Source organism: Stegostoma tigrinum, chromosome 12 (assembly GCF_030684315.1).
Source record: "Stegostoma tigrinum isolate sSteTig4 chromosome 12, sSteTig4.hap1, whole genome shotgun sequence".
Lineage (NCBI taxonomy): Eukaryota > Metazoa > Chordata > Chondrichthyes > Orectolobiformes > Stegostomatidae > Stegostoma > Stegostoma tigrinum.
The window spans coordinates 64,863,397-65,858,620 of record NC_081365.1 but is presented as its reverse complement, the minus strand read 5'-3'; the positions used below and the strand labels follow the sequence as shown (position 1 = coordinate 65,858,620).

The following is a 995,224-nucleotide window of genomic DNA, read 5'->3' as shown; positions in this document are numbered from 1 at the left end:
ATACCTTGCTTAGACACACTACCTTCTCACTGTTTCTTGAAGATTCCTGACTCTCTGGGCTTGCCGAGAGCTAGAACAATCTCCTTGCACCAACTGAATATTCAATATAATCACTGTGAATCATTAACCATTCGAAATCAGAGACAATTAAGAGCAAACAGAATGCTGTTTCAGTTGATTCAACTGTATGTATTACACCAATTACAGATATTTAGAAATGATCAAAAATAGCTTTCATTTTGAAACCTTACATGATGGCTGTAAAATTCTTATGCTTCATTCTCAATGTTGTGATACAGGAATGGTTCAAAATTTCCTATCAGGTTTTGGAACAACAATGCTATCAAAGCTATAGAGCAGGCTGTAACCTTTACTTCTGAAGTTTGCTGGCAAGTTGCCTGCTTTGTCCTTTGCTGCCTTTTTCCTCTGGGACGTGAACTATCTACACATCTTGACATTCCTACCTCTTCTATAAACTCCTCTGGCCGATTACCACTTGCTTTGGCCTTACACTGGGAGCCATTTGGGTCAAGTTTTCATGCCCGCTGCCTGATCAGAGATCTACGCTTTTACTCTTTCTCGCCATCTCCCAACATTCAATTGCTAAAACAAACATTTTGCATTTCTCACTTTTCCCATCTTGACAAAAGATCACAAACCTGACTGGAAGCAAACCAAGATAACAAAGTGTGGAGCTGGATGAACACAGCAGGCCAAGCAGCATCAGAGGAGCACAAAAGCTGACACTTCGGGCCTAGATGAAGGGTCTAGGCCCGAAACGTCAGCTTTTGTGCTCCTGAGATGCTGCTTGGCCTGCTGTGTTCATCCAGCCCCACACTTTGTTATCTTGGATTCTCCAGCATCTGCAGTTCCCATTATCTCTGATCGCAAACCAACTCCTTGACTGACTGTGGTGGTATGCTCTGTCTAACTGTAGCCCCCTTTCTCCTGCATAAGGAGAGCTCCCACTTAACTTTCACACAAGGTCACTACTGGTGCTACTGCTCATTGGGTCAGCATAGTAGAAATCAGATGCTGTCAAATCCTCTGAGCATTTCCAGCACTTCCATTTTCATTTTATTGTATCATACATCTGTCAGTACATTATGAAATCAGGATCCATCAAAAAGAGAAAAAACTTCTGATAGCCATATTTTCTTAATCAAGCTGCAGTTTTTAATCATGCCCAAATGTTGGATTGTTAACTTCCAAATAACTTCCATAATTTCAGCAAATTATACTGTGATTCAATGTGATTTATATATATTTCAATATCATTTATTTTAGGTTTGGACTTTGAACTCGTGACGTGGGATTTGGTCTCTGTACATGTAAAAGTGTTTAATGTTGAACTTAAGGCTTTCTGAAACTATTGCTGAAACTATTAAGAAGTGTAAGAGGTATAATAGGAGGTTAATTGGAGTTTGTCTACATTGGAAAAGTTTTTAGAGCCATCAGAATAAACTGTGCAGTACATCAGGCTTTAGTTGAAAGGAGCCAGAGGATATTTTTGACTACAGGGAAACACACATAGCTTGAAGAAAGATTTTTGATTTCAGTTTGCAGATGCTGTAGAAGAAACTATACACATAAAACAGTTTATCCTGAAGAAATCTTAGAACTGTTAAGAAATAGGTTTCCTCACCATAAGGAGGTCAAATCAAAAGTCCCAGTGTTTGGTTAAAACCCTGAAGGAATTATCTGAAACTGAGAAGGTCTAAGCTCAGTGTCTGAAAATGTTTTGAAGGTAGTTTCAGATTCTCGAGCCCAAAAACTGAAGCACCAGTTACATGATAGAAAACAGAATTCTCTCTGATGTGAATATTAGAAAAGGGTTTAATGGGATTGTATTTTACTGTGTATTTCAAATTTTAAATTTATGTTATACTTAAATAGTTTGGTTTATTCTGTTTTATCTTAATTTCCATAATAAACTTCCATTTTATTAATAAAACCAATTCTGCAGCACAGCGCATTTGTTGTTTCACCCTATCAAAAACAGGAAGGCAGATTTTCATCTGAATGCCAACAAATTGGGAAAGGGGAGATGCAACGAGACCTCTGAACCCTTGTAGATCAGTCACTGAAAGCAAGCATGCAGGTGCTGCAGGCAGTGAGGAAGGCAAATAACACATTAGCCTTCATAACAAGAAGATTCAAGTCCAGGAGCAGGAATGTCTTTCTGCAATTGTACAAGGCCCAGGCAACCAGGCCTGGAGTAGTGCGCGCAGTTTTGGTTTCCTTATCTGATGAACAATGTTCTAGCTATGGAGGGAATTCAATAAAGGAATACCAGACTGATTCCTAGGATAGCAGGACTGATGTATGTAGAGAGATATCAGTTAGGACTATATTCGCTGCAGTTCAGAAGAATAGGAGAATCTCAGAGAAACCTATAAAATTCAAACAGGATTGTAAAAGGTGAGCACAGAAGGAAATTTCGGATGACCAGAAGTCCAAAACCGGGGTGTCACAAGCTAAGAAGTTCGGATAGGCCATTTAGGACTGAAGTGATGAGTAATTTCCTCTATAGGGAGAAACACTATAGGGAGAAAGCAGGATCAGGCTATTGAGCTGGATAATCATATTGAATGGCAGGGCAGACTCAAAACGGCCAAATGACTTACCCATATTCCTATTTAATACGTTTCTACGAAAGGCGACCTCATTAAAACAAACAAAATCGATCAAACCACATTTCAGCCTGGCTTCTGACTTGTCCTGTCAGAACTTTAGCTGGTACGATAACAATTTTAATGCTATTTATCTATAAAACACAGTGAGTACAATGAAACAAACATTATGACGGCCTGTAAACCACAATATTAATTAACATTTTTAGTGAAAGACATAAACGTTGCCTTTCACTAACCTTTGTTCAGCACTGACAATCTCTTGGAAATGTTCGTGTGCTCTGATCTTAAGCAATATATTTAAAGTGAAGCTACAGCTTCCTGCTAATTAGTCTCTGGGTATTCATTAGTCCATTATAGAGGAAAGGTCAGGAGTGAATTCAATGGATTCTGCCACATGGGTCAGGTTACCACTTGTGCCATTTTTGTAACACATCAGCTCCTCTACATGGAAAATTATTAATAGAGCAGCACGTAAAGACAGACTCATCTTGTTTTGCAGTACAATTAATCCTTGTGTGAATGAGCACAGTTTCTGAGCCAAGTACGACACCCCAATACATAGCAGCCATCATCACGTACTCACTCTGCGTGTGTGGGCTAAAATTGATTATTAATTTTGGTGGACTACTTCTGAACTGAGATCTCATTTTTGGACTGCCAGGTTTACGTAGGCTGTGTTTTTATTTTACTTGTACTTTGCACTTGGGATAAAACAATATGGAGACACAACTTAATCCAAATTGTGTTATTTTGAGGTAGGGCTAGTGGTTTTGAGGTGTTGGAGCAATGCTGGGCTGCCAACATGCATTGCATTTCTCTAACTGCCCTTCAGAAAGTAGCGGTGAGCCTTCTCAACCACAGTGACTCATGTGATGTAAGGGCATCCAAAATGCTATTACGGAAGTGTTCAACCTAGTGACAATAAAAGAACAGTGATATATTTCCCAACCGGGATTGTGAGTCGCTTAGAGGATGACTTGCAAGTGGAAGTGTTCCAATGTTCCCACTGTTTGTGCACTTCTAGGTGGGAAAGTTGCTGCATTCTTAACTATCCTTGTAAAGTGGAAGGGGTAGCTGGTAGCGCAGTTAAGAAATTGTTCTTGACCTAGTAACTTACGGCAATGACCACAAAGTCAAGCTGATTACACTAAATATTTGAAAATATATGGTTAGTTCAGCTAGGGGATTGTGTTCAGTTCTGGGCACCACACTTTAACAAGTATGCTGAGGCTCTGGAACGGCTGCAGAGAAGGTTTATTCAGAAATGGGATGGGTGTGTATTTGTTCGATATGTGGATAAATTGGGGTTATTTGCCGAGGTGCAGAAAAGGTTAAGGAGAAACCAAATAGAGACATTCATATTTTGACGGGCTTTGATAGAGCAAGTTGGAAAAGACTTTGGCACTAATCTAACTAGGAAAAGAAATAAAGGGGAAAATCAGCAGGAATTTCTTCACACAGAGAGTATTAAGATTTGAAAGATGTGGCTAAAAATACAGAGGATCAGGTTCCATGGAGGCCGCGAAAAAGCAGTTTATGTTTTATTTGGCATCAAATGGGTTTGTCAATTGCTGGCATTGTGGGAGAACAGGCAGGACCAGGATTGCCAAAGAGAATATTGCATTCACCTGTCTATATTAAAGATGCTGCATTGGAAGTACACCAGAGGCAAGGAAAGGCAATATGGCTCACAGAAAGGTAGAACCGTGGGAATGAGCAGGGAAAAGGTGAGAGGGCGGGGCGAGACAGACAGACAGACATTGGAGGGAGGCAGTGGTGGTGTACTGAGTGTCAGGGTTAGAGAGAGACAGTGTGAGAGAGGCAGAGGCAGACAGGGACACACACACATACACGGACAGACAGACAGGGACAGAGACACAGAAAGAGAGAGACAAACAGACACAGGGAGGGGGGCATTGGAGAAGATAGAGAGGGTGTAAGAGGGTGAGAGGGACAGAGGCAGAGACCATGCGTGAGTCAGAGAGGGAGAGGCAGAGAGACAGCGAGAGCGAGGGACGGGCAGAGAGAGAGAGAGGGGGGGTAGGGGCGGAGAGAGGGGGGGTAGGGGCGGAGAGAGGGGGGGAGGGGCGGAGAGAGGGGGGGGAGGGGCGGAGAGAGGGGGGGGAGGGGCGGAGAGAGGGGGGGGAGGGGCGGAGAGAGGGGGGGGAGGGGCGGAGAGAGGGGGGGAGGGGCGGAGAGAGGGGGGGAGGGGCGGAGAGAGGGGGGGAGGGGCGGAGAGAGGGGGGGAGGGGCGGAGAGAGGGGGGGAGGGGCGGAGGAGAGGGGGGGAGGGGCGGAGAGAGGGGGGAGGGGCGGAGAGAGGGGGGAGGGGCGGAGAGAGGGGGGAGGGCGGAGAGAGGGGGGGAGGGGCGGAGAGAGGGGGGAGGGGCGGAGAGAGGGGGAGGGGCGGAGAGAGGGGGGAGGGGCGGAGAGAGGGGGGAGGGGCGGAGAGAGGGGGGGAGGGGCGGAGAGAGGGGGGAGGGGCGGAGAGAGGGGGGGAGGGGCGGAGAGAGGGGGGAGGGGCGGAGAGAGGGGGGGAGGGGCGGAGAGAGGGGGAGGAGGGGCGGAGAGAGGGGGGGAGGGCGGAGAGAGGGGGGGAGGGGCGGAGAGAGGGGGGGAGGGGCGGAGAGAGGGGGGAGGGGCGGAGAGAGGGGGGGAGGGGCGGAGAGAGGGGGGGAGGGGCGGAGAGAGGGGGGAGGGGCGGAGAGAGGGGGGAGGGGCGGAGAGAGGGGGGAGGGGCGGAGAGAGGGGGGGAGGGGCGGAGAGAGGGGGGGAGGGGCGGAGAGAGGGGGGGAGGGGCGGAGAGAGGGGGGAGGGCGCGGAGAGAGGGGGGGAGGGCGCGGAGAGAGGGGGGGGGCGCGGAGAGAGGGGGGGGCGCGGAGAGAGGGGGGGGCGCGGAGAGAGGGGGGGGGGCGCGGAGAGAGGGGGGGCGCGGAGAGAGGGGGGGGCGCGGAGAGAGGGGGGGGCGCGGAGAGAGGGGGGGGCGCGGAGAGAGGGGGGGCGCGGAGAGAGGGGGGGGCGCGGAGAGAGGGGGGGCGCGGAGAGAGGGGGGGGCGCGGAGAGAGGGGGGGGCGCGGAGAGAGGGGGGGGGCGCGGAGAGAGGGGGAGGGCGGAGAGAGGGGGAGGGGCGGAGAGAGGGGGAGGGGCGGAGAGAGGGGGAGGGGCGGAGAGAGGGGGAGGGCGGAGAGAGGGGGAGGGGCGGAGAGAGGGGGAGGGGCGGAGAGAGGGGGAGGGGCGGAGAGAGGGGGAGGGGCGGAGAGAGGGGGAGGGGCGGAGAGAGGGGGAGGGGCGGAGAGAGGGGAGGGCGGAGAGAGGGGGAGGGGCGGAGAGAGGGGAGGGGCGGAGAGAGGGGGAGGGGCGGAGAGAGGGGGAGGGGCGGAGAGAGGGGAGGGCGGAGAGGGGGAGGGCGGAGAGAGGGGGAGGGCGGAGAGAGGGGGAGGGGCGGAGAGAGGGGAGGGGCGGAGAGAGGGGGAGGGGCGAGAGAGGGGGAGGGGCGGAGAGAGGGGGAGGGCGGAGAGAGGGGGAGGGGCGGAGAGAGGGGAGGGGCGGAGAGAGGGGAGGGGCGGAGAGAGGGGGAGGGGCGGAGAGAGGGGGAGGGGCGGAGAGAGGGGGAGGGGCGGAGAGAGGGGGAGGGGCGGAGAGAGGGGGAGGGGCGGAGAGAGGGGGGAGGGGCGGAGGAGAGGGGGGGAGGGGCGGAGAGAGGGGGGAGGGGCGGAGAGAGGGGGAGGGGCGGAGAGAGGGGGGAGGGGCGGAGAGAGGGGGGAGGGGCGGAGAGAGGGGGGAGGGGCGGAGAGAGGGGGGAGGGGCAGGGGCTGGAGGGGCGGATGGGAGGGGCAGCAGGGCACAGGCAGCAGGGGATGGGAGGGGCGGAGGGGGGAGGGGCAGCAGGGGTAGGGGGAGGGGGGAGGGGCAGAGAGAGTCGGGAGGGGCAGAGCTCAAGAGAGACAGAGGCAGAGGCGCAGAGCGAGAGTGGGCGAGGCGCAGAGCGAGGGGGGGGCGAGGCTCAGAGCGAGGGGGGGGCGAGGCGCAGAGCGAGGGGGGGGCGAGGCGCAGAGCGAGGGGGGGCGAGACGCAGACCGAGGGGGGGTGAGGCGCAGAGCGAGGGGGGGGCGAGGCGCAGAGCGAGGCGGAGGGGGAGAGCGAGAGAGAGCGCGAGACCGAGGCAGACAGAGAGACAGAGCGCGCGAGGCGGGGGGAGAGAGAGAGCGCGCGAGGCGGAGGGGAGAGAGAGAGCGCACGAGGCGGAGGGGGAGAGAGAGAGAGAGAGAGAGAGAGAGAGAGAGAGAGAGGGGAGGGGGAGGGGGGAGAGAGAGAGAGGAGGGGGAGGGGGGAGAGAGAGAGAGAGAGAGAGAGAGAGAGAGAGAGAGAGAGAGAGAGAGAGAGAGAGAGAGAGAGAGAGAGAGAGAGAGAGAGAGAGGAGGGGGAGGGGGGAGAGAGAGAGAGAGAGAGAGAGAGAGAAGAGAGAGAGAGAGAGAGAGAGAGAGAGAGAGAGACAGACAGACAGCGCGGGGGGGAGAGAGAGCGCGCGCGCGAGGCGGGGGGGGAAGAGAGCGCGCGCGCGAGGCGGGGGGGGAAGAGAGCGCGCGCGCGAGGCGGGGGGGGAAGAGAGCGCGCGCGCGAGGCGGAGGGGAAGAGAGCGCGCGTGCGAGGCGGGGGGGGGGGAAGAGAGCGCGCGCGCGAGGCGGGGGGGGAAGAGAGCGCGCGCGCGCGAGGCGGGGGGGGGAGAGAGCCGCGCGCGCGCGAGGCGGGGGGGGGAGAGAGCGCGCGCGCGCGAGGCGGGGGGGGGGAGAGAGCGCGCGCGCGCGAGGCGGGGGGGGGAGAGAGCGCGCGCGCTGCGCGAGGCGGGGGGGGAGAGAGCGCGCGCGCGAGGCGGGGGGGGGAGAGAGCGCGCGCGCGAGGCGGGGGGGGGAGAGAGCGCGCGCGCGAGGCGGGGGGGGGGAGAGAGCGCGCGCGCGAGGCGGGGGGGAGAGAGCGCTGCGCGCGAGGCGGGGGGGGAGAGAGCGCGCGCGCGAGGCGGGGGGGGAGAGAGCGCGCGCGCGAGGCGGGGGGGGAGAGAGCGCGCGCGCGAGGCGGGGGGGGAAGAGAGCGCGCGCGCGAGGCGGGGGGGGAAGAGAGCGCGCGCGCGAGGCGGGGGGGGGAAGAGAGCGCGCGCGCGAGGCGGGGGGGGGAAGAGAGCGCGCGCGCGAGGCGGGGGGGGAAGAGAGCGCGCGCGCGAGGCGGGGGGGGAGAGAGAGCGCGCGCGCGCGAGGCGGGGGGGGAGAGAGAGCGCGCGCGCGAGGCGGGGGGGGAGAGAGAGCGCGCGCGCGCGAGGCGGGGGGGAGAGAGAGCGCGCGCGCGCGAGGCGGGGGGGGAGAGAGAGCGCTGCGCCGCGCGAGGCGGGGGGGGGAGAGAGAGCGCGCCGCGCGCGAGGCGGGGGGGGGGAGAGAGAGCGCGCCGCGCGCCGAGGCGGGGGGGGAGAGAGAGCGCGCGCGGAGCGCGAGGCGGGGGGGGAGAGAGAGCGCGCGCGCGCGCGAGGCGGGGGGGGAGAGAGAGCGCGCGCGTGCGCGAGGCGGGGGGGGAGAGATGGAGCGCGCTGCGTGCGCGAGGCGGGGGGGGGAGAGAGAGCGCGCGCGTGCGCGAGGCGGGGGGGGAGAGAGAGAGCGCGCGCGCGCGAGGCGGGGGGGGAGAGAGAGCGCGCGCGCGCGCGAGGCGGGGGGGAGAGAGAGCGCGCGCGCGCGAGGCGGGGGGGGGGAAGAGAGCGCGCGCGCGAGGCGGGGGGGGGGGAAGAGAGCGCGCGCGCGAGGCGGGGGGGGAAGAGAGCGCTGCGCGCGAGGCGGGGGGGGAAGAGAGCTGCGCGCGCGAGGCGGGGGGGGGGAAGAGAGCGCGCGCGCGAGGCGGGGGGGGAGAGAGAGCGCTGCGCGCGAGGCGGGGGGGAGAGAGAGCGCGCGCGCGAGGCGGGGGGGGAGAGAGAGCGCGCGCGCGAGGCGGGGGGGAGAGAGAGCGCTGCGCGCGAGGCGGGGGGGCGAGAGAGAGAGAGAGAGAGGGAGGGAGGGAGAGAGAGAGGGAGGGAGGGAGAGAGAGAGAGGGAGGGAGGGAGAGAGAGAGCGAAGTGAGAGAGAGCCAGCACGAGGCAGAGAGGCAGACCAGAGAGACAGAGAGAGAGAGCATGAGGGGAGAGAGAGCGAGGGAGAGAGAGAGAGGGAGGGAGAGAGAGAGAGAGCGAAGCGGAGGGAGAGAGTGCGAGGCAGAGAGAGAGCGCGAGGCAGAGAGGCAGGCAGACAGAGAGAGAGAGAGAGAGAGACAGACAGACAGACACAGAGGCAGAGCAGGGGGGGGGAAGAGAGAGAGAGAGACACAGACAGACAGACATACAGAGGGACAGCAGCAGTGACAGGAAGCTATGCTTTTAACAGTGTCATCAACCACAGATGAATGAGCTAAAAGGAGTCCCTAAGACCCTGTGCCACAGGGCACTGCAATTCTCCATGCAGACAGTCCCTACAGTTGCTGTGGACACTGTACCTTGCAGTACTGGCTGTCGTGGTGACCGTGGGCTTCAACACCTTCATTTCTGGTTCCTACCAATGATCAATAGCAGAGCTTGGTGGTGCCTAGATTCCAGTTCCTCACACCAGTCACTGACAGCCTCCTTGCCAGAGTTAAAGCAGTACATCAGTTAAAGCAGAGAGACAAACTCACAGAGACTGAAACCATCCGGTTTCACTTCCGTCGCTGAATTCAGATGCAGGGCATCACTGACCACTCCTCATGGCCAGCCAGGTAAACAGGGACTGTCAACTAAGATCTATCCACAGGAAGGAGCTCCACTACGTTAACATTCTATTGGTTTACAACTGCAATACATTGCAAGTTTCTTCAGTATAATGTATGGCCACTTTCCCAGAAACTACCCTGACTCCTTCGTCCTTTTCCAGATGGGCTGCAACTGATCTTCACTCCAACTACTCCAGTACATGAGTCGATCATAAGTGACCAGTTGCATAGGCTACTGTGGGAGCCCCATACACAGACACAGCATGATATTCAATGCCACCTACTCAGGAGGGTGGTGATTGAGCAGCTCAACGTTCTCCCGCAGAGATTACCCAGTGCTTGGACCATGAGGTAGTGTACTCCAATATCCCCTGGCAAGGGTCTCATACATTGTGGAGGTCAGCTGTATCTTCATTACATGGTCTTCCTGAGAAATCTTTTTGAATGTTGTCAGAGGGGTCCCTCAAAGACAACGATGACTCACCACTTCCACTCCCAGGCCGAGTCCGTGGTCGATTGTACAGATAGATACAGCTTCCACAGGCTCTGTTGCACTTGGGGCAGACGGTGGTCATGGATGGGGCATTGGCATGGCAGCATGCTCCTTTTACTGTTTACACCTGGCTTACGTTTTTTCCTGATGGCAGGTCTCAAGGTGTTTGGCACCTTCCCAGATGTCCCTCCTCCATTTTGGACAGTCTTGGGCCAGTGATTCCCAGGTGTCCGTGGGAATTCCGCACTTTGCCAGGTGAAGTCTTAACAGCATCACTGAAGCGCTTTCTCCATCCACCCAGCGCTGGCCTGCCGTTTCAAAGCTGGGAGTAGAGCATTTGCTTGGGATTCTCATGTCAGTCGTGTAGATGTGCCCAGCCCATTGTAACTGATCAACAGTGGTCACTGCCTCACTGCTGCGGATGTTGGCCTGGTCAAGGACGCAGGTGTTTGTGTCTTACAGGCACCATCGGTGGAACTGCTCTCATGCCTTGAGGTGTCCACTGTAGACAGTCCACGTCTCAGAGCTATATAGGAGGGCGGGAAGCACCACAGTTTTCTAAACCATGACCTTGGTATCACATCTGATGTTGTTGTTCTCGTACACCCTTTTCCTCAGGTGGCCGAAGACTGTGCTAGCACACTGGAGGCAGTGCTGGATCTCTTCATCAATATCTTCTTTGGCTGACAGGGCACTTCCAAGGTATTGGAGGTGGCCAGTGTTCTCTAAGGCCTCCTCATGGCCCTTGATGATCAGGGGTTTGTTCCACAATGGTAGGCCAGGTTGATGAAGAAACTTGGTCTTGCAGATTGTGGGTGAGACCCACGCTCTCTCACGTCTCTTAAAAGGTGCTCACGATGGTCTGGACTATGTCTGAGGAGATTGAACATACGCAAGCATCATGTGCGTACTGCAGCTTGCTAACCCTGGTTGGGTTTACTTTGGTTTTGGCTTGAAGGCTGCAGAGATGGAATAATTTTGAAGATAATGAATGCCTGGAAAGAGACAGGACATCCGAGGTTATGAGAGGGGAAGAGGATCAGGAGGTGGAGGGAGATGATGTCAAACAGATAGCTGCACAATGAGGTGACTTCCCCCTGTCCTTGGTTCGACAGATGCTCTTCTGTGGCATCTGGGTTTTATCTGGTGAAATGAAAGGCTTTGGCACAATCAACTGATCTCTCCCTCCAGAAAACCAGCAGCCTCAGTAATGGAGAGAGAGAGGGTAATGGGTTACTTAAATATTTAACGCTTACTTCAGTTAGGACACAGGACCCCTCCCCCTCCCTTCTTAAAAGAATGAATGTAATTGATGAGAATCTGTCTTCATACCTAGTGTGGACTTGCCCCTGTGAAAGTCTTAAGTTTTTTAAGAATGCTTTTTCCCCTAAAGCAGTGGGGGGTTCTCACTGTGGGAGAATCCAATAGTAAGTGATGAAGACAAAGGCTACAATGTAGAGGCTCTTCCAATCTTAATGGTAGAAACACATTTAAATCAATACAGTGCTCTTCCTGCAATGGAAGACAACCAGGCTGCAGCACCAAATGGGCATACAGCAGAAACCTAAAGAACTGCGGATGGTGTAAATCAGCAAACAAAACAGAAATTGCTGGAAAAGCTCAGCAGGTCTGGTGGCATCTGTGGAGAAAAAAAAACATCCACAGTTAACGTTTCAGGTCCAGTTACCATTCTTCAGAACTGATAGTGGCTGGAAAAACACATGCAGAAAATAGGGAGGGGGATGGAGTAGGGATTAAACAATAGGATAGAGCCTGAAGAGAGAGGAGAACAGTTAAATACGCAAATGAATTGACAACTATCTGGCGAGGGTGATTAGCTGTTAATGGGGACTGTTAGTGACTAACAATAGGTAGTGTGTAATGGCAGACTATATGATTACAAGGCCTGGTGTGCGAGGTAGGGGGCTAGGATTTGGGACAGTTTAGGCCCTCAAATTATTGAACACTATATTGAATCCAGAGGGCTGCAGGCTCCCCAAGTGGAAAATGAGATGCTGTTCTTCCAGTTTATATTGAGCTTCGCTGGGGCCCTGCAGCAAGCCAGAGACAGAGATTTTGGCCAGGAAATGGGGTGGTGCATTAAAGTGGCAGACAACAGGTAGCTCAGGGTCTTTTCTGCGAGCAACCTGGAGACTTACACACAAATACTGCAGATACTGGAAATCTGAAACAAAGGTGGGCAACATTGGAGAAACTCAGCAGATCTGGCAGCATCTGTGGAGAGAGAAAACCTTATTGTTTCTGTCTGGTATGACTTCTGTCTGGAGTATTGAACAACAGTCATTCCAGATTCTGCTTCTCTCTCCACAGATGCTGCCAGACCTGCTGAGTTTCTCCAGCATTCTCTGTGCTTATTTTTTTGGAGGCTGCAGCTGAATGCGCAAATGAACAGTTTACCCTCATGCTGACTGCTGGAAGAGATTCTGGTCAAGAGTTGGAGGTCAAAAGATAGGGCAAACCTTTGGAGGGTAGCCTAAAGTTTCCTTTCAAGATGAATTCCTCCTCTCTCACAGCTACATGAAATTCTAAACTAAAACACAGCATTTTATCACTGGGCCAGAATTCAGCTCCTGACAATGAAGCTGCTGCTGTATTGGGAGAGAGGGGTTAGGTCAGGAAAGCTGAGATTACCCAAAAATTTGCATATCCACTCCAGATGTCATCATCAAATCTAAATGGTTTTTTATTTAAAAGAGAGTCCTGCTCAAGGCAACAAATTAATTTCAGGATGCAGTGGGGCATGGAGCAGGCTCGGCATGCGACTAAGATTATTTTAGGTGCTCTCTCATTCAGTTTCAGTCAGGTGGGAAGAGTAGAAACAAGGCCCCAGATTTTTTTTTAGTGGCAGCATTATCAGGGAATAGCATTTCCACAAAGCAATCCTATCTTACCATAGCAATACAGTCAATGTTGAAACAGAGCCTAAAGACTGAGTGTAGGTCTATGGGAGCCAATGACAATGGCACAAAAGCTTCGGGAGTTAAACTTGTTAACCATGTGGAGTCGGCTCCCAGCAAGGATACTGTGGGCTCTGCTAAGATTCCCAGCAACAGCCATATAAATGGAGATAGACACCTAAGGTGTGAATATGGTGTGTGCCAAACATTTCTGGTGATCAAAATAACGAGGATAGGGGAAGAACAACTGCTTCTCATCAAGATATGGACCCTGACCAATGGAAAGTAACTATGCATGAAGTTTCTGCAGGGATGGTAGTCATAAGATAAATCCTGATCACTGCTGATTGTATTGTACAATACAGTCTGGCAGGTTTTCTGCCACCATCACCTTTCCTGATCGGGATCTAACAGGACCACCTGGTCTAGGGTGCTTGATGTAAACCACTTGATAGTCTAACAAGAGACCCTTAAACAAGATGGAGTTTCCTACATGACAGCAACTAGGTTCCAGTTATACCTTTGTGATAGACATTGTTGCAGAGACTGCGAGGAGGATCTAGATGGCAGGTCTTACTCCTTTGCAATCATAATTTGTTCTCCCACCAAGCCTGTGCAACAAGGTCATAGTGGGTGCTGCTTAAGGCATTAACCCTTTCAGACCTTTATACCCATTAACAATAAAAGGGGTTTGTAGACTAACCTGGATGTCAAAGGGGAGACTGTTGTTAATGTTGTTAATAGTGCTCCACAAGGTGCAAATCAATCCAGAACAAAATGGCAAATCCTAGAGAACGTATCAAGGCTAAAGGTGTTGTGTGCCAGGTAGCAGATTTACACAAAACATTGCCTTTCAAGCTGTTTCACATTCACTGCAGATGCTGCCAACTCATGTTTATTTTAACCATCTAGGCTCCAATATGGCATACATTCAATCAGTCGTTTGCACAGGTTTTTCACACAGCACCTTACTGTAGTGAAAACAGGCCTAATTCCCTACACACGGTGGTCTGCAAACTCAGCACAGGTGTGATTCTACATGCATCTCCTCTACTTTTGCATAGTCACAATCCTTTTGTCAGGTAAAAGCGTCAGAGGTATTGAGAAAAGGTAGCAATTAAGAGTCAACCTAAATTCATTCATGATCTATAAAGGGTTAACAGACCCAAGGGGTCAATTGGCCTATTGCTGTCCCTATATTTTTAATCTAGGAAAAGAATGTCAAGTTTACTTCTCTGCTGGTGGGACAAAATGGTACAAAATACTCACAGCAGATGCAAATAGAAGAAAGTGAGCATATTGGTCAATTTTAACTGTCCATGGTGGACTTAGGAGAAAGAAAAAACCAGGGGACCCACCCAAAGCTAGGCTTACTAATGTCTTGCTAGGAGTCATTTCTGTTTGGAAGGGAGTGAAAGTAGGTGGGACTCCATCAGACACCCTGCCTGAGTTTCAACTCCAGAGTAACCAATTCCCTGCTCAGACCAGCTTTACCTCTCTGGTGTCTTTTCCTCTTCTTATGGGTCCACACAAGGGCAGGAGTAAAGGCCACTACCATTTTACACGGTCTTTTCCTGTTGAGACTGTTAATAATTCATTGCAGTAAAGAAAAAGGCTCATTGGTTACAGTTATGTAGTTATAAATGTGAAAAACATTTTACTTCCTTGGAATACCATATCTGGATCAACACCTTATTCCATTTTTTTTAAAAACAACAAAATTTTGAGGCTGAATGTTCTAACGTAATTAACCTAAAATTCATCTAATTCATCCAAATTTGGGGACAGCACGGTGGCTCAGCGGTTACTACTGCTGCCTCACAGCACCAGGGGCACAGGCTCAATTCCAGCCTCAAGCAGCTGTCTGTGAGGAGTTTGCACATTCTCCCCATGTCTGCATGGTTTTCCTCTGGGTGCTCCTGTTTCTTCCCACAGTCCAAACATGTGCAGGTTAGGAGGATTGGTAATCCGTAATTGTCCATAGTGCCCAGGGATGTGCAAGCTAGGTGGGGTAGCCATGGGAAATGCAGGGTTACAGGGATGGGGTGGGATGCATTTCAGATGGCTGGGGTAAACTCAATGGGCCAAATGGCCTGTTTTTACACTGTCAGAATTTTATGATTCTTTCTGCTGTCCCTTGTTCTGACGCTCATAGAATGAAAAATTTCAAATGGAAAAGCAAAGCTACCTGGGTTCATTTGAGAATTTAAACCATTTGGAAAATGATGCAAAGTTTTCAAGTGTCATAGCTGAAGATGCAAATGTCTCATTTTCTCAGGAACTCATGCACTAGGTGGTTCATTTTTTTAACCATTCCAATCAAATGATTTACAGCATTCGGTTAGTGTTGTGCCCACTCCCTCAAAGGAAATGGTTTGACTACAAGCAGAGGAAAAGTAACTCTGGAGAGAGAAACTCTCTCATTGCTCTGGGAAAGGAAATGCTTGTGACCTTGAGAAAGGGTGGCTGTGCCTTTATAAAAGAAAGCAAAGGAATCCCTGGAGGCAGCAATGCAAGCAGCTCTGAAAACTTAGAAGGTGTTTTCACCACTATGGAAAAACCCTGAAAGACAGTCGCTTTCGACAAGGCAGATCTGGTCTGAGAGTGGAACATATTCGCAATGATATTTGAAATGACACAAAAACAGTAAACACACATATAACACAAACACCCCAATTGTGTTGTTAAGCAACTGCAGTCAACAAATGAAGAAGCAATATGAAGCTAAAAGGAAAAGCTTACACTAGTGAGTCAGGAAGAGCTAGTCCAGTGGACTGGAAAATCTGTGAAAAGTAACGAAGAATCACAAAGAAAATAGTTAAGAATTCTAATAAGGATTATGAACAAAAAATACCTGTAAAGTTAAGAGAAAATATTTTCTTACTATAGTAAGAAAATAATGGAGAAAGTAGGGCGATCAAAGACATATGCAAACAAGGGTATATTGGATTATAAGAAAATGACAGACTTATTAATTGAATATGGTGCCTTCTCAGTTTACAGAAAGGAAACAACACCAGGGAACTCAAAAAATAAGTCAAAGGAGGGACAAAGCAATTTAATACAGGTTTTACACAATTGCAAGAGGGCAATAGGGCTTATAATAGTCAAATCTCTAAGGTCTGATGGTTTTCATTCAAAAATAATAAATTATAGGTATGTTAGCAACATAAGAATGTGCTATGAAACAGTCATTTGGACTCAAAATGTTATCTTGGCATCTCTCTCCAAAGATGCTGCCTAACCTGCTGAGTCTCTCCAGTATTTTCTGTTCTTCCTTTACATTTCCAATATTTTCAACAAGTTTTACATTAAATAAATTTTGCCATCATTCTCAATCCCTGTATCCCTTGATTTGCTTGGTTCATAAAACAATCTATTGACTTTACTACCAAATATACCACTCAATTGAGCACTTTCATGTCTCTTGTGTAGACAATTCTAAGGATTCATAACACTGATTGAAGAAATTTCATCTCACCTCATTTCTCAACGGCCAACCATTTATACAATAATTGCAGCCTCATGCTGTAGACTCTCCAACCAAGGGGAAATAATCTCTCAGCATTAAGCCTGTCAACTCTTCTAAAAATATTACATTTTCCACTGAGACCACCTTTCATTCTGCTAAGCTCTGAACGTAAAACATAGTCAACTCAATATCTCCTCAGAGGATTGCCCTGAGAGAACATTTATTGCATCCCCTCCAAGTTATCCTTCCTTGGGTAAAAAGTGACAAACACCTATTAGGATGTCAACAATGCACTACATAATTGTCATAAGACTTCCTTACTTTACCCTGAAACTTCCTTGGAATAAAGGCCTGCACATTATTTGTCTTTCTAATTGTTTGCTGTATTTGCAAGGTAGCTTTTGGTGGTTCAGGGACAAGGACACTGATTCCCTCAGAGTTGAAACATTTAATATGCAGACACATTTTAGCAGTACCTGTCACATGATCCAAGCAAAGCAGTTTCCAAGAACCTTTTGGGTCTCATTTTCCCATTGAGCCCGAAGCAAAAAAAAATCCTGCTGTACATACAGATTTCCACCTGATATTTGAGGTTCCATACAATGGTTAATTATTACTGAAAACAGAAACACGCTGCTAAATCTTTTTGTCTTGCACTCATTAGGACAAACTCAAGAATGCCAAATTTACAACTTAGAATACTAGATGTAGGATGCTAATTGATTGGATGTCAACTCCAATTGGCTGAGGCAATGAAAAAGCAATGAGGTAATGAAAAAGCAAATAGGAACATATACCCAAGCTTCCTGGTTGTTCAAAAAAAGGTACATGGCCCGAACATATTCCTTATGTTTGCAGAGAAGGTCCTTGTGTACGAATGAGGTTCCCAAATTGGACAGCACCTGCTTAACAAACCCGAATTCAACAGTCAGTTGAACTCATAAGATAATAAAATGTGAGGCTGGATGAACACAGCAGGCCCAGCAGCATCTCAGGAGCACAAAAGCTGACGTTTCGGGCCTAGACCCTTCATCCTCTCTGATGAAGGGTCTAGGCCCGAAACGTCAGCTTTTGTGCTCCTGAGATGCTGCTGGGCCTGCTGTGTTCATCCAGCCTCACATTTTATGATCTTGGATTCTCCAGCATCTGCAGTTCCCATTATCACTGAGCTCGTAAGATGGTCATTTGTACTTGTCGGAAGCAACAACCACTCTCACATAGAAAACTCGAAGACAGGTAGTCCTGCCACTACATGTGTTTCATCGCTGTGAATTGGCTATAACGTGATTGACAAATTAGTAAGCACTATTTGGCGAATGCAAGCTTTCTGCTGTACAGGTATAGCGATCTTCTGTAGTGAGATTTTCTATAGCACGATTGCACAGGAATGCAAGTATCGCATTATACTAGAACTACCTGTACTTTCTTTATAGTGAGAACCTAACCATTTGATGAAGGAAAGGGAATTAAGTGTCTATGTACAGATTATTAACTATGAGCGAGCAGTGCAAAGCAACAATTGGAAAACGTAACAAAACATTGACTTTCATCTCAAGGTCATATCAGTACAAAAGTAAGACTGTAATATTTCAATTGTACGTAGTCTTAATCAAACCTCATCTGCAAGCAGTTTTTGGACTCAGCACCTCAGTAAAGATGCTCTGGGTTTGGTGGTGGTACAACTGACAATCACCAGAGTTAATTTAATCCTTTAAAAGATGATATTTAAGTGTTTAGAAGGTTGAGGGCAACTCAATTGTCATATTTAAAATCATAAAGGACTCTCAGGGATTGACAATCCAATTTTATGATAGAGAAAATCCAGAGCAAAGAATCACAGGATGTAATGTTTGGCTCCATAGCACCTGTACTCTCACTGCCACAAGTGCAGTTTTGGTCTGATAATGGCACATACACCATGCACACATGCTTCTGGTGTAGTGGGGACATTAGTGAGAGATTTAGGAGTGTGTGCTGGAAGTATGCAGGTCATTTCAGTGAACGTTTAATGCTGACTTGAACACTCCTACCAATTCCCTCACTTAATTTAGCACAACTGAACAAGAATTCAGCAACAGGAAAGGTCCCCCAACAATGCTATTTAAAATGTACTGTCAATTGTTATGATTTACACCAGTTTTGTCTGAACTTTAAAAAAAATTCATTCAACGGACGTGGGTATCACTGGCTAGGTGGTCATTTATTGCCCAACCTTCATGGGTTGAGGGTAGTTAACTGTCAGCCATGTTGTCATTGGTCTGGAGTCACATGCAAGCCAGACCAGATAATGAGGGTAGTTTCCTTCCTTAAGGGACAGTAACGAACCAGATTGATTGTCAGGAAAAATCTTCGACATGGATTCTTGATTCCAGACATTCCATGAATTCAAATTTCACCTGTTACAGCAGGATCTGAATCCAGGATCTCAGAACATCACCCGGATCTTTGGATTAACAGCATGTTGCTAACACCACTGGGCCATCACTTCACTATAAATTGGTGAAAGTATTGAGTTTTCTAGGGATTTTGCAAATGAAAACATTAAGGAGCAGGGTAGCATGGAGTGAAGGCCTTAAGTCTAACAGTTCTGTTAAGACCACTTACTCCCAAAAATAATGCAACAATTTCTACTCGCCACCGCCCCCCCCCCCCCCCACCCCCAGTAACTGCAACATGAAAGGGGGAAAATCAGCAACAGCAACATGAAGTTCCAGCTGCTTATGGTTGGTGGGGGGGGGCACTCCATGGGATCTTTTATCCACCCAGAGTCATCACTAACTTTCTCTAATTTCAGTCTTACCAAAGAGCAAGGTATGTGATGTTTGCATTTTTAGAATTTAATGAAATCTGCCATGTCTTGTAGGCAGACCTGGAACTTCAGAGCTGGGCAAGGATGACAGTAATTGTATGATGGTCATGAATATTTCGACGGAGAGATCCTTCCAGGATACAGCTGCTGACTACTTGATAATTTCACAGTTTTCTGTCCACTGCTATATTTGAAAGATGACAGATGTTCTTCAGATGGTAAATACGTTGTGATAGCGCTGGTTAGAGAGAAGCAGTAGTGTGTGCTGGTGTCCCCTGGTGCACGGCATCTCTGGCACCACACTTGCAAATGCTGCATGTAAATTCAGAGATAAGTCAGAGTGACTTTAAAAATAAAGGTCAGGAATAGGCCATGTGAACCCTTCCTGGCTTCAATTTCATTTTACAGCCTGTTCCCCACAACCTTAGATTCCCCAATGGTTCAAAATGCTGTAAATCTCAGCTTTGACTTACTACAACAAAATATTCCACTGAAGAAGTTTGTGCCCTGCCTGCACTGAAAGGAATTGATGTGGGTTACTTATGTATTTGTGTTTACTGACACACATTTTCTGAAGATAACAAAGTGTGAAGCTGGATGAACACAGCAGGCCAAGCAGCATCTCAGGAGCACAAAAGCTGACGTTTCGGGCCTAGACCCTTCATCAGAGAGGGGGATGGGGGAGAGGGAACTGGAATAAATAGGGAGAGAGGGGGAGGCGGACCGAAGATGGAGAGAAAAGAAGATAGGTGGAGAGGAGAGTATGGGTGGGGAGGTAGGGAGGGGATAGGTCAGTCCAGGGAAGACGGACAGGTCAAGGAGGTGGGATGAGGTTAGTAGGTAGGAGATGGAGGTGTGGCTTGGGGTGGGAGGAAGGGATGGGTGAGAGGAAGAACAGGTTAGGGAGGCAGAGACAGGCTGGACTGGTTTTGGGATGCAGTGGGTGGAGGGGAAGAGCTGGGCTGGTTGTGTGGTGCAGTGGGGGGGGGGGGGGCGGTCGAACTGGGCTAGTTTTGGGATGCGGTGGGGGAAGGGGAGATTTTCTCCAAAGTAAAAACGGGCCATTTCACAGCAAAAGTAAGAAACACTGTTTCACACATGTTTTATGATCACAGCAAACCTTCTCTAACAGAGATAATGGGAACTGCAGATGCTGGAGATTCCAAGATAATAAAATGTGAGGCTGGATGAACACAGCAGGCCAAGCAGCATCTCAGGAGCACAAAAGCTGACGTTTCGGGCCTAGACCCTTCATCAGAGAGGGGGATGGGGGGAGGGAACTGGAATAAATAGGGAGAGAGGGGGAGGCGGACCGAAGATGGAGAGTAAAGAAGATAGGTGGAGAGGGTGTAGGTGGGGAGGTAGGGAGGGGATAGGTCAGTCCAGGGAAGACGGACAGGTCAAGGAGGTGGGATGAGGTTAGTAGGTAGCTGGGGGTGCGGCTTGGGGTGGGAGGAAGGGATGGGTGAGAGGAAGAACCGGTTAGGGAGGCAGAGACAGGTTGGACTGGTTTTGGGATGCAGTGGGTGGGGGGGAAGAGCTGGGCTGGTTGTGTGGTGCAGTGGGGGGAGGGGATGAACTGGGCTGGTTTAGGGATGCAGTAGGGGAAGGGGAGATTTTGAAACTGGTGAAGTCCACATTGATACCATATGGCTGCAGGGTTCCCAGGCGGAATATGAGTTGCTGTTCCTGCAACCTTCGGGTGGCATCATTGTGGCAGTGCAGGAGGCCCATGATGGACATGTCATCAAGAGAATGGGAGGGGGAGTGGAAATGGTTTGTGACTGGGAGGTGCAGTTGTTTGTTGCGAACTGAGCGGAGGTGTTCTGCAAAGCGGTCCCCAAGCTTCCGCTTGGTTTCCCCAATGTAGAGGAAGCCGCACCGGGTACAGTGGATGCAGTATACCACATTGGCAGATGTGCAGGTGAACCTCTGCTTAATGTGGAACGTCATCTTGGGGCCTGGGATGGGGGTGAGGGAGGAGGTGTGGGGACAAGTGTAGCATTTCCTGCGGTTGCAGGGGAAGGTGCCGGGTGTGGTGGGGTTGGAGGGCAGTGTGGAGCGAACAAGGGAGTCACGGAGAGAGTGGTCTCTCCGGAAAGCAGACAGGGGAGGGGATGGAAAAATGTCTTGGGTGGTGGGGTCGGATTGTAAATGGCGGAAGTCTCGGAGGATAATGCGTTGTATCCGGAGGTTGGTAGGGTGGTGTGTGAGAACGAGGGGGATCCTCTTGGGGCGGTTGTGGCGGGGGCGGGGTGTGAGGGATGTGTCGCGGGAAATGCGGGAGACGCGGTCAAGGGCGTTCTCAATCACCGTGGGGGGAAAGTTGCGGTCCTTAAAGAACTTGGACATCTGGGATGTGCGGGAGTGGAATGTCTTATCGTGGGAGCAGATGCGGCGGAGGCGGAGGAATTGGGAATAGGGGATGGAATTTTTGCAGGAGGGTGGGTGGGAGGAGGTGTATTCTAGGTAGCTGTGGGAGTCGGTGGGCTTGAAATGGACATCAGTTACAAGCTGGTTGCCTGAGATGGAGACTGAGGGGTCCAGGAAGGTGAGGGATGTGCTGGAGATGGCCCAGGTGAACTGAAGGTTGGGGTGGAAGGTGTTGGTGAAGTGGATGAACTGTTCGAGCTCCTCTGGGGAGCAAGAGGCGGCGCCGATACAGTCATCAATGTACCGGAGGAAGAGGTGGGGTTTGGGGCCTGTGTAGGTGCGGAAGAGGGACTGTTCCACGTAACCTACAAAGAGGCAGGCATAGCTGGGGCCCATGCGGGTGCCCATGGCCACCCCCTTAGTCTGTAGGAAGTGAGAGGAGTCAAAAGAGAAGTTGTTGAGTGTGAGGACGAGTTCAGCTAGGCGGATGAGAGTGTCGGTGGAGGGGGCCTGGTCGGGCCTGCGGGACAGGAAGAAGCGGAGGGCCTTGAGGCCATCTCCATGCGGAATGCAGGTGTACAGGGACTGGACATCCATGGTGAATATGAGGTGTTGGGGGCCAGGGAATTGGAAGTCCTGGAGGAGGTGGAGGGCGTGGGTGGTGTCACGGACATAGGTGGGGAGTTCCTGGACCAAAGGGGAGAAAATGGAGTCCAGATAGGTGGAGATGAGTTCGGTGGGGCAGGAGCAGGCTGAGACGATGGGTCGACCAGGGCAGGCAGGTTTGTGGATTTTGGGAAGGATATAGAAACGGGCCGTGCGGGGTTGGGGAACAATGAGGTTGGAGGCTGTGGGTGGGAGGTCCCCTGAGGTGATGAGGTCATGAAAGGTGTTGGAGATGATGGTTTGGTGCTCGGGTGTGGGGTCATGATCGAGGAGGCGGTAGGTGGTGGTGTCGGAGAGTTGGCGTCTGGCCTCGGCGATGTAGAGGTCAGTGCGCCATACTACCACTGCGCCACCCTTGTCTGCGGGTTTGATGGTGAGGTTGGGGTTGGAGCGGAGGGAGCGGAGGGCTGCCCGTTCTGCGGGGGAGAGGTTGGAGTGGGTGAGAGGGGTGGAGTAACAGTGTGTAAAATAACACTGACAGGACATAAAAGCAAAAGATAGAAGATTATCACACTCACTTTCAATTCTCTCTGACGCACTTACAAAAGTAGCTTCCAAGGTGGAGGTCACTAAATAGCGATTAGGTGCTGGAACACAGGCTGATTTTTCCTTGCCCAAACCAAAACTAAGTGGCATGCCTGTTCACCAGAATGAAATTAACTATCTCAGCAAAGGGCCAGTGCTTGTGAGAATTACAAACACTTGTCGATACAATCTGGTTATGAGAGACGTTATGGATATGAAGCTTGCATTTTTTAGTGATCTCTGTATAATACAAAACTAAGTTTTTGCAGATCATTTTTGGTTCAGTGACAATATTCCTCAACATTACATCCAGACGAACAAGATGAAGGCAACAATTGATTAGAAATTAAATTGATGAATCTGCTTAAAAATTGGGAATACAACTACATTTTGAGAAGTTACTATTGAACTGTTTTAAGCACTGTCATATCAGTCTTAATTAAAAGTACTTAACTATGTAATATAATAATAATGTGATATAGCTCATATAAGCTGAGATGACTTCAGGTCATGCTCTTCAGTCTGTGCTAATAATGCCTACTGTATTTCTTGATAATCAGAATGGGACACAACATTCATGGTGCAACTGAACCATAACAAAATGCTTCAACGTTCCTCTGCATTGCAACTTTGTATTGGTTGGAAATATTATGTACTGTGTCTGAGCTCTCTTTTGACTTCATCTGCAGCTAGTTTGACAGCATTCATGTGTTACACTTTATTGCTTCTTCTGGGCAATAATTCATACCAGTCAATGCTAAATTTACCTGCACGTTCTTCACTTCCAACGTACTTTTTCCAATATGAGACACAGGACCAGTGAAGGAGCATCAATAACTTTGAGTCAAGGTGGTGCAGTACTTAGAGAAGAATGCGCAGGCGGTGGTGCCCTGTTTATCTATTGCCCTCGTCCTTCCAGGTGGAGGTCTTAGTTTCGGAAATGCCTTAGTGAATTGATGGAGAAGGAGTGAGTGAATTTTTAAGGTGGTGGATGAGGTGTTGGTCAAATGGGCTATTTTGTCTTGGATGGTATCGAGCTTTTTGGATCATCCAAGCAAATATTGAATATTCCATTAGATTTACATATTGATGATTGATAGGGCCTGGGAGCTGAGGGTCAAGAGGTAAAATTACTAGCCACGGAATTCCAACTTCTGACTTGGTCTCATAGCCACAGTATTTATATGAATTCAGTACGGGTGGTGCAGTTACATTGATGATGAAAGATGATCCTTAAGGATGTTGATGGTTGGGGATTTAATGATTGTAATGTCTTTCAATGTCAAAAGGAGACGGTTAGATTTTCTCATGTCGGCATTGAAGCAAATATTACGTGTCACTTCACATCCCATTTGGTAATTGCTGAGTTGACTTCAATTCTAATTAGACTCCTAACCTGCTATGATATGTAGATGTATTCTTCAGATTACATCTGTATTCAGTACAGTCACAGGTTATTTGCTTTGTCTTACTATGTTGTTCCACTATCAATCAACATGCCTTTATAATCAAGAAGATAGGGGTGAGGTATTGTGAAAGAGGCAGGTAAAAAATACAGCTTTCAAAACTAAAAATAGAAAGAACAATGCTCTCAGCATATGTTCTGTACTTAGAAATTTTGTTAAAAACTTTTCAAATGATGCTGTGCAAAATGAGCTAAGATGATGCAAAACCAGCGGTAGCTCATCTTTATTACATGCAAACATAAGGACATATGTATGTATAAATTTTATAACCCAACAAAAGCCATAGTGAAACAAGCAAATAAATTTAGGATAGGGAGTTTCACACAGCAACTTAATTTTCCTCCTTCATATTAGCCACTCAAAATACCATCAGGCAAATGACTGTCAATCTTTCTATCCAGATTGGCAAAGTTAAAGCTGCAGAATTTGGCTCTGTAGCCCTATATTTCAATGCAAGGAACACCATTTTTGGTGCAAAGCTACGTCCATAACACACACATGCATATCTAATGTAGCTCATACTAGATTACATTTAAGGTGGAGTATGTCAGAGGTATGCTTAGTAAGTAACTTGTGGCACCTGTGACGTCAAGAGCAACCACAACACTCCAGTTAATACTGTCTCTTAAAACAGGCATAGCCAAAGGTACATTCAGCAGCAGGAAAAACATCCCACTGTGCTACTTACAAGAATTTTTGGAGAATCTTACATTACAGAAGGAGGCTATTTGATCCCATCCTGTCTGTTCCAGCTTCCAAAAGTGCTACCCAATTAGTCCCACTCTCCAGCCCTATCTCTATCACTCTCTAACTTCAGCTCTTTCAATTGTATATTTAGCTCTTTTTAGAAACCTCCTATGGAATCCACTGCCACCACCACTCTCCCAGGCAGCGCATTCCAAATCCTAACAATGCTCTGAGTAACAAAGTTTCTCCTCATTTCATGCCTCGCTCTCTTACTGTCAATCTTAAAATTGTTACCCTAGTTACTGACGAATCAACTTGCGGAAACAGAATATCCCTGTCAAAATTGCTCATAATATCATACACCTCAATATACGTTACTTCAATCTTCTCGGCACCAAGGAGAATATCCCGATTCTCTCACCTTTTCTTGTATCTAAAATCCTGCTTTCCTAGATTCGTGTTCATAAATCTCCTTTGCACTGTCTCCAGGACTTTTAACATCCTTCCTCAAATAAGGTGCCTAGAACTGAACACAACATTCCATATGTGGTCAGACCAATGATTTGTAGAGGTGTAGCATCACTTTCCTGCTTTTATACTTGGTGTCTCTATTTATAAATCCAAGATTCCTAGAAGCTTCTTAACAACTATTTCAACTTGCCTGGCCACCTTCAGAGAATTATGCCAATGAACCTAGAGGTCCCTCTGCTCCTGTATGTAACTCAAATTTATACCATTGTCTGTGTTTCTTCTACCACAATGCATTACTTCACACTTCTCTGCATTGAACCTCATCTGCAAGGTGTCTGCCCACTGGCCAACTTGGTAATGTCACCCTCACAATTCGCTATTCTCTCTAGCTTAGTGTCATCTGCAAATTGTTCACATGAAGCAGAAAAAAAACAATTGTCCCCCTGGGGAACACTACTTTCAATGTGCCTCCAGTTTGCAAAATACCATCTGGACCTATCTTCTGTTTGCTACCTTTTAGCCAACTTCTAATCCATGCTGCCATGGACCCATCATTCCCAAACATATCTAACTTGTGAACGAACCTGCCATGTGGCACGGTCTCTAATGCTTATGGGCATCTCAAAATACAACATGGACAGCACTACCCTCATCCACTGCCTGTGTCATCTTGTAAAACCTCAATCAAATTTGTCAGACATGACATGGAGATTCATCGAGTCATCACAGGGCTCATATAGGCCCTTTGGTCTAACCAGTCCGTGCCAAACATAATCACAAACTAAACTGGTCCCACCTGCCTTCCCTTCGCCTATATCCCTCCAAACCTTTCGTAAATCCATCCAAATGTCTTCTAAATATTTTAATTGTACCCACATCCACCACTTCATCAGGAAGTTTATTTCATGTACAACATGCCCTCGACATAGCCATATTCACTGTCTAGTATTAACATATATTTTTCTCAAAATGTCTATTTATCTTATCCCGTATTGTCAGGCTTTCCACTATTGATGTCAAGCTGGCAGGTCCGTCGTTTCTTGTGTTGTAATTTTCCCTTTCCCTAAACAACTGCGTCACATTTCCAATCAGTAGGACAACTCCTGTGTTCAGAGAAGACTGGAAAATATCTGTCAATAGCTCCAAAATTTGTCCCTTAAGCCTTTTCAGCAATCTAGAATACATTTACCTGGAGTGGTGCCAGCCTGTTTAGTACCTCTTCTTTACCCATCACTACACTGCTCAGATGGCCCAGTGGTATTATCACTGGACTGTTAATCCAGTAACCCAGAGAATGTTCTGAGGACCTAGGTGCAAAGCTTGTCACAGCAGATGGTGAAACTTGAATTCAGTAAAACTGTGGTGTTAAGAGTCTCATGATGGCCATGAATCCGAGGTCAATTGTCAAGGGAAAACCCATCTGGTTCACTAATGTCCTTTAGGGAAGGAAACTGCCATCCTTACCTTGTCTGGCCTACATGCGACTCTAGGCCTACAGCAATGTGGTTGACTCTGAACTGCTCTCTGGGCAATTAGGGATGGGCAATAAATGCTGCCTGGCCAGCGATGCCCTCATCCCGTGAATGAATAAAACAATAAATTGCTCAACACTCACATTTTCAACCAGGTCATTGCCAAATTAGAAAATGACAAAAACAAAAGAAAATATTCATTTATTACATCTGCCATACCTTTTGCTTCAGTAAACTGCCTACCCTGCTTGATACTCATAAGTCCCATCCTTCACTAGTCTTCAGTATTAATGTGTGTGAAGGGCATTTTATTATTTGTTTCAGCACAGCCTGCCATCCTTTCCTCATGCTTCTTCTTAACGTTCCTTAGCCTAGTCTTAGCCTCTCTCCTGCATTTGAGATACTCTTCCCAATTTCTACTGTCATTATTATTCTGATACGCATCATATGCCTTCTCTCTCATTCTTAATTTTCTCAACAATATCCTTAGACATTCAGAGCAGTCGAACTCTACATCCCTGTATTTATTTCTCATGAATATGTACCTAGATTACATCCTATTCATTTCTCTTTTGAAACTTTCCCATTGTTAAATCCAGTGTTTTATCCACCAAATTGAGTTTCCGATCAACCAGTCCAATTTTTAGATGCCCTCTTCCACTCTGAAATCAGAATCCTTGACTGGTATTCTTTTTTTTCCAATTTAATGTTGAACTTTATTGTATTTTGGTCCTTATTTTCCAAATGCTCCCTTATTCCAACATTCTCTACTTAGTCTGTCTCATCTCCTAGGATAGACCCAATGCAGCTGCCTCCCTGTTAGAACTGGAAATGTTCTGTTCCAGAAAATTCTCCTGCACATATTGGAGGAATTTCTCCCTTACCCTGCACCACACTTGACCTTTCTCATCAGTCTATCCCAGGGTAACTGAAATCACCAATTATCATAATCCGACTTGTCCTGCAGACTTCCATAATCTGGCAATGAACGCTTCCTGCTACTTCCTCCCAATATTTGAAGATCCAAAATAAATACACATGTTGACTGCTCCCATCTTGTTTCTCACCTCCAATATTACAAACTTTAATTCAGGAACGGCATCTCATTCAAGTGCTATAATACCATCTTCAAACAAGATTGCTGCATCTCCTCGATTTTTAACCACCTTGTTTCTACTAAAAGCCTTATAACCCAACATGGTAAATATCATATCCTGTTCTGGCTTCAGCCACATTTCCATCAGTGCTACTATATCATATCCTCCTAGAGCAATTTCAGCTTCTCGTTCCCCAATTTTGTTCACTGTACTCCATGTGCTTTGATATATTCAATTTAACCATTCTCTCTCTCTCTCGCCCATTGGAAGGCAACCACTTCTTTGTTCACTATCCACATCCAAGGGTTCCCTCACTTCCTTTTTCCTGTTCCCCATCTTCTCATTTTAGCCCCCAATAATACTTCCAAAACTAGGCTTATTGGTCAACCCACTTCCCTACCCTACCCTACAAGTTTAAATCCCCCTCAACTATACTATTTAATCTCTCAGCCAGGAGATTAGTTCTATTGCTGTTTGGATGAAGCCCATCTCTTCTGAACAGCTTTCTCCTTTATTAATTCATTAATTAAATGAACAAAATTAAGTAAATTAATTAAAATTAAGTAAATGAATTTGAAGAAGTCTAAAGGGAGTGATAAGGCATGTGTGGAAGATCTTGCCTCTGGCTTCAATAGTTCTGCTCAGACCATTTGCTTGTAGTCTTGGGTGCCACAGTTTTCATATCCTTTGAGCGGTTAGCATGAGAGAGTGAATAAATTGAGGCTATGTAGGAGGGCAAGAGGAGGGAGCTCTCAGTAGGGGGCCGTATTCAACCAAGTTCTTCAAGCAGAATTGTTCTTATTCCAATCTCAACAAAGGAACAATTATTAAACGAGTTACCGACTGCAATTTCCTATCAATTGCAGGCACACTGCAGCCTCAGAGCAATGGGTGAGTGCGGCACTGCTAGTGAACATCGTATGAACATCTTGGTAACATGATCCTGACAGGTTGGACCAGGTGATACATCCAACATTGCAAATATCTCCCATGTGCAATTGTTACAACTCACTAGGGTAATATGCGTTCTCCAAGTGCAGGCATTCTTATGCCTTTGCTTGTTCTGGAGTATTTCAGATTGACTGCAAGCAGTCTGGACTGGCAACTTGACAGGCATTAACAAGGACACTAGTATAGCAGCAGTGATAGGAGCATAAATGTTGTCTTCCTGACAGAATATTCTTTATCGTTGAGTGGCGTGGATTAACTTTAACTGATGTTAGCATCACAAAACTTTGGATGTTTTACGACCACGTACAACCACTCATCAGGTCGATTAGTGTTGGTTTCATACACCTATCTTACATGTCTGCAAGCAGGACTAAGTTTGCATGCTGTTTATTTCAGAAGCAACAGCTATGGGTTATTCAAACATTGGAATACATGCACCCAGGTTCCAGTCCTTTCCACCTTAATCGCCGAAACGTTGTTAAATCAAAGCATCCATGAGAATAAAGGATAACGCGACTAATATTTGGACCTGGGTTTTTCATTGATCTGTTCCAACTCAACATTTGGTGTTCAGAGTAGATAGAGATGGCACAGTGGCCCAGTGGTTAGCACTGCTGCCTCACAGCACCAGGGACCCAGGTTCGATTCCACCCTTAGGCGACTGTTTGCACATTCTCTCTGTCTGCGTGAGGTTTCCTCCGTGTGCTCTGGTTTCCTCCCACAGTCCAAAGATGTGCAGGCTAGGTGGATTAGCCATGCTAAATTGCCCGTTGTGTTCACGTTGTGTACATTAGTTGGGTGATAGGAGGCTGGGTCGGGGGTGGGGAATGCTCTGTTGGTCAGTGTGGATTTGTTGGCCGAAGGGCCTGTTTCCACACTGAAGGGACTCTATGAGATGGTGGTAAGGTGATGAGCCGAGCTGCCTTCCAAGTTGACCGGCATTCAATTTCCAGCCAACCAAATGGCTATTTGTTTAGTGCTCTGCACAGATCAGATGTGAATTCAGTCACTTTCAACATAGTCAGGATGTAAGGTTATAAAGAAACAAAATGCAGAGGTTGGAGCAAAAAAGACAGAAGTACACAACAGTTATGTTATCAATCTGAGAATTAACAACTTCCTATTTAACTGCTTGTGACTGACAAATATATAGTGGCTCCAGGCACCTAATGCCATCAAATGATCTTCTTCATTCTAATGCCATAGTACACATTGTATCAATCTCCTGACACTTTACTCTGTAAATAGGGAGGTAGGAATCCTGTGGCTAACAATTCATCCATTGCACAATTAAGACACCCACAGCAAATCATACCGTTTGTCATCTGCACAAATCCATAATTTCTGTATCTTGACAGACATTAGTTCCTGCTAAGAGTGTTTGAAAAATTTATGAATAGGTTTAGTTTTATGCAAAATTGAAACAAGTTGACAAAACATCAGTCTAGATTTTCACTATCAGCTTATGGATGCAAGACTTCTGTCAATGGAAGTGCCTACTAGAACCTCTGCACCTCCCTCTTACAATTTCTTTCCATTAGGTCCAATTCCATTGTAATTTGATTCATGTACTGGACCAGTTTGTATATTAGATGAGCTCTTCGGCCACTTCAGACCAGCTCAAAGCCCAGACCCAAATGCCAACTCTCGCTGAAACAAAAGGAGCATTTTGAACTACAATCACTTCTTAGTATGTCACTTGAGTAATTTGGAAGTAAAGAGGCCCAACCTATTGAGGTCTTGCTGGATGGAAAATAATTTTGCAAGCTAAAGTCTAACAATGTTGACATATTTCCTTTGGATCTATGTTTGAATAGCAAGTGCACAGAATTCAACATCTAACGGAGCTTTTCAAGTTTTATACAAACATATACATAAATGTTTGAATTTGGAGCAAGAGTGGACCATTTTCCCTCTTGAGCCTTCTGTCATTTGGAAAGATCACAGCTTGATATGTAAGATGTAGGCTGTGGTGTGTACTTTCCAGTCAATCCCTTATAGAGTTGAGTCTTTTGTCATTCAAGAAGCTAGCTAACGTAGCCTTAAAAATATGACCCTCAGAGAAACAAATTCTCATCTTCATCTTAATTGGGTAATCCTTTATAGCTGCAGGTGGCAGGGGACATGTAACAGGAATTGCAAAATCACAAGTTCAATTACACTTCTTTAAGAAGAACCTCGAGTACGTATGGAAATTCATTACCAAAGTAGCTTGCACCCAAGAAAGACCCAGGATGGGCACAATGTGCAGAGAGAGCATTCCAAGCTTCTCTGAACCTCTGCAGTCTGTAGTGCAAGAGATGGATAGAAAAGGGTGAGATTTAACCAGGGGAGACCAGAAAAGCCTTCATTTAGGCAACTTCTTTCAGAAGGCAACTGGACCAGGTATCCATGCGATGTGCAGGGTAGTGTCAAGGACATGGATACAGTGCTGGAAGAGATTTAATGATGTTACAAGAATGGTCAAGGTGAGTGAATGCATCTTCAATTAGCAGCTGCACTGAGTGTATTACTAATATTGCACATTATTCACATTACATACCTACCAACAATCTCCATCAACAACAGTCAAGATCACACATTCACAGCTCTGTGTCAGCTCCTCCCCACACACGGTAATGTTCGCAGCCACACAGTGTGTTTAGGCCCCCAGTTAATCAACCATGTCTCCTACACAGATTGCGCCGAGTGCACTGGCATACTTCAATTTCACTGACACATAATCTGAGATCACCTCAGCGAGGACGAGGGGCTGTCACGTGGGGAGGGGCACGGTCTCACACCAATGTAGGAGATGGTACCCACCATCACTCAAGGGACCTCAAATTAGGCCACACAGTCAGTGATGGGACCAAATGTGTTCAAAGCATTGGTTTGCTCATCTCCTTCTCACATCCTGAAGCATATCGTATGAGAATTAACCGTTGGACAGAATTCTCAGAATAAAGGACATTTCCATCATCACCACCAACCCCCACCATCCAGCACTAAGAGATTTCTTGTCAGGCAGGGTCTTGGTTTAACATCCCAAGTTCAATAGGGCACTAGAGGGCATGCTGCACTCCCTTAGCACTGCACTGCTGCATCAGAAGAGATTTTTGAATTCAAGGGTCTGGAGTGAACCTTGAACGGACAACTTCAAGTGCAAACATTCCTGTGGGGTTTTGTAGTAAAAATATGTAACAATAATTGCATATTCGCTTTTAACAAAAAAAAGTTTTCCAAAATAAAATTTGTTCAGTAGCTTGGATGGGTTTTCAGTGTAAGAGTAATGAAGAAATCTTACTTTTATAAAAAAAATGCAATCACCATCCCGTCCCAGACACACATACATACTTGCATTGTAAAAGGAGTCAAGAACTGGGGTCTCCCCGAAGTCCAACTTGCCGAAAGGGAGGTTCAGCAGCTCGGTATCCCGGCTCCTGCAGGCTCTGGCCAGGCATTGCAGTGCTCCCCACTCGGGGCTATTCGGCTTGGCGGTCTCATTGAGCACACAGACAGCCCTGGGGCACCGCTGTGACGAGGGCACCGCCGAGAGTACAGAGCACTCTTCCGAGACGCTGGCAGCCCACTGCGGCTGCCTCCACCGCTGGCCCAGTCTGCTGCCAACGTGCTGCTCCCCCCAGCCGGACGGTGACCCCTGGCCCAGCTCAGCACACAGGGACCGGGACGAACAGCTCTTCTTCATCCCTTCCCCTCCGGAACTCGGACACTGGTTTGTCCCACTCTACTCACTGTACACGAAACTCTACCCTTCGGTGTGGGGGGCGGCGGGGGGTGGTGTTGGAGAGGGAGAGAGAGAGAGAGAGGGAGGAACAAAAGGGTTGGGTGAGCACTCGCTTCTTCTTCGAAGTGACCCAGTCACATTGACAGAGCTCCGGCAGTTTGAACAGTCTATGTGACGAGAAGCATTAAGAACAGAAGTGAGCTCAGCTGTCAGTCCCCTTCAGGGAGGAGGTTGGGTTCAGCACACCCCGTCACTAGGATAAACACCATTTAACAGAGGAGGTGCGGTTGAGGTATTAAATAGCCAAATATTCAGACTCTACAAACTAAAATATAGCAAGTATTTGCTTCTAAGTCGACCTCCCAGATGCGATCTTCACATTAAAAACAAATTTGCAAAGTATCTAGAGAGGAAAAGGTCGAGAAATGGTTGTTACTGCAACTAATCACATGGACCGCAATCTGTAAACCTCTCGTTTCGTCCAGGGATTCTACAGGTTGCCTGCGATCAGGAGAGATTACGGACACGTCTCCTGCTCCACCGTGACAAACACGGCAGAGTGCAATCCTGCCAGCCCATGCCCCAAGCCGAAGACCCCCAGCCCCATTCCGAATCTTGGAGGGTGGAATCAGTGATGCTGCACTCTCCTGTTGGAATTCCCAAAAATCTTCAGTGCCATCCTACAAAGGATAAAGGCCTCAGGAAGCCTACAAGAAAGAACTTAAGTCACAAATGGTATTTGTAGACACCCCCCGCACCCCGTTACTGAAACTTTACTTGTCCATAACGGATGAATTTTCCAAAAGGACACGAAATCTCTCCCTTGACACGGGGTGGAGTCTGCTCCTGTACCAGCCACTGCCCCTATCGGTAATTTAAAGGAACAGCCAAATAGAGGTGAACCCCAATAAACAACAACTTCTATTTATAGAGCACCTTTGACATCATAAAACATTCTGAATCATATCACAAGGGCACTATAAAGTCAAAAGTATGAGTACCTCATTTTCTTTTTACAATGCTCTTGTATCTCCTTATGTCATATGTCAGATAACCAAAAGCTTGGTCAGAAAAAAGAGGGGAGGTGGAAACAGGAGGGATGGAACTCCAGAGCTTTGGGTTTAGTCAACTGAAGGCATAGCCACCAATAATGAGTTAACTTTAAATGTGCATCTTGCCGATTCCCAGGAAGTTAAGACAAACACAAAACCCAGAGGGCTGTGGCTTTGACGATTAAAGAGGTATGGACAAGGATTGATAAAGTGGGAAGTGAATTTTAAATTAATATGTTGCATGATTGCCCATGAGCACAGGGTAAGAGGAGATCCGGACTTGCTGTGAGTTCAGACACTGTCAGAAGAGTTTTGGGGGGTAGAAAATGCAGGTGACCAGCTAGGAGTGCAATGGAATAATTATGTCCAGAGTTAATGAAACAATGGACGAGGGTCTCAATGCTGATGAAATGAGCAGTCAAAGTCTGCTGTAACGGAGCAGAAATAGCAGATCATAGAGATGGCAGGGTTATGAAAGTGAAAGTCAAGCCTTCATTCTGGCTTTCCTTGTGGAAGATTTACACTCTTTTCAAAGCATGAAATTACAGTTAACGTTTGACTTTTGTAGTAAAGAAAGGACACACATTTTCTCACAATCTCAAAGCATTCTAAAATGCATCTCAATTAAGAAATCATATTTGAAGCACTTTTGTCACATTGGAAAATGTGCTAGCCAATTTGTGTGCACTGAGAGCTTGCAAGCACCAAATGAATGAATGGTGACCATGAACAGGACTGTTAACTGGCATGATAAGAGAAATAGTGTGTTAATTCAGGGAGGTTGGAGCAGCTTGCTATCACAAAATAATCAGCCTGTACTGCTATCTGGTAGCATTACTTCTGGAACAATACAACTAGGTTGCCACAGTTGTAGGAAGACCTACTAGAATGTTTTTGGTTCTAAAGTATACAAGATTAAGCTAGATCTGGGACGCTTTCTCATTACTGTGAAGAATAATGTCAGTGAAGTTGACAAATGTACATAGTTATACAGGGTTGGTTGATTTAGTGAAAAAATAGCAAAGTAAGTGAACATAACCAAGCTGAAAGGGCAAGGATTCATCTGGGTCACTGTTTAAAAATAAGGAATTAGCCAAATAAAAGAGAAAGTGAATTTATCTTTTCTCAAGTCACAAATCTTCTGAAAAGGAGGTGGAAGCAGAGTCTTTGAACAGTTTTAAAGTAAGTGCAGATAAATCCTGGGTAAGCACAACAGTAAAACATCACCAGGATGGATAGGAATGGGGATTGGAGGTTAGAATCAGATCAACCTTTGTCTTACTCAAAATGAAGAAGCATGCTCGAGGAGTTAAGTAAACAATTCCAGCTCCTTGTTCTTTTTTTTGAATGTGTGAAATAACAAAATATAAATTTGCCCAAGAGGGTGACTTTTAGCTTAGATGTTCTACAGAAACTGTTCAGGCTAAACAATGAATTTACTTTAAAGCCACATTTGGATCTGTGCCATAAAGAGAAAAACATTGGTAATTGCTGCAAAAAAACTATAGGCTTTAAGGGTCTCTACAATTCCATGAAAAATGTTATTTTAACATGTTCTCTGAATATGGCAGCTCACATACTATTTGAGCTACTGTTACTGAAGGTAACTGCCACCATACTCTAAATGTAGGAAAATACAGGACATGCTTGGTGTAACGTGGTAGAGGAAAACCATTTACTGATCTAACCACAAGAATCACTTATAGTTAACATGTCAATCATTAGTCACACAGACTAATTATTTTTATATATGGAAGGCCATTGTATAGGTGTTCATATCGTCTGCATTCTGATTATCTATTAATGTGTTCATTGACTGAAATTTTACCATTCTTTTGGAGATGGTTGAGAGGCAGGAGGGATGGTTAAATAGCATGAAAAGCAACAAAGAAGCTTAATGAGATAACGAGGTATAGCGCTGGATGAACACAGGAGGCCAAGCAGCAGAGGAGCAAGAAGGCTGACGTTTCAGACCCAGACCCTTCCTCAGAAATGGGGTTTCTGAAGAAGTGTCTAGGCCTGAAACGTCAGCCTTCCTGCACCTCTGATGCTGCTTGGCCTGCTGTGTTCATCCAGCTTTACACCTTGTTATCTCAGTTTCTCCAGCATCTGCAGTTCCTATTATCAGAGCAGATTAATGATTTTTTTTTCCTTTATTTGTTCACAGGATGAGGACATCACTGGCTAGGCAGCATTTGATACTTTGACCTACCTTAGTTAATGTTAGGGCACCTTTTTTTTCCCCCTAATTGCCCAGAGGGCAGTTAAGAATCAACCACATTGCTGTGGGTCGAGTCACATATAGGCCTGACTAGGTGAGGAAGAAAACCCCAAAAAAGGATAATAGTGAGCCAGGTGGGAGTCCCACTGCCACCTCCACCCCCCAACACAAATCAACAATGGATTCTTTATTCTGGATAATTATGGAATGCAAATTCAAGCGTCTGCTATGGTGAGATTCGAAACCAGCTCCCAAGAACGTTACCTGGGTCTTCAGATTAATACCATTAGGCCGTTGCCTCCCCTTCAGAATATTGTTGCCATGAGTATTCTTAGAAAAAAAAAGAGGGCAGCAGCTCAAGAAGTCACTGATCAGAACTAAAGAGACAATTATTCTAAGCAGTTGGTCCATCAATAGCCATTTTTCAGCTCTGCCAGCATTTGCTGCATGGAAGGCCTGTCAGCTTCTTCAATACCAGACATTAATTTTTATTTATTCATTTGTGGGATGTGGGCATCGCTGGCTGGCCAGCATTTATTGCCCATCACTAGCTGCCCTTGAAAAGGTAGTGGTGAACTGCCTTCTTGACTTGCTGCACTCTACCTGCTGTGGGTTAACCCATAATGCCACTAGGGAGTGAATCCCAGGATTTTGATCCAGTTAAACTGAAGGAACGGAGATATACTTCCAAATCAGGTTGGTGAGTGGCTCGGAGGGGAGCTTACAGCTGTTGGTGTTCCCATGTAGCTGCTGCCCTCGTCCTTCTAGATGGAAGTGGTTGTGGAATTGGGAGGTGCTACCTAAAGATCTTTGCTATAGTTCACCCAGGATCCCATTGGCAGCTACAACCACCTCTGCAGCTGCAACAGCATCAATAGAGGGTGCACCCTTAGACCATAAGTTATAGTAGCAGAAATTAGGCCATTCTGCCCATCAAGTCTGTTCCGCCACTGAACCATGGCTGATAGGTTTCTCAATCCCGTTCTCCAATCTTCTCCCATAACCTTCGATCCCCTGAACAATCAAGAACCTGTGTCTTAAATATATTCTATGACCTAGCCTCCATAGCTCTGAAGCAATGAATTCCATAGATTCACCATTCTCTGGCTGACGAAGTTTCTCCTTATCTCTGTTTTAAAAGGTCTTCCCTCTAATCTAAGGCTGTGCCCTCAGGTCCTAGTCTCTCCTGGTAATGGAAACAGCTTTCCAACATCCAATTTATCCAGGCCTTTCAGTATTCTAAGTTTTAATTAGATCCCTCCTTCTCAACCCCATTGGAGTATAAAACCAGAGCCCTCAAATGTTAAGCCTTTCAATTCCTGGGATCATTCTCATGAACTTCCCCTGGACCCACTCCAGGGCCAATACATCCTTCCTAAGAAACAGGGCCTAAGATTGCTCACAATATTCTAAATATTGCCTAACCAGAGCTTTACAAAACTGCAGAAATACATCCCTGTTTTTATATTCTTATCCTCTCAAAATATATGCCAACATTACAATTTGCCTTCCAAACTACAGACTCAACCTGCAATTTAACCTTATGAGAATCCTGGACTAGGACTGCCATGTCCCTTTGCACTTCAGATTTCTGAATTTTCTCCCCATTTAGAAAATAGGCCATGCATCTCTTCATCCTACCAAAGCGCATGACCTCACACGCTCTTTTTATGAAGGGACCTACAAGCCTGCCTTCTCCTTGTACAAATACAGAAGTTGTCAGCTGCCTCTGAGAGCACCTTATAACAGAACAATTCCTTCACTGTTCCTACACAGAACCTAAGTCCCAGTCTTCATTAACAAGAAAAAAAGTGCACTCATTTGAACTCTGCAATTTCAAAAATGGAATAAAGTTCCCACTTGTCACTGTGACATTGACAGCCATTGTAGTCTAGTACAATTTAAAATATGAATGGAATGAGCCGATAGGGGAAAGAGAAAAATCTCAGAATCTGAAGAGGAAAGCCTGCAAGGGGTTACATCAGATTGAATATAAAAGGCAAGAGCAAAAGAGAGAAATCGGCGTAGAGGAAGAGAAAGGAGCTGCAGAGAGGCAGAACTATACATCTTTAAATCTTGACATTACCCAATATGGGCATATGAAAAAGAAACAAGTATGCCACTTGGTCCTTTGAGCCTTCTCCAACATTTGATAAGATCATGGCTGATATGATTTTAACCCTATCTCTACAGTCCAGCATATCCCCGATAATCTTTCAGCCCCTTGGTTATCAAAAACCTGTCTACCTCAATCTCCGTAGTCTTAAAGATTCTGCATCTACTGCCTTTTGAAGAAGGGAATCCTCCAAGAGAGGATGCTTTTCCTCAGCCCTGCCTGAAATGAGTGACCCCCTGTTTTTAAACAATGACCCCATACTACCAGGTTCTTCTACAACAGGAAACATCTTTTCCACATCCACCCTGTCAAACCCCCTCAGGATCTTATGTGTTTCAATTAAGTAATCTCTGATTCTTCTGAGCCACAAAGGACACAGGCTTCATCTATCTACTTTTCCTCATAAATAACTCTGCTCATTCCAGGTTGGAGTTTATTATACCTTCTCTGTACGATTTCCAATACTTTAACAATGCATTTGGGTTACTGTATTTACAGACAGTCTCACCAATTCTCTGTATAAATGAATCATAACAACTCTACTCTTGCATTCAATTCCCTTCACAATTTTTTCTATATTTTTCTGTTTTTTTTCTATTCTTTATGTAATGAACAATTTCACATTTCCCACATTATACTCTCATTTTCCAGATCTTGGCCACTCACTTATCTGTATTCCTTTCTGTGCTCCTTATATCCTTTTTACAACTCACTTTCTGACCTATCGATGTGTTATCTGCAAAAGTATTACCGTACCTTGAATCCCTTCATTCAAATGCTTGATATAAATTGGAAAGAATCGAAACTCCAGCACTGACCCAGCTGTCACAACTCTCATGACATGCTACCAACCTGAAAGAGACCCATTTATTCCTGTTTCTTATTGGCCAGCCAATCTTCTATCCATGACAATAAATTACCCCCAACATCATGAGCTATGATTTTCCAGAACAATCTCTGATGTGGCATCTTATTAATTGCCTTCTGGATTTGTTTTTCCTCTTTTGGCTGTCTCTGTACTCTAAATTTCCCTCCTAATTGATCTTTTTGCACTTCTTTGCTTTTTAAAATGTTGTGTCCAATCTTTTGACTTTTCACCTCTTTGCAAAATTATGTTTTTTCTTTCAGTCTGATTTTAACTAAAATAAAACACAAAGAAGTTATGGATGGCAGATCATCCCTTAGATTTTTCTTATATGTTGGGCTGTATCTATTCTGCTGTGTCTGAAATATCTAAATATTTGCTACTGCATCTGCTTGCCTATCCCTTAGCTTAAATTGAAAGTTCACTTTCAATAGTTCTGCCTTCATAGCCTCATAATTGCCCTTGTTTAAGTTCAAAACATTTATTTCTTGATACCTTGACCTACCATCGGATAATGTTAAGGGACCTACATTTTTTTTCCTTCATTCATTCACAGGATGAGGGCTAAGCAACATTTATTGCCCATCCCTAATTGCCCAGAGGGCAGTTAAGAGTCAACCACGTTGCAGTGGGTCTGGAGTCACATGGAGGCCAGACCAGGTAAGGATGACAGTTTCCTTTCCTAAAGGGCATTAGTGAACCAGATGGGTTTTTCCAATAATTAGACTCTTAATTCCAGATATTTTATCAAATTCAAATTCCACCATCTGCAGTGACTGGGTTTGAACGCAGGTCCCCAGAACATTATCTGGGTCTCTGGATTAACAGTCCAGTGATAATACCACTAGACCATCGCGTTCCTCTTTACAATTCTCACCAGGGACTTCCTGTCTTCATCATTCCTTAGCTCTATTTAGACTGTTACGTACATGCTCCCAGAATTTAGATCATTCCTCTCTCATGTGCTAATATTATCTTTAATTAACAGCGCCAATCTTTTACCCTTTCCTAGCATCTTGTCCTTCCTAAATGTCACTTACCCTCTAACATTCTGGTCCTAATCAGAGGTTATCCTGCAGTCATGTCTCAGTTAAAAATCATTGGAACATACCTGCTCATTTCATTTTGTACTAATACTTTGAATTCATGCAGCAATAAAAAAAAACAAAGATAGTAACTTAACTTCTGTCCTTTGATTATTTTTGTAACCTCTAGTCTTATCTGCTTTGCTCATAGGTCTGTATTCTCTGCCCCTTCTGACATTGGCTGATTTTCATTTCCCACGTTATCATCTTCCTCTGTTGCCCTCTCCCAACTTTTATTGGCCACAACCTCCAACATTTGGTCTCTTTCCTCTTCCCCCACCCAGAGCTGTCTGTCTTTGCTACCTGAAAATGAATAAAGATCCCAAGCCTCACCATCTTCACCCAATGTCTAATTATGTCTGCTCCCAGTCTCCCTTTCTCAGTACATCCTACCATGCCTGGAATGACAGCCCCGGCAAAGTGAAGAACAAAATGCAATAGAAAATCAGCCCGAAACTGTGATGTAGCCAGAGAGGACCAGTGAACACGCAAGCATAGCTCAGTGACAGAGATGCAACTGCATATTAGAGAAATAGGATTGAAGTGGATCTGTGACATAGAGTGGAAGGAAAAGACAGACGTAAAACAAATGTCCAAAGCAAGCTTTTCCATAGTTTGTTGATAATCCTGTGATAAAGCTTGGAATTGTTGCCATTTGATCAGGCATTAACTATTTGAATCTTGGAGACCATTGGATTAAAAAGAAAGGAGTCCAAAACTTGAACCCAAGAGTATTAGGAAGGAGGACATTTATATGCATATAAATTTGGAAAATGTACTAGTTTACGGAACCAGATCACAGTGCAGCAAGTTTCTTCAATTTAGTTTGCAGAAGTTAATTCAGAAGCAGAGGCATGCAACGACCCAAAGCTTAGAATATGACCTTACTGTTCCGCTTCTTATTATCAATCTGTATTCCAAAGCTACTCTAAATCTATATAAGCAGCCGAAGATGACAAGGGGTCTTCATTTAGTGGTGGTCAGGATCCTTTTACTTACATTTCTATGGGCTGCTGTTAGACTTTTCCCACTGTAAATCTTTATGGACTTGAGGAACATATCGGTTGCTGGCATATACTCATGTTACAAAACTGTTTTAAAATAGTTTCAAGTCCTAGCTTAAGTATTTCAATTGCTTAACATAGTTAAAATCAATGTACACAGAATCATTACAGAAATGGCCATTCATCATGTGGGCCATGTGGGTGAATATACTCCATACAAAAATCCCTGCACACCTCTTGGAAGTAAGCATGGAAAATAGGACTAAATGGAAGGCATTCAGCCCCTCAAACCTGTTCTAACATTCAAATAAATTTGAACTGATCTTTGTTTATTAAATACCACAATAATATTTGATTCCCTGGCCCAACAAAAATCTACCAACCTCCACCTTAAAAAAAAATTCGGCAATCCCCTTTCCATTCCCTTCTGGAGATGGGCAACTCAAAAGACTCAATTCCTGGAGGAAAAAAAAATCTGATTACTGTTCTAAAAGGATAATCAATATTCTTAAAACTTCGGCCCCTTGTTCTGGACCCTCCAACAAGAAACAGGCTTTCCATATTCACCTTGTGGCCATTGACGATCTTATACACTTCAGTCGTCACCTCCACACACTTCTCAACTCCAGCAAAAGCCAGCCTACTCTACCCAACCAATTCTCATAAGACAACCTGCTTAAACTGGGTATTAATCTAGCAATCCCCCTCAGAATCCTTTCCATTGCATTTGCATCATCCCTTAAATGAGATGACTAAAATTCCACACAGAATTCTAAGTGTGGTCTTGACAATGCTCTGTTGACTGAAGTATAACACGTTTATGGTTATATTCTATTCTCTTCATAACAGGGTACCATCCTCTGAACACCGAGATCTCTGACAATTCAGAATTCTCCCACAGCTGTTACAGAATATACTGCTTTCTCATTATTTTTGCCAAAGTGAACTGGTTTTCTAGAAGGCACCTGCCAGATGTTTGCCTATTCGCTCATCCTATTTACATTTATTCGCAACTGCACTATGTCTTCTTCACAGCATACTTTCCTAGATTTTTATGCTGTCTGCACATTTAGTTGCCATGTCTTTGCTCCTGTCAAATGAATCATTAAAATTAACTGTAAAAAGTTGAGGCCCTCGTATAGACCTTCTTTGAAATTCCACTTATTATACCTCACAAATCAGATAAAGACTCATTTTATAAGTGACTCCCAGCCTGCCAATATTCTATCCATGCTAATATGTTACTTTCTGTAATAATTTTTGATGCGGCACCTTACGAAATGCTTTCTGGAAGTCAAATTGCAGTATGTTTACAGGATACCCTTTATCCTTAATGTGTGCATATTACTCCTCCAAAGATGTCCAACTTTAGTTTAAAATGATTTTCCTCTCACAAAACCATGTTGACTCACGCCTCTTCATCTAACGTATGGCACAGCTAGATGTTTGTCCAACTGTCCTATTAATGATTCTGTACCATTTTCTACAACGGCTTCTTGAAATATTGAATTTCATGTTCCATCCACTCTATAAAAGGAAGCTCAAGAACTTTCTATTGAATTTATTGATGACTATATTGTCCTTAATTCTCAACTGTTAAACATTCTAAAAAAAATTTTGTCTTTGGTGGTCCCTAAGGGGTTGAGGATGACTTGGGCTGTTCTCTCATTAGAGTGCTGACTGGTGATGGTTTAACCTGAGTCACTATGCGTCGGGCGAGGGACAAGGTGGGACCTTCATAGTAACTTCAGCTAGTGGAGGAAATAAAACCAAATTGTTGGTGACACTCTGCATTGCAAACCAATCAACTGAGCTAATTGAGATAACAAGGTGTAGAGCTGGATGAACACAGCAGATCAAGCAGCATCAGATGAGCAGGAAAGCTGACGCTTCAGGTCTGGGCCCTTCTTTAGAAATTTCTGAAGGGTCCAGACCCGAAACGTCAGCTTTCCTGCTCCTCTGATGCTGCTTGGCCTGCTGTGTTCATCCAGCTCTACACCGTATTATCTCAGATTCTCCAGCATCTGCAGTTCCCACTATCAATTGTATTTGGTCTCCTTCATAAGTGGAAATATGCCTTCTGATATCAAATCCTTTCACACTTTAAAATCTGCGAAATGGTCAATCCTCAGCCTTCTCTTTTCTTGAGAAAGAAAAGAAGTCCACCCTATTCAATCATTCCTGATAGTTGTAAGTTCTCAGTTGCACTACCAAATTGGTCAATCCAGGCTGACCCCTTTACATCCTTTCCATAAAATGGAGACCAGAAATTTGTAAATTACTCTAAGTGTAGCCTAACTAATATTCTATACAAATTTAACGTGAGTTCTCTGCTTTAATTCTATCACTGTACTGCAATCTACTTCTTAAAAGCTTCAATGAAGCATATTAAAAATATCTATACATTCCTTTGTCACTCTTTCACTTAGCTAGCTTCCCATAAAAGGCGTCTAGAAAATGCTAGAAATGCATCCATTGCTTTGGGATATAACCTTTCTGAAATGTTACGTCAGACTCATTAACCTAATTTGTATTTAACTTACATTGGTGATAATTTTTACCTACAACTCAATTCAAACCTTATAAAGGACAACCATTTCTATTCACAATCCCACATCAAATACTTTATAATTACGTCTGGCTGTCAAGCAAATCTTGAACTGACAACTACCCCACTATGATGATGGTAAATTATAAAATCAGTCAGGCAGTCCAAATCCAATAGTGACAACTCTTGAGTTATGACAACTGACGGAGTGCAAAACACAAGCTTTTTTTTCAAAAAAAAAAACAGGTCAATTAGCTCAGTTGATAGTGGGAACCGCTGTTGCTGGAGAATTTGAGATAACAAGGTGTAGAGCTGGGTGAACACAGAAGGCCAAGCAGCAGACGAGTAGGAAAGCTGATGTTTCGGGTTTGGAGCCTTCTTCAGAAATTTCTTATGTGTTCATCCAGCTCTACACTTTCTTGTCTCAATTAGCTCCGTTGACGTTTGCAATGCAGAGTGTCACCAACAATTGGTTTCATTTCCTCCACTAGCTGAGGTTACTATGAAGGTCCCACCTTGTCCTTCATAGTGACTCAGGTGAAACCACCACCAGACAGCTCTCTGTAATGAAAGAACAGCCCACCCCCTGAGGGACCACCAAAGAAACATTTTAAAAAATGATTTAGCAGTTGAGACTTAAATAACTTGATTGTAACTGATAAGTACTATCAGTTTATTCTCTTTTTAGCAATGTGGAAGGGCGCATTACTTTTCTGAAAGTCAGAAGTGTACCTGATCTCTCTATATTTTCCTTGGGCCTATCCGAAACAGGACCCTCCTTCTCCAAAGATGCTGCAGATTTAGACTTTCCAGAACTGAATCTCCAACACCATTTTAGCTGAACTGTTTCCATTTTTACAAAATTCCAGGCCTGACTTGTCTGATTTGCTTACTATCATTAATGCGTTAAAGTTGCCTCTGACTTAAAACAGTCTCAGAATACTCAGAAACCCATAACATCAAAAACAAATATTTGTGCATGTTGAATTTTAAATGCTTCAGATACATAAGCAAATGGAAAGTTACTACAACTATAAAATTACAACTGGTATTATCATGCAATGATAAGGAAACCACTAGATGGTGGCGTTGCCATTCAAGGCTGTGCACCAGAGAATTAGGAGGTACATAGCCCAGTATGAAAGTTTCTGTCAAGCGCTGTGTGTTATATAGATATTGTCAAAATGTGCTATTAAAACAGACAAGTATCTCCAAAAACATACAACTGTAGTGGTTGGGAAGTTAAAGTTAAATGATTGACTTCAGTTCAAAACAAAAGGAATGATTTCTATTCCAGATAATCTACAATCCAGTTCTGTGCATGGACTAAATTGCGAGCATTTTTTCAATTCTGCTACAAATTTGCCGTACAGTCACACTTGTATATTATGTTTCTGTAACAAGTATGAAGATAACATTCCTCAACAAAAATATTGCCTACACCTGTAGCCACTTTTTGGACCTGCAATCAATACCACAGTTAACCAAATAAAATTAAGTACTTCAATTTTCTACCTTTTGTATTCATCCTATCCTTTATCATGGGAATCATGAATGCAAAATCCAGTCTGACGGCTCAGCACAATATTGAACCAAGTGTGATATTGTTGGAGTTAGTAGGTCCTTCTCGAAGATATTAAATCCATTTGCTAACCAGAGGGATGCAAAATATTCTAAACTGTTGTTATATTAAGATATGAGGAAATTTCATACATTTCATTAAAATTAAGTAAAAAAACAAGTCATTTGGCCATTATTTAATTCTTGTTTGAGGAAACTCATTGGCTTCTGCACTTATTGTTTTACAATCGTGACTATTTAAATTGACTGTAAAGGGCTTTGGAGTGTCCTTGGGTCAGGAAATCTATTACACATTGTGCAGTTCTTTCTTTTTATGTAAAAATGTGTTTGATTTGGTCACATTGGTTGAATTTAGATTAGATTCCCTACAGGGTGGAAAGGGGCCCTTTGGCCCAACAAGTCCACACCGCCCTTTGAAGCATCCCACCCCAGACCCAACCCCCTATAACCCACACACCCCTGAACACTACAGGTAATATAGCATGGCCAATCCACCTAGCCTGCACATCTTTGGATTGTGGGAGGAAACCGGAGGAAACCCACACAGACACGGGGAGAATGCGCAAACTCCACACAGATAGTCGCCCGAGGCGGGAATCGAACCTGGGTGCCTGGCGCTGTGAGGCTGCAGTGCTAACCACTGAGCCACCGTGCCGCCCCTGGAAAGGCAGCCAACAAGGACCCATCGCACCCTGTTAATGACCTCCTACAACCTTTTCCATCAGGCAGAAGATAGAGAAGCCTAAACACATGCAAGATCAGGTTCAAGAACAGGTTCTTTCCGACTGTTATCAGGCTTTTGAATGGACTCTAGCCACAAATAACATAACCTGCAATGTACGCCTCTAAGATTTTTTGATCTGTACACCCTATGATTGCTGTGATCTGCTCGTAAACAAAGCTTTTCACAGTATTTCTGTACGTGATAATAAAAAAAATCAAATTATCTGGAAATTATTTGTTACACAGATCACTCCTCTGTGCAAATCAGTTTGTGCATGAACAGCAAACAGCCGCCAGTATTCGCTGTACAAGGATGTATCTTTGATAGAACTGGTCCAAGTGGAATTGAAGCTTGGCTCATGCAAATGTACATGGAGATCAAATTTAGAGCAGGCCCCTATATTGTTAAATGTGGATAATATAAGCACGCACAGATCAACGAGGTGTAGCCTTTGCTGTGCATGACAGAATAAGAGTCATGATGTGTCCTATCACACTTGATGTAACAGTTGTTTAAATAATTTATCAAACTTTTAAAGCAGAAATAATAATCTGAAATCGGTGAGTGCTGGAAATTCTCCCTTAAGCAATACCTCTTGAACGCACTGCATTTGAAAATTTCGACTGTTCCAATCATCATCAATACTCCCGTTACCCAGTCTCGTAAAGAACTTCTTTATCTATACAAAGAAAGATCAGGAGTTTGGTTACAAGATCATGTCGTATCTAATATAATATTCTACAAAGTGCTGGGGAGCAAGTGGCAAAAGAACAATTGTAGTACACAGTGACCTTTGACTTAGAGGTATGCAACGGTCCAAATGAGTTAAAGAGACCCATATTGTTGCAAATGGACACCTCATTCAGATTACAAGTCTGATCATGTGGCTGTATAAAAGCCTCAGACTTGTGCTGCTCCTAAGTTTAAGTGTGATAGGCAAGTGGCAAGTCAACTGGAGTCATTTATTGGTACCTGGATCTTTAGCACGCTGTCAATTTTTCATATTGCCATGGCCAATTAAAGGCAGCATGGGCCTCTGGGAATTGTATCTTGGATAGACGACTGCCAGTGAAGATTTTGTCCAATAGCAGCACAACATGAGCTCCAAAGAAATCCCCTCCTCCCCCAAAGCTTTGGATGTAACATTTGAAAACTGGGCTTGGGGGACAGAAAGTCAACAGGAACAGTCAATGCTTGATCCCCAGATGGTATAGAGATGCCCAGGCAAACAGCCTCAAACCAAAAGGACAGAAGTAGCAGAGCACACAAGTGTCAGCAAGATTGGATAGGACATGGCTACAATGACATGGAAGAACCAATGACTTAGCAGCTAGCTAAGGCAAGCCTGGATTCCTATTCCTGGTCACTACATCATGGAAATGTAGACACCGTCCGGAAACAGGGTCAGCTATGCACGTAAAATGAAAAAAGGGTGAGAATATAAAGTGGCTGGAAAAATACAACAAAATTGAACAAAATTCAAACAAACAATCACAAATAGTGTTCTATGAGAATGCAGAAAACCATTGAATGCAGTGACTAACATTGGAATATTTTATCCAAGGTTTATTATTACTTCTTTTATGTATTCCATAGCGTGAATAAATTCAGAAACAATAAAATATAAATAACAAAATATAAATGACAGTACTTTGGTTTTGAGATGAAACATTGTCAAAACACTGATGGGAACAAAGAATTCTTGACAAGTGTGTTCTGATGATGAAGCTACTGAAGATTGAATGCATCTCCGGAATCACTCACTCAATCCAATCTAGAGATTGACTACTGGATCAAAGCATCGAATTGAATCAAATGCTTTTCAGAAGTCACAATCTCTTTACATGCTACTACTGCCTGTCTTCAAAGTGTTCAACACAAAAATCATGCACGAGTCAGAGAGAGAAAGTAATAGAATGGCACGTTGATAGAGTTAGAGGAATTAAGGATAACAAAGAAGTTTGTGTGGAACTTAAACACTGCCGCAATCTGTCGGGCTGAATGGCCTGTTTCAGTCCAGTAAAATTTTATGTATCTCTGGTTTACTTGTGTCTGTTGACACATGCAATAACACAAAGTGGATCTGTCAGCAAGCACCAACCCAGTAAAGACTACATTCTGTCAGTTCACTTAGGAATCTCTCTGGAATCTGTTTGGTTTTAAATTCTGCTGATGTTTTAAAAGCATCTTATCTGACCAGTTCGTTGACTGAATCCTTGATGAACAAGGTTTAAAATTCATTTGTCGGACCTACTTGAAAATTTTGATTTTGCTGTTGGTTGTCATAACACATTTCATAAATTAATCTACTTAAGAATGAACATTAAAGAAAACCTCTGCTGATGCTAGAAATCGATAATAAAAACAGAAAATACTGGAGAGACACAACAGATCAGTGTTGCACAGTGAAGTGAACAGATAAGTTAGCATTTTGGCATGACAGAAAGATTATGGTGCAGACAGAGTACATATATCCCATCATGTCAGCACTGCCTCAGATCCTTTTCATTTAGTGCAAATCTCTTTCCTTTTCCCCCTAACCCTGCTCATTTTTTCTATTTAAACAATCATCAAATACCCTCATTAATGTCTCAGTGGAACCTGCCTCCACCATAAGTCCAAGCAGTACATTAGAGACTCTAACTATTCGCTGTGTTAAAGAAAAATCTCACATTTGCCACTTTTTTTTCAGTGGGAATGGGAGATAATAGGAACTGCAGATGCTGCAGAATCCAAGATAACAAGGTGTAGAGCTGGATTGAACACAGCAGGCCAAGCAGCATCTTAGGAGCAAAAAAGAAATTTCTGATGAAGGGTCTAGGCCCGAAACATCAGCTTTTGTGCTCTTAAGTTGCTGCTTGGCCTGCTGTGCTCATCCAGCTCTACACCTTGTTATCTCTTGAGTAGGAACGGGTTCTGTTTCTCACTATCTACTCTGCTCAGTTTTGCAACATTCTTAGTTGTTACTTGAGAATAAATGTTTTGTTCTCGCTGATTTTTTTTAAAAAAAACTGATCATCTAGGGAATTTAATTTGCAAAGCTGGAAATGTGTTTCCTTTTCATGTTGGGATGTAATTTCAGCATTGACAATGCAAAGGCTTTTGATTTTGAAAACCTCCATCAAATCTCTCCTCAGCCTTCCTCTGTCCCAAAAAACAGTTTCAGTTTCTCCAATCATAATGTGAAGTTTTTCACCCTTGGAACTCTCCTTGAACCAAGGAAAAGGAACATCAACATGCACTCTTGCCAATGCATTCGTCCTGAAGTGTGTTACACAGAACTGTAAGCAGCGCCCAACAGTTCGTGTCATCGATGCTGACTGGCCCATTGTGTATCTCTAGAATTTATCTGTTCAGCAGTTCTGGCTTGTTAGAATAAAAGAATTTACCATGGCTGCTGCGGAGAGACCGTGTGACAATAAAGTTCATCATTCGCACACAGATCAGGTTGTGCATAAAATCACACTTGGGTTTATTAGCAACATGAGACTGCTTCTGAGCACAGACTGATCACACACTGGAGATGAGGAGAAAAATGACCAGAGCAAATCCAATAATAACATTAGATGCTAATTACATCAAAAGCCTCCTCTGCATTGTCACTCTCAAAATTACATCCCAACATGAAATGAAAATATATTTCCAGCTTTTCACATTAAAAACCCCAGATGAAGATCAGTGAGAAAATCAGCTGTAACAAAACATTTATCATGCTTATTTAAAAAGAAACTGTTCAGAATTTTGCAAAACCACAGTGAGGCATTTTATATTAGCAGCAATTTGAGCAAAACAGATTACTCCCCTAAGGATTTATTTAGGCTCTTTGACACTCACACCCCAACTGTCTTACACTATTGTTTACAAAAATGACTTGATGCATATTAAATTTTTTATTTTTTTTCCTCTGTTGCTTGAGAAGGCTAACCTAGTGTTAGGTTAACTAACACTGCTTGGAGCTGTGTAGGAAAACAGGAATCCTTTCAATGGATGGCAAATTAAACTAGGAGGAATGCCAATATCACTTGCACCTCCATCCCAAAAGTTGTTTTCCTGTAGACAAAAAAAATACTGGGCGCCTCAACTGAGATGTTATACTGTGCATGTCTAAATGAAGAATTTAAGTGTAAGACAGAAAGGAGTTTCTGACTGATGTACCTTTTAACCCATAGGTCTTTGTGTAAAACTAGTTGTCGCTTTAAGACCCATACAGATGACAGATTTATGCTCTGTCTCACAAATGTCAATTTACCCTCAAAAGGTATGCTCACGAGATCCTCACTATATTGTAGTATGTGACTGAGGATAAAAGGACCTCATACTCCATCTTACTGCAGGTTCACTTGAAGTGTGACATGCTATTGGACCTTTCTCAACTGCTCAATTGTAATCTGAAGTTAGCCCAGGCACATATGTATCTTTAGAATGTAATGCTTGCACATAATAGCTGTAATAAAAGCCTTCTTCAAAATAAAGGATTCTTCAAAAATCAAGATATTCATGCCTAGTATCATATATTGCAGGGCAAACTCACACAAAGAACACATCTTAGATTTACTCTAGTTTGGTGTACTGACATGAAATGGCACCTTTCTTTATCTTATTTGAAAACAGTATAATTGATAAATTGAGCACCTTCAGCATTTGTCTGAATACTTTAAATTGACACAGTGGGCAAAAAAACAATTGGTAAGAGAAATTTTAACCTCTGGTCCCACCAATTGTGGAAACATTTAACTCGATTGAACCATTGCTGTGCACTGAAAATTCCTATTTAATATTGCAATACATAAATGTTATGGACAAACATATATAGCTGACACTATAACTGAACAATCTTACAGGTTTTCTGAGAATTAAATTAATCTCAACTTTCTAAAAACTTGCCAAAAGGTTATGACAAATATCTTCCCCAACCTTCAATACTTCTGCTGCTATAATTGAACGTTACCTCAGAACAAGAAGTGAACCTGAGTAAAACATTTCAAAAGGAATTAATTAAATCAGAACGGACACATTGACTAAAAAGTTTAAGAATATAATTATATAGATACAGTGTGTACTCAGCCTCCAGGTCAAAGAGAAAATAAAAACATAAATACAATTTATTTGCATTTCACTGTATCATGCAAACGTTGCAAAAATTGTATCCACATTTGCTTATTCGCAGAATCTTTAATGTAATTGGCAACAATGCCAAAAAGAATAAATCTTTTCTTCCTTTGCATAGATAGGCAGATAAGCCACATAAAACTTAACAATCTGTCCCAATGATATATTTATCCATAGGATACTAAATACACAAATGTTGCATTAGGTAAGCTTGTTTTTGTTTTAAACTTTATTGTCTTGTTCTTATTGTATAATTTCAGTCTTTTTAGCTGGGTGATATCAATGCTCATTCAATCCATTTGACAGCACAAAGACTTTACTCAAGTCTACAAATTGTCAATAGTCCAGATGTGGAAGGAAATTAGATTAACATTTTGGTCAGTTCAGTATGAGATATGTAGTTACCTCATATGAAAATGACTTTGTTGAAAGAGACAAAGAGAAGGGTTTATTTTTGAAGAGGAGAGATTCTTTGTTCAATTTTATTCAAGATGTGGGTCTAAGCATCTATGAGTCAATCTGAATGAAGTCGAGAAGGACCATTCCTACCTAGGGAACTATAAAAGGGATGGGGAAGAGGAAAACAATCTTGTCCAACAGAAAGCCTTTGAACAGTTAATTTTGCACACACTTCTAAATAAAGATGACTCCTATTCTTAGATAACAAGGTGTAGAGCTAGATGAACACAGCAGGCCAAGCAGCATCAGAGGAGCAGGAAGGCTGATGTTTCAGGCCTAGACTCTTCTTCAGAAATTTCTGAAGAAGGGTCTAGGCCCAAAACTTCATCTTTCCTGCTCCTTTGATGCTGCTTGGCCTGCTGTGTTCATCCAGCTCTATACTTTGTTATCTGGGATTCTCCAGCACCTGCAGTTCCTACTATCTCTGACTCCTATTCTTGTTCACTTTCATGGAAACTTTTACAGATCAAGTTTTAACTAGCACTTCAACATTAATGTAATTTAGTGAGGTACAATGGCATTGACTTGATGACAGATTGAAATTAATATGTTACAAATGTGAAGGTTCAGAAGATGGCTATATTTCAATTGTCTTTTTATTTAAAATAAAACAGAAAGCCTTAGAAAAGAGATTTAAGAGATGTCTCAAATCTCTCCAAATAGTACCACTAGCGATTATTTTCCATCCCACAAACATCTCCAAACCATCTGCTTTAATGTTCATTAGTTATATGGCCCCTTGCAGTGCCTAAGTGAGATGTGGAAGTTCTGGTGATAGATCACTTGTCCAATTTGAAACCCACACCAAGCACATTCGGAATAACTCACACGTGATGCTGTATTTCTTTACTCATCCATTGTCCTTCAGATGAACACATTATCCTAGCCTGGAGATAAGCATTACATCAATGTGGTATTTGATCATTGGGATAGAGTATACTTCAATCTAGCAATTAATATTTCCAGGTTAATTTCAAAAGATAACGTAGGACAATCATTGGCTTTCACGCAATTAGTCTTAGCTGGGGTTAAAGCAAGCCCCTAAAAATGCAAGAGCAATAAAGTTGATTTTCATCTCCAACTCTCAGTAAACTGAAATGAACTGAGCCACATTGTGCAATGTTATCCATTTGTATTTTCTTTAAAATCAGTGAGAATGAGAGTATTTTAATTTCTATGATCGTGTGGTAGCAATAATGGCAAAACAATCAAAATTTTTCATCACTACCTCTATGAAACTGATGGCATCTGCTGCAGTTAATTATAGAAATCCAGAGGCTTCTGTCAGTAATTCTCCAGAGGGTATGCTGTTAAGGTCCCTACAGACTGCAATCAATTAGAAATCACCGAACAAATGAGGACTTTTACTCTAAGACTTTATTCACAGTAAAAAGTTTAGTAATGAAAATGTTGAATGAGGCTTAAAGCTCATAATTACTGTTAACAACTTCATTGACCCCAAGTAATTTTATCTCATTTTATGAGTGACTTCTCCACTATGACAAAATAATGTTGTTTCTTTTAAAATGTTGTGATAAAAATAAAGTTTAGATTCTAATGTACATCTTAATCCTATATGTATACCTCGGGGGCGGGGTTGGGGGGGGTGCGGTGTTGGGGGTCCAGGATACGTGATGCTGAAATTAATGTTTAACACAAATACTAGAAAGCGAGAGTGTATGTATGTTTGCTAGTGAAGATTCACTGTCTCAGAGGGCGGCGGCAGGGGGCGGTTGAAAGTGGGACACACACTTGCTGTGTTGAGCAGAAGGGAAAACAAAAGTCTACTTTTGACATTGAGTGACAGACAAACATCCCGGCACAGTAGAGCGAGCAATGCTGCTGGAGGTCAATTTGGAGATCCTCAGAAGATGGGGGGAAAGCATCTTTGATGGTTTCCGGATGTTATGAAAATCAGTGAAGTGGAAGGAAGCGAGCCCACTAGAAGCTAAAAGTGATATTGGGCTGTTTCCTGTAAAAACTACAATATTGCAGGGACTGTATGCAGCGTGGGGTTTTTAAGTCATGTGAGGCCATCAAAAAGGTTATCCTTTCTGTGTTTTAGAATGTTAGTCGCTGAAGTAACATTTAGCGATGTTATTGTAGTTGTTTGTTATGGTCAACATCTTAAAAACTGTAAGTCACACAAATGAGTGAATGGGTGATGAACCATTAAGGCATGTCACCCACTGGTTACTGACCCTAAAGCTGGTTAACAGGAAATCAAACTTTTTTTGAGGATATCAATCACTACAAGGTCATAAACAAAAATTCTCAAGAGGGAGATTACTAGATTTTCATGGGTAGGTTCCTCAAGAGCAGCGGGGAACTATGCTGCTTCTTTACTGACTGGATTCTGGGCCTTAAACAATGCTGAGTTTTCTATAAGCACTGACGGATTCTCCCCACCCGAGTAGCGAGAATGAAAAAGGCCTCAGTGTCCTCGAAGATAATTGGAACTGCAGATGCTGGAGAATCCGAGATAACAAGGTGTGGAGCTGGATGAACGCAGCAGGCCAAGCAGGATCTTTGGAGCACAAAAGCTGATGTTTCGGGCCTAGACCCTTCATCAGAGAGGGGGATGGGGAGAGGGTTCTGGAATAAATAGGGAGAGAGGGGGAGGTGGATCGAAGGTGGATAGAGGAGAAGATAGGTGGAGAGGAGACAGACAAGTTAAAGAGGCGGGGATGGAGCCAGTAAAGGTGAGTGTGGGTGGGGAGGTAGGGAGAGATAGGTCAGCCTGGGGAGGACAGACAGGTCAAGGGGGCGGGATGAGGTTAGTGCGTAGGAAATGGGGGTGCAGCTTGAGGTGGGAGGAGGGGATAGGTGAGAGGAAGAACAGGGTAGGGAGGCGTGGACAAGCTGGGCTAGTTTTGGGATGCGGTGGGGAGAGGGGAGATTTTGAAGCTTGTGAACTCCACATTGATACCATTGGGCTGCAGGGTTCCCAAGTGGAATAGGAGTTGCTGTTCTTTGCAACCTTTGGGTGGCACCATTATGGCACTGCAGGAGGCCCAGGATGGACATGTCATCTAAGGAATGGGAGGGGGAGTTGAAATGGTTTGCGACTGGTTTATTATGAACCGAGCGTAGTGTTCTGCAAAGTGGTCCCTAAGCCACCGCTTGGTTTCCCCAGTGTAGAGGGGGCCTCACCGGGTACAGTGGATGCAGTATACCACATTGGCAGATGTGGTGAACATCTGCTTGATGTGGAAAGTCTTCTTGGGGCCTGGGATGTGGGTGAAGGAGGAGGTGTGGGGGCAGGTGTAGCACTTCCTGCGGTTGCAGGGAAAAGTGTCGGGTGTGGTGGAGTTGCGGGACATCTCATTGCTATTGAGATGAGCATTTTCCTTTTCACCATTTACACTTAAATTGGCTGAGTAAATTGCCCAACCATTACAGAAACTGTCTGATTTAAATTTCAATTGATTTGAAGAGTATCTGGAACTAGTGGGTCACCTACCTCACTGGTTTATCACCCTTTCACTCATCTCATTTATTTTCTCTGGCTGTTCTGTAAAGTGCTTTTGATTCTATCTTTGGAGCTTTACATAAATTCATGTTTTAGTAAGGGTATTATCCAGGCTTATAGCCATGCATAAAGACATGCAACAGAATTACATGATATTGTCATGGTAACTGTGCAATGCAGTCGTGATAAGCAGATGGCAATGTTTGCAAACCTTTGACAAGCCTGTTCCTGTGAGTTTGCAGCAAATCACTCTTCAATTTGAAACTCTTAATTTCACACAATGAATTATTACAGTGATCCTGTGACAAGGTTAGAATAAAATGTGGGCTTGGCAAGACGGAGGAGCAGATATATGATTCTCTTTCTTCTTTATACAGTGTAACCATGGTACAGTGGTCATCATCTTACTCAAGTTTTATATTCAAGTTGAGGAAGCCTCTTACAGATGGAATGGTAAAGCCAAAAAGTCTCATCATCCCCAGCTGGTGGATGGAAAAGATCCACACTCTGTTTTGAAGAAGAGTGTTGCACCAGTGTCTAAATCTTCACCCGTTTTGGTGCACTTACACAGCATTTCCACATGGATCCACAATGGGCGCAACCAACTGACATCAAAGCAGCATTCGACTGAGTTTGGCATCAAGGACCCCTAGCAAAACAGGAATCAATGGGTATCGGGGGCAAACTCTAAGCAGGTTGGAATCATACTTTGCACATCAGAAGATAGTTATGGTTGTGATCATGTCAGCTCCAGGACATCTCTGAAGGAGTTCCTCAGGGTAGTATCTTAGGTCCAACCATCTTCAGCTGCTTCATCAATACTGCATCTATCTTACCTCCATAAAGGTCAGAAGTGGTGGTGTTCCCTGATCATTGTGCAACGTTCAGCACCATTCACTACTCCTCCCATAATGAAGCAGTCCATGTTCAAATGCAACTGAATCTGGGAAATATCAAGGTTTGGACAGACAAGTGGCAAGCAACATTCATGCCATACAAATACTAGGCATTGTCTCTTGTTGTTGATGGTCAATCTAATCAATGCACCGTGCCATTCAGTGTTATTGTCACTGAATCTCCCACTAATCAACACCCTTCAGGTTACCATTGATCAGAACCTCAACTGGACTCAACACATAAAACACAAGAGCTAGAAGAGAGGTCCTAGGCTAAGAAACCTACAGCAAGTAATGCACCTCCTGATTCCCAAAACCTCTGTATCATCTACAAGACACAAGTCAGGAGTGTGATGGGATATTCCTGACTTGATTGGATAAGTGGAGTTTCAAGAACACTCAATCTTGACACCATCCACGACAAAGCAGCTCACTACTTTGGCACCACATCCACAAAAGTTCATTGTAGTATGAACTGACATCTGTAGACCTGAACCCACTAAAGCTACACTGGTGACATGTATACAACCTCAGTTGGTGACTTTTGGCCAGAACTCCAATACAATTGCGTCTTTTGACATTAAGCTTTGTAATCATACCCCAATAAGATACATCAGTCATCCTGAACATCAGTAAAGCCGCATCTGTATCCTTGTACTCAATAAGTCAAGCTACATCTCTGTGGCTCCACTTGCTAATAATGACACATAAACCCAACCCCAATAAAGACACTGTGGACCTAAGCTCCGTACAATCACACCTGTGGATCCCATACACGAATAGAATCACACCAGTAGTACAGCATCCAGAGGTAGTCACATCTGTAGGCTACGTGCAATAGAGTGAGCACTTCTGGACAGGTACTCCTATGCAGTTATACCTGCAGTCTTACCCCCAGCCTTATAAACACAATGCAGCCAAACCTGTGAAACTGTGTGCTAATATGGACACAGTGGTGAGCCTGTCCTCCAACACTGTTCAGCCTGTTTCCTACTCCCCAATACCATCACACCTGTAAGTCCTGAACCTTAACATAATTAATCACGTTGTGCTCCACCCTAGCACAATTACACTCCCAACAGGCTCACACTTCAATATCCTAATACAGTCACATGCCTTAATACATATGTACCTACGACCCTAACTATAATATGGTCCATCAGGACAGAAGCAGAGAAAGTTAGATAAACAAAAATATTAAAGTTTGAAATTAAACAATGGAAAAAAAGTTAACCTGAAATTCTATCATTTCCAGTAGAAATTTACTGCTTCACAATAGTTTCTTGTTGAAATAATATTCTGCACTCAATTAAAACAACTGACCCCGAATTGATGCTGATTTGTTAAGAGGAAAATCTAGGGCCACCATGCCACTCCTCTGATTAGGCCAATGTAGGAAACAATTCAAATTGAAGGATGGCTCAAAGTTTCATTTTATTTCAACGATGTACATACAGCACATTGATCTTCTTATTCAGGGAAGAGAAATGCGCTTCTGGAAATCAATCTGGGATCGTAGCCTCAGACTACATTCAAGCAAGTGACCCCAGCTCCCATAGAAAATTTAACAGTTTGTTTTTATTCAACATGGGCAATTTGGACTGAATGGTCTCTCTCTGTACCATAAATCTTAACATGTTTCCAAAATGTAAGGGCAATGCAATTATTTGTATTTTTATTTTTAAATTTTGTATCCATCAAGATGCCAGTGGTTTAGACTGAAATTCTCATCTTGGTTAGCTTTGGGAACAATTTGATAAATGTTGCACAGTTGAAATTGAAATCCACAGGTGACATTGGGTGTCAGAAAATCATTTCTTCAGCACAAGAAACAAAAATAACAAACATCCAAAACAAAACACTAATTTGACATCAAAGGTAGAGTTGTCTATTTTGCCACAACATGAGAGTTTAGCAACAAGAGCAGAGGAGTGGTTGCTATTGAACCATTAAGAATTACTTTTGTTGTAACCCCATCTTTCCACCCTTCTACTTAATGCTAGAACTAGGAACTGAAAAAGATGGTATTAACCTTATTGTACCCATGTAATTGTTTACTGGTAGAGAACTTAAACATTGCTAAAACAACACAAGAATTTGAAACTTTCAATTAGTATTCAGAGCTAGGACACAAGAAACTGACAACAAAGGGACATCAACTTATAGAGCAAAGAGGAGGCTGGGCTATCGTCAACATGGTGGCATGGTGGCTCAGTGGTTAGCACTGCAGCCTCACTTCACCAGGGACCCGGGTTCAATTCCATCCTTGGGTGACTGTCTATGTGGAGTTTGCACATTCTCCCCGTGTTTATGGGTTCCCTCGGGTTCTCCGGTTTCTTCCCACAGTCCAAAGATGTGCAGGTGAGGTGGATTGGCCATAGTGTTGCCCATAGTATTCAGGAATGTATAGATTAGGTGAGTTATAGGGGGATGCATCTGGGTGGGATGCTCTGAGTGTCAGTGTGGACTTGTTGGGCCGAAGGACCTGTTTCCACACTGTAGGGGTTCTATGGAGCCAAAGCAAGAACAGTTAACTATCAATTATCATTCTCAGATCTGAAAGACTGATTGCCAATCTTTGGTCAGGATGTTGCCGTGGAAATGCAGTCTCCATGATCCCATTTTGATTCCAAAACGGAAAAAGACTTTGTTCTAGCACTGATCCCCACAGATTTCCCTCCCCCATCATAGAATCTCGTATTTAGGTTTGGTTTGATTAATCACTAACACTTTGTCAACTGACATTTAGCTTATTTAGTTCTAGCTGTGCTTTATTTTATACTGTTAATTCTAGGTATCATCAGGAACATGCATTTTCTTTTTATTTAAAAAATAAGAGAGAATTTGCAGCAAATGGTTCAATGGGGAGTGCGGCTCATAGTCCAGGATCTCCCAATTCAATGTAGGATCGATATAGGTTAATACTGCCACATCAAGGAGTTCTTCAGAAAATACATTCCTCCAGCAGAAAGAAAAGATCATGAAAAGATACTGGATCTGTGCCAAGACATTTCAAAATAACTGGTCAATTTAGAAGAATTGGTTTGATAAGCCAATGCATTCCTACCTTCTCAAGGGCAATTAGATATTGGAAGCAAATGTGACTTTTCCAGCCTGCGCTGTTTTGCTAAAAGAATTTTAAAAGATTGTAAGTTAAGCAACAGAAATGGAATTATAGTCAGTTTTATTTTATAACCAAAATACTAATTCTTTAACAGAAGGAGAGACTACTATTTGTAGTTCTTGCAGATTTCTGGAAATAGCAACTTACGCGTATCTAGTGCCTGCAAAATAATCAAATTTCATAGGGTGCTTCAAAAGGTGCATCACAAAATAAAGTACGGCAGTGAAAGCTAAAATTGCCACAGTCCTACTGGGCCATATGGGCTGCTTTCAGATTAGAGATGGACGACTGGTGATGGTTTCACCAGAGGGCCACCGTGCCTCAGGCGAGGGGAGAGGTTGAGAAGGTGAGTCTTTCTTGGCAACATCTGCCAGTGTAGGAATTAAACCCATCACTCTCCAATGCAAACCAGCTATCCAACGAACTAAAGGCTAACTGACTGAGCCAAATAAGGAGGTTAAAAATCAGGAGACTAAGTTTGGACAAAGCAGCAACTCCCAAGGAGGGTCTGAAAAGATAAAAAGAAGTGTTAGGAGGGTGGAGTGGAGTAGGGAAGTTCACCTGGAGTTTGTGTCCTTGGTAAGTGAAGGCACAATGATTTTAATCAGTCTCACATTGGTCAAAGATATTCAAGAGCCCAGAATTTAGGTCAGTGCATATATCTCAGAGTTTGGGGCTGCAATAGATTGCAGAAGTGGGGATCTTTGAAACTATGGAGGGATTTGAAAAATTTAAAATCAAAACATTCCCATTGCCTTGATTGGCAGCCAGTGTCAGACAGTGAGCATGGTGTGGGGGGTGGGGGGGGGGGGTGGTGGGGAAGAGATGGGGAACAAGACTTGCTGCAACTTAGGATGCGTCTTAGCAAGGATTTGCTAATCCACACACACAGTGTATGGAGGGCCAACTGCTGCAGTACTTAGAAGTAATCAAATCTAGAGGTAACAAAAGAATGACGTCTTTAGCAGATGATTTGAGATGGGGGCCCAAGTCAAGAGGGACTGGGATAGCAGGTGTACCAGGACCCAGTTTCTTGTTGGACCTCGATACCAAAGAGGGAGCTAAGCTACTTTCGGACTGGGGGTCAAGCAACTGTGCACAGGTTAGGACCAAGGTGTGAGCAGCAGGGACGCTGTGCCTGTGTTGTGTTGGGGCCGCTGTACCCACACTGGGAGCTGGAATGGCAGTGGCCATTCTGCAGTTGGGGATGGGGCCCATGTGCTCAGATCAGGGATAAAATTGGGGCTGCTGTGCTCAAAGTTTACAGTGGGACCACCACACTGGGTTCAGGGCAAAAGGGGGAATGTCAGGGGCAGGAGGTGGAGGTGGGATAACTATCCTCAGGTGGGGCGGGAGTGTGGCAGTTGAGGGATGTCATGAGGACTCGGGCCAGGAGCAGGTCCAGGCCCCGCAATTACCATCCTCCCTCCTGTTGGGTTTCATGGACTAAAAAGGAGCTGAGAGAGGGCATAGGATGGCACAGGTGGGAATGGAGATAGACAAAGAAGCAGATTGAGGGCCAAGGCAAGGGAGATCATTATAGGGGCTGTGTCTAGTTGGGCTACTGGAAAGAAGAGACATGGCAGAGACACTAAAATTAAGGAAATGTGGAGTAAAATGCTGTATTGGATATTTTCTTGATAAACTGATATTCATCCCTTCAACTCATCTTATTTTCAACATAAATCTCCACGCTCCTTTTCTATTTGCTTTAAAAATAAACAAACAAACATTCTCTCAGGCAATTGGAAGCACTGAGGTAAGTAAAGAGCTGACTGTATAGGATGACAAGGAAATGTCATCTTTTCAAACAGATCCAGTGTCATTCCTGGATGAAATCCAGCTCACTTGGGCATTGTAATTGAGGCAAACCAAATGGAATCTTCAAAATTCATAAGCAAAATTCAAGAGACAATGAACTTTCCAACTCTTGATTCAGAAATCAGCAAGGGCGGAGTAGCTTACTTGATTTGGGAGGGGGGCTGGTGGGAGGGGGGGTTGGGGGTGGAGGTGCTGTTGCAGGATTCCACGTTCACTCTTCTTCCAGTGGAACATGCTGCTATCTCCAGTTTGAAGATGCACTGCCGAAACTTATTGAGCTCCCTTGTGAACTCTACCACCAAGATTAGCTAGAACAGCAAAGTCATCCAGGTCTTTCCCATCCCAGCACCACACCACCACCACCCACCACCCCACCCCCCCAACACACACAAACACACGCGCGCACACACAGACACACACACACACACACACACACATACAATGCATGTATAACCATATTTACTGAGTCAGAAAGCTTTAAATTCCTGCCTAACACCATTGTGGGTGCTTCATTCACACAAACTGTACGGGGACATATAAAAAGGCTAAGTATCACCTCCACAGAAAACGAGAGATAGAATATAAATAGTGCCTTGCTAGCATCTCATCCACATCCTGAAGATGTTTTCATTTAAATTACCTTGCTCGTACTTTGTGTCAGAACAGAAAAAAAATCTAAATCCAGAATCATTTATTAAATTCACATTTTACATTTTGAACAAGGTTCTAGTAAAGAGGCTTAATTATACCTGACTGTTAATTTAGTTGGTCACATCTTGTGATACCAGTTGAATCAGCAAGAAAGCAGTGCAAGGGCGATTATGATTCAATCTGTGCATTGGCACAAGAATCAAATAAACCATTGTACTGTTTTCACACCTGTTGGCCGCTGTATCTCTGTCCCATCTTATTAGGGTTGAGATGAAGATCTTTCATCGTCAGTACCCAATCTATGAGCTTGGCATCAAATATTTTTTTCTTGTTCAGTTCATTCTAGCAGTAACATTTGATTCTCATTGTCGTCTGGAATGGCTCCTTCCATCCCGTCTCCACATCTATGAACTGGAAAACCATCCACAATCACTTCCACTCCAGGAAGATTACTGACAATGTCATGCCATAAGATCATAAGAAATAGGAACAGGAGTAGGCTGCTTCGCACCTCAAGCCTGCTCTGCCATTCAATAAAATCATGGCTTATCCAATTGTTCAGGAGCAGTAGAAATGCCAAGTGGCACAGGCGATCATTTGTATTTCCAAAATGGCATCCAGAATCTAGTCAGAACACTAACACTTTCATTCAAATTCATTTGCCAATCACCATCCTTTGCAAGGAGGTTAAGACCTTTGCCTTGGCAGACTAGTGCAAAATATTTAAATTGTTTGTATGGAATTGTGACGTCTCTTCACTTGCTTTGGATCTATGCACACAGATTTCCAAGGTTTCTTCCTTTCCTCTGGTACCATGCTGATCATCATGTCTGTGGGGTATCGCTTTCTTAATTACAGGCATTTCTGCTATAATGAGTGATCTGTTAACATGCTGTAACGTGACTGATGAATGGGACACTGTTTGGATGATGCAAACTTTCTACTGTACAGATGTAGCAACTTCCTTATGATGCTATTTTCTATTGCACAATTTTCTATAGCGGGAGGTCATACAAGATGCTACTATCACGTTATAGGAGAAATACCTCTATTCTATGATTTTTTTAGCTCCTCTATCTTATCTTTCAGTCCGGATATGAAGGCAAGTGGAAGTCTCCTTGGCAGATGATATTGTTGGTCTTACTCTCTTGTCCACTGCAAGATAATATTCACCAGGAAAACATCCAAAACCTGTAAAAATATCTTTCTAAACTTTTAGCAGCTCTCCAGTAGTCAATGGCTTAGTAGCCTGCAAAACATTGCAAACCTCTTCTACAAGTTAAAAAGTACCTGTCCAAGCTTTCAACATGCTTCAACTGAGACACAGAATTTGTTTTAGATTATATGGAACTTAAGGTCTTCAGGGTTTTCCATTAAGATGTTCTCTCTACTTCATTTGTGTTTTTGGGATCTGTATCTTTCTATCATAGAACCACAATTTTACCTTTGAGGTCTTTCATTTTAAATCACCATCTTGAGTCACTTCATACAGCTGTGAAGCTCAATGTTGCACAAAATACCAGTATCTACCCGACATGTTACATACACTTAATGTTCTCCTTTTCCAGTTGTCATTCGACCATTCACAAGCCATTTATCGCCCTCAGACCTGACCATACCACGCCATTATATGGCATAAAGTGATCCATCAGAACCAGTGGACAACATCTCTCCAGGAGCCATCTTCATAGGCTCGCTTCACCTCTTTCTAACTAAACACTTGTTTGCAAAGTGATATTGCTTCTTAATGTTAGAGCTCTGCTTTCTCCCTTGCTGGACATGCTTCCTTTTCCTTTCTGGGATGTCCTCCACAAGATGTACATTTTGTAAATCTGGCACTAATCTTTCTGATGAGTATGCTGTAAATATTTCATCCATTCTACAATACATTGTTCCTATTTGGCCTGTAATGTGTCTCATCATAATTGGTTTTCCTGTCAATATGATCCAATAATGGTTGACAACCTCAGAGCTTCAGTATACGTCAATAGCTTTCTTGAAAATAAGTTCTCTTCTCTCAATAGATTTGCTGTCATAGTTGGATGTCTTTTGGCTGAAGAAAATTTTCTTGGATAAGATCATCTTTCAGCTGCCCACAATCATAGTCATTAGACGGATATATCAGCCCTATCACAAGCTAATCAATATTATCCCTCTCCTCTTGAGCTCTGATGTTGAACCTATATTATAATTAATTAGTGGTAACAGAAGGTTCAAAATGTATCTTTAATGCTTTCAAAATTTCTCTAGTCTGTTTTTTTTCTGGTCCTGAGTGAGATCTAGCATGCAATAGTGACACTTTATCCTCAGTTTTGATAATAGAGTTTCTACTCTTATTTGATGGCGCTTCTTATTCACATTTGTAACTACCTTTTCCATGATGACTGGAAGAAATTCCAATCCCATCTTGTATTATCTTTCATTTCCAAAGCACTAACCTTTGGAAAATTCAGTCATTCTGACTCACCTAGCAATTCAAGGTTGTAGAATGCCATTGTAATTCTTCCTTGCTGTTTTTACAGGAGCTGATTTTCTTATAGCTCTGAAAATCCACATAATTTAAGTTGGATACTCTGACACCGTGAGCTGAGAAATCAGCTAAGTGTCAATTTTGGCAAGTTTCATGGAAGGTTTCTGTCTACAAGGTCTAATGAGTATTTTTCTTGCTGTTTTCCAAAACTTGCTCATTACCTGTACACCACACTCCTATGGTGCCCTAGGAATATTTCGATTTCCTACAGTGTGGAAACAGGCCTTTCAGCCCAACAAGTCCACACCAACCCTTGAAACATCCCACCCAGAACCATTCCCCTATAACCCACACACCCCTGAACACTACGGGCAATTTAGCATGGCCGATCCACCTAGCCTGCACATCTTTGGACTGTGGGAGGAAACCGGAGCACCCGGAGGAATCCCACGCAGACACGGGGAGAATGTGGAAACTCCGCAAAGGCAGTTACCCAAGGCTGGAATCGAATCCAGGTCCCTAGCGCTGTGAGGCTGCAGTGTTAACCACTGAGCCACCGTGCCGCCATTTCCCCCACTTGCAAAACACAGAAGCACTTTTCATTGCCAGGCATCCCAGGATTCCTGGCACCAGGTCAAGCATTGACAGTCTGGAGTTGCCTTGCATGGTTCATATTGGACAAAGGAAAATTGATGTCTCATTTGAAGACAGTGCCCTGGATGGTTGGGGCGGTTCAAAAACAGCTGACTTCCTCCTCTATTACTAACAGATGAGACAACAACTCCTGGGCCCAAGTTGATAGACACCCAGGACTGACCATGGCCTACTTCCTTCACTGACTTGGATGGGTAGCCTTGACTGATGACTGACCAGATCTCTGACTGATCGGGGTACAGCTTCCTAACTAACATCCTCGGATTGTCTGCAGTGGACCCATACAACAAAACAGCACAGGAATAAGCCCTTCAGCCTTCCAAACCTGTGCTGACACATTTTGTCCTTTCATACAAAAACTGTCTTTACTCACAGGAAATATATTTTTCTATTCCCTTACTAATCACATACTCTTCCAGGTGGTTCCTGAATGCTGCTATTGTGCCTGATTCCACATCCTCCCTCTAGCAACGTGTTCCAGGCACTCACCATCCTTTGTGTGAAAACGGTGCCTCTCACATCTCGTAAAAACTACCCCCTTCCCACCACTGCCACACCTGGAACATGTGTCCCCTTGTAATTGACCTCTCCTCCCTATGAAAAAGCCTCATACTTTTCTCTCTAGCCACACCATTCATAATCTTATAAACTTCTATTAAACCTCAACCTCCTGTGTTTCAGTGAAAATAAATCTCAGCTATGAGAAAGGTTGGATAGACAAGATTTCCCCATACCAGACAACATCCTGGTAAATCTTTTCTGTACCCTCTCCAAAGCCTTCATATCCTTCCAGCAGAGTGGTGACCAGAGCTGTAGCAATATTCCAAAAGCATCCTAATTCAAGTTCTGTAAAGCTGCAGAGTAACTTATTTATCCTTACACTCAATGTCCCTTCCAACGAAGGCAAGCATGCCAGGAAACCTTTTTTGAATTACCTTACCTGCCTGAGCTGCCACCTTTAGTGATCTGTGCATCTTCACACCCAGATCCCTCTGCATGTCAATACTTCTAAAGTGTTCTGCCATTTACTGTATAATTTTCACCTGTACTTGACCTTCTAAAATGCATCACCTCACATTTGTCTGGATTAAACTCCATCTGCCATTTTTCTGCCCATGCCTCCAACTGATCTATATCTTGCTGTAACTTCTGTCAATCTCCCTCACTGCCTGCAACTCAAATCTTTCTATCTCCCACAAGCTTACTAATTAGACCAGCCGCATTTTCCTGAAAATCATTTATTTAGATTACAAACAGATGTCCTCACACTGATCCCTGTGGAAAACCACTAGTCATAACCTTCCATTCCAGAAAGCATCCTTCAACCGCGTACCCTATGACTCCCATGACTAAGTCATTTCTGTACCCATCTTGCCAGCTCACCCCAATACCATGTGACTTCACCTTTTATACCAGTCTACCATGATAGGCCTTGTCAAAGGCTTCACTGAAGTCCACATTGACAAGACCAACCACTTTTCCCCACAATAATTTTTGTCACCTCCTCAAAAAATGTTGGTCAAGTTAGTGAGGCATGACCTTCCACACAAAACCATGCTGTCTTTTACTTGTAAGCCCATTTTCTTCTAAATGCGTATAGAATCTTGTCCCTGAGCATCTTTCCCAATAATTTCCCTACCACCGATGTAAATGTTACAAGCCTATAATTTCCTGAATTACCCCAGCTACCCTGCTTAAACCCAGGGACAACATTGGCTGTTCTCCATTTGTCTGGGACCTCATGAGGCCAAAAAGAGGATACAAAGATATCCGTCAATGCTGCAACAATTTATTCTTTTGTCTCCCTCAATATTCTGGGATAATTCCTAAGGTCCTGATGGGATCTATATACCTTAATACTTACTTATCTACCTTAATGCACAACGCTTCTTCCTTTTCAATTGCAATTTGGATTAGAAATTCAACACTCCCTTCCCTGAGATCATCCTCCACCAATTTCTTCTCTTCGGCAAATATCAGCACAAAGCATTTGTCTAGGGCCTAAACTATCTCTTGTGGTTCCAAACATAGATTCCTCCTCTGTCCTTGAATGGGCCAACTCTTTCCCTGGCTCCCCTTGAGCTTTTTAAAGAACGTTTACCATGACCTTCTGCCCATACTGTAAAAGGTACTGCACCCCGATCATGCAAAATGTCTGATTGATTGTGCCTAATCTCCTGTACCAATATTGGAGGCTGCCTTTAACATAGTGCACCAGAGCCCCCGACTGAAGGGTATCTCCCTTGATTTGACTGAGGATTAGTCCCTTTTGACAGTGACAAAGCTATTTCGATGAAGCACACTCAATGTGCTGCCACGTGATGCAAGTGTGAGATTTGAAGTTACCCTAATTGGAGAGAAACATTTTCACCCCCTGCATTGATCACTGCTGACAGCCAGGACAAGCTTGTCTGGCTTGTATCTGTACTAAAATGGGAGTCAAGACATACGGTGAATACTTAAACACTGGCTGAGGGGGCAGAGTGCAGAAAGACAAGGAACATGAAGTCAGGGATAAGCATCCAAGCAGGAGCAAAGGGAACACAAAGAGAGTAAGCAAGGCAGCCTCAGATGTAGTCCAGTCCAATCCATGTGATGGAGGCCAGCCTCTGCAAATAAAGCATCCATACAGCAGCAATGAAAGGTGCCTGTGTCCTCAAAGGGGAAGTGCAAAACCATCTTACCAGCAGGTTGAAAGTGTGCCATGAGAACGTGGTAAGATTGGGCTGGTCAGAACACAATATCGATGAATGGCTGGGGTATGTGCAGTCCTTTCCACGGAGTGTGCATTGAGATGTTGGTGACTGATGGCCAAGATGAAGCCCCCAGAGGAACGCGCTGCACTTGTTAGGTAACTGCCATAACTCTCATGTGAGAAATTGTTGCAGCCTATTATTGATTTGGAAAGTAGTAGGATGAGAAAGTGAACATAAATGTGGCAAGGTGAACAAATAGAGATGCTGATAAATCCCAATAGACCTCTTCCCACTCAAACCCGAACCCATCTCACTGTTCAATACTTGGTTGAAAAATGCAACATTTTAATCTCAATGTTGAGAAGTATCTCAGTACAGATCTCATGATTTTCCCAACTGCCTTGCCAATGCCCAACTCATTCAGTGCCTGGAAAAATTCCACCCGATGTTTTATGTTTCCTATTTTAATGCCTGCTATTTCTAAAGTCAAAAGAAAGTTATAGCAGAGATCGCATGGCCACAGCAAGCCACATTTGTACAATTTCTGTCCATTGTGTTAATAACAGCATTGGACTTTTTAATCTTGATTTCTACATTAAATCATTTTCCTGCTGCACTTGACACAATTAAAGCATCAGCTTTCAAAGTCCCACTGTTCATTCGCTGTGAGGCATCAGTGAAGGAACTGAAGTGCTGAGATATTGGAGCAATTTAGTCGGAAAGAGTCATACCCAAATTATATTAGTCTCTAATCAAGCTACACTAAGTGTTTCTATTACTGGGACACGAGGGAGACAAGTCAAGCTTTGGAAGCATTTTTGAAAAAAAGATGCCATGGAACAGTTTGCTAGCACCAAGAAACTGAGTTAAGTTAAAATAGAGCATTATTTTTTAAACCCATGGAAAGAGGTTGCCTTCAAACTAACAAAAGAATTTGGGCAAGGAGGTTTAGCTTCAAACTTCTACCTCTTTACACACTTAACCACTAGTAAAAGCTAAGATCAAAATTTTTTTGGCATAAAATGGGAAACACCAGATAGTGGAGGTGGAAGCCCAAGAATCAGCAGGAGTCACTGGGATGTAAGACAGGGTGAATTGTAATGGGCTATCCAGCATTATCCCTCAGTCTGTGGCTAAATGTCTCCAAGGTTCTTTATCATCAGAGATATTCCAGATCACTCAGTATCTGCATAGGCTGATGGTAATCCTCGTGGGATTGTAGGCTAGAGCTCCAGGGAATTCTTTTTCCATTGATGATATCTTGCTGCTTCAAACACAACCGATAAGACGGCAACAGGCCACAGGGTACCGCTTTCTACTATTCAAAGGTCACACCCAGCCCGACATTCAGTTCCTCCTGGGTGCCACCCCAAAGACCACCCACCTCCCCAAACCTTCCTGCTCTGCAGAAGATCTGGTTGGATCCTCTCCCATCAGTACCTGTTTATTGGATTGGGAAAGTCAGTCGGAGCCAACCTGCAAGGAATTTTACAATCGGGGAGAGTTGACAGATAACTATCTTTTTCACAGCTCTTGGCTGATCACAACGAGTGTTTTAACCCATTGTGTGCTGTATTCTTTTTAAATCAGATGACACAAGACAAAGGCAACTAGGGACAGACAATAAAAAAACTGGCCATCCAGTGATGCCCACAAGAGAATCAAAATTAACAGGCTCTCTCATAGACTTCAATTAAAACAAGGAATAAATCTTTATAGTCTCAGTATTTGAAACATAAATCCAGCATGACTCGCTCTCTATTGCGCACAAGACACAAACAGGTGAAAGAAGAGTTCTAAAGGTGAGGCATGCATTTATACGATGTAAAGAATAAAACATAACGGTCCTACAAGGAGTCCTAGAAATGGTACTTGGAATTATTGCGGACCTGGTGTTTCTCATCTCATAGAAAGCAATTCAGTTTGGAAGTGCCTGGAGGTGAAGTCACAACAGTATACCTCAAGTTATAATTATTCACTTTATTTTGCCTGTGGTGAGTTTTCCAGGTTGGGTCCTTCTATCTTCTGAGCATGATGCTCTCCCTCTGTGGCTTTTGCCCCCAACTCTCTGTCCCATGCTATCCCTGTGCAGAAATAAAGTATTTGTAGCTTCTTGTGATAAAGTAGTCTTCTTCATTCTCAACTGTTGAGTTTCAATATGCAAAGATCAAACCTGGGTGCCTGCTGTACCTCTGTTTCTGTAACACACGCCCACACATGGTAAACACAGAATGGATGCTCCCGACGGCTTCAGAGTCCAGACACAAAAAGATTGGGGTGGGTTGGGGGAGGCCATTTAGGACTACCTTGAAGGGAACTTGTTCAAAGGCTCCCTTATGCAGACTGCTGTTTAATGATATCTCTGAGGTGCTCAGAATCATGATATTATGAACCTGTCCCAACTCCCAAAAAAAAATTGTGGAGGACAGGCCACGTGTATTCCAACAAAATAAGCCTGTAAGTTGGGAGGGCCAATTTTGGGCTTGTGACTCATACCAGCCCAAATTATATTCTTGATCAATAGAGGAATCCAGAGTAAGGGGGAGGGTAGGAAAATGGACATTAGGAATGTCGGATCAGGTATGATCCTACTGAATGACCTACTTCTGCTCCTATTTCTTATGGTCTCATGAACTTACCCTTAAAAAGGACGCTCCTAAAGATCAGAAATCCCATGAATGGATTTAGGAATCCAAAGAATCCAGAGCTGTCACTCTTAAAGAGTTCGAGCCATACAGCACAGAAACAGGCTCTTCAATCCAACTAGTTCATGCCAACCAGGTTTCCTAAATTGAACTAGCCCCATTTGCCTGAATTTGGTTCATATCTCTCTAAATCTTTCCTATCCATGTATCTCTCCAAATGTCTTTTAAATGTTGTGATTGTACCCACCTCTACCACTTCCTCTGGCAGTTCATGCCATACATGCACTACCCTCAGCGTGGAAAAAAGTCACCTCTCATGTGCCTTTTAAATACCTCCACTCATTGTAAATATATGCCCTAAGGTTTTGGACTCCTCTACCCTGGGGGAAAGGCATTGGCTATTCACCTTATCTATGCCCCTCAGGTTTTCATAAATCTCTGTAAGGTCATCTCTCAGCCTAAGTTCCAAGAGGAAAGTCCCAGCCTATCCAATGTCTCCTTATAACTCAAACCTTCCAGTCTTGGTCACATCCTTGTAAATCTCCTTTGCACCTTTTCCAGTTTAATAACATCCTTCCTCTAGCAGCGCAACCAATACTGTGTGGGGTACTCCAAATGTGGCCTTCCTAAAGGCTCCTGGTGTCATCACAGCTTGCCAAAATCCAGACTCAACTGCAGGTCTTCAGCCTGTATGAGCCAATTTCAGGACAATGCCAGCAATTTTATTGGTAGCAACCAAACCATCACTTCCTCTGAGACCATTGCCTTGTTAAGGATTGTGGCCTGTGTCTCCAAGTCGTCAGCCCAATCAGAGAGCTAATAGCTTTGCAATAGCTCTGCTGAGGCTGCAAATGAAAGGAGGGGGCAAGTCCACATTAAGGGTTAGTGTTAGGTGTTATGGAGGCAGCCCTGGTGATTAGAGAACACAGTTTTAACATTTGCAGGTGACTGCAAAATTAAAAGCAACATGAATTGGTAGGACATCATTTGGAACTTCAAAAATATAGATTTAAGTTCATGGAATTGGGCAGACAGGAGGCAGATGAAGATCAATGTGAAGAAATATAAAGTGATTGATTTAGATGGGAAGATGAGTTCAGTTGAGGCCTTCAAAAGGAAATTAGGCTGATATCTGAAGAGGGCACTAAAGAAAGCATCCTATGTAGATCCATCACAGCTTGGTGTGGCAATTTCTTTGCTCAAGCCTGCAAGAAATTAGAGACCAGTCAATCACGCAAACTAGCCTTCCATCCATTAACTCAATCTCCTCTTCCTGCTGTCTCAGCAAAGCGGCCAACACTGTCAAAGAATCCTCCCATCCCAATTACATTCTCTTCCACCCTGTTCTATCCAGAAGATAAAAGAAAGCTTGAAAAACTTACCAACCGATTCAAGAACATCTTCATCCCCAATGTTATCAGACTTAGGAACTGACGTCTCACATGAGAAAGTTGATCTTTCTCTGCAGCTTCTCTGTAGCAGTAACACTATATTCAGCACTCTGTTCTATCACGCTGATGTACTTCTGTAAGATATGATTTGCAAGGATAGTACACCAAACAATACTTTTCACTGTACCCCAGCACGTGAAAGTAATAAATCAAAGTAAATTGCAAATTCAGAGACACAGATTGCAGTTTAAAGACAAAGTTCTAAGTCAAGAACAGGTTATAATTCTGAACAAAAGAGTTGTTGTACTTAACAGATTAACTATTTCCCCATACAGATGCTGGCAGACCTACTGAGTTCCTCCAGCAATTTGTTTTTATTTCAGTTCTCCAGCACCATTGTATTTTGCCTGAATTATAAGTCTGACTGTTTCTTAACTTCCCTTTTTGATGTTTAATTTAAGCCATTATTTTTGCTGATTTCAGTATGGAAATGATAACTAACTGTCAGCTATGATGTGAGATGTTTTATGCAGCACTCAGCTATTACTGCCCTGTAATTGAGCATGTTTTATTCTGTTTCCCATTTTTGTGATATCTGAATAATAGTATTATTTCACAGGCTTGATTCCAAGTGAATTGAGAACACATCCAGTATGTGAAATGAAAAGTCTAATGCAATGGTTTAAAAATCGACTCGATGAAGAACGACAAGATGAATACTAGCAGAGCATGAATAACTTACATAAAGAGTATTGATGTCTCAGAGTTGGATATATAGTGCTCGACAAGAATTGATGCCTTACTGTAAAAGATTCATTTTTCTGAAAGGTTCTTGGACAAGATTTATCTTCTTCTCGCATTAAAATGAGAAGGCTGAAAATTTCTTTGGTGCACTAATTGTAATGAGATTATAAATTTATGTATAAAAGAAGCATTAACAACTGACTCTGAGGAAACTTGTCTTAGACATGCGCTCAGTAAAGCTCTGATAAAGGCAAAGCTTGTAAATTAAGGCAGTTCAGGAGAAATTATGCCATCTATCAATTTATTTCCATTTCAGCAAATTCACAATAATGACTGAGATGTAATTTTTTACTTGATGTAAACAAAGAAACAAACAAACAAGACTGGGAATAAAATGATTCCTTCACAGACCATATCTTCATTCAACTTGAATTTGCACAAACATCTACCAATGAAAAGTACAACAAATTTCTGTGGCTCGGTTCAAGTTCAATGAGTTTCAAGCATGCCGCAGGGAAAGAGCTTGAAAGACCACAATAGTAGCAACTACTTTACAACATCCATAACTCCATTAATGTAGAAAAGTGCACTAAGAGACTTCACAGGAGTGATGTCATAAAGCAAAGCCTGGCACTGAATTGTACAAGAAGCCATCAGTGCAAGTGTCCGGACTTTTTACCAGAGAGTAAGGTTTGGAGGAATATTTTCAAGTAAAATGAGGTAAGGAGGCAGAAAGCTAAACGGGGGAATTTCTAGAACTCAGGGCCTTGGCAGATGAAGGCAGAGCTATCAATAGAGGAATAATCAAACTCTAATGTGCAAATGGTCAGAAGTCAAGGAAAGCAAACAGCTCAGAATGTTGGAGGAGACAAAGATGGACAAGGCCATGAATGAATTTGAAAACAACAGGGATTTTAAAATCATGGTATTGTCAACCAGGAGACAATGTAGTTCATTGGCAAAAAAAAGGGAATGACTGGATGGTACAGGCAGAACCTTGGCTTGGGCCCTTCGTCATTCTCACAATGCATGCATTGAAGCTTGGGATTTTTCCAATCTGACATTTGAACTGAGTTTGTTGCAGTCATTTCTGCCATAGCACGAGGGGAGTTAGCCTTACACAATACGTACACTTTCACCCTACTATTTATGCATGTCAGATGTTGGGCATGAATCAGAAGACAAGTGAGAGGTCAGTCTTACTGCCACTAAGATCCTCCAGCTTCCGAGTCTCTGGTGCCATATTTAAAGTCCAGCTGAACACTACTTCAGATGCTGTAAGCAAGGAACGTTCCACCACAGTACAGTATTTGACTCTAAAGTTTGACAAAATGGCACAGAAGAACAATAAACTACCTACCTGCTTTATAGCAAAAGGACTAGAGGTACTAGTGGACATGGTGGCAGAGAGAAAGTCAGTCCACTTCCCAGCTGATTGCAACAGGAGATTACTCCACCAGGCATATCCTGTATGGGCACAGAAGCATGGGTCCATGCTGTCTTTGCTGTCAAAAAGGACAGCCAGCAGTGCTACAACAGAATGGCAACAAAAATCTGTGACACAAAAATGACACCATCTTCTCTAATGACAACCATCGCTCACTAGCTTTAGCATTTCACACACTCAGCAAGGCTCATTGGCTGAAACTCTTACATCATATCCACTCACGTAAGGAGGTCTCCCACTGCAGCCTTAACTACTAACCCTTTCCACCCGCTCGCCAGAAGACAGAATAATGTTCGAGAGAGACTAGAAACAAACTTTTAGCCACCCATTTCTAGGATCACCCGAGTTGGGGTCAGAAATTGTTTCTTGGCTTACACAAAGTTGCACATCTGGCAGTCATCCCCGTTTCATCATCTGTCGACCAGTCCCTCATGAAAACCCAGGTTTTCAGAAGTCCCGAAGAAGTTCCTTCAGCCTTCATCTGTATCTCACCAAAGTTACAGTGCACAGAAAGGCTGTAACATTGCCTCGATGTACTTGAACATCCTCTGTGTCAGTGATAAGGGGCATCTTTGTCCAGCTCTTCCCTGCAGCCAGCTAGATCATGGGGGATAGTGGTCATGGGGCCATCTCCCAGCCTTGACTGTCACAGTATTCCCACATAAAGCTCAAAGATAGGATCAACATTCCCGATGTAGATGTGTGGATTCAGTGATTTTGCTCTCTGATCTGTAAAGTGCGTATATACACACAAAGAAAGTGTGCAGGCCAGGCCCATTTTCCACAAAGGTTGCTTTTAGCCTCAAAATCCTCCACTTTAACAAACAACCCCTTGGTTGCAGCATCCAAACTTCAGGGACAATATCGCTCACATTTGAGACCATTTTGCAGTCAAAGACTTTGTTGCTTGAAAAGGATGAGCAACACTTGGCCATTGCAACTTGTGGCATCCTGGGGAATGTTTGAAGAGACTCCATATCTCTCTCACTGGTGCGAATTAACCAGGTCACACAGCGAAAATCATACAACAGCAAATGAAGATTGTTACAGTGTAAGTGGAAAATTGACAACAGTGATAGTTCGTTTACAACAGTTTAACACCCATGTCACTTTAGAAACCCTCAATATGATTTCTTCTGCCTGTTTCCCATAAGGGTCAAGGTGCAGTGTCAACTTCCAGAGCTGGGATGGAGGCAGCCTGCTGTGTTGGCTTGAAAGACTTGGGTGATCCTTCCCTGGTGTCTTTCAGCCTAGGCTTGTGCAGAGTCTCCTGCTGAGGTGCAGGTTAACCCTCCTCGGTTGAGGATGAGGAGATTGTGAACCTGCTGGTTTATCAATACCAAAGTTGCATGGCTGAAGGATCCAGGAAGATTGTGGTCACTGGCTATGCAGGTACTTTGTGCAGAAGAAATCGTTCAATGTAGGGAGAAATGCTGAATGGTTATCACAGCAATTTTTCCATAAATTTCCAAAGATATTGCTGGGGGAAGCCACCTTGTGCTCACTTGTTTAACCTGTTGAACGTCTTTGCAGTTGGACTTTGCCCAAGTATGGAAAGGAAGATCATAACAGTGATGTTAATGTGACAGGTTGGGCTAATAATGAGATGCCAGTGCTTGGAAATTATACTTTAAACTTTTCATCTAATGCCTAAGTACTTAATTGTGGAAGGAGGTCTCAACGTCAACATTCTGATTTTTTAGACTCTTACCAGATTAAATCATTTCCCTCTATATTCCACCACAGTATCCATTTGGTTAGTGTGTTCAATTCCTCATTGGACAACAATGTTCTTAAATAAGAGGAGGAGAGTGCTAGAAACAGGAAAAGCTGACAAAACACCCAGTATGCATGCTAATCTAATTGCAACCTGATTTTCAAGCACTTTAGTGATGGAAAGAATTTCTTCACTCATACAATTATTTACTAAAAAGCAGAAGACAAACAAGAGTATTAAATCCTTTTTTCTTAAAACTATACAGAACAACCCAAGCATATTTATTGAAGTGAAAAATGTCACGTTGTTATTTAGAGACAACAGAAAATTACAAAAGTTTACACCTCTTCTCCAATCCCTACCAACTTCAATGATTCAATGCATTGTCATTTTGACATAATTAACTGGTAGTTAAAAAGTAACTGAGCACAGCTAGTAATTTTCTATTCACAGTAATTAAACAAAAGTCCATCACACTGGATCTTAACAGTCTCTGTTTGACTAAAAGTAAAGTAATAATAAAAATTGCAGCAATACGTTTTTAATCCTATGTTCTCAGAATATCACATGTGAAATCAGGTTTAACCGAAAAACCTGTCTTCTATATTATCAATCTTACGGCTTTCCTGTTACAATTCTTTATATCTGCTTGGACTGGTAGGCCTGAGCTCTACTTGACCTCTTCAATGTTCTCTTACCACACCTAAAATGACAGAGTCTAGTTTGGGCGCACTAAATTGCTAAGTGGGTCTTCACTGAGAGAGGAGTGTGCTGGAAACCAGAAAAAGCTAACAAAACAACTCATCAGAAGTTAGAGATAATGGGAACTGCAGATGCTGGAGATTCCAAGATAATAAAATGTGAGGCTGGATGAACACAGCAGGCCAAGCAGCATCTCAGGAGCACAAAAGCTGACGTTTCGGGTTAACCTTGACCAGTTAGGCAGCTCTTCATTCTGAAAGGAGTTTGATACTTCTGGAAGTAAATGTATTTCCAATAGCATTTCGTTCAGATTTACAACAGAAGCTACGTTCAGAAGTTCTGCAAGTTTATTGAACTGGAAGTTTGGGACAAGGTTGTTATACACTGTAACCTTGCTAAAGCCTGTGGAGAAATGTTTTTACAAAGTATTGAATCAATACCAGCTGTGACTTGGGGAAACTGCCAATGTCCACAGTTTCTCCTCTAGGTACTCTGTTGCCACATATTCTCTGATTGCTACATTCTCCAGGGTGTCCTGAATGATAGGGAAAACCTGCTGAGAGATCCCTGCCTTTCTGTGTGCAATGACAATTTGTGTTCATTAAGATCTTAGGCACAGAGCACATAAATGTGACATGCTAAGTCTCCTACCAGTCATTGCTAGCTATGTTTTGAAGTGAAATCTGTGCTACGTATGTTGAAGGACAATAGCAGTTACTTTTACTTCAACCAATGGACCTGACTTCAATATTCAATGGCCTTATCGAAAACACACTAACCCTGCGATATATTGTCCTAACTCCGTGTCAGGTCATGAAGTCAAATTTCAAAAATAATGTTTTTTGATTTTTTTTAGAAAACAGAACTGCATACACACATGCTTGTTAGCAAACTAAGGAAATTTCGATGCCAAAGTACCCCCCTGCACCTAATCCTAAATGAAATGCCAGAGTGACTGAAATGGAAGGTATGGCATTAAGTGTATATGACATGTACAGTCCCCATGACAGATTATAACTGGCAGATTTGATAAAACTACATCAGTTTTGAAAACATACAACTGATCTCTCTGGACTTTCCCAGTTTGAGGTAAGACAAAGAACGGAGGATTATTGAAAGCTTTACTCACAAACATTTAGGAAATTCAACAAATGTAAAGATTGTGCATTTTTGTGTTTTTTTTAATTTGTGGACTGAAATGGAAAAGAACTGTTTTAAAATGGATTGCTACAAGTTTTGAAAAAAGACCTGGCTGACATGCATGTGTGATTGATATTTAGACAATTGAACAGCTTTGGGACTGGGAATAAAATACAGAAGTGATCAGATCTCCATTAGTTTGGGAGCTGTCCCTGATCTTGCCAGTCAAAAGCTATTTTAAACCTAAAGAAAGCCAGTTTCTCTCTTCTTCAGCAGTTGCTGAAGGCTGACACATTTAATTAATATGTCAATGGATAACCTTTTATAAGTGAACCACCCTGTGCCTCTCACAAATCAGTTCAAGCATTCAGAAAATGAAGGTCAAGAAACGACTTCACCAGATCTTCTGGGCTGTTTTTCTAGTTTTTCCTCCATCCACGCACATTTCCCTGTGTATTTGACATGATCTTCGCACTATGCCAACTTCAGGAGAAATGCTGTGAGCAGGACATTGGACAATACGCGGCATTCATTGACCTCACCAAAGCCTTCGATACTGTCAGCCACGACGGTCTATGGAAAATCCTGGGGAAGCTCGGATGCCCTCCTAAGTTATTAACCATCCAACAGCAACTTCATGAAGGTCAGAGCGGCAAGGTGAAATACAACGGTGACTTATCACACCCGCTCCCCATCAGCAATGGCATGAAGCAGGGCTGCGTCTTGGCACCAACACTCTCCGCCATCTTCTTCAGCATGATGCTGCAGGAAGTGAAGGAGGGCATCACGAACAGCATCTACATTCACTTCTGCCTGGACGGCAATATCTTCAATCTGCGCCGCTTCCTCGCTCGCACGAAGACAACACGGGGGCCCATCGTGGAGCTGCTGTATGCGGACGACTGCGCCCTACTCACACACACAGAAGATGCACTACAGACTGCAGTGAGGTGCTTCTCCGAAGCTGCAAAGGCTTTCAGGCTAACGATCAGTCTGAAGAAGACGGAGATCCTGTACCAGAAGCCACCATGCAGCGCTTCCAACCCAACTCGAATCTCGATCGACGGCCACCACCTCAACACGGTCGAACGCTTCACGTACCTAGGAAGCGTAATCTCCAATGGTGCTACAGTCGCAGGAGACGTCGACAATCACCTTGCAAAAGCAAGTAGCGCCTTCGGGTGACTGCGGAAGCATGTATGGGGAAACCATTCGACGAATATCCAGGTTTACAAGGCCGTGGTCATCACCACACTGCTCTACGGCTCCGAGGCCTGGGTTCTGTATCGGAAACAGATGTGGCTGCTGGAACGCTTCCACCAACGTTGCCTGCGCTCTATATTGGGCATCACCTGGCAGGACCGCGTCTCTAACAACGAAGTGCTGGAAAAGGCCCGGCTCCCCAGCATCGAAGCGACCCTTCTCCTGAAGCAACTTTGATGGTCGGGTCACGTATCACGGATGGACAACACCAGAATACCCAAGACAGTGTTGTTCGGGGAACTCTGCACTGGCAGAAGAAACCGCAGTGCCCCGCGCAAGTGCTACAAGGATCAACTGAAGCAACAGCTGTCTCAGGCCGGTATCACCTCAACGGAATGGCAAAAGCTGGCCTCTGACAGGGATGCATGGCGGAAGAAAACTACGATGGCGACGGAGCAGTTCAAATGTTTGAGGAGAGCAGCTGCAGAGGACAGACGGAAACGCAGGAAGGAGCCCTCATCTCAAGCCCTGCTGTCCGGAGCATTCCACTGCCTGCACTGCCCCAGGATCTTCAGGTCCAGGATAGGACTCCACAGCCACCAACGGGTGTGCCAATGAAATCGCTGACAAATCTCTTCCCAACTGATCTTCACAAGTGAAGAATCTGCCTGACTGACTGGCTGTGTCTGTAAGGGAGAGTTTAAGGGGACTAGAGTTTGAATCTGTGGTGTCATATGCTGACAGATTAAATTGGTCATCTGAAGCTAGAGTCTAAATTACTTGTAATAACTAACAATCCTTGAGAAATGCAGAAACCTGGTCTATGATTTCAAGGAAAGAGCTGCCAGATGAAGTGGTGGATGTGGGTATAATTGCAACATGTAAAAATTGTCTGAATGGGTACATGATTGGAAGAGTTTAGGAGGATAGGAGTTAAATTCTGGCAAATGGGATTAAATCAGATTGAGACATGGTGGTCAGCATGAGCAAGTTAGATTGAATGGTCTATTTTGGTGCTGTATGACTCTGATTCTATCATTCTGGGTCTAAAAATCAGGTAAATTGAGGAAGTTTGCATACTTTTCGAAAGCTTTAACTTTTGTGACAACTCTGGGAATAATGTTTTTTGATTGCTACCCCAATGATTCATGACAGAAATGAACCAAAGTGTTTCACTCATCTGTGAAAAAGAAAATAGAGAAGGAATTTCTCTTTTTTGTAAAGGAGAGAACTTAAAGAACATAAAAATCAAGTTCTTTTCCTCGAAAGAGATAATGAAGGCTTGCAAAATATGGCAAGATTAAGACTCGACAAGTAATTGAGCATTCAATGTCCCTTAGTGGATTTAGTTTGCAAAATAAAAACTTTGGACAAAGGGGTCCTTTTAAAACAAACACTAAACCCACTGCACTTACCTCACCATGTATTGCATTCATATTGAATTTTCTTCTCACTCATTTGACTATGTATATTCCAATCTTGTCTGTTTTGCCATTGATCAATGGAACTACTTTGCACTGAAAGTATTATTCCCAACATCGCTAATGAACAGGATTAAAAACAGGAAGTTGTGATGAGAGAAACTGCCACTTGAGGACAGCAATGTGCTATTAAAGAGTGCCCATTCATCCAACTTTGAAAATAATGGAAGGAAATACTATATTTGAAAAACCTACACAATGCAGGGAGTAAGACCTGAACAGAGATAACCGATGGTAGGCTCTTCACTTCTGTACTGTCATCGTGCAGTTGTGATACAGATTAGCAGGAGCTGAATGACAGATCTTTAAAAAGGGGCTCTTCAAAAGAATTGAATTTTATCCCGAAGATGAGCTTGCCATCTTTCCAGGCTCCCTAAATATCCCGCAATTTATAACCGCAAGACTCTTCTAAACCTATTTTCTGCCCTTAGGCAGTCTGATTAATAGACTGGGGCTTTCTGAGCTATTAGACTGTAATGCCACAGATGAAATGCGCATGTAGCTGCAGTGGGAGTTGAGTGATGAGCATTGGAGAGCTCCTGTTTGGCATGTGTTTAAATGTGGGATGGCTAACAATGGTAGCTGGATAACTGGCAATGCCAAAAAGGGACAAAGAGACAACTTGGAGGTGGAAGGGAAGGGAAGGGTTCACTGGATGGCCTGCGAGACCTGAAGGATACACTCCTACTCCTCTTGGCCTGCAGACACTGCTGTGTTATTCAGCTCTTCTGGTCTCCTTGAAACTGGTTTCCTATGGCCTCGGAAACTCACAGTCTTGTGGTTAGAAATAGAATTGCTGTTTAAATGACAGCACAGAGCTTCACCACATTATTTAAGTGAACAACAGACTTTACAGTAGTAGGTTGACCACCCTCATTTCACCCCTGGTAAAACCAGAAGTACACAGGCTCGAATAGGATGGGGTTTGTGTTTCAGAATGTTTCTGCATTTTTATCTCTACCAGTGTAATAAATCTCTAACTCATACCCCTTCTGCGACCCATTAGGCATCTCTGGTATTTGAGCTCTCAATGCAGAAACAATTCAATTTAAAAATTCATCTTCACTTTCAAAATCTTAAACCTTTGACCCAGTTTTTGGTTACCTGCCCTAATAACCCCTTCTGTGGCTTGTTGATAAATGTTGCAGGAGGTTCCTCAAACAAAGGATCTTGGGACATTTTGATCTGTTAAAGGCACTATACAAACTGAAATTTTTGTTGCTTAACCCAAAATATAATCAATAACCATTTGCAATGTATACATGTGTTGTATAATGCCCAAAGATCTTTTACAATTAAGTCATCATATGACACTAAACACTAAGCCACATGAGCAAATATCAGACAGATATTTGAGTGTTTAGTGAAGCAGGTGGATTTCACAAAGTAACTCAAAGAATGAAAAGAAGACAGCAACGAGGCAGAGGGGATTACCAAGGGAATTCCTGAGCATAATACACCACTGTCAAAATACTTACAATTGGGGATGTGCAAAATGCCAGAAAAAGGAAAATCACAGATTACAAAGCCTTATCAGGATGAACAAATTAGAGATTAGGGAGGACCTGTCTAGGGAATTGGAAGCCACGTCAAGAAATTTGAAACAAATAAGCCACACAAAGCGGCTATTTAAGTCAGCAAGTACAGGAGTAAGTGAAGACATGTGTTATATATGGTTATAATGTTCTAAAAGGGTAAATGCTCCACCCATTCTACAGATGTCAGTCAGTGGGTGGAGACAAACAGTTCAACTCTAGCTTTCAGAGAGAGCAGATGTATCTGTATCAGCTTCCTCAGATCCTAGTGATTATACCTGATCAAAAGGAGTTGTAGATATTGCCATCATGTAGTAATCCTCTTTTGTAAATATTCTGTAGTGGAGTATCCTCTCCAATTAAATCACCAGATAGGCCCAAGGCAAACAAAAGACAAAGGAGGGTTGTAGGCAGCAACTGATCTCAAACCCTTCATCCAGTAGCACAAACTGCTAGCGGTTCAAATACCACAAGATGCCAGTAGTGGTCATCTGAGGATACCACAAGGTGTGAATTAGGATTTTATATATAGTGTAAAATTAGGAGTACTACCAGGAGAGTGAATAGTCAAGTTTTGAGGCAACAAAAGCATCAATGAAGGTTTCAGCAATGAGTTGTTCAGTTAGGGTCAGTTATGAAAGCAGAAGTAGATGGAATAATGTACAATCAAGACCATCAGAAAGCTTATCCTGGTGTTGACGTGCACGAGAGGTTTGAATGGTTTGACTCAGCTTCAGTTAGTTGCTAGAGGATTGGGAACAGAGATTATGGTTCTGGTGGAAATCAAAGACAATGACTTTGCTCTTCACAAGATACAATTGAAAGAAATGTCTACTCATCTAAGAATGCATGTCAGTAGAAAACTGCGCTGTGCTGTGAGACAGAGCTGGGAACAGTAAAACTGACAGTAGCAGCATGGATATAAAATTAGCTGAGAGTGATTGGAAACAGTGTAATGGTCAATGGATACTTTTCAAGCTGAAGGAACATTTGTAAAGGACGCTTTAAAGGTCAGTATTGGGACCCTTACTTTTTTCTGATATATTTTAATTGATTGATGTGCTGGTGTGCAGCAGAAAATTTCAAAATTTGTGGATTACATGAAATTTGGAACTATGAGGAAGACAGCACAGAACTTCTGAAGGATGTGGACTGAACAGAGGTGTAGCGGATGAATTTGAATGCGGAGAAGAGAGTGTTCATGTGTTTTGGCAAGAACACTGAAAGGAAATATGAATTAGTATCAATATGAAATATGTATCAGTCTAAAAAGGGTGTAGGAGAGTGAAGATCTCGGTGAATCAGATCATTAAATGTGGCAGGACAGTGGAGAGAGAGCAGCTAATAAAACATATAGCAGTCTGGGCTTTATTATTAAGGGCATTGAGTACAAAAGCAAGGAGGTGATACTGAACTTGTATAATTCACCCTTTAGATTTTAGCCAAAATATTCTATACAGCCTTGAGTGCCCACTGTAGGAAGGATGTTTACAGCTTTGAGATTGCAGGAATGGTCCAGGGATGATTTGAAGAGGGGCCACTTGACCCATAATGTTAACTGACTGCTCTCCACAGATGCTGCCAGACCTGCTGAGCTTTTCTGACAATTTTTACTTTTTTGCCAGAGGATGAGAAACTTCTGTGATTAAGAGAGGTTGGATAGGTTGGGACTGTTCGTCTTGGAGAGAAAGAGATCCAGTGGAAATTTTACAAATCATGAAGGGACTGGATAGCATAGACAGGGAAAAGATGTTAGCACTCAAAAAAAGGTTAAGAACAAGATAATGCAGATTTGAAATAGTTTTCAAAAGAAGCAAACGTGATGTACCCAAAAGTATGGTCGGGACAGGATCAATTAAGGAATTTAAGAGGAAATAGATGATTATTTCAGAAGGATCATGTACAAAGAATGTGAAAAATGTCAGAGAGTGGAACTAAGTTATATCATACTCATTTGAAGAGCTGGCACAGATAAGCTGGGCTGAATGGCCTCTACACCATAACAATTCTGTGATCAGCACAGTGATTCTGAAGTTGTGCCCTCAGATAATGATGTCAACAGGCATCATGTAGATGAGAAATAGATCCTTGTGGAACTTCAGAGCTAATAGTGCAGGGATTGGAAGAAAAGCCATTGCAAGTGATTCAGTGGTACGATTCTTTAAGTACAAAGTTAATTTTTGGAAGGGAAATTCACTCCAGGTGGATGTCACACAAATGGTGTTTAGAGAGGATATTGTAATCAACAGGATTGTAGGCTGCAGATAGTTCCAGTAGGTTGAGGATGGACGGTCTACTCTGGTCACTGTTACTCAGGATGAGCATGCACATTGAAGAGCAGCCATTGTTCTACCACGAATGTGGCTGTAGTTCATACAGTGCTCGTGCAGAGCAATGACAAAACATTCTCGAATTTACCTAGCCGCAAAGAACTGGAACTTTTTTTCAGTTTGACATTTTCTTCTGTCATTTCTGATATCTATCAGTGGGATTATGTCACACGAAGCATACACATCGCTCTCTGCTAGAAACTGGGCATCTGTGATTGACAACATGCTTCTGTGTTAAAATGCCACAGCTGTCAAAACAGATGAGGACCATTCCTGCTATCTTGTCATTAGGGAGATTCATTGAATAATTTAGAAGGCTACACTCTTCTTTTATCCTCTCCTGCTAACTTTATCAGTCACACATCCAACACCCACAGCACGCCTGTTGTTAAATAAATTGATGTCTTAAAGTTTCCTTCAGTTTATTTTGCATTTGACTTTCATTGATGCATGAAGTTCAATAAAAGGTCAAAACAACATAGTATTGATATTACACCTTGTCATTTTGTACTGTAATTTTTAGTTTTGTTGAATTTCATATGCATCAATATACTCAGTGAAAGAGTATATACACAGATAGGGAGAGCACAGAGAGCTGATACTACAGTGTATTACATTAATTCCTTTAGGGTTGTTAGGCAGACAATCATCAAAGTAGTCCAGTAATGAACTGCTGTGTCCATCTGTGGCAGGACTTCTGAATAGAGAGAAAAATCAGACTGCAAGTTTAAAGTGGTAATTGTCATGTTAAAGGAATGGCTGTGAAGCAAGCACGGGGTTTTTTCATTTCGTAAAATCCTTTCTCATTCTTCAGTGGAAAAGTTAATGGATGTTTAGTGGCAGCGAATGTCAAAGGGAACTAATTCAATCAAAATCTAATTTCATGGCAACAAGCTGACACAGATAGATCTAGACATCATAACCCAACATCTCAAATTATTCTGTACTCATTTTGATACATCCAAGCCCAACATCAATCCGCAGGAATCATTTCCATGACTTCCATTTCATTGCATTCATGGTACAGACATCCTTATACTCTATACTCCTGACCTAATCAGAATCAGTTCTCTACCCTCTTTGTTCCTATGCTGAATATTCTGAATGATGTGCTTTTATCTTCTAGTCCATGGCTCTTGCTGATCAGTGAAGTATCTGTGACACTGATTGAAACGTGACCAGACTTTAGCCAAGCTCTCTACAAATTACTATGTAAACAACCAGACATCCAACTGTAAGAATACAGGGTCCAGCCGCACAATATTCACATTTATCTTTAGCTCTATTCACTTGATGGGATGTGCCAGATTTGGCTGGTTTTACTCATGGTAAACATGCAATCACTTTGAATGGGGAGAACTTTTGGTCATGTGTATGAATGGGCCAGGGTCACCCTACACCTATTCTAATGCCATTGGAGATCTAGGACCATCTTACAGGCATTGGATGCAAACAAATCAGCTGCACTATCTTTCTTCTGCTGCCATGCAGTGACTATGTGTTAAAGCTATCCAGGTTGTACCAAAACTGCCAAAGGCTAGTATCAGGCCAATCACTGTTTGAAACCTTTCAGTAAGGTGTATTCAATGAAGAACATTAAGTTGCTTCCTGTGAAATACATATTCTTACAAATAAAAATAAAATGATAATAGAAACATATAGGAAGAAAATTTATACCTGAAACTGAACAACATCTTAACATTTCAGCTGAAAGCCTCCATCTGTATTGCAGATGCTGATTTAAATCAAAATAGAGATCAAAATAAGAGACTGTCAATTAATTGTGGATCAAAGGTTTGCTTGATTTCATCTAAGTTTTGAATCTTCTTTTCCTGACATTTGCATTAAAACAGCCAGATTAGCTCGGAGACAGGCAATTGAAACAAATGCGGGGGAGTTGGAGGTGGAGGAGAATACTGATGCCTTAAGAAAAAAAGGAAAGTGAGTTGAAGGTTGGTGTATTGAAATGAAAAAGCTAAAAACAAAAGAAGCAGACACTGGAGATATTATGATAAAAGGTCAAAGGTTAGAAATCTGTTGGTTTCACCCCGCTTTTTCTAAAAACAGGATGCAAGGTTTAGTCCTTGCCCCTGAATTTGTACTGTTACTAAATTATTAATTAGTGTGGGGATTGTAAAAGACTAATTAACGATCAGTCAGAGAAGTCCTCAAGACAAGTTTTCATCAAGACTTTTACATGCAATGAAGAAATTAAAACCAACGCAGATCAAACATGTCTTAACAGCTGACTGATAATCCAAACTAAAGAAAAGGTACTTCCGCATCAACTAATTAATCAATGAGATTAATGTTTTCAACTCCTTTTACTGCATTCTGAATTCCAAACAAAATAATGCAAAAGTAAGTTCCAAAACACTAAAGCTTCCGACATCCTTCAGACATTGTTCTGCTTAGCTGAAATATCCCAGCACCGGCGTCTATCAACAACCTCCAACCTTAGGAATTCCTTCTTTCTTAAGCCTCAAAAACCATGACAGTTCTGTTTTCAGTCCCCACCCCCAATTATGAATAGGAAACCAAACTTCACAAAGAAAACTGCTTACTTGTTGACTATTTATCTATCAATTTAGAAGTCAGGAATTTTGATACATGATTTCTCTTGATTTTGGATCAAGTATTAGTGTATTACCTGACAATTTAGAATGGCTTCACACCACACATTTTTGAAAATCAACAAGTAAGGTCCAAGGCCACATCCTTGCTTTGAAACAACTTTTATACACAATACTTAATTACAATGGTGCTGGCGTAAACAGACATTCACTTCTTATAAAATCTGAAGAAATCTTTGTTGGCTTGCCAGGCAAATGTTTAAACATTTAATAACAAGTTAAATTCATTTAATTTCAATGTGTGAAAAATTAGCTCATTCTTTTAGGAATATGAGCCTTCGTGTAAAGAAGATTGGACAGAATTTGTGAAGACTTACCTTGCTTTCACCTCCTATTGAAGTGTCATGATGAGTAGATTGAATGACATTGTTAGCTTGCCCAAGCATTGTGATCCTTCTCCCATTGTGCTGCATTATGATGAACCTCCTTCATCTCCAAGGTTCCCAACGAAGAGACTCACCTATGGAATGAACATTTCAGTGTTGGCCAGGGGTTGCTCACACATAAAAACAGCAAGTTGTGAATTCACCCTAGCCCCGTTCACTGTCTCATGATAACTGGAATAGTTTGAACCAGGTCAGCTGAGAGGAATAGCACAAGGTATAAATCCTTATTTGGTGGAAGAGTAATGAGGAAACATTAACGGTCCTTGGAGAGAGTGTCTATAACAAAAAGACACCAGCTCACCACACAAGCCAGAACAAACAATGAGAAGGGAAGTGTTGCTTGGGAAATTGAGGCAAAAGGATAAAAATGAAAGATTTCAGGCGTACCAGCTGTGAAAACTCGGGAGATCAACTTTCCCCGAAGTTGAGGGCCATAGGCTTAGAAAGATTGAGATTACACAAGGTATCTGGGGTGGGTTGGGGGGGGGGGGGGGAGGAAGAGAGAGAGAGGAAAAAAAAACATCACCTGGCCACAGTGAGCTCCTATTCTCGGGTATATTAGCCTTTATTTTCTGTGGCTGTTCAGGGGAATCTCTGAGAAACCTAACAGGTGTGCACATAGATTGTATGAATTGCAATGCAGGCTTTTCACTTTTCTTGACCAAACGGTTTGCATCGTATGTCGGTTCTAACTAACCAATAAAGTTGGTTGGTTATCGATATAGGCTTGATCCTTTTCCTGTGCTGAGCCAATAGCTGTTGTCAAAGGGTGACCGGCAACAACCAGGCCCAATTCTTACATTCCAGGAATGTAACGTATGCATGTTATCAACAGGTAAATTACATTGACTGATTTGCCAAAATTATTGAAGACTACCCAGGAGCTAGAGGTGCTGTTTCTGTCTCTGTCAGGATCTCATGCAAGAGTGCCTGACTGTCCAACCAAAGGCTGTTTGGCATCAGACTGGACAGTGCTCAATGCAACTCCAACATTAATTCTTTCAGAGCCATCATCCCACGCAATATCTGTCTATTAAAAGCATGAAGTTCCAATGATTCCAACTTTGCAAAGTAGTCACAATGTGCTTTCACTTACTAGCATGCAGCGTGTACTTGATGGGTTTGTTCGAAAATACAGGGAGCAGGACATTGAGAAACTTTTCTTGCAATTTTGAAGCTTAAGAACTTTTGAACAAGATCCCATAAAATTTATGGATAATAAAATGTGAGGTTGGATGAACACAGCAGGCCAAGCAGCATCTCAGGAGCACAAAAGCTGACGTTTCGGGCCTAGACCCTTCATCAGAGAGGGGGATGGGGAGAGGGAACTGGAATAAATAGGGAGAGAGGGGGAGGCGGACCGAAGATGAAGAGTAAAGAAGATAGGTGGAGAGAGTATAGGTGGGGAGGTAGGGAGGGGATAGGTCAGTCCAGGGAAGACGGACAGGTCAAGGAGGTGGGATGAGGTTAGTAGGTAGCTGGGGGTGCGGCTTGGGGTGGGAGGAAGGGATGGGTGAGAGGAAGAACCGGTTAGGGTTCTTCTAAGAACCGGTTCTTCCTCTTACCCATCCCTTCCTCCCACCCCAAGCCGCACCCCTAGCTACCTACTAACCTCATCCCACCTCCTTGACCTGTCTGTCTTCCCTGGACTGACCTATCCCCTCCCTACCTCCCCACCTATCTTCTTTACTCTCCATCTTCGGTCCGCCTCCCCCTCTCTCCCTATTTATTCCAGTTCCCTCTCCCCATCTCCCTCTCTGATGAAGGGTCTAGGCCCGAAACGTCAGCTTTTGTGCTCCTGAGATGCTGCTTGGCCTGCTGTGTTCATCCAGCCTCACATTTTATTATCTTGGAATTCTCCAGCATCTGCAGTTCCCATTATCTCTCCCATAAAATTTATCTTCACTTAATGACCCAGACAGTGTCAGGTGTGACAGCAGCCAATGCTGACATTCCTCTGAACTCGTGCTTCATCAGGAATGTGATAATTTCAGATACAGTATCAGGTTCTGACTGTAAATCTTCTAGTGCATACAACAGCCTCTGGGCTGAATGTTGTTGATTATATACAATCCTTTTGAGAGTCTTTTGAATTAAATCTGGACTCTGCAGTCATCTCAATGAATGTCTCTTTTAAAATCTTCTCACTGTCTTAAATTTGAGAATCCAGCCCAAGATACCATTCTGCTGATGCTGTAATTTCAAATAGATTGGTGATGGCCTTATGGTATTATCACTAGACTATTGATTCAGTGGCCAGTAATGTCTTATGGATAGATGCTGGAATTTGAATTCAATAATAAAAAAGAAGTGGAAAACAAAAGTCCAATAATGACTATGTATCCATTGCCAGTTGTCAGGAAAAAACCCATCTGGTTCATTAGTGTCCTTTAAGGAACAAAATCTGTCATTTTACTTCCTTAATCTGATCTACATGTGACTCCACATCCACAGCAATGTGGTTAATTCTTAACTGCCCTCTGGGCAATTAGAGATGGACAATAAATGTCAGCCTAGCTGGTGGTGCTCTCATCCCATGAATTAATTTTTAAAAACTCTATAATGACAATGCAAACAAATCTTCCTGATATAGGTTACATATGCTGTCACAGTGATAGCCAGGGCCTGCCCATTTAATTATATCTTAGTCTGTTGAATGCCAGCTCTTTACCTGCACTAGGCACATTTGTGACAAGTGGTTGCTGTCTGTAATGAGTTTGTCTCCTGCTAGGCTGTATTGATTGGAAATTCAGGGTAGCTTCACTCACTATCAGCTCACAAGCCCTAGGTAAAACTAAAGATTACACTTTCACCATGAGACATATAAACACAAATAAATATGAACATATGTCTATGCAATAGGCTTTGTAATGATTAACCTAGGGATAAATTTCTGTCATTTGTGAACTATAATTCCTGAAGATGCATCTAAATTAATACATCAAGTCCCTTCTGTCACAGAGAAGATGACCTGAATCACAGGCAAGTGTTTAAGAATGCATAATGAGGATGTCCTGAGTCTGAAAACAGTGAAGGAGGCTGGGCGTCATTTTTATTTTGTCATGGGCTATGGGCAAAGCCAGTACTTGTTGTTCATCCCCAGTGTCCATTGAATTGAGAGTGTCTTGTAGTAAGTGCTGATAAATGAATGGCGTACACTAACCTCATAGCCATTAAAAGATACCTGGCTGCAGCTGTGCCATATTTATTTCTTCTCATGTAAGTGAAGTCTAAATGGCCATGTCATCACAGAAACGCTACAATGAAAACACCAAAAACACAAGAGTTGCATCCAATCGTAACATTTTAAACTTGACTACAGGGATAGTGATCTAGTTTGGCAGGAAGCAGGAGTGTTTATAACATTGCTTATGGAGAGTCTGAACAGTCAGAAGTGCTTCCCCATCTTGACCTCCAACTTCATTTCCCATCACACTCCACTTGTATGCAGTGGCTCAATGCCTTGCTTTTATTGGTTAGTGCATTGAGTATAGGAGTTGGGATGTCATGTTGCAGCTGCAGAGGACATTGGTTAGGCCGCTATTGCAATACTGCATTCAATTCTGGCCCCCATGCTATGGAAAAGATGTTGTTTAACTTGAAAGGGTGCAGAAAAGATTTACAAGAAAGTTGCCTGGGCTGGAGGGTTTGATCTAGAGGGAGAGGCTGAATAGTGTGGGGCTATTTTCCTTGGAATGATAGAGGCAGAGGAGTGACCTTATAGAGGTTTATAAAATTGTGAGGGGCATGGATAGGGTAAATAGACAAGGCCTTTTCTCCAGGGAAGGGGTATCCAATATTAGAGGTCATAAGTTTAAACTGCTCCGGAGCAATGTTTGCGTGCAGACAGTGGTGCTGGTATGCAATGAGCTGCCAGAAGAAGCAGAGGCTGGTACAATAGCAACATTTAAAAGTTACCTGCATGGGCACATGAATAGGAAGGGTTTAGAGGGATAATCGGTCAAATGCTGTCAAATAGGATTAGATTAATTTAGGATATCTCATCGGTATGGATGTGTTGGACTGAAGGCTCTGGTTCCGTGCTGTACAAATCTATGTCTCCCCCAAACTCATTCAACGTCAGCTTTGCAGATACAATTAGTGCCACTCTCACCTACGAGGAGCTTGAGAATTGTAGGTTCAAGTCCCACAGCAGGATTTTGACCGTAAGCACCAGCTTGAACACTTCAGTGCAGTGTCACACTGTCTGAGGTACCACCTTACACATGGGTTGTTAAACTGAAGCCCATGTCTTTTTCCTTCGGTCAATATAGCACTATTTCAAAGAAAAACAGGGGAATAATCCTTGGTAACCTGATCAATACCTAACCTACAATCGCCATCTCAATAAAACAAACAAACAATCATACCATCCCATTGTTAAATGTGGATACTTATTTGTGTAAACTGGTTGAATATTTTGCACATTACAGTGGTGATTATACTTCAAAAAAAAAGACGCTGCTGATTGACTGTAAAATGTTTGAGAAATCTAGTGAAAGGCACTGGGTAAATGCAAAGCTATCTGTTTCCAAGGAAAAAGGATTGGGCCCACCAGGGTGAGTCACCCAGGATCATGGAATGATGTGACAGAACATCATCACCCTTCCTAGAAGCTGCTTCCACCATCTGAGCGACATTCAAGGGGGAAAATGTGCCAAGGACAGCAGACACAAAATTGGTTATGTTTTGTTTTTGACCAAGTCCGAACTTTGCTGAGTTTTTTGGAAGAATTCTCATGGTGAGGTCTAATGAGATTTCAAACCATATTTTAACCAGTACACCTCATTAACTGTTCCTTACATCCCCACTAACATCCTTCATATTGAATTTTAGCACTGTCTTACCATTCTTTGTTCCCAGAATAACTTGCCACTCACCAGATAAGCAACGCAGACTGGCATCTCTTGAACCCACGCCAATCTTTGAAGGGCCATTGTGCACCCAGGCAAGTGTTGGCAAAGTTGCATTACCCTCAGCAGCAGTAAAGCAGCCAAACCGCTCCGGGCATTTCGCCAACATGGCTGACACTCCCCCACACAAGAGTCCATTCTCTCACCCCACTTGCTGTTTAACCAGGGAACCATAATGTCAGGAGATAGTAGGAAATGCCGATGCTGGAGTCGGAGATAACAAGGTGTGGAGCTGAATGGGCACAGCGGGCCAGGCATCGGTGGAGCAGGAAAGCTGACGCTTTGGGTCTGGACCCATCTTCAGAAATGGGGGAGGAGAGGTGTGGGTGGGGGCTCTGAAATAAATAGAGGGGGGAGGCGATGGTACAAGGTGGATGGAAGAGCAGACAGGCAGAGTGAAGACGGACAGGCCAAGGAGGTAGGGTTGAAGCCAGTACAGGTGAGTATAGGTAGGGAGTTGGGATGGGGTTGATCAGTGAGGGATGGAGGGGCAGGTAGGTGGGAGGGAAGTTGGACAAGTCTGGGGGGGGGGGGGGGGGAGGATGAGGCTAGTAGTTAGGAAGTGGGGGTGGGGGTTGGTCAGCGCTGTGAATTTACAATTTACAATCCATAACTGAACAAACCACTTCCATCCCCTAAGCTCAATTCATTAGTCTTTGAAGTTTGGTAAGCAAATTACTATCTACTTGTCCATTTTTTTTTCCAAAAAATGGGCTTTTTATCATATGGTTTGGCATCAATTCAGTGATTTTAAAGGACTCAACAGATATCTGGATTTAAAATGTAAAAATCAGGCCACTGTCAAGACGACATTAAAATCAGATTCTCAACACTTGAATGCAGAACAGCAGTTTATTCACTTGACTTGATTGTCACAAGTTATGGATAAAGAGTCATATTGTCAATTACAGCATGAAACCATACTTAAACCAGCACAACATTACACTAAGAGATAGTAAGAACTGCAGATGCTGGAGGCAGAGATAACAGTCTGGAGTTGGAGGAACACAGCAGGCCAGGCAGTAGAAATGCTGATGTTTCGGGTTGGGAACCTTCTTCAGGAATGGAGTGGGGGTGTGGGGATGGGAGCTCAGAAATAAAGAGAGATAGGGGTGGGGCTGGGGAAGGTAGGTGGGACGGTAATAGGTGAGTGCAGGTAGGCGGTGGTGGGGATTGGTCAGTGAGGTGAGAGAGTAGATAGGTAGGGAGAGAAGATTGACAGGTTGTGTCAGGTCAAGGGGGAGGGGATGAGAGGGAGAGTTGGTCATGGGATGAGACCAGGGCTGGGGAGATTTTGAAACTGGTAAAGTACACATTTAGACCATTGGGCTGTCGGGTCCCAAGGTGGAATATGAGGTGTTGTTCCTCTAGTTTATGGGTGGTGTCATTGTGACACTGGAGGAGACCCAGGATGGACATGTCACGCAGGGAGTGGGAGTTATAATGGCTCGCGACCAGATGGCGTTGCCATTTGTTGCAAACAAGCAGAGCACAGGTGTTCTGCAAAGCAGTCTCCAAGCCTCCGCTTGGTCTCACCGTCATAGAGGAGGCAACATCAAGAGCAGCAGATGCAATAGACCACATTGGTGTATGTGCAGGTGAACATCTGTCTAATGTGAAAAGTTTTTTTGGTTCCTTGGGTGCAGGCAAAGGGAGAAGGTATAGGGACAGGTATATCGCTTCCTGCAGGCTGCGGTGAAAGGTGCCGAGGGTGGAGGGGTTAGTGGGGTTAGTAGGGAGTGTGGAGCGGATTAGGGAAGTCGTGGAGGGACCAGTCCCTATGAAAGGCAGAAAGGGTGGGGAGGGAAATAGCTCTTTGGTTTGAAGTTGGATTGTAGGTGGCGGAAGTGGCAGAGAATGATACGTTGAATGCAGAGGTTGGAGGGGTGATATATGTGATGACAAGGGGGATTCTGTCTTTGTTTTTTTGGGGGGCAGGAGAGAGGGGAGAGGATGTGAGGTCAGAGTTGAGGGATACACAAGAGATGCGGTTGAGGGCACTTTCGACCATGGCCTTGAGGGGGGTGGGGGGGGGGGTGTTAGTTGCGGTCCTTGAAATAAGATGATGTCTGGGTTGTTCGGGGGTGGAATGCTCCATCTTGGGAGCAGATGCGGTGGAGGCAGAGGAGTTGGGAGTAGGGGGATCGCATTCTTGCAGGAAGGTGGGTGAGAAGTGTTGTGGTCTAGGTAGCTGTGGGAGTCGGTGGGCTTGAAATAGATTACACTATGATATTTGAAGGTGACAATAGCTTTTAAATTTTACTGTCAAAACGTTCCTGACTCTACAAGCTTCCCCGAAACATTATACATTGACAGACCTGGTATGTTCCACACAAGTTTCATGAGCCTACCTGCCTCACTGAAGTGTTGAAATATTCACAATTGTGCAGGCATTTAGAAGGCTAAACCTGACTACTTTAAGTGTTAGTTTGCAACTGGTCACATTCCCAGCAGTAACAAAAAGGGCAACCTACAGGAATCAGGGTGGAAACCGTAATTTCATTTTCAGCCACCTTCACCTTAGACTATCCAACATGGACTTGACCAGCATGAAAATGACAAGATCTGATCCATGAAGTAAAAGGTTAAAGAAGGATGACTTAAACTTTAGAGAATAGTTTTGAGATGGCACATGCCCAAATTTCGGCATTACAGTTTAAATAGGATGTGAAGACCCTAAAAAGGGTGCAGAGGACCTGTCCCAGAATAGTATCAGGGCTGATGGGCTTTGCTGTGTGGAGTGACTTGTTCTCTCTAGAGCAGAGGCAGCTCAGCAGGGATTTAATTGGGGTATTCAAAATTACAGGAAGTTTTCTAAGAAGCACCAGCACTAGCAGAAAAAGTTAGCAACCAGAGAACACAAATTTGAGATCATTGAGAATCAGAGGGAAGATGAGAATTTCTTTACACAGCAAGTTGCTTTGTCAACATAAATGGCAGAAATATGTTCGATAGTAACCTTCAAAAGAGAATTCAGTGCATATTTGTGATGTAAATATTTTTCGCAGCTATGGGGAAAGATCCAGGCAGTGGAATTAATTGGATAGCTTTTCCAACGTGTTGCATAGGTGTGACTGGCTTCCTTCCAGACTGACATTTCAGGGCACAGCAGTATTGAGATAGATGCCTGAGAAAATGATTACATGTCAAGAGGAGAATGTTTATATTAAAATCAGGGAGTACATAAACCTATGGAACTGGAAAAATAAAGTCTGAAAGAAAGCTATAGGTGAGTCGAATTATGCCAGATCATTAACTGAGAGATTAAAATCCAGCAATGGCAATGAACTGTAGATTAAAGCTAAGGATGTTAAAGGGTATCAGATAATTATCAGCTATTCTAAATCTGAAGAGTAAAAATAAACAAAGAGTATAGATCTGGAACCTCTAAGAGGCATGAACATTATCACAGATTCAGAACCCCTATGGTGGGAAAGGAGGCCATTCGTCCCATCAAGTCCATCCTGCCACCCCACAGATGATGGGATGCTTCGATTGCTCAAACTAGGAATTTGGAGAAATGCTGAAGAATACATGCTTCTTGTAGTGATTCAAGTTTGTCACTCAATTCATTAGATAGCCTAATGTTATCAGGCTGAACTACAATTCTTCTTTCAAATGTTTTAAGTAGGGCAGATAGATAAACATGAGACTTCTGGGTTTCTAGGGACTAATTGCCATTCTAGGGTTGAAATTGTTTAGTGCACTGTTATGAACTTATCCAATATGGGTACCTTAATTATTTCAGTCATCCTTAAACAATTTGAGCATACTTTAAAAGAGAGATAGTTCACACTGCCCTATTTCTACCCTGAATTAAAGCACAGCTTGTAACTGCATGATGTTGAATAATTAATAATAATGAACTCAACATGATATGCACGCCTTCTGTATGCATACTTTTTCAATCTCTGTGATGATAGTCAAATTATCTCTGACTGAAGCAAGGATTCATTTAAATTATTAATCTGCTTTATTGCACAGTAAGATGAATATGCAAAGCAACAGTTGAGATCACATCTGGTAGAACTTATCTTTGTGCAATAATAGAAAAAATAATGAGCCATGGAACACTTCCTCACTCACTCCATTACATTCACTTCTATAACATTCACTTCTTCAAAATAGGCCTTGTCACTTCAAAAAAAACACTCAAATTGCTGTAAGTACAAATCTGTCAAGATCACAGTGAAGGCAACCAAGCATCTGAAATGAGGCAAACACCCTTAAACTGACCACTCTCAGAAATTGTGAAATTAGAACTCAAGGACTGAGTTGCAAATGTAATTTGGAACATTTGAGTTCAACATCAAATTAAATACAGAAAGGGAAATAAAAAGAGTGAAGTAGTAAGAACAGGTTAAGAGAGGGATACAGAAGAGCATGCAAAAACCTCAACAATTCTAAGTTAGATTTCTACATCTCCAACAACTAAAACTTTTAGGAAAGAAACTTTACAACTGCAATATATCATCTTCAGCACCAGCAACATTGATTGGTGGTTACTAATCCAAATCACACACTAAAGAATATAATTGGAAAAGGCTTACATTTCACTGAAAAGTTTAGGTTGTACCTGTCACCAAAATACACAACTTCATTCCATCCAATGCAAGTTAGCAGTAAAGTTAGGTAACAGAACGCCCTGATCGGCAAACTAATGATTGTAGGGAACGACTTGAAATCCATTGTTTTGGATTTTCACAAATAACATTACGTGTCCCTTGCCTAAAGTTTTGACATTCCTGCTGTGGTCATTTGAATGCATGGCCTCCAGGAGAGTTACATAAATATTAACTTTTTCATGAGCGTGGATTATAACCTTGAAATGTAGAAGCCAAGTTTAAACCTAGCAGGACCCTGCAATTGGCAAACTGCGGAGCTGAAACAGACAGTATTCATGCAGCCAAACCTGGAACAATCTCTCAATTTCCTGTCAAAACCAGTGATAATGGGAACTGCAGATGCTGGAGAATCCAAGATAATAAAGTGTGAAGCTGCATGAACACTGCAGGCCAAGCAGCATCTCAGGAGCACAAAAGCTGACGTTTCGGGCCTAGACCCTTCATCAGAAAGGGGGCTGGGGTGAGGGTTCTGGAATAAATAGGGAGAGAGGGGGAGGTGGACCGAAGATGGAGACAAAAGAAGATAGGTGGAGAGGTAGGGAGGGGATAGGTCAGTCCAGGGAAGACGGACAGGTCAAGGAGGTGGGATGAGGTTAGTAGGTAGGAAATGGAGGTGCGGCTTGGGGTGGGAGGAAGGGATGGGTGAGAGGAAGAACAGGTTAGGGAGGCAGAGACAGGCTGGGCTGGTTTTGGGATGCAGTGGGGGGAGGGGAGAGCTGGGCTGGTTGTGTGGTGCAGTGGGGGGAGGGGACAAACTGGGCTGGTTTTGGGATGCGGTGGGGGAAGGGGAGATTTTGAAGCTGTTGAAGTCCACATTGATACCATTGGACTGCAGGGTTCCCAAGTGGAATATGAGTTGCTGTTCCTGCAACCTTCGGGTGGCATCATTGTGGCACTGCAGGAGGCCCATGATGGGCATGTCATCTAAAGAATGGGAGGGGGAGTTGAAATGGTTCGCGACTGGGAGGTGCAGTTGTTTGTTGCAAACCGAGCGGAGGTGTTCTGCAAAGCGGTCCCCAAGCCGCCGCTTGGTTTCCCCAATGTAGAGGAAGCCACACCGGGTACAATGGATACAGTATACCACATTGGCAGATGTGCAGGTGAACCACTGCTTAATATGGAAAGTCATCTTGGGGCCTGAGATAGGGGTGAGGGAAGAGGTGTGGGGGCAAGTGTAGCATTTCCTGCGGTTGCAGGGGAAGGTGCCGGGTGTGGTGGGGTTGGAGGGCAGTGTGGAGCGAACAAGGGAGTCACAGAGAGAGTGGTCTCTCCGGAAAGCAGACTAGGGTGGGGATGGAAAAATGTCTTGGGTAGTGGGGTCGGATTGTAGATGGCGGAAGTGTCTGAGGATGATGCGTTGTATACGGAGGTTGGTGGGGTAGTGTGAGAGAACGAGGGGGATCCTCTTTGGGCGGTTGTGGCGGGGGCGGGGTGTGAGGGATGTGTTGCGGGAAATGCGGTCAAAGGCGTTCTCGATCACTGTGGGTGGTAATGTTGCGGTCCTTGAAGAACGAGGACATCTGGGATGTACGGGAGTGGAATGCCTCATCGTGGGAGCAGATGCGGCGGAGGCGCAGGAATTGGGAATAGGGGATGGAATTTTCGCAGGAGGGTGGGTGGGAGGAGGTGTATTCTAGGTAGCTGTGGGAGTTGGTGGGCTTGAAATGGACATCAGTTACAAGCTGGTTGCCTGAGATGGAGACTGAGGTGTCCAGGAAGGTGAGGGATGTGCTGGAGATGGCCCAGGTGAACTGAAGGTTGGGGTGGAAGGTGTTGGTGAAGCGAATGAACTGTTCAAGCTCCTCTCGGGGAGCAAGAGGCGGCGCCAATACAGTCATCAATGTAACGGCGGAAGAGGTGGGGTTTGGGGCTTGTGTAGGTGCGGAAGAGGGACTGTTCCACGTAACCTACAAAGAGGCAGGCATAGCTGGGGCCCATGCGGGTGCCCATGGCCACCCCCTTTGTCTGTAGGAAGTGGGAGGAATTGAAAGAGAAGTTGTTGAGGGTGAGGACGAGTTCGGCTAGGTGGATGAGGGCGGTGGAGGGGGACTGGTCGGGCCTGTGGGACAGGAAGAAGCGGATGAAGGGTCTCGGCCCGAAACGTCAGCTTTTGTGCTCCCGAGATGCTGCTTGGCCTGCTGTGTTCATCCAGCTTCACACTTTATTATCCTGTCAAAACCAGACAGGCTTGGATCTGCCAATGTCAAGTGCTAACGGCCACATTGTTAACACCTCTGGAGAACCTGCTTTGTTAGATGAATGCTACGTAGACTTGAGGGCACCCAGCTCAGGAGGAAGCCAGAGGCACAGTGAGACAAGGACAGTGCTTGAAGCTAAAGGTTCAAAACCTTGTTCCACAACCTCTGAATAGGGAAAATAGTCCCTGCCTGATGCTAGTATTGGACACAGTCCACTGAATCTTGGTGAAGGTAATGAAGAGAGGGATAGAAGTGGCAACCTGAAGCCCCAGCATTCATTACTTTACCTTCAGTGGCATCGCCAGAGAGCACTTGGAGTGGCAGCCAAGCTGCACAGCATCTCCAGCTCCTTGTACCTAGTGGCGAGCATCAGACTGACCAGACCCATGATGTGGAAGTGCCGATGTTGGACTCAGGGTGCATAAAGTCAGAAGTCACACAACACCTAGTTATGACCCAACAGGCTTAATTGAAATCACATGCTTTCAAAACACTGCCCCTTTGTCAGGTGAAGTGAAGACATGACACACAGACATGGAATTTATAATCAGAGAGATCAAAAGATCATACAAATATTGAGTGGAGTGTCAGCAGGTCGAACAACAAGAGGCTGTAGGTGATCAAGTGTCAGACAGTGTGAATAAAATGTTAACAGCTGAATAACAAGTGAAGGGACGATCTATAATCTGATTAATAAAAGCAGAGAGATAATTACAAGCCTATACACAGGATCTGCTCAGATGGAGGAGGAACATGACAGACTCCTAAACTTGCTGAAAGACACACTCGTAAGAACAGAATATGATGTTCAACTCAATTGTCAGTTTCAACAAGCTACAGCGCAAAACTGCAACAACCTCCTCAGAAGGCAGACAAAAGACACCCCCACTACAGTACTCTTTGTTGTCCAGTACTTCGCCAGAGCAGAGAAACTACACCAAGTTCTTCACAGTCTTCAACAGGTCACCAATGACAACAAAGATCTTGCACAGATCATCCTTTCACCTACATTTCTCACCTTCAAAACAAATGGCAAACCTTAAACAGCCCATTGTTTGCAGTGAACTCATCCGGCCTTCAGGACAACATCGGCCACAACACCATACAGCCACAGCAGCCTCTGCAAGATGTGTCAGACTATCGAGGTGGATACTACCATCACACTTGGGAACACCACCCGCCACGTACTGATAGATACTCACGTGACTCAGCCAATGTTGTCTATCTAATGTGCTTCAGGCAAGGATGCCCAGAGGCACGGCATATTGGCAAGACCATGCAGATGATATGACAACAGATGAATGGACACCACGCAACAGTCGCCAAACAGGAACGTTCTCTCCCAGTGGAGGGGGGAAAACACTTCAGCATCCAAGGACATTCGGCCTCTCTCATCTTCGGAGAAGTGTCCTCCAAAGCAGCTTTTGAGACGCACAACAATGCAGAATCACCGAGCAGAAACTAATAGCAAAGTTCCATACTCATGAAGATGGCCTCAGCAGTGATTCATGTCATGCAACAGGTAAACCCAGCACACTGTTTTGTACCTGTAAAAGCTTCCTTTACTGGTGTTTTGACACCACCACCTGGATAATATATGATCTTTCTATCTTAATTAGTTTGTAGAGTTTTGTATTTCTGGTGACTTTGATTAGACCCTCAGTGTGCATCTCTTCTACATATCATGTTATTCCAGTCATTTGACTTGTCTCCAGCACCACATTCTTTTTTATGATCTTTCAATCTCTCCAATTATATGTTATGTGTCTGTGTGTCTTCTCCTCACTTCACCTGGCGAAGGGGCAGTGTTCAGAAAGCGTGTGATTGCAAATAAACCTGTTGGGCTGGAACCTGGTGTCATGTGACTTCTGATGACTTTGGCCAGATCCAGAGAAACAACCTAAGTGAGACAACCTGAAGACTAGAACCATCCCTAGTCAAAGCCCAAACTGACAGCTTCAGGTCCTGGCACATCAGCCAAACCGCAAAAGACCAAAGAACAACCTGTCCCAGCCTCGCTGAATGGATATGGCCAGTCTTTTCAGGCACAGTTCAGATACAGTGGTAGGGACCTGTGGATGGAGTCTAGCAAGTGCTTGGAAGCACATGTCAGAAGTAGATAACTAGAACAGATTTGAGACTGCTTACTTAGAGCAGTAAGACTGTTTACTGATGAGTCCTATGAAGAGTTTAATTAAATACTAACAAATCTATCAAAGTAGAACAGTAGAGTCTGATAAATGAAATTAACAAATACTGGTGATCACAGCAGCTCAGGCAGCATACACAAGCAAGCTAAATAAAAGCCCGAAAGAACCGCGAATGCTGTAAATCAGGAACAAAAACAAAGTTGCAGAGATAATGGGAACTGCAGATGCTGGAGAATTCCAAGATAATAAAATGTGAGGCTGGATGAACACAGCAGGCCAAGCAGCATCTCAGGATCAGCTCTCTGATGAAGGGTCTAGGCCCGAAACGTCAGCTTTTGTGCTCCTGAGATGCTGCTTGGCCTGCTGTGTTCATCCAGCCTCACATTTTATTATATTGCTGGAAAAGCTGTCAGGCCTGCTGAGCTTTACCAGCAATTTTGTTTTTGACTGCAAGCAATCTAACATTTCAAGTCTAGAGGAATTTTCAGAGCTGAAGTGAATTGTGAAGAGGGCAGCATTTGTGCAGTAGTGGGGGCAGGGGTTGGAATGTTTGGGTTCAAAGGATGTTGATAGTTCAAATTAAGGGTTCAGAATGTGAGAATGGCAGAACAGTGGTGTGTCTAACATTATTTCCTCCTACCTTGACTCCATCCTCTCTCCATTTGTCCAGACCCTGCCCACATTCATCTGCGACTCCTCTAATGCCCTTCACCATATTGACAATTTCCAGTTCCCTGGCCCTAACTACATACTTTTCACATTGGATGTCCAATTTCTATTCCCCGCCAGGACAATCAGAGCTCTTAGCTTGTTCCTTGACTAGAGGCGTGAACAATACCCATCTATCACTACTCTCCTCCACCTAGTGAACTGCTCTCACTGAACAATTTCTCCTTTAATTTGTCTCACTTCTGCCAAATCAAAGGAGTGTCTATGGGCACCACATGGGTCCCAGTTATGCCTGACTCTTTATGGGGAATGTGGAACGATCCTATACCAGGTCCCTCCCACAAATCTTTCTTCTGTACATTAACAACTATTTCAGTGCTGCTTAACACTCCTGCCTGCACTTTGAAAACATTATTCATTTTGCCTCCAATATCCATCCCTCTTACTTTCACATCATCCATTTCCGTCACTTCCTTTCCTTGACATTCCCATTTCGGGGAATAAACTAACCACTGCCATACAGTACAAAGCCTCTGACTTCCATAACCACCTTCACTGCAGCTGCTCACACCTCAAATCCTGCAAGGACTCCATCCATCCTCCCAGTTCCTTCCCCTATATCATATCTGTTTGGACGATGTCACCTTCCAAAACAGTGCTGCTGACATCTTCCTTTTACCTTGACAGGGCCCTCAAGCCCCTCTACTATCACCTGTGCTCCCTTGCCCCTTCATGCACAACAGTGTGCTCAGGTCTCCCTTGTTCTCACTTCTCATCCCACAGCCTCCACTATCGAACGATCATTCTCTACCATTTCAGATAACTCCAACAGGACACCAAACATATCTTCCCTTCACACGCCCGACTGCATTTCGCAGGGATCGTTCCCTGCAGAACACCTTGCTCCATTCCACAACCACCAACACCAGCCCCTCTCCACAGCATCTTCCCATGTAACCGCAGAAGGTGCAACACCTGCCCTTTCACCTCCTCCCTGCTCACCATCCAAAGGCCTAAACAGTCTTTCCAGGCAAAGCAGGTTTTCACCTGTACCTCCTCCAATACAGTGAATTATATTCACTGCACACAATGTGGCCCATTCTACGTTGGAGAAACCAAACAGACTGGGTGACCGCTTTGTGGAATACCTCTGGTCTGTGTGCAAGCAGGATCCCGGCCTCCCTGTAGCTGGTGATTTTAACACAGTGTCCCGCTTGCATGTCTGTCCTTGGCATGCTGCAGTGTTCCAGTGAATCACAGTGCAAACTGGGGGAACAACTTCTCATCTTCAGGCTAGGCAATTTACAGCCTTCAGGGCTCAATTCTGGGCCCTCTGAGTTCAAACACCTTCAAATTATGAACCCATTCCTTCCCTTTCTTTGTTTGTTACATTCTGCTGACACTAATTTGTGTCAATAACTCATGTACTTACAAGTGATGACTTAGCAGCACGTTTGCAGAGGATGGAAAACAAAATCAGAAGAAGTGTCAAATGCCAATGTTGTAGCTCCACCTCCAGCGCTGCTCCAAGGAACAGACTCTTACAAAATGGCCTCAAATGTCTTTTAAATTAATTCACTGCTTTAATCCCCTCTAAGATATTTAGTAATGAGTCTCTAATGGTCTCATTTAACTTGCTAGGAAATGTTATTTATTTACTCACTAGGTTGTCAGCCAGTTTTATAATATGCAATTACTACAGAAAAGATAATTAAGTGTCACGTCAGAGTATAAAAATCAATCCAAGGCAGAAGTGAATCAAATGCATGGATCCATTGTATGTATCAGATGTACCAATTTCAGCCAAAGGAAGATTATTCTTTGTTGTTACAAAATAGCAAAGATGACCAAACTTTTTAAAATATATGAATCATCAATGTCTGACATTGGTGTAAGTATAATCCAGGTCAAAGATAGGTACATTTATAATAATTAAGCTAAGTTATTTGATTAACCCATATTAATGATAAATAATGCCTTGCACATGTGGATTAATATTATGTAGCAGCTTGAATGCAAATTTTTACAATGGCACCATATTATGGCTCAAGGTCACAATAAAGTATATATAATGAAGACATGATATTTACATTTTCATTCCACATTCCTTACAACAGGAGATTTCATAATTTGATTATATGCAGACTTATAAAATATTAAGTGTTATTTGTGGCTTAATGTGAACTCTGAACAACATTGGCTTGCAGCTAAAGCATTGACATTCTTGAAGTCTACAAGGACATATATCTCTGGAGGGTCTTGGTCATGACAGAATTGAAGATGGACTTTTTGAAAGTATTCAAACCTTGTATCCCAACAAAAATGTTCAGATTTAAAAGGTCCTGCTCTGGTCACGAGGAAGAGAAAAATGTTTGCTCAACTAAAAGGTTTTAATGATTGAACCCCAACAGTTTAGAAAAAAATATTAACCACCAAGAGACTTTTGTTACAGGTGCAGAGAATGGAGCTTGTGTGGAAAGGAGGACACAAGTGAGTGGAGAGATTATCATTGAGCAAGTCTATAAATGGTCAAAAGGTTTACACTGTAGTGAAGTTTTGATTCTGAAGTAAAGTAAGGAAAGGAGAAAGGGGACCAATTTTCCTTTGGCACCCCTGGTATTGAAGAACCTTGGAGCTGGTCATGATTATTCTGAAATATTTTTGCTGTAGATCCGATCACCTGGAGAACGGGAATGTTAGGTCATTGGCAATCTGGGACTTCTTGTCGATCTGCAGCGAGAATAGCGGGAGACCATGAAATGTCTCAGAGCAGCATCAGATGCTACAGGGTAGAGAAACAAGAGGATAAGTCTACCCTGCTGGTATAAGACATCCCTCCTCCTCTTGACCTTAAGTGATGCATCCAAGATTCTGTGTGCTCTCACCCTTGACAATTCAGCCATCTGAAGCAGGTCACTTTGTACCTGCTTCGACAGAAGGTACATACACATAGCTCAAAATAGCTTCTGATGAATGCTTGAGTTGTAAGTCTCGAGTTCAGATTTCAGATCTCCAGTCAAATTCAAATGACCATAATCATCCATTTCGATCAAAATCGTAAGTGAATTTGTTTTAATGTAGGGCACTCATTTGGTTGGTCCCTTTTCATCAAAATAATTTCTTTTCTCTTTACTGATGAAGATCCGAATAAGAGCAGAGCATCCCTCTCCTCAAGAGGACTAACATTGTTGCCCCTCCCTTTCCTGAGAGCTCTGCATGACTGGCTCATATTTACAATTATTTTAAATTATTCAAAAATTCATAATCCAATCTTGGGATAGCATAGCTGGAGTGTTCATCATCCCTACTGGTTCCAAGCATTGAGAGGCCTAACTAGAAGTTCTTAAAATGAGCATTGTCAGATAACCCAAGGAGGTGGTTGTTGGGAGAAAGGGTGAGGTGGGGGTGGGGGAAGCAGCATTGCTGGCCTGCCTGTACATCCATCTCAAGCTCACTATTGCCCCTTACCACCAAGGAGAATATTTCTCATCCAATTGTGTGGAGAATCCATTCGACCCCAACTGTGTTTGCAGCCCTGCAAAAGGACTTTAGCTCTTGGCCTTACTCATTTTGGAATAAGCACCTTAATATGATAGATTGTGTAACTGTAATAACTTATTCATCTTCAGTTTTTGGCTGAATGGCTTTAGTGAATGTAAATTAGGTCACTTTGCCAGTCATTAGTCAAATATTGATTACCCATCTCATGCTGGTGTAACCGCCACATGATATAACTCATGTCTAGAGTCAAAGTGAATATAATTCAAGGGGGTTAATGTTGTACAATAATTGCTAGCTACAAAAATCCTTAACAAAGTGGAATGCTGCCTGTATACCACTTGTTATAATTCAGATGGCCAGTTGGCAAAAGATGGTACTGCAGCCAATTTTTACTTTGTCTTGCCTTTTAAAATAATTCACTCATGGGGCATGGGTATTGCTGGCAAGGCCATCAATTATTGACTTCCCCTAGGTGTCCTTAAGAAGGTGCAATGAACTGCCTTCTTGAACGACTGTCATTCTTGTGCTGAAGGTAGACCCAAGATGTCCTGAAAGGAGGGAATTTCAGGATTTTGACAATAAAGGAATGGTGATGATCTATTTCGAAGTCAGGATGGTGAGTGGGTGGGAGAGAAACTTGCATATTTCTGCTGCCCTCATCATTTGTGATGAGCATTAATAAGTTTCAGTAATCCAATCATGGGGATTATTAAAGACCCTCGGTCTTTGAATCCAGGTCTTTACTTTAAAGGAAATTTTCACTGATATGTTAGCTCAGAAAACCCTCACCTAATGTAGTGTGTAATTGCCTCTGAACATCCTCATGGATAAACTTGCCCATTTAATGAGCGTGTGATGGAGCTGGTAGAATTGTGGGGATTATCACCATAAATGTACAGTGAAAAAGTCTTCTAAATTGAATTCAAAAGGCACCTTTACAATGAAAGTCTGCTAATATAAGTGCACCCATACTATCACTCAATGACTCAACTTAGGATACAAGATCACCAAAATAAGTGAACATTTGAACAGGACAAATGTCAATAATTGGCTTAAGAATACTTATTCACTGTTGCACGCAGACATATGATTGAATTTATTTGCTATTTGGTCAGAGTAGCATGGATTGCTCATAGGACATTAATAATTGTTTGAAATTCAAGCAATGATATCTCCCATGGTAGGGCCAATAATCACAATGGAACCAGCAAATTAAAAACAGATAAAATAAGGTATTTATATTTTGTTTTGCTGTTGGCTTTCTTCAGGAGTCTTTTATATTCATCAGTAAGCAAAGGAATGGGATTACAAAATAAGTAATGTTGAATGGTTTTCATTTCAGTGATAATTATTACTTTTGTTTACTTTCCAACTAGCAGGGTTTTTGACTCTGGGCCTGAAGGGACAATTGACAGAAAGCTATACATATTTAAAAGCTTCAACATTAACATAGTCACAGCTAATGTTATATACAGGGTTTTTTTCTGCAAGACCTACAACAAGATAGTTTTTAACTAATGAGAGAAATGTTCATTTACATTCTAACTGCCAAACAGGGTAATTATACTATACAGGAAATAATGGCTTCCTCACAGAAGCTTAAATTTTTAAATTTTCATTAACTCTGATGGGAGCAATTAACTTCCTGTAAACAATAAGGTTCTTTCTCTAACAAGCTTTTCTCTCTTTTAGGTACAGTGAATCAAATGATCAATTTTTAAAAACATTATCAAACTTTGTGCATGGCTAGCAAGGCTGATATTTTTCATCCTTAGTCAACCTTGACAGTTAGTGGAGGAACTTTTTTTAAAAAATACAACTGAATAAACGTGTTAGGCATCTTCAGAGAAAAGTCGAGATTCATTAATTCACAAAACAGTTAGAGCACAAACAATCCATTTGCACATTGTGTCTCGGCTGGCTGTCAAGTAAAGTAGTTTAGCACAGTTCTCCCTTAAAATGACTTGCCTGTAATTGCTGATTTTATACTTAAATAATATTTGCAAACGTGCAATCCTTGGCTCCAACCCAGTACTTAAAGATTTAGAAGGATATGATCAGGTCCTCTGAATTCCACACTTTCTTCCTTTAGTATTTGACAGGTGCATCTGATCCAATCCTGGGCTTAACTGCCAGACTTTAAAATACCTTCCCAATCATTAAATCTGCTTATGCAAATTGGGAGGGAAACTCAGGAGTCAGATGCAAATAAATCAATATTATTAAAATACCAATAACCAATCCATCCCCACCACCAATCAATTCCCACACTCAGCCTCTTTTGAGTAGCAAAGTGTGATGATTGTTCCCTGGGTTGTTTTCAATTGCACTATTTAAAAGGACACTTCAAGGGTGACAGCTGATGGATTGCTGACTTGGGGAACTAGAGAAGCAACTGCTGTATGAAGTGGGCTATACCTTGTTACAATATATTGTGACGTCTGGCTACCTGCCATTTGTAACTAGGATAGGGTGCTCCTTCCTAGGCAAGGCTAGGGTGTTGCACCATAATCTGTGGTGGAGGAGAGGCCACAAACAAGTCTCAGCAAGAGAGATAACAAAGTGTAGAGCAGGATGAACAGCAGGCCAAACAGCTCAGTGATGCTGCTTGGTCTGCTGTGTTCATCCAGCTCTACATTGGTTATGTGGATCAATCCCTCTTCTGTACCTACACTGGCCCTAAACCCCACGTTTTCCTCCGTTACATTTATGACTGTATCGGCACTGCCTTGTGCTCCCACAAGGAGCTCGAACAGTTCATCCACTTCACCAACACTTTCCACCCCAACCTTAAGTTTGCCTGGACTATCTCTAACACCTCCCTCACCTTCCTGGACCTCTGATTCCATCTCAGGCAACCACTTAGAAACCGATATCCATTTCAAGCCCACCAACTCACAGCTACCTAGAATACACCTCCTCCCACCCACGTTCCTGTAAAAATGCCATCCTCTATTCCCAATTCCTTCACCTCTGCCGCATCTGCTCCCAGGATGAGGCATTCCACTCCTGTACATCTCAGATGTCCTCGTTTTTCAAGGACTGCAACTTCCCCCCAGCCCCCACCCCCTCAGTGGTCAAGAATGCCCTCGACCGTGTCTCCTGCATTTCCCGCAACTCATCCCTCACACCCTGTCCCTGCAATAACCACCAAAAGAGAACCCCCTCGTCCTCACATACCACTCCACCAACCTCCGGATCCAACACAACCACCAAAGACATTTTTCCCTCCTCACCCATGTTTACTTTTCGGAGGGACCACTTTCTCCGTGACTCCCTTGTCCGCTCCACACTCCCCTCCAATCCCACCACACCCAGAACACCTACGTTTGGTTCGCAATAAACAACTGCACCTCCCATTCGCGAACCATTTCAACTCCCCCTCCCATTCCTTAGACAACATATCCATCCTGGGCCTCCTGCAGTGCCACAATGATGCCACCCAAAGGTTGCAGGAACAGCAACTCATTCCACTTGGGTACCTTGCAGCCCAATGGTATGAAGGGTCTAGGCCCGAAATGTCAGCTTTTGTGCTCCTAAGATGCTGCTTGGCCTGCTGTGTCCATTCAACTCTACACTTTGTTATCTCAGATTCTCCAGCATCTGCATTTCCTAATATCTCTCAGCAAGAGCGATTCCTGTCTTAGATAAGATAATTCACTTTATCACATCTTTGTAATGATATATGCATTACACTAACTTTTTAGGAACACTGACCATTACTACATAGAGAGGGGTAATATCTCCATCAAAAGTCAATGCTGATTCTCCAACTGCTCAATGCTCCACATCATTGCTTAATGGAGCTTCAACTTAGCTCCTAGGCTAATCATTTCATATCCATTACCTTATACAACAGCAGGAAGTTTCCCTAGTTTTATTGATGTCAAAGTTCCTCCAGGAAAGGGTGAGATTAGGCGGGCGTGGGAGCACATATTCGCTTGTGAGGGTTGACCAAAACTAGGTGCCATAAAATATAAAGTTATCACCAATAAATTCAATGGGGAATTCAAGATCAATTTCTTTAAAAAGTCAGTTGGAAGAATGTGGATTTATGTAGTCGTGAAAGGAGTAGCACAGATGTGTTTGAGGTAGAGTGTTTGATCCCAAAATATGGGCATTTTAATGGGCACTGCCATTAAAAATGGTCACTGTGATCCATCTGCACTGCATCACACCACACATGAGTGAAACCCAGCTCTAGCTCTATTTTCTATACAGTCCTCTCATTAGCTAAGGAGTAATGTTCAGTAAACATCTTTGAATACCTTAGAGTGCACAGCAGTAAGTGTCTACTTGTTTTATCTCTAAGCAACAAAAGTGTTGTGTAGATTAGACTAAGAGCAGCCATAAGGTTTCTGACAAAAAATTCACTGAGGCTATGTGAAACTTGTGCTGATTAGTCACCGAGTATTGTGTTACTTAATAAATCTACAATGCTCTGCAAGAATTGAGTTTAAAAGCAACAGTCCAATATTATGTACATGTGCAGGGTTCCACCTAATGGTGGCATTGGCCACAAACATGCCTGTGATAGGCATTTAGCAGCGTGGGTAGGGCCTTCTTCCCACATGTGAACTTTTTTTATACCACTTTGAAGAACTTATAAAATAGCAGTTAGCTTTCTTCATTCATTCAGGAGATGAGGCTGTCATTGGCCAGGTAGCATTTATTGCCCAGAGGGCAATTAAGAGTCAACTACATTGCTGTGGGTCTGGTGTCACATCTAGGCCAGAATGGCATTCCCTAAATGACATTAGTGAACCAGGTGGGTTTTTCTGACAGTTGGCAATGGATTCACGGTCATCACTGGACTCTTAATTCCAGATTTTTATTAAATATTGAATTTGAATTCCACATCTGTCATGGCAGGATTTGAACCCAGCTTTCCAGAGCATTCTACATCTCTGGATTACCAGACCATTAATACGACTAAGCCATTGTCTCCCCGAATTCCGTAGTTTCCACTGTTATTACCTCAGTGCTGTTTTATTCCTGTGCCCTCCACAGCAACTCTACCCTTGCTTAGTCAGGCTGGGACCCTGTGTTATCCAAAGAGTTTTTAGGGGGTGAGGAGAGGATCAATCACATGCTTGAGTGGAAATTGGTCTTTGCAATGCTGCCTGATCTAGCAGACTGATCCATTGATTGTTGTGGTCTTAAAGTTCATTGCACATTGCACAGTATTCATCAGACTCCACTTCAGTATCTCTGTAGCACTTGTCTCTGATTCTGTGGGCCAGTCACTGTTACCACCACATTGCAAGCTCAGGTCTATGTTCTTTCGTGTTCAATTAAGTTTTTATATGGTCACATAACTACACACAAGGGAGAGGAGATCTCCTGGAATCCTGCAGGCTCAGGCTCCAGTTCCATTCAATAAAATGTGACTTCTCACATGAACTCAACAGCTTTATCTAAAGTAAATATAATTATGATTAAACCTTTGCTGCAAAATGTTCAGCTACAAAAATGATTGGCTCACAGAAGGAAATTGGTTGTGCATCTCACTTCTGCATTTTATCTTAATTGTCACTGTCTCTGGTCAGCAAATGTGCCACATATTTAAAAACAAATGTTGATCGAGTTCCGACCCACCAATATTAATGGACAGATGCTCAAAGCCATATGCTGCTACAAACACATTGATTGATTGTCAATCATTCTCTTTGGCAGCCTTGTCTTACAGTAATTCTTCTAAATTATGCAGTAATACAGCCCAGAAACAGACCCTTTGGTCCAACTCATGCATGCTGACCAGGTTTCCCCAAACTAAACTTGACATATTGGCCCATATCACTCTAAATCTTTCCTATTCATGTACCTGTCCAAACGCCCTTTAAATGTTGTAACTTCTGTATTTCCTCTGGCAGTTCATTCCATATTCTAGAGAATAAAGGTTTAATTTGTCTAATCTCTTCTCATAACCCCTGGAGTCTGCAAAATACTGTTCATAGGGTCTTCAGCTAAACTTGTATTGATAGTAATAAAATCTGTCACTGAGATTTATGCAAAAGGACACCTTCAAACATCACTTATAGGATATCAATATCATAACTCTCCTGATAACTGCAATGGAAAATTCTAATGTCCATCATTTTCTGTAATTTCCTACTAGTGCTTTAGTGGTAGGAAACTTGTACTCAAGGCAAACATTGTACACTCCATGAGTTTATGAGACTTGTAGTAGAGTAGCAGTAGAGTTCATTCATTCTATTATGAATGAATAGAATGATTCTATTCGAACCTAATCCACCATTCAATGAAATCATTGCTGACCCCTTAATCCTCAACTCTGCTCTCTTGCTTCACCTCCATAACCTGTGATTCCTTACTATTAGCTCCAAATAGCGTTGGCTATCATTGGGTGATATCCATAAGCTGGAATCAGGTCAAATTGGATTCTTTCCATCAAGAGTTTTCCACATACTTATTAAACACTGAACTAGGGATTTTCATTTCAAATGTTTTGAAGGAAGTGAGCTCCATCCCAAAATCACCATTATGTTTAAGTGGCCCCATGACAGCTGGGATTTGCAGTGACCTTTGCGACCCCAATATCAAGATCGAACGGAGATGCGCAGTCCATAATTAACAGCAGCAAAACCAGATTTGCAATATTCCAGGAGGCAGCCTCCAAATTGGCTGCCTTTGTGCTCACTTTCAACATCAGTGATGGATGGCTGGATAGTGAGATGAGGAGGGCCAAGATGAGGCATGCCTGCTGTGGCATCCCAGGCTGCACAGCAGTGCAGAAACATACAATATCCAAGACAGCAAGACAATAAGGATCAAGGGAATCTCTATAGCTGGAGAGGCTCAGCAATAAATTGCAGCCTTTTGTGCTCGATGAGGAATGGAACTTCCAACTCAGATGTGACTACAGCCACCTACAGGAAGGCTGTTGTCACTCAGATGGCACTCTTTACCCAGACCTGTTTTTGGTAGGCATGATGGCCTTTTCTCCCGGCAATATTTTTATTGCAGCATAGGGCATCCAATCCTGATTGTCCATTTAGTGCTCTGTATCTACAGAGATGGAAAGCTACTCAAATATTGAGGGATGGTAGACACTAAATTCCTGGAATATCTTTTCTTCACCAGAAAATGGTACATAATTGGGCCCACAAAGGTTCAATTGACTACCCTTCCTTTTGGAGTAAGTGGCCATCTTCCTCCTCCTCACTCTCTTGCAATAGGAAGCAAACCAAGTCCATGCTGCTTCTCTGTAGCTCAATCAAGTGGGTTCCATTTCCCTCCTCTATTACTGTACCCCTGTAAATGTATTTCCTTCAATTCTGCATCCAATTTCCTTTAAACTTCATTAATCAGCCATGATTGAATGGCGGAGCAAATTTAATGGGCCATTTGGCCTAATTCTGCTCCTATATCTGACAGTCTCAATCATCTCCTCCACTTCCAGCATCCTCAAGGACAGTGAGGCCTAGCCTAGTATCACTTGCTCCTCAAAATCTCAAAATCTCTCTCCTCCTGTCCTCGTCATCAGCAAATGGGAACAGCTTTCTGTTTACTCCTGTTCAAGGATGTTGCAATTTTGAAAAGCTTCATTGAATTTCCCCTCGATCTCCCTTGTTCCAAGGAGAATATCTCAAACTTAAGCCAAAATTCCTCAACCTTGTAACAATTTTGGTAAACCTCCTGGGATCCCTTTGACAGCCTTTGCATCCTTATTAGGTAACACACTACATAAAATTAAGTGTTTCAACTTCCACCCAGCTATTTTGCCAATTATTTGTCAACTAGATTGATTCTGGAGTTGAGAGACCTGGCTTATGAGGACAGATTGAATAGGCTGGGACTATATTCATTGGCATTTAGAAGAATAGTTGGGGAGGGGGGGTAGTGGAGGGGATCTTATAGAAACATAAGAAATTATGAAAGGAACAGATAAGATAGAAGCAGGGCAGAACCAGAACTTGGGGGTACAGCTTCAAAATAAGGGGCAGCAGATTTAGGGCTCATTGCAAGAGGAATTGCTTCTTCCAAAGGATTGTGAATTTGTGGAATTCCCCATCCAGAGAAGGCTGTTGAGGCTTCCTCATTGAATTTTAAGGCAAAAATGGATATTTTTTTGAATAATAAAGGAATTAAGGGTTATGAAGAGTGGGTTGGGAAGTGGAGCTGAGGCCATGAACACAGCCATGGTCTTGTTGAATGGCAGAGCAGGCTTGAGGGGCCGGATGGCCTACTCCTGCTCCTATGTTCTCATTTTAAAGCTGTGTCCCCTGCTTATCAGTGGCACAGTTCACCTCGTCTACTCTATCAGCACCCTCTTAATTCAGAATACCTTAAAAATATGTGCCTACTTTTGGTTACAGTCTAACCACAGTGATCAGCATTGCTGTTTCATAGCACCAGGGACCTGGGTTCGATTCCACCCTTGGGAGACCGTCTGTGTGGAGTTCGCACATTCTCCCCATGTCTACGTACGTTTCCTCCGGGTGCTTTGGTTTCCTCCCACAGTCCAAAAGATGTGCAGGCTAGGTGGGTTGGCCGTGCTAAAATTGCCCATACTGTCCAGGGGTGTGCAGATGAGGTGGGTTATAGGGGAATGGGCCTGAATGGGATGCTCTGAGGGCTGATGTGGACCTGTTGGGCTGAAGGGCCTGTTCCCACACTGTAAGGGTTCTATGATTCATTCCTTTAGACAGATTCAGTGTATCTTTATTTTTGTACTCAATGCCACTGTTCATGAATTCAAGATCACATATGCTTAGCTACCCATTCTCTCCGTACATCCTTCCAACTTCGAAGGTTTACGGAGATACAAACCTAGATTTGTTTATTCCTGCACACTCTTTAGAACTGATCTATTAGTTCTATATTTGCTCCTCCTTCACCCTTCTGCTAAAATGTGCCTGACAAAAAAACTCTGTAGAATTCTGTCCACCATTTGTCTGCCCATTCTGCCTTCCTTTCTATGCCCTATTGCTGTCAATTGGTATCATCCTCTCAGTTTCCCATGCTTTCAAAATTGATACCATCAGCAAATTGTGAAAGGTTTACGGAATGAAAGCCTCAAAAATTAAAGATAATAAAAGAGTCAGAAGAGAGAAGGACAGTTACAGGTCAATAATATTTTTGTCCATCTGGCAACCATTATAAAGGAAAAATGCTTATCCAGAACAGGTGCTTAATTCATAGCATAAGAATATTTCACCAATTTCAGATCCTTAATTCTATCTTATACCGTCTATAGGTCCTTATTTATCCATGCCCAAGGAAAATAAATAATGACAATGTCATCCTGGAAATACAATTTCCACAATTATCACCACGAGGCTATTAGTAAAAAATATTTCAGAATTCTCTTTCTTCAACATGTATACCAATGCATTATTTTCTAATACTTCATTTCATGTTGAAAGAAAAACCCGTTCTCTAATTCTATTGAGCTCTGAGTTTGCCTTCTATCTTTGTATTTTCGTCAGAATTCATCAGTTGACAAAACAAGGCATGCAGCTCAAACAGTGAATAATAGTCCAGAGTTTGAATATCTAACTATTCAGTCAGACATTGATGGTCGTGAAACAGTTTTAAAGAATTGTTAAATTACCTTTTTGTTAGAATATCATGCTGTAAATCCTAAATGCTTCAGTTGGAAGGGGAAATAAATGTAGACAATCATGGACTTTCTAAAGGAATTCACAAAGAACCAGTACAGTAGAACCAGTAGACACGTAAAAAATCACACAGCAGAGAAAGAGACTATTCTGCTTGTTGTGTTTGTATTAACACTGTAAAAGAGCTATTCAATTAGTTCCTTCGTGCTGCCCTTGATGGCCTGCAAATATTCCCTCTCGACCACCCAATCTGCTTTTAAAAGTTATGATTAAGTCTGATTTGATCAACTTTCTTGCCAGTATAATCCATTAGACATTTAAAAAAATCTTAACTCCCCTAGACGTATTGTCATTTAAAATTGATCTGATTGCCTGCAGAAACTATTCCTGTCTATCCACTCTACTGGTCATTGCAAGTATTCGATAAAACTTCTTTTTGCAAAACAATACTTATCAACTGAAGCTGCCATCTTCAATGACATGTGGTTGAGAATCTTCACATGTCTGCATGCCTTGTAAAATAGTGCTGCATAGTTCACATCATTTCTTGCCAAGTTTCCTTTCAAAATGCACTATTTCACACTGCTCAAAGACTATTTATTGTATACAATCTTTTGCATCATAATTATTAAACTTTTAATTCATCGCACATTGAAACCAAAATCGGTGGATGACAGTAGGGTTGTTCTCAAGTATTAAACAAGCCTGCAATGTATAAAGTAGTTACTCTCCTGACCGGTAACCATGGCAATAGCCATTGGGCAATTTCGTCTCGTGACGTGCGTTACACGACCCATGCTTGGGATGTTAGTAGATGTCATGATTGAGTTATTTACTGCTACCGCAGTATATTGTCCTCTCGCAGACCTAGTCCAGCAGCAATTATTGCTGAGATTGATTTTTCACTGCCTTCACCTTCCCTTTAATGGAGAGGCAGCAGCCTCATAATTAAGGTCCATAGCCTTACCACCCCATAACAACAGCAACGTGGCCTATCTCCATTTGAAAAAGGGTGCCAACTATTTGGTACTTGTGTCTAACTGTGACAAAAGTTAGGGCCTTTAAAATGGAACACAAAATCCTAGGGTGTAAACATCCTGGCTTTTAAAAATGTTTTCATTTCATGGTATGTAGGCAACGCTGGCAAGTCTAGCGTCTGCTGTTCATCTCTAATTGCCCTGGAATACAATGTAGCCATTTCAGAGGGCAGTTGAGAGTTAACCAACGTTGCCGTGAATCTGGAATGGTGTGTCAGCTGGACCAAGTGAGGTCGCCACAATGATACAGTCTGTGGAATTCTGACCAAAGTAAGTGTCAATTTGTTTCTGTGGATCCTGGCAAAGGAGAAGCCTGGGCTCTTTACTGCTCGAGACTCTCAAACTCCTAAACTCTCACCCATAACTACCTGGCAAGGGGTGCCAAGATCAATCTTGGCTCCTAAAACTAGCCAGTTGCATCTCACGCCACCAGAGATTGCCTGACAAAGTGAAATTGGGTTGGACCCTCATAATGGGCCTCTCCAGTGTCAGAACAAATAGCCACCCATTGCCTTCCACTAGCTGAACACCCAAAAGTCAACACTGGCCCTAGCAAACAATTACAAAATTTGGCCCCACACTCAAAAATCTGTACTAGCAAAAACAATTCCTGTTTACAGTATATTAACTTTTAACCATATTAACAACTATGTTGATGCAGCAAAACAAAAATATTAACACAAATCAATTAGCCAGAGCAATAAAAATAGTTCTGTTTTAAACATCTTTGAGCCATTTTCAAGTCCATTGGAAATGAACAAGTCACTTGACATTTGGGAGATTTGGAATAAAATATTCTCAGTCAATTTGCAAAGGTTAAAAAAAAACGATAAAAGAAGCTACACTTGATAATACCACAGAAAACTCAACTACGTGGAACATTAAGCTGCTTGGCAATGCATGGTGAAGTATTTACATTAGTTTGTAGCTATCTTGAGAAAATAAGGGTGTTAGATTCAGCATCACACTATGACTGTGCCAAGTGAAAACCTGACAAAAATATCTGACTGTGTAAAGCTGGAATTCTCCTGGACTTGGCAGAGATTTGAGGCCTAAACCATTTCTCAACACAGTTGATTAAAGATTCAAATTGAAGAGTTTGCTGCTGATCAGTGATTGTAACATGGAAGCACATATTCCAAACATTTTATACTAATTGTTAAATAAAACAAAAAGAATCATGGATGCAAGAAATGTGAAACAAAATCAGAAATTGCCGGAAAAAAATCAACAGGTCTGAAAGCATCAGTGACGAGAAAGCAAAGTTAATGTTTCAGGTCCAATGACCCTTCTTCAGAGTATATTCTGAAAGTCAGAGAGTCATATAGATATACAGTGTGGAAACAGCCCCTTCAGTCCAACTCATCCATGCCCACCAGATATCCTAAATAAAGCTAGTCCCATTTGCCAGCATTTGGCTTTTATCCCTCTAAACCCTTCCTAAACAGATGCCAATCCAGATGTCTTTTAAATTTTGCAATCATACCAGCCTCCTCCACTTTCTCTGGCATTTCATTCTGTACATGCACTGCCCTCTACATGAAAAAGTTACCCTTAGATCCCTTTTAAATCTTTCTCCTCTCACCAAAAGCCCATGCCCTCTAGTTTTGGGCTCCTCGGAAAAGACCTTGGCAATTCATCCTATCCATGCCCCTCATGATCTTATCAACCCCATAAGCCTTCAAAGCTACAGGGAAAATAGCTCCAGTCTATTCAGCATCTCCCTATAGCTCAGACCCTCCAAACCTGGCAACATCCTTGTCAATCTTTTCTGAACTCTTTCAAAGTTTCACAACATCCTTCATATAGCAGGGAGACCAGAATTGCATGTAGTACTCCAAAAGTGGCCTAACCAATGTCCTGTACAGCCACAATATGACCTCCCAACTCCTATACTCACTGCATTGGCCAATAAAGGCGAGCATACCAAACACCTTCTTCACTATCCTATCTACCTGCAACTCCACTTTCAAAGAACTATGAACCTGTACTCCAAGGTCTTACCTTACCATTAAGTGTATAAGTCCTGCCCTGGTTTGCTTTTCCAAAATCAGCACCTGACATTTATCTAAATTAAACACCATCGGCCACTCCTCAGTCCATTGGGTCCATCTGAACAAGATCCCATTGTACTCTGAGGTAACCTTCTTCGCTGTCTACTATGCCTCCAATTTTGGTGTCATCTGCAAACTTACTAACCATACCTCCTATGTACACATCCAAATCATTTACATAAATAAAGAAGAGCACTGGATCCAGCACCGATCCTCGTACCACACAAAGAGGCCTCCAGTCAGGAAAGCAACCTTCCACTATCACCCTCTGTCTTTGACCTACAAGCCAATTCTGTATCAAAATGGCCAGTACTCCCTGTATGAGATAACACAGTGTGGGGCTGGATGAACACAGCAGGCCAAGCAGCATCTTAGGAGCACAAAAGCTGATGTTTCTCGGCCTAGACCCTTCATCAGAAAAGGGGGATGGGGACAGGATTCCGAAATAAGTAGGGAGAGAGGGGGAGGCAGGCTGAAGATGGATAGAGGAGAAGATAGGTGGAGAGGAGAGTATGAGTGGGGAGGTAGGGACGGGATAGGTCAGTCCGGGGAGGACGGACAGGTCAAGGGGGCGGGATGAGGTTAGTGGGTAGGAAATGGGGGTGCGGCTTTAGGTGGGAGGAGGGGATGGGTGAGAGGAAGAACAGGTTAGGGAGGTGGAGACGAGTTGGGCTGGTTTTGGGATGCAGTGAGGGAAGGGGAGATTTTGAAGCTTGTGAAGTCCACATTGGTGCCATTAGGCTGCAGGTTTCCCAAGCAGAATATGAGTTGCTGTTCCTGCAACCTATGGGTGGCATCATTATGGCACTGCAGGAGGCCCAGGATGGACATGTTGTCTAAAGAATTGGAGGGGGAGTTGAAATGGTTCGCGACTGGGAAGTGCAGTTGTTTACTGCGAACCGAGCATAGGTTTCCCCAATGTAGAGGAAGCCACACCGGGTACAGTGGATGCAGTATACCACATTGGCAGATGTGCAGGTGAACCTCTGCTTAATGTGGAATGTCATCTTGGGGCCTGGGATGGGGGGTGAGGGAGGAGGTGTGGGGGCAAGTGTAGCACTTCCTGCGGTTGCAGGGGAAGGTGCCGGGTGTGGTGGTGTTGGAGGGGAGTGTAGAGCAGACAAGGGAGTCACGGAGAGAGTGGTCTCTCCAGAAGGCAAACAAGGGTGGGGTTGGAAAAATGTCTTCAGTGGTGGGGTTGGATTGTAGATGGCGGAAGTGTCGGAGGATGATGTATTGTATCTGGACGTTGGTAGGGTGGTATGAGAGGACGAGGGTGTTTCTCTTTTGGCAGTTATTGTGGGGGCGGGGTGTAAGGGATGAGGTGCGGGAAATGCGGGAGACACAGTTGAGGGCATTCTTGACCAGTGCGAGGGCGGGGGGGGGGGGGGGGGCGGGGGGGGGGGGGTGGTGCGGGTGGTAGCTGTGGTCCTAGAAGAACGAGGACATCTGGAATGTGTGGGAGTGGAATGCCTCATTCTGCGAGCAGAAGCGGCAGAGGTGAAGGAATTGGGAATAGGGGATGGAATTTTTGCAGGAAGGTGGGTGGGAGGTGGTGTATTCCTGGTAGCTGTGGGAGTCGGTGGGCTTGAAATGGACATTGGTTTGTAAGTGGTTGCCTGAGATGGAGGCAGAGAGGTCCAGGAAGGTGAAGGATGTGTTGCAGATGGTCCAGGTGAACTGAAGGTTGGGGTGGAATGTATTGGTGAAGTGGTTGAACTGTTCGAACTCCACTTGGGACCATGGGGTGGTGCCGATACAGTCATCAATGTAACAGAGGAAGAGGTGGGGTTTGGGGCCTGAGTAGGTGCAGAAGAGGGACTGTTCCACGTAACCTATAAAGAGGCAAGCATAGCTGGGGCCCCTGCGGGTACCCATGGCCACCCCGTTTGTCTGTAGGAAGTGGGAGGAATCAAAAGAGAAGCTGTTGAGGGTGAGGACAAGTTCAGCTGAGTGAATGAGGGTGTCGGTGGAGGGGAACTGGTTGGGTCTGCAGGACAGGAAGAAGCGGAGGGCCTGTAGGCCATCTGCATGGGGAAATGCAGGTGTATAGGGACTGGACATCCATGTTGAAAATGAGGTATTGTGGACTGGGGAATTGGAAGCTCTGGAGGAGGTGGAGGGCATGGGTGGTGTCACGGACATAGGTAGGGAGTTCCTGGATCAAGGGGGAGAAAATGGAGTCCAGATAGGTGGAGACGAGTTCGGTGGGGCGGGAGCAGGCAGAGACAATAGGTCGACCAGGGCAGGCGGGTTTGTGGATTTTGGGAAGGAGATAGAAGCGGGCAGTGTGGGGTTGGGGAGCTATGAGGTTGGAGGCTGTGGGTGGGACATCACCTGATGTGATGAGGTCATGGATGCTTTCTGTGCGATCTAACCTTGCTGAAAGGTCTACCATGTGAAAACTTGTTGAAAACCTTACTAAGGTCTATACTGTTGCACTTGCTATGTTGTGTTTAGCCTACAAAGGACTGTGAGTTAATAGTAATATGAAATGATCTTTATCAGTTATAACACTACTACTGTAATAACAATTATGCTACAAACTCACAATTAATATGATAGATCTGACAATTAACACAGTAAATCTTGTACTTTAAACTAACCCAGGATGATCAAACATCACCAGACAAGATCTTGACCCACATGGTGACGGTCGTCTGATCCTCCTCCTCCTCCTCCTCCTCCTCCTCCTCCTCCTCCGCCGCCGCCGCCGCCGCCGCCACCACCCCCCTTTGGGAGGATCCCGCCAATGGGTTGATAAGGAATTGATTACCCTCATTGATCAGACCCAATCAGACGGTGCCATACAAATGGTAGGGTACTCTTGGATCCTCCACTTCTGAAAGTGTCAGGGGCATGTAAGTCTGGGAAGCTTCCCATAAGAGTGTGACGTGTTGGTTTGTTCTGGAAACAGCTCCATGTTTCCTATTGTCCTGGTAAATAGGTTTAGCCAAGTGTGTATTGCGTTGTATGCAGCTACAGCCTGCCTGGCTGGGCCTGCAGCTTGTTTATTTCAATATCTTTGCACAGATACTTTGGCCAATACTTGGTTTGATTTCCCAGAATGCCTGGTGTATAATCCAATTCTGCCATCCTGAGTGGCCCATCTGGTCCACTTCCTCCTCTTGATCCTGAACTTGAAGTGTGATGGATCACAGACCAATTTCCTGGACTATATGGTCATTCAAGCTCAAGAAAGGACCACATAGACTCAAACACAACTAAACCCTTTCAGATAGCATCTTAGGGAATTGCACCTAACTGACATCAAACAACGTTAGACTTTACATTAATAGAATATCAAAATTCAAACATAGCCAATCAAGCAACTAAACTAGGAATAAATAAGACATCAGGAATTCCTAGTGATAATCAAATAAACATTACAAAATAAGGGTCATATACATCATAGGCGATCAAACAAAGTTCATACCCATGAACAAATAATCCATAGGATTGAGAAATTTTAGCCCTTTATATTGGAGAGTACTGGTGAAAGAAAAAAAACATTAGACTTACATGATTTAACTAAGTTGGGGATTATATATGTACTTAAAATCGTAGAGAGAGACAGAGTAGTAAACTGAGCGCCACAGCTGAGACTTGGGATTTCACTATTATCTCTCATTCATTCATTCATTCACTCAATTTTACCGAAGCGCCATTTGACAGCAGTGAAATGTCAAGACCACTGCTCTATGAATGGATGAATGGAACGTGATAGTAAGTATGGAGCGCTTGTGAATGGGCCAGTAAAAAGGACTTTTATGACATAAGGGTAAAGAAGCCCATAACACAATATCTCACAAAACCATAGAATAGGATGCTTTAAGACGATTGGTAGATATGTAATGCGTAGCGATTTGAAGCAATTGAAATGCCTGGCTAATTGAATTATAAATTTGGTGTACTTAATTTACAGATTTGATCAACTGCGTAGTAATACCTGTAGATTTAGGTAATTTCAATGTAAGAACACATAAAAATAGTGTTGCAATAGTGCGCCTTTTAATAGCTCGTAGAGGCCGTGAATTGAGTGAGGTCTCCACGCTCAGTCTTTGAGACAGTTCTCTTTTCCATTAGGTGAATTTGGCAGTGAGCCTTGTGTATTGCTTCTGGTGATGATGACCCCGATGAAGTAGATACTTGAATATGTTTCGTGTGGCTATCGTTGTCCTTGGGGGAAGGTGAAAGTCATTCCTGTAATTATCCTCGTTAAATATCTGAATAATTCATAACATATGGTAACACATACACTTTAACCCTTGTTTATAACGTGTAATGCACACCACTCTAACCCTCCCCAATTTTTTTGAATGAACACCTATATTAGATTCGGGCGTAAACAAGCAATTGTAGTTAATCCCATTAGAATTTACAAGAAAATAAAATGTGAGGCTGGATGAACACAGCAGGCCAAGCAGCATCTCAGGAGCACAAAAGCTGACGTTTCGGGCCTAGACCTGCTTGGCCTGCTGTGTTCATCCAGCCTCACATTTTATTATCTTGGAATTCTCCAGCATCTGCAGTTCCCATTATCTCTGATAGAATTTACAAGAATATGAGTTGGTCCCACAGGGCCTGTAGAGAAGTGTGAATTGCGTACAAGTGGCGACCATCGGAAATAGTCATACTTCACCTGTGGTGGTCGTCAGGAACCGTTTCATCTTCTGGGTCAATGACCTTCATTGAGAAGGCACCTAGCGGAGACTCATCGGTTTGTTCTGAATACTCTGTCTCTGTGAGCCTGCTAATGTTGTTTCCAGGTTCCCATGTTCGTGTGCTGTCATACCCCCTGGTGGTGATGCCGTTAACACTGAACGGTATCAGGGATAATGGGAACTGCAGATGCTGGAGAATCCAAGATAGCAAAGTGTGGGGCTGGATGAACACAGCAGGCCAAGCAGCATCTTAGGAGCGCAAAAGCTTTTGTGCTCTTATGATGCTGCTTTGCCTGCTGTGTTCATCCAACCCCACGCTGAAGGGTTCTACCTGACGGCCTGAGTCAGGCTGTTTTTCCTCTGTCCGCGCTAGTCTCTCAGCATTGTCTTGTATCCATGTTGTGGATACGCTGTTTGGGTCTGAGTGGTGAGAGCTTGGGCTCCTACGATTTCTTTGTCTTTCGGAGAATTATTGGGAAATTCCTGTCGTTTCTGGGCTGTCTGCCAAGTTGTTCCAATTGGTTGGGAAATCAAGTCCTACGGTAAGTCAAGATAATAAAATGTGAGGCTCGATGAACACAGCAGGCCAAGCAGCATCTCAGGAGCACAAAAGCTGACGTTTCGGGCCTAGACCCTTCTTCAGAGAGGGGGATGGGGGGAGGGAACTGGAATAAATAGGGAGAGAGGGGGAGGCGGACCGAAGATGGAGAGCAAAGAAGATAGGTGGAGAGGGTGTAGGTGGGGAGGTAGGGAGGGGATAGGTCAGTCCAGGGAAGACGGACAGGTCAAGGAGGTGGGATGAGGTTAGTAGGTAGCTGGGGGTGCGGCTGGGGGTGGGAGGAAGGGATGGGTGAGAGGAAGAACCGGTTAGGGAGGCAGAGACAGGTTGGACTGGTTTTGGGATGCAGTGGGTGGGGGGGGAAGAGCTGGGCTGGTTGTGTGGTGCAGTGGGGGGAGGGGATGAACTGGGCTGGTTTAGGGATGCAGTGGGGTAGGGGAGATTTTGAAACTGGTGAAGTCCACATTGATACCATATGGCTGCAGGGTTCCCAGGCGGAATATGAGTTGCTGTTCCTGCAACCTTCGGGTGGCATCATTGTGGCAGTGCAGGAGGCCCATGATGGACATGTCATCAAGAGAATGGGAGGGGGAGTGGAAATGGTTTGCGACTGGGAGGTGCAGTTGTTTGTTGCGAACTGAGCGGAGGTGTTCTGCAAAGCGGTCCCCAAGCCTCCGCTTGGTTTCCCCAATGTAGAGAAAGCCGCACCGGGTACAGTGGATGCAGTATACCACATTGGCAGATGTGCAGGTGAACCTCTGCTTAATGTGGAATGTCATCTTGGGGCCTGGGATGGGGGTGAGGGAGGAGGTGTGGGGACAAGTGTAGCATTTCCTGCGGTTGCAGGGGAAGGTGCCGGGTGTGGTGGGGTTGGAGGGCAGTGTGGAGCGAACAAGGGAGTCACGGAGAGAGTGGTCTCTCCGGAAAGCAGACAGGGGTGGGGATGGAAAAATGTCTTGGGTGGTGGGGTCGGATTGTAAATGGCGGAAGTGTCGGAGGATAATGCGTTGTATCCGGAGGTTGGTAGGGTGGTGTGTGAGAACGAGGGGGATCCTCTTGGGGCGGTTGTGGCGGGGGCGGGGTGTGAGGGATGTGTCGCGGGAAATGCGGGAGACGCGGTCAAGGGCGTTCTCAATCACCGTGGGGGGGAAGTTGCGGTCCTTAAAGAACTTGGACATCTGGGATGTGCGGGAGTGGAATGTCTTATCGTGGGAGCAGATGCGGCGGAGGCGGAGGAATTGGGAATAGGGGATGGAGTTTTTGCAGGAGGGTGGGTGGGAGGAGGTGTATTCTAGGTAGCTGTGGGAGTCGGTGGGCTTGAAATGGACATCAGTTACAAGCTGGTTGCCTGAGATGGAGACTGAGAGGTCCAGGAAGGTGAGGGATGTGCTGGAGATGGCCCAGGTGAACTGAAGGTTGGGGTGGAAGGTGTTGGTGAAGTGGATGAACTGTTCGAGCTCCTCTGGGGAGCAAGAGGCGACGCCGATACAGTTCCACCAACACCTTCCACCCCAACCTTCAGTTCACCTGGGCCATCTCCAGCACATCCCTCACCTTCCTGGACCTCTCAGTCTCCATCTCAGGCAACCAGCTTGTAACTGATGTCCATTTCAAGCCCACCGACTCCCACAGCTACCTAGAATACACCTCCTCCCACCCACCCTCCTGCAAAAACTCCATCCCCTATTCCCAATTCCTCCGCCTCCGCCGCATCTGCTCCCACGATAAGACATTCCACTCCCGCACATCCCAGATGTCCAAGTTCTTTAAGGACCGCAACTTCCCCCCCACGGTGATTGAGAACGCCCTTGACCGCGTCTCCCGCATTTCCCGCGACACATCCCTCACACCCCGCCCCCGCCACAACCGCCCCAAGAGGATCCCCCTCGTTCTCACACACCACCCTACCAACCTCCGGATACAACGCATTATCCTCCGACACTTCCGCCATTTACAATCCGACCCCACCACCCAAGACATTTTTCCATCCCCACCCCTGTCTGCTTTCCGGAGAGACCACTCTCTCCGTGACTCCCTTGTTCGCTCCACACTGCCCTCCAACCCCACCACACCCGGCACCTTCCCCTGCAACCGCAGGAAATGCTACACTTGTCCCCACACCTCCTCCCTCACCCCCATCCCAGGCCCCAAGATGACATTCCACATTAAGCAGAGGTTCACCTGCACATCTGCCAATGTGGTATACTGCATCCACTGTACCCGGTGCGGCTTTCTCTACATTGGGGAAACCAAGCGGAGGCTTGGGGACCGCTTTGCAGAACACCTCCGCTCAGTTCGCAACAAACAACTGCACCTCCCAGTCGCAAACCATTTCCACTCCCCCTCCCATTCTCTTGATGACATGTCCATCATGGGCCTCCTGCACTGCCACAATGATGCCACCCGAAGGTTGCAGGAACAGCAACTCATATTCCGCCTGGGAACCCTGCAGCCATATGGTATCAATGTGGACTTCACCAGTTTCAAAATCTCCCCTTCCCCCACTGCATCCCTAAACCAGCCCAGTTCATCCCCTCCCCCCACTGCACCACACAACCAGCCCAGCTCTTCCCCCCCACCCACTGCATCCCAAAACCAGTCCAACCTGTCTCTGCCTCCCTAACCGGTTCTTCCTCTCACCCATCCCTTCCTCCCACCCCCAGCCGCACCCCCAGCTACTTACTAACCTCATCCCACCTCCTTGACCTGTCCGTCTTCCCTGGACTGACCTATCCCCTCCCTACCTCCCCACCTACACCCTCTCCACCTATCTTCTTTGCTCTCCATCTTCGGTCCGCCTCCCCCTCTCTCCCTATTTATTCCAGTTCCCTCCCCCCATCCCCCTCTCTGAAGAAGGGTCTAGGCCCGAAACGTCAGCTTTTGTGCTCCTGAGATGCTGCTTGGCCTGCTGTGTTCATCCAGCCTCACATTTTATTATCTTGGAATCTCCAGCATCTGCAGTTCCCATTATCTCTCTCCCTACGGTAAGTCAGTGAGGTTGTCAGGGGCTCCGTTATTCATTGGGGCTTCAGTCGGTGGCAGTGATGGGAAGGGTAGAAACAGGGGTGTAGTCCAGCTGAGAGGATGTTACGGGGGCTGTCCTTTCGTCTTGTCACTTGCCCTAGGGCAGTGTTATCCGCCATGTATATTTTTTAAGGTGGTGAGAGTGGCTGTGTTGACTGCCACAGACCTTTAATTGGCATCCGTGGTACAGTCAGTCTCCTCCTGTGGCTGCCTGTATATCGAGGGACTCGCCAATATCGAATACAATTGTGGGGACCAAAGTATTTAGGGGAAGGAAAGGAACCAGGTTAGCTGTAGCATCACCTGCTATCCTAAAGGAAAAATTGACAGGGTTAACTTTACTGCCAAAGTAAGCTTGACTTAGTTTCCTTTTGGCTCCTAACCTGACAGCTGCTGTTAACTGCGTGGCTTTGTTATTTTCGGTGAGCTGCTACCCCGCTCTTTCGTGGGCAGGTTCTGTGAGGTCAAGCCCAAACAGGTAGGCGACTCCCTTTCACGGGTCGGCCCGTCATTAGGGTATGTGGGGTATACCCTGTGGCTCGAGAGATGGCGTTGCGTATCATACGAACAAATGGAAGTACTGTGTCCCAGATTTGTTTCGTTCGGCAACACTCTCTTCCGAAGCATCCCTTCCAGAGTGCGAATCATCCTTTCCACGATGCCACTAGATTGGGGGTGGTATGCAACGTGGAATTTCTGTTTGATACCAAGGACATTCTGTATGACTCAGCCAATGAATGACTTCCCTGATCTGACTTGATAGTGCCGGGTAAAGCTCCATCTCGTAAATACCTGCTGTGTTAGGATTTGTGCGATTGTTTTGGCTGTATTTGTCCTAATGGGAAAGCCTCAACCCCATGCGTTCCCTAGTTAGCCCTTTGTCCTTAAATATATTTATGGAATCTCTTTGGTTTCTCCTTGACATTATTTGCCAAAGCTATCTCCTATTCCCTTTTTGCCCTCCTGATTTCCTCCTTTAAGTATATTACCCTCTTATACTTGAGGGAATCACCCAATTTCTGTTGCCTGTAACTGACAAATCTTCCTCCTTTAGTGTTCTGAAGAAGGGTTGCTGGACCGAAAACACTAACTCTGCTTTCTCTCCACTAATGCTGCCAGACCAGCTGAGATTTTCCAACAACCTCCCACTTTCTTTTACGATAATGGTATCTGTGTGCTGGTTCCTTGAGAACAAGGATGATATTTGCTCAGAGCAAGGACCTGTGGGTAGAGTCTTTAAACAAGGGGAGTCTGTTGGCCTGGAGCTACTACATGATTCTGGTTGACCAAGAAGTTTTCTCACTTTTAGTATTAGCACATCAGGAAGATTGAGGTTGATTATCAACCCATTTATCTGTGCTGGGAGACGTTTACTCTGGTCATCATGGTGTGGAGTGGGACTGGAGCCTGGACTTTCTGGCTCAGGATTAGTAACATGATCTCTGTGCCATTAAACCATTAACTACTATCACCATCATCCCACCTACCTCACCTGGCCCAACACCCCTCCTCTATATTTCCCAGCTTGCTTCCCCTTCCCTGCTTCTGAAGAAGGGTCCTGACCCAAAACGTTAGCTTTCCTGCTCCTCTGATGCTGCCTAGCCTGCTGTGTTCCTCCAGCTCCATGCTGTCTTATGATATTAGAAGAGGTGGCTAAAAATTCAGTTAGAGTAATGGATTTTTAGGAAGGCTTTAAAGACAGTAATGGGTGGAAAGATGAAAGGGCTAGATAGCCAAGAGGAAAGAATAAAACTTTTTAAAAAAAATCAATGATGGGTTGTATTATTGGAGGATATTTCAGATGTAGAGAGGCAAGAGTACAGAGGAATTTAAGTATGAAATGCAGATACAACATGTGATTAGGGAAGCGAATGGGATGTAGCCATTTGTCACAGGTAGAATTGAATACAAAAGTATGCAGCTTATGCCTCAGTCATAGGGCAATTCTGAGACAACAGGAATACTGTGAACAGTATCTTTAAGAAAAGATGGAGGTGCAGGAGGAACAAGTCAGAGGTTTATTAGACTAATACCTGGAATTGTCTTCTGAGGAAACGTTTTGAGCTAACTTTGCATCTGCTGCTGTTTAGTAGAGTAAGAGAGGACTCCATTGCAACAAGTATGATCCTGAGGGGTCTTGATAGGGCAGATGTGGAAAGGAAAATTCCTCTGCTTGGAGAACCTGGAGAGATTACGGGCCTCACTATTGGGGAGGGGAGGGGGTGGAATCAATGACCATCCATTTAAATTGGACAAGGCAACTTTTTTTCCCCCCTCTGTTCTCTGGAATTGTCTTCCTGAATATGTGGTGGTAGCAGAACCCTTGAACACTTGTAATGCAGAAGTAAATGGATATTTGTTAATCAACAGGGAAAATCATTATTAGAGAAGACAGGAATGCAGATCTGAGGTTACAATCAGATTACCTAGATCTTATTAAACGTCTGACCAGGCTTGAGGGGCTAAATGGTTTTGAATTCATGTGTTCATCTGTGGTAATATTTTAAAATTCAGGTGTTGTGGATCAACATCTGATAAATGAGTGTGAAAAGTATGTGTGCTTATGTAGCAGAAACACTTTTTTTTGATAAATTGAAATATATCCCAAGGGGAGGTGAAAGTGTAATGGTGGTATTGACATTGCTCTAGCAAACTGGTACTCCAGCATAAAGACCCAAAGGCATGGGTTTGAATCCCACCATGGCAAATGGTGGAATTTTACTTCAAAAATATCAGGAATTCAAAGTCTAGTGATGACCACGAAACCATAGTAGATATTTGTAAAGAAAAACTATCTGGATCACTAATGACTTTTAGAGGGAGCATATCATAGCCCTTTTTTGGTCTAGCCTACATCTGACTGCAGACCCACAGAAACGTGATTGACTCCTGACAGCCTAGCAAGCCACTCAGATGTATCAAGCAGCTGAAAAATCTTAAGAATAAAATGAGATTGGATGAACAAGCTTATAATGATCAATCTAGGGACCAAATAACAACTGCAAAGTAAGCCCTGTTCACCTTGCAAAGTTTTCTTTATTAACACCTGAAGACCAGTGCCAACATGAGAAGAACTGTCTCTCAGATGACTCAAATAACAGCCTGACTTTAGTGTTCTCAAAGATTCCTATCATACAGGCAAGGTTCCAGACAACACCATCTTCCCTGGATATAACTATCCCAATGGCAGGACTCACTCCCCGCCCCAGTGGTAGTGGCACAGTGGTATATGGTTGTAAAGGAACTTGTCTGGGATTCATCAATATTGCCTTTGGACCCCCTGAAGTCTCATTGTATCAGGTCAAATATAGGCAGGAAAACTCCTGCTGATTACTAAGTAGTATTGCTCTCAACTGATGAATCTGTGCTCTACGTTGAGCAATGCTTGGAGAAAACACTGATTATACTCTAATGAGGGACTTCAACATCCACCACCTAGAGTGCCTCAGCAGCACCACTATTGGACAGGTTGTTTGACAACAATCTTCAGCTGGAAATGCTGAGTGGATGATCGACTTCATCCTCCTTCAGTGGTCCCCAGTGCCCCACATACCTGTTCAATTCAGTTTGCTCCATGTGATAAAGAGACAGCTAGAGGCACTGAATATTGCAAAGGCTATGGGTCCTGACAACGTTCCAACAACTGCACTGATGGCTTGTGCTCCAGAACTTACTTGCAGTCCTGGCCAAACTGTTCCAGTACAGCTACAGCACTGGTAACTAGCTGGTAGTGTGGAAAATTGCCCAGTTATGCCCTGTACATTAAAGGCAGGACAAATCTAACCTAACCAATTACTGGGTCTTGTGAACGTAGTCAGGAAACAGCTTTTTCAGACAGTTTATAACACTAATCTAGAATTCCTTTCCTTTAAAACATTGTAACTGTTAGGCCAATTGACTATTTCAAAACTGAGAATGCTAAATTTGTGTAAAATATGGGCATCAAGGAATATGGACCAAAAGCACCTAAATAGGGTTAGGATGCAGATGAGGGACTGAATAGACTGCTCTTATGTAAAATGCAACAATGACAAATCTAATAGCATTATTCCTTGTCCCAAACAATGAATATATTTTGGAAGATTAAATGGGCTGTTAACAAACAAAACAGAAGCTACAAATCTGAGCCAAAAGGAAAAAAAAAATGCTGGGAAGCAGACTGCTATGTTAGATAGTATCTATAAAGAGAGAAATTGTTAATTTTTTTTCAAATTGAAAATCTTTTTATGATAATTAGAAGAAATAAGGGAATTAATTGTCTCTAAGCAAATTCAGATACAGGAAGTCGGAAGCAGGAAACAATAAAAGGAAGAATTGTGATGAAGTCAAGGGTAAGGATGATTGAATGCCAGATAGAAAGTGTTTCAGCTTTTAATGGATTTATTGATAAAACCATTAAAAAGAGAAGGTCTAAGAGCTGTGGTAACAGGTATTTGAATTATTACCAAGATTTGCTGCTTTCCTCTCCCTCTGTCTGTCTTTTCAAGTTTTCGTGATGCTGTTTCGCATTCACTAAATACAATATTTTTACAAGACAAATACAATAATATGTTAAAGAATTACTACATTGGATTAGTTAACATTAGATTCTCAGTAATTCAGCACAACAACATTGATTATACTTGAATTTCCTTCAAGACAAATAACTTCTCTCCTTGAGGGGCTTAGGCTATTTGCTCAAACAATTTAACATAAGCATAATGGCTTGATTGTAGCCCATTAAGCCTTTCTCAAAGTTTTGCCTTGGTGAATATTAAAAACTTTAATCAGTGTAGGACTTGGTCACGTTTTTCAAGCTAAGCTTGGGAATTCCATGTCAAAATAACTACTACGTAGTCCGGGTTATAATGAGGAGAATAGGCAAAAATACCAAAGAAGTAGTTAATTGAGGATACCTCGGTAAACTAATATCATTTAAGGAAGGAAATCTGCTATCCGTACCTGGCCTGTATATCTAAAGTCTCATGTAGGCCAGAAATGTAGTTGCCTGTTAACCTCCCTCTGAAATGCCCTTGTAAGCCTTTCAGTTTAAGGACAACTGGGGGTGAGTGACAAATGTTGGACCTGCCAATAACACGCACATCTAATGAAAGGTTGCAGTTTTTAAAATTACTACAATAATGATTACACTTGCCTTCACGTCACAAAACACACAATCTAAACACAGATAGTGGGAACTGCAGATGCTGGAGAATTCAAGATAACAGTGTGAAGCTGGATGAACACAGCAGGCCAAGCAGCATCTCAGGAGCACAAAAGCTGATGTTTTGTGCATAGACCCTTCATCAGAGAGGTGATGCTATCTAAACACAAATGGTTTTTCTTTGCAAGAACCACCCCTTGTGTTGGCACATTCCCACAATTTTCTAAGTAAAAAGGTTTCTTTGAGTTTCTCATGTTCTCTTCTGATAGAAAGTTAAACTTTAGGATTTCTTAAGTTCACGAAAAGTGCTCTATAAAAACTTTTTCTAAGCAAGAGCACCTCCACCAGGATAATGAACTCTCATTGAGGAATAGTCACTGGACCCAAAATAGTAACTTTGATTTCTCTCCACAAATGCTGCCAGACCTGCTGAGCTTTTCCAGCATTTTCTGTCTTTGTGTCTCATTAAGGGCACAGTTTCCAGTATCTTCAGGCAAATGAGTGAAGAACTGCTTGGATATTCCTCACTGCGCTTTTACATTGCAAAGGCTGTTCTCCAGATCACTGAAATTCTGCAGCAATTTATATAAATCTCATCTCATTAAGGGCTTGAAATTGTTAGAAATTGATCAAATTATTCAGCCATTGAAATAGCTGATGCTGGTCTTCACTCCATCAGGATTGTGACTGTGCAAGAAACCTGGTGGTATTAACCTGCAGAAATCTAATTTATTCTCTCAATTCCTACTTGACTCCACTGTGTTGATTTGACTTTACGTGGTGAAGAGATAGGTTACTGCTCATGAAGATTGATGGTAGTGGTTTGATAGAGGAGAGATAGTTGTTCGTTGTGAGAAACTGCGATGATGTGCGGTAGTTGGGTGAAAGCAGAGACATGGAAATGCAACAGTGGGATTTTAATTAAAAAAATCTTTCTACAGCTGACTGCTTCAGGCTAATACAACAATTCAGCAGCATTTTAGTGTCATATCCTTGCCAGTTAACCTGAACTTTCAGTTACATACGATAAATACTATTTAATACCTGAAAGCTATGGTTCTACTCTATAAACCCTGGGCTCCTTAATCTTCATGATATTTGCATATTACACCATTTATAAAGTAAGTGTCCAGATTTTGATACCTTCAAGAGTCTAATTATGATCGTGGAGGAAATGGACTTTTCTGTTGCAATGTTATCAATGGTAATAAATTATTCACTGGCTTCACTATTTCATTCAGCCTTTCCCTGTCTCACTTGATCTTTTCTTTTACCTTTGAGTCTACAGAAGGTCCCCAGGTTACAAATAGGATTCCATTCCTGTGTATGTTCCTAAGTCGATTGTATGCAATTCAGAACATACAGTGTAATATAAAGTATTCATTTGTAACAACAAGTGAACACTTGCATATTACAATCAGTAGTAACATGAGATCGTGTTCATTTTAAAATAAAAGTGATCTTACAATCACTCATAGGCTTTCAAAGCCCAAGCTTTCATTATCTAACAAAGTCTGAGCCAGCTGAGGTTCTTTCTTTTAAGAAAAGAGAAGACATAATTGAAATTGCTAAAACTGAAGGGTTTTGGTGAGAGAGACAAGGAAATGATACTTCACCTGTGTAGTGATTACCACAAAATGATAATTTAAGATGGAAGAAATGACATTCATCTAATATGATAGTGAAATGCAGAAGGCATATAACCAACCTTCCTTTTTGCCTCAATTATCTTCACATACCCTGGTTTAAGAGACTGAGAAGGGGTATAAAACATGACTGAGAGAACTCCACTCCCAATTAATATTGAGTGCCGCATTTGGAATCGTACTTCTCAATATGCAATATACAAGACAGGGCATTATGGATCTAGTTGATTTTGCAAATGAGCATCTTTATAAACTGAAAACAGTGTATGCTCAAATTGTTACATGACAAATGTTGAATTGATTACCCACTAGACATCTCACTTGATTTCCATTCCCATAAAACTCCTTGAGACAATGCTGAAACTGCCCTGTGCTACAGCCTTTGCATACCTTTCAAAGACAGCATACCTCGCCATAATCTTTCAGTGGGATAAAAGGAGGGAGTGAAAATAGCTACACTAAGCAATTTTTGTGAATCGGAGTTTTGTAGACTAACTGTACAAGTATTTAGTGCCTTTTCTTTTGTGTCAAATACGCACAAACATGTTGTAAATTTTCTCATTGCCTTTCAGCATGTCCAACAAGTGTACACCGTGACATACCAGACTCTCTCATCAAATTGGGAAGTAAGACAAACATCCAAAATATGCTGATGCCGACCGTCTTTCATTCCCGAATTCTGACAACAGTAAAAATAAATCCTGAGGGTTGCAGTTTTTTTTTCCAAAAATAATAAACACATTTCAGAATTTACAATGCTATTTTCAAGTTTGGATGCCAGGACAAAGTTGAAATTGAGCTTAGCATGGGGGAGCAAATTGATAATATTGAGAAAGAGAAAGCTAGCATCTATAACTCCCATTAGAAGGTTTGCTCTAGTGACATGCTTTCCTGACATCCTTTATCTTTATTAAGATTTCATCACATCTCTCTGAATAGCCAACTCTTCTCTCAACTTATATCTCTAATTCAGGACTCCCAATTTTACACCCATTCCAATAAGAAATAATTATCCTCCTTTCATCTTAGTTCATCTAATTTAGCACTTAAGGTTCTTATTTTAATCCATCTAATTATACGAACACTCTCAGCATAGAGGTTATGCCGGGAATTCAGATTGCAAACTCAACACTTCAAGCTGAAAACTCAGATAATTCTCTGAACATTAAAAGTTAGGCTCTGCTATGAGATTCTCATTTCATATCTTGGCATTTACGTGTAAATCTCCAATTAATTGTGAACACCAGTTTATTGCATGTCTAATGTTCATTGCTGACTGGTCATAGGTAATTTAACCAACCAAGGTACATTTGTTGAAACTATGTTAATGTTATATGAATGAGGTTTCTGAGCTGCTTTCTAAAAATTGAAAAATGGAAAGGCAGCTGCAAAAGTAAAGAAAATGACAAGCGTGTTAAGGATGTCATGTTGATAGAAGAGAATTTCAAAGCACTTGTTGGAGTTAAACATTCAATATAGCCATGTGTTTCCTAAAAGAAGACTGCTACAGTGAAAAGATGAATGTAACTATAAATTCCGGGACAGTTTTCAGACTCCTATGTGGACCCATAGAATAATCACACCTGCAGACAGTCAGAACAACTTTAAAAGGTTAAATAGAAAATAGAAATAGAAAGGTTAAATAGGAAGACATGACAAAAGGCCAATAACCCTCAACCCCACCCTATAGCAAACCTCCTGAAAATAGGATTGCATTTTCACTTCCATGGTTTGTGTGTGTTAGTGACCTCACGTACTAGTGTTTGCTCAAGTGTGTTGTGAAGGTCACAATTTAGGAACAGCCAATAAATACCCCTGCACTGCAGATAAAAGAGGAATCTCCCACCTAGAGCTGCTAGTCAAAAGGAATCAGGAAAAACAGATTTCAGTAAAACTGCAAATCCAAAAAGAATCTCGAAAATCAACAATTCATTTACCCATGTCAATGTTCTTGGTGCCATGCAGTGTAATAGCTATAATATTCTAGTATTGACTCTTCATAAATAACTTAGAGAATGATCCATTTTTTTGTTGGCCGTTTTTTTGTTTTTCCATTCTTATTTCTAATCTGTGTGTCAATTTGTGTGTCTCATTATTATTTCTTTGCAGGCTTTGTACCTGATAACCTTACTCTTCTGTTAACTCAAGAAAGCCTGAGTGAATTAGCTCTTTGTAAAACACAAATCCATTTGAACTAATTACCTTTGAAAGGTGATGGGGAGATATTTTCATGAAACAGTGTAATCCATGTGCTGGAGCTAAACCCAACATAAAACCCTTTTCTGGGATTAAAGGTTCTGGTCCAGATAGCCATGGCACAACAACAACTTGCATACCATTCCACTTTAAAGTAGTACACATTTACTACATTACCAAGAATTAATATTTACTCTCAATGATGCTGGTTGCTTAAACATAGAACTGAGGAGCAGGAGTAGGCCATTCAGCCCTTTGAGCCTGGTTTGTCATTCAATATGATCATGGCTGATCCTATATCTCAACACCATCTTCACACTTTCTCTCCATACCCCTTGACTCCTTTAAAATCTGAAAAACAACTTTTTTTAATTGAATATATTCTGTTTCTTAGCCCCACAGCCTTTTTGGTAGAGAATTCCACAAGTTCACTACTTTTTGAATGAGAGATAATGGGAACTGCAGATGCTGGAGAACCCAAGATAACAAAGTGTGAGGCTGGATGAACACAGCAGGCCAAGCAGCATCTTGGGAGCACAAAAACTGATGTTTCGGGCCTAGACCCTTCATCTGATGAAGGGTCTAGGCCTGAAACATCGGCTTTTGTGCTCCTGAGATGCTGTTTGGCCTATTGTGTTCATCCAGCCTCACACTTTGTTACTCTTTGAATGAGGTAACTTTTCCTTTCATCAGTTCTAAATGATCTATCCCATATCTTGAGATGGTGACTCCTGCTTCTAGACTCCCAGCAAAAATATCCTTGCTGCAGCTACTCTGTCCAGCCTTGAAATGTATAAAATTCTAACAATCAGGGCTCCTTCATCCTTCTAAACTTTAGTAATTGTAGGCATAGTTGAACCAGTCTCTCCTCATAGGAACAAGATGTAATCCCAATATCAACCTAGTAATCTTCGACTGAACTCCCTCGAGGCCAAGTATATCTTTTCTTTAGGTAGAGAAGCCAAAACTATATTACAGATAACAAGGTTTCGAGCTGGATAAACTCAGCAGGCCAAGCAGTACCAGGGGAGCAGGAAAGCTGACGGTTCGGGTCTAGACCCCTCTTCTGAAAGTCATATTGCACTGCTTCTACCATGTGTTTGCCCACTTACTCAATTTGTATATATCACCTTGAATTCTTCTTGCATCCTCCTCACCACTCAATTGGCTGAGGGATAGAAATCAGAGTAACAGTATTTTTTAGCATAAGATGACTTTCCTCTCTATTGTCAGGTACACAAATTTGCTCAAAGAAGATGAAAGTTTTCTGTCATGAACAATTTTGGAAATATTGCATTAGCTTCTCCACCATGGAGATTTATATCTTGTGACTAGCTGGGGCCCAAGCCCCGATCCTCGTGGTATCCCACTAGTCGCTGCCTGCCTCTTATAAAAAAGACCCATTTATTCCCACTCTGTTTCTTGTCAACTAATGATAGTTCCATTCCAATACATTGCTCCTAGCTATTTTGCTTTAACTTTGTCCACTAGCCTCTTAATAAATGATCAGATCAAAATCATTTTAAAAATCAAAATATACCACATCCATTGGCTCTCCCTTTTTTTAATCTGAGTTACATTCTTTAAATTAAAACTCCAAGGAGATTTGCTCAGCTTCATTTGCTTTCCATAAACCCATGCTGGCTTTGTCCAATTCCTTTAATGTATTCCAAATGTCCTGTTAATACATATTTTACAATAAACTCTGGCATTTTCCCCACCATGGATGTTAAACTAATTCTCTAATGCTTTCATCTTTTTATCAAGAGGGCTACATATGTCATCATTCAATCTGAAGGAACCCTGATGGATAGTCAGGCTTAAAATCTAACCTTGTTAGATTTTCAGAAGAATGTGTTTATTGACTTAGATTTTAAAAAATAGAATTTCAAAACACATCTCCTCTTCTTCTTATGTTTTTGGTATACAAATATCTACCATCCAAATATTTATTAATGAGCAAAATTGACACATTCAATGCACATCTTGGCTTATTTGGAGATTTCCGGCTTTCATTCAGCTGCTAATTTGTCCTCAAGTTATGGTCTGCCACAGCTTTACAGCAGAATTTAATGTGCTGCATTCTTCTAGGCAATTGCAGAGGAAACCAATGTAATTTGAAAATTTTGTTTAAGACAGAAAATGAGATTTTTTTTAATATGTGATGGGAATGACGAATCACATCTCATATCTCTTTATAGAAAGTAATTTAGCTGAGATAGGACCTCATAAACAACTTTAACAATGAGTGAATCAAAAAGTTTCATTAATGGAACTAGTAGTGCATTGCCACTTATTTCACAGAGTAAGAGAAGGATATTTGTAAAGAGTTTAAAGTCAGCTAAACAATGACAATGCCACAAATCAAGACAGTTGGTATATGAAGGAATTGATAGTCACTTTAGATGCCAATAATAAAATTAATCGTCTAACAAAATTCAGACCAATTCAACATAATTTCTATTGGGCCTGTTATTTATAATGACGTTTCAAATTCTGTAACCACTCAAAACAATTCTAGAAGAGGTGTGAATTCATCTCCTTTGAACTAGAGGTACCTTCCAAAGGATTTTGAAATTTGTTAATTAATGCACAAAAGAAAATTGCATTCACTGCTAAGATTATAGTTATTTGGCAAGGCATGGTGCAGATTTTCTAATTTGTGTACCTGACAATAGGAAGGAAAGTCATCTTGTACTAAAAAATACCGTTACTCTGATTTCTATCCCTCAGCCAATTTTATGTCCACTGCTATCATTTCTTACAAACATCCATTGTGTGGTAGTGATGTACTGGTAATGTAGACACACACGCACTACAATTAATCCAACTATATTTTTGTTGGTTTTAGAGGGTGGAAAGTAACACTGGCTACATGCGTGCTGCACAGACCTGATTATTTGCTATTCTTTGAACCCAGATAATTGGACGGCGAGGCTAAACATCATGTTTCACACAGATGATCCCTGGAATGGTAGGTTTAATGTGTAATGAATGGCTAAGGATCCTGGATTGTACTCATTAGAGTTTAGAAGGTTGAGGGGAGATATAATAGAAACTTACAAGATAATGTTTGGCTTAGAAGGGGTGGACGCTAGGAAGTTGTTTCCATTAGGCAGGGAGACTAGGATCCGTGGGCACAGCCTTAAAGTTAGAGGGGGTAAATTTAAAACGGAAATGAGATGACATTTCTTCAGCCAGAGAGTGGTGGGCTTGTGGAATTCATTGCCACGGAATGCAGCGGAGGCCGGGACGTTAGATGCCTTCAAGGCAGAGATCAACAAATTCTTGATCTCAGAAGGAATCAAGGGCTACGGGGAGATTGCAGGGAAGTAGAGTTGAAATGCCCATCAGCCGTGATTTGAATGGTGGAGTGGACTTGATGGGCCGAATGGCCTTACTTCCACTCCTACGTCTTATGGTTTCATGTTCTGCCACCAATACCTGGTACTGTATAAATTTTTGCAGGGCCTGCCTGGTCTAGTGTGGATGAGTATAGCCAACATGTGATCTAGCTAGAGTCTTGGGTAAACATTATATTTTCTTGCATCTCTGGAACTATTTATCTGTTTCAAGGATAAAATACATGTTATTCAAGAGATTGTTGAGCGTAGTGGAGGCAATACTTTCCATAACCTAACTACTTGCTGTTTGAAAAGCTTTCATTCACCTTGCATTTGCTTCTTGTACAGAAGATTTTTAATCTGTGCTGTCTTGTTCTCAATCCTCACATGTGAGAACAATTTCTCCTTGCCCACTCTGTCCAGAAGTCTGATCATTTTTAAAACTTCAGACCTCCTTATAGTTTTCTTTAGAGAGAGGGATAAAGTTGCCTCAAGCTCTCCTATCTATCCTCCTAGCCGAGGTTCCTCATCCCTGGAACCATTCTTCTGAACCTCTTATCCATTCTCTCCAATACATTCGCATCCTTCAAAGAGGCTGGCACCCAGAACTGTACACAATGCTCCTGCTGAGGTCAGACTAGTTTTGTCTATGACTTTGGAATAACCTCCCTGATTTTGCACTCAATTCCTGTACTAAATAAAACCTAGAATACTGTATACTTTATTATCGGCTTTCTCTACCTGCACTGCAACTTGAATAAGTTATACACAAATACACACAGATCTTTTTTGCTCCTGCAGACTATGAAATAGTACTCTTTGCTTTTATACAAAATATGTCACCTCACAGTAAACTTCTTCTGCCACCAGTCCACCCACCCAACTAAGTTACCAATGTCCTCTTGGAGTTCATTATCCTCCTCGGTTTACAATACTCCCAAATTTTGCATTCCCTGCAAACTTTGAAATTGTCTCCTGGATAACAGTTAAAATCAATTGTATATGTCACAGGACTAAAATGGTCTCATCACTGATCCCTGGGGAACTCTGCCACAAACCATTTTTCAGTCTGAAAACACTATTAGTCTGTTTTCTAGCCATGCACGTTGGTTCTGTCCCTTTCTTTCCATGAGACATAATCTTTGTCACAAGCCTGTTGTGTGATATTGTACCAAATCTCTTTGGAAAGTTTATGCACACCACTTCAACTGCATTACCCTCATTAACCGTCTGTTACTTCTTCAAACCTTCAAGCACATGTCCCAATTTACCCTTTACAAATCTTCAACACATCATCCCAGTGTGGTACTTATAATACTTAACAGTATTAACGCTTTCAGCCATATGCATCATCCAATGAGAGGAATAAAATACAACTTGGGAGACATTCTTATACAAATACATTTATCACTACACTAACTCCCTCCATAATGTCATTTTCTGATTGATAATGTTAATCTGGCGCTTTCTCCATTCTAGTCAAATGTGTTCTCTGGAGCCTTGGAAGAACAGTTTTCTGTCTGGTAAAAGGTAGTTTCAGTAGATAGTCACCTTGATATTCTGAAGTATGTAGTTTTCAGTGAACTACTCTTTTCATTCCTTGGATTTCTTCCACAGAGGACAACATTCTGGCTACGGCATGCATTTTCTTTTCTTTGAAGCATCCTACACAACTGAACGTTCTCAGTGGTGCTTTCATCAAAGGGAGGCAATGGCCTGGTTGCGCTATTGCTAGACCTTGAACACAGAGATCCAGGTAACATTCTAGGTACCTTGGTTCAAATCCTGCCATGACAGATGGTGGAATTTAAATTTAACAAATATCTGGAATCAAGGGTCTAATGATGACCATGAATCCAGCGCCAATTGTTGGAAAATCTATCTCATTCATTAATGCCCTTTAGGGAATGAAACTGCCATACTTGCCTGGTCTGGCCAACAGCAATGTGATTGACTCTTAAATTACAGATGTGCAATAGATGTTAGCACAGTCAGCGAGACCTTCATCCCGTGAATGAATAAAAGAAGTTGTATGCATGATACCTTCAATCTGCATGAGCAAAGTTTGGTTCACAGTCTGACTGTAGATCTGTACTGAAATATGTAAAGCTTTTGTGTCAATTAGTCTAGACTTTAGTTTACTTTAATTATCTGAATTTTTAATGAAACCAACTTGTTCACTTCTTCAATTGTATTACCTGAAACTGCTTTTTGCTTGATGGAATATCATTGATGGTTGTCAAGGATTCTCCCAAAACAGATACTGAGTCAGATTTTCCATTCAAACCTGTCTCTCCCAAATCATCTCTATATCTAGGGCCCTATTTGCATCTGTCATTTATAGAGTGCCCATTTATAGAATCCCAACAGTGTGGAAACAGGCCATTTGGCCCAACAGGTCTATGCTGGTTCTCCAAAGAGCGTGCCACCCAGGCACTTGCCCGCCCACACCCTCCACATACTATAGGCAATCCACTTAACCTGCACATCTTTAGACTGTGGGAGGAAACCCATGCAGACTTGGGGAGGACATACAGACTCCACGCAGACTGACAGTCACCTGAGGCTGGAATCAAACAGGGGTCCCTGGTCCTGAAAGGCAGGAGTGCCAGCCACTGAGCTGTCTCCTTTAAGTTGTGTTGTGAGCCTAAGTCAATTCACTTCTGGATATTTCAATTGCTTTTGGTGATTTGTACTGTTGAGATGCTGTCAATTTGCTTGGGTTTCCTTGCAAACAGAGTTAGCTCTAGGATTCCGAACTCTCTCTAGTGTTAGTCACAGAGAAAGACATTTGCACCAACCAGAGGAGTGACAGAATAGTACATAATTTGTGAAAACTTCCAGTAGTTAGAAATCTACATTGGCTTCACAAAACTGAGATGTTAGACTTGCTCAGTTTTGAAAAGATTTAAGGAAAAGATCACCTCACTCTCAGAACAGTATCTGAAGAGAAAAGCAATTAAGTACCAGCCCAGCTCTTCCCCTCCCCCCACTGCATCCCAAAACCAGCCCAGCCTGTCTCCACCTCCCTAACCTGTTCTTCCTCTCACCCATCCCTTCCTCCCACCTCAAGCTGCACCTCCATTTCCTACCTACTAACCTCATCCCACCTCCTTGACCTGTCTGTCTTCCCTGGACTGACCTATCCCCTGCCTACCTCCCCACCTATACTCTCGTCTCCACCTATCTTCTTTTCTCTCCATCTTTGGTCCGCCTTCCCCTCTCTCCCTATTTATTCCAGAACCCACTCCCCATGCCCCTCTCTGATGAAGGGTCTGGGCCCGAAACATCAGCTTTTGTGCTCCTGAGATGCTGCTTGGCCTGCTGTGTTCATCCAGCTTCACACTTTGTTATCTAAGTTAAATCTCCTCCTGTTTTTGTCAGGAAGGAATCTCTCCAGATTTTGGTAACTTATAAATAGATAGTGCTGGGGAATAGATGGGATTTTATGTTTTGAAATCTTTCACACAGTGTTACATTTTTATGGCTTGGCTTATTTTATTTCAGTTCTCATTTCTTTTGGGTGACAAACTATTGTTTCATTGTTAAAAATCTATACTAAAATCAGGCATGCTGAAGCATTTTTTTTCACTGATGCCTAAATAAAATAAAACAAAATATGATCTCTCAAGATAAATTAATTCTGGGATCAGATTTGTCGAGTAATAACACCAGCTGGGATCCCAACAAGTGGTTATTGGACACAAGGAAATCAAGGCATTTTGGGAGACAGCATGGAAGTGCAGTCCCTGAGAAGATCAGCCAAAACCTTGGTTCGTGACAGTGAGCTGGAGGGATCATGCCGACGTTGCTCCTATTTCTGAAGCTCTAATATGTTTAAAGTACTTGTGAACTGTGGACTATTGTTCAGTAAATTTCCATAGTTATGGCCTGAGATGTAAAAATTGGAGTAATTCATGAACTAGCAACATCAAAGAATTTGCTTGTTACACGTCCTGATCAATTTACCTTTCCATGGATTGCAGTGTTGAACAGATTTCCAAGTAGAGAAGTAGAAGCAATCACTGTGCATTCATTTAAAGAACATGTGAACATAGAAAGAAAGGGGGGAAAGAGAAAATTTCCATATTTAGCAAATCAAGGTTGACTGAATGGCCTGACTTTTCTGTAACAGCCCTTTGACCATTTAAAACAAGCATTGATTCAACTTAAGATGATGAAATGTGAGGCTGGATGAACACAGCAGGCCAAGCAGCATCTCAGGAGCACAAAAGCTGACGTTTCGGGCCTAGACCCTTCATCAGAGAGGGGGATGGGGAGAGGGAACTGGAATAAATAGGGAGAGAGGGGGAGGCGGACCGAAGATGGAGAGAAAAGAAGATAGGTGGAGAGGGTGTAGGTGGGGAGGTGGGGAGGGGATAGGTCAGTCCAGGGAAGACGGACAGGTCAAGGAGGTGGGATGAGGTTAGTAGGTAGCTGGGGGTGCGGCTGGGGGTGGGAGGAAGGGATGGGTGAGAGGAAGAACCGGTTAGGGAGGCAGAGACAGGTTGGACTGGTTTTGGGATGCAGTGGGTGGGGGGGAAGAGCTGGGCTGGTTGTGTGGTGCAGTGGGGGGAGGGGATGAACTGGGCTGGTTTAGTGTGTGGACTTCACCAGTTTCAAAATCTCCCCTTCCCCCACTGCATCCCTAAACCAGCCCAGTTCATCCCCTCCCCCCACTGCACCACACAACCAGCCCAGCTCTTCCCCCCCACCCACTGCATCCCAAAACCAGTCCAACCTGTCTCTGCCTCCCTAACCGGTTCTTCCTCTCACCCATCCCTTCCTCCCACCCCCAGCCGCACCCCCAGCTACCTACTAACCTCATCCCACCTCCTTGACCTGTCCGTCTTCCCTGGACTGACCTATCCCCTCCCCACCTCCCCACCTACACCCTCTCCACCTATCTTCTTTTCTCTCCATCTTCGGTCCGCCTCCCCCTCTCTCCCTATTTATTCCAGTTCCCTCTCCCCATCCCCGTCTCTGATGAAGGGTCTAGGCCCGAAACGTCAGCTTTTGTGCTCCTGAGATGCTGCTTGGCCTGCTGTGTTCATCCAGCCTCACATTTCATCATCTTGGAATCTCCAGCATCTGCAGTTCCCATTATCATTGATTCAACTTACCTTTGCAGCACCAAAAAAAAGGCCTCAATGCCCTTTGGTAGGAGATAAAATTAGCTAATCTCCCTGCTCCTAATTGATATTCAGGAAACTCTTGTGAAACTACTTAGTTAAGTCTTTACAGTAAAATAATGTGATGCCATTCAATACAAAAGCTCACACTTGGGTACCTGGATAAAATATCAAAACAAGAATGGTGCCTTTGACACCAGGCCGAGCAAGGAGGCTGTGTAACAGCAAGAAAATAAATAAACTAGGCAACATATTATCTTGTGTACCACAATTGTAAAAAAATCTGCTTACTGATGACAGTGGTACTACTTCTCACTCAGGAACTGCAAACTCTTTAAAGTAAGGGGTAACATGACCTTTGTTCAGTCAAGAATATAGAGGAATGTCTAGTTCACATTGTTCCAACTCAATTCTATTTCTATGCATCCAACTTTCATTTTAGATTAGTGTCAAACTTGAAGCAGCTTGTATTGTTATAGATATAAATGTTGACTGACATACTGGAAAGCTCTGCATGATATTTAAGCTTATGTAATAATACACAGCATGTGGTGCTACAATCTGTATTATAATTACAAACAAACCTTGCTGCTGAATGTTTTAGAAGATTTAAAGTACAGTGCTTACTAATTTTCTTCATGAACATTTTATATTCAGTGTTGTTGAAGTTTTTTTTAGGTATCAAATCAAACAGGCACAGCTGCACATTAAACAATATACCCATAACATTTACATTTAACAATGAATTAAACACTTAATGCAAAGCAAACATGCTGAAGAGCATTTGATTCACCCGCAGTATAGTCCTCATTTCTCACCTGTTACAAAATACTCCAAATTATCTTTCTTAGGTTACTTCACATTTTCTCATAATGAATTCCATTTACCATGGTTTGCCTACTCACACTGATCTAACAGCGTCTCTTTGCAATACTCTATTCCCATTTGCCCTACTTATCATGTCATTTAACTTAGTGCCATTTGTAAATCTGAATATTTATCCTAACAGTGCCAATCTCTCCTGTCGTTCACTGAAGCTTCAGTGTGGCTGGCCCTCTGATTGGACCAACAGTATGCAGAGTCCACTAGCCATCTTAACCTGTCAATACAACCGCGGTAAAATTATTGAGGCAGCACTGCTACTTTGGTGCTGGCAAGAAGGTGAACATCTGCTTTTCAGCCAGTCAGACATTGTGCCCCTAAAGACCCTGCTAAAACTCAGCCCTTTATGCATATTCTGAGTCTTCTATGAGGTTGTTTCCAACCCTAATCTGATGGCTACCGTCAACTCTGCTTTTCTCATTTATGAGCATCTCTGATGTGGATCCTCTCAAATACTTTCTGGAAGTCCATACTGGTAACATCTGTAGCCATGAGAGCCATTCCATGAGTGCTCAGCCTGAAATTTGACTCTTGGCTTATTATCCGCTGATATCTTATCCAGAGTCATTGCTCTTGGCAGTTTTTTTTCCATTGGTGGCTCACCATAACCTTCTACTCTTACTGACAGGTCACAGAGGCAGGACCCAAGACTATATCAGCCAGAACAGGAATCATATCCATGCTGCTGGCATTACCCTGACCTACATACTGGCCATGATGTTAGTAATGTTAGTAATCTTCTTGAAAAATTGAGCTCAATTGGTTTGGCATATCATATCCATGATAAAACAATTTTGCTTACTTTTATCAGATTTTTTAATTACACAGAGAGGGTGGTTTGCTTGTGGAATGAGCTTCCTGAGGATATGGTGGATTTGGGCACAAAGTTTAAAAGACACTTGGATAGCACATGAGCGCAAAAGGTTTGGAAGGATATAGGCCAGGAGCAGGCAGGTTGGACTAGTTTAGTTTGGGATTATGTTCAGCATGGACTGGTTGGATTTGAGAGAGTGTTTCTGTGCTATATGACTCAATGGCTCTAAGTTTGCTCCATTGGTTTCATTTCATAGCATTGCCACAACTGACCAGGCCAGGTGTGTCAAATGAATATAGAAAGTTAAAACTGTCCCATGTGTACTGCCCTTTTAAGACACTCAGTCAAAATATAACCAGAAAAAAAGTGTTGTGGTTGTAAACTTTATGCTATATATGGTTTTCTTAGTGGAAATTTAAATCAAAATTTTAAAAAGAATTGCTATTTTGTATTATAAAAGTACTCCAAACTTTATCATTTCTTACAAATGTTTTCAAAAACAATAAGACATTCCAATCGTTTAATTAGTAGTTGCTAGACATTGTAATGTTAAATTTTTATTAAAGAAACTCAGCTTTCAAAGTTTTTTCTTTAAAAGAGAGTTCTGAGAGACCTGAATTCAACAGGTCACCGCAAGCTTCATTTCCAAAAGCAAACAGAAACTTTACTTAGAAAAAGCAAATTTATCATAGATTTTTGGAAGAAAATCTATTAGAGTTAAATTTTAAGATTTATACTACTCTTGATCAGATGATTTTAGACATGAATAAGATCATTGACCAATTGCTTGGAATTAGTGTTTGAGCAGGATCTTGAGTTCCCACCTTAAAGTGATTTCACTATGTTAAAAAAAATCTGTAAAAGCAGAGTAGACTGTGGATTCACAATGCAACAAGGTTTTAAATATAGTCTATACTCAGTCTGACTTGTGCAGGTGATGCACACATACACTGACACTTCATGTCACCGCTTTGCATTTTCACTTCAAGCCAGCCTTCAGACACATCAAAAAGATGACAGATGAATTTCAAAGCTTTGGATGTCATGTTTGTAATGATAGTTTGTGCCATACTCTGTGTGACAGCAAGAAGACTATTTTGTACAAGCCTGATATTTTTAAATCCATCCCAAACCAAAGACAAAAAGGCTAACGGATGTGATCCCTGATCATTTTGATCTTAACTGGCAGATCTCTCATGGTTCTGTTCATACTGAGTCAAAGGCGATGGTATTTTGTAAAGGACAGAATCAATACATCATGCAACACACAATATATTAATGAGTTGTGGATAAGATTCATCATGCAGTAAGACATCATTGCTCTAAGTACTTCCATGCTGAAGTCAATTAGGAATTTGTTGATTCTGAAACAAATCATCAGGTCAATTACAGGATTTTTCTAATGCTAAGGTATATTCTTTATTGATTACCAGTGACTTGTAAATTCCTGGCTCCATCTCAAGGTCAGATTAATCAAGCAGCGAACTATTGGATTTTTTAAAGTTTTCTTTCTACAAAGTGCAAAACAGTGGTTTGCATGCCTGACAATGTGAAGAAGCACACTAACCTTTAGTCATTGCTAATGCTTGGAGCATTCCTACCTTGCTTTGGCATGCCAAGCTCGGCCTTGCTTTTTTGTGCTTTGTACCCTCAATCAGAGCTGTTTAGCACTGACGCAAAGATAGGCATCTTATCAACTTGTTAGCAGTCGTTAATCAAGCAGCTAGGAGATGTTGATTCACATAGCTGTGCCTCATCAATCTCACAGCCACACCGTGTACCAGTAGTGCACATGGCAAACATGCTACATGTCCTTCATGCAAGTAGACAGCGTAATTCTCAGCCAAGACAAGCTTGATACTCATCAGTCAGATATTCCAGGCACAACAAAAACTGAAGAACTAGAAGCAGGATTAGGCAATTCAGCCCCTTCAGTCTGCTCCGTCATTCTATACCATCATAGCTGATCTTCTTTTGGTCTCAACTCCACTTTCCTGCCAACTCCCCATACCCTTTAAGCCTGTTATTAATTAAGATTCTCTTTCTTTCCTCAAATCTGTTCAATGTCCCAATGTCTACCACACTCTGGGGCAGTGAATTCTACAGATTCACAATGTTTTATGAAAAGTAATTCCCCCTCATCTCTATTTTAAATACCTAGCCTAAAACCTTGATTTCTCATTCAAGATTGTCCCACACAAGGGGAAATATCTATTCTGCGTGTACTTTGCCCCCAGTAGCATCTATTAGATCTCCTCTCATTCTTATAAACGCTACCAATTGAAGGCCTAAAATCTCTCCTCACAACCTAAGCCTTTCACTTCTGATGTTAATCTAGTGAAAATACATCCATCTTCCAGTGTGGCAATCTTATCTGTACGCAGATGCAGATGCGCACTCACATCTCAGTCTTGTACAGTTGCAATAACCCTTCACATTGAGAGTATAACAGAAGAGAACCAATAAGTGCCAAAGCTTCATTTGCCTTCCTTATAACCTGCCGTACCTGCCTACCAGCAGTCTTTGAGTCATGCATAATGATATCGAGATCCCTCTGTATTGAAGCATTTTGAATTATCCTTCCATTTAGATAGAAAAGTTTTTTTTTATTTTTCTGACCAAAGTAGATAACCCCATACTTAGCCACATCAAACTACACCTACTGAATTTTGGACCTTTCACCTTCTATTTGTAAATTTCTCATTTCTTCATTACAACATATTTTCCCATCAGATTTTGCATCATCTGCAAATTTGGCTTTAGTATATTCTATCCATGCATCAAAGCTATTAATATAGGCTGATTATTATTATGTTTAATATGGATAATATAGATGCATTAATATAGATTTATGGCACTGGTATCAGCTCAAGGTCTTGGGCATGTTCACTCAGTCACTTAGAGTGTCCAAGGGTAAACGATGGGGTGGGGAAGGTCATGGTCCGTACTCTGGTCCAATGAAACAAGTCCACAGAGTTGCAGGACATCATTTGGGGACCTGCAAAAATTAGTAAGAGATCTGGTCACTTCTTAGTCAGGGCTGAATTTGGGCTGTACTTCTCAGTCAATGTGCTGGGCTACAGTCAATCCCGGAATGTCCATCTAATAAAAGTCAAGGGAGGGTGGTGTGTTGGTGCTTCATCTGGGCCAGTGTTATTGGAGAGAAGTTGGGGAACTCAGTTGTGGGCATCGGAGACAGCAGGCTGGGATGCAGAGGCAAAAGTAATTGTGAAGTGGGACAACACAATGCATAAGGGAGGGAGATAGAAGAGCATCACAGAGGCAGGGTGACGGTGGCAGAAGGAGGATTAAGATACGAGAGCCAGGTTTTTGACAATCTGTAATACCCTGTCGTTGATGGAGGTGGTAGTGGGGGACCAGTACATGACTATGTCTGATGTGATGACTTGATATATCTGGGCTCAGGGCCCAGGCTGTGGAAATAAACAGTGAATAAAATGGATTTGGGGCAAACATGGAGAACAGAGGGTTAACAGGGAGAGCTACTAAGTAAGGCAATAAATAATGTTGGGGTGGAGGGTTGACCCAGGCTGAGATGCTATAACTCATTGCATGGAGTGTGGTCACTGTTCCTTTCCATCATGATGCAAATTCCAAATGCACAATAGGGTTGCAAATTCGTAACTACCATACCCTGAGTGAGGAGGATAAATGTTTCTTTGTGGGAGGGGAGATGCTCCAGCAGAGGTTATTAAAGTTTCCAGAACAAGCAATAGGCAGACAGTATGGACAGTGTCAGGATTCTGACTTCAGGCACAGTGGATAAGGGGACAGCTATGAAATGGGGGGCAGTGAATGCAAGACAGAGAATGTTGTACGTAAATGCACGGTAAGTGAGGCATGGAGAATTGCTCGAGCCACTTGGGGTTGGTGCAGTGGTTAGCACTGCAGCCTCACAGCACCAAGGACCCGGGTTCGATTCCCGCCTCAGGCGACTATCTGTGCGGAGTTTGCACATTCTCCCCGTGTCTGCATGGGTTTCCTCCGGGTGCTCCAGTTTTCTCCCACAGTCCAAAGATGTGCAGGTGAGGTGGATTTGACATGCTAAATTGCCCGTAGTGTTCAGGGTTATGGGGGGATGGGCCTGGATGGGATGCTTCAAAGGGCGGTGTGGACTTGTTGGGCCGAAGGGCCTGTTTCCACACTCTAGGGAATCTAATAAAAAAAAAGAAATTGGGATGTCGAGAAGGGACCATGAAATATCCTTAGCAAGTAGGATTAAGGAGAATCCCAATGCTGTTTATATATACATACATTAGGGCCAAGAAGGTGATTAGCAAAAGGGTAGGTCCACTCAAGGACAAAGGAGGGACTTTACCTTAAGACAGAGGAAGTGGGTGAGGTCCTTAATGACTACTTCACATCACTAATCACCAAGAAAAAGGACATGGATGACCGTAAGTTAGAGATAAGGTTTGTTGATACTCTAAGGCAGGTTGACATTAAGGAGGTGGTGACGTCTTGAAAACATCAAGATAGGTAAGTCCTCAGGGCCTGATGGGGCATATTCTAGTGTCCAGAAGGAGGCAGGGAGGAGATCTTTGTATCCTCTTTTGCCACAGGCAAGGTCTCAGAAAACTGGAGAGTAGCCAATGTTACTCCTTTGTTTAAGAGGGGCAACATGAATAATCCAGGAAATTACTGGCTGGTGAGCTTTATATCAGTGGGAGGAAATTATTGGAGAGGATTCTTAGGGACCGGATTTACTTGCATTTGGAGTAGAATGGACTTAAGGGTAAACATCATGGCTTAATGCAGGGGAAGTCTTGTGTCACAAATTGATTGAGTGTTTTGAGGAAGTAAGTAAGATTGCTGATGAGGACAGTGAATGTAGTCTATTCAGTACTGTGAACTTTGAAGTCTACTTCAAACATATGAGAAGATCCTTCATGGTAGGCTGGTATAGAAGACCAAATCGCATGGAACCCATGGTGAGTTGGCAAGTTGGATACAAACTGAGCTTGGCCATAGAGGCAGTGGGTAGTTGTGGAGGGGTGCTTTTGATTTGATTTATTATTGTCACATGTACCAAGATACAATGAAAAGTAATGTTTTCTGTGACAGCCAGATAAGTAACTTACATAAGTACATCAGGGTGATTGGACAGAATTCAGAATATAGTGTTACAGCTACAGAGAAGATGTAGATAAAAATCAACTTGAATTTATGACAGGTCTGTTCATAAGTCTGATAAGTGGGGAAGAAGCTGTTCTTAAAATCTGTTGGCAGACATTTTCAAACTCTTGAATCTTCCACTTGCAAGAGGGGAATGACTGAGATTATAACCAGGATGGAAGGGATCTTTAATTTTTTTATTATTATTTCAATTTTGATTATTTTATTTTAATTTTGTGATTTTTTTAACCCGAATGGAGGTCTGTGACCACTGATACTCTGCAAGTAGCAGTGCTGGGACCTCTGACGTTTACCTTATGTACATATATAAATGATTTGGATCAAAGGTGTCAGTGGACTGATTAGTAAGTTTGCAGATGACATGAAAATTGGTGAAGGTTCTCAACTGATGCAGCAGAATATTGATCAACTGGAAAATTGGGCAGACAAATGGCAGATTGAGTTTAATTCAGACAAGTGTGAGATGAACAAAAATCACAAGATGCTGGTAATTCTCAGCTGTGGAAAGGAAGCAGAATTAACATTTCAGGTCCATTGACTCTTTTTTGGAGCGGAAGGTGTGAGGTGATGCATTTTAGGAGGTCCAATGCAACATTGAAAGTATACAGTAAATGTTTGGACTCCTAAGAGCATTAATAATCAGAGGGATCTTGGGGTCCAAATCCATAGCTCCCTGTAGGCGACAGCACAAGTTTATGAGGTGGTCAAGCTTGCACACGGCATACTTGGCCTCATTGGTCAGGGCATTGAGTATAAAAATTGGCAAGTCTATTGCAACTGCATAAGACTTCGTTTGGAGGCCACATTTGGAGTATTGTACACAGTTCTGGTCACCACAATACATGACGGATGTGGAAACTTTGGAGCGAGTGCAAAAGATGTTTGCCAAGATCTTGCCTGAATTGCAGTGTATTAGCTACAAGGAGAGGTTAGACGAACTCGGAAACAAAAATAGAAATTGCTGGAAAAGCTTAGCAGGTCTGGCAGCATTTGTGGAGAGAAATCAGAGTTAACATTTCAGGTCTGATAGCTCTTCCTCAGAACTGATGGTAGACAAACTTGGATTGTTTCCACTAGAGTGACAGAGGCTGAGGGGCAACCTGATAGAAGTGTTTAAAGTGATGAGGGCCATAGATAGGGTGGATAGTCAGAGTCTCTTTCCCAGGGTGGAAATGTCAAATGCTAGGTTTAAAGTGAGAGAGGGAAAATTGAAAGGAGGTGTGTGAGGAAAATGTTTGACAAAGAGGATGGTTGGTGCTTGGAATGCACTACTGGGGAGGTGGTAGAAGTAGTTGTGACAGCAAAGTTTAGAGGCATTTAGACAAACATTAACAGATGAAGAATGGAGAAAAGAAAGAAACCATGTGCATGCTGACAGTATTATTTAGAACAGAATCATGTCAGCACAGACATGGCGGGTCAAAAGTACTGTCCCGTACTGTTCTATGTTCTCGTTCAATGGTTCTCAACTATCCCACAAGAGGGAATAATTTTGCAGCATCTACCCTGTCAAGCCCCCTAAGAACTGTACTTGTTTCAAGAAGATCACCCCTTTCTCCTAATGAGTACAAACACAGGCCAGAACTAGGGATTATAGTTTAAGAATAAGAAGTTGTTCAACAGATATAAGATGGGTTTTTTTTCCTTCTTAGAGGGTTGAGAGTTATAGCAATTCCCAGTCTCAAAAGGCAGTGTATGCAGAATCCTGGAATATTTTTAAAGCAGAGGTAAATAGATTCTTGATTATCCATAGAATGAAAGATTAAGGGGATGCAGAGGCATGTATGGTTGAGATTAAAACCAGATCAACCATAATTTCATTGAACATTGCAGCAGGACTAAGTGGCCTGCTCATGTTTTTTATTTGTATATTTGAATGACCAACCTACTCAACCTCACCTCATGAGAAACCCTATATACCCTGGAACAACAGTGTTGCGAAGTTGGGTAGAGTATTTGTGGATTAGGATATTAATTTTTTTGTTTGGGAAATGTTGATGATTGCAAAATGCAAGGGTTGTGGGGGGGAAAGCATTGCATGGTCTCTTTAAAAGTTCATGCTTTTTCTAAGCTCATAGACGTCTGTGAGCAGCTTGAAAAGGTTGCAAATACAGACAACACTGGAATTAAACATTTGTATCAAAAGGCCATACTGTTAGCAGGCCAAGCAGTATTTTTAATCAAGAGCACAGGTTTTTGAATGCATCCAATCAATTTGAACCAGGAACTTTTAGATGCCAAAACACCTATCACATTTGAATCTGATAGTTTTAACAACCTAGGACCAATCTGATAAGGAATTGATTATGCCATCAGAGGTATAAAAAGAAGAGGATAGTTGGAAACACAGCAAAACTAACTGCCATCAGCCAGCATTAACAGCTTTTAGCTCTCAAGAGAGAATTGTTGGTTCTCAGTCTCCTACAAGTCTTAGGGTAAGCACCATCTAAATATCCCAGCTCCATGTATCCATCCTGCTTGTTACTTCCTCAAAGAATTTGATTAACACTTTCAGTCATGATTTCTATTTCATGAAGCTCTGCTAATTCTTTGATTACACAATTCTACGTGTATCACTGATACATCTGTTATAACAGACACTAATATTTTCCCAATGACAGGTGGTATGCAGACTTGCCTGGAGTTAGCAGTTTTTGGTCTCTTGCCCTATTCATATAAGGGTGTCACATTGGCAATACTTTCCAGAATCTAAGATTCTTGTAAAATTATTACTAGGACTTCATTAATTCCAGTTTACCAGTTTATTCCATTTAAAATCCACGACGCAATCTATCAGGTTCAGGAGATGTTTTGATCATTAATCCCAATATTTTCTCGATTATTTTAATGTAGTGCTAGTTAGTGTGTTTGTCTCTTCTCTCCATTTAGCTGCTTGATTATTCAATGTTTTTGAAATGTAGTTTGTGCCTACAAGCTGTGAAGATTGATGCAAAGTGTTTATTCAACTCCTGACATTTCCAGGTTCTCTTGTATTATTTCTCCAGCTTTGTTCCCGAAAGGATCTGTTTGCTTTGGCCTGACTTCTTTTTACATAAAAAAGAAACTCTTATTGTTTGATTTCATATTACTTGCTAGTTTACTTTCAAAGTTTATTTTCTTCTTGTTTGGGGTTATCTCTCATTGGTGCTTATGTAAAGATGAGGTGTGAAGGCTCAGTTAGGTCACTTGAGAGTTACAAGTTAGCCAGGAAAGACCTAAATAGTTTCCAATCCACTGGCTTACTTCTGATCTTTGTGACTTTGATTTCTTTTTCCCTCGAATCCTTCTTCCTCACTGGAAAGTATCTTTGCTGAGAGTCATGACTTACTTTCTGTAAGATCTAACATTGTTCAATTGTTTTTTCAATTACTTTTTCCTATCTACTCCAGCCCACGCTGCACTCATTTCTTCCCACTTATCCTTAAAGTTTAGCACAGTTGTTTCTCAGGCTAAATGCTAAATTCTACCATGTTATGGTTATGTTTTCCTAGTAGATCTCTTATTTTGAGACCATTTATTAAACCTGCCTCGCTACATATTACCAAATCAAATATAGCCTGATTCCTGGTGGGATCTACATGACATATTTAGGACTGTTTCCTAGAACAATTTGAATCCTTGCTCATGTCTACCTCTGCCAATTTAGTTTTTTTAATCTACATGAAAATTAAAATGGCACCCATGATTAACATATCAGAGATGACAAGAACTGGTGGAGCTGGAGGAACACAACAGGCCAGGCAGCATCACAGGAGCAGGAAAGTTGACATTTTGGGTCGGGGCCCTTCTTCCTACCCGAAACGTCAACTTTCCTGCTCGTCTGATGCTGCCTGGCCCACTGTGTTTCTCCAGCTCCACATTATTATCTATGATTAATGTATCACCTTTTTTGGTTCTCTACCCAATATGCAATCAGGAGACAATGTACAGTTAATCTTAGGGGACTTATAGATTACTTTCACCATTGCCTTCTTCGTCTTATTATTCCTTAGCATCATTAACTTGGAACTTTGAGCACCTGGTTCCTTTCAAGTTGGTAAATGGAATATTCTAACAACTTCCAGTTTGCTCTCTACTGCTACATGAGGTGGTCACTGAGTTCCACTCTTCGAGACCCACCTGTCACCCTATTCACCTACCTCACCCACCCTAATACTCTACTCATTCATTAGTATTGACACCAGACATTGAAGCTTATTAAATAGAAACTGACACTGTAAGAAAAAAAAAGGCTGTGCTTCTCTATACCCTAAAATCCTCTAGCACTGCAATTGAGTTCCTCAAGGTTGACTGCCCTCTGTATTTCAAGAGAAGCTGATCTTGTAAGACTAGCTACAAACATGGGACATCATCAGTGCATGGGAAAATTAAAGCAGAACAGTAAACCAGTGAGGATTGCTGCTGCTTTAAAAATCTAGACTACCTTCAGGTAGCAAAAACACATTGGTGGAAGAATTGTTTCACAAATCAATTTCTTTATAAGAATTGTGTAAAGAAAATCATGATATGAAATATGCTGAAAGGAGAATGAAATATTGTGCAATACTATTACAAAGTAAAATGACATACATGGTGTCAACATTCTTCTACATTCATGCAAAGAGTGGAAAAATATCAATTTATCATTTGAGTAATGGACCTGTTACTAACAGAATTTTTGAAGTCTAATGTTAATAATTCAGCTTGGTAGTTTTGAAGAGTGGAATAAACTAGAATAACTTCATGCAGGTTGGAAACATGATTTTATGAAGAAATAGTGAGATAAACCAAAAGAAGGTTCCATGTTTTAATCAGAGATAATGGGAACTGCAGATGCTGGAGAATCCAAGATAATAAAGTGTGAAGCTGGATGAACACAGCAGGCCAAGCAGCATCTCAGGAGCACAAAAGCTGACGTTTCGGGCCTAGACCCTTCATCAGAGAGGTGATGAAGGGTCTAGGCCCGAAACGTCAGCTTTTGTGCTCCTGAGATGCTGCTTGGCCTGCTGAGTTCATCCAGCTTAACACTTTATTATCTTCCATGTTTTAATTCCATGTCGCCATGCAGCCGTTATAGGAATAATCAAATGCAATATTATAGAACGTCCCCTGATGATATTCATCTGTTGGCATATGTCTCCACCTCTTAAATAATACTGCTCTGTTTTATCATGGCAAAGGAATAAGGTACAAAGAAAATTTTAAGACAGGATTTGGGCCTTGGAACGAGTATAGTTTTGGAGCTGTACAGTGCAGAATTAGACCCTTCAGCCAACTCGCCCATGCTGACCAGATATCCAAAATTAATCTAGTACCATTGGCCAGCATTTAACCCATATCCCTCTAAACCCTTCCTAATCATATACTTATTGAGCTGCTTTTTATATTTTGTAATTGTACCGACCTCCATCACCTCTTCTGGCAGTTTATTCTATACACACACTTGATATTTTAGCAATGTTAGAATCTAGGCAGCTTACACATGCAAGAAAGGCAACTGGATCCTTTTCAGCTTGAATTTTCTCAGATAAGCAGGCAGGCAGGGTGGAAGGGCAGTGCATAGCGACTTCTGAAGAGTCCTCAGTGGAGATTTCTGGAGATCATGTATGTGACTCCTCAGTTACTTGGGTGCTTCCTGGCACCACAGTCTCCTCAAGAGTTGGGAGAAACCTGGACAGAGGTCAATATACCCATCACCATGTCTTCACAAGATCTATAATGTCTGGGGCGATGGAGTGCAGATGTATCTATGTTTCCAGCAGGCCATCAGGCTTGGCTCACGTGAAAAACTGCCAACCTGTCCATGCAAACAGCCAGAGTATCACATTCTTGATGCAATAGATCTGCACTCCGTCCGCCTCTGGGCCATGATGGCTGTTGTCTCCCACATAAGTGCCCACTGCTCCTGTTTCTCCCTGTACATGTGGGCAACCTCTCTGACTGTCAACATGTCAGACCCCTCCCTTGCCTCGAGCATTTCTTCCTCAGCAGGGCTGTTGCAGTGAGGTCTTCACCAGCGTGTGCTCCTAAATGTCCTACACCTGATTCTCTCACTCAGAAGCAATATCTGAGCTGGCAGTGGGTGTGTAGGAAGCAGATTTGCAATACTGCCTCTGAGGCCTGTGAACTCTCTTTCCGAGAAGAGGAGAGGCTTCCTTCTGGGTGGGCCAATCCAGTTCTCCACTGGTACCACGAAGATTGTGTTGGTGTCTGTGAGACCCAAGAGAAAGAAGGCGCTGTTGCCAGTAGCTAGAAGTAGTGTGCAGTGGATGGGACAGGCAACAGGGTCACTGAGAATGAAGAACAGTATTTGCTCACTGGGTAGGACATGGATGTTTCAGCATTCCTGCAGGAACTATGCTAGGACTTCTCCTGCGAGGATCAGGAGTCTCTCATCATAGGGCGAGGACCCTAATGCCAGGCACCCCTCTTCCCATCCCGGCTTTCTGTTATGGCCTGTTATTTATCCGACATTGAGGGAAGTGTGAGGGGTTGAATGGCTGGCACAGTAATTGGTGCTAATGCAGGTGGCGAATGGGGTGGATATGATGAAGCTTTCCGAGAGAGTAAGAAGACATCGGACAGGCCATGGGATGTGGACCCCCGGATCCCCGTTACAGAATTATAGGACTATTTTCCCTTGTCTGACACCTTCCAAATACCTGTCCTTTGCTGAGCAGGGCAGGTTTAGAATGCCAGTAGTCGCCAGAGAACACATCTGTCTTTTCAAAGGTGGCATTGGTATGTGGGCAATGGTCTGTGATTGGCAAGTTCTTGTGGGTACAGCATGTGGGGCAGCAAAGCATTGGGGTGGGTAGTTTAGGAGGCAAGTGAATCAGTGTGAAAGCCTATTAGGTCTCGGAGAATCCCTCCTTGAAAATTACATAACTGACAGCCAAGACAAAAAAGATTCAGCCTTTCATCTATTTGCCAATTGTCTCATGTTGGTCTGAACTTCTGGATGCAAACATATACAGTAAAGTGTTGGTAATGAACAGAGGCTTTTTTTTTAATTTCGGTGGTAGCTTGCAGGGTACATTTGTGGCTTTTTCAAAAAGTTCATTCAGGAGGGTGGCATGACTGGCTAGGCCTAGCATTTATTGCCCATCCCTAATTGCCCAAAAGACAGTTAAGAGTTGAGCATGATGCTGTGGGTCTGGAGTCACATGTAGGCCAGACCAGGTAAGGATGATAGTTTCCTTCCCAAAAACCTAAATTATTGAAACAGATGGGTTTTTCAACAATCAACAATAGATTCACAGTCATCATTAGAATCTTAGTTCCAGATTTAATTGAATTCAAGTTTCACCATCTGCCGTGGCAATTCAAATCCCGCTCCTCAGACATTAGCGGGGTCTCTGCATTAGCAGTCCAGCAATAATGCCACTAGGCTGTCGTCTCTCCATTAATGTTTCAGAGGAGACATGGTCTATGCTCTTCGAATTCCTGCTATAGGGAACAGAACAGAAGTAGATAGTCACAGCCTTATCAAGGCTCGACTTACCCATGAACGTTGGAATGGAAGTCACTTCATGTTCAACCAAAATCAGATGCTAACTCACCATGATCCTAATTGTTTAGGACTGACAAATACTGGTTGAATAGAAAGTGCCAATGATATATTTGTGTCCTGACTGCCAGTCAAGACAGAATCAAAAGAACTAGCAACCTGTTAGCATCCTCACCAAACACAATGAGAGTGGGTATTTAAAATCAACTGTTATGACACCACTGTAACAAGTCAGGCTCAAACCTGGACCTTCCAGTGATTGGCACATACTCCAAATCATCAAGTAACAGGTTAAATATTGTGAATTCCAGGTTAAATTAAGAAAGGATATGCTCCTTGCCAGAAGGCCCAGATGTAAAGGGCACTAAAACTGCGTCATAAGAAACCCCTGCAATGCTGGACAGTCACGGGCACGTGTGTTCAATGAAGATCAGGAGTGTCCGCAAATCATTAGTTGAGCCTACTCACTTGCTTCAACAGTCAATAGTTATAAATTAATCCCCACATTACAGAAGTAGTGAAAGGGCTGATTTAGATCAAAATAATTCCTTTTGGTGAATATCAAGGTCCCGTTTAAAAATTTTCCCTTATTCTTATTGGCTTAAGTATTTAACAGCTTTCGTAATTGTGCTACATTGCACCATTAGATGGCAGCAAATGCAGTTCAATTTCCAAATGTATCTGTATAGCACTATGAAAATACATTGATTTTTATCAACTGTACTTCACAGATCAACAAGAAATTATGAAGATTTTGCAAGAAAAATGAACTGCAGTGATAATGTGTGCACACTGTCAAGTAGTGTGACCTTAGCATCCCAAATTACCAGAACATGATGATGTATTGATAAGCCGCAACTGAGGAAGATTCACATTCAAAGAAAAACAAATCATGGTGGGATTTCAAGTTTAAAAGCAATTATCTTTCTCATTTATGAGAAACCTCAAAATCATTTATTGAAATTCTGCACAATTGTTTGAACTAGAGAGGCCATGAAAATTTAATAAGATTACTAAGGACATGCAAAATAGGCTGATTTTGTGTATGCAGACATGATAACAGTTATTAAATAAGGGCAAGTACTGTAATATTTCAAAAAAATGGGTGGCGCGTTTAATCTCGGAGAGATGTTGAATTAGATGATAGTGAAGTGAGGTGTTGGCAGATTTGGTGTTCAGCATCAGTAAGACTAACAAGCAAGAAAATACAAGACAATGCTGGGCTGAATTGCTCAAGCAAAGCAGGGAAGTAATATTTAAAATATACATCATGGTGCTGGGTCCAGATCTGATTATGCTTCCTGGTTTTAGTCACTAATACACAATGAGGCAGTCAAGCCTTGAGATTTTGCAAAGGGAGACAAAACAATTGAAAATCCCTAAGCATCAAAATCTGAGATGTATACTTCTGACTGACTCTTCCAAAACTCATGGGGTCAAAAGGAGTTCCTAAAGTTTAAATGTCCTCAGTGGGAAGATAATACATAAGGCACATATCTTTAGAAAATCCTGCAGAAGTGTCTTAGATGGAGTCTTGGTCAGTGAGTGTTTGAGGGTGGGGTAGGGACTTCCAAAACACCTCCCAGGAAATTTTAGTTGGCCTGAGATCTTCATACAAAGGGACTGCCTAAAATATACATTATTTTCAGGCATCAATTCTCTATTTTTATCCTGGATTCCAACTTGGACTCTCCTGTGTGCCAGTTATTCAACTGATGATTCAGGCTTCACAAGAGAATCACTATTGGCACACCATATCCTGATGTAAGTTTGATGCACAAGAGTTTCAATATTTGCAATCCTGAGACCACTCCAGAAGCCTTAGAAAGCCCAGTATAATATCCCACCTAGTTTCTATTCGGAACTTGCTGAAATTACGTGAATTTTCAGCCCCTTTGAAGCTTCACTCGTGGAGGACTGCATTATGTGGAAAGATGGAAGTTCAACCCCCTTGTCTCGAAAAGCAGGGAAAAAAGGGGACAATTTAAAAAGCTAGATAGTACAGTGAACTACCGAAAAACCACAATCAAAACCATTACTTAAGGCGTACTGTCACACGAGAACAAAACAAAGCTTGTTCAAATTGAAAAACAGCTAATATAAGATGAGGTTCTGAAACTTTCTCTGCAAATAGTCAACAACATGTGGAGTAAGGTTTTAGGGAAGGTTTTGAAAAGCAGCACATCATTTAATAGACCATATTACAATGGAGAAGTGTATGCACTTTGAGATGAATGATGTTCCTCCTATCTTTATATGCATCAAAAAGGTACAAACAGAATAAACAAAGTTGCAGAGGGTCAAAAGCAGCCAACATTTCTTAGAAGTTACTTTCATCAATGGAAACAATGGTAAAGAAAGTAATAGTTCTCACAACTTTTCAAACAAGCAGTTATTTACCATTTAGTAATTCACCAGATAGAGACTAACATCTTGAAGAGGAAGAATACACAGCACTATAGAATTTGTTCTGATGATGTAGAAGTTTTTTGTATTGATTAGGTTGTATTACAAAGACATGATATCTATGGGCTCAGAGATAATGGGAACTGCAGATGCTGGAGAATTCCAAGATAATAAAATGTGAGGCTGGATGAACACAGCAGGCCAAGCAGCATCTCAGGAGCACAAAAGCTGACGTTTCGGGCCTAGACCCTTCATCAGAGAGGGGAATGGGGAGAGGGAACTGGAATAAATAGGGAGAGAGGGGGAGGCGGACCGAAGATGGAGAGTAAAGAAGATAGGTGGAGAGAGTATAGGTGGGGAGGTAGGGAGGGGATAGGTTAGTCCAGGGAAGACGGACAGGTCAAGGAGGTGGGATGAGGTTAGTAGGCAGATGGGGGTGCGGCTTGGGGTGGGAGGAAGGGATGGGTGAGAGGAAGAACCGGTTAGGGAGGCAGAGACAGGTTGGACTGGTTTTGGGATGCAGTGGGTGGGGGTGGGGGGGGAAGAGCTGGGCTGGTTGTGTGGTGCAGTGGGGGGAGGGGACGAACTGGGCTGGTTTAGGGATGCAGTAGGGGAAGGGGAGATTTTGAAACTGGTGAAGTCCACATTGATACCATTAGGCTGCAGGATTCCCAGGCGGAATATGAGTTGCTGTTCCTGCAACCTTCGGGTGGCATCATTGTGGCAGTGCAGGAGGCCCATGATGGACATGTCATCTAGAGAATGGGAGGGGGAGTGGGAATGGTTTGCGACTGGGAGGTGCAGTTGTTTGTTGCGAACTGAGCGGAGGTGTTCTGCAAAGCGGTCTCCAAGCCTCCGCTTGGTTTCCCCAATGTAGAGGAAGCCACACCGGGTACAGTGGATGCAGTATACCACATTGGCAGATGTGCAGGTGAACCTCAGCTTAATGTGGAATGTCATCTTGGGGCCTGGGATAGGGGTGAGGGAGGAGGTGTGGGGGCAAGTGTAGCATTTCCTGCGGTTGCAGGGGAAGGTGCCGGGTATGGTGGGGTTGGAGGGCAGTGTGGAGCGAACAAGGGAGTCACGGAGAGAGTGGTCTCTCCGGAAATTCCACATTAAGCTGAGGTTCACCTGCACGTCTGCCAATGTGGTATACTGCATCCACTGTACCCGGTGTGGCTTCCTCTACGTTGGGGAAACCAAGCGGAGGCTTGGAGACCACTTTGCAGAACACCTCCGCTCAGTTCGCAACAAACAACTGCACCTCCCAGTCGCAAACCATTTCCACTCCCCCTCCCATTCTCTAGATGACATGTCCATCATGGGCCTCCTGCACTGCCACAATGATGCCACCCGAAGGTTGCAGGAACAGCAACTCATATTCCGCCTGGGAACCCTGCAGCCTAATGGTATCAATGTGGACTTCACCAGTTTCAAAATCTCCCCTCCCCCCACTGCACCACTCAACCAGCCCAGCTCTTCCCCCCCACCCACTGCATCCCAAAACCAGTCCAACCTGTCTCTGCCTCCCTAACCTGTTCTTCCTCTCACCCATCCCTTCCTCCCACCACAAGCCGCACCCCCATCTACCTACTAACCTCATCCCACCTTCTTGACCTGTCCGTCTTCCCTGGACTGACCTATCCCCTCCCTACCTCCCCACCTATACTCTCTCCACCTGTCTTCTTTACTCTCCATCTTCGGTCCGCCTACCCCTCTCTCCCTATTTATTCCAGTTCCCTCTCCCCATCCCCCTCTCTGATGAAGGGTCTAGGCCCGAAACGTCAGCTTTTGTGCTCCTGAGATGCTGCTTGGCCTGCTGTGTTCATCCAGCCTCACATTTTAATATCTATGGGCTCAGACGTTTGTTTGATGAAGAAGCTTTGTCAAAAATATATCTGTCTTTTGGCCCAAGTTAATTTATTCCAAGCTTACTCAAGGTCTTTATCAAACACCTGGGAATATCGACTGATCAATATTACATGAATAAGCTCTTACCTGGTTGTTTGCCAAAGAGCACATCAACACACATAAAACGCTATTGTTTTGACCTCAGTCAAATGATTAATATTCTGTAAGGCAGCAATCCACTAACATTTGCTTTCAACAAATTCTACAACTTTTGCTTTCATTCACATCTGAAAAGGGAATGAAGCAGCCGCTACAGAGCATGGGCAACATTCAGTTCTCGGCTTACATGGAAGATACCAGTCATGTTATCCAAGCAGTTTGTATTGATCCCTTTAACAAAAGGAATCCCAGCCATTGCCTGATGCCCATCATTGTCATTAGCAGTAGTGAATACATCAACATGCTGAGATTTATCATTGGCCCGAAATCCCACTGAACCAACCTTAGGAACAATATTTCCTCAACAGTTTCTCCACTCTCTGCAAGACACAAGTTAGTGTAATGATGGGCTACTCATCATCTGCTGGTGTTGGTGCACCTACAATAATACACAAAAAGATTGTGTTGTCCAAGATGGATTATTCTTGCGCCTGGACTTCATCCACTTATGTCAGGTATGACTAGGAGCACATTCAAATTCAATTGGGGCAAAAAAATGGGTAGTAGCAAACAGACCACCATTAAATGTTTTATCCTGGTTGAAATGATTTCAGAAGAAAATTTTGAATGCTATGATAGCCTGATGAAGTATGAATCAGTTCAGGGAGGAGGCAGCTTGTAACTCACATGGCAAGGCACCATATACAGTTAGTCAATAACATTTTGCTTTCAGTATCCATAGTAACAACTACTATCTGCCTTAAGGCAGCAGAAACACCATAAAAACCTGCGATAAAAAATTCAATAATGTGGAGAAAAAAACAATAACTTCAGTCAGTTAGTGAAACTGCCTAGTGATGTTTATAAAAGAGTATATAAAAAGCTACAAACTAAAATGCAATCACTAATTAAAGCCAAGTGCATGTGTCGGTCCAGCATTGATCCAAATGGCATTTTATTTCTGACCCTTCACCAATGTGACCAGTAGCCACTTTCTCTACCTCTGCGACCTATTACTATTGGCATTACTACACTGTGGATCCAGTGAGTCCCGTTGGAAAAATGTTTGGGTATTTACATGAAATAAAACGGCAGACCAACCTGGTGTGGAATTCAGCTGCAGCCAAATATCACTGACTAAATTCACATACAAGAATGTATGCAATTCCAGTGAAACCTTAGGTTCAATCTTCAAAACTCAAACACCCACTGCAGAATCCTGATTATCAAACATATATATCCTGAGTTCAACAAAGCAAAAATGCAGAAGGCTGCACAGACCTTTTACCTAATCCCTGCAAATCACCCCTGTTGTGCAATGTTTCACAAGAGACATGCTACTTCACAGAAGCTTTTCCAAACCTCACTGTAAAATCACAGGCTGCCAGGGACAAAGGTCAGAAACAAAATGAGCTGATGCACACTCCTGCACATCCCACCTTCAACCATCTGCTGCTTCTACAACATGGCCAGCATCATTTTGCTGAGTAGATACCTCATTAAAAGCCTGGCCTGCTTTCAAGTCCCAGGGAGGATTCAACACAGGTGAACAGATGCTAGTTAATTAATGTCGATGGGATCATGATCCTCATGGTGTAACCTAATAGATTTATCTAAGATAACAAGGTGTAGAGCTGGATGAACACAGCAGGCCAAGCAGCATCAGAGGAGCAGGAAAGCTGATGTTTCGGGCCTAGACCCTTCTTCAGAAAAATCTAAAATCAGAAAAATTTATCGAAGGCTTCCAGGTGACTGTCAATTTAATTCTCCACTTGGAACTAAGTCTTCAGATGTGCGCTATACTGCTTCAATTAAGCTCGAGACGGCATGTTTTGATTAAGCATTCCAAAAAACATAGGATTCACCAATTTTAGATCTTAGCTTCTGCCTTTTTGTTTGGATTGCAGCAATTTGGTTGTATTTCCCCCTCTGCATTTAGACTTCCTCCAGAAACATCTTTTGTTTCTCAGTGAGCATCACTGATTAGGCAGTATTTCTTGCACATCCTGAAGTGCCCTTGGGCAGCTGATGGTGTGTCACTTCTTGAACCACTGCAGTCTTTACAGTGATAGCTACAGAGCTGTGAGAAAGTGGGAGTGTGTTGTTTTTGACCCAGTGACAAGGAATGGACGGCTCAGAGGCGAACTTGCAATTGGTGGCGGTTGCATACATCTGTTGCCCTAAGTCTTTCTAAGGCCATGCATTTGGAAGGTGCTATTGAAGGATTGTGGCGTGTTGCTGCGTAAGCATCTTATAAATAGCACGCACATGAGCTGCTTTGCTCTGCAGGTGGAGGGAGTGAATGTTGAAGGTGGCGGCCACATGCCAGTCAAGTGGGCTGTTTCATCCTTGATGTTGTTAAGCTGTTTGAGCATTGTGGAGCTGCGCTTATCCAGGCAAGTGTGATGTATTCCATCACACCCCTGACTTGAGCTTTGTGAATTGTGGAAATCTAGGCACAGGATACTACCTTATCGGATAAATTATACGGGTTGATCAGACATTAATTTTCCTTCACCACAGAATTCCTACCTTCTAACTTCTGTTCTTATTTTGGCTATATTCTACTTTCTCAAAATAGACTGCTTCCAGAAGTTTTTCAGCATCAACATTACTCTTGAAAGGTGCATGCTATACCAAGATGTGTCTTTGCAGAAACAATGTAAAAAGCTCAGTGATCATTGATTCAATCATACCCTTGTTGTATAATTTGGTAGCAACTCTAGATGGGTTGGGTTTGTATGAAGAGTCATGAGTGATTCTAATTGTTCAAAAACTGCCACTTAGAGAAAGTGTTCACAGATATATACACAAGTTTATGTTCAAACCCAGAGATAGCAAGAGCTGCAGATGCTGGCATCAGAGATAACATATTGTGGAGCTGGAGGAACACAGCAGGTCAGGCAGCATCAGAGGTACACAGGAAAGTTGATGTTTCAGGTCAGGACCCTTCTTCAGAAATAGAAACATTTCTAGAAATATCTAGAAACAGAAATAGAAACACTCCAAAAGAAGGGTCCCAACCCAAACATTGTTCCTTCAGCTCCACACTGTGTTGTCTCTGATGCCAGCATCTGCAGTTCTTGCTATGTCTGAGTGAGTTATAACCCCACTGAGAAGCCTCTTGCAAGGATGCCCACCTGAAGAAGTTGTCCTCCTCCCTGATTTCTGAAAAAGGGTCCAGACCCAAAACATCAGTTTTCCTGTTCCTCTGATGCTGCCTGGCCTGCTGTGTTCCTCCAGCTCCACACTGTGTTAACTATGTTCAAACCCAGTTTTGATTTATGTTGCAATTGGTACTGTCAGGGTTAGTACCTTCTGTTTGAAAAGTATTGACAAGGCAGTCAGCCTTCTTACATAGATATTGAAAAGTAACTAAATGGTGGAAGCTAAGATGCTTGGGGGAAAAACAAGTCATGCTCACTAAAGCAAATATAATAATAAAGGGAGAACTTCAGAAATACTGCCAATGTGAAACGACGAGCTGAATTTTACCAGAAATTGACCAAGAATTAATTTCAGGACATTTCATGGAGTATTACTCTCTGTAAGTTCTAACCAGTTACCTCACACAATTCTTTGCTGCTCAACTCATTCTGTGCGTACTGTGCCTCTAGGACATCACTTTCATGCTACATTGCACACACCAACTGCGCAAGTACTCACCAGCTGCAAAGAACCTTTGGGATTTAGAACATAGAACATAGAACAGCACAGCACAGAACAGGCCCTTCAGCCCACAATGTTGTGCCGACCATTGATCCTCATGTATGCACCCTCAAATTTCTGTGACCATATACATGTCCAGCAGTCTCTTAAATGACCCCAATGACCTTGCTTCCACAACTGCTGCTGGCAACGCATTCCATGCTCTCACAACTCTCTACGTAAAGAACCTGCCTCTGACATCCCCTCTATACTTTCCATCAACCAGCTTAAAACTATGACCCCTCGTGCTAGCCATTTCTGCCCTGGGAAATAGTCTCTGGCTATCAACTATATCTATGCCTCTCATTATCTTGTATACCTCAATTAGGTCCCCTCTCCTCCTCCTTTTCTCCAATGAAAAGAGACCGAGCTCAGTCAACCTCTCTTCATAAGATAAGCCCTCCAGTCCAGGCAGCATCCTGGTAAACCTCCTCTGAACCCTCTCCAAAGCATCCACATCTTTCCTATAATAGGGCGCCCAGAACTGGACGCAGTATTCCCAGTGCGGTCTAACCAAAGTTTTATAGAGCTGCAACAAGATCTCACGACTCTTAAATTCAATACCCCGTTAATGAAAGCCAAAACACCATATGCTTTCTTAACAACCCTGTCCACTTGGGTGGCCATTTTAAGGGATCTATGTATCTGCACACCAAGATCCCTCTGTTCCTCCACGCTGCCAAGAATCCTATCCTTAATCCTGTACTCAGCTTTCAAATTCGACCTTCCAAAATGCATCACCTCGCATTTATCCAGGTTGAACTCCATCTGCCACCTCTCAGCCCATCTCTGCATCCTGTCAATGTCCCGCTGCAGCCTACAACAGCCCTCTACACTGCCAACGACACCTCCGACCTTTGTGTCATCTGCAAACTTGCTGACCCATCCTTCAATCCCCTCATCCAAGTCATTAATAAAAATTACAAACAGTAGAGGCCCAAGGACAGAGCCCTGTGGAACCCCACTCACCACTGACTTCCAGGCAGAATATTTTCCTTCTACTACCACTCGCTGTCTTCTGTTGGCCAGCCAATTCTGTATCCAAGCAGCTAAGTTCCCCTGTATCCCATTCCTCCTGACCTTCTGAATGAGCCTACCATGGGGAACCTTATCAAATGCCTTGCTGAAGTCCATATACACCACATCCACAGCTCGACCCTCATCAACTTTTCTAGTCACATCCTCAAAAAACTCGATAAGGTTTGTAAGGCATGACCTACCCCTCACAAAGCCGTGTTGACTGTATTTGATCAAGCCATGCTCTTCCAGATGGTCATAAATCTTATCCCTCAGAATCCTTTCTAAAACCTTGCAGGCGACAGACGTGAGACTTACTGGTCTGTAATTGCCGGGGATTTCCCTATTTCCTTTCTTGAAGAGAGGAATTACATTTGCCTCTCTCCAGTCCTCAGGTACGACTCCAGTGGAGAGCGAGGATGCAAAGATCTTCGCAAGTGGTGAAGCAATTGCATTTCTCGCTTCCCAAAGCAGCCGAGGACAAATCTGGTCCGGGCCTGGCGACTTGTCAATCTTAGTGTTTGACAAAATTTTCAGCACATAAGCTTCCTCTATTTCTATCCATTCCAGCATGCACACCTGCTCTTCAAAGGTTTCATTCACTACAAAGTTCGTTTCTTTCGGAAAGACAGAAGCAAAAAACTCATTCAGGGCTTCCCCTACCTCCTCAGGCTCCACACACAAGTTCCCTATGCTATCCCTGATCAGCCCTACTCTTTCTTTGATCATTCTCTTATTCCTCACGTAAGTGTAAAATGCCTTTGTGTTTTCCCGGATTCCTTCTGCCAAGCCTTTCTCGTGCCCCCTCCTGGCTCTCCTCAGACCATTTTTGAGCTCCTTCCTTGCCTGCATGTAATCCTCTCTAGCTGAACTTGACCCTAGCTTCCTCCACCTTATGTAAGCTACCTTCTTCCTTTTCACAAGAAGCTCCACCGCTCTCGTCATCCAAGGTTCCTTTATCTTACCCCTTCTTGCCTGTCTCAGAGGGACATATTTACTCATCACTCCCAACAACTGTTCCTTAAACAGTCTCCACATGTCTATAGTTCCCTTACCATGGAACAACTGCTCCCAGTCCATGCTTCCTAACTCATGTCTAATCGCATCATAGTTTCCTCTTCCCCAATTAAATATCCTCCCATTTTGCCTAATCCTCTCCTTCTCCATAGCTATGTAGAATGTGAGGCAGTTATGGTCACTATCACCAAAATGCTCTCCCACCACAAGATCTGATACCTGCCCCGGCTCGTTTCCGAGCACCAAGTCTAGAATGGCCTCTCCCCTCGTCGACCTGTCAATGTACTGCGTTAGGAAACCCTCCTGAACACACCTTACAAAAACAGCTCCATTCAAATCTTCTGCTCGAAGGAGGTTCCAATCAATATTAGGAAAGTTAAAGTCACCCATTACAACAACCCTACTGCGTGCACACTTTTCCAAAATCTGTCGACCTATGCTTTCTTCAATCTCCCTGCTGCTATTGGGGGGCCTGTAGTAAACCCCTAACGAGGTGACTACTCCCTTGCTGTTCCTAATTTCCACCCATACTGACTCAGTAGGCAGATCTTCCTCGACAATGGAAGCTTCTGTAGCTGTGATACCCTCTCTGATTAGTAGTGCTACACCCCCTCCTCTTTTTCCCCCCTCCCTATTCTTTTTAAATGTTCTAAACCCTGGAACATCCAGCAACCATTCCTGCCCATGAGAAACCCATGTCTCTGTTATGGCCACAACATCATAGCACCAGGTTTCTGCCATTGCCATGTTTAAAGTACTGTTGGGCATAGATCAATTGCTCCCAATCACAAACAGCCCATCACAGTATACAAGGTGGGAGGGAAGTGAAAGAGAAAAGCTTCTAAGACCACATTTTTGGCATGGGTAGAAATAGAAGCTCATGATCAAAAACTCATTGTCAATTTACATAACCAGCTGCCTGACCGGCTGTCATACTGACTGTAGTTACAAGATTCAAGGTACAAAGGCTACCTATCCTTAGTGTCATACCATGTTTAAATCTTGTGTAGGGGAACATTATTGTTTCCCAACTGCCCAGCATCGCATCTCATTTCCTCATTGATCAGGAAGGACTGTGGCCTGCCCATCGACCAAGCTTGAAGTATAGAACTGACGGGTAAGTGACTGATCTCTGTGAAGCTCCCAACTGACTTCCCATTGACAATCCCCATCTGGTTGCGCTTACCTGCAGGGCTGACAATGACCAACTCCCTGACACACATCCTGTGGCCCTGACTACCCCAAGTGCCTAAATGACAGCATGCAAGCACCTTGACTGGCCTTGGTCCTTTCCCTTGACTTACTGTGCCAGTATCACCTTACTGATGACAGTTCCCTTTAACTTGACTGAGGAATCCTCACCTTAGATTTACAAAACACAGTTACTGGGCTAAAACACACGCAGCATGTTTGTCGCATTAGCTGCTGATGTCCAGTCTGGTGTGAAATTTCATAGTCGTAAAGTAACTCATCTGATCCTTAACTGATCACTGCAGACAGACAATGCAAGCTACCTTGCTTTGTGTCTGGAAAGACAGGTTAGACATGCAGCAAGCCTGTACATCCTGATGATGTGCAACAAGGTCAGCAATGTGGGGACGCTTTGAGCATCCAGTTGGGTGTACAGCCAGTGAACATAATAAGAGAGCAAGGGAAGATCCCTTAGATGAACATTGCTCCAGTCCCGGAGATGTGCACCTGCCCCTGTATACAAAGCAGCTTACAGCAGAATTGCAATAAAAGGTGTCAGTGCAACCCAAAGTGCATTTTTGGCATGTAGGGCTGTAGTGGAAGTGAGTTGCTAGTCTGTCACAATGATGCAATGAGGTTGGTTCATGTCCAATGTCAACCTCCATGGACTGGGAGAGGAGGGATGGGTGATCAGGCAATCACTATCTGTAATACCCATGGAACTTGCCTTGAGATGTACGGCACTGCCAGCCAAGATGGAGGCCCAGAGGAACAAGCAGCTTGTTCTGATTTTCATGTTGGGAACTGTTGCCACCCAGTTTCCTCTGCCATGTGCAAACAGTATATAAACGAGGTAGGAGGGGATAATAATGAGATGTTACCGCATGTAGTTCAAATGTTGAGTGCAAAATCAGAGTCTTCCTTTTCAATGGCTCTCATTTTTCTAATCTCATCATATTTTCCCAACTGATGCACCATTGCCTACGTCATTTGGAGCTGGGAAATTTCAGCCCTTTAACTCTACTTCTTTATTCTAAGCTGTGGTTAGACCTACTCAGTAGCTCCACCATCATATGCTTTAACTATCAATTTCTAGCATCTGCAATATTTAACCTCCGCTTTGAGGTGATTGCAATATTCAAATCAGCTATCCTAATTATGCTAAATGATGTAAGCATTGTTTTTCTAACTAAGGCTGCAATGGTGAAGATTAGCCCATTTTTAATAGAATGATGCCCCATAATTTTGTGCTGAGGCATGGAAAAATCTATAAAGAATTATATTGGACCTTAAGTAATCATTAGACAAATTCAGGATAAGCTTCTACTTCAGCATATCTATCTTGTTCAATTATATTGTATATCAAATCAAGACAAAGAATCTCCAAATAATTCAGGAATAATTGTACCTGTTAAATATCCCAAGAGTCCAGTTAGTTTTGTTAGCTCCATTCATTAAATAACTATCTTTAATTATCAACTGGTCGTTGAGGTGAGTGCATCGATTGAAAATTGCAACAGCCCCGCCAGGTCTAGTCAGGATTTGTTCATAAATTTGACCCTAATTTTGGTAGATTGAAGATTGCCACAGGCAGTGCCATTGATTTGCTGTGGGTTATTTCTTAATATAAACAAGACTGCAGCCATGGACAGAGGCAAAAGCCTCAAAATGAATAGATTTTCAGTGATGAATATATTTAGAGGTTCAGGACAAAAATAGGGAGAGGTTTTTGAGGCATGAATAACCAATATAAGTGAAATGGGGCAAAGAGGGGACCATACAGAGACAGGGAAATACAGGCACTTTATCTTCACTCTCGTTCTGCATAAATGTTTGGAAACAGTTATCAGGAGTAAATTCAATTTTATGTACAATAATATCGTAGTGAATAGCCACTGTCATGAATTCAAAACAGCAGGTAGGTTTAACCAACCTATCAGACTTATCTGATAGAATAATATCCTCTGCCTAGATTTTCAAAAGACATTTCACAAACAGCTGCATAAAACACTATTCATTACCCTAAAAGTAGTGGAGATTCAGGCTACATTTTGGAAATGGCTGAGTAATTTGCTGATGGTAAAACACAATGAGCATTTGATGGAGGTGATTATGTTAGGATAGCTTTCTTGGCGTTGCCACCATTACACTTCCTATTTTTTGTTACTTAACCGGATTCGAGAACTACATGCAAAGTCGGACAAATTTATAAATAATATCACACTTCGAAGGGAAGTGGCATTGGAGGAGTTAGCTCAAAAATCACAGTGGGTTGGACAAAATACCTATCAGGGGGAAAACACGGCAGTTGCAATGCAACTAGACAAGCCTGAAGTCTTCACATTGAATGAACTACATGTCTTTCGTCAGTGATAGCAGTGTGAAAATGTACCCTTTATTTCTTAACTACAAATAAAAGGAGCTAGCAGACTATTTAATTCAAGAACATTTAGATTTTTCTTACTGAGTTTTTTTTGCATTGTATGGTTTTATTTCATCTCCATACATCTCTTGGCATGGCACATGGAGTCTCCTAATAAGCTCTATACTTCTACCTTGATGTATTACAAATGCAGTAGTATTCTCAGGATGATAGGATATTAGTAGATGAGGAAGATAGTTCATCAGTTCAGAAAGATCCTTATGACCCTATTGCAATATCTAATTGTTCCTTAAAGAGCTTTAGGCCTTTTGATCTCATTGTTCCATGTGAAAATCTATTCCAAATATTGAGGATGTTCTGTGTGGAGAACTTCCTGACATTTTCCTTAAACTTACTTTTCCCCAGTTTGTATCTGTTAATGTTTTTGTTCTAGTCATGCGATATACAGGAAAGGTACCATGGTTCCCCTAATCTAATAGATATATGCCAGCCTCTAAAGACTACAATGGAGAACAATGCGATATTTTTCTGAACAAAACAAGAAGTATTTTGTAGTCGGACAGGCCACTCAGAATGGCAGCATTGGATAACACACTAGGCATGCTGGGAAAACAAGCCAAGCATTGGCCAAAGTATCTGTGCAAAGGTATTGAAATAAACAAGTTCCAGGCCCAGCCAGGCAGGCTGTAGGGGCATACAACACAATACACACTTGGCTAAACCTATTTACCAGGACAATAGGAAACATGGAGCTGTTTCCAGAACAAACCAACACCTCACACTCTTATGGGAAGCTTCCCTGACTTACGTGCACCTGACACTTTCGGAAATGGAGGATCAAAGACCACCCCACCATCTGTATGGCACTGCTTGATTAGGGTAATCAATTCCTTATCAACCCATTGGTGCGAATCAAAGACCATCCCAAAGGGGTGTGGAAGTTTCCAAGGATAAGAATCACCACAACCGTACCCTCGGGAGCAGCAATTTGTGACCACGCACTGTAAGAAAAGGTGTGCCTGGGACCTCCGTGAGAGGAAGACCAGATGACCATCATCATGTGGATCAAGGTCAAGGTCTAGTGTGGTGATGTTTGATCATTCCAAGTTAAGTTAAAGTATAAGATACTGACTTAGATTTACTGTATTAATTGTCAGATTTACTGTAGTAATTGTTAGTTTGCAGCATAATAATTATTACAGTTTTTATTGTGGTATAACCAATAAAGATCATTTTATGTTACTATTAAGAATCGACTCACTATCCTTTGTGGGATATTAGGGCTGAATATCCTGTTTTGCGAGGGCAACAGTAATATAAGGAACAAACCAGGGCAAAAGAACCTGAGATAATAGGAACTGCAGATGCTGGAGAATCCGAGATAACAAGGTGTAGAGCTGGATGAACACAGTAGGCCAAGCAGCATCAGAGGAGCAGGAAGGCCTGCTGTGTTCATCCAGCTCTACATCTCATAAAGAACACGAGTCAGAAATTTGGTGAAAAAAGGCAGCTTTTCCAAAAAGATCCTTTAAAACTATTGTTTGGTAATATTTTTAAGCTCATGTTATGAGAACAATCTGAATTCATTCATAAATCCCATATCTGTCAAATCAAAAAGGCTTAAAAGGAACTCAGTGCCACACTTGTACCTGTCCCAAGTTGTCAAGAAGACGTATATTTGATTTTAATTTTGCTTGTCTCTCAAACCAGTCGATTTGAGGGGAGGTGGGATTATGGTCAGAATTTCCATAAGCAAAATGCTGCACTCAAAGTTGATTGTGAAAGCTATTGCATTCCTCAATCAGCCTCAAAATAATAGCACAGGAATTTCAGTCCAAGATCACAAAGTGAGGGCTTCGATGGAGGGTATAGAAACACGAGAAACACAGTGGAATTATTTCATGTATTTGAGACTGGTGAACGGTTTAAAAAGAAAGACAACCAACTAACTACAGAAATCCTAATGACTTTGATCAAGGCAGAAGCCAAATATAAGCAGTAATATTTTGGATGGACTGAGGCATATGCCTGTATACTGCATAGAGAGACCTATCATATGTTCACCCTGCTGAGAGACCCTAGGGTTGTATCTGATGAATGCATTACATTCCATCTGGTGTCTCAAAATGACCATCAGCAACAATCAGTGAATGAACTTTTAACATGTTTATATGTCCCAAACCACAGGTTTAGACAAGTTATAAACCCATTGAACATAAACAAGTTAATGCCTACACTAAAATAGTGAACACAACAATCACACAAAAATATGCTAAGGCTTATTTGTTGTTAAAAATTAGATAAAATATTTATTTCATTACAGGGCATTTTCACTGAATGCCGTGCACCTGCAGAACAATTTTAGATTTTCTGTGATGTGACATCCTTTGAGATATGGAACCCAGTGCGTGGATATCTGGAGCAGATAAGCTCACCAAGTTGGCTTTCGACCAAGTGTAGAACAACTGTACCATTGTATGTTTCAAATGTTGGAACTGAAGCTTAAAGATAGAAAATCTAGGTAGGTCATTCAGTTTCTTTAAGTTTTAAATATAAAGTGTTGACAGTCTAATAGCTAATAGAGAGTATCACAAATAGCCTATTGCCAGCGGTTAGTCCTCCATGTTTATAATAAATTAATTAATTATAAACATATAGGGTCTTTCTCATCCCTGTGTGAAAGCCCATGCTACTCTTACCAGGGAGCCCAGGCTCTGCTGCACAATTGAAACACTAATGTTAATGAGTAACCCACAAACTTACTGACTATATTTCTACTCATAATATCTTATTAACCCAGTTTCATCTGTCATTGTTCAATAAGTTCAAAGTATAACTTCCCATTGCCCACTGTAAACTTCTCCTTGCATGGATTTTCCACAAAGTCTGATCAGTTCTAAAGAAGGAAGACAGCTGTCTGTCTTTCAGAAGCTGAGTGACTTGTACATTTCAAACACAATGCTTTTACATCACATTTTCAGCAGTTGACCCATTAAAAGTTACACTTCTTCTGAATGAATGATGCTCCATTAACCTATCATACTCTGACAATGTGATATTACTAAATCTTCTTCTCCTAACTTTGTAACTGCTAGCTATGTTTGGCTGCTGTGCACAGTAAGAGTAATGATTAAGATGCTGTCCTTCACCTTTTGCGGTGAATGAAGATTCTCCACGAGATTGCTTCAATCTCATTGAAGAAAAAAATGTAAGAGTGATAAATGGCCATACTAATATTCTTTATCACAACCAGGAAAGAATAAATACTTATAAGAGTGTGAGTGGAGTAGATAACAGCATGTTTGAAAGAATAAAAGACGTTTGTAAGATAATCATTTTGTGCATGTACTATTTAGGACAAAGAAATTTAAATAAGTTTCGCAGTGCGACAGGGTGAGCCAGTAGTTCATGATTTTCTAAAGAAAAATTTCAAGGCCACCAAATGTGAATCACCAAGGTGACAAACGCAAAACTGTCATTTTCAGCCTGAGTTGTGCTGGGTCGGGGGAAACCAAGACATACCTCATGAACATTCAGATTTTATAACTGTGTAGTTTCAATGATATTTCCTTCCCTTAGCTGCCACCTTGAAATGCTTTAACAGTAAACATAAACAATGCATTATTAAATTAATACCCAAAGTCCATTGTCTGCAACAAACATTAGGTTCCCTCACCACTTTCCTGATCGTCTCTTAATACCCCAGCATTCACATAATGACTTGCTTTTCTTCTTCAGTGAACCCTGGTCTTGCTCCTATGATTGTAATCCCCTTCCTAGATTCAGTGACAACACTGCTGCATGTCATATCCCCTTAAAATGTCTCTTCCTGCTTCTGTTTCCCAATGAATGAGTGAGTGCATGATATGTAAATACTAACAATTTGCAAAACCCAACTAAAGTAAAAGCTCAATAAAAAGGCACCCATGAGTTTCAAGGAAGATCATGAAGTTTGGGTGAACTGAGGACTTCAGATATTTACTTAATCAACCTGCTTAGATATTCATACAGAATCCCTACAGTGTGGAAACAGGCCTTTCGGCCCAACAAATTTATATTGGCCCTCAGAGCATTCCACTCAGACCCATCCCCCTACAACCCACCTCATCTATACATTCCTAAACACTACAGGCAATTTAGCGTGGCCAATCCACCTAGCCTGCACATCTTTGGACTGTGGGAGGAAACCAGAGCACCTGGAGGAAACCCACACAGTCACAGGCAGGATATGTAAGCTCCACACAGACAGTCACCAAAGAGTGGAATCGAACCTGGGTCCCTGGTGCTGTGAGGCAGCAGTGCTAACCACTGAGCCACCGTGCTGCCCCGTAGATGGCACACCTATGGAGCAGGAGACATGAACCCATACATTCTGACTTAGATAACGAACACAACCACATCAGGACTCTGGGATTAGCCTTCACACTTAAACCAACTGTTCTTTGCTTCCTACGTTGTATTGTTTGGCACAGACACCATTGTGTTGATATGGTCCAATAACTATTAGCAAAAAGCTGTTCAAAGCTACTACTTTGTGCCATTATCTTTAATGAAGATACTCCAAGAACCTGCACAACCAATCTTGAAAATGAAACTTCTCTGCACAAATATCCATTGTTTAAAGCAGCACTCAAAAGAAACAGCAAATGATTTTTGAAAATAACTAAATTAGTTTCTCCACTTTGTATGTATAATCACGTTTTAGGAAAATGAGTTTGTTTAGCAATATTAACACAAACATACTATTTTCATTAAGGAAAAGCAGCCAGGAAAATTGAGGGACGTATTTACCACATGCAAATTATAATGGTCATTTGTAATGGTGTCAATGGAGCTTTGAGGAGGCAGGCTGCAAATAATTAACAAATTTTGTGTTGAGAGGAGGCTGTAACGTAAAAAAAAAAGGAAGAGAAATGGGATAAACCCCCTGAGATAATAAAATGTGAGGCTGGATGAACACAGCAGGCCAAGCAGCATCTCAGGAGCACAAAAGCTGATGTTTCGGGAAGGGTCTAGGCCCGAAACGTCAGCTTTTGTGCTCCTGAGATGCTGCTTGGCCTGCTGTGTTCATCCAGCCTCACATTTTATTATCTTGGAATTCTCCAGCATCTGCAGTTCCCATTATCTCTAAACCCCCTGAGTCTGCTTTGTTAGTCAAAAAGATTGAGATACAATGAAAAACCTGTGAAAACACCTAGAAGTGAAGGGTTTCGATTGTACTGGACTCCATTATGATGAATACACGATGAGTTGGATTTTGACTGAATAAAGACCTAATCTGTTTAAATGTTCTTGATAAATTAACCCTTTCAACCCAGGAATCAGCCCAGTGAAAGTCATTTGAACTGCCTCCAATGCCAGTGTGATAAGAGATAACAAGTGTATTCATTCTGAAAAACAGGGACTAAAGCTATACACAGTACTCTAGGGGATGCCTTACCAATCCTGTACAATTGTAACAAGCCTTCCCTATTTTTAATTTCTGACCCCCTTGATAAGATTTATGTGCTCTGGTTGCTGTCACCTTAGTCAAACTCAAGTGTACAGTTTTAATTGCTTCAGGGACTGCTGCATTTTGTCTGGTCTATATCAGGAGTTTTCTTTCTTATACATTTTTAAAAAATGTTTCTATCCTGAAACATTTTTAAAAGCATTCTTTTAATTATGAGGTTTCAGATCATTGTTTTTTTTCATGTCCTAATTACTGATCATTATCTTTTGTTCTTTCCTTTATCCCTGTAAATCAGATGTCAATCAAACCTACAAATTGATTTCAGTTTTGTGACCAGGACATATGTGCAACAGATACATAGGTCTTACTCTATTCCAGGGCAAACTGCTTCTCTTCATATTTCAATTGTCAAGGGACTCCATGAACATGCAATTCTAAAATTAATAAAGGGCTGCTACTAATCTGTTAAAAAATATTTGATTAATGAAGTTTTGTCATTTCACAAGAATATACGAATGGGAGAGAGATGAGTGAAAAAGAAAATCTGCCTTTAATATTTGGCTTATACCAGAAATACAACGCTATAAAAACAAGAGTTTGCAATTATGTAGCATTGGTAGCAGAGAAAAAGAATTCCAAGGTATTTTAAAAGAGGACAATCTGATAAAATCAATAATAAGTCCAAGAAGCTATTAGAAAGGTGATGAAGAGCTTGGTCAAAGACATAATTTTTAGGGAGGGTGTGATAGGAGCAGAGAGAAAGAGTTGGAGAAATTAGTTACAAACTTTAAATGTTAAAAGCTTGGTGCTCAATAGTGGGACAAAGGGAAGGGGATGCATGAGGCAAAATGATACAAAGTTTGTGATCAAGGTCAAAGATGTTTGTTTCACTCTTCTAACATTTACCTGGAGGAAATTACAGTCCTGCTAAGTTTGGATATCCAAAAGTTTGAAAACAGAGGTAGCGCAGGGGCAGACAGGTGGATTTGAGTGTCCATCTTGTGAAAAGTTAACCCCTTCATCCCAGGAATCAGCCTAGTGAACATTATTTGAACTGCCTCCAATGTCAGTATAATCATTCTTAAATACAGGGACTAAAGCTATACACAGTACTCCAGGGGATGCCTTACCAATCCTGTACAGTTGTAATAAGCCTTCCCTATTTTTAATTTCTGACCCCCTTGATAAGATTTATGTGCTCTACTCAATCAAACCCGAGTGTACAGTTTTAATCACTTCAGGGACTACTGCATTTGTCTAGTATATATCAGGAATTTTCCTTCTTAGACATTTTTTAAAGAATGTTTCTATTCACTAGGCCTGAAATGTTAACTCTGCTTTCTTTCTACAGATGCTGCCAGACTTGACTTTTCCCAGGCAATTTCTGTTAGTGTTATAGATTTGGGTGTCATTGATGTACATATATAATCCAAATCCACAGCTATGGATAATGTCTATGGATAATCTCTACCTTAAATGTAGATGAGGAAGAGGAGTGAATAAAGGATATTGCCTTGGGGCAACTTCAAACGTAATAATGCAGGGATAAGATGAGAAGCTATTACTGGAGATGTTCTGGCTCATCTGGATTGCTAAGAGTGGAACCAGCCTAGTACAGTTCCACTCAAGCTGGATAATGGAGGACAGGCATTGGACACAGATGGTGTGGTTGTCCATAAGGCAATTTGTGACTGATCAGAGCACGGTGGTTGTAATAAAAAGGCGTTTGGAAACTGTTGCAGAGGGCAATCCGACACAATAGAAGGTTAAGTAGATTCACAGGTTGCCAGGCCATATGCAATTTTTTGTGGCCCGTAGAAAATGGTTCAGGTTGAAATGTTTTTGTTTGCAGCATCAGTTTAGGCCTGCTTTTAACTTTGTCGATTGCACTACAGCCCCACGGTCCTAATCTATGGATTCCTGTGCAGAGAAGGTAGGCAGTTTAGACGGGGCTGGCTCCTGGGCCTGGCCAAAGTAGCCATTTAACAAGTCCAGGCCGAGGTCACAGAAAGGGATGTGATATGTGGCTTTGTCCCTCCCCCAGGCCCAGGTGTCCATTGACAGGATGCAGCAATAACTGCTGGTACAATGGAGACTTTTAGAGACTGGTGGGCATCACAGGGACTGCTCTGTATTATCACCCCAATGCTATGATTTATTTTTGATATATATTTTGTTACAGTTCTATAAGTTTCCATTGACTGTTTGATCTTGTTTTGATTACAGTTACATATGCTGTCGAAATTTTGTTTAAAAGAAACAAGAAAGGCACTTGGAAAGATTTTAATAACTTTGGCCTTGATCTTTCACATCCTTTACTAGTTGTGCCTCCTCAGTGATCTGAGCGGGGAACTTACAGTTTTTCACACATCTGCACTCATTGATGGATGAAAGCTCATTTTGTCTTTGCATGTGTGACAGCGCAACCACATTCTCACTCTTCAATTCAGCAGCTGCAGTGAAACTTGGGGAGAATGAATTGAGTGTAAAATTGCACAGATTCAAATTTAATTGGCACTCCCCACAATGGCACAACCAGCCGAGTAACAAGGTATCCAATGGAGAAGCAGCAGCAAATGACAGCACCATCAGCTACGCCAACCGCGCACCACAACCTTCAGTCTCACTACTGCTGGCTGCATAGCACACTCTTGTTTGATTTACCATGAAATAGCTGCTTGGAGTCGAGAAAGTGGGGCGTTAATTTTTCGAATAGCTACTTCTCCAGCTGGGCTAATACTGAAAGAGACAATAAGATTGTCACTGCAGTCTCACAAAATATGCACAGTCGAAAGAAGGTTACCTGATCTTTCTGTCACTCTCGCTGCAGAGTGCCTTTACCCGCTGAGTAGGACTATCTCTAGCTGAATTTCGACTTGTTTAGTTATGTCTGGAACATGATTTAATTTTGAAATGCTCATGTCTTTCACATGGTCTAGGATGGCATTAGACTGATTATTTATGAGAGTGCAATGGTACATTGTGCAGGGCTCCATTAATAGCCTTGTTGACACTTACCTGATTCAGCCCGAGATTTATGATTGTTAAGTCCCATAAACTCAATGCAAGAAGATTACCATACACTACTGGCTAGCCATGTGAAGGAATAGTCTCCTTGAATCTAAGAGCATTTCTGAAATTTACAACTTGTGGAATGACCTTGTGCTTACTGTGAGGGGCAGTTTATCAATTTTCACTGGGTTGTTTGTGATAGGGAAAATCTCACTAGGGAGGCATTGATTTTCTGCCCTTCCTGGTTGTTCAGCCAAATAAAAACACTGGGGCTATTCCTGAATATGCTTCTGTGAGTGGTAATCACCTTCCAGACAGCACAATATAGAGAAAAAAAATGTGACGTTATAGACATATCATTCATAAAAATAACTAAAAGAAATGGTTTTTCTTCAGTAAAATCATTTTTTCTCAAAAATGCAAATCATCTCTTTCTCACAATGAGCTCAAAACTGTTCATTAGAGAAAAGCACAGGTTTAAAAAGTTATGCCCACTGTTCAATTACATGAAATATTTCCCATGTTCCAAAACAGAAAGAAAAAGTATACATCTCTCACAAGTACAGAATATCCTAAATTGCGTTAATTTTGAATGTACTCCAGCTGTTATACTGAAGAAGGAGCATGCTGCCACACCACATCTCTCCACAGGTAATGCCAGACCTGCTGAGCTTTTCTAGCAATTTGTGTTTTTGTTTCTGATCTACAGCATCTGCAATTCGCTCAGACTTTAATTCCACATAGGCTGAGTTTGTTTTCCTTAAGGCAGTAAAGATTGAGGGTGGACTTGACTGAGATGCAAAATTATTAGGGGCATAGACAGTGTTGATAGGAAGAAAATCTACCGCTTGGTAATGGGGTCAATGATGCACAAAATTTAGAAGGGATTTAAGAAAGTTTTTTTTAAATCCAGAGGGTGATGGTTATTCATGCTTGAAGGACTGGTGGAGGCAGGAGCCATTACAATATGTAAGAATTATTTACATGTACTGCGGAGGCCAGAGAAATAGCACAGCTTACAGGAAAGGCTCATATTAGGTAAACTTCCACATTATACAATGTATCACCGATCTCTGGAGATTTAATGGGACAACTGATTCATTGTCAGTAATTCCTGATGGTTTTGAATACTGACCCTCTTAGCAAAGGCAAAATCACTCTAGTGAACATTTACCAAACCTATGTCAACCATAAACTGCAAGAAAAACTATAACATGTATCTTTATTTTACTATTTACTGCAATATTAGCAGAATCAAGGTGCTAGGTTTACATGGCTGCAAAAACTTTGAATTTAAGCATTAACAAATGATTGCAAATAACTGCGAAAAAAATTGAACATTTCGCTGTGGATTCTCCAAAGACTTTATCTCTAGGATGTTATTATAACAAAAACTAACATTTCAATCCAGATTGGCAGGAATATGGAATGGAATTCTGGGGAGAGTTTAGAGGTAAGTTTGTGGGGATCTCTATTAACACGTACACTCATTTTTTTGTAGTGGGAACAGTCAGTTTGAGTATTGACAGGAGGTCTGGAGCAGCAATTTGACTTAAGGAAGTTCAGTCTTAGACCATTAAGCTGCCAATTTCTGGCCCTTCCTCTAGCTTAATGCTTTCACTGACAATTCATTCATTGCAATGACGGCTTGTGTTCTCATGTTGTTACAAAGCTCCTCTGTCATTCCTTGATTAAACCTACTTCTTGCTGAGGTGGTGCAAGCTTTCGAAAAGTGATTTTTTTAAACAAATTGAGAAAGGTACAGAGCAATGTAATTGCTGCTGTTCCAGTCTCACTGCTGTAGCAAGCCCAAGTGTTTCATTTATCCTGATTTATTTGTTTCACTCTCCCTGCTGTAAACAAAAGCCTTGTTCTTTTTGTAACTGCAGTGAGCCTATTGCTGTCATCTCACTGGGGCCTTGTAGAAAGCAAACCAATAACATTAACATCTGAAGAAGCATTCAGGTTAAATGAGGGAGGAGGATGGTCTGAAAGAATACACAGAGAATGAAATGAGACAGGATAAGCAAAAGCAAAAAGAAGAGAGCAGAAAAACAGAAAGTAAAGTAAAACAAAATTGCAACCAACGCCTTGAATTTCTATAGTGTCTTTAATGGAGTAAAACCTCCTGAGATATTTCACAAGAATGTTATCAAACTACATTTGGCATTGAGCCACATAAGAAGATATTCATATCAATAGCCAAATGTTTGGTCAAACAGTCGGGTTTTAAGATGTATCGTAGGAAAAGTAGAAGTAGTGCAGCTCAGAGATTTCTAGGGGAAATTCCAGGGCCAAAGGACTTGGCAAATGATCGTAAAATCAACCAAAAATGGAGAGACTGAAGTGGTTAATTTCCAGAGATCCAAACCAGAGAATCACAAGATAACTTGGAAGGTTTTGGGGCTGGAAGAAATTACAATGAAATGCCTGGCCTAGGGGACACAGCCAATGATAGCTTCTCAGTAAAGAAGCCACCCCTTCTGGAGCTGGTACCAAATTATAAAGCAAACCTCAAATGTTATAATCCCTAGGATATTACTTACGTCACATCTTCTATCAATCACCACATCAAGAGAGCTATGTGAAGATGCCACTTAATGCAACGTCATTCCTTGGTCTGACTCCCCTCCCACTACTCTGGCACTGTATTCTCCTTTGAGAATCTCATTTTGTTCGACCATTCTTATCTGTCTTCAAAATCATCACTCAGTATGGCACATTGAAATTTTCCCAGTGATTATATTTCTGCTTTGTCCTCTTAACTTTTGTATTGAACTTCGCATGGTCAGTGATTTTAATCTCCAGATGAAAACATCATGTTCTCTCTCTTCAAAATTCACTACCCTCTCATCTCCCCTAAATCTCTCTCCTCGTGTAAATTCCCGAGACATATTCACTTCCACCCTCTTGACTTTACCATCTCACTTGATCTCACTGGTCCCATTATTTCAAAAACAAATATGGCATTTCTGTTCAGTTCCTTATAATGCTCATCACCCACCTTCTCTATTTCAAGCCCTGTCCCTATGTCCTTCTCAATCCAGTCTTGGAAAAACTTACTTAGAATTGCAAACTTCCAAATTCCAACTATTTCACCTTTAGCCCTTTGTTTGACACAACATCAGCTACTGATTCACTCAAACACCTGCACACTTTCACCTTTGATGCCCTAGTTTCCAATAAAACCAACAATTACACTTGCCTTGGCCAGATCCCTGTATGGTCCATGTCTTCACTCACTTCATTCCCAGGGATGCAGCTTTGAAATGATAATAGTGCACAGACAACTTAGACTTTAATCGCCAAACCATGATGGGCCATTAAAAATAGTACAGGATCCTTCTCCTGACTATTAGACCTGCTCACATTTCCAGAATCATACTGAAATATAAAGGTAGCTCTTTGCTTTCTTTCCCAGTTGCAGGCTGTTTTCTTAAACTCCACTTCCTTTAACTCCAACAACAAGAGTAAAGAACAGTCTCATGAACATTCCTTTTAAACTGCTTTGTCACGAAGGTTGAGACCATCCAATGATGAAGAATGACCTCTGCTACTTGCTTCCTTTTCACTAGCTGACTTAGCCAGAATACTTCTAATGTTCCACACTGCCCTAGCACAGCCCTTGCATCTTCCTCTAATTTTTCTTTTGTCACACCTCTTACTCAACTTGAGCTCATCTTGTTCACGAGACCCACCTCCTTTACCCTCAATCCTGTTCACAATAAACTGCTGGCCACGCAACCTCCTACTGGTTCCCATGTTAGTCACCTTTGTAAGTGTTTCCAGGAGCTGTTTTCTCTCTTCTGTTATGATCACTCTTTCCTCAATAACTCAACACTTGACCCCAACATCCTTTCCAACCACCATTCCATCTCTAACCATCTTCGCAGGTCTCCTTGAAGATGTTTTCACCTGCCAAATCCATTTCCATGTTTCCTAATCAAGTTTTAGATTGACAGAATATCATAAAAAGCTCGTCACACACTCACAATTTACATCCTGCATGACTGTTGCAAAAGTAAACTATTCCTCAACTCTTCTTCCAAAGAAGAACTATATCAAAACACGTTTATTCTGTGTCTCTCTCTTCTCAGTTGCTCCTAGACCTTCTCCAGCACTTTTTGTTTTTATTTCTCATCATTATATCCACAGCACTTTGCTTTAAATTAGGAAACTATCCATCTTCATCTTCTCGACTGTCTGAAGCCTTTGACATGTTGGACCAGATTATCCTCATGCAAAGCCCCTCCACTGTCATCTACTTGTGTATGACTCTCCATTCTTGTCTATCTAATTAAAGCCAGAGAATTACTCGCAATGGCTTCTCTTTCTGTTACCTCTGGTGTCCCCAGGTTCTATCCCGTTTCTCATCTACGTGCCTCCCCTTGGCAAGATCATCCATAGGCACCGCATTTCACATTTATGTTCACAATACCCAATTCTACTTTGCCACAGCTTCTCAAGCCCTCAGCTGTTGCTAAATGATCAGCAAGTTAATCAGGTATCCAGCACTGAATAAGTAGAACTGTTCTCCAATTAAATATGGGTTAGTCTGAAGCCATTGTTTTTAGGCACTGAAGCAAAGCACAATAATCCAGACAGTTGCATGCTAGGTGTTGGAATATCCAGTTAGGAGCTTGTAGTGGGGTGGGGTGGGGTGGATCCAGTGGTCCATGTAGGTACAAACAACATCAGTACAACTAGGGTCTTTTCTAGTTCTGCATAGAGAGTATGCACTAAAAAGACAAGTTAGGTACTAAATTAAAAAGTAAAACCACAAATCTTGTAACCTTTGGGTTATTTTCCTAGCCGTGTGCAAATTGGCACAGGGCACACAAAATCGAAGAGATGAATACATAATAGTTGTGGGAGAAGTGGCTTTAGCTTCATGGGCACTGGTACCAGTACTGGGGAAAGTGGAGGCTGTACTATTGGGATGAGCTGCATTTGACTCATGCTGGGTCAATGTTCTTGTGACTCATCATTATGGATATAGTCAGGGGTTTAAACTAAATTTTATGGTCAAGGGATCAAATACAGAAAGAAAAAATAGGGGAAACCATCCAAAATCAAAACTAGATGGTTCAATGACATGAATTGTGTCCTGAATATTGAGTGGTAGATGATATTAAAGAGGAATAAGAAACAAGTTAAAGGTGGAGGGGTTAATTAAAGATGGCACTGGTGCAATCTGACTTTAGTTCGGGAGCTCTGGATGTAGAACCAGTTTGAGTGGAGATGATGAAAATTAGGGGAAAGAAATCACTAGTGAGGGTGGTCTACAGATCTCCTACAATAACTATGCTGTAGGAATAAGCTTATTGTAAGAAATATTGAGTACTCGTGAGAAAAGAACAACAAAATTAATGGTAACTTTAATCTGCAAATGAACTGGAAAAATCAGATTGGCAGCAGTAGTGTAGATAAGGAGATCAAAGACTGCTTTTGAAGTAGTTTCTTTAAGCAGCATTTCTTGGAACTGGCCAAAGAGTAGATGATATTTGACTCTGGTATTAAGTACTACAGCTGAATAAATTCAGAGCATCTTCTTAAAGGCACCCCAACGTAGTAGTCATCATAATATGATTGAATTCTATATCCAGTTTGAAAGGGAGAAGATTGATTCAAGACTAGTATTTTTAAGCTAAAAAAGGGCAACTACATGGTCGTGAAAGCTAAGCTTGTTGGTGAACTTGCATATTAGGCTGGCAGACAGATTGATAGAGCAGCAGTGGCAGATATTTAAGGAAATGTTTCAGAATTCTTATAAGTATGTTTTTACAATTAAAAAGAATCTAAAGGGAGGACCTGCTATCTGTGATTAACCAATGAAGTTAGGGATCGTACAGATTTAAGGAAAATGCATACATCAGCGCAAAGATGAGTGGCAGGTCAATGATTGGTCAGAATGTAAAGAACAACATAGAACTCAGACATAGGTATCAGTAGACCAGTTAGCTTAAGGTCTGCTATTGCAAAAAATATTAACATCTATTATAATGGATGTTATAGCAGAACATTTTGAAATACATGATAGGATCAAGCAGAGTCAGCATTGCTTCACAAAGGGGAAATTATTCTTGACAATTAATTAAAGTTAACAAATAGGATAGACTGAGGGGAAGAATGTGATATCTTTGTATTTTTAGGTGTTTGATAAGGTTCCTACAATTTGACTACTTAATAAGGCAAGGGCTCTTGGAGTTGGAGGAGTGCACTAGTATGGATGGAGAATTAGCTAACTAATGAAAAACAGAGACTATAGGGGACGTTTTCAGGCTGGCAGCTTGTAACTAGTAGAATGCAAGAGGTGCCAGGGCTACACTTATTTACAGTATATGTTAATGACTTGGATGAGGATAGTGAATTTACTATTGCCAAGTTGGTGGGTGACACAGAAAGTAGGTGGGAAGGCAAATATTGCAGATGACACAAAGAGTCTGTAGAGAGATGAAGGCAGATTAAGCTAGTGGGTATAAAATTGACAAATGGAACATCATGCGGAAAAGCAGCGAAGACATGCACTTTGATGGGAAAATTAAAGGAACTGAATATTATTTAAATGAAGAAAGACCACAGAAAGTTACAACAAGAAGAGCGTGGGATTCTTTGTCCACAAATCAAAACAAGCTAACATTCAGGCTCAGCAGATAATAGGAAAGATAAATGGAATGGCAAATAAAAAGAGATAAGTCTTGTTAAAACAAAGCAAAGCATTAGTTAGACCTCAGTTAGAATACTGCAAATAATTTTGGACCCCTCATCTGAAGAACATATATTGGCATTGGATATATCGGCATTGGAGGCAGTTCAGAGAAGGTTCATTGGGCTAATCCAGAGTTTGGAGGAACTATCTTATGAGATGAGTAGTTTGTGCCTGTATCATTAGAATTTAGAAGAATGAAAGACAGTATTATTGAAATATACAAGATCTTAGGGGACTTGATGGGGCAGACGCAGAAAGATTATCTCCCCTTGTAGGAGTGCCTAAGAACCAGGCAGCATTTCAGAACAAAGGTTCACACATTTAATACAGGGACTAGTAGAAATTTCTTCTTTCAGAATGTAGTGAATTTGTAGAATTCTTTAGCACAGACCCTGTTGATGCTGAGTTGTTAAGGCTGAGGTAGATGGATTTTTAATCAGGAAGGCAGTCAAGGATTATGGGGAAAAGGCAGAAAATTGGAGTTTAGGATTATCAAATCAACTTTGATCATATTGAATGGCAGAATTGACTCAATGGGCTGAATGGCCTGATTATGTACCTACGTCTTATGATCTTGTGGTTTTGTCACAGGGAAACCATGTTTAGACAATTTATTATAGCTGTTTGAAGGAGAAACATACATTGTGTACAAAACAAGGGTATACTATGTCTCCAGATAATGTTTATTTAATTAAAGATTATAATGAAGAAGCTTTAGATATAAGGGGTAACATATTAGTATGCTAGAAGATTGGCTGGTTGGGAGAAAACAGAGAGTATGTATGAACAAATCTTTTGTCTGGTTTGCAGAATGTGACAAGTGAAGTCCCACAGGGATCTGTGCTGGGGCTTCAACGTTTCACAACTTACATTGATGGCTTACATGAGAGGAGTGAAAGTATAATAGCTAAATTCACAGATGACACCATGGTAAATTGGAAGTATGTTGTCATGAAGACATACAGAGGTTGCAGACAGACGTAGATAGTTTGAGAGAGTAGGAAAAAGTCTAAAAATGGAGTATAAAGTGACAAAATGTGCTGTTGTTCGCTTTGACAGGAAGAATGAAAAATCAGACTACTAACTAAATTGTGATTGACTGCAGAATTCCAAGGTGCAGAAGGATCTAGGTGTTCTAGTGCATTATGTACAAATCTTTAGTACGCAGGCGCAGCATTTAAGTACTCTTGAGGTTATTCAAAACTGTGCCTGAATCTTAACTCACAGCAAGTCGGGTTCCCCTATCTCCCCTCCACTCATTGGTCTACATTGGTTCCCAGTCAATAAATCATGCTTTTAAAATTCTTTTCTTTGTTTTCAACACCCTCCATATGTGAAACTTAGTTCTGAGTTTTGCTAGCATGGGCTTGTAGAGTATGGATAATGCTCTGTCTGTTACAAACAACCAGAGAGGCATTTTTTTTTCATACAGTCAGCCATAGGGATTTAAGGCCTTCGCATCTGACATTACACTGGGAATGGAAATTCATCACATTATTGATCTGTGATGTGGGAAGTATACCTTGTTTGTTTGACAACCGCACCCTGTTAGTGGAGAATGCTACTCACACTGCCACTGCACAGTAACTGCAAGAAAAGGGGAGATTCATTTTTACAGCTTTGCTTGAGTAACTCTTCTCTTCCCGTGTAATCTGAGGTATGCTGAGGACATTTCAGGACTGAAAGCTGTGGCTTTAGGCCCATTCCTGTGTTTCTGCAATACATAATGAGCAAAGATCTGATCACTGTTGTCATGATGCCACAGGGTAGGTTTGATGAACTTGATTTTGACATCAAACTGCTCAATGAGCGAATGGCTTGGTCTCTGTTTACTAGGTTGCAGGGCAAGCCAATTTTATGATCTATGGAATATTGTAACCCCATCGTGTATATCATAAAGGTAGACTTATTTTAGGCCAATCATAGAGAACACCATGGACAGATTGGAATGAGATGCCAGAGGAAGTGATAGAGGTTGGTACAATTACAAAATTTAAAAGGCATCTGGATGGGTATATGAACAAGAAAGGATTGGGGCATATGGGCCAAATGCCGTCAAATGCAACAAGATCTGTTTATGGTATGTAGTCAGCATGGGCAAGTTGGACCGAAAGGCCTGTTTCCATGCTGTACAGCCCCATGACTCCATATTTCCCAACTAGGTCATTGATGAAAGAGTAGTGAAATAAGCTCCGTATCTTAATGGTGCACGTTAGCACCCATTCAGAAGTTCTTTGCAAGCAGCTGCAGATTCATATATAGTGAATGTACCAGCCACATATCAAAAATACATAAGGAGTATTCTTTTATTTCCATTCTGATGAATACAATATGGAAAACTTTGCTAGAATGTTTCATTTTTCAACTATTCTCAAGTTCTGTACGACCAAATGGCCACATGTATACGTGGAAATGCATAAAATGTTTCGTTGTTTAATTTATTCAGTCAGAATGTGAGTAACATAAATGGATGTTAACAAACCTGATAGATCTGGCATGATTGAACTTCATCACATCAGTGAATAATTTGATAAAAACAAGATGTGAAGCATTTTTTTCCTGCATTATAAAAGTGACTATACAAAATTATTTATTGAATATGAAGTACATTGTGGTGTCCTGGCTCACGAAAGTTGCTCTATCAATGAGTGCTACTTACTTAATATGAAGAGCTGAAGTCACACAATGTCATTGACTCATAGCATGCCCTGCAGAGCTGCTGTTGTCAGTCTCATCAATATCAAACAGAGCACTTGACAGAATGAAGTCAAATTGCATCTGTGTGACAGCAGTATAAATTCATCAAATTGTTAATCTTCATGCAAATACCCTGTCAAGCTATCAACTAATTATTTTGGAAATTTTGACATATGATTTGAAAGACTGGAAATGGAAAAAGAACTAGAGAATCCTAAAATGTTAACATTTTCAGAACAGAATGCAGATATGGAATTTAAAGTAAATGAAATGAATATTATAGGGTTAGGGAAGCTACACATTATGTTAATCAATGAGAGAATGACTGATTAGCCAGGACATGCTCCAAAATAGGGGCGGCACAGTGGCTCAGTGGCTAGCACAGCTGTCTCACAGCACCAGGGACCTGGGTTTGATTCCACCCTTGGGTAAATGTCTACATGGCGTTTGCACGTTCTCCCTATGTCTGCATGGGTTTGCTCTGGTTTCCTGCCACAGCCCAAAGATGTGCAGGTTAGGCAGATTGGCCATGGTGTCCAGGGATGTGCAGGCTAGGTGGGATAGTCATAGGAAACGCACGGTTACAAGGATAGGGTAGAGGAGGGGAGTCTGGGTGGGATGCTTTCCAGAGGGTCGGCCAAAAGGTCTGCTTCCACACTGTAGGGATTCTAAAATTCCCTTTCTGTAATTGAAATTGTCCCAGTTTGGGTGGATGGGTTTAGTTGAACAGTTCAGAATGGAAAGTGCAGGAACAAAACCCCAGATTCGTGAATAGGTTTGAAGTTAAAAGACTGACTCTATTGCCAAATTAAACTATACCCCAGTCCTAATTTTAGAAAGTAAAAAAGAAACATAAATAGTGCAAAACCAAATATTGAAATAAAAGTAGTTAAAAAGCAGACATAACAAAGTGTGGAGCTGGATGAACACAGCAGGCCAAGCAGCATCGTAGGAGCACAAAAGCAGACATTTTGGGCCTAGACCCTTAATCAAAAAGCAGAGCAAGTTGATCAACATCTGTCTTGCTGGAGAGGCTAACATGTTTTTGTCTCTCTCATGTGCTGATTGATCTGTTTGCTTTATTCTACAGATTTGATGCCAAAATCCTTGAAGGAAATTTTAGATTAAAGATCTGAATCTGTTTTTCTTCAGCTTCTCAACTCTGAATGATGGACTCTCGAGTGCTGGAAATTGACCTGGATTTCCAAGGAGGCTGCTCTATTCCCTTGTCAGAATAGCTGGAATTTTGGCATCATGTTCTAACTATTACTCTATTTTTCATAATGATCACTGCTTTGTGACAGACCTTGAATCTGACACCTCCACTGTGAGTTTGAAAGCAGCCACCCTGAAGTCAGTTCCCTTGGATGTTAACTTTGAAGCTTATCTTCAAACAATTAATGCAAGTCGCACTCTATGGGTAGTGAATTCGACCGAAATCACACTGTATTGTAGTGTTTGCAGCAGGTAAAAGTGTGCACTGAGGATCTCCAATCATAGAGCCTGATCACAGTCTTTAGTATTTGGCATAGATTTCTTTCACAAAGTTGTATTGACTCAGGTTTTTTGTTGTCTTAGCCAACAATTTCTAGATTCTAACAACCGTAGGCTTTTAATAAAGTTTAATATCTGTAAAAGGCACTAATCAAACAGCGCAAGGGAAAAGTTTCAGCCATCATGCCTGTGCTAGCACTTGGAAAATGCTATATGATAAGTTACTCTTTTTCAACATAGCCCAATGCTATTTTCCTCCCTTTTAAATGTTGAATAAGGTTGAAGTTAACAGGAACTGATAAGCTGCTTTACAATGGGCTGTTATGTGAAAGGAATTATGCTGAGTCATTCAGGCCTGCTAAGAATAAAAACTGCAGGAAGTTAGTACCTGCCGTCTCCAGCAAATAAGGGATACAATTGGCCAAAATATTAAGGATTGGTCCCGTGTTCAGATAATTCCAAATAAAGCATATATTTGGCACCAAGACTTGAGTATAAAGAGCCTGAAGAAATCCCTTTGTTCAGCAGCACTTCAAAGATTCATGTTGTAAGAAGTATCCTGTGTCAGGAGACATGGTGAAGACCTCAAGCAGTGGTTCAGCCTGGCCAGCTGCCAACTCTCCCAGGTAATAACATTTGGGTTTAGTTACAGAAACCAGGGTAATAAAAGACAGTAATTGAGTTACTTCTAGAAATTTAAAGTGTGTGTTATTTGTTTAAGGACTGAATAAATTAGTTGTGTTTTATGGAGCTATAAGTGTCTCTGCCGTATTTGCGTCTACGTATGTACTGTTGTCTCTCAGAGACGGGTAACAATGCAAATCCAAGGCCCTTTTGAAAGTTACTATTGAACTTACTTCTATCAACATTTCAGACAGTGCATTCCCCAGACAACAATTCAGAAAAACAGATCTCTCCTCTGCTAACAACTATCACACAAAGTATTCAAGTATAAGCTCTCCTGTGCTTTTTTTTAAAAATAGAGCATAAGGGGTTTCTAGATATGAGGAAGCAATCTGACCACTCACTCTTACAGCTTCTGCTGACATTTATTTTAATTGTGGCAATTCATCATATCATAATTTATCTGTGGACCTCATGCCTACCTCTGCTGTTGGAATACCTGTCAGACATCAAATTGAGAGTCAGAAATTTTAATGCTGATTTAATTAAAACCAATCACTTTCAACTCCTCCTTGAAATTTTGTTACTACCTATTGGGAAGCAAGCCATTAATCAGGACCAGCTTTTCCTGGAATCTTACCAAAAGTTAAAGATTTCTTTAACATATGCATTGTAATCCAATTTAACTAATTTTCAGATCAAGATTGAGAGAAAGCATAAAACAAGAATTATTATTCATTATGAGTGATTAGACAATTGCTAACAGTAAACAGATAGATACCATTGCCTTATAACACTACTAACTGAAATTCTAATCCTCCCTTACACAAGCATACATAGACAAACAAATAGCTCATTGGTAGAAGTAGAGAAATAATGGAAAGTCAGTTCAGGAACTTTTGCTTCCTAATTCCAATGTTAAAAGAACCTCTGCAGCTAGCCAGACACATAGTGTTCAGATGACTTTCTTCTTGAATACGAAGTGACAGATTCACTCAAAAAGTGTCTTTGATTTATCAGCTCAACAGATACATCTCCCATCTACTGCTGCAGAAAAGGTAACTGGTTTTCTTCGAGTTTAAGCTAGACAAACAGGAGGCTGGAAGAACACAGTAAGCTAGATAGTCCTGAAGAAGGTTAACACACCCAAACGTTGACTGCTCCTTTCGTCCAGTTGCTGCCTGGCTTGCTGTGTTCTTCCATCTTCCTGCTTGTCTGTCTTGGATTCCAGGAGCTGCAATTTCCTTTGTCAAGCATAAATAAAATATTATTTACTGCAGCTTCTTAAGAGGAAAACAACTGCATGCTTCTGCGTTTTTGCAATTCCCACGACTCAGTTACTTGAGAACTATTCAGTTCTACTTGTAAACAACTCGTCAGCTCCTGATTGTCTACACCAGCAGGAAACAATAGCCTCAAAAATTAGAGTTCACAATAGGTAGCTACTTCTTGTTCAGAAATTATACAACAATCCTAGTAAATCCCAGTTTTCAATACAGCTTTTTTTCTTTGCAGTCATGGTTTTTAAAGACTCAAAAACATTAAAAGACATGGCTCTTACAATTTTAAACCTCAGCATCCACAAAAACCTACTTTCAAAACAAATTTATCAGTAGTCCAAGCTCCCCTGTAGATCCAAACAGACCATTGTGCTGTTAAGTTGACTGTTGCTGCAGCTGTTGAGGTTAAAAAAAGTGGGTTCAACAATGTTATGTTTTGACCACATAGTGCCTTGCATCATTTTGTGGTTTATGACAAAAATATGTTGTCTGATTCACTAATATAAAGAATGCAAGTGATATGGTCCACATCAAAACCACTTTCAACCCTGCTGTAGTTTACTGTAATCAAATGATGTTTTCACTTAGGTGAAAAATTACAGTATAAATGATTAAGGGTCACAGATTGAATTTAGGAATTAGGCCCAAAATAATAGTTAAAAGTTGAGGATCTTTCTGTCTATAGACTAGACTATTGAGACAGAAGCATAGAATTTATGTCAATCAACCTATAATCCCTAGGATCAATAAAGTAAGGAATGTAAATTCAGTTTCAGAAATACCCTGTACAAGTAAACCATTAGTTTGTCACAAAAACTCAACTGGCTTACTCATGTTTTGGCTCCGACTTACGAATGTAATTGTCTAAAATTTGTCAGGTTCAGGGATAGTCCCAGGAGATTGGAAAACTGCAAATGAAATGCCTGTATTCAAGAAAGAAGGGAGATTAAAAGAAAAGCGACAATAGCCCCACTCTTCTGTTACAGAGAGAAAACTGGTGGTAGTTTAACCTGAGGATTCACCACGCCTCAAGCAAGGGGCAAGGTTGAGTAGGTAGGGCGTATTCTTCAGCTGTGAAACAAGAGGACATATCAACTGAGCTATTTTAGGTGTTGCCGTGGAGATTTTCCACAAAATATCAAGCATTCCAACAGTGTTTTCACTGTGTTATTATCATATTCTTACAAAAAAATTTTTCCAAAAATATTCGGTAGTATTGCCATTGATCATGTCCCTGTTGCAAGATGAAACCTCACCACTGCTCCTCATGTTGGATGAGCTTTCCGGACTACTGGGCAGCATAAGATCCATATGCTGCAAACATCCTCTTTTTATTTTGGCATTGACAGAACTCACCCAGTTTAGTGTTGGTAGGAAAAGGTCACTTGATATTGCATTGGTATGACTGACTGGCAAAGATTATGAGAACAACCTCAAAGATAGGCCTGTGTCCTCTGTAATCCAAAGGTGTTCTTCTATTCAAATCCTTCTAACTTCATTATTTTAGGTAATAAAGGTAAGGTTTTGCACTTTGGAAAAAAGAATAAAGGCATGGACTATTTTCAAAATGGTGAGAAAATTTGCACTTCTATCCTTCGCACTAATCCTTACGGATCCTGACACCAATAACAACAGGCCCCTCCCCTTGATAGTGCCCACCACAACAGGCACCAGTTTTTGTCAATGCTGCTCCTATGTTGACTCTTCCATGCAATCTGGCACTCTTCATAATTTTCCTCCCCTACAGATGGAAACATTCTGCTTTGTCCTATTTCATCAAACCCCGACTGCAATTGAGAAGTCACCACATGCTTGATGTGGCCATGCATTGTCTCAGTGAATAAAACCAAACATTGTCACTTTGTAGCACCGTGAATTAAAATGTAGACTTACACTTTGAATAGATGTTGTTTCATTTTGGATGGTCACTTTTATCAAACAGGTAGACTTCATAAGCTAGAATAAAGTAAGAGCAGAAATAAATCAATGAACTCTTAAGGCCAAGATGAATAAAGAAAGGAGGCAGATCACCCAGGCAATCCATCCATTATATTCTTGCTGAGAACAAACCTTAATTAACATTGGCAGACACCAGCTGTACGTAATTCTTGGCAACTGAGCAGGTAATTTTCACCTTCGCTGCTTGAGCTATTGACTGGTAAAGACCATAAGACCATAAGACATAGGAGTGGAAGTAAGGGCATCTGGCCCATTGAGTCCACTCTGCCATTTAGTCATGGCTGATGGGCATTTCAACTCCACTTCCCTGCACTGTCCCTGTAGCCCTTGATTCCTTGTGAGATCAAGAATTTATCAATCTCGGCCTTGAAGGCATTTAATGTCCCGGCCTCCACTGCGCTCCGTGGCAATGAATTCCACAGGCCCACCACTCTCTGGCTGAAGAAATGTCTCCTCATTTCCATTTTACATTTACCCCCTCTAATTCTAAGGCTATGCCCACAGCTCCTAGTCTCCCCGCCTAATGGAAACAACTTTCCAGTGTCCACCCTTTCTAAGCCATGCATTATCTTGCAAGTTTCTTTTAGACCTCCCCTCAAACTTCTAAACTCTAATGAATACAATCCCAGGATCCTCAGCCGTTCATCATACGTTAAACCTACCATTCCAGGGATCATCCATGTGAATCTCTGCTGGACACACCCCAGTGCCAGTATGTTTTTCCCTGAGGTGTGGGGCCCAAAATTGTACTCCATATTCTAAATGGGGCCTAACTAGACCTTTATAAAGTCTCAGAAGCACATCATTGCTTTTACATTCCAACCCTCTTGAGATAAATGACAACATTACATTCGCTTTCTTAAACACGGACTCTACCTGCAAGTTAATCTTTAGAGAATCCTGGACAAAGACTCCCAGACCCCTTTGTACTTCTGCTTTGCAAATTTTCTCACCATTTTGAAAATAGTCCATGCCTTTATTCTTTTTTCCAAAGTGCAAAACCTCACATTTGCTCATGTTGAATTTCATCAGCCATTTCCTGGGCCACTCTCCTAAACTGTCTAAATCTTTCTGCAGCCTCCCCACCTCCTCAGTACTACCTGCCTGTCCACCTATCTTCGTATCATTGGCAAACTTCGCCAGAATGCCCCCAGTCCCTTCATCTAGATCATGAATATGTAAAGTGAACCGCTGCGGCCCCAACACTGAACCCTGCGGGATACCACTTGTCATTGGTTGCCATTCCAAAAAAGAGCCTTTCATCCTGACTCTCTGCCTTCTGTCAGACAGCCAATCCTCAATCCAAGCCAGTAGCTCACCGCGAACACCAGGGGCCCTCACCTTACTCAGCAGCCTCCCATTGAGACACCTTATCAAAGGCCTTTTGGTAGTCTAGATAGATAACATCCACTGGGTTTCCCTGGTCTAACCTACTTGTTACCTCTTCAAAGAATTCCAACAGGTTTATCAGGCACAACCTCCCCTAACTAAGTCCATGCTTGTGGTCCTGCTGCTGTGGAACCCAAGGTCAATTAAAATGAGAAGTTAGATCAGTTTCCAATAACAAACTATTGACCAGTTAGAACAAGTCGCTACCTAAGCAGTGAATGTGAAAAGCACACACTGTTTATGGTCAATACATCAATGCAATCATTTAATTTAGTTTTGTGGGTCAAGATGGGCTTTATTTGAAATCAGCACCAGGGCATGTTTGAGAGGTATTGAACAGAAATGGGAGTGCGCCAGAAAAAAACAGTGGTAGACTGTCACGTACAAAGTGCATGTTTCCAACATTAATAGTTGAGGTAAAGCAATTTCCCATGTGCATAATGTCTAGGCCTGAAACATCAGCTTTTGTGCTCCTAAGAGGCTGCTTGGCCTGCTGTGTTCATCCAGCTCTACTATTCTAAGGAAGGGTCACTCAACCTGAAATGTTAACTTTGATTTCTCTAAACAGATGCTGACAAATCCGCTGAGCTTTTCCAGCAATTTGAATTTTTGTTGCTGATTTACAGCATCCACAGTTCTTTCGGTTTTTGCCCCATATTAAGACATTAGTGCTTATATGATTCAATTTAAAAAAACACCGTAGGGTGGAGGAGCCATAATATTTATCAGTGCCACTCAATTCTATGATCAGCAAGATCCAGAGCAGCAGACTTGCTCTATGTTAACTGAGTTGATAATTTATGACAATATTCTGTATCTGTTACTTCAATAACACATTCAGTTATGGTTTACCAATGACATGCTACAAAGGCAGAGCCTTCATTATTTGCTCATGAAAGTCTATAAAAACAAGATAATTCAGATAGGTTAGTTAAAGACGAAGTTTAAAATTAATTTTGCATCAATGACTATGAGTGTCCTAATTACTTTGCCTGTAGTAATTATCTTTTCAATTAAAAAAGAATGAGTTACAAAAATTAATTCTGATCTTCAATAAAACTAGTCACCCATGTTCCACATATTTTGAGCACCTAAGTATAAAGGCTTCCACAGTTTTAATAATGATCAGACACTGAAAGTTTGAATTTTCTTGTTAGCCGTGAAGCCCAAGAATTTGTTGCTAAGCATTTGAGAGTTTCTTCCACGACAATGTGATGTCCTGTTAATTGAGTATCTCCTGAAGCATGTAAATTATAATTACCAAAGTGAATACCTGCCCAGAGGAAATGTACTGACAGAAATTGACTTTGTCAACAGAACTACAGTTACAACATTTAAAAAGCATTTGAATAAGTTCATGAATAGGAAATGTTTGGAGGGACATGGGCCAGGTGCAAGCAGCTGGGTCTAGTTTAGTTTAGGAACATGGTCAGCATGGACCGAAGGGTCTGTTTCTATGCTGCATGACTCAACGGCTCTATGGCTTTTCAAATACAGCTTTCATTCAGTTGCAGTAACAATTCTATTGGCAACATTTCTACAGAAAATATAAGGCTAATGGTTGAGATTATACATTTGTAATTTTTATCTGCTTTTGTTATATTATATAGTTTAAAATTAAAATGCCAACAATCCAAAAGATCTGGAATTAAGCACCATGTCAAATACAACTGTGGGTTTGCATCACTTAACAATGAATTGAATGTTATTGATCTAGTGTGGGGAACAGTAAGTTTTTTCATTACAAAGTTTCCGATCATTCAATCCTTTGCTGCTTGCAAATAGAAATAGTAGATGTGCGCACAATTTGGTGGTTCCTTGTGTTAGTGTGATAGCTTTAAATCCAAGTGTTTAATGATGACTTGAGTGACCAAATGACTGTGATGTCAGGAAGACCCAAGGCGCCAGTCTGGAATGAGCATGGGAAGAGAGAGGTCTTAGACACGACACTAGAAAGCTACATTTGATAAACTACGATGTACAGATGTGCGTAATGGAGTGTTAAAGGACATATAGATTAAAAGTCTTACTTAAAGATTAGGTAACAAGCAATCCCAGGGACAGTGTTTATGCAGTAACCCAGAGCCCACGATGTTCCAATTCTCTAACTTAAAGTGCTGGTAGAAATATTAACTTAAAACACAGGATGAAGATTGGTGGCAACTAGTGAAAAAGAAATATCTACAGCCAGGTTTTGAGTGTAAAACCGAGTCCAAGTGACACAACTGAAAATGGAAGATTCAACTCAGGACAGGACTTGGAAGATTTAAAAGGTCAACCTGAGTAAATAGCAGGAAGACTCCGAGGGCAGGCCAAGATCTCAGAAGACTTTGAGAGAAAAAGTGTAAAAGCAGAGGATGTCAGGGGAAAAGGCATCCTCTGGAGATTTCAATTACAGAAATTAAAGAGTGAGAAATGTCCAATAGAAGGAAAAAGGAATCTTCATAGGTTTATGGTAATACACTGGAGAGTGAAAATACAGAATGAGAATACCTCAACAGAAAGAAGGAAACTTCCAAAGTTTCAACCAACTCAGTCAGTCAGATATGATCATCTGTATTGGTAAGGACCTTGCTATAGCATCAGCCATTTGATAAGGCAGAAGGCCGGCAGTAAGGATGCTGGAAGCAGACGTTTCAACGCTATAAATCAGCTGCACACAAGTGAACCTATTTTGAACTGCTTTTAACCTCATCTCTACATTCCTGCACATCCCTGATAACCTTTCATCCGTTTGATCATCAAAAATATAAATCTGTTTTAAAAATAGTTTGAGATTCTGCATCCACTACCTTTTGAGGGAGGGAATTCCAACGACTCATGACCTGCCAAGAGAAAACACATGTTTATTCATCTCAGTTATAAATGGAAATCCCCATATTTTTAAACAGTGATCTTTAGTTCTGGATTCTCTCACTAGAGGAAACATCCCCTCAACTTTACCAGGTCAAGTTCCCTCATGATCCTATATGTTTCTGACACCTTATATATTTGTACATATATCCAGCAGACACGAAGTGTGCTAGACCTAGTTCTCCAATGGGAAATGCCAACCTATCCATGGAGTTAGTCGGCGCTCAAATGCCAGAGGAAATGGAATTTGTCGAGTTCTCCCACCTCGGAGTCAGTTTGTCCAATGTCAGACTGTTCCTGTGCCTGCCAGTGCATGTTATGCAGTTGTTAATGGCAGACACCATGTTGTCCTATTGTGCCTGATCTCTAGCAGTCATCCGAGTGACCGGGAGAACTTCTTTCTCAACCAACTGCTGATACAGTGGCGGTGGTGTGTCTGCCCACAGAATTAGGGCTAACCTAGATAAAATTCCTAATGAGGTGTCAGGATCTGAGTTGGTGGAGGCTGCAGGAGACACAGTCTTGCAGATGCTTCCTCTGAGCGATTTGTAGCTCCTTCCGCAGAGCTGGAGGACAGAACACATTGTGAGGCTGTTCTCTTCACAGTGAAAAATCTGCAGATGTCACTATTGCTGCAGACACATGAACAGGTAGGGAATAGAGGGCATGTGCTAGCAGATGGGATTAGTTCAAAATGGCACCATTGTTGGCACAGACATGGTGGGCCGAAGGGCCCCTTCCTGTGCTGTACTGCTCTATGTTCTATGTATAACAATCAGATCACTGAGATTTGTTTCCATGCAAAATAAAAGGCAAAAGAACTGCAGAGACTGTAAATCAGAAATAAGAACAGAAGTTGCTGGAAAAGCTCAGCAGGTCTGGCAGCATCTGTGAAGAGAAGTCAGATTTAACGCTTCAGGTCCAGCGGCCCTTCTGCCGTGGAAGGGTCACTTGACCCAAAACATTAACTATGGTTTTTTTTCTTTGCAGATACTGCTCGACCTGCTGAGCTTTTCCAACAACTTCTATTTTTGTTTTTGTTTCCGGGCAGATTTTTTAAGAGATTACGTCTCCCTCTCTAGATTATTCTATTTTACCTTGAATTGTAAGGGATAGTTTCAAGTATGCGGGTCTAATATCCAAAAGATGGAACTTCCACACAGATAGTGTCAGGAAAGGTGTTTAATATCAGTGCTCATCAAAGCATGAGTTAACTTTCTTCGTAGTCATGGGAAATTGTCCAATACCTCAATGCTGCAATGTGTTGCTTTTCCATTGTGCATTTACACACAATCATCCATATTACAAATCTTAACTCTAGAATTAGCGAAGGAGGTGAAATATTTGCTAGAGGGACAGAAATGAGGGCGAAAACTAAATAATGAGACACCATAGACCAGTGGCTTGGTACCAAGCCAAACTGATGGGCATCTCAAATGGAAAAAGGTACATAGACAACGGTAACTTGATGTAAGCAAATAAATATAAAAGTAATTTACCCCTCCTGTAGTATTCTTTCCTTTAATGTTACATGGTAAATCTTCACTGAATATATTTTGAGATTGTGCACTTTATAAATGAGATGCAATAAATGTGGGTTTAAATATATACAAGTTTGAATTTATGAATCCATACTGCATGCATCAGCAAGAGACAATCCGAAAATTGGGGTATGTATCGAGTATGATTTTCTTTCCATTAATTTTAAGATGCTACAAATGTTTCCCACATAATAGCACATGCCCAAAGCCACTCTCCTTTCACGGAGGTTATATAGAATGCGCAATGTGCAACTGACAGCAGAAAATTCTGAACTATGTCAGGTTTTATATGAGTCAGGCTGCCAGCTCAAACAGGGAGACTGATAAGGGCATTGGGGAACCTACTTCCCCGATTGCAAACTGCAGGGAAAAAATAGGCAGATGCCAGTGCCAATCTGTACCATTGCACATTGACTTGAGCATTAAGGGAGAAGCAAGAAAGTCCTCCTTATCCCACATTAATAACTAAGCCCACTACCAGTCAACGTAAAAGGATCATAGGATTTATATTTATTGCTTTGAATGGTCAGCAACTTAGTTTATAACACTATTTTGCAGGTTTCTTTAGCAAATTTATTTAGCAAATTTTTAAACTCCTCTGGATTTTAGATTTTGATAGATTGCGGTTCCTGATCATTGAGTTTCCTAACCTATAATGTTTAACAATAAGGATTACATTTCAAAGTCTATTCACTCTGTATTTTGAGAGGTTCTTAGGTTCTGTTTCCTCCAGGATATGACAATTAGCTGAATCTGTCATATTTTGCTCAGAATTAGTTCTTGTGGAATCTATGTTGTGCTCTATTTATTTTATAACTGATTACTTTCTCCATTTTGTTCATTAATGTAAGTTGTGTTCTTGACAAGACTGATCTGTTTTCATAAAATTAGCAAATTGGGTAAGATTTTTAAAATATAATTGATGGTAAATAAAAGCCTTTTCAAGCACTTTAGCTTTGTGTCAGGCAATTTATTCAATTACTGCCAAGTATTTGACTTGAATTAATCAAAAGGTTTTGTGTAGGGCATCATATTAGGAACATACATTAACTTATGAGGAAATAGTTGTACAACAGATATTTAGAGAGATCGTCTCATGCAAGGAGTAACCAATGCTTGTAACAATCTTTGCAAACAAGTAATAGCAGCAGAAATCAATTGGAAAATTTAAAGCTCAACTAGGTATTATAATGAAAGTTTGCCCTTTTTTATTTATGATCATTCTTGTCTGCTAATATCCTAAGTTACGTATTCAACAATTGAACAAAATTGTCAAATTTTTATTGAATAGGAAAACATTTCCAAGCTTCCAAAGTGTAGAAGCTTTGTTTTGCAGGGCAAATGCTTTATTTTTGTTTTGGCAGCGGGTAAGAAATACAGGTGGAGAAAGGTCATCAACTTGAATAATGTTAATGCTGCGGTCTAGAATCTTTGATGAGATAGTATCATCTGCCAATGCTGGAGTCGTAGACAACACAGTGTGGAGCTGGAGGAACTCAGCAGGCCAAGCAGCATCAGAGGAGCAGGAAAACTGATATTTCGGGTCAGGACCCTTCTTTCAGAAAATTTCCTGAAGAAAGATCCTGACCCGCACCATCAGCTTTCCTGTTCCTCTGATGCTGCCTGGCCTGCTGTGTTCCTTCAGCTCCACACTGGACTGGAATCTTTCCTCCTTTGTCTTCAGTAATACATTTACAGCTTAAGATCCAGAAGTCATCCAAAACGTTACTATTTGCATCCACCAAATCAAATGTATCCATCACTGCTCTCTATCTACACAGTCCAGCAGCACCAGCATTTGAAAATTCTCTTGCTTATGCCCAAGATCCCCCAAAAGCTCACCAATTCCTATCTCCAAAGCATTTTCCAATCCAATGATACTCGTGAACTCTGCATTCATCCCATTCTGGTCCCTTGTGCGTTCCTAAATTTCCTTCAAATCTACCATTGACAGCTGTACTCATCTCTCCAGTTATTTAGCTCTGGAATCCCATCCCGAAACCTCTCAGCTTCTTAATTCAAAAATTTCCTTTACAATGCTCTTAAAATAACTCATCTGATCATCTCTCCTTTTAGACTCTTACGTGTTTTGTTGTTAAATTTTGTCTCATAATGTCTCTATGAAGTACCGAAACACATTGGGATGTTTCACAATATTGAAATTGCTATTGTTGTTTAAGTTGTTTTGTTGTTCAGTAGCAAAAAGGATGTCCTATTTTTGGTTTTCATGAGCAGTTTGATGAGGAGTTTTGGGAGACATATATAAAGTTTCAATTCAGATTCACATCAATTGGCACAAATCTTGTGAATACTGTAATATCTCAATGTTTTGCTTCAGTGTTTTTGCATCACAAGGCAATAGCCATATTCAGTCCTTTCAAAGCCGCCAAACCCACAAAATTTTTACACGATAGAGCTACAAGTAAGAAATACAGCCGCAGGTAGCATTGAAGAGGATGAGCTCTGTGTTCAGATTGTAACAATGTAGAGAGAGATTTTAGCCCTAAAATTGCAGCTTTGAAGCCCCGGGATTATTTATGGATTAGATTCAGGATGAATCTTGATCTACTGTGTCTCCACTGCACAATACATTGCGCCCACACAAACCTAATGAGCAATAAACCAATTTCATGGGTTGTACACTTTTAGATGGATAGTCATTAAATTGAACTAGACCAGCCAAACTCACTTTCCTTAGGCTATTAAACAATTTTAGACATCTATTTTAACTTAAAGATTTGATCCAAATAATGAATGCCAAATGCAATGAAGACATTAAAGATGCATGATTCAGAATTCTATATTACTGAGGACTCAGTACTTCTATCATGTTACATTCTGTAGTTAATTATCAAATTTTCCATTGTCTAATTTTATTAGGTATTAAATATTTGCTTGAAATATTAGGTAACATTCAAAGCTATTTCATTTCCAAGGAATATTGAGCAAAACTTCCAAATTGCATTCAGAACAATAAAATGTTTCATATTCAACTCTGAGACAGCCTATTGATTCTGCCATTCAATGGGATCACAGCTGATCTGATCATCCTCAGCTCCACTTTCCAACTGTTTTTCCCTATAAGCCTTCATTGCATATCATTAGTTCTACTTGTATAAAATTAATCCACAACAGGAAGTACATGTCTGTAAACATCATGTGCATTCACCTGCTTAAACCTTTAGAAAATAATGAGATCAGTTTTGCAAGCTGAAGGTTGCTTCATGCAAACTCACAATGCAGCCATATTACTCAACACAGCTGCTTTTATTATCCATCTTACATTGCAGCTATTTTAGTTGTCTAATTTAATGGAGTTCAGCATATCGCTGGTGCAGAACTCCAAGGTTATGAATGGCTCAGGAAAGAGATGAATTCCTTCACCTCACAACAAAAGCACTCTGCTGTTTCTGTTGCTCATTGGGAGAATATATCTGTTCAGCTCGGTGGATAGTTAACAGCATATTCATTACAGTAACATAATTATGAAAAGTGAATTCAGATCCAAAATTTTACCATACATTTTAGTTAATCCTGTCAAGTATACTCAAACTGGAAAATATCATTTGAATAGCAACAACTTACATTGGAATGTAAATCTTAATTTCCATGTGAGGCCATTTTGACGTCTTATTTACATGAGTACTCCCAAATTATCATAATATTCTTCCAAATTCTCTCACCACCCTCGAATGGGATATAGGAATGGCTTGGTAATTGATCTTTCTCTCACATTTCTCCCTTTCTCAACTTCTCACACTCTCCCTCTGGTGCAATTTTTATAATTTGCTCATGGAAAATGGGTATTGTTGGCTGGCCAGCATTTACTCCCCATCCCTAGTTGCCTTTGAGAAAATGGTAGAGAGCTGCACCCTTGAACTGCTGCAGTCCATGTGCTGAATCAATATTGTTATGATCTTAAATGCACAGAACCAACTTCATTGTTACTTCAAAGTTCCAAATAATGAGCCCTACAGGCTCTTTCTCCCCATCACAACCACATCATCAAGATTCATACTAGTGTCAATTCTGATGTATTCCAAACACTATTTCTCTCCTTATGCCTTTGATATTGGTAACCAGGTCTCTACACTTCAGGCTTTTCAATCCAGCCAACTCTTATGTAATAAATTAAAACATTGCACGTTCTGTAAATTTTATGATAAGCTGGCAACAGTTTATTTTCTTCTTTAGGATTCAGTTCAGGACTGGAAATCAGTCTGGAGATCAGTTTTATAGGATAAAGACTAGCTTTATAAAGGAGTTAAAGGATGTCTGGTGTTAAAGTACATGAAGGAATTATTATGCCAGTCATGTGAACCAAAGGCTTCAAGTCAATAGCAGATGAAAAAGGTTTAAAGGCTTCAAGTCAATAGCAGATGAAAAAGGTTTAAGAAAGGAGAGCTTGCAGAGCAAATAACAAAAGAATGCTACAAACACAGATATCCAAAAGGGGAAAAGATGGATTTAGACAGATTATTTAACAATCAAAACTCAGCTTTAACAAACAAATTCCAAAAGGTTGAAGCAATATATACCAGAGGTGCTCATTTCTTGCGTAGAGACAGCTTGAGTAGAGTGAAACATGACTGACTTTAAACTGGGACCTATTTACATGAGGTTGTATTAAAATTGGAATTGTAATGAGTTTTAAAATGCTTATTGGTATTCTGTCTAAAGGGCAAAATTTTCCAGTATCGAACTTGCACATCATCAATTTGGCACTCAGTCTTATGTTAAATTATGTAAGACATGGCCCTAATATATTTGGCTATATGCAAAATGTTCAGTTATTGAATCGAATGCAGATACATCCACATTATCTGTGAGATACAGACAGAACTAAGGAGACTGAAAAATTAAGACAAAGAAAGAGAGGGGTTGAAAGAATGGTTTACAGGAGAAATTGTAGCCGAGTTAAGGAGAAATTAATTTGCTGTGTGAGTGCAATACAATAAATTCATAATGGCATTTCAGAAGGTCATTTAGTTCATCAAGTCCATTTCATCTCCCTGAAGAGTAATCCAATCAGTCCTCTTTCGTTGCTCCATTGCCTTACCCAAAAAAATCTATCCCCCTCAAATGCACATTCAAGTTTCTTTTCAAATCATTCATCATTTCTATTCCCACAGTTCTTGCAGAAAACGAGGTTGAGGTCAATGTCACAGGCTGCATAAAAATGTCCTCCCTCATATGTATCTCTTTCCCAAAACCCTAAATCTGTTTCCCCAGCACATATCCCATAAGTTAAAAGAAACAGATTATCTAAACCTGACATTGTGTTGCCAACCTTTATCAAATAACCCCTCTACTTTGTTTCCAAGTCACTACCCCTAGAATCATTCTGGTAAATGCCACGTGCACGGTCTCAGGAACGCTCATATCCTTTCCTAGAGTGTAATGAACAGTACTACTCTAATGGTGGCTTAACCCAAACTTCAACAGGTTCAGTATACTTTCAAAAAGTACTGAAGAAAGAAAATCCACCAGTCAAGCAGCATGTGTGGAGAGAAAGAAACAAAGTTAATGTTTTGAATGCAGTATGACTGTTCTTCAGAACTGGGTTTCTCACACTTTCCATTTTTACTTCAGAACTCCAGCATCTGTGGCACTTAAGTTTATTTCAGCACAATTTCGCAGCGAATATACTCAATGCCTCTGTTCATGAATTCCAAGCTGGCAGTGTTGGCCTTCAATGAGAAAATAAATCAGACGATGTGTAAAAGGTGCTGTCCGTTCACTTTCAATCAGTTTACAGCATTACCTGAGACCAATTTCACCACTGTTCTCATCAAGAAGTGAAGCATGGGAACAGAACCCTGGCCAGAGATGCAGTTACAGGAGACAGAGAATGGACCTTGTCCCTAAGAAATGCCGCTTAGGATGAATAGCATCATAAAAAACAGTTTGATTTACCATGAGCAATACCTCATAGTCTCTACAAGTGAAATATGAAACAATACTGATGAGTTAGTGTAAGGGCGTCACAACAAACGAAGCGTGAAAAGTAGGATGACAAAACATCAGTTAATTTTGTTTAGAACAAATTTAAAAAGGGATTATGAAGAATATTTAAATGTTTGGAATAATTCTCCAGCTCCATAAGTCGCCCTGGAAATCCACGCTGGTCCCTGCTGTTTCTGACATGGCAAGAAATCTTGTGGATTAAGGATGAGTACTACTATGTATGATGACTGGTATCCTTCAATGAGTTTTCTTTTCACCAGAGAGCCAGAATTTAGGCTCAGAAAGCACTTTGTCATGCTAGTAGGCTGAGAAGAATCAAATCATTTGGCCAAACTGAGTGAATAGATTTGACACGTAAGACAAACCTCTTAATTGCCATAATCTAAATGGCAACTAGTCCCTGTACAAATGAATTTTGTTGCAAAAACTGGTAATGTGGGACCTGCACTAGTGCATGATATTGGCAACTAAAATGTACATGATTCAGGAGGGGTGAAGGAGGTAAGGCTTTCTGCTGGGCGATTTCACCTTTTCAGTTCCACCTCAGTTTTTCATGTTTACTGTCCTCTCTCTCTCTCTAAGTCAGGATTTATCTATGGTGGAATAAGGTTTGTGGATGAATAGAATTGAATCCTGTTATATTTCTATTTTTCCCAGCCAAGATTTTTGATTTTAGGCACTACAGGAATGTACTTTGGTTGAACAAATGACCTTGCTTTTTCTTTCATTTTATTTTTATGTGTCTTGTTTAAATATTGAAATGATCACAGTTTACAAAGTGGCTGCAGTAAATTGGTTATGCAATAATTTCCAACTACTTCACAAACAGTTAAATCTCCAAAACAAAAGATGAAATCTTTGTAGCCAAAGACAAAGATGTACATTATTTATCCAAATATCTTTCCTGTGACTTCCGAACAGTAAAAATTTTCTTTTAACTAAGAAAATGATGAAAACTGAAAGTAATTTGTCATTAATAAATTGGTGAACAACCTTAGGTATAAAACAAGCCAATTGACTCAATAAAACAAGAATGAATATCTTTATAATCTCCACTCCAACAATAGTCTCCCAAGACACCCTGCCATCACTCAGTTTCCTCTGTCATTGTTGTAAGAAAATCTTTCCAAACCACAAAGAGCCAGAGTATGTTGAATTTGTGCTGATGTTGCTAGGCCCCTAAAGGAGGACTCAAGCCCATGTGTGTTTTATGCATTTTGTGAACTTGCGTCTTATCAATAGGTGAAATCCAACTAATGGTTACTGCAAATCCAACTATTTTGTTAGTCTGGTGATAAACAGTCTGATAGTTTCAATTGTTATTTTACAACCCTCTATCTGATGAGTTTAGATTGAAGGCCTGAAGAGTCATTCTGGATATAGGAAAATGGAAGTTTAAAATAATTCAGAAGCAAAAATAAATGAGAAGGGAGTTCGTTAACGCTCGGTATGTCTGGCTATAGATCACACTACAAAGTGCTCCATCCAAATTATTTTGATTTGTACTTGAATTTGGAGTGAATGTGCATTTATCCAGAACCTTTAAGATTTAAAGACATCCCAAAGTGCTTCACTGCTTTTTCCCCAGTTTGGTCACTGTCATGCATAGAAATTGTGAAGATTTAACGGATCAAATTAATCTGCCACCAGGAGAGTCAGTAACTAGAGGGCACATTTTTAAGAGAATTAGCAAAAGGCTGAGAGGAAAGAGAAGATGCTTCAATATAAAGGAAATTGTTATAATCTGGAAGTAATGTTCTTACCTGAAGTCACTGCTGTCACCAGTGTGTTAACACCAATCAATGTGCACAAAGCCTCAGAGCAGCTGTGTACTTGCGTAGTCATGTCACTTCAAGGGCACCTTGAGTGTCAATGGGTTATATCACACCAACTGTACCATGAGATTCCATGAAAAATGACAGTCAATATTTATAGACAAGTTTCCCTCAGACAGCAATGAGATAAGTGGCCTGTTAGTCAGTTGTGGTGGCATTTGGCAAGGTCTCCTGCGAAAATTTCCAAAACTTCCCTGAAATCCTACAAGTTTTGATGTTTAACTTTGATCAGTAGCACACAGTATGTGTCCCTCATTTCTGTCTTTAGAAATTGCATTAACTTCATTTCCACTTCCTATACCCTTTCAAATAAACTGTTTTCAGTATTAAGAACAAAAGATAGGTACAGCAAAAGAACAGGCCCTTCAGCCTCCAAGCCCCAACTAAACTAAAAAAACAAATTACTGCCCTTATTCAGTCAGTATCCCTCTATTCCCTCCCTGTCAATGTAACCATTCAGATGCCTCTTAAATATCACCAACATGACTGCTTCCACCACTACTTCTGACAGTGTGCACCAGGCTCCTACCACTCTTTGCTTGAAAAATGTCCCTAGCACATCTCCCTTAAACTTTCTCCTCTGACCTTGAATGTGTGACCCTTTTAACTGAAACTTTAACCCTGGGGAAAAAGCCTCTTACTATCCACCCTATCTATGCCTGTTATAATTTTGTAGGTTTCTATGAGGTCTCTCCTGTCAGCCACTGTCTTTCCGATGAAAATAATCCGAGTCTTTTTAATCTTTCCTCATAGCCAATGCCCTCTAAACTGGACAACATCCTGGTGAACCTTCTCTGCACTGTCTCCAAAGCTTCCACGTCCTTCTGGTAATGTGGTGACCAAAACTGCACACAAAACTCCAAATGCGGCCTAACAAGGGTTTTATATAGCTGCAATATGATTTGCCAACTCTTGTACTCCATTCCCCGGCTGTTGAAGGCAAGCATGTTACATGCCTCCTTAATCATCTTGGCCACTTATGTTGACACTTTCAAGGTGCTGTGGAACTGCATGCCAGATCTGTCCACATGTTAATGTTCCTAAGGGTTCTGCCAATTACAATATAGTTCACAACTAAATTTGATACTCCAAATGCATCATCTCACATTTGTTAAACTCCATCTACCATTTCTGTGGCCAACTCACCAATTTCACCTATATCCTGTTGTGTCATTTTACAATTGTCAGCACTATCAGCAACTCCACCAGTCTTCATGTCATCTGCAAAGTTACTAATCAGAACACCCATATTTTCCTCTGGATCATTTATATATATGGCAAACAACAGTGAACCTAAGACTGATCCTTGTCGAACACCATGAGTCTCCTGTTCCACCACTACCCTGTGCCTCTATGGCCAAGCCAGTTTTGTATCCATCTAGCCAGCCCACCCTGAATCCCATGTGATTATGGTTTTTGTACCAATTTGTCATGTGAGACTTTACCAAATTCCTTACTAAAGTCCATATAAACTATATCTACAGCCCTTCCCTCAACAGTTATCTTTGCCACCTGTTCAAAAAATTTATTTTGTTTGGTGAAACCTGATTTTCCCCGTACAAAACAATGCTGCCTGTCACTAATTGGTCCAATTTTTTTTCCAAATGTGCATATATTTTGTCCCTGAGTGTCTTCTCTGAGAACTTCCCTACCACAGACATCAGGCTCACCAGCCTATATTTTCCTGGATTATCCCTCCCTCCTTTCTTAAACAAGGGAACAACATTGGTTAATCTCCAGTCCTTTGGAACCTCCCCTGTGGTCAAAGAGGATGTAAAGATATCTGCTAATGCTCTAGCTATTTCTTCCCTTGCCTCTTGCTGAACCTGGGGTAGATTTCATCTGGCCCTGGGGACTTGTCTACCTTAATGCAATTTAGGATACCCAAAAATTCCTCCTTTGATAGATTGACATTCTCTAGAGTATTCACACGCTCATCCCTGACCTTGACATCTGCCATGTCCTTCTCCTTGGTGAATACCAATACAAAGTACTCGTTAAGGATAACTCCAACTTCCTGTGGCTCCACTCATAACTTACCTCCTTTGTCCTTGAGGGCCTGACTCTTTGCTACCCTCTTTCTTCTAATATATGCCTTAAAAACCTTGGGATTCTCCTTGACCCTGTTTGCTAAAGACATTTCATAGCCTGTTTTAGCCTTCCTAATCCGTGTTTAAGTTCCTTCCTAATTTCTCTATTAACCTGATCAGTTTGTAGCTGCCTTGACCTATTGATTGTGTCCTTTATCCTTTTGACTAAGCTTACAATTTCCCTTTTCATCCATGGTTCCCAAATCCTACCATGCCTATCCTTCAGTTTTGCAGGGATATGCATGTCCTGCCCTTTAATAAACTGGTCTTTAAAAGCCTCCTACATGTCAGATATAGATTTGCCCTCAAATAACTGCTCCCAATCCACATTCTCCAGTTCCTGTCTAATTTGGGTATAATTGACCCTTGCCCAATTAAACACCCTCACCCAAGGGCCACCCTTGTCCTTGTCCATGACTACTTGAAATCTTATGGAGTTATGGCCACTAAGCCCAAAATGTTCTACAACTGAAATATTGATCACCTGTCCTGGCTCATTCACTAGGACCATGGCCTCCTCTCTGGTTGGATTGTCAACATACTGTCTCAAAAAGCCCTCCTGGATACATCTAACAAATTGCTCTCCATCCGAGCCCCTGGGTCTAAGGGAGTCCTAGTCAATAAGAGGAAAGTTGAAGTCACCCACAACAACCACCCTGCTTTTTTCACACATTAAGTTAGAAAGAAATGTGGCATGTCGTAACAGTGATATGCTAGGTCTGACTCACATTACCAATTAGGTATAGAATAGCATAGGGATACAGAAACTAAATTAAGTTGTATAGAAAATCATTTGAAAAGAACATGTGGCAAAGTAAGAAATTGTCTGCTGGTTCACTTTAGTCCATTTCTCATCACTTCCAATGACAAGTGTATGCCCTGTGTGTTTTTGTGTATTTAAGTAGAAATTGAGAAAGGTTATTGTCCCGATTCACTGAGTGAATACACAAGTACCTTAAAAGGCTACCCAGAGACTGCCATTCACAAAGATAATTAATCACATATTTTGGAAATTTTCAATCTCAGTGGGATATTTTTTATAAATAACTGACAGGAAGCTTTAAAGATTAGAAGGTTGTGGAAAATGAGTTCAAACAATATCATTTAACGATACTTTGAATCATACCTATATCAAAACATCAGTCTATTTCAGCATGTCCTCATGATGTTTGCTTCTGTATTAGAACTATTAACATTCCAGAGTATGGCATTGCTTACGTATTTGGTAATTGTGTTCTAGATCACCCAAATCCATGCCACTAAAGTATACCAATTAGAATAGTGGTCCTACTAACAATCCACGAGGGTTGCCACTATATGAAACTCAACTATTTTCTACCTCTCTGCTTCAATTCAATAATGTTCTGTATATTATTAGGTGTTCATGATATGTATCTGTCTGCTGTCTACATTCCTACCAAATAATTTCAATGCAAGGCAATGACTTAGGTCCATATTTTCTATTATTTATTGAATAAACATTATTAATAACGCTTTCGACTCACTATTTATGAAACAAAGTGAAAGATTGAGTCACATTTTGCGAAGTGTTCAGCTGGGGTTTCCTTTGAGCATCTGGTGACACCAGGATCCCATAGAACATAGAACAATAGAACAATACAGCGCAGAACAGGCCCTCAATGTTGTGCTGACCTGTGAACTAAAAACTATCCATTGGTAAAACTAGTTGGAGTCAGTCAGTGCAAGATATTGCCTCAACTCCACATGCAGGTTATAAATTACTCATTCCAATTAGCAAGGGTCCCACAGTTGCCTTGTCTGCTTGCAAAATTATGAGTTGTCATATGGGTACCACACTTGGGGTTACATTTCCTCCCTCTATCATGGGTAAGTATCTGTAATAATCATCAGCGTTGAAATCAACAGTAACATTAAGACTATTATGACCAGCTCCCTCATTTTAAATTTCTTAGTTGCAACAAAGATTTAACTTAATTCTTTTTTTTAAATTCAGTCATACATGGGCAGCACCGACTGCCCAGTATTTATTTCAGTTATCCTGTAAGTTCTTTGTTTGCTGATGCTTCTATTCAGTCAGTGCTGTGAAACCAAACACTTTCATTTTGTGACAGGGTGAGAGGCTTGAACCTTCTAAGCTTATGTTCGGGCTGCACAGTGGCTCAGCAGTTAACACTGCTGCCCCAGAAACCCAGGTTTGATTCTAACCTCGGACGACTGTCTGTGTGGTGTTTGAACATTCTCCCCGTGTCTATGTGGGTTTCCCCTGGATGCTCCGGTTTCCGCCCACAGTCCAAAGACGTGCAGATTAGGTGGATTGACTATGCCAAATGTGGGGTTACAGGGATAGTGTAGGGGCTAGGTCTGAGTGGGATGCTCTTCGGAGGATGGGTGTGGACTCAATGGGCTGAATGGCCTGCTTCCATGCTCTAGGGATTCTATCATTCTGGTTTTGTATGTTCACCTCTTAGTCTGCCAAAAAGATCTCTTCAAGTAGCAATTGGTTTGTATATTCACGTCTTCTGGAGTTATGTTTTCCATGCTTGATAATGGCAGAGATATTTCATCTCCAACATATGTAGATTCTCATAATGATGTAAATCAAATAGTAATGAGAACCTTTTTGTGAATGGCTCATTTCAGTGGGAATAATGTCGATTCCTGTTCTGACTATCTTTGATCTAGTCCATGTTGCTTTCAAGACCTTGACACACCAATGTGGTTCAGGTCATTTTAAGTTAGTGTTTTGGTCTTTTTAAATTATTGGTAGTTCTATGGGAAGATGGGCTATACCTTACCCACCTCTGCAAAACGAGTGACAGGCTTGTGGTGGATGGAATGTCTGTGGCCTGGCCAGTTACTTCATTTGATGATTCCCTGCACTAACAACTTTCAAGTACACCAATAGTTTGCAGCAAAGTTCACCCCAAAGAGGCATAGCCTCAAAATCAGGGCATTGAGGATAGAAGTCAGAAACACTTCTTCATATAAAGCATCGTAGATGTGCAAAGCTCTCTCCCAAGTAATAGATGCAAGCTCAGTTCAAAATTTAAAATTTGAAATTGGTGCATTTCTGCTATCCACTGTATTCAGGGTTATGGAGCCAAGCCAGTTAAATATGTTGCTGAACATCGAGACTTTGGAATGCGGGCTCACAGTTACTTGAAAGAGGAGTTATAGGTAGACAGGATAGTGAAGAAGGCATTTGGTACGCTTGCCTTCATTGGACAGTGCATTGAGTATAGGGGTTGGGAGATTATGTTGTAGCTTTAAAGGACATCAGTTCAGCCACTTTTGGAATACTGAGTCCATTTCTGTTTTCCCTGCTATAGGAAAGATGTTGTTAAATTTGGAATGGCACAGAAAAGATTTACAAGGATGTTGCCAGGGTTGGAGGGTTTGAGCTACAGGTAGAAGCTGAATAAGCTCAGGTTATTTTCCCTGAAGCATTGGAGGCTGCGGGGGTGACCTTATAGAGGTTTAGAAAATCAAGAGGTGTATGGATAGGGTGAATTGTTAAGGTCAATTCCCCAGGGTGAAGGAGTCCAAAACTAGAGGACACTGGTTTACAGTGAGAGGGGAAAGATATAAAAAAGGACCTAAGGGGCAACGTTTTCACATGGAGGGTGGTGCGCTGTATGGAATGTGCTGTCAGAGGAAGTGGTGGAGGCTCGTACCATACAACATTTAAAAGGCATCTCAATGGATATAAGAATAGGAAGGGTTGAGAGGGATATGGACTAAATGTTAGCAAATGGGGCTAGATTAATTTAGGATATCTAGTTGGCATGGAAAGGTTGCCTCAAAAGGTCTGTTTCCCTGCTGCACAATTCTCTGACTCTAAAATAAAGTTAGGATGTGAACCAGCCATAATCTCCTCAAATGGTGGATTAGGTTTGAAGAGCTTAATAGCCTACATCCATGTTCCTGTGCTATGATACTTGAGTATACCCTGCAAGGCTGTTAATCTGGCTGCTATCACTGTGACAGCCCATAACAAGAGGCATAGTCCATGGGATAAACAACAAATGACATAATTTTGCTGATAACAAGGCTGAAGTGAACCTTTAAGACAATGTATAGTAATTTTAAATATTTATTCATAACTCTAATAGACACATGCGCTGTCAGTTATGCAAATACGACATGAGAGGAAGAGTAAACAGCTGTCATTTTCCATGTACCTCAGCCCTAAGCAGTGTCTTGCAATAACTAATTTTTTCCACTTTACGATCAGCAGAAATAATGAAAAGGGAAAACAAAATTTCCCTGTGCAAACACTGCATAAAGATAGAGCTGGAGAGTTCTCAAAAACGACGGCTGATTTATATCACTGCAATGCGTGAATAGGCAGTTTAAACATTTCGCAGTGAAGCACAGTCAAATCTCCCGTATCTCAGATGCAGCATTGTTCAAAGGACATGGTAGGTGATTTTGAAATTCATGATCTTTAGAAAATCGGGAATATTGGGAGTCATCATAAAGGAAAGTCAGAAGAGACATTTGTAATGACTTGCAACATATCTTCAGGATTTTGACAACCAATGTTTTGAAAGGGTGTCATCATTATCATGTTGCTGAATGCAGCAGCTATTTTATAGACAGCAGAACATTCCCCACACCCCCAAAAGTAAAACAGCAAGCAAGATGAGTCAATGTTTTCGTGATGGTCTTGATCAAGGGTGGAATATGGAACACAGTTTCTAGAAAGCCTCTTGGTCTTCAAATGACAGCACAGATTAGTAGAAACAGCTTAGCACACAGATAGGACAAGGATTTAGCATCTCACCTGAATGAAAGCACTCCTGAATGTTATCCTGTTTAGTTTGGAGGTAGGATGCAAATCCACAACTTGGAGGGACATTGTTATTCTTGAAAGATGGCAGTGGAGTAGGATGTTTCAGCCGGAGCTCATCAACTCCGCCACTCTTCTTTATCTTCTCTTTTTCTTCCTCTGAGTGCTTTTTCTTCTTCTTGTCCTTTTCTTCTCTTCGACTCCCATCCTCCAGCAACAACTCCTGGCCTGTCACAGTAGGCTACTGGCATTAGTGTGGCGATCTCTCATCCTCCAGCAGTGGCCTCCTTAGCAGCCTACATAGATTTAGGCTGCTAAGCCCCTCAAATTTGTTCTACCATTTGAGGAGATTATGGCTGGTTCACTTTATTAATTTAGAGTCATAGAGTTGTACAGTAGGTAAACAGACCCTTTGTGGCAACCTTTCTATGCCAACCAGATATCCTAAATTAATCTAGTCTCACTTACTTACACTTAGTCCATATCCCTCCAAACCCTTCTGATTCTAATTGGCATGGCAACCATCCAATGGGGCGCAAGAGGCCTCCAGTGTGATGTGACAACCTCCTAAACTGTTGCGGCGACTTCTCGGCCTGGCACAGTGGCCTCCTGACATGGTGTGGTGACCTTCCAGCCTCCTGCAACAACCTCCCAGTGTGGGGTCTTGGTGATATGGTGAGGAGCCAGAGCCCTGTGGTGACTGGAAGCTAGGTGCCAGTGTGGTCTGTTGTACTGAACATTTATTTCTATAATGGCAGGCATTTTATTTCTCTATTATGTAAGACCTTGTAACTAGCTGTGCATAGGTACTTTTGAATCTACTGTAATTGGTAATGTATAAACTTTTCATTATATTCATTGAGTATATGTGACAATGAATGCTATTCTGTTCTATTCTATTGAATCAAACTAACATGGAAGCCAGGACATAGCATAGAATCATTTCTGGCCGGATTAAATCCTGTGTTACCCTACAAGTTATTGTTTAGGAGACATTGACTTGTCTGGATTCTGTCAAAGATGATAAAATATTACATTCTTTTTGTAAAGGAGTGAATCAAAATATTTTTATAACTCCTGTCAAGCACTTCTATTTACTAAATTATTGTCAAACCAGCATCCTCAGGCACTAGATGCTGCATTTTGGGCTCCACTATGGTTGGGAATGGAGGCTGATGGGACCTGAAAATCTTAACATGGTTGCGCTGCTGGTTTCCCAACACCATTCCCGGCACAGGTCATTTCAGCAGAGGTTGCTTAATGACTGGTAGAGACCCCTTGTGGTGGATAGCCACATACGCTTGTTGTGCCTTGTTCAGTTAGACCAGTCAGTCAGTCTCCAGTTTCCCAAACCAGTGCAGCAACAGAGGTCAACATTCAGTGGTAGGCAGGGATGGGCTGTCTCTCCAGTAAGTCCTGGAAGTGTACCTCATGCCTACCTCAGGTGAGAGAACAGCCATGTGCTGTCCAGTAGAGGGTCCTTCCCAGTGCCAACCCAATAGTGATGACCCACCCAAAACAATCCATTCCTTACTCCAAGTTTTGAAAACATTGAGAGAAGATGCATCTGTGTTATTGAAATGTCCTCTTCCCTATCTATGCCTTCAGAACCTGTCAATTGGAAGATATTTTACTGGCTTTCCAGCTTGGAGGGCCCATGGGGCATTGTCAATTGAGGAAGACTCAGCCTCTTGGTCTGCCAATCTAAAAATCTTTCCTCAATTACTGTCTCACAACTCAAACACCCAGGCTACCAACGTGTGCCCTCTACCCACCATCACTTTCTCAAGGGCAGCCAAGGACTAACGATAAATGCTGGAGTAAAAGAATCAAAAACTCCATATCGGGGCAGCTCTGCGAATATCTCAGTAAGTGACAAGAACCCAAGTATCCCCAACCCAACCCCGATCCTTCAGGGAACTTCCAAAGCTGGTGAAGTAAACTAAATTGTCCCAACACTAATAGTTCCCATTATGAAGATAAACTCTTCAATGTCCTTAAACAATATCCTGCGAAGCCGAATTTCAAGAAATTTAAGTGCAGCTTGATGGATCTTTCGTGTTATCGTTTCAAAAAATTGAGAATGCTGTAATTTCTTATTTTTACTTCATCACATGAATCGGGTTGCAATCTTTGGTGGGCTAACATAATCCTTATGATAAATCTCTTGGGTCATTTCATGAATAGTTTCATATGCTTTCTCTGAATAGCCTATAGCTTCTTCCTATACAATATCTCCAAACCCACATCAGAGTCGATTAGTTCTCTGTATGCCAGTAACATTTCGCTCCTTACCCTGACATTACTGCAAGGATATTAGAAGTACTTGCAAGCCCTCTAGGTTTCTAATGAATGGCCAACACAATTCCCCTATTCACTATGAATATCCAGACCACAGTGACTACTGGCTGCCTTATAAGATGCAAGAATGTCAATTTATGAAAGATTGATTTAGTTTAAAACAACCTCCTCAGCTGCAGCTTGCAATATCTTTCAGTTTCTCCTACGATATATCCACTGGTGGCCCTCAGTGACCCTACAAAGACTGTATGGTTAGTGGAATTAATAGCCAACATTTAACAATGCTTAACCACAAAATTTTAACTCAACAGGTTGTACCAAATTTAAGGGTTCAGAACAACTGTTCTGAAACTGCACAATTTTCCATGGAAATTATTATTCTGCTGGGCACACGAGAGGATTACACGAAAGCAGTAACAAAAATGAAATGAGAAATGTCAATTTCTTCCAAGCCAATGTACCATTAAGGGTTTAATTTGTTGAGTAACATTGACAAACAATAGACAGAAATGTCCGAGGTGATGTTACTCTGTGAAAACTATCCCGGCACCAGAGTAAGATTGCAAAAACAAGATACCAGTCTCACAGTGTAGCCTCTTGTTGTTTGTCCAGTTGACATGGTTTTGACTATCCTGGCTTTTATAATTAAAAAAACTGGTATTATTTGACTGCGCTTTGTTTAGTTTAAACAGATTTCTAAATCTATGGTACCCTCTTGGCAAGTGGACTTCTGGTGTGTATTAAGTAGCACAGGGCTCCCAGTGTCAACTATAGGACTATTTAAAACAAGCCTGAAAACAGAGTCAAAATTGATGTCAAATCTGAAAATATCTTCTTCACAAAGTTGTTGAGGCATGGGATTTGTAAGAATATTAAAAACTAAAATTGACAAATTTTGGTTAGGCAAGGTTATTAAGAATTACAAACCTAGGGTGGCTAGCTGGTGTCAAGGAACAGATCAGCTTCAGGAGTAGAACAGGCTGAATGGCCTACTCTGATAGCTTTTATGGCTTGTCTTAAGAACAGGGCATGGCTTAATTGAAATCTCTTGTTTAAATGAAATCTCCTCTTCCTGCAGTAACTTTTGTGGTAATAGGTGCACAAATCTAGAGATACAAACATTTCATGGCAACAGGACATAATGATGCAGAAAGCCACTAAACCAGGGAGTGAATGGTTACTTAGCAAAATCCTGAACTCCCTGTTGTTTATTCTGATATCATCTGAGCCATTTTGAATCTAAGCACGGAAATGTGAAGGGGAGAAGAATGAGCAATCTGTTTGAAATTAAACTTCTCAACAGGTTTTTATAAACAAATGCATGGGAAACTGGGGAGTTGAACATAATTAAGTCTAAATTTGAGATATAATGGAAGTGTCAAGCACCCAGGATACAGCATGCAATTATGTAGCTTTACAAGCTTGTATTGAATCTTCACAATGTTGAAAACTCAAACAGCAAGCTATTTTAAAGAAAAACCTTGTGACCATTTATAAACCTCCATATTGAATCTCCTTTTGATTTAGGCATCCAGTATAATGTTGTCATGACACATGGTCAATGGCATGGGGAAAATCGCAAGTCAGTAACTGGCAAAATGACAGTGATTTAACCAGTCTAATTCAGAGGCTGCCACTTACAGCTTTTTATTTCTTTTTCTTTGGCCCGCCTCCAATTTAAGGCTCCTAGCGACAATGAACTGATCTTGGTGCCTCATCTAAATAGCCATTCTTTGGGTAATTTACACCTGAAGTTCGGAAAGGTTATATTGTCAGCTTCCAATTCTATCTTGTCCTGCTTCCGATTTGATATTGCATGCAATTTGACCCAGCCTGAGTTTACAATAATACATGTTCTTCACCAGCAGACAATGCACTTCCAGCTCTATAATATTAATCACCAACTTTACCTCAGTCTATCTGCTGCTGACACCCTAAACATTGTCTTTAGCATCTTTGGACTCAAATATTCTCTTGATTCCCTGGCAGGTCTCCAGCTGTCCTGTCTCGATGGCCTTCACTACTGGGGAGATGGTGGCGGAGTTGGAATGTCATTAGACTGGCAACCTGGAGGTCCAGGCTAATGCTTTGAGGATAAAGGCTTAAACCCGTCATGGTAATGGTGGAATTTATATTCAATTCATAAATTTGGATTATAAATGCTAGTCCCAGTTATAGAGACCATGACAACTATCATGCATAGAGGTGGCGATAGCCTAATGGTATTATCGCTGGACCATTAATCCAGAAATCCAAATAATATTCCCCGGACCTGAGTTCAAATCCCACCACAGCAGATAGTGGAACTCAATTTAAAATTGAAAAATGCCTCAATTGAAAAATTGAATTCAATAAATGTCTGGAATTAAGAATCCAATGATGGCTATGAATCCATTGTTGATTGTTGGAAAGAACCATTTGGTTCACTAATGCCCCTTCAGGAAGGAAACTGCCATCCCTACCAGGTCTGGCCTACAGGTGACTCTAGACCCACAGCACTGTGCTTGACTCTTAACTGCCCTCTGGGCAATTAGGGATGAGCAATAATACTGCCTAGCCAGTAATGCCCTTATCCCATGAATGAATAAAAAAAATTGTTGTAAAAACACATCAACAGCCCTTTAGTACGTGAAGTCTTTACTTAGATTGGCTTATATGTGACTCCAGACACAAAGTAACATGATTGACTCTTAACCACCCTCCAAAACATTCGGTTCAAGGGAATTAAGAATGGGCAATAAATGATGGCCTAAGTGATGCCCCATCCCATGAAAAATAAAGATAAAAAATCAGATATCAAGCAATCTTCTGCTTTTATCACACAACAAGTTCCATTCACCCTTTATCTCTGCATCACAGACATCTTAAATCGGATAATGCCTTAAAGTTAACATTTTCATCTTCAGGTTCAAATCTTTCCCTGGTCTCCATCCTTGCTATTTCTGTTACTTTTCCTCGCCCTACAAAGCTCCCAGAATTCATTGTTCTTCTGATTTTGAAAGGAGGCAAGATAGTGTTTAGTATAGAAATGGCTGAGCAGTTTAAAAGTGAGGGATATGAAAGATGGTAGGGATGAGATGGAGGATAGGAATGCCATATTCTGAATTCAGAGATGGAAATTATGTCCTAGAAGTTCAGGGGCCTAATTTAAAGTCAAATCTCAAATGGTGTTGAACAGGGTGTGCATGCTGCTTTAACCAGGAGCCCTAGAGTGGCACAGTCTTAAAGGGTCCTTGTGAGTTAGGTAGAGCACTGCTGTTCCTCACCGCCCTATTCTCTAGATCATAAACAATTTCTAAATCTCTCGTCCCTAACTTATTTTTCCAGAAGCTGTTTCCCTGGATCCAAAGAACAGCCTGGCCTCTTTTAAATTTCAACTCTTCTCCACTGCTGGCAACATCATTCCCCTCAACCTTGAGCAGGAGTCAGTACTCATGAAGTTATTATAGCCCAGGCATTTATTCTCTAGGGTTTCAATTTCTAGGGGTCAGTGTGGTTTCTGGTCCTTGCATGCCTCCTCCATTCATGACCCGATTTAACCACGAGCTTTGTCACCAAACATATACTGTCTTCACCAAACACACTTCTATTACATTTAACCAGATGTTAAACAGTGAATGGTGATAGGTATATCTTCCTGGCTCATGGACAATAAGATCAATGTCTTGGTGGCTGGGCTGGTATCAACCAACTCAGTTTATTAAAGCTCTAGGGGGAGTGGATTAGAAGTAGGAACAGGAATAAGCCAGTTGTCTCTCGATCTGACTGTACCATTCAATGGGATCATTCCTGGCTAATCTAAACAGCATCCCAGTTGGTAAAACGGATTTAGTCATTTACTTCCTACTGGTCAATTTTCTGACATCAGATAACGCTGGAAATCAAGCCCTCTCTTCTAATGGAAGGCTGAAGGCCTCTATTAGCTATTGAGGCTTTGCAATCAAATAATTTAACTTTCACAAGAAGATCATGCAAGTAGCTCCTTATAAAGTAGATTGACAGCAATGTGATACAGTCTTTGCTTGTCGCCAAAACGATCTTGCAAACTTCTCTGTCCAGACTGCTCTTCAGAAAGGGTATAACAGTTACCTGTACAAAGCCAATTTTAACTTTGCAGTTTACAGTTAGATGAGATGGCCTGTATGTAAGGTTCTGATGAACAAAAAAACACTTTGGGCATAAAAATGAAAATGGGTTTAAAGGGTTAATTTGTGAGAACAAGTTGCACAAATGTAACCTACTTTTCCTTGGGTATAAAAAATTGACAGGGGGTCTGATCAAGCTGATTGACTGTTAAAAAGGATTGAACAGGGTAGATACTGCAGTAAGAAATGAGCTCACCCTTGGCAGCTAACTTAGGGTAACACTGGAAAATCTCTGTCAGTTAGTATGGGATGAAAGGGATAAACACAAAAAATAAATGATTAGGAAAAGTGATCAAGTTAATAGTTTATATTTCACATCTATGACTTATTTGTTATTTCCTTTACGCTTACTGGCCAACTATTTAGCTATGTCAACTGCTGCATTGCCTGTGGATGTCACTTCTGAATCAACAAAAGGTATGATAATATTCAGTCTGTGTATATACAGCCCTGTATATAGATGATTTGTTAAAATTACATTTTATTTCTAAGGATACTACTTACAAAATTTCGCAACAAGAGAGACAAGGATTTGGAAATCATTCTGAAACATTTTTTCTAAAAGTTAATCCACCTGGAGTTGTTCTGAATTGAAGATGGGTGAGAAAGTCCAGAAGTTTAGTGAGTATGCATGGGCACACTGTGATATGAACATGCGAATATTTAAAACAACAAAAGGGATTCCATTATGCACCAATTTACTGGAGTATTAAGCTATTTAAAGCAGTTGTTAAAATAGAAAGCTGAAGAATTTCACATGCTACGTACAATTACACAATGCAATTTCACTGTGAAAGATAAAATAAGTAGAATGGTGAAAACTGCATCCAAGGGAGAGAATACCTAAGGTTCACACTACTTGAATGACATGCTCCTCATGTCTTATTCCGAGGCTGTATTCAATGGTTCAAAACCAACATCCCACCCATCCAAGAGAAGCATCCTTCATTGTTATCCATTGTTGAAATCTAAGAATTTTGAATGCTTCAATGAGATCACTTCTGATTCTACTACAAGCTAGAGAACCTAGGCTCAGTTTCCTCCTCTATCTCCCCTCACAGTGCAATCTCTCCTTTCCAAAAATAAGTCTGGTGAGCCTGTGAGGCTGGAGGAGATTACAGGCCTTGGAGGAATTTGAAAAGAAGGATGTGAATTTTAAAATCAAGACTTTGCTGGACTGGGAGACAATGTAGTTCAGAGAGCACTAGGGTGAAAGGGGAACAGGGCTTGCTGCCAGTAAAGATGCAGGATCTGATTTGTGGATGACTTCAAGCTTAAGGCAGCTAGTATATTGGAGAATAAAATAAAGTAATTCAGGAGAATCGACCTTCTGTTGTAAGGAGAAACTGAATGCATTTGATGTACTTGGGAAAGAGATTATATGGATAATTACCTTGAGGGTAGCATTTGGTTTCTTTCTCAGGCAGTGTGATTATGATAGATGTGACGTTTCTCTCTTACAAGGAAGCAAGGACAGTGGTAGGAGAGGCAAACAATTAGGCGGGTTAGCCCCGGGGAGACAGTATCCTGTTCTGCTACCTCAGCAGCAAAGTTCCAGGTGAGAAGGTCCATGGGTTTTTTCCACAATCACCAGTTAAGACTCAAAGGCCTCACATTGACCTGTTTACCTGCCTTCACAGCAGAGGGGAAATCTGCCAACAGAACCCAGATTGTCCTGCTTGCTGGTTTAGGACAGCGGATGGGTTCAATTTGCCCCAGTCTCGAGATGTCGGGTCAGGAATAGGGGTTGAGTTGGCTTACAAAAGCCACCCCCATTGCCTTGTTCCTGACACACCTGGCTCCTTCTCACTCAGAGCTCCAAGCCCATTATACAATTTTCTCAAAAGAAATTGTACGTGTTCTTCATGCCTGTTCTGCCTGGGATTCCGGTAATGTTTTCCACGTCTTCAAGATGCCACTCTTCAACTCACCAGCATCCCCCGATAAAGTGGAACGTCAGTAATGAGGCTGACAGACAGCACCTCAGTACCAACTGGTGCTCAATGTAATGAGTCTTCTTGATGGTGTGTGGGGATGATTTAATTAGCCCTGAAGTCATCAGCCCCCCACACAATGTACTGGGCACTAAATCCCATTTTATATCTGCGTGTTTCACAACTGGAAAGCAAAGCATAAGAAGCATTCACATTCTATTTGTTTTATAACTTTAATAAATGTCACTACAAATGGATTTAAATGACCCTATTTAAACAATAAATAATCCAAATTTCAAAAAAAGGTATTAATAGATACAACTAATATGCCTTTCATCTCAGATGGAATATCTGTTTGTAACGTGACTTGCTGGTGCTAATAAACAAACTGACTGAATGGGTTCTGTTTTCCACTCTCCATTGAGTGCCTTTAATACAACAATACTTCAAATCTATTTAAAACACCCATGCTTATGAACTAATTTCAACAGATAAAAATTCATGTATGATTTAGTATTTCAATACTTTGAAATTTATGCACAAGAATCAAGATTTTCTGCAATTATGTTCATTTTTCTTATAAATACTTTGATTTTTAAATTTTTTTTATAGTTTTGTGTGTTTTGTTGTTCAAGGATATTATCCAGTTTCAGCACCAGATTGGATCATGTTGCTCTAAGCTAAAGTAGGCTAATTGGTGGCCTGACACAGTAACAAATAAACCTGAAAAAAAAGAATTTAGGAAAACTTCTTTATTCACAGTTTAAGATTGTGAGACATAAAATCACAGAATGGCTGAGGCAAACAGCATTCATGCCTTTTAAAAGGATGATGGGCAAGTATGTGAGACAGGGGTATTCTAACTGGGTTAGATGAAGTAGGATAAGGACCAGCTCATGCAGATCTGAAACACCAGTCAGAAGGTTTGTAATCAACCCTGTCTGGAACTACACACGGTCAAGGAAATTTCAGATTTCCCTTTCTCAGCCAAGATATTTTAAATTCATTAAACTCTAGATTATTGTAGCCAATGGACAAAGACAGCATTGAATTGCATTAATCTGTGCTAGATTGAAGTCCAGCCTGAAAGGAGATGCATAAGGGTCTATTCTGATATGCTTCTGGGCCGTCCAAAAACAATCCAGTTTGTATATTGCTATACATGATATCATTGACAACCAAAGTATGTTTGACAGTAGAAGTTCTTCAACTTTGTAGCTATTCTTTATTTTTGGAAATTAAGGCCAAAGGAGGAAGGGTCTAGTTCTGAGGAAGAGTCAGCGGACTCGAAATGTTAACAGATTTTTTTCTTCACAGATCCTACAAGGCTTGCTGAGCTTTTCTAGCAACTTCTGTTTTTGTTTGTCAGGGAAAGCAATCAGGGTGGTTAGTATATCATCCATTATAGTTCTGCAAGTGCAGTGAATGAATGGAAAATATATTGTAAAAATTGAGTTATAAAATCAGCATGTCACTCACCAAGTCAGATGTTTAATGTGTCAAATTCTAAACTTACACAACTGTAAAAAATATTTACTTAACTCTTATCAATGAAACTGGCTTCAGAAGCCAGTTATTTGTATTCACAGAACAGGCTTTAAAATCTAAATGACTTTGCATGTTTAACTTGGGGTGATAAATACCATTGAAAATTGAAACTAAAATTGAAGTGACTTTCACAACATCGTACAATGATGGCATGAAACATTGATTAGCAGTGAAACCTTTGGGAAATTGTCTGGTGGTTTTCAGCAGCTCTTTTAAATTGTAATCGATTGCCTTTGCATTTTTAATTTTTAAAAAAAATCTCAAGATACCTAATGCATGATTGATTCATACTCAGTCTTACTTCTAAAATATACATTTTATTCTTTGCTGAGTCATTTAGTTTATGCATAACATACCTGACCATTAGTTAAGAGAAAAATCTTGTTTAATTTCTTCCTACTTCTAAAGGTGCTACAATTAGTTTCAGCACTTCAAGCCAAAGGGGTAAAAATCCATTAGTGCACTCACTGTTTGAAAAACTCAAGAAGTTAAAAGTAGAGATTGGATGCAAACAACACTCAGCAATGATATCAAGATTAACTCAGCTCATCCTCAGGTTTGAAAGTCCAAATTCATTACGAAGTGAAAAGTTGGATATCATTTATTTTTCATTGATTATTCAGAATCCCTAGCATGGAAACAGATCTTTTAGCCCATCAAGTCCACACCAATCCTCCGAAGAGCATCCTTCCCAGACCCACCCTTTACCCTATCCCTGTAACCCTGCACTTCCCACGGCTAATTCACCTAACCTGCACATCACTGGACACTAGGGGCAATTTACCATGGCCAGTTCAACTAACCACCACCTTTTGGACGTTGGGAGGAAACCAGAGGAAACTCACATGGACACGGGAAGAATGTGCAAACTTCACACAGGTTGGAATTGAACCCACATCCCTGGCACTGTCATGTTGTAGTGCTCACCACTGAGCCATTGTGCTGGCCTTATTTTACATGTTAGGCACCTTCAAAGATTTCACTTTTTTTTGGGATATGGATAGCATGGGCAATACGAACATTTGTTGCCCACCTCAATTGCCCTCAAGGCAGCTGAGTCATTTTTTTAATCATTGCAGCTTAATTTAAATAAAACCATAGTTTTGTTAAGGAGACAGTTCCAAGTTTTATTCCCACGAAACAACTTGAGTGATATATATTTGAGACAGTGTGACACTTAGAGGGAAACTTATCATGGTGACATTCCAAGTTGCTACGCTTGTCCTCTTAGGCAGTAGAAGCAATAGTTCAGTACGTCCTGTCAAAAAACCTTTGGTGAGTTCCTGTCGCACATCTTCTTGATGGCACATATTGCTGCCACTGTGCAGTAGGATGGATAAAATGAATGTTTGAGGTAGTAAATGATGTACTGATTAAGCAAGCTGCGATGTTGAGAGTCGAGCGCTACTCAAGATACTCTTCCCTTTCCTGGATGAGTTTAATATAATATTGTGAACTTGTGACCTATAGGCAGTGGAAAGGCTTTGGTGAGTGACACAGCATAAAAATGATCTGTTTGTGACCCACTTTTGTTGTTCTGCGTATTTGTATGGCTGATCAAATTGTTTTTAAGCCTATTCTGATCTGCAAGATGGTACTGCCAGGGTGCCACTTTACATCAAGAGAAGATGGTTAATCTCATGTTGCAGATGATTATTGCTCAGCAATAGTACGGCTTAGGTTTTTCATGCTATTTATCAGCCCAAACCCAAAGATTGATCAGGTTTTGCTTCATATAGGCATGGGCTGCATCAGCACAAGGAATCATGATTAGTAGTGAATGCCTTGTAATCATTAGCTTACATCATGGAGGCAAGGACTGCTCTGAGCAACTCCTGCAGCAAAGTCCTGAGGCCAAGATGTTCAGTCTCCATTTTCTTTGCCCTAGGTATGATTCTAGCCTGTGGATATTCCTTGTCAATTCCAAAGGCATCAATTTGTGCCTTGATGGCAAGGGATTTTTCATGTCACCACTGAAATTCAGCACTATCTATTTTTGGAGCACTGCTATAATGAGAGCTGGAGCTGAGTAGTCATGATGGAACAGAAATGAACCAATACACAAATACCACTTGATGACATGGTCAATAAAACCTTCCCTCACTTCGCTGTTGACTGATAGGGTGGTAGTTGGCTAATTTCAACTGCTGTAGCTACTGGCTAGAGGCGCAGCTAGCTCTGGAGCAGACATCTTCAGTATTATCGGCAGGATATATTGATCTCCGTGCTGACTGTGCCAATGCCTTCAGCCTTTTCTTGATACCACATGGTGACTACTGATTTGTCTGGAGACCAGTATCTGGGATAATAGATGCATCAGAGGAGGGAGAGATGATTCAATCACTCTGCACTTCTGTCTGAAGATAACTGCAAATTATTTTGCCTTCACTAACATGCTGGGCTCCATAATTATTCTCTGGTTAGCTGCTTAACTACATTCTTCACTGGACACGGAATGGTCCCCCAGCTGAATGATGGTGAAATGAGGGCTATATTAAATTATTAGGTCGGATTGTCATGTCTTGTTGCAGGTGACAACATGGTGCTTATGGAATCACAGTTGTGAGCTATGTCTGACATAACAAGGTGTAGAGCTGGATAAAGTGTAGAGCTAGATCTGTTATCTCAGATTCTCCAGCATCTGCGGTTCTTACTATCTCTGTGAGCTCTGTCTGTTCTGAATTCATCCTATTTCACAGAGTTAGTGGTACACAGCATGATTGAGGATCCACTATGTGAAGACAGATCTTAATTAACATTTAAAATCATCCATCAGACTAATATTTTTGCCTGGCAGCCCTCAGTTCTTTTTGTTCCCCATATGTCTTTGCCAACTTTAATTGCGGACATTAGCTAGCAGGCTACAGAGGACATAACAGCTCAGGCCAGTCCAGAAGTGGAGCTTTCTCTCCTCAATCACAGATACTGCAGCCAAGTCTTGTAAAAGAAGGGTGTAGGCCCGAAACGTCAGATTTCCTGCTCCTCTGATGCTGCTAGGCCTGCTGTGTTCATCCAGCTCTACACCCTGTTATCTCAATCCCTCAGCTGCTTGTTTTAAAACCTATCCGGAAGCTTGAATGGTGGCATGGTTCATGACCTCCAGGCAAATACAAACTTTCAGTATTTTATACATACAGCACAAAAGCAATTTTATGCATAACAAGCTAGCAGTGGAGACAAAAATCATAAACAATGTGTCTTCAATAGAAGTGACAAGATATTGCTTCCTTGTTTTCTAAGGATATCAAACTAAGATGTTGTTCACAATATTCGTGGGGGTGTGAGGAATGAGTGTGTGCTGTGGGGATATGTTGGTTTTTCCTCTTACAACATTTGTTTTTGTATTGCAAGGTCATATCTTGTACGTAACACAAGGAACCATACATTTAATGTACAAAACATATGGGGAAAATGATGCATTATACTTATGCTATTTGGCCAAGTATTTGAAATTTCCAAATTTTACTTACAAATGTATTTCTTTTCAATTTTAAAGCAGTACAATCAGTAACCTTGATTGTTCTTGAAATGTGATTACAAACAATATTTATTTTCAAACAATATAAAACATGAACAAACAATCGATTTGCAGTGATTGTCAATGGCAATATGATTAGCAATTTCATACCATAAAGTGCATTTTAATCTAAATTGCCAGATTATATTGATAATCAGTACACTAACATACTACAAATTATTGTACAATTCACTCTCGAAGTTTTAAATTTAGTACAGCATTAAAAGTGGTTTGACTTTTATATCTGTTGGCATTAAACTATGAACCCCAAATAATCAGCTGATTACTCACGATGGATGAGTTTCAGCTCCATTGCTACATAATATTTGGACTTGAAACAGAATATCTGGAAAAAAAGTAAAGTGAATACTGCCACATTGCTATCACTACAATTCAGTCAGGCTCTTGCTTGCTTACTGAAGTGATTAACTTCACATTTTATACATTAGTTAAAATATCTCCAGTGCAATGTTGTTTGAAACTTAAAAATACACTATTTTGATCTGCTATCCTTTGAAATTACATGTATATCAATGAAGCATTTGCAGTATTGCATTCATTAAGTAGATAGATATACCTGGTCGGATGTTTGCAGTATGCATTTACTAACATACAAGTATCCTTTACTGCACTTGGCACTAAATGGATTTCAAATGAAGTCTTTATGGCAAATACAACCTTCAGTTTTATCACTTTAACATTTGGTATTAAGTAATCTATTGCCACTACCTGACCAGTTCCATCAAGTAAAGGATTGTCCGTGGCACACAATTTTGAATAGAAACCAGGTAGCTCTATGAAACTAGACTGCAGGACATATTGTAATTAGGGCAATCAGTTAACCTTGTTGAGGCACATCACTTCTTCATAATGTTAGCAGAATCTAGAGTCTCGAGTCCGTGGGCACAAAACCACCAAACACTGGAAATCCAAATTCCAGATCAACAAAAATTCAAAGGAAAGGTGCACATTAAACACAAACAAGATGGCATTACTTGGAGCTTCAAAGGCTCCCTTGTATCAGTTTGGGCACACGTGGTTCTTCTTGTGCTTATTCCAAAAGGAAATAAGCTCAACTAAGTGAACTGATGAATTCAAATAAATGGCTCTGGGCACAGAATCTTTGATTTGGTGCACAGCATTAAACCTACATCAAGAAAAATTATCTTCCAAAATGGAAAACAAGAAAACGTGATAATTTACAACAGTTTAAAGTCATCCAGCATATTAAACTTTCATATGTTTACACAGATCAAAAATCTGTTGTTAGTGTACTAAATTAAATGCTGCTAGAATGTTGTTTGCTGAAACAATCTTGTAGTAAATCTGGGAGACTTCATTTGTTTGATAACTGTATTCACAGTGACAAAACTCATAAGGCTGCCAAACAGGCTCAATACCAATTATTAAGTTAATGACATTACTTCCTAATATCTTTTTGATTAAATAGATGCATCAATAGCCTTCACCATTTCATCTTAATAGGAACAACCACTGTTCTCTCCAGAATCTAAATTTACCAGAGGTCCAAAGTATTCTTACAAGTGCAGTATCTAGCGCATAAATGAAGGAACTACCAGAAATTTTTTCTTCATAACACGTTGCAAGTGTTTGCAGATATCAAAGGGCAATTTGACATGGAAGTTTGTTTATGGAACGAACATCAGAACCCTACCCAAATATTCTTAGGGTGAACAGTCAATTAATCATTTTGGTTAATGTCTATTAGTAGCACCAAGATATATTACAAACTGACTTCAAATTACACAATTATTCATGACTCTTCAAATGGTCATCATTACACAGGATCTTTCCTCGAGATGAAAATTAATGTACAAACTGTATCAAATTGTTTAAAAACAGCAGTTATAATAAACAAAAATTGTTCAGCAAGCCACCTTAAATATATGAAATATTGGCAACTTGGAAGCAAAACAAAAAGAAAATCAGTGACTTTGGTTTACAAAGGTCTTGTGGGGGTCAATAAATTTGATTAGTTACTGTATGTCCTTGTCTGGGGGACGGACATATAGGAATAGACTGATAACAGCCACCAACAATGTAATCAAGGCAGTTAATAGTTGCTGAAACCAGATGCAACGGTTAATTTGGTCCTCCAGTCGCCTATTGGATGCCATTAATTTAGTCATCTGTTAAAACAAAAATTCAGAATCAAAGTTAAAATACCAACATTTGACCAAATAGTGTAGATTATTACAATTTGAACAAAAAGCCACTAACAAGGTCACTCATAATGCATCAGCACAAAAGCTATAAGTTCACTCAATCAACCTCAGAATTTTCAAAGATAATGGGAACTGCAGATGCTGGAGAATCCAAGATAATAAAATGTGAGGCTGGATGAACACAGCAGGCCAAGCAGCATCTCAGGAGCACAAAAGCTGACGTTTCGGGCCTAGACCCTTCATCAGAGAATTTTCAATGAATCTGGTGCTTTCTCAAACAAAAGTCTGAATATTTTAATGAAACAATTGCAATAGGCTACATAACACCACTACACCAGGAATATGTGGTAAGCATTAAACTAGTTTATCAAGTCTAAACTTAGCTTCTCGTGCCTTGAGAACATGGCACCAAACAACCCTACATTGGCAATCTTTGTCAGTAGTGTTAGGAAAGTATACAATGTAGATAGGTGTTTTCTCGAGGTTAAGACAAAAACACATTACTAGAGTAGAAAGCAGTTTACCCTGAAATTGGCTGTTGAGTGTGTTTGAAGGTTACATTAAAAAAAAGCAAAACATATCCCTAAGTTTTGAAAGAATGCAAAATCATTTACACTTGCACAGCATTGTCAAAGGTAAAGAATGATCACAAGGCAAGTTCAATAAAGAAAAACATAGCACAAAGGGGAACTTGAGGTATAACTGAAGGTTTTGTCAAAAGTGCACCTTGTGTAACAGTTTCAAAATTTCAGAAGAGGGTCAACTAAGTTCAGTTGACTGGATGGTTGGTTTGTGGTGCAAAGTGATGCCAACTGCGTGGGTTCATTTACTGCAGCAGCTGAGGTTAGCATGAAGGTCCCTTGCAATCTCACCCTTTGCCCGAGGCGTGGTGACCCTCAGGTGAAACCACCATCAGTTATTCTCCAATGAGACAACAGCACTATGCTCCTCTGTGACTATGGTAACTTTATCATTACTTTATACATGGGATGACTTATCAACACTCCATTCTAATTATGATGTGGAGATGCTGGTGTTGGACTGGGGCAGACAAGGTCAGAAATCACATGACACCGGGTTATAGTCCAACAGGTTTATTTGAAAACACAAGCTTTTGAGCTTCACTCCTTCTAACACCTTAAGGAGGACTAAGGCTCCAAAAGCTTGTGCTTTCAATTAAATCTGTCGGACTATAACCTGGTGCCATGTGATTTCTGACCATTTTAATTATGACAAAATATCTATTTCCCTTTATGTTTCTACTGCTCAAAGAATCTGGAACTACATTGACAAGGTTCTGTGTAGAAAAAAGGATATTGGTATGTTTCTTCTACAAGATGGATAAATAGCTGATTAAGATCAATTTTTGTATGTCTTGATTCTGAAAACAATGTTTAAATTTATTCTCTACAGAGCTGGCATTCAAGTAAAGTGAGCAGATCACATTTGACATTGTTTGCTGCTGATCAGGGGTTTAAGACTGCAAAATCAGATTCAATCTATTCTACAGTGCTTGATGAACTGGGAAAGTTTGACACTGATTGATATTTTAGATTGGTCATCATGCTTGTTTAAGCTACAAGTACCAAAAACTACTGAGCAGTGACCTCAAGTTTAGTTGAATGGAACTTTTAAAGAAAGTATTAGACCAATCATTATAAACAAACACTTATACGTATCAGAACATTACTAATATGGCACTAGCAGGCACAGGCTGGGTTCCATCAGCACCCTCTCTTCAAACACCTGGCCTGCCCGTCTGGCCAAGCAAACCTAAACTCAAATCTCATTTTCCTTCCTAAAGTCCTTCACCCTGATGTCACCTTCCAAATCTGTGCCCATTTTCCCCATAACTCCACAGCACTGAAATAGTTTTCAAAGTCGCAGACTGGGGCAAATTATCTCTCCTTCTCCTCCTCAACAAATCCCCAGTCTTTGGAACAGGCGACAATTCTATTCCCCTGTAATACCTCACTTCATCTACCCTGGTGGGCTAGCACTTGCCTGGTTTTGTTTCTAACTGTGCATTTCTCGCCAGAAAAACTCTTCCTCATCTCACAGCATTACCTCCAAGACTGCCAAAGATCAATCCTTCGATCCTTACTTCTCAACATTATGAAGTTAATGCATATCGCATTTCCTTTGTATGATGACATCCAGCTCTACGTCTCGACCTTTCCACTCCCCCCAAATTGTCACATACAGACTTGCAACTTGCATTCTGACGAGCTCTTTCAAAAATCTCTGCTACCCTTATCTCAACTCTCGACAACCCCGTGCTCACTAATTTCCACTGGTCCAATAATAAGAATGAAAATGTTCTCATCAAGTTATTATCAAATCTTTCCATCTACTTGTCCAAGCCAATTTTTAAATGCCTCAGCCCTATCACCCTCCAAGGTGCTCCAATTCTAATCTTTTGCTTATTCTAGATTTCATCCCCTCAGCCACTGCTGAATGTCCCTTTAGCTTCCCAGGGCCCAAGTTATGAAATTCCGTCACCAATCTTCACAATTTCTCTCCTTACTTCATGGAGTCATCTTATGCTGAGCCATTCCCGATGTGGCCGTGTCAATTTTTATTTGGTAACACTCCTCGGAAACACATTGGTACTTTATGTTAAAGGTGCAATATCAACGTGACACGTTGACAAAAAAACCTCAAATTCTACACATACAATTATTAGAAAAGAATACATGGCATGTAGTCATTGGGCAAACAATATAATTGGTTAAAAGTTGATTAAATTTGCAGGTTTTAGCTTGGTAATGGTTTTTATGACAGTTTAGTCACAAGAGTCGAACCCTGAAACTCTGTAACGTGGGATACGAATAGAAGTAGTCTTGGTGAGAAATGAATCAGTTCAGGTAACAACTTTCTAGCCACCAATACTGACATACAAATGGGGGAATTATACAATTTTCATTACAGTTACATGTGACACATGGGATGGCACAGATTCTGTGGGGTTGGCCCTCTCAACGTCCATGGGGAGATGGTTAAAATGGGGATTTTAGCAATGTATACAAAACAAAATCACATCCCATTGTAGTACATTACTGGTCATAACATGGCTGACAGGTGCTAGGAAGTAGAGTAGCAATCCCACCAAGAAGTGGTCTGATTGAAGTCAGAGGCAGTGGCAGACCCCTAGTTTCTCGGTCTTCAGCCTACTACCTACTGCAAACAGAACTTTACATTTTTGGTAACAGGTGTATTAAAATTTATTTCAACTGGTATTTCATTTACTAATACAGGAATTTAATCATTTAAAGTACTATATTTCAACTTAGGCAAAATAGATATAATTTTCTTTCTGCTAAACAAATCCCCACCAGTTTTAACTCCAGTTTAAATGTTGACTCATATGGAAATTGCATTCTGTTTCTAACATTTTGTCGATTTATTGTTCTGCAGCTACAAAATTTTGAAATTAATCCAATAATTTCTTTCTACTGCTTTCCATATAAACTAAAACAATTAATCCCTACCCTTTGCACTGCAATGGTTAACCTGTTTACAGGTTATATTTATTCCTAACTTATCACAATATTGCAAAAGCAACTTTATAAAATCCTAAATTTCTATGAAAAGAACTGTAAAACAGTGGAAAAATAAAAACTACGATGATCAGAAGTTTAAAATTACAAGCAGGGAAAATGAATCTAAAAAGACAATTATGTTGACTAAGTTTCTTTCCTTGCACATATGGTTGAAAGGCAAAAATGTTCTCATAGCATGATTGGTCAACAGCTAATAAACACTGACAGATCAATTCACCTTAAATGCTTTGCTTCATCCTACAAAGAATAGAAGTAAATCTCTATTTAGAGAGCAAAAATATCATGTTTCATCCAAGCAGATCACGAAGTGTCTGCAACCACCTAAACTGTACAGAATTATGCATAGATGTATTCCAGTACTTAGTAAACTGTATTATAGACCAGTCCATGCATTGGATGAAACTGTACAATGGTTCACATTGGATTAGTCAGGTGGCATTATACTGTCCCCATTTGCCTTTTGGAAGCTCCAAGATAGCTGTGGCCAACATGGAGTTGTGCACATTTCCCTACCATTCCCCTGGTTCCAGCTCTGTTCTCACAGGTCTTCTCCCCTCCACCATTTTTTGCAGAGAGATTATGATAATTTTCAAGTGTTAAAATAGAATCAAAGTGGAGAAAAATTGGGAAGCAACTGTCTAGTATAAGAGATAAGAGCAGAATGTAACGTTGGTATTGGAGTGTTGAAGATCTGTCATTTCAAATCTTGATTCGCAATAACATATCTGGTAACAGCTTTCCCTGGCAGGGTCCCAGATGTTAAGCTTCAGGTATTCTACAATATCAGCTTCTTAACAACAGAACAGCACTGTAGCATAAATGTAAACATGACTGTTGTTATCCAGGGATCAAAACTGGTAAGATGATACCTAGCAGCTGGCAAAATATCTTTTAAAATGTTCACATGCACTCCTTTTGTTCAATTTTTTGCCTGTTTCATATTTGTGGGCCCAGTAAATTTTTCTTGAATTTACTTACTGTAAATAAATAAATAAAAAGATAGTGTACCAATATCACCCAGATAACAATTTAAAACAATATTTATACCTCAAGGCATATACACCTGTTTTAATTTTGCAATACAAACTATAGTAGCATTCTCTTGAAAATTAAAATCAAATTATTATGGTTCAATCATGAGAGGGGAAGGGTCAACGTTCAAACTACAGATCTGTATTCTCTCTTCAGATGTTGATCTGTGTCCTATTGTGCACTTTCAATATTGTTATTAGTACCCAATCACACCATCTGCAACATGCCCAGATACATATTAAATCAAATGTTTTATAGGACGATGAAAAAGAGGAGGAAGAGAATCAATGGGAATCTTTAATTACAAGATGGATGCAACTGGCTTTCTTTGGAAAAAAGGCCTGGATATTAAAGGTAGAAATTAGAACCAGGAATTAATTCTGTTAATATAAAGTGTAGACTGATCCAAGCTTTTATCAGAGATTAAAGTTCAGAAAGAATGATGTAAAATACATTAGTCCTTGGTCTGTGCCCCTGCACAAACTAAACAGAGTTTCGTCATAGATGGGAAAAAAGAGAAATGCTCTAAACAAACATTAGAAATATTCAGAAGCTTGTGCATTTCAGCTTTTTTAAATTCTTTCACAGAAAATGGAACCCCCTGGTCTGGCACACATTCGCTGCTCAGCCTAAGGTGCACTTAAGATGATGGTGCTGGTTTGCTTTAGAGAACAGCCACAATTATATCGAGCACGGAGACCCACCATTGTTAAGGAGAGAATTCCAGAATTTTGGTCCAGTGATGATGAGTGAATGGTATTATGCTTCTTAATCAGTATAGTGTGCAGTTTGAAGGGGAACTTGCAGGTGGTGATGCTTCCTTGTATCTGGTGCCCATGACATCCTCGGGGGGAGAGGTTCCAGGTCTAAAGGGTGCTGAGGAAGGGCCTTAGCGAGTTATAGAGTCATAGAGCTGTAGAGCATGGAAACATACCCTTTGGTCCAACTCACCCGTGCCAACCAGATATCTTAAATTAGTCTAGTCCCATTTACCAGCATTTGGCCTATATCTTTCCAAACTCTTCTGATTCATATATCCTTCTACCTGTCTTTTAAACGTTGTATTGTACCAGTGTCCACCAATTCTTCTGGCAGCCCATTCCATACATGCACCACCTTCCTCATGAAAACTGCCCCTTGGGTTCCTTTTAAATCTGCCCCTCTTACTGTAAACCTATGCCTTCTAATTTTGGACTCCCCCACACTGGGGAAAAGACCTTGTCTATTTACCCTATCCATTCCCCTCATGATTTTATAAACCTCTATAACGTCACCCTTCAGCCTCTGATGCTCCAGGGAAAACAGCACCAGCCTATTCAGCCTCTCCCTATAGCTCAAACCCTCCAATCCTGGCAAACATCCCCGTCGATCTTTTCTGCACCTTGTCAAATTTCACAACATCTTTCCCATAGCAGAGAGACCAGAACTGCATGCAGTATTCCAGAAATGGCCGAATCGATGTCCTGTACAGCTGCAACATGACCTCCCAACTCCTTTATTCAATGCACTGATCAATAAAAGCAAGCATACCAAATGCCTTCTTCACTACCCAGTCTACCTGTGACTCCACTTTCAAGGAACTATGAATCTGCACTCCAAGGTCTCTTTGTTCAGCAACACTCCCCAGGACCTTACCATGAAGTGTACAAGCCCTGCCCTGATGTGCCTTTCCAAAATACAGCATCTCACATTTATCTAAATTAAACGCCATCTGCCACTCTTCAGCCCAACGGCCCATCTGATCAACGTCCTGTTGTACCTTGGAGGTATCCTTCTTTGCTGTCCATTACACCTCAAATTTTGGTGTCATCTGTAACCGTATTAACCATATCCACTATTTTCACATCCAAATCACTTATTTAAGTGGCGAAAAGCAGTGGGCCCAGCACCAATCCTTGTGGCACACCACTGGTCACAGGCCTCCAATCTGAAAAGCAACCGTCCACCACCACCCTCTGTCTCCTACCTTTGAGCCAGAACTGTATCCAATTGGCCAGTTCTCCCTCTATTCCATTTGATCTAACCTCGCTAATCAGTCTACTATGAGGAAAGTTGTCAAATGCCTTTCTGAAGTCCATACGGATCATGTCCACCGCTCTGTGCTCATCCAACCTCTTCAATATTTCTTCAAAAAACTCAAGCACATTAATGAGACATGATATTCCTCATACAAAGAGCTACTGCACTGCATCTTACAGATGATACTATTGCTGCTAATGTGCTTCAGTGTGGAGGTGGTGAATGCTGAAGGCATATAGAATGACAATGCTTTGCGTTGGATGGTGTCAACCTTCTTGACTGTTGTTGGAGTTGCACCCATCCACACAAGTGAGGATTCTTCCATCACACTTCTGACTTGTGCCTTTAAGATGGTGGACAGGCTTTTAAGTCAGAAAGAAAGTTATGTGTCATAAAATTCCCAGTTTCTGATTTGCTCTGGCGGTTAGTGTCTACATAGGTGATCCAGTTTCTGAACAATGGTAGCCCCGGGATGCAGTATTAGTAATAGTAATGCAACTGACTGTTACAAGGAAAATGTTAGATTCTTTCTGCAACCCAAAGGATATTCACCACTTTATCTTTTGTCCAAGTCTGACCATTGCAAAGGCTTTGTTGCATAAGAACACAGACTGTTATGGTGTCAGAGCCATTGTGAATGGGATGAACATTACGCAATCAACAAACATCACCACTTCTCAACTTATGGTGGAGAGAAAGCCATTGATGAAATAATTGAAGATGGCTGGACAAAGGATTTGACCCTGATGAACTGCTGGAATGATTGACCTTCAAGTATAACTGTCTTACATTGTAAGATGTATGATTTCCACCACTAGAATGCTTCCGCTCCCATTACAATTCTCATTAGAATGATCAAAATTTGACCCAATTAGGCATACTGTATTCAGTTTTTAAGCATTAGGCCTTGAAAAGGATATGCTGGCTTCAGTGGGGACAACATATTCACCAGGTTGATACCAAGGCCAGAACAGTTAACTTATGAGATCAGTTTTTAAAGATTAGACTTGTACTTCCTTGAATTAAGAGGATTAAGGTCCAATTTAATTGGAGTGGTTGAGAGGTAATGCATTTGATTGGGTAGATAGTAAGAAATTGTCTCCTCTGGGACGCAGTCCAGAACAATGGGTGTAACTCTCAAATTCAAACTAGAATCTTCAAAATGATTTTAGGTAACACCCCATCAACCAGTGTTGTAGAAATCTGGAAAACGCTTTCAAAAAGTGTGGAGTATAGTTCAATTGAAAGTGTTAAAATTGAGATAGATAATTTCCTTCCTAAACAAAAATTTAAGAATTAGTCATAGCCAGAGAACTACACTACAGAAAAAAGCCCTTTGGCGCATCACATCCATGCCAGTTAGAAACAATCCAACTATTCTAATCCATTTTCCAGCACTTGCCCCAAAGCCCTGTATGCTTTGGCAAAAGTGCACATCTAAATACTACTTGAATGTTGAGGGTTTCTTATTGTACCACCCTCACAGCAGTGAGTTCCAGCTTCCTAACACCCTCTGGGTGGAAAAACTTCCTCCTCCTATCTCCTCTAAATCTCCTGCCCTTTACCTTAAATTACAGAATCAAAACAAGCCAATGGAGTTAAGATACAATTTAGTCATTACCTAACTGATAAGTAACCAAACATGAGGAGGAAAGACATACTGCAATTCCTACGCATGGTAGGATACGAACAACAGTGCAACTGGAAAAGCAAACATCAAGATCACAAATTGGTAAAGACTGAACCTTTGCAATTATATTAGCAGAAATGGATCATTTAAAAAAGTAAACACAGCTTGTGGTAGAAAATGTGAGAGTCTTAGATCAACTTCATATATACAGAATCAAGCATTAAGCTAACACTATTTTATGTAAAGGATTAGTTCAAAGCAATTGCTTACCTACCTTTGAATGCAAATCCTCTTGGCTGGAACTAACTGCAAATCCTTTAAAGGAATTGTCTTTGGGAATAGCCTTATGACTTTCTACAATATGGCACCTTAATCTGCAAAGTACAAAGAACTATCTGTAAACGAAAAGCGCTAATACCCAAAATGTCAATCTTACAAAATAAGTTCAAATAAGTCAGGATACTTTATGAACAGGTATACGAAAAGAAATTTATATTGAACACAATGTTGCAAAGTACTGAAAGCTACATTTAAAAAAAAGGTGCAGTCAAAACAATGCTTCTTTCATATTTCGCAAGAAGTGTGCAATGTATGCACAGACAAGCTAGAATTGCAAAATTCAGTAGAGCCAACCATTTGTACTACAAGCTAACAATAATTTTATCACCTACAACTTTTCCTACTTACAGGATGACAAAAGTTGATGGTGCTGTATGATTTAGTAGGAATCACACACATTAATTGATGGGATTAACTGAAATCCAAAAGTACCACCTACAGTTGAAAATCTACTCTGAGGGGTAGCCAAATGCCCAACGTATTAAACTGTCATCAAGGCAATAGTTATCCAACAAATAATTTGTAACAGATTTAAATGGCACATTGTCTGGATTAATATACTGTATGGCTAATGCCCATTCCTTATAAGCATTCAGTTCTACTTTAATATTAAATATTTATATAAAGATAAAATAAGAGATTTCCTCTGTTTTTGCTTAAGAATCATTTCATGGTTCAAATCATTTATACCATGAATAGAACTTTGTTTAGAAGAGGCTGAAGTTTTGATATTTGATCACTTAGACGTCTGGTCTACTGCCACTGTGATTTTACGTGCCCCTTTCAATCTCAAAAATTTCAGTACACCCATCTGAGAAAATCATGAACAACAACGCTCTTTGATCTAATGCAATTGTTTCCAGTTGACATTACTTTTTAAAAAAGGAAAGAAAATACAGTGCAGCTGAGAGATGAGTTAATCAGGACTCTTAAATACCTTCCTCATAATCTTTAAGTAATGCTAGCTAAATTTCAGGTGACTGGATTATCTTTAAACTGCAGGTTTAAACAGCATGGTTTTAATTCTTCTCCAATATTATAAACACATTTGCATGGCAAACAGCATGGCAAGAGACCCTTCAGGCCAACCTGTCCATATCAACCAAGTTTCCCAAACTAAACTAGTTTGCATTTGCCTGCATTTAGCCCATATTCCTCTAAACTTTCCCATTTATGAACCTATCCAAATGTTTGTTAAATGAGTAACCGTACCTGCATCTACCACTTCACCTGGCAGGTCATTCCACATGCAAACTATCCTGTGTGAGAAAAATGTGTCTCTCAGGTACCTTCTAAATCTTTCTCCTGTCACCTTAAAAATATGCCCCTCTAGTTTTGAACTCCCCCACCCTAGGGAAAAGACCTTTGCTATTCACCTCATTTATGCCCCTCACGATGTTATAAACCTCTATAAGGTCACCCCTCAACCTGTACGCTCCAGTGAAAAAAGTCCTGGAGTATCCATCCTACCCTTATAACTCAAACACTCCAGTTCCGGTTACATCCTGGTAAATCTTTTCTGAACTCTCTCCAATTTAATAATATCCTTCCTCAAGCAGGGCGACCAGAACTTTACACAGTACTCCGAAAATAAAAGCCTCAAAGTCCTGAACATCCCCAATATGACATCCCAATTCCACAACTCAACGGGCTGCGCAACGAACACAAGCATGCCAAATGCCTTCTTAACCACCCTGTCTACTTGAGATGCAACTTCCAAAGAAGTATGTAGCTGAATCCCTAGGTCTCTGAGTAGTGTGTTTTCAAACAGGGTCTTTCCATTAACTGCACAAATCCTGCCCTTCCTTGTTTAACCAAAATGCAATACTTTGCATTTATCCAAATTAAACTCCATCTCCCACTCCCTCAGCCCATTGGCCCAATTGTTCTTCCCTGTTGACCATACCACCATTAAATGTACAAGTGAAAGAGTGAATATCATAAAAATTACATAAACAGCTAGTACGATTGTGTATTAAGATACTCAGCAATAGAATATTAATGGGGTGAATTAGAGAAGGAGTCTTGTGATTTCTTGGTGTAATTTGAAAAACAGTGTGAATTGTCTTTATATAATTTTTATGGAGTTTCTGACACTGGGGCAGAAGATGGAAATGCGCACTGAAATCCCAGTTGAAGACTCTTTCTATTAAGTTAGTCAATGGCATTGAGGAGCTCAAATGATTTTGACTACTACAGAGTTTTTGCCAAACATACATTTTATCAATACAAGAGCAAAATACTGTAGATAGTGAACAATGAAATGGATCAAGATATATGGCATGTCAAATAACACCTGCAGAGAGGCAAGGGTTAGTGTTTCAAGTCCATGACTATTCATCAAAAAGTTTACTGACACGATCTGTCAATTATGGATGTGAGTTTGCTCGCTGAGCTGGAAGGTTCGTTTTCAGACGTTTCGTTACCATACTAGTTAACATCATCAGTGAGCCTCCGACGAAGCGCTGGTGTTATGTCCCGCTTTCTATTTATTTGGTTAGATTTCCTTGGGTTGGTGATGTCATTTCCTGTTCTTTTTCTCAGGGGATGGTAGATTGGCTCCAAATCAATGCGTTTGTTGAGGGAGTTCCGGTTGGAATGCCATGCTTCTAGGAATTCTCGTGCGTGTCTCTGTTTGGCTTGTCCTAGGATGGATGTGTTGTCCCAATCAAAGTGGTGTCCTTCCTCATCTGTATGTAAGGATACGAGTGATAGTGGGTCATGTCGTTTTGTGGCTAGTTGATGTTCATGTATCCTGGTGGCTAGCTTTCTGCCAGTTTGTCCAATGTAGTGTTTGTCACAGTTCTTGCAAGGTATTAACACATTGGCTCCAAATCAATGCGTTTGTTGATGGAGTTCCGGTTGGAATGCCATGCTTCTAGGAATTCTCGTGCGTGTCTCTGTTTGGCTTGTCCTAGGATGGATGTGTTGTCCCAATCAAAGTGGTGTCCTTCCTCATCTGTATGTAAGGATACGAGTGATAGTGGGTCATGTCGTTTTGTGGCTAGTTGATGTTCATGTATCCTGGTGGCTAGCTTTCTGCCAGTTTGTCCAATGTAGTGTTTGTCACAGTTCTTGCAAGGTATTAACACATTGGCTCCAAATCAATGCGTTTGTTGAGGGAGTTCCGGTTGGAATGCCATGCTTCTAGGAATTCTCGTGCGTGTCTCTGTTTGGCTTGTCCTAGGATGGATGTGTTGTCCCAATCAAAGTGGTGTCCTTCCTCATCTGTATGTAAGGATACGAGTGATAGTGGGTCATGTCGTTTTGTGGCTAGTTGATGTTCATGTATCCTGGTGGCTAGCTTTCTGCCAGTTTGTCCAATGTAGTGTTTGTCACAGTTCTTGCAAGGTATTAACACATTGATTTGGAGCCAATCTACCACCCCCTGAGAAAAAGAACAGGAAATGACATCACCAACCCAGGAAATGACATCACCAACCCAAGGAAATCTAACCAGATAAATAGAAAGCGGGACATAACACCAGCGCTTTGTTGGAGGCTCACTGATGATGTTACCTAGTATGGTGACGAAACATCTGAAAATGAACCTTCCAGCTCAGCAAGCAAACTCACATCCAGAACCTCAACCTGAGCTACAAATCTTCTCAAAACTCGCTATCTGTCAATTATTTCTAACTTTGTAAAACATACATTTTATTAATTTGTTTCCCATCCATGGCACAGGAACAGCTATTAATTGAAAAACAAAATTACATGGATTTAAGTTTCAATGTTATTAGCTACACACACAAAACGAGGTTCTATGCAAAACCCCGACTGTTCAGAAGTTTGTAAACTGTGATTATACCTGGAAAATAGAAGGTCATGCTTATTGTGAAATGACTACATTAAGTGGTGCAGCAGTTGCCCATCTGCACAAACAAACATTTTAGTAGTGGAATCGCAGCTGCCTGGAATAATATGGTGCTGTCTCTGTAATCACAGCTAAGGCCAGTCAAACCCGAATGCCAGCTCTCTGAAATGAGTAGACATTTCCTGCTCTAACAATAGGTAAAATATTTCAACACAAATCTCAGAACTATTAAAAAAAAGTTCTTATGAGGTTGATTTGTGTGATGAAATCTCTCATTGGGTTGGACTTGGACTGTTGAGACTGTTTCTTCTGTCCAAGTGCTCCAAATACTGACCAGGAAGGCCCTGAGTTCACACCATGGGCTGCTCGTGTGTGAGTAATCTGTCAGATTAATGCGTTTCTGCTGGGTGCTTTGTAAAGTAATTATTTCATTGCCTACAAAATGGTCCCTTTTTAACAGAAGGAAAACTAAGGCAAACAACTTAACAGACTAAACATAGTATCTGGACATGGGCAATGCACCCTGGTAATGAAGGCAGCATCATGATAATATGCATGTGTCAGTCATTTTACTGGCCAAATTTTGGAATTTTGAATAATCATTCTGTAATCAGAATAATACCACCTCATCAACAAGCTTTACAAATAAAGACATGACATATGCAAAGTTCCAAGCAGTTCAATAATGCCCTGATCTTAAAGTAATCTGAACAGCATCTCTTACCTACATTTCAAAATTGAGATCAGGTGTGACCAGTATGTACTGATTTTCCATCTATTAAGTTTCAATATATTTTAGGCCAGAATAAAAACTTCAAGTTACTGTAGGTGGTAACATATGGCCTTACACACATCAATTTGGATCTCAAAACCATGTGACTTGCATGATGGGCATCACAGACCATAGAATGCTGGAGTGCACTTGTCCCTCGAACAGACTGAGCAAATAGTTGCGTGCCACACAGCCTGAACGAGGAAGTATAAAATTAGAATATTGACTTTCACGTTAAATGAGGTACATACAGGAAACTAAGCAGAGGGAAAGAAACAAAGTAGAAGGAGAGAATATAAACAATTTTCTTTTCCATTTCTGACAGCTATTAAAATCTAAGGAATGACATTCAACAGTTGAAAATGTTATCTATCCATGCAGGAGGAGCTACTAGTAATAATTAAGACTAATCACACCATTAGGAATGATACAGTCTTTTTTACAACAATTTTCATCCAAACCAACAATTTAAATAGACTAGCATGACATTCATATTTGCACAAGGTAGCCAGATGAGTTGTCACATCTTGTGCATTTATGGAGCAGCATTATTTGTGAACAAAATGGAGAAATAATTTTGGATTTGAATAGAATTATGCAACCGTTTCATGCAGCAAGAGCTTAGGACTGGAGAACAATGAACAGCAGGAGCTTTCAGACAGAACCTGAATAAAAAGGAAATAATGCTGATGAAGGAGAACAATATTGCAGGGATATGGGGAAATGAAACTAAGTGAAAATAACTACACTGTACCTGTGTCTACAACTGAATGAAACAAATGGTTTCATTCTGTGCTGCACTATATCATAAACTCAATGAAAATCTGAGCTGGCATGAAATTGTTATCTGACTTGCACATCAACAGTAGTGAGTGGGTTTGCCTCTCCATTATTCTTACAATAAATGCAGCTCCACGGTTAACTTAAATTGAGATTCCACATTTCAACTGTGCTTTCGTTCCAATAGATTCAGTTTAGTCTCACTATTGTGACCTCCCACAGTACTGAATGTTACTATAATTTAAATACAAATTGCTGTTTTTAATTGCACTTTCCACCATGAAGTAGGTTTATATTGAAGCAAATGCCTCACATAATAAATCATTTATTTGAACAGTCACACACAAACACAATTTAGTAGAAGTGTTATGCCTTATGAGAGCATAAATTGATTGCGCTGAATGCTCAAGGTAAACTACAATTTGTTCCTGTTATTTTAAAGCTGGTTTTGAAGTGAAAAATGCCATAATGTCAAACTCTGAATTAATTATTTAAGAAATGCAGCAAAAATAATAATTTATGCCTTAGTCCTGAATGGTCAAATCAGTTAAATTAAAGACATATTGAATTTACTTGAGTAATAGAAGCTGTAGTTTTGACCAATTGATTAAATGTAATGAAAATCTTTTCACCTACTAAGTGACAAACATACTATTGTCAGTTCAGCCAGACTCAGTTGCAAATCGGATTTAGAATTAGAATTAGGTTTATTGTCACGTACTCACGAGTGCAATGAAAAGTTTACAAAGTTGCCACTTATGGCATCATCTTAGGTACAAAAGTATCCAAGTACAAAATCATAGAAATAAGTTAGAAAAATAAAGTAGTAAAATGCTGAACTTTTTATTTTCATCCAGACCGTGCTGGGGCTCGCTTCTAGACAGCACCGAACTCAACCTGGGGCTACCTGCTCTTGCCACTGACTTGGGACCTTACTCTCAGCCATATTGGGATCACTTGCCCCACGATAACAACTCCACTGTAGTGGGCTCACTCCTTCATGCTACACAAACTCGCAGTCCACTGAAGGCAAGTAGATTGAAGTAAGAAAAAATGTATAAGCAGACAGAGCTGATGAGCTCTGGACACGCTGTACTGCTACTCCATCACCATCTTGGGGACCAGACTATCAACTAAATATATACCACATTCAGGCTGGCTTCAACACTGATTTAACCAGCTACAGAAACATGCAGCTTATTAATTTCTTATACAGGTTTATTTATTGGCACCAACAATCAGGATAGCTGACAGTTAAATTAGTTTGAGGGCTGCTTTTGGAATCCTATTAACTTAGCAGTAATGTAGGAATTTATTTTGAAAAATAAAATCATCTGGGCAACGCATAAAAAGCTAATGACAATTTGCCTCAGCCCAGCCAGTGATATTATACCACTGAGCAGAAGGCCGTTTGTATTCCTTTTGTAAGTCATGGACATGGCTGGCTGGACAGTATTTATTGCTCATCTGTAGTTGCTCTGGAGAAAGTAGTGGTGAGCTGCCTTCTTGAATTGCTGCAGTCCACGTGCTGTGGGTAGATCAGCTTGGAGGGGTACTTGCAGGTCCTGGTATTTCCACATATCTGTTGCCCTTATCCTTCTAGATGGAAGTGGTGGTAGGTTGGAAGGTGCTGTCTGGGGATGTTTGATGAATTCCTGCAGTGCATCCTGTCGATAGTATACACTGCTGCCACTGAGCATCGGTGAAGGAGAGAGTGGACGGTTGTAGATGTAGTGACAATCAAGCGGGCTACTTTGTCTCAGATGGCATCAAGCTTCTTGATTAATGAGTTGCAGCTGCACTCAAGAAAAGGAGATGGGGGTATTCCATCAGGCTTCTGACTTGTGCTTTGTAGATGGTGGAAAGGATCTTGGGAGTCAGGAGGTTGCTACTTGCTGCAATATCCCTAGCTTCTAATCTGCTCCTGTAGCCACTGTGTTCACGTGCCAAGTCCTGTTGAGTTTCTGGTCCTTAACCCCAAGCTTGTTGATAGTGGGGAATTCAGTGATGGTAACACCATTGAATGTCAAGGGCCACTGGTTACGTTGTCACTTATTGGAGATGGTCATTGCCTAGCATTTATGTCAATTGCCACCTGTCTGTCCAAGTCTGGATATTGTCAAGATCTTGTTGCATTTGAACATGGACTGTTTCAGTATCTGAAGAGTCATGAGTGGCGCTGTACTTTGTGCAATCATCGGTGAACTGCTGACCTCATGATGTAGAGAAGATCATTTATGAAGCAGCTGGAGATGGTTGAGTGTAGGACACTACTCTGGTGGACTCCTGCAGAGATGTTCTGGAGCCGAGATGACTGACCTCCAACAAACACAACCATCTTCCGATGTGCCAGGTATAACTCCAACCAGACAGCTGGTCCCCTGATACCTACTAATTCCAGTTTTGCTCAGGTTCTTTGATGTCAAACATTGTCACACTTCTTATCCCTGGAGTTCAGCCCTTTTGTCCATGTTTGAAGCAAGGCTGTAATGAGGTCAGGAGCTGAGTGGCCCCGGCAGAACCTCAACTGGGCATCAGTGAGCTGGTTGTTGTTGAGCAGGTGTTGCTTGATAGCACTATCAATGACACCTTCTGTCAGTTTAATGATCATTGAGAGTAGACTGATAGGGTGTTAACTGGCTGGGCTGAATCTGTTTTTTTCCCCTGTATAGCATGCACCTAGGCAACTTTCCACATTGTACAGTAGATGCCAATGCTGTAGCTTTACTGGAACAGCTTGGCTAGTGATGGGAGAAGTTCTTCACTACTTTTACTGGAATGGTGGCAGGGCCCATAGCATTTGCAGTATCCAGTGTCTGCAGCCACTTCATGATATGAAATGGAGTGAGCTAAATTGAAGACTGGCATCTGTGATGCTGGGGGCTCATGAAGGAAGCTGAGATGGATCATCCACTCTGCACTACTGCTGAAGATTGTTGTGAATGCTTTAGCCTTAACTTTTGCATTGAGGTACTGGGCTCTTTCATCATTGAAGATGGGGATATTTCTAGAGCATCCTCCCACAGGCAGTTCTTTAATTGCCCAGCACCATTCCTGACTGGCTGTGGTACAGATAAGATCCGATCCATTAGCTGTGGGGTAGCTGTCCATCACTCGCTGCTTATGCATGCAATTAGTTCTGCTTGGTAGCTTCACCAGGTTGACACCTCATTTTCAGGTATGCCTGGTGCTGATCCTGGTACGTCCTTCTGCACTGTCCACTGAACCATGGTTCATCCCTGGATTTATTGTAATAGCTGACTGGAAGATATGCCAGGCCACGAGGTTGCAGAATGTGCTGGAGTATGACTCTGCTGCTGTTGACAGCCTGTAGTATCACATGGATGAACAGTTGAGTGGCTAGTTTGTCCTATTTAGCACAGTAACAGAGCTGTACACCACAATGGAGGGTATTCTTAATGTGAAGGTGGAACTTCATTTCAATGTCTGTGCAGTGATCACTCTTATTAATACTGTTAAGGGCAAATGATTTTACAGCAGTGAGAATGATGTCAAGTTCCTTTTCTCTCCTGTTGGTTCCCTCATCACTTGCCACAGAGTCATCTACAAGTTAAATCCTTTAGGACACAATCAACAGTACAATTATTAAGCCATGCTTGGTGGTGGATGTTGAAACCACCTACCTAGAGTACATTTTACACCTTTGCCACCCTCAGTGCTTCCTCCAAGTATAGTTCAACGTGGAAGAGGACTGACTTATCAGCTGAAGGAGGACAGTACATGGTAATCAGCAGGTTTCCATGCCCACATTTAACCTGAAGCTGTGAAACATCATGTGGGAGGGAGTGCAGCGTCGGTTCACAAGGTCAATTCCCGGAATGGTGGGACTACCATATGTTGAAAGATGGGAGCAACTGGGCTTGTATACACTTGAGTTTAGAAGGATGAGAGGGGATCTGATTGAGGCATATAAGATTATTAAGGGATTAGACACTGTGGAGGCAGGAAGCATGTTTCCGCTGATGGGTGAGTCCAGGACCAGAGGACACAGTTTAAAAATAAGGGGTAGGCCATTTAGAACAGAGTTGAGGAAAAACTTCTTCACCCAGAGAGTGGTGCATAAATGGAATGCTCTGCCCCAGAAGGAAGTGGAGGCCAACTCTCTGGACACCTTCAAGAAAGAGATAGACAGAGCTCTTAAACATAGTGGAATCAAGGGTTATGGGGATAAGGCAGGAACAGGATACTGATTGTGGATGATCAGCCATGATCATAATGAATGGTGGTGCTGGCTCGAAGGGATGAATGGCCTACTCCAGCACCTATTGTCTATTGTGTCTGGAGTCAATGTTGAGGACTCCCAAGGCAACACTCTTGACTGTGGACCATTGTGCCATTACCTCTGCTGGATCTGTCCTGCTGATGGGGCAGGACATATTCAGGGATGGTGCTGGGGGTGTCTGGGTCATTGGCTGTGAGGAGACAATGTCAGACTGTTGCTTGACTAGTCCGTGAGACAGCTCTCCCAATTCAGTCACTAGCTCCCTGATGTTAGTAATGAAGGCTTTGCAGTGTCATCAGGACTGTTTTGGCTATTGTTGTTTCAGTGCCTAGTTGATGCCAGGATGTCCATCCAGTTTCATTTCTCATGATTGATAAAACTGAGTGGCTTATTGGGCCATTTCAGAAAGCAATTCCATGTTCTGGAGAAAATGGGAACTACAGATGCTGGAGAATCCAAGATAACAGAGTGTGGAGCTGGATGAACACAGCAGGCCAAGCAGCATCTCAGGAGCACAAAAGCTGATGTTTCAGGCCTAGACCCTTCATCAGAAAAGGGCGATGGGGAGAGGATTCTGAAATAAATAGGGACAGAGGGGGAGGCGGACCGAAGATGGACAGAGGAGCAGATAGGTGCAGAGAAGGGTATGGGTGGGGAGATAGGGAGGGGAAAGGTCAGTCCAGGGAGGATGAACAGGTCAAGGGGGCGGGATGAGGTTAGTAGGTAGCAAATGGAGGTGCGGCTTGAGGTGGGAGGAAGATCAGGTTAGGGAGGCAGGGATGAGCTGGGCTGATTTTGGGATACTGTGGGGGGAGGGGAGATTTTGAAGCTTGTGAAATCCACATTGAAACCAAGTTCCCAAGTGGAATGAGGTGCTGTTCCTGTAACCTACCAGTGGCATCATTATGGCACTGCAGGAGCCCCAGGATGGACATGTCGTCTGAGGAATGGGACTCCCCTCCAACCCCACCACGCCCGCACTTTCCCCTGCAACCGCAGGAAGCACTACACTTGCCCCCAACACCACCTCCCTCACCCCCATCCCAGGCCTCAAGATGGTTTTCCACATCAAGCAGATATTCACCTGCACATCCGCCAATGTGGTATACTGCATCCACTGTACCCGGTGTGGCTTCCTCTACATTGGGGAAACCAAGCAGAGTCTTGGGGACCGCTTTGCAAAACACCTACACTTGGTTCGCAATAAACAACTGCACCTCCCAGTCGCAAACCATTTTAACTCCCCCTCCCATTCCTCAGACGACATGTCCATCCTGGGGCTCCTGCAGTGCCATAATGATGCCACTGGTAGGTTGCAGGAACAACACCTCATATTCCACTTGGGAACTTGGTTTCAATGTGGACTTCACAAGCTTCAAAATCTCCCCTCCCCCCACTGTATCTCAAAATCAACCCAGCTCGTCCCCGCCTCCCTAACCTGATCTTCCTCCCACCCCAAGCCACACCTCCATTTGCTACCTACTAACCTCATCCCGCCCCCTTGGCCTGTCCGTTCTCCCTGGACTGACCTTTCCTCTCCCTATCTCCCCACCCATACCCTTCTCTGCACCTATCTGCTCCTCTATCTATCTTCAATCCACCTCCCCCTCTCTCCCTATTTATTTCAGAATCTTCTCCCCATCGCCCTTTTCTGATGAAGGGTCTAGGCCCGAAACATCAGCTTTTGTGCTCCTAAGATGCTGCTTGGCCTGCTCTGTTCATCCAGCTCCACACATTGTTCTCTCCATTTTTTCTGGAGTCACATCAGGGGACAACAGGACAGGCTAGTTAGAGAACTAGATGGACGTTTTCCAACAATCAATTGGTGGTTTCAATATCATTAGATTCTTGACTCCAGGTATTTTATTGAATTCAGATTTTACTATCTGCCATGGCAGATGTGAAGATAATAAAATGTGAGGCTGGATGAACACAGCAGGCCAAGCAGCATCTCAGGAGCACAAAAGCTGACGTTTCGGGCCTGGACCCTTCATCAGAGAGGGGGATGGGGGGAGGGAACTGGAATAAATAGGGAGAGAGGGGGAGGCGGACCGAAGATGGAGAGTAAAGAAGATAGGTGGAGAGGGTGTAGGTGGGGAGGTAGGGAGGGGATAGGTCAGTCCAGGGAAGACGGACAGGTCAAGGAGGTGGGATGAGGTTAGTAGGTAGCTGGGGGTGCGGCTTGGGGTGGGAGGAAGGGATGGGTGAGAGGAAGAACCGGTTAGGGAGGCAGAGACAGGTTGGACTGGTTTTGGGATGCAGTGGGTGGGGGGGAAGGGCTGGGCTGGTTGTGTGGTGCAGTGGGGGGAGGGGATGAACTGGGCTGGTTTAGGGATGCAGTGGGGGAAGGGGAGATTTTGAAACTGGTGAAGCTGCAGCCATATGGTATCAATGTGGACTTCACCAGTTTCAAAATCTCCCCTTCCCCCACTGCATCCCTAAACCAGCCCAGTTCATCCCCTCCCCCCACTGCACCACACAACCAGCCCAGCCCTTCCCCCCCACCCACTGCATCCCAAAACCAGTCCAACCTGTCTCTGCCTCCCTAACCGGTTCTTCCTCTCACCCATCCCTTCCTCCCACCCCAAGCCGCACCCCCAGCTACCTACTAACCTCATCCCACCTCCTTGACCTGTCCGTCTTCCCTGGACTGACCTATCCCCTCCCTACCTCCCCACCTACACCCTCTCCACCTATCTTCTTTACTCTCCATCTTCGGTCCGCCTCCCCCTCTCTCCCTATTTATTCCAGTTCCCTCCCCCCATCCCCCTCTCTGATGAAGGGTCCAGGCCCGAAACGTCAGCTTTTGTGCTCCTGAGATGCTGCTTGGCCTGCTGTGTTCATCCAGCCTCACATTTTATTATCTTGGAATCTCCAGCATCTGCAGTTCCCATTATCTCTGGCAGATGTGAAGTCAGGTCTCCAGAAAATTAGGTGACATTCTGAATTAACAGTCCAGTGATAATACCACTAGATCATCACCTCCCCACTTGGGCTAAAAGTGTGTCGCCAACTTTCTGACTTCTCTACAGTTCCCCCAAGCTGGGATGGCAGCAATTGTCGTGCCTGAACAAGGACACAACAGGATACTGTTACAATGAATTCAAAAAAAAGGCAGTCACAGCTCAGTTTCAAGTTAAGAACTCGCAGCTTAAGACTGTAAACATTTACCAATTAGAAGAATAATCCACATTGTCTGGTTTGGAAAACAGGAATGGGAGAGTATACTTTCAACGTTTCTCTTACTGGGGCCAAAAGAGTCACAGCTTGCAGCCAGGTGTGTTTGTTCTCTCCACCCTTGCATTTGGGCACTACAGCATTCTAAATGTATTTCAGTTACCTCGGCAATAACAACAGTGAGCTTTGGTAATTCCAGTGCCTGGTGTAGAACTCTCAGGTTGGGAAGAACATTTCACATAACAGAAGTGGAGTTAGGATGAAGGATTTTTTTTTCTTTCATTTCAGCTTGGGTTTTAAATGAGCTAGCCAGAATATGTCCTGAATCAAACTGATGGCAGAGATGTATTGTGACAATAAATAGTTTTCTTGAAACAGGATCACTAACAGCAAGTACTGCCTTTCAAATAATTTTTGGATACCAATTTATCTAGCAAGTTGATTTTTGGATAAATATTGCTTCGAACACTGGAGAGAGTTCTTGTCTACCATCCCTTCTTCACAAAGTTCCGTGGAATCTATTAACAATTAACTAATACAATGCATAGTTTTATAGTTTAATATGTATTGTGATTATATAGTTTAATAGTTTAAATATCTCATCTTTACCAGACAAACAGCATTTCACTACATTGAAATAACAGCTTAAATTATATATTCAAGTTTCTGGAGTGTAACTTGAACCACATGCTTTAGGTTGCCCTGGGCCAAGGCTAACAGAATACCTACTTAAAAGAAGGAATATGGTGAAGGGAAAGTATGATATCAACCTTTTTAGCCTCTCTCTGAAGGTCCAACGCACAGCACTGTGACCACCACCACAGGGAGGATGAGGACTCATGTTCGGAATCCAATCCACTCAAAGGAAACAAACTCCATGCTGTTAGTATCAATGTGATCAGCTGTCCATCTAATTGACCAAACCACTGCCCCTGCTGGAGGCAGAGTTGCTCAGGTGACATGCTATCAACTTGGAGTTTATGCTAACATTTATGTACGTAGTAGTCCTGAACTACAAAGTGATACTGGAGGCTCAAATTTAATTTCTACGACATGGCGATCATGAATTTCCCTGTTCTTTACATTTGCCATTGACATATGGAATTATTTACAAGTTGATACTAAACCTGTTTGGCCCAGGAGTCAAATGCTTTTCCTTGGCCTTCAAGGAGCTAATGCCAATAAACGAGTGGAAAAGTTCAGAAAGCTCAGAAGGTCCTGTAAGCAATGCACAGATTTGAAGCAGGACAGGAAGGTTTCGGTGATATAGGCAGGGACTAAAGCTCAGCAAGGTCAAAGCAAAAAAGACACATGACAGTTTGTGCAGTTAAATGAAACTTTAAATGAAGGAGGATGTGGTATGATTATTTAATATTTTTCAAAGAGATAATGTCATAACTGTGGATCTAATGTGGCTGCAGCCGGAAAGAAATCCAAAATGATGTATTTCAAGAACATAAGTGATTAAAAGGAATAATAAAGTGGATTATGTGGTCTACAAAAGAGTTCCAATTTTTCAATACCTGTGCTCCATCACGAGATCCCTGGAAATTTCCTTCCAGAACTGACTCAAATCAGGAGGGCTGCCTCCTGTAGCTTGATTCATTTCAGCTGCCATCACCAGAAACCTGTCCTGAGGAGAGGCTTCAACACCTGAAAATACAAAGAGTTTTAAATCTTGGTAATTTGAGATTTCCATGGCAAATCTCAACACAGACTAATAGTATAAAATATCACATAGTCCCATATATGCATAGGAACTCTTAAACGCAAGACAGATTTTCATTTCTAACCACTTGTAAGATTTTAAATATTTTTTTAAAAAAGGACAGATAGAACTAACTTGGATTATATTTGAGGGGTAAAAACTGATAGCGATCCAGATCAGAATTTCAACTATTCATTCACTGATATTGCAGCGGTTGTAATTTTAACTAGCTTAATTTACAAAGTGAACCTTTGAGAAAGGAAAAGGCTTTAGATGAAAACTATTCCTCTTTGCTTTCCATATTATAAATGAAGTTCTTAGTTTTAAGTGCTACCTTAAAAAGTGATCAGGTGCACACAAAAACAAAACAATACATATTGCTCAATGCAGAGACTGCAACAGACCAGAAGAGTTCAGACTTTATACAAAGTTATTCTTTTATTAACAAAATGGTAGCATACGAAAAAAGCTTCAAATTTCATTTACATCAACAACTATTTTACTGTTAAAATTCTAACCAATTATTGATTAGATCATGACATGTATGCAAAATACATCAACAGCTGAAAAAACAGATCATACATGACATGAATTGGATCAAGCATGCTGGTGTGAAGACACTTCCACTTGGGTGAATTCAAGAAATTCCTAGCAGTGATTTACAAATGTAAGAAAAAAACACCAGAGAAACAGATGACATAATTATTTAGTTATGTAAAACTTGCAGGGGTTATTTTGAACGTGTGACAGTAAATGACAGCAGTGAAAAAGTTGAAGGTGACAACAGAATGTTATTTTAATGGCTAACAAATCCCATTCCAAGAACTGAGCACAAAAATCAGGGTTCATACAAAGGCAGCTAATATTTTGGAAGATATTTGACAAAGTTCCGAAAGGAAATTTATTAAAATGAAGGAAGCCCATGAAATAAAGGGAAAAGTATGGCATGGGTATCAAGTTGACTCAGTGACAGGTAGCTAAGATGGTATATGAAGGTTGTTGTGATGGGGTGGGAGTTGGGTTGCGGCGTGCAGTGGTGTTCTCCAAGGGTCAGTTTTAGGTCCATTTGTTTCAACTTTTATAAATGACTTAAAGTCAGATGTAGGGGCTGGCAAGAAGTATAGTTGCAGAGTTCAAGATGTCAGACATGACCGTGAAATAGGTTAAGCAAGGCAGAGTTACTGTTAAGTAACTAAATAATTTTAATAATTAAATATTTTTAGTTTTCAAAATAATTTAAAACAAACAGACTTTAGTGTCTACAGATAAAAATCCTTAAAATATGGCAGAACAAGTTAAGGTCAGGCCTCAGTTGGAATAAGCCAATTCAGGGCACCACACTTTAGCAAAGATGTGAATGCCTTAAAAACAAGTACCAAGGAAATTTACCCAATATGCTATGAAGAATGAAGCACTTAAGTTATAAGAAGACGGCAAAGGAATTATGACTTTTCCTTGGAATGAAGAGAGACAAGATATAACCCAAGAGAAGTTTTGACAAAGTGTCGAGAAAACTAATTTCTTCTAGATGAATTCAAAATCATTGGCAAAATGTCTTGAGGGACGCAAAGTTTCCACACAGTTGCCAAGATCTGTATCATGCGAAAAGGTTTTGTTGCAGTAGGATTCCATAAAACACTTGATGGGAGGGGTTTGAACAGGCAGTGGAGATGAGCCCGTTTAGAAGGCTAAGGACAAAGATAGGAACACAGAATTAAGCACAGTTTTGTTTCCAAGACCCAAAAAATACAATGGGTTGAATGAACTCTTCCTATGCTGTTACTTCCATGTTTCCATCTCTGCACTTTTGAACCTGAATCAGTAAGAAAAAAAGTCAAATGCTCTGAACCATTGTTGCATTGGATAGGCATTTATGCATTCAAAAGAAATGCAAAACTACCCCACACTGCACTAGCTAGCACAACTCATAACAATCCAATACACTGAACTGTAATAAATAATAGTAAATTAAACCCAATACAAAGCAGAAAACATGAACTGCACATTCACGAGTACACATTTGCTGTTTTTTTTAAAAAGTTGTCCTGGGCCTCCTACCTATTGGATTTATCATTGCAGATTTACTTTGCATTAATTTCACTAAAGCTCAAGGAGAAACAGACAGCTTGTGGAAAGTATTCACATGTTAATAAGCAGGAATTAGGTGCAGAGTTACTTGCTGTTGATGAAATATCCATAGCAACCAGTGTCAATATCATTGAAAAATTGCTACAAAATGTTGTACTAATGAGATCAGATACCCTTGTGCACAGAGCCCATGTCAGCCAAAATTTGATTTACCTCACAAGGTGCAGAAATGGAAGACTTTCAGTTTAACTTTCACTTTATATGGAAAACAGTCTATTTCTTTTGATGTACAGTCAACTTTAGCATCAATCAAATTTAATCAAAAGAAACAGCATTGGGTGATGTTTTTAAAAAAAAAATACAAGGGGCAATTCATTTATAAACGAGAGGACAAAAAAGCAGTCCTTACCGGAAATAATCAAGGTTGTTGACCGACGTAACAAAGTAGAATCTTTAGAACACTGAGTTGTTAAGCATTGTTCCAAACCAGTTGCTACTACCACCAAGAAAAACATGGACAACAGAAGAACAGGAACATCATAATCTCAAGTCACACCACCATTCTGACTTGAACAATATCACTATTGTGCTGGGATAAAATCCTGGAACTCATCCTCAAGAGCACTGTGGGAGTACCTATACCAAGTGGATTGCAGCAATTCACAAAGTGCTCAAAATGACTATAACAAATAGAACATGGGTAACATCCACATCTTATGAACAAATAGAGAAAAAAAGACTATCAACACACTAGGATGTAAATGTACAAGACTTTACCCTTTGGAATCACAAGCACCTCCCTCCTTCCACTTCTAAACACCAATTGGAATGGTTTAAGTTGAGTAATTGTCATTTACAGAGGTTCCATTGTGCAAGTATTGTGGATGGGAACCTCATTACAAGGCATTCTTGTGCATCAAATCATCTACGCAAGTCTCATTCAGCAGAATCACCGAAGCAAATAAATTTGCAAGAAAAGAAGAATCAGTTCTAAATGATGCATTCATCTTACATTCTTTAACTCTGTTGTATGAAGTGTGGAACTCCTATAAATATTACAAGCAACACAGCGGATAAATTAGACATTTAGAGCTTCTATGAAACTCACAGAGTAAGACAAGTGGATTTGAGAGATGACTAATTTGAAACTCATCGATAGTTAATTATTAGTGCCTCACAGAATAACATTTCTATTATAGTTCAGGATACCTGCTATTTCATGTGAGGGAAATGTGATAAAGAGGCGAAGTTTTGGAAACAAAATGAAAATTAATTTCAATGGTTCTCTAAAATATTTTCTTTTAAAATATTTGAAAAGTTAACTATCTGCTCGATGAAAAAGGCACAGGTACCCCTGCAAAATGTAGGGAAACCTGTGTGCAAGAATTTTTAAAACAGTTAACTATGGGAGTCATAGTTATTTATGAAATGATAGATTTGGTTTGCAAGCTGACAATCCTTCGAAAGCTGATAAACGGAAATGGTAATTCTTGTTTGTGCAACTCGCTGAAGGTGCACTTTGGGCGAGGAGGGAATGTCAGAGATTGTAGAAAAAAAAATATTGAGCTGAAGGTAGATAATTATGACACTGTAAAGTATTCATCCCAATTGGAATTCTTTATTCCTTAAGAGAATTATGCCAGTGAACTACAACTAAACTTAAAACAAAAGCTAAATATTGTGGTTCTAAAAAGGACAGATACCTGATGGTATCAGTGGAGAGAGAAACAGAGCTAATGCTTTAGAATTTTGACTGTTCATTAACAGGAAGGTTAGATGAATAGGAAAAAAACGCACTAAAGATTCAAATAAACAAATTCCTTAATGTTTTAGTTCTGGTAAAGCCCTTCAAGGTCAAGACTGTTGAGTATTATAACATAATTATGATCAATTTATAAAGCGAGACATTACTTGAGTTCAGAGGACTGTACATGCCACATTATAGGAAAGGCAACAATGCAAAGACCATATCTAGCAGAATTACCCCAGAATGGGAAACTGTAATTACTAAGCGAATTGGTGATTACAAAATGTATTTTTTCCATGGGATGAAAGCATCACTGAAAGGCCAACATCTGTTGCCTATGAACAAGTGGTAGCAAGCTTCGTAAATTACTGCAGTCTGCCTGTTGTAGGTATGCCTGAAGTTATGTTAGAAAGAGAGTTGGAAAGTGCAGAAAACAGTGATATACAAGAGCTCCAAGGCAGAATGGCATGTGGCCTGGAGGAAAAGGTTCAAGTGTTACTGTCCCCATGAGCCTGTCACCCTTGTTCTCCTAGGTGGTGTAAGTCCTAAGTTTAAAAGGAGTGATCAGAAAAGTCTTGGTGAGTTACTGGCAGACACACTCTTGTCCAGCATGGCAGCATCATTTCTGTTGCATATATCTGTATCATTTGGTCTGCCGCACTTGAAGGTTATGCAACAGTGTGGTTCACTTGAACAAATTACAGGGCATGTCAGAGGGCAGTTGAGAGTCAACCACCAGCGCTGTGGCTCTAGAATTACATGCTGCCCAGAGCATTTGATGATTGCAGATTTCCCTCCCTAATTAATTGATCTGGTGTCGACTAATTAACCTACATTCAAAACGTGCAGTGGTGGGATTTGAAGTGATCTGTATTCCACTTATACTCCCTCTCAACAGGAGACAAGATATGGTATACGTCTCGAGTCTTGAACTCGGGTTACAACGCAGTTAGTAAAAGAAAACAGGAAGAAGGAAAAAAATTCACAGCAAAATCATGAATTTTAAAGAATTTTAAATGAATAAGCCCTTTTTTCAGGAGGTATTTATTGAAAAACAATTAACAAATTATGAACTTAGATGTTTATTTTAGGTTTGTTACTCTAAGCATTAATTCTGTATACCATTCACTGAAAGCCATCTAAATCTATACCAAAGATAATGGGAACTGCAGTTGCTGGAGAATCCAAGATAACAAAGCGTGGGGCTGGATGAACACAGCAGGCCAAGCAACATCTTAGGAGTACCAAAGCTTTTTTGACATTTCAGGCCGAGACCCTTCATCAGAAAAGGGGGATGGGGAAAGGATTCTGAAGTAAATAGGGAGAGAGGGGGATGCGGACTGAAGATAGATAGAGGAGAAGATAAGTCAAGAGGAGAGTATGGGTGGGGAGGTAGGGAGGGGATAGCTGCTTGGCCTGCTGTGTTCATCCAGCTCCACACTTTGTTATCTTAAATCTATACCAATTTGTTTTGCATGGGCTATGTTGATTCAAATTAATTTCAGAGATCAAGAAATTCAAAGATTTGAGAACAATCTCTGCAGTAAATTTGAACAATTGTATCAATTGTTAGTGTACTGTTTCTACATTTTCCATGTGGAAGTTCCTTGTAGATATCAACGTTTTGCACTAACTTCTGAAAGACTGCTTCAGCTACCCTTGAACTCACTGTACGGCAACAGAATTAACAAGCTAGCATATCCAAAAAAAAAGTGAAGTGACTTTCTCTGAAAAACGTGCAAATGAGTGTATTTGTGTATTATTTAAAACAAGTCAATTGCAACTGCGCACAGAAAATACTTCCGAATTGCAGTTTTACCATGGACTTCAAGGGATGTACATAAACTCTAACTATCAGCTCTGAAATTCAGTACTTCATGTATGTGAGATTACATTCATTATTAAGGATAGAATATTTCATGTGCAATTGGAAATGGTATTTAAGTTTCAACTTTCAGATACACTTTATAAATGTCAGTTTTACCTGTCATCTCTACTCATGTATTTTAACCTGAATTTACGTGATAAAAACCACATCCAAATCTACAAACGGTTGCTCTTCTGGTGCACTAAGTGCTCCAATTGGAGCTCCTCCTGTTTCCTTCTTTTTTCTCCCCCCCTCCAGATGCAGAGTGGGCTAAAGGCCTGGAGACGAGCAGGGACAGCCAGCAGGCTGGAGGCCTGAACCAAGCGGGGCAGTTGTTGGACTGGGACCAGTGCAGGTGGTCAGCAGCTTGCAAGCCGTGTCAGACCATGTGTAGAAGCTTCCTGCACTGACCTACTGCAGGCCCTTTATAGAAAGGCTGTAATGCTTATCTTTTTGACTTGATTTCTCATTTTTCTACTTATACTATAACAATGTAACATAACATTTTTCTTTTTTCCTTTATTTCTCTATTTTGTATCTAAGACCCGTACCTAGGTACTTTGTACCCAAAATGGTGCCAATGGCGGCAACACTGCAAACATTTCACTGCACTCCTGTACTTCCATACTTGAGTACATGTGACAATAAGGGATATTCCATTCTATTCTAGATCACCAAATATACCAGGAGATCACTTCTCAAAAGTAGCAATAAAAATAGACATATGCACAAATATTGTAAGTTAGTTTTAAATAGTCTGATTGTTTTGAATAATTTGAATAATACAGGTCTGACAGGGCATTACAAAGAATCTAATGTCATGGACACAGGTATCTGTAGCATGGCATCTTGCAGTTATAAATGGAGCACACTAAGTTTTTCAAGAGGTCTCTAAATCAATGGTATTCAAACCAGACATTTTTTTTTGTATAACAATTGAACATACCAAATACACAAGTCATGTTTACTGCCATCTACTAATTTTATCTCCTGAAATCTGAAGCTTCGCAAATGTATAGATACATGAAATGGAAACCTTCACATTTATATAAAATTTCATGATGACATCATATCTTTGTGCTTATTCACTGAGAGCTGAGACATGGTTGATCAAATTTTGGTCCTCTATCATTATCAATTTAATTAATCTATAAACAGTAATTAAGAAGAATTTTTGACGCTCATGGAGCTAAACCCATGCTGACATTTACTGTTAGGAATCACGAAGTATTTTTTGGTGAATTACCAGCAGGTAACCTGAAGAACTACTTCCGATCATACAATCAATTTCACTTTCCCAGAGGTATGGGTGAGGAGTTGGGAGAGTTTATTGATTACTGTTAACTTCCAAATCTAGGAATGCAAATGATTAAAAGGTAAGATATTTTATTAAATGTGCATAAGGCTAAGCAGGTAAATATGTGGTAATTTTGTTGCATCTCATTTCTATTAATTGTCAATAACAGCTTCAGAACAAACATCTACTGCAGAACTTGATTTTCCTTTAAAAAAGTGTCTAAAGAGAACATTTCACAGAATATCTGCTCCCAGATAGACTTGTTTTTAAAGCGCAATGGGGACTAGGAGCCAAAAGGCATAAATAGATAATACAGAGATCATAGTCAACAATTAAGATCATGTAGCAATTCAGTAAAATCCAGCTTTCCTTAAAAATAAAACTTTTTTTTAATATGCCCTGCGTGGATTAGAGTGCCATTTGAACAATGTAGTCTAGTTGCAGTAAACATGAATTGTATATTTCCAATTACTTGAGCATGATGAGAATCATTGTATCAAAGGGAGTATAAAGTCTCAACAAAATGATCAAGTAGGACTGCCAAAGCAAAATATTGCTTGAAGTCAAACAGGAACAAAAAGATTCTTGGTAAACTCAGCAGACCTGAATCATTAACTTTTGAAAATATTTGTCATAGGACACGAGTATCGTTGGCTAGGTCTGAATTTATTATTCACACCTAATTTACTCAGATGGCAGTTAAAAGTCAACCACTTTTCTGACAGACTAGAGTCATGGAGGCGGCCAGCATAAGTAAGTGTCGTAGATTTCCTTCCCTATAGGACATCGGTGAATCAGACAGCATTTTGTGACAAATGATAGCAGTTACTTGATAGCTTTTAGGATAGATTTTTATTCCAGGTTTTTACTGAATTCAAAAATTTCACCAGCTGCCATGGTGGAATTTGAACATGTCCCCAAAACATTAGACTAGGAATCTGGATTTCTAGTCCAGTGGCAATGCTGCTAGGCCACCACCTCCCCCTAACTATATGACCTGTTGGACTTCAAAATAAGCTTATACTGATTATCCTGATTCCTTATCTTGTTAATTTTATTCAATTTTTGTTTTGCTTTACAATGAAGAAAAGAGCTTACGGATCACATTGAATCTTTTAATAAATACACTATTTACAGACAATAAGATGAGGATATGCCATACCTCCATGGAGTGACACTAGAATATCCAGTGAACTGCCTGGTTTGAAGCTGCCATTGCTTGGTTTCACCCTATATTTCTCTGGAGCTGTTGTTCTAACCTTGTTTGGGAGTGGGGGGAAAAGAACGGCAGACGGCTTGAACAGCACTTTCTCTTTATTCTCCATTAATCCTTGGCATTAGATTTTTCCAAACATGCTACATGCATCATTTTACGAAGAAATAATTGTCTAAAAGCATTGATGCAAAGATGATCTAATTTTTAAAAAAAGTACGTTAAGCACTTCACATTAATTGACATTTACATCTTCAAAAATTTAGAAAAATGTTTAGAAATATCATGTTACTAGGAATTTATTGAATGGCTGACTTGATTAATTTAAAAAGGGCCTCAGGCTCTAAATACTTATATAAAAGTATTAAATATAATGGGACTTTTCTTAAAGTATTCAAATTACATTTTGAAGGCATCAATAGCAAATTTCTATCGTTGAGGAGAGAATAATGAATGCATGTTTGGACAATCTATTCTGAACAGCAAACTGGTTGTTTCCACTCCACATATTCAAGCACAAATACTAGGCTGATACTTCAGCATAATTCTGATTCGAATGTTACAATACCAGTGATTTGTTAGATAAAAGGTTACTGCTGATAAAGATCTCCCCTACAACATCTAGAAAACAACAGAGGAATTCACAAAAATCATTATCTGACATTAAACAGATTACCTGTTATTATCAAATTGTTTTTGGTGCAATGTACTGTGACTAAATGGGCTTCTAAATCTTAGATTAGAAAAGATTTCTAAAAGCAGTTAACTACATCAGAAGATGAAGAAACTCAGCAGGTCTGGCAACATACTTGGAGACAGAAGCAGAGTTAATGTTTCAAATCCAAAGACCTTAAAAGTAGTTAACTGGCTATAGCCCACTTTGGGACATCAAATGGTGAAGAAAGTAGTAACACAAACCTAAGACCTTTCCCTAATTGTCACCTCCAGGATTTACATAACTGGGTAAATTGGGTCCACTTTTGCAAGTCAGTTCTGTAAAGATTTGGATAAGAATGTAGGAGGCATAGTAAGTAAGTTTTGTGACTGATACCAAAACTGGTAGGAAAGTGGACAGTGAAGAAGGTTATCTAAGATTAAAAAGAAATTTGTTCCATTGATTAAATATGCTGAGAAGTGGCAGATGGCATTGAATTTGGATAAATGCATGATATTGCATTTTGGTAAAACAAACAAGATTTATTCAATTAATGGTAGGGTAGCGCTGCAGAAAAGACAGACCTAGGCGTTCAAGTGAATAGTTCTTGGAAATTTGCAACACATATTGATCGTGGTTAAAAAGTTGTTTAGCACCTTTATTGGGAGGTTGCACAGAATGTTGGTATGGCCTCTCCCGAAGTACTGTGAGCAGTTGTGGTCACCCTGCTATAGGAAGGATATTATTAAATTGGAGAGGGTTCAGAGAATTTTTACCAGGCATTGTTAGGAATGAGAGGTTTGAGCTATAGAAATAGGCTGAGGCTTTTATCACAAGGAGGTTGAGGGGTGATCTTATGGAGCTTTGTAAAATCATGATGGGCACTTAAATGAATAGCACTCCCTAGGGGTGGTGGGGGTGGGGGGAGTTGTTCAAAACTACAGGACTTATTTTTAAGGTGAGACGACCAAGTTTCAAAAAGCATGTGTGGCATGAACTGCCAAAGGAAGTAATGGATGCAGGTACAGTTACATTATTTAAAGAACATTTGGGCAATTACATTTGAATGGAAAGATTTGGAGGGATACAGGCCAAATGCAGGCAGATGGGATTAGTTTAGTTTCGGAACGTGATTGGCATAGACTAATTAGACCAAAGGGTCTGTTTCCTCGCTGTATAACTCAATGACTCTGTAAATCATTGTAAATGTGCGACCAGATTGTATTCATCAAATTTATACAAAATAACTGAAGTATTTCAGGGAGAAAAGAGCTTTTTGTATTCATAACACCTTCACTTTCACAAAAGATAAAACCAATTAAGAGATAGAAGCAGTGCTAGCGATATGATCAGCATCTGCTCCACCATTCTAAAATTATAACATTAACAGCAAAAAAAAAGCTCATTTTCCACTTCTACTTCACTTGTCTATCCTATCACATTATCCTTCCACTTCCTAAGTATCCAAAAGAAAAAAGAATCAGCTTTGAATGTACTCAATTACTAGCCATCCTTATCTCCCTTGGGTAGGGAGCTTCAAGGAATAAAGGAATTCCTTCTCATCTCTGTGCTATATAACCTTCCCCTTATGACTAACTGATTGGACTCTCCAGCCAGGAGGAACAGTGACTCAATATCTGCCCCTTCAAGACCTCGCAGAATGTGTGAAGTTTCATTGGTTTGCCTTTAGAGTTCTTCTAAACCTTAGAGAATAAAGGTGTACTATGTTTAATTCTATAATTACACATTTAAAAATGCTTGTTTTTCTTGGGAATTAAACACAACAGTTTCTTAAAGGCTTAACACAAACGATCAAATCCAATTCTGCAATGATTGCTAACCCAAAGGGCTTACCTTAAATGCAACAGGGTTTTTTGTCACATTTGTCAGCACTATCAAACACTTAGTTTCTCTACTTTCTTTAGAGCCAAACTGAAGATCTTCAGCAGGACTATTTTTAAAACAAAAACAGATTTTATATGTAACTGGTCAGAAAAAAGAGAGGCTATGCATGAGAGCCAGTACGACAGAAGAAATTTCTCCACTACACAAGTTATATTTTGCTTGAGTTTCAATGTACCATACACAGAGCTCAGCATATATATCTGCCAAAATTTTAATCAAAAATCTAACATTCCAAATTTACATAAGACATAATTTACATAGATAGTAGGCAGTACAATTAATGTCTCAATTTGTTTTGGTGAATTAAAGCATCTATACTGTGATGTAAGATTTGAAAACGCAAAAACTAAATTGTACCAGTGCCACCATTTCAACACTTCAGTCTTACCTAATTTGCCACATAAAAGAATGGAGTAAAGAGCATAAATGGTTCCTAGCTCAAAAAGTAGTGCATAATAAAAAGCAACAATGGGGCTGAAGCTGCAATAATTTTAGATCGGAGGTCTGAAGTTGATTTTTCAAGCTTTATTCCCTCAATTCAGAACTATTGAGCTGATAGGCAGATTATAACAATTCTCAGATACTATAGTACATATACTTTGAAAGTCATTGTCCCCACTTTTTTCTAAGTGATCAATGTGGACGACTGCACACATCTCCAAAGTTACAAAGTTTGGTTGTAGAATTCAATAATGTCTGAATCCAGACTGGGATGAGGGCATTGCTGGCTAGAGAACATTTATTGCCCATCCCTAATTACCCAGATGGCAGGTAAGAGTCAACCACATTGCTGTGGATCTGGAGAATGACGTAGGGTAGACCAGGTAAGGATGGCAGTTTCCTTCCCTAAAGGACATTAGGGAATTAACTGGGTTTTTCCACCAATCAACAATAGATTCACGGTCATCATTAGATTCTTAATTCCAGATATTGAATTCAAATTCCACTAACCGCCATGGCGGTATTCACAGCTGGGTTTCTGGATTAACAGTCTGGCGACAAAATACCATTAGGCCATCGTCTGCCCTATGACTGTAATGGACGATTGTAATGCGCAATTAACTTGCACCTATTTCAACATGCAAAATTCAGACTAGTCAAAAGAACGTAGCTTACAAGCAGGATTAAATGTGCTACTGAGTGGCTGCAAGCCAAGCAGCAAATTTGTTGGACGCAATCAGGAGCTCAAATTAGTTTGAGCTATTTAAAGTCATTGGTCTCTAATGAAAGGTACATTATTGTTTAAGGATGTGCTGAAAGCAATCGTTAAGAGTTTTACCTGGGAGTGGGGGGTGGGGGAACCACATTGAGCCAAAATAGACTAAGATTTTCTAGAGTTGGAGAGCAAGAGAAATATCCACAAGAGTCTGTCGAGGCAAAATCTTGCACATTTCAATAAAATTATGTTGCATTCTCCAATTCCCAACTATTCAAACAACATAAATCTGTGCCTCTAATGACTTAATGCAAACAACATTAAAAACTAAAGAAGATCAGCTAGTATTCATCATAGAAATGTGATGAATCACCTAATGTGTAGCAACGATCCTCTGAATACTGTTTGTGGTTTTTTTGCCGATCTTGTCTTTAAATCCAACCGTTCAATATCATCGAAAGAAACCTAAATGCAAGAAATAAAAGAAATTCACATTCTGCCAATAACTAAGATTGTACATTACACTACAAACATCTCATTGAACTCTCATTCTACAAGTAATCTAATAAATGTAAAATTAAAGTGCAAAATCCAGTAATTAATATGATAGGTTACATCTCAAGAAAAAGTAATTAAAGCACACAATTAAATGTTTTTAACTTGAAAATTAAAATACATACTTCTCCAAGGGTAATTATATACTTGTTGCATTATGTGGCATCTCGCTTCATTGCGTGGCACCATACACATATACAGAAAGTGTTGGGCATGTAGGTGTAACAGTATGGAAATTTGGGTGAATGTTATAATCAAAACAAAACAGGAACAGGATACTAATTCTAATAGCAACTAATGAAAAGTTGTTGCTTTGGTATCAGCAATTCTCACACTGGCTTTTGGAAAACGAACTCCTAAACTTTTTTAGGAGCTATTCCACAAAAATTATAACTAATTTATGGTATCCAATTGTACAAGTGAAAAATAGATGACTGTGCCATACCACATTTATATTGCTGATCATAATTTATCAAAATAACCACAAGACTTGTTACAAAGAACCAGCTAGGAAGGAATTTTAAGGAACATTCATAAAAGCATAGTACTTTAAAAAAAAATACACTCACGGATTAAGGGCAACACTGGGAAGACCAGTGTTTATTGTCCAGCCTAAATGCCTTTGAGAAAATGGAGGTAAATTGCCTTCTTGAATGCAAATTGGAGGCCTGCTAGATGATTTCAGAGCAGTGCCAAGAGTGATTACATTGTGTAGATCTTGAGTTATATGTAGCCCAGATCAGCAAAGGACAAGAGGTTTCATCCTTTAAGAGCACTATTTAAACAACAACAAAAATCTTAAAGGTTCACTGTCACTATAATCCATAGTCAGTTTTTATGTCAGGGTTATTTCATTAACGGGATTTTGATTCTTCATCTAGAGTTGCTAGGATTTGACATGTCATTGGACCATTAGTCCAGATCTCTGGATTTCTAGCCCACACTACATTACACAATTCTACTGCAAGATTTGCAAGATCTTTAACTTGGGGTCATTAAACTATGGGTCACAGGAGTATAAAAGGAAAAGATGACTGCTCAATAATGCAAGAGAATGTAAAGAAGATCTAATCATTTATTACCCCATGTGATATAATGAAAATTAATGAAAATAGGAGGACAGATCTACTGAGGCAGACTGTTCCCTCAAGGCCAACATGTTAATGAGCCATTACTTTGTACAGGCATTTCTTCCTGTCTGAAAGTGCTGTCAATACAAGTAGCCTGAAGTAAATTACAAACTAATTGTTGCTGTTTGGGGAAGAACATACATTGCACATAAAAATAATGAAGAATGTTACAATTTTATGTTCTCTCACATACAGATGAAGGGACAAAGTAGTTAATCAGCCCCTCAAGACTGTGTTGCAACTTTATTATGTCATAGCTGGTCAGTACCACAGCTGAGACAATAAAATGTGAGGCTGGATGAACACAGCAGGCCAAGCAGCATCTCAGGAGCACAAAAGCTGACGTTTCGGGCCTAGACCCTTCATCAGAGAGGGGGATGGGGTGAGGGTTCTGGAATAAATAGGGAGAGAGGGGGAGGCGGATCGAAGATGGAGAGAAAAGAAGATAGGTGGAGAGGAGAGTATGGGTGGGGAGGTAGGGAGGGAATAGGTCAGTCCAGGGAAGACGGACAGGTCAAGGAGGTGGGATGAGGTTAGTAGGTAGGAGATGGGGGTGCGGCTTGGGGTGGGAGGAAGGGATGGGTGAGAGGAAGAACCGGTTAGGGAGGCAGAGACAGGTTGGACTGGTTTTGGGATGCAGTGGGTGGAGGGGAAGAGCTGGGCTGGTTGTGTGGTGCAGTGGGGGGAGGGGACGAACTGGGCTGGTTTAGGGATGCGGTGGGGGAAGGGGAGATTTTGAAGCTCGAGAAGTCTACATTGATACCATTAGGCTGCAGGGTTCCCAAGCGGAATATGAGTTGCTGTTCCTGCAACCTTCGGGTGGCATCATTGTGGCACTGCAGGAGGCCCATGATGGACATGTCATCTAAAGAATGGGAGGGGGGGTGGAAATGGTTTGCGACTGGGAGGTGCAGTTGTTTGTTGCGAACCAAGCGGAGGTGTTCTGCAAAGCGGTCCCCAAGCCTCCGCTTGGTTTCCCCAATGTAGGGGAGGCCACACCGGGTACAGTGGATGCAGTATACCACATTGGCAGATGTGCAGGTGAACAACTCCTTGATGTGCAAAGTCATCCTGGGACTTGGAATGGGGGTGAGGGAGGTGGTCTGGGGGCAAGTGTAGCACTTCCTGCAGTTGCAGGGAAAAGTGCCAGGTGTGGTGGGGTTGGAGGGAAGTGTGGAGCGGACAAGGGAGTCATGGAGAGGGTGGTCCCTCCGGAAGGAAGACAAAGGTGGGGATGGAAAAATGTCTTTGGTGATGGGGTCAGATTGTAGATGGAAGTGTCAGAGGATGATGCGTTGTATCCGGAGGTTGGTGGGGTGGTATGTGAGGGCCAGGGGTATTCTCTTTTGGCAGTTATTGTGGGGGTGGGGTGTGAGGGATGAGTTGTGGGAAATGTGGGAGACATGATTGAGGGTGTTCTCGACGACTGCAGTGGGGATTTTGTGGTCCTTGAAGAACAAGGACACCTGGGATGTACAGGAGTGGAATGCCTCATCCTGGGAACAGATGCGATGGAGGCGAAGGAATTGGGAATAGGGGATGAAATTTTTGCAGGAAGGTGGGTGGGAAGTCGTGTATTCTAGGTAGCTGTGGGAGTCGATGGGCTTGAAATAGACATCGATTTCACAAGCTTCAAAATCTCACCTCCCCCCACTGCATCCCAAAACCTGGCCAGTTCATCCCCGCCTCCCTCACCTGCTCTTCCTCTCACCTACCCCCTCCTCCCACCTCAAGCCGCACCTCCATTTCCTACCCACAACCTCACCCTGGCCCCCTGACTGTCTGTCCTCCCCCAGACTGACCTATCCCCTCCCTACCTGTACTCTCCTCTCCACCTATCTTCTCCTCTATCCATCTTCGGTCTTGGGGACCGCTTTGCAGAACACTGACGTTCGGTTTGCAACAAACAACTGCACCTCCCAGTCGCGAACCATTTCAACTCCCCCTCCCATTCCTTAGATGACATGTCCATCCTGGGTCCCCCTCACTCCCTATTTATTTCAGAACCCTCTCCCCATCCCCCATTCTGAAGAAGGTTCTAGGCCCAAAACATCAGCTTTTGTGCTCCTAAGATGCTGCTTGCCTGCTGTGTTCATCCAGCTCCACACTTTGGTTTTTGAACACGTGCACAAACTTTAACGATGCAGATTTAAATCTCTTTACTCCTCCAGACATCTGGCATATCTCCATTTGGAAAATAGTCCGATTGGTCTGTCTTGGGTTTAATTTGATGACTTCACACTTTGTCTCATCGAACACTATTTGCCATATTTTCATTCACTCTCATCTGTCCATGTCAGCTTGCAACTTCCAGTTTCTTCAATACAACTTGGTATGCCTCCTGTGGCATGTCTACTTCTCAAATAGAATTTTCTCTGTTGTTTGCTCCAAAACAGACAGTTTTTTTGTTGTTGTGAGAATCAGTTTAAACAATCTAATGGCTGGCCAAATCGCTGCTGCACTGTTAGCCTTCATCCACCTTCTTTTCATAAGCATTTGGCTGTTGTTTGCCTACTGTGGACAACCTACCTGACCAGTTGTTCTTAGAATCATACAGTACCAGAAGTAATCTGTGTTATCAATATACATGTGAGTCAATCACAGACATATGGATTGGAGGAAGGTTGTAATTAACAGCCAGGTGTGTAAAAATTTTAATGAAACGTGAACAAAAATTACTGGAACAGCAAGCTCAAATGATGAGGATATATTCCAAATGGCCTGATTTAACTTGACAACAACTAAGCAAATTTGATTAAGTCCTACCTTTTTTTGTTTCTGCAAGGGCTCTTCAACGGTGTTAGTGTCAACAGATTCCTTACTATCTCCATCTCCCTTTTCTTTTCCATCCAATTCATCTTCACCTGGGATTGGACCATTTTCACATATAGGTGTTTGAAAGTCATCATCGGGTAATGGAGGGTAGCTATATTTAAAAGGATCCTTAGAAGAGCGAATTACATTAAGATCAGTTTTATTTGGAGAGTCAAAACATGCAAGCGTTGTTGAAAACCCCAAAGCTTTTCAGTGTTAGATAACTGGTGGAAAATAAATTAATTTTCTCATTCATTCTATTATAGATAGTAGCACAAATGCTCACAGTTTAAAAGCTATAGAATGTGTGTTTTAATTTTCAGAGTAAAATGTGAATCGAAACAACAACTTTATGTATCAGCTGACTGCCAAACATCCAATACCTTATGTGGTCATCTATTTTTACTGCAGTCAACACTAGAGATGTATATATTGGAAAATAAACTTTTTTTCATGAAGGACAGCAACAGTTTAGGGAATCTTTTGCAGCCTTGGGAGAGCTCAAATGAAGGCAAGATCTCATAAGTGTTGGCAAAGACTAATAGCAGCTCAGGGATATGACTGGATGCAAGTTGAATCAATACTACAAGACTAGTCATCACAGCTTGAGAGGACATGACAAGAAACAACACAATCCAGTGAGACCGCTCTCCCAATTTTAGCACTAGCACCCAGGTGTTAGTGAGGAGACTTTGCAAAGTCAAAAAAGTTATTTCTATCATTGTCTTTTCTGATGCCTAGGTGGTCTGTCCAGTTTCATTTTTTTTGTTGAGACTGCAGCAATTGATACGGCTTGCTAGGCCATTTCGGAGGGAAGTTGAAAGTGAACCATATTATTGTGGCTGTGGAGGTCAGGCTTGGTGAGTATGGCAGATTTCCTTCACCGAAGGACATCAGTGATTATTCTACTACTGACACCCATATTGAAGTGGTGGACACAATTTGCTCTTTACAAGGATACAACTTACAATTCCTCCCATGTGTGCTGGCAAATATTCTGTATTTATATATTCTTGCACATCAGCCTTGTTGGTAAATTTCAACATATTCACAGCGTCTGGTCCCAGCCATGATTTTACAATCCTCCAAGCAGCTAAGAACAACAAACAACAACAATCACAAATTTCTTTTTGTTCATTTGGCCAAGAAACTCATGATCTAAAAGAGTTAATGTTCCTTACCATTCATTATCCATGGCATTTCATAGATGATCATTTTTGCTGCAACATGAAAAAATGTTTTCAAATGCAGAAACTACAAAATAATCCTTTCAAAAGGTTACATCATAAACCTTTAAGCAATCTGATCAATAAGCTCAATATATAACATTATTAATTAGTCTGCCAATATCAGCTTTATTTGAAACATAGTTGCTACCTTTTCAAAGCTTTACTGTCAAAAGCAGATCCATTATGAACTTTTCAACAAATCACTCAATCAAACAATGCAATTATGCATGGGTAATAAAGACAGCCCAGGATTTGGATCTGCACACGCAAAATGTACCATATATTGTGCCTTCATGTTTTGACAGATAATGCATTCCAAAGCAATCAGCCTATTCATGAAGTCAGGCTCTTGTTTTGGACCGAAAACAAAGTTGCTGTTAAACTAGAACTTGAAGGGTTTTACAGCATGCTTTCAAGGAGCACTATTTCAGTACAATTCAATAAGACACTCTGACAGTTTGATATATTTAGAGAGAGGAAAAAAAATGGAAGCCAACATGATATACTAGGTACATTTTTTCTATTTTGGTTTTGCACTGATGTTGTGGCCCTTTCCATCGAGGATAGAGATATTTGTGGAGCCTCCTACTCCAGTGAATTGTTTAACTGCCTACCACCATTCACGACTGGATGTAGCAGGCCTGCCGAGCTTAGATCTGATCCATTGATGGTGGGATCATTTAGCTCTGTCTATAACTTGCTGCTTTTGCCATTTGGTGTGCAGGTGACCCTGATCGGTGGCCTCGCGTTGACAGCACACCTTCAGGTATGCCCCCCTGCACTCCCCATCGAACCAGGGTGTTGAACCCCTGGCTGTATGGTATTGGTGTGTGTGTGTGTGTGTGTGTGTGTGTGTGTGTGTGTGTGTGTGTGTGTGTGTGTGTGTGTGTGTGTGTGTGTGTGTGTGTGTGTGTGTGGTATGCTGGGCCATGAGGTTACAGATTGTGCTGAACTACAATTCTGCTGCAGTTGACATTCCATAGTGCCTCTTGGACGCCCTGCATTGAGTTGCTAGATCTGTGCAAGGTCTGCCCCATTTAGCACAGTGATAGTGATACGCAACACAATGGAAGTTATTCTCAATGTGAAGGTGGGACTTCGTCTCTACGAGGACTGTCCAATGGTCACTCTTACCAATACTGTCATGGACAGATGCAACTGCAGCTGGCAGGTTGCTAAGGATGCCGTAAAGTATGCTTTTCCATCTTGTTGGTTCCCTCACTACCTGTCACAGACCTAGTCTAGCAGCTGTTTCCTTTATGGCCCAACCAGCTCAGTCTGCAGTACTGCTGCCCAGCTACTCATGGTGGTAGACAATAAAATGTCCCATCCAGAGTACATTTTGTGTCCTTACCATCCTCATTGCTTCCTCCAAGTGCTGTTCAACATGGAAGGGTACCGATTTATCAGCTGAGGGAGGACGGTATGTGGTTCCTTGCCCATGTTTAACCAGAAGCCATGAGACTTCATGGGGTCCTGAGTCAATGTTGAGGATTCCCACAGCAACTCCCCCCCTACTGTATCACCTCTGCTGGGTCTGTCCTGCCAGTGGGACAGGAAATATCGAGGGATAGTGATAATGGTGTCTGGGACATTGTCTGTAAGGTATGCTTCTGTGAGTATGATTGTGTCAGGCTATTGCTTGGCCAGTCTGAGAGACAGCTCTCCTAATTTTGGCACTAGCCCCTAGATGTTACCGAGGACGACTTTGCAGGGTCAACAGGGCTGTTTCCACCATTGTGTTTTCCAGGCCTAGGTCGATGCCAGGTGATCCATTTAGTTTCACTTCTGAGGCTTTGTAGCAATTGGAACAACCGAAGGGCTTGCTAGGCCATTTCAGAGGGCATTTGAGAGTCAACCACATTGCTGTGGGTCCAGAGTCACATGCAGGCCAGATCAGGTGAGGATGGCAGACTTCCTTCCCTGAAGGACATGAGTAAGCCAGGCACATTTTTCCAACAATCGACAATGATTTCATGGTGATCTGTAGGCTCTTCATTCTAGACTTATTTTTTAATTGAATTCAAATTCCACCATCTGCCATGATCATCAAACCTGGGTCCCCAGAACATTAGTCTAGCAATAATGACACTAGGCCATCGCCTCCTCCTGCCTATTAAATGCTCTAATAACCCTTTATAATGGACTAACATTTACACAATGACAGGTGATGTCAATTGACCTTGTTTTTCCATTTTACCATTTTCAATAAGGGTATTCCATGGGCCGTTCTCCAATTTTCTCAATCTAAGAATTATTTGACGATTACTATCAGTACATCCACTAGCTCTGTAAACACTTCCTTAAATATCTTGAGATGCAGCTCATCAAGACTAGTGACTTATCAGTCTTTAGCCCCATTAATTTCCCGAATGCTTTTCCTCCAATGATAATTATTCATAGAATGCCTAGGGAGTGGAAACAGGTCCTTCAGCCCAACAAGTCCACAATGACCCTTACAGCATCCCACCCAGTCTCATCTTGCATAATCCAATAAATCTACACACTCACTGAACACTAAGAGCAATTTAGCATGGCTAATTCATGTATTGTGATTGTGGGAGGAAACTGGAGCACCCGGAGGAAACCCACGCAGACACAGGGAGAATGTCTGTGTGGAGTTTGCACAATTACCTGCAGGTAGAATTGAACCCAGGTCCCTGATGCTGTGAGGCAGCTGTGCTAACCAGTGAGCCACAGTGCCATTATATTCCTTTGCTGTTACATATTGCTGTTATATTACATTCATTTCAAACTCCACACCCTTCCCCTTCCTCCTTTCGCTCCTTAGTTATTCATGCTTTTGAAATGCTCTCTGTGTCTTTTATCATGAAGAGTAATGCAAAGTATATACTTAACCCCTTGTAAACTACTGTACTACTAAATTGTGGTTAACATTGATATAAACAAGAGTACACATTTTGATATTCAATAATTTAAAGCAAACAGAACTGAGCTGATGACTGACAAATTCATCTCAAATTGTAAGTAAGGTAATACCAGATCAATAAATACATTAGCTACAAAGAAACAGGGAAAATGATGAACTGTACTTACAAAGGTACTTAGGGTAATAGATCTTAAAGCAGTTGATGATGAACTTCACAAAGTCCAGATCCTAGAATTTTTTATTTTTTTTTTAAAAGAAATATAAATAGACTACAGTTTGATTTTCTTTTTGAAAATGCCACATATTGTAACAATGGAAAAAAAACTTTCAAACTTGTTTGCATTTCTATTTGTAGGACATGAAACAAATTCATTGTCTACCCATCAACAAACTCCAATACCCACAACTGTTTAGTAAGTCTACTGAAATTTAAAATTAGCGACTTGAATTTCAACCCAATCTGTCAGTTGGTTGCTTAAAAAAAAACATGTTCTGGACGCATGATGACAAAAGAAATAAAACTTTGAGTGGTAAAACAACCTATAGGCAAAGTAATTAGCAACACCAAGCAAAGCAAGCATGGTTATAAGAAACTACTTGCAAAACCAAATCAAAAAATGCTGGAAATAACTACTCTGGGATGAATTAGGGAAAATAAAGCAAGCAAATTTTCCCCATTTTTTGGTACTATCCAGAGAGTTGGGAAGGTCAGGAGATATGATGGGAACCAAGATTTTTCCAAATAGTATGCCAGCTTCATACATCAAGCAATGTGCGTGGATGGTTAATTCTCTGATGTTATTAATCCATTTCTTTTTCTTATAAAGTGATGTTCAATACTAGATTAATAAAGCCATAGAAATATTTATTATAATGGGAATATTTGCACTCAAGGTTTGCTTTTTGCCAGGGTCATGCACATTGCAAAGTCTCTTGAACAGCCATCCGATGAAGACCAGTTTTGTTGACCAAGGGATAAATATTGGTCAGTAAACCAGAATTCCCCTGATCCTCAAAACAGTACGATAGGATTTTCACATTCAACAGAAAGGGCAGGTATGGTTTTAGTTTAATGTTTCGATCAAAAGAGGGGATTTACAACCATGCCACATATCCTCAGTACTCTGAGATAATGGATTACGGGTTTAAATTTTGGGAGAACAACCGTTAGCTCAAAAGGAAGTATGCTAACGTTGAACCAAGGCTGAAACATTAACTCAAAGAATTTATTCAGCTATTCGATGCTACAGGATATAAATTCCTCTGCCTTTTTATGTTTCTATACTAGTAAAAAGAATCAAACTGCCAAACAAGAATCAAATGTGCCTTGAATATAGCGACAGCATCCCTTCTCCTTGTAAGGGAGACACCTTCACTTGCCACCCCAGCAGGATTGCATTACATGACAGCCTTAAGTTTAATAGTATTTCAAGATGTAACGCAACATCAATAATAAATTTTCAACTTTTTAAGAACAAGCTAGAAACCAATAAGTGGTTTGAGTTCTTTCTCTAATAAAATGTTAGAACGTTTTAGTTCAAATTATCAATTTATAAATTCATAGCACAATTCAATTAATTGGTAATTAAATGGAATTGACACAGCTAAGATAGACATAACCCAAGAGGGGAAAAAAAATCTGTAAACACAGACTGTAAGCAATCCTTCTTAGATGCAGAAAGAGATGGAGAAACCTTACTATATTGCTTAATCCAGTCTCAGTCAGATCAAACACCACCGTCAGAGGTTTTCCTTGTTCTCTTTTTGCATAACGTTCTAACCAGAAGGCTACATACTTCTTTTTATCCAAAGCTGTCTTTGCATCCTTGACATGTAACTTTACTCGAAACCAAACTGCAAGACACAATAAAAAAAAATTATGAATTCTTAGTTGATTATAGCCGCATGAATCAAGTAAACATCAATGCTATCCTCTCTTGTATCATTGAACTTTGGGGGCAATATTGTTTGCTCTTCAAAGGAGTCTCACAAGTAACTCATAAGGAGTGGATGTAAAAATTCATCCCCTTCGGCATTTTGTTTGTTCATACATTCAATCCTGCATACCATCACCCAAAATAATTGCCTGGAAGGACATATCAGAGAAATGTTCGTCAACAAAAAGTCATTGGAAAAGAACGTATCTCCACCGATCCACTTAGATCAAAATTAGTTCAGTAGCCCAGCATGATGATGCTGAGTAACTGCTACAAGTTGTAATATTTAGTTTGACAGATAGAAAAGACAACAGAAGTCTGATTTTTGCCAGAGGAATAACTATGAAGTCATGCATGCTCACTGTTATTAATAACTTGAACAGCAAATTCCCACATCTTATATACAAGTAAATGGTGGATTCACTAATTTAATATTTAATTTAGGACCAGTGGTTAGTACTGGTGCTTCACAGCACCAGTGACCCAGGTCCGATTCCAGCCTCAGGTCACTGCCTGTGGAGTTTGCACATTCTCCCCGTGTTTGCATGGGTTTCCTCCCGCAGTTCAAAGATGTGCAGGTTAGGGTGGATTGGCCATGCTAAATTGCCCAGTGTCCAGAGATTTGTATGCTAAATGGATTAGCAGTAGAAAATTCAGGGTTGCAGTGATAGCGTAGTTGGTTGCTTCTGGGTAGGATGCTCTTCAGAAGGACTCGATAGGCTGAATGGCCTGCTCCCACACTGAATGGATACTATGATAATAACTGGTTTTCCTCTGCTCCATGAATACCAAACATTTCAGCTTTCAAAGACATGAAGGGCATAACAATACAGCGTACACAATAAATACACAAAAAAAGTAGCTGTATTCAAGCTGAGGTTAATTTTTAAAAATGAAATCAGTTATAATTACTGCCAAATAGCCTCGTTATTGAAAGTTTACTTCTAGGAGTCTAGTGGCTTATTCTTCATATTTGCATTATGGTTCAAGATTTTGAGAAAAAAAATTGTTTTGTTCTTTTCCTTTTGTCCCGTCTCTCAATTCTATCTTGCTTTATTTTGTTTTATTTTCTGTAAATATTACACAAATCACTTCCTGGTTTAGGGTCTGCACGTGTCACTGTAGATTCTTGAATTGTTTGCCCTCCTCATGGATGTCTCAGAGCTCCTGTACAGGGCACTGGACAGAAATCAATTAACTATCACAAAAGGCTGCGGGGGGTTGGGGGGGGGGGGGGGTGGTGGTGAAGAGTCTTTGACCACCTGTAGACATAAACAGCAAGCATAATTCCTTTGCCACGGACTGTAAAATCCAGCCACAGTGTATTGCATACATGACACCAAATTTCTTCTGGAAAAGCGCCTTAAAATAAAAATTGCAGGAATGAGACAAATTGAGCAATGTATCTATTGAAATTGAAATTAATGGGTGACTTTGGGCAAATTTATACCAAAATGTTTCCAGTATCAACATGCTCAGACCTGAGGGATTTAGTGTGCTTTGCCAGTAGGACATGCAAAGTTTCCTAATCACTAGCATTTGCCATTGAAATCTAGTCTGCAGATTGAGAAAGTCTCGTCACAAGACATGCTAGAAGTTAATTATGCTGACCCTCATTAAGTCAAAATAAATGAAGCATTTGCAGCAGACTGCTCAAAAGCACTGTAGGACATGACCTACAACCTAAGTTTGTTAACCTTTAAACAATGTGAGTCATCACTGAACTCCAAGCAGAAGTCAAATCATTTGAACAAAGCAGAAGTGGATTTGCAGCAACCATTCCCCAATATTACATTACCACTACAAAGAATTTAAAAACATTTTCTATTCACACATTCACAGTAAAATATTTTACTTCAAGGGTTGCACTTTTTGGTGAGAAAGGAGATAGTTTTGTCGAAGTTATTGCTCGTAATACCATGTTACCACACCCTGCATTGTCTCCTTTTAGCATCCAGGTGCCTTCATGCAGAGGTCTGCTCGTCACTTCTAAATATTAAATAATGTTGAGTGGTACAAAGAACCCAGTAGACTTGGCTTTAGACAATCATACAGCAGTCAGTGAAAATGACTTGCATTTCTATAGTTCCTCTCAATGAAGCACTTTTGAAGTGTACAATTATAGCAAGTGGCATCTAATTTAAACATAGCAACGTCCCCAAAAAAAACTACTAATGACTAGATAATCTACTTCAATGACGTTGATTGAGAGAAATTATTGACCATGCCAACAGTTCAAATTAGCGCCCTGGGATGATTCACAATGAGCTAAGAGGGCAAATAAGATCTTGGTTTTCCATCCAACCTAAAAGATGTCTTCTGCAAAATTGCAACACTCCCTCAGTACTGCACTGAATGTCAAACTAGATTTTTTAGATGTGAACCCACAATCATCTTAATCAAACAGTAAGCATGCCACAAAACTGAGCTAAGGCTAACACATGAATTGAAAAGAAATTCAAGGATAACAAAATTATTCACACCATCCGAAACAGTGCTGCTGATCATGGCTTCCTTCTTCTGTAACCATGGTTTCCCACCCACTGTGATTGACGGGCCCTCAAACGCACCTGATCGATCCCCTGTTCTTCTGCCTTTGCCTCTTCCTATCACTTACAACAGCATGATAAGGCACCCCTTGACCTTACTTTGCATCCCACACCAGCCACTGCATTCAAAGCATCATCCTCCACCATTTCAGGCAACTCCAGCAGAATAACACCAAACACATCTTCATCTCAATCCTCCAGCTGCATTTTGCAAGGATCATCTCCTCCAGGACACCAGAGTCTGTTCCTTGACTAGCAACACCTCACCCTGCCATTCTCACGTAGGTGTAGAAGGTGCAACACCTGTTCCTTCACCTCCTCCCTGCTCACCATCTATGGGCCTAAACAGTCTTTCCAGGTGAAGCAGCATTTCGCCTGTACCTTCTTCAATCTAGTCTGTTGCATTCGCTGCATCAAGTGTAGCCTACTCTACATTGGCGAAAACGAGTGCAGCTGAGGTGAGCACTTCGCGCAACACCTTCAATCCGTGCACAAGCAGGACCCTGACTTTCCCTTGACCAGTCATTTTAACACAGCTTTCAGCTCACATGCCCAGTTGTCAGTCCTCTGCATACTGCTGCATTCCAATGAAAACAGTGCAAAGAGGAGGAACATCCTCATCTTCAGATTAGGCATTTTGCAACTTTGTGGAATTAATCTTGTGAACCCATTCCCACACCTTCCCTTTCTTTTAGCTTTACTGCCTGTATTCTTTATCACCATGTCCTCTCTCCCTTCCCTTACCCCTGTAGGACTGACTTTCCCCCATCTGGCAGTTAGACACATCATTGGAATGTGAGAATGATAGTGCAGTTTGTGATTGTTCTATCTGTATTTTCTCACCCAGCACTCCACTCCACGCCTGTCAACTACTGCAAAAATGCTGTCCCCTCCACACTTCAGGTCAGCTCTGATGAAGAGTCATCTCGACTCAAAATGTGTTCTTTGGTCTGCCTGAAACTTGTCAGTCTTCCAGAATAAGGAGTTGACCCTAAATGAGTGTTGCAGACTGGCACATTCCAGGGGCTAGGACTACGTGTTGAGGAAGGAACCAAAGCTTGAGGCAGCTGTCACATAGTTGCAGTGGGGAAAGATCACTGTTTGAGCTCTTCCAGCTGAAGGTAAATGGGGTGTCCATTCATTTATGAGAACCTCCTCGTGCCTCAAATATATGTAAATATTAGTATTGAACGTGCAAGAGAGGTCCTTTCATGCAGTTAAATTTAAATTTAAATTTAGTCCTGTTTAATGCAGACAAGTGTGAGGTGATGCACTTTGGTAGGAGTAACCGGAAGGCAAAGTACTGGGCTAATGGTTAAGATTCTTAGTGTAGATGAGCAGAGATCTCGGCGTCCATGTACACAGAACATTGAAAGTTGCCAAACAGGTTGACAGGGCTGTTAAGAAGGCATACAAGTGTTTGAGCTTTTATTAATAGAGGGATCGAGTTCCGGAACCAAGATGTTATGCTGCAGCTGTACAAAACTCTGGTGCGGCCGCACTTGGAGTATTGCGTACAGTTCTGGTCACTGCATTATAAGGAGGATGTGGAAGGTTTGGAAAGAGTGCAGAGGAGATTTACTAGGATGCTGCCTGGTATGGAGGGAAGGTCTTACGAGGAAAGGCTGAGGGACTTGAGGCTGTTTTCATTAGTGAGAAGAAGGTTGAGAGGTGACTTAATTGAAACATATAAAATAATCAGAGGGTTAGATAGGGTGGATAGGGAGAGCCTTTTTCCTAGGATGGTGATGGCGAGCACGAGGGGGCATAGCTTTAAATTGAGCTTTAGTATTCCAACCCTCTTGAGATAAATGACAACATTACATTCACTTTCTTAATTATAGGCTCTACCTGCAAGTTAACCTTTAGAGAATCCTGGGCCAACACTCCCAGATCCCTTTGCACTTCTGATTTGCAAATTTTCTCACCGTTTAGAAAATAGTCCATGCCTGTATTCTTTTTTCCAAAGTGCAAAACCTCACATTTACTCACACTGAATTTCATCAGCCGTTTCCTGGACCACTCTCCTAAACTGTCTAAATCTGTCTGCAGCTTCCCCACCTCCTCAGTACCTGCCTGTCCACCTATCTTCGTATCATCGGCAAACTTCGCCGGAATGTCCCCAGTTCCTTCATCCAGATCATTAATGTACAAGGTGAACAGCTGTAGCCCCAACACTGAACCCTGCGGGTCACCGGTTGCCATTCCGAAAAAAAGCCTTTTATCCCAACTCTCTGCCTTCTATCAGACAGCCAATCCTCAATCCAAGCCAGTAGCTCACCTCGAACACCTCACCTTGCTCAGCAGCCTCCCATGAGGCACTGTATCAAAGGCCTTTTGGAAGTCTACATAGATAACATCTACTGGGTTTCCCTGGTCTAACATAGTTGTTACCTCTTCAAAGAATTCTAACAGGTTTGTCAGGCACAACCTCCCCTTACTAAAACCAAGCTGACTTGTTTTAATCTGACCCTGCACTTCCAGGAATTTAGAAATCTCATCCTTGACAAGGGATTCTAGAATTTTACCAACTACTGAGGTTAGGCTAATCGGCCTATAACTTTCCATCTTTTGCCTTGATCCTTTCTTAAACAAGGGGGTTACAACAGCAATTTTCTAATCATCTGGGACTTTCCCTGACTCCAGTGACTTTTGAAAGATCACGACCAAAGCCTCTGCTATTTCCTCAGTGACCTCCCTCAGAACTCCAGGATGTAGCCCATCGGGGCCAGGTGATTTATCAATTTTTAGACCTTTTAGCTTTTCTAGCACCTTCTCTTTTGTAATGCCTACCGTACTCAACTCTGCCCCCGGCTCTCCCTAATTGTTGGCATACTAATGTCTTCCACTGTGAAGACTGATGCAAAGTACTTATTAAGTTCTTCACTATTTCCTTATCTCCCATCACTAGCCTTCCAGCATCAATTTGAAGCGGCCCAATATCTACTTTTGCCTCTCGTTTGTTTCTTATGTATTGAAAGAAGCTTTTAATATCATTTCTAATATTACTAGCTAGCCTACCTTCATATTTGATCCTCTCCTTCCTTATTGCTCTCTTTGTTATCCTCTGTCTGTTTTTGTAGCCTGCCCAATCTTCTGATTTCCCAGTGCTCTTGGCCACTTTATAGGCTGTCTCTTTTTCTTCGATATATTTCCTGACTTCCTTTGCCAGCCATGGCTGTCTAATCCCACCCCGGATAATCTTTCTTTTCTTTGGGATGAACCTCTGTACTGTGTCCTCGATTACACCCAGAAACTCCTGCCATTGTTGGTCTACTGTCTTCCCCACTAGGCTCTGCTTCCAGTCGATTTTTGTCAGTTCCTCTCTCATGCCCCTGTAATTACCTTTATTTAACTGTAATACCATTACATCCGATTTTGCCTTCTCTCTTCCAAACTGCAGACTGAACTCTACCATATTATGATCGCTGCCTCCTAAGCGTTCCCTTACTTTAAGGTCTTTTATAAAGTCTGGCTCATTACATAGCACTAATTCCAGAATAGCCTGCTCCCTTGTGGGCTCCATCACAAGCTGTTCCAAAAAGCCATCCTGCAAGCATTCCATGAATTCCCTTTCTTTGGATCCACCAGCAACATTATTCACCCAATCCACCTGCATATTGAAGTCCCCCATGATCACCATGACCTTGCCTTTCTGACATGCCCTATTTATTTCTCGGTGCATCTTGCGCCCCTGGTCCTGATCACTGTTAGGAGGTCTGTACATAACTCCCATTATAGTTTTTTTGCCTTTGTGGTTCCTCAATTCCACCCACACAGACTCCACATCTTCTGACCCTATGTCAATCAGTGCCTTAGATTTAATTCCATTCTTAACTAACGAGGCAACCCCACCCCCTCTGCCCACCTCCCTGTCTTTTCGATATGTTGTGAATCCTTGGATGTTCCACTGCCTGTCCTGAGCTCCCTGCAGCCATGTCTCTGTGATGCCTACCACATCATAATCATTCAAGAGGATTTGTGCTGTTAATTCATCTACTTTGTTGCGAATACTACGAGCATTTAGATAAAGTGTCGTAATGTTAGCTTTCTTATCATTATTAGAGAGGTTGGAAATCCCAAGATGTCTTAAGCTATCCTTCCTTTTTGCTGTATTCTTAGTCTGCCTCGAGCTTAAATCCACCTGCACACATGCTACCCTGTTGCTTATCTTTCCATTTAACTTCATACTCCCTGTCTCTTTCACTTTCCCTTCCCCCCGACTCACTAGTTTAAAGTCCTACTGACCACTCTATTTATCCCTTTTGCTAGAACACTGGTTCCAGATCGGTTCAGGTGGAAGCCGTCCCAACGGTACAGATCCCCCCGGTTCCAAAACTGATGCCAATGCCCCATGAAATGGAATCCCTCTTTCCCACACCAATCCCTTAGCCACGTGTTTACTTCCCTAACTTTCTTTTCCCTATGCCAATTAGCACGTGGCTCGGGCAGTAATCCGGAGATTATGACCCTTGAGGGCCTGTACTTCAATTTCTTTCCTCGTACTTCGTAATCCCTGAACAGGTCCTCTACCCTAGCTTTGCCCATGTTGTTAGTCCCAACGTGGACCACAACAACTGGATCCTCCCCCTCCCGCTCCAATATCCTTTCAACCCGGTCAGAGATGTCCCACACCCTGGCACTGGGCAGGCAACACACCATTCGGCTAAGGATCCTGGGATTGTACTCATTAGAGTTTAGAAGGTTGAGGGGAGATCTAATAGAAACTTACAAGATAATGTATGGTTTAGAAGGGGTGGACGCTAGGAAGTTGTTTCTGATAGGCGGGGAGACTAGGACCCGTGGGCACAGCCTTAAAATTAGAGGGGATAAATTTAAAACTGAAATAAGACGACATTTCTTCAGCCAGACAGTGGTGGGCTTGTGGAATTCATTGCCGCAGAGTGCAGTGGAGGCCGGGACATTGGATGCCTTCAAGGCAGAGATCGACAAATTCTTGATCTCAAAAGGAATCAAGGGCTACGGGGAGAGTGCAGGGAAGTAGTGTTGAAATGCCCATCAGCCATGATTTAAACGGCAGAGTGTACTTGATGGGCCGAATGGCCTTACTTCCACTCCTATGTCTTATGTTCTTATGATTCCAACATCTGCAGTCATTTGCTACTGACTACAGATCTTGATCATCTGCTTGGTACCAAAGTGCCCTTTTCTCAAGGCAATCAGTTGAGTGTCTACTGTAGGTTTGAGTTTGTGACAAAAGGCAATTCATGTGCTTAGGAAAAGTTAATGCCCATTTTATGGATTGGATAACATCCTGGAATTAGTAAGACATGGACAAAGTTATTTTTCATGTTACTTGTACAGAGGTGAAGCAAAGAAAATCTACCAAAAACAAAATATGAGAAAAATATCATACCACAATTCATGAACACCAAAAAAGTAATGAATTCTCCATGACCCTAAATGTTACCAAGAACAATATTGCAATGCACTGATCTCTCATGCCTTTCATTTCAATGCAATAAATCAATTGCGAAGAGATATGCTGAGAGCAGACATCACGTGAAGTGAATGACAGTGGTGACAATCTAAATCTACACTGTCATAGGAAAGAGGAATTAAGGAACAATTCAGTGATCATTCACCATCTTTAATAGTTAGAAGGGCTATGTTTATCTTTTAAACAGACACAGGTCAAACATGCTGCATTAACACCGCTTAAAATCGGAACACATTGATCACAAAAGGCCACACATAGCAGGTTAAACAAAGAATTGTACATGGAGTGGAACCACTTTAGAAAGGTGTCACTGCCTGTATTTAAAGTCAAAAGGATGATATCAAAAGTTCATGGCACCACATATGCATTTTGAGGTAGTTCTGAATTCACAGCCATTTCATTTTAAAAGATGTAGAACTGTGGAGTTAATGATTGCTAAATTCTAGCACAGATATGGAGTGCAAAATGGCCATCTCATGCATTATAAATCTCTATTATCTTAGTCCGTGGTTTGAATCAGTCTGATAGACAAAAACTTTCATTACAATCATTCCTCCAATGTACTGCAAAGCTCAATATTGTATCAAAGCCAGGAATGGTAAATTTATTCATCAAGTCAGGGGCAGCACCGTGGCTCAGTGGTTAGCACTGCTGCCTCACAGCACCAGGGACCCAGGTTCGATTCCAGCCTCAGGACGACTGTCTGTGTGGAGTCTGCACATTCTCCCCGTGTCTGCATGGGTTTCCTCCTGGTGCCCTGGTTTCCTCCCACAGTCTGAAGGTGTGTGGGGTAGGTCGATTGGCCATGCTAAACTGCCCATAGTGCCCAGGTATGTTTAGGTTAGGTGGGTTAGACAAAGGAAATGAAGCGGTGGGGGAACTGGTCTGGGTGGGATGTTCTTCGGAGGGGCAGTGTGGACTTGTTGAACTGAATGGCCTGTTTCCAGAGTGTAGGCTTTCTGTGATTCTATGATTAAAGACTACTGTCTTAAGTTCAGGGGTATGTGACTCTTTGAAAGGACAGGCAGGAAAGAAAGGGTTATACAGTGAATACAATAGCGAGAAATAATCTTGGATTGGAAGCCACAGAATCTATTTGGGTGGAGGCAAGAAATAAAAAAGAAGACAACATTGGTAGGAATAGATGAAAACTCCCTAACAGTTGCTACATGGTGGGACATAATGAGAGATAAAGGGGAAAAACAAAACAGAACATTAAACCATGGGTGACTTTAATCTTCATGTTGATTGGGATAGTCAGATTGGCAGGAGAAGTCACAGGAAAAATTCAGGAATGTATACAGACAGTTTGCTAGAATAATATGTTGCAGATCAAATCAAAAATTGGGCTTTTTGGATTAATGTGTAATGAGATAGGCTTAAATTACATCAGAGTAGAAGTTCTCCTCGGGAATAGTGACCGTAACATGGTAGAATTTAGAACAAACATATAATGTGACGAAGATTAGTGGTGTGCCAGAGGATTGGAAAAGCTTTAAAACAAAACAGCAATATAAAGAGGGAGAAGATAAACTTTGACAGTAAACTTGCAAGTTTATCAAGATGGATAATGAACAAGAGGTTGTTTAAATATTTGAAAGGGAAGACAGTTGCATAAGTTAACAGATCCCTTAGAGAACAAGGCTGGAGAAATAATAACAGGGAGCCAAGAAAGTACAGTTCAATGAATATTTTCTATCAGTCTTTACTGTAGAAGACATTATTTATCAATTTTGGAATGCTATTAATCAAGATACAAGAGGAAGATACAAGTAGGAACAAAAACAGAAGTTGCTGCTCAGCAGGTCCCAGATCTGCTGAGCTTTTCCAGCAACTTCTGTTTTTGTTCCTAATTTACAGCATCTGCAGATCTTTTGACTTTTATTGAGGATACAGGTAGTTCTCGTATAATGTGTGTTTCATTAACATGAAATGGCTGTAATGCAATTGATGAATGGTGGATATTATTTAGGTAATGCAAATTTTCTGCTGTACAGGTATAGCGATTTTCTATAATCCGTTTCCATATAACAAACAGAGTGATCATCTCTGGTTTGTTACCTGTGCCACGTGATAGCGAGGCAAAGAACAGGGACAGATTTCAGCTGAACATGTGGCTGCAGGGATGGTGCAGGAGGGAGGGCTTCAGGTACATGGACAATTGAGGCTCATTCTGGGGAAGGTGGGGCTTCTACAAACAGGACAGTCTCCACTTGAACCAGAGGGGGACTAATATCCTGGGTGGGAAATTTGCTCGTGCTATTCTGGTGAATTTAAACTAGCAAGGGGGGTGGGAAACTGAGGTATAGTTCTATTACACAGGAGGATGAACATAGGGAGGACATGGACAGGACTTCACTGTCACAGGTGTGTGCTGGCAGACAGCAAGCTGGATTGAAGTGTGTCTACTTTAAGGCCAGGAGTATCCGAAATAAGGTAGGTGAGCTTGCAGCATGGATAGGTACCTGGGACTTCGATGTTGTGGCCATTTCGGAGACATGGATACAGCAGGGTCAGGAATGGATGTTGCAGGTTCCAGGGTTTAGATCTTTCATGAAGGTCAGGGAAGGTGGTAAAAGAGGGGGAGGTGTGGCTTTGTTAGTCAAGGACAGTATAACGGTGGCTGAAAGAACTTTTGATGAGGACTCGTCTAATGAGGTGGTATGGGCTGAGGTCAGAAACAGGAGAGGAGAGGTAACACTGCTGCGAGTTTTTTTATAGGCCCCCGCAAAGTTCCAGGGATGTGGAGGAGAGGATCGGCAAAACTATTCTGGGCAGGAGTGAAAGGAACGGGGTGGTCATTATGGGAGACTTTAACTTCCTAACATTGACTGGAAATGCTATAACTCTAGTACATCAGATGGATCAGTTTTTGTCCAAAGTGTGCAGGAGGGTTTCCTGACTCGGTATGTCGAAGGGCCAACAAGAGTGGAGGTCACACTGGATCTGGTACTTGGTAATGAACCAGGCCAGTGATAATAGGAACTGCAGATGCTGGCGAATCCAAGATAACAAAGTGTGGAGCTGGATGAACACAGCAGGCCAAGCAGCATCTCAGGAGAACAAAAGCTGACATTTCGGGCCTAGGCCCTTCATCAGATGAAGGGTCTAGGCCCGAAACGTCAGCTTTTGACCTCCTGAGATGCTGCTTGGCCTGCAATGAACCAGGCCAGGTGGCTGATTTAGCGGTAGGTGAGCACTTTGGAAAGTGACCATAATTCGGTTATGTTTCCTTTAGCAATAGAAAGGGATAGGAACATGCCACAGGGCAAGAGTTATAGATGGGGGAAGGGCAATTATAATGCGATTAGGCAAGATTTAGGAGGCATAGAATGGGTTAGCAAAATGCAGGGGATGGGGACAATCAAAATGTGGAGCTGGTTTAAGGAACAGATATTGCGTGTCCTTGATAGGTATGTCCCTGTCAGGCAGGGAGGAAGCGATAAGGTAAGGGAGCCGTGGTTTACTAAAGAAATTGTATCTCTTGTTAAGCAAAAGAGGGAGGCTTATGTGACGATGAGACGAGATAGTTCAGATGAGGCAATGGAGAGTTACAGATTAGCTAGGAAGGATTTAAAGAGAGAGTTAAGAAGAGCAAGGAGGGGACATGAGCAGACATTGGCAGGCAGAATAAAGGAGAACCCTAAAGCTTTCTATCGGTATGTGAGGCATAAGAGGATGACTAGGGTAGGAATAGGGCCAGTCAAAGACAGAAGTGGGAAGTTGTGTGTGGACCCTGTGGAGATTGGAGAGGTGCTAAATGATTATTTCTTATCTGTTTTCACCGAGGAACAGGAGAATATTGTAGAGGAGATGATTGAGTTACGGGCTACTAGAATTGAAAGGATTAAGGTTAGTAAGGAGGAGGTGTTATCAATTCTAGAAGGCGTGAACGTAGATAAATCCCCTGGGCCAGATGGAATTTTTCCAAGGATTGTCTGGGAAGCTAGGGAGGAGATGGCAGAGACTTTGGCCTTGATCTTTGAGTCCTCATTGTCTACAGGTTTAGTACCAGAGGACTGGAGGATTGCAAATGTTGTGCCCTTGTTCAAGAAGGGCAGTAGGGATGACCCAGGTAATTATAGACCTGCGAGCCGTGGCTCTATTGTAGGAAAGGTTTTGGAAAGGATTATAAGAGATAGGATTTATAATCATCTAGCAAGCAACAATTTTATTGAAGATAGCCAGCATGGATTCGTCAAGGGCAGGTCGTGTCTCACAAACCTCTGAGTTTTTTGAGAAGGTGACCAAACATATGGATAAGGGAAGGGCAGTTGATGTGGTGTACATGGACTTCAGAAAAACCTGTGATTAAGGTTCCACATGGTAGCTATTGGAGAAAATACAGAGGCACAGGGTTGAGGGAGATTTAGCAGTTTGGATTAGAAATTGGCTTTCTGTAAGAAAGCAATGAGTGGTCGTTGATGGAAAATATTCAGCCTAGAGTCAGATCACTAGTGGTGTGCCTCAAGGATCTGTTTTGGGACCACTGCTGTTTGTCATTTTTATAAATGACTTGGACGCAGGCATAAGTGGATGGGTTAGTAAGTTTACAGATGACACTAAAGTCGGTGGAGTGATGGGTAGTGTGGAAGATTGTTGCAGGATGCAGGGAGACTTGGATAAACTGCAGAATTGGGCCGAAAGGTGGCAAATGGAGTTTAATACGGATAAATGTGAGGTGATTCACTTTGGGAGAAATAATAGGAAGGCAGAATACCGGGTCAATGGCAAGATTCTTGGTAGTGTGGATGTGCAGAGGGATCTTGGTGTCCATGTACATAGACCCCTGAAAGTTGCCACCCATGTTGATAGTGCTGTTAAGGCGGCTTACGGCGTGTTAGGTTTTATTGGTAGAGGGATTAGGTTCCAGAGCCGTGATGTCATGCTGCAACTGTACAAAATGCCAGTGCGGCCTCATTTGGAATATTGTGTGCAGTTCTGGTCACCTCATTACAGGAAGGATGTGGAAGCATTGGAAAAGGTGCAGAGGAGATTTACCAGGGTGTCGCCTGGTCTGGAGCACAGGCCCTATGAAGAAACGCTGAGGGACTTGAGTCTGTTTTCACTGGAGAGAAGAATGCTAAGACGGGATTTAATAGAGACGTACAAGATGATCAGAGGATTAGATAGGGTGGACAGTGAGAGTCTTTTTCCGAGGATGATGACTTTAGCTTGTACAAGGGGGCATAGCTACAAATTGAGGGGTGATAGATTTAAGACAGACGTCAGAGGCAGGTTCTTTACTCAGAGTGGGAAGGGCGTGGAACGCCCTGCCTGCCAATGTAGCTAACTCAGCTACATTAGGGGCATTTAAACAGTCCTTGGATAAGCATATGGATAATTTTGGGATAGTGTAGGGGGAGGGGTTTAGATTAGTTCACAGGTCGGTGTAACATCAAGGGCGAAGGGCCTGTTCTGCGCTGTATTGTTCTATGTTCTATAACACTATTTTCCATCGCAATTTTCCACAGCGCAGGATCATACAAGAGCAGAACTAGTGTGTTATAGGAAAATTACCTGTAGGTATTGTTATATTAATAATTACGACAGATAAAATGCTAGGGCAAATGACTTATACATCGCATGGATCTAATGAGATGAACCCAAGGATATTAAAAGATGCGGCTACAGATATCACGGGTGGACTGGTAGTAACCTTCTCAGAATCCTTAGATTCTAGTGAAGTCCCATAGGATTTCTCACCTTGGCCACTCTTTTTATGAAGTTAAGGAGGCAAAAGACCAGTTAGCTTAACAACTTATTACAAAAATGTTAGAGTCTAATATAATGAATGTAATTGCAGAGCATTCAGCAATAAATACAAACAAAACCAACATGGCTTCACAAAGAGGAAATCATGCCTGAAAATTAATTAGATATCTTTGAAGTGGTAAAAAGCAGGACAGATAAAGGGGAAGCAGTAAACACAATGTATTTGAATTTACAGAAGACTTTTGATAAAGGTACCACATGTTAAGCTGCTTATGAGCCCTTGGTATTGGAGGACGTATATTAGCATGGATAGAAGATTATCTTCTACTAGTTAGTCAAAGAGTTGGGATAAGGAGGAATTTTCAAGATGGCAAGCTGTAAAAACTGGAATGCCACAAGATTAAATGCTGGGACCACATTATTTACAATACATTTCAATGAATTGAATGAGGCTGGAGAATGTAGCACGGCCATGCTTGCGGATGACGCAAAAATGGGTGGGAAGGCAAGTGGTGAGGATGACAGAGTCTGCAGAGGGGCCTAGGCAGGTTAAACAAGTGGGCAAAAACTTGGCAGAATAAACATGATATGGGACAACTGAAGCAGTCCAGACAAGGTTCACTCAGCTAATGTTGGGTATGGATGGACTGTCTTATGACGAGAGGTTAAGCTAGTTAGCTTAGCTTAGGCCCGTGCTCAGCAGTTTAGAAGAATGAGAGGCAACCTTATTAAAACACAAAAAAAGGTTTAGGGTACCTAATAGGGTAAATATGGAAAGGTTGTTTCCCCTTGTGCGAGAGTTCAGCACCAAAGGGCGTAACTCAGAATAAAGGGATAGCCCATTTAAGACAGAGATAAAGAGGGATTTCTTTTCTCAGAGTGAAGTAATCTATGCAATGCTTTACTGCGCAAAGGTGTCAAGTCTGGGTCAATAAGGTGGAGATAAACAGATTTTTTAAAATCAATGAATCCGAGGGTCGTGGAAAATACACAAAATTGGAGATATGGACTATCAGATCAGCTATGATCTCACTGAATGGTCTATATCTGTTTCTATGTCTTATGAACTTACTTTCTGATAATTTCAAATTAGGCCTAAATAGAGGACGGATTTTTCTGTGCTTCAAGAATTTGACTGAACAGAAGGATCAAAAAGCAGTTTGATCATTTTAGGATGCGTGAAAAAAAACTCATGTAACACAAAATGAAAAGTCAGTTGCACACAGTTTGTCCTTTGCCAAAGTCTAAAATAGCTGAGACAACTCATCCAATTGATTTGGCACAATTTAAATTCATGACTGCTTGTATACATTTCCCATACCTAGTTCACAGCCTTTAAAAGGTACAGAAGGAAAATAAATACAAAAATTGGTTTGATAAGAAAGATGATAGTAATGGTTAACTGGTGTTTTCCGGGCTGGGATAACATTTGTAATGAAGTTTCTCCAAAGTTGAGACCTTTGCTTTTCCTGAAATATATTAGTGATCTAGACCTTGGTGCAGAGGGCACAATTTCAAAATGTGCAGATGATGCAAAGCTTGCAAGCATTGTAAACTGTGACAAAGATAGCACTGAACTTCAAAAGGACAGAGATTTGGTGAACTGAATAGATAGACAGTAATTGAAGTTCAAGCTGGGGAAGTGTAAGCCACAAATCCTGTATGTTGTGTGGTCAGAAAACTCTGCACATAGTTATCCTCTACTGGATATCTTTTTCTTCTATTTAAACATCCAACTACAGAACTCAGAAGTCTGTGCAGATAGAACAAATTGTGGAAAACAGAGTGGTGAGATACATGCAGGTAGGAAAAAAAAACTGCCTCAGCTGGAGTACTGTGTGTAGTTCCGGAAAACTCTTGAGACACACAAACAAGATTTATGAGAATACCCTGGGAATGAGAAATTTCAGCTATGAAGATAACTTGAAGGAGGTGGTATTGCTATTCTTAGAAAAGGCTGGTGGAAATCTGATTGAAATATTCAAAATCATTAGTTTTGGATAGAGCAAATAGAAAGAAAATATTTCTACTCAAGAAGGGTCAAGTAGTAATTAGTGCAAATTTAAAGCATCAATAAAATAAATAAAAAAGTGATCAAAAAAAACTTCTGCTTCTCTCAGCAGTTAGCTGAATTATGAAATGCACTGTCTGAGACTATGTTGGAGGCAAGTCAATCAATGCCTTCAAAAGGAAAACGGATGCCAATTTGAAAAGGAAGAATAGACAAGGTTATACTGAGAAGGCAGCAGAATGGCACTAAGTGAGATGCTCAGTTAAAATCGAGGACAGATATAAGGGCCAAACAATCCAACACTTGATTCTGTGGCAGGATGAACCGGCAAGCTTTCTTCAATTAATCACTATAAAATCAAATGTTTATTTATATCAAAATTTAAGCATGTGTAATTATCCAGAAAACAATGTTAGGAAAAAAATGTCATATTTCAACCCGCTTCCATTTAAATCAGATGATACAGGATCATCAGAATAACACTCAAATCAACAAAAGATGCAGCCAATTTTCCTTAAAAAAACCCCCTCAGGTTGAGGGAAGTAAAACCTCCGGGTGAAGAATCAATTTTACAGACTTTACAGCCATGACATGGGGCCAGATAACAAGTCATTTCACACCAAGTATATACTAACAAGATCATGGGTCATCTGTATCTTAACTCCATTTACCTACCTAGTCGAAAAACTGTATTACAAAATAAACATGTTTTAACTCACACATTTTGTTGCCTTCTTTATCATATCCATGAAGATAAACAGCTCCGGTTTCAAAAGTCCATTGAGGAAGGCTGGACTCACTTAAATCTGTCATACAAGTAGAAACAATCATACAAAAGCTTGATTTAAATTTTCACAGAGCACGACACATATCCCACGTGCTGACATTTGCTGAATATTTTGACAAAACAGTGAAGCACATCTTTAAATTGAAAGCTCATGAAACTACTTTAGAAGAATATGATTCTTAAATGCAAACAATTTCATATTTATGCTGTTAGTTGGTGCCAACTTTACTACAATAACTGGAACTTTAATTTTTGCACTCAATAACTAACTTTGGTGGTGTCAGTTACTGTGGAAATATATTACCTGCATAAACTAAGTACTGACCTTCTACAAATCATTCACATTCGAAGTTGCAGATTTGTTTCATGTATTTCCTACGTGTTGATTTTTAGTCAATGTTATGAACAGGGAGAGGGTATCACGGTTTCCTCCTGACCTCACCTCACCCACAGCCAACCCTCCAACTTTGTGCTGCTTGTTGAGGGGTGAAACAAACAACAGTTTCACTGCTTATTTACCTTATTGCAGCTTCCAGGGTCTTGCTAAGTGCAGAATGGATAACATTTACCACAAAATAAATTTACTGCAGTATTACGTTATAAGATGTTTCCAAGGCATATAGCATGTTAGTCGGACGGTTAAAAATTGCAAGCCTTTGTCTTCTCGATAAGATGTAGTCAGAACAAATGTCAGTATTGACAATTGATCTTGCAGCCAGGTTTTCAAGATACACTGTGAAAAGAATGGAGTATTTGTTATCCTACATATATTTCCATATTGTTAGCAACTTACCATGAACTGAAAATTCTTTTCTCCATTGAAAGCTGTCATCGATCATTTTCAATGTGTCATCCACATTGTGATGTCTCCACTGCAGATAACTCTGAACCCAGCCATCATCTTGTTTTAGTCTTTCAACATCTCGGGAATCATATTTCTCAGTCTTGTCTGCAGAAAAAGACATTGCTATTAGAAGACTGGCGGAAACTTCCCAAAATACAATGATTGATTTTTGTTTGCTTTTCTCTGTATTTTTAACAAAGTGCAGTAACAATCAACAGGCATCCTCTATTCTGAAACATTGTAGCTAAGAACAAGCAACCCTCACTCATCTGTTATTCAAATTCATAATCTGCCCAGGTCAGAAAATTTGCCTGGAATTTCCTCTTTCCCCAATTTTATAGACAATCTCAGAGCGTTCAAGATACCAGATGCAGATAAAATCATGCATGTAAAAACAGATTAAAAACTATTCCTTAAAGTGCCAGTGGTTAAAATATATTAGGATTATTCAACGTTTGTGACAACGGTGCAGATGTCAAAGATGGCTGTTGAATACATCAAGCTCATTGGATACTTTAGCGGAGTTTTCACGGGAGTGAAGCAGAAACTAATACTGGGGCCAGTAGAAGAAAATTTCCAAAATAAAATGAGCTAGCAATATTTAAACTGTATGGATTAATCAAACTCAACAGAGTAAACAATATACAAGTTTCTTCAAAAGAAACATGTTTGATGTAGACTTCCAGTAAGATGGCAGCAAAGTAGGATGCTTCAGCTGAAGCTCTGCTCCGCCCGTTCTTTTCTTCTTCTTTTCCTCCTTTCTCTCGGCCTCGGACTCCTTTCTGTCCGCCAAAGCGTGGACGACAATCAGCTGCCCAAAGCAGAGACGCCAGCGACCAGCAGCCCTGTGAGGACTGGCAGCAGCAGTCTAGTACTGAGTGTGGTGGCAGACCTTTGGAGGCCCCCTGTGCTGGTCTGCTGCATAAGCTCTTGGAGTCTGGCTGTGACAGTTGTCTTTTTAACTTCTGGTTTCTATAACTTCTGACCTACAGTTTTACCATGTATTGATGTAATCAACTTTTTTGGTCATTTCTCTATTCTATAACAAAGGATTGTACATAGGTCACCACTTATAGTGTCATCCTAAGTACAAAGGTACCTATCAGCTTTTCACTGTACTCATTTGACAATAAAACCAATTCAATTTAAAATTTTGCAATCTCAATTCCAATTCAACAACCAGTGGTCACTGGTGCAAGAGACATCAAAATCACTAAGCAATTTTATAGTTAAATGGAGAGAGAACAGATGGGCAGCAGCAATGTTGGCCTGCTAAAGACTAGAAGTAGAACTATTGTCAATTATTATGAGGAAATGGTAGGCACACTGAATAATTACTTTGCCTCAGTATTCATAGTAGATTAGCTTGCCAGAGGTCTCAAGGAAATTAATAATGAGTCAGAAATAGAGGCTGCATAAGTAAAACATCAGTGATCAGGAACTTCATAAAATTAGAGAGTGACAAATCTCCAAGATCTCAAGGTTTCCATTTGATGGTGTTAAAGGAAGTAGCTAGCACATTGTAGACAACCTATCTATAATCTTTCAGAGTTCCCATGACACAGGGATTGTCCATCTGAATCAGAAAACTGCACGCCACCCCCATCTCCTGTCTCCTCACCTCATCCCACCCCCTTGACCTGTCCATCCTCCCTAGACTGACCTATCTTCTCCCCAATTCCCCACCTGCACTCACCATTACGGGCTCCATCCCCGCCTCCTTGACTTGTCTGTCTCCTCTCCACCTATCTTCTCCTCTATCCATCTTCTATCTGCCTCCCCCTCTCTCCCTATTTATTTGAGAACCCCCTTCCCCTTCCCCTCCCCCATTTTTGAAGGAGGGTCTAGGCCTGAAACATCAGCCTTCCTGCTCCTCTGATGCTGCCTGGCCTTTTGTGTTCATTGAGCTCTATACCTTGTTATCTCAAACTAAACCTGAAAGCTTTCTAACATACGCACCCTAAATATCCTTGGGTCTATTACTTTAACTGGGAAGCTGCACATAGTCTTAATTCGTATGCAAACAGCTTCCATTACATCTTAACACAAGGCAATCATTTAAAGTTGTTGGAATCAAGTACTGTTCTGAAAAGATTTTTTAAATATATATGTTGAGTGCAAAAAAATGCAAGATCTACAGTCTGGTTGAAGGTAGGAATAATGCCTCTTGACACAGATATCAAACATAACCAGTGTCTCAGCCTAATCTACTTGGTATTCTACCAGTCATTCTAATAAATCCTCTCAGAATGCAGATTTTTTTGTTTCATTGTTGCAACACAGGTATTGCTGGTTGGACCAACATTTATTTCCCATCCTCAGTTGCTCTCAAGAATTCCTCACTTCTGAGGAAGGGTCACTGGGCCCAAAACATTAACTGTTTTCTCCTCCGCACATGCTGCCAGACCTGCTGAGCTTTTCCAGCAACTTTGTTTTTGTTGAAGAAATTAATGTTTGTTTTTTTTTGCAATATCTCATATTTAACACTAGGTGATGCTCCAACAAAGCCTCGCTTGCTGTTATAGCACAAATTGAGGTTCCGAGTACAGTTTGTTCCTTTTAATTGAGTAATCTAGTGATAATTACCTGGTCATTCAATTTGTCTAACATTGTCAATTTTGCTGGGTTATTTAAGTTACTGTACTTCAAAGTATTAAATATTCCTTCTTTACACTCATCAGGAATACATGGCATCGACTGGATAGTTAAGCTTCGTGATTCAATAGCATTACTATCGTTGAATTTTCCCCCTCAAATTGCCTGGGATCATCAACGACCAGAAGGTTAATATGAAGTAACAAGGTTATAGAGCAGATCAAAGGCTAGGAATTTTGTGGCAGGTAACTCACCTCCTAACTAACCGAGGCACGTCGGTCAGGAATGTGATGGAATACTCTCAACCTGTCTGTACATGTGCAGCCATATGGTTCAAGAAGCCTGGCACCCATCCATAACCTTAAACTTTCTTTCCTTCCACCACCAGTGCTCATCACAAGTTGCTCTACAGCAATTCACCATGCCTCCTCGACAGCATCTCTAAGCCTGCAACCCCTATCACGAGGGCCGCAGGAGTGTGGAAACACCGCCGCCCTGCAGATGCACCTCCAAGCCACACATCATCCTGACTGAACTATATTCCATCGCCTTACTGTTGCTGAGATAAAGACCTGGAATTCCCAAACATCACAATGTGGATACATACATTATTTAGATGGGACAAATTTAAGTAGGCAGCTCACTACCACCTTCAAGAAAAATAAGGAATTATACACAGGAACCAGCCTTTAATACCAAACATTAGATAAATTTAAATCATTTAAAATCTCCCCACTAGTTTCAATGAGACATGGTGATGTTTTGAGAATATTACTTTTGAAAAAGGCCATCTGGTAAGAATGAAGTTTTAGCATAGTTAAAATCTCAAATATTTTTACATATTAGAACAAACTACCCTTGTAATAAATAAACTGGAAAGGTAGTTATAATCCCCCTTAAGGTTGGAGCTTGATGTTTTCAGCAACTGTCAAACTTCAAAGAGATACTGCACAACTGCCTACTCATATCAGTTTTCAATTTAAATGCGAAGCAGCTTGTCTCTTGAATCAAACATAGCCAGTAAAACATTGTAAGCCACACTTCAGCAGTGTGCCTGACACATTCTTTCACAAAAGATTGCGTTTGCAGACCTTCCCAACTGCCAACAGCAACAAAGATGTCACAAGCATTAATTTAAATGAACACATGCAGCTGTTTTATGGTATATTTACAATGCAACACTGTCTACAGGAGACAGGTCTGCAGAGACAATGGCCTCCTGGTATTATTACTAGACTATTAATGCAGAAACTCAGTTAATGCTCTGCGGGTCCAGGTTCAAATACCATGGCAGATGGTGGAATTTGAATCTGGAATTAAGGGTCTAACAATGGCTACGAAACCATTGTTGATTGCTGGAAAAACCCATCTGGTTCACTGACATTCTTTAAGGAAGGAAACTGTCATCCTTACCTGGCCTGGCCTTCATGTGATTCCCGATCCACAGCAATATGGTTGACTCCTAACTGCCCTCTGGGTAATTAGGGATGGGCAATAAATGCTGACCTGGTCAGTGACACCCTCATCCCATGAATAAATTTTAAAAATGTCACACTATCAGTTGAGGTTGGCCATTTCTCTAGAAGCAAGAGACAAGGCATCGGTAACGTTGATTGCCACTGATACTTCTTCAGATTGCAAAGAGAAATGATTTTCCACAACTAGATTGAAGTTAGAAAGAAAAGTACACAAATTTATACAAGGGGGAGTCAGTTGGCCATTTGTGTCTTCTTTATTAAAGCAACTCAAAACTAATCCACTACCCCATTCTTTCTGCTTCAAATATAGCTCCAGTTGTCCCTTTAAAGTTGACAACCTGCCACAAACTTAAATTTTCTCCTTTGGCTGTAAATTATTAAATATTTATCATTAATATTTTAATGACGCCAAATATTATAATCATAACAGACGTCACTATGGCATCCCAACAACATAAGCTAAACTACCAAGCAATTATTGATTGTAATCTTGTTGTACTTACATATGCAGCACACTACCACAGGAGAAAGAAAAGAATTACAGTACCCAGACTGAGTTCAAATCACAACATGGCAAGAAAGAGACAAACACTCTCATTTCACTTAGAATTCTACAAACTACAAAGTTAGGGAAGTTCAATCCAGACAAATGCAAGGTGATGCATTTTGGAAGATATAATTCACGAGCATACTATACTGTAAATGGAAAAGTCCTGGGGAAAATTGATGTTCAGAGAGATCTGGGTGTTCAGGTCCATTGTTCCCTGAAGATGGCAACACAGGTCAGTAGAGCGGTCAAGACGACATACAGCATGCTTTCCATCATCGAATGGGATATTGAGTACAAGAGTTGGCAGGTCATGTTATGTTGTATGAGACTTTGGTTTGGCACATTTAGAGTACTGTGTACAGTTCTGGTCACCATTACCAAAAGGATGTGAATGCGAATGCTTTGGAGAGGGTGTAGAGGAGGTTCATTAGGACGTTGCCTGGTACGGAGGGCGCTAGCTATGAAGAAAGGTTGAGTAGATTAGGATTATTTTCATTAGAAAGACGGAGATTAAGGGGCGACCTGACTGAGGTGTACAAAATCATGAGGGTACAGACAAGGTGGATAGCAAGAAGCTTTTTCCCCCCAGAGTGGGGGACTCAATTACTAGGGGTTATGAGTTCAAAGAGTTCAAAGTGAGAAGAGGAAAATTTATGGAAGATATGCGTGGAAAGTTCTTTATGCAGAGGGTGGTGGGTGCTCGGAATGCATTGCCAGCAGAGGTGGTAGACGCAGACCCAAGAATGTCTTTTAAGATGTATCTGGACAGGTACATGGATGGGCAGGGAGCAAAGGGATACAGACCCTTAGAAAATAGGTGACAGGTTTGGACAGAGGATCTCGATCAGCGCAGGTTTGGAGGGCTGAAGGGCCTGTTCCTGTGCAGTAATTTTCTTTGTTCTTTAACTTTCTATTCTAGAGCAGAGTTACCCACAAAATTAACAGTGCAGGATAAGCGTTATCAAGACACACTTTAACGCAATCATGTCCTGTTAATTACCAGGATGCAGTGATCATAATTCTTTGAAAAATGAAATGATTGTGTCAAAATGGAAGAGGCAACAATTGATAAACTACATTTGCTTCACTTCCGTGGTTCATGACATTAATTGAACTTTTTAAATGAACTTCAATATTTACCAATGTCTGCTCAATGAATTTTAAAAACACAAAAAAAACCCTTAAGGAGGAAATCTCTTTGCAGCACAATAACAGGGCTAAATTAAAAGAATAGGTTGCACTAACTTAGCCTGATTTTGAGGTTAGAAGGCTGGGAGGTGATCCTACAAGATCATTAGATGTAGCAACAGCATTAGGCCACTTGTTAGGTTCGTTTTTCAGAGAGAGCCTCATGGACTTGATGCAAGAGCAAGACACTGGCCCAGTTACAAAAACGCAATATTTTATTATTAAGCAAGTGCAAGCTGTGGAGGATCGCTTTACACAACCCGGCATAGAGTGCTGAGTATCATGAGCGATTCTCCCTGAACAGGGGATGGTCCCTGTTTTTATACCCTTGGAATTGGCAGATACTTAAAACAAGTACTACGTCTGAGAACTGGATATGCTTTGATCGTCATGAAGTGTATGATAACGACATGATGCGATTTCAAGTGGTGACAACTGCCTGGCTTAATCAGATATCACTGAGGTGGCCATCTCAGCAGGAACAGGGGTAGGCAGCAGTGTGGGTAGAGCCATAAAGATTACAGAGCTTAATGCCATTTGTTTTTAGAAATGTTTCACACCTCTACAGATGTTTCACACCTAATCCTATTCGGGCAAGAAGTTGAGACAGTGTTCACATACCCCTGCATGAGGAGCATAAAAATTCATGGTATATTAACCCATTAACATGTCACACTCAGTCAACTGAGTGCTCAATCATTCAATGAGATCATGGCTGAACTAATAATCCTCAACTCCATCTTCCTGATTTTCCTTTACAACCCTTTATTCCCTTAGTGATTAAGAAAAACTGTCCATCTGAGCTTTAACAACCCAGCCTAGACCGCACTCTGCAGGAAACAATTCCACAGAAGAAATTCCTTCTTGCCTGTTTCAAATGGGTCAACCCGACTCTGAGAATGCGCCTTCTGGTCTTAGACTCTCCCACAAAGGGAAAAAAGACTTTTACACATCTACTCTGGCAAGACCCTAAAATAACCTTCTTTGTTTCAACAGGTTTGTTTCTCATTCTTCTAAGTTCAAATGACTATAAGCCCAACTGACATTATCCTCACAGATAGGATCAGCGTAGTGAACTTTCTCTCAACTGCCCCACCCTTGCTAATATATCTAGTATATCATTTGCTTATCCTATTACATTTTGAACTTGGGTGCTAGCTTGTTGGTGACTAGTGCCCAAGTAACTCCAGATCCCTTTGTTCTGGTCTTTCTCGACTTAGTAATACGCAGCTCCTCTGTTCATCCTGTCAAAGTGCATAACCTCAGATTGTCCTTCCGTATTGATTGTCACATTTTTGCCCACTCATGAAACCTGTCTGTATCCTTCTGCAGACTCGGTCATTCTCATTGCTTGCCTTGTCATCTATTTCTGTGTCATCCACAAACTTGACTCTGGTACTTTAATGTTCCTCATGTACATTGTAAATAATTGTGGCCCCAACACTGATCCATGTGGTACTCTGCTAGTTACAGATGCCATACTGAAAATGCCTTCCTTTTCCTAAGTGTCTTCTGTCAATTAGCCAATCCTCTATCCATGCTAACATACTGCATCCAACACCATAGATTCTTATCTTATAAGCAGCCTGATGTTGAGATCTTCATTGTTTAAAATTTTTATTATTTTTGGTTTGGAGCTGTGAACTGTGACATTTGGACTGTGAGTAGCAGCTTGATGTTTTTTCTTTGATAAACAAACAAACAACTGATATTTGTTTATGAAACCAAGCCTGGAAGTTAATTGCAGGTTAATTCCTGTTCAAAGAACTCTATGGAGGCATCATATTCAAACAAGTAGTACAGGTTTCAATGTTATCTGGTCCTCACAGGAGACCAGTGTCAACCAGGCCAAACGGAAACCAAAGTTTGAACTGGTTTTGAAATGCGTTTAAGTCAGAAGTATTGTGTCTGCCAAAACTGCAAGGAGATCTGATTGCCCTCTGGTTACCTTCCCATTATGACTTTAGCAAAAGTTCAAAGAATAGAGTCTCAGTTTTAAGAATTAAATAAATGTTCCTTGGAGCCTAATCAAAGCTATTTGCATTTACTGATGTCTTCTGAAATCAAGTTAGATCTAATCCCACGTGCCAATGTTACGACCCTGCATGGAAACTGCTTAAATGAACTGGCTGGTTAGATTTTCTTAAATTTATCCCATAACTATGACTATCTATGAGAGTGTGGAGGGTAGAATCAAAGGAGATTGGGGTTAAATCAAAGACATTATCTAAATTACCTAGTTTAACTTCAATCTGTTAAAGATACTGAATTAATAAAGTATTAATTCTTTTGTGTAAGCTATAAACTCATTCTCTAGAATTGGTTATTCAAGAAGTCTGATTAGGAACCACTGGATTAATTTTGAGAGGTATTTTTAAATTCACTGTGTTGAGTATACAGGAGGTTGTTTCGATTTCGGGCTGCCTTTTTCAATCATAACACTAGCTTGGTACCTTATCAAACATGTTCTGAAAGTCCAAATAATTGTACCCACTGCTTTCCCCTTTATCAATCGCATTAGTTACCTCTACCAAAGATTGTAGAAAATGTGTTAGGCATAATTTCGCCTTTAAGGCATGCTTACTTTGCTTAATCATACTATTCATTTGTAAATGCACTACTATTCCATCCTTTAAAGCAGACTAACATATTCCTAACAACAGAAGTTAAGCCAAGTGACCTCTAGTTACCTGCTTTGTCTCCTTATGATCTCACCTGACAGTGTTGCATTGGGAGAGATCCAATTCTTTTGAACATTTTTTTAAATAATCTAACGGTTCTCGAAAGATTGCTACCAGTTCATTTACTTTCTCTGTAGCTACTTGCTTTAGTACTTCGAATACATTTCATCAGGTCCAGGGGACTTAGTGGCCTTTAGCCCCACTTGTTTCCTGAGCACTTTTTCTCTAGTCTAGTTGCATTTATTTCCCTTCCTCCTTTTGCCCCTTAATTATTTAAGCATTTGACATGATATTAGAGTCTTTCACTGTGAAGACTAATACGAAGTATTTATTTTGCTCCTTTGCCATTTCCTGTTTCCTGACTATTATCTCTCCTGCCTCATTCTCTAAACTGCTTCTGCTTACTTTGGCCTCTCTCTTCCTTATTCACTCCGTGCTGTTACTTGCACATTTACTGTTTAGTGTTTAAAAATATAAAGAGCTTCAATAGTGTAGATGTGAAGAAACTATTTCCTGGAGAGGGAATTTATAATTACTCAACTTTGCAAGGTCATAGGAATAGGGACAAGACTAAAGTCAGAGGTAGACCATTTCGGACTGATATCAGAACAACTTTTATCGACAAAAGATGATGGAAATCTGGAACGTTTCTGCTGAATTTTCTGGATGTTAGGTTAATTGAATCTTGAAAGAATGAGATTCAATACCTTTTTGATAGATAGGGAATACGGATCGAAAGTGAGTAAAGAGCGTCAAGATACAGGTGAGTCATTTTCTGGCTGAATAGCAGAACAAGTTCAAGGAACTGATTGGATACTCCTGTTAAGACACTCACCAACAACAATGGAATCAACAGTCAAAAACTATCACAATTATTGTTGGATTCTTTGGTATTTTTCAGCAAGTCCACATTTTTTCATTCAGTAACCAATGATGTATGAGTAGACAAAGTGGATGGTTGGAGAAATGGCTTCCAACTGGTGATCGGACAATCAAAACTAAATGAAAATGGAACTGTTTCTTAAAGGTTTATGTATCTTTTTCAGTAATATAGTTTTACTGATTTTAATTGTGCTTAATTTCTTTTAAAATCTCAGTCAGCTACTTTGTTTTTCCACTTTGGTCTAATTTCAGCAAAAACCTGAAAGAAACACATGACAACTGCAACACTACTGACTGCAACAGCAGATGCACTGCATTTCAAGAATGTAAATCTTGATTAAATTTCAGTACAGCTATTCAACATTTGGTTAGAAAACTCGCATTTTAAGATAGTTAAAAGAAAAAGTAAAATAATGCCCATAAACAAGATGAGAAAACAAAATATATTTAGAATCCACATGACACTTTTATTTCCTTCCTCTCCATGGTTTTCAGTAAATTCTCTGTTCAGTGTGTCTTCAGATTTAAATTTGCATATATCTATGACGAAGTGAATTTTTGTTGATGATTTTCTTTTTTTAAGCTTGTGGAGAGCCTGTGAGTCTTGAATGAGTATGTTAGGAGTTAAGGTCCAAAGTAGGTTTTCAGAAAATGCTGCTGGCCTAGATTTGCAGTCAGCAAAAAAAGTAAGGTCAGAGGACTGCAACGAGTTTCATCAACAAGAAATGATTAGTGGCAATTTTTTTCTCTCCCAAGTCCTGACAGAATTTTAAACCTGCTAGAAGATGATGGGATGATGGGATGATTTGGTGTGCCAAAACAGACAAGTAAACAGCCAATCACACTGAAGAGTCCAAATTTGAAAGCTGATTTAAGATGTCAGATAGTGAAATAAATGATGATTAGATTACGTTGAAAGCTAAATTAAGAGTGAATTGTTTTTTAAATTAGAATGGTCAATTTATTATAGAGAATTCGGACTTTCCACAAACATAAAATTGCCTTTCCAGGGTCAGTGAAGTGTTTAACAGTAATGATGTTGTTAGTACATTATTAAAAGCCCAGTTACATCTCAGTCAACAAGATGCACTGTTAAGGCTCTTATGGTATAGTGATAGTGACCCTGCCTCTGAGCTAGGAACCTGGGCTCATGACCCACCTGCCCCAGCATGTGTAATAACATCTCTGGACAGTGAGTTGGAAAACACAAAACAAGATGCAACTTCTCAAGCAGTTTTACAATTAGACAAAGAGTGTTCGGGAGGACATTTTCAGTAAGTTAATTGATTTCCTAGTCATTGCATTCAGGAGCTGCCTCAAATGCACATCCTCTGAAGAAACATAGAATTGCTGAACGTATTTTGCAGATTTCAATGTTGTTCTACAAATGCGCAGCTCACAGATGTTACTGTCAGTTTCACTGGATTAATGACAGCGAATGCTGACTGCCGACTGCCCTGCTAGCAGTAACACAAATTCCAAGATATTAATGCAAGGTAGGTGATAAAGCTGTGGTAATTGTCAAGTAGGGGACATTTCTTATTCGTAATTGAGGGTTGAGAATTAAGCAACTAACTCAAACATGTCTTAGTACTGCCGGAAATGACATACTGTCCTAAAACAAACTTGGAACCTAAGAAAAAAATCTCACATAAAATGCCAAAACTGCAATAAACATTGGCACATACAGGAACAAAAAAGTTAAACACAAGGATTTATTTTACCCAAGTTTCATCACTGGTTGGGATTGTGGCTCTTAAGTGAAATAGAGCAAAGCAATTTATATTGATATGCCTGTAATAATTTCATCTGATATGGATTACAATCGTAAACAGTCTGTGCGTAAATGCTGATTGATGTTATACATTTAATTAGTTAATTGGTTACCTACTCTGACTAAACTTTTGCACTGTTTGAGCAGAAATACCACCTGTCTACCAACATTTAGATATCAATTATTTAACAATGTTAAATTGCCTAGAAACATAAATACTCAATATTTGATAGTTTCATAATCCAGGTTAATTTGTTGCTAATATGGGGAGAAGAAAGTTGGAACATATACTAGAATGCTACCAAGAATGAAGGGTTTTAGATACAAGGGAAGATTAGAGCTTGGGCTTGTTCTCCTTGGAGCAGAGTTCAAGAGGTGTTCAAAATTCTGAACAATTTTGACAGTGAAAGAGAACATTCAATTTCCACTAGTAGCAAGTCATTAACTATGGATCACAATGTCAAGACTGTCAGCAACCAGGCTAGCAGTGTGATGATTCTTTACTCAGAATTGTTAGATTAGAATTTGGAATGCACCACATAGGAGTGTGGTGGAGGTAGATTCCATTGCTGGTTTCAAAAGGGAGCTGGATATATGTTTGAAATAGATGAAGTTAGAGGGTATTGAGATAGGGCTGGAGAATGAATCTACCTGGGAGCTCTGCCGGGACTTGGTACGTTCATGATAGTCAAATGGCTTCCTTTAGTACGGTACAATTCTGTTAAATTCTATAAAGTTACATAATTCTATTTCAACATGATCTCTCTGAACAACATTGTAACCATTAGTAGTTATACATTTGATTCAGATTTCGTAGCATAAAAACTCTTCCAAACGTATCCTATAGATCTTATTTGTGGATTCAGGCTACTCTGCAACTATTTACATGACAACAGCATACCCAAGACTTTGAAAATAGGAGGTTTGGGAGATTTAATTCAGATTTGACCACACCATTCCAACCATTTGATGCAGGCTAAGTAGCAATAAGGTCAGAAAAAAAAATGGATTTTTCACAGCCTGTAACCACAAAGTCAGAGGTAATACAACACCAGGTTATAGCCCAACAGGCTTATTTAAAATCACAAGTTTTCAGACTGCTGCACCTTCATCACTTCAACTGTCAAAGCAGCAGCATCCTGAAAGGGTGTGATTTAAAAAAAACCTGTTGGACTATAACCTAGTGTTGTGTGACTTCTGACTTTGTCCATCCCAGTCCAACACCAGCATCTCCACATCACAGGCACCATACAGTTCAGTGATGATCACTCTTAGAAGTCCACCAGTAAAGCTATTCTTCACACAATGTCAGTGTCAGTAGGTAGTAGTCAGAAGGAAGGTGTAGAATTTTTGCAGACAGATTTGAGCAACCGCAAAATGAAAAACACACCGATGGCAGTGCGTGTACAGGCCTCCCAGCAGTAGTTAGGACGTGGGGAAGAAACTAAATCAGGAGATAGAAGGGGCATGTAAGAAAGGCATACTTAGAATAATCATTGGAGACTACAACATGCAGGCGGACGAGCGAAATCAGGTTGGTAAGTGATCACAAGTAAAAGAATTTGGAGATGTCTATGAGATGGGGGCAGCACGGTGGCTCAGTGGTTAGCACTGCAGCCTCACAGCACCAGGGACCCGGTTTCAATTCCAGCCTCGGGCGACTGTCTGTGTGGAGTTTGCACATTCTCCCTGTGTCTGTGTGGGTTTCCTCCGGGTGCTCCGGTTTCCTCCCACAGTCCAAAGATGTGCAGGCTAGGTGGATTGGCCAGACTAAATTGCCCATAGTGTTCAGAGGTATGTGGGTTATAGGGGGGAATGGGTCTGGGTGGGATGCTTCAAGGGGCGGTGTGGACTTGTTGGGCCAAAGGGCCTGTTTCCACACTGTAGGGAATCTAATCTAATCTAGATGGTTTCTTGAACAGCTTATGGTACAGCCCAATAGCTAATAGGCAGTTCTGGATTTGGGGATGTGTAGTGTGAGGCAGACTTGGTGAGACTACTTAGGGTGAAGAAACCCCTCAGGACAGTGGCCATAATATCTTAGAATTCCCCCTGCAATTTAACACAGAGCAGCTGGAATCAGATGTAATGATATTACAATTGATTAAATGTAACTACAAAGTCTGAGGGTGGAGTTGGCCAGAGTTGATTGGAAGGGGAGCCCAGTTGGGAAGACACTGGAACAGTAATAACAGGAGTTTCTGCAGGCAACTCAGGTGGTGCAGTGGAAATTCATCCCAACGAAAAGGAAACATACTAAGTGAAGGATGAGGCAACCATGGCTGATAAGGTGAGTCGGGGACAGTGTAAAATCAAAAGAAAAAGCATGCAATGTGTTGAAGATTGAAGGCAAAGCCTTTAAAAGCCAGGTGGTAAGTAAAAAAGCAATGGGGGAGGGGGAAAAAGATGAAATTGAGAGTAAGCTAGCACATAATATTAAATAAGATTACAAGAGTCATTTTAGATACATAAAAGGTAAGAGAGGCAGCAATGGACATTAGACGGCTGGAAAATAACATTGGAGAGGTAGTAATGGGAGAGAAATAAATGGTAGAGGAACTGAATTGGTACACTGCATCAGTTTTCATAGGAGACAACACCTGCAGCAGACCAGAACATCAAGAGAGTCAGTGGGCAGAGGTGAGTGCAGTGGCCATCACTAAGGAAAAAGTGCTGGGGAAGGTGAAAGATCTAAAGGTGGATAAGTAGCCTGGACCATATGGACTGCAGCCGTCAAGTAGATAGCTGAGGAGATTGTAGAGATTTTTCAGAATCACTGGAAACAGGGAGGGTGACAGAGGACTGGAAATTGGGTAATGTAACACTCATTTCAGAAGGGAAGGAGGCAGAAGTCAGGAAACTATAGGCTGGTTAGCCTGACCTCTGTCATTGGTAAGATTTTAAATCCATGTGAAGGATGAGATTGCCAAGTATTTGGAAATGCGTGAATAGGGCTGAGTCAACATGGCTTTGTCAAGGGGAGGTCATGCCTGACAGATCTATTGGAATTCTCTGAGGTGCTAACAAGCAAATTAGACAAAGGAGATTCAATGAATGTAACCTACTTGGATTTCCAGAAGCCTCTGAAAAGGTGCCATACAGGAGGCTGCTATGTGAAAGCTCAGGTGGGGGCAAGGTACTGGTTTGGGTGGAGGATTAACTGGCTGGCAGAAAGCAAAAAGTGGGGATAAAGGGGTCTTTTTCAGGATGGCAGCTGATGATAGAGTTCTGCAGGGGTCAGAAACGGGACTACAACTATTCATGTTACACATTAACTATCTTTACAAAGGAACTCAAGACATTGTTGCTATGTTCGCAAATGATACAAACAGGTGGAGGGGCAGGTAGTGTTGACGAGGAGGGACAAGTAGTGTTGACGAGACAGGGAAGCTGCAGAAGGACTTGGACCAGTGAGAAGAGTGGGCAAAGAAGTGGCATTTAGAGTACAATATTGAGGTTGTGCATTTTGGTAGAAAGTAGAGGGGCAGCATATTTTTCTAAACAGGGAAAGGCTTAGAAATGTGAAGTCAAAGAGACTTAGGAGTCTTGGTTTAGGATTCTCGTAAGGTTAAGACATAAATTCAATTGGCAGTTAGGAAGGCAAATGTAATGTTAGCATTAACTTCCAGACAGCTAGAATACAAGAGCAAAAACGTACTAGCGAGGCTATATAAGGTGCTGGTCAGATCGCATCTGGAATAGTGTGAGCAGTTTCCTATGTAAGGAAGGATGCGTTGGCTTTAAGAAGTTACCACGGTAGTTTATAAGAACAATCCTGGGATGAAGAGCTTGTCAATTAGGTGCACTTGAGGTCTCGGTCTGCATTTGATGGAGCTTAGAAAGATGAAGGGGATCTCACTGAAATTTAGAGAATACTGAGTGGCTTGGATCATGGATTATAGAGATGATGTTTTCATTTCTAGGAGAGGCTAGGATCTGAGGGCACAGCATCACAGTGAAGTGAAGACCCTTTAGAACTGAGATGTAAGAATTTTTTTCAACCAGAGGTTGGTTAGTCTGTGGTACTTGTCGCCGCAGAAAGGTGTGGAGGCCAAGTCATTGAGCAGGTTGAAGACAGAGATACATAGGTCTTTGATTAGTAATGGGAGGAAGGATTATAGGGTCAAGGCAGGAGAACGGGGTTGAAAAACATATCAGCCATGATCGAATGTCATAGCAGTCATGATGGGCTCCTTTATCTTCTGGTTTTAGCAGGGGAGTTATCTTTGAGGTCCTTGCAAATATGTACACATCAAACAATATCCACACAAAACAGGTTATCTGATCATTATTGCACTGACAACTGTGAGATTGCTATGTATCATTAGTTGCCACAAGCACTGGACTTATATAGTCACAAGAATGCGACTACACTTTAAAAGTGATTAATTAGTTATAAAGCACTTTGGGATGCCTTGGTTTGTGCAAAGTGCATCAAAACTGGAAGTCCTTCTAATAGTAAAGATAGAATCTAAGAGAGGGACAAAACCTCTAAGTGCGGGATAAACAAACCACATCCAACTATGGAAGTTAATAGTATAAATTCAAAAGTAAAAGCATTTAAGGAAACAAAAGTCAGTGACAGTTGTAAAGACTGGGACAAATTTTGAATCCAGCAAAAGATAACTGAAAAGATACAAACAGAAAATAAACTATGATGGCAAACCAGCAAGGAACATAAAAACTGACAATAAGAGTTTCCTTAAATATATAAAAAGAAACAGAGAGGTCAAAGTGAACATAGCCCCTTACAAAATTAATCTGGGGAGATAGTTACGGAAACAAGAAATGGCAGAGGAGTTAAACAGATATTTTGCATCATTCTTTGTGATGCAAGATACTTTGAACATCCCATTAATACTAAGGCATCCAGGGGAAAATTAAGTACCATCACCAGCAAACAAGTACAAGACAAACTAATGGGCTAAAGGCATTTAAGTCCCTTGGGACTGATGGTGTGCAGCCCAAGTCCTAAACGTAACAGCTACGGACACAATGGGTGCATTGGTTGTAATTTTCCAAAAATCCTTGTATTGTGGAGAAGGACCATAGGATTGGAAAACTGTCAATGTGATTCCTCGATTCAAAAATATGGAGGGAAGCCGAAAGCGAGTAACTATAATTGGCCTAACATCAAGGACTGGAAAATGTTGAAATTAATTAAAGTACATAATAGCAGTGCACAGTCTAATCAGAGTTAGCATGGTTTCATGAAAGGGAAATCCTGTCTAACTAACTTATGAGTTTTTTGTGCAAGTCTCAACCAGACTGGATAGAGGAGAACTGGTGGACCCGTTGCATTTGGACTTCCTGAAAGCATTTGACAAGGTACCTTATAAAAGGTTAAGTCATGAGAGCACAGTGCTGAATGTAGTATATTGGCATGGAAAGAGAATTGGCTACTGGGTAGAAAATGGTGAGTGGGGACAAAGGGTTCTCTTTCAAGTTGGTTCCACAGGGATCAGTACTGGAATCACAACAGTTTACAATACATATTAATGACTTGGAGGAAGGAAGCAAATGTATATAACCAAATTTGCAGATGAAACAACAATAGACAGAAATGTTTGTTGCGAAGGGGATACAATAGAGATATCGAAACATTAGGTAAGTGAGCAAAAAGTGACAAATGGAGTATAATGTGAGAAATGTGAAGTTCATTTTGGAAAGGAAAACAAAAGAACAAAGTATTATTCAATTGGAAAAAAAAACAAAAAGATGGAACACCAAGGGACTTGGGGTGCTTGTCCAAGACACAATGCTAGCACACAGGTTTAGCAGGCGATCAAGATTAAGAGAATGTTGGTCCTTATTTCAAAACAGTAGAAGAATAGAGAAGACTTACTGCAACTGTACAATGTGCTGGAGAGACCAGATCTGGAGTACTGCGAGTAAATTTGGTCCCCTTATTTAAGGAAAGATATCACTTCCTTGGAGGCAGTTCAGAGAAGGTTCACTAGGATCATCACAGGCATGGAAGGATTGCATTATGAGCAATGGTTAATCAAGTGGGAACTCTGCTCACGGAGAATAATGAGGAAGTGGAATAATGAGAAGTGATCTCATTAAAACATGAAGGATTCTTAGGGGTTCGAAATGGCAAACAAGGATCTTTACCCTTGTGCGACAGTCTAGGAACAGAGAGTATAGTCGCAGAATAAATAGGCACTAATTTAAGACTGAAGATGCGGAGGAATTCCTTCTCAAGACTAACAGAGGGTTGAGTGTCTTTGGAACTCCTTGCCACAGAGAGCTGTGGGGGCAACGTTTTGTGATAATGGAAACTGCAGATGCTGGAGAATCCAAGGTAATAAAATATGAGGCTGGATGAACACAGCAGGCCCAGCAGCATCTCAGGAGCACAAAAGCTGACGTTTCGGGCCTAGATCCTTCATCAGAGAGGGGGATGGGGTGAGGGTTCTGGAATTAATAGGGAGAGAGGGGGAGGCGGACCAAAGATGGAGAGAAAAGAAGACAGGTGGAGAGGAGAGTATAGGTGGGGAGGTAGGGAAGGGAGAGGTCAGTCCAGGGAAGGCGGACAGTTCAAGGAGGTGGGATGAGGTTAGTAGGTAGGAGATGGAGGTGCGGCTTGGGGTGGGAGGAAGGGGCTCACCTTTGTCCCCCTACAACCACACATCAACGAATACCAGTCACGGTTGGGCATAGAGCAGTTTTTCTGCCACCTTCGCCTCCACGCTTACTTCTTCAACCGGGAACCTAACCCTGCCTCCACTGACCCCTTCACCCGCTTCCAACACAAGTCCTCCTCCTGGACACCACCCCCAGGCCTCCTACCCTCCCTTGACTTCTTCATCTCCAACTGCCGTCGAGACATTAACCGCCTCAACCTCTCCACCCCTCTCACCCACTCCAGCCTCTCCCCCGCAGGACGGGCAGCCCTCCGCTCCAACCCCAACCTCACCATCAAACTCGCAGACAAGGGTGGCGCAGTGGTAGTATGGCGCACTGACCTCTACATCGCTGAGGCCAAACGCCAACTCTCCGACACCTCCTCCTACCACCCCCTCGATCATGACCCCACCCCCGAGCACCAAACCATCATCTCCAACACCATCCATGACCTCATCACCTCAGGGGACCTCCCACCCACAGCCTCCAACCTCACTGTTCCCCAACCCCACACTGCCCGTTTCTATCTCCTTCCCAAAATCCACAAACCTGCCTGCCCTGGTCGACCCATTGTCTCAGCCTGTTCCTGCCCCACCGAACTCATCTCCACCTATCTGGACTCCATTTTCTTCCCTTTGGTCCAGGAACTCCCCACCTATGTCCGTGACACCACCCACGCCCTCCACCTCCTCCAGAATTTCCAATTCCCTAGCCCCCAACACCTCATTTTCACCATGGACATCCAGTCCCTATACACCTGTATTCCGCATGCAGATGGCCTCAAGGCCCTCCGCTTCTTCCTGTCCCACAGGCCCGACCAGTCCCCCTCCACCGACACCCTCATCCGCCTAGCCGAACTCGTCCTCACCCTCAACAACTTCTCTTTGGATTCCTCCCACTTCCTACAGACAAAGGGGGTGGCCATGGGCACCCGCATGGGCCCCAGCTATGCCTGCCTCTTTGTTGGTTACGTGGAACAGTCCCTCTTCCGCACCTACACAGGCCCCAAACCCTACCTCTTCATCCGGCACATTGATGACTGTATCGGCGCCGCCTCTTGCTCCCCAGAGGAGCTTGAACAGTTCATCCACTTCACTAACTCCTTCCACCCCAATCTTCAGTTCACCTGGGCCATCGCCAGCATATCCCTCACCTTCCTGGACCTCTCAGTCTCCATCTCAGGCAACCAGCTTGTAACTGATGTCCATTTCAAGCCCACCGACTCCCACAGCTACCTAGAATACACCTCCTCCCACCCACCCTCCTGCAAAAATTCCATCCCCTATTCCCAATTCCTCCGCCTCTGCCGCATCTGCCCCCACGATGAGGGATTCCACTCCCGCACGTACCAGATGTCCAAGTTCTTCAAGGACCGCAACTTTCCCCCCCACAGTGGTCGAGAACGCCCTTGACCGCGTCGACCGCGTCAACCGCATTTCCCGCCACACATCCCTCACACCCCGCCCCCGCCACAACCGCCCAAAGAGGATCCCCCTCGTTCTCACACACCACCCCACCAACCTCTGGATACAACGCATCATCCTCCGACACTTCTGCCATCTACAATCCGACCCCACCACCCAAGACATTTTTCCATCCCCACCCTAGTCTGCTTTCCGGAGAGACCACTCTCTCTGTGACTCCCTCGTTCGCTCCACACTGCCCTCCAACCCCACCATACCCGGCACCTTCCCCTGCAACGCAGGAAGTGCTGCACTTGCCCCCACACCTCCTCCCTCACCCCTATCCCAGGCCCCAAGATGACTTTCCTTATTAAGGAGAGGTTCACCTGCACATCTGCCAATGTGGTATACTGCATCCACTGTACCCGGTGTGGCTTCCTCTACATTGGGGAAACCAAGCAGAGGCTTGGGGAGTGCTTTGCAGAACACCTCCGCTCGGTTTGCAATAAACAACTGCACCTCCCAGTCGCAAACCATTTCCTCTCCCCCTCCCATTCTTTAGATGACATGTCCATCATGGACCTCCTGCAGTGCCACAATGATGCCACCCAAAGGCTGCAGGAACAGCAACTCATATTCCGCTTGGGAACCCTGCAGCCCAACGGTATCAATGTGGACTTCACCAGCTTCAAAATCTCCCCTTCCCCCACCGCATCCCAAAACCAGCCCAGATCGTCCCCTTCCCCCACTGCACCACACAACCAATCCAGCTCTTCCCCTCCACTCACTGCATCCCAAAACCAGTCCAGCCTGTCTCTGCCTCCCTAACCTGTTCTTCCACTCACCCATCACTTCCTCCCACCCCAAGCCGCACCTCCATCTCCTACCTACTAACCTCATCCCACCTCCTTGACCTGTCCGTCTTCCCTGAACTGACCTATCCCCTCCCTACCTATACTCTCCTCTCCACCTATCTTCTTTTCTCTCCATCTTCGGTCCCTATTAATTCCAGAACCCTCACCCCATCCCCCTCTCTGATGAAGGGTCTAGGCCCGAAACGTCAGCTTTTGTGCTCCTGAGATGCTGCTGGGCATGCTGCGTTCATCCAGCTTCACATTTTATTATCCGGGGCAATGTTTTGTGTCTATTTAAGGCTAAGATAGATTCCTGATCAGTCAAATCAAGGGTCATAGGGTAAACACAGCAAAGCGGGCATGAGGAATGTCGGATCAGACATGATCCTAATGAGTGGCAGAGCAGGCTCCAGGGCCAAAAAGATTATTCCTGTTCTTATTTCTATTGTTTATGACAAGCTACAACACTTCTGTTTAAGTCAAGATAAAAGATCAATTAAGCAACCCCAATAAATTCTTGCGTGTTACTACGGAGCAAGCAAAATTTGCCCTTATTAACATTCTTTCAAGATAAATCTTCACATTTTCTGAACTTTCTTCTATCACGTGCCTGCCTCAATACTCTTGTTCACAAGTATAGGAACATCCTGTGGAACATTCTAAGCACCCTGAACCAGAAACGTCCTAACAATAGGAAGTCCAGTTCTGGTCGCCGTATTATAGGAAAGATGTGGATGCTTTGGGGAGGGTTCAGAGGAGGTTTACCAGGATGCTGCCTGGACTGGAGGGCTTATCTTATGAAGAGAGGTTGACTGAGCTCGGTCTCTTTTCATTGGAGAAAAGGAGGAGGAGGAGGGACCTAATTGAGGTATACAAGATAATGAGAGGCATAGATAGAGTTGATAGCCAGAGACTATTTCCCAGGGCAGAAATGGCTAGCATGAGGGGTCATAGTTTTAAGCTGGTTGGAGGAAAGTATAGAGGGGATGTCAGAGGCGGGTTCTTTACACAGAGAGTTGAGAGAGCATGGAATGCGTTGCCAGCAGCAGTTGTGGAAGCAAGATAATTGGGGTCATTTAAGAGACTGCTGGACATGCATATGGTCACAGAAATTTGAGGGTGCATACATGAGGATCAATGGTCGGCACAACATTGTGGGCTGAAGGGCCTGTTCTGTGCTGTACTGTTCTATGTTCTATGTTCTAATATCAAAGAGTTGTCTTGCTTTTTGTTTATTGTCTATGGAGAAACAACTTCCAACCCTTGCTCTCTTGCATTTTAGCCACCACTAATGAAAATAAAACTTAAATATAATTCTTCCCCCAAATCTTTGGTGGTATAGTTAAAAAATCAAGACGCATGATAATGAGGAAAAGACCATCTTCTAGCCATAAATAGATCAGCTAACGAACTGAATGAAAAAAATTGCATTTACATAGCTTTCCAAGTCTTAATACCTCTCAAAGCACTCTGCAGCCAGTGAAGCAGTTAAAATTTAGTTACAACAGCTGGAACCAATTACCACACATCCAGATCTCTCAATTAACAATAAGAAATTATTGTATTATCTACTTAGCTCTATTTCAAAGCATGCCAGAGAGACCTTTTGCTTCCATCCAAAGGTACAGACAGCTTAATCTTATCCCCAAAAAATGCACCCTTGATAGCAAATTAAATGTTTTGCCTCGACACTGTAGTGTCAGACTCTGGATCACTGGAGTGGGATTTGAATTCACAATCTTAACATTGAGCTCAAAATGTACCTGGTTTTGTTTTCGCTCATAACCAACATTTTCCTACCCAGAATTAAACAACATATGGCATTACATTTCAAAAACACCAACTGCCATTAAATAACCTGCCTGTGTGGCAAAATGTCAATGATTTGTTTTTTTTGCAAAAAAAACCTGACCAGATATTTCCTCAGACCAAACATTACCAATCACACCCATAAGCAGACATCATCCACCTAAAATCTGGAAGGTGCCACTGCTGTCCAATATTTTGTTAAATTAAAACATTTGTGAGGCAGTGCCATATGAAATCAAAATAAAGGACACACCAGCACTGAATCAGAAGGGAGACTGAGAGCAGGGTGACTGCAAGTTGCACATACTGGATCAAACTCCAATCGAAAAGATGAAAATGTGAAATAAATGGTCTTGATACAACAGATGAGAGATTTGAAATTTCACATCAGGGTCAAGGAATAGAGATCATCCGCTGCCACACTCAGCTACATCAAGCACCCAGGGAGATGCATGAAACTGACAATTAGCAATAAGCTTCTGCATCATACAAATTAATAACTAATTAAACCCTGGAATGATAGAAACCAACGGGCACAGACACAATAAATCCAAGCCTGGCGCATGTGGGTTAACATCAAGCCTATTCTCAATCAGATCAGAGAAGCTATAGATAGATTATCCGCTGGACAGTGATCTGAGACACACCGTTCGTGTGTAGACATGGGTGCTTTGACAGCCCTGCTCTTTATAATTTTAACATTTTGGATCGATCGAATAAAACAACATAGCTGAAAATTGCCGATGCCGGAGCCAGAGATAACAAAATGTGGAGCTCTACGAACACAGCAGGCCAGACAGCATCAGAGGAACAGGAAAGTTGACGTTTCGGGACGCTCCTTCTGGTCGGACTTTTATTCAGAACAAAAGGGCTCCCGACTCGAAACATCAGCTTTCTGATCTTCCGATGCTGCTTGGCCTGCTGTGTTCCTCCAGCTCCACACTGTTATCTCTGGTTCAGGGCTGGATTGGTGAGCGGGGCGACGACAAAAGAGAGAACGCGGAAGAAGTGGTGTCCAGTCACAACCTGCCGTCTGTATGAAAGGGGAGTGGGCAGTCAGTGACATCGCCCGATTTCGAGCCACTAACGGTAATAGTGGGCACACTTGGGTTCGGGGGTGGAGGGGGGGCAGAAGAGCTGATGCTGGATACATCCAAGACTGGGCTCGCAGCCAATACGAAGGGCATGGCCAGGTAGCCGCAATGCCAGGCCATTCGCTTGGACTTGGAGCTTGAAAATCCCTCCCAGCGATAGCGCGGTACCTTGTAAATACTCGCTGATAAAACGCTGCCTCGTCTCCTCTATCAACTTCTGCCTCTCCTACAAAACAAAACAAAAACACGTATAAAGAGGGGTTATTATCCGCGCTACTGAGCCGCTGCTCCCCAGCCCGATCCCGGAGAGAAACGGCCGGAGCGCTGACCTCCCGCTGCTCCGCTTCCATCCCTCCCGCAGCAGCAGCATCAACGACGGGCCGGCCGGCCGCACCGGTCATGTGACTCGCACGCCTGACCTTTCACCCCACCCAACCGCCCGCCTGACCTCTCACCCCATCCACCACAGCAAATCCCTCCTCCCGTCCCGCCGTCTGCAGCTTTGATATTCAGACAAAAACCAGACGGAGATACTTCACCTTTAGATACGAAGATGAAGTGATATGTTCTCACCGTGTGATTGTCAGATTTATTTCCCTGCCCGCCCGCGGCCTCCGACCGTTCAGTTTGAATTGGGGGTGCGCGCGGGAACGGACTGCTCGAGACCGAGTGTGCGGGAGATGGGCCGTTCGAGATAGTGGAGGGGTCAGTTCTGGATAATGGAGCCGTGGGGGCGGTGCTATGGAGGGCCGGGGCCGGGGCCGGGGCCGGGGCAGTTCTGGACAGCGGGGTGTGGGGAGACAGACGGCAGTTCTGGACAATGGAGACGGGGGTAGTTCTCGTTAATGAAGATGGGGAAGGGGGCAACTCGGATAATGGACACAGCTGGAAGGAAAGGGAGCAGTTCTGGATAAGGGAGATGCGGAGTGGTGGAAGGGGCAGCTCGGTTGATGGGCAGAGGGCGGCAGCAGCTCTGGACAACTGAGACGATGTGGAGGGGTGGCTCCTGTTAATATAAAAGGGAAGATTTCAGCTCCAGATAATGGAGAGGTGGAGGAGGGGGCATCTTTGGACCATAAAGATAGTGGAGGGGTGCTCTAAGAGATGGTGTGAGGGAAGCTCCTGATTGTGGGGGTGGAGCTTCAAATAATGGTGAGTTTTGGGGTGGGGTGAAGCTGTGGGAAGCTCTAGGTAATGGAACGGTTGGTAGAGGGGAGCTCTGGATTCTGGAGGGAGTGATAGAGAACATCTGATAATGGGGACAGTAGAAGGGTAGGGAGGAGAAAATAGTGAAACTACGATAATGGAGATGGTGAGGTGGCTGTGCACGGTAGGGGAGGGGAAGGCAGGGCAGGGGTGGGTTACGAAATGTTAGGAGGGACGTTGGGTGATGGTGAGGGTGTTGATGGGTAAGGAGGAAGTGAGGAATGGGGAGAAGGAAGAGACAAGGTAGTGGTGAATTTACGATTTAGGTGGGTTGGGAAGAGGTTGGGAGAAGGATGTTGGTTGGGAATGTAGAAGAGGGAGGAATGGCAGATAGTTGGCTTCAGTTAGAGGAAAGGTAGGAGAAGTGCATGACTAGTTATTGGAAGCGGTAAGTACTCCATGTAGTCAAGACAGTGTTTTTTGTGTTACTGCTAGTCGTATATATTGCAAATTTCACATGATCTTTGCTTTAATAGTAACTCCACACACACAACATGTTATGTATGTGCTGTATTTTATTTTAGAATTTGGAAATAATACCTACTGAAGTGAGGATCTCACATCACAATGTAACATATCTGTTAAAAATGAGGGCCCACGTCGTTGGAGAAATTGCATTGTTGTATTTTCTACCGGAGATTCACATATATTAATGCTATACCGTCACATCTAATGAAGCAGATCCACATTTCACAAAGATCATGTCCTCTTATGTCTGCTGGAATGAGGTCTCACAAGTGAAGTTGATGTACTGTCGTGTCTGCTGGGGGGAATCCCCACATGCTTTATCCTGTTATAAGTGAGATTGCAACATATTGAAAATTTGCATTTGTGTGACAATTTAGGAAGTTCATGAAGTGAGCATGAGTTCTTGTCATGAGACCCCTCTACATAGAACATCAAAAACCTGAGAAAAGACTGGCAGTTCATTTGTACTGTTTCATCACATTCTTTTTGGGAAAACCTTGATCAACTCACTTTGGTTTAAATATTTCTCCAAATCCAGCTCAAGCTTGGTTGAAAGCAGACAACCGTGGTAATGGAGCCAGAATCCAAAAACAAAACTGTGGACGTAACAACTTTAAAAGGAGAGGTGATCTCTTTTACTGTGTCCAAGGAAAAGCAGCCCAGTGGGAAAATTGATGCAGTTTTGCAATTTAAAAGAATGATATTTGATTCAGAGACTGGGAAATTTATCCAGAAGTTTTTAGGAAAATTCAACCTCAATCAAAAAAGTTCTTCCTTGCAAATTGTTGCCTGTTGTTGTGCTATTGATTCAAGAACAGGACAAAATGTCCCTTGCATCTTGCTTGAGATGTATATAAAGGCTCATTCTAAATTTAGATATAGCTTACTGATGCTGCACAGTTCAAATCAAGTTGTACGTTGTTTGGATTTTGAATTAGAATATGAAATGAACGTAAATGTAACCCTATTGACTGGACCTAGTGTTTTGTGGACCTGTGGAGACCAAGTGTATTATATATCTTATGAAACTAATGGAATTTTTAACATTCCCATTTCATTTACTGCAATTAAATTGATTGGAGAGATTTCTGATGGGGAAATAATCATACTAGGTGTAAGAAAAACTGTTGGACCTGTGAAAAGTGATGAAACCTCTGTTATTCACGCTGATAAATTGATCTGGGGTTGTGAATTTGTCACCTATTCCTTACAAAAGAGGGAAAGCTTCTGTATCAGCCATCATTTCATCCCACATGCTTACAGTTCCGTAGTTACAAGCATACTTATTTGCCCAAGTGAAGAAATAGACAATCAAGTAAAGACTATCGTTGTAGCAACCACATGTAAGAAGCAACTGGTATTGTTTGAAAACTCTGTCCCGAAGAATGTCTGCCAGCTTCCTTTTGAAGAAGCTTATCAAATAAAAGTAGTAACAACAGGCAGAGAGAATTGCTTCTTCCTCGTGTCTTCTAAGGCTGGAATGATCTGTGCTATCTCAAAGGAAACTTGGCAGGTACAAATACAATGTCTCTTTTGATCTTGATGTTTAATCTGGTACCTTTGTTTGTCAGTCCGCTTTAATACTACACCTGGGTTATGATTTGTTTATAGAATGGATCGGTCTTTATATCATTAATTGTTTTCAAATGTTTTAGAATTTGGAAGTGTTATACTTAATGCGTACACGAAGTGCGATTTGGCTCCTATGCAATAAGCTGTCCTAAAAGCTGATGTTAATTATCAGATATTGCAGCATCATTATTATAGCCTACCAATAATTCAAGTTCATTTTTACATTCTCAAGAATTATTAGATAATTTCAATGAACGTAAATTATGCCATAAAGTTCATTTTTCTGCTTGAAACATTTGAATAAGCAGTAGGTCAAAGCAACTGTGGTGAACAAATAGAATTTATCTCTTCATTCAATTTACAAATATAGCAGTTTAAACAATTCAGACAGTCTAAAATTACTTCTGACAAGACTCGATGCAAATGAATATTGTTTCTCTACATTTTCTCATCAGAATGCTCTTGTAGATCATTGTGGTCTTAGAAAGTTTAAAGCTTGCTTTTACTAAAGTCTAGACATAATTAATATTCATATATTGGCAAACTTTCTTCTGTTCAGGTGTATTTACTTTTACCTGATTAATCTAATTGAACCTACTCAAGAAAACATCTTTATTGAGAAATCACTTAAATGTGTCCAGGAAGAGAAGAGAAAAATATTCACTAAATTAACAATTCTACATTACAAATCTTATCATCTTATGTTCATATAATACAGAATTCTAAGCATGCCTTTATGAACTTGCCATGTAAGAAATAAATATTGCTAGAAGCCATTGATTCGTCAAAAGCATGATTCTGCATATTTTTAGATTTTTCTGTCAGTGGATCTTAAGACCAGTTATGCTTGGGAGCTTTTAGCTCAGTTGTCCAGTGATACTGCAGCCTTTGTTATGAATTTTCAGAATTTCTTTTCTGCTTGCTCTCTTCTATAAATTGCACATGTAAGTGGCAGAAAAAAATGAATTATTTTTGTTACTTTGATATTTCTGAAGTGGATATTTCAAAGAGACACAATGGCTTAGTGGCATTATTGCTAGGCTATTAATCCTGAGATCCATCTCATGTTCTGATAGTAGAATTTGAATTCAGTAGTAAAAGAAATTTGGAATTAAGAGTCTAATGATGACCATTGAAACAGTTATCGATTGTTGGGAGGGAGAAAAAAAATCTGGTTCACTAATACCCTTTCGCAAAGGAAATCTGCTGTCCTCACCTGCTCTGACCTACATATGACTCCACACCCACAATGACCAGTTGTTAGGGATGGGCAATAAATGCTGGCCCACTCAGCGATGTTCTCATCCTGCAATTGAATAGAAGAAACATGTATGATTTGTAGCTCCATTCTTTTGTGGAATATGGGTGCTGCTAATAAATCTAGCATTTTTGCCCATTCCTAAAATGCCCTTGAACTGAACTTGAAAGGCCATATCAGAGGGAAGTTGAGTCAGTCGCATTGTTGTGGTTCTGGATTCTCCCATAAGCCACACCAGAGAAGGACAGCAGATTTCCTTGCCTGAAGAACATAAGAGAACCAAAGGGTTTTTATCACAATCGATAATAGTTGTCTTGCTCACCACTGAGACTAGCTTTCAATTTCAGATTTTTAAATTGAATTTAAATTCCATAAACTGTCCAGATGAGATTTGAACCTTGTCCCCAGAGCGTTAGCCTCTGCCTGTGGCTTGCAAGTCTGGTGATATTATTACTACACCATAATCTCTCCATAGATAATATTTAATCTTAATAGCAGTAATAGGTGGCATTGAAATAATCCTGTTCTTACCATTTCAGTATCAAATAATATTAGTGTCATTTTATCTACAGTTCCAATGATAGAATAATCAGTTCAGTGATAAAATAGAAGAATCCTTTCACTTTTTTAAAAAAAGTTTAAAATTGATCTTATTCAAGACACTAGTTCACATTCAAGTCTCAGGTTGTTTTTTATTTGCCTTTCCCCAGGGGTTGTTCTGGGAATGGAGTAGGGAGACGAGTTAGCATTTGCAGTGTTGATGGTTCATCAATCACATGAATTATCAAAATACTGTCAGTCAAGAAATCAGAAATAGGAAAGGATAGGTTTAAAGTGGCAAAAATAAGAGAAACATTTACGAAAATAACTTCAAATATTCCTGAAAATATCCTGTAAACTGGCCAAAACAATGCACTGACTTTCTGGAACTTGTACAGCAGCTTCAATTAAGTGGGAAAACAGCTTTGAATAAATTAATACATTTCTCAACGAAAAATACCACTGCCAGAAAATATTTCATGGTTGTTGTCAAGGAATTCTATTGATTTTAACAGCTGCCAATAAATTCTGCAAACTGTCAACCAAATAGGGTAAGAATGCACAGTTAATTTTTGAAGAGATAGGAGAAACTGTCGATTGCTGGAGTCAGAGATAACAGTGTGGAGCTGGAGAAGCAAAACAGGCCAGGCAGCATCAGAGGACCAGGAAAGTTGATGTTTTAGGTCAGGACCCTTCTTCAAAAATGGGAGAGGGGGAAGAGAGCTTCAAAATAAAGAGAGAGAGAAGGGGTGTGGCTGGGGAAGGTAGATGGGATGGTGATGGATCAGTGCAGGTAGGCAGTGGTGGGGATTGGTCAGTGAGGTGGGAGAGAAGGTGGTGGACAGGTTGTGTCAGGTCATGGAGATCGGAATTAGAGGGCGGGTTGGTCCTAGGATGAGGACTGTGGTGGGGAGATTTTGAAACTGGTAAAATCCACATTGAGACCATTGGGTTGTAGGCTCCCAAGGCTGAATACGAGGTGCTGCTCCTCCGGTTTCTGGGTGGCGTCATTCTGACACTGGAGGAGGCCCAGGATGGACATGTCGCCCAGGGAGTGGGAGAGGGAGTTGAAGTAGTTGGCGACTGAAAGGTGTTGTCTTTTGTTGCGACAGGCGCTGTACAAAGCGGTCTCACTGATTTAGAGGAGGCCGTATCAGGAGCAGTGGATTCAATAGACCATATTGATAGATGTGCAGGTGAACCTCTGACTGATGTGAAAGATTTGTTTGGTGTTTTGGATGGAGGGGAGGGAGGAGGTGTAGGGGCAGTGTAGCACTTACTGCAGTTGCAGGCAAAGATGCTGGGGGTGGTGGGACTGGTGGGGAGTGTGGAGCAGAGAGAGCAGTCCCCATAAAAGGCAGATAGAAGTGGGGAGGGAAATATATCTTTGGTTGTGGTGTCGGATTGCAGGTGGCGGAGAATGATACGTTGAATAAGGAGGTTAGTGGGGTGATATGTGAGAACAAAGGAGATTCTGTCTCTGTTTTCGTTGTGGAGAAGGGTTTTGACGGCAGAGGTGTGGGAAATGCAAGAGATGCGGTTGAGAGTATTTTCGATCATCGAAGGCGACACGTTGCGGTCCTTGAAATAGGAAAGTATCTGGGATGTTCAGGAGTTGAACACCCCACCTTGCGAGGAGACAAGATGGAGGATTTGGGAGTAGGAGATCGCATTCTTGCGGGTAGGTGGGTGAGAGGAGGTGTAGCCTAGGTGGCTGTGGGAGTTAGTGGGCTTGAGTAGATGTTGGTTTCAAGGCAATCAGGAGACAGAGGCCCAGGAAGGAGAGAGAGTTGTCAGAGATGGTCCAGGTAAATGATGTTAGTAAAGTTAATGAACTGTTCAAGCTCCTGCTGGGTGCATAAATTTTTGAACTTGTAAAGGTTTATGCAACAGTTCTGTCCTTAATTGTACGTAATATACCATGGCTTAAATGAAATAACGATCTATCTTTTACCCTAGGTTGTTGCTGTTTGGCAGGAGGTATGGTCAGTACAGTTGGATGACTTCTTAGGCATAGGATCAGAACAAATCTTGTTGCTCCCTTCAGCAACTTGCACTGTTGAAGATGGCTTCAAAAATTTTGTATTAACTGATCTTGGTGAATTCCGTCACACTGTATGTATCTACTTTTACTTCATTTTGCCATATTGCATATTTTGCAGTTTAATTTTACATCTGTTCCTCCACCTACTTTTGTATTCAGTAGCTTGCCCCATAAATTATCCCGTAAGCCTCCTTTACTATCTCATCTACCTGTCCTGCCACCTTCATGGATCTGTTGACATACATTCTGAGGTCTCTCGCTTTCTTTACCTTTCTCAATACCATCTGCTGTTGTGTATTCCTTTGCTTTGTTTGCCTTCCCTCTACATAATTTACGTTTCTCCAGATTGAATTCCCATTGCGCTGTTTTTTACCCACTCAACCACGATGAGAGATTAAATTGGCATATGAAGCCCCCTGAAGGGTCTAGGCCCGAAACGTCAGCTTTTGTGCTCCTGAGATGCTGCTTGGCCTGCTGTGTTCATCCAGCCTCACATTTTATTATAACAGAAAGAATATGATGGCTTTAGAAAAGTTTCTGCGAGGATACCTGCATGATGAAATAATGATAAATGACATTGCTGAATGGAGACATAAACTGGAGGAGATCTGATCTGCCATATTATGAAGCAGTGTGGGAGATGGCCAGCTGGCAATCTTCTTGCAATTAACTTGTAAATTAATGCAAATTGATAAAAGTAGCTCCTTGCACTGTAGAAGCCACATGTGCGTCAATTAGTTTTACTGCTGGACTTTTGTTTAAATGTTGACGGGTGAAATTGTGAGACTAACAAAGAGGGAAAAGGAAGCATACATAAGGTCTAGGCGACTGAAAACAGACGAAGCTTTGGAAGAATATCAGGAAAGCAGGACCAATCTGAAACTAGGAATTAAGAGGGCAAATAGGGATCATGAAATATCTTTAGCAAACAGGGTTAAGGAAAATCCAGAAGCCTTTTATTCATACTTAAGGAGCAAGAGGGTAACTAGAGAAAGGGATGGCCCACTCAGGACAAAGGAGGGAAGTTATGCGAAGAGTGAGAGAAAATGAGTGAGATTCTTAATGAGAACTTTGCGTCAGTATTCACCGAGGAGAGGGACATGACGGATGTTGAGGTTAGGGATAGATGTTTGATTACTCTAGGTCAAGTTGCATAAGGAGTTGGTGTGGGGGGGGCGGGTGGCGCGGGGAAGTGTTGGGTATTCTAAAAGGCATTAGGCTGGACAAGTCCCCAGGTCCAGATGGGATCTATCCCAGGTTACTTAGGGAAGCAAGAGAGGAAATAGCTGGGGCCTTAACTGATATCTTTGCAGCATCCATGAGCACGGGCGAGATCCCAGAAGACTGGAGAATTGCTAATGTTGTCCTCTTCTTTAAGAAGGGTAGCAAGGATAATCCAGATAATTATAGACCGGTGAGGCTGATGTCAGTGGTAGCGAAGCTGCTGGAGGAGATACTGGCGCATAGGATCTTTTTACATTTAGAAGAAAATGGGCTGATGAGTGATAGCCAGCATGGTTTTGTGCAGGGAATGCCATTGTCTTACCAACTTAATAGAATTCTTTGAGGTAGTGACAAAGTTGGTAGGTGAGGGAAGGGCGAATGTCATGTACGTGGATGTCATGTACATGGACTTCAGTAAGGCGTTTGATAAGGTTCCCGATGGTTGGCTGATGGACAGAGTGAAGTTGCATGGGGTCCAGAGTGTACTCGATAGATAGACAGAGAACTGGCTGGCCAACAAGTGACACAGAGTTGTAGCGGAAGGGAGTTTCTCAAAATGGAGAACTGTGACCAGTGGTGTTCCACAGGGATCTGTATTGGGACCGCTGTTGTTTGTGATATTCATAAATGATCTGGAGGAAGGTATGGATGGTCTGATTAGCAAGTTTGCAGATGACACTAATGTTGGTGGAGTAGCAGATAGTGAAGGGGACTGTTGGAGAATGCAGCAGAAGATGGATAGATTGAAGAGTTGGGCAGAGAAATGGCAGATGGAGTTCAATCCAGGCAAATACAAGATGATACATTTGTGAAGATCCAATTCAAGAGCGAACTATATGGTAAATGGAAAAGCCATGGGGAAAATTGATTCAGAGAGAGATCTGGATGTTCAGGTCCATTGTACCCTGAAGGTGGCAATGCAAGTCGATAGAGTGGTCAAGAAGGCATACGGCATGCTTTCATCGGACCGGGTATCGAGTACAAGAGTTGGTAGGTCATGTTGCAGTTGTATAGGACTTTGGTTCGACCACATTTGGAATGACCACATTTGGAATGCTGCATACAATTCTGGTCACCACATTACCAAAAGGATGTGGATGCTTTGGAGACGGTGCAGAGGAGGTTCACCAGGATGTTACCAGGTATGGGAGGGTGCTAGCTATGAAAAGAGGTTGAGTAGATTAAGATTATTAACATTAGAAAGACGGAGGTTGATGGGGGGACCTGATTTTGGTCAACAAAATCATGAGAGGTATAGTCAGGGTGGATAGCAAGAAGCTTTTTTCCCAGATTAGGGTACTCAATTACTAGGCGGTCACAATTTCAAGGTGAGGGGGGAAAGTTCAAGGGAAATATGTGTGGAAAGTTCTTTATGCAGAGGGTGATGGGTGCCTGAAAGGCGTTGCCAGCGGAGGTGGTAGAGGTTGGCACAATAGCATCATTTAAGATTTATCTAGACAGATACATGAATGGGCAGGGAGCAGAGGGATACAGATCCTTGGAAAATAGGTAACAGGTTTAGGTAGAGGATCTGGATTGGCGCAGGCTTGGAGGGCTGAAGGTCCTGTTCCTGTGCTGTAATTTTCTTTGTTCTTTCTTTCCACTGTCATTATATTCTAATTACTTAAAATATTTTTATGATCTAGGTTAACTCTGGACATGCTGAAGAAAAAGAAATCTTGACTTATGACATGGGAGATGTAAATTATTACCACACTATCCAAGCTCTGGAGGCAAGATTACAGGTTTGTATTATATATAAAATGTATCTTTCAGTTGTCTTTTCAATAATCCATGTTATTTCTTTAGGTAATCATGATGTAACAGAGCAGATGTAGACGAGTCAACCTCTCAAAATTTTGCATAGTAAATCGTGAGTGAATTTCCACACCAATTCCACTTCCCTATTGAATCTTCAAACTCCTTGACTTCCTCAATACCCAAACTGTATAGATTTAAGTTTTGAATATACTCATCAACTAGGATATGTATGATCATTTGGGTAAAGAATTCGCAAGATTCACGGTGTTCTGCATGAAGACATGTATCTCCTTGACATAAGTGGTCAACCCTTTATCCTGAAGTTCTGACACATAGTTGTAAGTTTTGCAATCTGGGAAACAGCCTTTAAGAATATTACGGGTTTCCATGAGATCATCACCCATTTACTAATCTCCGATAAAAGCAAAGTATTGGGTAAGATCAGCAGGTTTGGCATAATGTGTGGAGACAAAAACAGTGTGAATGTTGCATGTCGAATTTGACTTTGTGGAACTAAGATCGATATAGGTAGTACATAAATAAACTTAGCACATTTTTAAGGAGTGAAGAAAATTGCACAAGAAAAACGTATAAAACTATGTCAGATAATATTTCTCCCAGATTGTAAAAAAATTATTTTGGTAACCAAAGTTTGTAAAGGTAACTGAATTAAGGTTTAACTATATGCTGATATAATACAGGTAAAGGTAAAGTTGCCGTCGTTCCAGAGGACCATAGAGAGAAAGGTAATTGGTGATTTAACCTGATGTTCACCCCAACTCAGATGAGGGGAGAGGTTGAGAAGGAGAGTTCTTGAAAGTAACCTCAGCTGATGCGGGAATTGAACTCTTGTTGGTGGCATCACTGTGCATTACAAACCAGCTATCTAGCCACCTGAGTTAACTGTTCCCTCATGTTGAGTTTATATGTGATAAAAGGAAAAAATGGGGACAGACATTGAGATCGAAAGCAATGATAATTAGATTAATCCAAGTTTCACTTCCAGCATTTCCCAACTTGCTGCTATTGTTTGATTTCTGCCTCTCTGCCGGATGTGTTCAATAGTATTGAAGGAATGTATTTGTATGTAGATTGCAAGGAAAATTACATTTACAAATGATAGATTTCATCTTAGGAACTTGCATGTCATAACTTTAGCTGTTTCAGTTATTTAATTCATGTTTGAATTGGTTGTATCCTTTAGAGCTACCTCAATATTTCATATTTTAAAAACAGCACTATAATTCACTACCTGCTTCTAATTTACACAACAATCTGTTTAGAGTTAGAAAAGATGACTGTAGTTTCCAGTGCCTAGTAATGCAACATTGGCAGTGAACCAGCACGAAAATGGACATGATCTACTAGTGCTGAATCTGTTCAAATGTGTAATTCAAACAGCTAAACAAATGTGACAATACATTAATTTCAGTGAATTCCACTCATTTTGAACATTCCTGCTGGGGCTACCAGAAGGAATCCAATCAAAATCCGTTCATGGTTCAACAAAAACATAGAAAAGTTTATGGTAATTTAGAAATCAGAAATTATTCACATGCAGTCAATTGAGATTAAACTACCTCTTTTCTGACTCCTGTTTAAAAATTTACAGATTAAATCTTCAACCTTCTGAGGTGATGAGATTTTTCCTCTGGAGATAGGTTTTTATAGTCAAAAACAGAAATTGCTGGAAAAGTTCAAGTCTCGCAGTATCTGCAGAGAGAGATAAGAGTTAGTGTTCCAGGTCCAGTGACCCTTCCTCAGAATGGACCAGGATTTTTTTGGACCAGTTGCTTTGATCCCCAGTTGCATTGATTTTGTGTCCTTTCTAGAACAAAGAGTTTCTGATTTAATTTCTTGTATCTGAATGAGTGACCTGCCTTGTAATTGTCCTCAGTTTACAGAAGATTCTGCCATTACTTACTCAATGTTGTAGTTACATTTGCTCCATAGAAGCTTGTAACATGAATCAATCAGTTTCAGTAATGGAAACCTTTTCGTTATAATAAGCATCAGAGTCACACTATAAAAAGGTTACAGAGATAGTAGGAGCTACAGATGCTGGAGAATCTGAGACAACAAGGTGTAGAACTGGATGAACACAGCAGGCCAAGCAGCATCAGAGGAGCAGGAAAGCTCATGTTTCGGGTCTAGACCCTTCTTCAGAAAAAATAAGAAGGGTCCAGATCCAAAACGTCAGCTTTCATGTTCCTCTGATGCTGCTTGGCCTGCAGTGTTTATCCATCTCTATACCTTGTTGTCTTACATTATAAAAAGGTTTTGTTTTAAGGTTCTATGCTGTATTAGTTAGCAACACATAATGTTCCCTTTTTATTAGTACTCTTTGTAGAGAATTTGCTGCTTATATATATTTGTGTAATAAAGGTGCATATGTATATAATTTAGGAATTTGGGGAAGTGTCTTTTTGAAAATTTTCAAATATTTTGGATGTGCATTCATTTATTGACTAATAGCCATAGTCAATACTACTTAACACTTTTTTCTGTGCTTTAGTTAATATGGTTCTTTCAAGAAAAGTCATTTGGACACTTGACAAAGTTTGTTTGAAAATGGGGGAGAGGGAAAAGAGAGATTATGGTAATGGACATTACCACTTCGTCGGATGTGTTTACCCAGTTCCGTGTGCTGCCGTTAGTCTAGAGGAATGCACAGCAATTCCTTAAGAAAGTTACACACTTACTGCACTCCTCAAGGGTATGAGCCAACCATCTTCTGTCTGCTGCGTCACAGTCATTCTAACTTTGGCATTGCACCCATCTGCAGCCAAGGCGCATGGTCTACCAATCGCACTATTGTATACAGCATCTTGCCTCAATAGCTCTCAGTCTGTTCACAAAGCATCCCTCCTTGCTGTGCTTCCTACTGACTTGCTCTAAACATATCTCCACCATCTGCGTCCTCACTAACATTTGTAGGAGTATTTTGGCACAAATTGTCCACCATAAGGCACACAACTTCCACCACAGCTGCAGGTCCCAGGACTGCACCTAAAGGTAGTAGAAGGGCAAGGAAAACAGAAATCTTCTGAGGGCACTTGGTTGGCATGTGGTGATATTTCATTGTAAGTAAGGTGTTTTACAGCTGCATGGCTAATTGAAATGGGGTCTCCAGGAGAACAGGTAATGATTGTTTATTTCAGGCATTTATGGAGAGAATCTTTAACACCAGTCTAAGATTACTCTGCTGAATTAAACCACCACTGTTCCTCTTCCTCTTCCATGAGACTAGTTCTATAGCCCAGCAGGACAAGAGCAACTTTATCTTTTAATTTGCTAGCCTCTTTATTACTGACGATAAGGCTAAAGCATTAACCCCTTCACTAACTTCATCTCTCAGGTACCCCTTATTGGCCCGAGTGCTTGCTAAAAGTAGCTGATACGGCGATGTTGGCTTTTCCCATTATGCTCTGCACCCGTCAATAATGAATATGATCTGTCTTGGGGTTTCAAAGGCAACAAGTCAAACCATCTGTACTATCTAGTCTTCAGTCAAGATTATTGATGTAATGCCTTGTTGCCCCAATTTTTGAATCCTCACTGCCATACCTCCTGGTGTAATAACTTGGGCATATTAGACATGAAATTAATGAGTTGTGCAACAACCAGGGCATGGGAGATGATTCTAATCCTCCTGCATATTTATTCCCCAATTCTACAGTTCCTCCCACAAGGTGATAAAGTCTAGAAGTTCAGTCGGGTCTGCTCAGCCTGTTGCTGGACTGTATACCATCTCTTGTACGCTTGTACAGTCACTGAAGTGTTCAATCAGTAGTGGGATAACGTAGAAGAAATGGTTTAATCATTGTGCCAGGTTGTCTGATGATTTCACAGCTTACCTCTTTGTATATAGCAACAAATTCTACCTTTCTGACTCTTGTTGGCACCGCTGGTTGTAAGCACAATGAATGGTTGTAGATGGAAAATGGAATGCTGTTTCTGTATCAAAACCCCTGTTGCTGTGTGTTAATAAATAATTAGGGTGGCACGGCTAAGTGGTTAGCACTGCAGCCTCACGGTGCCAGGGACCCAGGTTCGATTTCATCCTCGAGCCACCGTCTGTGTGGAGTTTGCACATTCTCCCTATGTCTGCGTGGGTTTCCTCCGGTTGCTCTGGTTTCTTGCCACAATCCAAAGATGTGCAGGCTAGATAGATTGGCTGTGCTAAATTGCCCATAGTGTTCAGGGATGTGTAGATTGGATGGGTTACATGGGGATGGGTCTGGGTGGGATGCTCCAAGGGTCAGTGTGGACTTGTTGGGCCGAAGAACCTGTTTCCAAATTGTAGGGATTCTTTTCTATTCATTATTACCATTATCCATGCACATGACAGTTGTTGGACCTTTTAGCGTTGACATATAGCCTCCTATAAACCCACATATTGCCTCTTCTGTTAGTCTTCTCTATCTTGGATGAGCATATACTACTAAAGAGATTTCTACACTACATCTACTTAAACTTATTGTGTCAGGTATAGTACTTACTACATTTCCCTCTGTCTCTTTTGTTTGTGGTGGTTTATTATGATAGCACTCATAATCTCCTTTATTTAACCCAAAATTCTCTTCCCTACAAAAAGTCTTAATAGGCATTGACTCTGGTACAAGTGGGATTGCAGCTGATCATCATATTGTCATGCATATGCTTGTTTAACATGAGTCTCACTCATCTGGAGGAAATAACATCGAGGATGATAGACACTTGGCCTCCTTATCTCCTCAACATCCTGAAGGGCCCTTCAGCTGTGACTTCTGTCAGAATGCAGTTTAGCAATCACTGGAGGTTGCTGCTGGACCTGCTTGCTGACACCTTTGTGGCTTTTCAATTTTTATCTACAACTTTGTGGCATTGTGGCTACAGTGATGATAACATCTGCTGCTGCACCTGTTTGGGACAGTTGCATTGAACTTATTTGGCAAACATGAGAAATCGAACAGCTTCTTTGTATTGGGACTTATTAGTAGTCACAGCAGATATAAATAAGACTTTTGTGAAGACTTTTTATTCTGTATTTTTAAAAGGGGGCTGTAATGAGAAGAGATTTGTCTTAAAACCAAGGACTGCTGCGTTGTTCGAAAGGAAGTAACGTGATGCTCATTGTAAGCACTTTTTACACAGCTGTTTGTTCAAGTAGTGGTTAAGTACGGTTGTAGTCAAACAGAACTCAAGAAGTTATGTATGATTAGAGCTTTCATTGGCAACAAGTGGCTGACTAGTTTATGGACTAGTGATCAGTTATCAATGACCAGGCCTTTGTTTGCCAACAACTGTGTAATTGGTTCACAAGCTGAATAATTTGGGGCTGCGGATGAGAAACCGGAAAGATATCAAATCTCCAACAACTTTGGAGGTGTCTCTGTTCTTTGCAATACAAGCACTTGGCTGAAGAAAACTAGTTTATCTTTCCTTCAGTTGCTTTAAACTGTGATTTTTAAATTACAAGTCAGATGTTTCATAAGCCTCTCTTTGTCTTTCACTGCTCCCTCTCTGTGACTAACACTGTATTCTGCTCTCTGTTTTGCTGCCTGATGATTTTTGTATGGTTCCCGATCTGCCTGTAAAGCAGGCAAAATAACACTTATCAGTATCTTGGTACATGTAAAAATAATGAATCAAATGGAAGCAAACCAGCTGTAGTGATTGTAATGAGGTCAGCCAGGTGAATCTCCTAGAATATGAGTTCCCTAATTGGCCCAAGATAACAGCCCCTATTAGGGAGCCTTGGCTGACAGAATAAACGAGATTGTCAGAGGTCTTGTTCACAGAGAGCTGGCTGTAGGAGGCCAGACCAGTTTCAAGTACTGTGCATGTGTAAATAAAGGATGACTTGGTGATGGGATATCGGCTTCTGTGGACTTATTTCACCAACCACTCTGTGCCTCTTGTGAAACAATAGAAGCACCTGGAGAAAGATAACTGAGACCCAGCTTTGTAACTAGCAGGAGAATCTTAAGAAGCATCTCTAGAACCTTGGAACCATCTTCCCAGGCTTTCCCTCTGTCCAATGTTTTGTTTTTTGTCTGTGCATTTGTGTAAAAGTTGGAGTTTATAAGAGGAGTAGAATAATGTGCTAATGATTCATAACCATTTATCTGTACCTGGAGTATAATTACTTGAAATAAATAGTAATTTAAGTTAAGTACAGGAACTTGGGCTATGCTGGGTTCAAAAGACAGGTAAATTACAGAACCTTTCCATACTTCATAAAACATTTGACTTTTGTGATGCCGCCGGGACTGGCAGGTCTTGATTTCCAGTACCTGACCCCAATAAGGACTAACACTCTACTATAGAACTCCCTATAACAGAGGGTGGAAATTTCCAACAAGGAAGGCCAAGGGATTCTTCAGTATGGACCTCCTGCCTTTATCTAGTTGTATGCAGCACAAGCCATATCATGCAACTATGCTAGGAAATGATAAATGCAGTGGGATTTGACCCCAACCCCCCCCCCCCCCCCCACCCCACCATCTTGAAATGAATCGAGAAACGCCGCATTTTCCATAAGAACATGTTTTCACATATCTGCAGTGCAATGTGAGAGTAAAGCAGCTGTATGCCCTTATTTAGCCAACGACCCTGTTGGAATGCATTTGGAAATTGTTGACCATAGGTGTGGCTTTAAAGGTTACCACTTATCAATTATCCATTGCAGAGATTCCTACGATTGTCTCTCATTTCCTAACATTTTTTGTCGTTCCTTCAGAAGCTGAGAAATTTCACCCACAATGGGTTTTTTTGTTCATGGAGCTGTTGCAATTCTTTGCTGTCCTAATATTTTCATGCATTGCTTTCAGCTTGGCCTGGCCTCCCTTGAAGAACTGCAACAACTATTAAGAGCTAAAGAAAGAGTTTTACTTCAGTCCACCAAAGCCCTAACAAGTCTTATTGAAGGAAAGCGGCCCACCCTGCCCAAAGCTGAGGAGGTATGACATTCTTAAATACTAACTGCATTTAACAGCTCATGCAAATCTTTGAACAAATGTATGACAATTTTGTGTTAATGTATTCCATGTTGATTATAGTAATCTGTCAAAAATTACATTAATTTTAAAAATCACTACTAAGTTCAGAATTTTTGGTTTGGTCAAATAGAATTATAATCAGTTGACTTGTAACAACTTTGTGTAAATTTCTAATTTATTATTCTACCCATGTGTTTTTAAATATCATAAAATAATTTGCGTCAGCAATGGAATTAAATCTAATAATTAATAAGCAAAACCTTGTACTTTCACAGGAAGGTTTGGTTTCTCTTTGGAATGAAGAGGAGTCGGACCTGCAGCCTCTTGTAGAGGAGGCTGGTCCTACTAGTCAAGTGTTAAACTACCCAGTACAGAAGATCTGGCAACGTGTAGTGGATAGTAGGTGGATTGTAGGGATACAATTATCTGAATCTGTCAACCTGTAAGTAAATTGGACAAACACAAAGGCACATTTGCTGCAATGGTGAATGCTACTAGTGGTTAAAGAGATGGAACTTCCAAATAGAAAAATAAACAATGTTAATAATCAAAAGAAAAATATTAAAGTCTACAGTTTTATCTGATTCACATATCAGGTGCAGATTTGCTGATTTTATTCATTTTTGTGAAACAATAATTAACATACAAATTAGAATCAAGAGTAAGCTCTCTGTTCCCTGAGCCTGTTACATTAACAAAATCGCGGCTGGTCTGATTGTGGCCTCAACTCTGCATTCCTCCTGGTTCATAATAACCTTTGTTTCCTGCATCAATCAAAATCTATGTACCTGCACCTGGAAAAAAGATAACTCTTCTTCCACTGCTTTGGAAAACCGAGTTCCTACGACTCCTGCCTCTCAGAGAGAAGCGTTTCTCCTTAACTTTGTTTTAAATAGAAGACCTCTTATTTTTAAGCAGTGTCCCCTAGATCTAATTTCTTCCACAGGGAAATCGTCCTTGCAGCATCAGACCTATAAAAGCCTCCCCTGTATGTCTCCATAAGATCACCTCTTGTTCTTCTAAACATCAATAGATGGAGGCTAGCCCATCCACATTTCCTCATATGGTAACCATTCCCCCTCAATTACGTTAATCATCTCTATACTGCCTGTAATGCATTTACATCCTTTTGTAAATAGAGACCAAACTATGCACTGTTCCAGATGTAGCTTCACCCATTCACTGTGTAATTAGCAAACATCCCTATTTTTATATTTTGTTCCATTCGCCTTTCTAATTACTTCATGTAACTGAATTTTAACTCTATGCGTTGCATGTACCTGGACACACAGACAGTTCAGTATTGCTAGTCAAATAACATACAGCCGACCCAAAAGTGACCCATTAAGCCTACTCTTTGCTTCCTGTTTGCTAAACAAACCTCCGTCTCCTATCTAATGTTACCCCCTGTACCTTTAGTTCCTATTTTGTGCGGTAATCTTTGATATGGCACCTTATCAGATTCCTTCTGGAATCTAAGTTTAGCACAGCTGCTTCCAAATGCTCCCCTTGATCCACATTGCTTGTTGCTTCCTTAAAAAATTTAGTCAAACGTGATTTCACTTTTCCAAAAGCACGTTGATTCTGTCTGATTTCATTGAGGTTTTCTAAGTACTGCTGTGTCTTCCTTGTTAAAAGATTCCAGCTGTTTCCCTATGACTGATGTTAAACTAACACAGGCCTGTAATTTCCTTCTCACTCTGTCGCTCTGTCTCGCTCTCTGCTCCTCACCCCCAAATAGAGGAGTCGCATTCATTATTTTTAATCTAATGGAATCTTGACAGCATTGAGGAAGTTTTTAAAACTACAGCCATTTCATCTGCTCTTACAGCAGCCACTTTGTAACACTCTAGGAGGAAATCCATCAGGGTCTGTGAACTTAGCTGTCAGTTTTAGTAATTTTGTCAGTTTCGTTTCCATAGAGAATGTTATTGTTTTACGTTCCTCCCTCCCTCTGGATGTCCATTCTATCCTCTACAGTGAAAACAGGCATAAAATATCTGCCCAATTCACCAGATATTTCCTTATTTCCCATTATTAATTTTCCAGACACTCTCACCAGCTGATCAAAACTCACCTTCCCTAATTTTGTTGTTTTATAACTTGTAGAAACTCTTGTTATTCCTTTATATATTTCCAATTAGCATTCTCTTGCACTCTTCAACTAACAGAATTATCCATTTTCCATTTTTTCCAAACGTCCTATCCTTTCTAAATATCATGTATGCTTGAATATTCAGGTCTCGGGTTTTTTGTCATCTTGGGAGCTAAGCCTCTCTAATGGCTACTGGATCATATATATTTTTCTGTTTATGCTGTCCAACTACCTGATTGCAGAAACAAAAAATTACTGACAGATCTTGGGCTTATCTTTAGGCATCATGTTTAAACCTACTAACTATTAATGTATACATGTGTTGATGAGTCTCAGTTCTAACTCTAGAAGTGGTATAATTGTTGATAAATATATAATCTGTTGCAATATTTAAAGTACACCCTATACCTAGTAAATTATTTCAGTAAACACAAAGCAGTTTTTACTATTCAGTGCAATACTTTGTTATTGGATATGCATAATCGTGTGAGTAATATTGACAGTGATAGATTACTTGTAGATGGTATCAGGAGGCTCAATCCTCCTAAATCATGTTAAACACTGAATTTTCAGTATTTGTTATTTTTACACAACTGTAACATCACTAAAGATAGGAACAGGAGTAGGCCATTCGGTTCCTCAAGTCTGTTCCACCATTCAATGAGATCATGGCTGATCTGTGATCTAATTGTACCTATGGCCCGTACCCCTTAATATCATTGTTTAGTAACATATTATCTATATCAGATTTAAAATTAACAACTGACCCTGCATCCTTGCCATTTTCAGAAGAGACATCTCTCCCAAATGATCTGGCCGTAATTCTCATCAGAGATGTTACCTTTGCTACATGTTGGATTCCATTCGTCCTTAAACAAATAACTTCCTAATTTTAAGTAGTAGATGTGAGAGACTGTGAAAAGAAACCAGAATATGTTTTGCATGAAAATATACCTTAAGATGAAACTAGATATCTGAGTCAGTTAGAAGGGACAGTAATGAGAACTAAAATGTTGGCAATCCAAATTTAAAAATTGTCATAGTAGATTAATTTCTTGAACATTAGCAATTTGTCCTTAACTTTTTAATAATCACAAGTTAGTTTGTAGTGATGGTTCGTCTGAAACTTTTGTATTGTTCTTTACAGAAATTTTGACTATTTGAGTTTGTCACTGGTGATGGATCGTGACTTTACTGCTGCTCCAGTGATTCAATCTCAAAGTAAAGTACTGAAGGTAAACAAATCCCAAGTATCAGCATCATTTCTCCAGTATCCATCAAAACCTCCAATGAAGAAGCCAAGACTGGAGGTGCAAAATGTACGTACTTTGAGTAGCAGCCATAAGGAAGATCCATGTTTTCAGATTTACAAAGATCATGCACAGACCATCACAGTTGTCACAGACTTGTCACCGCTACTGGTATACAGTAATATTTGTTGCTATGTATTACTGCATGGTACAATGGATCCTATTCAGAAAACTGGATTCATGAAAAAAGAGAAGATTATATCATGTGGCAGAATATCTTTAAACCTGGAGGACATCTGGAATGAAAAGTATGCAATAAACCTGTTGCAGAATCCTTTACTATGTACAGGTAACTATATTAGTTTTTAATTTAAAATGAGTTTATGTGAACATAGGGACCATTTTGTCATTGAGTCTCTCAAAAGGTTGATGTTAAACTAGAAATTACTTTTGTAAAGCAATTATATATTGTCACCTTGGATTTCAATACAATTCTATTAGCCAACTTACAATAATTTTTATATTTAAAGCAAATTTTAATTTTCCTGACAACCTTGAAAAAGACATCACAGGTTATAAAAGCAAATCTTACAAATGTGGAAAATCATTTTAGTTAAACACGTGAAATACTTATCAGCATCAGTAAAATGGAGAAAGTGTGTTAATTTTTCAGGTCAGCGACATCTACTCTGAACTGGAACATGGTAAGGAATTTAAGAATGTACAATGGCAGGGAAAGTGAGGATAAGAGTAAAATTTTTCGGGTTGGACACTAGATAAACGAATTGACAAGTGGGACGTGGTACGAGGTAAATGCAAATTGTTGTGGAATAATTTTGTTTCACAAAACAGTCACCCAACCTGCATCGCAACCCACTAGCATGGAGAAAAAAAATTGTGAGCGATGAATGCAATGCACAAAGCTGAAAGAAATGTAAGTACATCGTTGTTTGACCACAAAGGTGCGCGTGGAACTTCGGACAGTAGGAATGTAGCAAGTATATGGCCATGGATTTGCATAAGAAAAGGAAAAGATTATTGAAAGTGACCGAGGTATTGCAGAGGGGGCAACTCCTTTGAATTATTGAAAAGAGAAGAAAAGTACTGCTTGTTAATGGGATCATGTTACAGATGGCAGAGTCAAGGGGCAGAATCTTCCCAGTCCCTGAATGACATGAATAATGTTGAGTCGGTTTGGAATATAAAAGTGAAAATTTTCAAACCTCTTGAGTCTTTACAAAATGTGATGCTCCTACACTGTGGTGAGGTGATGTTAGACTACAATAGGCATTAGAGAAGAAGTAGGACTAGATAGGATTCTAAAATGGGATGATACTCAGGAATGTACTTGTGTGGCGTAGTTCTTAAACAGCAATATGTTTATAAATGTGTTCTCACATAGAATGAATTGTCAACAATGCAATATATGTGCTGTCAGAATTGTTACTTTCTCTTTCCCCTTCCACTATGTATTTTATGAAGGACAGCTCTTTGCAGCACTTTATTTGGTGCCTGGCTAGACTCTGAAACTGATTCCAGTGCCATGAATCCTGGGATGCCCCAGCATTGGCAAGTACTTCTGCCATTGCTGAATGGAAGAAAACACAAGTGGGGCACCAGACAAGCATGGCACATAGCTTATGAGGTGAACTGCAGAGAATAGCCTGTGAAAACTCACTGGAGCTAACTAGAGAAATCCTACATGAAACTGACTGAGATTAGTCATGCATTAATGGTACATTAAGGTTACATTGCTAGCTTAGTAATCCCAAGATTTGGATTCGTGTTCCACAGGCATGTGTTCAAATCCCTCCATTGTAGCTGGAAAATGTCTAATGGAAGTTTTCAAGATCGTGTAGGCTGATAGACTAGATTGGGTGAAGTGTCTCGTAAAAGAGTCAAGAATGAAAGAAAACAAATGTCAAGTGAGTTGTAAAAGAAGCTTCTGATTTGTGAGAAGAACATTTTCATACAGTGAATGGTTCAGGTCTGGAACATATTGTTTGGAAATGTGATGGAAGCAAGTTCAGTTGAGGCATTCGAGAGGGCATCAGATGATTATTCGAGGTGAAACAATGTGTAAATGTGTGGAGAAAAGGCAAGAAAATGGCTCTAATTTGTGATGCCCATTTGGAGAGCTGTTGCAAACATAGTGGGCCATATGCCACCTTCCTAAGCTGTAACACTTAGATGCTTCTGATTGTGGAACTTGGTGGGATGGACACTGAAGACAGTGGGAATCCATTTGTGATTCTGAGAACAGAGGGAAATTAAACAAAACAGTCAGTCATAGTTGTGGAAACAAAAACATATCAGAGGCACTGGTATGTGTAGTGGCACCGTCAGAACTACTGAGATGGAAAAGCTGTAAGAATGGAACAAAGACCTTGCAGAAAACAGGATATGAAAAAGTGTAGTCACCAAAGTAGCTGTGGGACGGTGTCAAGGACATTCAACTTGCTTAAAAAATTCTAGAATTGCTGCCGAAGCCGATTCAAAAAGAATATTCAATGTTCTCAAGTATTTGGATCACACAGTATTGTAGGAGCTGAGTGATAATGGGAACTGCAGATGCTGGAGAATCCAAGATAATAAAGTGTGAAGCTGGATGAACACAGCAGGCCAAGCAGCATCTCAGGAGCACAAAAGCTGACGTTTCGGGCCTAGACCCTTCATCAGAGAGGGGGATGGGGAGAGGGTTCTGGAATAAATAAGGAGAGAGGGGGAGGCAGACCGAAGATGGAGAGAAAAGAAGGTAGGTGGAGAGGAAAGCATGGGTGGGGAGGTTGGGAGGGGATAGGTCAGTTCAGGGAAGACGGACAGGTCAAGGAGGTGGGATGAGGTTAGTAGGTAGGAAATGGAGGTGTGGCTTGGGGTGGGAGGAAGGGATAGATGAGAGGAAGAACAGGTTAGGGAGGCAGAGACAGGCTGGACTGGTTTTGGGATGCAGTGGGTGGAGGGGACGAACTGGGCTGGTTTTGGGATGCAGTGGGGGAAGGGGAGATTTTGAAGCTGGTGAAGTCCACATTGATACCATTGGGCCGCAGGGTTCCCAAGCGGACTATGAGTTGCTGTTCCTGCAACCTTCAGGTGGCATCATTGTGGCACTGCAGGAGGCCCATGATGGACATGTCATCCAAAGAATGGCAGGGGGAGTTGAAATGATTCGCGACTGGGAGGTGCAGTTGTTTATTGTGAACCGAGCGGAGGTGTTCTGCAAAGCGGTCCCCAAAACTCCGCTTGGTTTCCCCAATGTAGAGGAAGCCACACCGGGTACAATGGATACAGTATACCACATTGGCAGATGTGCAGGTGAACCTCTGCTTAATATGGAAAGTCATCTTGGGGCCTGGGATAGGGTTGAGGGAGGAGGTGTGGGGGCAAGTGTAGCACTTTCTGCGGTTGCAGGGGAAGGTGCCGGGTGTGGTGGGGTTGGAGGGCAGTGTGGAGCGAACAAGGGAGTCACGGAGAGTGTGGTCTCCGGAGAGACTTGAGATTGTTGGGCTGATCTTCAACATTTGCTGCTCAGAAGAAACCCCTGCTGCATCCTTCTATCTTGGAAGGAAGCCAATACCCATTTATTAACTTCCCATGGTGACCTGCATATTATTATGTCCCGCTTTCTGAAATGGAAACATTCTAAAAGGTATTGAAAAAACCCGTGTCACTCTATTTGATCACTTCTTCGTCTGCATCTAGATTGGTGAGGTAAACAAAACACCACGTTGGCAGTGTGAATCAGAAGCAAAAAAAATTGTAACAAATTGCTTGAATTGAAAAGCTTGCACCATGATCTGAATGGCCTTTTTGTGTACAATAATTCATCTGATAAGCAGTAAGTAGAAGAGAAGAAAACTTATTCACATGATGGATGAGATTCATCATTAGAACACAGATTAATTTGTTATGATCAGTATGTTCTGTTCTGTTGCCTGATTTAAAATGATTGGAAAATAACTTTTTGTCTTCCCCTTGAATGAAACCAGAAGTGCATCTCACGCTATGTGGTGTTGTGGGTCAATGCTGAATCATCTGTCTAAAGTAGTCAGATTATGTTTTCTGTTTTTCAGCTACTCATGTAACTAATACAATTACATTTTGCCTTGAATATCTGTGTTTCATTTTCATTTTTTGCGTTATCAAGAAAAGAAAATTGTCTTAAGAAATAAAATTCTATTTTGAGATTTACTGTAATAAGAAACCTTTCAGGCAAGTCCAATTTTAGTCTAAAATATTACTTTGCTTTAGCCAGGGTTTAGATTTTTATGAACGCATACCTTTTAAATTGAAGTTATCACTTCCATTGTTTGCTCATAAAGAATACTGAAATGTTTGTGTGCCTTTAAATTTCATAGTGGCTACGATCCCAGCAGTTTTGTTTGTCTAGTACTAGTTGTCCACGTCCTAATGCTCTGCACACAATTCTCTCAGATTAAACATTCTGCTATCTGGATGAATATTTCTGGTCAAATTTTCTTGCAGTTATGAGTCTTTTAAATATATATGTTGGATTAAACTGTTGTAGTTTAAAATTTAGTATATTTTCATTAAAATATTTACCATCCATTTACATGATCTTTTCTTGTAGGTTACCAGAATTTTGTTTTCTATTTTAATTTTCCATCTTATTGTTTCTGTAGATAATGCAGTAGAAGATTTTTATAGCACTGTGGCCACTTCGCAAAGATCATCACTCCGAATATTTTCTCCTGATTATACTCTGACTCGGGTGAAAGCTTGGCTGTTAGGTTCAATGCAGTGTGAACCTTTGAAAATCTGCCCAGAATATCTACTGTGTTCTAAAAGTGGATCTCTACAGGGTATTCTTCTTAACTGGCATCCACAAAATCCTTTCCAAGGAATTTTAACAGTGTTTTGCAGGTATTCATTTTTATCATCTATGTGCCAAATTTGACTTTGTCAGTTGCTACTCACTATTGGAGAGTTCAGAATGATTTTATATAAATGTTCAAGAGATCACTTGTATCAGTTCCTCAGCACAGATTTTATTACACATCAACATCAAGATGTCTTCCAATTATTTCATATCAGCCACCTGCTGTGAGAAGAGAAGATGAGAAGCAGAATTAAATTGCACCAGCTTATGTTGTATACCATGTAAAATAATACATAAAAATAATTTTAATCTTATTGCGTGGTTCAGATTACTATTTCATCTGTTTTGATGACAACTGAATCCAGCAATATTAAATAACTCATGCTGCCAAGTCACCCTTTATTGACACAAACAGTTCTTGACTATAGTGCTATCTGAAGTCAGGCACCACAGTGTCAGTATCTCTGACACTCATCATTTTTATATATCAGCCAGGGCTCCCTAGCTGGATCAGATTAACAGCATTAATCAGGGAATATACTGTCTGACATCTAGCTGACTAACCTGCCACAGTCACTACAAATAAAATGAGTGGCACAGTGGTAGTGTCCCTAGCCCTGGACCGGAACGCCCGTAGTCAAATCTCACATGCTCTAGAGGTGGGTAATAACATTTCTGAGCAGGTTGTTTAGGAAAAATAGGTTAAATGAAACAAAAAGAGTAATCACCCAGGTAATCATTATTCAGATAATTCATTTTTTTTTACAAACAGTACAGCACAGCACAGGAACAAGCCCACCTCATCTTTGCTGACTATGATGCCATTCTAAACTAATTTGAACGCCACAGAGACTCGGTGGTTAGCACTGTTGCCTCGCAGCCTCAGTGACCCGGGCTCAGTTCCACCCTCAGGTGACTGTCTGTGCGGAACTTGCACATTTGTCCCTGTGTCTGCATGGGTTTCTGCCAGCTGCTTTGGTTTCCTCCTGCAGTCCACAGATATGCAAATTAAGGCCATACTAAATTACCAATATTGTTCAGTGGTGCGTAGGTTAGGTGTGTTAGCCATGCGAAATGCAGGGTTACAGGGATAGGGTGGGAATATGGGTCTAGGTGGGATGGTCATCAGAGGATCAGTGTGGACTCATTGCCCCGCATGGCCTGTTTCCACTCTTATAGATTCTGTGTTCTAATCCCAAATGCCTGCACGTGGTCTATTTCAGTTTATTCCCTGTCTGCTTGTGTTTCCGTCTAAAAGTCTCTTAAACTTTGTTAACATATCTGCTTCTTCCACTGCCCCAGCATTCCAGGCACCTACAACCCTCTGAGTGGAAAAAGAAGATTTCTTTATGCATCTCCTTTAAAATTTTCCCTATCTGTCCTGAAACCTATGGCACCCAGCATTTCAAATTTCCACCTCGGGGAGAAAAAAGACTGACAATTCACCCAATTGATGCCTCTCATAATCTTAAATGCTCCCATCAGATTATCCCTCAGCCTACAATGCTCTAGTAAACACTATCCCCCAAGATGTCCAACCCCTCTTTTTCAGCTAATATACTCAATTCCAAGCAACATCCTGCTAAAAATCTTTTGCACTCTTTTCAAAGTCTTCACTTCCTTTCTTTATTGAGGGAACAAGAACCATACGCTCACAATACCCCAAATACCACCGAAAGTCTTATACAGCTGCGACACGACTTACCAACTTTTATACCCAATGCCCTGACTGACAAAGGCATACATGCTGCACACCACCTCTACCACCTTAATCATGTGTTGCCACTTTCAACAGGCTATGAACTTGCAACCAATATCCCTTTGTATATCAATACTCAGAGGGCTTCTGACATTAACTGCATACTTTCCTGTTGCATTTGACATTCCATAATACATCGTCTCACAATTGTCCATATTATACTCCATTTGCCAGTTTTCTGTCCAACTTTTCAACTGATATATCCCGCAGTACCCTTTGATAACCTTCCTCACTAACTACTAGCCCACCAATTTTCACACTGTCTGCAGACTTACTAATCATTTTAATCTACCTACATTTTAATCCAAATCATTTACAAACGAGGGCCCAGCACTGATCCTTGTGGAACACTACTGGTCACAGACCTCCAGTCAGAAAATTACTCTTCACAATTGCACTTTGTCTTCTATGACCACACCAATTCTGTATCCAATTTGTGAATTTACTAATGATCACATGCAACATAATCTTCCGGAATAGCCTGATCCATTGCTATCTCTTCAAACATCCTTTTTGCTTCATCAAAAACTCAATCAACGTTGTGAGACAAGACCTCCCCAGAATAAAGCAATGCCGACTGTCCTAACAAGCTGTCTATGTCCAAATGCAACAAGATCTGGACAATATCCAGGGTGGGCTGACAAGAGACAACTAACATTCGTGCCCCACAAATGCCAGACTATGGCCATCACCAGCATGAGACAATCTAACCATCGCCCCTTAACATTCAATGGTGTTACTATCACTGAATCCCTCACTATAAACATCCTTGGAGTTAGCATTGATCATAAACACAGTGGCTACAAGAACAAGTCAGAGGCTAGGAAAACTGTGGCGAGTAACACACCATGTGATTGCCGAATGCCTGTCCACCATCTAAAGGTATAAGTCAGTAGTGGGATGGAAAGCTCCCCACTTGCTTGGATGATTGCAGTGCAACGACACTCGAAGCTTGACACCATTCAAGACAAAGCAACCCACTTGTTTGGCACTGCATCCACAAGCATGCGTTCTTTCCGTCATTGACGCGAAGTAGCATCAGTGTGTACTGTCTACAAGATGAATTGCAGAAATTCACTAAAGATCCTCAGCCAGCACCTTCTAAACCTACGACCACTTCCAGGTCAGTAGATATATGGGAACACCACCGTCTTCCAAGTTCCCCTCCAAGCCGCTCGCCATCCTGACTTGGAAATATGTGGTCGTTCTTTCACAGTCACTGGGTCCAAATCCTGGAATTCCTTCCCTAATGGCATCATGGGTTAACCCTCAGAAGGTGGACTGCAGTGGTTCAAGAAAGCAGCTGACCATCACCTTCTCAGGGGCACACTAGGGACGGGCAATAAATGCTGGCCAGCCAGCAACGCCCACATCCCAAAGAATGAATACATTTTTAAAAAAAATTCATTTTTCCAAATGCGAATAAATCCTCTCCCTGAGAATCCTCTTCAGTAATTTTTCCAACCACTGATTTAAGGTGCGCTATCCTACTATTTCCTGGATTATCTCTGTTGCTGTTAAATAAAAGAACAACATTGGCTATTCTTTGGTCTTCTGTGATCTCACCAAGGATGAAAAGAGAATACAAAGATCTCTATAAAGTTCCCAGTAATGTCCTCCCTTTCAATACCCTAGGTAGACCCTTGGACATATCTACCTTTTATGTTTTTCAAGACATCAAATATCACCATTTCCTTAATATTGATATGCCCCAAATGTTAAGATACCCCTCCTTAATCTTAGTGTCATCCATGTCCTTCTCCTTAGTGAATACCAATGCAAAGTAGCTCATTCTATTCCTCTGGGTCCATAAATAAATTCCTTCTTTTGTTCTTGAAGGGACCTATCCTTTCCCTAGTTATCCTCTTGCTCCTAATATATGTATAAAATGCCTTGGCATTCTCCTTAACCCTACTTGCCTAAGATATTTCAGGACCCTTTAAATCCCATGTAATTTGTTGTTTTAGTTATTTTCTGCCTCCTTTGTACTCCTCAATGACCTTCATTGATTTTTCAGTTTCCTAAACCTTCCGTATACTTCCATTTTCATTTATGCTCTTGAAATGTAAAATAACATTTCCTTAAAATCCGTTGCGTAGGACACTTACTGCAAAACAAAGTTATTCTACTGCTGGCTATATTTTTTTGGCATAGTCATTGTACATCAGTTAAATTAAGAATACTGTTTGTTGAGGTAGCCATTTCACCTTTACACAGCCACCATTGTACCTTCTTTACCCTTGGTTCTAAAATTGTCAAAAGATTAATGCTCAACTGCAGTCCAGGACTTGAACATATTTTCAAGGATAACACTTCAATACTAAGGCGGTCCTTCTGTTATTATACATGTCATTTAGCAGATGAGCTGTGAAATTGAGGCTGTAGCTGCCTATTCAGGTGCATGTAAGGGAATAAAAATCCCATGGTACTTTGAAGAGGAGCAGGTATTCTCCTGAGCCCTAGATAATGCTGATTCATCAGCCAACAGCACCAAAATATCTCATTTGGTGCTCATGGGACTTGTTCACAAATTGCCTATGAAACAAGTGACAGTACTTCAATAGAAAACACGTTGTTTGGCTGGACTAGACTTTAAGTTCTCCTGATGTCATAAAAAGAGTTATATAAATACAAACTTGGTTCAGACAATAATGTTACGAATATGTCTCACCTCAATCCATTTTGTTTCTTTTTCTTCACAGAAATCATTCATGTTTGCTGATGTTTCTTCATGGCTTAATTAGAGTACTTCCACAGGGTTGTGTGGTAACACACATTAGTGCTGGGACTGAAGATCAAATTACAGACATGTTGGGATGTGCTCTTGAGCAAGAGTGTCTTGCCTTCAGAAATGTGATCACTTCTGCTATCTCTGAAACTGAGAATGAGTTCACAATGACAGCCAAAACAGAGAAAAAGCAGAATATTTTGTTTCATTTTCCCTTAATAAATAGTGAGGAAGAGGTACAAGAGTACAGAGCAAAGTTTCGAATTGAACAAGAGCAAAGTACTTTGGGAATGAACCTGTCAATCTCAGGTTTTCAGTATAGAGAAATTACAAAGAAATTGACTGCTATGCAGCTAAATGCCGATAGCTCTGCTTGGAGACTCAGTAGGTTCTACAATTCAGTTTAAGTTTAATGATTAAAACCTAATTTCTGTGAATTCATCAGAGAAATGAATTTGATAAGACACAAAGAATGTCTTTATTTGATCTTTGTCTTTATTTGATTTTTGTTTTACCCCCGCCCCGCGACATGCTGGTGCTAAAGCACTTTGTACTGGTACCAAAACAATTTTTACCTTTTATGCAGACATACACACATGGAGTACAGTATAAGACAAATATCTCATCTTTGTTTGTGTGGGAAGAAAACTTGAAGCTCTAATGCTTAATCAAAAAGTTGTATTTCATAAATATAATTTGTATCAGTTATAAATTTTTACATAACAGCTTAAAATACTTAAGGTATTTGTGTGCCTTTCTTTATGTATTATCCAATCTCCATGGGAAGTTACTCAGACAATAACAAGTACACAATGAACAAAGTGTTTATGCCACAGATAGCTGACACATACCAATATAGAATATCTCAGACGATTAATACTTTGTTGCAAATTATTAAATTTGAGAAGGTAACCGAATTCCTTTTTTTTAAAAAACATCAGTGGCTGCAGAAGCAGCAGTACTTTCTAGCCCTGCGCTGGAGACGTCAACAGCATCATTTTCTGTACTCACACAACTTAAGAATAGTTACCATTCCATCATACATGCCTCCTTGTTTGTGGTGACTTTTATGCAACATGCCTTCGATCTTAGAGTTTGCAGCTGAATCTCATTTTTATTCACATCCACAATAAGTCCCTAGTTGTAAAGTGTAGATTTTGGTGCACAGTCAAATAAAAAAAGAGTTTAGGATATTCAAAATTGAATTAGCCTAGAAAAAGTCTGAGGTACATTCAATGCTGAGTCTGTTCAATGATAAACTACAGTGTAGAGAACTGTTGTTCCAGGATGTTAATCACTTGAAACTAGCAATCTAGACATGGATATTTTTGACTGTTCCATATTAGCCACATTACCTTCCATGTAAAAGAGATGAATAACTTGATAAGGTGCTGAATTCAACTAGACTCCCAGTAAAAATAAAAGAAACGGTATGGAGTATACATTTATTTGTTTTTGTGTCTGATGCCTTAAGTACATGTATCATGTTTCTCCTATTAGCTATGATTTGCACATTTCTTATTTGAAGGTATCCGTATTATAGATAATCATGCAAATCATAGATAATAGGAGAAACATGATACTTCTAATGCAGTTCTACTCTCCAGTTTTCAAATTCCCAGTTACCTTTGAAATTCCCTCCATTACAAATCTTCATTGGCATTAGGGCTAGGTCATTACCATCTGAAGCTGTTATTATATTTGATTCTTTGCAAGTCTGCTAATATAGTCCATATCAGCACACTGTTTCCTACAGACATATTTTAGTGTATACTGCTGAAGTTTTGTAGTGTATACAAATATGACTTACTTTATGGCAATTACTACACACTATCAATGCCCTTTAATTTGCATGCTTTCTCCTAGATATCTGCAAATACTCATGTCACAGAGACAGAAATAACATGAGCATGCTGCAGTATTTTCCGCTTTACATGCTGAGGAGATAGGACATTCAAAGAACAAGAACCTTTATCACTCTTGCCGTCCACATTTGTAAATTAGTTTCTTGCTTCTGCTGCATAAACAATTTACCATGATTTGTTCCGTCCACAATTTACTTTTTAAATCTGTAGGAGTTGAGCAGTCCATTAGCTGCTTCACTATCAATTTAAATCGGTAGAGTTGCATGCCAATTGCTGATACGCACATTTTACCTAATGGTTTCATTGATGTTTTGGAAAAATGCATTACAACTTCTATGGAGATCGATAACTTTTTTTAAAAATCAAACTACCTCCTAACTTAATGGCTGAAAGGATGACATTTCAAACTTTTACATTTTGAGATGTTTAACGGAATACTCCATGCACTATTGAGTAAACACTTGGTTCAGTGGCAACCTCTACTTTAGTCCACAGAAAGAATACCTGCCTTAACTTTAGGACAACTGAGAAAACAGCTTCTTAAACTCTATGAAATCAGTCCAAAATGAATCTCAGCTCTCATTAGCTTACTTATATTCATTTCTTTAATCTGTTAATTTCTAACCCCAGAATTCCCCTTCATAGATACAGTATTACTGGACAATCTTCTAATGCAGTCTAGGTGAACCTTACAGCTTTGTTTTTATTAGTCATTTTAGACTGTCCCTCAATCTCACTCTCGTACATTTGCACGGCCCGTTCTGTTGAGAAAAGTTGGTGGCAGTGCACCAGGTAATGCCCATTTGAAAAAAGGAGCAGAAATGAGACTTTTGGCTCCTTAAGCCTTCTCTGCTACCTAATAAGATCCTGTCTGCTATGATTGTGACTTAATTCACTTTCTCACTTCACCCTATAGTCCTTCATTCTTAAAGATCAAAAATCTAACTCAGCCTTGAATGTATTTGATGATCCAGTCTCCATTGTTCACCGATGTTTAGGTTTTGTTTTTTCTGATCATTTGATAATAGTAGAGGAGTTGGGAGAGGTAGTGTTGAAGCAGAAATGGGTGTTAGTGTCAACGTGAAAACTAACCACGTATTTTTAGATGATATTAACAAAGGGCAGCATGAGATTAGAAAACCAAGAAGGTCAGTGAGGGATCCTAACATAACTGAAGCAAGATTACAAAGTGTGAAGCTGGATGAACACAGCAGGCCAAGCAGCATCTCAGGAGCACAAAAGCTGACGTTTTGGGCCTAGACCCTCCTCTCTGATGAAGGGTTTAGGCCCGAAACGTCAGCCTTTGTGCTCCTGAGATGCTGCTTGGCCTGCTGTATTCATCCAGCTTCACACTTTGTTATCTTGGATTCTCCGGTATCTGCAGTTCCCATTATCACTGATAACTGAAGCAACACTGTAATCAGAGGAAGATAAGTCATTGCAAGTGATTCTCCGGTTGCAATTAGATATAAAAGGATAGAACCACGTGAGAGTAGTCCCACCATGCTGGATGACAGTAGAGCAGTGTCGGAAGAGAATGGTGTGATCAAATGTGTCAAATGCTGCAAACAATGAGGACAAGAAGTAATATTTATTTTGTCACAGTGTCACATTGATAAGGGCTGTTTTCGTGCTGTATCAAGGGTTTAAACCTGATTAGAGGGAGTTGTAAGATAATAAAATGTGAGGCTGGATGAACACAGCAGGCCAAGCAGCATCTCAGGAGCACAAAAGCTGACGTTTCAGGCCTAGACCCTTCATCAGAGAGGGGGATGGGGAGAGGGAACTGGAAAAAATAGGGAGAGAGGGGGAGGCGGACCGAAGATGGAGAGTAAAGAAGATAGGTGGAGAGAGTATAGGTGGGGAGGTAGGGAGGGGATAGGTCAGTCCAGGGAAGACGGACAGGTCAAGGAGGTGGGATGAGGTTAGTAGGTAGATGGGGGTGCAGCTTGGGGTGGGAGGAAGGGATGGGTGAGAGGAAGAACCGGTTAGGGAGGCAGAGACAGGTTGGACTGGTTTTGGGATGCAGTGTGTGGGGGGAAGAGCTGGGCTGGTTGTGTGGTGCAGTGGGGGGAGGGGACGAACTGGGCTGGTTTAGGGATGCAGTAGGGGAAGGGGAGATTTTGAAACTGGTGAAGTCCACATTGATACCATTAGGCTGTAGGGCTAGAGGGAGTTGTAAGTTTGGACCCAGATATGGGGTGCTAGTGTACAAAGATGGTGGAATCAGGTTTTTTTTTTATTTTGCTAACAGGAGTGACAGTAGCATATTTAAAAGAATGACAACACCAGGAGAGAAAAAAATGTTTACAATAGCAGCTAACATGGGAGCCAGGATGGGACATTGGGTGATCAAAAATTCAGTGGGAATAGGATTGAGAGGCAAAATCTCAAGGACAACATGAGTTCAGAGAGACCAAGAGGGAAAATAAAAGATAAACTACAGATGTGTGTTCATAGCTGGGAGGGGGAGGTGGAGAAGAGGTAAGACATTAAAGGACATTTGGCCGACTGAACTGATAGAAATGAAGGATGTGGCAGAGACAGTTGATCAGTGTCTCAGTCTGGTGACAAAGATGTCCATGTGTTTCTTGCACACATGAATTGGCCAGATGAACTTTTAATGGTTTACAGTACAGAAAAGAAGCTAGTTTTGTTTTCATTCGAAGATCACCTGGGAATAAAAAGTAGTTCTGGCATATGAGAGCAGGAGTCAACATTGTTTAAAGTGGTGTAGGCAGATCTGGAAGATATATTCTTGTGGTTATCAGACATGTACAGTCACAAATCTGTCTTGTCGATGCAAAAGACAAAAGAGACAATGGGAAACATTTGTAAAAACGAAGTGTGAGACACAATGGAGTGGATGACATGCAAAGAAATAAGAGATGAAAAAGAAACTGAGAAACAGAAAGATACCAATATGAAAGAGAAGAGATAATGGGAACTGCACATGCTGGAGAATACTGATGAAGGGTCGAGGCCCGAAATGTCAGCTTTTGTGCTCCTGAGATGCTGCTTGGACTGCTGTGTTCATCCAGCTTCCCACTTTGTTATCTTAATATGAAAGAGAAGGTGGTTTTAGTGAGAAAATATGATCGTTTTGATGTGTCAAACTGGTCAAAAGAAAGACTCAAAGATGATAAGAGGACATCAATGTGAATGTGAGACCAGCATGGAAAAAGCCTTTTTTTAATTTTGTTCATGTGCGAAATAAGCATTAGATGCTTGCATTAAGTTTGAAAAGTTGTATTTCTTCAGCTGAACAGATTTATAATGTCAAATAGGCACATTTGTGAATCAGATTAAGAAATGAGAAGGAATTACATTGCTCTTTCCAAATACCCTTTTAATTAATAGATTTAATACCTTCTTTATTGGGCACGAAGAACATTCTCACTCACTTTTACAAACCTGATGTCCAGATTCTCTCTAGAAACCATACAAAAAAATTGATTTACAACTGCACTGTGTAAATATGACACTGAGTCATGAGTGAGACTTTAACTGATTCAAAACCCTTACCCAAGCACACAGTTGAAATCTTCACTTAATAGGACAGCTGGAGAGAGATTAGGAGCTGGAATCCATTGATTGAGTTATTCAAACCTGACTGTAGGTTTCCTATTACTCTACCAGCTGAGATCAAGTGACTCAATGTGGGTCAATGCTAGACTTAGAATCTCCCCGGTGAACCAAATTTCTATGATTCTGTATTGTACAGGCTTTACTTAGTTATCTATGGATCAAACAAATCAGTTAACCGTATGTATTCTAATGTTCATTTTAAGTGTAATGGAATGAATAGAGGTAACAAAGATTTGACGAGAATTTGTGAATATTTCTCACAGTCCCAGCGTACTGAAGTTTCATGCCTAGTGGAAGGTACAGTTTGAGTAAAGAACATTCTCAGCTTTTTCAAGAGTATGATCAGCATTGTGATACACCTTCAGCCCTTTTAGAGGAGAGTGAGCCTCTGCTTTCAAAGACTCCTGAACAAGAGACATGCTGAGGGAAGATAGTAGGAACTGTAAATGACAACACAGTGTGGATATGGAGGAACACAGCAGGCCAGGCTGCATCAGAGGAGCAGGAAAGTTGACATTTCAGGTCGGGACTCTTCTTCAGAAAATGATTTTATCATTTTATGAGAAAATGAGTGGATATGTCACTAATGCAAAAACACAGGCTCAGTTTCTTCATTTTAGCAAGGATATTCTGTAATACTTCATTTTTCAGTCCTCTGGACAGCACATCAAGATGCCTTTGATGGAGGCTTAGGTAGCATCCTTGGCCTAACCAGCTTCAACTGCTTAATTAATGAGCTTTCATCCATCAATGGGTCAGAAGCGAGGATGTGTGCCGATGATTGCCCAATCTTCAGCACCATTCACAATTCTTCAGGTCCTAAATCCATCCATGCCCAAGTATAGCAAGACCTGGACAATATTCAAGTTTGGGTTGATAAGTGGCAAGTAATGTTTGTGCTAGACAAATGTCGGGCAAATGATCATCTCCAATGAGAGAATCTAAAACACTGCTGAACAATCAATGACATCACCATCACTGAGATCCCCCACTGTCAACATCCTGGGTTTGCCATTAACCACAAATTGAATTGGAGTCACCATATAAATACAGTGGCTACAAGAGCAGGTCAGTGACTACAAATCCTGTAGCAAGTGACTCACCTCTCTGTCCAACATCTACAAGGCCTAAGTCAGGAGTGTGGTGGAGTATCCACCACTTGCCTGGATGGATGTAGCTCCAATAACACTCGAAGCTTGACATCATCCAGGACAAATCATCCCACTTGAATCGTACCACATACACAAACAATCACTCCATCCACCATTGATGTTCTGTAGCACTGTGTGTGTACTGTCTACAAGATACACTGCAGAAATTCACCAAGGCTCCCTAGACAGCACTTTTCAAACACATGACCGCTACCATCTAGAAGGGCAAGGACAGTAGATATTTGGGAACACTGTCACCACCAAATTCCCCCCAAAACCACATACCATCCTGACTTGGAAATATGTTGCTGTTCCTTCAGCATCACCAGGTGAAAAATCCTCAAACTACTTCCTAGATGCATTGCAGGTCTACCTTAGCATTTGGACTGAAATGGTTGAAGAAGGCAGCTCACTGCCACCTTCTCAAGGGCATCAAGAGGTAGACTATAAATGTTGATCCAGCTAGCGATGCCCCATCCTGTGAATGAATTGGAAAAGAACTTTCAGATTAACCTGACCCTTTTCTAAGTTGATGCTACTCTTTGAGCAGCAATGTTAATGACAAAATACCACATGCTTTTCTTGAAGATGTGATATTTTCAGCTTTACAAAGTGGTCATAATCAAACAGCAACATACAGAACACGCCCGATGAGGTTATTCAAGATTACAGACAGCAGAAGCATTACATATTCACAAAAGTCATTCGGCAATCCTGAAGCATGAAATTGGTGTCCTATATTTTGTATGAGAACTCAGAAATTATCTTTGTCCACTATCCAAGACATACTGTCAGAAATGACAGCAGCAGGCAACGGTGACATTCTGTCATATCATCTTCCATCCAGAATGCTTTGCAGTTACTGCAGATGCAATCTTGACAGTCCTGACTACAAATACTCCAGTACAAGCAGCAATCTCTGAAGAGACATTTGTTAATCATTCACATCACAACATAACAGGATACAAAATGAGGCAGAGCAAGATAGCAGACAAAGACACATTCCTCCTTGATGTGTTCAAAGCTTTCTATGCTCAGTTTGAGCAGAATGCCAGCAGCATAGAATCACCTGCCCTGACAGTCTCGAATGCACCTGTTCCTTCTGTCACTGCTGAAGATGTCAGATCAGACTTTTCTGAGAGTAAAGTCAAGGAAAGCGTTAGGTCGTGATGGAGTTTCCAGCCATGCATTTAGATCCTGCCTGGGCCAGCTGGCAGAGGTATTCGTTGACATCTTCAACATCTCCTTGCTACAGTCTGAAGTCCCTTCAAGAAGACCACCATCATCCCAGTACCAAAGAAAACACATGCAGTTAGACTGAATGACTACTGCCAAGTGGCTCTGGCCTCCATAATCACGAAGTGCTTCAGAAGGCTGGTCAAGAGCCACATCAATTCGAGCCTCCCAACTTGCCTCAATCCCCTGCAGTTTGCCACTGACATAACCGCTTCACAGTGGATGCCAATTCCCTAGCCCTATACTCAGCCCTGGAATATCTGGACATCAAGGACACCTACATCAGGCTCCTACTCATGGACTACAGCTCTGCCTTCAACACCATAATCCCCATCAAGCTAATCTCAAAATTCCAAGACCTAGGTCTTGACTCCACCTCTGCAGCTGGATCCTCAGCTTCCTGACCCACAGACCGCAGTCAACGAAGATAGACAACAACACCCCCTCCACAATAATCCTCAGCACCAGCAACCCACAGGATGTGTTCTCAACCCCCTGCTGTACTCCCTGTGCACCCACAACTGTAGCCAAATTTCATATGAATGCAACCTACAAGTTTGCTGATGATACCGCCTGGTAGGACAGATATCAAACAACAATGAGTTCAGAATACAGAAAGGAGTTAGAGGGCTTGGTATCGTCATGTTATGATAACAACCTCTCTCTCAATATCAGCAAAAAAGAACTGATCATTGACTTCAAAAAGAAAGGAGAAGTATGCACCCCTATCTACATCAACAGAGATGAGGTGGAGAGGGTTGAGAGTGTCAAGTTATTAGGAGGGATGATAACCAACAGTCCATCCTGAACCTCCCATGTAGTTGCAACTGTCAAGAAGGCACAACCACGCCTCTTGTTCCACAGATGGTTTAGGAAGTTTGTCATGTCTGTAAGGACCCTCACCAACCTCTACAGATGCACAATAGAAAGCAATCTATCTGGGTACATAACAACCTGGTACTGCAACAACTCTGCCCAGGACCCTAAGAAACTAGAGAAAGTTGTGTGCACAGCCCAAACCATCAAGAAGCCAATCTTCATCTATAGACTCCATTTACATTTCGCATTGTCATAGAAAGGCTGCCAACATCATCAAAGACCCCTTCCAACCTGGTAATGCTCTCTTCCAACCTCTTCCGTCAGACAGAAGATACAGAAGCTTGAAAACATGCACCAAGAGGTTCAAGAACAGCTACTTCCCTGCAATTATTATACTGATGAATAGACCTCTCTAACTTCAAATAATGTTGGTATTGCTAATGCTGATATTACTTTGTGCATCTCCTGTGCAGCCATAATGTTGTATGTTTTGCTCTGTCTAAGCATCCTACAGCCTGTATATCCTTTGCCAAGATCTGCCTGTACTGCACGCAAAACAAAGCTTTTCACTGTACTTAGGTACATGTGAACATAATAAATCAAATCAAGTCCTCATGCGAGTCTATGAAGAAGTCAATCCATACCTTGCATTCCTCCTGATGATTCATCCACTATTTGTCCTAGTCTTAAAAATGTGGTACAAGAACCTCAAAATTTCATTGTATGTTCACTGCAGATGACACTGTCCTGCTCTTCTTTGATGGTGCAGTTTCACCATACAATACTCTTGTTTGTCAAATCTTTTTAACAGAAATTATCATGAAAAGGTTGTACGGTCTCAAAGAGCACCCTCTATCCTCACCCTGACCACAATAGCTTGCTCACAAGGATCCTTTCACCGCCATAAGGCTTTGGGATACTGTTACTAATCTATAGTCTTTTTTGTTTCAGCTGCTCAAAACACAGTTCCAGGCCAACATTCATTCTAATGCCCTCTTATGCCATTCAAATGATGAGAGCTGGGAGAACAGTGAAACCTCCATAGTGTTCCACGGACTTTGAAAGTGGGGTTGGTACACATTCAGCAGAAGAGGTATACTTTTTGTTATGATTTTCAATCAATAGCGATAAGAAAATACTTTCGGTTAACAATGTTGAGAAAGTATTTGGCAGGAGGATGTACAGATAGGATTTCATGAATATGTAGATGAGCCTCTTGAGTTCGGTGTGCGTCAATGGACATGTGATAGTACTCAACTAGAAGTTAGGAAACTGCACTATTGTTTTATAAACCTATCACTGTAAAACCTATTAATAAATATTGTGTAAAACTGGCCTGGATGCCTGACCTGATCTTGTGTGAAGATCCGAAGAAACCATACCAAAATGTAAAGCAGACGCAGTAAGAACTGCCAATGCTGGAGTCAGAGATAACACAGCGTGGAGCTGGAGGAACACAGCAGGCCAGGCAGCATCAGAGGAGCAGGAAAGCTGACGTTTGGGGTCAGGACCAGGTCTGCCTGTACAGCTCACAAAACAAAACTTTTCACTGTACTTAGGTACATGTTTCGGATCCTGACCCCAAATTTCAGCTTTCCTGCTCCTCTGATGCTGCCTGGCCTGCTGTGTTTGTCTAGCTACATACTGTGTTATAAAATGTAAAACAGCATGTCTTTTGATAGTTGTTAACAAATGTAACTTTTCCACTTGTTCACAGTATTTTTGCTGACTTTCCTTTTACCTGATCCTGAAAACCCCACAAAAAAATACTGTATGAGTGAAGGATTTCACAGGGAATATTATTTTGCTGTTCCTGTTTGGATGCTGATTCAATGATCTTTACAATTCTAGCATTGTCTGTTTTTGTTTCAAATTATTAGCAATTGTAGTTTTCTCTTCTCACCATGAAAATGGTCGATTTAATGAATATATCTTGTTCAATTTTTAATCAATGGGAGCCAGTAATTCAACTTTTCTCTGGCATTTTGGTTTGCTGATTCAAAATCCTCTTAAGGCACCCAACTAGCTGTTCATCATATCCATGCTGATTCACCAGCAGCAATTTAAATTTTCCCTGAGATTTTGGTTTCCTCACTAATACTGTAGATACATTGAACAGTTTATACATTTAAATTTTGCATCAGCTTGCATGTTTAAGTGTCATGATCACTCACGTCCGATTACGGCAACTTCACCACATTACCTGCCCTTTAAATCAGAGTTTGGTGGAAAGGATGACAGCGGTAAATGTATTGTGTTCAGCAGTTAATTGAAGCCTGGTTCACGACCCTCTTAAGGCACCCAACTATTTGCTCATTATATCCACGCTGACTCACCATCTGTGCTGTGTTTTCTCTTCACTAATTGAGTTTTTGATGCTTGATATAATTTGTGTAGTCATTCCTTTCCCAACCGTTTGCAATGGCATAGTCCAAGGCTGGAATAAACCTGAGGTTACTTGAATGCAAAAAGAAAAAATAAATTAAACTGAGTTATTTAAATTATATGTAGAAAAGTTTGAATTATACAAATGTATTTTACTGTCTAGATAGTTAACATCTATGGTGTTTTGATACTATCTAAAATGGTCAGTCTGTGTATCTTTTCTATAAAGGTGCAGCAGTATTAAAGAGAAATCTTAAATGGGACATCTTTGTCGTGATAAATTGGTTGTAGGTTTATGATTTATTAATTTTGGAGATGATCTATTTTAAAATGATGTTTTGCATTTATATTGCATTATCAGCTCAGAAAAATGTCCCAAAAATCTTCAGAGAAGCTTAATCACGCATAAATGGATGCTGAACCAAAAAAGTAATTCAAACGACATGATGAAAATTTTGGTCAAAGAGAGGTTTTTTTTTCTTCAGTGGAAAGGAGATCTAGAAGTATCGAAGCTTATAAATAGAATTCCAAAGCACAATGTTTATACTGTATCAGAATGCAAATGAAGGAAGATGCATAAAAACGGCCTGATGGAGTGAAACATATGGTTCTTGAAGGGTTGTTGTGTTGAAGGAGATTATAAAGAGGCAGAGAGATAAGACCATGAGGAGAATTAAGTTTAAAGATAAGAATTTTTGAATGATTAGAAACACCATAAGCCACCAATGACAGGAATGAAAGTATTGGCTTGGTGTAGGGCAGGATATGGGTGGTAAAGTTTTGTTGAACTTTGGTTTACAAAGTCGTTAACCAGAATAGATTTGGAACAATTGATCATGAAGGTGTGAAGTGGTGGATGAAAATTTCAACAGATAAAATGAAATATGCATACAAGCAAACAAACTCATGGATCTGGAGTAAAGAAATATGGGATGGAAAAAATATGAGATGCTAAGGTTGAATAGGATGCTAAGCATACAAGTGTTCTGGAGTAACATGAGAGAGTAAGGTACAGCAGAGATAGGGATACATAAGTGGATGCAGTGGTAAGGGTTTGGAGTTTACTGCAAGAAGAAAAGGTAGCAGTCCTGACTTTAACTCTGTTTAGGTGGATGGGTTTTGAGTTATAATCTTCCCTGGTTTCAGAGTTCTGAGGAAGGGTCACCAGACCTGAAACATTAGCTCTGTTTTTACCTGCACACATGCTAGACCTGCTGACTGTTTCCAGCAAATTTCTTTTTTGTTTCAGACCTCCCGGTGTTTAATTGGAGAATACTGAGGCTAATCTGAGAATGGTTATTGGCAGCTGCCTAACAAAACAGAAGCGCGGGTGCGAGGAGAATAGTAAAGGAAGATTATAGTCGACACCGTCAGTATACAAATCGAAACCGAGCCTATATCAGTTGATGTTATCAAGTACCAGGATGGAAATTAGAAATTAGCCTACAGCTGTTCTGGGTCACCACACTTTGGGAAGAACGTGAGGGCCCCTGACAGGATGCAGAGGAGATTTGTTTGAGTAGCTCCACAACTGAAGCATTTCAGCCACAAGATTAGCTGGGAGAAACTGGAATTATACCCTGTGGAGCAGATGAGATTGAGGAAAGATTCAAAAGAGATGTACAAGATTATGAAAAGTTTAGGTAAGAACATTGAGAAAGGGTTGTTCCCATTAGCTGATCATATCCAGATTAGGGAACATAGATTCAAGGCATCTGGGCAAGAAACACAGGGGAAAATGTGAGGAAGAACATTTATACAGCACAAGTGGCAATGACCTGGGACCTGGCACTTGGGGGAAATAAAATTGCAGGGCTATGGTCAAAGAGTCAGGGAATGTAACTGATTAGATTGTTCCACAATAAAACATCATACACAAACAGATCAAATGGCCTTTGCCTGTCCCTCAATTACCCTGATGGGCTAGATTTTACGAGGCACCACATTTCACCCCTTGACCCTCCTAACCTTTAAGTGCGCCAGCTGGATAACCTTAATCACACTGTGGCTTAGTAAGGCAATGTGAATCAAGTACTGAAACGTTGAGACAATGCAAGAGAACCTGTGGAAAAGGAAGGAAATTGTATCATCACGACAACAACAGAGCCTGAATTTGTTACCATTATTAGGATCAATTCATAGCACTGGCAGGAGTAGAAACCTAATTGGTTACGTTTAAACATGGGTTGTAGAGAAGTTAGAGATAGATTTTGGAGATACATTCAAGGTCTTTCAAGGGATGGTATTGTGGTTGAAAAAAATGACAGCTGGAGAAGTGATCATGGGAACTGCAGATGCTGGAGAATCCAAGATAACCAAGTGTGGAGCTGGATGAACACAGCAGGCCAAGCAGCATCTCAGGAGCACAGAGGAGCCCTTTCTGATGAAAGGTCTAGGCTGGAAATGTCAGCTATTGTGCTCCTGACATGTTCCTTGGCCTGCTGTGTTCATCCAGCTCCACAGCTGGAGAAGTGTTGGGCAAGTGGAAAGCCAGAGGTCAAGCAGTTAGCAGATTGAAGGTAAAATTCAAGTAAGTTATAAGTGACTTGGCAGAGAGAATTATTTTTGTAGACACAGGGACAATGTGGTTGGAAGTGGTCCAAGTTTCAGTTAAAGTTGTGACTAAACTAGAACTGTCCACATCACACTATGGGTGGCAAGTATCTTGCAGACAAATTGCTCTGGAAAGGAGATGGGGTGATAGTTGTGATGGAAGATCTCAGGAAGCCAGTGTGAGTTGGACAGGAATGAGGTGGACAACATTCACACTCAACAGGAACACTGGGTAGATAATAGTTACAGAGTAGTTAGAGGTGTTGCTCATTGGGAGTTAGTGATGAGAACCATCTTGGATGGTTCAGAGAATGCTGAGAGAGGACAAAGGATAGCATTGGATTTATCTAAGGGGACTCAGACCCAAGATAGTGACAGGAAGGCAGAGGCATAACAGAGTGACAGGAAGAGGAGACTACAGAGAGAAGAATTCCAGTAGGCAGCAGAAGAAAAAGAACAGGAAAATTGAGGTAATGTCCTCAGAAATAAAGCAGCAGTTAAATGTGGTTGCAAATAAATTAAGAGAGTACTAAGGCTAAAGAGTCATGACAGAGATTAGAAAGATCTTATGATATTTCATTTGTCAAAGAATTTAACATTGAGCTTACAATTATGGAAAAAAATTGTAAGCTTTGACCACAGTTTAAATTTGGAAAAACGCTCCGCCACCTGCTTGTACATAGTACTAGGAAAGTACAAAAGGTACTCAGAGATGGTTGTTCAATTGATATCTGTTGAGAAGGATTATGGTTTACAGAAACAACAGTTCTGCTTGGTTGTATTTTCAAGTGAGGTTAGTGATACTTTAATAGGGAATGAAACGTTAGTGTTAATGGAAGAAGGCAAAGTTCCTACACAAGTAAGCGTACGAAAGTTCTGGACAACGCATGGCTGGATGAGACACATAACCTTTATGTTCAATCCTGTGTTACTGGAGAGTGCCTTTTTGCCATTCAGCAATGAGAAACCTTGTTCTAAAATACATGTAAAATCAATTATTGTTTTATATTATTGACTGCCTTTATCTAATTTTGGGTTCAGTGCAATGTAGTTATTTTTAGTAAATACCTTCATGATGATTAGTCTATGGTACATATGTGTAATTATTATGACAACTTCAAATTTTGGCAATAGTGGTAATATCTTTTAACTTCGTATGACAAAATTTACAGTTAAAATTAGCACTAAATTATTTCTCATTGATCTGAACGGCAAATTTTCTCAACCAAGGTGAAGTTCAAATAGAGGGCAACAGCTCACTATCTTGTGTAGAATGACAATGAAAAGAGATAATATTGTGGCAATTAATTAAACAGATTTGCCTCACAATGATTCATTAATAATATGTGCCAGTGCTCTAGTGAGCACTGACATGCATTTTTCTTCAATTCTTTTTTTCATAACTCTGTAAGATTGGTACCACTGTATAATTATATTTACATGTGACAGTCTTGAACTATATTAGCTGTGAAGTGCGTCACAAAATCTGTTTACTCTGTCCAATTTATAAGTAGAGGTAAAGAAAACAAATGATTTTTTAGCTGATATTTTGCACTATCGCATGTTTTCCTTTTCAAAATTACTGTTTATTTTTAACAATGCTAGTATGCCTCCGTATGAAGGACAAAACAGAATTTGATCTTAAAATAATTTCTCTCCCTTTCCACAAATGACTTACTAGCAGCCTGGACCTCTTTCTGTAAGCTGGCAGACATTTCTCATCAGTCGTTGTATATGCAAAGAGGAGAACAAAAGATTAAAGGTACAATATAATGCTGCTCAAGAGTGTGCCTTGGATGTTGGCCAGTAATTGGTATTCTCTGATGATCTGCCTCAAAAGACTCATAGTAGTGAGCACTTCAAAGGCCTGGTGCATTTTTCTTTGTTAGCAGTCCAGTATGCTAGTGCATTAAACTGTTTTAAATTCATGCTTCAATTTTGATTCATGGGGCTGAATCTTCGCAACATTCTGTGGGCACACAAGGAAGTAAGAATAGACAATAAAATAGTGAGGTGATGAGTGGGTGTGGCGCCCATACATCTTCTTGTTGCTGTGCTAGTTTTCCAACACTTCACCAAGTGGCTGACAGTCCTTCTTCCCTGAGACCAACTGAACCACTTAAGTTGCCAGTTAAGGACCTCTTTCCACTACCAGAGGCATTTTACCAGCACTGGGTGTGCCTTGTGTTGTGGTTTTGAGTTTACTTGCACAAATGACCAATCTCACACCAACCAGCTAAATGGATGTAGATTTTGTCTGTTTGTAGATTTGTTGTAAAATTGCTCAGCAGACAGGTTAGCTATAAAATTTCAACTATTGTTACAGGAACATTCAACTACCCTCCTTCATACTGTGACAAGTGAGACTGATAATGGCTGCTGGTCACATTGTCTGCATTCTGGTTACTTGCTCATACTTGGAATGAATGGGTTGTCTTCTGAGAATACTTTAAACAGGCTGTACTTGTTTCCACTGGAATTTAGAAGAGTGAGCAATGATTTGATTGAAGTTTATAAGATCCTGATCGATCTTGACATGGCAGAGGTGGAAAGGATTTTTCATCTCTTCGCAGAGCCCAGAAATAGGGGTTATTATTTCAAAATTAGCGGTTACTCTGTGAGGATAGAGATAAGGAGATATATCCTTTAGGCAAGGTACAACATCCTGCCACACCTCTGCCTACCCTTTCCAAGGCATTGGGGATAAACCTATCTTTCATAGAACATAGAACAAAGAACATTACAGCACAGTACAGGCCCTTCGGCCCTCGATGTTGTGCTGACCTGTCATACCAATCTGAAGCCCATCTAACCTACACTATTCCATGTACGTCCATATGCTCACCCAATGACGACTTAAATATACCTAAAGTTGGCGAATCTACTACCATTGCAGGCAAAGCGTTCCATTCCCTTACTACTCTCTGAGTAAAGAAACCACCTCTGACATCTGTCCTATATCTTTCACCCCTCAATTTAAAGCTATGCCCCCTCATGCTCGCCGTCACCATCCTGGGAAAAAGGCTCTACCTATCCACCCTATCTAACCCTCTAATTATTTTATATGTTTGAATTAAGTCACCTCTCAACCTTCTTCTCTCTAATGAAAACAGCCTCAAGTCTCTCAGCCTTTCCTCGTAAGACCTTCCCTCCATACCGGGCAACATCCTAGTAAATCTCCTCTGCACCCTTTCCAAATCTTCCACATCCTTCTTATAATCGGTGACCAGAACTGTACGCAATACTCCAAGTGCGGCCACACCAGAGTTTTGTAAAGCTGCAGCATAACCTCTTGGTTCCGGAACTCGATCCCTCTATTAATAAAAGCTAAAACACTCTATGCCTTCTTAACAGCCCTGTCAACCTGGGTGGCAACTTTCAATGATCTGTGTACATGGACACCGAGATCTCTCCGCTCATCTACACTACCAAGAATCTTACCATTAGCCCAGTACTTTGCCTTCCAGTTACTCATACCAAAGTGCATCACCTCACACTTGTCTGCATTAAACTCCATTTGCCACCTCTCAGCCCAGCTCTGCAGCTTATCTATGTCTCTCTGCAACCTACAGCATCCTTTGTCACTATCCACGACTCCACCGACCTTAGTGTTGTCTGCAAATTTACTAACCCATCCTTCTACGCCCTCATCCAGGTCATTTATAAAAATGACAAACAGCAGTGGACCCAACACCAACCCTTGCGGTACATCACTAGTAACTAGTCTCCAGGATGAACATTTCCCATCAACTACCACCCTCTGTCTTCTTTCAGCAAGCCAATTTCTGATCCAAATGCTATATCTCCCACAATTCCATTCCTCCGCATTTTGTACAATAGCCTACTGTGGGGAACCTTATCGAACGCCTTGCTGAAATCCATATACACCACATCAACCGGTTTACTTTCATCTACCTGTTTGGTCATCTTCTCAAAGAACTCAATAAGGTTTGTGAGCCACGACCTACCCTTCACAAAACCGTGCTGACTATCCCTATTCAATTTATTCTTTTCTAGATGAGTATAAATCCTATCCCTTATAATCTTTTCAAACACTTTACCAACAACTGAGGTAAGGCTCACTGGTCTATAATTACCAGGGTTGTCTCTACTCCCCTTCTTGAACAGGGGAACCACATTTGCTATCCTCCAGTTGTCTGGCACTATTCCTGTAGACAATTTCAAAATTATTTTCAAATTACTTCCAAATTACTTTCAAAAAGTATTGCAAATTAACTATCAAATTAACTAACTATTGACCAGCAGATATACACCTGATTTTCCATTTCAATTAATTTCAGTGAAAGCAACTGTCATGAGGCATGTTTAATGAATGACAGAGTTGATAGTTCCCATTTTACACTATTGTTCACAATTAGACTTTACATCCATTGTGTCCCATGGAGCATTTAATGTCATTCCCTTTTAAAAGTGACTTGAATGAAGAAAACAATTGCAACTGCAGGCTTGATTTTTAGGAGCTTACACTGCATCAGCATTGTTGAGCAGTTTCAATGATTGGTTGTAAAGTATTGTCAGGCATTTTAGCTCTAAATATCATGAATTAAACAAGCTGGATAGGCATGGTACAACAGCTTCCATCAATCTGCCAGTCTTGCACTCTGCAAGCCACTGGAAAATGTGTCTATAGATTACAAATGTATTATCTAGTCTTGATGATAAATTCTCTTCCTGCAGGATGAATCGGGCAATCACATAATAAAAATGATCTGTCATACACTGGAGGTTTTATACTTCTCCACAGTAAGCTTACAAACATCGTTCTGAACACACGTAGCCATGAGATCCACTTTCTCCTTACTTCACCACATTCCCACTAAACTGTTGTTCAACTAATTCTCCTTGCATCTTACCATCATTATGGCTTGTTTCCTTTGGAGAACTATCTCTCTTAAAACCAACATCACTAACTCCTTCACCAAAAAATAACGATTGGTCCATAAGGCTCCATAAGAACCAGAAATCGGAGTAGGCTGTTCGGCCCCTTAAAGTCCACTTAGCCGTTCAGTATGATCTTGGTCGATCCAACATTTTTCACATCCACTTTCTTGCATTTTCCTTTACTGATCAAGAATCAATCTATATCAGACTCAGATATACATGGGGACTGTGCACCCACAGCTCTCCATGGCAAATAGTTCCAAAGACACACAACCATCTCAGAGAAGAAATTCCTTGTCATCTCAGTCTTAAATTGGCATCCCTTTATTCTGAGATTATGCATTCTCGCCCTGGACTCTCCCATGAGAGAAAGCATCCTTTCAGCATTTAACCTGATAAGCCCCTACATTTTTCAACAAAATCACATCTTCTGGGTTGATGGATACCTTGTAATTGAGGACGGTAGCCAATTTCTCCTCTTTAGAAATCTTCTTGAATGTCTTCAGAAGTGCTTTTGTTGAAATCTAGCTTCTGCTTCACTGGTTTGGAAGATAAAAGTTGATGACTCATAGGGAGCATAAGCACATGTTGTTGGCTACTTTTACAGGCCAGATGTTTTTTTTTCTTTTGTAATCTGGATTTACGGTTTTGAAATCATCAGTAGCAGGTATCAGCAGCAACATTGGCCACTTAACTAACTAGAATTTCAAAATGGTACTCCACTTCAGATTTCTTCTGTGAACTTATCCTCCAGTGTCCAGGCAAATGAACCAGGCAAAGCTGGAGGCTGCAAGTATAAGATCAAGTCAGTGTTGTGCTGCCTCCTCCCTTCTCCTCCTGGGGATGCTGTATTTGAATTGGGAGCAGCCTGTGAATATCTGAAAACAAGAGCTATGAACTGTCAACCAAGGACATGGTTGAGATGAAGGAAGGGGAATTAAGGTGGAAAGCAAGATATCAATGGACACACCATCACCAACTTGCTCATCATACCAAGCAGGATGAAGTGGAGCTGGGATCTGAGGAAGGCCACAAAGCAAGAACGTATTGTCCTCGTCACTGATCTCATTACTTTTGGATGCCATTTGTTCTTCCACGGCAACAAAATGATGCAGAAAACCAACTGTTTCATACTGAAGAGTTAATGGAGTTTTTGACCCTGACTGTTATGATCTGCTTCCTTCTGCCTTGCAAAGAGTGGGCAGAATATGAATGATCATTTTTGCATTATAGTCAGGTGATATGCTGACCACAGCTGAATTACTCAGGCAAATGAAGGTGGCTGTGAGATTGTCAGCATTGACTCAGATGTGAGGGTATCTGAATGTTAAGCATGAGTTTTGAGTGTGAACACTTGGTGCTAGATGAATGTTGGAGGTGTGACGCTTTGAGCAACGTGTAAATTTGATGGGTGGTAGGAGATTTTATGTTTTCATACCTTTCAATTGCCCTGATTTAAGTTTGAGACCGTACTTTCATGCCTCAGTGAAATCTAGGTTCTGAATCTAGTGTTCTAAATCTAAGTTTAAATTAAGTCAATTGCACGAGCGTGAAACATGATCTGATGCTTGCAAACTCCACCTCCCCCAGCTCAGGATACTTGGAAAGACATCCTTTCCAGCTTACTGGATTTTAAGCTTAAAACCAGGCCCAGACATGGCAGAGGTCATTATGCAGAGCTTTCCTTTTTGATAAAGTATACTGCAAAAATAAATTAGGTCAGGAGAGAACTAATTGTAGACACTTACGGACATACTTTATAACTCTCAACAAAGAAATATTTCACTGAGAAAGAGTGTCAACCAGAAAGATAGATCATTGTGACTAATGAAGGAAGGTAAAGATGGTATTGGATTGAAAAGAATTCTGTGAAGATTAATAGTAGATCAGGGGACAAATCTTTATCCGGGAGTGGGGATACCCAAACTGCTCATGTTTGGAGCTCCAAAACAGCATCCTGCCTTATGTGTGAATTCGTATGCAATTGTCTTTATATGCAAGCATTATGTCTGCAGTGTGTATTGTGTGCTATGATGAAGTGGGTAGGAATTGTGGCTGTTGAAGGTGAACAATTAGAAGGCTTGTCTCAATTCTCCAACACAGCAGCTCAGATCCCAACATTAGTTAAAGGTGCCTAAACTTCCCACTCATTTCCTTCAGCACTCTTAAATTTAGGTTGCTTTTAATTCCACAACCCTGCATCATCAGATGTTAATTGTGCTTGCGAGGAAATCCAAATTTTGGTCCCCCTCTAAATTGGGAACCTGCGAGCAGAGGCAATGTTTGTACACTTGGCATTCCGACTACTAACAAAACCAGGGAAAAATAATAGGTGGAGGGAAGTGCATCCCGTTCCTAACAATGTAATAAGTACACACTACTTCTTACATTTCCGCTTTTCTACATGAGTACAATTAAAATGTGAAGTACTGGTGTCACTCATTGTATATGCATGCAGTCACACAATGGCAGAGAGTTTCATAGTGAAATCTACTTTCTGTTGACTGTGCTGTAACTGCTGGTCGGCTTTAGGAGAACCCCCTGATCAAACAGGGAGGGTTTGCATTACCACCAACACATTTCCATTAACATAGCACTTACTGGGAGCACAACGATGTTTCTCAAGTTTTAATTTCCCTTGTAAAAATTTCACATTACAATTCATTGGTTTCATCCATTATTTGTTTAGGCTAACTGTGTCAGAGAGATAAATTTGTGAACATGTTTCATTATTCACTGTGTTATGGAGGTTATTCTGTTGGTAAAGCATGGTAATGCCCATGCCACCTTTGTGGACTGATGGCGATATGGGAATTGGGGGCATTTCTTACATTGCGGAAGAAACAAAACTGTGTTTTATTTGTTTACTCATGACTGAATATTCACGTTAGTGTTAAACACATCACTGTGGGCATTTCAGAACTTGTAGGCTCAACTGGATCTGTCATTCTCTGCATTGTAAAACCACTGTGATAACTGATATGGGTTTTGAAAGTTTTTCTGTGTGATGTGGCAAGGCCTGTATTTGTTGCCTGTAGAGTGTCAACCGGCTCAGTAACAAGACATTGCAGGTGATCAAAAGTGGATCTCCCAAAAGTTCATGAATATTGACACAGACATCAGGTTTCTGCAGAGATGCAAGAAAGCAGCGAAGATCCCAAAAGGACAAAAAACTTTACTCATGCCGTTTAACACTTTTGATCACCTGCAAACACTTGACATTCAACACTATGCTCACACTATTTGTATTTATCTTTAGACACTCTTAATTATCGGGAATTATCTTGCCATTTTCTCTCTGCATATAAATTCTATACCTATGTACTTCTCTCCACTTCACCTGATGAAGGAGCAGTGCTCCAAAAGTTTGTCATTTCACATAAACCTGGTGTCATGTGACTTCTGACTTTGTCCACCACAGTCCAACACCAGTATCTCCACATCGTAAAAGCATTAGAGATGGCTAGAGGAGGTTCACTAGATTAGTATCTGGAATGAATGGGTTGAGATGGGGATAGGTTGGACAGGCTGGGACTTCTTCCACTGGGAGTTTAGAAGAGTGGGGGTAAATTGATTGGAGTTTATAAGATCTTGAATGATCTTTGAAAAAACAGATGTGGACAGGATGTTTCATTTTGTGACGTTAGTCCAGAAATGGAGGCACTGAGAGGGACGGAGATGTGGTGAAGATTATTTTTCTCTCTCAGATGACTGTGTGCCTTGGAACTCTGTGCATCAGAAGGTAATGGAAACAGGGTTATTGAATGACTATTGAATAACTAAGAAAGAGGTGCATATGTATTTGTTAGGCAGAAGAATCAAAGGTTACAAGAGAAAGGTTGGTATTTGGAATTCAAAACTTAAGCAGATCAGCCATGACCATAATTAATGGTGCAGCAGGCCTGAGCAGCAGAATGCTATGCTTCTGTTTCTCTTGCCTGTGTTTGTATCTATGTACAGACATCTTGTGGGATAGATTTTCATAGCCAGACATGGTGAATTATTTCCTCAGTCATCTGTTCACTTCAGAGTGCAGCCTGGCCTTCTGGTCTTCTTTGGAAGCATGGCATCTCTTTGTCTTCCTAATTCCACCAAGAGCTCCAAGATCATATATCTGAGTCCTAAAGTCCTCTCCTCCCTGGTATTCCATTTCTCATGTTTAGAATTAAAGCAGTTATATTCAGAAGCAGCTCCCTGACATTTAGTGCAGTTTCTCTTTAAAAAGGTTTAAGGTCCAAAGGCTGGTGAAACCACATGCTACAGACACACATTCTTTGATGCCCTGTTGAACACTGAGGCAGATGACAGTCAAATGAGTGAGGTGGGATCATGTAATTTGTGTACTTCCTACCTTAACTTCAACATCACGTATCTTAACCTTAGTACCTAAAGAATGACATTTACCAATTTTTAGCCCTAGGACTTCCAGGAGTCATAGGTGACTTTGTTTCATTCACCATGTTGAAACATTCATTCTGAAAAAAAAACTTCGGATTGCATTTTATTCCAGGTGACATGCATTGGGAAAACTTTCTAGGGTAAGTCACTTCTGTTTCATTTTATATGATAGCTAAAATGAAACAAATTTATTCGCCTGATAAATTAGCTAGAAATATATGCTTGTATCCTTATTAACCACTGGAGACATCCTGGAGCACACTAACGAGTAGCTAATGTTATTCCTCTGTTCAAGAAGGGAAATAAGGACAATCCAGGAAACTAGAGATCGTGAGTCTTACATCGATGTTTGAAAAGTATTGGTGAGAATTCTCAGGGATAGAATGTATGCGCATTTGGGAAAGCATGGCCTAATTAGAGAAAGTCAGTATGGCTTTGTGCAGGGCAGATCATGTGTTACTAAATGGATTGAATTTTTCAAGGAGGTGATCAAGGTGATCATGAGGGTAGAGCAGTGGCTGTCATCTACATGGATTTTGGTAAGGCTTTCGACAAGGTCCCTCATGGTGGGCTCATTCAGAAGATTAAGATGCATGGGATCCACAGTGAGTTGGCCCGTGTGTGTTCAGAATTGGCTTGCCTATTTGCAGAGGGTAGTGGTGGAAAGGTATTTTTCAGGCTGGTGGTCTATGTCTAGTGATGTACCGCAGGGATCAGTACTGGGATCTCTGCTGTTTGTGATATGGATAAATGCCTTGGATGAAAATGTAGGTGAGTGGGTTAGTAAGTTTACAGACAATACGAAGATCAGTTGAGTTGTAGATAATGTAAAAGGTTGTCAAAGATTACAGCGGGATATAGATCAGTTGCATATATGGGCAGAGAGTTGGCAGATGGAGTTTAATCTGGGTAAGTGTGAGGGGCTGCACTTTGGGAGATCAAATACTAAGGAAAAGTATACAGTTAATGGCAGGACCCCAAACAACATTGACGTACAGAGTGATCTTGGGGTAAAGCCTATAGCTCCATGAAAATGGCCACGCAAGTAAATAGGATGATAAAGAACTCATCTGGCATGCTTGCCTTTATTGGTCAGGGAATTGACGACAAGAGTTGGGATGCCACATTGCACCTTTATAAGACTTTGGGTGGGCCACACATAGAATATTGCGTTCAATTCTGGTCACCACATTACAAGAAGGATATGGAGGCTTTGGAGAGGGTGCAGAAGGGATTCATCAAGATTCTGCTGGGATAAGAGAGTATGAGCTAGAAGGAGAGGCTAGTAAAACTTGGGCTGTTTTCTCTTGAGTGGTGGAGTCTGAGGGGAGACTTGATATAAGTCTATAAAATTATGAGATGCATAGATAGGGTTGATGGTCAGAATCTTTTTCCCAGAGTTGGAGATGTCAAAATCTACAGGCATGCATTTAAGGTGAGAGGTGGAAAGTTCAAGGGAGATGTGAAGGCAGTTTTTTTTACACAGAGTGGTAGGAATGTGGAACGCCCTGCCAGAGTTGGTGGTGGAACCAGATACGATAAGGGTGCTTAACACTCTTTTAGATAAACACATGAATACGTAAGAAATGGAGGGATATGGACCAAAGAGGCAGAAGCGTTGTCATCTTGCTCAGCACAACATCATGGGCCGAAGGACCCATTCCTGTGCTGTTCTGTTCTTTATGTTTCCCATTGCTAATTTTTTTTTAAAGATAGCAATTGTGAATAAGATTTTGATAAAGTATTATTCCACGATGGAGTATGGGCTAGTTTTCAATGTGTTAAAACAGTTTTCATACCCAGCAACTGAAATTTCACAACATTTTTGCCAATGCCCTGGGGTTATGTGAGTTATTTTCTTGTCCTTTTAAATCAACAGAATCCTAGCCATATGTAAATCAGTATTTCCTCATTTTAAACCATCAGAATCTATCAAAATTCAGCTGAAAAATATCTTTAACATTAACTTTGATTAAGGTTGATTTTTTAAATATAGAACAGGATGTAAGTTAGACATTAAATAAATTAAGTCCTAAGCACAGGGGCTGCTATTTTCTTTCATTGTGACTGCAAATTAGTGCTCATCCCCTGATTCCCCAAATTATATCCACCATCTACAAGGCTCAATTCGGGAATATGTTGGAGTATTCCTCACTTACCTGGGTGAGTACAACTCCAACAAGACTCAATAAGTTTGACTCTATCTGGGACAAAGCAGCCAGCTTGATTGGCACTACATCCACAATCATTCACTCCCTCCACACCAACATTAGCAGCAGTAGTGTATACAATTTACAAGATGCACCGCAGAAATTTATCTACAATCCTTAGACAGTACCTTTCAAACCACAACCGTTTCCAAGGCAGCAGGTACATGGGAACACCACCAGCTTCAAATTTCCCTCCAAGCTACTCACCAACCTGACTTGGAAATATATCGCCACTCCTTCAGTATTGTTTGGTCAAATTCCTAGAATTCCATCCCCAGTGGCATTGTGGGCATACCTAAAACACATGGACTACAGTGATTCATGGGCACTTAAGGACAGACAATAAATGCTGGCCCAGTTAGTGATACTCACATCCTACAAGTGGGGTATGACTTGAACTGGAACTTGGTGGTGGTGTTATAACTACTGTGTGGCCTCGTCATTCTAGATGCTAGAGTTTGCTGGTGTGACTGGTGGTGCTGGAAGATGCTGAGGATTTGCTGCAGTCCACCCTCTATATTGCACTGCTGTCAGTGAGCCAGCAGTTGAAGGAGTAAATATTTAAGATGGTGAAAGGAGTACTGATCAAGTGACTTCTTGTTTCTTGGATGGTGCCACGCTTCTTAAGTTTGTTGAAGTGGCACACAGCCAGGCAAGTGGAAAGTATTCCATGACACATTTGTGTTTAGTCAAGTGTGGTCAGATTTTGAGGAGGCGGGAAATGAGTTACTCACTGCAACATGCCCAGGTTTGGCCTGCTCTTGTTGCCAAAGTATTATTGTGACTGGGGTTCAGTTTGGTTTATGATGTTAGTAGGAGATTCAATGATGGCGATACAATTGAACTGCAAGGGGAAATGCTTTTATTCTCACTTGTTGGCAATTGTCATCGCTAGGATACAAATGACACCAGTGTTACTTGAAGTGATCAAAGAGCTACACTGCCATAGATAACTACATGTTTTACTGTTCTACCTTCTATGAGGAAGATAATGTAAATGTATGGTCTCAGAAGGGGTGATGGGAATAGAGGAACAAGTATTTTGAAAATTCATATTACTTTATGAAATTCTGTATTTTTGGTTTGGGGCAATTGATTTTTTTTGAAGAAATGGTTCATATAGCCCAGTCACATGTATCTTTGAGCTTAATCACACTGTCAGACACTGTTAAACTCTAAGTTCTTGTGTCAGCCGTAGCCAACATGGTAAAAGAAACTCATAGAGCAAACATCACTGCAGGATTGCTTTTGACAGCTTTCATTCATCAAATAAATAGGTTCTGAGGTATTTTGTTACTGAATAATGTATTTTGTGACAAAGAAATAGTCGGGTATTGTATAGAAATGGCCTGCATTAACTCATTTATTGCTGTAAAGTCAAATTGTTAGAGCTGAAAAATGAAAGTTATCACAGGTTAAGTTATTTGTCATCTATTGTAACAGCTATGTTAACATCAGTTATATAAAATAACAACTTAGATTGTCTGATAACTAATTGTCATTTTCATTAATAGAATCAAAGTTGTTATTTTATGATCTTTTGAATGCTGATGAGAATCGAAAATAATAAATTCTGGAGTTTAAAAGAAAAATGGAAAATGCTAGAATTTGTAGCATTTGTAAAAAGAAAGTATACAAGCTCTCATTTGCAATTTTTGCCTTCATTAAAACGGAACCCTAAATGATGGGGAAACAAGTTCATAAGGCTGGAAAACACAGAAGACAAAACAGGGAAATGGTGGAACAATGGACAGTCCGATGACTAAGAAGAGTTCGTTATTCAGTTGGAAGACATTATTTAACTCAATGGTGATCAGTGATGCTGTTGTTTTCTAATGGACTATATTTGTATCAAATTTTACATTAAGGTGTCACATTAAATACATCTGTTGCTAAAAGTAAAATTAAAGGGGCCACATTTTCACATTTACTCAAGTGCACAATTCAAGCATACACAACCTCTGCAGTACAGATCAACAAAGATGCACGGAAACCCATAGAAAATCACTCTGCTTGAATTCTGCAATTTCAACATATCCTACCACATTAGCACACTTTATTTTTCAAAGTGGTAATATTTGCTTTTGTTCCAGCTAAAGATATAATGAAGTAAATGTTCTCCCCAATCACAAATTGCTTTTGCTATTGGTGTGCCTTTTTAGATTATTACTTTTATATATTTACACATATAACCTGTATTTGTAAGAATTGAAGTTTTAACTGCAGAAGATCTGATTAAGAAACTGATAAGCAATTCTGAAACAAATTCAAACAAGAATTTGTAACTTATTACGACACTTAAAAGTTTGGGACTGCATTGATTTGAGTGGTTGACAGCTTTAGAGGTAACACAACTGGGTTCTGGATGCTGTCGGCAGGTGAGAACTGAATAATAGGCTTATGAAAACAGAAGAACATTTTCAACTATTTACACTATATAGAAGCTTGGTTGAGCAGGATGTCACTAGAACCTTCTCACTCAGTCCCAGTTCCATGTGAACTGACATTGTTTGACATATGACATAATAGCTCCTGGCATAAAGCTGTTAATCTCAGCTACTATACCTTGCCTAAATCTTTCACTATACTTGCCGTGGCAACAGATCAGAACCCGAAAGTACCGTGGGCAATAATAATTTTTAAACTTCTAAGTGTATTATTTAAAATAAAACTTCTACGGCCACAAGAATGACGACAGATGCAAATTAATAACTGCCTGCAATTTCCTGTGTGAGACCCAAGGAATGCTGCACTTGTCAGGGAAACTTCAAACAGAATGAGAAATGCAACAGGGAGAAATAATGAAAGAGCTGACTGTCTCATTTCTTGCAGAATTTATATGTTTTTAGCCTTCGGGGGATACACAAATAAAGGTGTTAAAAACCAACTGCAACACTTGTTCACGCGTTAGTAGCCTGATAATGTAATTTGTGGAGTAGTGTGCTGTGAGGATCAGATCTCTGAGTGCAGTCATTTAGACATCCCAACATTGCAAGTAAAGCAAAAAAAACCTCTAAGTTTGAGTGCTGTCAGTCAGTCACTGCCAAAAGAATCAGAACAGAAGATCTTCAAACAACCCACAAAATCAAGAATCTCAAAATTGGCAGTTCAATTACAGTGTGACATCCACTGCAAAGGCCATAATAATCAAATATCTGCTCTTTATGCCAAATTCAGAGACTAATGAGTATGCATTATTTTATTTCAAATCTGTATATTTATGCATTGTGTTATTTTTTTCTCCTTGTGGTTAGTAACTAATAAACTCTGTTTGTATTTCAAGGAAGTGTGGTTAAATTGGTTCCTTTTAAAAGATAAATTCATTTGGATTTGGGAGAAATTGAAATTCTGGATAAAGAAATTTCTTCTTATCTCAATCCTAAATAGCTTACCTGAGTTTACATTATCCTTCGACAAAGATCTTTTGTTCCCTACATCCAGGGAAAACATCATCCCTGCATCCAATCTTTCCAGTCCTGTCAGAATTTTATATATTTCTCATTCCTCTAAAATATAGTTACATATGTTCCATTGAGCTCTCTATTTATAAGAAATGTGGCCTTATTCAAAGCAATGTATAATCATGTCATTCAGTAAGTAAATTGTTTGAGCGTAATCTTTGTATAATCCATTGCTGTCAATCTAGCTCAGTGTTGGATTTTTGATGTGACTATCCTGGCCTGATCCTTCCTTTCCACAGTCTCTCAGCACCACCTCAAAAGTCTCTTCCCTCATTATTCCAAAATATGCTTTAAGCTTCCTACATTTTTCGAAGTGGCAGAATTTCAGCTGAAAATTGAAGCTTTTCTAACTTAGAAAGGTTTAATCTTGCTCAGTGTATCAAAACTTTGCTGTAATGGATCTGGTTATGCATCCATTGAATCGATACATACATGATTGCTCTAACAATCACTCTCTGGGATCCTATCACAATTCTGTTGTACTTGCCACAGAAAGGCTTACTAGAGGACATAGATGGATTTGCTAAAGTCAGCTCAATAATAGGGAACTATGGATATCCCCACTAACTCTTTCCTTATCAAAGCATTCATCTACCAAAGTGATATGAAATCCTTTTGCAGAAGAAACTGTGTTTTCGTTTGCATCCTTGCTGAGATTTGGCAATGTCTGGATCCATATTGAAATGTTCCTAACATCATATACCTTGAATCAAATCCAAGGAGAACTGTTGTAATGCCATCAATCATCTTTTTAAGTGTTCTTCCGTTATCCTTCCTTTAGAAGATTATTTAAATCTGGTCCCCTCTTAGTCATGGCAACTGTTAAATTATAATGGTCTAAATTTATTAAATGTATTCTCCTTCCTGCTGTGGCTATTCAGAAATTTATTCTCAAAGGAGCAGCTTGACCATAATGAATGCAAACCTCACAGTGTAATACATTTGATAGTAATCCCTCGAGATAAGAAAACATTTTGAAAAATAGCAAAGAAAAGTCCTGATCCTATCAGCATTCGGTTCAGAATGCTTGCCTCCTAGCTGTGCTGAAGACTTGGACACAACAGCTAATGTTACATTCGGTATAAATCACAGTAACATTGGCTGCATTCAGAAACCACAACCTGAAGCTACAATTTCTGTCATTTTCGGGGATCACAACGAGCTAAGCCTCTTAATGCAAATGCTTTTCTAAAACTAAAAACTTCTATCAGTATGACTGAATCAGAATATTCATTCAATTAAGTATTCAACATACTGAGATAGTGCCACATGATTTTCTCTCATATCCATTTTCTAATTGACACTACCATGGCTAAAAGCTTCAAGGATTGTTTTGCCTGCCCAGTGCCAGGGTTAATGGCATCTTGTGGATAGGGAAAAATATGGAATGGGAAAAGAAGTCTGCAGTTGGCATGGTCCACGTGGGAACCAATGACATTGATAGAAATAGGAGGTATGTGTACTTAAGAGAGCTAAAATACAGATTTAGTAAAAGCACTGTAATCATCTCTGAATTGTTACATGAACAACATCCAATTGAGTGTAATTTTGGTGGATTAAATGCCTGTCAAATGTGTGTCATGGGAAGGAAGTGTGGATTTCAAGTCATAAGGCATGGCATCAGCACATGTGGAAGATGGAGCTATTCCATCTGGATTTGTTTTATCTATAATGGGCCAAGACTAAAATTCTGACCAACCATGTAACTAGACCTGGGAGCTTTAAACTAACAAATTGGGAGAGGAAGGGTTCGGATGAAGGGAGATTTAGAAATGCAAACAGAAAGGTTGAAGTAACAGAGCAAATGTGACTGAAAGGAACAGAGGATCGAACATTGATTGGACAGAATATGATCGTTGCAGGGAATAGAAGTAAAGAAACTAAATTAAGGCTTTTTTTTGTTTGAATGCACAAAGTATTTGCAATGAGATGAATGATCTTGTGGCACAAAGAGAGAGAGATGGTTCCAAACTAATTACCCATGACCGAGGCAGGGTTACAAGATGATCAAAGTTTGGAAAGAAATGTTAGAGGACCACACACAATATCTAAAAAGACAGACAGATTGGCAAGGTAGCCTTTTCAGTTAACAATAGCATTGGACATCATGAGAAAAAAACCTGGCTTCAGACGATAATGAAGTAGAATCAGTCTGGGTAGGAAGGTAGGAATAGCAAGAGCCAGGAAATGCTAATAATTTATCGGAATGGTTTATAGACTATGTTAGTAACTGGGTAGGCGTAGTTCTCGGTCAAGTCAAAGGATGGCTGTGTCTGTCGGTGAGTCTGGTACCATCAGTCACAGGCTTAGACCACACACAATCCAGGGGCTTGGACATGGTCAGTCATCCTCTCAGGTTAGGCACAGTCAGGCTTACGTCCAATTGCAGGTACAGGAACTGAATGGCAGACAGAGGAGTTGCAAACACACTAGCTAGGGTCTGGTCTGTCATGGCTAGGGGCTGCTCATTAAAACCCATTACAGGCCTGGGGTAAATACAGCACTTGGGTCTGTCCATTGATCATTTGCGAGGGTGAAAGTAGAAGCAACAGGTGAGAGGGAGGACTTCATTGCCAAAAGTTATAGGGCTGTCGAGTTTTGGGGATGTCAAAGCAGGGACCTTTGTAGTGTTGAAGACAAGGATGGTGACAGGGGGACCTCAAGGTGACCGGAGGAATGGGTAGGCAGAACTGCATCAGAGGGATGTTGGCAATGGGAGGGGAATTATGGTAGTGACTACTTGTATGGACTCCACAAGGGAATGTGGAGGGTCAGGGTGGTCATATTAAGTTGTATTAGTGGGGCTCAGAAGGCAGAGAGGATATTTGGAGGCAAATTTTGATGTTATGAGTCTCCCCATTGTGGGGGGGGAGTGGGGGGAGAGGTGCGGGAGAGTGGCAGATTGGTGTAGAGTGAACTAGAAATGGACACGAAAGCTCAGGTGAAGAGGGTACCTGGGACCAGGCAGAGGACAGTTGTGATGGTGCCCACAGTGAGCTTCATTCCCTGACATCACAGGCTATTCTCGACATGTGAAATGGAAACTGTCTGGGGCAACACCCAGGGTGGGTGGAGTCAGGATCAGTTTGAAGGGTAAAAGTGTAGGGCTCATATCTGCTGGGCACCAGGACAATGAAGGGGCAAAGTACCTAACCTATGCACTTGTAAACTACAATTACATTTAATCTGTAACCATTTCATTGCCCATTTGTGCAGTGAATGTGTTTGAGAGTTCAAATGAAAGCCAGTGGTGATTTGAACCATGCTCATTGTTCCTTGCAAATTCAATGTTGACATCTCAATGCTGGTGAAGTTAGTAGCAAAGATTTAAGAAAGAGCTAAACACTGGACAAAAGCAGCCCATAATTTATACAATGCTAGTGCTGCTGTGGGAGACAAAGGCCATCACTTCATCATCTGTCATATAAGTTTAACAATGCTCTGTACTGAATACAACAGAAAGTTGAATTATCGAAGAGTGTCTAGGATGGGAAGGGGGTCAGAGCACAGCAGACACTCCTTTTTGGCTGTAATGTACAGGTGTCCCTCAGCTGGTGCCATATCTTCCCCAGGTTACTGCGCACACTGAAGCTGTAACTGAATGAACGGTGGAGACATCCCTCTGATTATCAGTACAGTGCCTGTCTCACGATATGGAGGAGTGTGTACAGCCTTTAGCTGCAGGGTATGACAGCACTGCCTGTTATGAGACGTAGGAATGTCTTATATTCCTTATGTTCCAACTCAGGCCATTTGTCCAGAAGTCCTGTACCCAGCCTCTGGTGGGCCATTAATTACTGTAGCCACCTTCTTAAGAAGGTGAAGAATGGATGCAGGAGGAGCAGGGCTAGTGGTAAGTGCAGGAGCAGCATAAGGCTACCACTGAGAATAAGGAGCTCCTCACTCATGGACAGCTCACATAGGCAGGACCTCTCATGACCCATGGGGTCTTGCTGAAGACTGAGGGTTTATCAGTCCCAACTGCATTTACTGGAGATGACTGAGGTATAATGTTGAAGCAAGCTCCACGTGCCTCAGGGCGCTGACAGAATTATACGACAGAGATAATGGGAACTGCAAATACTGGAGAATCCGAGATAACAAAGTGTGGAGCTGGATGAACACAGCAGGTCAAGCAGCATCTGAGGAGCACAAAAGCTGACATTTTGGGCCTAGACCCTTCATTAGAAAAAGGGGCTGAGGAGAGGATTCTGAAATAAATAGGGAGAGAGGGGGAGGCGGATCGAAGATGGATAGAGGAGAAGATAGGTGGAGAGGAGACAGACAAGTTAAAGGGGCCACATGCCACATGCTGGATTGGGATCTGAAGGCTACAGGAATGAGTCCCATCCCATTCCAGTGGCTGTGAAGGTGATAGCTGCTTTGAACCTGGATGCAACTAACTCCTTCCAGGGAGCAAAAGGTAACTGTGAGATCTCTCAGTTGTGTACCCACAAATACATCAGGACAGGGGCTGATGCCATCTGTAGAAGATCATGTTAGTTCAGTTTCACCTCCTCGAACAAAGTCTGTGCTGTAGCCTGGGCAGTACAATTCAGGGACATAACTGACATTTCCCAGATGTAGGGTGCCATGACTACACACAAAGCACTGAGAGGGCAGTATCAAAATGCTGCAGAATTCATCAACAGGTCAATGGCAAGTACCAATCACACGCAAGTTATCCAGGATTGTCTTTGAATGACTTGACAATGTTTTTTAGCAACTCCACCACCAACCTATTCACTGGATAATTCATTACATTCCCCATCACCAACCTATCAATAATCCTGAGTAATTAGTTACTAGAGATAATGGGAACTGCAGATGCTGGAGAATTCCAAGATAATAAAATGTGAGGATTGGCCTGCTGTGTTCATCCAGCCTCACATTTTATTAATTAGTTACTAGCTCTGCTTCACCTCACCCACTGCTGTTGCTGGGCACAAGTGAATTCCTTTACCTAGATTGTGTCTGCTACACTTCGCATCAGCAGTATATATGTATGTCTCAGATCCCATTTTCAAATGTTAGGAAGTCTCAGAGCACCTAAACAGAAGGCTAATGCAGAGCACTATTGATCTGCCAGCACTTCTCCCTTTGGTAGCTGCTGGTCCCTAGTAATTTAGGTAACAGATTTTAAAATCTCAAAGTAGTGTTTCTTCGCTTCTATATTTTTTGCCTAGCTAGTAAAAAGGTAATACTCCTGTAGGGGATGTTGTCCAGATCTCACTGCTTATTTTATTTGCAGTTTTGCAAAGTCGTTCAAAGCAATTTATACAGAGAATATTTTCTGTGAGTACCACTGTTTCTTCAGCTCAGCAATTCTGTTAGTTTTTGTGTGAAGGTCCCCATGTATTCATTTGCTTCATCTGCTGTCTTAGTTATGCAAGGTTTGACAGTGATATAACAATATAGCAAAGCCTGTTAATGGATGATATATGGCTGGGCTCAACTTGGTCTGATTTGCCTCCCCAGTTCTGCCCTTAAACATCAACAAACATTGACAAAATACAATATTCTGAAATCATATTTTGTCAGTTCAAATGGTTAACTTTATGAAAGACTGTCAGGACTTCTCACAATCTGCATCTATCTTCCTGCAGTGCATTATGTGATCATCCACTAGCGAGGTGTTAATATAATGTTGGTTATTTTTCCACCTGACAAACAATAGTAATCAATTTTATTGGGCTTACAGTAAAGAAATGATGCGGAGAATCAGAAAGAGATGGAAAAAATGGCACTTCCCTGCTAAAAAAACTATGAAGGATTTGTAGTTGAGCAAGAGAGTTACCAATAAGCAGAATATAGTGCTTCACTTTATCAAGCTATCTAACTTAATATTTCATTAAGATTAATTTGCAAATTTTTCCTTGTGCATTTTACTGCAATATTTGTACATCATTAAGAACTGGCATTTATATAATGCCTTAAAGGTAATAAAGTATTAAATCATGCAAAAAAGTGTATAAGTATGAGAAAAAAACTTATTAAAGTGGTTTTCTCAGTCTTCTAAACCAAAATTCATTGAAAACTATAATTTGCATTCATTTGTCTTAATCAACAACTTATGAAATTCAATATGTAATGCTGGGTAATGATCATTCTTATTGTTTATTAAACCGTCCTCCCCGTTTTTTTGTTCCCCAGACTCACAAAGAGTTGATATTCCTCTGCACAAACTCTGTAAAACTGATATCTGATCTCCATACAGACTATTATCTCCATCATTTTACCAACTTCAATTATAAGAATAAAAATTACTTGGGTCAGCCCCTTTCCCCAACTTCTGAGAATTAGCTGTGGACTGAAACTTTTCTTTACAAGAGGGGTTAGTTCTTGGAGTAGCCTCATTGTCTTTCCTACCTATTCTTTGCGAGCACGTCAAACATTGTCATTATACTTCAACGCTTTAATCTAGTCTGCAGCATGCACTTCTGATACACATCACATTTCATTGCTGTTACACTTCAGCTATGAAAAGTTCCCATGTACTCTTTCTTGTCATGAGCAACCTTGCGAGAGATCATCTAATTACTAAATATGTCTTATTCATACATATTAGAACCTTCAACAGAACTATCTATAGGATTCATCCACTTCTGGTGCTCATTATATAGTAATTAGAAATAAGATGATGAGAAATAAAAACAACATAAATGTATATAGGCGCAATTAGGTCAGGCCATGAAAATGCACGTGATAATTTTAAATGATTGTATATTGGAAGAAAGATTATGCGGTAGTAAACTTATTTCAAAAATGAAAATATTAATATAAAGGGCCAATATTGTCATCCTCGTGCATATTTTGCAGGATCCAACGCAGTCAGCACATGAAGGCTGTAGAATATACCACAGTTTTATCAGCATAGTTCATTTGTTCTCAGAGGTGAACACAACGATACAACTGGTATTGCAACATTGGGCTAGGATTATGCACAGAGGACGTGCTTTCAACAACCATTTGTAAATGTCAGGGGCCAACCCACAGCTGCTTGTTCCACCTTAACTCTTTGGACAATGGTGTTTGAGTTAGGAGGCTAGACGTCTACTGTTGGTACTGCAAGAGGATTCCCCCAGCACCTAGGGAAGCCCAAGATCGCACCAGGGCTTGTCTGACAGGAACTGGTACGAGGGTTCTATTGGCAGCACGTTGAACAGGGCAAGAGAGAGGGTGAATGTGGAAATGGAAGACTGGGGGTTGAGCAGCTGGGTGTTGATCAGTGATTGGCTTCGGGTGCTCAGAAAGAAGGCTTACCATTTTCCTGTAAGGTCTAACCTGCCGGGCCATAGGTTATCTGCCCAGCGGGGGATTGAGCTCCTCAAGTGACCACTAATGGGCCATGGTATGTGGGCCAGGTGTCAAATGGGCCATGGGTGTGTACCTCATCCAATGTCTCTCTGGCGACATTACACTGACACGGCAGGTATGCAATCAATGGTATTGCACCCAATTTTGCCAATCACTTTGCTTTGTCATAGATTATAGATTTATAGGTTTATAGATAAAACAGTGTATGTGAGAGGCAGAGAGTGAAGGCCAATTAGGTTGTTTTGCCAAGCAAGCCTGTAATATCCAGCCTTTTGAGTACTGAATGACAATAACGATCCTGTTCACCTCAGTTTGAATGGGTAAAACATTAAAGTTTCACAACGATGTACAATGTTCTCATTGTAATAGACATTAGGGAATCTGAGAGGACAGCCAGTGCAAATTTACACTTGCCCCCACATCTCCATCCCAGGCCCCAAGATGACCTTCCATATCAAGCAGATGTTACCTGCACATCTGCCAATGTGGTATGTTGTATCCATTGCACCCGGTATGGCTTCCTCTACATTGGGGAAACCAAGCAGAGGCTTGGGGACCGCTTTGCAGAACACGTCCGCTCGATTCGCAACAAACAACTGCACCTCCCAGTCGCAAACCATTTCCACTCCCCCTCCCATTCCTCAGACGACATGTCCATCATGGGCCTCCTGCAGTGCCACAATGATGCCACCCGAAGGTTGCAGGAACAGCAACTCATATTCCGCTTGGGAACCCTGCAGCCCAATGGTATCAATGTGGACTTCACAAGCTTCAAAATCTCCCCCTCCCCCACTGCATCCCAAAACCAGCCCAGTTCTTCCCCTCCCCCCACTGCATCCCAAAACCAGCCCAGCCTGCCTCTGCTTCCCTAACCTGTTCTTCCTCTCACCCATCCCTTCCTCCCACATCAAGCCGCGCCTCCATTTACTACCTACCACCTCATCCTGCCTCCTTGACCTGTCCATCTTCCCTGGACTGACCTATCCCCTCCCTACCTCCCCACCTATACTCTCCTCTCCACCTATCTTGTTTTCTCTCCATCTTCGGTCCGCTGCCCCCTCTCTCCCTATTTATTCCAGTTCCCTCTCCCCATCCCCCTCTCTGATGAAGGGTGTAGACCCGAAACGTCAGCTTTTGTGCTCCTGAGATGCTGCTTGGCCTGCTGTGTTCATCCAGCTCCACACTTTGTTATCTTGGATTCTCCAGCATCTGCAGTTCCCATTATCACTGATACAAATGTTCAAACCAGTCTGTTCCATGCCCCAGTCTTATCAAGACATTCTACTACACATCGATGCTTTTACTTTGTCAGTTTAAATTAATCACTTTTTTCTCTCTCCTTCAGTCCTTCTTTCACTCTGACTGAGACTTGTTACAAGTTGGGTTAGAAATTCTCCTTGAGCTGTCAGAGTCAATTGAACAGCAGAACAATGGAAGGAGCATAAACCAGCAACCACACGATGCCACTCAAGTTGAATTTCTATCCCGATGAGTTATGCATCAAAGCCCTCGTAGTCTGCCTTATGATACGATCTTACTTGAATAGCGCTTTCCATTGTCAGAGCTTTTAAAGAAAATATGTTTTCTCTTAAAGAAAATACATAAATTACATATGAAGTTCCTTCCCTCACAAAATATCTCCAAAGGCTAGAACTAATAACAGCGCAATCATTTTACAGATTGCAACATTAAAATTAACATTGCGCTAACAATAGATTATTCTTCATGATATCTGCTCACATTGGTGTTTAAAATATTGGCAACTATTTTGAAATGTTCATATAAAAATGTAAATCATTTGAAGACAAGTTGGAAACAGCAGGACAATAAAGTAAATAATACTTGAACAACTTGTTATACCTCTGTCTGGACATTTCTATAATGACAATTTTCATGTGAAACATATAACTAAACAGTTCCAGTATATGGCTTTCAACTAATAATGCCAAGTCAGCATGATTTCGGGTTACTAGGTACAAGCACGAGAGAGATAGAGAGATGGCAGATACCAGATAAAAACAACAAGAGGAAAGAAGAGACAGGAAGCAAAAAGCAGATAAAATAGCATGAAAAGGGACGAGGTGAACACGAGATAAAACAGTAAAAGGAGGGAAAGAATAGAAACCAGATAAACCAACACATGAGAGACAAGAAGAAAGTAGATAAAATAGTGTGCCAGAGAAAATGGACACCAGATAAAACAGTGTATGTGAGAGACAGAGAGTGAGAGACAAAAAACAGATAACTAGTGTGAGGAGAGACAGTGAGCACACTCGAGATGGAATAGTATGAGAGAGTGTGTGGACAGCAGATAAAGCAACATTAATGAGAATGGAGAGTGGATATCAAATTTAACTGTGTGAGAGAGACAGTGGGCAGCAAGTGGAACTATATGAGGAGTGGAGAAATATTCCAATCGTATCATCACAAGAAAGTTATGAGTTGATGGCTACAAGCCAGATGGATTGCACTTGAACAGAGCTAGGACTGAGTTTCTTGTGGAGTGTTTTGATAGTGTTCTTGGGGACGGTTTAAACTACTCCACAAGGGTTTTAGATGTGAGACAAAATGTTGGAATAATAATGGAATGCTCAAAATACTGAGCACGGCAGTTAGCAGAGAAATAGAAAATAAGGTAATAGACATAGTTGGAGAAAGAAAGTAATAAACCCTAAATCTGGGTTATGCTGCATTAATATGAACGCACAGAGTACAGTTCATAAAACTGAGGAGTTACAAGCAGAGATTACTTTGTGGGATTATGGCATTGTGGTGCTAACAGATAGCTGAATAAGGAATGTCAAATCTGGATGTTAAATATTTCAGGCTACAAGCTATGCAGCAAAGATAGGAAGGGAAAATTTGGAGGACTGGTGGCACTCTTGGCGAAGGACAGTATTACAATTTTGGAGGAAGAAGATGATTCAGATGGTATCAGGTCAGAATTGATAAAATAGATCAGGAGACAGTTGGTGAATAATTCTTCTACAGTAATCGATGTATCAAATAGTTTAGGATGACGGTGGAAAATCCAGAGTAGGTCAGTAAACTGACAATAAGCCAACTTCAATGAACAAGAATGGAGCTGGACTGGTGAGACTGAAGCCAAAGGTTGTCAGGAAAAAAATGGAAAATGAACTGTGGGCTACCTTCAAAGATGAGATAGTTCGGGCGTAGTCAAAATATGTTCCCATTCAAAAGGGAGCATACCAAAGGACAACAGACACAAAGCTCTCTGGCTGACAAAGGAGATAGAAATTAAGTTGAGAGGAAAAAAGTGTATTTATGACAGATGAAGAGAAATCAATTTTAACTTTTTGTGTTCATTGACCCTTCCTCAGAACTCCAGCAGTTTTCCAGAAATTGTTGTTTTTGTTTCTGATTCAAGTGGCATCTGCAGTTCTTTTAGTTTTTACTTGTGACAGGTGTCAGATAGTAAATACAATAGACAGCCAGGCTGAATACACAAGATTCAGAAAGGAGGTGAAAATACAAGTACGAGCATCATAAAAGGATTATGAGAACAAGATTTACAGCTAATATGCAGGGAAATCCCAATGTCTTCAATTGTCACACCAGGTGGTGAAAGGAGAGGAAGGCCAATCAGCAACCAAAAAATGGATTTACTCATAGAGACAAGAGACATGGTTACAGTGTTACGAACATAGAATATAGAACAGTACAAAACAAGAACAGGCCCTTCAGCTCACCATGTATGTGCCAACCATCATGCCATTCTAATTTATTCCATCTGCCTAAACATGGTCTGCATCCCTCAACTCTGTTTAGATGCCTCTTAAGCATCACTATTATATCCACTTCTACCACCTCCCTGGCAGCACATTCCAGGCACCTATCACCCTCTATGTAAAAATCCTACATTGCACATCTTCTTTTAACATTCGCCCTCTGACTTCAAAACCTATGGATTTGACAAATCCATCCAAGCAAAAAGACTCTGATTATTCACTATATCCATGCCTCTCGTAATTTTATATACTTCTATGAGATCTATGAGTGAACATGTCACTCACTCGTCCATCCTGGACCTCCTCCAGTGTCACAATGACACTACCCAGAAACTGGAAGAGTAGCACCTCGTTGTCCACCTCGGGAGCTGACAGCCCAATGGCCCAATTGTGGACTTTAGAAGGTTCAAACTCTCCCCACCCCCAGCCTCATTCCATCACCAACCCCCCCTGTCATCCCCACCTCCTTGACCTGACACAGTCTGTCTATTTTCTTTCCCACCTATTCACTCCTTCCACTTCACTGACCAATCCCCACCACTGCCTAACTGTACTCATCCATCACCATCCCACCTACTTTCCCCAACCCCAAACCTCCTTTCTCTGTTTACTTCTGAGCTCCCCGTCCCCCATCTCTATTTCTGAAGAAGTATCCTAATCCAAAATGTTAACTTTCCTGCTCTTCTGAAGCTGCCTGACCTGCTGTGTTCCTCCAGCTCCACACAATGTTATCAGTATAACTTCAAGGATCTTTTTTCTTTCTTTATTCATTAACAGGATGAGGGTGTTTCTGGCTAGGCAACATTTATGACCTGTCCCTAAGTTCCTAGAGGGCATTTCAGAGTCAATCACATTGCTGTGGGTCTGGAGTCATATGTAGGCCAGAGCAGATAAGGATCACAGTTTGTATCAGTGAAAATGGGAACTGCAGATGCTGGAGAATCCAAGTTAACAAGGTGTGTAGCTGGATGAACACAGCAGGCTAAGCAGCATCTCAGGAGCACAAAAGCTGACGTTTCGGGCCTAGACCCTTCATCAGAGAGCTGATGAAGGATGATAGTTTCCTTGCCTAAAGGACATTAGTCTGCCCTCAAGAATGAGATGGTGAAGATAGTGATGGGAAATCACATTTAAAACATGAATCCAATCATTTAATCCTTTCATAATTACCTTTTGGCTTACTTAAGAAAGAAACATTATTAAGGGGAATACCATGCTAAGCACCCAACAGCGAACAGCAATGTGATCAACACTCTCATGCAAATTAAATTCTACAGCCTATTGAAGTACTTGTTAAAACATGACATAAAAGGCTAGAAACAAGGTCTTTTTAGAAGAAGTGCTGGGAAAAGTCCCCAGTTAAATAAAGAATTCAAAATTCTGTGCATTTCAATTTATATTGGTAGAATAAGTCTCACGTCTGTCGTCTGCAAGGTGTTAGAAAGGATTCTGAGGGATAGGATTTATGACCATCTGGAAGAGCACGGCTTGATCAAATGCAGTCAACACGGCTTTGTGAGGGGCAGGTCATGCCTCACAAACCTTATCGAGTTCTTTGAGGATGTGACTAGAAAAGTTGATGAGGGTCGAGCTGTGGATGTGGTGTATATGGACTTCAGCAAGGCATTTGATAAGGTTCCCCATGGTAGGCTCATTCAGAAGGTCAGGAGGAATGGGATACAGGGGAACGTAGCTGTCTGGATACAGAATTGGCTGGCCAACAGAAGACAGCGAGTGGTAGTAGAAGGAAAATATTCTGCCTGGAAGTCAGTGGTGAGTGGTGTTCCACAGGGCTCTGTCCTTGGGCCTCTACTGTTTGTAATTTTTATGAATGACTTGGATGAGGGGATTGAAGGATGGGTCAGCAAGTTTGCAGACGACACAAAGGTCAGAGGTGTCGTTGACAGTATAGAGGGCTGTTGTAGGCTGCAGCGGGACATTGACAGGATGCAGAGATGGGCTGAGAGGTGGCAGATGGAGTTCAAACTGGATAAATGCGAGGTGATGCATTTTGGAAGGTCGAATTTGAAAGCTGAGTACAGGATTAAGGATAGGATTCTTGGCAGTGTGGAGGAACAGAGGGATCTTGGTGTGCAGATACATAGATCCCTTAAAATGGCCACCCAAGTGGACAGGGTTGTTAAGAAAGCATATGGTGTTTTGGCTTTCATTAACAGGGGGATTGAGTTTAAGAGTCGTGAGATCTTTTTGCAGCTCTATAAAACTTTGGTTAGACCGCACTTGGAATACTGCGTCCAGTTCTGGTCGCCCTATTATAGGAAAGATGTGGATGCTTTGGAGAGGGTTCAGAGGAGGTTTACCAGGATGCTGCCTGGACTGGAGGGCTTATCTTATGAAGAGAGGTTGACTGAGCTCGGTCTCTTTTCATTGGAGAAAAGGAGGAGGAGAAGGGACCTAATTGAGGTATACAAGATAATGAGAGGCATAGATAGAGTTGATAGCCAGAGACTATTTCCCAGGGCAGAAATGGCTAGCACGAGGGGTCATAGTTTTAAGCTGGTTGGAGGAAAGTATAGAGGGGATGTCAGAGGCGGGTTCTTTACACAGAGAGTTGTGAGAGCATGGAATGCATTGCCAGCAGCAGTTGTGGAAGCAAGGTCATTGGGGTCATTTAAGAGACTGCTGGACATGCATATGGTCACAGAAATTTGAGGGTTCATACATGAGGATCAATGGTCGGCACAACATTGTGGGCTGAAGGGCCTGTTCTGTGCTGTACTGTTCTATGTTCTATGTTCTAATAGTTCTTGTAGTACTGCTGGATGCAGTCAATATGCACACAGCTAGATCCCACAGAGAGTGATGAAATATTGATCACATTATTTGCTCTTATGATTTTGGCTTAGTGATGTGTTGGCCAAGGTACTAGATTAAAATTCCTGAAGTTTGAATAGCTTCAAGGAAACTGTTGCTTCCACTGAGAGGGCAGATGTGCCTCAGTTTAATATCTCATCTGATAGACAACATTTTCAACTGTGTGGCATTCCTTCAGTAGTGTAATGAATCAGCAATCTAGGTTTTGGACTTCGTTATCCAGAATGGCACTTCAATCTATCACCCCCTGACTAAGAGTCAAGAAAGCTAGTCCTGAGGCACAGCTCTATGATCTTTGCAATACAGTGTGTTGTTAACTAGGTCTTCATGCAAAATAAGCAAGTTTGTATCTATGACTTAATTTGCAGCCCTAGATAAATTGTTCTGTTTTTATTTAATTAATTCACAATATGCAGAATCACTGGCAAGGCCAACTCTTATTAACCATTATAACTGCCCTTAAGAATATCTGTGGTAGGTTTAGCATGATTTCCAATTCTTCTGATGTGATTGAGAGATTCTCAAAGAAATTAAAAGTATCAAAAATAATTGAAACACTTACTTTTTAAATTTAAAGAATCTCTTTCGAAAGGGACATTTCAATCAGTTTCTTAAATTGCAAACCATCCAAGCAGAGGTTTTTCTACACTTTTGTTGATTTACACATTTTCTCAATGATAGACCAGTTAATTAATTTTATATTAACAAAGGGAAATCATCATTTTCATATAAATGAATGGCATTTTGTGAGAAGTGGTATTGAGACCAAAAACATCATTAAGTCAAGAGTAAACAGTAGACTCTTATGAGGAGACAGCAAAAATACATGTGATAAGGTCATGGTTTAATGGTCTTTTTCACAGAGAATCAACCACGCTTGACAAACAAAATACAGTGTAATTGTTTAGTTTTGAACTTAAAATATTTGTTCTCACAATATATTTAATAAGAAAGAGGCTTTAGATTATTTTCTGATGTCATTTGGCATGTCTCCAATGGCAAAAGAATCTCATGATCCTTGGTTTCTCAATGTCCTGAAGGAAGAACTGTGCTATTTAACATATACATGCAGATATTCCTTGTGATTACTCAGTGATGCTTATATTACTGGCCTTGGGTTTTCCACTAAGACATTCGGGAAGGCAAATAAAAACAAGTTTGTTATATTCCAAAAGGGAATGTATTAAAATCAAAAAGACATAAATCTACACTTACTGCAGAACTTGTTCTCCTGAAGGAATTTACTTGCAAATTGTGATCAGTTCTTAGAATAAATAATTAAATAAGAAAAGATGGGATTACTTCTCTTGAAATAAGTACAGGTGAACAAAATGGTTAAGAACTACAGCCTTAAAGCATCTTGGAGGGAATTATAGTTATGGGGTCCCTCTTCTTTACTATGAGTCTGGGGGGTTAAATTATTAAAAATGGGAAACATGACCACAAATCATTCAAATGCAGTTTAACCAAAGGAAAGGCAGTCAATAACTCCAATGGGGCTCAATTCTTACGACTATGGCTGCCAAAACAATTTAATAGCTACAGACTCAGAAATCTTGCAGCTAAAAGGAGGTAGAGTTGTCCAGTCCAGCAATTCTTCTGGATGAGGAGCAGTCAAGCTAATTTAGCCATCACTCTCCCAAAGCATGATCTGTCTCTTCCATGACCTCTTCATCTGATTAACTCTGTTTTCCCATCATTTCTCCCTTGGGTATTTCTGAAACCAACAGACATGCTGTTGATAACACCGTGTGGATCTGGAGGAACTCAGCAGGCCAGGCAGCATCAGAGAAGCAGGAAAACTGACATTTCGAGACCCGATCTGAAACATCAGCTTTCCTGCTCCTCTGATGGTACCTTACCTGCTGTGTCCTCCAGCTCCACACTGTGTAATCTCTGACTCTGGCATCGACAGTTCTTACAATCTCAGACATGCTGTTGAATCTTTTTGTCTTGCACTTAATCATAAAATCCCTACAGTATGAAAAGAGGCCATTTGGCCTATCGAGTATGCACTGAAAATCGGAAGAGCATCCCACGCAGACCCAGCCCTGCATTTTTACTTTCACTAAACCATCAAACCTACATATCTTTGGACTGTGGGAGTGTATAGCATACGCTGAAGGGCTAAAATTTTTGATGATATTCAACACCTGCATCACCTTGAATAAGTCCTGTGAACATTCCTATATGTGCCAAAAATGGCACAATGAGCTTATTTTTCCGGATTTCCTTTTCTGTTTGTTACACCGTACAAAACAGAGAGTGCTGTCCCGAGTTGTTGGTCTTTGCCTCGGCTGGGATTGCAAACAGTTCCAGAAATGATCTAATCCTCTAGACCAGCCATCGATCAAGGAGTCCCCGATGGGCAGAAGGGTGCGATACTTATTCATTCTTTTCCTTTCCTTTTCATTCTTTTTATTTACATAATAAATGTTCTTTTCTTTTTCCTTCTTTATTAATTTACTCAGTAAACGTTCATATTTAAGCAAATTGCTGTTATCTCGTCTTGTCTAAAATAGATTCAACTGAATCCGAAAAGAACTACTTGGATACATTCTGAGAGGAAACCAACATAAACACAGGGAGTATGTGCAGATTCCGCACAGACAGACATCCAAGTTTAGAATCAAACCCAGGTCCCTAACGTTGTGAGACAGCAGTGCTAAACACTGAGGCACCATGTCACCCATCAGGGCAGAACCATAAGAACTTCATAGTGGACAACAAAGTATACTGCATGAGAAGATGGTGTTGCTTGGTTGCCAAGTGGACTCTGATTGATAAAGGCATTGCCATGGACAATATACGAGGGACCAAGATAATAAAATGTGAGGCTGGATGAACACAGCAGGCCAAGCAGCATCTCAGGAGCACAAAAGCTGACGTTTCGGGCCTAGACCCTTCATCAGAGAGGGGGATGGGGGGAGGGAACTGGAATAAATAGGGAGAGAGGGGGAGGCGGACCGAAGATGGAGAGTAAAGAAGATAGGTGGAGAGAGTGTAGGTGGGGAGGTAGGGAGGGGATAGGTCAGTCCAGGGAAGACGGACAGGTCAAGGAGGTGGGATGAGGTTAGTAGGTAGCGGGGGGTGCGGCTTGGGGTGGGAGGAAGGGATGGGTGAGAGGAAGAACCGGTTAGGGAGGCAGAGACAGGTTGGACTGGTTTTGGGATGCAGTGGGTGGGGGGGGAAGAGCTGGGCTGGTTGTGTGGTGCAGTGGGGGGAGGGGACGAACTGGGCTGGTTGAGGGATGCAGTAGGGGAAGGGGAGATTTTGAAACTGGTGAAGTCCACATTGATACCATATGGCTGCAGGGTTCCCAGGCAGAATATGAGTTGCTGTTCCTGCAACCTTCGGGTGGCATCATTGTGGCAGTGCAGGAGGCCCATGATGGACATGTCATCAAGAGAATGGGAGGGGGAGTGGAAATGGTTGGCGACTGGGAGGTGCAGTTGTTTTTTGCGAACTGAGCGGAGGTGTTCTGCAAAACGGTCTCCAAGCCTCCGCTTGGTTTCCCCAATGTAGAGGAAGCCGCACCGGGTACAGTGGATGCAGTATACCACATTGGCAGATGTGCAGGTGAACCTCTGCTTGATGTGGAATGTTATCTTGGGGCCTGGGATGGGGGTGAGGGAGGAGGTGTGGGGACAAGTGTAGCATTTCCTGCGGTTGCAGGGGAAGGTGCCGGGTGTGGTGGGGTTGGAGGGCAGTGTGGAGCGAACAAGGGAGTCACGGAGAGAGTGGTCTCTCCGGAAAGCAGACAGGGGAGGGGATGGAAAAATGTCTTGGGTGGTGGGGTCGGATATATACGAGGGACACTCAGTTACCAAACAAAACCGAAAGAAATGCAAATACTGAAAATCTGAAACAATAACAGAAATTGCTGGAAAATATCAGCAGGTCTGACAGCATCTGTGGAAAGAAATCAGACTTAACATTTCGGGTCCAGTGACCCTTCTTCAGAACCAAAGTCCATTGCAAAGCTTCTGTTTAAATTCAAAGTGGGCAAATCGACTCAGATTAGTCAAGGCACTGATTTGGGTGTTGGAAAGGAAATGGCTATTCCCAACGTTTTTGTTTAATTGAAGGAAACATGCAATGTATTGTCATATGTTTGCAATTTGGAAAGGACAGAGCACTATGTGTGAATGTATGTAGCATCCAGCCCATGTAAGTGAGTCAAAAAAAAAGTCTTGCCCAACACAAAATGTGTCACATGATATATGATTAACAGTATTTACGTGATTCCAGGAATGTAGGTTTTATGTCCCAACATTCTACAGACCATACTACACAGTGTGTCATTTCAGCAGTTAAAAACAGTTAGAGCACAGATTACACCCACTTAACTGTGCTGGCCAAACTCATCTCCAACATTAAACCTGATTCCATGATTGGACAACACTTGACAAACAATGTTATTTGAACCAAGAATTACACTAGCGACTATTTTAACATCATCAATCAGGCTCACAGTGTGAATCACAGGAGTAACCATTCAACTACTTGAGTCTTTGGCGGCAGTCAATGAGATAGAGGCTGACCTATATCCTAGCTCAGTCCACCTGTCCTGTCTCTATATCATTTAATACCTTTGGTTAGAGAAACATCAATCAGTGTAGTTTTGACATTTTCAATTGAGCTAGCCTTAAACGTAATACCAACAGACACTTATTAAGTACATGAATAGGAAAGGTTACGAGGGATATGGGCCGGGAGCTGGCTGGTGTAATTAGTTTAGTTTGGGATGATGTTTGGCATGGACTGGTTGGACTGAAGGGTCTGTTTCTGTGCTGTATGACTCTATGTTTCTATGACTTAACCATCCTTTCAGTTCTGTGTGGGACACCTTAACATGTAATTGAATTAGAGCTGTTGCTGATCATAATTGATTTACCACAGCAACATATGTAAGCACCATGTTGGAAAAGTGAAGTAAATTTCACAGTTTAATCCCCGGGCAGAATTTCTGGGTCCTGCTGAGGTTGGGAACTGAGGCAGATGGCACTGGGAAATACCGTTGCTGGTTGCTTTCCAGACTCCCTATTTTAGAGGAAATGGGTTCAGAGACTGGACAGGAATATCACTCCCCATAAAATTGATAACCAGTTAGGCTCATTAGGAGCTTGGTTAAGGGAAATTAAAGAAAGTCAACTGTGGCATAGCAGTAATGTCCTTACTCCTAGGTTCAGGTCCAACTGCCCCCAAGACATGTCACAATATCTTCAAAAAGGTTGAGTAAATGAAACTTTGTTTGCTGTGAAAAATTCCCGTTCTTCACTGAAAAAATTAACAGAGATGCAAAGATGGTCACACAGCAAACAACATGACATCTGTGAGGAGGATGTGGGGAACCTTCAATGTGATTTGAACAAACAAATGCACAGCACATGAAGTGCAATGTGGAGAAATGTGAACCAAAAGCAGAAAGGAGGATTATTATCTGAATGTCCCTAGACTGGGGAAAGGGGGATGTGCAATAAGACATGGGTGTCCTTTTACACCAGTTGCTAAGGGTAAGCATGCAGCACAGCAAGTAGTGAAATAGGTATATGATATTTTGGCCTTTATAATCTGAGGATTCGAGTATAGAAACAGGAATTTCTTGAAGCAATGGTAGATGGCTTTGTTGAGTCTATATTTGGAATAGTGTGTGCAGCTTTGGTCAACTTATCTAAGGGAAGTGTTTTGACGAAAGAGGGAATGCAACACAGTTTTACCAGACTGATTCCTGGGATAGTAGGACTGGTGTATGAAGAGGACTATATTCACTGGACTTCAGAAGAATGACAGGATGTGAGAAACCTATATAATTCTAACAGGACTAAACAGGGTAAGCACAGGAACGATGACAGAAAAGTCCAGAAGCAGGGGTCACAGTCTAAGGAGGTATGACCATATATGACAGAGATAAAGTGAAATTTCTTCAGAGTGGTGAACCTGTGGAATTCTCTGCTGCACACAGTGATTAAGAGCAAAACATTGAAAGTTTTCAAGAAGGAGACAGATGTAGGTCTGAGTGTTAAAGGGAACAAAACATATGGGGATAAAGCAGAAACAGAGTACTGAGTTGTATGATCAATCCTTCAGGCTTGAAAGGCTGAATAGCCTACTGTTGTTCCCACCTTCTATGTATCTTGAACACATTAACATGTATCTTAAAACACAGGTTAAAAATGAAGGAATGAAGCAAATGGGATATTGGATATTATAAATAGTAGTATAGGATACAAAAACCAGAAGGTTGTTTAACTTGTATAAAATGTTAGTTAGGTCCTCATATTATATGACACTCTGGATACCTCACCTTTCAAAAGAATCAAGAGTTTGGAAAGTGTACAGAGGGAAGAGGCTTACAGTAACATGAATTGACTGCAAAAGTTAGGTGTGTACTCTTTAAAGTAAAACAAATGGTTAGCAGGAGATTTGGTAGAGGTGTTAGAGCTCATGAATTTTAAAACTACACGATATAACCCCAGGTCCATGTCATTAATGTAGATTAAAAATATCAGCAGCCTATATGGGGCCAATCAGGAGCACCACTATATCCCTTGCTGCAGTCTGAAAACAGCTATTTATCAAAACAGTTTGTTTTCCACCCCTTAGTCAACTTTGTATTCATGCTGCTGCTTGCCTTTTTATCCCATAGGTTTTAATTTTACTGACAAGCCAAACACCTGGTATCTAATCAAAAGCATTTTGAAAGCTCATATACACAACAACTGCACTCACCCTCACTCAGCAATGAGCTCAACCAGCTTAATCAAATACAATTTCGCATTGATGAATCAATGCTGACTCTCTTTTATTAGATACCTGTGCAAATGAGTGTTAATTTTTCTTTCTGACTATTTGTTAAACCTTTTCCACTACTGATACTATACTATAATTCCCAAGTCGATTGTTCTCCACTTTTTGAAAGGGATGCAACATTTGAAACTATCCAGCACAACTATTGTATCTCAGGAGGATCGGAACATTGTGGCTGATACCTCACTTCTCTCAGCAACTTCGGATACAGTACATCACGCCTGGACTAGGTGACTTATCCACCTTAAGTGATACCAGTCTTTTTAATGTCTTACATTTATCTGGCTTTATCTAATTAAATATACCAACAAATCTCTTCATTTACCATAGCATTTGTAGAATATACCTGCCTTGCTGAAAAGAAATAATGCAACCCACCTCAGTCATGTCTGCTGCCTTGATTAATTGATCCCCATTTTGGTCCCAGTTAATCCTATTCTTCCTTAATCAGCCTAATCCTAACCCTTTTTACTGTCAGTATTCCTTTAGAAGGAGGCTGTTACAATTACAACATTTAAAAGGCATTTGGATGGGTATATGAATAGAAAGCGTTGAGGGGGATATGGGCCAAAAGCTGGCAAATGGGACTAGGTTTATTTAGGATAGCTGGTTGGCACGGATGAGTTGAGCAGAGGGGTCTGTTACTATGCATTTCATTTCCATGACTCCAAAATGGTTGGATTCCCATTTTTGTAAATACAATTCCTATATTCCACTGTTTTCAAACCTTGTGGAGAATTTGGTTAATTCTGTCTGTGGTTATCCTTATAGCTTTTCATTCATTCCTAAAAAGATATATATATTTATATATTCACTCATTCTAAACCAACAATTTATAATGTAATACACTATAAACATAGGCCTGTATTCTGACTAGAGTGAAGGTGGGCTGGTTTACAATGAATTTTCAACAGGGTAATTCAGACACGTAAGTTTTAGTGAGTGAACTCCTTATCATGAGATTGCACTCATCAGTGCCTAAATGAAATTCCAGGTATTCCAATTCATTTTCCTCTTTTCCTTTTCTAATGTTGGAAGGTTTCAAATAACAAAATTCGGAAGATAAACAAGTTGGAAGCTATCAAAAACACTTTAATTTGGTAGTGTTTGGCAAGTAACAACCTGTGATCTCTTACATTTATCTTTAACCTATTCGAGAATTTTGTGGTGAACATATGTTCCTCCACCCAAAATAAAACTGTATGCATTTATACTTTTTCAGCTAGGTCGTTCAAGGAAGGACTAGATTAATAGCTGAGAACATACAAACAGAAAAGTCTATTCACCTATCAAATGTGTTCAACATCTTATTATGTAATGGCTGATCTGTAAATGAACACAAATTCATCAGCATCTACCAATGAAAAATCCAACATTTCCCTTTGAGCACTAGCCTAAAAAGCTTTCAGTGTGTGTGGGTTGTGAGTTCCATAATTCTCAACGATTTTTGTTTCTTAAGAAGCGCATCCTGAATGCCTCATCTCTAATTTTAAGATAATGCTTCGTTCTTCTAGATTCCCACATCACAGAATACGGTTTCTTTCCAGATTCCATCTCAGAAATGGACTCAGTGGCATATTGAACAATACCTAATAATGATAATTAAAATCAAAGAGCAGGACATTTCCCCTTGGGACAGGAAACACGAGCCAGGAGAGCTCTTAATGTTCCAAACCTATTGTAGCAAATCAAACCAAGTTGACCTCATTGAGAAGAAGATTATTGATTAGGGTCATTAACCTGGGCCAATCAAGAAAGCTCTGGCTGACCAAGAGAGTAGAATCTCCTCAGTTCAAGCAACTGACCCCAAACTGGTGGGCCACTGTCAATGTACCTTGCATAAGTAAATAAAGGTGACCTGCTGACAGGATACTGGTCTCTATGCACTCATTTCACCTATCTCCTGCAATGCATTTGCTAACCATTCTATTTACGTGCTGGTGTAATGCGGATGGACTGAAATCCAGGCTTCAGCTTCCAAATTGCAGTGCTGAATATGGTAAGATCCCAAGAAGGACTTGAAAGATAGAAGGCCTGCCTCTATTCACTAAGGCAACGGCTCATTTCTGTGCTAAGCAGCCTAACCATCACTCCTCAACCTCTCATCCATAACCACCTTAGTCCCAATGATTTCAACGCAACCCCTTTCCCCCTCCCTAAGCACATTGATCTCTCCAAAGCACTGCTCCTATATCCTCTATGCTCCTCCACATTCCCCATCTCTCTTATGCATATTGACCTACTATAGTCATAACACATAAGCCCTACACCATCATTGGAAATCTTTGAGATCCCATAAAACTCTTCAGACAATAAAGTCTGCTAAGGAGCTCATAAATCTGTCAATCTAAACAAATCTCTTAACCCACTTGACAACAGTAACAACAATGCCTGCTGTTCTGAATTCACTAGAGGCTCAGATGTCAACCAAGCATTCACAAGAAGCTTTCATCACACAACTCCGTCCATAAAACCTCCAGGATTTAACAAATTACAGCTTTGAAGTAGTAGACTAGATGAATATCTGTCTGAAAAGTTGAAAAAGTGTCTGACCTGTCAATTCAAGAACTCAATCATTTCTTACAATACTTTGAAGACTGAACAGATAGTTGACCTGTTAATCTATGAAAATATCGAAGCACAGTGTAAACTGACACAGTAAAGTATCAAATTTGATAGTGTCTAATGCAGAAGAACTAGGTAAATTAAGCTCATGAATCTGAAGGCTTTACCATTTATCAAACAGGATTAGGTGATGACATACAAAGTTACAAACACCTTTCTAAATTACACATTAGACAATTCCTGTCTCCAGAATGGGCTTCATCCATGCTTCACAACATCTCTTATCTGGTCCAAACCATATCTCCCTCAGGAGGCTTTGAAGCCAACTCCATGAAAATTGCAGGGTGTCTGAAGTCGTTTTCCCTGAAATGTAGCCAATACCATTTGGGTTGTTGTGTATGGATTTGTGACCCATGCCTTTAAAAATATCACACAACAGGAATATTGGTGGGGATCTCAGAACTGGGTCCCATCTCTTGCTCCCCACATTTTCATCTGACACATGTTTGCTCTGTGGTGGAATAGAAAAATCCAGCCCAAAGCTTACCTCCATCTTAATCTGTTTCTAAAATATTGTAACTGGATTTTGGAAAATTGGAGACCAACCTGGTGATTGGAACAAGGAATCAAATTATAACATAATTATCATAATGCTTTATTTTCTTTTTCAGGAAGGATTGTTCCTTGATACCATGCACAGAGAAGTATCCACGTATTCCCATAATGTGCTCTGTACATAACACCTCCATTTTAAATTAATGAAAGAAACTGCCTGCCATATCATATCTAAATCCTTCTATCTTGCATAGAATTTCTTTTTCTCACTTCTCGAAATCCTCTCCTGTGAAATTCCAAGAATATCCTGGTCAGATAGGCAAAATCATCTGTGCATGAAACTCAGAGAATACGTTTTAATTGCTTTCAACTTTAAAAGAACTGATAATGTGCAGGATTTGAACATGAAAGATGCTGAATCTGTCCCATATTGTAATGGGGCATAGTTGACAACAAGAGAATTAGGCTAAAATACAGAACCACATTCACCAGTCTACACTTTTATTCTGAGTTCAGTATAAATGTTCGTTACTACACGGTTTTGTATAGCATATAAATTATTCAATGATGCACTCTATTGAGTGAGAAAAGTTGGCAGAAATTTAATTTCAACTGACAACTCGGCATTTTACTGGCAATTTAATGTCTTCTGCTTTTCAACATTGGAAATTACTTATGCTACCAAGATTGTGTTTCCAGATGCTTTTTGCTGTATATTACATTTTTGTTTGTCATTTATATAAATAATTTAGAAGAGAATATAGAAGGCATGGTTAGTAGGTTGCGGATGACACTAAAATTAGTGGTAATGTGGGTGGTGAAGAAGGTTATCAGAGAGATCTTGATCAAATGGGTCAATGGTCTGAGGAGTGGCAGATGGAGTTTAATTTGGGTAAATGCGAGGTATTGCATTTTGTAAAACGAACAAGGGCCGGATTGAAACAAATAATAGCAGGGCCTTAGTTAGGTACATAAATCTTTGAAGTTTGTGTTACACCTAGCCAGGGCAGGCATTTAACGTGTTTGCCTTCATTGCTAAGAGCTTTGAGTACAGCAGCTGGAAGACATGTTGAATTTGTACAGGATGCTGATGAGGCCTCTTCTGGAGTACTGTGTCCAGTTCTGGTTGCCCTGCTGTAGGAAGGATTCTATTAAATTAGAGGAGGTTCAGGAAAGATTTACCAGGATGTTACCAGGAGCGGAGGGTTTGAGTAATAAGGAGAGCTGGAAAAACTGGGACTTTATAATATTTAAGACATTTGGATAAGTACATGAATAAGAAATGTTTGGAGGGATATGAGCCAAGTGCAGGCAACTTGGGACTAGTTTAGTTTGGGATTGTGGTCGGCGTGGACTGGTTGGACCGAAGGGTCTTTTTCTGTGCTGTATGACTCTACAACAGAGACAGAAAGGAAAGTAAGATATTTTGAAAAAGGAGCATAATAAATTGTAGCCACTTTATTTATATTGTGGATAAGTAGACGTGAACAGTTTCTTATTTCTGAAAGATTTGATTTACTAACCTAGTAAGTCAATAGTAAAGCTAAATGAAAAAAAAGTAGATCAAACAAATAGTTTCTCAGTTTCCAAATAATAACACATCTACACCTAAACTCCTTTAATAGTCTGCTTTTGATCAAAATAACCTCACACCAGCAAATAAATGGTTAATTGTCTTTCAGATTGCATTGAAATCGAAGAGCAATTTTATATCAGAAGCAGATTAAGGAATAAATTAGGAGTTTAATATTCTTTGACACAATAACCTATCTAAATGCTATTGGTTTCACTTATTACTAACATAAAAAGCTACAGCATTAAGACCTGTACAAGGCTAAACTGAGCTACAGCATTAAGAAAACAACAATCTCGTCAATTATACTGTGGTGAAAGTCACACAACAATATATTTACAGTTTGGCACCTTGAGATACATATGAAACAAAGCAACATAATTTTTTTTAAAAGCACAACTCCCTAAAAATTTAAATAATAAAATTAAAAAGCATATGCAATCTGAGTATATGCCTTTAAATAAATCACACAACATAAAACATCATTTTACTCCTTCAAGTTAATGATAAGTTTCTTCCTGAAATGTGAAAAATTTAATATGTTCAACGAGAATATCAAAGTATATGATTTTTTTTCATTTTATATATATGTGTAGAAATAATATTTCTAAGCACAGAATGACTCTGGTGAATTACTAACACCTGCATGGCAATGGAATGTAGCTCAGTTGGACATTGTTTTAATATAAAGGCAGTGATTTCTTGTAAAATTTTGGTCCACTCTTGATTCATTGTACTGGAACCATTGTAAACATACCAATCTTTGAAAAAAAAGTGTGATCTTGTTTCTGTTGCATGTCCGTAAAAACTACCGTTCCTTAAAAATATGAAACAACTGTAGACTTGCTTTATTCTTCTAGATGTTTTCTTCCTCTACCATCCCTATGCCACCTCCAGACACCACACCCACCCTCTCATCCCCACTCAAAGGCCTGGCTTCTAACCTGGAACACTTGGCTCCTTTACCACAGTTTGCCAGAACTGCCATGGATAGGTTTACAGGGAAAAATTATCAGCCAAAGTTAGACACTGGAAGAACATGTCCCAATAGGCAACACAGTGCATTATGGCCTGTTTTAATACTTTCATATTGTAGCATTCTAATGCTAGCCAGGTAGAATGCAAACATTTTCAGCCTTCTTTCAATCTAGGTTAGTCACTTAGTGAAGAACAGTCAGCAAACAACAAAGACAACTTAGCATAACTTGGTCATGAGCAGTCCAAGTGAAGGGAGGCCTTCTGGTGGAATGTTGCCTACTGCTGATGGACAGCTTCATGCCGTATAATTTTGTATGTAATCCAATAAAAGATGTTAAAAATGAGGAATGCTAAAGGGAAGGCAGCACGGGATATCATGTCAATTCTTTTTGCTCTGTCGACAAACTTCTTTCTGATGGCTTCTGCATCCTTGGGCTGTGGTGGTGGAGGATTTGGAGCTGCTGTTTTGACAGCTGTGCCATCTTTGACTTGAAGGCAATGACCCACCCCATATCCACTGAAGTTAAAGCGACTCTCCCGAGCCAGTTCTTCATCCTGTGGGAGCAAAGAGATGACAGAAGAGAGCAACTCAGAATGCAGCAAAATCAAATCTGACAAGGTGACAACCTGATTTAGATATGCATACACAACATTTATGCCCTGAGAAAGTATCTAGATAAATCATCTAATTGTATTTTTCTTTTTATTATTGCTTAGCACATTTAACCTCATGCTTGAAATTTCACGTTACATTCTGGAATCAACATTTTTTGATCTCAAAGCTATTTTCATTTTGTTAAAGAATCTGTCTCCTTACTGTTGATTTGAGTTTAAGTGAGTAAATTACCAGCTGAGAAAACTGAAAATGATGTCAGTCCCTGAGGCAGTATCCAACTTTGTAGCCTCCTATAATCTTTTCATCAAGAATTTGAACAAACAACGATTTTCTTAAATACTCTGATGGATGCAGCATCGCTTTGCTTGGTACTAAGTTGCACAGAACAACTTAGACCTGGGTTCAACAGTAGGCTACATTGTTTTAACAGATAGCAGGGGCATCATAACAAGTGGCAAAATTGATCTCATTTTGACGTTGTGGGCTATAGGTGTCAGGAACTCTTCATACAGGTTGCAAAGACAAATTCTGCCAATATGGAAATCTGCGCTATGAATAGAAAATGCAATGTTGCGTCTGTGAGACCATGAAGTCCCTAGTTTGAATGTGAACCATTCAACTTTGGGATTCCATTGAGCTAAGATGCAATCGACTAAGAGATCAACAGAGGAGAAGTCAAAGTAGGAGTGGAATAAAGTATCAAAATGACCAGCGGCTGGAAGGATCATACTTGCAGGCTGGAGATGTTCAAGAAAACAATCACCAAATACACATTTGGTCTCCCCGGTGTGGTGTTTTTGTTTATGTATTCATAGGAGGAGGGCATTTCTTACTAGGTCAGCACTTACTGCTTATTTCTAATTGCCCAATGGGCAGTTAAGAGTCAACCACATTGCTGTGGGTCTGGAGTTGCATGTAGGTGATATTGGTTAAGGATGGCAGTTTCCCTTCCCAAGGGGATTAGTGAACCAGGTGGGTTTTCCGACAATGGTTTCATGGTGATCATTAGACACTTCATTCCAGATCCTTTTGTCGAATTCAAATACCACCATGGCAGGATTTGATCCCAGGATTCCAGATTATTAGCTGAGTTTCTGAATTAATAGTCTAACAATAATATCACTAGGCCATTGCCTCCTCTGCACCACAGCATGTGCATCATGTATAATACATCATGTGAAGTGAACAATATATTCAATTGAATGCAGTAGAAATAAATTTCTACTGGAACATAGAAGGTGCATTTAAACCAAAGGGACTTGGGAGTCCTAGCCCAGGATTCTCCAAAGGTAAACTTGCAGGTTGAGTTGGCAGTTAGGATGGCAAAGACAAATGTTGGCACTGTTTTCAAGAGGACTAGAATATAGAAGTAGGGATGTACTTTTGAAGCTTTATAAAGCTCTGATCAGACCATATTTAGATGATTGTGAGCAATTTTGGACCCCATACCTCAGGAAAGATGTACTGATCCTGGGGCAGGTTCAGAGGAGGTTCATGAGAATGATCCCAGGAACTAAAGGTTTAACATATGGGGAATGTTTGAGAACTCGGAGTTGAGAAAGTTGAGGGCAGATCTAAGTGAAACTTACGGAATATTGAATGGCCTGGACAGATTGGACATTGGGAAGATGTTTCCATTGGTAGGAGAGACTAGGACCTGAGGGCACAGCCTTAGGATAAAGGGAAGACCTTTTAGATTGGAGAAAAGGAGAAACGTCTTCAGCCAGAGGGTGGTGAATCTATAGAATTCACTGCCACAGAAGACTGTGGACACCAGGTCATTGAGTACTTTTAAGGCAGAGATAGATAGGTTCTTGATTGTCAAGGGTATCAGGGGTTACAGAGAGAAAGCAGGAGAACGGGATTGAGGAACTTATCAGCCATGATTGAATGGTGGAGCAGTCTTGATGGGTTGAATAGCTTAATTTCTGCTCTGTTGTCTATGTCTTATGGTCAAATGAAGGAAACAAAGAGTGTGAACTAATTTAATTTGAGTATGGTGATGATTGTCTACTTCCATGGAACCTAAACACAACATTAGTGTCCTGGGTAGAAATAATGTGCCTTTAAGTTCATTGTGTTAACATTTGAAAAATATCAGCATGTAAAGGATTGATCCAATCTTAGTCCAGCAGAGCCAGTTTTGTTCTTTACATGAGGATTTTCTGTTTTGAAAGCAATACTTTCCTGATGACATCTTGCTTCAGAATTCAGCAACTTTGCTGCATGGTTCTTTGTGATGAGTTGATGGATAAAAGAACAAGATGGATAAATGAATCCACAAAAAACACGTTCATTCGGTGGCGCTTAGGCTAATGTGTTTTATGAGACACATTTAATTTTAAAATAAATCAATTGCTTGGTTAAATAATCAAAAACATTACCAGTCTGAATGAGTGTTAAGAATGTAGCTTATTTTGAGCAAAGGCCAAGAATGTTGAAGAAAAGCAAAATACTGAAGATGCTGGAAGTCAGAAATCGAAACAGAAAGTGCTGGAGAAACTCAGCAGGAAGGGCAGCATCTGTGGAGGAAAGAAGCAGAATATTTTGAGTCTGGTGTAACTCTTCTTCAGAAATGAAAGAGGCTGGAAAATTGTATTTTTATCGAATTGACAGAGGGGAGCGGGTGGAGTGGGGGAAACAGATGGTGAGGGTGCTCAGAGTAAAAAGCAAAGTGGGTACTAATGGTGATGAAGGAGAGATGGAAATGTAAAATGGGCATAACTGAAGGTGTGGAAAGGCAGATAGGAGGAGAGGAAAGGATCCGCTCTGCTGAGAGCAAAGCCAACAAAATACAAATAAAATATGCCAGAGAATGAAGGGGTGGTAAGAAAAATGGAGGCAACAAATTATGATCTGAAGTTGTGGAACTCAATATTAAGTACCAGAGGCTGTAAAGTACCTAAGGGGAAAATGAGGTGTTGTTCTTCCAGATTGGTTTAAGCCTGCAACAGGCCCAGCATGGAAATTTGAACATGGGAACAAGATGGCTTATGCAAACGGCAAGCACCTGGAAAGTATGGGTCACTCTTAGATGGAGAGTGCAGCTGTGCTGCAAAGCAGTCCTCATTCGCTTGGGAACCTTGCAGCCCAAGGGTATCAATGCGGACTTCACAAGCTTCAAAATCTCCCCTCCCCCGATCGCATTCCAAAACCAGCATAGTTAGTCCCTGCCTCCCTAACCATGCCTCCCACCTCAAGCCCCACCCCATCTCCTACCCACCAAATTCATCCTGCCTCATTGACCTGTCCGTCCTCCCTGGGCCAATCTATCCCCTCCCTAACTCCCCACCTACATTCACCTTCACTGGTTAGAACCCCACCTCTTTGACCTGTCTATTTCCTCTCCACCTATCTTCTCCTTTATCCATCTTCTATCCGCTTCCTCCTCTCTCCCTATTTATTTCCGAATCCCCTTCTCCTCCCCCATTTCTGAAGAAGGGTCTCGACCCAAAACATCAGCTTTCCTGCTCCTCTGATGCTGCTTGGCCTGCTGTGTTCATCCAGCTTCACACCATGTTATCTCAGATTCTCCAGCATTGGCAATTTCTCCTGTTTCCTCAACCCCATTCTCCCACTTTCTGTCTGTAACCCTTGATCACTTTGACAATCAAGAACCTATCTATCTCTGTCTTAAATGTACTCACCAACGTGAAGGAGACCACACTGTGAGCAGTGACCAGATTCAAAAGAAATACAACTAAATGCTGCCTTATCTTGAAAGTGCATTTGGGACTTTGTACAGTGCGGAGAGAGCTGGTGAAACAGCAAATTTTGCATCTATGATTGTGCGGGAAGGCACTAGGTTTTGGTGGGGGTGGGTGTGTGTTGGGGGGCAGTGTGTAAGGAAGTGTCACGAGTGCTGAAGGAGTGGACCAAGGCGTCACAGAGGGAACAGTCTCTGTTGAATGCTGACTGTGGAGGAGAGGATCATGAGAGATGAGATATAAGAACAGAATTGGATTGTTTGGCCCATCAAATCTGCTCCGCTGTTTGCTCATGGCTGATATGTTTTACAAACTCTTCTATTGCCTTCTCCATGTAACTCTTGACCCCTTTACTAATCAAGAACTTATCTACTTCTGTCCTAAATGACACTCAATGACTTGTCTTTCACAGCCTTCTGCAGCAATGAGTTCCACAATTTACCACCCTCTGGCTGAAGAAATCCCTACCCACTTCAGTTCTAAAGAGTCTTCCATTTATTTTCAGGCTATGTCCTCAGACCTTAGTGTTTTTTATTACTGGAAACATCTCCACATCCACTCTATCCAGACCTCTCAGTATTCCGTAAGTTTCAGTCAGATACTCCCAGTCATTCTAAACTCCACCGAGTACAGACTCAGTGTCCTCAACTGCTCTTCACATAATAAGCTCTTTGTGCCTGCGATGGTTACTGTAAACCTCCTCCGGACACACTCCAATGCTGGCATGTCCTTCCCTAGACACAGGCCTGAAATCACGCACAATACTACAAATATGGTCTGTCAAGAGTCTTTTACAGCCTCAGCAGTACAGCTCTGTATTGTATTCGAGTCCCCTTGAAATTAATGCTAATATTGCATTTGCCTACCTTGCTGCCAGTTGAACCTTAATGTTAACCTTAACAGAATTAACAACTAAGACTCCCTAATGTCTTTGTGTTTCAGCTTTCCTTAGCCTCTTTCCATTTAGAAAATAGTCTTTAACTTTTCTTCGTAACAAAGTGCATAGCCTCACCCATTTTTAAATTGTATTCCATCTATCACTTCTTGGCCAACTCTCATAGTCTGTCCAAGACCCATTCAGCCTCCCCGCTTCCTCAACATTACCCGTCCCTCCACCTATCTTTGTGGCATCTGAAAACTTACCAACAATATCCTCAGTTCTTTTATCCAGGTCGTTAAGGTACAACGTGAACAGTTGTGGTCCCAACATGGATCTCTGCAGAACTCCATTAGTCACTGGCTGCCATTCTGAAAAAGATTCCTTTATCCCTACTCTCTGCCTTCTGCCAGTCAGCCAACCCTCTATCCAAGCCAGTACTTTGCCCCTTACCATGGACTATCTTACACAGCAACTTCCTATGAGGCACCTTGTCAAAGACCTTCTGGAAATCCAAATAGATTATGTCCTTTGGCTCGCCTTTGCTTAACTTTCTTGTTACCTTCTCAAAGAATTCCAAAAATTTGACAAGCATGACAGCCCTCTGATGAAGCTGTGCTGACTCAGCCCTATTTTACCACACACTTCCAAGTACTCCGCGATCTCCTCCTTCATGATGGACTCTAAAACCTTATCAACAACCCAGGTCAGGCTAACTGGCCCATAGTTTCCTACCTTCTGCCTTCCCCCTCTCTCAGATTGGGGTGTAACATTACACTTGGTGGTGGGATTCTGTTGGAGGTGGTGGAAATGGCAGAAAATGCGCTTTTAAATGCAGAGACCAGTAGAAAGTGAGGAAAAGGACCTATCATTGTTCTGGGAGGGAGCAGAAGGGGTGAAGGCAGAAATGTTGTAGATGGGTCAAACACATCTGCGGGTCCTGTCAACCACCATGTGCAGAGAATTCTTGGTTGAGAAAAGAAAACATCATGTCAGCGGCATTCCGGTGGGAAGTGGCATTATCAGAATGGATGTAACAGAGAGGGAGAAATTCTAACAACAGAATAGATTCCTTGTATGAAGCAGGGTGTGATCTTGACACTGTTTGAGGATCTAATTATGAAATGGATGTAAATGATATTGAATTCAAAGCAATCAAAATATTAAGTGTCACCTACATTAAAATAAATCAAAATTCCAAAGCCATGGAAACCTCTAGTGAAAGCTATTACATTTAAGGCTAAACGTATTTAGTAACTCTGGTTGTATTTATCCCCATGATATCAATATTGCATTGAAATGACCACCCAAGGATATTACTAGTAATCTCCTTTCACATTTCAACCCCTACATCATCTATTCAGCAGGGTATTCCAATTAACTGAGTAAGCAGTCATAAATCAAATAACGTAAGCTTCTGTGGATTAACAACTTGCATGCCAGGCAACTATTCAACATTTACAGTAAGCTCAGCAATTGTTCCTTTTCAAAAAGGGAGATACTTTGTATACACAATAGACTCGTAATTTGGTTTGTACGACAATAAAGAGAACTAATAAAATTATTACAATGCACAGAAGGTGGGAAATATATTGGACTCAATCTGCTGAGAATTACTAGCTAAATTCCAATTTGAATCCACAGCTTAATAACAGCAGCTGTTATAGGAGGAGAAATTCTTGCCACCTGGAGACTATAATTCCTATCAAGCCATTTTGCTATCATTGAAATGCTTACAACATTCTGAGTGTGTCAGAACCAGTGATGCAAATGTAACAATGCCCTATTGATTTGCAGAGTTGAATTCAGGGCTTGTTCAAGATATTTGGAGCACAATGCTCTATTTTCTAATGTCTTGTTTTTACAGTGGATACAAAACACACTGGACAACAACATTTCAAACAGCTCTTCAGCTAGCTCTGTTTGTTGTTATGTCTGGGTGCATGAGATTGTGATAGGTACAATCACCAGCTGCAGAAAGGCGATACTTTCCATCATATAATTTCCTCTAATTTACTCCAAGGTTAAAATGTAACTGTGTTTGCTTAGGCAAATTATAGTTTAATAACAATTTGCATTTATACATTTTTAATTGTAGCAAAGATCCCATGGAGACTAATCAGCTAAAACATACAGACACAGTCATCTGATTCCTAAAGTGTGGTGTCTAGGCTTCATAGAATAGTCCAACACAGAAGGAGACCATTCATTCCATTGAGGATATACTGGCTCTTTCAAAAAGCAATCTCATTATTGCTCCTCTGCTGCTCTTTCTCCATATTCCAGCAATGTTGACACCTTCAAGTATTTATCCACATCTCCTCTGAAAGCTCATATTAAGTCTGCATCCTTTGTCCATTCAGGCATTGCTTCCAAACCTTAACCATCCATTGACCACCTCTGTTATAAAACACCTTAAACCTATTTCCCCATGTTATCAACATTTCAGACACTGGAAACAGTTTCTCTTTATTTACTCAACATTGCTATCAAATCTTTACTCTCCTCTCTTCTAAACAGGAGTACTATAATTCCTCTATAATTCCACTATTCCAGTAAATTTATTCTGCAACATTTCCAAAGTCTTCACATCCCTCCTAAAGTGTGGTGCCCAGAAAAATACTCCAGCTAATACTGAAGTACTTTTTTATGTACATTTAGCATAAAGTCTTAATTCCAGTACTCTATAACTCCACTTATAATGTCAGAATTCCATATATTTTGCCAACTGCTTAGTACTTCCATTAACTCTGTGTTTTGCCTTTAAAATTGTACCAGTTAGTTTATTTGTTCTCTTTTTCTTCATGTCAGACAGTATAAACTTGCACTTTAAAGTTGAGCAATTTCAAGTTTCCTCATATGCCACCAATCTGCTTCTGTCCTTATAAAGTAAATTGCTATTTCCCTTACTGTTTACAACTCGTCCAAGTTCCATGTAAAGTGCGAATTTCAGAGTTATGTCCTGCAATCCTAAATCCAAGTCATGAATATCTATCAGAAGCAACAGTGGTCCTAGTTCTAAAACATGGGGAATGTCACCATATTCCTCCCTCAAAATATAGCCATTCATGAGAACACTCTGTTTTCTATTTTTAGCTAATTTTGTATCCATGTTGCTACAGCCAGTTTTAGTCCGATTGTACCATCAGGATTAATATGTAAAAAACCAAAAGAACTGTGGATGCTGTAAATCAGGAACAAAAACAAAGTTTTTGGAAAAGCTTAGCAGGTCTGGCAACATCTGTGGAAGCGAAAACAAAGTCAATGTTTCGGGTCCAGCGACCCTTCCTCAGAATTAATATATAATACCTTTACAAGTGCCATTTGAAATTCCATACTAAAAACTTCAACTGCAATGTTCTCATCCAACCCCGCCATGAGCTCACCAAAAAGCACAACCAAGTTCATAAACATGATTTCCCTTTAACAAATCTATGCTGGGTCTTATTTTGTCCAAATGGCTGTTAATTTTCACTTATGCTTTTATCTCTTAAAGTTTTCCCACTGATGATAATGCAACTGACCTGTATCAGCCACACTTAGCCAGAGTGTAAAATTTGTAACTCTCCAGACAGTTGATATCACCCTGTACATACAGAGCATTTCCGAAATTTCTATTCTCATTGCTCAGCAACTTAGGATGCAACCCATCCTGATTTGTTTGTTTATCGTATAAAGCACTGCAAGTCTTTCAAGAATCCTTCCTTTCTCTATCTTCATTCAGCCCCTGAACAATCTCCTTGTTTATCAGAACTTTGGCAAACTTCGTAAACACCAATGAAAAATTTCATTTAATAACTCAAATATATTTTACTTCTATTTGGATTCCATTTTCCCTTTAACAAGTCCTTTACTTATAATATACCTCTGGATATATAACTTCTAGATTTCCTTTTACATTAGTTGGTATTTCATTCTCACAATTCGCCAACCTACTCCTTTCTACTCCTGTATCTATAATTTATGGTGATACTGAGAAATATTACGCTGTAAGAGATGTCAGCTTTCAAATGACATACTAAATGGAAGCCCCATTTTCCCTCTTGGCTGGATGTAAAATGTTTGTGCTACAATTTAAAGAGCAGGCAATTTTTATCTCTTTGCCAACATCCTAAAGCTGACGGTTTAGCAATTTGTTTAGCAATTTGTTTAGCAATGGAGATGGTTAGAGAGAGCATGGGAAGGATAGACCTGGACAGTAGAGGGTAGTCAGACAATGGTTGCTAGATGTGGATACCAAACAGATAAAATCCCAAAAAAAGTGAAGTCCTTTGGGATTTATAGGTGTGGAAAAAATGACTGAGGTAGGAAGGGATTAAAATTCAAGGGTCACCGTATTAAATTGGAAGTGTTGGAAGATCTCAAGCCAAAGTACATAGGGAGAACATGGAGCATGATTGAGCAATTTGAGGAATAAGATGGATTGAGCTGAAGCTTCTAGACTGACTAGAGCATGCAACATCTTTATTAGTGAATTTTAAGTATTAATCTTGTCCTAGTCAGTTCATGTACTACATTAGTGATTGTCCTTTTTGTCAATATGGTAATCCATGACAAGATTTTTCTTAAATTGGGGAATAGTACAGTGTCCAATTGCTAAAATTGTCCAATAAAATTTATTTCACAGGGATATGTCTGAAGGTAGGAGTCCTCTAAAGGAAGTTCTATCATTGAACTTAGTGTCATCTAGTTAGGGCACTTCCCTTTGTCAAAGCGGGAATGAGAGGGAAAAACTTACTACCTATCTGCCCAGATTACATCAGAATTCAAATACCACAGGTGAAAGGAAAACCTTCAAATGTACTGCTTTACCAAAGCTCAGAAAATGTTCACCATTTCGATTAGACATGCATGAACTTTAAAGTGCAATACTTTCCAGGAGAATGTTTTAACAGGCACTATGGTCCCAAGAGGATTAATGTTCTTACTATATATATGTGTGGAATTCGCAGTATGAATTGTAGAATTTTATCCACTGATACAGTTGTCTAGAAGAATTAAATTATAAAAGTCACTAATGCACTGTCATTCCTCAATCACAAATCGTGCAGATAGATGAGAAGATGATGTTAAAACATCAGACATCTCTTTCATGCAGAACTGTAATTTGCTTGAAAGAGAAACATTTCAGCAATCCTTGGGATATGAAAAACTGATAAATTCCCCGCAGAATTACAGAAAAAAAGTACAATTTTTTCTACCTGCAAAACATGAAATTCCAATGACTACTATGATTTATACCAAAGGTGTGTGGGTGATGGGGACAACAGAAGTCAAATGAAAGTGCGAAGAAACAGGAAAAATTATCAAAAGAAATGAAAACCTGGAAACACAAAGACTGGCATCGCATTGTCATGATGCTATTCTTGCTTATTATAATATAGTTCTATTTTACAAAACATGCAAATTATTGAACCCGCAACTGTGCACAGTAAGCATTTCATGACATCTTTATGTTTCTGCTGCTGATACCAGAATTAATTCCAGCACAGAAATATTAATGAGACAAATATGCTATTTTTTTGCAAGTGCTGAGTTTCACTAAAACAATCGTGAATAAATATGTATTTTTAGAATGCAACACAGCACAAATAGGTGTTGTCTGAAAAAATCAAAACCATTAATTCTAAATGACATGGCAGAAGATTAAAATCAGAGACCTTTTTCATAGCTAATGACACATAAGGCAGAAAATGCATGTCCTTATTTCTGTTTCCATTACTACTTTTTCCCAGAATGTGCTGCCATGTTATATAACTAAGGGTTCCACTCTGCACCAATCATGGTGAATCACATTTTTCTTGTTGGTCTCGGGACGATTCATAAGTTCAATCTGTTTGGATATATTATGAACATACAATTTGTAGCCATTGGGAACTAGAGTGGGACTTGAGTTCAAAAGCTCTGACTCAGAAGTGGTAACATTACTTGCGGTAATGTGAGATCAGCACTCTTGAAAATGGATAGCAATAGGCTTTACTATACAGAACTATAGAGAGTGGATCTCTCTATAGTTCCCACCATGTTAGGAACTATGTCATCGTAATATCAAATCAGATGGAACTGAAGCCTGGATTTGTAGGACTCCAAGTAATATTTCCTCACTCCAGGCTTCAGTTCCATCTGATTTGATATTACGATAACATAGCTCCTTTAGCACATGCTGAGAAGCTATACTCATTGGATAGACTGATTGACTGATTGATTTATTGTCACATGCACCTGAGTACAATGAAAAGCTTTGTTTATGAGCAGTACAGGCAGATCATAGTAAGCAAGGATATACAGATCATAGGGTGAAAAGACAGGCATTTGAGCAGAGGCATACAGGTTACATCATACAGGGCATGTGTGAGGCAAGATCAACATTAGCAAGATCAGCATTCGTTGAATTTAGAGAGTCCATTCAGCAGTTTAATAACGGCAGGGACGAAGCTGCTCTTGAACATGCTGGTGTGTGTGTTCAAGCTTCTGTATCTTCTGCCAGACAGAAGATGTTGTAGGAGAGCATCACCAGGATGGGATGGGTCTTTGATGATATTGGCAGCCTTTCCATGGCAACGGGCCACATAAATGGAGTCCATGGATGGAAGGCTGGCCTCCATGATGGTCTAGGCTGTGAACGCAACCTTTGTAGTTTCTTACAGTCCTGGGCAGAGCAATTGCTCTATGAGCCTGTTATACACCCAGACTGTAAGCTTTCAATAGTGCATCTGTAAAAGTTGGTGAGGGACCTTATGGACATGCTGAATGTCCTGAGCTGCCTGAGAAAGAAGAGGTGTTGTGTCTTCCTGAGTGTCGCATCTACTTGGGGAGTCCAGGACAGGCAGTCAGTTATGTCACTCCTAGGAACTTGATGCTCTCTACCCTCTCAACCTCAGTTCTGTTGATGCAGATGGAGGTGTGTTTTCTTACTATGTTTCTGAATTCAATGATCAATTCTTTAGATTACTAAAGTTTACTCAAAGTAATTCCCTTTACCTGTGGCCATGTCCACCTCATTAAAAACTTGGATTTGCTTTAAGACCCATTCCTTGCAAGAATGAAGGCTTATTTCTAGATTCATGTTTCATATCTCTGATTCTACAGGACAGTAAAGTGGCCGCAGTAAGTTTTAAAGTTTCACTTGCTTTCAGTAATGGTTGAATTAGTATCAGGATTTACTATTGTTTTCTAGTCGTGACCCAACCTCTACACAGGCAAGGACTTCCTCAACTAATTGTGAGTGCATTTGTTCCTGGGAACTTCTGCGCAATAAGAACTTAGCTTTAGTCCATCTTCAAGACAGGACTCGTTTTCACTGAAAACAGAGAACTGGATTTTCAATAATGGTTTTCCATGAATCTAAATGTACAGCAAGGTCTGATATTTCAGACTCAAGTAAATGAATAACCTGTGTGCTGCTTTATATTTCTGTGACTGTATTCTAAATGTGAAAATCCATTGTCTGGAGTGTCTTTTGGTGGCTGACTACCCATTTCTGTGATACCTTTTACTCATGCCATTTTCAATTTCTGTCTTGAGAGAAATATCCGCAACACTCTCTTGCAGTACTTAGGATCTAAGTGTAGGGAGTCTATGAAGTGCTTTGGTTGCCTGCTAACCAAAGATGTTTAATGTTGGATAAACAGCTCTGCTTACAAAAGAATTGTAATGTTTAGAAAACGTGTATGAGGTCTCCATAATCTCTTTTCATTGCAAGGAGATGTCATACACATTTGACCTATTACACTGAATTTTGCAATGCTTGAGTCCCATAGTTTAATGGAGAATGGGCTGGAGATGGCTGGTCTCAACCATGGTACAGAATCTGAAAGGATCAGTGCATCTTCCAGAATCTAATTTAAAATAGGTTCTCTGCCATTTATATTAATCTCTTTGTACCACAATTCATCTCATGGGTCTGTTTCTTCACCATAGAATAATATTTGTTCATCTCAGTCCTCAAGGGAATTTGTATTCTTTTCTGCAGCAGACTAAGTGATATATCTTTAAATGTTCGAACTGTAGATTGGAATTGGCTATGCCTACTTTGGCAGGCCATCTAAAAATGGCCAATTCTATGGCATGAATAGCAATACCACATTAATGACTGGAAGGACTGTTGTCAATGTGGACTTTTCCACCCACAATTTGGGAATGGAGCAACAGCAGAAGCAATACCATCTTTCGATGTCTGTTTTGCCAGCTGATTCGTAATTTCCTGCTTAGCAAACTAGACTGCTTTGGAGTCAACAGTTTGATTCCAAGTGCATTCCTTGGCAAAGCATATATTTTTTAAAAAGTTCCACGTGTGAAATTCAGTCTGTCTGGCATTCTGCACTGCTTTTTATAATGTAAGGTCTTACTTAGACTACCTGCCAGGGCTTCATCTAATGCCCCTACTACAATGTCATTGTGTATGAAGCTCTTTTCAAGTTTCCCTATTGGAAATTACACTCATTCAGTTGCATCTGTGCTTAAATGGTAAGATATTACCATATTAGAAGAGTAGGTTATCAAGTGTGAAATTTGTGAGGGAATTCAGAATTTGTCACTCTAGGTCATGCTCTTGGAGAACGAGAACTGCTGGCATGCCTGGGAGATCCGGTGCAAGCACAGAAAGCAGTTAAGGGGACAGAGATAACAGTGTGGAGCTGGAGGAACACAGCAGGCTAGGCAGCATCAGAGGAGCAGGAAAGTTGACATTTCAGGTCGGGACCCTTCTTCATGTTTCTGAAGAGGAGTCTGGATCCGAAACGTCAACTATCCTGCTCCTCTGATGCTGCCTAGCCTGCTGTGTTCCTCCAGCTCCACACTGTGGTATCTCTGATTCCAGCATTAGCAGTTTTTACTATCCCCCAGGAAAGCGGGCAGGTTGTGCAGATGCAACCACTGAGGAGTGTGGAAGATTGAGAGTCTGAAGGTGCAAAGAAGCCTGTTAGATGAAAAGAGTACCATTTCAAAGGATGCAAATTGTGTGAGATTGAAATGATGGGATTATCTCCTTTCAATTGGGCTCTGAGAAGTTTAGGAGTGGCAGATGGTTAGTGCAGCTGACATGAAGTGCTAAATTGCCTACATTTCTTCCTACATCCCGGTATGTTGCCAGTACTTATGGACAGACCAAAGTCAAGCAGGCAGCAGGACAGGGATAAAGCAATATGCTTCAATTATAGAGTTGAAGTGGGTGGATAACATGGTAGTCAGTCTTTCCCGACAGAATTATTGCTTTATTCTAATCAGTATGCTAGGTAATGTACCATTTGTCCACCCACCATAAAATCTATTTTAATCTAATACAACTTTCCTGGCTACTGATTGAGGAGTTATTCCTGTTCTAATGTCTCATCTCTAATATATCACATTTTTTAAGTGGTATTTTATTTCTATTTCTGCCACCACTGTGGCTTGGTGTCTAAACAGAAGATGCATTAGCATCTCCACTAAGAAAATGCACAGCTGCTGAGTAACAATGGATTAGACTGCTGGAGTAATGAATTTAAGACTCTTCTGTTACAAATTACAAAAAGCAATAATAAAAATGCATGTAACATGAATCTTCCTAAGCATTATTCTACATGGCCTAAGCTTGATCACACAGTCTTATTTATATATTTTGTTATCTCTTTGCCTCTTTTTCCAAATTTATAAGAGGTCATTATCAGAAGCAATATTTCCTAATATCTGAAACAGCTGTAAAGCTAGTAAATTAGTTCCATGATGTTTGAATTTTTATTATCCCTCACATGTTGAAGAATTATGGATACCAAGGTTAATTTGACATGTAAACTGATTAGAAATCTAAATCTGAAATAGGTTGCACTGGGTTATTAGGAGGTTTGCAGGAGTCTATTTATTTCTTATCATGGTGATAGCTTATGGATTACTCTGGAGTCACAAAACAAGAATGCATGTTAAAAATTCGGAATCTGTGACAGCTATTTTTTTTGCATTTGAGTCCTCACAGACTATAAACTAGATGGTGATCTATTCTCTGCCAAGCCTGTGCACTATATAGAGGGCAAAAGCATTGATAGCTGTGCAGGGACATAGTTCTTAACCATTTAGTACAATTATATCGGTCTGATTATCAACAGTATAGTAGCTATATTTGGGTCTTATCCTTTTCAGTCTCCAATACTGGATGAATCTGGCACCTGACAGTGTTATAGTGATATATGGGTTTGATCACTGAAAATACAATTATAACGTATTGGTCAATACCTATCAGTCTTGTAATGATTTGTGGCTCTGGCACCTGAAAGTCTATTATTAGTGTACGGATCCAATCCATTCAGTAGTTTAATTTGTATCAGATGACTGTTGGCCTAATAAGGGAAGGAGAAAGGAAATTCAGTTCTAATATCTATGTGTTAATTGGGATATCAAATGCTCAGCATCTTCTGAAAACAAGACTTTGATTAAAGCCATAATGTTTGCACCACACAAATATTAGGCAATGGCCATTTCCAAGAACAGTAAATCTAACCATTGTCCCTTTGACATTCAATGCCATTATCATTACTGAATCTCTATGATTAACATCCTGGGAGTTGCCGTTGACAAGAAACTGAACTGTTCTAGCCATATAAATACTACGGTTACAACAGCAGGTTCGAGGCTAGGAATACACCAGCCAATAATTCATACATGACTCCCCAAGGCTTGTCCACCATCTGCAAGGTACAAGCCAGGTTTGTGATGGTACGCTCCTCATTTGCGTGGATGACTCTAGCTCCATCAACACTCCAGAATCTTACAACCATATAGATAGTAGGGTCCTGCAGTAATGAGTGCTTGGACCAGGTTGTTCATAACATCTATTAATGATTAAAGATGAGGGAACAAAATGTTATATTTCCAAGTTTGTGGGTGACACAAAATTGGTTGCAAGCATGAGCAGTGAGGAGGATGTAGAGATAATTCAGTGTGATTTGGACAACTTGAATTAGTGGGTAAATGCAGAGCAAATGAAGCATTATGTGGACAAATATGAAGTTACCTATGTTGCTAGCAAAAACAGAAAGGCAGATTATTTTCTGATAAATTGGGAAAGGGGAGGTGCAATGATACATGGGTATCCTTGTACATCAGTCGCTGGAAGTAAACATGTAGGTGCAACAGGTTGTCAAGAATGTTAATGGTACATTGGTCTTCATAGCGAGAGGATTTGAATACATAAGATTAGAAATGTCAAGCTGCAATTGTACAGGGCCTTGGTGAGTCTACACCTGGAGTATTGTGTGCAATTTCAGTCTTTTTATCTGAAGATGGATGTTCTGGCCATGGAGGGTTGAAGGCTTATTAGTCTGACTGCATGGATAGCAGGATTGACATATATAGAGCGAATGGATCGGTGAGGATTATATTCATGAGGGGAAATCTCATTGAAACCTATCGTGTTCTAAAAGCACTAGACAGAATAAACACATGAAGGCTGTTCCCAATGACTAGCGAGTCCAGAACAAGGGGTCACAGTCTAAGGATATGCACCAAGCCATTTAGGACTGAGGTGAGGAGAAATTTCCTCCCCCAAAGAGTGGTGAGCTGTGGAATGTCCTGCTACAGAACATAGTTGAGGGCAAAACATTGAATGCTTTGAAGAAGAAGGAGTTAGATATAGCTTTTCGGATGAAAAGGATCAAATGGTATGGGGAGAAAGGAAGAACAGGGTGCTGAGTGGGAAGACCAGCCATGATTGTTTTGAATGGTGGAGCAGAATCAAAGGACTGAATGGCCTACTCCTGTTCCTATCTATTACACTTCTGAAGGACATCAGTGGACCAGTTTTATTGACATCCAGTAATTGCTTGATAACCGCTAATGAGGCTTGCATTTCTTACAGTTTATTAACTTATGGAATTTAAATTCCTAGGCTGCTGAAGTAGGATTCAAACTCATGTTGCTGCAGCATTGGTCAATTGTGCTGGATTACTAGCCTAGTAGCATTGTCGCTATGCTACCAATCTCATTTGTAAACATGATAGCAGGTTAATCTGTCCATTTCCACCTTTCACATTGTACACACAGTCAGCACTTCTTTGGGTCATGATGAATTGACCTGGCGGCTATCACTCAGGTTTAATGTTGCAGGGAGATTTTGAATCACTTGGTGTGTTGAGACATATTAGTTTTAAATGCTGGCTGTCTTCCTTCCAGTCAGAATTATTTCAAGCTGACTACTCTACCCACTAAACGCAAACCTCTACTTCTTTGTCCGGTTCAAACCAAGAGGTGAATATCAATAACTTTCTTTCATATATAATGGACTCAGTAACTGTTGGCAACGTTAACATTCCTGAATGATGCTGATTGTATTTTTAAAGAAAATTACACACACAAAAATATAATTGAAAGGAAACTAAATCAGCTACCGATTATGTTGAGGAATTCATAATCGAAAGTGAAACAATCTTCTCAATAACACCTACAGCTCTCTTGAGAAAATAACATTTCCTTTCAAATTCCATGATAAATTTATTAATACCAAGTGCAATAGTAATGTTAACATTTCTTTACCGTATTAGGAGAAAGCTATTTTAACTGGCTTCCTGAAGAGAATAACATTTCCCTTCCCTTGCTTGACAGAAGGAATTATTGCTTCAGCTGGCTATCTAGTGAGCAAAGCATTCTCTCTACCTTCATCAAAAAACGAGTTATAAGAAAAGATACATGAGTCCCTTGAGAATAAATCAGATTACTTTAATCATTCTTGCAGTCAGGGAGCAAACCTGAAGCTAGTTACTCATTAGAGCAGAGAAACTAGAAATGGAAGCTTGCTAATTAAAACATCAAAGAAAATGAGAAATTTCATGTGAGGAAATTGAAGAATCTACATCAATGTTGCAACAATAATGCCCTTTAAAGTCTCGAATGAAGATATTGCTTTAAAAATGTATTGTATTCAAGCACTACATGATTTTCTCTTGCTGGTACATCCAGTGAAATTGTAAATAAGCTAATAAGAAGTACAGAGCTGTTCCACATAGCAATTAAGGAAATGAATATGTTGCTCATAGCAACCAGAAGAGATCTTCCTCATTCACATAGCAACAAGAGGAAATCATCCTGATGCATAGTAACTGGAGGAATCTTCCTGACATACATAGACACCAGAGGAAATCTTCCTGCTCCACATAGCAACCAGACAAAACCTTCCTGACATGCATAGCAACCAGAATAAATCTTCCTCGCTCACATAGCAACCAGACGAAATCTTTTTGACATACATAGCAACTGAAGGAAATCTTTCTGAAGCACATGACAACAAAGAGGAAATCTATCAGACACACATAGTTACAACAGTAAGTCTTCCTGATGTGCATAGCAACTGAAAGATGTCTTCCTGTTTCATATAGCAAGTAGAGAAACTTTCCTGATACAAACAGTGAACATGAGCAAAAGAGCTGAATTCTAGATCTGGGGTGAGTGTGACTACCTTTCAGATCATGGTAATTATGACCAAGTGTGGCAATAAAGAGACCTTGTAAAAGTCAATGGGAATCAAGTTGAAACTGTACATCAGTTGGGCTCATACTGAACACAAAGAAAAATCGCTGTGGTTGTTGGAGGTTAATCATCATAATCTCAGCACATCTCTGCAGGGATTCCTCAGGGTACTGTCCTCGACCCGATCTACTTCAACAGCTTCCTCAATGATCTTCCCTCCATCATAAGGTTAGAAGTGGAGGTGTTGGCCGATGATTGCACAATTTTTCGAACCATTCACAATACACAGATAGTGAAGCAGTCAGTGCCAAGTTGCAGCAACAGCTGGACAGCCACCAGGGTTGAACTAATTAGTGGCAAGTAACATTTGTGCAACATTAATGATAGGCAATGATCATAGCTAACAAGAGAGAATCTGACCAGCTTCTCTTGACATTCAATGATATTATCATTGCTGTATCCCCATTACCAATGCCCTGACAGCTGGCAAAAACACTAACAGGATCAGATATATAATTACTCTGCCCAAAAGAACAGGTCCAGGGCTAGGATTCCTGGGGCTAATGAGTCATTTCCTTATTCCCCAAATTCTGTACACAGACTACAGGACACAAATGAGGAATGCAATGGTGTATGCTCCATTTGCCTGGCTGAATGCAGATCCAACATTAATTAAGCTCAACATTATCCAGGATGACACATCCCACTTGATTGGCATCCCATAAACAATCTTAAACATTCACTCTATCTACCAGAAATATATTGATAGGTTAAGTAAGTGGGCAGAATGTTGACAAACAGAGATATGGGAAAATGTGAAGTTGATTATTTTGGAAGAGAGAACTAAAGAACAGAATTTTATTTAAACTGAGATAAGTTACGGTGCACATGGACTTGGCGGGGGGGGGCGGTTACTCACGCATGAAACACAGAAAGCAAGCACACAGATGCAGCTGGCCATCAGGAAGCCTAATGGAATGTTGGCCTTTATTTCAAGAGGGTACATCCCTACCATAGATCAGGAGGCCCAGGTTCAAGCCCCACCTGCTCGAGGTGTGTCATAACATCTCTGAACAGGTTGATTAGAAAAGTAGGTTATATAAAAAAGAAATATCAGTAGGGAAGTCTTACTGCAACAGTACAAGTTCTGGTGAGACCACATCTGGAGTGCTGTGAGCAGTTTTGGTCCCCTTATTTAAGAAATGATATTATTTCATTGAAGACAGTTCAGTGAAGATTGACTGAGAATGATTCTGAGGAAGGGGCACCAGACGCGAAACGTCAGCTTTCCTGTTCCTCTGATTATGCCTGGCCTACTGTGTTCCTCTCACTCCACACTGTGTTATCCAGGATTCTTCAGGGATTTGACAGGAAATGTGCTGAAAGGTAATTTCCCATCATGAGGGAGTCTAGGAGCAGAGGTCATGATCTCAGAATAAAAAGGTACCAATTTAAGACTGAGATAAGGAGTAATTTCTACTCTCTGAGGGTTGAGAATCTTCGTTACTCCTTGCAACAGAGAGCTGTGGGAGCAGAGTCCTTGTGCATATTTAAGGCTGAGATAGACTCTTGATCACTTGTGGAATGAAGGGTTACAGGGAAAGGGCTGGAAAGTGGATGTGAGGAATGGTGGAGCAGTCTCAAGGAGCCTAAAGCTTAGTCCTGTTCCTATTCCTTATGTCCTTATTGATGTACAGTGGCAGTGCTGTGTACAATGTGAAAATTGTACTGCAGCGACTCACCAATGGTCCTTCAACAGCACCTTCCAAACCCAAGACCACTTGAGCAACAGATGTAAAGAGAAACCACAACCTACAATTTCCCTTCACACAACCCTGAAATGGAACTACATTGTCATACCTTTGCTCTCACTGAGTTCAAAATGCTGGAACACACTTTAAAGTTTTTGCAAAGATCTGCAGCTCGGGTTGTGGGTGAGGTTGTTGACTTGCTTGCTGGGCTGACTTGCTGGATAATAAAATGTGAGGCTGGACGAACACAGCAGGCCAAGCAGCATCTCAGGAGCACAAAAGCTGACGTTTCGGGCCTAGACCCTTCATCAGAGAGGGGGATGGGGGGAGGGAACTGGAATAAATAGGGAGAGAGGGGGAGGCGGACCGAAGATGGAGAGTAAAGAAGATAGGTGGAGAGAGTATAGGTGGGGTGGTAGGGAGGGGATAGGTCAGTCCAGGGAAGACGGACAGGTCAAGGAGGTGGGATGAGGTTAGTAGGTAGCGGGGGGTGCGGCTTGGGGTGGGAGGAAGGGATGGGTGAGAGGAAGAACCGGTTAGGGAGGCAGAGACAGGTTGGACTGGTTTTGGGATGCAGTGGGTGGGGGGGAAGAGCTGGGCTGGTTGTGTGGTGCAGTGGGGGGAGGGGACGAACTGGGCTGGTTGAGGGATGCAGTAGGGGAAGGGGAGATTTTGAAACTGGTGAAGTCCACATTGATACCATATGGCTGCAGGGTTCCCAGGCGGAATATGAGTTGCTGTTCCTGCAACCTTCGGGTGGCAACATTGTGGCAGTGCAGGAGGCCCATGATGGACATGTCATCAAGAGAATGGGAGGGGGAGTGGAAATGGTTTGCGACTGGGAGGTGCAGTTGTTTTTTGCGAACTGAGCGGAGGTGTTCTGCAAAGCGGTCCCCAAGCCTCCGCTTGGTTTCCCCAATGTAGAGGAAGCCGCACCAGGTACAGTGGATGCAGTATACCACATTGGCAGATGTGCAGGTGAACCTCTGCTTGATGTGGAATGTCATCTTGGGGCCTGGGATGGGGGTGAGGGAGGAGGTGTGGGGACAAGTGTAGCATTTCCTGCGGTTGCAGGGGAAGGTGAAACCAGTCCAACCTGTATCTGCCTCCCTAACCGGTTCTTCCTCTCACCCATCCCTTCCTCCCACCCCAAGCCGCACCCCCCGCTACCTACTAACCTCATCCCACCTCCTTGACCTGTCCGTCTTCCCTGGACTGACCTATCCCCTCCCTACCTCCCCACCTACACTCTCTCCACCGATCTTCTTTACTCTCCATCTTCGGTCCGCCTCCCCCTCTCTCCCTATTTATTCCAGTTCCCTCCCCCCATCCCCCTCTCTGGTGAAGGGTCTGGGCCCGAAACGTCAGCTTTTGTGCTCCTGAGATGCTGCTTGGCCTGCTGTGTTCGTCCAGCCTCACATTTTATTATCTTGGAATCTCCAGCATCTGCAGTTCCCATTATCTCTGGGCTGACTTGCTGTTGTTCAGACATTATGTCACCATGCTAGGTAACATCATCAGTGAGGCCTTCAGTGAAGCGATGTTGTTCTGCTCCTCTTGGATTTTATGCTGTTGGTCTGTTATGGTGAGTTGTGTCATTTCCAGTTTTGTTCTGTATGGGTTTGTATATTGGGTCCAATTCTACATGTTTGTTGATTGCATTATGGGTTGAGAACCATGCCTCTAGGATATCCTGTGTGTGTCTATGTTTGGCTTGGGATTCTATGGTTACGTTGACCTAGTTAAACTGATGGCCTTCATTGTCCAAGTATACTGATATCAGGAAACTTTGTTGTGCTGCTTTGCTGCTAGCTGATATTCGTGTATTCTGATGGCCAGTCTCTTTCCTGTCTGTCTGATGTAATGCTTGTGGCAGTCATCGCATGGTACTTTGTAAACAACATTGGTTCGGCATGTTGTGGGCATGGGGTCTTTAATCCTTGTGAGTGTTTGTTGTAGCATAGCTGTGGGTTTGTGGGCCACCATGATTCCTGGTGGTCGTAGGAGCCTCGTTGTCAGTTCAGATATGCTCTTGATGTATGGCAGTGTGGCCAGTTTTTCAGGGCGTACTGTGTCCTCCTGTTGTTGTCAATTTAGTAGGCATGTGCGGATGAAGTTGTGGGGATATCCGTTCATAGCAAAGATTTAGTATAGGTGCTCTCCCTCTTTTCTGTGTGGTTCTGGCATGTTGCAGAGAATGGTGACCCATTTAGATAACGTCCTAATACAGCTTTGTTTGTGGACGTTGGTGTGGTTGCTGTGGGAGTTGAGGATTTGGTCAGTGTGAGTTGCTTTCCTGTGTACAGAGGTTTGGATCTCCCCATTGGTCACACACTCAACTCTGATGTACAGGAATGGAAGCTGATTGTTCTTTTCTTATTTTCTTGTGAATTTGATCCTGCGAATACGTTGTTGACGAGGCAACGAGTCTCTTCTAGTTTGGTGTATTTAATGATGATAAATGTGTCACCTACGTACCTATCCACAAGTTACGTTGACTGTGGAGGAGGGTGGTGTGTTCCAGTCTTTGCATGACTGCTTCTGCAATGAGTTCTGAGATGGATGGCTCCATGGGCGTACCAATGATCTGTTTGTATACTTGACCATTAAAGATGAAGTGTGTGGCGAGGCAGAAGTCTAATAGTTTGAGTATGTTGTCATTGCTGATGGAACTGCTGGTCTGCATTCCTCCTTCCTCTAGTAATGTGGTTAACATTTCTTTGTCACGTGAGATGTCAATTAACATGAATAATGCTATAACATCAAAGGATACCATAATCTTGTCATTGCTGATTTTAATGTTCTTGAGGATATTGAGGAATTCGTGAGTTGAGTGGTTGGAATGGGGTGATCCATCGAATAGGGTTTTCAATCTCTGCTGTATGTCCTTGGCCAGTTTGTGTGAAGGTGTGCCTGGGAGGGAGATGGTGGGTCTGAGCAGGACGTCTAGTATGTGTACATTACGAAGTCCATAGAAGCTGGGGGTGTTCGAGGCTTCTGGTTTCATTCTCATGTAGCTTATCTTGGTTATCTGTCCTGCATCCTTTAGTCTCTTCAGTGTCTGGGTGATCCTATTAGTGAGCTGCGGTGTTGGGTCTATCGCCACCTGTTGGTAAGGAGCTGTGTCTGCAAGCAGTGCCTGTGCTTTCTCAAAGTAGCCGGTTTGTTCATGATGATGGTCATCTGCCCTTTGTCTGCTGGTAGGGTTATAATGTTTTTGTGTTTCTTGATTTTTCCAGAGGTTTTCTCTCTGTGTTCAGGATGTCCCATTCTTTCCTTTGGCTGAGTGTGGGGATTATAGTTTGTCAGATGGCTCGTTGCGTTTCATCTGTGAGTCTGTTGTCTTTTAATGTAGTTTCCAGAGCAGCCATGATGTCTGTTCTGTTCACATTTTTGCGGTTATAGTTTAGTCCCCATAATAAGATAGCTTTCTCAGTTACATCTGCTGCATAAGTTTCTTATCCACGTGTCCGGTTTGTTGTTGCCCTTGCTTTTGTAGTGGAACAGTTTGGTAAGTTTCTCCTGTAGTTTGTATTTCTTCTTAGTTTTGGTTTAGTGTTGATTGATGGTGATCGCCTGTTCTAGGGTTTTAGACTATTGCTGGCCTGTAGTGTTCAGGTACTGTGACTTTTGGTGCAAAATTTCCCATTCATATATGTAAAGTTGGTTATGGGCATCATTAACCATTACCCATAGCATTCTGCGTATGTTCTGTTCAGCTATTTTGTAGCCTGTGGGCTGTTGAGTGGAGGTTTGTATTTCATGTTGGGGGTAGTACCTCGTTCCTGAGGCATTCGTGGAAAAAGTGAAGTTGTTCGCGGGTAATGCTCAGTTGGTTGTTGAAGGATTCCCATTGTTGGGCAATTTTTAGTGGGTTATGCCCGTAGGGGTTTAAGGTTTTTGCAATGATTTGTAGCTCGGATTGTGGGTGAGGTTGTAGACTTGCTTGCTCAGCTGTGATAACAAGGTGTAGAGCTAAATGAACACAGCAGGCCAAGCAGCATCAGAGGAGCAGGAAGGCTGGCGTTTCAGGCCGAGACCCTTCTTCAGAAAATCTTTCTGAAGAAGGGTCTAGGCCCGAATCATCAGTTTTTCTGCTCCTCTGATGCTGCTTGGCCTGTTGTGTTCATCCAGCTCTACACCTTGTTATCTCAGATTCTCCAGCATCTGCAGTTCCTACTATCTCTGCTTGTTGGGCTAGCTTGTTTTTGTTCAGGCGTTTTGTAACCATTTTAGATAACATCATCACTGAGGCCTCTGATGAAGCGATTTTGTTCTACTTCGCTTGGAATTTATACTGACTGATCTGTTATGGTGAGTTGTGTCACAAATTTTGTAACACAAAGCTGTGTTAGGGCTCCATTTAAAAGGGCGACGACTCACTGCAACACTCTAGAACTACGCAGAAAAATGAAGAGCACCTATACAAAATCTTCGCCATGAATGGATATCCCCGCAACTTCATCTGCAGGTACCTGCTAAATGGACAACAACAAGAGCACACAGTATGCCCTGTCACACTGCCATACATCAAGAACATATCAGAACTGACAATGACACTTCCACGACCACTGAGAATCATGGTGGCACGCAAGCCCACTGCCATACTACCACAATCACTCACAAGACCCCATTCCCATAACATGCAGAACCAACGTAGTTTACAAAATACCATGCAACGACTGCACAAGCATTACATAGGATAGACAGGAAGGAAACTGGCCATTAGAATACACGAATATCAGCTAGCAGCAAAACAACACGACAAACTTTCCCTATTAGCAGTACACTCAGACAATGAAGGCCATTAGTTTAACTGGGACAACGTAATCCAAGCCAAACATAGACATGCACAGGAATTCCTAGGGGCATGGTTTTCAACCCATAATGCAATCAACAAATATGTAGAATTGGACCCAATATACAAACCCATACAGAACAAAACTGGAAATGATTCACCATAACAGACCAACAGTATAAATTCCAAGCAAAATAGAACAACATCGCTTCATCAGAGGCCTCACTGATGATGTTACCTAGCATGGTGACAAAATGCCTGAACAAAAACAAGCCAGCTCAGCGAGCAAGTCAACAGCCTCACTGGAACTCCCTTCCTAATAGCATTGTGACTGTTACCTATCCTGTTGAACTGCAGTGGTTGATAAATGCAGTTCTCCACTGATGAATGCCCACCTGTCATGACTGAATATTAAATATGAAAGTACTGTCTTTGTGAGTGCCAACCAACATATGGTCAGTATCTGACCATATGCTTTTGTAAAATACGGGATGAATAAGTTAATGAAGATGAAGGTGCAGATATCAACAGCCATATGTTATCAGCACTCGAAGAAGAGAAGCAAACGTTATACTAGAGAATTGTACCTAGTACAATGCAAATCAGAATGTAAGTAAAGAGTATACAAGGCCAAATGAGAGTGAGGGAAAGTTTCTCTTGTGCAAAGATAGAAAGGAAGCAGACTGCAGGAGCAGTCCAGTCAGATGGAGTACAATACTGACACCGGTTGGATATGGTGAACAGAAATCATGAAGGGAAAGTGATACAGGCTTTATTTAAAGAACCAGCACTATCCATGAATACAGTCATAGCAGTATAAAGCATGTTAGCATTGGTATCCACTCAAAGCAATGTGACCGAGAGCAATGGTTACCGCAGGGATTAGGGCTGTTCTAAAGACCTGCACTCTTGGGTATGTCCAAGGTCTTGCCAGCGCCAGGTTCGGGAACTGGGCAGGGGGGTGGGGCTGGGGTCTGGGGTCTGGTGGGGGAACCTGGGGGTACAGAGTGCCTGCCAGGAGGCACCCTCACTGCCTTGACATGATGCCACCAGGTAATATTTGGCAGTGGCCATTAATTGGACACTTAAGGCACACAAATAGTCAATGAATGGGCAATTTGCCTGAAGCCTGCCCCATCATGAGTAAAATGGTAAAATACCTGAGAGGCCGTGTGGATTTGTTCAAGACAATAAGGCTCATGTGTCATATGCTTGTTCTGATCTACTGCATTTTAACTTTAATGTTTTCAGCACTGGGTTTGTCTTGCTTTTTCTGTCAATTTTGTTTCCTCTCCTGAGGGCATTGACTCCTCACTGGGGTTTGACTTCATAGCATACTAAACCATGCCAACTACTTAGGCATCATCCCAGGCAATAAATGTTAACAAGTTGTTTGATCTCATGCAACATTTTAGCCAATCCTAAATGTGGGGGAGGTGACAGAAGCAGAGTCAAGACATTTTTTTTGTGGAGGAAGGACAGAAAAGGTGCTTCTGCTGCCACCTGCCACTCATATAAATATCCACTTTAAGCTCGATTTCAACATCTATTTAAACAAAAATGGTTTCAGTACTCAGCACATGTTGTATGTATTTGAGATTTGTGCAGTATAGGACTAGTATCTATTAAGATTAAACTGATGTTAAGTTCTATGCACACCTCAGAATCCCAACCGACATGTTGTAATCAGATGAAGTTGTTCCTCTTTCACCTTTTTTTCTGCCTCCATTATATTTTCTCTCATGACTATTGTTGTCTGATGAATCTTTATAGCTATATCAGTTATCTGGACTAATTTACATCAACCAATGTTTCCTTCTACCATCCATCTTTTAGGTAGGGATACTCATGACCAATTTGGTCTAGTGTAGCAGAGACAAAGCTTAATGAGAGATAGTAGAAACTGCTGATACTGGAACTTGAGATAACAAGGTGTAGAGCTGGAGGATCACAGCAGGCCAGGCAGCATCGGAGGAGCAGGAAAGCTGACATTTCGGGTCTGGACCCTTCTTCAGGAAAAAAGCTAAATGAGAAGTGGCTGCTATCTTAAATAAGTTGCAGTTTATTGAAGTATAGCAATTAGGTACAAATTATATTGTGATAACAGATATTGTCACAAAAGTACAATTCTCCAAGATCCAAAGCCATACTCTCACCTAGTGCATTTTGGGTTATGCCTTATGCATTCCTCAGCACTGACACTCATAAAACAGTGTTCTTCGAAGCTGCCAGTCTCCAAATCTTACTCCACTAACACTAATGGTGCAATACTCAGCATTTATAGGACATTCCATGGTCTGTTAATTTACTGTAGGTGCAAGCCACTTATTTTAAGTAATTCTTTACGATGTTTGACTAAGGAATGCCATATGTGCATTACTTCTTGTCCTTACTTTCTTAGTACAATCAAGCCTACACTGTTGAACAAGCTTTTCTTCATCCAACCGAATTGAGTGTTACCCTATGTGACTTAGTGTTAAATTTTCTTTGACAACACACCTGCAAAAAAGCATTTGGATGCTAAGTACAGTTAAAGAGCCAGTATAAATAAAAGAACACAATTATTTATATTCTGCAAGCTTCTCAAGCTTTGAGGATCGCTTTTAACGCTTTAGTGACTAACTTTAAGATTTGTTTATTTTTGCAGCTATTCAGAAACAGGTTATAATTGGACAGCAAAAGGCTGGGATAGAAGTAAGCAGGTAGACATTATCAGATGATACTACATTTTAATGTGAAGGTAAAGAAGAAATGTATGGCCAATCCTTGGCTTGTACATTCTTATTTATTATTTTGCAGAATATGGGCACTGATGGCTGGATCAGCATTTGATGTCCATTTTTAATTGCTCCTGAGAAGGTGGTAATGAGCTGCCTCTTGACCCATTGCAGTGCTAGGGTATAGATACATCCAGAGTGATATCAGGGAGGGAGTTCCAGGGTTTTGATCCAGCAACACTGAAGGAATGCTGATTTATTGCCAAGTCAGGATGACACATGACTTAGAAATGTTGGTGTTGCCATATCTCTTCTGCCTTTGTCCTTTTAGTAAGCAGAGGTCATTGTTTTCAAAAGTGCTGTCAATGGACCCTTGGTGAGTTGTTCAGATGGATTGTGGAGGGCTATGTAGAGACAGATGGCAAGGGACCTGCCCTGAAGTGATGGATGCAAACTGAAGATGGAGTACAGGGTTAGATATGTGAGATAGGAGGGACTTGAAATCCAAGGGCTGAGTAGGAATATTGTTTTCCTTTGGTACAGAAGAATAGGGATGTTACTCAGTAACTCTGTGCCCACAAGATGAAGAACAACAACACTTCACAGGATTTATTCAGCGTAGGTTACTGTTTAATTTTTATACTTTTAAAATATGCATATGGGACTTATTTAATAACAGTGATGGAGTTTAGGCTGTTTTTAAATGAGAGACTGATTTTGTGAATACGTGCTCCTGTCAGGAATTTTTTAATGCTTTGAACACAAATGGGCAAATAATTAACAAGGAGAATGAATTCAAAAGAAATCAACAATTAATTAGAATTTCCTATCTGTCGCCATGCTGGGCGGGTAAAGGAAGATGACATTGTCTTATCTGGTGAGGATAGGTTTGATTTCACTCATAAGAATATGTAACAATCCTATACTTCAACCAACTCAGTATTAACTGGGCAAACGCTTAAAGTGTGACAGTACATTTATTTGAGGTAAAAATATCAGGGATCCCAATACAAGGAACCCATATGTGGCAAGAGGTATTGCAAACCATCAAGATAGCATCTTCAATTTAGACATAAGACAACCATTAGAATAGTGACCATAATTTGAGACCAGTCTACACCAACAAGCAGTGTATAAAAGTGAAGACAGTAAGATAGTGATAAACGACTTGCACTACACTCATGATATTGATAAATTATTGGAAAACATATAAAATTATAATGTTAAATAAGCTAATGAGAAATAAAAGGAAGACATAGTGAAACACATGCTACGTAAAGCCCACAGAGAAAAGAGAGGTTATAAAATGGAACTTTTGCAATGACCTGAAACCATGTTAATATGGGCTTATGTCGATATTTAGGGAGACAGAAAAAAAGGCACAAGAGAAAATATAGGAAAGATTATTAACCAAAGTAGAACACTTTCTATAAAAGAATGCTGTGGGAGAATGTTAATCTTGAAAAAAGATAAACATAATGGATTAATTGAAGATGAAGGGAAAATATTTGAATTACTTAATGATAGTTTTCCAGATATGTTCATCAGCATTACAAAATACATTTTGGTATCCAATTACTGTAGTACAACTAATATAATTTATTGAAATTTGTAAGGAGGAGGTACTCGATACGCAATTCAGACAGAAGATCCCTCAGTCAAGAAGTAGACCTACTCCTTTATTCAATAAAATAATGGCTGATCTGAATGTGCCTTAATTCTACATTCCCACCTTTTCTCAGTAAGCTTCAAATCCCTTGTTAGTCAGATTGTGTATGTGGCAAAGTAGAGGAATGATTAAAATGTTAAAATATTCTAAGAGATGATGGCCTCATGGCATTAGTCCTAGACCACTGAGCCAGAGACCCGGGTAATGTTCTCGGAATTCAGTCCATCCAGTTAGTGCAGTGTGAATGCAACAAAAATCTGTAATGATTATGAAAGCTTTGTCAATTATTAAAACAAAATCTGGCTCACTAATGACCTTTAGGGAAGGAAACTGCCATCCTTGCCCAGTCTGGCTTACATGTGACCCTAGGCCCACAGCGATGTAGTTGACTCTTAACTACCCTCTGGGTAATTAGGGATGGACAATAAATGCTTGCCTGCAGCAATAGCCACATCCTGTAAATGAGTGAAAAAAAGCAAATAAAAATCTTTCGGATATGAAACCAGAACAGTGGATTGGAAAAGTGCAGAGGCTTTCATTTTGAGGTTTGAGGCTATCAAGCTACACTTTGAGAGTTCATCTGGATACTGGGTAGAATTTGCACGGGGGCTTTCTCCCTCCATTCTAATGGTCTTTTAGAACAAAATTATAAAAGACCAACTTGACTCTAACTTCAGTTAAATGATGGTAGAAATACTAAAGAAACATTAAATATCTGGAGACTTGCCCATTCTTGTTCCTTCGTTATCTTGCTTCAGCTTCTTTGACTTTCTTTATTTCTTGTTTCTCCCTCTCAGTCTAAGTTCATCGATAGAGAAATAATTTGTCATGCAATTAGGCAAACTATAAGACTATATTTAGATGCTTGTCTATATTGTTTGCTGCAAAACTGTAAGGTTTTATTTAGTGTTCTAAATGGCTTCTCTGTATGCTAAGGAGAGCCATTTCACTGTGTTGCTTTATTTTTGTTTCAATGTTATCAGTATTCTTCATCTTACTTCACCTGTCCAGACATCCATATCAAATTAAGATCATCTAAATGTATCTCAGAGTATCTGAGTCCCAGTTTCTCTGTGATTTAAATCCATTTCAAATTAATTGGCAGACAGACTTTCACATCTCAGTTTTAATGGCCTTTCAGAACAAGGCTATAAAATGAAGTCCTAACATGATACCCAATTTATCAGTAAGTAGGTTCTGTTTCTGCAACTTATGTGCACTGGAAATGGAATTAATTTCACTTTCATCCATTACGACACATTATAAATTGCTAGGTCATTTCTAACTAAGAAAATGTCTCTAAGGACGCCAGATAGCAGAGATAAAGCTCCTTACAAATCCTACCAAATGAGTGATTTTTTTTATAGAGTACAAACTAAAACCATATTTTACTGAATTCCAGTCATTGTCCACACGTTACCTGCAATATTTTTGACGGACGGATTTAAAAAGCATTAATGACTACCAATCAAAATGTTTAAAAGCAATAGGGATGTTACACCTGAATTTCTATGGTCAATTACATGATTTTAAATGGCATTGAGTTACTTTTAAACACATGCAGTTGGTTGGACATTTCACAAGCTGGCCAACAGAAAAAAAACATAGCAGTTACTTTTTGGAAGGCATTTACTCAGCAACACTGGGATGAAGCATTCTGAGATATTGGGGCAAAAATGGTTACAGAACATTTTGGACCATGGAGCTTTCTAAGTGTAGTTTAGAAGCAGGATCTGTGAGCAGTATTGTAGTGTTATGTTATTGATATTATCAATGATATTTATAGGCATTTGAGCCTGTGTTCACCAACTGATATTTGGAAAAAAGGAAAATGAGGACTATTGGGAAAATGATCATCAGACACAAAAAAGGCCTAAACATACTTGGAGAATTTAGATTTCATTGCATCAGTCTTGTAAAAATGACAAGTTTTACAATGTGATATCTGGTGCTCCTAAGTCTGTCCTAAGGAAGTTAGACACATTTGGATGATTTTCCAAATAGTACAGGCTGCATTTATTGAACAGATGTTTGCCCCTTGGAATATGTTAATATGGCCCTTTCTGAAAGAGAGTTTGAGGTAGGGCATATTCACACTGCAGCATTGCTACACCATGCCGTGATGACTGACTGCACTGAATTTACTTTACACTCAGAACCTAATAGCACGTAGATGAGGGGTAGGGGTTTAGATGCTTGTATTTATGCAAATCAACTGGAGACAAACTTCAAAACACTGTAAACAATAAATTGTAAGAAAAAGTTAAAAATAGGTTCATAATTCCTTGGAAGTAGAGTTGCAGGTAGACAGGATAGTGAAGAAGGTGTTTGGTATGCTTGCCTTTATTAATAATTACATTGAGTATAGGAGTTGGGATGTCATGTTATAACTGTTCAGGACATTGGTTAGGCCACTATTGGAATAGTGCATGCAATCCTGGTCACCCTGCTATTGCAAAGATGTTGTTAAACTTGAAAGGGTTTAGAAAAGATTTACAAGGATGTTGCCAAGATTAGAAGATTTGAGCTTTAGGGAGATGCTGAATAGGCTCATGACCCTCTGAGAGAAAAAAAAAGTCTAAACACTGTTTTAAGTGGGCAACAAGTGGTTTTGAAATATTGACCCCCTGGTTCCAGATTTGCCTGAAAGAGGAAACATCCTTTCCATATTTATCCTGTCAAGCTCCCTCAGGATCTTATATGTTTCAATGAAATCACCTTTTATTCTTCTAAGCTCCAGCTGATACAAGCTTAACCTAACTTTTTACCAAAAGACAACCTATCCACTCCAGGTAGAAGTCTCATAAGCCCTCTCTGAACTGCCTCGAAAGAATTTACATCTTTCCCTACATAATGTGACAAACACGGTGCACAGTACTTCAAGACAATAAAATGTGAGGCTGGATGAACACAGCAGGCCAAGCAGCATCTCAGGAGCACAAAAGCTGACGTTTCGGGCCTAGACCCTTCATCAGAGAGGGGGATGGGGAGAGGGAACTGGAATAAATAGGGAGAGAGGGGGAGGCGGACCGAAGATGGAGAGTAAAGAAGATAGGTGGAGAGAGTATAGGTGGGGAGGTAGGGAGGGGATAGGTCAGTCCAGGGAAGACGGACAGGTCAAGGAGGTGGGATGAGGTTAGTAGGTAGATGGGGGTGCGGCTTGGGGTGGGAGGAAGGGATGGGTGAGAGGAAGAACAGGTTAGGGAGGCAGAGACAGGTTGGACTGGTTTTGGGATGCAGTGGGTGGGGGGGAAGAGCTGGGCTGGTTGTGTGGTGCAGTGGGGGGAGGGGACGAACTAGGCTGGTTTAGGGATGCAGTTGGGAAAGGGGAGATTTTGAAACTGGTGAAGTCCACATTGATACCATATGGCTGCAGGGTTCCCAGGCGGAATATGAGTTGCTGTTCCTGCAACCTTCGGGTGGCATCATTGTGGCAGTGCAGGAGGCCCATGATGGACATGTCATCTAGAGAATGGGAGGGGGAGTGGAAATGGTTTGCGACTGGGAGGTGCAGTTGTTTGTTGCGAACTGAGCGGAGGTGTTCTGCAAAGCGGTCCCCAAGCCACCGCTTGGTTTCCCCAATGTAGAGGAAGCCGCACCGGGTACAGTGGATGCAGTATACCACATTGGCAGATGTGCAGGTGAACCTCTGCTTAATGTGGAATGTCATCTTGGGGCCTGGGATAGGGGTGAGGGAGGAGGTGTGGGGGCAAGTGTAACATTTCCTGTGGTTGCAGGGGAAGGTGCCGGGTGTGGTGGGGTTGGAGGGCAGTGTGGAGCAAACAAGGGAGTCACGGAGAGAGTGGTCTCTCCGGAAAGCAGACAGGGGTGGGGATGGAAAAATGTCTTGGGTGGTGGGGTCGGATTGTAAATGGCGGAAGTGTCGGAGGATGATGCGTTGTATCCGGAGGTTGGTAGGGTGGTACAGTCCCTCTTCCGCACCTACACAGGCCCAAACCCCACCTCTTCCTCCGGTACATTGATGACTGTATCGGCGCCGCCTCTTGCTCCCCAGAGGAGCTCGAACAGTTCATCCACTTCACCAACACCTTCCACCCCAACCTTCAGTTCACCTGGGCCATCTCCAGCACATCCCTCACCTTCCTGGACCTCTCAGTCTCCATCTCAGGCAACCAGCTTGTAACTGATGTCCATTTCAAGCCCACTGACTCCCACAGCTGCCTAGAATACACCTCCTCCCACCCACCCTCCTGCAAAAATTCCATCCCCAATTCCTCCACCTCCGCCGCATCTGCTCCCACGATAAGACATTCCACTCCCGCACATCCCAGATGTCCAAGTTCTTTAAGGACTGCAACTTTCCCCCACAGTGATCGAGAATGCCCTTGACCGCGTCTCCCGTATTTCCCGCAACACATCCCTCACACCCCGCCCCCGCCACAACCGCCCTAAGAGGATCCCCCTCGTTCTCACACACCACCCTACCAACCTCCGGATACAACGCATCATCCTCCGACACTTCCGCCATTTACAATCCGACCCCACCACCCAAAACATTTTTCCATCCCCACCCCTGTCTGCTTTCCGGAGAGACCACTCTCTCCGTGACTCCCTTGTTCGCTCCACACTGCCCTCCAACCCCACCACACCCAGCACCTTCCCCTGCAACCGCAGGAAATGCTACACTTGTCCCCACACCTCCTCCCTCACCCCTATCCCAGGCCCCAAGATGACATTCCACATTAAGCAGAGGTTCACCTGCACATCTGCCAATGTGGTATACTGCATCCACTGTACCCGGTGTGGCTTCCTCTCCATTGGGAAAACCAAGCGGAGGCTTGGAGACCGCTTTGCAGAACACCTCCGCTCAGTTTGCAACAAACAACTGCACCTCCCAGTCGCAAACCATTTCCACTCCCCCTCCCATTCTCTAGATGACATGTCCATCATGGGCCTCCTGCACTGCCACAATGATGCCACCCGAAGGTTGCAGGAACAGCAACTCATATTCCGCCTGGGAACCCTGCAGCCATATGGTATCAATGTGGACTTCACCAGTTTCAAAATCTCCCCTTCCCCTACTGCATCCCTAAACCAGCCCAGTTCGTCCCCTCCCCCCACTGCACCACACAATCAGCCCAGCTCTTCCCCTCCACCCACTGCATCCCAAAACCAGTCCAACCTGTCTCTGCCTCCCTAACCTGTTCTTCCTCTCACCCATCCCTTCCTCCCACCCCAAGCCGCACCCCCATCTACCTACTAACCTCATCCCACCTCCGTGACCTGTCCGTCTTCCCTGGACTGACCTATCCCCTCCCTACCTCCCCACCTATACTCTCTCCACCTATCTTCTTTACTCTCCATCTTCGGTCCGCCTCCCCCTCTCTCCCTATTTATTCCAGTTCCCTCTCCCCATCCCCCTCTCTGATGAAGGGTCTAGGCCCGAAACGTCAGCTTTTGTGCTCCTGAGATGCTGCTTGGCCTGCTGTGTTCATCCAGCCTCACATTTTATTATCTTGGATTCTCCAGCATCTGCAGTTCCCATTATCTCTGCACAGTACTTCAGATGTGTTCTCACTAGTGTTCAGTATAACTGAAGCTTGACCTTCCTACTTTTGTATTCAGTTCCCTCTGCGATAGATAAGAATATTCTATTGTCTTTCCTAATTACATACTGCACCTGCACACTAACCATGCATGATGACACCCAAATCCCTTTGCATCTCAGAACTCTGCAATTTCTCACTATTTAAATAGTATTTTTATTCTTCCCGTCCTGCCAAAATGGACCATTTCACATTTCCCCATATTATGCTCCATTTGTTACATCTGTGACCTCTCACGTAAACTGTAAACACCTTATCCTCTTTTTGCAACTTTGTTTCCTTATTTCTGGTTGTCAGCAAATTTGACAATCATTCTTTCGGTCTCTTCTCCAATCCATTTGTATAAACTGTAAACAGTTGAGATCCCAGTACCAAACCCCATGGTACACCACTCATTATATTTTACTAGATGGTAAGATGTAAGAAAAGGTTCGGGACTGATTAAGGACCGCAAAGGGAATCTACATATACAGCAGAGGGCATGCCTAAGGTGCTACATAAATGGTTTTGAGCTGCAATTGCTCAGAAAGAAGATGCTGCCAAAGTTATTACAAATGGGAACAGAGTTCAGATACTGGTTGAGCTAACAATGATTATGAGATGGTGTCACAATGTCTAGTGTATTCTTATTTGTTACATTACCAGGACTAGATGGAATATATCAAAAAAATCCTAAGGGAATTAAGTGTGGGAATTATGGAATTATTGGTCTTAATTCCTCCAATTCTCCTGAAATGTAGGTGCGGTGTCAGATGACTGGAAAATTACATATGCATTACCTTTGTTCAAAAAAGGATGTAAAAATGAAACCAGCAACTACAGGACAGTTAGCTTAATCTCAGTCATGAGAATGTTTTCAGGAAACAATAGGCTGAAAAAAAATTTCCTTTTCTAATCAATCTGTTCAGCGACGTTATCACACACTTCTCCAGCAGATGGAACTTAAACCTGGGCCTCCTGGGCCAGGAATAGGAACACTACCACTGCACCACAATAACACTGATTGGCTTATGAATCAACATTGACCAGAAAAACAAGTTGCTGTTATGTACAGGCAGCCAACAGTACTTTCATCTCAATTTTATGCACAGCGGCCAACTAAGCACCATCCTGGCTTGAAAAGCCAACAGTGCGGAACGGTTTCCAGCTCAGGATCAATGCCAACGCTCCCAGGAATGATAATCATGAGGGAGGTAGAATGGAGACATGCTGCTTTGGGATAGATTGTGAACAGATTCAGTGACTCAAAATTGGGGACCCACAAGGTGCTGTGGACTGTCAGCAGCGGCAAAATTGTACTCAACCTCAATTTGGAATCTTATGACCTGACATATCCCATTATTATGAAGCCTGCAGATCAACATATGTTCAGGGAAGACTGTAGGAGAATGTTGTATTAACACAGTTGGAATTGTGTCCCCTCAAAAACTCAACATTCAAGTGAGCCTACTACACCAACGTTATGCCATGACAACAGACTGTCTGCACTTTAAAACTCAAGGCACAGGCTGTGTCTGAAGATTACTTGGTACTATATATCAGATTAGTTGTATATAAACGCACCGGAGATCTTCAAATAAACAGAATTCATGTACCTTGTTTATGTTACATTTAGATTATTGAAGAATATGCAGCTGAAACATTTTTTTTCAAGAAAAATAAAACAATACAGAATCCAGGAGAAACACAACCAGCCTGGCAGCATCATTAGACAGAAAGTAGAGTTAACCATTCTGATGACAAGCCACTGGAATCGAAACATAAACTCTGTTTTCTCTTTTCAGATGCTGCCAGACCTGCTGATTTTCTCCAGCTTCACTGGTTTTTGTTCCAGAGTTTCATCATCCACAGTTATTTGTATTTAGAAGCCAAGGATAGAATGACAGCAATCCAGAAACTCCCACAGTGCAGGATGCTGAAGAAAATAAGTTTACTTCACAAATCACGGTATCTCTGAGTTGGCCCGGTACATATAGACAACCATGGATTGCCCTATTTAAAGGCTATTTCAATTTTTAATGGCTGTTGGGAGCCAGCCTTATGCTGAATTAAGGAAAGTGCACCTAAATTGCAATCACATTTGCAATCAGTGCAGAACCAACAGAACAAGATTGCAAACAAGTTTCAAGCTTCAAGGAAGAGTATACAATGTCATATAATGAGTGAAAAGATAAAACAAAGCAAAAGGTGGTGTCAAATTCCTGATCATGTAGGTTGGGAGCTTGTTCCACTTCAGACTTTTTAAACAAAGGATGTAGCTGTTATACTGGATATGTACAAATCAACAACATGGACATCAAGATGGAACAGGTGCTCAAAATTGATGTATTACTATTTGGTTAACCTAAATGTGACAACTTCAATCAGAAATAACTAACAACGCATAACTGAAGGCACTATGAAATGTTATCAATGAGAGATGGCCTGATGTGTAAAATGAGGCATTGGACACTCTCAGCTGATTTTGGCCTTACGCGTTTGATCACAGTGTTTTGAGGGGTGCTACCTTCGAAGGAAAAGAACGTATTTATAGAGTCATACAGTACAGAAACAGACCCTTTGGTCCAACTTGTCTATGTCCACCAAGTTTCCCAAACAAAACTAGTCCTGTTTTCCTGTGCTTGATCAAAATCCCTCTAAGTGTTACCTATACATGTACCTGTCCAAATGTCTTTTAAATGTTGCTGCATCTACCACTTCCTCAGGCAGTTCATTCCACACACGAACCACCCTCTGTGTGAAAACGTTGCCCCTCTGGTCCCTTTTAAATCTTGCTCCTCTCATTTTAAAAATGTACCTATGGTTTTGAACTCTCCAGCCCGAGAGGAATGATCTTTGCTATTCACCCTATCTATGCTTCTCATGACTTATAAACCTCCATAAGGTCAGCTCTCAACCTCCTACACTCCAGCTAAAAAAGTCCAAGCCTATTCAGCCTCTTCTTATAACTCAAATCCTCCAGTCATGAAATGATGCGGTAAATCTTTTCTGAACCGTCTCCAATTTAATAATATTCTTCCTATAGCAGTATTCCAAAAATGGCCTTACCAACATCCTGTACAAACTCAACATGACATCCCAAATCCTGTACTCAATGGTCTGAGCAATAAAAGCAAGTATGCCAAATTCTTTCTTAATCAACCTGTCTACCTGAGATGCAACTTTCAAAGAACTATGCTGCTGAACCCCTTAATCTCTCTGTTCGACAAGACTATCGAGGGCCCGACCATTAACTTTTAATTCTTGTGTTGGCTGAACCTCTCCACCAAGCCATATTATTACAACTTCACTGAGGACAAATGGGTGTACAGTAGACAAGATAACTGGCACGTGATATGATCTATTGGTTAGGAATTAATGTTGACATCAGAACATTAATAAGGATGTATGAGGCATATCAGACTTATTACTCGATGTTAACAACCTGATTCTGTTGCCCCCTTCATCCAAAATCACTATTGATTTGATACAATCAATGGAGCTGACTTTATCTTCAATATCTCTTTTTCTCCAATTTTCCAAACGTCATACCAGCAAGGAATACTTCACGCCTGTGGCAGGCACACTGAGTACTGTGTACAGTCTGTTTGGTGCACCTTAAGAAATCATTTCTGATGATGGGAAAGCAGACAGGCAGAGCTTTTAGGGATCTATTGCGGAATGGTCACCGGACCCGAAACCTTAACTCTGTTTTGTCCTTCACAGATGCCGCCAGACCTGCTGAGCTTTTCCCAGCAAATTTGTTTTTGTTCCTGATTTACAGCATCCACAATTCTTTTGGTTTTTATTTATCCATGTGATCTTGTCCTAAATGTAGTTGTGGTGGTTCAGCTCCATTCTGATGTGTGGGACTATTAAGTAAGGCCATAAGATGCAAAATATAAGACCATAAGAAGGCTGTTCAGCCCCTCAAGCTTGCTCTGCCACTTGATAGGATCATAACTGATCAGACATAGCTCACATCCACTTTCCTGCCTTTTCCCCTTAATTCTTGATTTTCCCTCTGATCACTAATCTATCTATCTTGGCCTTAAATGTATACAATGATTCTGCCCCCACAGCTCTCTGTTGCAAGAAGTTCCAAAGTCTCTCAGTCTTCTGACGGAAGAAATTCCTCCTCATCTCAGTCTTTATTCTGAGTTTATATCTACTAGTCCTAGACTGTCACCGAGGGAGAAAAAGCCTCTCAGCATCTACCCTGTCAAGTCCCTTATGAATTCTATATGTTTCAATGAGATTACTTCTCATTTTTGGAAACCCCAAATGAGAGAGTCACAATCTGTTTCACCTTTGCTCTTAAAACAATCCCTGCATACTGGAGATCATCCTAGTGAATCCTCTATGAACTGCCTTGAAGAAACAATATCTTTCTTTAAATCAGGGAACAAAAACTGCTCAGAATATTCCAGATGTGGTCTCACCAGCACCTTGTACAGTTGTAAAAAGACTTCCCTACTCTTATATTCCAACCCCTTTGAAATGAAGGTCAACATTCCATTAACTTTCCTGATTGGCTGCTGCAGCTGAGTGCTAGCTTTCTATGTTTCATGTAATTGTAACCCCCAAGCCCCCATGTCGTAGCTTTTCTCCACTTAAATAATACCCTGTTCTTTTGTTCTCCCTTCCAAAACGAACATTACCTTTCTCACATTATACACCATTTGCCATCTTTTTTGCCTGTTTACTTGATCTATCAATACAACTTTAAATTGTTTGAATCCCCTCACAGCCTGCCTTTCCACCTATTTTTGTGTCAGTTGCAAATGTAATGGTTACAATAGATTCGCTTCCTTCGAGTCTTTAACTTCTGTTGAAAACCACTGATGACTGTGGAATCCTAATGGTCACATGGTGCCAACTTGAAAAACATCGTCATGTTATACCTCAACGCTATCCAGCTGATTATGGGATATCCATCATCAACAGGGATCATATTTGGAAGGCAAATGATAATGACATTGTTAAGCCATTGTCGATCCAAATTCTGTAAGCTGTAGGATGCTGTTCTCAACTAACAAACAAAAATAATTTACTATCCTCACAGCAGTCAGTACTACCTTCATGGTCATGAACAGGCTGCTCAATTGGGCTGAACAGTGGCAAAAATGAAATTAATCCTGAGAAGTGAGAGGAGCAAAATGAGGAGCAATTAAAAGCAAAAAGATGATTTCAGAACAGAAAGATCTGAGGTAATAATGCACAGTCATTGAAGATGGCAGAGCCCTTGGGGCAGATATGGCCTCCTATTCAGAGACCTTTTCCCCTTCATCCAACAATTTGGTAAATTCACATGGTCACTGCTCATACTCCGAGTCACACTAGTCACAAAAGAGGAATATTTACTGCTGCACACATTTCTGGGAGTAACTAGGTTGTGCAGAAGCATAAAGTCAGGAACAATTCCTTCAACATCTGTCACACAATTTTGTATAGACTTTACCAACTTTAATGTTCTAGAAAGTACAGGATATTTGCACGATTGTAACAAAAGCCAGCAGGAATGAATCAACCGTGAACTTGAAAGTAATTCTTGATCGCTTTAAAAAAAATCTCGAGGGCTTTCTTGCTTCTTAATGCATTGATCTGTGGTGTTCAATTAAGAGAAAGGGTAACTTAGAATATTGGGCTCCAAAATCACAATGTTGGACTCAAATCAATGTTAGATGGTGATTAGCATCACAAATGCCAACCCTGCATAATTGTGGCATGTGCTATTTAATTGCATGCTGCGACCCTGATCAATATGAAAGAAGATGACATCTAGCATGATACCAACGAAAGAATAGGGAGTTAGAGGCTTAGTAGCATTATAATTAGACTATTAATGCAGAAACCCAACTAATGTTCTGGGAACTGGGGTTTGAATCCCACCATGGCAGCTGGTGGAATCTGAATTCAATAAAAAAAGTCTGGAATTAATATCTATTGATGGCGACGAAACCTTTGTCAATTGTAATAAAAACCCGTCTGGTTCATCAATATCCTTCAGGAAAGGAAACCTGCCATCCTCACCTATTCTGGCCTGTAGTGATTGTAATAAGGTCAGCCAGGTAGATCTTATAGAATATGAGTTACCTGATTGGGGTTGTTGAGCTGATCCAATCGGGGGCCCTGGCTGACAGATTAAAAACAGGAGTGTCAGAGGTTCTAAGATAATAAAATGTGAGGCTGGATGAACACAGCAGGCCAAGCAGCATCTCAGGAGCACAAAAGCTGACGTTTCGGGCCTAGACCCTTCATCAGAGAGGGGGATGGGGTGAGGGTTCTGGAATAAACAGGGAGAGAGGGGGAGGCGGACCGAAGATGGAGAGAAAAGAAGATAGGTGGAGACAGTATAGGTGGGGAGGTAGGGAGGGGATAGGTCAGTCCAGGGAAGACGGACAGGTCAAGGAGGTGGGATGAGGTTAGTAGGTAGATGGGGGTGCGGCTTGGGGTGGGAGGAAGGGATGGGTGAGAGGAAGAACAGGTTAGGGAGGCAGAGACAGGTTGGACTGGTTTTGGGATGCAGTGGGTGGAGGGGAAGAGCTGGGCTGGTTGTGTGGTGCAGTGGGGGGAGGGGACGAACTGGGCTGGTTTAGGGATGCAGTTGGGGAAGGGGAGATTTTGAAACTGGTGAAGTCCACATTGATACCATTAGGCTGCAGGGTTCCCAGGCGGAATATGAGTTGCTGTTCCTGCAACCTTCGGGTGGCATCATTGTAGCACTGCAGGAGACCCATGATGGACATGTCATCTAAAGACTGGGAGGGGGAGTGGAAATGGCTTGCGACTGGGAGGTGCAGTTGTTTGTTGCAAACTGAGCGGAGGTGTTCTGCAAAGCGGTCTCCAAGCCTCCGCTTGGTTTTCCCAATGGAGAGGAAGCCACACCGGGTACAGTGGATGCAGTATACCACATTGGCAGATGTGCAGGTGAACCTCTGCTTAATGTGGAATGTCATCTTGGGGCCTGGGATAGGGGTGAAGGAGGAGGTGTGGGGGCAAGTGTAGCATTTCCTGCGGTTGCAGGGGAAGGTGCCGGGTGTGGTGGGGTTGGAGGGCAGTGTGGAGCGAACAAGGGAGTCACGGAGAGAGTGGTCTCTCCGGAAAGCAGACAGGGGTGGGGATGGAAAAATGTCTTGGGTGGTGGGGTCGGATTGTAGATGGCGGAAGTGTCGGAGGATGATGCGTTGTATCCGGAGGTTGGTGGGGTGGTGTGTGAGAACGAGGGGGATCCTCTTTGGGCGGTTGTGGCGGGGGCGGGGTGTGAGGGATGTGTTGCAGGAAATGCGGGAGATGCGGTCAAGGGTGTTCTCGATCACTGTTGGGGGGAAAGTTGCGGTCCTTGAAGAACTTGGACATCTGGGATGTGCGGGAGTGGAATGTCTAATCGTGGGAGCAGATGCGGCGGAGGCGGAGGAATTGGGAATAGGGGATGGAATTTTTGCAGGAGGGTGGGTGGGAGGAGGTGTATTCTAGTGCAGGAGGGTGGGTGGGAGGAGGTGTATTCTAGTCAGAGGTTCTATTCACTTTGAGACCTGGCTCTGAGGGAGCTGGATCAGTGTGAAGTACTCTCCACATGTAAATAAAGGGTGACTTAGTGACCAACCTCTGTGAAGTTATTTCATGTCCTACCTGTCACTCCAGATCCGCAGCATTGTGGTTGACTTTAAACTGCCCTCTGGGCAATTAGGGAGGGCAATCAATGTTGGCCAAGCTAGTGAGTCTCGCATCCTGTGACTGAATTTTAAAAAAAACATCTAGAATAATGCCCACTAAAAGAATGTTCACATTGCAGTGCCCATACTTGATCTCTAAGATTATCCTAATACCCAAAGGAAAGGTATTTCATAACCAAATATTGTGCCCTTGCATTTAATTATGAGGGTTTTATTTTCCAATTTAGTGCTTTCAACACAGAACTTCATATGGTGGGATCATTGTGCAGAATTACGGTATGGAGGCTCGAATGCTTAATTCGTGATTGACACAATCTGCTGTCAATTTCCACATACCAGAAATACAAAATGATGATAGTTATACTTTAATTTCTTATCCATATCTCTCAAAAATGCTCCAAAGTGCATCAGGGACAATTAATTAGCTGTGTTGTGAAGAGCAAAGACTGCTGATAACACACGGATGAAAGTAATGTAAAATATGATCTGGCAATGTTAAATTTATTATTAAGGTGAAATGCCGAAGGAGGGTATTGTCCATTTTACAGGACTCTACATTTACCTTATTTTGTCTTCTCTGTCTTCTTCTAAGACGCAAAAATTCTTTGTGCTGACGTGACACAAAATTTACGGCAGCATATTCCAGCAGCGCCGAAAAGACGAAGAGGAGACAAACTGCCATCCAAATATCAATAGCTTTGACATATGAAACCTAGTTGAAACAAGAAAAACTTTTAGGATGAGATAATGTTAGCAATGAAACTGACAATTCTTGTTGTAGATCAATTCAACCATTCCAGTTTCAGATTTTGTCATCATTCTGCTCACTTAGGAATTATAGCTGGGAACAAATGAAACTACTTCTTAAGCTCTTTGAAATGAAATGCAAAGAGTATTCATCGATTTATGTTATTGAATATTGATAATTTCGCATTTCTGTCTACATGTGACTTAGACCTCATATGGAATCATGCATTGTCACTGCTCTGAGAAACTTGATGTCCATGATGTGACCTTGAGCATAGGCAGGCCTGACAACGTCAGGCAAAAGCAGGACATAAATTTGTCTTCACCCAAAACCATCTGTGATTCTGTAGAGTGCAGTTGAGGAGTATGAGAACAGAAAGACCTGCGTGCTATCCTAAATTTATCCTTGGACTTCATGATCATAATCATAGGGAGAGATGGGCACCCAATGATTCTGTGATGCAACTCAGTCAGCAGGCAGGTAAGCATAACCCTATAATGGCTACAATATTAATGTTGGATTCCTCTCATTGTCCTGATTCCACATTGAGGCAGTTAAAAAGACATGTCTGCAGCTTTGCTTCATATTTTGTTAACAGCCTCGATTATTCCAAACATAAACACTTTTGACCACAATCAGAAAACCAGATGGTCATGGCTGAAATGGTTGAATTCCGAAACAGGGTCATTCTGTGATCTGGTCTTCCTAACATGCAGTGACCCCTGTAGGCAGTATCGGATTGTGGAATCACCTATAATATCCACTCCTAGTGTTCATAATCCTGTGTTAAATGCAAAGCAAGGCTGCAAAATATTTTCACCATTGCCATTTTATAATTTTGTTTTTTCTTGCTAGATTTTAAATGTTCAGTTGTGTTAATAGTGCTCAGGTCTTCTTTTATTTTAATTAATTATTTTATGGTGTAGAACGAATCCAAATTTTGAGAGGAAGCACATTATTGCTTCTGTGGCTACTGAGGAAATGGAATTCAACAGATGAATAAATATGTGAGTTAATATATATTGTGAATTACATATTGAATCACACAACTTTATCTGCGGGCAACATGTGCAATTTGTTGAAGTATGTTATATTTTTGAGTGAATGTTATTCATTATCATTGACAGAAACATAGGCTTTCAGAATTTCTGTTTTCTTTAATAAAAGACAACGGTGAAGACACTTTTCCTCAAGCGCATTGTAAGTCAGAAGTAACAACAACTTGTATTTATATAATACATTAAACAGGTCAAATATTTTCCAGTGCAAATGGTACTGCACTGTACACATTCATTAACTTCAAATGTAAAATGGAATTCCAAAGAGAAACCTTTCAAACCCGCTGTGTGTGCTCAGTCTCATCCAGCAAGATTTGGCATTGATTGGGGTCAGATCAGAATGGGGTCAGGAAATTAGTAAAAATTGCCAGTCCAAATTGTCTTATAAAAAGACAGTAATTAAAACATCCATCCTCAGATTTTACAGAATCTCACATTATTGATATAAAGTGAAAATGATGAAGCAAGGAACATAGGCATTCAAATGGTCTAATGGCAGATTGATCAATGCTGGTAAAATGTTCCTATATTGTGTGATTTGTGTTCCAAAAAAGGTTGAAAAATCCTGAAGCATATGATCCAAGCCAGCAAAATGAGCTGTGGTAGCAGGCCAGGCATGTGGAGCAGACAGAGAAAATATCTTAACAAAGGAGATTGTAGAGATGGATGCAAGTCTCAAAGGCTGAGTGAACTGTTGCTTCAGAAAGATTGACAGTTATTCAGCATCTTTCGTAGGACATCCTAAATCACTTTGCAACAGACAAAACACTTTTGAAGTGTAACCACTGTTGTGATAAATGCAACTGTCAAGTTGAGCACAGCAAGATCCCAGAAGCAGCAATTTGTTAACCAACAGATCATCTGTTTTCTTCATGATTATGCTCAAGGGATAAACATTGGCCAGGATATCAGTGATAAGACTCCTGCGCTTCTTTCCAATATCACCGTGGGATCTCCTATACCCACTGAAAAGGCAGAAAGATCCCAGTAAAAGATGACATCTCAAACAACAAAGCCCTCCCCTGGTACTACACTCAGTTGTCAGCCTTGATTCAGTGATAATGGGAACTGCAGATGCTGGAGATACCAAGATAATAAAATGTGCGGCTGGATGAACACAGCAGGCCCAGCAGCATCTCAGGAGCACAAAAGCTTTTGTGCTCCTGAGATGCTGCTGGGCCTACTGTGTTCATCCAGTCTCACACTTTATTATGTCAGCCTTGATTGTTGTGCTGAAATCTTACGGACAGAATCTGAGATAAAAGCCGAAAAAATTCATCCTAATGAACTGAACTGATAAAATACAGAACTTGCCCCAACGACACAGGTAAAGGTAGATTGTGAATTCACCATTTGATCTAGTGCTGTAGATTACCCACTTCATATAAAAGCTAGCCTGACTTTTAACCCAGGACTCAATCCAACATTTTTGACTCGGCTAAGTATTAGTTGTGATGAGGTCTTCAGAAGATACTTTAACATGAGGCCTAATGACCTCTGTTGCAGTATCTTACCAACTTCACCTCATTAACCACCAGACTTGTGCCTATGGCGTCCATTTTGTTTAATGCTAGTCCCATTTTACCACATGCTATTCCAGGAACAGATTTTCACTCGCCAATATCTGCCAAAAGATTACCATCTGTGGTGCTCACATTATGTTTAAAAGGCCATGGTGCAGCCAGGTAAACAATGGTAATTCGCAACGTAATGGCACAGCAGCAACGCTGCTCCCAACACAGAGCAAACATGGCTGACACTCCTCCACACTTGCAACCCCATTGATGGGAAGGTAATGGCGTAGTTAGACTAGTAATCCAAAGGTACAAGCAATGTCATGGGGACCTGGGTTTAAATCTCACCATTGCAGGTGAACTTTGAATTCAACAAAAGTCTGGAATTACATGTCTAATTATCACCATGAAATGACCGTCACAAAAATCCAGCCAGTTACACTAATAGGGAGAGAAACTGCTGTGCCAGCTGGATCTGGCCTACATGTGACAATGTTTACTACCATCAGCAGCAACACGATTGGTTGAGCTGGTCGGGTCCTTAAAGACAGAGCTGCCAGACCGGATCTGTGGCAGATAGTGAGGGAAAATGAGAAAGATAGGAAATAAAATACTTGACCTTAGCCTCACCAATCTGACTGCTGAAGATGCATTTGTCCATGACAATGTGTGTGAGAGTGAACACTAAAGCTAAATCCTTTCCAAAATGAAGTGCCATCTTCATATTGAGAATAAGCTACTTCAGATTGTATGGCACTATAACAGTGCTGAATGGGATAGATTTCAAACAGATCTAGCAACGCATGACTAGGTATTAATCTGGTGCTGTGGGCCAGCAGCAGCAGGATTGTACTCCAACACACCCTGCAAACTCACAGCCTATCATATCTCGCACTCTAACATTACTATTAAGCCAGGGGATCAACCGTAATTAAATGGAGAGTACAAGAGGACATGTCAGAAGTAGCACCAGGCATGCCTAAAAAGGAGCATCAATCTGATGAAGTTATTAAACAGGACTTCTTCCGTGTGAAAACAGTGCAATCAGCAAATGATAGACAAAGATAAGTGATTGTAAAACCAATGGATCAGATCTAAGCTCTGCAGTCCTGCCACATCCAGTTGTGAATGGTGGTGGATAATTAAACAAATTACTGGAGAATGAGGGTCCTCAAATATCCCTATTCTTAGTGACAGGGGGACTCAACACAGAGTGAAAGATAAGGCTAGTTCTATTAGCTGGAAGGCTGGTTTGCAATGTAGATAGATGCCAACAACACTGTCTGAAGCCCATGCTTCTCAATCTTTACCCTTGCCTGAGCTGTGGTGACCTTCAGATTAAACCAACACTAGTTGTCTCTCTCTAAAGCGAGAGTAACCTTATGGGCCTTTGGAACCATGGCAATAAAACATAATTACTACAGTAATAATACTGAAAATTAACGATGTAATTTAAACTCATATTAATGCTCGATTCGACAGATAGGGCTCGTGATTATGCACTGTCCTATCTTAGGCTCACATTACACTACATTAGTGAGATTTCTTTCTGCCTCATGAAATATCACCATACAGTCACTTCCACTGTTTATACAACAAAAACATTGGACAGAATTTTCTATGCCTGTTTGAAATGAGAACATGTTTATGTAGGAAAACACAAATGTTAACATCATAGAATCCCTATAGTGTGGAAGCAGGCCATTCAGTGCATACCAGCCTTCCAAACAGCATCCCATCCAGATCATCCCCCCCACGCCATGCCCATAACCCTGCATCACTCATGACTAACCTACCTAGCCTGTGCATCCCTGGAGACTATGGGCATTTGCACATCTTTGGACTGTGGGAAGAAATGAGAGCACCTGGAGGAAACCGACACAGGCACGGAGTGAACATGTAAACTCCACACAGAGGTGCCTGAGGGTGGAATCAAACTTGGGACTTTGCTAACAAGTTGTTAGAGCCTTTCTAGCAGGTTGGCTTTGTTAATCTTCATGGTCATGAGCCTGTTTTGTGTTCTTCAGCATGTCATGGATCCTCATTATTACCCCAATCTGCTGGAATTACATCCACAGGCACAATCTTCTTTAGTCAAAAACAGCAAACATTTGTTCACAAACCAAGTGATTTCTATATCACAAACAAAGTAACATGTATATCGCAAACAAAGTGACATATATAATCCATACCTTGTCTCATGCCTGGTGAAAAGCTGACAGATGTGCATGCTGTCCCAGTTGTGAGGGAAGCTCAGTGAGCTGATGGTGCATGTGAGTTGCTGAATGCTGTAGCTTTATTTTGTGTCATGTAGGAACACAGGCAGAAGTGAATGAATAGTATCACTTTGAAGGTGCTAGTAGTTCTGTATTGCTAGCTACAATTAATTAACAGGCATTGAATGGATATGAAGAAACTGACGGAGATGATGCAACACCAGTGTGAAAGTTACAAGTATTTTACAAGCTAACTCCCAGAAATGAATGAATACTCAAGTAGATAGTCAAACAGCAGACTGTAGCAAATCATTTATTCTCTTGCAACACTGAATCCAGCTTCATGGAGTTAACCTGCACAGCCGCCTCTATCCAGGATGTCTTTGACAATCAGGATGGTCTCTTGTTGCCATCCACAGGGAAAAGAACATGGCTTCTTTCTTGGGCAGCTTTCAGGAGAACTTTCAGGCGACATTGCTGTAGCATGGTGCCAGTTTTTACCCGGTCTCGGACATCTCCAGGGGTGGGTGAGGCTACTGATCAGAAGTTGACTGATGCTCGGGTTAGAGAGAGTCAAGTGCTCTCTGGGTGCTTTTTAAATATGGAGTCCTGAACTGGAGCTCAGAAGGTCACAATGGGTTTCACGTGATCTTGCCCATAAAACTTGGTGCCATACCTACGCCAGAGTATGTAATGAAATGCAAAAAGAAACACTAAGGGAAAACCCGCTGCTTATACCCTCTTCCACATTCAGTCTCAAAACAATAAAATTCCACCCATCATCTCTGTTAATGAGTTCTAATCATATTCAGTCCACTATAGTCTTCAATATAATATAAAAAGATGCTTTACAGTATATTCAATACAACTTTTTTTAATAAAATCTACAGTGAACATGGTAATGCTCAGAGCAAATGTATCTGCAGAATTCATTTGAAGTAATGAAAAATATGATGGCTTCTTCATTTTAATTGTCTATCCCCTCAAATGCCTTGATTATGTTCAATAATTCTATAATTTAACATAACACATTATGAAATTTTCAATAACCCAAGATGGTTAGGGAACTGGAAATCTGCTGCAATCTTCTCTGTAATAATTCTTTTGAAGTGTCTTAATGAAAAACTGCAGGAAAGATTCAGCAATACAAATATTTCAGAGTGTTCAGTCAATTACTTCCCAGCTCTAAAATCAAAATCAAAATTCAAACTTACATGGAGAATAGCAGTGAGGAAACACACTGCCTTCCATACAGTTTTTGGAGCTCTGTTTAAATATAATCAAAGCATTGACAAGGGAAGTCCATATATTTAGATTGTGAATTAAGTATGCTTGAAATTGATATTTGGTCATTAAACTGAAAACCGCTTCAACTCCAATATTGACATTCTTTACCTCAAAAGATCTATACAGTTCCATCTGGTATAGCTGTCACATGACTCTGAATATTTGCAGTCATCAGATGCCTGCAATGCCCAGGGATTCTTGAATTTCTAAACAGTGCAGAGACTGCATCCAATCTATTGAGTCATAGAGTCATACAGCACAGAAATGAACCCTTTTGTCCAAGCAGTCTATGCCGACCATGATCCCAAACTAAACTAACCCCACTTGCCTGTACTTGGCTCATATTGCTCCAAACATTTCTTATTCACACACTTATTCAAATGTCTTTTAAAATTGGTAAGTGTATCCACATTCACTATTTCTTCTGGATGTTCATTCCACACAGAATCACTGGGTGCAAAAGAAAATTGCCCCCGTGTCTTTTGTAAATCTTTCTCCTCTCACCTTAAAAATATTCCCCCTAGTTTTGAAGTTGCCCTGCCCTAGGTAAAAGACACCTGCCATTCATCCTACCTATACTCCTCATGATCTTATAAATTTCTATAAGGTCACCCCTCAAACTCTTACACTCCAGTGAAACATGTCACAGTCTAAACAGCCTCCCTTTATAACTCAAACCTTCTTTTCCTGGCAACATCCTTGTAAATCTCTTCTGAATCTTTTCCAGCTTAATAATACGCTTCCTATAACAGGACAACCGGAACTGGACACAATACTCCAGAAAAGGCCTCACCAACACCTTGCACAATCTCAACATAACGTTTAATTGCAACACTCAAAGGCTTGAGAAGTGAAGGCAAATATGCTAAATGCCTTCTTAACCAGCCTATCTATACATGATGCAAACTTCAAGAATGATGTACTTGATTCCCTAGGCCTCTCTATTCTACAATACTACCCAACACCCTAGTTTTAATTGTATAAGTCCTGTCCTTGATTGTTTTACCAAAACGCAATACTTTGCATTTATCCAAATTAGTCTCCCATCTGCCACTCTTCAGACCATTGACCCAAGTAATCGATCTCTTTGTAAACTTTGATAACCTTCTTCACTGTCCATTATACCACCAATTTTTGTGTCTCCTGCAAGCTTACTAACCATGCCTTCTATATTCTCATCTAAATCATATATAAATATGACAAACAAAAGTGGACCCAGCACTGAACCCTGTGAACTCCGTTGGCCACAAGGCTCCAGTCTAAAAAACAACCCTCCACCATCATACTCTGTTTCCTGCCATTGAGTTGATTGTATATTCAATTGGCAAGTTATTCCTGAATCTCATATGAAATTTTACTAATTAGTCTACCATGCAGAGCCTTGTCAAAGGCTTTACTGAAGTCCAAATAAATAATATGTACTGCTCTGCCCTCATCAATCTTCTTCATTACTTCCTCAAAAATCCCAGTCAAGTCTGTGAGCATGATTTCCCCCCAACAAAACCATACTGACGATCCATAATCATTCCTTGCTTCTCCAAATGCATGTAAATCCTATCTTTCAAAATCACTTCCAACAACTTACCCACCAATGAAGTCTGACTCATTGGTCTATCGCTCCCAGGCACTCCTTACATCTTTTCTTAAATAAAGGCACAACATTAGGTGTTCTCCAGTCATCTGACACCTTACCTGTAGTTATAGATGATGCAAATATTTCTGCAAAGGGTTCCACAATTTCCTCCCTAACCTCCAACAATGTTCTGGGATACACTAGATCAGGTCGTGGAGATTTATCCACCTCCAGCACTACTTCTTTCGAACTGTGAACTTTTAAAAAAACATCAATGTTTATTTCCCCTGAGTTCACCAGCCTCCAATTCTTTCTCCACAGTAAAAAACTGGTGTGAAATTCATTTAATATCTGTCCTATCTCCTGATGTTCAACATAACAATCTCTCTGATCTTTAAGGGCCCTACTCTCTCTAGCTGCTCTCTTGCTCTTGGTATACTTTTAGGACCTCTTTGGATTATCCTTAAGCTTATTTGCCAAGGTTATCTCATATCTCCTCTGCCTTCCTGATCTCCATCTTAAGAATGTGCCTACATCCTTTATACTATTGAAGAGGTTCATTTGAGTTCTGAGGAAGGTCACTTGACCCAAAACGTTAACTCTGTTTTCTCCTTCATAGATGCTGTCAGACTTGCTGAGATTTTTCAGCAACTTTGGTTTTGTTCCTGATTTACAGATTCAGCAGCTCTTTTGGTTGTCATTTGAACGCAGTTGTCTAAATCAAATGTATGATTCTTTTCAAATTTACCAGACCTCAATATCTTTATTGTCACTGGTTGTTCTCTTCCAGCCTTACCTTTCACTCTGACAGAAACATACTGACTATGAGCTCTTGTTGTAACTCTTTTTAAAGCCTCCCACTTATTAGATGTCCCTATACCTGTGAACAGTTTACTCCACTCAAGTTTTGAACGTTCTTGTCTCATACCATTAAAATTTGCCTTACTCCAATTAAAAACTTTAATTTGTTGCAAGTATAAGGCGTTCCCTGAACAGAAGCCTTTGGCATTCTTCTCAAAAGCACTTCTGAACACTCCTTATGATTTTACATTTCTTTCAGGTGCTTTGAAAGGACTGCAAGAAGCAACTGGTGATATTACAAGATTGTTAGTGGAGAATGAAAAATAAAACAATCAACATACTTAGGCTTCAATTCCGTTTTTGATATTTGATATTGCTATAAATTGATACAGGGTTCAAAAATATGGATTTTCCGAACTCTTCCCTATTCATGAGTATTTCATGAGTATTCATGAAATATCAGGTCTTTATCTATAGACCTCTGCATGAAAAATATCTTGCTCAAACTCCTTGTGCTGCGCCGCTTCTACAGTGAAAGTGTGTTGCTATTGGTAACAACGTTGACAGATTGAAGGTGCTTCAGTAATTGTTCAGCTACTTGCAGTTCCCAGGAATATGACACGAAAGCTGTAAATTATTAAAAATTGCTTTGCATTTGACTCTTCAAAGAGTTTTGACCCTAAAGCAAAAACTGACCTGTGAAGCAGAAGGCAAATGGCTTTAACTTGATCTTAACAACAGAATAAACATTCCTATGTTTCTGAAATGTACACAGTGTTTGCAGAGATTTTCTGATTTTATCATCTGACCTGATTTGAAGTTCAAAAGCTAAAAGAGCTCCTGTCAAGAGCCAAGTTATCCACAGCATTGCTGTATAATTGATAGGAATGTCAAAATGAATGTGTTTGGAGAGTTCAGAATCTGTTGCTTGGTAACCCGTTACAGACCTGAACAACCCATTGGAATGTGCCCAGAATGTCTCATAAAGCATTTTCTTTGATAATGTCATGAGCCTGGTTGCACTAGACTGAAATGAGGTGATCGAAACAGAACTGTTTTACTCACTTGATAATCAATCAGGCTTAATTTTTCTCAATGGCAGCCTCATAACTCGATACGTCTCCAAACCTATGCAAGAAACTTATTGAGCATGTAATTTTCTATCATTCTGAAATTACGTCTGCCTCCATTTGTCTCAACTTTAGGCTGGTCAAGGCTAAACTGCTGTTATTTGCTGAATTTTGAAGAAATGCCCTTGAAAAGTAAACATAATGGAATTGTCATGGTTGTGGCAGATTAGGAATATTGCATTCTGAGTATCTTTACAAAAGTACAAGGGATTCTGTGTAGATGGTGAGAACCTCTACCAACTCACAGCTGAGCTGTCTTTTACCCTCATCAGCAGGGAAACGTTGTCTTGTGGAGAATGTCTAGGATGTTTTCTGTTGTGCTTTAGTAAAATACTATTGCCTGCACATTGAGGTACTGGTCTGAAGTACCTTGGATTGTAGGTGCCTGCACATAAATTGACCTTGAGGCTGTTTGGCCCTTTTCACTAAGTAAGGCCTTTCAATACTAGTTCTGAGGCAGAGTCGCTGGACCCAAAACATTTACTTTGATTTCTCTCCACAGATGATGCCAGACCAACTGAACTTTTCCAGCAATTTCTGTTTTTGTTCCTTTCAATACCTTATTTACTTTAACACTCTGCTATTTAAATCTGTACACAGTGGGTTCACAAAAACCCTACACTAATGGGGTGTGATGGACTTCTCTTTTCTTATGCTTATTTTCAACAGGAGTATTCTGTATAATGTCAATCATGTGGTCCATTCCATCATCATGATTTACATAAATTCATTATGCCACATCTCTCTCAGGGTTCTCTCGAATTGATCTGTGTTATTCCAGTAGCTTACTTTTACTTGATTGTATATACTTTTTTAACAATCATTGTTACCATGACTACTGTCGTTGCCACTATTAGCATTTACTCTCTACCCAAACTTTGAATCACGCAAGTCAAAACCATCTGGAAGTCTGACTAGCCATTCTGATCTGCATCACTTTAGTTTAACCGTAGGGTGATGGTGCTGTTTCTTACCTGGAATCATTTTACCACTCTGTACACTACTTGATGTAGAATAGGCACTGTTATCTCACAACTTGTGATAAATAGACTAGGTCTCACTTCTTCGCTTGATCAAAGCTTGTCCATTCTTCAAAGTATCCCTTCAGGCATTCTGACAACATGACATCTTTAGTTCCCTCTCCCCATCCCCCTCTCTGATGAAGGGTCTAGGCCCGAAACGTCAGCTTTTGTGCTCCTGAGATGCTGCTTGGCCTGCTGTGTTCATCCAGCCTCACATTTTGTTATCTTGACATCTTTAGTTCATCAGTTTCTCTGATGATCATCACGTCTGACTTCCTGTCTCTGACCAGACTTTCTGTCTTGACTTGAAGTTTGACAGAGGTTTCATCTTATGTCCAGAGAAATACTGCCTCTGATGCTCTGTGCTGTGGCTTTCTCTATTGTCTTTCTCTGTTTTACCTCCTCGTCATCTTGAGAGGTAATCTTTTGAATGAAATTGTGTTCTAAAATGAGTCCAGCTATTTTTAACTTCCTCCCAATTAGCTATTCCCCAGTGAGTTATTCAATGGTGTTGCTGTATAACTGAGTGAAGCTAGATCCCAGTCTGAATCTTTAAGCATCAGCGACTTCACAATCATAACTGTTCTTTCTAACTCTCTGTTCCACTGAGGGTGGAATGGGGAGCTTGTCATTCGGTGGGTACTTACCTCCTATAAACTTCATTCATCAATTGAGGTCCATCGGCGGATGTTAATTCCAAGAAACTGTGTATCACAAAGATCCTGCTTAAGTGCTGTGATCACTGAGCCTGTTGTGGTAGAATGAAGTACTGCCACATCAATCAACTTGAATATATTTGACTCAGGCCAAATACATCTTCCGCATAAAATTGAACAAATCCATCGCTAGTTTTTTTTTCCCTTGGCTTTTCCAGAAACCTCAAGGAAGTAATTTGCTCTGTAGGCAATTGGCTGCATATGGCACAGATTTGGCATCACAAAATGTAATCCTCTATCTTTCAAAATGCCTGGCTATCACACTGTTGTCGTCATGCTCTGCACTTTGCGATACCAAATCCTCAGGGATGTTCTGTAGGATTTCTCCTCACATTGCCTTCCTCTGCCACAGTCCCGCAGTTGTCATATCAACTCATAGACCTCACACTGTGACTTCTACATGCAGAAGTCAATGCGTCCATACACCAATCAGTGTGTATGAGACTTTGGAGATAGTATATTGATTCTCAACTTTCGATATTCAGTTTGGCTCTCAATGTTGAAATTAATGCAGAGAATGCTGGAGAAACTCAGTGTGTAGAGAGAGAGAAACGGAGTTTGTGCAAGTCTGGTATGACTCTTCTTCAGACTGAAGTTCCAAAGAAAAGTCATACAGGACATAGAACATTAAATCTGTTGCTCTCTCCACAGAAGATAGCAGACCTGCTGAAATGCTTCAGGATTATCCATGTTTGCGTTGGATTTCCACAATCTGCAGTATTTGGCTTTTAGGTAGAGAATCCCTACAGTGTGGAAATAGGCCAATCAGCCCAATAAGTCCACAGCTAGTCTCCAAAGAGTATCCCATCCAGACTTGCACCCCTCCCCCACCCCTGTACCCCTGCATTTCCCATGGCTAACACATCTAACCTACAAATTATGGGCAATTTAGCACGGCCAATCCACCTAACTTGCACATCTTTGGGCTGTGGGAGGAAAACAGAGCACTTGGCAGAAACCCACAGAGACACAGGAAGAATATGCAAACTAGTGTGGCACTGTGGTTCAGTGGCTAGCCCTACTGCCTCACAGCACCAGGGACCCGGGTTCAATTCCAGCCTCGGGTGACTGTCTGTGTGGGGTTTGCACGTTCTTCCTGTGTCTGTATGGGTTTCCTCCCACAGGCCATGCTAAATTGCCCATAATGTGTAGGTTAGGTGTGTTAGCCACGGGAAATGCAGGGTTACAGGGGTGGGGGAGGGGTGCAAGTCTGGGTTGGATGCTCTACGGAGAGTAGGTGTGGACTTATTGGGCTGAATGGCCTGTTTCTACACTGTATGAATTCTATGATCCACACAGGCACTCATATGAGGGTCCCTGTCACTGTGAGGCAGCAGTGCTAACCACCGAGCCACCGTGCTGCCCCTTTTATTTGATAGTTCTGAATTTTATTTCCTGACACAAGTCATAATCATGCTTTCCACTTTTTTCTTCATCTCTAGTTCCTTTTTCATCCAGGGAGCTCTGGGTTTTTTTTTCCCCACTTTTCCTTTTACAGGGAATATGCCTGAGCCATCTCTTTTTTGTCACTAGCTACAGCTTTTTACACCAACTTTCAGTTCTATTCTGAACTGGTCTGGCTCTATTATTGCCACATTCCCTAATGACAACCAGATAACTGTTGATTGTTGTAAAAACCTATCTGGTTCACTAATTGCCTTTAGGAAAAGAAATCTGCCATCCTTAACTTGTCTGGTCTACATGCGGCTCCAAGCCCACAGCAATGTGGATGACGCTTAACTTCCCACGGGCAATTAGTAACAGTCATTAGATGCCAATCGATCCAGTGATGCTCATATTCCATGAACAATTTTTAAAAACTGTCCTTTGTCCACCAGCCTAAACCATAAAATAGAATGATCTCTGTCCCTTAATGTTCCCCTGCCTCACCTTAAATTTATATACATGCATTGAAGACATTCATAGAGTCCCTACAGTGTGGAAACAGGCCATTCAGCCCAACAAGTCCACATCGCCCCTCCGAACAGCATCCCGCCCAGACCCATTCCCGCTTCTAACCCACTTAACCTAAACATCCGTAAATGGGCAATTTAACATAGCCAATCCACTTAACCTCCAGATCCTTTGGATTGTGGGAAGAAAACGGAGCACCCAGAAGAAACCCATGCAGACCTGGAGAGAATGTGCAAACTCCAAACGGGCAATCACCCAAGGGTGGAATCAAACCCAGGTCCATGGCGCTGTGAGGCACCATTGAGCCACTGGGCCAACTGGGAACCTGTGTTTGAATCCTGCCAAAGCAGATGGTGGATTTTGAATTCAATAATATTCTGGAATTAAACAATCTAATGATGACTGTGAAACCATTGCTGACTGTCAGGAAAAACCCATTTAGTTCACAAATGTCCTTTAAGGGAGGAAATCTGCCATCCTTATCTGGTCAGGCCGACATGTGACTCCAGACCTACAGCAGTGTGGTTGAATCTTAACTGCCCTCTGGGCAATTTGGGATGGACAATAAATGCTAGTCCAGCTAGTGATGCCCACATCCCATGAATGGATTTTAAAAGAATTGTGGAAAATCCTGTGGTGCAGAGAAATTCTCTGTCAGAAGATCAAACTTTTTGGGAAATTCCCATTTCCTTTCTGTGTGGCCCGAGAACACATGTTAGATTGTGCATCGGGTCTCTGCCAGTTAAAGATCAGCAGATCCAGCCTATATTGTAATAAGTAACAATTACAAGGATAATTTGTATGTAAATTGTCATCAATCTCCAAGTATCTGTAGGCTTAAGCGACTAGGTGGCACTATAGCAGTAGTTTTTTTTAATCATACGTTAAAAACAGAAGAGAAACTTGCACCCCAGATTGAAAAACTTAAGGATTTAAGTCTGCAATTATCTCTCACTGTTGACACTGTGATTTTCTTGGTAATTTGTGCTTTTGGCCTGAGCTGGGTTTACTGTTCTTATGTTTTCCCTCTGAATTTTGTTTTAATATTCAGCTGCGACTCTCACCATTTGGCATAGTGTAACACCAACTGCTCCACCACTGGCTGATGTATGACTTGGCCCCCATTCCCTCGCTTTCCAGTGCTGCAATGTTACCTCTTAAAACTAAAACTACCATTCTGCTCTCAAATGAGCTGCCAAGAAAAAATAACACAGCGTTCACACTCTGTTCCCATTCTATGCTTTTTACACCTCAGCAGTGTGACTTCATTAATTGCAACAACTGATCCAAACTCTTCAAAAATAAAATTCTGGCCCTGTTTCTCATGCTTCCTGGCTCCCAGGCTCCCAGCTCTTTAACAATAAAAATGTGGCCCTGTTCCCAGCTGTTTTCCCTGCCAGAAAATGTAATGCCATATAACCGAGGGACATAGCACATCTTCTGACTCATGAGGAGGAGTATGACCGAAGACACACTGATAGTCTTTCCAGTGAGAGAAATAGCATCAGTCAATGGATAATGGGAAGCTCATGCAACACTGCTTGGTTTGTGAAGTTGCCCAAGACTAATTTCTGCTCTGTGGTATCTTCTACTGGGTAAGCAGAAAAAGTTCAGGGTCACTCAATGGTAAACTTTAGAATTCCCATTTCTCAATGTAAAACCTGTCAGGGCTGCATAGTGTTAGTGAAGCATGTTAGAATAATCTGCTCAGTATAGTCACGTGGAATTTAACCAACAGTCTCTGGGGAAATAGGAAGGCAATCGATAATAGGAAAGAATGGACAAATTTGGTGAGTAACAAAAGTGCTCCTTGCTCTATTATGCTGGCAAATTACTTAGTGACAGAAAGATCCATCTTACTGTACAATCCCAGCAATCTTTGTTGTTGTTTCACAAAGAGTTTGGATCTGTCAACGTGGTCATCGGGGTTCCAAATGAAATTTTTTTCAGAACATCTGACATTCAGGGAAGCTTTTCGACAATGGAAAATAAGCCACTGAAAATGAAAAGTATTATGTTTCGGCTTTCAGTAAGTTAATTCACAATACTGAAGTATCTCATCAATCATCTACCCAGAGAAATAGTAGGATTGAATAATAATAAAACTAAAAAATTGAAAGTAGATTCTAATCAATTGAAAAATAAGCCATCCATTTTGCAAACCTGTTTCCATTTAAATTAATTTATTTAATTTGTACAATTTACTGAATGGAGTAGGAGAAGGAAAGGAAGTAGCCACATTTATTTATCATTTTCAAAATTTCGGGAGTTCTAAAGCACTTTGCAGGCAATAAAGCACACTTGAAGAGTAGTCAGTGTTGCAGTTTAGGAAATGCAATAACAAGTTTGTGAACAACAAGTTGTAGAAACATGAATGTGTTCATGCGGTTGATTCAGAAACAAATATTGACCAAGGATACCCCTGGAAAAAATTACCCTATTTGTCTTTGAATAGTGCTATACTGGGGACTTTAAAACAATTACCAAAAAGGGCAGATGTGGCTTTTTGTTTAATGTCCCATCTGAAAGATGATATCTCTGATAATGCAGTACATCCTCGCTCTCAGCCAGCAATCATGTTTGGGACTGAAACCTCAAACATTTGACTCCAAGGTGAGATTGGGTAAACTCAGACATGTCTGTCCTCAAGGAGGCAAACCATTAACATTTTACCCTGTCAGAAACATTTTTTTTAAAAAGATGATGGTTATTGTATATTTGTGCAATATAGTTTTAATCTCACTGCAGTCAAAAGTAACTTCTCCAATTTAACATTTCGTAATCTCAAAGAACTGTTTCAAGTCATCATCACCCCTGCCCCATCTCAGAGAGAAAAGCTAACCCCGAGGAACAGGAATGGTTGTGTTGTTACAGACAAGGAGTAAAGGGTGTTCATTATATTGGGAAGGGCCATTGCTGAGGACATAATCATCAGTGCAACTGGAACAATTGAACATTTGTTCATAGCTCACCCTCATCTCACAATCTTTTCTCATTTATCAGCTGCAGATGGCGTAAATGTCCACCTCAACTATACCCCATCCTCCTCTTCTCACCCCATTTCTTTTTTCTTTCAGATACCCATGACGTGCTACTTGTCCATCAAGTGAATACTAACACACTGATGAGCACCAACATTTGACTTCACACTTGCTGCAGCTAGATAAAAAGCTGTGTGGATGTCATAGGACAACCTGCATGAAATGACACACTGGGTATGAATGACTTACCTCCTGGCAGGGGACAGAGCTAGAGCAGGTACCAGTACCTAGTTGTGCTTGGGTTCTGTTGCACAGGATGCAAATGAACACTTGAGTGACCATCCTACAATTAACTGGCAGCTATCAAGATCAATGTAACCTCACTTATTTTTATTAAGGTCTTCGGTGGCAATTTTAATCCCCATGTCCATGAGTGTAGAGTTTGGAGAAATTCCAAGTTCATAAAGTCATTCTTTAAAAATGGCCACATCCACTGGATTGGTATCGGTTGCTAGGCCGGTAATTATTGTTCATCCCAAATGGCCTTCTGAAGCTGGTAAGCAAACCTTTTGGATCACGACTCCATATAGAACATAGAAAAGTACAGCACAGTCCAGGCCCTTCGGCCCACGATGTCGTGCCATGGAATAATCCTGATCCAAAAATAAAATAACCTAAACTACCCTACATTCCCCTCAATTCACTGCTGTCCATGTGCATGTCCAGCAGTCGCTTAAATGTCACTAATGACTCCGCTTCCATGACTACCACTGGTAAACTGTTCCATGCGCTCACAACTCTCTGGGTGAAGCACCTTCCTCTGACGTCTCCTCTATACCTTCCTCTTAAGACCTTAAAACTATGATCCCTCGTGGCAGTCAATCCTGCTCTGGGGAAAAGTCATATGGTTAGGTACGGTTAGAAACCGAAGTTAGTATGAGTGTATTTGAGAATGCCTGGCTCTGTAAAACCTTTTGTAGGATTTGTGCTGCATGAACGATTTCCCAAAATATAGTTTTCACAAGACCGGAATGGGTGCTATTGATGAACAATTCCAACTGCTTACTGAATGCAGATAGTAGGAACTGTAAATGCTCGAGAATCTGTGATAACAAGGTGTAGAGCTGGATGAACACAGCAGGCCAAGCAGCATCAGAGGAGCAGGAAAGCTGATGTTTCGGGTCTAGACCCTTCTGAAGAAGATTCTTGGCCCAAAACGCCAGCCTTCCTGTTCCTCTGATGCTGCTTGGCCTGCTGTGTTCAACCAGCTCTATGCCTCGTTATCTCTGCTTACTGAATGCAACTGTTTCTTGACTTGGCATGAGGGAAACGTTTACTTACAAATATTAACAATAAATGAAATATTTGTTTTCATAAATCAGTGAGCACAGGTGAAATATTTATTTGCATATATAACTTGTTCATGCAATTTTGTTGCATTGGATGCTTGCTTAGTATCAATGAGAATGTGCTTATTTTCAATTGTGACATAAACAATAGGGTGGTAACATTATTTCTGTCATGATGGCTCCAGATTAATGATTAAGATGGATATTAAGTGAATTGAGATGGCTAGGGATATGTGGGGGATGAATTGGCACAGAGCTGTCAGAGATGTAAGCCATAGGATGACTGGAGCCAAATGGGGAACAGGGGGCCATGGAAATATGGTCATAGATTGGCATATGGATTACGAGAGATGGGTAGATGGACGTCAACTAATGCAGGGCAATGTGGGAACATGGGGTGAGTGTAAATGCATGCTTGAGGGAAGGGCATAGAGTTTGTGGGATTGAGGGGATAAGAGCAGAAGCTTTTGCTTTAATCTTTGTTTGTAGATTTTGCGTACAGCATTAGGCATCCTCAATAGGCTTTCTGCCCAGATTGTCTTCAGAACTTACTGGCTATTGGTGCCTGACTTGCACTCCAGCCCAACCCTTCAAGCTGAAAATTCAGTGGAGGTGGCTACTTTTAGAGAGTGGCTTCACGAAGTTGGTATTTCTCCCAACTCTGCACCCCTGGACAAGGGGATTCAAACTGCCACCAAAGACCCTATTATAAAAAGGAGGTTACATGGCACACAAATGATCATGTCTTCATACTTCAAGGCATTGAATTGTGGAATAAAATGTTTTCCAGTTCAATTAATTACAATTTGTTCAAAGCACTTCAAGATGAATGGGTTCAATTATTCCTTTAAAAATAATAAAGAAACTTGGCTTCAAATTAATTACAAGATGATCAAATTATGTCCCAGTATAAGTTATGAAGCGTATTTTTTGAATATTAGTATACTGTGACTGAAGTGTGTTTGATCTATGTTAACTTGCCAAGATTTCCTTAGCAGCATCTTTTAAATTCAATCGAATGCCATTAACTGCTTGGGATTGCCACCACCTCTGAGTTCACCTCCAAGTCTCTTTGGAAATAGATTAGTGCTAAGTCAAAATCCTGGAATGTCTTACTGAGCAACATTGTGGGGGTTTACAAAACAAACTGCAGCAATTGAAGAATGTGGCTCATCACCACCTTCTAAGAACAATTACAAATCGGCAATAAACACCAGCCTTGACAGTGATGCCTCCAGCCTTTTCATTGCCTTTTTTGTCCCATAAAAGGAAGCACTCAGAATTTTTGTTCCCTGAAGGGGCAGCACAGTAGCTCACTGGTTAGCACTGCTGCCTCACAGCGCTGGGGATGCTGTGATTCCAGCCTTGAGTGACTGTCTCAGTGGAGTTTGCATATTTCCCCTGTCTCTGTGTGGGTATCTGCCAAGCGCTTCAGTTTCTTCCTACAGCCCAAAGATTTGCAGGTTATATGAATTGGCCATGCTAAATTGCCCCATAGTATCCTGTGACTTGTGAGCTAGTTGGATTAGCCATGGAAAATGTATATTATGGTGGGATGGGGTGCTCTTTTGAGAGTCAGTGCAGACTCAATGAACTGAGTGGCCTCTTACTGAACTGTAACAGTTCTCACAATTAAAGGGTCAGCTGGCAAGAGTATATATGGAATGGGTAAGAGAATCATGAGAGCATTTCCATAAGAATTCAATCCAGCAATTAAAGCAAAGGAAGGAGATTTGTTAACCCACAGTCACAAAAGAAGTCAGATCTATTCCAATGGTAACTTTAAGAAAAAGTTTGCACAGGTACAAATCGAAAATATTGGTTATGACAGGAGTTTAATAGCTGCAATTGTACTGAAAGCTTTAGATGCCAAGACTGCAATGCATATTTGATTCATGAAAATTTATGTAGCACTAATTGTTAGAATGTTTTTCTACTTGATATAATCTATTCAGTTGATCAGAATGTACTGAATGTACTCCATTTATATGAAATAAAATAATTTTGTCTGCTTCATATCTTACCACAAATTCCATAATAGTTTGCACTTTAAGGAGATGAAACTCACTGAATGAGATGACATTAAGGTGTTACATGGAGGCAATGAATGAGAACAGATAAATGCTTAAGCTGCAGATTCACGCAAATTGTTTGCTCAATTTTCACTTACGTTGAATTCTCCAAAGGCACTTCCACCTGTTTTGATAGATTTTACATAAACTAACTTGAAATGCCAGCCTACAGTCAAATCTGAAGCTTTGAGTCAAGCTCTCCAGATATTTGTGTGCTTAATTTAGGTTCATTCTCAGGCTGGAGGCATCACTGTCAAGGCTGGCATTTATTGCCGATTTGTAATTATTCTTAGAAGGTGGTGATGAGCCACGTTCTTCAATTGCTGCAGTTTGTTTTGTAAACCCCCACAATGTTGCTCAGTAAGACATTCCAGGATTTTGACTTAGCACTAATCTATTTCCAAAGAGACTTGGAGGTGAACTCAGAGGTGGTGGCAATCCCAAGCAGTTAATGGCATTCGATTGAATTTAAAAGATGCTGCTAAGGAAATCTTGGCAAGTTAACATAGATCAAACACACTTCAGTCACAGTATACTAGTGGTGAGGTGGATGCTTAGGGAGCAGAATGAAGTGTTTGTTGATACTGAGTCCCTTGAATAGTGCAACTGGCTTGTGGGCAGTTTTTCACGATCCAAGTTTTTAATAGAAATTTCCTGTCCTATCCATTTCCAACAGCAGTGGCATTCCACTTGTTGAGTGGGTGACAGCTTTCCCTCAGGCGTCTAATGATGTCAAGACCAGTCACTTTCTCTTTACTTGTGTTTCAGCCTGTGTCTATGTTTGAAGTGAAGTCGTGATGAAGTCTGGAGCCAACTAGTCCTTGCAGAACCAAGATTGAGCATCAGTTACAAGCTTGATAAAATGTTGATGACACCTTCCAGCATTTTGCTGAAAATGAGTGTACAATGGCAAGACAATATAGCCATTTCTTGTCATGACTCGTAGCCATAAGTAGCAAGCAATTAGAAAGGCAAGTGGAATATTGCACTTTATTGCAAGGGGATTAGCATTCAGCCTTAGGGATGTCTTATTGCAGTTATATAGGAACTTGATAAGATTGCACCTAGAGTATTGCGTACAATTTTGGTCTCTTACTTAAGAAATGATATACATGTCACAGAGGGACAGCAACGGCGATTCACTACACTGGTAATAGGCAAGGCAGGACAATCCTATGGGGAGAGATTGATTCACTAGAGTTTAAGAGGATGAGAGGGGATCTAATTGGAACACACAAAATTTGAACAGGGCTGGACAGCTTAGATGCAGGAAGGATGCTTTCCCTTGTTAGGGAGTCTGGAATCAGGGATACAATCTCAGGATATGTGGTAGACCATTTTGGATGAGATGAGAAAATGTTTCTTCACTCAAAGGACAATGTGCCTATGGAATTCTCTACTGCAACAGGCTGTGGAGGCCAAGTCATTGAATACATTCAAGAAGGGGGGAATAAATTTTAGATTTCAAAGGCATCAAGGCTCAAAGGACCAAATCCTGATTCTAGTATCTATGTTTCTATTTCAGGTACAATCAGACATTATTTCATATTATAGCAAGTGAGAATCAAATTGGTTAAAGACTGGCAACAAGTGATGATGGGGCTCCAGGGAAGGTCAGAAGGCCTTCTCAGTACTTCTGCATGATTGAAGATGGTATGTGCTAGGCTCCTCCCTTGTTGAGAATGGGTTTTTCATAGGTTGATGGGCTGCTTAATTGCATATCTCTATTCAGGACTTCATTAGCTCTTTTTATATCATGCTGCTTTTTAGTTTAGTGTGCATTCAATTTTGTGATCTAGCACCACAAATTTGCCAACAGCAGCAAAGCACGTTGCAGTTTCAAACGGTGCAATCCAAATGCACTGTTACATATTCTAGTCTATACTTGTGTAAAAAAAACTTGTCGACATAGTTGGTTTCAAATTGTGGTTTGCCTCGAAGCTCCTTGTTTACATTAGAAGGGCCGGATAAATCCCAGTCATTGCCATTTATATAAATGTAAAGCTGTATTGGAATGTTATTTCCCTTCAAGGTAAATATAAAATGTACTAGAATTATTAAGCAAATATCCTCTACCATATGCCCAAAAGAACAGCTGTTTAACCATTAGGTAAATGAACAAGCAAAGCTAAGGTTTTGGAAAACTGGCAAAAGTCATTAGATGAAACACAAAGCAACTCTGAGATACTTGTAGAAGAGGCTTAATTGGAAGTCTAAGGATAAATTGTTTTGCCACCCACTCAGCAAATGCCATGGCTATGGGATAGGAAATGATTGAACAGGAAATCATATCTCTGTTGTAATTTCTCTATTTGGGTATAATAAGTTATATGCTATAACTAACTGGCAATAATGAGCAGAAAATCTTCAGAAGGAGAAAGCTAAAGATTCATACAGTGCTGGTGAGGTTAATGTTAAAATCAATTGCTTCATAATGGAGCCATAAATGATGTCATCTAGAATACATTTGTTTAATCCTGGTACCCCACACAGGTCTTCATGTAGGTAATCTGCAAAATGCAATACCTTTATCAGTGTTGTACAATTGAAACATATGCCTCAAGCAAGTTTCAAACCTTATTGTATTCAATTTACCATAATTAGTAAAACAATATTGTCTCAAAACTGTGAAAACAAAAACAAGATTAATATTGACAGCTCATTGCAACTCTAGGATTTGTAAATTAGGTTTTGCAAGCGTGTTAATGGATTCAAGATTGTTGATCTGACTTTAATTAAGAAACAATCCTGAGCTGTGTTTGATTGATGCATTTAATATTTACTGAATATTGTTTGCATGGGAGTCAGAATAATAATAACTGCAGGATTGTAATTTTGTTAAAAATAAAAATTACGGTTCTCCTGTTGGCTGTAATATATGTTTCATTGTGTAACAATCCTACTTTATGGATTTAATTACTTTAAATTTTTAGCTTTTTGTAGTCCACAGCTTCATGTTTCTCATCAGGGTTATCTAAATGCTCCGAACTGATAATATTGTATGACTTTTCTTACAAAAACTGAATGTCGGCCACGTTGGAATGCTCATGCAAAATAAATTGCTTTGAATCCAAACTGGGTTCGTTCCTTACAAACAACTTTAAGGTTCATTTGAGACATTTGACTCCAATGGAGCAGCCATTTAACTATGAAAAGTTATGGAACAATTCTATCATAATACTTAGGGCCATCTTTGTTTTAGTATGAAATTTCAAGAAATTCAGCATTCACTAAGAAACATGAGTTTCTGGTAAAAAGAAAACCTAAAATAATCTGCTCAGAGTAATTTCTGCAATAGATTTTGAATGCAAGTATGATCTGAATGAGCGAGCTGCAGTTTTTTTTCTTCTTCATCTCCTAATATTTTCCTGTTCTTTAAGTACCTAACTAGTACATGTAGGATAAATATTATATCCTTTGAAAAATCTACCATTTATGCATTGTAAAGGAATCAGATTGTGGTGCCTACCTAAATCTTCATTTGATACAAAATAGTTTCCCTCAGTTTTTTGCTTTTTTTTTGAAGGGAGTTTGGAGTGAAGTTTCAAGCATCCATTAAGATTTCATCAAAATATCCTTTCTTATTGATGCAACAAGCATTGGCAGAGATTCCAAAAACAGCATTGTTATTAGGCTTGAACTTGTCCTTTTACACGACCTTTGCTGCAAGTATCGTCAATAGGAATCAAAGACAGGAAACTTGCCTAATCGTTCCCTCCCTTAACCTGAGGCTAATAACAGCACTATCCCAGTGGTGCCTGGCTCACTCAGCAGAAATAATTGTTCTCTGGTTCAATTACATTTGGCTTTGTTGATAAATGATCTAGGTAACATATGTAATCCCTCACTTAAAAGTTCTGGTGCTTGGTCATGGCTGTAAAACAATCTATTAGTCACGGAAGTTATGAAGTACCATGTTGTTTGGAAAATCCAGATTGAAATTTTTTAAAAAATTCATTGTGGCCAATTCTTCTTTGAATTATCTTCCCTCATTCCTGAATACATCTCTAGAAAGATTTTCTTTGCATACTGACCATACTGAAATCAAAGGCTGTTGTACAATCTATTGCTCATATTCTCTTTCTGAGCCTTGAAATGCTTTTCATCCAAGACCTTCCATCCACAATCTCCACGCCATTGAAATCCAAGTTTGGTGCCACAGAGCCACTGACCCTTGGTTGTGGTCATCTTCTGCTCTCGATGGTATCTGTTTTGAGTGGCTCAACTTCAGAAATAATGGAAAGTGGCACTCTTTCATTGTAATAAGAAATGCAAATTTGAACTAACTGAACAAGGATTAATGGACTAAATCAAAGGCAATAATTTTATCCAACCAATTAATTTCTCCTTTTTAAAAAATATTCACTTACGGCATTTATTGCCCACCCCAGAAAGCAGTTAAGAGTAAACCACTTTGCTGTGGGTCTGGAGTCACATGCAGGCCATACCAGGTAAGGACGGCAGATTTCCTTCCCTAAAGTGCATAAGTGAACCAGATGCATTTTTCCTGACAATCAACAATAGTTTCATAGTTATCACAGACTCTTAATTCCAGACTTCAAATTGACTTCAAATACTACCAGCTGCTGTGGTATAATTCAAACCTGGGTCCCCAGAATATTTTCTTGCTCTCTAGATTAATAGTCCATTAGCAATACTAGTAGCCCATTACCTCACTTCAGTGCCTCATTTGTGTTCCACAGAAGGGTCACATCAGACTTGAAACAATACCTCTATTTCTCTCTCTCCACAGGTGTTGTAAGACCTGTGGAGTATCTCCAGCTTTTTGTGTTTTACTTTCCTCAGGATGACTAGCTTTTCTTAAATGAAATCTGTTAATATAATTTATCAGTATTCCACCCAACTTGTCAATTTCAAATAGTAACATATCTAATCCAAATAACCAACACCATTTAATTAAAATATCTGACTTAAATAACAGCATTTATGATAACGAATGCAAAAAATCAAATTCAAGTAATAACACTCTTGATCTACCTCAAAATTTTTAAGTTAAAACCTGGAAGGTGATATCACTTCGGTCAATTCATGTACCTGCCATTGGTAAAACAGGAGTATCTTGAGGCTGCATTTAACTTAAATATCTCATGTTAAGCAAAATGTTGATTAGGTTTTAGACCACAACAGCAGTAAATAATACCCCAGAATATTATCACAGAACCAAAAAACATTTGTGATAATTACATTCTGTCTAAATAATTTTTTATTGTATTCAGATGTAGCATTAACTATTCAAATGAGCTTAGTATTGCAAATCGGTGGGAAGTAGACAAGCATCAGAATTCCTTGTCTAGGACGAGCATGATTCAAATCTGATATACATTAATAGATTAGTAATATATTAATAGCAATGCAGTAATATACTGATGGAAACTTCTCACCTTTGGAAGTGAAGCTCGAGAGCCAGAACTCTGTGTCGTCATCGTCAGAACTGTTGTGATGCCCAGCGCTACTCTCGCCGGAGCAGCGTCCATGTTAATCCAGAATGACACCCAGGACAAAATGACAATCAGCAGGCTTGGAATGTACATCTGGATTAAATAATAACCCATCTGTCTTTCCAAAAGGAACTTCACTTCAATGCAGGTAAATCTCCCTGTTAAAAAAAGCGCACAGGATCCTTGAGATAGACTTATTACTCTCCTTCAAAGCTTTAATATATCTGTAGCAGCAGACTATACGTCCTGGTATCCCATCTTACTTATATTTCATTCATGTAGCGTCAAGAGCATTTAGTCGGATTTGGCTTAGTGTGTTTTTTCAAAATACAAATCTCAACTAAAGATAGAAGAAAATGCAAATTTTCTGTCATTAGTAGTAATACATTTGAAGATAAAACAGTAAACTATTGTAATCTCAGCTCATTTCCTTAGTTGCCTGAAGTTCAAAATGCTAACTGCTGAATATGATTTGAAGCTTGAGGCAAATTAAAGATCAGTTAGCTAGTTATCCCCGCATAAACAGGAGACCAGCACTTGGTGCAATCCAAAATAACCACACTAATACATTTTTCTACTCAGCGCATAGACTGCAGTTCTTAATGGTAATGTTTCTGCATGAGTAAGCCAAAAATTATGGGCCAGATTTTCAAAGTGCTTTTGGGAATCTGACACTTGGATGAATAATGCTGCACCTGAACTGCAATGTACTTGTGATGTTATTGTTAAATTCACATAGTCTAACTGGCCAGGAGGCAAACAAAGTGCCCAATTAGTGGTGCCAAGTATCTCCAGGAGGTGGGAGTTTCCTGTCTGGCAACAGTGACAAAAGCATGGTAAGCCAATTTGAGACGTGTCAGTGTCTTCCACAATGGAACTCCTTAGAGGGTCTGGAGAGCAGGCAGTGATGAAAGAGGCAACAATAAATGGGATTAATGTAGAGTGCTGGAGTTGCAAAGAACAAAGGTCAGCTTTAAATAGATGCAGAATAAAATGTTGATAGTGAACCCAACAACAGTGTACTAACATACACCAGACTGTTCAGGTTCATCAAATGAAAGATTCGATACTGTACTTACAAACCCACAGGCCCCTTAGCAAGCTCATTAAAGCACTTCAGAAGATGCGAATTGGCGGTGACCAGATTGAAAACTTAAATCCGTCCCAGAGACATTTCGGTTCTGAGATATCTGTGACTGTAATTTTTAAATCATTGTTTTTATGGTACAGAACTTGAGCTGAAAACAGATGTTGTTTAAAGCTTTTTCCTTATACTCAACAGGACAGATATATGAAATCCATATTTCAAAAGGAACAACAATGTCTATGTACACAGATACTTGAAAGTTGCCACCCAGGTTGACAGGGCTGTTAAGGCAGCACACAGTGTTTTAGCTTTTATTAATAGAGGGATCGAGTTCCGGAACCAAGATGTTATGGTGAAGCTGTACAAAACTCTGGTGCAGCCGCACTTGAAGTATTGTGTACGGTTCTGGTCACCGCATTATAAGAAGGATGTGGAAGCTTTGGAAACGGTGCAGAGGAGATTTACTAGGATGTTGCCTGGTATGGAGGGAAGGTCTTACGAGGAAAGGCTGAGGGACTTGAGGCTGTTTTCATTAGAGAGAAGAAGGTTGAGAGGTGACTTAATTGAAACATATAAAATAATCAGAGGGTTAGATAGGGTGGATAGAGAGAGCCTTTTTCCTAGGATGGTGACGGCGAGCACGAGGGTGCATAGCTTTAAATTGAGGGGTGAAAGATATAGGACAGATGTCAGAGGTAGTTTGTTTACTCAGAGAGTAGTAAGGGAATGGAACGCTTTGCCTGCAATGGTAGTAGATTCGCCAACTTTAGGTACATTTAAGCCGTCATTGAACAAGCATATGGACGTACATGGAATAGTGTAGGTTAGATGGGCTTGAGATCGGTATGACGGGTCGGCACAACATCGAGGGCCGAAGGACCTGTACTGTGCTGTAATGTTCTATGTTCTATGTTCTATGTAACAATTCATTCTGTATGAGCAAAGGTGCTGATTAGTTGAGAAATTAACTCTCATTGGTGAAGGTGCTTCCATGGGGATTGCACTAAGGAAATCGTGGCCCCATTCCCCCTGTATGTTTTATACATAAAAATAAACATCAAACTTGGAATGTTTCTTTTTCCTGTAGCTCCTAAATAGATAAAATCATTGTGAGGCCATAATTTATTTCATCTTAAATTAGTATTAAATTCTTAGTATTTTCGGCATTGTACAGCAAGTATTGTCCATTCATGGAGCCAAATTTAATGTTAGACATTATGTATTGAGCTTTGCAAGAGCAGGTTGGTTAAGTATGATCAATACACGGCCTATTATGCACAGCTGAGGGGATGTGCAGTTTGATAAGCTCTACTAGTCATTGTAACATACAGTCTTCATACCTGGCATCCTATTGTCATTGAAATTCATTCACTGCATTACTGATTCATGTTGTAGACAGAATACAGTTTTTGGTTTGACAGGACCTTTCTCTTGGTTCAGAATATCATTTGTCTTGCTACTGCGCGGTAGCTTCTGCATGAAATGGCTAGCTTCACCTTCTGCTCATTTTTGTAGAGGCAACTTACCCTTCTTGAGGGTAACTTGAGGGAGGCTGGACACCTTTCAAGAATGCAAGTGGTGGCCTTAGTCTCTTTTATAATTTTGCACAATATACAGTGAGAAATGATCTTATCGGAGAAACTAATATCCCACAATATAGCTGTGATTTGCCTTGTTTCAGCGTCAAGCCTGCAGAGTGAACAAAAGGCTGTGCATGATTAGTTAATGCTCTTGGGTAAGTTTTACAATGATCCTGGTAGTTCTAAAATCGATATGTGTTTGTGGTAAGAGACGTTTTGCTAGGTTTCTTAAAGTGACCACACCAATTACCATGATTTTTACAATTAATTATTTACCATAGACCCAGGTTGACTACCAATTGCTGTATTAATATTGTTATAGTGTATGGCATAGAGTGACGCAACTCTTTAAACGTAAGGGTTCTAACAGTTCATTTGGAGAATCGTAATATTTTTGAAGTGTTGCGATACTTAGTGGGTTGTGGAGCCTCTCTGTCTGTGAGTATGGAACAGGAATTTGTTTGTGTGTCTAATCAATGTCAAAGGAAATCTCTGCTGCTGGCCAGCAGTGACCTTTCCAAACTCAAATGACATTGCCGTTCACTTGCTCCTACCAACATTAGCCTCATCATACAAAAATGGGAAAGCTAGCAGTGTACTGATCATTGAATCTCTACAGAGTGGAAAGAAGCCATTTGGCCCAACAAGTCCACACTGACTCTGCAAAGACTCTCCCACCCAGACTCACCCACCCCCCACCCCCATCCTTGTATTTCCCATTGCTAATCCAACTAATTTATACGTCCCTGAACACTATAGGCAATTTAGCATGACCAACCCACCTAACATGTACATCTTTGGACTGTGGGAGGAAACCTGAGCACCCGGAGGAAACCCACGCAGACACAGGGAGAATGTGAAAATCCACACAGACAGTCGGCTAAAATTGAAACTGACTCCTTGGCACTGTGAGGCAGCAGTGCTAACTACTGAGCCACAGTGCCGCCTTGGCATGCTCAGGTTGGATTTTTAAATCTAGTTTTCAATTCTCGAAGTTAATCCCAAAATTGTCATTTTTTAAAAAAAAGATTAAACATATAACTGCATTTTTCTTTCTGCATTCATTTTGGTTGCTGAAGGACCATTCCATTTCTTCAAGTCGTTCCTGTGATATTGCTAAACTCTGCTTCACAAGGAACTTGCAACTAATTCTTTTGGTGCACCATTTTCCCCGAAGCTAGAAAACTTCTCCCATTTTTGATTACAGGTACAAAAGAGCTGGGAGTCAACCGAGTCTCTGGATGACTTCAATCCTCGGGCCTTCTGCCTCAGCTTTGGCATGAATCATGGTCTTCCTCTTGAGGACTGGGTGCCTCCTTTACTCCACCTCCAGGTGCATGACTCTCCCAGGGTCATTACTTTCGATTGCTAGATACTGCCTGTGACTGTTTACTATGTGAGTTATAGGGTACTAACTCAGTGACACAGCATGGTTCATCAAATTAAGCAAAGCCCAAGTCAAACTGAGTCTAATTGCTAAGCAAAACAAAGAATCTGCTCAATTTTCAGTTCCATTATGCTCTACCCACAAGAAGATAATCTTAAATGTTTGGTACCACTTCTTACGAATGACTTAAGATATGCAAGCAAAACATTTAAGAATAAGTTAAATGAGAAACAAGAACTGAACATCTCTCATAAAACATAACTGGTAGAGCTTTGGAATTGTTACCTCTATGGATTTGCTGTTCCCAGTTATTTGCGCTAGTGGTTATGCTCTTTTGTATAAGTTTTCCATGCAGTGGAAGACTATGAATATACACTGATGAGGCCAGTCTTCTCATCTCACAGGGATTATAAAATGTTTACAGCATACAGCAGGGCTTTCACCTCAGTAATCCACACTCTGATTATGCTCCACTCAAGTGGGCTTTCACAATGAGATCCTAATTGGAATCCAGCTTGGATGGTGAGCTATGGGACCATATGAGGAACAAGTTATCCCTGTTGGAGCGAAGTTCACACTGTACCACATTCTTAAGGAGGAAATTGGCCATAGTTTGGTGCTAAATTGTGAATGACACTTCAGAGGACTAGGGGTAGAATCCTGTGATGGTAGTGGTTGTCTCAGTCACTGGTGGGAGAAACATGCAGTCTCTATGTTCAAGCCCTTAACAAGCCAATGATGACGATCTTTTGGGATCCCTGTAGGTCCCACCTCCCACCTGCTGATTCTTGTCACCCAAAGGCCAGCAACTCTTCGGTACTCAGCAGAGCTACCAGAGGGGTCATGGCTACTGCCAGTACTACACTCACCCTAGGTCTCAGGCTGAGAAGGAAGCCAAGCACAAGTCATTGACATCAGGAAAGGACACTGGTGATCAGGGATCATTGGGTGACTGGGATGGTGAGACACGGGGTAGAGAGGGGACGCTTGAGAGGAAAATCAGCAGCAAGGGTATTTCAGTGGGATTCTGTACCTAATGTTGGGTTCCTTGAACACCCAATGAGTGTCTTTGAATGAGAAAACTTCTCAGCCGCACCCTGGCAACTCACAAGGTTACAGACAAGACTTTGTTTGTTGTGCTTCTTATGTGGTGAGCACCGTCCCTGTCCACTGCTGCATTAATACCAGGATAACAGGATGCTGCCCTTTGATAGGTATTAATTGTTCAATTAAGCATCTCAGTTTATTGTGGGGGAAGAGTCAGGGAGGTCTTTCCACCATAGGTGGAGATGGGAAGGTGGCAAATTCCCCATACTGTACCATTGCAGCCAATTGCTCCGCCACCAAATTAACCACACAAAAGTGCACAAGACTCTACCCAATACACTGTACATTTTTCCTAGCATTTGGATATGATTGGCTAGGCTAACATTATTGCCCAGCCTAGATTTCCATTGAGAAGATAGCAACGAGCCATCTTCTCGAGCTGCGTCAGTCCTTGGAATATAGGGATATATTGACATAATATTGATATAAAATTCAAAGAGGAATCAAAACATTAACTGCTTTTCTGTCCATAGATGCTGCCATTGAAACTCCATGCTGAGTGCCTCCAGTCATTTGTTTTTATTTCATATTTCAAGAATATGCATTATTTTGGTTTTACTTTTGAGCAGAAGAGATCAGTACTGACACCAATATATTTTTATAGCTTGCAACCCTGGGGATTTGGTTACCATATCATTTTAAGATCACATTCTAATCTACTTCCTTCATAGTGGCAAGTAGAGTCATTTTTCCACAATTTCTCTGATGTTCAATAGAGTAGTGGCACACTGAACTAATGTCACAGTATCAGTTCTGTCAGAGTCAATGAGCTACAACACACACACAGGAGTTCTGGGATAGCACCAAGCATTCTGCTCAGGCCTGGTTAAGCTTTGCTCTTCAGGCAGTTTAGAAAAGCTTGTTTACGTGATGTAAACAGATGTGCTTAAAGCAATGAAAAAAAATGATTTAAGTTGCACCTGAGTAAACAGCTAGAGAATCTCATTATGCCAGCATACTATTCTCAAAGGACCACTATGACACTGCAACTGTTTCAGACATAGATACTGAGAGGCATTAAAACATCTACTAGAGGACTTTAATGGAGGAAAACATTCCAAGTTTCCTCAAGCAATATAACTAGGTAAAAACTCATGCTGAACAGCCATAGGAGGATGAAGTTTGGGTGACTAAAATCTTATTAAAAGAGATGGGTGTTGTGTTTTTTGTCTCATGGTCAATATATAAGAATATCTTTAAGAGAAATGGTATGTTAGTAAACCTTTAAGAGATATGTACATGGAAAAACTATTGTATCATAGCATATGACCTGATGGTATAAAGGTCTCCATCTTATTTGTGACCATTTGAAGAATTCCCCTCAGTTGTAATCTAATTGCTTGTCTTTAGTCTAGATGCTGTTGTGGCCTGTCTGTATATAATAGCCAGCTGCAATGAACAATTTTGTTGAATTTTTTTTATGCCATGTTATCTATATCACGTTTCCTATGTTAAGAGGGATAGCATAAGCATTAGTGCATTAGGTAAAATATCCTGCTGGAGGCAAACTTCAAATCAATGCATTTTTAAGAAGCTTTATAGAAGGGAAGTGAAATAACTGCACAGAGGCTGGTATCCTGTCCCCAAGTCACCCTCTATTTATGTGCACACAGTACACTGACTGTGGTCAGCTGGTTTGGAGTCAGTCCTTAAAGTGAGGAGTCTCTGAATCCCCAGTTAATATTGGTCAACTAGGGCTCCCTTATTGGCCCAGGTTAACAAACACAATCATGGATCTCATAGTCAATGAGAGCCACCTGGTTCCAGTCAGAGATGGAAAAACTAAGAGGTGTGAGGAGAGAGGAGCATTGAGTCTAGATAGTGGAGGTATGTCTGGCAATGGTAGAGAAAATGGAGTGGTGAATTGACAAAAACAGCTTCTATTTATAGAGCATTGTTAACATAAACACCCCAAGGTATCAATAGACCAAATTTGAAGGAATACCAAATTTTAGGGGTTCCGTTTCTGAGATAATTAGGGCCATGGCTTTAAAGGGATTTGAATAGAAGGATGGAAATTTCCAAATTGAGGTCCTCGTGGATCAGACATCAATGTAATTCGGAAAAGACAGGGATGAAAAATGACTACAAAGACTTGCTGCCTGTTGCATCTCAAGAAACTAGGAAATATTCCCAGCTGCCCATGCCTGCATTGGGAGAAAGTGACAGCAAAGCTGAGATATTCTTTGTCACAGGTGGGAGGTGTAGTGCCGTCTATAGGTCAACCAGCCATCTCTAAAACATGTTTGGAGGCAGCCACAGGAGCTGTCATTTGCTAAGGCAAGCTGTTTAATAGGGTCACCTCAGTGATGTGGGACTTCATTCCAATTATAATTAAAAATGCAAGGCTCTATGGTTCTCGCTCTCACATTCGTTCAACCCCAGACATTCCCTACATCATCTTATGTCCCACAAGACCTATCCACCCCACCACAATCGTTCACACTCCCCTTATAATGCTTCAATTTCCAGTTACCCATTTTATACAATACATTAGTGATCTGAACAAAGAAACTGAGAGTATTATTGTTAAGTTTGCAGGTGACACAAATATAGCTGGAGGGACAAGTAGCGCTGAGGAAGCAGGAGAGTTGCAGAAGGACTTGGATAGGCTAGGAGAATGGGCAAAGAAGTGGCAGATGGAATATAATGCGGGTAAGTATGAGGTAATGCACTTTTGTAGAAAGAACAGAGGTAAAGACAATTTTCTCGACAGGAAAAGACTTCACAAATCTGAAATGCAAAGAGACTTAGCAAGCGAGTTTTGAGAAGATTTGTAGCTCAGGTTGAGGTTCTGGATGTGAGTTTGCTCGCTGAGCTTGAAGGTTTGTTCCCAGACGTTTCGTCACCATTCTAGGTAACATCATCAGTGAGCCTCCGATGAAGCGCTGGTGTTATGTCCCGCTTTCTATTTATCTGGTTAGGTTTCCTTGGGTTGGTGATGTCATTTCCTGTTCTATCCCCTGAGAAAAAGAACAGGAAATGACATCACCAACCCAAGGAAACCTAACCAGATAAATAGAAAGCGGGACATAACACCAGCGCTTCGTCGGAGGCTCACTGATGATGTTACCTAGAATGGTGACAAAACGTCTGTGAACAAACCGGCAAGCTCAGTGAACCAGCTTACATCTGGAACAGAATAAAGACCCACTCTCTTGTGGACCGAGAGGAGGAGAGTGCTGTCTTGGAGGTGAAAGGAGGACGTTGGGTTGGCTGTGCACCCTTGCAACCGGTGGATCTTAATGCTGGCTTCGGCCTAACGCTGGCTCAGGGGAGCAGCCAACCTGCAACGATGGCTGCGGCAAGTGCTCGTGCCCCAGGTCAGGGGGTCCAGAACACCATCCGCAATTCCGTGAAGAAGGTGGATGAAGGTGCACCTGTGGACCGCACCTTCTTCGTGAAGAGGGTCCTGTTGGACTGTTGTGGTTTCGCTGCTGTGGACATTTACTGCCTGCAGGATTTCCCCGGAGGAGGTTTTTACGACGTGACCGTGAGGAGTGCCAAGCTTTGCGAGCGCTTCCTCGAGGTTTTCAAGGAGAAAGGAGGTGAGGGCCCCCTCTCTGTATTGACCGCTGTCCCGCTGCTTGTGATACCAGCGCAGAGGAGCCATATGGTGACTGTACATATGTACAACCCGCATGTGCCAGCAGTTGATGTCCCGACCTTCCTTGGAAGGTACGTGAAGGTGGAAGGGGACCTAACTGACATCATGGACCCCTTTGGCATCTGGACCAGTAAGAGGCAGGTCAAGGTGACGCTGAGGATGGGCGCGGACGGGAATGTCGTACACCCAACGTCCAGCTTCGTGATCAGCGGGAGCAGGGGCTACCTGACCTATGCAGGGCAACCTAAAGTCTGCCATGCCTGTGGTAGGTCAGGTCACATGGCGGCCGACTGCAAAGCCACCATCTGCAGGAACTGCAGGGAGGAAGGACACCTTGCAAAGAATTGCCCCCAAGAGAAAAGCTGCAACCGTTGCGGGGAAACGGGCCACCTCTATAGGGCATGCCCGTGGCGGGGGACCATCTATGCCCAGGTCGCCGGCAGGGGCAATGCGGGGCCAGCCCCCCCGGAGGAGAGGAAGGCACCAGGGCCCAGCAAGGACCCCGCTAATGTGCAGGAGGGCCAGTCCGTGCAGGAGGGCCCAGCCCCGCAGGATGGGCCTGAGGCCAGCAAAGCACCCCTGCAGGCTCCGATCCCCGCCGACAACCCGGAGTCGATGGAAGCGGCGACAGGCGACCCAGGGGAGTGGACAACAGTCCGGAAAGCGAGGAGGAAGGTGCGTCGACAGGCCCAAGAACCGCAACCATCAGGCAGGAAGAGGCAGCTACAGGGGGGCTATAAGAGCTCCTCTGACGACGGGGATTCGGAGAGGGCCCACCCGAAGCAGAAGTTAAAGATCTCGAGGGGGAAGGAAAGCAGCACCACGCTTCCAGGTGACGGGAGCGTCCTGAGGCTCCCTCCGACACCCAGTCAAGTGCCGCTGGAGCACCGGAGGGCCCCCCAGAACTTCCAGGCGGGAAGGAGGAAACAGCGCGTCCCCAGCCTGACCCGGAGCCGGATCCTCCTGCCTCCGCACCCCTGACGGGGGGATGCCACTCGGAAGGCAGCACGGACGGTTTCCTGAGCCCGGAGAGCGTCCAGCAGTTAGCCCGGGCAATGGGCATGCAGGGACAGATGGAGGGGCTGGACCTTGGACTTGGGGAGGGTACTGCGGTCACTGCCCACAATGGGGGTACGAGTTGCGAACATTAATGTGTGCAGCGTCAAGTCAACCGCAAGATGTGTGTCCACGTTGGCCTACCTGACCACCATCAAGGGGACCTCCTGTTTCTGCAGGAGTGCGGGATACCGCACCGTGGCAGGTACGGGAATTGGTCAGGCGCCTGGACCTGTGGGCCTTCGATCTGGTCGGGGGGTAACGACTGTCACTCCTCGGGCCTGGCTATTCTGCTGCGGGGGCGCAACTTCACCATCTCTCAAGTTCAGGAGGTGGTGGGGGGGCGCCTCCTAGTGGCTGACATCACCTATGGGAACGCTCCCCTGAGGCTGATCAACGTGTACGCCCCAGCGGTACGGAGTGAGCGGTTGGCCGTCCTGCAGCGGCTTCCACCCCTGCTGGCTACGTCCAGGCCGGTCATCCTAGGCGGAGACTTCAACTGCATCATTGATGCAGATGGAAGATCCGGCGTGGGGACAGCGGGTGGGGGGAGTCAACTGGACGTCACGTCCAGATTCCTGATGGGCACGGTGAAGGACGCCAAGCTGCTCGACGTCTTCAGCACCCCTGCAGACGGAGCGCAGCAGAGGTACACCTGGTCGCGGCCAGACGGATCTATCCGCTCAAGGATAGACTTCCTGTTTGTGTCACGGACGTTCTCGGTCAGGTCCACCGGCGTCGAGCCGGTGTTCTTCTCTGACCACTGCCTCCTACTGGCCGACTGTCACTTACAGGACGACCAGCCGGCCGGCAAGGGGACGTGGAAGCTCAACACGACTCTGTTGACCCCAGAGAACGTCGAGGAGCTTAAGAGGGAGTACGCTGGTTGGAGAACCGTGAAACCCCTCTTTGAGTCTCCGGACAACTGGTGGGAGACGGTGAAGGAGAACATCAAGAGGTTCTTTGTCCTCAAGGGTGTTCAGAAGGCAAGAGAGAGGCGGGGAAAGCTGTCGCGACTCCAGAAAAGGGTGCAGAACCTGCTCCTTCTGCAGTTGATGGGGGTCGATGTCACGGAGGACCTCCATGAGGTGAGGGGCCAGGAAGCCTCGCTCTTCGCCGCGGAGGCCTCCCGGATAACCTTCCGGTCCAGGGTCCGCTCCGTGGAGCAGGACAAGACGTGCTCGCGTTTCTTCTTTCAGAAGGTGCACAAAGAGAGCTCTGTGCTTAGCCGGCTGAAGGAGGACGATGGCTTGGTGACGTCGTCTCGGCCCGACATTTTGAGGATCAGCAGATCCTTCTATGCCAGACTGTACGACACGAAGCCCACGGACAACACGGCCTCCGAGTCGTTCCTGTCATCTATCACGGAGGTCTTAGACGACGGCACGACGGAGTGGCTGGACCGGCCGATATCCCTGGATGAGCTGAACAGAGCCCTCAAGTCCTTGGAGAGGAATAGGACTCCCGGACGCGACGGCTTACCGGTCGAGCTGTATTCCACTCAGTGGGGCCTGGTCGGCCAGGACCTGCTGGAGGTGTACGATATTGCGCTTCGGGCAGGGGAAATGTGCAAGTCCATGAGGAAGGGCATCATCACCCTCATTTACAAGAGGAAGGGGGAGAGGGAAGAAATTAAGAATTGGCGTCCCATTCCACTTTTGAACGTGGACTACAAAATCCTGGCCAAGGTCATAGCCAACCGGGTCAGGTCTGTCCTGGAGTCAGTGATTCACCCTGACCAAACCTGTGCTGTGCAGGGCAGGAAGATCGCTGTGAGCCTCGTGCTCATCAGGGATACGATCGCCTACGTACAGGACACACGGGTGGACACCTGCCTCGTCAGCCTGGACCAGGAGAAGGCCTTCGACAGGGTCTCTCATGCTTACATGAGGGACGTCCTCTCCAAATTGGGGTTCGGGGAGGGCATCCGCAATTGGATCCGGCTGCTCTACACCAACATCGTTAGCGCAGTCTCGATCTACGGGTGGGAATCAGACAGTTTTCCTGTTAGATCTGGAGTCAGGCAGGGCTGCCCGCTCTCTCTTGCCTTGTTCATGTGCTGTGTGGAGCCCTTCGCCACATCCATCAGGAAGGACGTGAGCCTGAAGGGCGTGACTATCCCAGGCAGCGGAGGCCTTCAGCTCAAGACCTCCCTGTACATGGACGATGTCGCTGTCTTCTGCACCGATCGTCGGTCGGTGAGTAGACTATTGGACATCTGCGGCCAGTTTGAACTGGCTTCGGGTGCCAAAGTCAATAGGGGTAAGAGCGAGGTCATGTTCTTTGGGAACCGGGATGACCGTTCCTTCATCCCCTTCACCGTCAGGACAGACTACCTGAAGGTGCTGGGTGTTTGGTTTGGTGGAGCTGGGGCGTGCACTAAGAATTGGAGGAGCGTATCACCAAATTGAAGCAGAAGCTGGGCAGCTGGACGCTCCGGTCCCTCTCCATCGCTGGTAAGAACCTGGTTGTCAGGTGCGAGGGGCTTTCGGTACTGTTGTATGTGGCGCAGGCCTGGCCTATTCCCTGGACCTGCGCCACTGCGGTCACCCGGGCCACATTCCACTTCATTTGGGGGTCGAGGATGGACCGGGTCCGCAGGGACACCATGTACAACGACCTGGAAAATGGGGGAAAGGGCGTACCGAACACCACCCTCGCCCTGACGGCTACCTTTGTGTGCAGCTGCATCAAGCTGTGCGTAGATCCTGAGTACGCAAACACCAAGTGTCACTACTTACTGAGGTTCTACCTGCCCCCGGTGTTGCGAAGGATGGCCCTGGCCTCGTTGCCGCGGAACGCTCCGAGTAGTTGGACTGTTCCGTACCACCTGTCCTTCGTGGAGAAATTTTTGAAAGGAAACACCTTTGACCACAAGGCCATCAGGCAGTGGTCAGCACGTAGTATCCTCAGGACCCTTCGGGAAAAGGAGATGGTGGGTCCCGTCGTGTGATTCCCCATGCAGACTGCCAAAGTCGTTTGGCAGAATGCCTCATCGCCAGAACTTTCAAACAAGCACAAGGACATTGCTTGGCTGGCGGTGAGAGGGGCTCTGCCAATGAGATCCTTTATGCATGCCCGGAATCTCTGCGCCACTGCACGCTGCCCTCGAGGTGGCTGCGGGGTGGACGAGACTGTCGATCACCTTCTTCTGGAGTGTGCCTATGCGCAGGAGGTCTGGAGGGCAATGCAGTGGTATTTGTCGAGGTTCGTCCCGAGCAGCTCCGTGACGCGGGACTCCGTGCTCTACGGGCTGTTTCCGGGGACGCACACCGAGACCAACATCAACTGTGCCTGGAGGACCATCAATGGGGTGAAAGACACTCTTTGGTCTGCCCGCAACTTGCTGGTCTGCCAGCTGAAAGAACTGACCCCGACCGAGTGTTGCAGACTGGCGCACTCCAAGGTCCAGGACTACGCGCTAAAGCTTGGGGCAGCCGCCGCCAAGGCGCGGTGGGGAAAGAGCACGGTATGAAACCCCTCGTTCAGAATAGGAAAAAGAACCATATCTGGTAACTGGGCCCAGCTGGCGCCTTCCCCAACTGGTCTGGGGGCCAACTGGGACTGTGCGGGGTGATGACTGCCTGGGTGTTTTCTTTGCTTTGATTTTTTTTTTTCCCTTCTTTGTTTTTTTCCTTTAGCTGGTGTATGTAGCCCCTGGGTAACCCAGAGCGGCTTGCATGACTGGGTAGGTGTGTAAATATGTTTTATTTTTTGTACATCTTACGAATAAAGTATATTTTTTCAAATAAAAAAGAAAAAAAATGGTGACGATACGTCTGAAAACTAACCTTCCAGCTCAGCAAGCAAACTCACATCCAGAGACTTAGCAATCCTCGCTCAGAACACTTTTAAGGTTAACATGCAGGTTTGGTTGGCAGTTAAGAAGGCAAATGCAATGTTAGCATTCATTTTGAGAGGGCTAGAATTCAAGAGAAGAGATCTGCTGCTGAGGCTGTTTAAGGCTCCGATCAGGCTGCATTAGGAATATTTTGCGCAGTTTTGGGCCCAATATCTAAAGACAAATATACTGCATTGGAGAGAGTCCTGAGCAGGTTCACAAGGATGATCCCAGGAAAGAAGGGCTTGTTGTATGAGGAACCATTGAGCACTTTAGGTTTGTACTCAGTGGAGTTTAGGAGGAAGAGGGGGATCTTATTAATTCTCACAGAATACTAAGAGACCTGGATAGAGTGGATGTGGAGAAGAAGCTCCCACTTGAAGTAGAGACGAGCACCTGGGGCATAGTTTCAGAGTGAAAAGGATGACACTTTAGAACTGAGATGAGAGGGAATTTCTTTAGCTAGAGGGTGGTTAATCTGTGGAACTCATTGTTGCGGAAAGCTGTGGATGCCAAGTCACTAAGTGTATTTAAGACAGAGAGAGATAGGGTCTTCATTAGTAAGGGGCTCAAAAGTTACAAAGAGGAGGCAGGAGAAACATATCAGCCATTATCAAATGGCAGAACAGATTTAATTGGCTGAATGGCCTAATTCTGTTTCTATATCTGATGGTCTTATATAGAATCAAAGAATCCCACAGTGACAATCGGATACATTTTAAAAGAAAACTAGCTTCGAGGCTAGTGGTGGATTATTAATGTAAAAATTCAGCTCAGGAACATAATCCACCTCAAGTAGATCTCTTCATATGGGCAAATAATTTTCCATTAGTACATCTTGGCTCAGCTTTATTAGGAACATACTTGGAATGCTATTGAGGGATTGCTATTTTCAAAATCATTTAGGAAAATATAAATCGAACGTCAATGATAGATTCAAAATTCAAAAACAAGGAGAGATAAATCAAACTTAGACTCTGGAAAGTGCACAACCATTTTAGATTAAATTAGCTTAGCACAGAGGTGGCAACCATGTGAAATGGATGACCCAGGCATATAAGAGAGAAGATTTAAAGGAGATGTAAATTGGTATTTGGAGGTGCCAGTGATTGTAAAGTATTAATTTTGAGGCTAGTCGGATAGAATGCAGTATTTTTTTCCATCACGTTCTCCTACCAGAGCAAGTGTTATACAGGGTAACGTATAAGGCTTCACTAGCTACAAGGTACAAATTTCCAAAGGACAGAAATATTGATACAAACACTTTGTGGAATGTAGAGGTGCTAAAGAGCAAAAGGGAAAAAATTTGCATTTATATATCACTTTTCTTGACGTTGGGAGAGTTAAATACTTAGGCAAGTTAAATACTTTTCAGGTGTGTGCATCGTTGCAAGAGACACAGCAATTTGTGCACACTAATGTCCGCAAAACAACAAAGAGACAATCCATTATGATATCATCTGTTTTTGTGATGTTAGTTAAGGGATAGATTGAGGCCAGGTCACTGGGAAGCAGGAGATGCACTGATCATGATGTTACATACAGGCAAACAAAACGACATCCTTTGCCTACAGCTCAGGATACTATGAATACTTCAGCAGAAGTACATTTGGGGCCTATTGCTAATGTCATGAACTCAAGGCAGCATTAGTTTTCCCTGAGACAGCAAGTATTATCAAAGACTGCAACTCGCAAAAATTAGAGGACTTGTGCAAATAAAGAAGGCAGGCAAGTAACGTACTGAAATTTAGAATCAGGACCTCCACTCCTCCTTACCGCATGTTGAAGGAGCCAGTGCTCCCAACGTTTACCCCATCATTGCTGCTCATAACCCCTCAACCCTGCCATCATCGCTCGGGCCCTGGCATTGAACCTAATGATGGTTTTCAGGACTCCCAATTCGAAATCAGTAGATATCTCAGACCCTCACCAATCATTATACACCCTCCAAAACTTTGCTGCCTTCAGCATTCACAATTCCTATGCTAGTTTTAAATCCAGAAATATTGCAAATTGAAAATTTTCTATTTCTCATCTGAATGAAATACAGGGTATAACTACAGTTTGTATTGAAACAAGCCCACATGCTGACACATTTTCAGTATACATCTTCATCACCACATTAAGAAAAGCCAATAATTTAAGCTGCCAGCTTTTTGGAGGCTATCATTGCCTCTTCTGGCCTTTTTTTAAAAGAAAAAGTTGTCTGTAACTCACATTCTCCATTTGTAATACCAGTAAAACAAAACTTCACATTAGCACAGCAGGACAAATTCCACACAAAATGACTGCTCCATCTCGCTAACCAGCAATTTAAAGCATGAATCACAACAAAATAATGATTGAACGCTACCAGTCAAAGTATTGCAATTATTTTCATGATATTCGAGTGTATATCATAGAATCCCTACTGCCCTTCTGAAGAGCATCCCACCCAGACCTAGGTTCTTACCACCCTCTCTCCATAACCCTGCATTAAACATCCTCATCCACCAAACCTGCGCATCGCTGGACACAACGGATGATTTTGCACAGCCAATCCACCGAACCAGCCCATCTTTGGACTGCCAGAGGAAATCTACTCTAACAAAGGGAGAATGTTCAATCTCCACACAGACAGTCACCCAAGTCTAGAATTGAACTAAGTCCTTGATACTGTGAGGCAGTGCTAACCACTCATTTTGAACACTATTAGAACTTAGGATAATATTTAGACTCAAACAGTTCCCACTATTGTCATAATAGATCTGGCAATATATGGGTGAGGAAAAACGAAGAATAAGATATGTTACCTCAAGAACATAAATAAGTTCTTTCAGGAACCGAAGCTATAAAGGGCACATCATTTTAAATGTCATGGCTAATAAACAGAATATCCAACATGTTTTTAATGCAAGAAAATAAAGGTTAATACATACATGAATATTTTCATAGCTAAATGAAGGCAGGTGCACTTATAACTTGTCTACTACCAGCACTTTTCTGAAGTGGATGAAAAGGTGGAAAGTACAAATCCCGATTATCTGTCAATCCTCTCCAATATTTCTCTGGTATGTAATACAGCAGGCATTAAGAGCAGAGGTGAATAGTTCTAGTCAGGAAATCCTAAAGTATAGATTTCCCCAAATACCACAAAGCTTCAGCATTAGGATTTGTTTGAATTATTATTCCCCACCTGAAACCATCACCCCCACCCCACCCCCAAAACTGTTTCCCCATGGGATAGCCAGGTTGATAGGTTGCTAGTTTTGGTTATTTGTCAGAATGAAAGAACTCAAGGAGCAGGTCAGTTTACTGGTGGATGAGGTGCAATGGGTGAGATTGCACTGGGAGGGAGCATAAATTGATTGGATAGAGGTCAGGCCAGTGATCACGTGGTGGGGAGGGCTTCATCTGAGATAAGAGATTGTGAGGGAATTTAAGTGGTTGTAATGATTCTGATTCAGCAGATGTCGTCAGACAGACAATGAGTCAGTGGCGTATGAGGGAGGGAGGCTAAGGTGTTATTTTACACCATTAGCTTCTTAAGGCTATAGGAAACACCCTGCTCATTCTGGATGACAGGTTGCACCTTCTGATTCAAAGCTGTCCTCCCCTCACCTAACTGCCAGATTTCCCAAGGCCAGAGAAATCTGGACAATGGTATTGAAAATGAAGACTTTATTCAAATAACAGTATTCCGTTTTCAATGAACAAATCAGCAGCTGCGAGTGGGTTAGCTGTTTGCCCTTCATCTCACCATCAGCAAACTGGGCAGCGTTGAAATTTTTGCTTTTTTTAAACTTTCCACCCAACCCAAGCCACTCACTTTGGTGAATTAAAATTACCTACTAGGTATCTGACTTGGCTGAACTGCGTAGCAACCTGAGTTTGTTTTCCAATGGCTGCTGTAGTCACACAATGTTGTGTATTTTCATCAATAAGCAAAAAAAAAATCACTGTTCAATGGTGGCAGCTCATAAAAGGTTAAAAGCTTCAAGAAAAAAATGTTCACCCTGAGGCACAAACATTGAATGCAGATAGCAAGAGGAAAACTATAAAAGGCCCAATTTATCTGTGACTCAAGTAAAGGACTGAAGGAAATTTTGGCCAATTTGCTGGTTGAGAATCCATTTGATTAATTGATAAAGAGACTCAAGAGGGTGTTTTTTTTTCTTTTTGTCTTGCATGCATCTGAAGCAGAAGTGAAGAAAGGGGCATCACTTTATACAACACGAGAAGAGTTGTGTTGATTGTTAGGGCTATTATTGGCATGGTGATGTGGCAATAGCAATTAACTGCCAAACTTACACCCTGACCAATCAGAATCTATCTGCCTGGCCTGAGAATTATGATTGACAGTTAACTGCTCTTGCTGCACCTCCATGCCGATGATAGCTCAACCAATCAGCATGCTGTTCTCATGCATAAAAGAGTGTCCCTTTGCTCAAGTCTGTTTGTTTATGGCTGGTTCAGATGATTTGCCAAAGAAAATGTGGCATATGAGTCGGAATCATTAGTATTTGAGTACATTGTTAGTGATTGCTTGAAATTTCTAAAAAAAAATCACTGAGATCTGAATTGGAAAATTTATGCACTTCTAGCTAGCTTTACCTGAAGGCACATTTGCACAAGTAATAGGCTTAACACAAACAACATTCTTAAAGCATAATAATCGCATGAAATCACACCTAAAGACTTGTACTCCACATCTTGCCAAACTGCTTGATAATTGTTTTAATATTGCAATGTTAATATTCAGATCTTCTATTGTTTCTACTGTTTGGGGGAAAACATCATACCTATTGATTTAAAACTATTAGTAGTATCTGGCTAGAGAGAAAAAAAATGTGGGCACTAGTAACCTACACTGCAGGTGATCAGAGATAATGGGAACTACAGATGCTGGAGAATCCAAGATAACAAAGTGTGAAGTTGGATGAACACAGCAGGCCAAGCAGCATCTCAGGAGCACAAAAGCTTTGTTACACTGCAGTTGACACCTGTTCATATTTATGCCTGGCGTTGCTTTGTTTCCAGAGGGTCCTCCAAGGATCATTTGATTTTATATGTATTCATTCTGCCCTGAAGGCTCCAAGCATAGGTACATTTCAAGACAGACCATTGCTATAGAATTGTTACCCTAACTACTTTCAGTAAACAACATTGAATAGAGAGTTATTGCAAATGTCAATGCTTGAAAGTTTAAAATAATTCTGGAAATAGAAAGAAGTTATATTTATTTAATAACTAGTCACATCATGATATGGCATTTTACCATAGCCAGTGGATTAATATTAAAGTGCAGTCACTGTAGTTAGATATTCAACATGCTAGCAAATCTGTACATAGAACCCATTAATAGCAAGTGAATAAATGGCCAGCTAGCTGTATAACCAGAATTACAGCACCAATAGAGTTATAGCATAGCTTTGATCTGACGTACAGTTATACGCCAAGGGAGAAATAAATATTATAATGATCAGCGCAGGAGATACAGGGCTGCGTTTTGCTTAGGATGGTGATTCCAGTGGAATGCCCATCCACCTATGTCTTCAACACTGTCCCAGTCCGGGCCCATTTACTTGATTTGTTTCTCAATCCCCATGCACAGCAGGTTGTCTGCCAGAAAGAGAGAGAGTCCATTGGTGTTCGTGATGAAACTAGCAGCATTGCAGCATCACAGGAGGTGGTGAGGAGCAGATAAACTATAAAGATCCCATGAGCTATAGCTGCTGAAGACCTGTGCTCAGGCAAATAAGCCAAAACTCAAGACCAGGAATTCTCTTATTGCTCCCCTCTCTCTATTGTTGTGTTTTTGAGAGACTCGCTCATTTACCCGAGATGTAGTAACAAGGGATAGCAGGAGGAAACAGATGGGGGATCAGGTTCTGGATTCCCATCCTCTTTGGACATTGCTATGAGGAAGGCATTTAGTGATAAGCAGTTTTCCCACAGGCATGAGGGCAAGGTCAGGGTGGGGAGATGGTAAATTGGTTCACCCTATCATGTTCCCATTATTCCTGTGGGATTGGAGATGGAAGTTCAGCCCCGGAGAATAATACAATAAATAAACAGTTTAACTACAACATTTGAAGGAAAAGTAATAGATTTGACAATTAGTTGCTCTCATACAATGAGAGTGCATTTCGAGGACTGCCTGTCATGAATTTCTGTCTATTCAGTTTAATGGAAGGGAAATTGTGCACTGTACGCATCTAATATCCAAATTTGCTATTCACTTGGATTACATTGTCACAGTGTTAATTTGGATAATCTATTCCAGTTTTATGAGGAATTGATCAATTGTACAACAGGAGGCATGCAGTAAAGAATAATTTTGCTCCTGGGAAACTAAGAATTCCTCCAGCAATGATGACGTGCAGCAGCAGCACTGAAGCTTTGCTCTGTTTGATATTTCTATCTGTATTGTTCTAAAATAAAGGATTTACCATTTTATTCTAACCATTGTAATGGTAATGATTTAATGAGACAGTCTGACCAGATTACTTCTCACCCTCAAACCATAAGTTCTCATTAACAGATTCTATTGTTCTGAAAATAAATCAGACCCACCTGTATTATAATGTTTCGTGCAATATTTTAGTTCCTTCTCATCCTTGAGTAGAAACTGTGGAAGTGTCAGTCCTTCTGCGACCTGCACAGGCTCTCCATCCAACCACTCAAAAATCAGATCATTCATTGTGTATCCAACTGCAGGCCGACACAAAGGAATCAATGCAAGTTTTTATTAATTCAGCAAAAGGCATTTAATGAACAAATGGCCGAAGCATGCTAAAAGGTGTAAAGCGATGGAAATGAAGACTGGCTTACTGAAGCTTTATCTTCGTCCGCTGAAGATGTGCTTTCAGAGATATGAACCATGGACGATGTGCAGGATATTGGGTATGGTCAAGGATATAATGGAAATGGTCGGAGACAGATGTAAGCCAAGCATTCCAGAATCTAATGAAGATGAAGAAAAACAACTGTATTGACTTTTAATTGAAATGTTACAAAGCAAGGACAATTGCACATGGGACTGAAGATTATATGCATTATGTTAAAATAAGATAGTAGCACATTTAAGAACATATATTTATTCTGAGGTTTTGGCAATTTGTGTTGTCAGTAGAGATGCAATAACAATTATTGACTTGTATATATGCTCGTGGATTCCAATTACTTACAGCTCTCCAATTGCATCGCACATGTCTGTACATCCATAGGAAAGTTTTTCAAATCCATTGGACAGGATAATGTAAGTGTCAGTCTGAGAAAAATAGGCAGCATATCAGGTAATGAGTTTCCTACAGAAGACTGAAAAATGAATTGGTTTGGCAATTATCTTCTTTCTCACTTTGAATGGTGGTTCCATACATTTCAAATATTCAAGCCTGACACCAAAGAATTAATTTTGCAAGATTTCCTACCCATGTGGAATCTTTTGAAATGGGATTGCTGAATCATGTCTGTAATTAATATGATCCCATGACAGTGTTGGAACTTGCAATATTAGGCTTCAAAAGTCTGATATTTAAACAAATTACAGCTTCTGCTTTTAGCTTTGTCTCTCATGGTATAGTGTCATTAATTATCCTAATTTTTGTCTTGCTTTGTATTTGGAGTTACTGTCTCACTTTTGTGACTTGGATCAATTTCTCGTATACACAGATGGGTATGATGGTAAGCTGTCCTAGGTGCAAAACAGTTGATTTAATTTCAACAGTTCCTCAGGAGATGAGATCATGGTACAGAATTGCCTTTTATTTCAGGAAAATCTTTGTTGATCTCCAAGAAAGGACTCCACATTATTTTTCTTGCACTGCCAGGTCACACAAACAAATAAGACATGTATGGTTCTTTAGGAAATTTTGGTGCAAAGTTTTGCTGAATGTGGAAAATTGCTTTGCCACAGAAGTTATCTTTTTCATAAATATTGTATTTGATTATAATGCAATCTTACACACAGAGGTCATAAGGCAGTCACTATAAGAAAAGGAACATCACACTGTCTAATAATGCAATGTGATCAAATTTAACTGCCGTTCGAGAATAGGTGGGCAATAACAGACCAAGCAGAACTGACTGACTTGTCAGCGGGAGGTCCCAAGCTGTGTTGAGCCTCATTGCAATTCCACAAGTGAGCAGCCCACTGGCTCCTTTGGTGCATTATTAGCTACTCAGATATGGGGGAGGCAATGGCCTTGTGGTAATATAGCTAGACTATTAACCGAGAGACCCAGGTAATATTTTGTGAATTTGGGTTCAAATCCTGCCATAGCAGATGATGGACTTTGAATTCACTAAAAATCTAAAGTTAAGAATCTCACGATGAATGCTCAAACCATTGTACCTATACCTGGTCTGGTCTATATGTGACTCCAAACCCAAAGTCATTGACTCTTAACTGCCCTCTGGGCAATTAGGAATGAGTAATGAATACTGGCTATAGCCAGTGGCACCCCCATCTTGTGAATGCATTTCAAATAAAAGTGGGCCGCTGTGAGGCGGGGAATGTTATCCCTAAGTTAGGTGTGCGTAGGTTCAAAGGAACCTGGAGTACAACTGCACTCTTTCAAACCCACCAATCTTGGGACTGATGCCATAATGGATTTTGGAGCTTGTCATTTTTTATGAAAGAAGAAGTCAGAATGAATTAATTCAAATCCGAATGCATTAATCCAGCGACTAGGGCATGCGGGAAAATGCGCAGTATCTTAGATTTATCACCACATCACTTCTGATATTAATTCAGTTCACACACATTGGATTTAGTAACTCTTTAATTCCTCTCCGGTACCTTTTGTTTTACACATTCAGTGCTGTATGGGTGTTACTAGCTGGGCCAGCGTATATTGCCCATCCTTAGTTGCCCTTGAAGGTGTTGGTGAACTAACTGCTTAAACTGCTGTAGTCCATGTGTTGTAGGTAGACACGCATTGCCTTTAGGGAAGGAATTCCAGGAATTTGACTCAGTGGCAGTGAAGGAATGGCAATATTATTTCAAGTCAGGTTGGTGAGTGACTTGGAGAGGAACTTGCAGATGGCAGTGCTACAGGTACTTAATGCCCTTGGCCTTCTAGTTGGCAGTGGCTGTGGGTTTTGAAAGTGCCATTCAAGGAGTTTTGGTCAATTTCTGTAGGGCATTTTGTAAATGGTGCAAATTACCTCTACTAAGCGTCCATGGTGGAGGGAGTGAATGTTTGTGGATATAGTGGCAGAAAAGTAGGTTGTTTTTAACCTGGATGGTGTCAAACTTTTTGAGTGTTTTTGGAGCTTCATTCATCCGGGCAAGTGTGGAGTATTCCATCGTACTTCTGACTTTAGGATTGTAGATGTTAGACAGGCAAGTTAGAAGGCGAGTTACTCACTGCAGGACTTCTAGCCTCTGATCTGCTCTTGTGCCACAATATTTATATGTGTTGCCCAGTTTAGTTTCCATTCTATGGTAACCCCTGGGATGTTGATTATGGGGATTTTCAGTGCCACTGAATGTCAAAGGGCATTGGGTAGATTATCTTTTGTTGGAGGTGATCGTTGCCTGGCCTTTATGTGGTGTGGAAATTGCCTACCACTTGACAGTCTAAACTAGGATATTGTTCATGTTTTACAGCACTTGAATGTGGGCTGCCTCAGTACCTGAATGGTGCTGAACATTACACAATTATCAGCAAACGTCCCTACATCTGATTTTATGATGGAGGGATTTATCAGTGAATGAGCTGAAAATGGATACTATCCTGAGGATCTCTTGCAGAGACAATCTGGAGCTGAGATACAGCAATCACCAACATCTTTCAAGGTATTACTCCAACCAACAGAGTTTTCCCTGATTCCCATTGATTCTAGTTTTGCTAATGCTCAATGATGCCACAATTGCAGCCTGATGTCAAGGGCAGTCCGTCTCGCTTCACCTCAAGAATTCAGCCCTTCGGCCCATGCTTAAATCAATGTTGCAATGAGATCAGGAGTTGAGTCATCCTGGAGGAACCCAAGCGGGGAATCAATTAACAGATCATTGCTAGCATGTGCTGGTTAATAGCATTGTTGATCACCCCATACAAAATTCTATTGATGACTGAGGGGCCAGTAATTGGATATGTTGGATCTGCCCTGCTTTTTGTATACATGACATACTAGGGAAAATTTGCACATGCATCAGGGCCTTACAGACACCAGTGAATACTGATATGCATACTTAAATGAGCCTCTCACAAAGCAGGCTGACAACTGAATCTGAGCCAAACTTCATTCATCAGACAAGGGCAGAACACTGCCAAACGTTAGCATAGTGTCAAGTGCAGCATTCCAATTTTTGAGTCACATGTTCAATAGGTCTTAAAGCTTTTTTGAGGCCAGTTTGAAAGAAATAATACTTGGGTTATGAGTTAGTTCCAAACTACTGTGTTGCATTTAATTGTGGCATTGTGGCTCAGTGGGTAGTTAGCACGGCTGCCCTGCAACATCAGGGATCCGGATTCGATTCCACATCTGGATAACTGCCTGTGTGGAGTTTGCACATTCTCCTCATGTCTGCGTGGGTTTCCTCCAACAGTCCAAAGATGCACGTGTTAGATGGATCGGCCATGCTAAATTGCCCAAAGTATCCAGGGATGTCAATGCGAATTGCAGGGCTACAGGGATGGGATGCGTCAGGGATGGGATGCTCTTCAGAGGATCGGTGTGGACACGATGGGCAAATTGGCCAACTCCCACACTGCAGGGGCTCTAAACTTCTATTCCATTGGGATGTACACATGTGTATGATTGATTGTCAGTACTACTAGCATATTGGAAGACTCTAATCACCGGAAAAGGGAATACATGCTCAATTTGCCATTGTAGACATTTTTCAGAACTTTTTAGCAAAGACTTTTCATTCAAAGTGCTAGCTTATCTTTTCAGAATATGTTGGACCTATTATGTATCCAATATTTGCCATAAATATTTGAGGTAAATATGTGGCCCTCTCCTCAACACTTTGTATCTGTACCACAAGAAGTAGAAAACTTACTGGACAAGTTTTATTTTAAAGAAAACAGTCCCACATTTTCATTATCGCTTGATAGAATTTACAGGAAAACATAACAAACTGGAAGCAAACAAAAGACATCCCAAGGTGGCAATTATTCAATGAAAACACTGGCTCTTTTATGGTATTTACTGTCAAGCTCTGTTATAGCTTCGTGTAGCCTAATGAGATTCAAACAATACCATGTCATTTTCTGCATTAAGGGAAGCAGATGTTGGCCCTACGGCCTTATATTTTTCCTTGGGTTAAATATTTTGTACTGATATTTATCAAAAGTAAGGAAAAGGAGTAGAGCTTATCCAAAACTCTTTTCTTACTCATCAATTCTGGCTGTTTGTCTACCAATGGCATGATTTAAAATTTTAAAATTCCTTCTTGGACACGCATCTCCCCATTTCTGTAACTTCCTCTAAGCACCAGCAGTCCGAGGTATCTGCACTCCTTCAATTCTGATCTTTTCAGACCTCTCCTTTAGTTGCCCATCATTGACGGGCATATCTTTAAATGTTTCAGCCCAAAGATCAGGATTTTATTTGCCATGCCATTATGTCTCATTCTCCCTTCTTACTCCTAAAATAGCCTCCTATAAAGCTATCACTTTGACCATGTTTTTGGACACATGTCCTTGTATCTGTTTACATGGCTCAATGTCAAGCTTGTTTGATGATATTCATGTAAGAATGACTATTGATGACTTGCTACATCTAAGGCATCATATTACAGTAAGTTGTTTTTATTGAGACATGACTTAAATATTACTTTTTGAAAGGGGAAATGTAATGCTTCCTAGCAAAGGAAAATGTTACAGTGTGAAAGGACTAGAAGTAAGAAGTATAATTTCTGGCTTCCTTTTTGTTTGGTTTTCCCCCTCTTCACTGCAGTCACTCATGTTGCAATATAATGCAATGACTCCCAGGAGATCCTTGGTGCTTTGTCTGTGGTGATTTCTCACAGGTGAAATTACAGCAAGAGTCAATAGCTCTGTGGTCACAAATGGCAATACCCAGTTTTTGTCTTCAACTAACACCGACACTCATCACTTTCCAACAATTGTCATTGGACTACAGTCTGAGAGTGGATAACCAAGTGTGAAGCTGGATGAAGACAGCAGGCCAAGCAGCATCTCAGAAGCACAAAAGCTGACGTTGGGTCTCGGCCTGAAACGTCAGCTTTTGTGCTCCTGTGATGCTGCTTGGCCTGCTGTGTTCATCCAGCTTCATACTTGGTTATCTTGGATTCTCCAGCATCTGCAGTTCCCGTTAAATCTGAGAGTGGGCTGTCTGACAGTACTTTCCCTTTACTGGTCTATCTTAGATACCCGCCACCTCAACTGAGGAGGAGGTAATTCATCACATACCAGGGCATCTGGGAACCTCCTAATCTGCATGGATCAGTGTTCCAAAACACAATGTGTTTACTCACTGAGCCTTTTGGAGGAAGCTGTATGAATAGCAATCCAAGAGATAATTAACTGTGAAATAAATACAACACAGGCTATATTTAATGTGCTTACAGTCAGCATTTAACTAAAAATCAGTCAAAAACTAATTCCTCAAAATTATTTTTTCTTGTTCATCTGTCAATGAATGTGGCAAATTTACAATTGTACTATTAGAAAAGAACTATCATTATGTTTCATGTGCTATTAAGACTGGTTTGACATCAGTACTGTTTGGAGAGCCACAGGTTTGAGAAATCCAAATAATACTTATGGCAGTTTTGCCAAGAAAATGAAGCTTTTCACATTCTTCTAAACATGAAATGTTAATGATAACAGTAGGTTCTATGTTAACATTAGAATAATTCAAACTGCATGTCCAAAGTTATTATGGAGGTCCTTTGTACAACTTGGTTAAATTTCACCTGGAAAATTGCACACACCAGTTCTTATTGATGCAAATTCATATTGCTTTATATAGCCAAACAATGCATAGCAGAGCTGATGATGCAAACAGTGGTTTTAGATACAGTGAATAAATGAGTAATCCATAGATTATGGATATATACCTCCTTGGCTTCACAATAGTATTATGTTTGTTTTAGTCATTCATGGATTGGCAGGTTTTGCTAGATAGGCCAGTATTTATTTCTCAAACTTAATTGTCCTGAAGAAAGTGGTGGTGAGTTATCTGCTTGAACCACTGCAGTCCTTAGGGGTGGAGGGTCACATGCAGTGCTGTTAGAATGGAGAAAGTTCCATGATTTTGAACTAACAACAGTGAAAGAATGGCTACATAGTTCCAAGTCAGCACTGTGTGTGGTTAGGAGGAAAATTGGCAGATACTGCTGTTCCCATGAATCTACTGCCCTTGGTAGTCTTGTATTTGGAATACACTGCCAAAGGAACTTTGAGTTTTTGCAGTGCATCTTATAGATGGTGAGCACTGCTGGAATTGTGCATCGATGGTGAAGGAAGTGAATATTGAATGTTGTAGAAAGGGTGTCAATCAAGAGGGCTGCTTTGTCCTGGATAGTGTCAAGCTTCTTGAGAGTTGTTTGAACTGCACTCATTCAGGTGAGTGAGGGGTGTTCTACCAGACTCCTGACTTGTGCATTGTGGAGTAGGGAGAAAGGGGCCGAGTTACTTGCTGTAGCTTTCCTAGACTCTGACCCTGTACATATAGCCGCAGCGTTAGAATGACTGGTCAAGTTTAGTTTCTCATCAAACGTGGTCTTGCAGAAAGGTAATATTGTAGGTTACAGCAATGGTAACATCAATGAAGGCCAAGAGGTGATGTTAGATTCTCTATTGTTGGAGAAAGTCATTGCCTGGCATTTTTATGGCACCAATGTTACTTAACGTTTATCAGTCAAAAACCTGGATGTTAACTAGGCCTTGTTGCATATGAACAAGAGCTATTTCAGTATCTGAGGTATTACAAATAGTGTTGAACGTTGTGTAATCATCAGAAAACATCCCCACTTCTCAACTAATGATGGAGAGAAGATCAAAAATGGAGCAACAGGTTGTTTGTGGGCTAATGCCCTGAGGAAGTCTTTCAGAGATTTATGGAACTGAGATGACTGACCTCCAACAATCACAATTATCTTCCTTTATGCAGATATGGTGCAACTAGTGTGGAGATTTCAACCTGAGTCCCATCAATTCTAGTTTTGCTAGGGCTCATTTATACCATAATTTGTCAAATGTTGCCTTAGTGTGGAGGGTTGTCACTCTGTCCTCATTTCTGGAATTCAGCTCTTTTGTCCATGTTTGGACCAAGGCTGTAGAGAGATCAGGAGCTGAGTGGTCCTGGCAGAACTTAAACTGGGTGTCAGTGAGCAGGTTATTGTTGAGCTGGTGTTGCTTGATAGCCCTGTAGATGACACCTTTCATCACTTAATCGGTAATTCTTAATAAACAGATGGGGCAATAATTGGCCAGATCAATTTGTCCTGCTTTTTGTGTTTGGTCGCACAATTTTCTACATTGCTAGATATATTTGTGTGTTGTTACTGTATTGGAACAATTTGGCACATCTACATTGGTGTACAGGTCTTCAATACTATTTCTGGAATGTTGTCAGTGTAGTCCCATGTTATAGCTCCAACAGTTTGACACCTCATTTTTAAGTACATCTGATGATGCTCCTGGCATGTCTGACTGCACTCTTTCCTGAACCAAAGTTGATTTCCTGATTTGATAGCAATGCTGGAGTGAGGGATGAGGTAGGAGTTTGTGGTTGAATGCAATCCTGCTGCTGCAAACAATGGCCTACAAAGGTAGTCCAATATTTCATAATTATGACATAAGAATGTATTGCTTTTGCTTTGGTGGTTCATTCAGCCTATCAGTGGATGGAATACTAATGAATGCAAAAAGCAGCGCAGAATGTCTTCGAGCCTCTGCGACATATGTTATGCAACATAATCTCCTCACCAATACTGCTCAAGTAATCTCTTAAAATGAAAAGCATCTAATGACAAACACTGATTAGTAGTTAAATGCAAATAATCTAGATATTAACATGCTTTATGATCAAATGCAGGTATACCAGTCAGAATGTTATCTTTGGGATTTGAGGCTTGACTTACTTTATGGTCACTAGCTTTGAAATAAAATGCATGTCTATAAAGAAGCCAATATGAACAGATGTGTATTCTGGCAATACTCCAAAATTTAGAAATGCCTGTTACCAGCAAGATATTTACTACGATGCAGATGCTTCCATTATATATTAACCACATAACAGCAATGTAAATTGCCAATGTCACCCAGCTACAATTTCAATTCATTACAAATGACTTCAGACTTCAATTTTAGAGATTACTTGACATTCACAGACCTGATTCTAATGGCCAAAAGAGAAACTGGTCACTAATGTAAGATTCTTTTAAGAGATTTGTTAATGTCACCATCATTAATTTAATGTAAATGGTGGTAAAATGGAGGCGACCAAACAGTTTTATGAAAATAATGACCTTTCTAAATTCGGGAATCATTTACCACAGTGACATTTAACAACTTGACAGAGGCATGAGCCTCACAAAAAAAGCAACTTTCAAAGACATCACAGCAATTCTCTGGAGATATCAAGGACATTTAACATTCTTTTTGATAATTTAGAACAAAAGGTACAGGTTTAACTGAATTTAATGATGTTCTCCAGATTTTGAAAGGAACAATAACAAGCTGATGAGCTATTAGTATAATTGTTTCATTAATGAAGCTATGGAAACAAAGCAGGCATGTATTATTTAGAAATACTGGTATTTAGGAAGCCAATTCTTCATTTTCTGTGACTATAACAACCAGTTTATTCGTGTGAAGAACCCCTGCAGTTAGTTAAAGTGAGATTACACTACCCATCAATAAACCTGCTTTGTATCAAGTCTCCTGAAGGGTTTTGTCTCCTGTGTTCTCTGATCTTACTCCTACTAATTATTGAGTGAACATTCAAACAGATGAACACAACAGGACAGTGTGAGTCATTCTCGATTGATTTACCTTGGTTTTACATTTTCCTTCAAGTTGTCAAATTCTTCCATGGCCTTTCCTGCTACCCTATCTTTCAACTCACCTCCATGACCCTCTGAGATATCTATAAGCTCATCTAATTTGCAAGTTAAGTGCATCTTTGCTTTTAATTGTTTCATTATTTGTGGCTATATCTTCAGCTGCCTGAGCTTTAAGCTTTATGATTCCACCCCTAAGCCTTCCCTACTTCCTGACCTTTCTTGCCTCCTTTAAGAATTTCTACAAAACCTAACTTTTGACCAAGGTTTTGGCAATTCACCTAATATCGCTTCATGTGTCACACTTTATAACACTTGTTTGGAGCATCTTGGGGTGCCTTAATATGATAAAGGCAACATTTAAATAGAGGTTATTGCTGTATTTTCACAAAAATAAATGGAAAGATTTGAGGAATTTTACTTCCTTTATACAGTAATTTTTGTGGCTTAGACAATTAGAAATTGTTTACGATGTCTGTAGAAAATCCCAAGCAGTTAAGAGGCTTCTGACAACATAACCTTTGCAATGAAAGGGTCCTTTTAGTAACTTTTTTCCAGCAAGATTTGGAAGACATAATAGAGGAACACACAGGGCTGCAGTGACAGGGATAACAAATACAAAGGAGCATGCCTATTGAAATATAAAACTCTCAACCGACTGTATAGGCTTGGACAATATACTGGACTTTAAAGAAACTGCAGCAAATGTGTGTCTGACTAACACTGCTACCACAGCAATGTCTGTTGCAGTCAATGCCAATGCATGCTTCAACTTCTTTAAATCTTCTTTTATCCAAGCTACCGTAAGTGAATGCAGCAACATCAGTCAGTCTGTTGATGTCAAATTTGTTAAAGGAAACAATTTCTTCAAATTTTCTATCAAGATGTGGAAACATCAAGACTTTGTTTTGGATTTCAGACATCCCCCGTGTCCCAATTCACTTGGCCAGGCTACATTAGATGAATCTATTGACTTCATGAAGTACAACAGCTTTGACTCTATTAAAATACATCAGTGCTTTCTTCTCTGGAGGCTGTTAAGATGCTGTTATCTTGTGCTAATCCTTCTCCCATACTTGCCCAGCCTCCACTCCCTAATCTTAGCCCTTACAAAATTAGTGAGAGGTTGATTACTTAGAAATCACTGACACTTGGCTGATGACTTCTCACAGAAACCCAGGTTCAATGGCGCTACGATCTGATCTATGGTTTGAATAAAGCTGCAACTCCGTCAATGTGTTCCGATAATACTGCTCACAAAGAGTGACAGACAACATGGGTTTGTGATGTAAGTTTGCCCTGCAATGAGAAGAACACATGAAGCGATCTTCAGCTTGATGGCCAACAATACAGTGACGGCATGGATGATGACAGTTACCTGCAGCCAGAACTCTTCAGCAGGATCTCATTGAAGAGTGCTTCAGTTGAACAAATGCTATTCTTCCACATTAACAGTTATGACCGGCATATCTACCAATCCTCATGTGCTTTGCATCCAAACAGAGATCAACATTAATATTTGCATTATATAACATGTTCTAATGCAGTATTGCACAAGATTGGTGAATGTTTAGGCTCTTGTGCTGATCTGTAAGTCAGAAAACCAGTTGAAGTTCCTCTACATTAGGACCATCACCTTGTTCAAGGTGAAAGAGGACAAAGCCTGCAAGATATCAATATGAATACCTCTGAACAATGTTGTTGCTGTTGGAAGAGGCTGGGTACAGCTTCATTATTCATTGAGGTAACTACATCCTCCGTGAATAACCACACAGCATCAATAACCTGCAACAGAGTTCTACACAAGTTGATAGTGAATTCCCTTGCGCTTGCTGAGATGCTATAGCAGGATCCCCATGAAGCTATCAAACATATTGAGCAATTAGTTGATGTAAAGATCTCATTCATTTTTTAAAGTCTCAAATCCTGAAGCCTACCTCAGTCAACAGAATGAAGATATGAATTGGCTCAATTGAGCTTGTTTCCTGGGATGTCATTTCCAGCCATGTCTTCTCTTGATCACTTGTGTTCAATGCCTCAGCCAGTGAAAATGCACTTGCTAACTCACTTGTTGTGATCTTGCTCTGGGATCTCTCCTGCCCAGCTTGTCAAGAAATTTGACAAAGGTTATGCAGACACTCTACTTACGCAGTAAGACACACATCTATCAAAGTTACAACCGCAGTGTTCAGGATAAAAAAAAACTGAGGAGATTCGACATCAGGCAGGGCTGTTAAGGTTAGGTTGGCTGTTCTTCTTCAACAGTATTGTCACAGCATGCTGTAGTGAATGCAAGATGTCTACTGGGTTCAGAAACAGGATCAAGCACGAGGGCGCTCACATAGCAGCAGGAACAGCAAAGCAATGTGCCACAGATTGTCTTATTGAATGTGTGACTAAGTTAAGGACCGAGAAAGAACAGGGAAAGATGCTTATACATCTTGTTCTGCTTCACCATCAGCCTAGTCATGCCAATGCTGTGTGCCTCATCTCCGGTTGGTAGATTGTAGTAGTGCCCTCTGCTGGTTGCCAGTTATGTTGATAGCAATGTCCTCCATTGCATGGGTGCATGTAGACTGAGTCAAGTTCCCACACTCTGCAAGTTCTTCAGGGTTGTGAAGCTTTTTTCTAAAGGAAGTACGAATATATTTCTCGTAGTCAGTCATGAAAATCCAAGTTGATTTAAATCTGATGTTTACTTCCTAATTGCCTTCATCACCTCTTTCATTCCCTTTGATACACTGTCTCGTACCAAGCACCAAACCATGTTTTATAAAAGCGAGACTGTTCTCATGTTAAAAAAAACGGTGCTGGAGAAACAAAGTTAACATTTTGAGTTTGACATGACTCTTCTTCAGAATAAGAATCATATTGGATTCAAAATGTTAACTCTGTTTCTCTTTCCACAGATGCTGCCAGGCCTGCTGAGTTTTGTCAGCACTCTCTGTTTTTATTTCAGATGGCTGACATCTGTAGTACTTTGCTGTTATTTGATTGTTTTCATAATGACCACGTGAAACTAATTTCTAAACCACTCTACTTTTATAAGAATGTAAATGTACTAACAATGCTCACTAGGCAAGAATAGTAAAGAAAACAAAGAAAAAGTTCTTCAAAACAGAAAATACTAATTCCTTTAACATGATTACAAAATTACAGCAAAAACACTTGAATAATCTCAGAGATAGTAGGAACTGAAGATGCTGGAGAATCTGAGATAACATGGTGAAGAGCTGGATGAACACAGCAGGCCAAGCAGCATCAGAGGAGCAGGAAGGCTGACGTTTTGGGTTTGCACCCTTCTTCTGAAGAAGGGCCCAGACCTGAAATGTCAGCTTTCCTGCTCCTCTGATGCTGCTTGGCCTGCTGTGCTCATCCAGCTCTACACCTTGTTAACTTGAATGATCTGCTGCCCTAACAGTGAGTTGCGTTACACCACGTGGACTGTTGCGATTCAAGACAATAGCTTTCCACCACCTTAAGGATTGGTAATAAGTGCTGGACAACCTGTGACACCCATCTCCTGTGAATGAACTTAAAGAATGCTCAATGATAATTAAACCTTTTTTTTAGCATAAGTGTCTACCCAGATAGCTTTAATATTTAGTTCTGGTGACACCACTAAAAAGGCTTAGATGAAGAGTAATCCATAAATATACAAAGGCAAAACTCCACGTTGGGCATATTTAGTTGAATATTGGAATACCACTCCAAGTATCATCACAAAGTTCAAAATTGCCTGCATTTCAGGGCGGTTGGAAGGTGTGAATCATTCTCACATCTCTACAAAGATGCCAAATTGGCATTCAGAAAGTCTCTCTGTGACAGAGGATCAGATGATTAACCCACACAATCAGCCAGCAGGTTAGGCCCATTGTATCTGGGGAGATAATTTTTGAAGGATGAGTGAGAATGGGTTGGCAGGGGGGACTTTTATGAAGGTTGATGGAGCCACACCTTATTCATCTGGTCTAACCTCCCTTTAAGGAAAGGCTTTCAGTGGGCTCCAATAGGATTTTGTTTAGGGCACTTCTAGCAGAATGTAAACTGGCACCTGCCATGTGTGTTTCATCCATTCTTCTTTGACAGTTGACATTGATATCCATCAACAGAACCACCAACCTTTGCCTGTGAACATCTACCCACCTCTTTCAGGTAGAGTATTTACCCATTTAAAGTCAATTCAGGCTGAAAAGCAAGTGCAACTGTCCCAGTCCTTTTACCAGCCGTTTGACTATTTTGGTGAGGTAATGGTTACCACGGATGATCCAATTATTTTATATTGCTAAAAACACTGGAAATCTTGACAAAATCGATAGCCTCGGTCAAAAGGTTTCATCAAAATCAGCAACAATATAAGGGAAATAATGTAGATCATGTAAGTGAGACAACTTTACCTTATACTGTATAAAACAGTTCCATTTTTAAAAATGCGAAGCAGTTTGTTGTCCGTTGTCACTTCATGAAAGTTGGCACCCTTTTCATTTGCAAAGAACAAATCAGGCTTCCAGATGGAATCCAACATGGAGGGATCCAAGTCTAAGGAATCATCTGGGTACTCACTGTAGGCTAATCGTGGATCATTCCATGTCTGTCGCAGGAAAATATTCACTCTGTAGTCCTAAATAAATATAAAATTAATTTAAAACAGTGTTCATTCATCAGGATTTTGTTACCACCTGAAAGTAAAATATGTAAAAATTCAAATTAAATTGAATGCAAAAGTCCTCTGCTATCTAGGTTCCACAACAATGCAATGATTATCTTTATTACACACCATCTTTCTTTTGTATGTTTTTTTGCAACACTGAATGACTGAGTACAATTTTGAATTATTCAAGCTCAAAAACCGTAGTATTTTAACTAAGCTGAGAAGAAGGACAACTGCTGCATTGAAGGTGCTATTTGCAACACTGAACTCAAATTGATTTATTTTATCATTTGGAGACTTCAATTCAGAAAAACAGCATCATGAACAGTGAAAGTTTAATGATTGTGCTTAATGCATTAGGTGCAGCCTTGAAATGCAACATATAAAATAATCTGATTTAATACCAAATTTTAGGGGCCATTCACTCAGTGATTGTTTCTAATTTTTCACTGTTAATCTGCTGAAGAATAGTTTGTTTGTGTTTGTATTGTTTGCCAGTTGAGAAGGAAAGGCTCTAATTTACTTAGAAGCTTAGACCAAAGACCAAGTGAGGGAACGGAAATCTCCATCAAATAATGTACATCTACAAATATACTGTAATTTTGTTAATTGGTGGCCAATCAAGTCTTTTTAAGTTGCTAGGTTTATTGGTCTTTATTTTAAATTGACCCCTTCCCTGTTTCTTCAGCCACGTTGATTGTGTAACAATACATGTATTCCTTCAAATATAGTTGCATCATCATGCAGTTCAATGTTGTAACACAGTGCAACTTACAGTCATTCTTTTTAAAGTTATGTATTTTTCGAACACTTGTCTCAGTATTAAATTTCCATGTGTGAAATGAACAAAATCTTCATTCACATTTATACCATGTAGTGCTGTGCAGTTTTGTTCCCAAAAGGATTATATGTAACTATTTATAAATATTAATTTATTTCTAATGTGATAGTAGTTCATTAACTAATGATGCTAATAAGGTGGTTTATAAGATTTGCTCACAATAATAATTAGTGTAGTTTAAAAATTATTTGAATGCATAGACATTTTGAGGTGTTTTGTTGTTAATATACTGTTGAATTGTTCTTTAATACGTTCATTAATGTATGGAAATTAATTAAACCATAATTGTAAAACATAATATACTTGTGGCTTTGTGCCTGTTCTATGAATCCCAGGATGATAATTCATTTGTTGTGATCTTATATCTATTTGATAGGACAGTGCTAATGGAATTGGCTCCAATGGTAGCAAGCTGCCACATCACTTGGCCGCTCAGAGACTGCTGTATTAATCAGTCTTTGGCTAAACACTATCAGGCTTAGATTTTTCTTCACAGTTCAGGTAAATGGGTCGCATGACTCAAGTAAACATCTTGGGCATGGTGTTTACAGAGGAAATGTTATCCTTTGATGCTAGACATCTTGATTTGCTTGTCTGAATCTCAGGAGTTCTGCTAAACATTGTCAGTAAAAAGTCTGTCTTTGTTCTGCTCTCCACACAGAACACTTAGGATGAAATGATTACCAATAGGTTAAGATGTTAAGCTCAGAGATAGCAAGAACTGCAGATGCTGGAGTCAGAGTCAATACAGTGTGGAGCTTGAGAAACACAGCAGGCCAAGCAGCATCAGAGGAGCAGGAGAATAGATGTTTCGGGTCAGTACTCTTCTTCAGGGCTTGGTGAAGGGTCCCGCCCTCAAATGTCGAGTGTCCTGCTCCTCTGATGTGCCTGACCTGTGGTGTTCCTCCAGCTCCACACTGTATTGACTAAGATGTTGAGCCCTCAAGCTTAGTGAAACTATCAATATAGACTTTATGTAAAACTCTGTTGCATTTTCAAGTATTCTTTAAGTTATAAATGTTACAAAGCCATTGTACAGTGCTTAAAAGTCTGCATTGATGACACTCAGGTTTTTACTAATTGATTCAAATTAAGGTATTAGAATGATTTTTAATTGTTTTTATTTTTGGGTCAGAAGGATGCTTTGACCCATTTAAATCATTTTATATAAATAACGAGTTTAAATACATTCCCTGATGTTTAGTCATCTTTATTGAACAACTTATAATTTTCAATCCATCATTCCAGTGCTCATGTATACTACTTGAAAATTGTACTCCCTATTATGTTCAACGCAGCTAAAACCCCAATAAAACTCAAACTATTTTATTGAAAGATAATATCATGCAACTTTGGAGATGCTTTACTTTTTTTTGTATTTTTAATTAGATTTGATTAGGTCGGATTATTCAAGACAAGATAATTTTAAGGTTCATTAAATAGTTGGTTTTAGTCATATCTGCAGTCTTGTCTTATTCCTTATACACCACAAAAGCACACACAAATTTGCTGTTTAATGCCATGCTAATAAGGATATGACTAATGCAGAGAAAGCTGACTGGTTACAGTACAAAGGTTTGACCAAGTCACTCGATCTCCATTAAACCAGTCAACATCTTTCCCTTCCAGTTCCTTCCCTGTACCCATTTGTTCAAAGGAGACTACTTGTAATGAAACATTACTTCACAGACAATGTTCAGCAACCTGATACAATTTATCACATCACAGTGCAGAAAATAAACAAGCCAAATATTTAAAACTAAAAAAGATTGGGTGTTGAAGCAGGTCAGACTCGAGACTTTCATCTTCACTAAACCACTTTAACAAACCCAAAATAAACATTGTTACTTTTCTATAAAAAAGCTGCAAGTATAACTTGAAATTCCCTACATTAAACCCAACCTGGTTTAAACAGCTTTCAATGGCTATAAAGCTACTTAGTCCAATGTAATTATTTCCTCTCAACATATGGGTCAACAGCTTAAGCTTTAACGGTTTCAGATCTAAATTGGGACAATTTAACTGGCTTTGGGGAAAGACAGGTGCTCTTTGTGGTCCAGTGATAGCATCACTACCGCTGGACTTGAAGGCCAGGGTTCAAGTTCCATCTGCTCCAGAGTTGTGTAATTATATTTCAAATTAAGAAGTAACAATAACTGGCATGTGAAATTGATTAAGAACTCAGTGGTATAATCAGGAGATTCTGGCACAAGCTTAAACATTGGGTACTATACTTGATTCGACAGTCAATAGTGCTTTAGGTGGCTTCCCAAAATTAACACAAAATAAAGTGATTAAAAAAAACCTACTTTGGAAGAAAAACATATGAACTTAAAATCAGGTAAAGTTGAAGTGACTAAAATGCAGGATAGAAAATGTAGATTAGAATGGATAAATGACTGAGTAGAGGACAGTTGAGAAAAATTTGACTTGAATTGTAACCTTTTTTTTACATTTAAGTACAACTGTAACATCCCTTCCTCCACCTCCTAATGCATTGAGCCTAGAATTTTCTAGAAATTTAGGTTAAATATTCACACTGAAGCAAATGACAACTTTTGAATAAGGAGAAGCAACATTGCTAGGGCAGAAAATGCCATTCTTACAATTGAAAATATTTCAAGAATACAGTGGTCCATTGAAGGGTGTTAGCGAGTTTTTTGAAGGGTGTGTGTACACATTTCATTTGTATAACAAGCGTAATCGTAATTAATTCAGCTTGCATGGTTTGTATATGCAATGTGCATAGTTTATCTCTACTCTTACATTTGAGCATTTAACTGTACGCTGAGATTTTCTTTCAACTTTAGTTTGCTCTCATTTAACACATGTTATGTTTCTGGATTATTCCATGGAGCAACATTTATCTCCATTTGCTGCAACTGAGTTCAAGTTCCAAGATTGTAACAGTCCCCATTTATGTTTCACTGAACCCCTCAGAGTCAGAATTGATCCCTTAACTGACAATCAAAGCTGCCTGATCTAGCTTACCAGGTGTTCATTCAAGGTATTGCACAGTGGTGATGGTCTAACTCAGGATTAGATGTGTTTAATTCTGCATGTCCCATCTGCCACGTGCCGGCTGTTTTTACTGGCACATATGTGGCATGAACACATTTTAGAAAGAGATCCAACTTCAAGTAAGAACAAACAAAAACAAAGACAGTGAGCTATCACTCAAAGGATTAGCAGCTCTCATGTATAAGCAAATAAATAATTCGGCTCTATAACAATATGTTGTCTTATTCATTCGTGGGATGAGGGCATCACTGACCAGGCAGCATTTATTGCCCATTCCTAATTGCCCAGAAAGCAGTTGAGAGTCAACCACACTGCTGTGGGTCTGGAGTCACATGTAGGACAGACCAAGTAAAGATGACAGATTCCCTTCCCTGAAGGGCATAAGTGAACCAGATAGGTTTTTCCCCAACAAATCAGCAACAGGTTCATGATTATCATTAGATATTTAATTCTAGATGTTTTACTGAAGTCAAATTCCACGATCTGCCATGGCAAGACTTAGACTTTATCTGGTTTTCTGAATTAATAGTCCAGTGATAATACCATTAAGCCATTGCCTTCCCTTTTGAATTTGAGTATTATGCTAATTTTGAATTTAATATTCTTTATAATTTGATCTGAATTACTCAACTCCATTATGATGATCTCAGTAACTCGTATTTTTCTTTTGTTTTGTTCATGCTGGCTGCACTCTGTCTCATTCTGCAAAAATGGAGATTTGTCCCTTCTCAGACATGAATGAAGTTCAAGAAACATAAACCAAAGTCTCTCGAGTATGTAGCTGTTGTGGTGATGAGGAAACTTCGGCTGTTGAAACGTGCTTTACCATTGCAGATGGAAGCTGAGAAGAGTTCTTGATAATTGATTTCCATGTCAAAATGTGATGTCTAGAGTGTGATATCTGGATGTACAATCCATCATTCCTTAATGTCTTTAATATATTATATTGTTACGTACAGTTCTTTGTGACTTGTTGGAAAAAGAAATGAATTTAATGATGATGATGAGTAAAATTAGCTAGCTGAGTGCTGCCCAAATATTTCTTTCCTTCTGGGGCCTAGGTTTTGAATCTAGCCCTGACTGATGTAACAACAATTTCATCTCGCAACTGACTAGAGTCTATTTAAGCTACATTTAGATAATCTCATCTTAGTTCCCAGGGAGTATCAGACCACAGTATTAAATCCTCACACTTCAGCACTAATTGGACAAACTGACAAGCTCTCTCAGATAAGCAATGAAGAAAACTGATATATGGGGTGAAAAAGTATTTACAGCAGTAAACTTCTGAGGCTAGGATTAAGCTTACTAATGCAATAGAGCATAGTAGGCTTAATTCTGCTAATGCTATATCTGATTTGGAACTGCTCAATGCTGACACTTGTGCAGAACAAGGGAAATATTTCCTTCTTCAGTATTCAAACACACAGAGATAATCTAGCAAATGCACTACACAGAGCATAAAACCAATAGAAAGTTCCAAGTTAAATAAAAATCTTCAATTAATAATTCATAAATCTATAATAGGGACACGTTCCAGATTCTCTAAAATGTGAACTTGAAGTAAATAGTTTTATAAAGTGGGATGTACTTGTTGTAAATTATAGTTGCAAAGTTAATTAGCAGGAAAATAATGAGATACTAATTATATTATTCTTATGTACTTTGATCATGATTGTCATTGTATTCCTAACTTAGTTTGCAAAGTATAGAAAATGCCATAAATTAGATGTTAATATGAAAAATATCTCGTGAAATCCACCCGGACTATTTTGGAATCTAGGATTTACATAAACCCCTTGGTCATACTAATCTCACAATCTGATTTTTGATTAAAGGCAGTAAGGGATATGACTTACGATTAATAACCATGTAAATTTGACTGTCTGTTAATGACATGATAATAACAAACAGCTTTTCCTGAAAGATCTCGTAGTTAATTACACCATGAGATTTGATGGTACATTATCTGCGACATGGGACCTGGCAGTTAAGGTTTATATGGGATTTGGACAGTAGTTAGGAGCAGTAGTGATATTTGATTGTCAATAATTGACAGTGTGAAATCTGATGTTAATTAAGAACAATGTGTGATTTAACTGTTTTATTGCATTTTGAGAGCTGAACTGTTAATTAGTCGGAATAAATCCACACCTCCTATAGTGGGTCTGTTAATTTACACAGTATAGGAATTTATAGTTTCTTACTGGGGCCTGATTTGTAGACTTAAATATAAATAATAACGCAAAGACTTTATTGGCCATTTGTTGGGAAGACCCAAGATTGCCTGAAATCAGCGAAGTTCTGAACTTGGTTACTACAGGGGGTTAAGCAATTAAGGTAATCATTTCTTCATAGAGAACTTCACAATTTGTGAAGTCTGCCTGAAATAGCCAGCATACTTAATGCAGGGGCTTCTTTGCAATTGACTTTTGAAGTAAAATAGTAAGCATGAATTGTCAAGTGGAAACAATTGTCCATCATATAATTGACAGTAACTGTAGATTTTTATTGTCTGTTAATAAGGTTCGATAATTGATTATTGGTGAGAGCTGATTAGAAGTTACAGTAGTTAATGTCTTTGTAATTGTACTGTTTGTTCATGCCTGTTTGGCTGTTAATGGAGTGTACTGTGACTTTATTTGACTTAATGATAATAAGTCATTTAACTGTCAATGAAAAATTTGAAGCCAGTGTCTTGGCAGTATGAGTTTTGAACTTTTAGTGCTAACTGATATCCTAAGCCAGGGATTCTCTATTATCTTTTCCCACTTGGAACTTTGGAACAGAGATTCAGAAATTTTTTTTCACCCAGAGAGTGGTGAGTTTGTGGAATTCTCTGCCACACAAAATGTTGAGGCCATAACATTGAATGTTTTCAATGTGTTCTTAGGGTTAAAGGGATCAAAGGGTATGGGATAAAAGAGGAACAGGGGACTGAGTTGGATGATCAGTTGTGGTCATATTGAATGGTGGATCAGGCCATTAAGTCTGAAATTTCTGGTTCTCTGCCCTTTCATCCTTTCCTGCTGATTTCATAAACTTAGTTAATTCTGCAATGATGGCTCTCCATGTTTTACATTCACATAAACCATTGTTTGATTTATGTGAAGGTGGCCAAGTTGAAATGCCAACATAATGGGCTCTTTCTCTGGGTTCCCTGGGGTCCCATTGTCAGATGTATAGTGTTCTTTATCTACTTCCAATTATCTACAAACCATTTAATCAGGTCCACCTAATCTCCTCATTTCTAAGGACTATAACTCATGTTTACACAGTCCTCATAGGTAAGTCCTTTTAGTCTAAAAAATGTCAGTGGATTTTCTACAAAACCAATATATTCTCCAAGAATGGATGGCCAAAACAGTTCTGGCAAGGTTACTTTGCTGTGCTTGTTGTGTTGAAGTGTAGCATTAGCCATTTAGATTATTCCTTGCACAGAGAGTGAGTTTTCAATGGTTACTGGCCTGCATTTTCTAATTGAAATGATGGTGAAGCAATTGGTGTTCAACATGATTACCGTGCAAAGCTAACAGAAACATTTAGTGTCTATCTGCAACTGTATGCAGAAATTCAGAAGTTGCTGACAGCCAGTGATCTTCAGAAATCACTGAACTGACAAGAACTTTGTCTTCTACACTGTAATATCACTGTTAAAAACCTCTGAAAATATTACGCCTCTTTATTGAGAAGCTATTGACTTGTAATGCCATGCCATGTCTTGATTGCAGAAGAATGATCTATTGCTGAAAATTTGTGTAAATTTAAAGTTTTCTACTTCAGTAGAAATTCCAATGAAATAATAATTTTCTTTTAAAAAGTTTGTTTCTAGTATTTCAGCTTCTCAGCATTTTGTGTCCCTTCATCATTTTACTCCCTGCAACACTTAGTTTTAAAAGAAAATCGTTAATTAATGTGACTTATTTCCTGGTTTACTGCCTATGAGAACTAATGCAATTGGTTGCTCACATTACTTGATAACGTCATGGTTGCTGGTCACCTGGAGATCCTTTGGACGCACTGCTGGATTCAAATTAAATTTGGGAGGAATGAAAATCTTCAGCAGAGATTGTTAAGGGCCTGATTTTAATACATTCAAAGCTCAACTATTTTCAGTGTTAAAGTTAGGTCTTGGATCTTTTTGGGACCCTCCTTTTGAGATTGGATTTGCGCACCAGATCCAACATCTGGGTCGATCTACACAGAGATCAATTTGATAGATTTATAATGCCAACAGTACGGTCAATTGGACTTGACTACAGTATTTTCTACTGCCACTTAGGGATACTAAATGCTGAAAAGAGAATTTTTTTCACAAAACATTGGCCTGGATTTCCCCTAAACCAGACTAGCATTATTCCAGCGTAAATGGCAATTGTGCATGGTGATCCTGTGGCACAAGCTGAAGGAAATTGAGTTTTCCACTGAGCAATTCCACTGTGCCTGGAACCTTCTGAAAGTCTCCCTTTAAATCAGGGACGTCAGACGATTCTGACAAGATGAAGAAAACCAATCACAGATTGGGAGAGAAGATGGCCTAGTGGTATTACCATTAATATTAATCCAGAGACACAAGTAATATCCCAGGGACCTGGGTTCGAATCCCACTACAGCAGATGGTGGAAATTTGAATTAATTTCCAATTTAAAAGATTTGGAATTAAGAGTCTACTAATGACCGTGAATCTACCATCAAGTTTCAGAAAAATAAAACATCTGGTTCACTAATGTCCTTCCTTACCCTCCCAGGTAAGGAAGCTGCCATCCTTACCTGGTCTGGCCTACATGTGACTCCAGTAATGTGGTTGTCTCTTGAAGTGCCCTCTGAGTAATTACAGATGGGTAATAAAAACTGGCCTAGTCAGAGATGCCTTCATCTCATGAATGAATAATTAAAAATGTAGAGTATTAAATATATAACCTAACTCCTGAATAACTATTCACCAGACCCCATGCTTACTGCGCAAGTCCCCACTTACACTTCACCCAGTCGACTTACAACCCAGCCCTCCCAACCTCTTTCCCCTGCCTCCAGGCCTAACCCGAATTACCATTCAACCCCACTACCACACCAACCTCCACTGGCAATCTTCTCATGTGGCACCGTATTGCCTATTCAGCCAGTATCTTGCTCAGATGGCATCTTACTCACACTCATGCAGTTTCCCATCCATGGCATTCTAATCCCTCACTGGCTGGAAACTTTATTTTTAGCACTCTCGTGCTCTATACCCATGGCACACTACTTATCTGGAAAATGTACCATTTACAATTTGGCATTCTATACCTGAACCACTACCATGTCCCCAGCTAGTACTCTACTTACCTGGTACACAACTATCTGACTCCTTGGCATTGTGCTAATCTGGCATTCCACTCCAATACCCATCTGGCAACATACTATCCTTGCATCCGAATATCACTAACTTTATGTATTTACGATTTTGACTGTTAGGGCCTTTCGGTTTCAGAAGATAGCTGACCACCGTGAAAAGGGGGCATGGTTTGTCATCCCCAAACAGTTCTGCACTATGAAAGCACTGTCAGGATGGATGTACAGCTCTGAATTTGTGGGAAGACTCTGATTGAAACCTTATCTCAGAAATGTGGAGCTCCCTACTTTCATGAAAAAAAGTCGTGAGATTTCCATTCCGTGGAAAATTCAACTTGAAGTTTAGTAGTCCAATTGGAAATAGTGAACTTTGTGAGCTGAAAAATTTCATCATGGCATGTATTAATGTGGCTACTTTGACCTAAAAGACTATGAAAACTGTAAGGAACTACTGACAAGTATCAAGACCAATCTCTGAAATGAAGGCACAGTTTGGCAAACGTTGGTGGCATTTCTTTCAACTGCTAATAGAAGTTGAACAATTTGTATTTTACAACTTAAAGTTCACTACGGAGATTCTAAGTTTCTCAATAAATTCTTTCTGGCAGCTAGCTATTAAAATTATTTTATATGATTTATTTGTCAAGCTTAAAGTAAACGAACAGTGAGCAGTAACTCATCACTTTTATTTATTGTATTATCATTAAAATGTTTTGTTTTTGTAAATTAAAATCAACAACTGGATGTTTGGACAAATTTTTGATGCCCTCAGCGAGAAAAGAATCTTGACTATGTTTGTAAAACGTTACAAGTTTGGAATCTCCTGGCCAGGGCTTTTTCACTTGTATGTTCACCATCCCGTGATATTTTAGCTTCCAGCCAACTTAATGAGCAGGAATATCAAGAGCTGGCAAACATAGAAGAGGAAACCCTAAATTTTATCTTAAAGTGTAAAAAGGACAAGGCAAGGAAAATGAGTTATCATTTGTAAATAATATGAATGCTTTTGCACATAACATCTGAATATTGTCTTCCAAATCATAAAAAAATCCAAAAGTGTTAATGTAGGGAAATGTAGATATTTTATTATATAATTATGGAATCACTTCAGCAAGTTTTAAATGGCTATGTGTCGTTATGCCCATTGTGTAAATAACAATGCGCTTGATCTGATTTAACAATGAACAGAATGGCAGAAATATCTTACTGAATCTCTGACTCTCCAGTCCTTTTGGTCATAGTGAGTTGTGTTATCCAACAAGTCACTTGAATGCACAAAAAAATGAACATGATGCGTAAACAATTCTAGACAAATGGGGCTTTCAATACGTTAGCAAAATCAAGATCTACAATTTAGTACCATTGAGGCCATTACATCTATTGAGCCTGCAAGAAGAAAGCTAATTAATAAATTCTTTCTGTCTAAACCTTCTTCATAACCCTTCAATAATTTCCTTTTCAGGCACACATCAATTTATTTTGGACATTCTAAAAGTATTTTTTTGTGTACAAAGCAAAGATTTTTAAATTTACTTTAATGCTTGACTACACAATGTTGTTCACTTGGTAATAATACAGTTTATTGTAACAGAGTGTGCCTCTCACCACTGAAGACAATTGCTCGATTTGTCTTTTTTTACTAGCTTCAACCTAATCCTTTTTAGAGTTTATTTTTGAAACACTGGAGTAAACTACACAGAACTTCATATAGGCAGTTTGGTTTGCTGATGATAATTACTTTTGGAGCAACTTATCAATTTCTGCTCATTAACCTGCCATTTATTATTATTGTTTCTTGCCTCTGCGCTTCCCAAATCAGTTATTCATCATAACTATAAATAACCTATTTTCCATAAGCTAAGGAACTAGAAGGGACAGTCAGCACAGATTGGTTTACCATGGAGCATGCTTGACTAATTTAATTAAATTCCTCAAGTGAATGAATATGTGTAGGGACAAATGGAACGTATTGTTTTGTCATAGTTGGACATTTAGTGAGTGCTTAGTGAAGTACCATATAAAAGAGTTTTCTTGTAAATTGAGGGACATGAAACTAATAATATCAAAATATTCATTTTACGAGATTAAGGGGAATACAAAACTGTGAATTACGTTGGATAATAGGAGAATTTAAACTTAATACAGAAATGAAAATAGATGAGTCAAATATACCGTCCAGTATAGCCAAGTATGAAGCAGCCAAGTTTGAGAAAAATGACAGAGAATTGAAATATATTTGAAATGATAAAATTGTTGATGGAGTGAAGGGAGAGTGACTAACGGGTGCAGATAAGCAAACTCTTAAAAGCAGGAACAGAGTAGGAAACAACCATTTGTGATCAAATATGATTTAGATCTATGCATGTGTGCAGCTAAGGCAAGAAATATCTTTACAGGACATTGGTTCGACTCCAGTTTCAATTCTCTGTGCAACCTTGGTTTCCCATTGTAGAAACATAGGATAGTGCAGCACAGTGTGATCACTTGGTCCATTGCATTTGAGGTCATTCTTTGAGAGAGCTATATAATTATTTTACTCTTTAGCTCTGTCTCCATAGCCGTCTATTCTTTTCTCAAGAATTTACCCAATTTTCTTTCGAATCTGTCACCACTATCCTAACAGACAATGCATCCCAGATCACAATAATTCACTGCATTTAAAAACAATATAATGAATTTAGTTTTTCGATGCTAACACTTGTGTCCATCAGTTACTAAACATTTTGCCACTAGATTATTTTCTGTATTGATTTCATTAAAACCCTTCCTAATGTTGAGCACTTCCACAGCATCCCTGAACCTTTCAATTTTGAGCAGGGCATTCATACCTTGTATAATCTCTCCACAGAGCCTTATCCCTAATACAAATCCATATTACTGAGGAATGCCATTCAGGCCATGTATATAGTGACCCTCAGCTCTGTCATTATTCTGGGAATCAAGGTGAGGCTGTATAGAAGACCATTAGAAGCTGTTTACCAGTGCACCCAGCTGAAACATGCTGCATTTGCCCTGCTTCAAGGCTTGAAACTAAATGCAGCAGTTCTTAATACCTCATTTACTGGAAGTGCACTGACAAAGCAAGTTCCCCGTATGAATTTCTAGAATTTCGCCCTTTCGTTTCTCATTACTCAGTTACTATCCCAGTTCATGTTGGGATAGTTGAAGATCTCCCATTTTTACTCCCCTGCAATTCTTGAATCTTTCTACAGTTTGCCTGCAAATGTGTTCCTCAGACTCCTTCCCATTCTGTGGTGGTCCACAATATACACACTGTTGTGTTTTAGTTCCTTTATTGCTATTTGTTTGAAACCAACAGAATCTGTCTTTGATCTTTTATGAGTAGCCCTTTCCAAAACCACATTAGTTTCTTTCATCTATAACTCTTCTGTTTCTTTCCTCTTCTTCCTTCCTGAATAGCTTCAATAAAAATGATACAACTGCAGAGAAAGGAGCAGTGTGAATGCAATAAGACAGTATCAGAGCTGAAAGAATATATGGTCGCTAAAGCAACCTCAGGCAAAAACAAAAGAAATAATGAAGATAGCACTGAATAGAAATGTTCAAAGTTTTGAAAGGGCTAGACAGATTAACTGACAAAAGATCATTTTTATTCATTGATGTGTCCGGGATAAAGAGTGAATGGGATGGGTTTTACTGGGGGAGGGTTTGGGGGAGGAGATATGATCTTGAGGGAGAGGGGTGCCCTTGATGGGTACAGGGGACTCTTGCAAAAGTGGTAACTCCACACAGTCAAAGCTACTGGGCAGATCATCATACCCCTGTCTTTCCTCACAGGGTGAAAAATTGCACTGGAGGCAGATTGAGGCTTTCAAGTGGCAATAAATGACCATGTAATGGTCTCAAAGAGCCTGGGACAGGAAGGTTGCCTGATGTCGTACCCGTCCTCTGTAATGTGGGTAACAAGGTGAGTGTGACTGAGAGGAAGCAAGCTAGCGACCCACATTATTACACGAGCCACTGCCCTCCAGAACATTCAAATATAGCAGCAAGTGGCTGTAACATTCAACCATAAACTCAGGGTTAATTTCCAAAGAACGATGGCAGAGGGTTGTAAAAGTACTTTCACACAAAGGTCTCCCAGAAAGCCAATGCAGAGCGACAAGTGTCTATTGAAGATGCCAGTGACAATGTCCAAAAAAGAAATAGATGAATATTTGAAAAAGAAAAGTTTAAATGGAAAAAAAGCAGGATTACAATAGATAACAAAGTGTGGAGCTGGATGAACACAGCAGGCCAAGCAGCTTTTGTGCTCCTAAGATGCTGCTTGGCCTGCTGTGTTCATCCAGCTCCACACTTTGTTATCTTGGATTCTGCAGCATCTGCAGTTCCCATTATCTCTGATCACAGGATTATAATAGATGCTGGAATCAGAATCGATATGGACATAATGAACTGATGGGTCTCCTTCCTCACATGACTATAGTATAAATTTAATTATGTCTGTAAAATCTATTCTTGACTTTAAGTGCCTTTTAATTTCCTGTTTGCTGCTTGTTACAAAGTGGCCCATGGATTATCCTGTTTGCTGCCATCAAATGCTGCTGCATGGCTGGAGTTTGTGCTGATTTAGAAGGAAATGTGAACTGTTGCCAGGAAAGGGGAAATCCACATCATAGGGGTCACCAAATCCTTGCGGGCAGCCCTCTTTGAGACCAATGGTGAGCACCATTTCTTCACTGCTGACCTCAATCTGAGCTATTCTTTCATTTCCGTTTCATTGAAATGCCATCAGAAGCCAAAAGTGCGCCTCACTCCAGTTGTGGAAGGAACACATTTTTCACATTCTATGCTTTTATGTCTCAAAATTGCAATTACAGTGCCCTAATCTCAGTAGGATCCTGATTTGTGCTTTTAAGCAGAAAACCAGTGGGCATAGAACTTGCCCATTTCATGATACAAATGTGGATTATTTAGGCCGCATGGAATCATCCAGAAATAAAATTATCAAACCATTCTGTCTGTGATAAAAGAACTATTCAACTAACTTCATTTGTCTGCTCTTCCCCCATAGCTCCGAATGTCTTGTTCCTTTAAAGTAGTCAGCAAAATTCTTCTCGAATGTTACTATGAAAACTGCTGCTACCACACTTTCTGCAAGTGCATACCAGACCTTAACAACTCACTGTGCTTGTAAAATTAAAACTCCTTACTTTCTTTCAACTCTTTGACCTCTGGTATTCCAGTTATGGACCCACATGCAGGGGAAACAGATTGTCCTGGTTCAAAAACCCCTTGTCATGGTATTGGTATGGATAATTGACACCTTATGGCTGTTTCTGAGGCCACTGGCTTACATCATTTCGATCATGTGACTGCCTCTTGTCATCAGAAGTAGCCACATTGCTCAAAGAGCCAGAAGAGTTAAAGTCACCAAACATCCTAGTCGTCATTAATGAGGTAAAATGACAACTTGTAAACTTCCCATTTATTTGTGATGTCTAACGCTCTGATGTATTTTAATTTATTTAGAAAGGAGTGGATGAATATTTGCTTTCATTTCTTTTTGCAGTTAGGTTTTAAAACAAATGTGTTGGGCTATATGATGAGACTGGATTTCTCAATTTCATCATTCTGCAATAATGCCCTGTAACCGCTGGAAGGACCATTGAGAACCAACTCCATTAAAAAAGAAATGACATGCAGCAAGTAAAAGCATCATGATAAAATAACTTCAGCCCAATTAGTTTTTTTGACTGCTTTTAAGTTGAATAGTGCAGCCTCAGTGTATGATATTTCCAATGAATGAATTGTTCTCAAAAGCAGTTAGCATACGGTAAAAATGCATCTGATGTACAGCTAGCATCCGTGCATAGACATCCATTGAGAGCCATCTTGTAACTGAAATGTCATGGCAGAGTTTCCCAGGTACCACATTATCCATTGTCAATTTTAGAAATGAGCTCTGCCACAATATTAAAAGACAAATGCTTATGATTGATTTTGTCCTGACAGCGAAGGAATATTCACTTAGTATTCTGAGAGTTTAAAATAACTCCGCTGTTATCTTCAACCGTTGCACACATTTATAATTGCCAACCATCCATGCCTTATCAGCATTTCTGTGGAGCTATCTGCTTCTCAGCAATTTTAGAGAAAGATTGACTGCTTTAACTGCCCAGCAGTACTCTGGGTCTTGTCATCCTAAAAACCCCAGAATAAGGAGTACACATCTGGTGGGGTTAGCTTGTGAGCAGGTACAGCATGCCAGCTGTTAGGTCAAGTGTTTTGAGTCCACTGTCACTCATCACTGCGAACAGAAATCAGCATGTGATTTAAACATGCTGTGCATGCTGACAATACTCTTCTGACTATAAAATGTAGAATCCCTACAATGCAAGTAGAGGCCATTCAGCCTGCACTGACCCTCCGAACAGTGTCCCAACCAGAACCCCACATTTACCATGGCTAACCCACATGTCCCTGGACATTAAATGGGCAATTTAGCATGGCCAATCTTCCTAACCCACGCATCATTGGACTGTGGGAGGAAACTACAACAGACACAGTGAGAACATGCAAATTCCACACAGACGGCCACCTAATGCTAGAATCAAACGCAGGAGCCTGGCTATCAGGCAGCAGTGTTAACTACTGCCACCCACAATGGTATCAGGGCTTCCACAGACTTTCATTCTTATAGCTTATATGAAGCAGAAATAGGAAAGCAGCACCTGTTGATTGTGACTGTAGCAGACCATGTTGAGAGCTTAAAACGTTGGCTGTATAATCTATTCTTCAGTTCAAAATGAGTAAATCCGGTAATGTAAAGTTTTACGTACTAAGTTTCCAGTTGTTGTGCTACTTCTACAAATTATTATAGCAGAATTCACAGTAGGGCCTTGATTATTACCTTAAATGTGCTTAAGACAAGAGGATAGTTTGTTAATTATTAAAAGTTAAAAATTCTACCTGTTGCATGACAGCTAGAAGCCGAACAATACGCTGAATGAAGACATGTAATGATTGTTCTTTGGGTGTTATGTGAAATGTTTGCATTGCCTGTGGTGAAGAAGTGACTTCAGGGTCAAATTGGTGCACTTTAGCAGTGCAATTGTTTGGATGGTGTTGAGTCTGGGGGAAGGGAGTGTGATCTGCGTGAAAGGTGTAACAAGGTTGTTGTCCAGTGTGGTTTATTGGCCTTGCATAGCTGAAAGGATCAGATGTGTCATTTGAGTGGTTCCATCCACTCTGCTGATCAAGTTGGGCTATGGGATCTCAAAGAAGAGTTACTTTTGAGGGAAACAAAATGGGTGATGAAGACAGGCTGCAAGATGATAAGGATTGAGAAACGAAGTCATGAAGAGACCATGAATTGGCTTTGTCGTTGTGGGAGTTAACTGTTATAGTTTTCAAAGCTTTTTCATCATAGTTTTCAAATGTTTAAGTTGGATTGTATGCAAATGATTTCATAGTTAAGCTGCAGCTCAAGATAAATTAAGCCTCTTCAAGGCAGTTGATAGATGCAAATTCAATTTTGCACACATTAACAATGTTGGGGTCTATGCTGACTTATGGAGATTCCTAGGCAATGCTCATGGATTGCCAGCTGCATGGCCTCCTTCAGTAATATATTTCTAGAGGCTACACAGCTAACAACCCATCAGTACAAACTGCCCTAATGAATCTAGCCAGGTAGGTTGCAAACAGCTCCAGCACTGAGAAAATGCTATACTCTTCTTGCAATTCCAGCCTGTTTGTGATGAAAGCAGATTGTCATTCACAAACAATGAATTGACAGTCAGGCCTTTGAATGAAGAGTGGATCAGCAACATCAGAATTTTGAACTTAGAAAATGAAATGACTCGAGAAGTTACTCTCAGAGTTAGATTTCAACTTGGCCAGTGGAAGATGGCAGTTAGCTTTCTGAAGGGTCTAGGTCCTAAACGTCAGCTTCCCTGTTCCTCTGATGCTGCTTCGCCTGCTGTGTTCATCCAGCTCTACACCTTGTTATTTTAGCCAAGATGTGGGGCCCTGTTACCTGGGGCTCTCTGCATTGTGTTGATCTCTGGAATGTGTCAAGTCTCCACCAGGTTCCTAGGCCAAACGACAGGCTTTTGGAATAAGGATTAGGTTGGAGAGCTGCGAGGCAAGTGATATCGTTGTCTCATTCCTTTCGAGAATAAGTGCAGGGAATGTGGGCATTCTCAGTGCAGACAATGTGGGCATTCTCAGTGCAGACATTATTGCGTTGGAGGGGGTGCAGAAAGGGCAGATAGGGGATGGAGTGAGATCAAAGTCAATCAGTGTAGGGGTGGAGTTAATCCTTAGGGAAGCCAGTGGGGGCACAGCGATTATAACGGGCCCAAGCATACATTCTGTATATCACCCATCGAAGCATGCAACTGCTTGACTAAATTTCTAAAATAACAAAGGTTCACAGCCCTGACAGAAGGTATCAACCCACTTCCTTGGAGTAGGATGTTGGATATAAAGCATATTCTATTCTATTCTATTCCAGGTTGCCTCAGCTATCTCCTTGCCTTAGCTAAAATCAGAAGTGAAGGTAGCTGGGAGGGAATTTCAAGTTTTCAGAACTTGAGTACCCATCCACCGCAAACTCGTTTATTGTTTGTGGTTACAATTCTTTATTTTGTGACTTTGAATTAAGAGTTGACTAAACTTTCAATTCTTGATGTTGAGCAATCATTCCCCAATTTGAAACTGGTCCCACGCTGAAATGGACCACCAGTCGCACTGGTGCCTTACTTTTTGAAAGGGTCTGCGCTATGCTGGGTAGGGGAAATAAAGATTTTCCCAAAGGCAGTTCTATAACCTCCAACAGCTTCAAAATTATATTCAAGGGCTTTATGGAAAGCTATTTAAATACTAACTTAAACTGTGGCCAGTGCAACCCACAGCAGCATGAAACTAGCTCCTCTGTTTACTCAACTGCTAATGAACTGAATCACCTGATGTTATACATTCTGCATTGCTGTGAGGCTGCAATTTTGAAGAGATTCACGCAGTGCAACTGCTCTGCAAGATTTGACAATTGTTTGTTAATATTGGTGATATCCCTGTCTGATTCCATGGTCAGTGGGTGAAATATTATTAATGAAACACAGCATTTTGTTTTAAGCCTAGCCATGAAACCTGAAACAAACATAAATTGTTTTAGCAACAAATTTAAAATCTGTTCGATTTATACATAGTTCTCAGTAGTGATTTTGTAACTTTATTCCGAAAATCTAAGAGTAATTATTTCACACATCGGGGTCCATTTTGCGGTCTATGAAACTCAGGTATATATAAAAAAAGTATAGTATGCTTCTTTGTGTATTACTGTTAAGTATGTGTTAGTCCATTTATTTTAGAATAAATGGAATAAAGTTGCTTAAAAATGCCACAGTGAATGAAAGATAAGATTGTTAACTGCTTGTACAAAAAAAGTGCTGATTGGCAAAGCAATTGTTAAGTAAATGTTTTTTTCTTTATCCAGATAATTTTTTTAAAAATTCCTTCTTCACGGCACAGGTATCATTAATGAGGCTGGCATTTACTGACAATTCCTTGTTGCTATTAGACATTGGTGAAACAGCCTTCGAAATGATTGCAGAATATAAAAGTCAAGAGGCATATTACAGCACCAGTTTGTTCCCCATCTAACATCTAATCTCAAGATTTGTACTGGCATTCCATGAAGATTAACATATGGCTGCTTAATGTGTTGCCATGGAATCCCTTGGCCTGCTATTTTAAGGGAGGTGTTAATCTATTTAAAATAAATCTCCTCCATTAAAATATTGCACAAAGGAATTTAATTAACAAAATTATACTGTGTCGGGATTATTATGCACACAAGTTAACTGCTCATACATTAATCTTCACAAAACATGATTTCAGGGCCTGGGAAATACATGTGTCTTTACACTGATCCTCCAAATTTCCTGAATCTTTCACTAGAACAACTGCATAGGTACAACGTGCTAATTTGCTGTGCAATATGTCAAGGAAACTCAGGCATAAATGGTGTATGTCTGTTTCTATTCAGTGCCAAATTTCTTCAATTCCTCTCAGAATCTGCAAGATCATATGTATCCCTTTGTCTCTCATTACTGTAGCTTCACCTCCACTCTGCAAAAGGTCAGCTAGTGCGACTTTCTTATATTGATACCAGTTCTCAAGCAGGCTTTCTGCTGAAATTTAAAGTGACTTTTAAAATTTCTTCTCACTCAAACCAGGGACATCTTTTCTGTACCTAGAAGGATGGCTTCACAACCTCCGAATGAGATACACTCAAAATTGAAGTTGCATTTTCTTTAATTATTTTATGGGATGCGGATGTCTTTAATTAGTCTTGAAATGAATGGATTTTTATTTTATTCTTTTGTGAGATGACAGCATTGATGGTTGAGCCAGCATTTATTGTCCATCCTTAAATGACCCAAGGGCAGTTTGGAGTCAACCACGCTGCTGTGGGTCTAGAGTTGCATGCAGGGCTGACAGGATATGGATGTCAGATTTCCTTCCTTAAAGGACACTAGTGAACCACATGGGTTTTTACAAGAATTGACAATGGTTACATGGTTGCCATTAAGCTAGCTCTTCTTGTTTATATTCCAACTTGTTCAGCCATTCCAGAGGGGAGTTGGGAGTTAACCACACTGGCCTGCGTCTGCAGCCACATCTAAGGCCACCATTTTGAAAAATTTGGTGCAGCACTGCCTCCGATTGCTGGAGGAGCTTTGCCGTTGCCAGCCCCGAATGTCAAGAGGATGCCCCTGCTGCCACTGCCACCGCCGCCGCTTCCAGGTGCCATGAAGAGCCACGTCTGCCACTGCCTTTGACAGCCAGAAGGTGCTGCCATCCCGTGCGTGGCCCGCTCTCACTGCCATGCCAATTTCACCGACTAACCAGGCGCAAAGAGGCTCCAAAGGAAAGAGGAACAGAAGTTAAAAATGAAAGCAAGAGAGCTGAGGTAAAAAAGAGAGAAAAAAAGAAAGAAGGCATGCAGGAGAGGATGTGTTCTGGGCAAGAGATCACATTCAGCCCTGCTAGACTGCCAGAAGAGGAGACTGGGTTCAGCATGGGAGTCGACATTGGCATCAGCAGCAGTGTTGGTGGTGAGTTAGGCTCAGCAGTGAAGAGATGGCACCTAAAGGGTGGCCATTCCTAAGTTGTTGGGTCGGGCACAGGCAGTGATGGGACAAGGGAGGAGGGGTGGGAGCACGGGTGTCACTGCTGAGCCGCTCAGGACCCTCTTTCAATTATATCTTGTTTCCTTTTTATTCTTAAACTATTCAAAATAGTGCCGGATCGTGGGCACTATTGAAGCTTTTCACTAAATTTTACTGTATTATTCACTGCAAAATATGAGCGACAATAAATAAATCATTCAAATTAGGTAAATTAGGCAAATACGGGAGATTTCCTTCTCTAAAGGACCTTAGTGAACCTGAAGAGTGTTTTATCAGAATCAACAATAGGCTCATGGCGCTAGTATTGAGACTAATTTTATATTTAAGATTTATAAATTGAATTTAAATTCTAATAGTTGTTGTTAAGGGATAGGCAATACCCACATTCCATAAATGATTTTTTAAAAAGCACACCCACGTCTTAAAGCATTAGACTGGACTTCTGGATCATTAATCTAGTCATATTACTATTATGCCATAACTTCCCCCTGGACTTGCGGGTGTTTATAAAGGGTGATTTAATTACTTTAAACATAAATTTTCATAAATAAAGAGGAATACGCAAAAAGGGATATGGTGTATGCTCTGCATTTTCCCCAGTGTTTGCATTGTTTATGCTGATTTCTGCTCATTTATGGCAGTTTTTAATCACCTCTAAGCCATTAGGATGCTCAGAATATGTTGATGTTGAGACTGATGTAGTTTGCAGTTAGGCAGTTAGTGAAATTCTGGAATAATGCTTTTAAATGTGCTTTTGAGAAATGGAAGATAACATTAACCTGAAGTATTTTGCATTAGAAATGGCCAACTCACCCTCCATGTTCCACAATGCAAATATTGCATTCTGTACAGCCTACAACTGAGTTTTATGTTTTTTTTTATCTCAGAAGACAAATGATCCAAAACTAGCTGTTGGATGCTTCATTGATTTACAGATTAGGAAATAGCAGTCAACAAATTATTTGGAGCAGTGTAGCTTGGTTCTGATTATCTGACTGGACGCCCTGGTGGTAGTCTGACAAACTAAGCAATATATTACAAGATGGCCTCAATGTTCAGTCCCACTCACCATTGTAGTTTCTGCTATTGAACCAAAGCTGTTGATAAATATGTTGCAAGTAACATTAACAGGACGACCTGCAATTTGAATGATAGAACAAAAGAAAGAAAATTGACAAGCTGCTACCGTACAAGACATCAAGTTATTTGACCGTGGCCATCAACACTTACCATTGTCGTCTCCGTGACTGAGCCGAAACTGTTGATAAAAATATTGCATGTAACGTTTACTGGAGGACCTGCGAAATGCAAGGACAATGTTGCAATACAAGTTGAAGCAGTGAAAGTACATGGGAGATGCCATGATGACATTCTTTGATAACTGAGGAAACCAGACATTTCAAAACAAGTCACGCAGTAGAAATTTGTCTTTGCTGGCAGAGGAAAACAGGTGACACAGAGTAGGCAGGGTTTATATCAACTTTAATGAAACAACAGGTAGGATATGTAATGGCTGATCATTACACTACCACCTGTTAAACACCACTAGCCAAGACAAATCTCTACCCACGTACACAGTGCACTTTTTCATATTTCTTTCTGCATTGTTAAAGTTATCCATTTATCTTCCATCATGATCCCAACCTCACAGCTCCTCACTTTTCCCTCAACTCCCCTTCCTTTCTTGAAGGTATTTAGTCACCTTGGAGCACATATTCTGTGGGTGCTGGTCAATCTCTCGTACCTCTAGCCATCTAAAAGGCAAAACTGCCATAATCCCAGAGCACCATGGGATTACTCTCTCAGAGGAAAGCTGGTGTATCAGCTGAACGAAATCCTTTGATCATATTTACTTCCCAGCGACGGCTGGGGGATTGCTGAATAGGTTTCTGTTTTTGATGACCAGTTAGAGCAAAGAAAGTGAAAGGTAGCTGCCATAGGACAGTGATGTCTCATTTGTATCATGGGCTGAGGAGAAAAACAAGTTGCACAAAGGGACAACTGAACTTTGTGCATCCCTGGCCTGGGATGTAATTTTACAACAGGTAAAAATGGCATTCATTAGCCCAAGATTTTTTCTGTGCTCCTTAAAATAATTTGTCTTGTTGGTGATAACAAAGGTATAAATATCTCCAAACTGAATTTAAATAAAATGACATATCAGTCAAATTATTGAACAGTATGGGAAATGAACATAAGACATAATGAGAAGAAAATTACGCAAAATTAGAACAATTCTTAATTTACAATTATAGCAGCCAGAAGCAAGTGATTTGCTAGAATATGAAGCACTATACTAATAAATATAATGCTGAATGCCCCCATTCTAGAACAGAACTTATTTTTAACATCAGTACACATGCCAGAAAAGCTTTAGTTTCATATTTAATATGACCTTCCAAAATTGCAAATTTGGTATATTAATGGCTGAATAATTAACCTATGAAACATGCATAAGGCTCTTATATTTTAATAATGAATATTATCCACAAAACCCAATATGATACGAGCAAGTGAAATGAATTATTCAAATATTGTAATATTGCAAATTTACTCCAAATTGTCCATGAATAGTATGAACAGCCCAAATCCTAACCATAACACTGGGAATTCATAACATAAATGAATAGCACTTTCAGTACCTATCTCCAGTTTTATTTTATTGCATTCTACTAAAGCACATAGAATATTTCTTGGCTACACACTTACTTTAACAGAACTGATGTCAATTCATAAAGAATAGGTTTGTGATAATCTTGACTATTGAGCCAATACTGAAGTTAAAATATATAATGTTCAGTTACTCCAATGCACTAGTCTAAATATTTAATTTATGCTCAGTGCAAATAATCTTTTGTGAATAAATTTGTCCATTGTAGGAATTTTTCAATTATAAGGGTGACCACAGTGCATTATAAATATGTTTATTGGATATATGTTAAGTCAAAATTATGTCTGATTTTCAAAAAGAGCAAACCTTAACTTTACAGTATTTTGAAATATTCGTGTTCGATAATCTTGAAAAGTCAGCAATTTTAAGCGTGTGTGACTGTTCTGTAACTCACTCCTACCAGAAAACGTTTAAGAGCAAGTTAAGGACTCTTAAGGCCTTTGATGAAAGCCAGTCAAGAGAATTGAATGAGGAGAGAAATAAACAACTATCTTAATTCTGCTGCCGCTTGTATAAAGGATGGGCAAGCTTTTAACATAGCAGCACAAATTGCTGTTTATTGTGTAAACATAATGTAAAAATAGGACTGCTCTATTAAAATGCAACCAACATGTAAAATACAGTTAATGTAACTATGATATAACAAAGAGCCCAATCACAACCTATTAGCTCATATACTACACAGGATAAATTATATCTCATGTTTTATGTTCTCGGGGTTGATATATTGTGCCAAAGGAACATATATGATGGTATTGGTATCAATGGTCACATCTGACTTGAACATCCACAAGCGGGTCCGAACACTTTAGGCCAGCCGTTTGTCTCAACTTCCTCACTGTCTCATATGATGTTCTTACAACTGACTGTATATATTTTGCAGCTTGAGAAACTTGTAACTTTTTTAAAGAAAATAAACATTCGTATTTCAAAATTCACCACACATATCCACAACTTAGAAAATTAGTCCAAATGCAGTATGTGTTAAATATGCATATCATGACTGCAGACGATTTGAATAAAGCCAACAAGTATTTTCAATCTTGAAAACCTTTTAAAGAATAAATTCAAAAATGGTGATAACATTCGTGAGGCTAAACTATGTTGTTAATAATTCTGGTTTTACCTTAAGAGCGTAATTTACTCTGAGTTATTATCCATTTTATAGTTTCTATTGATTTTGTTCAATATGATCCATTCTTTAAAACACTAAGCTGTGCATATTTCTAAGATGACAGAAGTACTGGTAAGACTTATCAAGCCCAGAGGTGTAACTATGTTGAAATAATCCTTGTCATGTGTTAAACCATGAAACAACATCAATGCAGGTTCAATTGCAGAAGGAAATTCAGGTTTCTCCCACCAAAATATTGACAGACCTTCTGGCCTTAGTCAGCATCATTACTCATTAGTTACATGAAAACAATATTCATTTTTTTACATCAGAGATAAATTTAAAATGTAATAATCATGTCAATGATAGTTCTACTCAATGTGTGAGCCAACAATGGTTAACCGGGGAATTTTGCATCAAATTAAGACAGAGGATTGGAATATTTAAAAACCAACGAAAGATGACCAAAGAAAATAGAGGGAGAAGCTAAACTTTGTGGGTAAATTTGCAATTAATGTCAAGACTGACAGAAATAGCTATTTTTAAATAAAGAAAAATGAAGACAGAGGCCCAAGTGATCATAGGTTCCTTAGAGAACAAGCCTGGGCAAACAATTACACGGAATGAGGAAATGGCAGAGGATTTGAATAAATACTTTACATCATTTTTCATGGTAGAAGACACTAGTGGCATTCCAAAAATATTTATTAATCAAAGTGCAAAAGGAAATGGAAGGGAAATTAATACATTATCTGTCACTGGAGAAGAAGTACGAAGGAAAATAATGGGACTGAAGAACAATAAGTCCCCTCAACCTGAAGGATGCATCATAGGATATAAAAAATGTAGCTATGGAGATATTGGATGTACTGACAGTAATCTTTCAAGAATCCTTTGATTCTGGAAAAGTCTCAGAGAATTGGAAAATTGCCAATGTACCAGCTAAATTTAAAATGGTAGGGAGACAACGCGATCAGCCAAGTATCTTTTCATCTGTTGTTAGGAAAATATTTAGAGTCTATTATGAAGAATGCAACCAGGGCATATTGAATTACATTATATGATCAAACAGAGCTAGAATGTCTTCACAAGAGAGAAATCAGGCATGACAAATTTATTAGAATTCTTTGAGAGGGGGCATTGAATTGAATTGAATTAGCTTTATTGTCACATACTCAAATGAGTAGAGTGAAAAGTTTACAGGCACCACATTACAATGCAATGGTTAGTTTAGATAAAGGGGAACATTGATGTAATATATTTGGATTTTCAGACGGGGTTTTTGAAGGTACCACAAATGAAGCTACATAACCAGACCCCATGGTGTTAGGAACAGTATACTAGCATGGATGAAGGGTTAGTTAACTAATAGAAGACAGAGAGCTGGGATAAGGAAGATTTTTCAGGATAGCAACTATAACTAGTCTTGTGCCGCAAAGATTGGTGCTGAGGCCACAAATACTAACGATATATTTTAATGACTTGGATTAAGAAACTGAATGTACTGTAGCCGAGCTTGCAGATGGCACAGAAATAGTGAGAAGATGAGTACTGCAGATGATATAAAGAGTCTAAGGGAGGATACAGACAAGTTAGTGGGCCAGAAGTTGACAGATAGAACATAATGTGGGAAATGTGAGGTTTTCTACTCTGACAGGAAGAAAAGAGGAAGTGAATTTTATTTAAATGGAGACAGACTGCAGAAAGCTACAACACAGGCATGAATCACAAAAAAGTAGTATTTAAGTTCAGCAGTTAATAGGAAAGGCAAGTGGATGTTGCCTGTTATTTCAAAGGGAATGGAAAATAAAAATAGGAAAGTCTTGCTAAAACTATGCAAGGTATCAGTTTGATCTCAACTGAAATATTGTGATCAGTTTTGCATCCCTTATCTGAAGAAAGATATACTGACATTGGAAGCACATCAAAAGAAGTTTTGCTCAGCTGATCCTATGCAAATGAGGAGAGATTGAGTAGATTTGGATGTAGAAGAATGAGAGGCAATCTTATTGAAACATACAAGATGCCTTGTATAATTGCCAGGGTAGATATGGAAAGGTTGTTTCCCCTTCTCCAACAGTCTGGGACCTATTGACATAATGGGCAAGATGGCAGCAGCAGGGTAAGAAAGTGTTTGGGCTCCTGGCTTCCATGTTTCTTCCACCAGGCCTGCCGCATCCTTTTACAAAACGTTTTTCTAACACCAAGTTCATCTTGCCTTCTCTTTTGGCGGCTTGGGTAAGGAAGGAAGTTCCTAGAGGCTGCTGTGGTGGAGAATATGGTGTGGATCCAACCGTTCCTCATGCCTGTGTCTGGTTGGTCCCTCCACCAGGTTGCTTCAGCAGCTGCTTTGAAGATGAGTTGGATCTGGGCCTCGGATTCCAATGAACAGCCTGGGACTTCTTTTCAGTGGCTTTGATGGCAGTTTTCACCGGCATCAGCCTGGGTCTCCTTGTAGTGGCTTCAGCATTGGTCATGACTGTGTGCGGCTTTGACTTCGACGTCATGGTGGACGGGCCTGGGATTCCAATGGGGGCAGGGGTTGGGGGGGGGGGGGGGGGGCGTCTAGTTCCCGAACCATTACCACAAAATGTGCTAAGATAGACTTTGTCTTAAATTCTTTCTTTAAAATTCTTTTATCACGCTATTGTGGAAGGACTCCTATTCTGAGTGTTTTATTTCTTTAGTTTTCTAATTTGTTACGATGATTTTGTATTTTAGAAGAATTGTGAAGCCGGACTTCTTAGTTCTTTATTTTTCTCTTTCTTTCCTACAATTTGTACTCAAGAAGCTGTACCTAGGTACCTTTTTGCCTAAGATGACACTGAAAGTGGCAATTTGCGGTCTTTTCACCATACTCATGTGAGCATGTGTAACAATAAAGTTAATTCTAATTCTAATCTCAGAGTATTTAAGGCTGAGATGAGGAGGAAATGTTTTTCTCTTAGAGAGTAGAATCTGTGGAACTGTTTCTCAAAGGGGGCTGCACAGGTTAGGTCGTTAGGTATATTCAAGTTCGAGATAGACAGATTTTTATTCAGTAATTGAATCAAGAGTTATGGGGAAAGTGGAATTGAGGGCTTTTTATCTCAGTCATGGAATAGTAGAGCAGAATCTTTGGGGTGAATGCCTTACTTCTGCTCCTACATTTTACCGTTTTAAGAAATGCTAGAAAAAATACCACTGACTACGACAATTATTCACAGGCAGGCCTCCTTATCACCGATGATAAAGTATTGTGTATCCCTGTTTGTTCAGTAAATGCTACAATACACAGAAGGCAAAATCTCTTCTGAAACCTGCCAAGTGAAATGCCCATACAACTCATAAATCCATTCCTAATACATTCTTGTGCAATTTACCGGATCGTATACTCTATCCCACTTAATTATCTGATCAGTTGACAAATATTTTTCAGTCGTTTAGATCATCTTCATAATTGTCCTGCAATGTTTAACATTTTATTGCCTTTATTACATTAACAATGATGATCCATGCCTATCAGCAGTCCTCTGTGATTATATCAGGCATAAAAAGATAATGACTTTTAAAAAGATAACATGGAATTTTCCACTCTTTATCTCCTTAGTTACTTATGTGGCTTTTTGAATCGGTCTTATAGAATCATGCGACTACAGAAGCTTAAGTGCTCACCTTTGCAAATCATTGCTGCCATATTTCAGCCTGAGCTGCAGACCCACTACAGATGATACAAGCCAGAAACTGCTCTTCGCAGTGTGCTTCTGCCCCATTATCTCAAGGAACTAGTCCTTAAAGCAAGTTAGCTCCTTAGTCCACCCAGCTGGGTCTGGAGGTGCTGGTAGAAGGTGTGGTGCAAAGGAGGGTAGTACTTTTCCCTGCCCACTGTAAGGGAGGTCATGTTGCCAGATTCAGCCAGCATAGTAACAGTGGACTGGATCAGTGCAGTGTCCCAGGTGAATTGCAATGCTCAGCAACTCAGGAAATTGGTTATTTATCCTTTGTACTCTGCAAGGCTGAGTGCCACCATCTTCTTTCTGTTACCTCACACTCATAAGGCTACTTCTTAGTCTAACTCTGCCACTTACTGGTGCATTGCAGCTCACAGAACAAGTTTCATTACAGCATGTACCATGTCCATTCCAAGACTTTCATGTGCCTTATCCCATCAGAATATAAACCTGTCCTGTCCTGTGTGCTTCTCACTCATTCACTGGCATCACTTCTCCTGCTCTGACATTACCACTAACTGCTCTTTTATCCATTATCGTAATACTCAATCCCTCACTTTGTCTCATTGCTGGAAAATGTGGCCCACTGTCAGGACATGGCACCTCAGCACCTTATCTGATGTGCTTGTAACCCCCAAACTGCTTGCGCTGCACCTCCAGGATTAACCCCCTCAACTGGAACCAGACAAGCTCGTGGATTGGCTGTGGTATTACCTGCTGACTGGCCACAGTACACCTTGACCCCACTGAGGACTGGTCCTCTTTGACTTTTACCTAATGCACATGCAGTGTGTTTGTTATGTTTGCTGCTGTTAGATGCTATGTGGTGTGACACTGATGTAGCACAGTGACATATAGCAATAGATGCACTCCTTGGACTGTTCAGTTCTCCAAACCTTGAGAAGCTGCAATCTCTCCCCATGTGCTAACTCTTGCAATGCAAGACACAGCCTAGTAGCCTCGAATAAAGTGCAAAATCAGTGAGTGTATTTAAGATATAAGGCTAAGAGCCATAAAACGCACCCTGTTTAGATGCATTTGTCCCGCTGTGGCAAAATGACCTGGCAGAAACAGATAAGTCATTAATGCCCTGAGGTCTAAAGTCCTGAAGAGCTGATGATGTGTGAATTGGTCCAACAGCAGCCGTAATAATGTGGTGAGTCTGGGATTTTGCCAATGCCAACTTACATGGAGGAGAACTGTGTCTGCAGCCTTTAAGGACACTGTGATGAAAATACAGTTGGTGAAAACCCAAAGAAGCAAGCAAGGATGTACTGTAAACAGGGTACTGCTTTGATCTCCGTGCTGGGAATTGTTGCTGTTTAATTTATTGTGGAAGGAGAACTGCACAGAAATGGGGCGGCTGGTCTATTATTGACGTGCAAATGCATAGAAATAAAATACTCACTGCTTATGAGTGAGAGTCTGAACTTGCTGTTTAAATTTGAAGTGGAAAAACTTTTTTGTCTCAATGTCAAGATTCCAATCCTTTTATTTCCTCTGTATTTTCCTACGTTTCTTGTCATAGCCCACACAGTTCAAGGGAGTGAAAAATCTGCCCAAAGACTCATTTCATAGAAGTGAGGAAGTAGATTTTCCTGTTAGGGCCCCCTCTGAATGCTCAACAGTTTTAACACAGCAGTAGCTGTGTATTTTCCTGTGAGGAGAGGAACTGTCCCCTCAGGTTTCCATGGCCTGTTGGAACCCTACTTCCTGCAAGGATTTGATCCAGATTGGGAAGCAAATAAAAGGGAAGCAACATGTCTGAGACAACTGCACCTTGTTCCTGGTTGTTGGCAGCACGTGCTATTTCTGAGGCTAGCAATCAAAGTCCAACTTGACAAAACACCTCATCTACAATGTTGCTCAGCCTGTGCCTGTAATTATGGGAAGTTCAGGATAATGTAGTGGGATGGTGATTGAATATAATGGGTTGGGTCTCCCTGCTGCTAATACAGGAGAGTTAGCACGAGTGTTCCACTGTGCTGATGAGACTCCACTGCAAACTTCCTAGTTCGGGCCTCAGGATCAACACAAGGCAGGCTTCTTAGGAAACAACACACAACTGCCAGGCACAAGAAATCAGATGACAGCAGGTGACAGCTGCACCACCAGGAGAATAAGCCACTTAAACTGGGCAGAAGAGCTCCAGGGATCTACAATTTGAGTAGTTTCCTTGCCCTGCTGCTTTCAGCTACTCCTACTGGGAGACATGTCATGGTCTACCAAGTTTGCCTTTCTTGTGTCTTTTTCGCACATCTAATATCATTCACCTGCAACCACTCTGATAGCCATTATCTATCTTCGCCCAGGTTGGCTCCTCTTTCTGTTCTGTTGTCACTTTTCTACTTACAGAGATCTTTTGTGCCTTCAATGAGGTCAAAACAAGAAAGTGATTTAGATCTGAGGAATGGGAGAGGCAGGCACAACTGGACCGTTCTTTCTGGAAGAAAAAAGTTGAAAGTACAAAGCAGAAAGTGTGCTGGGAACGCTGTACCTCCTCTTCTTATGGTCCCCGTGATTTTGCAGGGATCAGCAGGGCAGTGAGTGAAGAGGGCAGTGGGGGAGAATCATAACAGGAGAGGGAATACAAAAACAGACTTCACCACCGAGTCTTACTATTGTTCCTTCGCTGAGCGACTTGAGAGATAGCAAGACGAACTCCAAGTCTGTGAGTCTCTCTTCCAATTTCTCTTCACAATTCTCAGAAACTGAGTTACCCCAAACACGATGAAGAATCTATTTTGGTCTACCTGTTATATATAAGCCATTTGTACTGCCTTATTTTAATTGAGTATATTTTAATAATTTCCACATACTTCAAGGTAGTAGGCTTAATGATTTTGCATCAATTTAAAAATGTTGAAAAACCCAGAAATCCATTCTTCTTTAGAGGTTGCACTGCTAAGTCCTACCAGACTGCAACTGATTAGAAATGACTGAATGGGCAATAAATTCCCTTTTTTGATGCAATATCAAAAAACGCAGAAAAAAAAGCTATGTTTTATTAATTAGATGTAACAAGGTTTTATTGATGTATGAAGTCATCACTACTGCAGAACCCAAAGGTGACATCCATCAGAAAACGTTGTAAAGGTGCCAGTGTTAGATTGGGGTGGACAAGGTCAGAAGTCACACGACACCAGGTTTCAAAGCATTGTGCTTTCATCACCTTGTCATAAACCTGTTGGACTTTGACCTGGTGTTGTGTGAATTCTGACCTCAATCAGAATAAACAATGAAAGTCAATTGAGGAAAATTCCTCCACTCATTGGAGCCATATCTAGTACAAAAGAAAATGATATAAATTGTTAGGGGACAATCTTAGCTCCAGGCCATCACTGCAGGAGTTCCTTAGGGCAGCAACAGGATCAAACATCTTCAGCTATTTCATCAATAGCCTTTCTTCTCTGAAAATGTCAGACATGGGCATATTGACAGATGATTGCGTAGTGTTCAGTCCTATTTCAATTTTGAAGATAATGAAGCACACCATATACAGAAATGTCTGAGAGGCATTGAGGTTTGGGCTGATGAGTAGAAAGTAGCATTCACATCGCACAGCTGCTAGACAATGACTATATCCACAGGAGTGAATCCTACAATTTCTCCTGGATGTTCAATATTATTGACGTCCTGAATCTTCCAATGTCAATACCTGAGGATCATCATCGGCCAGAAACTCAGTGAAGCAGCTACGTAAATGCTGTGATTAAAATGGCAGGTCAGAAGCTGGGTATTCTGATATGAATAACTCACCTCCTGACACATTAAAGTCTTCACTATTCAGGGATGTGATGGAAAGCATGTTACATGTTTAATTGAATGCAGAGGGCAGTGATGGCCTTGTGGGGGAGAGTGATAGCCTAATGTTATTATCATTAGACTACTAATGTTCTGAGGACATGGGCTGAAATCCTGCCATGGCAGATGGTGGATTTTGAATTCAATAAATATCTGGAATTGGGAGTCTAATGGTGACCATGAAACCATTGCTGATCATCAGGGAAAACCCATCCAGTTCACTAATGTACTTTAGGGAAGGAAATTGCCATCCTTGTCTGGTGTGGCCTAAATGTGACTCCAGACCCACAGCAATGTGGCTAACACTTAACTGCTCTCTGCGCAATTAGAGATGGGTAAAAAATGCTGGCCTGGCCAGTGACTTACACATCCCATGAATGAATATTTAAAAAAAGAAATATTCCAATGACATTTAAAACTTAACATATCCAGGATAAAGCAGTCTGCATGATTGGCACCTCATGCACCAGCTCAAAGTTTCACTCACTTCACCATTGATGCGCAATGGCAATAACGTGTACAGCTTCAAATAAATGGTCCACAGCCACTTAGAAGAACAAGGTCAGCAGGTGCATAATAACACTGCAACCAGCAACCTTCCTTCAAAGCTACCCATTATCTGTGTTAGCAATATATTGCTATTCCTTTATCATTGCTGGTTTGGAGTCACAGAGACATATAGCAAAGAACCAGATCTCTTGGTCCAATTTATCCACGCTGACCAAGTTTCCCAAACTAAACTAATCCCATTTGCCTGTGTTTGGCCCATATGACTCGAAACCTTTTTTATTCTTGTACCTGTCCAAATATCCCTTAAATGTTGATACTGACCATTTCCTTGGCAGTTCATTCTATGCATGAACCCGCTGTCTGTGTAAAAAAGTTTAGACCCTCAGGTCCCTTTTAAATCTTTCTACTCTCACCTCAAACCTATGCCCTCTAGTTTTAGATTCCCTGCACTACAGAAAAGACCTTCACTATTCACCTTATCTACGCCCCTGATGATTTTATAAACCTCTGCAAGGTCACCCCTCAAACTCCTACCCTCCAGTAAAGAAAAATGTCCAAGCCCATCCAGCCTCTCCTTACAAATCAAACACTCCAGTCCCAGTAACATCCTTCTGAATCTTTTCTGCACTCTCCCCAGTTTAATAATATCTTTCCTATTGCAGGGCAACCAGAACTGTACGCAGTTATAGTATAATATAGTAGAACTCCGCACATTAGAACCTTGTGTGTATATTTACACCAGAGTGATCTCAGCATTTCCAGAATGTTTCTTTCCATTACTTTTTCAAAGGCAATAAATAAACAAATTCACTCATCTTTAGAAATGTATTTTATATTTCTAGAAGTTCATTTTTCTTTCATTATGATAAAATAAATGTATCTATTTTGAAAGTCTGCTTAGAATATTTCAGCTCCTAGTATGTATGTTCAATATTTATTTCATTCTGATGTGTAAACTAGGGCTCAATTAGATAGCACACTCCCTTCGGAATCACAAGTTTTCAACTTCAAGTCCCAAATACTTCAACATAAAACGTAAGACTGACATTCCAGTACAGCATTGATGGACCATTGTACTGTTGGAAATGATGAACTACAAATGATACGTTAAATTGAGATCCTCATCTGACTTCTGGGTTTGATGTTGAGGATTGGAGCTGGAGATGGTCATTGCCTGGCATTTGACTGATGATAATCTTATTTGCCACTTTGCAGTCCATGCCTGTGTGTTGTTTATGTATCAGTGAATAATGTCTGAGGAATTAAAAATGGACTGGAACATTTTGCAAGCAAACAGCCCCACCTCTGATCTTATGGTGGAAAGAAGGCCATTGCTGAAACAGTTAAAGATGATTTGGCCTAGGACACTACCATAAGTAACGCCTAGTGAACGACTGTGAACAGCAGGTATCTCCAGTGTTATCTCTGGATTATCTAGCCATTGTCACATTGCTGCTCATGAGAGCTCGCTAAGAGCAAACTACTTGCTATGCTTACTGCATTACAACAGTAACTACACTTCAAAAACTCACTTATGGACTCTGCAATACTTTGAGATGTCTGAGGATATGTCAATACAAGTTTTTTTAAACTATAAAATGTGTTGCAAAGTGAAGGATACTCAAAATATTTTACTTCCTGGGTTTGCTGTGCATGAAAACTTTTCAATATGCTTGGCCCCTTAACTTGCTGGATGACATTACTAGAAAAAGGTGGAGAGGGCATAGACCACCGACTATCATCTAAGATGACACCCATTGCATAGCATGGAGGTAACTGTATCTTAGATGAGAAATCAGCCCAAAAACCCATTGAAATGAGCATAATGAGCTTGATCACTGGGTTAACATTACTCAAGTTGTTCTTGGATAATAAAATGTGAGGCTGGATGAACACAGCAGGCCAAGCAGCATCTCAGGAGCACAAAAGCTGACGTTTCGGGCCTAGACCCTTCATCAGAGAGGGGGATGGGGGGAGGGAACTGGAATAAATAGGGAGAGAGGGGGAGGCGGACCGAAGATGGAGAGCAAAGAAGATAGGTGGAGAGGGTGTAGGTGGGGAGGTAGGGAGGGGATAGGTCAGTCCAGGGAAGACGGACAGGTCAAGGAGGTGGGATGAGGTTAGTAGGTAGCTGGGGGTGCGGCTGGGGGTGGGAGGAAGGGATGGGTGAGAGGAAGAACCGGTTAGGGAGGCAGAGACAGGTTGGACTGGTTTTGGGATGCAGTGGGTGGGGGGGAAGAGCTGGGCTGGTTGTGTGGTGCAGTGGGGGGAGGGGATGAACTGGGCTGGTTTAGGGATGCAGTGGGGGAAGGGGAGATTTTGAAACTGGTGAAGTCCACATTGATACCATATGGCTGCAGGGTTCCCAGGCCATATGGTATCAATGTGGACTTCACCAGTTTCAAAATCTCCCCTTCCCCCACTGCATCCCTAAACCAGCCCAGTTCATCCCCTCCCCCCACTGCACCACACAACCAGCCCAGCTCTTCCCCCCCACCCACTGCATCCCAAAACCAGTCCAACCTGTCTCTGCCTCCCTAACCGGTTCTTCCTCTCACCCATCCCTTCCGTCTTCCCTGGACTGACCTATCCCCTCCCTACCTCCCCACCTACACCCTCTCCACCTATCTTCTTTGCTCTCCATCTTCGGTCCGCCTCCCCCTCTCTCCCTATTTATTCCAGTTCCCTCCCCCCATCCCCCTCTCTGATGAAGGGTCTAGGCCCGAAACGTCAGCTTTTGTGCTCCTGAGATGCTGCTTGGCCTGCTGTGTTCATCCAGCCTCACATTTTATTATCTTGGAATCTCCAGCATCTGCAGTTCCCATTATCTCTCTCAAGTTGTTCTTGACCTGGTGGCAAAACTGTAAATCCAAATATTCATGTGCCGTGCAAGGCCAACAACCAGCAATGAGAAGTAACCAAATCATCCACTGTTCAGTAAGGTCCGATTGTAGGATGAGACCTGGGAGAACTGGTGAATCCGTTGTTCTTGAAAGAGCAAAAAGGGATCATTATTCTTCTCTTGCTTTGCACTTAGACGATTAGGCTGAGCCTCCAAAAATGGAGCACATCCTCAGTGGCACATTGTAGCATCAACTTGATTACGTGCTACAGTGCAAATCACAAGCTTCTAAATCCAGCAACGATCTTACTAGAGATAAGAACTGCAATCAAATTGTGTTATTTGTATATTTTTAAATTGTTTTGCTGTTCATGATAAATTTCTTAGCAAGTGCCTGCTTCATGTCATATTTCACTTAATGTCAGTTTAAATATACTATACATCTCAAGAGTCCTTAATAATTCAGAGTGACTAAACTTGAATGTAAGATTTTAAGTAAGGCCCATCTCCAATAGTTTGAAACCACCCACTCAGACAAAGCAAGAGAATGGGATAGATGCAGTTATGAGATCCTGACGATGATTGGAAAAGGCAATTTAAAGTAAAGCAGCAAGACATCAAACATGTGATAAAATGTGAGGCTGGATGAACACAGCAGGCCAAGCAGCATCTCAGGAGCACAAAAGCTGACGTTTTGGGCCTAGACCCTACATCAGAGAGGGGGATGGGGAGACGGAACTGGAATAAATAGGGAGAGAGGGGGAGGCGGACCGAAGATGGAGAGAAAAGAAGATAGGTGGAGAGAGTATAGGTGGGGAGGTAGGGAGCGGATAGGTCAGTCCAGGGAAGACGGACAGGTCAAGGAGGTGGGATGAGGTTAGTAGGTAGATGGGGGTGCGGCTTGGGGTGGGAGGAAGGGATGGGTGAGAGGAAGAACTGGTTAGGGAGGCAGAGACAGGTTGGACTGGTTTTGGGATGCAATGGGTGGGGGGAAAGAGCTGGGTTGGTTGTGTGGTGCAGTGGGGGGAGGGGACGAACTGGGCTGGTTTAGGGATGCTGTAGGGGAAGGGGAGATTTTGAAACTGGTGAAGTCCACATTGATACCATTAGGCTGCAGTGTTCCCAGGCGGAATATGAGTTGCTGTTCCTGCAACCTTCGGGTGGCATCATTGTGGCAGTGCAGGAGGCCAATGATGGACATGTCATCTAGAGAATGGGAGGGGGAGTGGAAATGGTTTGTGACTGGGAGGTGCAGTTGTTTGTTGCGAACTGAGCGGAGGTGTTCTGCAAAGCGGTCTCCAAGCCTCCGCTTGGTTTCCCCAAAGTAGAGGAAGCCACACCGGGTACAGTGGATGCAGTATACCACATTGGCAGACGTGCAGGTGAACCTCTGCTTAATGTGGAATGTCATCTTGGGGCCTGGGATGGGGTGAGGGAGGAGGTGTGGGGGCAAGTGTAGCATTTCCTGCGGTTGCAGGGGAAGGTGCCGGGTATGGTGGGGTTGGAGGGCAGTGTGGAGCGAACAAGGGAGTCACGGAGAGAGTGGTCTCTCCGGAAAGCAGACAGGGGTGGGGATGGAAAAATGTCTTGGGTGGTGGGGTCGGATTGTAAATGGCGGAAGTGTCGGAGGATGATGCGTTGTATCCGGAGGTTGGTAAGGTGGTGTGTGAGAACGAGGGGGATCCTCTTTGGGCGGTTGTGGCGGGGGTGGGGTGTGAGGGATGTGTTGCGGGAAATACGGGAGACGCGGTCAAGGGCGTTCTCGATCACTGTGGGGGGAAAGTTGCGGTCCTTGAAGAACTTGGACATCTGGGATGTGCGGGAGTGGAATGTCTTATCGTGGGAGCAGATGCGGTGGAGGCGGAGGAGTTGGGAATAGGGGATGGAATTTTTGCAGGAGGGTGGGTGGGAGGAGGTGTATTCTAGGTAGCTGTGGGAGTCGGTGGGCTTGAAATGGACATCAGTTACAAGCTGGTTGCGTGAGATGGAGACTGAGAGGTCCAGGAAGGTGAGGGATGTGCTGGAGATGGCCCAGGTGAACTGAAGGTTGGGGTGGAAGGTGTTGGTGAAGTGGATGAACTGTTCGAGCTCCTCTGGGGAGCAAGAGGTGGCGCCGATACAGTCATCAATGTACCGGAGGGAGAGGTGGGGTTTGGGGCTTGTGTACGTGCGGAAGAGGGACTGTTTCACGTAACCTACAAAGAGGCAGGCATAGCTGGAGCCCATGTGGGTGCCCATGGCCACCCCCTTAGTCTGTAGGAAGTGGGAGGAGTCAAAAGAGACGTTGTTGAGGGTGAGGACGAGTTCAGATAGGCAGATGAGGGTGTCGGTGGAAGGGGACTGGTCGGGCCTGCGGGACAGGAAGAAGCGGAGGGCCTTGAGGCCATCTGCATGCAGAATGCAGGTGTATAGGAACTGGACGTCCATGTTGAAGATGAGGTGTTGGGGGCTAGGGAATTGGAAGTCCTGGAGGAGGTGGAGGGCGTGGGTGGTGTCATGGACGTAGGTGGGGAGTTCCTGGACCAAAGGGGAGAAAATGGAGTCCAGATAGGTGGAGATGATTTCGGTGGGGCAGGAGCAGGCTGAATCGATGGGTCGACCAGGGCAGGCAGGTTTGTGGATTCTGGGAAGGAGATAGAAACGGGCCGTGCGGGGTTGGGGAACAATGAGGTTGGAGGCTGTGGGTGGGAGGTCCCCTGAGGTGATGAGGTCATGAATGGTGTTGGAGATGATGGTTTGGTGCTCGGGTGTGGGGTCATGATCGAGGGGGCGGTAGGAGCTGGTGTCAGAGAGTTGGCGTCTGGCCTCGGCGATGTAGAGGTCAGTGCGCCATACTACCACTGCGCCACCCTTGTCTGCGGGTTTGATGGGGAGGTTGGGGTTGGAGCGGAGGGAGCGGAGGGCTGCCCGTTCTGCGGGGGAGAGGTTGGAGTGGGTGAGGCGGGTGGAGAATTTGAGGCGGTTAATGTCTCGACGGCAGTTGGAGATGAAGAGGTCGAGGGAGGGTAGGAGGCCTGGGGATGGTGTCCAGGAGGAGGACTTGTGTTGGAAGCGGGTGAAGGGGTCAGTGGAGGGAGGGTTAGGCTCCCAGTTGAAGAAGTAGGCATGGAGGCCAAGACGGTGGAAAAACTGCTCTATGTCGACCTCTTCATCTCCAACTGCCGTCGAGACATTAACCGCCTCAACTTCTCCACCCCTCTCACCCACTCCAACCTCTCCCCCGCAGAACGGGCAGCCCTCCGCTCCAACCCCAACCTCACCATCAAACCCGCAGACAAGGGTGGCGCAGAGGTAGTATGGCGCACTGACCTCTACATCGCCGAGGCCAGACGCCAACTCTCCGACACCACCTCCTACCGCCCCCTCAATCATGAACTCTTCCTCCGGTACATTGATGACTGCATCGGCGCCGCCTCTTGCTCCCCAGAGGAGCTCGAACAGTTCATCCACTTCACCAACACCTTCCACCCCAACCTTCAGTTCACCTGGGCCATCTCCAGCACATCCCTCACCTTCCTGGACCTCTCAGTCTCCATCTCACGCAACCAGCTTGTAACTGATGTCCATTTCAAGCCCACCGACTCCCACAGCTACCTAGAATACACCTCCTCCCACCCACCCTCCTGCAAAAATTCCATCCCCTATTCCCAATTCCTCCGCCTCCGCCGCATCTGCTCCCACGATAAGACATTCCACTCCCGCACATCCCAGATGTCCAAGTTCTTCAAGGACCGCAACTTTCCCCCCACAGTGATCGAGAACGCCCTTGACCGCGTCTCCCGTATTTCCCGCAACACATCCCTCACACCCCGCCCCCGCCACAACCGCCCTAAGAGGATCCCCCTCGTTCTCACACACCACCTTACCAACCTCTGGATACAACGCATCATCCTCCGACACTTCCGCCATTTACAATCCGACCCCACCACCCAAGACATTTTTCCATCCCCTCCCCTGTCTGCTTTCCGGAGAGACCACTCTCTCCGTGACTCCCTTGTTCGCTCCACACTTTATTATCTTGGAATTCTCCAGCATCTGCAGTTCCCATTATCACAGACATCAAACATGTAGTAGGCGGGAGCAAAAGATGCTGTAAATGTGGGAGGTAAATAAAGAAGGTAACAAACAAAGAGACAAGGAAAGGCGCGGGGGGGAACCAAATGTAAGACATTGGATGAAAAACGAACAGGTCACAGGAAGAAAGGCATCTGTAAGAAACAATGTAAATCGGAAGATAAAATGAAGAAGAAAAATAAGGCAATAGAGAAAAAGAACAATAATGGCAGCAGAAGGCTGCAGGTTGATTCAAGAAAGAACCTTCCATGCAAAGTATTCAGTGGTGTCACTTTCTATTATCCCTGACTCATTAAAATGTTGAAGGTAGAGCAGTTGAAAAATATTTTCACAGATGCTGCAGTTTTAGAAGAAAAGCCAAAGTTTCGGTAAAATTAGCTCCGATTTCTGAATGGGAAGCTGATTAAAAAGAAGGAATCTGCCGAAATGACTTTAGATTTTCAATCAGATAAGAACAGCCTCCTAACATTTTAGCAACATGTTTGTTGAACAACTAGCTTTCATCATGAGGAATTTCTTGGGACATTCTCCTGATCTGCGATTGTGACTTATCCATATGTTTTCAAGGTGTGTCTGAAGTTTTCTCCAATATTCCTTTCAACTTAATCATAAGACCATAGGATATAGCAGCAAAATTATACATTCAGTCCATTGAGTTTGCATTGAATCATGGCTGATGTTTCTCAACCTGATTCTCCTACCTTCACCCATAACTTATGATCCCTTTAGCAATCAAGAATCTACCTGTTTCTATCTCAAATACGTGCAATGCCTTTACCTCCACAGCCTTTTGCAACAACAAGTTCCCTAGCTTAACCACCTTCTGACGAAAGAAATTCTTCCTCATCTCAGTTCCAAATGGGCACCCCCTCAGTTTGAGGCTGTGCCCTCATATCAAAGCCTCTTCTACTGATAGAATCATCTTGTTTACAACCATACAGGCATTTTGGTATTCTGTAAGTTTCAATGAGATTCCCTCTCATCCTCCGAAACTCCATCAAGCACAGACCCAGAATTCTCAATCATTCCTCATATGACAAGGCTTTCATTCCTGGGATCATATGAACCTACTCTGGATCTGTCTGATGCCAATACATCCTTCCTTAGATACGGGGCCCAAAACCGCTCATAATATTCTGAATGTGGTCTTATACCGCCTCAGCAGTATATCTCTGCACTTGAACACTGGTCCTTTCAAAATGAATGCTAACATTGCATTTGTCATCCTAAATGCCAACTGAACCTGAATGTTAAACTTAAGAGAATCATCAACAAGGACTACTAAGTCCCCTTGTGCTTCAGATTTCTAAGGTCATGCCCATTTAAAAGTAGTCCATATCTCGATTTTTTTCAACCAAAGTGCATAGCCTCATACTTTACCACATTGTACTCTATCTGCCACTCTGCTAGCCTATCCAAGTCCTTGCAAAGCCATCCTGCTTCCTTCACACTACCTGTTCCTCCAACTATTTTTGTGTAATCTGCAAACTTAGCAACAATGTCCTCAGTTCCTTAATCCAGAAAAATAATGTATAATGTGAGTAGTTGTAGCCCCAAGCCTGACCCCGGGGAACTCCACTAGTCACTGGCAGCCATCCTTTTTAACCCTTAATTCTCCCTTCTGCCACTCAGCGAATCCTCTATCCATGCCAATACTTTGCCCAAACACATTGGGCTCTTGTCTTATTTAGCACCCTCCTGGATTTCATTATGTTGAAGTATCAAAGAATCCTTAAGAAATTTGTTTTTTACAATATCATTCATGTGATGTAGGCAACACTGACCAGCATTTAATTGCCCTGGTCCCTAATTACTCAGGAATTGAATGAATGAGAAGGCCTTTTCAAAGGGCATTTAGGGAGTAAACAACATTGCTGTGGGAGTAGAGTCACTGCCTAAAATCTGTTCATTTGATATGGAAGAAATGTGAATTCTTTTACTCTTGGTGTGTGTATCCCGAATAAATAATTCCAGCAGATGATTAAGAGTTTTAAAATAGAGAAAGGTTATTTTATCCTGACACATTAATCTCAAAATTAATCATAATATATTACATACCCATTCCCATGTGCACACTCAAACACATAAATTGGTAAAGTGTAAGGCTAGTAAATTATTGTAAATTATGGTTAACTCTGTCTCTGAGTTCTGGTCTCCAGTTCCCACAAGACATGTCTGGTTCTTTGCAAGAGGTTGTTATTTTAAAATTGAAACAAAAATCTTGTAAAACAAATGATTCTCAGAAGGCTGTGAGATACCTTGTGCTGAATTTTTTTCCAAGATTGGTTCTCAGATGAACTTAAATTTGGAACAAGTTCATGGAGTACTTCACCCGTTTTCATGTTAGTGCTATCGATCTGTTTGGCTGCTTAAATCACTTGCAGCTAGTTTGATATTTTTGGAAGAACGCTATCTGCCAAACAGCTTATAGCTAATTTTAAAAGGGGATGACTACCTCACCGGGTGACTTTTACAAATTTGCTGGCGATTTCCATATAAGGTGCGTGGCCATATTAATAATACATAATGTACCATAGTTTAACACCTCTGAGAATTTGAGACAATCAGTTTCCTCTTTTCTGAATGAGTCACTCAATTAAATCATAACATTTTAGACAAATCCCAGGAAACATTTTTGATTCATATTTGTTCGTTTCTGGTGTTCCATCCTTAAGCAAAGGGAAACTTGAGCCTGGATGGCTGTGAATATCTATATTTCATTGAAAGATAAAGTAAGTCACCATAGTCTTACCGAACTATAGAGGTACTCTCTCATTTGACAGAGACAACTGGTGGTGGTTTAACCCGAGGGTCGCTATGCATCAGACAAGGGGAGAGGTTGAGAAGGAGGGTCTTTCATGGTAATCCTCAGTCAGCACAGGAATTGAACACACTCTATTGGCATCACTATGCATTGCAAGCCAATCATCCAACCAAGTGAACCCCTAAGGTTACCATAGTCCCACTCACATTAGAGAGAGACAGTCAGAGAGATGACTGATGGTGAATTTAACTTGAGTGTAACCATCCATCAGACGAGGAGAAAAGTTGAAAAGGTCAGAGATTCATGGTGGTCTTAGTGAGTACAGGAATTGGAACAATGCTGTTGGTGTGACTGTGCATGGCATACAGCCATCCAACCAACTGAGCTAACTGACCCTCATACATTGCCATTAGGTAATTGCCTGAGGCATGGGACTGTCTGTGGATCAAATGCATTTGGCTCTGTGATTTGCAGCTGCCATTTTAATAGCCTGTGTCCAGTTTTCAATCTATTAACTGAAAGTTCAGGATATACTGGGGAATGACAGCTGTAAGTCATGTCATTATCAGATTGTCCATGCTTGTGTGAAGAAAGGCGACAGGATGAAGTACAAGAGGCTCACACATGGAGTTGGGGTAGGTTTGGATGACAAATCAACTCAGCCCTATAAAGATAGCATTCAGTAATGCTGGGGCTTCTCATTTCCTTTGTTATCAGACTGCTTCTCACTCTAGTGAATCGGACAGGGTTCAAACAAAAATAATCTTTCTTACACAGAACTAGATTCATCAAAGGCAGGCCAATGTCACACCTCTCAAATACCAATAAATGTTGTTCCTTCTGCAGTTCCCGCAAAGTTACACATGACAGTACTCATAAAAATCAAATACTGTTGAACAGCAAATGAAGAAATTGAGTCAGTTTGCTTATCAAATTATTTCAGGCGAAGTGACTCCATCCAGAGACTGATTACAATATGGAGTTTGCAACCATAATGGATAATTGAGGTGAGTGGCATATATGTATTCAAGAGGGAGTGAATTAAACATGAGGAAAAAAGGAATTGAATCTTATGCTGACGGAATAGATGATGTAAGGGGGGAGGAGGTTTATATGGAGTATTAACGCTGTCATCCTTAAAGCCATCCCATTACTTACAGCTATGTTTCTCTGTTAACAGTGTCACGGACCATTCATATGTCATTCCCTTGGCATGAGTTTGCAATCAAATGTCTTTCCTGCTAACTGCAACTCTGGGTTAAATTGTACCAGAATTCAGCTAAGGGTCAATTTTGGAGAGTTTCATGGAGAGTTTCTCTTTGCAAGGCCAAACAGGTTTCCCAGGCCATCTCTCCAAACTCACCAGATCGCCTTTTCACTATGTCCTTATGGCACCCTCTTACAATCATCCATTTCCCAAGGCAGACATCGTCCTTAGTCACCCCAGGATATATTTCAAATGTAGTTAGTGCTATATTTAAAGTGCAGTTGTGCACCAGGTCAAGTGCTCTCAGTTCAGAGTAATTTTCCCTCAGCGTGTCAGTTCAAGGAAAGTTTGCACCCTACTTTTCAGCAGGAACCCCTGGGGATGGTATGGTGCAGAGAAGGGTTTTCTTCTTTCCTTAGAAGCAGCAGAGCAGACTGTAACACCAGACCCTGTCAATGCAATATTCACAGCCTGGAGGATCAGCCAACATTGTCATTAGAAGATTGATAACCTTCTCCACTCTGCAAGGATAATTTCTCTCTCTATAGCCTCACACTCCCTCTATCTCTTTCACCCCCCTTTCACCAAGGGCTCGTGCTCTACTCCTATCACTATTGCCTGCAGCGTCTTCTCAATACACCACCCCCACATCCACAACCATTCCACACTATAAACTCCGCATGCCCTATTCACTCAGGAGACTTCACTAGCTTGATCCCATCTGTACCAGCATTAATAACTGTGCGGCCAGTTTCGATCTGCTTAATCTCTCCCATTTCAGAAACAAACAGCCCATAAGTTGGCAGAGAGAAAGCAAGCCATTTGGAAGGGGGCCTGACATTCTGCTTTGACAAGAGGATCCTGTTCCTGGCTGATGAGGCCTGTGACTGTTGTTGTCGTGATGTTGAAGACTTCATGTCCTGGCCACCAAGTAAGAATCATTGTCCTTGGCTGCTCATCATTCCCATGACAGTCACTGTGAAAGTATTCATAACGGACCTGAACTTCTACCATTTGTTTATGATACTCTCAATCTTTTGTTGCCTGCAGCTATGAACGGTATCTGCATGATAGCAGGTGATAAGAGATTGACCCAGCAAAAAAATCTCCTTCATTGTTCCTGAGAAAGGAGCTACAGATGCCTCCAAGGAAGCACAGGCTATATTGCCTCTCGCAACCTCCATGATCCTACTGACAACCTCTGCAAGTTCCCTGTCTGGATTAGAGTCAGGAATCCATGCTGGTGAATACTTCCCTACTATACCTCGGCACCTGGTTAAGAAAGGAAAAGCCCAGGCCACTAGCACTCAGCCAACTGCCAGAGATCAGGCATCTACTCAGTCCCAGGACTCCATGGTGCCAACCATTCAGAATGTTATCCAAATGCACAATCAGAGACAGGGACAGCAGGCACGTTTACCAACACAGTTACACTATGCTGACTCTGACATGCGAGTGCATGGTTGCCTCCCCGCCTAGGTTAAGTGCGCACATTGTCTGCTGGATATACACATGGATTTACACTCTGTTACATTAGGCACTAGTGCTCAGCAATATGGCAGTAGTCGCACGGACCTTGGGGACTCACTCCAGGCACACAAGGTGACACGGTGGTGCCAGAGGGCACCTGGATAGATGGAGGAGCAACCACACACAGAGACCTCTCCCTCCCAGCTCCAGAAAGCTCTTCTCCGGACACTCCAGAGTTGACCAGATTTCCACTTCCACACTGCCCTTTAACCTGATCCTGTGGGAGCTCAAGCCTCTGGGCAGGGCATACTCAGCATGCCAAACCCCTCTATGCCACACAAATGCTCCTGTGCTTATCCAGGCAAAGTTCCAAGGCCAATAGGCTCAATTTCTGCAGATTGCCTCCACTCCAGCTGGGGAACTCTGAACTAAAGTGACATACAGTGGGTTGGAAAGGAGAAAAAATACTTTCCCAGGACACTTAGTAGCATCAATGAAACTTAATGCATAATATGTTCCCACTTCTATACATGTAGGTTCAGTATTCATCATTAGCTTAGTGAATGAATGTCTGTTGAGCAGCAACTACAACATTGAAGGTTCCTGACAATCCCATCATGACTTTTCTGTAGATTGATCCTAGGATCCTTTTGACTGATAACCCCAAATGATGAACAGACCCTTGAGTGATACCTGTGCAGCTTGCCAACTGTGTCCCATGACCCTCTGGACTGCATTGGCTGGCCATAGCTGACTCCTCAATTGTCAAAGTAACGATCGCCTGTTTCTGACCATCAAGTTGGCTGATTGACTTTCTCATAACCTTGGGCTGCAGTCAGAAGCTGGCCTTTAGGTAGTGCCCCAGGAAAACTAACTGAAGGGTGACCTAAGTGATGATGACTCCCCTTAGACTTGGAGACATAACCATTTGGTTGAAGCACATTTGGCGTGTTTGCCACTGTTGGGACGTGGTGTGGTTGTGAGTTTGAAATCACACCGTGACATAAAACAACATGTATGCTGCTTTGACTGATGAAAGTTCAAAAAGACAGTGATACTGGAATCATCCAAGTGCTGAGAGCGTGAGCAAGGATCCCTGAGATGTACCCTGGTAAAGTCCATTAGGTAAGTGCTCATCCCTGTCAACCCAGTGCCCCTGCAGCAGCATTCCAGTGAAAGGTGCAGAACCATATTTCCAGTGGGCTGGAGATATCCCCTGAGAATGCTACATGTCAGATGCCTGCGTCTGTGAACTGGTGCTGTGTGCAGTCACCGCCCATGGAGTGTGCCCTAAGATTTTGGTGACTGATTCTGTGATAGAGGGCCAGGGGATCAAACAGATGAGCTGGAGTCACCAGGCTACCTGCTCTGAATTTCATGTTTGGAATTGTTGCGAAATAGTTTCTATCCAGCAGGTGGGAGAGTAGGAAACTGCATAACAGTGAACCATTGAATACCTACAATGCGGAAAGAGGCCATTCAGCCCATTGAGTCTGCACCAATTCTCCGAACAGTATCCCACCCAAACCTAGCCCCTCATCCTATCATCATAGCCCCACATTTCCCATGGGTAACCCACCTAACCTGCACATCTTTGGACACTATGAGCAATTTAACATGCCCATATACTCAACCAGCACTTCCATGGACTGTGGGAGGAAATCGGAGCACCCAAAGGAAATTCACACAGAGATAAGGAGAATGTGCAAACTCCACATGGACAGTCACCCAAGGCTGGAATCAAATCTGGGTGCCTGGTGCTGGGAGGGAGTGGTGCTAACCATTGTAGTGAGATGAACTAATAATGAAATATGAACAAATGGAAATAGGCATCTTGCTGGCCACTGTCAAGAATCTCATCTCACCGTTCGATGTTTAGTTACAAAATGGGACCTTTTGCTCTGATTGTTGAGAAATACTTCACTGCTGACCTCAGATGATTTTCTCAGCATTCTCATCAGGCCCATATTATTTAGTGTCTGGGAAAATTCTACCTTCTGTCTTCTTCTGAAATAACAAAAATGTGGGATCACATAGTATCTTGAGTGAAAGTTGCTTACTTTTACCCACTTGAGTGATTGCCACTTAATGCTCAGCTTCAACAATGTTACTTTGTTTTTCAAGGCTACATCATTCCTTTGTTTGAAATGATGTCCTAGTTTTAAATAAATCATTAGGAATCTTCTGTTTAGGTCTCATGCACTTCAGTAAGCTGACATTATTCAACAATTTTTGTCATTTAAGATATACTATAAGCACTACGATCTTAGAGGCAAATAGCAAACACCTAGAGCAATGTAAATAGATATTTCCTTTGTTGAAGTTATTTCATAATACAAGATAACAATTATTACTAACATATAACAATGCGTGGGTCTTAGTTATTAAGTTTTATAAACTAATTCTTAGAGCATAGATGTTGCTAGCAAATCCAGCATTTATTGCCTTTCCGTATTTAATTTAGCTATGTGTTTGTGAACTTTTTTCTTGAGCTACTGTGAATATAGTCTCATTAACAGATCTGTTCATTTATCTACCTTATCATAGGTTGCTACTTAAATCGACCAATGATGCTAATCATTCACTATTAGTATTAAAGTCAAATACAGAATGATGCTCAAAGCAAATTACATTACCCTGTGCTATCCTTGGATCTTTCATAAATTACAATACTCAGTGGGTTGAGGAATGGTACAGGGTGTTGAATGTAGATAAAAGGTGAGGTATTGCATTTGGTAAGACAAACCAGAGCAAGATTTTCACAGTTAATTATAGGGCCCTGAGCGGTGTTGTTGAACAGAAGGACTTAACGGATGCATAGTTCCTTGAAAATAGCGTCACAGATAGACATGGTGATGAAGAAAATATTTGGCACACTTGCCTTCATCAGTCAGAACATTCAGTACAGGAGGTGAGACATTATGTTACAGCTGCAGAAGACTTTGGTAAGGCCACATTTGGAGTACCGTATTCAATTCTGTTTGCCCTGCTATAGGAAGGATGTTAATACATTGGAACGGGTGCAAAAAAGGTTTACAGGAATGTTACTGAAACTAGAGGGTTTGAATTAACAGGAAAGGCTGGCCTGGGGCATAGGAGAGTGAGGGGTGATCTTACGGATGTTTAGAAAATCATGGGCTTAGACAGGATAAATGGCCAAGATCTTTTCCGTAGGGCAAGTGAGTCTAAAACTAGAAGGCATAGTTTAAGGTGGGAGTGGAAAGATTTAAAAGGAACCTGAGGGTGGTGTGATATGGAATGCTGCCAGAGAAAAATTACATTTAAAAGACATTTGTTAAGGTACATGGATTGGAAAGGTTTAGCGGGATATGGAACAAATGCAGGCAAATGGGCATAGTTCAGTTTAGAGAACCTGGTCAGCATGGTCAAGTTGGGCCAAGGAGTCCATTTCCATGCTGTGTGACTCTATAACTCTATAACAAGCAAGAACTTCTGATGAAGAACAGTTGGCCAAACTCAAACTCCAAAATTTAGAAAGAATAAAAGGATCAGGCCAACAGTAATATTATTGGTTCTATGTTTCCTTTCAAGTCATGCCTAATTCTACCTTGGGTTATATAATCTTCCACCACTTTTACTTTGTCAATGTTCACGTGCATCTGTCCTAATGATAAGAGTGTATTCACAATAGGTCACAATAGTTCAAGAACATGGCTCACCACCGTACAGCAACTGCAACTCGGGCTTTGCAATAAATTCTAATGACACCCATATTCCAAGAATTGGAATTGGTTTGGAAAGATTAATAACCCAAAAAAGTGAGTACTACTGTCATTGACACAAGTTTAGGCACAACAAGCACAGCTAAGCATTGTCAGTGCTGCTTGCTGTTTCTTTTTGTATAAGTGGTGAAAATGACTCAGTGGTGTATAAGATGAAAAGGCACTTTGTACAGCTTATGCTTTGTAATAAGTGCCAGCAAGTGAGGTCACAACCAGTTATTGAACTCTCAACTCTTGCCCTATTGCAGATCCCGTACACACAATTCTACTTTTTGAAAACGGACAAATCCTTTCTTTCCTGTAGTAACACTGTACAACACATATTACATTTAGAACAACCCGGGTAACCAACTGTGGAATACTTTTCCATAAATCTGCAATAAGGATTAAATCCCCTTATGTAGTGCACACACCAAAGCTGATGTGAAAAACAGAACTTTATAAATAATGGACAACAGTAAGTAGTTTCTTGGCAGAAATTTCATTTTGGACCTTAAAATGATGGTTCACTTGATGGCTGCAAACATCATCCAGAATTTACAAAAAACAACACCAAGTTAGATATATAAAGCAGGTACACATTGTATAAAAAGTAAAAATGGGATGTAAGACAAAAATATAAGAACAAAAATATTGCCTGTTTCTTTAAAGAAGTAAATGAATTGTAAGCACAGCTTTTGAACAGTGTGTGCTACGATTCTTATTCCGTGGCTAGTTCATTGTACAGTATTGAACATTGGCCAATAACACTTCCGATTCAAGCCATACTGAGAATGGTACTGTTACACGATGAAATTGGTGTTATTGCAATGTAATTCCAATTTCACACAGTGTATGAGATTACAGGCACCCACATCCTGTCAACAATGTCGGCCTTCACTAGACACGAGATTTTCAGATTTGGGTCAAATACTAGTCCTGCATTTCCCATGTGTGCTTAGCACTGTTTTATGATCTCTTTGGAGTCTGATAACATTTAGAAAATGATTCAAACTTCTAATTATTGGTTGAATTAATAACAGGGTAATATTTCACTTTTTAAAACTATTATTGCAACAATTGCCGAAAAGCATTACTGGCTAAACACATTTTATTTTCATACGTAATAACATAAACTTTGAACTACAGAGAAGAATCTCACCCTTCTTTGCTTAAGACACATTGCACTCCTCATGGAACTACAGTTTATGTAACGAGCAGACCACAGTTACTCCCACCTTCCAAAGGGTTCTTCCCATTTCACTAAACAATAGCCCCAAAAGACTAACTTCAGGTACATTCTTCATTTTTAGGCGAGCTTCTTAAATCTATCACCAGCAGTACAGCTTGTTCCAATGACTCTTTCTTCCTATAGCCATGCTGCAACAAATCTCCCAGAAGCCTTAGGAAGATACAATGTGCACTTCTTTGATAAGAGACCATCTCACTCCTCTGTCTGACTGTGACAGCCCTCCCTCTGCGGACTGTACAGAATCTCTGTCTCTGATGTTTGGGGAAACTTCTAACCTGAACTCGAAAATGACTCACCACTGACTTACTCCCCAAAGCAATATGGAACCCATTAACCGTATGGTTAGGTTGAAGTACTAATTAGCTATACTTGTTCCTATCTTCTATACATCTTAATACTAAAAAGATAGTTTATAATACAGTTACTTACAATCCAGTACGTTCAACACTTTCCTGGCCATCTGGAAATTCAGATATAATCTTTGAAAACTCAGATATCTGGCATTGTAGAAAAGCATAAACACCTTAGAAACCTCTTGATTGTAACAGTATTGTAACAGCACTGCACTCCCATAATTAACCCTTGTAGTTCTAGAGTCAGACGGCTACCAGCTTCTCGAGAAATGCCTACTATGAATGGCTTTTCTATGTCTCCCATCAGATTGTATTCTTCCTGCGCTATGAATTACTTTCCATGTGGGTTGATAATGGGGAAATGCGATTAACAGAGTATCTCAAACCTGGTTGATCAATAACACTTGAAGACAGGACAGAAACTTAATAAAAGAAATGGATGAAGTAGAATCAACCTAGATTAGGAACAATAAAATGGAGGGAAAGAAAGAGAGTCAATAAAGAAGGAATAGGAGGGATGCCTATTATAAAAAAATTATAAAACCTTTTGGAAAATTCATTACCTGTGGTAGACTTCATGGCTTCAGTAGTGCCTTTTTAGCAGTCTAAGATTGAGTTTCATGTCAGAACTATAAATTACCTCATTATCAAAGTCGTTACAACATACATTATCATCTCTAAATGCCTGCAACAAAATTAATTCATATTAATGCTAGAACAGCAGCAATTTCATGACACAGGTCACAACAAGATGGTAATTTTTCCAGTTTTGATTAGGGTACTGGAGGAATGGAGAAAATCATCTAGCAATTTGTAACACGTCAGGAGTTTTTTTGCCACAAATTTCTGGACTTTCAAATGCAGCAGTAATGGCAGGAATCATGAACTCAGTTATTTTATCAGCAATTGCTGAGTGAATGAAATATAGTTTTATGGGAAACTCCCTCACACTTGCTCAGTTCAATACTGAATGATGTCATATTCTGATACTTTGACAATGAAAGACTGAAAATATATGTGCATCTCTGTCCATGTTATAAACCACAATACCATTTGATTTTTTTTTAGGAGAATGCAAAAATTTCAGCCAATGCTCTCAAAATATTAATAGTTGGTTGACTGGATGTACATACAGAATTCTTTCCTAGTACAATTCACAACTGAGTCAAGCCCTGGCACAACACAGATATTTCTGGCTGCAAGTTATATTCTTAGAGATTGTTCATGTAATACAACAAATGTTAAACATCATGGCTACTTCAATGACAGCGATTTTTCACTGCAATCAAATCTTGGCCCAGATTACGCAGGAGAAATAGTTGTGAAGATGATGGAGGGACTGATCTCAGGAAGGAAAACAAATGACTCGAATCACGTATATTTATCTTAACACAGTAGCCGAGTCTTATTGAACAGGGAGATCTCAGTTTTGGCAACTATCTTTCAACAGATATTTTGACCATAAAATAGAAGGAAAACAGAAAGTAGAAGGAGGCATGGCTCAGGAACAGGCACCTGGGATCAAGGGAATCCCTGGAAGTACATAGGGGATACAGGGCATTACTGAAGAAGGAAATCAGCACGGTGAAAAGGGGGCATGAGATAGCTTTGGCTGAGAAGGTTAGGATGAATCTAAAGAGATTCCTCAAGTGTATTAAGGTAAAAGAATAACTAGGGAGAGAACAGGACCCTTCAAGGACCAAAGTGGGCATGGATGTTTGGAACTGCAGGAGGTGGACGAGGTCGTCAATGAATATTTCTCCCCTGTGTTTACCGTGGAGAAAGGCATGAAGACTCGGGAATTTGGGCAAGTTAGTAGCAATATCTTGGGGACAGTCCACATCATAGCAGAGGAGGTGTTGGAAGTATTTGAATGTGTGAAGGTGGATAAATCGCCTGATCCTGATAAGATATACCCAAGGCACCTGCAAGAGGCTAGAGGAGAAATTGTGGTGGCCTTGGCTGATACATTTACATCATCATTAGCCACAGGTGAGGTCACAGAAGACTGTCGGATAGTGAATATCGTGCCCTTATTCAAGAGGTGCTACAAAGAAAACCTGGGAATTATAGATCTGTAAGCTTAACATCTGTGGTAGGGAAATTACTTGAGAAGATACTGTGGGATAAAATACACATGCATTTGGAAAGACAGGGTTTGATTTGGAGTAGTAAGCATGATTTCGCATATGGGAGATCACACTTCACGGATTTGTTAGAGTTTTTTGATGGAGTGACCCAGAAGGTTGATAAGGGTTGATGAGGGTAGTCTACATGGATTTCGGTAAGGCCTTTAATTACATATCACATAGTAGGCTGCTCTGGAAGGTTTGATTGCATGGAATCTAGGAAGAACTGGAAAATTGGACACACAATTAGCTTGACGGTAGGCAGAGAGTAATAGTGGAAGGATACTTGTTGGATTGGAGGCCTGTGACTCATGGTGTGCCTCATGGTTTGGGTCCATTGCTGTTTGTCATCTCTATCAATGATTTGGATGACAATATACAAGGCATGATTAGTAAGTTTGTAGATGACATTAAAATAGGTGGTATTATGGACAGTGAGGAAGATTATCAGAAATTGCAGCAGGATCTTGATCCACTTGGGAAGTGGGCTGAGAAATGGCAAATGGAGTTTAATATCAATAAGTGTGAGGTGTTGCATTTTGGAAAGTCACATCAAGGTAGGAGTTTCACAGTGAATGGTAGGAGTATGGTGGAACAGAGGGACCTTGGAGTTCAGGTGCACAGTTCTCTGAAAGTGGAGTCACAGGTAGACAGTGCAGTGAAATAAAGCATTCGGCACACTGGCCTTCATCTGTAAGGGCACTGAGCGCAGAAATTGGGAAGTTATGTTGCAGTTTTACAGGAGGTTGGTGAGGTCATCTTTAAAGTATTCAGTTTTGGTCACTTTGCTATAGGAAGGATGTTAATAAACTGAGAAGGGTGCAGAAGAAATTTACAAGGATATCGGCAGGACTGAAGGGACCAAGTTATAGGGAGAGGTTGGGCAAGGTAGGATATTTTTTAAAGTGTAGGAGACTGAGGGGGATCTTATAGAACTATATAAGATTATGAGAGGCATGGGTAGGATGAATGCACTTTTTCCCAGGGCTTGGTTACCTTGGACTAGAAGGCAACAGTTTAAGGTAAGAAGGGAAAGAATACATGGGAAGCTGAGGGGCAACTTTTTTACACAGGGAGTGGTATGCGTATGGAATGAGCTGCCAGTAGGAGTGGTTGAGGCGGATACATTAACAACATTTAAAAGGTGTTTGGATGAATACATGAATAGGAAACATTTAGAAAGATATAGGCCAAGTGCGGGGAAGTGGGGATAGCGTGGATGGACATTTTGGTCTGCATGGACCAATTTGGACTGAAAGGCCTGTCTCCATGCTGTAGGACTCTATGACTCTGTAACAGTTTAACATAGAATTTCAAGCTGTATGAGAAGGGAAAATAGAGCTAATGTTCTCTGACTGTGAAGTCCCAAAAGGGAAAGAAGTGGAGAAGATTATAATTTTATTTTTATACAAAAAGGCTGTGATAAATAGCTAGGGGAAGCCAGGGATGGAATGACTTTTCCACTTTGAAATTCAGCTTCTTTTCAAAACGGGAATCCATTATATTGGTCAATATTCAGTGTTAAGAATAAAGGTGAGGCTCCAGTTTTATTATAAAGTAAATCAACATTCAAATTTCAGTGTCTGCACCCTTTTAGATAAATGCAGAAAGCAGGAAGTGCCTAACTATTTATTTCATTTCCACCAGAAGCTTTTCTACACCAATACCTTGTGCTCAAGGGTAAATTGTGGTACTTAATCAATTTGATATCTACTAAGCAGACCAGAAAATGTTCGGGTTTGTTCATTGTTAGAAAGTGGGAATGGGGTTGTATATATTATATATATCTTTGTGTTAACTTCTTTAAAGTTTTTTTTCTGGCAATTGTTTAAGGTTTCACCAATAAGGAAATCAGACTAATGAAATCATTACTCTTAGATAAGGTTAGTTTGTCTAAGCAAGAAGCAGTTGAAAGAACTAATTAGAAAAGTGAACAGTGATATGATCGTGTTAGTCTTCTCATTTAACTTTGACTAACTAAGATGCCTACTGAAGTGCAAAGATCCTGCAAGATGTGGAATATTACATATGTTTGTAGTTGCCTGATTTACGAGCAGATAAGGGGGAGCAAGAACAAGTAAACTAATTGCCTATTGTGAATGCAGCCCTCGTGAGTAGGTGAGGCATAAATAATTGCGAGCAGAATGATTTAAATCCATTTTCAGGGAGTCAGTGTGATACCAGGAAGCAAATGTTTTAAGAGGGTGGAACTAGCTTCAGAAAAGCAGCTCGAAGAAATAAGATATGGAGCGCTGAATATGGCCACTGGATATGCACAAAGTTAGAAAGGTAGGTGACTGGCATCAAGGGCACAATGTTTAACTCAAAGTTCAGATAAAGGGCTCAAATATTCACACAAGGTATTCTGAGAAAATGAGCTTTTTTAAAAATATCACTGAAAGGCCTTATCAGTGAATCCTGACTTCCAACCCTGAAAGTGAGTATAAAGTAAAGACTTTGGGAATTAGAAAGGAAGATTAGAAATTGAAGGAAGATTCTAGTCAAACACTCCTGAGAGGTTCCAAAATTGAGGAAGGCCGGAACACTAAAAAAAGGAACAAAGTATAGAGACAGGTCTTCATGCAGAAGGCAGTGTCATCTTGCATCACCTGAACCATTATTCACTATTTGGTACAGAGTCATAGAGATAATACAGCATAGAAGCAGACCCTTTGTTTCAACTCGTCCGCACCAACCAGATAACCCAAATTAATCTAGTCCCATTTCCCAACACTTGGCCCATATCTGTCTAAACTCTTCCTATTTATGTACCCATCCAGATGCCTTTTAATCAGTGTAATTGTACTAGCGTCCATCACTTCCTCTGGCAGTTCATTTCATAAACATGCAACACCCTATGCATGAAATATTTACTTCTTTTTTTTTCTGTATAATTTACATTATCATATACTGCCTTCAATTTTTATTAAAACTCAGGATCACATCAAATTGATTGCATTTGAGTCCAGCATGATTGGTTAACTGATAGGTGAGAGGAAGAACAGGTTAGGGAGGCGGGGATGAGCTGGGCTAGTTTTGGGATGCAGTGGGGGGAGGGGAGATTTTGAAGCTTGTGGCTTCATTGGGCTGCAGGGTTCGCAAGTGGAATATGAGTTGCTGTTCCTGCAACCTTCGGGTGGCATCGTTATGGCAGTGCAGGAAGCCCAGGATGGACATGTCGTCTAAGGAATGGAAGGAGAACTTAAAATGGTTTGTGACTGGGAGGTGCAGTTGTTTATTGCAAACCGAGCGTAGGTGTTCTGCAAAGCAGTCTCCAAGCCTCTGCTTGGCTTCCCCAATTTAGAGGAAGCCACAATGGGTACAGCGGATGCAGTATACCACATTGGCGGATGTGCAGGTGAACATCTGCTTGATGTGGAAAGTCATCTTGGGGCCTGGGATGGGGCTGAGGGAGGAGGTGTGGGGGCAAGTGTAGCACTTCCTGTGGTTGCAGGGGAAGGTGCCGGGTGTGGTGAGGTTGGAGGGGAGTGTAGAGCAGTCAAGGGAGTTGCGAAGAGAGTGGTCTCTCCAGAAGGCAAACAAGGGTGGGGATGGAAAGATGTCTTTGGTGGTGGGATCGGATTGTAGATGGTGGAAGTGTCGGAGGATGATGTGTTGTATCTGGAGGTTGGTGGGGTGGTATGTGAGAATGAGGGGTAATTCTCTTTTGGCGGTTATTGTGGGGGCGAGGACATCTGATATATACGGGGGTGGAATGCCTCACCTGGTAGCAGATGCGGCAGAGGTGAAGGAATTGGGAATAGGGGATGGAATTTTTGCAGGAAGGTGGGTGGGAGTAGGTGTATTCTAGGTGGGCCTATATAAAGGTTTGTAAAATAATGAGGGGTTTAGATATAGTGAATGGCAAGTGTCTTTTCCCTAGAGTGGGAGATTTCAAGACCACAGGGCACATCTTTAAAGTGAGAGGAGAAAATTTAAAAAAATACATGACAGACCGAGTGGTTCATACGTGAAATGACCTCCCACAGGATGATGGATGCAGGTACAGTTACAACATTTAAAACAAAACATTTAGGTAAGTACATGAATAAGAAATGTTTGGAAGGATATGGGCCAGGTGCGGGCAAGTGGGATTAGTTTCCTTTGGGAATTTGTCAGGAGTTACACAACACCAGGTTATAGTCCAACAGGTTTTGTTTTAATCACACAAGCTTTTGGTGCACAAGCCCCTTCATCAGGTGCAGGGTCTGTGCTCCAAAAGCTTGTGTGATTCCAAACAAACCTGTTGGACTATAACCTGGTGTCGTGTGATTTCTGACCTTGTCCACCCCAGTACAACACCGGCACCTCCATATCATAGTTTGGGATTATGGTCGCTGGACCAAACGGTCTGTTTCTGTGCTGTACGAGTCTATGGCTCTAAATATAAGTTAATATCCGTGACATTGTTAAATAAAGGATAGATCTGAAATGTATCCTGTGAGACTGTTGGAACATAGGAACAAAAGAAGTATTCACTCTGTTGAACCTGCTTCACTATTCAGACAGATCCTTGTTGATCTATATCTTGCCTTGAAATGCCTACCATGATTTTTCAGTCTTTAACATCCTTGCAGAACAAAAATACACATAAAGGGACACTAGTGATAAAAATTTTAAGTAAATAATTGCGCAACACTTGTACTTTCTGACTCTTCCCTCATACTGCTTTGTTGTTGTTTTTGTTTCATATTTCACACCAGGAAGTCAAGGAGATATCAGAATGAGAGGTGGGTGGTGATGCTGCTATAATTTTAGTCATGGTTCCACAAATCTTAGGCATTGTCAGCATGGGACAGGCTGCCCACGTATCTTGATCAATGACACACATGTAGCTTGAGCTAAAATGAAACATCTACAAATGCTAGAGATCTTAAATGATAACCAAGAGACAGCGAAGAAGTGTAAAAAACTGTGTTGACCAGTATCTGAGAAAGAAATGCTGGTAATACTACAGCCCTGCCTCAGAATTTCATGGCACACCCAAAATGTTGTGTATTTACTACGCTGAAGTAAATTTTCCATGACATATTCTTACTGACAGCTTCAGTGGATACAACTGCCTTTCAATGAGCCTTATACAAAGGAACACAGATTTACAAATGTTTCACAGCCACAGACTGGTTGGATGTGAGTGGAGTACCAAATGTTTGCCCACAGTAAGAGAGGAAAATAATAGAGCTCTCAAGCACACATCATAGAGATCAACTTAATGGAAGAATTACAGATGAATTGGAGAAGGTTGTAAACTCCATACGTTAGCCAAGGACATTTACCAGAATTGTAACTGGTTGACACTTACCATAGGGATGAATAGTGCAAAGAGGTGAAAAAAAAACATGTAAATAACACCAACATGGGCTTAATGTGCAAATGTCACCAATAATAGCAGCAATCATAATAATGATGATGATGCTGTTAGTAACATTTAATTCAGAAGGATTCAATGGCACAGCCAATGTTGTGGTAACAGGATAATTTTCTGATTTATATCTGTGAGCTTGAATTTCTCTAAGGAGTTTTTGATTAAACAACCCAAGATAACCTTCATGAGATGTGACATCAATAAGTCATATATAAAACTGTGACAAAGTTTGCCTAAAAAAACTCTACTGTAGTAAAATGAAAAATTAGCAAACTAATTCCAGATTAAATAATCATGCAACTGTATTTAAATTCTTTTCAGATGGAAACTGGATACATCTCTCACAGGTCTGAACATTCATGATAGTTTTGTGATTCTATTCTGTGGTTTAATTTGTTATAAACTTACGACTTGTCAAACAAGTTGTTTATTACCACATTTCAGGGAATTAGCATGAAATGAACAGAAAAATCTCAAAAAATATATTGGCTTTCCAATTAGCAAAGGCTAGACCAGGAGCTACAATAGGTGGTTACATCTTATGGAGTTCATGTGTGTGGCTAAGGAACAACAGTGGTAATGCCATTGGATCAGTAATACAGGATGTGAAGCTTATGTTCTGGGGATATAGGTTTGAATCCTGTTATAACAGATGGCGAATTTTGAATTTGATTAAAAAGTGTGTCTGGAATTGAAAAATAAAGCTAGCCTTATGGTGATGATGTGTGTTATTTTTTGTAAATTCCCCTTCAGGGAAGGAAATCAGCCATTCTTACCTGGTGGGACCAATATGTAAGTCCACATCCACAGCAATACGGGTGACTCTTAACTACTCTCTGGGTAATAAAGGATAAACACTTAATGCTGGCCTAGTCAACGATACTTATATCACATGAATTTTTTTTTTAAAATGTCAAGTGTGTTTTAAGCGTGTGGTTGGTTTAGATTAGATTAGATTCCCTACAGTGTGGAAACAGGCCCTTCGGCCCAACAAGTCCACACCGCCCCTTGATGCATCCCACACAGACCTATCCCCCTATAACTCACACACCGCTGAACACTACGGGCAATTTAGCATGGCCAATCCACCTAGCCTGCACATCTTTGGACTGTGGGAGGAAACTGGAGCACCCGGAGGAAACCCACACAGACACGGGGAGAATGTGCAAACTCCACACAGACAGTTGTTCGAGGCTGGAATTGAACCCGGGTCCCTGGCGCTGTGAGGCTGTAGTGCTTACCACTGAGCCACCGTGCCGCCTCTAGTGTACACACTTTTGGATTGCAAACATGTTGATAGAAAATGTCAGCTGCTGATCCATCACACATATTGCAGTCGAAAGTTAATGATGATTTTGCAATAAAATACTAGCTTACAACCAAAAATGGTGATTTAAGTATCCTGCTACCTGCACATTTTAAAACGGAAGGAATTTAGAATAAGAGCTTGTGTCTTGTATTCTGTAGCTTGGTGATAATCTGCAGACAACTTCCAGCAGTTTTTGTGTATTTGCTCAGCTCCAAATTACTGCTTCTTCCACTTTTTCCAGGATTCTAACCACACTTTCTCATTGTTCGCCCAAAATAAGACTTTAATGAGTTAAAATTTCCTCCTGTTAGATGGAAACAAAACTGAAACAATTGGCTCTTCTCTGAAAGTCACCATAGATACACATATTTAGCCCTCTAACGGCCATATACAGTTAAGCTCGGTAATGTTAATCCTTGGGGGTATTATCCAACCATGAGCTCAAATATCTGCCTTTTCTCACCTCCTTTCGCACACGAATAAAAGACCAGTTTGCAACACCTCAGTCTTTGTAACCTTCCATTGGTTCCCACTTCAATTATTTACTGTCTTACCAGGCACTGAGTGAGTATTCTCCTGTCACTGGTCCTGTGGAGTTCTTACACTCAGCGTATTCTCGCTTATCTCCCATTTTGCTTTGAAAAGGCCCATTCTAATCTAATCTTTACCTTATCTTTCACCCTCCTGAATAGGGTCTACACTTCATCCAGCATACCAGGAAGTATGGAGGCATGTCTGTATATAAAGGCAAGGTGTACAGTTAGCTCAGCTAGCTGGTCAGCTGGTTTGTGATGCACAGTGACACCGACAGTGTGGGCTGAAGTTACCATCTGATGTCTCCTTCTCAGCCTCTCTCCTTGTCCGGGTGTGGTGACCCTTAATTTAATCAAATACCAGTTTTCGCTAATAAGACTGTGGGCCTATGGTGGCCTTACCTTTTACCTAAAGGCAGCTTTAGAAACTGCTTCACTGTTGTGCTGATTGAGCTGTATTATGGTAATCACTTGCCCCCACTACACTCACAGTTCGCTTTTCAAAACCTACCATATTTTTGTGAATCACTTGGTTTTCATAAGTGGTCTAATTTAAAATGCAGATCACTGACTTTTATTGCTGTGCACATGACACCATTATTACATTCACAGTGAAATGAACCAATACTCATGCACAAACACCCTTTGGTCTGATAAACATGGTGACCCCAGCTCTAATTTCTCTCCTTTTCTTTCTTTTATACACAACTGCAGCCTCTAATCTCCTCCACTACTTTTCTGATCTCTCCAACCCTGACGCTTCCAATCTACTTCCCCACCCCTTTCAATGTCTCCCCGCTTCTCCCGTTGTCCAGCCTCCCCACCGACTATTGATCTTCCCTTGAACCTTCCAATTCTCACCTTATCATCTGCCATCACCCCTGCACCTCCTACCTCCGTGTTAAGTAAACAGTGTCAAGTGATATGAATTTGAGGAGAATAAATGAATTGCAGGTCCAAATCAGCTATGATCTTTTTAAATGACACAGCAGGCTTGAATGCAGAATGATCTTCTGTTCTTTCTATGTTCTAATAATACCGTTATATCTTATGACAGACTAGCAATTGAAACCGGTATCTTCCTGGTCTACAAGGTTCAGCTATTTATCACTGATCAGACAAGAAAACTCTGAGTTTTGTTTAATAGAATCATGAGTTTGTAATTTTCATTTCAGTCTTAAACTTTAACAAATGACCCCGGAACTTTGAAAAAAGATGCTGAATGAAATATTCAAATCGATTTATTTCAAAAGAATTTGTTTAGGTCTTAACCTTCTTTAGTGTAGCTTGGACAGCCTATACACATAATGTAATACTTTTACTTAGCAGTATCATTCAGGTGATTCTGTGCTGCAATCTCACTAACATTAATACATCCTATTGGAATGCTTTGACCAAAACTGAATGCACGAGGGTGACAATTTGTGACTTCAGTATGCATGGAAGGGGAAGACGAGCTAAGGTTCTCATTCCAGATTGTTCGAAAGTGACTTCCTCCTGGAAGTACAAGTATGGAAATTGGATTAGGTCAGTATGTTTTCTGAGGCTGTACTCATCACCAAACAACCTGCCAAAGACCCAAAGACTGGATCACAAAACAAGAAATTGATTGTTGGTAAGTTATTTCAATGCACATTGCATTTAGGAACTGGATTCTACCAAAACTTCAAACACACTACCTAATCTAGAAAGTTAACTTCCATCTCTCTTGCACTTTTGGTCAGCATGTCAAGTGCCTGAGATATTCTCCCACTTTCAGGAATTAGTTATAGCTTTTCTTAGACTTCTAACAACTTCCAAACACTGACATAGCCTTGATCTATTCTCCACTGCTGTGGTTTGTGACACATGCAAGGTGGGCTCCTCGGCAGAACTTCCTTGAACTATTTTAACTTATAGAATTTGGAAATGTTTGCACTTCATAGATAGCATTGGTTCATGAATGTACATCACCACTTTCTCAAGAAAAACTGAAAACAAATAATTTATGCCAGTCTTGCTGGCAACGCATCTTCGTCACATGTTATAATAATTAAATTCCCTAGTACCAACAATGAAATTTCTCTACTGTTTCAATTAAAAATAAATACAATAAAAATTGGATTTTAAATGCCAAATATCTATAAGTTAACTCACAGTCAAGCCTGTACAGCTCATGGCTCAGTTGGCAAAGCAACATCTTTACCACCTCAGGACCTAGCTCAGAGAGATGCCTACCGTGCCCTTCAACATTTCACAGTGGCACACTCTTCTCAACTTCACCTGGCACTCCTTTTCCTCTCTGATGCCAGATAAGCTGGTGCCATGCTTGAACTCTTCCTTCAGATCAAGTTGGGACTTTTTCCATTTATCTCATTAGCTGGAAAAGTGGAGGCAACTTGGTTTTCCATTTTGGATTAGCTGTTATAAGAGGGCTTGCTGGTGGGGTGATATTGCAGCACTAATTAAGATTTGTTCTTCAATAAACATCTTGGTAAGGATTTAGTATTTATGCTTCATTCAATTATCAAGTACTCTTGCAAAATAATTTCTCAGATGACTAGCATGGGCCGTAAGAAACTAAGTGAGAAAAGCAAAACTGGCAGCTAAATTTCACAGAGGAATAAATGTTGAAGTACAGGTCATTCATTTTAGCAGAGAGAGAATGCAGCCAAAGGTTGAAGAAATAGCAAGCAAACCTTCCTGTATTGCTGCAGCGTGCCTAGCCAAACTTGTGAAAGAAAAGCATTTTTCCAATCTATGACAATGTGTGCTTTGAATTGACCCAAGAATTGTACTCCAAAGCATTAAATGAATCATTACCTTAAAGGCTCACCAATGGTGTAATTGAAATTGGATCTTTAACAATAATCTACCTCTTTCCAATCACAGAAATTACGTGGAAAAAAAGCAGGGATTAAATACTTCCTGAAACCAATGAGCCAGTGCAGGACCCATGCCAGTGTTCATTAAACTCCCAGTTGAAACATCGTTGCAGATCTGCCTTCTCATGTATAATAAAATTCCGAGATGTTGCTACAAATGGTAATTTCTGAGCCTTGTCATCATGTACAGATGGTGTTGATCTGACCTGTTGATGGCATAAAACTTTGAAACTTCTTAATACCATTGGTTCTTTCTTTCTCCTCTCATTTCTGCAGGCTTTAAAATCCCATGTTTGCTATCATCACTTTTCTCTGCTTTGCTCTGTACCTTTACAACTTAGTGGTGTCCTATACTGAAGACAACTACATTTTAATGGTCATATCAAAATGATGTCATCCACTTTCAATCAAATTGAGTGACCTTCTGGACCAATATGACCAGGAGTGAGTGTGAATTCCAAAGAGCTCCAACTACAAAAACAGTTAAGTAAAAGTTAAAATGCTCTTGCTTTGGCATATATATTGGTTTCCTGCATGACAGCTTATAGCAAAGGGGATTAATAAACGTATCGCTTATGACATTATTACAGCCACATAAACTGTGCTGATACAATCAGCTTACTAATAGGCTTCATTGTAAGCTGGCAGCCCACCAATTTGTTGGATCTTTACTATTTTCAGTAAGGTCTTTATTCTAATGGTCCTCTTTATCTATGTATCTTCCTAATTAACACTTATATTGGCTGCAATTACAAAATAAAACAAATTGAACCTAGTTAGTCCATCAAAATAGCATACTTCAAGGGGAACATTATTCTACAGTTGAAGCTCATAGAAGGAACTAAATGATATTATGGAAAATAACAAACAGTGAATTGTTCAATCATTAAAAATAACCTGAAATAAGAGTAAATATGTTGTGATCCTGCCTTCTCAGCTGAAACAGTAGCATGGAACCGTGAAGCAGAAGTATAGACTTAAAAAAAGAGAAAAACAAATAAACCTATCAATTCAGGAAAGCAGCATCCCCTCCATCAAACCTAGCAGTAATGCCGCCTTAAGTTTAATCTAATGGAGATGTCAATCTATTATAGGATACCAATGAGGCTGAACTCCCTCTTCCGTCTCCCAGTGGAGAGTACTGGCAATCTAAGAATATAGACGTTTTAGTATCTTCAATGGTAAATACATTCACAGTGCAGAGCAGCAACCTATTAGTATATTGAATCAGTTTAAGTCACAGGAGGTACAGTTGATGAGATGGTGAATACTGATGTTAGTCCAGGTCACAAAGGAAAAAGAGACAAATTCAGAGATTGGAAAGGGGCAGGCCAATACTCCAGAGACTTTTGTTCTTCATCCTGAAGAGAGGCTGCTTGAGATCTATTCTTACAAAGACTGGGAGACTGTTAACACAGAATATTATATTAAATTTTCAAGCCAGAATAGAACTACCAAAGACTTATGTTCAAGGTAGTGAAATATTATTTTAGAATGAAAGCTAGCATATTCTTCTCCATGTAATAACTGGAATTTACATCTACATAGCATCTTTAATGTAGCAAAACATTCAAAATACTTCATGGGGTCTAATTAAACAAAATTTGTCATCAAGCCAAATCAGGAGATTATGAAATATGTGAGAGAGAGAAACAGAAAGATTTTGAAAGGGATTTTCAGAGCTTGAGGCCAAAATACCTGAAGGAAAGGTCATCAATGGGGGAGTGATCAAAATCAGGAGTGTAAAAGAAGTCGGAAACGGAAAAGTGCAGTGATATTGAAGGGCTGTAGTAGGTTACTAAGATAAGGAGCAGTGAGAGCATAGAATGATTTGAAAACAAAGATGAAACTTTTAAAATCAAGGAAGGAACTAATATAGATGAATAAACACAGGTGTAATGAGTAAACCAGTCTTGGTTTGAGTTAGAATCTGGACAGCAGAATTTTAGATGAGTTAAATTTGCAGACTTTGCAATGTGGACTACTAGACAGGAGAACATTGGAATAGTTGAGTCAAGAAGATGAAAGATATAGATGAAGATTCTGGCACTGGATGCATTCAGCAGAAGTGGAGAACAGATGATATTGTAGAACTGGAAATGAGCAATTTTAGTAAGGAGTGGATATGGAATTCAAAACTCAGCTTAGGTTCAAGTATGATATGAGGGACACAAATTCGCAAAGATTTTGCGAAGACCAAAGGCAATGCTCTTGACTTCAAAATACTTGAGGAAATTTTTGCTCATCCAATACTGAATGGCAAATAACAGTTTCACAAGACAGAGACAGTGGTGGGATCAATAGAGGTGGTGAAAATTTACATCTAGGTGTTGTCAGCATACATTTGGAAACTGACATTGTGATTTGGGATAATGCAGCAAGGAACATTATGCAGATGAGAAATAGGAAGAAGATTATCCACATAATATCCAGGAGCAGAAAGTTAAGCCATTAGAGTCTAAAACTGGATTGTTACAAATGGAGCCAACCTAGCTGAACAGCTGGAGAGATGCCTTAGAGAAAGATAATGTAGATATCTGTGCCAAAGGTTATCAACAGGTTTAAGAGGGAAAATTTACCATAGGATTTAATTTCTGACTTTGATTACAACAATTTGCTACAGTGGAGAAATGGAAATCTAATTAGAGGACTTAATATGTGGAGTTCAATACAAGGGCAGCTCAGATTTAAATGACAACAATATGTTCACGGTTTTGAAGAAGTCTTGGAACTTTGAATATATCATTCAGTAGAAAGAATTATGAAGGCAAAAATCATAGAATCATCTGAGAAACAACTGGAGAGTACAATGGGAGGAATGCTGAGATCTCACCAGATAAGTAAGATGGGCTAAATGGTGTTCCTCACTTCAAATGGTCTCATAAATTTTGAAAAAAAAGAGGTAATTTGTATTATTATCAGCTTCTTTAATGATTTGTTCATAGTAACAAATGGAAGCTAAGCTATTTTCATTTTTTCAATGACTCCTGCTTTTTCCTCTTTAAAAACTGTAACAGTTTTTGTTTCCTTTATTGTTTTCCATTGGATATTAATGTATTAACAATCATCAGTAGAAAACATTTCTTCTAACTCTTCAAATTCTTAATGGCAATCTTAAATGCATTTCTTGCAGTTACCAATTTACCAACAAGTAGATACTTTTCATCAGTATCTGCATAACCTAAAAGAATTACAATTTTGATATATCATTGTATATCTTAACCTCCTCTGTACTGAGTCTAAATGGGCCATTTTAATCCATTCGCTGTTATCCAGGGGTTGGCTAGTTGGACAATTAAACTTGATCATTATACTTACCAACATCTCACATTATCCCAAAGGTCCTGGTTTCAGCCTTTGAGGTCCATCATTAAATTGTACCAAACTCTAATTACATGTCTCATGCCCACTTTATGGTCTGTTCTTTCAGTGTCACTTGGTCAAAGTTCTGGAAATCCCTCACTAACCTACCTACACTAAATGGACTGCAGTGTTTCAACAAGGCAGCACATCACCAGCTTCACAAAGGCACCTGAAAATAATAATGCCCATGATTGTATGAGCAAGTATGAGCTAGACTTCAAATGAAAGATCAGTTATGAACATTTCACTCCTAAAGGTTTTTACATGCAAATCATTGTGTCATCTTCTGCTCCTTTTACAAATTTACTTTTAGAGAACATTTATTTTGTTTTTATCGCTAACTGCATTGTCTGGTATTTCTCTCCATTTGATTTAATCATCCACTTCGTTTATCTACTAACATATAGTTCTGATGTTGCTTTCAACTCTTTTCATTGTAACCATATTCCTTATTTTTGTATTGTCTTCAAATACTGAAATTGACGCAGTACTCATGAACTCAAGTCTAAATAAGAGCAAAAAGATCCCTGGATGACTCTTATACTTCTCCAGTCTGAAATATGCCTGTAATTATTCTCCATTTCCTATCTTTAGACAACTTCCATTCCATATTCACTACAAAAATGTTAATCCAATCATTTTTATCATGAAGTTTCTTTGTGGTACCCCCCCCTTATAAAGGACTTTTGAAAATCCAGAAATGCCGCACTTTCTTGGTCAATAACTACTGTTGCATCTTCAAAATGCTCTGCGGAATTTGTCAGATGCAGTTTACATAGAATTGCATTGCATGCCCATCACAAAAACAGGCCATTCAACTAGTCCACACTAGAGTTTATGCTCTTTCTAGAGAAGTGCAACTGTGCATGGTATACTTGCTGGCTTGTTATAGTCATGCGACCCCTACCTCTGCTGTAACTTGTATTAATTTCAATTTGTGGTAGTTATTAAATAATCACTTGAAATATCATGTAAGAGGTATGAAGCTGAGATTACATCAATTTGTAGAGCAGTAAGGTTGCCAGCTACTGTAATTGAAAAAAGCCATAGTTTGTAACTTTGAAACGCTGTGTAAGTTTGAATGTCTGTGAATTTTCAGTTCTTTGCTGCCGTAGAGATGTAGGGTGGTGCGAGGAATAACTGAAATATCTTTCACCCTCAACAGCAGAACAATGAAACAGCTATGGAATTAACCAAAAATACTGAACTGGCACAAGTTGCTACCCTTCTTTCAGTGCTGGGGAAAGTGAGTTACAAGTTATATTGTAGTCTAGATCTCACTGTGAAACAGAGGACACATACAGGAGAAATGTTGAAGGCTGTACATGATGCTGAGAGGCATTCCAGTCCAAGCAAGAACAGAATATTGCAGAAAAAAGAAATAAAAATTTGCAGAAATTCCTGAAGAAAGATTAAAGCCAAAACGTAATTATTGCAGCAGACATTACGTCCAGCATGGGGGAAAGTGTTGCTCTAACTGCAAGAAGGTGAGTAAATTTGGATGCAAGTGTTTAACTTAACAAAAGCAAAACAATACTGGACTGATGTCAGATGATTTTTCTGATGAATCACTCTACAACACGCAATAAATTAGCACCACTTAGTTGAAAAATAGTTTATGACGGTTAGAATGAAGACGGCAGAAGTGGCGTATCAGGTGAGCAACACATGCCAGATGGACACTTATGTATTGTGCAATATCATGGGCTCTGAAGACCTGTGCAAAGTGGCAAGCTTGGTACCAAGAATGAAGCCCACAGATGTAAATTTAAGCTAACATGATGGAACAAAACTCATTCCAAGAGGATAGATTAAGTTGGAAGCAGAAAGCAAAGGGAAGAATGAAGATCTGAGCTTCCAGATGGCAGACATTAAGCAAAATCCACTCATGTTAGCTAAAGCAAGTTTAAAGCATGGACTGGTAACTCTATATGTCCCAGATAGAATGGGAGATTTTTACAGGTTATTAATTCATTGGCTGCCAAACAGATCCTAGAAGATTATAAAAATGCTGTTACAGGTCTTGAACATCTTCTGAATGAATACCATTTCAAACTCAGATCAAAGAGTGAGACCAACTCAGTATCTGCTAGGAACAGCTACAGCTGCTCTCCAGTGCAATATTAAAGAATAGAAAGAAACACCAAGGTGTCCTATTGAACCTGAGGTCTTAATAAAATGGCATGAGGAAGGCCAAAGAATTCATCTCTGAGGAGCAGGCAGATGATACTAAAGTAAATAATGGCAAACTGTCATTCAACAAAAAATATTAGAAGAAAAGACATGATAAGAAACAGTTCTAGAAGCAAAAGATGCAATTGAAGATGCCTGAGCTCAAATACATCAGTCATCTGTGAATTCTGCCTGGGTCCTGACAAGGTGAGGGGTACAGCAGAGGTGCAGTGACCACAGATATGAAAACAGTGCATTGATATGTTGGTTTTGTGAGCTATCTTGCAAAGTTCCTGCCAAATTTGTTATCACGGTGTGACTGTCGACATAAACCTTTTGATAAGGATATGCAATGGTATTGGGGCATGGAACAAGAAACAGCTCTTAATTGAATAAAACAAAGTGCAAAACAACAGCTTGACATGCTCCAGAAGTCATCAACCCAGCAGAGACATTGAATCTGAAAGACAAGCATCTTGCTCTGATTAAGCGCTCACCACAGGAATGATACTCACCAGGGAAGGAACATCACTTCAGGATTGAGCATTTATCAGAAAAACTTGCAGAAACAACTTGCACATATGTCATTAAAAGAACTGAGTGCTTTAGAGATAATGGCTGAAGTGCAAAAAGTCATGAATATTGAACAGACTGAAATTATTAGTTTTGTTTAGTTTTCTTTGATGGTGTATATTGGGTAATGTAATACTATAAATAGTTCCTGCAATTTCTTTTGTTCTTTTTTATGAAAAAGTACGATGTTTGGAGAAATTTGTAGCACTTAAAGGACGAGTTGGTTCACCATAACCATGTAGCCTCTACCTCCGCTAATATTTGCTTTTATTTTGGTTCTATAGCTGCCGTTAAATGTATTACTTGAGACATGTTCCACATGACTATTATTTCCCATACCTTCACATAAATCCAATCAGAATAACAAACTATTCTTTCTTCCATCATTGAATTTTTCCACGCTCCCATATATTACTTTCCAAACCAATTTTTGCTGCATTTAATTTATTCCTGTTTTTTAAGAGGGTTTTTTTTTTCAAACTGTATTTTGGATTATCAAAGTTTTATTCCAATGTCCACTCTTCATACATGGAACAATATCTTTATCCATTATTTATCCGGGCTGTTTCCATCCTTCATTCATTGAAATTTACTTTCTGATAATCAGATGCCTCACCAGTCATTCCCATATTGTTAACATACCTGTTGATCAAACTTTATTTCTTAAAATTAGGTGCAGAATTGCCTTCTTCCTTTTTGGGCTAAAAACATACTGATCAAGAAAGCAATCCTCAGAAAAATAAAAATCTTTCTCCTTCTTTGGCACTGGCATCATTTTAACTTTTTTTATATTTGGAAAATTCATCTCATCACTTAATATCTTCTTGGTTTGTATCTTGACCTAGTTACAGTGGATGGTTAGAGTGAGGGAGACTTCACTTCAGTGCAACAGATGCCAAGTGAGTATATCTTGGAATTTGGTTCTGAGTAGGAATTCAGTACACAGGGGTAAAGAGTGCTTTAAGTAAAGTTTACTACAAGAAATAAACTGTGTTAAGTGGAGACTTTGGTGAAGGGCAGGAATGAAGTGCTTTTATCTTCTGTTCTATTCCTTTCAACATGCATCGTTTGGTTTCCAATTTTGTGCAGCAGAAATAGCCGGTAAATCTGTAACTGATATTATCAGAAACTGTAAGTTTTTAAGTTTTGCAATAAGCATAGAAGTAGCTAATGCATGTAAAAATGGTACAGCAATTATCATGGGGGATTTTAATCTAAATATCGATTGGTCAAACCAGGTCGGTCATGGCAGTCTTGAGGAAGGGTTCATAGAATGCATCCGCGATAATTTCCTTGAAAAATATTAATGGAACCTACAAGGGAGCAAGTTATCCTAGAACTAGTCCTGTGTAATGAGACAGGAATAATTAATGATCTCACAGTTAGAGATCCTCTCAGAAGGAGCGATCACAGTATGGGTGAATTTAGAATACAGGTGGAGCGTGAGCACTTTAAACCCAGTACCTCTGTCCTGTGCTTAAACAATGGACTCTATGAAGGAATGAGGGAGGAGTTAGCTGAGGTAGAATGGGAGCAAAATCTTTATAGTGGGTCAGTTGAGGAACAGTGGAGGACTTTCAAAATGATTTTTCACAGTGCTCAGCAGAAATATATTCCAGTGATAAGGAAGAACTGTACAAAAAGAGAGAGCCAGCCATGGATGCCGAAGGAAATAAAGGAAAGTATCAGGTTGAAAAAAAAACACAAACAAAAAAGGTAAGAGTATTGGGAAACTAATAGACTGGGAAATCTTTAAAGGCCAACAGAAAGCCACAAAAAAAGTCATAAAGAAAAGTTAGCTAGATTATGAGAGTAAACTAGTTCAGAATATAATAACAGGCAGCAAAAATTTCTATAAATATGTAAATTGTAAAAGAATGGTGAAAGTAAGCATTGGTCCTTTCAAGGATGAGAAGGCCAGTTTAATAACTGGGAATGAGGAAATAGCTGTGACATTAAACAATTATATTGTGTAGGTCTTCACAGTGGAAGACACAAATAACATGCCGAAAACTAATGGCAAGAAGGTTATAGCAGGTGAGGACCTAGAAACTATCTTTATTACTAAGGAGGCAGTGCTGAGCAAGCTAATGGGGCTAAAGGTAAACAAGTCTGCTGGCCCTAATGAAATGTATATAGGGTGCTAAAAGATGTGATGGGGAAATAGCAAATGCACTGGTAATTATTTACAAAAATTCACTGGACTCTGGGAGTGGTTCCCGCAGATTAGAAATCAGCCACTGTGATGCCACTGTTTAAAAAAGGAAGTAGACAAAAAGCGGGTAACTATAGGCCAGTTAGCTTAACTTCGGTAGTGGGGAAAATGTTTGAATCTATCAGTAAGGAAGAAAATAGCAAGACATCTGGATATAAATTGTCCCATTGGGAGCACCCAGCATGGGTTCATGAAGGGTAGGTCATGTTTAACTAATTAGGTGGAATTCTTTGAGGATATTAATTGCATGGTGGATAATGGGGTATCTGTGGATGTAGTGCATCTGGATTTCCAGAAGGCATTTGACAAGGTGTCACACCAAAGGCTGCTACATAAGATGAAGTTGCCCAGTATTACAGGTATTATATTGGCATGGATAGAGGATCAGTTGACCAGCAGAAAACAAAGAATAAGCATAAATGGGTGTTTCTCTGGTTGGTGGTCAGTTGCTAGTGGTGTGCCTCAGGGATCAGTGTTGGGACCGCAGTTGTTTACAATTTACATAGATGATTTGGAGTTGGGGACTAAGTGTGGTGTGTCAAAATTTGCAGATGACTCTAAGATGAGTGGTAGAGCAAAGTGTGCAGAAGATACTGAAAGTCTGCGGAGGGGTATAGATAGTCTAAGTGAGTGGGCAAAGGTCTGGCAGATGGAGTACAATGTTGATAAGTGCGAGGTCATCCATTTTGGTAGGAATAACAGGAAAATGGACTATGTTTTAAATGGTAAAAAATTGCAGCACGCTACAGAGGGATTTAGGTGTCCTTGTGCCTGAGTCGCTAAAAGTAGAATTGCAAATGCAGTAGGTAATTAGAAAAGCAAATGGATTTTTGTCTGCCATTGCTCGAGGAGTTTAAAAACAGGGAGGCTATGCTGCAGACATATAGGGTCCTGGTGAGGCCACACCTGGAGTACTGTGTGCAGTTTTGGTCTGCTTACTTGAGAAGAGATATACTAGCACTGGAGGGGGTGCAGAGGAGATTCACTCGGTTGATTTTCCAGAGCTGAGAGGGTTGGATTATGAGGAGAGACTGAGTAAGCTGGGATTATACTCATTGGAATTCAGAAGAATGAGGGGAGATCTTGTAGAAACATATAAGATTATGAAGGGAATAGATGAGGTGGCAGGGAGGTTGTTTCCGCTAGCAGGGGGAACTAGGACTAGGGGGCATCGCCTCAAAATAAAGGGAAGTAGATGTAGGACTGAGGTCAGGAGGAACTTCTTCACCCAAAGGGTTGTGAATCTGTGGAATTCCCTACCCAGTGAAGCGGTTAAAGCTACCTCGCTGAATGTTTTTAAGGCAAGGCTAGATACATTTTGAAGAGCAAAGGAATTAAGGGTTATGGTGAGTGGGTGGGTTAAGTGGAGCTGAGTCTCAAAAAGATCAGACATGATCTTATTAAATGGCGGGGCAGGTTTGAGGGGCCAGATGGCCTCCTCCTGCTCCTAGTTCTTATTAGTATTATGAGCATTGTATTGATTTATCAGAATTATAAAGATTACTAGTGGTGCCAAAAGTTTTGGGAGGTGCAGGCTGTAATACTCATTACAAATTAGCAATTATTAGTGAACGCGCATTAGAGATGGTCAGACAAGTGAAGTGCTGTGATTGCACAATGTGGAAGCTTCTGAATGTCAGTGTGATTCACAGCAAACACACCCACAGTAAGTGTTTGCTGCTGTAGGCATTTCAGCTCAGAGTCATTAAGCTACAGGACAAGTTGTAGATCAGGGAGAGTAAACATTATGTGGACATTTACTTCCAGGAAGTAGTCGCACCTCTTAGAACAGGGCCTTCTGATTTGGACAGTGAGCAAGCAAGCATGATCGCAACTGAGGCAATTGTGGATACCCAGAGGCTGGGACCCTCAACCTTTGTGTTTGTCCAGCAGGGTTGAGCTTTATTGGATGATGGTGAGGGCTGTATAGTTACATGGAGCTGACAGGCTGTGGCACTGTTGTACAGGAAGCCATTCATGAAAGAGGAATCATTGACTACACAATACAGAAGAGGACTTTTGCCCCATCGAGCATTTCTGCCAAACATACGCTACTACCTACACTAGCCCCACGTTCCCGCACTAGACCATTGCCTTGAATGTCAAACTAGACGCTTTAAGTGAGCATCCCTGTACTTTTTAAGGGTTGTGAGGTTTCCTACCTCAACTACCCTCTGAAGAAGTGCATTCCAGACTTTCACTACCCTTTGGGTGAAAAGATTTTTCCTGAACTTCTAAACCTCCTGCCTTTTACTTTAAAATTATGTCTCTTTATTATTGACCCTTTGTGTAAGGGGAACAGTTGCTTTTTATTTACCCCACTCATTCCCCTCAACACTCAAATTTATCTGCTCTAAAGTAAACAACCCAACCTTATCCAACTTCCCTCCATAGCTAAACTAGTCCATCCCAGGCAACATCCAGGTGAATGCTCTCTGCACCCCCTCCAGTGTAATCATATCCTTCCAAGACTGTGGTGACCAGAACTTTACATAGAACTCCAGCTGTGGTCTAACCTAAGTCCTGTACAGCTCCAATATAACCTCCCTGCTCTTATAATCTATGCCATGGCTGATAAAGCCAAGTATCCCACGTACCTGCTTAACTACCCAGTTAACATGTTCTGCCACCTTTGGGGATCTGTGGACAAGCACCCTAAAACCACTCTGTTCTCTGAGCTTTCTAGTGCCTGGTCATTCATTGAGTACTCCCTTTTCTTGTTTCTTCTTCCAAAGTGCATCACCCCACATTTATCAGGGTTAAATCCCATCTGCAACTGATCTGCCTATCTGACCAAGCGGAGGTAGAGGAAGTGTATCGGTAGTACGGAACAGTACAGTGAGGGGGATTGACTCTGTTCTCTGCGGCAAACCGTGTTAGCTGCCAGGATTCAGGATATATGCTTTGGGAAAAGTGGGAAAGAGACATGCAGTGATTGTGGTCCATGTTGGTACCAATAACATTATTAGAACTGGCTGAGGGTTTATGAGAAGTTAAATGATAAACTAAAAGGCAGAGCCTCAAAGGTCATGATCTCTGGGTTACTATCAGAGTCACATGCAGATTGGCATTGGATGAATAAGATTAAAGAAGTGAATAAATGGTTGAAAGGCTTTTGATAAGGTCCCACATAAGAGATTGGCATGAAAAATTAGAGGGGACATAATTGAAGAACAACCTCACACATTTAAGACAGAGATAAGGAGGGTTTTTTTTCTCATATGTCATTGTGAATCTGTAGAGTTCTTTATCACCGGGGGTTATTGTGGCTGAATCATTAAGTATATTCAAGGCTGAGAGAGATAGATAGATAGATAGATAGATAGATAGATAGATAGATAGATTTTTAATCAATAAAGGAATCAAGCATTGTAGGGAAACTCCGGAATGTGAATTTGAATGTTGTCAGATAAGCTGTGAAATAGTGGAGCTGCTTCAGTGGGCTAAAAAGCCAATTTCTACTCCTATGCCTTATGGTCTTGTTGGAGGTAATGTACTGACATGATGGAGAACTCATTGGAAGACAGCAAAAAAAAAGTGTAGGAATAAACAGGTCTTTTTTCTGCATCGCAAGCAGTGGCTTATGGGATACGGCAGGGATCAGTGCTTGGACCCAAGCTGTTGGTGATATATATTGATGATTTGGATGAGGAGAATAAATGTAATATCTCTAAATTTGCAGATTACACAAAGCTGAGTGGGAAGATATTCAGTGAGGAGGATGCAGAGATGCTTCAGTGTGATTTGGACAAATTGAGTGTGTGGGCAAATTCAAAAGGCAGGCGAAGTATAATATGGATAACTGTGAGATTATCCACTTTGGCCGCAGAAACAAGAAGGTAGATTATTATCTGAATGGCAAAAGATTGGGAAACAGAAAAGGTGCAATGAGACCTGGTTGTCTTTAGACACTCGTCACTGGAAGTAAGTATACCGTGCACAGGTGGTGAAGAGGGCAATTGGTATGTTGGTCTTCACAGTGACAGGATTTGAGTACAGGAGCAGGGATGTCTTGCTGCAATTGGACAGGTCCTTTGTGAGATTACACCTGGTCTCCCAATCTGAGGAAGGGTGTTTTGGCTCTGGAGAGAGTGCATTGAAAGGTTTACTAGGCTAATGCCTGGGCTGACAGAACTGATGTATGAAGGAAGATTGGATCAGGTAGTGGATCTTCTTGCCAAATATAATGTTGTAACAGGACGAGGCATGGTAAATGCAGGAAGGATGTTCCTGATGACCAAGGAGTCCAGAACCAGACGTCACTGTTTAAGAGTATGGGATGGGCTAGTTCAGAATGAGATAAGAGGAAATTTCTTTACCTCCCACCCTGAGAGTCATGAGCTGTTGACTTCTCTGCCGCAGAAAGCAGTTGAAGACAAATCATTGAATGTTTTGAAGAAGAAATTACAAATATACCTTAGAGCAAATGGAGTAAAAGGGCATTGGGAGAAGACGGGAATAGGATACTGAGTTGGGCGATCAGCCATCATCATATTGAATAGTGGAGCAAATTTGAAGGGCAAATGTTCTACTCCTGGCCTTATTTTCTATGTTTCTATGTGAAAGAGTTCCAGTTTGTAGGGCACCTCAACCAATACTGGAGAAGATGAGTGCTATCGACACCTGAACCACACTGGGACTAGTGCTCTTTGGAACATATAACTCAGGAGATAGAGAGCTCCTTAACTTCAACAAGAGGTATGATGAATCAAGCTTTGGTAAATATAACAAATCTTGACAAAATCAAGGCAGGAAAACAAAATACATAATAAAAAATATAGGTTGGAGAGTAGCAAGATTAGCGAGTTTTGAGAAGATTTGTAGCTCAGGTTGAGGTTCTGGATGTGAGTTTGCTCGCTGAGCTGGAAGGTTCGTTTTCAGACGTTTCATCACCATTCTAGGTAACATCATCAGTGAGCCTCCGACGAAGCGCTGGTGTTATGTCCCGCTTTCTATTTATCTGGTTAGTAGCAAGATTTTTCTCTCTTTTCCTTCCCAAGAAGCCAATGCTTCAAAGATAATATTAAACATCAAAACTAAAGGCTCTGTATCTGAATGCACAAGCATTCATACCAAAGCAAATGCATTAGTTGTGCACACTGAACTGAATTCATATCAGTCGATACTGATACAGAGAAGTAGCTTCAGGATGACAGGATTGGGTTCTGAGTATTGAGGTATATGAAAAATTCAAGAAGATTAGAAAACCAGGCAGAAATGGAGGAGTGGAACTCAAATTCAAAAATATTGTTGATGCAACAGTTAGAGATTACTTTAGTTCAGGAAATCAAGATGTAGAAACAGTTTGAGTGGAAATGGTGAATGGGGAAATAAGTCACTAGTCATAGTAATCTACACCCCCATATAATAAATATAATATGTAGGATGAGCTGTAAAAGATGAAATATTGGGAACTTCTGACAAAAGGATGACAATGATCAAGGATTACTTTAAATCTACTTGTAAAAAGATCAATCTGCTTTAAATTTCATTTACCATTTCTCCATCCATTCTACCAACTTACGTCCTTTTTCAATTCTAACACAACCCTCTTCACAGCAAACAAGAATTTCAAGATTTGAGCCATTCACAAATTTCAAAATTTATGCTGTACGAACCAAAGTCTAAGTTATTAAGAAAAATCAAAAAGGGCTGGATCTGAACAGCAATCCCTGGGGAATCCCCGCTATAAATATGCTTGAAAAAGACATGTCTACCACTATTCAGTTTCATCAGCCACTCAGCCAATTTTGTATTGGTATTACTGCTGTTCCTTTTATTGAATGGATACAATTTTGCTTCTGGTCTATTGAAGATCATTTCATCTCATTTGGAATTTCATATTCTGACAATTTCTTCTTTAAGATTTTTGGTCCCAACATAACATTACTTATCCAGTAACAATGCTGGAATTAAGGGTCATAAAACTGTGATACAAATCATTTCAAATTTAGAAATACGTGAAAAGTAATTGCAAAACAATCACAGAAAATGTCAGGAACTATTTCCAAAAGAATAAGTCGAAAGATCTTCCCCTTTAAAACACAAGAATAGATGGGAAGGTACCTCTTATGATGGTGACACAAAGGGTTGCAGTGGGATATGCACAGGTTAAGCAAATGAACAAAAGCTTGACAGATGGAATATAATGTGTGAAAATGTGAGATAGTACTCTTTGGACAGATAAACAGTGGAGGTCAATATTATTTAAATGGAGAAATACTGCCGAAAACTGTGGAAAAGAGTATTTGGGAGGGCTCGTTTGTGAATCATAAAAAGCTACCGTGCAATTTCACTGGATAATAAGGAAAGCAAATTGAAGGTTGTTCTTTATTTCAAAGGAAATGGAATATAAACATTGTGAACTTTTGCTAAAACGGTACAAAGCACTAGCCAGGCCACAGAGCAGAAACACTGTGAACAGTTTTGGGCTCCTTTTCTAAGGAAGTATGTACAGACATTGGAGGCAGTCCAAAGAAGGTTCGCTAGGCTGATACTGGGAATGAACAACTGTTTTATGAGGTTGAATAGATTGGGACTATACTTATTGGAATTTATAAAAGGAAGAGGTAATCATATTGAAACACATAAGTTTCTTAGGGAACTTGAAGCATGGATGTGGAAAGTGATGAGTGGCTAGTGCTTTGTACCGTTTTAACAAAACTTCACAATGCCAAGGACTAGACGGCATAATCTCAGAATGACACAGATGAGGAATAATTTCTTCTCTCAGAGGGTAGTGAGGGCTAAAAAGGCTGTTTCATTTAGTATAGTCAACAATAAGATAGATGGAATGTTAATCAGCAAGGGAATCAAGGCTTATGGGGAAAATACAGGAAGGTGGAATTGATGATCATCAGATCAGATATGATCCATTGAGTGGCAGGGCAGACTCGATGGGCTGAATGGCCTAGTTCTGTTCATATATCTTATGGTCTAAAGTAAATCACAGTATATGGACTCTATTTGCTTTTGTTGAAAAACCACTGTATTCTGCTTCTAAAGCAGATTGTTTCACTTTTGTCTTTTTGATAGAAGGTTTAAAATGAAGAAATGAAATTCTGCATACCTGCAACTGTTCTTGCTAGCTGATTTTCTTTGCTATGTGTGGGAAACATCCTACCTTTGAAACTTGCCGTCTATTTAATCTGAATGCAAAATAATTTAAAAGTTTATTTACATGTTTGATGAGTTGTCATTCGGACATTGCACAGATGAAGGTACTTTGGCAAGAACACAAATCATTTGACAAGTGAAGAAAATTTCATACTTAAGAGATGTCAGCTTTATGGTTGTCAGTTATTTTCAGCAGTTTGTAGATTTATTATCTGTCTGAATGTCAATTGTGTTGGCACGATCATGCCATCATACTAAATTCAAATCAGAGCTTCAATACTGAAAGTAGCAAGTTTTCTAACAGATCTTAAAATAATAAAAGTACAAAATAATAGCATTCAGTAAAGATTTTAAAACAATTGGAAAACATCGTAGCATAATTACAATTAAATTATCTTTTTCAACAAACTAACAAAATATGGCTGTGTAATAATTTGGAACTATTTGGGTCTACTGTTAATATTCTATTAAAGTTACACATTGACACTTGTAATGACTTACCAGCATGCCTATTTAAAACTGTAATGGTTTATTTTGAATTCTATTAGCTATCTAGAATTATTATATATCAAAACCTCAAATATATTAAGTGCTGATGTAATCATGGGGTGTTTAATCAATGTTCTTCAACATCTAATAAAATCATAAAAATGTGTTTAATTTGCATTGGTCAGGAGTTTTTTTTTCATGTTTTTGGTATTCTGTATCTGCAGCAATGATTAATAAAATTATTTACAATGTTTAGAAACCAGAAACACCTGTATTTTCTAAATTATAAGTTATAGAATACATTTCTACAAATGGCAATGGAATAAGTTGACCTCATCATATGTTGAATAGTTCTAAATCCTCATCACATTGTAATTATTAGAGGATATTCATGACCAAGTGGAACCTCTCCTCAGGCAGAATTTTTCATTCCAGTCATAAATTCCAAAAGTACTCAAACTTCCAATTTCTCCCTTTCTTACATCAATGAATAATGAATTTACATGATTTTAAGTGCAGCCTATTTTTGTATACTTACAGAGATATACCTTTAACTTGGCTAACTGCATAGAAATAATTATTGAAGAAGATTATGGGCATCTATTTAATAGTGGAAATTAACATGAAAATAAAACAATTTGAAAATGTCTCTAAGTTTAAATCAAGGCTTTTTCCCCCACCCAGTATCTACACTGTGCCTTTTACGAAGTGGGTGACCTCATTCTACAGATAGGAATAGTATTGCTTTCCTTGAAGATACTGGGGATACAATATAACAATTAACCAAACCACAGAACTCAAAACATAAATCAGGAATGTAATATTATCACATAGCATATCTTGATAGACAGAATGCAGTGAAATAAAAGATTATTAATGTTCTTTGAATATTAACCTAGAGCATAAACTAATATACATACGTGATCATAAATGCACACTCCAGCACAACTAGAGATTATAGCTACCTTTCAGCTTCTTCCTTCATTGAAAGTGCCATAATTCATTATAGTCTTTATTAAGATGTTATTCTGTGATCTCCAGCCCTACTCTTCTGTAAGAAAACACTGAAAACTGATGCCACGCGTCCCATTTCTGTTTTACTTTGACATATACCCCATCCCACCCACGGTGAGGCATCATTTCATCTGTCGTGGCCCATCCCTTCTTCCACCACAACCATTACTGATTTCGGAGAATGAACAATGTCAGGTTATTACAAGATATGTGCAAATGTACCTGACATACTCAAAAATCACATCTGCGCAAACGATAGTGTAAAACAGCTCCTCTCCTAAAGATCTATGAAAAGCTTCATCCCGAAAATGGTAAATAGCGTGGCTTCTGTGTTTGGTTTCCTATTGTTGGCACGTATGTAATGGGGAGGACTAAAGGAGAATACAATGTTTAAGATCGCTTTTACACCAACGTCATTATTGAATTCTCTGGATCCAAATTTAATTACCTTAATGTCTTCCCAGAGGTAATAAACTCTTTGGCTATCAGTAGTGTGACCAGATATCGATTCATGGGTTAACACGACACTCTGATAGGACAGACTGAAGGAACAGACTTGCAGTACTCATTGAGCACTGTTGACGGTGTATTAGTATTCCAGAGCACATCAATGTTCATCAGGTGGAACACTAACGGGAAGCGTTCACGTGTACATCATACTACCCGCATTATAAACGAATCGCCTGCAAATCACAATTCACCTCGCAAAATGCCGCTTTTCATCCAAACGTATTTAATATTTGCTTTCAGTCCTGGGAACAAAAGAATACGGGGACTGGAAATAAATTTACTTTCGGTTTACTCTGGATTATATAACTCGGAATAAAAATATCAACTTGCGTTATGAACGGAAAACTGCTGTCAATACTGTCAAATAGACCTCAAAACGGCAATATTTCTGCGGTAAATTGCACACGAATGTCACATGATTTCGCTTCAATGCCCCCGACTCAGGGTACTCTATTGATGGCAACATCCAGCAAACGGAAATTGCATTCAGATACTTGATAATCGGGCACTGCCCTCTATTCTACTTTACACATCCTGCAGCCTCTGTGCACATGCCATTGAAGTTGCCCACTTCAAGAGAAGTTTGGTTTTGACAAAGTCTGTCAGGCAATACTAATTCATTCACACAATTCCTCGCTAGACGGAAAATGCACCTGAGTTCCCAGAACCGATCTACATAGAGAAATGTTCTGACTCCTAATCTTGCTGTATTGATATTGGATTTATCACTCATTTTTACCTTTAAAATTTGGCCTGATTCTGGCATCGTATCCTGATGTCTTTCCCATCAATTTGTCCAGAAAATCTGAGGGGGACATGGCCTGCGAGGCCGGCTTGGTTGAAGACCTAGAGTCATGCTCCTTGGAGTGTGCTAACCTGAAGAAAATACAACCCAGCGTTAGGAAGATCTGCGCTGACAATTGACTTCAAGTGCAAAGACATACCGCTGGATTGTACAGGAAAGACTAGGGAGTCAGATTGGATGGAAATATTGTAGGTTCTCTCAAAATTTAGATTTGGATGAATGTATCCTTAAAAAGTGCCGCTAATCGGAGACCATTCTGGGTCTCTTTGTAACTATACACTTCTTTTATGCAATCACCATACTTTACAAAATGCTTTAAGGGAATAATATATATCAAAAAATTGCAATCTAAACACGTTTCATTTCGGTGAAAGTCATGTTCTTAAAGCTCTTAGATGCAACAGGAATGCGTTAAAAAGTAGTCCATTGACAGAGCACGACCATCAAACCGCCCATACCTGCCCAAAATACGTAAATAAAAACTTAAGACGAGCACACTTGATTCATTGTTAAGAAATGTGCTAGATTCGTTGGCGTCCGTAATTTAGAGGTATTGTATCCTCTTAACAGGTTAAGCCAATCTCACACATTAAAAACCAAGAAAATAAAAGCAGTTTCAAGGTTGCGTTGCCAATAATTTACTGTCATCTGAAAGCACCAAGGCTTCACACAGCTTCATATGAGACAGAATTTCAACAACTTCCGCCACCATCACAATAAAACTCCGTGGGTTGGCGATTGAAAATAAAAAAATAGTTTTTACCCTGCGCTTACAGAAAGGGCAGCAAATTTTCTGGGCGCGGGGGTGGAAGAGAGCTTTACGTTGGAGTGCCCTCACGTTAAAGGCATCGACTACCAGTGCGTTCGCAATAACAGGCTTCGATCCGTCACAACAACCTCTCCCATAGGCTTGGGGCTTGCTCCGCCACTACAATGCAAGCTCAGAAGACCAAGATACATTGGAAGTGAAACGTGCTGAGCAATTCTCCCATTGTTCCAGCCGTCGACCTGCTTACGCTAATAGCCTGCATAAAAGAATAGCAAAGACAACCCGGGTGCACTGTTTCCCCCACACATACTCCCCCCCCCACACACACAAATATCAAGGCATACCTGAAGTTGCTGGTTTCTAAGATGCAAGCGACCAACGTTGTCAGGATTTTCACAAGTGGTCGATTCATTCCGTCAAACTCCTCTGTCCCTGTCAGTCTGGGATCGCGGGCAATGTTCGAGAAATAAAGTACCTCCGCACCCCCACACCCCCTCCTCCTCCTCTTCCAAAACAAAAAGATAAAGAATCGGTTAACCGTGTCGGAAACTCAGATCCAATTGGCGGAAAGTACGACTGGGTTGATGCAGGCGGAGAGAGAACAATGCAGGACATCAGTCCACAGTATCATTGTCTAAGAGGAAGACTTGGAAAGGGAGCTGCTGCTGCCGCGAGGAGTCAAGAGCGTCAGAATGGCATCTTTTCCCAAAGCACCTCTGGAAGCACGACGTCAGGGAACGGGAGGACTCAAACTTCATGGTACGGTGGACGGGCGGGCGCCGGCTTTCGTGCCGGAGAGCAGCCACATCGGCCTGGATGCTGGAGAGGGCGAGGGATAAGGGGTGGGGACGCTGGCTTCAGCGGCCAATGCAGAAAGAAGAGAGCTCACACCGCCGGCACATTTCAGCACTTGGACAGCTCCCCGGGCTTCCCAACTCCAACACTACGCATGCTCCACAAGCCCCCTTGCTGGGACGTGACCGGGCTGCAACAGCAGCCGGCTTTTTTTATATAAAAGGATTAGGATGGAGAAGTTAACGGCACGTGCAGTTCCATCTACGTTTAGTATTTGCAAATGATATAAACCTCACTTTTTCCACCCTTCCCCCCCCCCCCCCGAAGTAGGGAGCAGCGTTTCCAACACATTGTAAATGACGGATCTTATTTCGGATCAGGACAGACCTGCTGCCAACCACAAAGCATCAGAGCCATTCCTTGAAATCAGCGGCTGTTCTTTTCCCTCCCTCTCGCCCGCTCATCCAAAAAGTTGCTCTCTCACGATTCCTGCACTCTTTGACCAGAACGATGTGTTGCTGTTTGTCCAGCTCCGCTAGGATCCAAGCGGCCGACTTGGGATCAGGACTGTTTCAGGATCGGCAGCCTTTGTGTTGGCTTGAGGTGCTCATTGCATATTTACACAAAAGTCGAACAGTTTGTCTCACGATCTTCAAAATAAAATTGCAGCTACTCGGGGTCGTCTTGAATTAAACAAAGACATTACTGGCATCGTTCTATTTGCCTGTTGATGTTTAATTAATCAGGCACTGGGATGTCCCAGGGCACTTTCACTGCCCAGTATCTGATTAATCCAATTGCCTCTGTCTGGTAGGTTTCTTGTGTTTGTCTCACTTTCTGATTTGCAGCCTCAATTAGATATATATTTCCAGCAGCGGCAGAATTAATAGCTTTTCTTATCTGTTATTTTTCTTCCTATCCCTGATAAAGTAAAATATCTCGGTACTTTTTAGAATGTACATATGACTATACTGTAGAAAGGCCAGAATGGGGAATAGCACTCACTTGAGCAGTCTCGCGTACTTGCTGAGGGTTGTGTGTAAGGATCGTCCAGGCAAGAGTGCAACAGGTTCAGAGGAAAGCGTAACGGATTTAAAGCAAATTGCAAGTAACGTGAATTGTTGAAATAAATCAGAAATTGTTGGAAAAGCTCAGCAGGTCTGGCAGCATCTATGGTGAGAAATCAGTGTTAACTTTCTGAGGAAGGGTAACCGGACCCGAAGCGTTAACACTGATTTCTCTCCACAGATGCCGCCAGACCCGCTAAGCTTTTCCAACAATTTCTGTTTTTGTTTCTGATTTACAGCACTCGCGTTTCTTTCGGTTTTTAATGCAATAGATCGACTTAATTAGAGATTTACATAAACTAACAGATTCTACAAAAATTGCCTCAGCGTGTCGTCATATTCCGGCGATTGTAAGACAACGATCGCAAAGTAGAGCTGATAAATGGATTAAGACAATTGCATTTTACCCAATGGTATTCCTGATTCTCACGGAGCAGTTTATACAAGCAGTTGTTTTGCATGGCATCTGTCTTTTCAAATGTATGCATGTAATAGCTATTTCTTTAATTTTTCTCCCTGTCTTCCCTAAACTACACTTGAAGATTGCTTCTCTGACAATAGATGAAAATTATAGCTTGCAGCTGTATGTTATCAAAACGAAAAAAAACAATCCTGTCTGGATCCCAGTGTGCCTCCAAATTCCCTGTAAACTCAAAATTCTTCCACAGTTGCAATGCTTTGGTGAATATCACAGGCCTTTTGCTCAACTTCCTCACTCCCATCTTTCTGAAATATCACGCGCATTATCTCTTTTCGCGCCATTATGTTGCCAATATATTTTTCCATGCCATTGTGATAGAGGCTCCATTTCTCATTGATTTTATTTAACCCCTTCCACCTTTTTAATTAGCAGTTGATTCAGCATATTGCAATCTGCTGACTTGACTACACCAAATCCCTAACTTTGATCATATCTATCCATAGCAGTTATTGCAGTTGCTTTGAAACCATTCTAACCTTCAAACTCTCTATTAGCTTCAACAGTCATCAGCGGATGTCCACACACACACACTCTCTCTCTCTCACACACAAACATATCTGACTGTCTTCGTCCATCTGCTTTTTGGAACAATTTGTAAATCTTTCTGCTTTGGCACATTCCTTCCTGACATTACTAGCCTCTTTAAGAACATTCTCTTTGAGTTTTCAGCTTCCAAGCTTTTGGTATCTCTTGCTTCCCCCAATGTAGTTTTCACTTTCACTTCTACCCTAAATCCCAATGAATTATAATAACGTTCTTGAGAAGTACTGAAGAAATTTAAATTGCTGGTGAATGCAGCCAAGTTGTAAATGAGTTGATCAAACTGAATAAATGAAATCTCAACAGAGAAATCAGATTCAGGTTTGCAACGGAGATTTAAAACACTGGGAACATAACTGAATAGGGTGTGATTATTAATTGTAGCTCTTTGTATGCCTCAGAAGATCTACATTTATCTACCTGCATGGCATACACTTGTTAAAGCTGGTCTAAATTTCACCATTTTCTTCTAATGGTAAAAGCCTCCAGAAGAAGGCTTGTTGTCTGAGGAGGCATCATGTCCTCCATTCTTCCCAAGAACCTGCACAGAGATTGAAATCCCATATAGTTTGGAAAATGCATGATAGAGACTTGCAAGTGGTGGAGAAAGTACAGTTTGAGAGTTGGGAGAGCTTGGATCTCTTAATCAGAACAGATACAGAAGTCAGAACCTAATTATAACAATATTGATTGTGTTACACAAGTCATTATGCAAAGAAAATTGAGTGACTTTCAAGTGATTTTCGTACCTCAACTAAAATTAAAAAGCAGTCCACTTTCAATCTCTGTAGTGTTATTAAACAGCATCGCCACTCTGCTGTCTATATTGTAGGCTCTGGACAAATTCAAATATGTTTGAGCTGAATTATCACATCAGCAGTCAATATTACCAGCCTTTGCAATTTTGAAATTCAATTAATGACAACCAGACTCTGAAGAGGGAGAGAACTGAATGTAAAGCTTCATGGGAATGGCAGAGGTGTTGCAGGAGTGACAAGTCATTCTCGTTCATGTTATCAGCATATCTTCTCCCAAACTATCATAGTCTGCTATGATGCCAACGTACCAGATTAGACAGATTACCCAGCAACAGCTGAACTCCTGTAATTTACACAGCAGCCAGGCAATCACAGGCTTGAGTATCCAGAAGTCAGCACCCACAAACAGCACAAGGGCCCCAATGTGAGCAGCAGCTGTCCTTAAGCTTTACTGAATTTATGAGGTGACACTCAAATAATTAATAGTTTTAGAAAAATGCTCTATATTGGCGCTTGAGTGAGTAATGAATTCATAGCACTTTTTGTGTTTAATACTAATTTAGTCATCAATGAACAATTGTGTCACAATGGTTTTCAGTATCTTTTCACAGCAATTCCAGGGCCTACCATGGTCAGAATGTTATGGTTTAAACGTTTGTTCAATGGTTTCAATAGCTTTAATAATTAATTAAAGTATTGGTGATGGGGGTATAATAAGGCCTGTTAATTCATTGAAGGGGGATTAAAAATTTTCTGGAAGCTCCATTTTATGAAGCTTCTCCCTGACCTCTGCAATGCATTCTGTATGCATTTCTACTTCTCCTTAAGCTTCACCTAACACTTCGTCATCAGTCAGATGCTGAATATGGGTGGCGATCTGCTTTTTCCATTACAGCTCTCTGAAGTATATAATATTCAACGTGCAGTGGTATACAATGATGTTGCAAGTATTGAATGGTGGAATGTTATTGTGCCTTTGCTTCATTGGCTCAAAGGTGCACTCACTGATGTTATGGTAGTTCTTATGTTTGTGACTGAATCTGAGATATTCAAGCATGTTGAATAACAGGATAGTCCTTATCCTCAAGCAGGTCTTGAGACCTTCCTGGAAGTATTCATTTCCAGGGATATGAATGACTGTGTTAGGATGAAGATGTTGTGACAACTACCTACCAAATGCGCAGAGTCGTGAATGAACTTTCTGTGCAAATCTGACACCAGGAACTGTTGCATCTGTGGACCAGGCCCTCTCAAGAAATGATGGAAGAAAATAGCTTTGATTAATTCAAATGCAAATTAGATTTATTTGAGAAAATGACATTTTGATACAACAAGGATATTTTGAGACATGACCTATGGTAAATGAAAAATATTAGAATGTTGACAGGAACAGGTGAATTTGTGTCTTTGGTTTCCAAAGTGTTAGACCATTTGTTGTTTTCTTCATCTGATGTCTGGTGACTAATTTATGGAGATTAATTGATTAATTACCAATATAAGTCAACAACTCCATTATTATGGCATGAAACTACCAAAATGGTAGAAAGCAAACTAGATGAATGTTAATCTTTGGTGCACAGCTATTCCCATATTCATCCTAAATTAAGTACTAAGATTTTCTTCTGGTCAAAAGCTTATAGCTGGATTTCTGGTGCTTTAACCCTGTGTAAAATGTTGTTTACAATACCCTGGACTTAAGGGAAGAAAATCACTATTACATTTTGCATTTAAGCTGTTGGTATTCATGGCAAAATTGATACATTTGTATGTCTTGGTAAATTGGGCATTGGTGACATACTTGATGTATCCATGCATTTAATTAGTTTAAAAGATATAGATGATGCCTTTTGTGACACTTGAGGAAGAGTTAAAAAGATTAAGAGTGGTGAAACAGTGATAGCAACTGGAAAAGTATGAAAATCAGGATAAGTATCCAGCAGGCCCTGGTGAATAGATCAGCCAAAGCCTGCCAGGTGGATTGGTTCTGTATTCCTCAGGCATACTCAGAAAAGTGACCAATGAGCCATCTAGCTAAATCGGGTGTCTGCATGCAGGTGTCCTCATTTTCTATCATCCAATAGAGTCATGTGTTGCTTGAGTTAATTTTGAGGTCACTGTTTCCTCTTTCCCTTAGATTCATAGATTTATACAGTGCAAAAAATGTCCTTTGGCCCATCAAGCCTGCACTGACATAACTACCACTGAAATTGTGCTCATCCCAATTTCCTGCACTTGTCCCATATTATTGAACGTTGTGATTTTGAAGCGATCATCCAAAAAAAGTTTTAAAGAATGTAAGGTTCCAGCCTCCATTACATTCTCAGGCAGTACCTACCAGATTCCCACCAGATGCTGAGTTAATTAGTTTTCCCAAATCCCCTCTGAATCTCCTGCCCCTTACCTTAAAACTATGCCCTCTCATATTGACCCCTCAACCAATGGAAACAGCTGCTCTGTATTCACCCTGTCCACACCCCTCATAATTTTATGCACCTCAATCATGTCTCCCCTCGGAGAAGACAATCCAAGCCTTTCTAATCTCTTCTTGTAGCTCAATTTCTCTATCCAAGCAACATCCTGGTGAACCACCCCTGGACTCTCTCTAGTGCTATCACATCCTTCCTGTAGTGAGTTGACCAGAATTACACTTAGCACTGCACCTGTGGCTTGAGCAATGCTCTGTACAATTCCAACATTATCTCCTTGCTCTTATACTCTCTGACACGACCAATGAAAACAAGTGTGCCATATGCCTTCTGTTGACTTTGGGGATCTGTGAATAATTACCCAAAGTTCTCTCTGTTCCTCTAAGCTGTTCAGTGCCCTACCATTCATTAAATACTTCCTCACCTTGTCTCTTCTTCCAAGGTGCATCACTTCACACTTATCAGGGTGAAATACTGTTTGCCACTGATCTGCCTCTCTGACCAAGCTATCTGTAACGTACAACCATTTTCTTCATTATTAACCACTCTATCAATTGTCGTGTCATCTGCAAATTTGGTTAATATTCTCCAATATTTTCATCTATATCATTTATGTATACAACCAACAATAAGGATCCCATTACTGATCCTTGTGGTACACCACTGGACACTGGCCTTCAGTCACTCAAACAACCTTATACCACTGCCCTTTGTAATCTATTACTAAACCAGCTTCTGACCCATTGCACCAAGTTGCCCTCAATTCCATGTGCTTTATCCTTCTCATTCAGTCTCCCATGTGGGACCTTGTCAAAGGCTTTACTAAAATTGATATAAACTACATCAACAGAGCTTGCCTTATCCACATGCTTGATCACAGTTTCAAAAAGATTCCAACAAATTTGTGACAAAACCATGCTGACTATCCCTAATTGATCCGTGCCTTTCTAAGTCGGTATTCATTGGCTCCTTCAGAATTTTCTCCAATAGTTTCCCTACCACTAACTCACTGGTCTGTAATTTCCTGGTTAATCTCTACAACACTTTTTAAAAAGTGGAACCACATTTGCCATCCTCCAGTCCTCTGGCACTTCCCCTGTGGCCAGAGAGGAATTAAAAGTTTGTGTCAAAGCTCCCACATTTACCAGCCTTGCCTCCCACAGCAGCCTGGGATGCAATTCATCCAGGTGAGGGGTTTTGTCTGCCTTTAAGCTTGATGAAGCCTCCAATGCCTTCCCATTTCATATGTCAAACAGTGCAGGATATTCACGGTCTGTTTTTCTGAATTCTGTACCTAGGTTCTCTTTTTCTAGAGTGAAGACTAAAGAGAATTATTCATTTAACGCCCTTCCAATATCCTGCAGCTTGACACACAGATTGCCCCCTTGGTCCATAATGAGCTCTACTCTTTCCCTGGTTAACCTTTTCCCTTTAATGTATTTACAAAATTTTTTAGGATTTCCCCTAACCCTTGCAAGTCCTTTTTCATACTCCTTTTTACTCTTCTAATTGCTTTCTAAAGCTCCCTCTTGCACTTTCTGTATTCCTCTATGGCCACAGCTAAATTTAGACTTTCTAAATGCCCTACTCTTCTTCTTTATCCAGCCCTGAATTTTCCTAGACATCCAGGGTTCTCTCAACGTATTGCTCCTAAAGTTCCCTCTAAAGGGTACATGTTGGGCCTTTACTCTCCCTGGCTTCTTTTAGAATGCAAAGTCCACCCCACCCCAGGGTACTACTGTAGACTTAATTGCAAGGAGCTGCTCCCAGTTTACTGTTTCCAGATCTAGCTTTATTTTTAATAAAATCTGCCATCCCCCAATCAAAAGTCATTTTTTGCAGGCTATCTTTTTTCTTGTCGAGAACAAACTTGAACCATACCAACGCAATGGAGCAAATATAGCACCCAAGATGCAGAACATAATTGGAATGAGTAATTACAAAAACAAAACACAAAGAAGCTTAAATAATCATTGGAAACAGATTGGATACTGGCACACAATTCCGAAACTAAATGTCTGTAGTTAACTTTCCTTTCAAATGGTATTTTATTGTACCCCAGTCAATGCCTGAAGTCAACCTCTCAAGGTTTTACACAGCAGTTGGTTACTCAGTGGGATTTCTGACTCATCCTGGTTGGGTTTTGGGTTTCTAAGTGTATCAATCACATTGTTGGAACCTCTTATAAAAATGTTAGTAAAATGTCCTGATTATCCGCAAAGGGGCATATGGATAATTGTGTTTAACTTTTTAATCTTGATCCTCATGTAATTTATTAATATTGGTGCTATTGACATATGTATGTGGTTCAGAACAGTAATTTCACTATCCATTCAAAATATACTTTTCTCTTATGCCTTATATTGAGGCTTGCCTTAAATTAGTCTCCATATCAACTTTGTTCTGTATTAACCAAAAAGATAAATTTAAGTCATGGTTCCAACTTACATGCCCCTTTTAAGAAAGGTTTTCAGTTCTCTCTTGGATAAGGGCACTTCAAGGTGTAGTACAAAGCCATAAAGACCAGAATATTACACACTCAATTCCTTTACTGTGCTAAGTGGGCTGATCTCAGCATAGCTGCAATTAGGACAGCTGAACAAGGAAAGGAAAAATCAGTAACAGCACCTGCTTTGTTGAATATGCAGGATTTGCACGTTGATGAAAATGGGCTTGAGTATGTAGCAATAGTGTTTCAATCAAATAGCTTTTGACACTTAACATGGAATCTTGAAATGTTCCCAGGAACAGGAAGCAAAGCATGCAGAAGAATGTAAAAGCAGGAGATGATAAACTCCAACCTGGTTGGGGGAGGGGCGGTGGTGGGTGTGATGAAATGACAATACGAAGTATCAGAAATTTAAAGGTGGCACGAACCTGCTATCAAGAAGCCCTTTTGTATGGATTCACATCTCATGCACGCTCATGGAAAATAAATCTCACCAGACTAAAGTGCACTTTCCCAGTTAAATTATCCCAGAACCCAATGCATGTGCCTTTAAATTAAGGACTGCATTTAAATGGAATATTGCAGGTAAAATAGTCTTCTTGGTGGCTTTGGAGTGAAAAGGAGATACTTTTTTCTCTTTGGAGAGCATTCATCAATGACTGTAAGTAATTTTTATAGATAACAAGCAATCTGGGTATAAAACAATTGAAGTCTAGTACTTATCACCTGTAAACAAAGGGAGCTTTGGGCGAATACCATCTATATCCCAAAACAATGATGAAGACATACGGTCATGAATACCCATTGGATTAGGGCAAATGATTAGATTCCATATTGTTCACTACCAAAGATTTCCTTAATGAATCAACTGAGTTCAGTTTATTTGAATTGATCTATGATCATGAGATATGAGATCCATTAAAGTTGATTAAGGAGAATTTTTCACAGCAGAAAGATGAATGCTCATTGTTGGGTTATGCATTTACATTTCAAGTAAGACTTACAGGAGCATATAAAGTAGATCACAAGAATTTGAAGTTTTCATGGGCAAAGATGAAAGAAGTGGCAGACAAATTTGTTGCAAATAGGACATCTCCTGTCTAAGACAATGTGCTAGCTACCTTTATAGGTTGAAAATGTGATTTAATGTTCCATACAAGATAGTTAGGAGATTTGTAGAATCGTAGAATTATACAGTACAGAAGAGGCTTTTCAGCTCATTGGGTCTGTACCACCTACTGACTAATTCTAGGCCATTAAGACTTCTCTACTTGATTCTCCAGATCACAATGCAATGTGAGCATGTTAAATTGATATTATTATAGGGAAGAAGATATGAAAGAGCAATGTATTGGGTAATATGAGGAGTGGAGAATGGCAGCAACAGTAAGCATGAGTTAGAAGGAGTGGCAGACAGTTCATACAACAGACTTTCCACGATTAGACTAGCTAATACAGCAAGTTAGACTATACCTTATCACACTTACAGGAAGGACAACTGGAAGATCTAGCAAGGCTGCTTAAGAAGTTCAAGGAAATTTTGTAGACATACATTTGGATGTTTTATGTTAGCCTGGCATTATGAGGATGTAGGGAAGTCAGCGATGATAAAATAAACCCAGGAAAAATTAACCTAATTGGAAACAGAAATTCAATACATGCTGGAAAATCACTTGATTAAATCTAGCCAAAGCAGTTGGAGTTCCCTGATAGTGCTAGTACCTAAACCAAATAAATTGATTTGATTCTGCATAGAATTCAGAAAAGTAAACGCAGTGATAAAAACAGATTCATACCCAAATCCTCAGTTAAAACATTTCAGTGACAGGGTTTCTAAAAGTGATCTATTGAAGGTGTACTTGCTGAGAAGACCTGCAAGAAAAAAATACATGGAAATAATTCAAAGTTATGCAAAATAGCCATTGCAGCCTCAGACATCAGGCATTAGTCCTGGACATTCAGGAGTTTCAAAGACTACATAGATTAAGTGAAGGATTTGAACATTGCTATCTGACATTACAATCAAATTGGAAAGGTGGCCTCACCTTGGCTAACTAAAGAAATTAGGGATAATATTAGATCTAATAAAGATGCATGCAAATTGGCCAATACAAACAGCAGACCTGAAGATTGTGGGCAATTTAGATTTCAGCAAACAAGATAAAGGCATTGATTAAGAATGGAGGAGAAATAAAGTGCAGAAGTAAATTTGTAGGCAATATGCAAATTGATTTACAGAAGCTTCTATAGGTATACAAAGAGTAAAAGACCAGTGAAGATAAATATAGGTGCCTTATAGTCAGAAACAGGGGAGGTTTTTAACAGCAGACAATGACAGCAGACCAGTTAAATACATATTTTCATTCTGTCTTCACAAAGGACACTAGAAATGCCTCAAAGTAATGGGAAACAGATTCTAGTAAGAGGGAAGAGCAGAAGGAAATTAGTATTAAAGGAAAATAGTGTTAGCGAAACTGATGGGATTAAAGGTCAATAATTCCCAAGTGCCTGATAATCAATACCCCAGGGTACTTATGGAAGTGGCCCTAGGAATATGGCCAATTATGGTTATTTTTAAAACATTCTATGTAACTCTATAACAGTCCTATAGATTGGAGAGTTGAGATGTAACCCTGAAGTTTAAAAAAAGGAGGTAGAGAAAAAGCTAACTATTGCAGACCAGTTAGCCTGACATCAGTTATGGGGAAATTGCTAGAGCCCATTATAAAAGATTTGATAGCAGACAACTTGGAAAACAGTTGAGAGGATCAGACAGAGTCAGAACGGTTTAAAAAAGAGAAATCATGCTTAACAAATCTACTGGAATTTTTCAAGAAACACAGAAAATAGGTGCAGAGGTAGGCCATTTGGCCCATCAAACCTGCACCACCATTCGATGTGATCATGGCCAATCATGCAATTTCAGCATCCCACTCCTGCTTTCTCTCCACACCCCTTGATCTCTTTTAGCCACAAGGACCACATACAGCTCCCTCTTGAATATGTCTAATGAACTGTCTCAATAGCTTCCTGTGGGAGAGAATTCCAGAGGTTCACAAATCTCCGAGTGAAGAATTTCTTTCTTATCAGAGGCCTGAATGGCTTACTTCTTATTTTTAGACTGTGACCCCAAGTCCTGAACTTCTCCAACATTGCGAACATTCTTCCTGCATCTAGCCTGTCCAATTCCATCAGGATTTTATTTGTTTCTTAGAGATCCCCCTTCATCCTTCTAAATTTCAGCAAGTCCAAGCCCAGTCAATCCAGTGTCCCGTCATGTGTCAGTCCTGCCATCTCGGGAATCAGTCTGATGAACTTTCTTTGGACTTCCTTAATAGCAAGAATGTTCTTCCTCAGGCTAGGAGACTGAAACTGCACAATGTAACAATTTTGTTACGAAGTGGGAAGTGGCTTACTCCACCTTTCAGTGGCTTTTGATAAGGTGCCACTTTAGGTATTAGCATGTAAAATGAAAGTGCATGGTGCTGGGACAGTACGCTGATATAGATAGAGAACTGTTCAGCAGAGAGAAAAGAAGGAGTAGGAATAAATTAATTCTTTTCCATGTGACAAGCATTGACTATTCGGGTACCACAGAGGTCAGTGCTTGATCCCCAACTGTTCACAAACATATATTTATTGTTTAGATGAGGAAACTAAATGCAAAATCTCCCAGATTGCAAACAACACAAAGTCGAGTGGAAAGGTAAGACGTGAGATGGATGCAGAGATACTTCAGCGTGAATTGGACAAGCTGAGTGAGTGGACAAATGCATGGCAGATCAATTTGAACAATCTGAGCAAATGTGAGCTTATCTACTTTGGTAGCAAAACCACGAAGGCGGATTATTATCGGAATGGTGATAGATTGGGAAAGGGGGAAATGCCACAGGACCTAGGTGTCTTTGTACATCAGTTGCTGAAAGTAAGCATGCAGTTCCAGGAAGGAGAGGGAGGTATAAAAGACGGTCCAGTTGAATGTGAGGTTGCATTATGCTTCCACGAGGAGCTTGAACAGTTCATCAACTTTACTAACACTTTTCACTACAAACTCAAATTCACCTGGACCATCTCCGATTCCTCCCCCTCCTTCCGAACCTTCCTGTCTTTATTTCTGGTCACCACCTCGAAACTGACGTCCATTTCAAGCCCACCAACTCCCACAGCTACCTAGACTACACCTCCTCTCGCCCACCCTCCTGCAGGAATGCGATCCCCTACTCACAATTCCACTGCATACGCTGCGTCTTTTCCCAAGACGGGGCATTCCACTCCTGAACATCCCAGATGTCCTCCTATTTCAAGGACCGTAACATCCACCCTACAGTGATCAAAAATGCCCTCAACTGCATCTCTTGCATTTCCCACACTTCTGCCCTCACAACCGTCTCCCCAACAAAAATAAAGACAGAACCCCCCTTGTCCTCACATATCACCCCACTAACCTCCACATCCAGCATATCATTCTCCGCCACTTCCATCACCTACAATCTGACCCAACACCCAAGGAGATATTTCCTTCTCTGACACTTCAGTCCTGAATGGTAAGTTAGCAACTGAAGTTATCTGAGACAGGAGGGAAACACCAAATTAGAGAGCTAGAGTAATGCATCTGGTTGTGTGGAATGAGTGCTGATCTTTCTACATGGTGCCTGTACGATGGACACTGTGAGGTAATAGCGGGAGATTTCACAATTGGTTGACATTCCAATGATTGTATGTGGCCAGCCCTCACTTCTCTGAACAAATGTTTTCAGGGTTTCCAGTCCCACAGCTGACTACCCTGATGATGTCTGAAGATTCCAGTCTTAGTGACAACAATACCAATCCATGAAGCCACGAATACATCTAAGAAAATGTGCAATTCCTCAATCAACGTGTGGGCATTGAGAGTACCCACATTTAAAATATGATCCCCTGAAGTTATTCTGAAGTTATAGCTGCACGTATGAACGAATGGTTATATGCTTCAGTTATACCGTTATTACTGTTATATTCAATTATATGAGGTCTTGGTGAGATCATAGCTGGAGAAGTGAGCAAAATATTGATCATCTTATTTCATGAAGGATGTAAGTGCATTGGAAGCAGTTCAGAGAAGGATCACCAGGCTAGTGCCTCAAATGTGTGGGTTGCCTTCTGAGGGAAGATTCAAAAAGCTAGCCTTTTATTCTTTGGAGTTCAAAAGAATACAAGGTGACTTGATTGAAAGCCTTTTGAAACATTTAATGGATGTTGAGCCCTTGATTGTTTTTAAGGCATAAGAAATAGATGCCAAGCAAGGAGTTGGTCGGCTATGAATGCGAAGTGGGAGTGTGGATTTGAGGTCACAATCAGATCAGCTGTAGCATCAATAAATGGTGGAATAGGCTTGTGGGGCTAAATGGCCTATCCCTGTTCCTTGTTCGTACAGTTCTACACAAAACAATCCCATCCATATTGAGATGCTAGGCTACCTATCTATCCTGAGATTATGCTTGTAAAAGATGTAGTAAATTGCAAATCATTACTGTTTTGGAACATCTTTATCCCGTATGCTAACCAATTAATGATTGCAAGCTGTATAATTATACATACAGTATCTTAATATATTAAAATTGAGTCATATATACTAAGGTAATGTAACAGTTTAATTTTGTGGAGTTGAACTGTAGTTCCACAATTAAACATGTGCTGGAGCCCTGACAATTCCTAAGAGTAAAGCTACAGGCCACGAAGGGCAGCACCAAGATGACCTGCAGAAAAGATAAATGCTGTTGCCCTCCATCCGTGCTGTCTCACTTTATCAGTGGTATGTAAGTGGCTGTGCACTGAATGACAGACCAAGTTAATAGCTTTCGGAGAAGAGACACTATTGCTTTGTGAATAATAGCACTGCATAAAGACGTTTGCATTCTGCAATGGACAAAAAAAGTTAAATATTATGTGATACTTATACATTCATAACAATCTGTGTGAATAAAATATGACTGTAAGATAGAGTGGAATAAAACTTCAATTTTCTGTCCTACTGAAGAACAGCAGATGGCCATATATTGCAATGAATATTTGTGCAAGTGGCTAATAGACAACTGTATCACTAAAATTTGTTATTCCCTTTTGTGACTATCAGATATTTTCATTTTGTATTGTATAACTATAACCCATGTCAAAACTCATGCCATTTCTTTGTTCTGACACACTATAATGATTCAGCTTCACAATTAACTTAGCAATGAGCTGTGGTAAAGAAATAAAATTCATGCCCCAACTGGTAGCAATTGACACACCAAGCCCCAAATGTGGGGGTTCCTTCTGTAATTAAGTAGAAATTCACATCCTATACTCAGTGACGCACATCTAAAATTGTCAGTAGAGCTGAAATATCTCCATTATAGCGATGGGAAAATCAGAAAAGTGTTTTCTGAAAGTTAAAGGACCATGGTTGTTGGACGAGGTTTGACATGCTATCATATTTAGAGATTATCCAACCATTTGAGTACAATATCAAACATTTTAGCTTTGAACACAGGTTGGTACCATTTCAACATCATCAACCCAAAGCTTTCTGAGATCCCCTTAGCTGCACAATGTTTCAGTTAACAGGTCCCTCCAGTGACCCTGTCCAGTTAAGGACAGAGGCCAGGCTGTACAGAGCAAGAGGCACTCAGGATATAGGTAACTGGAGGCCCTGGCATGGGTAGAGGGCACAGTTGCTGTGGGCAATTCATCCCCTCCTTCTTAAGGGCAACCAGACTTGGGCAACAAAAATTGCTGGACCAGTCAGTGATGCCCGTGTGACCCAAGTGATTAGAAAATAGAATTTGACGGCACTTTAAGATCGAAAGGCACTTTGAACTCCTCTCATTTTTTGAAAGTAAATTGGCCCACCTTTGCCAGGCCTTCAGTGTGGAGTGATATGCTTCCAACAGGAGCTGCCACCGAGCAGCACCTCCAGCTCCAGGACAACTGCCTGAGATTTAAAGGCACATTTCAGGAAACTTGTGGGGTTCAGTCTCAGCTGAGATCACAGCCAGTCAAGGGGCCTGTCCAGCTGGAAAGATCTCCCGTACCCTCTCTGAGCCTATCTCTGGCAAGCTTAATCCAAGGCAGGCTGTGTTGCTTAGATTACTCGACATGCAAATTTATGAAATATTCCACCTAACCGCCCAGCCACTTCTAAAGCCACCTTCACATGGGCCATTAGATTTAGAAAAGTGGTACATTTAAATATAAAGCAATTACATGCTAATTTAAGAAAATAAACACATTAAGATGATTGGTAATTAACATGCGAATGTATTCAACATTGAAGTTGCTTCTTAAGGACTGAATGAAATCAATAATTTAGTCTATCTCATAAATTGTCATATGTATGATGTGGGGAATTGATTGCTCCCCAGGTCATCTCCAGGGAATAGGAGCGTGATTTTCATGCCTCCGCTTGGAAAATCTGGAAAACAGAAATCAACAATAGTAATTTACGTTTGTTCAGCTCTGTTGGCATAATGAAATGCCCCAAGCCCAAGAAGACATTAGATCAGATAACTTCAGGCCAGATTGAAGAGCTTTATTTTGAAAATGCCTGAAAGATGGAGGAAAGAGAGGCAGAGGACACAGGATATTCCAGAACTTGGGGCCGAAGCAAATGCAGATGTCGTGAGCAGTATTGGAACAATTAAAATTGAGGGTACACAGAAGCAGAGGAACACTGAAATCTGAGAGTTGTGGAACTGGAGACAGAGCAGTGGGAGAGGATTGAAGCTGTCGAGGAGTTTCAAAGGAAGGATGAAAATGATAAATTCAAGATTTACTAACCCATCTGGTTTACTAATGCCCTTTAGGGAAGGAAACTGCCATCCTTACCTGGTCTGGCCAACATGTGACTCCAGACCCACAGCAATGTGGTTGACTCTCAATTGCCCTCTGGGTAATAAATGCTGCCTCACCAGTAACATCCTCATCATGTGAATGAATGAAGGAAAAAAAAGGTTGAAATAGGTAGCATGTATATATGACTGGAATCTCATCTCAGCACTAAATTTCACACTGATGCCGGGGAGAGTCAGTAGTCAACAAACAGAGCTTGGAGCAGGGCCCAAAAACAACTGCTTCTGTTCCCATTAGTATGAGTAGCTTTCAGGTTCCTCTGAGTACTCACAAACTTCCCATACTCACTCTCTTTTCGATCACTGTTGCTGTCCCTGTAAGCTCTTTCAGCAGCCCCTAATTTTGATTGAGCCACTCAACCTTTAATGGTACTGCTTTATCCCCAGGGTCCATGACTTTGGAAATTCCCATGGCTCGTTTGCTCCATACTCTCCCCATGTAGAGGCCAGAATGACTATAACCTGTTTGAGCCCCCTTTCAAGCACTCCTTGTTCCCTCCAAAGTCACACCCTACTATCTGCAATTGATCCTATCACCATAGCCATTCCCTCAGCAACCAAGTATAATGAAACTTACCTTCAGACTTGAGTTATTACTTTTGTTTAAGGATCTCATCGATTGTCCCCACACCCTATGACTGATCATGCTGCTCCCCCAAGACTAACTAAAGTATTGACTGACCATGGATCACTCCCTGGATTGGTCTCTCAGCAGTACCCCAAATGATCTACCTGTAATCACTGGGCTTTTTGCACTTTACCTGCAGGACTAACTGTGGCGCAATCCCTGAACTGAAAGGATATGACTCCCTAGCTTCACATAGAACCAAGTGCCTGACTGAAGCTGGCTGATCCCTGGGTTGAAATCAAGCCGTCATCTTGACTGACTGGGATGGTGCTCTCTGACTGACTGTAGGCCCCTTCAGTTGAGGAACTGTCTCCCTTTGACTTTTACACAGCCCTATTGACTTAAGAAATTTCCATGTATTTACTGAATAAGCTGCTGGCACAAGCTGTAGATCTGATAGTGGTATAACAAGGTGCTGTACAATGTCATGCCCATGCCCTCTCTGACTGGTAGTTTTGCTGTACAGTGCTCCCATCACCTGCTTGCCTCTCCCTTTGTGCCAAAAGGCAAGATAAACTGCAGAGGTTGACAGCTGCAACTCTGTGTTCAAGATCTTGAGTGCCAACAAAGCACTCACAAGATGGTAGCCTTTAGGTAAGCAAAGAATTTTGTGTTGTTGCCTGAGAGTCAAGGCTGTCCCTGCTTACAAAGTGACCTAGCAGAAGAATGGTTGTGTTGAAGGGCTAAAATGGTGCCTGGCTAGGTCCATGAGCAGGCATGATGATATGTTGAGACTGGTGCCTTACCAACGCCAAGTTTCACGGATAAAGGGTTTAGGAGAATTCCGGCCATGGAGCATACAGGGACATTGCACAGAAGAAGCCATTGCCTGATGGCTGGGATAGGCATTCAGTGGGTTCCAGCTGTCAGGTACCAGGTCTATTTTACCTGTTGGATTTATCCTCCACATTGCTTGCTATTCCTGCATGATAACCTTATGTTCCTTGTGAAGTAGGTTTTTCAAACTAAACAACAAGTATTGTGTTGAAAATGATTTTCAAGCACAAAGCTCAAACAGCCAGAGGAACTTTGCAGGTGTCTGGTTGGTTTGCAGTAAATAATATCACTAACAAGTCTCCTCATGACATCCTGCTGAAGGCCTGGTGCGTAGCACATACTTTTCTTTGCACAGGCAATGAAACAATACATTTCATCAGGGTGAAGTATCTCAGGCTCCAAACTTATCTTTATGTTGCTCTTCTATGACAGAGTTGAATGGATCTTGTCTGGGGCTATTGTGACCATAACTACTTTATTTTTTAATTTGGTTACCTGACAATGTTTATCCTGTGTGATTGCAGTAATGCCCTAAACAGTCCTTTGTTAATGATATCAGTCTGTTGTAAGCAATATCAAAACCGTTTGAAATTCTGTATTGATGTCGGAGTCTCCTGGGTAAACAGTTGAGATTCCCACCTAAGTAGTCTCCTGGGTTAACAGTTGAGATTCCCACCTACGTAAAACAAAGACTGCTTGACATGTGAACAAAAAAAACAACTTGTGTTGATTGTTAGTTTTAAAAAACACTCTACAACAACTACCACAAATTATTGTGATCCAACCCTGGCCAAGCATCCCCAAATTGTTACTTCAGATGCTAAATCCCAAATCCTGGATGAGAATTAAGGAAATGGTTACCTTCTTTATTCATCCACCCCTTCAGTTGGTTGCACCAAGGTTAATTTAAAAAGGGTTCCTTCTTTGTGGAACAAATCAAAGAACTGTGGATGTTGGAAATCTGAAACAAAAACAGAAATTGCTGGAGAAACTTACCAGGTCTGGCAAAATCCATGGAGAACTGACCTTCTCTTTTGAATACCTTTCTCCTAGACCCAACTGAACTTCTACTTTAAGAGGAGCCAACTTAACCAGGCTTTCTTGAATTAACAAGGTGTGAGTTTATCAAACACCGTAAGAATTCATAACACAACAATGCAAATTGATCAGAAATAAGTTCTAAAATGATAAAAGGTAAAAAGAAAGTATGGTCAGAGTCTGAATTGTCCTTGAAATACGGATAATTGGACATTGCAATTGTTGCATTGAAGGTTACTGGTGTCACTGATGTTGGCAATTGAAAAGTCATTTTTTGGAGTTTCTGGCTTTTGCAGGCTAACTGAAATCACTTTGACCTGTTTTCTTATTTTTATAAATAGCACTCACAGTAATAGAAGTCTTTCATTACCTATAACGCAGAATGACTAGGAGATAGTTCTTTGACTGAAACCGTCACAGCGTGCCAACTCTACAGGGATCTGTTCTGGGACCCCTGCTCTTAAAGTGGAAGGGTGGATTAGTAAGTTTGCCAATGATACAAAGGTTGGTGGAGTTATGGATAGTGTGGAGGGCTGTGGTAGGTTGCAATGGGACATTGACAGGATGCGGAGCTGGGAAAAGAAATAGCAGATTGAATTCAACCCAGAAAAGTATGAAGTCATTCATTTTGGAAGGTTGAATTTAGATGCAGAATACAGGATTAATGGCAGGATTCTCAACAGTTCTGAGGAACAGAGGGATCTTGGGGTCCACATCCAGAGATCCATTAAAATTGCTACCCAAGTTGATAGGATTGTTAAAAAGGCGTATGGTGTGTTGGCTTTCATTGGCAGGGGATTGATTTTAAGATCCATCAAGTTATGCTGCAGCTTTATAAGACACTGGTTAGACCACATTTGGAATACTGTGTTCAGTTCTGGTCATTATGGGAAAGATGTGAAAGCTTTAGAGACGGTGCAGAGACTTGCCGGGATGCTGTCTGGACTGGAGGGCAGGTCATATGAGGGTAGGTTGAGGGAGCTAGGGCTTTTCTCATTGGAGCGAAGAAGGATGAGAGGTGACTTGATAGAGATGTACAAGATGATGAGAAGCATAGATAGAGTGGATAGCCAGAGATTTTTCCTAGGGCATAAATGACTTTTACGAGGGGGCATAATTTTAAGGAGATTGGAGGAAGGCATGGGGAGATGTCAGAGGAAGTTCTTTACATATAATAGTGGCAGGTGTGTGGAATTCACTGCCGACAGTGGTAGTGGAGTCAGTTACATTTGGGATATTTAAGCGATTCCTGGATAGGCACATGGATGATAGCAAAACTTATGCAGGGTAGTTTGATCTTAGAGTAGGATAATAGGTCGGCACAACATTGTGGCCTGAAGGGCCTGCACTGTGCTGTACTGTTCTATGTCCTATTTTCTTAAAAATGCTCATTTGCTCCTATTCTTTATGTCCTGTCCATAATAAATCCTCCATCCATGTTCATATGTTATCCCAGTTCTGCATTTTATCCCACCTCCATGGGTGTGTATGTTGTGTAGTGTTCCTGTGAAGTAACTTGGGATGCTATATCCCATAGAAGAAACTAATATAATGATAAATTATTGGTGGTGATTATTGCTTGAGACATCATGGTCATGCTAAGGAAGAAGAGCAAATATCTCCGGGTCAGAATTGATTTATTTTGTATTAAGTTATTTTGAGGATTTCCGGGCAAGAAAAAATAACTTCTGCGAAAGAAAAGACATCATTTGCAGAAGTGGAACAGGAGAGGCTGTTAAGTCCACAATTTCAGTTCAATATGGTGCACTGTAACATTCTGTATTAATGAGTATTTTAGTCTGTATCATATTACTATCCCTACAAAAATTTAGCTGATTATCATATATAACTTAAACAAAGCCTTGAAAAATAAAAGTGAAAACTAAGGGACAGGGACAGGGTCAGCATAGAGCTCTTTGAAGTATGGAATACATGGGAGCTCATGGCTAAATGAAATCAAAATGAAACACTAGGGGAATATGTTTATGTTTAGACCAGTCAAGTTGATCTAAGTTGAAGCCAGAAAAAGGCAAAGGGATAAAGTGAAAGATCCTGCGTAAGAATTGAGTGTTTCCATCCAGTCTCAAAAGGGGCAATTGTAAAATGGTTTAAAGCAATTTCAATGGCTTAGTACCTAAGCCGATTTTACATTTAATGGTTTAGTCAGAGAGCAATGCAGGACATGCTGGAATCTTAATACAGCCTCTTGGGAACAATGAAGGCTTAGAAACAGAGAATGCTGAAGATTGCTTTGGTTGGAATTCCCATGTCAAGAGAATTGCCCATTGCCCAGATAACAAATCTGGTTGCTTAGAGATCCATCGTCCCTACTTGGGAAACTGGTCTCAATAGGGTTTCACAACCCTGACAAAGCTAGCATTTTCATAGCAATTTTTTTCACACTCCTAATGAATACAAACTGTGTCTTTAGCCAAGATTAAAAAAAGTAGGCTGCAACATCAGCAGTCAGCCAAAGACAAAGCAGAATGATGGGATTAATTATGATTGGCAGATAGAGACAAAAGATGAGTATATGCCACCAAAGGAAGCTAATTAATTAAAAATAGAGCTTTTCTCCTCTAAAAGTTAGAATTATGATGTGATAGGAAGTCTACAAATGGCCAGTCAAGTTGGAACTGATTTACTCCGTCACAAAGGTTACAGGCTGTATTAATTGCATGTCATTTACTTGGGTTGTCATTTAATGTGATCTACAGACAGCTGATAAATAACATTCTTGAGTTAATATATGTTAAAGTTTGTTGTGAAATAAACCATTTGAGCTTGATTCACCCAAAAGTTGTTGTTAGAAGATGAACAGCTTACTCCATGGCAGCGCTTCAACCAATGTTCTGGCCACACAGCTACTCAGAGGTTCTGTGTACATTGACTGGCCTGCCAACACATTGGCATCCAGCTCCAGGAGCTGCTACCACACAAATCTCACAAATCATGCAGCGGCAGGAATAATTACAGGGAGTGTAACTGACCAATCAGAGGTGACCTGACAATCTATTTTAGTATAAATTTTAGTGACTGTCTTAAATTTTATATTTTGCCTTTGTCCTGATGAGAGCAAGACAACAAGCTTTGGAGACAAATTTGTCAGTATGCAACAGCCCCTTTGTTGCAACTACTGAAGACTTTTACAGCCTTCATACAGAATTATAGAATGATATAATACAGAAGGGAAAAGAGGCTATTTGGCCCACAGTTTCATGGCACGTAGCTCTTTGATGGAGCTCTCCAATTGATTCCAAATTCTCAATCTCTTTCTTCATAGCAGTATTTAATTTTTTTTTCTTCAAATCATATTCCAATTCTTCTTTAAAACCTACTGTTGAATCTGCTTCCACTCCTCTTTCATGTGGTGATCCTGGATCATAACTCACTGCACTTAAAAAAGTCTGATTATGGTCAATTACTTTAAAGCCATGTCCTCTGGTTGCCACCTGGGCTACCACTCTATGCAATGATGTAAAGGAGTAGACATAATATTGACAGACAGCACATTTTTAGAAAAACAAAACCGAAACAAATCCCAACTAGTACCAAGGCTCCACTTCAGAGCAGAGGGTGCATACAGCAGATGTTTATACAAAAGAGTACAATAACAACAAGAATCTTATTCATTTTTGCAGTTTCATCTTGTCAACAATTCCCAGGGAGGGATCTGTAAAAAAACGACAGATGAAATGAATCATTTATTATAGAACATGCAGTGCCAAGTATTGTATTGAAGTGAATAGCTAAAGCATATTGAAATCAAAGGTGTAGTAGTATTTGTAAATAAGCTTAGATACTAATGAAGTATGGACTATCCTCTTGCCTCCATGTGTTAGCTGCTTTTTAAACAGAGGAGGAAAGTTATCTCCAGTAATTATTTCTGTTGAAATTGAAAAAGAGGGAGTGGGCTGATGGTGGCAGCACAGTCATAATGGTGGGATCAAAATCTGTGATGGCACCCATGAAGAAGGGTCCTGACCTGAAACGTCAACTTTCCTGCTCCTCTGATGCTGCCTGGCCTGCTGTGTTCCTCCAGCTCCACGCTGTGTTATCTCTGACTCTAGCATCTGAAGTTCTTGCTACATCTTCTAGTTTCCTGTCTCAATGTAAAGCAAAATTCTGCTGCAAGTGGATAAAGTGCTTCTCTTGCTTATTGCCTCCTTTCTTGCTCATCCAAACACCTCCCAATCACTAACTGCCTATGCAGACTGAAGAGATGAGACCAACAAGGCAAAGTTATCTATCAGAAATATTTTTAGGCACATGCCAACCTCTAACTCTCAATACTGTGAAAATTCAGATAATGTCTGTCAGGATGAGATGCAGTATTGTGTATTACATGCATCTAATGCAACTTAGAGATGGAAATTGATCTCAGATGCATATTCTAAGGGGGAAACTTAAATTTGTCACTCTTTTTTAAAAGTTTCATTTTCCTTTATGCTGGAACAGAGGTCCTGAGACACAGTAGCATGTGCTACACCCAATCTGGTAAAGCTGGAAATGGTGAAAATGATAATGTCCCAAATATAAACAGCTCTGACTCTGGCATTTCACTCAGTTTGCGGTATGCCACAAACTGGACCGTAGGCTTCCCATGTGATTTGACAGTGGAGTGAACATCCAGAGATCTAGGGTCCAATATGCTGGGGAAAATGTTAAGAGGAAATTCTCTCCTTCAAATTTTGGTTTATTGTTAAATGAGTAGATGTTTTTGACGTTGGATGACCATGTGTAACAGCAGATATCAGAGACTCATGAATTATCCCTCCAAATCGTTACTTCTGTTGAAATCAACCATTATTCTCATGATATTCCTGCAAAATCTTAGACACAAATTCTTAAAAGCAATGTTCTGTCCTGTGCACAATGTTAAGATTAGCACAGGCTATCACAGGCTGAATACTACGAATATGTTCAAAATTTGGCGCAGTGAATATTTATTGTGTTAAAATCTTCAGTAGTTCAATAGTATTAATTATACAAATATTTTTTAAAAATGAAACTTACAATCAGCAAGGGTAAAGGAAAATAACTACAGGGTGTTTTCTTTTTACTTTGTTACAAATATACAGGAAGATATATTAAACTAAAATGTGCTGTGAGCTTAAACAAATTTACAATTAGTTTCTGTTCTGTATTGACGGAATTAACAAACAGCACTGTCAGCATTATAGGTGATTGAGAGTGAGTAAAAAGATTGAAATTGAATCAAATTAATCGAACATTGTCACAAACTATGAGAACAAACATTAAATGGTTTATGGAAATCATCTTAACCATGAGATTAAATGACAACCTTATTCTGACTGCAATCAATTACTTCTGTAACATAGAATATGGTTTTAACAAAATTAAACCAAACCAATAACAGTTAAAAATAATGTCAGTTGCATTGATTAAAGACTGTGAGATGATGACTAATATAAAATTCACAATCAGAATGAATTAATAAATTATTATTTTTACTGGAAGTTTCAATTCTAACAATGCTAGAAATGAAATGTTCCCAATCCCTGAATGAAGTGAGCAGTGTTGAGTCAGTTAGCAAAATGGGAAAAATTAGAATCCCGACATTGAGAACAGAAAGTCTGATTTTCTCTGTAAGGTTTCAACTGCTAGATGAGAATGGTGAGGAGCCTATTTTCCACATTAACAGCTCAATGTTACCTAATTTCACCTCATTTTTATGCAGGCTTCTATTTTCCCAGATCAAAACTAGATCACGCAAATTTCAAGCATTAAAGTCTGAGCAGTTACCTGGCAACTGTAGCTAACTGATGTCTTCTCCAAGCCTCCGTCCTAGCCAACATTTCCCAACATCCCAGAGCAAGCTCAGGGCAGTGACCAGCGGTACCCTCCATCTCTGGAGATTTGCATTGGCAGATCACCAGTTTCACCACATCATCATGGTATATCTCACACTCATTTATAATAAGTTCAGCACTTTAACATTTATTTTGGAGCTCACCAGAAAAAAACTTACTTTATAATTTGCTGCCAGGCTGCTTGGTGTACAGGGAGGATTCATGTCAAACGTTAGACCAGGGTGCATCTCATCTTAGCTTGCTTTCTTAACCTTCATTCACTTTGCACCTACTTGGATCTCACAGCATCTCTGCTTTGCCTTGCCTTGCCTTTCTGTGCACTGTGCAAAGGTCACTTTTAATTTTAGCACTTTTTTGGATTGTGGACTAAAACATTGGAAAAAGATACTGTCTTAAATCAAGGAAACAGTATATAAAGATGTTTACAGTTTTCAAAAAAAGTTTACTGGGGTGCAGCGTAAGTTGCACATATAATGTTGCCATATTAGAGTAGTCAGAAAGAATTTCAGATAAATTGACATGCCTGTGTGCTCAGGGCAATTTTGCCCACAGACAGTCTTTTGGTTTTCCTTTGGATTGGCACCAGTTAACTCAGGAATACTCCCAGAGTATCACCCGCTTGATCGTTTCCTAAACAAGTTGCCTGCAACTTATCATATGGGAAATACAGCAGGAATATCCAGTCAGTGAAGAGAAAATATCATTCTGCCTCTCCATGTCTCTTTACACTCAATCTCTCTCTCTTCAGTGGGGACACATAAAAGAAAATCCCTGTTAGCTAGCTACTGTCCTTCCCCTTTCTCCTTGAGCTTTTCCCAGCGTAAATGCACTGTTGAAAGGAAAAGGTGGGCAAACCACTTTCAGAGGCAATGGAAGGGTAAATCCTCAGCATCTTTTTATTTCAAAAATATGCTTTATTCATTAAAAATAGCTTTTCATATATAGTCATAAGCTCAGTTTGTTTCTGTTCAGTCACATATGAAGAAATAAGAAAACATTAGAGTTTGACTCTATCCAGCAAACAAACCAAAGCCATCTCGTACTTGTCCAAGATTATATTTATATGCATTTGAGGCACCAGGAGGGTCTGATAACTGAATGGAATCTCATTTAACTTCAACTGGAAGAACTCGGACTGTGGTCTTTCCCCACTTTCCCTTGTTAGCAGCTGCCCAAGATATAGTGAGCCCCTTAGCACATAGTCCTGGTCCTAGGAATGTGCCAGTCTGCAACACTCATTTGAGAGCAGCACCTTGTTCTGGAATACAAACAAGTTTGGAGCAGACCAAAGAATATCCTTCAGGTGCAGTTGATGTTCGTCTTGGTGTGTGTCCTGGGAACAGACTGTAGACCACAAAGTTCTACATCACAGAGCAGCTTGGGACGAACCTTGTACAAAACACTGCATCTTTCTCCAGACTTCCTTTGCAAAGGCACATTCCAGAAGAAGTTGTATGAGAGGCTCATCCCTAAAAACCCTCACCCCCTGACCCCTTCCCCTGCAGCTGCTTTGAGGGCAGTGTGCAATGGTGCGGACGGACTGGGCATACAAGAAGGATCTCACGGGTGGTGTCCTTCTCACTGACAGCCGAGCAATGTCTTGGTGCTTGTTTGAAAGTTCTGGTGATAAGGCATTTTGCCAAATGTTTTTGACATTTTGTTCAGGGAGCCATGTGACAGGATTCACCCTCTCCTTTCCCACAGGGTCTCCATTATGCTATGTGCTGATACTTGTGGTTAAAGATGTTTGTCTTTGCAAGGATGGGATGCTCTTTAGAGGGTCAATGCAGACTCAATGGGCCAAAGGACTTCTTTCTGCACAGAGGGCTGGATGATTCTATTCTATGAGTAAGGCTAAGTGCCCTCAAACCCCTCTCATCTTGTCATTGATGCTGTGCAGGTCTGTGTGTATATCTAACCGACATGGAGTGTGCTAGACTTAATTCTCCATGGTTAGCATCCGTATGGACTGCCAGATGGATGTGTGTTAAAGCCAACACATTACTGATAACATTGGTGGACTCCTATACCATCTGATCCAGTTTATCAAATGTCTCTGACAAGCTGGCCTGCTGTTCCTGTGTTTGCCTGTGCATTTTCATGAAATTGTTAATGACCAACATCAGGGAATGCTTTCCTGCCTGAAACTGAGCAATAACCTGGCCTTTGGCAGTACTACGAGTGTATCCTAAATGAGGTGAGCACCGTAAAACCCACTAGAGCTCATGGAAAGAAAACATCCTCAAAGTCCCCAAAATTGATAGTTTTTGCAATTTTGACAAAATTCAGCACCATGATTTTAAAACGTAATATATAATTGTTAAATGATTGCATAAGGCAAATTTCTTCATCATTTACATTTCTCGAACATGATATTGCAAACTTTGTACACATGGGAAATCAGGGCCCCTTGCTCTTCTGTTGCTTACCTGTAATTTTCCTGTTGTCCTGCCTCTAACCTCAGAAGCCCCTACAGATGATTTGGAATTGGCCGGCCGCTGCAGCCCGGCTATGTCAGGCATATATTCAACTGTTCATTGTGGAGCTCAGGGGTTCTTAAACCAAAATAGTCTGCTGGTCTTTCATTTCAGATTTCTACAAATCAAAACAGATTTTTGATTTGATTTATTGTAGTCACATGTACCTAAGTACAGCAAAAAGCTTTGTTTTGTGAGCAATTCAGGCAGATGTTAGGACATACAGATCATAGGGTGCTTAGACAAAAGGAGGAAAACAAGGTTATGGCTGCACAAGAGATGCATGAAGCAAGATCACCATTAGCAAGATCAACATTATTTGAAGCTCCATTCAGCAGTCTAATAACAGCAGGGAAGAAGCTGTTCTTAAAGTAGCGCTTTCGACCACCATAATCCTTACCGCAGATGGTAATTTTGACTTTTTTTATGGCATGTGGGCATCACTGGGAGCAATAACACTTCTTTCCATTTGTCATTGCTTGGTTTCCTGAGGTATTTCAGAGTTCTATAGAGATTCGAGCACTCTGCTGAGGATTCAGAATCACATAAAAGGAAGAGAGGGGAAGAACTTCCTTCCCTAAAGACCACAAATGGAGCTGTGGATTTTTACAACAATTAACGATAGTTCCATGCCACCATTAACGAGACTCACTTTTAATTCCAACGACTGCTTTGTTGGGATTTGCTCTGATTCCATATCCCCCAAGGATTAGCCTGAGTCTCTGGATGATGAGCCAAGAGCTGACGGGGCAGGGAGACTGGGGAGCTCATCAGGACCAAAGCTTTAATGTCACTGAGATCAGTGAATGAAAGGGGGCAAGACATCAGACCTGGAATCACTCGCATTAGTATGAGAAACCCAGGTCTATCTGTAAGACTTATTATAGACACTCTCATGTCATTGCTGCAGGTCTGTCTGTGGCCATCTCAGTGACGGTATTTCTTTGTGATTGTCTGTGACCTGCACTTCCATTGGGCACTAGGTATCCACAGGGAATGTAGAATCAAGGAACTCCCTGTTATAATTTGTCACTAAAGCCATACGCTAAAGATTCTAATCCTGTTACTTTCCATCCATATTCAGCACTAATTCTTACATTATTTCTCAATAGCATTAAGTAGAGATAGTCACATTGCAAAACAAAAATATGACTTAACACGCCATTAGCCTGTGACATTGAATCCTTTGGCAAGTGATATTTACATGTCCCTGCAGTCCAACCATTGTGTGTTAATGCATATTTTGATTTGCCATGATCTATCATAAAACAATGGTGCCAGGAGGAGTGATGCCTGACTAGACATGCCTGATGATGTGACCCACTAACAGCACAAAACAAGATGAGACCTGACATATCCAGTAGCACTGTAGCTTTTACTGATAATTAATATTATCATTCTGTAATGGCACAGAATTTGTGGCAAATTGTTAGATAATAAAATGGAAATGGAATTTAAAGAAAATAAAATTGTGTTTTTTAAACCACTTGTTGATGATAGTGTTGACCCACCAGTTTAACAACAGCATCAGAAGCCAGAGTTACTCACGATCACAGGCAATTGCTTTAATCTAACTGAAATGGAAGAAGTACATCTCAAAATTGTCATGATGATTCATGTATGCTCCTCACCTGTTGGTACGATTTTCTCCAAAATTTTCTTGTAAGACCAGAGGACAGATTTAGTACTATTGTGATCGAAGAGACATCACTCTTTACAATTGCGCTCAAAAATTACAATTCTAAAATCATTTGTAGAATCCCTACAGTGTGGAAGCAGGCCATTCAGCCCATCAAGTGCACACCAACCTTCCAAAGAGCATCCCACCCAGACGCAGGCCCCAAACCTACAACTCTGCATTTCTCATTGTCAATCCACCTAATCTCCACATCTTTGGACTGTGGGTGGGAACCGGAGCACCAAAGAGAACCTGAGCAGAGCATGCAAATTCTACACAGACAGTAGCACAAGGCTGGAATCAAACACAGGTCCCTACTACCGTGAGATAGCTGCAGCATCCACTGAGCCACCATGCTGGCCTATATGCTGAAATCGTCAAATGTTCTGGTGATGCACACAGGTGCCTTCTGATGTTAATCCTCTGGCCATCATTTTAACACAAGGTTAATTTGTTTTACATCAGTGAACTAATACTTCTTATATTAACAATGGCCAAGGCATTCCAGCGTTTGGGTGACTGCCTGCATGGAGTTTACACGTTCACCCCATGCCTGCCTAGCTTTCCTCCCAGTGCACTAGTTTCCTCCCACGGTCCATGATGTGCATGTTGGGTGGGTTAGCCATGGGAAATGTGGGCTCACGGGGATAGGATGGGAGCGGCTGGGTCTCCCAAAGGTTAATACAAAAGTTAAACTGTATCCAAAGGAGAAATTAAGCTTAAGCTTCACCAAGCCTAAAGTCCAAAAGAACAACAACATGGGCAATGGAAATGATTATGGAGATATAAAGAAAATTCAGCTGTGATAAATGCTCATTGCTAACCCACGATCCAGAAGCTCAGTAATATTGATAGAATCTTGATTAAGTTTTCCTGATTCCGAGCAGGGCTTCCAGGGGATCAATGAAAACCCAAGGTTCTGCGCTGATAATTTGTTGAAGTTAGATCAAGTGATCAACAGGGCCCCAAAAAATTCTATCCACAGATTTAGACATTTGACAAACATCACTGCAGTAGAATATAATTGTGAATCTTGATAAACAGTTTAGAGAACAGCCCTTAGTCTAGCAACCACAATTCTGGGCAAATAAGAAGAAACAAATCACATTTGCCTTTCATGTGTGGGTGAGTAAACCTTATTTTCTCCAAAATTTTTATTTTTAACAGTAAAATAGATGAGGTTCCAATCTTTTGGAGACTTGAGAAGTGAAGGCACAAACCATTTGACCACTCTGCATTTTAACCATACATCTGCTGAGCCTCAGAATCACAGAAGTGTTACAATACAGAAGGAGGCCATTCAGCCCATTGTGAGATCAGTAGCTCATTAAACAAGTACCATTGCCTAGGGCTAATCTCCTGCTTTCTCTCAACACTCCAGCACAGTATTTTTTCTAAATAATCATCCAATGCCCTCTTGAACGTCTCCACCACACTTCCCGGCAGTGCACGCCATACCCTAAATACTCACCAAATGAAAACGTTTTACCATCAATGGAGATAATAGGAACTGCAGATGCTGGAGAATCCAAGATAATAAAATGTGAGGCTGGATGAACACAGCAGGCCAAGCAGCATCTCAGGAGCACAAAAGCTGACGTTTCGGACCTAGACCCTTCATCAGAGAAGGGTCTAGGCCCGAAGCGTCAGCTTTTGTGCTCCTGAGATGCTGCTTGGCCTGCTGTGTTCATCCAGCCTCACATTTTATTACCATCAATGGAACCTTGTTTGATATGCAGGTCACTTTAAATCTGTGCCCTCTTATTCTTGTTCCCATTATGAGTGGGAGCATTCTTCCCTTATCTACTCTTTCCAGCCAGCTCATGATTTTGATCAGACCTCCTCTTAACCTTCCTTTCTCCAAGGAGAACAGTGCCAACTTCTCAAATTTATCCTCATAACTGAAGTTGCTCATCCCTTGTACCATTCTTATAAATCATTTCAGCACTTCCTCCAGTACATTCATATTCCTGAATGTGGCACACAGAACTGTGCACAGTACTGCAGCTGAGGGCTATCAAGTGTCTTGAAGACTCAACCTTGACTTATGATCTGCACAGTTTGAAAACCTGTGTGCCTATGTCTATAAATTACATCCTACTCTGGAGCTATTCCCATGTATCAAGTAACTGATGTGTTGTTCCACAGCCTTTGTAAAATGTATAAACCTGTATAAACTATTTTTATAATCTGGCCATGTTCCCAAAGTATGAATTTGTCAAAAAGCTACACCTTAAATGGTTCCTCCTCTGTCAGTGTTCACAACAAAGATTGGAGGCACTGATCTCCAGGTAATTCTTTTGTTGAAATATTTTCCAGCTGCAAATCTATGGCTTTGATCAGCCAGAATTATTTTAGGAATGTAAGGTCACTGATAGATAAGCACTTGCAATCTTTCCTCATTTTCTCAAAAGCCCTGGAAGTATTTGTGACTGGATATTAATCACTTGAGATATAATAATTTCTGTTCCTCATCTTGAGTCCTCCATATATTCAGGCAATGTATCTAGGCAAATAATCACTCAGCAGTTTTAGCACATACGCCCTGACCCTGACTAGCATATTGCAACATCCATCAGGCTGATTCCCTCATGATGCCGTCTTTCAATTGCTTGCTTCCTTTCCTCTGGTGAGGGAAAGTTTGATGAACCAAGATTAGAAATTAATGTAAATAAAAAAAATTCTTCGTCATTTCTGTTTACATGCATTTTTTTTGCTGTTAACTCACCTCTCTTTAATTTAGAATATAACATTGTGTTTACCTCAGAGCTGTTATTTCATGCGAAGTGGGCTCAGCTGTGCTGATCTTTTCTTTTATCCTGTGTCCACAGTTAAGAAATCTTACGAGGCTGTAAGCATTGAAAGCGTCTGTGGTCATCTGCACATCTCAGGAGTTCAGGCTTTCATTGCCCATGGTGACTGCAAACATAGCTGGAAAATCCTAGGCATTGTGCCCAGAATTTTCAGCTCCATTGTTGGTATGCAGAACACTCTAATGAGCAAAATAGTCGTGTAAAATCATGCCCTTATATACGTGGAAATGAAATAGGCAGTTGTCAGGTTGGCAACTATAAGCTTTACTTAATGCTGCAAATATGGGAAGATGTATTTATTTGAAGACTTCTTGATCTCCTTTCCTGTTGTCCATGGTGAGTTAGATGATATGCTATAAAAGTTGGAGTCTTTCTGCTTTTTGAGGACACTGCCAAGCTCAGTGACTTAAAGTGAAGAATCGTCGAATTCCTACAGTGGGGTAAAAGGCCATTCAGCCCATTGAGTCCACGCTGACCATCTGAAGAGCATCCCACACACCCCCTGCATTTCCCATGGCTAATCCGCCTAGCCTGCCTGTCTTTGGACTGTGGGAGGAAGACCAGGCATGACGAGAATGTGCAAACTCCACAAAGCCCGAGGCTAGAATCAAGCCCTCAGCTGTGAGACAGCAGTGCTAACCACTGAGCCACCGTGCTGCCTGTGAAGGGATGCATGCAAAAATATGAATTAAGACACACACAGGTCATTCTGCATTTCAAATCTGCTCCACCATTTTGTAAGACTGTGACTAATTTGTTTGAATTTCCACTTGTCTACATAGCCTTGAACACCCTCTGACTCCCTATTGAGTTAAGAATCTACTTACCTCTGCCTTACAGATATTGACTGACCCTGCTCCATCGGTCTCTGGGGAAGAGAATTCTGGATTCACAACCCTCTGAGAGAAAAACCTTTCTCCTCAAAGCTGTCCTCAAGGTGAGATATCTTATTTTTAAATTGTGTCCCCTAGTTCTAGTCTCTTTCACAAGGTGAAACAATCGATCAGCATCCAGCTTGTCCAGCCCCCTTAGGATTCTCTTATGTTTCAGTAAGATCACCTCTCATTCTTTAAAACTGGAATGAATGTAGCTTCAGTGTGTCCAACCTTCTCTTATGAGATAACCCCTCCAGACCACTTATCAATCAAGTGAAATTTCTCTGAACTGCCTCTAACGCATATATTTTAGGATGGCACGGTGGCTCAGTGGTTAGCACTGCAGCCTCACAGCACCAGGGACCCCGGTTCAATTCCAGCCTCAGGTGATTGTCTTGTGGAGTTTGCACATTCTCCCCATGTCTGCATGGGCTTCCTCCAGGTGCTGCAGTGTCCTCCCACAGTCCAAAGATGTGCAGGCTATGCGAATCAGCCATGCTAAATTGCCCGTAGTATTCTGGGGTGTGTGGGTTATAGGGGGATGGGTCTGGGTGGGATGCTTCAAGGGGCAGTGTGGACTCGTTGGGCTGAAGGGCCTGTTTCCACACTGTAGGGAATCTAATCTAAAAAAAAGTTCTTAAATAAAGAGACCAAAACCGAGCATATTACTCTAAAAGTGGTGTCACTAATACCTGATGAAACTGCAACAAACATCATTATTTTCATATTTCATTCCCCTTGCAGTAAGGGACAATATTCTATTTTCCTTCCTAATCATTTCCTGTACCTTCATATCAACTATTTGCGATTCACCTACCAAGACACCCCCATCCCACTGTACCTCAGAGTTCTGCAATCTCTCTCCTTTGAAATAATATGCTGATTTCCTATTATAACTACCACTGTGCATACATTCACATGTTCCTGCATTGCATTCATTTTGTTAGCATCATACAGCCCAGAAGAGGCACTTTAGCCCATCAAGCCTGTGCTGACCTAATTAAGCTAGTCCCACTTTCCAGAACTTGGCCCATATTCTTGAATGTTATGATATATCAAGTGCTCGTCCAAGTACTTTTCAAAGGTTGTGAGGTTTCCCACTTCTGCTACATTCCCATTCATTGAATTCCAGGTTCCCACACTATCAGGATGAAATTACTTTCCCTAAAATCCCCTCTAAATTTCTTGACCTTCGCCTTAGAACTATGCTCCCTTGTTCTTAATCCTTCAACTAAGGAGAATAGCTGTTTCGTACCCACCCTATCCATGTCCCTCATAATCATATACACTTCAATCATATCGCCTCAGCCTCTTCTGCTGTGAAGACAAAACCAAAGAGCTTATCCAGCCTCTCCTCATAGATAAACTGCTCCATCCCAGGCAACATCCTGGTGAAACTCCTCTGCACCCTCTCCAGTTCAATTATATCCTTCCTATTGTATGGTGACCAGAACTGCACGTAGTGCTCCAGCTGTGGCCTAACCAAAGTTCAGTACAGCTCCAACATAACCTCCCCGCTCTTATAATCTACGTTACTATTGACAAAAGCAAGTGTTCCAAATACCTTCTTTACCACCTTAGTACCTGTCTTGCTGTCTTCAGGAATCTATGGACAAATATCCCAAGATCCCTCTATTTTGCCGTTTGCCAAACATTTGCACACTCATTTAACCTATCTCTATTCTTCTGCGATGTCCTCGTCAAAATTTATTTGCCTACCTAATCTTTTGTGCCAACAGCATATTGCACATGAGGCATCTGATGAGGTACCCGATCCCCTTTCTGACAGTCTTCTGTAGTGGGAATGTTACAATGCGAATTCATGGCGACTTGAAACATTTTGTGGACTGTGGTGTACAAAGCGTAACAGATCATTCATCCTCTTGTGGCTTATGAATCAGGTTCTCCTGAGCATGCCCTGGATTCTGCAGCCAATTCTGTTCAGGCAGCATCTATCTGTTGCCATCCATGGGAAAATAATTCCCCTTTTCCCTCTTTCAAGAGTGGCATTGCTGAAGTGTGGTGTGACTTTTGCTTGGACTTTAATACGTCCATGGGGTGTGCTGAGGTGATTAGCAGCAGGCAAGTGATGCTCCTGGGTGATATTTGGTGAGATTGCAGTCCAATTACATCTTCTTACGTTGTCTCGATGTTGGAGTCCACATGCTGACAAGCCTTGGATCATCTTGCCCATAAAATCTACTGTTTTACCTGCATGTACATATGTGTTAAGTGAAACAGACTGCTATTAGGTGGGTAAACCTAACATCCCCAAGCTGAAGACCCTCCCATTTTTAAGCCTACCTTCACACTTAGTCTCATAAAGCAAAAATTTGGCCCCAAATATTCACTCCCGTCATCTAAGTCATTGATATATGTTATAAGTAGGTGAGGCTCCAGTATTGAGCCCAATGTCACATACAATCATCACATCTTGCCAACCCAAACATGTCCCATTTATAACTCATTCTTTGTTTCCTGTTAGCAAACCCATTCCCTACCCATGTTAAGTTTTTACTCCCTAAACTATGAGCTGTTATTTTGCAGAGTAACCTTTGCTGTAGAACCCTGTCGAGTGCCTTCCAGAAATCACATCAGTGTGTACCCTGTTATCCACATTAGTTTTTACTTACTCTAAGAAGCCTTTTAATCAATGAAAACTTTCAACTTTTACTTTGGGCTTTGTGAATTCAATTCCACTGATTTGTCCATTGTTTTGCAAACTATCCACTGAGTGACCTCTGTCCCACTTTTTAGGTTTCCTTTTATCCCTTACAGGATGGTACACAAGTTAGATTTCAATACTTGAGTCCTAAATTTCTTTTCAAATGATTTGCAGAGCCAGAGTAAAAGGGACAAGGAGTGGACAGAAAGTCTCAGCAATGTTAAGGTTGCACCCAGAAAGATCTTAATGGTTCCTTTCCAGATTTGAACGATAATAGTCCTAATTTTTAACAGAAAAGAAGCATGGATACTTTGGTGATTCATCATGTGAAAGCAGGTCAGTCAGCCCATCAAGTCCACGCTGACCCTCCAAAGACCATCCCACTTAGACCAACACATCCCTGTAACCCATGGCTAATCTACCTAGTCTGCATATTCCTGGGCATTATGGGCAATTTAGTATGGCCAGTCGACATAACCTGTACATCTCTGGACTATGGGAAGAAACTGGAGCAAACACACCAATACACGGGGAGGATGTGCAAACTCCACACAGACAGTCATCCGAGGGTGGAATCAAACCCAGGATCCTGGCGCTGTGCGACAGCAGTGCTAACAACTGAGCCACCATACTGCTGCAAATATTTCCAGGGTGTAAAATATTGCCTGGATGGAGTGAAGAACTTAGGAGCATTATATAGGTGCACAGCAGACTCACACTGGAGGATGCTCAGTGTTCAGTATATAGCAGCGGTGGAAGGGTATCACAGCAACATCAACAAAGTGGGCCCAGTGGCCAGAGATATAAACTCTGGCACCAGTTGGCGAGGCACAGGTGGCGTTGAGGTCGTGGCAGAGGAGTATCGGCCCAGCGACGGAAGACGGCACACGAGGATCAGCGACTTTGACGTTGGCTAGGTGTGCTGTAGAAGGCAGCGAAAGCGGTGAAGAAGGGATGGCAGTGCGGGTGTCATCGATGATGCTAAGCTGTCTCAGAGCTGGCAGGCTCTCTTTAAGCTACATCTTTCCTTTTCACCCCCTTGTTCTTAATTTGTACAAAATGACACTGTATTGTGATGACAAATGGAAGCTTTTCACTGTATTTTATTATTACTTAACATACATGTGAAAATGAAATCATTCATTGATCCATTGAAATGGATGGAGAATCAAACAGACTTAGTTGTAGCCATGAGCTTAGAAGATCCTCTAAGTGTTCACCTTATGAAAAGATCCCCAGTGTAAAGAGGAACGTTTGTGCCAAGGTATGCTGGCAAGTAAAGTCTGAATAATTCAAAAGTCTACTTAATTATGTTTGAACACCTATGTCCAGGAGATAGTGTGTATTAAATTAATTTAAATTCAGCATTATCTTGTTTATCACAGTCAACAGCAGCTACCAACATCTTTGTTGAGGCACAAATTATTCCACTCCACCATCGAATTCATTGTGTTCTAAATTTAATTCGTTGAATAAGTTTATCCTTGAGGGCGAAATTATAAACAGCTTTCTTATTATCTTCTGAATGCTGACAGCAATCTTTTCCTTTTACTCTAAGTTGTGATTCATTCATTTATGTTAATTATTTTAAATAGATGCAACTTAAATATTTATAAAAATACTTAATGTACCCTCATATATATAAATTACAGCAGATTAACACTGTGGGCTGAATTTTTCCCAGTCCCTGAATGACGTGAGCAAAGATGAGTCAGTTGGAAAAAGCATGGTGTTATTGGAGAAATGAGACTGTCAAGGTCGGGGGTGGGGGGGCGGAGGTGAGATCAGATTTTCCACCCAAGGCTTTGAATGGTGCGGCAAGAATCTCACAAATGGGCAGCAAGAAGCCCATTTGTACGCATTTGTGATGGGACACCCCACGGGTGGGAGACAATAGCATTTTTAGTATATGCAGGAGCAGGGTGTGTGGTTGCTGCAACTGTTATAACCTGCCTTCAGGGAGCAGGGGAGGGGTGTCAGTCCAGTGCGATGATAAAGCTCTAAATCTAGGCCTCAGAGTAATGTCAAGCTTGGAGACGTAAGTGAAAAAGTTGGATGGGAACATCTAGAAGCTCAGTGCTGATGGCGTCAGGGCTGAGTTCAAGGAGAAAGGAACGTGGAGGTTCAGTGGAGCCACTTGCTGACCAGGCTGAGCCTGTGACTCACTGGGAAAATTGTGTCATGTGTTACCTTGCATCCTCCTGCAAATGTAAATAGGAAATAGAAATAGAGAATGGCTGAAAGAACATTCGTAGGGGGTGGAATAAGTGTTATTTATTCTGTTTGAGCACGTGGACCTTACCTGCCAGTGACATGAGGTCCTTGAAGGGGCAACTACATGAAGCAGGCACATTCACAGGGCAGGCTAATGACATCTGGAACCATTACCTCACTGAATGTGAAATGCAGGCGGTATCCAACTGTGTGAGATACTAACCCTGGTCACAAGTAATTTTCACCGTGTCATTACTCAGCCACTGGTAGATCACAGTCATCTCTGAGAGCTGGAGCTAACCTAGGAAGCCTGAGATACGTTACCTGGGTTTACAATTCACAATGTCTCAGGCTGCACAAGGGCACAAAGTTGACTTCCTCTCACCTTGAGCTGTACTAGTCAACATGTTCATATACACAGTGTAGCTTTTCTTTGGTGATGTGGGGAATTTGGAGTGAGGGGGACAAGATGTCAGTAATCATATAGCACCAATAATCACCTACTCTATTTGTGTGGCATAGTTTGTGCTGCATTCATCAGAGTAAAATCCCTAAGTCAAAGGTCTATGTAGAGGCATTCCATGACCCTCCTTGTCAGAATCCTCCATGTCTCACTGTATGGAGGACAATGGTAAACTGTAATGTGCATGTGTTGTGAATACTGACCATTCGCATTACTAAGGACCTGTTCTGTTCCTGATGCTCCCTACACATTGGAACAGTGACCAATGGGTCCAGCCTCAGCGGGGGTTATCATTGCTGTGATTGAGCTGTTGCAAATATACAGATAAAGGGAAGAGGACAAGATGCACCAATAAGCCCAGGACGAGCAGTAACCTTTAGAGCAGCCTCCACATGAAGAAAACTCCTGCTGAATATCCCCTTAGGATGTATAGGAGGCCAAGAGTCTGTCTTTCTCAATGTCATTTTCTCTAAATGAATTAGGTGCAGACTCACTACCGACTGAGAATCTCCCAGGTCACTGTCACAGAACAATGTCATCTGCTGGATGGGACCTGTGGTCTGAAGGAGTAGGCAACCTTCCATCCCAGGAGAACCAAAAGTGACAGCTAAGCTCATTTTTTGCATCACTGGCAGTTTCTGAGAATCTGCTGGGGGCCTATGCATGAGATCTCTCAGTCCTCAACCCACAAATATATCAAGGCTGTTACTAATGCTGGTTGTGTCAGATCACAGCACTTCATCTCATTTCCTTGTGACAAGCTCAGTGCTGCAGACTGGGCAGTAGGCTTTGTCAACACAGCTGGCTTCTCATAGTTGTAGGATGCTATGGACTGTGCACACGTTGTATTGACAGTGCCCTATCATATGACTTCACCAGCAGAAAAGGGTTCAATTCCATCAATGTAGAAGCTGTCTGTGACAATTGGGCTGCACCTGGTACCACCTTCATTTAGTCCTTTGGGTGTAGTTACACCCACAATATTTCAATGCACCTTTCTTGTGCTCATTCTTGAGATGTGATGCAATTGGCTATATCAGCATATATTGCCCATCCCCAATTGCCCTTGAGATAAGTGGCTTGCTAGGATCATTTCAGAGAGCAGTTAAGTCAATGACATAGCTGTGGATCTGAAGTTTTGCACATACCAGACAAGGTAAATGCGAACGGCTCCCTTTCTCAAAGGGCATTGATGATCTAGATGGATTTTAAGACAATCGACAATGGCTACACGGTCACCATTAAACTTGTTTTAATTGCAGATTTTTACTGCATTCAAACCATCTGCCATGATGGCATTTGAACCCATGTCTCTAGAGCTTGTAATGGATCTCTGGATTTCTAGCTAAGTGACATTACCACTACAATGATGCCTATATCCTTGAGAACTTTAATGTTCCTGCTTCATTTCAAGGGCTGATGCCTTACAAAGATGGTTCTTTAGAGACAAGAGCAACACTCTGTGGCCAACGCTCCATTGCAAAACTCCTTGACTGAAGCCAAGCACAGATGCAGCGTATTCCAAAACTGGGGCTGTGGTAGAGCAGGACGTAGTCAACTTAAAGATGAGGTTACAGTACTTGGGTTAGCCTGGAGTAGGGGGAAGGAGGGTTGAGTACAAAGGGAGTGAGTCAGTGATAGGAGCGAGATGGGATATCCTTGCACTACACTCTAAACAGAGTGGAACATTACCTTTAACAGCTCACAGCATGGCAACATCAGGCACAAAAACTCATACAGGACTTAATGACACCCAGTTCTAATAGATGTATGGGGGGAGCAATGATCATTAATTGACTGTAAATTTCTTTTTGATTAAAAGGCAAGCAGCCTGTTTGTCTCTAGAAGCAAATGCAGCTTTTACCTGTTTGATTTTTTTTTGCTCTTTTTGGTTTTCAAATAAAATAAAAGTTTTCAATAACTTCAAGGCATTTCAACACTCACACCTTCAACAATGATGAAATATTCTGGGCATTAGGAAAGCATGGCTCTTCCACTGGAATCTTACAGGGTATGGCACTAAGAATGGGCAGCCTTTGGAGCTTGATTCAAGCAGCCGTATTTGCAAAGGCGGTCGGTCAGAGAGGTAACAATATAAAGCAATACATTTCTTAACATAAGATTCCATTTGTAAAGAAGTGTCACCTGTGCCACCTATATCTCTTGGATGCTTCTTGTTTTTGTTTCTCTTGTACTACATCTTCTGTGAAGGGCTAATCACAGCTGGCAGTGACTGACCTCAGAACTTCCCAGCAGCACAGAGTATTTCCACTGCTGGCGAATGCAAGATAGAGCAAGAGCGATGCCATAGAGACGTGGTGTATATGTAATGAGGTCAGAAGTGCAAAATTGCATGAAGTAACTCACTAGAGCTCACAGAGAGAAACCTTCCATAAACCTCCCTGAGATTGTCATTCAGCCAATTTTTCTCAAAATTCAGCCCCTTGTTTCTATTTCCTTGGAATCACAGCTTTCATTACAGCATGATGCTGCAATGGTCACTCTTATGATTTAAAGATGTGATCAAAGGTATATAGTTTCTACCCTAGAGGGAGTTTTATGATAGTGTAAAATGAGGGTTTGCAAGTCAAGAGCTCTACATCTCTCCTAAATTTTGTGGTGTTGGTGGGTGTGAAGTCGACAGAAAACTCATTATCATCCCTTTTACAATTTCACACTAAGTCAGGCTCAGGGGCAGAGGTAACCCTTTTTGACTGTACTCTAAACCAACTTTGTGTTGGTGTCTAGTAAGTGGCATCTCTTTAACAAACTGGTGCATTATAAGTGCATCAAATATCTATTTGTCTGTTCGATCAAAATATAACGGGACCATTTGCATATTATGCTGTACTGTTCTGTTAGTTTGGTAAGCAGTAGTTACTAAGAATTATATTAAGCCTGCCCTGAACGTACAACAATGCTCGACAATTGTGCAAAGGAGCAAGCATCTAATTTTCAGGCACTTTAAAGGTTTGTTGTGGTTTTAGCCCCCGGAGATGTAATCCAATGAAAATGGGAAAAACAGTGGGGCTGCAGAACTGACATAATTTATCAATTTTTGGATAGAGCTAGTAATTGCCAATTGCTCCATAGGGTGTGAAATCACATTTCTTTCTTTTCCTTGAAAGATAGCCAGCAAATGGCACAAGAACAATAAACAAGGAAAGAATGTGGCAATGTGAAAAAATAATAGAAAGATCCTGTTGCAATGACAAGTGGAAGCACAGTTTTACGCACATGAAAAATTTAATGAGGTTCAGCGGAGCCCTATTGGGTTTCAGAAGCAAGCATGGCACATAAAAAAAATCCATTTTAATGGCAAAAGCTTTGTTAGAGTTTTGTGGTTTTATGCTCGAGCAAAAATTTCATCATTGCAATAAATTCTTGTTTAAGTGAAAGAGAGTTGTTTTGGCAGAAGTGATTTATCGTTCCATATTATGATAGTCAGGGATTAAAAAAGACTGGATTCATTTCGAATTAGGTTTAAGCAAAATCTTTAAAATTTAAGTAGTTGCACAATTATTCTAATACAGACAAAGGAAAGCTATTCAGCTCTTCAAGCCATTGCTGCCATATATTTGATTATACATGATCCATACCTGAACCATAGGTTTATCTGTAACAAGGAGTTTTTTTTGACAAAATGGAATGTGAAAACACCATGCTACATTTTCACTGCAATTTAGAAATCGCCGACTTGACTACTTACAAGTTGCAAATACTTCCTAATCAACCTGTTCAGTGATATTATTACACATCTCTGCAGCAGGTGGGACTTGAACCAGGCCCTGCTGCCTCAAAGGCAGGGACATTATCACTGCACCATAAGAACCTTAAGTTATAAACACATTCCTGCTGTCTCATTGATCCTTCATCGTGTAAAAGGTAGCAGTGTTTTTCTTCTGTTAAAAAATAATAACCTGTTGTAAAATTAATAAGGCACCAAATAGATTTCACAACAGTGGCAATAATACTGTGTATAATGTTGTGGCATTCAGCATCTGGACAGAAGCACACACTTTTCGGGAATGTTTTAACCCCCAAGTAGGTGGTTTGGGTGTAGTTGAGTGGGAGAAAAGTTGTCATTTTTTTTACAGCAGAAGCACAATCTGATTCCAATACACCCCCACCCTGAGGTGTGTTTATGTGATACCAAGATATCTACACATCAAAGTTGAGGATTTGGACAATCCAAGAAGTTTGGTAATTATTGGTTTAATTAACATTAATCAGGTTTTTGCCATTCCATTTGCCACCATCAACAATAATGACCTTCGATGCTAACACACTGCGGCACCAAAGTGTACCATCTATATGTTGCAATTCAACAACTCACCAAGGATTTGCTGACAGCAACTTCCAAACGCACATGCTCTACTAACTAGAAAGACAAGGGCAACAGGTTTATGGGAACACCATCAGATAGGGCCCCTACTTTACACTATTAAAGCAGAATTCTAAGCAGCTTACATCTATCAACAGAAACAGGTCCTCTCCATTTGCACCAAATAGTTTTCATAAACACGTTCCCCTTCAATCCACTCACAAACAGGACTTGTATATATACTCTGTCCTACACTGTCAGTGTCCCTAAGCCCCAAGGTCTGCAGTGATTCAAGAGGGCAGATCACTATCACCCCTTTCCAGGAAAATTAAGTATTGGCAATAAATGCTGGCCTTACAATCCAAGCCCACAACTCTTGAATGAATACAACATAATTGTTTTGAACTTTATTTCTCATGATCAACAGAGGCTTCCCAAGTGTTCAGGAACCTGTGCAGTGAAATTGATGAGAGTTCAGAATATAGGAACAGGAATACACCATTCAGCCCCTCAAGCCTGTTCTGCCATTCAATGAGATTTGTGGCCTAGTTCCATATACCTTCCTTTGGCCTGCCTCCCTTAATGGCTTAGCTTAAATGAAATTTTATCCATATCAGATATAAAATTAAGACTTGCTCTAGCATCAACTGCAATTTTGTGAAAGAGAGTCCCAAACATCTACTACCCATTGAGTTTAAGCAGCAGCTCAGCTGGAAACTTAAATTAGTATGCGTCCCATCTAAATAAAAGATCATTAATTACAGCTAATGTCGCTGTTCCCTCTGGGAGTGAGTATTCTTGTGGATACAACATTTGACAATCTCAAAGGCGTTCATAGTGAATAGGTAGATTGGGTGAGTAAGTCAGGATGGGCAGGCACAGCACAAGGTGGGTCATCAAACTTATATTGTTACATTGACTGTGTACCTCAGGTACCCAGATAGGCCTGAAGAGCCGCTAAGTACTTTCCAGCTACGATGGCCAGGATGATTGGATCTCAAGTATCCTACACAGCATTCCATAGTCAAGAGGGCTACAAGTAGAGGAGATGAAGAGGCTCACCTGTGATTGAGGGAAACATGAAGGAGGAGCAGGAAGAAGAGGTAGTTGAAGATGAAGATAGGGCCCCTACTTTACACTATTAAAGCAGAATTCTAAGCAGCTTACATCTATCAACAGAAACAGGTCCTCTCCATTTGCACCAAATAGTTCTTTAAGCATTCATCCACTCAGTGTACATCTGCACATTGGGTTTTAGCATGCATTGGTATTCAATATGAAACAAGTGAAAAGGAGAGTTGATAATTGGGGCACAACAAAGTAACATGTGGAAGCTGTTCTAATCAATAAGTTAGGTGTGGTTTTATGAGAAAAAGAATCAACAACATAACACTTTTATTAAGCACCCGTATGTATATTCTTGGTGAATTACAACAGCCTTAAATTATGTTTCCTATTATTTCTATCATGTGCATGCTATATGGTTTCAACGAAGGGAAGGGAAAACTGCCTAGATCCCTGCCCTGACTGATCAGATGCTTTTGAGTACAGTCTACTGAGCTTGGGTCTTTGATGGCTTGACTAAATACACCTCTACTTGCATCGGTGCAGAGCAGACATGGCTATCAGCGACATGACAGCATGTTCAGCATTGGTTGAAATGGTGGGGCCAACATGTTAGAAGTGGGATAACACAGTGTGGAGCTGGAAGAACACAGCAGGCCAGACAGCATCAGAGGAGCAGGAAAGTTGATGTTTTGGGTCAGGATTGAAGAAGGCTCTTGACCCGAAATGTCAGCTTTCTTGCTCCTCTGATGCTGTCTGGCCTGCTGTGTTCCTCCAGCTCCAAACTGTGTTTTCTCGGACTCCATTAGCAGTTCTTACTATCTTCAAGGTTAGAAGTGGGAACAACTTGAACAGAATTCCTACTCCCATGTCCCTTTACATCAGCACCCTGGACTAATGTGACTTCAACCCTACTATTCTTCCAGGCACCAGCTGGTGGAAATCAATGATACAGTGGAATTTTGGCAGATAAGGTTTCTTTTCTTCTGTCTGTGCCCAATATGTTTCCTCCACCAGTTTGGAATCCAGGGCTCAAAAGCAGAAGCTTGTCGAGACAGGTTGAAAGATTATGAAAAATGCTGCTTCTGATAAAATAGGGGATTTTAACAAAAACGCAATGTTTCCTGGAAAAAGATGAGGCAGTATAGGCTATATGCAGGAAACTTTGTAAAGAAAGTGCTTATTTAGGTGGTTTCTGCAATGCTTAATTTAATTGTGTTGTCTAGTTTGAAATTTGCTGCTTATCAGTGTTGCTCACATTCACTTCACCAGTTGTCATTGTTGAACGTCATCATATTAATGCACAAGACCTCGATTTGTTGGAGGTTGGTTCACGAATTCACTTTTATAGAAACTGGGTTCAATCATGATCAGCATGTGCTAAAGCAGCGACGTTATTGTCAGGTGGAAGAAGTTGGCCACAAATGGGAAAATTAAGCTGCTTGGTAAGCAGGATCAAATATGTCCAACTGGTAACAGCAATCCAGTCAGCAACCAGTGCTCATTGATTCCAAGTGAGGGAACCAACTGTTTGGACAACTGCTGGATTCAAAAGGAAATTGTTTCAAACAGGTTAATTAAAGTGTGGGATAAGAAGGTGCAGAGCTGGATGAATAGAGCAGGCCAAGTAGCATCAGAGGAGCAGGAAAGCTGACATTTTGGGCTTAAGCCCTTCTTCAGAAATTGGGAAGGGGAAGGGGGTTCTGAAATAAATAGGGGAGGAGGTGGATAGAAGATGGATAATGGAGAAGATAGGTGGAGAGGAGACAGACAGGTCAAAGAGGCGGGGATGGAGCCGGTAAAGGTGAGTGTAGGTGGGGAGTTAGGGAGGGGATAGGACAGTACAGGGAGGACGGGCAGGTCAAGGGGGTGGGATGAGGCTAGTAGGTCGGAGATGGGGATGGGGCTTGAGATGGGAGGAGGGGATAGGTGGGAGGAAGGACAGGTTAGGGAGGTGGGGACAAGTTGGGCTGGTTTGGGGATGAGGTTGGAGGAGGGGAGATTTTGAGGCATGTGAAGTCCACATTGATATCATTGTACTGCAGGGTTCCCAAGCAGAATATGAGTTGCTGTTCCTGCAACCTTCGGGTGGTATCATTGTGGCACTGCAGGAGGCCCATGATGGACATGTCATCTGAGGAATGGGAGGGGAGCTGAAATGGTTTGCAACTGGGAGGTGCAGTTGTTTGTTGCGAACCGAGTATAGGTGTTCCGCAAAGAGGTTCCCAAGCCTCCGCTTGGTTTCCCCGATGCAGCGGAGGCCAAAACAGATACAGTGGATACAGTATACCACATTAGCAGATGTGCAGGTGAACATCTGCTGGATGTGGATGGTCTACTTGGGGCCTGGGATGGGTGTGGGTGGGGGGAGGTGAAGAGGCAGGTGTAGCACTTCCTGTGGTTGCATGGAATAGTGTCGGGTGTTGTGTGGCTGGTGAGGAGTGTGGAGCGGACAAGGGAGTCACAGAGAGAGTGATCCCTCTGGAAAGCAGACAAGGAACATATTCATCCTGGGCCTCCTGCAGTGCCACAATGATGCCACTCGAAGGTTGTAGGAACAGCAACTCATATTCCGCTTGGGAACCCTGCAGCCCAATGGCATCAATGTGGACTTCACCAGCTTCAAAATCTCCCCTTCCCCCACCGCATCCCAAAACAAGCCCAGCTTATCCCCGCCTCCCTAACTTGTCCTTCCTCCCACCTAGTAAATTAGTATCAATATTCGTAATAAGTAATACTTATTGCAACACACGCTCTGTCATTTGGATCCCATCTTCCAAGAGAGGTGATTATGAAGATGTGGTAGGACAGGCTTTCTGTGAGTTGAGGAGTGAGCTCAGCAGGAATTCCATTTTGTTTTTATAAAACTGTACAAACAGAATGACTTGGAGAATGATTTATACTGGGCATAGGCAGGAACCTCCTTATCAGGCAACTTTCAGGCTAGAGAAGCTATTACAGCATACCTCTAGAAACACAAAAGAACAAAAGCAGAGGTAGGCCATTTGGCCCATTAATCCCATTTACTATTCAACATGATCATGGCTGATCCTCTGTCTCAATGCATACTCTTGCATTCTCCCTTTTTTCCTCAATATCTTTCATTTCTATTTATTTCTTAAATGCGTCATGACTTGTGTTCCACAGCTTTCTGCAGTAGAGCATTCTATAGGTTCATTGCCATCTAAGTGAATAAATTATTCCTCATCTCTGATGTCTTTTAAAAGACATAACCGAGGGTCATGAAGTAATGTGATCATTTACCTTGCCATAACGGGTAAAATCAACATAGAGAAAATAATGGGCTGGAATATGCTTCTTGCACCCATATTTTTAACAAGTAAACATTAACATTGCATCCAGTGGTGGGGGAAGAGGAGGTGGAATTGTCTCTTCAAATGACAAGACAATATTTGATTTTAAGTATAATTGATCTTCTCATTGGATCACAATTCCAGAAATCATGTGTATCATTATCTCAGTCTCCAGATTAATGTGTATGTGGTCAGCTATGGAGAAAATAAATATTCTTAATTTTATTAAAAATTGAATTTCAGCTCATCAATGCTTATTCTATCACAAAATTGATTTGTGCAGCATCTGCAACATCAGTTGCATAGATACATGTCTGGTGATGTCTCTTCCTAGGATTTAAGAGGTCGGCTCTCCCATTGTAAATCCCACTTGGAATTTATGCATTTCCCCAGATGTTCCTGTCCATCTGCTCCCATTTGGATTCATCTAGTTTCTTCCCTATAGGTTTGAACAATTTAGGAAATTTTTACTGTCTGTTGTTTCAATGTTATTCATGATTAAAGTATTTTTAAAGAAGCAACCGGAGTCCACAGCAGACAGCCACCATGAACTATCTGTCAAAAATATTCTGTTCAATTTAAATTATTTCCACTCTCTAATTAAATCTCTTAAGTGTCATAAGACTTTTAACACAATGAAATATCCCAAGAAGCGTCACAACAGCATAATCAGACAAAACATTGATATCCAGTCCCTTAGACTAAAAGTATCTTGAAAATGTAGGCTTTAAGGGGGTCTTAAAAAGGAGAAAGAAGTAAAGGTGTACAGGTAATAAATGTTAACTAATGGACTTTCAAGCTGTTATTGCCTTAAAAAGCATTAAAACGTTTTCCCAGTTGGCTAATTACTAATATGCGAATGGTCTGATCAAGCATTCCCTCAAGAGATCAATTCTTGTTGGGAAGGGAGGTCAGGCAATTAATATCTGAAGGTTGTAATCCTATCTCCAGCCCATGTGTTCTTCAAGCATGTCACTTGCTGCAAGACAATGAATTCATGTAAAAGGTTATTCTTAGACCCGGTTCGGAAGAGACTATTAGTGAGAAAGTAACTTAAATGTAAGAACTAGTGTCAAAGAATATTGTTGCAATTATCAGATCTGTGTGAGTGGTATCTTTCAGAACTGATTCATTAAATTTAAGATATGATCAAGGAGATCATGTGATCTGTTCTGAAGCCTACCTAAGCACACATCTGGGTGACGACTGCTGGAAATCAAGAAAAAGCTTAAATTGTTTTACCTGGGAAGATGAAGAGACAATGGGAGCAACCTGCATGCTTGTAGTGGAGATTGAGTCTCGAAATTTCCACAAAAATGTTGTGAATGGTTGAGAACAGGTTGTAAACACTTCTGCTTCCAACTGTCCATTGGGAGTGGACTTTCAAAGGCAGACAACAAGCATTACTTGTTAGATACAAGGCCCACGTGACTCATATTGTCACAGGGAAGACGTTGAGGTAGCCATTGTAATGGAAAACCAAAAGAACTGCAGATATTATAAATCAGGAACAAAAACAAAGTTACTGGAAAAGTTCAGCAGGTCTGGCAGCATCTGTGCAGAAAAAAAATCAGTTAACGTTTCAGGTCTGGCGATTCCTCCTCAGAACCGATGGTTGCTACTGTAAAGATCAGGTTCTGGTTTTTCCTAGAATATCAATGAATATAGGTTTGTTTTTGGTCAGTGTAAAACCAGGAGAGATGAAGGAACTGGAGACCAAAAAGTCTGTGTGGTTTGCCAGGAATGTGGGTAAATGTTCACACTCTGATCGAAAAGACAAAATTCGTGCGGACTTAAAACTAGCCTGGAAAAATTGTATCAGAGATAATATTGCTCAGTTTAGAATCAAAGAAGCATCTCTGGTGGAAGAAAAAACTCTTAATGCAAGATATTTTTAAGATTGTAAACTATCAGACTGAGAAAAGAGGAGAACAGGAACAAACCATCAGGGCTAAAAGACATTCTGGATTGAGATTCAGAAAATTTAAAGGACAGTGTAAATATATTTGCGAAATGAAATTCTTTGAGTGGATTGAGGAGTATTCTTTCTATGTTTTAAGGCATTTGTTGCATTCAAACATAATACCTCATCAATGGTGCTTTTGCTTACAGTAAACACTTTAAAATGTGAAATAGTGATGTGTTACTTCTTCAACTACTCGTTGCAAATCAAAATTTATTTTTGATAGCTATTGGATCTTATAACTAAAGTTATTAGGTAAAACCATACGGTGGGAGGAGATGGCAAAAGGTCAGAGACTTGAGTGGTCCAATTGCAAAGTTCTTCAAAGTCACTGAATTTATAAAGAACTTTCCTGTTTTGCACAATAACATAAATTCAGAATGCTTAATTGATTTATGGCTGATTGTGAATATTGAAGTTGTCAAAATGGTGTCGCTGGGGTGATCCAAGTTGACAGATTTAATTTTGGTTGACAAAACGCTGAAAATTCCCCAAGTATTATCAAGGGCATGAAAGTAATAAAGTTAACTGATGAACTTAGTGGGTGTGAAATATATTTAAAGTGCAATCTTGAGTGGGAAAATTTGATGATATCAGAGCTAAAATAGACATGAGTACATTCTTTCTATCAGAAATTGGGATAACAAGAATAGCAGCAGAATGGGAGAAGACAGAGATAGAACTTGCTCTTTGATGAAAAGTCATTGAGACAGGCATGAATGGGATAAAGTGAACAGAAATGAAATATAAGGAGCTGTCATAATGTTGCAGGTATTTAAGTTAAAGCTTAAAGAGGAAGTAACAGCATGGTTCAGTTGTTTTGGAGGCTGCAGTGAGCTTTTAAGCTGTGATTTATTCTGTCGATGAAGTCAATGAAGAGTAGAAAAACAAATATCAGATGTGTATTGCCTGGAAATTTGGCATTTTCAACAATGCAATACTCCCTCAGCACTTAACTGTAGTGTCAGACTGAAAGATGTGCTCACATCTCTGGATGAGGATTTGATCCCACAGTGTCCGGATTGAGATAAATGATTTCTGAGCCAGGCTTAACATGTGATATGAACTGTTTAAAGAGACTGTTTAAACAACATGGATTTCTCGGTAAGGTAATGGAAGCTTTTAACTGAATGAAAGGACAGTTAAACAATGTGGTGGAGGAGATACAAATTCCTATTGAAAGCTGATTTAAAAGGGCCAAATGATCTCTATTATGTGTCATTATGGTAACTCTGATCCACTCAGACAATGTAAGTAACTACTGTTCGCTTGTCTCATTACACTGAAGACATTCATTTAGAAGGAATTTTAGCTTTAAATAATCATGAACAGTTGATTGTAAAATGTGATCAAGTATTAAAATTAGATGAAGTGAAATAATTTATTTCCATCTCAAAGGTGTGAGATGTTTCAGTTGATTGAAACTGATCTTGCCACATCTGCTAATTAAAACAGAACACACTTCAAATCAGCAGAAGAGAATAGCTTTGACATTCATCCACTTCAACAACGCAATGATTCACGCCTGCCATTTCATAGCCACATCAGATATGCAGTAATTTGCTTTGCATATCAAAGACAAATTCCGCACAGCGATGCAGAATTTGACGGTAATTTTTTGTGCTTCAATGGTATATTAGGGCTTTATCACTGCTGTACCTCATATTTATTTTAACAAAACTAACATTTCTAGTTTGATACAAAAAGCATGAATCAGAAAGATTACCCCACAGAAGAAGGCTATTCAGCCTGTTGGATCCTCACCTGGCCCTCTGTAAGATCAAGTCATTTTTTTTTCCCCATATCTCTGCCCTTTCCCAGCAACACTGGACATTCTTTAGCTGCAGCTGTGTCTCCAATTCCCCTTTGAAAGCCAGCATTGAATCTACCTCCACCAACTTCTGAACTAGTGCATTCTAGATTCCAGCCACTTGTTGTGTCAAGGAATTTTTTTTGGTTGATTTTGGCTCTGTTATTAATCCCCCAAAATTTGGTGTCCCCTGGTTCCTAGGCCCTTCCCATAGAAAACAGATTGTCTCTTTCTATTCTGACTGGACCCTATGTCACTTTGAACACCTCTATAAAAACTCTCCAGAACAGTTTTGAATAAAAAAGTCAGTTTTTCCAAAATATCCTCCAAACTGAACTCTCTAATCCTTGTAAGCACTTTACTGAATTTAATCTCAATCGCTCCAAAGCTTCAGATTCTTCCAAAATTCGGGTGCCTAGAATTGAGCACAACATTACAGTTGAGGCCAAATCTATGTTTTACAAGCATTAACCATATCTTCTTTTCCTTTGTATTCTTTGCCTCAATGTATAAAGTATAGGTCTTGTATTCTCTTCTTCCTTAACTTGACCTACCACCTTTAATGCTTTGTATACATATACTCAGGATGCTTCTGCTCCTGCAGGCTCTTTAAATTTGTACCTTTGGATTATACTATCTTCCTATCAAAATGAGTCACTTCAAATGTCTCTGCAATAAATTTCATCTGCCATTTATCTGCTGTTTCCACCAATCTGTAGATGTCCCCTTGAATTCTATCACAATTCTTACAGTTCAACCCAGTACACAGGTTTGTGTCATCTTCAAATTTTCAACAGGTGTTCTGCACACCAAAGTCAAGTCCATTAATCAACATCAAGAAAAGCATTGACCCAAATGCTATTCCATAAAACCCAATGATGCACCTTTCTCCAGTCAATAAACAACCATTCGCCACTATTCTGTCTCCTGCCATTTAATTACCTTGTATTAATTTTGTTATATAGGGTATTTAAATAGCTGAAAGGGTTAATACTACAGAAAGCCTTAAACCCGATCCTATGGTAAGGTCATATGGATTTGGTGGGAAGAAGTGGTTAGCCCTGCTGCCTCACAGTGCCAGGGGCGAGGGTTCAATGCCAGCCTCAGGTGACTGACTGTGCGGGGTTTACACATTCTTCCCATGTCTGCGTGGGTTTCCTGTTGGGAGCTCTGTTTCCTCCCACAGTCCAAAGATATGCTGGGTAGGTGGATTGGCCATGCTAAATTGCCATTGTAGCAAGAGATGTTTAGGTTAAGTGGGTTAGACATGGGAAATCAGGGGTAGGGGAATAGGTCTGAGTGGGATGCTCTTCGGAGGGGTAGTATGGACTTGTTGGGCTGGATGGCCTGTTTCCACTCTGTACGGATTTTATGTGGCCTTTGAATCAAGGAATGAGACCTAACGTCTTGATCTTCCTTATGGTCACTTGTAACAATGTCTATCTTATCAGTGCAACCTCTAACTAGTTGTTAATATGCATCAAATTCCATCTTGTTCAATACAAGATGTGCTTCAAATGGGCCAGGAAGTGTTTTTTCTCTGCCACATTAGACCAAGACTTATAAATCCCAATAATTAACAAGGACAGTGACAGCAAATCTATCCTGTGATGAGGTGAAGACTCAGTTAAACTATACTTAAAATATGGCAAGCAGCGGGGCCAGAAGTGTGAGACTTATTGCTATCACTGAATTTTTGCAGCAAAAGGATAGGGAACTTACCAGTCAGGATGATGAAGGGTCGAGATACATACTGAAGGCAAAATAGAGATGACCCTGATGAAATGCATGGTGCTGGTTGAGCTGTTGATGCCTGAACTATAGATCAGAGTTTGAGAGAGAGCCAAGATACACCCTGACTGTGAACGAGAGCTCTCCATCAGCCTGGGGCTCAGTGCTGGCTGAGCTTTCAATAGTCCTCTGGCTGGCAGGGGCCCTCAGTTGTCACATTCTGCATCAGTTGTGGGGATGCGTATGTGTTCTTTTCACTCGATTATAAGTCTGAACCTAATCCCAAATACTGAGGTCACTGCCTCTGGACTAGGGGAGGAACAGGGGGATTATTTGACGGTGTCTCCTCTGAGTGTTGCATATCATTTTCCTCACATATGGGGTGTTAGCTAATTTTGTCTGATTGGCTACTTCTCCAAAGTGTGTGGACCTGTTTTGGAGAATGCTTAGTCTTACGGCAAGGCGCAATCCTCTTAATGGTGTGTCATGCATGTCTCCTTTATGCCCAGTTTTTAACATCTGGCTGGAGAATTCTCATTTTGTTGTCTTGACACTCTGGCCTTGCCATCTACAATTGAGTATCCACCCTGCTACCCAACCAGGGCCTCTGCAGGAATCAATTCGCTTGTCTAGTACTCCTCCACCCGTTATCAACTGATCTCATGTGTTGTGTATCCTTTCGTCTTGCAGTTAGGAGGATTGAGTCTCAGCTCAACGAGCACCCAAATCCTTCATGTACATCCCACCTTATGACATCTGATGGCACGTCCCTCGTAAGTGTTCCACACAGGTACTCACCTGTAAACCATTCTGAACATGAACTGGCTCCAAAAATTCAACCCTTCTATCACATCAGGTGCCGAAGCCTGGACTGCAAATTTACACCTCCCAGCTTGCACTTGCTTTAAAATAACACCTTTTTTATATTATCAGAGATAATGGGAACTGCAGATGCTGGAGATTCCAAGATAATAAAATGTGAGGCTGGATGAACACAGCAGGCCAAGCAGCATCTCAGGAGCACAAAAGCTGATGTTTCGGGCCTAGACCCTTCATCAGAGAGGGGGATGGGGGGAGGGAACTGGAATAAATAGGGAGAGAGGGGGAGGCGGACCGAAGATGGAGAGTAAAGAAGATAGGTGGAGAGGGTGTAGGTGGGGAGGTAGGGAGGGGATAGGTCAGTCCAGGGAAGACGGACAGGTCAAGGAGGTGGGATGAGGTTAGTAGGTAGCTGGGGGTGCGGCTTGGGGTGGGAGGAAGGGATGGGTGAGAGGAAGAACCGGTTAGGGAGGCAGAGACAGGTTGGACTGGTTTTGGGATGCAGTGGGTGGGGGGGAAGAGCTGGGCTGGTTGTGTGGTGCAGTGGGGGGAGGGGATGAACTGGGCTGGTTTAGGGATGCAGTGGGGGAAGGGGAGATTTTGAAACTGGTGAAGTCCACATTGATACCATATGGCTGCAGGGTTCCCAGGCGGAATATGAGTTGCTGTTCCTGCAACCTTCGGGTGGCATCATTGTGGCAGTGCAGGAGGCCCATGATGGACATGTCATCAAGAGAATGGGAGGGGGAGTGGAAATGGTTTGCGACTGGGAGGTGCAGTTGTTTGTTGCGAACTGAGCGGAGGTGTTCTGCAAAGCGGTCCCCAAGCCTCCGCTTGGTTTCCCCAATGTAGAGAAAGCCGCACCGGGTACAGTGGATGCAGTATACCACATTGGCAGATGTGCAGGTGTTTTATACACCATTTACAATCCGACCCCACCACCCAAGACATTTTTCCATCCCCACCCCTGTCTGCTTTCCGGAGAGACCACTCTCTCCGTGACTCCCTTGTTCGCTCCACACTGCCCTCCAACCCCACCACACCCGGCACCTTCCCCTGCAACCGCAGGAAATGCTACACTTGTCCCCACACCTCCTCCCTCACCCCCATCCCAGGCCCCAAGATGACATTCCACATTAAGCAGAGGTTCACCTGCACATCTGCCAATGTGGTATACTGCATCCACTGTACCCGGTGCGGCTTTCTCTACATTGGGGAAACCAAGCGGAGGCTTGGGGACCGCTTTGCAGAACACCTCCGCTCAGTTCGCAACAAACAACTGCACCTCCCAGTCGCAAACCATTTCCACTCCCCCTCCCATTCTCTTGATGACATGTCCATCATGGGCCTCCTGCACTGCCACATTGATGCCACCCGAAGGTTGCAGGAACAGCAACTCATATTCCGCCTGGGAACCCTGCAGCCATATGGTATCAATGTGGACTTCACCAGTTTCAAAATCTCCCCTTCCCCCACTGCATCCCTAAACCAGCCCAGTTCATCCCCTCCCCCCACTGCACCACACAACCAGCCCAGCTCTTCCCCCCCACCCACTGCATCCCAAAACCAGTCCAACCTGTCTCTGCCTCCCTAACCGGTTCTTCCTCTCACCCATCCCTTCCTCCCACCCCAAGCCGCACCCCCAGCTACCTACTAACCTCATCCCACCTCCTTGACCTGTCCGTCTTCCCTGGACTGACCTATCCCCTCCCTACCTCCCCACCTACACCCTCTCCACCTATCTTCTTTACTCTCCATCTTCGGTCCGCCTCCCCCTCTCTCCCTATTTATTCCAGTTCCCTCCCCCCATCCCCCTCTCTGATGAAGGGTCTAGGCCCGAAACGTCAGCTTTTGTGCTCCTGAGATGCTGCTTGGCCTGCTGTGTTCATCCAGCCTCACATTTTATTACCTTTTTTATATTCTTTATTTTTCACTGTAAAGAAAGTGCCATTTTGAGTCAAAAGGATTGTGTGGGAAATGGCTGCAGTTTTTAAAAAACTTGCTTAGCAGATCTGGTCACAGGTTGAATAGAAACTGGAGCTGAAGGGTGCAGGAGAAATATGTTATTGTGTGGAGACATCAAAGCCAGACTAACTGTCTCCACTCCCTTTGAGTTCAGGGCAAAGCTGCCCAGCAACACTGATTGGTTGGCTTTTCCATTGGCCAATTGGAAAGCATGAGAGAGAACTGCACTTCACAACAACTTTGGGGTTGGTCTCTGAGGAGGGGACCACTTCTGTGTGTAAGCAGAAAGGGACTAACTTCTGAAGGGAAAGTGTTAAAATATAGCTCTGTTCCTCTTGTGAATGAAAGGTACCAGTAAATTTGAGTAAATGGGCAAATACTGCTCATTGTGTCTTACCCACCTTTTCCTGTAAACCTTTTGTCACTGTGTCCCTGCTGAAGGAACAGAAAAGAAAACCTTTCAGTGCATTCAAGGGATCAATACTCAACCAGTAACTGAACATTTTCGTGCCATCAGGAAAGAGCTAAGCATGGATTGAAAGAAACTAGAAGACATGAAACTAAAACATTGACTGAATCCTGCCCTCTAGATTGACACTATCAAACTGTATACCCATACTTTAAAATCCATTTAAAAATCCAGGTCTGTGTGTGTGTGTGTGTGTGTGTGTGTGTGTGTGTCTGTGTGTGTGTGTGTGTGTGTGTGTGTGTTGTCTGTGTGGTTAAGAAAGGGTAAACTTACAGGGTTTCAGTTGGAAGTTCATATTTCTTTGGTGCCATTGATTAAAAACAGTTCTTTTTAAAAAAAATCATTCATGGAATGTAGGCATCATTGGCAGGGACAGCATTTATTGCCCACCCTTAGTTGCCCTGGAGAAGGTGGGAGTGAGATAATAAAATGTGAGGCTGGCTGAACACAGCAGTCCAAGCAGCATCTCAGGAGCACAAAAGCTGACGTTTCGGGCCTAGACCCTTCATCAGAGGTGGGAGTGAGTTGCCTTCCTGAACTAATATGGTCCAGTTGAACACTATATTTTTAGGCTCAAAGAACTCAAAACATTAACTCTGCTTTCTCTCCGCAGTTGCTGGGCTTCTCCAAAAACTTCTGTTTTAGTTTGTTTCAGACCACAGCAATGATAATTCTTTGTTCTATCCATTGGATTAATGTTCAGATGATCGATGATCACTGTTGCCACTTCTTTGCTGTGTGTCCCCATTACGTTGGTAGCTGCCCTAACTCCCACACCCTGGAGGACTTTCATGTACTCACTGTGTTTGCGAGTCCAGATGGTTTACAAGGCTGGTTACTGGGGGATACGGGCTACCTACTGCAACCACACCACGTGACATCATTGTGCAACTTCCTGACCGATGCCAGGCACAGATACAATGCTGCCCATGCTTCAGCCAGGCCGTGGCGGAGCAGACGATGGGGCTGCTGAAGATGTGATTCCATTGTGTATACCAGTCTAGGGTCTCTCTAATATACTCTAGGCAGAGAGTTCTGCATCATCCTGCCTTGCTCTGCTGTGCACAATTGGAGCAGGCAATGATGTGATCTGCTGAATGCTGAGGAACTGGGGTATGGAACCACCATTCTGAGGAGGATAATGAGGACACTGAGACAAAGGAAGGTCTTGTGAATGACAAAGTTCAGCTGCATTAGGCACTACAAGTCAGACAGGACCTGACTGACACCCAGTTCCATTCGCCAACAGCTTGATGCAACAGATCATCAAACTGTTAAAAAAAATCATGTGTCGTTTCCAGAATCTGGTCTGCATTGTGTGGGTGAACTTCAGCATCTACTGGGTTTTGTTCTGTGTTTTCCTGTGCTTTCTGTAAATAGGCTCATGTTTGGATTTGTTAATTCCCTGCATTTATGCGATGTTCCCTTACAGGTCGACTGTGGGTCCTGGGGACAGGGTAGCACTGACTTAGAGGGTGTTCAGACAGGAGGCAAATACGGATGGGTGACATTTGCCGTGAAATGGTTAAATGCCAACTAGGGTGAGAGAATGGAGTTGAATGTAAGAGGGGGTGTCAGAGTGATCAGTTGTATACACACAAGCAGCAAAGCTTTGTTGCTAGTGGCTGTGATGTTGAGGAAAGGGTTAACAATGGGTTGCCAACCCTTGTCTGCTTGCACAGTGGCCTTTCAGAAATGGAATTGACACAAAGGCTGCCAGTTTTATAGCAAATATTCACTCAGTGTCGAGTTATGGTGGAAATGGTATCTGGTAAGCTGGGACTGGAACTGGTTGTGACATGTGTCATTACATCAAGACAGGGAGTTACAAAACAGGTTTGGTAAGATATAGTGAGGAAACTAACTAAACCTTTCAGTGGAAACCCATTCAAAGAGCTGGACGCAACTCAGACTTGGTGAGAAATCATAGGATCTCCAGACCATGGCTTCTTGTGCGCTAGCAATTAGGTTACTTTAGCTAGATAGCTATCATTAGTAAGACGACTGGGAATGTTAAGTGGCACATCTGTCTGCCTTGAGTCCAGATCCTATTAATTTCCCCTTTGAAGACCCTAGTGCCTCATGAGAATGGATGACATTTCATGCCTTCTCCAGCAGCAACTCTTTCAGAACTCTTATGCAATAAAACCAATCTAGAAAACATTCCTAAACACATTTTTTTTCTCCCTTTCTGCCCTCAAGGCTACCACTATCTCCTTATATTAGATCAATAAGGATGCACAAGGAGAGTTGTGAGAGCATGGAATGCGTTGCCAGCAGCAGTTGTGGAAGCAAGGTCATTGGGGTCATTTAAGAGACTGCTGGACATGCATATGGTCACAGAAATTTGAGGGTGCATCCATGAGGATCAATGGTCGGCACAACATTGTGGGCTGAAGGGCCTGTTCTGTGCTGTACTGTTCTATGTTCTATGTTCTATGTTCTATGTTCTATGACTCATGTGATTCCAAGGCACGAGATTTCAAAAAGCTTAAAATCAGATTCACAGCCGGGGTTGCATTGACCCCCTTTTGTTAACTAAAATTTGCAATGTACCGTGTCAGAAAAGAATAAAGAATCCAAATTGAATTGCCAGTCTATTTGTCTGAAAGAAAAGTCATTGTGGTGTATCACAGGAAAAAAAATCCCAGCTTTGTGTAGGATTTATTTTCAATCAGCCTTGTTGATTAAGTTGTTAATTGCTACCCCACAGTCGTTCCTTTATGATTAAGGCAAATTATAATTGGCAATGCTGTTGGGTTTATAATTTCACTTTTAGACTGCGACAATGTCCAACTTGGTTGGCAAATTTAACTTGAGTGACTTTTTGGTTTCTAAAATAGATGAAACTATATGATATTCTGCCAATCTGCTTCTCTAAAAACACAAAACACAGGTTTTGTTTCATAAATAGAAGTATCCCAGCTAACTGACTGAGAGGTTCAGTTAAGTTAAAATGATGACTTGTGGACTAAGATAAAGCAATATTGTCAAGGGAAAGTATTCATTTTATGCTAATTTTCTCAGCCACTGATCAATGTGGGCAGTTGCAAGTCAGCTGGCAAAATATGGTGATGTTGGAAAATGAGTTACTTAATGTCGAGATGAGACGAACCAATGTTTGAACAGTGAAACAAGAATTTTACTAATGAGTCCTGTTATGACCTATTTGGGAAAATGCACTTATTCTCAAGCCCCACTGCTCCCAGAGCTGTCACAAAAGTTAATTATTTAATCAAAGTTGGCAAAGTTCCAATTTACCTGTCTGCTGGAATCAGGTTAACAGAAAATCTGGATGCAGTTCCTGTTCTTAACACAAATTAGAGTTCATTACAGACAAATAAGTTTTAGTTCAAAATTTTATTTACCAGAAGGTATCAATGTATACCTCCACTTGTTGAAACTCTAACACCCTTTTTAAACCCCCTGCACAGACATAGATAAACAAAAACATTGGTTTTATTGGTGGAGGAAATGCACACTGCAGAAACACAGTTCGACTGCATCTGTCCACAGGATGGATGAGGTGTTCCTTTCCAAGGTCTTGTGTTCTCTGGTTTCCTTCTGCAGATTCTTTGCAAAGGCAAAGAGCACTTGACTCACTAATTATTATCACGGTGATCATTTAGTGCAATTAGTGAGAGAAAATTTCGGCTTTCCTTTAGACTTCAGTTCTGTTCATTGCAGATAGATACAGCCACGGGGCCTGCTTATGCAGCAACCTAGAGGCTTCTCCCGCTTGATGATGAATACCCAAAATGTTCACCTGCCAGGAGTCAATCACAGAGTTGTGATCAGGCTAGTGATTTCCTCAGTCATGCTTACACACACCAATCCGCAATCTGTTACAGGCCAAATCTGCCTTTGTTCACATACATGCACGCGCACTCCCCAGTGTTGTGTGGGGTCCAGTAATTTCCGGTTTTTAAAGGTGCAGCAATTTCTTCCACAATTCTTAGATTTTTAAACTGCCCATTTTAGCCTACAATTAAAAGCAAAGAAAATTAAAAGAGATATGGTCACTACAATGCCAGGAGGCTTAATTGTTTACATTAACATCTCATTAATATACAATTTAATTTAAATGCAGTTTATTATTTTCTTCAGCAGCAGTGAGAAACTAGATGGTGACAATTCCCAACATGACACTCAGAGCAGGTGCCTTGTGGCTCCAGCTCACTGCCTGAGCCCCTGCACCTCCAACGTGACAAACAGTCAGCAACATTTCAGAGCACATGACCACCTTCATCAATGGAGGCATTGGACGTACACCAGGCCCACCACATCATCATGGGACACTTCCAATACACTTAGAGTACTGTTTCCCACTTTTTAATGCTGCAGTTTGGAGCACACCAGCAGCTTTCATTGGAATGCTACTGTCAGACTACTATGAGCACAGAGGCGAACTCCCAGATTGTGGATCAGGGCATCTCAGCTCTCTTAACTGGCTCTCTTATCGCATACTCACTTTGCGTCTACTTGGATGTTCACAGCATCTCCTTGTCTTATGTCTTTGTACTTGGCTGATTCAGTCAAAACTTAAAGACTCATAGTTGTTCTGCCTAAGCTTCCCTGTAGCACAGACACAAAGCCAGGCAGCTTATCATGTTTGATTCAAGGAGATGTATTTGATGCTGAATGGCACTGTACTACGTCGTACTTGCAATATTTGCCAGTAGCTATTGCAGGAACTGCACCAAATGTGCTTCAAAAAAAATCAGTTTTTCAAAGTCAAAACGGAGTAGTCAGTGGTTATGTCCAGGGGTTGTTGTCAATCAGGCATCCTGTTATGGATCAGACCACAGGAGATAGGCTAAATCTTACTTTTTCATCTTATTTAAAGACAATTGTAAGGCCCTGTGTTTCAGACGTAAGTTGATTGGTTACAATACACAGCTTGAAGCAAAACACACTTTATTCTTACCCTACAGTTTATTTTTATTCATTTGTGGAATGTGGGCATTACTAGCTGGCCAGCATTTATTGCCCATCCCTAATTGCCCTTGAGTCATAGAGATGTACAGCACAGAAAAAGATGCTTCATTTCAACTCAGCCATGCCAGCCAGATATCCTAAATAAATCTAGTCCCATTTACCAGCATTTTGCATATATCCCTCTGAACCTTCCTATTCACATACCCTTCCAGATGCCTTTTAAATGTTGTCATTGTACCAGTCTCCAACACTTCTTCTGGCAGCTCATTCCATAAATGCACCATCTTCTGCATGAAAATATTTCCTCTTAGGTTCCTTTGAAATCTTACCCCTCTCACCCTAAACCTATGCCTTCAAGTTTTGGACTCCCACCCGCCCCACCGCTCCCCCCCCGCCTCCCCACCCACCACCCCCAGCAGGGAAACGATCTTGTCTATGTACCCTCTCCATGACCCTCATCATTTTATATATCCCTAATAACGCCACTCTTCAACCTCTAACAGCCTAGGGAAAATACCTCCCGTCTATTTAACCTCTCCCTACAGCTCAATCCCTCCGTCCCTGTCGAAACCTTGTAAATCTTTTGTGAATCCTTTCAAGTTTCAGCTGATTGCACTGCAAAAATGAGGACACAGTCAGTTAGCAGTCTGGGCCAATCAAGATATTAGATGGCTCAAGTAGAAGGAATGAGTCACAAACAGTCTGCAGAGCCAATGTAATGAGTTCATGGAATAGGTGTATGTCAGGAAGCTGCACAGAAATCTTGTCACTCATCAGTCAAGGCCACCTTGGTTTGAAGGTGGGCTGTGTTCAGTCCTGGGAGTCTGCTCAATGAAAGCCGTGAGGCAGTATCACAGCCACTGCTTTAATGGAGAATTTGGATAAGTCAGTTGTGGGGATTGCAGGCAGCGCACTGGGATGCAGAAGAGATTATCATTATGAAGTAGTGTTGGGGCGCAGGAACCCAACATATAAGAGTGGGAGATGATAGAGCATGGGAAGGGAAGTGATATTGTGGGAGAAGAGGGTGACAGTGCATAACAATGTTTGCATAACTGAGTTGTAGGCCTGGCGCTCGGAAGCAAAAGTAGTGAGCCAAGCTGTTAAGTAAGTGAGTTGGATGGGAATATCGGAAAATCAAGCTGTTGGAGTTGGCAGGAAAAGCAAGGCAGAAAGGAACATGAAAGAGCACAATTGAGTACAGGTGTTGGGACATCATGTTACAGCTGTACAAGACATCACTAAGGCCACATTTGGAGTACTGTGTACAATTCCTTTGCTCTGCTCTAAGAAGGATGTTATTAGGCTGGAAAGGGAGCGTAAAAGATTTACAAGGATATTACTGACATTGGAAGGTTTGAACATAAAGAGAGGTTGGATAAGTTGGGACTTTTTCCTCTGGGATGTAGTAGGTTGAGGGGTGACCTTGTAGAGGTTTTTAAAAATATGAGGGCCATCGATAAGATGAATAGGAAAGACCTTTTTTCCCGGGTAGGAGTGCCCAACTCTAGAGGACACGGGTTTAAGGTGAGAGGGGGAAGGTTTAAAAGGGGCCTGAGGGGCTGCATTTTCCACACAGAGGGTGATACATAGATAGAAGAAGCTGACAGAGGAAGAGGTAAAGGTGGATACAATTACAACATTTAAAATACGTTTGGACGGGTGCACAGATAGGAAAGGTTTCAAGGGCTATGGGCCAAATGCAGACAAATGCGATTGCTTCAGTTCAGAAAACTTGTTCAACATGGACAAGTTAGGCAGAAGTGTCTGTGTTGTACAACTCTATGACTCAGGGTTTGGGAGGAACAATGTAGATTATGAACTGAATATGCTGACAGCCTTTTTCCTAGGATGGTGACGGCGAGCACGAGGGGGCATAGCTTTAAATTGAGGGTGAAAGATATAGGACAGATGTCAGTGGTGGTTTCTTTACTCAGAACGTAGTAAGGGAATGGAAGGCTTTGTCTGCAATGGTCGTAGATTCACCAACTTTAGGTACATTTAAGTCGTCATTGGATAAGCATATGGACATACATGTAATAGTGCAGGTTAGATGGGCTTCAGATCGGTGTGACAGGTCGGCACAACATTGAGGGCCGAAGGGCCTGTACTGTGCTGTAATGTTCTATGTTCTAGTGTCCTGCCCAGATGAAAGTTCACCTTCCTCAACTTGAACTTCCACTGGGTTAAGGGTCACAGTTGTGCTGGGGGGGAGGTGCAGGCAGAGTGGACCATCTCCATTCATAACTTCTTCGAAATGCATAAATAGATGAAGGAGCAGCAGACAAATTTGGCAGAGGCTCTAGGGAAACTGAATCAAAGATTGGAAGTCCTCTAGCACTATCTGTATCATGCATCCTTCAAATGCCTCTGTGGAGAGATTGGTGGCTGTATTGGAGATCCACACCAAGACTTGTACAATGATTCAGTATCAACTGCAAGGTGACAGTGGGGTGTGAGGACTCTTGATCTTTCCGCAGGTGTCCCTTCCTCACAAGGAGACAGAATGGTGCCAGGAAGCATCAGACCAGAAGAGGAAACACATACGACTTGCCCTGAAGTTTTCAAGGGCTATGGGCCAAATGCAGTCAAATGCGATTGCTTCAGCTTAGAAAACTTGTTCAGCATGGACAAGTTAGGCAGAAGTGCCTGTGTTGCCACTCTGCACGACCCCCATCACAACTGTGACCCTTAACCCAGTGGAAGTTCAAGCTGAGGAAGGTGAACTTTCATCTGGGCAGGACACTCTCAGCATATTGCATATTCAGTTCATAATCTACATTGTTCCTCCCAAACCCTGAGTCATAGAGTTGTACAACACAGACACTTCTGCCTAACTTGTCCATGTTGGACAAGTTTTCTAAACTGAAGCAATCGCATTTGTCTGCATTTGGCCCATAGCCCTTGAAACCTTTCCTATCTGTGCACCCGTCCAAACGTATTTTAAATGTTGTAATTGTATCCACCTTTACCTCTTCCTCTGTCAGCTTCTTCTATCTATGTATCACCCTCTGTGTGGAAAATGCAGCCCCTCAGGCCCCTTTTAAATCTTTCCCCTCTCACCTTAAACCCGTGTCCTCTAGAGTTGGGCACTCCTACCCGGGAAAAAAGGTCTTTTCTATGCATCTTATCGATGGCCCTCATATTTTTAAAAACCTCTACAAGGTCACCCCTCAACCTACTGTCTGGAACTGAGCAGATACCTGGTCACTGGTAGACCTCACTAACTGTGGAGATGTGCCAGTGACATACTTAGCAGAATGTGTTCCCAACCCTCATCTAGCTAAAGAACTCAACGACGTATCAGTAATTAAGAAGCAGCCTTGCCAGTCATCATCTCAGGCTCAGTGTCTCCTCCCATCTGAGGTACTGGAGACCTCTCTTGGATGACAGGAGTCAGTATGAGTTGTGAAATAAGGATAGAAGTTTGGGCATGTTAAAAATCAAATTACAGTCGGGTAATGGGACAACAATGCTCTACTTGACAATGAATTTTACTTGGTAACTGGGATTTGGAGGTTTCGTCATCACTGGATGCGTGTTCCCGGTCTTTCCCCCCCACCGTATAGCATTGATTCTCTCCTTGAATGCAGTGAGAAGTTGAATAGTGAGTGTGAAGGAGAGAGTAACATAAAAGTGGCTGGCACAGCTATTGGTACTGGTGCAGGTAGGGAAGATTTGGTGAAGTATCCTGTCTGAGTGAACAGGAAGTGCAAATGACATGCAGAGTCAGTCAAGTGAGAGGTTGGAATTGGAGAACGAGTAAAGGAAGATGTTGCATGTAAGACTGAGAGTGGTAGACCATGAGCCACACTGGGAGGTATGCGCAATAGCAGAATTGAAATGACAGTGAGCTAGCAGATTGGTGATAGTGTCACTCATCTTTGCAGAGCACAGAAAAGAATTAATAGGTCTAACTTTCTGCTGGATATTTCTCCCACAGTTACATAGAAACATAGAAGTTAGGCTCAGGAGAAGCCATTCAGACCTTCAAGCCAGCTCTGCCATTCATCATGATCATCGCTGACCATCCAACTCAATATCCTAATCCTGTTTTCTTCCTATAACATTTGATCCCATTCACCCAAAGTGCTATATGCAGTCACTTGAATACGTTCAATGTTTTGGCATCAACTACTTCCTGTGGTAATGAATTCCACAAGCTCACCACTCTTGAGTAAAGAAATGTCTCTTCATCTCCATTCTAAATGGTCTACCCCAAATCCTCAGACTGTAACCCCTGGTCCCGGACACATCCACCATCAGGAACATCCTCCCTGCATGTACACTGTCTAGACCTGTTAGAATTTTCTAAGTCTCTATGAGAACCCTCCCTCATTCATCTATACTCCAGCAAAAACTATCCTAACCTAGTCAATGTCTCCTCATACGTCAGACCCACCATCTCCAGATTCAGCCTGGTAAACCTGTGCTGTACTGCTTGAGAACAAGAGCATCCTTCCTCAGAAATGAAGATCAAAACTGCACACAATATTCTAGGTGTGGTCTCACCAAGGCCCTGTATAAATGCAACAACACATCCCCATTCCTGTACCGTTGGCCAACATACTATTTGTCTTTTTTACCACCAGCTGCACCTGCATCCCCTCTCCCAATTTACAGCCATTCAGGCAGTAATCTGCCTTCTTGTTTTCACTTCCACAGTGAATAACCTCACATTTAACCAAATTATACCACAGCTGCCATTGATGTTCTCAGTCTTCCCATACCTGTCCAGATCACCATGAAGGATCTCTGCATCCTCGTCATAGTTCACACTTCCATCCAACTCGGTATCTTTTGCAATCTTTGAGATGTTACATTTTGATCCCTCATCCAAATCATTAATATATTTGGTGAATAGCTGGGGCCCCAGCACCAATCCTTATGGCATCTGACTAGTTACTGCCTGCCAGTTTGAAAAGGATCCATTAATTCCTACTCTTTGTTTCCCTTCTGACAATCAGTTTTCTATCCATCTCAATACACTTCCCCCAGTTCCATGCATTTTAATCTTGCACAGTAATTTCTTATGCAGGACTTTGTCAAATGCTTTCTGAAAGTCCAAGTATACCACATCAACTGACTCCCCTTTGTCACTCTACTAGTTACATTTTCATAGAATTCCAACAGATTTTTCAAACATGATTTCTCCTTCATAAATCCATGCTGACTCTTTCTGATCCTGCCACTACTTTCCAAATGCTCTGCTATGAAGTTATTGATAATGGATTCAAGAATTCCCTGCTACCAATGTTGTGCTTACTGGTCTATAATTCCTTATTTTCTCTCTACCTCCCTTTTTGAATATTGGAGTGACATTAGCCACCCTCCAATCTGCAGGACTGTTCCACAGTCTACAGAATCCTGAAAGATGACTACCAAAGCATCCAGTATTTCTAGAGCTACTTCCTTAAGTACTTTGGGATGTAGATTATCAGGCCCTGGGGATTTAATCACCTTCAATCACATCAATTTTCCCAGAACCATTTCTCTACTAACATTGATCTCACTCAATTCTTCCCTTGCACTAAACCTTGCATCCTCCAACAATTTTGGTACCTGATTTGTATCTTCTTTCGTGAAGACAGAACAAAAGTAATATTTAGTTGCCCCACCATTTCTTTGTCTCCTATTATACATTCTGCAGGTTATGTCTGTAGAGGGCCTAGTTGAGACTGCACAGAGTCTCATGGCGACTTCAGATGAGGCTGGTAAGGTTGGGTTCTGTAATCCCCTCTGGTGATCCTTAGGAAAGAAGACAGCCCTGCAGTCCAACGCCCCATGCAGGACCTCCAGGCAACAGTCAGAAATCAGAGTGCTATCTTTGGGGCAATTCTTTCCACAATACAACTGTGAAGGGCAGTTCCTGAATGGCTGGGATTAACCTGGTGCACAGCTGGGGTTTAAATCTGGAACTGGCAGTTCCAATCTCAGAAAACCCTGTCAGCATTTCCTCCACTGTCAAACATAAGATTGAGTGTGAACAGTGCCATAGAGATGTCACACGCACATGACGATGTGATTGGTGTAAAGTTGTGTGAGAAAACTTGCTGGATCCTATTGGAGTCAAACCCTTCATGAAACTACCTGCAACTAACACTTAGCTGACTAGTGGTAAAATTCCACCCTTGAGATTAGTTAGACCACTATAGCAATGCTTGGAATTGTCATGCACAGATTTTTCTGCTTCTGCACTGTGCGATTTCTGCCAATTTATTATGATGTACAGCATAATAGCTTCTGTTTTGTTTTGTTTTAAAATTCTTTTTTTCTTAACCTTTGCTTGGCAATTATTGCAAAGAGTTACCTCATTTAACATCTTCATTGAAGTACCAGAGCAGGGATACCTCAAATTAATCTGTTAAGTGTGTGCACATTTATCTTTACAACACATTATCTCCGAGTCTCTATTTCTAACAACTACATGAGTTGCTTTTTGTTCCCTTAAGTCATAACATCACTTTTCTCAAGCCACATATTACCATGACATCAATGCAATCAAGGCTTTCTGAAAATGTCTCTCCAGTGAGCCAGACATAACATTAAAAACAACAGCCGCTTGGTTTTCAAAACTTAAATTAGTGTACTTGCACGTTGTACCTCATTAGATAATCTATATTTGTTTATCTTTATGATTCCTCAAATACCCCAGCCCCTACAAACAAAAGCCCCTGGAAGGTATGAATGTCATGCTAACGATAATTCTGTCAAATTTGACTGAGTTCATTAATCACTGGAGACTGCTTTAAGTCCATCTTTGCAAGATAGTGCTGCTCAGGAAAATTTCTTCCTTTATTCTCTCGTAGTGATCTGCAACAATCTATTTCAGACAATAGCATGGAGTGGAAGTGCCAAGCTGGGTAAATAGAAGGATTTGCTTCCGTATGTCCACTCTTTGGGACATGACATTTGTGAAATTTCCTGTATTTTCTCATTGGGTTTTCACTGAGTTTGGTTTCTCACCTTACACACTGAATTTCTCCTTCATGAAACATATTTTGATAGAGGTCCTCTTGATATCATTTGTATAAAAAATCATAATTAGTATAAGACAGAAGACTTATTTACATCCCTATCAATGGACTGAAGTGCTATGGGGTAAAATAAAATCAAAGCGCAAAAAAAATCTATAATCTCATGTGGTGAGGATAAGTTATCTTCTTTAAGTTCTGCTCTATAAACAATTACAAAGAGGGCCAAATAAATTTACCTCTGCCAATAAATCTTCAAAAACATAAATAATCCTTGTCAATAGTTACTGAGTTCCAGTTCCTAATCACTGGAACTTGATGAATATAAAAAAAACTCATTTTGTAGCATTCTCAACATGATGAAGTTCTTCACATAGACAATATAGAACAGAATATGATAGTGTCTGATAAGGAAATATTAGGGCAAATGATAAGACGTTGGGTCAAAGAAGGAAGGAAAATGAGATACCTTAGGAAGGAAAATGAGATACAGAAGTAGGATGTTTAGGGAAGGAATTCAACAGTTGAGTGACAATGCTGCTAAAAGCGTGACCATCAATGGAGGATTGATTAAAATCAAGGGGAGGCACAAGAGACAAGAAATGGATGTGCACTGATATCTCGGAGGGTTGTAGAGGGGTGAAGCTACAGAGATAGGCAAATTAAAGTAAGTCCATAAAAAGAATTGAAAGAGGCGATGAAAATTTTAAAATCAAGCTGTTACTTAATAGCAAGCCAACATAAGTCAGCCAGTATAGCTAACGGGTAAAATGAATTAAATGCAAGTTAGGATGTGAGGAACAGAGTTTTGGATAGTAGAAAAGAAAAGGAACTATTTAAAAAAAGGAAATTTAAACTGCTAAGGTATTGCTACATTTAATACCCCGAAGATAAATTTATTCATTTCAATTTACTGTTAATCTGAGCTAGGCGTGATTCTAAATCATTACGTGTATTTATTTGGCTTCACAAGTTATAGTCTTGGTTCTAAGATAAGTTGTCCTCACTCTCATGAATTTTTAGACTATGAAAAATATCTCAGAATAAAATATAACTGGTTTGGTATATTGTGGAAGAGATAACTCATCTGAATTAAATTATCTCAATATGTCAAGTTCCTCATTTTAGAATTCTATAAAATTCGGATTTTCCCAGTATTGATTGTGTCTGAAAATTTTATAATAATAACTTTATAGTATTTAATTATTAAAATCAATCTTGGATTATTTTATAGTAGTGGTTACAATACAATAGGGTATAAAATAACATTTACAACACATTTTAGTCTGGAATAATGAGAGGATCAATCTTGATCTTCTCTGGAGGTTTACAAATGGCAGTCTTCTGCCAATTCAATTAACTCTACATGATATAATGAAACAACTGGAGACCCTGGGTTCTGAAAAAGATATGAGCCTGAGAATGCCCTTTTCCATTCCTTCTTGCGAGTGGGTGTCCCTGGCTGGGCAAGAATAATTTGTCCTTCCCTAACTGCCCAGGGTCAACCCACATTCCTGTGGGCCTGGAGTCACATGTAGGCCAGAGCATGTGAGGATATCAGATTTCCTTCCCTGAAAGGCATTAGTGAACAATGGTCACCGTTCCAAATTTTTTATCACGCTCAAATTTCACTATCAGCTATTTGCCTTGGTTGAGCACATGCCCCTAAAACATTAGTTTGAGGTCCTGAACTACTACATACTAGTTGCGGTAATGCTACTAAGACTCATGCTACAGAAAATGCCATGCCCCTCGCCAGGCTATTCCAACACAGCTACAAAGCTGGCATCTACCCAGCAATGTGGAAAATTGTCTAGGAATGTCCCATATACAAAAACCACAACAAATTCAACCCAGCCAATTATCCCCTCATTAGTCTACTCAATCGTCAATAAAAAGTGATGGGAAGCACAATCAAAAGAATAAAGTTACTTAACAATAACCTGCTCACTGGCACACAGTTCCCCCAGGGTCACTCAGCTCCTAACCTCATTACAGCCTGGATTCAAATATGGACAAAAGAACCAAATTCCAGAAAAGAGGAGAGACACTGTCCTTGACACCCTGGTCTCATTTAACCAAGTGTAGTATCAAAGAGGACTAGTAAAACTACAATCAATGGAAATCATGGGGATAACACATCACTAGTGAGAATCATATCTGAAACAAAGGAAGATGGTTACGGTTGTTGGAGGTCAGTCATCTCAGCTCCAGGACGTCTCTGCAAGAGCTCCTCACCACCTACAAGTTCCCTTTCAAGACTCCCACCATCCTGGCATGGAAATATATCACTGTTCCTTCACTCCATCCATAACAGCAATGTATGTCTACATACAGCACATGAATTGCAGCAGTTCAAGAATGCAGCACACCACCACCTTTTCCAGGACAATTCAAGGTGGGCAGTAAATGTGGACCCAGCCAGTGAAGCATACATCACCTGAATGAGTAAATAGCAAGTAAAGCAGTCAATTAATCTTGAAATGACTGTTGGGGTATTGAAATCATTGATAGATAATACTGGTTACAAATGTACACTGGGGAAGACATGTAAAATGATAATTTCAAGAGTAGCAAAATATTCAGTTTCACCAAAAAGCATTCTGGATTACAAACAAATATTACACAAATACATACTTACAGTCCAAGTATAACTTTATATGTAGCGTCTTGTCTGAGCCTTTAGGATTATTTCTCTTTTCAAGACAACTTGAGTCCATACTTGTTACCAAGGTGACAGGTCTGCAAAGTGCAGCCACCTAGCTTTAATTCTCTTGGAAAACATTTGTTGTTGCCCTTTGTTTCTTTAAGATGAAGTCATGACTTTGTGATAGAATTTTCTGTTTACATTTTATTTCAAGTTTCATATCTCAGAGCCAGCAGTGGCTATGCTGTGAAGTTGCATTTCATTTTTAATTTGGCAAAGATTCGAACTGAACATTAATTCTTTTACATTGAATTTAAGGCTCTTATTGTTTGCACTTCAATTTCTTAATTAATTTGGTGACTTTCTTTACAAAACTACAAAATGAAACATAGATCTTTAAACCTCCATCTCTAGCATCTTACGTATTTAAAAAAAGACACAAAAACAGAGAATGCTGGAGTAACTCAGCAGGCCCAGCAGCATCTGTGGAGAGAGAAAGACAGTCCAGTTTCGTGTGCAGTGTGATTAATCTTTAGAGTTCTGAAGAAGGACTTTAGCATTCTCTGTGTTCATTTCAGATTCCCAGCATCTACAGTATTTAGCTTTTATTGCATCTTGAAAGCCCCTTCTACACAAAGCAACAGGGAACCATCCTTAACAAACTATCAATAAGAGAATCATGTTCATTATCTATTACAAGTAATCAGAAATCAATTGTACTACAGCAATAATTATCTGCCTATCCTATACCTTTCCTGTGTCAGTAAATTAATCTAAAATTGACCTGATGTTAAAAAAAATATAGCTTCACCTGCAGGAAGGAACTTCTCCCCTCCAGCTTCCAAATGAGATATCATTAGAAAGGCAGTTTTATAGAATGTCCAGTTTGAATACAGGCTAAGTAGCTTTACCATTGATAAATGTTCACTTTCATAGAACATTGCAGGACAGAAGAGTCATGTGCCAATTTGACAATCATGATGTTATGTCCAATTGATCTATTTCAAAACAATTTTCATTATTCCTTGCATTTGTGAACACACAAATAAACAAATGTACTCAAGAATATTATACAAATAAACATTTGTTCTAACTTGAATCCAGTAACTTAAATGTAGAGCCTTCATTGAATCATAGAATATAGCAGGATAAAAGAAGACTATTGATCCATCATATCTGCCCCAGCTAACTTGAAGAAAAATCTAATTATTTCTAATCCTTGATACCTTCCCCATATCCCTCTATTTTTTCCTTTCAATTACACATTCAATTCCATATGGAAGACTGCTATTAAATTTGCTTCCACGACCCCAGCAGGAAGTGCATTCCAAATACTAACTGTTCATTGAACAAAAAATGTTTATCCTCAGGTTGATTCCTTTTTTTGCTGGTCACTTAAATCTGTTTGCTTTGCTAATCGCCTATCTGAAGAAGATCAACAGAGTTCCTTTAAAAATGGAAACTGATCTTTCCAGTTTTCTCCATCTAAGCTGTTCTGCCTCAGGGAATTATCTATGGCCTGGTGTGAGATTATAACGCTTAACTTTTAGATGTAAGCGGTAAAGATAAATATATTACAGTCTTGCATGGTGGCCTCTGTGTGGTATTAATTGAAAACACTTGACTTTGTATGATTGATAACCTACAAAACTGAAAGAATGTCTGCTCTCTACTGTTAGCTGCTTTGTAAAGGACTCAAACAAGCAATCAAGTAACTCATTATTTTGGATCTTCAATCCCCAGGCACAGATAGCCAAGCGATACCAAAGATTTGAAAAGAGACCACTAACAACATGCTTGTTAATAAGAGCTTCCTAAAGGTAAACCACAAGCTACTTTTCAAACTAATTATAGAATGTTCCAACTGCAGGAAACTGTCAAATTGCTTCAGCAGTCAGCTTTCTTCCTGATAATGTCAAATTTCATAAAACCTGGCAAATAGATTCTCTTCTCTTTCTTGAATTCAGGAGAATAGAAAACATTGGGTGGAAAAGATTGCAAAAGGTGAGCTTGGGAATGCAGTAGACTATTGTGGATCTTGAATATAAAAGCCTGTTTAACAGGCAGTCCAAATTTCCTTGCTTGTTGAAGGAGCAAGTGGCAAAAAACACATTTGTTGCTGTACAGAATTTGATTTCCTTAATAAAATCCCCAATTTTGCCACAACTTCAGTTTAAAAGAATCTCAACTATTCCATTTGGGGCCTGCAGTTCACAATGATGTGTAGATCACTCCTGTGAGAGCTCATGAGTTAAATACAACAGGTTTATATGTTCAGTATAAAGTGCTTTTGAAGCAGCTTGTGGTTGTTCCCACTAGGGAACAGACAATTCTGGATTTGGTGAGGTGTAATGAGGCAGACTTGATTAACGATCTTAAGGTGAAGGAACCCCTGGGGGACAGTGACCACAATATGATAAAATTCACTTTGCAGTTTGAGATGGAGAAGCTGAAATCAAATGACTGTCCTGGATTGAGACCAGCCTATGTATGCCACAAGTAGTGACTCTATTTTGGTGTTCAATGATAAACAATATTCCTTTACAGTTGGGCTTTCTTAGTTATTTCAGTGAGCCAGTTTATGATGTAAAAGAAGATTGAATGATTTTATTTGACATCTAAAAGGTAAGAGAGAGGCAAGGGTGGACATTGGGCCACTGGAAAATAAGGCTAGAGATGTAATAATGGAGAGTAAAGAAATAGCAGAGGGACTGAAGAGATACTTGGCTTCAGTTTTCACAATGGAAGAAATCAACAGCATATAGGAACTTCCAGAATGCCAGGGCCAGAGGTGAGTGTTGTGGCCATCACTAAGGAGAAGGTATGGAGAAGCTGACTGGTCTGAAGGTGGATAAATAATCTGGAATGGATCATACTCTAGAGGTCTGAAAGAGACAGCTGATGAGATTGCAGAGGCATTTGGTGGTGATCTTTCAGGGAACACTGAAATCAGGGAAGATCCCAGAGAACTGGAAAATGGCTAATTTAGAACCCCTGTTTAAGAAGGGAAGGAGGCAGAAATGATAGGCCAGTCAGCCTGATCTCAGTTGTTGGTCAGATTTTAGATTCCATTATTAAAGCTGAAATAGTGGAGTACTTGGAAAAGCACAATAAATAGCTTTGAGTCAGCATGTCTTCATCAAGGGGACGTCATGCGGGACAAATCTGGTAGAATTATTTGAGGAGATATTGAGCAAGATAGACAAAGGAGAGCCAGTGCATGTGATCTACTTGGATATCTAGAAGCCCTTTGACATGGTGCCACACAGGAGACTGCCAAATGAGATAAATGCCAATGGTGTTTGGACAAGGTACTGACAAGGATAGAGAATTGACTAGCAGAAGGCAGAAACGTTTTTCTTCAGGATGGCAACTGGTTGAGTTTGTGAGGGCTTGTGTCCAGCCCACAAACATTTATAGTATATATTAAAGATCTAGATAAAGGAACTGAGGGCATTGTTGCTAAGTTTATGGATGACACAAAGATATTTGGAGGAACAGATGGTTTTGAGGAAGCTGGGAAGCTGCACAAGGATTTTGACAGGCTGGGAGAGTGGGCAAAGAAGTGGCAGATGAAATAATATGTGAGGAAGTGTGAGGTTATGATATGGAGAATAGAGGTATAGATTATTTTCTAAATGGGGAGTGGCCTCAGAAATCTGAAGCACAAGGGACTTGGGAGTCCCAGTTCAGAATTGTTTTAGGATTAACCTGCAGGTTCAGTTGGCAAATGTAATGTTAACATTTGTTTCAAAAGGGCTGGAATACAAGAGCAGAGATGTACTGCTGTGGCTATGTAAGGTTCTGGTCAGACTGTATTTAGAATATTGTGGCAACTTTGAGCCCTGTATTTAAGGAAGAACGTGTTGGCCTTGAAATGGGTCTGGAGGAGCTTATTAAGAATGAACCCAGGAATAAAGGGTGATATGGGTCTGTGCTCAATGGAGTTTAGAATGATGTGGGGTATCAATTGGAAATTACAGAATACTGAGACGTCTGGGTAGAATGAACATAGAGATGCTTCCACTAGCAGGACAGATTAGGACCCAAGGGTATAGCCTCAGAGTGAAGGGATAACTCTTTAGAATGGAGATGGGAAAGAATTTCTTCAGCCAGAGGGTGGCAAAAATGTAGAACTCATTGCCACAGAAAGCTATGGAGGCCAAGTCATTGAGTGTGCTTAATACAGAGATAGATGGGTTCCAATTATAGGCATCAAGGGTTACAGGGGGAAGGCAGGAGAACGGGGTTGAAAAATAAATCGCTATGATTGAGTGGCAGAGCAGACTCAGTGGTCCAAATGGCCTAATTCTGCTCCTATGTCTAATGGTCTACAGTTTTAACTGTAAAAACACTCTGACAACAGCTACTGAGTACGTGTGGAGGGGGTATGATATTAGATCACATGGGACTGAGACAAGATGGAACAGAGTACTAGCGAAGTCCTGCTCTACTATGCTGATGTAGATAGTTACCGGCAATAAAATTAACAGTTTGCTCTGGCCTTGTATTCAGCCCTTTTTATATCCTAAGATCCTAGAAGCTCCTAATCATACTCATTAGGGTAAAGAAGATAAGTCCATGACTCCAGTTGCATGGAAAACCCAAAATTAACTGAAGAACATTTCTACAGGAATGAAAAGACTTACACGTAGCAAATACAACTGTTCTTTCTATATGCCAACACAGACAAGATGGGTCAAATAACCTTCCTCTATACTAAGACCTCAACAGAGGCCAAGAGTGACATCTTAGATGACTGTGTCAAAGGCAGATGTTCCTCATTGTTTTTCTTGACCTGTCTTCAACCTTAGTCACAATTGATCACAGCACCCTCAGCAGTGCCTCTCAACTATTTGTTGGATGGCCCTGCACTTGTCATGTTCCCTCCTTTCCTATGGAACTGGAGCCAGAGATTCACCCATCAATGACTCCTCCCTTCAATTGCACAGTTACTTCTGGTTTCTCCAAATAATTTATCTTTCCTCTTTCAAATCTGTGTGATCCTTTGGGAACTCATCTGATAAGTTTCATCTGTACACGGATACCAGTTAACTTTATCTTTAACTTGTCTCTTAAAGTTGTATTGCAGACTACTTGTGAGACATTATGATGATAGTAGGAACTGCCGATGCTGGAGAACCTGAGATAACACAGTGTGAAGCTGGATAAACACAGTAGGCCAAGCAGCATCAGAGGAGCAGGAAAGTTTAACATTTCAGGTCGAGACATTACATTTGATACTGTAACAGACTCCGCCTAATTGTATCCCCCCCTAATTTAAGTTATAGTATAGGACTTGAGCCAAAACCTTCAAGTGCTACCAACTGACCCATGAGCTGTGCTTTAAAGTGATCTTTTGATTTTGTAAGTCTTTACTCCTCACATAAATTCTAGTTCAAACGCAACCTGAAGATTAGAAATGGAGCACAGTGTGTCAATTGTAAAGCATTCACAATTTTCTGCTGATACACTTTAATAGCTTCAAAATCGGAATTCCATAAATTAAACATAATTCCTCGCACCTGGGCCCCTGTCAGGGGAACTCTATGTTGGAAATCAGAGAATCTCAAAATTTCCTCATCTACAGTCCTCCAGTGAGGAATGTCAGATTTATAATTCCATGATCTTTACTTGTTTAAAGTTTTTGTCAGAAAATGCTTACCACTTTCATCATTCTCATCCTTTCCCCATCCATGCGGAACTTGATATTTTTAAGCTTCTTCTATACCTGTTGTTGGCAACAGGCCAACTATCAGCTTTTTGTTGGTAAGTCTGTTGGTGATGGATAGTCTGACTTAGTTTCATTGTGGCATATTTTCAGCCAAGAATGAAACTTCTTTGGATGACTCAAATCAAAAGAATAACCAGTCAGCATAACTTTAATAGGATTGAAACAACAGATTAAAGTCATCAAAATGTAATTCTTGCTTAGAAACAGAAAACGACTGCTAATGCTGGAAACCAAGGAAGGCAGACAGGAGGCTGGAAGAACTGAAGGTCAGAAGGGAAAGTTAGACTCCACCAACCGGAATATCATCCACTCTTTACCCCGCTCTGCCTTCCGCAAGGACCATTCCTTTGCCACTCCTTAGTTCACGCCACATTCCCCACCAACTACTCCAACCCGCCTGGTACCTCCCCCTGTAACTGTAAAAGAAGCAACACCTGCCCACACATCACCTCCCTCACCTTGATTCAGGGCCCTAAAGAGCCTTTCCAAGTGAGGCAGACCTTCACCTGCATCTCTTCCAACCTAGTCTATTGCATCCGGTGCTCCTGATGTGGCCGCCTCTATGTCGGCGAGACCAAACATAGACTAGGTGACTGTTTCGTCGAGCAGCTCTGCCTGGCCCATAATGCCAAACTAACCTCCCAGTTACTGTCCATTTTAACTCCCTGCCCCACTCTGCTTCTAACATGTCCATCGGTCTCTTCTAGTGTCACAGCAACTTAACGCAAATTTGAAGAACAGCGCCTTAGCTTCCACCTGGGCTGCCTACAGCTTGGAGGACTCAACATTGAGTTCTCAAATTTCAAATAACCTTCCCACTCATACCCCTGCTTCCCTTCCAGCCCCAACTCCTCCCTTCCATTCCACCTTCTGACCCTCCCTTCTAGCCTCCACCCGGATTTGGCACTCCCATCAACCAGCCAGGTCATACCTACCACCAGAGCTCACCTATCACCACAACTCCACCTTCACCCCTTCCCCATCCCTCTTTATCTGCAGCTCCCCAGACTCCCACATCCAGTCCTGATGAAGGGTAGTACCCGAAACGTTGACTGCTCCTTTTCTCCAGACGCTGCCTGACTTTCTATGTTCTTCCAGCCTCCTGTTTGTCTACCTTGTAATTCTTGCTTCATGGTTTATATAATTTCTGTTGAGGTTTTGTCTAAACACAAAGCTCTCTGTCATTCAACACAGGTCTGATTAAGTAAAATGCATTACAAGAGAAAATAATATTTGCATTTGAAGTTTTCGTATATTTGGTGTGTTACAGTGTGCTATTTCAATATCTATCTGTTACCTGACATTGTGCTCCACAATATGCTCAGGCCTGTGACCTTTCATCAAATTGGGGAAATATAGTAGGTTTGGAAGGAAAGGCTGGGAAAGGGAAAGGACCATCTGAGAATGACGGCCTTTGTGCTCTCATCATCAGCATTCTGCCACAACATGAGCAGCCCAGAATTTTGCCTTCCGTGCTGATGTAATGCATTCTGAAGACAGGCCCTCAAGGCTCAGTGCTGTTTGAGGGAGCCCTGTAAGATCATTTATAGTCTTCCCCAGTTACAATCAGCAGCAATCCAGCATCCAGTGTTAAAATTTGTTTGATGAAACTGACAAGTGCCGGAAGACATTTTAGTTATTAAAGGCACTATATAAATGCAAATTGTTGTTCAATAGAATGGAACATAGACTAAATTAAAACATTGATTCACAAGTAAACACAAAAAATTCAAATGCTAAACAAATATGTGGGATTGTTGTTTAATGATTTTATAGACAACGCACAGCCATCTCCTTCTACATCAACAGCTTGTGAGTTCATGCCTTCCTGTGTGGTTTGAACATATAATCAGATATTATGCTTCAGTACAATGCACGGTGATTTATGTTTTGCTGTACAGGTAGGTGAAAAATCACATGCTGTTTTCCGAAGAGGAGCAGATAGTTCTCTCAGCGTCCTTTCCAGATGCAAGCTCTGAACTAATATTGTCTAAACAGATTTCTGTTTATTGAGTTAATTATTGTTTGTGGGATCATGCTGTGCACAAATTAGTCTCAATGTTTGCTCATAGTGTGACAGTGCATACGCATTGAAAGTATTTCAGTGGGATCTGACTATGTAGAAATTATCTCTCCAAATAAAACCTTACAGCTCTTTGAAACAAAGAATATGATTGTAACGTCCTGCAATATTCAGGGAAGAAAAACACAAACAATTTCTTTCTCCTCATGCATCCTTGGAGACAAAATAGGATTAATTCAGACATGCATGCAAGTGATGAGTTTAGGAGGAGCAACATGACAAAGTTCCTGGTCATTATAAGGCTCTATATAAGATTTTTCTGTTAGTTGTAAACACCTGAATCTAGTGTCTGATTAGTTTTGTGTGTAGACACAAAATTTTCAATTGTGTGCCTGAAAACATCTCCCTCCATTCACAGTCATCAGTCGATTCTTAATTCCAGATATTTATTGAGTTCAAATTCCACCATCTGCCATGGTAGAATTTTAACCTAGGTCCCCAGAATATTATCTAGGTCTCTGGATTAACCGTCCAACGATAAAAGTACTAAGCCATCATCTCTCCTAGCTGCCATTGGTGGTCAACACTTCTCAAAGATCCTTTCTAACTAACAGATCTTGCACAAGTCAAAACCTTCCATATCAGTCCACTTACAAAATGAGTCCACATTCAACCTGTCAGATTGTAAAAAGGTCATTAAGCTTCTTACAGTGAATGAAACTCGGTCCTCCAGAGAGCCTATGCCTGCTACCCTCCTCTCCAACACCACCCCATGTGGATTTATTCAGTCTGGTGGTGAACACTCCTTCTGAGTCATTTGGTATGAACAACATTCACCAATTGTCCCAGAGCCTGGTGAAGAACTCACAGGAAGTCATTATCAAACCGTGGAGCTACCTTTGGCCTGGACCCCCACCTGTCCTTCTCATTAAAGATTTCGAAAATGAGAAGCTGTAGAAGGCATAGGCTGAGTTTTCTTCATTGAGAAGAGACATTGAGTTTAAAGGTAGAAATTTTTTTCTGGACATCCTCTATTCATAATGAGTAGTTCAGATGCTCCGTTATCCCTGACAAGGGGCCCAAATAAGACTTCACTGACACAGCAGTCCCCAAAAGATCTCCTTCCCTCTTGCCTCTCCAACACTTCAGAGGTTTTCCTAACCAATCTGGCAATGCACTTATTCCTGCACACATCAGTTTCAGGGGTAACAAGGAATGCAGATGCTAAAGTCAGAGTCAGCACAGAGTGGGGCTGGAGGAACAGACTAGACAGCAGGAGCAGGAAAGTCAATATTTTGGGTCAGGGCCCTTCATCAGAGCTGGGGAGGAGGAAGGGAGCTGGCAAATAAATGGACGGAAGAAGAGTGGGGCTGAGGGAATGTAGGTAGGATGGTGATAGATGGATGCAGGTAGGAGGTAGTCCCCACTACCTTCTGCTTGCATTCAACTGTCACTATCCCACCTAATTTCCCCCATCTTTCCACCTTTCTGCCCTTTATTTATTTCCCAGCTGCCCTCTCCCTCCCCAGTTCCTCAGTTTCACCTATAGCTGCCAACAACCTGAGCCAGGGGATGTTTAAATGGACATACTTCCAGTTCACAGCTTGACCTCTCACCCATTGCATATCCCTCCTTGACTGGGGGCACCACCCACTGTTATCTCTCCTATTTCGCCACTTTCCTGGCAGGCAACCCTGTAAATGGCTGACACATAATTTATTCAATGTATATGAAGAATGGGCTCAGGCACTTTGGAGTCAGCCTCACACACCCTGTCCAAACAAAATGTATCCCATGGAATTCAGGACAAAAAGCGGAGTCTTTGATACAATCTATCCTGCTGGCATGTCGAACAGTTAATTACTCTCTTATTAAATATTGCTTGCTGGTACAGAACATAAACATTGTTAATAGGAGTTGAAGCTTTTCATTTTGTACTGATCCAGACTAGGGCATGAAGAAAGATGCATAAAAAAGAGACAACAGTTTATTCAACAAGACAAGAGGCTACTGATTGAAGATAAAGCAAGAGCAGTCAACTGTCAATCTTAATTCTCAGACAGGTACATAGATTCTGATCAATCAGGCTGTTACCCTGGAAATGCTATAATCATTAGAAGACTTGATGACCACCTTTCACATACAAATTACTTTTGCTGAATAATCTACGTCAGATTACCCTGGAGGGGAAAGTGCCTGAAAAACCTGACTGGGTGAAGTATGGTGTCTACCATGCAGTCAATCTACAAGTGGATTTTCTATCTACAAGACACTGCCATCAACCCAAAAGGACGTCTTGCCTACCACACAAAAGAGTAATATGAGTTCCAGTGCCAGTGTGATGCCAGGTATGTAGGCTGTATGCCCAAAGCCTGTTGGGCTGAATCAAACAATATGTTCAACTGACCAATCACAGTGGGCAGCTGGCCACTCATGCTCAAACACGCTGTGCATACAAGCTTCAGAAAAGCGTATCCAGCATTAAATGTGATTCTGCTATTGGAAATCATTTATTAAATTATCTGGACTCTACGAAGAGTTACACCAGAAACCAATTTGGGATTATCAGCTGGGCCTGCAGTATGAATGCTGTATATTAATCCAAATAACCCTGTTTCATATGGAAAATGAGAACTTGCACATTTGCATTGCGCATTTTCATGAAAAATATGGGCAAGGAGACAGCCAATAACTGCTGCATCCCCATGGCAATATCTTGACCAATCAAAGTCTATCTCCCTATTTTGGAAATTAGGATTGACAGTTAACTGTACTAGCCGCATCTCCACTCCAATCAGTGCCCAACCAATCAGCACTTTCTTTACATTTTGCATAAAATGGTGTCTTTCTTTTAAAATCCACCTCTTGTGTCCTCGTCCTGATCAGTGCAAGATGGAAAGTTTCAATTTATCTCATTTTAGCAATGGTCAGCAATTATCTAGTAACACTGATAAATTTTAAGAAACAAAGAGTTACTTTGGCAAATGAATCTTCCAAAGTTAAAATAACCCCAAAGGTGTGAAATGATTTATCTAACATCACGACTATCAGGCTACCATGTCATGGACAACTTGAGTGAATGGGAAAATGTGTGGCAGCTGAAGTATAATGTGCATAAATGTGAGGTTAGCCACTTTGGTAATAAAAACAGGAAGGCAGATTATTACCTGAATGACAGTAGATTGAGAAAGGAGGAGATGTGATAAGATGAGTGTGTCCCTGCACACCAGTTGCTGAAAGTAAGCATACAGTTGCCTCAAGCAGTGTTGAAGGCAAATAGTATGTTGACCTTTACAGCAAGAGGATTTGAGTGCCTTACAGCAATTGTACTAGGCCTTGCTCAACATCTGGAGTATTGTTTGCAGTCTGGGCTCCTTATCTGATGGGCGATGTTCTGGCATCGGAGGTAGTGCAACACTGGTTTACCAGACTGATTTCTGGGAGGGCAGGGCTGATGTATGAAGAGAGACTGGATTAGATAGGACTGTATTCACTAGAGTTTAGAAGAATGGGAGGGTAATCCAATAGAAATCTTTAAAATTCTAACAGCGCTAGACGGTAAATGCAGGGAGAATATTTTCTGGGGAATCCAGTGGTAGGGTCACCATCTAAGGATATGGGGTAGGTCATTGAGAACTGAGACAAGGAGAGTGGGAAACCTGTGGAATTCTCTGCCACAGAAGGATGTTGAAGTCAAAACATTGAATGTTTTCAAGAAGGAGTTAGATATGGTTCTTGAGGCTAAAGGGATCAAAGGGCATGGGTCAAAAATGAGAACTTTGTACTAGTTTAGATGAACACCCATGAACATTTTCATTGGCAGAGCAGGTTCAAAGGGCAACTGTTGCTCTTGTTTTCTATGTAGTGTGACATTTTAGAAAGATGTTCTATCCTGGACACCTTATCCATGTTGAATACTGCCTGTGCTGAATAGATGATAAAATCACCTGTCTATCACCTATAATGGCTACATTAACCTTATTCGAATTAAGTACATTGGCAAAATACATATCTCAAGCATTTTTTAAATTTCAATATATCATGTTTGCAGCACAATTTCTCTGCAATGAACTTCACTCTCAACTTTAAAAGAAAATTTCATGAATTTATTATTATTCTAAAAAAATACAATCGACAAGCCTAGTACTGCTTATTCACTGTCATTTTAAAGCACGATTTAATACACATTTTGGTTTCTTGTAGCATCCTTAGCATGAAGACATTATAATGTATAATTCAAAGCTTCACAGCATTGTCACCACTGCTGACTGCAGGTGCAGCGTTCAACTCTGACTGTGGCCATTATAACTGACATAATGTTGCTGATTTCAGTAAGACACAATGTGCCATCTGTTCAATGACAAATTCCTGTTAGTGAAAGAGCGGCTTGCATACATAGCATTGATCACAAGCACAGAGCAAGGGCTGTGAACTCAATAAAGTATTAAAATAATGTTGACCAGGACACTGGGAGTATCCTACAATTTCTTCAAATAGTGTCACGGGACCTTTTACATCCATGTGAGAGGGAGGATGGGACATCACTTCAACACCTCATGTGAGAAATGGCACTTCCCGACAGTGCAGACCTCCTTCAGTAATACATTGGTATTGTCAGCCTAAAGTATGTGTGTACATCTCAGGCTTAAGTCTTGAAAGCAAAACCTTCTGGCACAGAAGCAAGAATGTTCCTAGCGGGCCAAGTTGGCACTTGCTGGTCATTGTTAAATGATAAAAATATTTATCTGAACAATTCCTGACAATTGGGCTCAACTACCTTCCGAGGCAAAGATGTCAGAGAATATCAATAGATGGTGACAACAATTATTAAATCTAGATAGAAAATTATTAAACATGTCACAACTGAGATAAGGCCGGATAGGTCAAGTAATTCCTTTTATATGAGTGCTGGACAACTCTTAAAAGGACATTGCTACATAAAGTTGAGCTGCAGCATGTTCAGACTTCTCCTGCTTAACAATAGGCCACATTGAACAAAGAAATATCAGACAAAATCCAGCATAGAGCTATAAAGAACACAAAAGCAAAACTGAGATCATTGGGCAGGTGCTGGACTGATGCAGCACCTAAATTCTTTCTCTGTTGAATGGCAACCTGAGATTGTCACTGCCATGGGTGTACCTGAAGAGTCCCTGTTTGGTATTACAGGACACTACTCCTCAAGGTGAACAAGGTAACATGTCTGACAAATTATATTCTGAAATTGGGACAATGGTGAGATGAATTTTGTTGACTGTGAAATATACTATTTAACATGTAAAAAGAATCAAATGTTCTCAAGTTTATTCCTGTGTGTGGAATACTTAAAATACATTCAATTTTGAACATGAAATGTATTCTGCTCCATGAGCAATCTGTACGCATTCCTTATGTGTGATCTCTGTACCACTGCTCACTTTAAAGTAGATCTGCTGCTATGATTCTCTTTTTGGGTTTGGATCTACAGGGACTGATTGGCCTATTGCGCTAGGGAGAAACTGAATAATGGTCCACAGAGAAGAGGTTCTTGTCTGAAACAAGATGTAGTTTATTCCAAGAGTAGTCAGCTAAAAACAAGTTACACTAATATAATAGACCTGTTACAGAGACAACAAGGAGGACCGTGATGACAGGTCATATTCCTTCGAAACCCTAAGCCATTTGCCCACCAAGTCTATACAGCAGCATCAGATAGGGCCATGCTTAAGGCAAACCTCAGCATTGACAATTTCAGATTCTTATACCTTCATGTAGCAGCTTGGACATCATAGTTACAGAGTTATTTGGAAGGAGGATGTTTACTTTCCCTCACTGTATTTTCCTCCTGTTGAGTAATTTTGAAGCCAAATCTAAATATCGAAGCCTGTTCTCTGGACCCTGAACAGTCACCTCTTTCTGGCCTGCAAAGATTATTATAAATGCTCCTATTATAATCCACAGTATTCACAGTTATATCTTCCAACATGAAAAAGAACTCAGAATGATATAAAATCTGACTCTTTGAATTTCAGAATTTCTATACTTTGGATACAATTCTTAGCTCTGAGTTTTTTGCAGCTCCACAATAAAAGTAAACAATAACACAAAAGTGGCCTGTTAACTAATGCACAATTCACAATAAGAAAACATATTTATAAAAGCTGCCTAAATGGAAGACTATTAAACCATTAAAGGTAATTTGCATTTTTCTGTCTGACTAATCCAGACTACCAGTGCCAAAAATTGAGGCCTTTCATTTTGACTGTTGCAGACTGTTGTGAGCAAGTCTATTTAAACTAAATAAAAGAGAGTCTTGCATCTTGTCCTACACTAAGTTTTTGGATGGACTATCCTTGCTGCTTTCAATTGAAGTGATTTTTCATAGAATCCCTGCAGTGTAGGGACAGGGTCGTCGGCCCAACATACCCACACCAAACTGCAGACATCCCACCCAGACCCATCCCCCTATAACCCACCTAATCTACACATCCCTGAACACTACGGGCAATTTAGCATGGCCAATCCACCTAACCTGTGTATCTTTGGACTGTGGGAGAAAACTGGAGCACCAGGAGGAAACCCACACAGATACAGGGAAAATGTGCAAACTCCACACAGACAGTCACCTGAGTGTGGAATTGAATCCAGGTTCTTGGGGCTGTGAGGCAGCAGGGCTAACCACTGTGCCACCAGGCCTTATTCCTTCCTATCCTTTGAATGAAACAATACAGAAGCTGAAAGGTGAGCTGGATCACAAATGCAAACTAAATGCGAGTGGGCGACCTAATAGGCAGCTTTAACAATTTGAAAAAATAAGCAAGTTGTTTCCAAGTGTGAGGTACATTCAAAACTTGAGAGCCACTTTAACAAATTCATTGGCTGATTTCATGAGAAACATCTTTAGCCAATGGAGCAGTTAAGATGCAGTGGATGATATGATATGAAGTAATTGAATTGAATAATGTTGGTGAATTTAAAAGTAGCACATGAAGGAGAAGTTTTGGAAGGATTTGTTGATTGGGTTGGACATGGAGGAATGGAAGAGGACCATAATGTGGGTCATAAACACTGGCATCAGTCAATTGGGCTTAATGGCCTGTTTCTGTGACCTCAAACCTAAATAATTACAAGTAAGACTAGAAATTGCAGAAAGCAGTTTTTAGATGTGAGACTGAAGTATGACCTCACAGAGTCGGCAATCTTATCTGAAAAATAAAGAAGTTTATTTTCTACAGGGAATTTTATACTGATAATATGAAGATAAACACCACTGTAATCACAGAATTATATTTTCATTTCCTTTTCAGTTAACTCAATATGAAAAGTTTCTAACAGTAGAATTCCAAGGGTACCTCAGGATTCTCTGCTCAAATGCTACTGGCAGACAGTAAGATTAGGGAGATCATGTCTTATCATCATCCTCATTCCTCCTCTTCTGAAGCTAGAATTTAATGTGTAAATTGAAAAGACTACAAACTCAGTTTACCCAGATTCAACTCCAAATTTGGATTCCCAGCCAACAGTCTGCTTGACATCCATTGCTAATCTCTGGCTCGCCAGAGTGATAAGCATGGCGTGTGGGCGTAATTGGTAGCATTTCTAGGCTAAGACATAAAAGTGTGCAAAATATTGTTTGTGTCAGGATGTTATAAATGTGTTCCAAGCAGGAATGTGAGGAAAGCACAGAAAAAGATATAGAACAGAATAGCAATGAGAGCCTAATTGGATGATGCACTGGAAAAGATGTACAAAATAAGAAAGTATGGTAAAAGAAATTCAAAACAAATTGAACATGCAGAAAATAAAGTAAAACAGACCATAGACAACAAACCGGCAAAGGCACAAACTATTGGGTCAGATGTTCTTCTTCCTGAGTCTGCATCTGGGTATCTCACATTATGTAAATGTGGTGACTTGACTGGAGAAGAGTCCATGCATGTAATGCTGACCTGCCAATCTTGTGTTCTATCCAAGATAATAAAATGTGAGGCTGGATGAACACAGCAGGCCAAGCAGCATCTCAGGAGCACAAAAGCTGACGTTTCGGGCCTAGACCCTTCATCAGACTACTTTTTAGCTTATCTTGAACAATCAAAAAGACTTGTATCCACAGTAATATGAAGATCGATCCCATTTGATTTTAATTAACCTTAATTTTTAGATGCAAAAATCCAATAAATTGTTCATTTATAATGTCAGGTTTTACAGTATCAGACACCAACTAATTTACATGTACCTCATAGCCCTTCAAATTGCATGTCCAGTACTCCAATTAAGTTCATAGTTTGAGACTCCTGACTGAAGTACTACTGAATGGGCAGTGCTGAAATAAACTGCAGATCATGTATCCTTCACCAGTGTGCATGAGCAAAGGTTCCTTTACAAAAGTTGTTGGACTTCCCAGGTCAGCCTTCTCCAATTTATTTCTGCACTAAATCAAGGTGAAGTAAAAACAATGTTAGAAGTACATTGCAAAGATGGTTTTACAGCAAATGCCAAATTCAATGTCATGAGGCTTTCTTACATAACAGGTTTTCCAGCCATGTGTTGTGAAAGGAGCATGAAATTGACAGAAAAGGTGAGTGATAAATTACTCACAGTTTAGTGGCTCAATGTACATTTTCACTGCACTCTGAACATTGGTCGTTGGGTTCCAGCCTTATGTTCAAATGTCATTTACAGAGTGGGGGGTCTTTTCAGAAGAACAGTTAATTATTAACCAATTGAACAAAGAATAATGGAGCCAACTTGGAAGAGGAGAAATCAGCAGTGGTTGCAATTTATCCTGTTTGATCTTTGTTGTTTTATACCCTGGAGAAACCTTGTGATGATATCGTGGAGATGCTCTTCACAGTATGGGCAGAGTTGGACGAATGTATGTGTGTCCAATTTGAAAATAGAGGCACGTGTAAAGAGTAGTCTTTCATTAATATAACAACAAGATTGGTACATCTCAGATTACCATATACCATAGTACTTTAAATTAATGTACAATAAACAGAGTGATGAAGATGCTTAAACCTGTAGATAGTTCTTGACTTTGCCTTCTCCTTGACCAGTATATCTTGAATCCAACCTCTCAGGTGTAGGTGTAACACCACATGGAAAAAGAATCACAACGTTTTTTTATAAGAATATTCCATGCTAGTACTGTAAAGGTCACCTAAGCCATTCGTTACATTTGTCAAATGTGGCAATGGTGTCTTCCAATGAGGTGGTATGTTATTCTATCAGAATCCTTTGCTTCCACTCCAGTTGCAGAAAAGAAGTCCAGTTCATTAAAAGCCCCAGAAATTGACAACATTGATGCAAAGTACAATAGATCATCGTGCTTTAAGCTTCATTAAAATCAGACTGCCAGGATATTAGCACTATAGATTCCTGAAAATGATTTGTCAGTCAGTAATTAACTGTCAGTCCCTAATTGATTTTACACCTGTAATTATAATAGTTTTATAATGAACACATTAAAACCGCGATGACAGGCTTGTTATAAAAACATATGGGAAATTCTTCAGTGCTGTGCCTAGGCAAAACCACTTTGGTACACCAGCAGGAGAATGGAGGCTGGAGTTGTGGGGGTCTAATAATTGCAGGGCAGATCTTTCAAGCATTTACTCCTGGTTTGCAATCCTGCAGTTTTCGACATTTAAAGGTAAAGCACTTATACTAATTTTATGCCTCAGTCAAATTTTCGTCTCAGATTTCAATCAAATACATCCAAATCAACAATTCAGTTCTGTATAGGTACTGCCATAAGTCATCTCTTCTTCAGGAGATGTTTGTCATGGAAGCTCCAGGGCCAATAGAGCTCATACGATAAAGGACTTTGGATTGTTTTGATAGATTTTAAAAATGTTTAATTCTGTGTTATTTTTGGTTCTAGCGTATTTCCAAATTCTGAAATTTGTATCAGGATTTTGCAGGATTTTTTTTTCATTTACTATTGAATATTGTCAACTACAGTTCAGTTGTAGAACGCTTGCCTTTGAGTCAGATAGTTGTGAATTTAAATTCCCACAACATATCCTTCAGCACAAAACCAGGGGTGGTACTCCAGTCACTGAGGGAAACCTCCATTGTCAGACTTGTTATCATATTGATGACATTTTTTTTCTGTTTTTACTCTTCTGTGGAATCTGGGAATTACCAACAAGGTGCGTGAGGAATTATATGCAGGTTAAGCCAGGAGAGCATGGCACATCTTCCTTTCTGAATGGCCATTAGTGAACCAGTTGGGTTTTATACAGCAATTGACAATGGATTAACATTAAAATTTCAGATTTATTACCTGAATTCAAATGCCACCATTAGGTCAGGACAGCGGCTCAGTAGTTAACACAGCTGCCTCACAGCGCTGGCAACCCGGATTCGATTGGCTGACTGTCTGTCTGGAGTTTGCACATTCTCCCCATATCTGCATGAGCTTACTTCAGGTGCTCCAGTTTCCTCCCACAGTCCAAAAGTGGGTGGGTTAAGTGGATTGATCATGTTAATTTTCCCATAGTGTCTGGGAATGTGTAGGCTAAGTAGATTAGCCATGGGAAATGCAGTGTTACAGGGTCTGGATGGGAAATTCTTTGGAGGGTCGGTATGGGCTTGATGGGCTGAATGGCCTCTTTCCACACTGGGGGGGTTCTATTCTATCTGCCATTGTGGAATTCAAACTCATATCCCCAGAACGTTAGCCTGGGACTCTGGATCATTCATCTAGTGACAATACCACAACCTCCCTTAACACATACAAAAGATCTCCCAATGTTGTTTTGAGGAAATGGAAGGAAATTTCCCATGTCCTGACTAATATTTATCTGTCAGTCAGCATTAATAGAACCAAACGATTGGCTATTACCTCTTTGCATTTGTGGGAATTTGCCATATGCAAAATTGGATGATGTGCATCATTCTTTCAAAACAATTTCAAAAGCACGGTGACTCACTGAGATAGTGCACTAGAAGTCAAGCACCACTATTCCTCAGGTTGTCACAAAGGTTAAAGATTTAAGAAGTATGCAAATATTCTCCTACTTACCCGTTTTCTAGTCCCAGATTGACAGAAAACATCCATGAGGATTTTTTTAATTAATGAAAACTATTATATATTACAGGTAAATAGATTTTAGCAACAAATAAGCAGTTATTAATCATTTGCAGCTAATTCCATTAATTAAAATTCCAACCCTTTATAAATTGCCCCTTTTAAAGACATACAGAATCATCAGAATGCTGCTTCTTAGTCACTCTTTTCTGGATGCTTCCATCAATTAGAAGAGTGGCTGGGAAACTTATAAAATGTCTCTGGTTTCTCATTTAAAAGGCACTGCTTACAGAAGCTGTTCAAAGAAAGATAGGCCAATTTTCTTTAGGCTTAAAGAGGATTTTTCTACAGAGAATAGGAAAAGCTCCTAAACTGCTAGTGGCCTGAAGGTTTCTCTCAATCTTGTTCATAGCCCCACTCCATTTAGCTACTTGAGAACCATTCACATAATTGTTGGCAAGCGGGAGACTTGTGTCATTGGTCCACAAAACAATCCTCATGTTGCCAAGCAAAGGCCCATTCACACACAACCCTTTGGCTCCAACTTGTCTGCAATCACTTCTGTAACCAATGGCTGCGCAGTGTTCACAATGAATATCAAGTCATTTGCTTTGTGTATGACTCCTAGCAATCCCTGATTTTAAACCAGTGCTTTTCTCATTTCAGTCCACAGTTAAAAGCACATGGGAACAAACTAATATGGTTTTTACACAGTTCATTGGCTGTAAAGTACTTTGAGATCTCATAGTCATGAAAGGTATAAGAAAAATGTGAGTTATCTCTGTCATGAATTTTGCAAATCTCTAGGTTGGCATTCTGTGGTCCAATTGGCAGAAAGGGAAAAGAGACATGTAATGTACCAGACTGTATTTATATCAATGATGTACCTATCTGTCGCTAAAAAAGAGCTAATTGCTCCAAGTACTGTAATAGATTAATTATAGAGTTAAACCCATTACAATTATCTTGCAATGAATAAATCAATAAATCTTACATTTCGTTGTCATTATTATTAAATGCATGAATCATTTTAAGATTAAAGGATTAATCCTGAGCAGTCCATAGTCAGGGTCCTGGGCCATAGCTGTCACTTTCTTGAGTATGACCCATTGTCCTCTGTTACTTGATGTGTGTCACTATTGAGGGACACCATCTCACCAAACCCAGTGATCTGACTGAGGAATGAAAGAATTGTCAACATAAACATCCTATGGTTTGACCTCGTATAGTTGCCCATGACTGTGATCACAGATACTTGCAAGTAGCCATGCCTGTGAAGTGTAGAAATGCTTTGTTAGCAATATTGAAAGCACATTTGAGGTTTGTGCCAGTGACCTGAGCTCCCCATTGAGATATTATATACTTAGCAACAGGTTAACAAGTTGGCCCCTGCTTGACTATGACATTTCTCATGACAGATATGAATGTTGGATTCCCCAAACTACCTTGACCTCGTGCACTGTCAAAGGAAATTGATTTCTATTGTACATTCTCTCTATGATAATGTCACTTACAGGGCAATGACCCAGAGTTTCCCCTAGTTTGCATCTGTTTTCCCAGTACAATTTACTTGCCATCAGCTGAAGCAGAATCAATGTGCACAGAATTTTATGCACAAGTTATGTCAAACGTAACTCATGTTGCCACAATCTTTAAAGATGCATTTTTAAAAGTGTCACTGGATGCCAATGTGCCCACGAAACTGGTGTTGCCCCCAGAATACATTCATGTTCACGGCAAGTTTCCACTGATTGTACCCATTAGGCATGAGTTATTTTTTTAAATACTTAAAAGGATTTATCATGAAACTGTTGACTGTGTACCAAGGAAACTAGGACATAATTCGGTCTAGTTATGTTAAATCTTTTCCTGTTATCTAAGAACAGATTACTCACAGGCTGCAGAATTGGCACTCTATTCAAAATGTTTATTTTTTTTTCAATTGTACTAATATAACTGCACCAGACTACCACTTAGAAAGGAACATTTTAATTACAGGCAAACATACTGCAAATCAATCGTGGAGCAATGCCCCAGTTAGTCAAAAACACTTTTGATCGCAGTCAAGGGACTTGACCACAGTCAGTCAGATGCTTGGTCCTACCAGAATCTAGGAATCAATGTCCTTTTGGTGAAGGATACATTTAGACCTGCGGGTCAAGTACAACCCAGCTGGGATTACAAGTGTGTCATTCAGGCTGATGTGGAAAGGCTTGTTCAGTCGCTGGGTCATTCGCAGTCAGGTCTCTCCTCCTAAGTTAGTCTGGAATTCGGACGATCTTCAGTCCTCGGAGTTTGAAAATGAACAGCCAGGGAGTTTATCAGGGCAAGTTCATGGACTCCTGGGGAATGGTGAGAAATACTGAGGTTGGGCTTTATTGATCTGGGTCACTGAGAGTAGTGAAATAACAATTCAATGTAGAAGGGCGAGATCTCATAGAACGTAGGGGGATGCAGGGAGTCATCATCACTCTACCCTCAGGGTGAGGAGAGTATATGACCAACGGGACATGGTGATTCACAAAACTGCAGGCTCGCGGAGTAAATTGAGAATACTAATGATTATGTAACGGGGATGCCGAAAGATCATCTAGATTGCAGGGTCAGTAACACAAACAGGATCATGAAGGACAGTGGGAAGTGACACTGCAAGGTACTCATAAGGACACAAAGATCAAACTATGCCATTTTTTTCCAAATTTAATTGTTCCATAATGGGACAGATGGCTGCCAGCTCATGCAAAGTGAGAGAAGTAAACTATCTTTTCCTCTTCAGGGGAGAAGTATAATTCCTTGCTTGTGAAGCTCTGCTAGGCACAACTGCATTACTCATGTACTCATTTATTCACTAATGTTATTGAAATCAAATTGGATTTCATTAAGTGAGGTTATCCTTTTGGCAAGAATGAGCATTAAAATTATGGCCTTAAGCAATCACAACCATCACATACATTATTTCAGTTGCCACGTGTCATGGCAAATACACAAAACAAAAGAGGTGCAAATTTAAAAGTTTCATTTGGTTTGATGCTCCATGTCACTTTTCAAACCTGAAACTGGAAGACAACACTTCAGAACTGCTACATTTGTAGACTGAACCGTGAGTACGCATGTACAAAGTCTGCAATGATCAAGGGTGGCTTTATTTGAAAAGCAGTGCAGGTTGGATACAATCCTGAATTTTACACCCAATCCCCTCACCACCCTGTCCCATTGTAGCATTAACCTGTTGTTCTGTTACATATATCAGGTTACATACTTCAGGGTTCCATTTCAAGACACAGCATTGGTCTTCTTGCTAGACCTCCACAGCACACAGGGTAAAACATGCTGTTTCATAATGATTGTAGTGGTTGCTCTGGAATGTCATTATTAATGTACTGTTTGATTCTGACATTCCCAACATATTATCAGCTCAGACATCTGAGGTCCAAAGCTGGCAGTTTCATCGTGGTCCAGTTGCAAATTGAAGAAGCGTCAAATATCGGAACAATTACAATGTTGTCACTGAGTCCAACAGGAACTTCCAATGGTTGCAGCACAAATCTATCAAAGAGGCTGATGATACTTTGGAAAGGCAACTTTCTGTTCATTAAAAGGCAAATAGCCCACTGTGCATATCAACCTGGTTAATTCTGCACTCCTCAAAACTCTTCTGCTGTTGAAGAAACCTTTTCTTATCCATATGATTGTTTGCATCACATCTTCTCAGCTGATCCCACCTTCAAGGGTCTGGGCTTCACAGGTCCTCTTCACTCTTTGGGAGAAATCAGCCATCACTGAGACAAAGCAGTAACATGGCAAGGCACTGAGGTTAGGTGTTTTTTTTATTCTGTAGTCAGCACATGACATCAGAGTGTTCTTCATGATAACCTGACAGATGCAGTGCTTTGTCTTTTCAGGCCATATGGGAGAGGGGACATGTGAACTTCCCATTATACATCTGTCAGCCTTGAACGTGAGTCTCCACCCCTGAAAAGCTGGAAGATAAAATGAAATGTCGACCATGGAATTACCCCTAATTCTATCTTCTCACCCAGGGAGAAAGTGTGGATGATTTGTTCAGGACAGGCTCTATTTCAATGCTTGCATTTAGCCTCAGTATTATGTACATTAAAATTTAGCACCCTGGGTACAGTGATTAACAGGTCTCCCTGCAAAGCACTTTTATCTGGTTTGATGAAGTGCAGTATGTGTACATATCCAGCAGACATGGAGTGTGCTACTCCATGGCCTCCATTGTGATTACCAATCTGCCAATGGAGACAGCCAACTGTACACGTGTCAGAGACAGTATAACACTGAGAATGTTTGTGGGCTTTGCTATCCTTCGATCCAATTGACTGACTGCATCTGACAAAGCTGCCTGCTGTTCAAAGAACAAAGAAATCTACAGCACAGGAATAGGCCCTTCAGCCCTCCAAGCCTGCACCAATCCAGATCCTCTAACTTAACCTGTGGCCTATTTTCCAAGGATCTGTATCCCTCTGCTCCCTGCGCATTCATTTATCTGTCTAGATACATCTTAAATGATGCTATCATCCCTGCCTCTACCGCCTCTGCTGGCAACACGTTCCAGGCATCCACTACCCTGTCCGTTAAGAACTTTCCATGCATATCTCCCTTTAACTTTTCCCCTCTCATCTTGAAATCATGGCCCCTAGTAATTGAATCCCCCTGGGAAAAAGCTTCATGCTATCCAATCTGTCTATACCTCTCATGATTTTGTAGACCTCAATCAGGTACTACTTCAACTTCCGTCTTTCTAATATAAACAATCCTAATCCACTCAACCTCTCTCCATAACAGGCAACATCCTGGTGAAACTCCTCTGCACCCTCTCCAAAGCATCCACATTCTTTTGGTAATGTGGTGACCAGAACTGCATGCAGTATTTCAAATGTGGCTGAATCAAAGTCCTGGGCAGTTCCTGCCTGAACATTTGACAAATGAATGGCCAACACTGGGATCCTCCCATGACTGGTGCTGAGCAGCTCCTCAGTCTCTGGCTGAAATTTTCCTGGATCTGCTATGGAGATCTGTAGTGATGCGCTACCAGATTGCTCTCCTGATGTTAAGCTAGATTGAGAACACACAGGGGTCAATGTCTCAGAGCTGGTAGCGAGGGTAGATTGAAAGCCCCGCCAGTGCATCTTCTGAAGGTTCAGTGACTTAGTCCTCAGCAATTCAGGTGGAGTTGAGGAACTTGAGATAACAAGGTGTAGGAGCAGGAAAGCTGACGTTTCAAGCCTAGACCCTTTGAAGAGTGTAGGCCCGAAACATCAGCTTTCCTGCTCCTAAGATGCTGCTTGGCCTGCTGTGTTCACCCAGCTCTACACCTTGTTATCTCGGATTCTCCAGCATCCGCAGTTCCTACTATCTCTGGAGCTGAGGAGCTCTGCTGTTGCCCTCTTCCTTGTAGAGTTTCACTGGGAATTCCTAATTACCTGCATAGGAGAAGATAGGGAATTAAATGTGACGAAGATTGAAAAGTTTGCATAGGTTATGACTGGCTTAGCACTAGCATTAATGGGAGACTAGTGCAGCACAGATCAAAAATCTACCTTGCTGTCTCTACGTCCCTGCCCCCTCCCCATCCACCGACACGAGTGGTCACCTCCTTCTTCAGTCAACTCCAGCACTTTATCATCATAATAGAGTGATGAGCCTAATGTCTGCCACAACACCTTTGGGGTTTACCCTGTCCATCCAGTTAAGAGATATTTTTTCTTTAATTACACTAAGGGAAGGACTGCATATGATGGAAATGGTTGGAAGAGCTGTTGAGATAGGAGATAGGGTGAGGTGTCCCCTTTGAGCAATTAGGAAGCATCGAGAGCCAGAAGGTGATGAGTACGAGAGGATGAAGTGGCTCAGAACGGCCATGGGAAATGCAAAATTGACAGCTGTAGTCCATGGGTCTTGGTGAGAGGAATGTACAGTGATAGGGCTACAGTAAGTTTGAGCCCTATGAGAGTGAGGTGGCAGAAAATGCATAGTCACCCTGAATCTTGCAGAGCATGGAAGGTCAATAACTTTCTTTTGGGACTGCTGGACATTTCTTTTTACCCAGTCACTGACCTGATTATGCATCGGGGCCGGATGCATGATTAATAAGATGGATTACTAAAGATTGGGTGAGAAACAAGGACATGATCCATTGTGGGCCTCCAGCCGTGCATCTCCCAAAAATGACACTCAGCCAAAATAATGGGAAAATTGAGCCCATAACAATCCTGTCAGGCACACTGTGATCAAATAAGTAATCACTTGACAAAACTGAATCTGGAAGTGTATTATGTGTTAAAATTAGGATAAATCACGTATTGGTGAATTGTCGAAACCTAAACAGACGACAGGGAACCAACTACAAGTTTAAACCAACGTGCCAAATGTGGGAGCACTTCTGAATTATTAAATGCAAATGAAATGGAAACAGAAATAATATTATTTCACAGTAATACGTGATTTTGCTCATAGCCCTTCCGTCAGATTTGAAGTGAGTGCACAAAACAGCTGTGAGATTTTAAAGCAGCTCATTGGCAAGTCAACTGACCAAACACATTTTTGATATGTGCTTCAATTGTAGCACAAGACTTGGATAGGACATTGATATAATTTCTTACATCGATCTCAAGTTTGGAACCATGGGCATGACTTTGCTGTGGTCTCCACTCTGGTTCAATGTGCTCATGTGTTGGTCAAACATCATGGATGCTTCCGCAATGTGAGGCCCCAGTAAGTTTTATCATGTGACCATCCCAAACTTACCTCGTTATTATATATAGGGGAGACAATGGCCTAGTTACATTACCACTGGACTGTTAATCCAGAGACCCAGACAACATTCTGGGGTCCAAGGTTCAAATCCCATCGCGGCAGATGGTGGAATTTGAATTCAATAAAGTATCTGGAATTAAGAACCCACTGATGATCGTGAATCCATTGTCCATTGTCGGAAAAAACCTATCTTGTTCACTAATGACCTTTAGGGAAGGAATCTGCCATCCTTACCTGGTCTGGCCTACATGTGACTCTAGACCCACAGCAACGTGGTTGACACTTAATTGACCTCTGGGCAATTAGGGCAATAAATGCTGCCACGCCAGCGATGCCCTCATCCTATCGCTATGTTGCCCCTCTTGCCTGATGCTTGCCTGATTCTTGTGAACTTGCTGCGAGAATTACACTGGATTTCTGGTGCCAATGCCATATTTAAAAGTGTACTGTGCATCCTGTCAAGCACTGTCAGTCTTGAATAGCCCTGATATTAGCCCCAGAGAGAGCAGATGAGGGCAACTGGCTGCACCACATTATGGAAAGAGTCTTGGTGATCCTGGTATACGTGGCACTGCAGAGGAGTGCCATAATCTTTCCCAAGACTGACAGTGGAGAACATAGCACCAGATTCTGCCAGTCTGTCTGAGGTTGCCACCCAGGTCAGGGTGTTTTAAACCACTTGGTGGAATGGACAGCAATGCTGCAGGAAGATCATTGACCTTCTCTCCTCCACCAGAATAAGTGTCTCTGCCACCTCTTATTCAGTGTCACTGCCAATGCAACCACTTCCCACTAAAGCTCATGATCTACCACTCTTACAGTTGCATGCAACGTTTGCCCTCACTCACTCTTGCCCATCCAATCCCCCAGACCATTAACCATGCATGCCTTCTGCACCCCATACTGACTCACTCAGGGTACCTCACCATCTTTCCCTCACCTGCACCAGCACTTGTGCCAGCCACTTGCATCTCACTCTGTTCCTCCCATTGTCTCATTCCAAGAGAAAATGTCCCAGGGTAGGGCAAGAAGTGTCAAGTTGAATGGTGGTGTGTCTGAAGTGCAGCTCCTCACCCCCTATGGGGAGGTAACCCTGCCCATGACTATTCCAAGTGGCCAGCTGATGGTACCTATGTCCTTGGACTGATATTCAACAAAGTCCTTAACTGAATGTACAGGAAGCTTTGACTGAAAGCAGTCCCTGGACTTGACTGAGGGCCACTATATTTTGGGTTAGAGGCAGGGTATATTGTTGATGTACATGCAGTGTGTTTACCATGTTGGCTGCTGACACATGCTGTAGGGATGGCATTGAGAAAGGGTGGTGCAGTACCGAAAACCCTCCATCTCAGCGGCCTATCTCAGCCAACAACCATGATCACCTGGTGTTTGTGTCAGTGCTGAACAGCAAGGCACAACAGCAGTATTTTGAGCCTTGAAGCTCTGGCTGAGGCAAATGCAAAACTGCAAGGCATGGATGTATATAGCATCTGGGTAGATGCAAAGCGTATAGACAATGAGAGAACATGTGTTAGCCATCAGATGATTCCTGGTTCAGTCAGCGAGCTATGTATTTGTCCTTGAGCATAAAGTATTCTTGCAGTAGCATTGCAATGAAAGGTTATAATACACTGGAAAGTGCAGAGGTGTTATACGTATTGGATTGGAGTTGTGCCGTTATGGGTGCAGTTAGGTGAATTCATATTAGATGCCAATGTCTGTGGATGTGGGGAGCATGCAGCATGGATTGTGATTGGTATTGAAGGAGAAAGCAGCGAGCTGGATTCGCCAAGTACCCACTCTGCCCTTCATGTTGGAAGCTAAAATTTATATTTGGAATTCACGGTATCTGGTTTTTATCGATGGGTGGGAGAATCAGAGGCTGAATATTAATGACGTGCGATTCGATAGGAATGAAGCTGATGGGAGATAATTCATGCTAATGTACCTCACATCATTCACTAGCAAGAATCTTCATCTGACATTCAGGACTTGGAACTTACAACATGTAACTTTTTGGTCTCAATGTCAAGAATAGCCTCACTTGACATCTCACCTAATTACCCAAATTACTTGCCATAGCCCATGTCGTTCAAGGCCTGGGAAGATGAGCAGAGATGTACCTCTGAGGCTATATAAGCCTCCAGTCGGTCCACATTAGGAATGATGTGTGTATCTTTAGGCGTTGTGTGAAAGGAAGGATATTAGCCTTGGAGAGGGTCCAGAGGAGGGTTACAAGAATGATCCTGTGGGTGAAGGGCTTGTCATATGAGGAGTGGTTGATGGCTAGGCCTGTACTGGATGGAATTCAGAAGACATTTGAAACTCACAGAACACAGAGATGCCTTGATAGAGTGGCTGTGGAGAAGATGTTTCCATTAGTAGGAGAGACTAGAATCTGAACACACAGCCTCAGACTTGAAGGTAGGACCCTTTAGAACTGAGATGAGGAGGAATTTCTTCAGCCAGAGGGTGGTTAGTCTGTGAAACCTGTTGCTGCAGAAGGCTGTGAAAGCCAAGTCTTTAACTGCATTTTAGACAGAGGCAGATAGGTTGTTGACTAATAAAGGGATCAAAGGTTATTTGGGAGAAGGCAGGAGAATGGGGTTGCAAAACACATCAGCTATGATTTCTAATAGTCTAAGATTCTGTCCTCACTCTGAGAGAAATTGAACCACACCAAAGACAGTAAGATCTGAATGAGGGGAAAATATAGCAGTAAGTGAATTATTCCTCTCATTGCTTAGCTTCCTGTAATTCTTGTAGAAGGTGGTTACAAGAAAACACTTCAGACTGCAATTCAATGTCAGGGAGAGAATTTCATTTTCAGAAGATACAATCAACTCTCTCAAAAAAAAATCTAATTCTCTACTCCCTGTCTCCATAGTAACTCTCAGCCTGGACAAACATTGAGATGGCACCATCTGGTGCAGAGTAAAGCAGAAGTTCTTTTTCTATTTGTAAATTGCTGTGACAACTGTGAACACTATTGTGGAGACCAATAAACTTTGTATGCTGGAGTTCCTGAGAATATCCCTGTATAAATTTATGCTTTTGTTCACTGATATCTACTTAAAGTACATGCTATCTTTTGTGGCTACACAATGTTAATTTATAAATATTCTTTGTTGGTCCAATTATTCCATGAACAGCTTTCCAGTCAGTCATCAGCAAAAGCAAGTGAGAAAAGAAATTGGAAGAGTAATTACAATGAATTTCACTTTTTTTTAAATGATCATAAATAAATAAATAGCTGATTGTGGGAGTTTCTTCCAATGGGCTGGATAAATCAATCTGAACACGAGATGGATCCAGTTGAAAAAGACCATTTAGCTTTTTTTTATCTGAACAAAGGAACGATAACATGTTTCATTCCTATTTAACAAGTTTTGCTTTACAAGCTGACAGAAAGATTTCAATAAAATCAGAGTGTTTAGGTGGGGGTGGGGGGTTCCAAATTGATAATTTCTCAGAAAGTGAAAACCCCAGCGATGCATTCGGATGCATTAAATGAATAAATCATGAGATCAATACAAACAAAACAACACAACTGCAGTTGGACTTGTTCAGCATTACAATATATTGGCAGCAAAAAGCTTGTGGAAACAGACCCTTCCCTTATTTAGTTTTGGCATAATAAACCTTTGTTGCTCACTGTCTGCTGCATGAATATCTTTGAAATGAAATTAAATAAGGAGGTATTGTTGCTGTCCTGGGCTCAAGCAGACGCTGCTCTCCGTTGCTACTAGAGCTGCTGCTACTACAGCACCTTGTTAGCGCATTGTTTGCAGGATCACATTTTCAGTCATTTTTCTATCAGATTCTGCCATAGACGTGATTGGTAAACCCGTTGTAGCACTTGTCTCTGTATAGAAACATACATGGTCTTCCTTTTTAACCATTTACTTCCATCTGTAAACGAACTTCAACATGCATATATGTGGCGTTTTGACAAAAAAAGGCAAATTACGTATTATCAAGAAACAGTAAGAATTCGAAGACAGTTTGGAGGAGGGAACACAAATAAAACACTAAATATAAGTGACAGGCTTTCTTGACAATAACAACGCTGTCAGTACGAGATGCTGTGAGTATCCTTAACATGTTAGCTCAAGTATCATACTTTATGAAGACCGGGTCTTGTTGAAGCAGATATCTTGATTAATTATTTACATTGTTATAAGATCTCAGGCTTACACATAGTGTGGGTCCTGTGCTTACTTACCACTTAGAACAATGGTACAGTAATTGTTACTGCTAAGACGGACACATAGGTGTCTACTGAAGGAGAGGTAGATAACTTTTAACTGGGCCATCACATATCATGATGTCACCTGACTGTCTTAAAGGTAACTTGCCACCAGTTCTGGAATCTACGCGATAACCCTTTTCTCTTTAAAGAATGGAAACACTTTTCCAACCAACATATAAAAACAAATATGAGTATTTTACTTCTACATATTAAGGAAACACTTTGGCGGTTATATGAAGTGACCAGAACTCTTGTCCAGTTATCATGCTTTGGCTGTGTAACTTCACAGTATGCTTTCTGTCATCAAAATTGGATGTGTGTCATCTGCCATGACTGTGTGCTTGTTGTTTGGCACTGACATAATACTTTCAGTATTCAGTTCATCATCCTGCATGGTGGAAGATTAATCATATATGGTTTGTTTATGCCACCTATTTCTTCAAAGGGCTTGATCGTTGCTTGTTACACTGTCATATAACCTATATAACATAAAGTTGTAGTTTTCCATGTTTTGTATGGTGTTGGCCTGAGTAGAGGTAACTGTCAGAATGCTCGTGGTCATACTCTTGTACTATTTCTCCCTTCTTTCCGACAAAGTATCCTGTATATGTGGTTGGGTGGTGAGAATGCAGTAAAGGTGAACAGTGTGGATCTGTCCTGCAATCATGGGAGTTACCAATAAGGGTAAGCCATTGCTTTGATATATAACGTGTAGACTTAACATTGCCATGTGAAAATCTTAGCATGCCACTTTCGGCTTTACTGTTGTGGATTTTACTTGGCTATGAACAATGCATTCTGTGAGACCACTAGGCGAGCATAGTGAGGAAAAGAGGCAATATGTTGGATAGGCCATCTCCTGCACATTTTGGAATGCTCTTTAAGATACAGTTATTTGAGGTACAACAAATAGACTGAAAGTGGAAGACTTTGTATCAACTACTGTTGCACTCTAGGTTGCTTTGAATTTTCACAGACAAAGAAATTTGTTAAACTATTCAATAGCCAGTGGGAAGTCTTGTCCTTGGATGTGGACAATGTCAATAGCAGCTTTTCCCCATGGATAAGAAGGAATCTCTGGTGGAAGGACAATTTGCTTGATTACGGAGCTTGATGGAATTGATAGGTTTCACATATTTAGACGAGTTCATCAATATCCTTATTACTGCCAGGCCAATTGATAGACATGCATGCCAATTGTTTATTTGCCCAGATGACCAATATGTATATGGTCTAGAATGTCTTGATGAAGAGCTTCTGAAATAGCCACGTGCCTTCCTTCAAAAAATACATTCACAGAGAGTTAGAATTTGTCCCTGAATGGTCAGGAGGAACTTGCTTGATCAAAGACCTATTGAAAGTGTTTAAGCCACCTGCAATGGTGATCTTTTTGAACTACTGCAGCTGGTCATCAGCTGACAAAGTTGGCTGAATACATTCTACTTGGCTGTATCCAGCGCAGATCAGATCAACGTGAAGCCCAATTCCCAACTTGGATTCAATAATACATGTGTAAGTCTAAAAGAATACTTTTGCTTTCTTGGGATTTGGAAACTGACTGACAGAATCAGAAGGGGTTTCAGCCCAAATATTGGCTTTCCTGCTCCTCGCACGCTGCCTGATCGCTGTGCTTTTCAAGCTCCACATTTATTGACTGTAGCTTCCAGTATCTGCAGCCCTTTCTGTCTCTATAACTATTTGGCAAACTGGTTTGTGATTCTGAATCATAGCCGTGGATCTTTGCAAGAAATGTTCGAATAATAGAGTTGTGCCTGTGAGTGGTTCCTGACAGATCATTTCCAACAGTTTGTTGTCAGTACAAACTACGAAACGGCTTATTGAACATATATGTGCTAAACTGCTGTTTTCTAAACACAAGATTGAGAATTTCTCATTTGACATTCATGTAGTTAGCTTTAGTGTTGTAATGACATTGCAACCAAATGCAATTGCCTTGTCATTCTGCAGTAGACATGCTCTAAGGTCTTTCAGGGATGCATCTCCTTCCATATTTGAAAACTTGGAGGAATCATAATAAAAAAGAAAATACTGGCTGGATAATAAGGCAATTTTGAGAGATTGAAAAATATGTTGGTGATATTCCTACCAAGTGCATGGCATGTCTTTGTGGAGAAAATCTTGGAGACGACAGACTTGGATCACAAAAATTCAGAATATATGAAAATGAAAGGTGAAGAAACAGACAACCCCTTGTAATTCGTCTTTGGCTTGAGTGTAGACATCTATTGCATGTTTTTTTTGGTAGGTTTGGGTCGTATACAATTTGATGAATTGAGTGATCTGAAGAAATTATTGTGACATATGCTGGTTTAACATTTTTACCATCAAAAACAAGACCATGTTTCCTTGCTACTGCTATGAGCGAATGAAAGTTTGTGTTACGCTCAGATCTGGCTCTTCCAAGGACTGACACAGCAATTGCTATACTAAGACAACCTTATAGATTCTTAATATGCTCTATATATTGTTGGAATATATCCTACCTGACAAATAGGTCAATTGGCTCTCTGAAAAAAATGATATCTACCAAAAGGTTATCAAATCCAGTGACTCTAAGGAAAGATGGTAGAGAACAGTAGAGAACTGTTTGGCATGTGAGAACTAGGGATTAAGCTCTTTGCGGGTAGGAATTGTGTATAGGTGGCCATTTAGTGTAAATCCAATGGCCTTGAATCCAAACATACAGTGCCACTTTTTATTGGAAACAACAGATAATGGATTTGCGCCAATCACTACCATCACTGGAGATGGTATTTTGTCGCATGGAATCCAATTCAGTTTAAACTTACGCTGAATGTTAAAATTGGTATTATGTGAAGTGTTATTTCTGAGTTGGAAATCATCTTTCAGATGTAATATTCCATCACCTTTACAGTTGGCAATATCATTAGACATTGGTAGAGGTTAGTCAGGTCAGGATAGACTCGGTGATGTTAGAGCTGATGTGCTTGTTACCGCATGTCCTAATAATATGTACAGCATGTATACTAATAGACAAATAATAGCCTATCCCTCATTTTCAATTATCTGAAAGGTTTCTGGTGTACTTCCTGAGGAACTGCATTGACATTTTAGGTGGATGACACCAGTAGAGGGGATGTCAGATATATTAGAAGCTGTTACCTTATCATGTATAGTTTTCTAAGTGGATCTCATAAAGTTCATAATGGGATGACATTTGTTCACACACCAGTGTCAATTTTGGCACGTAGCCTTCAAGCTACGGCCACTTTGATAAAGGTAAAATCTTCAGCTTTCCTGATAGCATCCATGCAGTTTATCAAAGTGACCAGATATACTGTCTGACTGGAGTCTGTGAGCTGAGATATTGTGGAAACCTCTCAAACATTGTTCACAAGCGGGTGTGTCACAGACAGAACTTTGAAATTTTTTTCCGTCTGGCATCTTTGTCAGCGTTTCTTCACGTGTTGCTGTGGAGAATTATGTTACACTTAGGTTTCTCCGGGCAATTGGATTTCTTACGTTTAATCTAATTTCTTCTTGTAGAACATAGCTTATTTATGTCAAAAAAACTGCTTTGGTGGGTGAGATGAGCCACATAGCATTGAAGATTTGAATGGTTTGCTGATCCTTTTAGTAGTTGTAGAATCAAGTATCTGAAGATACAGTTGACTTGTAACAATGGCTTCAAACATCCATACTACATCTAGGTGCATCACTGGTATATTCTGTGAGTTTGCCAGGAGAGTCTTTCCTGATGGATATAATACGTGTAAAAGTAATGACCTGTTCCATAAATCTTTCAACTCAATTAGCATTGAAGAAATCACATTCCATAGATTTGCATCGACACATGCCTATGTATTAGTCAATTGCTTTGTCTGATTATTACCGGTACAGTATGAACTCAAGCAAGTATATTCCTGAAATTGATTTAAGCTTTATGTTGATCTCTTATAACTGAAATATCTAATTAGAATCTTTGCAGTCATTATTAAGAATACAGAAGGAACTAATTGTTCTTAGTCATCTGTTTCTCTAAGCAATATATAGTTTGAATGTCTCCCTTTCCTTATCAGCTATTTGTTGATGGCTGAAGCAAAAATGTATTCTTTTCTTAAACAACAAATATTCTAACAGGGTATCAGTGAAGTGCCAATCCATGCCGAAGTGGTTCCTTTCTATCAATACTTTGTTGTTCTACTAACTTTAAAATGCTAGTATAACAAGTTTCGCATTGCACTATAATATCATTTCTGTTTTTGATATTGGTTTCTCTTTCATTTCTTTAACATTATTGCCACTTTCAAAGAACAGTATCTGAGTGTCTTGTGATTGTGCCAAAGAGAGATCAGAATACTGTCTTTGTTGTTGTCGTCCCATCTCCAAAAAACACACTGGCAGAATGGATTGATGTCTGGACACAGAAGTGGCCTTGGTAACACACACACACAGCAGTTTGTTTTTAATTCTGCTGTTATTGTCTGTTCTTTGCACAGGGATCATTTTATGAGATTGGACCATTTGCAAAACTTACATCATTTTGATATGGACCAACTGTGGCCTCAAGATTTTGTTTAAAGAGGGAGGATTCACAAATTTTCCTTTTCTGTTGAGGATACTGAGCTTCATAACAGCTTGGAGAAATTTGGTCTTGGATAGTTGGTTGTAACCTTCAACTCACATCCATGATTAATGAGAGTTAGGAAGTCTTCACAACTGCCACAGCTATCACCAAGTTTGAGAACAAACCAATCAGCTCTCACCATGCTGTGTCTTTTTTTGGGTGGATCATCACTGTCGATTCAAAATGGCCTGAATGTTCCCTGTGTGCTAGCCCAGTTAATATATACTGCAAAGACTGGGTTCTTTTTGATAGAGATATCTTGAAGTGCATTAACAGTATTCATTATTTGTATTGCTTTAAGATCTTAGTTTTACACACAGTCTTATTACAAAGCACTTACTATGAAATAGAACAAAGATAATAGTTACTGCAATGGCTACAACTGGCTGGCACCACAACTGGAGTTGGAATTTTTACTGGAAGATACATCACCTGACTTTCTTAAAGATACATTGTATATCTGGCCTAGAATCTGTGGAATAATAGAACAGGGACTGACAATAGGTTAATAGATCAGGAATACCATAAAAACAAAACCATGCCCGGGGTTTATTTCCAGGGGGATAGAGTTAAAAGGTGAAGAACTTATGCCAAACTTATAACAAACCTTGATGTGACAATATCTATGAAACGCTATGTATAAACCTTCACCTGACAAAGGAGTAGTGCTTCAAAAGCTTGTGATTTCAAATAAACCTGTTGGACTATAACTTGGTGTCGTGTGACTTCTGACCTTGTCCACCCCAGTCTAACACTGATACCTCTACATCACATATAATCCTGGTCAGCAGATTACAATTAGAATTTGGAAGTACTTGAGAGAGTGTGGAAAAAAAATTAATAAATATTGTACCAATAACGAAGGGGACAGGGGTAGGGATATGTTCATAAGGAGAAAATGAACTGTGTGGTCCTTTATTCTGTTGAAAGAGAAGGTGAAGAGATTGTCTAATCGTGATCTTTAAAATTCAAAAGGGTTCAATATAGTAGATGTAAAGTGAATGTTTCCATCATAGAGAAGAGCAAAACCAATACACTGCAACAATATAAGGTAGTCAGTCAGGAAATCAAGTGGGGAAATCAAAAGATTATTTTTTACACAGAAAACGATGAGAATGTGGAACTTGCCACTACATGGAGTGATTGAAGCGAAGCAAATACAGAATTGGACATCTTGGAGAACTCAATAAATGAGAAATGGAATAGTTTCAGTGTGTTATGTACTAGATCAAAAGCCAAATAAATATGTATATACTACCGTACACAATTTGGAGAATAGCTGATGATGTTATAGCTCTCCAACAGCTTAGGATCTCGAAGGAGTGGGATCTAACATCCTGGTCCTTTTCATAGCCTCTGTGAAAGCATCTATGCTATCAATGTAATGTAATTAATTGTTAGCATAAAATAAAATACATCTTCAATGTAACAGTCTCTTCAAGAAATAGTTTCTTTTTTCTTCTCTACGCTAGACCATCGAGGCTCTGAACATTTCTACCCTTAAAAAGTGTAGTGCCAGGACACATACCAAATGATGAAATGCACTGTCAGTTTAGCTGCACACACAATTCTACAAATCAATGTTTCCTGCCCAAACTTCCTGGAAAGTTTTGAATGAGGCAGCAGTTCCATGCATGTCAATTGGTATGCCATTTAATTGTTTTTCACCAAATATGAGACAAAATATTGAATTTACATTAAAACAGAGCCTTTAATGTCCTTGGTAAGACAAAAATGCTTGGCAGCTTATGTAGTCACTGTGAACACTAATTTAAGAAAGGGCGGAGGATATTTTACATGGAAGGGTCGAGATGTATCGGTTTAATATCTCATCCTAAAAAAGGAAATGAAGAAAAAACACTCCCCTCAACTGGCCACAGAAATCAGTTGACAATGCAGGTTTGCCAAGCCTTGTGAAGCAAAATGGAATTAAAGGAATAATCTGAACTGAAATGAACACCTTTATCAAAAGACTCTGAAATTAGTCCACACTGTCAGGTATGAAAAATATCTTACCTTCTCTTTTGTTTTGTTAGCAATTATCAAACTTGGAACAATGAATTCAAACCTTAAAATATACAAACTGACTTTTATTTTTGGCAACTGCTTTTGCCAAAGTAGGAGAGATGGTTTGCGACTGCAGAATAACTACAAATCTCTGCCTGTCATGAAGAATAAAGTACCCAGTGAAAACACAGATTGGAGAGAAACACCTGGACACTGAGAACTTAAAGATATCTGTAATATTCATGGCTGCAGCTGATCCAAGACATGACTAATGAATTGCAGTCTTAAATTAAAACCTATTCCAGTTCAAGGATGCCCTAATGACTTTAGACTTTAAATTCTTTTAATTCCTTTAGTCTTCTTCTTATACTCATCACCACATTTACTTTTAACTTTGTACCTGTGTTTGTATATGTTTGATGTAGTGTATTAATTACTTTCTCTGGCTTGGCAGATAATAAAATTGTTCTTTCTTTTACTCAGATAAAATTGTAATTGACTCTTTACTGATGTAATTACAATTTTATTGAAGAGACTTATAGCAACTTATCCGCACCGAGACATCCCAATCTGACCTAGTCCTATTTGCCAGCCATTGGTCCATAACCCTCTCAACCCTTCCTATTCATATACCCAACCAGATGCTTTTTAACTATTGTAACTATACCAGCCTCTACCACTTCCTCCAGCAAATTGTTCCATACATGCACCACCCTCTGCGTGAAAATGTTGCTCGTCAGATCCTTTTTAAATCTTTCCCCTCTCATCTTAAACTATGCCATCTGTTTTTTTTTCGATCCCCACTTCCCTAGGAGAAAGACTTTGGCTATTCATTCTATCCAAGCCTCCTGATGGCTTTAAAAACTTCTATAAGGTCACCCTCCACCCTCTGATTCTCCAGGGAAAATAGCCTGAGTCTACGCAGTCCCTCCCTATAGTTCAAACCATCCAGTCCCAGCAACATCCTTGTCAATCTTTTCCGCATGCTCTCAAGTTTACCAACATCCTCCCTAAAGAAGGGTGACTAGAATTGTATGCAGTATTTCAAAACATGAAAGAAATACAAGAATATTGAGTGCAGGGCAGCAGTGGTCAGGTGGAATTGGTCCCAGACAAAGTATCATGGCATAAGCAAAAATTCATAAAACCTTAATTTATGTTGCAGAAACACAGTGAAAATTTATGTTTTGAAATCTGTGATGTAGCTTGTTATTGAAGACTATTTTGATTCTTATAGTTAATTGGAACCTTCAGTTTTTAATTGACTGATATATTATGGTAGTTTCTTTGCAATTAACAGTATCACAGATCAATGTAGTGTGATGTGTTCAAAGAAACTGTCAATTGTAAAAATGTTTTATTTATGTAATATTTAATATAAAGTTAAAAAGGTTGACAATTGCACAAAAAATGAGAATGAGTTATCGTGTTTGCTAGATTTGGTCTCATAAAAGCCCATTGCCTTTGATGTTCCTTCTTTGAAATATTCACTAAGTAATTTTGCTAGAATAGTAGTTCAAACTGAAGTACACTTGCCACTTGTTTTGCTCCTATATATATGTTCATTACTAAACTTCAAAATTTCACTTTATTTTAAGCCTTGAACTCTTGCAAATCAAGAACAATTACAATCATAGTCGGCTAATTTTGCAAAATTTTTACTCAGTCACTTGTTGATTTCACAGTCATATTATCTTTAAATCAAAATAATCAAAATGAATTGAATTTAAAATGTTAATTATTTTAAGTCTCATTTTTTGTCTCATTTTCATCCTTGCTATTCTCTTTCTATTTATTAATATAGTTTTAATTTCTGCCTACCATCTTTAAAGGCCACTGCTTGGACAAAACATAGATCTTCTAATTCCAAAACACAGCAGAGCCAATCTTTGTAAAGTTCTGTGGTTTGCAGTTTGATTCTGAGAAGAAGTATTAGTCCCATATTAGCATATTCAAGGTATGTATCTCCAGTCACTGATCCAATGTCACACCAGACATGTTTCTGATGTAACAAGGCGTAGAGCTGGATGAACTCAGCAGGCTAAGCAGCATCATCGGAGTAGGAAATCTGACGTTTCAGGCCTAGATCCTTCATCAGAAATGGAGGAGGGGAAGAGGGTTCTGAAATAAACAGGGAGAGAGGGGGAGGCGGATCAAAGATGGGTAGAGGAGAAGATAGGTGGAGAGGAGACAGAAAAATCAAAGGGGCAGGGATGGAGCCTGTAGAGGTGAGTGTAGGTGGGGAGGTAGGGAGGGGATTGGTCAGTTTGGGGAGGACGGACAGGTCAAGGGGGTGGGATGAGATTAGTAGGTAGGAAATGGGGGTGTGGCTTGAGGTGGGAGGAGGGGATAGGTGAGAGGAGGAACAGGTTAGGGAGGCAGGGACGAGCTGGGCTGGTTTTGGGATGCAGTGGGGGGAGGGGAGATTTTGAAGCTTGTGAAATCCACATTGATACCATTGGACTGCCATATTCCCAAGCAGAATATGAGTTGCTGTTCCTACCTAACCCTAACCCTAACCCTATCACGCCCCCATTTCCTATCTACTAACCTCATCCTGTCCCCTTGACCTGTCTGTCCTCCTTGGACTGACCTAACCCCTCCCTACCTCCCCACCTATACTCTCCTCTACAGGCGCCGCTTTAACTTGTCTGTCTCCTCTCAACCTATCTTCTCCTTTATCCATCTTCAATCTGCCTCCCCCCTCTCCCTATTTATTTCAGAACCCTCTTCCCCTCCCCCGTTTGTGATGAAGGGTCAAGGCCCGAAACGTCGGCTTTCCTGCTTCTAAGATGCTGCTTGGCCTGCTGTTTTCCAGCTCCACACCTTGTTACCTCAGATTCTCCAGCATCTGCAGTTCCAGTTATCTCTGATACAATATTTCTGATGTTATACAGGTATGAAAAGCTCACTGCTTCAATCAGATTACTTTATTCTTGTTTTGTTTGAAAAATGAGTACAATGTTGTTTATATGAGGTCTAATTTCTCACCACTAAATGCTTCTTCATCCGAGTTGCTGTAGTACGTGCCTATAACCTGTATCAGTGCACGTTGATATAAAACAGCCACTTAGTACATTACCTCCATAGAAAAATTATCAAAAAGTATTGAAATGTTAGATTAAGGGACGCAGTTGGTCTTCACAGATCAACTCCTGGGCTGGTAAGATTAATTCTCGATCCTTTTTGCCCAGGCGAAGGACATTCATATTCAGCAGTGGTGCCTGCAGTCCAAAAGGCCGCACAACTGTACCTCAGCTCAACATCAACATTTTTAAAACACCCACATGCCAGCCGCTTCATAAGAGAAAAGTACAAACGTATTAGAAAACCGACTTTTGTAAAAAGGCACTTTTAGAAGTCACCCCATTCTCCTTCTTTAGCCAAGTGAGCTTGGCAAGAATGAATTTTACATCAGAGATGCCTGGCGGTGGTTTAACCCGAGGGCCACCACACTTCAGGCAAGTAGGAGAGATCTTCATGGCATCCTCAGTCTGTTTGAGAATTGAACCGATGCTGTTGGTATTACTCTGCCTTCCAAAGCAGCTTGGCCAGCCGACTGAGCTAACCAAGCCTCTTTCCTGATGGTCTGTGCCTACATTATAATACCAAACCCTGGGACTCCAATGAACTCTTGAATATTCTATTTTATCAAAATGAGTCTGCTGGGCCTCTACTAGCACAACTAAGCCATTGGTTATAGGATTTTCACATCTTAAAGAAACTGAAACCTTCAAAAACATTGTAAATGTCAACATTTTAAAAGTTTTAATTGTTGTAACAGACACTAAATCAGGAAAAGACAAAATTGGGACAATGTCATTTAAAACTTTTAGATAGGCGAATGAATAAGTGGCAATCCAATGTGGTTAAATAGAAAATTATCACTGTGGGAGCAAGGAATGTGTATTTAATAATATCGCTATTAAACCGAATAGTACTATTTAATGCTCAGAGACAAATTTCACTTACCAAGAAAGAAGCGATGAAACCATCTAAACAGCAATCAGTTGCAATCAAAGAGTTTAATGAGGTTCTGGTTTCTACTGATGAGATGCTGCAGGTGCGGCAGTATCAATGGAGAGGGAACAGAGTTTCTCAGAGTGGCGTATTCCAATCAAAAGTCCTATTATAGTAACGTGCTGTTCAAATTGGTGTACATTATCACATACAGCTCTGAGCAAGTAATCAAAGGTAGGATATGAAAATCCTTAATAAGGTAGAGATGTGTTGCAAAGCTGATTCCTGATAGCATGCAATTCGAGGAGAAAAATGGTTTTGTTTGAAAAATGTGCACATTCTATTGGATGTTTAGGTTGTTTTTAAGATTATGAAGAGAACAGTTCCTTGCCTTGTTCACTCCAGTCCCAGATAACTAGTACCCCATCACTGTGACATGGTCAGTGTATATTATCTGATACTCAGCCACTTCCTCACCCACACACTCCTACCACTTGCCTCAGTTTCTGACTCCAGCCAGGGTCACTACTGAAGCCCGACTGTAGTTCCAGCAGTGGTCATTGCTGTTGGTGTGCCCTAGCATCTCTCGCAGTCAGGACTTCCATTGATCACGATGATGACCATTAAGCTAATGTGTGGGTAGTCTCATCTTTCACATTTACATCCGGGCAAACAAACATCAATCCAGCATAGCACCTGATTTTGAAATGGTTGAAACCAACTTTTCAAGTGGGATATGCCAGATCACAAGCACGTTGCAAACCTATTATTTTGTTATTTCCTCTTCACCAATTACCATAAATCTGTGCCATTTGAACACCAAACCTTCTAACACTGGAACCAATTTCTCCTCAATTATTCTATCATGATTATTGCGCCTTTGAGGACTTTTATTAAATGTTTCTTCAACCCTCTGGGCTCAGAGGAAAACAACCATACTTTCTCCAGCCTGCCTGTAAGAATGTGACACCTTGCAATTACACAATCCCAGATTCTGAAAGTTACATGTAGGAGCACTGCATATGTCTCAATGGATCTTCTATCCAGGATTTGTCTGGGAAGCTTAATCTTCCAAATGGCGATGACTTTAGCATCTGAAACCTCTAAAAAAAGTCTCCAACTCTATGTTATAATCAGAGAATTCATAGCGTTTTGATTCACTTACCTGAATAATTCCTCAGGAAATGAGAGAGATTAAAAATTGGCCTAACTCCTGCATAATTACAAACTAACACCCACGTCTTACCACTGACTCCCACCAACTTCTCCACCCTGGCCTAACCTGGTTTGATTCAACCAAAACCGTCCTTGACCCAACTTGACCGAATCACCCTGACAAACCTCCCAACAGCCCCCAGCTCCACCCCCCCCCAATCAAAGCCCACTGATGTAACTCTGACACTGACCCTCCCTGACCAGACACAGCCCTGCTACTGATGCACCCACTATCTATCGAAAAACCTCATTCCCCAAACCCTTGGCCTGGCCCCTCATACCCACCTTGACCTGTCAACCCCTAACTTAGAACAAAGAACAGAGAACAAAGAAAATTACAGCACAGGAACAGGCCCTTCGGCCCTCCAAGCCTGTGCCGATCGAGATCCTGTGTCTAATCTTGTCATCTATTTTCTAAGGGTCTGTATCCCTTTGCTCCCTGCCCATCTATGTACCTGTCCAGACACATCTTAAAAGACACTATCATGTTTGTGTTTACCACCTCCACTGGAAGTGCGTTCCAGGCACCCACCACCCTCTACGTAAAGAACTTTCCATGCATATCTCCCATAAACTTTCCTCCTCTCACTTTGAACTCATGATCCCTAGTAATTGATTTTGCCACTCTTGCTATCCACCTTGTCTATACCTCTCATGATTTTGTAGACCTCAATCAGGTCCCCCCTCCATCTCTATCTTTCTAATGAAAATAATCCTAATCTATTCAAACTTTCTTCATAGCTAGCGCCCTCCATACCAGGCAACATCCTGGTGAACCTCCTCTGCACCCTCTCCAAAGCATCCACATCCTTTTTGGTAATGTGGAAACCAAAACTATACACAGTAATCTAAATGTGGCCAAGCCAAAGTCTTATACAACTGTAATTTATCAGCCTTTGACCTGACAATCCTAATCCCAGCCTGATCCAACCTCGCAATCTGACTCCAACATATCCAACATCAACTCAAACTCACTGACGTACCATGTCCTTCCCAACTTGATTTCGCTCTAACCCACCCTAAACCCTCACCCATCTTTTACCCTACATGCTTGCCTGTCACTTAACTCCCACCAGATTTTCCTGCTGGCCTATCCCTCATCCACCAGTCTCCCATACTCCTCACTGACCTGTCAACCTAAGCCCTCAACATTGCGCAACTTGACATCTCCCCGAGGCTTTGCAATGAGATTCCAGGACATTTAAACTCTTCACTTATGGGAATTCAGTAGTTATGACTGGAAACTAGTGTTGATAGGTTTAGGACAGGTCTAGCACCTCAAAACTGGGCATCCATGAGCTGCTGCAGACTTTCAACAACAGCAGAATTTCATGCATACACAATCGGCAACCTCATATCCAAGCATATTCCCAGGTCTACCAATATAATCAAGCCAGGGGATGAAGCCTGGTTTAATGAAGACTGCAGAAGCCATGCCAGGAGTTGCACCAGGCATACAAACAAAAATGAGGTGTCAACCTGGTGAAGCGAAGGTACAGAGCTACTTACATGTCTAATAGCCAATGCAGCAAGTGATAAACGGAGCTAAGCAACTCCACAACTGTCGAATCACATCTAAGCTCTGCAGTCCTGCCACATCCTGTCATGAATGGTGGTGGACAATTAGACAGCTCACTGGAATATAAGGCTCCATTCTCAATTATAGAGGAGCCCAGCGCATCAGTTCAAAAGACCAGTATGGAGAATTTGTAACAATCTTGTTGAGTGGATGATCCATTTTAATTTCCTTCAGAGATCCCCAGCATCATTCTTGCCAGTCTTCAGCCAATTTGATTCAGTCCACAGGATATTAAGAAATTGCTGGAGACGTTGGATATTACAAGGCAATGGGTCTCAACAACATTCCAGTAACAGTGCTGAAGAACTTGTGCTCCAGAACTTGCCAGTCCCCTAACCAAGCTATTCCAGTACAGTTACAACCCTGGCATCTATCCAACAGTGTGGAAAATTACCCAGGTATGTTCCGTGCTCAAGAAGCAGGACAAATCCACCTCAACCAAATACCACTCCATCAGTCCATTCTCAAACATCAGTAAAGTGATGCAAGGTGTCAGCAACAGTGCTACCAAGCAGCACCTGCCCTGCTCACGGACAACCAGTTTGGGTTTTCTTCCGGGGCCACTCAGCTCCTGACTGTCTTACTGCCTTGATTCAAACTTGGAGAAAAGAGGGAGTGTGTGCCCTTGACATCAAGACCAAATTTGACAGAGTTGAATTTCAATCAATGCCCAAATACAGCAAGACCTGGACAGTATCCAGTTCTGGGCTGACAAGCGCACATAAGATTCATGCCACACAAGTGGAAGGCAATAACCATCTCCAACAAGAGAGAATCTAACCATTGCCACTTGGCATTCAATGGCATTACTGTAGCTGAAATTGCACTGTCAACATTCTGGGGTTTACCAGTCATGAGAAACTAAACTGGACCAGCCAGATAAGTACAGTGGCTACAAAAGCAGTGCAGATACTCAGAATTCTGCAACAAGTAACTAACCTCCCAAAGCTTGCCCCCATCTGCAAGGCATAAGTGAGGAATATGATGGAATACTCACTACCTACCGGATGAGCGCAACTTTGACAACAGTCAAAAAGCTCAATACTATTCATGATAAAAGCAGACTGCTTGATTGGCATTATGCCTACAAATATTAATCCCGTTCACCACTAATGCGTAGTAGTAGCAGTGTGTATTATCTACATGTTGCAGTGCAGAAATTGACCAAATCTCTTTAGACAGCACATTCCAAACTCACAACACTACCATCTAGAAATAGAGCAGCAGTTACATGGGAACACCACCTCCTGCATATTCACTTTCAAACCGCTCAGTGTCATAACTTGCAAGTATCATTCAGTGTAACTGGATCAAAATCCTGGGACTCGCTTCCTCCCACTGTGGATTTATCAATACCAGCTAGCAGTTCAAAAAGGCATCTCACTACCAGTTGAGGATAGGATAATAAATCCCAACCCAGCCATCAAAATCAAGTTCCCTGAGTGAAAAAAAAATGTTGGTTTGGCTCAGCTGCCCCCGATGATACTACACTACCAAGATTCTGGTGGATTAAAGCTGCACTGTATATTTCTGAACTCGGGCCCTGAAATGCAGAGCACTGACACAGGTTAAGAAAGTAAATGGGAGGGCAGCAATCTAATAGGGTTTGCTGGGAAATGTGTTATACAATCTCAGAGCACCTCAAAGCAATCAGTACTTTTCAAGCAAAAATAGGAAATACAGCAGTTGATTTGTGCAAAATAAACTCCCACAAGCATCAGTTTAAAAAAAAAATGACAAGAAAATCTGCTTCAGTGATGTTGGTTGATGGTTGAATTGTGGCCAGGTTAAAATTTGCTGTCACCATAGATTTACCTATTAAGAATGTTTAGCATTATTGTAAGCAAACGCTGTGAGTCTATTCCCATGCTGAGCCTTGCCTGTGGCTGTGTTTCTTATCAAAGTGACATTAATCCGTGCGACAAGTCACTGTCTACTTAACTGTGCTGCCGTGCACTGGATTTCTGATCTAGAAGGCTTTTTGAAAGTGAAAGTCTAACAACAAAGATGAAGTCGCTTGTCTTAAAAGAAGGTTATGATAATTGGATTTGACTACTTTTTACATATGTGGCAGCAAAATATTGGAATGAAAAACATCAGAATATCAGAAACCTTGGATAATTTTGATATGAATGAAATGTTTTTAAACATAATCTTCCAAAGGGAATCTCAACCCTTGGGATAAAGCGACCACCATTGACTTTTGACAGATCAGAGTTAGTTTTTGAACATTGTGGTGCAGTGACTCATCAGATCTATTGCAATGAGGAAGAACGTTCTTTTTTAACATGACAGTGATTGTCACATCACATATAGCGCAAGTGTGTCTAAACAGATTATTGGAGTATCATGTCAGAAAGAATTGATACTAACTATATGAGCTGATTTTAAATTTGCAAGCTGAAGCAGATAGTAGAGGTGACCAGTTTAAAAGTGCAGCTATTAGCAGCATGTTGAGGAGTCAGCTCTAACCCCTTCTTACAACTCTCACCTCCAGCTGAAGTAGATAAGGTTGCAGAGGGCAAAGCCCTAGGGGGAGATGATTTGTCTTTTCCAATGTGTTAACCACTCAATTAAAGCAACATCCACATTGCTTTTGGAATTGAGCTCATTGATGCAAAAGTTTCTTGAGCTTTCTGGATGTGCCAATGAAAAACATGGATTGGTGCAGAAGCTGAATCGCATGTGGGGGAAATACACCAATAAGTACTGAATCCTCATATCTACTTTCTTGTCTGATTTTCTGAAAGGCCTGATTTTTACAGAATATGTGCTAAGATGGAATTTCGAGAACTCTGAATGTTTGTGAGTTTCTTTGGAGCTCTAATCTATCAAATTGACATGAGTGCTGCTTTATGTTGGGTCTCACATAAGGCTCAACACGGTCTGCAGCAGGTCTAGCAAGAACGCCATGAATAAAACCAACAATAGGCTCAGGAATGCTTCACTTCTAACATAACTGTAGCTCCAGAGAATGGGGGCGATTAACAGAAAGCCTCAAATGATGTTAATTATAGGCAGGCAAAAAGCACTGTCGTCATTCATTGTGATTTTGCCAGTCACATTGTGGTGATGACAGAACAAGAGCGAGCCAGGACCTAAACAGCAGCTTTCTCCTAGCCTCCTGTAAATATGTTGTACTATACTGTATAAAGTCTGTTAGTGTCACTTATCTGAATGTTCGCTTGATCTTACTATAATAAACCACTTTGACACGTCAGAGCACCAGGGTCACAGGAATCTCAGGGTCTTGTGCAATGGTTACAAACATTCACTGCTCTATTGAACAAGATCCAGTGGCCATACTTGACCAATTGCCATCAAAGTCACCTATGCAGTCAACATCCTAGCCTACCACTCTTTCCAAGGTTTTGCTGGCAACTCTGTAGGATCTTCTTTCTTATATAAAACAGTCCAATTAATTTACAGCTCTTTTGATTAATGAATTAAAAGAGAACAAATTGATGACTCACTTGAAAAGTTGTTATGTTCAATGGTATTCGTTTATTTGTATTCAAAGAATAACAGAGGAAGGTTTTGGCGTAGTCGTGAATCCAGAGACTTGGGATAATACTAAAATTCAAATCCTGCCACATAAAATAGGGAAATTTAACTTTAACATTATCAATCTGGATTGGAAAACTATCTCAGTAGAGGTAACCATGACAACTATCAGTGATTACCATAAACACCTACATGATTCACGCATATCATTTGCTGTCATCCAAATAGGGAAGGAACTTGGGTGTGGCCTCAGTGTGATTCCAGACATACAGCAGCTTGTTAGTTTTTTTTCAATAGTTCTCCAAAACATCAAGGGGTAGACAACAGATGTAGGTGTGGTCTGCAATGTCCACATTTCATGAAAGAAAAGGGTCATGGGCACAGGTTAGAAATGATTGCCTTCAGTCCTTTGAGTATAAGAGTTGGAAAGTTATGTTGAGGTTGCACAGGACATTGGTGAGGCATCTTCTAGAATACTGTGTCCCATCCTCTTGCCTAGTTATAGGAAGGATATTATTAAGCTAGAGAGGTTTCAGAAGAGATTTACCAGGATGTTGCTGGATATGGAAGGTTTGAGTTATAAAGAAAGACAGGATAGGCTGGGACTTTTATCACTGGAGCGCAGGAGGTTGCGAGGCAACCCGATTGAAGTGTATACAATAATGATGTATAGATAGAGTTAATAGTGGCTGTCTTTTCCCTAGGGTGGAGGCTTTCAAGACTGGTGGCAAATTTTTAAGGTAAGAGGGGAGAGCTTTAGAAAAGGCATGACAGGCAATTTTTTTACACAGAGGTTAGCTGGTGCATGGAATGAACTTCCTGAGGAAGCTGTGGATGTGGGTACAATTACAACATTTAAAAGACATTTTGGATAGGTTCACGAATAGGAAAGGTTCGGATGGAATTGGGCCAAAAGCAGGCAGGTGGGAATAGTTTAGTTTGGGATTATGTTCAGCATGGTCTGGTTGGACTGAAGGGTTTGATTCCATGCTGTATGACTGTATGGTTCTATGCCAGAAAAATGCTTCACTGATGTCAAGTATCTGAATACTTCAACATGTTTCATTCAGCAACCAACTATTTTTCTTATAGCTAGCTTTAGATTTGCAATTAACTCTGGATGATCAGTTGAACTTTTTTTTGAGATCCCCTTGCAACAATTTGCAAGAATTCTCTCCTTCTTCTGTAATACAGAGCTCCAATCTATTCAACAATTTATATCCATTTTCAGAGGGTGGAGTTACGTTTTGACAATGCATGCCTTCCAATGTATTTTATCTCAAAACTCAATACCCAGTTATATTCTGTGTCCTTTGTTTAAACCATAAGTTGAATCTGCCCAGCGAGCAGTCCATCTTTCTTTCACTTTATTTAGTCATTTTCTTTCATGTGAAGGCTCTTAGTCAATTTTCCAGTCGAAGACTTTTGTTGTATTTACCAGAATTGTCTTGCTTTATTATGAATTGATGGCTAGCTTTCCAAATCCAATGCGTTAGTATCCCTGGCTGGTCTATTATTTGTTGTTTCCTTATATATTTTTATTGGGTATATGTTAGTTAGTTATTTAAATTATGTTGAAAGACTTTTCTCTTCCTGGAGAGCACCACATATGTACAGCTGGATGCCTGGTTACCGGGACTGGCAATTCTGTCAAATTTATGACACAGTCTGTATGAACAGGGATTCACATTCCCAATAGCAACTGGTGCAAGGTGTCACATATGCTGGATTTAAGATACTCCCAGATCACCCAACAGGATTCATCAACCAAAAAGACTTCCACTCCACCAATGTGCAGCTGCCACAAAGGTGTTGCTGCCATTTGTGTGTACTGCAAATGCTGAATGCTCATGTTACTAAGGACTTATTCTGTTTATTGTGTTCCTCACACAGGTTTAATGTTCAATGGCTCCAGCCCCAGCAGGCATGAATGATGTTAATGCTGTGGTGCAATGAAACCAGAGAGAAATGAAGAAGGAACGGGCCAGGGCCTCCAGGAACCACCAGCAAATACTGAACACTCTCCACAAGAAGATTTTGAAGGTGAAGCTCCCCTCAGGATGTTCAGGAGGTGCAGGAAGAGCAGAGTCTGTTGTTATCAATTCCATTTCCTCCAGATGCACGAGGCACAGACGGAGGATGTCCCAGGACATTGGGACTGATTTTTGTTAGCTGCTGTAATGAGATCTGCAACATGAAGGATTGAATTATTCTAAGATTGGGCAGTAGGCTTCGGCAATATAGCTAGCTTTCCCCAGCGTACAGCATGTTAGATTGTATGAATGTCAAGTTGAGGCAATTATACAAATCAATCCGGATTCAAATTTACACAGTACAATATAGTTCTATTCTATCAATGTGTAAGTGATCTGTGATCATCGGTATCACTTCTTATAAGATTCACCACATGCAATCCATTGTCAATTTCTTGTGTTCTATCCCCAAACTCCAGAATCGGTCAGAATTTATATTTAGAGTGTTGCCTTTAAGTATTGGAGTTGAAGTCAACTCATGCAGGCCAGTATTCCACCGGCTTAAGGAAACCCAGGAACATTATGACGATGCAGTGTCTGGGGTAAACCACCAGGACAGATGTACTGAATTGATTTTATGGTTTGCCTCACACTACTGAAGCCCCTCATGACATGAGCAACTTTAAATCCAACTGAACACAGCACATCACAAACTAATCAACAGGAATATAGCCCACATTCAGCAATCATGGTTTCGCATTGAGACCTAATGTCTGTAGGAGATGCTTGTGAGAGAATTGGTATTTGCACTTTTATAGTTATTTTTCTAACCCATGTCCACTGAAAACATCAGAGTAAACCATTTGACATCACTTCACAAGAGGGCTATCAGGTTTAATCTGACACCAAACTAGTGTAGTGATGTTAGGGTAGAGGAGATTGAAAACTGTATTCAAGGAGTAGTTTATTAGAGGGGGTAGACATAGAGGGAGAAAGACGTTTAAGAAGAAAGGTCTAATGCTTAGGACCTAGGGAGCTGAAGGTACAGCCATCCATGAGGGAGTGATTAAAATTGTAACTCTAGCAAATCTAAAGCTAGCTATAAGAAAAATAGTTGGTTGCTGAATGAAACATGATGAAGTATTCAGATACTCGATATCAGTGGAGCATTTTTCTGGCATAGAACCATACAGTCATACAGCATGGAATCAAACCCTTCAGTCCAACCAGTCCATGCTGAACATAATCCCAAACTAAACTAGTCCCACCTGCCTGCTTTTGGCCCAATTCCCTCCAAACCTTTCCTATTCGTTAACCTATCCTAAATGTCTTTTAAATGTTGTAATTGTACCTACATCCACAACTTCCTCAGGAAGTGGACAGATGCGGACAACAGAATCTTTAAATCTAAACATAAACTCTGACAGATTCTGGAGTTTGGGCATAGAATACAAGAAATTGACAATGGATTGTATGGGCTGAATCTTCTAAGAAGTGATACCAAAGCCACATTTAGAGTCTGTTGACTTGGAAACTATTAAATGAAACCTAAAAACATAGGACATAGAACGGAACAGCACAGAAACAGTCCCTTTTGCCCATCACATCTGTGCAGACAATAATGCCTTTCTAAACTAATCCCTTCTGCCTGCATATGGTCCATATCCCTCTATTCCCTACTTATTCATGTGTCAATCTAAATGTCTCTTAAGCTTTGCTATTAAATCTGTCTCTAACCCCTACCCTTCATCGTGTAAATTTCCACAATCCTATAATTAGAGATAGTAGAGCATAGATTAAGAATTTGTAGGCTGTATTTCATCAAAAGTGCCCCTGAATGTCCACTGTAACCACCACACAAGGTTTGTAGACACCTCAGTGAAATAATCTGTGTACATTATTTTTTCAGGGCTTCTGCAGATCTTCCATGTTCCATGTTAGACAGAACATGAATTAATAGAGAAGTGAATGGCATTATTGGTACAATATAAATCAAGGAGCTAATATGCTATATAGACTCATGGAATTTAAAGCTTATTGCCACTTAAATTCATACACACTTCTCCCGCAACTTCATTTTTAACAGTCTCCATTTGAGTTTCTATCCCAGGCACAGAACTGAAAGACCCCTAATAACAAAAATTACTCTCATTGTAACCATGCTATTATTCCCCGCCACCACCCCCACTCCCCCACTTTTTCCTTGATCCCTCTGCAGCCATTCATTCTCTATCCTCCACCTCCAATACCTTTCGTCATTGTCCAGCTTAATTTCTTTGCTTGCACACTCACAGTTACAATCATTACCACAGCATCTCTAAGCATCTCTTCTTGTTTCAGCACCTTCAACTTCTGAAGTCTTCTAAGAATTTCTCCTTGGATACTTTCAGTTTGTCATCCACATTCTAGTCCTTGATGACATCAACTTAAGAAAATGAGCTAATGACACACACAACTCTATCTGTCCATGCCCCATCTTGATCCCCCACTCGTATTGTGCTATTGGATTACCTGGGTGGCAGCCTTGGATGCCATAAAACCAGTTAAACATTTACAAGATCACCTTTGTCTCCAGTACAAACTCTCTTTGAATCTTTGCAATGATTTCATTTCTTTTCCCAATTATTCCCTCAATTTGAACCAGTTAGTCCCTAAATTCACTGTCATATTCAAATCTGAATTGTAACTCTCTCCCTACACCCTTTCTATCGCACATACCACCTTCAATTTTTCCCTTATCCAGACATTTCTGAACTAATTATTTGTGCCTTTATTACTTTCTGACACAACTGCTTAAATGTTTTTCTAACCTCCATATTCTATAAACATTGGGTATCCAAACTAATTCTCAAAGAATCTAAACTATATCCAAGTCCAGTTCATCAACCACTTCTGTCCATCTTCTTGCATCAGTTTCTGGTTGCCCAACACCTAAGTTTAAAATTCTCATTGTTGAGTTTGAATGTTTTTATGGCCTTGCACCCTTCTATCTCTGTAACCTCCCTCGGCTCTATGGAAGCTCCACAGAATTCTCTATTCCACTAACTTAGCCCTCATGTGTTTTCCTCCCTTCGTCGCTTCATTTCTGTCTGTCACTTCAGCTATCTGGGGCCCAATTTCCAGAATGTTTTATAATCTTCTTAAAACCAAGCTCTTTGACTAAGCATTTTGTCGCCCCCTTCCATCCCTGACTTGGATGTCATGCCCATGCTTTTTGTTTGATTATTTTTCTCTGAGGCATTTTGGAATACCTACATTACAAGTGCTAACACAATTGCAAGTTATTGCTCTGTATAATAAATCTGTTGAGTCTACCTGATTGCTCTGTGGTGTAAGTTTTGCAGTGGAATATAGAATCATTTGACATATTATTGATGTTGAAAAGATTGCAGTTTCGGCAAGGTTAGTGCATAAACATGGAATATACACTGGCTGGGCCTCAATACATAGTGTGTAGTAAATTGTCATTTACATGATAACAGTGATTGCTCTTCAAAATAATTCATTGTCTGTCAAGCACTTAGAGGTGTTTTTGAGAAATTTAATAAAGTATTTCTGAAATGTAAATTTCCTCTTCCAGTTAGTGAATAATGAACTTAATTAGCGTTGTAAAAGAAGCACGTACAAGTTAGCAGAAGTGTAAATGGATCCATTAATCTTACGTTTAACTGCATTCCAAACAGAACAAGTAAACAGATTAGTCCCAAGCTCTGAATGTGCTGTTTGTGATGTCATGAGTTGTTAGCGTGCCACTGATGCTATCCAGCAGTGACCATAAAATAAATCATGGCATCAGCACATTCACATTGCCAGGTGGTGCTTCAGTAGTGTAACTGCTGTGACATTGCAGAGCAGTAACCTGGGGAATGGGTTGCACAGGGTTTGAAGGTTGAGAGGGCAATGCATAAAAAGACAAACTTGCAGCATTGTAATGGGGAGCAACAAGTCAGTAGAAAAGAGTTGCAAAGGATGGCTCAAGTGGTCACTTTTAAAGCATGCCTTCAAAGAAAGGACATAAAACAGGCACCTCAAGACGGAAGCAAGGTATTGTAATAAGGTATAGAATGAATACTTTAATTAGATCATCTATCATATATTTCTCTGTGTAATATAGGGTAGAAGAGAAAGCAGATTACATGGAGTGTGGAGGGAGGTGCTACTGATATTGAGTGCCATCCATCTCACATCCCCAGTTCCAGAATCAATTCAATAACCCTGATGAGGATGAGCAAATTCATACATTGGCTTTCCAATGGAAATGTCATCATTTGGAATGTCATCATCTCCCAATAGCCACATAAATTTTCCTTCACATTGCTCTGTGAAAAATGAAATCTCTAACATACATTTATTTTCACAAAATGTCAGTATCACTAGCCAGGTCGGCATTTGCTGTTCTTATCCTATTGGTCTTCAGGAGGTGATGGAAAGCTGACTTCTTGAACAATTGCAGTATGTGCTGTATGAACACCTACAATGCTGTTCAGAAGAGAAGTCTAGGATCTTGTTGCAGCTACGTTGAAGGAATGGTGATAACATTCCAAGTTGAGATGGTGTACTCCTGAAGGGAATTCACAGTTGTTGGTGTTCCTATGCATTTGCTGCTTCTGTTGTTCTAGTCGGCAGGTTGAAGGAAACAGGGTGAGTTGCTGTAGTGTACCTTATGGATATCACATTCAGGGTGCACAAACATCCTCCAAATTTTAAGGAACTATCATGTGATTTGACTTTTGGTCCTACATCCCATTCCAATCTTCCCAGGATATAGTTCGCCTTTGATTTCTTCTATAGTATTGGCACTTATTGTGAAACTTCATTGGGTGCATTATATATTTAGGAATAACCTGAACATGTCCTGAAGGGATCTTGTAATCAGAATTGTGACCAACTGCTGGCTACGATGTCAGCTAGGATACATGTCTTTGGAAACTGAGATATAGTTACATTGATCAAGGTTTCTCTATGTTGTGGACATCAATGGAGAACCTAGTTAGCTTCATTGAAATTTACAAATCACAATAATCTTAATGCCAGAAGCTGCCAAGGACCAAGTAATGCCTTCTTTTCCTTCATAAATTCTGGTCACAAACATTCACTTTTGGTATTATACATTGCCTAAAAAAAACTGTATTTGAAGTGGACATGAGATCTTACAAAATGGCTCCCAGAAGCCTCATGACTTTCTAACCAGTGCAAAAGATTGGACTGTGTTATCTTCAGAGTCAATCAAAAAAGGCCATTAAATAGTTCAAGGATTTGAGCGTTATCCGTTGAACCTTTAAAAAGTATGAAAACTCAAGAGCTTCTGAATGTTAAACAGGAGAACGGAGGCTCATCACAAGAATTTCAATGATTGTTGACTTTGTTTTGAGGCACATTAATCATCAAAAATTAAATTTTGATAAAGCTGGCTGGAAGTGGCCATTTTGAGGAGAATTACCTGAACACTGTGAGAGAAACATGTTAAAAACAGCGACTGCTTCTCAAAAGAGAGACAGTAGGAGGCATCCTGGACTACTGCATGCTGAACAAGTAATCAAGTGCCATAAAAATGAAACACAGGAAGCCTTCACTCAGTCCCGCAGTCTGTTCTGCTCTGTCCATTTGCGGAGTAAGGTCTGACTATTTGACCACATAAGTTGTCAGAGCTCTTGATCTGACTTTAAATTTGCAACCCCTTCACTTCAGGAAGAAGCAAGCTTTTTCAAGCAAACTGGGCCTGTAAAAAAAAGTAAAGATTAATCTTATTTGTACTCTTCATATGTAACCTTTACACTTATTTAGGTTACATTTTTGTATCTACGTTTTTGCTCATAAATTAAAATATTTTGCTCAAGTAACTTGCAGCAACAATTGTGAAATACGTTACCCTTTAATATCCTTTATTATAGTAAGTTTTGCTGCTAGCTATTTATGAAGCAAAGCATTTAACTAAAAAGAGTTTACATACAAGTTTATACAGATTCTTAGTTCTTAGCCCGCTTTGCGATCACACCAGGTCAGTTGTTGTGACACTCAGTAGAGAATAATTACTCTATTGCACCATTCTGGCAGTTCAGGGGGACCAATGGCATAGACGATCATTAATTCTTTTAGGGCCTGATTGTTGCCATTAAGCCCTGTGGTCTGGGGACACAGAACCAGAAGCCATTAGAATGTTCACAACCTGCAAGAGCCTGCAATAAAATTTGTTCAGAATTTGGCCTCCCCTTCAGTGCGCCACAAAAGTGGCTCATCGGAGCTAATATCAAACTGTCCGGCCACAGAATTGAACGATACAATCATCAATAGTTTCCTTCCAGGAGCAAGCTGTCATGAAACAAAGGCCTCCCAAGAATAATGAGCTTTTTTTTAAGCAGGGGAACAGCCAACTATTTCACATAATACTAATCTATAATTTGTTTCTAAAAAAGACCCTGGGCAAGGTAAAAAAAACACATGTATCCACCAGGGGAAAAGCGGTGTGAAGATACAGTCCAAGGGATTGTAGTCAGTTTCAAGTTTCTTCCTGCTAATATTCCTTAAGATTTTAGTCACAGGAGCAGGTGTGATTGTTTTGTGTTCTCTTGTCCATTCAGGTGATTCAGCTGTAAATTATTGTGTTAGTTCGGAGAGCTTGATAAGATTTGATTGGTGATTCAGGTTGGATCTGCTTTGATGGGGTAACATGTATTTGAAGTTATTGCAGTGATAACACAGGGTTTAGAGGATTCCACAGTCCTGTCAGTGATCCCATCAGTAGATGCATATTGCTTCACTGTACAATTCCTCAAACTAAATATTGAAACTATTAACTGGAATAATAGTCAACCCATTTTCATTTAAGTATGCTGAAATTTTTCGGAGTAGGATAAAAATAAAATCTTCCATTTAAATGGGGAGCATTTGACAGTCGCTTTCACCACGATGTTTAACCCTCTCCATTGTCTCTATTCCACCCAGTTTCAGGTCATTTAATGAAGGAGAATTCAGGATTTATTTCTTAATAAAGAATCAATCTTCCAATAACTAACTGTTGAGTTCGACTCTTGTTATTTCACAATGTTGCAGCCATGAGCCAATAAGATTATGGGCACAGGGATTTATTTTTAGAGGTCAGTGGAAAAACAGTGAAACATTTTACTTTTAACAACATAGCTTTTCTTAGTGGTCTCAAGTCCTGTGATAAGTAGTGTCTGTTTGCTGATGACCTCTTCCCTGGGTTCACGACAGGAAGGTTTCAGTTTATGCTTTGGAGATTATTTGAAGGAATCCACTCATCCACCAAAGGGAGGGACCTCTCAGTTCAATTCTCCAGTCTCGGAAAACAAAAATCTCTTATTGTGAATACTGATTGCTCTCTTGAAGCATAACTGGAAGATCTTTTGATCTTTTGATTTCCAGAGGAAACTGTTTCTGTTGACACTCCAGACACAGCTGCCAATGTTTGCTGTCATTCTTTATACCTGTTAAAATGTCAGACCAAAATCTGTTTGAATATCTCAAATTATATGCTTTTGTCTTCAAGTATTAAAAATTATTGGTCAAAAATCTTGCAGAGATAGCAGGAACTGCAGACGCTAGAGAATCTGAGATAACAAGGTGTAGAGCCGGATGAAATCTTTGCAAAGAGAAATATGTCGTTGTTTTCCCTTTATCCCTGTGTTTGTTTGATTGAGGTTACATTTTGGATTATTTAGAGGTTAAACATTTATATTTTCTTGTTAAAATCTATTTATGTTAGCAGTTTTGCATCTTCATTGAATACACTGTTCATTTTTTCTAACTGATCAATAATTTCATGTTTACGCAAGGAACATATAATTGGCAATAATATCAGGTACTGGATGAAGCAATTGCATTATGTTGTGACCTGTGGAGAGGTGGATATGGAGAACATTAACAGCCAACAGATGCAGAAATAACAAGGTGTAGAGCTGGATGAACACAGCAGGCCAAGCAGCATCTGAGGAGCAGGACAGCTGACGTTTCAGCCCTTGACCCCTCTCCTGCATCTGCAGTTCCTACTATCTCTCTAACCAACAGATGCAGTTGATTCTTGCTCCGCCATTGAATACAATCATGTCCAATCTCATCTCAGCCTCAGCTCCAAGAGAAAGACAGTGCACTCCTCCCATCTCAGTCATAACACTGAAAATCTTAAAAATCTACACATTCTAAAAGTGTACAAAACTCATCTTTTGAATATTGCTCTAGCTATTAACTTAGGAAGTGTTGATGTGAGTTATATTTGAACAGTGATTTTGTATTTATTATGATTCAAAAATATCTCATAGCTGGCAGTAAGCATGAAACAATTTAGCTTTATTTGCATTACAAAGGCTTCGACTTAAAAACTTAATTGAAAGCTTTGGAGGAAGTGTGTGCATGCAAATCTTCATGTGCCAACAGTTTATTGGTTAATCATATACCACTTCAAAAAGGAAGCATTGTCAGAAACTTGATCCATCTCTCCTGGAAGCTTGATTACATTCAGTTTATGATTTATGATTTAATTATAGAGCTGGATAGAAAAATGCAAGGTCATTCCGAGAAAATGCTTCAGAGAAAAAGCCATCTTCTTTGAAACTGAATACTACCAGGGCAAGTGTTTGCTGAAATACTTAACAATAAACTGCACTATGTTTTCTTATCCTATTATTGACATGTGGCACACTATCCATACATTTTTGTTTTCCAGACATCGAGTCTCATAGCCCTACAGATAATATGTTATCATAGAGTTACGTCAATCACTTAAGAAAAGTGAATGCATACACAAAATACATTTAAAACAGTAGCAATGATAAATCTTTCTGACATGAACTTGAGTAGCACTTATAACAAAATAACAAATCAATATTTTGTATATTTTCAGTGAAATAGCAGAAAATAATTAAGGTGGCTTGTGATCATGCAGCTTTTATTGTGTACATTGCAGACCTGCTTTAAAAACAGAGCTGTAGAAGACAACTATGTTAAACTAACTGCATTTCTCAAAACAACGCATTCTTAGATGTAACAGTATGCTTTAACTTTTAGTGGGGACTGTGATCATGATGGATACAGAAGTATCATGACAAAGGATTGAAAACAGTAACCTTGGAGCAGCTTGAGAGGTGAAAGTGGGTGACACAGCTATTGCTGTTGATACGGGTGGGACGGTGTTCTCAACAACTGGCTTGGCAGCACAGAGGGCATTTAGGGTTTGTGGTTGGGGTAAGTGGCAGTGAGTGGGGTGGATGCTGCAGGCAAAAATGTAACTGGTAGAGAATGAGCCTGAAATGGAGTTGGTAGAGTAGCAGAGAGAGTGCGAGGAATCAGAGAAAAAATGGTGGAACTTACTCAGGTTGGGGAGAAGAGGTCATTCTTTTCCCTACAATTCTGGGCATTCATCCAAAAGCCAAGGCTGCCATAACCTAGGTGGCAAGCTTGAACCAGACTGCATGAACTGGTGTCACGACATCCATAGTTGGTCCTGGGGGAGGAGCAAGTCCCATATCAGCACAAACTCATCCAACTGTGTGATATGCTGATCCAGGCATTGTACATGGGTTGGAGCAGAAATTGGATATGAGAGAAACTAGAGGAGTGTGATAGATAATTAATGAGGTGAATTTAGGAAGATAGGGTGAGAGAATTCAGGAGGCTTCACAAAAAAAACCCTCCGAAAATCTCAGAAAAAGTGTAAGATTCAGCCCAAAGTATCTGTCTAATACTGTGGACATTTAGTATGCCTTCTGAAGACAGGGAGAATCACTTTGGAAGCATGTCGATTTGTTCTTTGTGGACTTGGTCATACCAATGTGGAATCAGGAGAGAATTCGACACATAATTCCCAGCTCCTGGCCTGTAGTTGTACTGTGTTATTATTGTTATTGAGGTTTGGTTTAGCTTAGTTGGCTGGATAGTTGGTCTGCAAAGCAGTGTGATGTTGACAGTGTGGGTTAAATTCTTGCACTGACTGAGATTACCATGAAGAACTCTCCTGTCAAATCTCAACCCTCATGTGAGGTATGGTGCACTCAGGCTAAATCGCCACCAACTGTCTCCCTCTAATGAGAGACAAGCCCTCTGGTCTGGTAGAACTAAGGTAACACAACGCCAATATTGCTGGTCCAGGTCAGTTTTCTGGTCAATGATAATACCCAAGATGTTGATAATTATTGATTCACTGACAGTAAAGCTATTGAATTTCAAAAGCAAGCAGTTAAATACTATTTTGCTAGAGATAGTCATTATCTAACGCTTGTGTGGCACAGCTATTACAGTTGCCTTAGATTAATCTGATGCACAGTTGCAATGGTTCACTGTGTAGTTTCCAAGTCTTTGTAAGCTTAGCCTTGACAATAAACAAACCGCAGTTCACAATCACGTAAGGTTGGCTTGCGGGAGTATCGAATGACGTTGATGCTGAGTAAAATGTCTTGCTTATAAGCTGAAAATATCACAAATTCATTATCCTGGTTTCTCTGCAGTTACATTTATTTGAGTACTATCATGAACTTCTCTGATTAAACAGAAAAATATCAAGCTGAAAGGAAAAGCATGTGATTCTACAAATAGAGAGGCAGATCAGAAGATTGGGCACAGCGTAAAGAACAACAAAGGGTGACTGGAAGATTAATAAATTGAGAGAAATTAGAGTACAAGAGAAATCTGGCTAGAAATGTAAAAACAGATAGCAAGAGATTCTGTGGAAATTTAACATGGAAGAGAATAAATGAAGTCAGCAATGTTCCTTCTGCGTGTGAGTCTGAGAAATTAATAATAAAAAATAGAAAAGTGGGAAATGAGTTGATCAGATGTTCTGCATTTGATTTCACCGTAGAAGGTCAAAATATCCCAGAAATAATTGTGAATCAAAATGTGAAAGGGAGCAAGGAACTTAAAGCAATTACAATCAGTGGAGAAAGGGCACTGAGGAAATTATTGGAACAACATTCTTTTGGTCCCCATTCCAAATGGATTGCACCCTATAATATTAAAAGAAGCTGTTGCTGAGACAAAAGATACATTGAAATTGAATTTTTGAAACTCCCCTAGATTCTGGAAAGGTTCCATTAATTGGAGAATAGTTAATGTGACTCCTTTATTCAAGAAAGTCAGAAAACAGGAAACCGTAGGTCAGTCAGCTTAACATCATACTGGGAAAATGTTGGAATCTCTTCTTAAGGAGGTTATTACAGGGCACTAAGAAAAATTTTAATTCCCTTAGGCAGTCAGTACTGTTTTTATGAAGGATAAATTACATTTACCTAATTTATTAGCATGCTGTGAGGAAATAATGAGCAATGGGAAGCAAGAAATATACTGCATTCAGATTTTGAGAAGGAATTGAATAAAGTTCCATATCAAACGTAAATATGCAAAATTTCATCTTATGGTGAAGTGAATAGCTTAGTAACATGAACAGTCATTGATTAGCTCATTAAATTCAGGGAATGGACATTAGTGAGTAGTTTTCAGGTTGGTGGGATGTTGCAAATGGAGTACCTTGGGGAACAGTGTTTAAACATTAATTCTTTATAATCTCTATAAGTGATTTAGATGAAGATTTAGAATAAACTGTTCTAAACTTAGCTGAATATACAGTGATAGATAGGAAAGTAATCTGTGAACAGTACAAAGGAAAATAAATAGGTTGAGTGAGAGCACAAATGTTTGGCAGATAGAATGTAATGTGGAAAAATGTGAACTTATCCATTTGACAGGAAGAACAGAAATGCAGTATGTTGTTTAAGTAGAAGGAGATTGCAAAATTCTGAGGTACAGAGGAATCTGGGTGTCCTAGCACTTAAATCTCTAATGTTAATATGCAGATACTGCAAGTGATTAGGATGACAAATTGAATGTTGTCTTTTATTGAAAGGGGAATAGCCTGTAAAAGTAGAAATGTTTTGCTTCAGTTGAAAAGAGCATTGGTGCATATCACAACTGGTATGTTGTGTTTAATTCTGGTTTCTTTGTTTGAGGAAGTATAAACTGAATTAGAAGCAATTCAGACTGCCTCGACTGATACATGTGATGGTGGGGTTATCTAATGAAGAAGAACTGCACAGTCAAGTCCTACATTTGTCAACATTTAAAAGAATGACAAGTGATCTGATTGAATCATACAAGATCCTGAGACAACCTGACAAATTGATTACTGAAAAGATATATCTCTAAAAGTGAAGTTTCCACCTACAGGTGAGAGTAAATTAGGAAGCACAATATAAAAACAAGGCCTCTCCAATTTCAAGACAAAGATGAGGATTTTTTTCCCTTTCCCAGAAGTTCGTGAGGCTTTAGAACTCTCTACCCATTGTGGGGTGGAGGCAGCTTGTTTGAATATTTTAAGACAGGGGTAGACAGTCTCTTAATTAACAAGACCATCAATGATAATTGATAGGATAGGCAAGAATGTGCAGTTGAGGCCATTTCAGATCTTGATAACTGAGGGGCCAAATGGTCTACTCCTGCTCTTAATTTGTATGCTTGAATGAATGATCCCTGCAATTTAATAAATGAGTTTGTTGGTGTCATCATCAGCTAAATGAGTATGATTAATAAGATATGATGTGCGTACAAAAGTAGAAAGGACGTAATTTGACATAAGCAAAGAATGAAATGCTAATTATTGATGACAAGAACACTTCAGTTTTAGCTTAGATGTTGGGAGTGAGTACATTATACACACCCCTCACTGATGTTGCTCAGCAGTGATGCTGCAAATGAATAATGAGTCAGACAGCTTTAATTTAGTAACCATGTATGGTATAAGAGAGCAATAACTTCAACAAACAATGAGGAATTTCAATCAGGTATGTGTCTAGATAATTACAAAAAAATCGGAAAACTGTGGAAATTGATGTAAAACTTGCTTCAGTTATTTCAGTTTGTGTAATGTGTTCTAATTGGCTATTAATATTTCAGGATCAATTTTAATCCTTCATCTTATCCCAATATAATTTGGGTGGTTTGCCTGCCTAACTGGAGTATCACTGAACACTCCCTAGATGGGCAAACTGGTCACTGAGGGTGAGCTTTGTCATTAACCATTCATTCAGATTCCTGCCTTCCAGCAGAGGCATGGCCTATTTAAAGGATGGTCCATGACTATTGGAGTGTGTCATTATTGTCATGCCAGATGGATCTGGTGACACTCTTCAGCAACCTGGCAGATCAGAGGAGTCATTTCATTACGTTGCCCTGTAATCAGGTAACATGAGAACTTTTCAAATGACTGTTATACATCTCTAGTTCTATTTCAACTATTTATGCTCTCCAACATTTCCCCTCCTCCTGCTCCTTTTCTCATTGCACAGTTATAGGGCATTAAAAATGCAAAAATCACAGTGTTTTACGCTTTTTGAATGTAATTACCTCTGTACAAAATGGAAGCAAGTTTAGACAATTCACCACCTTACATCTGGTCGATCATTCAATAAGAATACGGCTGATCTTATTGTGCCTTAACACAAATTTCCTGCTACCCCCATAAACTTGCGTCCTTTGTCAATCAAAAATCCATGAAAACAAACACAAAAAGTGTGAATGAAACTCAGCAGGTCTGGCAGCATCTGCAGAGAGAGAAACAGAGTAACATTTCAAGTCTGACATAACTCTTCTTCAGAACTACAGGATATCACCAAAAACAAAATACAGGCTTTTCTCAAAGCACCTATGTCATCACTGTATCAAATAGTTCAAGATGTTTCCATACTGCAAGATGATGAGTCAGAAAACTAAATGGCTGGCCAAGGTGGATATCAGCAAAGGTTGTTAGAGGATCAACTGTGTCAAAGGATTGATTAAACAAATAGATATTGGCTGGCTGAAGCATTCACAAAAGTTTTCTGCCAAAAATGCTGGGTGGATTGTCCATTATGGCCTCCTCCAGTCGTCCCCCGTATTTCACATACTGGTCTTCGGCCACATTGATTCATCCTACATGATAAAAAAAAAGTTCAAGGCACATGATACTGCAAAAGCTGTGGGCCCTGACAACAAGGCATTTGATAAGGTTCCCCACGGCAGGCTCATTCATAAAGTCAGGAGGTATGGGATACAGGGTGATTTGGCTGTCTGGATTCAGAATTGGTTGGCTGACAGGAGGCAGAGAGTGGTTGTAGATGGTAAGTATTCTGCCTGGAGGTCAGTGCTGAGTGGTGTCCCACAGGGCTCTGTTCTTGGGCCTCTGCTCTTTGTAGTTTTTATAAATGACTTGGATGAGGAGGTTAAGGGGTGGGTTAGTATGTTTGCGGATGACACAAAGGTTGGAGGTGCCGTTGATAGTATCGAGGGCTATTGCAGGCTTCAGCGAGACATTGACAGTATGCAGAGCTGGGCTGAGAAATGGCAGATGGAGTTCAACCTGGATAAATGCAAAGAGATGCATTTTGGAAGGTCGAACTTACATGCTGAATATAGGATTAAAGGCAGGATTCTCGGCAGTGTGGAGGAACAGCAGGATCTTGGTGTTCAAGTGCATAGCTCCCTCAAAGTTGCCACCCAAGTGGATAAGGTTGTTAAGAAAGCATATGGTGTTTTGGCTTTCATTAACAGGGGGATCGAGTTTAAGAGCCGCGAGGTTATGCTGCAGCTCTACAAAACCCTGGTGAGACCACACTTGGAATACTGTGTCCAGTTCTGGTCGCCCTATTATAGGAAAGATGTGGAGGCTTTGGATAGGGTGCAAAGGAGGTTTACCAGGATGCTGCCTGGACTGGAGGGTTTGTCATACGAGGAGAGGTTGACTGAGCTCGGACTTTTCTCTCTGGAGAGAAGGAGGAAGAGAGGTGACCTGATCGAGGTGTACAAGGTAATGAGAGGCATGGATAGAGTCGATAGCCAGAGACTTTTCCCCAGGGCAGGATTGACTGCCACGAGGGGTCATAGTTTTAAGGTGTTAGGAGGAAGGTATAGAGGGGATGTCAGAGGGAAGTTCTTCACCCTGAGAGTTGTGAGCGCGTGGAATAGTTTACCAGTGGTAGTCGTGGAAGCAGAGTCATTAGTGACATTTAAGCAACTGCTGGACATGCACATGGACAGCAGTGAATTGAGGGGAATGTAGGTTAGGTTATTTTATTTTTGGATTAGGATTATTCCACGGCACAACATCGTGGGCCGAAGGGCCTGTACTGTGCTGTACTTTTCTATGTTCTATGTTCTAACATTCCAGCAACAGTACTAAATTCGTGGGCTCTAGAAGTTGTCATGTCCTCGCCAAGTTGTTCCAGAATAGCTGCATAACTGGCATTTACCTGCCTATGTGGGCAATTGCCCAGGGATATCCTGCACACAAAGCAGATCAAGTGTAACCTAGCCAATAACCACACTAGCAGCCTACTTTTGATCATCAGTAAAGTGATAGAAGGTGTCACCAATAGCGTTACCAGGCAGCCCTGGCTCAGTAATAACCTGTTCAGTGATGCCCAGTTTGGGTTCCACCAAGGCGACTCAGTTCCTGATCTCATTACAGGCTTTATTCAAACAGACAAAAGAGCTGAGTTCAACAGGCAGGATGTGAGTGACAGTCCAATACATCAAGGCAGTATTTGACCAAGTATGGCATCATATGGCATTCCCCTCTGAGCTATTCACCATCCTGATTGGGAAATATATGGCTGTGCCGTCAGTGTCATGTTGCTAAAATCCTGTAACTCTTTTCCAAATAGCATTATGAGTCAACTGACAGCACATGGATTGCAGAAGTTCAGGATTGAAGGTCACCCTTTTGAAAGCAACTAGAAATGGCAATAAATGCTAAGCTAGCCAGCAATGCCCACATCCTATAAGTGAGTAATAAAAAGTGGAGGAGTGACAACTGTGGGTGGAATAGAGTTAGTTATTAAAATGACAAGTCATGTTTAACGGTCAAAAATAAAAGCTGAGGCACATGATTCACATTAAAATCATTATAATAAGAAAAATATACACAATGTATGACTGGAGGCAGATGGCCTTTAATCATGGATAAAGAATCTTCATTTACCAAAGTATATTGCAATGTCTCTATACTAGATTCCATGTGCCTAAGATTTATTAGTTAATTTTTCTTTACTAATTCCATTTTCAGAACATTATACTGCAGTACCATCTCTGCATAATTTTATTATGAAACAGGACTTAATTTATGACATGTCTAATGTCCTGTTAACAAAAGTAACTATGCAGACCTTATTAGATGTAAGCGAAATGTACATATTGGTATTAAACCCCTAATGACAAATGTTGGTCAAAAGTTGTGTTATGCTGCAACATGAATTCTTTTGGAAGCAGTATTATCTTGATGGCCATATCAGGATTGTTTTAGAATGTAAATCTAATGTATAGTGAGACCTGAAGGAAATTCTCCTTACTTTGATGAGCATTTTGATTGATGGCCAATAGACGTTACTTGCATATTTCAAGGTCCCTCCTCAATTTTCAGGTTAACAATTGAATATATAGCTGTGATTTCTAAGTAGTTGAGTACGTAATCATAGCTGACACTCTGCTGTGTCGTAAGGGTCTTCTATTGAGGTGTGGTTGCTTGAATGAGATGTTAAATTGAATACTTAATTCATTGGTTCGGGTGAATGCAATGGGTCTTTATTTGCAAATAATTAAACTGATGTGAATGAAAAAGTTACTTTCATCCCATTCCTAGTCTTCTTCTAGTATTTGAATAAGCTCAATATGTATTAAGTACTGAATAGAGCCTTCAGGGATTGATGCCATCCCAGTTTCTTCTGCATTGTTAGCCAGCAGTCTGACTTTTCTCCCTACCTTCAATTCTGAAGGTAGACCCATGCTTCCATTGGATTTCTCCATGCTGTAGGCAATGTACTAAAACGGTTTGGATTTTATTCTGTTGAATGTCCAAACAGACAGCCCTCCAGTTATTACCACCAGCCAGCAGGGAGATTGGAAGGATTTATAAGCTGATTAAAGACCTATTTGACTACATTATAAACATACCTCCCATATCCAACAAGTCCTGGTGAGGGACTCAAAACCAGCCCAGAGTTAGCGAGCCTTACCATTGCACAGTCCTCTAACCATTTTATAACTCTATTTCATTTTTAAGATTTTCACAGGATGTCAGCATCGCTGTCTGGGCCTGCATTTGCTGTCAATTCCTTGTTGCCCCCTACTGGAATTTACCCACATTGCCTCTGTCTCTGGAATTACATATGAGCCAGACTAGGTCAAGATGACAGATTTCTTTCTCGAAAGGGCTTAAGGGAACAAAACGAGTTTTTGCAATCAGTAGTGGTTGTCATGGTTTATATTGGCTTATTTTATATTCCAGGTTTTGAAATCAATTGAATGTACATTCCACTAAGTGCCAAAGTGGGACTCCTATCATTGTGCCCAGAACACTGGCCCCTCGATTACTAGTTCATGTCACCAGCTGCCCTATAAATACCATCGTTAAAACAAGCGAAAGATTTTGAGACATTTATAGGACATATCATTCACAGTGCAACTTTTTGCTTTCTTTTTTCTTACAGTGACGGTTAATTCTTGAACTCGTTAAGCGAAGGCATCTCATCACTAAGGAATTAATATCCAAAAACATGCACTGAATACAAGATTTGTGCAGTTAGATATCTCATTGGTTAAATCAGAAGAACAGTCATTGCTAAGTAATTGTAGCCATTTCCCTTCCCCCTATAAGAAGTATTTCTGTTCTCCCTAAATGACGTTAACTATCTAGTGCCAAATTATGAGAAATTGTTGTGGGTTCACTAAGGACTGAGTTGGTGTTACCAAATTAATTTCACATAGGCTGCAGAAATAAAAAAAAACAGTAACAGCTGGTTTTCTTCATCTTCACTGCCAGTGGGGGACTCAAATGCTCATTATTTTCGTTCTCTCATGGCTCTTGAGTATTGATGTCTTGTCCAGCATTTGTTGCAGATCCCTGATTACCCTTATAGTGGTGGTAGTGAAACGCCTTTTTGAACTGCTGCAGTCCACCTAGTGAAGTTACACCACAGGCAGTGCTGCTACACAAAGAGTTTCAGAGTTTTGATCCAGTAACAATTAAGAAACAGCAATTTTAGTCCATGCAGGGTGTTGTATGATATGGTGGGGTAAATGCAGCTGCTGCTATTCCCATGTCTGTTGTCCTTGTTCTAAGTGATAGAAACAGCAGGTTTGGAAAGTGCAGTTGAAAGGACTTTGTGAGTTAGCGCAGTGCATCTCACAGATAGTACTCACTGTCATCCATGAGCATTAACAGGGGGAGTAAATGGCGAAGTTGGTGGATGTAGTGCCAGTCGAGAGGGCCCTAGTCATGGGTGGTGATGAGTTTCTCGGGTGTTGTTGGAGCTGCCTCCACCTAGACAATTCGGGAATATTCCATCGCAGATTGCATTTTTAATAGAGCATACAATTTCTTACTCTCTTTGAGCTTCACGTGAAAAGAGGTTAATCAAAATTGTCTCGGAGATGAAAATTAACAGAAACCGGGCCTGGGAATGTTTCTGCAAGGCTGATGTCAAACATCAGCATCCTCATCACTGTTCAGTGAAATGAATGATGGTGCACATGTGGGCTGTTGGTGTTGGGAGTTGATCGAGCTTATTCATCTTTGTTCTGCAGTGAGCACTTTGCCTCAGTACTAACCCAGTAAATGTTCACACAACAGAATTTTTAGTTTCTGTTTGAGTCCCTCAGTTGGTTATGCTTGTGTTGCACAAACTTTGGCAAACAGACCTCAGGTCTTTCCTATTTATACTGTGCATTTTCTACGAGGCCCTCTTTTGTCATCCTGTTTAGGAGAAAGATGATGCTTGTTAATTTTTTGTTTTACTCACTACCCTTCCTCACTAGCCTACACTTCTCCCCACAGCACTGCAGATGGATTCTCCATTCCTCTGGCATCCCCTTTATCCTTCTTCAATCCTACCCTGTGCTATCAGCCTTTCCACTGTCTCACTTTATGTGCCTGCTCTTCCCCCAATCCCCTTCCTATCCATATCCCCATGGCCAGCCTTAGCCGTATGCCACCCCGCAAGTTATTCACCTCCTCTTCAGCGAATCTAATTACTCCATTGCATTCCTTCGCCTAATAATACAACTCCCAGAATTCCTTGGCATCATTGCCCCATGGCCATGGTTCTCCCCTCTGGGTCTCAGTTACTTCCCTCCATTCCCTGCTATCTTTCCAGTGGCCCCAACAATCACATGTTCTAAGTTCCATTTCATACCGTTTGTATTTACCTGACTGAACTTTATCTGGATCTTTTCTCTTTAGTCCACTTTGAGTTGGGCCTTACCTGTGAGCCTCAGTCAGGTTTGCTAATGTCAACCTATGAGGCTTAGGCAGGCTAGGTGGCTGCAACAGGCTTTACCCATTACACTGTCAGTAGTTAACAAGAAGAAGCAAGAGTACAACAAGTACCACTGAAAAGTCTGACAAACTAAACATGGAGTCTTCACTCCTAGCACTATAAGTGTTAGTACAAAAACTGCATTGGTTATGAAGGAACCAATTTACCTTGCAAAATTGCAATTTTGAACAGACTGGGATGTAACTGAGGATTCACAATCTGCTGATGAATGCAAAAATAGTTTCTCACTATCAAGGTCCAGAGGGTCAACTGATCCAACAGGTTCTGAGAACTTAATACCAAAAGTTTAACCTTACATCTGGCAACTGAATTCTTCCCTCCCATCCAATTAAGTTCCCATGCCTGTCTTTCTGAAAGTTCACAAAATGGAATACACAAGGGAGTAACTGAAACAGTTTCTTCTACTGATCCCATAAAAAACAATATTCAGATCGTGTCCCAACTGGAATTCAGTAAATTTAATAAATAATACAATTGGGTCTTGTCCAATTGTAGCGGAGAGACTCTTCACTGTGTGGTATGAACAAATAAAAATAAACAAAATAAAGTAATGTGCTCAGATATATTGTGATATTTTTCACATACAGTTTGTATCTTTCAAGCCAGATACACACCCTGGAACTCTTGATTAATAATCCACATCGTTGATTTTTCACTAACATTATCTGCAATCTGAGATTCAAATAGCAGCTGTCACAAAGTCCCTTAACTTCTTAAATTAGCTTCGTATTGTATTAGAAGTTAGTACTTGGCACTGAAACAGGATAAGAAAGAAAATAATTTGCAAAACAAAAGGAAACAAGGAGGCTGGTAACAGACTGTCCTCCTCAGCTTGCCAAAGAGTACAAACTTGACCCAAAGTAAGATTAATTCATGCAACAGTGTGAAAACATGATTGAGACAAGCAAAGGAAATGATATTGAGAGAGGATTACAGTGGTGCAGTAGGAGAGAGATCCACTGAGGTCTTTCTCACGGGAGGAGGACAACTTCTTCAAAGTGGGCAGCCTTGGAAGAGACTTCACAGTGGGGTTATAACTCATTCAGAGATAACTCACTTGCCACCACACAAACCCATACAGTAGCATCTCAAATCAAAAATGCACATATTGTCACTGGGGCTCTGGAGATAGGCTTGAGAGAGTTGGGCAGACACTAGCTTCTCGGTGATTGAGACTATTGCATCAGGATTTTCAGGATTAGACAGGAATGATTTTAACATTTGTATAAGTTGTTGCCATTGGAGAATAAGTGACAGAACCTGGCTGGGTGAAGAGTTGCTCCTTGTCTTCACTGCAACGAGCTCTTCTGGGGGAAGAAATAGGTCATCTTCTTCCAAATCTCATTGGATAAGGATGATGCCCAGAAAATGTCCACGCCTCATGGAAACTTCCTGCTAAGAAACTGAGGGCCCTGAAATCAGGAAAGGTAATCAACCCTAATGATTGCTTTGGAGTAAAAGATGTGATGTCATTTCTTTGAGATAGCAAGAACTGCAGATGCTGGAGTCAGAGACAACAGTGTGGAGCTGGAGGAACACAGCAAGCCAGGCACCATCAGAGGAGCAGGAAAGTTAAGTTTTGGGTCGGGATCCTTCTTCAGAAGAAGACCCATTTCTGAAGAAGGGTCCCAACCTGAAACATCAACTTTGCTGCTCCTCTGATGGTGCCTGGCCTGCTGTGCTCCTCCAACTTCACAAGCTCTCTCAAGCTTCAACTCCAGGGCCGCAGTGACAATCTGTGCATTTTTTATTTGAGTTGCTGCTCTATGGGTTTGTGTGGTGGCAATTTGGAATGAAGCTACGACATGCTTAATTGGAACCAGTGTTGAAGAAGCAGATTCAATAGGATTAATGATTATGAAGCAATGAACGAAGGTGTCATTGCTATCTTTCTCCAAAGTAACTTATTTTGGTGACTTCCTTTACTGCCAACTGAGCAGGCCATTCCTATTCACCTTCCTCTCATTGAGGAGAATTTGTAGATCGTCTTCGGAAAAACATTGATCTTAGCTGCTTCTGCCAGCACTTGTCTTTGATTTAATTCCTTGCAATCCATCAGTCCATGAAATTAAAGTCACTATAATGCCTTCAGAAAATACATGGAAATCTTGTAGCACAGGAGCAGACAAACACCATTTCACAGCAGTGCGCATAGGAATATGGTACCATCTCTGAAGAAAGGTCCAGACCCGAAATGTCAGCTTTCCTGCTCCTCTGATGCTGCCCGGCCTGCTGTGTTCCTCCAGCTCCACACTGTGTTAATACCTTGAGTTGTGCACATTAAAGTACTGTGTATCTCATCCTCTCAATAATCAACTCCCTTGTTGCAGAGAACTTGCACTCAAGGCAGGTGAATGCATATTAACTGACCCTGTGAATTCTGCCAAGGACAGGAGCTCATTTCACTGCCAAATCAAATTTATGCTCTGTTGGCATATAATGGGCCAAATGCAAGTTTTTAGTATCTATGAATTTATTATTTAAAGAAAGCCATTTGAAAATACAAAGTTGTCTGTTTAATAGCATGAGACATATTTTATGTCAATTTGTGGAAAAAAGAACAATTACTGTAACTACAAAGGAGAATACAAAGTGTAAAGCTGGAGGAACACAGCAGGTCAAGCAGCAACAGAGGAGCAGGGAAGCTGACATTTTGGGTCGAGACCCTCTGAAGAAGGGTCTCAACCTGAAATGTCAGCTTTCCTGTTCCTCTGGTGCTGCTTGGCCTGCTGTGTTCCTCCAGCTTTACACCTTGTTATCTCTTATGTAGTTACATTAATTGTTTTTCCCACAAATGGATTATCTCAGATTCTCCAGCATTGGCAAGTCCTACTATCACTTTAACTACATATTCTCCTTTCTAATTTTGTATGTGTGGTAATATGGAATTTGTACACCTTAACTTGTCTCCTGCAGCAGTGTTTCTGACAATAAATGACGTGTGAAATCATTGATGGTAAAACAGGATACTTGTTAATCAGGATAATAGTGCTTGCTTCTTACTTCTGCGATTACCAAAGCAATTAAACTGCTTGAGCGATCAATAGCTTGATAGTAACCATAGTTTAGTGCTGGTTCAGATTGTAAGTACATGCTCTGAACAGTAACACAAAGTGACAATAATCATAGACTAATATCTTATCAACATCAGGATTATACTTGACTGCTAATTGAGAGCATCCAATTCTTGAGAATTCCTTGGCAGTTAATCATGTGGAAACTAATGACTAAATCACAGGCAACTGTTTTATAGGATTGATTTTTGAACATATGGAGCTAATTCTTCACTTGTCAGTTTGAAAAACAGAATCACATCTTAATTTACTCAGAAAGGTACTACACAACAGGTAAGAAGATGTGACATGCTAATGACCCCATTTGAACACATATGGGTCCAAATGACATAGCCAGTTACCTTTGCGACTTCTTCTCAGAAGGTTTCACCATGCATTTGGATTGATTTAATAAGAAACTGGGGGTTGAAATCAAGAAAACAATGGTTCCTGATTAAAGATAATTTGTTAGTTAGAAATTGCTCTCATTTAAGACATGAGATGGAGACCTGATGGGATGAATGGCCTCTTTTGGTACTGCAACAGTTCTGAGATTCAGTAATTCGGTGAAAATACATACTGACAAGTTTGATTGAGAAACAAAGGGTACCATTAAATCTGAAAGAAACAAGAACAATTATTGCAAGGGTAGTAGTTCAGATGGGACCTCTCACTGTTTTCAGGCCCTCTTTTCCTGGGCCCTCCGTCATTTTACCCACTCCTAATCTAAGACTCAAATGTGGTAATTACTTTCAAACATTGTTAAAAGGACTATTAAACTTATTGATAGTTCATTGATTAAAGGAATCATGTGGGTTGGTACTCTGTCTCTGCAAGAGACAGGTAGACAAGGTAGAAGAATCTGGGCAGGTAGCCAAAGGTTTAGACAAAGAAGAAGCTTTCGAGGGTGTGGTTTAGAAGGAGAAATCCACAGGCAAAGACCGTGATGACTGAAGTCTTATGTATGTGGAGCCAGCCCCTAGCGTATTGTAGTTGGGATAGAGTTCTGCCATCAATCCCCATTATTGGACCTAGCGACTTAGTCAGTTAGCAGTGACAACGGAAGAACAACTTGTGAGTCTTAACAAGAAGAGGTAATTAATTTACAAATAAGGTGCAGTTTATTGCATGATAGCTATAGGCATAAATTGACATGTCAGAGGCCGAGGGTCTCTAGGACCTAGTGCTGGGCTCCTTGGATCTTCATTCTGCACTGTGTGATACCATCAGAATGGATGCAATCCCGAACATTAACCCTTTCAGACCCATTGCCTTATATAGTGACTAAAAGCTCTAGCAAGGATGGTCGAGAAGAGAGGGGGACAAAAGATTATTACAGACTTGAATGCAATTCTAGGCGATATGCAATAAGGCAATGGAGAGAATCTTAAAGGAGTTGTGTTTTCCTCCTTTCTTTCTGAAGTCAATGATCAGTTCTTTAGTTTTGCCAACCTTGAGAGACAGATTGTTCTCATTGCACCACATCACCAAGCCCTCTATCTCCCTTCTGTGTTTTGACTCATCATTGTTAGATATCTGTCCTACAATGATGGTGTCTTCAGCAAACTTGTTAGATCTATACAGGCAACAATGTTCACATGATATGAGGCTTGTGGCAGCACGGTGGCTCAATGGTTAATAATGCTGCCTCCCAGCACACAGGACTCATGACTGATTCCATCCTCAGGTGACTACCTGCATGGAGTTTGCATATTCTCCCTGTGCCTGTGTGGGTTTCCTCCAGGTTCTCCGGCGTCCTCCCATAGTCCAAAAATGTGCAAGTTATGTAGATTTGTCATGCTATATTGCTCGTAGTGTCCAGGGATATGTTGGCTAGGTGGATTAGTCATGGGAAAGGCAGGGTTATGGGGACAGGATAGGAGGGTGGAATGCTGTTAGGAGGTTGGTGTGGACTTGATGGATAGAGTGACCTGCTTTCATACCATGGGGCTTCTATGACTGTGCGGATTGATTCTGTCATGCCAACTAGGAGAACTTTGATATGCTAAAATTATGAATAAACATTTCAGCAATGGAGAGGTGAGACTGATAGTAAGACAGGCCTAATATAGGGTGATATCACACAGCTGGAAATGCAACGTAGCAAGAGAACAAAATGTATGTCCATCGGAAACTATTATTTTAAATAGCTCCTCAGTTCCCTCCTTAAGCCACTCCTGCCCCTGTCCCACAATCACCTCAAGCAAAGGATTCTGCCCTTGCAGGGAGCAAATCTCCAAGAAAAACATAACAACCAACAAGTTGCTTCCAGCATCAGCTGAGGAATGTCACAGCCCAACCAATTTATTCTCGTAATTCACAGAAATGAACTAGCTATGCTAGCGTTTTAAAAACATTATTAACATGCAATCCCAAGGTAGAATGAAAAGCAAGATAAATGCAAAATATACTTTTAAAATCCCAACTGTCTAGGTTACCATATGGAAAACCAATATGCATGCAATTAAAGGTTGGGGAAGTAAAAAACTGGAGGGAGAATTTGTTTGACAATAGATGGTTACAAATATAAATGGTGTACTTTATGTTGGACAGGAACAACTAAAGAAAGAAGTGAAGGTCTCTCAAACTTAAAACATTTAATAAGAAAAGCTCAGTGAGGATATTCTATATAAAATGTCTGCATTCATTAATGAGATCAGATTGCATTACAAAGCAAGATGTGCTGAGGCAGGAGACATCACTTATGTTGCTTCATCTTCTACATATTGGTGCAGGCAAGTGACTAATGTCTTGTACTGATATTATAACTTAACGCACAGGGATTTTACAAGCAGCATTTATCAGTATTCAGCAACGAACATATTTCGCACATCAGAAGAAACTCTTAGTATTTCAAAAGCCTGGGAATCAATGTGATTGATGCAATTGTACGGTCGCTTTATGAATGCATTCACTTGTTATTTTGTTTAGGACAATCAAATCAGTACATACACTTAAGGAAGGAAAACTGAATAAGGTCTGAAAACAGGAATAGGGTTCAGAATTCAACACTGACCTGCTCCTGTTCATTCCATTACAATCTTTGTGCTGCTGACTAATGTAAATGATGGTAGCATGCAATCCATCAGTAAATGCACTGGTCAGATTCCACATGCTGTGAGCTTCAATCATACAGCTGATACTCACGTGAATGTTCAGTCTTCTCTGATTTGTATGCAGTTTGTCAAGTGTGTGGAACCTGTGTGGTTATCTGGAAATTGCTGTAGCAACTTGGATTGCAGTTTGTCCTCTTGCTAATACAGGTCATCTGGGCATTGTTAAGATGTAGCAATCATTGTGTCAAACAGTCTGTTGACCAGCAATCTGCTGCATAGACAGGTTTGTTAGTAGTGCATGTACACTCAGTGAGAAATCAGTACAACCATGTCCTGTAATTCAACCAAACCCATTGCCAATGAAGCCATGGCAATAACTCCATACGGATAGTTTTGAAAAAAATGCAAACAGCCGTTGGAAAGCTTCATTTGCAAGCGGTTCATAATCGATACCGCAAATGGCCAAAATCACTCCAGAACTATTGTTTTAGTCATTGACATTCCAGGCAAATTGTTTACAAAACTGTGTTTGTCAGAGACAATCACTTCAGACAATGAACCATAGTTTATTTCCAGTCAGCTCACAGAGTTAATCACAAGGTAGGGGGACCCCTGCCATCTGATATAAGATACAATTAGTCAAGGCATGTTGGCATTGAATGATTCAAAACAGTTGGGCTCTCTTGTGGAACAGTGATAGTGTCCCTACCACATGGACTGGAGGCCCGGGTTCAAGCCCACATGTGTCAGAGGCATGTAATAACATCTCTAAACAGGTTGATTAAAAAAATAGGTTACATATCAAAGCAACAATTCAACACTGTCATCAAGGATAGTCTAAGAGCTAATACCTCCAAGGGTGTGTAATGGAAAAATTTAATCAAATCACACTATGTATATATTGATCTATCCCACTCACCATGATCAGGAAGGCACTGGTTGAGCCATTGATAGCTTGTAAGTTGCTGATCATCCCTATACAGCACAATTTTCCAATGAAAATGTCAGAATGAAAGCAAACAAAATCTCAGCAGCAAGGTGAAGCAAAAGTATACTTCAAGAAGTGAACAGTTGCAAGGGAACTATGACTTGAAGTTGAAGACTGGATTACTGTTAAATGACCAGAGACTTATATCATCTTCTGCATCAGGGCCAAAACAGACCAAGAGGTTCCTCATTACCCAACCCTTATATTAATTTTTATTCATTCATGGGATGTGGATGTTGCTGGTCATATCAGCATTCATTGCCTATCCCTAATTGCGTGGAAGCAAGTTAAGAGTCATTCACATTGCTCTGGATCTGGAGTGACATGTAGCCAGACCAGGTAAGGATGGCAGATTTCCTTCCCTGAAGGACATTAGTCACCAGACTCGAAACATTAACTCTGCTTTCCTCCCAAAATGCTGCCAGACCTGCTGAGTATCTGCAGCAATTTTGGTTGTATTTGAGCGATCCAGATGGGTTTTTCCCAACAATCTAATGGTTTTAAGGGTAGCATTAGATCTTTTAACATTTTTTTTAATGGAACTCAAATTCCATTATCTGCGATGGTGGGATTCAAATTTGGGAGGAGAACATTACCGAGATCTCTGGAATAAAATTGTAGTGAAAACACCACGAGGCCATTTATTGCATAACAATACAAAGTGGACCCTAAGGCATTTCACAGCACATAGTGAAGGATATTTCAAGGACAATGGTTAGAAGGATATATTTTCTTTAACAACATATGACCATGATGTTGATTAGTCAACTCACCAATTTAATCAAGCAAAACCACAATCTCAATTTTGCAGATCTCAGTGTCATCACTAATGACCTGAATTTCTCTTGGACTGTGTCTGTATTTAGAGAAAACAGGCAAATTGAACACCAGGAAATGAATCAATATGGAAGGCTGTTGCTTACAATAGTTTAATTGAAAAGAAAGTCTCTCAGTTCTACGAGTGGAAAGGATGTACCATTGAATTGTTTGAAGTTTGATTTTCTTAGTCTGTTGATTAAGCTTTACCTGGTATGATGTTTACCAAACCAGGGCTTGGCTTCCAGAAAAGAAAAGTAAGCTGGAATGTTGTGCTGCAGACATTTTCAGAGCATTGTAAATAGAACTCCAGAAAATATAGCTTTCAGCGTATCATCCCTTCAATAACCCCACAACATAAAAATACCCCTCAGGAGAGGGCTCTGAATTAGCACTGAGGCAACACCACTTAAAGGTAGCCTGCAGGAATTAAAGCCAGACTGTGTCTCTTAAAGAGTTGATGCAGCTGGCTGCAGCAGGTGCTGGAACTAATGGCAGAAAATGTGACTATGGGAAAAAGAGTGAAAATGGTGCAACAGGGCAGAAGGTCTTTGTCTCAACACCCGAAGGACTTTGTCCAGGAGGCGAGCAAGAAGAGAGAGGTCCATTATCCATAAAGGAATAGGGGGTGTCTCCTGATAATTACTGGAAAAGCAGTGAGGGCTGCTAGTTGTCACAAACAACAAACACAAGTAATGTAGCCCTAATGCCTGAATGTAGCAGAGGATGAGATATCAAATGTTCTCCAGTCATCAAAGTTGTCGTCAAATGTCAGTTCCTTACTAATGAACCAAAAGACTCAGTTGTCCCATTCAGCACTCACCTACTAATTGTTTCTATCAACAGCACTTATGGCTCATTTACAAAGTTTCACCTCATCCTCACACATAGGATCTCTTACACAGAAATCTCAAAGTTTACACGCCGTCCTAGCTGCTCAACCATGACCAACCCAGAACCCAACATAATACATGAGTCATTGACACATTTCCCTCCCTTTTGCAAGAAATGTGTTACACAACAGCAGACAGGCAGCCAACCAGAGATTGCAAAGCTGAAAGTCCTCACACCCACGGAGGAGACTGTGCTAGCAATCAGTGGTGTAGCAAGAACAGAGCGGAGAGATTGAAGCCATTGATCGAGATGGTATGCCTTCCACTTTATCCATCAGCTCATATCCCACTTTGCCTCATCCCACAATCTCTTCCAACCACAGGCAATGTGCAAATTAACATTTGATTTCTCCTCTCTGTGTAGCTTTCCATTTTCTCTCTTCCAACACTAGGGTATCCACCAATGCTTCCATTACCCTGGAGCCCCTTCTATATCCAGATATTATATTTTCCTTGTTTCCAATGTGGGAATTGTATTTTCCGACAGGCCCCTGTCATTGATTGCGGCTCTCCTTCAAGAAGGTCAGTCTTCCTTTAAGAACAAAAGGCTAGTGCATCATGCGCTATCAGTACAACACTCCCAGGTTCCCATCTGAACACTGAAACAGTCAGCAGAGCGACAACTTCTCAGTCCAATGCCACCATCATGGTAATGCGGGTGCAGCACCAAATTTTCATGCTGCCGACCTTCACCAGAACCAGCCCAGGCATATCAGGAACCATAACTACTACATAACAGCAAAATCCAATGTTTAGCTTAAGTTGTTCCATTTGCATTAAACATCTGGGAAGTAAAGATCAGTGCACATCATAGTTTGTCACATGCTGGACAATGATTTATTAGTCTGTACAGTTCCCAAATCCTCAAGGCATTGTTTTAAATTCATTTATGGGATGTGACATTGCTAGCTAGGCAGCATATATTGCCCATCCCTAGTTGTCGTTGAAAAGGAGTCGGTGAGCTGCATTCTTGAACTGCTGCAGTCCATGGGCGGTAGGCAGACCCACAATGCTGTCAGAGAGGGTGATCCAGAATTTTGACCCGTAACACTGAAGGAATGGCAATATATTTCAGGATGGCAAGTGGATTGAAGGGGCATGGTATCCCCATTCATCTGCTGTCCTTGTTCTTCTAAATGGTAGTGGTTGCAGGTTTGGAAGGTGCTGCCAGAGGAGTCTTGGTGAGTTGCTGCAGTGCATCTTCTAAATGATACACATTGCTGCCACTGTGAGTCAGTGACAAAGGGACTGAATGTCGAAGGTGACAAATGAGAGCTAATCAAGTGGACTGCTTTGAATTCGATGGTGTTGGAGTTCTAGCGTGTTCTTAGAGCAGCAGTGGTGCAGGTGAGTAGAGAGTATATCATCACATTCCTGGTTTGTGCATATAGAACATATACAGGTACTGGCGAGTTAGGAAGTGAGATAGTACAGAATTCCGACCCTCTGACTTGTGGTGTTATCACAATATCGACATGGCTTAAAATATTAAAAATGTGGTATTCAGCTATGATTAATGCCACTGAACATCAAGAGATAATGATGTTGGAAATGGTCGCTGCCTTTCATTTGAGTAGCATGATTATTCTTGCACAGTTATCAGCCTAAGCCTGAATATTGTTCAGCTCAAGCTGTGTATGGACATGGATACTTCAGTATCTGTGTGTCTTGAACGGTACTGAGCATTGTGCAGTCATTAACAAAGATCTGCTCTTCTGATGGGCAGAAGGTGTTTGAAGAAAATGCTGAAAATGGTTGGGCCTAGGACACTATCTTTAGGAGCTGTGCTTCTGTTTGAGCCAGAAGGTCTGGGTTCAAGATGGTTCCAGAGGCGTGTCATAACATGCCTGAAGGGATTGTTTAAAATATTAACTCTGAGGAAGAGATGTCCTGGTACTGAGATTATTAGCTCCAACAACCACAACCATCTTCCTATGTGCTAGGTATGGCTCCAATGAGTGGAGAGCTTTCCTCCAATACCTATTGCTTACAGTTTTGCTGGGGCTCATTGATACCACACTGAGTCAAATGCAAACTTGATGTCATGGACAGCCACTCCCACCTCATCTCTGAAGTTCAGCTCCTTTGCCCATGTTTGAGCTCAGGTAGTCATGGGGTCAGGAGCTAAGTGACTCTAACAGAACCAAACTGGGTGTCATTCAGCAGGCTATTGCTCAGCTAATACTGTTTGATAGCAATATTGATGAAACCTTTCATTACTTTATCGATGATTGAGAGAAGGATGGGGGAATTGGCTGGATTAAATCTGCCCTGTTTTTCATGTTCAGGACATACCTGGGTATTTTTCTACGATGCTGACTAGATGCCTGTGTTGTACCTATACTGGAGCAACTTTAGCTAGGAGTGCAACTAGTTTTGGCACACAGGTCTTGAGTACTATTACTGGAATGCTGTCAAGGCACAGAGCATTTGCAATGTCCTACACCATTTCTTGATATCAAGTGGAGTAAGTGGACTTGGTTGCAGACTGATAACTATGATGTTGGGGACCTCAATAAGAGGCTGAGGGTTTTCAAGATGGCTCAAGATAGAGACAACCACTTCAGCCTCATCTTTTACCCTGATGGGCAGAGTTCCTCTATTATCAAGGATGGGAATATTTGTGGAGGTTAGGTGTTTAATTGCCCACCACCATTTAGAAGATGTGGCAGCATTATAGACCATAGATTCGAATCTTTCTTTCATTCATCATGGGTTATGGGAGCCATTGGATGGGCCAGAATGCTCCATCTCTAGTTGTCCTTGATGTGCTGGTGATTACAGGATCACTTTGCCCTGCCCCTTGCATGTTACTCCTATCACGTTGTCTCGTCATTTTTAGATATGCCTGGTGCTGCTCCTGGCATGCCGTGCTGCACTCTTCATTGACCTAGGGTGGAAGCTAGGCTTGATGGTAATGGTAGAGTGGTAGATACACCGAGCCATGATGTTACAGGTTGTGGTGGAGTAAATTATGCTACTGTTGAAGGCCCACAGAGCCTCATGGATGCTCAGCCTTGAAGTGCTGTCCCATTTAGCACAGTGATAGTGCTAAACAATATGCTGAAAGTAACCTCAATGTAAAGGTGAGTCTTCATCTCACAAGGATGATGATTTTAAGATTCCTACTAATACCACTATGATTACATACATCTGTAATAGGTAGATTTGGAATGACAAATGGAAAATTGATTTTCCCTCCAGCTATCTCCCTTTCCACTTACCTTGGAAACAGTCTGGCAGCGGTATCATCTAGCGCTCAACCTCCAATATCTACCTTGGTTAGCTATGGTGCTATCAAATCACTCGGTGTTGGACTGTCACCCAGAGCACATTCTGTGTCATTACCACCCATCATGGTAATCAGCAGGAGGTTTTCCTGCACAGATTTGACCCAAAGCCATGAAATTTTGTGTGGTTCAGCGTTTGTGTTGAGGTATCCCAGGGCAACTCTTTTACAAATATATACCACTGTGTTGCCACCTCTGCCATATCTGTCATACGGATGACAAGATTTCCCAAGGGTGGTGACGGTGGTGTCCAGGTTATCGTCTGTAAAGTATGATCCCATGACTCCGACTATGTCAGGCTGTTGCTTGACTAGTCTGTGGGAATGTTCTCCCAATTTTGGCACAGGTGTTAGAAAGGAGGACTTCACAGGGCTAATGGGCTGTGTTTGCCATTGTTGCTTTAGCACCTAGGTCAATGCCTTGTGATCCATTCAGTTTCATCCCCTTCTTTAGACTTTGTAGTGATTTAATACAACTGAATGGCTTGCTAGTCTATTTCAGAGGGTAGTTAAAAGTTATCATACTGCTTTAGGTCTGCAGTCACACGCAGGTCAGACCAGGTAAGGACAGCAGATTTCCTTCTCAAAGGAATATAAGTGAAGCAGATAGTTTATTGACAATCAGTAGTAGTTACATAATCATTATTAGGCCCCCTTTCAATTCTATTTATTGAATTCAAATGTTACTGTCCGCTATGTTGGGATTCAAACCTCTGTCCTCAAAATATTCAATGGAGTTCTGGATTACTTGCCCAGTATCATTACCACTACACCACTGCCTCCTCAAGTTAATGTAAAAAGCAAATGTCACAATTTGAATGTAGAGCAGATAATGTGTTAAAACCAGAAGCTGCTGCTTGGAAAACACTGTGAATGTCAACTATGTTTAAAAGTGTACACTTGATAATGTTCATCTGTTATCACTTCATCACTGAGACAGCAAAACTAAAAATATCTCATGGCATTTACATTTTACTATACAAACAGTGCTACAGTTTTAATCAACAGTCTGAATATTTCCATTCAAGCTCGCACTCTTTGGGGATACTTGGGAATATAATTGAGATCATTGAGATGGAAGTCCCTTAACACTCTCCTCGTACGTTTCTATACTGGCAGACATCTTGGCCTGGTTGAAGTCCGTAGAAGTCAAGCCAGCCAGCATGAAACTCTTTGGCCCAGGAGGCACAAATCCTCAGGTGTGGGAGCAAATCACCACAAAACATAAACACAAAGGACGAGATATCAGTGAGACAACCTATATGTTGACAACTCTTTGTTGAGCAAAGTGTCATTCATTTGACTAAGTGTCTTAGAGAGAGTGGAAACAGTAATTTATAATAAATGTTAGTGAGAATTTTGGCAAGAATTTCACAAGCTATTCAAAGGTTTAGGCAAACAATAGCAGGATGATCACATACACTGCAAAAAGCTGTTAATGCCACTTGGTTATAAGCACTCAGGAAAATGCATCACGATGGGAAAGATAAAATTTTTGTCGAACAGCATGAACTAAAGTGTGGTCATATCACCAGTGGCAGAATCTACAAGAAAGTGCTCTGGGTGTGCAGCAGCTCCCTAGACAAAAGGAGAATTAAGAATATGTGTGATTCTCATTCAGTTACGTAAAGGAGTAAAAACAGAAATCCACCCTATTTTGACTGTCACTTGATAAAAATTACCAACATGCAACATTTTTTTACAAACTTGAATGCAAGCAGGGTTTTCTTCCAGATACCCTAACACCATCAGTCAAAATTGCTGACTACATCTGTTACACCGCTCAGGTGACATTGCTTGAATCATCAACCATTTGGGATCTTCTCTGCTCCAGAGATTTTCGAGAAGGTACTGACAAGTATCTGGAAGTGAAGCAGGAAAAAAATTGCCATAAAAATGGCATCATAGAGCATTGTAAATAAGGAAAAGGCACGACCAGAGTGTTATGGGCATGCTAAGGCCTTTTCCTAACTGAAAAATACCAGTTTTCTCTAAGAATGATTACGTTTCTTGGACACATTATCCAAGAACAAGATATCAAGCTGGATCTAAGGAAGACAAAAGACATCAGTGAATTTCTATTGCAAAAGTACCTAAAGATAAATCAGAGATAGCAAGAACTGCAGATGCTGGAGTCAGAGACAACATGATATGGAGCTGGAAGAACACAGCAGAAAACTCTGAAGAAGGGTCCCGACCCAAAATGTCAACTTCCTTGCTCCTCTGTTGCTGTATGGCCTGCTGTGTTCCTCCAGCTCCACACTGTTGTAAAAGATATGTAGTGTTTATTAGGCAGGGTGAATCAAGCAGAAATGCTTTAAGTTTGCCATTTCCTCAACCCATAAGAGAACTTTTGAAGTAGAAAACAACAAATTTATTGGGATCAGAAACAGACTGCAGCAGTTTACAAATTTAAAGAGAAGTTCCTTTTTGTTGATGTGCTGGTGCGTTACAGTCTAGGCTTATTCTCAATAATAGCTGAAGATGCAAGGTCAACAGGATTAGGTTTTTATTCAAGTGCAAAATACAGGAACAAGTAAACTTCTATATTCTACATCAAGAGCTTTGATGGAGACTGAACAGCTGCACTCATCTATCGAGAAGGAAGTATCGGTATTTCCATGGGAATGTGAAATGTTCACAGACTGTCTCCGTGGACTAAAGTTTCGGGTCCAAATTGAGCATAGCCTTTGGTAATAGTATTCAAAACTGTGCTCCAAAATATTCTCAAAAATGCCTCAAAACATGAAAGGGTTCTTATTCTAAGGCGGTAGCCAACAACTGACGGAAAAGTCAGACAAGCTAATGCAACTCAAAAATCTGACAAGGGATAGATAAGGGTCAAACAACTCTGCCTGTAAGAGTAGCCAAAGTATAATCCAGCAATCCAGTTGCTGAAAAAGAACAAGCAGAAACAAAACTTGACAAAAGCAGGAGATTTATTGGTGTATGACACACGGCTGTTTCTATCAAAGGCAACGTGAAGATAATTTCAGCAGAAAACCCATGGGGAACTTTGCATCACTAACCACAGAGTAAGAGCACAACAATCAAAGAGGTAGCCAGTTACTCTGAAAGGCAGTGTGAGATCATACTGATCAGTAGGAGTCTCCCCTCCCCCAACTGCATCCCAAAACCAGCCCAGCTTGTCCCCGCCTCCCTAACCTATCCTTCCTCCCACCTATGCCCTCCTCCCACCTGAAGCCCCAGCCCCCCATCTCCTACCTACTGGCGTCATCCTGCCCCTTTGACCTGTCTGTCCTCCCTGAACTGACCTATCCCCTCCCTAACTCCCCACTTACACTCACCTTTGCTGGCTCCATCCCCGCCTCTTTGACCTGTCTGTCTCCTCTCCACCTATCTTTTCCCAATTCATCTTCTATCTGCCTCCCCCTCGCTCCTTATTTATTTCAGAATTCCCTGCCCCTCTCCCATTTCTGAAGATGGGTCTAGGCCCGAAACGTTAGCTTTCCTGCTCCTCTGATGTTGCTTGACCTGCTGTGTTCATCCAGCTCTACACCTTGTTAGCTCTGTGGTTAGCACTGCTGCCTCACAGCACCTGGGACCCAGGCTCAGCTTTGGGTGACTGTCTGTGATGAGTTTGCACATTCTCCCTGTATCTGCATGGGTTTCCTCTAGATGCTCCAATTTTCTCCCACTGTCCAAAGATGTGCAGCTTAGTGTTCGACTATGCTCTGTTGTCTGTGGTCCACAGGGATGTTCAAGCTAGGTAGGTTAGCCATGGTAAATGAAAGATTATGGGCAGAGGGTAGAGGGCTGGGTCTGGAAGGGATGCTTTTCATCAGGTCAATGCAAATTGGGTGGACCAAATGGCCTCTCTCTACGTTGGATTCAGAAAGAGCAGTCAAGATGTGAAATCATTGATATATAAGAATACAGGTTAGGAATCAGCTCCACTGAGCTACAGAACTCCCCCATTGAATAATTGGTACTCACCAAGGGATTAGTGAATAGGACAGAGGTTAAAACAGCTGGACCAATTTTAAAACACAGCCTCAGGTCAAATATAATCTTTCAAGACACAAGAAGTTAAAACAAAGGGAGAAACATCACTGTAAAAAAAGCAGCAGAGGTGGCACTACTCTGGAAACAGGATGAATGTTCAGTCAAACTTGCAGCTGGGGCCAAAATTCTAGTTAAGGAACAGGAAAATAGAAGCCATGATCATTAGAAAAGCAGCTCAACCGAAATGTTCAATTGTTAGTACGCCTAAAGGGCATTCAAGAGGAACAGGAAGGCATTGATCTCACTCAAGCCAAGAAGTGAGACCAAGTGTAATGTTTATAGGATGTGGAACAGAGATTAACATACTGCATCACAGAGAAGAGCAGCATTTCCAGACATGGCACAACTCTGACTCTCTAGAGTTGAAATCAAACAAAGCAGATCAGAAAATGCAGAGTTCCAGATTGTCTCCAGTTGTGAGTTTTGCTTTGTTTTTGGGTGGGGGTGGAGTAAGTAGGTAGTGATAACAATGTTACCAATGAAGTTAATGATGACAAAGACTATTTACATAAGTGAACGTAAATTACTGGAATGGCGTAGACCGAGGAGAGGGGTGAGTTATATCATAATAAGATCTGTAAATGATGATGATGTGATTCTGACATCAGTCGGAGAGAAAACATTAGACTAGAAAGGGGATGTAAAGTCAGAGAGCTTAGACTCTACATAAAATAACTGAATTTAGAAAAACGTGATGTGCAGATATAAATAAAGGCGTCTTACCAATTGGAATGATTTTACTTGGAGATACACAGCCAACAGCTACAGGGAGAGTATTTGTGAAGACGACCAAAGCCCAGAGATACTTGAGGTATTGAAATATGCATTTGACTGGCTTAAAGCATGCAGTAAAGCAGATTTTCATTCAGGTTAGAATGTGCAGTCCAGTACCCGAAACATTGACTGCTCCTGTCCTGCAGACGCTGCCTGGTTTGCTGTGTTCTTCCAGCCTCCTGTCTGTCTACAAGAATTAGCACAAGTTAGGAGTAGATAACGAAACTGAAACTTAGTAAAATTATGTGATGTTCTCTAATTGAACTGACACATAGACTTCACTAACTCTATTGAGTGTGTTCAAATTTATGAATTAAGTGGACATTATGTTCTATTTCTGTCAAATAAACCATTGTTGTTTTTATGCCCTTTAATGTAGCTTCTCTGTACAGACAATAGAAGTGCAATCTCAGGTCTGCCAACAGCTTTTCCACAACACAATGGGCAGAAATGGCTGTGAAAACAAGCACCAGGTGTGAAGTAAGGGGCTGGATCTCACTGGAAACACAGCAGTGTGTTAATGACAAAGACTAATGTTAATGTGAAAATCAGTCAGCAGATTCAGGGATTTGGGAGGTATGTTTTGAAATGGAAACCAACAGAGGTTGTTGGTATAAGTGTCATTTGCTTCACAACATCAGCATCTCATCCTTAGCCTCCCATTATTTTTAGAATTTATTGGATTTTCACACCAGTTGCCCTCTAAACTCAGCTCAAAATTACAGTAATTTAGACTGTAACTATCTTTTTATGGATGTGATAATGATTAATACAGTGTCAAATAACCTTTTAGGCTTGGAAGGTGATTAAATGGTAAAGTTTGATTCTTGATTTTCCCTCCTGACTTTTATTTCTTTGTTTTAATTCAATCTTTCTTTCTCTACACCTGATTTGACTCCATTTTAATCATCCTTCTGTATATTTTTCAATTCAAAATTCTTACTGGTTTGAGAGATACACTTTTAGTCATACCATTCACTAACATATTCGGAGCTCCATTGCCCTTGGTGCACTGCTATCAGTTTAGATTCCCAACAAGTCATGAGAATAAAAAAAATGATGTGAAGGTTGGGAAAAAGCCTAATTAATGGCACATATCATGGGCTGTCCCATTCCAGAAAGTCCAGTCCTTTCTCACAAACCTTAACACAGAATGACTTTGTTACATTTTTCTCCAAAAATAACCAAGTAAGAATTCAGTACTGGCATTTTACTAAAGCAAGAAGCTCAGAAACATTCTTAAGAGCATGAAATGTACTTCTGATAACTCAAAGTCACTTTTGTGCTAAACAGAAATTGAGTTATCTAATAATTTGAGTTAGCCAACATAAATATAATTGAAAGTAGCTCTGATAACTTGAATTCAGTGATGTTGAATTGAAAGTAGTAGACTATACTGTCATTCTAGAATATATAATTGTAAATTTAATTTACCAGCCTCAACCAGAAACTGGTTAAAAGTTAATTTAATGTAAATTCTTGGCCAGTATTTTGGATTTTGACCTTTCTTTATTAACTTTAAGTTACAAAAAGAACAGCAGCTCAGAAGCAGCTTCATAAAAACTGGCATGGGCAGCATTGAATACTCAAGAAAGCTTCCTGAAATGTAAAAATAATATGTTGTGATGATGGTCTATAACATTATTATATCATCTGGAAACTTGCGTTCTGAAATGGAGATTTTTTTCCAGTTTTCAGTTCAGTTAACTTAGAGCCAACATTGCAATATATATACTTTAACTATTATTTTACATTAAAATTACAGTTGACAACATTGGTACATGCACACTTTCAAATGTCTTCATACATATTGTCATTTTAAATTTAGCTGCATGAATCTTAGGCGTTTACTAACATCTATGACCTGGCGAAGATGAAGCAATAAGAATGTGCTATTTTGCTTATATTTTCTCATTTGTATGACTTATTGCGCATAACATAAGGAAATCTCAGACTTGCAAGTGCTTGATGGAATTCAGGAAGTCATTGTGTGCTTCCTAGCAAATTTAGATAAGGAAGGGCTCAAGAAAAGTGAAACAACTTGTTTCACTCACAGATAACAAGGTGTCGAGCTGGATGAACACAGCAGGCCAAGCAGCATCAGAGGAGTAGGAAAGCTGATGTTTCTGGCCTACACCGTCCTTCAGAAGTGGGTCTAGGCCCGAAGCATCAGCCTTCCTGTTCCTCTGATGCTGCTTATCCTGCAGTGTTCATCCACCTCTACACCTTATTATCTCAGATTCTCCAACATCTGCGTTTCCTGCTATCTTGGTTTCACTCACATTTAGCTTGTATTATCCTAACTTTCTGGTTTATATCACCACACACCTTCCCACCATTGTTTTGTTGCATATGTTGCAAAAAGTATTGCGGAAGGGTCCAGACCCAAAACGTCAGCTTTCCTGCTCCTCTGATGCTGCTTGGCCTGCTGTGTCCATCCAGCTCTGCACCTTGTTATCACTTTATTTGAAGATGTCTTTCAACTCACAAATAACATTCATCCCTTTTCTTTCAGCTGTTGTAACTTTGAAAGAGCAGACCAGAGTACATCAGTACTCAACAATGTCCTTTTGTTTTCTTGCCAACACTTGTAAATGAGAGTTTAGTGGTATGTGTCCATGAGAAATGTAAATGATGGATTTGTTGTGGTCATATTGGTAGAATTTCAGTGCACAGATGAGAAAGAGCAGAAACCTGATACCAATCATCCTGTAAATCTAGTATCAATGATCACCACATACTTTGAGAAATGAGGCAAGATGGAGATATTGAGCAGCTAGCTAAGCACCTAATCTTGACCAGAGATAATGGGAACTGCAGATGCTAGAGAATCCAAGATAAGCAAAGTGTGGAGCCTCTCTGATGAAGGGTCTAGGCCCAAAATGTCAGCTTTTGTGCTCCTGAGATGCTCCTTGGCCTGCTGTGTTCATCCAGCTTCACACTTTGTTAACCTGATCTTGACTGCTGTTTTTTGATAGGTTTTGTCGTGCAAATGTCCAAGAGTTTCCCTGCAGCAAATAAAGCAGTTGCACAACTAATTTCACGTGAGTCCATATTAAAGGCTACTAAACTGAAAGAATGAGGCAAAATAAACTTTCAGATATCAGTCACATCAAAATTTTCCAGAAGACACTTACACTTTCTGAGAGGTAGGTGACATAGACGTTTAAATGAGTAATGCTCAACTGAAAGACCTAACAATTATTTTTCTTCTAGAATAATATTACACTTAAGGATTGCTCATTGCACTTGACTTAAAATATATAGTTATGATTGGGTAAATATTTAAAATATGTCCACATCAATCTTTGTCTTTATAACAAAAATTATATATGGTCAATCTGTCATTCAATTCACAAATTGAATAATTTATGTGAACTCTAAAAAATATACAGAGTTTAAAGAATGGTATAAGAAGAAAAGTTGGAAATGTTTCAAACCTGAAAATTGTTAACATAGTAAATATCTATCTTGGTACATGGATCTGAACCACATGCATTTTTAAAATGTTGCAGTATTTCACACAGAATTGTGGCAGTGTTGAATCTGATTTGCAATATGGCTGACAGCAGTGAGTTCAGATCTCTACTCATGTCAGCGGACATAAACAGGTTTTATTCAACGCAACTATATATAAGGAATTTCAAGACAGGACATCTAACACCCAACAGGCTCAGGCTTCAGTTAAATGAAATTTGATAGTACTGTGACATAGCTCCTTATGCACATGCCCTGCAGTTATTCTTACAGTAAATGTATAATAATCCCTTTGCTCCACATCTCCACAAGTCTTCAAGTTTTTTGTAGCATCCCTTTTAACCATTGATGTTTAAACATGAACATCTAGCTCTTTATTGTCACTGACCCCCACCTCACACAAGTCTCTTTTATTTGAGGCATTAATCTGGGATGAAATATTGAATGTATATGCTGCATTATCATTGTCCAGAAAGGTGAGCACAGGATTGGAGTGGATGACAGCTTCTCGGGAGACAATAATATTGCCAGAACTCCATCAAAAAGTTCGAAATATATGATAATTAACAATGCAATACACTTCCGAAGCAGGATCAAGAAAAAAATTTTATGTGACGGAGTGGCCTACAATTGGCAAATCAGTTTATTCCCCACTGATTTATGAGCATTTTCTCGAAAGATTATTCCCATTCTGTGGCCACTGTCCATCTTGTATTTATGCCTTCCTGGGATGAAGGTGTCGCTGACCAGACAGCATTTATTGCCCATCCCTAATTGTTCAGAGTCAACCACATTGCTGTGGATCTGGAGTCACATGTAGGGCAGACCAGGTAAGGATAGCAGTTTCCCACTCATTAGTGGCATTGAGACATTATGTAAGACATTAGTGAATCAGATGGGTTTTTCCTGCACAATTGACAATGGGTTAATGGTCATCATTACATTCTTAATTTTTGATATTTTTCTTAAATTCAAATTCCACCATCTGCCTTGGTGGAATTTGAACCCAGGTCTCTGAAACATTATCTAGGTCTCTGGGTTAACGGGCCAGCAATAATACCACTAGGCTATTGCCTTCGCCTTCCATCTTTAATGAAGACTCACTTCTCCATGATTATCCTTTGCGATCTGAGATGAAGATTTTCATTCTCTCTCAAGACTTTCGTTTTGAAACACAAACTTAGCTCTTAATTGAAGCAGATATTTTTTCCCCTCAGCTAATCATTCACAGTTGGAGCTCTGAGTACTTCCATGAAGGATAGACATTTTCCTTAAGGGGTAATCTTTTTATAGAATCAGTTGCAGAAGAAAGCTGCCTGTCTTTGCACCGGAAATCTTCTGTAATCTCTTCTTTCACAGGCCCCCAATACTTGATTGTATTGTATTACTGTTAAGAAGTAGGCCTGCTATGCCTCTGAAGAGGAATTCACCTTGCTCCTCCATATTCTCGACTGTCCTGAACATGTGGAGATTGCTGTGGTCTGTTTTCCCTTTCCTGTGCTGTCTACTGATCTCTGTCTCTTGGCACTCATAACCTTCTATAATACTGTCTAAGCCCAGCTTCCATCAGTGAGCTTCCCTAATGTTAGTTGTGTGGGTTCACTCTATGGGGCTGTGCCCCAGAAATGCCACATCTTTAATAGCATTGTGCTACTTCATGCCCATATAAATTTTTTGACCTGGATATTTAAGATAAATAAAACGCATCTGTGGTCATCGTAAGTAAAGTAACATGAACTGGTTAAGTTTTGCTATCTAGACTAATGATACTAGAAGATTTTCTTGTCAAAATATTGAGTGTTGTCATCACTTTTACTCCTGACAGGAGCAGGGAAGAGCAAGTCCGCTTCCAAGAGATTGTATAATCCATCCATGGATTCCTTCAGTAGTTATGGTCATTAGGTTGCTGAAGCAGATTTATTGTCTTGGATGGTAGGAAAGTTGTCATGTTGCTCTCTTGTGTCTTTACATCATCCTAACTCTCCTTTCTAGTTCATTCTTCTCCTTTGCCTTTAGCATGTCCAGCAAAGTGAAATCTTCTCAGGCACCCATCTTGCTGAAACTGTTGAACTATTCCTTATAATGTATCTTTCTTTTATCCATGCTAGAGTGCCGCCTGTGCTCTTCACTGGCTTATTGTCATATTATACCATCGTGACAGGAGCTTAATATGACTGAAATATTGTTTACCGCTGTTAAGCTGAATTAACAAATTCTTTGCCAAACAGTGATGTTTCCATGGAATCAGAGATAGTAATAACTGCCAATGCTGGAGAATCTGAGATAACAAGGTGTAGAGCTGGATGAACACAGCAGGCCAAGCAGCATCAGAGAAGCAGGAAGGCTGACGTTTCGGGTCTAGGCCCTTCTTTTTCATCAGCCTTCCTGCTCCTCTGATGCTGCTTGACCTGCTGTGTTCATCTAGCTCTGCACCTTGTTATCTCTGTTTCCATGGAATTCTTGTTTATGAAATTTTACAATTATTCTAATCTATAATGTGAATCATAATGTATCAGAAGGAAATATATTTTGAACATTTACTCATGATTGGCTTTTAATAAACCATAACAAAGCATAAAAGTGTTGACATTGGGTGTTTGGCTTGTTGGTCTAATAAGCCAAATTTTAACCCCATCGCAATTTTGCAAGAGTGGATACATATTTGCGAATGTTCCAAATTACTAAACATTCATTTGGGCTTCTGCACAAAGGAATTTCAGTCCCAATAATTGCTTCCTCCTGGGACTTGTGGTACAATGAAGACAACTGTAGAAAGAAAAATTTCACTATGAAAGTGCCCTACTGTCCTGCTCTCTGAAAAAGAATTTGCTAATGCATTTTAAAAACAGCATTACGTTTAAAAATTCATATAATGGCAGGAACTTTAATATATGGCACAAAATTATTTTTGCAGCTAACAGTGTAATGATGCTAATGTGCTTGTATGACATTCTCTAGACATTACTCTATTTAAAATTAAGCCTATCTTCGTCATTATCAAGATCAGATATGGTTTTGTTTTGCATCGCTGTTTGTCAGTCATGTCATGCATACAAATTTGAACTAATCTTCTTAGACCAACTGTGGCAGAAAATCATTTCCTCAACAATCTGTTCTTAATGTCCAGGCCAATAATTGTTGGGTTGGTAAACAATTAGTATTCACCACTGGCGTTAAGATTTCAATTTACATTAGCACGGTGGGTACTGCAGCCTACTTTAGAGTCATTTTGTAAGAAGCAGGGCTCCCATGCAATTAGTTGACAAACCACTTTTTACAGCAGGGAGATTTTGTGCAGCATTTCATATGTCAAGCTATTTCAGATATAAAAATCAAGGTAGTAAAAGCCATATTAAGAATGTGAAGAAAACAAATGAAGAAATAATACATTTACACAGTGTTTTTCATAACTTCAGCCAATTCATTAAAGTTGGAGTCCACTCAGTGGTGTTATAAACAAAACATAGCAGGTAGCTTGTGCATAGCAAGGTCCCACAGATGACGTCAGGATAAATGACCATTCAATGTTTTGATGCTATCGGTTAAAGTGTAAATATTGGGAGGAACACTAGGACATAGAACATACATAGAACATAGAACAGTACAGCACAATACAGGCCCTTCACCCACAATGTTGTGCTGACCTAATATCCTACTCTAAGATCAAACTATCTTGGATACCCTACATCTTACTGTCATCCATGTGCCTATCCAAGAGTCGCTTATATATCTCTAATGCATCTGATTCCACTACCACTGCCAGTAGTGCATTCCACACACCCACCACTCTCTGTGTGAAGAACCTACCTCTGGCATGTCCATTATACCTTCCTCCTATCATCTTAAAATTATGCCCCCTCAATAATAGTAATTTCCGCCCTGGGAAAAAGTCTCTGGCTATCCACTCTATCTATGCCTATCATCTTGTACACCTCCATCAAGCCACCTTTCATTCTTCTTCGCTCCAATGAAAAAAATCCCTTTATCCCTCAACCTTTCTTCATAAGACCTGCCCTTCAGTCCAGGCAGCATCCTGGTAAATCTCCTCTACACCCTCTCTTAAAACTTCCACGTCCTTCCTACAATGAGGTGACCAAAACTGAACACAATACTCCAAGTGTGGTATAACCAGGGTTTTATAGAGCTGCAGTATAATCTCGTGGTTCTTAAACTCAATTCCCCTGCCAATGAATGCCAACATACTGTATGCCTTCTTTACAACCCTATCAACTTGGATAGCAACTTTGAGGGATATTTGGCCGTGGACCTTGAGATCCCTCTGTTCCTCCACACTGCCAAGAATTCTGCCATTAATCCTGTATTCTGCATTCAAATTCGACCTTCCAAAATGAATCATTTCACACTTTTCTGGGTTGAATTCCATCTGCCATTTCTTTGCCCAGCTCTGCATCCTGTCAATGCCCTGCTGCAACCTACAACAGCCCTCCAACACTATCCACAATTCCACCAATGTTCCAGTCATTGGCAAACTTACTAACCCACCCTTCCACTTCCTCATCCAAGCCATTTATAAAGATCACAATCAGCAGCGGTCATAGAACAGATTCCCACGGCACGCCACTGGTCACTGAGCTCCAGGCTTAATACTTTACATCCATTACCAGCCTCTGTCTTCTATTGGATAGCCAGTTTTGTAGTCAGGCAGCCAAATTTCACTGAATCCCATGCCTCCTTATTTTCTGAATCAGCTTACCATGGGGAACCTTTCAAATGCCTTGTTAAAATCCAAATACACACATCCACTGCTCTGTCTTCATCAATTTTGTTACATCCTCAAAGAACTCAATAAGGCTTGTGAGTCATGACCTGCCCCTCACAAAGCCACTCCGAGTATTTCTAATCAAACTGTGCTTTTCCAAATAATTAAAAATACTATCTCTCAGAATCCTCTCCAATAATTTGCCCACCACAGAAGTATGACTGACTGGTCTGAAATTCCCAGGATTGAATAAGGGAATGACATTTGCCACCCTCCAATCATCTGGTACTACTCCAGGGGGCAGAGAGTTCACAAACATCATCACCAAAGGGGCAGCAATCTCTTCCCTCACTTCCCATAGAAACTTTAGGTATATCCCGTCTGGCCCAGGGGTCTTATTTATCCTCAGGACTTTCAAAATTTCTTGCACATCCTTCTTCCGAACATCAACTGTTCGAGCATATTTGCCTGTTTCATGTTGTCCTCACAAACATCAAGGTCCCTCTCACTGGTGAATACTGAAGCAAAGTATTCATTAAAGACCTCCCCTACCTCCTCTGACTCCACTCACAATTTGCCTCCACTATCACCAATTGGCTGTACCTTCACTCTGGCCACCCTCTTGTTCCTCACATAAGCAGAGAACGCTTTGGAGTTTTCCCTGTCCTACCTGCCAAGGCTTTTTCATGCCCCCTTCTTGCTCTCCTCAGTCCATTCTTCAGTTCCTTCCTGGCTAGGACAATCCCCTGCCTTCCTGTATATAGCACCTTGGGATCTTCCTGAACCATGCATTCAAGCAGTCAGGGTCTTAAGCAAAATACGCCAATTTTGACAGATATTTCAGTCCTCCATTTGAGTGTCAACCTAGACGAAGTGCTCAAGTACCAAGAATTGGGTGGAAACTATTTTCTTTATGTTCAAACGTCAACAGGTATTCAAAAACAAGATACATTTCAGTTCTAACTTGGAAGATCTTCCACCCAAACATTTGTACTGGTTTTCTTTCAACAACATCCAGTGGGATCTTCTGAGATAGAAAATGGGCGTAAACATAAACATGTATTTCAACTTCACACTGCCACCCAGCAACATCACCCAGCAAGTGTGTTTGATACATGATTTTCTAGGTCAGAAAATTATATATGAATTGTTAGTAAATGCAATCAGTTAGATTCTAGAAGAATTTAAGCTTCTGCTTCCAAATCTAAGAATAGGTCATTTATATCATAACCCTTGAAGACAAAGTCCTGTAGCCTGTACCGAAGTGCTCCCTGTAAATGTAGCCAATTTCAAACGAGTCTGTAAAATTCAAAAAAATTCCACAGTCACAGCAGAAGTCAGTAAAACGTCAATAAAAACACTAACCAGTAAACAGCTGAGGATCCCTTGAAGTAGTATTGGTCTTTCCTGCTGCTGAACATGTGTTCAGCTATGTGAGATTAAGTGACAGTGTCAACTGAAATGTTGAACTCCAAAATGAAAGAGTTCTATCAGCACGATCTGCCTTCACTACACATGTCCTGTGAATGCTCCCTATGCACACACTAACAACCTCACCAACATGCTAATCCATACAGCTCAGACTAAGAGTGTGCGTGCAACAGGCATCACATTGGAGGCAAAAGAGCAGTCAGCCAATAAATAAACTGAGTATTATAGAGCAAGATCTCCCAGCTAGCAATGCCTCTCAACACCCCCTTCCCTAGATTACACTCCAGACACTCAATGGAAATATTCATTAATAAATATGGGTACAGTCTAGTCGTGAGCAGAGAAAGAGGGGAATATCAGAAAAATTTGCAAGCTATATTAAAATTAACATCTGAACCATGTTAAAATAGAGAGTGGTGAAGGGCAACATGGGCCTTTAAAGTTAGATGTAAGCAATAGACGCAAAGAAATTTACTGACTTGTTAATGGATTATGTTTGCAAGTAAAGAAAGAAGACAAAATGTCAGTGATGTAATTAAACCAAAAAAGATTATTAAAAAGAAAATGTTATATTTATTATAAGTAAAATGATCGTAATGTATAAAATAATGAAGCTTGGCACAGTCAAATATCCAGGATCTGATTATTTCTGCCCTTCTGCATTAAAAGGAGTAGGTAAGAAATTGTAGGTACATTATTCATAATTTGTCAAATTTCTCTTAATCCATGACTTGTGCCTTTAGATTGGAAAATTGCAAATGTCAGTTCTTTATTTAGTAAGAAGAGGGAAAGGTGATTACTAGGGAATTGTACTCCTGTCAGTTTAACATTAGTTAATGACAAGCAATGGAAATATATAAGTTGAGGTAGGGACTGCGCTTTTGGACAAGTATGAACTGCCTATAAAAAGAGAGTCATCATCAGGTTTGTGATGACTCACTAATCTACTGTACATAAACTTCAGAAGAAGACACAAGCATAGTAGATGTGGCCAGGTTTAAGGATGTTGTCCAAATGGACACGCAGAAGGTATTAACATGGTTCAACAGGAGAACGAAGCAAAAATAAAAGTGCACAAAAGTAATGAAACCCAGAAACATGGGTTAGTCATCATTTGAGAGACAGAAGATGGTTCAACATTGAGGAAACATGCTTTATTTGGCAGGATACCACAATAGGATTTGAATTGAAACCTCAGTGTCACTTTAAAATTACATCAGGATGATAAACATGATATTGTAGAATCATAATTTTGTCAAGATGGCAGTGGAGAAGCAGCACAGAGTGAGTTCTCCTTACAGCAGGAGCCTGGAGCTCACTTATTCCTCCCACTTTTTTACTTTTCCTTCTCTCTCTGCTCTATTTTAATGTTTCTTTTTATCATCTTACCTCTTCTAACAGCTATGGTGAAAGGCAATTTCACCCGGCCTTGGCCCAGTGACAGGAGGCCTTCCAGCCTGGCATGGGAGTCACAACTCAGTGTGATAGCCTCAGTCCAGTGGGGTGGTCTTGGCCTGGTGTGGCAGTCTCCAGGTTTGGTGATCTTGTCCTGGTGTGGAGATTCTGTACCCAAATTAATGTCTTCTTCAGCAGTGGTTTCCAGGCATTCCGGTGGCCTGGCATGGAGGTCTCGTTCCAGATATTCCAGCAGCCTGGCAAGCTCTCTCGGCTGGCATGGTGGGCACCATGTCCCAGAGTGACAGTCTCAGTTTGGCCATCTGGTTCCAGTATGGAGGTCTTCTTCAGCAGTGGCTTCTGGGCATTCCAACATTCGTCAGCTTACCATGAAATAAAATTTATCTGAGATGAAGTTTGCCTTAATTTTTATTTGTTTTTCTTCTTATCTATAACTTCTGTTATTAATACAAGCGCCGAAGCATGGCAACTTAAAAACTTCTCATTTTTCTTTGTAACACTAAATTGCTATTCTATTCTATTCTGGCAAAGATCCACATGACCCCTCTCTCTCTCTTTCTCTCTCCCTGGCGGAGTTTTCAGTAACTAACAAAAGTATGCAGTTAAAAAGACTCAGCAAGCGAGCACCGAGAACCAGGAGCTAAGTACTCTGGAGTGATTGCAATATTGCACACATCCCATTTCCACTGAGCAGGCTAGGCTCATTTGCATTGTTAAGGCAACATCATCAGATAACATCTCAACCTAAATGCAGCTCTAGTAATGATGGACTGAGCAGATCAACTTTAACAATTTTTGAAGTAATACGCCCATAATGATTTATTTGTTAATTGAGAGTACTTAACATTTTGAGACAGCCCCTTTTTTGAATTTTTCTTCCCCACAGTAGCTTCACTGCAATGGGCATGGTTTTTCTATGTTTCATGCATTGTAGCATGCAGATATTTTTGTTCCGTAGCTTTAAACAGGCTACTCATTATTTACCTATTCAGTTTCACACCATCACATCAGTCTAAAAAAAGACACCTTCCAAATTCCTGTCCACTGAGGCATCTCCCTTTCAGACTGGCAACGCACCTTCTCTGCCTAAGGTTCTTATATCTGAATATCTTTTGTATAAGCTATAAATTTGTGGGCAGTTCCCAGTACACTCACCCTTGACTGATAAAGGTGATGAAGAGCAACAGTCCAAAAACTGTGCCTTGAGGGGTTTCACTGGTGACTGATCCTCACACCTTTAGAACAGCTTGCTGATTTTCAGATATCTGAAGGGAGCCCACATTACAACACATCAAGGAATTTCCAGCCACCAACTAATTGGAGTAAGTTGTTTCTTGTGACTTGCTTTAGCAAAAGATTTTTAAATGACTTCCAGAGTTACGTGTTTTATCTAATCCCTGTCACTTTCTGGAATCAAAAGGAAAAACTACGGATACTGAAAACCTGAAACAAAAACAGAAATTTCTGCAGAAACTCAGCAGATCTGGCAGCATCTGCAGAGAGACAGCAGAGTTAGCACTTTCAGTCCAGTGACCCTTATTTGGAATGGTATTCTATTCTGAAGACAGGTCACTGACTTGAAAGTTTCACTGTGCTTTCTCTCCATAGATGCTGCTAGACCTGTAGAGTTTCTCCAGCAATTTCTGCTTCTTGTCTTACCACTCTCTATTGGAAAACAGAGCTTGTCATTGTACTACTGTTTTCTTTGAGTTGGTACAGCTCCTCTCTTTTTCCACTGTTATTAATCCTTGATATGATCGTATTATTCTCCAACACCATCATATCTGCCTGCTGGCTCCTGCATCATTTACTTCAGAAGTAAAACTTAAAGCTTTCTTAAAAAAATTCCGTTGCTTCAGCCTCCTCCTCAAACAGCATAAAATCTAAGGTCAAAGCACTTAATTGGCATGGTAACCATGGTGAACAGGGGGTTTTAGGGTGAAGAAATAAAACTTATATTCTCCAATGGTTTATGTCAAGAACTATGAGAGGTCAAGATGTCTGGTTTTGAACACTCTCTATTCCCTTTCCCATTACTGCAGAGAAATAATTGATAGGTGACAAGAAAATGGCTCCAAACTCAAGAAGATCTCATCTGGAAGTCTCATGGTGATTCCTGTAAGTAGAACTTGTGAAGGATGGATAACTAATGGGGCTGAAAAGATGCATGTCAGGGAGTGATTACGAGATGGCATTAGTTGAAGATCCAATGTCCAAAAATAGTAGTTAATTTAGCAATTTGATGTTTGACACTGATGTTAAAATCTGACCAGTCTGCATGCTCTTACATGCACTGCATACCCACGCTATCAGTAGGTATATGATGAACTACAGGGTCCATGTAGGAGACAGTCAGAGAATTTGTCTCAGAGGTATTAGTGGAGGTTCTAGTTTCTTTGGTACTAAGGAGTCAAATAATAAAGCCTATGAATCCACTCTGCCTTGTGGAAGGCTTGGGATATATTATTTGTAATAATGTTATTGAACCCAAATATAGTATTTACAGTTGATGCCAATTTTTTAAACAAACTGTCTTTGTTTAAAGGGCTACGCTATTTGTTGTTTAAGCTAATATGATGTGCTCTTCAGACAGTGTTTTTCAAAGTATTCTATTCACAAATGTCAAGTTTTAGTTCCAAAATTAATGATTTGACTAGAAAACTCTTTGTTTGAACTTGACTAAGAATTAGTCACCAAAAAATTAATTAGTGCATTTTACCATAAATGAATATTAATAGGGTGAAAATCAGTTTAACATTGTGCTCTATGAAAGGCTGGCCTTCTGTTCTCTGTTACATAAATCTCAGGATTTATTATTCATGGTATTATTTAATTTCAATTTCTATTAGACACATAGTGAACACACATTGGATTAATCTTCCTGGGCCTTGTGTAGCAGAAGTTCATTTGTGCAGCAATGTGTTCTCAAACTATTTGAAATATTATCCGAGGAGATCAACAACAAGACGTATTTTAACAGAAGTCTATTTGCTCATAGCAGTTTGTACTGTCAGTCTGTGTTCATGTATCTTCCAATTCACTGCTCCCTTCGATCAGCACAAGCTACGTTCAAATGAATTCACTTTGTCTATTCTTAGGACAGCTTGAGCAAAAGACAATGGGACAAGCAGTAGGCCACAGAACCCTCTAACAGCTGTGGGTTTTGTTTTTGACAGGGTTGCTATTGCCTGCAACAAAAATTATTTTAAAAATTGTTTAAAAAAAGCTCAGTTTGGGGCTGGCATCCTGTCAGAAAGTCTAGCTCCTGAATGATTTTCAAATTTTTGACTAATTCCTAAGTAATTCATGTTAGAACAGCACTAAGATATACCAGGTATCGTTGTGATTTCCAATAATGCCGATGCTAATACTTAAATATGAATATGACTTCTACTTAATTAATTACTTTAACTCAGCCCAGTTCGTCCCCTCCCCCCACTGCAGCCCAGCTCTTCCCCTCCACCCACTGCATCCCAAAACCAGTCCAACCTGTCTCTGCCTCCCTAACCTGTTCTTCCTCTCACTCATCCCTTCCTCCCACCCCAAGCCGCACCCCCATCTACCTACTAACCTCATCCCACCTCCTTGACCTGTCCGTCTTCCCTGGACTGACCTATCCCCTCCCTACCTCCCCACCTATAATCTCTCCACCTATCTTCTTTACTCTCCATCTTCGGTCCGCCTCCCCCTCTCTCCCTATTTATTTCAGAACCCTCACCCCATCCCCCTCTCTGATGAAGGGTCTAGGTCTGAAACGTCAGCTTTTGTGCTCCTGAGATGCTGCTGGACCTGCTGTGTTCATCCAGCCTCACATTTCATTAACTTACACTTGTTGGTTTGGTTCCATGTGCTCATAACTGTTTTTGTTAACTTAGTCTGGGCTGTTCTCATCAGGAAGCATTGTACTCCAGCCCAATTCCTTTCGGTTTAGGCCCATACGCCTACCTGCACTTACTGTACCAGAATCATTGAATAATAATTAGCTACAGTTTATCTCCATTTCTCCTTTCCAGGCTCCTGTGACAAATTGTATCCAACCAACATAGCAGTCAGATCTGCTATCTCAGCATGAACCAATGAATTATGAATCAATGAAAATGGATAAATTTACTTGTATTTAAAAATAAGGTATTAGTTTTAAACTCTCCCTTTGTCAGATGACAAATAAAGTCTTACACGCAGATAATTGAGACAATTAGTTCAGAGCAAAATAGGATTAAGGCTAGTCAGTTTAGATGCGATCAGTATTGTTGTTGACTTTGAAACCCAGACACATATGTCTAATTTATTTCCAACAGCTGGATCTTGCCTGCCATATCCAGTTCCTGTGCACCCGAGAATAATTATTTCTGCTTGCATAGGTGCTCGACAAGATGAAATTCTGTTTAGCTCTATTTGGATTGCAAACAGGATAGAATTGAATAAACTTATCGTTCTTTCAACAGCATTAACAGATTTTACTGAAATAGTAGTTTTCAAATGATCCTGCTTAAATTGTTGTTTAACTCACCAATCACAAGTTATTATTTTCGAAAACTAGCTTATGGTCTAAGTTTGTTCATTTACCATTTGAATGTTACCCTCTGATGGCAATGAAGATGTTTGCTATGACGTCAGTTGTTTTCTTTAGATTCACGGAGTTCAGGTTATTAAACACTTGCAGTTCACAAGTTTGGATCAGTTCCATTGACATTGTGAAAACATAACCTCCAATATAACTTTGCAATGATCCTCTGCGTAACCACATAAATATTAAGGTGATTTTTGGCAGCTCTTTACAGTCAATAATGCCCTTGAAAACTTTGTTAATTTTCTACAGCAATTGTCCTCTGATCTGTGTATCCTTGCTGTCTGTTAGATGCAAAGAACTGATTTTCACAGTTCATGAAAACATTTGCTCTTTTTTTGAATTGTTTGTGGATCTCAAGCTTTCTAAAACACAATGTGATGACTGATGTGCATAGCATTTTATTCTATTCCGTGCCAGCATAAACTAAGTCACATTCTTCAATAAAGGTCAAGTACCTCATGACCACTTGTTAAACTCCATTATTCACATAATTATGTTATATTACAATACATAACTGCTGATAAGCAGTAAATTATTTTGTGAGAACACACCACACAAATTAGCCAGCAGTAACCGTGTCTTGTTACCTCATATATACTGTGAAAGCAGCCTCACTGGCTGAATAGCGAGAAATCCAGCCCTTCAAATGTTTTCAATACGACAGCAGCCAAACATGAATCTCAGTTTTTGTAGTTAGCTTATTAGAGATGACTGTTAAACTGTAATACATAACATGCATTATAATCTCAAGCTTTATGTAGGAACATAAATTACATAGGATATGCAGCACAGAATCAGGCCATTCAACCCAAAAGTCAATACTGGAGTTTATGCTCTTCTCAAACCTCCTCCCGTCTTTCTTCATCTAAATTTGACATGAGGTGGCACGCTAGACAGATAAGCAGCAATCATGCTATGACACATTAGTTTGGCAATATTAAAATGAGACAATACTGAAGAATTTAATGCACTTTTATTACATGACGTGGTATTTACCCATCTACTGTACAATCACAGGCATGTCTGCATTCAAATTAAGCAAGTTAAATATGATGAAACACACTTTTCTCAGGGTGTCATTTTGCAAGAGGACAGAGCTCAGTAGGATGGAGACTAAGAGCTTTACACCATCACGTTGAATACCGTGGTATGGTGATGATGCCATGAGTTTGTCCCTTAAAGGTCTTTGCATATCTGCAGTGCAACATAGCACAGCATTTCCTTTTTTCTGAAGAAAACAAATTTACATTGTTGTACATAAGCAATTGCTTTCAATTTATCAATTACAGAAACATGTAAAAACAGAGTTAACAGTTTGTAGAATAATTCAAACTATTACAATCCCAGCTGACGTTGTTATTGGACAAGACAGATCACAGAGTGAAAATTGGCTCGATAGATGTTTTTATTTTGTTTCTTTTGGTTTTAACGAGGTAGTCTTTCACTGAAACATAGACGTGCAATATTGCAAAATTAGTTTTTAATAATAGAACAGAAGTTTATTTTGCAAAAAAGAAGGTAATATAGAATAAACCCAAACCATTTATATATAACACAAGTTCAAAGATGATGAAAATAAATATTACAATCTTATTATTTCTGAAACACTTACCTACAGATCACAAAAGCCTCTGTGTAGCGAGTCCAAAAGCATTCCTCGTACTCCACTCAGGCCCAGGGAAGAATCCATTTTCCTAATACCTCAATAGCTTTGATTAAATTGTGACTTCAACTTCCAGTCTAGAAAATCTGATTGTCTTGCCTAGAGCTTTCATACACCTGAGATTCAACATTCTCAGCATCAAATAACTTGCTCAGTGTTTTGTCCAAATGCTCCTCGTATGGGACTGTTATTAAATGCCTTCCTGTAAAATATTTTTTGCTATCTTTTCCCTTTCTCAGGAGTATCTTGCATCTTAATCCACGGGGTCCTGCAAATTTGAAACTTAAGAACAAACATAGCTTCCAAGCAGCAGGTGTTTTCCCTAAGCTTAAAAAAAGCAAAGACTAGAAATTTCTAACAGAAACACTGATGTACAGTTGTTTATCTTGCTCAGTTGTAAACTCTCATAATGCACAGGAAAAAAATTAGTTCTGAAAGCTACATTTCCTTTCAGATATTTTACGAATCAGTGTTTACAGGAATACAAATTAGTCATTTAATCTTCTAAACCCACAAAGAACCCATATGTCACTAATCCTATGCCATCAATAAATTTCATAATCTTAAAGGCCTCCATTGGGTCACTCCTTAGACTTTGTTTGTAAGAGAAGAGTCTCAAATTGTAATAATTTTCATGCATTTCCACTCTTAGCCTTGCAAATATTTGCTGCACTCTCTTCAGTGCCACTGTATCCTTTTTATAACATGGCAGTGGTACTCTGATCATGCTGGAGTTTACAGCAAGGGATCAGCAGCAATCCCTCTTACACCATGTGGAATAGGAGACCGTGCCATTAGATTAGCCATATAATAGCAAAGCATCCATTTATCATAATTTACAAAGTCAGGGCACAATGTTGAAAGCCCTCATACTTTCTGAAAGCAGGCAAATTCAATTTTACTGGCTCAAAATGGGCCAAACAAATGAGTCTGATTCTCAGCAGGTAAATAGGGCAGTCACTGCATCTGGGACCCAATAACAAAGCATTAGTTTTACAAGGGAGGCCAATGGTAATTTAATAGACCTATAACCATGAAAGATCGCTAAACATTAGGGAAGGATCCAATTGCAAGTTCATGCATCAATGTCATCATGGGCCTTGTAGACTCTGGAAGAGGTTTCTGTAATGTGCAGCGGGAAAACTGGTAAATGAGAAAGAAGAGAAAAAGGCTTTACTCCACGGGAGGAATATCAAGTTAGCGAAATGGTGATCACAAAACTAGCATCATTTGTTTTAAAAACCTAGTAGGTTCAGTAATGCAGGCTCGATAAGGGAAAGAAATCTCCTGTCCTTACCTAATCCAGTGACTACAAGTCACTCCAGACTCACATTAATAACGTTGACTCTTAAATACCCGAAGAGCAGCACCGTGGCGATAGGGTTAGCATTGCTGCCTCACAGCATCGGGCACCCAGATTCGATTCCAACCTTGGTCAATGCTCTGTGTGAAGTTACTCCTGTATCTTTGTGGGTTTCATCTGAGTGCTCGGGTTTCCTCCCACGGTCCATGGATAAGTAGGTTAGGTGGATTGGCCATGTTAAAAAAAAAATGCTCTATGACATCCAGGAATATGCTGGCTAGGTGAATTAGACAGTGCAAAAATCCCTTGCAGGGTTACAGGGATAGGGTGGGGGGCTGGGTCTGGGTGCAATGCTCTTAAGTGGGTCAGGGAGACCTGATGGGCTGAATGGCCTCTTTACGCAGCGATTCAATGAAATAGCCTGGCAATATGCTTAGTTTAAGGGCACTTGGGACTGGGCAAGAAATGCTGACCTTGCCAGTAATAAGCAATCACCGAAAGAATAAAGAAAAAAAAGACTTCTAGTCAGCCAGAGTTTTCATGAACGGCAAAATATTTCACACTTCCAACATACAACTTGTATATGTTGACTGCCACATAGGATCACACTGATCTGTATGAGCTACCAAGGAGTTTGCAAACTTCCAGGGGCCATGGCTATTCTCCCCAGCATCACAATGGGAGAAGTGCATTCTTAGCAATAAGTAGTATGCACTGAAAAGATGGCTGTGCACTTCAGGTCAAGTTCTAGTGGTGGATTGACACCTTTGCTTTTTCGAACACAGTACAATACCTTCTTCGCCCTTCAGCACTATTAACACAGCCAATCCACAGCAAATTCAACTGCGCCAGATGGCCGTCCCTCCCCAACCCCACACCTACCTACCCTGCACACCAGTTGTGTGATAGACACATGTTTTCTCACACCCACCACCCACCATGATCTCTAGCTTTTTCTATGGCTGACTAATCTGGAAGCCTAGTGACTGCCGGTCGCAGAATGTCCTCTTCCTTCAGCTTCAGGAATGTCAGTTAGGGCACAGCATTTGTGTTCCTTGACATCTCAGTGGAGCTAAGGGCCCTCTTCTCCCACAAATAACATTGGACAGCGATGATCTCTTCTTCACAAGAGATCATGCCATAGAGGTTGAAGACACCTACAAGAGTGGCTTCTTCCATTGCTCCACAGGGCTCTTTGCTCTCAGCACTTCATATGTAGGATGGGGTGGCCCCCATGTTATGCAGTCCAGCTAATGAACATTAATTAACCCATTGACCGCATTTCCTCTATGCATTACCCTGATCAATTTCATTTAGTTTTCACTGGTTTCTTTGGCTCCCCTGCAAATGTTCAGTGAATGGGGTCAAGTACACTCAACAATACTGATCCCTCAACTCACCTTTATTTGTGCTTCCCCATGTTATATTATTTCTTCTTTTAACAATTTTCAATTAAGATTTTGATCACCATCATATAAAATTTATGTAAAATCTTTGAGCTTGGGTCAATTTAATGTCTGTGACTTTCATGGACTGAAACCGTTTTAAAAAGGATGAAATTACAGATTTAAAATAGACATAGAAATCACCTGGCCCACACTCATTGGCTAGGTTTCATGAAACCTAGGAGATGTGAAAAGGTCCTCATCTCCTATCTGATTGGGACCATCATGACAATCTTCATATGTTGGAGATGAAACATCACCTACAATTATCAATTCTGACACAATGACCCCAAGGAGATGGAATATACAGACAAATTGCTATTTCAAGAAGGTCTTGCACTGATAAAAGCAAGGAAGACTGTAGAATTAAATAGGTGAGATAAGGCTCTGTCCCCTTCTCTTTTCCTCTCAAGAAGTAAAGCCAAGTGATAACATTGACAGGAAAGAAACATCAGGAGATTGAAAACATAAAAGGTAACTGCAACACAATGCTGCAAATGATCAATGAACCAAGCATGGTCTCAGGTTAAAACCTTATACCTCAAGGACAGCCACAGGACCAAAAAATCTATATATATTTATCTTAATTTTGCAATGGCCTATGCCTTCTAAGTTTGTACAAGTAAGTGTGAGGGCATTAGTAACTGCCCAAATGATGTATATTTGAGGTCCTGTCTATTATTTTTCTTTGGATTAGCAGGGACTAAAATTGTTCCATCTTTCACTCGAGAAAACTTTATGCCGTTTCTTTCCCCGACAGTAAAAACTAGTTCACTATATCTTAATTGGGGAAAGATACAGGCTTGTGCTAAAAAGGGCATAACATTTGTTGTGACCAACCAAGAATACTGAAAGAGAGCTGAATCATTCCTCCTTGCCTGATTATAACAAGACCATGACATCAACTTAAAGATTGTTTGGAAGCCATTTGAAAAGGACGTTATAAGAAAATGACAGGGAATTGAAATGAATAATCTCTCATTGGACTTTACTTGGTAATTTAGTGATGTGGAGGTGCTGGTGTAGGCCTAGGGTGGACAAAGTGACAAATCACATGACATAACCTGGTGTCATGTGACTTCTAACTTGGTAATCTAATGGTTAGATGTTGACACTAATCGTAAAATGTTGAAATACATGTTTAACATTTATTTCTCTTTCATCAAGAGTCAACTTTTAGTCTTAGTTGGATTGAGTTACTGTCGTAACATTTCAATGCCCTTGACTTGGCAGCACAACATTTTTCCAAAATATATAATTCCACTTGGTTGTACAACAAAGTGAAACTGCTGTAGCCATCTAATCAAGAAATAAACCTTTCAACAATTTTCCTGGTGTCACTTAATTTATTTACAATCTTCTTTCTGAAATTGTAAATACCAGGTCCACAAAATTCAATGTTTTAGCACCCATTGCTTCGAGAGGTGTTGTGCTGCACATTTCTGAAGCTGGCTGTACTGGACTCTCTTGGCATTGGTATTAGCATGGCCAAGGTGAATTGCATTTCATTTAAGATGAATCACTTGTCCAGGCGAATTAGTCATGCAGGAAATATTTAGCAATACATTATGGCAGGCAATCTGAACCATTAATCCCTGAGTAAAGAGCTAACCACTGGATCACATGAAATCAACTGGTTGGAATCTAATCAACACTGCGTGGCTACAGGCACATTAAAGTACTTGTGTGACAGATTATGAAGAAGCATTGAAAGATTTATGACATTACATGACTCCAAGAGAATAAAAGTAGAAATTAGTCCAATTATTGTGCTAAAAGTTAAAATCTCATTCAAATCGTGTGGGTCACATTGTGGAAGGCCTCTACAATGCACAGTCAGTAGAGAGATAAAACAATCAAAAACAATATCCTTAAGTACCTGGAGATCCATTTGTTCAGCTAATCTAAATGAGCAGAAACAGGAATAATTGGACCTGGGGGTTTGTAATACTGTTGATTAAAGTTTGCAACTGAAATGAAAAGTCAGATTCCTATTTAGAAAATAGTACATTTAACCTTAAGAGCCTTGAAAATAAGTGATGATTAAATCCACCTCCCCCCCAACACTACTTCTATTAGAAAGCTAAAACATGGGTGCTGCTAACACATACTTAGTTATTGTTGAAATACCATGTTTGACCTTGTATTGTTAATTCAGATGCAATCTGTAAACCTGAATCCGTGCATCCATTCCAATTTGATTTGCAGCACATGAAGGAAGTCAAACTCATCACGGCTGGCCAAACACGGCAAGAAAACTCATCTGCTCTTTGGAATGAATATATTAGATCAGAATTTGCTGAAGAGGTCTTCCATAATGCGGCCCACACGATTTCAATGAGATTTTAACTTTTAGCACAATAATTGGACTAATTTCTACTTTTATTCTCCTGGAGCCATGTAACGTCATAAATCTTTCAACCCTTCTTCATAATCTGTCAAATATTGCAAAATAACTGTGGCCAATGCAGCACACTGTTGTTTATGAAACATGGTACAGAGACTTCAGGAGAAGAGCAAGTACACAACTAAACGTGGCATGCGAATATTTCAGCCAATTGCATCACTGCATCATTTCTCACATAAAAATGGTATCTCACCTATGGATGATGGTTGGCTTGCCAAGCTGGTTTGTTGTTCCACAGACGTTTCGTTACCATGCTTGGTAACATCCTCCAAGTGCAGCCTCTGATGAAGCGTCGGTGTGTTTTCCCGCCTGGTTTTTAAACTCTGGGGTCCGTTGAGATGGATTGCCTCACTTCTGGGTTTCCTCCGCAGTGGAATGTATACGGGGTCGAGTTCAGTGCATCAGAGGCTGCACTGGAGATGTCAGGAAGCACGGTAATGAAACGACTGCAGACCAACAAACCAGCTCGGTGAGCCAACCAACCTTAACACCCACCACCCAAGTTACAGATTGACTCCAAAACCTTAATGGCACCTCACTTTTACACGCCGCCTTTTCATCTTAAACTTGTGATATTTGTCCATGAAACTCACAGCATGAAGTTAATGCTAATCATTTCAAACCTATGTACCTTTTTAATGAAGGAACGGGTGTTAATGCCTGCTGGTCAATCCCTCTGATGTTGAAGTATGGAGTCTCACTCATCAAGTTTGAATGTCTCAGGAAAACTTTGCAAATTTCAAATTTGAAAGATTATTACCTTACTGTTCGTGTCTTTTTCTTTATCTGCTCTCTCTCTCTTAATCAGGTCTTTATTTCCAGTACCTCACTTCTTTTTCACTGTCCAATTTTACATTGAATCCACCTTTATCTATCCATAGTATATTTCCCAATCCTTAAAACTCAAAATCTATTATTTGTTTTGCTTAGCCAGGTCCAAGATACCATTTTGCTTGCTGCACCTTCCTCAGCTTGCACTTTCAGCAATTTTTGTGAGCTATGTTTTGAGAGGTTGCATGTTACAGGGACAAGTCTAATTAGCAGAGGATGTTAATAATTGCCCTGTTACAGCAAAATTTAGTTGACCATACCTGAAATTCAAGGAGAAAGTTCTGGACATAGATTGAACAGGGGATGCAGTAAACAACGTAAGAGACAAAACTTTTGAAAGGAAGAAGAAACATTAGACAGAAATATGTATTGTTACAGCACCCAGAAATGGTAGATGTATTATGGTACAATGTGGTTGGGCTGGAGTTATTTCTCAAACTTACATTTGCCACCATATCTTCAATTGTTTTATTCTCACTTGCCACCTCCCACTTTTTAAGATTACTCCTTTAGCTGCAAACTGTGACATATACTGACTGCAGACTTTGTTTCTGGCAATGTTCCATGATTAGCTAATACAAGCTAGAGGAATTGTTTATTTTTCTCATCTACCTTGAAATGGACCATTTCACAGCACAAGATACTAAAACTAATGCACCCCTATCTTCATCTGCACAAAGTTGCATGGTACAAGTTCAAATACAAACTGCAAGCAGGTATTCAGAATTCTGACATTCCTGAATAAGATTTGATGCTTGCCAAATTTGTAAGAGGAATTATCTATGTAAGTTATAATAGTGATGTATTCATGTCTTATCCACAATGAATAGTGGAAAGCTCTCAAATTTATTATTTCTTCTGAGACGCCCATTATTTCATATAATCTTACTTGTATTATCTTGCCTTATTTATTATTTGAATCAACCGACCACCTGATCCCTGTCTCCCAGTTGTTTTAGCTTTATTATTCTGAGCTACATTAAGGAAACCCTAAAACACCATATCATGCATTAGCAACGTCTTTGAATTCTGCAGACAAGTTGAAGGAAAAAATTCAACTGGTACAAGTTGCCAGCATGATAACAGTGTATTTGCAAAGACAATGATAAAACCCACATTTGGCTTCAGACTTCATTTTACTAGAAAGTTTCAAGAACAGAGGCAAAATTCTAATTTTTACAATATTCCCAAATGGTGATAGCCAGTCAGCAGCTTGTTTCACATCTTTCCCAAAAGAAGTCAATTAAAGTAGAAGCCATAAGCGATGTGGGCTCCTATCTCACTATCATCCATTAGACATGCTTGTAAAAAGTTAATGTTACTCCCAAGCATTGTCCCTGAGATGTTTGTTCATGCCAAAGCCACGAACTTTGTCAAAAGTATAATATGGCATATAACAGAGCACAGCCAAATGACAATAATACATAAATGATCTCTCCAATTTTATTTGTTTTTCTCTCTCTGGACTTCTGTTTCCCTTGTTCTGTACTTCCTCTTCTCACAGATCCTTCTAGAAATGAGGAAAAGTGAGGAAATGTTCTGCATTGGGATCTCTCATGTTTTCAATGCCTACCATTACAAGACAACACTCAGGTATTTATCACCATGGCCTACATATATTGGTTCTTGCCACTATATGATCTCTCCTGCCTGGGAAAGTATGAAATTTCAACTAATATTGTAAAGGAAGTGTCAAACAGATTCAGAATGGCAACAAACGTTTCAAATTCAGCTTCTGGAGACAGGAGTTGATTATCTCATTAACCTTTGGATGTCAGTGTTTAGTATAAATGCCTTGGTACAAATACGGAGTCAAAAAATGAAAATAAGCCCTTTAAGAATCATTTTCTTTGTCCTACAGTTCACAATGGGATATTACAGGGTCAATGGTTCCAAAAGTCTTGGAGCCATCCAATCATGACAGAACAGGATATGGTGAGAGAATTATTGTGGTCAATATTATAGAATCAGAATCATACAGTACAGCCCATCTAGTCTACACCAACAAAAATACTACTACCTACACTAGTCCCACTTTCCAACACTAAGCCCATAGAAGCATTTATATTGAAATATAAATACAGGAGAACTCCCAGCTATAAATTCTAATTTCCTCATTATTAGCCTCATCTAAATTTTAGTAACTCCTGTATTTGCACTGAATTATTTAGTTCATTCGCAACATATTTTGCTAACAGTAAACAAACTTAGACCTTTTACAAATAATAGAAAATGTGGAATCTGCTGAAATAGTTATTTAAAGTGATGAGGCAAATCTTACAGCGATAGTAGGAACTGCAGATGCCACAGAATTTGAAATAGCAAGGTGTGGAGCTGGATGAACACAGCAGACCAAGCAGCATCAGAGGAGCAGGAAAGCTGACGTTTTGGGCCTAGATCCTTCTTCAGAAAGGTGTTGTGGACCTGGAAATTGGAAGTTCTGGAGGAGGTGGAGGGTGTGGGTGGTGTCACGGACAGAGGTAGGGAGCTCCTGGACCAAGGGGGAGAAAATAGAGTCAAGGTAAGTGGTGATAAGTTCAGTGGGGCAGGAACAGGTGGAGACAATGGGTCAGCCAGTGCAGTCAGGTTTGTGGGTTTTGGGAAGGAGATAGAACCAAGAGGTACGGGGTTGGGGAACAATGAGGTTGGAAGAAGGGTCTTCATTTCTGAAACGCCAGGCAAACCTTACGATGTTTTATGAAGCAAAATTGCCATATATTGTTACTAGGTTCGAATGCCATGTTTCAAAGTTGTGCAAGTGAATCATATATCAACGTTCTCACAACGTATGTCCTAGAATCTGAAAGTCTGTTTGTCTCAAAGGCTGATAGGCATTTACAGCCATTCAGCCCGTTCTGTTAATTTCAGTTAACAAAAATCTGTCTACACTAATCATATTTTTCAGCTCTTGGCCACAGCCCTGGAAGATATGGTAACCTAATATGGTCTATCTAACCTCCACCTATACCTTATGTTCTACTACAGCTGGAGAATTTTTCCTAGGATGGAGGTAGTTATTATGAGGGGGCGTAGTTTTAAAGTGAGTGGAGGTAGATATAGGGGAGAAGTCAGAGGTAGGTTCTTTACTCAGAGAGTGGTAGAGGTGTGGAATGAATTGTCAGAGAGGGTATTGGAGCATTTAGGGGCATTTAAGTGGCTATTAGATAGGCATACAGATAATAGTATAAGGTAGGGGTGGAGGTTAGATAGACATAAGGTTTAGGGTAAAAGATCGGCACAACATCATAGACCGAAGGATCGGTACTGTGCTGTATTGTCCTATGTTCTATGTTTTATGTTTGTAATGAATATGTAAACACTACTTAAGTTTTACAAGAGTTTGACTCAATCATCCTTTCAGGCAGTGAGTTCCAGACTCTCTCTGAGTGAAAACAATTTACCTTAACACTCCTCTTGGAGTTCTACCTGCTGTCTTAAAGTAATGTCCTCTGCGTATTGACACCTCCACGAGGGAAGAAAGTGCCTTCTCATCCACCTTACCACTTTTCAGTCAAGCTTCACTGCTCTAAAATAAATCTCTAACTATCGAATTTCTCTCCATAACTCAGTGGTGAACCAGTGCCCAGTGGAGCACCAAGCTAGACGCCTGGATAGGTGAGCGGAGTGGAGCAGCTATTCACCCTATCCATGCCCCTCATGATTTTATAAACCTCTACAAACTCACCCCTCAGTCTCCGTTGATCCAAAGGAAGAGGCCCCAGCCTAATCAGCATCTCTCTATACTTCAAACCCTCCAAACTTGGCAACATCCTTGTAAATCTTTTCTAAACCCCTTCAAGCTTAACAACACCTTTCCTGAAGTTCAAGTCATTCATGTTACCTTTCATCAGCTGTTAAGTTTCGTATGTTGATCTAAATAGTAATTTGATTTATAAACCACCATTGGCAGCAAGCCACTCAAACAAATACAGAAAATATGCTACTTCCAGCTTTGCAATTGCTGCTAACAAGTCTTTAACATTTGGTTCTCGGAAAATGTGCTTTGAGTAGCCTAGGAACATCATTATATCTGTCTCTCACATTCTAATACAATATTGCCAGTGTTTAATGGCACATTATTGGAACTGTGCACATAGCTTGGCACACCAAACAGAAAGGTAAAGTAACTCTAATTAGACTGAATCCAAGAAATTGCGAATTGCTAATCTGAAGACTATTTGGGATTTGGACAGTTCCACAGAAGTCAATAACAGTTTCCAGGAACAGCAGACTTATAACCTTAATGACTTCAAGCACGTAGTGGTATCGTGTGAAACTAGTTTTGAAGCATGAGGGAATGTTATTGATTATCCTGAGTGAAGTGGCACACAATCCTACTTCCAACATTCATCATTTTTAGCCACTAATTTGACAGATGTTGATTATTGACCCAAGTGTCGCGCAAAATTTGCAAATATTTAGTTTTGCTATTGTTCATCCTTTACAGTTCTAAATCGATGAAAATCATTCCCTGAGTCCATCTCTGACCTTTCTCTTATTTACATGGACTATCTGTCATCTGGGTTCAAACTCAATTTGCATTTCAAGATAGTCTCACCTTCAAATCTGGATTTCTGGTTAACACCCCCAGCTTAAACTATCTGTCATCTTCCTGAAAATAAAATAGAATTAATTTTCTGAGAATCAAACTGAAGGTCTGAAATGTTGATAATGATTATTATTTTGTGATGAGTTCCAGGAAATAAATTTGAGGAGATGCTTACATGTGTTTATTTGGACAAAAGGGTCTGAAATCGTTAAAACTGAGGAGTGCCATAAGCTCTACACACTATGAAATTTCTCATACAGATCTGTGGGCAGGACACCTCAGGATTTCAAAGGAGCAAGACCTTACACTGGTTTCTCCTTAAAATCTCTGTACGGTTTCTTTCATATCAGTATGAAAGGGGGAAGTGATGGCCTGGTGGTATTATCACTGGGCTGTTAATCCAGAGATGCACATAATGTTCCGGGGACCTGAGTTCAAATCCCGCCATGACAGATAGTGGAATTTGAATTCAATAATATCTGGAATTAAGAATCTAATGATAACCATACATCCATTGTCCATCAACAGGGAAAAACCCATCTGGTTCACTAATGATCTTTCGGGAAGGAAACTGCCATCCTTACCTGGTCTGGCCTACAGCAATGTGGTTGACTCTTAACTGCCCTCTGGGCAATTAGGATGATGCTGTCATCCCATGAATGAATAAAGAACATATAAAGAAATATAACGCATGGTTGTTTGTTGATATGTAATAAACAATGTCTTTTTCACAACAACACACTCTTCTACTTCAATCAGGAAATGCTTTCCCTCTACCAAAGTAGACCATGTAGCTTCCTACATTGAAAGAGATTGGTGACAGTAAGCTTCATCACGAGCAGCAGCATTGTGAACTTTCACGCCCATTCCAATGTTCACAATTCCCAATGTTATTGCAAGATAATACAAAATACACATGGGTAAGAGCTGGGTTAATTGTCCTAAAACCAATTCATTTTGTTTGTTTCAGTGATAATGGGAACTGCAGATGCTGGAGAATACAAGATAACAAAGTGTGGAGCTGGATGAACACAGCAGGCCAAGCAGCATCTCAGGAGCACAAAAGCTGGCATTTCGGGCCTAGACCCTTCATCAGAGAGCTTTGGTGTCCAGTGAAGCTGAGTGGAACTGGGTGTTCAGTCTGTGGATCCTGCGGAGGATAAAAAACAGCAGAGGTCCTTTGCAGGTCTGGGAGAGGGAGGCTCTGAGCTGGGGCAGGCTGGATTGCAGTGCCTGGAGGTGCCGGCGCATGGCTGCGCGTGTCTGTTTCAAGACTCGCAGCAAGAAACGCTTCTGAAGGGTCTGAATGCTCCAGGTGTAGAGGTGGTCACGGTTGGGGCCAAATTGGGAAGGCTTGAATGTAGACTGTAGTCCATTGGGGATGATCCGGTTCCGTAGGCAGGTGCTGAGGAAGGTGATGTGACTGTGGTACCTGGTTTGCTTCAGGACATGGTCGAGCAGTTTCAAGGCTGAAGAGATTACAAGAGAGTTGCCGTGGGAGAGGGATTCCCGAGGTTGGTCCGGAGGGAGGAGGGTAACTTCTTCAGGTTATGCATCCCTGGAAGAGTCTTCGCAGTGAGGTTAAAATTGTATCAGTGATAATGGGAACTGCAGATGCTGGAGAATCCAAGATAACAAAGTGTGGAGCTGAAGGGTCTAGGCCCGAAACGTCAGCTTTTGTGCTCCTGAGATGCTGCTTGGCCTGCTGTGTTCATCCAGCTCCACACTTTGTCATTTTGTTTGTTTCCTATTTATATGATGAATGTAATTTACGTAATGCCCCAAGGTGTTTGATATGACATTTTTATCCCCAGCGCAGCTTCATTTATAACGGCCTTGGGCAGGGTAGGCGTTGCAATGGCTCATTACATCATCTAGACTTTCACCTTTCAGGTTTCGCTTTTAAATCCAGTGTGGATTGTAATAGTAACGCCAAATGACCTGTAGTATATTCAGCTCAGTTCCTAAAGGACAAGAACCCGCAGCATAAAACGGCCTGTAATCCAGTACAAACATGTAATTGTATTCAAAGTACCCATAAAAATGGTAAGCGAGGTGAACAGACTGGAAAAAACTATGACATCAATGCAGCCTTCTAGTGGATGGAAATGAGGCCGTCATTTGGAGTTGTTATGTGGTAGCACAATGCTGTATAGAGCTGTGTTGTAGATACTGTAGCGATTGTAATGAGGTCATGGGAATAACAATGCCAACTAGCGATCCGCCGGTGATATTCCTATGACCTCGACACATTCACTGCAGATGCTGAGAATACTAAACACAGACACGGAGGCCCTGAGGGGAAAAGAACAGAAAAAGCAATCTCCGGAATATATGACAAGGTGGAAGGTCTGACAGCACGAAACAAATTTGAATGAATTTTCCTGCATTGTCATCCAGACTGAATCATTTCCACTGGAGGCCACAGCACTGGACTAGCAATTTAGCAGTGAAACGCCACAGTTGTGAGTATTCATATCATCAGGGAGCTATTGCCCATTGTTGGCAGAGGCCTAGGATTGGGGAGGCCCAAACCTAATTAGCGTGGCCAAAAGCATCAATCCTGCTCCTCCCAGCCCAGAAGGAAACACAAAATTAAAATTTTCACATAATCTGCCTAGGCCTCCTCTGATACACAATGGTACATGTGTCATAACCAGGTTCTGGATGTTTTTTGAGAGAGGAGGACTGGACACCAAATAATGCAAACTGGTGAATTATTTCTTTATTCTAAGTACAGATGCATGTTTAAGCAGGACTTCACTAGAACCTTCTACACTCACACTCTATACCTTCTACATCTGACATCATTGTTGACACATCCTAGCCATGGATCCCATTTTAGTCCACCTGCCCCCAAGCTTGCTTCACCCATAAATTATTGACAACACAAATAATACATATTTATACCCTACTTGTACTCACCTTCTACCACCCAACATTTCTCCAAAGTCTTTGCCAGGCCCTCTGAATCAGACAGTAAATGGTACACTGGCTTGAATAACCTGCTTGACCATGCCCTCATTCCTTCCCAAGGAAGCGTAGCAACACCTTTATCCAGTGAAGGTGGATATGAACAGTACATTTGGGTAAACTCCTTCCTTCCACCTGGAAAGTCAATCCAGGCCTGTAAAGGCCACTTCCTAGTAGTCAATGTTGTCAATCTGTTATGTGTGAAGCCACCATGCTCAGTGTAGGTTAAGTTTCAGTTTGAGTTTGATTTGTTGTTATCGTGTGCAATGAGACACAATGAAAAATATGGAGCTGGAGAAACACAGCAGGCCAGGCAGCATCAGAGACGCAGGAGAGTTGACGTCCCGGGTCTGGACCCTTCTTTAGAAATCTCAACCCAAAATGGCAACTTTCCTGCCCATCTGATTCTGCCTGGCCTGCTGTTTTCCTCCAGCTCCACACTGTGTTATCTCTGACTCCAGTGTCGGCCGTTCTGACTACCTCAGACAGTGAAAAGTATTGTTTTGCATCCTCCATAGGCAGATTGTACCGTACAGAACAGGGTACAGAACAGAGTGCAGAATACAGTGCTACAGACTCAGAGAAGCAGCAAAGAGATTACAAACAGATTGAAATGCCGCCAGTCCCTTCATCCAGATCATTAATATATAAGGTGAACAGCTGCGGCCCCAACACTGAACCCTGTGGGACACCACTTGTCGCCGGTTGCCATTCCGAAAAAGAGCCTTTTATCCCAACTTTCTGCCTTCTGTCAGACAGCCAATCCTCAACCCAAGCCAGTAGCTCACCTTGAGCACCATGTGCCCTCACCTTGCTCAGCAGCCTCCAGTGAGGCACCGTATCAAAGGCCTTTTGTAAGGTCCAGATAGATAACATCTACTGGGTTTCCCTGGTCTAACATACTTCTTACCTCTTCAAAAAATTCTAACAGGTTTGTCAGGCACGACCTCCCCTTACTAAATCCATGCTGACTTGTTCTAATCTGACCCTGCACTTCCAGGAATTTAGAAATCTCATCCTTGACAATGGATTTTAGAATTTTACCAACTACCGAGGTTAGGCTAATCGGCCTATAATTTTGCTTCTTTTGCCTTGATCCTTTCTTAAACAAGGGGGTTACAACAGCAATTTTCTAATCATCTGGGACTTTCCCTGACTCCAGTGACTTTTGAAAGATCACAGCCAAAGCCTCTGCTATTTCCTCAGCCACCTCCCTCAGAACTCCAGGATGTAACCCATCGGGGCCAGGAGATTTATCAATTTTTAGACCTTTTAGCTTTTCTAGCACTTTCTCTTTTGTAATGCCTACCATACTCAACTCTGCCCCCGGCTCTCCCTAATTGTTGGCATACTACTCATGTCTTCCACTGTGAAGACTGACGCAAAGTACTTATTAAGTTCTTCACTATTTCCTTATCTTCCATCACTAGCCTTCCAGCATCAATTTGGAGCGGCCCAATATCTACTTTTGCCTCTCGTTTGTTTCTTATGTATTGAAAGAAGCTTTTACTATCATTTCTAATATTACTAGCTAGCCTACCTTCATATTTGATCCTCTCCTTCCTTATTGCTCTCTTTGTTATCCTCTGTCTGTTTTTGTAGCCTTCCCAATCTTCTGATTTCCCAGTGCTCTTGGCCACTTTATAGGCTGTCTCTTTTTCTTTGATATATTTCCTGACTTCCTTTGCCAGCCATGGCTGTCTAATCCCACCCCGGATAATCTTTCTTTTCTTTGGGATGAACCCCTGCACTGTGCCCTCATTTACACCCAGAAACTCCTGCCATTGTTGCTCTTCCCCACTAGGCTCTGCTTCCAGTCGATTTTCATCAATTCCTCTCTCATGCCCCTGTAATTACCTTTATTTAAGTGTAACACCATTACATCCGATTTTGCCTTCTCTCTTTCAAACTGCAGACTGAACTCTACCATATTATGATCGCTGCCTCCTAAGTGGTCCCTTACTTTAAGATCTTTTATAAAGTCTTGCTCATTATATAGCACTAAGTCCAGAATAGCCTGCTCCCTTGTGGGCTCCATCGCAAGCTGTTCCAAAAAGACATCCTGCAAGCATTCCATGAATTCCCTTTCTTTGGATCCACCAGCAACATTATTCACCCAATCCACCTGCATATTGAAGACCCCCATGATCACAGTGACCTTGCCTTTCTGACATGCCCTATCTATTTCCCGGTGCATCTTGCGCCCCTGGTCCTGATCACTGTTAGGAGGTCTGTACATAACTCCCATTATAGTTTTTTTGCCTTTGTCGTTCCTCAATTCCACCCACATAGACTCCACATCTTCTGACCCTATGTCATTCAGTGCCGTGGATTTAATTTCATTCTTAACTAACAAGGCAACCCCAACCCCTCTGCCCACCTCCCTGTCTTTTCGATATGTTGTGAATCCTTGGAAGTTTAACTGCCAGTCCTGAACTCGCTGCAGCGATGTCTCTGTGATGCCTACCACATCATAATCATTCAATAGGATTTGTGCTGTTAATTCATCTACTTTGTTGCGAATACTACAAACATTTAGATAAAGTACCTTAATGCTAACTTTCTTATCATTATTAGAGAGATTATTTATCAGCCAACTGAGTCCTCTGTTCCCGCTTTCTCCACCATATCCTTTGAACCCTTTAGCCCTATGGACTATATCAAACACCTTCTTGGAAACATTCAATATTCAGGTCCCTACCGCTTTCTGCAGCAGAGAATTCTACAAGCTTACTATTCACTGGGTGAAGATATTTCTCCTCATCTCAGTTCTAAATGGCCTAAGGCTGAATCCTCAGATTTTTACCACTAGTCCTGAATCCCTGATCACCAGGAACTTCCTTCATGCATTTATCCCTGTCCAGAGCTGTCAGAATTTTATAGGTTTCTGTGAGGTCTCCCCCCCACCCCCATTTGTTGAAACTCTAGTGAATATTGTCCTAACCAATCTAATCGCTTTTCACAGTAAGTCCTGCCATTAGCCTGGTAAATTTTTATTGCACTCCCTCCATAGTCAGAATATCCTTCCTCTGATAAAGAGATCAAAACTGCACACAACACTCCACATGTGGTCTCACCAGCATCCTGCACAATTGCAATAAGATATTCCCAGTCCTATACTCAAATCTTCTTGCTATGAAGGCCAAAAAATTGTTTTCTTCACTATCTACTGTACCTAAGATTGGACAGGCTGGGCTTGTTCCTGTTGGATTTTGAGTAAGTGAGAGGCAATCTGAATAAAATAGTTCAGATTTTGAGGGGGGCAGAGGGAGTCTTGACAGGGTGCATGGTGAGAGGATATTTTCCCCCACATGAGGGTACCTAGAATGGGGGTGGGTCACAGTTATAGAATGAGGGGTCTCCCATTGAAGACAGAGGTGAGGAGGAAAGTCTTCTGTCCAAGAGTCAGGGTTTGTGGAATTCTGAACCCAGAGAGCAGTGGGTGTCAGATCAATGGAATAAAGGCCAAGGAACATGGATTTTTGTTGGATTCAAGGGGAAGAGGGCAGTCAAAAAGTATTGAGGACAGACGGTCGACAGACAGATCACCCATGAAGAGGCTCAAAGAACTGACAGGTCTCCTTTAGCTCCTCATTCATTTGCTTGTACCCCACTGTTTGCCTCCTGTGAGATCTTGCTCTGTGTGGCTGGGAGCTTGATCCTGAATTTGAAATCACCTCTGACCCCTGGAGTGTACATATTTGCTTGGGTGGAAAATAAAGTTTCCAGTAGAACACATTCCTACTTGCTGATTAGATTCAGTGTTTGCAGAAAGCTGTGCACCTTAAGATCTGAGACAGCCTGAGTTGTTGGGTGTATAGACTACTGTGGCTAGATAACTTCCTGTCACTATCAAGGACCATGGCACAATATGGGTCTGACTTGGCACACTTCCCCCACTTTGGAGCCTTGACCCTATCTTCCTGTCATTTTGCAGACCCCATGGCACTGTAGCTGCAGCTGTCAAATTTTAGCCCTTTAAAGCGACTGGGTCACTAGCCATCTGCGAACCATCTGAAAAAGTGGGAATTCTGACAAATCCAGGCACTCTTGAAAATGCCTCCGCAAATCCTCCAACATATTTCCAGACACTGCAGTAGAAAAAGTTTCAAAAAATTATTAACCCAACAATCAAGGTGCCTGGTCCTATAACTAACATGACCATAACAGCAACTGGCCAGCAGATCCTAACCTGTTTTTTTATTTTGAAAAGATAATGCAGACTCCACTTGGACTTTGTTGCTTAAATTTTGGAACCTAACATCACATCAAATGCTTTGTAGATATGATGTCTGAGTAGCACTGCGCTACAATGCAAAAGCCACAATTCTGTGCATCCATTCCAATGACAAATGGGCTATGAAAGAAGTGTCCAAATGTACAGTAGACACATGGACAGCAGCCCAAGGCCTCTGCAACACCATGGACCAAAGAAAATAAAAATTACATCAAACAACATAAGATTTACATGATGTGTTGTATTTTGTTTTTTTTCAAAAATATGTTCCTTGAAGACATCATTTCATGGTATTGACTTGCTTTATATGTTGCAGCTAAGCAGCCAGCTTATATTCATATTGATTTCTATTGCATCTCTGTTATACAATTCGATCTAAAATTCAAAGGGTAAAATTCTAAGAGAAGCTCAACAGCAAAAATGGGAAGAGTTGAAGCAGAGGCAGAAGCAGATGAAAAATTCATGTCTGGGATGTTTTCCTCACTTCTGCCTGACCCAACTTGAGCAACCTTTTAATCTTACTAAATAGTACATTCTTCTTGGTTCTTCACTTTAAACCTGCTTTTAATCCTTCATCAAAAACTCTCAGTGATATATGTCATCCCAGTGCATTTATGTAAGACATAATGGATAGTACTTTGTGTCTAGGGATTCATGAGTACAGACATCTGATTCATTGGAGGATACAAGTTTCCAGGAGCACACATTATATCTCGTACAAGATTGAGTATTCATAGAATGATGCTTACTTGACTGCTGAAAAGATATAAGAAAGCACTGAAGCGCTGCATTCCTGTACAGCTAAGAAAGCATTGTAAATGATATGTCTGACTTAATGTAAATAACGTGAGGTTTGACTGAGTTCATTCATAATGTGCTGAAGTACCTCTTCTTAGCCAATCTAGACAAGTGAGTTTCAACTACCTACAAAGGGATAGCGCTAGTTATAACATAATAGAGATGGCTGGTTGATTTAAAGCTCTGCAATGAAGTATCTGTACGGTGGGAAAACATTTTCAAGACCTAAGTTATCTTCTATACATATTCTGCAAACTTTTGTTTTGCACTGCAGCATTAATTATTTACATAGTTCTGCATTAGCGTCAGTTCTAGGGACTCTAGCTTTACGAAGAAGAATGAATCATTTGAATCGTCTTGGATTCATTAATTTTCAGTCCGCAAAAAGCATTTTCAACTGATGACACCACTTTCATCTGCACCATTAGCCAGCTAAGTGTTTCGGTATAACAATATTTAAAGGATGCATAGCATCAAAACTCTTTCGTTCCAGGGCTAAACTTCTGTAGGATGACAGACCATTCAATATGAGGAGCTGGGAAAATGGGGCATCATTAAAGTACAAAGACCACCATGTCTCAGTGGTAGCAATCTCACCTCTGAATCAGAAGTTCCTGCACTCAAATCTGATTCCAGGTCTTCAGCATACAATCGAGGTTGTGTATCATCCAGTACCTTGGCTGTGCTGCATTTTTGATGGAGCTGTATTTTCTATAACTAAATTCTGTTTGCATCCTTAATAGATGTAAAGTTACCTGTGATATTATTTAAAGAACAGAAGAGTTCTCCTATTTCCCATGTTTCAAACAATTCCACGCAATGCAGATTAATTGATTATTCATCATGTTTACTATCTGCAGGGCCTTACTTCTGCAGATTAGTATAATATTTGCTTAATATACATGAACATTTACACTGCAAAGTCATTTAATTGACTGTTAAAGAGCTTGCCATTTCCTGAGGGTGAGCAAGGCGTTGAACAAATGAAAGTTCTTTTCGAAGTGTTCAAGAAACACCATAGATGGGTTTGTATTCATTAAAGGGAAATAAACATTGCCGGTCACAACCAACATTTCTAGCTCATCCCTATTCCTCTTTGCAAGGTGATACTGAAACTACCTTCTTAAATCATTGCAGTGATGTGGTGTGTACGTACACCCACAACGCTGTTAGGGACGGAATTCCAGGATTTTGAACCAGTGACCGAGAGGATACAGCAACATAATTTCAAGTCAGGATAGTGAATAACTTGAAAGGAAACTTTCAGGTAGTGATGTTCCTGTGTATCTGCTGCCCTTGTCCTTCCAAATGGCAGCAGTCACATGAGAGAAGGTGATCTTGAAGGAGGTTTAGTGAGTTGCTGCTGTGCATCTTGTACATGGTACACAGCACCACCACTGTGTCCTGTTAGTGAGGGGATTGAATGTCTAATGTGGTGGATGAGATGTCAATCAGTCTCCTTTGTTCTGGATAGAGTTGAACTTTTGAATGTTGTTGGAGCTGCACACACTCAGCAAAGTGGAGATTATTCCTTTGCAGTCCTTACTTATGCCTTGTCAATACTGAACAGGTTTTGGGAATACAAGAACAAGCCTCAAAATATATAGATGCAGGAAGTGAATCCATCCTGAAATCCCCAAATAGCCCAGGAAAAAACACTCATGGGGGTCCCAGACAGAGATAAGTGATCCCATAAGTAGAATGGAAGGAAGTAGTGAGAAGACATTTCTCCATTCACAGCCTATTGTCTCCAGTGTTTGCTGCTCGCAGCAAATACAGAGAGAACAAGCTTATGATTGGTGGAGTGAGGGTAGTAGTCAGCAGTGCTGTAGGAAGAGGGGACAGGTAGAAGACTTGAGGCTGGTGGGCAGGAAGTGAGACCAGGGAGCAAGGGTGGCACCAAGGCAGTAAGATTAGGACCGAGAGAGAAAAGTCAAGAGCTTGGAAACCTAGGAAGAAGTAAGGCTGTAACTTGGGATGAGGACCTGTCAGTCAGGATGGCAGTGGAAAAGGAAAGTTGGTAGGGAAAGATAAGATCTGCAAAGTGATAGGAGGGTCTGAAAGTGGTGTTTCAGAGGGGAAATGAGAGGCCAAAAAGGGCACGTTCAGCATTTGCAAAGGCAGAATTGAAAGCCTGAGGCAGGCACTTTGAATTGAGTCTCTTCCACTGAGATGTATTTGTGGCACATCATCACCCCAACTGACTGTAGAATAGGCCCTTGAACTGACATAAGAAGGTGGCAGGACCCTACCTCAACCAAGAGTTATCAGTTATTCATACCCAGGCTTCACACCATAATAGCACATAAACACTCACCTACCTGGGAATAAGAAAACTGAGGCAATGAATTCCTTGCAAATTAATGTGGAGCATCAAGACTAAAGTTGCAGGTGTTTGGGGAGTACTGCATAGTGCAAAATTAGTGGATATTTTTGTAATAAATGCAGTGTCAGTTGTGTAACTTAATGTTGAACTGTTTTGTTTCATAAAGATAATTGTGTCTTGACTAATCTGTGTAATCTTCAATCTATTGTATATATGTGTAAGGTGATGGCTTCTTCTGTTTAGAAGTGTGTCAGTTTTTTTTAAACAAGCATTTGATGCTAATTATTCTTTTTGACTTATGCCAATTTTAATACTTTATTGATGAAATTTATGCTTTCCTCGAAGTTTAATGCAGCAGTGATGATTATTAAGGATATTGATGAATTTGTGTAATCCTGCTTCTTTGCAAATCCAGCCAAGCACCCCTCTAGAAAAAATTGCCCTACAATTACTACATCATATGCCATGCTTCCTGATAGTCATGTCTGTTCCTGCACAGTTGGAGCATTCACCAGGAAAACATACAGAGATTGTCAGCCAAAAGCAGCTCAGCGCAGAAGAAAGACCTGAGAAGCCTCCCTCTGGTCTGATTCAAAGCACAAGACATGCTTTGTATGGAAACCAAAAGAAACATAAGTTCAAGTTATGACAATTCACTGAGAGAATAGCAATATGGATGTTTGATCAAATATTATGTTAACTTCATTTTTTCTAGTAAGGTCACATATCATTTATTGCTTAGACTTATTTCCACATCTCGTCCATTGGTAAATGCCACAGGTCAACTTGATTTTTCCCTTATTTAGTGATGAATATTGATGGGTAGAAATTCAATGGATCTAGTCACTCCCTGTGCCAATTATGGCTTGAAGGACTGTAAAATGAAAAGCAAATGAGGGAACATATATTCACTGTGATGGAAGTGGGTTACAGAATTTTGATTCTTCTATTTGATAGTACTCAAAGCTTTCCAATATTCAGGCAGACCTAGCATTTCAGACAGTAAGATCAGGAGGTGGTCTGGTGGCTGGTGCCCCATCTTCACTGCTTTTTCCTCCTCGTCTACAAGTGAATGGCTAATCCTTTGTCCTCCTATACCTGTACTGCCTCCTACTGGACTCAGCACCTCAATACCACTCCAAACACTCAACAGGTATGCACTGAAGAACACTTTAAACTGAGCTGAGAACACAGCTTGTTGGGTAAGACATCACTTGTGATATGATTCAGGTTACAATGATCTAACAATTCATTGATGGTCCCTGCAATTGCACAGTGATATATGCCATTTATTGTTTATAAAAACTCCTGAATGCTGGGCTAGCTCTGAAATGACCATATCTACAGTCTTTGGCACCCTGCACCTGTGGGAATCTAGCCATGGAGACATGATTAGAGAAAGTCCCTCCGGACTAGTGTTATCATTGGAAATTGTTAGGCCTGACAAATGATCCACTGATGACCTGTGGTCTAGTTTTGGGATTTGCATGGTTGTATTTTGGGACTATAGCTTTACAGTATGTGTAAATGCAGATGGTGTTGTTCTCTAGTGTGCCTATCACTAAGTATAGGGGTTTGACTGTTCGGGATTAAAGGAAGATTTAGACTATTTTACTAAGAAGACAGTGCAAGATATTTATGCTTGGTAATAATGATACTATTCTCCAAGTTTGCCGAGAATAGAATTTGATTTTCCCAAATTCCAGACAGCTTTCAGGTTGTAGACTATTTATTTACTTTGACGCTGACAGGGAATTGGTATTAAGAATGTTAATTGGCATTTCTACCAAGATGCAATATGCATGTGCTTTATATTATCATGGAGAAGAAGATAGAAGAGGTCACTTTTGAGACCAGGTTACAGGCTTCCCTAAAATTAATGATAAATCAGATAGACAACAGAGGTTACACGAAAACAATAATCTCCAGTTCAAGGGACACATTCTGCAGCCTTTGACACATTAATGGATCTCTTTTTTTTCTGGCCTTCTTTGGGAAAGAAGAACTAGAACAGGCTTCACTGTAGGTGGATTTAAGAAACTTCATGAAAAGCTGAAGAAAGCACTTAAAGATATCACTAAAAGTTACTATTTGATGATGTGGGTATACAGGAACCTCCTGGGATCTGGAAGCGACTTGTTATAAGACCTGCAATTCCGTGGTTATGTGATAAGTTCAAAAGAGAAACTGTCCTCTGTCTACTTTAAAGCTCAAGCTGCCAACAAACGCAAAGTAGTTTTCAGCTAATAATGTATTTAATTATTCGTTGCAGTAAAGGTTTTAACACATGAAATCTTGCTGTTCCATTCTTTCAACTGATAATGGGAAGTTTGAATGTCTTTTTATTTAAATGTAACTGTTCTGTGTATCTATATGCCGCTCTCCCAGATATGTCTCCAGCAAAGCCCTTGAAGGATCTAGAGATAAACAATTTGTTGGCATGGTCACTTGCACAGTTACTGATAATGTGTGATCGCCAGGTCTAGCAGGAAGCTGCCACAGCTTGATATGACAACCCTGACTCAGGGAAGTGCTGCTTTCTGAGGGGTCGAGGGAGTGGAGCACATTTTTGCCTTGTGATTTGTGTTCTGCTGCTTAGCTTTTCTCCAGTGTGCATCTATTCAGTAAGCACCTTCAATTATAACTCCCTTCCAAGCACCTCTCTCCTGTGCAGCCATCTATTTACATCCTCAGCTCGAATAGTCCCACTACAGCATACTATCACTGCCAATGCTCTTCGTCTTCTGATGTGCTTTCAAACAGGACCAATGCAATTTCTAAACTGAAATTGTCAATATACAATTATTAATGCATGACAAAAATATGTTTCCTTACAAACACATTCTGCAAACAATTTTAGCAAAGATATCAGCTATAATCAGGGAGATTTATTCAGGTGGCACAATGAGAAGTTAAAGTAGTCCCTGAACTGTTGTTAAACAATCACTTTTTCTGTCATCAGGGATTGGAGCCCTAAATTTGAAAATAATTTAAGAGCATATTTGTAAATAGCTCATGAACATTCTTTTTTACAAATAAGTACTTTTCTCCATCCAACTATGAAAATCCCAACTGAGGTGCCTAGATATCTCAATGTATCAAGTGCCTCCATTACACTCAAAAGAGAGATGAGTTTCATGTCTAATAGAATCAGTATAAATTTTCATCCCTTAATCTCTCTCAATTGTTCTATAGCTGTGTTTTAAACTTCCTACTAATGGGAATGATTTCACGGAAATTAAATGAAGGAAATAACTAAAAATACATAAAGTTGTACAGGGAAGAAGGCCATTCAGCCAAATTTTCTATGTTTGTTAGTGCTTTGTGAGACCACTATGAAACTTTACAATCTGTTTTCTTCCCTTCTCCTAAACCCTTTACTAACAGTCGTAGAATCATAGAGCTGTACAGCATGGAAACAGACCCTTTGGTCCAACTCATCTATGTTGACCAGACATTCCAAATTAATCTGGTCTCATTTGCCAGCATTTCTCCCATATCCCTCTAAACCCTTCCTATTCATATACCCATTTCAGATTCTTTTAACTGTTATAATTGTACCAGTGTCCACCATTTCCTATCACAGCTCATTCCATATGCGGACTACCCTCTAGATGAAAAGGTTGGCCCTTAGGTCCCTTTCAAATCTTTCCTCTCTCACCTTAAACTTATGACCTCTAGTTTTGGGCTCCCTACACTGGGGAAAAGACATTGTCTATTTGCTCTATCTGTGCCTGTCATGATTTTATAAACCTCTATAAGGTCAGTCCTCAGCCTCTGACATGTCAGGGAAAATAGCCCCAGCCTATTCAGCCTTTCCTCATAGATCAAACCCTCCAACCCCGGTAACATCCTTGTAAATCTTTTCTGAACCCTTCCAAGTTTCATATCATCTTTCCTTTAGCCGGGAGACTAGAATTCAATGCAGGATTCCAAAAGTGGCCGAACCAATGTCCCGTGCAGCTGCAATAATGCGTCCCAACTCCTATACTCATTGCGCTGACAGATAAAGGCAAGGTTCCTTAAATGTGCTCTTCCCTTAGGAGATCCTGTCATCTGTCCTTCTCTGTGATAAAGCACACAGTGCCCTCACAGTCTCTGCAGAGGGAAATTACGACTAACCACTCCTCTCCCTGCATTTTTTAAATTTGATGTTTCCCTGCCATTCACTTACCAACTCAAAGAAGCAAACTTATCGACATACCTAATCCAAAACATTCATAATCTAAAATTAACTTCTAATACATCTGTTAACTTTTTCTGCTCCAGTATCTGTAAGTTCTCCACATCATATTGTTTATTTTTAATGTTTGAGTTCTGCAGAATGGTAAGAAATATGATTTGAAGTAGTAGATCAGCCAGGATGGTACAGGTGTTGAAACAAGCTCAAAAGTTCCAGGTCTACTATTGCTATTTCTTACATTCTCGTCTTTATGTTAGTGCTACTTCCCTTATGATCGCATAAGGTGCACTTCTCCATGAATACAGTGGCATAATCTAAACTTCACAAAGCATTCCAAGTGGACTGTACTTTTCTTTTCATAAATTCTTTGCTTTGTATATTTACATGTACACCTCTTCATATTTACTTGGCCTCTATAGAAATCCTTTGTAGAGCCTCCTCAGGCCACTAGATCATTGAATCCCTACCGTGTGGAAGCATGTTATTTGGCCCTTCAACTTCATACCCACCTTCAAAGGAGCATCACACCCAGGCCCGACCCTCTGCCCCCTCCCTGTAATCCTGCATTTCCTATTGCTAATCTCCCTGGCCTGCACATCCCTGGATACTACAGGGTAATTTAGCATGGCCAATCCACCCAGCCTGCACATCTGGAGTGTGGGAAGCAACCTGAGCACCCAGAGGAAAACCATGCAGATACAGGGAGAATGTGCAAACCGCACAAACACAATCGTCCCTGTTACTGTGACGCAGCAGTGCTAACCACTGAGCCACCATGCCACCTATTTCAAACATAATATTAAATTTTATGACAGCTGTTAATTTAACAGTGTTGGAATTTAAGTCACCATTGGTTTTAAAATAACATTGATTGGAACATGCAAGACACATTTTCTAATCTGCATTCTTCCTGTGCTTAACTCCGGTAATTTTTCCAATCCAAGTCTTTGCCCCCTTCCCAAGGCCCCACTGCCTGGTCACTGCTGACTACCTGCTCACTACCAGCCTCTCATCCTTCTCTCCCAACCCAATCGTTCTGTTTTTTCGAAGTGACCCTCCTTCTAGGGCATGACGTCAATGGACGTCCCTCAACCCCAATGCCTTTCTATTCCCACATTTCTCTTCTAAGGACTCGCTTGAAGACTGCTTCTTGTGTCTGAGCCTCAATATTACATGCAGCTTACGCCTAAACATTCAGATGTGGGGACTTGCAGCAGTTTTGGGGAACCTCAAACTTCTTGCCCTTTTTCCATCAATGTTCCACAAACGCAGAATTGCTGTATTATCACTGCATCACCACATTATCAAGATGCATACAAGACTAAGAAAGAAATTTTGAGAAGATCCACACCTTTATTAGAAGTTGTCTGTCAAATATGAAAACGCATTGACTTTTGACATTTAATTGAAGTGACTTGTTTCAAGAAAAACATTATCGCAAAGAACTGGAAAAAACATCAAATATACAAATATACTGCTTGATGTGATGCTGAAATTATTTTGTGACACTTTATGAATATTCAAATGATTTTGATTGTCAGCAAAACATGTGAATACTTTAACTTCATTCCACAAATATGTCAGTAACTTTGATTAAAATGCCTTGGATAACTAATTTAGGTGCAAACTCATAATACAATTGATTCCAGAAATGTGATTACTATGAAGTATTTCTCGCATATTCTTCTACAAACGAATTGGCTAGTCATTTTTTTGTTGTTGCATGTTGTTAATAGTTCCTCTTTAGTGTTTCTCCTCTTTTTTTAAAAACTTATTTTTACTAAGGTCTCACACTTGCAGTTTATTGTGGATATTTAAGTTTTGGAGTTTGAAATCTTATCACAGCGCCTCCCATTGCAGCAGTTTAAATGAAGTAAACTTGCTGTGAAAGATTTGATAGCTCTGATACCTGAGTTGCAATGATTGGGATGGGAAATCAGTCAGTAGGAGACCAGGCTGGTGTGTAAGTTAATCCAAAGGGAAATCAGCTAAGAGCTACTATCCAAAATGGTAGCTGCTATCATCAGTTCCAAGGAATGGTCGCTGGATCCAAAACATTAATTCTGACTTTTTTCTTCACAGATGCTGCCAGACCTGCTGAGCTATTCCAGCAACTTCTGTTTATGTTCCTTATTTACAGCATCTACAGTTCTTTCAGTTTTTATGTATATCATCTTCATAATCGTACTATGTAAATTAATGCTTTTTTATTGGAATCAGAAAAGTGTCAAATTCTAAAAGGAAGAGTTTAAAACTGAAATAATATCTTTTCATTTTGCATAGTAGCTCTTAGCTGACTTCCCTTTGGATTAACTTACACACCAGCCTGGTCACCTACTGAATGATTTCCCACCCAATCATTGCAGCTCAGGTATCAGAGCTATCAAGTCTTTCACAGCAAGTTTATTTCATGTAAGCTTGCTCGCTGAGCTGGAAGGTTTGTTCCCAGATGTTTCGTCACCTTTATTTTTATTTGAAAAAATATACTTTATTCATAAGATGTACAAAAAATAAAACATATTTATATACCTACCCAGTCATGCAAGCCGCTCCAGGTTACCCAGGGGGTATATACATCAACCAAAGGAAAAAAACAAACAAAGAAGAAATAAAACAAAGCAAAAAAATACCCCGGCAGTCGTCACCCCGCACAGTCCCAGTTGGCCCCCTGACCAGTTGGGGAAGGCGCCAGCTGGGCCCAGGTACCAGACAGGGCCCTTTTTTTCTATTCTGGATGAGGGGTTTCATACCGTGGTCCTTCCCCACCGCGCCTTGGCGGCAGCTGCCCCAAGCTTTAGTGCGTCCCTCAGCAGGTAGTCCTGGACCTTGGAGTGCACCAGTCTGCAACACTCGGTCGGGGTCAGTTCTTTCAGCTGGCACACCAGCAAGTTGCGGGCAGACCAAAGAGCATCTTTCACCGCATTGATGGTCCTCCAGGCGCAGTTGATGTTGGTCTCGGTGTGTGTCCGGGAAACAGTCCGTAGAGCATGGAGTCCCGCGTCACGGAGCTGCTCGGGACAAACCTCGACAAATACCACTGCATCCCCCTCCAGACCTCCTGTGCATAGGCACACTCTAGAAGGAGGTGATCGACAGTCTCGTCCACCCCGCAGCCACCTCGAGGGCAGCGTGCGGTGGCGCAGAGATTCCGGGCATACATAAAGGATCTCACTGGCAGAGCCCCTCTCACCGCCAGCCAAGAAATGTCCTTGTGCTTGTTTGAAAGTTCTGGCGATGAGGCATTCTGCCAAACGACTTTGGCAGTCTGTGTGGGGAACCACACGATGGGATCCACCCTCTCCTTTTCCCGAAGGGTCTCGAGGATACTACGTGCTGACCACTGCCTGATGGCCTTGTGGTCAAAGGTGTTTCCTTTCAAAAATTTCTCCACGAAGGACAGGTGGTACGGAATGGTCCAACTACTCGGAGCGTTCCGCGGCAACGAGGCCAGGGCCATCCTTCGCAACACCGGGGACAGGTAGAACCTCAGTAAGTAGTGACACTTGGTGTTTGCGTACTCAGGATCTACGCACAGCTTGATGCAGCCGCACACAAAGGTAGCCATCAGGGCGAGGGTGTTGTTCGGTACGCCCTTTCCCCCATTTTCCAGGTCTTTGTACATGGTGTCCCTGCGGACCCGGTCCATCCTTGACCCCCAAATGAAGTGGAAGATGGCCCGGATGACCGCAGCAGCGCAGGTCCAGGGAATAGGCCAGGCCTGCGCCACATACAACAGTACCGAAAGCCCCTCGCACCTGACAACCAAGTTCTTACCCGCGATGGAGAGGGACTGGAGCGTCCACCTGCCCAGCTTCTGCTTCAATTTGGTGATACGCTCCTCCCAAGTCTTAGTGCACGCCCCAGCTCCACCAAACCAAACACCCAGCACCTTCAGGTCGTCTGTCCTGACGGTGAAGGGGATGAAGAAGCGGTCGTCCCAGTTCCCGAAGAACATGACCTCGCTCTTACCCCTATTGACTTTGGCACCCGAGGCCAGTTCAAACTGGCCGCAGATGTCCAATAGTCTACTCACCGACCAACGATCGGTGCAGAAGATGGCGACATCGTCCATGTACAAGGAGGTCTTGACCTGAAGGCCTCCGCTGCCTGGGATAGTCACACCCTTCAGGCTCACGTCCTTCCTGATGGATGCAGCGAAGGGCTCCACACAGCAGACGAACAAGGCAGGAGAGAGCAGGCAGCCCTGCCTGACTCCAGATCTGACAGGAAAACTGTCTGGTTCCCACCCATTGATCGAGAATGCGCTAACGATGTTGGCGTAGAGCAGCCGGATCCAATTGCAGATGTCCTCCCCGAACCCCAATTTGGAGAGGACGTCCCTCATGTAAGCATGAGAGACCCTGTCGAAGGCCTTCTCCTGGTCAGGCTGACGAGGCAGGTGTCCACCCGCCTGTCCTGTACGTAGGCGATCGTATCCCTGATGAGCGCGAGGCTCTCAGTGATCTTCCTGCCCGGCACAGCACAGGTTTGGTCAGGGTGAATCACCGACTCCAGCACAGACCTGACCCAGTTGGCTAAGACCTTGGCCAGGATTTTGTAGTCCACGTTCAATAGTGAGTTGGGACGCCAATTCTTAATTTCTTCCCTCTCCCCCTTCCTCTTGTAAATGACGGTGATGATGCCCTTCCTCATGGACTTGCACATTTCCCCTGCCCGAAGTGCAGTATCGTGCACCTCCAGCAGGTCCTGGCCGACCAGGTCCCACAGAGCGGAATACAGCTCGACCGGTAAGCAGTCGCTCCTGGGAGTCCTATTTCTCTCCAAGGACTTGAGGGCTCTGGTCAGCTCATCCAGGGATATCGGCCGGTCCAGCCACTCCCTCGTGCCATCGTCTAAGACCTCCGTGATAGACGACGGGAACGACTCGGAAGCCGTGCTGCCTGTGGGCTTCGTGTTGTACAGTCCGGCTTAGAAAGATCTGCTGATCCTCAAAATGTCGGGCCGAGACGACGTCACCGAGCCATCGTCCTCCTTCAGCCAAATAAGCACAGAGCTCTCTTTGTGCACCTTCTGAAAGAAGAAACGTGAGCACGTCTCGTCCTGCTCCACGGAGCAGACCCTGGACCGGAAGATTATCCTGGAGGCCTCCACGGCGAAGTGCGAGGCTTGCTGGCCCCTCACCTCGCGGAGGTCCTCCGTGACATCGACCCCCATCAACTGCAGAAGGAGCAGGTTCTGCACCCTTTTCTGGAGTCGTGACAGCTTTCCCCGCCTCTCTCTCGCCTTCCGAACACCCTTGAGGACAAAGAACCTCTTGATATTCTCCTTCACCGCCTCCCACCAGTCGTCCGGAGACTCAAAGAGGGGTTTCACGGTTCTCCAACCGGCGTACTCCCTCTTAAGCTCCTCGGCGTTCTCTGGGGTCAACAGAGTCGTGTTGAGCTTCCACATCCCCTTGCCGGCCGGCTGGTCGTCCTGTAAGTGACAGTCAGCCAGCAGGAGGCAGTGGTCAGAGAAGAACACCGGCTCAACGCCGGTGGACCTGACCGAGAACGCCCGTGACACAAACAGGAATTCTATCCTTGAGCGAATAGACCCGTCTGGCCGCGACCAGGTGTACCTCCGCTGCGCTCCGTCTGCAGGGGTGCTGAAGACGTCGAGCAGCTTGGCGTCCTTCACCGTGCCCATCAGGAATCTGGACATGACGTCCAGTTGACTCCCCCCACCCGCTGTCCCCACGCCGGATCTTCCATCTGCATCGATGATGCAGTTGAAGTCTCCGCCTAGGATGACCGGTCTGGACGTAGCCAGCAGGGGTGGAAGCCGCTGCAGGACGGCCAACAGCTCATTCCGTACCGCTGGGGCGTACACGTTGATCAGCCTCAGAGGAGCATTCCTGTAGGTGACGTCAGCCACTAGGAGGCGCCCCCCCACCACCTCCTGAACTTGAGAGATGGTGAAGTCGTGCCCCCGCAGCAGAATAGCCAGGCCCAAGGAGCGACAGTCGTTACCCCCCCAACCAGATCGAAGGCCCACAGGTCCATGCGACGGACCATTTCCCGTGCCTGCCGAGGTGCGGTATCCCGCACTCCTGCAGAAACAGGAGGTCCACCTTGATGGTGGTCAGGTAGGCCAACGTGGACACACATCTTGCGGTGGACTTGACGCTGCGCACATTAATGCTCGCAACTCGTACCCCCATTGTGAGCAGTGACCGCAGTACCCTCCCTGAGTCCAAGGTCCAGACCCTCCATCTGTCCCTTCATGCCCATTGCCCGGGCTAACTGCTGGACGCTCTCCGGGCTCAGGAAACCGTCCGTGCTGCCTTCCGGGTGGCATCCCCCCGTTGGGGGTACGGAGGCAGGAGCGTCCGGCTCTGGGTCAGGCTGGGGACGTGCTGTTTCCTCCTTCCCACCTGGAAGTTCCGGGGGGCCCTCCAGTGCCCCAGCGGCACGTGACTGGGTGTCGGAGGGAGCCTCAAGACGCCTCCCATCACCTGGAAGCGTGGTGCTGCCTTCCTTCTCCCTCGAGATCTTTAACTTCTGCTTTGGGCGTGCCCTCTCCGAATCCCCCTCGTCAGAGGAGCTCTCATAGCCCCCCTGTAGCTGCCTCTTCCCGCCTGATGGTTGCGGTTCCTGGGCCCGTCGACGCACCTTCCACCTCGCTTTCCGGACCGTTGTCCACTCCCCTGGGTCGCCTGTCGCCGCCTCCAACCACTCCGGGTTGTCGGGGGGGACCGGAGCCAGCAGGGGCGCTTTGCTGGCCTCGGGCCCATCCTGCGGGGCTGGGCCCTCCTGCACGACCTGGCCCTCCTGCACATTAGTGGAGTCCTTGCTGGGCCCAGGTGCCTTCCTCTCCTCCGCGGGCCTGGCCCCGCATTGCCCCTGCAGGCGACCTGGGCGTAGGTGGTCCCCCGCTGCGGGCATGCCCTATAGAGGTGGCCCGCTTCCCCGCAAAGGTTGCAGCTTTTCTCTTGGGGGCAATCCTTTGCAAGGTGTCCTTCCTCCCTGCAGTTCCTGCAGATGGTGGCTTTGCAGTCGGCCGCCACGTGACCTGACCTACCACAGGCATGGCAGACCTTAGGTTGTCCTGCATAGGCCAGGTAGCCCTTGCTCCCGCCGATCGCGAAGCTGGATGGTGGGTGTACGACGTTCCCATCCGCGCCCATCCTCAGCGTCACCTTGACCTGCCTCTTACTGGTCCAGATGCCAAAGGGGCCCATGATGTTAGTTAGGTCCCCTTCCACCTTCACGTACCTTCCAAGGAAGGTCAGGACATCAACTGCTGGCACATGTGGGTTGCACATGTGTACAGTCACCATATGGCTCCTCTGCGCTGGCAGCACAAACAGCGGGACAGTGGTCAATACAGAGAGGGGGCCCTCACCTCCTTTCTCCTTGAAAACGTCCAGGAAGCGCTCGCAAAGCTTGGCACTCCTGAAGGTCACATCGTAAAAACCTCCTCCGGGGAAATCCTGCAGGCAGTAAATGTCCGCAGCAGCAAACCCGCAACAGTCCAACAGGACCCTCTTCACGAAGAAGGTGCAGTCCACAGGTGCACCTTCATCCACCTTCTTTACGGAAACGCGGATGGTGTTCCGGACCCCCTGACCTCAGGCACGAGCACTTGCCGCAGCCATCGTTGCAGGTTGGCTGCTCCCCTGAGCCAGCGTTAGGCCAAAGCCAGCATTAAGATCCACTGGTTGCAAGGGTGCACAGCCAACCCGACGTCTTCCTTCCACCTCCAACACAGCGCTCTCCTCCTCTCGGTCCACAAGGGAGTGGGTCTTTATTTTGTTCTAGATGTAAGCTGGTTCACTGAGCTTGAAGGTTTGTTCCCAAGGTTTGTTTCGTCACCATTCTGGGTAACATCATCAGTGAGCCTCCGACGAAGCGCTGGTGTTATGTCCCGCTTTCTATTTATCTGGTTAGGTTTCCTTGGGTTGGTGATGTCATTTCCTGTTCTTTTTCTCAAGGGATGGTAGATTGTTTGTTGATGGAGTTCCGATTGGAATGCCATGCTGCTAGGAATTCTCGTGCGTGTCTCTGTTTGGCTTGTCCTAGGATGGATGTGTTGTCCCAATCAAAGTGGTATCCCTCCTCATCTGTATGTAAGGATACGAGTGATAGTGGGTCATGTTGTTTTGTGGCTAGTTGATGTTCATGTATCCTGGTGGCTAGCTTTCTGCCTGTTTGTCCAATGTAGGACAATGTCCTAGAAGCATGGCATTCCAACCGGAACTTCATCAACAAACACATTGACTTGGAGCCAATCTACCATCCCCTGAGAAAAAGAACAGGAAATGACATCACCAACACAGGAAATGACATCACCAACCTAAGGAAACCTAAACAGATAAATAGAAAGCGGGACATAACACCAGCGCTTCGTCGGAGGCTCACTGATGATGTTACCTAGAATGGTGACGAAACGTCTGAAAACTAACCTTCCAGCTCAGCGAGCAAACTTACATCCAGAACCTCAACCTGAGCTACAAATCTTCTCAAAACTTGCTAGTTTATTTCATTTAAACTGCTTCAATGGGAGGTGCTGTGATAAGATATCAAACTCCAAAACTTAAATATCCAATATCGACTGTAAATGTGATATCTTATTAAAAATAATTTTTAAAAAATGAAGAGGAGAAACACTGAAGAGGAACTATTAACAACATGCTGCAAAAAAAATCACAAGCCAATTCGTTTGTAGAAGAATTTGCAAGAAATATTTCATAGTAATTGCTTTTCTGGAATCAATTGTTTGCTGCGTTTGCACCTAAATGAGTTAACCAAGGCATTTTCATCAAAGTCATTGACATATTTTTGGAATGAAGTTAAAGTATTTATTTACTGCAATAGTCCTTGATTTATTTTTGGTTTGTAGACTTAATACTTATGTAAAGAAAATTTTTCACATATGAAGAAAACTTGAGAGTGAGTGCATAAATTATTGGGTAGACCAATTTCATGTGAACTTGTACTAAGATGGATGTACATGACTGTGGGTCTGGAGTCACATGTCGGCCAATCCAGGTAAGGACGGCAGTTTCCTTTCCTAAATGACATTAGTGAACCAGCTAGTTTTTTTTCTGACAATTGATAATGGATTCGTGATTATCATTAGACTTTTAATTCCAAACTTTAGTGAATTCAAATTCCACCATCTGCCATGATGAGATTTCAATCCCGGTCCTGAGAACATTATCTGGACCTTTGAATTAACAATCTAGCAATCATAAACTAGTCTGTCAATCTCACAGAAATCAAAGCCTGTATTTGCTCTGTTAAGCAAATGCCATTTTTTTGTTCTCTCTTCTTCTGGTTTTCTAAAAGTTTCACCTTCTCTTACAGCAGTAAACATTGTAGTGCTCTCATTCATCTCCTGCTTCTCATTTTATTCTCACTTCAAGGAAGTAAAGCATTCTTATTCTGCTGCTGACCCTCAGGGCGCAGTTAATCACAATTTGAGTGGGTTATCTTATGGTCACTTACTTCAGTGTTGTCTTTAATTTCTGCTGATAGATGGCACCCCGGTGTTTGTGTTTTTTTTCTTTCACTCTGTTCAGTTTCAGTTAGAGCTTTTCTTTTTCTTCTTACATTGCCTTGCTCCATCTGAACAATGTAAGATCTTGACAGTGATGCTTTGTCCACAATTTTTCCATCTCTGACTGACCTGATCCAAACTTATCCTGCCTGTTGCTGAAATGGCAATGTTCTGACCTTCACTCAACCACAGATCACCACTCCTGTGTAACCTGAGGGTGCCATTACCGCTGACTTTTCAATGTGCAGACTGTTAAGGGTCCAGTTTGCTGAACCTGTATAAACTAATCCTGCTCCATTTCTCCATTCTTTCATTGCATTAGAGCAGCAGTGATGATAATCCCTGCTGCGACTAAGTCCATCAGCCCCTGTTGCAATGATCCTATTAGGGAAACAGAAGGAGTACAACAGATCCTTAGTAAGGCTAGCTCTCTGCATTCACATCACTCACAAATGCACATCCCTTCACACAGAGGGACATGGAACACTGAAACAAGGAGGGTCTTGAAATATATTATATATTACATTAACATTGGATCTTAGTCCAATGAATGCAGCACCAGTCACATAGAAAAATGAACAAGACTGTAAACACTATGTGAGTCAAGAATTTGAGCTCCCACATCATCAAGGAAAGACAACATTACAATAAGAAGCAGAATACTTTCAATTCGCGGTGAGAGGAATAACCTTCATTACCACGTGCAGCCTATGAGATCTTGCTTTATCTTTGGGGCCCGTTTAAGGTTTTCTGTGACCGCCTCTGCTTGATCGAAATAATGACCTTCAATCTGTAAAGGCTAGTGACATATCAAGATTGTTTGTGACTGGTATTTTGTGCACCACATGACATGCTTTTCATACACAAAATGATATGATTCCTACAGATGACTTCAACCTTCACTATGCAAGAATATGACTGATGCAATTACGCCTTGAAGAGCATCCCTTTGCTCACAAATGGAGCCTATGTGTTGGGACAGAGGAAAAAATTGCAATAACTCTACCCAGTTGTCTCACCAAAGCTATGAAATGCCATTGCTACAAATAAAAGGTGACATTTTAAAGAAATACACCTCAGTGTAAAAATGAGGCAAGGCATTCAAAACGAAAAAAGGTGTTCACAGGAAAAGGGATGTATGAGTTAGAAGATTCACAGGATATTGAGATACCCTTCTTTGGAGAGATTGAAGAACTATGAAGGAATTACTAGAGTGCAGAGATCCTAGTGTGAGGGCCACTGGACACACTGTACATTAGATATTGGAGCAGCATGGATAATCCATGCAAAAAAAAACAGTGAATTTTTAAGGACTGTAGTCCATTTCAATTGTTTTATTGAGAAAAATCAAAAAATTTTGAGAACAAATGATCAGATCTCTGCGTATGGAGGAAATACAAGTGGATCCATTTTTTTCTGAGCATCTATATTTTCTGTAGGCAGGAAGAAGGGCACATATTAAGTCTGACGTTTTAGAGAAAATTCAGCAAGTGTTGTGCCTTCATATAAGAGCAATGAAAATACATTTTAATGCATGAATAGAAAACTTCATCAATCTGAATTTAGATGTTTGAGTTCTTCATGGAATCACTATAAGCGCTTTCAAATTCAACAGTGTAACTAAAATTTTGTGGTCTGTTTCTATCATAATGTGAAGACTAAATATCTACTCAGCAAATTTTATGCACGCCCACTTATTTGCTAATGCTTCCATTTCATTACTGCATGCCTTTGCCAGTGTCTCTTAATGCAAAACTGTGTGGCACAAAAATCTGGTCTGCGGTTTCCATCTTTCTGTACCTGAAGAAGTACTGACCCCAATGTTGTGGAGATGCATCTGCTCTTTTTGCTGTAGATAATTCTAGATCATAACTTGCTGATATCTGTGCTTTTCGAATGATCTAAAATCGTAGAGTCATTGAGTCCTACAGCACAGAAACAGACCCTTTGGTTCAACCAATCCATACTGATCATAATCCCAAACTAAACTGGTCCCATGTGCCTGCTCCCAGCCCAAATTCCTCTAAATCTTTCCTATTCACATATGTATCCAAATGCCTTTTAAGCATTGTAATTGTACCTACATCCAGGAATTCCTCAGGAAGTTTATTCCACACACATTCTGCCTTCTGTGAGAAAAGACAACTCCAACTAACTCTACCTGTATTCTTTATTATTTCATAAACTTCTATAAGGCTGCCTCTCAAACTCCCACACTTCAGTGAGAAAGCCATAACCAATCCAAACTTTCTTTAAAACTCAAAGCTTCCTGATGTTTTGTTCTCAATATCATTCATTGCCTTTATTTAACAAGCAGTATAGCAGCCCTTCCCACCCTTGTCAAAAAAAACACTTCCGCCATCTGCAATCTGACCCCACCACCAAAGATATTTTTCCCTCACCACCCTTGTCAAAACCACTCTCTCTGTGGCTCCCTTATCCGCTCCGCACTCCCCTCTAACCCCACCACACCCGGAACTTCTCCCTGCAACTGCAGGAAGTGCTACACTTGCCCCCACACCTCCCCCCTCAACCCCATCCTAGGTCCCAAGGAGACTTTCCACATCAAGCAGATGTTCCCTTGCACATCTGCCAATGTGGTATACTGCATCTGCTGTACCCGTTGTGGCCTCTTCTACATTGGGGAATCTACAGTGGAGGCTTGCAAACCACTTTGCAGAACACCTATGCTCAATTCGCAATAAACAACTGCACTTCCCAGTCACGAAACATTTCAACTCCCGCTCCCATTGTCCATCCTGGGCCTCCTGCAGTGCCACAACAATGCCACCCGAAGGTTGCAAGAACAGCAACTCATATTCCGCTTGGGAAGCCTGCAGCCCAATAGTATCAATGTGGACTTCACAAGCTTCAAAATCTCCCCCTCCCCCACTGCATCCCAAAAGAGAAGGGGTGGCAGACAGAAGATGGATAGAGGGCTAGTTTAAAATTGGGTCTCAATTTGTAGTCTAGCTGCTTTTAATTATTTTGTGGCAAGTAACAGCTCTCACTATAGAGCTCCACATCAGCAAGTTATATTCCCAGCTCGTCCCTGCCTCCCTAACTTGTTCTTCCTCTCACCTAGCCCCTCCTCCCACCTCAAGCCACACCTCCATTTGCCACCTACCAATCTCATCCCACCCCCTTGACCTGTCCGTATTCCCTGGATGGCCTATCTCCTCCCTACCTACACTCACCGTTACTGGGTCCATCCCCGCCTCTTTGACTTGTCTGTCTCCTCTCCACTTATCTTCTCCTCTATCCATCTTCTATCTGCCTCCCCCTCGTTCCTTATTTATTTCAGAACGCCCTTCCCCTCCCCCATTTCCGATGAAGGGTCTAGGCCCAAAATATCAGCTTTGCTACTCCAAAGATGCTGCTTGGCATGCTGTGTTGATCCAGCTCTACTCCTTGTTATCTAGCAGCTCACAGGTCCCTGTTAAGTGTTTTAGAAAATTAGCCTCTTCATTTATCATTCCCATAAACCCTGCAAGTTTCTAATGTTCTTTGGAGATGGAAAGTTTTTTAGGACTCTGGTCTTCAATGGATCAATGCCCATTTCTGCTGTGGTCAGAACACACAACAGCAGGTTACAGTCCAGGAAAGCTGACATTTCGGGCCTGGACCCTTCTTCAGAAATGGGGGAGGAGAAGGAGATTTGGAAATAAATAGAGGGGGAAGCGGATGGAAGATGGATAAAGGAGCAGATAGGTGGAGAGAAGACGGACAGATCAAGGAGGTGGAGATGATGCTAGTAGGTAGGAGGTGGGACCAGCTTATACCTGCCCCTACACCTCCCCTCTCGCCTTCATCCGAGGCCCATGACAAACTTTCCAGATCTGACAGGCGTTCACCTGTACATCCTCCAACCTGTCCTACTGTATCCATTGCTCTCAATGTGGCCTCCTCTACTTTGGTAAGGCCAAGGGTAGTCTCAGGGACCAATTTGCAGAGCACCTGCACTCTGTATGCAATAATCAACAATACCTTTTGGTTGCTAACTATTTTAAGTCCTCCTCCCACTCCCTGGTGACATGTCTGTCCTGGGCCTCCTCCTGTGTCACAATGACACCATCAGCAAACCGGAGAAGCAGCACTTCATATTTCACCTCAGGAGCCTACAGCCCAATGGCCTAAATGTGGATTTTACCAGGTTCAAAACCTCCCCACTCCTGGCCTCTTCCCATGTCCAACGCTCCCTCTCATCCCCGTCTCCTTGACCTGACACTACCTATCCGTCTTCTTCCCCACCTATCCGCCCACCCTTCCCATCGACTAATCCCCAATACTCCAACCTCCATTCACTTATCATCATCCCACGTACTTTCCCCCAGAGCCCCACCACTCCTCCTAGTATATATTCCCCAGCTCCCTCCCCGCTCCTGGGTCCTGGCCCGAAACATTGGCTTTCCTGTTCCTCTGATGCTGCCTGGCCTGCTGCATTTCTCCTTCTCCATCCGATGTTGACTCTGACTCCAGCATCTGCCATTCTTGCTATCTCTTCTTATGGGACTGTTTGGCTTTAGAACAGGTACCAACCTGAACATTGGCTCTTAATGGATAAAGTGACTCCTGCACTCACCAATGAGTTAATATTTGTCTTGACCTTTGGAAAGAAAGGGTATGGAATCTTTCTGGGTGCACATAAGCACATTTATTTCATGTACCAGCTCAGCGTTAAATGAAATGCTGTTTCCAGAAATCCCAATGCTATGAATAACTTCAGAAATTCTGCTCTTGTTCACCGTTCTTTATTCCTTCTGTTCTGCAAATGCAATATAATTCCATACATGCCTTTCTGTTTAAGAGTGAGTGGCTCTGATTTTGAATATAGTCAGCACTTCAGTAATGATACTCTCTCCATGATTTAAAATAACTATTAATTTCCCCAGAACTTTTAGTTTCGGTCTGCCTAGCTTTTTACAGGTTGGCTGAAGAACTCTCTGGTTTAACCATGGTTCATCTTCTCACATATTTGTAAATACATTTATAATTACTAAGGAATTAAAAGTTTAAAATAAACCTGAATTAATTTTAGGCATAAGATTGAATGCAACAAACTTCACATCTGCATTCCAGGCAATGCGGCATAAGATCCTATCTTGGCTACCTCAGAGACTCTTCAGATCCTAAGCCAGAAGTGATACAACAGGAAAAAGTTTTGCCATTGCACACATTGTTAAAATCTTTTCCCTTTCGATGATCATGTTACATGTCAGTGACTTTTCTCCCGTTCACGTTCTCCAAACTACTTATTACAGAGTAATGAATTATGTGAGACTAATTTTCACAAAGTGGTAACTGCAATTATCTGTGATTTCATAGAAGGAATGGCAAAAACTCATGTAATCAGAAAGTCTAAGCAAAAGTAACATGGACAGAAGTGTGTGAAAGGGAGTGTCCTCACGATAGTAATTATGATAAAGTTAGGGTTTTATACTTAGCAGTGTCACAGAGTGACATAGTTCATACCTGTTTTCTAAGATTTAAAGGCCTAATGTGAGGAGAGCAGGTGTGAGGTCTGACATTCAATCCTATATCTTGAACTAATTTAGGTTCTTTTAAACTTGGAATGTCTTAGACATGAACAGTTACTTTCTTTCTCGTCACATAACAAACCAGCATATCCTTTTGACTTTGAAAGTATAAGAATTATCTTATTGTAGCTGTATCCTTCTGTTGCTCTTATTACTTATACACATATGTCAATTGAATATCTCCAGGTGTGTTTTGCAAGTGTGTTCTTCTATGTCATCTTTAACACCTTGATTGTCTATGAACATTGATTTTTTTTTACATGCTTGTGTAAATTTTACAAAAGAAGTAAGTTTATCATAATTTCTGTGTTAGTTTAAAATTGTGTCTCAATTTGTAGACTTGCTGCTTTTAATTATTTTGTGGCAAGTAACGGCTGTCACTTTAGAGCTCCAAATCAGCCAAAACACACTGACCGGTCGCTGTCTTTATGGAATCCAGGTTATATACGGGAAATGCAAATTTTAAACATCAGTACATCATACCCAGTACTCGCTTATCACAAATACGTGGGCAAAGTAACTACTATAAAGCACAAGATAATAAAATGTGAGGCTGGATGAACACAGCAGGCGCAGCAGCATCTCAGGAGCACAAAAGCTTTTGTGCTCCTGAGATGCTGCTGGGCCTGCTGTGTTCATCCAGCCTCACATTTTATTATCTCGGATTCTCCAGCATCTGCAGTTCCCATTATCACTACTATAAAGCACATTGCTTTCTTAGTAAAAGACAGGTTTAGTAGCATCATTGAAAAGCAGCATAGTTATTACATACCTCTGTAGTAGGTAAGAATTGAATCTAGGCCACTTGACTCAGAGGTAGGAACACTGCCACAGTGACACAAAGCTCCACAATTAGAATTCAGCTTTTATGCCACTGGATGGACTTTATCAATGTAAAGTCATGGATAGTTTAAAACAAAACTGTTCAGGGATGTGTCTGGAGCAGTTGGGGCTTGAACCCATTCCTCCTGGCTCAGAGCTAGGGGCACCACCACTGTGCCACAAGAGGGACACCTAAACAGAGTTTAGGCACACACTGATTATGAGGTTCAGGTATCCTCCTGGGATATCTTCGAAAGGCCATTCGCCTGCCTTAAAATTCCATCCCTTAGCACACATTTTAAGAGTGACTGTGCGAATATCTAAGAGAGCCAATAAACTAGTGAAACAAGTAAAAAGCACATTTCAGCTAGGGAATCACTGAAGTAGCCTTTATCTTTAATCCTGCTAAACAAACTTTTTGTCCGAATCCCTCTTTCAGTGCTGTCATGCTCGTGCTAACTCTGAAATGATGGTTCAGAATGGAAAATCTCAGAGAGCTAACAGAAAAATCCTCCTTAACTTCTTCTCTTTCCACCTGTAATAGATGCCATGAGTACCTTAGTTCAGTAGGCAATGATTATCTGTGTCTCTGAACTTTGGAATTCAGTTTCTCCCATTCCATTTTTTCAGTGAAAAGTCTGAGGAGGAGGAAAAGAGACACGAATATCATATCTTCAGAATTTCTATGCATCTTTGGCCGAAGCTATGAAAATTAAAGCCCCCTTGGAAATGAAAGAGAAACAAAACTGCCTGAGGGAGGTTTCTTGAGTTATGAAACTGTAAGTTACAACGATCTGCTATTGCTTGTCCATTGGGATATTTTATTTGAGGACTTTTAAAATCTGACAGGAATAGCAACCTTAGAAACTCTGCCTTAAATTTTTTTTTAAAAATAACTCTTGTAGTTGCTAATGCTGTCAGGGTCTTGCTGAGAAATGGCATCCCAACTATTTTTTATTCACTGATAGAATCTTAGCAGCATCACTCAGCGAAGTGCTATTAATGGCTTTGGACTGTACTGAAGGCTGTCTGAAGCTCATGGCACACCAATAAAGAGTTCATCAATCCAATTTTAACTCAGAAACAGATGGAATCAACGGTTAGCAGCTTTCCCTGCAGATTTCAAAAGCTCACTGAGCTCATTCATTACGTGACTAAAGCTATATACTGTTAATGCTAGAAATCTGAAGTAAAAAATGCAGAAAATGCAGGAAATACATGTCAGGTCTGGTGGCATTTCTGGGGAGACAAACAAGGTTAAAGCTTCAGGCTAATGACCTTTCGTCAGTTCTGTTAGCGCAAGCATTGACTTCATTCTTCTTTCTCCTTTCGTCAGAAGTTGTTATTTGCTGGTGAGAATTTTCAGCATTTCTTTTAAAACCTGAACACAAAATCATGTGTAGTGATTTTTTTTCTCTCTCCTTTCTGTTTTTATTGAGTGCTGTTACCTTGCCTACTTCAAGGTTGCTCAAAGTCGGCATTTTGAAAATCAGAATCACATACTGAAAACCAAGCCTGGTGCTATAATTCTTCTAAGGAAGGTGTACCTGGTTTCCGTTGTGACCATGCTGAGCATTATGTAATTTCATTTTTAATTCCTGTACTATTTTGATGATCTGTACCCCCAAAGCATAGGCATATCAGTTTTGTATGTGATTAGTTCCATTAATTTTATATCATGAAGATAGAAAGGAGAGATAAAATGTGTGTTATTGAAAACAGAAACCCACCTCTGGAAAGTATTTTGTTTCTTAATTTGCAGATGACACAGTTAGCCCGAATGACATTAGTTGTTTTAGACCTGGACCCAAAATCGTTAGCAGGGATTTTCTCCCCATTCAGTAGATCAGTAAGAATTAGAGCCCAGTGCAGATCTGTGTATGCTGAAATTTCAATTCAGCAATGAAAAGTGTGTGCGCAAATTAAATACTTAATATGTAAAGATAATTATTATTTGTAACTGCCCCGGTCATTTGTACTGCCTTGACAAATGAAACAGTGAAATGGAAGATTAAACTTGAGTGGGTGTGGGTAGCTGATTACTTTAAGGAAGTTCAAATAGATTATCCACAGAAGTGTCACAATTATTGAAGAATTACCCATTTTTTAAAAAGTCCGTAAACATTTGAAAAGTGGAAAGATAGCTAGCATGCAAACTACACCAATTCATAATTATGCTCTGTGGATAATCACCCTAGGACGGAAATGTAATGCAGATCATGTGCTGAAAAATCTGCAAACATTCTGATGTTTTATGCAAGTAATTTCTTTCTTGCCATTTCAAATCTCTGCTCCAGCCCTGTTCCCAAACTCAACTGATTAACTTTGGCATTCCACTGTTGCTCCAGTTGTGTCAACTTTAAGCTTGAGAAAAATAACTTACATCTATTGTAACCCTACTTTAACAACTTTAGATGTTCAATATAATTTCCCACTCTGCCTGACAGAGCTGGTAGTGTAGGAAATGGGAAAACTTGCATTCTGGGGAAGTGGAGTGAACTATCTGACCTGATTGGCTTTTGCAAACTTTTATTTTACCTTTATTGCCTTGAAACTGCAATACAGCTAACATTATAAATTCTTGACAAGAAAATGATCTTACTTCTCAGCATTGATGAAGGCTCAAATATTCTGACCTCGAAGATCTACAAACCTTGTGGAGGATTTGGATTGCTGTGAACATCTTTCGGAGTAAGCCCTTTCAGAGTAAGAATTGTGCTTCTACTTTGTTATAGAAGCATCGAAGTTTCCTGTGAATTTAAGGACAGGTGGAAGTTGTTTCTGTCCCTTGCAGACTGACATCACAAATGTAGCTGGGACTATGAGGATATTATTGCCTTCTATAATTTCCACGTCTCCCACCGTCATAACCTCAACACATGCTGCACCAACAAGTTCAGTTCATGTTTTCCACGTGCTTGTAGACTGAAGTCCTACAGTGCAGCATGTCATTTAATTAAGTGAACATCTCTTATATGAGCAATGTTTGCTCAATGACACTAACAGTGCAAGCTGTAAGTGTGCTCAAAAGTATTTATTATTTCTATTTTTGTTGCCTCTGATTTTCTTTTGTTAGTCTCTTATTGCATTTCTTTTTATTGTAAGTTATTTCTAACTTTTATTGTATCATGAATTCATGGGGTTGTCTGCTACTTTGATATATTTTCTGGGCAAACCAAGATTACAAACAGGTTTGTAATGACTTTTGTTTATTGCTATGGAATCACTCATGGATAAGTCTATGTTTCTGTGTAAATTGTACCTGATTGTTGATAAATAACAAGTGTTATCATTGCTGAAAGCCCTGGAGGTTATCAGTGACCAGAAACAAGAGGAGACTATCATGTTCATGCTGTAGCTTCAAGAGCAGGACAGAGGCTAGGAATTCTGTGGTGAGTAACTCACCTCCTGACTCAAAAAAGCCTGTTCAACATTGACAAGGCATGAGTCAGGAGTGTAATAGAATGGTCTCCTCTTGCCTAGTTGGCTGCAGCTTCAATAACACTTAAGAAGCTCAACAATTTCCAGGATAATAAAGTTTGCTTGACTGACTCCCTATCCATCACCTTAAACATTCACTTCCCTCTTCACTAACACACAGCGGCAGTAGTGTGTACCATCTGCAAGGTACCTCCTTCAGCACCACCTGCCAAACACGTGACCTCTATCTCCAAGAAGTACATGGGCAGAGATAGACAATAGACAATAGGTGCTGGAGTAGGCCATTCGGCCCTTCGAGCCAGCACCACCATTCATTATGATCATGGCTGATCATCCACAATCAGTATCCTGTTCCTGCCTTATCCCCATAACCCTTGATTCCACTATATTTAAGAGCTCTGTCTATCTCTTTCTTGAAAGCATCCAGAGAGTTGCCTCCACTGCCTTCTGGGGCAGAGCATTCCATATATCCACCACTCTCTGGGTGAAGAAGTTTTTCCTCAATTCTGTTCTATATGGCCTACCCCTTATTTTTAAACTGTGTCCTCTGGTCCTGGACTCACCCATCAGCGGAAACATGCTTCCTGCCTCCACAGTGTCCAATCCCTTAATAATCTTATACGTCTCAATCAGGTCCCCTCTCATCCTTCTAAACTCAAGAATATACAAGCCCAGTCGCTCCAATCTTTCAACATATGATAGTCCCGCCATTCCGGGAATTGACCTTGTGAACCTACGCTGCACTCCCTCAATAGCAAGAATGTCCTTCCTCAAATTGGGAGACCAAAACTGCACACAATATTCCAGGTGCGGTCTCACCAGGGCCCTGTACAGCTGCAGAAGGACCTCTTTGCTCCTATACTGAATTCCTCTTGTGATGAAGGCCAGCATGCTATTAGCTTTCTTCACTGCCTGCTGTACCTGCATGCTTGCTTTCATTGACTGATGTACAAGAACACCTAGATCTCGTTGTGCTTCCCCTTTACCTAACTACATTGGAACACCATCATGTGCAAATTCCTCTCCAGCCACAGACCATCCTGAGTAAGAGCAAATTACTCTAGATGCTGAAATCTGTTCTCAGAACAAAAAATGTTGGAGATCACAGTTGGGTCAGGCAACGTCCACGGACAGAAAGTAAGTTAGCATTTCAACTCTAGCTGACTCTAGATGGCTATGATGAAGAGTCATCCAGAGTTGAAATTTTGCCATTTATTCACTGTCACTGGGTCAAAACCCTGAAACTCCTTAATAGCATTGTAGGTGAATGCCAAATGGACTGAAGCCTTTCAGAAAGCCAGTTCAACACCATCGTCACAAGGGTAGCTGGGGATGGGCAATAAATGCTGTTCAGCCAGTAACACGTGCATCCAAAGAATGATTTTTTTTAAAAAAGTCTCCTATAAGTGAAACACTTTCTTTATACCTACTCTTTCAAACACTTTCAATCAGCCTGTTCATTCTATTCTAATAGTTATAACTTCTTAGCTCTAGTATATTTTTTGGGGTTTTTTTGTGTCTGTCGATCCTTCCCACAATATGAAGAGTAGAATACTTCACAGAAATCCAAGTGTAGTTCAACCAACATTGTATACAATTTTAATCTTTGCAATTCTGTCTGGTTAGAAATGAATCATTGAGTTTTGTTTGCATTTTAATGGCCTTATTAACCTGCGTCACTACTTCTACAAATTTCTGAATATGTAATGGTATATATCTTTGCCATGTCATGTTTTTTTACATTGATATTTATTTACATATTAAATATCTATTCTGCACAGATAACAATATTCTCTTCTATTTTATTATAACTATTCCATTAGCTAGAATGACCTTCCTCGGAACTCACCCACCAAAGGACCACATAATCATATTATCATCATAGAATCCCTACAGTGTGAAAACAGTCCCTTCAGCCCAACAAGTCCACACTGACCCTCAGAGCATCCCACCCAGGCCCATCCCCCTATACCCCACTTAATCTACACATCCCTGAACACTACAGGCAATTTAGCATGGCCAATCCACCTAGCCTGCACATCTTTGGGCTGTGGGGGGAAACCAAAGACCAGAAGAAATCCACGTAGATACAGGGAGAATGTGCAATCTCCATGCAGACAGCTGCCTGAGGGTGGAATTGAACCCATGGTCCTAGTGCTGTGAGGCAGCAGTGCTAACCACTGAGCCACCATGCCACCCTTGAACTTTTGATCAAAGGAGATTTTGTCAAGGAAAAGGCAAAGAATACAGAAGTAACAAAGCTGTGCCTGCAAGGAACAGGATCTTGGATGGGCTCATACAGTCTGGAGAACCTTCAGACAGAAGTCACATGGCCCACCTTATAAGTGAGGTAAGATTATTGCGTTTTTGAACTCGGAGAACTGGAGACCTACCGGAGAAGCAATAGCCCACTGCTGTCTCTCTCACCTTCAGCCTTTGTAACTGAAGGTCAGTACCCTACAGTGTTATCATTATTTATTTCTTTTATAACGTGTGGTGTTTGCATTTTTTAAAAAATGATTTTTTATATATATAAAACTGTTGTCAATAATATCTATCCCTTCGTTTAAGGAACTTTGTTTTTTGGTATTAAACCAATTATTTTTTATTGATTGGATAAACCTGGCTGATGCATTCTTAATACTGAACACGAGCACACGCTGAGATGTATACAACTGGCCCTTTCACCAACCTGGTTAAATTTAAAACAAACAATTCCAAAGTACTGGAGAAACTTAACAAGTTTGGAAGCGTCTGTGGAGAGAGGAACAGAGCATTTCAAGTTCAGGGACCCTCTGTCAGAACAGTGCAGAAATACAGAATCAAACCTGAAGTTCTACATGGTTCTGCTAATTGTAGAACCTAAGTTTCCAAAATAATGGACTGAACTGAATCTTGCTTTTATTTGCTAAGTGTAAGTTGCGACAAAATTCTTGGGAGAGATTCCTTCAGCAGGGCCTAGCAAGATTTCATGTCGCACCTTCCCAAACACATCTCTTTTTATACCTACTCTGCCCCTATGTGTCCTTCACATCCCCATCTTACATTGTATCATTCCCAGAACAACTTGCCACCTAGTGGATGCAGTGAGAAGACCAACAACCCTTGCACACATGCCATTTTCAAAAGGCCGCTGTGCTCACAGACAGACAGTGGCATTCCAAAGCTGTCTTGCGTTGTAGAGGATGTCTTGTCTTTTGTGAAAGTGTCTGTAAAGGAGAAGCTGGCACCTTGGGTTCTCCCCCCGAGATCTAAATATCTTGGATGAGGGATGTGGTGCAAAGGAGAGGTGTCCAGTTGCACCAGACAATGCCACCAGACCATAGCAATCTGCTCCAAGGTCACCATCTGCTATCACAATGGTTTTCAGGAATGGCGAGCATTGTTGGAAGGAGGGTAATTAACTTCTCCATGGTGCCAAGGTCAGTGCTACATTCTTGTCTCTACAACCTCACACTCGTGTCACCTCTGCTAGTGCACCCACCTCCCCCAGAGGCTCATGTTCTATATGCAACATCTCTGCTTACTCGCTCTCAATCACCAGCAACCCCACCAAAGCCCAACCACAACTAACCTTTTGTGACCTCTGCCCTGCCTCATCACTACCTCCAGAACACCTTTCACCCCCCTGAACCTGCATTAATTGCCATGCCATCCACTTTCACCTCTCAGTTCCTCCTTTTTTTTATTACAGGAGAAGACAGTCCAGAGTAAGTATGTATGAGTACCCAACAGTAGCCTCCTCAGCCCCTAATGAGAAGAGAATCCTAGTCCTTGTAAGAGAGGACTGGGACCACTCCTGAGGGAATGACAGGAGATCCACGTCACACAAATCAAAGAAGTGCCACTCTTCAATCATGTGCAACTGTCACTTTAACCCCAATGTCAGAGTCGCCCATTGCACACCCTTCCAAGCCACTCGCTGTGATACCTTGTCTCTCTTATGTCTTGTAGTTACCACTATCAAGTCTACCGCTACTGCGGTGAAATGGCCAGATCACCCAAAAAGCATCTCCTCTATCTTTGAGAACAACAGTTCTGAGGCCTGAGGAGAAGTATTGGCAAGTCTGCCTCCTGCATATCTCACCCCCACCAGCTCAGGTGTTGACAGCTGACTCAGAATGTTAGGATTAGAAAGTGTGGGACCACAGTCTGATGAGCACCTCACTGTGACAGCTCCACAACTGGCTGAGAAAGAAATGTCCCAGGCCACTGGAGACCAGGAACCTGTTCAGACCCAGGCAGGAGAGGACCTTATGGTGTCAGCAATCAGGGACTTCATCCACATTTAACATGCATTAACTCTGCTTGACTCCACAGACACTGCCTGACCTGCTGAGTTCTTCCAGAATTTTTATTTTTGTTTCAAATTTCCAGCATTTGCAATTATTTTTGCTCTTGTTTAAGTTGATAGATATTTGATTTACAATCCATTCACAAAGTTTCTATTATGTATTACCTACCACCAATATCAAACTATCAGAGATAATGAGAACTGCAGATGCTGGAGAATTCCAAGATAATAAAAAGTGAGGCTGGATGAACACAGCAGGCCAAGCCGCATCTCAGGAGCACAAAAGCTGACGTTTCGGGCCTAGACCCTTCATCAGAGCTCTGATGAAGGGTCTAGGCCCGAAACGTCAGCTTTTGTGCTCCTGAGATGCTGCTTGGCCTGCTGTGTTCATCCAGCCTCATATTTTATTACCAATATCAAACTGACAGGTTTATAGTTCCTGATCTTATTCATTCTCCCTTTTCGTATACAAGGGTCATATTTGCTGGTCTCCAGTCTTATAACTCTTTTGTTTTCCTAATAATTCAATATGCATGCATATCAGGGACTTTTTCTTCTCCATTTCTTTTGAACGCACAATCCACAGAGATTTTATTTTATTAAGTTTGTCAAGCATCTCCTATCATTTTTGCTCAAATGTCTTTACAATATTTTGATCCCACTTTCTACCAGTATGTTCCCCCTTAATATACCTTAGACCTCCCTGAATAAATACTGAGGCAAAGCGACAGTTTGATAATGCTGTGAGCTTAGCTTGTCCATCCATTAATGGACCACATCATGTTCTGACTTTCCTTTTGCTGTATCTGGGCCCATCGAGCACTGTAATTCCACGTTTTATAATCTGGCATTGTTTAACTTTATGGTTCTACTCTGCTTTTATCAATCATTACCCTTGTGTTTGCTATTGTCTTCCTACTCACTTCTGTCTTTCCTTCATTTTTTTTCTATATACTTATTACATGTCTTTTGTTCTTTAGCTTTAAGTTTATTTATCATTTTATTTATCCCATGGGGTTTCATGACTCTCCAATTTGTTCTTTTTTTTACTTAGCTAGAATATATTTTTTGTGGAGTCTAGCTCCAGCATTTAAATACAATCAACTGCTTTTGTATTTCTTTGACAACTATTTTTTCAGACAGGAAAGATACAAAAACAGAAAATATGAGCAGGAGTAGACCATTCAACCCTCCTAGCCTGCTCAATCATTTAATTTGATTGTGGCTGATCATCCAATTCAGTTACCTGTTCCTGCTTTCTCCCTTACCCTTTTATCCCTTTAGTCCTAGGACCTATATTTAATTCCTTCTTGAAACATTCAATGTAGTGTCTTCAACCGCTTTCAGTGGCAGAAAATTCCACAAGCTCACCCTACTTCGTACTGCCTCAGAAAAGCAGCCAACATAATCAAAGACCCCTCCCACCCTGGTTATAATCACTTCCACCCTCTTCTGTAAAACATTATACACGCATACAACAGATTCAAGAACAGCTTCTTCAATGCTGTTGTTCTGAATGGATCTCCCAAATTTCAAATCTAATGTTGATCTCGCTCTTTATGCACTTTCTCTGCAGCTGTTACATTGTACTGTTCGCTCTGTTCTATTACCCTAATGCACTTTGTATTTATGATCTGCCTGTACTGCACGCAAAACAAAACTTTCCACTGTATCTCTGACAATAATGAATCAAAAATAAAACCCCCTGGGTAAGGACATTGAGCAGGGTGGCAAAAGACAAAGTAGTCGGAAAGTAAGATGGCCAGCAGGCAGACAGCAGGTTAGCAGGTAAGGTGGTCAGAGGCTAGGACTGTCAATGGGCTGGATACATCGAGCCAGGCAGGCAAGGGGCATAGTGTTCAAAGTAAAAGATAATCAGAAGGAGAGTGGTCAAATCGGAAGGTGTTGAGAGGATCAGACAGTTATAGAGCAAAGCTGCTAGAAATCAGGGGAACCAGCAGGCAGGAGTATATCAAGGGATAACTTGAGGCATATGTTTTATGACTGACCCCACTAAAGGCTGCACAGAAAAAAAAAGCTTTATTATGAACTCTTTTTCACATAGCTCACATGTTGCATGAAAATGTCAAATACTTAGGCATTCAAATAAATTCTTGCAGGAGCACCATTAAACTTTAACTAGATTCTGAGAACTGATAGTTATAAACAGTGTTTTATGGCATAGAAGTCTTCTTTTAAGAAATTGGAACAATTATTTACACCAACAAATCTTTATTAAAACATTAATCAAGGTTGGGAACTGTTGGAAACATGAAACAAACTTATGCAAACTTGAACGAATGTTATAACTTCTGTAAATTTTTCTAAATTGAAAGAAAGATGTAACTTCTTCAATGGAAAGTGAGAGGTTGCCCTGGTGTTGCCACCCAAAGAGGCTTTTGGACAGAGCTGCCTCCCTTCTTCTATAGACTTGATTTGCTGATGGTTGGCACAATGACAATGGCAACCGTCAGATCCTACAAGAGGCTGGTAAGAGAGTGAAAGCCACAATTCATGGTCCTTTCTTCCCCGAGTCTCAAAAGCAGAAGGCTGGGATCCCACCGAAGTGTAAAGCCTGATGGTTCCCTCTACATCCTCTGTTGGTAAACTTGCTTCACCAGACCTGCAGCTTTCAAATCAGAAACTACCAAATCCCCCAGTTTGTGGTCACTCTTCCACAGTTATCTCATTCCCAATGGAGAGATTGTGAGATCTCCTCATAGCCCACAGTTGTCCCGACAACCAGCTTGGTGAGCTTGACTCTCCATGATGCCCTTCACTAACTCTGAAAGAATGTGTCTAGCTGGGGTGTTCTGAGAGTGGGGATGGTATGCACACCCTGGAAATTAGGGAGGTGTGCTTTAAATCCTTTCCTTATCTACCAGTACAATGGGGCCATGAAATGGAGGTATGGACAGGCTGCATGAGAGGTTTCAAATATGCTGCTGTTGCTAGAGTTGAAAGACTCATCTGCAAATTTTAAATCTAAGCACAACTTGAGCATTGACCATTGGTGTACATCAATAAGCATCTAGACAAAATTGATGCCTTCAGCATTGAGAAATCAGCTACCATGGCTCTTACAGCAACAGGGGGGTGCAAGGACAAAGAACCCAGTAATGTAGGTTGTGTTCCACACTACAGCCTGGCAGATTGAGTTACTGGGTGGGTAAGGTGTGACAGCTGGGCCACCACCATGGAATTCTGGGAGTGGTCCGCAGCAGTCGGGAGGAAGTTCTGGGTCAGAAGCACAGTCAAACATTTCACGAAGGGGGAGTTTCAATGATCAGACCAATCATCAAAAAGTGTCGACTGTGGACTTTGCACGTCTTAGAGGTAGGGGAGGCTGAGCCTGAGATGAGGGCTGAGTTGGAGGGTTGGAGAAGCTCCTGATCATATTTGTAGCAGCTACCCCTGTCCCTCAAGGAGTGTTGTAAAGAGCTGATTGTGTACAAGCATCCTGTGATAAACAGCTAAGCTTCAGGCACTGTGCCAATTTATTGGCCTCGACCTTTGAAGGATAATTTGTCTCCAGCTGTCTTTTTGATGGCCTGCTTGTTTTTTTTTCAAAAATTTAAATGACCAGGAATAGGATTGGGTTATGGTTGAGTTTTTTGATTCTGACCCACTCCTGCCATCACAGGGAGGAGGAATGGAATGGATTAAGACAGTGGCCAATGTGAAAGACAACTGTATTACTCAGTTATCGTGGCCAGAATTTGAGAAGCTAGAGCTAAAAGAAGTCAATAAAGGATTGAAACCTGGGTATTAACTTTGAAGAATTTTGGGAATTATAGGATAAATAATCAGTCATGCAATACTCATGCACTCATTCATGTCTTACAGCCTGTCATGTCCTTTAAAATACACATACACCGAGACACCAGTATATTTGAAGTCAGATAAAAAAATTATCACATGGTTGTCTGCAGTTACAGCTTTTGTTGATGTGGTTTGTTGAGGCTTTAAAGCATTAGCAATAATTCGTGTTAGGACTGAGTCTAACAGTCTTCACATTATAACACACCAGTGAAGATGTTAACACCTCAGGTTATTTAGGGAAATGAGGCAAACATCATTAAATCCTTAATACTCAGAGAATGCTTTTCTGTATAGCTGAAGTACAATTATAAGATTTACAGGTCATTGCTTATCAACCTTTGGCACAGTTTGTGACTCCTGATTGATTAACTGTATGAGTTTGCATCACATTGGCAAGATGAGTTGTCTCAGGCAGTGTGTCAATCTAATTTGGAGCTAGTGACATTCTAATGTACTCTGATATTTTCTATTTGTTTTATTGTGCCTGAGAAATGAAGGAAAGAACTATCTCAGGTAATTGATTAAATTGTAATGCCTCCCGTAAAAGAAGAAACATTTTTGACAATTATTCAGAATACCGTTCCAAATGCTGGCAGACTATATTTATCTGCGTTACATGGGAGCAGCTGTATGCCTTTATCTGTAGTCACAGATGTATAAACTACAAATACCCGGGGCAATCTGTGTCATGCTAATGTTGCCATAGTGACAGTTTTCATGGCTTTGCTGTGTTATCCTAAAAGTGGGTTATAAATAACTAAAGATGCCAGCACTGAGTCTCCTGTAACTGCTGCAGCCCAGTGAGGCAGAGAAAGTGTTTCACAGCATAAGGGTAGAAATGGAATCAATAGGCAGCACATCATGGGATGAGCTTGTGCATAGAGATGGATGGATGGGGTTCCTCCACTGATTAGCTCTGCTTGGTGTCTCTTCTAAAAAATACAATACTCTGCCCTTCCCAGAATTTATTTCCTCACCCTACTCTTTCTCTTATGCTGCAATGCCTATAGCTTGAATGGGAATAACATAGCTCCCTGAGGTCCACTGATACTGTTTTAAACTGTAGGAAAAAAAGGAGCCTGGTGAGTTACTTGGCTTCTGATTTTGCTGATGGAGAGGCACTTTGCTTCTTGCTGGCAGCTCCTTTGAGGACATGAGTCAGGTAAGGAAACTAGTCAATGAGCAATTGTTAGACCCTTCACCCATCACAATATACTGCATCAGCTTTTGTGCTCATGAGATGTTGCTTGGTCTGCTGTTCACTCAGCTTCACACTTTGTTATCGAGCATTTTATTTACCTGGATTTCCATGGTTTCAGGTCAGAAAAGAGTTATGCTAACAATGGTGAAAGTAAAACAGAAGATCCTACTGTTGATTTCCAACTTGATAAAGGTTGGCACAAATAAATCATATCTGCTAATGTTCAACGAGAATGCAAATGTTAGTGACATGGTTGTATACATAGTCATGTCAGCAGCCACATGCTATTGAGATTCAAAAAGGTGAAGAACAGAATAACTATACTGCAGATCTATATCGCAAAGATCAGTATCTGTAGGTTGGTATATAAATGGAAGATTATATTAGAATTTACAGATAATAAACACTGTTAGATAAGGCCAAGACAGAGATGCAACAGTCTCGGGGTAGGGACATCCCCCATTCCCAATTCCTCCACCTCCGCCACGTCTGTTCCCAGGATGAGGCATTCCACACCCGCACATCCCAGATGTCCACGTTCTTCAAAGACCACAACTTTCCCCCTGCAGTGGTCGAGAACGCCCTTGACCGCGTCTCCTGCAATTCCCACAACACATTCCTCACACCCCGCCCCCGCCACAACCACCCCCAGAGGATCCCCCTCGTTCTCACATACCACCCCACCAACCTCCAGATACAACGTATCATCCTCCGACACTTCTGCCATCTACAATCTGACCCCACCACCCAAGACATTTTTCCATCCCCACTCTTGTCTGCCGTCCGGAGAGACCACTCTCTCCGTGACTCCCTTGTTCGCTCCACACTCCCCTCCAACCCCACCACATCCAGCACCTTCCCCTGCAACCGCAGGAAATGCTACACTTGCCCCCACACCTCCTCCCTCACCCCTATCCCAGGCCCCAAGAAGACCTTCCATATCAAGCAGATGTTCACCTGCACATCTGCCGATGTGGTACATCATATCCATTGTACCCGGTGTGGCTTCCTCTACATTGAGGAAACCAAGCGGAGGCTTGGGGACTGCTTTGCAGAACACCTCCGCTCGGTTCGCAACAAACAACTGCACCTCCCAGTCGCGAACCATTTTAACTCCCCTCCCATTCCCCAGATGACATGTCCATCATGGGCCTCCTGCAGTGCCACAATGATGCCACCCGAAGGTTGCAAGAACAGCAACTCATATTCCGCTTGGGACCCGGCAGCCTAATAGTATCAATGTGGACTTCACAAGCTTCAAAATCTCCCCTTCCCCCACTGCATCCCAAAACCATCCCAGTTCTTCCCCGCCCCCAGTGCATCCCAAAACCAGCCCAGTTCTTCCCCTCCCCGCACTGCATCACAAAACCAGCCCAGCCTGACTCTGCCTCCCTAACCTGTTCTTCCTCTCACCCATCCTTTCCTCACACCTCAAGCCGCACCTCCATTTCCTACCTACCACCTCATCCCGCCTCCTTGACCTGTCCGTCTTCCCTGGACTGACTTATCCTCTCCCTACCTCCTCACCTATACTCTCCTCTCTACCTTTCTTGTTTTCTCTCCATCTTTGGTCCGCCTCCCCCTCTCTCCCTATTTATTCCAGTTCCCTCACCCCATCCCCCTCTCTGATGAAGGGTCTAGGCCCGAAACGTCAGCTTTTGTGCTCCTGAGATGCTGCTTGGCCTGCTGTGTTCATCCAGCTCCACACTTTGTTATCCGGGGTAGGGACAGTTTAGTTTAAGAAAGCACCTTCCGCAGTGAAGTACTGAACCCAGATACTGAGGCCTTATGGTGAGCAGAATCCATGACAACACCTCAACATATGATGTGTTATGATTCCAGCTGATGGAATGCTGGAAAGTCAGCTGGCAGAGTGAAAAATTAATAAAATCATAAGTTTTATTTTTGCAATTTGAGTGCCATGTGGTCAGTGCCTGAACATATTCGCAAAGGGCTTTCAAAGCACATTTAGCAAAAGAAAAGCAACATTTATGACTTATTCATTCCTACTTTCTGTTTTCTGTTTGCTTGTCAATTAATAATGGGATACTAGCAGTAATGGATCCTATTACAGACGTTAGGCTAATAGACATTGTACTTTCCTGTTTTCTGCCTTGCTCACTGCTTGAATAAAGATGTTTGCAGGTTGCTGTTTTCCAGCCCACTGGAACTCTTCCAAATTCAAAGGAATTTTGAAAAATGATAACCAATGCCTTGAGTATCTCTGCAGTCATTTCTTTTAAGAGAAGGCAGACCAACTGGCCTTGGGAAGTTGTCAGCTTTTAGATTGAATATTTCTCCCTGGTGATGGTGATTGTTTTGAATTCCTCTGCAGCGATTGTACTGAGGTCAGCCAGTTATATCTCATACAATATCAGTTCCCTGACTGTAGCTGTTAATCTGGTCCAATCATAGAGCCTTGGCTGACAATGAAAGGTAAATGTCAGTGATACTGAACCTTAGAATGCCGGATTCAGTGAGAGGAATTGTTATTGTCAAAGGCTATATTTGTGAATGAAGTGTGATTGGTGAGAGGATGCCAGCCTCTGAAGAGTTATTTCATCCTAATTAGTCTATCCTGCCTGCCCATATCCTTTCAAACTTTTCTTATTCATGTACTGATCCAAATGTCTTTTAAATGTTTTAATTGTACCCACATCTACTACTTCCTCAGGAAGTTCATTCGATACACAAAACACCCTCTGTGTGAAAAATTTGCTTGTGTTTTTTTTAAGTCTCTCTCCTCTCACCTGAAAAGTGTGCCTTCTAGTCTTGAAATCCTCCATCTGAGAGAAAAGACAATTTTTGTGACAAGGTGAGCCAGGTTGATCTCATAGAATATAAGTTCCCTGGCTGGGGCTATTAACCTGGTCTGGTTAGGGAGACCTGGCTGGTAGATATAAGCAGGAGTGTCAGAGGCTCTTTTGAATCTGACAGCTGGCTCTGAAGAAGCCAGACCAGTGCCAAGTATTATGCACACATAAATAAATGACAACTTGGCAATCGGATACTGGCCTTTGTGGAGTTATTTTACTACTCTCGTCCTTTTTTGAGGGTGAGAAAGGAGTTCGTAAGAAGCATCAAACTCATCCTGGTTAGTATTTGCAATAACAGATGCCATGGGCTATCACCTCTGACCCTGTAGTACAGATGTAAAGGAATTCAGCCCCTTAGAAATGATCGTTCCCCCTTTGCATTAAAAAAAATGAAAGCCAAAGGTTTATAGCAGACTTCAAGAGATATTGCTGGCCCATCTGCTCCTCATCCCCAAGCACAGAAAGTAATTATTTAAAACCTGGAAGTTTATAAGGAAAGAAGGAGATCAATTGGCCCATTGTACCTCACTTAATACTCTTTACAAGGGTGAACTAAATGTCAACACAACCCCTATCATTCACCACTTCTTGTATTTATTCACGCACATCTAATGAGAGAATAATCTCTACCTCAAGAACCCACCCTGTGACAGTCATCCCAAGCTCCAACAGTCCTTTGAATACAAAAAAATTGAAGCTGTACCATTTAAGGAGATTGAATTTCCGTTGTAATGAGAGTGAAAGAATGATTGTTATACCAAATGTTCAAGTCTCCCACTACACATTGATTATTTTACTGGAGCCTTTTGATTAGTTTTTGCTAGCAGTTTATATTGGCATGTGTAAAACACCTCCTGAACAGGGAAGTAGTAAAATGTATAACATGGGCGAGGTAGGTGATGGGAATTTGACTGAGATAGTGGTAAAATGGGGAAATCAAGCAAGATAGGAAAGAGATGCTGCTTGGCCTGCTGTGTTCATCCAGCCTCACATTTTATTAAGATAGGAAAGGGTTTCTTTTAGGCGCACAACTCATTGCAAGCTCAATAGGAACCCATAGCTCTTGTTTCAGTCTTTAACTTTCCTCTAAAGAGGTAAACCACGGCCTCACTTTAACACCCCAATCTATATAATGAATTATTCGCTCAATGCTACACTGAAGCATCACAGAGGGTGTGCATTCCAGTCTCAGAGTTCAGCTTAAATCCATATTCTTCTGATCTGGAAAGCAAAGCTCTATGAACTAAATCAAGTTGGTAATTTAATATGAATTCTAATTTATGAATCTAACTTTACAATCTACTTATTCATCTCTGATATTTTGTAGACAATATTGTCTTAATTTTAGCAACATAGGAACAGTAGCAAGTCAGGTAATATTCAATCAGATGGAAAAATCATTTAATCACTTTAATGATGAAGTGTCCTTCAGTACTTTTCCCAGAATTTTATATTTACTTGAGCATTTTATATCTTATTAACAAAAGGCTCGCATACAAGAGAATTCTAGTTGGATTTATTTTCCTCAGTCATGACCGTTATCTGAGAAACAATTGCAATGAATCAAATTTACTGCAATGCATTGATGTAGTATATTGATTCTGCACCAGTCTTCCAGGTAGGGCCTTAGTCCAAAATTTCCTGGGGAGCTTATTTGACCACATTGAAGCTAGAAGGATCATTGTAAAACAAGGGTGGGTGTGGTATTAGCGATAATAGGACTGCAGATGCTAGAGAATCCGAGATAACAAAGCGTGGAGCTGGATAAACACAGCAGGCCAAGCAGCATCTCAGGAGGTGACAGAAAAACATCGGCTCTCCTGCTCCTAAGATGCTGCTTGGCCTGCTGTGTTCATCCAGCTCCACACCTTCTTATCTGGGTGTGTTTTTTTTTTCAATTTTTGCTGCATTTGCAGATATAGTACCCCTGAGAGGAAAGAAAAACTTGACAGAATATATTGCCCACAACAGAAGAAGCACAAAATTTCACCATTGTCCACCTGACTTCCCCAACATTTACCACTAGGCCTGCTGGATTTGAACTTCTTTCTCGATTAACTATCATTCCTAAATTTAATTCAAAAAGCAACAGGTCATTTGCTATATTTAACAAAATGAATTAATTCACACTTTCACTGCATTGCCATTTAGGCAGCACTAGAATGAGCGTCACCAAAGCGCATTCATGTTGTTAACGGCTAGGATACTCAGAATTAAGTTCTGAGAGTAGCATCAATAACAAATGTAGTTTCCCTTTCAGGTGTGCTGTGCTGTGCAATTGTGTTCATTCTGTCAGTATTTTCTACAATTGGACTGCAAACTTCAAACATCTTGTCTCTACTGCTCATTGTCCTCTTCTGTTATTAAGCAACAAAATCTGCCATTCCTTGTGAAGACATTCCAGCAGCTTTGTCCTTCAAATGTTTTGGGGTGAAGATGTTGTAGTAGTGGGGTAGAATCTGGGCTCCAAGTCAATGACGGGATTATGGTTGAGTGAACTGCTGAAAGAGATCCACAATCCAATTCAGAAACCTCCATTGTGCCAATTTCTGGTAAAGAAAATTTCTATATATATATATAAGTGGCACACTAATCCCCTAAACATAGTGCTATCAATAAGCTACAGAAGAGAGGAGCTAGCTAAACGAACAGCTGAGTCTTTGAACAGATTCAGTCCAGAAGAGGTACAACCAACTGAGTGAATTTCTACATAACAAATTTTCAACAGCATTAATCAGTTGTATGTGGGTTTCTTTGGAAAAATTAGTGCAATGCTACGTATGCCATAGTTATGACAAAAATGATCGCACCACTTTAGACCTATTTTATTCTCATCAATGATCTTCGCTCCATCACAGGATCAAAAAGTAGTGAAGTTCGTTGATGTTTACAATTTGTTCAATATGTTTTCTAACTCCTCACATCCTGAATCAGTCCACATCCTGGAACAAAGTGTTGACAATATTAAGGTGATGGCTATTAAATGGTAAGTAACAATCACACAATACAATTTCCAGGAAATGACCATTTCCATCAAGATAGTGCCTAATCACCTACTTTTTAACATCTAAGGCGTATTGTCACCGAATATCCTATCATGAATATCTTATCCATTGCCCAGAAAGCCATTTTGACAGCCACATATATACTATGTCAACAATAGATCAGAGACTGTGATTTCTAAAGGGAGCATCTCTCTTGCATCGCCAAAGCCTGTCAACCATCTATAAGGCAGCAGTACAATGGAATGAGCTCCACATAACAGGATCAGTGTAGCTCCAGAAACAGTTAAGAAGTTTGAAAGCATCCAGTCCAAAGCATTTCCATCCGCCATTCACTCACTCACGTTGGCAGCAGTGTATGCTATCTGTAAGCTGTGCTGCAGAAACTTCACAAAACTTCTTCGAGTAGAGCAGTTAAACCTGTGAATTCAATTACTTTTTTTAAAAAAAAGCAAGGGCAGCAGATACATGGAAGCTCACCTTGAAGTCATTTAATATCTGGACCTGGAAAAATTACACTGTTTCTTCACTGTTGTATTTTCAAAGTCATTTAACTTCTTCATAAGCACTGAGTGCTCATGTACCACATGGTCTGTAGTAGTTCAAGACGTTATTGTTTTGACATTTTTACATAAATATATTTTCCACAAGTTATCTGTGATGCATTTTTAATGATAGTTAAAAATTATTAATATACAGAAATATCTAGCACAAAAAGCAAGTGGAAACTTCACAATGAAATTTTAGACTATTGGAAATGATATCTTTTTGCAATATAATTATTAAAAAGGAGTGTTGTTTCATTACAGAAGAAATTAGAATGTTTGAGCTGATGTTTAGGCAGACTAATGATCTGTATGGTTTTGACTTCTGACAGATTGCTTTCTTGGCCTGGCATCTTTGTTAAACACATCCTCAAGTCCCTGACAATACGGAAATTTCCTTTCTTTTAGGTTACAAATCCATCCTGCACTTTGCTTTGTTGATATAGTTTAATATTAAAGATAAAACAATGAAATTTATTCAGATAGTTGGCATTGTGTTTGCCCATTGTTTCATCACAGTTGAGGCAAGATAAAAAATAATTTGTATGGATAGTACAGGAACCCGATGACCTAAGTAAGTACAGTCTGCATTCTTTTGAAGCACTATCATCAGGGTCGTCAGGAACTGAAGCCATTGAACATCACTACATCAGTCCTGAAGGAAAATCTGAGCTAATGAAGGAAGATGATCATTTGTAGTAATAAGCTGCTTCATTTCTTTTACATAATTACTAGTGGAAAGAACAGAAAACACATATTGTTCAGTCTTAGATTACACAGAACAACTAAAGAGACACACCACCCGCCCTAGAAATGTACCAGTGAAATCCACATCCATTTTTCACAAGCCAGTATAACACTGAAATAATTGTTTTGTACAATTCAGTTTCTACACCCCAGGGAACATCGTTTATCAAAGTTTAAGAGCTATTGCAGTGGAATTTCACTGAGAGATTCCTAGGTAACATAAATCTTGACTTATTTCTATATTAGATCAGGAGTAGGAAGAGGGTGTTATAGTCTCAATCTCTTCATTGAAATGAAGAAGCCACAAGGAAGCCCTCTCATTCCATTTCATTTAACAGAATGCTAAATGACTGATACTTGTTTGCAATAATGAAATCGTTATTTATTGTGCTTGCATGCAAGTAATAAGATCATTTGCATCGAAGTTCTTTGAAGTTAACAAAGAGGACCTCTGGACTCTGCAATGCCTTAGCAGGAGGTACTGATAATTAGAAATTAACTGTAGAGAAGCTAGCTATATAGGACTTTTATAATTAAATTGGAGAGAGATAATTATAATTATAGATTATACATGCAAGGGGAGAGGCTTGTTCAGCTGGTGAAAGCATTTGTTCTCCCACCTCTCTCAGCAGTTTCAGAAAATCTCCTCTTACTTTCAATTATAAGGCATTACTTGGATGGAACCTGGACAGTCTCTATCCAGCTCGATTCAGTAAAAATTCTCCAAGATGCAGTATGAATTAATAATTTCAGTCAGAACTGTCACAAGAACTGCTGATACAAGAAAATGAATATTCACCATGGAGGCCAGTCAGCATATTCCTGAGTACACCTTGATAGCGTGAGACAGTGTGCTACTCAATTAAGGTGCAACTGGCGTGCAATCACTAACATATCACCACTTACATTCACTAGAAGATTATGAGTGTACAAGAAGCACCTAGCACAAGAAGCAAGAAGAAACCTCATAGTATCACCTGTAATATTCTACTGGCGAACACCAGCTTTGCTGATTCTTTATCTTCATATTATCTACCATTTGACTGTTGTTTGAAGAACACCAGAAATTGGACAACCAGTCACTTGGAGATTATTCAGTTGGTATGTGGATTATGTCACAATTGAGAGTAGGATAGCTGAATGTGCTGCTTTAATCACTGAAGTGCCAGAGCGACATGCCAATTGCTGGGCCATTCTGAGGGAACCTAGCAGTCAAATCTGTCAAATATTTCCAAAATCCATTGTCGTTGCATGTTCTCCGCATATTGTAATGACTGAAAGGGGCACCTAGCTTAAGAATTAGATTGGAAAATCATGCTTGAGAAACAGCAAAATTATGAGAAGCATAAAGCTCCAGAGAGACTCCAGGGCAGTCAACCACAGATTATCTGGGGGCTGGTGGCAGTGTGGTAATGTCATCAGACTAATCCAAAGACCCAAGCTAATGTCCTGGGCAGATGGGTTCAAATGTCACCATAGCAGCCAATGGAATTAAAATCTGATTATTAAGAACTAGAATTGAAAGGTAGTCTTAGTAATGGCCACCTCAAACCTGTAATTGATTTTTGTAAACACTCGTTTGGCTTATTGCATCCTTTAGGGAAAGCTATCTACCATCCTTTGCCCAGTCTGGCCTACATGTGACTCCAGGTATACTTCAATGTGATTGCCCCACCAACAGCTTCTCTTGAGCAGCTCAGGATGGACAATAAATGCTGGCCTAGCCAGAAACACCCATATCCCACAATTGAATTAATAAAACTCTTAACTGCCCTTTGAAATAGCCGTACAAGTTTCGCTCTCAATTAGGGATCAGCAACAAAAATACTGACCTTGCCACTGATGCCCACATTAAATCAAAGAATTTTTATAAAACTCCACTGAGACCACATTGTAGATATTTGCTCAAACCTGCCACATTGTATTACACGATTAGTCCACCCCTCCATCTTGACTTCTCTTGACAATAGCTTTATGTCACCAAATTCCAACAAATGCAAAGCCTACAAGAAGTCATTACACAAAGTAACAATGATTTGACCAAAGCTTTCAAGATTTTGATGGAAACTGATTGGTTGGGAAGTCTTGGAATAATCTCAAAGATAGAGGCAGATCTTTCATGACTGAAATTAAAAAAAACACTTCTACACACAAAGGGTGGTGGAAATTGAGAACTTTCTTCCCACATGGCAACTGATGCTGAATCAATTGTTAACTTTGAAACCGGGATTTTTTTTTGTTCACCACATGCATTGAGGGCTATGGAAAAAGCCGCATAGACAGTTATGTTGCAGATCAGAAGAGATTTCGGTGAGGTAAAGGGCTGAATGAGCTACTCCTGTTCCTGTCGTTGGCAAACAAGATTAAAAGAAGTGAACTGTTTCTTGTAAAATGCTTCGCTTTTGGTGAAGCAAAGTTCGGTTTTAACCTGCACTTTGATTACTGTGTCATTCTTTAGCTAATGCAGGCACACATAATGTCTCTTCTTCTGATGCTTATTAATATAATCTAATAGCGCACAGTATAAAGGGCATGATTAACCCTCTGGCAGAGTGACAGCGCAAGAAGCGAGTAATTCTGACACTGTGCAATAGTGTAGCAATGAAAAAAAAATGAGAGGCCAAACGGAGTCTGCCAATTTACTATCATCCATTTTACAAAATTTCCCAAAGTCAAAAATTACACTGTAATTGGAATATCTCTTGGGCTGTACCCTTTAAAATGACATATTCACAAACAAATAATTCAGGGACTTTAATTTCTGAAACCTGTTCTGCATTCCCTGTGTGGCTGATTTTGAAATTGTTCTCACTGATTGTATAATTAAGCAAAGCATGTAAGTGATCCAGCTACTGGTTAGACAAGATTCACTGAGTTCAAAATGATCAATATGCCACTGTGAACCTTGGAGCATGTTTACAACCTAATTCTAAGAATCTCAAAAATTTTGCTTTAAAAATTGAATATTTCCTCCTTCCCAATTTCTGCATCAGTTAGTAGACTAGTAGATTAGTAGACCTTCTATAATGACTACTAAAGTACATAAATTTGAAGAAAATATTGCCTCCAAGGAAACATTATTGAAGAAGATTTTATTGCTGCTACCAAAGAAGTTCACGAAGGTCAGATTATCCCACATCATTTTCTCTACTAAATTGTTTATCCATAAAGAAAAGAATAACGTCCACTTTTTCTCATTGCTGTTGTGGCCATTGTAGTGTTAAACAAACATGGTTTCTGATTAAAGGCTATAAAATCCCAGGCTGGTTTATGGAGAACCATTAATATAAAACAGTTCCCTACTGCGGCTATGATTAAAATTTTCATCATGCATCTCTTCAAACTTTTGACTTGACTATATGAGTTCTGCTGATCAAAGTATTTAATTCCCATTCTGAGGAAGGGTCACTCAATCCAAAATATTCACTCTGATTTCTCTCCACAGATGCTGCTAGACCTGCTGAGCTTTTCTAGCAATTTCTGTTTCCGTTTTTGATTTACAGAATCTGCAGCTCTTTCCATTTTTATTTTGTTTTCTGTCTTTTGCCATTGTCTGTGTTGCTAGAAGTGGTTAGCTCACAGAGAACCTGCTCCTTCACTGTATCCCATAAATAGAAGCCTTTTTACTTTGGGTTCAGTTTTGCCTCTTCCATTTAGCATTTACTCTTTGTTAATGAAACATTGTTTTCTTTCAGTCTATTATCACATTGCTGCCAGATTTAATCATGTAGTAACTATTCTCACATTAACCTGTTGAATCTTTATTTTTCACCAACTCCACCCCAATTTTGATCATCCAAGCTGAGTCACAGCTTTTTATTCGTTTCATCGCCTTCTTTCTCTCTCAAGGAATTTCCCCACACTTCCCAGTCTCATACAAAAAAAATTAATGCATTCTCAGTATGATTGTCCATTTCTCCATTGCTGTTACATGTACCGTGGTATGTAAAAAGTGTTGTCTAATGTGCTATCTAGGCAGATTGTACTATACAAGTGCATCAGGGTAGCAGATCAAACTGCAGGGTAAAATGTTACAGCTACCGAGAAGGTGCAGAGAGAGATCAACATTAAGATTTAAGAGTTCCATACAAAAGTCAGATAACAGCAGGGAAGGAGCTATTCTTGAATCTGTTTATACGTGTATTCAAACTTTTTTGTCTTCAGAAAAGGCTGGAAGAGAGTATAACCAGGTTGGGAGGAGACTTTGATTATGTTGGCTATTTTCCTGAGGCAGCAGGAAGTATGGATGAAGTCAATGGATGGAAGGTTGACTTGGGTAATGGAATGGGCTGTGTACATGCCTGTCTGCAGTTTCTTGTGGCCTTGGGAACAGCAGTTGCTGTACCCCACTGTGATGCATTCAGATAGGCTGCTTTGTGTGGTGTATCTATAAACGTTTGTAAGAGTCTTAATGGACATACCAAATTTCCTTAGCCACCTCAGGAAGTAAAGGCATTGCTGCACTTCCTTGACCATTGTGTCACCGTGGGTAGACCAGTAGAGATCGTTGGTGATAATCACTCTGAGGAACTTGATGCTGTCGACCATGTCCACCTCAGTGCCATTAATGCAGACAGATGCGCTTCCTGATGTCAATGACCAGCTCCCTCGTTTTGCTGACATTGATGGAGAAATTGTTGTCTTTACACCATGCTGTTGAGCACTCTACCGCCTCCCTGTACTCCATCTCATTATTGTTTGAGAACTAACCTACAATGGTAGTGTCATCAGCAAACTTGTCAATGAATTTGGCACAGATAAATGTGTATAAGGAGTTGCAAGTGCATAAGGAACATAGTAGGGGGCTGAACGCACAGCCTTTCGGGGCACCAGTGTTAGGAATTATCGTGGAGGAGGCATTGTTGCCTATCCTTACTGACTACAATCTGTTGGTCAGGTAGCCAACAATCCCAGTTACAGAGCGGGGAGCAGAGACCTAGTCCCAGAGCTTGGAGTTGAGTTTGTCTGGAATTATGGTGTTGAAGTCAGAGCTATAGGCAATAAGTAGTGATTTGTCAAAAAAAAGATATCAGTCTCATTCCGCAAAGTCTATATATTCCTCTGTCTCAAGCAATATGAAAAAGGGCTTATTTGAAATATTGCATCTTGAAAAGGAAATCTAGCAATCAAAGGAAATCCAGACATCAGTGCAGGGATATGTCCATGTTGGCCAGGGTTGAGAAATAGTTCAGGGGTAAGGTTTGTAAGGTAATCATCTTAGAAATATTTGAGAACTCAGGCAAGAAAAGAAGCCGCCAGAAATGATAAGCTTACATTAAGAAAGAGAAACATGGGTTTGAATTTTACTGGAATTCGGCAAAGTGCCAATTCATGGATGTTAATGGAAGGTTTCTCTCAGGGATTCCAAGCAAGATTTCTCACACTGTCTTCACAACTTGCCTCATTACTAGTGTACCATGCACCCACAGCACCTAGTTATATCATCACATTTACGAGACATACTTACCACTACTAGTAACTCCAGTGATCCCAGAGTCCAGTGCTGTATACAAGACACAGTTGTACACTGGTTGTATGGAACCGCCATGCATGGATCCTATTAATTGGCCCAAACAGTATGGCAGGCAAAGGAAAATTGGCACCCCACTTTACCAATGGGAAACTGGAGCTCCTGGCAGATGTGGTGGTGCATCCTCTTCACCAGGACAGGCAGAGGAGACCATGCCAATCAGAGCCCGCCAGCCTGGTCCAGCAGCCACTCTCCAGAGGAACATGCAGCAATGTTGCAAGTTGGTCAATAACCTTCTCCACTCTGGGAGGGTAAGTGCTGCCATATTCTTTCTGCTACCTTACACGTACCCTAAGTCTGGTCTGCTGAGACTAACTCTATCTCCCTCAAAGACACATACACTGCCACGTTCATTATTCTGCACAACAAACACAATCTTCCCCTCTCACTTGCCAATCTCCACACCCTACTAACCCTCTGCACCGCATGTTCATTTACTCAGAACACTACACCATCTTTCCCCCATCTGCATCAGCACTTAACCTGGAGCATCTACTTTCATCTTACTCAATCCCTCTCTTGGTCTAAATAGGTGGAGATAGCAAGGAGTAGAGCTGGATGAACACAGCAGGCCAAGCAGCATCTTAGGAGCACAAAAGATGACATTTCGGGTCTAGACCCTACATCAGAAAAGGGGGATGGGGAGATGATTCTGAAATAAATATGGAGAGAGGGGGAGGCGGACTGAAGATAGATAGAGGAGAAGATAGGTGGAGAGGAGAGTATGGAGGGGATAGGTCAGTCCGGGGAAGACGGACAGGTGAAGGGGGTGGAATGAGTTTAGTAGGTAGGAAGTGGAGGTGTGGCTTGAGGTGGGAGGCGGGGATAGGTGAGAGGAAGAACAGTTTAGGCAGGCGGGGATGAACTGGGCTGGTTTAGGGATGCAGTGTGGGGAGGGGAGATTTTGGAGCTGGTGAAATCCACATTGATACTATTGGGCTGCAGCGTTCCCAAGTGGAATATGAGTTGCTCTTCTTGCAAGCTACGGGTGGCATCATTATGGCACTGCAGGAGGCCCAGAATGGACATGTCGTCTAAGAAATGGGAGGGGGAGTTGAAATGGTTCGTGACTGGGAGGTGCAGTTGTTTACTGCGATCCGAGCATAGGTGTTCTGCAAAGCGGTCCCCAAGCCTCCGCTTGGTTTACCCAATGTAGAGGAAGCCACACAGCGTACAGCGGATGCAGTATACCACATTGGCAGATGTGCAGATGAACATTGTTTGATGTGGAAAGTCATCATGGGGCCTGGGCTGGGGGTGAGGGAGGAAGTGTGGGGGCAAGTGTAGCACTTCCTGCGTTTGCAGGGGAAAGTGCTGGCTGTAGTGGGGTTGGAGGGGAGTATGGAGCGGACAAGGGAGTCACGGAGAAAGTGGTCTCTCCGGAAAGCAGACAAGGGTGGGGATGGAAAAATGTCTTGGGTGGTGGGGTCGGATTGTAGATGGCAGAAATGTCGGAGGATGATGCGTTGTATCCGGAGGTTGGTGGGGTGGTATGTGAGGACTAGGGGGATTCTGTTTGGGTGGTTATTGCGAGGGCGGGGTGTGAGGGATGAGGCGCAGAAAATGCGGGAGACACAGTCAAGGGCGTCCTCCACCACTGCAGGGGGAAAGTTGCGGCTCTTGCAGAACGAGGACATCTGGGATGAGTGGGAGTGAAATGCCTCATCCTGGGAGCAGATGCGGCGGAGGTGGAGGAATTGGGAATAGGGGATGGAATTTTTGCAGGAAGGTGGGTGGGTTGAGGTGTATTCCAGGTAGCTGTGGGAGTTGGTGGGCTTGAAATGGACATCAGTTTTTAGGTGATTGCCTGAGATGGAGACAGAAAGGCCCAGGAAGGTGAGGGATGTGTTGGAGATGGCCCAGGTGAACTTGAGGTTGGGGTGGAAGGTGTTGGTGAAAGATTTCACCAGCTTCAAAATCTCCCCTTCCACCACTGCAACCCAAAACCAGCCCAGCTTGTCCCTGCCTGCCTAACCTGTTCTTCCTCTCACCTATCCCCTCCTCCCACCTCAAGCCGCATCTCTATTTCCTACCTACTAACTTCATCCCGCCCTCTTCACCTGTCCATCCTCCCCGGATTGACCTATCCCCTCCCTACCTCCCCACCCATACTCTCCTCTCCACCTATCTTCTCCCCTATCTATCTTCAGTCCACCTCCCCCCTCTCCCTATTTATTTCAGAATCCTCTCCCCATCCTCCTTTTCTGATGAAGCGTCTAGGGCTGAAATGTCAGCTTTTGTGCTCCTGAGATGCTGCTTGGCCTGCTGTGTTCATCCAGCCTCACACTTTGTTATCTCGGATTCTCCAGCATCTGCAGTTCCCATTATCTCTAGCTCAACTGCCAAGAGTGAACCGTTGTCCATTGCTGTGTCTCTCTCCCATTACTGTCACAGTGACTGTACCTCATCTTTGCAGCTAGTCCAACATTGCTGGCACTTCTCAGAAGAGCAGGCACCTACTCAGCTGCTGGCAGGAGAGGACCCCATGTTATTGGCTGTTCAGAATTTCAATGAAATGCATAGGCAGACATTAGTGTAGCAGGCTGGACCGTCAGAGGTTCTGGGCAAACCACCTTGAAACTTGGTGGGCTTCTGAGGTGTAAGAGATTGAGGGATGACCTTATAGAAATTTGTAAACTCATGAGGGGCATCAATAAGGTAGATAGATTCAGTTTTTTTTCCCTACAGTAGGAGAGTTTAAAACTAGAGGGTATATTTTTAAGGTGAGAGAAGGTAAGGGCGGCACGGTGGCTCAGTGGTTAGCACTGCAGCCTCACAGCACCAGGGACCCGGGTTCGATTCCAGCCTCGGGCGACTGTCTGTGCGAAGTTTGCATGTTCTCCCCACGTCTGTGTGGGTTTCCTCCGGGTGCTCCGGTTTCCTCCCACAGTCCAAAGATGTGCAGGCTAAGTGGATCGGCCATGCTAAATTGCCTGTAGTGTTCAGCGGTGTGTGGGTTATAGGGGGATGGGAGTGGGTGGGATGCTTCAAGGGGCGGTGTGGACTTGTTGGGCCGAAGGGCGTGTCTCCACACTGTAGGGAATCTAATCAAATCTAAAATGATTTAAAAGGGACCTGAGGGGCAATGTTTTCACACAGAGGGTGCTTCATATATGGACTGAACTGCCAGAGGAAGTGGTAGATGCAGGTAGAGTTACAACATTTAAAAGACCTTTGGACAGGTACATGATTAGCAAAGTTTTGAGGGATACGGGCCAAATGCAAGCAGACAGGACTAGTATAGTTTGGAAACTTGGCTAGTATGGTCAAGTTGGACCGAAGGGTCTGTTTCCATGCTATATGACTCTATGGCACTGTTTGCACCATGCTGCCCTTGGCATGCAACTGTCTGGCTGCATCTGTGCTGAGATTGGCAGCTACGATGAAAAGTCAGGTTCAGCACACTCAGCATCTGCTGGATATGTGTATAGACATACATCCCATTGCTCTAGCCACTGGTTTACACAACCAATGGGAAAGCAACAGTGGCATATGGAGCCTTGACCTTACCCCAGGTGCCCATTCTTCGCAAGGAAATGGGGCCATGCCAAGCTAATTTTCTCTGCAAGGGCCCTGAGTCTGTGGAATTCTCTTCCTTTAAGAATCGTAGAAGTAAAATCATTGAATAGTTTTACAGCAGAGGTAGACTGACTCCCTTGTTAGTAGAGAATCGAAGGGTGTTGAGGAAGACATAAAGTGGATTTAAGTCCACAATTAGAAGAGCTATTATCTTATGGAACTGCACAACAGGCTTGAAGGGGCTGAAGGGTATATTCTTTTCCAACATCAAGTATTCGTAGAGAAACCTAAGGACTAAAAAGTTCATGGTGTCAGAAGTTAACTCCAATGTATTAGGAAGCAGCTCCAGAGCAAGAAAATGGTCAGAACACATTGTGTGAGCCTGAAGAAGGAGTTGAGTTCTGAAAGCTCGCATTTTCAAATAAACCTGTTGGATTATGACCTAGTTTTGTGTGACTTTTAACCTTTAATTTTCCAGCACGAGTCCCTTCGGCTGTTCCCACCCATCTGCGCTATCCGAAAGGATAATGGAAGCAGATTCAATAGCAACTTTATAAAGGGATAACATGACAAGGCTACAAAGAAAGGGCATTGGTGTGGGTCTAATTGATTAGCTGTTTCAAATACAAGCAGTTTAGACCAAGTTGGTTTGCTGTAGTGAGTCTATGCTTCTGTGTAGCAACTAAGTGAGCAGGCACTGGCATATTACAAGTAATGTACACATGAGTCAGAGCTACTTCTGACTGCACACAAAGGCATTTACAGCAGAGCTAACCAGTACCTCAAGGGTATAATTGTATTTCTCCAAACAACAACATTCCAGAGATAACAAAGTGAATCTGGATGAACACAGCAGGCCAAGCAGCATCTCAGGAGCACAAAAGCTGACATTTCGGGCCTAGACCCTTCATCAGAGAGGGGGATGGGGAGAGGGAACTGGAATACATAGGGAGATGGAGGAGGCAGACCGAAGATGGAGAGAAAAGAAGTTAGGTGGAGAGGGGAGTATAGGTGAGGAGGTAGGGAGGAGAAAGGTCAGTCCAGGGAAGACGGACAGGTATAGGAACTGCAGATGCTGGAGAATCTGAGATAACAAGAGTCTTGGATACAGAATTGGCTGGCCAACAGAAGACAGCGAGTAGTAGTAGAAGGAAAATATTCTGCCTGGAAGTCAGTGGTGAGTGGAGTTCCACAGGGCTCTGTCCTTGGGCCTCTACTGTTTGTAATTTTTATTAACGACTTGGACGAGGGAATTGAAGGATGGGTCAGCAAGTTTGCAGACGACACAAAGGTCGGAGGTGTCGTTGACAGTGTAGAGGGCTGTTGTAGGCTGCAGCGGGACATTGACAGGATGCAGAGATGGGCTGAGAGGTGGCAGATGGAGTTCAACCTGGATAAATGCGAGGTGATGCATTTTGGAAGGTCGAATTTGAAAGCTGAGTACAGGATTAAGGATAGGATTCTTGGCAGCGTGGAGGAACAGAGGGATCTTGGTGTGCAGATACATAGATCCCTTAAAATGGCCACCCAAGTGGACAGGGTTGTTAAGAAAGCATATGGTGTTTTGGCTTTCATTAACAGGGGGATTGAGTTTAAGAGTCGTGAGATCTTGTTGCAGCTCTATAAAACTTTGGTTAGACCGCACTTGGAATACTGCGTCCAGTTCTGGGCGCCCTATTATAGGAAAGATGTGGATGCTTTGGAGAGGGTTCAGAGGAGGTTTACCAGGATGCTGCCTGGACTGGAGGGCTTATCTTATGAAGAGAGGTTGACTGAGCTCGGTCTCTTTTCATTGGAGAAAAGGAGGAGGAGAGGGGACCTAATTGAGGTATACAAGATAATGAGAGGCATAGATAGAGTTGATAGCCAGAGACTATTTCCCAGGGCAGAAATGGCTAGCACGAGGGGTCATAGTTTTAAGCTGGTTGGTGGAAAGTATAGAGGGGATGTCAGAGGCAGGTTCTTTACGCAGAGAGTTGTGAGAGCATGGAATGCGTTGCCAGCAGCAGTTGTGGAAACAAGGTCATTGGGGTCATTTAAGAGACTGCTGGACATGTATATGGTCACAGAAATTTGAGGGTGCATACATGAGGATCAATGGTCGGCACAACATTGTGGGCTGAAGGGCCTGTTCTGTGCTGTACTGTTCTATGTTCTATGATCTAACAAGGGGTACAGCTTGATGAACACACAGGCCAAGGAGCATCATAGGAACAGGAAGGGTCTAGGCCCAAAACATCAGCTTTCCTGCTCCTATAATGCTGCTTGGCCTGTTGCGTTCATCCAGTTCTACACCTTGTTAACAACATTCCAGTCCTTGTTTTCAGAGCATGTCTGACTTCTTTGTTTTATGTCCATCACTGGCACATTCTTCTGAATTTGAATCCTTCAGTAAAGCTATTTAGCAAGGGAATGCATAGGCCATTGAGGGATTTCAGGCAGACTACTGCTATCATCGCAGCAGAAACTGGAAGGTAAATGATGTGTGTGTGTGCATGTGTGCGAGTGAGAGCCACCGTGATCTTACCAGATTCTAGAGCTGCTTTCTTATTACAGAAAGGTGACTGGTGATGATTTAACATGAGGGCCACCATGCCTTAGGGGAGGAGTGAGGTTGAGAAGGACAGTCCTTCAAGGCAACTTCAGCTAATGATAGGAATTGAACCCATGCAGATGGCATCACATTGCATCACAAACCAACCGTTCAGCCAATTGAGCTAAACTGAACCCCACTGATTGGCATATAAATGTTCTCACTGTACAGGTTAGGATCACAGGGATTATTCAAGTTGACTGATTTTATTTTGTGATCAGAGATAATGGGAACTGCAGATGCTGGAGAATCCAAGATAACAAAGCGTGGAGCTGGGTGAACACAGCAGGCCAAGCAGCATCTCAGGAACACAAAAGCTGACGTTCGGGCCTAGACCCTTCATCACGCTCTGATGAAGGGTCTAGGCCCGGAACGTGAGCTTTTGTGCTCCTGAGCTGCTGCTTGGCCTGCTGTGTTCATCCTGATTTTATTTTGTGTCACTTCTCTTCAGGGTTGAAACAAGATCAGATCTTTATTTACTTCACACTATTTTAATTTCTTTCCCAGCCATTTAAAGCTCCACTTATAATTTGATTATGAGATTGTTTTGATTCTTTCTAGACATGTACGATGAAAGAAAAGACAACAAAGACAATGAGAACCTGGTCTGATCACATCTGATCTCAGAGACCCTTAAGAGCAACCCAAGCAGGATTACTGAAAATGTGTACTATTACAGGTGTAAATTACTGTAGATGATGGAATTGTTAACAAAAATGCTGGAAATCTCAGATAATAGGAACTGCAGATGCTGGAGAATCCAAGATAACAAAGTGTAGAGCTGGATGAACATTGCAGGCCAAGCAGCATCTCAGGAGCACAAAAGCTGACTTTTCAGGCCTAGGCCCTTCATCCTGGTCTAGGCCCGAAACATCAGTTTTTGTGCTCCTGAGATGCTGCTTGGCCTGCTGTCTTCATCCAGCTTCACACTTTGTTATCTTGGATTCTCCAGCATCTGCAGTTCCTATTATCTTTGGTCATTTTCAGATGTCCCCGCAGGGAAGCAGAAACTTCTTGGCACTTTGGTTGAGGTGAGAGGTCAGCCAAGTTGAGTAAAGGTTTGCTAACTATTCAGCAACCAGGTGATGGGAATAGAGGTTGGCCACCAGAAACGTGAACCACATTCTAGTTCACATCAGCACATATTGTTGTGGCCATCACGAGTACATGAACTTTGAAATTTGAATGAATAAATATGACGCACAGACTTATTTTACAAATCTGAATATTTTGCTATATTGCCATCACACATGACATGGAGTTGTGGCCCAATAATGCCTGACCACAGATGTGTACGTTTAGCTTTAGATTTCATTACAGGAGCATTTTTTGCTTCTCCAGCTTCCACATTTATTTAAGGAAATCTTAAATACTCAATTAGCAAGTCAGAGGTGTTTTCAGGCATTGGTTTTACTTTAGGGAACTGGTGTTTACATGGGTCAAAACAAGTCTGAATGAAAGTTTCAAACTGGCATCATCAATGGCAATATGGTCTAATGCCAACTTCAAATATGGATGCTGAGCGCCCACATCTTGATTCTCCCAATGTAGTGGACAGCTATTTTGTGGCAGCAAGAATACAGGTAATTATGATGCACAATACTGGAGATATTTAGAAACCAGTTAGCACCCAACAAATGATGCGAGTTTGCAGATTTTGTAGCCTACTGTACTACTAGTAAACCCATCTCTCCACGTGCACCAACATTGTCATAATCTTGTTTTAGCTCACTATCACCTTCTAAAAAGCTACACATCATATTTGACAATTGGTGATGGGGAGGTGGGGGGGGACAAGTTATAAAGTGGGCCTCTTAGCATAGCAATCTGTGGAAGAAAATGCAGCTGAAAATTAGTGTTTTCATTCAGAAAGGAGACCACACGTTCAAATAACATAGTCATTTCCCAATTTTTTTAAAAACCCTCCACCATTATAAAAGAATGATCGCATGATTAGCATTATAAAACAGTTGAGGAGACATCTGTTAATCATTTAGACTTCATTCTAATGGTTTGTAACAGTAGTCAAGTTCCTTGAATGTTACAGTTTTGCATTGTGCTAAAGCATATCTATCATTCTCCAAGCATTTAAAACAGAAATCATATCAAATCAATAGAAGTTATAAATCATTTTATTCTTCATGACTACTTGGTTCTCCAAGCAAAATCAATGTTCTAGGTATCTTTTATTTAATTATAAAAGATTGATCTTTGCCCAGTTAAAACAGAATCTCTGCGTAATCTAAAAGTGCAGACAAGAATCTCTGTTGAAGAAGGTAACATCCTTTTAAAAATACTCTTAAACATATTCAAAAATCAGCAAAAACATACACTGCGGCATATTTCACAAAAGAGTACAAACAACTGAGAAGCTTACATAGATATTCGATGGGACCTTCTCAAGTGGGTTCAGTTTAAGTTGAAGTATTATCAATTTCATTCCACACATACTGATTGGAATTTTTTTTTCATTTTCATCTCCAGTCTCAGCTATTGTCTAACATTCACTTTTAGGGCTGGATTCTCCTTCGAATTACACCTTGTAAAATGGTACCACCCCAGGACTGGTCTTCATAAAAGCATTAGAATTATCCTCCTAATATACCACAAGTTCTTTTCAAGCCTACCAAGAACCCAATCTGCTGCATATAAAGTTGGGTATTTCCACACCAAATATTTTCAACTACAGTATAATTGGCAATAGGAGCTCAGAAGAGTATCCCTACCTTCGAGAAACTACTGATGTCCTACTCCTGAATTTTAATGCTTCTTCAAACAATAAATTTAGTATATTTCATTAGAATTTATGTAGATACTATTCAATCAGAATACATCTATTATTAGACAAGAATTAGACGTAGTTGGTCTTTCAATCACTTGAACTAGTTCAGTCAGATTGTAGCTGATACCCATCATAACTCCATCTATTTGCACTAATTTTATATCCCTTAAGACTGTGGCTGGCAGAAGGTTTATTGATCACAGATATAAAATTATGAATTGAACAAATTTATGAATACATGCTCCTTCTTTTGATAAAGTCGTCCAACATTCTGTCATACCAGTTGATAAAATCTCTCCTCATAATCTTATCTACAGATCTCTGCTAACATTCTGAAGTTTGTACTATACACCACCTAAGGCCTTTAAAGTTCCATAGAGACATAGAATCATCAAGGGTTTACAGCATAGAAAAAGGCCCTTCAGCACATCTGTGCAGTCACAAAACATCCGTCTCTGCTAATCTCATTTTCCAGCACTTATGTGCATGGTGTTTTAAAGCTTTACTTGGTGTGTGATACTTCCAACTGTACACACTACTCCAGATATAGATGAGCCAAGGCTTTGTATATCTGTAGTGAAACAACCCTCATTTTATATCCTGACCCTTTAGTTATAAGGTTAACATTCCATCAGCCCTTGTGGACTTTTTTAAAAATCGATAACTGCATGTTAATGACCTGTACACAGGATCTCTAAATCTCCTCGCATTTCCACTGTTCAAAGCATCTGACTATTTTCAAAATATGCAGATCTATCCCTTTCAGGTCCAAATTGGATAATTTCACTTCTGTTGAACCCTGCCTGCCACAGTTTTACCCAATCACTATTAGAGTCTGGACAATGTTGGAAATGTTGAGGAATGCGGCAGAATTGCAAGGAATATCCTGCAAAGGCATTGGGAACAATCTGTTATAACGAGGTGTCGAGCTGAATGAAGACAGCAGGCCAAGCAGCATCAGAGAAGCAGGAAAGCTGACATTTCGGGCCTAGACCCTTCCTCAGAACAATCTGTTGTATCTTTTAATTGTATTCTTGGTGGCAAGGTGAATTTGTCCTATATCGTGGCAAGTTGTCTATTAAGAGGGATGATTGCTCATTAATGACCTTATTGACTACAATTCTCATCTCGTTAAAGTGCAGTTACCTACTTTACAATCTGCATGAGCAAACAAGATGCCAGATTCTTGAAACAGAAGGCAGAACTGCTACCTGACAACAAAAGCAGAAATTGCTGGAAAAGCTCAGCAGGTCCGGCAGCATCTGGGAAGTAAAAAAATCAGAGTTAACAATATTTTCTTCACAGGTGCTGTCAAACCTGCTGAGCTTTTTCAGCAACTTCTGTTTTTGTTCTTGATTTACAGCATCTTCAGTTCTTTCGGTTTTTATTGGGTAGCTAGCAATGACTGGCTGTGAGGAACCTCCATATTGCTCAACACAGGGCAACTTAGTGCAGAATTGATGGGCACCAACCGCACACACTCCTCTTCCATGAACTTTGGCAGTGTCCTCGCTGCCCCTCTCATCAACTTGCAGGCTGCTTAGGAAGCACAGAATTGCAGTGCAGGGTGCACCAACGAGTATTGAAAGAGTGCTGCAAAGGACACTTTGCATACAGGGACAGGCAGCCTTTTAGATCAGGTAACATCCCAGGGCTGCTCACTTGTTGTATTAGCACTCACTCACAACATCCATGTTTTGCCGTGCCTGCTGATGCAGTCACACAACTAAGCAGCTTGTCTTGCTGGTCACCAGTCCTGAGTCAATCTTGCACATGCACCATGTGAAATAGCTCATGTGGCAACCACACTGTATGTGCAGCAAGTAGATAGTCATGTTTCAAAGTCTTAGTGGAGGAACCAATCAGTCAAAGTCTCCCAGCACTGTAAGGCAAGTGCAGACTCTTAGAACAGCCCAGGGATGAGCCATAGTTAAGTGTCAAGTCGGGTACTCTTGGTAAGAAGGCTTATGCTCCTGCAGTGCAGGAAGTGTGCCATGGTCAGTCCTGTGGCTCGATAGCAGCCAGTCTGGAGATGTATTGCCATCAGTCAGGGCTCTTGGCACTTTTCCAGAGGAGCTGTCAGGTTTGGTCCAGGGCATGGGTCACAATCAGTCTGTCAGGTCCATCCACAGAAACTAAAGGGAAGGCGTTTGGAGAAATATATCTCAGTGTTGTCCTAGATTCTGCAGCAAAGAGTGAAGGAACCTACTCCTCCATGGAGCCTGTTGGCTTTGGAGGTTCAGTCAGATCACCTGGAGGGTGTCTGTGTCTTCTTCACATGAACATTCAAGGTTCAGAGGGGGAAGGCAGGGCAGAGGTGGAGGGCCTGGCCACATCTGAAGTGTTCTAAGAAAAGACAGCTGAGGCAGCTATGTGTGTGGTTCTTCCTCCAGTTGGGTGCCTCCTGGCATTGCCCTGTCTCCACGTGAGGATAGGACACCTCGACAGAGGTCAAGGTTCCCCATTCCCCTACCACCTTGTTCACTTAAGAACCAATAGTTGAAACAATGTGCCCAGCAGAATCCTGAGAGTACTAGTTGCCCCTCCTCTGTCCACAAAGACCTGCAGGTCCCTGCCCTGCTAGAGAAGCTGTTTTCCCCTAATCAGACATCTTCAGAAAAACTGTCCTTCAACAAGTAGAACAGCTTTGGAATGCCAATGCTTGTCCAGCTACACAGTGGTCTTTTAAAGATGGCATTGATGCCAGGAATGCCGGATTTCTGGTGGATTTTGGTGAGTGCGAGTTCTTCTGGGAATGGCAGTGGGGTAGCCTGAGTCTAGAATCAGGCACTAGTGAACTAGGTGGGTTTGGTCAGGTGCAGTGAAAGAGCATTCAAGGAGGAAGCCTTGGAGAAACTTTATGAAATTGAGACTTTCCAAAGTAAAAATAAGATTCAGTCCATAATATATGAATGTCTACTCGCATCAACAACACTTACTATGCTAACAGTCATTGCGTCATAGGCAAACTGGAGTATATGGCTTTGAATTGAATTATCCAAGGCACTAACAAACAGCTGAGGCCACAGCACTGTAAGTCACTTCCTTCCAATCTGAGAGAAAATGGTGGCTCTGTTAGCAATGCCCTTGCCTCTGAGTCAGAGGGAGGTAGATTCAAGCCTCAGTTTCAAAGATATGAGCACAAAAATCACTCTCAAATGTGCAACCTTTCAGGTAAGGTGTTAGAGCCAAGGCCCTGTCTGCTGATGTAAAAGATTCTGCAGAAGAGCAGGGAAGTTCTCCCACTAAATGTTCCAGCCAGTATTTATTCCTCAGTCAACATTACTGAGATAGATTGTTGTTTGAAGGAACTTTAATGTACACAGATTGGTTGTTGTTTTTCCTCCAATGTTGGCAACATTTCAAAAGTATTCAGTTTGTTACAAAATGTATTGGGTTATCTGAGATCATGAAAGATATTGTGCATGGATTGTGCAATTCCCTCACCAGCTGTAATTACAGTGAAGGACTCTTCTACTCAACCTTTCCCCTAGCCTGAGGTGTGGTGACCCCCAGGTTAAACTCCTCACCAGTCGTCTCTCTCTAATGAGAAAGCAAACCAGTTATCCTCTAGGGCTATGGTGACTGTAGTGACTAGTACTCATTGAGTTTATAAAGCGTGGAAAGGGGATCTTCAGTCCATTGTGTCCTCTTCAGTCATCAAGCACCTATCAACTGTAATCCCATTATCTAGCATTTAGCCAAGAGCCTTATATACTATGATGTTAAAAGTGTACATGGGAATACATCTCAAATTTTGTGAAGATTCCTGTCCCTCCCATCCTTTCAGGCAGTGAGTTCCAGATATCCTTACCTTCTGGTTGAAGACATTTTTCCTCAAATGTTCTCCAAACGTCCTCAAATCTAACTAGTCAGTCCATGTGGATTTTGAAAGGACTAAAAAGAGGGGATACATAATTTATGGTAGGACCGTAGAAAGTACAATGGATCAGAGGGACCAGTCGGGTGATGGTCTAGTGGTATTACTGCTGGACTGTTAATCCAGAGACCCAGATAATGTTCTGGGGACACAGGTTCGCATCCCACAATGGCAGATAGTAGAATTTGAATTCAATAAATATCTGGAACTAACAGTCTAATGATGACCGTGAATCCATTGTCGATTGACAGTAAAAACCCATCTGGTTCACTAATGTCCTTCAGGGAAGCAAACTGCCATCCTTACCTGGTCTGGCCTACATGTGACTTCAGACCCACAGCAATGTGTTTGACTCTCAACTGCCTTCTGGACAATTAGGGATGGATAATAAATGCTGCGTAGCCAGTGACACCCTCATCCCTTGAATGAATAAAGGAAAAAAAAATTCAACTATTCACAATCACAGCCAAACCATTTTCAGCTATTCACAGTTATCAATTTCTTCTCTAATAAAAACCAAAAGAACTGCAGATGCTGTAAATCAGGAACAAAAACAAAGTTGCTAGAAAAGCTCAGTAGATCTGACAGCATCTGTAAAGGAGAAAACGTAGTTATCGTTTCGAGTCCGGTGATCCTTCCTCAGAAGGGTTTGTGGAAGGGTCAGTTCCACTGGACCCGAAACGTTACCTCTGTTTTCTCTTTCACAGATGCTGCCAGACCTGCTGAGCTTTTCCAGAAACTTTGTTTTTGTTAACTTCTTCCCTGCTTTACTATCAGCAATCCTTTTGTCTGCTTCCCTCTGTTCCTTCTTTCTCTGGATACTGTTTCTACCTATCCATTTCAGCCCTTGCCCCCAACCCAAATCCCACCCTTGTCATCAGCATAAATACCCCCATTTCTCATCTGCATTCAGTTCTGACAACGAATCACTAAACTCAATAAATTGACATTTTTTTCCCACCAAAGATACTGTTGAGTTTGTCCAGCACTTGCTGTTTTTGTTTCAGATTTCCAGCATCTACAGTTCTTTGTTTTATCTCTTTAAATCTATGATGCTAGTTATTAACTAAGAGGAAGGGTTTCTTCCTATCTACTCTGTCTATTCCCCTCATAATTTTGCTCACATCAATCAGGTACACCCTCAGCCTGCTCTGGTGCATTCAGATCCGTCCTATTGTGTGGTGACAGAACTACAGTACTCCAGCTATGGCCTAATGGATATTTTGTTTTCAATTGTTGTATTCAATTATTTGACTAGTAAAGGCAAATATTCCTTCTTAACTCCCTTATATTCATGTCCTGCTGTTTTTAGGGATTCATAGATATACACACCAAAGTCCCTCTGATCCATTCTACTTCCTACGGTCCTACCATAAATCATATATCTTCTTTTTAGTCCTTTCAAAATCCATCATCTCACACTTTTCGGGATTAAATTCCATTCGCCAATATTTTGCCCATCTCACCAGCCCATCTATATCATCTTGTAGTTTAAGGCTTTCTTTCTTTCTAGATATCATACTACTAACTTTTGTGGCATCTGTGAATTTACCAATCATACCACTTACGTTTGTGTTTAGATTATTTATATGCACAACAAACAGCAAGGGACCCAGCACCAAACCCTGCCCTATGCGAGTAGACACAAGTTTCCGGTCACACAATCTTCGACCATTACACTCTACCTCCCGCCACTAAGCCCAATTTGTCCAGAATTCCATGGTCTTTTAATTGTTTGACCAGTCTGCCATTGGAGACCTTGTCAAAAGTCTTACTAAAATTCATATAGATTACATCCACTACATTGCCTACTCCCATTACTCTTGACAACAAGCAGGAAACTGTTCACCTCCTGTTCAGCACCAAAGCACCTGAATCTATCTCATGGAGTTGTGGTTCTCAGATGATACTTGCATGTGAGCACCATCTGAGGCAGGGCTCCCAAACCACCGTCAACACATTCTTGGATGCATATAGCAGAATGGGCCTTCGGCTAACCATCCACAAAGAAAAGTTTCTATCAGCTTGTTCCCAATGCACAACAATGTCTCCTAACTCTCCACACTCATGGCAAACCAATGGCCACCGTCAATCAATTCTCATGCTTTGGCACCTCCTCTCAGCAGGGAAGGTATCAATGATGAAATTCAACATCATCATTGGTGGGCCAGCGCAGCCTGAGAGACAGACCATTTAGTAACAAAGACCTCAAAGTGGCACCATTCTCAATGGCAATGGAGTAGTAATGTTTTCTTCCCTTCTGTCTGCATTGGAGACATGGACAGCAAGCAACAGACATCTGGAATACCTGGAAAAATATCACCACTGATGCCTCTGCAAAATCCTACCAATCCATTGATGGGATGGACACTCCAAAAACAGTGTCCTCTCTCAGGCCAGCATCCCCAGGTTTGAGACACTGATTACAGTCACTCAGCTATGTTGGGTGGCTCACATTATCATTGTGTCTGACACAAGGCTTCCAAAATAAGATTCCTGTACTGAGCTGCATCAAGGCAAGTGGTTACCAGGACTGCAGAGAAAAAAATTCAAGGACATCCTCCAAGCCTACCTGAAGAATTGCATTGGAGAAGCATCTACAAAGGACCCCATTACTTTGAGCATTTTCAACAGGCCCAGGTGGAGGTCAAGAGCAAACAGCAGAATTACAGAATCAGAGAAGTGTTATGGTGTAGAAGACTATTCAGCCCATTGTGCCTGTACTGGCTCTTGCAAAATGAGCATCATTACCCAGTGCCAAACTTCTGCTTTTTCCCCGTACCCTTGCACAATATTTCAATTCAAATAATCATGTAATGTCCTATTGAATGCCTCAGTGGAACCTGCCTTTATCTTAATTCTTGAGCAGTACATTCCAAGCCCTAACTACACACAATGTGAAAACTTCTCACTTTTTCTCACATCACCTTTCCTTTTTTAGTATGTCACTTTAAATATATACCCTCATGTTCTTGTTCACTTACAGCTTCTCCCTATCCACTCTATCCAACTTGCTTTGAAAACCACTATCTGCTCACCTCTGAGCTTTCTTCTCTCCAAGGAGAGCAGTCTCAACTTCTTCAATCTATCCTCACAACTGAAGCTTCTCACCCCTGGAACCTTCCTTACAAAACAGTTCATTCTCTCTCTTTAATTAATACACATCTTTCAAATAATGTTGTATCCATAACTGTGCATAAGACTCCAGCTGAGGTCTTAGACAAGTTCAAAATCACTTCATTGCTCTTGTGCTCTATGCCCCATTATTTAAGGTGAAGATACTGTATACTTTATGCTGCTCTTGAAAAGCGACATCCAAAAACCTGAGCATGCCATCCACCTACCTCTTCAACATAACACCTGCTCTACCTGCAACAGGATGTGTAGATCCATAGTTAAAATATTTAGTCAGCCCAGGACCCACAACTCCAGAGTAGAAGACAGACATCCTCGGTCCTGAGAGACTGCTTTAAAAGAAAGTCAGACAGATGTTTGCCATTCTGTCAAGATAATAATTGATGCTCTTTTCAATTCATACCCTTCCCAGTGGAAGCAGAGAAATAAAGAGATGGAATTATCTCATTCTACAGAATGCCAGAATTCCCACTGGGGCAAGAAGCAATTGATAAAACCTGCGTCAGTCAAAGCTTCATATGACAGGTTGTAAATTTTATGAACAGAAACAAACTTTCAGTCTATTGATGTCCAGCAACCGTATGAGGCCAATCATCTTATTCTGCATGTCAATGTCAGAGAGGGGAGAATAATAAATATATTGAGGTCCAAAAAGAAATATCATTGCGCAAATTGGAATAATGTTAAAGTCTTGATTTGGGTGCAAGAATAAGCCGGATAGAGTCCTGCAATGATTGAATTCAATCATTCAATGTAGCATGCTCCGTCACATTGTGACAAAGAGGACCAAAAGCAGAAAGAAATTAGAATAAAGAAAAAATGGAAGCATAACTCTATGCTCCAGCATGGAAAGCATGTATTAGAAAGAAACAATTGGTCTGTATATACAGTAATCAGAGAACAGAGAACAAAGATTTCAAAATAAAAGGCACTGATTCCACACATACCTCATCACCAGACTCAAAGCCGCCACCAAAGTGCCTCAGTGTCAAATCCCTAGCCAAATTCCTTCACTTGAGGTAAGTCCAAAAAGCATACACAATCATTCAAACTTTTATTGAAGTGAACTCAGAGCTTCTTTGCATAAGATGTGTTTATGTTTCAAAATAATATTCCCCAAGGAGTGCCAAGGATTCCAGTCATCCCATTTGGACCTTCTTCCTAATGTCAGAATGGAAAATGATCAAGGAGGAAAACAGAGACGGGCACCAGTTCTAAGACCCACTGTTCTATACCTTATTTTGGCAGTGAGATTGATCACGTTTCTTGTACTGGTACCTGTTTGTAGTAAACACAAGTGGTATTCTTTTACGAATGGCATGCTGCCATCACACCAAGAAGATTTATCGTCTCCTACACAAGTAAGTAATGTGGATATGAATTTCAGTGTCACAGTGATGCTAAGTATGTAGGCAATATGTCCCAATGACCAGTGGATTACATTAAACAATACACCCTTTCATTCGTCCATAGTAGGAAACATGCCAAATGTGATCTACCAGACAATGTCTGAAAGCTTCTTCATCCAATATGGAATGTGATTCTGTTGTTGGACAACATTTATTAAATAACCCTGACTATGCCAGAAACCAATTTAAGATGAGACTCACGGAGTAATTCACTTAAATATGCTAGAAGCTTCGTATATTCAAATAATGAATCATTTTGGTTGTAGGAAAAGGAACATGTCCATACATTGCAAGCAACTTTTTGTTGAAAAAAAGCTAATGGGAACTACCAATGCCTGATATGTTCCCCATGGCAGCACCCTGACCAGTTAGACTCTACCTACTTGGTGTGAGATTACTCAACAAAGATTGACTGTTTCAGTTTTTCTGCATCTCCCTGCTAACCATGATCCAACCATGATCGCACCCTCTTCTCATAATGAAAAAATTGATATCCTCTTTCTAAGTTTCTTGCATGTCAGTCCTGATCCGTGCAAGAAGTACAGATTTGACTTCCTGTCATTTTTTAGCAATCTTTACCATAGAATTCCTGATCACAGCTATCTATTGAAAACAATGCATGGATACTATGAATTGAATTGAAGAGGGATAAACAGAAGGCAATTATGAAAATCTGTAGGAAGAAGTTCATACACCTGAATCAACTTTGAATTTAACAGATTTATAAAATATGCCCAGAGTTCACTACTTGGGTGGTTTGCCATGCAAAAATTTGATGAAAGGTATGAAAATGCATGGTGTCAGCACTTTGTGTTGTAAAGAAGAACTTGCATAGTTTTACTTCTTTTAATTGTCCTTCTTTGAAACATTGCTGTGCCGACAGTTTCTGAAGGAAATAAACCCTGAATGCATTCTATCTTATCTGCTTACTTCCAACAAAGGATTCTTTTGATAATGGAGCAATTTTACTAATGCAGCAAAATTGTGTAAAAAATCTCACCAGTGTTTGATAAGGCTTTTCAGCATAAAGTATACCCAGAACAGTAAAAATGTTCTGACGAGAAAACCCTCGAGTAAAGTAATAGGAAGGTGGTAGGCAGCAGCCAGCACAGAATAATTACTATCATTTATATAAACTAATAGACAGAGGAAACATGCACAGGACAGCAGGATGTAGTCTCTCCAAATTTTATGTGAAGCCTCCCATGAATACCGCAAAGTGCTGTTGTAGTAGGTTGGGATCCAGAATCAGCAGCTTCAGCTGACAACATAGAATCCTTAGTTCACCTCTATCCTCTCACAGTGCCTTTAAGCAGCACATTTCATATAAATTTCTATCTAATGATTAAAATGTATTCCTCAAGGTACAGAAGATTTTACATTCTGTGCACTTTCTGCATTCTCTGTTATTTTGAGATTTAACCTGAGGCTCCATCTCCATTTTAAAATGATGTGTGCATTTATCAGCCAATCTGTCCCCAGTTTATTGAATGTATTGAGGCATTTTCTTTTGCCTGCATGATATCTTAAAGCAACAGGCCATATACCTTAGCCAGAATACAACTTACACTAATGTGGGGCAGATTTCCTCCTCAGGATTTCTCCTGTTCAAATGTACAATTTCACAGCAAACAAATTAAATCAAGGAAATGTTTGTCTTAAACCCTTTGAAACAATCATAGTTAACTTGTTACAAATAAAATGCGCAAAAGCTCTAGAATATCACAAAACCCAACAGATTCATCAGTAATAGAGGTACTGGGAAGGGTTGGAGGAGGGTCATTACCTCCCCTAACCTCCAAACATCTTCAGGTCTATGAGGGACAAATCTTTTACACAGATGGTGGTTTGCCTGTGGAATGAACGTCCTGAGAAAGTGGTAGATGCAGGCACAGATACAATATTTAAAACACACTTAGATAAGTACATGAATAGGAAAGGTTTGGAAGGATATGAGCCAGTAGGAAGAGTGGGAGTCGTTTAGTTTACAATTACATGTAGCATGCACTGGTTGAACTGAAGAATCTGTTTCCAGGCCGTATGACTCTTTGATCCTGTAACATGATTTGGATAACTGATTCTGTTTCGTTTTCAAACTAGCATCTGTTTTCAGTTTCCAGGTTTTCCATTTCGGCCTTGGAGCTCTATACATGAGTCTATTCTCCAGCTCGCATCCTTTCCAAGTTGACCAAACTGTGGGTTAGATCCTTGCTCTCCCTGATTTGGCCAAAGCTAACTCTACCACTGCGATTTACTTTTTTTTCTTTCAGGAAGTGAACCCTACCTCTTCTGGCTCACACCTATTTACAGACTGACACTGTGTAGAGAATTCTTATTGCCTTCTAGAATCACTGGTATGCTCCACAGTTACAAAATCAATTGCGGCTCGAAGAAGGCCCAACACCAAGTAGACAAGTGTAATGCCATCTATCGGTGGTGAATGAATGAAGGATCGGGTATTCCTTTTTGAAGGGCCAAGGGAGAAAAACTCCAATTCTGTTTAACCTGTTAAGTATCACTTCTGCATTGTAGGAAAATATGTCAAGACTGAATCATTCTGTCTGGAGCTGGTAAAATTACGCATGCAGTTTATATGAAGCATTTATATTTATCTAATATTTAACAAAAAGCATGATTTATTACTTTTCATGTTTTGATTAGCCTGATAGAACCAAGTTAAGTTGTCAGTGGCTGTCATACATAAAAATGCTAATGGAAGAATGAACAGTATAAATTAATCATTTGAAACTTTGTAAACTCCCACAAGGATGTGAGATATGTTGCAGAGAATTAACTTCATATTTCAATGAAAACAATTGTTGAAAAGGAAAGCATGTCTTGGCTAAACCACCATTTATATTCAACAACTTGATATCAAAGAACTTGGGCTAAATTGGCTCCCGCTGTCTTAGAAAATCTGAATAGAAACAAGAACAGGAAGAAATTGCTTCACGAACAAGTAGGCATGAAGGTAAATGCCCCAAAGAGTGTTTGTCTCCAACATATTTTGTTACACAGATTGGGAAAGAACTGGGTGCTTTGGAGGGATTAGAATGAGTGCAGTCAGTCCACTATTTCTGATCAAGTGCTATTTTACCCGACTTCAAACCATAAACCAAGAACATATTGCAAGCTGAATGTGAATCAAAAGACATAAATTAAGTTTAAGGTAGCTCTCAGACTGGCACAAGGTGAGAAGCACTGACCCACAATAATCAGCAATCATAGAGTCATAGAACTGTACAGCACAAAACAGACCCTTCTGTCCAACTCATCCATGTCAATCAAATATCCTAAATAAATTTAGTCCTGTTTGCCAGTAATTGGCCCATATCTCTCTAAACCCTTCCGACTCATACATGCAAAAAGTCACATTTTAAAAGTTGTAATTGTACTAGCATCCACCACTGCTTCTGGCAGCTCATTCCATACATACAACACCCTCTGCATGAAAAAGTTGCCCCTTAGGTCCCTTTTAAATCTTTCTGCTCTCACCTTAAACCTATGCCCTCTAGTTTTGGACTCTCCACCCCAGGGAAAGACCTTGGCTATTCACCCCATCCATGGCCCTCATGATTTTATAAACCTTTATAAGGTCACCCCTCAACCTCCAACACTCCAGGGGAAAAAAAGCACCTACATATTCAGCCTCTCCCTATAGTTCAAACCCTCCAATCCCAGCAACATCCATGTAAATCTTTCCTGAACTCTTTAAAGTTTAACAGCAACTTTCCAATAGCGGGGAAACCACAGTATTCTGACAGTGTCCTCACCAATGTCTTGTACAGTCACAACATGACCTCCCAACTCCTATACTCAATGCACTGACCCATGAAGGCAAGAATTCCAAATGCCTTCTTCACCATCCTGTCTACCTGTGACTCCACTTTCAAGGAACCTGCACCTCTAGGTCTCTTCATTTGACAACACTCCCCAGGGGTCTACCATTAACTCTATAAGTCTGATCCTGATTTGTCCTACCAAAATGCAAACGCCTCACATTCATCTAAATTAAACTTCATCTGCCACTCCTTGACCTAACAGCTCATCTGATCAAGATCCAATTATACTCTGAGATAACCTTCTTCGCATCAATTACACCTCCAACTTTGGTGTCATTTGTAAACTTACTAACCACACTATCTATTTATATCCAAATCATTTATATAAGTGATGAAAAGCAGTGGACCCGGCATTGATTCTTGCAGCACACTACTGGTCACAAGCCTCCAGTCTGAAAAACAACACTCTACCACCACGATAACAAAGTGTGAAGCTGGATGAACACAGCAGGCCAAGCAGCATCTCAGGAGCACAAAAGCTGACGTTTCGGGCCTAGACCCTTCATCAGAGAGGGGGATGAGGTGAGGGTTCTGGATTAAATAGGGAGAGAGGAGGAGGCGGACAGAAGATGGAAAGAAAAGAAGATAGGTGGAGAGGAGAGTATAGGTGGGGAGGTAGGGAGGGGATAGGTCAGTCCAGGGAAGACGGACACGTCAAGGAGGTGGGATGAGGTTAGTAGGTAGGAAATGGAGATGCAGCTTGGGGTGGGAGGAAGGGATGAGTGAGAGGAAGGACAGGTTAGGGAGGCAGAGACAGGCTGGGCTGGTTTTGGGATGCAGTGGGGGGAGGGGACGAACTGGGCTGGTTACGGGATGTGGTGGGGGAAGGGGAGATTTTGAAGCTGGTGAAGTCAACATTGATACCATTGGGCTGCAGGGTTCCCAAGCGGAATATGAGTTGCTGTTCCTGCAACCTTCGGGTGGCGTCATTGTGGCACTGCAGGAGGCCAATGATGGACATGTCATCTAAAGAATGGGAGGGGGAGTTGAAATGGTTCGCGACTAGGAGGTGCAGTTGTTTATTGCGAACCGAGCGGAGGTGTTCTGCAAAGCGGTCCCCAAGCCTCCGCTTGGTTTCCCCAATGTAGAGGAAGCCACACTGGGTACAATGGATACAGTATACCACATTGGCAGATGTGCAGGTGAACCTCTGCTTAATATGGAAAGTCATCTTGGGGCCTGGGATAGGAGTGAGGAAGGAGGTGTGGGGGCAAGTGTAGCACTTCCTGCGGTTGCAGGGGAAGGTGCCGGGTGTGGTGGGGTTGGAGGGCAGTGTGGAGTGAACAAGGGAGTCACAGAGAGAGTGGTCTCTCCGGAAAGCAGACAAGGGTGGGGACGGAAAAATGTCTTGGGTGGTGGGGTCGGATTGTAGATGGCGGAAGTGTTGGAGGATGATGCGTTGTATCTGGATGTTGGTGGGGTGGTGTGTGAGAATGAGGGGGATCCTCTTGGGGCAGTTGTGGCGGGGGCGGGGTGTGAGGGAAGTATTGCGGGAAATGCGGGAGACACGGTCAAGGGCGTTCTTGACCACTGTGGGGGGAAAGTTGTGGTCCTTGAAGAACTTGGACATCTGGGATGTGCGGGAGTGGAATGCCTCATCCTGGGAGCGGAGGCGGAGGAATTGGGAATAGCGAATGGAATTTTTGCAGGAGGGTGGGTGGGAGGAGGTGTATTCTAGGTAGCTGTGGGAGTCAGTGGGCTTGAAATGGACATCAGTTACAAGCTGGTTGCCTGAGATGGACATCTGCACATCTGCCAATGTGGTATACTGTATCCATTGTACCCGGTGTGGCTTCCTCTACATTGGGGAAACCAAGCGGAGGCTTGGGGACCTCTTTGCAGAACACCTCAGCTCGGTTCGCAATAAACAACTGCACCTCCTAGTCGCGAACCATTTCCACTCCCCCTCCCATTCTTTAGATGACATGTCCATCGTGGGCCTCCTGCAGTACCACAATGATGCCACCCGAAGTTTGCTGGAATAGAAGCTCATATTCCGCTTGGGAACCCTGCAGCCCAATGGTGTCAATGTGGACTTCACAAGCTTCAAAATCTTCCCTTCCCCCACCACATCCCATAACCAACCCAGTTTGTTCCCTTCCCCCAATGCATCACACAACCAGCCCAGCTCTTCCCCTCCCCCCACTATATCCCAAAACCAGCCCAGCCTGTCTCTGCCACCCTAATCTGTTCTTCCTCTCACCCATCCCTTCCTCCCACCCCAAGCCGCACCTCCATTTCCTACCTACTAACCTCATCCCACCTCCTTGACGTGTCCGTCTTCCCTGGACTGACCTATCCCCTCCCTACCTCCCCACCTATACTCTCCTCTCCACCTATCTTCTTTTCTCTCCAACTTCAGTCCACCGCCCCCTCTCTCCCTATTTAGTCCAGAACCCTCACCCCATCCCCCTCTCTGATGAAGGGTCTAGGCCCGAAACGTCAGCTTTTGTGCTCCTGAGATGCTGCTTGGCCTGCTGTGTTCATCCAGCCTCACATTTTATTATCTTGGATTCTCCAGCATCTGCAATTCCCATTATCACACTTTATTATCTAGGATTCTCCAGCATCTGCAGTTCCCAATATCTTCTCTACCACCACCTCCTGTCTCCTACCTTCAAACCAACTTTGTATCTAATTTGCTAGCTTTCCCCTGATCCCAGATGATCTAATTGTGCTAAGTCGTATATCATGTGGAACCTTATTGAACACTTTGCTGAAGTTCATATTGGGCTACAATTATTCATCATCTACAGAAATGATTTGGACTTGGAGATTGGAAGTATACTTTCAAAATTTGCACACAAAGTGCTTGAGGCAAATAAAGCAGATATATTTAATGGGTGAGAAAATAAGTGCATGGGAAAGAATGAAATAGAGCAGGGTTTTCCAAACTGTGCTGCAGATATCCCTCAGAATATGTGAGTTCACTCTAGGAATAAGCTTGATAAATTTCCTAATGGTTTATATTGTATAAAGTGTTTTATTAATTTATTTATTGCTTTATTTGTAAAAGGCTATTAAGATGCTATGAAACACTGGCAATTTGTTATATAAAGTTTTTTATTTATTTCAAGATGTACTAATGAGAATATAGATTTAGAGATATCACACAGAACCCTGATTTTAGATCACCATACAGCATGTTTGATCACTATGCAGCATTTTTCAGTTGCCCAACAACTGTGTAGCTGCCTAAGCTGAGAGCTAAACGGAGTTTCTTAACTCAGCTATATGTATCGCACTGTGACTATACCTGTCAGGACATAATTGTGGAAAATGGACAAATAAAAACAGGAAGTTTTAGGTTGAACACACAAAGTATCAGTGATGAGAAGCAAGTGGCAAAATTTGTTTTGCTTGTAACCCGTGCTGAAATCACTGATGAATTGATGACTGACTCAACATGTAAATCCATGGAGTGAATGATGAGATGAGACAGGAAGTCCAGAGAAGTATAGGGATTTATTTTGATTGGATCAAGTTAACTCACCGAGCTGCAGTATGGGTCATATGGTGATATTATGTCAAGCAGCAGTCAAAAAGTATTTCTCTTGCTCAAACGCTCGGAATTTAAACTTGAACATCAAGTCAAACTCTGAAAGACAGGACAAAGACAAGCCACTAACCTGTTTTAAGCAAACAAAGGAAAAAAGACTGCTATACTTTTCTCTTTGATGGCAATGCAAAGGCCCTTTGAAGCCTCCTATTTATTTGTGAGTTAGAATTAAGAAAACCTCACACCATGGCAGAGGAATTAGTACTATACATAGTTGCAGACATAGTATCGTGAATGCATTTAAAATAAAATGAAGCATTCTGCAAAGTGATTTGGTGTGTTGCTGATAAACTCCTCAGTTCAGGGAAATGCGATTATGACCTCAAGTCACCATGGAGTAGGAAACATAAATAGAAACTCATTCCGATGTCAAATAGGAGTTTTTGCACCTTCCACAGTTGCACACAGACCAATGCACAGTTTATTGCTGCCAAGTAGCAAAGAGAAAAATTGCAGCTCTTCCAGCTGCAGCTCACCTTTCTGTAACAAGTAGAAGGGTGCTCACATAAAGCTCCCTCAGGTATTATGAGCAATAGCTTCTAGAATGATCAGTTTTTCCCTATGACCAGGATAAATTACCGATGGATGAGATTTCACACTTTAAGACTTTTATTATGGTTATTTGGCAGTACAGAACTTGAATATCATGGAAAAAGGACACTTTTACTGACGTTTTTCATCTTGAGCTCATCAAAACAATTCTCAAAATTACCAATTAAGGGGGAGAAACCAACCTGTATACTGTACATGAGGAGAGTGCAGATTGGATCATTATTTCTAGAACTATCTCTGCTACGGCACCCACAACCCACCAAAGCTCAAAGATCCATCATTCTCAATGTTGCCCACAACGTCTTCACTTACCCACTTTGTCCATACTCCACCCTCCAACACCACAGGCCTTGCATGGTCTTGGCACTGGCTATGTACTCCTTCAGGTACCTCATCACCAATTGACCAACTGCATCACCCCTAACAGCTATGTCCTTTTTCACCTCACTCAATTCTTTTCTTTCTTTCAATACATGGGAAGACAGCCCACAATAGGGCAGTAAATGCCCATGTTGCAGTCATACGGGTTCCTCACAAAAGGAGACAATCCTGCCCTCACGGGAGAACATTAGGACCACAGCTGTGGGGATGACAAAACCTCCATGTCCTGTCAAATAAGTAAAATTCTTCATTCCACTGCAACTCTCACATTGACACCACTATAAGTGTCATTCATTACACACCACTTCTCTCTCTTTTGTCTTTTGGATACCACCACCAACTTCAGAAATGACCAGTTTTCCCAAAAGCAACCTCCTGGACCTCTGAGGGTGGGAGTATTCGGGGCACAAAGGGAACACCAGCAATGTTGCTAGTCACATCAACATCTGGCTGCCTCCATGTATAAATTAGAGACACATGTCGAGCAGACTGAGAGCCGTACACACCTGCAGGCTAGAGTCCATCCATTGGTCCTCAGGACCAAATATGTGGTAACAGGGAAATAGTGAAAATTCTCAAGCACTCCAGATAGTCCATCCTCCTAAGAGACAGAGTGGTGCAGGAGACAACAAGTTAGAGGGTGCATCATATGCTGCCCTTCAGGAATCTCTTTGCCGTGCACTCCAGAGATGGACAGGCCCGCCACTCCACCCTGCCTGTGCCCCTCCAACCCTTGAATGTTCTAGCAGAGGAGGGACCATTATCCTCTGCCTGGTTATGTGACTGTGCTAATTGGCCAGACATATCAAGGTTTAGATGCTGCGAGCATGCAGGTAAGTGCCAAGTGAGTGAACTCCAAGAGACGAAGTGAGCAGCCCTGAGATCCAACCTGGTCCAGTCCTTCGGCTCAAATCCTGTGCACAAAGTGTCACCGCTGCAACCATCTAATGTTAGTTGCCGGTATTCCCTCCAATGCAATTCTATGCTTTAAGAGCACTATGCAGTGTATCGGAAAGGTACCATGATGGGGTTTGTGAGAGGTTGTGAAGAGTCAGATGCCAATATCCAAGGATGAATGATCCATGCGGCTGGTGCCTGGTTTATGCCCTGAGAGGCATGTAGAGGTCCTTCGAAGCAAGTGGTGTGATGAAATCACAAGTTCCACGCTTTGGTTTCCATGTCAACATTTTCGACATTTAGCTTGTTAGTCACATTTGGTAAGAAAGAGGGCTGAATATTACTGAAGTGAGTTGGATCATTACGAGCAATGACCCCACTTAATTGGCAACTCACTGCTACATCACGAAAAACTCACCTTGCCGCTTGTCAAAAACATAAAAATGGAGCGCAAGGTTTTGGAGGTACAGAGGTATGTGCACTATGACCTGGGTTCAAATCCCACCTGCTGCAGAAGTAGATCAAAACACATGAATGAGCTGATATAAAAAATTTCAAAGATAGTGCAAGACGAAGTTGGGCTCCAGACATTGAGATTGGCCTTTCTGAACTTCTCATCTGATTCTGCCACAAATCTCACCATAGCCCATATCACTCAAACCCAGAAAAAGATCCTGCTCCAGAATATATCCTGTTCTACAAAATGAGAAATCACAATTTTAATTTATTGCACCATATGGAAGTTCAAAGGCTGTTATATAGTGTGGTCTTAGTAGGTAGCTTAAAAATGAAGTCTATGGTCGAATGATTCACCAGAGATCACCCATTCCTTTCTGTATGACACAACCTGGCTCCCACAACTAGGCCACTTGTCAGATTAAGAGATAATGGGAACTGCAGATGCTGGAGAATTCCAAGATAATAAAATGTGAGGCTGGATGAACACAGCAGGCCAAGCAGCATCTCAGGAGCACAAAAGTTGACGTTTCGGGCCTAGACCCTTCATCAGAGAGGGGGATGGGGTGAGGGTTCTGGAATAAAGAGGGAGAGAGGGGGAGGCGGACCGAAGATGGAGAGAAAAGAAGATAGGTGGAGAGAGTATAGGTGGGGAGGTAGGGAGGGAATAGGTCAGTCCAGGGAAGAAGGACAGGTCAAGAGGTGGGATGAGGTTAGTAGGTAGATGGGGGTGCGGCTAGGGGTGGGAGGAGAGGATGGGTGAGAGGAAGAACAGGTTAGGGAGGCAGAGACAGGTTGGACTGGTTTTGGGATGCAGTGGGTGGAGGGGAAGAGCTGGACTTCACCAGTTTCAAAATCTCCCCTTCCCCAACTGCATCCCTAAACCAGCCCAGTTCGTCCCCTCCCCCCATTGCACCACACAACCAGCCCAGCTCTTCCCCTCCACCCACTGCATCCCAAAACCAGTCCAACCTGTCTCTGCCTCCCTAACCTGTTCTTCCTCTCACCCATCCTTTCCTCCCACCCCTAGCCGACCCCCATCTACCTACTAATCTCATCCCACCTCCTCGACCTGTCCGTCTTCCCTGGACTGACCTATCCCCTCCCTACCTCCCCCCCTATACTCTCTCCACCTATCTTCTTTTCTCTCCATCTTCGGTCCGCCTCCCCCTCTCTCCCTATTCCAGAACCCTCACCCCATCCCCCTCTCTGATGAAGTGTCTAAGCCCGAAACGTCAGCTTTTGTGCTCCTGAGATGCTGCTTGGCCTGCTGTGTTCATCCAGCCTCACATTTTATTCACTTGTCAGATTACATTCCTTCACTGGTCCGGACAGCAGTGAGTCAATAATTTTTTAAAAAGGTGAGATTCTAGACTTACTTTGGTAAGGAGAACACTGGTGTTTCTTCAAATCTACATGACTCCCAGACAAAGGATGAACTACGGTTGCCGAACAATGTTAAGCATCATCTGACGCGAACTGGACAATTACTTATATGGTTACTTTTTCTCAATGGGGAATGAAATATTGAGTTCCACTATAGTCTTTCACAAGTTTTGCTGCAAGTAGCTGAACCTGAAAACTTGTTAATGTAAAAAGCTGGTGAAACTCCTTGACAACTCAACTGATGGAAGACTCCAGGATGAGTTCCCACAAAAGCAGTTGTCTGGATTCGGGATGCAACCACGAAGAAATCTCCTGGAATTGTCAGACTTGTCTTTCAAGGCTTTGACACTGATTGTTCCAACTAATATACCCATGAGAGAGTGGATTTACATCCGTCCCTGGAAAGGAATTAAATTATCGATAGTGGCTTTGTGTAAGATAAAGCAATTTACCATGTCATCTGTCATTTATCATGCATGTTATGTCTCTTTGCTCAAAGAAACTCATCTGTCATTTAAATGGTAAGTTGTACTGTTAACCATTGTTCAAACTTTAGAATGTGATAAGATTTCCTGATGTAATATCTATTGTATTGTTTATACTTGTGCATTAAAGGAGTAAAAACATAGTTAATCTTTTGCTGGTAAGGCACATCGGAAACTTCTGGATCTGGCAAGATGAACAAAATTTTGCGAACTTCTGGAATGCAGAGTACAGCTGACAGAGATTGATGTACAAGGATGCACTAACTGAGAATTTTCAATATGAATGTATTGATCTTGAAAAGGAGTACAGCATAAATTCACCAGATTGTAACAGTTCTGAGGAAAGATCACTCGACCCGAAACGTTAACTCTGATTTGTCTCCACAGATGTTGCCAGACCTGCTGAGCTTATCCAGTAATTTCTGTTTTTGTCCGAAAGTGTAAGAAGGGCTCCGCAGGTTAAATTTAAATTGTAAAAAGAGATTACACAAACTAGGCTTGCATTCCTTGGCGTTCATAAATACAAGGATTAGACTGATTGAAGCTTTTAAGATTTTTAAAGGATTAGATAAAGTGAAAGAAGGAACGTTTATTCTGCTAGTGCAGGTGTTTACAACAAGAGAGTATGATCTTAAGAACAGACTCAGGAATGAAGTTAGGAAAGCTTCCTCATGTAACGAGTGGGAAGCATTTGGGAATCCCTCTGAGTAAACTAGTAAATTCTAACTCAATTAACAATTTTAAAGCTCATCTGGATGGATTTTGACTAAGGTGTAGGCGTTAATGGCGCAATAGGCAAAGCAAGTGTATCGCAAATGGAGAAAAATCATCCATGATTTTTATTGGGCGATGAAAGAGGCTTGAGGAGATGAATGATCTATTCCTATTCTTATGTTCCTAACAGGTTTAGCAAAGTCCTGATAATGAAATAAGACTCTTTACAAATCCAAGCTCTTTCTTTCTTCACTGGGATCATTCATTAGAAACAGGATCTGTTGAGAAACATTGAGAGCAGTCTTGCTGAGTCCTTGGGGTAGCATTAGCTGCTGGAGAGTTGGCAGAAGACCCTTGCTCTTGTCCCAGGTGAGGTCTGATGAGCCACAAACAGTGGCCATTAGTGCACCTTCCCCTAGAGGTGGATGGGGGTATCTATCCTACACAATGGGATTGGTTCACAGGTCTCATACTCAACAATGTCATGAGGGTGACCGTGGCTACTTGAGGAAGAGCAGCCCTGAAGGCCCAGGAGAGCAGAGGATTCATGACAACGATAGTTGTTGTGAGAGGTGGTTGGTTCTCAAGTTTAGGGTTCTTAAGGAGAGCAGGGTAGGAAGCAAGGGCTGGTAGTGGATGCCAGTGGACCAGAACCTCTGCCCACTGTCCAGTCCCTCCACCGAGCACTGAATGCCTTTGATCTAGGCGACACCAAAGTTGCCAGCTGTCCAAACATTAGCTTCTATCAGGAATGACATATGGCAATGGACTAGTCTGTAGTTGGGTTAATCTTAGCAGCACTGAGCTGAAGCCCTTAAACAGCCATTTAATTATCCATTTAAATGTTTCAAATGGCAGAGGAGTGGGAGGGTTGACCATGAACCATCTGTTAGGAGGGTAATTCTAGTTGAAACAGGAAACTGGCAGGATTTGGGTACATTGTGGGGCCAGAAAATTCTAGCCATTTCCTATTTTAGATCTGTTTTTCTTCAAAGCAAAAACTGAGAAAGACCTTTTAAATCAGGTACAACAGAATGTTTATTATCACACCATGCCATTAATTCTCTGCATCAGCACTCATTCAATATTTATCAGGCAAGCCATGGAAAAGGTAACCATTACAATCTCAACAGCCTTCTGAGGGGATGGCTAAAGGTTCCTCCCCTGGTACAAAGGCAAAGATGCTGAAGAATTGCTTTCTAACATTTGAAAATAGCTGAAATTCCTTACTGGAGAAGGCTGTTGAGACAGGCTTATCCAGTACATTCGAGGCTGAGATAAACAGAATTTTTATCTGTAAAGGAATTGTGGATTATGGGGAGAAAGCAAGAAAGGGGAGTTGAGGATTATCAGATTAATGGTGCTGCCATTAAATGGCAGAGCAGACTGGATGGGCTGAATGACCTATTTGTGCTCCTCTGTTTAACGGTCATATGGCAATGAGCTAAATGTGTTTTGCTGTCTTTCTGTCACTGTTGCTGTTCAGGCTACCCAATGGCTTCCACATGAAACTTGTTGGGTCTCTTGGAAACAAACTTCCATTTTAGATATTAAGGGATGTAACATCTGTTTATCCAACTGCTGGATACACTTCTACGGTCTTCCTGCTGGTCCTAGTGAATGGCAGCTTCAGTCTAGGCATAGTCCTTCGGAATCACATACAGGAGAAACACAAAATGTACTTTTCACTTTTAGTATCCTGAAATGCCCCAAGAAAGACTAAGCTTGTCACATATCTAATATGTCAAAATGATCTCCTTCATAGTTCAAACTTGTTAAGCATGCAAGTAAGGGGTTTCCTCTGGTCCCCATGGAAAAAGAAAATGTCCAGTTTGATTTTTGGCAAAAATGGAAATGATTTCAAGGATTTTAGAATCAAACTTAAACCAATGCATCAAAAAGTATTTAAAATTTATAAGGAGGTAAAATAAATAGTCAGGAATTAATGTTGACGAGGATGAGATGCATCTCAAGATGTTGAAGGAAGTGTGACTTGAAATTTCAGAGGCACTGGTGATTATTCTCAGTCTTCCCTGGATGGAGGGGTAATGCCAGGGGATTGGAAAATTGCAATCAATATCCAAGAATCAGCAAAGATTTGTTAAGGGTAAATCATGGCTAACTAGTGTGCTAGTGTTTGGGTAACTGAGAGAACTGATGAGGGGAAGATTGTTAATTTGGTATACATGGACATCCAAAAGGTGATCACAACAGTGGCACACAGCAGACCTGTGGGGAAAGTTACACGGCATGAAATAAACATGGATACAAAATTAGCTGAAGGATAAGAAACAGGAATTAATGGTTTATAGGTAATTGTTGGGCTGGAGCCAGGTTTATAGTGGAGTTTTCTAGGAATTGTTATTGGGATCCTGGCTTTTCCTGATAGATGCTAAATATAAATTAATGATCAAGAGCTTAGTGAGCAGAGGGCAATTTCAAAGTTAGCAGATGACACAACATTTTGGAGAATTGTAAGCTATGAGAATGTTGTAGAACTTCAAAAGAACATTGATAGTGGAGCATGCAGTTATGTGGCAGATAAAGTTCAGTGATAACAAGATGTGTAGCTGGACGAATACTGCAGGCCAGGCAGCATTAGAGGAACAGGAAAGCTGATGTTTCGGGCCAAGACGCTTCTTTCTCTGCCTGGCCTGCCGTGTTCCTCTGACTCCACATTTTGTTATCCGTGACTCCAGCATCTGCAGTTCTTGCTATCTCAGGTAAAATTCAGTGCAGAGAATTGTGAGCCTTTACACTTTGAAACAAAGCACACAGAGAGGCATATTTTAAAAAGTGTGTGGGGGAGCAAAGAGACCTGCATGAGTCAGGACAGTTGGCAGAGGAGGTACAGAGTATGGTTAATACAATTCACAGTACTCCACACTTCATAAATAGGGGCATAGAACATAAGATGTTACATTAACCTTACACAAGATAAAGGTTAAATCTCAGCCAGAGAATAGTGCACATTTCTGGGTGACCACGTTATAGGAAGGATATGAATGCATCGGTGAGAGGGCAGAAGACATTTACAAAAATGAAACACTTCAGTTATGGGAAAAGATTGGAGATTTTAGGACTATTTTCTAGTCTGGAGAAGAGATTTGTTTTTATGAAGTTTTTGAAGTTTTCAAATCATGAGGGATCTGGACAGAGCATACAGGGAGAAACCATTCCTGCTCATAAATGGATCAAGGACCAGAGTGTTTGAAGTGTTTTGAAAATATGAGGTGAGGAAAAAAAAATCTATTTTCGCTCAATAAATCGTAAGGGAATGGAATGCACTGACTGCAAGTGTGGAAGGGACAAGTTCAATGGAAGCATTCAAGAGAACATTGAATGATCATTTAGTTGAAATAACGTGCAGTGTTACCAAGAGAAAGCTGGAGATTGGCACTGAACTGAAATGCTCAGAGAGTTAGTGTAGACACGATGGGACAATAGGCCTCCTTTGTACCACATCAATCCTGTGATTCTGTATTACATTACTGAGGCAATTTCACAACGAGAAAACTACTGCCAGGAAAAGCCAATGATGCATTTGCTAATGATGTGGCTCAATGAATAACTGGGTTGTGCCAATGTGATGGGGACTCCTCATTTGCCTTAGGGAATGCTGTTATCTTGAATGATATCCAATCAAATATATGTTACCAATGCAGGATAATGGTAGATGATACTTACTTAGTAGCAGCATTACCAAACCATCAACTCAGGTTTTCTCTGTGTGTGCTCCAAAGTTTGAAATACCCCATTAACTCAATAACTGTCATGCATATTGAATTCACAATAACAAAATAGATAAAATGACAGATGTCACACATTTTTCCTGAATGATGAAGAATTAGTAAAGGCCACAAAACTGCTTGATAACCCCTGCATTCTGCTTTACAAAATGCATTTGAAAGGTTTGACACCAAACATCTTGTTAGAGAAAAACCCTTGAAAGAACTTTGCGATCTGCTTTTCTTTATAATCTTTGACTCCATCAGCTGTTTGTTACCGTCTTTGAAATTTAAATAAAAGCAACAATCTCAAAGCTGGGTTGTAATCTTGCACAAGTGTCAATGTGATTAATGAGTTTCCTTGCACATAATGTAAAGAAAAAAATACAGTAATTCCGCAGAAGCACAAAAAAATCAGTGCTTTATTAAAGTCTCAGGACTTCACAGACAAATCTAGAATATAGAATGGCTGGCTATTATATAAAGCACAGCATATTAAATAACCTAAGGGTAGAAATTTCAATTTCTAAAATGAGAATTTCAAGGCTTGAAAAATGCTGCAATCCCTCAGCAAATTATGTGGGAGGAGGGGACGCTCCATTACAGCAGAAGAAATGGGGATGGGGGTCGGGCATTGATGCCTCAGGGCTTAGCAATCTCAAAGTTTCAATCTGCAACCCCATTTGGGCTCCAGGCTCCCATTTAGGGAAGAGATAGTAGGAACTGCTGATTCTGGAGAATCTGAGATAATACGGAAAAGAGCTGGATGAAAGATGAAGGGCCTGAAGAAGGGTGTCAACCCGAAACATCAGCTTTCCTGCTCCTCTGATGCTGTTTGGCCTGCTGTGTTCGTCCAGCTCTATACCGTGTTATCCCATTTTGGGGAGCCCAGTTCTAAAGGTAAATTGTTCAATATATAAATCTTGACTACACAAAAAGAAGCTCCACCAGATGGTTACTGTCAGACAATCCCCAATGATCAGCATCTTCAATATTCCTATGGGTGTTTTAATTTCATTGTGTATTCCATTTCCTCCATTCTCGGAATGCACATTAGCAAATGAAGGCATTATTAATGCCTTGGCCTCCAGCAGTTTGATCAAGCCATTTCACCAGTAGGAAATTGAGCAATCGATAGGAAACAGAGTCCTTGGCTTATATTTGAAAGCACTGTCTGCAAAAGCAAGCTATTAATGTTTAATAATCCAGTTTAACATTGTAATGCAAGTCTTCAACTTCGATCATTACAGCACAGTTTGCTTGGATAATGTAAGACTAAGTACTGAGTAGATTCAAACCAGCAGCACCCAAGCGATATGACATTCTGGTGAATTACTTTCATTTCTTGAATTTATACAGCTTTTTAATATGTGGGTTGAATGTGTTTCTCTGCCTAACCAAAGAAAGAGAGGAGATTTTGTATGTAAAATGCAGAGAAACAAAACAAGTGAAGGCATAGACTGCATTTATCAGATTTTTAAAATAGAACTCCAAAATGGATGAAGGCAATCAAATATGTGTGGATAATTAAACATGTTATTTAATCAGAAAGCAACGTAGAATGGAAGCTTAACAAACCTATATCTAGAAAGTGATGCTTGAACCATGATGTACTTTCATTCAGTTACATCGAATGGGTAAGTTGCACTATTTGCGGCTCAAACCTTGTCATCACTTATTCTGCATGGCCTGTTCTTTTTGTCGCGAAACACTAACTCAGTTTCACCCCACAGATGCTCCCTGACATGCTGCATGTTTCCAGGATTTTCTGTTTTTATTTGCTAAAGTGTAAATTTGGATTGTTTACTATCAGGCAAAGTCATCAGAAAAAAAAAATTTGTAAAGAAGGCTTAAATGCTCAGCAAAGAGTATAGATATAAGACAGAAACATAGGTCTGAAGTCATTCAGTGGGCTAAGGCCTGGTTTGAAGGCTGGCTAGAACAATCACAATCATACAGAGTGCCATGCCATCTATAAATTAGTCGTGTTATTCAACCTCAGCACCACCTATGTCCACAAATTTGTAACACATCATTAATTTTGCCCTGATAACAAAGTGTGGAGCTGGATGAACACAGCAGGCCAAGCAGCATCTTAGGACCACAAAAGCTGACATTTCGGGCCTAGACCCTTCATCAGAAAAGCTTGCATTCAGTACAGGAACCAGACATGTTCTTGCTGGTTTGAAAAGACCTTCAGACATCCTCTCCATTCTTGTGTTATAATGTCCAGGTACTCCTACAGTTTCCTCCCAGCACTGTAAACTTCTGCTGTTGACGTTTACCATCAGTAGAATCTCACAGTGAAATAATTAACCATATCTGTCAGATTTGTAGCAGTCAATAATGCCTATGGATTGTCTCATACTCGTCCACCTTTCTTGGGCCTCTATGACAGGCAGAATAAAGAGGCCTGGGTCTGCTGGGCCCAAGGTAGGGTTGTTCAACTGTGTCACTGAATGGCAAAAATGGGAGAGCCTTGGATTCTGTAGCCCTGTAATGTTGTTTATCTCAAAGGGTAGAAGACATCTAAATATTAATATGTAGCAAATTCCCTCAATTAATGTAATATTTTTCACTTGTGTTTAAAGCTCGAATTGAAATACAGCAAAATACTTGTCCACTTATTGTAACAGGGGTCAGGAGCTCCTTCAATAAAATTGTCCAACATTTCTGACCTTCCCCACAGATTATCTACTGAACAATCTGTCATGGATATCATTGTGGTCGAAGTCCTCATGGCCTTACTCAAAATCCACCTAACCTGCCCAACTTTGGGCTGTGGGAGGAAGCCGGAGCACCCAGAGGGAACCCACGCAGACATGGGGAGAATGTACAAAATCCACACAGACAGCCAGCCAAGGGTGCAATTGAACCTGGGTTCCTGGCATGGGGAAGAAGCGGTGCTAGCTACTGGGCCATTGTATCATCCCCAAAATTGCAAATCTAATGCCTAGGCAGCAATGTTTAAGTGGTGTCAGGAATTGTCCAGGCTCTCTGCACCCAACTCATGGATGAAATTCCAGATCAAGATCAATAATCATCGAGAAAAGCTGTTAAATAAGTACAGGAGTATTCTATATTTCCTATTCAATTAATTATCTTAGAATTATAACAAGTTACTGAGAGAAACAGGGATACCAAGCAATTATAAAGATCATCTCGCAGGTGATGGCAGAGAAATGATCAATGGTTGTGAATAATCAACTCACTTTACAAAAATCCATTCATTTACAGAGTTAAAATTTGTCTCAATGGGGCACGTCACCACTTAGGCTGAGCTTATGGTATGTTAATGTAGTTGGAATAGAAAGACAGAAAATAATACAATCTAGGAAAACTGTAAGAAGACAAAGTTTCAGGCCCGAAGTTATGCCATAATGTATACTCGGGAAAATTGGTGAGGAGATAGCAGAGGAACTAGTTTAAGCATACAGAAGTTACTTGTAAGGGCTGGGAGTGTCAGAGGAGTAGTGGAAATACAAAACAAGAGACAGCATAAAACCCCAGAATGATAAGCTGGTCAACTTAACAACAGTGAAAGATGTTGAAATTTATACTAAAAGTAATGATAAAACACAATCTAAAGCAAAAAAAGATAAAATTCAACATAGATACTGCAAGACTTAGAACTTTCAAACCCTGTAAAGGTAGCGGAAGGGGCGGACAAAGGTAATGTGCTAGATTTCATTTGCTTGGATTTTCTAACGGCCTTTGAAAAACTTACTCTATCTAAGACTGTCCACCATCCAATATACACCACATCACTCGATCATTAATGAGAGATCCAGATAATATTCTGGTATCCGGGTTCAAATCCCACCATGGTAGAGTCTAATGATGACCATAAGCCATTTTTGATTGTCAGGGAAAACCCATCTCGTGCCTTAATGTACATTAAGGAAGGAAGCTGCCATCCTTACCAGGTCTGGCCTACTTGTGACTGCAGACCCACAACAATGTGGTTGACTCTTAACTACCCACTGGGCAATTAGGGATGGCCAATAAATTCTGGCCGAGCTACCAATGCCCTCATCCCATGAATGTTTTTTTTTAAATCTACAAAGCACAGTTCAGGAACACAATGGAACACTAGATGAACGGAGCTTCAACAAATTCAAGAAGCTCCAAACCTGTGGCACCTACAACCGAGATGGACAAGGATACAGACACCTAGGAAAGCCACCACCTGCCAACTCCCTCCAAGTCACACAAAGTCCTGACTTCAAACTAAATCATTATAGTTACTGAATCTAAAACATGGAAGATCTTGTGTGGAAGTGCTGGGTCAGCAAGCAATGTCTACATCCCAATAATAAACTTTAAAAAATATGCTCTTTAGAAAAGCTAAGGTGCAAGAAGAATAAAATGAATCTGAAAAGAGATATAGATAGGTTAACAGAATGGACAAAAACATTGGCACACCAAGCATTAAATGGGAATTTATGTGGTTGCCCAATTTGGCAGGAAGCAAGAAAACTGTAGAATTATTTAAATGGAGGAAAATTGCAGAATTCTGTGGGATTCTGCTGTTCTTGGAAATGAATCACAAAAACATCAGCATGCAGTTACTGTAAGTAAGTAATAAGGCAAATGAAGTGTTGGCCTTCATTATAAAGAGGTAGGCATAAAATATTGGGAAACTGTACCACAGCTGTGCAGGGCATCTGTGAGGTTGCAACCTGGAGAATTGTATAGAGTTTTGGACTCCCTACCTAAAGAGGAACATGTTTGCATTGGAAGCAATTTTGAGAAGGTTCCCCTCACATGGTCAAAACTGATACAGTTCTAATTAATGTTTTAATAGAGCATTGCCTTTTATTCAATTTCTCTCTTTTGAATAGTCTATCCACCTTATTTTTATTCATGTAGGGACACAGTGAATCCAAAATTATTTTATGCTGAGTTGTTGGATTAAGACCAGGGGACATAAGCTAAAATTAGTAAAAACAAAATTAGAAAATCTTTGTACATGGAAAGATTAGGTGGCCACATCTTTTTGTTTTTCTGTATTTTTGCTGGTGGACTGAAATGGAAAGAAAACTGTTTTAAACCAAGAAGGATTATAGAACAAATTACTGCACTTTATAAAAGCGGATGACTAGCATTCATTGTAAGTGCTGTCTACACGGTTGTTTTCTCAAACAGTTAGAGATGTTACTACAGATGAGCTGAAACCAGCGGGTATACAAAATGAAGTTGGTCTGTGGAATGGTGATCAATTGTCAATGTCAACTAACTTCTACCTGCCAAAAATAATCTGATTTGTTCCCAAGGAGCTGAACAGCTTATGGATGTGAATATTTGGTACCGACAGAATGGAAGGTGCTGCCTTTATTCTATTATGAAAAAGCATCTCAAGCCTGAAAAAAGCCATTTTATTCCCCTCATCAGTTGCCGTAAGATGTGGCTTTTAACCAATAAGTTAGAGACGGCCATAAGTGTGAACCAGTTGTTCTGTGCCTCCAAAGCAAGTGAAAGGATCTTGAGAAGAAAAATCAAAGAATAGCATGTCCTGACAAACCAAAAGAACCATCTCAATGAACCCTGTGGACAGGGATCATCAAACTACCACCCCAGCCTTTCTTTCTGCCTCGGTACATAGTTTCTTTCATTTTGTCTGTAAGTGTATGTGTTGGGGGAGGGGAGTTTCAGAAGGGAGTTAGAGTTTTAATTAATAGAGTTACATGTCAATGATTCATTTTTATCTGAAGTTGGAATCTATTTACTTGAAATAAATAGTAATTCCTGTTAAGTACAGAAACGTCACCTATGCTTTCTGTCAACGTGAGTCTGAAAGACAGGTAAACTGGGGATTTGGAATTAGAATTAGAATTAGGTTTTATTGCCAAGCATACTCATGTAGAGTACAGGAGTACAGTGAAAAGTGTACAAAGCCAACAATCTCTGACACCATCTTCAGTACAAAAAAAGAATTAACAGAAACAACCATCTTACGTACAAAACCGAAACAACCATTTTAGATACAAAAGCAGAAAATCAAGAAATAGAGCCAAGAAGAAAGGGAAATGCCTGTATCTCAGAGTCTTATGAAATCTTTATCTTCTGTGACAGCTCCAGGAAAAACGGGGATTGATTTCTGACATCCTAGCCCAGTGAGGCTTAACAACAATCAACACTTGAGATAAATATACAGATTGAATGATGGAATGAACACCTTGGATAAGATAAAATACAGTAATAGGAGGGAGTGAGTGAGATTCTTAATGAATATTTTGCATCAGTATTCACTAAGAAGAAGGACACAATGACATGGAATATTAAGGAGGCTTATGTTGATTTTGTGGGCTATGTTGATCCCCAGAAGGGGGTATTGGAGGAGTTGAGGGTAGATAAGTTTTGACAGCCTAATGGAATCGATCCCAGGATATTGAGGGAGGCAAGGCAAGAAATTGTTGAGGCCTTGACTGAGACCTTTGAATCTATTTTAGTCACAGGCAAGATCCCAGAAGACTGGAGAGTAGCAAATGTTGTTCCTTTGTTTAAGATGGACAACAGAAATAATCCAAGTTATCATTAGCCAGTGAACCTTACAAGTGGTTGGGAAATTATTGGATAAAGATTCTTAAGGACAAGATTTATGTGCTTTTGGAAAAAAATGGACTTATCAGGTATAGACAGTTTGACTTTGTGTGAGGGAGATCTTTGCCTCATAATTTAGACTGAGTTTTTGGGCAAGTATTGAAGATGATTGATGAGGGTAGGACAATGGATGTTGTCTATATGGACTTTAGTAAAGTTTTTGACAAGGGCTGTCATGGCAGGCTGGGCCAGAAGATTAAGTCTCATAGGATCTACAGTGAGTTGGTAAGTTGGAAACAAATTTGGGTTGGTCATAAAAGGCAGAGGTAGCAGTAGAGGTGTATTTTTCCAACTGGTGGTATGTTGCTGGTAGTGTTCCACAAGAATCAGTGCTGAGACCTGTGTTTCTAGCAATATATATAAATGATTTAGATAAAAATGTAGGTGGCCTGATTAATAAGCTTGCAGATGACACGAAAATTGATGGAGTTGTGGATAATGAGGAAGGTGGCCAAAAGATACAGCAGGATATGGATTAGTTGGAAAGTTGGGAAATGGCAGATGGAGTTTCATCTGGACAAATGTGTGGTGATGCATTTTGGGAGGTCAAATACAAGAGGAAAGCATACTCAAAATGGCGGACCTTTGGGAGCATTGATATACAAAGGGATCTTGGAGTACAAGTCCATCGCTCCCTGAAATTGGCAACAAAGTGGATAGGGTGGTAAAGAAGGCATATAGCATGTTTGCCTTCATCGGTCAAGGCAAAGTTGGCAAGTCATGCTGCAACTATATAAAACTTTAGTTCGGCTGCATTTGGGGCCTTGTGTGCAGTTCTGGTCACCACACTATAGGAAGGAGACAGAGGCTTTGGAGGGGATGTAGAAGATCTTCACCAGGATGTTTTCTGAAGAAGGGTCTAGACCCGAAACGTCAACTTTCCTGCTCCTTTGATGCTGCTTGACCTGCTGTGCTCATCCAGCTCTACAACTTATTATTTCACCAGGATATTGCCTGGATTAGATGGTATTAGCTATAATGAGAAGTTGGACAAACTTGGACTGGAGAGTGTGAGAGGCTAAGGGGTGATCGGATAGAAGCAAATAAAATTATGAAAGTGATAAATAAGAAGAATAGTAGTAGTCTTTTTTCCAGGGCGGAAATGTCAAATACTATGGGGCATCGGTTTAGGGTGAGTGGGGGAAAGTTTAAAGGAGAGGCACTGCCTGGGGAGGTGGTTGAAGCAGTTACAATAACAATGTTTAAGAGGAATTTAGACAGACACATGAACAGGCAGGAAATAGAAATAGCCAAATAATGTGCAGGCAGGTAGGATTCCTTTAGAAAGGCACAATAGTTAGCACAGACATGGTGGGATGAAGGGCTTTTTCCGTACTGTACTGTTCTGTTAATAAGAATAACTAGAGATATTTCCTGAACAGATGAACTGAGAGGGCAAACGACCTATTTTGTAAATGCGTATTTCTGACATTATAATGCTGCAGCTCTCCTCTCTGTTCACTTGTGGGCTTTCAAAGATCAATTAGTTTTTTTTTGCCCTTAATTAACTTGATGTGCTGATTTTCCTGCAGCTATATTATGTTCAGCAAAACTGTTCAATCCCAGATTGAGTAGACACAGCACATGAGAATATAGTTGGAATGAATCACAAAATGAAAAGGAAACCACTCAACTTTCTACAAATAGAAAATATTCTGTCAGCAGAACACTAATTAGTTGAAGTTAGCTCCTCAAACGCAGCATAAAAAGTACACGTCAACAATATTGCCATAAAAAATGAAATTCATAAAAGTGTGTGGCATACTGAATGGGGTGGAAAAGCTGCAGGCATTTTAATGTCATGTGAAGCTATCATTGTTTTGCGAGACTAAATGCTGTACTAAATTGCCATTCCTTAAAGCTAGTATTAACATTAGCCTGAAATGTGGGATGAATGTCAAGCACCTCAGATACTATTGAATGTTTATAATTAGGCATCAGTGGCAGGAAGCATGGAACACATACTTAAGCTGAGAAGTGGTATTATCGGTGAATCAATTAACACTAGTTTGTTTCAGAGCAAAAAAACTAATAATAATGTAGTAGTGTCGAGAGCTAAAAGCAATTGTAAATAATTCATTATTGCTATAATTCAGCGCAAACCAATTTGTTGAAAAATATGTTGAAATGCTTTTGTAGCCTATTCATTAAGATACAATGGCAATTTTTTTCTTCTTCAGCCTGATCATTCCACTTAACACAATCTATCGGCACTGGAATAAGTAGATGGAGAATTCATCGTTACCTTGGGAAATATTTCATAACAAGAAGTCTCCCTTTGAAACAAATTACGCATGGACTAAATTGGTGGTGCCAATCTAGTACATAATACACATTAATCTAGCTTCTCAGCTGCCCTCTATTAACACAACTGTTTTGCTTTGTACAGATTATTTTTTAATTGAATTTATTCTCTACCATGGGAATAGATACAAAGCAGGTAAAATGCCAGCGTATAGATTGAATGCACCAACATAACAAACTTTAAGCACTAATTAACAGATAAGAAAATGCAAACCACTGCACATCTGAATATTATGGCAAAAGAACATGAGGCTCAAGAAATGCTAAATTATTGATAATTGCGACCTAAAAAAGGATTACTTCAACTTTTAGATACTATTAACATTAGAGAATGAACAGTCAGGTATGTTATTATGTCCCAGATTCTTTGTTAATAATGGTCTTGAAAATAATTCGGGTCTTGTGAGTTTGGGATTACCATGTTTAATTTCTGACAGGTCAAAGATTATCTGATGCCTACTTTAGGGTAATCTTTTCAGGCATCTACATAAAAGAGTGAGAGCTACAATTTCCCTCTTCTGTTCTCTTTGGATTGTTTTCCTTTCTTTCTGATGTTTATTCATAAATGGGATGCCATTTATAGTGCTACCATTGGATGCCAGCTTTAGGACCAAGCACTTTCAGGTTTGGTCCCACACAGTCAGGTGAAGACTAAAGCTCTCTCTGTCCTTCGTCAACCTTAAAGCTTCATCACTTGCTATGCTAATTATTCCTATAATAAAGCTGGTCCAGGCACATCGGTAACTCAGTCTACTCTCCAACATTTTTAATATGTACCTGACCTCTGATCTTATAAATGTGCAATATCATAAAGGAAACATTACACATTCCTGTATAGAACTACACGTTGACAGACAAATGTCTTTTGCTGTTTATAATAACTCTCAGATTAACACTTTTTAATTGCCTGACATCCTGTACTGATGTGAATCCAGCCGTCAGTTTTAAATATAAGCGCTCATTTATTGTGGTTAGTGTCACCACAGGATATTTGTACAATTGTCAGTCCAGGCCTTGAAAAAAATAGTAAAGTTAAACTGTACTGATCCAACTCATCTTGTGATGGTATTTCTGATTTTCGGTCCAGGTGGCTGCCTTCTCTACCTATGAGCAGCTGACTGGAAAAGTCTGGTTGAGCAACAACTTTTAGAAATATGTATAGCTTCTTTTACAGATTGTTTACGTTGTTTCAGAGCTTGCTTTGTTTTCCAAAGGAGCTCAGTTTGTTCGTGAAGCATGCTCATTGCAATATTTCATGCTTTAGGTAAGATAAGCTCAAAGAAATCGTGCCCCAGAGATGGGCAACCATAATTTTTCAATAATTTGTAAATTTTGACATACCTACCTCCCAATAAACAAGAACAAATGATGAATATTACTCAAGGTGAGCCAGGCTCAGTTTTGCCATTTGTAGAACATGGATACAGCAAACTAATACCACAATCAGGAAAACTCAACCACAATGTGATCCTGGGTGACTTCAACTGTTACTTCTCCTATTCTACTTAAATTCAGCAAGCACTTTTAAGTGTATATCTGGAGGTACTCCTTGACTCCAATCCACTAAATGACTCCCAAAAGGCATGGTGCTAACTATTTCTCTGGAAAGCCGGTGAACTTCTAAAATGAGACCTAAGGTTAAAAAAAATAGAAATCAATCCCAAAGTTTGAGCCATGTAGCACTGGTGATCTGGTTGAAGAAATGGTTCTGCTTTAACTCTTTTTGTTTGAGTGTCTATAGTTCACGAAAGTATGGTGCCTCAGCAAGGTAGATTGCCTCTACTGGCTGTGTCTACATGTATTTCTTCCTGGTGCTCAGGTTTCCTCCCATCATCCAAAGATGTGCAGGTTAGGTGGATTGGCCATGTTAAATTGACTGTAGTGTCCAGGGATGTGTAGGTTAGGTGGATGGTGGATTAGCCGTGGGAAATGCAGGGTTACAGGGATAGACTGGGATTGTGAATCTGGGTAAGATGGTCTTCAGAGTATCGGTGTGAAATTGTTGGGCCAAATGACCTATTTCTGCACTGTAGGAATTCTGTGAACCTATGGAACTATTCATAAATAATTTCATCCCCAGTTTGGGCCAGGGCCTGAACAGCAGTGAAGATCTTCTTTTTGTTTAGTTCTGCACAAAGACACTTCTCATACCAAATTTGGAATCTCCTGTAGGAATTTATTCTATTAGGTTTTATTACTCTGGCTTCATTGTGTTTCTATGGATACCATCGCAACAGGCCTGCCCAAAGCAAAAACTGCATTTTGTTCACAACAGTTTAGGGTATTATTCACTGTTTGCTGTCTTCACAACCCAGCATGGGATTGTTTACTTGTCAGTTTATGAATAGCCCAGTCTATAGTTCATTAAAAAGGCATCTTTGCTAAATGTGAAACCAATCATGTATGTGCAACACTGACAGTTATAATGACTGCATTAGGACAATGAGTATCATACTGTCAATATCAAATTTCAGGAATGAATACTGTATAACTGATTGTTTTGCAATTTGCTGCATATATTAAAACAACATAATAATATTCCTCTAGGTGAAATCCTCAACTTTATTTTTAAATATCTAGAAACAGCTTTATTTTTGGCCACCTGGTAATGTAAGTTCAGCTGACATGGTAATGATTTGACTTTAGGTTGATGTTTTACAAAGCAACACTTTCATTTCCAGGAGGTTGTTTCAGGGCAAGACTTCAGGATAACACTTCACTGTAGTAACGAAGTGTCACCTTGTCAGAAGTGTTTTGGTTCTAATGTGTTGTTTGAAGAAGAGCAGGGAATTCTCAAACTGTTTCACCACTATTTGACCCTTTAGCAATGTCAAAAAGATAGATGAACATGCTTCACCCCAATGATGATGGTGGGACTGTACTATGTTTGATTACAGAACAGTAATTGAACTTGCGATTAATTTAACATAAATGAAGCAACTCAGATAGTTTTGAGAATTGTAAAAAGCCATTCCAGAGTAGATTCCTCAGTTATTTATTCCAGCCGTGGAGATCAGTTAGAAGGAAATGTGCCATAGAATGAGATTCATGTAAACCATGATGATGGAACTGATTATAAGATTCTGAAATCAGTAAGTGGAAAGACACCATACAAGAATAAAATGCAACATGACTTGATGACAAGAGGTATGTTCTGCAATGATCAGTACTGGCACCTAAGTTGTTTGTAATTTATTTCAATGGTATGGATAAAAATGTTGGTGGTTTGATTCATAAGTTTGCAGACAACACAAAAATTAATAGATTTGTGGATAGTGAGAGAGGTTGTCGAAGGATATAGATTAGTTGGAAAGTTAAAGTGGGAAATAGCAGATGGAGTTTAATAGGACAAAAGTGAGGTGATGCATTTTGGGGGGATCAAAGCAAGAGGAAAGCCTACAGTAAATGATATGTCCCTGAGGAGCATTGATTACAGACCGATCTTGGGTGAAGGTCCATAACTCCCTGAAAGTGGCAACACAAGTGGATTTGGTGATAAAGAAGTTGTATGGCATGCTTTCCTTCTTTGGCCATGGCACTGGGTATAAAAGCTGACAGGCCATGTTGCAGCTGAATTAGATTTTGATTAGTGTTGTGTTAGTGCTGCTTGCCATGTTACAGGAAATATGTGGCAGTTTTGGAGAGGGTGTAAAAGAGGTTTACCAGGATGTTGCCTGGATTGGAATGTATTAACTGGAAAGAGAGATTAGACAAATTTGGATCGTTTCCATAAGAGTGTTGGAGACTGAAGTACCTGGCAGAAGTAAACAAAATTATGAAGGCAAGGATAGGGTGGATAGTTGTAGTCTTTTTCTTTAGGTGGAAATATTGATTATTAGGGGACATAGATTGAAAGTGAGAGCCAGAAACTTTAAAGGAGATCTGTGAGGCAAGTTTTTTACTCAAAGTGTGGTAGATTCTGGAACGCACTGCCAGGGGAGATGATAGTAGCAGTTATGATGACAACATTTAAGAGGCATATAGACAGGCAAATGAGCAAGCAGGGAATAGAGGGATATGGGCCATGTGCAAGTAAATAGGAATAGTTTAGAATAACATCATGTTTGGCACAGCCATGTGGGCTGAAGGGCTTGTTCCTATGCTATGTTCTGTATTTTACATGAAGAGTGAGGTCTTAGACACTATACTGTATTCAAGAATATACTTAGGACAGATGTAAATAGAGTGAGTTATAGTACGTGACGAGTTGAACAGTCTTACTTAGAAATAAGGAACAAGCAGCCTCAGGGGAAATGTATGTGCAGACATGCATATCCTAAAATACTTGAGACCAGTATCTCGATATGTGTGGTCTAGTAAATATACTTCCTTTGTATAAAATGCCATCTTGGGCTATCAATTTATCTCTGTAGATGAATTGATAGCCCAGGATGGCATTTTGTACTCTCTTAGAGCAGCAGGTATGTATTTGATGTTTCCAGGCCATGCTTGCATTCCCACTTCATCAGCACATACATCAAGTCTCCTGATTTTCTTACGTTTACTTCTGAATTATATCTTTGCAAGCAAAGTATCTTTGCAGAATTCCACACATTGGATAAAATAGAAGTAATTTGAGGAAGATGCTTTGAAGTGGCATGTGATCGAATTCTACTGTTACTTTTTTCTCTCCCAAACTGATATCGAGTAACGTTCTCACAAGCAAAAACAATAGCCAGGCATGCTTTCTCAATCTGTACATGGCATAGTTGAGTTTCCATCATCATCATCAATCTAAATACAACTGGTTGTCTCCCAGCATAAGAGTTTCTGCAAGTCCTGTCTCACTGGTATTATTCTGCAAGGTGACTTCACCATTGATGCCAGACTACACCAGTCCTTAGCAGTGATATTAAATCAAGGTTCACATTCTAATGACAACTGATGACAATTATGAACTTTGCTTTATAGTTCACAAATCCAGCAAATCGTTGCACCACTTTCACATCTATTTGTCACTCCTTCTCTGCTAAAGCTCTCAAGTTGTTTGGATTTGGGCAAAAGTATTTTTGCTGTCAGTATATGACCAATGTATTTGACTCCAGACATCTTCAGTGACATAGAACATAGAACAGCGCAGCACAGTACAGGCCCTTCAGCCCACAATGTTCTGCCATCCTATTATCCAACTAAGATCTATCCTCCCTGCATACCCTACATTTTACTATCCTCCATATGCCTGTCCAAGAGTCACTTAAAAGTCTCTAAAGTACCTGACTCCACTACCACTGTTGGCAGCGCATTGCACATGCTGACCACTCTCTGTGTAAAGAACCTACCTCTGACATCTCCCTTATACCTTCCTCCAATCTTCTTAAAATTATGCCCCCTTGTATTAGTCATTTCCACCCTGGGAAAAAGTCTCTGACTATCCACTCTATCTATGCCTCGCATCATCTTGTGCATCATTTTCTTGTTCAGCATTATGTTCACTTTTCAAGTTCTCTCCAGCAATTGTGCTAAATTATAGTGGTGGTCAACAATGGCTTCTTCCATCATATGTCCATATCATCCACAATAGCTTCTACTCAAGAAAGATCATTGACTATCTCAATTTCCAGACCAAATGAAATGACCAGCCATCTGTATATCCTGATTGACATTTAGAATGCAGTTAGATAAGGATTGCTTTCAGCCAACTTCATCTGCCAGCAACCATTCCTGAGGGTAGCAAAGACATTCTGATTAACTCTCAGCTTTCCAGATATTTTCATGTCTACCGTGCTGTTTATCCAGTTTATAGAAGTAGTAACCCCTATATTCACGAGGGAGGGGATCTTATTAATTAATCTTGTTGGGAACAATTAAGGGGACAATTGAATAAAGAAGGTGAGCCAATTCATTTCTCATTACTCGGGAGCTTTATAATTTGGGGTGTGCCATCTTGAACTATAACAAACCAGGAAACCTCACCTATGGACTAGTTATAACAGGCTAATTATCATTTTTCGACCTGATGAAGTCAATCTGCTATGTGGTGTAGAGTGATTTCTCTGAATCATCACCTGACATCTCTCCAGCAGGGGCCTTTATAGATTTACTTCTTTTTAACTAAATATTTCCAACTGAAAAGTGATTCAGGTTCTTGCAGTCAGAGCATTTGCTTTCCTCACACTGGATCATTTTTGTTTTAACCTCTTGTATGGTGCCTCTGCCCTTGATTTTATTTTTGTTGGTGTATCTGCAAACATTTTGGAATGGAGAATACCAAACGTATCTTCAAGCCTTCGAAATCTCATCAGGCTAGCTGTGTTTCCGTTCAATGGGGTCTAGATAACAACACAGCCTGTAGCATTACTTCTCCAATGCTGATAACAGAGTTGCTACTCTTCATTTGTTCAAGGTTTTTTGTTTAGTTCTTCAGCTACCTCATAATGTTGACACTGAGTCTGCACGAAATACTAATTCTGTCTCATATCACCTCATATCCACAGCACTGTGGACTGGAAAACATGCAGCCATTCTGACTTGCTTAGTATTTCTAAATTGCAAACTACTGTTCTGATTCTTCCTTGTTGTCTTTACAGTACCTGGCTCACTTACAGCTCAGAAAATTCACAACTTCAGCTGAACATTTTGACACCATGTTTCACGTAATGTGTTTTATTTACCACTCATTCTGAAGTAAAAGTAAGTTAAAGCAGGCGTCTTATAACTATGGTAAGCCATAAGTATATAGTGTACAAACACATTTCTCCTTCAATACAAATGTACATTTTCAGCAGTCACATAATTAAGCAGGATACCTTTCATGCAGGAAAATTAAAGCTTAATGGAGATAATTGAAGCTTACTTCAAAAAGCAAGTAAATTAGCATTTATATTGCATCTTTTATGACCTCAGAGCACTAAAGTGCTTCAAATTATTTAATATTTAGAAGTGTAGCCGCACTTAAGATGAACAAAAATGCAGCATCTAATTTATGCAGAGTAATTTCCCACAGCTATGAGATAAATAACAGCAATAGCAGCCAATCAGTTTAAATGATGTCGGTGGAGTGATAGAGTTGGCCACAACACAAGAATTCCCACCTTTTTTTGAACAGTGCTGTAGTCAGACAGGACCTTTGTTTCAGCACTTATGTCAGTGCCTCAGACAGCGTAACATGCCTGCAGTAATTCAATTAAGCGTCATTTTAAATTATATGTGCTCGAGTTTCTGGCATACTGCTCGAAGCTGTAACCTTTTGATTCTGAGGTGAGTTTACTGCTAATGAGCAAAGATACAGAGATGCTGAGAAAACATGCAACAACAGAGCCACAGCTTGAGTATATATGAGATGAGGTGATTTCTCAGTCCATCATTGTATCTAGCAGCCTTCTTTTCACAACATTAACAATTGATGTACTAGAAAGCAAGTGAAACCAGACAACCAGTCGGGCATGATTGGAGCAGTTGGAGGACCATGTCATGAGGCAGCACAAAAAGGTACAGGCGTCATAAACTCAAACAACTCCCAGTAGTGTGTTGCACTCATACTGCTTCAATTGTTAAGTAGCTGGTTCAATGATTAAAAGCTAGAAGGCACATAAGCCATAGTACCGGACAAAAGACGGTAACATATAATGTGTATAACATAACAAAAGTAAATAAATTTGATGCATTTCTTTTGAGCTTAGGAAAACTTCCTTTTGATGGTGCAATAGAAAGCAGTGATTCAACAAAGTGTAGAAGTTGAGATAGTACAAAGAACAGGATTGGGTTTGATGGCTTCACCAACCTCAATGAGCGGAGATGATAAATAGATTTCATAAAAGGGAAGCATTCAAATGGATAGTATTATGCAGCAATATTTGATATCTTAGAGTTCCTTGGCTGGAAAGGCACTCATGCAGCAAAATTCTCTGGATCATTGTTTTTATCCTTTGGTTTCAGCTTTGGTTTCAGATTAGCTCTTCTTTCTCTTCCACATACATGATAGATTTTAGGGCAACGAGCCACTATGGTGAATTTGGAGAACTTTGCAACCTACAAAATGAGATAATGCCTGGCTTGTTGAAACATCTGCAAAACTGCCTCAAATTGCTAATAGGATATCCTATTGTGGACCTAGCAGCTTTAGGGGTCTAGTCATATTTTTCTGTTCTGCTTCTGGTGAAGGTTATTGCAAGGCCAACATTAACTAGTGTAGAGGATAACCTTGGTGTCCATGAAACCTTTCTTGCAGGCTGTCTTCATACTTAAATAAGGCTAATATAAATTATAAGGCTGCACATATCTTCCCTAAAGAATATTAGAAAACCATTTTTTTAAAAGAGAATCATCATTGTTCTTGTGGTCACCAGCACTGAAACTAATTCCCAATCTATTAATTGAAATTAAATTCACTGTTGTCATAAGAATAGGCTGGATTTTTCGATTAGTATTTTATTGAAACTACCGTTTTGCTACTGATTTCCCTCCTTTTTTTTTTAATCACTAGCCAATGGCACACTGAATGGAGAATGAAATTCCTTTCACAAATATAAGCCAGGCCCTTTTGTTAGTGAGCATTTTTGGCCATAAAGGTATCATCAGTGGTACCGAACTTCTGGACAATTGGACACTGCAGTGAAACAGGGCAGATGTGACATATTGCTGTCGTTACCAAAAGGGAAATTAAAAGTGACAGTTCTATTGAACAAAGCATCAGTCACCTATTTAATAATGCATGGACCAGAAATCACAGATGGGCTTCAATAGGAGAAGAATACATGATAACTGCGAAAGGAGATGGACTGCCATGACCTCCACACTAAGTCAGAGCCTGCAGAGTAACTTACTTGCAGTTATTACCAGCTAGAAACAGCAAGACTTGCATATAAGTTGGTGACAGAAGAACACTGTGGACAGCTCATTAATAGTTGACATGCCAACTGATCAATCCGACACATCTTCTTTTATCCTTTAATACCTCAAGCATTGAAGATTGTAGTCAGAGTGCTTTACAACAAACCTCATGTTTGGTAAAAAATAAGTTTCCATATTTCATTAAATATTTACATGAAACAAACCTGTAAGGGAGCTCCAGTGACTCGTGTTTGTTGTCACTTAGCTTCTGATGGAGAGGATGCTTGGCAACTCAAAAATGATGCAAGATAAAGAAATGCATTCTTAGTCCTCAAACTAAATATGAAGAAATGTTTATATATGCTGATGAGAGCAATCTTTAGAGGATTAAAAGGCAATTTTTTCTTCAAATTCATGGCAAATGCCAGTTTGTTGATGCTGAAACTCTTAACAATGCAAGTCACTAAAAGGAGTCAAGGAGAAACAGTAACAAGTGATGACTCACAGTGATGGTGTTTTGCAATGAAATAGGACATCTACTGAGTTACATGGGCAGACACGAATCAATTGAATGGAATTTCTGCCTCTGAAGCAAATGCAAGAGACATATTGGAGAGATTTGACAGATGGTTTGATAAAATGTCAACAAGATACATCTAAAACCCTTTTCACAGCCACTATACTAATGCATTTTTGCTGTTTCTTAAAAATGACCTGAGTTGATCTTGGTTATTTTTAGTCTAGTGCTACTTTGATTTAATTAAGGTTGTCCGGGTTTAAAGCTTAGTGAAGGGTAGTAACATTCTGCACATTGAAGAAGTCACTGACTGTTCCATTTGACAATGTTATGTCTTGCAGATATGAAAAGCTTACAGAGTCCCCTGCTTCTAGAATTTGTTTCACTTGAAAAATGCTTCTTGTGACTGATTTATATATAGCTGTCATGGAAGGGAGATCATAAAACATAAGGATCTTTGTCACTCACGGGTTACACAGCTGAGTCATTCATGATATAAAAACTTTGTATAACAAAATTCAATCCTATGTTTTCTGAACTCCAGAATTAAAAATTGTTGTTCAACTGACATAACATTATATTGAATAATGGCAAGAATTCAAATTTGTTTTGGAATTGTTTTGGGCGAAGGATTGTTAAAGTTGCAAGGATTGAAGCCTATCTCACAGTAAACAACAGTGGCCTGTGGATCTACCATATTATTTCTGTTCATCACTTTCTGATTCCTGTCTGTGATTGTGCTTTGCTAGTCAGAATGATACATAAGATTTGCTGCATCAAGCAACTGGCACTTTTATTGATTTAAAAAATGGAGCAACTCACAAATGCATATTAACGCAATGCAACCTCTGTTTACTAATCTGGTCAAGAGCAAAACCACAAGACTAGGAGTGGAACTCAAAGGAACAAGAGAACATCTTCAATCACACAAGATGGAAGTATCAGCTAGGAGGATACCATTTCTCTGAGGCACAAAGGACTAAATTATTGCAAATGAGAAGAATATTTGCTACGTTAGAAGATTTTGACATTTTAAGAGAAGGCACTCAAAAATATTTCTCTCATCTTTTGTTTTTCTGATCTGTACAAGAAGAATTACCCCCAGGATGTTTCACATGCTAAATTAGAGATTGTTTTCTTCAAAAGGTCCGAATTTATTATCTACTTCCTCAAACCATTCAGGTCTGTACTGTTAACAATGGAGTTGTCTTGAAAAATTGTTAGAGTGATTAATGACCTGTGATTTCCTTTGCTAAAGGAACTTGATGAACCAAATGGATTTTTACTATAATCCAGTCATCTCACTGTCAATATTTTGTCATTTTTAAAAATATCCAATATGTTTATTTAAATAATTGAATATAAATAATCCAGTTGCATGGGTGGGACGTAAGTTCATTATCTTTGATGATTAATTCATACATTTTGGTCATTAGTCTAGTAATACAACAACCATACTACAGTACCCCTTTATACATTTTTACCATTCTTTGTACCATTTTCTGTCACCTTTATATTTTTATTTTCTTCTGTTTCCCTCCTTCTTTCTTGCTCTTCTCTGCTTGTTGCTCCCTAACTCTTCTTGTTTCCCTGTGTCATTTTCTAATTTTCTCTGTTTTAGGCTTGTCTTTTAAAAGCTGGAACATTTTGTTGATCCAAGATGTAAAGATTGAGTAATAATTGAAACTCTGACATGATTTCAGTGGATTACCAATCCAAGCTTAGCTGTTTGATTTCCATTTTACATTGTAATTCTACGCTTCTTAAACTGCAAGGATAAAAACCTGAATTGCAGTATAACTTTTTTGTTGGCTTCTCTTTCTATGCCAAAAGAGAAGTCAGGATGATGCCACGCATTGCTATTTTTTCGTGGCATTGGTATAATTTCACAAAGCCAAAATAGACTTACATCTGGACAAAGGAAAGACCTGAGCAGCATGCAGATTCTTTCTTTAAAACATCCTATTTTGATCTGAATGTAAATCTTTCTTCCTTGCCCTACAAGTATCGGTTGCCACACTACACCCTTTATGACCGTTAATCAACAATTCCTCCTTTTCTTTCCCTCACAGTTGCTTCTTTAAACTCCACAGGTACTGGAACAGCTCCAACATTTAGTGAAGTAGAACATCATTTTTTTTGTTTACTGATTTCCAAAATTTAATACTATAATTTTAATTTCTCCCAATGGTCCAAACTTGTGGATAAATTGAAAGATTTGAGTCATTCGTCAATCTTTCAATTTATCCACAAGTTTGGACCATTGGGAGAAATTAAAATTATAGCATTAAATTTTGGAAATAATTAAATGTTGTGACTCAGAGGCATTTACAGCACACAAGGTCGTTATTCTGCTCATTGTGCCCATGCCAGTCAACAACCATTTGTCTACACTAATCCTAGTTTCCAACATTGGGAGTGAATTCCATGCATCTTGGACATTATTTTAACACAAAATTGGTAAAAATAACCCAATTTAGTGGTAAACTGAGGCAGAAGTTATTCATACCAGTTTTTAGCCACAAAGTTGACCCTGCTAACTTTCCTCCTTTTTGAACATTTTGGCCTTTTCTTGATCATTTTTCCAAATCCCAAGTGACCTAATTTTAAATTAATTATATTGAGGAACAGTGGTAATGAAGCTCTGAGTTTCCAGATTTTATGCTCACGAAGTACACAGGGTAAATTAGACTGAGAATTCTGCTAATCTAGGAAAATATGAACAATCCATGAGCCTGAAGTGTGTGCAGGGTTTCCAAGGGATTATTTGCAGTTTGGAAAGGTATTTCTAATGAGTTTATTTTTTCTGACAGTAAGAGACCCCTGGGGAAATATGCTCTGAGTGAGGTTTCTCAGGTCTAATTAGGCCATTCTCTAAGGACATAACCTTGTCTGCTATAATCATAATCATAGATCATAGAAGGGCTTCATTGAGGAGATTTTATGAAAAGAATGCTACTGATTATATCTCTGGAGTTTGCTCTTAGGCAACTTTTTTTTACTGTTTCCTAGATATTAAGTAATAAATGTTTACACCAGGGCACACACAGACAAATTACACTTACTGGAGTGACTGGTAAGAGTGAATAGGCCAGATTCTCTGATATGAAGAGAGAAAGATTTGCATTTCTACAACCTCTTTCATAACCTCATGGCACCCCATAATGCTTTACAGCCAATGCAGTACTTTTGAAGTATCGTCACTGTGGAAATATGGGAATGGCAACAAACAATTAGGCACAAATAACGGCAGTGTGTCAATATTTAGATGTTCTGTTTTTCAGTCTGATGCTGGAGATCATGACCTCTGAGATCTCAGCAGGAGAGTACTAAACAAGCGTTTTGTCTAATATCCAAATAAAATATTACAAATGCCTGAAATCTGAAAAGAAAAACAGAAAGTGCCAGAAATATTCAGCAGGTCTGACAGCAACTGTAAAGAGAGAGATACATACAGAGTTAACACTTCAAATTCAATGTTACACCCTTGCAGAACGCATCTTCTTCAGGTGAATCTTTTCCAACTTTTCTCTAATCTAGAAGTCTATGCCTCCTCACTCTCCTGATTCAGAGTAAATCATGACAGCTGCCTGTGAGTTATGTTCACAGACAACTTTTGCATTAGAGTTCGATATCCACTTTTGCTATTCAAGATTAACATGCAGCTAGCGCTATCGGAATTTTCAGGCTTTCATGATCTGTGAAACTGCCCCAGCACTCTTTGCCACAATGTGTGCATTGTTGATTCAAATACCTTAGACAATTGGCTGGGCAGAATTTAAATTAGAAGCAAGAAATTCTCAGAGGGGGAATATAAGCTAAAGGTTTGGAGCATAGAATATAGAACAATACAGCGCAGAACTGGTCCTTCGGCCCTCGACGTTGTGCTGACCTGTGAACTAAAAGCATTAACCTTTGTTAAAGGTAGACATCAGTTTGACAGATGAATATTGATACTAGTTTAGATATTTAAGTACCATTTGTAACATGATCTTTAGAAGGAAGAGCAACAGTGGGTAAAGTGTTCTCAAGCTTGAGTTCTATAGTTGGATTAACAGTTACATACATGTCAAAGAAATAATTTACTGACAAAATAAAATACACATTAATTCCACCCTTCTACCTCACCTTTCCCTGAGACCAGTGGCTAATGCAACAGAAAAGGCATTATCCCATCCCAACCTCCTTTGCAGACGTATTGGCAGGGCAGAAAGTTAGCATATCTTAACTGAGTCCAATATTCAGTGCAATTCTGTCCGAACTGCATGCTTCTGGAACTTTAGGATGTAATTGAAAATGCATAGGTACACATCAGAAAACTGGTGTTAACGTGGTGCTAGTTGGGAATTTTACTCAGAAACGTCTCCAACTGGCCAATGCAAAATACTGGGCCATAACAGCCAACCTAACCTTTCAGTCACTGCCCATTTCAACTCCCTACCCCACTCCCCCTCCGACATGCCCGTCCTCAGCCTCCTCTGGTGTCGCAGCGACTCGTAACGCTAGTTTGAAGCACCTTATCTTCTGTCTGGGCAACCTGCAACCCACAGGGTTCAACATTAAGGTCTCCAATTTCAAATAACCTTCCTACCCATTCCCCGGCTTTCCTTCCACCTCCACCTCCTCCCTTCCATCCCACCTTCTGACCCTCCCTTCCAGCCACCAACTGGGTTCATCCCTCCCATCGACCATCCAGGTCGTACCTACCGCCAGTGTCCATCTATCACCACCGTTCCACCTCTACGCCCCCCCTCCTTTATCTGCAGCTCCCTGAACTCCCACATCTAGTCCTAAAGAAGGGTAATACCCAAGATGTTGACTGCTCCTTTCCTCCAGATGCTGCCTGGCCTGCTGTGTTCTTCCAGCCTTCTGTCTGTCTACAATGTAAAATACTGTCAGTTTATCACTATATGAGTTGTTGTTTTGTGTGTGTGCTACAATTGTTGGTGCAACATTGTAAAAGGAGTTTTTCGACATGAGTCATGGAAAACTTACACCCAACCATCAGCAAAGCATCTCAATCTGCAATCTTGATGTCATTTTTGTCCCTAAAAAGTTTTCAACCACATGTATCCACACCATCATTAACACTGTGCCTTGGCTTGTCAGCTGTTGAAGCCCTTATTGACACCTTCTTATGTTGGAGGGATTAATCCTCAGATTTCATTCACACATTAATCCTATGTTCATGACAGTCTTTAGCTTCCAGGTACAGAACACTTTGATTTTAAATTTCTCATTCTTATTCTTAAATCCTCCGAAATTCTCATCCCTCTACCCCTGCAATCTCCCTCCATTATACTAACCTCTGAGCTATCTGCACTCCTTCAGTTCTGTCCTCTTGAACATCTTGATTTTAATCACTTCATTATTGGTAACAACATCTTCAGCTGCAAGGCTTCAATTTGTGGAATTGCATCCCTATAATGCTCTATCTGACTTCAACTGCTCCTTTCTTCAAAATCTCCTTAGAACCTATTTCTGTTTTGGCATCAATTTTCTCCTTGTGTGTCTCAGTGTTGAATTTTGTCCAATAATGTTCTTTTCTAAAGCATCTTGGGATATTTCGCTATGTAAACTTACCATACAAGCTGCTGTTTTTGGACTTAATCATCATTACACTAGAGAATCATTAATGCTAATGCTGAATGCTCAACTAAGAAAACATTTTATTTCCTAGCACTAAGAACCTTCATCTGACAGATTGTGCACCCTGAAATGAAAAGCTTATTTTCATTTCTCAACAGTAGGTTTTGAAGCTCTCAATATAGGGAGGGGTGGCCGAGATGTCACATATCTACCTCATCAAGTATTACGAAGAATACAAAATTTAATAGAGCTTTAAAAAGACACAAAACTTTTCCAAAAGGATTGCAACGTGTTACTTAAAGTTCTTTCAAATGTCACCAACGACGATAACATTTTAGTCAACCAGGACACGTAGAGGACAGTGTGGCCTGACTGAACTAATTTAAACAGGAAGATGGATTTCTCACTGATTGTACACAGGACTGCATTTATCTGCCAGTGCTGATGAATGACTGCAGCTAGTGATTGTAGTACATCTGTATCTTACCCTGAGGGGAGCTGTGGCAGCATTCACAGTTCATCTGCTGTGTTCAGACACCCAGAAAATGCTTATGGCTTATCCTAACATTCATCCAAACTATTCACAGATCACATCTTAAAACTTAAACATGGCCTTTCTAAGCCTAATAACAAGATAACAATAAATTCCATGCAAAGCCTACTATTTTCAATAGCCAGCATAAAATCAAATAACATTTCAAAGCATGGTTCTAGAAATTTGATTGCGTGAGCCCAATCTTCTGGCAGAAAACAGGCACCCGGGGCGTAAAATGTGGTGAGTTATACAAGCACAGCAGCAATTTTTAAAGTTCGAGGCCAACATTGAGCTGCGTAGCGTGTGCGGAATAATTCATATTTTAGTGAGGGTCCGAGGCAGGGTTCTGTCCCTGGTTTCCTGATAGTCATGATTCACTCACCTCAGCCTGGTCTCCCTGCAAACTTTATTCTAATCACCCTGACTGCTTGCCAATGATAGATTTCATCTCAGTGTATGGCTCACATCTCCTTTCAAGAAACCAGCCCGAGTTGGTTAATGACAGCCTTGGGGCTACCAGTCATCTCACTGAGCAGACAAGTTCCATTGACCCCACAATCATTTTGCTGTCTGCACTATTCAAAAGGACCTCGGCAGTACACCAACCATGCTGTCAGATGTGGAGTGGTGTGCTGCAAGCGGCATAATTTTGCTACAGTGAGAGATTAGCCCAAATTACCAGTTACACATCAAGAAGTGAAGGGAGGGAAAGCAGAGAAACTGCATGAACAACCAGTGTCCCCAGCTGGCAAAGCTCTCAGGAAGCAACTCTTCCAAAACAAGGATTAGCTTTTACTGAGATAACATGGTGTTGAGCTGGATGAACACAGCAGGCCCAGCAACATCAGAGGAGCAGGAAGGCTGACGTTTCAGGCCCGGACCCTTCTTCAGAAATAGGGGAGGGGAAAGTGGTTCTTAAATAAATAGGGAGAGAGGGGGAGGTGGATAGGAGATGGATGGAGGAGACGATAGGTGGAGAGGAGACAGACAGGTCAAAGAAGCGGGGATGGACCCAGTAAAGTAGAGTGTAGGTGAGGAGTGTAGGTGACTGGGAGGTGCAGTTGTTTAGTGCAAACTGAGCGTAGGTGTTCTGTAAAGCAGTTCCCAAACTCCAATAGGGAAACCAAGCAGAGGCTTGGGGACCGCTTTGCAGCACACCTACGCTCAGTTCGCACTAAACAACTTCAACTCCCAGTCGCGAACCATTTCAATTCCCCCTCCCATTCCTCAGACGACATGTCCATCCTGGGCGTCATGCAGTGCCACAACAATGCCACCTGAAGGTTTCAGGAATGGCAACTCATATTCTGCTTGGGAACCCTGCAGTCCAATGGTATCAATGTAGACTTCACAAGCTTCAAAATCTCCCCTTCCCCCACTGCATCCCAAAACCAGCCCAGCTCATCCCGGCCTCCCTAACCTGACCTTCCTCCCACCTATCCCCTCCTCCCACCTCAAGCCCCACCCTCATCTCCTACATACTAACCTCATCCAGCTCCCTTGACCTGTCCATCCTCACTGGATTGACCTATGTCCCCCCTAACTCCCCACCTACACTCACCATGCTGATGAAGTACATGCTGTACACCTGGATTATTTAGCCAAAGCCCAGATACGTAAGTGCCTGCGATTGCATTGGACATAAGTAAATAGCAGATGCCTTCATAAAATTTCACTAAATATTTCAGTTCAACATGGCCCACATGTCATACTTATAATACAGAACCTGATATAAGTATCACAGCATGATAGTTGAGCATCATTAGTGTATCTCACCACTCTATGTTGGGGTGACAGCACAGGTGTAAATAACAACAAATGTTTATAAAAGAATCTTCACTGAAGATTAGACATTGATCATGAATCATTTAAATAATGAACCACCATATGTTTACTTAGGCACAAATTTCCAATTTAAATGGTCGGGAGGTGACTTACCTTTGTCTTACATAAAATTTAAAACTTATCAACCTAGAGAAGCCCTCTGTCTATTTAACAAAATTAACAACAAAGTTTTAGCCTAATTCCTGTCATAAAAATTAAGATACAGCAGTTAAATAACTTCTTGTGGGCATACAAGTAAAATCTGCAGCTAAAAGCCTTCCTACAGTTGTAAAAGTACCATCAACAGTTAAAAGGATGCTACCCGTTCAAAATACAGTCCTCTTCTGCAAAGAAACAGTTTTAAACAAAAAATGGATCGTTTACCACATTATGTATTCTCCAGGTCATCTGTGTGAAATTTTAGTTGGGTTCTGCCACTTTATTTCCTTTAATTCTGTACAAAAGCTGATGAGACATCATCACTCCTTATTTGATGTAAACTCCCTCTAGTAATTGAAACCTGTCATTTTCACACCTTTACCTCTGAACTATTGCACACTTAGCAAGATTTCTTAAAGAGGCTGTTATCTTAAAAAACGAAGTGTGATAAAAGCTTAAGAAGGAAACATAAAAGTAATGAACAAACAATTCATGAACTCCATACAATGAAACAAAAAGCCTCAGACCTTCAAGAAATGTGAGGCAAACATCTGATTATACACTGGCAGCAGATTATACCTTCGCTGAACTATGGCTTCTTCATTAACAGCTGTTGCTTTAATTTGAAGATCAAGCCATAAATGTTCCCAAGAGGAAATATCTTAAAATATCATTTGCTGTTGGCAAGGAGAGGTTTTGCTGAATAAACATACTCAGTATTTTTTAACTCATTCACAAAATGTGGGAGTCAGGTTTATTGCCTGTCCCTAATTCAGTGGATGACTCAAAAAAAAATCCAGACACAATCTGGGGAGATGTCATGCAGTATGCTCCTCTAATACTGTTTGACCCCTGCTGTGTTCGTCTCACTTCACACTGTATTGAATAAAAACCAATAGAACTGCGGGTGCCGTAAATCAGGTACAAAAACGGAAATTGCTGGAAAAGCAGGTTTGGCAGCATCTGTGAAGAAACAAATCGGAGTTAACATTTCGGGTCTGGTGACCCTTCCTCAGAGCTGATTGTAGTTAGGAAAACATTGATTAATATGCAGAAGGTGGGGAGGCAGACTGCGGTAGGGAGTAAATGATAGGATAAGGGGTAGCGTCCAAAGAAGAAGCAGTGGGATGGACAAAGGAGTTGATTACGATCAGGTTGGGAGGGTGAATAGCTGTTCATGGGGACTATTAGTGACTAACAACAGGTAGTGTGTAATGGCAGGCTGTGTGATAACGAGGCCTGGCATGTAGGGTAGGGGGCTAGGACATGGGAGAGTTTAGGCCCTAAAATTATTGGTCTTGATATTGAGTCCAGTGAGCTGTAGCATCCCCAAGCAGAAACTGAATGTTGTTCTTCCAACTTGCGCCGAGCTTCGCTCAAAGACTACAGCAAGCCAGAGACAGAGATATTGGCCAGAGAACAGGGTGGTGTGTTAAAGTGGTAGGAAACAGGAAGTTCACACTCTATTGACTCTGACTCCAGCATCTGAAGTGCTTGCTATGTCCATAATCTGGAGAGAACTTGAAGATTGCCTTAAGGTAAAAGTTGAATTTCAGGTTAACAGACTCTAACTTGTGTCAAACAGATAGAAACTCCAAAAGTCTTTTGACAAAGGTCAGTAAATGCCACAGCAAACAGGAGAAGTGTGGCTACTCTGGGAGGGAAAATAAACCCATGGAGTTGCTGATTGAGTTAGCAATCACCTCTTCTCCAATCAAAGTCTCCCAGAGACTTCTTTTGGGCTATAAAACGAACTATAGTATTGTCATCTCACTGGAAGATAGACACCAGCATACAGCTATAGTGTGCAGTTGTAGGCTTAAAAATGTCTTCAAACCAGACTACAGTGTTAAGGATTAGAGACAGTAGGAACTGCAGATGTTGGAGAATACGAGATAACAAGGTGTGGAACTGGATGAACACAGCAGGCCAAGCAGCATCAGAGGAGCAGGAAAGCCTTCCTGCCCCTAAAATGCTGCTTGGCCTGCTGTGTTCATCCAGCTCCACACAGTGTTAAGGATTAATTGTGCATGGCAATGAGGAATTAAATAAAATGGAAAAGTACTAGAAAACAGGCCCAATGCAAAAACAAGATAACAAAATGTGAGGCTGGACGAACACAGCAGGCCCAGCAGCATCTCAGGAGCATAAAAGCTGGCGTTTCGGGCCTAGACCCTTCATCAGAGAGCCTCTCTGATGAAGGGTCTAGGCCCGAAATGTCAGCTTTTGTGCTCCTGAGATGCTGCTGGGCCTGCTGTGTTCGTCCAGCCTCACATTTCGTTATCTTGGATTCTCCAGCATCTGCAGTTCCCATTATCACCAATGTGAAAACAGCCTGTGTTGACTGGAAAGCAATCATGTGGTACAAACTTGAGAACTATCTTGAAGAGACATTACTCAGGGCCACCTGTACATATTTGAAATACAGAAACACAGAAAATAGGTGGAGGAGTAGGCTATTTGGTGCGTTGAGCCTACATTGCTATTCAATGTGATCATGGCTGATCATGCAATTTCAATATTCCATTCCAACTCTCTCCCCAGACCCCTTGATTCTCTTAGCCACAATGGCCATATCTAGCTCCTTCTTGAATATATCTAATGAACTGGCCCCAACTGCTTTCTGTGAGAGAGAATTCCACAGGTTCACAACTCTATATGAAGGAATTCTTCCTCAACTCAGTCCTGAATGGCTTACCCCTTATTCTTAGACTGTGACCCCTAATATTGGATTTCCCCAACATCGGGAACATTATTCCTACATCTAGCCCATTCAGCCCAGTCAAGATTTTATATGTTTCTATGAGATCTCCCTCTCATTCTTCTAAATTCCAGTAAGTCCATGACCAATCAATCCTGTCTTTCCTCATATGTCAGTTCTGCCAACCTGGGAATCAGTCTGGTGAGCCTTCACTGGACTCCCTTTGTAGCAAGAAACTGACTGCAAAGGTTTCTACAGATATGTGAAGAGAAAAAGACTGGTGAAGACAAATGTAGGTCCCTTGCAGTTAGAATGGGGTGAACTCATAATGGAAAACAAAGAGATGGCACTCCATTTAAACAAATACATTGGATCTGTCTTCACAAAGGAGAAATCAAATAACCTTCTGGAAATTCTAGGGGACAGAGTGTCAACCATGAAGGCAGTGTGTTCTCAAACAGGGTGTCACTAAAACCTTGCAGACTCCTCAAGCAGTGTACACATTATTAATTTACTCAGGCACCTTAGCATGTATTAAGAAAGGACTACACAGCATGAGTCTGCAATCAGTGAACCAGGTCACAACTTTATTTGAAGACAACAAAGGTTAAGAGTTAAATTTTACACTTTTAACAACCCTATTGATGTCTATGCAATTCTTTTGAAATTCTTCCCAGATACTTTTAACTCTGTTGGTCTAACAAATTGTTCAGTCTGTTCCTCTCCTCATGGGTTGACACTCTCTCGCTGGCCAAAGGGTGAGCTGCATCTGGTCACTGCTGTGTCTCTGGGTAGGCTAGAGAATTGGGGTTCCCTGAGTCCTGCCAGTTTGGGTTCTTATACTCTCCTGGTTACTTCTTGGAACTTTCCAAAGAATTGACCAATCAGAGGTATTGAATTAATTGGCTTAATAAACTTGAAATACTATTAATGGTTCTCAATGGCTTGCTTTCCCTATGGTGTCCCCTTCCTGGACCTCTCAGTCTCCATCTCAGGCAACCAGCTTGTAACTGATGTCCATTTCAAGCCCACCGACTCCCACAGCTACCTAGAATACAACTCCTCCCACCCACCCACCTGTAAAAATTCCATCCCCTATTCCCAATTCCTCCGCCTCCGCCGCATCTGCTCCCACGATAAGACATTCCACTCTCGCACATCCCAAATGTCCAAGTTCTTTAAGGACCGCAACTTTCCCCTCACAGTGATCGAGAACGCCCTTGACCGCGTCTCCCGTATTTCCCGCAACACATCCCTCACACCCCGCCCCCGCCACAACCGCCCTAAGAGGATCCCCCTCGTTCTCACACACCACCCCACCAACCTCCGGATACAACGCATCATCCTCCGACACTTCCGCCATTTACAATCCGACCCCACCACCCAAGACATTTTTCCATCCCCTCCCCTGTCTGCTTTCCGGAGAGACCACTCTCTCCGTGACTCCCTTGTTCGCTCCACACTGCCCTCCAACCCCACCACACCCGGCACCTTCTCCTGCAACCGCAGGAAATGCTACACTTGTCCCCACACCTCCTCCCTCACCCCTATCCCAGGCCCCAAGATGACATTCCACATTAAGCAGAGGTTCACCTGCACATCTGCCAATGTGGTATACTGCATCCACTGTACCCGGTGCGACTTCCTCTACATTGGGGAAACCAAGCGGAGGCTTGGGGACCGCTTTGCAGAACACCTCCGCTCAGTTCGCAACAAACAACTGCACCTCCCAGTCGCAAACCATTTCCACTCCCCCTCCCATTCTCTAGATGACATGTCCATCATGGGCCTCCTGCAGTGCCACAATGATGCCACCAGAAGGTTGCAGGAACAGCAACTCATATTCCGCCTGGGAACCCTGCAGCCATATGGTATCAATGTGGACTTCACCAGTTTCAAAATCTCCCCTTCCCCTACTGCATCCCTAAACCAGCCTAGTTCGTCTCCTCCCCCCACTGCACCACACAACCAGCCCAGCTCTTCCCCCCCACCCACTGCATCCCAAAACCAGTCCAACCTGTCTCTGCCTCCCTAACCGGTTCTTCCTCTCACCCATCCCTTCCTCCCACCCCAAGCCGCACCCCCAGCTACCTACTAACCTCATCCCACCTCCTTGACCTGTCCGTCTTCCCTGACTGACCTACCCCCTCCCTACCTCCCCACCTATACTCTCTCCACCTATCTTCTTTACTCTCCATCTTCGGTCCGCCTCCCCCTCTCTCCCTATTTATTCCAGTTCCCTCTCCCCATCCCCCTCTCTGATGAAGGGTCTAGGCCCGAAACGTCAGCTTTTGTGCTCCTGAGATGCTGCTTGGCCTGCTGTGTTCATCCAGCCTCACATTTTATTATTCCCCTATGATGTGTCTGCCCTTGGGATCCAGAAATCTGGTTTTATCTCAGAATATATACCTGGACTTTTGTCTTAATGAGGCATGTCTGCCCCATGCATCTAGTGTTGTTTGTTTATCAGGAAGGGTTGAATTGCCCTTTCACACTTCCTGATGAGCTCTGGTACTTGTCTGGTTTTAATTTTCTGGGTTTGGATCTTGCAAGCACTTGCCCCCAGGCACAATTGTCTCTAGTCTGTCTTGCCTCATGCATTCCCAGCATACTTAACACTTTGGCCAATTTTGACGTTCTGCTTTTTTTCCCAGTTGCTGTGCCTGTATTTCTGTCCTCTCTTCTTAATGAATTTAATTCCACTTGAGCAGTCACAGGCTGCTACGTCAAGGAATGGTATTGGGAAAATCGATGGGAATAAAACCAGATTAAGTCCCCAGTTCCTAATGTTCTGCATTCCAGTGCCGATAAAGAAGTGGGTCTAGAAACAACGGATGCATTGGTGATCATTTTCCAACATCCTGTAGACTCTGGAAGAGTTCTAATTGCTTGGAGGGGAGCTAATGTAAGTCCACTTTTTTTAAAAAAGGAGGGAGAGAGAAAACTGGGAATTATAGGCAGTTAGCCTAAAAATGTTGGAGTCAATTATTAAGGATGTAATAACTCAGCATTTGGAAAGAGGTGTTAGAATTGGTCCAAGTCAGCATGGACTCACTAAAGGGAAATAATCCTTCGCAAATCTTCTGGCATTTTTGAGGACATGACCCAGTAGAGACGACAAGGGTGAATCAGTAGATGTTCTGTATCTGGACTTTCAAAAGGCTTTTGACAAAGTTCCACACAAGCGATTAGGAAGGAAAATCAAAGTTCATGGCATCGGTGACAATGTGTTGACATGGACAGAGAACTGGTTGGCAGACAGGAGGCAGAGAATAGGAGTAAACGGGCCCATTGCAGAGTACAGGTGGTCATGAGTGGGATGCTACAGAGTTAAGTGCTAGGACTCCATCTGTTCACCAAATACATCAACAATTTGGATGAAGGAATTGAATGCAATACTTCCAAAATTTGCAAATGACACTAAGCTGGGTGGTAGTGTGTGTTGTGAGGAGGATGTTAAGAGGCTGCAGGATGACTTCATCAGACTGGCTAAGTGAGAAAATGCTTGGCAAATGCAATATAATGTGGATAAATGTGAGGTTATCCATTTTGTTGGCATAAAACAGGAAGGCAGATTCTTATGTGAATTTTTATGAAAAGGTGATGTGCAACAAGATCTGGCTGCCATGGTGAAATAATCTTTGCAGGTCGGGATGCAGATGCAGCAGGCAGTGAGGAAAGCTAACGGCATGAAGACTTGAGTATAGCAGTAGAGCTGACTTGCTGCAGTTGTACAGGGCCATGGTAAGGCCGCACCCTTGGTCTTCTCGTGTAGGGAACAATATTCTTGATACTAACTGGTTCCAGAGAAATTTCACCAGACTGATTCCCAAGATGGTAGGACTGACATATGTTTCAGCATAATGGAGTTCTGGAAAAGTATAGAAAGTATCATCTAATAATGAAACAGCATGTAATTTTAGATTCAGAATAATATTAATGTTGAGGACTTTGCCCTATTCAGGGGACTTCACCTTTGACCGGGGTTTCATGGTACCTGAGTTCTCCAGACTGACCATCATAAAGTGGCATCCCAATGGGCAGAATGCAGTAAGGGTCATGGATGAACATGTCTAAAGTTGTTTCAGCGTTCAATAATTTGCATATGTTTCCAATATATCTAAAGTAGGTTAATGCTTAATATATATTTACTGCTATGTATACATATTTACTGCTTAATGTACATACATATATTTATCCCAATATTTTAATATATTCTTCACTGCTTAATATATATTTATTAGACCACCGATAATCTCATTAATTTGTATCACTTAACTCGTAGAATATTTTGTTATCCCACCAAGCCCACTATCACACCATAACATAGTGACAGAAAAAGCAATGACATGCCTTAGGTGCAGACAACACTATTGTTACAGTCACCAACGCAGACCAAAACAATGAGATTTGTCACGGAGATAACAAAGTGTGGAGCTGGATGAACACAACAGGCCAAGCAGCATCTCAGGAGCACAAAAGCTGACGTTTTGGCCTAGACCCTTCATCAGAAACGGTGAAGGGTCTGATGAAGGGTCTAGGCCCGAACCGTCAGCTTTTGTGCTCCTAAGATGCTGTTTGGCCTGCTGTGTTCATCCAGCTCCACACTTTGTTACCTTGGATTCTCCAGCATCTGCAGTTCCCATTATCTCAGATCTGTCACAGATACAGTTTGTCACACCTAAAAAATATTGCCAAGCATTTCCACACAGCTGGCTAGCATGTGGCACTAAAGGATATTAGTACATGTGCAGAAAACCTAGTTTCAAAAGTCAACTAAACCCTGGCAGTGAAACAATTATACTGTGGTACTAATGCATCAATTCAACTTGGACTCCTGAAATCTTCTAGCTGCTAGATACCAATGGCCCAACAGTGGCAGGATGGTCAGTTTTGACAGATCTCAGCAAGTAGCCATTCATGAGATTAACAGCATGTCCACTGTGGTGAGATTGGAAGAGCCACAGGACCTTCCTCTTCAAAGACAGAGAAGAATGGTACAGATACATAACCTGCGAGTAGGAAGAGAACTACCATAACTGCACAAAGGACAGAGACAGCAAGTCAGAAATCTAGTCACAAATACTTGGATACCATCAAAGCTTTCTAAGATACACAAACAACTCAGGTCATGTGAAGCCATTATCAATCATGATGGTACATTGCAAAGGAACAGAAGTCGGCTTCAACCAAGTATGACAAATGGCAGCCAGACAGTAAGGACAAAAAAGCTCCAATAATGCTGGTTGTGCAATGATGCAAAGTGAGAGCAGCAGTGACAATACAATCAAATTGTCAGTCAAGAGCGTCTATGAATAATATATACCTGTCCAGATGTTTATACAATTACAAGATCAGGACGAGTTGTCAAAGTTTCAAGACATCTTCTTGAACTTTCAATTCGTTGGACTTGTGAACTCTGTTTTTAAATGTCTACATAATTGTTGAATTCACAATATTGAATGTACAACGATGTATATCTGTTTGCAATTACTTTTCTTTGGAAAAAAGAGTATGTTGTGTTAAGTTTCTCAGTAGGTATACGATATACTTTTAGGGGGCATGCTTATGATAGCATCATCATATCATGGCATGTATAACCAAATGGTATACAGCTCTCAGCCTCCAGGCTACTGAGCACATTCTCCTACAGCATGACAGACTGAGGGAAGTATGCAACAGTATATCCAAATTGTTTAGCTTGTGCCTGTGGTTGTAGTGAACATACATGAATACCTTGAAAAGTTCATTGAATTCATCAATACTATGTGACCCATGTCTCGTATTTATGTTACTGGAGTTAACATAAATATAAGACTGATACTTGTAGACTATCAGCTGTCACATATTTCTATCATGTCACCACCAGCACTCTCCTTTTCACATACTTAATCATATTTCTGCCAGGTCTGATCTTAAATTCCAGATCAAAATATGACTATGCTATTAAGCTGTACTTAAAGGACTGAATTATTTTGGCAATAAAAATAATTGCAAATGTTTATCCATCTCATATTTTCATGGAATTTGCCAGTTATTTATATTTCCAGAACATATTTCATTCTACCCTGTTCAAACATTTCTTTTTGATCTGTCAATGTAGTACAATCCATTGTCCTGTGAAAGAATATCTGTAAATATTCTCCCATGGCGTACGTAGATACTGTGGAAGATAATATTTTTACGTGCGTGTACAACAGAGGACAGCATATTAGAAAGCCGAGAAAATGCCCTTCAAGACTTCTATTCTAAAAATAATAGATAGAAAATGATGAGAAATGTATGCTGTAATATCCTGAAATCGACTTCCAGCAGGCATCACCTCACACTGGAATTGTGAAGTGCAAAAAAGAATACTTCAGGCTGCAATTTACAGCTTTTCAATCCTTTCACACAGTGTTCCACAACAGAAATACATAATTGGGAATCAGGACACAGTTCACTTGATTCTCCAACCACAACTGTTTCATTGCTTCAAGCAGAAAATTATGTGATGCATATACCTGCTAAATCAGGGTTGTGTGGGTAGGCCCAAAGTTGCAGCCTATTCTGCACCATTGAATTGTTTGCTTCCTTTCTCAAGACTAATTTTTCTCCCCTTGCTCCCATTTCTCCCCTCCCCCATTTCTAGCGGGGGCGCAATCTTACATTTTCTTTTTCACTAGGTGTTGGTTTCATCAAGATTCCTGGAGGTCTCTTGCCATAATCTCTTTTTGTTTTATTTGTTTACAGGATGAATGCATCACTGGCTAGACCAGCATTTATTGTCAATTCCTAATTGTTGCTGTGGGTCTGCAGTCACGTGTAGGCCAGTTACAGATGGCAAATTCCTTAAAGGCTTTTCCAACAATTGACCACGGATTCACGGTCATCATTAGACTCTTAATTCAAGATTTTTATCAAACTCAAATTCCACCATCTGCCATGGCAAGATTCAAACCCGTGTCCCCAGGACATTATCTGGGACTCTAGAGTAGCTGCCCAGTGATAATACCACTAGGCCATCATCTCCCCTTACCATGTATCTCAACATATCCTCTCAAGTACCCCTCATGAACAATCCAGCCAGCTCCACAGCTCCCCTTTGCCTGATTTTAGACCCATGTTAAAACTTGCCATTGCCAAAACAACTTGGATATCCACCAAAACTGACACCCATATCATATTGCAAAGACAGCTGTGCAGCTGCACGAGTGTTGGCATTCTGAAGCTGCACTGATTGGTGATGAGCAGTCTTTCTAAACATGTCAGAGAATAAGAATGTGTCTCCAAGATTCTCCGACAGGGAGAAGTCGTGGCGGATAGGGTGGCGCTGAGGTGGAGGTCTTTTTTCCCCCACAGGACCAACAAGAAGGAACAGGAAGGGCAGGCAGGGATGTGGGAGGCAATGGCTTTCATAGTCAGAAGGCTGTAGGAGAGAATTCCACTACAGGGACCTAACCTGCTTTAAGTCTGACTGCCTCCAAGGACAGGTTGGCAACTGCCATAGTGAACCAGGTCCAGCACTCACAGGGTCTGCTCGACAAGCACACTCCATCACCCAGCCATTAGCTCTCAGACTAAAGGCATGGAGACAAAGGGCCAAGTAACCATACACACTCAGTGCCTCTTCCTCAAAAGGGGACAGGAGACACCAAGCTAGGGGAGAAATTACACACAGACCCCTAGGAAATCCCCCATCAGGACCCTCCAGAGGTGGCCAGGTCCTCCACCTCCACCCTGCCTACTCTTCTTTGATACTTGAATGTTCTTTCAGAGGAGGCTCCATAAGTCGGTTGGCCAGGATACCCTCAGCAGATCCTGAACTGTTCCGACATGCACTCCTCGGGGAATACCTGACCAAACCCCCAAGGCCAATCGACTCCACTGACAAGTAAACTCCCTCCACCTCATTAGCAGAACCTGGAACAACAGTGAGTCATAGTGTGAGGGAGAGAAGGAGAAAAACCTTTAGAGAGCACTTTAATGACACGGATGATTACAGACTATATGTAAAGTAACATGTTTCATCAATAGTATTGGGCTAGCAATAATTCTCAGTTCGAGTCTCTATTTCGCGCTGACTGTAATTGTGCCGCCATGATTTTAACATAATGCAAGATGCTTGTGGATGAACTCAGTCTTATATCATTCCATCATGTTTTATCGCTAACCCCTTTAAAAATATAGTTAACCCCACTTCATAATTGCCTTCCATCCCAGCCCGTAGCCCTAATCCACATGAATTACTTCCAGAGTCTCCTAACTGTGGAGCTAGCCCCTTTGTCTTCCTCCTTCCTCTTTCAACTAGTTTCTCTGGCCATACCTAATGAACTGCCCATGACCCTGCCCTTGAGTAATCTAACAAGACAGCTATGAGTGAGGTGTGGCCAGACTCTGGTCTCATACCTGTTCATCTCCCATTTTATGGAATAGATCTAGGGGTCATTGTTTAAAATCGGGGTTGGACATTTAAAATGGAGGTCAGGCAATTGTTCTTTTTCTCTCAGAGGGTTGTGACTTATTAGAATTGTCTCCTTGAGAAGATGATGGAAGCAAAGTCCTTGAGTATTTTTTAAGGCAGAGATAGGTTGATTCTCCTTAAGCAAGGAGTTGAAATATTATGAGGAATAGGTGGACTGTGAATTTGAGGTTATAATCAAATCAAGTGTCACCTTATTGAGGGGGGAAGCAGGCTCAAGATGCTAACTGTTCATAAATAGGAACATACTCTTCTAAAATCTGGCCTGAAATATAAACCTGTTCAGCCTTCCTGAATGAAAACAAGCCAATTCACTCCAGGTATTAGTCTAGTAAACATTCTTTGAACTGCTTCCAATTTGCTTAACATCATTTCTCAACTAAAATAACCAAAACTCCAGTATGTAAGTACTCCAAATGTGCTATCAGCAGTGCCCTATATAGCTGAAGCACACTGTCCCTACTTTTGTATTCAATTCCTGTTGTGTTAAATGGTATTCTATTAGCTGTCCTAATCATTTACTGTACCTACATAGAAATCTTTTGTGATTCATGCACAAAGATACACAGATCCATTTGAATCGTAGAGCTCCACAACCTCTCACCATTTAGAAAATATACTTCTTTTCCACTCTTGTTGCCAAACTGAACAATCTCACATTTTCCCACATTATAGTCTATTTTCCCTATCTTCACACACCCACTAAACAGAGCAGAAGAAGAATGTGGAGTCCAACATAACATTGAGACTCTCCAGCTTGGAACTAGACATCGACACAATGAGCACCAGTCTTCCACTTAATTCTGATCCGTTTAGTTTTGCAAGCAAAAGCACATGAGTTAGGATCGGTAGGTGGGCTGCAGGGTCTTTTTTCATGGCTAAGTAATTTGCAAAAATGATTTGAGGTTCATTAAATTGAGGTGAGATAAAATACCAAAGATAATGAATCGGCACTGGTGGGAAGAAAAGAAATTGAAGTCACTTTTCTTCTCTATAATTTGATAGATGCTTTAAAAACATCTTTTTCAGTACTGCTATGTTATTTGATCTGACAGGGAAATTATGATAGCATTGGAAAATATGAGTCTGAATAGCAAAATCTAGTGGCGGAATGATAGATTAGTATAGTGTAATGGTGATGGCATAATCTGAATGTGGTTGCCAAAAGAGAGTTTTACTGAATGGGTAAATTTCTACACACATAAATATTTATGCTTAATAACATACCGTATAATATATAGTATAGAATAATGCAGAGGAAGTCAATTTACGACATGGTTTAATATTCTGCAGATTTGCTTCTAATGCTGAAGCCTTGGTGTAAGTCTTTACATAAATCTTGATTCAGCTAGTTAAAAATAGGAGAAAAATAAGAGGTTACTTATTAATCTGGTCCATCTAGATTTAACTTTTACTTTCTTGACCCTCTATCCATGTTATAAAGGATTTCCAAATATATAATGCTTGTATAAATAATTCAAATAAAAATGCATTAGCTGATTGAATTATGTGTCACAAAGTAAGAACATGATATAAACTGGCTGCTGTTCTAATTGCATTTCATTTAAACCATTATTTATATTAATAATAAAAGGGCAGTACTTTGTCCAAACTTAAATATTATTTCTCATTGGCAAAAAGGAGTTAAGTTCTTGATTGGGATGGTACTTTAATTTTGTGGCATACAGCAAAGACAATGCAGTTACTGATGATACTGTAATAACAATACATTCTTCTGATGCATTATTATCTCTTTCAGTACAAGCCATTCAAAACACAGCTCTATTATATTTGCATGTAAGTTAACAATAAGATTATAAATAATCAATGACTCAGATTGAACAGCAACTCTATAATATCCGATGCCTTTTTACTTGTTCCCTCATGAAACATGGGCATTGTTGGCTGGCCAACATTTAGTTGCCCTTGAGAAGGTACTTATGAACTGCCCTCTTGAACTGCTGCAGTCCACGTGTTGTAGGTTGATTCACAGTGCCCTTAGGGAGGGAATTCCAGGAATTTAACTCAGTAACAGTATAGGAATGGCGATACATTTTCAAGATAAAATGATAATAGCTTGGAGGGAAATTTGCAGCTGGTGCTACTCCCATGTACCTGCTGCCCATGTCCTTCTAGATGGGAGTTGGCATGGGTTTGGGAGGTGCTGTATAAGAATCTTTCAGGAATTTCTGCTGTGCATCCTGTAGATAGGACACACTCATGTCACTGAGAATCAGAAGTGGATGCTTGTGAATGTGATGCCAATCAAGCGGGCTGCTTTGTCCTGGATAGTGTCAAGCTTCTAGAGTTTTGTTAGACCTGCACTCATCCAGAGAAGGGAGAATTCCATCATATTCCTGACCTGTGCTCTGTATATGGTGGACAGGCTCTGGGGAGTCAGGAGGTGTCTTATTCACTGTAGTATTCCTCACCTTTGGATTGCTCTTGTAGCCACTATGTTTATATGGCAAGTCCTTTTGAGTTTCTGGTCAATGGTAACCCCAAGGATGTTGACAGTGGTGGATTTAGGGCCAGTAACACCCATTGTATGTCAAGGGGCGTTGGTTAGATAGCCTCTCATTAGTGATGGTCTTTGTCTGGTATTTGTGTGACCCCGAATGTTACTTGCCACTTGTCAGCCCAAGCCTGGATACTGTCTGGATCTCGGAGATAGCAAGAACTGTAGATCCTGGAGTCAGAGTCAATATAGTGTGAAGCTGGAGGAGCACAGCAGGTATGGCAGCATCAGAGGGGCAGGAAAGTCAATGTTTTGGGTCAACCTTTGAGCTCCTCTGATGCTGTCTGACCTGCTGTGTTTCTCTGAGCTTCACACCATATTGATATTTTCCAAATCTTGTTGCGTTTGAACATGGACTGCTTCAGTATCTGAGTGGTTGTAAGTTGTGCTGAACATTGCGTAATCATTGGCAATCAGCCCTATTTCTGACCTTATGATTAAGGGAAGGTCATTGATGAAGTATCTGAAGATGGCTGGGCCTAGGATATTACACTGAGGAACTTCTGCAGAGATGCCCTGGAGTTGAGATGACTGACCTCCAACAGCCACAACTACCTTTCTATGAGTCAGGTATGGCTCTAACCACCAGAGAGTTTGCCCCCTGATACCCATTGAGTCCAGTTTTGCTAGGGCTCCTTGATGCCACACTTGATTGAATGCATTCCCCAATAATCCATCTAAGCTACACATCCCTGAACACTATGGGCAATTTAGCATAGCCAATCCACCTAGCCTGTAAATCTTTGGACTGTGGGAGGATATCCACGCAGACATGGGGAGAATGTGGAAACTCCACACAGAGAGTCACCGGAGGATGAAATCGAACCCGGGTCCCTGGTGCTGTGAAGCAGCAGTGCTAACCACTGAGCCACCATGCCAACATACTAGGGCAATTTTCCACATTGTCAGGTGGATGCCAGCTTTGTAATTGTACTGGAAGAGCATGGCTAGGGGAGAGGCAAATTCTGGAGCACAAGTCTTCAGTACTAATGCCAGAATGTTGTCAGGGCTATTAACCTTTGCAGAATCCAATGTCTCAAGCTGTTTCTTGGTATCATGTGGAGTGAATCAAATTGTTTGAAGACTGATATCTGTAATGCTGGGGACTACTGGAGGAGGCTGAGATGGATCATCCACTCAACACTTCTGACTGAAGATTGTTGTGAATACTTCAGCCTTATCTTCTGCATTGATGTATTGTGCTCTTCCAGCATTGAGGATGGGGAAAATTGTGGAGCTTCCTCCTCCAGTCAGTAATTGTTTGTCACCATTCATGGCTGACTATGACAGAACTGCAGAGTTTAAATCTGACCTATTGGTTATGGGAACACTTAGCCCTGTCTATCACTTGCTGCTTTTGCTGTTTGGCATTCAAGAAGTTCTGTTAGGTGGCTTCGTCAGGTTGACGTCTCATCTTCAGGTATGCCTGGTGCTACTCCTGTCATGCCCTCCTGCACTCTCCATTGAACCAGGGTTGATCCCGCAGCTTGATGGTAATAGTCGAATGGGGGATATGTCGGGCCACGATGTTGCAGATTGTGTTAGAGTACAACTTTGCAGCTGTTGAAGGCCCACAGTGCCTCATCGATGCCCAGTTTTGTGTTGCTATTCAAAATCTGTCCTATTTAGCACGGTGATAGTGCCACACAACACAATGGAAGGTTTTCTCAACATGAAGGCAAGATTTCGCCTGCATAAGGACCGTGAGGCGGTGACTCTTATCAACACTCTCATGATCAGATGCATCTGTAGCTGGCAGATTTTTTAAGAATGAAGTCAAGTATGTTCTTCCCTCTTGTTGGTTCCCTTACCACCTGCCACAGACCCAGTCTCGCGGTTATATGCATTAAGACCCGACCTGCTCGAGCAGTAATGCTGCTACCGAGCCAGTCTTAATGATGGACATCGAAATCCTCCGCCCAGAGTACATTTTGTACCCTTGCCACTCTCACTGCTTTCTCCAACTATTGTCCAACATGGAGGATTATTGATTCATCAGCCAAAGGGTGACAGTGTGTCTTAATCTGCAAGAGGCTTCCTTGCCCATGTTTAACCTGAAGCCAGGAGACTTCATGGGGTCAGGGAGTCAACGTTGAGGACTCTTGGGCAACTCCCTCTTAACTGTATGCCACTGTTCTCTAGGTAGGACAGAACTCATGAGGGCACTGATAAGGTGAATAGCAAGTTCTTTACCCTAGTGTGGGCGAGTTCAAAATTAGGAGGTATGTTTTTTAGGTGGGAGGAGATAGATTTAAAAGGGACCTGAGGGGTAACTTCTTCACACAGTGGATAGTTCATATGTGGGATGGACTGCCAGAAGAAGTGGCAGATGTTACACCATTTAAAAGAAATTTGCGTAGGTACGTGAATAGCAAAGGTTTGGAGGGAATATGCACCAAACACAGGGGCAGGTAGGATTAGTTTAGGTTGGGCAACTTGGTTGGCATTGGCAAGTTTGACAGAACAGCCTGTTTCTGTACCGTATGGCACTCTGACTGTATGGCTCTATATCCATGATTGTGTCTGAGGCATTGTCTGTAAGGTATGATTCTGTGAGTATGAGTAGTCTGTGAGACAGTATTGCCAACGTTGGCATGAGCCCCCAGATGTTAGTGAGAAGGACTTGGCAGAGACAACTGGGTTGTTTTTGTCATTGTCTTGTCCAATGCATCGGTTGAAGCTTGCGGGGGTGCTGGGTCTGTCTGGTTTAATTTCTTTGTTGAGACTTTGTAGCAATTGATACAACTGTATGGCTTGATAGGCCATTTCAGAGAGCAGTTGAGAGCCAACCACATGACTTTGGAGTCCCTTGAAGGCCAGAACAAGTGAAAATGGCAGATTTCCTTCACTGAAGGGCATTAGTGAGCCAAATGCCAATTTTCCTGACAATCAACAATGGTTCCAGGTCATCAATAGATTCTTAATTCCAATTTCTTTTTTAATGGTGGGATTCAAACCCAGGATCCGAAAACATTAGCTGAGTTTCAGGATTAATATTGTAGCAATGACACTGCTAGATTATCACCTCCCACCTACGCTTATTACACCAACAGAATTACATACTACTAAAGTCAGACATTACATTTAAGTGACATATCTTTTAGGCACCTGTTATGAAAAGGTCAATCATAAAAACTGAAAAGAAATACCTGCCTCAAGAAATGGTTTTGTCAATAATTCTTATTATGGTTATTTTAACATGTTTTTATGGCCATTGAGGTAAAGGGTGGCAGTTAAAGGAACCAATAATTTTTTTCAACTTTTAAAGAAACCTCTTGGCTAAAAGCACATTAAAAAGTAATTGCTGCTCTTCTATATCGTCTTTACAGCAGAGATTGAAAGGAACCCCTTCTAACTGTACAAGTGTGACATTTCCAATTCTCCTGCAGTCTGTTCTTAGTAGCTTTCTGGTTAAATTTATGAATCAATCACATTCTGTCTGTGTGTGCAATTTGGTTCTGTGGGTACAAGGGACTGAATCATATTTTCTTTGCCTTTGTGTCAGTTATGTTCAGTTTTTTGAGGGCTTTTCACACCAAAGCCAAACAAGATCTCTTCCCTGCCTTAACAAAGTCACCTCGTTAACTACCTACTCTGTCCCTCTGGTATGTCTCATGTTCTATTCTAGCCTCATCTTACAACACACGATTCCAGGAACAACTTGCCACTCCATATCTATTTAAAGGCTGGCATCCCGAGTGCCTGTGCATTTGGATGTGTGTTGCAATCTAGCATTGCCCCCTACTGGCAACATATAGGCACTGCAGCCACAAAGCCTGGCTGCTTCTAGCACATAGCTGTTGAGGCTTGTATTCCCCCATTTATACAATTCTATTCTCTCACCCTATTTGCTATTTAACGACGGTTTATCCATCCTTAACTACATACCATTTAGATACTCTCCCTAAATCACTTCTACCCTGTCCCCAGTGACAACTGGAGACTCTCATCTTTGTGAGAATCTTAGAATCCCGACAGGACAATTGGAGGCTGTTTGGTCCATCCAGTCTGCATCAATGGGTCAGGCACAGGGAGAATGTGCAAATTCCATACAGACAGTCACCCAAGGCTGGGATCAAACCCAGGTCCTAAGTGCTGTGAGACAGCAGTGCTAATCACTGTACCGTTATGCCACCAGTAGGAGAACATCATATACAGGTAAATAATTGGACAATTCAAGCACAAGCTTTTACGTACAGCCAGTGAAAAGAAACACAAAAAAATGATTATACCCTCATAATGTAAATCAACTGCGGCCACCATAACCAATAGCTATTCTACAGTGCACAGAGATTGGCAGCAGTCACCTACTGGAACTGGGCCTCTATGAGGTGCTGTCTGCCTCACTGTGCTCTCTGTAGCTGAACATTCACAAAGATAGCTTCCTCCTCCCCAGTGTCCTCAGAAGATTGCTCCCATTCTTCCTAATGGCCTTAGCATCTATCACATCACGTAACTGCGTGTTCCAGTTGTGGAGGGCAACAGTATGCCAGAATAATGTGGCACACCATACTGAAGTACCACCACCGCCTCCAACCCTCCCAATTCAAAGACTGGTAAAAGCAGCAGAACCACATTTTCAGCAGCCCCATTGTCTGCTTCTCCATCACCCTGGTTGAAGCTGGGCACCAATCTGGTGAAGGTACTGCATCGGCTGACTCAACAACACACAACATTCAAAAGGGGAAGACTGCTGTGCTCCAACCCTTTTCCTATCCCAGATCTATGTCAGCCTGTCATTGAATTCACTGCAATCCATCGTCATAATTCCATGAGTATTGATGCAGTGATATTCCCCTCCACCCACAACACCCTTGGAAGTTCCATAAGAGGCGGAATGCTTTTGGTGGGGATTTGTCTCTTAATAATCCATTGCTACCAATGTCTGCATCATTGAGATGCTAGTATCAATTTGCAAGTACCAATAGCATGGTGCAAATTGCCTTTGAGCAGCCTTTGAACGCTAAGCATGTTCATTCTGCAGGGAATTGTAAAAGAATGAGGAAATAATTGGAAATTATCAAATATGCAGCTTGTAGATGCACACGTCATGCTTCAATGCCTCCATATCCAAACACCTGATTCCCCCCTCCCTACTCTACCACCGGATATCTGAATACCCTCCAACTCCCTCCCATGGATGCTAGCAAGCATCTCTCCACTCCGACGAAAGTGACACCTGACCCCATTCGACACCTAACATGTCCTACCCACTTGCCTTCTTACTAGCCCCACAACTCAGCATCCGCTGACTCTCTAGAGGTGATGGAAATGATGAAGGACGATCTGTGAATATGGAAGCTGGTGCTGGAATCCATTATTTAGGAGGTTAAAGCAGTCTGACCCAAAGGCAAAGGTGCTATCACCTGAGCCACAAGACCTTCTTCTACAGTTTACACTGACCATTAAGACAAATTCAATTCTTATCAGGATGTATTCCAAGTTGCCAGTGTTTGGGCGATACATCTTTCTGTCTGTTTGTGCCTACCCCTCTTTCCATCTCATTCATGTAGTGATAGAACTTTCATAATTGAACTTATTTCTGCGTTTATTTGAAAATGGAAGTTAATTGAGCGATAATATTGCACCAATGCATCTTTTTGTATCTTTTGTGTTCACAATTAAAATAGTTGCAATTTCTAATAGTATATTTTTAATAATCAGGTCAAACGATTAGCAAGTGCTTAGTTTAATATTAAAAATTTCTCATTATTTGGGCCAAAGAGCAGCTTCGGAGCTTCAGTTTTGGCTCCATAATTGTATTCTCAACTCTAAGTCCAAAACAGTTGCTTCAATCCCTGAAGCTTGTTTTCTTGGCTGCTACTGCAGTTGAGCTCTGTGGAAGCAGTGTGCTGTCAAAAATCAAACAAGTCTTTCAGACGAGATCAAGGTTCCACCTGTCTCCTCAGGCAAAGATTAAAGATCCCATCACACTACTTCAAGAAGAATGAGTGACTTAAATGCTGCCCAGTTCCACAGTTACCTTCAACAAATATTTATGGTCCACTAGCTCATTACTTTTTGTGAGATCTTGCTGTGCTCACATTGGCAGGCCTAATTCTGACACTGCTGAGCCACTACACTTATGCAGGGGACTCTGGGGAAATTGTTCCCATGGGCTCGACAATTCCTTTTGCACCAAAGCTTGGTGGTAGGAATACTGGAGTGGAAAATCAAAGTTGGGGAGTTACTTTTGCATAACTTTACAACTCAGTGAACAGTGTGCTGTGTGAGCATTTGTAAAAAACATACCAACTAGGGGTTGACAATGAAATGATTTTGTAAATACTTTGTGTGAAACAGTTCAGAACACTCTGAGGTTTTGAAAGGGTCTTTAGAAATGCAAGTTTTTTCCTCCTATATTTTGACAAAACAGAATGACAAATTAATAAAGTTATTTAAAAATTTTATTAAATAACTGTTACAACTTTATCTTTTAAGAGACACCCTCAGCTTGTCACCATGGTATTAACCTTAAATGACAAAGCTTATGACAGAAACTGTCATGACTTGAAGTGACAATTTTGAACTATTAATTCTGAGCTGACATTTCCCCCAAATGTTTTAAATCTGGGGAAGGTGAAATGACAGGCAGAGCTGTGTATGGGCAATTTTACAGCTTCAGTGCAACCAATTACAACGAAGTTCTGACCTTTGCGATTTCATCTCCATACTTTAGAATCAGGTCACTTCCAACTTAAAAATGCTGGGATTATGTTGGAATCATCAGCACAGAGAAAGCCCAAGGAAAAACTATGATTAGTCATGTGAAAGCTGATATAATAGTTCTCCCTCCTTATCCAAACAATAAATTTAACTTGTCTAAAGTATGCCTACTAGCTAAATCCAATAACTAGTGCTTCACTTTCGATTACCAGTACGATCATGTCATTCCATCTTCCTTGAACTCCCATACCAGTCCTTTCATTGGCAATCCCTAGTAGGTATGTTTTTTTTTTACAAATGCTCACACACTGTGAAATGAGTTGCAAAATTATGAAATAGTGACTGCCCAACTTTGATTTTCCACTCCAATATTCCTGGCACCAAGCTTTGGTGCCAAAAGAATCGCCGAGCCAACAGGAACAATCTTCCCAGAGTTCCCTGCGTTAGAGTAATGGCTCTGGAGTGTAGGCAGCTTCACTGAAAGAGAAGGCCACTGATGAGGGAAGACAACACTGCTATTTTGAGGCCACTTTGGAAAGGTAAGTGAAAATAATTGATCATCAGAGAGCCATGCAGGCCTCTCCAGATGGTTTGTGGTGAGTGCAAGGACAGCCTTCCTTGCCAGCAGCTTGGTGACCCCTTGAGCTCCTCAGATGTGGAAAGCAACTCGATAAAGCTGGCATCTGACCCCATCCCCCAGCCCCTTGGCAGTCTGAGGCTGTTTATCTCAGGGACCCAACGAAAACGCCTTCCATGGGGGCTTCAATTAGTTAATAGCCTGCTGTTAGCCGATCTGCAGCTAACTCTGCATCCTCTCTGATGAAGGGTCTAGGCCCGAAACGTCAGCTTTTGTGCTCCTGAGATGCTGCTTGGCCTGCTGTGTTCATCCAGCCTCACATTTTATTATCTTGGAATCTCCAGCATCTGCAGTTCCCATTATCTCTGCAGCTAACCTCTGCTGGCTAACACCCACAGCAGTAGGGCTGCAGTGGTGAGCTCTGCAAGAGGACAGCTGCATGGCCATACAGATGTACCTGAGAAATGACAGACACTGACCCTCCAAATGTCTCAAAAGCTGCAGAGCCACGTTCCAGCTGGCATGTAAAACTGTGGGTAACCTCAATGGAACATGAGAGCCCAGAGACACAGCTGGCACCAAGGTTTCAGCCTCAGGCATAACACTTGGTTTTCCCCCAATGTCCTGTCTGTAAGCATGAGATTTCCTCATGATCTAGCAATGCATGGAGTCTGACACTGTCTCCATGGAGATGCCTGCATCACTATGACAGTTAAGAAATTGTCAGATGGTTGGTTTTTTTAAAATGTAAATAATTAAACCCTCATTCTTTGTGTTTTAAAGCCTTTCATTAGCAAACTATTACAAGCGGTACATTTGTTTTTGAATGAAGGCAACAGTTTTTCAACTTTCCTTATGGTACAGTGGTAGAGTCCCTAACCCTAGATCAGGAAGCCCAGGGTCAAATCTCACCTACTCCAGGGGTATATAATAATATCTCTGAACCAGCTGATTCGGGAAAAACAGGTGCAACTTTCCTTATATCAAGTTGCCTCCTCTCGAGACTCTGTTAGTATTATGCACCTAATATTGACATTCAGGTGATAATATTAAAGCTCAAATTACAAAAATGTTTGTTTTTTTTTAATTAAGTGTACAATTAAAGACCCCAAGCAGATGGCAGAACAATATAATGCCCCTAGTCGGTGACAAGTTTGTGTACCATCTAAGAACATCCTAGAGAACTACATCACAGAAGGAGATTGTTCAGCCTATTGAACAAGTTATAGCTGTTTTGAAGAGGAGTGTCTCTGTACCTCTTTCTCTGAATCACTGTAATTCATTTCTCCTTCGTGTATTTGGTTAATTTCCTTTGAAAGGCTGTGGTCTCCTTCCCAGTACTCAATTCTCTTTACCAATTATTGCCTAAATAGATTTCTCTCATGAATCCTTTGATTTTTTTAGTTGCCTTCCAGTTTATTCCTGTTCCCCTTCATCATTGACTGTTCAGCCATTGGGGAAAAAAATCCTCATTATTGTCTTTATCTCAGCATTTCTTGCTTTTAAGCACAGCAAGCAAATCTTTGCTTAGTCTTCTCTCCACACAGGTCAACAGCCGTAGCTCCTCCAGTTTATCCATGAAAATGTAATCCCTCATAATCTCTTCTTGCATCCTCTTTATACATCCTTTACTCACTTTTCCCTCACGAGAAGAGACTCCAGATCCACGGCAATGCGATTGAATCTTAACTGCTCTCTGAAATGGTCAAGCAATCAATTCAGAATCAAGGGCAATTAGGGACGGGCAACAAATCCAGTGGCACCCACATCCCATTGAAGAACAAAGAAAACAATGCAGAACATTAAATGTGATGTCCTCCTCTATCCTCCTAGGAAAAAAAACTCTCACAAATTATTCTCACATGCTAAATTGCCCATAGTGTTCAGAGATGTGTAGATTAGGTGGGTTTGGGGAATGGGTCTTGGTGGGATGCTCTGACGGTCAGTACGGACTTGTTGGGCTGAAGGCCTGTTTTTACACTATAGGGATTCTATGGATATGGAAATTAGTTAACTATAATTATCCCTTAATAAATACATGCTGGCTCTCCGTTTGGTCCATTCTTGTGCAAGTGCTGTTAACGTTCTCCTAGATTATTGCTTCTTTAAGTGTCTTCACCACTGACACTAAATTGACTACCTTGGAATTGCTAGATTAATCTTTCTCCACTTGCATTTGAATATTTGCAATCCTTTGAGTCCTCGGCCACCATTCTGGAGTATAGAACATAGAACATTACAGCACAGTACAGGCCCTTCGTCCCTCAATGTTGTGCCGACCTGTCATACCGATCTCAAGCCCATCTAACCTACACTATTCCATGTACATCCATATGCTTATGCAATGACGACTTAAATGTACCTAAAGTTGGCGAATCTACTACCATTGCAGGTTAAGCGTTCCATTCCCTTACTACTCTCTGAGTAAAGAAACCACCTCTGACATGTCCTATATCTTTCACCCCTCAATTTAAAGCTATGCCACCTCGTGCTCACTGTAACCATCTTAGGAAAAAGGCTCTCCCTATCCACCCTATCTAACCCTCTGATTATTTTATATGTTTCAATTAAGTCACCTTTCAACCTTCTTCTCTCTAATGAAAACAGCCTCAAGTCCGTCAGCCTTTCCTCATAAGACCTTCCCTCCATACCAGGCAACATCCTAGTAAATCTCCTCTGCACCCTTTCCAAAGCTTCCACATCCTAAGGAGTGTTAAAAGATTATGTCCTCCTGTGCCTAAATTCTCCAGTTTGGAACTGAATAGAAATAAGTGCTGAGCTTCCACTTGTACCCTGAATCCATTCTTAACTCTAATCTGTTTTTCTGGATTGTGTGGAGTCACTTACAAGCAGAATATGATGGGATTTCAGACAGTAATACAGAAGGAGTCATGCCAAAGAGGAAAATTAGGTGGTGATAGAGAAGAATACTGCAGCACCAAAAATAGCCAGCAATCCTCAAAGGGCTGAGAAGCCTTTAAAGCAAATAAACTCTTCACATAGTAAACTTTGACAGAAACTAAGGCCTACAAGTGAGTAAGGGGATGAAATGAAAGTGTCTGCTAGAACACTTTGAACTGTGGTGAAAGCTTCATGCTCAATTTTCTTTGAGGATTTGAATTTTGAAGTATTGTGGAAAAGTGCACTATTTCACATTTTTGTTGAAATGCTGAGATTCTTATTTCTTTTTGAAAAGTCCACAAGGAAAGCATTTCTTGGAAACAACATGCTTTCAACAAGTTGCTAGCTATCTTTGCTGGAGGTCACCTGATTGGTTTTTAGTGGCTGTTCTATTTTGCGCCCAGCTGGATGTTTTCATTTTCACTCAGGGGAACCTGCTAATAATAATCTGTCAGCTCATCTCTTTATTTCTATTGCATATTGTCAACACCCTTGCTGTGCATCCAGTCTGAAATCTCATCATCTTCCTGAAGCTCAAATAAAAGACTTCTTGACACTCTTTCCCGAGCACACTGCATCTGTCAAGACCCCAGAAACCACTCCATGTATAGTGACTACTCTACAAGCCAGAACATCAGATCTACAGTGTGCTGAACATTCCATGCCATATGCTGTTATTACCTTCAAGAAATAAACCATTATAGACTGTAACTACTTTTTCCCAATGTAAATTTCTGTAGAAAAAAGGCAAGATGATATTTTCCCTTTACTTGGGTGTATGCGTGTGTGTGTGTGTGTGTGTGTGTGTGTGTGTGTGTGTGTGTGTGTGTGTGTGTGTGTGTGTGTGTGTGTTAGTTCTCACCAATAATATTCAAGCCTTGAAATGGGGGTACAGTGAGAAGACGTTTGGGAATCCCTGCACCAGGTTGAATAGTCCAAGTTGCATTATGATCAGTTCCACTCCATTCAATTATTTAGCTGGGCTTCAGAACCTAGGACTGATTGTATAGCATTGCCTGAAATACGGAGCAGTGTTCCCACCTGCACACTAGCATCTTGCTTTCATTTATTACAAAGCACTGCTTGTGGCCAACTGTACTGCTACTTTAATTGCAGATTCAGTGCAAGTGCATCAGACCTATGAGATGCCATAAGTTATGTGACAATTCTGACAAGAGATCCTGTGTTCCAATACAAGCAAATTAAGCAAGCAGCCAAGTGAATGGTCTCATGTCAAGATTAGGTCAGATGTAAAGTGATGTATGGCATTGTGAAACTTCTTAACAGCTGCTGACCAGAAAAAAAGAAGCAGTTATTTCAATGGCACAGGATAATTAATAATTGATATTTTGTTTGACATTAAATGCTTTTTGTAACTCTTATTTTTGTAAATTTCAGCCCACAGTTTTATTTTGCAATTTTAGTGTTTACGTATCGAGAAAATCTGTAATACAGACGCAAGTGCCGTAACACAAAATCACCAAATATAAATGGGACAAGATACAGACAGGTGGACGGAATACGATTTATTAATTACAGTTAACAAATCCCAATGGATGAAAATCCTAGCTGTGGACTTGGTGTTTCTCCTTGTCCTTTGTTGTCAGAGTGTGAATGGGATTATCCTCTCTGAAGCACTGAAAGTCATTTTTTGAGGTTGTAACGAGCAGGAAGGACAAAAGGAAACCAGCAGATGTTGTCTATTTAGATTTTCAGAAAGCCAACTCAGAAAGGTGCTGCACAAGATGTTGTTAAATTAATTTAGAACCCAGGGATTTGGATAGCATAATAACATGGACTGAAGAGCAGTTAATGGACAAAGAGCCAAGAGTAGAAAGAAACAGGGCATTTTCAAGTTGGCAGGCTGTGTATCTGACGATGTATGTAACTAAGCATCAGTACATCAGCCTCAACACTTTTATATTCCAATATCACTGACAGAGGAGGGATGAGAGTGAGACAATCCAAATGTGGTGACCCTGTAGATTAGGTAAGGAAGTAAAGGTTGAGGAAGGCAGAAAGAGGCTGCAAAAGAATTCAGATTTTGATCAATGGTGTGGCCAGTGGCATGAAAAACAGTAAAATTATCTAATCTAGTAGGAAAAGATAGAAAAAAAGGAATATTCTTTACTTGGGGAAGTGTCATGAGTACACAACACACATATCCTCAGATGGTGCATGAACTAAGAATTGGATTAAACTCAGGTAGTTCCATTTAATTTTCAAGCGATTATTCAGCAACAGTTTTAATGAGTTAATGATCGCAAGATTTGTTTATAACACAACTTTCCTGAAAGCTACAGAAGTAAAAAAACAGATAAAATCACAAGGTAAAATGCAGATACAAAAATGGAAATTTATTAGGGATAAATGTGTCATGAGAAGATAAAAGTGAAGTCAGTCTCCACTATTGTTCCAGACTAGGATCGTTTGAAGATATGCTTTCTCAAGTAAAGGCTTGAAGAATTTGAAATCAGACTCATTCCTGGGATGTAAAAGGATTGCCTCACCAGGATAGATTGAGTAGACAAAGCCTATACTTCGTCAAGTTTAGAAGAATCACAGGTGATCTTGTTGAAACAGACAACAACCTGTTTATAAAAGTAGATTAATTCGTTAGAAATCTGCATCTCGATCCATTGTTCACCTTAGATCCATATCAAGTAATATCTTTAGCCAATGAGGTTGGCCTTTAACTGTATAGTTGACAGGGTGACTGTAGATCCAATCCTTTCCCTGGCTGGAGGCTGCAGTATCAGGAAACATCTGAAGAAAATAATAAATAGGCCACTACGCCTGTGCTGAAGAGGAACTTCTTCTCCCAGAGGGTGGTGAATTTTTGGAATTCTCTACATCAGAGGGTTGCAAAGTTAAATTACTGCTAAATCAAGGCAGAAACTGCTAGATTGCAGGCCATTTATGATATCAAGAGATCTAGGGAAAGGCTTATTGAAGTAGACGATCAGCCGTGACCTAATTGAACGATGGAGCAGGCTCCACAGGATGAATGATCAACTCCTGTTCACACACTTCTATGAAATCTCGGACTTATATGGAATTTTTAATGCGGAAAATGTGCCAAGGTTTTAGTTTTTACAGACAACGTATTATGAAAAGTATTACGTAGTTTTCAGAGCATTGATTGAAAGCTTTGTCAAAACCTTGTATTCAGCATACTTTTGAAAGTCAAGAAAACTGCAGAGGGTAATGTGTTTATTAATACAGCTCCAGAAACTGGAGTGAAGGTAGCTAAAGGCTCCATTATCTCTGGTAAAGTATAGAAACTTCATGTTGACGGTAGAACATGCAACACAACAAATGAAATATAAGTCTGTGGGTTTCTAAAGGAATGTTAATTATCTTAGTTAGCCTTTCTTCGTAAATACTAATTGACATTCTGAGTGAGAAGTTGTCTGATCCGGACATTTCTTACTGATAAATACCAGAAACTAAGATGGTTAGATTCTCATGCCTACATAATTGAGATCTTGCTGCAGGGGCAGGAGATTTTGACCTTTCACATGAGACACCTCCAAAATAATGGAAAGTTGATAGGCCTGTATAAATATCGCTAAATATAGGGCTGCTACCAAAGGTCAGCAAATACTTTGGCCTAACAGAATCACCGATTAGTTTTTTGAAACTCTTGAGTGCAAATCCATGCATGCTCCGGTGCATTTTAGAATGAAGGCTGTGGAAAATACGAGGTCCACTATGTTGTTTGCCCAATTCTACATTCATTATTTGTAACGGGCAGAATATCAGGAAAGCCATGGAACGAGTTGCCTTCCCCTCTCTCTGCTCTTTTCAACTGCATTCCGGGAACGTACTGTTCTGCACTGAGAAGACAAAAAAAAGGTAGCTTCAGGTTTATGGACATACATTGTCTTCCATCAAGCTAATGTCCAACAGAAGGTGTGTATTTTAAAGCCAAAGGTGAATTTGTAAAATACAACACATGCAATGGGAGGACTGTGACCTCCTTATACAAATTATCAAAGCCAGTTTGAAATCTTTTATTCTTCAGTAAAGTCAAGTGCAGTAATTCCAATCAGAAAGCAATGTTATGAAAATGGAGGTGTTTTCAATTGTTCTGTGGCAATGGTTTGTAACTAAATTTATTGGAGATTTATAGGCTTGTTTGGTTGCCAGAAGCATTTGGCCATCACAATTATTTTCTTTATTAAATTAACATATGTGCAACACATAAATTGAAGGAACTGCAAATTGCAATTTTTTTGCTGATAAACAATGTCTACCTCTTTAGTGAGTTAGGTGCGTTAATGAAGTGTTGAACACAGTAGAACAGAATCAGTTTATTGAAGCACAGAGGATAGGTCATCGATCAGCGCAGCCAGGCCATCTGCCATGCTGGAATGTACTTCAATAGTTCACATAATTAAGCAGATTTACTCTGCATTTAATAAACCAAACCAACATTAATCAAGCAAATGCTTTCATTGCATGCACAAAACAACAACTTAGCCAACTGGCATGTTTATGACTCATCTTGCTCTCTCTTCTCTGAATGCACAGCTCTCCTTTCCTTCCTAAACATTTCCTGTATAAACTTCCTAACCCATGTTCATGACTAGCCCCTTGATTTTACTATTTCCAACATCTCAATCAGTGATAATACCAGCTCTGACCCCAATTTCATGTCTCCCTCTCTCTCTTTACAAATCTCCATTCTCTCTCCAAATTTTTTTTCTGTGTCTGACCCAAGAATAAATATGTCCCGCCAAGTAACTTACAATTGTCCTTTAGATCTAGTCCTCCATTCATCATTAGGGTTCTGCAGTAACCAATCTCCATTTCCACCAATGATCCCCCTAACCCCTTTAAAGCCATTAGTCTTTTACCCTGATGAATGGCCAAAATTTTCTGAAACTCACCAGCTGCCTTAGTCCTAAATTAATTCCCTTCATCATTTCTCTGTTATTTCCCTTCTTATTCTCCCCAGGTTCATATTGTCCCCAAGACTACCCACCTTCCCAGCCCTATTCCCGCCAAACTGCAGTCCACCCAACTTGCCTTCCAGGGCCAGTGCTGGCTAATATTATTAATGATTCCATTGGCCTTGTTCCTGACCTTCTCCCATTCATACTGGTCTCCTACCTTCCACCATACATATGTTTGAGCTGACCCAAAATCCAACCGTAATGCCTAACACTCAACAAGTTACATTCACCCATCACCCCTGTGCTCAGTCACCTACAGTGTCTTGTGTTCCAGCAACAATTCAACTTACCTATTTTCATCTGGTTTTTCAATCAATGCATGGCTTCGGTTCCATTTCTAATAATCTGCTCCAGAGCTACCAACCTATATGATACATGGACTACTCTAATTCTGGCCTCCTACATATCCCCACTTTCAATCTCTCCTTGTTGGTGAATGTGCTGCCAGTTCAATGTAGACCCCGGAATTCCATCCCTCACTCTTGGCCACTCCATGATTCTCCCTCCCCTAAAATTCCACATCAAAGCTATATTTTTGTCCAACTTCTGGTCAGCTGCACTAATACTTCCTTTAATGTCTCAGCGTAAAGTTTTGCTTTGTAACATTTGGGACAGCTTCCAAGCTAAAGGCACTGTGTAAATGCAATTTTCTTCTTGTTGTTCTTTTATAGTGCACATACATCTGAAGTGGAACCACACCAGGATTTATGATTCCCCTTCTGACTTTATGATCCTTCTGTATTGCCGCGCAACCATTTTCCATGAGCTTTCAAATACTCTGACCATGTTCCAGAGCTATTAGCACCCTCTACAGGGAGTTTATCAATACAAGAAGAATGGAGGAATTGCAGAGTCGCTACATAAGCACTAAAATGGTTGCAGCAGCTGAAAGAAGCAAGCCAACAATTCTCTGGCACTCATTGCAGTGTGAGGCTGATGATTCAACACAGCATCAGGTCTCTATATTTACAGTTCTTAATTTTAGGGATATGTGTCAGAAATTTGGCTGCAAGGGATCTAGTTTTGTGACAGAAGGGTAGATTGCATGGGGGTGACCACAGCAACAAATGCCATCTCCTGCAACCCACACAGAGCTGATCAGTCGCAAGAACTGTTGCCAGATAATGTGAAGCTAGCTAAGATAACTGTAACCAGTCCCCCATCTTGGACATCCATCACCAACACTTAAAGGCACATATCATTGGCAGACTATATGCACCCTGTCCACAGACCTTGGCATTCGACACATACCACCTTCACTGCATCATTGTAGCACAGTTGTATATAGGTCTGTACCAAACTGCTGCACCTTTCAGTATAATGCTGCTGCCAGGACACTTTGTGCACAGGGACAGATGCCTAACACATGGATTGAACCAGGGAGGGACTCAGGATTCCTCACTTGCTGTAATAGCACTCACTCACTTTACCCCTGCTTGGATGCTCACAGTATTCCTGACTTGCCTTACCTTCCTGTGCTTCCCCTCTCAGCCACACTTTGAAGGGTCACTGTAATTCTGTTTTGCCTTGCCTTTAGTGCAGACAAAAAGCCAGTATGCTTGTTGAGGTTGTCAGCAGTGAGTAGTCAAGGGAATGAACATGGCACTGTGTGGCACTGTGATACATCAATCTCACGACCACAGCATGTGCCAGCAGCTTATGTGGCAAATATGTTTCACATGCCTCAGCCAAATTGCTGTGTGTCAAAGTCTGAGGGGCTAGTCCTCTGTCAGGTCAAGAAGACTCCCATCAATCAGTGGGTCTCAGCACACTGAGTCAAGAGCAGTGTCCAATATCAGTCAAGGGGCCTGGGCATAGACTGTTATCCACTTGAGGTACCAGGCTCATACATGCACTGTGTGGGAAGTGGGCCATGGTCTGCACTAGGGGTCCAAAATAATGAGACCAGGAAGTCACAGAGTTCCCTGGGGAGCTGCACTGATGCCCGTCAGGGTTCTGGTCAGTATCGTTCTGGGATGTCCATTCAAGTCAGTCCAGGGGCAATCCAGTCACAAATGTCATGCAAGGGATCGAAGCTGGGGAACTCACCTGTGGGGTTCGGAGGCAGCAGGCTGGGATGCCAGTTGTGAAGTGAGGCAATTCAATGTGTAAGGAAGGAGACAACAGAATATGGAAGGGAAGAGGTAATGGAGAAGGGGGTTTTTAATCAACGGTCAGTAACAGCGTGGCTTTGATGGGGAGACAGTGGACTGCTTTATCTGGATTGTTGATATGCATGGGATTGGGGGTTAAAATGGGAAATGAATAAATTAGATAAATAGAGTTGGATGGGAACATGGGTAAGTTTAAAACTGTCGGTGTTGAAGCAAGACCTACCAAGGAGGGAAGTGTCTCGTTCTTTGATGGAGTGGGTTTCAGTTTTGAGTTGATTTGAAGCACCTCAAAAGGCAAACTTATTTCACGAACACCTTTATAGGGCAGGTTAAAGAAACCTGGGGAGCAGTACCTGTAGCTGTATATGAATCTTGGGAATTAACCACTTGCGTACTATCCAAGCCAGGCCTCAGCATTCTTCACCACCTCATACAGCGTGAGGAATCAATACCACTGTGACTATGATGCACAAGCAATATGTTGCAGTCTGGAAAGAGTGACCCTCAATGCCAAATGAACAAACATCTTCAAGATTTTAATCATCAACACCATGTGTTTCTCGTGCCTAGTCCCCAGCAACTCACTGAGTCCCAGTGACCTAAGGTGTGTCTTCATTGACTTGTTGTGGAGATGTGGCAGTGATGTGCTCACCAGCATGTAGTCCTGACTCAAAACTATGATAAAATACCCATCAAGGTGCCAGTATCTGAGCTGGCGAAGGGTGCAGGTGGCAGCCATTGCTGGTACCTTCTCTGCTCAGAGATGGGGGAGGAGATGTCTTGTAGGGCAGGACTCTTAGATGCCAAGACTGTGCTAATGCCACAAGTGCCCAAAGCAGACAAAAGAGGGACATGGCTTTTTTAACATTGCTACAGGGAGAGCCTCAGTTCTCGCCAAACTGTGTCATGATCCTCTCCTCCTGGAGGTGAGGAGCAGAATGTGAGGGACACAACCACCCATTCTGGTTCTCAATCAGACTCCATCTGACTAAGGGGCAGCGCTAAAAAACCTTGTGATTTCAAATAAACCTGTTGGGCTATAAGGTGGTGTCAAGTTACTTTTGACCATGGTTGGTGTGCATGAGACCGAATGTGGGAAGATAGTGAGAATGACAGCCTTGGTGAGAGGTGAGTGCAGTGGCAGTGTTCAAGAGGTAGTCAGGGGAAGATGGTGGTACTTGTCCTGGCAGAGCGGTGAAGCTCGATGACCTTCTTGCATCTTTGCATTTTTCTAGACCATGCACTCCACACAGACCTGGGAGACAGCTTGGGCATCCTGGCCGAGCCTGTAGGGAGCAGTTAGAGAGCTAGAGTGATGTCACAGGGAAACTGTGATCTGATTGGTAGGTAGGAAATCTGCACTAAATTTGATAAAGCACACAGCAAATATGTATATTTATAAATTAATTAACTAAGTAGAGATGGCTGGGCAGGCGATGTGCTGTAGCTGTATGATGTGGGTGCTGGCAGTTCCCATTGCGAGCTGCAGTGACCACACCTGCAGCAAGTATTGGGTGCTCAAGGAACTTTGGCTCAGAACTGATGAGTGGAATCTGAGCTTCAAACACTGTGGTGCGTCCGGGAGGGGGAGAAGTACCTGGACACTTTGTTCCAGGAGGTTGTCACACCTGGTACATTAAGTATTTCAAATTCAGTCGGTGATCAGGAACAGCAGCGTGTGTTTGCAAATGAGGCAGTTAGGGGGATTCTGGATTCAGGAACAAAGGAGCCTCAGCTCTTAACCTTGCCCAACAGGTATTTGGTACTTCCTGAGCCAGCTGACCACTGCACCATGGTACGGGAGGCCATTCAAGAGAAGGGAGCAAAAAGACAAGAGACAGTTGTAGTCAATTTTATAATTAGGAGATTGACAGCATCCTTTGTAAGCTGATTCCTGCATGGTGTGTTGCCTGCCTGGTGCCACGGTGAAGGACATATCTGACCAGCTTGAAAGGATATTAGAGTGGAATGGTGAGGATCCAGTTGTTGTGGCCTTTATGCTGGTTTTTAATACGTTCTTTTTGAGTTCTAACATCTCCATTAATCATATCTCCTGAGTTTTCCTTCCTTTTAATTTCGTTCATAGTCTTGTTGCTTGTCTGAACGTGAGTAAATATATAAAACAAAAAAAGAGTGGCCTAGGTAAATATAGGCCCTTTAAAACATGAGAAGACAAATTTAATGATGGGAAATGAGGAAATAACCAAGGTATTGAAGAGGTATTTTGCATCAGTCTTCAAGGTGGAGGACACAAATAACATATAACTGATGACGAGGATACTAGGTGAGGAACTAGAAATGATCATTATCACAAAAAAGGTAATGTTGGAGAAGCTAATGGAGCCAAAGATAGGTGGCTCGCCTGGCCCTGATGGAATGCATCCCAGAGTACTTTAACAGGTGGCAGGAGAAATAGCAAACGCACTTGTGGTAATTTTCCAAAATTCACTGGACTCTGGGGCAGTTCCAGCAGATTGGAAAACAGCAAGTGTGATGCCACTATTTAAAAAAGGAGGTAGCCAAAAGATGGGGGATTTTAGGTTAATTAGCTTAACTTCAGTGGTGGGGAAAATGCTTGAATCTATCAATAAGGAAGAAATAGCAAGATATCTCAATAGAAATTGTCCCATTGGGTAGAAGCAACAAGGGTTCATGAAGGGCAGCATTAACTAATTTACTGGAATTCTAGAAAGACAAGCACAGGAGCCAGCAGACGTGGTGTATCTAGATTTCCAAAATGCATTCAACAAGATGTCGCTCAAAAGGCCGCTGCATAAGATAAAGGTGCACAGCATTACAGGGAATGTATTAGCATGGAGAGAGGGTTGGTTACCTAACAGGAAGCAAAGAGTGGGGATAAATGAGTGCTTTTCTAGTTGGCGAACATGACTAGTGGTGTGCCTCAGGGTTCAGTGTTGGGACCACAATTGTTTCCAACTTACATAGATGATTTGGAGTTGGGGACCATGTGTAGTGTGTCAAAGTTTGTGGATGACACTAGAGAAGTGGTACAGAAAAGTGTGCAGAGGACTGTGAAAGTTTGCAGAGGGATATGGATAGTTTAAGTGAGTGTACTCCATCTGCCAGACCTTTGCCCAATGTTGATAAATGTGAAGTTATCCATTTTGGTAGGAATAACAGTTAAAGGGACTATTATTTGAATGGTAAAAAAAATTGCAGCATGCTGCTACACAGAGGGACCTGAGTATCCTTGTGCATGAATTGCAGAAGGTTGGTTTGCACGTACAACAAGTAATGAAGAAGGCAAATGGAATTTTGTCCTTCATTGCTAGAGGGATAGAGTTTAAAAGCAGGGAGCTTGTATTACAGCTGTATGGGGTGTTGATGAGGCCACACCTGGAGTACTGCATGCAGTTTTGGTCTCCATACTCAAGAAAGGATGTACTGGCCCTGGGGAGGTTGCAGAGGAGATTCACTCGGTTGACTCTGGAGTTAAGATGGTTCACTTATGAGGAGAAACTAAGTAGCCTGGGATTATATTCATTGGAATTTAGAAGAATGAAGGGGGATCATAGAAGCATACAAAGTTATGAAAGGGATAGATGAGATAGAAGCAGGGAGGTTGTTTCCACTGGTGGGTGAACTAGAACAAGGGGACATAGCCTCAGAGTTAGGGGGACAGGCATTCTGACAGGCTGGTTTGCCACTGCAACACAGGTGTGTTTAAACTAAGTAGTGGGGGGGAGGGGCCAAACTGGAAATTTAAGAATGAAGTTAAAGGGAAAGTGAGAATAAGAGAAGTTAAGAAAGACAACAGAATCAACGGAGCAGAAAACTCAAGAAGGGATCGTACAGTATGGCCAAGTTAAATAGGGATTGATAGGAAGGGTGAGGGGAGAAACAAATTAAAAGTATTATATATGAATGCATGAAGCATAATAAATAAGGTATGAGCTTGAGGCTCAGTTGGAAATTGGCAAGTACGATGTTATTGGGATAACTGAGAAGTGGCTTCAAGTGGACAGGGCCTGGGAAATGAATATTCAAGGCTATACGTGCTATCAAAAGGACAGACTGATGGGCAGAAGGGGTGGGGTGGCCCTGTTGGTGAGGAATGATATTCAGTCCCTTGCGAGGGGGGACATAGAATCAGGAGATGTAGAGTCAGTATGGATAGAGCTGAGAAATTCTAAGGGTAGAAAGACCCTAATGGGAGTTATCTACAGGCCCCCAAACAGGAGTCAGGATGTAGGGTGCAAGTTGAATCAAGAGTTGAAATTGGCCTGTCACACAGGTATCACTACAGTTGCTATGGCAGATTTCAACATGTGGGTAGACTGGGAGAATCAGGATGGTACTGCACCCCAAGAAAGGGAGTTTGTGGAGACAGATTCTTAGAACAGCTTGTACTGGAGCCTACCAGGGAGGAGGCAATTCTGGATCTGGTGTTGTGCAACAAACTGGATTTGATCAGAGACCTCAAAGTAAAGGAGCCATTAGGAGGTAGTGACCATAATATGCTAAGTTTTAATCTGCAGTTTGAGAGGGAGAAGGGAGAATAGGAAGAGTCAGTATTGCAGTTGAATAAAGGGAACTATGGAGCTATGAGGGAGGAGCTGGCCAAAGTTCAGTGGTACAATACCCTAGCGGGGATGGCAGTGGAACAACAATGGCATGTAGGTGGCTCTAGAAATTGTGGACGCATTGGTAATCATTTTCCAATGTTCTATAGATTCAGGATCAGTTCCTGCAGATTGGAGGGTGGCTAATGTTGTCCCACTTTCAAGAAAGGAGGGAGACAGAAAACAGGAAATTATAGACTGGTTAGCCTGGCATCAGTGTGGGAAAGATGCTGGAGTCAATTATAAAAATGAAATTACGACTCATTTGGATAGCAGTAACAGAATAGGTCAGAGTCAACATGGATTTACGAAGGGGAAATCGTGCTTGGCTAATCTTCTGGAATTTTTGGAGGATGTATCTATGAAGATAGACAAGGGAGAACCAGTGGATGTAGTGTACCTGGACTTTCAGAAAGCCTTTGATAAAGTCCCGCAGAGGAAATTGGTGAGCAAAATTAGGGCACCTGGTATTGGGGGCAAAACACTGTTTTGGATTGAAAATTGGCTGGCTGACAGGAAGCAAAGAGTCGTGATAAACGGGTCCCTTTCGGAATAGCAGGCGGTGACCATTGGGATACCACAAAGTTCTGTGCTGGGACCGCAGCTGTTTATAATATACATTAATAATATAGACGGAGGCATTAAAAATAATATTAGAAAATTTGCTGATGACACAAAGCTGGGTGGCAGTGTGAAATGTGAGGAGGATGTTATGAGAATACAGGGTGACTTGGACAGGCTAGGTGAGTGGACGGATGCATGGCAGATGCAGTTTAATATGTATAAATGTGTGTTTATCCACTTTGGTAGCAAGAACAGGAAGGCAGATTACTACCTAAATGGAGTCAAGTTAGGTAAAGGGGAAGTATAACGAGATCTAGGTGTTCTTGTACATCAGTCAATGAAAGCAAGCATGCAGGTACAGCAGGCAGTGAAGAAAGCTAATAGCATGCTGGCCTTCATCACAAGAGGAATTCAGTATAGGAGCAAAGAGGTCCTTCTGCAGCTGTACACGGCCCTGGTGAGACTGCACCTGGAGTATTGTGTACAGTTTTGGTCTCCAAATTTGAGGAAGGACATTCTTGCTATTGAGGGAGTGCAGCATAGGTTCACGAGGTCAATTCCTGGAATGGCGGGACTATCATATGTTGAAAGGTTGGAGCGACTGGGCTTGTATATTCTTGAGTTTAGAAGGATGAGAGGGGATCTGATTGAGACGTATAAGATGATTAAGGGATTGGACACTCTGGAGGCAGGAAGCATGTTTCTGCTGATGGGTGAGTCCAGAACCAGAGGACACAGTTTAAAAATAAGGGGTAGGCTATTTAGAACAGAGTTGAGGAAAAACTTCTTCACCCAGAGAGTGGTGGATATATGGAATGCTCTGCCCCAGAAGGCAGTGGAGGCCAAGTCTCTGGATACTTTCAAGAAAGAGATAGATAGAGCTCTTAAAGATAGTGGAAACAAGGGTTATGGGGATAAGTCAGGAACAAGATGCTAATTGTAGATGATCAGCCATGATCATAATGAGTGGTGGTGCTGGCTCAAAGGGCTGAATGGCCTACTCCAGCATCTATTGTCTATTGTCTATCATTGCCTATTGTAAATTTAGGACTGAGTTAAGGAGGAACTTCTTCACCCAAAGGGTTGTGAATCTTTAGAATTCCTTATCCAGTGAAGTAGTTGTGGTTTCGTCATTGAATGTTTTTAAAGCCAAGATAAATATTTTTTGAAGCGTAAAGGAAATAAGGATAATGTTGAGAAGGTGGGTAAGTGGAGCTGAAAGATCAGCCATGATCTTATTGAATGGTAGAGCAGACTTGAAGGGCCAATTGGCCAAATCCAGCTCCTGGCTCTTATGTTCTTATGTATTGGATGATTATTTGGAATGCAATGCTATGCTGGGATATGGATAAAAGGCAAAAGATTGACACTATTTACCAGAACCAGTGTGAGCATGAAGTGCCAAATTATGTACTTCTGCAGTGTAACATTTATGCGATTTTGTGATTCTGTGAAGCAAGCTTGCCCATATTCTCTGAAACTACATTTTCAAATACATTGAGTTTCCTTTGACTGTTTCTTAGCTTGGGCCCATTACTGTGTCCCATCTATAAAGGGAGTATATGCAACCAATAGCAATCTCCTTCAGAATGGCGTTAGTCCCATTGTCCCAAAAAACACACTTCAGAAACAAATTTAAATTTTAATAGTCTGGATCATCACAGTTCAAGAAGGCAGCTCATCACCACCTTCTCAAGGGCGCCTAGGGATGGTCAATAAATACACATCCTATGAACAAATTTTAAAAATATTTATTCTGTTTTTATATGTTAGTGCAATGTCTTGACTGTTAAATAAAGAACAATATTTCTTCAAGCTACCTGTGCAAAGAGCACAAAGATGAAAATAACTTCATTTATATACAAATTGTTGGTCTTTTTTTGAATAAGACACACAGTTAAATACATAGAAATGGCGTAAACATATAAACAATAAATTAATGATCAGCTTCCTGTATTTCTGAACCTAAAACAAAACTTGTTATCGTGATAAACTACTGACATGGGATGCACTGATGGTTTGATAATCTTATCTAATACTGCCACCTACTGATAAATCATGGCAGTTTAATTTGACATATAAAGAGATTACATGCCACAAAATTATGAATAGATTGGGTTCAAGTGCAAATACGCCGTTATAAAATATATTTAGAACCTAGTTCAATAACAAACAAATAGCGAAAAGATAACAATGTGTCTGTAAGATGTGAATATACTATTTAGTGTCTAATAATACCAGCTATGTACGAAATACAAATGCTCAGATAATTGCTGTTGACAGTAAGTTGGGAGAAACTTGTGGTCAGCAAGTATGACATCACAAGAGTTGAGATCGATAGGTTGTGTGAAGATTGTGTTCAGATTTTATACTACCATAAACTAAAGAGGTATATGAAGCAAATTAGGGCTAAAATATGTGCATGAATATACAAGCATGTACATGAGTAGGAAACAGAAATGCCAAATTTCACACAATCACAGTACAATAATGAAAGCGCCGAATCCTGACTACTTGACTTCTTATGGAAAAAGCTCAGTGCCTGACCATCATGGTAAGAAAGTAGCTTAACATAAAAATGAAGTCCATCACGTCAAGTTTTATTGTGGAATTTGATTTGTCTGGTATTACCATCAGCTGGATTCATAGCAGTAGAATGTAATCTTAACTGATTGTTGCACTTGGCCAAACAATTCCCTGGCCACTTTACAACATCAAGCACCAGCTAGTATGGGAAACCATCCGTAATAGAGACATTTCTTAACTGTGTGGTAGCCACATTGGGCTTTGGGGCTCAATAATGTTGTGTCCTACTATAGCCGCTGCTGTTCCCCACATACTGGCTGTATGTCCCTGTGACTTTGTGGTCAAATCAAACAGCATGAATACAGATCATATTCAACAAGCCCATGCTTACAAAACCTAATACAAAACACTTACTTTTTGATTTGGTTCTGTGATTGAGCAAATCATACTAATAATCCTAAGTATGCTCATTACTCCATATTAAAAACAACTTAAAGTCATAATGTGGGTCATTTATACTGAAAGTGGTGTACATTCATCATCTGGGGTCTATTTGCTGCAAACTGTTCAAGCTGTACACATTTTTGTGTTATCTAGGAGACGCAGGAGCCTATAGTTCTATTTCATGATCCAGTGCAATGCTGAGTCAACCTTCCAGTTAATCAGCTGCCGTTTCTCCTTGTATCTGTCTTTCCATTAAGTTTGGCTTTGATAACAATATTCACAGTGTATACTGGCTTTGCAGCCTGGTTATGGGATTTGTAACCTTGTAGCCTGGAGCTACAGTCCACAGACATGAGTTCCATTCTCACAGTGGCAACCAGCGACACTTTTTTTGATTGTGGTCCGTTGGAATGAATTTGATGCTTTTAGTTGGCAAGACATACATGTGGAGACTTTCAACATGCAGGGGCATACTGCAGCTATCCCATGGCTCTATCTGACCAGGAAATTCTTGCACCCATACCACCTGCCATTCGCATGTTTGGAGGATTTAAAGATTAATAATCAACCTGCTTGGTCATACACATTCCATGGCCTTGGGGGTGGTGGGGGGGGGGGAATTGGTGGGACTTGAAGCTGGAGCTTCTGACCCAGAGATGGGGTCGCTACCACTGTGCCACAAGTCCTCTTTCCAGTTTATTAAACAAATCAGGAAGAAAAGAGCAACCAGATTGTCAAAAACCAACTTATTCATGATGTCTATTAAAGTAGGAAATCTGCCATCCTTATCTGGTCTGACTGATTGCAATTTTGTTGAAACTGGCCTCTGAAATGGTCCCAGCAAGATACTCAGTTTCATTCACTACCATCTTCTCAAACACAATTAAGGACAGGTAATAAATGTTGGCCTCGGCAGCAATTCCTACAACAATGAATTTCTTCCTTCTATGTGTCTCTCTGAAAACACTTAGTTAGGTGTTGCAATAAAACACCCAAACTGAACAAAAAAACACATAAGAGATAATGGGAACTGCAGATGCTGGAGAATCCGAGATGATACAATGTGAGGCTGGATGAACACAGCAGGCCAAGCAGCATCTCAGGAGCACAAAATCTGACGTTTCGGGCCTAGACCCTTCATCAGAGCCTCTCTGATGAAGGGTCTAGGCCCGAAACGTCAGCTTTTGTGCTCCTGAGATGCTGCTTGGCCTGCTGTGTTCATCCAGCCTCACATTGTATCATCAAAAAAACACATAATAGGCTTTTTGCTGCAGTTACCACAATATAAAGTCAGAGGGAGCCAAGCATCTGCATTACAGAAGTTCTACTGAATGCAACCACCAACAGGGCTGGAAAACAAAAGCCCCTTTGCAACTATGGTGATCACACAGCATCACAAAGCCTAGCAAAAATACTATGCCTGCCTACCATGGAATAGTATTCTTTTGCTTGGCAAGAGCACATAGACTCTACTCGACCCTTCCACAAAGTGCCTATTATGAAACAGAAAAAAGAGCAGTTAGGAACAGTATATGTTCAGTGATCTGTACAGCTATGATTATACTGTGAAATAAATCAGTCACTGCAAAGCACTTTGGGGTGTCCTAAGGACATTAAAAACACCATATAAAAGCTAATTCTCTGTTTTTAATTCTTGCTCAATGCAAAACGTTGTATCTGCAAAAGAGGAAGAGAATTTTTTAAAAATATGAATTCAAACTTCAATTTACCCTTCTCTGCAAAATAATGCAAGATAACTGTGAAAAATGTAGTGTTAATTTTCAAAAAGATGTAGATGTGTTGATATAATGGGTGAACTAGTGGCAGATTAATTTTAGTGCTGAGAAGTGTGAAGTGATTCATTTTGGTATAAAATAAAAGGTACAATTCAAGGGGCCTGGGTGTGTATATACACAAATCATTGAAGGTGGCAGGACAGTTTGAGAAATCAGCTCTATAAATAGTTGCACACAATACAAAGTCAAGGAAGTTACAATAAACTTGTACAAGACACTGGTCAGCCTCAATGAAACAATTGTCTCTAGTTCTAAGCATTACACAGAAATGCATTAGAGACTGTGCAGAAAATGCTCATTGGAATGATTGCAGGCATGAGGAGCTTTAGTTACATGGATGGACTAAGGAACTTGTTGTTGTTCTCCTCAGAAGAGAAATTCAAGGGCATTTGGATGGAGGTGTCCAAAATCATGAGGGATGTGGACAGAATAAATAAAGAGAAACTATTTCCATTGACGGCAGAACTAGAGGACACCAATGCTGGCAATTAGCAAAAGGATCAATAGCAATGCAAAGAATTTTTTTAATGTGTTGAGTGGCTGGGATGTGGAATGTGTTGCCTGAGAGTGTACGGAAACATCTTCAGTTGAGGCTTTCAAAAGAAAATTAGATAATTATCGATGATTTAAGAAATGCAGCTCTCTCAGGAGAGCTGGCAGAATGAGACTCGGTAATATGATGCTACAATGAGCTAGCACAAACATGACAGATCAAATGGCCTCCTTCTGAGTTGGAACTATTGAGTTGTGGTTCTCAGAATCTTATCTAGATATCACTGTGCAGCAACATCATCCAGAGATGATGGGATTTCTGTGTGTTTTGCATCTTCTATATCCACCCTCCGCCCTTGTTTCCATTTGAATTAATGAATTATTTTATTGTCACATGTATTTTACAGTAAGAACACAACAAAATACAGTGATAGTAGGAACTGCAGATGCTGAAGAATGAGATAACAAGGTGGAGAGCTGGATGAACACAGCAGGCCAAGCAGCATCATAGGAGCAGGAAAGCTGACGTTTCGGGCCTAGGCCCTTCAGAAAAAAGGATCTGAAGAAGGGTCTAGGCCCGAAACATCAGCTTTCCTGCTCCTAAGATGCTGCTTGGCCTGCTGTGTTCATCCAGCTCTACACCTTGTTATCCCAAAATACAGTGATAGGCTTTTATTTGTTGCCACAATTCAGCACCATTTAGAATAATTTAAGAATGACGAGGAAAAAGATAAAACTTAAAGGGAATCCATCAGTCCTGAACCAGCTTATAGCCAACAATGTTGCCTGTGCCGCCATCCATTCTCCACCGCTTTCGCTGCCATCTCCACTGGATCATTCCAACAGCAAAGTCGCCATTCCTCCACCATCTTTTGCCACTGTGCTGATTCTCCTGCACCACTGTCTTGCTGCTGCCTGCATTGGACCAACCAAAGTCAGAGTCACATCTCTTGCTGCTAGGCTCACCTCATTGATGTTGCCATCATGCCCATTCCACCACCGCTGTGCATCCACCGGCGCCAGACTCAACCGATGACAAAGTCACTGATCCTCATGGGCCATCTTTCACTGGGTTTACCTCACCAATGTCACCTCTGCTAATGTAGCAGCTGCTGATTCTGATGACAGGTCCTGTGCTCAACTGGAAAAGTAAGCAAGGGCTCACTCAAGATCCAGGCTGGACCTACTCTTTTCTGCACTGGGCTTGATAGAGGGGCACTAGATCCACTCTCCTCCATGTTGGGTTTGATTGAGGTGCACGGGGCCCACTCTCCTCCACGTTTGGCTCGATTGAGGTGCACGGGGCCCACTCTCCTCCATGTTGGGATTGATTGAGGTGCACGGGGCCCACTCTCCTCCATGTTGGGATTGATTGAGGTGCACGGGGCCCACTCTCCTCCATGTTGGACCGATTGAGGTGCACGGGGCCCACTCTCCTCCATGTTGGGATTGATTGAGGTGCACGGGGCCCACTCTCCTCCATGTTGGGACCGATTGAGGTGCACGGGGCCCACTCTCCTCCATGTTGGACCGATTGAGGTGCACGGGGCCCACTCTCCTCCATGTTGGGATTGATTGAGGTGCACGGGGCCCACTCTCCTCCATGTTGGACCGATTGAGGTGCACGGGGCCCACTCTCCTCCATGTTGGGATTGATTGAGGTGCACGGGGCCCACTCTCCTCTATGTTGGGCTCGATTGAGGTGCACGGGGCCCATTCTCCTCCATGTTGGGATTGATTGAGGTGCACGGGGCCCACTCTCTTCCATGTTGGGCTCGATTGAGGTGCACGGGGCCCACTCTCCTCCATGTTGGGATTGATTGAGGTGCACGGGGCCCACTCTCCTCCATGTTGGGATTGATTGAGGTGTACGGGGCCCACTCTCCTCCATGTTGGGATTGATTGAGGTGCACGGGGCCCACTCTCCTCCATGTTGGACCGATTGAGGTGCACGGGGCCCACTCTCCTCCATGTTGGGATTGATTGAGGTGCACGGGGCCCACTCTCCTCCATGTTGGGACCGATTGAGGTGCACGGGGCCCACTCTCCTCCATGTTGGACCGATTGAGGTGCACGGGGCCCACTCTCCTCCATGTTGGACCGATTGAGGTGCACGGGGCCCACTCTCCTCCATGTTGGGATTGATTGAGGTGCACGGGGCCCACTCTCCTCCATGTTGGGATTGATTGAGGTGCACGGGGCCCACTCTCTTCCATGTTGGGATTGATTGAGGTGTACGGGGCCCACTCTCCTCCATGTTGGGATTGATTGAGGTGTACGGGGCCCACTCTCCTCCATGTTGGGATTGATTGAGGTGTACGGGGCCCATTCTCCTCCATGTTGGGATTGATTGAGGTGCACGGGGCCCACTCTCCTCCATGTTGGGCTCGATTGAGGTGCACGGGGCCCACTCTCCTCCATGTTGGGATTGATTGAGGTGCACGGGGCCCACTCTCCTCCATGTTGGGATTGATTGAGGTGCAAGGGGCCCACTCTTCTCCATGTTGGGATTGATTGAGGTGCACGGGGCCCACTCTCCTCCATGTTGGACCGATTGAGGTGCACGGGGCCCACTCTCCTCCATGTTGGGATTGATTAAGGTGCGTGGGGCCCACTCTCCTCCATGTTGGGATTGATTGAGGTGCACGGGGCCCATTCTCCTCCATGTTGGGCTCGATTGAGGTGCACGGGGCCCACTCTCCTCCATGTTGGACCGATTGAGGTGCACGGGGCCCACTCTCCTCCATGCTGGGGTTGATTAAGGTGCGTGGGGCCCACTCTCCTCCACATTGGGCTCAGTTGAGGAGCACTGGGTCCACTCAGTTGAGCCCAGCATAGAAATAACTCTGGAGGTTCTAGTACAGCAGTTGAAGAAAACCACTATGCATGTTATTGAAACTTTTCCTGTTTGTTTACAATGAGGCTTAATAGAAGAGAGACCATTTCTGTACACCTCAGTTTCGGACATAGTAAAGCCTGTTATGCAGCAAACTTAACTATTTGGTAGCATTTGGTTAGATTTCTCCCGACAAATCATAGGATTTGCAATGTTTACATGTTAATTATGTGGTGTACTTAATACTCCATAGGTCACCAAGGTACAGGTTGTGCTGGATAGATCTAAGGTTGACACTCATCGTGCAGTATGTGAAGGTTCTCGCCTGTCTGCATCTAATTGTTGCACGGTGTGGCATTTTGATGGACTTACAATCATTTTGCACTGTTCTCTCATATCTAAGCCCGTCTGCAGCTGTGATTGCTCTTTTTACTCACAAGTGGGCTGTACATCAGCCAGTAATATGCAAAGAGCTTGGTTTAGATGTTGAGGGCTCCCATTTAAGTCACAGATGATGAAAATATTTTTCTTAGCAGGTTGGAACTCTTCAGAATTTCTTTCCTCAAAAGATATTGGATGCAAAATCTTCAATTTTTTTTTAAGGTAGAGGCAGGCAGGTTCTTGTTTACCAAGGGTTTGAAAGATTATCAGGGTCTGCAGGACTATAGAGTCATTGTTAAAATCAGATCAGCCACAATTTTATTGAATGTTGGAGCAGGCTCAAAGGGCCTACTCTTGTTCCTTGTTCATATTGATTTGGATTGTATCTCCTGTAACATTTACGTGCAGAAGAAAGATCAAGGGACTAAAGATGGTACACTGAGGAACACCTATAGAATTTGGTGTTGAATGTGCCTTTCTCCTTCAAGAACAACACATTGACTTCCCCAATATCTGTCTCCACTGTAGGATTACACACCTTATCCCATAGTGGTTGATTTTACTCTGTTAGCAACAGAATCAAATTACTGTATTTACAAAAGTTTAGTGTTGCATATCAATTTGTGCTCCATGTCCTTCGTCAAGGCAATGCGTGATCTTCCATGATGTGCACATATTCTTTGTCACAAATGTGTGCTTTCAAAAATGCATGCTGATATGTTTTCAGAATTTTCTATTCTCTACGGGGCCATGATAAATTGAGAAAACATATGCTCTAATATCTAATGGGAATTGGAAGCAAGAGATATCGGATCAATGTTAACGAGTGGTGAGTTACCTTTTATTCAAAATTGACAAACTTTAGCAACTAATCAATCTGCTAATAAACCCCTTCCTTTATTGACAGGTTGTGAACTTTAGTGAGTGCTGGCGCTCATTCTTCAGCACTTTCCTTCTTAATGTCCATTGATATTTTTATCAGGTCCGCATACTTGGATCCAATCTTCTTTTTATTAAGGCTGTAGTAATATTTATGTCAAATCTTGTCATGTTTTTGGTGGAGGATGCCTATGCTGATGGAGCCACTTGGAGTCGTTCAAGGTGAACATGATTATTGTATCAGAGATAATGGGAACTGCAGATGCTGGAGAATTCCAAGATAATAAAATGTGAGGCTGGATGAACACAGCAGGCCAAGCAGCATCTCAGGAGCACAAAAGCTGACGTTTCGGGCCTAGACCCTTCATCAGAGAGGGGAATGGGGAGAGGGAACTCGAATAAATAGGGAGAGAGGGGGAGGCGGACCGAAGATGGAGAGTAAAGAAGATAGGTGGAGAGAGTATAGGTGGGGAGGTAGGGAGGGGATAGGTCAGTCCAGGGAAGACGGACAGGTCAAGGAGGTGGGATGAGGTTAGTAGGTAGCTGGGGGTGCGGCTTGGGGTGGGAGGAAGGGATGGGTGAGAGGAAGAGCCGGTTAGGGAGGCAGAGACAGGTTGGACTGATTTTGGGATGCAGTGGGTGGGGGAGAAGAGCTGAGCTGGTTGTGTGGTGCAGTGGGGGGAGGGGACGAACTAGGCTGGTTTAGGGATGCAGTAGGGGAAGGGGAGATTTTGAAACTGGTGAAGTCCACATTGATACCATATGGCTGCAGGGTTCCCAGGCGGAATATGAGTTGCTGTTGCTGCAACCTTCGGGTGGCATCATTGTGGCAGTGCAGGAGGCCCATGATGGACATGTCATCTAGAGAATGGGAGGGGGAGTGGAAATGGTTTGCAACTGGGAGGTGCAGTTGTTTGTTGTGAACTGAGCGGAGGTGTTCTGCAAAGCGGTCCCCAAGCCTCCGCTTGGTTTCCCCAATGTAGAGGAAGCCACACCGGGTACAGTGGATGCAGTATACCACATTGGCAGATGTGCAGGTGAACCTCTGCTTAATGTGGAATGTCATCTTGGGGCCTGGGATAGGGGTGAGGGAGGAGGTGTGGGGACAAGTGTAGCATTTCCTGCGGTTGCAGGGGAAGGTGCCGGGTGTGGTGGGGTTGGAGGGCAGTGTGGAGCGAACAAGGGAGTCACGGAGAGAGTGGTCTCTCCGGAAAGCAGACAGGGGAGGGGATGGAAAAATGTCTTGGGTGGTGGGGTCGGATTGTAAATGGCGGAAGTGTCGGAGGATGATGCGTTGTATCCGGAGGTTGGTGGGGTGGTGTGTGAGAACGAGGGGGATCCTCTTAGGGCGGTTGTGGCGGGGGCGGGGTGTGAGGGATGTGTTGCGGGAAATACGGGAGACGCGGTCAAGGGCGTTCTCGATCACTGTGGGGGGAAAGTTGCGGTCCGAAAAGCACTTGGACATCTGGGATGTGCGGGAGTGGAATGTCTTATCGTGGGAGCAGATGCGGCAGAGGCGGAGGAATTGGGAATAGGGGATGGAATTTTTGCAGGAGGGTGGGTGGGAGGAGATGTATTCTAGGTAGCTGTGGGAGTCGGTGGGCTTGAAATGGACATCAGTTACAAGCTGGTTGCCTGAGATGGAGACTGAGAGGTCCAGGAAGGTGAGGGATGTGCTGGAGATGGCCCAGGTGAACTGAAGGTTGGGGTGGAAGGTGTTGGTGAAGTGGATGAACTGTTCGAGCTCCTCTGGGGAGCAAGAGGCGGCGCCGATACAGTCATCAAAGTACCGGAGGAAGAGGTGGGGTTTGGGGCCTGTGTAGGTGCGGAAGAGGGACTGTTCCACGTAACCTACAAAGAGGGAGGCATAGCTGGGGCCCATGCGGGTGCCCATGGCCACCCCCTTAGTCTGTAGGAAGTGGGAGTTTTCAGGTGCTGAGGAAGGTGATGTGGCTGTGGTACCTGGTTTGCTTCAGGACATGGTCGAGCAGTTTCAAGGCCGAAGAGATTACAAGAGAGTTGCAATGGGAGAGAGATTCCCTGAGGTTGGTCCAGAGGGAGGAGGGTAACATCTTCAGGTTAGGCATCTCAGGCCCCAAGATGACATTCCACATTAAGCAGAGGTTCACCTGCACATCTGCCAATGTGGTATACTGCATCCACTGTACCCGGTGTGGCTTCCTCTACATTGGGGAAACCAAGCGGAGGCTTGGGGACCGCTTTGCAGAACACCTCCGCTCAGTTCGCAACAAACAACTGCACCTCCCAGTTGCAAACCATTTTCACTCCCCCTCCCATTCTCTAGATGACATGTCCATCATGGGCCTCCTGCACTGCCACAATGATGCCACCCGAAGGTTGTAGCAACAGCAACTCATATTCCGCCTGGGAACCCTGCAGCCATATGGTATCAATGTGGACTTCACCAGTTTCAAAATCTCCCCTTCCCCTACTGCATCCCTAAACCAGCCTAGTTCGTCCCCTCCCCCCACTGCACCACACAACCAGCCCAGCTCTTCCCCCCCACCCACTGCATCCCAAAATCAGTCCAACCTGTCTCTGCCTCCCTAGCCGGCTCTTCCTCTCACCCATCCCTTCCTCCCACCCCAAGCCGCACCCCCAGCTACCTACTAACCTCATCCCACCCCCTTGACCTGTCCGTCTTCCCTGGACTGACCTATCCCCTCCCTACCTCCCCACCTATACTCTCTCCACCTATCTTCTTTACTCTCCATCTTCGGTCCGCCTCCCCCTCTCTCCCTATTTATTCCAGTTCCCTCTCCCCATCCCCCTCTCTGATGAAGGGTCTAGGCCCGAAACGTCAGCTTTTGTGCTCCTGAGATGCTGCTTGGCCTGCTGTGTTCATCCAGCCTCACATTTTATTAACATGATTATTGTGCTTACTCAAGGTTTCTGCTCTCCTTGTCTGCGACAAGAAACAAAATTGCTTGGGTGCTAAGTTCTGACATTTTGTTAATGTGTCTTGGACAACAGCATTCTGATTAGCTACTGGTCAGCTGACCAAACTTGTTACGGGGGAGGGGGTGTTACAGCACAACAGATAGCAACTCAGCCAGTGAATAAAAACATTGAGAGATGTCACTCTTGTCTTTTGTGGAGGCATCAGAAAGTTTCCAGGAACAGCTAGCTATCTTCCATTCACCTATCTCTGTAAATCACCTATGCAAGGTGGAATAAAATGCCTTTGAAGACAATGAAAGACAAATTTTTAACCAGTGAATGGAAGAGAGCATCAGCGCTTAAACAAATGTGTGCGCAATAGCAAAGAACTAGAAAGAAATTGAATGGAAGAAAAAGAAAGCAACTCAGCTATCGGTGGTCCTGACTGGTGAAATCAAATTATGTTTCTCTGATCATTCTTTTGCTTTTCCACCCTCAACACCCATGTTTTGTCTATGTTATTGTGTCTGCTGTTTGTGAACTGGGTATTTAAAAATTACATTGTCTACCTAAGTTAGCAAGTCATACTTCCAAAGTTTCATTGGTTAAAGACAATGTCTTCATAATAAACTGTTTTTGTTAAGTACAGAAACCTAGTGAGTGTTTTAATCTGAATTTTTTGTAAAGGTAGATTAGAAACATCGGATAATTTTACAAAAAATTTTCACAATTGTAGCAGCACAGACATTGGGGGGAATGGATCTACAACAGATGATCCCAGTGATTTGTAACAAATGTTGGAATAAAGACAACATAAAATTAGGTATGGAGCTGCTCAGTGACAGAGAAAGAAAAAGAAACACCAGGTTTTGTACTTACAAAAATAAGAGGGCATCAGAAACTGTGAAAGCCTTCCTGCTGTTAGAAGAGATATCCCTGACTAACGAAATCACAAAAGTCAGGTTGATTGAATTGGCAAGTAAACTGGAAGTAGAACTGCCTGTCAGAGCTGACAGCAGAAATTACTGAAAGACAGCACAACATTTGGACTTAATGGAAATTCAAGAGAGCAGACACTTGAAGTTGTGAGATTCAGTTCATATTGATTTACAGTTAAAGCTCATTTGAATGAAAGTTTTTAAAAAAACAAACTGAAAATAGTGTAGCAAATGAAAAAGAAAACAATAAAGGAGATGAAATTGATTTTGGCAGCACTAGATGTGAAACCTGCATTACAAACCTCGAAGGAAAAACTATGTTCTATTGGTTCTGGTTTCAGCTTTGCAGATGCTGCAAGAATATTTCGCTAACTCAGGGATCAGCTGGTAGCTATCTGATAGAATAATGAGGAGAAACACTACTGAACTTGCTTTCCTTTTCGGTGCAGTTATTTAATACTGGGTAGACCTGCTTGTTTTTGACATCCAGAATTTCTCATCACTTCTGTAATGATTTAGATGATGGATCCACATGCAAACTTTCTACGTTTGCTGATGACATAAACCTTGGTACGATTGTAAGTTGTGACAAACATGCATGGAGGCTTCAGGACAATCTAGAAAATCTGGCTTTGTAGGAAAACACATGGCAGATACCGTATAATGTGATAAACATTAAGTTATAACTTGATTTGACTTATTGTAATCACGTACCTAAGTCATGTGAAAAGCTTTTTTTTGTGAGCAGTACAGGGAGGTCATAGCAAGAGCATACAGATCATAGGGTGCTTAGGCAAAGTGAAACATACAAGTTACAACTGCGCAGGAGGTGCGCCAAATCAAGATCAACATTGGCAAGAAGTTCGGGAGTCCTTTCATCAGCCTAATAACGGAGGGAAGTAGCTGTTCCTGAACCTGTTGTTGTATGTGTTTAAGCTTCTGTGTTTTCTGCCTGATGGAAGAGGTTTTAGGAGAGCATCGCCAGGGAGAGATGGGTCTTCGATGATGTTGGCAGCCTTTTTGCAGCAACGAGAAGTGTAAATGGAGTCCATGGATGGGAAGTTGGCTTCTGCAATGGTCTGGGCTGTGCGCACAACATTCTATAGTTTCCTCTGGTCCTAGGCACAGCATAGCAGTTGCCGTACCAGGCTTTATGCACCCGGATAGTATGCTTTCTATGGTGCATCTGTAAAAGTTGGTGAGGGTCCTCATGGATGTGCCAAATTTCCTAAATTTCCTGAGTAACAAGAGGTGTTGTTGTGCCTTCTTGACCATCACATTTATGTGGGAGGTCCCAGACAGGTTGTTGGTTTTCATCACTCTTAGGAATTTGACTCTTCCTCTTCGTCCGCTGACTCTTCCTCAGAGCTGTACAGATATAGGAGCAGATTTGTGATCAGCAGCAGACAAATCCATCTACAAGCTTGATTTCAAAAGCCTTAAAAATGTCACGTGGTGTCTGTTTGCTTCACAATTCAATTCGAATGAAGTCTTAAGTTACTGAAACTCTTGAATGTAACCTCCCAAGTTTGGGCTGGTACATTGCACCCTCTCCTTTACCAGGATGGCCAGCCCGCTGCTCCTCCTTTACCAAAATGACCACCAATCATTTCAGCTCCAAGAAGGTTAAGAGAATCCTTCCCCTGTACAAACATGGCCGCCAAGCGATCCATGCACTCCGCGAAGATTTCCTTCTCCTTTACCAATATGAATGCTACGCAGAGCTGTTCCAATCACCGCCGAACCACACTGCAGACACGTGTTATTAAGGCAGTGACATGGGCCTTTGACGCATGCGTGAAGAGTTCGCCCGTGGAGGGAGGATGGAGGTGGGAAGTGGTCGTCAGGTAATGTCTGCTGCTCGGGCTAGCGGCGAGTTAGCCGCCGAAGCGTTTTCCTCTGCGATATGCTCAGAGACAGGGAGGCGGTAGTTTAAGAACCTTGCGCAGGATCTTCATCAGGTAGAGTTGCAGGCCCGATCTGTGTGCCCTTTGGGGGCGTTTACCATTTCTGGTTAGGGGAGACTAGCAGAGGCTGTCCTCAAATTAGAGTCAGGCCTTTCAACATTGAAATTAGCAAATAGACTGTTTGACAACGTGGTGAAATCTTCTGTTCTGTGTGTCACTTTCACCCATAATGTGGGTATGCTGGGTTAGCTGACGTTTTCAAGACGCTGATGTTATTGCAGAAGGTTATCAAAAGGTGCGAGAGTAAAACACGAAATTAGACCAAATAACTTTATATCTCTTCTGGGAAAAAACTGCTTAAATTTGTACATAACGACAGCTGGCTGAGTTCCTTGAACATTTTAGTTAAGCAGAATGCCACAACTATAACGGTGGGCTGTGCCTAATAAACCTCAATGTGTAGTTTTGCCACCTTGCCTTTAAAGAAAACCAATGTAGGTCTCAGCAGGCGTGGCTGTAGATTTGCTAGAATGAGTCTACCTTCCATTGGATAAATTACAAGGAGTGATATGCAAACTAAGGTTGTATTCACAAAAATTGAGATGGTTAAGGGATGATTTGATCAGAGTTTTCAAAATATTAAGGGGAGCAGAAAAGAGCAATAGAAACTATTTTTTGTGACTGGGAGGTCGGGGCCCTAGTCTATAAAAATTGAGCCAGATGTTTTGGTGAGATGTGGAATCAAAGGTTAGAGAAAATTTGAACACATTTCCACAAATAGAGCATCAATTACTATCGGTTGTAAATTGAATTCTGTTTTTGTTTTGTTTCTAAAGGGATAGCATGTTAAGGGTGAAAAAGGAATTAGGTTACAGATCAGGCATGATCTAATTGAATGCCAGAATGGGCTTACATACAATTGTACGAATGCAACTTGTGAGTATGCTGGAAACCTGAGATAGGAGCAAAAATATTAGAATTACTTAGTGGGTCCTGCAGCCTCTATGGAGAGAACAGTCAGTGTTTCTGCTCAAGCGATTGATCTTGACTGGAAATATTACCTCTTCCTAACCATGACAATTTTAACAATTTCAGCTGTTGGCAGTAATTTGGAGGAAGGAAGCAAATGTAGTCACATTTACAGATGACTCAAAAATAGATGGAAAGGCAAGTTGGGGGGTGTATGCAAACAGTTTACAGAGAGATATTGATAAGTTAAATGAGTAGGCAAAATTTTGGCAAATGGAGTATTATGTTGGAAAATGTGAAGTTGTTCACTTTGTGAGGGAGAATAGAATATTTAAATGGAGAGAAGTTGCAGAAAACCTCAATGCAGGGACTTGGGGTACTAGTACAAGAAACACCAAAAGTTAGCATACAGGTACAGTGGGTAATTATGAAGGATAATGAAATGTTGGCCATTATTTCAAGGGATTTGGAGTGTGAGAGTATGAAAGTCTTTCAACAACTGTACGAGGTGCTGAAGTATTGAGAGCAGTTTTGGTCCCCTTATTTATGAAAAGATTTTTCATTGGAGGCATTTCAGAGAAGGTTCGCTGGGATGATCCTGGTATGGAGGGATTGTCTCATGGGCAAAGGCTAAACAGGTTGGGACTATACTTGTGGAAATTCAGAAAATTGAGAGGTCATCTAATTGTAATATCTGGGATTCTTAAGGGGCTTGATAGGGTAAATGCTGAGATGTTTTCTGACATGAGTCCAGGACCGTGGTCTCAGTTGAGGTGTTCCCAGTTAAGACTGAGCAATATCCTTGCTGATGGTTGAGAGTCTTTGGAACTCTTTGTCCTCACAGCCCTCTGAGGCAGAGTCCTTTGTGTATATTTAAGGCTGAGATGGATAGGTTCTGGATCAGTGGGAGAGTCAAGATTAACAGGGAAAAGGCAAGAAAGTGAACATCAGGAATGTTTGATCCGCTGTTAACAATCTATTAATGACCACGCAGGATGGATGGGCAGGACGCCCTGCTCCCATTCTTATTTCTCCTGGTTTTACAACAACCTAAATTAGACATCTTCAAACCCATCTCATCTACGTGAAATTGATGATATGCTGTGTAAAAATTGTTCTGTCAAATTATGGTTTGACAACAGGATATGTATCTGTTTGTGGTTGGAGCTTGGTGAACTGAAAGAAATGAAAAGTTGATATAAAGCTGGAGGAGGCAGACTCAGGAGTCAAAGCATTTTTTACCATCTAATTTCCCTCACCAGAGCAAATTTTGACTTGAATTTTGGTTCTTGCAGGTCATTTACAAAATGAATTCTCTAGGAATGACTGTGACATGATCTGAATTTCAATATTTTTTAGAGTAATAAGTGTACCAATAGTATTGTTCATGTAGTCTTGACTACTGGTAAAATACGCCCCAAAATCTGCACTTTAATGGACATAATTAACTTCTGTAAATATAAGATATTTTTCTCTTTTAAATCAGAACAAAAGCAACAGGTTAAATTTTCCCATTAAAGTATTTATTGTTTTTCTATACGTGTGTATAGAATTTTCATGCCAGCCCCACTCAGAAGCGCGTTTCCTATTGGAGTGCTTTTCAAACATTTTGGGTTAAAAGACAATTTTCAAATGAATTAGTAAACATAAACAAAACAGAAATTGTTGGAAAAGCTCAGCATGTCTGGCAGCATCTGTGGAGAGAAATCAGAGTTAGCGTTTGGGGTACAGTGACCCTTCCTCAGACCATTACTCTCTACCCAGCTGGATTGCTGTCCTGCAATACTGCATAATGCTCATAACATGGAAGTCCTGTATAAGTAAATTTAGAATGTGTCATGTTTCACCAGCATGGTAATTCTAAATCAATTTGTGAACTGTACTCCATACTTCATAAAAACAAAGGTAAATACCTGATTAAACACCAAAGTGATGAATTTAATTAAGAATCTATTGTAAGTTGTGAAATATGGTCACCCACACTTCATGTTTTCACTCACCCAATTAATTTATCTTTCGGACTCATGCCAATTTTACTACTGATAATCAAAAAAGCTGCAGTGGCACATGTTGCCTAGTAGAATAATTAAGAAAGGTTTTACATGCATTCAAAGCCAGCCAAGCCATATTCGATAACTAGTGTATGTTAAGTTAGCTAGTCTTAAATTAGGTCAGCTGTGAAAGAGGCTGCATGCATTCACTAAAACAAAAGCAAGCAATGTAGCAGATGGTTGAACGTTTCCATTTGTAAGACAGTCAGACAGTTGATGTCTTGCATCTGCCCATTTAATTTTAGATAGTTTCTCTCTCTCTCTCAAGCCAGACAGGGCAAACTATCCTTTTCTCATACTCACTTTAGTCACAGTCGATATTATCTCACAATGTATGATCATCTGCATAATATCTTGTACAAAATGTTGTTTATAATATCTGATAAATTGAATCAGCTTAGTGACTTAGTACTTTTTGTATTTTCTTAGTTTCCCAATCTAAAGGTTGTCAGTGTCAGTTTGTAACTGAATACAGATTACTTGGGTGTCATATCTGAATGAGGCACAATGCTGGAGAAACTGAGCAGATCTGGAAGTCTCTGGGAGAGAAACAGATACTGTTTTGAGTTTGGTATGAGTCATCTTCTCATACAAACTTAAAACATTAGCTCTCCCTCTCCTCAGATGCTGTCAGAATTGCTGAGTTTCTCCAGCATCCCTGACGATTGTTTCAGATTTCCAGCATTGGCAGTATTTTGCATTTGTACCTGCAGAATTGCTGTCGTAGCATGAGGTATTGGATGTGTCTGTTGGCACTTGCAGTGGTGGGCAATTGTGCGAGTATGCTCCTCTCGAAATGTGCATGCGCACAATTCCAGACCCTCAATGTGAACCAAAAATGTTACCTTCATGGAGCAAGGAGGAAAATTGGAGAAGAAAAGGAAATCAAGTAATTGTTTGTATTTTGTTTTTAACAGTGTGATGAAATGAGAGAAGATTCACTCGCTTGGTACAATCATAAAATGTATTCCAGATTTTGGCAGCATTATCAGCTAGCTATGGGTTGGCTGCAGAAACATAGACGTGCTTATCGCAAGGCAGTCGAATCGCTTGAGTATTCTCCTTGGTATTACACAGAACCAGGAGCAACGCACTTTGCTAACTTGCATAATGGATTTTCGTACTACTCTTCAAGACTTACTCAGCAAAATGAGCACAGCCACAGAAGCCAAGAGCACCACAGCTCAGAGATTGAAATGGGAGATTTGAGCAGTGAAGCCTGTTTAAATGCTGACACAGAAGGGGAAACAGATTCAGATAGTGAAATAGAATGTGATATCAGCAGTGTGGAAATAACAGAAGAATTGCGCCAGTACTTCAAACAGACAGAAGAACATCAAGAAGAATTAAGTAAGTGTCAGAAATTATTTAGAATTTTCCTTGATGAATCTATCCCCATGATCTTGCTATGGATTGCTGCAGCATCCTTTCCTTGTTTTTTCTCTACTCTAGTGACAACATGTTTCTCCCCCACCCCCCCACCCCTTCCAAAGATTCACGCCTATTCGTGGCTCAGACCAGAACAGAATGGGAATCAACTCTATGCAGAGTATCAGTCCGTTTTGTACAACATTCATTTTCATCTCATTTAAGTTTTTGGTTATTCAGTAAAGATGTCATTGCAGTATTACTTTGGGGACTAATGACTAATCTGTTAATAGCTGTCTGTTCATAAGTGATATCCTTAAGCAGAGGAACAGAGCCTAACTATTCTTTATTATCTTTATTTTCTGGTTGAATAATAACTAGTTTTTCTTCAGAAGTGAAGCACAGAAATGGAGCCAATGTCTAACTATTTATTTATTATAATTTATTAAGTAAGTGACACACTGTAGTGTTCACTTCCTAACGCAATTGCAATGTGTTAGGAAGTGAATATCATGTTTGACAATTTTAGGGCCTAAACTCTGTGTCCTAGTCCCCTACCCCACACACCAGGTCTAGTTACCACATAACAAAAACTGAAAGAACTGTAAATCTGGAACAAAAACCTCTGATCACCTTTGGTGTCGAATGTCATAAAAGTTTGCTGAAAATACTATTAACTGCTGAAGCACTGGCTATTGTTGAAGCAGGAAACATGGGATTCTGTTTGCCACATACTTTGTGTGAAATTCTAAACAAGGGGCAGACTGAAAATCGAACTCGTTATCATGTACATAATTGTTCATTTTGGGGCAATGCCAACTCTACAAAAGGTAGAAGTGATGAAAAGTTACTGTTTGACCAAAGTGGCTTGAAACCAAGAAAATGAAATGTGAGGCTGGATGAACACAGCAGGCCAAGCAGCATCTCAGGAGCACAAAAGCTGACGTTTCGGGCCTAGACCCTTCTTCAGAGAGGGGGATGGGGTGAGGGTTCTGGAATAAATAGGGAGAGAGGGGGAGGCAGACCGAAGATGGAGAGAAAAGAAGATAGGTAGGGAGGGGATAGGTCAGTCCAGGGAAGACGGACAAGTCAAGGAGGTGGGATGAGGTTAGTAGGTAGATGGGGGTGCGGCTTGGGGTGGGAGGAAGGGATGGGTGAGAGGAAGAACAGGTTAGGGAGGCAGAGACAGGTTGGACTGGTTTTGGGATGCATTGGGTGGAGGGGAAGAGCTGGGCTGGTTGTGTGGTGCAGTGGGGGAAGGGGACAAACTGGGCTGGTTTAGGGATGCAGTTGGGGAAGGGGAGATTTTGAAACTGGTGAAGTCCACATTGATACCATTAGGCTGCAGGGTTCCCAGGCGGAATATGAGTTGCTGTTCCTGCAACCTTCGGGTGGCATCATTGTGGCAGTGCAGGAGGCCCATGATGTACATGTCATCTAAGTTGCTGTACACCACCCCACCAACCTCCGGATACAACGCATCATCCTCCGACACTTCTGCCATCTACAATCCGACCCCACCACCCAAGACATTTTTCCATCCCCCACTCCTGTCTGCTTTCCGGAGAGACCACTCTCTCCGTGACTCCCTTGTTCGCTCCACACTGCCCTCCAACCCCACCACACCCGGCACCTTCCCCTGCAACCGCAGGAAATGCTACACTTGCCCCCACACCACCTCCCTCACCCCTATCCCAGGCCCCAAGATGACATTCCACATTAAGCAGAGGTTCACCTGCACATCTGCCAATGTGGTATACTGCATCCACTGTACCCGGTGTGGCTTCCTCTACATTGGGGAAACCAAGGGGAGGCTTGGGGACCGCTTTGCAGAACACCTCCGCTCAGTTCGCGGCAAACAACTGCACCTCCCAGTCGCAAACCATTTCCACTCCCCCCTCCCATTCTCTAGATGACATGTCCATCATGGGCCTCCTGCAGTGCCACAATGATGCCGCCCGAAGGTTGCAGGAATTTGGTTTACAGTTATTCTAGACCTACTATGCTTAATTGTCTAAACCAGTTGTTTAAAACCACTGTATGCTTGACTTTGAATTTTAAATCCTTAAATGCCGCTCTAATCTTATTAACACATTTCTCCAATTCCAGGGTACCAAACCAAAAGAAATTTTCCACAACATGAGAATGCCTGAAAGTTTTCCTTTGTTCTCAATGAAACATTGCAAGATCTGCTTTTCTTAGTTGAACGTAGGTCTTGCTGAAAAATTCCACAAGAGGGTGTAATTCAGGCAATGAGCATGTTTGTTTAGTTTCTATCCTTTACCTTCCATTTTTGCTTCCTTTGATTAATCTTGGATGCATATCTTCCTGAAACAGTATCGCCCTGCAGAAGTGATTTTTGTGATGATTGATCTAGACTCCTGTGACCGTGGCTGAAAGAGCTAAAAATGTTCTTCATTTATGTTTCCAGCTGTGCAGGAGTCCACTTCAACATCTGCACCTCACAGTCATTCTACAAAGTCCCTCATAACTAGCTTCATTTGAACCTTAAAAATATATCTGTAAAATATATTTTAGTACAAGTCCATTTATGCAATAGGGCTAGTTGCCTTTTTCTGCTCCCTCAGAATAAATCCTTTCCAACGATCTGAATCCTTGTTTTGCCTCTCAGTTTATCCTACGGTTTGTTGGCAGTCACTAAAGCTTCACAATCATGGGGACTTCTGCTTCTGGTTCACAAGTTGTTAAGTGATTTTTTTTTTAATATTTCATTTTTGAACTTATTCAAGCTGTGATATTCCAGTCTGTCAGGAGTACTGATGCAAGATCTCCCTCTTGCACTGACAAGGGGTTTCTCTGTAGCATATAATCTGTTTGGACCTAACTGTTGCATCTTCTACAGTAGGAAGGCCAATGCAGTGAAAAGAAGACACTTTGGGGTTTTGCCCAAAAATAAGTTGATTTAAAAACGATATCTTCCAATATCTGGCATGAATTCTTTGTATTAATCACCTAAGTCAATTGTCAACTTGCAGCCTAGTTGATCAGCTAAAATTTTATGCAACATTTCCTTGCTTGCTGCATGATTCTTTTTAAGGGTCCACAGCTGAAAGGACTTTCATGATCATGATGTTCATATTTTCTCTCAGGTCTCAATTCATCATTGACAAGTTCCCCATATTATCAGTTTCGAGTTTTACTGGTGCACCAAGTCTCATCCCAATCCACTTTCAATGGTAGTGTGCGTAATAATTCTTTAGTCCTTACTATGAGGTCAGCAAAATGTAGAGTGAAAATATTTGTCATTGTCCATGCCTTTTGGCCATGGCAACAATTCGTTAAAGTTTCTTGCCTGTGAAATGTTTATATTTGTATGTGCAGGTGTCCTGTGATACTACTTTTTCAGCTTTGACAGCGAAGTCTCATTTATTCATCCAACATACCAGCATGTCTCAGCAGGATTTCTATTCTATGGCAATTGTCTTTGTAACTTTTGACGCAACTTTCTTCTTTTCTCTAATTTTATCATTTAATAGTGTTAAGACATATCCACCACCCAGATGAGAGATATCATCTTCTGTCAAGAGAATACAATAATGTCCTGTCTAGGTGAACTGCAGAATCAATAGCATTCCAAAACTGTTTACCACCTTGTGCTTCATGTTTTGTTTGTGTCTTATTCACAGAATATGTGCTCAACACTGAAAGGTACCTCAATAGAAACTGCATCAGCACTTAGAAAATTGCTTACTCCAGCTGTTTCTCATGAATTTAAAACCCTCTTCAATATCAGTGATAGGTAATATTTTGGAAACAGTAATTTGGGGTAGGGGAGAGTGTAGGAAGGAATATCATCCAGCATTTGGGAAAGATGTTTGAGTTAAGTAAGAAGAATCAACACATATTTGCAAAATGCAGATCATGCTTAATTCTTCTGAACCAAATATTTGATAATAGCAGAGAACGCTATTGAAGAGAATATGACCTGTATAGATTTTTTAAAAATTTAACAAAATATCAGAAAAATATTAACAAACGTGAGACTCATGGAATAGGCAAATTGGTGTCACTTTAAATATTGGCTTAAGGATAGTCCAGTGAGTTGTGGTAAATAGTTGGCTTGCACATTTTAGAGAAGGGAAGACAGTAGTGTTTCACAAGGCTTAGTGCTCAGACCACTGTCCAATGAAAAGAAATTGGGTAAACTCTGAATACTGTAGAATTCTGAAGAATGAGAGGTTGCCTAATTGGAAACCTGCAAAATATTTAAAAGGATAGACACAGGGCAGATGCTTCCCTTGTCTGGGGAGTCTAGAACGGGTGAAACAATTTAAAAAAAATAAGGGGATGCCATTTAAGTCTGAAATTAGGTTTGTTTTTACTCAGTGGATGGTGAATCTCTGGAATTTTCTATCCTAAAGGGTAGTGGAAGTCCAGTCTTTGAGGAGATTTAAAGTAGAAGTGGAAAATCGAAATTTATCAGTGATATAACGTGGGTGAACACAATGCCTTTTAATCAGCAATGATCATGGTGAATAGTGGAGCAGGTCAATGCACTGATTGGTTCCTACTGTTTTTTTTACTGAACAAACTTATCTGCAACAGGTAGATGGGATCAGGTAGATTTTTTTCCCCTCCTATCGATTCCTTCACCTGCTGCCAACCCAGTCTTGCACTTATGTTGTATAGAAGTCAACCAGCTCAGTCATGAGGAATGACGGTGATGGGCATTGAGGTTCTCTACCCAGGCAACATTGTTTGCCTTGATGCCGTCAGCACTACTTCTAGTTAATGTTCAACATGCATGAGTACTGATTCATCAGCTGATGGATAGGGACATTTGTGGCAGTAGGTGGTAATCAGCAGGTGTATTCCATGCCATGTTGTCCTGATACCATAAGACCTCATGGGCTCCTAAGTCAAGGTTGAGTACTGGCTTGGAAACCACTTTGGCTACATATGCTCCTAAATTATTCTGTTACTCTAAGCAATGACCAAACAACGTACTAAACACTCTTGAGCAATGGATGGATTAGTGTTCCTTTCACAAGGTCTGCTTCGCGGTTTTGAAGCCCCTGTTGAACAGAACTGAAAGCTGTTCTAACTCATCACATGCCTATCACACAAATGCCAGGGTGTGTTGAAATATATAGTGTGAGGTGTGCTGAAGGTTTTGAAATAATTGTACAGAGGCTGATATCCTGCAACCAAATCACCCTTTAATTACTTCTGCAAACTTTCTGTTATTATTGGTCCAGGTTAACAACCCAATCAAAGATCTCGTCAACAAGGTCCACCTGGTTCCAATCACTACACCCAAATCCAGGGATGCAGGCCTAGTCTTTCTCTTGTAGCTTGTCCTGTGATGTTTTTGCTTCAGATCTGGTTCCTCCGATTTGGACTCTGACATGCGCTATGTTTATCAGACCTTAGCACATCTTTTGCGTCTGGAGCATATCCTCCTTTTTCTGGCAATAACAGTATCGAGGCTACATCCATCTCTGACTGAGGGTTCCTCAACATGTGATGGAGGGGCAGAACTTATGGTTTCTGCCAGGACTACTGGCTGTTCTGAGGGGACAGGTATGTTTTGTTCCTGCCCTGTTTGAGGGGTTTTTCAGGCCATGTATTTGTTCTGGACTGTATCACCTTGCAGAAATTTGAGTCACAGGACCTGACTTTGTGTCAGCCTCGCCTTGTACCATAGAGGGCCATTTTCATGGTTCCAGCACCAAATTTCATCCCCCAAATCAAATTATCTGTCGCTTAAAGGAGGCATGTGGCTGGCTTTGGCGTTCCTGCTGCCATTTCACTCACCCCCACCCCAGTCTGGAAATCTAAGGTTCTCCCTGTAAGCAACTCTGCTGGAACTATCCCTGTTGTTGCATTAGGGGTCGTCCTATAATCGAACAGGAATTGGGATAGTTTGGTATCAAGTCATGCCGTAGTCTACTTCTTTAAGCCTGCCTTCAACATTTGAACTGTTCTTTCCACTAGACGACGGATGGTAGGGAGCTGTCCTTATCTGTTGAATGCCATTTGATATTAGGAAATATTTGAGTTCTGGGAGTCTGCGTATCACGAACAGTGCTTGTGGCTTCTCAAGTGGTCTTCCCTGAGTTTACCAAATGAACTTTGTGCACATCCCACCACTTTGAATGGGTGTCCATAATGACCAAGAACACTGAGCCCATGAGAAGACTATCATAGTTGACCCTGCAACCATGTCCACGGTTTATCCAGCCATTCCCACAAATTTGTTGGTGCTGCTGGTGGCAATTTCTGTCCTTGTTAACCCTGCCAACTCAGCTATGTCAGCATCCAACCCTGGCCACCAGACATTGCTTCTTGCTGGTATGTTCATTATAGAAACCCCTGGGTGACTGTGGTGGATTTCAGCCAGTATCTGGTGACAACCTTTACTCAAGTAATCACCTTGCTCCCCACAGTAATATGCCATCCTCTATGGTGATCTGGTCTCCCCAGGTCCAGAAATGTTTCAGTCCTGATTGCAGTGGCCTTTCTGTTTTCCCCCATTACTGCCAGCTGTTTTAGTTTTGCTTGAACAGGATTTTCTTGTGTCCATAATGGGCTATTGTCAGTGGTGACTGGAAGGGTATCCAGGAAGTTTCAAATCTAAATGGATTCTTCCAGGGGATGCACCACCAGTGGAGTATCTGCCAGTGGGAGGCAGCTCAAGGCATCCACATTAGCCATTGGCTTCCTGGGCAGTGTTCTAACTTGTACATGCACATTGCTGAGAATAAAAGCCCAATACTGAATTCTACCAGAGGTCATGAGCAGCACAGCCTTGTTTTCCTTCAGTAGCCCGAGCAGGTGTTTGTGATCTGTTATTGTAAATTCTTGTCCATAAAGGTACTGGTGGAACTTTCTCACACAACAAAGATAACCTCCAAGCATTCCGTCTCTATCTGGGCACACTTGCGTTCTGCATCGAAGTCTGGGAACAATACACCATTGGGCATTCCTCTCTGTTAAGCCACTGGTGAGCCTGTACTACCCCAATACCATACGGGGAGGCATCCCATGTCAGCACTACCTCTCGCTTTGGATTGTGGTGGGATAACACCTTTAGATGATGATAGCCTTCAAGTGAAAAAGCAGCTACTTCTTGGCTATGCGACTATGTCCAAGGCTGACCCTTTTTCAGTAGCAGGTGTAAGGGAGTCAAGAAGAAGGCCAGGTTATGTATGAATTTTCCACAATAATTCATTAACCTGAGGAAAGACCTGAGCTCTGGTACAGACATTGGAAATGGGGTTCCTTTGATCACTCTCACTTTCTCTTTCAGCCGGTGTAACTCGTTTTTGTCGACTCTGTAACTCATTTGGGATATCTGGAATGCACTTTTTTCCCTTCTGAGGTGTACACCCACCTGGGTGAAATGATTAAGCACTATGCCCAAGTTTTCTTTGTCTTCCCTGTTATTATTACATCAGCCAGATAAACGGTGACCTGGGGTAGCCCTTGTAAAAGTTCTCCATGGTCTGCTGGAAAAGGGCACTGGCTGATGATACCCCAAATGGCAGTCATGTATATTGGTATAAACCCTATGGCTATTAATTGTAGTGTATTTCTGGGACTTCTCATCCAGCCGCAGTTGTAGGAAGCCCTGCTTCACGCCCAGCTTCATAAAGAGTAGCACCTCTTCTCTCTCTTCTCTCCTCCTCCTCCTCCTCCTCCTCCTCCTCCTCCTCCTCCTCCTCCTCCTCCTCCTCCTCCTCCTCCTCCTCCTCCTCCTCCCCCCCCCCCCCCCCCCCCCCCCCCCCCCCCCCCCCCCCCCCCCAGGCTGTGCACTCTCCTGGGTACTGGGCTACAACTTTTCTTATTCAAGTCAGGTCTCGTAGGGCTCCTTTGCTGTCGAGTCTGTATAGCAGCAAGTACATGCCTTGTTGGCCCAAACCCTGCAGAACTTTTTAAGCTGCTTGGCTAAGATTTGGCTTTGCGGCCTGGCCTTGAGTCCCTCTGCTCAGGATATGCCCTGCAAGAAACTCTGCAATTGCTTACGCTCTAATGGTGTTCCCAGGCTCAGTACAACAGTTGAAGGTATCCACTTCCTTTGGGATGCCTTGTAGCTCGTATACTCCACTTGCCACATTTTCTAATAACAGAGTCAGTTGGAGGGCCCGTTTTGAAGTCCAGTTGGGCTTCGGATAGTAGATGCTTCTGCAAGGTTCTGTCATTAATCCCACACACCAAATGGTTTCTCGGCTTTTTTTAAAAACCACATGCCTCTGTCAGTTGTCTCAACCTCATTAAAAATCCCAATATGGATTCCTCTCATAACAAACTCACCATCTATTTACTTGTGCACTGTAAACTAGCTGTAACCAGTCACATCAGAGTCAGTCCCCTGAACTGAGGAGACTCTAAATCCCATTAATATTGGCCAGCCAGGGCTTTCCTGATTTGGCTGAGGTTACCAACCCCATTGACAACTTCAAAGTCCACCTGGTTCCAGTCACTGCAACTTCATAATGTACTGCTTTAAGGCAACTTTAATTGAATCAGATTAAGCAAAATTTAAGGGATGCAGTGACAAAGTTAAATTTTCACGTTTTATTTAACAAAAATTCAAAGTAAAAATGTCATTTTGGAAAATAAAAATGCATTCTACCACATGTTTCCCCTCCAAGGTCATCCAGCAACAGACCTCACCATGAAGGAGGGGCATATAGTCAGGTTAAATGACCCCATCAACTGTTAGTTTCATGATATATTGCCAAGGGCTTGAGTTCTAAAGTGGAAGAATAATCAGTAATTTTAAAATGAAATGATACTCTTGTTTGTTAAGAACGGAAGGCATGGTTTTTAGTTTCATGCACAGAAAAACTCTACGTAGTACCAGGTGTTTGTTTCTTTTTTTTTTGCTGGTATGCATTTTAGTAGGGTCTTTAAACTATGGTTTGCTTGCCGAGCTGGTTTATTAGTTGCAGACATTTCATTACCTTGATGGGTAACGTTATCAGTGCAGCCTCCGATGTAGCGCTATTGTATTTTCCTGCCTGGAATTTAAACTGTGGTCCAATAGAATTGGTTACCACATTTCTAGTTTTTCATTGCAGTGGCGTATAAATAGGGTCTAATTCTACATGTTTTTTGATGGCTTTCTTGGTGGAGTCATAGTACACAGAATGGCTACACCCATGCATCAAGTCCTGAATTTCAAAAGCATCCACCCAACACCCACAAATGGAGATGCATAAAAACACTATTTAAATGAGCGACAACACACTGCAGCAACCTGTAACTACACCAAAGTGACGAAGAATACCTCAACCATGTATTTAAGGACAGTAGATACCCGAACAGCTGCGACGGACAATGCCGATCACACAAACAACAGGAAGATACAGTACACCCTGACACACTCGTCACGTTACCATATATCAAGAACATATCCGAGCCAACCACAAGACTCACGTGACCATTGGGCATTAGAGTGGCGCGCACACACCCACGTCACTCCTATGCCAACTGCTAACTCAGACCAAAGACCCTTTACCCTGTATGGATGGAGCAAAAGTGATGTTCAAGATCCTAATCAAAGACTGCAACAAACATTACATTGGACAGACAGGAAGGAAACTGGCCACAAGTATACATGAACACCAACTAGCAATAAAGAGACATGACCAGTGCTCCCTCATCTCCATTCATACAAATAAAGTGAACCACCAGTTTGATTAGGACAGTAGGACGGGCGAAACAGAACAAGCATAGGAATTTCTAGAGGCTTGATTCTCCATCAAGAAAGCCAGCAATAAATGTGTGTAATTAGACTTAGATATATCCCGCTGCAGAGAAAAACCAGAAATGAGGTAACCAGTTCCAAAGGACCCCAGAGTTTAAATACCAGGCAGGAAAACACAACAGCGCATCATCAGTGGCTGCACTGATGATGTCACCCAACAGGGTAATGAAATGTCTGTGAACTAATGAACCAGCTCAGCAAGCGAACCACCCACAGCCCGAGCTACAAATCTGCTTGAGCCTTATGTAGTTAAACTCCTTGAGGGGAACAGTTTGGTGCATAAGAAAAAGAATCATTTTAAGGGGGTCGGAGAAAATGTTCTGTTCTATAGCAAACAAGAGTTCAGTCACACAAAGTCAGAACAATCTGTCAGAAGTTTGACATTATGCAGGTCCATTCAGGGACAAGACCCCTGCCAGTAGAGTTCAATAAGTGTCTTCAATCTGGGCTGAAAAAGAAGTCCAAGCTGATTTCAAAGTCACTAAGAGAAAGGCCAGAGACACAAGTCTGTTGAAGAATCCAAATGGAAGGCATGAGTTTAAGAAAGGCACGTTAATTCGTAAATGATCTGAGTTAACTTGTTTAAGAGTCTAAGGAAGAAATATTAACTAACAAAAAAGGAACTGAGCACAACCATACAACTGAACTGAGCTTTAGTGTGGAGACAGGGTTCACACTTTGAGATTTGATTGTTTCAATTTGAGGTAATTGTGAGGGTGAAAGGGCTGACTCTTTCTTTGATTCAGCCCTTTCATTGTAGTTTCAAGTAGTTCTTAAAGAGTGTAATAGACATTTTTTGTTTGTTAAAGTGTGATGGCAACAACATGTGAAAATGGCCTATGTCTGATTACAATAAAAAAAACTTGTAGCCCATCAAGCCTGGTCTCACTGAGATCTGACTGATCTGCCATCAGCTGAGTGTGTAACAGAAATCATTGGCATTAAGTTGGATGAAATCGTAAACCAAATAGACATCTGTATTAGAAATATAGAGACAAAGAAGAGATTTTGCTTTAAATGAGGGCTTCAGCTGAAACCTAATACGATATAATGCCCAACTTCACCTGTGTTTTTTAAGATTGTGTGATTTACTGGATTTGCTAACGATGATGAATTGGCTGATCTAAATTCAATTAGACAGGATGCGGCAGGAAAATGTTAACAATAGTATTTAAGCTTCTATTAGTATCTAAAGTTATGATTAAACATATTATGTGTAAACAACTTTTTGGTCTAAATTCATCCCTAGGGGAAAAAAAAGGCATGGTATAGGGAGGAGGAGACAACCATAACTGACCAAGGAAGTCAGGGATAGCGTAAAAGCAAGAGAGAAAGCATATAATGTGGCAAAGGGCAGTGGGAAACCAGAGGACTGGGAAGCTTACAAAGACCAACAGGGGGCAACAAAAAAAGAGGGTAAGCTAGCCAGTAATATAAATGAAGACTAAGAGTTTCTTTAGATATGTAAAGGGAAAATGAGAGGCAAAAATGGACATTGGACCACTGGAAAATGACAGTGGAGAGATGATAGTGGGAACAAGAAAATGGCTGAGGAAATGAATTACTTTGTGTCAGTCTTCACGGTGGAAGACACCAGTAATATCCCAAAAATTCGAGAGTCGCAGGTAGAGCAGAGTATGGTGGCCATCACCAAGGAAAAGCTGCTAGTAAAACTGATTGGCCTGAAGGTGGGCAAATCACTTGGACCAGATGGCCTACACCTCAGAGTTCTAAAGGAGATAGCTGAAGAGACAGTGTAAGCGTTAGTGGTAATCTTTCGGGACTTGCTAGAGTCAAAGAGGTGCCAGGGGACTGGAAATTTGCTAACGTGACAGCCCTGTTTAAAAAGGGAGTAGGGCAAAAGATGGAAAATTATAAGCTGTTTAGCCTAACCTTGGTCACGGGTACGATTTTAGAGTCCATTGTAAAAGATGAGATTTCTGAATATTTTGAATTGTGTAGTAAAATAGGGCAAAGTCAGCATGGTTTCAATAACGGGAGGTCGTGCCTGACAAATCTGCTAGAATTCTTTGAGGAAGTAACGAGCACAGTACACTGAGGAGAGCCAATGGATGTTATCTGCCTGGACCTCAAGAAGGCCTTTGACAATGTGCTGCACAGGAGGCTGCTGAGTAGGATAAGTGCCTGTGGTGTTAGAGGCAAGGTATGACCATGGTTAGAAGATTTTGTATCTGGCAGAAAGCAGAGTGGGGATAAAAGGGTCTCTCTCAGCTTGGCAGCAAGTGACGAGTGGTCTTCCGTAAGGGTCAGTGCTTGGACCACAACTTTTCACTTTGTACATTAATGATCTAGGTGAAGGAACTGAGGGCATTCTGGCTAAGTTTGCTGATGATACAAAGATAGGTAGAGGGACAGGTAATATTGAGGTGACGAGGCTTCAGAGCGATTTGGACAGTTTAGGAGAGTGGGCAAAGAAGTGGCAGATGGAGTACAATGTGAGAAAGTATGAGGTCATGCACTTTGGTAAGAAGAATAAAAGCATGGACTAATTTCTAAATGGGGAGAAAATTCAGAAGTCTGGAGAGCAAAAAGACTTGGGAGTTCTAGTCCAGGATTCTGTCAAGGTAAACTTGCAGGTTGAGTCAGTAGTCAGGAAGGTAAATGCAATGTTGGCATTTATTTTGAGAGAACTTGAATATAAAAGCAGGGATGTACTTCTGAGGCTTTGTAAGGCTCTGGTCAGGCCACATTTGGACCATTGTGTGCAGTATATGGCCCCATATCTCAGGAAGGATGTACTGGCCCTAGAGTGGGTTCAGAGAAGGTTCATGAAAATGGTCCCAGGAATGAAAAGCTTAACATATGAGGAACATTTGAGTACTCTGGGAGTACACTCATTGGAGTTTAGATGGATGAGGGAGGAATCTATTTGAAACTTACCGAATACTGAATGGTCTGGACAGAGTGGATGTTGGGAAGATGTTTTCGATTGTTGGGGAGACTAGGACCTGAGGGCACAACCTTAGAGTAAAGGGAAGATCTCTTAGAACCGAGATAAGGAGAAAACTTCCTCAGCCAGAGTGTGGCGAATCTATGGAATTCACTGCCACAAAAGGCTGTGGAGGCCTGGTCATTGAGTACATCTAAGACCGAGATAGATAGGTTCTTGATTATCAAGGGTTACGGGGAGAAAGTGGGAGAATGGGCTTGAGGAACTTATCAGCCATGATTGAATGGTGGAGCAGACTCGATGGACCTGATGGCCTGTTTTCTGCTCCTGTGTCTTATGGTCTTATCTCGTACCTGTCCTCTAAGATTAGATGCTCATGACCATTATTATTTGGACAATAGTTTCCTTTCAGGTTTTAAAAAAGGTGTTTTCTTCCTGTATTTTCAAACTGAATGTGATTATTAACTAAGTGTAGCCCTAATTTTAACATGGAGCTTGAATGGAAATTATTCAATGTCAAAAAGAATTGATATTCAGAAACTGTAATTTCAATTGTGCAATGATATCATCCTTGTTTACATTTCAGTGCAGAATTGCATGTCCAGCTCATTTCTAAATTGATGCTTTCAATTGAGTATTAGATGCTCATACTTCCTTAATTTCCAGTCTTCATTGACTACTTTCACACTATTACCAGCAACATGGTGTTTTTTTTCCTGTATTGCGCATGCTTAAGTGCATGGGCCCTTTAACTTTTTTTACAAGCTTTGCACATGCAGCAAGTTAAAGCAACCAGAAACTTTTTAAAGTCATGCATAATTGCATGATTTTAAAAACAAACACTGTTTCCGAGGAGGATTTTACAGTGTTTGGTAACTGGTTAATGTTTCGGCCATGACATGCACTAAGCATCACAATGCAGTACCCATTGATTTAGAACCTCTGCAATGGACTGATTTGGAACCAGTCAGTTGACTTTTGAATACAATGACAGCATTCTGAGCCCAGTGGAAAAGCCCTTTAAATAGTGATCAGTCAAAACTGACAATAAATAACAAAGATTTGTCTGTGGAGGATGTGTCTGGTGGTAAGTACTTCCATTTAAAGTGTCTACTGGAAATTTTTCCTCATTAACGGCAAATGAGAGGATTAATTCAAGAATAGTACAGAGACCACGTGCAATACTGGCATAAAATCTGATCCATTTAAGAGCCTAACAGCAAACATCTCCTGTTAAAATCAATCCAAAAGATAGTTTCGAAATTGCATATTTATGCTATCAAAGTCTGTGATTGTCCAACGCAGAGCTCCAATATATTGCACTTCAGAGCCACATAATGGATCATGGATTCCATCTACAACTGTGGGACAATATCAAATACGATTGGATGGAATTTTAGCTGCCAGTTATTGATTTTTGTTGCGCATGGCCAGTTTTTTTTTTCAATGTACAGTGCATTTAAATGTGACTGCAAACAATACCTGTGCTTTGCTTTCCAAAATACTGCTTGGCTACACAAGCATTCAGTTAGTTATCTTGGAACATTTTTGCCTCCTCTCTACTCGCTATAAAATAGGACTAATGAGGCTACCAAAGGTGAAAGAAGCTTATTGGTGAAGGCAAAATTGGCAAGAATAAGTCACCGAAATACACAGACAATAATGGCAATTTCACGTAATGATTTTGGAGGGAGATGACATACTAGGCTCCTCCTGAGCACGTAGATCTTGAATTATCGACTTTTGCTTCCTTGACCTTGTCTCGGTGTAAGACGTAGAATGATGTAGTTAAATTAGATTGTCTTTATTCCACTCTAAGTGAACACCACTCATGTTAAAATTCATCATTTTATTGCTATAATTACCTTTTCAAACAGTAAAACAGGCAGGACAAATTGGAAGTAACATTTGCAACAACATGCATAATTCTGCAGCACGCACATGACCTCTGCACCAGAAAAGAAGGCAGCTTTTGTTCCGAGTGCTTCTGTGTGTAGGGAGGTTGGAACATGGAACTTGCATGGGATAAGTACTTGAAGGAATGTATTTAAAGGGAAGATACGTAAGTATTAAAGGGAAGAAGAGTGGCATCTGCTGATAGGTTGAGATGAAGTAGGATGGAGGGGGCTCATGGAACATAAACATGAGGACAAATCCAGTTGGACCAAATGGCCTCTTTGTGATGTACATTCTTTGAAGTTCTTTTGGATTATGCAATGTTGCTGCTGTTGACAAATCAAAGGAGTTGAGAGCGAAAAAAAAAAAATAGAGGGCTTGGTGGGATGAGGAGGTGGGTGAAATTCGGTAAAAGGAAGCCTGAGACTCAGACTGAGGAAGACATGGGATGGGAAAAGCTGAAAAAGGAGAGATCTGGATTTCATGACATAACGAGTTGGAATCAATACCATATGAAAAGTCATGGATATAAATCAACTTTTCTGGAATTTAGGCTTTTAATTGTTGGCCAAGGAAGAGCTTTAAGTATGAAACGCTGTCTTATCCAATTGTCCACAAAAGAGGGCAGCATTTTCCTATGAGTAGAAAAGAAGTTCTCTAATTACTAGTACAGTTGTCTGTTGTTGGGCATCACTGGCAAATATTTAAATATTTGCCAAAGAAATGGTTGCATTCCTTGTCCATTCTGGGAATGGGGGTCAGCTAAATCCCTTAGTAGTCAGTTTTTAATTTCTCTAGGCCATCTGGAGAGGGGAGAAAGCTCTCTGTGAAAGAAGGAGACGTTGGAAGAATCTAGATTCCTAAGATAGTTGCAGTTTGCATCGCCAGTTTCCAGTTGATGATTTAAAAATGCAATGAATAAACAGAAGCAAGATGGGGATGTTGAGGACGACTATGTACTATGTCCGTAGTAGCTTAACACAGGCTCAATAGAACAAAAAAGTTGGGGACAACAAGGGCAAAATGTCAAAACTAACTGTGCTCCCTCCCCGCTTTTAAAAAAAAGTTCTTTTCCAACATCTGTTAAAATCTTTTTAAAGTCGATGATCATCTGTTTTACATTATGCTGAGGAAAATGACTTTTTATAGTCTTGTAAACTAAAAATATATGTATACATGGCAACCAGCAACAGTATTGGTGGAAAAACTTAATCAAGGCCCGCTTCACTGCATTAATTATACTTAAACCTTCTATACTGCATGGTGCTAAATTACAGGGTTTCCTTTTTCCCTTTTAGAAGGTATGAAATGTGGTGGAACTGAGTGTTTGCCCTTAAATTATCCAAGGCTAAAAGTGAAGTTGCTGATAATTTCATTCCCAACAGATCTAGTATTCAAATGCAGAGGGGGAAGTGGAATGAAATTAAAGATTTATAGGAATTACATATCCTAACCTATTCAATTATGTGCTTTAATTTTGTATAAACATTATAATTGCATTTTGTAGCCTGGAAGTTATCGATGTACTTGTAATTGGCGGTGATTGCAAGCAACACAGTTGTGTGAATTCTTCAAGTTAATTCAAGTGTAGAAGTTTGCCAATTTCTTAAATTTTAATTTACAGTACCTCCAGAATAAATGGCTTTCTCCTGCTTTCCTCAGGCTATTTCTAAATTCCCAATCCGTGGGATTACCTCTTGCTATCTGGCCACATGCCCTATTGACATCTCTCCAGTGTAGGAGTTGTTACCAAACGTGGTTAGTATTTCCTGTTTGTGACATATAAAACATTTTACTAATATGAAGAGACCATGTTGTAATTGTTTGCCTGCCTGAATAAATATGGATTGTTGTTCTCAGTTTATCAATTGTGCTCTTGGACAAAGTGGGTTTGAGTTGTCAGTTTGCAACTTTTTTTTAATAGATCTATAGACAAATCAGTTCAGTATCTCATTTTATCTGTCGCTTGCTCACTATTGTTACACTCAGCAGAAGCAAAGCCGTTAAAAGTTGATATGTCTTAGCTTCATAACCTCTTGAAAATCTCTGGATTCTATTGGACATTAAACCTGAGTCTGGTTCCACATCTGCTTAGCAATTTTTTTTAAGAAAAGAAAATGCAACATTTATTTTACTACCTCTCAGTTGAATGAATTAAACTTAAAATTCAACAAAAAATTGGAATTAATTTTTATTTTCAAAAGATGAATATGTAAAGGAGAGTAATTGTTAACCACTCTCAAACAACCTTATTGTACTTTAAAAAGAAGTAAAACAGGCTTACTTTACAAATTTCTGTACAATTTTACTACTTCTCCCCTTGGAAAGGTAATTGTCAGTGTTGGGAATGAGATGTCCGGTTGACCTTGTAAAGTCCTCCAGCTAACATCTGGGGGCTCATCCCAAGGTTGAGAGCTGTCTCAGACTAGTCAAACAACAGTCTGATATGGTCATACTCATGGAATCCATACCTTACAGACCACATCCCAGATATCACCATTATCACCTGTAGATATGTCCTGTTCCAGTGACAGGACAGAGCCAGCAGAGTTGGCAGCTCCGTGCTATATAGTTGGGAGGGAGTTGCCTTGGGAATTGTAGACGTTGTCTCCAAACGCCAAGAAGTCTCATGGGTGAGGAAACCTCCTGATTGTACTGTCCATCCTCGGCTAATGAATCAGTACTTGTCAAAAACAAAGTTGCTGGAAAAATTCAGCAGGTCTGACCGCATCTGTGAAGGAAAAAATCAGAGCTAACTTTTCGGATCCGGTGACCCTTCAGAATATTTTCAGAACTGGGGAAAAGTCATAGGACCTGAAACGTTAACTCTGTCAACAGGCACAAGTCAGAGGTGTGATGAAACATTACTTACTTGCCTGGATGAGTGCAGCTTTAACAACTCTAAAGCTTGACACAATCCAGGATAAAGAAGCTCACTTGACACCATATTCACAAGAACCCAATCTCTACACCACCAATGCTGGATAACAGGAGTATTCACTATTTACTAGAAATTCAGCAAAGATCCTTAGCACCTTCCAAACCCACAACAACTGTCATCTAGAAGGACAGGGACATTGGGATACATCAGAACACGACTACTTGCAAGTTCCCCTCAAAACTACTCACCATCCTGACTTAGAAAAGTATCTCATTTCTTTAATATTACTGAGTCAAAAATCCCAGAATTGCCTCCCTAAGGGCATTTTGGGTCTACCGACAGAGTGTGAATTGCAGCTTAAGGCAGTTCACCAGCACCTTCCCAAGGGCAACAAGGGACAGGCAATAAATGCTGGCCAGTCAGTGACATCTATGTCCCATGACATAGGTGAATAAAAAAAATACACTTGGCACTTTTGGTAACCAGTAGCCAGCATTAGTAGGATTATATGTTCATCCAGACATAGCAACAAAACTTCCTCTTCTCTTGCTCTAAGACTGGCAATGTTACTTAACCTTGATCGGAGAAAAACAATGCTTGGAAAAGTTATTTTCCCACCTCCAGCCTTCTTTTTTCGCTTGGTCATAACTGGTTAACAGGAACTAAGTGTTGAACCAGAAGCACCTCTGTACTTTACACAAATGACCACTCAGACCAGTTGTTTTGTTGAGGACTGTTGGGGCTAACAGAGATTTGTACCTCATCGTTTTTGGGTTGGTTTCAAATCAAGATCTCAAGGAGGGACACGCTGTTAATGGGAGGTGATGCTTACTACAAATGCCATGGACTGAAAGAAAGACTTTTTTGTTTTCCAGCAGTGATTCTCTGTGTTTAGACAAAAATGTTGAAATGCACATTTGAGTGCTGACGGTACAGCTAACGCTAGTTGATATTATGAAGTAGTCGCACTAACATATATAGTTTAAAATGACAATTGCTGAAGTATTGCTAGGTTAATGACTATCATTATTGTTAATTTAACACTTTTAGTCTCATTAGAGCTACCTTCCTCTGAGAATGTAATTGCCATTTTCTCTCATCAAGGTAAAGATCTAATCTGTGGGAATATCAGATTCTGACCATTAAGAATGCCAAGTCAGATCCAGCACTCTTAATGCAGAATAATACTCCATCTCTCCATTTTATTAATGTGAAGCAGCTGCAGTCTAAAAAGATTGGCCAGTACTTGCAGAAATGTCATTTTTCTTGTTATTCACATCAGCTGTCCTGTGGCCTCTGGGTAAAATCTGCAGTAGATATTGAATTGGGAGAAGTTGTGCTGCTTGATTGAGCTCCCAAGGAACTGAGTTGACGCTGCATAGATTTTTACTTAAAGTCCTTACAGTAAACAGGCAGATTATTCTTAACCCTTGCTGAATTAACTGACTTCAGCTAGAATAACGGTGGGACATTACAGGTGACTTCACTTCTCTTTCTGAAGAGTGAGCCTAAATTTAAAGCTGATAAAGACGTGGCAATGACCCTGTCTCTTTCTCACAGTTAATTGGCAAGTTCTGTGTAAGCAAAAGCATGAAGAGCTGTCACTAGGATTAAGTGCTGCAGTCTGCTGATGACCTTGGCTCTGTAGTCCTGCATGAGATGAATTTAGAATCACTGACCAAGGATAAGGGAATCCACTAATAAAATGTTAAAGTCGATACAAGTGCTTTTAACTATTAAGTTTAACTTTTTGAATCAATACAAATGTGTGTTGAAATGTTGTTAAATCCTTCCAAAAGATTAAAATGCTTTTTATGGCAACAGGCGCTTTTAATTACCTTCATCCTTATGTATTGTCTTTGCACCATCTGTTCCTCGCCAGTCAATTACTCTAACTTTCAGATGTTTAATACTTACATGTCAGAAATTTAGAATATGACATTCTCTTCAAAATGTCGCCAAGCGTTTGAACCTCATATTTAGAATAGGAGTTATATAAACTGCACAGAAGTTGCCCTGAATTGTCTGCATAAGCCTTTGGAGTGGGACTTGAACATAACCTGACTCCAGGCTGAGTGTGCCAGCATCAAACCAAAGTTATCATCTTTATCTTTGTTAGCGTATGTGTGGTTGTGATGTAAGGTGTGTCATTTGTATATATTTTAATATCATATTTTGAGTTTAGACTCTTGAATTTGAGCTTGCAGCATATGGATTTTCTGCATGACTGAGGTGTTCAATGATTAACTTGAATAATTCTTTGGTATGGTGATTCTCTTTTAAAATGTCTGAAAGTGAGTGGCTTGAGGACAGATGGAAATTTACTTTAAGTTGGGAGCGTTTACAAATGAACAAAGTAAATGCCAGTGATTTAAGATTTCACATCATAGATTTGGAATGTTTTGTGAACAGTTAAGGGAAATATCAATAGCTTTTAAAAATAAAACAAGCTTTTGGATTTCACTTGGACCATTCCATAGGGTTCTTAGCTAAAACTGGATATGCAAAGAAATTTCTCCTGAGAAAGGAAGAAAACAGAATAATTACAGGATCAGCTCTAAGAAATACTTGAAAATTAGGTAGCCTGTTGAAGCTACAACTCAAGATTTTTGAACATGCTTAAAAGCAGAAGCAATGATAACTAGAGTTAAGAGATCTCATGATTAATGGATTCAATAAGAGCATTGCACTCCCTATCAATTGGCTCACTGATAAACTCATCAGTTGTGAGTGATGCTCGGCAATTAAATAGCTAATCGGAGAAGGTGGCCCCATACTCAATCACTGGGGAGTCCAGTACGTCATTGCAAAAGACAATGCTGATGCATTTGCAATTATCTTCAAACATAAATGCTCAAGCAGATAGTCAGTCTCAGCTGCCTTCTGAGCTCCTTACCAATCCAGTTCACTCCACATCATAAATCAAGAAACTTTTAAGTGTGCAGAATATAGCAAAGCCTGTGGAGCCCCAGCAGCATCTCGGCTGTAGAACTGAAGATTTGTGTATAGGAAGCATTTGCCCCTAGCCAAGCTATTCTGATACAACTACAACATTGGTATTTATTAGACAAAGTGGAAAATTATCCAGCCATGTCTTGTGCACAGCACATGGGCAAAAATCTAGTCCAGCGCAACCCCAACAGTTTGCGTTTCATCAGTGATAGGAGTGTGGTCAATAGTGCTTTCAAGTAGTACTAATAAAATATCCGCACTGTACGCTGAACTGCATGTTCAGTTTGGGTTTTGTCAGGACCCCTCTGTTCCAGACCTCATTACAACTTTAGTAGAACTGAATTTGGGGCTGAGAAGCAGGTGACTGTCCACAACATCAATGCAGATTTTGTTTTGTGTGGCATTAGGCAACCATAAGAAAATTTGAAATCCGTGGGAATCAGGGGAGTTTTCCATTGTTTAGAATCATACCTAACATAAAACAGGTCGGTTGTGGTTGTTGGAATAGGCTCAGCCAGGGATTTCAGTACACAAGTTCATTTGAGACAGCATTTTAGGCCTTCAGCATCTTCAGCTGCTTCACTCGTGAACCTGGCTGCATCATAAGTTAAAAGTCGGGTGTCCTCTGCTAATTATACCAAATACTTATCCATAGTGAGTATGGGCATTGTCCTCCCATAGATGGCACAAAACAGCTGATAAGCCGATAATAGAAATCTTCTATCGTGAAAGTCAGCGTGATCCATTGTGACCTGTCAAATAGGAAAAGAAAAAAATCTGGCCTGTGCCAACCTCATAAGTACATAAACCCATGGTTGCACATCCACATAATGAGGAATGAGTGTACACGTGTTCAGTTTTATTTGCATCCTCAGATAATGGAGTAGTCCCTGTCTGCATATCAGCAGTATTGGACCAATTACTGCAGATACTGGAATCTACTGAAAACAACACATTCTGGAGATCACAGTAGGTCAGACAGCATCCATGGATACAGAGAGCAAGCTAACATTTGAGTCTAGACCACTTTTCTGAAGAGTCGTTTGGACTTGAAACATCAGCTTGCTGTCTGTTCATGGATGCTGTCTGACCTGCTATGATACCTAGCATTTGTTGTTTCAATTTGGATCAGTTCAGGCTTGGATTAATTCATGACGAGTAACATTTGCATCACACAACTGCCAGGGAACAACCACCTCCAATAAGAGTATCCAACCATTGTTCACTGGCATTATCATTGCTAAAATTCCACCATCAATGTCCTAGTAGATTACCATTGTTGTTAAATTTTACTGAACTAACCTTATAATGTAGCTATAAAAAACATACACATCAGAGATTGGGAATTTGTAATACCAAAACAAAGAACAAGGAAACCTACAGCACAGCAACAGGCCCTTCGGCCTTCCAGGCCTGCGCCGATCAAAATCCTCTGTCTAACCTGTCATCTATTTTCTAACGGTCTGTGTCCATTTGCTCCCTGCCCATCCATGTACCTGTCCAAATATATCTTAAAAGACGCCAACGTGTCTGCGTCTACCACCTCCACTGGCAACACGTTCCAGGCACCCACCACCCTCTGCATATCTCCCTTAAACTTTGCTCCTCTCACTTTGAACTCATGACCCCCAGTAATTGAGTCCCCCACTCTTGGGGGGGGAGAAAGCTTTTTGCTATCCACCCTTTCTATACCCCTCATGATTTTGTAGACCTCAATCAGGTCCCCCCTCAATCTCTGTCTTTCTAATGAAAATCATCCTAATCTACTCAACCTCTCTTCATAGCTAGCACCCTCCACACCAGGCAACATCCTGGTGAACCTCCTCTGCACCCTCTCCAAAGCATCCACATCCTTTTGGTAATGTGGCGACCAGAACTGCACACAGTACTCCAAATGTGGCCAAACCAAAGTCCTATACAACTGCAACTGCAACATGACCTGCCAACTCTTGTACTCAATAACCCCCCCCCTGCCATATGCCTTTTTGACCACCCTATTGACCTGCGTTGTCACGTTCAGGGAACAGTGGACCTGAACACCCAGATCGCTCTGTTCATCAATTTTCCCTAGGACTTTTCCATTTACTGTATAGTTCGCCCTTGAATTTGATCTTCCAAAATGCATCATCTCGCATTTGCCCAGATTGAACTCCATCTCCCATTTATCTGCCCAACTCTCCAGTCTATCTATATTCTGCTGTAATCTCTGACCATCCCCTTCACCATCAGCTACTCCCCCGATCTTAGTGTCATCAGCAAACTTGCTGATCAGACCACCTACACCTTCCTCCAGACCATTTACATATATCACAAACAACAGTGGTCCCAGCACAGATCCTTGTGGATCATCACTGGTCACAGGTCTCCAATTTGAGAAACTCCCTCTACTACCACCCTCTGTCTCCTGTTACCTAGCCAGTTTTTTATCCATCTAGCTAGCACATCCTGGACCCCATGTGACTTCACTTTCTCCATCAGCCTGCCATGGGGAACCTTATCAAACGCCTTGCTGAAGTCCCTGTATATGACATCTACAGCTTTTCCCTCATCAATCAACTTTGTCACGTCCTCAAAGAATTCTATTAAGTTGGTAAGACATGACCTTCCCTGCACAAAACCATGTTCCTATCGCTAGTAAACTCATTTTCTTCCAATTGGGAATAGATCCTATCCCTCAGTATCTTCTCCAGTAGCTTCCCCATCACTGACGTCAGGCTCACCGGTCGATAATTACCTGGATTATCCTTGCTGCCCTTTTTAAACAAAGTGACAACGTTAGCAAGTCTCCAGTCCTCTGGGACCTCACCCATGTCTAAGGACGCTGCAAAGATATCTGTTAAGGCCCCGGCTATTTCCTCTCTTGCTTCCCTCATGTCCACGAATTCCAGATCTCGAGTCAGGACTAATAGATTGCTCTTCATTTTCCAGAATGAGTGCAGCTGCAAAAGCAGTAATGCAGTTCAACACCACCCAGGACCAGCAGCCGCTTGATTGCCATGTGTCTGTAAAGTAAATATTATTGTCTCCACCGCAGATAGAGACTGACAGCAGTGTGTACCATCTACAGCTGCTACTGCAGCTACTGAGAATCATGCATCTTGAGATCAGTGCCTCCCAAATCTTCAGTCTAATCACTTAGAAAAGCTAGAGTAGTGAATGTGTGGGAGCACCACTGGCCTGTAGGTTCCACTGTAAACCACGTACCATCCTGACTGTGAAATAAGTCACCAGTCCTTCACTGTCACAGTCAGAAACCTAGAACTTATCGGCAATACTTTAGGTTTACCTGCACCATGTGGATTACAGCTATCTGTAGCCCACCACTACCTTCTTCTCAAGGGCTGCTTAAGAGAGGCAATTTATTTTTAAAATTCTTTTCAGCCTGAGTGTTTGGGTAGGTGACAGAAGTGTCGGGGTTGAAGATAATAGCTTCAGCCATCCCAGGGTTTAGCTGGAGTAAATTGCCGCTCTTGTAAAACATTTTTTGATTATTTGGTGATGATCAGCAATTACAGGACTTCCTAATTTCAATTACTACTAATTGAGAAACACCTCCCTCATTGTCCTGAATTAGTGTGTTGTCAGTAAATATAGTACATTGTGATTAATGGACAGAAAATTGGTTGGATCGATGGATTAATCATCAATTAGTTATTCTAAGCCTTTTGTTAGTATTCTGACTGGAAAAAATGACAGATTGGTATTAACAACTGGCATTGCAATGTCAGCTGGTTTAAATCTAATCTTATTGTTTGCATTCTGAACTACGAAGCAGACAGCTGTATCAGTGTAACATAGCAGTGACTGATGCAACACTTATTTAGAGGGAATTGCCGACATAGCTACTTGGAAACATTGTATTTAAATCAAATTTCTCTGGGGGTTCCCTCCCTGTGAAAAGAGAGCTCATCTTGGATGTGTTTGTTCTTTGGGTAGGATGTAGCTGCTCTTATATTGGTGATGCTCATGCAATATTTACATTGCCGGTGGCGAATCTGGCCCAAACCTACTTAAATCTCAATAGCGTGAAAGAAAACCAACCGATCAGATGGTTTTGGGTTATAATTCCTTTTTAACAAAGCTGATAAAATTTCTTCATATCATCAAATCGTAAATTATCTACGAATGTATGGAACACTAGCACTTTATTTTTCCAGGCTGTCACTAGGATTATAATAAAGCTTAATGGAAGGAGAGAAAATTTAGGATCAAAATTGGAGATTTTATTCTTTTCAAACTTGGTTAGTAACTAGTGAGGACATGTTCCATGATAAAACATTGATGTGTAATACCAGTGAAAACAACCCGATTCCTTCTAGTAAAAGTCATGACGTAAGCTATCCCACGATTGGAGGATGCTGTATACTCAGGTACGAGTTTCTGCCGTGAGCTGTATTATGGCTGAAGTGGCTAATTCATGAACGATAGGCCTTTGGATGAATGATGTAGGGCATCCCAGAACATAGTGAACGTATGCCATTCTGAACAACTGGTAACGAGCTTCTGTAAGTTATTAATGTCAACGCTTCCATGCTCTGAGCAGAACTTCACAATGTCTTTGAAGTATTTTCTTCGTCCTCTCTCGGAGCCTTGGCCATTTTGAGAGTTGAGAGAACAGGACCTGGCAGGGAAGACTGTTTGTTTACAGCTATTCAGACACAGCATCCAGTTCGTCGTAATTGATTTTTCAGGAGCTTTCCAATAATGCTTATGGAGCCGACCGCAAAAAGGACTGTAGTGTTTGGTGGATATGCAGTGACCTTTGTTATAGAGATCTACAACACATAACAAAGCCCATTGACTCATCAGGTCTGTACCGGTCAAAAACAACCACCTAACTGGCAGCACGGTGACTCAGTGGTTAGCACTGCTGCCTCAGCGCCAGGGACCCGGGTTCAATTCCAGCCTCGGGCAACTGTCTGTGTGAAGTTTGCACATTCTCCCCATGTCTGCATGGGCTTCTTCTGGGTGCTTCAGTTTCCTCCCACAGTCCAAAGATGTGTAAGCTAGGTGGATTGAACATACTAAATTGACCATAGTGTTCAGGGATGTATAAATTAGGTGGGGTGCTCTGAGAGTTGGTGTGGACTTGTTGGGCCCAAGGACCTGTTCCCACACTAGGAGTTCTATGATCTAATCCCACTTTCCACCACTTGGCCTATGGCCTTAAATGCCTTAGCATCACAAGTGTAAATGTAAATACTCCTTAAATGTTATTCAGGTTTCTGCCTTAACCAGCCTTACAAACAGTGAGTTCCATATTCCCACCACCCCAGGTGAAAAAAATTTTCCTTACATTGTTTCTAAACCTTCTGCTCCCAACCTTAAATCTGTGGCTCCTGATCATTGACTCCCCCACCAAGAGGGAAAGTTCCTTCTGGTCTACCTTTATCTATTGTCCCTCATAACTTTATACATCTCAATTATGTCCCACCTCAGCCTCTCTTGCTTGGAGGAAAACAATCACACTCTATCCAATCTACATAAATAAACCTCTCCAGTTTAGGCAGTATCCCAATAAGTCTCCTTTGCACCCTGTCCAGTGCAATTATAGCCCTCCTCTAACCTGGATAAAGGAATTGACTCTTGTCACTGCAGTATTATAATTTGCACTTATACTGTTCAGACATGTTATGAGACACATCTCAAGGTGATAGTATCTGACTCTAGGCCTCCTGGCTCAGGAGCAGGTTCATTACTGCTGTGCCACAACAGCACCTCAAAGTCCCATTGAATCCAGAAGATGCAGCAGAGGCATCACTGATGGAATTTATATAGCACCCTTATTTGCTGCTGCTGTACAGGTCTGCCTGCAACATAGGAGTTTGATGACTGCAATTGCTGCATACACTTGAATTTTTATTGACTTGCAGAAGTACTTGTTATCAAATACACCTGATGGGAAGTGCTCAATGCATTCCAGTTTGTCTCCTTCAACAAACATGAGAGGGGTGATATTTACCTGAACAGATTGGATTGATATGTTTTTTTGTTTAGGCAATGTTCAAGGATAGGCCATGCTTTTTAATATGCAGCTTTGTAGAGATTGAGTGGCTTGCAAATTGGTACAAAGTAACTTACCACACTGCAAATTATAAATCTTATGTCCTTACAATTTAGACACAGTGGCTATTGAGATTAAAGAGCTTTCCATCTAGAAAATACTTCATATTAACAGCAGAGAGAAATTTATTTTTGAGGTAAATGGGCAATGTCAGATTTTAGTATGGGAACCATCACTAGATTGCTTGACAGCACTCCAGGTTTTTTTTTTGAAGAATCTGTTTCAGATTCCCCCACTCAACAATTGCAGCTAAATCATGAAGCAGTTGCAGGATTATGAAGAAGATTCTTGGATGTCCAAATCATTGGAGCATAACCCGCAGAACCTTGCACTTTACTGAGCACAATCCTTTTGTCAGGTCAATAAATATAATGAAGACTGCCTAATATTCTTCTTCATGTTTTACTTTGACTTTGATTTGTCTGACAAGAAAGTCAAAGGTATATCCTTGAAGGTCTAAAAGTGCACTTTGTGTCTGGGCGGATTTCCACTGTTACCGGAAGTAGGCAATTCTGACAAATGTACGCCAGGATTTTCCCTCCTCAGGAATTTAAGTAGCAGAGTATGATTTGTTATACTTGTTGCGTTCCCGAAGTAGAGGGGAGTTACTTTTCCTCTGAAATCTGGAAGGATGGGTACATGATGTGTTGATGTGAACGAGTATCCATGAACTTTTGAAGCTTCAGCTAGAGTACCATTTGGGCCTAGGTTTTGATGTTTTTGTTCCATTTGATTGCTGTTACCAGTCTCCCACCAATTGGGGTCAACTCACAGGGTACTAGCGGTAACCCAAACAATGTCATCTCCAACTGCAGACTCTTATTCGAGGTGTTGTTCAAAATGTTCTTTCCACCATTGATGGATAGCTCTGTCATCCTTAAGAAGAGAAATGCTAAACTATAAATTGAAGAAGGTTTTGTCCATTTGACTATTGTCTGTAGATGACCCTGGTGGCTTCAAAATCACAAGTGTAGCAAAAATCTTAATCATCAAGTGGTTGGCCAGAATGACACTGAATGTTGTAAAACTGAATCTGATTTTGTTGTGAAAGTTTTTTTTAAAATCATTTATTTGTGGATTTTCCATACTGATAAAGGAGTTGTTGCCAGTTGAAACATCAATATTTCAGCCATCACATGAAGGGGAAGCAAGCGTTTTATCACGAAATTGCCAAGATTGTGAAAGACAAATCAGATTGCAGTGCATTTTTATTTTAATTTCACAGTCATCGCATTTTCATGGGGCTAGGATATGACATAGCTTGACTGGCTTGTTGCCTAGATTTTCTTTACACAATTTATCATCTATTAAAGTATTTTTTTATCTACTGAAATGTAAGTTTTTAGATTACTATTCCTTGACCCAACACTTTGGAGCAACAGAGGACAGTTACTCACCAATGATTTCCTACTCTTATAGCCAAAATATTTATATAACTGGTCCAGTTCAACATATGATTAATGCTAAGCCCCATATTGTTGATAGTGGCGGATTCAACAGTCTGAATGTCATTAAATATCAATAGTTGCGTTCTCTTTTATTGGAGATAGTCATTATCTGGCATTGGTGTCATCTGAATGTTAGTTGTCACTTACCAATTTATGCTTGGTTGTTAATGCAGATCTTGCTGCGGATAGACAAGAACCACTTCAATATCTGAATCATCGTGAATGGTGCTGAACATTGTGCACTTAGTAGTAGACTCTCCCACTTCTGACCTGCTGATGGTGAAAATGTCATTGATGAAGAAGTTGAAGATGCTTGGATCTAGAACATTAGCCCTGTGGAGCTCCTGCACAGATATCCTGGGGCAAAGATGATTGTTGTCCAACATTCACAACTATTTTTCTTTCTTTTGTGCCAGGCATGACTCCTACCAGTAGAGATATTTTCCCCTGTGATTCCTATTAACTCCAGTTTTTCTGTGGTTCCTTCAACTTTCACTCTGTAGAATGAGGCCTTGATGTCAAAAGCAATCACTTTGTTCTTGCCTCTGACATTCCGTTCTTCTGTCCATGTTTGGCTGTAGTGAGGTCAGGAACCAATTGGCTCTGATGGTACCCAATCTGAGTGTCAGTGAACTCGTTATTCCTTTACAAGAGCTCCCCAATAGCACTGTTGACCACCCCCACCATTCACTCTGCTGATGATTGGGAGTTGACCAGTAGGGAAGGAATTGATAGGTTGGATTTGTTTTGCCTTTTGTGCCCAGGACATATACAGGCATGTGAACATCAGGCAAGTGTCCTGGTTTCACAACAGTGGCATGGCAAGCACTGTTGAGTTGCCCATTAGCCCAACTGGTGGTGCTGTCTGTTCCGTGACCATGTCCAGCCTCACTCATCCTACCATGCTGCAGCAGTGATGGTGGCTGTGTTGTCTAGTCCCGAAGGCAGGCCGAGCACCCAGATTGGGCTGCTTGGAGCTCTAACACTGCTTCTCATTCTGGCAGAGCTTGGCTGTGGCAATGCCATCAGCAGCAGTGAGCCCAGCACTTCTGAATCTGTGAGGTAGACCTAGCATTGACTTATAACCACTGTGGCGGGGGTGGGTTTTGGTTGCTGATGGAGCCAAGTCTGGGCCTAGCACAAGACCTGGCAGTGACTGCATTGGTGAGGTGGGTCCAAAACGTACTCGCAGCGACACAGTTGCGTTTGGGCTGGTGCAGTACCTAGCAGCGTTGGTGGCGGCAGCTTTGCCAAGGCCCATCGAGAACTCATTGTGGTGGGGGCTACAATGGAGGCACAATAGTGCCAAAGAGTCATGACTCATGTTTCAGCAACGGCAGTACAGCAAAGGAGTCTTGTGGCACACTTTCTTTATTTTTCTTCATTTTAAGATGGCACTAGACAATCGTGGCACTGGAGAGCAGTGACACTGTACAACGCTCTTCACTGCATTTTATAACAAATTACGTGACAAATAGATAATTTTTTAAAAATCTGGGCAATTTTCCACATTGTCAGACTAATGCTAATGTTGTAACTGCTGCAACAGCTGGGTTAGCGATGCAGCTTGTTTTGGAGCATATGTTTTCAGTGCTATTGTTGGAATGTTACCAGGGCCCATAGTCTTTGCAATACCAAATCTTAAGCCATTTCCTGATATCATGTGGAGTGAATCGAATTGGAACCTCAGGAGTAGGCCAAAATGCATCAATGGACTGAATACGGATATAAATACTTCAGCCTTGGCTTTTGCACCCATACGATTGAGGATAGGGATATTTCTGAAGCCTCCTTTTTCCATTGTTTAATTGTCCACCTCCACTCATGACTGCATGTGGCTGAACTGCAGAGCTTGGATCTGATGTCTTGGTTATGGAATCACTTAGCCTTGTTTATTGCATGCTTCTGCTTGTTTGTGGTCCTTTGTTATAGCTTCTCAAAGTTTACACCTCATTTTCTTGGCATCAAAAAGTGCTGTGAATGCTGGAGAAACTGCATGAGTCTGTTAGCTGCTCTGAAGAGGAGCTATCGGTCTCAAAATTAACTCTTTCTTTCACCACTTGTGCTATCTGACCTGTTGAGCGTTGCCAGCATTTTCTGTTTTCATTTCATTTTTAGGTATATCTGGTGTTGATCTTTGTATGTCCTTCTGCTATCTTCATTAAGGTTGTGACGATTTAACGTCTAGTCCCAGGTCATGGTGCAAGAACTCAGTGAAATACATTGAACCACTTTTTCCCCAAGTTGGAGACTTATTCAAAGTTCTAAACCATAATGGACCAGTATCTTTTGTTTCACCACATAACACATTACTGCTAATTAGTTTACCTGTTTTAGTGGAAATATGAACCAAATTTTATTTTTGTCTGAACTGTGTCTATTCCTGTATTTTTTCTTCATGGGATGTTGGTGCTGTTAGCAAGGCCAGCATTTGTTGCCCAATCACCCTTAAACTTGAGTCTTGCTAGACCAATGTGGTGGGCACTTAAAGATCAGCTACACTGTCAGAGGTCTGGATAGACTGGGTTGTGCATGACTTTCCCTAAACCAAGTTAATAAATAAGGTGGGTTTTTACAGCCATGAATAACAGCTGTCATAGCTACCATTACGGAGACTGATTTTATAATCTAGATTTAAATCTAACTTTAAATTTCACCTGAACTCTTATTCCTGGAGCATTAGCCTGGGCCCTTGGATTATTAGACCAGTGATGTTATTATTGTGCCTCCATCTCTCCTGATGTTTGTGATCAAATGAAGACAGAGATATGTGTATGTATAGATATATAGTATACGTGGTCAAAGATGTAACTTTTTGTTGTGTTGGGGTCTATTTTGAGAGAAAGATGTGAGCTATATTGACTTAACAGAAGAGATACCATTAATATAACTGGACCTGTATGGTAACTTAACTGTTGCATAATTTTGCAGTTTCTGTGGTCCATGTGTCACATAAAATTATTTGGAACATGCAGCAAAAAAGGCCATCTGGTCCTTTGGGGCATCCTGGTTCTAGTTGAGATAACTTGCCCACTACTCCCACTTCTAGGAGTGCAATTTTCACGAGGCACACAGCTTCAGAAGTGAATATTTGCCTCATAATCAAGTGGAGCAATATGCTCATTGTTGGTGTCTGAAGTTTGGATGTCAGTATTTTCAATTATTGCATGTTGTTCATTGTTTTAATTTGTATATTCACAGAGCGACAGCAGCAGTATGATGACGAACGACAGGCAGCGTATGTATTGGCAGATCGTGACTTTCACAGTGCCTTGGGGAGAACAATTCAGCCACCTGCAGAAAGACCTGGTGAGAGAAGACTGGTAGAAATGAAGAGACTGTATGGAGAGGATGCTACTAAAATCCAAGGAATGGAAACTGCAATGCAACTCCTGTTTGATAGAAAGTGTGATAAGAAGCAACCAAAGTACTGGCCTGTAATTCCACTGAAACTTTGATTGTGACTCTTTATCCTATAAAGCTGATTTTGAAAACTCGTTAGATTTTTTAAGCTTTAAAAAATTGTAGTAAGTTTTACTTTGTAACTGTTTGTTATGACTTAATAAACATGATTTTTTTTAACTATTAAGAGTTAAACGTGAAGTGATGCTTTACATGGCAACTTCTAACTTTGGGCATTTATAATAGTATTATGGTCAAGATCTGCAATATAACCAGCAGAGGAACAATGTGGTCTGTTTGCTTACCTTACCAGGATTATAAAGCTTTAGCTTCTCTAATCTTGGCACATTGCCAAGATTAGACAATTCTTTCTAATTGCACCTTTTCCATTGGTTCAAATGCTTTGCAGATCGGTCAATTGAAGGTGGATTCTTCATGTGAAGAAGTTGCGAAACCAGAAAAGGCGTGAAAGTTGTTACATTTTAAATGGAAAGAGAAAAGGGATATTGGGAGGTAGCTACAGATTGCAAAAGCTTCCCCCAAAAATGGCCTTGCAAGTCAGAGGAGCAAGGAGTAGACCAGTGAATGATCAGAAGGCAAATGGGTAACGTCAAGAGAGACTGTGCAAAGAAGTAGTTCAACAGAGGGGGTGAGGAGCTAATGAGATTGGCAGTGATGGCGCAATGGAAGTGGGGCTTTGAGTCAGAACATTTGCAGTATATACACTTGCATGTGGAGAGTGCTAGTGGGGAAATTTACTTAAAACTTCTAAAAATCAAGGCCTGTGGTAATATGAAGAATTTCAAGGAAAGCAACATGAGGAATAAGGGGCAAGAACATGCAGTGTTATGGAGGCAGTCTTTTAGTGACAGTGGACGTGGGGACAATAAGTTGAATTGTCACAGAAATGTAATTTGATTTCATTTACCAGTGATCTGAAAGTCATGGATTAATAAGATTGGTAGAATGATTTTGGTAAAATAATCTTGTGTCACAAGTTTTTCCATCAGTCAAAGATTTGAAAGCAAGAGCATTGCAGTCCTTACTTACTGGTGAAGTGAAGGGGATTTAACTATGCTTGTTGCACCTCTTCAGATGACTGTGGTAATGATCTGAAACCCATCTGTCTTTTAATACACAAACAGGAAATGCATTTGGATGTAAGCAAAGCTAAAGGAAAGTTTCTTTTATGAAAAGATTACTGTGAAAGAATGTTGAACTGCAAACTCTTATCATGATGCAAATGATCTAAGATTTAGAATGTTGAAGTGGTTACTGACCAGCACTGTTCTGCAAAGTTGGAAGAGAGAGCCTGAGAGATGAATGAGCATGCACTCCTAAGTAGATAGATTCATTGCCATGGAGATGTTTGGGCACAACATGTTCCGCATTGGATTGTAGTACAAAGAAATCTTTCACACAGTGCTTAAAGACTAAGATTGGCTGCAACATTTTATATTGGTATGTCAAGTTATTAAACTCAAGTGTCGACAATGCCTAATCTAAACTCTCACTGTGCTAAAGAATTATCCACCCGATAGCTCTCCTTTTTGGTGTACAGGAACAGTTCTGAGGAAGGAGCAATCGACCAGAAGTTTACTGAACTTTTTAAAAATGAGGCTAAAATCCTTGCCATCAAATTTCACCCTGTAACTTTGTAATTCGACAGAATACACATAGTGAAAGTAATGTATATTTTGTTTTTACTTGCACCTTCTACAAATTCAGTAAGTTCAGAAAGTTATGACTGTTCACTTTCAAAAAAAGAACAAACAACACTCGGCTCATTGTCCGGAAGAAGATGTCTTTCAAATTTATTTAGTAATACTTTCACCAGAGATGCACTTAACTCATCAACTTCCACAGTTCAAAACTCCTGTTAAAACTGGAACATGGAACATTCAAAATTAATTGACTGAAGAGATACTATTTATTGTACATTTTACTTAAATATTTATGCTACAACTTTTTAGTGAATTGTAGACTGAATTACTACATGTGTTTGTGCTGTTGGTTAGCTGAAGAGCAAGTTTCTAGCCATGCCCACCCATTGGAGAGAGAGCCTGTCAGAAATGTTACTTAATTTTCAAGCAGAGCATGAATACTCAATAAGTGAGTCACCTCATGCAGCTTCTGGAAGTTTGTTTCCTGTGTATTTCTAACAGCTGTCAGGCAGCAAGTGAGCTATCCAGCTTGCCTTTCCAATCCATGTCCCCAAAGTTTAATCTAATGTAAGGGTCAAACAAAAATTTTACAATTCCCATAAATATCTGCCGGTATTCCTCTTTTGGTTACTTTGAAACTAGCAATATGGCAAATAAGAAACATGGTACAATTAGATATTTGTCTTTGATGTCCAAACTGGCATGAAATAACATTTTAAGGAAAATATATTATTCTTAATTAAAACCGACATAAATTGAATCACTTTCTACAGTGGGAGATCAGTGACAAAAAGAATCTATAGGTGTAAATAACTCAGCAATGTTAATCCTTGGCAAACACATTTGACTTAAGATATACACTGCATGCTTCTAACTCAGATGCGCAACTTGTCGGAATTAAATATTAATGTTTCACTTTGTTTCATTACATATTGTGGAGTTATAATTTTGATATCCACTCTATGAAATGGAGCAACCTAACATTAATTAGTTTGGTTGATCACCTAGAAATAGCAGCATCAGTGATGGAGGAAACCACTCGTGGATTCACTGCCTAGGAACATCATGAGACAATTAGCTTCATTTGCTCAAAAGGCTAAGACAACCTCCCCTTCCAGGGTAATCTCAGGTGGACTGGGCACTACTTGAGGCTAGAAGTGGTGAATGCAGGACATTTCCTGAATGTTAATGATATACATTCCAGGTTATCCGTTATTCTGAGGACAGTTTTGCTATATGCTCTATCTCAGTATCATACTGCCAACATGAGGGGTCTTGCAGCACATGGAAGACTGCTCCAAAGTTCCATGCACATCAATCTGCATATTGATGCATTGACATCCAGTTTCAGAAGTTGATGCTGTCCAGGTCCCTCAGAGGTCCACGTGTTGAAACAAAAGATTAGAGGGAATATTGCTGCCGTCCACCACTTTTGGCTGTGAGCAGTTCCTTGGCCTACCCTGACAGGGAAGGTGTCAGAAAAATTTGATCAAGTGAAGCTGGCGGAATCAAATTACTAGATAACTAGGTGTGGAGCTGGATGAACACAGCAGGCCAAGCAGCATCTTAAAAGGTTGTAGCATAAGCATCTTAGATGCTGTATGGCCTGCTGTGTTCATCCAGCTCCACACCTTGTTATCTCAGATTGTCCAGCATCTGCAGTTCCTATTATCTCGGATTCAAATTGCTACCTGGCAGTAAATCCACAAGTGGTTTTCTCCATCACTGGATGCTGCTATCAAGCTAAAGTGATTTTTGCTTATCACATAAATGCACATTATGAGCTACAGTGCCAGTGTGATGTTAGGAATGTAGCCCTATTGGGATAGGCGGTATCCCAATGCCTGGTTATCCATTGACAAAAAACAGCCAGTAGCTGGTCCCTTGTGCTCAACCAGCCTATGCTTACAAGCCTACATAAAGTATATCTGTCATTAGATGCAATTCTGTTGTCGGAAATCATTGATTCAATAATCTGGACTAAGCTAAAATTTGCACCAGGCACTGAATTAAGATCATCAAACTGCAGTGTGAAACATTTGTACAAGCTAGAAATTGCACACATAAATCTTCAGGACCCTGTTTTATGTAGAATAAAGGAATTTGTACAAACATTACACCTAATATCCCAAAAAAGCAGGGGTCATGGAGACAGCCAGTTTTACTGCATTCCCATGGCAATGCTCTGACCAATCAATCTCCTTGCCTGGTCTGAGAATTAAAATTGATAGTCAACTGTTCTTGCTGCATCTCCAGGCCAATGATGACTGAACCAATCAGCACACTCTTCTCATTCTATGTAATATGGTGTCTCCCATCTGCATGTACCCCCTGCTGAGAGAGAATTTCACATTGGCCCCAGGATCCGTCCCCTCTCCCGGGAGCCTGTGTCCCACAACTTGAGCCGCCTCCGGAATTTTAGTTTTGCGTCCCTTAAGGATGTAAAACAGTGAGCCCTTACAGATTGCTGCTGCACTCTCTACTCCTTTATCTGCTGCCCAGACACACCTTGGTGTGCCCATTTGCCACCAAGAGGTGGGCATCCCCAGTGGATGGCACTCAACGTGGGAGTCTTCCCTCTTTTCCCTCAGGATCTGAGGTACAGGGTGTTGCACGCAGCGGTCCCATGTAACTGCAGATTGTGGTGGTTCCGGGGCGCTCAGCTCAACTGTTTGCCTTGAGGTGCTGTGGAGTCCGTGGACCCATGTGTATATTGGGTGTGGGCGTTTGCATTCCCTTTTCAGTTATCTTCAGAACCTTGTGTGTTTTTGGTTGCACTTCAGCCCCATGTTCCTGATCGTTGGGAGCCCAGTGCGTAGGGGAGCAGGCATTTCTGAGGATCTCCTCCTGGGCCTGGCCAAGCTGGCCATTATTAGATCCGGGCAGTGGACCCTGGAGGAGGTCGTAATGGCTGACTGTCTGACCCTTGGGGTCCCTGGAGAAAGTGCACACGGTGTCCGCCGACGTTCAATGTCTTTCAGGAGAGGTTATGGAGTGCTTTTTTCCACCCCCGCCCCGACCCAATTCCATTTTGATTTGACCTCTACCATCCTCTTCACCTTTTCATTGACATAGGCATTGTCCCCAGGGGGTTCTGCTTGCCACTGGCTCTTTTGTCACTTGGGCATTTTTCCTGGTGGTAGACTATCAATTTACACACCTGGAGTTTTTACTGTGTCTTGCACCTATGCATGGACACGTGGGAAAATAAATATAACCAGGAAGTTAGAATTCCCTACAAAGGAAAAAGAAACAAAATATAAAATGGTGCCTCTTTCCAAAATGGTTTCTCGCCTCCTAATTCTAATGAGTGCAAGACAAAATCTTCAACTTCTATTCTCCATTTAGCAATGTTTAAATTCTGAATGGCCAAGCATTTAACTGCCATTTTATGATCTCAGGTAGGTTTTAGCCAAGTTTTCCATATTCCCAGACAATGGAAGACTCTTCATGTCCCTACCAGCTATTACATATCAAGAGCTTATATTTTCCTTAAAATAATGTCAATTACAACTTGCTTTTTTGTCACGTTTGCATTCCTGCAGGTTAGTGGGTTAAACTGACGGTAGGGTGGACAAAAGCTGTATTTGGTGCTGTCCTCTTAAATATTGGTTCAAGTAATAATCAGAAAGGGTAACCCTCCAAGCAAAACCATCCTACACCCTCTGTCACTATCCATTATATGAGTGACTCGTCCTCAGGTTACAATTTATTGTTTTTTGATCAATCAGTTTGTTAATCTACCTTTCTGTCAATTAGAGCACTCACTTCCCAGAAGGAACCAAGATTGTCCTAAAGTAATGATTTCCCTATCAAAAGCATTTTTAAATGCTCTTACAAAAAAGTAAAATGTTGCTGGGGAACAGGCTGCCAGTGCCAAATTATTTCTAATGGAAAGGTTCAAAAGAAACAGACGAACATGTCAATGGGGAGCATCCATGATACACACAACTATTTAATACATATTTTCTAATCAACCTGTTCAGTATTGTCATCACAACGCGAGAGTAAGTGGGATTTAAACCTAATCCTCCTGACCCAGAGGTTGTGATACTACCCCTGCACTAATCGGGGAGGTGAGGGCCTAGTGGTATTATTACTGTACTGTTAAAGCAGAGACTCAGTAATGTTCTGGGGATCCAAGTTTGAGTCCGGCCACGGCAGATGGTGGAATTTGAATTGAATAAATATCTGGAATTGACAGTCTAACGATGATTGTCGGGAAAACCCCATCTGGTTCACTAATGCCCTTTAGGGATGGAAACTGCCATCTTTAACTGGTCTGGCCTACATGTGACTCCAGACCCACAGCAATGTGGTTGACTCTGAACTGCCCTCTGGGCAATTAGGGATGGGCAATAAATACTGCCTAGCCAGTGATGCCCACATCCATGAATAAAAAAAACTATAAGAGCCCCTGACGACAGAAATTGTTCTTCATAGTGTTTTGTTGGCACCAGCTGGACTGTCCTCATTGGCACATAAACAGTGAGACTGAAAGACATTCAAGGCAAGGGCAAGGCTGGAAGACCCATAAGCCTTAGTTGTGACCCAGAAATTGAGTGCAAATGAGAGAAGCACTGATAAGGCTGGTTCTGATTCTTCTAAAGATTACCTTTTTTTTCTATACTGACTTCCCTATTGTGTATGGATGGGTTTTCCCCCAGTAATCGACAATGGATTGGTCAACATTAGATTCTTAATTCCAGATATTTCATTGGATTCAAATTCCACCATCTGCTGTGATGGGATTTGAGCCCAGGTTCTCAGAACATTACCTGAGTCTCTGAATTAACAGTCCAGCAATAATACTACTAGGTCATTTTCTCCCCCAGACAAAACAACATACAATACAGCACAGGGGAGGTCCTTTGGCCCACCAAGCCTGCACTGATTCCTAGTTCTTATTTAGACCCGCTGCTTAGTGCCCTTGAGTGATATCTATCCCTCTGCTCACCTCCTGTTCATGTATCTATCAAGATATGCCTTAGACACTGCTAATGTACCTGCTTCTGCTTCCACCACCTCCACTGGCAGTGTGTTCCAGGCACTGACCACCCTCTGTGTGAAAAATTTTCCCTTCACTTTTTCACTAAACATACCCCCCTTACCTTATATTTCCAACATTTGTAGTTTTTCCTTTTATTGTGTAATAATGTGGAATAAAGCTGAATCCTGAATGATGGAGGATGTGACAACATGAGCTCGCTGTTCTTTTCATAGTGAGGGCCAGGTTTAATTCCTAACTTTAAAATAAACTCTGATCATAGTTGTCTATAAATTTGATAAAGTTTGGAATCACTCAAAGCCAGTACAAAATGCATGTCTTGAAGAAAAGCTCACTGCAAGATAATTTTTGATCCTGTTACATAATATTCTTCAGCGTGCCAAGGTAACTGAGATGATGCAGCATTTCCGCACAATTTCATTTTGATGAGATTTTGATGTGGTGACCAGCTTCCCCAGTTCTCTGCCTGTACCACTTATCGTCAATTTAATTCAGTTAGCACCACCCTTTTTCCCATCTGAGAACCAAGTCTGTTTTTGTCACAACATTATATTTCTATGTGACTGCCTGCAAGTCAGCAAACTTATTTGCCATGCTCCCACTTTCAGGTACAGGTACTTATGTTGATTTTATAAGTCTCCTTTTTATGCCAAGCCCACCTGATAACTTCTCGTTTCCTACTGTAGTATCTGTCTCCCGCAATATCTTTTGCATGTTGCTAATCTTACCTTAATGGTTCCAGACCTTGTCACTTCCAAATAATACTAGCAAATTGCTCCGCAAGAAATTTGTTTCAGTTCTACATTTGTTTCAGTACTGCACCCAGCCTTTACAAGTCCCATCTTTTTCCAGAACAAGGTTAAATTGTCCCAAGAATCTAAATTACTCCCTCTATCATGGGGTGGTACAGTTGCTCTGTGACTAGCACTGCTGCCTCTCAGTACCAGGGACCCAGGTTCAATTCTACCCTTGTTTGACTGCATGTGGAGTTTACACATTTTCCCTGTGACAATGTGGATTTCCTCCCAGTGCTCCAGTTTCCTCCTACAGTCCAGAGATGTGCAGGTTAGGTAGGTTGGCCATGCTAAATCGCCCGTAGTGTCCAGGGATGTTCCGTTTGGTTGGATTAGCCATGGGAAATGCAGGTTGTTGTGGGGCAGTGGGGTCTGGGTGGAGTGTTCTTTGCAGGGTTGTTGTGGTCTTGCTGGGCTCAATGGCCTGTTTCCACACTGCAGGGATTCTACGATTCACCATTTGCCCAGCCAAGCATCCTATCACTCTATCCTCCAGATTTTATCTTCATTTGTACTTGATACTAAAAAAAATTGCTCCTTTTGAGGTCGTGCTTGATAATTGCCTGCACAGCTCCCTAAATTCTAAACGGAGTGCCACATTTTTATTTCTACCTGCGTCACCAGTATTGACATTGACCACATTGACTGCTGACCTTCCTCACATTTAAGGGTCCTCCGCAGCAATTCAGTGACACCTTTGACCCTGAGCGAGGAGCCAGTGCATCGTTATTGATTTACGTCTGCAACTGCATAAACTGTTCCTCATCACTCTTGCTCTCCAAGTTTTCTTCATGCCTATCCTGGAGAGCCGAGCCAACCATGGTATCATGCATTTGGCTCTGGTTGAAATTCCTGGATGAACCATGACTTTCATCAGTATTCAGAATGAAAAAGGTTGGAAAGTACGATGCATTCAGGGACTCCTGCATTACCTGCCTGTTTGACATTTGCCAGTTTAGTGCCAAACACAATTTTCATGCAGAGCCTTGAGACTAAAAAGTGGTCTTGCCAAAAATAAACAATAGCTTCACTGAAATGTTATAATTGCTGTTATTGAAAACAGGATTGTTCTGTCTGAGAGGATCAGACTGGGTACTCCCTTCATCCAGCTGAGGTAGCCTAAGGGATCTTAAATGGTTAAAAAGCTCTTCATACCTTTTTATTGTCCTCCAATTTTGCATGTGTTTTTGTACTGGCTTTGGCTGTTCTGAATTTTCTTTTCATCTGTCTTGTCAAAAAACATTCTGTAGAATTCATTTTCTTCTGACAATTAGTTTCTGTATAATACAGATCAGACAAATGGTGTCTGCTATTTACAAGAGAGCCAATGTAGTCAAAGCCTCAAAAGGATTTCAATTGAATGGAGGTGAAAAGGAGAGCAAACATGAAAAGAGGGTTCTCACAACAGAAACTTTCACAGGAACTTAAGAGGTGCATCGCATCCAAGTGTATTGGTCAGAGTTTAGTCAGAGTTTGGTGGTAGTTAGCAAGTTAGGTTAAATTAATGCTGGAGGTTGGTTTCAAAGCAGCATAAGTATATTTCAGCATAACAAACGAAACGGAATAAATTGGTAAAAGACAAAAGGAAGAGTGTCAAACAAATCAGCATATCACACAATCCACTCAAGTGAAGCATACTATGGTTATAAGATTTCATTAGCACACTGGATTACCAAACCATCCACTAAATTTGTGCCCTTTATATTGGTCCATTATTAACTCATACAAATTGGATGACCACACTGCCCACCTATTCTCACTATCTCAGTATGTTGGCAACTTACATTATGCACACAAGCTCACACTAATAACACTATTCATTCCACTATTACAAACTGCATTACTACGCAAGTTATTGAGGTCACAGACAATGTGTTGCTATATTATCCACTAATTGATGTCTAGACTACATGTACATCAGTTAGGCTACTGTTTATATTTGCAGGCACTATCAACCTTCCCTATTAAGACCCTTGGGGAATTAAATCCACAGGCTCTGAGTCAGCAGAAACCCAGTTGCAAAACTATAAAGTCTACTATTAGGATATTTGTAGACAGTCTCCAACAGTGGAATGACAGTGAACAAAGAACAAAAAACAAAGAAAATTACAGCCCAGAAATCAGCCCTTCAGCCCTCTAAGCCTGTGCTGATCAAGATCCTCTGTCTAAACCTGTCACCTATTTTCTAAGGGTCTGTATCCCTTTGCTCCCTGTCCATCCATGTACCTGTCCAGATACATCTTAAAAAGACACTATCGTGTCTGCACCTACCACCTCCACTGGCAATGTGTTTCAGGTACCCACCACCCTCTGCATAAAGAACTTCCCATGCATATCTCCTATAAACTTTCCTCCTCTCACTTTGAAATCATGACCCCCACTAATTGAGACACCCCACTCTGGGAAAAAGCTTCTTGCTATCCACCTTGTCTATACCCCTCATGATTTTGTAGACCTCAATCAGGTCCCCCCTCAATCTTCGTCTTTCTAATGAAAATAATCCTAATCTACTCACCCTTTCTTCACAGCTAGCACCCTCCATACCAGGCAACATCCTGGTGAACCTCCTCTGCACCTTCTCCAAAACATCCACATCCTTTTGGTAATGTGGCGACCAGAACTGTACGCAGTACTCTAAATGTGGTTGAACCAAAGTCTTATACAACTGCAACATGATCTGCCAACTCTTGCACTCAATACCCCGCCCAATGAAGGAAAGCATGCCTTATGCTTTCTTGACCACTCGATTGACCTGCGTTGTCACCTTCAGGGAACAATGGACGTGAACACCCAGATCTCTCTGTACATCAATTTTACCCAGCACTTTTCCATTTACTGTATAGTTCGCTCTTGAATTAGATCTTCCAAAATGCATCACCTCGCATTTGCCCGGATTGAACTCCATCTGCCGTTTCTCTGCCCAACTCTCCAATCTATTTATATTCTGTTGTGCTCTCTGACCATCCCCTTCGCTATCTGCTACTCCACCAATTTCTGTGTCATCTGCAAACTTGCTAATCAGACCATCCATACCTTCCTCCAGATCATTTATGTATATCACAAACAACAGTGGTCCCAACACAGATCCCTGTGCTCTCTGATGAAGGGTCTAGGCCCGAAACGTCAGCTTTTGTGCTCCTGAGATGCTGCTTGGCCTGCTGTGTTCATCCAGCCTCACATTTTATTATCTTGGAATCTCCAGCATCTGCAGTTCCCATTATCCCTGTGGAACACCACTGGTCACAAGTCTCCAATTTGAGGAACACCCTTCCACTACTACTCTCTGTCTCCTGTTGCCCAGCCAGTTTTTTATCCATCTAGCTAGCACACCCTGGACCCCATGCGACTTCACTTTCTCCATCAGCCTGCCATGGGGAACCTTATCAAACGCCTTACTGAAGTCCATGTATATGTCATCGACAGCCTTTTCCTCATCAATCAACTTTGCCATGTCCTCGAAGAATTCTATTAAATTAGTAAGACATGATCTTCCCTGCACAAAACCATGTTGTCTATCACTAATAAGCCCATTTTCTTCCAAATGGGAATAGATCCTATCCCTCATTATCTTCTCAAGTAGCTTCCCCACCATTGACGTCAGGCTCACTGGTTGATAATTACCTGGATTATCCCTGCAACACTTCTTAAATAAGGGGACAACATTAGCAAGTCTCCAGTCCTCCGGGACCTCACCCGTGTTTAAGGATGCTGCAAAGATATCTGTTAAGGCCCCAGTTATTTCCTCTCTCGCTTCCCTCAGTAACCTGGGATAGATCCCATCCAGACCTGGGGACTTGTCCACCTTAGTGTCTTTTAGGATACCCAACACTTCCTCCCTCCTTATGCCAACTTGACCTAGAGTAATCAAACATCTATCCCCAACCTCAACATCTGTCATGTCCCTCTCCTCGGTGAATACCGATGCAAAGTACTCGTTAAGAATGTCACCCATTTTCACTGACTTGGTGCATAACTTTCCTTCTTTGTCCTTAAGTCGGCCAATCCTTTCTCGAGTTACCCTCTTGCTTTTTATATATGAATAAAAAACTTTGGGATGTTCCTTAACCATGTTTGCTCCAGATATCTCATGTCCCCTTTTAGCCCTCTTAATTCCTCGTTTCAGATTCAACCTACATTCCCGATATTCTTCCAAAGCTTCGTCTGTCTTCAGTCGCCTAGACCTTACGTATGCTTCCTTTTTCCCTCTTAGCTAGTCTCACAATTTCACCTGTCATCCATGGTGTCCTAATCTTGCCATTTCTATCCCTCATTTTCACAGGAACATGTCTCTCCTGCACGCTAGTCAAACTCTCTTTAAAAGCCTCCCACATATCAAATGTGGATTTACCTTGGAACAGTTTCGCCCAACCTACATTCCCCAGATCCTGCTGATTTTTGGTATAATAAAATGTGAGGCTGGATGAACACAGCAGGCCAAGCAGCATCTCAGGAGCACAAAAGCTGACGTTTCGGGCCTAGACCCTTCATCAGAGAGGGGGATGGGGGGAGGGAACTGGAATAAATAGGGAGAGAGGGGGAGGCGGACCGAAGATGGAGAGTAAAGAAGATAGGTGGAGAGGGTGTAGGTGGGGAGGTAGGGAGGGGATAGGTCAGTCCAGGGAAGACGGACAGGTCAAGGAGGTGGGATGAGGTTAGTAGGTAGCTGGGGGTGCGGCTTGGGGTGGGAGGAAGGGATGGGTGAGAGGAAGAACCGGTTAGGGAGGCAGAGACAGGTTGGACTGGTTTTGGGATGCAGTGGGTGGGGGGGAAGAGCTGGGCTGGTTGTGTGGTGCAGTGGGGGGAGGGGATGAACTGGGCTGGTTGAGGGATGCAGTGGGGGAAGGGGAGATTTTGAAACTGGTGAAGTCCACATAATGTGGACTTCACCAGTTTCAAAATCTCCCCTTCCCCCACTGCATCCCTCAACCAGCCCAGTTCATCCCCTCCCCCCACTGCACCACACAACCAGCCCAGCTCTTCCCCCCCACCCACTGCATCCCAAAACCAGTCCAACCTGTCTCTGCCTCCCTAACCGGTTCTTCCTCTCACCCATCCCTTCCTCCCACCCCAAGCCGCACCCCCAGCTACCTACTAACCTCATCCCACCTCCTTGACCTGTCCGTCTTCCCTGGACTGACCTATCCCCTCCCTACCTCCCCACCTACACCCTCTCCACCTATCTTCTTTACTCTCCATCTTCGGTCCGCCTCCCCCTCTCTCCCTATTTATTCCAGTTCCCTCCCCCCATTCCCCTCTCTGATGAAGGGTCTAGGCCCGAAACGTCAGCTTTTGTGCTCCTGAGATGCTGCTTGGCCTGCTGTGTTCATCCAGCCTCACATTTTATTATCTTGGAATCTCCAGCATCTGCAGTTCCCATTATCTCTGATTTTTGGTATAGTTGGCTTTCTGCCTGTTTAGAACTCTTCCTTTAGGACCACTCTCATCTTTGTCCATGAGTATTGTAAAACTTACGGACTTGTTGTCACTATTTCCGAAGTAGTCCCCTACTGTAAATTCAACCACCTGGATGGGGTCATTCCCCAACACCAGGTCCAGTATGGCCAATGCTTTAATGTATCCTTAGACTCTGGGAATGTTTTGGATCCGAAAAGTATTCTGCTTGAGTCCGTAGCATTTTTTGCAAGAACTCTCTATTTACAGATTGATCTATACACGCATTATTCGCACACAAAGTTAGAGCTTCTACTTTCTTCCGGATCTTGCAGCGTCATTATCATTACATCATCTTTATGTGCGCTTCTGGTGTTAACTTAGCCAATGGTAGTCAACATTATCGCCTCCCTCGTTTTGTTGCTTCCATCTTCTTCCCTGATAGCAAATGGATCATCTGGTATTTAGCTGATGCCCTGGCCACACTTGTATCAAACTGGAGATTGACCAACATGGCCAATAGCTTCATCTCCTTTGCCACTGAGTAACTCACTGAATAACTGGCTAACTAATGTTCAAGCCCACCGACTCCCACAGCTACCTAGAATACACCTCCTCCCACCCACCCTCCTGCAAAAATTCCATCCCCTATTCCCAATTCCTCCGCCTCCGCCGCATCTGCTCCCACGATAAGACATTCCACTCCCGCACATCCCAGATGTCCAAGTTAGAACATAGAACATAGAACAGTACAGCACAGAACAGGCCCTTCAGCCCACAATGTTGTGCCGACCATTGATCCTCATGTATGCACCCTCAAATTTCTGTGACCATATACATGTCCAGCAGTCTCTTAAATGACCCCAATGACCTTGCTTCCACAACTGCTGCTGGCAACGCATTCCATGCTCTCACAACTCTCTGCGTAAAGAACCTGCCTCTGACATCCCCTCTATACTTTCCACCAACCAGCTTAAAACTATGACCCCTTGTACTAGCCATTTCTGCCCTGGGAAATAGTCTCTGGCTATCAACTCTATCTATGCCTCTCATTATCTTGTATACCTCAATTAGGTCCCCTCTCCTCCTCCTTTTCTCCAATGAAAAGAGACCGAGCTCAGTCAACCTCTCTTCATAAGATAAGCCCTCCAGTCCAGGCAGCATCCTGGTAAACCTCCTCTGAACCCTCTCCAAAGCATCCACATCTTTCCTATAATAGGGCGCCCAGAACTGGACGCAGTATTCCAAGTGCGGTCTAACCAAAGTTTTATAGAGCTGCAACAAGATCTCACGACTCTTAAACTCAATCCCCCTGTTAATGAAAGCCAAAACACCATATGCTTTCTTAACAACCCTGTCCACTTGGGTGGCCATTTTAAGAGATCTATGTATCTGCACACCAAGATCCCTCTGTTCCTCCACGCTGCCAAGAATCCTATCCTTAATCCTGTACTCAGCTTTCAAATTCGACCTTCCAAAATGCATCACCTCGCATTTATCCAGGTTGAACTCCATCTGCCACCTCTCAGCCCATCTCTGCATCCTGTCAATGTCCCGCTGCAGCCTACAACAGCCCTCTACACTGTCAACGACACCTCCGACCTTTGTGTCGTCTGCACACTTGCTGACCCATCCTTCAATCCCCTCGTCCAAGTCATTAATAAAAATTACAAACAGTAGAGGCCCAAGGACAGAGCCCTGTGGAACTCCACTCAGCACTGACTTCCAGGCGGAATATTTTCCTTCTACTACCACTCGCTGTCTTCTGTTGGCCAGCCAATTCTGTATCCAAGCAGCTAAGTTCCCCTGTATCCCATTCCTCCTGACCTTCTGAATGAGCCTACCATGGGGAACCTTATCAAATGCCTTACTGAAGTCCATATACACCACATCCACAGCTTGACCCTCATCAACTTTTCTAGTCACATCCTCAAAAAACTCGATAAGGTTTGTAAGGCATGACCTACCCCTCACAAAGCCGTGTTGACTGTATTTGATCAAGCCATGCACTTCCATATGGTCATAAATCTTATCCCTCAGAATCCTTTCTAACACCTTGCAGACGACAGACGTGAGACTTACCGGTCTATAATTGCCGGGGATTTCCCTATTTCCTTTCTTGAAGAGAGGAATTACATTTGCCTCTCTCCAGTCCTCAGGTACGACTCCAGTGGAGAGCGAGGATGCAAAGATCTTCGCAAGTGGCGAAGCAATTGCATTTCTCGCTTCCCAAAGCAGCCGAGGACAAATCTGGTCCGGGCCTGGCGACTTGTCAATCTTAATGTTTGACAAAATTTTCAGCACATCAGCTTCCTCTATCTCTATCCATTCCAGCATGCACACCTGCTCTTCAAAGGTTTCATTCACTACAAAGTTCGTTTCTTTCGTAAAGACAGAAGCAAAAAACTCATTCAGGGCTTCCCCTACCTCCTCAGGCTCCACACACAAGTTCCCTATGCTATCCCTGATCGGCCCTACTCTTTCTTTGATCATTCTCTTATTCCTCACGTAAGTGTAAAATGCCTTTGTGTTTTCCCGGATTCCTTCTGCCAAGCCTTTCTCGTGCCCCCTCCTGGCTCTCCTCAGACCATTTTTGAGCTCCTTCCTTGCCTGCATGTAATCCTCTCTAGCTGAACTTGACCCTAGCTTCCTCCACCTTATGTAAGCTACCTTCTTCCTTTTCACTAGAAGCTCCACCGCTCTCGTCATCCAAGGTTCCTTAATCTTACCCCTTCTTGCCTGTCTCAGAGGGACATATTTACTCATCACTCCCAACAACTGTTCCTTAAACAGTCTCCACATGTCTAGAGTTCCCTTACCATGGAACAACTGCTCCCAGTCCATGCTTCCTAACTCATGTCTAATCGCATCATAGTTTCCTCTTCCCCAATTAAATATCCTCCCATTTTGCCTAATCCTCTCCTTCTCCATAGCTATGTAGAATGTGAGGCAGTTATGGTCACTATCACCAAAATGCTCTCCCACCACAAGATCTGATACCTGCCCCGGCTCGTTTCCGAGCACCAAGTCTAGAATGGCCTCTCCCCTCGTCGGCCTGTCAACGTACTGCGTTAGGAAACCCTCCTGAACACACCTTACAAAAACAGCTCCATTCAAATCTTCTGCTCGAAGGAGGTTCCAATCAATATTAGGAAAGTTAAAGTCACCCATTACAACAACCCTACTGCGTGCACACTTTTCCAAAATCTGCCGACCTATGCTTTCTACAATCTCCCTGCTGCTATTGGGGGGCCTGTAGTAAACCCCTAACGAGGTGACTACTCCCTTGCTGTTCCTAATTTCCACCCATACTGACTCAGTAGGCAGATCTTCCTCGACAATGGACCCTTCTGTAGCTGTGATACCCTCTCTGATTAGTAGTGCTACACCCCCTCCTCTTTTTCCCCCCTCCCTATTCTTTTTAAATGTTCTAAACCCTGGAAGATCCAGCAACCATTCCTGCCCATGAGAAACCCATGTCTCTGTTATGGCCACAACATCATAGCACCAGGTACTGATCCATGCTCTAAGATCATCACTTTTATTCCTGATACTCCTTGCATTAAAGCAAACACACTTTAACCGATCCCTTGGTTCCTTCCCAGGAAAATCCTTCCCACTAGCTGGTCTACCTCTTGCTACTGCCTCACCTGCAACAACGCTCACCTCTGGTATACAGCTCAGGTTCCCACCCCCCTGCCATACTAGTTTAAACCCTCTCGAACTACTCGAGCAAACCTTCCACCCAGGACATTGGTCCCCTTCCAGTTCAGATGCAACCCGTCCTTCTTGTACAGGTCCCACCTTCCCCAGAAGGCATCCCAATTATCTACATATCTGAAGCCCTCCCTCCTACACCAGCTGCGTAGCCACGTGTTCAGCTGCGCCCGCTCCCTGTTCCTCGCCTCGCTATCTCGTGGCACCGGTAGTAAACCAGAAAACACTACTCTGTTCGTCCTGCTCTGCAGCTTCCATCCTAACACCCTGAAATCACTTTTTATATCCTCAATCCTATTTCTGGCTATATCATTTGTGCCAATATGTAACACGATTTCTGGCTGTTCGCCCTCCCCTTTTAGAACCTTATACACCCGATCGGAGACATCCCGGACCCTGGCACCAGGGAGGCAACATACCTTCCGGGAATCCCGATCTTGCCCACAAAATCTCCTGTCGATTCCCCTAACTATCGAGTCCCCTACCACGAGGACTTTTCTATTCTGCCCCCTTCCCTTCTTCAAGTTCTTCAAGGACCGCAACTTTCCCCCCACAGTGATCGAGAACGCCCTCGATCGCGTCTCCCGTATTTCCCGCAACACATCCCTCACACCCTGCCCCCGCCACAACCGCCCAAAGAGGATCCCCCTCGTTCTCACACACCACCCCACCAACCTCCGGATACAACGCATCATCCTCTGACACTTCCACCATCTACAATCCGACCCCACCACCCAAGACATTTTTCCATCCCCACCCCTGTCTGCTTTCCGGAGAGACCACTCTCTCCGTGACTCCCTTGTTCGCTCCACACTGCCCTCCAACCCCACCACACCCGGCACCTTCCCCTGCAACCACAGGAAATGCTACACTTGCCCCCACACCTCCTCCCTCACCCCTATCCCAGGCCCCAAGATGACATTCCACATTAAGCAGAGGTTCATCTGCACATCTGCCAATGTGGTATACTGCATCCACTGTACCCGGTGTGGCTTCCTCTACATTGGGGAAACCAAGCGGAGGCTTGGAGACCGCTTTGCAGAACACCTCCGCTCGGTTCGCAACAAACAACTGCACCTCCCAGTCGCAAACCATTTCCACTCCCCCTCCCATTCTTTAGATGACATGTCCATCATGGGCCTCCTGCAGTGCCACAATGATGCCACCCGAAGGTTGCAGGAACAGCAACTCATATTCCGCGTGGGAACTCTGCAGCCTAATGGTATCAATGTGGACTTCACCAGTTTCAAAATCTCCCCTTCCCCCACCACATCCCTAAACCAGCCCAGTTCGTCCCCTCCCCCCACTGCACCACACAACCAGCCCAGCTCTTCCCCTCCACCCACTGCATCCCAAAACCAGTCCAACCTGTCTCTGCCTCCCTAACCTGTTCTTCCTCTCACCCATCCCTTCCTCCCACCCCAAGCCGCACCCCCATCTACCTACTAACCTCATCCCACCTCCTTGACCTGTCCGTCTTCCCTGGACTGACCTATCCCCTCCCTACCTCCCCACCTATACTCTCTCCACCTATCTTCTTTTCTCTCCATCTTCGGTCCGCCTCCCCCTCTCTCCCTATTTATTCCAGAACCCTCACCCCATCCCCCTCTCTGATGAAGGGTCTAGGCCCGAAACATCAGCTTTTGTGCTCCTGAGATGCTGCTTGGCCTGCTGTGTTCATCCAGCCTCACATTTTATTATCTTGGCTAACTAATGTCCTTGGCTTTCGGCCACTGATGAAGTCCTGATGAAGGGTCTGAGCCTGAAACTTCGATTTTCCTACTCCTCTGATGCTGCCTGACCTGCTGTTTTCCTCCAGCTTTACACAGTATTGACAGTCACCGTTGGTAGCTGTGTTCCCTCCTGCCATACAAGGAAGTCTCAAGTAACATGTCCACTTCAAGCAGACATTCTCTATACAAAATTAATGACTGATATAAATGATACAGAAGTCCCAGATCTGCTAAAAGCACAAAATAAATGTATCCCTAATAAGAAACTATATTTGTTAATGAGATCAATTAGAAGTTATGAAGGAGATTTGGGAGAAGCTAATTATCTTAGTGAGGAGCTCATAGAATACTATGAATGTTTTAGCTAATTGGAAATAAGCCATCACACTGCCTATATTCAATGGGAGAAACAAAACAACTACAGGTTCAGCAATCTTGCTTCATTCTATACGAAAGAAAGAGAATTAATTTTCAGCAGTATGTTTGAGGGTTATTTGTATAATAAAGCTTTTAATCCAGAGATACGGAAGGAGACAATCATGTATTACCAAATCTCATACCTTGTTGTGAACAAAACCATTATGTGTGATAAATTCAATGATTTATTAATAAAGCCTGATCTTCAAAAAACGTTTTCATGAAGTTGTATGTAGAAAGATGGAATTTGGATGGATAGAAACTTTGCTATATGCTAATCAGTGGATTCTTGTCTGAGCAGTTATTTTGAATGGGCAAAGTACAGATGAAATAGGGTGGCATGGTGGTTCAGTGATGAGCATTGCTGTCTCTCATCACCAAAGACCTGAGTTCAATTTAACCTCAGGCAACTGTTTGCGTGGAGTTTGCGTGTTCTCCTTGTGTCTGTGTGGGATTCCTCTCAGTGCTCCAACTTCCTCCCACCAACCAAAGATGTGTAGTTTGGTGAATTAGCCATGATAAATTGTTTGTGGTGCCCAGGGATGTGCAGGCTAGATTGTTTAGCCTGTATGAATGTTATTACTACTATTATGCACGAATTTGAAAGAAATGTAAGATTTTGGTAAGTTTTGGTGTTCATAACTTGGTTAAGTATGTGGAATACAGTATATCAGTTCAGTACAGTACAAAGCACAGATAGTAATGCTAGAAATGCGAGTGTCCCATGTTAGACAGCACCAGGAGGCTGAACCTCAATGTTATGGGTCTCAGTTATGAAGAGAAATCATCAGCAGTCTTGAAAGAAGACATTGGAGGCATGGTCTTAGGGCAGAATAAGTATTACAGGAAAGGTAAATCCAGAAAATTATTTTGCTAATTGCAATAGTGACGCACGTTCATAATCAAAAATGGCAGATGTAAAAAGCATAAAGCATGGGAAGAACTACCCGGACAAAACAGTGGATAAAAAAGACTGGGACTGTTTATGTCTCTGATGAAGGGTCTAGGCCCGAAACGTCAGCTTTTGTGCTCCTGAGATGCTGCTTGGCCTGCTGTGTTCATCCAGCTCCACACTTTATTATCTTGGATTCTCCAGCATCTGCAGTTCCCATTATCCCTGGAACTGTTTAGGAACTGATTGAATAAACCAACAGGGAACTTTGATGGGATGAACTAAACGGGTTGAATGATCTTTATCATGAAAAATAAGTTGCAGTATTACAAAACAATATTTGCTAACTCTGCAAACACTTGTAATCAAGTATGGATGACACATGTAAAGCTGGATGAACACAGCAGGCCAGGCAGCATGAGAGGAGCAGGAAATTTGATGTTTCGGGTCGGTACCCTTCTTCAGAAATGGGGAGGAGGTATGGAGCTCAGAAATAAATAGACAGAGGAGGGGTGGGGCTGGGAAAGGTAGGTGGAATGCTGATAGGTGAGTGCAGGTAGGGAGTGGTGGGGATTGGTCAATGAAGTGGGAAGAGTGGATAAGTGGGAGAAAAGACAGACAGGTTGCTTCAGGTCAACGAGACAGGGATGAGAGAAAGGGTTGATCATGGGATAAGGTCGGGAGATGGGGAGATTGTGAAACGGGTAAAATACACATTTAGGCCATCGGGCTGTGGGTTCCCGAGGTGGAATGTGAGGTGTTATTCCTCCAGTTTGCAGGTCTCTGTGACACTGCAGGAGGCTCAGGAAGGACATGTCATCCAGGGAGTGGGAGGGGGAGTTAAAATGGTTCGTGGCTGGAAGGTGTTGTCATTTGTCATGAACAAAGCATAGGTGCTCTACAAAGCGGTCTCCGTGCTTCCGCTTGGTCTCACCGATGTAGAGGAGGCCACATCGGGAACAGTGGATACAATAGACCAAGTTGACGGGTGTGTGCAGGTGAACCGCTGTCTAATGTGGAAGGTTTGTTTGGTGCATTGAATGGAGTAGAGGGGGGAGGTCTAAGGGCAGGTGTAGCACTTCATGTGGTTGCAGGGAAAGGTGACGGGGCTGACGGGGTTAGTGGGGAGTGTGGAGCGGACAAGGAGCTCGTGAAAAGAACTGTTCCTATGAGAGGCTGATAAGGATGGGGAGGGAAATATATCTTTGATTGAGGGGTCAGATTGTAGCTAAAACCTGCCCCTACGCCTCCCCCATCACTGCCATTCAAGGCACAAAACAAGCCTTTCATCTCAGACAGGGGTTCACCTGCGCATCCATTAACATGGTCTACTGCACCTGCTGTTCCCGATGTAGCCTCCTATACACTGGTGAGACCAAGCGGAGGCTCGCAGACTGCTTTGTAGAGCACCTGCACACTGTACGTGACAAACAATAACACCTTCTGGTCTCGAACCACTTCAACTCCCCCTCCCAATCCTTGGATGATGTCCACCCTGGGCCTCCTCCAGTGCCACAATGACGCCACCTGGAAACTAGAGGAGCAGCGCCTCATATTCCACCTTGGGAGCCTACAACCCAATGGCCTAAACGTGGATTTCACCAGTTTCAAAATCTCCCCACCTCTGGCCTCATTACATGACTAACCCTCCCTCTCATCCCCATCTCTTTGACCTGACACAACCTATCCATCTTCTCTCCCACCTGTCTGCCCCTCCCACCTCACTGACCAACCACCACACTCCCTACCCTCACTCACCGATCACCATCCTACCTACTTTGTCCAGCCCCACCCCTCCTCTGTCTATTTATTTCTGAGGTCCCTTCCCCCTCCCCATTTCTGAAGAAGGTTCCCAACCTGAACCACCAACGTTCCTGCTCTTCTGATGCAGCCTTACCTGCTGTGTTCCTCCAGCTCCACCCTGTGCAGTCTCTGACTCCAGTATCTGAGTATTTACTATCTCTAAGCAAATACGAAGTCTTACTTTTCCATATAGGTCAGTTCCACACTCAGCCATGCAATTATCAGTGAATTTTCAGAATCATTTTTGTAATTTCTAATTCACTTTTGATTAAAAAAAACACATTTTCCTTTGGACATCTGAATTGCTTTCTGTCTGGATTACAATTTGAATTTAATTAGTATTCCTTGTGGTTTATCCAGCCAATCCTGTTGACTTTAGAGGTGTTGCAGGGTCACAATTATTGTTAAGGCTTATTATTTTCTGTCCCTCACTATGTATACAACAGAGAGAGATCCAGGGAGAAACTGGATGAGAATGTAAAGCGAGTGTCCTCAGTGAACCCAAGTCAATAACTGTATGCTGGTGATTCAAGAGGGGTTTTGCTACATAGATTTTAGTTTTCTTATCAATGTCCGGAGTTCTTAGTTTTAAAGCAGAGATTACATTTTTTTTCTATTAAAGCTATGATGCTTATTTTATGCTACAAAGTTCTACACAGGTCACAATAATACATCAATCAAATGTACCTTTCCCTTATTTTTCATACAAGTTATTCCTCAATACAACACAAGATGAAACAAAACTTGGCAACTAAAAATCAGTCAGTTAGACGCCTGTGGTAGATTGAAATCCACAAATGTAAATCAGGTTTAGATAATCTGATAGAGATTGCAAGGGTTAGAGTAGAAAGGGTTGTGGATGTCATTCACTTGGACTTTCAAAATCCCTTGGAATACAGTAGCAAATGATTGGCTTGTGGCAGAGGTTATTCTTTTATCACGTGGTTTGATGCTGCACTCAGAGTTTGTGTAGAAGAGGTGATGGCCAGTAGCACTATCGCTGGGCTTTAACCCAGAGACCCAGATAATGTTCTGGGGACCTGGGTTTGAATTCCACCAGGGCAGATAGTGGAATTTGAATTCAATAAACATCTGGAATTAAGAGTCAAATGATAACCATGAATCCATTGTTGATTGTTGGAAAAACCCATCTGGTTCACTAATTTCTTTAAGGAAGGAAATTGCCATGCTTACCTGGTCTGGCCAGGTGACTCCACACCCACAGCAGTGTGGTTGACTCTTAACTGTCCTCTGGGCAATTAGGGATGGGCAATAAATGCTGCCTAGCCAGCGACACCCTTATCCCATGGGGCAGCATGGTGGCTCAGAGGTTAGCACTGCAGCCTCACAACACCAGGGACCCAGGTTCAATTCCAGCCTCAGGTGACCGTCTGTGTGGAGTTTGCATATTTTCCCTGTGTTTGCGTGGGTTTCCTCCGGGTGCTCCATTTTCCTCTCACAGTCCAAAGATGTGCAGGCTAGGTGGATTGGTCATGCTAAATTACCCTTGTGTGTTCAGGGGTGTGTGGGTTAAGGGGGGATGGGTCTGGGTGGAATGATCCAAGGGTCGGTTGGGACGAAGGGCCTGTTTCCACACTGTAGGATATCTAATCTAATCCCATGAATGAGTAAAGGAAAAAATAAACAAACTGGTTGAAGAGTGAGCAAAGGAACTAGCTTCAGGCTTAGGCTTAATATTCAGACTGCGCTTGCTGACATTCACAAACATGCACTGTAGCAGTAAAGTATTTAAAATGCATTTAAATAAAAAGTGCTTATAAAACTTAAACAGCTAAACATGAGAACTAAATAAACAAAAGTGTATATCAGTGATTTTAAAAAGGCTTAAACAGAGTAGAATTTCTTTTTAATTTTTAAAAATTGACTATGTATTTGTGCATGCGCAGTCCAGAAAAAATAAAGATGAGCATGTGCATTCAGGATTCAAAATAGGATTGTTGGTGTCAGTAGGCATATCATAATACTAAATCCTGCCATGGAGGTTAATTGTAGATATACAGGGCTCTGATCTTTCAGATGCACTAGATAAGAACTAATTTACCTTCTTCATTTGTCCACGTCTATGTGTTCATGGGAGTCTTTTAGAGTGTTCCACCTCTGCCCACACTCTGCTATTTATGTCTGATGACATACAGCTCTATGACGTCATCACATGTTTGCTCCGTGGTCCTGAAACAGAACAACCCACGCCAAGCATTCTTTCCTTGACATAAGCATTCATTAATAATTATTTCAAAACTCAAACAATTTATTTAGATTACTTAAATTTACAACATTTACTATACATGTTTCCTACTCTCTGCTACCACTTCCCAACCCTTTCATTTGAATCATCTGTTTCAATAAGTAGATCATGAATGTCTATGATCAATACAGAAACACGAGGTAAAGTTGGTGATCTCTGTTTTCTCTGGTGGCTTCTCTTAGAGCAGAAATTCAACTGATCTGGCTGAAGGAACTTGCGGCAATGTAACTGAAGAAGTATATGGAAATTATAAAGAGAATTATGAATTATGGGAAGAATTAAACTATAAGTCTTCTGCTCTATTATTAGTATCCATACATTTATAGGTTCCCCTGGAAAGAAGTAAAGGATTCAATTAGTGCATTGTTGCTCTCCATGTAAAGAAGCTTATTCCCTTGTATTATTGACATGTCCTTCAAGGTTCTGTAAATGAACAAGATGTGAATGTGCATTTTGGGTTGGGAATTATTTAACTTTTTAGCTTGTTATGCAATGCTTGTGTACATTGCTGCATAAAGCTGCCAGTTTTGCTTCCACTGATGTGAAATTTTGAAACCATATCTATCAAAGATGCTGTTGTATTGGATTGCTTAGGATATCACATTGATGTTGTCACATTAAGTATATTGTTCAGGTGAGAGAAGTGTCTCCTCTGGTCAGATGATTTATTGAGCACACTCTAGAATGTTCTGCATTAAATAGAACGTTTGCTGTAAAATGCTTCTTGAACGGTTTTATAGGCTGTGTTATCACCATTATTTGGACTACTCATTCTAGAGTTAGATCCCCCTTAAATGAAGAAGTTCATGGCTAATTAATCTAAGCAACCAGTTCCATTTCAAATGAGCTCCTTTTGTAAGTTTCCATAGCTACATGGTTCAGATAGTTTAATTAATGACCTGCACCTACTATCTACAGATTCCTTTGAAAGTTGATAACAGCTATTGAGGCATGACCTCACTAGTGTCCAATTTGCTCATGAAGTAAATTATTGATCAAAAGCTGTAAGGAGGTTGTTGAACATAATTTGATTCTCAGTGATCTGTTGACTGTGCAGTACATGATCTAGCATCAGATTATAGAACTGTGCTAACCTGTTCTGCATTTATTTTGTTAACCAATGCAGAAGTTGTTTGAAATCTTAGGAATTGTGCTTTTCATGTCTGCCAATTTACTGATGTATCAAATCTATCTGAAAGCTGAATTATTTCTGGTGGAAAGCTTGGTATCAGTGAATTTTGTTGCACTGTTTGACTCTTGACAGACACTTGAAGTTGCTGATTATTTTCTTTATTTAGAAGGATAGTGTTAGGATTTTGATCTCCTTGTACTGCACTCGTTTTGCCGTGTTGTTGTATTTTTTGCTGATTCTTCACTGTTACAAAGATTGTTGATATAATCATAAAACTGAAAGCTATTAAAGGTTGTGCTGTTGTAACTGCTGTTTTAAATATAAAGTTTCCAAATGATATGTGAATAAAAATTTCTCAACATGACTTCACACAATAAACTTTTACAATTTCTTGATTGTATCAAATATGCTGTGACATCACATGCCAATTTTTGAGGTATTTTCACGCTAAATTTGATATCACATAATCAGACTCACATTCCCAATCTTTGTTTGGCACTTTGTACTTTGATGTTTAAATTGATAAAACTTCACAGTTGCCATATCATTTAAATCTCTGAAATAATATGATTCTTATTGCAATTTGTGGTTTAAATTTATCAGGTGTCACTTCTTAAACCTGTGTCTGAAGTATTATTTCAACTTACCAATAATTTTGTGATCAAGGGAATAGCTCAGAAATTTCTTAGCTTGCATTTTGAAATCTTAAAGTTACTCCTCAGCAAATGTTTTTGTTCCTTCTCTTAAAGGGATCATATTTATTTTGATTATCTGGTAAATGGCTTTTTTGTAGTGAGTATGATATTTGGATTTCACCCCTTAGCTGCGAGTGAGCTTTCTTACTCTCACTGCTGCGTTTACGTCTTTTTTGACATACAAAAGGC

At 41.3% G+C, this 995,224-nt stretch overlaps 5 protein-coding genes and 2 long non-coding RNA genes across 27 annotated transcripts in view; 3 read left to right on the top strand and 4 right to left on the bottom strand.

Annotated features, from left to right (window-relative positions):
- Nucleotides 1-32,668, bottom strand: part of map3k15 (mitogen-activated protein kinase kinase kinase 15) — a 148,959-nt gene extending 116,291 nt beyond the window's left edge. The window contains exon 1 of the mRNA XM_059650384.1: nt 32,125-32,668. Within this exon, the coding sequence (XP_059506367.1) occupies nt 32,125-32,476 (352 nt within the window). The 5' untranslated portion in view covers nt 32,477-32,668. The remainder of the gene's footprint in view (nt 1-32,124) is intronic.
- A 193,002-nt stretch (nt 32,669-225,670) lies between these two features.
- On the bottom strand, nt 225,671-316,783 carry mospd2 (motile sperm domain containing 2). 5 transcript variants are annotated; one of them, XM_059650383.1, is made up of 15 exons: nt 316,679-316,783; nt 316,274-316,331; nt 293,117-293,272; nt 292,256-292,342; nt 275,563-275,717; nt 274,031-274,091; nt 270,926-270,964; nt 270,713-270,837; nt 269,697-269,873; nt 265,619-265,710; nt 264,039-264,135; nt 261,479-261,575; nt 253,133-253,262; nt 238,756-238,855; nt 225,671-230,201 (listed from the first exon to the last, which is right to left on the bottom strand). In XM_059650383.1, exons 3-15 carry the CDS (start codon nt 293,160-293,162, stop codon nt 230,049-230,051), a joined length of 1,359 nt encoding a protein of 452 aa, XP_059506366.1. In that variant the 5' UTR covers nt 293,163-293,272; nt 316,274-316,331; nt 316,679-316,783; the 3' UTR covers nt 225,671-230,048. The 5 variants fall into 5 exon arrangements, with proteins under 5 accessions (XP_059506366.1, XP_048396445.2, XP_048396446.2 ...); XM_048540488.2 differs by lacking the exon at nt 316,679-316,783 and adding an exon at nt 316,435-316,525; XM_048540489.2 differs by lacking the exon at nt 316,679-316,783 and adding an exon at nt 316,435-316,525 and having other exon boundaries at nt 230,092-230,201; nt 238,752-238,855.
- fancb (FA complementation group B) lies at nt 316,081-374,119 on the top strand. 7 transcript variants are annotated; one of them, XM_048540650.2, is made up of 10 exons: nt 316,560-316,810; nt 317,836-319,292; nt 323,109-323,264; nt 326,064-326,162; nt 332,994-333,122; nt 333,437-333,603; nt 336,404-336,855; nt 341,147-341,387; nt 355,441-355,582; nt 372,635-374,119. In XM_048540650.2, exons 2-9 carry the CDS (start codon nt 318,351-318,353, stop codon nt 355,532-355,534), a joined length of 2,280 nt encoding a protein of 759 aa, XP_048396607.1. In that variant the 5' UTR covers nt 316,560-316,810; nt 317,836-318,350; the 3' UTR covers nt 355,535-355,582; nt 372,635-374,119. The 7 variants fall into 7 exon arrangements, with proteins under 7 accessions (XP_059506364.1, XP_048396607.1, XP_048396605.1 ...); XM_059650381.1 differs by lacking the exons at nt 316,560-316,810; nt 355,441-355,582; nt 372,635-374,119 and adding exons at nt 316,081-316,100; nt 345,805-347,253; XM_048540648.2 differs by lacking the exons at nt 355,441-355,582; nt 372,635-374,119 and adding an exon at nt 345,805-347,253 and having other exon boundaries at nt 316,560-316,681.
- Nucleotides 374,120-398,233: 24,114 nt separating this feature from the next.
- On the bottom strand, nt 398,234-585,846 carry glra2 (glycine receptor, alpha 2). 9 transcript variants are annotated; one of them, XM_048541375.2, is made up of 10 exons: nt 583,934-583,969; nt 581,135-581,213; nt 525,280-525,347; nt 525,119-525,186; nt 503,441-503,664; nt 490,243-490,325; nt 489,629-489,766; nt 469,352-469,566; nt 444,131-444,280; nt 398,234-401,335 (listed from the first exon to the last, which is right to left on the bottom strand). In XM_048541375.2, exons 3-10 carry the CDS (start codon nt 525,326-525,328, stop codon nt 401,057-401,059), a joined length of 1,206 nt encoding a protein of 401 aa, XP_048397332.2. In that variant the 5' UTR covers nt 525,329-525,347; nt 581,135-581,213; nt 583,934-583,969; the 3' UTR covers nt 398,234-401,056. The 9 variants fall into 9 exon arrangements, 8 of the variants coding, with proteins under 8 accessions (XP_048397332.2, XP_048397330.2, XP_048397331.2 ...); XR_007248595.2 differs by lacking the exons at nt 525,119-525,186; nt 581,135-581,213 and adding exons at nt 443,525-443,629; nt 585,113-585,846 and having other exon boundaries at nt 401,224-401,335; nt 583,934-584,070; XM_048541373.2 differs by lacking the exon at nt 581,135-581,213 and having other exon boundaries at nt 583,934-584,048.
- Nucleotides 585,847-585,901: 55 nt separating this feature from the next.
- On the top strand, nt 585,902-706,809 carry LOC125457275 (uncharacterized). 2 transcript variants are annotated; one of them, XR_007248590.2, is made up of 4 exons: nt 585,902-586,373; nt 617,238-617,334; nt 656,377-656,453; nt 703,207-706,809. It is a non-coding gene; the product is annotated as an uncharacterized LOC125457275 (long non-coding RNA). The 2 variants fall into 2 exon arrangements; XR_007248591.2 differs by lacking the exon at nt 585,902-586,373 and adding an exon at nt 616,628-616,733.
- LOC132210443 (uncharacterized) lies at nt 595,410-616,459 on the bottom strand. The gene is made up of 4 exons (XR_009446568.1): nt 616,347-616,459; nt 611,859-612,024; nt 603,419-603,518; nt 595,410-600,716 (listed from the first exon to the last, which is right to left on the bottom strand). It is a non-coding gene; the product is annotated as an uncharacterized LOC132210443 (long non-coding RNA).
- Nucleotides 706,810-933,716: 226,907 nt separating the features above from the next.
- gemin8 (gem (nuclear organelle) associated protein 8) lies at nt 933,717-969,703 on the top strand. 2 transcript variants are annotated; one of them, XM_048541012.2, is made up of 3 exons: nt 933,717-933,785; nt 937,783-938,215; nt 969,323-969,703. In XM_048541012.2, exons 1-3 carry the CDS (start codon nt 933,732-933,734, stop codon nt 969,577-969,579), a joined length of 744 nt encoding a protein of 247 aa, XP_048396969.1. In that variant the 5' UTR covers nt 933,717-933,731; the 3' UTR covers nt 969,580-969,703. The 2 variants fall into 2 exon arrangements, with proteins under 2 accessions (XP_048396969.1, XP_048396970.1); XM_048541013.1 differs by having other exon boundaries at nt 933,784-933,899.
- Nucleotides 969,704-995,224: the final 25,521 nt, after the last annotated feature.

Coding starts and splice junctions, on each gene's coding strand:
- mospd2 (XM_048540488.2), bottom strand. CDS start 316,506: ATGACCGGTGCGGCCGGCCGGCCCGTCGTTGATGCTGCTGCTGCGGGA. Junction 264,136..265,618: donor GGATCGTTGCTACACATTAG/GTGATTCATCAC, acceptor TTTTAAAAATAG/TCCTGCTGAAGATCTTCAGT. Junction 238,856..253,132: donor GATCTCGTGATGGAGCACAG/GTATTGAAAAAT, acceptor TGTACTTTGCAG/ATTAAGGTGCCATATTGTAG.
- fancb (XM_059650381.1), top strand. CDS start 318,351: ATGGAGCCAGAATCCAAAAACAAAACTGTGGACGTAACAACTTTAAAA. Junction 323,265..326,063: donor TTGGTGAATTCCGTCACACT/GTATGTATCTAC, acceptor TTTATGATCTAG/GTTAACTCTGGACATGCTGA. Junction 333,123..333,436: donor CCCTGCCCAAAGCTGAGGAG/GTATGACATTCT, acceptor GTACTTTCACAG/GAAGGTTTGGTTTCTCTTTG.
- glra2 (XM_048541369.2), bottom strand. CDS start 585,180: ATGAATCGACCACTTGTGAAAATCCTGACAACGTTGGTCGCTTGCATC. Junction 584,071..585,112: donor TTAGAAACCAGCAACTTCAG/GTATGCCTTGAT, acceptor TATTTTCTTCAG/GTTAGCACACTCCAAGGAGC. Junction 444,281..469,351: donor CTCGAGCTTCACTTCCAAAG/GTGAGAAGTTTC, acceptor TGTTTCAACTAG/GTTTCATATGTCAAAGCTAT.
- gemin8 (XM_048541012.2), top strand. CDS start 933,732: ATGCGTGAAGAGTTCGCCCGTGGAGGGAGGATGGAGGTGGGAAGTGGT. Junction 933,786..937,782: donor AGGTGGGAAGTGGTCGTCAG/GTAATGTCTGCT, acceptor TGTTTTTAACAG/TGTGATGAAATGAGAGAAGA. Junction 938,216..969,322: donor AGAACATCAAGAAGAATTAA/GTAAGTGTCAGA, acceptor GTATATTCACAG/AGCGACAGCAGCAGTATGAT.